At 38.3% G+C, this 1153433-nt stretch overlaps 2 protein-coding genes and 1 long non-coding RNA gene across 3 annotated transcripts; all 3 read left to right on the top strand.

The window, feature by feature from the left end:
• Window positions 1-34260: 34260 nt before the first annotated feature.
• Window positions 34261-142361, top strand: LOC311630532. Its single transcript, XR_014796397.1, has 3 exons — window positions 34261-34433; window positions 36459-36523; window positions 142292-142361. It is a non-coding gene; the product is annotated as an uncharacterized lncRNA (long non-coding RNA).
• A 413290-nt stretch (window positions 142362-555651) lies between these two features.
• Window positions 555652-1137874, top strand: LINGO2 (leucine rich repeat and Ig domain containing 2). The gene is made up of 6 exons (XM_084898269.1): window positions 555652-555670; window positions 556215-556239; window positions 661622-661704; window positions 766076-766108; window positions 836584-836742; window positions 1135312-1137874. The coding sequence occupies exon 6, from the start codon at window positions 1135347-1135349 to the stop codon at window positions 1137165-1137167; it is 1821 nt and encodes a 606-aa protein (XP_084754395.1). The 5' UTR covers window positions 555652-555670; window positions 556215-556239; window positions 661622-661704; window positions 766076-766108; window positions 836584-836742; window positions 1135312-1135346; the 3' UTR covers window positions 1137168-1137874.
• LOC311629821 (tigger transposable element-derived protein 1-like) lies at window positions 822616-912185 on the top strand. Its single transcript, XM_084898270.1, has 2 exons — window positions 822616-822632; window positions 909915-912185. Exon 2 carries the CDS (start codon window positions 910242-910244, stop codon window positions 911955-911957), a length of 1716 nt encoding a protein of 571 aa, XP_084754396.1. The 5' UTR covers window positions 822616-822632; window positions 909915-910241; the 3' UTR covers window positions 911958-912185.
• Window positions 1137875-1153433: the final 15559 nt, after the last annotated feature.

The following is a 1153433-nucleotide window of genomic DNA, read 5'->3' as shown; positions in this document are numbered from 1 at the left end:
TCACAGACATTGTCTGACATTGGCCTGCCCTGGAGTCCCTCCTAAGAGGCCCAGAACCAACACACCCAGTGACCAGCTTTAGGTAGCAACAGAGCAAGATCCAATAAGCCTCACAAGCAGCATATCAATAGGGAGATTTCTGCAGGCACAAAGCAATATGTAGTTTTCTCAAAAAATTAAAAATGGAATTGCCTTATGACCTAGTGATTCCACTTCTGGGAATTGATCTGAGGAAGCCAGAAACACAATTGGAAAGACAATATGCACCCCTTTGTTCATCACTGCATTATCTACAATAGCTAAGATCTGGAATGCCTCCATGTGCTCATCTATAGATGAGTGGGTAACAAGCTGTGGTATATTTACAACATGGAATACTATGCAGCCTTAAAAAAGAAGGGTATCTTACCTTTTGTGACAGCATGGATGGACGTGGAGAACATTAAGCTAAGTGAAATGTGTCAGTCACAGAAAGACACACACCATATGATTTCACTCATATATGGAACTTAATGAACAAATAGAAATAACAAGCAAAATAGAGACAAACTTGTAGATAGAGAGCAGGGACTTTGGGTGTGTATGGAAGGTTTGAGAGAGAGAGAGAGAAAGAGGGAGAGAGAGAGAGAGAGAGAGAGAGAGAGAGAGAGAGAGAGAGAGAGAGAGAAAACAAAAGAAAGAATTCATGGATATGGCCAACAGTGTAGTGATTGTGGGGCGGGGGGCGGGGGGGGAGAGGAGAGGGAGGTTGGAAGTAAAAGAGGGAATGGGGGAATAAATGGTGATGGTAAAAAATGCAATAAAGAAAAAATAAAATAAAAAATACTGAATTGGACACTTGAAAAAATTACAAAGAAGGTCCAATATTCAACAGACAGAAAAATTAGTGTAGAAGGCTTGGTATCTCATCTATGACTCCATATTTTTTTCATGGTGGTAGGGAAAAATGTTGACATGAATATCTCCCATGGGTTTGCTAAACAGTTCTTGAGGGTAATTTATAGAGCCTCAAATTTGTTTGAAACTTACAATTCGTGTTTAGGGATCTTTATCTATATCTTTAGCTACATAATGAAATTTTCATCTGGAACATATACATTTCAGAAAACATATTTATTTATTTGAAATATAGATAGATATAGATATAGATATAGATATAGATATAGATATAGATATAGATGATATATACATAGATAGATATAGATAAAATATGATATTTGGGTATTTTACCAAAGAGGTGGAGAGAGGAAGGTAGGAAAGTAGGAAAGAATGAGTTTCTCTGGGCCAGTTGATCTCTCAACAGGTCTTGGGAGCTATATGATCCATTGTCCATTGGATTAAAGATATTATTTTCTACTCTCTCCCTGAAAAATAATTCCAAGACCCATTACAAATCAAAAGGCTCTGTGCTAGTTTCCTTATACCCACCTTTTTTCTAGAGTCAGGAATCAGAAATATTTGATATAAGTATAATTTGACCATGCCCATGATGACAAACCTACTTAAAATGAATGCAGATTGAATATGCTATATACAAATAAGTAACATATAGGAAATATATTTCGTTTTAAAGCTACTAAAACTGTACTATTTTCTCTCTCTCATAAATGCAATTTTTGATACATTAACATAGCTTAGGTCATTAAAAAAAATTCCTTATGTAGTGTTTTTTTCATACGTTTTAAAAGTTTATTGCAATAAGTGTAAGATATTATTGCCCCTACAATTCTAACAAAACTGACAATTTTGTTCAATTGAATGTACTTCTCCTCCACCTGTAAGTACCCCTTCCCTAAGCCCAATGAAAAGAGAGGCATTTGAAGCTAACCCAGTTCTCATAATTGAAAATAATCTAAGTAAATAGAGGTTACAATGTAGAATGGTGAAACAGGTATCTAATAGTGTACTTAATTGCTTGTGACATTATGTTTCTTTTTCTTTAGGCTTACAAAAGAAAGCAAAGGGATCAATAATGTCAAATATTTAGAGCTGAATTTTGAAATACATATTAAGGCATTTTTTATGACACAAGAGAAATCAGAATGTCTGGTCTCATCTGTGTTCAGTGTTAAGTTTCTCCATCAGCTTACTGTGTCGCCTTAGGAAACTTTATTACTCTACGCTTCTTCACTATCCATACTATAGGGATAAAATATTTGATGCTTAAAGCTCAACACAGGGGCAGATGGGCAAAAGGTTCAAAGCACACAGAGATCTGCCTCTGCCTCTGCCTCTGCCTCTGCCTCCAGGTGGACTATAGACTCAGCCATTTAAAGAGCCTTGGGCTGTGCACCTCGACAGGGTGTAAGTTTGGCAAGGTGGGGGTGTGTCTGTTGCTTTCCCCCAGGCTGAGACTCCACGGAGATGTTTTCCCTGAGAAAGATGGCTTCTGTAGCCTGGATCCTAGTGGCTGACCTCTTAGCTCTCTCCCCAGAGCCACTAACCCAAGACTCTCCTCCTGCAGCTCTAGTTTGCTCTGCCCTCCCCAGAGCCAACGGTGAGTGGCTACAGACAAAATTTTGTGTGCTGCCACTTTGAGAGCATTTCTAGCCTTCCGTGCCTGGTGGACAGAAACCCTGCTTCTCACAGCCAGATGTTATGTGGATGCCTTTCCTGGTCCTGGTATTCTGGACTGGGGAGCCTAACTTGGGGTTTAGACCCCACGCTTTTCCTGGGTAACACCCTCCTCTTCCCTCTTTCTCCCCCTTCCCTCCCTCCCCCCCCTTCCCTCCACCCACAGCTGAGATACCCCTCCAGAACTTCAGCCACTTCCCTTGAGTGCCCAGCACACCCTCGTATGCCTCTGCACCTCCTACCAGTTTTGATGTAGTTTCCTCTGGAAGTCATTGGTTATAAGTCTTCTCTATAGCAGGTCTTCAGTTAGTTATTCAGGATGATTTTTCTATACTTTAGTTGCAATTCCAATTTGGTCTTCTGAAGCAGTGAGTGTTAGCTTCCACCTAATCTGCCACCATCTTGGATCTCTTTTTATTATTTCAAATAATTTTTTTTTAGTTTTTCAATTATAGTTGGCATACAATGTTATATTAGTTTTAAGTGTACACCCCAGTGATTAAACAGTATATAACTTAGTGGTCATCCTGATAAATCTCATACCCATCTGACACCATAAATAGTAGAATATTACTGATTATGTTCCCCAGGCTGTACTTTAAATCCCTCGACTGTTCTGTAACTATCAATTTGTACTTCTCTTTTTACATCCAGCTCCCCAACACCCCTACCATCTGGCAACCCTCAAAATGTTTTCTGTATCTATGAGTCTCTACCTGTTCTGCTTGTTTGTATGTGGTTTTTCTTTAGGTTCCATTGTTGATAGATACTACTATGCATTTATTGCAATTTTATTGTTCATATTTTTAAATCTTTTTTGTTTATTCTTCTTCTTAAAGAAGACCCATTAACAGTTCATGTAATACTGGTTTGGTGGTAATGAAGTACTTTAACGTTTTTCTTGTCTGGGAAGCTCTTTATCTGTCCTTCAATTCTAAATGATAGCTTTGCTGGATAGTGTAATCTTGGTTGGAGGTCCTTCCTTTTCATCATTGAATATTCCTGTGGCCTGCAAAATTTCTGTTGATAAACCAGCTGATAGTCCAATAGGCACTCTTTGCTATTTTTAAGATTCTCTGTCTTTAACTTTTAGAATTTTAATTATGATGTGTCTTGGTGTGGGTCTCTTTGAGTTTATCTTGTTTGGGACCCTGCATTTCCTAGACTTGTGTATTTATTTCCTTCTCTAGGTAAGGAAAGTTTTCTGCCATTGTATTTTCAAATAGTTTTAAATTTCTTGCTCTCTCTTCTCTCCTTCCAGCATCCACATGATGATTATACTTGAAGTTGTCCGAAAGGCTTCTTACACTATCTTCATATTTTTTATTCTTTTTTTCTTTTTGTTGTTCTGATTGAGTGTTTTTTGCTTTATGTATTCCAAATTTATGATTTGACTCTCAGTCTCATCTACTCTACTGTTAATTCCCTATAAATTATTCTTCATTTCCATTAGTGTATCCTTCACTTCTGACTGGTTCCTTTTTATGGTTTCTTCGTATCTTCATATGTTTTCATGCTGTTGAAGTTCTCACTTAGTTCCTTGAGAAACTTTATAAACAGTGTTTTGAACTCTGTATCTGGTAGTTTGCTTGCCTTCATTTCATTTCATCATTTTTCTTGAGATTTCTCCTGTTCTTTCATTTGAGATGTCTTTTCTTATCTCCAAAAGTTAGCTGCTTCTCTATACTTATTTCTATGTCGTAGGTAGAGCTGCTACATCTCTCAGACTTGATGGAGTAGCCTTGTGTAGTAGGTGTCTTGTAGAACTCAGTGGCGCAGCCTCCCCAAAATCACCTGAGTTGGGCACTCCAGGTGTGCCCCTTTTGGGGCTGTGTGCACTCCTCTGTTGTAATTGAGCTTCGATTGCTGTTGGCATCACTGGGAGGGATTGGCCCAGCATGCCAGTCAGCTGTGAGGACCAGCTGTGACTGCAGCAAAGGTGCTGCTGTGCATGAGATTTTGATTTAGATAAAAGTTTTCCTGTCTAAATATAATCCACCTCCCAGGTTTTTATTTTATTCACCAGAAGAGCCCCACTGCTTCTCCTATAGAAATAATTCTATAAATCAGCCCACAAGTTGTTCAAAGTACACACTCAATTCTTAAGCTCTTAAAACAGAAACAATTCATTTGGGTACAGCAGTCAATCAGGACAATATGGTCACCTACTCACTGTATCTTCCTGAAGCAGGATTTTTTAAACAAGCAATTTAATTTTATAAACAACAACAACACCCAAAACAGCAGATGTTAAAGCATATGCTCCTTGCTAGCTATATCCTGGATTTGTTGACTTACCAAGTCAGCAGTTGATCTCAGTGGGGCTACAAAAATCCTGACCACATACCTCTTCTATAGCCTAGAAATATTCCTGGTAGCAACAGCTCTGTCAGCTGATATCGGATTTTGAATGTGTACTTTTACATATCAGAAATTGAGAAAGTTCAACAATTGGTCAACTCCCATGTTATAACAACATGAAATTGATTAGCAATAACTATTGAAAAGTTTATTTTTATTCTTTATTAATATTTTTCATTGTAGACTGTTTCAGTTAGGAGTTTATAAAAAAAAAAAAGCATGAGTGATATAAAATAAGGGACTGTTAGGTATTACACCTTATACCATTCATGGAAGGTGCTTGCCTCTACATATTCTGATAGACTTGAAGTGCCTGTAGGTTATACAGGATAGCAATCAGGAAAAACAAAAACAAAAACATGAGGCAGCAGAAAGTAATAATATGAAATAAGGGACTGTTAGGGATTAGACCTTATACCATTCATGGAAGGTGCTTGCCTCTACATATTCTGATAGGCTTGAAGTGCCTGTAGGTTATACAGAATAGCAATCAGGAAAAACAAAAACAAAAACATGGACATGAGGTAGCAGAAAGTAATAATAAACCACAAGGACAAACTGAAATTACCTCCAATGTCAATTGTATGGGTGGCCTTCAGATAAAGCTGGAGACCATGCCGTGGAGCAGCACAGGTATCTGACCCAGAATTAAGAGACCTTACGGAGACCTTGTAGCAGTAGAGATTGGCAGCCAGCCCTCACCAAACATGTAAGTCGGTAATTCAGTGACAATTTGCACAAGGTGCAGTGGTGTCTGGTATCCTACACCAATATTCTGTGTGCAGTGATTGAGGCTCCACTTCTTTTAAACTCATGCAAATTTTTTGTTTGGCCAACCCTAACATGAGACTTTAAAAATAAAAGGATTTGGTGAAAAATTTGTCTTAGCCAGAAAGGCACAGTTTAAAAAAAAACAAAAAACAAAAAACAAACAAAAAAACAAACTAGAGTCTATCATTGTCAAACAGACATCCATGCAAATATATTTTATCTATTTTTAAACTTCCAAGTAAAGACGTTAATAAAATTTTGATTCTGTCTAGCTGGATGCACCCATCCATTATAAAACTGAAAATAGAACTCTTCAAAATAAGATATTAAATTCCTTATGTCATTTTAAAAACCTTTGAGGGTTGTTTTTCATCCCTCTTCTAGCTAAGTCACACACATCTCTTTTGATAGTCTATATTACATAGCTATTGTGATAAAGCTAACCATTATTAATATGTATTATGTTTGATACTGGAGGGATAGGAGGGGAAAAAGGATTTGGGTAAAGTGCACATAGTATATTTGTATCAAAATAGGGAACGGATACTAATTATAATCCTTATTTCTGCAACTCTCCAAACCATGTCCCTTTTGCTTTCAGCAAGCATCTTTGCTAATTATAATCCTTATTTCTGCAACTCTCCAAACCATGTCCCTTTTGCTTTCAGCAAGCATCTTTGCTGGTCATGATTTCCTGCCTGATAGGAGGGCCCAAGTTTCATTTTTTCAGAGGAGGGCCAAGTGTCTATAGAAATGCCTTTGGGGTCTAGGTCAATGGCAGTCTTACTTATATTGGGTTGTTTCAGGTTTCCATTAACATTTACCACACAACACATGGGAGTAATAGAGACAAAACACATAGGATCTCCTGCATTCCAAACACTCCTCCTTTCCCACATTTAAAATAGCAACTCAATGTTCCCTTGACAGTGTAGATAAATCAGCCAGAATGCTAAGCCTTTCCTTTGCTTTTTATTCATTGATATGAAGAGACCAAATGACTATTGGAGAAAGCATGACAAGTTAAAGGTTCAGGTAAAGCAAGTAAAAATTTAATTAGTGAATCACTTGAAGTAATAGCAAATGGAACCATTGCCATAAATATTATATTTGTGCACTGGGGGGGGGAGGGGGTTTCCTTCAGGTCAGCCTACACCCTCTCCAATCTGGAACCCCTCAAGGAATGTCCGACTGCCTGTGTAGGCCTGATCCTATTGGGCCTAAATGGACAGTCAGACATCTCTCTCACAACCCAGAACTGCTGGCTCCCAACTGCTAGCATGCCTGCCTTCCTGATCAACCCTAACCACTTCTGCCTGCCAGTCTGATCACCCCCTAACCACTCCCCTGCCAGCCTGATTGATGCCTAACTGCTCCCCTGCCAGCCCCATTGTCCCTAACTGCCCCCTTTGCCTGCCTAGTCATCCCTAACTGCCCTCCCCTGCCAGCCTCATCGCCCCCAACTTCCTTCCTATGCAGGCCTGGTCACTCCAAACCACTTTCCCTTGCAGGCTATCTTGTGGCATACATTTTGTGTCCACCTGGGGGCAGCCATCTTTGACCACTTGGGGCAGCCATCTTGTGTGTTGGAGTGACAGTCAATTTGCATATTACTCTTTTATTAGATAGGATAGAGGCCTTGTACAAGGTTCAGGGCTGGCTGATTTGCCCTGAAGGATGACCGGATCAGGGTGGAGGTTTTCTTGGTGCATAGGGCAGCCTGGGTGAGGGGTCTGTGGAGGTTTGCAGGCTGGCCATGCCTCCTGTCGTCCCAAGTATAAGCCCTGGTATCTGGGATTTATTTATCTTCTATAATTGAAACTTTGTAGCCTTGAGTGAAGGCCAGGGCCTGCCATGAAACTTAGCTTTCTCCATCATCAGGGGTAACACAAGCCTCCATGATTGCCTCCATCTTGGTTGGGTTAATTTGCATACTCGCTCCTGGTTGGCTGGTGGATATGGCTTGTGGGCTTAGGGGAGGTATAGTCAATTTACATGTTTCTCTTTTATTATATAGGATTCCTGGCTGTGAAAGGAATGTATGCCAGTGCTGTAAATGTGTCTTCAAGCTATGGGATCATGAGGAACATGTTAAGATTGGTAAATTCCTATCATGAGTCTGTTGTAACATTTAATTTGCTTAGTCATAGGGAGCTTCCTGTGAGCAAGTTGAGAGCAGCAAAGCCATGTAACTGAGGTAGGGGTCATTGGCATTTACCCTTCTTGCTCATTCAACTTACTTATGACATTTGACTTGCCTGAGCTCTTACCATATCTGTGTGACAGTGGAGTGCTGATGTTCATGTCCAGCTCCTTAATTGATACACGAGAAAATGTCTACTCCATGTCTGGCAGCTCAGGTCACATTATCACATAATAGCCCATGGAAAGCACTCAATTTGTATAATGCTTCAATAGCAAGCCAGAAGCTGTTACTCAAAAGGAGAATAATTATCTATAGAAAATAGCATCACTTGTTCAATATCCTAAAGATTGGCACTGTGATTCATTAGAGAGTTCTTACATGCCTTGAGTCTTGTAACAATTCAAGAAATGATGAAAGATGGTAAGGAAGATCAACAGTCCTCTACGAAACCATTTAAGATTCTGCAGGAAAAGGGAAACTTCCTCCTCAGACCGGGAGAAAAGGCTCCTTCTATTGGCAAAGGGGACTGAGCAGAATTTAGGGGTTCAAGATCTCCTTTCTTTTCTCCCTTCTACTCTGTGTCTTTTCTCTAGACAACTGCTTTTAAGAAATGATAACATAGATAGTGAAGTGTCTAAACCATCAAGCCACGTATTTTCACTGAAGTCTTCTGTCTTTGTTACAAATCCAAATTCAAATATCCTCTCTGCCTTTTCTAACATATGCTTAGAAAACAAAAGCTTGTGTTGGTCTGGATATCTATGATTTTTAAATCCTAGTATTTGCATTCTGAAATGCCAACGGAATAAAAACTAAAATAGTCTTGTGAAGAAATTCAGCCTGCTTCCACCAATCTTACTTAATAATATAGAGACATGTAAATTAACCTTACCTCTTCCACTATGCCCACAGCCAATCAGAGTGAGTATGCAAGTTAACCCAACAAAGATGGCAGTTAATTTGCATACATACCTAGGTCCTGGGAACCTCCTCAGCACCCAGGTCACTCTCAGCTGGCCATCGGAGGGGCGGGATGGGGGAGTCCCGCTTCCTAAGCCAAAAGCCTGGGGGGTGGATGGGAGGCTGAGCCTGGGATCAGAGGGAAAGGGGAAAAATCAATAGAAACATATCCTCAGGTGAGGATAAAAAAAAAATGTTATATCCTATGAAAGACACATCTTGAAAATGCTTAAAAAAAGTTATCATTTTTTCATAGTGAATGGACTGGAGTCTGTGTTGATGAAAATACTTTGGCAGCTGTGGTGACTGGCAGTGGCTACAGCAGCAGGGTGATGGGGCTGGTGCCTTCCCCTGATCAGCAGGGTCACCTCCCACAAAGGGAGGCCAGATTGCAGCTTAGGCCCACTCCCAATGTGGTGCAGGCCTAAGCCATCAGTAGGACATACTTTGAGGGCAACCAGTATGTGAGAGGGGGCAGGCTGGGCTGAGGGATCTCTCCCCAGTGCATGAATTTCATGCACTGGGCCCCTAGTATAAATAATAATAATAATATTTTTCACTAGTAACAGAAAACGGGTATTAGATTGAGAGAGGGGGCTTCTAATATATTTCAACAAACTAATAAGACTCATTTTCACAGAATTTGAAGTAATTTGATGATCTTCAAGGGCCCTTAAAATAAATATGTAAAACCTTTTAAGGATAAAATTATAACAAGGAGACTAGGCACAAGCTAAATATTAGACTTATCATTGAAAGGTATTTTAGGCATGATATAAAATCTAATAAATTACTATGATGAACATCATTGAAGCATTTACCAAATTAGGCAATAAATTAGCCGTGGAGTTCAGACCAAAAAAAATCAGTTTAAAAAATCAAACAACTAAAGTCTTAATTTAGTGCTGCAATTATTAACATATGGCAGTATGTAGGAATTTTTGAAAATTATGGAGATTGTTCTTGCCTTTAAGCCGGTTCCAATCCACATAGGAAGTAAGAACCTGGACATAGCAATAAAGTACAATTTGTAATGTGCTTTGTTTTTTTTCTTGAACAGCCCACTTTATTTGCTAGCTGGATGATTCCCTTGTCTGCTTTTGAATTGATGCAATTTTCACTGAAGATAAGATTTCTCGTTTATGCTATGTCAGAACAGTTAGTTTTGTTTGCTCTTTGCAATAAAGTGAGGAATCAGTTGTGTGAAAACACTGTAGACTTGAGTGTGTATTTATATTTTTAAAGAATGTTTCTCTTTCCTTTCAGAGATGGAAGGACTTCGAGATAGAAAGAAGTGTTTTTTGTATAAATAGTTGTGTCTCAGAGCTGCATACCAAAACGTGGCCTCTTCCATCTCAGGGCTAACAAAGTGACACCACTGGCCTTTGATGATTTGTGACAGTCATTGCATTTCAATTGTCTGAAAGAAGCACTCCCCTCCAGCCTCTTCCTCCTGAACCTGGAAAGCCATTCGTCAGCTCTGCCTGATGAGGCCTGAGACTCAAAGCGTCAGCTGGTCTATTGGACCCCTGGATGCTTAGACCCATGGCCAGCACTTCTACTAAGCACAGGTTAATGTTAGATGCACATTCTCATTCTTTGGACAGTTCAGATAATAATTTTTAGTGTGCCTATGTTATGGATACCTGAACCAAACAATGTGGAAAGCAAACTTCTAGCATAACAATTTATGTGTGGCCCATGCATTCCTGAAGCATTGCACAATACAGCAGCAGTGGGCAACAAAGACAGAGAGAAAAACGCATTGTGTTAAAATACAAGGATGATATCTGAGATAAAAGGCCTTTGGATTCACATTGCTTTTATATGTGGCTGGAGAATAGCAGGCAGCACTCTGCTTTTTACTATTTGTGCTGGTTGGAGTTGATTTATATTTACATGTTACTTTGGTGTGGTTATTTTTTAAGCAAAGAAATGGAAAACTCCTGACAGAATCAAAGAAATCAATGTAGTGAGTTTCTTTTAGAGCATATACTATTTTTTTCCAACACCGTGATAGATCCTTAAAGTAATATATACATGGTATACATGAAAAAAACTTTTAAAAAGCCTACAAATTTGGTAGAAAATCAAGGTTAGAAGACATCGAAGTGCAAAGTTAAAAATAATCAAGGACCAAAATATATATATATATGTTTCTGAGGAGATCTATGATTTCCTCAAAAGAGGCTTCTATGAGGACATGGGCCTTGATGCTTGTATTAACATAGCAGCTGCAAGCTAGGTCAAAGATGACTGAGACCTACATGTTAATCTCCCGTTGGAGTGGTCATAACACAGGTATCAAGAGTAGGCATCAGGCCCTAACTGCTTTGGCTCAGTGGATAGAGCGTTGGTCTGTGGACGGAAGGGTCCCAGGTTCAATTCCAGTCAAGGGCATGTACCTTGGTTGCGGACACATACCCACTGGGGAGTGTGCAGGAGGCAGTTTAGCAATGTTTCTCATCAGTGTTTCTAACTCTATCCATCTCCCTTCCTCTCTGTAAAAAAATCAATAGAATATATTTTTAAAAATGGATTATTTCTTCTATAAAAAAAAAAAAAAGAGTGGGCATCAGCAGAGGAACAAGCTGGCAGGAGAATGCCCGGCAACAGGATGGAACATGATGCCTGCACGAGGTGTCTTTCACAGCCAAGGCTTTCTTCTTTCACATACCTCCTTCGGGCCTTGTGCAGGACCCATGTCCTCTGTCACCCTCTGTCTTCACTCTTCAGACACGCGGCCACCTCACGGAAGGTCTTCCATCAGTACAATTCCTCACAAGGCTTTCCCTGGGTTGCAGGGAACTGTGATTGTCCCATTTATTCCCCCTTCCCTGGTCTAGGGGATTTTCTTCCCCTCCTTCTCAGGTGGCACTCACATAGCAACCGAATAGGGAGTTAAAGGGAGTGAGGAGTCTGTGCTATTCCAGTTAGTTTTTATGCCATTTTCTTTCTTTGTGAGTCCACAGGGCTCTGGGTTTGAAATATTCGCTTTGGCTTGGGCCTCTGGATGCTGGTTAGAGGAAAAGAGGATGCACTGAGGACGTGAAGGACAGTAGAGTCGCTGGGGTCTGGGTGTCCTCCTAGGACTGTGGATCTCAGTGTGACAAAACCTCTTCCGTCTACACCAAACCCCACTTGGCAGAACGTAACAGTTATACAAGGCGCTGTCAGTGCCTCAGTGAGATGCTCTCTGCGTCCACCACCAGATATTATGAATGGCAGCTGCCAAAAGTCTACAGCTGCCTCCTTCCCTCAAGAATGGTCCATAAGAGCTACCTCCCCAAGAAAGGACTGGAAGGTACGGCTCTCTCTCTGAAGCCAACACCTATCTCCTAGAGAGCCCAGCCCTGCCTCGGTGGCCTCTGAAAGGAGCAAGGCTGCAGTGCCATTCATGTTCCAGAGTTCTCTCTGTGGTTACGGTCACGCCGAGGTAAGACTTCAGCTGGGCCTGTGATGCTCAAGTTCTGGAGTCTCACAATCACCCGCAGAGCTGCTTCCAACACTGACTCCTGGAGCCCAGCCCCAGAGTTTCTCATTCAGTCCACCTGGGGCTAAGGATTTGCATTTTAACAGGTTCCCACTTAATGCTGATGTTGTTGGCCTGGGGGCCATATTTTGAAAACCACTGAGCTGGACTGACATCCTTACCTACCTCCTACCTTGCCCTGACCTGTCTCACTCTCTCAGACTTCTCACTAAAAGCATGCTCTCAACGATTTATTAGCATAAAAGTCCCCATCTCAGGCTCTGTTTCTAAGGAACCTGGCCTGAAACAATAGTCTAGGCCAGTGGTCAGCAAAGCGTGGCTTGTGAGCCACATGCGGCTCTCAAGCTACAGTTTGCCGCTCTGTTGACTAATGAGTTTGCTGACTACTGGTCTAGGCTAAATGAGAATGATAGGACTGAAAAAAACAAAAGTTCTTTTGCATATATATGTATGTATGTATGGTATACATGACGAATGGCAGGATAGGGACCTGGTTAAAAAAAAAATTCCCACCTAAATTTATTTTATTTTTTTAAATATATTTTATTGTTGGTTTTTTTTTTTTACAGAGAGGAAGGGAGAGGGATAAAGAGTTAGAAACATTGGTGAGAGAGAAACATCGATCAGCTGCCTTCTGCACACTCCCCACTGGGTATATACCTATAACCAAGGTACATACCCTTGACTGAAATGGAACCTGGGACCCTTGAGTCTGCAGGCTGATGCTCTATGCTAGGGGTGTCGAACTCAATCAGAGAAGGGGCCAAAATCTAAAATCCAGCCTAAATCGCGGGCCGAATGGTTTACTGAACAGTCATAAACTGACAATGTCATAAACTGACAGCGGAGTGCAGTGATGACAGCGCGGTGCGGGCCACATTGCAAGGCCTGGCGGGCTGGATTTGGCCCGCGGGCCTTGTGTTTGACACATGTGCTCTATGCACTGAGCCAAACCTGTTAGGGCCCACCTAAATTTATTGAGGGCTCTTTGTGCACAGGAAGTCCCAGTAACATTGATAACCAAGGTTTCCCTGGTTGAATAGCTCTCCTTCCATAACTGCTCCTGTGCCTCTCTCTCAGTGGGCACAGGAGGGAGTGCACTGAAGCATCCACGGTTGCTAAGGGACGGGAAGCTTAAAGAAAAGTATGGGAAGGGGAGATAGGAGCCAAAGCCTCTCTTCCATTTGTGTTAACCCTGTTAGAAGGATCGAAAAGCACTGTTTCAGGTGACTCCACGTTTCTCAGAGCTTATCGAAACTGTTCTTACCAAAATGGATGCTGGCCTCCCTTTTCCTCAAACCTGGAGACCAGTTAGCGCACTAATGCAGAAAAGTCACCCCACTGTTCTCAAAATCCTTCTTCCCTGTCACAGCTGAGCCTTCTTCCTGGGTTATGATTATTTCTCCTCTCCTTTCAACCTCAGGCTGAGTGTTCACAGGAGATCTTTATTGCTCATGTAAATGTATTCCTTAAGGACCAACCTTCTGCTTCTCTCTTTTCTGGACATTCAGGCTGGGAACCATGACAAAGGCTTTATTTGTACCAGACATTGGCTTCATATCTTTTTCTCTGTTCAGCATAAGGCAATACTACACATTAATGAGAAAGTAAAATTTATTGTGGGCTAGAATGGGGTCCTTCTGCCTGGCCTGTGGGATCAGGTCAAAACTGGCTCTGACGTCACCTCAAGGTGTCTCAGATTGTGAAAGGGCACAGGCCTAGGGACCCCAGTTGTGCACAGGTGGAGACCCTAGGTCTGTGCCCTCTCACAATCCCTCTCATGGGGAGGAACCACATGAGGGCTCCAGGGAGTGTCCGGCCTGTCTCACTCAGTCCTGATCAGCCAGAACCCAGCAGCAAGCTGGGTGGTCAGTGTACACCTTAGCATGTGGTTGAGCGGTCTTAGTATATTATTGGCATGTTACGCTTTGATTGGTTGAACAGATGCCCAGACACTTAGCATATTAGGCTTTTATTATATAGAATATCCTAGAATACCATTAATGATTTTTTACTATCCTTTAGTTGTTAGTACCATAGTTGTTGAGTGAAATATGAGTTTTCATACCCCAAAAGGCAGTTCACTATGTTTTTTCCTTCTTATATGATTACTTCAAGGCTCAGTATTCACTCCAAGGATGCAGTGGCTAAGATCTCCCACTCCTCCCTTAGGAATGGCTCTTAGAAATTACATTAAGTAGAGGCACAAAGCAGTAGAAATGTATCCCCAGGCCCACATGGAGTATGGAGGAATTATTGAAATCCTGAAGAAGGAAAAAAAAGATATAATCCTCATTGCACTAATGTGTTTGTTTTGTTTTGTTTTGTTTTGCTTTTTGCAACTTACTCTAAATTCTCCTCAGGGCCATCTTTTGGGTACCAACACCTTATCTTCACCTAAGTTCCAAATTAATTCACACAAATTTGGTGGCTGAGCTTTGAAAGCTGCAAACCACTTCCACCAGAGGAAATAAAGCCGTCTATCATCTCATTCTAAGAAATCCACTAAAATCACTAGGATATGCTTGCTACCAGACAAAATGGGCCTCGGGGCTAATGTAATGGTATAGTTCCAAAGTTAATTACTTATAATTTGGTCTCCAGTCTCTGTAAGCTTTAGCATTATGGGGAGACTCAGGCATCCTGTGACATTTGAAAGCTCTAATCAGGTAACAAATAGACTAGCCCCCTCCTGAACAACCTGCAATGCCCATGAGGACAATTTCACTGGTTTTCACATGTAGCAGTCTTATGTCTCCACCACCAGCAGGGTTCCTGCCCTTGTTTGAATTTAATTTGTGATCATATTCTCTCTTTATATTCAATGATTATTATATCCTACTAGAGGCCTGATGCATGAAATTCATGCAAGAGTAGGCCTCCCTTCCCCCAGGTACTGGCACAAGCTTCCCTCTGGCTCCTGGGACCAGGGTTTCCCTCAGCCACCAGCAGATACCCAGACTCAGGCTTTCCTCACAGCTCTAACTTTGTCTGGAAAGACATCCAGCCTAATTAGCATATTATACTTTTATTATAATAGATAATGGTTGAATGTGCCCTCACACAGATTAAAAGCTTCCATAATTTAGGGTCTAGGGGATGAGAATTAAGGTGTCATGAAAGTAGTTCATAAAATAAAAGTAAATATCTGATATCATATTATATTGACAGCTAAGCCTTTTTCACATTTTTGCAAAATTTGTAAAAACCTCAAAGTCTCCCAACAATGTGCATGGACACAGTGTGTGACTTTTAGGTCATCCCTGTCTCTAACTCATTAAGTGTGAAATGCAAGTCCAAGACAGGCTGCTTCACTTTGTTCTGTCTTTCTGAGACTGGTGTGCAGAGGACACATTCTAAACCTAATTTCTGCAAGTCCTTTTGACAGATTGTGATGTGCTGCTGTATGGACTTTATATGTCAAGAAACAGGAATAAATTATGAGAAGTACGAGGGAGTCATTTGAAACGTCAACTTAGTTCTACTTGGTTTGGGAACTATTTGGATGTTTCAGTTTGCTGGCTCAGTGAAAATACATTTGATTTTCATCATGATTGTTCACAGGCACAAGTTCAGATGAACATAAATTTCCCCTTTTACAAAACAGGCTAAGGAATCACATCTCTGGGCTGTGCAGGTGGTAGGGAGATGTTATTATCTCATGGCAGTCCTGTCTGGTCTGTGCAGTGAAAACAACCTCCTTACCTTGAACTACTTTACTTTTGCTTCATTTCATTTTGTATGTATTTTTTATGTGTTGCTACCTAAGTTCATGAGTCAAGACTCTTTACTCCCTCTATTCCCGCATGGAAGTATCCATAATTGGATTTAGGAAACTTCATAAGTGCATGAACGACCTTTTGAACATTTTATTCCTCCTAGAACTTGCAAGTATAATAAGCAAATTCTCACTACAAATTTGAAAACACATGTTTTTTTTTTATTCCATAAAGATTAGTAAATTATTTTTTATATCAAAGAAAGGAGTCCGACAGACTCAAGCCAGACCTTGCCCTGCTACAATCTGGGCATATTATTCTTCCATAAGCCCAACCAAGATGGTAAGTGGATGCAATTCACCTACTGAAAACTTCAGTAACATATTAAATGTGACATAGTACCTATAAGTACTATTTAATAGTATTTATCTTTTAGACTCATAGTTAATAAAATGGAACACAATGAGCTTGTTTGAAGACCTTACTTCCTTTTAAAAAATTGTACAAAACTCTAAACTACTACTTAGAATGTTAATTTTTAAGCCATATGTAATGCCAAAAATAACTAATTGTGAATATGATGACTTTATAATGCAGCTGATAACTTTGTTATTCAGGAAATGTTTGAATATTTTTAGAATAACAAATGTATCATTCTTCTGAAAAGACTAATATTTTATAAATAAAAGTATGTATTTTTTAAATTCTTAAAACAAGTTATATTAGATAAAAACAAATGACATTGACACATTATTTCCTATAATTGCACTATTTGTTTCCTTGGAAATTATAAAACCAAATAAAGATGATAAATAAATCACATGGTTTTTAAGGAGAACCACGATGAAAACATAGGTAAATGCCAGTACTCACCACCTCCCATAACCATATCAAAATTACAACTAAAATTCGGAACAACCATCATTCAGAACTATCTGAAATATGGCTGAATACCAGAAAAGTAAAGAAGAAAGCACATTGAGACTGGTAGGAGGGATGGAGACACGGAATGTGCTGGTATGCTACCCATATGTGGAACTTTTTCCATTGGGAGGGAAATTGTGGCTATGGAAGCCTCCTGTGAGGAGCAAAGGGTCACAGTACCTCACCAGACCTCTAGCCCAGAGTTCCAGAGCATGGAGGAGAAGTCCCTGTAACTTTGGGCTGTAAAAACCAGCAAGAATTGTGACTGAGTAACATAGAGGATATGAGAGTCCCAGGTAGTTCCTCTTATAGGGCCTGCACATGGACTTACTCTGACTCGATCCCTCTGGGCTCCAGCACTGGGATGGTGGTTTGAAAGGAACCTGGGACATTCAGGGAAGAACTGGTATTATTATTATGTAATATCAAAATTCATCTAAAATTTACTTTTTTCTTTATTATTATTTTTTCATGGCCATTTATTCCCCTCTATCTAGACAAAGGATTATTGTTTATATGATTATTTAAAATATTACATATTAAATAAACATTAACACAAAAATGCTTGCTAGAAGTGGGCTCCAGAACCCTTTGCTAAGAATAGGGAGCTGTACTTACTTTTCTTTTAGATTTTTAGATAAGCAATAAATTATTAGGAAATTGAATATCAATCCAAATGACAAGTAGGAGACTAACCAATAATCACTTTTGGAACTTTGGTCCCTAATATATAGATGCCTAAATCCAAAATATCACTCCTATTCAAGTCCTTCATTTAGTTACCATTTATAAGATAAACGTTGCCACTGCTGCTATTATTTTAATCAAGTTTCTGAAAGGGAATTGTAAGGGAAGGAGGATTATCTTGGTTCATAGCTTGAAGGTCCCAGAAGATTGTTCCGATTCTCCTTATGAACTAAACAGCGCACACTGTGACCTAGGGTTTCTTGGTCAGACCACAACCCAGCACTCTTTTCTCTTCATTGGCATTTGCTGGAGTGAGACTTGTGAGAGATGTGTGCATTCTGTGTTTCCATCTGGCTGAACCCTGGAAGCATGATGCATGGAGCGTGAGAGCTGGACCAGCCAACAGCTGTCTGTCAGGTCAACAGGCAAAAGGCAAGTTGAGCCTGATCCCAGGCCATGGAAATCCATATCTGCCATTGAGGCTAATGTCATACAGGCCTGCTGCAATGCCAGTCGTTTCTCTGATTCTCTCATTCTTCTTTATCCATGTGCAGACTTATTTCTATATTTGTATTACATTAGATATATATTTCCAGAAAAATTCTGGTATCTCTAGTTGATAACAATCTAAGGAAAATGTAGTGTGTATTCTGATAATATTTAATGAAGAGATAGAATAACATAGTGATTAAGAGCACAGACCTGTCAGTAAGATGCCTGAAACTTTGTTACTCCATTTTGAGGTCACTAGGCGGGGTGAGGAGGGTACTTTTTTTTAAAGAAAAGTACTAATGTAACTTCTCCTTGCCTTGGTTTCCTCATATGGTTAATAACAGTTGCTACTATAATATATTAGGTAATAATGCATTCAAAGCTCTTCTTTCGTTAAGTAAGAACAACTGAACAATCCCCTACAATGTCATTTTGAAGGCTTTTAGACTTGACATGGTGTATTCAGCAAAATTTTAGATTAAATTATTAACTTATACACTGTTCAATTTATGAAATTGTGAAGGCAAAGTGTGAAAAATAACTTTGTACTATGAATGACATATTTATTAATATTTAGGCATGTTTAGTCTTTCATCCTTAAGAGGTAATGTCCTTGAAAAGCACCTCCTGTAAATGTGTGTGAGGAAGCTTGCTTTCTAGACTAAAGTAATTCACACAACGATACATCTTACTTATCATGCCTCGTGTGCTGCTTACTGAAAATCTATACAATTATTAAAGTGATGAAATGCTTTAGGTATACTCTAGCTACCTTAGTAACTTGTTGCAAAGTGTGTTGTAAATTGCTGCCTCTTTCATATTCCAAACTAATTTTTCCAGAAATGATCATGCTATACAGGCTATTTTAAACTATTTTGAAGAACCAATATTTTGGTGCTTTAAGCTTTATAACAGCATTATTAATTTAGCTGTTACATACTGTCAGTATACAATAATTTTATACTTACCATATTTAAAAAAATTGTCCTTATAACACAATTTTAAAAAACACACTATTCTCTTAGATGTGCATTTGTTAAAAAAGGAACAACAACATTTAACAATCTGTTGTGCTCTAAGAAAAATTAAATTAATGACAAGATAAAGGTCCTGCCCTTCTGAGCTGAGATTCCATTGGAGGAGTTAGACCCAAAATATGCCAAAGGCATATAAAATAAATAAAGCAGGACAGCCATAGAAAATGGCCTGGGTTTGGAAGTGGGGAGTGTAAGCAGGTACAAGGAGACGAGTTCACTGTGTGAAGACTGGGTCAGAAAGGCTCTCTGTAGAGATGACACTTGAGCATGGGTCTCAGTGAACAGAATAGCCATGAGATCATCCTGAGGAAAACTACTCTAGGCAGAGAAATAAGAACATAATAAGATCTGGAAAAGAATGAAGTCCGGGATAGCTAGGGGATAGGGTAAACTGAATAGATATGGCATAAATTGGTTTAGAGTTTTCCAAAGTTGTTATGGTTATTCTATGTAAAAAGCATGGAGTGGGTTAGGGAGCAATGAAGGGAAAAGAGGCAAGAGTGGAAACTTGAGAGGATGTAGGAAGAAACAGCTAGAACCTAAAAAGAAATAATAAAAAGAAAACATAGTCCAGGGTCATAATCAAAATAATTAGCCTTTTCAAGGTGCATTTTGGAAGTTGAGTTCATGGGTTTTGAGGCCTTCCATAAATATTTACTAAGCACCTGCTAAGTGGACTTTTTTAAATCTAGGAGAAAGGGCTCTCTGGGGCCATCTTTACAAATGGAAGGCTTGGCATTGACTTCATAGGTCATTTCACCAAACTTTTCAACTTCTCAGCTGCATATGGACTCTCCTACATTCTACCTGTGGAGAACGTTCAGTCTTTTTTTTTTTTTTTTTTTTAATCCTTAGCCAATAAACCTACAACTGGCTACCTGATTTCCCCTTTGAAATAAGGAATAGAATGAAGTCACTACTTGTCTGTAACTATAATTTCATCTTACAGTGAACTTTTATGACTAGCGTTTTAAAAGGGTGTTCTGTGATCACCAACTTACACCATACACAAAAATAAACTCAAAATGGACAAAAAACTTAAATGTAAGACATGAAACCATAAAAATCCTAGAAGAAACCACAGGTAGTAAAATCTCAGGCATCTCTTATAGCAATATGTTTGAAGATACTTCTCTTTGAGCAAAGGAAACTGAGGAGAAAAGTAAACACATGAGAATACACCAAAATAAAAAAACTGCACATCAAAAGAAACCATCAAAAAAAAAAAAATGAAAAGAGAGCCCGCTGTATGGGAGAACATATTTGGCAATGATACATCCAATAAAGGGTTAATATCCAAAATATATAAGGAACTCATACTTAACAAAAGGAAGACAAACGATCCAATTAAAAAATGGGCAAAAGACTAAAATAGGCACTTCTCCAAAGTGGACATGCAGATGGCCAATAGACATGAAAAAATGATCAAAGTCGTTGATCATCAGAGATATGCAAATTAAAATGACAATGAGGTATCACCTCACACCTGTCAGAGTGGCTATCATCAACAAATCAACAAATGACAATGCTGGCCAGGATGTGGAGTAAAGGGAACCCTGGTGCACTGCTGGTGGGAATGCAGACTGGTACAGCCACTGTGGAGAACAGTATGGCTTTTCCTCAAAAACTGAAAATGGAATTCCCATTTGACCCAGTAATCCCACTCCTAGGAATATATCCTAAGAAACTAGAAACACCAATCAGAAAGAATTTATGCATCCTTATGTTTGTAACAGCACAATTCATAATAGCTAAGATTTGGAAACAGCCCGAGTGCCCATCAATAAATGAGTGGATAAGAAAAAAATTACACCATTGAATACTGTGCAGCTGTAAGTCAAGGTGTTATTTAAATATTAAGCACCTACTAAGTACTAAGAATTTTTGTGGGAACTGGAGAAAAAAATATATTATTATCTCTGCTCTCTCATAGTTCAAAAGACAATCTTATCTAGTAGTCAAACATTTATATAAGATATTAAAACAAGAAATTGTAAGAATAACAATAAATATAAGCATGCTTAAGACAAAGAATGGCATTGGTAAAAATGATTAGGTCTATCAGGAAGACAGGAATAGTGTAACAAAGACTGCTGTATTGCTTTCCTATAGAAAAATATTATTTTTTAAAATATATTTACTGATTTTTCACAGAGAGGAAAGGAGAGGGATAGAGAGTTAGAAACATCGATGAGAGAGAAACATTGATCAGCTGTCTCCTGCACACCTTCTACTTGGAGATGTGCCTGCAACCAATGTACATGTCGGTCAGTCCACAAACTGGCACTCTATCCACTGAGCCAAATTGGTTTCGGCGGGAAATATTATTTTTAAACAAAGCAAGCAGTGACTTTCGCACTGAATAATTTTTTTTTTTATTTTCTAAAATATATTTTTATTTCAGAGAAGGAAGAGAAAGAGAGAGATAGAAACATCAAAGATGAGAGAGATTCATTGATTCATTGCTTCCTGCACACCCCCCCCCCCCCCCCAACAGCTGTGGATCTAACTCAAAATCCGGGCATGTGACCTGACTGGGAATCAAACCATGACCTTCTGGTTCATTGGTTGACATTCAACCACTGATCCATGCCAGCTGGACTACTAAATAATTTTTTAAGTGGAGAATAAATATTATAAGTTATAGTTCAAATAAAGGGAGAAGAAAATTTAAATTTTTTTTTAACAAATTAAGAAGTAATCCTCAAGATAAATGAACCACAAGTGTTAAAACCAGAAAAATCAGTGTTTGCTAAACTTGAATTTTCATTTAAGAGCATAGAAACTATCTGACTAATGCTCTTTCCCACTTAATTAAAAAAAAATCTATTGTTGTTTATATCTATTATAAATTACTTCCAAACTTTTAAAAATATTGAATAGAGAAAATTAATACAAACCTTAATAATTTCTGCGTTAAGAAGCCAGGATTTCTGATTATCAAGGTAAGTCTGAAAGTAACAAAAGGTTTGAAGATGGGGAAAGAGATCTTAAGCATGGGAGGGAATGGAGCTGTGCCTAAAGCAATGGCATTTCCTGGAAATGTGGGAGCTGAAAGCTTTGAGGGCAGAATTTTAGTACGCTAGAATGTGTATTTTATACATTTTTCAAATTAGCTCCCAAAAGACCTAAAGATTTAATGGCTCGAAGAAATATTTTAAATAATATTTGTAACATTTCTATATATAAATCTGAACTCCAAGGCGTCTTTTACTATGGCTAAAATAAATGACTCAGAATAGTCAATGCTGTTTTCAAATATTGCTTTACTAGTACGTGGTTGCTTCATAATGAGCAGTAGTGGAAGCAATGCTCCCTTATGTCTTAGAAGCAATAAACACATATCTTCTCCAAAGATGTTTTATTTGGGTTAAAACAGTCATTGTCTGTGTTAGTGAGCAGTGGGGACATTCTTAAACCATGGGTGCAATCATGGAAATGATTACCACTTATGCATGTTTCCTGTTGAGTTGGCAACTGGCAATGATTGATTTCCATTTATTATAGCACTAATCTCCCTTCAATCATTGATCATTTCTCAGGTAAATAAAGTACACAATGCCACATTATTTAATATTGCATTTTTAAGACTGGTAAAATAGGAGTGTCCCATTCATAAAATGTAAGATGAATTTATTTGGTTTAGTTCCTTTCTAATAATGCTTCATCATTTTTTCAAGAACATTTAGGGTAACCAAAGATTAAATAGAAAGAAGACACCAATTACAAATTAGAAGATTTTGTTTTAGTGCAAAAATAAGATCTAAGATATATAGAGAACCTTTATGACTCAATAAGAAAAGTACAAATTACCACTAAAAAATGAGCATGAACCATGCATACATAGGCATTTCACAGACAATGGAATATTAATATTAACAAATATATAAAGATGATAAGGGTCATAACTGATATCTGTAATGCAAATAAATATCATCCCAAGGTATCATTATATATCATTCTGATTGACAAAAATAAGTCTCATAAAATCTTATATTGGAGATGTTGTATATCTACATGGTATTTTATACATTGCTGCTGAAAATGTAAATTTCTCCAAGCATTTTGGAAAATAATTTCATATTTCATTCCATTGTCTAGCAAGCACATTCTCTAAGATTCAACAATTCTACTCATGCAAGTACCTCAGAGACATATACAAGAAGGTTCATAGAAGGATTAGCAAAATTATGCAAAAGTATAGAAATCACCTAAATGCCCATCATGAGAAAGTAGATAAATTGTGATATAGTCATACAAAAGTGCAGTAAAAAAAACAAAACAAAACAAAACAAAAAACTACAGCTAGACTGCAATTTACATACAAAATAATAATATATGGAAAATATACGCCCCCCAAATTAAACAAAGCATAATACTTTTCCATAAAATTAAACAAATAGATTAAATTATTTTTAGAATAGATAATAGATATAGGGAATTAATAATGAACATAAAATGTTTGAGGAAGGAAGGAGGATTAGTTAATTACAGGATGGGAGGACTCAAGGTTAGATTTAAATTACTTTAGAGACCCCCAACTTTTGCTATAGGTAATGAATTTATGATAGCTTATTATATTATTAGGAAATTTTTTAAAAAATTAAAGTTTTATAAAGTAGGCCATAGAACAATGATGAGAGTATGTCACAAACTAATAATTTATATAACTAAAAACCTGTGAAACTATGGTCTGATATATATACAAATGTATAATAATAAAAATACATGAGACTGTGCTGAATATTCTAGACCAAGCAAAACAACTTTATCTGTTGAATTTCTGCTGTACATTTGATTGTCCTCTTCTCTGAGTACATAATATCTTGTTTAAGAAGTATGGGTAATTCATTTCTAGATAATTTAGATCACTGTGTATTTCACATAGGCAACCATTATCCTCCCTCTCATATCTTGTAACCAATTCTTGATGGAAATTATTTGAATACAATAGGTGAGGCCACCAAGTTGTCTTATTATTATTTTGATGGAGAGAAAACCATAATCTCTTCAGGAAGGTGACCACCTACCATTTAAGATTGTAATTCAGGAATTTAAAGTTTAGTGAGGGGGAAAAAAAAAAGGAAAATATTATGGATTAACTTGGAGATGAGGCTAAAACTACGGTAATGCTACCTACCCCCTCTATGTCTATTGTTTGTACAATGGAAACCTATTGAGCATTCACTGAGAGAGCTTCAAAAAAGAATTTGTATCCCAGAAAAATAAATAAAAAGCATTTGTTACAATTTTACCATCTGCTCTTTTTTTCTCTCCGCTCCCATCCCCTAAATTCACTGTGTCGGGCAAGTGGGTCATTGCTTTCTTGAAATTTGTCAACACAGTGGGAAACTGAGTCTATCCGTCTGTTGCTTTATCTGCCCACTGAAACCACTTGCGAACAGGCACCCTTTCAACAAGACTCACATTCATCTTGCTGTCAGAACACTTCTTGGAATAGAAGCTGTGCTTTGTCTTCTTGATGTTTGCAAAGCTTTGGAAAACCCAACATCAATTGGCAGAGAGTTGAGACATGTTATACAATATTCAAATGAAGAGTGAAATTCTTCGTTGATGCTTTCTGCTATGCTACTGGCTTGAAAATAAAACTTTAGCAACTTTTCCCCCCCCCCAGAAGTATATTCTATTAGGAGACTCAATTCTGTGGATGCAGAAATAGGAAAAAAATAAATAAATTGGTTAGAGTATTTTAGAAGCTATACTTTTTCAAGGTGACAGACACTTACTTTTCTGCACTTTTAATAGTTCACCTCTCTGTGCCCTCATAACATGAACATTTCATTATGCTAGACTTCAGATTATATTTTTCATATAATAATGCTTTATTAATGTAAACACTACAAAATCTATTTTTCTGCACTTGTGTTTATTCAAAACACAAAATAGTCCACTACATTAATGTTTTATACTAGTTAGGCAAGATAAAATTTAGTGAGCATAAAAAGAGGCTCATAATTTGAGACACAAAAAAAAAAAAAAAAAAAAAAAAAACCACACACACACGGAGTAAAAAAGAAGTCTATAGAAATTTAACAACATAATTATTTAATTATTCTGAGAAAATGAACTTAGGTAAAAAATAACCAGTGGTTGTGAATGGATAGAGTCCAACTGGAGCATTTATTTTTCTCTTTAGCTTTCAGTAAGTGGTCTCCGATTATCAGCAGAAGCGTGTTGCCACATGGCTAAGAGAGAACATCTCTCCTAGTCTGCCTTATAGTTCTGGTGACTAAAGGACTAGGGTCTGAGGAAAATGTGTCAGCGGAAGTATTGTGTGGAACATTCCTGAAGTTGCCTTTTCATTTCCCTCCATCCTACTCTATTTGATGACTGGGGTTTCAGCTGACTTCTTATCACACAAAATGACCTTGAGAACAGAAGCTCCAAGCAGGAGGACAACCACAGGGCATGTGACTATGACACAGTGGAGCCACCACACAAGGCCTGCCTACTTATCCCTAGACTTCTTTTCTACTGGAGAAATAGATACTATAAAATTAAGCAATGGCATTATTCACAACTGAACCTCTCTTCCTAATTAATATGTGATCCAGAAACAGTAACTAATGTATCTCCAATATACTAAGATAAATATCTCCATATTTATTTCAGAATTCAAAACTCTTTACAATTTCATTTAAGTGGAGTTTTGAAATCATGTCCAACTATACTCACCATGAATATTCTTTTCACGGTCTCACCATGATTTTGTTCATTTTGTCTTTACTCATTTTCTCTCTCTCTATATTCAATTTCATATACTCAAACCCTCTCTTTTTGAAAAACCAGCTCCAACCTTTAGAAACCCTATTTTGATCTTCCAGTTTGGGAAATCTCACATCTCTATGTTAATTTACCTATTTTTTTTTAAATCAAACATTTATGCTTAATTGCATACTGCTTAAGACACATCTTATATTGTTTTCTTAAATTATTTAATTTTTAATCTTTTTTTGTGTATTCACTTGAATTTGTCACTATGACAATGCTTAAATCATCACCTGTAATTATCTTCTAGCAACATCAAACACACAATTAAAAATATATTTTTTTAAATCTATCCTTTGTTTCCAATCTTGGAAAAGGGTACCATTATTTGGTCCTATATTTGTCCCTCTCCACACCACTCATATCAGATCAATTCCTAAACCCTGCCTTTATTACCTTTGCAACCTCCACACTTTTTCCACATCTATTTTCATTGCCACATCTTAATTGTGAATTAGCTCCATCTGCCCTCCTTTGGTCCTCATCCTCTAACACAGTGGTTGGCAAACTCATTAGTCAGCAGAGCCAAACATCAACAGTACAAAGATTGAAATTTCTTTTGAGAGCCAATTTTTTTAAAAGTTAAACTTCTTCTAATGCCACTTCTTCAAAATAGACTCATCCAGGCCGTGGTATTTTGTGGAAGAACCGCACTCAAGGGGCCAAAGAGCCACATGTGGCTTGAGAGCCGCAATTTGCAGACCACGGCTCTAACATGATTTTAGGAAAATGAGCTTATGCCTGTTATCCCAGGCTTTTTTTGAAACACTTTACCCAAGCTTTTTTCTTTTCTTGTTTTTAATATATTTTATTAGTTTTTTTGTTGTTTGTTTGTTTTTTGTTTTGTTTTGTTTTGCTTTTTTTACAGAGAGGAAGGGATAGTGATAAAGAGCTAGAAACATCGATGAGAGAGATACATCAACCAGCTGCCTCCTGCACACCCCCCACCGGGGATGTGACTGCAACCAATTTACATGCCCCTGACTGGAATCAAACCCGGGACCCCTCAGCAGCGGCTGTGGCATTTTGTTAAGGCAGCTCAAGATGACTAAGGCACTTCTCTCTTCACTTATTTTCTCCCAAGGTTTTTCCCTGGAAAAGGGAGTGAGTAAATGGATCACATCTTCCACTTACCTTTTAACTTAAAAAAAACAAAAAACAAAACAAAACAAAAAAACAATGGAGGACATGCATCTGCTATAATATTTTATTTCTATGCAACCCTCAAAAACAGTTTTTTTCTTCTTTTGGTAGGAAACATGTTCACAGGGCTCTAAAGTCAAAAGGATACATAAAGTCTCACCTCAAACTATAACACCATTTGTCCACTCACCTCTCAACCCTAACCACTTTTATTAATTTATGGTGTCTTCTGCACCTTGCTTTTTACACCAGAAAATATCATGGAGACCTTTCCATATAAGTGTACTGTTGCAATTAGCTACTTATTAGTAATAGGAAAGGAGCAAAGGGGGAAGTTAAACGTTATAGGCCTGTCATTTGGGCAGCTTCACCAGGAAGCTGTATCTTTGCACTACCAGGGGACCCACTGGCCTAGTCTTCGAAAGAGAGCTGGGGGAAGGGGACTAGACAAAGGAAAAACAAAAGCATGCCCAATAAATTTTTGGTAACATAGGGAAGGCACTTTCTTGTCAATCGCACCTTGGAACAGTGCCAGGAACCAATTTCAGCATGTAATAATTACAAGGGTTCCATCAAAAGGTTGATGGGACTTGGGAGACTCAACAAGGGCTGAGTCACATATGTAGTTTACCTGTTGGAACAGCTAATGGCACTTCCCCCAAACCTGAATAGAATTTTCTGCTGCCAGACAGTTCAGGGCATTTTATTGCCTCCTGTTGGCCAAACACCTGAACAGCTGTAGGCTATTCCCCAAACTGACAATGCTTCTGTAAACTTACCCTTTGAAACTATACCCTTTGAAGTGTATGTCTCCACCATGCCTTTGGACAAATTGTGTTAATAAATAGCATGGGGTCCTTAGATAAGGAGTAGTCTTTTAGCTCCTGTAGCTGGAAGCTCCTCTAACCCCCAATGCCTTTCAAAATTATTTTTCATCTTTGGACTCCTTAATATACCCATCAGCTCCTTTCTCCAGATTGCTGAACCCTTTGTAAGGCTGGGGCAAGAACCTGGCAAACAGAGATCATTGGCCAGAGTGGGCATGTCCACTGCAAGGACCAGAAAATTCGGAAATACATAATCTAAACCACATGTGTCAAACACAAGGCCAGCGGGCCAAATCCAGCCCGCCAGGCCTTGCAATGTGGCCCGCACCGCGCTGTCATCACTGCACTCCGCTGTCAGTTTATGACATTGTCAGTTTATGACTGTTCAGTAAACCATTCGGCCCGCGATTTAGGCTGGATTTTAGATTTTGGCCCCTTCTCTGATTGAGTTCGACACCCCTAATAAACAAAGGAGTTCACTCTTTGTTGCTCTTAGCTCATGGGGCACCCTCATTCCTGCTTCCTTGCATTTGCCATGGACCTTATGGGCTTCCCACATAATGGAATGATGAATGGCAGCAGGAAACACAAACTAAGCTAGCCTGATGCTGTGGAAACTCTGGCCAATTGACTCTGTTGAAGCCCCAGCTATACTTCTATGACTAGACTAAATGAAATGGGACTTTGAAGACCCAGGATGAAATTTCATTGAAATAAAGCTTCACTGTATCTCATCCTCCCATAGGTGCCTCCAGAAATTCTTATTCCAGTGGTACCCCAAGAAACCTACTCCACAGCAACTGGGGGAGTTAAGGCCTCTTTTTCTTTGTTACATCAATATGAAGAGAACTTCCTAATTCTTTTCCAAAACTAAGCGTTGTAATGTAAGCCTCTAGAAATATCAACTGCATCTCTATGGCATGTTCCTATGTCTCTCTATATTCCATGTCCTCTGTGTTCCTGGTCCTTGTTTTTATTATTTAATCGGGGTGGTAGTTTCACTTAACATGAGATCTACTTTTTCAACAAATTGTAAGTGCACAATACAGTATAGTATAATACAGTAATTATAAGCACAATGTTGTATAGCAGTTCTCTAGAACTTACTCATATTGCATAAACTGAAATTTTATAATAGCATTTCCTTCTATATTTTGCATATGTGTATCAACATAGATATAAGGAAAAGTTTTCTGCAAAGTAAAATTCACAGGAGCCTGACTCCCCCTTCCTCCAAGGAAACATAAAACTCAGGATTTTCTTTTTTTTTTTTTTTAATATATTTTTATTGATTTTGTACAGAGAAGAAGGGAGAGAGCTAGAGAGCTAGAAACATCGATGAGAGAGAGTCATCGATTAGCTGCCTCTTGCACACCCCCTACTGGGGATATGCCCGCAACCAAGGTACATGCCCTTGACCGGAATCGAACCCGGGACCCTTCAGTCCCCAAGCCGACGCTCTATCCATTGAGCCAAACCGATCTCGGCAAAACTCAGGATTTTCTATTCTCATGGTATTAATGCCTAGAAGATAGTACCTTATTTTAGCATAGGAGAACTACACTGTTCCAATGTTCCTAAACTTGACTCAGTTACATAAGAGCCAAAGAATATTTTAAATTTGACATATTTATTTCTTTATCATATATATATATATCATATATATATTTTATATATATATAAAATATATATTTTATATATATATATAAAATATATATATTTCCTTTAACTTTGAGCAATTGAGAAATGTAATATTTCACCATTTAAATTGAACAAAGGGGATTAACAGTACAGGCTTCAGAGTCAAATAGACATAGGTTCTAATCCCAACTCATTTGCAACAAAATAGCTTTGTGATCTTGTAATTTCCCCATAATTTGAGGATATAGGATTTAGGTCAGTAGGTTTTGAAGAGGATCAATAGAAAATGTATATAAATCACATAGTAGTTTATATGGTAGCTATCATTATCATCATTATTAGTATATGCATCTATTCAGTGGTAGATTCTGTACTAGATTTTGAAGAACAACAATGTATATAACACCATCCTTGCTCTCAGAGCTCACAGTGCAGAAGGAAAGGCATACTCGTAAGCAAAGAATAACTTTAATCTATAATAAAGCAGCATACTAATAAATGAAAGGCTGTCTCCAGGGAAGGAAAAAGTCCTGGAGATATATTTTACATAGCAATTATCTTGAAGAGATAACAAGTTCAAGATAGTCTCCACTGGATGGGAAACCATATATATCAACTTCAGTTTTAATTTGTCAAAGAATATATAGAAATACACAACTCTACAGCAAGGCAGTAGTTATTTTAATTTGGAGGTGTATGGATTTGGAAGGCTCTTGGATTTGACAGTACCTTTGAGTCTTAATTTCCTCTTGATAATGTAGACAGATATAAGGGTGTAAGGGATGAGGAGAATCCTCTGACATGATTTGCTTCTCCTGATTATCAACTATTTTCCCCCATAAAAGCAAAGTATAAAAAGTTGTCAGGGAAATGTGACTTCTATGCCCCCCTTTTTTGTATAATAACAAATAACAAATGTGAGTTTGATTTTGCAACAAAACACATACACACACACACACACTGAGAAAACTGCACTTTTTCCAGAGGAGTGAGAAGTGAATGCTTCTGGAAGTGGGTCCATAAGTCCACAGGCACTTTACTTTGTTGAAGGTGTCTGGATGTCAAATATATCATACCCCTGGTGAGCACTGCTGCCTACACATTCTGTAAGCCAAAAACTCAAAGTTGAGACTCTGCCATGGCTGGCCCGTGACTGTCCACAACATTTCCAGAATTCTAAGACACCTTTTAGGTATGAAATGTGTCAATTACCTCTCTTCATTTATTGCCAAGAAAGGCATTAGCAGCAGCCAGTGCCTGCACCTCAGCAGCAGCCAGGAAATGAATTCCAAGCCAAAACCTTTCTGGAGAGCAATTAGCTCTGAACTGAGTTGTCTTTTGACTGCTGTTCTCCAAATCTTATCTAACAGTCTGCCATATATTTTACTGTTAATACATAGGCTTATGTAATCAGAAATCTTAAATTAGACGGTCTTTGTTGAAAAATAGGTATTTAATGCTTATTGCCACTTCACTTCAGTAGCAGTAACAGTTCCTTATTCATTAGGAAGAAGGGTGAGAATTGGAAGATATATCAAACCTTGTGGCAAGCGGGTGATGTACAGATTCATATCAAGTTCTAAAACACTGAGAACATTCTCTACTTGAAACGCTGCTGCAAAAAGTCAGCATCTAAGATACGTCTTGGGATATGAAACATAAAAACGTCGCTCCTGGCAAACTAACATCCATTAGCATCTCACCACAAAATTCATTGTTCACTTCATGCAGGCTCCAGGGCTTAGCTTCAAATCCTCCCATTTGCTGCATCAGAAGGAAAGCCTGGGCACTGGGTCTGCGGACCCCAACTGCCCGCGGGCTCGGGTCTCAGAGAGCCTTGTGCCCCAATGCAAATTAGCGGGGGCCCTTGCCAGAGGTCCCCTAATCCTGGAGCCATGATCCATCACCCCCTAAAAGCCCACAGTCCTTCTAGGTCTCCGCTTCCTCCAGAGTCAGCTTGCACCGAATCCAAATGTAAGTTCACCCCTGACATTCAAACGTGTGCCCCAGCTCCTGGTCCACAGCTCCTTGGTGAGGCAGCGCTGGCCTTAGAATGCTCTGGAGAGGTTCCTGAGAGGAGAGTCACGCTGCTAGAGCTCCATCAACACAAGTTTCATCTTTTCATCCAAATCAGCTTTTGGTACCACGTTTGTGGGTTTGGCGACTCCGGGTTCGGCGGTGGCCCACTGCCTTCTAGGCCACGTCTACCCACCGCCGCTCAACTTGAATTGGACTCACATAGCGGACCGGCGCCCCTGGGTGCTGAGAGCTACCTGGATGGAGACGGTAGCGGAGTCTCCAAGCCTAGCAACTGCGCATCTCCTCCCGGCGGGTCCCAAGCGGTGGCGATCCGCGAAGCCCCCGAGCACAAAATCCAAAATCCAAACCCCCAGCCATCCGCAGCCTGGCGAGCACGTGAGAAGGCAGAGGAACGCTCTGCCAGTGAACTGTCAGGAAGCGACCTCGCAGCCCGCGAGGGCTAGCCGCGCTCAGAAACCACAGGGCAAAAGTTTACTTTCCCTGCAAGCCCCGCAGCCAGGCAGCTCGGGGCGGGACAGCAAACTCCGGCCGGGAAGCCTCTTCCAGGGGAGCTGTGAGCGGGCCGGGGCGCTTCTGAGAGCCGAGTCTCCGGTTCGGGGCGCTCCAGCGGCGCAGGCCCCAGCGATCCCTCCTAGCAGCCGAAGGAAGAGAAAGAAGTTGGGAGCAGAGCTAGCCGGAGACTTGGGCGGCTACTCCAGGAGCAAAGCCTTGGAAAAGGCTGTTGAGGGGGCTGGGTCTCCGGATCTTCATCCCGCCCCTTCTCCGCGTGAGTCCTTCACCTGCTGCCATCCAGCGCCCAGGGGCAGCGGGGACCCTAAGTTAGGCCGGCGCCCTAAGCAGCTCCTGCCACCTCTGCGCGCGCCGGGAGCTCCGCGGGGAGATGCTGCCTGAGGAGCGGGCAGGAGAGGCGGGGTGAGAGGGGCTTGTGTCCCGGGAGCGATGCGTGAAGGGCTCCTCTGTTCCAAGCACCTCGGGGAGCCCCCTGGAGACTCCCAGGTAGGCGAGAGGAGGGGCGCGAAAGCGGCTTTGGAGGGTGGGATGGAGACTTGAGTCCGGAGACCTCCCTCCGGGTAACGGGCTCCTGGAAGCAGCCTGAAGCCCAGAAGCCGGGGAGGGAGGGGCCCCGGCAGGTGGCCGGACCGGGCTGGCAGCGCGCTGCCTCCGGCTGCACCGGCTAACGGTGTGGAGCAGCAGGGGCTTCCCGCGTCCGCCTCGCGTCACCGGCTTCTGGCTCGTCTGCGGCCCGGGGCGGCGGGCGCGGGGCTGGGCGTGCGTGCGGGGCTGCGCGCGCCTGCGTGTGCGCGCGTGTGAATGCGTGTGTGCGCGTGTGAGTGCGCGCGTGTGTGCGCGCGTGTGTGCGTGTGTGCGCAGCCCGAGCGCGGAGCCCGGCCGCCGGGACCCAGCCGCACGCCGCCCGCCGCCGCCGGACCGGAGTCCCTCGTCCTCGCAGCCGCCCGCCGCCTCCGTACCTGGCGCTCCCCGCCCCGCGCCCTGCGCCCACCCCGAGCCCGACCCCGCTCGCCGCCGCGGCGCCGGCTCAAAGTTTCCTGGGCGCCGGCGGCTTGGCGAAGGGCTGCCGGGGAGACGGGCTTCGGAAGCAGAGCCTCCGAGCGGCTCTCCTCCCAGCTCCGCTCCGCCCGGTCCCCACCTCCTCGGAGCGGAGAGGAGATCTTCTGAGTCCAGGGGAGGCGAGAGGGAGAGCGGCCACAGCGGTGCACACCGCTTCCCTCCTGCCAGGCGCCCTGGGACGGACGGCTGACGGGCCTGCGGGGTCCGAGAAGAACGTGAGACAGAAAGCCAAGTTGGCGAGGAGGGGCTGGCTGCCGGCGAGGCGGTCCCGGTCTCCGTCTCCGCCGGGGGAAGACTTGGAGGCGCACGAGGAGCTTTAAAGCGCCCCAGTTCCCGGCCCCCTCCAGCCCGTCCCCGGCCCCCCGCCCCGGCAGGAAGAGCCGGCGAGCGCAGCGGGGGCGCCGCGGACTCGGTGGCCGCCGCCGGGCGGTGGATTTAAGGGCGGGACCGGGAAGTCACCGCATCTCCAGGTAAGAGGCAGCCGCCCCGCCGCCTGCATTGTCGTGGGAAGAAGAAGAGTCCCGTAAATGTCGGGGCGGGGATGGAGGGGGCTGAAACCAAGTTAGGACGGTGTCTCCGGGCGTCGACAAGCCAGTGCCTGGGGCGGGCGAGTCGGAGAGGAGCCGGTGCAGCCCAGTGCGGGGGGCGGCAGCAGTCCCGGGGACGGTCCGGTCCTTGGACTTTTTGGGGGAGGCACCCAGCCGGGTCGTCTGTCCGGGCTCATTTAGGGCGTGCATCTGCGTGTGTGTTCTTCCTGCCAGTCCCCCCCACCCCACCCCCCAGCCCCCTCGGTGCCCCTGGCGCTGCGGGCGCGGCAGCACCTCCGGGCCGGGGACCAGGGGGCCCGGCGCAGGTGGCCGGTGGGGGCGGCGTGGCGCTCGGCCGGCGGCGGGAGTGCGCGGAGTCCGAGCTGCAGCCCGGCTGGCTCGGGCTCCGGCGCCGGCGTCGGACCCGGGGCCGCGGGTCTGCTGCGGTTCCTCCCGCCTCCGCTAGAGGCTCCCGGCGGGCGCGGAGCGGGTGGGTGTGGGGGCGCCGGAGGGAGGCGGAGGGCGGGCGGGCGCGGGGAGCCGGCGTGCCCGCGGGGCGGCGGAGGGAGCGGAGCCCGGCTGGGGCGGGGGGACCGGAGCCGGGTCCAGGCGCGCCTTCCCGGCTGCGTGCAGAGCGGCAGGGACCCGGGTCCGAATGCCGGCGGAGCTCGGAGAAGCGGTGCCCTGAGCCGGAGCCACTTGGGGGACGCGATCCTGAGGGCAATCCTAGGAGGTAAATAACCTTCCTCTCCAGTCTCCCCCCCCCCCCCCCCCCGCTTTTTTTCCTAAGCGCCCCCTCACCCCAGGCGGTGATCGGTACATTCTCAGCCAGTTACCCAAGGTGGGCAGCCATGGAGAGGGCACGGCTGGGGGCGGAGGGGGGGGGGTCTCCTTGCAAAGGTGCCTTTCAGACTTGCTCCGCGGAGCTCCGTGCAATGTCGGTTCCAACTACCCCCTTATCATGCCCGACTCCCTGGATGTGTGGCTGCGTGAGGGGAAGTTTTCTGCAGAGAGTGCCCGCCGGCTGGTCTTGGGGCCGGGCTGCCGGGAGGTGAGCGAGGGGAACGGTGTGCTCCCAGAGCCGCAGTGGATGGACTGGATGGAGCGCGCGGCTCCAGGGCTGGGGTGTGGTGGAGAGAGAGAGAGCACCACACCCTCTGCTTTTCCTGCCCGCCTGCCTTCCACCTGAGGGTGCAGCCTCATCATCTGGCTTTGTGCTGATTTCCTCTCCCAAGGGATTGGCCCTGGGAAGGGAGCAAAGCTGCTGGAAGACTTGGGGAGAGAGAAGGATGAGAAGGAAGTCACTGCCAGAACGTCAGGCCAGGAAGGAGGGCGAAGTTAAGCCTGTGTGTGTGTGTGTGTGTGTGTGTGTGTGTGTGTAAGTGTGCGTGCGTGCGGGAGGGGAGGCGGCAGGAGAGTGCTGTGTAATAGCCTTGGAGTTCAGGTTATTTGAAGAAGTCTGATTCATCTCACATTGTCTTTGGCATAATTCTTGCTCAAGACACTTAACAGAAGTCATTTCTGCTAGGCATGGCCTTGGGGGTGTTGAGGGGGGCACTGACTTTGTTTGATGATTGTGTCTTAACCCCCCCACCCCCCCAAAAAAATAAAAGAGTGGGTATTGTATGTTCTGGGTGTGATTACACCCTGCCTGCAGGCTGCTGGCGATGGATTTTCTGAGGGTGCTGTGTGTGTGTGTGCAGAGCATCTGTGGTCATTTCACACTCAGGGCTGCAGTTTCAGAGTCCTCTAAAGGCAGCTCTTAACAAACAAGGCTTGTGATGGTAAATCTCCCGCAGAATGGTACTAAGACAGAAAATGGCCTGTGGAATATTCTGGGACTACGGAATAAAAGCCGAGACCCAGGGTTTGGGAAATATTGGGCCACATACTGACAGAGTGAAACATACTTGTCAAATATGGGAAGTGGAGGTTTGCATTTTGAAGAAGGGGATCTTCTTCAGTGTGCTAGCATGACCATCAGTGGCATGCATCACTTCCAGTACAGTTCAGAGTGTGAGGCAGGAAAAAAACAATGAAGCACGTCCTGCTGAGAACCAGGAAAATGTTTTGTGAGACACTGGCAGGTATTTCACCTTAAGAATTTAAATGGAATGGATTGTGTATTGATGCTGACTGAAGTGGTTAGAGGATCACTTATGCTTTGGGCATCTGTTACATTGGATTAATAAGCTAATGTTATGTATTAAGTGTAACTTAGTGGAACTGGAATCAGGCCAATTTACTGATGTTTTTCATTCCAGAATAATCACATAACATGATTTGCAGGAAGATTTATATAAAGTTTGTCATTACATATTACATTGGATAGAACTCTTATGTAGAAGGCAAGAATAAACATCTTGTTGAAATTTTATAAATGATGGCTTATATTCTTAAAAATTACTGTTTTAGAAATTTTATTGTGACTCAATAAGTTTAATTGTCTAAGTATAGTTATCAGCATGCATAGCACAAATTATTTATTTGTTGAAATGAATTAACCATGATAAATGCATAGTAAGCTCAGTGTTGTTGTTGCTTTTGTTTGTGTGTGTGTGTGTGTATGTGTGTGCATTTCCTGAAAGACACCTCGAAACCAGAGGAAGATCTGCTAGTATTAAGAATCTGTGTATGTGATGCATACGGGGTATTGTGTTTCTTGACAGTTAATTGAATTAAACTAGTGAGTCTGGTTTGTAACTTCAAATCCAGTTTTAGGGCTCCATCTCGAAAGCATTTTTTCTCTCTCTACTAGATGTGATTTTTAAAGAGGCCAGAAAACATTGAGATGCTCCAGGATGCCACAGACCTGAAAACCCTGTGAGTCCTCTGAAACTTCAGGTCAAGCATCAGAAGTAATAGGATGTTGTCACAAATTAATTGCCTTGATGCTTCAATTAAAAACTGATTATTTTCTGGCTCTGGTAGTCATTATGGTTGATTTCATTTGGTCTCTAGATATTCTGAGAAAGGACTCTAGGTGGAAATGTTTTCCTGTAGTACAAGGAGAGGTCACAACATGCAAAAAGGCTTGTCAGTTACCCATTCTCCAGTTTGGTTGCAATTTACCCATAGGCATGATGCTAGATTAAAAAAAAAAAATCAGTTTTCTGAATTTGCATGAATGTTTCCCTCTTTATCATAGCTCTTAACCTCTGGGTACTTCATTTATAATTTTGATGAAGAAATATGTCACCAAGCCCCTTCCATTTATGGTTTAGGGGCTAAATTAGTGTTAACAACTTTAAGAACTATTCAGTCATACAAGATCCTATTTCCTGAAAGAAAATCAATTGAGCTTTAAAAAGATGTTTGATAAGGAAATGAAAGGAGAATAGGAGAGACAGGTTAAATACCAAGCAGAAGGTTTACCCGACTGCATGTATGATTTCTTCCTTCAGCAACCATTTTTTAAACAATAATTTTTTTTTCTATTATTTATTTCCATCCTCCCCTTTTCTTTTCCTCCTTCATTCTCCCCCCTCCCCCCATCCCTTCCTCCCATCTTTCCTTACTTTATTTTCTGTCTCTTTTGGTTAAACTATTTCCTTCAGAAGGAAATTCATGGCAATATACAGGGTGGGGCAAAAGAAAGTTAACAACTGTGAGTACCCCAAACACATAATTATTCTGTATTGTTATTTATGAGTATTGTATTGTTTTCCATACAAACAACTATAATCTATTTTTGCCCACCTTATATAGTTAGTTATTTTATGATTATCAGTCCATAATGTAATTTTACATGGGAGTTACTCTTAAAGTCTTGATTATTTCATTTATTTTACAATTTTATACAAAAGAAATCCACTGGAAAGTGGGGTTGATACTTTAGTGAGTGTCAGTCATCAGTTGCTCTTTACCTCTTACATCATGGGTGCCTGCTGTGTCTGTTGCTTCTCCTCTGGTTCTGGGAAGCACACGCATGGATAGCAGTCAGTGGAGAGAGGTATGCTGCCTTGAAACAAGGTGCATTTGTGCTTTGAGTGGCTTGTTTCCATATAGTTACTCCTCTCCGGGTGCATTATGGTCCACATAGTGAAACCTGAAATGTTCACAGTAAGCAGATAGTTGAACCACAGTAGTCAGTGTGGAACTGTTCAGAAGCAAGTAACCCATTTTAGGAAACCTTAATTCCATCTGAGTCCTTAGCTAATGTAACTACTTTTTTAAACATCACTCAACAAATACAGTTGCTAAATGGCTCTTAGAAGTCCTCAGAGAGAAAACCTATTGTCCAAAAATCTCCCATGAGAAGCTAATTCAGTACCACTGGGAGGCAGCATGAATGAGTAGGAAAAGCACTGCATTTGGTATCAGAAGACTGGAATTCTCCTCTGTCTGTTGTGACTAATGGTAGGTGTCACTTTTGAAAAGCTCCCCTATTTTTCTAAGGCTCCATGTTGAATTCTGTAAAATGGACAAATTTAATATCTACCCACTCTCTTTTTATGTTTAAACATAAAAACATAAAGTTTTTATGTTTAATCACCTTAAATCTAGGTGATTACACCTAGATTTAAGCTTTGGAAAGATAAAAATATCTCAGGTTCCAACCAAGTACATGTCTAGCATTATAACATTTGATAGAGAAGGGCATGAAATATTTTTAAAGAATACTTATAAAACTTCCAGAACATGGATTTTGATATGCATTTGATAAGAGGAAATTTTTCTGGAGGAGCTATTAGCAAGCGTCATGAAAGTAATATTTAAATTAATTAATATATACTATGTGAGATGATCTTCTCATTGTTATTAATATGGTACAAATTGTGCAATGCTTACTGTGTGAGACACAAAAGTATGTCTGGGCATTTGAGCTATTTTTGGAGTTGTGATAACAAAGAAGAGGAAAAAGAAAACAAGAGTGAAATATTTTTGAGAAAGAAAATATAAATTGTGTCCACCCTCCTTTTTTTTACAGTCTACATATTACAATACATCTTCTTGTGTGTACTTATTATAGCATAAATAGCAATTATCATTGATTTCATTAGGTCAGTTACCAAATTTTTTCAACACTGTAAAAATATAAAGCTTTGAAATGTTAATTCAGTGGTTTAATTTGTGAAGTTGGACACAAGGCTAATACATCTTAAATTTTACAACAGAATTGCCCATGAATGCTGATAGTTCATTTGTCCTATTTTATAGTAGCGACTTAGCTGCTAATTATATTATTTATAGGTTATTTTCTTCAGGTGAGTTAGTAAGAAAGTAAATGGTAGGTATTAAATAACTCATTGATTTGAATAAAATTTTAAATACTCCAATGAAAGCACTATGTGCTCTTTTGATAAAATATGAGGCCTGCTAGGATTTGAGACTAGAATATATTTCATTGCTCTTCTAAATGTGTTCACTAGTTAATATAAAGGACAGCCTGTCTTTCCTGGTTGCAAGGATAAGTCAAATACCATTTCCTTCCCCTGAATTTTAGGGTAATTATCAACGTAAACTATGATTATGTTTTCTCTTATAATATTAAGAAGACTAGAAGCAAATCTAGGGACCTGGCCTAGAGAACAAGTCACACACACACACGTTCACAGATTTAATAGAACATAGCATCAAATTGTCTTTAAAGTGATAATCATTCCCTTTGTAAAAATCATTACCAAATTTCAGTGTAACAGAAATATATGCAAAAAGTCTAAAATTCCCAGCACATTTCAGTTTCTTGGTGTAGCACTGGAGGGTTTTTGAAATGGGTTCTAAATTGGACTACATAAGAGGATTTTGTGTCTTCATACAATCTCATTCTATTATAATGTAACTGGTGAGCTGCAGAGATCTATCTAGTAGCCAGCAGGAAGGGGAATAATTAGCATAAAACCTATATTGCTCCCGGTTTACCAGGGGAGCCAACACAGTGCCTTGTGATGAATGTTGATTTTGAAATGGTGAGCTTCATTTGTCAAAGGGAAAGAGCCTTTATCTTCTTAACTATTTTTTTACTTGACTTGGCTCTAATAACATATATTTATATACTTAATACAATAGATATTAATTCATTCTATATTATACGCATATGTGTGTTACATTTTTATATACTTAATATGTTACATATATTATTTTGTTATGTTTTATATATGTATATATACTTTGCATACTATATCATTATATACACTGTGTTTAATATATAAAGTAGAGGCCCGGTGCATGAAATTCGTGCACGGGGTTGGGGTGTCCATGAGCCCAGCCTGCACCCTTTCCAGTCTGGGATATCCCTCTCATAATCCAGGACTGCTGGCTCCCAACTGCTTGCCTGCCTGCCTTCCTGATCGCCCCTAACCACTCCCCTGACAGCATGATTGATGCCCAACTACTCCCCTGCCAGCCTGTTTGCCCCTAACTGCCCACCCCTGCAGGCCTGGTCACCCTTAACTGCTCTTCCCTGCATACCTGGTCGCCCCCAACTGGGTCTCTCCCAACTGTCCTTCCCTGCAGGACCTGGTTGCCCCCAACCTAACTCCTATGCTGGCTTGATCACCCCTAACTGCACTCCCCTGCAGGCCATCTTGTGGGGGCCATCTTGTGTCCACATGGGGACAGGATCTTTGACCATATGGGGGCAGCCATCTTGTGTATTGGAGTGCTGGTCAATTTGCATATTACTCTGTTATTTGATAGTATAGAGGCCTAGTGCACAGGTGGGGGCCAGCTGTTTTGCCCTGATGGATGACTCAGATCAGGGTGGGGGTTCACTTGGGGCATGGGGCGGCCTGGGCGAGGCTTCTCTGGTGGTTTGCAGGCTGGCCACGCCCCCTGGTGATCCAAGTGAAGGCCGGTATCTGGGGTTTATTTATTTTCCATAATTGAAACTTTGTAGACTGGAGTGGAGCCCAGCCTTCTGCTTGCTCCTTAGGGACAGCCATTTCTATTGGGATTTATGTATCTTCTATAATTGAAACTTTGTAGCCTTAAGCAGAGGTCTGGGCTGGCCAGGGTATGCAGAAAGCTTGGCTTCCTCCATCACCAGGGGCAACCCTAGCCTCCTGCTCTTTCCAGTTCCATGGCTGCTGCCATTTCTGTTTGGATTTATATATCTTCTCTAATTGAAACTTTGTAGCCTTGATTGGAGGTCTAGGCTGGCAAGGGCTGGTGGAAAGCTAGGCTTCCTCCAATGCCAGGGGAACCCAAGCCTCCCTGCTGCTCTCTGTGGCCATAGCCATCTTGTTTGGGTTTATTTGCATATTTGCTCCTGATTGGTTTGTGTGCATGGTTTGTGTGTGTATCGGAGTGATGGTTAATTTGCATATTACTATTTTATTAGATAGAATTCATATATATATTTACATACTTTATATTAAATTCATACACACACACACACACACACACACACACATATATATTCACACTTACTGCTAAATGCAGTCCTTGGACTTTGGGAAGCTGTCGTTCATTGTGACCTACTGCTTAAGTATATGATTATAGATTGTAGGTTATGTTTCTCTATCATTTGCCTTCCATTTCATTAGAGGTAAATGCTAAAACTGTAGCTTCGGTCTCAATTAGTTAAATTTACATCAGTTAACACTCAAATATTTAATAATGTTAAAGTGACTTTTTGGGTCATGGTCAGGATATAATGATGCATGTAAATTCATCCTTATTCTTAAGAATTTTGTGATATTTTTATGGAGAGAAGGAAAAAAAATATGTGGTAAGCTAACAAGACATAGAATAATTTATCAATTATTCAGAAAGTTCTTGTGATGTATCTGTACAAAATATTAACACAGGAGTTGTGTCATCAGGCAATTCAGAATAGGGTACAGTGGGAGTAGCCTGTGATTCATAAGGTGGGTGGAATATAAATGAATATAAATACATAACCTTACTAATATTCACAGCAATGCAAATTAACACAGTAGTGACATAGTCTTGCTAATGAACTGGGACAAAGATGAAATCATTGATATATTCCATGTATTGGTGATGAGTGATGAATTATACACATAGTAAAGGCCCAGTGCATGAAATCTGTGCACTGGTAGGGTCCCTAGTGGCTGCTGGCTGCTGGCCAAGGCCTCACTACCTTTCCCTGGCTGGCCCCACCCCCTGGTTGAACTCCTGGATGACCTCCTAGTCAAGGGGACAATTTGCATACTATGCTTTTATTATATAGGATATAAATATATATATGTATATGTATATAATTAAAGACACTGTCAACTGGTTCAATACATCTGGAGTGAAAGGTAAATAATTGTTTTTAAAATGTCTGTGATATTAGAGATCTTCACAATTACTGTCTTCATAGTTCCTTTTCTAGGAACTTATTTATCCTCAGAAATGCTCTTCTGAATCTTCAAAGATAGAGTATGTACTCACAAAGAGAAATAAATAACCTGAGTAGTTTCATATCTTTCCAAAGAACTTTGTTTATAGTTAAAATCTTCCTATGCCAAAGCAGCTGGTGAGCAGATAAGCAAAATGACCTACATCCTCACCTTGGGATAGTATTCAGCCATGAAAAATAACAGAATACTAACACATGCTACAACATGAATAAAGCTTCAGAAACATTATGCTGAATGAAGGAAGCTAGACGCAAAAGACTGCACATTATATTCTTTTCCTTATATAAGATGCCCAGAGATGCAGATTTACAAAATTTGAAAGTAGATTGGTGTTTGCCTGGCATGGGGAGTGGGGATGGTGAGTGACTACAAGTGGGCACAAGTTATCTTTAGAGATGAGGCAACTCTCCTACAATTGGATGTGATGATGGTTGCACAAATCTGTAGATTTACTAAAAATCATGGAATTTTTCGCATGAAATGAGTACATTTAATGGTATATGTAAATTTTGTTTCAATACAGCTGTTAATAATACCCTAAAGTTAAAGAAAAATAATACTCCAAAGTCTTCCAGCAAAGTAAGCTTCAGGCACAGATGACCTAATAAAATTTTCTGAACTTTTAAGGAAGAATAATACCAATTTTAAAAGTGTTTTTCTGGAAAATGTAGAGGAGGAAACACTTTCCAACTTATAAGACACACAATTGGTTGCCTTCTATACACGACCCAACGAGGAGTCAAACCCACAATCTAGTTATATACCCTGACCTGGAATTGAAACATTAACCTTTTTGGTGCACAGAATGATTCTCCAGTCAGTGGAGCCACCCAGCCAGGGCCCAACACACATTTTTGATAAAAACTCTTAGCAAATATTCTAGGAGAATATGGAATTTTAACTTGATAAAGAACATCTTCAATAAGTGAATGGCTGATATGATACTTAATGGTGAAAGACCAAATGCTTTCCAGCTAATCTTGGGAATAAGGCCAGAATGTCTGCTCTCATCACTTCCACTCAACATTGTAATGGAATTTTAGTCAATAAAGAAAAATACTCCAAAAAGCAGACAGATCGTAAAGGAAGAAGCAAAACTATTTAAACGCATATTTATTGAAACATTTTTAAATATCCATACATCCCTATAATTACATAGTAATATAATTAGGCTTTAAAATAGTCATACAATCATTTCTATGTTACTTGCTTACTATGAAGGTAAATGAATGCTATAGTTCTTTAAATACTGTTATGGTTAAGATTTCTAAGACGTATTGTTAAGGAGAAAAATGTGGTTGTAGAACCATCCTTAGTCTATAGTAGGTGGATTTGTTTTAAGCACTGACCTAGGCCCTGGGTAATATATTGTCTCTGGGGAGGAGACAGATGTTATTTTGCCTTTGAGAGACTTACAGGCTAATTTGATAAATAACTTATAAGCAATGGATAGAAACTAAATATATAATGAGAATTTGAGTTATATGCACAAAAGAAACTAAGTAGAGTGTCTTGTATTTACCCATGAGTGTTGGGAGAGGGACAGGGAAATTTCTCTAAGAGGTGTGTGGTTCCTAGTGAGCACTCACAGAGCACAATTTTTACATAATAGACTAATCCAAGCCATTCTTCTTTCCTACTTCACCCTTTCCCCCGTTATATCAGTAACTCATCTATCTACTTTCCAAGGAATGCATACTATACTTTCCTATCACATAATTTTTCTTGTATTGTTACACACTTTTCTCACTTGCAATAATTGCCATACCATTACCAACATTTGTTGAGAATCTTCTATGAACAAATTCACCATCCTAAGTACTAGGGTTTCACAGTTGCCTTACACATATTCTTATTTATTTAATCTTATTGAAGCCATTTTCTTCATATGTATTTTTTATTTATTCATTTTTTTTCTTATGATAAAAGTAAAACATTCACATGATACGATCATTTGCTATTATAAAAAACACATAGTTTACAAAGTGAAAGAGCTTCCTGGAGGACTTTTTCACCCAAGACTCTGACTAATCTGAAGTCACATTGCACAAGAAATGAGAGAAGAGGGAGCCTCACTACTGTGTGGGTAGGAGGCAAGAGGATTAAGTGGTCAGAGAGACCAGGATAGCCTTGAGAGGATAAATGTCAAATGGGAATTTTTCAAGTACAGTGTTGTACTTTGTGCAATGTCACTGCTTCCTGTGATTGCAAAATCTTCTCAGAATCATGTCTTGGTAGCATTAATGTAACTGGATTCCTGGTAGTGATTGACAACAGATTATTTTTGTGTCAAAGTTGGGGAAGCCATACACAATTGTGTGGATAAGCGGATACTAGCAGATATATGCATCCCAGAATCTCCTCCCTTGGGTCTTTTCCCATGTGTGTCCTTCTAGTCTAGTCCATTTACCATCTAGTCTAGTCCATTTACCCATGTCTTGGATACATGCCCCCTTCAAGTAGCTGTTTACCAGGTGCTTAAGCACTGGAGCCTGTAGCAGATTATTTTGTGTGTCTATACATAGCTTAATTATCATCTTTCATTGTTTTCCATTCTACCTAACTAAATTAGATTGATGGCACTCTATTGCCCTTACTTTCCTAAAACACTTTTTGATTGAGATAACTGGATAGCATTCTAGAACATACTCATATGCTCATGATCTTATTTTTATAGATGCTAAAATTAGGAAGCATTTATAGTTGGTTTTATATTCAGGAATCTCATAGGGTACTACATGAACTTTCAATACAAATATATATCTTTGGCAGAGAAACTATAATCAGTATTTTTTTAAATGAAGTATTTTATTATTTATTACACTTTAAAATACATATAAACAAGATTGATGAAATTAAGGTGAAATACGAAATGAAATAAATTATGCAAGTTATTTATTTAGGTGCTTACACAACCTAGCCAAATGCTTAGGTCTGAGTGGCTGTTGAGAAGAGGTAGATTGGATGACTGCCATATTGGATCTGGAGTTTCTGCTCCTGTTCGTACATTTATGGGTTCACCTGCTGTGGTTTTGCTAAAGGGATCATGGGAATAAAGCTGAAAGCATTATTATCTGGCTCAGAAAAGGAGGTTCAATGATTATGTTAATGTAAAGTTCAAGAGAGAGCATGCAGTTTGGTATAGTTGAAATTAATAATTTAAAATTGAAGCTTTAGAATATGGATGCAAATCAGATGTTTTGCCACTAGTGATGGTAGAAAACCATGGAGAAGTTATTTGCATTTATGGGGGATAATCATTCATCTTTCCATTTAGTTCTTCTTGTAGGAGAAAAAAAGAATATAGATATTTAGTGTACTAATTACTTTATCAGAATAAAGTGCTAATGAATTAATAATATGTACTAAGCTCAAACATTGGAAATAGCACTTATAAAAGTAAAATAATCTAGTACTTACTGATAACAACATTCAATTTTATATGTTTGAATGTCTTTGTACATTGAGATCCCTCCAACTGAAATAGTATTTTCCAGGATATTTGGGCAAATTCCTATTCATCCTTTAATAACTAGTCTAGTACCACATTCTCAATTACACATTCCAGAATCTCTGGACAAAGTGCAGTCTCTCTACTTTTGCAAGCTTTTGTGGAATAAGGCATAGAGGGGATAAATGGTGAGGGGAAAGATATATTTTACTACTTTTGTTCATTGTTCTGTGTATCTTTCCAAAGCTTGTGCACCTTGAGGGTAAAAATTATATCTTACTGGACACTGAGATTTTTAAAAGTACTCCAAAATATATAATCAGTTCTTATTAAATATTTTTTCATGAATTGAAATGTGATTTTTAGGACACTTTTGTTTGAAATTAAATCCAAACCATTGTTAATCCTTTTTCAAGTTAGGAAAGGAGATAGCATGTAATGAAGAAAAGTTTAAATGTTTGGTTTTAAATCCTGACTCTGACATTGGTTGCTAATTATCGGACCTTGATCCATTTCATGAAATGTTAGCTTTTTAATATTAAACTAGAGGCCCTGTGCTCGAAATTTGTGCACTCAGGGTGCCCCTCAGACTGGCCTGCGCCCTCTCACCGTCTGGGAGCCCTCAGGGGATATCTGCCCCCCTGCTCTCTGTTCCCTACCGCTCAGTTTGCTGCTCCTTAGTGCTGCTGTGAAGGTGGGAGAGGCTCCTGCCACCACCACTGTGCTCACCAGCTGTGAGCTCAGCTTCTGGCTGAGTGATGCTCCCGCTGGGGGAGTGCACTGACCACCAGGGGGCAGCTCCTGCATTAAGTGTCAGCCCCCTGATGGTCAATGTGTGTCATAGCGACTGGTCATTCCACTGTTCGGTCTATTTACATATTAGCCTTTTATTATATAGGATAGGTATAATAACATTTTTCTGCCCTGAACACCCTACATGAAGTTTACGATAATGGAATAGATAATGAATGGAAATAAACTTGTATACTCAGTCCCTATACAAATGAAGTCATTCTTGTATTAAGTATATATTTAAAAGCCACTGCTAAAATAGTCTCAAATGCAATGATTTATGTCCCTTTTTTAAGTGAAATGGGGGGTTTTTGTACAGAAAAGCGAAAACGAAACCAATCAAATAGAAATTTCTTTCGACTGGATATTTATTACCTTTCTGTAACATAGTTTTCTCAATTGTTCACATCACATGCATTTTATTTTATAAATTATGAAACAAGGGTTACAATACAGATCAGGCAGCGGCAGTGTAGAGACCTCCTTATAGTGATGCAGTTGTTTACAATTTGGAGATTGTTGAGCTACTACAATACTTTGGCTTTGAGCAAGCACTGATTTTTACTGCCTCTTCCAATTATAGCCAATTTGTATGAAACAGTATTTTACTCCTTTTTATGTTGAATGTTTGAGCACTTCAAACACTTGTATCCTGTTTTCTACTATTTTCTTATTTGATACTTTCTGGATCACCTACAGAGAGTTCAAAGAGCAGATAGTTACTGATTTAATGGTAGTTTGCTTTTGGGAGATCCGCTATTAATGTGTTCTGGTAGTATAAGAGGTTATCGCTCCATGCCTAAATCTAGTTTGTTGGAAATAAATTATGTTTTTCATCTCTGCCCAGCATTCCTATTTGGTCACTGTTATGGAGTCTAATCAGATTTTCTGCCATTCACTTTGCTGGGATGGAATGTTTTCCTAGGTGTCTCTTACTGAAGTAGGATTGTCATAGCATTTATATCTTAAATTTGGTTTTATACATCTGGGAGGAACTCTGGGGTAGTTTGGCCTAATTTCTAAACTTGCCCCTCCATTTTTATGGTAATGCTTCTGTGATTCTCTTGGTTATATGTAATTTTTTTTTTCCTGATTTTCGAAAGGTATTTTGATAGTTTTGTTTTTATTTGGTGTCACTTTGAAGTTTTGTTCTTCACTTTCTTTCTGGCATTCCCATTCTCTGAGACTGCATTTACCTAGCAGGTTTTTTTTTTTTCTTTTTTCTTTTTTTTCTCATGTATACGTTTCTTATTTAAGCAAACATGTTGATCCCCTTTGCCTCTTCTGCTCGCCATTCAAACCTGCTCACTGGAGTTAATCTATTTCTATTTCTTGCTCACGAGTAAAATCTCAGGTAGGCCTCATATCTTTTTTTTTTTTTTTTTTTTTTTTTTTTTTTGCTTACTATTAGAAAATAAAATGTTCTGTGATCACTTCTAACCACACGAATAGTCTCATTTCTAAAATATCTCATTTGTTTAATAAGGAAGTCCTAAAGTTACTTAGTGGTAAAGTGTTCCCCTACCTCGGTTCCAGCCAGCTTTATGTTGACCATTTTTCATGGAGAAGAGTGGGAATTGGTCAGTTTCTCATCTGCTTCCCCAAATTGCAGCCTTGCTTTTTTAAGGGCCTCTGGCTCCTCCTGGGTTGAATCTCAGGAAAGTAGAAGCAACCATGAGGTCTGACATGATTGATGTGAATGTCACCGTGGATAAGCTTCCTCTGTGCTTGGAGGACTCTTTATTCTACCTTAGGATTGTTTGCCAGACATGAAAGTTACTCATCAGAAATGCATGTGCATCTGAGCACATGGGAGGATTGGCTTTTCTGGCTTGCTGTGGTTGGGTGAGACCACAGTAAGATTTGTGAGGAGTGACAAATGTCCCTGGTAGGCTGAGCTGATCCAGAGATCTTTCTTTTCCTTTTTGACACTGCAGTTAACTTTAGAAATGGTGGCTGATCCATCAGCATGAATCCTTGAAACTTCAAAGAGAAGCCAGCCACCGTCCACTACTGGCCCACAGCAATCATGTTAGATAAAGCACTAAACCAATCCTTGTGGTTTTAAACTACAGATGCCAAGGGATTGTTTGATACCACAGCATAAGCTAAGCCATTGAAACAAAAAGATATGTGGGTATCTCAGAGGTGCTTAATGGGACGATTTGGCTTACTTTTTCCATGACACAGGAAATGCATTTTCTTCTGTCCAAATGCATAATACTTCTCCCCTAATTCCTGGATATCTGGAAATATAGTCCCTCTGTTAGGCTCACTCCATCCCTCTATGTATATCTCTTAGGATCTGAAATTCCCAAGCAAGCTCTTTCTTCTAAGTTGCCCCCATCTGATTTTCCAGAAATTTACACAATTTTGCCTCTGCCAGGGAAATTATAAGCAGCACAACTTTTCCTCTGCCAATTCTGAACCATAGCTTTTCACTTTCAATTCACTTTATGAATGACTTAAATACTATTAAATGACACAAACTATGGTCTAGTAATCCTGTGGAACATACCCTACTACCATGGTCTTAGGACAGCGTGCTCTTAGGTGCACACCAGACATTGACTAGTGTGGCTCCTAAACATCAGTGTAAACATTTCAATCTTTTGAAGAGGTTTCCTTCAAGCTTCAAGTATGAGGTGATGATGTGGTGGTGGGATTTATAGCCCTTCAACAACAAACATTTTTCCTTATACCTACTCTCTAACCGTTTGATCACTTAAAACTTCAAGGGAAATTAACTCACAAAACTGGTTTTTGAGAATTATTTTGCAAGTTCTGCATTGATGACATCGCACTTCCATTTAAAATGTGGGTGATGCCTGTCAGCTACAGTTTGGTTCTTGCCTTTTGGATCTTAACCGAAGCCCACACAGAAAGAATCTCATCTAACACCCTGTTCTAAGAATATTGTAGTTAGGGTGTGTTCCAGAAGATTAGCGATTTTCAACCTTTTTTCATCTATTCTGCGGCATACAAAAAAATACATATTTTGTGTGTGTAACTGACAAGAAAATAGGTATATTTTGATTCATTCCCATTGGACAGCTATTGCTGGACTGGCTGTTGTCATTTTTTATTTGATAATCTAAGGGAAAAGAGATCAGTGGCCCCGACTAAATAGTCAGGTATTGCATGTTTAGGAAATTCTTTTAGCATGCCAGTGTGCCCTGTCACACCAGTTGAAAAGTGCTGCAGAACATTATTAGAGCATAATGTGTGTCATTCAGTATTTTTAAAGCTGTGCATAAAGTGAATTAAAAATACATTTGCCTATAACTGAGGAGTCATGGCCTCTAGAAGAATCACAAAAGTGAATTATAGGAAACTCTGGCAGTTTATTATTTTTTTGCTGTTAAAATCAATATGGTGCTATTCATAAATAGTATAAATTCACTCACTGCTCATTAAAGCTGTTGGTGTTTTTGTAAGTATTGTTAAGTGGAACTTACAGAGGAGATCTAAGCAAAATGTATTTATTCTTGCCATTGTAGGAGCATGAAAACTGATGCTTTCAGTCATTGCCCATTTATTCCGAACAATTGCTCTGGCTACAACAATTAGTGAATCAATCTTTAAGATTGATTGCTTATGTTATAGGTAATATGAATCTCTCTGGGGTTTAGGGAGGGAAAGACAGTGAAACCTTACAAAAAAAGCATCATGCATATTATACATTAATAATGTTACCCAGTATTCACTATAAAAATTTAAACTTAATGAAACCAAGAAAGAAGATACTGTATTTTTTCTTGATACAGAACATTAAATCATTATAGTTAAAAAAATCAAACATAAGATAAGCAACTATCCTAGCCAATAAGTACCATGATAACTTTGCAAGTAACTATTATTATTGCTTTATCTATTTTTATATCTTTTGATTTGCAGTCCTTATATGTCAAGTATATTATAACATTTTAAAGCTCTAAGACACATTGATGAAGAGAAGTAGAAATTTTCATAAAACATATTTTTGGAGTGTTACACCTAACAGCTGAAGAGTGTTAGCAGTACAAGATTTTTGATTCTTTAAGAAAGGGACATTTCTGTATTCTAGTCCAGGTTGGACTATTGTATGGCTGGGGATTACATAATTTTAAGTTGCTATTTCCAAAAAAGATGCTAGCAATTTAAGATACAGACTTCTGAGCACCACATGCTTCTGTGCAGTATTTGTTATTTTGTACAGGTGGTTTAAGATCAGAACTAGATACTACCACCACCATCTGGTGGCCTTGTAATTTCCATCACTGTGGTTTACAACCTTAAGTTTTGGGGACATACATTAGTTTATATGCACTTAGAGGCTCTGAAAACACAACACACACACACACACACACACACACACACACACACACACATTGATTTATTTGTATTATCAATTGCAGTTTAGTATGTCTCATAGCTCTGGTAGTGGGCAGAAAAGTGAGCAACTCAACCTGATGAGCACATTTATTGGTCCTGAAATATTTCTATTACTTGTGACATCTTCTTTCAGTCTTATCTGCCCTGGTCTTGAAAACCAAACATTTGTTTTCTGTCATCTGGGAAATTTTCTTTATACTACACATTAGACTTTAATTACCTGTATACACTTTCATAGCCTTTGCATTGCTTTTTAATTAGTTAATTTGGGCTAATCCTTTAGCTCAAATTAGACTGTGGGCTTCTTTAGGGCAAAGATATTATAGATTTCTTTGGCATGCCTGACTCCTAGCACACTTAAGAGTATCTTCAATCTTTGTTTAACACTTGGGAAAACTTTTCAGGAACAGTTTTGCAAAGTGATAAAAGGGAACCATGATGTTTTAGCTTCTTCTTCCACTTTAAAGCCTCAGGTAGTATAGGTTATATATAATGGACAAGATGGCAATATTATGAAGAAATAATAAGAATAATTTTTTAGTCTTTATATATTTCATGACACTATAGACACCTCCTTGTACAGAAGAAATACAAAATGAAGTTGCTTATCAGATAAACACACACACACACACATACACACTCACATTTTAGGACAAAGAAAGGACAGTAGGAAATGAAGTCCATTATGAAATTGGTAAATTTTGTGTAATTGAATGGTAGACAACATTTTTTTATTTTATTTTAAGGAGTTAGTTACAAGATGCAAAAAGTCCCAAGGAGCCAGTATACCTTGGTAACTTGATGCCACTTAGGGTGTGTGGCTGGGGTAGTAAGGGCAATTATAGAAAAGTGATTGAAGCACAATTATCAAAAGATACAAAGTATCAACTATTTTCTTCCAGTCTTTCTTAACTGAGTTTTCTGGCACATAAAAATCATTTGTATGAGTTTATTTTCTATATTCTTCCAAGGGTAGTGGGTAACTAGAACCATCTTAAATGAAGAAAAGTTAACATATTGTATACAGTGCTGACTAGGGCATCAGAGCTTTACCTGAGCAAGGTAAAGGTATCTGCAGCCTTAGGAGATGCTCAATTTGTTTTTTTATGGCAGAAAGCTAGAAAGCCATGACTGTTCTCCGAATATTTGCCATCTGTGACTGAGTCTGTACACCACAGAGCGTGTACAGATCTGATTTTGCTGTTTTGATTGTAACTGAAGTTTAATATGAACCGAATCCCCTCCCCTTTGGAAACTTTAGAAACCTTTTAGACTTTCCCTTGAAATTTTCCTAAATAATAATTATGAAAAGATTAATACTTATTAGTTAAATATTTCTGCTTTAATTTTTAAGTTGTTTTGTTTTAATAGGGTCAGTTTGATCTGTGTGCTTTCTCTTAACCTTCTGAGTTATTCAAACCAGGTGTTATTGCCTTGGTTAGAGCTGTCTTGGTGACAGTTGCCTAAATGTTGGCATAAACCTAGAGAAAATTCACTTGAATAAGTCCAAATGTGAGCCCTTGATACATAAAAGTTCTGAATAATATATTCAAAAAATATATTTATATTGCAACAATTGAAAATCCATAGCCAAAATATGAACCATAAACTAAACCTAACATTTCATCCAAAAGTTGACTCAACTTGGATAACTGACTTAAAACTATGTTGTTTAGAGAAAACCATAGGAGAACATCTTATAGGTTATGAGTAGGCAAAGAGTTCTTAGAATTGACCCCAAAAGTATGATCTATAAAATAGAAAAATTGGTAAATTGCAGCTCTTTAAAATTAAAATCTTTTAACTGAAAAAAGGCCATATGAAGAGGAAGAAAAAGAAAGTTAAAGACTAGGAGAAAATATTCATAAGCCATATATTAGACAAAGAACTAATACCTAAAATATATTTTAAAAAATCTCCAAGCCCAATGGTAGATATACAAACAATCCAATTAGAAAATGAGCAGAAGATAGGAAGACACATTCCATCAATATACACAGATGACAGAAAACACATGTGAAAAGATGTCTTTCTTCATTACCCCTTAGGGATATGAAGATTAAAAACTCAAAGAGATGCTGACATACAGCTATCAGTCTTTGTAAAATAATGTGACATTCTGGAAAGGACGCCAAGAATTTGGATCACTCATACTTTGATGGTGGGAAGTTAAAATAGTATAGCCATTCTGGAAGACAGTTTTAAATTTTCTTATAAAACTAATCATATCTTTAATATACCACCCAGAAGTTGCATTCTTGGGCATTTATCTCAGGGAAATGAAAACATATAATAAAAAAGCCTGTGGCATTCATACCTTAGAATACAGTTTGGTAATAAAAAATGAATCATCTATTAATATATGCAACAATTTCTATGAATTTCTAGAAAATTATGCTGAGTAAAAATTGCCAGTGCCAAAAGGTTACACACTGTATGACTCCACTTATTTATTTTTGAAATGACAAAATTATAGAAATGGAAAACAGAGTAGTCTTTGCCAGGTTTAGGGTGAGGTTGGAGGCCAGTATGGTAGCTTTGAAGAAGGCTACACAAGCATTCCCTGTGGTTGGAGCTGTCTTGAGTGTGGGTTGAGTGGTGGATATGTGAACTTACTCCTTGTATAAAGTTGTATAGAACTAAATACACATACACTCACAAGCAAGTACATGTAATACTGGGGAAATTTGAATAGTACCAGTGGATTGTTTCAATGTCAGAATCCTGGTAATGATATTGTAATATAGTTTAGCTACATGTTACTGTGGAGGAATTATGGGTAAAGGATATACAGAATTACTGTGGAGATATTTGACGTTTCAGAGGGGACACTGAGATCCCAATCTGTAGCAAAACCACTCCGGGACCTCCTGCTACCTTGTTATCAGAGCAAATTTGGTGTGGAAGAGGTACACGCTGGCATAATTTGATCTCCATTCTTTGGAAAGTGTAGTTGCCTGATCTTTCCATGAAAAAAAAAATCAAAAACCGAAATGTAGCTGAAGTTGTCTGGGATATCAGAACAAAGAGAGAAAATTGCATTGTCAGTTGGTCTCCCTACTTCCTTGGAGAAGGGGAGGAGGGCCTGGTTCTGGTGGACTGTGGAGGGCACTGGGTACCTAGCATGTGCCAATGCAGAATGCACGCAGTGGACCATGGCAGTGCATTGGGGGACCAGGGCCCAGACCAGGGTCCATTGCAAAGGAAGGTCCTCAGCAAACTCCAGATAGTTTGTGGAGGTGAATGGACCCCAGAGTCCCGGAGAAGCTGTTCTTGAAAGAACCAATGTTTGGGCCATCTGCTCTGTCATTATTGAGTGTGAGCTTTGCAGTCCTTTCCTTTGGGCTCACCTGCCCATCTCTCTAACTTAAGAGAGGACAGAAACAACACAGTGAGTGACAAAGGAAGAGCGGAAGAGTAAGGCAGAGGAAATAATAGAGATGAGAAACCCCCCCTCCCCCGCTCCCAACTCCTTCTCCACAGCCCTGTTCAGTTTTTTTCTGCCCAGGATAGGCATGAATTAGGGGAGAAGCAGCAGCTATAGACTGAATTATAAAAATCAAGTTTAGTACATAAAAACTAGACTGGTTATTAATACCTCAGAGGTACCAGAAAGCTTTGAGATTGGGGTGTGTGTGTGTGTGTGTGTGTGTGTGTGTGTGTATGTGTTAGTTCATTGCCTTAATATTAAAGAAAAACTAGAAGTTTACAGTACATAATAAAATATTAATACTTACTTCTGGATGATACAATTTCAGCTATTTTTATTTAATTAATTCTCTGCATATTTTCTACAATTAGAATATTTTACCTTTATATAGTTAGAAAGGCATCTATTATATAATAATAAAAGTGTAATATGCTAATTAGAGCAGACGTCCTTCCAGACGACCTTCCAATGAAGCTGTGAGGGCTGAGGAGGCCGCAGGCTGAGGCAGAGGAGGAGACCACAGCAGTGGCGGCAGTGGCAGCAGTGGCAGCAGCTGTCACTTCGGTGGGGGGCTGAGCCCCTTGCATGAATTTCCTGCATCGGGCCTCTCATTATTTTAATATAATATACATAATGTCAAAAGAATCTTGGGTACCAAGTTTACTGGCATATAACTTTGACCCTACATCTAGCAATATTTAGATGTTTGAATACTTTACTATTTAGTCTGGATTTCAGTGATCTATATCTGGAAATAACAGCTAAGAGAGCTTTTTTTCACCTATAATTGAAGGTTTAGGTAGATGCTTTTTAATTTTTTTTCCCCCAACCCCATACTTCTTCCATGTATTTCCAGTTGATAAACGTATTCCTTGTCCTCATATGTTCCAGTGCTGTTTTAGGTATTGAGATTATAACAGAGAATAGGCGTCCTTTTCCTCAAGTAGTTCAATGCGCCACAAGAGAGATACTAGAGATTTACACATCTGTGCAGTCAGTGCCATGCAGGGCAGGGGTATGTAATAGGTGTTGCAGAATCAGAGCTGCTTCTAATCCAAGATCGGGAGCCTAGAAAGGCTATCCTAGGAGGTGATGTTTGAGCTTCGGCTTGAACATCGACAAGCTAGGCAGAGAAGACGTGAAGGTGCCAAGCATGACAGGCAGTGAGACAATGCAAGGAAGGTCTCATAGAGTGGAGAGGCTGTGACATACTCTGGTTTGCGCTGATTGTGAAGGAATTGAGGCCAGTGGAGGTAGGTGAGGGTGGAGTCCCAGATGTGAGGTCAACTGGCTAGCAGGCCGTGGGGATTTGAATTATATTTTGAGAACTCAGGGAGCCTGGAGGAGAGACCAATTGAAAGGCAGTCAACGTGTTCCAGTGTAGAGAAGACGACGCCTTAAACCAAGATAGTGGTAGAGGAACAGGAGAGAAACATAATGGTGTGTTTGGATGTAAAGAACAAGGGCAAGGGAGGAGTCAGGTGATTCCAATTTTGTCTGTCTATAAAGGCACGTCTGTGTTAACAGGTATCATGCCATGTGGGAATGACTAAAAGCTACTCTCTATTGACAGAAGAGTGGCAAAAGTGACCACCCCTGCCCTGGAAAATCAAAGCAGTATTAGGTAAAAATGTCTTACCTCTGCTTCCCTAACGTGAAACAAATGAACAATATGTAGTTTCTGTAATATTCAGCAAAAACAAACAAACAACAAAAAAAAACACCCACATTGATGGACTGGTATATCACCAGCAAGTTGGTCCTCTCCAGAAGTTTGAGAAAAGTAATTTAATAAGATTTCATTAGAAAAAATATTTTTCTCTGTGCAAAAAAAAAACCAGGTGATTTTCTATATTATATCTATTACATTTTAGGGACCAGCATTGCGTCTGGAGAAATGAATCTACATTTTCATAAAGGAGATTATTGAGAAAAGATAATGTGAAGAATACAATGCAGTTTTTAGGTTTTCAGAAATTATTTATTTTGCAGAAAACTTTTAAGAACAATTTTTCTACATCTTACTTTAAAATGTCCCTTCATATTATTAGCAGGTCGAAAAGATTTTCAAAACTATAGGACCAGCTGTAAAACCATGTGTAAGTTAATTGAATGAAGCTTTGATGAGGCTATCTACTTCCAGACATCAAACTGAAACCCTATAGCAGAATTCATATTATAAATAAAATTGAGAACCTCAATATAAATGTTGCTAGTACACTATGCTATATCAAGTTGATCTTACAGGTGGGAAGAATTTGGAGAGGGTAGGTAATTTTATCACAGATAGTATATTGGTAATTAGGTCAATAAAAGTGATCTAGTCCTATCTAACAGACACCATAGGCTATTTTACATTAATGTTGCTTCTACTTTATGGGAGAGCCAAATTAGCTGGAAATAGTAACATGATCCTGAGTTTAAAGATGAACATGATGGTAAGAACATTTGGGAAAATCTACCGAAAGCCAATGTGATAGTATTCATAAGAAAGATCATTTACAACAGAATAATAAGTCGACATTATTTACTGGTAATATTTCATCTTACTCAAGTTTGTAGCCCTGGCTGGGCACTGTGTCTGAGTGTTTCAAAAATACTGAATAAAGTACTCCTTAGTGGAATGTGCATTATAATTGTATCATTGTGCTGATTCCTGCCATCTTGACTCTGGGGTTAAAAACACAGAGAAATTAGGCAGTGAAGCATCGCCTGAAGGTTTTATTTGTGTTCTAAGCAGCTGAAGCAGTTTTGAGACCCCAAAGATGACCTGCCAGATGGGGAATAATGAGAATAATAGTATAATTAGCACTGGGATCAACAAAACCAAGTTGAAAGTGAGCAAGAATGTTTATTTATGATCATTGCTACAAAAAAAAAAAAAAAACCCACAACAGCAAACAAGTATCATAATAAAAATATTATGAATAACTTTAATAAGAAACTGAAAATATAGATCAAGCTTCTCTTTAATAATAATTGATATGGAAACGAAATGTATGAATAACATTCATTTGAATAACCTTTGAAAAACATTAGAAATTCTTTAGCTATAAAGCTTGCTTTCAAAATTTTCTGTAATATACCAAAGTCATAGCAATAATTCATGTAAATGTATTTAACATATTGAAGACATTTATCTCAAGAACAGTATTTTAATAGATCATATATCTTGTTTCTATTTGTTTATTGAATGTCTTGCTTAAAATATATCAGATGCTTTGATTCATGACTCTGAGACTCTTAGCCAATGGGATTGAAATGTGTGCAATGTTGGCAGATGCATGGTACCTCTCTCTTTCCCAGGGAGGACGAGTGGATTTTTATGCATTTGGTGCTTACAGTCATTTAGAGGCATTCTTTTGGATTATCAAATTGTTCCAAGTTAGCCCGAAATAAACATTAGCTATCTTCTGTTTTAAAGACAATATAACAACTTCTTCACTTTGATGTTGACCTGCTTTTACTGAGTCTCTTTGTACATCTAAGACCAATAAACCCCTATGACTGGTACTGGAAATAATTTTATTCCTGTACATATTTAGAAAATTATGAAATTGTTTAAAGTAGAGACAATACCATATCAATTACTTAGCACACATTTTTAAATGCTTGAAAAATATGTTTTTAATGTTTAACTTATAAATCTTATAAACATAAAAATACTACTATGGAAATTTTGAACAAAGGCAAATATAATTTTTTAAACACAACTTTTTAAATTATAATGTCCTTCTTGCTTTACCTACATAGATCTTGGTTTTAATGTTGAATTTGGATTGTGTGAGATTAGCATAAATTTGCCTAGTTAACATGTTGACATTTTTATGTTAGTTTATTTAGCAGCAATTCCTACTAATTTTAATCATTGATCTAAAAATCAGTTATTTTTCAGAAAAAATATTGGGGATAAATAAACAAATTACATTTTTTCCTTGCATTATTTTTAAATTTATGTTAGTTTTTTTTTGTTTTTGTTTGTTTTTTTTTTTAGCTATAAGAATGTCTTGGGATTCACATTATTATTAAGCTATTGATAGAATTAGTATAAACTAGTCAGATTACTCAAATTTTGTTATAATTGGCTTTTCCACTAATTCATAGTAATTACTAGCAATTAAAATATGTTTATTATTATAACCATATATTTTGCGCACTTTATTCTGTTTAGATTGGCCATTTGTCTGATGACTTTTTAATCTGTTGCTTGTGGTAGCAATCACTAGAGTATGATTCAACACTGACTGCTCTTTAACAAGGAAGAAAGATTTTTAAAGATTCAGTTTTAATGCATTCTTAAATTATGAAGTTCACAATGAAACTGATTAAGTTTAATGCTCTATTTAACAAATTGAAATTATACTTTCCATTTTCAGATTATATTAGATATATAGAATATTATTTATACAGCAGATGAGGTGGGATATATGTATATATTTACCATATTTTTGATTTCTATAGAAAATAAAGTTTGTGGTTTCTAGTTACTGTACCCAATAAGTTGCAAAGTTATCATTTGAACCTGTTTTTGTTTTTGTTTTTTTGTTTGTTTTTTTTACATTATCATCAGCAAATGCTAAAGAACAGCTGAGTTTCATCATATATTTAATTTGGAACTTTAGAGATTTCTACAAACTGGGTAAAAACTGGATCGAAAGAATTACAGAGTGAAAAATCCAGAAAATTGAATCCATATAGAATTCTTAGAGGTTAAAGTACTGTGAAATATAGGATCCTAGATTTTGATTTTGCTAATCAATAGATGTTAATTTAAATTGTATTCTTGTTTTCTTATAATAAGATGCAATGGGAAAAGAGGATTTGGATCTTCACAGAAATTTGATCTGTGTCATGCTCAATTCTCTAGCACAGTGAAGCATACCTATGCATTCATTTTTAAAGGTGTAATTAAAAATTCAGTTGGCCTGTATGTCATGCTTTATGCAAAGTGGATTGATTGCAAAAGAACATTATATGGTGAGGCTGTGGTCCAGCAGAAAGAGCACTGGACCTGGATGTGGAAGACCTTGGTTCAGATTTCAGCTCTACTTCCTTGTTAGCTCTGCAGGCTTGTGAGAGGAATTCAACTCATTAAAACTCCAGGGGAGTTACTATGACTCATCTGCCTATAATTGATGTGAATGTGTATATAAAACTTAAGGAGGGAGTCTATGTGAAAACCCTTCAAAATTGTAAAGCACAATTTTAGTACCATTGTTACACACATAATGTGCAATTCTTATTGTTTTGCTTAGGTGCCAAGTGTTATGCTATGTGCATTATCTCTTTAATTCTCAAAGCAGCTGTATTCAGTAGGCATTGTTAACTTCCCTATATGATAAATGAGAAAACTCACATTGCTCAGAAAATGGTGCCGTTAGGTAGTGAGCTTTAGCCTATGATTTTACTTTTATCTTACTGCTACACTAAGATATTTCAGAAATTAAGTGTTAACCAAACTAATAAAATATTTGGTGTCCAGTGCAGTTTCCCTCCCCCCCCCCCCAATTTATTTTAGAAGTGTTCTGCTGGTTAGTTATTCAGAGAAGCAGTTCTCTGAATTTTTCTCATGTTTTGGGGTGTTCTTTTCATCTCATTTTAAAATGTTGTCCTTAAATAGAAAGCTAGATATTTCTCTAGCAAAATGAGTTTATTCAGGAACAACAAAGAACTGTAGTTCAGCACATGGGTCTTGGTGAATGAAGGGCAATTCAGAGAAACAAAAGAAAAGAACATTATTTTATGGACTTGGGAGGGGCTGTTTTAAAGAAAGAGTTCATTAGAGGGAACTTAAAGTTCAAAGCATAGTGACGTCTCATTGGCTGGTTTGTGACAGTCCCTTATTGGCTTCACTGTTCCTGGACGTGGAATCCCCTTCTCTCCCCACTAGTAGTAAAGAGATATCATTCTCTGCCTGAGGTGGGAGGTACATCTCTTTCTGTCGGGGTCAGTAGTGTGTGTAAAGTGACAAATGGGTGAGAGTTCTTTCTGCTTGTGTCTTGACTGTTGTGGGGTTGAACCCTGGAGTCAAAATAAGACCACTGGAGGCTGATAATTGATTTTAAAAAAAAGAAAAAGAAAAAAAAAAAAGAAGCAGGCAAGGATTTATTGAACTGGCCAGGATGGCCACGAGAGCACCACACGCAGTTGGAGTCCACACTCACAACCATGCCCTTCCAGGTGTAGGCATTCCTTTTAAAGGTCTAATCCACAGAAATTTTCCTTTGTTCTGAATTCTAAATTCTAAAGGTTGGGAACAGTCCGCAGGGTGGCTCCCAGCCACATCCTGCTGGATGTTGGAATGTGGCCCTATCTTTCAAAAGCAGATAGTACAGAAGCAGAGCTGAGCGGTTAATCTCTAAACGTTATCTACAGTTTCTACTCCTGAAGCTACTGAGTCAGTAGGAATCAGTGTCCTGTAGTTCTGGTCCACAGGCACAGGAAAATTGCCTTAGCCTGCAGGTCTCAATCTATTGCTATTGTTTAAGCAAGTGCAGGAGCCAGAATAGCAGGGTTAAAATTCAAACAGCAGTTTTTACCTAAGTATGGTTGCTACCATACTTCATGGACACCATTTTAAATGAACTTCTAGTTTATTAATTTTCACAGTATTTTAGTTGTAAACTTTCAAGTTTGGCAAAGATGGGGGGCAGCCTTCTTTCTAAATATATGACCGTAACCATACACATGCCTTTGTGGATCACTCAGATGAATAAAATGGAAATTCCATATCCTAGGCTGTGTGTGTATTTGAGGCACTGCTTCATGAATGTAAAATTGGAGGGGGGAAAAAACAAAAAAACAAACAGATACAGATTTATATAACCCATTGGTGATTTAAGTTGGATTGCTAAAAATAGCAATAAGTAATTTCTCAGTTTTGTTACAAATAGTGTGAGAATAGTTCTTATAAGGGTTGTGAAAAGACATTAAAAAAAAATTCAAGCCCCTAATATTAAATTGAGGAAAATGGGGCGTGAGAAGTGACTTTTGGCATTATGATCTTAACAACTAATGGCCATTTAAAAAATAGATTTGTATTGATTTCAGAGAGGAAGAGAGAGATAGAAACATTAATGATGAGAGAATCATTGATTATCTTTCTTCTACACCTCCCCGCTCCCCCACACTAGAAATTGAGCCCACAACCTGGGCATGTGCCCTGACCGCGAATCGAACCATAACCTCCTGATTCATAGGTTGATGCTCAATCACTTAGTGGCAGCAACCTGGTGCTATGTTCCCCTTCTTGAATTCCTATTGCTACCACCAACATATGCCTAGAGATATCCTGGAGGAAAATGAAACATTACCTAGAGAAGGTCCTAGTCATTCACCAGCTGGTCCTTTGCCCATTTACCAGATACTCATAAATGAGTGAGCCTAACTGAGATCAGCTGAGCAGGGCCCAGATTAATCGGACTTTCCAGCTGATCCTGGAGCCTACTGAGACTCATTAAAGAAATCGGTTGTTTTAAACAACTGTGTTTGGGGCTGGTTAGTGACATTAGCAAGAACTAACATTATGCATGCAAAGAAATGGTAATAACTAATATTGTTATTAGGATTTCTATATGTAATCAATTTCATGATGATGATTACTTACATTTAGGAACATTTATTTTGGCTTGCATGTCAGGTCTTTTATCAAGTTTATAAAACTACACCCCCTGAACAAAACAAAACAAAACAAAACGGAAGAAATAGCTAGAGGAATTTATGTTATGTAAAAGTATGTAAGCAATAAATGCACGTGGTTCATAGTGATAGGTAATTCATTCAACCACCAAACCCTTCCCAGAGATATCTATGCGTTTTGATATTGTCTCATTAACCTGAACAGTGATGCTTAGAAGCTCCCCTCCCTGCTCCCCCTCTGTCCCCAGTAGAGCGTGGATTTAAAGTGCTTTAAAATACATCTACTTGGCAGCTTTAGTAAAGACATTAACCAGAACTTTTAGCATGACTTTGGGAACATATTAAGTGAAACTCCTCTAGAATCACTATAAAAATATGTATAGTTTTTAGTTTCTAAAAGGAAGATTCCTTTGTGTCCTTTCTTTATTATGAACATTGAGTCAGTTGCAAATATACTTGGCCACCTCTCAGATTGAGGAAATTCCTCAGTTGCTTCAATACAAAAGGAAAATGAGACATTGAGCTTTTCCTGTTAAAATTTGGCATTTAACCTGGCATTTAAACAGTGTTTTTCACTGCTGAGCACACTTAAGCAAAGGTATTTACATATGAATGTATATACCGTATTTTCCGGCGTATAAGACGACCCACTACTTTTACAGTTAAAACATAGGTTTAGGCCTATATTTGCCTAAACCTATGTTTTAACTGTCAAGATCTGCAGGTAATTTTTGTGCAATTTTGGTCTTTTGCCCCCAATTTTCGGTTGACTTTTTTTCGTTTCAAAGGTCATCTTATACGCCGGAAAATACGGTACTTGTCCAATTACTTTCCCTATGCTTGTTACTCATGTTGTGGTGCTTTAGATAAGAGAGCACGTTCTTTCTCTGCAATCTTCTTATTAAATTAACTTTATTTTCAAGAAGCTCTAAAGATGAAAAGCACTCCGGATGTTAAATATAATTTAAATATTATATTAAGTGTTTCCCAAGTGTTACATTTAATGGTAGCAGGAAAGAGAAACAGGTAGGCAGTGTGGAAGCCAAGAGCAGCTTAATGGCAGTCTTAAATTTTTGGAGGGCTGCTTTGCTTAGAATCACAAAGAGCCATTTTCCGTTGCCATCAGAGACTTCACAAGAGTGGAACATGAAGAAATGGCCTCAAATAACAACAGAAATGATCCGGGGATATAGAATTTATTCTTTCAATATAAGTGAGACAAATGTTTATCGAGGGCCCACTGTATAAGGCCCAGTTCTGAGTGCTCAGGATAGAGGAGTGAACAAGGCAGAAAAACGTCTCTGAAGTCATTGTGATAAATGGTCCCTCTTGTTCAGAGAATGACCGGGAAACTCAGCCCCAGGTGTACTTCTCTCCTGGACCTTGCCCTTGCTCGTGAAGCTGCAAAATGAAGATGGAGGCAATAGTAAATATTGCCAGTGATGCTACGGAGTATTATTGGCTGCTTCTCTGAGGCTCCAGGTTGTCCCAACTCACAGCCTCGGTTCTTCTTTATGGGAAGAATGACTAGATGTTTAGACACAGTTCTTTCACTGTTCATTGAAGATTTTCTCAATAACTTTTTCATTCGGTGAAGAATTTCTTTGGGTAAATAATTTCTTAGCTTATTCAAATAAGAGTTTTTTGTTCCTAGACTGTAGCAGTTCATATATATATTGTGCGTGTGTGTGTGTGTGTGTGTGTGTGTGTATGTGTGTGTCTGTGTGTGTAATTTGCTTTCATTGAAAATAGAAAATTGATTGCCCCTGGCATTCTGATCTCTCTTTTATTATTTGCAAATTCACACTCCTATGCCATTTATTTTCTTTTGGATAATATGGGCATATTTCCCATTCTTGGTTATTGTTTTTAATTTCTCAGTTACATTTTTGTATTTTATTTTGCCCACATCCAGGTTTTTTACTCAGATTTCTCTCATGTACTTATTAGTACTTATTCTAGGAAGGTGTCACTTTTTATTGATTGAGATGTGAGCAGTTCTAGTTTAATATTTCAACCTGCTAATTTTGGTGGATTCTTCTTTCCTGTTTAATCCAACATCTTAAAATAATTAGAACATGGAAAATCTGTCATTTTTCCCTGGAAAATATGAAATGTTATAGATTTCTTTTCTTTTTTAAAAATATATTTTATTGATTTTTTACAGAGAGGAAGAGAGAGGAATAGAGAGTTAGAAACATCGATGAGAGAAAATCATTGATCAGCTGCCTCTTGCACACCCCGTACTGGAGATGTGTCCACAACCAAGGTACATGGAATCAAACCCAGGACTTTTCAGTTCGCAGGCCAACGCTCTATCCACTGAGCCAAACCGGTTTAGGCAGATTTGTTTTCTGAAGGCTCTTACCTATAGCCATCAATAATTGGTTCACAGACTATACTACCTGAAGAAGAAAGAGTCCAAGAAAGAAGGAAGGAAGAAAAAAAACGGGGAAAGAGAGAAAGATGAAATGTATACTTTATTTCTTTACTTGGCTAACAGGTCGGATGTTTGAACCAAGGGAGATTAGTCCATTGACCCAGGTTTGATCCACATGCTGGCGTTTCCATACATAGAGGTCATAGGGTCAGCATGTTTCTGTGAAGAGAGCAGGAGAACTGCTGAGTTTATTGTCAGTCATCCTGGGAAGAGCCACTTGCCTCACCTGTAGCCTTTACCTTTTCTGGCCTGGCTTCTCCTCCAGCTTTCTATTCTCCTTTTCTGCTGTTGGGCATTCCAGCTGGGTTTTGAGCTTGTATTTGCTGTTAATGATGTATGGGCATCCCGTGGAAAACCTGCTCCTAGTGGCCTTCTCTCCCTAGGACATGGCCCCTGCAGTCCAGACAGGGTCCTCTCCAGGGTCCTCTCCTTCCGCCTGGTTGTTCATGCTAATCTCTGACAAAATGAGAGGTATTCTTGAAAAGTTATGGTGCCTTCTAAATGGAAGTGTCTTCAAGGCAGTGGGGGGCTTGTTATTTAAAGGCTCCTGGGAATGAGATGTTTTACAAAATGCAGCCTTTTCACAAGGCAAATTATAATACTTACTCCAAACTTCATCTCTCTCTCTTTTTTAATCTTCTTGTATTCTACACTAAAAACGCTTGAGACTGGGCACCTGTGGAACTGCTCTCTCTGGCCACAGAGGCTGTGTGTGGTACAGTTCCAGGGGTTATCCCTCACAGAGACATAGTGTCCGCAGCCACACTGAAAACTGCATGGAGTGCAGCATTTCAAAATACCCTTTATCTTTTTCAAGCTGATTATATAAAGTCATTATTTGTAAACCTGTCTCTTTTTCTGTTGATGTCTATGGTGTTATAAAGTGTGTATGTTTTTTTCCCCTCAAAGGAATAAAAATAGGCCAACACTGGGATTGTTTTGCTTTGGTTTTGTGGCAAGTCACATTGCCAGCTCTAAAGCTCTTAGCCCTGTCAGTAAGAAGACTATCAGACTGATTTACTTGGTCATTTTATGCTATATCAGTTTATTTCAACTTCTGATGGCTTTTTCTTTCTAGTTTTTTCTAGTTCTCACTAAACTCAAGGAACCTTCTCAACTTGTCTTCTCGTCCTCATGGTGTCATAACATCTGAGAACATTGCAGTGTCTTAGGTTAATTTTATATGATTTTCCAAGCAGTAGGCCATCAGGTGAGAAACTACTAGGAAACAAATGTAATCCTCACCCAAGGGTATGTTTTGTAAAAAAGTGATGAGAGAGAGAGAGAGAGAGAGAGAGAGAGAGAGAGAGAGAGAGAGAGAGAGAAGAGAGGAGCACATCAATTTGTCCATTTGTTGCTTCTTATACTTATCCCTGCAATCTAGGTATGTGCCCTTACCAGGAATTGAACCTATGACCATTTTTGTTTATGGGACAATGCTCACCAACTGAGCCATCCGGCTAGGGCTGGACATTTTTTTTTAATTCAAAGTTAGGTACATAGAAAGTTTTGCTTTCCTGGTAATGCATACTTGATGGATTCAATTTAATCATTATACTAGAAGATAATAGTTTTAATAATAAAAGCTATCTTATAATGAATCTCTACTTTGTACTACAAAGAAACTATCATTACTGATTTTTATAGTAACTCCATGAGGTCACCATTTTTGTTCCCATTTCATAGATGAACAAACTGTGCCTCTTGAAGGTTTTGTAAATTATTCAAAGTTATACCATTACTTACTGGCAGAGCAGATATTTGGATCCAGCCTTTATAATTCCAAAACTCATTATTTCTATTACATCATGCTGTTTTACTTTTCCTGACTTTTAGTATATATATATATATTATATACATAAACACAGCAGCTTGTTTGCCACTATGAAGACAGAGTACTCTCTCAGTATATGTTGTTAGTGCTTTTAAGGAAGTAAGTTCTACCGAAAACCAGCATGTCAACAAAGTAAGAAGTAATAAAATGGATAAAGGGCCAGCTAGTTTACAAAATTCGCTCTCTGAGAAACATTCCTATTCTAATTTTTTGGGGAGGCTGTATATTTCCTCCCACCCTTTTATTTCTTCCCCACTTACTGTTTTCTAGATTTAAATATTATATTGATAAAATCATTAAGCACTTGCACAAATGGCTTTACTCTCTTCCCCTATTCCATTATAAATGATAGAGATGGACCAGATGTTTCCAGATAACCTCAGGGCATCCCAAAATCCTTAAACTTAAGGAAAGGGTCTTCATGGGAGGAAGGTATGTTTGGGGGAAGATGGTAGAAGCTTTGAAAAGCATGTGGCCATAGGTAAGGAACACCATCTGCAGAAACAGAAAAATATTTATATCTGATTTTTGATGGTATAGGACAGTGGTTGGCGGACTGCGGCTCCTGAGCCACATAATATCTCTTTGGCCTCTTAAGTGTGGATCTTCCACAAAATACCACGTGTGGGCGCACACGTACAGTGCGATTGAAACTTCGTGGCCTATGTGCAGAAGTCGGTTTTCAGCTCTCAAACGAAATTTCATGTGTTGTACTGTTGATATTTGGCTCTGCTGACTAATGAGTTTGCCGACCACTGGAATAAGACTATGAGAGCATACAGAAGAAACACGTGAGATTTATATAGTCTTTTGCCTGCTGCAGTAGTAGTCTAGATTTTGGAATTACTGGCTTATCAGACCTCTGTTAACTTCTGAATCCAGGCTCCTGTCTGTAATGTATAGATCTTGGAAGAATATACATTCATCCAAACCTGAGAATAGTTATACCTCTCACATGTGAGGTGGGAAACTTCCACCTGTAGAGGCCCCGTAATCTAACAGATGTATAACTGCATTATTGTTTGTCTAGTTCTGTAGTGTCTCAGGTTCAAATAATGTCTTTTGAAAACACAAGTAAGAAATATACCAGATATTCTTGTTTACTCTCCATTTTCATGTTTGTGTAGAAGAAAGAGTGAATGTATGTGTGTGTGTTGTATGCATGTGTGTATGTGTGTTTCCTGGTGCTGAAGTAAAGGAATGAAAGTTCAATTATGAGATTCTTCCTCTTCCTACCCCCATGTATGGTATCCCCTGTACTTTATTGCTGCTTTCTTCCTACCTACCTTTCCATTCTTTTCCATTTTATAATCATCCAAATTCCTGGAATAATTGTATTTTTCAATAAATCTGTTTAACTGAGTTGCTTCCTTTTAACTGTTATCTGATTGAATTTTAAATTTTGATTTTGAAACAAAATTATTTCAGAATGTACAATGAATTCAATATGTAGCAATATGACTTGAACATACAATGTGGACTTTTGCCTCAGATCCATTTTATTCTACATTTTAAGATTTAAAAAAAAAATATTTTATTGATTTTTTTACAGAGAGGAAGGGAGAGTAATAGAGAGCTAGAAACATTGATGAGAGAGAAACATCGATCAGCTACCTCCTGTACACCCCCTACTGGGGATGTGCCCAAAACCAATGTACATGCTCTTGACCGGAACTGAACCAGGGACCTTTCAGTCCACAGGCCAACGCTCTATCCACTGAGCCAAACCGGTTTCAGCAACATTTTAAGATTTTATTTGTTGTAATTTATCCTGGAAATATACTTCAAAATAGATGCATACATTTGGGTGTATACTAGGGAAGTAGCACATAGCACATATTAGCCTTGCTCGGAAGTAAATGCTCTCAATGGTCAGGAGCAGAAAATGCAAGTCTGTGTTCTTGGTGAGCTAACACAGCTGTGATCTGAAAAATGGCCATTGCTCAAAAGTTCCTTTTGTTTTGTTAAGAGGCCTTGGACATTAGAATCATGGAGCAGGGAGTGAAAAAGGCATGTATCATATCACAGGAATAATCAAGAAAGCCTTGCCGAAACCAGTTTGGTTCAGCGGTAGAGCATCCGTCTGTGGACTCAAGGGTTCCGGGTTCGATTCCAGCAAGGGAATGTACATTGGTTGTGGGCACATCCCCGGTAGGGGTTGTGCAAGAGGCAGCTGGTCGATGTTTCTCTCTCATTGACGTTTCTAGCTCTCTATCCCTCTTCCTTCCTCTCTGTGGAAAATCAATAAAATATATTAAAAGAAAGAAAGAAAGAAAGCCTTATCTTAGGTTTAGAGTAAAAAAAAAAAAGGAGCATTTTATCTTGTCACTTTCCTAGGAGAAAAAGACAGCATCTTTAACACATAAGCGATTTGTTCCTTGCCTAATGTCAACAGCCTCAACTAAGTCCACAGCGCGCGGAGTCCAGCCACAGAAGCCTTCCTTTGGTTTCTTAAATGCCCTGATGCTTAGCTGCTTCCCTTTCCTCTTCCTGGAGGGCTTTAGGTGTCTGCTTAGTTAATCCTGACGCACATTTTCCCCCTCCTCTCAAAAGGTACTTCTCTGAGGAAGTTTTCCTCCTGGCCACCAGAGAGGGATCCCCTCTTTCTACTCATAGCTTCCAGAAAATATATATGTTATAGCTTGTCACACAGTACATGCTAAAACTACCTTGTGTGTCAATAATTTACTGGTTTTTTTTTTTGCTTGAGTATAAGACAGTGACTATAGTGATCACTTTTGTCTTAGTTCATCATCCCTCACCCCCTGCTTAGTGTAGTAACGACATATAGTTGGTGCTTGATTGCATGAATGAATAGACTGGTAAATCAATGAATGTATAGATAAATCCAAGGCCAGAGCAATGGAGAAGGAAAGGGCATGGAATAGGAAAGAAGGATCAGAGAAAAGAAGGAAAGGAATTTAATAGAAATACCAAAGATATGAAAAATGCTGGAGGTAATGGTAGATGTTCAGTTCTTAGACACTATTTTTAAAAGGACATACCGTATTTTTCGGACCATAAGACGCACTTTTTTCCCCTCAGAAGTGGGGGGAAAACGTCCCTGCGTCTTATGGTCCAAATATAGCCTACACATATACTGTAAAAAAAAAGTTGTTTTACTTGCCCGGCTCTGTGTGGTCTCTGTGTGCTTGCCCGGCTCTAAAATGGTTTTAAATGCTGCTGTTTACTTTACAGGGTTGATTACATGTGTTTATGACTGTGATGTTGGGTTTTAATGCACATAAAATATTTTCGGACACTATTTGTTTCAGAATCTTTTTTTCTTCATTTCCCTTCTCTAAAAACTGGTGTGTCTTATGGTCCGGTGCGTCTTATGGTCCGAAAAATACGTTAAGTATGGAGGTGTAGAGGTTGGTAGGAAAGAGAGAGGGATATAACGTTTGTTTTCATAATTTTAACAAGTACTATTTCCTTGGCCTTTGGTATTCGGGGACAGTTTTAAACATGATGACCCTGACTATATTCATCACCTTTCTTTGCAGAGCCCTTGTGGGAGCGAGGGGGGGAAGGTAAACCTCTCTCTTGTTTACCTAAAAATTCCAAGAGATTAAGAATATCTAAAATACTTCAGTTTTCTCTTACATGAAATGGTGTAAGCCATAATTTCCAATAGAAGATTTGTGTTATTTTGTATGCAGTTTATTTTATAAGAAAAGTTGCTTTGCAACCTGGGAATGACATGGAATTAGTCATTGCTGCTATTTAATAATTAATATATGTTATGTTTACAACCATGCTTATCTAATATTACTTTTTTTTAAGTGAAAAAAAAAATAGACAGATTAGTATCTTTTTAGTATTTGTTCCAAAATCTAAGGCTGCTGACCAGTAGTTCATTGCTCTTTTCTCTGACCCTTGTTATTTGTGCTGGTCATTAAGCACTGACTGTTTACTGGGCTGTGCTGAGTCAGGTGTGGCCCGAGGCCAGCTGCCTGGCCAAGGGTAACACTGCCTTCTGTGTGGCTCCCTTAAAGATTTGTCTTGACTCTAATTCCTACTTGTCAGCCAAATTCTAATTTCTGTCTTCAGGGAATGGGATTATTTGACAACTCCCCTTTTCTTACTGCTGTTGGTCTTGTCAGGATGTCAGAAAGCAAAAGAAAGATTATATTTCACAGTAAAAGTTTCATTGAAGTTGGTAGGAATTCTAGTTGTGTCGTTATATAACACCTGTCCCTTTGATTTGATAGGCGGCTCATTTTCTCCACTTCCCAGGAGCATTCCCTGGGGCTGCAGTTCTTAGAAACAAATTATTGAATAGTATACTTTCACTTCTTTCTTAGGTGCCTGGTTTCCTGCACGGAATTTAATTAGTTCAGCTCTTTCCTGTGCATGTACATATGAGGACAGATAGACAAGATTATACACAGGTGGCATGGTACACCCTTTTGTTCATTTTGGATGCTGAAGGGGGAGCCCAGTGCTCTTAGTACTAATCCTAGAAAAACTGTTACTGTGTGTGTGTGTGTGTGTGTGTGTGTGTGTGTGTGTAAACACATGCCCGTGGAATGTGTCTGATTATTATACCATAGAAAGTAGTATAAAATGCTGTTCTTGGAATTACATATGTTAATGAAGACATAATATGAAGGTTTGGAGAAGACAGGACTAAGCTCTCTTCTTCAGTTCAAGAACATGTGATTTTACTTTTTCACAGAACTGTGTCCATGAAAGATGCCAACTGTTAAAAATGTGCTGTTTATTTGTTATCCACGCCTTAGGGAAGAGGAAGGAGGAGTTGCAGAGAGAAAATGAAACACAGGGTGCACAATTTTATTTGAAACAATGTGAAACCTCAAAAATATATTGTGATATTTATCATTGTACTTAATTTTAAATGCCCGCCCAAAACAAAAAAGAGAGTGAGTGTTTTGTACATTAATATTTTAAATTTTAGACCAAGTATAAGCTTATTGTACACATTTCCCATAAATTGTGCATTATCTTAGTAAAATTAATGCTCTATTCTATATCTGACTAATAGTTTTCATAAACTACATGTTAAACATTTCATTTATTTGTTTTCAATTCTCTCTCTTTGGCACAATATAGTATATAATGTATTGAAGGAAAAAGATATTTTTAATAGAATGCAGAACACTATAAATAGCCTTAATCATTATGTTAATATGGTATCAATAAAATAAGGTACACATTTATTTTCTAATTTTGAGTTGTTAATTTCCTTCTTGCCCTAGATAGATAATTCTCATGAATTACATATTTATAATGGCTTTTATTTATTTTTATTTTTATTTTTTAAAATATATTTTATTGATTTTTTTACAGAGAGGGATAGAGAGCTAGAAACATTGATGAGAGAGAAAGATCGATCAGTTGCCTCTTGCACACTCCCTACTAGGGATGTGCCCGCAACAAAGGTACATGCCCTTCACCTGAATCAAACCTGGGACCTTTCAGTCTGCAGGCCGACGCTATATCCACTGAGCCAAACCAGTTTCAGCTATAATGGCTTTTAATAATTGTTTAAAATATGTGTGTAGATTCTTTCTGGCATATTAGGACAGTGGTTTCCTTTGAGATTTTTAACTAGACTTAATTCTTTCTTCATTTCTCTTAATGTCTCTTCAAAAAGATGAGATCCAAATGGCCATTGTGGCTTAGTAGTATTTTATTTTATTTTTACATGGCCTATATTTAAATTTGAGCCATGGTAAAATGCAAAGTGTGGACAAATGCCTGGTATTTTACTCCCTTAATCATCATTGGTTTTCCTTCAACTGAACCTCCTAACAACTAAGTAGAATGAGTTTGCTCCTGTGTAGTTGTGACTTGATTGAGGACTCGGCTGTAGTGGGGAAATCCTTTATTAGAGCTTTTTTTTTTTTTTTTTTTTTTTTTTTTTTTACGGTAACTTCAGTTTTTGTTATGCCATGTGTATAAATGAAAGCGTGTATATTTAGAGTTGAAAAAGATGAAATGAACCATAAAGGGAAGGAGAAACCCTAAGTTAATCACTGCTGTCTTGCAAGTGATGCTTTCTTATTATTGACTTTACTAGAGACCCAGTGCAAGGATTTGTGCACCAGTGGGGTCCCTCGGCCTGGCCTGTGGGGATCAGCCAAAACCAGCTCTCTGACAGACCTGAGGGATCCCGGATTTTGAGAGGGTGCAGGTCAGTCCAAGGACCCCACCAGTGCACAACCCGGCTGGGGAAGGACTGCGGGAGGGCTCCAGGGCATGTCTGGCCCTTCTTGCCCAGCCCTGATAGGTCAACCCCAGCAGTAAGTTAACCTACCAGTTGGAGTATCTACCCATGTGGTGCTCAGTGTGTGTTATAGCGACTGATTGAATGGTCAAACAATTGGTAAGACACTTAGAATATTAGGCTTTTATTATATAGGATGGCATAGTCAACTAAACTGTGTCTTGGAGTAGCAGTCAGGAGACCCTGTTCCGGTCTTGGCTGAGCCCTATTGCACACTACAACTCTGATGCTCCTATCTGTTCAGGGAAAAGAAGAAAACTGTAAAACTCTCCTTAACCTTACTTAGTTGCCTGTAAAATGAAATGGTAATGTAGAAAAATAAGTATGGAGTAACATTTTCAGACCCACAATTTTGCTTTTCCTAAATCAGGTTTCAGACATGCTTAATATATAACATTATACTGAAATGATACACTAATTCAACCCAGGAACTGAGAGTTGCTTTGATATTGTGTGCTATGTATGTGTGCATGTAAGGGTTTGTGGAGAGAGATACTACTCTTGTCAGCAGAAAAAGAAGGTAAGATTTCACTTTCATATAACTAAGTCATGATGATCCATCTGTCCAGGTGTCCTGCTGTGTCCAGGTATTTTGTTGTTTATTTATTCATTTATTTTTGCTTTCAATAAAGACTTGAGGCAGAAAAGTTTAATTGCAAGGAGTAATAAGTAGTTAGAACACATTGAAATCAAGTACTTAGGGTCAACAGCTTTAAGAGGTTGTTTTTCTTCTGCAGCTTTGAATTTTTACCTTACCTACTGCTTTAATTTTATTTTTATTTAACTTCAGTGATTATTGAATGTTGAATGATAAGTGACCAGAATGTCTTCTTTGAAATAAAAACTTAATCATTTAATGATGTGTAGCTCTTGTGTTAATCCAGAGTTGTTTTTAATGATTGTCTCTGATTAAATAATCCTATTCAAAGTTTACATTAAATTAAATAAATTTTAAATTCACTTGGCCCAACTTAGAGTTCTGATTTGTATGTAAACTGAGTAGAGTCATTTCTGTGAACAGTTGAAAATGAATGAGACACCACTAGTTGGACAGATTTATATTAAAATAAATAGAATGATTGAGATTATCTGTGATTGCTAAATGATCATAAAATTTTCTATCATACTTCATTATAACTTTTATAATAAAAATAAATATAAAAAATACTAAAGTCACCATTTCATAATTGTGAAAATACAGTTTACCCTTTGAAAGTAATTTGCACATTAAGAGTTTAGTCATCGCCAAAACCGGTTTGGCTCAGTGGTAGAGCATCTGCCTGTAGACTGAAAGGTCCCGGGTTTGATTCCAGTCAAGGGCATGCACCTTGGTTGTGGGCACATTCCCACTATGGGGTGTGCAAGAGGCAGCTGATCGATGTTTCTCTTTCATCCATGTTTCTAGCTATTTATCCCTCTCTCTTCCTCTCTGTAAAAAAATCAATAAAATATATTAAAAAATAAATTGGAGTCAATTCTCTCAAACCAGTTGTTGCCTTACCAATAAAGTTTATGAAATACTCTAAATTCTTTGTTGTCATTTCAGTAATATTTATAGCATCTTCACCAGGAGAAGATTCCATCTCAGGAAATCGTATTCTTTGCTCATCCATAAGAAACAAGTTCCTGTGTGTTGAAATTTTATCATGGGATTACAGCAGTTCATCACATCTTCAGGTCCCATTTCTAACTCTAGTTCTCTTGCATTTTCAACCACATCTATAGTCACTTCTTCCACCAAAGTCTTGAACCACACAAAGTCATTCATTGACCTTCTTCCAAACTCTAGGTAATGTTGATATTTTGATGTTCTTCCATTGAATCATGGATGTTCTTAATGGGACATGGAGTGGTGAATCCTTTTCAGAAGGATTTCAATTCACTTTACCCAGATTCATCAGAGAAAGCTATATCCATGGCAGCTTATAGCCTTATGAAATCTGTTTCTTAATAACACTTAAAGTAAAAATTACTCCTTCTCCATGGGCTGCAAAGCAGGTGTGTTAGCAGCCATGAAAATACTATTAATCTAATTATACATCTCCATCAGAGCTCATGGGTGACCAGGTACATTGTCAATGAACGACAGTATTTTGAAATGAATGTGTTGGTTTTTTTTTTTTTGTTGTTGTTGTTGTTGTTTGTTTTTTTCATGAGCAGTAGGTTCAATAGTGGGCTTTGAAATATTTAGTAAACCATGGTGAAAACATATGTGCTGTCATCCCGGCTTTATTGTTCTATTTATAAAGCATAAGCAAAATAGATTTAACATACTTCTTAAGGGTCCTGAGCTTTTTGGAATAGAAAACGATCTTTGGTTTCAACTCCAAGTCACCAGTTGTGTTAGTTCCTAAGGAGAAAGTCAGTCTATCCTTTGAAGCTTTGAAGCCAGACTGACTTCTTTCTGGTTCTGAAAGTCCTGAATGGCATCTTCTTCCAATATAAGGCTGTTTCATATGCATAGACAATCTGTTGTATTAGTGTAGCTGTTAGTGGTGGAAAGGGCACCAGAATATTAACTGCAGTTGGACCTCGGTTCAGCAACCTTTGTACTTGAGTTCTGGCTAAGAAAGAATTCAGAATCAAGACTCCTATACAAGCAAAAATTTACTTAGAATGACAGAGAAGTAGGAGAAGTGAGCCAGGTGGGCTGCATGGACCCTGGAAACAAGTTACAGAGGCAAAAGAAGGACCCTTGGAGCTTGATGAAAAGGAAATCAGAGGTAACAGGCCTGTGGGAAGGAGAGGGCTAACTTCAGAGATAGCAAACCAGGGAAAGAAGTGGATAGGGAGAGAGGTGTGCTTGAGAGATAGCTACACTGGCTTTTAGTGGAGATTCCGGGGGAGGATCTCAATAGAATATTTATTAACTTCCCAGGTGTGTCCTTGCAGGGTCATGGTCTCTGATTAGTCAGTGCCAGGGTTGGGGGTCATTAGTCATTACCACTGGTCCTGATGCCAGCTGTGCTCTTGCCCAGCCTGGCCTTGCTGCATTTTCTGGGCCTGGGGCTGAAACACACAGAGGCCTAGAGGTTATATCTAGTCAAAGCCTCTGGTCAACAGACTATTCCCAAGATTACTTGATTGGGGTCAGAACCGCATTGTCAACTGAGGGCTTAATGCTTAATGGAGCGGCCATGCAAAGACTTGTATGGGAGTCTTAATGAGGCTATTCTCTGGCCCTCTTATTCTTCCTCTAAGTAGGTCAACCACAGCACTAAAGGAATGTTAGGGGAGGAAATGTCGGGGGAGAGTCTGCCCTGCATAACCAATGATAGGAAAGATCTGCGGGTCTAAACTGCTTGACCAGAGGTATGCTAGGGAAGAAAAATCACCCTACAGTTGTCCATCGCTTGGCACATGGGGTTTGTGCCTGGTGATCTTCTGTACCTGGCCCACCATTATTGCTCATTCCATGCCTAACTGCCTACCACATAGTCATCTTCATTAATTATTTTAGCTAGAGCATCTGGACAACTTGCTGCAGCTTCTACATCCGCACTTGCTGCTTCAGGTTGCACTTTGATGTTAGGAGATGGCTTCTTTCCTTAGACCTCAGGACCCACCTCCACTAGCTTCAGACTTTTCTTCTGCTGTGTTCTCACCTCCCTCAGGCTTCACAGAACTGAAGAGAGTTCGGGCCTTGCTCTAGCTTACCCTTTGGCTGCTTTGGTCTTCTGTTCAGACCATTAATATTTTCTCTGTATCAGCAATAAGGCTGTTTCACTTTCTCATTATTTATGTGTTCCCTGGAGTAGCACTTACAGTTTTCTTCAAGGACTTTGCCTTTGCATTCACCATTTGTCTAACTGGTGCAAGAAACGTAGCTTTTGTTTTTTTTTCTTAGCTTTTGACATACTTTCCTCACTAGGCTGAATCATGTCTACCTTTTTAAAATTTATTTTTTATTTATTTAAAATCTTTATTGTTAAAAGTATTACATATGCTCCCTTCTTCTCTCTACACCACTTTCCCATTGATCCTCTTCTAGTCTGTCCCCTCTTCCTGACTAAGGCCTACACCAGGCCTGCACCACACTATTATCTGTGTCCATGGGGTATGCATATATGAATACAAGTTCTTTGGTTGATCTCTTCCCACCCACCCACCCCCACCTTACCCTGCCTTCCCTCTGAGATTCCACAGTCTGTTCCATGCTTCAATGTCTCTGGATCTATTTTGTTTATTGGTTTATTTTGTTCATTAGACTCAATATATGAGTGAGATCCTGTGATATTTGTCTTTCTCTGACTGGCTTATTTGATTAGCACTTCTATCTTTTTATTTGAAGTCAGAGACATGCGGCTCTTCCTCCCCTTATTCAGTGGCACTTAAAGAAAAAAAAATCTCTGTGAATGTGTGCCTTTGCCAGTTCCAAGCCCTCACCTGTGTAGTCCTCCCTCATGGGCCCTCTTTATTCCTAACACTCTCTAAACTTGCTTATTTTACTTCTAAAACTCTTTTCCGTAAGGTTTCTGAGTTAAACCAGGTTAATGTTTGGAAAGATCCAAGTTCTGAGTTTTTAAATGTCTCTGGATCTCTGATCTGTCCTCCTCTGTGTGAAATTTATTCTCAGAGAAGATCTCTCCACATGTCAGAAAATATGGCCACCAGCTGATCTAGTTTACATGGCTCTTACATCCATCAACTTAATCCAGGAATCGTGTGAACATTTTTTCAATGGGATTTCATCCACTTTTGTTTTGTGCCTACGTTTTGACATTTTCAGAGCAAGGAAGGGGGTGAGGAATTCATTATATACCCCCTAGAGTCAGGGATATTGCCAACTGGACAATATTGTTAACAAAAAAAATGTGAGAGATTGGTTGATAAATGGGCAAACAATACCACTTATTATACCAGATACACAAATATCACAAATATAGTACTTTAAATTTCTAGAGGTTTTCATTTTTGTTTGGTTTAATCTTATATTCATGTAAGAACAGTTTTTCTTCTAGTTTCACAGATGGGGAAACTGAAATATTAAAAAATTACACAATTTGCCTAATATCAAAAACTGATTTAAAAAAATGTGAGAATTAATCCAAGTCTTCTAATTCATAATTCAAAACTTTATTTGCTACACCACACTGTTTATAAGGTTTGAGGTGCAGGAAACTGACCACCAAGACATATTAAAGTAAAGTTTATTCCCCAGTAATGAGCAGGATTTATTACGGAGGTAGAGAAATCAGAATTGAAGGAGTGGGGAGAGGAGAAAGGACCCAGCCGGGCTGCCTCCACAGATGGAGATGGAGAGAGCAGCACATGGAGGGTTGGGGGAGCCTTTTGAGGGGAGGAACAGGAAAGGGTTGGACCCAGAGCAGAACAGGAAGGGGTGGGCTCCAGGGCACTTCATCACATGCCGATTGGTTGTTCAATGTCTTGGGGATATCTCTGTGGCAGATGCCAGTAATGTCATAACTCCGCCTACCAGTTGGGGGGGAGGGAGGATCTCACACTGTTATTTAAACAAAGTATTTGAAATATTAAGAAAAATGCAAGTGTAGTATTTTAGATATGTGGGTGGAATAGCATCATCAAAATTCTAACTCTCCCCCCCCCCCCCCCCCAAGGAACAAAAAGTATCTTGTGAGTAGCTAACCTTCTAGAGATTGACTTCTTGGTAGAAAGAAATGATGTTCACAGAGCAAGTCCTTTCTCATAAGAGGGAAGCTTGCAATTATTAAAATGGGTAGAAGAAGCTACATTTCTCAAATGTGTTCATGGAAAGTTGAAAACATGAGTTGCATGGTTTCCTGGATGGTTTTCATTTCTGTGGGGATGAGATTCATGCAGAGATACCTTGTGCATAATAGTACATAGTTCAACAACATGTAGGAAAGATGTTGTTGCTAGAAAGGCCTCTAATGGCATTAAGATATTGCCATGAAGAAGAGAGAGAGCAAGACACTGAAACCTGTTTGAAGAAATAATGACCTAAATCTTCCCCAACCTGATGAAAGAAATAGCCTTACAAGATGTTTCCAGATTTTTGTTTGTCTGTTTTGTTTCCTAAATAGTAGAAAATAGCACAACAGACACTATTTTGTTTATGGTCCCTCCTCTGGATGACACTCCTATCTTTTATGGAATTTCATTTGGGTCATTTTTAAAAAATATATTTTATTGATTTTTTTACAGAGAGGAAGAAGAGAGAGGGATAGAGAGTTAGAAACATCGATGAGAGAGAATCATTGATCGCTGCCTCTTGCACACCCCCTACTGGATATGTGCCCAAAACCAAGGTACATGCCCTTGACCGAAATCGAACCTGGGACCTTTCAGTTCACAGGCTGACGCTCTATCTACTGAGCCAAACTGGTTACAGCTCATTTGGGTCTTTTATTGCCTAGTATAGGAATTCATTCCAAAGCCATCCTGACATGTCAGATAGAAGCTCTTAAGACTTTAGATCTGTCTCCTTTCAAGTGATAATGCAGTGCTAAGAACATTAATGTCTGAGGATCTTTTCTGCTGACAGCCAGTCTGACATCCTGGCTCAGATAAACTAAATTTAAGCATGAAAACAGACTTCATACAGTTGCTGCATTCTGAATATCCCAAGCACTCCGGGTAATAAAAGGTGATCCCCATGGGCCCTTATTATGTTAAACTTGTTTGTTTTTAGTTAAGACATCCTTGCTCAGTAGGCATACATGATTTACAGACAGGCCATTGTATAATTCCTTTGGCGTTTTATGGTCTGCTTTTGAATATGGAGAAAAATCCTCCACCCATTCCTTGTCTATATGATTCAAGACAAGTAATTTTGCTAGCAATGCAGAATTGAGACTACTGAATTCCTTTTAAACAGAAATGAAGAAATGCCTTTTTAGGTGAAGATTCTGTCAATTGAAAAATCTTTTTAAGCCTTCTTATTATATTAAGCGCACGTGCACACGCGCACACAGGAACATTGCAAAGAGAACCCTTCTTTCTCCAAGTATCCCTCTACCCCTCTCTCCCTCTCCCTGCCACTGCTGCCCCCTTCAGGTCTCCTTCCCTCCACCCTCTTTCCCTGGAATATTTTTCTGCTTACTTAATATTTTTGGTATTTGATTCCTTTTATGATAATAAATAAAGGTAATTCAGATATATGAGGAGGAAAATAGGTATTTATGTACATGAATACATGTAGACATGATTTTATATGAATGTATTAAAGGTCTAACGGATTGGAGTGACCAGCTGAAGTTACTTAAGTAATTTATCAAGCATTTCATTGGAGTATACTTTGGGCTACAACACATATTACAGTACAAATGTCAAATAGTAATTATAACATCCATGTATATTTTGGTAACATTTTATAAAATATCACTGATGCAGTAACTCATTGCTCTTTAGAGCTGCCACAGAGGCTGGAGAGGCTCCCACCACTGCCACTGCATTCGCCAGCTGTGAGCCCAGGTTCTGGCTGAGCTGCGCTCCCCCTGTGGGAGCACACTGACTACCAGGGGACAGATCCTGAGTTGAGTGCACATCATAGTGACCCGTTGTTCTGATCGTCCTACCATAACCATCGCTTAGGCTTTTATAATACACACACACACACACACACACACACACACACACACACTCTACCCCCAATGGAGAATACTGTTATCAGATTAGAAGTTAGATAATGTAAAACTTTAAAAATAAATAAGAAAAACAAAACTGACCTATTGTTCTGAAGAAAATCTGACTTTAAAGGAAAGAGAAATCTTTCATTACATGAAGAATTGGCTTATTCTTTCATATGATTCTTCATGTCACCCTTTGCTTTGTCAGAATAGATTCTTCAGTCCCCAAGCCGACACTCTATCCATTCAGCCAAACCGGTCTTGGCTCAGAATAGATTCTTAAACTGTACATATCAGTAGATCATAGTCACTTAATTTTATTTTTGAAAATACTTAGACCTATGGATAAAAAATAGTACATCAATTTTCCCCTGCCAGTCACATTTTCCCCCTATTAATAGTAGTTATAAATCTTGAAAAGTTAAGCCTGAACATTAAGAACTATTTAAAGAAATCAGTTATAGCTTATCCAAGGCTCTGTGGACATTATATACTTCTGGTAGTAGTCAAGTTTAAGATGATGCCAGGATTATGTTCAGTAGCATGTTTGTGGGGAAAGAGTGTATTTTGGATTATTTAGTCTCTCTCAGTGAGGTTTTATCATCTTTTGGACCTCTCAGGGCATAATCTCTGTGAGCTGTAGACTTTGCTGTATCCACTGCCATGTCTGCAGTGCTTAGAGTCATTATTCTCCATTATTTGAACAGTGTGTAGGCCCAATAAATACATGGATAAGGATTTATTGAGTTAATTTTGGGAAAATAGGATGACAACTATAGATATTGAGAGCAAGTAGTGTTCTAAGGAAAATATAATAGGGAGATTGAAAGATATTTTAATAGGTTTTTAAACTGTGAAGTGAACATTTTGTTTTTCATTTTTGTAATTACCAGGGCAAGTTTTGAAGGTTCAAGAGATTCTCATTTTTTTTTTTAATTTCCAAGGAGCAATGAGACATTTACCTCGGTGGTACTGTTGAATTGAATTTTTAAATAGACAGTGTTGGTAAAGATAGCCTCAGTAAACTATGTTATAGTTTTTAAACCAGTAAACAAGTGAGTTTTATTTTTTCAGAGAGAGTGGAAGATGGTGTAGGGAGGGATAGAGGGAAGGGGGAAGGGAGAGAGATAGAGATAGAGATAGAGAGAGAGAGGGGGGGGGAGAGAGATGAGAGAGATATGTGAGAGAGATACAATAACTAGTTGCCCTCTGAATGCTCCTTCACTAGGATGGGGAGTGAAACCACAACCCAAGTATATGCCCTTGACTGAGAATCCAACCTGGGACCCTTTGGTTTATAGGCCAATGCTCTAACCACTGGTCAGGGCAACAAATGAGTTTTTAACTGTAATTGTACTCACTTGTTAATGTCTACAATACAATAATTCTGAAATTATCTTATTAATTTACTTTTTATCTTACTTTGTAGATCATATTCATATATATTCATATATATATGTGTGTGTGTATATATATATGTATGTATATTTGTGTGTGTGTATATATACCTATATATCTTATTGGGTGAACCCATTTTTCCACTTCTGTTATTTGTATATATTCTGCTTCTTAAGTGTATTGTCAGGGATATGCTCTGCTTAATTATATTTTTCTCATTATTACCCCAACTGTGTACCAAACTGTTGGTCATTTAAATTCTACTTACAACTAATACCTTGAAAATAGCATTCATAATTAATTGATAATTTTTTGTCACATGAGTTATAAAATGCTTGTTTTGAAAACAAACATTCACTCATATTTATATTGCCATGTCCTCATTACTTATTTCATGATGGTAGCGTAATGATTGGTGATTTTTATCAGTTATCTACTGCTGCCTCAGAAACCAATCCCAGTTAGTGGCTTATAGAACAATTACTTGTGCTGCTCCTGACTCTTCCATTGGGGCAGAACTTGGAAGGAATGGCTCGCCTCAGGAGGGTGGCTCAGGTGGGAGGCAGATAATATACTTTCAGGATCACTCATTCCCACGCCTGGCACTTTGGGAAGCTCAGCGGGACTGTGGGTCAGAGGCCTTGTTTTCTTTCCAGGTAAACCCCTTGGTTGGCTGCTTAGGTTTCTCACAAGCATGGCAGGTAGCTTCCATCTTTAAAACGCAACGTGTAAGTCCATGGTGTTTTCATGCCCAGCCCTGGACATCACATAGCATCACTTAATCTGCACTGTATGGGTCAAGGCAGGCACAAGGGCACACCCAGCTTCAAGGGAGGGGGACAGATACACCATCACTTACAGGGGGATTGACAGCGTTAAAAGAGTATTAAGACAGAAGATACTGTTGTAGTCACCTTTGGAAAGAGCAGTCCAGCAGATGGCTATTGACTTGCCATCATGCAGAAACCTATTCTTTTCATGTTTCCACATCATCTTCAGAAACGGAGATGCTGTGGCTCCTGTCATCCTGAGCCCTTCTCTGTGCTGCTCTCTGGCTGTGTTCTGAACCTGGGCCTTTGCACAGCCTTGGGCTTAGCACCTCTTCTTCTGTTTTGTGGACCACAGTAAACACCTACTGGATACAGGCACGAATGAGTATTTGCTCTTTTGATACTTTTTTAAAGCTTTCTTGATACCTGGAATGGGCTTTTCCTAGGATACTGTGAGAATCATGAGGATTCTTCTTGAGCATGTTTCCTGGGTACTATTAGACTCTAAGAACTCTTTCCTACTCACTGCTTCTCTACATCCCCAACTGCGTGTGCATATAAGAGAATAAAATTATTTAAGATCAGAATCCAAATCTGATCCAGCTCTTTTCTGCTAATAATATTTTGGTATGATGAGTATTTTACTTAGCCTTATGATTTAAAAAAAAAAATTGTTCTTCAAACTATCTTAAAACATTAAGGTGAAGCTGAAAAAGTGACTAATGCAGCCAGTCACACGCTATTCTTTTTTAAACTGAGTGGGAAATAAAATCTAGATAATGTGAAATATTAGTCGTCTTCTCTGTTATGCTTTCTCTTCTTCCCTCTGTCTGTTGGAACATGTACGATTCTTAAACTTGTCAGACTAGTGAGGTCAGACATTTTACTGCTGAAGCCAGGATATAATGAAATAATCTTTCAGGGAATATTCTTTGGAATGGCCTGTTTGTTGCTGGTTTCCAGTAGATTATTTTTCTTTAGTAATACTTAACAATTCTATCAATATATAATGATTCAATTTAATATTAAATAAAACATAATTATGGTTACATTTTTATATTATTTTTTCACAATGATTATTCTTTTAAATTACAAAGAATATCCAGTTTGATTCACATCATATATTAGCCTGTTTTATTTCGTACATTATCCACTTTGGGGAGAATATTTAATCACTCAGGTGCCCTGTTAGCTCTCATATCCATTCATTCATTAATCTAGTTATTCTAGATTCATTAATTTAGTTATCTATTTATTGTATATTTTATGACTATTCGTTCAGTGAGCATATAATGAACTCTTTCCATATGCTTGATTCAGAGTAAATAAGATATTCTTCCTCTGCAGCTGGTACACTAGTAAAGGAGGTTATCAATTTTATTTTCGGATGCTAACTGCAAATATCAGTTAATTCAAAGATGAATCCATAAGAACGTTTTTGAGTAGCTCTATTTCGTATTAGTTTTACTTTTATAATAATTAAACAACAGATTCCTATATGATTTTTTAATTTGTATTTCTCACATTATGTGGTCTTCTTTTGAGACTGCTAAAATCACCTTCCAATAGTAACAGAATATTTTCAGCCTTTGATAACTGACTGTGATGAGGTTTGTATTATGTTTCAAGACCAGTTATAAGCTATAGACTCAGGAAAATAAAATCCTTGTAGTTTTTCTTGTTAAGATTTGGTGGCTTGCTACATATCTTGGGTGTTCTCTGTTTTTATGATTAGCATTCTTCACCATAAAACCATAGTTTCATAGTGTTATTCCAAACAAGCAGAAACATCTGGAAAATTGTTTGAAATGCACATTCTTTGGCTACACCTCAGACCTACTTGATATTTCTTACAATATTATATAACAAGAAAATAAAACGACAAAATCAAAGATTGCCCACACCCAAATTTGAGCTTCCATGTGGATTTAAATTTGGAGAATGAGTCAAATTAGTATGTTGTACAAGCCAGATAGTGTTTCTTTCATGTAACCGAGAAACTACTATTCTCAGTTTCTTAAGAGCAGAAAATGAAGGCTTGTCAAAGTATGGTTAGGGTTAAATGAATAATTTTTTGTCACATAGATCTTTGAATATAAAGACAGAGTTTCTTTTGCGAGACATCATTTAATATTAAGCTTTTTCCCACATACAATCTTTTGCCTCTTCCAGGCAGAGTGGCAGTTGCAATGTGTGTGTGTGTTTCATGTACCACAATCTATTTCTATTGTTAGTTTGCATCTTAATTCGCCAAATATTTTAACAACTTTAAAGTGGGAGTTAAATGTTGTTACTCATATGGTTTCAGAATGATTCATGTTCATCTTTAGTTGTTATTGGCATCTCTTTTAGGTATCACTGTGTTGACAGGGAAGGTTGAAAAGCCAGCACAACATTGAGGTATCTATAACACATAGTACTGTAATTGTACAATTCATGTCCTTATTGTAATTATTGGGTCGGCAACTAAGTAATTGCGGGTTTCACACATATATGGCTTCAGTTGAATTTTTAGGTTTGCAGACGTAGTACAAATGTAAAACACATTTTGTTATTTGATAGTTGGCTATTCAGCTGTTAATCAGTAAAAAAAGTTTTTTGATCTGTTTTGTAGTTTTCGTTTGGCGTTCGTTGAAAAATGGAAAATCAAAAGGAACATTTTCGTCATATTTTGCTTTTTTATTTCCGCAAAGGGAAAAACGCATCGCAAGCTCATAAAAAGTTATGTGCTGTTTATGGTGACGAAGCCTTAAAAGAACGGCAGTGTCAAAATTGGTTTGCAAATTTCGTTCTGGTGATTTTTCACTCAAAGATGAAAAACGCTCTGGTCGTCCAGTTGAAGTTGATGACGCCCTAATCAAAGCAATAATCAATTCGGACTGTCACAGTACAACACGTGAGATTGCAGAGAAGCTTCATGTATCACATACATGCATTGAAAATCACTTAAAACAACTTGGCTATATTCAAAAACTCAATACATGGGTTCCTCACGAACTGAAAGAATCACAGTTAACGCAACGCATTAGCAGCTGCGATTTGCTAAAGAAACGTAATGAAAATGATCCATTTTTAAAACGACTGATAACTGGCGATGAAAAATGGGTTGTTTACAACAATATCAAGCGGAAAAGATCATGGAGCAGGCCAGGTGAACCAACTCAAACAACATCAAAAGCTGATATTCATCAAAAGAAGGTTTTGTTATCAGTTTGGTGGGATTACAAAGGAATTGTCTACTTTGAACTCTTACCACCCAACCGAACGATCAATTCTGATGTCTACATTGAACAACTAACGAAATTAAACAATGCAGTTGAAGAAAAGCGGCCCGAATTGACAAATCGAAAAGGTGTTGTATTCCATCATGACAATGCAAGGCCACACACATCTTTGGTCACTCGGCAAAAATTAATGGAGCTTGGTTGGGATGTTTTGCCACATCCACCATATAGTCCTGACCTTGCACCATCTGATTACTTTTTGTTTCGATCTTTACAAAACTCCTTGAATGGTAAAAATTTCAATAATGATGATGATGTCAAATCGTACCTGATTCAGTTTTTTGCTAATAAAAACCAGAAGTTTTTTGAACGTGGGATTATGATGCTGCCTGAAAGATGGCAAAAGGTCATTGATCAAAATGGGCAATACATTACAGAATAAAGTTATTTAGTTCCATAAAAAAATTGTCTTTGATTTTCTTTAAAAAATCCGCAATTACTTAGCTGCCGACCCAATATTTATTTATGCGTCTGCCATCCTCTGTTTGTGAGCATTTCCTGGAAAGAGCCTGTTTCTCATTTAGCTTCATGTAATGGTATACATCTCATATACTCAATGACATTGTGTTGAATTTCTTGAGTGAAATTTCTTTATTAAAAAAAAAAAAACTTTTATGTAGGTGGGGAAGCTGGAGCTTATATGCAATTTAGTTCTTATTTTATCTGTGATCTTATAAAATCTTAAATTTGGCTTGTCAAAATGACTCAATAATTCCTTTACTTGTAAAACTTGCTTTTATATTATTTTTATTTGTTTTGTCTTTGTTTTCCAAGGTAAATTATATACTCTAAAAGGAATGATAATTTAGATATTGGGCTTAATATTTAGATCTGAGGTACAAGTGATATCTTAGCCCCCCAAAGGAGTGAATATGCTCAGTTGAATCACAGGTAACAGTTTATAAAGTGTCATAAAAATAGTTTATAATGTGTCATATAAAGGCTGAATGAACTTCCTGTTATGCGGTAGTGGAAGTATCATGTGCAGTTGATATCCAAAGACTTATCTAAGAAGCCTCGCATAATTGTAGTGTTCCATTAGTAATGAAATGTTACTTTCCAAAGACAAATAACTTTTTCATATACTTTAGTCTTGGAAGTTGTCATAAGGAATCTAATGGCATGCAAGCTATGGTAGAATTTTAGCGTTATTTATCGATACTCCATCTATATGTATAAATGAGATGTAATCATGTACCAAAGTACATTTATCTACTGTTTCATGTCTAGGAATAGGTAAGAAAGCCAGCTTTAAATGAAAACTATTTGTTTTTCTTTTCTTTTCTTACCTAAAGTCAACAATTGATTAACTGTTACAGTATGAATTTAGAGGTAACTAAAATCCCAGTATTGTTGAGACTTCATGACTATATAACCTGCCATTTCTTAGTGATGCCGATAAAAGCCAAATATGTTTTCAGTTTCTCAGTGTATTGTCAAAAGTCTAACGGGGCTTCTTTTTCTCTCTCACAAATTCTCCATGGCTTTGAGTTACATCTGAAGCGCTGTGTTGAAGTTTTACAATTAATCTGTCATAGGAGTACACACTGATGTTTCGCTTCCTTTTGTAGCATATTCCTTCAGTGTATATTTACCAAAAGCAATCTGAAGTGGCATTAGATGAGAGCAGGCGAAGCTTTAATTTTTAAATTTTTTTTAGAATTACCTGTGTGATTTATGTTGCTCTCACTTCTGGAATATCCTAGTCAGAAAGCTTCCAGGTCCTTAGTTTATAATCCAGTTGCTTGTGCTCTTTTCATCGCTCCTCAGCAAAGGAGATTTCTGTTTTGTTTTGTTTATTTTACATTCACAGAGGTGATTTTTTAATTTTTTAAAAGACTTAATCTTTATTGTTGAAAGTATTACAGATGTCCCCTTTCCTCTCCTCCCCCATTGACCCCATCCATGCCACACACCCCTCCCCCAGGCCTTCACTTCAGTATTGTCTGTGGCCATGGGTTACTCACATATGCATAACGGTTCTTTGGTTAATCTCTTCCGCCCCTCTCCCTTCTTCTCTCTGAGATCCATCGGTCTGTTTCATGCTTCTATGTCTCTGGATCTATTTTGTTCATCAGTTTATTTTGTTCATTAGATTCCACATACTATATAACTGAGATCATGAGATACTTGTGTTTCTCTGACTGGCTTATTTCACTGCGTATGATACTCTCCTGGTCCCTCCATGCGATGTCAAAGGATAATAAAGCCTTCTTTTTTTATAGCTGCATAGTATTCCATTATGTAAATATACCAAAGCTTTTTTTAATCACTCAACTATTGATTGACACTTGGGCTGTTCTACATCTTAGCTATTGTAAATAGTGCTTCTAAGAACGTAGGGTTGCATATATTATTTTTGATGAATGTTTCTGGATTCTTAGGATATAGTCCTAGAAATGGGATCATTGGGCCAAAAGGCAGTTCCATTTTTAATTTTTTGAGGAAATGCCATACTGTTTTTATAGTGGCTGCACCAGTCTGCATTCTCACCATCAGTGTATTAGGGTTCCCTTTTCTCCACATCCCACATTTGGAGAATGTTTGTTGACTTGTTGATGGTAGCCATTCTGGCAGATGGGAAGTGATACCTTATTGTTATTTTAATTTGCATTTCTTTAATGATAAGTGAAGTTGAACATTTTAGGTGCTTTTTGGTATGCTCTTATCTTGATTCACAAAACCTGTAAGTTCTTTACTCTGGAACAAACTGTGTTTTTTTCAAGAAAGGAAACAGCTACAGTTTCATTTGACACTCCTATGCATTGCATTGTTTCACAGTTTTGAAAGTTCATAATTTTATAAAAGGTAATTATATACTAAAAATTATATCATCTTTATAACATACTAGAGTCCAGGTGCAAGAATTTGTGCATGGTTGGGGTTCTGCTGGCCAGCTTCAATGGGAACCCATTGGGGATGGGACCAGCTGGGGGGAGGGGCCATGAAAGGGCTCTAGGGCATGTCTAGCCTGTCTCATTCATTCCCGATTGGCTGGACCGCAGAAGCAAGGTAACCTTATTGGTTGGAGTGTATGTCCCCTGGTGGTCAATGCATGTCATAACAAATACTTAGCATATCATCAGAATATTACATTTTGATTGGTTGAATGGACAACTGGACAGTTAGCATATTAGGCTTTTATTATATAGGAGCATAATCAAATAGTTATCATTCATGTACATTTTAGAGAGTGTTTACTTTCATTTTGGGTTTTCACCTCTATTCATTTTCAAGTTATTATAAAAAGATAATCACAATCTTCTAAAAGATTATAATAAACATCTAGGTCAGTGGTGGGCAAACGCAGTCAACAGGGCCAAATATCAACAGTACAATGATTGAAATTTCTTTTGAGAGCCAAATTTGTCAAACTTCTTCTAACGCCACTTTTTCAAAATAGACTTGCCCAGTTGTGATATTTTGTGGAAGAGCCACACTCCAGGGGCAAAAGAGCCACATGTGGCTCACGAGCTGCAGTTTGCAGACTGCAGATCTAGGTCATGAATTTATTTTTACTAAACTCTGACTCTTAGAAACTTGTGGAAGATAACTATAGTCAATGAACTACAATATTAATGATCGTTAACATAAATACCACATAGTAAATTACGGTAATCAATATTATTCAATAGCCTATGTGATATTAGCAAGAATTAATAGGAATGCATACAGGCATGGGTAAGTAACACTGGAGGAAATAAATTATTGTGTAGGAGAAAGTAAAAAACTAAAATAAGTAGAGATGTCTTTCATTTGTGCAAGTGATAAACACAGCAACTTTTAGAATTATTTTCCACTATTAAATAGGTTCTGATATTTTACATTTATAAAAGAAAAAGATCTCTATCTTCTTAATGTCAAGGAATACGAACATAGTAATTTGTGCCAGACTTGTAGAAAGAATGATGTCAGAAACGTAAGGGTAATATTTCTTCTTTCTGTGGCAACAGAAAGTTAGCAAATTACTCATTATTTTTCCTTATGAAGAAATAACGATAATGATGATAATAAGAGAAAAACACTGCATGCAAGGCCGATAAATGCTTTCTGTATATTATCTCATCTTCCCAAAGTACATGACAGGGTCACTGTGGCTTGGAATTAGGTTTGAAGAGATTGATGACACTAGACATAAGCAACAGAACAGGGTACCTGGCCCAGTCAGTAAGACTCTGGAATCTGAGATGTTAACTCTAAAGAGAAGGATGTTTGAGAGGAGACAACTTTGACACCTCTTTCTCCATTCCTACCTTTGCATGTCTAGTTTCCCTTTTTCCCTACAAGGAAATCTTTTCTATTAGTGAAATGATAACTGCAAGTTTTTATTGTAATCTAAAATTGTTAGCCGATAAAGCTGTGGTACACAGATTTCAGACCACAAAATTATATGTGCATTAGTTTCCCTTATAAAATATTTAGCAATAAAGCTGATTACATTATTCAATTAAGTTGGGCTAATTAATAGGGTGTTAGAGGCATTTTCCATTGGCCAACTCTCATTTGAATTCATCTCATGGCAGCCTATGTTTAGTATAAAGCTTCTCCCTCTATTTGAAACATGCGGGTCCTTACACAGAGTCACACTGAGTTTTGGAGCCCATGTGAGATGAGAGCTCAAGAGCAGTCTCCTAAAGGTGATTTTTAGTTGTTCAGTAAATACCATTCTTGTAATTCAAGAGCTCTATGAAATTCTTAGAATGCTGAGGTAAACTGGGGTGACACCTTTGGCATTAGTTGAATAGGAATGTGCCTGTGTCCATTTTAGGAGAGAAAATGTTTGGGTCCTGTAGGCAAGGTCAAGGACAAGGTAGATGTTTCCTGCCTTGATCCCATTGTCATTTGTTCAGGTTTGTGAAGACCCAGGAGTTACGTGTATATTGGATTATAACATATCCTATTGTCAGTTGGTTATTTCATGACTCTGCATGAGTAAAGCAACTTGAATTTAAGGAATAAAAACATTTGGACAAAATAAATACTATCTCCTTTTAGTTTAATTGTCCTTTACATGGGCATATATTGCTAAAAATAAAAAAACTAAAATGCTCTTTTTCATGGATATTAAATTCTATAGCAGTCTTCTTATCTACCCAGTAGTGCTGCCAAAATTATGGTCCTAGCAAAGAATGCAAATTGGATCATTAACATTGGAAATAAAAATGAAGAAATTGATTGGAATGAATTATGTTAGATTTAATGAAAGCTTGGCAAAAACTGAATCCTGCTTACTAATATAAATGATCTAGCAAAATGAGCAAGTAGCTTTTTATTCTTAAAACAAGTAGGAAATATCCAAGAAATAAAGAATATAGAACAAGCTTGAAAAGTAAAATTAAATGAAAGAAAATATAAGGGTGAATAAAATTAGCAAGAATGTATATAGGCATGGATAACACTAGATTTCTTTGTGCTTCTCTTAGAACTATAGAATATAAATTATTTTATTTGTTTTTTAATATTTTAACAGCAAATATTAACTATTGGTATAACATTTTTAGTCTGTTTTTCCTATGTGATTTTACATTCGTTGTTCTATTTGATCTTTACAAGTGAAGTAGGTAAGATTTTTAATACCCATCCTTTATAATAAAAGCCCAGCAACTGAACTGAACTGCAGAATGACCAGAACAACCAGTCATTATGATGAACACTGAACACCAGAGCTCGCGCGAATGTTCAACGGAAGAGCTGCCCCCTGGTGGTCAGTGTGCTCCCACAGTGGAAGTGCAGCTTGGCTGACCAGTGGATAAAGCATTGGCCTGAGGACTGAAGGGTCCTGGGTTCAATTCAGGTCAAGGGCATATATCTCGGTTGCAGGCTTCTCCCCAGCCTTTTCTGGATCATGCAGGAGGCAACCAATCAATGTGTTTCTCTCACATCAGTATTTCTCTCTCTTTCCCTCTCTCTTCCACTCTCTAAAAATTTTTGGAAAATATCCTGGGGTGAGGATTAAAATAATAATAATAATAATAATAATAATAATAATGATAATAATAAATACAACAAAACATTTCTTATATAAAAAAGTAGGTTTTAACCAAGAGGAATAAACCAGTAGAAAGAGTATGCATGCATTTATGTTTCCTATGATTATATGTTTCCATGCTTCTTGTTTCATTACTTTTTCCTTATCTAGATAATGAAGTGTTGGGAACAGTTCCAAGTAAGAGGGAATGAGAATGTTTTATGTAAAATTATTGCTAAAAACACCAAAAATAGCAGACATAAAACATTCGGAATTATAGGAGGTGGCACCATAAAACGGGTAGATTATAATGGGAACACTATTTGTGGAGGGACCAAAAGTTTAATCCCAGTGCTGTCTTTGGTCAGCTCTGTAAGACTGGGAATGTTACTCACCCTCTCAGCCTCTTTAGTTCTGTGGACGGGCAAGGCTGGGCCAGGCCACCTGGGAGAAGTTCTTGGGCAGAAGTGATGCTCTTGCTGACTGGCTTCTCTTGCTAAAAATGGCCTGTGTCTTTTAGGAAGGATCAGCTGGCTGTATGAAATTTCAGGGTGAGAAGTGTCAGTAATTAAAATGATTCCAAAACAATCGTTACATAATTTGGCTATTGCCCAGAAATAACATCAAGTTGAAGTGTATTTTTAAATATGATTCTGAAGCCATTATATGGAATATTTGGAAATGTTTGTTGGAGATTGACCAACAAATCACTGAGAAACTTTAGAGATAATTACCTTTATTAAATACCTTATTTTGTTTTCTGGAATGTGCTGTATGTTCATTTAATCTGCAGATGGTTTTAATTTGTGACAGTTCAAATAAAAATAACTAGATGTTCAATTATACAAACAAGTAAGAAGCAATGTATCTGTAGGAAATAAATTGATTTTCCATAGAAATAACTATGGTCTGGAAATTTTAAGAATCTAAATATAAAATCTATCAACCTGGAATATCTAGTGTGTGTTTATGATATTTTGGGTTAATTAGGAAGATATTACTGATTATTATTAGGCTGTGCTTTGACTGTCAAAACATTGGATTAGGAAAAAAGTATAGACATTGGTTTTGGAGTCTGTGAAGATAAATTCATTTGAAATTGTCAAAGCTCATTGCTTGTTGTGATGAATCCTGCATGTAGATTACTCAGAAATCATAGCCAAAGTGGATCAAAATAAGGAACTGTATTTTCGCTTTTGTTAAATTTACTAGTATGTGACAATAAAGGACTACATAACATTAATTCAAAAGCAGATGGTTTCAATCATTAACATCTTATTAATTAACTTAAAATATAAAACAAGATAAGTAAGTCCTACACTATAGCAACAAACTTAAAATTGCAAATAGACCTCATATCTGATGGCTCTCATGTGCAGCTTTGATACTTGACATATGATATTCTGCTGTCTTCTATTTAAAGCATAGAATATGTAATTTATTTTAAAAATATTTTGTCTTTCTATAAGTATACTTCATACCAAATATGCAATTTGATTGGGATACTCAGTTTGGGAAATGTAGTGAAATATATACTATATGTATTAAAAATATATACTTAATTTTTAATACTCATTAATAGTATATTCTGTTACATTTTCTTAGCTGAGGCCATAGTGACAGCAAATATATTCAGATAAGTGTTGGAAATCCTATAGATGATTCTGTCTTTTAAAATTTTATCTAAACATTGTCTTCATGTTGATGAAAATTTGAAATGGCTATTTTGTGAATGGACTTTGTATTTAAGATCTTGTAAGATATCATTTTGTTTATTTGTTTATTAATTTATCTTATATAATTTATTTTTGCATATTAATTTATGTATCGATTAAGGTATTATATATTTGTCCTCACCCCCCATTACCTTTCCCAATTGTCCCTCCCCCCCCACTCATGCCTTCACTGGTTAGACTTATTTGCATGCATACAAGTCCTTTGGTTGATCGCTCCCTCTTACCCCCACCTTCCCCGACCTTCCCTCTGAGGTTTGACAGTTTGATTGATGTTTCTCTTTCTCTGGATCTGATTTTTTGTTCATCAGTTTATGTTCATTATTTCCCAAAGATGAGTGAGATCATGTGGTATTTACCTTTCTCTCACTGGCTTATTTCACTTAGCATAATGTTCTCCAGTTCCATCCATGTTGTTACAAATGGTAGGAATTCCTTCTTTTTTAGTACAACATAGTATTCCATTGTGTAGATGTACCACATTTTTTAACCCACTCATCTGCTGATGGGCACTTGGGCTGTTTCCAAATCTTAGCTATGGTGAATTGTGCTGCTATGAGCATAGGGGTGCATATATTTGTTCTGATTGATGTTTCTAGTTTCTTGGGATATATTTCTAGAAGTGGGATCAGTGGGTCAAATGGGAGTTCTATTTTCAGTTTTTTGAGGAAACTCCATACTGTTCTCCACTGTGGTTGCACCAGTCTGCATTCCCACCAGCAGTGCACGAGAGTTCCTTTTTCTCTGCATTCTCGCAGCACTTGCCATTTGTTGATTTGTTGGTGATATCCATTCTGACAGGTGTGAGATGGTGCCCCATTGTAGTTTTTATTTGCATCTATTGGATAATTAATGACTTTGAACATGTTTTCATATGTTTCTTGGCCTTCCTTCTGTCTTCTTTGGAAAAGATTCTATTAAGTCTATTGCCCATCTTTTGATTGGATTGTTTATCTTCCTTTTGTTAAGTTGTATGAGTTCCCTGTAAATGTTGGAGATTAAACCCTTTTTAAAAAAATAGATTTTTATTGCTTTTAGAGATGGAGACAGACATCGAGTGGCCGACTCCTACATGCCCCTTACTGGTGATTGAGCCTGAAACTCAGGCATGTGCCCTGACTGGGAATCAAACAGTGGCCTCTTGGTGCATGGGTTGACATGCAATCACTGAGCCACACCAGCCAGGCCTGTGAAATATTCTTAAAAAATAAAGTAATGTTTAGAAATGCTTTGTATATTTCTTCATTTAAAAATACAAATATTTGAAGACTTATCTTATTTCTGAACAGTCCAAATTTTTTTGCAATTCTTGTTTTTGTTTCAAAATTACCTCATTTTCATAAGGACCTGCTATCTTACAAAAAGCAATAGGAACAAATATTTATGAGATAAGATTGATTTTACTGATTCAAGAAAATGATATTTTTCTTTCTCTAACATCTACTACAAAACCTTACTTTTAAAACAGTAGATGTTAAAAACCTGTGCAATATAATTGGCACTCTATGTATATCTGTGGATTCAACCACTCTGAGGTTAAAAATTATCAGAAAGGAAGCTGCATTGTTGCTGATGTGCACTATGCAGTTAGGCCCATGATGGTTGTATCTGTTCTGAACGTGAATAGACCTTTTCTTTTGTCATTATTTCCTAAACAATACAGCACAACAACAACTTGCATACCATTTACATTGTATGAGATATTAGAAGTAATCTAGAGATGGTTTAGTGTTCATGGGAGGATGTCTGTAGACTATATTAAAATACAGTCATGTGCCACATTAGGAAAGTTGGGCCAATGATGGGTCACTGCATATATGATGGTGGTCCCATAGCATTATTATGGAGTTGAATTCCCTGTAAGAAGTGGAAGGATATATTCAGGACAAATATTTTTTCTCTATTGGGAGCAGTACCTGGAGCTTGGTAGGAGATTCCCTCTTACTCAGAGCACCTTAATTTTTAACGCACAGATTACATCCCAATCTGTCAGGCACTGACCCGTTTCAGCACCCAGGAGGCTGTTCCCAGGGAGCTGCGTGTTCGGAGGGCGCCACAGTAAAAGCTCCCTGTGGGAGCGTGGAGCTAGCCTGTTACTGGACTTCGGAAATATTTCAGGTTATAATGATGGAAAACATAGATGAGTTTTATTTATTCCAGCAATTTAATACCAGGCGAGCCCTTTGTGCCAGATAGGGTTAACGGAACCAAAAACAAATTTCCGGAGTCAAAATATTGAGTCCTGCCCTGGCCAGGTGGCTCAGTCAGTTGGAGGGTCATCCCATACACCAAAAGGTTGATTCTAGGTTAGGTCACATACCTAAGGTTGCATGTTTGACCGCCTGGTAAGAGCTCATATGGAAGGCAATAAACTGATTATCTATCTATCTATCTATCTATCTATCTATCTATCTATCATCTATCTATCTCTATCTCTATATAATCTATCATATGTATAATCTACCATATATATATATATATATATATATATATATATATATAGAGAGAGAGAGAGAGAGAGAGAGAGAGAGAGAGAGAGAGAGAGAGAGAGACTCAAGTTCTACACCCTCTCCATGTTAAACACCGCTTTTTTACTGAATATACAGGTTTTTAAGTCTGACCTCTGCTCTGGCATGCAGAGGCCAAAGCCACATTGCCATATTAGTTCATGTTTCTTTATCTTTCCTTTTCAGTTTCTTATTCTTACTGATTGCAGACCACCTGTCATTGCCTCCCGGCAGTCACTCTTTGGTGATCCACATTCTCCTTGCCCAGTTCGTTCCTCCTCAGTGTTTCCAGCCAATCAAGTCCACATCTCAATGCATGGAACAGCATTGAGAGCTTTGATGTTTTCGTTGTGATCCTGCCAAAGGAAGCAGGGTTTTGGGATAGTGGTTATAAAGCCTATAGTCATTAGCTTTTCTTTTGTCATTATTCCCGCCTAAACAATACAGTATAACAACAGAGAGAGGGAAAAACAGAAATATCGATGTGAGGCAACAATGACTGGTTGCCTCCTGCGTGCTCCCTGACAAGGGCCCAGGCTGGAGAGGATCTGCAACCAAGGTACATGCTCCTGACGGGAATCAAACCCAGGACCCTTAGGTCTGCAGGCTGGCGCTCCACTGAGCCATATCAGCTAGGGCTATCCTGCATTTTTAATTTACCTTTTCTATATTAGATACACAAATACCATTCTGTTACATCCTACAATATTTGGTACAGTAGCATGCTGTATAGGTTTGTAGACTAGGAGCAATAGGTGATACCATACAGCTTGGGTGTGTCGTAATGTTTGTGTATGTGCTCTCTATGCTGTTCACACAGTGACAGAATCATCTAATTATGCGTTTCTCAGAACTTAAGCTCATTGCTGAGCAAAGCATGACTCTGCAACACCGTTTTATATCAGTGGCATGAGCATCTGTGGGTTTTGGTATTTGTAGGGGGACCTGGAGCCCATCCCCTGTGGATACTAAGGCTTAATTTATTCTTGCAAAAATACTAAATGTTAATGTTCATGTTGATGGCATTGTTCATGCTGATGATAATAAGGCCATCTCAATCTTGTTCACATCTAAGTGGTACTCTGGTGCTGCTTTTATGTTGAACTTTAGAACTCGACCAATGATAAGAAAAAAAATTAGTGGCCATATTTGGAGTCAGCAATGTGGTATTTGTCAGTACCAATGTGTGTTTGTGTGTGTGTGTGTGTGTGTGTGTGTGTATACATGACATACATGTATACACACACACACACAAACACACATTGGTATCTGCCTCTGTATCATTGAAAAATGCAATCATTTTAAGTATATTCCTATTTATGGTTTAATAATAAGGAGATTATATTATGATATGAAATGGAAGACAAATAAAACAAAATCATATGTTTATGGGTATTGTTACCATGCTTTCAATGTCTATGCCTACCCAATAATGAACAACTCATAACTAATCCCATTGGTAATTTTTTTTAAATTTTGAAAAATATTGTTGGGAAAATTCTTTCTATTCCAGGGAAATATATTTATATAAAATTATTGATTATTTTAGGGTAAAATGTAATATTTCTACTGCACATGGACATAACTTACAGGAGACTAGATAAACAGACTACAAACCAGGACAGTTTGAATTTTGTTTCTTTTTGTCTCATTTAATTATGTTTTGGATGAAAGTGACCAACAAAAAAACAAAAACAAAAAAACAACAAAAACCCCACACAGAATATATTTTATTTTGCCTTCATCTGGAAAATGTAGAACTGTTGTGGCCTCTTGGATCTGGCTCAGATATTTCTTGCTCAGATTTGGACAGAAGAGAAAATAAATCATCTCTGGTAGCAGAACCGATAATTGGCCAGATGGACTTCCATCTCCACACCTGGATCGCCACAGGGTGTGCCTAGGACCATCAAAATGCATGACTGGTGACATTTGTGCAGTTTGAAGTTATAATTACATGTAAGAGATTCTTGGGATGATTTATTTTACTCTGAGCTGCTATAACTTCAACTCTGCTTAGCATAAATGATCTGGAAATACCTTAGAAATCAAAGAAATAAAAGTAAACTCTTCTGACAAAGAAATTAAATTTTAAAGACATCTGTTATCTTCTTTTTGTTCTAAACACACCAGAAGTAATGTAGGAAATAAAATATACTCAAATCAGGATAACTCCTATTTGAAAAGTAAAAATTAAAAAAATGTATGCATGCAGAAGAAACAGTAATATATAATATAATGGTTTTTTGTCTATTTACTCAATTTTTAATTCCCTTAAAATTTTTTGTTGTTGTTGCCGAAACCGGTTTGGTTCAGTGGATAGAGCATCAGCCTATGGACTGGAAGGTCCCAGGTTCGATTCTGGTCCGGAGAATGCACATTGGTTGTAGACACATCCCCAGTAGGGGGTGTGCAAGAGGCAGCTGATGGATGATTCTCTCTCATAGATGTTTCTAACTCTCTATCCCTCTCTTATTCTCTTAAAAAAAATCAATAAAATATATTTAAAATTTTGTTGTTGTTGTTGAAAGTATTATATATGTCCCTTTTTCTCCCTATTATCCTTTCCCAGCCTGCCCTTTTCCCTTCCCCCCAACCTTCACTCCACCCGCTATTGTGTGTGTCCATGGGTTATGCTTATATGCATACAAGTTCTTTGGTTGAACTCTTACACCCTCAACACCTGCCCCAACCACCCTCACCTGCCTTCCCTCTGACGTTTGACAGTCTGTTTGATGAGTCTGTGTCTTTGGATCTATTTTTGTTCAATCAATTTATATTGTTCATTATATTGCACAAATGAATGAGATCCTGTGATTCCAATCCTTCACTGACTGGCTTCACTTAGCATCTTGGTGAGAGGAATTGTGCCCACAGCCTGGGCCTACCCCTGACCAGAAATAGAACCATGACCTCCTGGTTGATAGGTTGACACTTCTAAGTCACACTACTAAGTCACACCACTAGGGCCTTTGCACATTTTTTAATCAACTTATATTTGTGTTATTGAGTTCTCAGAGTTCCTTCTAAATTTTGAATATTAACCCCTTATAGATATATATTTGCAAATGTATTCTATAGATTGCTTTTATCACTTTGTTGATTATTTCTCTTGTTACACAAAAGCTTTTTAGTTTGATGTGGTTGTACTTTTATATTCTTGCTTTACCCCCTGGCTTTTTGTGTCATAATCAGAAAATTATTGCCAAGGCTAATGTTGTAAGTCTTTTTTCCTTATATTTTTTTCAAGGAGTTTTATGGTTTCAGGTCTTTAATCCATTTTGAGTTGATTTTGTATATGGCATAAATGTAAGATAAGGGTTCTATTTCATTCTTTAATGTGTGGATATTTCATTTCCCCAAAGCATTTATTGAATAGTATTCTTTCCCCATTTCATAGTCTTAGCTATGTTGTCCAAGATCATTTCCCCATACATGTGTGGGCTTATTCTGGCTCTCTGTTCTTTTCAGTTAATCTACATGTGTGTTTTCATGCCAATACCATACTGTTCTCATTACTGTATTTAAGTAGCATGTTTTGAAGTAGGAAATGTGAGAATTCCATCTTTGTTATTTTGTTTGTTTGTTTTTAAGATTTTTTTGGTTATTTAGTGTCTTTTTTGGTTTTATATGAATGTAGTTTTCAGTATACAATTATTTTTCCTTTGTTATTTTTTATTCCTAAGTATTTAATTTTTGATGCAGTTGTATTTTTCTAGTTTATTGAGGTCTACTTGACAAATAAAAATTGCATATTATGATGTTTTGATATATACATGCAATGTAAAAGGTTTCCAAAATTAAATGACCATATTTATAACCTCATATAGTAATGGTGGGGTTGTCTTTTTGTGTGTGTATTTTTTCCTTTTGGTTTAAAATACTTTTTCATGTGAAATTTGAGTATACAATACATCATTATTAACTATATTCACCATAATGTATCTTAGAACATATTCATCCCACATAACCGACTATCTGTACACTTTGACCAATCATCTCTCCATTTTGTCTATCCCTCAGACCCTGGCAGTGAATATTCTACTTTCTTCTTTAATGAATTCTAGTTACTTAGATTCCACATATAAGTAGGATCATGTAGTATTTGTCTTGCTGTGTCTGGCTTATTTTACTTAGCATAATGTTCTCTAGGTTTTTTTCATATTGTTGCAAATGGTAGGGTTTCCTTTTTTTAAGGCTAATAGGACATTAGGCTGTGCATGCGTAGGTGTCCTTGGCTGTGTATGAAACTCGGTGTTTTAGTTCTAATTTTCTTGCAAAGCTATAATCAGGACGTGGGCTGGGGTAACAGCCACCATAAGGCTCTTCCGGGATAGGATTGGTTTCGTGAGGCTGTCACCTGGATTCAGTTTTCAAGAGCTGTTGGACTAAGGTCAGAGTTTCTCTCTGGGTGTTCGCTGAGGCTGCCCTCAGTTCCTTGTCTTGGGAGCTTCTCCATAAGGCTGTGCACACTGTAGCAACTGGTTTCCTCAATGTGAACCAGTGAGAGAGCAGAAGAATGTACTGGCAAGATGGAAATCACACTGCTTAGCAACCTAACCCCAGAAGGGACATCTCAACATTTTGCCATATTACAGTGTTTGTTAGAAACAAGGTATCAGGTCCAATTCATACTCAGGAGATCATACAATAGTGGAATAGGATGTGTGGATCATGATGGCCATTTTGATTGAAGTCGCTTACCACAAAGTAGCCTAGTCAATTTGAATTATTTAATCAATCTAAAAGAAAAGCATAGGACACATCAGTTGTGTTGTCACAAAGTTTGTATGAGCTTTGATAAATTACTTATATACCCAGTGGCTTGGACTGTTCATTTACAAAGTGGAGGTAATGATTTCTATCTCATAACGATGCATGTTGAACGTGAGAAAGCTTAATGTATAAAGTACTACACAAATGTCTGTGGATATCACTAATGTACTATGTATTCACCTTGGTTTTATGGTTGAGTAGAATATTTGAATGACTGTCTCACATGCATCATTTGAAAAATTAGTATGTGTCAAATGTAGAAGAGAGAAGTCAAAATATTTAACTGGAACATTTTTAAAAACGGGAAAAACATACTGTTTAGTCAATAGCTGTTTAGGAAAACATGGGCTGAGTTTGTGAATCTGGGAATAGTTCTGTTTAACTAGAGTGTATGGTGGTAAAGGGCAATGATGGGAGGGGAGGCAAGGTTAGAAATATAGTTTGGGCCTGGAATATCTGGCCAGCTGGGCTGGACTTTGTTCAGTGAAGGTGGGGGAACCTTTAAAAACAGATTAGTTATTGTTGACACTATTACAGATGTCCTCAATCCTCCCCCTTTACCCACATCCACCCAGTCTCCCCCATCCCACCATCTTTTTACATTAGCATAGAATTCCATTGTGTAAATGTACCGCAGACTTTTTTTTTTTTTTTTTTTTTTTAAATCCACTCCTCTCTTGATGGCACTTGGGCTGTTTCCAGATCTTGGCTTTTGTAAATAACACTGTTAGAACTTTTAAAGATTTCTTAGCAAAGGAATAGCTGTGTAAATTCAGGCAGATGTGTTACATTTATTATATTAATAGAAAATCAAATGTATTACATTAATATTAATAAAAAATCAAACGTATTCATAGTATTTCAAGTGTTGTGTACATTTTTCATTTCTGGAAGAGTTATTTTCATGGTAGTACTCTTTGAGACTTTAGTAGGATATGGCTGTGTATGGGATACATTATCAAATAATCTGTATTTAGCTTGATAGGCAAACTATGGAAATAGAAGTGTGGCCAAATTGAGGAAAAAGAGAAATCTCACTCAATGCTAAATAATATCATACCTGCCATTAGTGTATACTAGGCAGTCTTTGAAGGACTTTTTAGATCTTCTGAGTTCTGATAAAATGAGAACCTCATTTTATCTTTATATAGTCCTACAAGGTCTGTATATTATCTTCTCAATTACATAGATCAGAAATTGAGATGTGGATGAATTCAATACCTTGCTGCATAACATGGAACTCATAAGTCTAGAGATGGAGATGTGACCCTGGCCGTCTGGCTCTAGAGCTTTGCTCTAAAAGTGTGTCTGCAGACCAGCAGCATCCAGTCCCAGTGCAGCACATCAGTCAGGCTTCTGCCCAGGTTAGCTCAAAGATCCTCCCTCCACTTGTAGGTCAGACATTTGAGCAGCTTTTGAGCTCATGCTCTTAGACTGTCTTACTGTATTGTAGAATGAATAGCAACTTATTGCAGAAGGTGAAGAATGCATAGTTCTTGTCATAGAACTTCTCCAAGATGAATACTTTCTCTTTGGACCCTGCAATTGAAGCTATCCAAAACAGTAATAATGTGATTTTGCTTACAAATTTATACTCTCACCTAATTTTCAACCTTTGATATATTAAACTTGAAACCTGAGGTGTGTGATAATTGATGCATTATGATCTAGGCCAGGACAAGTGTGCTTCAAAATTGCCTTATGAACTGTTAAATATTCAACCTACTTTCATGAAGTATGAGAACTGGAAGGGTGGTTGGGGATTCTTTAGTCCACCCTTCAAATTATTGATGAGGAAATAGAGGATCTGGAGGGCAAAAGTCATTAAAGTTATACTTAAAGTAGGCGGATCCTGTGGGGATATCTAAACTTGTAGTTTCTTCAGTACCCTTCTGAAAATACCAAGGATGAAGTTATAAGACAACGTCCTCGAAAGGATTTAAACCACTGGTATTGAACACTTTTCCAGAGTGCTGACTTTTCTGGGCTTGGTATGTATTTGCTTGGACTGGGCAGGAGCTGGACAACCAGATAGAGTAATTATTGTAATGAGATGAAATGATTGAGGTTGACAGGAGAGTTACATCTATACATAGATACATAAGTTATCTATATATTCTCTCATTTATTCATGAAATATTTTTTTAGTCTCTACAAATGATGTGCAGTACAGCAAATTTGAGTTTTAGATGTTTTTAGGACAAACAGCATGATGTGGGTATCACTCTAGCCAGATGGATCAGTTGGTTGGATATCCTCCCATACACCAGTGGGTTGAGGGTTCAATTCCTAGTCAGGGGCACACCTATTAGGCAACCAATCAATGTTTCTCTCTCACACATTGATATTTCTTTCTCTCTCCCTTCCTCTTTCTCTAAAATTTAATAAAAAAACATATCTTTAAAAATGGAGTGGCTTAATTATATCATTAAAAAGAGAGGTGATGTGTGATCAACTAAGCAGTTGTATGTATGTGTATATATATATATATATATATATATATATATATATATATATATACACACACATATATATATGTTACGCCCAGACTTCGTGATCCCCAACGACCACCAGGGAGCCAAGTCTGATGCAATAAACAAAAGAGCCTTCACCATGCTAGCGTGGGCTCCCCCACTCACGCCGGCAGCATGGCGGAAGGAAGAGAGCGAACTTCTCCCAGTCCAGGGGTTTTACTCCGGTCTGTGGTGATGTCACTGCCTCGGCTAACCCTGATTGGTTGGTTGAGGGCTAGGGATAACTCCGCCCTGTGGGGCGGAGTTGGGAGCTCATCCTCGCCCAGCCCTGCCCTCTCAACATATATATATATATATATATATATATATATATATATATATATATATATATATATATATATGACTCAAACCATATTCTTGTCAAAGAAAACATTGGAATCATTCATATTTTATGGCCTGGATGGGAAACTGTAGAGATTAAACTATTAAGTGGAGAGCCTTACATTATTAATTTTTTTGGCAATGGATCTTTTCCTTCTGAATGTCTACCTTTGATGAGCGAAGGAGGGGGAGCTCTTTTCAAACCATATTCATTTAGCAGATGGGCCATTAAATGGACCACATTATATATTAGGCAGAGTAAGACTTTGTGTGGTTAATAAACATGACCCCTGGGAAATTGTGTCTGTTGTTTAGGGGGAAAAAAATCTGCTCATGTTGCAAAGGCAGCAAGATTGACAGTGATGGATTAGAAAGTTTTTCGGAGTGTTCTTTAGCAACTAGAAGTTAATGCAGAGCTATTTCTGACAAACGTTTCACTATTGTTGCCAAGAAATAAACGTGTCAGTTACATGAACTAGTTGGAAGGATGTTGTGTCTTTGAAATTTCGCACTTTCTAAAATGCCGGACTAAGAATCAGGGGCAGATTCTCCAGGCCTATTCATAACACCAAGTCCTCACATGACACAGTGTAAGTCCTTTAAGTTCTCTAGCTGTGTGCGTGCACATTTCCAGTGATGATTTTAAAATAATAATAGTTTTCAAGGTGCTTTAATATACTGAGGGAAGTATCTAAGAATAAGATTATTATTCGTGATTATAATTAACTTACATTATGTTGAGCAAAATGAAACAGTTGGACAAATAAAAAATATTAAAGTAATATAACATCTCAACTTCCTCCTCCCAATTTATTTTTCCACTTAAAGAATGCTTTTACGTAAACTGAGGAGCAAAATAGATCCAGAGATACAGAAGCATGGAGCAGACTGTCGAATCTCAGAGAGAAGGTGAGGGTGGGTGGGTGGATGGGAAGAGATCAACCAAATAACTTGTATGCATATATGCATGGCCCATGGACACAGATAATAGTGTGGTGAAGGCCTGGGGCAGAGGGGCAGGGAGGGGATGGGGGGAGGAGGGGACCACTAAAAGGGGTCAAGGAGGAAAAAAGTATGTAATACATTCAACAATGAAGATTTTCTTAAAAAAAAGAGTGCTTTTACAGAAAAAGTGGCCAGGACTGTGTCTTAATCAATGCAAGATGTTTACTGAGAACCTCTTCAGACCTCCACAGGGTGCTGTGTCATGGTTGATGGGCTGGAAGTGGAGGAAAGTTGGTGTGATGGAACCTGAGGTGGGAGGTTATTGACAGAGCCTGTTTGTGACTCCCAGAGAAATTAAATCAGTAGGTTTGCTGAAAGTTCACTGTGTGCAGGGCATTGGGAATCCAGAGATGAGTGTTAACTCCCTGGGTGACTTCAAACTATGTCACTCATAACTCTGTGCAAAATATGGACAAGACATTTCCTGTCCTATATGCTGTCAATTTCCCTTTTCACATGTCTTCTTCTTTTTTTCTTTTTCTTTCTAGAAACAGGTATGTTGCTATGTCTTCATTTATACCTGTCCTTTAACCATTGATATTTTTTCTTGCCCTTGTCTTGTTCCTGGCTAATTACAAACTCCCTGTGGACTCACGATAACTATTTTGTTAACATGATACATAGGTCCTCGCAATAGTAATCCTCTGTAAATGACACATTCTTTCCTATTGTAGCATTTATTTTTGCCACAATTGATTATCTCCTTTCCCCACTGTTCCTTATGGCTTTTGTCTTAGTCTTATGGCTCTGGCTGCCATAATAAAATACGATAGTCTGGGTGCCTTAAAAAACATTAGTTTATACTCTCAGTTTTGGAGGCCAGAAATCCAAGATGAAGGTTCTGGCAGACTTGGTTTCTGGTGAGAGCTCTCTTCCTGGCTTACAGATGCCTCCTCACGATGCCCTCAGGTGACCCTCCCTCAGCATGTGCAGGGGACGAGGGGTGGGTGGGTCAAGGAGTGACACAGAGAGAGAAAGAGAACCAGAGTAAATGCCCTTTGGTGTCTCTTCTTATAAGGACACTACTCCCACCAGTGCCCTGGCAATCTCTCTAGTGATTTCATTTAACCTTAATCACTTCCTTACTCTGAATATAGTCACATTAGGGATTGATATTGCCTATAGAGCTGGAAATACAAATAGACACCCCGCCCCCACTTGTAGGCACATCTCCTTCTCCCCGGATATTCTTTGTCATTTTGTTCCTTTCTTCAACAGATGTATATACTACGTGTTAGACTTTGGAAACATAGGGTTATGTCCCTGCCCTCAAGGATATTTCATTCTAAAAGGAAGACAGTGAATAAAGAACAAAGATTATTTATATGCTGATAATGCTGTGCACAGACTAGGAATAGTGATAGAGGGTAGCTGAGAAACCGAGCAGGTAAAGGATGAGTCTATTTTACACTCTCTGGACACGGAGGAACTTTCTGTGGAGGACATATACACTGAGTGGCCAGGTTGTTATGATCTTTGAACACATAATAATCTGACCACTCAGTGTACCTCTCTTGAGTACCTCATTTATTTGATATCAAAGATACTATAAATCGTGCATCTGATTAGTTTTCCCCTTTGCACTGGCTGATAGAAAGCTCAGGGCAAATAGGTGGCTGATCTCCAGCAAAAGTTTATAATACTTTTGGTACCCATTTGAGATACAGATACACTGAGTGGCCAGATTATTATGCATTTAGAGATCATAATAATGTATTGTTGTGGGGGGAGGGTTTGAAAGATCCACAGGAGCCAGCCATGTGAAGATCCTTAGGATTAAATATTCAAAATAAAGATGGCAGCAAATGTAATTGTCCTATAGTTTTAAATAATCTACATATAAAAGGCTGATATGCACAGTATCCCCTTGGGAGTTCTACCGGGAGACTAAAAGTTCGATTGCTCTAACATGCACTGACCACCCATGGGCGATGTGGAATGAAGGAAGGCCCTGGCCAACAGCTGGAAAGCCCTCATTGGCACTAATTGCTGGCCAGGCCTAGGGACCCTATCCCTGCACAAATTCACACACCGGGCCTCTAGTTGGATATATTCAAGGAACTGAAGGCAGACAGGGTGCCTATTGCATATGGACCATCAGGGGCACCGATGTTGGAGAAGTAGCCATGAGTCATATGATACATGTTTCATCGGTTCAATAGCAAGGCATCTCAAGACTTCCAAGTGCAGCATTATATGGTCTGCTTTAAAATAAGGATTTTGGGAGGCAAGAATAGAAGCAATGGCACAGGTGAAGGCAGTCACCAGATGAGAAATGATGGAGGCATGCATTTGAGGTGTGTCAGTGGAAAGTCAGTAATGACAAGAACTTCCAATATCCATCTTTTAAATAAAATAAAGACATCAAATTGCCTAATTCAGTTATATGATTGGTCTTTATCATATAAAGTCTCTAAGAACATAAAACTATCATACACTGAGGGAATTTATATTTCTTCTTAATTCTACTTGCTGCTTGGGTTCCATTCTCTATTCTTACAGACATGGCCCATCCTTTTTCCCATTTTCATTTTGATTTTATCATAAGATACAGATTCTGCTTTCTCCCTTGTCCTTAACTGTGACCATCACAAAACCCAGGATGACAGTCTACCTTCAAGGTGGATCTCAGCTGTCTCCAATGCAGGTGCTGTCTTACTGCTCATACCAGGCCTCTTCTTCAAAACTGGAATAGTGCTCCAAACTGACAGCGATGACTGGCCTTTTCCATCCACAATGACTGGCCTTTTGAGACAACCTGGACCATTCTCTGCAAACAGGCCAGAGCTAACTTCCTTTCTGACCTGGAACATGGGAATCACCCCAAGTTATGTATTTTTTACTTCTTTCTCATATTGTTGAAGCTGCAGTGAGATGACCATTACACCTTGCATAGGTCATCTGAAAACTCAACAGAAGGCTCTTATACTATAGAATCATTTGCAAAAGAAGAAGCACATGTTGTACTTAAACTTATATAATATGTTAAGATCAAGCTGTTTACATTTATGTATTTTTAAATGAAGAAACATATTTTATATTCTTTTTTAAATGTATCTTTATTGTTGAAAATGTTATAGATGTCCCGCCTTCCCCCATTGACCATTGACTCCTCCTTCTCCCCCATTCCTTACCCCCATCCCTTCACAACAGTATTTTCTGTGTCCATGGGTTATGCATATATATGCATACGAGTTCTTTGGTTCATCTCCCCCATCCCCTCTGAGATTCATCAGTGTGATCCATGCTTCCATATCTCTGTATCTATTTTGTTTGTCAGTTTACTTTCTGTATTGATATAAATTGTGTAAATAGCCTAAAAAACTTACTTGGTATAAAACTAGGTCACGCTTACTTCTAAGTGTCATGCACTGCTCTAATACTGGCCTTATTTATGCTATGTTATATCATCCACTTTGGTAGATACTGTTATTATCCCTGCTTTATTAATGAGATAACTGAGTTCTAGTAAAGTTAAATGACATTTTTAAAGTCACATAACTTTTTAGTGGCCGAGTCATAATTTAAACCCAAGGGTCTGACTTAACCATATTGTGCCCTTGTTGCTCAATTTAATGTCCTTTATACAAACACCTATGAAACGATTATTTTATCCTCATCTTCTTGCTATATCACTTGCTCCTAAGTAATCATAAACACCATAATTTGGGGATGATTGACGGATAAACTGAACACACTCAAGGTGGAGACAGCTTATTCCCAATAGATGTAAGATGGCTACAAAAATAATGGTGCACATTAAATAATTTCATTTCAGTATATTTATAATAGTAATGTTACATTTGTGTGTGTTTAAAAAAAATCAATTTAGGTTATAAATAATTGAATCAGATACATTACTGGTTTTTCTTTTGTCCAGAGGCTGGTGAAATTAATTTTTCTATTTCTCTTGGATTAGGTGTAAGTAAATATGAACAAAAATCACCCATTACATTACCATATTAATGTTGAAAATATCAAAATAAACTTTGGCAGTCAGTATACTAGTTCTAAAAGTGACCATATGTTCATGCGGATGTAGGCAATAAATGCCCTACAAATACTTCGTTAATTTTATATTTATATGCATTCCTTTATATTATCCACACTTTAATTATCTTTATGCTTCCCCCCCTAGAAAATGTAAGCAGTTTCACAGAATGTTAAAATGTCAATAAGTTTTATATTTACTGGTTGTTCTTGCTATAGCTAAACATTGTTTCATTCAGAATTGCCTAAACCAATAAGTTTGAACAGTAACAACATATTCAAATAAAAATATAAATATTTGTGTTAACACCTTAACACATGGATTTATCAAAGCTTGTCTGGGAGTGACATTCTAAATTACATTAGTTTTAATTGGTTATTAGATCATGATTTCATCAGGTAATAAGGTTTTTTGTTAACTAGGGTCTTTAAAATATTTTATTTAAACTTCTGTGTATATATATATTTTTTTACTTCTGTAAGAACAACAATAGAGCATATAGCTAATTCATGTTTCCTATTTAAAACAAGACACAAGATAAAATTCCATTATAATTCTAATAATATAATAGTTAATATTTGTTACAAATTAAAATATTAGAGTGAAGTTTTATTGTGTTTGTTTGAGATCTGTCATTTTTTTTGTAGAGAACTGTTATAAATGTATTAAATTGTCTTAGTAAAAGTGAAAATGAAATATATCATAATAAGATATTACAATGTAAGTATTTTACATTCTTCAAGTATCTTATTCAGATATATGGGTTTGCAAAAACCTATTATTTAAGACACTTGCTAATGAATTTGTAAGCATGAGAGTTTTGTTTACCTCTTCACATTCTGGGGAAATTTTTCTTGCTAAGTAAATAGGATTACGGAGTGGAAGCATGTATTTTATTTTATTTTTCTCTTTTATATTGAATTTTTTGGGGTGACATTTCTTAATAAAAGTATATAGGTTTCAGATGTATAATTCTATAATACATCATCTGTATATTATATTGTGTGTTCACCACTACAAATGCCCTAAAGATTTAATAAACTTTAAATTAAATTTATTAAATCTTTAGGGCAAGACATAATTCCTTAGCCGATTTTGAGCTGTAATTTACATTTGGAATGGTATCCCCAACTTCTCTACTTTTGATTTTTCATTAAATCAGGCTTCCAGCTCCTGAGCTAGTGTCAATGTGTCGAGTGTGGTTTTATGGAGAAATGTTCCCAGGTGTGCAGTGCCGGGTGCTTGCACAGAGCTCATCCCAGGGCCTCATCGCGCTGCAGCAGTCCCGATGACCTCATCTCCACTGGGATGTCCCTGGAAAATGTTCAGTGTGAATCTTGGGTTCACCCACGGGGCTTTGAATTGACTCGTTCTTTGACTATAATAGTAATAAGTTGAAAACTATATGCTCTCGTGGTAGAGCATAAATTAGGCTGCTTTGCATGCTTCTTTGGAGATGAACCTTGACTCTATGTAGGACTGAATGACTATTTTGTGCATTGAAAGACATGGCTAAGCAGTGTGGTCCGCAGAGAGGCAGCATGAGCATCTCTTAGTAATCTGTAATAATCTATAATAATAAAAGCATAATATGCTAATTATGCCAGATGTCCTTCCAGATGAAGCTGGGGCTGCAAGGGAAGCTCAGGTCCCAGGTGCCTGCTGGTGGCCGGGGTCCCGGGTGCCAGAGGGAAGCAGCAGCTGGGGAAGGAAGAAATTTTGTGCATTGGGACCTCTAGTTTTATCTAATAAAAGAGCAATATGCAAATTGACCATATCTCTGCTATACCCACTAGCCACACCCGCCAGCCAGTCAGAGCAAGTATGCAAATTAACCAGAAACCAAGATGGCTGCAGCCAGAGAGCAAGAGGGAGGCTTGGGTTTCCCAGGCAATGGAAAAAGCCAAGCTTTCCGCCTGCCCTAGCTGGCCTAAGCCTCCACTCAAGGCTACAAAGTTTTAGTTATAACAGTCAGGGGCATGTGCCTTGGTTGCAGGCTCAATTATAGAAGGAAAACAAATCCAAACATAATTGGCAGCAGCCACTGAGCAAGCAGAAGGCATGGCTCCACTCCAAGCTACAAAGTTTCAATTATAGAACGTAAATAAATTCCAGATACCAGGCCTGGCAGGGTTGCCAGGGGACATGGCCGGACTGCAAACCACCACAAGCCCCTCACCTAGGCCACCCCATGGCCCAAGGGAACCCCCACCCTCATCCTGGACACCCTTCAGGGCAAACCTGCTGGCCCCACTCGTGCACCAGGCCTCTATCCTATCTAATAAAAGAGTAATATGCAGATTGACCATCACTCCAACACACAAGATTGCTGACCCCCATGTGGTCAAAGATCCTATCCCTATGTGGACACAAGATGGCCAGTGTGTGTGTGGTGGGGGAGGGGAGAGGACAGTTGGGAGGGACTTGGCCTCCAAGGGAGGGCAGTTGTGGGTGATCAGGCAAGCAAGGGAGGGCAATTGGGAGGCACCAGGGCTGTAAGAGAGGGCAGTTGGGGGTGAGCAACCCTGAAGGAGAGGAAAGTTAGGGGTGACCAGGCTGGCAGAGGAGGGAATTTGGATGGAAACAGGTTGGCAGGGGAGCAGTTAGATATCAATAAGGCTGGCAGGGGAGTGGTTAGGGGGTGATCAGGCTGGCAAGCAGAAGTGGTTAGGGACAATCAGGAAGGCAGGCAGGCAAGCAGTTGGGAGCCAGCAGTCCTGGATTGTGAGAGGGATGTCCCAGATCTGGGTGCAGGCTGAAATGAGAGACACTACCCCCCCCCCCCCTGCATGCACGAATTTCGTGCACTGGGCCTCTAGTATATTATAAATGCAAACTCACAGGCCCCATGCAAGACCTGCTAAATGAAAACCTACATTTTAACAAGATCTCAAAGTGATCTAATGTACACCTAAAAGTCTGAGGCACACTGAGCTAACTCAGTTACATTCTGGCTGATCTTTACTCTTTCCCAGGACATGGCACAAATTAGCACAGACTGTGTATTTGTTGATGGACTGACCACAGTCACAACACACACTGTGATAACCTTGGGCATTCTCTTTTGCTAAGTTGTGGAATACAGGGCAAGGGAAATTATGGCATTTTTATCTCCTTTGCGTTTTCTTGTCATTGTGATCCTGTGACTTTGTTCCAAGCAGACAAAGTCACCTTTGAAATTTTTTCCAGGTGAATAAGAAAAATATACATTTAAAATTGGTCTGAGGCTCTCTGATCTTCAAGCACACTAAATAAAAAAGATTATCATCTTTTTTCTCACCTGGTTGCATTTTAGTGAATGCTTAGAAGAGCATATTTGATGAAATTGTTAATACATTTTATTGGACTGTGATACCATTTTACACATTTCGCCTTCTTCCTTATGGGGCAATGGGTTCCTCCATGAAGTGCCTCTGGGCCTCATTATATAGTTTGATCAGAGCCTGAATTCGCACTGAGGTCAGCACAGGTTTTTCCTGACGAAGGACTGCACAAGGGAACAGTGTCATTCACATTTTATCCTCCATAGTAAAAAAAATACTCTATGCTCCATTTCATTAAAGGTATTAACTTTTGTGAAATTCTCAAAATGTACTGAACCAATGAGGCTTTTCCCCTTGAATTGCTTTTGCTAATAAATATATACATTTTACTTTTCCTGTCAAGCTGAAATAACTGTATTGCCACTGATGAAAATTTCTCTTTAAAAATTCTTTTTTGTAGCGTTTATAGTTTGTTAGTTTTACCTTATAAAGGAAGTATTTTACTTTTTAAAAAATAAGAATATAGAAATATAGGCCTCCTGTACCATCATCAATTTCCAATCTTAAGTATCCTAATGTTAAAGTCTGCTTCTTCACATATTTACTCCATATTTCCAAATAGTATGCATCAACTTTGCTACCAGTATCTTTCCAATAAAATAAATGAGATATTTGATTAAATATATATTATGACTATCAAATTGTAGACGATTAGAGAATTACTGGAAGTTCAGCTGTATACCTCTAACATCTTAGCCTCTGCTTGCCTGTATTCAAAAAATCTAATTCCCAGCTGAAACTTGTTTGGCTCAGTGGATAGAGCATTGGTCTGTGGACTGAAAGGTCCCAGGTTCAATTTCAGTCAAGGGCATTTATATTGGTTGCAGGCACATCCCTGGTAGGAGTTGTGCAAGAGGCAGCTGGTTGATGATTCTCTCACATCGATATTTCTAGTGATCTATCCCTCTTTCTTCCTCTCTGTGAAAAATCAATAAAATATATTTTAAAAAAATCTAATTCCCAATTCTCCAGACTTTTCTTCATTATAAAAAATTTGGTTGTCAAACTTTGGATTTCTGGCAACAAGTGGCAGGAAAGAAATTATATTTGTAAGTTATTACCAAATCTAAGTGGGTAAGCCTGTGTATTACAATTCGATGCACATGTCCAGATCTCAGTTTTCAGAAGATCATGACATCTCTGCATGGCTTTGGGTAAGAAGTTTGTAGCCAAAATCCAGGCATACTTGGAATAGGTAACATTTTCTGAGCACATAAAATGTCCCAAGTATGGTGTTGATAACTTTAGATACACTATTTTACATAGTCCTGACAACAACTCAATCATCCAGTTACTACTATCTTTATTTTATTAATGATAAAGAAAGAGGGATAGAGAGATAGAAACATCAATGATGTCTTAACTGAAACTTGGAGAAGTAAACTTGTCTAGTTTTGCATGCATAATACTTTTTAAAAATATATATTTTTATTGATTTCAGAGAGGAAGGGAGAGGGAGAGAGAGATAGAAACATCAATGATGAGAGTGAATTATTGATTGCCTTCTGCATGCCCCATATTGGGGATCAAGCCTGAAACCCAGGGAATTGAACCATGATCTCTTGGTTCATAGGTTGATGCTCAACCACTGACCCACTCAAGCTGAGCAATATAATAAGTTTTTAACCCAGGTCAAATTACATAAGTTTTTAACCCATGTCCAATTACATTTTGTGGACTTGAACTTCATAAAGGAATCTATTGTCTCTAATAGATAAGTTGTTTTGTACTACTCAAAACAGCTTATCTATTAGTATTCCTACAGGTGCAAGATGGGGCAAACATATTACAATGTATTTTCAGTGTCGGTGTTCAGGATTTTATTCAGGAGTGTAGGATAATAAAAGGATTATTATCTAAAATCCCTTTAATGGGAGCTTTGATTGTTTGAGGAACTTAAGATCTTATGGAAATACAACTGAAACTTAAGATCTTATGGAAATACAACTGAGCTAGATCATAGTTGGTAGTAATCTGCCTATGTAATTTTTATTATCAATTTACTAGAATAAAACAAGACACTGCAATAGATAAAGTGAATACCAATTGTATAATTTAAATATGTGTTAATTGATAGCATAAAATTAATGTTTCTTAGACTCTTTTTAGGTTCTACATCCAAGCAGTTTCAATGACATGTCCTCTTTTTGGTGTTTAAATTAATATGTTACTAAGAGCTTTATGTACATGTGTGTGAGTGCACCTGAGTGTTATGTTTTTGAACTACCATCTAGATATTCAATGCCACTTACAGTATATTTTATGTTCTTTTATTTATGTTTGAAAGTTAATGACTACTGTCTTCAGGGTCCCACATTTCTGGAAACAAAGACTGAAAAACTTGGATGGCTATATGGGCAAAGCCTGGAGTGTTGGTGTTTCTAAAATCTCTGTCAGAATACCTTAGAGTATAACAGACTTCCCACCTTTGCTGAACTCATGGTAGCACTAAACAGAGCAAAGGAGAACTCTCCGAGCTGGTTTAGTCAGTCCTGCTTACATTGTGTTCATTTCACCTCTTGCCCTCTGCCCCACCTCATGCATTTCTAAGAGCCAAGTTTACCTATTTTAAAAATGTAGTTCTTAAGAAAGTACATGTAGACATACAATTTAAAACAAAGTATAAAAGTTATCTATATACAGTATGTAAAAGGATAAGTGATCAACCATCTGTCTGTCCGACCGGCTGGTACATATGATGCACACTGGCAATTTAAAAATAAACATTTGCACATGTGTAATACATATAAAGCTCTCGCTGGCGCCAATAGCACATGTGTGCTTTGATCTGTCATTACCAATCGTGAATTTGGTTGACACTTCTATTATAGAGAAAGGGTGAACAGTGATACAAAAATATTTCTTCTAACAAATTTCCTTTTAATGCACATAAATTAGGATTTAATGTAAGGTCATGTTATGATTAGAAAGTGATTTTTTAGTTACTGCTTAACTCAAAGCTATTCACTCTTTGCAGTATCCTTCAATTAGAAAACTATTTTTATAGTATCTCTTACCTTAACAAGCCTATTTTTATATATGCTGTAGTATTTCTGTTATCATATCAACTATCTTTAGTTTCCATGCGATACAGGTTTATTTTTTAATCCTTATCCAAGGATATTTTCCATTGATTTTTAGAGCGTGAAATAAAGAGGGGAGAGACAGAGAGAAACATTGATGTGAGAGAGACACTTTAGATTGGTTGCCACTTTCATGCCGTTGGGATCAGGGCCTGGGATCTAGTCTGCAACCCAGGTACCTGCCCTTGACCAGAATTGAACTTGGGACCTTTTAGTCTGAGGGCCAAAACTCTATTCATTTAGCAAAACAAGCTAGGGCTAAATACAGTTCCCTCCCAACCCTCCCATCCCCCAAGATCTCTCAGGAACTTTTTGTGAAGCAAAATAGAAAGATGTAAAAAAAAAAAAAAAAAAAAAAAGGGCAGGTATAATTCTAACCAATTGAAACTGATAAATTCAGACAATTTGGAAAGTAAATAAGAGATGTTGCCAAAACATTGCTTTAGAACATTATAATTTCATATTTACTAGTAGACCTCACTATAAGTAAAATCTTCATCAGAGTTTTAAAGTTGTCCAATTAAGAAACTTTAAAAGGTTCAGTGAACATTTGGAAACTATTAATTAAGGATAAGGATTTTCATGCAGTGTAAGAGGTCTAAATTTTAGTGCCTGTAACCTATAAAACCTATGTAAGTTCCTTCTATTCTTATTATCTCTGGCCTTTTAAAGACTTTAGATACAGAGATATGATATGTAGATTGACTGATTGACAGATACACAGACAGATTTAAGACTATATATCCATCCTCTGAAAACTATCTCACTTTAGCTATAATATTTTTTACTTATTTTAAATATTTATAATATTCTGACATACTTTTCCTAGGTTTTGTAGCCATATTCTTGATTCAGAATATATTCACTTGTTGCTTAGTTTGCTGAGTTTTTGCAGAGATCATTTTAATCATTAAATCTTAAAATCCTAAAAGCCCATTAAATTCTCATGGTTTACAGCTGCCATTTACTTGGGATCTAGCACCTCCAAAGGAGAGGATGAGAGAAGAATAGGGTGCAATTAGTCAGTGATCGCTGACTGAAGCACTGCCTACAGGATAAATCAACCTTCTTCGAGTGCAAATAGCAGCAGAAATCAAGAGATTCCTATACGTTTCCTATACGTTAATTCAGAGACAGTTTTACTAATGTTGGCTTTATGCTCATCTCCACAGAGTTCTTGGTTGTCTCTTTTCCTGTTAGAATGCTGGGGTGACATAGAGCTGCTGCCTCTGATTTTATGAAAGGGTCTAGGGTCCTGATTTTTAAAAGCATAATGGGAAAGGGGAGAGAATCGTTTGCTCTACCACAGGATCCATGTATGGGAAAGATACCACACTGAGTGTAAATACCACCTGTGAAGCATGCGCTAATGTCATCTGGTCTATCTGATAAATGGGTGGAACAGACTCTTGCTAAGGTGCATCGGGACTGTAAGCGTCACCGAGATGGCTGAGTAGCATACTAACCTATTTATTTGTTGAGCACCATATTGGATGGCATCGCTGCCCACCAGCATTGCCTTTATCAGGCAGAAGCATGCACCTTCCAGCTCTGTGGACTGCAGGCTGGTAACAGGTTACAGCCGAGCTCTTTCCTGGATGTTGCCCGTGGCTGATGGGAAATCGTGGAGCTGAGTCCCATGCCCAGGGTGTCCCACAGTGAATGGCTGGCTGATGCTGGTATTCTAAGGCCTGCCTCCTTGGGTCTGGGTGGGAAAACGCTGATGTTCTGGGCACATGCTGGACATTCCTGAAGGGTCAGTCTCACCCTGTGGAGTGCTGGAGCCAGCTGGCCCTGCAACTGGCCCCTGGCATTTCCTGCAAGCCCTTGTCCAGTGCCAGCTTATGGATCGCTTATAATGTACTATGGTGAGAGTGTTTATTCCAGAGAACTACACACACTCTAAAATCCATGGCTTTGTTTCTTTTTTTCTTATTCTCCCTGAGAGCCATTTGCCAACAAACAACTGAACTAACCCACATCCTTAGCTTTTTATTCCTTTCCTGTCCTGCTTCCTTCACACCCATTAGGTTTTAACCTGACAGCATGTCCTCAACACTCATTTACATGAGAATTGCCATTTCAGACAGCTTGTAAGGAAAGTGATGTAAAAGAAGTACCCACTATGTGCCAGTTGCCATACTAAGTATTTTACATTGCTTTTGCCACATGATTCTCATAGAGATGCTTGAAAGAAAATAGTACTCTCATTTTTTTAGATGAGAACAGTGAGCCTTATATGGCTTACTAAATGTAGGGAAAGCAAATATTATTTCCAATATATCATGTTTTATCCTCCCCAAATGAAAAAAACACTGAAAGATTACTTAGTTCATTCTCTGTCTTTTAGCATAGCTTAATGTAAACTATTCTGGAGACTGGAGTTCCCTTCCAGCTTTAAATGGGTGGAACTTTTGAATGGTGAAAAGTACAAGAGTATAAGCAAAGATGACAGCTTTTGAGTGAAATATTGTATTTGTTCCAAAAAAAATTGACTTTGGCATTCTGTAGTATCTAGTCCTTTGTCAAGACTGCCATTGAAGTTCTGGCTTGATTACCATAAAGTTAAAGTGCTGTGATTAACCTCATGGGGGGAAAAAGTGATTGCACATCTCCTGGACTAGTCAGAATGACTGCAGTCAAATTAGACGCCACCCAAAATATTTAATATGATCAGCATTTTAGAGTTAAAACATGTCTTTTCTCAGTCTTTGAAGTTTGTGCAAGATATAAGGACATTTTTTTGCACATATTATTGAAATTTTACTTTTTAAAAGAGGAAGCAAATGATAGAGGGATTTATATGGAAAAATGACAAATATAGGCAGTAACTTGCAAATTTGTTAAAGAAAAAATATTTGCAGTTATGACAGTAGTCATTATAAATCATATATATATATATATATATATATATATATATATATATTTTTTTTTTTTTTTTTCCAGTTGGCTCTTGAATGTTTCATGATTTCTTATCAGTTATGAATAAGTAAATAGTGTTCTTTAAAACAATTTTTATTAGTTGTAGAAGCAAAATGGTAAATGTTTTATTTTATGTTTATTTTATATCTTATCAGGAAATACATTGATTAAAATCTCTTTTGTAGTAAACCTTAAATCAGAAGTTGAGTTTTAAGTCTCTAATCATAGACCAGCTTACCCTCTGATTTTACTCAAACATTTCTATTTTTTCCTGCTACTCCCTAGTCTGCCAAAACTGAAGTGGTTAAGTAGGGGAAACCTGAGCCACAGATGAATTTAGCACAGGTAGTTTCCATTTTTATTGTCCTACTACAAAGGATACTAGTACATGGTTAAAACTCAAGTGGCCAGAATAGTTTTTTCATAGAATGTTGTGATTTTTGGACTTCTCCAGGTTCTATTTATAGCTGTAGTTAACAATGGAAAAGAGCCACTGACATAAGAAATGTGGCTATTTCCTGAAATTGAAGCACACAAATATTTCCAAGAAAATGGACTTTATTACCTACTAGAGGTCCACTGCATGAATTCGTGCACAGGTGGGGTCTGGTTGGCCTGCCCTGATTGGGGCAGTCAGGCAGGCCAGCCAGGGGGAAGGGACACGGGAGGTTGGCTGGCCTGCCCCACCCCCAGTGGGGGGTGATCAGGGTGGGGCCCTCTTGGGAGAGGGGCTGAAGGCTGTTCAAACTCCAGGTCAAACCACTGGTTGAAGGGGACAATTAGCATATTTGCCTTTTAAGAATGTTACTTGCATTTTCATTCCAGCAATTTATTCCAGTTCATATAAGAAAAACCAATCTTTGTGAAAATAATCTTACTTTTATTTTTTGAATAATAATAACAGTTATATTGAAATGTTAATTTTTATATAAAATACCACCTTTCTTTAAAAATATTTAATAATAGTAAAATTCTTTACTTATAATTGGTTTGTTATCTTTATTGCTTTTTTTTTTTTTTTACAACTTTTTAAATGAGAAATGCCACATTTTTTTTTCTAATCCACAAAATAAAATTTAGAAATACAAATGGCTTATTGAAGGTTACACCTGTCGTAGTAAAGTCAAGACTGGTGTTTTGGCTGCAGAGGCTGTGGAAGTGGGCTATTCATTGGGAAGGGTTAGCGTTTTCTGATGTGCTTTTGCAGTTGGCAGGTGGATGCTTTGTGATTTCTTATAGATTATGCATGTAGCAAAAGTTCACATAACTGCTCACCACACCACCAAGTAATCAATAGGTAAAATAACGGGTGGCACAGCTTTGACTGAGGTGGTGCCTTTTGAGAGGATGTGGCTAGAAATCACAAGAGCAGGAGTCTGCAGTAAGTGGACACATGGATTCTCCTTCAGTTATTCTCCTGTTCTTCTTGATTCTTAACCTAGTACTTTGTGTGTTGGAATCGCCTGGAGACTATTAACACTTAGATTGCTGGGAGTAGATTTTCTGATTTACTAGATCCTAGGAGAACCCTGGGGATTTTCATTTCTACAAAGGTCATGAATGCGGCTCATGCCGCTGGTCCCAGAACCTTACTTTTAGAATGACTACAGTGGACTGTTTTAAGCTGCTTCAACTCTTCTGAGCAATGAGGAGAAACAGGTGAGTGTATTTTCTCTTAAAATTATGAAGGCGTTTAGACAAATTCCATGTTGCAAGAGTGGATATACTTTAAATTTGGTTTTCTGAAGTATTTTCAAGATAAAAATATTAGATACGAATTTTAAAAATATGTTATTCATACTATATATACATACATATGAACCTAAAAGAATCTCAATATACAAGATAATCAATATTAAGTTATATTAAGTAACTTAAGGTCAGGAAACATGTTGTATAAGTGCATATATATCTACGGAGATGGAGATAGAGACAGAGATTGAGGGAGAGAGGAAGAAAGAGGGAGGGATACAGACATAGCTACTCATGCATCTGATATTAATGGATATTCATTGGACATTAGTGTTAATTATTATACCCTTACCACATTCCAAGCCACAATAAGTTATATTCTTAATTAATTAGATGCTTGAACATCCAGTTATTTTGCCATAAGCAAAATATTTAAGAGCATAAATTACAAAACATTCTGCAAAGCTTTGAAGAAAATATATGTTACAGAAGCCACACATGTTAATTTGCAGAAAAGGAAGCTAGGAGTATACATAGTTTCTAATTTAGAAACTTTTTAAATTTAGCAGTGAGTCAAAATTATCCTCTTTAAATGGATATGCTTTTTAAAAATACAAACTTCTGCCTGGTTTTTTTTGTTTGTTATAAATATGTTTTTATTGATTTCAAAGAGGAAGGAGAGGGAGAGAGGATAGAAACATCAATGATGAGAGAGAATCATTGATCTGCTGCCTCCTACTCACCCTCCATTGGGGATCGGGCCCACATTGAGGACTCAGGCCCACAAGCCGGGCATGTGCCCCTCACTGGAATCGAACTGGGGACCCTTCAGTCCGAAGGCTGACACTCTGGCCACCGATCCAAACCATCCAGAGCTTCTGCCTGGGTTATGATGGACAGAAAGAAGTGGTGAATGGAAAAGGGTCTTTTGAGAGACTGCAGAGATGCTAAGCACTGAGACTGAAGGAGAGTCCTCAGTAGAAGTGCAGCTGTTGCTCAGTGAAGGAGCAGCTCAGCTCAACTTAGAACAGACCCAGGAGGCACTGATTCAAAACGTGGTGCAGAGATTTGAATGCATGTTGCTGGTGACTCTGAGTGGACAAAACACAAAAGAGGTTATGTTAGCTTAAGCAAATTTATTTTGGAAGAAAATTCTGTTTCAAAATTTCATAAACAGCGATTTCTAGAAGGTTCAAATCTTTCAATTCTCTGTAAAATTCATTTACATGAAACACCTTATTTATCCATGATATTATATAAAAGGATCATTATGCAAACACTTGTTTGACATTTGTATGATTGATTGCTAGTGACATTTTATTTCAAAATTAATTTTTAGGGATCATTAATTATAGTCACATGTCTTCTGTTAAAACTGTACTTGTATGCCGAAACCGGTTTGGCTCAATGGTTAGAGTGTTGGCTTGGGGACTGAAGGGACCCGGGTTCGATTCCGGTCAAGGGCATGTACCTTGGTTGGGGACATATCCCCAGTAGGGGGTGTGCAAGAGGCAGCTGATCGATGACTCTCTCTCATTGATGTTTCTAACTCTCTATCTCTCTCCCTTCCTCTCTGTACAAAATCAATAAAATATATTTAAAAAAACACACAAACAAACAAACAAAAAAACTGTACTTGTAGAGACTTCTAAGAAAAAGTTAGTTATGGCAGGATACCTGGCACTCCCAGATTTATCAAGACATTATTTTTAACATGTATAGTCACCTATGTATAAAGACTATTTTTTTAGAAGGGCCACTTACATGAAAAGGCTAATTACATGTTTAAGTATTTCTCAAGTACCCTCTTTTCTCAAATTCAAATGCATATATTTGCAGATGCAAGCTCTCTAAACTAAGCCTAATTCTTCCAGTGAGAATAAGGTTGTTTTTGGTTTGTTTGTTTGTTTCTGTGTGTGTGTGTGTGTGTGTGTGTGTGTGTTTATTTATTTATTTTTTTAAGTATCAGCTGCATTTGTTTTCCTGGGTAGTGTGCTTGATGTTTCCACATTTCTGTGTATTCTCCATTTTCCAACCGTGGGAAGTATCTTTACCCCTAGAATGGGGGGAGGGGCTTCCTTGTGGGCCTAATAACAGAAGATGCTGCAGTTAGTGGAGAGAGCCTGGGCCTGTTTGCGGAGAGACCAGGATAGATTATTGCCATTGACACCAGGAAGTTCAAGCTCCTTTACAAATGACCATCTTTATGAATGCCTTGCTAATATGTAAGTTCCTGCATTTACTCTGTAGATTGCAAAATTATATGTTATAAAATGCCAATGCCGTAGTTGTCCAGACTCACTCACCAAGCTCAGTGACACACTTCCCTCCCATGTCCACTTCTAATACTTTGTGCACTATGACACTCAGAAGAATTATTAATGTGCCTGTGGGTTTTCAAGTAGCTTGAGGCTTTTAGATATCTCAGATTTTAAATTGCAGATGCCTGGAATTTTTGTGGCCTTCCAAAGTTGCAGAGCTCAAATGTAGTTTAGTTTGAGTGATAGTTTAGAAAACTATGATATTTTATAAATATACATGGCTTTTACCTTGAAAATTATTATTTTTTTCTTTTATAAACTGTTAAGAGTTGGAATACATAGAATGCTTTAGGTAAAACATAAAGAATGTTTGATATAGTGGCCAGTCATTGAAGCAATCTACTTCTGAAGAAGCAAATACTACGTACTGTATGCACCTTAACAGACAAAATATGTAATTGAGCTTCTGAAATTATGCAGGTGGAAATACATTCATTTAGTTAAGCACTTTATGCAATAGCTTTTTATTCACCAGACTTTGCAAATTATAAGCAAAATAAGTGGGAGAAGCTTATATGTAAACCCAGTCTACACTAATGGTTGATATATAAATATGTAGATTTCCATTCAATTTTATACCCAAAGCAAAATTGAAATAGAAAAATGCTATTTATTTTAGTAAAATGGTTCTACCTATTATGCCAGCAAATTTTATTCCAGTCAAAGGTAGAAAAGAAGGAGTTATAATAAGTGCACAGTACGGCTTTGCAAATAATTAGGCCTGCAAAAATATTCCATTTCATAAACAGACTTTGGTAATCACACATTTTACCCATGTGCATTTATTCATGTCACCTGCTTCATTTCCTGGCTAACCCCCAGAGCACAGTGTTGGTGCCACTCCAATAAATTAACAGGAATTCAAGCATCTTATTGGAGCCAAAACTCCTATAATTAACTCTTCATTATCCATGGGTTCATTTATTCTAGGATCATTTCCTTTAGCCTCAGTGCATACCTCTAAAAGCCCCTTCCCCCTGTCAGCTGATGGCTGCCAAGGAAATATGGTCTAATTTTAATAATTGCCTAAGTAATGTATAATTAGCATAGCTGCTGATCTGTAATGCAATGCTTTTGTGGCCAAATAGAAAGATGCTTTTAATTGTTAGCTTATGTTTTTGAAAATATATGGAGTCCTTGTAAACTATACAGCTTTTTGAGGCAGGTTGCTTTATTTCCTTTAGGCCTAGTGGTTAATACTATCTGAATCCACAACTAGGCTTTTAAAGCCCATCCTGATTCATTTTAATCTCCTGGAACATTTAATCTCTTACTTTTATAACTAAAGAAGTGAAAAGTTCCTACATCTAATTCTTGTAATCTTCCAAATATGTACTGGTTGCTTCATTCAACGTTTCTTTCCAATCTGAAAGGTATATCTTGTTCATGTTATGTCACGATCATCTTTGCAGGTATGTTTTCTCCCAATTGAACAATGAAAGAATGCAGTTGATAAATGACCAACTGACAGCCGCGTGTGGCTGTGGTCGCATTGACTATTGGAACAGGAGTAGGAAGGCCTTGTCTAATGATGTGGAAACAGACATACTTATTTAGTTCTGCAGTGCCTCCCCTCAGCCTTTATAGTTCTCAGGTGCTGCCCGTTATGCACAGATACTTCAGTGATTTGCTTGCTATGAGTGTTCTGTTCTCCCATTGAAGAGGATTTAAATTTATATTTTTAATCACAGAACACTCCCTCAATATTTTATATTTTTAATTTTCAGGTGGTTTGAGAAAAAGAGGGTGAAAAAGAGTAAAGGTTACTTGCCCTATTGGAAGAGTCCCAATGGATTTGATGCTACATCAAGAGAAACACTGCTGTGATTTAGATTTATGTTATGACTAGAGGCCCAGTGCACGGAATTTGTGCACATGTAGGGTCCCTAGGCCTGGCCTGTGATTAGGGCCAAGGAGGGCCTTCCAGCAGCTGGGCAGGGCCTTCCTTCCTTCTGGTGGTCAGAGCACACATTTATAGTGAGTGAGTGAATGCCCGTCTCTGGGTCAAACTCTCAAGGGGATACTTTGTATGCTAGCCTTTTACTATACCAGATGTACCATAAAGCTGGATACTGGAGAATGACTGTTGACAAATGAAGTTTGCTGAAGAAACAAAAGAAAGGTGCAGTTATCCTTGGATAACTGTTCTTCTCCTCAAGATTCTTATTCAGTTTAAGAATGAACACTTTTCTAAATATGAAGTGATAGCTGTATAGTCAGGCTGTGTAAAATTTTAAAAGCTTGAATTGTTTTAAAAAGAAAGTAAAGAGAATAATTTGAGGCATTTAAGTGCCTGAGAAACTTTGATAGCCTTTTATATTCCAGAGGAAACAAAGCAGATAGAGGGCACCTTTTTGAAGGGATGCATCCCAGATGATTTATTTTAAAGCCTTGACTACTGAAGGAAATTGCTTAATAAGAACTTTCTTAAATTTATACAGTTCAAAATACTGAATGAAGAAAGCATGCTGAACAAATATATTATTTCTCATTTATCTACTGCAGAAAGATAATTTATTACCAAAGTTCTATTAAGTATATTAAAATCTATGTGAATTTATAAGTAAGGCTTGAGAATTTCATGAATTTTAACAATAAGCATAATTTTTCTGACAAGAACAGGGTATAATTTTATTTCAATAATATTACATGAATGCATTAAGCAATTAATGATCAAGTTAGTATCATATATAAGAGCATTTTATACTGTCAAACAATGTGAGTGGTATGACTAGATTCAAATGGTTAGATTTTTGTAGTACTGTAGCCCATCAGAACTAAGAATTATCTGGTTTGAAGCTTTCTCTAATATTTATTGGCATTCTCTATCACTTTGATGGACTGAAATTCTCCGTTGCAAAATAACATGAAATCATGGAAACAATATCAGCTTGAGAGCAGACAGACCTGAATGTGTGTCTGCATCCATCATTGAATAGCTGTGTGATCTTCATCAAATTTTGCATCAAATCACAATCCTTCTAATGAGCAGTTTCCTAATTTTAATAATGAATTAAAATTTCCTTGTCTGCTTATTGTGAGAATCAAAGTAAAAGTGTGTAAACAATATATGATGTCATAGAAATTCCACAAATAGTTAAATTATTTTAATATTATTTTGCTTGGAATGCACTATCTAATAAAGAGGGAATATGCTAATTGACCATCACTCAGTCACAAGGATGGTTGCACCCAAAGCTGAGGCCAAGTTCCCATAAGGAGCCTTAAGGAGCAATCAGCATTGAACTGAGGCTACATCCTTCCCTGCCCCCATGGGGCTTGACAGGGGACCTGAGGCCCTGTCCCCCACCCAGCAGGGTTTGACAGTGGACCTCAAAGTGTGCTTCCTGTGCTGGTGCTGGGCTAGGAAACCTCAGGCTCTTTCCCTTTTTCCCAGTGCCAGGCCGGGGGACCTCAGGACGAAACCCCCTACCAGGTAGGGCTTGACAGGGGACCTCAGGCCACGCTTGCACACCCAGTGGAGCTTAACAGGGGACCTTGAGGTGCACTCCTAGTGCTGGGTGGAGAAACTGCACCCCAGACCATTAGGGCTTGATGGGGGACCTGAGGCTGCACCCCCCTCTGCCAGTGGGGCTTGACAGGGAATCTTAGGCCATCCCCCCCACCCAGCGGGGCTTGACTGAGGACCTCAAGGCAGAAGGCATGCCCTTTGCCCTGGTCTGGGCTGGGGGACCATCAGGCCATACCCCCTGACCTGGTGCCAGGCCAGGGGACCTGAGGCTACATCCCCTGCCCAGCAGGGACTGGTGAGGTCTGGATCTAGACCAATGTTGGGTGACAGCTGGGTCTGGGTCTCACATGATTTTGAGGTGCATGTGAGTTGGTGGGGATTTGATTCTGGGTCCGGTGGTGAGCCCCAGATTCTGACAGGAGGAAGGTTTTCATATACATTTTACTAATTTTCTTTCATCTCTGACACTTCTATTATAGAGAATGGGAAAATAGCAATATTAAATTATTTCCTCTAATCCCTTTTAACATGCATGAATTTCGTGCACCGGGTCACTAATAAATAGTATAAGAATCGCTGTGTCCAGAGTTGACTGCATTCAGTGATTTCACCAATGTGTTTGGCATGTGAGAAGTACTTCACAGGGTCCCCAGGGGGAAATCAAGGCTGCGACAGGGTAAGCAGGACACCAATCCTCATTCTTGCTTCAATAAGGCACTGTAGCTAGATTCATGAGAGAATTCAGTGTGCCCATCTCCCTTAGTGTTTAGGAATTCTTAAATGAAATAGTTGGAAGTAGACAGTGGCATAGTGGGAAGAAAACCAATTAGTAACATGACTCTTGGAACTTTATTTATTTTTTAAAATATATTTTATTGATTTTGTACAGAGAGGAAGGGAGAGAGATAGAGAGTTAGAAACATCGATGAGAGAGAGTCATTGATCAGCTGCCTCTTGCACACCACCTACTGGAGATAGGTCCTCAACCAAGGTACATGTCCCTGACTGGAATCTAACCTGGGACCCTTCAGTCCCCAAGCCTATAACTCTCTCTCATCCATGTTTCTCTCTCTCCCTCTCTCTTCCTCTCTGTACAAAATCAATAAAATATATTAAAAAAAAGAGAGGTATTCTCCTTTTTTGAGCGATTGAAAATCAATTGATTAGTTACTTAATCAGGGGAGTAACCTCCCGTGCTGTTCACTAGCCCTGTGCACACTCAATGGTTGGCAAACAGAGTGTGTACACCAGAGGACAGGAAGGAACCTTGGGGACTATGTTGGTACTTTATTACTTGATGACTGAAGTTTTAGAGTATGCCAAGAACCATAATTTTGGCTGCATAGTTCTCCCATGTTGTAGAAAATCTCACCTTTTTTTTTTTTTTTAACAGAAAAATACACACAGAAACCTCTAAGCAGTTCTATGGGCTGCTTAGTTAACTCTGATTAGCCTACAGTGACATGACATTAATTCAAATTATGTCTCATTGATTGCTAATATGCATAAAGATTTTTCTAACATGTTATTTACCATTTGTCTTAGTTTGAGTCTGTAATTCAGAAACTGCTAAGATGCCTCTTACTTCATCCTCTTGATACTCAAATATTTTTGGAATAAGTAAATTGATAATTTGATGAATTAAATTCCTGCTCAATCTGCATTTTTTTAGTTTACCATAAAGTAAGGTGTCTGGGTTTAGGATTCAAAGGCTCTGATTCCCATTCCTAGTTCTGTTGCTACCTTACTCTACCTGTCCTTTGGGGGATCCCAGTTTGCCTTATGTGAAATGAGGCATCCCCGCTGACATCAACATTTTATAGACTTCATGGTATTATTTACATAAATTTGAGATTATCTTTTAAGGAAAACTATTTTCAGTATTTTTTTTTATAGAAATTTGACCTTCATAAGATTATTAGCATTTGATAGAAAGCCTGTAATACTAATTGACAACTTTAAAACAAAACAAAAAACAGGCCAAGTAAGTTTCCAAATAGAGAACATGCCTTTAGAATAAATCAGTTGAAAAGTCTCATAACGTTTTTAATCCAGGAGGCTCCCCACGAAGGAAGCCATTATTCCCTTTTTACATTTCAGTTCTTTACTTTTATCTACCCATGTGTGTGTTATTCCAGCTGCCCTATTTTAATTAATTCTTCTGGTCTTTGTGTGTCTTGCTTGATATTGTAACTGGAAAGCAGTGCCCAGTGTTATTTGCACTGTCTGCCAGTCACTGGCACTTACGCACACTCAAGGGCTGGTAAACAGAAAGGCTGTGGAAGCAGCTTACCTGTATGAGCTATTGTAGTTTAATCCTGATAACTGGGAGGGTAGAAGTTTAATCTTGATAACTGGGAGGGCAGATGCTCTTGTTCAAACTTAAAATGAGGGACATGAATCTTACAGAGTTTACATGTGGTCTGCCATAAAAGCCAAAGCTGGGATTTGAATTCAATTCTTGTTTTATCGTTTTCTTTCCTCTGCCTCTACTGTAATTTATTGTTGTGCTTTGTTTCTATTATGGCCATTTGCTGGCTTAAAAATCGGCATGAAAGGTGGGTGTAACTGTGATATTCCTTACCACTACTTCTGGATGTTGCTGTTGACCAAGAATGGCAGACTTCAAGGTCCTTCAAGATAAGAATCTACATTTTAATTACTGTCTTCCCCACTACTGATTTCAGTACTAGAAAGAACCACTACTAATGTTAGATATTTATTTCACATATTAACGTCATAATTTCATCAAAAAAGTTGTTATGAATACATAAAATAAAAACAAACTAGACAAATTTAAAACAAAAATTATAAACCTACTATTAAATATCAAATAAAATGGAAAATTATAAAAGATTAATGTGGAACATACGTTATTATTTTATTATAGACTAGTGGCCCTGGTGCATAAATTCATGCACATCAAAAGGAAATTAATTAGAAGAAATATTTTAATATTGCTACTCTTTCTCTGTAATGGAAGTGTCAATCAAATTCATGATCAACATATGGAAACACATGCATGTGATTGGTGTCAGTGAGAGCTTTATATATACCACACATGTGCAAGTCAACTTAGCCTTTTATAGGTATAGAATAAACTTGCTTAAATAGACCTGCTTTCTGGTTTAGCTAAACTTTTTCCAGCCCAGTGAAGCACCCCAACTTCTCTTTCAGACAAATGTTAGTAACACAGCAGTATATATCAACACGAAGCAGATTATTATTATAGATCACACAGGGAGAACAAAGGGTAAAATATTTAACTGCAGCAGTGTTTGACTATATTCTGCGCAGTGAGAAAACCTGAAGTTATTTTCAAGGTCCACCATTTCTTACGTCTTTTCAGTCAGGTCAAGTTTCTAAGCTTTCTAAATCTCCATTTTCCAGTTATGAAAAGAAAATAGGATTCCACTAAGTCTCCTATCTACCTACTCTAGGACTTCTGTGAGGATCAAATGAGATGAGGCATGGGAATACACTTCAGAGATATTTGATTCAATGTAAAATGTTTCTATCTGGCTATAAAGCAATTCCTGTTCCTGGACTGAAGAAACTCCAAGGAGGCTAGTTTCTAGGGAGAGAATTCTGGGTGTTTTTACTTTATTTCATTATCTGGCACCCACAGTGACTATTTCCAGGCTGGGCCTGGCTGTGGGCCACATTTTGCACCATGGAATTTCAGCAGATTCAGCTGCCATTTGGTGGGGTGTTGCTCTGGAGTGATGACAAGGCCTGTGTCCCACGTGGGGGAAGCTTAGTGTTGCTTTGTGGGTGCCAGGTCCACGGTGCTGTTTCTCTGTAAATGGACAGGGTGCATCGTGGCAGCTCCTGCGTTGAGCATCTGCCTCCTTGTGGTCAGTGCATGTCATAGCGACTGGTCAGATGGACACTTACCATATTAGCCTTTTATACAGATAGATTAGGGGCAGGTAAAATAAATTGTCATTCATTAATAAGATAAAATGTATTAAATACATTGTGGCTATGAAAAAATTACAGTAAATGTTATTTAATCATTTCTTAAAAAAATTCAATCTTAAATATAAAGTTTATCATTGATGTCATTGTGGAATCCCAGGTGCATTTTGTATAGTTTTCCAGCGGCTCTAAAAGTGCTTTATAATTATACAATCAGAAAATGGAAAAGAGATAGTTAAAAGCTAACTGCACATTTTCCTCTTCTGTGATTCTTTGAGATATAACCCCATCTCTTCTTTGAGGTGATATATAGACTCTTTTGGGGTGAAGGAGGTAGATGTGGATAGAACTATAGTAGCCATTATAATAGGATGTGGTTATAGCAATGTAGTGTTCTATTAAAAATGCCTTTCTGGCCCTGGCTTGTTTGGCTCAATGGATAGGGCATTGGACTGTGGATTGAAGAGTCCTGGTTTCAATCCAGTCAAAGGCACATGCCTGGGCTGTGGGCTCTATTCCCAGCAGGGAGCATGCAAGAGGCAGACAATCAATGATTCTCTCTCATAATTGATGTTTCTCTCTGTCCCTCTCCCTTCCTCTCTGAAATCTATAAAAATTTAAAAAAATTAAAAATGCATTTCTGGCCATTTTAATAGTCTTTGGTTTTCCTCTAGTATGTTTGGAGATTCTGCTTTATTTTATTTTAGCTTATTATAATGTTCATATTCAGATTGTGTAAGAGGTTTCAAATCAAAGAAAAATTATTCTTAATAAAAATATTGTTTTTTTGAATTGGCATTTTCTCCTCTTTGAAGATTATAGAGGTAAAAAGGATGTTTCTTAAACATCCTTTGCTAGATTCACATTTTAATGTATCATGTCAGTGTCTGACTGTGACTCTAGATGTAATGTTTCATATTTAGTATATTTTAATATACCAAAAATACTATTATACTAAATATTATTATACTAATATTTTACATATAAAATAGCACACAATATCAAATACTTAAAGTAATATATAATAACTACCCCCCTTAGTCCCTCACATGGTCTCATGGAGTAAGTGTACACACATGAGAGCAAACATGTATATTTGATAGATGCATATGCACAGATACATAATCCTCTTCCCATTGAAGGTAAAGAACTGAACTTGAACCAGGATAGGTGTTAGGTTATATTGATCTGAAAAGGAAGGAAACACAATTCCTATTTAAGGGACATCCAATCTAATGAAACTCAGACCTCATTGTTGCTATGAGTATGTATTGTGTGTGCGTGTGTAAAGAAATTAAAAATCTTTGACAAGTTAAAATAAAGAATGACTACTATGTTCTCCTCTACAAACCAGTTCTCTTTGTTCTGTTACTGGACAGAACTAGAATTACGCAAACAGACATTTCTTTTAATGCTGCAGATGTTTTTAAACAAATATAAGTATCCTTCACTCTGTGTGATAATTTCTGAAAAATCACTTATAACCTAAAAACTTGTATAAAACACTAGTAAAGCTGATTTAATCAAATAATGCTTTTAAAAATATATGTTTTATTGATTTCAGGGAGGAAGGGAGAGGGAGAAACATCAGTGATGAGAATCATCAGTTGGCTGCCTCAGGCTTGCCAGCCCCCTACTGGGGATTGATGCCTGCCTCCTGCATGTGCCCTGACCAGGAATGGAACTGGGACCTGTCAGTCCGCATGCCACTGCTCTATCCACTGAGCCAAATGGGCAAATTAATGCTTTCTTACAGTCAAGGAATCAGTGCTAGCTGGTTTAGCTCAGTGGATTGAGCATTGGTGCACGGATTGAAGGGTCCTGGGTTTGATTCCAGCCAAGGGAATGTACCTCTCCCAGACCTTGGCTGGGCACATGATGAAGGCAATCAATCGGTGTGTCTCTCTTCCTCCCTTCCACTTTCTTTAAAAATCTATAGAAAATATCCTCAGGTGAGTATTAAAATAAATAAATAAATAAACAAGCAAACTAACTCAAAGACTCAGATCATAATACATAATAGTAAGTTCTGGATCTTTACATATACTGTGTCGTCTTAAGGTATAACTTCATCCCATTCTCACAAGGCAGATTCAGGCTAATCTCCTGACAACTTTGTTGAATAGTTCTCTGAATGTGGGAATTAAATTTGCATGTTTGCGATTTCAGTTATGAGTACTTTTTCATAGATTTATCGCACACTGAATTTTCACTTGTCTCCAACCAGTCTTCATATATGTTTTTGAAAATATATGTTGTGGTTTCTTTGTTGCTTTGTTGTTGTCAGACCTACTAGTGCTTTTGATTAATTGCATGAAGGGTGCTATAAAGATGCTGTTACTCCTTTCCAAATGTCAACACTCGCCTCTCATAAAACCTGTGTTTTTCTTATCCCTACAAAATTAAATGACCTTGCCACAGTTAGGACATCCTTTTGCCATAAAGAGAGTATTACGGGAAATAAATAATGTGACCATCATCTCTTAATGGGAATGGTGAATGCTCAGGGGAAATAACCCTATTTATGAACCTGAGCCTTGCCATTTTCACTTTTCCTTCCCCATCCCTTGCATGTCAGTACAGCACACTGTCGTCATTGTCTTCTGCCAGGACTTGTGCAGGTGCTTCTTTTTTATTTTTTTAAAATTTCTTTATTGATTAAGGTATCACATATTTGTCCTTATTCCCCCCATTCCCATCCCAAGCCCTTCCCCACCCATGCCCCCATTCCCCTGTTGTCTGTGACCACTGGTTAGGCTCATGAAGTTACTTCTTTTTTTAAAAATATATTTTATTGATTTTTTACAGAGAGGAAGAGAGAGGGATAGAGAACTAGAAACGTCAATGAGAGAGAGAGAAACATCTACCAGCTGCCTCTTGCACACCCCTTACTGGGGATATGCCCGCAACCAAGGTACATGCTTTTGACCAAAATCAAACCTGGGACCTTTCAGTCGGCAGGCCAACGCTCTATCCACTGAGCCAAACCGGTTTCAGCATGAAGAAGGAGGTGGTGGTGGTGGTGGTGGTGGTGGTGGTGCTGCTGCTGCTGGTGCTGCTGCTGCTGTTTCTTCTCCTCCTTCTCTTCCTCCTTTTCCTCCTCCTCCTCCTCCTCCTCCTCCTCCTCCTCCTCCTCCTCCTCCTCCTCCTCCCCTTCCCCCTCCCCCCCTTCCCCTTCCCCTTCCCCTTCCCCTTCCCCTTCCCCTTCTTTCTTCTTTCTTCTTTCTTCTTCTTCCTCCTTTCTTCTTTTTTTTAGGTGCTTCTTAACCGGTCTTGTCCCCACTGTCATTACTGCAACACTGAGTGAGCCCCATACACTGTTTTCATGCATATATGTCCCAGGGATGGCATTATGCTGCAACAATTTCAAAGGCTCCTCAATTATAAATCCTTGCATGATTTAGCTTTGATTACCTCATGGATTCAAATAGTGCCACTTTCTTCATATGTTCTGTTCACAATGGGCTTTGAAGCATAATCTGTGCATTTCCAGAATTCCTCATGCTGTCGCCAAGAGGTTGCCTCCCCCATTCTACTCTGATGTGTATATGCCCTCCTCATCCTTCAGAGCTAAGCTCAGGTTTCACTACTTCACCCTGTCCAGGACTGGGTCGCTGTCCTGTGAGATGCCTTTTTAGTATCCTGTAATTCTACTCTCTACCACTTCTCAGAAATAACTCATAGTATATGTAGTAGTTTAATATATGTCTTCTTAATGAGAATAGAAGGACAATTGCTGTCTTGATCTCAACTATATCCCCAATGCCCACTTAGCTACTCAATCACTGTTTGATAGATGAGTTAAAGTATGCTTAAAGAATAACTCATCTGTATCCAATTCACTATTTTTCTATGGCATTTCATACCCTGCACCTATTATAGATAATTTAGATGAAGCCTAGATTTTTTCACTTATCCATCAAACAATGATAATTCATCTGTAATGTTTTATTATTATTTTAGGTCTAGATTCAAAGTTAAATAAAACAAATGTACAGGTATTTCATTCAGATGATATTTTCCTCTTGGGGATTTAGAAAGGTTTTTATAAATTCACCATGATCATTCTGGTATGTTAGTGGTTATAATTCTCATGCTACATGTGAAGGATTTGAGTATTATTAGCTCCACTTTGATCTATATTCACAATTTATAGAGATTGGCTACTGTAGTATTGCTGAGTCAGATTATACTGAATCATAGTCTCCAAGAAGAATCATGTGTTGATATAGTTTTCTAACAAGAACCACCAGGTGATTCTTTTTAACCATTATAAAATATTAAAAAAAACACATTTAAAATATTTAGATTGGCATACTATTAAGATTATAGCATACATTTTATTATTTTAATATAATTTAGCAATACTTATACATAAAATATTACATTTTTCTACCTACAACCTTGTTTAATTTATTTTAAATGACTTACATGATAAAGTCATAATTTTTAAAAAATATATATTTCATTGATTTTTCACAGAGAGGGAGAGAGAGGAATAGAGAGTTAGAAACATCGATGAGAGAGAATCATCGATCCGCTGCCTCTTGCACACTCCCCACTGGGATGTGTCCGCAACCAAGGTACATGCCCTTGCCCGGAATCGAACCCGGGACCTTTCAGTCCGCAGGCCAACGCTCTATCCACTGAGCCAAACCTGTCCCGATTAAAGTCATAATTTTTCAAAGAAAGTTTCAAAGATGGTATATGGAGTTTGGTTAAGGAAATAAAATAAAATATTTGAAAATACAGAATTTTAGTAGGTTTTATAAATGAAAAAAATATATAAAAATAATTTCAATTATTCTTCCATTTTCCACTGAAATAAAATAACTGTTCCCTTTTTTTAGGTGTCCTGATTTTCTCATAAATGAGATGAGGGAGATACAATAGATTCAGGATATTGTTTAAAAAACCTCTCTAAAGAATAAGACATTAAAATGTGTATTGACTTTGTCATAATATATGAAAAGAAGAACAGATATGACTTTTACTAAATACACATTTTTAGATGTTGATGTTTGATATGATAGAGAAACCCTGGAATGCTACTATCTTGGGGATTTTCAAAAGTATTCTGTTATGCATTTTATTACCTTATGAAAGTTTTGTAACATTTTTCTTATGTTTCCTGCCTGTAAGTAGAAGTCATTTGTGAAATAAAATTTTAAAACTAATTAAATTTTAAGTTATATGAGTAATATAAACAATTGAAAACAATATAATTTTCAAAACTCCCATGGAATCCACAAGGGAAAAAGAAATATGTGAGAATACTCACTAAATCTCCACTATTTTCTACAATCACCTGAGAAGTATTTCAAGTGTTCTGTCTAAATATTAACATTTTATTTTTGATTAAAATAGTAAAGGAAAGTCTTTATTAATTGCTTTTATGGAAGGAACTCTGGAACAGCATCACTCTCCTGATGGGTCTCAGACCTCCGATTTCGGAAAGGCGGCATTAAAGAATGTAGATGCCAGCTCGTTCTACCTTTGGGGTGTTTGTATTCATGCTTAGGGGAGAGACCGGCAGAGCATCATTCTGTGGCAGAGCAGGTTCCAGCCTTGAACTCCTTCCCTTCTTAAGAACACATCTTGAATGCTGTCTTCTTTGTATTAAAAGACGCATTCCATTTCTGGAGATGAATCATTTCCAACCACTTTGCAACATGTATTCCTTGATATCACCCCAATATGTCCCGCATCCTCACAAGTTCTCAGTGGTCACATAACTAAAATTTGAAAAGTAACCACACTTGCATGTTGGATACCTCTTTTCTAATGGATCAGCATATAATTGCTTCTCCACCTTTTGGGTAAGATCAACTGTAGAGGGTCAGTATTGTGTAGGATTGTCTGTGTGTGGGAACCACTTCTGAATGAGAGGAGGGGCGGATAACAGGCCCCTGTGCTAGGAGATCAGAAGAGTAGTGTGAGGAGTAATGTTTATTGCCTGTCCCTATGAAATTGTTCTTGTTTTCAAAATATTTGTTCAGTGAGAACATGTTTAGATTTCCTGTTGCCCACTGGGTAAAATGACTGAATTCAGGCTGTCATTATGGCTTAATTGTCTGCTGTTTTCTTCTCAGTTTTAGAATTCACAAAACCTCCACATTAATCAATTTTCCACTGTCAGGCAGAACATACTTAAACTTTGACTTGTAATATAAACATGATTTTTTTTTTTTTTGAGAAATGTTGTTAGGTACTACCCTGGTTTAATCAAAAATCTATTCTTATTGGTATGGCCTTTGACTATTTATTCTCTTGTGACAATGAAAATTTAATACCCTCTTTTCTTTTAGCCCCTTGCCTTGCAAACATTTATCAAAGAGTAGAATAGATTTTGGATGACTGTGGAGTTTCGGGAATAACATCTTAGAACAGTGAAATTAATGAGTGTAAAACAAAGAGAAGCACTTCTTTTGAAGGACGGAGTGATAATGAACCTGTAAACATTTCTGAGACTCATCTGGCTTATGTTGATTGGTCTGGTATTTAGATTATATAAACACAGAGTTTTGAACTACAAAGGATTATTTTTTAGTTGGCTAATGAAGAGTATGGATTTTATATAATAAATCACTATATGCACTTGGACTCTCAAAAACGATATCCCTAAAATAATGTGAAAGGTAATGGTCTAGAACAGTGCTGTCAAATAGAAATATAACGTGAGCTACACATATAATTTTAAATCTCTAGTAGACACATTAAGAAAAGGTAAAATGAAACGTGAAATTCATCTCAATATATTTTTGATACAGTACATCTAAAATATTACCTTTTGACATAGGATGTAAAAAAATATTAGTGAGATATTTTGTTACCTTTTTATAGTAAGTTACCAACATCTGATGTGTATTTTTGAAAGGAAAAATCTCTATTTCTCCTCTGTCTTTAATGATTCTGTTACCACGTATGTGTGGATTTTTAACTGAATTCTGATACTATCTACCTAGACATTGTGTCAGATTTCACATTAGGGGCTCAGTCCTAAAGGACTGTCCTCACTTCAGATGCCAATTGCAAGTTCCCATTGCCACCTGTACTCCGATCAGACTGCCTTAAATTAGTGGTTCCCACAATCCCCTCCTCAGGCTCAGTAATTTGCTGCAAAGGATACTGTCACTCAGGGAAACACTTACTCACATTTACAGATTTATTATAAAAGGATACAACTCGGGGAGTGCCAGGAGGATGTGGTGCATAGGGCGGGGTCTGTGGGAAGGGGTGTGAAGCTTCCGCGTCCTCTCTGGACACATCTCCCTCGGCCTCTGCACGTGTTCACCCACCATGGGGGAGCTCACCGGATCTCATTGTTTGGGAGGTCCATGGTTGGTGCAAAAACATCCCAGCCATCTGATCACTTTGTCTTTCTGGTGACCAGCCCCCATCCAGAGGTTGTCTAGAGCAGTGTTTCCCAACCTTCTCTCATGATGAGAATCACCTGGTGGAGTTTTAAAACACAGATTCCTGAATCCCAACTAAGAAGTGCTAAACTAGAATTTTTGAGAACATATAGGTAAAATTGCATACCTAACTTAGTGCTCTGTATATAACATCTGTGTTAGAGCACTAGTTAAGTATACAATTTTACCTATATGTTCCCAAAAATTCTAGTTTAGCACTTCTTAGTTGGGATTCAGGAATCTGTGTTTTAACAACTCCACCAGGTGATTCTCATCATGAGAGAAGGTTGGGAAACACTGGTCTAGAGTCCTCACCCTGAGACCCCTCATTAGCATAAACTCAGTTGTGCTCAAAGGGGGTTCTTTTTGAATAGACACTTCTTTTTTTTTTTTAAATATATTTTATTGATTTTTTACAGAGAGGAAGGGAGAGAGATAGAGAGCTAGAAACGTTGATGAGAGAGAAACATCAACCAGCTGCCTCTTGCACACCCCCTACCGGGGATATGCCAGCAACCAATGTACATGCCCCTGACCAGAATCGAACCCGGGACCTTTCAGTCCCCAGACCGACGCTCTGCCACTGAGCCAAACCGGCTTTGGCTGAATAGACACTTCTATTGCTCAGGCATTTCCAAAGATTTTATGAACTCAGTGCCACGTGCTAGGGACAAAGAACAAATAAAGTTTTTTTTTGTTTGTTTTTTATTATGCCATAATTTTACATTTACAGCACATCTCAATCGCAGTCGGCCACATTTCATGTTGTTAGCAGCACATACTAGTACCTCTATGGCTGTTGTTTTGGACAGGACAGGGATAGAAAGAGCCCTGGGTATGCTAACTGTGAAGTAAGGCAACACACTTCTCTTTTCATTGCTTCAGGTTATTCATTTGTGAGACAAATGGGTTAGATAAATGGTTTATGCTATTATCCTATATAATAAAAGTATGGTATGCAAATTGTCCCCTCTACCAGCAGTTTGTCTGGGAGTTCAACCGGGGGCAGGGCAGGGCCAGCTGGGGGATGGGAGGGAGTAACTGGCCAGCAGCCACTAGGGACCCTGCCAGTGCATACATTTCAAGCGCTGAGCCTCTAGTATAGGGGTGTCGAACTCAATCAGAGAAGGGGCCAAAATCTAAAATCCAGCCTAAATCGCGGGCCGAATGGTTTACTGAACAGTCATAAACTGACAATGTCATAAACTGACAGCGGAGTGCAGTGATGACAGCGCGGTGCGGGCCACATTGCAAGGCCTGGCGGGCTGGATTTGGCCCGCGGGCCTTGTGTTTGACATATGTGCTCTAGTATAACATAATGTTGAAAAGGTTTATATAACAAGAGGTAATGTGATAGAATGTGACCTCTTTAGTGATAGGTGCATTATAGCAAGCTAAAATAAAATATCAGCCGAAGCCGGTTTGGCTCAGTGGTAAAGCGTCGGTCTGCAGACTGAAAGGTCCCAGGTTCGATTCTGGGCAAGGGCATGTACCTTGGTTGCAGGCACATCCCCAGTGGGGAGTGTGCAAGAGGCAGCTGGTCGATGTTTCTCTCTCATCGACATTTCTAGCTCTCTATCCCTCTCAAGTCCTCTCTTTGTAAAATCAATAAAATATATTTTTTTTAAAATTCTTTCTATGTAACAGATTATTATATATCTACCATGATAAAAATTAACGAATGTTTATAAATCCATGAATTATGTTGATCTTCAAAAACATAAAGAAATCTAATCTAGACTTCTCTCTCTCTCTAATTCTCTCTACTTTTATTAAATATGCTTGTTATGGAGCCCAGAGAAAACATACAGATGACCCTTGGACAGTAAACATTAATGAAAATGCTCTGTTGGCACTCTTTGATAAGAAAATTCTAGGGTCACAAGAAGATACACTTTAATAAGATCTTCAAAGTAAAGACTTTTTTTTTTTGAAGGCATACCACAATCATATAAAACACAGTAAAAAGCATCATATCCATATTGATTATGTTAAGTATGCCTGAGTTTAGTTAGTGAATCTGAAGAGTTAAATAATATTGAGCATCATAGTTAATACTAACCAATCTTGATTTTGCATTTGTCTGTCCCTATTTTAGAGCCAATGATCACTTTCTGTCTTCAACCATTTTCATAAGTGGCCCAAGATACACTGTGGCTAGAGTAGTAGTGGATAAAACGGCCTTGGCTTTAGGTCTTATTACCTGATGGTGCTATGCCTGGGAAACAGCAATGGTAGCAACACAGGTTTTGTAGATCAACAGGATCTGGCCTCTGCCCTGGCTGCACCTCTTACAGTTATGATGCTTTGGATAGCTTACTCAGTCTACTAAGCCCCAGTTTCCTCATAATGGAAATATTTCAGTGCCTATTTTACAGGAATATTGTTTTAAATAATAAAATTGAGACACAGATTCTAGCAAAGTGCTGAGCATATAATAGCCACTCAAAACAGGTTCATGATTAGCATTCTTCTTTTTTTATGGTTATTGCTACTATTATATAGTTACTAAGGATTGCACGCCACATAAATAACTAGGTTATCTATTTGGGGCCATAGGTGATTATGCATAGTTTAGTACTTTTTGCAGTTCTCTAAACAAAGGGTTGGGGGACTGAGAACCAAACTACTTATTAGTCAAGAAAACACGGATTATATTATTTAATCAAGGACAATAGAACCCAAAGCAAACATATTATGTGTGTTTTGTTTCCTTGTCTTGTCTTCAGGATCTTTTAGAGGTTTCGAAACCTATTGAAATTGTGGGTTGAATCTAATTTCTCACACCCAGGGCAAGGTAAATGGATCAAATGTGAAATTTAGAGTCAAAATGATTTAGATGTTACTGATACCCTCCTGTGATTTGGTTGGATTTTCCTGTGACCAAGGGGATTTTATCTGTAAATCTTCAGGTGATTGAGAGCAGGCACCCTTCACTGCCCACATGCTGAGGAACTTCATTGCTCACAGGGCCCAGATTTGCAGCTCTAGCCTAGGACCTTCCAAGGCTCCCTGTAGCACAAGCATGTCAAACTTCTGGCCCTTGGGCCACATGCCTCATTTACTGGTATTTAACTAATAAACTGTTTCACTCTCTTCTCGCCCTTACATTTAAATTGAACAGATTCTGTTTTTCTACCCTATGGATGCTTAGCAAAACAGCCATTTTGGAAATATTACTATTTGCATGGGATCTTTCTTCTTCCTACTACTTACAATATTTTGTTTTGAAAATAATGTCTAAATCTAAATAGTGAAGAGTCTGTATTTCTATGGGGGTCCATTGGCATAACTGAGAAATATAAAAAAAATAACTATGTCAGCTGTCAGAACATAGCAGTCATTTGTAGCTTGTGCTTTTCCCTTACAATAATTCTTTCATAATTCCCCAAGAGGTGTCAGATTTGTAATTACAGTCTTTAATTCTCAAGAAAATCTTAAATTTTAACTCATGTCCTTGCTGTCAGTGGGAATACTGGACAAATAGAAAAGATGAAAATCTTATTTAATTTTTATAATTGCCTTAAGTTTTATAAAACCATTGTTTTACTTCTTTTTCCTTATTTCTGAGAGAAAAAATACATCTGTAACATATGTAGAAATTACAATCAACTGACAGTTCTTGTGGAAGATAATTTTAAGATCATAATTCCTGAGGGGAAACATGCATTAAGTAGGCAGTAAATTGACTCCTTGTTTATATAGTTATACTATAACTAGAGGCCCTGAAATTTATGCACAGGAGTGTGGTATGTGTCCCTCAACCCAGTATGCACCCTCTCCAATCTGGGATCCTGCATACAATCCAGGACTGCTGGCTCCCAACTGCTCGTATACCTGCCTGCCTGACTGATTGCCCCTAATCACTTCTGTCTGCCAGCCTGATCACTCCCTTACCACTCCACTGCCAGCCTGATCAACGCCTTACTGCTCCACAGCCAGCCCAATTGCCCCTAACTGCCCTCCCCTGCTGGCCTGGTCACCTCCAGCTGCCCTCCCCTGCTGGCCTGGTCACCCTCAACTGCCCTCCCCTGCTGGCCCTCTCAGTTCCCTCCCTTGACAGTGTGGTCACCCCTAACTGCCCTCCCCTGCTAACCTGGTGGCCCCTAACTGCTGTCCCCTGCAGGCCTTCCCCCCCAACTGCCCTCCCCTGCCCACCTGATTGCCCCTAACTGCTCTCCCCTGCTGGCCTGGTCACCCACAACTGCCCTCCCCTTCAGGCCTTGTTTCCCCCAACTTCCCTTTCCTGTGGAGCATGGTCGCCCCTAACTTTTCTCCCCTGCAGGCCTTGGTCCCCCTCAACTGTCCTCCCTTGTAGGTCTGATTGCCCACAACTGCCCTCCCCTGCTGGCCATCTTTTGTCCAGATGAGAGCAGCCATCTTGTGTGTTGGAGTGATGGCCAATTTGCATATTACCTCTTTATTATATAGGTTTGGAAGTGGATATTATTTCATCTTAGTGAGTTTATAATGTAGTCACACACCAAGGACAAATAACTAACAGATTTACTAAAATTCTAACTTTACATTAGATTGCAGGTCAGATTATTGCCTATTGCTTTCTGCCTCTGAAATTTCTGAATTGTCATTTTCAGTTGATTGAATAAATCATTACCTAAAATTGTTTTCCTTTATTATGAGCAAATTTATCCTATCTAATAAAGAGGGAATACGCTAATTGACCATTACGCCCTCCCAAAGATGACAGTGCCCACAGCCACAAGATGACTGTGCTCAGTCCCCTCAGCACTTGCAGGGCAGCAGGTGCACAGCACAGCTGGGCCCACCCCCAGGTGGGTCTGGCTGCTCCACACACCTGCCTCCAGAGTCCCCCAGTCCTCTCAGCCCCCCAGCTGCCCAGGGCCAGCGTGAGGTGCAGGCAAGCCTCTAATGGCAGCTGCCCAGCTAATGCCTGATGCTCAGGAAAGCCTCGGATGGTGGTTGCACAGCTGCACAGGTCTGCCCAAGGCTCAGGTAAACAGGGCCAGCAAAGGCTTGCACTGCCAGCAGTGGCAGCAGCAGAGGTTTGATGGGGGCATCTCCTTCCCCTGATCGCCTGGTAGGCTCCTGGACTCTGCAAAGGGGACAGGCTTGGGTGAGGCACCCCCTCTAGTGCATGAATTTTCATGCAGTGGACCTCTAGTTAAGATATATGTGCTATATGTTACTTTCTAAACTCTCAGCTTATGGGATAATATTGTAATTGTAATTCTTGCAATTTGCAACAGTTTCAGACTTGATCTATGCCCAAAACTGTCAGGCATTTGAGATAAGTAAGAAAAAGTCTCTTACAAAACAGATGGCAGAGATGGACATGAACAAAGACTGAGCACCTGGGACATCTACTCCAGGAGTCTGGAAAGGAGCCCTGTGGGGCTAGGTGTGAAGGACTGTGAGGAAGGAATGTTTCAGAGAGGAGGACTGTTAGAGCTGATAGAGGAGCAGAAACCCTCTCTGCACAAGGAATATGCCTGACACAGTAGCGGCCTTCAAATATATACATAATATATATAAAGTAAATATGAAAGACTCCCCTTTACACATTTTTTAATTTAACTTTCTATATGATTGAGTTATGACAATACATTATTGGAGAATGAATGTGAACAATAATGGGTTTTGTTACTGTTTCAGTATGAGAAGAATATTAGCATATGTGTCATTTAATATTTATTTAATAAGTATATATTGAGCACCTACTTTATGCCAGGAACTGATCTGGACATGGGATGCCACATTCAACGGAACAGAAAATGCTGTGTTCTCATGGAGCTTACATGATTGGCATTCATGGGACTAGATTGCATATGAAACAATGTAAAATCAAACACATACAAACAAAACAAAAAGCATTCATTCACAAACTCATCATCAAATATTTGCTGACTTTTATTCATGTACCAGGTATCATGCCTAACATCTAGAAAACTAGAAAAGGAATAAAGGCTCGATAGAGTGAGAATATGTAGACTTTAGGGTTTATTTGTTTAATGTCATTTCTAGAAATAACCCATTATATTAAAATTGATTCTTATAACCATTGTTTCCTTTTTATGCCAGTTAGTTTTCATCATTATTTATGGAAAGATCTGCACACCATTTGGAGGAGTGTTAAAAATTATAATACCATTACTTCTTTATAGCTCTTGGAATTACTGTGAAACACTTGAAAGGCTATGATTATTTACTTGCAAAAATATAATTGTTCCACCCAAAATACTCTGCTATGTCCAAAGAGATATATTAGTATAATAAGTATAAATAGTGTAAGAGTATAGTATAAGTATAATGAATTTAATGCTGTCTTATGCCTGAAGTAAAAGTCCGTTTGATTTTAATTGCTACTTGAAAACTTTTTATTTTTAGTCTACTCCAGAAACGAAGGGGATGCAATTTTGGGGGACATGTCAGTATCCCTCCAACAATATAGGTGTTAATAGTCTAAGCTCTGTTTCCTTGGGATGTGATAATTATCACACCCAGAGCAGAATATGTTTTAGCAAAATCATTTGCATCATATCAAGAACAAGTATTTCAGAACTTAAGTCAGCTGAGTTTAAGTGAAAGACATATGATAATAGAGTTGATATAAAATTTTGTTGGATTTTAGATCTATGAAAAGTTTAGCATTGCAAGAGTCTTTTTCCTATATTGTCAGCATTGCAGATTCTGATATTACTCCTCCAATAAAACACATCTACATTTACTTTGAAATAAAAGTATGAATTTATAAAGAGTATCTTGGACTTAGATTTGTATTTATGTCTGCAGTGTAACATATTTTCCAAAGAAAATCAGTAATCCCCATAGGTATTATTGTTGATCTTATTTCACCTAGAAGCTGTGGCACAGTATTTCTTACCATCTTTTCAGTTAGAAGCTATTAGAAAATTGCAGTGGGATCAAAATGATCATTGAACACTTGGAGTAGAACGAAATCAAGACATGTAAGTCTTTGAATAATAGGCCATGAAGAGGGGGTATCTAGGGTGAGTGAATGTTTGAAAGACATGTCTCTAGTACATTCAGAGTTGTTTCTTTGGCCGAAGGCTGTGGTCAGTGTTTGCATGTTTCCTGGCTGAGGAACTCCATGGGACTGGTTCCCATAAGAGCAGAGGACTTATAGACTGGAACCTCAGAGAACCAGGCCTAGAAGATATAGGACATATGACGCTGGAGGACCAAAGAGCTTTTAGGCGTGGTCAGTGCTTGCGTGGAAAGCGATATCGTACTAATTACCACATTAATAAAAATGATACAATATTTGACCTTATTATGAGAAAACATTGTTCTCAGGAATATAGATTCATTTTGTCCTTTCATCCTCACAGTGAGACTTTGATATAGGCCACTCATTTTAAGGATCAGGAAAGGAGATTAGATCTAACTTGTAGCTCATTGATGAACCATTATACTTATTTGTGTATTTGATTATAAACTTTTGTTTGAAGATTCATTAATGACTACTGCAAGAAAGGAGAATTAGTGTAACAAAAATTAAATCTCTTTACTTCTTTAAAATTTTAATTATTTATTTAACTGTCTGCTCTTACTTTTTCAAAACTTACTTTTTTTCAGAACTGCATTTAATAATCATAGATGTTTCAGAATTATTGTTAAATAGAATGTTAACTTGCCCAATGTTAACTCTTACATTATTGAGGGGGAATTAAGGACCACAAGGTGGAGTCTTACTTAGGTCCAACTCATTATGACAGCACTATGGATAGAATGAATAACTTGATGAATACTTAGGTTTCCAGTACTCTTTTGTCAGTGACACTCAATCTGCATTAAAGACGTTGGTGGAGAATAATACATTTCTTAAAGCAGGTCAGTCATATCTTCAAAATTTAGGGCTATATCTCCTAAAATTTTATAAGTAATTGAGGGAAAATACAGTATATATTCTACTCAAGTCATCATTCTCAAACAGTTTACTATGTTCCTTACAGGAGTTCCTCATAGCTGCTCAATATCAGGAATATCAGCAGATAATTTCTCTTACCCACAGAAGTTCAGAGGCAAAATTGTTCTGTTTTTGACTATTTTTAAAAAATATATTTTATTGATTTTTTACAGAGAGGAAGAGAGAGGGATAGAGAGTTAGAAACATTGATGAGAGAGAATCATCGATCAGCTGCCTCTTGCACCACCCCTACTGGGGATGTGCCCACAACCAAAGTACATGCCCTTGACCGGAATCGAACCCGGGAACTTTCAGTCTGCAGGCCTACGCTCTATCCACTGAGCCAAACCAGTCTCGGCTGTTTATGACTATTTTTGTTGGTGTAATTAGACAACAAGGGAGGTGAGAAGAAATGGGTCTAGCATCTTTTGCTATCTTTTTGACTGTGCTCTCATCCTCCAGAAGAACAAATAAGTACTTGGCTATAGTGAGACAAAAGTTGTAGTTGGAACTACTTATAGAAATGCATAGTGCAGATGCTAAGAGCTCAAGTCATGGAGGTAGAATTAGATCTGAATCTTGGCTCATTTATTTAATAAGTGAGTTAATTGGACAAGTTAACCCCTGAGTCTCATTTTTTTTTGATAAGTTGAGGATAAGCATTTATTCAACAGGACTTATACCATATTTATCTCATAAGCTTATTTGGGAGATCATGTATAAAAAAGAACTTGGAAGGTAATAAGTGCTAGATTAATGTTAGCTATAATTATTAGTGTCATAGTAATATTTAGCTTCACAAAGATTCCAAGATTAAAATATTATCCTTTAGCTCTTCCTTGATTTCACCCTTTTTCATGCCAAAACAGAGTTTCTGCTTTCTTTCTCCCTTTCTCCTTTTCTTTCTTCCTAAAAATTTAGATGTTGTACCTCTTTGGTCTATTATTTCTTCTTTAAAAAATGTTAGTGGAGGGTAATATCCATTTTGCATTGTTATTGTGGGGAATAAATGAACTTATAGGCTGGATGCATAGTAAGCAATCAGTTAATTGTAGTCACTGTTCTTTTTATCATTATTTCTGTGTTTTTCAAGAGAGCAAGCATCTGAATATTCCTAATAGTTAATTTTTTGCCTTTCCTACCTGTCATAGCACATTTAGTTGCTTCCTGTTGAGTTATTTAATAAGATAGTGACTTTCTACAATTGAGAGACTGTAGTATGAGATGAATTTTTCAAAAGAGTGAACCAAGCTGCCAAACATTAATTTTGAATCCTGCAGGTATTATAATGATAAAGTAGATTAATTTAGAACCAATTTCCACATTCAATTGCAATGTCATCCCAATACATTATATATGGAAAAGAGAGTGTTTCTGACCCAGATTGCCAGTTGAACAGTAAAAAAAAAAAAACCAAAAAAACAACAAAAAAAAACACCCAATTTGCAACAATTATACCTATGTAAATGCCTTTTCCCTCAAGTTCTTTTTTATAATATATTGCATTCACTTATTCCTTTATTTTTATTTTTTTTAATATATATTATTTCAGAGAGGAAAGGAGAGGGAAAGAAAGACAGAAACATTAATGATAAGAGAGAATCATCAATTGGCTTTCTCCTGACTGCCCACCGCTGGGGATCAATGTGTCCTGACAGGGAATCAAACCATGGCGTCCTGGTTCATAGGTCCACGTCAACCATGGAGTCACACCCGCTGGGCTATTCACCCTCTTATGTGGAATTCTAGAAATTTGGTAGTTTTTCAGGAGCCTAAAATTTAATAGTACTTTAATCAAATAATCACATAACTAAATGCTGAATTTTAATTTGGGCAGGTGTGACTAGAGAGATGTGCAGTGTAGTAAGGGCCCTTGAAAGAAGAACATATTTCGAGAAGGTCAGAGAAGGATTCTCAGAGGAATGCTTGATCTAAAGGACTTTCTGTGTAGCTTGGGTTCAGAGCCTGTGTCAGTTCATTAAGATGTCACAGGTCTTTATTTAGTGCAAATTCTCACTCTTCTAAGTGATCATTTTGAGAAGAGAGTGAAGGGACCACCTCACTTATTGAGTTGACTGTCTTTTATACAATTTCTACCCTCCAAAATGGGAAATGGCACGGGTAGCAGATTAGAATAGTGTAAAATGAAAACCGATCATTAATATAGGTTTTCTCTTCACCCCACTCAATATAATCACTGAGTACAGGCAAATGTCTTTCTCATAACAGAGGCAAAGTATTCCTGTTTTTCTTTGATAAACCAATGGCCACAACACTTCGTTGTCTAATTTTTCCCCCAATGAAAACAGATAGCAATTAGAATGCTACTCACTGCTGCATTTTTCTTTTAAAATTTTAACGCTTCTTGACTTTACCTGGATAAACCTTTTTTTTCTCTCTCTCTTTATTTTTGAAAGTTGCCTTTAATATGACTTGAATCATCTATTTTTTTTTCTGTAAGAAATATGGTTGTAAAAGCAAGAGTACATAATTAATTACTTAATTACCATACAGTTATATCATGGTAGAAAGTTTGGTTCAGATTTTTGAATTTTCTTTCCTATTTGAATTCCGCCAAACGTTAACAAAGACATTCCTAGAGAAAAGATTGTGCCCCAAGTAGTTGATGATGTTCCTAGAGGTTAAAATGAAGCATTCAAGTACCAGGTAAAGGGCTGGTCTTACTACTTGCTATGGGACTTACCATTTAGTTAATGTAACTAAGAAATCTGCTGGAGCCTGTAGGCTGCGGGTGTCTGGAGGCAGATGCGTGTGTGGGATGAGAAAGGCAATATATTGCCAATCCGGATTGCAGTCCTGGAATGTGATGGGAATGGCATTCACAGGTGGCTTTCACCAGGGTATCATTTGTACCTGGGTGCTATGTCAAGTCGGGTACAACCTCTTTCAAACAAATTCAAAGCACAGTCTCTGGTTTGAAAAAATAAAAAGGCATTTTTGCTTTGTGGTATAAACTTTTGAGTCCATAAAGCTGAGTTTTCCTCAGTTTAAAGCTGCATGACTTTGGGCGGGTTACAGAAACCCCTGTCAGTTTCTTAGGTATTCTCATGTAAATCATGACAACTCATACATATCCCACAAAATTCCTCAGTGCAGAAAATATTGCCAACAATGTTTGTAAGGTGTTTACTACAAGGCCTGGTACATAGAAAGAACTTAAACTCTTTCTGTCCTTATTTTTCTTATTTTTAAAAATGTAAGCACATTACATCCTGTTACTCATAACAGTGTTGACTTAATTTGCCCAGTCAACACTTGATATTTTTTCTTCATCATCTGTGATTTTGAATAAAATTTAAAATATATATATATATATATATATATATATATATATATATATATATTTTACTGATTTCAGAAAGTAAGGGAGAGCGAGAGAGAGATAGAAACATCAATAATGAGAGAGAGAATCACTGATTGGCTTCCTCCTCCATGCCCCTTATGGGGTTGAGCCCACAACCCAAGCATGTGCCCTTGACCTGAATCGAACCTGGGACCCTTTAGTCTGCAGGCAAACACTTTATACACTGAGCCAAAAGACCTAAGGCCAATTAACATTTTATTTTTATATTTAATAGGTTTCAGGGAGCCTTTAATAATGGGCCCTATATGCCCTTATATTTGGAAAAGTGCACTTTGCTTGTCCGCCAGTGCTTACATGTTCTGGATAAGACCTGTAAGCAAAGGAGCTCTTTTGAAATAGAATACAACTAAGGATTTCTATTATATCTGACCAAGCTTCTGTATCATCATTATTTTGGAAATATTTTCTATAGGCTTCTCTTCTTCAAATAGAACACATGACTTTGTGCCAACTTTGTAAACTAGAATATAATGATAGAGAATCTATCACTTTCTCTCTCACTGCTATCTTTTTTCCAATTCTTATCTTTGTTCTCTGCTTTCTGAATATTGTTGGGGGGAAACTAAAGGATGCCTTAAATGTGATCTCTCTGTCCCCTGCAAACTCAATGCTTTCCTACTCAGATCCTATGGACCAGTGGTCGGCAAACTCATTAGCTAACAGAGCCAAATATCAATAGTATGATTGAAATTTCTTTTGAGAGCCAAATTTTTTATACTTAAACTTCTTCTAATGTCACTTCTTCAAAATAGACTCGCCCAGCCGAAGCTGGTTTGGCTCAGTGGATAGAGTGTTGGCCTGAGGACTGAAAGGTCCCAGGTTCGATTCCGGTCAAGGGCATGTACATTGGTTGTGGGCACATCCTCGGTAGGGGGTATGCAAGAGGCAGCTGGTCGATGTTTCTCTCTCATTGGCATTTCTAGCTCTCTATCTCTCTCTGTAAAATATCAATAAAAATATATTTTAAAAAAATAGACTCGCCCAGGATGTGGTATTTTGTGTAAGAGCCACATTCAAAGGGCGAAAGAGCCTCATGTGGCTCGCGAGCCACAGTTTGCCGACCACGGCTATGCACTAACTGAAATTATGTATATTTTACATGCAAATATTATAACATCTGCAATTAACTATACTGAATAGGAATCACTAAAATAACTATGCAATAGAGTAACTGTATTCCTGCTTGCAGATATTTTCCTCTTGATCTGTGAGTTCTTATTGCTTCTCTTTTGTTTATGTTTATTAGGTGATTGATTCATGAGAGGACAAGCTAAAGATACTCCTCTTACCTTTCATCATTCGTCCTGGACTCTGTTTTCAACATACTAAGAGTAGGAAGTGTAGGGACAAAAGGCAAGGGAAATATTCCTGTGATGCTTGTTTTTCAACTCAGGCACTGAACATAACTGTTGCGGCATTTTTATTTTGCAAAACAAATGCTCTTGTGTTTACACCAAATTAGGAGAGAGAAAGAATAATGCAATGGTTTAGTGACTGCACTACTCAGTCAGTTCTGGGTTCCAACTCTGGCTCTATAACACTGCAGTTGTGAAATGGGGATTTTAGTGTATTGGTTCCTACTTCACAGGTGTGATGTAAGGAGTCAATGTAATAGTAGTTGTAAAGTACTTAGTGCAGATTATTTTCCCTCTTATAATAATTTATAAAGCTTATCCTAGAACCCCACGATTTGATCATATTTACAGATATCACAAGGAATCCGGTGGAAGAGGCCAGTGGAGCATTCTTCAATATAATGTGACAAATTGCTCTCTGTCAATATGGATCACAGAAACCATATGTCTATTTTGATTTATTCGCCTTGATAATTTTCGAAGTTGAAGACTGCTATAAATTTAATAAAAGGTTAATTGCAATTTTGGCTTGACAAGCAATCTAATTGGCACATATTGTATACCTTTATGCAAATGTACAGAAATTAATCAAATTTTGAGAACCAAGCTTAGGCTGTTGAGAAAAATGCTTTGTTCTTATTCAATGAATATTTTTTTTTATTTTAAAAAAAAAGTTATCTTTATTGTTAAAAGTATTATAGATGTCCCCCCTTTTGTTCCCTATTAACACCCTCCACCCCACACCCACCCTTCCCAGGCCTTCACCACACTGTTTATTGTCTGTGTCCATGTTAATTTCTCCCTCCTCCACCTAGGCCTTTCCTCTGAAGTTTCTCAGTCGGTTCCCTGCTTCTATGTCTCTAGATTTATTTTGTTCATCAGTTTATTTTGTTCATTAGAGTCCACATATGTGTGTGATCATGTGATACTTGTGTTTCTCTGAATGGCTTATTTCGCTTAGCATAATGCTTTCCAGGTCCATCCATGCTGTTGCCAATGGTAAAAATTCTTTCCTTTTATATTAGCGTATAGTGTTCCATTGTGTAAATGTACCACAGCATTTTTACACCCCTGTCTGCTAATGGGCACCTGGGTTGTTTCCAGATTGCAAATTTTGCTGCTATGTACATAGGGATATACCTATATATCCTTTTTGCTTGGTTTTTTTTTTTTTTTTTTTGGCTTCTTAGGATATATTCATAGAAGTGAGATCACTGGGTCAAATGAAGCTACACTTTTAAATTTTTGAGGAAACTCCACACCATTTTTCTACAATTTTGAAGCTGACCAATATCAATGAGTATTGTGTAGTTAATGTTTACCAAAGTCAATAGGTAGAGAAATTTCTTAAGAATAAATTTGTACTTCTGTGCTTTTTCAGACTTGATTAAGATATTTCATTTTCTAATTTACAAACATTCACTATAGATGGTTATTATCATTATGATTAGTCATGCTACTCCGGATGCTAATCTTCATTTCCTAAACAAGTTATTAAAGTGACTAATCGGTCCTTCAAATTTTCTTTTTTTTAATATATTTTTTTATTGATTTTGTACAGAGAGGAAGGGAGAGAGATAGAGAGTTAGAAACATCGATGAGAGAGAGTCATCGATCAGTTGCCACTTGCACACCCCCTACTGGGGATATGCCCGAAACCAAGGTACATGCCCTTGACCGGAATCGAACCCGGGTCCCTTCAGTCCCCAAGCCGACGCTCTATCCATTGAGCTAAACCGGTCCCAGCCAAATTTTCTTTTGATGGCTTTAATGTCAATTCCTTCACCTCTAATTAAATGAAAATAACTGTCGATAAGATATTTATTCTATTTCACCTGCCTCCTGGCTTTTCCCTCCATTTTTCTCTCTATCTGCTATTCCTTTCCCAATCTCTACACCCCCCCCCCCCCCAACTCATAAATATTGTTAGGGCGGAAACTAAAAGTTCCCTCAAATTTTATCCCTGTGTCTTATGCAACCTAAGTCTTTTCCTATTCTGATTCTCATAAAAGTCATGAGATAATCAGATTCTAGGTGTTTTTCCAATATGATGTTTGCCTTAATTCTTAGTTCTAATTCCATGAGAAAAGCTGCTGCTTTTCTTCAGTTATATACTTTTCTCTCCAGGCCCCTAGGTTAGAGCTGGTTTTAGAAAGTCAGGGTTGGTATGTTTCCATATCATTTTTTGTTTTTGATGGCATATAAGCACATGATTTTTCATTTCCTCTTATAAGTCTTAAAAATTCATAAGGACCATGAATTTTTTCATAATTGTTTCTCCTGACTTATTTTTTATTTTCATTTTTTTACTTCGGTATATTTTTTTGGTAAGGGGTAACTAAAATTATAATTTATTTTATTTTATTTATTTATTTTTATTGTCTAAAGTTTTACATATGTTTTCTTTTTCCCCAATTGACACCCCACCCTGAGCCATTCCCACCCCAGGCAAGCCCCCACTGTCCCAGTGTCTGAGTCATTAGTTATGCTAATATGCATACATACAAATTCTTTGGTTGCTCTCTAACATCCCACTCTCCTACCATTTGTCTTTAGATCAGTCCATTCTTATTCATCAAATTATGTTGATCATTCTATCCCACATATGAGTGAGATTATGTGATATTTATCTTTTTCCGACTGGCTTATTTTGCTTATCATAACGCTCTTCAGTTCCATCCATGATGTTGACAAATGTTAAAAAGTTCCTTCTTTTATATAGCGGCATAGTATTCTGTTGTGTAGATGTACCACTGTTTTTTAATCCACTCATCTGCTGATGGGCACTTAGGCTATTTCAAAAACTTAGCTATTGTAAATTGTGCTGCCATGAACATAGGGGTGCATATATCCTTTCTGACATGTTTCTGGTTTCTTGGGATATAGTCCTAGAAGTGGGATCACTGGGTCAAATGGGAGTTCCATTTTTAACTTTTTGAGGAAACTCCATACTATTCTCCACAGTGGCTGCACCAGTCTGCATTCCCACCAGCAGTGCATGAGGGTTCGTTTTTCTCCACATCCATTCCAGCACTTGTCCTTTGTTGATTTGTTGATGATAGCCATTCTGAGAGGTGTGAGATGGTACCTCATTGTCATTTTTGATTTGAATCTCTCAGATGATTAGTGACTTTGAGCATGTTTTCATATGTATTTTGTCCCTCTATATGTCCTCTTTGAAAAGTGTCTATTTATATCCTTTGCCGATTTTTTGATTTGATCATTTATCTTCCTTTTGTTAAGCTGTATGAGTTCTCTCTAAATTTTAGAGATTAAGCCCTTATCAGAGATACCATTGGCAAATATCTTCTCCCATGCAGTGGGATTTCTTATTGTTTTGTTGATAGTTTCCTTTGCTGTTCAGAAGCTTTTTATTTTGATGTAGTCCTATTTGTTTATTTTCTCCTTAATGTCCATTGTCTTAAGAGCTCTATCAGTAAAGATATTATTAAAGATACAATACATGCTCAATTAATATTTTTTAAATATATTTTATTGCTTTTTTTTATAGAGAGGAAGACAGAAGGATAGAGTTATAAATATCGTTCAGCTGCCTCTTGCACACCCCCTGCTGCGGATGTGCCTGTAACCAAGGTACATGACCTTGACTGGAATCAAACCTGGGACCCTTCAATCCACAGGTTGACACTTTATCCACTGAGCCAAACCGGTCAGGACTGTGCTCAATTAATATTTGACAAAGGAGGCAAGAACATACAATGGAGTTAAGACATTCTCTTCAATAAATTGTGTTGAGAAAATTGGACAGATATGTTAAAGAAAATGAAACTAGACCACAAACTTACAAAATATACAAAAATAAATTCAAAATGGATAAAGGACTTAAATGTAAGACAAGAAACCATAAAAATCTTAATAAATCTTTACCTATACAGCTCCTTCCCTCTCTCTAAAATAAATTGTTTAATGAAACATTTCTATTGCACTTACTTAGACATTATTCTGAACACTGTACAGTTATTACCTATTATTATTCTCATTTTACTCTGAGGCAAAGAAAGGTTAAATAACTTGTCCAAAATCACATAGTATAAGTGGCTGACTCAAGATTTGAACCCAGTGCAGAGTTCATACTAGTAACTATAATGCTGGTAATACTAGTACCCAAATCTGCCCCTTATGTTTTAGGACAAGTTTCTGAATATTTCTGACTCTCAGTTTGATCATTTGAATAGTGCAGATAATAATAATAACCACATTGTAATGTTATATAACTAAAATGTACTTTGTTAAGTGCCTGTGGGTACATAGTCTGTATTAAGGAATATTGTTTAAAGTTTATGTGGCATAAGAACAATTACTACCATCACTGCCTTAATCAGACTTCCCCACGAGCTGTTCTCTTTGTGATTGGCACTGAAGTCTTTCTTGTTGCCAGTACCCTCCTCTGTCTCATGGCTCCCTTCATCCCCCTTATTTCTTCAAAGGCTACAACCTCATGTTGACCACTCTTCCACTTAAAATACCTGGAGTTTAAACTTACAACTTTGCTGATTCTTCTTAGTAGTCATTTTGCCAATATGTCTGATACTTAATTGTAATGAAAATAAAAGTGTGTGCCCTAATCTGTTTGGCTCAGTGGATGGAGCGTTGCCTGCAAACTCAAGGGTCCCAGGTTCATTTCTGGTCAAGGGGCATGTACCTTGGTTGCAGGCACATCCCCAATAGGATGTGTGGAGTAGGCAGCTGATCTAGGTTTCTCTCTTTGATGTTTCTTACTCTCTAACCCTCTCCCTTCCTCTCTGTAAAAAAAAAAAAAAAAAAAAAAAAAAAAAAAAAAAAAAAATCAATAAAATATATTTTAAAAAAAGAAAAGAAGTGTGGTTAGAATTCCTCCCCCCCCCCCCCCTATGTATTTAGGCCTTTGAAGAGGAATAATTCAAAATAAAATAATGAGTATTGGGGGAATTTGATCTTAAGAAATTTCTCAATAGTTCCTTTATTTTAAAACTAGAGGTCTGGTGTATGAATTTATGCACAGTTGGGGTCCCTCTGCTTGGCTAATGATCAGGATGGATCAGGCCTGTTTGGGGCAGGCCAGCTGGAAGGATGTGGGGGCAGAAGGGACCTCAGGAGGTTGTCTGTGGGGGCGCACTGACCACCATGGGGCAGCTCCTTCTTTGAGCATCTGTCCCCTGGTGGTCAGTGCATGTCATAGCTACTGACTAGTTGTCCTGTCATAATGGTCACTTAGACTTTTATATATAATATATAGATGCTCTCTTCCCACCCCAGTATTTCTATCAGCATCTTAGATACATTTTAGCCAATCCAAACTTCCTTCCTGAAAGATTTAAAAGGGGGTGTTTATTAAATTGAATATTCTGGCAGTTAAATCTGATGTAACATTTATTATTGTATCTTGGAGGATAATTACAGTTGTTTGGCAAGTCATTTTGAAAAATGTAGTTCAGGATTTTTTCTTTTTACGGACTGTTGACTTTATTTTGCTTTTTATAAATACTTTTAAAATTGAATATAATGAGTGAATAGCCTGAATTCTGCAACTGCCTTTTTAAAATTAAGCAATTTTAAGTCACAATTATGAATACTGTTTTAATTAAGAACACATTTTCCAAAAGTAAAGATAGAGTTTGAGGTATCCTAAACTAACAAGCTTTTCAAATCATGAATTTTTATGAGTATCACAATGTAGTTTGAAAGTAATACAAAAATGAAGAACATCTTTAATTTTGTACATATTTAATGGAGATGAGATACACAAAATGATGAAACCTGACACATTTTACTCTCACTTGCACTTGTGTAAATCTGTGGAAATGCCTTTCCCTATATTCTTCCTAGGTTTTCCATGAAGTTTCCTGGAATATTGATGATGAGATGCATTCTGTATCACACCAAAATGAAATGTTAATACTAAATTAATAAATGAATTAAAAAAACGAACCGAGGAAAGATGCATGAAAATTAATGTCATGAAAGTAGTTTTTATGAGTTACTCAGTTTGAGTTTGGTATATTTTATATGAAATATAATTTTTATTTAAAGGTGTACATATTTAAGTATGAGCTTCTACTATATATCAATGAATAATGTTTATGATACTAATTAATCTCTTGCCTCTTTGTAGATTGACTGCAATCAATTTTCCTGTTGATTGCTTTGTGTAGATTGATCAAATAGGATTCTTCTTTAAGCCTGCCAGGTTTCCCCTTCAGTTTATGCATACATCTTTGGTAGAATGAAGTAGAATGAAGGCTACTTGCATAGATGTTCTTTATCTTTCTTAGAACAGTTGATCAGTAGTAATTTAAATGGCTGTTGTGTAGGTTTTTTAAGCAAAAAAAAAAAATTTCAAGGGTTTATTTTTAAAAGAAGATAATTAGGACAACTCAAGATACACAATATAGCTATTACAATCTTTGGGTTCTTTTCTGAATAGTAGTTTCCATAGTTATGGGCTTTTTCAGTATCAAGAATGGGGTATTCAGATTTAAAATTCTGAAACCTCAAATAGTCCCAGTGGCTAAGACTGCAATGCTGGCTTTGTGAAGCAGTTCTATGTGGTGTGGTAGGCAAAAACTCAGGGTAGCGGGATTCATAAACGTCCTCCATAACAGAGTAAAGCCAATGAGATCAACTAAAAATTATTTTTCATCATATTCAGCACCTTAGACCAAAGGTTGGCAAAAATTCTCTCTAAAAGATGAGAAAGTAAATATGGTATGGTACATTGGACATAGAGTCTCTGTTGCAAATACTGCACTCTATCATTGCAGTTTGAAATGATTAGCATGACTGTGCTCCAATAAAATGTCATTTATCAACCCAATATACTAGTAGAATAGCTTGCATTTTTTCTGTGTTACAAGACATTATTGTTTTATTTCCCCCCCCCCGCAACCATTTAAAATATAAACTATTTTTCACTCCCAGACAGTACAAAAAAAAAATTTTTTTCCACAAAAAACAAGTTGAATTTGTCCTGTCTCCATGGATTTTCTTCCCCTTCCTTAGACTAGGAATGCCTCAAAGACAGTGCAGGGTATCCTGTTTATCTTTGTATTTCCTAATATTTAGCACATAACAAATACTCAACAAGTGTGTGACAAATAACTACTCTAAATGATGTCTTTAACTATAAATTTAAGACTGATTTGTTTCTAATGTTGAGTTTCCATGAAGTTTCCTGGAATATTGATGATGAGATGCATTCTATATCACACCAAAATTAAATGTTAATACTAAATAAATGAATTGAAAAAATGACCTAGGAGAATGATACATGAACATTAGTGTCATGAAACTAGTTTTTATGAGTTACTCAGTTTGAATTTGTTACATTTTATATGGAATATAATTTTTATTTAAAGGTGTGTATATTTTAAGTATGAACTGCTGTCAGATATAAATAAATAATGGTTAGTATTAATCATCTTTTTTTTTTCTTTAAACATATTCTACTGATTTTCTACAGAGAAAAAGGGAGAGGGACAGAAAGCTAGAAATATCGATGAGAGAAAAACATCAATAATCTGCCTCCCTCACACCCCTCACTGGGAATGTGCCTGCAACCAAGGTACATGCCCCTGACTAAAATGGATTCTGGGACCCTTGAGTCCCCAGGCTGACACTCTATCCACTGAGCAAAACTGGCCAGGGCTGTTAATCATATTTTAGTGAGACTTCATTTCCATGTTTATATAAAAGGTTACATATATTTATCCTTTTCCTTAAAATTATATATGTACACTATATTATAGTTTAAATGAGGTATAATTTATATACACTAGAACTGACTTGTCTTAAGTTTATCTGATGCTTTTAATAAATTTAGTAAGTTATGCAGCCATAATCTAATTTTTGAACATTTTTAACATCTCCAAAACATCCCATGTGTCTATTTGCTGTTTTTATATATATAGTTACTTTTAAAGCTTAGTGGATTAAGGTACAATTTCCTTCTATTATGTGCATCAAGAATTCAGAAAATTCATTAGCCTTTATGGAAATATGCCAAGGCTTTTGCTCTGCTGTCCTTAGCTAATCTAATGTGGTTGTCTCTATTATTATTTACATTTTTCAGATAAGAAATTGGAAGTAGGTCTTCCAAGTTTGCTCATTTAAAGAGTGGTATCAGCTGAGTGAAGGCACAGAGCTTTCAATTGATGCAATATAGTTCTAGGGTCCATGATCTTAATCACTCTGAGAGCATAGGGTTTTAGAAATCATTCATAGGACTTACAAAAAAGAAGATAAAGCCTTTCTAAAAGGCAATAATGAATTAACTTTTGACATACCATTTAAGGGAAGCAATAATTTTCATTAAAATCAAAGCTTCCAACCCTCTTTAATAATGCATAAGTCAGAATTGTTAGAGAACATAAATCAGCTGACATTTTAGGGGTATAGTTCCAAGTAGTAAAAAAGGAATAAGAAGCAATTATTCTGCCACTCAGGACACGTGTTCGTTTAATAGTTCTAGTGCTATGAGAAATGCCTACTGTTATCTATCTCTCCACATATATCATTTTTCATAAAATTGAAAATCCTCTTTGGATTCTTTCTGTCAGTCAAAACAGATCCCTATGTAGGGTTTTTTGTGAAAGAGAAGTGGCATAAGGCAAACTTTCGGAGAGCAGGGGGATACTCTTCCCTTTTTGCCACTTGGGTTACTAGGAATTTCATATGAAAGCTAGACTGTAGGATAGCAGGGCAACCTGGATACCTTATTACTTATAGCTAGTTATTCATGTCTTCTGGACATACATATGAAATGCCCACTTAAACTTCTCATTTCTTCACATAAAAGGACAGCTTTCTCATTTCTAAGCTTAAGAAATACTTCCTAGGATGTCTCCTCACCACTGAATGCAGTATACATATATAGCCTTGCAGTAACCAAGAGGAGTAAGCCATGGGACATTTTTGGTTTTAGAAATGTTTATCATATGGCTGTTAACAAAACATTATATTATCCTGACTTACATTTAATTTACAATGAAAGGACAACAGCAGAAACATTTTCCATGTCATTGCTTAAAAAGTTAGTTATATAATATGGACAGATTTTGCTCACACTTGGTAATGGTGCTTCAATTCTTAAAACTACAATATATATAGAACTTTACATCTACCCATGTAGTATTTACTTTGTGTTGGTCTGTTCATTGTTATAAATCGTTAAGATAAATCTGAATGCTGATTTAAAAAAACAACAACAGTAGTCAGATTTATCTTAATAATTTATAATATAGGTTATTTATAACTAGGTTATTTTTCATATCTTCCCACTGATCAGATAAGGATATCCATTAGATTGAAATGGAAATATTAGCCTAATTATTTGTAAACAGTTGCTACAATTTCATTGAGATATGACACTCTTCAGCTTGCATGCATCCTTAATGAAAAAAGAAGAAAATATGTCAAATGCTTTGTTATATCAACTACATTATGAATTATTAAATTTTAAAGCCTAATGAGCATCTATCCTAAGATTAGCAGTTTTATAAGTATTCATTATCTATTCTCCATGATTTTTTTTATGAGAAGGAATGTTCTTTATTGTATGCCAGCAGACAAGGATACACTGAGGGGGGCGAGAGGGGGTGTAAAGGGATGTGGCAGAAGGGTCATTTCCTCAAAGTGGTTTGTCCCCAAACAAAACATCAGATCCATCTTTATTCAGGGTGTTAATGAAAAAAACTATTGAAACCTGTAAAGAATTTTAGTGAGTTTATTGGAGCCAAACTGTGGACATATGCCAGGAAGCAGAACCTCAACTGACTGAGATAATGCTCCAGAGAATGGTGGATTACATTTCTATATTTATACATTGCAATCAAAGAAAAGGGACGTAGGTGAGTTACATGAAATTCATGGGTGATAGATTAGGGAGGTGGGACAGAACGATTTTTTGAATGTTACTATTTTTTATTTATGTATGTTTTATTTACAAGGTGTGAACAGACTCTTAGAGACTTCAAATATAATTTTAATATAAGATTTCTCTCTGCCCTATATTAATATTGTTCCATCTTGCCCTAAGCAATATTCTTATGCTAGAAGTAGCTTTTAAAACCTCCTGTTTGCTCTCTGTAGCAATTTTTGACAAGTCAGTTTATTCTGGGCTCATTTTTCATGATGCTTTCACTAAATATTGTATCACTCTATTTTTTTTTTCCTGACTGTGTGTCTTTCAATCTTTATAAAATCTGCTAATTATGCCTTACATGTGTTCATTTAAATACACTTTGTTTATACTTTTGCCTAATCTTGTTCAGTATAAGCTATACTTCTTTTACTCTTGAGTTCTTCAATATGGAATCATTCACTTCTTTTTCTAATTTAAAATTTTAAGATTATTACATATTTACTTGTTCTTAAGAGTCTTTTATGTCACACATTGCTTCTTGTGTGTTTATCCAAGTATTTTTTTTTAAATATATTTTATTGATTTTTTACAGAGAGGAAGGGAGAGAGATAGAGAGCTAGAAACGTCGATGAGAGAGAAACATCGACCAGCTGCCTCTTGCACACTCCCTACCAGGAATGTGCCCGCAACCAACAGGTACATGCCCCTGACTGGAATTGAACCTGGGACCTTTCAGTCCACAGACCGACGCTCTACCACTGAGCCAAACCGGTTTCGGCTATCCAAGGATTTTGAGAGCAGCAGGAATGCTCATTTATCCTTTTGCTAATACAGGTTAAAATTTCAATCAAGCAAATCGAGAAATTCCAGGACTTTCAGTTTAATGGGGTGCTTCTAAGACCATGCCCAGTAGTGCATGTCATCTTTGACTGTCCAGTGCAGAAGCACTGCATTCAATTGTCTGTTCAGTGTCAGAAAATAGAATTGTCCATACATTTTACTTGCAGTCTGTTACCACTGCTACTTTACTTTGAGATACCATGACATATAACATTGTGTAAGTTTAGAGTATAAATGATGATTCAATATGTGTATATAATGTGATAGTAATTACCATATTAAGATGAGTTAAATTTTTTTTGTGTGTGTGTGACGAGAACTTTTAAGATCCATTATCCTTGCAACTTTCAAGTTTAGAACACAGTATTATGAACTACAATCATCATACATTAGATCCCCAGAACTTATTCATATTATAAGTGGGAGTTTGTGCCCTTTGAACACATTCACCCATCCCTCCCAATGCCTGGCAACCACTGTTCTACTCTCTGTTTCTATGAGTTTTATTTTTTCAGATTTCAGATATAAGTGAGATCATCTGGTATTTGTCTTTTTCTGTTCCACTTATTCCACTTCATACCTTCAGAAGTGGAATGTTGTTCCAAATGGCAGGATTTCCTTCATTGTTATGGCTAATACTAAAGGGTTGGTGCATGAATTCATGCACAGTGGGGTCTGGCCAGCCTGCCCCAACAGGGCCCTATCAGGGCTGGGCTGTTGGAGTGTGTGGGGAGAGGGTGCCCACAGGAGGTCGACCAGTCTGACCCCTAATCAGGGTGGGAGGGGTGATCTGGAGCCAGGCCGGCTGCCGGGGGAGGGGCCACAGGAAGTTGGCTGGCCAACCCTGCCCCCAATCAGGCCAATTGACCAGCCGCAGTGCATGTCACAGCTACTAGTCGTTATATTCATTCCGGTCTCTTGGCATAGATAGATAGATAGATAGATAGATAGATAGATAGATAGATAGATAGATAGATAGATAATATTCCACTATATATACTCCAGTATACACTGAGTGGCCAGATTATTATGACCACCCCATCAGTACTTCCTTGGGCCACCTTTTGCCTTCAACACTGCAGCGATTCTTCTTGGCATTGACTTCGTGAGATGTTGAAAGGTGATGTGAGGAATCTGACACCATGCCTGATGAATAGCACTGTCCAGTCTGTGAGATTTGATGGTTGTGGAACCAGCTGCCTGATGGCTCTTTTCACTTCGTCCCACAAATGCTCAATTAGATTGAGATCTGGTGATTGGGGCGACACCTAAGCAAGGTAAAGTCTCCCTCGTGTTCTTGAAACCACTCCTGCACAATATGAGAGCCATGGCATGGCACATTGTCTTGTTGGAAGAAGCCATCTCTATTGGAATACCCCATCAACATAATAGGATGAACTTGATCAGCAATGATACTTAGTTATGTTGCTATTCAGACGTTGTTCCACACGAATTAAAGAGCCCAAATCATGTCGGGAAATCATGCCCCATACCATAACACTGCCCCCATCAGCTTGAAGGATTGTGCTCATGCATGTGTGGTGCATGCTTTCATGCTGTTTCTGTGAAATTCTCATTGCCATCTGCATGATGTAACTGGAAAAGTGATTCATCAGATCACATGACTTTTTTCCAGTGTGATTCATCAGATCCATGACTTGTGTTCCTGTGTGAATTGGAAACGTTTTATCTTGGTAACTGCAGACAGCAAAGGTGTTCGAACATGCCTTTGGTTTCCATATACAATATGATGCAATGTACAGCTAATTTTCCTACAAATGTCAGGTGGTCATAATAATCTGGCCACTCAGTGCATATTATATAAATAATATTTCATTATATACATAGTACTCTAGTATTTTAATGTTTACATATTTCACATTTTCATTTTTTTCCATTCATCCATCAATGGATACCTCTACTTAGGTTATTTCCATCTCTTCACTATTGTGTTTAATGCTGTAATGAACAGATATCTCTTTGAGGTAGTGATTTCATTCTCTTTAGATATATTCACCCCAAAACATGATTGTTGAATCAATCATATGGTAGTTGTACTTTAAAAAAATTTTTGGAAAACCTCCATACTGTGCATAAAGGTTCCTTTTTCTTTATATCCTTGCCAATAGATTATCTCTTGTCTTTTTAATAATAGACCTCCTAACAGGTTTGAGATGATATTTCATTGTGGTTTTGATTTGCATTTCCCTGATGATTATCCCTTTGCCCGTTTTTAAATTGGATTATTTATTGTTTGTTTTTTGCTACGGAATTGCATGAATTATATATTTTAGATGTTAACTTTTTATCAGATATATGGTTTGTAAATATTTTCTCCACTTTGTAGGTTGTCTTGTTGATTGTTTCTTTTGTTGTACAGTTCAGATCCTATTCAGTTTGATGTAGTACTAATTATTTATTTTGGCATTTGTTACATGTGCTTTGTTGTCATATCCAAAAAAGGTAAAGGAGCTTTTCTCTTTTCTTGTAGAAGTTTATAGTTTTAGTTCTTATAAGTCTTTCTCAGGATTTACAATTATGTAATATTGATAATTCTATGGCTGATAAGTTTAACTTGTAAAATTCTATCTCTTTCACGGTATATATATTTTTTCACTCTTATAAATGGTATGCCTTCCTACACAAAGCACAGTTTAATAACTCATTATTTTTCTTACACTAAGTGTAGTTAATCTTCTCTCAGTACAGTTAGACTATTAACTTTACCTTATAACTGAGGATGTTTGCTAGGTGAATATTTACAACCCGTTAACATGAAAATGTGTGAGGAGTAACAATGGGGATACTGATTAAGAAAACCATCATATATTTATTTTATTTCTAAAAGCAAAGAGTAAAGATTGCATATTAAGACCATAGCCATTCTATATTTTATATCTTAAGATAGAAATAATTGGTACTGCCAAAACCGGTTTGTCTCGGTGGATAGAGCATAGGCCTGCGGACTCAAGAGTGCCAGGTTCGATTCCGGTCAAGGGCATGTACCTTGGTTGCAGGCACATCCCCAGTAGGGGGTGTGCAAGAGGCACCTGATCGATGTTTCTGAATCTCTATCCCTCTCTCTTCCTCTCTGTAAAAAATCAATAAAAATATTTTTTTTAAAAAGAAATAATTGGTACTATAAAATCAATTAACTCCCATTTCTTCATCCTTTGCCAGCAAGAACATTTGGCTTTTCTGCTTCCCCTCATTTCCCATACTTTCATCCTTCCTTCCCTTTCTGCTAGATTCTTGCAAATTCATTTTGCTTTGTTGCATACCAAGAAGCATTTTAACATTTTAATTTTTTTTCCATTCAAATATCCATTGTCTTTCTGGTTTTATGACTCAGGGATATTATCTCTTGTCTCTAGGGTGCCACTATGATCCCAATCACACTAAACAACTTGAATGCTTGCAATGCAAAAACACTTTGAATAACCTTTATATAACCTAGTTGGCATAGCTGAGAATGTTTATCTCAAATTCCCTCATCAGTACCCAGGGTTATTAAGACTTAGTTACTGCATACCAAAGCACCTGCCACTAGCTCTTCCAAACCTTGCCTCAGCCCTCTCTCTCTGTGCATTCTGGAGAAACATATCTCAGGTCTGGGTTTTCATTGCTTCAGCTCAAATTTTCTCTATACTCCTTTAACTCAACTAAATCTTGTATTTTCCTTTTCCTCCATTTTTCCAAAAGAAGTGATTACCACTTTAAAATAATTAATATATACAGAAGGAAGTATTTATTATGTGTTTGTTGTTTGTTTTTCTAGAAGAGGAATTCTGAGGATGATTTTTTTTAATTAGCTTTCTTTTGAAGAGAATTTCCACTTATATGGGGAAAAGTTATTTGGGAAGGGAAGACATTCATATGTGTTCTTCAATTTAAGTTTTGATGGCTGAATGAGGTAGAAGAACACAGGCTTTGGAGCCAGGCAGACCTCAAGTTCTGTATTGGCACTGCATTTAACTAGCTGTGTAATTTAGAGTAAGTAACCTTTAATTTTCCTTATGATTAAAACAGGTAGTTACTCCTATCAGAGCTGATTGTTTATAGAATTAAATGACATAATGTGTATGTGGCATATAGGAACATGGGCCATGTAAGAAGTGTGACATAAATTATAACACTTCTGTTCCAAACCATCCACAATCTCTGGTGCAAGCTGGGTATGCATTTAATGTGGGTAAATATCAAATATGGATATATTTGGGTATCATCACTATTTTTTGTGGAGAAAGAAAACTGTTAAATTAATTTCTATTTATGTTAGGGCTCTGTGCCTGTGTTCAATAGTCTTCCAAGTTGTGGATAGTGCATATGCCTGGCTCCTAGAGGGCCTGAATTGAAGGTTCTATGCTGCCTGACATAATAATATACCAACACACACACACACACACACACACACACACACATACACACACACAATTTGAGCCTTTGATAGTATGATAGTGACCAAACTATTTATGATGGGAAAAACTATCTTACCCCTTCAATCAAAAACAAAGGCTCATGACTGCTTTCACTTCCTCCTATAGATTTTGTATTGTTGTGGTTTCATTATCATTTGTTTCCAGGATGTTTTTAATTTCTTCTTTGATCTCTTTGGTAACCCAATTATTGTTTAATAGCATGCTATTTAGCTTCCAAGTGTTTGAATTTTTAAATTGTTTTTATTGTAGTTGATTTCTAATATTATGCCATGATGGTCTGAGATGATGCTTGATATGATTTCAATCTTCGTGAATTTGGAGATACTTTGCCTATGTTCCAATATGTGGCCTATCTTTGAGAATGTCCTGTGTGCAATTCAGAAGAATGTACATTCTGTAGCTTGGGGGTGGTATATTCTGAAGGTGTTAATTAAGTCCATCTGATCTAGTGAGTCACCTAGGATTGCTGTTTCTTTACTGATTTTTTTATTTAGATGATTTATCTAGTGATGTCAATGGGGTATTAAAATACCCTACTTTTATTGTGTTGCTACCAATCACACCTTAAATATCTTCCAGAAGGTTTATTTTTATTTTTATTTCTTATTTATTTATTTTAATGTACTTGGGTGCTCCTGCATCAGGAGCATATATATTTACCAGAGTTATATCCTCTTGTTGTGTTGATCCCTTTAGTATTATGAAGTGGCCCTACTTGTCTCTTGTTATGACCTTCACTTTGAGGTCTATTTTGCCTGACATAAGTATTGCTATGCCATACTTGTTTTTGTGTGTGTGTTTTGTTTTTGTTTTTTTGTTTTTTCATTTCCATTTGCCTGAAATATATTTTCCATCCCTTCACTTTTATTCTGTGTGAGATTCTTGTTAAAGGTCTCTTATAAACTGCATAAGTATGGGTAATGTTTTCTTATCCATTGAGGTAAGTTCACAGTACTACAGGCCTACCTCAAAAAACAAGAAAAACTTTTAATAAATTGTCCAACTCCACAACAAAAAGAATTAGAAAGAGAGTAGCAAGAAAATCCCAGAGTGAGAAGAAATAATAAAGATCAGAGCAGAAATAAATGACTTAGAGACAAAAAGAAAAAAACAAAAAAACAAAGAAACAAAAGAAAACCCAAAAACATAAGATGAATAAAACCAAGAGCTGGTTCTTTGAAAGGATAAACAAGATTGATTAACCTCTAGCCAGGCTCACCAGGAAGCAAAGAGAGAAGATCCAAAAAAAACAAAATCAGAAAGGAAAGAGGAGAAATAAGAACACCTGGCTTCACAGGGGAGTTTATCAAACATTCAAAGAGGAATTAAAACTTACCCTCCTCAGCCTATTCCAGAAAATTTAAGAAGGCACACTTCCAAGCTCTCCATAAAAGCCAGCATTACCCTAATCCCCAAACCAAATAAAGACACCAAAAGAAAGAGAATTACAGGCCAATATCTCTGATGAACATAGATGATAAAATCCTCAACAAACTCCTAGCAAATCAAATCCCACAGTACATTAGAAATATCACACATCATAACCAAGTGAGATTTATTCTGGAGATACAAGGATGGTACAATATCCGCACATCAACAAATGTGACATATACTAGTAGACCAATGGAACAGACAGAGAACCCAGAAATTGACCCAAGCCATTATGCTCAATTAATATTTGACAAAGGAGGCAAGAACATACAGTGGAGTCTAGATAGTCTCTTCAATAAATGGTGTTGGGAAAATTGGACAGATACATGCAAAATAATGAAACTAGACAACCAACTTACCCCATACAAAAATAAATAAATAAATAAACTCAAAATGGATAAAGGACTTAAACATAAGACAGGAAACCATAAAATCCTTAGAGCAAACCACAGGCAGCAAAATATCAGACATTTGTTATAGTAGTATCATTACTGATACATTTCCTAAGGCAATGGAAATTAAGAAGAAAATAAACAAACCAATGGGACTACCTTAAAATAAAAAGCTTCTTCACAACAAAAGAAACCATCAAGAAAACAACAAGAAGGCCCACTGCATGAGAGAACATATTTGCCAATGTTATTTCTGACAAGGGTTTAATCTCCAAAATTTACAAAGAACTCATACAACTTAACCAAAGGAAAATAAACAATCCAATCAGACACTGGGTGAAGGACCAAATAGACACTTTCCTAAAATGGACAAAAGGCAGGCCAAGAAACATATGAAAACATGCTCAAAATCACTAATCATCCAAGAGATGCAAATTAAAATGACAATGAGGTACCATCTCACACCTCTCAGAATGGCTATCATCAATAATTCAACAAATGACAAGTGCTGGCGAGGATGAGGAGCAAAAGGAATCCTCATGCACTGCTGGTGGGACTGTAGACTGGTGCAGCCACTGTAAAAGACAGTATGGAGTTTCCTGAACAAATTGAAAAGGTAACTTTCATTTGACCCAGTACTCCCACTTCTAGGACAATATCCTAAGAAACACCAATCAGAATGGATATATGCACCCCTATGTTCATAGCATCACAATTTACCATAGCTAAGATTTGGAAATAACCTAAATGCTCATCAGCAGGTGAGTGGATTAGCAAACTGTGGTACATCTACACAATGGAATCCTATGCTGCTGTACAAAAAGAAGGAACTCTTACCATTTGCAACAGCATGGATGGATCTGGAGAGCATTATGCTAAGTGAAAGAAGCCGGTCAAAGAAAGATAAATATCACATGATCTCACTCATTTGTGGGATATAGTGAACAACATAAGCTGATGAACAAAAATATCATAAATCAAGAGACAGAGAAGCATTGAACAGTCTGTCAAACCTCAGAGTGAAGGAAGGGGAGGGGGAATAAGAGAGTAACCAAAGGACTTGTGTGCATGCATATACTAGTAAGCATTACCAATGGACACAATCACTAGAAGGTGAGGGCATGTGCCTGGGGTGGGAGTGGTTGGGGAGAGGTCAATGGAGGAAAACAAATAATGTATGGGTCGGGGGTGGGGGGTACATGAAATATTCGGGGATCACTCTGTAAAGTATATGATTGTCTAACCACTATGTTGCACACCTGAAACTAATACAAAATGATATCGAAGGTGAACTATATTGGGGGGCAAAAGATGGAAATAAAACAAACAAAAAATATCCAAAGGCTCATGGAGTTCCTATGGTGATAAAATGTAAAACAATCTGAAAATGGAGTTAAATTCCTAAGCCTCTGACCTTCCTCTACCACCCATGAAATACATGGCCTTGGGCAGAGCCCTTTCATTAGATGAAAATAATATGATCCTCTGGAGTTGTTGGGAGGATTAAGTGAGATCATGTTTGCGAAAGTTCTGCCTAAGCTATAGATGTGTTCTTATTACTATGGGCAGTGTTAGAAAAGGTTTCCATTTTTACTTCCACATCTGGATTCAGGAACTTGCAGCTTAGTTATATTTGTGTTAGGCCAAATAAATAGAAATTTCCCTTCCAGGCTCCCTGCCTCTCTGCCTTCCTTCCTCTCTCTTTCTTTCCCTCTCTTTCTATTTCTCTCCCCCTTACTTTCTCTCTCCCTCCCTCCATCCCTTCCTCCCTGCATCCCTTCCACCCTTCCTCCCTTCCTCTCCCTTCCCTTCCCCATCCCCTCCCCTTCCCTCCTCTCTCTCTCTTCCTCCCTCTCTTCCTCCCTCTCTTCCTCCCTCTCTTCCTCCCTCCCTTCCTTCCTTCCTTCCTTCCTTCCTTCCTTCCTTCCTTCCTTCCTTCCTTCCTTCCTTCCTTCCTTCCTTCCTTCCTCCCTCCCTTACTATCAAGAGGCTGTATCAAGTACTTTTATCACATTTAACTTATTCAAAACTATCTGAGAGTTTCTGATATGATAATACATAAATAGAGTATATGTCAGAAGAAAACGTCTCTGTAAGAAACTCCTACCAGCTGTATTTGCCTCTGAGAAAATACATAGTCTTACTATCTAAAATGAGAAAATCTTTCTAGCTTGAATAATACATAGGACTTTTTGAGATAAGCCTAGATGAGAGAAATTTAACAATTATTTGCGGCTGGAAAGTTAATGAATTTTATCATTTTCTTACTTATTTTCCCGTGCTGCAATTGGAATATCCCTTTTCTCCCAGAATCTCAGCATTCTGGGACTCTTGTCCTAAAACTTCAGTGAAGAAGGCTTATTCCTCCTACAACATCTGAAAAATCTCTCCCTTGCTTTGATAGGCAGTCTTAACTGATTTTGTGCCTTCTTCTTTCTAAGCCTATCTAAAAAAAATTTCCCTAACAAGCAATTACATTCTGACAGTTCTATCCTGTTGTGTGTTTGTTATGCAGCTGATTATTGAGATGAAAACTTTACTGGTGATTAAAGCAATGTATTCATTTCTGAAAACAATGCCTTACTCAAGTTTTGAATCCATTAGGATATATGCATGCATAGGAGGGGAAAGCTTTCCTTCAGCATTATAACTTGCTTTTTGACAATAAATATTATCCATTGTTTTAACCAAATCAAAGGCAGCAGTTGTATTTCTCTTTAAAAAGTAATTTATTTTCATCATATTTTTTAATAGTAAGTGTCACATAAGATTAGCCACAAAAGGTGATCATGGCTTTGATATTTTTTTTTACATATATATTCCGAAATAATGTAATTATGAAAAAAATGATAGTTTGTCTTTTAATATAGGGCAACTCTTATGTATTTGATTTCCACAAAAATATTAAATAAGGGAACCAGAAAAAGGAAAGTATAAACCATCATCTTCCATTTCTTATTTTATACTATTAAAACTATTTTTTCCCAGTAAATTCCCATTAGGAAGCACCAATTAAGAGGAACATTTCCTCCATGATGATGATAATGATAATCACTTTCTGTTTCTATCCACAACCTCTGGATATCCACAACCTCTTTCCCTGTGAATCTATAGATAGTATAATATTCCTCTTTTGTAACTAGTGAGTCTGTATTTTACTTAGCATAATATCTTCAAGGTTTATCCATGTTTTGGTCTATGTCAGAATTCTCTTCATTTTGAAGGCTGAATAATATTCCGTTGCATGTTTCACTGGAATATTATTTAACTCGTTAATGGACAAGAGGGTTGTTTCCACATTCTGGCTAATTTGATAAATGCTGCTATGTACATGAGTGTACATACATAACTTGGAGACCCTGTTTTCGGTTTCATTTCTTTTGGATATATGCCCATAAGTGGGATAACTGGTAGTTCTATTTTCAATTTTTTGAGAGACTGCCATACTCTTTCCCATGGTGGCTGCACCATTTCACATTCCCCCTGACAGTTCCCAAGGGTTCCAGTGTCTCCATAACCTTACCAACACTTGTTTTGTTTATTTTTCATAATTTCCATACTGATAGATATGGAGTGGCATCGCATTGTGCATTTTTCTAACAATTAGTGATATTGAGCATTTTTTTTTTTCATGCGCTATGGCCATTTGTATGTTCTCTCTGAGGAAGAATTTATTCAGGCCATCGGCCCACTTTTTTAGTTAGATTATTTTTCTGTTGTTGTTGAGTTGTGGCCCTTCATATATCCTTGGACCATGTTTCATAAATTTAGCCACTCATTTGTCCAAACTCCACCTCTGTCTTTTCAGTTTAACAAAATCCCCATGGGTTATTTGTAGATAATTTTTATAACTGTTTTTCCATTTTATGCTTATTGATGGTGATAGGGACAGTTGTTTATCAGTTTTTTGTGTTTTTTTTTATTATGGATGTTAACCAAAATCTTCACTTATTTTTAAATTGCAGAATAAAAATAGATATTTTTAAAAATATGATTTTAATTCTTTTTTGTTTCTCCTTGTTCCAGCCACTTAGCTCCAGCCCTCTTTCTTCTCCCATGCCCAGACTTTCTGGCCCTGCGCTGTGCCCAGAAACCAGTGCTGCCAGCTGGACCATCCGCTGTGAAGCTCCCAATGTGGGCTCTCAGAGATGGCAGCTGGGCGTCCAGCTGGCCCCACTGGAAGGACTTGTCTCAGCCCTTTTATCTGGCAGCACACTTGGCTGCGGAGAACTAAGACTTTTCCGTAGTTGAGCTGGGGTGCGACCTGCCTTGAATTCTTCTATGCTATGCTTTTGGCTGGATGCCTACTGTACTTAGAGGCATTGCTTGTCATCTAATCTGATAATTGGGGTGCTTTTTAATTCTTAACTCTGAAAGTAAGGGTTAATCTTGGTTACCTTTGGAAGTTTAATTAATTTGAAGTTAGATGATGCAGAAGCAGCTGGGAGGTGGGAATAGAAGATATAGTGGGTAATTCTGCCAGAAGTCCTACATTGTAATTTTTAGTGTTAAATGTAAATAAAAATTCCCCAAGGAAAGCTGGGAAGAAGAAAAAAAATGCAGTAATCCATATTAATTAAAAGCTTTACTCTTCTTATGGTTTTATCATCAACAGCATGGAAATAGATTTTGTTATTTTAGGTATTGGTTTTTGCCAAAATTCTACCTGACCATTTATTTGTGTTCCGGAGTTATTGTTATTAGAATGAAACTGCAGAGAGGACTCTGTTAGAAATAAAGTATGCTGTCCTTTGAAGCATTGTCAGGAAACCCTTATTTTAATGAAAATATAGGTGTTGTGCCTTTTATGCTTTTTCCTAATAAGAATAAATTATCAATAAGTATTTTGAAAATGTTTTAATTAATTTTCTACATTATTGGTTAGCTTTCCTAGTATTTTTTAAATCAGATTCAAGTGTGTTTATATACATTTCACCATAAGTAACAAGTAACCCATCCTTTACAAACATTATGACCTCATGTTTTAAAATTGTTTTATATTCCTAATAATCAAAGTTTTATTCTAAATGCTTAAAAAATATCTTCTTGCATAACAGAGGCCTTTAGTCTGATATTCATAAAAGAAGATGGGTGCAAGATTTATTGGGATGGTCACTGAATAACTTATGTAATGTTTGATCATTGGGAATGTACACCTGAAACTAATGTAATAATGTATGTCAACTATAATTGTATAAAAGTAAAAATAAATTAAAGGTTATAAGAAAAAAAGAAGACAAAAAAAAACTACACCCATAAATACATATTTTCTATGTACATATCAAATGTTGAATTTTAAAAATTATAGATTTTTAGAGAAGAAAGGAGAAGGAGAGAGAGAGGGAAAAACACCTAGAGAGCAAAACACGGATTGGTTGCCGCCTGCATGCTTCCTACCTGAGACTGAACCCCCAACCTTGGCCCTGACTGGGAATAGAACCAGCAACATTTTTGTGCACGGGATGAGGCCCAACCAACTGATCCACACTGGCCAGGGTGAAAGTTGAATGTCAAAGGGCTCTTAAATTGGTATGTGGATGCGGATATAAGCCACAAAGTTTTAGAAAACCTCATGGATTCAGTGGACTTGAGTATTCATAGGGAGTGCCTAAAGAGCTCTCAATTGTAATGTTAGATTTACTGAAAGGGTGGACTGACACATCCATTTCCGTGTTTGTGTGAATTTCTTAGCAAGGAAGCTTTGCCTTTCTTTCAGGAGTTTTCCTGACCGAAGGTAATCTTAATAGTAGTCGTTCAGTGTCTGTCATTCTTTTTACACTTAGTAATTCTTGATAAAGTGCCAACCAATATAAATGGGGACAGTCTCAAGACCCAGACCCATAGCACCGATGGCTGGGCCAGAAGGGGTTTTTTCACCAAGTTTGTCTCTGTTCCAACCAGAAGGAATTTGTTCAAATGAGAAATGCCTGCCCATCCTTTAGTGGACATTGCCCAGGTATAGAGAACTGCCAGAGAGAAACGTAAGAGGCCATATATGACTTCAAAGGAAGTAAATGCACAACGGATTTGCATTTCAAAAAAAGCAAATGACTTTTTTACACACAGAAATAAATCACTTGCTATGTATAATAGAGTAATGGAATTTCCCTGGGAGATGCTTATCACAATGCGAGAGGGCTTTCATTATCCATGTAAAAATGATGTGTCATGCTCTGTATTTCCAGAGCAGCGATGATCTTGTTATCAACAACTGTTTGTGCTTTAAATATCACTTCCGGCCAGCATTGGTCTTGATTGCTAGATGGAGGTATAAAAGGGCAGTATTAAAAAGAGGAAATAGCACAAGTTGGAGCCCTAGATGATGCCAGTGTAAGCCTCAATTCCTTCATCCATATAATGAGGTTTCATAGTCTATAGTTGGGGTATTAAAAGTAGATTCTGCAGTGATACCAAAATATCAGTTCTAGTTTTGTATTATGTTGAGACATATGAAATTGCCATTTATGTGGGTTGAAGATAGTCAAACATCAACAATTACAGGTGGAGCATCTGTGTCACTTGGCCTTGTTGGAGTGGCCTTATCTAGTGAGTATCCTATAGGACCAAGTGGCACAGCCTCCATGGTCATCTGAGCTGGGGGCACCAGGTGCATGCCCCCTGTGGGCTGTTCGCACTGCCTGTTGTAGTTGAGCTTTGATTGCTGTTGGCACATCCCTGGGAGAGTTTTATCCCAAGTGTAAGGACACTTGAGACTACAGAGGAGGAGCTGCTGTGCAGGAGCTGACCCCACGAGCAGGATTCGATTTAGTGGGGCTCTGGTGCCCGATGAATCTGCCCCTTGAGTAGGTGGTTGGGTGTTGCTCCAGTATGGTATGAATTTGTCCACCTGTGGTGCCAACCAGGAGGTGCAGGCCAAGGTCAGCCACTAAATGTACCCTGCCCAGAGCCACCCACATGAGCTACAGATTTGCTCTGCATATACTGCTACCTGTGCTGGGAGAGGCTAAGCTTCTACCCATGGCCAGCTGCTGCTAGTGCAGGGCTTCGGGCCACATAACAAAAGGTATGTGCCATGCCAAGGCCAGATGCTGCTTGTTTGGGGTTTGTGAGCCCCTTTGAAATAATTTAGGAAAGTCCCTAGCATCAGCCAAGACAGACTCTTTGTGTGGAAAAGCTACTGGAAACAGCTTGGGTGGGCTGACAAGTTGGGTGGAGCAGGGTCTCAGGGAATCAGCAGGGCAGGGTGAACAGAGTTAGCCAGGTTGATGGAGACTCAGATATGGCACCGCCTGTGTCTGCAGGGCGAGCTGTCAGCAAAGGAGCAATGGTTTCTGCCCCTCCAGCCCTCAGCCTGATGCCAGACAATGCAGTTGCTTCCCGTTTATGACCCTGGCACTTAAAAAAAAAAATCCTCACCTCAGGATATGTTTATTGATTGATAGAGAGAGAGAGAGAGAGAGAGAGAGAGAGAGAGAGAGAGAGAGATATTGACATCATGTAAAAGAAACATTGATGGTTGCCTCCCATACACGCCCCAACTGGGAATTGAAACTGCAGCATTCTTGATATGTGGAGTGACACTCCAAACGAATGAGCCACCCAACATCTTTAGAGCTGTTGCCCCAGTGCTGGAGCTCAGAAGCAGTGAGTCTGAATAAGTCTGTGGTACTCAGCCCTTTAAGAGGAACACCTGGGAGTCCAGCAGCCTCCACCTCACTTAGCCACAATCCCCCTTGGTTTTTAAGCCAAAAGTTATGGGGACTTGTCTTCCTGGCACTGGGATCTTGGGTTGGGGTCCCCGATGTGGAGCTGGGGCTTCTTGCTCCTCAGGGGGACCTCTGCAGCTGAGATATCCCTCCCGATTATTATCCACCACCACTGGGTGTGGGGTCAGTCTGCCCCAGGTCTCTGTCCCTTCTACCATCCTCAAGGTGGCTTCTCTTAATATCCTTAGTTATGGGACTTCTGTCCAATTAGATACCAGGCAGTTCTCAATGATGGTTGCTCTGTATTTTAGTTGTAATTTTGATGTGGCTGTGGGATGGTTTGAGTGCCACATTTAACTATACTGCCATTTGACCAGAAGCCTTCATTCATTTATTTTAATTCATAAATAGCGCATTTTGTCATTCCATGTTCTAAGTATTAGCAGTATTAGCTCATTTAACTCTCCATAAAGCATCATAAGGTTGGTGTTGTTATCTCAGTTTTATAAAAGAGAAATCTTAGGAATAAACTTTTAAGTTAACCCATCCAAGACCTCACTCCTTGGTAAAGGAAATACCAGATTTGAACCCAGATAGTTTGCATCTGGAAGCTAGTCTCTTTACCACTGCTTTTTCGGCACAGTCAAAGGAAAAACAGTAGCCACAGCTGGTAAATAAATTGAGCAGAACTCCAGTTTCCTGGGTTGTTCTGAGATGCAGTTCATAGTGCTGTGCAAAATTGCAATGAATATGGTATCTTAATCCATCATTCCCGGTCAGTCTTGGCAGATGTGTGTTGTGGTATGTTGCTTCAGATGATTAGTTTCAGATTGTCACTGAATAAACATGTGTTTTAGCCTAATAGGAAAAATAATAAAGGGGCTTCAATCTACAAAAATATCAAATAGTGTTATCTGTTTTCAGATTTATGATTATCATGTAGTTTATACAACCTGGAGATCCATTGCATGAAAACAAAATTTCATGAATGGCAGGCAGGCTCTACTAAGAATAAATGCTTTTCTATGACCAGAAATAAGGAAAACATAGAAGAAGAAATCTCATGGCATACTAGTACATATTAAACCTCAATTAGGAGTTCATGTATTGCATAGAACCCAATACTTCTTAGCATTCAAAGGTCTAAGTGGAAGCAATTTTAGGGACTTATTCAAATAGTTGTAAAGCCTGGCATCTAGTCTAATTGTGGGACCTACTTATAGTCTTCTGGGTTAACAGTAGAAGAATTGGAGGGCCTGATAGCCTGCCAGAGTTACTTTACCAGAACTTCATCGCTGATAAATGAATTGGGACAGAACCTGTTTCTTTATTTCTGTGTCAGTACTTCTGCTACAATATTTGCTTAAACTGTCGGCCAAAAGCTTTTTTACTTGCCTTCTTTGTGTTTGATCAACAGGATTGAGAGAAAGAGTATTGTGAATTGACACTCTTTTATCATTTCTACTCATGATTATCTTTGTTCAGTCTACTTTTTGCTATTGATTTTTTTAAAAATTAAACTTTTGGTTTTGAGGTCATTGTAGATTCAAATGCAGCTGAAAAATAAATAGAGATACATGAATCTTTTATTCAGTATTCCCCAATTAACATTTTGCAAAACGCTGGTGAAACATCGTAGGGTATGACATTGATATAGGCAGGTTACAGAACATCACAAGGATCTGTCATGTTGTCTTTTTGTGGCCACATCCACCACCCTCCCTCACCTGGGCCCCTGACTGCAAGCAGTCCTTGGCAGTGACAAATCTGTTCCTCGTTTCTGTAATATTGTCATTTAAAAAAATATTACATTAGTGGAATAATATAGTATAGAACCTTTAGGATTGGCTTTTTTTTCATTCAGCAAAATTACCTAATGCCACAATTATCCAAAATGTGCATCAGTATGTCATTCATTTTCAATGGTGAGCAGTGTTCCATGGTATGAATGTAGCACAGTTTAAGTACTTACTCATTGAAGGACAGATGGGGTGTTTTCTTTTTCTTTTTGTAAATATATTTTATTGACTTTTTGCAGAGAGGAAGGGAGAGGGATAGAGAGCTAGAAACATCGATGAGAGAGAAACATCGACCAGCTGCATCCTGTACACCCCCTACTGGGAATGTGCCCGCAACCAATGTACATGCCATTGACAGGAATGGAACCTGGGACTTTTCAGTCCGCAGACTGACACCCTATCCACTGAGCCAAACCGGTTTCGGCTAGATGGGTGTTTTCATTGAAAGGTTATTATTATATGAATAAAGCTTGTGTCAACTTGAGTTCCCATTCTCTGGTTTAAGTAGCAAAAAGTTCAATTGCTGGGTTGTATGGTAATTGCATTTTTAGTTGCTTTATAAAGTGTTTTCCTGTGCCATATTAGTTGATATTTCTACCAGCCATATATGTCATCCAATTTTTCCATTATCTTTGCCAGGATTTGGTGTAAAATATATATAGAGAGGGGCAAAAGCAGATTAACCATTGAGAGTATATCAAACACAGAGTTTATTCTTGTGTTATTAATTATTGTATTATTTTCCATATGCATAATTGTAAACCTACTTTTGCCTCACTCTCTCTATATAAATTTTAGCCATTCTGTTAGATCTACAGTGATATTTCACCGGGGATTCTATGGCCCTAGTGCTCATGAGATATATCTTCATGTGTTTATTTGCCATCTTTATATCCTCTTGGATGAAATGTGTTTGTCTTTTGCCCATTTTCTGAATGTATTTTTAAGCTGTTGAATATCAGGAGTTCTTTATATGTAGTCTAAACCCAGTCCGTTGTTAGTTATGTGATGTGTGAACATTTTCTCCCTGTTTATTCCTTGTCTTTTCATTCTTTCCACATGAGTTCTGCAGAGCATTCATTTTGATGAGATTTGGTTTATCAGTGTATCCATTTATGTATTATGCTTTTAGTCTAGTCTAAGAACTCCTTCGTGATCACTACATTCTGAGGATGTTCTATGTTTTTGCTAAAAGTATTATAGATTTTCAGTTTTCCATTAAAGCCGATGATCCATTTTGAGTAAAATTTCTGTATAGGTTATAGGTTTGAGTTCTGTTCTTAACTAGGGATTTCCAGTTGCTCCAGCACCATTTATTGGAAGGGATATCTTTTCTCCATTTAATTGCTTTTGTATCTTAGTCAAAAATTTGTTGGATAGCCCAGCCAGTATGGCTCAGTGGTTGGGCATTGACCCATAAAACAAAAGGCCACAGGTTTGATTCCTGGTCAGAGCATATTCCCAGGTTCAAAACTTGATCCTCAGTACAGAGTGTGCAGGAGGCGGCTGATTAATGTTACTCTCTCATTGATATTTCTGTCTCCATCCCTCTCCCTTCCTCTCTCTCTAAATAGGAATAAAACCACATTAAAAAATGTATTGGGTAACTTTGTGTGGGTCTACTTGTGGATTTTCTATTTTATTTCATTCATCTATGTGTATATCCCTCCACCAATACCACACTGCCTTGATTATTGTATTGATACAATAGCTATAAAATAATAGGTCTTCATACAGGTAGAGTGATTTTTCAATTTTTTCTTTCTTTAGAATTATTTTAATTATTCTAGCTACCCTGTGTCATCCCATATAAACTTTACAGTAAGTTTTGTGTGAACAAAAGCTAGATTGCTGAGATTCTTATAGGAATTAAACCTATAAGTCAATTTGGAGAGAGCTGTTATATTTACTATTTTGAGTCTTCTAATCCATGAATATGTTATGTCTCTCCATTTACTTATAGCTTTTTTATTTCCACTGACTTTTAAAAAAATATTTATTGTTGAAAGTATTACATTTGTCCCCTTTTTCCTTCATTGACCCCTTCCAGCCTGCCTTCTAGCCCCCTGCCTCAGGCTTTCACCACCCTGTTGTCTGTACTCATGGATTATGCATACATGGATACAAGGTCTTTGGTTGATCTTTTCTCACTCATCCACAAACCTAATCCCTCCCCTCCCTTCCCTCTGAGATTCCTCAGTCTGTTTCATGCTTCTATGTCATTGGATTTATAAATCTATTGACGTTTGATGCATATGTATTTATCACTTCCAACATGATGAAGCACAATGGGTGTTTTTAAATTCTGATTTTCTTTAAAGTGAAAGTCTGTATCTATTTGTTCTTATTATATCAACTTTCCATTATTTTATCTTTTAAAATAATAAAATAAAAATAAATTTAAATTAAATTATATTTTGAAGGAAGAGTAAAATTCTCTTAGAATGAATGAAAAATAGCCTGGCCAGTGTGCTCAGTGGTTGAGCGTTGATCTATGAACCAGGAGGTTAGGATTCTATAATGGTCAGGGCACATGCCCAGGTTGTGGGCTTAATCCCCAGGTCAGCAGGAAGCAGGCAGCTGATCAATGATTCTCTCTCATCATTGATGTTTCTATCTCTCTCTCCCTCGCCCTTCCTCTTTGAAATCAATAAAAACATATTAAAAAATAATGAATGAAAAATATATTAGAAGACCTACCTTAGACAACAAAATTGTTAATGCATTCAGTATCTATGTTAATGGATTCAGTGCATAGCAATTCTGTGTCAGGTTTTATTTTGTAAAACTTGAATTATAATTTATTATATTTATAATTTAATCTAAGTCAATGGTGACCCATGTTTTTATGCTACTTTAAACTAATTGAAAAATAATTTAATTTCTGCTTCTTGGGCAGTATTTTTATAGTATTTGTGATTTTTCCATTGCAATTTTGGAAATAAAAATCCTAAGAAATTTAAGTATGCATGATGCTGATTTTGTGGCATTTTAATAAACCAGCTAAAATTATATTGTTTTTTAAAATAAGCTTCTAAATTATTATGTCAGGCATTTCTGAAATATATATGAGGATTATGTCTTTTTTTTTTTTAAGAGGCATTAAATAGAAATCCCAATCATCAAATCTCAAAAAGAACCTAAGCTCTGATATAGGCACTAGGAGTATGTAACCAAGTTTTGATATATGAAAAGAATATGCTTTTATGCTGTAAAAAGATTTTCTGAAATGTATCCAGTTTTACAAAGGGAATGGCTATTGAAAACCTATGACATTTCTCTGAGCTGTTGGTATTATATACTCACATCTATTGGATAATTTCAACTCATACTCTAATGAATGTTATAATGATAATAATTCCAAGTTTATATTTTTCACTTATTCTGCAAAAGCTCATAGTAATTTTATCAATTCAGAAAGTTTTTCAGGCACTTTTAAAATTTAGCAACCTCTGAGATGAAATTGTGTGATAACATAATAGATAGACAGGAAAATTATATACAGTTTGGAAACAGCACTGAAGGAAGAATATCACATTCAATTAAAGCCATGACCAGAATTAGGTTTCCGAAAATGTAATTTTTTAAATTATCATTTTTCTAGGATGTGAATTTTAGAAATATTTCCATAAAAATATGGTTTCTAGTTAAAACCTTAAAATGAAACTGTTCACCTCTTCGGTTGTGGAATAGAAAAGAAGGGTGGAATAAATTAAAAACTGACAAAAAAAAAAAAAAAAAAAAAAAAGCAGCAGTTGAAATACTATCATTCCGAGAAGCTAAAATACCGCTACCACATAAGTCCATCAGTACTTGCTCAGTATCCGTCACTCCACTCACCTGCTAATATCCATCTCAGGCCAGTGGTGTGCACCTTGGTCAGCTGCAGCCAGTCCATACCTGGCCAGGTGTGCTGGCATCGCCAGGCCTGCTCCTGAAATCAGGACAGCTGTGGGCAGTGCATGGAGTAGACTTCGAATTGGAAAGGCCAGAGCAGCCTTCGGCAAAGCATAGTGATGAGGAAATAGCAGGAAAGACGGGGAATTCTTGGGTCCAAGAGGGGAAGAAGATGGTGTTGTCTCTGAGTGCTGCCTCAGTTCCCAGGGAGCCAGTGCTCTGCTGCACAGATTCTTGTGATCCCTCTTTTCATCAGTGGCTCATCACTGAAATGAAAGCACCATAATTAATAAAAGGGGATGATGCCACACACACCTTATTGATTTGTGTTTTTTTCTCCTGGGAACATTACCTCATCTGTTCAGCAGGTTTTTATGTGCACACACAAAGATTTACTAATTTCCTGTATTATAGATCCAAGATAAAGTAAAATAGATTTAGATCTATGCTCACATTTAGGGATCTCTAGGAAATGTATTCTCAGCAACAGTGGACTTTGGGTGTGCATTTTTGTTGGTGCCACACTGCACGTGCCCACCTTAAAAACATTCCCAACTCTCAGAACCTGGCTTACTGAACTGGTAAAAACTTGTAACAAACTGTACAGCTGTTGTCCTACTTATTTAGATCAACCTGCAAATACGTACTATAATAAATTCAATTAGCATTAACTAATGACTACTTAAATAGTCACTGATGGATCCCTGGCTAATGTATTCTCCGTTAAAGCCTAATGAGCAATGACAAGAAGATTCCTGAACATTTCATAAAATTGATAGATACCATTTATACTCACCTTTGAGCATTTGCAAAATTAAAGCCTCTTAGCATCTTCAGTTTTACCTTCCTTCAAAATAGAGATCATTCACTTAATCTAACTTTATTTTTTAGTGTTTTATTTAATAACAAAGAACTTGAATTTGTAAGTGAGAATGTATATGAAAATAAAAAATCTTATCCTCAAATCTAAATGTAGGCTATATCTTTTTTGTGTGCTCCTTTCTAATTAGGGAGCTCCTCTAATTCTCTTGAGCAGTTGCTTTGGATGCTTGCCATGCACCATTCCTGGATAGGTTGGGCAAGATCAGTATAAAAATTTTATTTTTTAAATAAATATCTCTCTCCCTTCCCTTCTTTCCCTCCCTCCCTCTCTCTCTCTTCCTCATATATACTCAAACACTTAGCATCATATATATATATATCTTTAAGATGCTAAGTGTTTGAGCATCCAACCAGTCACTATGATGCACACTGACCACTAGGGGGCAGACACTCAACGCAGGAGCTACAAAGCTGCAGTGACTTGGCAGTGGCAGTTCTTGGGTGACGCACCCTGAAACCAGAGAGGAGGGAGCCCGATTCCTCCCTCACAGGGCTGAGGGTTTCACCTTCTGCCGTGGGTTATGTTGTTGCTGGACACTGTCTGTCCCAAACCTGGTTTACTGCATACTTGTGATTGTGTTCCACACCCAGTATGACAGCAAATTTACAGAGCTCCCTCTTGCACTTTGGGACCTTTGGGGGGATGTTGGAGAGCCAGTTTTGGCCCATCCCCACAGGCCAGGCCGATGGACCCCACTCATTCCATAGATGCCAGGGAGAGACGGCGGGAAGTTGGCTCTAGGGAATATCTAGCCAGGCTTGCATCTTTCCCTGACCCAACCCACCCAGCTGTCCACCTTCTGATTAATTTCTTTTCAATGTGCACAACTCCTTGCACCATGTCACTAGTATATTATAAAATACTATTTGCTTTCATGTGGCAAGAAATTCAGGGTGCTGCAAGGAAGGGATGAGAAACAGAGTGATGGTATTCATGAGGAATCCACATAATTTGAATCCTATATAACGTTTCTTTCAGTGTAAACACATATTTCCACACAAATGGTGACAGTGCTGAAGACAAGCAGAAGCAGGGGTGAAGAGGTGTGAACACCATAAAGACACGGTGAGGTAATTACACTGCAATAGCAATCATATTATAATTGCTGCTCAAGTTTGTATTGGTCTTTAGTGTCTAAGGCCTTCAACTGAGCCATCAACAATTAGAAACTTTAAAAATGTGCAGCAACTCTGAACAGTGTAAGAACTCTGACTTAGGATAGTTTATTTAATAAACAGTGCGTTTCTTCATTCCAGGAGACTAATGAGAGCCCACAAAGACATGGGCGTCTGAAAACCATGTTCACTTTTTAAATAAATTATCCCACCTCTGAAATGTTACAACACTGAACTTACAGCTCTAATTTTTATATTGCTCCTAAATTGCAGACTCTTAAATAATAACAAGGACAGTGACTATACACATCATCAATAATAAACAATGTCTTCTGTTTTCTTAGGGTTTATAATTTATTTATTTTATTTGTAATTTGTGTAGGAGTTAATTAAATTGGGTTTTGGTCAATGACCTGCTTAGAGTTAAATACAACTGCTGACACTTTGTAAGTATATGACTGACTTTAGACATATTATTTATTTTTTGTAGGATTCTGATTTTTATCCACAAAATAGAATAACATACTTGTCAACTTATTTTTTTAAATATGTTTTTATTTATTTCAGAGAGAGGAAAAGGAGAGGAGAGAGGAAAAGAAACATCACTGATGAGAGACAATCATTGATGGGCTGCCTCCTGCAGGCTACCTACTGGGGATCAAGCCCAAAACCAGGCGGCATGGGTCTTAACCAGGAATTAGACTGTGAACTCCTGGTCATGGGTGGATACTCAACCACTGTGCCACGCTGGCTGTGCAAATTATTTTGAAGGCTGTCTGAAAAAAAAAGGTTAAGCACTTGGCATTGAGCATGACCTGTTATATACATGAAAGGAAAGATAGCTATTCATGTAAAGAGGGAATTAACCTGAGGATCTTCAAGGTGACTAAGGTGAGGGTTGTTTCCTGTTTTACCCAAAATGTCAACGAGGAAAAAACAGAGGCAAAGTTGGAAATTGGTGAGGAAAGCTTCTGACTTCCCATGTTGACTGTAATGAATCCATGTGAACTTCTATGTGGATGCTGCATGTTTTCTATTTAATATAATATTGTAGAATATAAGAGAAATTAATAAGAAACACCAATCAGAAAGGATATATGCACCCCAGTGTTCATAGCAGCACAATTCACCATAGATAAGATTTGGAAACAGCCTAAATGCCCATCAGCAGATGAGTAAATTAAAAAACTGTGGTACATCTATACAATGGCATACTACACTACAGTAAAAAGGAAGGAATTCTTACCATTTGCAACAGCATGGATAGAACTGGAGAGCATTATGCTAAGTGAAATAAGCCAGTCAGAGAAAGATAAATATCACATGCCATCACTCACATGTGGAATATAATGAACAACATAAACTGATGAACAAAAATAGATCCAGAGACAGAGAATCATCCATCAGACCATCAAACCTCAGAGGAAAGGTAGGGAAGGGTTGGGGTAAGGGAGAGCAATCAACTAAAGGACTTGTAAGCATGCATATAAGCGTAACCAATGAACACAGACACCAGGGGGGTGAGGGCACAAGTCGGGGGGATTAAGGGGTAATGGGGGGGATAAGGACACATATATAATACCTTAATTAATAAAGAAAAAAAATAAGAAAAAATAATAAATTACAATGAAAAGGGTTGTAAAGGTTAAGATGTAGTACTAAAGTTTTAACTTTCAGTAAGGTACGCTAGGTAAGTTTTTCTAAATCTCCCAATGAGGGAAATTAGAAATATTGAACAAAATAGAACATAAAAGTTTAAAGGCCATGGAGAGATTACAATGCAGTGAGGAATTAAGATGCCAAGATCTGAGGAAAGTAAAAAATTCAGAGAAACAATCCAAAAATTGGGGGCCAACTTTTCCATGAGAAATTTGCTATATATATAAAAGGGTGCTTTTATATATATAGCAAATTATATATAGAGATGATAGATCAGCGATTTTCAACATTGCTAGATATATATATATATATAGAGAGAGAGAGATGATAAATCAGCGATTTTCAACATTTTCTACTCAAGGCACACACAAACTAATTACTAAATTTTTTACAACACCAAAAATATATTTTTTTGCAATCTAACAAAAAAATAGGTATGATTTTGATTTATCCACATCAGACAACTATTTTGGCTGTTGTCATTTGCATTCTTTGACAATCTAAGGGAAAAGAGGTCAGTGCCTCTGACTTAATAGTTAGGTATGGCATGTTTTAAATATCCATGTGTGCCCTTGCACATCAGTTGAAAATCCCTGTGACAGATGATTGAGCAGAAATGTGATACCTCTAAGGATTACAAGGACAAAAGTTTCAGTCTGGGACACATAGGAAGTGAGGGTATTACAAACTCCCACAATGAGTCGGGTGGATCCAAATTCGAGAATAGGCCAGAAGGTAATCAGCACTTGTAGAGACTGAAGCCCTGCTTTGGGACATGTAGGCGGTCCAAAAAGTATATCAATCTTTGAAAATGGATTAATTTATTTCTGGATAAAAGATGCTTAGAATAACCATACAAAAATCCTTTCTGGATTAAGAGAATATTCACCTAAGCCTCAAATTACTTCTACAGCATTTTTCAACTATAGTGCAAACAAGCAGACAAAACCAGGCACATACGGAGACAATATTCACCAGAGACTCTGGAGAACCAGAATGGTTTATATTGTGCATATTAAAATTAGGAGATATAGATGGTAAAACAACCATGCTTATTACTATGTTATAGAGATAAAAGACAACATTGAAGTTTTCAGCATAATCTTTGAAAACTACCAAAAACATGACACAACGGATTAGAAAAAGAACTAAATTGTAAATTTTAAAATTGGAAAGTGAACTACATAATCATTTAATTTAATAGCAGGTTGGACCAAGCTAACAATATATTTAGTAAACCTGCAGGTAGTTTGGAAAAATATAAAGTATGGGAAGACAAAAGGAAAGAGAAAAGGGCAAAGAGTGGATACAAAGGATGAAGTAAGAATATGCAGCATATATAGCTAAAGTCTTGGATGAAAATGAGGGATGTGATGGGGCAAAAATAATATTTTAAGATATAATGGCTGTTGCCATGCCAGTGTGGCTCAGTAGTTGAGCTTTGACCTTTGAATAAGGACATGGTTCGAATCCTGGTCAAGGCACATGCCTGGATTGGGGGCTCAGTCCCCAGTGTTGGGTGTGTGGGAGGTGGCCAATCAATGATTCTCTCTCATCATTGATGTTTCTCTTCCTCTCTGAAATCAATAAAAATGTACTTTAAAAAAAGAAATAATGCTGTCAAAACTTTAAAACTGACAGGTGATCACTTTCATTAGTTATGAAGGAAATGTACATTGAAACCTCAATGTGACACTACTACACACATTCCAGAATGACTGACATTTTAAAAGCATGACAATGCAAAGTGTGCTCAAGGTTGAAGAAATGTAAAAGTTTTTGCACAATGAGAGTTGTGTCAATGTTATGGTCAATTTTAATATAATTTGACATTACCAAAGTTATTCAGAGTTCTTCTACTCAAAAGAATATACCCAGTAGAATGGATGTACTCCAAAAGACACATATAAAGCCAAGACAGGTTTGGCTCAATGGATAGAGCGTTGGCTTGGGGACTGAAGGGTCCCGGGTTTGATTCTGGTCAAGGGCATGTACCTTGGTTGCGGGCATATCCCCAGTAGGGGGTGTGCAAGAGGCAGCTGATCGATGACTCTCTCTCATCGATGTTTCTAGCTCTCTATCTCTCTCCCTTCCTCTCTGTACAAAATCAATAAAATATATTTTTTTTAAAAAGACACATATAAGAATGTTCATAGAAACATTATTTATTATAGCCTAAACCAGACAAGAAATATCCAACAATAAAATGGATAAATTGTGGTACATTCATACAATGGAACATCTATACTAATAAAAGGATAATATGCTAATTATACAGGGTCAACCAGCCATCTTCCAAATGTCTGACTACCTTCCAGACAAAGCCATGGTGGTGGGGGCCAAGGCAGAGGCAATTAGGGGCGAGATCAGGCCAGTAGGGGAGGGAAGTTGGGGGTGAACTGACCTGCAGGGGAGGGCAGTTGGGAGCAAATTGGCTTGCAGGGGAGGCAGTTGGGGGCATTAGGCAGGTTAGTGGTTAGGAGTCAGGGTCCTGGATTGCAGAGAGACGTCTGTAGGCAGTTGAACATCCCCCGAGGGGTTCCAGATTGGAGAGGGTGCAGGCCAGGCTGAGAGACACCACCCCCCCCATGCACGAATTTCATGCACCAGGCCTCTAGTTGTATCATAATGAAAATGAGTGAATTATAGCCGCACACAATGGATAAATAAATCTCAACAAACATAATGCTAAGTAAAAGAAGCTGGAAAATGCCAGAAGGGAGAGGGCAGGTAGATGGGTGGAAAAGGTGAAGGGGACTAAGAAGTACAAAGTGCCCGATATAGAGTAGGTCATGGGATGCAAAATACAGCACAGGGAATTTTGTCAGTGATCGTGTAATAACTATGCATGGTGTCATAAAGATGCTACACTTATTGTGGTGATCACTTTGTTAGGTATATAAATGTCTTATCACTTTTTTATATCTGAAACTAATAATAATATTGTATGTCAGTTATACTTTTAAAAAAGTATTTGCAGATGAAAAATAAGGTCAGGAAAAGAAGTGGAAAAAATTATATTTTGAATAATTATTTATGCAAAGTTTAAAAATAGGTAGAAATTAATTATGTTTAGAAATCTAAACAATGAACACTGTTGGTGAGAAGAAAGGTGATTATAATTGGGAGGGGGTACAAAGGCATGTTCTGGGGTTCTGGATCTATTATGAGATCTGGATGGTGCATACATGGGAATGTTCACTTTGTATTTATTTATTGAGCTATACTGTTAGAATTTATAAAGAATTTGTGGGTGGGTTATATTTTAAATTCAATGTTTAAAGTGTAGTCAGGTAGCTTGGTCACTTTAAGAAATGGCTAGCAAACATATGAGAAGATGATCATCTTCATAACTTGGATGCATATCCTATCTAATAAAAAAGTAATACGCAAATTGAATGTCATTCCAATACACAAGATGGCTGCCCCCATGTAGACACAAGATGGCTGCTACAAGATGGCCAGCAGGGGAGGGAAGTTGGGAGCGACTAGGCCTGCAAGGAAGGGCAGTTGAGGAGGACCAGGCCTGCAGGACAGGGTAGGTAGGGATGATAAGGTCTGTAGGGGAAGACATTTGGGGGAACCAGGCCTGTAGGAGAGGGCAGTTTGGGGGATCCAGTCCTGCAGGGGAGGGCAGTTGTGGGGGAAGGGGGGACCAGACCAGCAGGGGAAAGCAGTTTGGGGCAATGAGGCTGGCAGGGGAGGGCAGTTAGGGGTGACTGAGTTGGCAGGTGAAGGAAGTTGGGGAGGACCAGGCCAGCAGGGGAGGGCCGATAGGGTAACTAGGCCTGCAGGAGAGGGAAGTTAGGGGCAATTGGGCTAGCAGGGGAGCAGCTAGGCATTAATCAGGCTGGCAGGGGAGTGGTTAGGGGGTGATCAGGCTGGCAGGCCGAAGCAGTTAGTGGCAATCAGGAAGGCAGGCATGTGAGCAGTTGGAAGCCAACAGTCCTGGATTGTGAGAAGGATGTCCGACTGCCTGTATAGGTCTAATCTAGTGGGGGTTCCAGATTGGAGAGGATGCAGGCTTGGCTGAGGGACACAGCCCCCCCAACACACACACACACACATGCACAAGTTTCATGCTCTGGGCCTCTAGTGTAAGATAACAATATACACTGATACTTAGTATGTGAAGTGTGGCATCTTTAACCAATGTGAACTTTTGTTTGACAATCCCCAGTATTCTTTAAAAATTATTGATCATATTCTTTATTCCAGAAAACTGGAATCTGTTTTATAAATATTTATTTTATACATAATTGAACTATGATTAAGTCCTACCAAATCCGTAACAAAGCTCATTGTCTTTCTCCCTATTTTAGCATGATATTTCTCTTACTATATTCAATGCTCACTACAGGTTGTAAAATTACATGCAATATATCCTGTTGGCTAGCATTACAGAATTTCACTTTTCTAATTTTCAGGCTCTTTAAGGAAAATAAAAAGTCATCCAAAGTCTCCATGTGAAAGCAAAAAAACCTCTTTTGTAGTCTAGGGCTACATTTGTATTTGTAGTTTCATTTGTATTTCCTCTTTGGGTTCTCTGAACACAAAGCTAGTTTTATACTTCAAAAATATTTTAAACCTTTCATGAGATAAATATATCTCAAATATTACTAGAGTCCTTGACTAAAAATATGCTGAAAACCCCATTCAATTCTTAAAGTAACTTTTATTCAATATTTTTTTTATTCTGAGCTTTATATAAAATGTTAAATATTTGAATGCTTTGAACCAACTAATATCTGCTTTTCACCTCTTAGAATCAGTATTTATAAATGAACACCAATGGCTTTCATTTGGTCACTAAATCTTTCCAATTTATTATCTAGTGTAATTGTGTGGAGAATGGATAGTAGACATTACTGTGCATTCTGAAAGAGGTAAAGTATCTCCTACCGTTCTGCCGATGCTGCAGTTCCACAGCCCTTGCTAATGTCCTTCACGAACTTTCACCCCTCAAAGTTTCCTTGCTTCCTTTGCCTCACCTTGATACAGGTTTCTCAGTCATTTCAACATTTCTACTCTCCTTTTTTCATCCCCACTTCTATGACAACTTACCTGCCTCTGTGTTCATTTCCTTAGAGAGCAAAATGAAACTAAAATAATATTTATTGTGATTTGATAAACATATCAGACCTGGTTTGTTTCTATCTTCTCCTTCCTATTTAGCCTCATTTAACGACATTCTCCTTTTCCCTTTTCCCATCTATGTGCCAGCCATCCTGAATGTTGTCCTCTTCCTACAATGTCCCTTGATTGGTTTTGACTGCGGGCTTTTCTGCATGCTGACCCCTTCACCTTCAACATTTTCCCTTCCCTCTCTACAGTTCCATCTTTGCTTGCCATAATACAGGCTACCTTAGCCAACAAAACATATTCAACCAACTCTAGGTTAAAGTAATTAACTTTTCTTAGAGGTTAGTGTTTCTTCTAGAATGTTTATTCTAGAAAGAATATTGTTAAAGTAAATGAAAAGACACTGCTTTGTCAAGACCCGAGTCACTTGTCCCACCACTCTATCTTAAGATGATGACCACAGTCTGCGACCTTCCTCTCCTGGACCACCATTTTATCATTGTCAAACCAGAGGTATTTATATGGGGCTTCCGAGAGCCTTTGTAGGTCTAGCATGTAATGATTTAGTAATTTTTAAAATATTGTATCAAACTATACCTTCTAAATACTTTTTCATGGTTTGTGTGTATGCCATACAGCTTTTGTTGTTTTATCCTATCTAGTAAAGAGGTAATATGCAAATTGACCATCCCTCCAACACACAAGATGGCTGCCCCATGTGGATACAAGTTGGCTGACACAAGATGGCCCGCAGGAGAGGACAGTTGGGGGTGACCAGGCCTGCAGGGGATGACAATTGGGGGCAACCAGGCCAGTAGGATTGAGCAGTGAGGAGTGACCAGGCCCACAAGGGAGGGCAGTTAGGGGTGACCAAGCCAGCAGGGGAGGTCAGTTGGGGGCAATTGGCCCAGAAGGGGAGCAGTTAGGCATTGATTAGGCTGGCAGGGGAGTGGTTAGGGGACAATCAGGCTAGCAGGCAGAAGCAGTTAGGGGCAATCAGGAAGGCAGGCAGGTGAGTAGTTGGGAGCCAGCAGTCCTGGATTGTAAGAGGGATGTCCAACTGCCTGGTAGGACCAGGGCCAAACAGGCAGTTGGACATCCCTCAGGGGGTCCCAGATTGGAGAGGGTGCAGGCTGGGCTGAGAGACACACCTCCACCCATGTATGGATTTCATGCACTGGGCCTCTAGTTATTTAATAATCTAAAAGGGCTTTAATAATAGAGTAAACCTAAATACTTGGTTTCTCCATTTAAAAATGAAAATAGTTACAGTTAACATTGAGGCCTACAATTTAAAAAACTTCATAGGTGCTGTTTCAAATGGACTTTTGATCACCTTTTCTATACCAGGGACAATACAAAGAGGTTCACATGAACTTGTTTTAGTATTTGAGAACAAGTTCAGAGTCAGATTGTCTATATTATCATCAGTAAATGTGTGGTGCTGGAGGTAGCAGAGTTTGAGTGAAGGACAAACAGCACAAAGTTGCTATAAACAGAGGATGGGTATTGGTAGAAGGATGATATTCCTTCTGAATTTCCTCATCTCAATAATGCTTGGTAATATTCCATTTTAGGGATTAATGATCAAATGGATAGCTTAAAATAGATGCTGATACATGCACTTATATTTAAAGCAAAATATTGATCAGAGAAGTGGTAAAAGTTATAGTCATGGGGCTTTTACTTTTTTTTTTTTTTTTTTAATGGATCAAGGAAATTCTTTCTCTCCAAAAAGGAGCACACTAACAAAATTATGACAGAGATTCATTTGCAGTGGGTGTCTTTTGGCTGTGGTTTGCAAACTCAATCGCTTTCAGTGTGCTACGTTACTTTTCTTGCGGTCACACAATACTTTAGTGACAAGTCCTGATTTATCCTAAGGTATTCAAAGTTTCTAAAATTAAATACATCTTGGTATTTTTGCCACATACTATAATGATTATGATGCTATATTAAACTATGTTTTGGAATAAGATATATTTTAAATTAATGGAATTTATGAGTATATATTTATATATTTACTAATTTAAGAATATTTTTGTAGTCTTTCAGAATTTAGAGTTGATATATGCATTTATTTACACACCCATTCATTCTATCCACCCAAATAATTAAGAAATTCAAAATTATTTCTATGGCTTTGATACTGTGCAAAGTGGTGAATATATGGTATATATATCAGGAAACCAGAATTTTAAAGTAATGACATTCCTATTTTTTAACACTTTCAAAGAGCAGCCATTTATTTATACTGGAACTTCACCCTCACAACTCCACTAAGGGAGGTAGTACAGATAGAATTATTTTTATTTTATGAGAGAATACAGTAATCATAGTAAAGCTTTGGAAGTTAGTCCACGTTACAAAGCAAATTATCACCAAGACCAGGAATTAAATCCATATCTTTTGACTTAAATTGTATTGATTCTTCTGAACAACAAAGTAATAAGAATGATGCTTGCAGCTATTAACAATTTATTTTAACCCCATCTGTTTTTCAAATTGAAGTCATTAAAAACAATCCAATATAATAAAAGGCTAATATGCAAATTGACCGAACGGCACAACAACCAGTTGCTATGATGCTCACTAACCACCAGGGAGCAGGCACTCAACGCAGGAGCTGCCCCCTAGTGGTCAGTGTGCTCCCACAGAAGGTGTGCCACTCAGCCAGAAAATGGGCTTATGGGGCAGCTGTGGTGGCAGGAGCAGGCCTAAGTCGACAGTTGGACATCCCAAGAGAGTCTCAGACTGTGAGAGGGCACAGACCAGACTACCTTGCACTGGGTCTCTAGTGGTCTTATAATAAAGCAGATTTACATAGAGGGAGAACTCACATGCCTGAAAACCAATAAAAACCAGAGACTGTTATTTCCTGTTTTTCTGTTTCACATGTAACAATATATAGAGCAATGGAAGGAACATTCAGACCTTAAGATCCCTGTGGGCATGACCTCACATGATCTTTGGAAATGCATGAAAGCAGAATAAAGCATTGGAGTAAGATGTTCATTCATTGGACTGTATAAAGGAATAAAGGAATGAAGGATAACTGCCGAAACCGGTTTGGCTCAGTGGTAGAGCGTTGGTCTGCAGACTGAAAGGTCCCAGGTTCGATTCAGGTCAGGGGTATGTATGTTGGTTGCGGGCATATCCCTGGTAGTGGGTGTGCAAGAGGCAGCTGGTCGATGTTTCTCTCTCATCGACGTTTCTAGCTCTCTATCTCTTTCCCTTCCTCTCTGTAAAAATCATATATATATATATATATATTTAAAGGAATGAAGGATAAGAAGCTATGCCAACTTAATGGCAAGGCAAGGAAGCATTCTGAAATGGTGAGAGGAATGCTGTGTGAATAAAGCTATGACCCATGGATTAAGATTAGAATTTTCTCATGTATATGAAATAAATTGAATCAAATCAATTTTACCAGTTCCAAGGTTGAGTTAACTGGGCTAGGTTTGGCACGGTGGCAAATGCACTAGGTGATTCTAGAGGAGGGCTCCCTAGTGAAACTTTCGAAACGATGGGCATGTTCTATACCCTGTAATATCGATATAATAGCCAGGATCCACATGTGCCTATAAAGCACCTGAAAGGTGACTGATATAACTAAAGACTTGAATGTTTCATTTCATTTAATTATAATTTATTCAAATGTTCATTGTCACAGAGGTTAATGGCTACTATATCATTCAGTGCAGTCTAAAACTAAGTAGTTCAAAAGCTCATTTGACATAATTTGGCTTATAACACGGATTAGAGATGATCTAAACCAGTATCATACTTAATGACAGTGACTCTGGGTAAAAAATTAAATTGAAACATCATGCTCATAGACATATAGATGCCTAGATAGAAGTGAGCAAAAGTGGGTTTATAGTTGTTTGTATGGAAAATAATCAATAATATATAATAATAAAAGCATCATATGCAAATCGACTCAATGACCAAACAGCAGAACTACTGTCTGGATGACCTTCCAGACAACCAAGCTATGACACACACTGGCACCAGGCCAGCCAAGGTGGGTGCAATGTAATTGGTCAGAGGGCCTTGCCATAGCCCCACAGAGGGAGGCCCAGACCACCTTCTGTGGGGCTATGGATGGAGGGGTTCCATGATCAATTGCCTCAAAGTGGGAGGCCCAGGCTATCAGCTGGCCGGGTCAATCAATAGAGGGGCAGAGGGGCCTCTGTGATCACCTCAAAGAGGGAGGCCCAGGCTACCTGTTCGCGGGGCTTCGGCAGGTGGGTGGGGCCTCCTTCTGTGGGGTGATAGATCTGGGGACCCTGGGATCCATTGTCACATAGAGGGAGGTCCAGGCCACCTGTCAGTGAAACTGTGGCAGGTATTCAGGGCTGGCCAGCAGTCACCCCACAGAGGGAGGCCCAGGCCAGCCAAACGATTACACCCCACACCTGTCAACCACTGAGGGAGGCGACTAAGGGGGGTGGGCAGTACTGCACAGATGGCAAGCAGTGGCAGCGGTGGGGGCAGGGCCAGCAGTCAGCAGCTGGGGGAAGGAAAGCCCTGATAGGCCCTGATCACCGGCCAGGCCTAGGGACCCTACCCGAGGGGCCTCGGATTGCACGAGGGCACAGGCCAGGCTCAGGTACACCACCCCTGCCCCATGCATGAATTTTGTGCACTGGGCCTCTAGTTAATAAATAATAATAAACACAGGATAAACTCTGTATTTAATGTACTCACAACTGTAAGCCTACTTTTACCCACCCCTGTACTTAATACATTTTCATAATGTAAACTATTATCTTCAATACTAATAATTTTATTCCACTTCATTAAAAAAAAGTGGTCATTTAAATTTCAAAAAAATTTTGCTGTTTCCAGCTGCCTCATTTTACAAATGAGGAAAAATTTCCCCAGAAATATGAACCTTCCAGGTATAGCAGGAAACTCAGACTGAAAAGCATTGCTCTGCACTTGGCAGATCATCTTAAAACTAGACATTTTCCTTTGTTTTCAGTTTAGAAGTGTATCCTGGAAGCTGTACATTAACCATTGAATGTGCCTACTCTGTTATGCTTCTTCCTGCATGAAGCATATTTATGGACCGATTGTACCTTTTTCTTTGGAAAGAGCTAAAAGTATAAGGGTTTGTGCAGAACCCTAGCCAAGTTTTCTCTTGCTGTTTGCCCAGGAGACGAAACATGGAACAATAACTTCAGCTGCTAATTTGTGTTAGAACCTGCAGCAGGAATCTCTTCCAGGAACAAAATCTAATAGCATAGCTGAGGTTTTTGCCAAATGAGATCCTAATCCCCACCTAAAATCTGCATCACCTTCAACTCAATACTTTGCCACTTACTTGAAACAAAGGCCAGTGATGAAAAGATATCCCACTTCTACATTCGTCTCGAAGGCTCTGGTGGGTGTGGCTCAGTTGGTTGGAGTGCTGTCCTATATAATGAAAGGTTGCCTGTTTGGTTCCCAGGGCAGTCTCATACCTAGGTTGCAGGTTTGATCCCTGGTTGGGGCACAAATGGAAGGCAAACAATCAATGTTCTCTCTCACATTGGAATTTCTCTCTCCCCCTGACCCCCATGCTTCCCTCTCCCTAAAATCCATAAGCATATCTCAGGAGGGGATTTAAAAAGAAAACGAAGGTGCTTAAATTTATCTCAAAGATGCTTAAGAAGGAATAAACAGTATCAAATAAACAATGGTACAATGGTTTATCACTTAGCATTTCATACTCACTGGAAAAGCTATTTTAAACTGATTTACACAATATTAAAATATAATTTTGTGTCAATATTGTTTATATTTATTTTGTGTGTGTGTGTGTGTGTGTGTGTGTGTGTGTGTGTATGAAAACAATTTATTAAGGCATTCCCAAAGCATTCAAGAAAGTTTAGGTCTGACCTTTTTAGTAGCATTTTGATTATGCCATAGATAATAGATTTTAATAATAAAACAACACTTTATTGCTGCCTGTGCTGTCATATTTATTGGTATGTTGTGCCTATCTCTTATCTCCTGAATATTCTTCATTGATGCTGACATGTAGATTTTATAGTTGGCACCTTTTTTATTTTATCAGACAGAATGGGGGTTTTCATATGACAACCAGAATTCATATGCTGGACTTAATGATCTATAAATGGTTTGTTATTTAATACATACAGTGGTAGCCTTTGTCCTGTTATGAAACCAGAAATAAGAAGCAAGTTAGGTCATGCACAGATAGCAAGCACTCATGGCTGCTACCTGGATGATAGCAAAAGTGAGGGGTCATCAATTTTAGGTTGCTTCCTGATAATAGTTGTGTTATAATGTTTCTTAAAAATACACAGCCATCATTGTGGCAGATACTGATTGAAAATTTAGTGCTCAAAAGTTTAAGGAGAACCTGGAAATGTCTTTCTAGAAAATATTTATTAATTACTGAGGGAAAAGTCTTGACTGTGAGAAAACACCAAAGACAGCACCTTCACTGAGTGAACAATGCTAACGTCACCATTAGTAAGTTATTGACATCATGAATACTGCTATCATGAGAAGAAACTCACCTAATCATGGCTCACAAGTCCAAATTGAGGGGCAGTCTATAAAATAACTGGTTAGCATTCTCCAAAAGTGTCAAGATCATGTCAAAACAAAACTGAGGAACTATCATAGAAAACTAAGAAGAAAAAACAATTAAATGTAATATTGGATCCTGGAGAGGATGATGGAATGGAAATAAGAAAGCAGTGGAGAATAGTAAAATTTAAATTAACTTTAGGGGAAGCTGAGTGAAGGGTATATTAAAAGTCTACTATTTTGCAACTTTTCTATATGTCTACAATTACCTTAATTTTAAAAATAATAAAATATGTATTATGGAATTGATGGATTATATAATTTGGGCCAGTATTTTTAAGATATAGGTATTTTATATCATTTATATATTTTTCTCATACAATAATAATACTCTTCCTTAGAGAATGTCAAAAGTTTTTTATAAATGTGCCATGATTTAAAGTGTACATGCCTATATGTCGCAGTCCTAAAATAAGGCTCAATTTAGTGCATATGTATTTACGCTAGCATTCCATAAAACATCTAGCAATCTTTCACCTCTTTTCTCTGACAGATAACACATTTAAAACTTATGCTTCTAATACCAATCAATACCAAATTTTTCTAAGTGGCTACACATTATCATAGCAGTAGGTGCAAAAACTTTTCCTAAGCCAGTCTAGTGGTTGTGAATACACTAGATTTTTTCCTGAAAAAATTGATTTGTTAATCACTTTTTCAGGAGAAAGCTTGTTTTCAGTAGGACTTCAACATCCATTCTGATATTGCATAATCGAATGCCATCTATGTATGGCATAGCCTTGGAGAATCACTGAAGCAGAAACTTGTTTGAAGAGAGAGGGGGGTTTGCCCCTTGCTCAGTTCACCTTCTGGTCTTTGCACAGATACATAGATGGCTTGCAGCTTCCCGCCAGCTTTTTACATTTGTTTTTCTAAGTGCTGCATTTTCCCAGTGTTTAATGTACTGAAGTAAATGCCTTAAAAGATGCCAGGATGACAATCTTCATGTAAAATCTATCACTATTTTCCTCATCCTCAATCCAACAAGTAGTCATTCTAAGTGTGACTAGTCAGATAGAAGTGAGTTTCCTGAAGGGTATATATTGAATTTTATAATTGTAGGGCCAGAGATGATAAAAGACCTCAGAGCTCTCTGCTTGCTCATTTTAAAGGTTGATTTAGCAATACATTTTTGAGCATTATGGAAATTAACATGTTTATTGTACATCAGCATCCATCATTGTGATGGTGTATTATTAATGTATTGTAATACCTATTTACATTAGGTAGATGGTATTTTTATCCCAATATTATAGATTATGAAACTTAGACTTAAAAGCAATAAACTTTTTACCTTAGGTCATTCAGACAGTTTCAAATGTAGGCAATCTAATCTAAAAGCTCATATTCTTTGAAAGATATTCTCCAGATTCATCCACAATATCTCAAATGCCAGTATTTAATATTTTCTTATGACTAGGTAGTTTAAGGCGGACCAAAAAGTCAAGAATCATGTGGTTTCACTCACAAATGAGATATGAAAACTGAAAGCAACAAATGAACATACAAGAAAAACAAAAACTCAGAGACAGACAACAGTAAGGTCGTTACCAGAGGAAAAGGGAAGAGTAAAGAGGGTCAAATTCATGGTGACAGAAGATCTGACTTTGGGTGGTGGTGGGCATACAAAGCAATTGCAGATGATGTGTCATAGAATTGTACCCTTTAAACTTAAAAATTTTATTAACCAATGTTACCCCAAAAAATTTAATAAAAATTAAAAATATAGACAAAAAAGCCCATGTTTTTAACACCTGCACTGTACTATAAACCAGAGTTGAGCATTCAGACATGGATAAAAACAATCATCTAGCTTTTAAAGAATTCAGAGATGAGAGATTAAATCCTATTGTTGCCACAGGGACCAGTTTAAGGAAGTAATGAAGGCTGTGTTTTCAATGAAATAGAACCTTCATTTCATCCAAGGTCCTGCTAGAAACCTCACATCATGTAACTAGTTATTGTTGCATAGCAAACGATCCAAAATTTATCTTCAAATAATAAGCATTTGTCACTCCTCAAGAATAGGTGCGTTTGCTGGGTAGTTATACTGTTATCCATGCTTTGGCTAACTTGTCTGGCTCATTTATTCTCTGATTTTATGCTGACAGTCATTCCGGTGGCTTCCCTCACAAGGCAGGCTTATTGCGTGTTGGGCTACCTGGCCTTGTTCCCCTGATGAGCAGGACTCTAAAAACCAGGGCATGGCCTGCTGAGGTTCAGAAAAGATACATCACCATTTCTACCATTTTTATGAGACATGACGAGTCCTAAAGCATGTCTAGATTTAAAGGATAAATACATTCCATTTATTGATGGAAAGAGCACTAAAGTCACATGTCAAATAAGCTATGAAGAATTGGGGATATATTTGTAATCTCCCTCTTCCTCTCCCTCCCCCCCCCCCCCTCTCACACACGCGCGGGCACACACACACACACACACACACACACACACACAATGTATGAATGATTCTGTGATTTTATCACCTGAAACACTCCCTCAATGACTGCACACATTTCCATTTCACATGTGTCTGCCCACACATATTTTAGAGGTCTCTTGCTTCTGAGAATCCTCAAATAACTGGTCAGCCTTCTTGACACAGATGAAATGATTCAATTTGCCGTTGTAACTTTTATGTGAGTCGCTAGAAGATAGGCTCTGGAAGATGGATCAGCTTTTACTATAGTCTCAGACATTCACATTTTGCAAGTTCCTGAGTTTGCTGAGAGTGAGAAGGCTTTGCAGATAGCCATATTTAAGATACACTGCACTTCCTAGTTAGGGGTCACACTCTCTGTAAGACTTTAGTATAGTTTCTTTGCCTAAAAATCAGGAAAAGTTTGGCATCATCTACATTCCTCAAGTTTAATCTCTTTCTGGCAATGGCAAGGGAAGGTCTTCCCCTGTCCCACCAGCTAAGTTACTAAGTGCACTGTGTTAGTTACGCTGCATACAATAGTTCATGTGTTCCTTTTTGCATCACCATTTTCTTTAAGGAAAAGTAAAGGTTCGAGCGGTTAAATAAATTGTCCAGAACACAATTATGTTTTTAAGCAGACTTTGAACCCAATTCTATTTAACATAAAAGTTCCTTTTCTAAAAATGAAGTTGTACTTTGGAAATCTTAAAATAATTAAACAAGAGTCATTTACAATTTGGTTCAAGAAAAACAATATGTAAAACCACCTCTGTCTTACAGATTCATAGGTTATTCTAATTGAAAGCAATTCTTTACTTGATGAGTAAGATCTAGGCCTCAGCTTCCCCTGGCAATTAGTTGACTTTTTATTTTAACTACATATTTTTAATCTTCTTTTATGTTTTCTGTATTGTTTACTGCATGTCATATAGGGTATTACCAGTTATTTTGTTAATCCTCTTTTTAGATTGTGCATTTTCTCTGTAAACTAAGCTCTGATTTATGATATTGATTAAAAAATGACATAATAGTTATACTTTTATTGAAAAAAAAGTGTCACTTCTTAAATGTTATTATTCTTAAAATAGATTATTTTTATTTTGTTATTTTCTGGTTATTTTGTTCAGTTCAAATATAATGCTACTAAATGGTGGAATATATTTTAGCCATATTATCCAGATACATGGATTTGTAATGACTTTATTTATTATGAATGTGGAAAATACCAGGCATGATTCTATAGGAAACTCAGACACAAGTCTTATCCACAGAGGTGGTTCATATAGGGTTAGGTGCCTATCAGAGCTTATGTTATTTAGATCAACAAGAATTATAGTGGGGTGTTTTAAGGAAATGTTGTTTTCCAGTCATAAAATATTACATATTAATTATTGTATAATTGAACATTAATAACAAATAAAAGGAAGATAAGTACCAGAGATTCAAAATTTAGAAATTATTCCTATTTTTTTGGGACACTTCCTTTCATTATTTTTTCAAATTGCATGGTTGATATCACACTCTTTATAAATGTATATACTATTTTTTCTACATATAACATAAATATTTTTAATATAAATATAATAGATTAAAGAAGTAAGAAAATCAAGAAATGAAAAAAGACAAGTACATTATGTTAAGATCATGACTAGAGTGAAAAATTCTAAACTTTACTTAATCATTTACCAAATTATACTGTTTAGTCATTGGTACTATCATGGAAATATAACCCCTGTCTGTATGAAACTCAGGCTGGTAAAATTTCAATTTCATAATAGGCTAGGAATAAGAGAGATAACTATAGTATTCTTTTGATAATAAAGTGGAGGGAATATTACCTGAGGAACTGGTTATTATCAAACAGTGAATATGACTTAGAATTTTCTTTGTGATATTATCTGTACACTTTTTTGACATTTAACCATAGCAATATTTTAAGTATGAGTTATCACTGTAATATATTAAAAAGTAACCTAATATTTCATCGAAGTCCCAGAGTTTCACAGTTTTAGTATTTGCAAAGGGAAGATGTAACATGCACTGACCTGGAAATGATCCCTCACAGTGGTATGAGATTCACTTCGTTCTTTATTTTGCTCCTACTCTCAATAATCAGGGGTTTTCAAATTTATCTCTTGTTTCATGTTTCTTTCTTTCTTTCTTTCTTTTCTTTTCTTTTTTTTTTTTTTTTAGTCTGGGGCTACACAAATGTTTGAAAAACAAATGCAATCTAAAGGGAACATTTTCTTAATCTGTTAGAGTCAATACTGTGAATGGGGCATCAGGGAACTGTAATTGGTATTCTATCAATAAAAGGACTCTCTTCTTCTTGGTGAACAATATGAGTCATTGTATGGCTTCACTAAGGGAGGAGCTCATCCATTTTGCCACCAGACAGGTTTAATACAACTAAAGGCAACAACAAAGTGGTAGAAATAAGATTTATAATAAAGTTTAGCAGGAATCTTCAAATTAAAACATATTTCATCAAAGTGGAGTTACTGCTAAGCAAACATTTCAGCAAATTTCTGTATCTGTAGTGGGAAAATGATCATGATATGAACCTCAATGGGTTAGGAGTTATGGCATAATGTAGGAAACACATTTCAATAATGCTCCCCTTTTCTCTGCCACTACTCCCACTCTCATCAAGCACCATATTGTTACAGTAGATGAATCATTTTCTAAAATTGAATTTGTCTCTATAGGCAGTGGTCTTATTAGAATGGTAATCTGATTCATCAAGAAACAAAGAGAGAGAACCCAAATAAACAAGATCAGAAAAAAATAGGCAAAGTAACAACTGACCCTACAGAAATACAAAGGATCATAAAAAAATACTATCAACAACTATATTCCAGCAAGCTGTACAGCCTGGACGAAAGGCACATATTCCTTGAAAATTATAATCTTCCAAAACTCAATCAGGAGAAATCAGAAAACTTGAATATAGGCTCAAAATTACTGATAAAATTGAAGCAATCATTAAAAAACAAACAAAAACTCCCAGCAAACAAAAGCCTGGTAAGGATGGTTTCACAGGGGAGTTTTAACAAACATTCAAATAAGAACTAACACCTATCCTTTTCAAACTATTCAAAAAAATCCAGAGGAAGGAACACTTTCAAGCTCTTTTTATGAAGCTAGCATCAGCCTAATTTCAACACCAGATAAAGACACTACAAAGAAAGAGAATTACAGGCAAATATCCCAGATGAACATAAATGCTAAAATCTTCAACAAAAATATCAGCAAATGGAATCCAGCAATATATTAAAAAAGCATACACATGACCAAATGGGATTTCTGCCAGGGAAGCAAGGCAGTTATATTCACAAATCAATACATGTGATACATTACATAAACAAATTGGAAGACAAAAATCTTATGGTCATGTCAATTGATACAGAAAAAGGATTCAACAAAATCCAATATCCTTTTTTGGTAAAAACTCTCAGCAAAGTGGGAAGAGAGGGGTCATACCTCAACACAATAAAGGTCATATATGACAATCCTACAGCCAACATCATACTCAACGAGCACAAACTAAAACCAATTCATCTAAGAATATGAGCAAGAAAAAGGATGTCTACCTTCATGTTAACTAAAGTAATTGAGATACTTAGGAATAAACATAGCCAAGAAGGTAAAAGACCTATACTTGGAAAACTATAGGACTTTGAAAAAAGAGATAAACAAGTGGAAGAATATACTGTGTTCATGGATTGGTCATATCAACATCATTAAAATGTGCATACCACCCAAAGCAATCTATAGATTCAAATCAGTCCCTATTAAAATACCAATGGCATATTTCACAGACCTAGAACAAATACTCCAAAAATGTATATGGAATAAAAAAGACCCTGAATAGCTGGAGAAATCTTGAGAAAGAGGAACAAAGTTAGAGAAATCACAATACCAGATATCAAGTTATTCTACAAAGCCACTGTAATCAAAACAGCCTGATACTGGCACAAGAACAAACATATAGATCAGTGGAACAAAACAGAGAACCCATAAATGGACCAAACCATTATGCTCAATTAATATTTGACAAAGAATGCAGGATAATACAATGGAGAAAAGACAATCTCTTCAGTAAATGGTAATGGAAAAATTGGATATGAACATGCAAAATAAAATAAAACTAGGCTATCAATTTACACCATATATAATAATAAACACAAAATGAATACAAAAATTAAATGTAAGTTGTGAAACTATAAAAATACTAGGAAAAATCATAGGCATCAAAATCTCAGACATCTCTCATAGCAATATGTTTATGGATAGATTTCCTAGGGCAAAGGAAACTAAGGAGAAAACAAATAAATAGCACTACATAAAATTTTTTTAAAAAGCTTCTGCACAGCAAAAGAAACCCTCTACAAAGTGAAAAGTGAGCCCACTGCACGGGAAAACATATTTTCTAATGATACGTCTAATAAGGGGGAAATCTCCAAAATATGTAAGGAACTCATACAATTTAACAAAAAGAAAACAAACAATCCAGTTAAAAAGTAGGCAAAGACCTATAGATACTTCTCCAAAATGGACATACAGAGGCCAGAAGGCATATGAAAAAAATGTTCAAAGTTACTAATTATCCTCGAGGTGCAAATTAAAACAACAATGAGGTGTCACGCCATACCAGTCAGAATGGCTATCAACAAACCGACAAACTACAAGTTTTGGTGAGGATGTGGAGAAAAGGGAATCCCCATACACTGCTCGTGGGAATGCAGACTGGTGCAGCCACTAAGGAAAACAGTATGGAGTTTCCTCAAAAAATAAAAAATGGAGCTCCCATTTGACCCAGTGATCCCACTTCTAGAAATATATCCCAAGAAACCTGAAACACAACCAGAAAGAACATAAAATTCTAACAAAATGTGGTGGGCACCCCTATGTTCATAGCAGCACAATGTATAATACTCTGTTTCCCCAAATAAGACAGTGTCTTATCTTAATTTTTTTCTCCCAAAGTTGCGCTAGGTCTTATTTTCAGGGGATGTCTTATCTTTCCATGTGCTAGGTCTTATTTTCTCTTGGAGGATGTATTATTTTCGGGGAAACACGGTAGGTAAGATTTAAAAACAGTCCGAGTGCCCATCAGTAGAGGAATGGATCAAAAAACTGTAACTAACACAATGCTGCCTCCATAGCATTCAAGTAACTACTTGTTGGTTTCCTAATTACATATTCAACAGCCTGAGTGGCCTTTTGACCAGGACAGGACGGTCTTATTTGTGCTAAGCTGATGCTCTCCAGGTCCTTCCATGCTGTCACAAATGGTAAGGTTCTTTCTTTTTTACAGCAGCGTAGTATCTCATTGTGTACATGCATCCACTCATCTGCTGATGGGCACTTGGGTTGTTTCCAAACTTAGCTATTGCAAATTGCACTGCTATGAACATAGGGGTGCACACATTCTTTCTGATTTCTTAGGATATATTCCTAGAAGTGGGGAAGATAAGTATCATAAGATCTCCATGCATTTGTGGAATCTAATGAATAACAAAAACTGATGAACAAAAGTAGATCCAGAGACATAGAAGCATTGAACAAACTAAACTGTGAACCTCAGATGGAAGGCAGGTGAGGGTGGGTGGGTGGGAAGAGATCAACCAAAGAACTTTTATGCATATATGCATAACTCATGGACTGAGACAAGGCCTGGGGGGGGGGGGCGAAGGCTGGCTGGAAAAGGTCAATGGGGGGATCAGGGGAACATATGTAATACTTTCAACAATAAAGATTTTTTTAAAAAAGAAGAAGAAAAGCCTTGTGCTGCTCTCCAATCAGAGAATTGCTCCAAATAGTCTCTGTTTGTGTGCAGTATTCAGTCTAGTAGAGAGCATAGCAAAGAACTGCACATAAGCCAGTGTTTCAAAAAGAGCCTCTGAGACAATAATCTCCTCTCCTTTGATTCACCTCGCTAGGCTAATCTTCCTTCAAAGCAGAACAAAACGCTTCCTTGCTCCCATGCCTTTGCCTAAAATTAGTATTGCCTCCTTGACTTACTAGAATCTTAAACTAAATTTCAATTATTCTGGCTTCCTTTAAAGCTTACACATTGCCTGTTGTAACTGCTCCGCCCCCCACCCCCAATGCATCTTTACTCAAATTAGCCCAGTCTCATCCACTACTCATTGTCATACTCATTTCTGTGCCATTACTTCTATTCTTCTTCTCCTCCTAATGAAACATGTGCCATTTTGATTGGTCCAGCTCTTTCTTACCTTTCGCTGTAAACTCTGCCAAGACCAGTCTCCCTTTTGGCTTCTGGCAGCCAAGTAGTGGATCTAATAACTGCCTACTAATGATGAATATTGTTCCCATCGAGTGGAGCTTGTGTTCTTGGCTTTCTGCCTTTCCTATCCTTTGAGACACTTACTAGAGCTAAATAAATGAATAAAGCCATAGTATAGAGCTTGCTTGCATTCCCCCCCCCCAAGACTATACTCATGTAAACTGACAAAGCAGGAATTCTTTGTTGACTCACTTGACAGTACAATCATGATTTTTTGGAAGTAAAAGGGATTGAAAATTTTGCCTATGTTGTTAGATTTAAAAGTAGCCTGACTTTTAAACATTTACCTGTATCTGTACTATGTGGTATATTTGTGTTTGAATTTTCCCTCCATAAGGTGGTTCATTAGTTCCATTTCTCTTGATGTCATACTGCATTTCTTTTCAGGAGATGTATATACACATACCCAAGAAGATGAGGGTCTAAATCATTTTGAACATATGTTAGCCATTTAGGTGTTTTACCTTAAGCACTCAGGTGTAAGTGGAATTTTATATGGATCTCCCATTAAACGATGAGCAGGAACATTCAGCAAAACACAGGGCTGTTAAGCATATGTCATCAGCAATCATGTGCCATCGCTTTCTTAAGTTCATTCTCCCCTTAAGATAGGTGGCTGAATTTGCAACTTCTGTCTCAGGGAATTTTATCTTCCCAGCAAATCCACTGAAAAATATCCCCACTGAGCATTGTTGTTTCATATTATAACTTATTTTATTAATTATGATGCAACTTGTGTAGTAGGGATTAAGCTTCTTTGATTCTTAATAAAAGGAATAGGGAGAAACCTGGTAATCAGTGCTTAGAAACATATTGTATCACAAGAAATGTGGGTGTTTTTAGGTGTTTTTTTGTTTGTTTGTTTGTTTTGTTTTGTTTTGTACTGACCATTGTTTTCTTGCATCCTATAAGTAAATTTAAATGCTTAACTTTTAATCTAGTACCACTAACACTTCCAGAGCACCCATTATGGTGAAGGTATTGCACCAATCACCAGGAGCAATAGGGATGTGAAGGTCATACTTTCTCCTCTTCAGTAAGCAGAGTAAGTGGCAGACCTGGGCGGTTCTGTACCGCTGCCCTAAATAAAATATGCCTCGTATAAAGTAAGATGATCAGTAGGAGGGAAGACCAGGAGAGGAGGCAATTGGTTCAGCTAAAGCACCCCTCAGTCACCTTTTCATCAAGCCTCCTGCACTAACGGGGCACATCAGTAACAGACGTGTGCCATAGGTTAACAATAAACTCAAGAGCTGGAGTGCCTCCTCTCTCCTAAGAAATGCAAAGCCCATTTATTTGTAGGTGGATACATATCACACGTGTGGCTGCACCCCCGGAAGAAGTGGTCTATTTCTCTCTTTGCCACCAAGACTGGGAAGCGTAGTTTGGAGCCTAAACTCCAAGTTATTACTATTATATATATCATCTTAATCAGAGTAAAATGTATGCTCTGTGTTATATGTTGCATTCCTTCTCTCTTTTGTCTCAAGGCTTTATTTATACTGCTTAAATGGGTTACTTTTGTAGTTTTGACTTAAAAATATGTCTGGATGTGTGGAAAGACAGCACAATTGTTTGGCATGTAGCAAAACCCACGAAAATATTAAAAGTAAATTAATTGATTAATAACAATATATAAGTTTCAGGTGTACAATGTTTAATACATTATCTGTACATTGCATTGTGTGCTCACAACCAAGTCTAGTCTCCTCCTATCACCCGATATTTGACTCCCTTTACCCTCTTCATCCTCCCCACATCCTCTCCTCTCTGGTAACAACCACCGTACTGTTGTCTATGTCTATGAATTTGTTTTGTTTGGGTGTTGCTTTGTGTTTTATATCCCACATCTGAGTAAAGTCATATGGTTCTTGTCCTTTTGCATCTGACTATTTCACGTAATATGATACTCTTAAGATCTATCCACATTGTTGTAAATGGCAACATTTCACCATTTTTAGGGGTGAGTAGTATTCCTTTGCACATATATATATATATATATATATATATATATATATATATATATATTCTTGTAGAATGGCTATTATCCATAAGACTAGGGGCCCAGTGCACGGATTCCTGCTCCTTGAAAGGAACTGCGGGCTGTGAGGTTGCAGTGGGCACAAGGTGGGTCTCAGCCCATCCTCCACACCCCCACCCGGCCTCTCCCACTGTGGCCCCCAGTCCTCTATCTTCCCACAGCCCCTATCTGACATTGCTAGTCCTGCTCGCATCCACTGACAGTGCAGAGCGATTGGGGCCTGCACCAGCAGCTGGTGTGTTAGAGCCATTGTTGATAGCGGGTATGAGAGGTGGCTGCTGGCCCCAGTTGCCCCTCAGGAGCAGTGGGAGGTGGAGAAACCCTGAGGGATGATTGGGCCAGCAGCCGCCATTCACACCTGCTGACGGGACTTGCTGCAAAGAATTTTTAGTAACCACCAGAGGCTCATCCTGATGATAGCAACTGGTGCCCCACCTTAGTCTGGTGCACCCACTCACCTGCTCCAGCATCCCGCAATGACTGATACCCACCATGTTCTGTGTGCGCCCCCTTAGTGCAGTGTTTTTCAACCGCTGTTCCGTGGCACACTAGTGTGCCGCGAGATGTTGCCTGGTGTGCCGTAGGTGCAGACAAGACAAGAATTTTATAATTTTTCACTATTTTGTTTACTTAATATTTCATAATAAAGTAATTATAAAATACTTTCTTTGTGTTTATTTGATTCCTATTCAAGAGAATTACTTTATATATAGTCAATATAGGCACAGAGTTAAATTTTTTAACATTTTCTAATGGTGGTGTGCCTTGTGATTTTTTTCATGAAACAAGTGTGCCTTTGCCCAAAAAAGGTTGAAAAACACTGCCTTAGTGAATGGTTGTTTGGTTTTTCAGTTGTTCTGTTGTTTGGTCTATTTGCATATTAGGGCTTTATATATGTACTAAAGGCCTGGTGCATGAAATCTGTGAATGGGGTGTCCCCTCAGCACAGCCTGCACCCTCTCCCATTAGGGACCCCTAGGGGATGTACGACTGTCTGTTGTTTAGGATTATGAGATGCTGCTGGCCAGGTTTCCCCCAACTGCCCCCTCCCTGCCAGCCTGGTCACGCCTTAACTGCCCCCCTCTGCTGGCCTGGTCACCCCCAACTGCTCCCCTCTGCTGGCCTGGTTGTCCCTAACTGCCTCCTCTATTGGCCTTATTGCCCCCAACTACATCCCCACCAGCCCTGCCACCTGTTACTGCTCCCCCCTCTGCCAACCTAATTGCCCCAAACTGCCTCCCTGCCAATCTGGTTGCCTCCAACTGCATCCCCCACCCCACGTGGCCTGGTTGTCCCTAACTGCCCTCCCCTCCCCTACTGGCCTGGTCGCCTCTTACTGTCCCTCCCTGCCATCCTGGTTGCCCCTACTGCCCCCGTGCTGGCCTGGTCACCCCACACAGCCTGCTATTTGGTCATCCCTGCCTAACCTCCTGCTGACCTGGTCATAGGCAGCCATCTTGTGATGGTGTGAGGGTCAATTTGCACATTGCCTCTTTATTATATAGTACTAGAGACCCAGTGCACAAAATTGTGTTTGGGTAGAGTCCCTAGGCTTAGCCTGCAATCAGGGCCATTTTTCACTCGCTTGCCAGTCCCCAGTCCCACTCTGTCACCATCCATCCTGTTCCCCATGGTGGTTCCCTGTTTGTCATGCTGCAATCAGAGCCTGTAGGCCTGGGGAAAGGGGGAAGGACCAAGAGGTGGTCAATGCACCTCCTGCAGGCACCCTGACCGGGCCTGGCTGAGGTGGAATCTGCAATTGAGGTACGAGATTTTGACCATAATCAAACTCAGGACCTTTTGGTCTGCAGGCTTATGCTCTATCCACTGAGCCAAATCGCCTAGGGCTTTGGCTGGCTTATTTTGCTTAGCATAATACTCTCCAGGTCCCTCCATTCTGTCTCAAAGTGTGAGAGGTCTTTCTTTTTTACTTCTGCATAGTATTCCACAGTGTAAAGCATAATATTTTGACAAGATTACTGATATGCATAGTTTGGGCATGGCGCACTGCTGAATTGCTGAGGGGCATATAAGAAGAAAGCAGAGCGTTGAAAGTTAGGAAAGTTGAATGGGCCATTGTGTAATGAAAGTGATGTGGTGGCCATGCTTGAGAACATGATGAAGGGACTTGAGGAATTGTCTTGCGTGCATTAGCATATGAAAGGGAATAAAAAATTCTAGACTGAGTAAAGAAAATACAATACTACATAGAAATTTAAAAACTGAATTTGCAATAAAGCAAATGATAATTGGCATTTCCACTTACGAGGATGGCAAGCAAAGGCAGACAGCTTCCTTCTGAAGGCAGAAATTAGGCTTAGACTCACAGACAGGAGGAATCCAGACCTTCGCAAGTATGCATTAACCTATTTCTAAAAAATCTATAGGTTGTTCTGGTGGAGAAAAATGTACTGTGTTTGGCATTGACTTTACTAGTATATACACCAGGAGTCAATAAATGGTGTTCAGTGAGCCAAATTCAAACTGCCACCTGTTTTGTAAATAAAGTTTTATGGTTATGTAGGCACACTCATTCTTTACATAGTGTCTATTGTGCTTTTGTACTACAATGGCCGAGTTGAGTAGGTGCAGCAAGGACCTTAGGGTCTGCAAAGCTTAAAATATTTGCTGACTCATGATAAAGACGACAATGCAAGGGGCACATGTTAAGTGTTCATACACAAATGCAGAAGTTAATATTTTGACAGACATTTTAAGAATTATTAAGTCTAGTGGACTCCAAATTCTCCTGTTGATCCATATGGGGTGAGATATATTACCCAAAGAAACCAGGGAAAGATGCTTGTACTAATACACTATTAAGACAGTTGAGAAGTTGGGAAGTATAGCCAGGGTGTCTAGCAGATGGAGCAGTGGAGCACACTCTTTTTATAATAGTAGATAGCCAGGACTTATTTATTTTGCATGTTGAAACTTTGTACCATCTGACCAACGCCTCCCCATTTTCTCCATCCCCTAGTCCTTGGCAACTACCATTCTACTCTCTGCTTCTATGAGTTCAACTATGTTAGATTTCACATGTAGGTGAGATCATGCAATATTTGCTTTCGGTGTCTGGTTTATTTCTCTTAAGTAATGCCTCCCAGGTCCATCCATATTGTCACAAACGGCAATATTTCCTTCTTTCCAGTCTGAATAATACTGTATATCTCAAGTTTTCTTTGTCCATTCATTCATGATGGACATTTAGGGTTTTTTTTTTCATGTCTTGTCTACTGTGGGGGTGGAACACATTCTTAAAAATGTTTTTCTTTTGTTTCTTTATGGTACTTTGAGGCAAACTAATGAGGACTCTGATTAAAAGATGTTAGAGAAACAAAGTAAAAGCAAGAAGTTAATCAGAGGCCATATATGTATTTATGTAATGTTTCTTATCTATGGTGCAGTCCTGTTCCTCTTTTCCCCTGAGACTCACAAAAACAAGTCTCCTCTCCACTCCCACCAGCTCCCTGCAATGTGAGAGCTTGACTAATATATTGATAATTCCTGTTCTGTTATGTCTAAGTGTGTTTGTATGAATTATACAATAGCATTGTATTAATATTTGACCATAATTAGGGCCTAGGTCATAATACTTACTAATGGGGATTTGAGCAGATTACTCTTTTTTTTTTATCTTTGTTTCATTGTATAAAAAATGGCTATACAATTTAGGGATTTTTTTCCCCTCAAATCATTTACTTCCCATAGTTTTATGAACATGAAGTAAGATGCTATGTGTAGAACTATTTTGAAGAATATAAAGCACCATTGAAATATAAGTTGATATTTCATAAGCTATTATCATTTTATATCAGTGACACTGAGGACTTAAAAAGTCCTGAGATGGTAACTCCCAAAAGCCTAAAGCAGTGATGTCATCTGATCTAGCCTGACCCAAGGACAGTTTGCTCTGGGGAGTCTTTGGGACAAGACATTTCAATGACTTATGTCCATGATAGTGTGACTTAGACATCAAATTTGAATTGGTCACCAGACATGACCATGGTATAGAGACATTCACATAAAATTAGGTGTAATGCTTTTTTCTACGATCTTTAAGAATGTGTGGAGGAAATAAAAACCATAGACCTCCATAAGATGAATGCTGCATAGCTTAGAGTAGGTCACTCATTTTATTAAAGGAATGACTTGGGAAGAAGAATGAATAAATTCGTAGTGACATATGGTTTAGGAGAGAAGAACATTGAGAGGCAGAAAAGGGAAATGAAGAAAGAAAAAATAAGAGAATGTGAAATGTCAGGATGTCAAGTAAGCAATGCAGACTTCAAGGAGAGGAACAGGAAAATTAGCAATGGGATCAAGTGGCTGACAAGGAATGAATGTTAATATTAAGATGTCTAGATAGTTGAGAGCACACTAGGCACTAATATGCACATAAAATTTACTTGTTATAACATTCTGTGCTAGTAAAAACATGTCATACACATCCATAAAACATGTTGAAATTTCTGTCCACCCATTGGAAATAAGAGGCGATTTATTTAAATACAAGCCAATATACTTTTGCACATTAAGAAGAATACATTAAGTATGCTAATTGACTCTGGGGCTGAGGTCCTTTTCATTTTGTTAGCCACTGGACAAGTTCATTATAAGTTCTCTTTTCTTTTTCCTCACAATAAAAGTAAAGTTAGCATCCTATTTCAAAGGCATCTAGCATTCAGGTGGCTATATTTCCATGTTTCACATTCTGAGGATTTATATCATTGTTGAAAACATTTTAGAGTTCTTTACATTATTGTCTTGGGATGCTCTATACTAATCTAGATCATTTTATAGCTATGGCAACTAAATAGCTATAAAGCGAGCCACCAAAAGAAACTCACGATAAAATATTAAATTAGATGCACCCCCTAAAGTATAAGCTAAGTCTGAAAAGTGAGTTGGTACTCTGTTAACTATATGCATTTTCAGAGCTCACTGGGGTACCATTTAGCACTTTGGAACAGTTCTTGCAAACTTCCCAAGAGGTCTGAAAAAGTGAGTGAGTTTCCTAAAGTGCCTGTTTTTTGCTCTGGGGAGCAATTGAAGTTGGAAATATCTGGCTGAATAAATGGCTTCTCCTCCCTGTGTATTAGCAGAACAATTTCAGTCAATGCAAGATTTTCCCACCTAGAGTCGGGAAAAGTAATCTAAAACTTGTGCCCAGGGCTTGCCTTGCCAAAAGCTGTTTTAACTGTAGTCATCTTGGCATAGCTTTTGGGAAGCAAGAAGATGAACTGGATGGATGAACTGTAAAAATTTTATCCAGAGTTTAATATCTTGCACTAATAGAAAAATCCTTTCCTGATACCCTATAATTTTATGTTTTCAGATGCCCATGATATGATATGAATAGATTTATTCACTCTTCCAAACCAAACCTACAAAAGATAACTTCAGATGGCTAAAAACAAAAGTGGATATCTTGTTATAATTAGTTCAAATTTAAAAAATAATTAATTACTATATACATGTGAAATTGCATTTTAAAAAACTTCTATGAAGTTTGTTTTTCTTAAAGCTAATATTATATTTTTTCTATTTTCCATACTTTGGAAAGGTCCTAATTATATCTGGAAAGGTCCTAATTATATCTTTGTTACTAGGAATAGCAATGACAATGCTACAAATAATTAGTATTATTTATCATTTTGTTGATGAACAATGTTAGCATGATAACATGCTTTACCACATGAAAGACAATGATAGAAATCAATTGGAGAGAATAGGCTAGAGTGATTGATTAGGAATGCAAATTATGGACTTGATTCACTTATGATGAAAATTGGGTTCTATCATTTATCATACAATGTAGTTAAACTTGGGGAATTGTTTAAGTTCATTAGTTCTGTTTCCTTAACTAAGCATGATTCAATAATACTTCTTAAGCTGTTTTTGGCCATTAAATTAAATGATGCAGCAGAAGTGCTTATCACAGTGTTTGACATAGAGGCAGCACTAATAAATGTGAACTAATAATATCATTACTACCACTGTTTATTCTTGTCTCTTTTCCCCATAGATGATTATCATTGTTTACAATTCTCATGAGCATTTATGTTGGTTGAGTTCATTAAAAATTAATTTTCAGTTTCTTAGCTAATGAGTAGATATTAGCTAATGCCTTTATATGAAGAATTATTATATGAGGTATAATGTTTCCTACTTTTACAAATTTTGGCAAATGAATAATAAAGTACTGAAGGAATTCATTCTTACTTGCTTACCGAACAGAAACACAAAGTATGTCTATGTAGATCATGGATAATAATTTGAAGATCTAGTCAGTGATCAGCAGCCAAGGATCATGGCCAATAATTAAATTAATTTATATATTCAATGATTTATGGAAATAATAATGCTTTGTTGACCTTTCTGGAGGTCACATGTTTCTAAAGGAATATTTGCTAGAATATGGAAGGTGACTATTATTCCTTTAATGGTTTCATTTTGTTCACCTTTCATAATTGTAAATATCTTGGAATAGATCAACAGAAGACAAGAATATCCTTTTTACTAAGGAAAATTGATTAAAGCTTGTCTCTTGTAATGACTAAGAGGGAGGAGGTAAGGATGTCAGTTATTAGACCCTGGAGATAGTGGTGAATGTGTTCCAGTAGGTATCAGACCAAGGTATGAAGATGACATATGACTGGGACTACTGAAGAAGAAATTTGCCCACATGCAAATGGTGCTTATATTTAGCTACTCCTGAATATACGGTACCACTAGTATTTATTTGCATCCACTTATTGGGAAACATTTAATTTTGCTTCTAATAATCCTATATAATACAGATATAATATGCAAATGGTCATTAGGCCTTGAAGGTTAATGACCTAATGTGTAACAACCGGATCACGGATCAGCAGGAGGATGGGACAGTGAGCTACAAGTGGGCTGCTGAAAGCTACAGAAGGGGGCAGGGCAGCAAGCTATTAAAAGGGGCCGGGGGGGTGGGGTGGAAGAGGGAGCTCAGGAGGTCAGGGCAGCAGGCAGAGAGCTATTGGAGGGTGGCAGCAAGCTACTGGCGAGCTACTGGTACACAGATTCCTGTGTAGGGATTCTAGTTATGTTTACATATTGAAAGCAATGCAAATATAATGTACACATATGAAAAATAAAGTAATCTTGCTTATCAGAACTGTAGCATATTGTAAATAAGAAATGAATGTCTTAGTTGAGTTTTGAAATTAGTTTGAGAACTGTGAAGATACATGTTTTCCATTTTATAAATGAAGAGATTGAAGCTGAAGTAGATTAAATAATTTGATTATTGTCAAAAGAGGTAGGATTTGAACCCCAAATCTTTACAGACCCTTCTTCGTTTATCATTACGCTACTTAGCACTTTCATTTGACTTATTCGATGATGCCATTCTTGTGTAAAATAATTTAGTTTATTCACCCCTATGTTCACTGCAGCATTACTTACAATAATCATTATTTGGAAGCTGCCCAAGTGTTCATCAGTAGATGAGTGGATAAAAAAAAAATATATATATATATATATATATATATATATATATATATATATATATATGTGTGTGTGTGTGTGTGTGTGTGTGTGTGTGTGTGTGTGTATATATATATATATATATATATATATATATATATATATATAGTATATTTACACAATAGAATACCACTCTGCCATAAAGAAGGATGGAATCTTACCTTTTGTAACAACATGGAAGTATCTGGAGATTATTATGCTAAGTGAAATAAGCCAGTGAGAAGTACCCTGTGATTTACATGTGGAATCTAATGAATAAAATAAACTAACAAAAAAAATAGACACAGACTCATGGAGATGGAGAACTGGCTGACAGCTGTCCAAGGGGCAGGCAGTTGGGTGGCTGGGTGAGAAAGGTGAAGGGAAAACACCTCATAGACATAGACAGCAATATATTGACTGCCCAGGGGAAGAAGACATGGGGGAGGTAGAATGGGTAAAGGGGAAATAAATGGAAAAGAAAGGAGACTTGCTGGGGGTGGTGAACACACAATACAATATACATGTGATCTATTATAAGCTTATCTTAATTGTTTAAAGTATTACAGATGCTTTTCCCCCTCTTATCCCATTGACCCTCTCCACCTTGCACCCATCCCTTCCAGACCTTCACCATAGACCGCCTGTGTCTATGGGCTATGTATATATGCATATAAATTTCCTGGTTAATCTCTCCCCACCCATACCAGCCACACTTTCCCTCTGAAATTCCTCAGTCTGTTCTGTGCTTCTATGTCTCTGCATCTATTTTGTTTATCAGTTTATTTTGTTCGTTAGATTACACTTGAATGAGATCATGGGAACTTATCTTTCTATGATTAGCTTATTTCTCTCAGCATAATACTCTCTAAGTCCTTCCATGCAGTCTCAAAGGATAAGATAGATATCCTTTTTTTTATAGCTGCATAGTATTCCATAGTGTATCCCACAGCTTTCTTATCCATTCCTCTACTGATGAGCACTTGGGGCTCTTGCCTGATTTTAGCTTTTGAAAATTGTGCTGCTATGAACATAAGTGTGCACGTGTTCTTTTTGACTGATGTTTAAGATTTTTTAGGATATATTCCCAGAAGTGAGATTACTGGGTTAAATAGTAGTTTCATTTTTAATATTTTGAGGAAACTCCATAATGTTTTTCACAGTGGCTACTGCAGTCTGTATTCTAAACAGCAGTGCACTAGGATTCCCTTTTCTCCACATTCTCTCCAGCACTTGTTTGTTGATTTATTGAGGATAGCCATTGTGACATTGGTGAGTTGATACCTTTTTATAGTTTTAATTTGCATCTCTCTCTTATGATTAGTGACATTGAGCATTTTTTTTTCTGTTCCCTGGCCAACTGTATGTCTGCAACCCAGGGAAGTATCCTGAACAGGAATCGAGCCATGACCTCCTGGTTCATATGGAGATGCTTAACTACTGAGCACACACCAGCTAGGCATAATTTGTGGTATTTCTTTTTTTTTCTTTAATACATTTTTTATTGATTTCAGAGAGGGAGAGAGAGAGATAGAAATATCAATGATGAGAGAGTCATCGATTGGCTGCCTCATGCGCACCTCCTACTGGGGATCAAGCCTGCAACCCAGGCATGTGCCTTGACCAGGAATTGAACCTGAGACCCTGCAGTCCACAAGCCAATTCTCTATGCTCTGAGCCAAACCAGCCAGGGCTGTGGTATTTCTTAATAGGCATTCTAACCATTGATTAGCCAAAAATTTCTTGAAATGGTTTCCATGGCAGGATCAGTAAAGTTTTTAATTGGCTTGTTTTTAATTTATTGTTGAAAGTATTACAGATATCCCCCTTCTCCCCCATTGACCCTCTCCACCGCATACCTCCCTCTTCTCAGGCCTTTGCCACACTATCATTTGTGTCCATGGGCTATACATATATACATGTAACTTCCCTGGTTAATCTCTCCCCATCCCCCACCCCTGCCTTCTCTCTGAGATTCAACAATCTGTTCTATGCTTCTAAGCCTTTGGATCCATTTTTTGTTGTTGTTGTTGTTGTTCATCAGTTTATTTTGTTCATTAGATTTCACATGACTGAGATCATGTGATGCTTGTCTTTCTCTGACTGGCTTATTTCACTTAGCAAAATGCTCTCCAGGTCTCTCCAAGTTGTCTCAAAAGGTAAGAGCTCCTTTTTTTTCCAGCTGCATATTATTCCATGGTATAAATGTACCACATTTTTAATCCTCTCATCTCTGATGGGCACTTGGGCTGTTTCCAAATCTTAGCTATTGTAAATTGTGCTGCTATGGACATAGGGTTGCATACACTCTTTCTGATTGGTGTGTTGGGTTTCTTAGAATATATTCCTAGAAGTGGGATCACTGGGTCAGATAGCAGTTCCATTTTTAATTTTTTGAGGAAACTCCATACTGTTTTTCAGAGTGGCTGCACCAGCAGTGTACTGAGTTTTTAATTCTAGATTGGTACTTGAAACCTATCTTTTAAATATGTTTTATATGTAGCAGTGTGTGTGTGTGTGTGTGTGTGTGTGTGCATGCTATGGGATTATCTTTTATTTTTTCTTAGCTAAAATTATTTTTATTAAAAATTAAAGATAGAGAAGAATAGAGAGAAACCATATTAAAAATCAAAGAGAGAGAAGGAGAAAGGGTAAAATGAGCAGAATTGTCACATAAATTAAAAATTTTAATACCAGATAATCTCAAATAAATGTATGAAATAATTTTTAATTCTTATTTAATTAAACATTTATGGGAAATATTTGAGTTGGTACTTTAGAGCAATAATTCAGGCAAGCTTTTCTTAGTTTATGAAATGAGGCATAAGAAGTTTGAGATGGAAGCTGAAGGGGAAAAAGGGTCACTTTAGATAGGAATGGAGCTAATTTAGATTTTGTAGATCATGAAATATGTACTTGGAGCTATCAGGGAGATTTTTCCAAGGGGAACTATTTTAGGCACATGATAAAGAACAGTATAAAATAAAACCCAGCGAGAGCAATTTTTTCCTTCAGATGAGTGTGCTTCTTTTTCTATATGCTTTGACATTGACCTACCCAATGCATAAACAAGATTGGCTTTGGGACTGGAGAGGGGAAGACAAAGGTTTGGAAATTCTGTGGAGCTGCTGCCTGTGACCTCTCTTGATTGATCCTGGATGAGATTCTGATAAGATCATAAAGTGTCTCAGATATAATCACTATTATCCTTAAGCTTCTTAGTCAAGCAGAGGACAATCACCTTCCCAATCATCACCTCCAGAAGGTAGCAACCTTTTCTTCGTTTTGTTCCTCTTCTTAGCGGAAATGGGTATAGTTTTTGCCCATTGAATATGATGTTGGCTTTAGGTTTGTCATATAGGGCTTTTATTATGTTAAGGTATGATCCCTCTATTCCCACTTTGCTTAAAGTTATTATCAGGAAAGTGTGTTGGATTTTGTCAAATGCCTTTTCTGCACCTATTGATATAATTATGACTTTTGTTTCTCAATTGGTTTATGTGATGTATAAGTTTATTGACTTGTAGATATTGTACCAGCCCTGCATCCCTGGAATAAATCCCACTTGTTCATGGTATATATGATCTTTCTAATCTAATGCTGGATCAGATTTTGCTAGAATTTTGTTGAGGATTTTAGCATCTATGTTCATCAGTGATATTGACCTCTAATTCTCTTTCTTTGTAGTTTCCTAATCTGGTTTTGGGATTAAGGTAATGCTGGCTTCATAGCCAGAGCTTGGAAGTATACTTTCCTCTTGAATTTTTTGTAATAGTTTGAGAAGGACTGGTTTTAGTTACTCTTTGAATGTTTGATAAACTCCCCCATGAAACCATCAGGCTGAGCTTTTGTTTGCTGCAAATTTTTATGAGTACTTCAATTTCCTATTTAGTTATTGGTTTGTTGAAAGTTTTTGATTCTTATTGACTGAGTTTTGGAAGGTTGTATTTTTCTAGGAATATGTCCATTTCCTATAGGTTGTTTAGTTTGTTGCAGTAGAGTTGTTCATAGTATGTTTTTACAATCTTTTGTATTTCTGTGGAGTGTGTTGTTATTTAGACTCATTTCTGGTTTATTTGGGTCCTCTCTCTTTCCTTCTAGGTGAGCCTGGCTAGAGGTTCTTCAATTTTGTTTATCCTTTCAAAGAATCAGCTCTTGGTTTCATTGGTCTTTTGTGTTGTTTTTGTTTGTTTGTTTCTATGTCATTTGTTTCTGCTCTGATCTTTATTATCTCCTTCCTTATGCTTACTCTGGGTTTTTCTTGTTGCCCTTTTTTTTTATCTCTTTAAGTTGTAGAGTTAGAAAATTTATTACCAGTTTTTCTTGTGTTTTTTTGTTTGTTTGTTTGTTTGTTTGTTTGTTTTGAGATAGGCCTGTAATGCTATGAACTTCCCCCTCAGGAATGTTTTCATTGTGTACCATAGATTTTTTTAAAAATATATATTTATTTTATTTTTTTTTTACAGAGAGGAAGAGAGAGGGATAGAGAGTCAGAAACATCAATCAGCTGCCTCTTGCACACTCCCTACCAGGGATGTGCCCACAACCAAGGTACATGCCCTTGACCAGAATTGAACCTGGGGCCTTTCAGTCCTCAGGCTGATGCTCTATCCACTGAGCCAAACCAGTTTCGGCTCCCATAGATTTTTGATTGTTGTAGTTTTATTGTCATTCATTTTCAGGCTATTTTCAATTTCTCATTTGATCTTTTTGGTAAAACAATAATTGTTTAATAACATTCTATTCAGCCTCCAAGTGTTTGAAATTTTATTATTTTTATTGTAGTTGATTTGTAATATTATGCCATTATGGTCTGAGAAGATGCTTGATATGATTTCAATATCCTTGAATTTGGAGAGACTCTGCCTGTGACCCAATATATGGGGTCTATCTTTGAAAATGTCCCATGTGCACTTGAGAAGAATATATATTCTGTAGCTTTGGGGTGAAATGTTTTGAAGATGTTAATTTTAAGTCCGTCTGATCTATTGAGTCATTTAGGATTGCTGTTTCTTTGCTGATATTTTTGTTTAGAGCATTTATCCAGTGATGTCAGTGTGGTATTAAAGCCCCCTACTATGATCATATTGCTGTTGATCTCTCCCTTGATATCTTCCATACATTTTTGTGTTTGGTTTTTTTTTTTTTTTAATGTATTTGGGTGCTCCTTCATTGGGTTCAGATATTTTTATCAACAAGTTATATCCTCTTGTTGTAGCAATCCCTTAGTACTATGAAGTGGCCTTCCTTATCTCTTCTGTGGACTTCACTTTGAGGTCTATTTTGTCAGATATTACTATTGCTATCCAAGCTCTTTTTTAAAAATTTCTATTTGCCTGAAAGATATTTTTTTATCCCGTCACTTTCAGTCTCTGTGAGTCTCTTGTTCTGAGGTGGGTCTCTTATAGACAGCATATATATGGGTCATGTTTTCCTATCAATTCAACCACTTTATATATTTTGCTTGGAGCTTTAGGCCTTTATGTTTAAAGTCATTATTGATAGGTACTTGTTTATAGCCATTTTTATTTGTTGTACCTGTGTTCCTTCTTTCCCTTCTTCCCCCCACTTTTGACAAAGGTCCGTTTAGCATTTCTTGCATTGCTGGCTTAGTATAATAAACTCCCTTAGCCTTTTTTGTGAAGTTCCTGATTTCTCCTTCAATTTTGAATGATAGCTTTGTTGGATATAGTATGCTTGGATTTAGTACCTTGCTTTGCACCACTTTGTATACTTCTTTCCATCCCTTTCTGGCTTGGTATATTTCTTTTGGGATATAATTTGATAATCTAATGGGAGATCCCTTGCTGGTAATCTTCTGTCTCTCTCTCTTGAAGCCTTTAATTTTTGCCATTTTAATTATGACATGCTGTAGTATGTGTCTTTTTGGGTTCATTTTGTTTGGTACTCTATTCTTGGGTGACTTTTTTCTTCCCCAAATCAGGGAAATTTTCTGAAATTATTTCTTCATATAGGTTTTCTAACCCTTGTACTTCTTCTGTTGTTCTGGCATACTTATATGTATGTTGCTTCATTTCACGTTGTCCCAAAGCTCCCTTAGGCTCTCCTGCCTTTTGAATTTTTTCTCCAATTGTAGGTTAGATTTGGTGTGTTTTGCTTCCCTGTCTTTTAATTTGCTAATCCAGTCCTCTGCTTCTCCTAGTCTATTGTTGAAAGCTTCCATAGTGTTTTTTATTGTAACTATATTAGTCTTTATTTCATATTGATCTTGTATATGTTGTTCATTTTCTCTTCCATCTGGTTTATAAACTGTATGACCCTTAGGCTGAATTTTTTTTCTGACATATTACATATCTCCATTTCATTTAGTTTCTTTTCTGGCAATTCATCCTTTTCTTTCCTTTGTGTTGGTTCTTCTGTCTCTCCATTTTTACTATCACTGAAGGATCTAGGTGTTGAGTTGTGCAGGGCCTATGGCTGCAGTGGTGGGCTGTGTGATGGGTTGTGCGGTTGCAGTGGCAGCTGCTCCTCAGGAAGTTGCTGTGGCTGCTGGTCTGCTCTCTCTTGACCAAATAGCCTAAGCAGTAAAGAAGTGGAGTTGCTGATCATGTGTTACTAAATGTCATATTGATGTCAGCTCCTACTATAATTAAAATGAAGATCCTCATATTTATGATCTGTTTATGAATACAGTAAGCTATGTAGTAGGTATACTCTTTTTTGTATATAGTTTAAGATTAGCGTATGGTTAAAAATAATATAAAAATAGCTGAATAAACAAATTAGTCACATGAACTATAAAATTATGTTATGGCATGTTTAGATATAGGAGGGGAAAACGTGCTGTCATATTGGATTGTAAAGAGGGAGTAGTCATTTGGATATGATTATGAATTACATAGGCTAGAGCATCATGAAGACTACAACTAGATCTCATTTTTTGTATTAAAGTAGCTTTCAAAACATTTTGCCTATGATCCAGAGTAAGCAATATATTGCACATTGCCACCTATTACTACTACTACTGCTACTACTACTACTATTACTACTACTATACACACACACACATATACTCACACACATGCTGAACCAAGTCTCATTGAACAATAATTATTCTTTATCCTTATACATGAAATACTCTGTTTTTTTTAAATTGTTTTCTGCCATATCCAGTTCCATTCTAGTCTATGTTTTAAGAAATTCTATAATCATTCTTTAAATTGACTTTATAACCCATCATGATTCAAACTACAACTTCCAAGTTTGTGATACACTGCATTACACATTACACATTCTCAACAGACATGGAACATGATATGTACCCTCTTGTGAATATTCTTCAAAAAAATTTTTTTAAATATATTTTATTGATTTTTTACAGAGAGGAAGGAAGAGGGATAGAGAGCTAGAAACGTCGATGAGAGAGAAACATTGACCAGCTGCCTCTTGCACACCCCCTACCGGGGATGTGCCCGCAACCAACGTAGATGCCCCTAACCGGAATCAAACCTGGGACCTTTCAGTCTGCAGACCGACGCTCTGCCACTGAGCCAAACCGGTTTCGGCATATTCTTCATATTTAACGCAGGCTCTTTGCACAACAGTTATACATTTGAAAAGGGTGAAGGAGAATGTACCCAAGATAAGAAGAGAAAGGAGGAAAGTATCTTTGTAGATTAATTTTTTTTAAATCAATGGGAGAGAAGGGTGGTAAATGTACTTGAGAGGAATAAAAGGTCCATCCTTGGATTCCTTATATTGTTGATGAAGTTGCTCATTCAGTATGTTCCAGCATGAAGGGTATTTTCAGAATGCAGGAATGCACACTAACTTCATGATGAGCATTCTAAGGCTCTAATCTCTTCTAATTTTGAAACAGTTTTGTGTTCAATAGGGATAAACTGCATAAACTAATTAAATTCATTTGCTGAGGATAATTGGCGTGCTCAAATTTCATAAAGGTAATTTAAAAATACATATCATACATACTGTGTGCCTGTGCTTGTTCTCCAGATAAACTTTTCCTGAAAGATGTTAATTTTTAACTATATATGTACACATTGTGTATTGCAATGCAGTGCATATTGAACTTCCAATTAATATTAGGCTTATCTCTTTTTAAATATAGCATCACAAAATTAATAGAAAATGGTATATTATATTAACAGAGCCACATCCAAGAGTACTTATCATTCAGAATGCCTAAAACTTTGATTAGACATATTGGTGTGTGAGTGAGCAACTCTCCATAAAAACAAACACTCCTTGGAAAATTACTTATTTATTATGCTCCTATTAATGGGTACTAGTAAAGTCATATTGCTTTCTTTTAACAGCTAGTTGACATAAGCACAAAGAAAAGGGAAGTTGGGGAAGAAGTTTTTGATGGGAGAGGTGCTCAATGCGTGGGGCTCTCGGATGCCTGAGTGGAAGCAGCGGGAAAACATGCGTGCACTTGTTCAGGAATCTATCATACGGTTAGAGTGCATCACAGCAAGAACAGGAAAGCTTCAGATTTGCAAACATTCCTGAACATATGTTTTATGGGAAACTCTTCTCTTTTTAAAATCTTCTTTTTTTTTTTTAGATTGCATGAAACAATTTATAATGTATATCAACCTGCATTATCAATAAGAATTGCCCCCCAATTTTTTCCTGAGCATGCACATTCTTATTTTTTTCACTTAATTTGTATTGCATTTGTATTGTATCAAGTATTGAGAAGTATATTTTTGGATTTGGGGGATGATCTAATAGGAAAGTGGGTTCCTACCCAGATCTCCAATTCCAGATATGACAGGGGAGGAACGCCTGTCGTATATTCTGTGGTTACCATATGAATTCTTAAATAGTTTATTACTCCAAAATAATTATTTAGCTTCTATCTGTAGGCACTACACTATATAAACAGATATAGAGAGATAATTCAGGTATTAATTCAGTTATCCGAAAGAATCACAACCAGATGAGAAATTTCAAGGTATGCTACTATGTTCTCTGTTGGCTTCTTTGTTGGTTTGCAAGCAACCCCATCACCCCTGGAGAAAAGGTGCTTCCATGTCCGACAGAGCTAGACAGAGAGAATCAGTCGTATATTTGGCTCTGATCAGATAGACTTATCATTGTGCTGACAGCTAACTCCTGGCTCTGTATTTACTTCCTGAGTAATGTGATTACACCTTGTGTACACTGACAACGCGGTATATCATAATTAAAAATCTTGTTCAAATGTATAATAATCCCGTCTATGATACCCTCAGGAATAAATAATCACTGAAATTCATTTAGCCAGTGGAAACAAAACTCTGCTAAGAACTATGTGAGTTCGTGCATATCATAATAACTAGCTCTGTGTATGACTCCTGGTAGGATTGAGCAGTATTTATTTTATTTATTTAGAACTGTCCTATAATAAAATACAAATATTTCATAAGCATTCTAAAGTCACAGATGTGAGAGAAAAATCTCAGCTTCATTGACTTTAGAATGTCTCCTGTATTATCCCAAGACCTGTGCTGTATTTCAATGAAATGGTGACCTGAGTATGAATGGAGTGGTTGTATATTCATGACCATTTTCAACAAATAGTATTCTGAACCAAACATTAGCCAGGTATTGTATGAAACACTAGGTTAGGATTATATTGTCTTTACCCTCAGTGATATTAAATGTTACTGGGATGCTGACAATAACATATAAAATAATTTGCTTAAGAATTACTGTTTAAAAAAAAAATAAAGCCAATGACTCAGATACATCAGCTTACGACTCAGAAGCCTCTACTTGCACCAAAGAGTTACCTAGTTACCTCACCTCCTGAGACAGAGCTAATTGAAGAGCATTCATATCAAGCATGTACTGTTTCTGTTTGGAGTGATCTAGGAAACTAAACCCTTAAACTGAGATATAAATTTAAGTATCTCTATGCAATTATATTTTAAATGAATTTTTCATTTCAAGAATATCTTTGTTTCCCCACTTGGTATTCTATTTAAGAGAACAGGTTTCATTTATAGATATTAGAATATTGTATTAGAATTGTATGTAGTGGCAGGGCAGTCTGACTGTGATATTGTTCATCTCAGTAAAGTGTGTTCTTAGCCCCATGACCAGCAAGCTAATCAAGAATAAACTCTTGGTGTTAAAATGGGGTGGGGGTGGGGGAAGGGGGGGAGATGGGAGAGAGAATGTTAAGGCAAACAGCATTTGATCTCCATCTGAAGATCTGAACATCATCTCCTAATCCCTCATCTTCACATTTTGTTTGAAGGGGAGCAGGTTTCAAAGACAATGTCATTTAAGGTATTTGTGCTGCCACTCCTCTATTCCACACCTGAAACACAACACACATCAGCAGTAAATTGCAGCAAGCACTCTTGCCTGTTGAGCCCTCCACTATCCACACGGTAACGTCTGAGGCCACCTCTACTGGTTTGCCATCCCTGGCTCTTAGGCGTGGGTTTGGGATTAGGAGGCCTGGGCTCGAACATCAGCTTGGCTACTCAGTAGCTTCAAGCACTTGGGAAAGCTAATATAGCCTTTCTGATATTTATTCTTCTCTTCTATGAAGAGTGGTAATAACAGCTACTTCCTAGGGATGTGGGAAAGGTAGAACAAGCTAAAATTTGTGAAACATAGAGTGTATACTGCATGATAAGTGACAAGAAAGTAACTTTTATTACTTAGGAGATCCACGTATATATTACCAAGGCACTCAGTACATATCACTTTGTAGTATTCTCTAAAACTACATTTTTTTTTTCATTGATTTAATAGAGGAAGGGGAAGGGAAAGAGATAGAATTATCATTGATTGGAGAAAATCATTGATCAGCTGCCTCCTGTACATCCCCTATTGGGGACTTAACCGAAAACCCAGGCATGTGCCCTGACCTGGAATCAGCCCTGACTTCCTGGTTCATAGTTGATGCACAACCACTGAGCCACTCCAGCTCGGCGTCACTTTAAACTGTTTTATTTGTCAGTATCCCAGTAATATTTAATATCCATGAGGGTAGAAACCATATAATCCTAACTGAGTATTTCATACAGTACCTGGCTAATGTTTGGTTCAAAATAATATTTGTTGAAAATGGTCATGAATATGCCATCCACCATTCTGTCTCCATGTGATTCCCATTTAAGTCCTTACCTTTAAACAAAATTGAACAGGTCATTTCAATGCATTGGCTGCAGTAGTAATCTAAAGTACTTTGGGTGATGAATTGGGCACTTTCGGGATCACTATTATCTAATTTTCAGTCCTTTCCTGAATAAAGTGAAGGGCATGTTAGCAGAAGGAAGCTTTTAAAAGAGCACACATCCCATCTCCCTAATGTTTGATGGCTCAATAACCTTAGTTTTAAAATTGTCTTCTGTCTACTCATAAAATTTCCTTGCTTTGCTATACTACAAGTTTCTTACATGCCTAGGGATATATATATATATATATATATATATATATATATATATATATATATATATATATATACACACACCTCAGCAGCCTAATGCCTAATGACTGGAATGACTGGTCACTAGATATATAGACTGGAATGACTGGTTGCTATGACATGCACTGACCAGTAGGGGGCAGACGCTCAACACAGGAGCTGTCCCCTGGTGATCAGTGCACTTCCACAGCAGGAGCACCCCTCAGGTGAGGCCTGTCCTTAGAGGCCCACCAGCCTGGTGGCAGCCAGTCTCTTCCTTAGTAGTCCTCCAGGTACAATCTCTGGTGAACAGGCCAGGCACATGTCCCAGCCCTCTCACCCACCCCTTCCCCCGAATCTCTCTCAGAACTGCCCCTGCCCTCATGCACTAATTCATGCACTGGCCCTCTAGTCTTATTCTAAGATACTGACAGGAGGTATCCTTGTCTTATGGGATACATATGAAAGTAAAACCTGATAGTCACAAATTCCTTATTTGATATACCTTAGGGCAGTGGTCGGCAAACTCATTAATCAACAGAGCCAAATATCAACAGTACAAGGATTGAAATTTCTTTTGAGAGCAAAAATTTTTAAACTTAAACTTCTTCTAATGCCAATTCTTCAAAATAGACTCGCCCAGGCCATGGTATTTTGTGGAAGAGCCACACTCAAGGGGCCAAAGAGCAGCATGTGGCTCTCCAGCCACAGTTTGCCAACCATAGCCTTAGGGTGTCTGAACCAAGTTGAATTGAGAACTAATACATTAACAAATATCAAAAGACAACAAAAAGGAAATGAACACTAGAAATATTATACATATTTTTACTTAGAAAGTGCAGTGGTTCCACTTCTACCATAGCTGCCTTTCTCTGATCCTGGCCTGGAATCCATATTTCATAAGCTCTAGCCTGCAAAAGGAAGTGTAATACCTTCAGTGGTTTCTCTAGATCCTGGCCTTTTTCTCTGTGGTAAGTTCAATCTTATCTACATGATATGATTTCTGGCCTAGAGAAGGCCTGATGTTCTTCCTCAAATTTCCAGTTACAGAGCTCAACATTCTCCTCAATTGATGTAAGTGGCCTCCTTAGCCCTCAGTGCACAGAGATTAGGGAAGTGATTAGGTCAAGAGTGTGGAGACTTGATGAGTAGGGTTAGCGCTCTTATAAAGGAAGTCCAGAGTGATCCCTAGCCTCCTCTGTCCTGTGAGGACAGGGCAAGCAAGTCCGGCTATGAAGCAGAAGGAGGGCCCTGACAGAAGGCCACGTGCTGGTGCCTCCCTCTTAGACTTCGCCTCTGGAACGGTGAGAGATGGATTCTGTTGTTCAGGACTTACCCAGTCTAGGTGGGTGTTCCACTGGGGCAGCCTGAGCAATCTGAGGTGCTGGTTAAGGCGGTGCTATCTATTATGACAAAAAATACTAAAAGCTTCAGTGACTTGGCACAATAGAAACTCTCTCATCAGGTCATGAGAACCCTCCTCCACACAGTCTTTGACATTTGCTTTTGGGGTTGTTAAAGTGATCTTCATATGAACTCGCTGGGAAGTGGAGGTTTTATATCCTGTCCACTCGTCTTCCACTGTCCAAAACTCAGTCTATGGACACCCGTAACTGCTAGGGAAGCGGGGGTCTACCTTGTGCCTAAGAGAAGGTGGCGTATTCTGATGAACATTTTGTGGTCTTTGCCACAACAACTATTATATTTAAATAGCTAGAATCTAAGCATATATTCTGCATAAAAGAAGTCACACATACATGTTAACAGTGGGTGAGACTATAACAGACTCTGAAGGTTAAGTGACTGCCCAAAACCATGTCGCTAATTAGTGGAAGATCCTAGGAGATTGAGGCTCTATCACCAGTGGCATGTTCTCATATGTTATCCCGTAATAATATAATTCATCACACTCAATCCCTCCCAGAAGCAGTTCTGCAGTTAATGGAAATAGTGAAATATATAATTTTATTTAGGATGTTTTACAAACACCGTTTTCTCTTGACTAACTGCTAATATGGACACACCTGAAACCTGTTTGTTTAATTAGAAGTCATTTAAACATCATTCATTTTATTTTTCATTTATTTGTTGCTAGCAATTAAGATTTTGAACACATTAGATAGAAAGTGAAGTTTACTTATCAGGTTTCCTAGCTTCCTTTGAAAGTACTAGTGCTCCATAAAGATAATCTAGTTACATTGTCCATGGTAGTGTTACTAAGAATCACCTAGCCAGTTGGACTCAGAGGCTAGAGGGTCAATCTGTGGACCAAATGGTCCTTGGTTTTATTACGGTCAAGGGCAAGTACCTTGGTTGCAGACTCCTCCCCGACCTAAGTCCTGGTCCGGGCTTATGCAGGAGGCAACCAATCGATGTATTTCTCGCACATCACGTTGATGTTTCTCTGTCTTTCCCTCTCTCTTTCACTCCCCTTTAAAAAAAAATCAATGGAAAAATATCTTTGGGTGAGAATTAACAAAAAAAAAAAAACAACCCACAAACAAACAAAACAAAACAAAACAAAACAAACAAAGAAAAAGGAATCACATATTTAATTGCATTGCATAAATATGGTAAATACACTTTTAAAAATTTACAAAGGACAATCATATATTAGGAAGAGGAAGACCTCTTCTTCATTTCTATTTCCTAACCGCTTTTGAAATTTCAGGTTGAATGATTTAAAAATTGTGTCATTCCTTTCTTTTCCCATCTCCTGGGAAGCATCCACATGGTACAATAGTAATTTATAGCTTTTCCAGCTAAATTCCACTGCCTTCTGATTCTAATCATTGTTACTCTGCTTAGTGATTGGAAGGTTTTCAAGCATCACAAAAGAACGTGGTCAGGAAAAGGTGACCAGATTAAACAGTTAAATATTATTTTTTAAGTTTGGGAGGAATCAGTGTTAGCATTAACTGATTATATAATTTGTAGCACTGTGAGCAGAAGTTTATGCCAACAAAGGCAGTCTCCTGTGTTCACGTTGCTTTTTCCTAAGCTTCCCACACCCTTAATGGAAATTTCAGAAATCCCTGACTATTACCCAGCCAGCACACATTCTTCTCTGTGGCCCAGCCAGCGTCCGGAGAGGGGATTTTTGATAGAACATTTTATCCACAGGCAGTATAAGGCTGTTGCAGATACTACAGAGAAACTCTATGGGTAGACAAATTGAGAAAAGATGGGAGAAGGGATAATATAGTGTGTATCTGCGCTTATTTGCTTTGCTCTTTACTTCTTCTCAAAAGAGTTCTTACAGAGACAGGCGTGAACATCCCTATTTGACAAAATGTGGAGGCTTTGCATGACAGACATAAATCCTCCAAATACAAAGAGACAAAGGATGATGGACTTAGAAGTAGAAATGCCCAAGCTCCCCGCCTGCACCTGTCCCTCCATTTCCTACCCCCGAAGGAATTTTTCAATTATTACTGAAAGACTTAGCGGATAGTTTGTTTTAGTTCAATCATCTCGCTTCCCTTAGCTCTGCAGTTGTTAAACTTTACCATGGATATGAGTCACCTAGAGGGCTTTATTAATATGTACATTCCTAAGTCCTTCCCTTATTGCACAGACACCGATTTAGTAGCTATGGGGTGATGCTCAAGAATCGGCACTTTTTGAAGCGTTTTTGACATTTTCACGTAGAGAGTGCACACATCACCACATTCTGAGAAACACTGCTGTGACCTATATAATGCCTATACTCCCGGCTTACTGAAGTAAAACTAAATTTTATTTTCTCTGTACTTCCATACCTACTTCTGCTTCTCTGCTGTGACATTGATGCCTGCCATTGGATGAAAGTGTGATCATATATATTTATTATTGTTTTTACAGAGAGGAAGGGAGAGTGATAGAGAGCTAGAAACATCAATGAGAGAGAAGCATTGATCAGCTGCCTCCTGTACTCCCACCCCTCCGCCCCCACTGGGGATGTGCCTACAACCAAGGTACATGCCCTTGACTGGAATCAAACCTGGGACCCTTGAGTCCGCAGACCAATGCTCTATCCACTGAGCCAAACCAGTTTCTGTAGAAAGTGTGATCTTAAATAAGGGGAAAAAAATCACATCTGGGTTTTTGAATCTCATTCCAATGCCCCTTGCAATATTCCGCACTGCATATTCCCAGGATGTGTCATCCTCAGACTTTCATAAACTCCTTGTAGACATGGAGCCCGCGTTAGTCATCTTCACATGCCTTCTGCAGTTAGCACTTGGGAGGAGGAACTCAGTGAATAAGGTGAGGCTGTGGCAAGCACCATCCGATGATGTGCCATTTGGAGTGAGTGGCACGGCAGGAAATTTTAATTTTTGCCATCACCAACTGTCTGCCACTCCGAATAGTACAAAAGTAGTTGGTACATTCTCAAGGGGTAGCAGGATGGCTTTGACAAGAGAGGGGCAGAATGAGGCTTCCTTATCAGCACTTTCATGGGAAGCTGGTGAACCAGGAAAATGCCATCCCTCACAGCCACAGGGGATTCCACAGGGTGATATGGTTTTAAATAAAAGTCGGTGACATTTCATGAGAACATTAAAAAAAATCTGTTGTACAGCTAATACACACAGTATTCTTTTGGAAGTGGTTTTAGAGTCTCTCTAAGGAGCTTAAGGATAGAAAAAGTAAGCTTGATTTAGTTTTAAATGATGTAGGTACTCCTGACATACAGCAGGCATCTAATCTCAGGCTGTGTCACTAGCTGTGTGATCCTTGGTAAGTTATTTAACATTACAGACCTCAAGCGGTTTTATTGCCAAGACCTGTATGTGTCTTAGGCTTCTTTGGAAGGTGAATGGAGAAATGCAAGTAGGAGCTCCACTCATTTGTGCATTGTTGAGAGGGGAGCTAGTCATTTTACCCCAGAATGGTACCTGTTCCAGTTTGGTCATTCACTTGATGAGAAGCAATGGGTTGATTATGGCAGTCAGAGAAAGATGATCTGTCATGTGGTGCTTGTGAATTATCAATATGTCCTTGCCAGCAATCCTGCCTGATCAGATTGTGGATTCTCCAGCTTTCCCCCTCCTTTCTGAGTACTGACTTCATTCATGCAAACACATATTGGAAAGAAAAATTCAACTGAGTAAATTTGAAAATCTACTTTGCTTTATTCATGAATTGGGCAAGTATCAGAGGAGATATGAACATGGAAGATTCATTATAGGCAGTAAGAGAAGGGGAAGGGGGAAGGAAGTGGTTTATTGTTTAAGACAGTGTCCCCTTCCTTTAAGGAATAAAAGGGGTCTACCAGGCAGAGTACTTCACTGGTGCTGACCAGGAAGTTCCATACTCTTTGGTTAGGATCACACTCCTGGGAGAGGCTGGAACTGCTCTAGGTTAGGTGTTAAGTCTCAGTTGGATGGTATAAGGGTTAAAACAAGTGACTCCATTTTTGGCATGTTGTCTCTTATCCTATCTAATAAAATAGTAATATGCAGATTGATCATCACTCCAACAAACAAGATGGCTGCTCCCATGTGGTCAAAGATCCTGCCCTCTAATGGACACAAGATGGCCAGCAGGGGAGGGACCAGGCCTGCAAGGGAAGGCAGTTGAGGGGGGGACCATGCCTGCAGGGGAGGGCAATTAGGGATGACCAGGACTGCAGAGGAGAGAAGTTGGGGGTGACCAGGCCTGAAGGGAAGGGAAGTTGGGGGGACCCAGGTCTGCAGGGGAGAGCAGTTGCAGGGGACTAGGCCTGCAGGGGAGGGCAGTTAGGAGTGACCAGGCCTGCAAGGGAGGGCAGTTAGGGGTGACAAGGCCTGCAGAGGTGGGCAGTTAGGGAAAAACAAGCTGGCAGGGGAGGTCAATTAGGGGCAAACAGGCTGGCAGGGGAGCAGATAGGCATCAATCAGGATCCTCCAGGATCGGGCCTAAACGGGCAGTCAGACATCCCTCAATGGGTCCCAGATTGGAGAGGGTGTAGGCTGGGCTAAGGGACACCCCCCACCCCTTGTGCATGAATTCTGTGCACTGGGCCTCTAGTTAAGTAGATATTTATTGAGCATTTATTTTGTGCCAAGAAAGTCTGAGACACCAAGAAAGTCTGAGACACATCAGTGACTAAAAGACTGAAATATACTCATTCTCATAGAGTTTACATTCTAGCAGGGGAGGGAGATCCTGATACTGAGTAATATTTGTAGCCTATCGTATCAAATAGTAAGGGGTATGGTACAGAAAAATAAAACACGAGTTAGGAATAAGAAACTAAAGGTCTAGAATTTTAAGTGGGATAGAGTTGGAGTACACCTTTGAGCAAAGAATGAAGGAGATTCTGGGCCATATAGAGAAGAGTGTTTCATGTAGGCAGTAGGACGTGCTAAGGCCTTGAGGTGCATGCATGCCTACTGTTTTCGCTAACAGCAAAGTAATTAATGAGGCCGAGATGGAGTGAACAAAGAGGAACATATTAGCAGATTAAAACAACCTCCTCTATAGAGGCCAGAGAAGGTACAATAGGCCTTGTAGGCTACTGACTTTGGGAGACACTGAGTATGAATGGGATGAGAAACTTTGAGCAAAATCTTGATATCTTCTGATTTAATTTTTTACAAAAATAATTATTATTGAGGACAGATTGTAGATACATATAGATTGTAGATACATATAGATGGAATTAGGAGCTGCCTGCAATATTCCAGGTGATATGGTGATAGCTCAATGATTTTGATGTAGGTAGAGAGAAATATCCAGTTTCTGGGTATGCTTTGAAGGTAAACTCATGGATTTTGGTGATGGATTGAATCTAGATTATGAAAGAAAACAGGTTATTATTTTATTGCCTATGTATAAAAAAGAAGAGTTGCCTTTTTTATTTGGAGGTAAATAGTGTCTTGCGATGCTATATATATGCAGAGATGGGATATTACATACAACTTTATTTTAGTTGGAACTCTGATTTAGCCATATCTTAATGTCTACGAATCATGCCTCAGAGTAAGGTGGGCCATAACGCTATAGTGGCCACGAAATTCCATAGCATAAATCATAGGGCTCTAATATCGTAAAATTAAAGAGAGTCCGTACTTTTCAATCAGTTGGTGCTTTCAAACCATCCTAAATTAAATACAGGGGGCGTGTATTGTAACACACCTATCACTATAGACTAGCTGATGAACTGAGAAAGTTTTCCCCAACCATCAGGAAGTAAGCACTTCTGAAGGCCATCCTCACCCCTGAAAGATCAGGACTGTAGGCTTTGTTGTCTGACAAGGGGACTGATGGGAAACGGGGCCAGTCTCCAGCTGTGGTCTAGTGTAGAGTCAACCTCCCTTTATCGGGCTGTTCTACTATTGCTGACCAGTCTTACTGGGTGAGTAATCCTAGGATTTCATGTGTGTTTGTAAAATTCTTTTCTGTGCATTGCATATGGGATTTTGGAAGATTGGTAATGTTCTCTAATAAGTTATTAATAAGACATAAATACCTCCTATTCAGCAAAAGAGGGCAGATGGACCTACGTCAAGTTTTCATTGTTGGTATCTTTTTAAAGAGTATTTATAAGCACTGAGTAAAATGGCACCATATCACTGGTTATTTCTTCCTAACAAAGTGTTAATTGCCACTAAGCTTTAACCCACACTTTCCTGCCTAATGCAAGCCATCTGCCAGTGAGTCCACCAGATATTTTTATGTTGTGGGTTAATGGGAATCGATGGGCTATTTTGTCTCTTTCTTCCTTGGAGCCTGAGAGTAGATGCTAGTTTGGAAAGGGACACTTTTTATCTTTTTTTAAATGATACATCCTTCCTTGAACTGCAACTTAGAAAATACCAATATTCTGTGCTTGGGCTTTTTTTATAGCTTAACATTCTTATGATTTAACAGCAGTATCTTATGTAACTGATCTCCTATCAGTGTTTTTGAAATGGTTTCACTCTAGATAACACAGTGGAGAAATTCAACACTACGCTGCCTTTTTGTCACAAAATGTACTTTAAATCTCAGTCTGGTCAGAAGTCTCTAAAAAGAGATACAATTCACATTGCTCAGTGCTTGAGAACCAGATGCTGTGCAGCGCTGAGTGTGTTTACATTCTTACCTGGTGGGCTTTTCTGTTTATTTGTATCCATTGGCAGGAACTTCCCAAAGTACAGATTTTAGATCCATTTTTTTCCAGATCACGGTATGAAACTGAATAAGCTCTCTGATACGGTTTGGAAATCACATTTACATCAGGCCTAAAAAGTACAGTTGAGGTCAGCTCTAGGACCCTACATGACTACTTTATATTTGAAGAAAATGGCATAGCTCAAGTATTCTCAAAGGCCACGGACCCTGGCCACTTATGGGATACAGAGGAAACAGACTCTGGACCTTTAAACATCCTCAGTGATGCTGTTTTATCCTCTGGTAAAGGCATTTGGACTCGTCCACGGGGGATCGCAGCCTACAGGGAGGTCGTGGGAGAGCAAAGGGATTTATTTCCTTGTTTGCCCACAATTCTAATAAGAACCTGGGAGAAAAGCAGTTTAAAAAATTAACTGAGACGGAGCCCAATATAAAGCAATCACCTCAAATGTTCCATAATTGACATGGTGATTGCTGAAGACTTAGTTACTGAAGTAATTTATACATGATCAGGTAAATGGCATTCTGTCCTCTGCAATTCATATCCCAGTTACTGACAGTAGATGATTAACAAATGCATGGTGAATACTTCTGAAATTACTGAGAAGCCAAAGCCAGTTTGGCTCAGTGGTAGAGTGTCGGTCTGCGGACTGAAAGGTCCTGGATTCGATTCTGGTCAAGGGCATGTACATTGGTTGCGGGCAAATCCCCGGTAGGGGGTGTGCAGGAGGCAGCTGGTCGATGTTTCTCTCTCATCGACGTTTCTAGCTCTCTATCTCTCTCCCTTCCTCTGTAAAAAATCAATAAAATAAAATAAAAATAAAAAAAGAAATTGCTGAGAAGCTTGCCGGCTTAGATTGTCAATTTGTGTAATTCTGAGACAATAGAGTCTTTAAGGAGACAATTTTTTGCCCTTCCGTGCAAAGCCAGCGAGTGATAGAATATTAATACCATCATAATATACCTATAATGATAAAAATGTAATATGCTAATTAGATTGAACAGCTGAACGACCTCCTGGACATCATTCACAAAGCCTCGGTGGCAGGGGCCAATGCAGAGGCAGTTAGGGGCTATCAGGCAGACAGGCAGTCAGAGGAAGTTAGGGGCAATCAGGCAGGCAGGAAGAGTGGTTAGGGGCAATCAGGCAGGCAGGTGAGTGGTTAGGGTTTATCAAGCAGGCAGGCAGAGGTGTTTAGGAGCAATGAGGCAGGCAGGCAAGTGGTTAGGGGTGATTAGGCAGGGGAGGGTTTAAGCGCAATCAGGCAGGCAGAGTGGTTGGGGCAATCAGGCAGGCATGCAGAGGCAGTAAGAGGTGATCAGGCAGGCAGGCAGAGTGGTTAGGGGCAATCATGCAGGCAGGCAAAGGCAGTTAGAGGAGATCAGGCGGGCAGGCAGGCAGAGTGGTTAGGGTTGATCAGGCAGGCAGGCAGGCAAGTGGTTAGGCGTGATCAGACAGGCAGAGGGTTTAGGTACGATCAGGCAGGCAGACAGAGTGGTTAGGGACAATCAGGCAGGCAGGCAGGCCAGCGTTTAGGAGCCAGTGGTCCTGAATTGCAAGAGGGATGTCAGTAAGGGATTGGGCCTGAACTGGCAGTCGGATATCCAACAAGGGGTCCCGATTGGGAGAGGGTGCAGGCTGGACTGAGGGACTCCCCCACCCCCCTAGTACACAAATTTCATGCACTGGGCCTCTAGTATGTATGTGTGTGTGTGTGTGTGTGTGTGTGTGTGTGTGTGTGTATGCCTAAGTGACCCTATGACTGGTCAACCAAATGACCGGTCGACTGGTCACAATGATGACACACTGACCACCAGGGAGCAGATGCTCAAAGTAGGAGCTGCCCCCTGTTGGTCAGTGCACTCCCACAACCAACCTCCTGCAACCAGCCAACCTCCTGTGGTCCCTCTCCCCAGCTGGTCAGCCCCGATTGAAGGCCAGGCTGAGAGACCCCACCCATGCACAAATTCGTGCACTGGGCCTCTAGTTCTGTATCATGAGGTCATAGGTTGAATATGAGCTCCATTGGGTTGGATGTTGCAGATAATTTATCATATCAGACCTGTGAGTCTTTCTGCTGGTAGGAGGGAGTGTCATTTCATAACCATATGCCATGGAAAAGCGGCACTGGGCACTGCCAGGCCTCAGGCAGGATTTTTAAGGCAGTAATCCTTTCTTCTAATTCAAAGTTAAGGTTATTCCATTCTGGCAATTCACTATCACTCCTGGATTTATTTTACTTTAATTTCCTGAGTCATTACCTGAGGTTCAGAGGTCAGTGTAAATTTCAGCTTTAAAATGTAAGTTAAATTAGAGTCAAATATATTAACTAAGGTATTATGTTTCCATTAGCTTAGAGGCTACAAGCAATTTTCTCTTTCCTCCCCTCCCCTGCCCTCCCCTCCCCTCCCCTTCCCTCCCCTCCCCTCCCCTTCCTTCCCCTTCCTCCCCTTCCCTCCCCTCCCCTCTTCTCCCCTCTCCTCTCTTTCCCCACCCCCCACCCCCACTTTTAAGGGTTTTATTTACCTTTTGTTGCAAACTATCCCAGTGGTGGAGAAGCCAGTATTACTCATCTGCAGCCCTTTACCTTCCACCTTGATATAATTCTTTTCTTTGGTTCTCAGGAGTAAAGCCTTACTCATACATCTTATTGCCCTACCCACCCTCACAATCATCCTTTAAGTCTTAAAGTTTAAGATCATAGCACCCGCATGTTTACATGTTTACATAAAGCCCACATATTCCAAGTGACTCATTGGAGTTTTCAGGTCATTTGCTGCAAAGCAAGGAATATAATCTATGAAATTCTCACTCCTATTCCATTGAAAAAATAATTTCAGTGCTGATTCTGTTATTCACTATCTATATAACAACAGAAATGTAACTTAATCTCTGACCCAATATTTTTTTAAAATATATTTTTATTGATTTTTTTACAGAGAGGAAGAGAGAGGCATAGAGAGTTAGAAACATTGATGAGAGAGAATCATGATCAGCTGCCTCCTGCACAACCCCTACTGGCAGGCAGGCAGAGTGGTTAGGGTACATGCTCTTGACTGGAATCGAACCTGGGACCCTTCAGTCCGCAGGCTGACGTTGTATCTACTGAGCCAAACTGGTTTCGGCTGACCCAGTATTTTTTTCATCTATAAAATAAGGATAATAATATCTAAGAACTTTTTTATATGAGATAATATAAACACACATAAGAGGCCCTCAGTAAATGTTATTTTTTTACTCCAGTTATTAGTGTTGATATGACCATTATACTGTGTCTGGGCCTAAGCTGGCACAGTTTATTGAATATTATTTGTTCTTCCCACCCCTCCCCCCGACTTCCTCCAGAAAGTTTGCTGTACTTAACCATCTGAAAAATCCTAGTAGCAGGATGCTATTCTTTCCAAATTTGGGCGTAAACACATTGTGGTATTTTTTGTTATGAAGGTAGCAGATTTATATGCAGCAAGGAGGTCATATAAATATGATTATTCTAGATTTCTAGTACATTGGGGACAACTTAGTTTTTATATATTGATCATGGAACCTAAACATTTTAGTTTTGATTGGAAAAATCCCACTCAGCCTTCATGTCTAGATAAACTGACATGTTTTCACTTTGTGGAGGAGTAAGCTAGATAAAGACATGAGCAAATGAAATACCACACGATATTTTCCTTTGAAACTTCAGTCTGCATGGGCTTGAAATGCCTTGAATATTTTTAAATTCTCAAATGAAAGTTCACTTTCAAAACAGCCAATGCAATAGCTTCATTCTATTGGAATCACTTTCTCATAGGCCACTTCCTTTAGTCTCTTTTCCCCACTCTTCCTTTTCTCTCCTAACCTTGAGGTATCCTCAAGTTTAGTACTAGGGCCTCTTATCTTCTTTCCTTTCCCTTCCTTTCTTCCCTCCCCTTCCATTTTTTTTCTCTTCTCACTAAACTGATTTCCTCACTGAGCACATCTCCTCTGTAAGAAATATCAAGTATATTCTGGTAACTAGTAAATGTAAATATACATATTTAGCTTAAAGTTTCCCTTGACTCCAGATTTCTAAATTCAACTGCCTACTTAAATGCTCAGAAGACATCCCAAATTCATTATTTACAAACTGACCTGCTAAGTTTCTAAAAAACAAAACAAAACAAAAACAAACAAACAAACAAACAAAGAAAAAAATGCTTTACATAATACCTACATCATCTCTTTCAATGGCAACTCTACTCTTGGTTGCCATATATAATATTCTGAATCTTCTTTTTCCTTCATATCCACATGTAAGATACTGGCTTCTCTACCACTGGGATGGTTTGCAACAAAAATAAAGAAAATATTTAGAATCAGGAGAGAGACAGAAAGAGAAAGTTAGAGAGTGAGTGAGCACTACTTATGGCCTCTAAGTTAATGCAAACATAATGCCCTCAATTAATATATTTTACTCTAATTTAACTTATATTTCAAAGCTCTAAATTCTTCTAATTCTATGCAAACTCATCCAAAACCAACTGTTTTTCACTATGCCTGCTGCTACTACCCTGGTCCTCACCTAGGCTGTTGCAGCAGCCTTCTGATTGGTCTCTCTGCTTCCACCTTTGCCTCTTTATTGTCTTTTCTCAGCAATGAAGCCAGAGTGAGCTAGTTGAATTTCAAACCACCTCAAAACCGGCTAATGGCTTCCCATTTCTCTCCAGTGAAATGCCAGAGACCTATAATATTCTATTACCCTTTAGACTTTCTCTTCTATTTTTATTCCTCCTGTGGTCTCTACTTTAGCTCCATTTGCCTGCACTTGACATACCACCTGCCCTTCGTCTTTGCACTTGCTGTTACTTTTGCTTGGAATGTTTTCCTCAGGTAATTCTCTTTCCAGGGATGACTTTGTTCAAATGATAACTTTTCAAAGAGGCATACACTGACCACATTTTATAAAACTGCAAGTCTTCTCTTAGACTTCCAGAACACACCTCCATCTCCTGTATTATCTTTACTATGGTGCTTATATTCTTTTAATGTATCAATAACTTCCTACTCTGTTATGTTGATTATTATTTATTTATACTAAAAGCCGAGTGCAGGAAATTTATGCACTGTGGAGGGGGTGTCCCTCAGGCCAACCTGCACCCTCTCCAGTATGAAACCCCACAGAGATCAGACCTAAACCAGCAGTTGAACATCCCTTTCACAATTCAGGATTGCTGGATCCCAACTGCTTGCCTGCCTGCCAGCCTGATCACCCCCTAACCACTCTCCTGCCAGCTTGATCACCCCCTAACCACTCCCCTGACAGCCTGATTGATGCCTAACTGCCCCCCTGCCAGCTTGTTTGCTCCTAGCTGCCCTCCTCTGCTGGCCGCCTTGTGGCAGCCATCTTTGACCACACGGGGACAGCCATCTTGTGTGACAGCATGAGGGTCAATTTGCATATTTCCTCTTTATTATATAGGATTCCCTAATTAAAATGTGATCTTCAAAGAGTAGACATTTTTCTATTTGTTCACTGATGAGTCAATGTATTTATAAAACTCTTGATTGAATGAAAGAATGCATATGTTATATCCTTTGCTGCCATATTCTCTTTCATTTCTGATTTCTCACAAGAATCACTTGTGTTCTATTGGGAGGACATGTCTACAGGAAAATTGTTACCTGCAGGCATAATCACACTGTGTTCTGGTTTGATAATAATAAAGAACTGATTGCCATGTCCAGTTTGTTTTTCAAGGTGTTGTCTGCTTTCCTAAAATTGTGCTTTTGTAATTCAGAATTAATAGAGTATCAAGAAACATAAGGGTAATAAACACATTCTCAACTTTGAAAATGACGCTAATTATAGAATCACTAGTGGCCTGGTGTATGGAATTCATGCAGGGGGGAGGGGGTGTTCCTCAGTCCCACCTGCACTCTCTCCAATCTGGGACCTCTCGGGGAGGTCCGATCCCTGTGGGATCGGCAGGGATAAGGCCTATACTGGGAGTCAGACATCCCCCTTGCAATCCGGGACTGCTGGCTTCTAATCGCTAACCTGCCTGCCTGCCTGATTGCCCCTAACCATTATATCTGCTAGCCTGCTTGCCCCTAACCCTCCCTTACCCCTCCGCTGGCCTGCTTGCCCCCAACTACCCCCCTGCAGGCCTGATCACCCCAACTGCCCCCCACCCAAGCTGGCTTGCTCACCCCCAACTGGTCCCCTTGCCAGCCTGCTCTTCCCCAACTGCACCCCCAACATCCTGATCACCCCCAACTTCCCTCCTCTATTGGCCTGATCATCCCTACCTGCCTCTGCCTCACCCCGCCACCATGACTTTGTCAGGAAGGACATCCAGAAGGATCTTTGGTCTAATTAGCATATCATCCTTTTATTAGCATAGATAAGGACCTGAAATTTAGCACCTGCAAATAACTTGGGAGATCTAATTCATTCCCTTAATTTATACTTAAAGAGGTCTGATTTAGTCAGAAGTCATCCATTGCCTGCCTATTATATCCAGGCCCTGTGTGGGCTTTGGAGGTAAAAGAGTGAATGCAGCATTATTTTTACCTTCAAGAAACATTTAGGCCTGTAGGTAAGACAGGTATGTAAACATCAATCTCATTGCAATGGGATTGTCACTTCAATCAGAAACACCTGAGGAAGCCCTGCTGTGGATTTAGCTCTGGAAGGTCACTGGGGACCAGTTGTGCTTCTTCATCTCCTTATTCATGGGGAAGCAATGATAGGGGATCCAGGCTGTGTATCAAAGGAGAAGGAGAGGCCAGCACCCTCTCCAGGATTTGAAAGACAGCATCTTCATAGTCAATTTCTAGAGCAAAAGCTCAGTTCATCTGTTTTCTAGAAGCTCTTTCAGAAAACCAAAATTTTTTTTATTCAAAGAATTATTTCTCAATGGCATCCTGACTGCTACTCTGTGGTACCTGGTATATCATCAGTTAAATTTTGCAAGTTTATTTCTAATTTTTTAAATATTCTTACTGATTTTATTAGTCCATTGTAATGTTTAGATGAAATATAACTAAAAACACTATTTTGGATTGCCAAGGTAGCACAAACTTAGGAGTTGAATCCAGTGTTCAATTTGGTGAATGCTTTTTCATGACTGCATGCATATTATTTGCATAAGGCAAAGAAGTGTATACTTAAAATAACTTTAGGCTTTTGATAAAGCCTTTTTTTTTCCTAAAGCTTATTGGAAAAAATAAAGAAATTGCATGTTTTTTCTAATCTCTATCTAATCTACCATCCATCTATCTACCCTATTTTTTATTTTTTTTTTTTTTAGCTAAAGAGGTTAAAAAGAAAAAAGAAAAAAAAAGAAATACATTGTATGCTACACACCTTACATTTTGACTATTATGAAAACACCTGTACCTTTCATGTCTATCAGAAATAAATCCTAACCCTGTCTGACAAGACTATGTTGGTGGGTTACAAGATTTTTCTCTTAGGTCTCCACAGTCAGCTCAGACTAATAGTCGATCTTGTTGCCAAGGGGAATCGAAGGTGATAAAGCATAACTGGATGAAAGTAGGCGGCAAGATGTCAAGAATTAAATCGCAGTAGCATGATGGGCCCAAGGAGCAGGCTTCTCTTCTGATAAGGAGAGTGACTGGGATGTAGCGGAATGCCTCAGGTCACATTTGCTTTTATTGTTTTCACATTTATGTCCAGATGAAACAAGGATTCTTTCCTTCGGCTTCAGTTTTCTTATTTCCCTCAGTCCCAGAGGAACTGGTTCTTGGCCTAGTGGTGGAACATTTTCTACTCTCCAACAGTGATTTTCCTTCCAATATTCTATCTGTAAATTGTTTGGGGCTCCAAATCATGCCATTTTCCTAAGTAAGTTAAAAGACAATTATTTGAGAGCCATGTTAAGTATAAGAACTAGGCTGTACTATCAACTTGGAGTGTGAAATTGATGCACTGAGTCCTCAAAGCAGATTTGCCTGAGGAAAGTGGGAACAGGACCCAACTCTGGAGGGGCCCATTTGTTGGAAGATTTTTACTGTAAGGTGATGGACATTCGAGGCCACTCCCATCCCAGTGCATGTGTAGCCAAGGGCAGAATGCTCTCTGAGCCTCATTTTCTCCCTTGTAAATGAGTAAATTATTGAAGAATAATGTTGATAACAAGCACTTGGAATATAAATGCTTATATGTGTTAGCTCCTATATTCTTTAAAGTCAAGGCGCTGAATCAATGAGTGAATGTAATTCAACATGTGGCCCCCTTAGATAAAGGCAAAACAAATATATTTTATCTAACTTCTTTTCAAATAATTCTGCATTTGACTCTTATTTTAAAGTTTTTTCCTAACATTGAAAACATTTCAGCCTAGCTGCTGCTGCTGGTCCAGGAGCCACACTTTGAGGGCCATGTGGCTAAATGACTTGAGGCTGGTGTGAAGAGCTGGACAGAGCAGACCTGTACAAGATTGTAAAATCTTGGGCAGGTAGGCTTGGAAAAAGACCAATTATTCCATGGTACAAGCAGATAAATTGAGTTCCAGATTTACTGCACAAGTACTAAAGGCAGAGTGGAAACATTAATAAGCAAAAAAACATTTCACCCAAAGAGTTCCTCATTACTTTTAAGGAATACATGAAACTTGCTCATGAGAAGCAAAATGTTATACTAGAAAACACACACACACACACACACACACACACACACATACACACAGCACTGTAAGTCAGGACACAGTTACATACTGAATGTTTAAGTTACTCAGTGACTTGGTATCTTCATACATCACTACATTTATAAAGTAGGAATGGTATCATGTGATACTTCACACAGTGACTGTGAGAATGAACATATAATCAGCACACGGCACCTGCTCATTTAGATAATAGTTATGTCTCCAACCTTGCTTTATCTGGAATAACAATCTGTTCTGCTTACATGACAAGATTGATGTTTAGATTCTATTGCACAAGAACGTTTGGAAAGGGATCTACATATGAGCAATAGGAACAACACTGATACATACTGAATAGCCCATGATCCCTGAAGGCTGCTCATAGTCTTTCAAAGGCAAAGGTTCCTTCAGGCTTATGCTGCTTCTCAACCACCTTTCCACTTCCCCCCAAATCTTGCCCTCCATGCTCTAGCCATTACCTTTGAACTCTCAATTTCATGAGATAAGGACATGCAGCCGAAGCTTGAGAGAAAATAACCTTTCATTCCCCAAATTTATGTCAGGAAGCCTGTCAGGTTTACCAGTCGGCTTCTTCTGGCAGGACATTGGAGAACATGTTGAAAGGGTTTTCCATCTCTTCCGATGTTACCTAAATCAATTGGTTTGTAGATTTGAGCTCCTATGAACACACAAGTGGGATAAAGCTAGTTATTTGAATTGGCTGTGGGAGTTTTCAAGTTTGGCTTCACACAAACATCCTTTCTAGAGGAATTCCACCCCCAATCCCCCCATGGAATCCTATGAGAACAAATTTTGGGCTGAGAATTGCTTTGACAAAAGGATATATTTATTTATATTGATAGTTTTTGTTTGTTTGTTTGTTTGTTTTTATCTGCTTGATTACTTCTTGTTTGATTAGGAAAGGGTTATCATTACTTCCAGCAGGTTGACATTCTAAAAGTTAAAAGTATTTTTAAAGTATTACAAATCAGACAAGGGAGCCCGACCAATTAAAAAAAAAAAAAAAGTCTGAGTTATTCTCATTACTTGAATCAATTAAGTACAAGTTAAGCATGGAAGTATATTGTTGTGACCCTGAGTGAGGAAGTCTTGTTTTAAATGTGTATTTATAAATCTCCTTTCCTTAGGAAGGATAATGTAGTAATTATTAAATCATCTCATGGCAAAACTTGCAGTGACACAGAATCATGATTCTAAACATTAATCCTCATTGTCTAGTGATTTGTATATGTAGGAGCTAGAAATGGATGCTTTTTATGTCTGGCTATACTATAGAATTTGCTTTTTTATATGTAATTTCTTAAAATAAAATCCTGATATTAGTGTGTTTCCCTCGAAAGGAAGACATCAAGAGAGATTCATATTCTCAATTGATTTCAGTGTTCTGATTTGAACACTCTGTTTTGAATAAAATAACCAAGTCAGATTATTGTGTAAATAATTTATTATCTTTTTCACTTAAATGAGGCAAAAATAAAGCTAACTTTTAAATTTTATTTTTAAAAAATTGGCCTAGGCCTTTCTAGCTACATCTAGAAATTCTTTTATCTTAAAAAAATCTGAGATCTGTTTTATTTTATATTTTCCTTTTAATATGTCCTTTTACTTCTTAACCAATTTTCATGCACAAAATGGCAGTTTAACTCCCAAAAGAGAGATGATTAAGTTGTTTACACTCTGTTTTAAAATGTGTAGTCTTGATTGTCTTTGTCCACCCAGGTGCCATCACAAGATTCCATAAACCAGATGGTTTATAGACAACACACACCTATTTCTCACAGTTCTGGAGGCAGAGAAGTCCAAGTTCATGGTGCCAGCAGTTGTGTGTCTGGTGAGAGTCCACCTCCTCTCTAATGGCCAGCAGACTTCTCACTATAATCTCCCATGGTGGAAGGTCTAGGGAGCTCTAGCTTTTTTAATAAAGGAAACTAATCCCATTCAAAATCCATCCATGAAGACTGAGAGCTCATAATCTGAGCATCTCCCAAAGATTCCTCCTAATACCATCACCTTTGAGAATAGGATTTCCACATAGGAGTTTCGTCTGGAAACAAATGTTCAGACTATAACATCCATCATAGTGAGAAGGGATGGTAAGGAAAAGGAAGTCCCAAACCGCACTGAACATAGTTTGTTCTTACCAGTTGCTTCCCGCCCCTATCTGAGACCATGTACAGAGTTCAGTGCTCTATACTCAATTACTTCAAACTTCCTTTTCTCTAAACCAGAGATTTTCAACTGGAGTTCTTCAAGAATTTTTAAAACATGCACTACCTGACTATTGGGGCACTGACCTATTTTCCTCAAATAAAAAATGACAACAGCCAACACAACAATAACTGTCCAGTGTGAATGGATCAAAGTTACACCTATTGTTTGTCAGATTAGCCAAAAAAAATAATATATTTTTGCGTGTGCTGCAGAATTTTAGTAATTAATTTATGTATGCCATGCAATGAAAAAGGTTAAAAATCACCAATCTAAACTACTAAAACTAGATATTATACCAAAACCAAAAATGCCTTGTTTCTCTATTTCCTCAGACCCATTCCTATTGATACTATTTGATTCTGGCCCTAAATATCTCTCATGGTCTTTACAAAATTATCCCTAGCTAGTTTTCCTGTTTGTACAATGACTTCCTTAAAACGAGAATCTCAGTACATCACTCATTGCTTAAAGCTCCTCAGTGACTTCTCACTTCTACAGAAAGAAGTCCAAACTCCATAATAGAGCAAACCAGCTTCTAAATGATCTTGCCCTGCATTTTAGCACTCACATGTTTCTTATTTCATACTACATGAGAAAAACAGATCTTTGGGGTCCCCGAGTACATCATGCATGGTGATGCTGGTCTTCATATTTTTGCTGAAATTCCTACTCTGAGGAGGTGTCCCCTCCACTTTTCCCTTTGTCAGCTCCTTCTTAGACTTTAAGGTCGGGCTCACACACCACTGCAGGAAGCTTTCCTTGGCCATTCCCGGGTGCCAGGGGCTGTGTGAGGTGCCCCTTTCTGTTCTCCAGTAACAATACAGTGTATAATACTTGCACGTAATACTTCTCCCTAATTTTCCTTCCCTTCATAAGCTCCTTTTAAGGAATGTACTCAACTTTCCATCTCGAGCACCTTGAAGAGTATCTGCCCAGAGCAGATGCTGAATAGATTTATAGACTGAAAGAGGAAAATAATGCAAATGTTCCTGGGAAGCCTTCAGATGTGTTTTGGATCACATTTAATCATCAGCGACAAACATATGCTCCCGAAAAGATTTCTAGGTGCATTAGAAATTTGGGCTAGGAGCACTCACTTTCCTTTTTACTTTCAGATCCCTTTGATATTCCCCAAACTTGAGACGTGGTATTAGGTAAGAAGTGAGAATACTGGCCTCTGCCCACACAGGCTTTAGCATTTTAATTATCTAAAACATTATTACCCTATTATTACCCATGTAAACCGTTTATATTTATAGCAGATCTGACAATTATACTATATTGACACTTAGGTAGTGTTTAGTATAATCCTGGCCCATTATTGAAAAGATTATAGCATCATAACAGTGATAATCCATTCATTACAACAGGGCTCTATCCCTGTCATTCAGAACAATGCCATTATCCAGCTACAGGCATTTACAAGCACATCTTTATGTGCCCAGAGTTTGAATACAGTTTCAGGATTAGGCCTGAGCATGGCTGATGAGTGGGTTGATAAATCTCTTTAAGGGAAGTAAATGTATTTAGAATTAAAACATGATAAAGAGAATTTAAATGTATTTAGAATTAAAATAAGATAAAGACCATTAAGGAATGTCCAGTGTGAGAAATAGCTCACCTGTCCAAATTCAAATGACAAACTCTGAGGAGATAGAAGTACAGAGGAAATTACACACCTTTCATAAACTCTGGAGAGCGGGTGTTCATCCCATCGTACAGCCACAGGCACACAGGGCTCAGGGAACATAGCTATTTATTCAGTCCCTCCTCTGGTTCCTCATTGGCTGAGTACTGTGAGGCCACCTGTTTCCTCATGATCACCTAGGTCTTGCTGTCTTCTCTTAGGCCATTTAAAACAAAAATTGGGTTGAGGCCTTTCTAGCTACCTCCACCTCCCCTGTCAAGCTGAGGCAGACCCCTCACCTCGGGGGTTTCCACCATCAACATGGACATAGTTCTTGGTGCCTCTTCCCTCCTCCCTACATCCCTGGGGAGATTCAGTAAATTTCATCAAAAGCTGACCTTGCTGGAGATGGATCACAGAGGCCCCTTTCCTACATTCAGAAGGCCTGGCAGACAATTAAAATGGATTGGCACAACAGAAATCCTTATAAAGCCGTATGCAGGAAAAAAAGAGGAGAAAAATGCAAATTGTATGTAATGGGTAGATAGATAAATGATGAACAGAATGTGATAAATTGTTAATAGTAAAATCTAGTTACTGGTAGATGGATGCTTATTGTAAAAATTCTTTAATTTATCTTTATGGTTTAAACTTTTTACAGTAAAATGTTTGAAAGTTTGCATGTACACAGTAACTTCAGCTATGTTAAATACATATGAAAAACTGGAAAGATATTGCCTACATGAATATTGGAGCTAAAAAAAAAAGTTAAACATATTTATTTTTCATGGTTTTTATAATTTAAGAACATTTAAAAAGTAAAGATAAAAAAGTTTTAACTAGGTTTGCTTCAGAAATGAGAAATTCTTGTTCAGGGTGTAGGAGAATAAAGATGGGTGTTACTTTTGATAAATTCCTTAGTCTTAACTTTCCTATACCTCAGTTTCCTTTTTGGAAAAATGGGATAACAAACACCGCCAACTTCCTGAGGTTGTCATGAGGATTGAATGTTTCAATACAGATAAAGTGCATAAGATAGTGCTTAGTGCCCTGTTCGGTTTTGCTCAGTGGATAAGAGCATCGACCTGCGGACTGAAGGGTCCCAGGTTCAATTCAGGCCAAGGACACATGTCCAGGTTGTAGGGGGCATGCAGGAGGCAGCCAATCAATGATTTTCTCTCATCATTGATGTTTCTCTCTCTCTCTCCCTCTCCCTTTCTCTCTGAAATCAATGAAGAAATATATATGTGTATATATATATATATATGTGTGTGTGTGTGTGTGTGTATATATATATATATATATATATATATATACACATATACATATATATTTCTTCATTGTTTAGTACCTGGGAAATATTGACTAATATTTTTAGGAAATTGGTAATTATTACACAAACAACTCCCCCTATATAGTGCTTAGTACCTGGGAAATATTGACTAATATTTTTAGGAAATTGATAATTATTACACAAACAACTCCCCCTATATAGTGCTTAGTACCTGGGAAATATTGACTAATATTTTTAGGAAATTGATAATTATTACACAAACAACTCCCCCTATATAGTGCTTAGTACCTGGGAAATATTGACTAATACTTTTAGGAAATTGATAATTATTACACAAACAACTCCCCCTCTACCACTAGTACCAGGTATTGTGTTTGTTTAGTAGGTGGTGCACTCTTTAATCCCTGGAACAAAAAAAGATGAACCTTTTTCTTTCTTTTCTTTCCTCTTTTTATTTATTTATTTTTTTTATGAGCAGTAGTTTTTCCTTAAAGCTTGTTAAGTGTTTTTGAAGAGCTTGGGAAAGAGACTCTGAAATGGCATCAGAGTTATGGAAGAGGAAGAGCAGCCCTTGCTGGAAGTCAGCAGTATTAAGTTTCCACAGAGCCCCCTTTGATCCTGCTGGTTTAGAGAACAAAACAGACTTCTGTAGCTGTTAGCCTATTAGCACTCCCTGGGGAGAGAACTTGATCAGGAGTGAGACACTCCATAGGGAAGAAAAGCAGGGACAACAAGGCTTCTGTTGAGGTTCAGTGGCTGATTTTTGTGCTGTCATTGATTTCTTCACCTTGAAGGATGGTTGGAGTCTGTGTAAACTCAGCACAGAGCTCTCCACACACTTGTTTATCGCTCCAACTTTCGGACTTTTCATTACACAGGCTCATTTTCTCTTTCTGGGCTACGTTTACACTGAAATGATAAATGGCTCCGCTAGGTTTGGAGGAGGTTCTAAGATTACAGATTGTGGTTTAAGTGCATACCCTGTCTTTTCCTGAGCCCCTGCCTTCCCTCCTGCCGCCACCTCCCCCCCCCCAAAAAAAGGGATATAGATTATTCATTTATTTCTTTTAAATAAATGTGCAAAATACAATCATGGGCTGTCTTTTATGGATACTTTACCTATATCCCAGGCTATGAAATCCTGAACCACATAATCCCAGGTATAGAAATCACAGTGCCAGGTCAGGGGTTGTCCTAAGGGTCCTTACATGGCTGCTAGAGTGATATAGCCAGGAGCTGACGGCTGGGTGAGCAGATGAGGCAGGGAAAGACAGGCCCACATGGTTCCCTTCTCGCCTCAGACCAGACTCCTGCTGGGAATAATATGGTTGTTAGGTTGTAGGGGATAATATGGTTGTTAGACTGTAGGGGATAATATGGTTGTTAGGCTGTAGGGGATAATATGGTTGTTAGGCTGTAGGGGATAATATGGTTGTTAGGTTGTATTGCCACGTCTAGAGAATTATACTTACTCTAATTATACCCAACTTAATAGCATACAGGTGGGTTTGTACTATTAGCAACATAAAAAATGCTTCCTAAGCCAAAAATCTACGTGAGCATAATCTGCTCCATCATTTTCTGATGTCATGGCTCTCAAAGACTGGTATGCTGCTGCTTCTATCTCTGTGCCTGGATATTAGTAAAGGTGTATTGTGTGAATGAATAAATGAGTCAATGAGTGGACTAGTAAATCTGTTTATAATAACATATTCTAGAAATATGAACTGTTTTGATAATTTCAGCCATTATTATTTTAAATAATTTTTTGGCAACCTGAACTTAGAAATCTTCTTATAAGCTATATATATTTTTGAAGTAATATTCAATGTACATAATATATATATGTGTTTACATTTATATATATATACATATATACATATATATATATATCATTGTAAGTGTAACATATGTCCATAGCAAACATAAAAAGTTAATATAAAATATTTTTAAATGGCAATTACACATTTTTTCTATACCTGCAATGACCACGGTTAACATATTGCCACACACACACACACACACACACACACACACACACAGACTAATAAAGTTTTTTAAAGGATGACTGTTCTGTGATACATTGAAATCAGTCATCTATTGGAGAACATTTAAGTAGTTTTAATATATTTATATATTTTTTCTTTATATATTTTTCTTTATATATTTTCTTTATATATTTTAATATATTTATATATTTTTTCTTTATATATTTTTTATTGTTGATTGTATTACAGACAGGTATCTTCCATCCCCCACCATTACCCTCCTTCTCCCAGCCCCTACCCGCTCCCCTGCAGGTCTTTACTACCGGATTGTCTGTGTCCATGGCTATGTGTATTAGTCTCTCCTGTCCTCTCCTCTTTCTTCCCCACCGTTCTCCTCTCCTCTCACATCTTTTTCAGTGACTCTCACAGCAGTTCAGTCTCCTGAGAATTAAAGCTTAGTAATGATAATTAAAACCAGGAGCCTCATTTTACTCAGTAGGAAGGGAGATGCTGATTGTTGGAATGTAGATCCTGTCGGATCCAACTTTGTATTTTAAAAGCATTACTCTGGCATAGAAGAGGCTTCAGGCATTCTGTTAAAAAGTGTCTGCACCTCTCTTGCCAGTAACTCAGGAGATCTTTCTCTGCTCCCCCTGCTGCCATCATTGCATCTCCCTTACTCCCATGTCTGAACTCATTTCTTATTTTCTTGCTTGGATATTATGGATAGATGCTTTACTCATAACCACAGTTTGGGTCTTTATTGCAAGGTCACCATTAAACACTATCCTTATTTCTTCCTCAGCTCTACATTATACCCACTGAGGCCATTCCTACCACAATCCTTAAGACACATCTGTAGTGCCCAGAACCTACCTCAAATTAGATGCAGGGAGTTTAGACAGATTCTGTGACATGGACCTTAATGTCTGATTATTTTTGTACCATTAGAATTGCATTGTACCAAAAATAATTAGCAATGGAGTGGCTTCATTAAGAATTTAAAGCTTGGAATGAGACAAATATAATGTAAAAGCAGAGTGACTTTGTGAAAGTTTATGTAACTGGTCAGTTTGAGATTTCCCATTGATAAAATGAAGATGATACAGCACCAACCTTATAGGTTTCTTGTGGACTATAGAGTGGTATAAGTAAAGAACTTATACATTGCCTCGAATGTAAAAAAAAAAAATGCTTCAGAAATGATTATCATAATTTCTAGTTCAAATTTGTGAGATTTGGTTTGTAATGGAACATGGAAATTTTAGGGCAAAGTAATTTATGAATGCATTTCCACTAAATGTTAAAAACTGGGTATAGGGACCCAAGATGCTGGCTGACGGGGCAGCAGGCTACAGGATAGTGTGTGAGTGAGAGAGTGAAAGGAGAATGCATGGACATGTGGGGAATGTCTGTATTTGTGAGTGAAGGACAGCTATATTCCACAGGACTGTTGGGGACTGGCAAACTAGGCTCCCCTGGCCAGGCAATCTCTACTACTGCTGAAATCTCTCCTAGATGACCTGCTCTGCCACAGAGATCATGCCATTTTGAAGGGTAGAGCAGCTGTGACCAGAAGCCCAGCCTTACCTTTAACCAAGGAGACCTCAAATACCTCCCAGAATCCTACAACCACAAACCCCAGGGACCAGTTGCATTGGCTGGGAACCCATGAACACTGATACTCCAGCCTTCCCGGATGTTGGTTCTTCAAAGTTTGTCCAGAGAGAGACAAAGTTGCGCTGAATACACGGACGAGACCTGCACCTTCTCACAGAGCAGATAGAAGGAACAGCTGAATAGAATAACACCCACCCCCAACCCCCCATCCTCGGCATTGGAAAATTAAATATAGCTGGTGAGGCAGCCCATGGATGGAAAGGTCAGTGATTGCCTAGAAAGAGCTCTGCCTCCTCAGTTCAGCTGGGTGTTTATTTTTTGCATTTTTCAGATTAGTTTTTTTTTTTTTCTCCCCATATTCATGTTTTCCCATCTTTTTTCTTCTCTTTCTCTTCCTAATTCTCCTTTCTCTGGTGGTCACTTTGGTTTGGGATTATTGTTACCTTGAATACATTTGTATTTGGTGCCCTGTGTGTTGTGTCTTGTTATCTTGTATTTTGTGCCACTAAGTCAACACAGGAAAGACAGAGCTACCTAACCAGACACCCTGAGAGAAGCAAATATGGGTAAACAAAGAAACAATCCTCACAGGAAAGAAAAGGAATCAGCAGGAAAAGGAAGTAAACGAAATGGAGGCAAGCAATAGGTCAGAAAAATAATGCAGGGCAATGGTCATAAATATGCTGAAAAGTTTGGAAGACAAATTCAACAATATGTGTAAGAACCAAGAGGAAATGAAGAAGAATAATATATTTTATAGTGGTGGCAAAAACTCAGTGCCAGCCTTGAAAGTGACACAACTATACATAATTATTTATTTATTTATTTATTATATTTGTAAATTGCACTTATGTTGAAATTAAAAAATATATCTTACAATATTATTTTTGCATTCTATGAAAATTATCATTGATCCATATAGACCAAATGTTTAATCAAGACACCACCTCTCCTCCCCCGGTCAATGGTGTCCCACTTTACCAATGTTAAAATCTGGTCACCTTAGCCTAAGGCAACTTTGGGACAACACTAAATGAAACAACATCTGCATAATAGGGGTCCCAGAAGGAGAGGAAATGGAGCAAGAAATAGAAAACATGTCTGAAGAAATAATGACAGAAAACTTCCATGATATTGGGAAGAAGAAAAAAACTCACACAAGTCCAAGAAGCTCACAGAGTCCCAAACAAGATGTACCCAAAAAGACTGGCACCGAGACACATTATAATTAAACTAGAGGCCTGTTGCAGTAAAATTCCTACAAGAATAGGGCTTCTTCGGGCCCATTCTTGCAAGAATAGGGCTTCTTGCAGCTAGAGTGAAGCAGAGAAGGGAGCACAGCCCACTGAGGCAGGCTTCCCTCCCATCTCCGTGATGCCTTGCTTCCCTCAGATCTCTACAATGCCTCACTTTCCTTCCGTCTCCGCTGCCTCACTCCCTTCTCTACAGCTTTGCTCCCTTCTGCAGCACTTGGTGTTCTTGGAAGCTACCTTCAGTCTTTGCTCCCTGCCTGCATATGCAAATTAACCACCATATTTCTTGGGTTACTTTGCTTACTCACTCTGATTGGCTGGTGGGCATAGCAGAGGGATGGTCAATTTGAATGTTTCTCTTTTATTAGTGTAGATTGGAAAACACCAATGACAAAGCAAGAATCTTTAAGGCTGCAGCACTTGCCAGCTGTTAGCTCTGCATGTGGCACCCTCCCGAGGCGAGTGGCCTGTGTGATTGGGTCAAAACAGGTCTCCGACATCCCCTGAGGGGTCCCAGATTGCAAGAGGGCATAGGCCAGACTGAGGGACCAGCCTCTCCCACAAGGTGTGCTGGGGTGGGACAACAGGAGGACTCCAGTGCGTGTCTGGCCCATCTTGCTCAGTTCCAGACCCCAGAAGCAAGCTAACCTTCGGGTCAGAGGGTCTGCCCTCTGGTGGTCAGTGCACATCATAGTGAGCAGTGGATAGAGCATCAGCCTGTGAACTGAAAGGTCCCAGGTTTGATTCAGGTCAAGGGCATGTACCTTAGTTGCGGGCATATCCCCAGTAGTGGGTGTACAACAGGCAGCTGATTGATGCTTCTCTCTCGATGTTTCTAACTCTCTATACCTCTCTCTTCCTCTCTGTAAAAAGTCAATAAAATATATTTTAAATAAATAAATAAATACCCCCTGCCCCCCCCCCCCCCCAAAATAATAATAAAGGTAAAAATCTGGGCAAATTTTATTTTTTCCAGATCCACCTCTTTTTTATGCCCCTTTTCATATAATGTGATATGAACAATCAGAGCAAATTCAAAAAATAATGTTTTACTTCCTGGAAACTGAAGCCACTGTACTGATATATATATATATATATATATATATATATATATATATATATATATATATGTATATATATATATATATATATCCATAGTTTATATTGGGGATATTGGGAGACCTCTAGGTACAGACTTTATCACCACCATCTGGAATAGTGAGGCTTCACCTGTAAAACATAGACAATAGTCAAACCGGAGTCATAACGTTTAGGAGAAGCTAGGGAATGCTATGCTAAAAAGAGGAACATGCCCATAAAATAAAACATTAATTTTACTCCAGGCACGGCATTGTCATTTTGGTTCTCCTCCAAACTAAAGCTCCTTAATTCTGCCAAATGCTATGTGCATAACTTTCTATGTTGCATTTGGCTTTGCAATGTACCTGGGATGGGTCGCTAATTCTACTGTGATCCTCCTTTTTTTGCTGATATTTCCAAAAGATAATTTTCTCTCGTGCTCTCATTGACCTAAAAATGAAGTGGTGATAAGTAAATAGCACCTCCCTGGGAGTGCTTCACACACACAGGGTGTTAATGTGATGCTCACTGCATCCCGAATCTGAAGTCATGGCCCATTCTCCTTGGCTCTCAACCACCTGGCTCCGGAATATGCTTACTTCCAACACCTGAGATCCAGAGGCACCTAGAGCTATTTTAGGGGACAATTTCCCGTGCTGCCACTTAGTCCTACTATATTAAACAGTTCCTCTGCTTAGAATTGCAAAATCCTGGAGTCTAAGGGATTTTAGAGAGCACCAGTTCAGCATTTTCCAATCCGTGTAACAAGGTAATAGTGACACCCCAAGAGATGGCTGTGTGCTCGAATAGGGAGAGGATTCTGTTGTCAAACAATTTAAACATTTAAAAGAGTATGTTGTTGATTCTCATAACCTTAGCTGTTTACTGGAATGAGGAATCTAAAAGCAATGACAACAAAGCAAGGAGTGTGTAGCACTATATGACTTCCCTGAGCATCTCTGGTGTACACACATTAAGCAGAATTGTTGGGAAACCTCACTGTGATCCCACCACTTTACAAATAAACAGTCACTGTCAAGACAAAAGGCTGTCGTTTTATTTTTATTTATTTATTTTTTAAAATATATTTTATTGATTTTTTACAGAGAGGAAGGGAGAGAGATAGAGAGCTAGAAACGTCGATGAGAGAGAAACATCGACCAGCTGCCTCCTGCACACCCCCTACCCGGGATGTGCCCGCAACCAACGTTCATGCCCTTGACAGGAATCGAACCCAGGACCTTTCAGTCCACAGACAGACGCTCTACCACTGAGCCAAACCGGTTTCGGCCAAAAGGCTGTCATTTTAATAAAGACCACATCCACTTTGAAATTAGAAAGAACTCACCAGAATGAGTAAGTGTACAGAGCTTAGCATCCTGTTCGCCAGGGTAATAGCTGCTGCTAGTAGCCCTTTCCTGCTGCCAGGGCCCTTTCTCCTCTCTCCACTCCACGTTGCAAGCAGCCTCCTGTGGCCTGTGCTGTCCCCCGGAGTGATGCCAAGTCTCCTTTTTTCCATAGTGGAGAATAGCAGCCCAGACTCCCCATTCCTTATTAACGAGGAATCATCTTCACCACTTTTCCCGCGCACAGCCCATGCAATGTGAGTGCTAATGGTATCACACTGGTAATGACGTAGACATCTCATTTTATGACCTGTTGTTTTGGTCGTTTATTTAGAGAGAATATGATAGCATTGTGTCTTTCTTTATATTTCACAATAAGAGTGTGTTTACACTATTTAGGAATAGGTTGTTTTTGATTGCACGATGGGTCTTTACTGTATATTTGGGAATCTAGACATGTGTAATCTGTGGTTGGAAGGATCAGTGGAAGTTTGGATTAGGAAGAGTGAATGCTTTCTCCATTTTGATGCATTGATTGGTTGCCTCCCACATGTGCCCTGGCCAGGGCCTGGGATCGAGCCTGCAATGTGACCTTGACTGGGATCAAACCTGAGACCCTCCAGTCCACAGGCTGATGCTCTAACCACTGAGTCAAGCCAATTAGGGCATTCTTTTCTTTTTTTAATCATTTTTTATTTTTAAATTATAGTTGACATACTATATTATATTAGTTTTAGATGTACAACCCAGTCATTCTACATTATGTAACTTATTAAGTGATCCATCAAATAATTTGGTGGCGATGAATTCCTTTAGCTTTTTTTTTTTTGGTCTGGGAAGCTTTTTATATGTCCTTCAATCATAAATGACAGACTTGATGGGTAGAGTGATCTTGCTTGTAAGTCCTTGCTTTTCACCATTTTGAATATTTCTTACCAATCCCTTCTGGCTGCAAAGTTCCTATTAAGTGTTATGGGAGCTTCTTTGTAACTAACTTCTTTTCTCTTGTTGCTTTTAAGATTCTCTCTTCATCTTTAACCTTTTACATTTTAAGTATGATGTGTCTTGATGTGAGCCTCTTTGGTTTCATCTTGTTTGAGACTCTCTGTGTTTCCTAGACTCATATGTCTGTTTCCTTCACTAGGTTAGGAAAGTTTGCCAACATTATTATTTTTTTAATTAGTTTTCAATTTCTTTCTCTTTATCTTCTCCTTCCAGCATCCTCATGATGCAAATGTTGGTATGGTTGAAGTTATCCCACAGGCTCCTGATACTGTCCTCATTAAAAAAAATAAAAATAAAAAATCATTTCTTTTTTTGCTGTTCTGATAGGTATGTTTTTTGTTTGTTTGTTTCCTTATTTTCCAAATCATTGTTTTAATACTGAGCTTCATCTGCAATACTGTAGATGCCCTGCAAATAATTCTTCACTTCAGTTAGTGTATCTTTCAATTCTGACTACTTCTTACTTATGATTTCCATGACCTTTTTATGCATTTGAAATTCTCTTTTAGTTCATGCACTCTTCCCCCAAGTTTATTGAGCATCCTTATAACCAGAGTTTTGAACTCTGCATCTAGTAAATTGTTTGTCTCCATTTTGTTTAGTTATTTTTCTGGAGTTTTGTTCTGTCCTTTCATTTGGGGCATGCTTCTCAGTCAGTCTCTTCATTTTGGCAGCCTCCCTGTGTCTACTTCTATGTATTAGGTAGACCTGCTCCATTACCCAGGCTTGGTAGAATGGCCTAATATAATAGGTATCCTATACGGTCTAGTAGCACAGAATCCATTCTCCCAATAAATATTACCACTCTTTTAATTAATATAAATGATTGTGATAACATACCTGTTTCATAGGATATATTGGAGAGTAGATAATAAATTAAATGGAAAGTATATCAAAGATAAAGAATATTAGATCTTCATTTTCCTTCTTCTCAGTCTCTAGCATCTTACCTTCGATCTGAAAATAAAATATACATTCTATAACAGAGTGCTTGAGGGAAACAGAAACTATATATCTTATTTTAACAAAAGAAATGTATTATAAAGGTTAAACAGGTGTTGGAGAACTGGAATGGAGAAAGGCAATTTTGAGGTTATACAGAGAGGGTGGGTGTAGGAAGCAGCCCCACCCTTAGTGCTTGGGGACCAGAGGAAGAGTCAGGATTAAAAGGATCTTGGAAAAGGAACCTGTGGAGCTGAGGTCCACACTTAGTGAGGTGCTGTGCAGCCAGTGTTGGTAATTCAGGAGCTCAGTGGAGAAGCCTTAGGGAGCTCAAATTCAAGAACTCTTGGGAAGGGATATGAACAGCCTATTGCTGGCAATTCTGAGAGGGCAGAATGAGCTGGCTCTGGAAGGTCTTGGAAAGTCTGTAGACAGACTAATTTCTGTTGCTAGGATAAAGGATGATTGTGGAAACAGCACTGCCAGCAAATACTTGTGAAGGATTAAGCCCCGCCCTCCACGCATCCTGTCTCCCCCACACCAGCCTCTCAGCCTCTCAGCAGTGTCCCATTGTAGAACCTAACAGGAAGTCAGCTGGCAAAGAGAAATGTGTGCAGCAACCCCGCCCCACAATCTCACTGCAGAATATAGAAGCTGGGTTTTGGGCTATGAACCAATAGCTTACCCACTGACAAAATTCTTAGCTAACCTCTACTGAGAGGCAAATTCGAATGGACTTCTTTGTTCAAAGATTTTACCTGAAGTGAAACTTACCAAGAGGACTTGAGATGTAAGTATTATTGGATGGACCTTGTGGACTCATTTTTATACCTAGTTTTTTGGGGAAGAGAGACTCACTTGTGCCATACAGCACACTTGTAATAACTATGTTTGCACAAATAGAAATCCAGGAAGCCACCAGGAGAATGAAATATGAAATTTGTTTTAGAGTGACCAATTTAAAATTGATCATTATAAAATGCCTCCTTAAGCTTGAGATGTTTCACACAATCAGGTTTCGGTACTTTTATTAGTGTGATTCACACAACCAACATTTATTATCTATCAATCTATCTATTGTATTTTTTAAAGCTTATGCTTTTTTATTTCTTTATTGATTAAGGTATTACATAGGTGTCCTCATCCCTCCATTAACCCCCCCACACACACACACCTCACCCCCCAACTTGTGCCCTCACCCCCTTGGTGTTCATGTCTATGGGTTAGGCTAATATACATGCATATAAGTCCTTTGGTTTACCCCCACCCTCCTCTACCTTCTCTCTGAGGTTTGACAGTCTGTAATGAAAACAACATAGCTATTAAAAGAAGAGACTTGGGCTGGTGAATAAACGTGATTTCAATGTATTTTATGTTATCTCAGTGTAATTTATTTCAATAATTTTGACTTTAGAGTGTGTGTGTGTGTGTGTGTGTGTGTGTGTGAGAGAGAGAGAGAGAGAGAGAGAGAGAGAGAGAGAGAGAGAGAGAGAGAGAGAGAGAAAGAGAGAGAGAGAGAAAGAGAGATCTACATATCATTACATTTTTGTAACAGAGCATAATACCTGGTAAATTTATGAATGAGGTTTCTGTTTGCTAAATTGTCAAGGCTACTATATTATATGTTTTTCATAATAAAGTTATTAAAGGCAATAAATAAATATGTTTCAATATCATAGCATGGCTTTATTTTATGCATTAATCTTTGAGAATGACATCCACAGCATCTTAAAAAGAGACAAATTATAACATTAAAATTATTTTTTTCTCTGACACACTTGCTGTAACTTGATTGGCTCATGCTTTGTTTCTTAATCTAAATGCTTTATATCATTTATTAACTAAAATCATTGAGTTTAATGTGGAAGTTGTTTTATACCCTACTTATTGCTTCCTAATACAGGTATCTATTTAAGAATACCCATTGATTTACAAAAACAAATATAATGAAACTAATGATCTGAAAATGCAAGCAATAGTGTCATCAGAGATGGCATGTCATACATAGGATAGGGTTGTGAATCTGCAGCCAGGAAATACATTTGGGATTATTTTTCAGAATCAGAAGAAAACCAGCCAGGTGGAAAATGATGTAAGGACCTTGAGATAAGAACTATTGGAAGAAGTTAAGTTTTCTCCCATGTTCACAAGCATTTTTGTTTTATTTCATTTAGGGAATCCTTTGGAGATGCTTTCAAGATGTAGAACCCTTACATGCGAAGTACCCCAAATGAAGTTGGAGCATCATTGAAATCACTTCATGTTATGGTAGGATGAAATGATTCTTAATATGTTTGCCTTTGGAAAATGTAATGAGAAGTGTGTGTGTGTAAACAAAATTATGAAGGTTTGCAACCCAATACATAAGTCTGAGATTCAAATACGACTTTTTTCATGGTTTTGCAATGATTATGTATGGATCCTTAAGAGGGTTGGGCACAATAGGGAACTCATATGTGTTACTATAAGTGTCCTATGATAGTATTTACATTTTATTAGTCAATAGCTCAACATACAACTGGAGGAGGTAAGTTCTGTCCTCACAGTACAGATGTTCAAAACAGAGTTCATAGAAATTAAAATCCTATCCAGGGTCTTATAGCTAGTAAGTGGAACAAGAGGGATTTAACTCTCTGCTCTACTAATTCTGCTGTCATGTGACAGGCAAGGAGCCAAAGAATTAACATAGGCTGAGGGCAAGACCCTCACGTTTAAGTGGACATATAGAAAAGAGTCATAATTGCCTTCCCACACACAGAAAATCAAAGTGAAGGAATTGTCTTTATATTTTCACTGCTTTTAAAAAGAGAAAGAATCTGTAAGCCTTGACTACTTACAGAAATAACAGTGTTTCAAAGAAATTGAATGTTATAGAAAAGCTGACCAGAAATGCGTGCCATAATTTCCCCATTCACCTTTGCTATGAAATGGAAAACTGTAGTAGGCTTCCTCTGTACAATACCCTGTCCTATCTGATGATAATATTTTAGTGAAAATAGTGCTAATCCTTCCTTCACAGCTAACTTTCTTCACAGTATACAGCTCATGTAATTAGACTTTCCTTTCCCTTCTCTGTTACTTGTACCATGAGGTTGCTGCAAGATTCCACTGCAAAAAAAGATAATAGATGAAAAGCACCTAAAATTATTTCTGGCACCTAGTCAATGCTCAATAAATAGAAGCCGTATCAAAGACCTATTAAAATATAAGCCATTATGCTGTAGATCTATCCGCGAAAATGTGCAATTAAATAAGTGTTTATGTGAAATGCGATATTATGGAGAATACATTTGGGGAAATTGCTGATGGTTGATTGAAAACTTTAGATATTTCAATACATTTTAGGGGATTAGTTTACAGTTGGCAGAGCATAGGTTCTTTTGTTCTAGAGACTTGGCAATACCACTGGATATAGTAGATCTAGCTGTCATGCCTAAAAATTCTCTAACATTTTTCCTAGTGATTGCAAACCAGATACCCACTCTGTCCCCTTGCATCAGATTCACTTGGGTTATTCCACAGTGACATCTTGGGAGCCTGTGAAGCATTCTCTCTTGGCTTTCGTGCTGCAGAGCCTTGCTTCTATGTTGGCAATAATCAGCAATATTTCTGTGAGAACAGGCACCATGCCTGTGGTTGAAGATTACATTTTAGCTTTCTATGTTGTGTAAAGTGGGGGAAAAGCTAACTTTTACTGTGAATTTCTGAGAAGAAATCAGCCACCTTCAATTCCAATGTGAGGCTCATTTCTTTTTTCTTTTATGGTGGAGTAAAGGCCTGTAAGATTAATGAATGCTATGAGGATATTAGTCTGGAATCGCCAACGTAAATAGACAAAGGTTCCCCCCACAGCACTTTGGGGAGGGAATCTGGGCCATTCCTTATTTCAGCTATTTTGAATTACTTTACATTCTCAAAACAATGCAAATTTGCCCATGTCCCTCCTATACTGGATTACTTTTCAATTCAAAGTTTTGCATTTGTGCAGAAGATATTAATGATAGATTAAATAGAGAAGGTAGACCAGAGACCGGGATGGCAGGACACACAGGCTTTATTGGAGGGAAGGGTACCCCTACCAGCTGGGCTGCTTCCATGGAGAGGAGCAGAAGAGCACTAGCGAGGGGCTTACAGGCACCTTTGAGGATAGAGGGCGGGGCTTAGGGCACTCAGCACAAGCTGATTGATTAGGGACCTAGGGACTTAGGAATGGGGGCTTAGGGTATTTGGCAGGTGCTGATTGGTGGTTCAGAGCTCAGGAATGTCTGCCCACAGGTGGGGTTTATGCCTGTCCATCAACTGAAGGAAGGGAGGATCTATCAATTAACAATTCCAAATTTCCACTTTACATCCAGTTTTGGGTTGAGTTAAAAGTTATTGTCTTGACAATATAATTTTAGTCACTTAGGGCCTCATTTCTCTTTGCTGTTTCTCTGTAATGACCCTGTATTTGCTCCATGCCTTACTAACATTAAGATAGTGAATTGCTTCTTTTAATCTCAGTAATCTCATCATAAAATGAGGATCATAGCAGTTACATTGCAGACATTTAAGGATTAAAACAAAACAAAACAAAAAAACCACCTGTAAATCACCTACTTCTTAGACTATCACTAATGATCTTATTATATTATATCAAACCTTCTCCCAGCTCTGTATCTAGAACTGTGAGTAGGTTTGATAATATGTGAATCCTCAAAACTCCTTGGAATCTTCCAGGATAAGGAGAAAATTTTTCCAAAAGATTGGATGTCTTATAAAGGGGTGTTGTTATGGAAAGCCTCAAGGTGCCTAAACCAGGAAAATAAACATTTTATTTTCTAATTATCAGGCCAAGGTAATTAACTGGTTTGTTCATATTGCTTGTATGCTAATGTGCCTTTATCATGAGCTTTTTCTTATTTGTATCTCTAGGCCAAATAATTTCTGAAGTTTTAAAGTGTTTACAAACCTGAAAAGCTGATAAAATACACAGAGTGCAGGATGTTTTTCTCAGGATCTTGCTTTTGTAGGACAGGTTGGGCTTGGGTCCTAAGCATCCACATTTTATATGTAATTATTTAGAACAGGAACAATTCTGCTATACACCACTAACTCGGGCTTAATATTGTTTTCCTTGAAGCTTTAAGTTTTACACAATCTATTTCTGGACATGTATTATTATAGATCAAATTGAACAACTTCAGTATCTGTTAAGATAAATGATTAAAAAATATATGCTTCAATAATTGGCTTTGCAATGATTTTTTTTACCCCATGAACATGTAAGAAGTTAATGGAACAAATAAGTAGAAATAAGTAAATACAATCCTAGTTAATAACAACAGGAGTTCCAAATTAGTTAATGCTTATCAAAAACCTAATAATTGATTTATTTCATGTGTATTTATTTATCAAATCTTCATTTTAGTTATTTTTAGTATAGTATTCCCATTCTACAGATTAATAAAAATAGCTTTATAAAAGTGAGGGGCTCAACAAATTATAAAGTTATGAAATGATAGGGCGAGGACTTAATCTTGGCATTGAATCAGTATGCAACTGGGACAGCTGCTTTCTAATCCTAGGATAACTCAATTTTCCAGTTGTGAAAGGTTTTATTTTATGGCACCCAATAGCATAAGCACACATGGGAACAATCAGCCTGCATGTGTTTTGTTTAAGCTCTTAAACACTTAATTTACCATCACCTTTGAAGTTAGCCTTGAAAAGCATCAGTAGCATAGAGCTATTTTTATCTGCTTTGCAAGGATATTCAGAAACTTTCTGAAAAAATGTCTCAAGTATCTTCTGCAAATTCTTGTTGTTTTTTGCCAATATGCTTGTTGATTTTCATTAGTTCTGCCGTGTTTGAATATCCTCTCTCAGCTAAATAAAGTATCAGAGTTTTCTCCCAGTACAATACCTGGAAATATGATATTCCCTTAAAAAATTATATATATTCAATTTGTATCTAGGTTTGACTTCATGTCTAAGTTCTACCCAATGGAGTCTGAGCTACTTTAATTTGTGCCACTTCTAGGTCACATCCTTAAAGATTATATGCGTATGCTTCTCCTCTTTCTTCCTCTAGTAACTTCGGAAATAATTATGGGGTGAGATGTCCTAGTGAGTCAACGTATATCTTATAGACAAGGACAGCTGTCTAAAGATAAAAGAACAGCATAGGAGCAGTATGGCTTCTTGGCTTCATTTATAGAGCAAAACAGTTCGGATTGCTTCCTGCTGCATGTTAGGTGAAAGATAAATCACTTTGATTTGCTTAGCCATTGCAACTAAGCCATTTTACATGACAGAATATACACCCTAATGAATTAATGCATTCTTCCATAAATGTATTAGCCATGAATGCTCTACAATCTGTGACCCTTTGAGAAGTCCATTTTAGCCTGGAAAGAAGCACAAGGCCCTTACATAAAGGACACTGTGACAGTTACCTAGCTGTTGTGTATCATTTTGTTCATTAGGTTTCACAAATAAGTGAGATCTTGTGCTATCTGTCTTTCTCAGATTGGCTTAATTCACTTATTTTTCCATGAAGAAGAATACGGTACACATTTATTGTTAAATGAAAATAAAGGAAATTTATTACTTGTATACGGTAGTACAGTAGTTGTTAACACAAACCAGACAAACTGTGAATCAAGTATCAAGCATTTACTCATTTATTCAATGACAATCATGTCATCATCTTCTGGAACATCATCATAACAATCCAATCCCTGAATTTCCTGGTGAATTTCTTGTGACTCCATTTCTTTCAGAATCAGTGGACCAAATCTCTCATGTTTAGCCTAGGGGGAGCCTTATTTTCGGGGGATGCCTTATATTTCACTCAGAAGGAAACCTGTATGTAGGTCTTATTTTCAGAGGATGTCTTATTTTCGGGAAACAGGGTAGTTAATGGCAGAACAGAGATAATGATTCATACAGGTACTTCTGATGTGACAGCCCATGCCATTAGCAATTCTTGCTACAGAGTTGTTCAATTTTTTGTTTTGTTTTGTTTGTTTGTTTTTTTACTATTTATGCAATTGAACGCTATTCACAAGTTTATACTCCTTGCTCCCATCAGTATTCCTCTTGCCTCTCAGTTATAGTTATACTATAGTTAATGGTGGAGATAATGTACAAAGTTGGGCCTTTTCAAGGAAATACCATCCAGATCTTTAGCTTCCATATGTACTCTTAGCTAAGAATGGTACAAATGAGATTCCACTTAAGACCTGTCAGTTCTTGGTTCCCCACCTTCTCTTTCACATTCCCTTCTCTCTCACTTTACAAAACAAAGGTATGCTTCTCACTCTTCTCCTACCTTCCAGGGTATGCCATGTTGGGGTTAAAAACCTTAGTAATGATCATCTAAGTCTAAGAGAAGATTTAAGAATAAAGTACAGCTCCCAAAGAAATAGGTCCAGGCAATCTAAGTAGCTCAGACAAGAAATAAAGTGGAAACATTTTATTTATTCACGTGGCAAGCTTATGGCAATGCTACTGTCTTCAAATACCTGTTGTCTACCACTCGATCGGTCATCCACTACTACCTTCTTTCAGACTCCCGTTTGAAGGTGAAAACCTCAAATATTTACATACCCAAGGTTTGGTTTTAAAGTTTGGTTTTATAGAATAAGCCAGACATTATATAACTTAGAACTTACAAATGCATGCTAAATTTGTGTTTGATGTCAACTTTGAAAAAGTTAGATGTGTGTATGGAGGGGAGATGTGGGAAGGAGTATGCATACAGTGTATATATTCCCTGAGTGGCCAGATTATTATGATCTCTGAACACATAATAATCTGACCACTCAGTGTGTGTGTGTGTGTGTGTGTGTGTGTGTGTGTGTGTGTGTGTATTAGAGGTCTGGTGCATGGATTTGTGCATGGGTGGGGTCTGGTCAACCTGGCCAGGGGGAGGGGACATGGGCAGTTGGCTGGCCTGCTGGTCGAACTCCTGGTTGAGGGGACAATTTGCATATTAGCCTTTTATTAAATAGGATATACACTGAGTGGACAGATTATTATGCGTTCAGAGATCATAATAATCTGGCCACTCAATGTATAGTGTGTATGCATGTGTGTGTGTTTTCAAAATTATTTCAAAGAGAAATAAATACATGTGAAGATCTCCAACTCAGCAGGGTTGCTTTTTTAGGAAGCTGCTCAGGGAGGGTAGGAGGAGACATATTCCTAAGTCTATACCCTTCCCCAGGCTTCCTACCACCAGTCATTTTCAGGTTTATTCATGATGAGATTGGATATCTGCCTTTTGCATAACTCAAACATTAGTGTCAAATCTTTGAAAATAACTATCACCCAAATATTTTGCAATGCTATTATTCTCGAGTTAGTTTTACCATCACATTTTTACTGAAGGAATTAATAGCTTATATATAGACCATTAGTTTTATAAGTTAAAAAATGGATGCATGTAAAAGGTTTTAGGACTTATATATTAAATGAATAAATGAATGAAAGATTTATCCTAATGTAAAAAGCAAAATGATGAGTTTAAAATCTTTCTTTAGAACATGAGTACAGTTATACTACTGTAGTATGTATAAGTACTTGTCTGGTTTTGAAGATCTATTTCCTGACTCATTGAGCTTACTGTATCTTGCCTGAGTGTATCACACTGCATTTGATAATTTAATTCACAGTATCATTACCACAGAAGTGCCAAGGAGGTGCTCCTGGTGTTGTCACTGTATATTGCTCCAAGCTGTGTCACAGAATCAGTGAGAAAAGAGGAAGAGTAGAGCTTTCTTTTTCTTCTCAGTTTTGAAGAGTGACAGTAAAATTGTGATTGCAGCATAGTTAAATATCTAGATGCTGCCTTAGAATTCAAAAGAAGTGTCAAGCTTCTCACCCCTTTCTGGCCTCGGTCATCATCTCTATGCTTTTTTATAGCCTTTGAGCAAATGACTAGGTTGCAAATTTTTTTCACTTTTTTCTTTCTTCCATTTTTAATTCCTCTCTCTCACTCACTCTCTCCCTCCCTTTCTCCCTCCCTCCTTCCCTCCTTCCCTCTCTTCCTCCCTCCCTCCTTTTTCTCTCCCTCTCTTTGTGAGGAGGGAACGTGGTGGTAATTTTGGAGTACAGAAGTAAGTATGAGTGTTCCTTTTAAGATGCATTAGTCAATTTTCTTCTTTGCATGAGCATTTAAAGCAGAAAGTGCATAAATAAAATTAATTGCATAACTATCTAGACACCTGTCAAAATCTTGACATGTTCAGTCCTTATAATTGGCATTATATATTCAAAGTAAGTTTTGCAAACAGCAGGGGCACAGCTGTGTGAGAGCTGCCTATTAAATAGAGGCAATCTGTGATGATGGGTGGTCTGTCAACAATTCTTCATAGTTATCACAAGCAAGAGGCAGAGTCTCACAGATCCGCCTTCCCCATTGCTGTTTCTTACACACACACACATACGAAGGGCCTGTTCTATGATTTTCTACTGTGATCTTATTAAATTTCTTGACATGTAACTAAAACAGCTATTATAAGATAATACTTGTTTTAATAACAACAACAACAAAAAAAACACGCCACGAAGTGTATAATTTAAACACAATAGAATTTTATTTCTTAGTCATTTACAGTGAAAATTAGTTGGCTGGGGCATGATCAACTCTTATTCAAATAGAGTTTCAAGGATCTGGGCTCCTCCCACCTTCTTTCTTGCTATTTTTAAAATGTGAATTTTAAGGTCACCCTCATTAGTTTCATTTAGCTGGTAGAGGGGGAAAGGCACAAGTAAAATATGTGGGGCTTCCTGTGTACCAGTCAGCAGTGGTGTTCCCCACTTTCCCTCACATGCCATTGGCCGGAGTTCAAAAAGGCTGGCAGCCCAGGGGTATGGAGGAACATGGCATAAGCAGGAATACAAAATTCTTGTGTACATCTGGAAAATAGTTCCTCTATAATTGGATGTAGATGTCTAGGGAAGCCATTTTGTGAAAGGTGATTACAGGCTTGAGGGTGAGTGGAATAGGAGGTCTTTGAGTGAGGTCCTAGCAGAGGAAAGAGTGGACAGTCCCCCTGTCTGTCAATTCTTCACTGTCAGCACCCCTGGGTCTTCAATAGCTTTCTAAATGCAGACCATAATGCCCTCCCCCTCACTCACTCTTGTGGAGCTATAAAAGGGATACTGCAACACACAAAATTTTTTCAGAAATAAAATAAGTGTTAGGGAAGTAATGGGGAAAAACAAAACAAAACAAAACAAAGTGCTCTGCTTATTATATTTATAATATTATAATAGTTTCAGGATAAGCAGAGTTTATTGTCTTTAAATTTAAGTTGCCCTCACATAAATATGACAGAGCATAGTATCTTGTTATTGAACACTCCCTGCTTCACGATTCGATTACTGCTTAAGATCTTGTTTCTTGGCCATATATATTCCAGAATAACAGGATGGGAAAGTCAGGGAGATGTGAAATAATATAGTGTGCCTTATAGTGCATAGTATATGATATTTATAATAAAATTTGAGAGTAGGAAATGAATTGAAGAGAAGTAATTAAGCAAAGAGGAACCGGTGCTTAAAGGTTTGGAACATTCTCAGGCTATCGGCAATACAAAAAATGAGGAAACATGTTTTTTACATTAAAGTTGTGGCTGGGTAATCATTCTATGAAGAGATGGTCCAGGGGTTAGTCTGCTATCTCAGCATAAATCAGGCATAGATATGGGATTATATTGGCATAGACCCTGGCTGCCAGTTTGAATTAAGGAGGCAGAGACTGGATGAAATAAAGGAAGGTTTTGGACTTCTAGCATCCTACAGGACAGGACAATACTATGCACTATCCAACTGAGACCACACCTTGTCCTTCCAGAAAAGGAAGAATGGTCCTGAGGGTAATTCAGAAGAAGGGTAAGGCTGCCAAACCACCACCAGAGTAGGGCTTCCTCCAAGGCCTCTGCCCCAGCGGGTCCAGAACGGGGAGCTGTTACCCAGATGAACCTGGAAGCCAGCACATGAAGCCACAGATGATTCTCCTCAAGCTTTGAGATCCAATGCCATTTGCCTCACTAGACTTTGGACATTCTTGGGACCCCTCAACCCTTTTTTCTTTCTGATGCCTCCCTTTTGGATTGCCAAAGGACTGTGCTATGTCTGCTCCACCAGTGCATTTAGGAAGGGATGTCTGGTTTCATAGGATCACAGCTGGAGAGAATTTTTTCCTCAGGTTGAATCATCTCTAGAGTCATACCCACATTAGACTTAGGTGATATTTAGATGAGACTAGACTTGGATTTCACAAATGGTTGGGTTAAGAGTTTGGGGGCTACTGGGAGGGGGTGAATGTATTTTTTGGACAGAGAATATGAATTTTGGAGGACAGAGGACAGAATAATATTTACTGAACACCCTCCTCCCCCATCTGTAATTTGAAGCCCTAACCTTCAATACAACTATATTTATGGATAGACTCCTTAAGGAGGTAATTGTGGTCACAAGGAAAGGGCCCTAACCCAATAGGGCTGCTGTTCTTTAAAAGGGCAGGAAGTGGCACCGAGAATGAGTCCCCACAAAGATAAGGCTATGTGAGGACACAGAAGATGACTGGCGGCTGGCATGGGAGGGCAGTTGTGGGCAATCAGGCTGACAGGGGAAGGCAGTTGGGGCCATTGGGCCAGCAGAAGAGGGCAGTTGGGAGAGATCAGGGCGGCAAGAAATCAGTTAACCATCAATCAGGTCAGCAGGGGAGCAGTTAGGGAGTGATCAGACTGGCAGGTAGGCGAATGGTTAGGAGCCAGCAGTCCTGCATTGTGAGAGGGATCTCTGACTGCCAGTTTATGCCCGATCCTGAGGAGTTCCAGATTGGAGAGGGTGAAGGCTGGACTGAGGGACACCAGACCTCTAATGTGATTATAATAATTAATAATAGCGATATTTACCATGTGTCAGGTAATGCAAGCTCCATATGTACATTATCTCATTAATGCCTTAAAAATCCGTGGTGGTAGTTCTCATCATCACTCTTTTACAGATTAAGAAATTAGGTCAAAGGAAAATCACCGCAATTTCCAGCAAACTCATTATTATTCCCCTACTAGAGGCCCTGTGCACAAAAAGTTTGCACTGGCTGGGGGGTGGGGTTTCCTTCAGCTGGCCTGCACCCTCTCACAATCTGGGAGCCCTTCGGGTAAGTCCAACTGCCCCATGGAGAGTGGGCCTAAGCCAGCAGTCCTACAATCTTAGTGCTGCCATAGAGGCTGGAGTGGCTCCCATCATTGCCACTGTGCTCTCCAGACATGAGCCCAGCTTCTAGCTGAATGGTGCTCTCCCTGTGGGAGCACACTGACCATCAAGGGGCAGCTCCTGCATTGAGTGTCTGCTCTCTGGTGGTCAGTGCTTGTCCTAGCAACCAATCATTCACAGTTTGGTCAATTTGCATATTAGCCTTTTATTATATAGGATAGTAGTTTCCATGTATCATCTGCAAAGAGCTTAACTTCTCCATGTTTCAGTTTCACTGTTCATTAACTGACAATGATATATGTGTTGCCTTCATTAGAGGGTTATTTGCGTGATTTAAGTAAAATGACTTAAGCAGATCCATTGTATGAATGTCTTTGTTAGCATCACTTATTTTGGTGACCTCCAGTTCCCACTCCAATCATTGACTTTTCACAAGTCTTTTCTTAAGACATCATAATACTATTGTCAAAGTATCTTCCTTTAGAATTTTCTTATGTAGGCTTTTGTTCTGACTACTGACTTGTCATTATTAAAAGAATTGGAATGTAAGACTGCCTTTAATAGCATTCTTCTTTTTAGATGATGGGAGAAGATTGGTTTCATTAATTTACACCTGAAGGATATTAATAGAAATATTCTGAAAACAATTATATATAGAATAGTCAAAGGGACTACACCATGAAATAAATGTATAAATCTCAATATCAATCTTACTTGTTAATTCCATGCTGTTTTTCCTCCCTTTCCAACTGTCTTTGTAGAATAAGATATTTATTTGTCTGATATGGTTCTATAAGTTTTAATTAGCTTCTAGAACAAAGCATTATCTTTGTTGTTTCCCTAACAAAGTCTAGCATTCTCTCTTTTATTATATAACAATACCTTGTTGTTACTTGCTTTGTGTTTTTTTGTTTTTGTGTGTTTTTTTGGAGGGGGAAAGGAGGGGTTTGGTACTTCAGGTAATTTCAGTACTTCAGGTAATTTCCATTCTGGCAAACAATTTAAGTGTAAAGTGATCAGATGAGATTAACAATAAGAAATAACTTTCAAAGATGTAAAATATTAATGAAGATAAAAATTATAATTAACCCCATTATGACTCCAGAACATATATTCAATTAGCCAACTTGGTTTAGTTGCAGAGGCTAATTGATTTTTATCAAGTAAATGTGAAAAGATTTCTCACCATGTGTATTTTGACCCCCCTCAGCATTATACTATGAAAATATTAAGAATTTAGGTATTCCTATTTTTATGCAAATATGAAAAAAAAGGATTTTGAATGTTTTTATGCATCAAGGTTTATCATATTGTATTATTTAATTTTTATATTGCTTATTCATTATCATCTTGATCTAAATCTTTTTCTGTCTTAATTATGGGATGGACAGGAGAAGGAATAAAAAAAAAAATTAGGTCATATAACTGAATACTGCATCAAGAGTCCCCTTTAACACAGAATGGATTGACAGTTCTCTGTTTGAGATTACTAATAAGCATTTTCAGGGGGAGTGTTGTATGCTAATATCCCATTGGATGTCCTCATAATTGTAACGCTACTGTGATATTTGAAAAATTAAAGTCCTTAATCATGTATAATGTGTCAATTTCTTTCTAATGTCAGTTGCTGAAAATGTCTTCCAGGAACTTATAGGTCACATCATATATATTCTTTTGTATTATTTTGAATTTAATCTTGAAAAAAAAAGTAATTTTAAAACAAAAACTAAAGACAAATATTGATGAGTCTTTAGATGAGTCTTAGGTTTTTTGACACAGTTTCTCTTAAAGAAAGATACTGAAAAGTGATGGTATAATCCTCTAGCAAAATAAAAATACCATTATCAAACTTCAGATCTCAGAAAACAGGGAACATTCTACTTTAAATGGACAGCATTTTTATCATGATGCATTTATTCAGTAGACAATAGCTCCATTACCAAAGCAATCTGAATTAATCTGAAATTGAATCACTCCTTGCACAAACATTGGGGAAATTGAAGCAATTTTAGATTAAGACATATAAATATCATGCTGTAAACTTTAAATTGAATTCAAAATAAATTGAACTCTTTATTGTCTTTTATTGTTTTAGCTTTTTCTGCCTTTGTTGCAAAGAGCAAAGTTATTGGAGGTTTTTAAAAATAGACCTTTATACTGGAATACCAAACATAATATCTGAAAAAAAGATAATCTGAATTTTATAGCAAATTAAATTATTTTTGTTTCCTTTAAATCAGAAAATATTGCAAGTGTTTTTCATACTCAGCATAAAGTTATTTACAGCTTGTGACAGAATGGAAAAGACATAAGCCCTTGACATCAAAGTTTAGTCAACCTGTCAGTCAAGATCAATTAAAGAAAATGCACAAAAGTAGGCATTTATCTGATGGACCCTCCTAGCTTACATTATTAGTCATTTAAAGGCTCTTTCTAGGAGACTCATTAGCTTGCCTGCAAATGACTGCCACTATCTGGGCAAACTGCCTTTAGGCTCTATTTTGCTGCTAGTGTTCTCTTGAAAGACAGCCATGTTGATCAGCATACAGCAATGTAATAGGAGTTGACAGTCATGTGCCTGCCAAAAATTATACAGAAAGAAATAAGAGTTGTAATTTTCAAATAGATAAATGTATTTTTCTCCCCAAATCCTCACAATGGCCAAAAAAAACTGTTACACTTCTGTCAGTCCTCTCTCCTGTTCTGCCCCAAATTTCTCTACATCCTCATAAAATCTTTATTTCTGCCTGGTGGACTTACTGTATAAGCCTGTCAGATTTCTATAGCATATACATTCTGTCTTCTTCTGCTATTATTATTTCACTAATGCCTGAAGGCAGAACAAGTAAATTCATTAACAACAAGAAATATTTTAGAAACAGCTACTGATAAGTCAGTAAAGTAAAGAGTTCTTATGTAACTGGTGGCTGAGGAGACTAGAGATTCAGGTTTAAAGAGAGTTTTTGAAACCTTGCAACAGGTGTCTGAGCTTAAATGGAGGATTTCAGGGAACCCAATGAAGCAAGGGAGTGCCATGATGAGATTATATCTTAGGAAGATCCTTTTGTCAGTAGTATGGCTAATATATTTAAAAAGATGTAAATAAGACAGATTGTGTAGCAGAATATCTATACTAATAAAAGGGTAATATGCTAATTTGACTGGACATCTTCCAGATGACCTCCAGGATGTACTTCTGAACAAAGACATTGTGGTGGGGCAGAGGTGGTTAGGGGTGATCAGGCCAGCAGGGGAGAGCAGTTAGAGACCAGGCTGGCAGGAGAGAGCAGTTAGACCAGGCTGGCAGGCAGGTGAGCGGTTAGGAACTAGCGGCCCCAAATTGTGAATCAGATATCCTCCAAGGAGTCCTGTATAGGAGAGGGTGCAGGCTGGGCTGAGAGACCTACCCCACCCCACCTGGGCACAACTTTTGTGCATCAGGCCTCTAGTTCTAATATATATGAGAGAAGTAATTAGGATCCAAAGTAAAGCAGTAACAATAAAAATAGGGAATAAGTAATAGAGTTGAGAAATATTGGGGTAGTCATTCATTAATCTTTGTAACAAGATGTTAGACAAGAGGGAGAAGTAGGAGGTTAGAATGAGTCCCTGATTCTCCACATAGATTAGGATGATCTAGGTGGATATGTTATAGGCAACAGAAACACCATAAAAGGTGTTATGGGCCAGCCCCCTGAGTCGGAGAAAGAGGGATGTTCCCTCCTTGGTTCTTGTCAGCCTCATAGGAAAGACTTTAAACTAGTGACAGACAGCAGCATTGTAATAAAGGAAATTTATTAAAGGAGTAAAGCAAGTAAATATGTCCAAGAAGCAAGGTAAGCAAATCTATCAAAATACATCTGGCTTGTGCAGCACAGAGGCATTCTCAGCTAATCTGTGAAGCTTTGCCCAGTAGAATTTAGCCTTTTATACATTTCAGTCTACAGGTTTTTTAATTCCTCCGCTGGAGGAGACTAGATCTCAAGGTCTTCCTTTTACTTTTTTCATGGCTTTCCCAGAATTTGTGAGAAGCTTCTGGTGATTTTATCTTGACAAACCCTGACACTGCTGGCTTCTCCCTCTTCTGTCTCCCTTCCCCAAAATGACTTCTTTGTTTAGTAGGTGAGATAACTCCCTCTTCTCTCCTGCGTGCTTTGGTTGGGGAGGAGAGGCATTCCTTGGCTGGGAAAGATCAAACTGGCTGCAAGCTGTCCATTTGGCCTTGTTTAATTTCCTTGTTTCAGTTTCCCTATTCCTTCTACCCTGGAATTTGTCTAGCTTCTTACTATCCTGGTTTAGAATCACAAGCTTAGTTAGAGAGAGGTTAATTTGAGGGACCTCTGGACAACTAGAAATATTCTGGAACTCAAGAAGTTCTGAATGGATCTAAAGAATTAAAAGAACCAATGTCATTGGATTTCTCTGAGTATTACATAATGTTTGTAATGTGCTTAGGACAGTGGCTTAAATAAATAGGATACGTGCTCTATAAATGGTAGCTGTTATTCCTGGTGATGGAATGGAGAATATGGGTATTTGGGTAAATCTAAGATCAAAGTTTGTCTCTATCACTGAATTGGATAAGCAAGGGGATAGAGAGAAAGTATTGAGGCTATAGCAAAGGATGTTTAAAAAGATGGCCCTGGGGATTATGCTACATCAGAAACTAAAGGGGGAAAGGCTGCTAAGTTGCAGGATAAAGGAGTGGATGTTATAAATATATCTTGACTCTGAGACATTCTTGCTTCATAAAAATTAGATTAGTCATATTGCAAGGTCCTCCTTCCACGTTTTATTTCTTAAGCATTTGATTTATATGTGCTTCCTTTGTCAGTATTGTCTCAACATAAACACATTTTGCATTTGAAATCATGACTAATACCATACCTGCTATCTAATCAGTTATATTTCAGCCTACCTTTCCTCAATCTAACCAAATAATTAGAAAAGCTGTTTTATGCCTCTGACAAGAATCTTCGTTTTCCTTCACTTAGCCATGTGAACTAACAACACATGAGGCTGTTGAGCACCTGTGCATTGTAGCCCAGGATCACCACAGAGCACCAGTTTGGGGCTCAAAAATTAGTTTCCTCCCATAGTTCTAAATTCTATGGCTGGCTCAAAATCAGATTAACATGAGATTGAGTAACAGGAGAAAGTAATTAAATTTATTATCTATGTACCTATAGGGGTTCCATAAGAATTTGAGACCCCAAGACTCATTGGGCAGTTAAGGCTTTTGTGATATTTTGGATTAAGGAGAGGGAGGGTAGGAGCCTAAGATTTCAAAGGGGAACTCCACAGTTTACAGGTGGATAAGAAAGAGCAAAGACACGGTGAACAAATTCTTGCTGGACCTTCAGAAACAATGGGACACAGAGGGGCATATAACAAACCCATGTTACTAGACTTCTCCCTGCCTCTGCCACATTTATTTATATACTAGAGGCCTGGTGCATGAAATTCATGCATGGGGGTGGAGCCCTCTCAGCCCAGCCTGCACTCTCTCCAATCTGGGACCCCTTAGGGGAGTGTCAGACATCCCTCTCACAATCCTGGACTGCTGCCTCCTAATTGCTCACCTGCCACACAGCCTGCTGTTCAAGCATTTGGTCTCCCTCACTAACCCCTCCACCAGCCTGGTCGCCCCACGCAGTCTGCTTGTTCAGTCATTTTGTCATCCCTCACTAACCCCCCTTCTGGCCCAGATTTAGGCAGCCATCTTGTGAGGGTGTGGTGGGTCTATTTGTATATTACCTCTTTATTATACAGGATTCTAAGGTTGCCATTCTGAAGCAGATTTTTCTATCTGAATTCCTTTAGTCAGGAAAGGGGCTAGGGAGTTAGAAAAAATTACAACTTTTTTTGAGTTTGTTGGGCTTTGATTGCTTTAAGGTTTAAATAATTTGCAAGCCAGGCTCACATTCTGGGGAGACTTATCCTGGACCCCTGTTAGCTTCATGAGAAAGAAGTCATGCCAACCGGTCTCTCCTTGCATTGCAGTCTGCGTGATGGCAAGGAGTAGCTCAGTAGCAGACAATGGATGTACCTGCGCAGATGGAGGCAGAAGCGCTCACAGAGGTGCTGTAAACCGAGCCCCTAAACAGCAAAGAGACACTGAGCTATCTGCAGGGACATGAAAAAGAGCTGCAGATTAAGCGTGGCAAGGTTATTCACTGTTTTATATTAGTGTCTCTAACTCCTGTAAATGCTGTTTAGGGTTTTCACATGCTCAAAACTGTCATATAATCTGGAATGATGCCATTACGTGTTTGAGAGTCATTTTGCAAACTTAACTGGAAAAGATCTGACATCCACACCGGAATGTAGACGTCTGGGGACATGGTGGTAGTTTATTTGCCACTGCATGTTTAATCTAAGTCACCAAATATCTAATTTATCATGGAAAATGAAATTCCTGGAGGTTTTTTTTTTCCCCCTCCTCAGTGTTATTAAACAGCCTGAGCTCTGCCAGAAGAGGGAATGGCTCCTGTGGAAAATATTTAATTGCCCGCATTGCTATGACAGGAGTGTTCTGAATCGGAAACAACATATAAAGAAAAGCAGCAGTGGAGGAATAGTGCCAAGAAACCACTTCTCACAGATGACTGACTAATCCCCAGAACTCTGAAGAGCACTGGGCCAGTGGTGAGCAGCAGGAGTGAAGGCTGGCCCTCAGTCTGTCACTAATTAGCCATGGGGAATTACAGCTCCTTTCTCCATCCCGCTCTCTCCTCTCTCCTCCCTCTCTCTGTATTTTTCTTCTCCCTCCTCCCCCCTTTTTAATTTCCTCCCTCCCTCTCTTCCCTCCTCCATCATTTCTAGAGTGTGTACTATGTACCAGCTACATGTTGGTGATGGGAGGGGAAGAATCTCCCCACCCCACACTTGTTTTTAGTTCTTTTGGATGGACTGGTAATGAAATAACAAAATTGGCACAAGACTAGATTAACAGGAGAAAAACCAATTTAATACATGCATGTGGGGAATCTTAATATGCTCAGATCAGATCATAAAACAAGACTGAAAGAAATGATCGAACCAGACACCGTTTTATACTTTTTAGACAAACAATAAACTTGTAAGAAATCGGCAGGACAGAGAAAGTTAGTGCTCATTAGAAAATAATCTAAGCAAGATTTCGGTATTTATTAGCGAAGGATCTAAACAAAGCCTGGGCTTGGTCATAAATTAGGAAAGACTTTACAAGACTTGTTTTCGCAGGATTCTGACTCTGAGGTCTTTTAACTCTTGTGATAAGGTTTTCTTAGCCCCTGGGAGCAAGCAGGGCATCTGTCACACGGGAGATTTATCTCCTTTTAGGGGACAGTGAGGTCAGGGTTTTCTTGTACAGGCAATTTCTTAAGTAACTTTAATTCAAAATAATCAATATGCCATTGTGAGATATTTCGGGGCAGCCTGCCCTGGGTCCTGCCATTAGCTGCTGAGATACAAAGATATATATATATATATATATATATATATATATATATATATATATATATATATATATATATATATCTTCTGCCTTGGGAGAAGGTTGAGGAAGATTAGGAGGGGATTGGGTCGTATGATTCACATCCCTTGCAGTGCTGATATTTTGTGATTCCGTCCTGTTCACAGTGTTATCACACAGGCAGTGCCATTCTTTTATATGATTTCTTGGAGAGAATGAATCTTGAAGGCGAGGTCACATATCTGGCTTGCAAGAGTCATTGGTAGATTCAAGACATGTGCTCTGAGCACTACCCTGTGCCAAGCACTGTGCTGATGGGCCATCCCAGAAAGAAGCACCAAGGTCAATGGGAACAGAGAGGAGGGCCACACATTCTCCTCCCAGGCATCTGGCTGAGAGTCTCAGGAGAGCTGAGGTCTAGGTCAAACCCTAATTATGAGACTAAGGAGAAGTCACCAAGTAGCTCTGGAGAAGGAGTAGTCGGGAGAAACCTAGTTCAAGGCAGAGAATAGCGTGCACAATGGCGAATGCAAACTGTGTTTGTCTACTTGCCAGTCCGTAGGCATCCCTGCAGCACACAGGGAACAGGGGAAGAGCAGGGATAGGTGACCTTGAAGTTGATGTGGGGAGAAGTCATCAAGGAGCCATTCAAAGGAGCATGAGCATTACCTTGAAAACAAGGAAGTGTTTTAATTTGCATGATGAGATTTGCATTCAGAAAAGTAATTAGTTAAAAATGGATACCCAGTAAGAAAGGTGTTAAGAGAATGTGGCAGTGATCAGACATTTATAAACGAGTTCCCTCCAAGCAAGACAACCTTATGTTTTAGGTATGAATCTTCGCCTCTGTCCCAGGGGTGCTAACATTTACTTTGTATAGCTCACTCAAGCTGTATTCTGGATTTGTATTCCTCAGGCCAGAAAAAATATGAACCCAGGCCATTGGGAGAGTGTGAATCCTTCCACAGCTCTGCAGGGCTGCTCAGGATCCCCAGGTTTACACTGTGCCTCGGTGTTCCTGGGGAAAGAAATGTGGACAGTAGTCATCTGCTTTTGCAGATACTGAGTTCTCTGTAGTCCCTCCCGCAGAGTTCCTGCAGGTTCAGCAGTGAGATTTGGAGACCAGACCTATTTGCTGAGGCCCCGTGTCATTCTTCTGGACTCTGTGGCTACCTGGGCTCAGGGTATGGAGTCCCTCCTCTCCTCAGCCACCGCAGTTGAAATACCTAAGCCTAAGGCTTTTCCTTCCTTAAGATTTCTGCCATTAAGCTTTTGCCAATACTCCTCTATCCTTCCTATTAGCAAACACTTTCAACTCTCCTAAGCATTCAGCCTTTTGAAGAATAAAAGCTGGAGAGAACAGCTCTGCTTGGGTTTCCCCAGATGGCAGGTGAAGATGAGGTCCAAAGCATACAATCCACGTGAATTGTGCTAAGAGGAAAGTAAGGGAAACACAGGAAGACAAACACAAACTAAACGAAGTCAATACCTCAAGTATCACCTAGCTTCACCTGCTTTGCTACCGTCTTCTCCCTTATTGTCTAAACTGCTCCCATTGAATCTCCTAGTTTACAAGCATCTCCACTTCCAATTACTTTACTTAGTGGACTTCGCCTTGCAGCCCACTACACTAGCCTGCTCACATTCTGCTTCGGTTTTCTGATCTTCTCCTGTCTCCACAAGTTGCCCCTCAGCACCCCTCCCTGATGTTGCAGAGGCTCACTCGAGCTTGCACCCTGGGCCAATTGCACTGCTTAGGACTGTTAACTTAAGAAACATTCAGCCCTGACCGGTATGGCTCACTGGATAGAGCATCAGGCTGTGGACTGAAGGGTCCAGCATTTGATTCCGGTGGAGGGCATGTACCTTGGTTGTAGGCTTGATCCCCAGGGGGGTGTGCAGGAGGCAGCTGATCAATATTTCTCTCTCATCCATGTTTCTCTTTATCCCTCTCCCTTCCTTTCTGTAAAAAGTCAATAAAAATATTTTTTAAAAAAAATTCAAACCTGTAAAGAATTTTTGTGAGTTTATTAGAGTCAAACTGTCAACAATTGATGGGAAGCAGAATCTCAACATATTGAGATAATGCTCTGGAGAATGGACACTTTCTATCTTTTTTTAAAATAAATTATAATCAAAGTAGGAGACAAAAGTGGATTATACAAAATCCATTGATGATAGATTAGGGAGGTGGAAGAAAGCAAAGGGGAAACCTCTGGGGCTGTATAAAAAGTAAAATTATAAACACATGCTTCTGTTAACGAAAAACAAACAAACAAAAACAAAATCAAAAAAAATATTGAAACCTGTAAAGAATTTTTGTAAGTTTATTTGAACCAACATGTGGACATATCCCGGGAAGCAGAACCTTAACAAATTGAGATAATGCTTCGGAGAATGGTGGGTTACATCTGTATTTATACATTGCAATCAAAGGAAAGGGACCTAGGTGGATTACATGAAATCCATTGGTGATAGACTAGAGCGGGGGGGGGGGGGAAGAGTGGACAAGGCAAAGTGGGGGAAATCCCTGGGATTGGATGAAAAGTAAAATGACAGACACATACTTAGGTGGGTACAGGAACAATTAACATAATAACTATGAAAGAATCTGTGGTATCTGTCCTGGCACCCAGAACATTAGGTTGTGCCCCAAAGGGTCCAGAAAAAGGGAAGTTACAAGTTATCCAGACATTCCAAGGATATGTTATCATAGATGCAAAAAGACACATAGGCTCAGTTAAGGTAAAGGTTGACCTTGTCAGTGAAGATAGTGGCCTAGGACGTAACTGCCCACCAAACTGCGTTAAGTTAAAGTTTAATTTCAGACCATCTTTTGTGATTCCGTTAGGTCTCTGAGTTTTCAAGACTGCCATGCAGGTCTTCCCTGAGCTTGACAGGTTCCCATGTGGCCCCTTTAGTCCACAATTCTCTTACATTAGTCGGAACAGGATAGTTAATAGTCAACAATTAACAGGATAATAATAACAATGAGGGAATTTGTGGTCTCCTCCCTGGTGAATTGGTTGTGCCCTGAGGGGGGCTGAAAAAAGGGAAGTTAAAGTTACCCTGACATTCCACAGGTAAGTTATTTTAGATGCAAAAAGGCAGTAGGCTTTGTTAAGGTCAGAGTTGATCTTTGTCAAGGAAGATATAGGCCTAGGACTTGACTACCCACTATAAACCACTTTTTAATTTTATAAGTTTTAATTTCCGACCATCCTTTAGGTGTCTTGAGTTTGCAAGATTACTACACAGGCCTTCCCTGAGATAGTCAGGCTAGTAAGTGGACCCCTTCTTCCACAGGGCTCACTACCCATGGGTAAATGCCATTCTTAGTTTCTTCATCACTGAGTCAGGGGATTGTACTGTATCATATCAAAAGTGCTCTCTTGCTGAAAAAAACTCTCTTTTAAATTATTCCCCCAGGGCCACAGAAACACTCCCTACCCACTCTGTTTTTCATGTCCTGGTCAGTGCAAAGATCTAGAGAATGTACGTCTTCACTTTCACATCTGTATTTGGCAGAGAGATGTGGTCAGTTTCCGAGTGAGGGCCTGAGAGAGTCCCTCTAAAAGAGGGGTGGGGAACATCCAGCTTGTAGGCAGTCCAGAGCCTGAGAAAACCATTTGATCTGGCTCTGCCAAGGCATTAGGGGTGAGTTAATTAAATGTTTGAACAAATATAGCTGGCTAATTTTTAAGTTGATGATTTTGTATGGCCTATAAATCTATCCTAATATATAGAAATCCAGGAGCCATCATAACCGAAACAACCGGATGGATGACTGAACAGCAGGCTGCATGGGGTGACCAGGCCAGCAGGGAGGGCAGTTGGGGGTGACAAGGCCAGTAGAGAGGGGCAGTTAGGGGTGACCAGGCCAGCAGGGGCCAGTTAGGGGCAACCAGGCAAGCAGCGGGAGAAGTTAGGGATGATCAGGCTGGGGGTGGGTGTCAGTTAGGGGTGATCCGGCAGGCAGGCAGGCAGGTGAGCAGTTAGGAGCCAGCAGTCCCGGATTGTGAGAGGGATGTCCGGTTGCCAGTTTAGGGCCAATCAGGCATTCCTCAAGGGGTCCTGGTTTGGAGAGGGTGCAGGCTGGGCTGAGGGGAATCCCCCCATGCAAGAATTTCATGCACCGGTCCTCTAGTGTGTGTGTGTGTGTGTGTGTGTGTGTGTGTGTGTGTGTGTGTACCTAAAATGCAAATTGTCCCCATGGGGGGTTCAACCAAGAGACTGGGAGTTCGATTGCTCACTATGACATGTGCTGAACACCACGGTGTGGTGCGGAATGAAGGAAGGCCCCGGCTTGCAGCCAGGTAAGGGTCACTGGCCAGGCTTAGGGACCCTACCTATGCACACATTTTGTGCACTGAGCCTCTAGTGATGCTGTAAGTATCCAAATGACCCGTGGCAGAAGAACAGGTCCCTCATCCCTGCTCTAAACCTTTGTGGGGGGAAGTCTTTTAGAATTATTGCTGCTATAGTTAACTACTTTATGAAGCAAACAAGCCTTTGCCATTTGTCTGAAACTTAGCTACTGCATGGTTTTCTAAAGAGAGATGAGTTTATGTTCTGAATTTCATACTCAAGGCCAGAACTGCTTATACTTAAAGATTCTCTGAACAACTCTGTAGGTGTAATAATGATCCTATCTGTGTTTATGCCAGGAATGAGAAATAGATTATTTTTGCAGTTACTGAATGTTTCCTTCCCTTTTCTTTTTAGTAGAACATCCAATAAGTCAGCCTGCTTTACAGTGTCAGGTGGAATGTTACTGTACTTTTTGAGAGCAAGATACCAAGATCCACAAAAACGTTTCCATTTTTCCATGTTTTTATGATCTCATCCCTAAAAATCTATCCTATGAAAATAATCCCTGTGCAGACAAATCTATGTTTATCAAGATGTTTATTAAAACATGTTTCTAAAACAACAAATAAGGGACTATAATTTCATTAACTATTTCACCAAACACAATAAAGGGATAATGGTTGAGTAAACTTTGACCTCTTTTTTACTTAATGACATCATAACAGCGATGCTTCAGAAGACAATGGTACCATGGAAAGTCTGAAGTTGTACTGTACTCAGGATATGATATAGTTACATTTTCATTTTCAAAGGAGTGAAAGGAGAGATTTCAAAAACAGCTGATGTTATTTTAATTTGAGATTAATATTTTCCCTCTTTGTATTTTCTAAATATTACAGTATTATAATTAACATTTTCAAATGTTGATATCTTATAATCAACTAATATTCACAAAACATAGCAACAAATGAACTTAATTCTTTGATTACAGAGTAAGAGAAGCATTTTGAGGCCAAGCAGCTGAAATTACATACATAAAAAAGTATCACAAAAATTTCAAATTACAAATTAAAATACAAATTTGAAATATTACAAATTACTACTATTGATAAATTTAAGTAGTAATCAAACACGAATTAATGTCATTAAGGCTATGGCTTTATAAGGTTTGTTATTGGTGGGAAAAAAAGGAGTGATTATACTAGTAAACATATTAACACTTAAATTTTAGTGCTAATAATTATTACCATTATTAATAGTGATTATTATTATTATTTAAATAGGATAGTAACAATTGAGTGAACACAGGGATAGGTTTATTTTTATCTTATATAAATAATAAAATAATATTAGTAACAATTTAACACTAGCAGAAATAGATATAACAGAATGTATTCATTCTGTAAGAATGTTTCCCTTGTGTATATGGTGTCTGTGAGTGTGTGTACACTTGCACATGTCTTATAAGAGTCATTTGTCAGGGCTTTAATATAATAAGACTTCTATAATGTCTTATAAGGCAGAAAATACTTTTTAAAAAATATGTTTTTATTGATTTTAGAGAGGAAGGGAAAGGGGGGGAGAGAGAGAGAAACATCAATGATGAGAGAGAACCACTGATTGGTCACCCCCTGAATGCCCCACAATGGGATCAAGCCGGCAACCCAGGCATGTGCCCCTGACTGGAACTGAACCGGGGACCCTTCAGTCCACAGCATCTAATCCACTAAGCCAAACTAGCCAGGGCAGCAGATGCTTTTTTAAGTCAAATTTTTAACAGACATTTATTCAAGTTACAGTTATGTGGCTTGTGAGCTGATAAATCTTACATAAGTCACTGAATCTTCTTGAGCCTCAAGTTCCAGCAAAATTGGAGTGAGGATAAATTGCTCTATGTTACAAGGACCAAATGAGATAATGGCTAATTCAGGACACGAAGTAGGCATTTACTCAGTAGTTTTTTGATATCAGAGCATGTTTTTTGTTAAGAGCACAGAAGCTGGAGCTGGACTGCTTAGCTCTGAAACCCAACTCTGCTGCTCCTGAGCTATGTGGTCTTGGGCAAATGACTTACTGTCAGTGTCCGCCCCGCCCCCCCCCCCAACTCCAGTGTCCTCTTCTATAAAATGAGGGTGATAATAAGAGCACTGGCTTCATAGATTTGTTAAAACTAATTGAATAAACACATAAAATTGGCAGTTCCTAGCACTAAGCAAGAATTCAGCAGGTGTTAACTCTTACTAATATTTCACATGTGAGATGGAGTAAAGGAAGCCAATATTTATCAAGTGCATTACACACAAACTGTTGTCTTAAACCCACTGTTTATATTATCTAAGAATCCTCAGTGCAATCCTGGGAGGGAAGGATTTTCTTCTCTAGAAACAGATTCAGAGAACCCAAATCTCTCCTGTCCACTAAAGCACCTGTCTCAATTGTTTAAATCCTTCTGTCTCCCTTTCCCTTTCTGTTAGATTGGTTTTTCCTCCTAGAGGGTAGATTCTCTATGGGCTTATTGGTTTACTGTGATTTCTCGTTTATTTATGACAAATGCTGGAGTTAATTGGGGAACTCTCTGGTCTCATGCCCTTATCTGATCTGAGTTTTCAATGCTCAAACACCTGAGAGCCCACAGGGGAGGGCATAGAAAGAAAGGGCCACTGATTGGTGACAAATAAATCTATCCACAGCATTTCCATCTGCTCAAAATGCTAAGTTATATTATTCCAAGAATTTGTCCCCTGATCTTGTGGGGCACTGTGTGCTTTGTGCTGAAGATCCAAGGCTAGCCGAAAGGACATGACTCTCCTTCAAGCAATTCATGGTCCATTTTGAGAGATGTGTTTAAAAACACTAAACAAAATGGTTATAATTGCTGTTAAGAACCAAAACTAGGTTAGTAGAAAATATGTCTGTGTGAACAGAGGGTAATACAGTTTCCATAGGCAGTGAAGGAAGGCTTCTCCAGGGAGGTGGCATTTCCATTGAAACCTTAGGGAGGAGGAGAAGACAGTCCGGGAAGGTGGACAGGGAATATCAGTGAAATAGGTGTGCCTGTTGCCTGGAGAAGTAGAATGACAGAAAAATACAGGTCACTGGAGTTATATTTTGGCTGAGCTTGGAGCATGGGGAAATCGCATGTGGTCTAAATTACTCTTCAAAGTATAATACCATATGGACTATAGTTATGCATAGTAATTCTTATGCATGTAAGAATAGATATAAATCTATGTCACACTGTAATTTTCTCCAGACTTGAGCTCTCTGTCTGACATAGGTGAGGAAGAGATGGAGTTTGTACTCGAAGAGACAAGCTCCGAAGCTCTGTGGATGGCCCTAATCTCTGTTTCCTGGAGCTGATTTTAGAAAAATTGTCCTGACAAAGTTCAGAGATCCCAAGACTACCCTCAATCTTGATAATTCACTAGGAGGACTTGCAGAAATCACGAAATGCTATAATACCTATGGCTTTGGTTTATTACAATGAAGGATGTGGGTTAAAATCAACCCAGGGAAGAGAGAATGGGGTCCAGTCCAGGAACATCCAGATATGAAGCTTCCAGTTGTCCTTTCTCAGTGGAAACCTTTCTCTCTCTCTCTCTCTCTCCCTCTCTCTCTCTCTCTCTCTCTCTCTCTCTCTCTCTCTCTCTCTCTCCCTCCCTCCCTCCCTCCCTCCCTCCCTCCCTCCCTCCCTCCCTCTCTCTCTCCCTCCCTCCCTCCCTCCCTCTCTGGTTTTCCAGGCTACTTTATTTCTCTTTGCGTGCTCTCCAATTCTAAGTTCTATTTGGTCACTCACTGGTTAACAGTTGGTCTGTTTTAGAGAATAGCTCTGAGGCTTTTTTTGGTTCTGCCCAGAAGTTGTCTGGGTGCTTTTATAACTAGACTAGGGTTTTCCCTCTGGTGCTGCCTTCATTAGTAATTGTTAGTTGATCAGTCCTGAGAGGGAAGCTTCTTTCTTATGCTTCTGTAGTCATTGGTCCCCTGGATGACCTATTCCAGTCCTATTGTATGCCAAGCAGTTCATCTCCCTTTTCCTTCCAGGATTCACTCTAGTAGCATGCCAAACCATGTCCCGAGCAGATGTCTCTCTTTTTCAGATGCCGGGAAAAAAAGTCTTGGCTGATCAGTTTTTAGTGACCCCCCGAAAGCTAAAAGATTTTGTATCTTATTTATTTTTAAGGATTCCAAACATAAATTTGTTCTCTGAGAGAATCCAGATTAGTAATCAAGAAAATAGTGCTCCAAACACAAACCAGCTATCCCTCAAGCACGTGGGTGTAAACGTCACTAGTGAGATTCTGAGGACTTAGGTCTTTCTGTGAGCACTCGTAAAGAGCCAGTTCCTCCAGGGGACTCAGCTAGAAACTTAGCAAAACCAGTGAGGGGAATGTGGTTGCCATCATTACCCATGGGGAGCTCTCTGTGTCCCCACCTCTGCTGGTAGGAGTGAGGGTTCTTGCCATGCCAGGAGAAAAGGAATGATCTGAGACTTGCATGGGGGAATGTGGTAATATAGAAATCTTTCCTTCTATGGAATCAAGCTCCTGAGTTTTCTAGGTCCCGTTTCCTTCCTTCCTGCCAAGGAAAAGGTCCCATTTTGCTTCCGGCAGACCTAGGATTAGAGCATTACCCAGAGTTTCTGTTCCATATTTGCATAGTCTAAGCCAGCATCAGGCTACCCTAGCTTGTTTCCCCAGCTGCAGTCCACCAGCCCATTGCATGTGGCTTCCACATGGCTCTGGAGGCAACAAGGGCGAATGCAAGGAAGCATGAGCAAAACCAGAGGAACAAGGGTGTCACAAAGAGAGCCGAGAATGTGAACTCCTTTGTGTGGGGGATCATGTATTCCTAATTTTTTTGTGGGCTTGTAGTGGCCACACCCTCTCTAGCCAACTATCTTTGTTTCTAGGTTAGATGTACAGGCACGTTCCCTAAGTCACCCCTGCTTTCTGTGCATGAGTCTGTCTTTCCTTTGTTGGACCACTTCCCCCAGTGATTTGCCAGAATGAATGATGGTACCCTGGGGAGGGTGAAATTGCAGCTTCCTAATGAAGCTATCCTAAAGATAATGCTTATAATCTCCAACGTGCCTTTTGTTCCTTCTTATTATTAATAACCGGCTATTTACAATGCTAACACTATTATCAAAAAGGTTACAAGATAAAGGATACAGTGAAAGACACAGTCATTAAACCAATATGAAATTGTTCTTAAGTGAATAAATATATGCCATGCCACCCATATATATAGGTGTGGAAAGAATCACTCATTGTTGGTTCTTTATTTTTTAGTGCCTGTGTATAGAGACATTTAGTGCCTTGGGATTTAAGTAGCCCACCAGATATGTATCAGTGTATTTCCTATAGATACTTCAGCAAATTAACAGAATTTTTTTTTAACTTAAAACAGTACATGTTTATTCTCTTAAAGTCGTGGAAGTCAGAAGCCCACAAGAAATTTCCCTGCGTGCTGCTAGCAGGACCCAGCTTCCTTAAGAGCATCTTGTCTCAGTTTTCAGAGCAGCATTCCTTTCTTTACTTGGCTTCTGGTCCCTGTTGCTTCTTCAAATTCAGCCCAGCAGTTCAGGTACTCCAATCTCTTTGGTAGTCAAGTCTCCCTTTGTTTATATTTTATAAGGACACTAGAGGCTCAGTGCACAGAATCTGTACACTGGGAGGGTCCCTAGCAAGTGCTGGCTGCTGGCTGGGGACTCCCTTCCTTAGCTGCCAACTGCCAGCCAGGGCCTTCCTTTGTTCTATGCCACTCCCTGGTGGTTAGCACATGTCTTAGCGAGCAATTGAACTCGGGGTCATTTGAAATCCTAAGGGGGCACTTTGCATATTAAGCTTTTATATTTATATTAGAGGCCCAGAGCACAAAATTCGTGCACAGGGGTGTGTGTCCCTCAGCCCAACCTGCACCCTCTCCAATCTGGGACCCCTTGGTGGATGTCCGACTGCCGGGCCTAAACAGGCAGTCTGATATCCCCCTCACAATTCTGGACTGCTGGCTTCCAATTGCTTGCCTCCCTGCCTGATTGCTCCTAACTGCTTCTGCCTGCTAGCATGAGCATCCCCTAACCACTCCCCTGCCAGCCTGATTGATGCCTAACAACTCTCCTGCCGGCCTGATGGTCCCCAACTGCCCTCCCCTGACAGCCTGGTCACCTCTCAAATGCCCTCTCCTGCATATTCCCTCTTTATTAGATAGGGTTTTTTTCTTTAACATATTGGACAGCCCTAACTGGTTTGGATCAGTGGATGGAGCAATGGCCTGCAGACTCAAGGGTCCGAGGTTCAATTCCAGTCAAGACCATATACCTTGGTTGGGGGCACATATCCAGTGGGGACTGTGTAGAAGGCAGCTGATCGATATTTCTCTCTTATTGATGTTTCTAGCTCTCTATCCCTTTCCCTTCCTCTCTGTAAAATATCAATCAAATACATATATATATATAAAAAAGAAACATTTAAGATTCCTCTATAGCTGCCTGGCTGGTGTGACCCAGTGGCTGAAAACCCAGGCTGGGATGGGAGGGGATTGCCACGTGAATCCGCCAGACGCTGCCAGCCTAAACCTGAGACCCCAGGATGGGGACATGGACCCAAACTACCATTTAGTGCTGGAGCATTTGCAAGGACTGCAGATGGGGCGGGAACATCCCACTCCAGCCGCTTGGCACCTGCACTCATAGGCTCTGAGTAGCTAGGGGGCGTTCTGGGACCCAGGCCACTCAGCACCTGTGTATGCAAATTAACCGCCATCTTCTTTGGGTTAATTTGCATACTCTGATTGGCTCTGGGTAAGGTCAATTAGAATTTTTCCTCTTTTGTTAGTGTAGATAGATTTGTAATTGTATTTAGGCCAACCAGGGGAGTCCCAAATATCCTATCCATCCCAGAAGCCTTAACTTATCCCATATGTCAAATTCCATTTCCATGTAAGTTAACACATTCACAGGTTCTAAGGATTAAGACCTGGGTATCTTTGAAAGTCCATTATTCAGTTTAGCTCAGCCTGTAACTAAATGGTACAGAGTACTTGCTTATCTGTGTCACGGGATAGTGACAATTCCAGTCAAGACAAAGGGATATCTAAACGTTTACATGGTAGGAATCAGGAAGGTCCTTTAAGGAAGGAAAAATATTCTCTGGCTCAAAAGAGAGAGAGTGTGTGAAGAATTTTATAGACTTTACACACACATACCAGTCAGTGCTCATTTGTTCATTTACTCATTTACTTATGCATTTTGATCCCATTTAACGTTATAACCCCTAGAGTTATCTTGGAAATAAATAACAGACAGATAATTTTAATTTAACCCTGATTTAAAATAAGATTATTAAGCAGCTTAATTATTTCCTGTGAGTAACTGCTCTTTTTACTTGCAGTGATCATCTTTTGAGCCAGAGAATATTTTTCCTTCCTTAAAGGACCTTCCTGATTCCTACCATGTAAACGTTTAGATATCCCTTTGCCTCATTCATAAAATAAACTCAACCTTGGAGGTGAAGCCAGACTTCTGAATTTATCAATGAGTGCATAAAAGTGGTGCTTTCATCTATTAAGGATTCTTTATGCTAAACATGATAAAACAGTTTTCACAGAACAAAATAAGGATGTAACTGCTTAGGTAATTGAAATGTCCAATGCCTGACTGGTTTATCAATGAGAGTCAAAGAAGAAACAGATGGAACATTCAAATTGGCTAATTGGGGAAATGGTTGTTAGAGAGAATATGTAGAAAGCTGTGGGCCTAGTAGCAGTGACCCCCCCCAAGAAGTAGATGGCCTAGTAGTCCAGGGAATGAAAACACGGTGTTACTCAGCTGGGAAAGAGAGATAAGGAGCAGTCATAGGGACCTGGATGTGAATGTCTGTGAAGAGGCTCACCTGACAGCTGGCATTTTAGTCAAGGTTCCCTCCCTCCCCTCTCCTGCTGCTGTTTGCAATTGTTGATACTGACCTGTAGCCAGAGGCAAGGAAGCTCCTTGGTACAGTCCTTGCAGATGCAGCTCCTCAGCCCAGGCACTGAGCAAGAAAGAAAGGGGTGTTGAGTGGGTATGGAGGGGCAGGGGAAGGTTTATGCATACTGGCTTCAAAGGGAGCTGATCATAGGATCTCAGGAGTAGCTCTTCTTCCTCTCCTCCCCTTCTCTTGTCTCTTGGCTCCGCCTCCTTCTTCTGCTGCCTAGGCTTAGACTCCCCCTCTCATCCTACCAATGTAGTTGCAGCAGGTCCCACCTCATAACTTCAAATGCATGGGAAAGAATACCTCTTTCTTAAATCCAGCCATCCCAACAAAATCTGCAATTGTCTTACCGGTCAGAACACCTGGCTACCCTTCAGTCAGTCATGGTGGCTCAGAAAAGGCAAGGCTTTAACCATTCCTGCCAGAATCCTTATAGTCTCTCACCAGGAGTGTGATCCGCTCCTTGGAACTAGGTGACATGAGAGAGAGACAGTAGGATTCACAAATAATGATCCCACACGTATAGGTAAAATGTCAACTGGATCCAAGACAGTTATATTTCTCCCAGTGATAGGGAACTTTTATGCCTAGAACTGCTTACTAAAGGATGATTCTCATTATATCTAAGAAAGTTATTATTTTATTTTTAGACACAGGTTAAAATTGTCTCTCCCATTTTTCTCCTCTTACATGTTCCATAAAAGTGACTTTGCTAATATCCTGTTTCCCCAAAAATAAGACAGTGTCTTATATTAATTTTTTCTCCCAAAGTTTTGCTAGGTCTTATTTTCAGGGGATGTCTTATTTTTCCATGCGCTAGGTCTTATTTTCGGAGGTCTTATTTTTGGAAAACACGGTATTCCATTTTCTGTTATTGTTTATACTTTTAAAAGTGACTGTGTAATACCTAAAATGTACACATTTGTACTATATGGTTTTATATTTTTTATGAGTGTCCATGTGTAATCTTCACAACTTGCTTATGATGTAGGTTGTTTAATTATACTTTACACATTTGCAAATGTTACCTAAAAAGAGATTAAGTGACTAACAGCTTTTAGGAACTTGACCAAGGATTTAAATTAAGGCTTCCCTGATCCTAGACAAATGCTCTGATACAATTCCAGATTTGGCTATGTAGATGCTGTAAGAGTGTGTGTGTGTGTGTGTGTGTGTGTGTGTGTGTGTGTGTGTGTAATGATCTATCAAAGAGTCAATCATTTTATTTCATAAACACTAATGTTCATTTTGCAAAGTATTGTTCCTACTGACCCATGACTATGTGTGAGATTTCCACAGCATTCTTTAGTAGGAATTTCTTTGAGCATTTTGTGGAGAGATCTATATGAAGTGAAAAAGCTTTTAACTAGAAAAGGGTAATATTTTCTAGCCGACCACAATTTTATTCACCATTTTATTGGAATAACTGAATATTTCCCAATAGAAATGAAATCCTGCCCTTGCTGGTTTGTCTCAGTGGATAGAACGTCAGCCTGTGGACAGAGGAGTCCCGGGTTTGATTCCATTCTGGTTAAAGCCACATACCTGGGTTGCTGGCTTAATCCCCATTGGGGGAGACACAGGAGGCAGCCAATCACTGATTCTCTCTCATCATTGATGTTTCTATCTCTCTTTCCCTCTTCCTTCCTCTCTGAAATCACTAAAGATATTTTTAAAAAAATGAAATCCTAAGAGAGTGTGACAGACACAGAATTTTATGAAAGAAAGATGCAAGGGAAGAGGAGAACTAAGACATTTTCCTGTTCTAAAGAGTAAATCCAGTTTTATTAATAGCAAATCTGACCTTTTGAACTTAAATATCATAACAGATAGATTATACCAGCCCACTGTAAATATACAACTGCATTATGAAATCAAATCCTTTCTTGACACTGGGCTTATCTGGTGCTTTAGAAAAGATATTTAGACCTTCAGAGGCAGTTTCCCTTGATTCAGCCTGTGCAGATTTGCTTTAAAATGCCATGCCCTTGAGTAATTCCACTTAGGAGAATCTATTTTTAAAGGATGATCTTCATCGTAAGTAACAGTGTGATTGTTAGTCACAATGCTTTTATAATAGGAAAAATTGAAAATAAATGTTCAAAATAGAGGACTGGAATATTATATAGCTATAATTTGTCATCATACTATTTTTGCCCCTCTTATGTAAATCAGGGTATATGCTTCAATTCTAGTTAGCTCAATCAAAGTAACATGCTAGTCCTATTCTTACTAAATAAAATATATGTTTAGTAAAATAAGTCTAAAAGACATAGCATACAATGTTAGTAGTGGTTGTATTGGTGTACTGGAGCTGTGAGTGTTTTTCCCTTCCTGTCTTCATTTTTAGAATTGCTTATAAAGTGCATACATCACTTTTATAAAGATGATAGATAAATTGTATTATACTGAAAAATAACCTTCTTTGTCCTTGTATATTCATACTAGATGCCCAGTGCACAAAATTCATGCCCTGGGGAGGGGGAGTTCCCTCAGCCTGGCCTGCACCCTCTCTCAGTCCAGGACCCCGTGGGGGATGTCCGCCATCTGGCTCTGGCCCAAGCCTGCTCCTTGCCGCCTGCCTGCTTGCTGCTCCTCAGTGCTGCATGGCAGCAAGAGAGGCTCCCGCCACCACTGCTGTGCTTGCCAGCTTCAAGCCCAGCTTCTGTTGAGCAGAGTTCCCCCTGAGGGAGCTCACTGACCACCAGGGGGCAGCTCCTGCATTGAGTGTCTTCCCCCTAGTGGTCAGTGCATGTCATAGTGACTGGTTGTACCGCTGGTCATTCCGCAGTTCAGTCAATTTGTGTTTTAGGCTTTTATTATATAGGATAATATTGTACAATGTACTGCTGAATAAAAGAATCCCCATGAACCCCTTAGCTTTCTGACCATTGCCTGGAAATGATTTCTGATTGTGGTTGCTTTGTTGAAATTATATTTTAACACTGACTGTAAACCCGTATGACAACTGTCCCAGGACTTCATCAGGAACTGATGTTGCTCATTCACAGTAATTCACAGTAGATTGCATCCTGTGTTATAAAATATGCTTCTTAGGAAAAAGTGTTAGTGGAAAGGGATTCTGTAATGAGGGTCCCTGGGATTGTCATGTGTGCTTACCAACTACTGAGGCAGAAAATGTAGTCAGTGATAAGAAACATGCCTCATGATTGTCATCATCATCATTGCACAGATTCACGGCCGAGCCCTCAAGCCTGACTGTGGGGTAGGCGAAATGGAAATAAATTCATTAGGCTCCTCAGCTTCACTTCAGTAGTGATGGGATGGAGTGTAACTGCTGCACATGCATGTCTGGCCATTTCCTGTGACACAAATAGTCTAAGTTGGAGGAAGATAAATATCCTTCAGCTTCCCAAGGGGAATTTAAAGTAAGCAATGTATGAATGTTTGTCTTGAAGTATTACTTAAGTAATTATTAAACTTTTTCCCCCCATAGATTGAGGCTGGAACTTTTATAATTGAAGCTAGAGATCTTGGGGCATATTTTCTCCTTACCTTAGTCTCTTAGTGGATTCCTTTGAATTATATAGCCAGCTTATTGAATTTTGTATGTAATTTTGCTGTTGTTGCTTATGTGTTTTTAAGTTTTGACTTTAAAAAATTTCCCCAAACTAATAGCAAGTTACATGGAGGTGAGGGAATGGAGGAACTATGTAGGGGGAAATGCAAAAAGAGAGTTGAATGTTACTCTGTGTAAGTTGAAATACACTTTTTGAGGTGCATTGACTCTGATGTCTCTACGTTAGCCTAATTTTCACATTGATATCTGGAAAAAAGGATGCAGATTTGTATTCATAAATTAAATATATATGTTTCCCTGTAGTATGTGTTTTTAATAAAGTCCCAAAAAAACTTCCATTTTATATTTGCTTTGCATCCATTTTATTTTAATAATTGGAAAGTTTTTAAAGACTCTAATATTAGTGTGACTCCTAGAAATCATAAGGATGAAATACCTCCTGTGATGTTCTTGGGAGATATTTCATCCTGTGATGTTCTTGGGAGGTGCTTTCATATTTCACACATTAAGAAAAGTAATACCTTAAGGAGTGGGCTAATCCATTGTGGGATAAATTACTGTTGTGATAATGTCATATCTTACTTAGATGGGTCAAAGTTTTATTCTATAAAACACCATAAAAATGTAACTTTTTAATAATAACACCCTCTCATATACCATGACAGTCATTATCCCTGTCCAAATACTATTTCTTATGTTAAAAATTCCTCTCACACCCACTCCCCACACCATGTGGGATGGGTTTCTGATCCCTCTGGACTGTCTTATGAATGGATTCACTGTGGGTAGTCAGTATGTTACGTAAATACTGTGTGTATATATGGGTACAGTATTCCAGAAATGATTTGTTGGTATAAAGGAATGATTATTTGATAATTTTTTTTTAGTATAATACCTCTTTACTTCAGCCACATTTTGTACAATTTTGTAACTAGGTCATGCCATTAACTCTCAGGGATTCTATTCAGACTTTTTTTTTTTTTTTTTTTTTTTTTTTAAATAAAACCATCTGGTAGGGCAAGTGTATCAATTTGAAATTTCATTCAACCTCTAAAGATGAAGTCCAAAAATAACAGTGAATAAAACACAATAGAACTTTATTTTTCTCCCCATTCCAGATAGACTGGAATTAGCAGCCTTGATGTAATATATTGTGAAGAATTTATGATGTAATGAGGGATATAGGCTCCTTCTTGCTTTGTGTTCTACAGTCTCTAATGCAAGCCTTCCATTATGTCATCATAAGATAGTGCGTCTTTTATTTGTGTGTGTGTGTGTGTGTGTGTGTGTGTGAGAGAGAGAGAGAGAGAGAGAGAGAGAGAGAGAGAGAGAGAGAGAGAGATAAATATGTTGTTCCACTTATTTATGCCTTCATGGTTGATTCATGTATGTGCTCTGACTGGAGATCTAATCTGCAATCTTGGTGTTTCAGGAGGATGCTCTACCCAACTGAGCTACCCTCCCAGGGCCCACAAGATAGCTTCTTGATCTAGGATATTATAATCACCTGGTCTGTGCTTGGACAAAACTAAAAAGAAGTAACTGGTCATTACTCCATTTCTACAAGAAGATTATAGTTTGAGGCTGCATTGAAACAGGAAGGTCATCTCAACGTGAGCATTTACAAGTCTTTTAATTACAATAATGCTTCTATGTGTGGGTGTACATTTGTGTGGAGTAGGGATTCTTGAATTCTGAACTTAAGAAAATGGCTTTATCACAGTATTTTGAAAGCGATATATATTTGCAGAGTTCAATCACTGAAGACTTTATCTCCTGTATTTTTCAGAGCATAATGACATTTTTTCCCTTCCCTTTGACATCTTTATCACATACAGTTTGTATTTTAGGATCTTGATGAAAAAAAAGATGAAAGTGTTGTGACTTATAAGGTACATAGTACAGCCTAAGTGGTTGTCTAAAGAAGATTCAGTGAATTTCTACCCTTCCTTTATCAAACTCTCTTTCATGACTAAATATCTTCAGTTTGTTTGGGGTTATTTTTCCCTCTGTCATCTGATACTTAAATGCTTATAGCATAAAAAAAAATGATTTCTCCTTTTTCATATAGGTAGATTTTAAACCAATGGAATAACTTTAAATGGGCAAGCATACTATGGCATCAACATAGCATTTTATATATTTTAAGTCAGTGTTACTCAAATCACAGTCAATGAAAGGAGTACTGTCCTATGAGATGCTTATTATGTAGGTGTGTGTGTGTGTGTGTGTGTGTGTGTTTGCCTTAGTATCTTTTCATAGACCAGATAATTCATTATTTGGCTAGAATAAGGTATATTTCCCTGCATGGGCTCTTATACAAATAGACACCTGAATAAATAAAAATAATTTATACTGATTATGTCCTAAAATAACATTATTAAAATAACATTATTATTATAATAAAATGGTTTCCAAAAAATTAGGAAAACGTACTTAAAATTGTTTGCCTTAGAACAGCGTTTTTCAACCGCTGTTCCGTGGCACACTAGTGTGCCGCGAGATGTTGCCTGGTGTGCCGTAGGTGCAGACAAGACAAGAATTTTATAATTTTTCACTATTTTGTTTACTTAATATTTCATAAAAAAGTAATTATAAAATACTTTCTTTGTGTTTATTTGATTCCTATTCAAGAGAATTACTTTATATATAGTCAATATAGGCACAGAGTTAAATTTTTTAACATTTTCTAATGGTGGTGTGCCTCGTGATTTTTTTCATGAAACAAGTGTGCCTTTGCCCAAAAAAGGTTGAAAAACACTGCCTTAGAATATGGGTTACGTTATGAACACATAATACACTTGGAGGTGTCCTGGGTACATACACCTCAGTTTTCATCAACAGAAATTGAGTGTGAATTTTTACTAAATAAAAAAGACAAGAGTATTGGTCAGGATAGACTAAGTTATTTTGCAAAATAAGCATCCTTAAAGTTCCAGAGACTGAAAAAACAAAAGTTCATCCCTGTCCACGCACATGCCCGCTGTGGATTGCCTGTGGGCCTCGGTGCTGTGTAGTTACTCAGCAACCCAGGCTCACAGAGCAGCTGCCATACAGAATGTTGCTAGTCATGGTGCTGGAGGGAAATGAGAGGTGGGAAGGGTCTGCCATCAACAACTAAGTGGCAACCATAACTTTGGTTAACAATTAACTAGATTCTATCTAACCTCAAGAAAGCCAGGGGGCAATGCCATATTATGAATCCACAGGCAGGGAGTAGGAAATAGTATTTATGATTATCATAGTATATTTGAGATGATCACCATACCATATACACTCTATAGATTTAAAGAACACCTTAAAACAGTCTCCACTTAATAGACTAGCTAAAATTGAGTTAATGAGTACATAGAACAGACTTACAGCTGTCAGAGGGGAGGCGGGCAGGTGACTGGATGTAAGAAGGTGAAGGGATTAGCTAAAGAACACACATGCATAACCCATAGACATAGTCAACAGTGTGGCAATGGCCAGAGGAGTGAGCGGGGTTAAGGGGGCTGGGGAAGACAGGCAGGAGCTGGGTGGGGGCAAGCAAAGGGGGGAAAATGGGGACATCTGTAACAGTGTCAACAAATTAATAAATAAGTAATCAAAAGAACAAGACAATTTTAAAAAAAATGTCTTAGTGATTACTAATGAGGACTCATGGCATGTGAATTAAGATGTTATGTAAATAGGGGGAAAATAATGGTTAGAACATGACTCAAATCCATAGGGATTAAGGCTCCAGTTTGCATATGTTAATTTTTAGTTTTGCTGTTTCTCATATGGGCAACTCTGTCCTCCAAAGTGAGCAGTTAAAATGAATTAATTGTTCAATAATGACTTATGATTCTTTATAATAATACAGAGGTGTTGTCTACCAGAATATGAAAAAACAAAACAAACCAAAAACAAAAACAGCTTAACAGACATGGAGAAATAGAACACATATGGGAGAAATATAAATAGAACATATGCACCTTGAGGTGTGCAGGACAGTTATTTGACAAGGTGGACTATTATTGTCATGTCCAGCTTTTTCCTTTTCTGCTTTGGAGACCCCTAGCCATACTGGAAATGTATGCAATTATGATTATCTAGGTTTAGAAAAGCAAGAGTAAGACCATCTAATCTTACTCGTTGCTCAGCTTAGACCCAGCCATGTCACTGGACTGATGACAGGTTGCCTTATATAGGAAAGTCCAAGAAAAAGAGTTCTAGTAACTTATCTTCATTTACCAACACACATTTAATTAGTGTGCTCTCAATATAGAGAAATCTTCAGAAAATGCATTATTGATGACTCTTAAGGCTGTAATTGAGTTAGATGAAACCAAACAGGTCTGACACATATAATGTGACTTTTAAAATCACCAGCATGACAGAGTCACAGGGGAAGACTATTGGACCAGATTGACAGACATGCATCTCCCCCTGTGTGGTATTAGTTATATGTCCGTCTGCATGGTCTGCACCTTTCAGTATTTTGAATGGCTCTAACTTTTTAATGAATTTTAGAAGAGCAGTGTCCTATGGTGTTGAATATTCTTTTGGAGTGTGGAACATCATCTGCAATCACTTCTTACATACTTACTCTGTATTAAATTGGATAAGGCTGAGGCACTTTTATATTATTGCTGTTTGATGCAAAAAATGATGAATAATGGATCAAGGAGGCTTTTATAGTCACATTTCTAAGTTATTTTCAGATCAGGTCAACCATACTTGTATTGTAGTCATAATCCTTTCCTTTCTAGATGTTAGCATGAAAAATGGATATTGATAAAATATGTGACTATGATTCAGACTATAGAAAAATTTAATATGTATTTGTAGTGAAAATATCTACATACATATCGGTGCACAACCAATGCATTTTGTTTTAAAGAAAGAAAAGAAAGATAATATGTTCATCAGACTTGATTGGATAAAGGTGAGGAACTGTGGTTTCATTCTTGGTATTCTTGGAAAAACTCTCTAAAATGAAATTATGTAGTAGCTTTATATAATATATTAGGATATACAAATTTTAAAATTTGTGTAAGTGATCCGATATAATGTGAAATATGTAACCATTGATATTTTACCCTTTAACAGTCTTTAATTACTTTTATTTTCTAAAAATATAGTTGTATTGATTTCAGAGAGAGGAAGGGAAAGAGAGAGATAGAAACATCAATGATGAGAGCATGATCATTGATTGCTGCTTTCTGTACACCCCACACTGGGGATCTAGCCTGAAACCTGGAATTGAACAGTGACCTCCTGATTTATAGGTTGACATTCAACCACTGAGCCATGCCAGCTGGGCTACTTCCTTTATTTATGTGATCTACTCAGACCGTATCTTCCCTCTCTTGTTCTGTTAAACCTCTTCCACACTGCAATTTTCCGTTTCTTTTGGCTGGGAGCAGGAAAAATAAAAGCAGAGCACCCTTCTCCCATGAGATTGGATATTGGGGACACCAGTTCTTCTCTTTGCTAAATGTTATACTTCTATTATTTTTCTCCATTTATATCATTTTCTTTCTATGTTTACTTTCCCAAGTACACAACATATCCTTAGGTGTGGAAAAAGGAAGCTTTTTTCATTAAAGTGTTCCTTGTCACTAATTTATTTTTTCTTCGCAATAGGGATATACCCACATGCCACATTATCTATATGCATCTATTCACCAACATCATTTCAAACATATAGTCATGTTTACTGTCAAAATAAAAAAAAAATTATTTGCTGGCCAATTATATGTGAGAACTGTTGATACTGTGCTAAGTGTAGTGGGTACCATAGAGAATTCATTTTATACCACAAAAGATCATCATTTGATGAAAGATAGATATCAGAAAGACCAACATGTTGACATAATTTATAGTTATCCTTAATGATTTACTGAAATCAAGAGTCAGTGGGGCATGATAGTTTAAATAAACCATTTGTGTGGGTCATTTTTGGAAATAGAAGGCAATAGGCAATCACACACAACACTCAGTAATCACTGTATCATATATTTTTTTAAAAAGTATTATCAGTGTGCTAAGTAGAATTCAGAGGAAACTGATTACCTGGATTATAGGATTATTTTGCCTTCATTTCATCATTGTCATAGTAGCTTCAGATACAACTATGTGGATTTACTTCAGCTGTCAAGAACATTGCTACAGACAATGCTAGATAAACTCTACATGTGCTACAATGCAAATGATACATGCAAGCAACATTCTTTTCATTAAAATAGGTGACATATTTGTATGTCTTGCTGTGAAAAGATTACTAAATACTACAAATCGATCAGACAGAATAAAATAGTACAATCAGGTATATTGTTTTTGCAAAAACAAAATAAAATCATACATAAGTACATGCTTCGAAAAGCAGAATTACTTGGGGAGATGCATATAAATCTCAACATATTCAGACTAGGTTTTTGTTTTTATTCCTGACCCAATTGCTTTTCCAAAGGAGTTAAGTTAGGTTGTGACCTATAATATCTATATATGCCATAAGCCAGTTAAAGAAGAAAATATACAAAATGAAAAGGAAGAAATATTCAGATATACAGATATAAATTCTGTGATTTAACAAATTTAGTTTGAGGGGTTTTTTTGTTTGTTTGTTTTGTGTGTTTTTTTTTTTGTCACCAAGGCTAAAAAATTGCAACCTTGACAAATGAAAGTAATCTTTATAGGATAAAAATAATTTAACAAGCCAGTTTTTACAGAACAAGCTTTTCTTTAAAAATAAGTCCCCTTGTGGACCCTGATGCAATACTTTCTGGATATTAACTCGGAATTTTCAAATCATTGTTTTCCTTTTAGTTTTTATCATGTTTTAAATACACACATATCATTCTATGAATTTATATTCATAGTGGCTCTTTATAACTTTTCTAAATAAACTTTTCTTTAGATAATTATTATATTTTGACTCATCTGGACTTAAGTGACTTTCTGGATTTTTATTATTTATTCATTTATTATTTATTTAGTATATTTTATTGTTTTTTTACAGAGAGGAAGGGAAAGGGATAAAGAGCTAGAAACATCTATCAACTGCCTCCTGCACACTCCCCACCGGGGATGTGCCCACAACCAAGGTACATGCCCTTGACCGGAATTGAACCTGGGACCTTTCAGTCCTCAGACCAATGCTCTGTCCACTGAGCCAAACCAGTTTTGGCTAAAAGTAAATTTTTTACTGCATCTACATTACCAATAAAATATTTCAGTTGGAATTTTCATATGAATTTTAAAATATTTTAGTGTTTTAGGAATAAAAAACAAGTAAAATATTATTTTTTAAAAAGAACTCTCATTTCGCCAAAACCGGTTTGTCTTAATGGATAGAGCTTAGGCTTGGGGACTGAAAGGTCCCGGGTTTGTTTCCGGTCAAGGGCATGTACTTTGGTTGCAGGCACGTCCCCGGTGGGTGGTGTGCAGGAGGCAGCTGATCGATGATTCTCTCTCTCATTGATGTTTCTAACTCTCTATCTCCCTTCCTCTCTGTACAAAATCAATAATATATATATATATATATATATATATATATATATATATATATATAAGAACTCTCATTTCTATAACTGTTAGCCTTATCCTCAAATTATCATTTTCTGACATACTTAAAGAAGCAAAGAATTCTTTAACTATGAAATTGTTAATACACCCAATTTTAACCTGTAAATGGAGAAAATAAAGTCTGGCTACAGTTGATTTCATTATTAATCATGAGCCTTTGCCATGGGTAGAGATAGTGCTGTGATAATTTATAGGGATTTTTAAAATCTCCTTTAACTTTTTCATGAACTGTCAGATTAAATTCTGAGTGTTGGTACATTAGTCAGCAAAATATTGATTCCTGTGCTCTTCTTCATTGATATTTTATTTGTTTGTGAGCTTTTTCGTGTTATTGAATATATTATCTAGAAATCACATTATGTTTCCAATTATTTGGTATTATAACTTCTATGGAAACTTTTATCAAGTATGTTTTTTAATATATTATATAATGTTTTGGTCTATTGTCTCATCAATCAAATTTGATGAATTATGTAATAACTAGAAGCCCAATGCATGAATATTTGTGCAAGAATGGGCCTTCCTTTCCCTGGCTGCCAGCACTGCCTTTCTGCTCCTGCACCTGAGCCACCTCTTTTCACTCCAGCCCCACCTTCCCATGCTGCCCAGAGCCCCTGAGTTGCTGGGGCGGTGCAGAACACCTCCATCATTGCCATGGAGACAATGCAAGTGTCCCGCCACGCTCCCCAGCAGCTCAGCATCTGTATATGCAAATTAACCTGCCATCTTTTTTGTTAATTTGCATATCAATTCATGATTGGCTGGCGAGTGTCAGGAAGATATAGTCAATTTGCATCTTTCTCTTTTATTAGTATAGAATATTCAAATTACTTTCTCAAAATTACAAAATAATTTTATTTTTGTGAAAGGTAATTTTTAAAAAAAATATATTTTATTGATTGTTTTACAGAGAGGAAGGGAGATGGATAGACAGTTAGAAACAATGATCTGAGAGAAATAGCAATCAGCTGCCTCCTGCACACTCCCCACAGGGGATGTGCCCACAACCCAGGTACATGCCCTTGACTGGAATCAAATCTGGTACCTATCAGTCAGCGGGCAGATGCTCTATCCACTGAGCCAAACCATTCCTGGCATAAAAGGTAATTTTAAAAGTTATATACTTGTAGGTTAATACAAAGATACATAAGCTCTTAGAATTGTAGATTTCAAGGGGATCTTAGAGGTTGTTTTACTCTATTACCTATCCTTCCCTTGTTAAAACTGACAGAGTAATTTTTCTCTTTCAGAGTATATTTAATGATGAGGAACTGATTTCTAGAAACAATACATTCTAACATTGCACCTAAAAGTTAGAAAGTTTGGATTTTTTTTTGTAAAGCATAACCTAAACGTAAATGTAATTTTAAAAATATTATATTGTATTTTATGGGAAACACTTTGAATATAATATCATAGGAGAATGTATAGAAAAAGCCATAAGTGGGAAATACCAATGAAAATAGTTAACATTTTGAGTGTATATTTTTGCTGGTATTAGTCTAACAAGCTTTACACATATTATATCATTAATTCTTATTACCCTTGTGATGTAGACATACTATTATTCCACTTTACAGAAGAGGAAGTTTGGTATCCTGGGCTTAGAACACACACTCTCGACCAGCTCTCCAAAGGGCAAACAGCATGCTGCTCAGCAGGGAAACAATGAGACCTGAGAAGTAGGAAGGAGCTTTTACTGCCTTAATCTAGAAACCAGACACATCATTTCCACTCAACTTTCATTGGCCAGAGAGCATCAGGTGATCACAGCTATAGGGCTAGAAAGCATAGATTTCTGTATACATCAGAAGGGAAAATATTATATATAAGATTTGATGTGTACCTAGCTTTGTCTTTGACATATCCTCCATGGAACATTCCTCAAATACCCAAACCCACGTTCGCATGGGTTCTCTTCAATCTCCTTCATGTTCTATGTTCTAATCTGGACTGTGCCCAGTTATTGTTGAATGTAGATTCATTGCATGTTGACAGCTAGGTGTGAGCAAGTGTGTGTGAGGGTTTAAAAGCTATAGACAAAATATCTAGTATCACCGTAATTAATATTTGACCCAGAAAGATGGAATTAACCAACACTCCTCTCGCCCTTTGGGATCACATTATTTTGGGACCTCCTTGAAACCCACTTCCTCCTTAAAAGACATGCCTGGAACATTTACATTAGTGATCTGAAGTTTTCAGGCACTTCTTATTTATAAAGTCATCTTTGCTTCTTGAAATCCTTTCATATGATGTCTTAGGTATTGTCATAGAAAAGAGGATTTGTTTCTGCAGATTGTATGTACTTGCATTTGTAAAGAGAAAGTGATGTAGACAAATAATGGCATTGCTTACATTCCTAAGTTATTTTATATAATTATCATATTACTAAGATCATCTTAAATATGAGCAAACTAAGTCTCAGAAAAATTCAGGTGGGACTGAGATCTAAGCTTAACAACACCAGTGTGGCTTTTACTAAGCCACTGTTCGGCAAACTCATTAGTCAACAGAGCCAAATATCAACAGTACAACGATTGAAATTTCTTTTGAGAGCCAAATTTTTAAAACTTAAACTTCTTCTAACGCCACTTCTTCAAAATGGACTCGCCCGGGCCGTGGTGTTTTGTGGAAGGGTCCAAAGAGCCACAAGTGGCTCGTGAGCCGCAGTTTGCCAACCACGGTACTAAGCTGCCTGGTTTTCTAGCCAAAGGTTCAATAGTTCTTTTTTTATTTTTTATGTTTACCTAATTCTTATTTTTAATGGCACTTGAATATAAAGAGCTAAATGATCACTCCTACATAAAAATAACAATGCACTTTTATAAGCAGCTTGCTACATAATTGTATGCCAACATTCACATTGTAATCTTTCTTGCTTATATTCTAGCTGACATCTTGTGCATAAATATTCACATCTGTCATGGCTCTGAAAGAGTGTCACATATGATAAAATTCATAACAGATTTTGGACAATATTTACCTTTAATACAGTGACAGCAAAACATGAACTAAAATAAAGCCACACATAGCACAAATTACCAAGTAACACATTTAATTTCACTTTTGGAACCAAATGTGAGAAAACTATTCTAAATTATAATGATTTTTACAAGTGGCTAGCATGAATACGAAGTTACGTACCTGATACGCTTGTTTCCTTTCAGAACATACTCTTCCACAATCCTTTTACTTCTCTGCTCTGTGTTCTCCTTTTTCCTTTGTCCTTAAATGTCATTTTCCTTTATATTTAATTCTTGGGCTTTCCTTCCCCCCCCCCCATTTGAAACAGTTAATGTCACCAATGGCTATACATTTTGAAATATTTATCTCTAGTTCAACATCCTAAGTGAGTGGCATGGAAACTCACCCCATTATCAAATAAAAGATCTAGATGTCGCCCTGGGCTCTTTCTTCTTTGACACCCAGCTAATGCTTATGTCTGTCCATTCTGACTACCTAACAGTGTTGATCAAATCTGCACTTCTCTTTCAAGCCCTTGCCATTTTGGAGCATCAGAATTTCTCTTGAATTACTGCAGCTGCCTCCTGACTGGTACTTGCCCTACCACCAAACTATAAATAAGTGCATACAGTTATGATAAGGAAAGACTGGTACAGATGTAGTAATATAAAAGTAAACCAATTCAGCAAAACAGAAGATTATATAAGAGAGAGAGAGAGAGAGAGAGAGAGAGAGAGAGAGAGAGAGAGAGATTATATGTTCTATTTGTCATTTCAATAAGCAAGTTATGTACTTACTAATAAAACATTGCAAATAGCTATTTATTAAAAAAATACCATTATCTCTCACTATATAGAATGTTAACGTAAATTAAATATCTAAATGTATAAAATAAACTTAAAAATAGAAGTATATATAAGTTATTTTTATATAAGTTATTTTTATAGGGTAATTTTTAAATATTATGAAGTCCCTACTAAGCAAGAAATGAAACTCGGAGTTATAAAAGAAGTGGTTGCTAGGTATAATTACATAAGCATTAAAAATGTTCAAGTAAAAGACACTACAAATAAAATTAAAGTTAAGTATAAAATTAGAAGCAAATATTGGTAACAGGTAAGACAGACTTTTAGCCATGATAAAAATATAAATAGCTCCTAAAATTGCAATAGAAAGGTAACCAAATAGAGTAACAGAAGCATTGCCAAAGGTGTAATAATGTACCACAAGTAACTCAAAAGAAAATATGCAACAGTGTAACAAATGTCCAATTTTATTCTTTATCAGAAAAAAGTAACTAAAAACAGTAAGATACTATTTTCTCCCATCAAATTTGTGAAGCTTAAAGCAATAATAATATCCAGTGTTGTTAAGGGTACAAGGAAATGATTGCTGGTATTTTCTGTTGATGGGAGTAAACATTGTCTTTCTGGTAGGCGATTTGTTGGTTTCTAGTGATATAGAAAAAATATTGAACAACATTTTTAAAGAATTAATCAGGAAATGCACAATAGTATTAGTCAGGAAAACATTATTATAGCACTGCTGTAGGAAAACAAAGCAATGCTAGCTATTGGACAGGATGAAGACTAACCAGTGTGCCCATGGAGTTACTTTCACATTTAACTTTATATACTTCTAAAATATGTGATTTAAAAAAAATAAGCCTCCAGCTTTATTCCGATATAATTGACATATCATTTTGTATAAGTTTAACATGTACAATAATGATTTAGTGAAATGATTGCAAAAATTTAACACATTTATATCAAAATTGCAAATATTTTTATAAGGATAACTTTTACATTCTACTTTCATAGCAACTTCAAATATAATCATTCAGGTAACCATAGTGACCATGCAGGAAACCCATTCCCCAAATTTACTCTTGTTATTATAATTAAAAGTTTGTAGATTTTGACTACCTTCGTTGATTTCTCCCACACCCAACCACAGTTTCTTGAACCATCTATCTTTTCTTTGTTTCAATAGTTTTTTTTCTTTTTCTTTTTTAGACTCAACATGTACTAGTAAGTGACATCATACAGTAGTTTTCTTTACCTGTATGACTTATTTCACACAGACCTTAGCAAATGATCTCAAGGCCCCTTTATGTTTGCAAGTGGCAGGATTTCCTTATTTCTTATCTATTCATCTGTCAATTGGCACTTAGGTAATTCTTTATTGACAAGTACATATAACATCTTAAAAATTAGAAGACAGGTAGAAGGTCTGCACAATATCGTGAAACACTTTTTATAACTATTGTCAGTGCAGTCACTTCTTAAATATATTCAAAACTGAAAACCTCTAAACAAATAACGAGGATCTTTATCATGCATACTTGAATAAGAATTATTTTTTTTCTGAAAGAATAAAATAAATCAATTTAAGTTTTAGCCACCCCTATCATGCTAGCACTAAAGCATAACAAACTTTCTCTAAATTAAAACTAAGGAACAATATTGGACAATACTATTTAATATGGTTATTATGACACAGCATAAAAGCTTACATATCTGACTAAATGAAAGTTACAGAAAGTTATTATTGCTTTTTCCTCCCCTAATACCAAGTAGTAAAGACTCTTGAGTTTGTTTAATCTTTTAAAATAGGGGTATATCAAAAGAAATTGTCTTTTTAATTGAATCCTTGTTTTCTTTCAATTTTAAGTTGAAAAAAAAAACCCCAACTTACTGTATATTAGAGGCCTGATGCACAAAATTTGTGCAAGGGGCTCGGCCCTTGCAGCACTGGCTTCATCCAGAAGGTTGTCCCGAGGGTCTTTCAGACAGTCATTTGCTGTTCAGCCATTCAGGAAATTTGCATATTATGCTTTTATTATTATAGACATGTGCATGTATTTATATATATATATATATATATATATATATATATATATATATAATCATTGTTCATTTATAAGAAATGATTTATTAAGAAAAATACATGCTATAACTGGTTAAAAACATTATTTATGTTCAGTTACAGGAGTAGGCAAGAAACATAAGTATAATTGCATTGGGGAACGTTTTTACCAGTTATAAACATTGTGACACAGTAAATATCTTTGAAAGCATAAATTAATAAATAAATGCATATTTCATCATGACCTTCACAGATGTTATATAAAATCCCAATTTATCATAACCCCAATCATGATGAAAAATAGGGGAAAAGGAACCTAGAACTCGACCTCATAAAGCTCAGTGCACCATAACTGTGTCCCTATTTTGCACAATTCTAATAAAAAACCTTAAGTATGCTATTAGATTCTAGCATGGAAGATACATTTGAATTTCAAAATGTATCTATCTCAACCACTTAGTGTTTTTTTTTTTTCCTGTACTCGTTAATTTTATAAAGTAAATACTTTTGTACACAAAGAACCAGTTTGGTGTACCTTGCACTTCATTTTGTTTGTTCAAAGATTAGATACTGGAAAAAGGATAGAATATGCTTATCAATGAAAGGGTAGTAACATTAATAGGTGGTAATAGTCAAAGAGAAAAATGCCCTTACCATTGAAACACTTAAAAAATAGCAACTTCAAAACCTTGTTGTCTTACAGCTTTTTTTTTAGTGTAAATTTCCCTTGCAAAAGACATTACTCTGTGCTTAAGAATATGTATTTCTTACTCTTATATCTTTTTTTCTTTACCATTTTCTCATTGTGACCTCCTAAATTGCATGAGTATTCCCTACATAATTTATTTCACTATTGTTGATAAGTAGAAGAAAGGTTAATTGTCAAAGAGCTATAAGGACATCAAGAAATGATTGATTTAAATAGGACATATATGGAATATGTATAATTTTTTTATCATATCAAATAACTTTTCAAGTAACTTGGAAACAATTCCATAGAAATAGAAACCACACTCAACCCAAAGGTACAAAAGTTCATTGAAATGATAATAATGTCAGATTTTCATGAGTATAATGAGTCAGGTGTTAAATTTGACTGATACTCTTGAGATTTTTCTTCTCAATCAATTCCATTTTAGCTTTAAGATTTTAGCATTAACATCTATAGTCAGTAGCAGAGCTGTGAAATCCAATTTGTTCTCTCTCTCCCATTTCTTACCCTTCATAATGATAATGAAGATAATGAGAATGAAAAACACTAAGAGACAGGTGCTATTATCATTTCTGTTTTAAGATAAGGAAATGTAGGCTCAGAGGGATTAAATATCGTATCCATCCATATAGGTAGTCTGTGATAATTTATTTTATTTAGGTTCAGTAAATTAAATATTGTATCCACCCATACAGATAGTCTGTGACTCAAAGACTCAGACATTGGACTCTTAACTATAGAATTTTAAACCCTATATACTAGTATTATGATATACCGCTACACTATTACTCTAACATTTCCTCTTCTGTGTTTCTTGGTTTATACCATTTACCTCTATTTAATGTCGTTCCTTGTTTATCTCTACATATATGGATTTGTAACATGCATTTGACACAAAGAACCTACATTTCATCAGTAATTAAACCTTTAATGCAAGCACTATAAGGGAAGAAACTATACCATGACTAGTCACCTAGTCAAAACTTGGAAAACAGATCAATAAGTGTTCCGTGACTTAGTAGTTCATTACTTATTAAAGTTTAAATTTTATATACTATTCAACATATGGTCTACTCTTATTTGCCTAAACTACTGCAAGTAGTCTTGAATTTTAATTTGGAATTTTAATTGGAGGCTTTAATTAAACCTTTCTATAAAGCATTTAACAGACTGGCTCTTACAAAGGCATAAATGCAGTCTGCTGTACACAGCATAAGTACATGAGTTTTTACTAGATCTGAACTCTTTTTGGGTTGAAGGGTCATTAGAGACTGTGTGTGTGTGTGTGTGTGTGTGTGTGTGTGTGTGTGTGTGTGTTTTCGCATGTGTGCACACAGGTACAAATATATGTATACACATGCTATTTTAGGGAGAGAGGGGTAATGGTATATTTATTTATTTTATTCTAAACAAACCAACAGAAGCTGAGTTTTCTTTAGCTTGAAGTTGCAGATAAACAGCAAAGATTGAAATGTGATCTTAGGCAAATATTCACCTTGATTTACCCCACGTCCCAAGTCAAGAACTGTCCTGTCTTGTGATGTTAGAGCCAGAGTCTCAGATCTAATGGGAAAATTAAAGCCTGGGGGAGGGGTGGGGTTCCAGGGTTAGAAGCCAGTACAAAAGCAAATCAATCATTTATTTCCCTATGAGAAAAATACTGTGTATATTAACGGGTAGACAAAGATACCAGTAACCAATCATATATTTAAACTTTTTGTTGAACCTAACTTGAACCCTCCCCAGAAAAGACAAAATTGATGGCATTATATTTTATATGTAAATGCTTTTCATTCCGTGTTTCCAGGTCTTATAATCAGACATTAACATCCAGATTGCAAGCAGCAGTGAAATAGCCCAATCATTTTACGAATAAATAAATGTAAACAAACAAACAAACATAAAAGGTTAAATAGCTTGATCATGGAAATATTGCTAGGTTTTATCTATGTTGGGACTAGAATTCAGAACTCTTTGTCCCCATTCCTTGGCTTTTCCTATGACTGCACAAGCTCTAAACTTAACAGTTACCACAAAGGGAAAATTTTAAACATCACTGCCTCTTATTTGGCGTTGGAGACCGAAGCTTTGACAAAAGCATGATTGAAAACGAACTGGACTAATGCTCAATAGAATGGACATAATGGCAAGAAATTATCCCAGCACTCTATGCCCAGAGACAAAATCAGTGTTTAACTAGGAGAAGCTCACTTAATTATTTGTTGAATAGATGAATAAAAGTGACCAGTGACTGTGATGCCTACCATATTGTTTGGGAAGAATTACAAGCACTAGCCAAGCTGCTAAGTACACTCCATGGGAACAGATTGCAATATTCACTTGAAGTGGAGGACATATCAGCACCTGCTTATCTACCGAGGGCACCTGCTTGCAACAAGTTTGTGTGCATTTGCAGGAACTTGTGAGTCTCCTATTGAAAATAAACAGGAGACTGATGAGTTCCCGGGAACACCCACAAATATTCCTACTCCTTTCTACTGCTTTGCAATGGACAGCATGCTGTGACTGGTGCTTGCCACTGTTCTCAGCGCCTCCAACTTTCGAGGATAAATTTAAGTTCTAAACAACCAAACAAAAATAGTAATCTTGGAAATGAGAAGTAGATCACGCAGGCAGATGTCAGCTCATCAGTCCATCATGGATGCTAGTAGGTTTGCTTCACCAGCTTCTCAGATGTTGAATCTGCCCAAGGATTGCATCTCTGCTACACCAAGTCTTGATTACATCATTGTAAATTGAACAGACAGCTTATAAGAGCCATTTTAAATTATATCCTCCTTTATTTGATAAGACTTAAATTATTCATTGAAATAAATGCCAGTGCTCATGTGAAAGAAAATGTGTATTTTTTTTTATGAAAAGGAAAAATTATAGGCTTACCTATTAGTATTTCCATAAACATATTTCCCTGGTTATAGTTTATTAGGACTCTGTTAACTTTATAAATATTGGGATTGCTTTCTAATTCATTCTCTGAGAAAGTATTTCCTCTGTTTATGTTCATGCATAACTTCAATTAATATAATTACTTTTTATATTGTATTATTGTTTGATGGACTATATTTGGCATCAATATTTATAACATGAATCTGTTCTTAAACTTATTGGAACAACTTTACATGAAACCAGAGTTGATCATTTTCTTTATAGTCTGTTCATGATATAGAAGCACTACAAACTCAAATGTTTTTAAAGGAATTGTATTATATGAAGTTGACAAAGTATATGCTACATTAGGGAGTAGTAAAGACTGTAGATAACATAGACATATCTAAAGATTACACATTCAATTAGAAAATAATCACATCTAAGGGTTAGATTTCAGTTAAATATTCTATAATAATGACTGGCAAAGACATTGCACTTTCTTCTTGTCCATCCCTGGATTACCTTAATGGAATGCCTTAGTGAACATAATGAGGGTCTGAAACATTGTCATCAGTATAAAAGTCCACATCACTCTCTCATCTCCAACCTTAATCTGATGGAACTCTGGATTTTTCTATTACTTCTCCCCTCTCCTCTGTCTCTCTTTTTTTATGTTCTATTAAAAGTATTGTTTTTTAGTTTATTTCAAGCTACCCAATTGGTAACTCCTGTAACATTGGCATGCTATCTTATAATAGCAAACATGTTTTATTGTATTTTGCTGTTAATATGTGTGTGTTTTTTTCTTAATATTACTTAAATGCTGATCTTTATTTCAACTCAGACTGCTTTTATTATGACTACCATTTAAGTCAGACTTTTAAAATTTTCTATTTGCAATGCCCCAGGGCATATAGGCATTACAGCCACCTCAACAAGTAGATCACAACTTGAAATGTTATGGCATACCCCGATTGTTTTTTATTTTTTCTTTAAGACTCACTTCATTTGAAAAAATCACCCTTAAAACAATATTGCCATTTCAAAGATAATTCTGGTGATAAAAACCTTTAAAAGCCCAATAACAATAAAGAAAACAATTTTCACTTAGGTAAGAAATGATCTGATGTGAGGATAACAGAAGGTGTTAGCAGGAAATAACTTTTTTTCCTGCAAGATTTCAGCTGCTGAATTAGATAGTAAACTAGAAAGAAGAAACTTATCTTGGGAGTACTAATATTTATAGAAAGTTTTACTATGGCCAGTCATGTCTGAGAAAAGCAAGGCATTTATAGGAAAAGTGAGACAAAAAGAAAACTCCAAGAATTCAGATTTCCTAGTAAGAACTCCCATCTTCAAAGAGGATCTTAGCCTCATTAGAATAAATTTGGGACATTATGTAGACAGAAAAACAAAGACCTTCTTCTGTACAGAGAGCAGATCAAAACCAAATTTGGGCAGTATATAGCTTCTTTAAAATTGGAGGACAGGAAATAGCAGTAGAAGGAATTATATAAGTAAATATGGTGTACCCTGTGCAAAACCCCAGTGGCACATACTCTTTTCTGCAAGTTAAGAATCTAATTAAGACTTCATTTGTCATTGTCCTCAGATCCGAAGAAGAAGCCCTGCCCTTTCTTTTTAATTAAACTCCATTAACTCAAGCACTTCTGCCTACTATGAATTAATTGGCTCTTTCAAGTGCACTCTCTATGAGGACTACACCATTTTAGACCTGCCACAAAAACTTGCTATTTATTTTTTCATAGTACAGTTTTAGCTTGGATTCAGTTCTTTCAGCTTCCATTCTTCATTCTCATTGTAAATATTAGCCAATAAGGTCTATCAATTCCTTCTAGAACTGTGACCATTTCTGTCAATGTTTGATCTTTTCTGCAATGAATCTCCTCCTTCTTTCCACTATACGTTTTATTTCTGAGTTTGGCTAAAGGTTATGTCAGTGAGTTAAAAACATGACAATCTAGTAGAATAATGCACTTAGGGGCTTACTTGCAATTCAAACATAACTCACTGATGGTTCATTTAGCAGTGTTTCCCAAATGTGTACCCCTTCTATAATTTTTTTTTAATGTTGAGTACCCCTCGTACTCATGAGAACATAGAATTAGACGCAGCTAAGCACGGTGCAGTGCATATCCCCACCAAACTTCCCTTGCAACTATTGCTCCACAGTGAAAATGCTAAGATGAAAGAATGTACTAAGATGGTTGAATGGTGCTTGTAGAATTTCATATGAGTGGAATAGAATTATGTTTAGGCACCTAGTGCTTAACCTACAGACATCCTTTCCGAAAGTTCCACCTGCTGGACAGTAAAGGGTGCCCCTTTTACTTCTCAAAAGGAGCATGACACAGAAAGTACTATTTTAATATTACATGTTATTGTTTCCATAATACCCTAATTCTAATGTAATTACCACTTTAAATGTATTTTTCATAGGTGGACTTTTATATTTGACTAGAGGCCTGGTGCATGAAATTCATGCACAGGGGTGGAGGGGGTCCCTCAGCCCGGCCTGCACCCTCTTGCGATACAGGACCACTGGCTCCTAACTGTTCACCTGCCTACCTGTCTGATTGCCACTAACCACTTGCCTGCTTGCCTGATTGCCTCTAACCCACCTCTGCCTTGGCCCCCACCACCATGGCTGGATGTCCTGAATGATATATGAAGGCCTTTAGGCTGTCTGGTCTAATTGGCACATTATGCTTTTATTATTATAGATTGCTAGTAATGAAATTTAGCTATAATATATAATTAAATAGTGCTATGTGGGCCTATATATAGTTTGTTATATATAGTTTGTTATATTTTTTCCCTTAGAAAGTACACTCTGAGTTCTGAAATATTGACATTAATTTTGAACTTCTAAACAGAGTTAACTTTTAATTTGAAAGTTGATCACAAATAGACACATGTTGATAATTAAAAATGTGTGTGGTCCTTTGAGACTACTCTAAACATTTGCCCCTTTTAGATCACCATTCATTAATATTTCAAAAATTATGAGAGAAATTAAATACCTTTATGTAATAAAGCTCCCTATTGTAAAAAAAAAAAAACCCCATAACTATATCTCCTCACTCTGATACTGATTATTTCATGCCATTCAGGAGTTCATCAAGTTGGAGCAATAGCTGTGATGTAATTGGTTAAGCAGACACAATTACCAAGGGTCAATAATAGGTGGGAATAGTGCTTGAATTGTATATGCTGGACATAATCTTCCTTTGCGGGGGGGAGGGGTAGCAGACAGAATTTGTAGGAGGATAATATGTTCAAAACAAAAACAATAGGAAAAATAACAATGGCAAAATAATCGTTGACTTTTTCTTTTTTGGTATTTTGTTCAACTAATTCTCATTAAGGATCAGCTTTGGGTAAGCATTGATTGTGCTATTTATTATGAATATGCCCTGTCCAGTGTGGCTCAGTTGGTTGGAACGTTGTTACGTACACTGAGGGGTTTCGGGTTTAATTTCTGGTCAGTGCACATACCCAGGTTGCATGTTCTATATTTGGTCAGGGTGCATATGTTTCTCTCTCTCCCTCTCCCTTCCCCTCTATCTAAATTCAGTTTAATAAAAACAAACAAACATATCCTCATGTAAGGATTAAAATTTTTAAATATAATAGAATATGCAACTCAGAAAAATTGACATGATGCTTACCTTCATGGAATTTATAGATTTTAAGACATTCTTAATTTAATGAATACACAATAAAACATGTATGAATTCCCAAGATATATTTCCAACACTTATGGTGAAGGAAAAAGTTAGGTGCTATGAGAGCATAGAAGGGTTGGGTGGGAGTATGAGGGCTGCCCTTAGGAGGGAATGTTTTTTCTGACATCTACTAATTAAGTAAGAATTAACTTAATGAGTGAGGCAGAAGGATGTGCAGAAGGTTGTAGACTGAAAAAAAAAAAAAAACAATATGAAAATGCATGGGGATGCCCAGCACCTTAAAAAGACTAGTGTGAATTGGAGCATAGTGAATGAGGGAGAAATTCCCCTGCTTGGGGTGAGTGTAGTAACTGGAAAACAATGGCTTCAGATGATCTAGAGCACATATATCAAACACAAGGCTCGCGGGCCAAATCCAGCCTGCCAGGCCTTGCAATGTGGCCCGCACCGCGCTGTCATCACTGCACTCCGCTGTCAGTTTATGACATTGTCAGTTTATGACTGTTCAGTAAACCATTCGGCCCGCGATTTAGGCTGGATTTTAGATTTTGGCCCCTTCTCTGATTGAGTTCGACACCCCTAATCTAGAGTCTGGTGGGCTGTGAGAGGGTTTTGGTCTTTCTCCTAGAGCTTGAGATGTTATTGATATGTTTGAAGACAAGAAGAAGACAATATATTTGTGTTTAAAATGAAAAAAAAAATCACTAAGTATACATAACAGTTCAGAAGGAACTGTGTGTAGACATGGGGGACCATTTACAACACTATTGCATTTAAAAGAAAGTCATGATAGTGGAGATGCAAAAAAAAAAAGATTTGTTGGAGACATATTTTGCAGTTAAGAGCTAATTGGGTTGGTAATGATGAACACTGGTGTAAAGGAGAAACGGTGAGGTGTCAATGAAATTATGAGTTTTATGGTGTGAGCTACTGAATATGTATGTGTTGGTGTGTTTCATGAGATACAGGACATTGAAAGAAGCCCTGGTCTTGAGAGAAAAGAATGTGCTAGGGGTTTTTGATGGAAGATTGAGAACTCCCGTTTTAAAGGAGCAGAACCAGAACTAATCTATTTTCTAAAAGCTCTCCAGTGTGCTGATATTGAAGATCTGCTATACTGGTTTCTATAGAAGCCTTGTTATTCACTAAGCCGATAGAATTTTAATGCTGAAGTTTCACTGGAGTTGAAAATTAATTATCATTTGTTAAATGCATACAGCATTCTAGACACAGTACCAGACCCTTCACATCATTATCTGCAGGCTTCTCAGTAATCCTGGAATAAGTATGATCACTGCTTTGTAGATAAGCAAATGGCAGGGCTGGTGTTCAAATCCAGGACTGTCTAACCCCTGTTGTATACTTTGGACATGCTGTACCACATCTCTTGATCTCTTGTGAATATGCTGTTCAACTGCTCTGCCTTCCTATTGGCTAAGTGGATTTAAGTCATCTCTTCTGCCCTTTGGATGCTTTTCCAAGAACACAAAATTAAATTTCACTGTGACAGGAAAATTAGAAGCAACAGGCAGATTTGGGAATTGGATGTATTGTGCATAAAGAAAATGCTTACAGATTTTTAATATTGTTATTGTGATCACCCATGTGAAAGTTATTACCATAGTGGTGCACTGCTTCAGAAGTAAAGTGCTATACACATAGATTAATCCAAAATACCATTAGGAATGTTAAACTTTCAAAACTCACTAAAAATGGAAAATGATAGTTCACATGGAAAAAAAGTTTTCAGTAATGTTAGCATTTTACAGTTAAAGTGCTGTCAAATTAGTAAATATAAAAATCTCATTAAAGTGACTGTTAAGCATTATTCTGTAGTTCTGAAAACTTTTTTAAAAAATGCTTTCATAGGAAAATATTGGTGATCTTTTGTGGATCACTAAGTTTAAAATAGAATATTCTTCCAAGAGCAGAGTTTAATTTCATTTGAAGTTATTTACATTGTGTCTAGTGCCTAACCAATAAAATAATTGGATTTTATTGCTTGCAGAAATCTTAGAGATAATTAAGTCCAATGGCATGATTTTATTTAGATAAATAAGTATCAGGAAAGTTAGGAAACTGTAGATCAAAGAAGTTAAGTGACTTATCTGAGTGACACATATAGTTAGGCTTTCTGATTCTCAGGTCTTTCCCCTCCCTTTTTCTTTTTTTTATTCCCTAAGCAGTCGCCTCAGGAATAAAAATTAGATAATTCTGGGATTTTGTTTTCCTCAGGGATGTCTAAATCTAGAAGTACTCTACATTTGCCCAGGTCTGCCCACAATGGAGGTCTCCTTACACTTGGCATGTTAGCAGTGAGGGGTGGAGCTTCACTGACATCGCTTTAGGTCGGAGCGGTCATTTATTGTACAAAAGTTCCATTGTGAGCCAATTAATAACTAATGAGGCAAAAATTCCTCCAGTCAATTGGAACCCACAGATATGGTGAAAATTATTCTACAAAAAAGAACAAATTGATGTGATAGTCGGAATAAACATCGTATGGAAGCTAGCTGTATTTGGAACACCTAAACTAAATTTTATCATGTACCCAACTTTTTAATGAGAGGTTCTGTGGAATTGTTTGGGACAGTTTCTTACTGATCTTGGTCAAGAATATTGTGGAAGAAGAATAACAAGGCTTTTTAGTCCTCATACTTTTGGTTTAGTTGATTGTCACTACTTATTATCCACATGCCTTTGAACAAGTAATTTTCCTTTCTTTAGTTTTATACGTTAATGCTTTATTTGCAGTGGAATCCCAGTGTGGAAGAATGAGGGGAGAAGGGAAATGAAGCAGAGAAGGGGGTTAAGCATATATAAAGCGGGTGTATTATCAATCTGGCCTCTGCTTCACAAAAGAGAGAATGTTCATCTTAAGGACATCTCCTGAGAGGCAGCATGAGTCTAGGTATCAATGGCTTCTTATTTCCTGCTTATTGGCCAAAATTTACCCCATTCTTTTAAAATGTTCTGATTCCCAGGTTGTGTTACCTGGCCTCTTTGGGGAGCTGTTGGGGTGGCCCTGGTGAATCTGGTCAGGTAGGATGTGGGTGCTGGAGCTGCTGTGTGGTCCCATCAGCATGCTTGTTCTATCATGTGGGTGCAGAAATACGGGGACCCAGCTCTCACTTCTCAGAGGGGACTGGGACAGCTGCTGGAGGGAGGACAGTGGCAATGGCAGTGGCTGTCCAGCGCTCACCTGAGTAAGCAGCTGAGGGGATTGGACTAAGTTGGATAAGGCAAGTTGGATAGAGCACAACTGGCTCAAGCTCCTCATATTTTCCTCATAAGACTGATGAGGAAGAGGAGGTTAGAAAAACAAAGTCAATGAGACAAGTGTTTTAGGAAGAGAATTGCTTTGATTACCTATAAAAAAAAGTATTACTATAGCATAGGATTCATTCTCAGGGTTGTCTAAGTAACCTAATTTATATGAAAATCACGAATCACTATGGAGATATTTTTGAGTGAGAAAAGTGGCACAGCTACTGACCACTATAGTATTTACTTGTCCATAGACCCATCATAATATGTGAATATGGTACACAAGATGGTAAAAGTAAAGGGGTTGGATATACTTGGATTATTTACTTTTTCATAAATAGATAGGTACATATATAGATATAGAGATATGTAAAATATAAAACATGAAAGGGAGTTACAAATTTAGTTTGCAGGTTCATTAATACCCCTTATATTTAACAAAATTTTGACACTTTTTTGAGAATACACAAAATGAAATAAAAAACATAAATATACTAAGCATCAGTATCAGGAAATATGAAAATTGATCAGGAAGACCAGTGGCATTTTAAAACCTACATATTCAAGTAAGAAAATCTTAATATTTACAATAGTTGTCAACAATCCCTTTCTGGGATTTTGTAACAATATTTGAGCTGAATCTAATAATGAGGAATTTAGTATCTCTAGTAATTTTAAATTGATGCCATGCCAAGCAGACACAATATCCTTCTTTGGATCTTGGATTTTAAAAGAAAATAAAAGAAAAATTGCTAGAAAGGATACTATTGAGACAATTGATAAAATTGGGTAACGGCTATATGTTAGATAATGTGATTATTACAAGGTTATTTTTTCTTGAGATACTCATAATGTTGTATTTCTTAAGACAGTGTTGTTGTAAACATGCAGGTAAAGGTCCTTTTTCTAAGAAATCCAAAGTGTTTGGCAAGAAATAACATGCCATCTACATCTTCCTTTCACATAGTTCTGATAATAAAAATAAGCATATTTTTTGCTATATACACATATACACATAGATAGGATGCAAGTATGATTGAGAAAGAGAAGATGCAGCAGATATGGGATAATGTTTCTGTTGAATATAGGTAACATAAATGAATGTCTGATGTACTAACTTTTCACCTTTTCTGAAGTTTTTATGTTTCTCAAAATCCAAAGGGAAGACAGAAAAGTTAATTGGGACAAACCATAATCTGTTTTTGAGATCCTAGCTGTTAAAGCAAACCAAAATCATGGTCTTTGCTTGCATTTTTGGGCTTGAATTATGTCACATCAGTAGTTCAATCCAGAATTTTCTTTCTGGAAAGTGAGTACACAGTGGCTATTTTTTGTTCATGTTGACCAACCTTGCCACTATGGCTTCAGTTAAGCCTTAGATATAGTGATAGGTTGAACCAGAACGAACTTGCTGAGCAATGAGGGCCTATAATAGGGCACACCATAAGTATTTGTTACATTATTATACATTTAAATGAATAATGGATGAATAAACAAATGTTGCATAAAGCCATATGCCATTTAACTACCAAACTCTAGATTTAGGAAATGGTAGTAAAGTCTCCATGAAAAGAAAACATTTATAGTCTGGAAAGGATATTGAGATTATTTAACATCCAAAGTCCACAGAGCAGTAAACAGTATTATACATTTAAAAACATGGACTCTAGAGCCAAATTCTATTTCAAAGTATGATTCTACCACTGGAGATTTTAAGGACTTTACCTAAAGAATTTCATTTCATTGTGTCTCAGTTTTTAGTGTATCAATTGAAATATATTGATATATAAGATTTAAAAAATAAATATGAATAACACAAGTATAAATAGAAATTACACCAATAAATAATATGTACCATATATCATCATTATACAATCACTAAAATGGCCCATAAAAAAACATTTAGAACAATACCTTATAATTAACAGATATTCAGAAATTTTTAATTATTTACAGGTAATAAAAACAAAACTTTTTCTTTTGTTGCTTAGTTATTTTTTAATTTTAATTTCATTTGATAATATCCTCATGAGTTATCAGTAAGACTGATTAAATACAGAGGCCATAATTTTTCAAAATATTTTATTCTTCAACATTAGTCTTCTACGAAGAGTGCTATCTCAGTTGCAGTACAAGTTTAAGGATTATTGAATAAAAACAGCTAATCTTTGTCAAACATCAAAAGAGAAGGAAAATAATTTTTTTCTTTAGTAAATTAATCAAAGTAGCCCCAAGGTAGAAGTCATAGAAATTGTGATCATTCCCAACTCCTACCTCCTAATTTTTGGATTCCAGATCATAGTCATCTATAGAATAGCTAAGGTTGGGTTTTAGTCAAACCTTTTTTAGACTTAAACTCCGTAGCTAAAGTGAATTTGGAGAAATAGTTTATTAACAGGTAGAAATAATTTATCTGCTATTATTACAATTAGAAAAAAATATTGTCTAATTTGATTAGTGAATTTTTGAAGATGTTAAATATGGATTATGCTTAGTTTTTTTTTTTTTGTTATTGTTAATGAAATTCTAATTCTTGGGTAGAAGATATTATTTTTTATTAAAGTGTGATTTATTGCTCAGCATTTCTCCCAATTATTCTAATTGTCCTATTTCTAATTCTCAGAAAATATGTGCCTGGTTTTGCATAGGTGTTATCAAATGGAAAACTAATTCTACATCTCCCTAACAGTAAAATTGTAGGTACAAATCTTTATACTACACTAGAGGCCCAGTGAATGAAATCTGTGCAGGGGGTGTGTGTGTCTCTCAGCCCGGCCTTCTCCCTCTCCAATCTGGGACCGTCCGACTGCTGATTTAGGCCTGATCTCTATTGGGCCTACACTGGCAGTCTGATATCTCTCTCACAATCTGGTACTGCTGGCTCTTAACCATTCTCCTCCCTGCCTGCCTGATTTCCCCTGCTCTGCCTGCCAGCCTGATAGCCCCCTAACCCCTGCCCTGATAGCCTGATTGACAGCTAACTGCTCCCCTGCTGGCCCAATCACTTCCAATTTCCCTGCCCTGCAGGCCTGATCTCACCCCTAACTGCCCTCCACAGCCTGCCTGTTCACCCCCACCTGCTCTCCCTTGCCGGCCTGATCACTCACAACTCCCCTCCCTTGCCAGCCCTCTTGTGTTGGCCATCTTGTGGCAGTGTGAGGGCAGCTATCTTGTGGTGACACTGCGTGAGGGTGTGAGGTCACTTAGGCTTTTATTATATAGGACTAGGGCTCGGTACACAAAATTCGTGCACAGGGGATGTGTTCCTCAGCCCAGCCTGCACCCTTTTATATCTGGGACACCAGGGATTGGGCCTAAACCAGCAGTAAGACATCCCTGTCACAATCTGGGACCATTGGCTCTAACCGCTCACCTTCCTGCCTGCCTGATGGCCCCTAACTGCCTCTGCCAGGCTGATCACTGCCTAACCACTCCCCTGCCAGCCTGATGGCCCCCAACTGCCCTCCCCTGCTGGCCTGATCGCCCCTAACCAACTCTGCCTTGGTCCTTACCACTGTGGCTTTGTCTGGAAGAAAGTTGGACATCTGGAAGATGGCCAGTTGACCTGGTCTAATTAGCATATTACCCTTTTATTAGTATAGATAGTGTCAATCTTTAAGCTCTCTTAATACATCTAAGTGTTATTGATAATATCAACAACAGTATGTCTGTTTACTGAAAAAGTCTGGTCATGATCACCTGTCAGAAAATATTTAAGTTTGGGTATTGCGGATCAATTTTCTACAAAACCTCTTAGATCCGTCTATCAAACTGTGCTGGAATATTTTTGCCATGAGCATCTAATCAAACAATTGATTTGGGAATTGTAACAGGGTGAACACTCATGAATTTGCCATTAAATCCAGAATTGTAGCTTATTTTCACTTTATTCCCCTCAAAAGATAACATTATTAGTTTTGCCTTCCTATCACAATTGTATTGTTTCCTACATGTTTGTATATTTTTCTTTTGTGTTAAATGAATCAATTCCATTCTTTTTAATATATAATAAGCAAGGACAAAAAATAATTTAATTTCAAAGAAAATTTGTTTTTTTTTCTCTATATATGTCTGTTACTTTTAAGATATTACTTAAGTAAAAGACTTACTAAGCATTTAATGGGGTTAATCAGTCAAGCAAATGCTAGAATACTTTTTTGGGGGAAATCATGAAAACACAATAGTTTTTATGATACCCATCATTATGCCTGTAGGTGGGAAACCTGAGCTAAATGTCTTGTGACACTATTTTTCCAGCTCTATGGTTTTATAATTTTTGACTTAAATCATAAAATTATCATGATTTTGAAATTAGAGCAGTATTTTATTATAAATTGAGAGGAAATCTCCACATCATTGACTGCAGAGTGACATTCCCCTCCAGTAAAAGATAAATTGGTGCAAACCTAATCATTCATCTCCAAAGAGGACAGGTATCCTTCGATAGCAGAAGATAAAAGAAACTAGAAACTATTAATCACCTTATTAGTGCTTAATAGGAGGTAAGTAAAAATAACAGCTTGGCCCTCCTTCATCCCCCTACCCCCCGTTAATATGCCTCAGAACTAGATTTGAACCTAGTATCATGCCATTTACTCCTTCTGTGGTGTAAATTGCTGCTTCTTCTTATTTTTTTTTTAAAATATGTTATTGATTTTTTACAGAGAGGAAGGGAGAGGGAGAGGGAGTTAGAAACATCCATGAGAGAGAAACATCAATCAGCTGCCTCCTGCACACCCCCTACTGGGGATGTGCCTTTGACCGGAATTGAACCTAGGACCCTTGAGTCCTCAAGCCGATGCTCTATCCACTGAGCCAAACTCGTTAGGGCAGAAATTGCTTCTTTTACTGTATCATCTTATATGCTGCAAAGATAAAAAGACTTAGTGGTTTGAAGATATAAATATGATCATCGTTTTATTACAATCTAGTATAGTTGGTAATGTTCCTGAGCTTCATATTTTTATAGTACACAAAATATTTACTTTGCTTGCTTTTTTTGGTGTTTTTAATACAGGGTATGTTATTGTATGCCTAAAGTAAACAAAAATATAGCAAGGAAAATGTTAAAATCCCCTTTCTATTGCCATGTGTGCTTTCCTTCCTACTTCCTATTTGTATTTGTCAAATGTAAACATTGTAAACAAGTTCATGTGTGTCATGTAAACATTTTAAACAAGTTGGAATGTGTCTACAGTGTCTTCTACAGGCAAATCTTAGAGATACTGTGGGTTGGATTTCAGACTACTCAATTAAGTATCAAAATAAAGTGAATAGTTAAGTTTAGGGATTTCCTAATTCATGTAAAAGTTATGTTTATAGTATACAGTAGTTGTAAGTTGTGCGATAACATATGTTTTAAAAAAACAAAAACAAAATATTTTATTGCTAAAAATTGTTAACCATCGTCTGAGCCTTCAGTGAGTCATCAATCATGTTTTTGCTGGTGGATGGTCTTGCCTAAATTTAATGGCTGATGACTGCTCTTAGTGGTGGTGAGGGAAGGATGGGGTGGCTGTGTCAATTTCTTAAAGTAAGACAATAATAAAGTTGACCACACACATCGACTCCTCACTAACAATTTCTCTATAGCATGTGGTGCTGATGATCCTTCATTTCTCTCCAAATGGGGTGCTGCTTTATCACTTATGTTCATGTACTACTCTAAATTCTTTGTTGCCATTTCAACAGTCTTCAGCAGGAGTTGAGTCCATCTCAAGAAACCACTGTCTTTGCTCATCCTATATAAAAAAAGAGGAAATATGCAAATTGACCCTAGTGCCCTCCCACAAGATGGCCACCCCCATGTTGTCAAAGATGGCCAGCAGAGGAGGGTAATTGTGGGTGATTAGGCCTGCATGGGAGGCCAGTAGGATGTGATCAGGCTGCAGGGGAGAGCTGTTGGGGGCGACCAGGCCTACAGGGGAGGGCTGTAAGGGGTGACCAGGTCAGCAGGGGAGGGCAGTTAGGGGCAACCAGGCCTGCAGGAGAGGGCAGTTGAGGGGGACCAGGCCTGCAGGGGAGAGCAGTTGGGGGTGACACAGCCTGCAGGAGGACAGTTAGAGGCAATTGGGCTGGCAGGGGAGAAGTTAGGTATTGATGAGGCTGGCAGGGGAGTGGTTAGGGGGTGATCAGGCTGGCAGGCAGAAGTGGTTAGGGGCAATCAGAAAGGCAGGCAGGCAAGTGATTAGGAACCAGCAATCCTGGGTTGTGAGACACATGTCCGACTAATGGTTTAGCCTAATCCCTGTGGTATCAGATTGGAGACAGTTTAGCCCGGTCTGAGGAATACATACCCCCCCCCCCAAAAAAAAACAAAAAAAAAAAAAAACTTCTCATCTATAATAAGAAGCAACTCCTAGTCCATTGAAGTTTTGTATAGCATTGAAGCAATTCAGTTATATCTTTAGGTTCTACTTCTAACTCTAGTTCTCTGGCTATTATCACCGCATCCAGCCTCCATTTGCCCCTAATTATAGTCAGCCTGTCCTTTGACGCTTTGAAGCCAAGTATTGACTACTCTCTAACTATGAAAAGTTCCAAGGCATCTTCTTCCCCTCTAACAATGCTTCACCTACACACACTGAAAATCCGTTGTTTATTGTAACCACCCTCATTAGTTATATGCCAGATAACTCCCTGCAGCTTCTACATCAGCATATCTTGCTTCACCTTGTACTTGTATGATAGAAGATGGCTTCTTTCCTTAGTCCTCAGGACCCACCTCTGCTTGCTTCAGACTTTTCTTCTGCAGTTTCCTCCCCTCCCCTAGCCTGCACAGAATTTAAGAGAGTTGGAGCTTTGCTCTGGATTAGGCTTTGCCTTAAGAGAACATTGTCACTGAAGCTTTTTCCATATCAGCAATGAGGCTGTTTGCTTTCTTATCATTTGTGCGTTCGGTGGAGTAGTACTTATTTTTCCCTGCAAGAACATTTTTCTTTGCATTGACAACTTGGCTAACTGTTCTGTGCAAGAGGCCTAGCTGTCAGCCTATCTCAGCTTTCCACATACCTGCCTCATGAAACTTAATCATTGGTAGCTTTTGATTTAAGGGAGAGAAGTACAAACCTTCTGTTCACTTGAACCCTTAGTGTTCATGGTAGAGTTATTAATTCACCTAGTGTCAATGTTGTTGGGTCTCAGGGAATAAGAAGGCCTATGGAGAGGGAGAGAGGCAGAATCAGGGATGGCCTGGCAGTGGAGCAGTCAGACCACATGCAGCACTTATTAAATTAATGAAAAGGGTTGAAATATTGTGAGAATTACCAAAATGTGACAATGAGAAAACAGTACTGGTGAAGCAGTGCTCAATGCAGAGTTCCACAAACCTTCAATCTGTAAAAACATACAGTATTTGCAAAGTGCAATAAAGTGAGTGCAATAAAACAAAGTGTGTCTCTATCTACATATACATTTTCAATGAGCTTATAGTATTTATATCATTCTATAACTTAATTTTATTTTGAATCTGTAGATAATTATAGGCATATATTCGTAATAATGCAACATTTTAAAGTATGTACTTATAATATCAGAGATTTACCACATTAATATCTATGTCATTTTAGTATCCACATAGTATTAAAATTATGATTCACTTAATCATTTTCTTACTGATGAACATTTAAGTTGTTAGCAAGTTTTAATTTTTTAATAATCACTGCAATCAATGTCTTTGTAAATATATTTTTTCTAATATAAACATTGGTAGATACCTATAGAGAGAATTTTTAGGTTATAATTGTATATTTTTATTTCCTACTTTGTACTACAAAAAGTATTAATAATTACATTGCCAGCAATCAATAGTGAGTGAATATCAATTCCCTGACACCCTAGAGTGACAAATGTTTTAATTATTGGCAAGCTGATGGACTAAATACCTTGCCACTATTTGATTTACTAATTTTTAATACAAATGAACTGAAGCACATTGTATACTTTTTAGTATTTTTTAATCATTTTATGGTTTTTAAGTTTAAATAGTCTGTTCACTTTTCTATTATGTTGTTTATGTTCTTACTAGAGGCCCGGTGCGTGAAATATGTGTATGGGAGATATGTCCCTCAGCCCAGCCTGATCCCTCTCCAATCTGGATCCCTTAAGGGATGTCCAACTCTACGTTTGGGCCCAATGCCCCTAAATGTGCAGTTGGACATCCCTCTCAAAATCCAAGACTGCTGGCTCCCAACTGCTTGCCTGCCTGCCTTCCTAATTGAGCCTAACTGCTTTTGCCTGCCAGCCTGATCACCCCTTCACCACTTTCTTCCTGGCCTGATTGTCCCTAACTGCCCTCCCCTTCTGGCCTGGTCACCCCTACCTGTCCTCCCCTGCAGGCCTGGATGCTGCTAACTGCCCTCCCCTTCCTGCCTGGTCACCCCCAACTGCCCTCCCTTGCCAGCCTGGTTGCCTCTAACTGCCTCCCCTCCCAGCCTGGTCCCTTCCCACCTGCCCTACCCTACAGGCCTGGTCACCCCTTACTGCCCTCCCTGCAGGCCTGATCACCCCCAACTTCCCTCCCCTGCTGGCCATCTTGTGGTAACCATCTTTGACTGCACGGGGGTGGCCATTTTGTGTGTTTGAGTGATGGTCAATTTGCATATTACATATTTATTACATAGGATTATTATAGAGAATTACTATTTTTGATTTTTTTTTCCTCCTGATTATGGCTACAGAGCCCTAGTTTACTACATAGGCTTCAAATATTTTCTCATCAATTGTGTGGCTGTCTCAAATGACTAAGAAACAATTCTTGACCTCTAGGAGGTGACATAATTTGGAGAGTGGTAAACCCATAGGACATTACACATGAATGGAAACCGTTGTAAAAGCAGTGGGCACCTTGGCCTGTGGGGGTTTGAGGGAGCAGTTACAATCTCTTGGGAATCAAACTTCATGGTGGACTTGGCATGAGAGCTGGGTCTTTAAAAATGAGCAAGAGTTTTCTATTAAAGAAGTGAGTATAAAGCATTTCAGGCAGAGACATTTCATGTTCAAGGCATGAAGCTTTTACACCCTCTCTTCCCCTCTGTTAACCACACTACTATTTTTTAAAAATATATATTTTATTGATTTTTTTTCCCCCTGAGAAGAAGGGAGAAGGATAGAGAGTTAGAAACATCCATGAGAGAGAAACATCGATCAGCTGCCTCCTGCACAACCCCCACTGGGGCTGTGACTGCAAGCAAGGTACATGCCTTTGACTGGAATCAAACTTGGGACCTTTTAGTTTGCAGGCTGACACTCTATCCACTGAGCCAAACTGGTCAGGGAAGAACCACACTACTATTATCTTTTTCTATGAGTTTGTTTACTTTGACTTTTTTGTTTTGTTTTTATCCTCACACAAGGATATGTTTTTATTAGTTTTTAGAGAGAGAGGAGGGGAGGGAAGGAGAGAGAAATTGAGGGGTGAGAGATTGGCTACCTCCTGCATATACCCTGATGGGAATTATGTTCCAACCAACTGAGCCACCTGGCTGGGGCTGCTTTGGATATTATTATGATTGGTGATCTGGGATATGTTTCTGGTTCTTAAATGTCTTCATCTTTAATGTTATAGTTTTTATTTACCTGGTTTTATAATTTTAATTTTGAACATGACTGATCTAGTCTTTCCTTTGAAGAAGCTTTTACATTGAGTGGTAAGGAGGGGAGACTAAAGAGCAGGGCAGGGAGAGAACCATATTCTCTCCTCTGGGAATGGAGCAGCAGGTGCTGTGATTGATGGTGGGGGCTGCAATGGTTGGAGTTGTAGTAGTGATGAAGACAAAGTTGTTTAAAATTACCTATCACCAGTATGTAGGCTCCTTGAGGACAGTCATGTCCAAGTCTTGAGTTACCTTGACTAACCTATGCCTAGCACACAGCTCTAACTGCTGGACTTTTACCTAATTTTAACCCTTCTTTTCTAGCTGTCTGATTTTTTTTTTTTTTTTGTCACATGGAATTAATGTGTATTTTCATAAATGCCCTACACACATTTTCTTCCTGAAATTTGAAAATGCTGTTTCCTTTACTTGGAATATTCTTCTCCCCCAAAACCCCATTCCTCATCCAGTTTCCTGGTCAAGTACTTTTTCACGCAATGTGGCTGACTTTGGGCTTCATCTCTTCTAGAAGGCCCATCCTGACCGTCCAGTTCTCCTGTAGGACCCTCAGCTTGCCCAGCATTGCATTTATCCCTATAATAGGAATATTTCAGATTTCACAGTTTGCCCAATGACTGTGCTCTTTGAATGCTGAGGTATTATTTGCTTTTTGATTCCTCTGTGTCCATCATGTGTCCATCATACTTTCCTTTATATAGTAGAGGCTCAAAATACCTTTGATAAATGGATAATTAGATGTTTGTTAAATATAAACTAAAGTTGAATTTATTGCTATAACTATGCCTAATCCTGGTAGTTATAAACATGCAGTTATGAAGTGTATCACCTATATTTATAATATATTCAACAAATAGCTCTGAGTTAAACTCAGGCATGGTCTATTATATCATCAAGTCAGCTATCACCAAAATCACAGAAATTTTACCCCAAATAATAGTAATGCATAAAAATAATTTAAAGGTATTGTTGCATTATAGTCATTCAAGTATTGGGAAGATTGTGAATTAGGCTTTAATAATATATTACACTTCTTTCTATCTCCATCTGCAAAATCAGAGTGGCAAGATTGTGAATTAGGCTTTAATAATATATTATACTTCTTTCTATCTCCATCTGCAAAATCAGAGTGGCAAGCTTAATTTTCAATTAAAAAATATAATTTTTGAGGTTTAGAACAAAATCAACCCATAGGAACCAAATTATGTTTGCAGTTAGTTACTTAGCCAAACTGCTCTTCCAAATATGAGATTTTCATTAATTAGGAAATAATAAGCACTGAAAGCTTACATGCATTTTTAAACACTTATTTGTTTTCTATCCTTTCAGACCCTTTTCAAGGAGGCACTTGTATCTGCTCTTCACATAAATGGGCAATGGAATTGCCCTTCAAGAAAGTGGAGAGTTGGCCTAGCCAGTTGCTCAATGGTTAAAGCATCAGCCAGCAGACTGAAGGGTCTCCGGTTAGATTCCAGTCAAAGTCATGTAAATTGCTTGCAGGCTCCATCCCCAGTCCTGGTTGAGGCATGTGCAGGAGGCAACCAATTGATGTACCTCTCATATCGATATTTCTCTCTCTGTCTCTCCCCTTCCTTAAACTTTCTCTAAAAATCAATGGGGGAAAAAAACATATTCTTGGGTGAGCATAACCACAATAACAAAAACAGTGGGGAGTTGAGTAGGGTGGATAAGTGAGGTAGGATGAGTTATCCCCAAGCTGACAGAAAATTATCCATGATGCCACTTTTTAAGGGCATTGTCCTGAAGTAGAAAAAAAAGAAAGGAACACACATAGACACATACACATCTACACAATAAAGAGGTATTATGCAAATTGACCATCACACCCTTGCACAAGGTGGCCGCCCCCATGTGGTCACAAGATGGCTGCCACAAGATGGTCAGCAAAGGGGGGGGGGGAGTTGTGGGCAATCAGGCCAGCAGGGGAGGGCAGTTGGGGTTGACCAGGTCAGCAGAGGAGGGCAGTTAGGGGCGATTGGGCTGGCAGGGAAGGGCAGTTGGGGGTAACCAGGCTGTCAGGGGAGGGTAGTTGGGGGTGAACAGGCCAGCAGGGGAGGGCTGTTGGGGGTGATCAGGCCAGCAGGGGAGCAGTTAGGTGTTGATCAGGCTGGTAGGGGAGTGGTTAGGGTTGATCAGGCTGACAGGCAGAAGGAGTTGGGGGCAATCAGGCAGGCAGGCAGGCAAGTGGTTGGGAGCCAGCAGTCCTGGATTGTGAGAAGGATGTCCTACAGGGATTGGGCCTAAATCAGCAGTTGGACATCTCCTGAAGGGTCCCAGATTAGAGAGGGTGCAGGCTGGGCTGAAGGACATCTCCCCTAGTGCACAAATTTTGTGCACCAGGCTTTTAGTATGTATATATTATTCTAATGAATTCATGAAGTAAATGTAGACATCTACTTCCTTAGCTTACTCATCTTTGACAGTGAGCTAAACCTATTAATTGCTGAAAAATATTGCCTGTAACATAAAAGATCATTAAAATTATCTTATTCACAAAAAGTCCTTAATCAACTCAAGGTACATAACTCATTATATTCTTTTAAAGACTGAAAACTTTTATAATGTATAAGCAATTTTAATAACACAAACTAGTTTTTAGAATTCTGTCAGCTTTGTAGGGATTCTCTTCAATGAGTAGAAAAGGAATAATAGATAATTGACATAGTGTTTCTTACTATGTAAATTGATATTTTATGTAAAATTCTGAAAGCTTAACTTCAGTGAACTAGATATTCTATGGCAAATTTTTTTAAATATATATTTTTATTGATTTTTTACAGAGAGGAAGGGAGAGGGATAGAAAGTTAGAAACATTGATGAGAGAGAAACACCGTTCAGCTGCCTCCTGCACACCCCCTACTGGGGATGTGCCTGCAACCAACGTACATGCCATTGACCGGAATGGAACCTGGAATTTTTCAGTCCACAGGCCCATGCTCTATCCACTGAGCCAAACCTGCTTAGGCTCTATGGCAAATTTTTAATTTGAGTATTATAAATTAACTTTTCTTATTATTTTGATCAACGGAATTGTCTTATGGGTCTCATGCATATGTTTCTATAATTGATTTGCATAGTATGATTTAAAAAACTTCATATTTTATCTACATTTTTTGTTGGTAGTTTTCCCAAATGCTTATAGGTAGAATTGCATATTGTGTAGTTATGGGGAAAAGATAAAACATAAACATTTAGACAGATCTCTGCCATTTAATTTTTTTTTAAATCTTGGACAAATTACTGTCTTTTTGGGCCTCAGTATCAACATATTTAAGATGGGGATTTTTGTCTTCTCTGATGTTGTCAGAAATATATAAATTAATGTAAGTGCTTTGTAGGAGCTTGTTAAATAAAATTTTTCTTACTGTTGCCTTTCCCCCTCAAAAACAATGAAAATTCCAATCATTTGAGTCTCTGCAATTTATTTAAAATTCTCACTTAGATACAGTAGGAATAGTATTGTTTGTTTTGAAAATTGAAATACAGATCATGCCAAATATTTAGCTCAGTTATTGTTAACAATTACATTAATTACATATATAAATTATGAATAAATTATAGCTTAAAGGTGTTGAGATGCCACTAAAATATATATTAGTAAGCTTTCCTTGCCATCACTCACGTGAAATATTATTCCTTAGCAACTTTCCTGTTAATACTTTATTATTGTCTATCAGGTGTCACTTGTTTTAATCCCCTGATTTGCACTGCTATTTTAATAGTGAGCAGCAAAAGAAAGAGTTTATGAGAGGAAAAGGGAAATGCAACTAGCAGGAAGATTGTACTTATTGTGCATGCATTTTTCATTTCCTGTTCTATTTTGGTTTTGTATTATTTTACTTGCTGTATCATTTCCATTCTTTTTGCCTTCATCACCAGGACAGGAAGCAGGCTTCCTTTGGAGCTTTGCTTCCCACTCATTTACCAGTGGGGATTGTCATATTAGTCTAGTGATACAGTCCTTAACTGCAGATGCCTCTGTCAGCTCTGCAGCTGCTTTACTTCCTACCAGCAGCTGTAGTTACTTTAAATAGAAGTCATCCATTGTGATATTAGTGAGTTCTTACCTTTGTGATATCATGTCATCCATTGTGATATTAGTGAGTTCTTACCTTTCCTAAATTTTTTTTTTAAATTTGTTTTCTCTCTTGCTTCCCTTGAAAAATGTGAGACATAAGATTCTAAACATAAGGATGACTCTAGCAAATAGACTCTGGTACAGACGTCTGTTTAGATTTCTGAATCGGAGCTAAGGCACTCACTTTAAGACTCCTGGATGGCATTTGTCCTCTGATAAACCTGTTGACTGGCTGGAGCCCAATTAGAAAGACTCCTCACTGAGCTGGAATTTTCCTCCTGGTATTAGAATAGTAAGAGAATGAAGTTAATTCATGCCAACAGTAGTGACTTGCCCCACAAACAGGCATCAGGATTCGTTCTCCTGTCAGAGCACAGAAACATCAGTCTATTCCATACTTTATAACTGCACTCAGTGTGTTGTAATGTACAACACACAAGCCAAATCCACACCAACCTTCCCTCTGCCCTGGAAGACTTGGGGTTTTCTTCACTCTTCGTTGCAAATTAAGGACTGTGAGCATGTTGTTGTGTTCGTTGTTGCTGTTGTTGTTGTTTTTTGTTGTTGTTCATACGATTTTTCAAAGGTTTTGTGATGGATGTGGAGTAAACTTTGTATACTTGTGGCATTCTCAATTCTGTGGGTTAGGAACTTTATCTTCTCAAATTTTAGGCATTGGATGGATAACTGATGCATTATAGGAAATATTGACTGCAAAGAAAAAAACTGCAGGGCTCTGCAATATCATCATTCATCAAGAAAAATAGGCTTCACCTGTATCTGAAGTCAACAGTGGCGAGTTGGGGGGAAATGAATCAGTGCACCAGCACGTTTCATTCTCAGAGCCTAGCAGTTATCCTCTTATGTAAAATTGAGAGCATATTTGACAGAAAATGTGGGAGGATATTTTTAAGTATGTAGGTGAATGTAGACTGAAGAGTGGTATGCTTAAAGTTTTTCTGCATAAAAATCAGGAATAAAGCAAATCAAAGTGCCCAACTAACATATATACTTAGTATGGAGATCATACTTGTCTTATTTCAAGAAAGAAGGACAAAAAGGAAGGAAGCCTTGTAAAATTCATTCTGAATTGGTTTTCTAACATTATTTGATTAACTTAATTTCACATCTGGGATGGTTATTCACAGATCCACCTAGATCACTTCTTGAGATTAGGTGATCAGTTCTAAAACCTATGTCAACCCCACCGATGTGCCTAAACCTCAAAGGGAAAACTGGCCTAATTCTTGCCTGGCCCAGTTTGGGACTGTCATTCAAATCTGGTTAACTGTTCCTCTACCCTGCCCATGTTTCATTTAGGCTATGCCCTTGTGCTACAGATATCTCTCTTCAAATTTGTCTGTTCCTGGTGCTCTCCTTCTGGCAATGCTCACTTGTTTTCACTTAGTCCTCCAAAGGTAGTGTACACTTTCCATTTCACCCATCGGATTAAAGAAGTCACATTCCATTTCCGGATGGGCTGTAAATTTTCTTTCTACCTAGAAGGCTCTTACTCCACCCTCCTCATTGCTAACTCCCGCTGTTCCTCCAGTTTTCTTTCACATGATGCCTCTTCAGAGAAGCTGTCATTAACCCTCTTATGGCTGGATAAAGTGACCAACACATGTGGTCTCCATGAACCTTATGTGGAACCTTTTCATGGCACATATCTCCCCTTTTTTCTATTGCTTGTTTTCTCTATGTTCCTTGTTTTCTATTGCTTGTTTTCTCTATGTTCCTTTCTCTAATCGACTATATTGAGTTGATTTTATAGCCCAGTATATAATCAGAACCATGGCTAGCACATAGAGGCATATAAGATATATATATATATATATATATATATATATATATATATATATATATATTTATAAAAGAAAAATTATAAAATAATTATATATATAATTATTTTATAATTTTTCTTTTATTTAAATACCAGAGGCCCAGTGCATGGGTAGGGACCCTGGGCCTGGCCTGCAATCAGGGCCAATCAGGTTCCTCACTTCCCCACCGCCCCACCTCCTCCTTCCTTTGCTCCCTCAGTTCCCTGCTTCTGCTGGCTGTTTACCACTTTTCCACACCTCCCCCTGGTGGTCTGCACAGGTAATTGTGAGCAGTCAAACTCCCAGTCTCCCGGTTGAACTCCCGAGGGGACACTTTGCATATTAGCCTTTTATATAGAGAGATTTCTAATTGTCCAATAACTCAGCAAATTTGGCTTAATTGCTGCCTGTGTGGTTGGGGAGGATGAGTAGAGAGATGCTAAGCAATGACCTATGGTAGCAATAGTGAACTGCTTGGGACAGTATGTTCATGAGTTTCTGAATAACATAACTTTTAGTTAATATTAACATTTGATTGTGTACCCTAAAAAATGTTCACAATTTTAAAGTTATGTATTACCTGACTGATATTATGTTTCCCAGGCCAGTAAGATTTATGCTATAATAGACCACTTTTTTTCTTCATTAATTATAAATGAAACTGTTAAGCTTTCTTCTTGCTCTTTAGATAAATGCTATCATTAGGAAAATTATAAGTAGAAGTTTTGGTTTTAGTGATTTTACTAAACATAATAATTTTACTGAATATTTTCCCAGTTTTTTATTGGTGTGATTTTTTTTCAGAGTTCACTCTAAAATGTATATCCTAGCATTTAGTTGGAGTTTAGCAATTTATAAGAAAAAAAGTACTCATTTAAACAAATATAATAAAAAAAAACACAGCTTAAACTAATTTAATGACTTATACAATATGAGCATATGTGATAATAAAATGTGAAGCTAACAAAGTATATTTTTAGAGCAAATTATTCCAGTAACACATATACTGTGATATATAAGTGAGAATCACATATATTTTTATTATTTATTTTACTTCCCACTTCTGACAAGTATATTAATAACCATGCCTTTTCTTCCTACCAGTAGAAACCTGTTTTAACATCCTGCATAATATAATACTAGTTGTTGCTTTAGAAATCATGTTAAATGAAAGTAAGCTGGTATGTAATACAGAAAGCATACATTTTGTTTTTAAGTTTTGTTTATTTAAAATACATATTCAACATTTCTTATATTTTCCCAATTAAAGAAGATGGCACAAAATCAGACATATTATTCAACTGATTGTGAATGTTGCTCTATCTAGCTTATCTGTACTACTATAATTCTATTTTAATGTCACATGAAAGGGTGTAAAAATAGCTGATAATGCTCCCTTAACTTTTGGTGATATAAAGGTTCTCTTTTTATTGGATCATAGGTGCTGAGCTTTACCCAAACTGTGAAGTGCTGTGGATTTCTTTGTGAATCACCATATCTAAGCTAACGTGGTGGTGGTTTACAAAGTAATTCATAGGGCTTTACAGGTGCTTCTGCAGTTGATCTACCCCTTGGTGCCTAGAATCCCTTTACTGAGCCATTGAGAACAAGCCACTTTGTATTACAAGACATGCAAGGCCAAGAGATCCCTGGTATATATCCTTTAGGATCCTCCCATTTTGGTATTTAGGGTTAATTATTATCAAAACTGTGTCAAATACACCAGAAACTACTCTCCATTTACTTAAATTATACATGTTTTACATAGTTGCTCTCTCTCCTGTCCTCTTTCTGAAAAGTAATTTATAATACTTCCTGATTAAGAAACATAACACATCAGAAACAGATTCATTGAATGAGTACTTCTAACCGAAATCACAAATACAACATTTAACTTAAATATTTTAATTTCATGATAATACATATATCGTTACTCTACGTAAAGTCCATTCACAATGAATGTATTAAGTAAATAGCTTGACTGCTAAATAGTCAGGGACTTCTAAACATCATTGTTATTCAGTATTTCTGTAAGTAACTAAGCTTGCATTTTGATCAATCCAGAAAAACATTATTGGTACAGGCAAAGAGATAGCCAAAATTATACATTATAATGGTGTATGCTAATATGAGGTGTACTCTTTCAATTTTCTATTTTGCAGAAATATAGTAGTTTCTGTGGCCCATTTTATGATAGACAAAATTAACTTTTAAAAAAATCTAGTTACTTGATGACATACTGATTAGTCATTGTTTATTGTAAAACAAAATTTGTGGTCAGGATTATTTACTCTGATTGGTTCCTGAATCATAAATAAAAAAATTGATGATTAATTATTTTAATAACTGATTCAGGCTCTAAATACTCATGTTGGCTTTACCAGATCTTTTTTATTTACTAGTATATAACTTAGGTCTTATCTATATTTATTTATATGACCACAAGACTTTCTTAACCATGAATACTTTTTATCTATTATTTCTTAAGTGATACTTGTACACACCAAAATGATAATGGTAAAGGCTTCTGAGATTACCTTTGAATTATCATTGAACAAATCTATTGTTTTCATTATTATTTTTATTTTTGTCTTGTTATGTTTGATTCTTTAGAAGTTGATTATGCATGTGTTCTATAAGATTGGATGATTTGAAATAAATAATCACATTAAATTGTTCATCCCTTTTTCTGTTAGATAAAAGAAAATTGGGCTAAAAGAGATCAATGGGTATATATATATATATATATATATATATATATATATATATATAATTTCTACAATATTTTAAATGTATACATATTATTTTAAACATATAAATGACAAAAATGATGAATGTTCTTTTGGCATCAAAATATACCTTATACAAATATGATTAGAGATACTTTATAAAAACAACTTGCTGCCCTCATTTTATTTTAGAATTGCTGCTCTCATTTTATTTTAGAATAGGACAAAAATATATTATTTTAATTGTCTAGCCATTATTGTATCAATATTTATAATTGCAATAACATCTCTGAAAAATGTCATCCTCTTCCCTCGCAATCCCTATGTTCATAAGCAGGCTTCTCAGAGCTGTAGGATGCCCTGGGCTTCAGGAACTCCATTGCTGTGGGCCGGCATTGGTTTGGAAAGAGACTGAGAAAAGAGGCCTCTGAGATTCACTTGTCCTAGAGCTCTCTGATTTTTCTCTTTTATGTAAGGGGCTACTTTTTAAAGTTTAGTTCAGTTGAAGCTGTTATTTTTAATGAGGATATTTATAAATGTTTAAAGAAAATCATAACATTTTTATTTCCTTCAGAGAACTTTTAGTTTACTAGAGATAAAATCGGGTTCATTAGCACATTTCATAATCATGCACCTCTCTTCTTGTATCACTATTCTAATCCCAAATTGTTTAAGCTTAGCAATGCTTATTTTTTCATTTTAATATAAATACACACAGGTTTACAAGCAGTAAATTAATTTTGAGTGCAGTGTTGAGCAGAACACATGTTCAATGTAGATTTACACTCTCCTGCCAGAGATAACGGCAGCATTAATCCCCTCTAACTTTTATGAGATCCGTCCTATCTAATAAAAAAATAACATGCAAATTGACCATCATTCCAACACACATGATGGCCAGCCCCATGTGGTTAAAGATGTCTGCCCACAAGAGGACACAAGATGGCTGCCACAAGATGACCAGCAGGGGAGGGCAGTTGTGGGTTATCAAATCAGCAGGGAAGGGCAGTTGGTGGAGACTAGGCCTTCAGGGGAGGACAGTTGGGGGAAACCAGGCCTGCAGGGGAGGCCAGTTGAGGGGAACAAGGCCTACAGGGGAGGGCAGTTAGGAGTGACTGGGCTTGGAGGGAAGGGCAGTTGGGAGTTACCAGACCAACTGGGGAGGGCAGTTGGTAGGGACCAGGCCTGCAAGGTAGGGCAGTTGGGCAAGATCAGAGCTGCAGGGGAGGGCAGTTGGGGAGAACCAGGCCTTCAGGAGAGGGAAGTTGGGGAGACCATGCCTGTAGGGGAGGACAGTTAGGGGCAATCGAGCTGGCAGAGGTGTTGTTCAGGCTGCCAGGGGAATGGTTAGAGGGTGATCAAGCTGGCAGTCAGAAGTGGTTATGGGCAATCAGGCAGACAAGCAGGTGATCAATTGGGAGCCAGCAGTCCTGGATTGTAAGAGGGATGTCTCAGATTGAAGAGGGTAAATGCTGAGCTGAGGGACACACACCCCTGCTCCTCATGTACACATTTCATGCACCTGGCCTCTAGTGTGAGAATAAGTAAAAAGTGAGCATATTTGAAGGGGTTCTTTAGAGAAATAGAGCCAACAAGGTATGCTTATCTCTATCTCTATCTCTATATCTCTATCTCTATCTCTATCTCTATCTCTGTCTCTGTCTCTGTCTCTGTCTCTATCTATATCTATATCTATATCTATATCTATATCTATATCTATATCTATCTATATCATCTATCTATCATCTGTCTATATATATCACCAGAGAGAGAGAGAGAGCTTTAACTTATGTGGGTATGGCAAGTCCAAAATCTGATGAGAGAGCTAGTGTGCCGAAGACTCAGGGACTAGTTGGAGTTCGAGTCCAAGGCAGTTTGGTGCCAGAATTCCTTCTTGCTAAGGGGAGGTCAGTCTTTGTTCTTTAAGGCCTTTGACTTATTGGTTGAGGCCCACCTACATTTTGGCAGGTAATCTCTTTACCCAAAGTCCACTGATTTAAATGTTGCTTTCATCCAAAGACACCTTGACAGAAATATACAGGATAATGTTTGATCAAATAGCAAGGCACTATTGTGTAGCTAAGTTGACACATAAAATGAATCATCTTATTGAGAATTTTTTTAATGAATCAAATGTTTACTTTTAAAATAACAAGTTTAAGCTTGTCTTATTAAATGTTTAGTTTTATTTTAATGGGAGTTAAATAGTTTACAATAAATTATGAGTTTACAATTTTAACTTTTATCTTTTTCTTTTATTTTTACAGAAAATCCATTTTACACATTCATTTTTTAACTTATAGTACCTGATGTATGAATAAATGAATAAAATGAAGTAAGCGATTATTTGATCTAAAATTGATAAATTAGAGAAAGAATTTGGGAATCACAATGGCATAAATGAATGATATATTATATGAGCGAAATTCTTAGAGTAAGGGAAGGATTTAGCTTATTAGGAACCTATGAGTTTAAAAAGTTCCAGTTCATTTGAATACTTACTTTGTAAAGTACTTCAGCTGAATTATTCAAATTCTGAAGACATTAGCTGTGTGCTAATTAGCAGTGAGTAGAATCCCAGCCTTTTCTTTTCGTGTGGGCATCCTTAAGTGGTGTAACTGAGCACCACTGTAATCAGTGTCCTAATTTTGTCTCCTTGAGAGACTACTTTTACAACCTATTCCCCAAATAATAATTAAAGGAGTAAATTAAATCTCTGCAATTCTGCTTTAGAAAATAATGTGGTGGTCTATACAGAGAAAGAAGAATTGGAAAGAGTAAACAATCTTAAAACTTTTGAAAGTAGCTCTGCTTGAGAAAAGTAACTAAGATTTAGAGATATCTTAATTTTTTTCTTCAAGTGATTTTTTTCTTCTGAATCATCTCATCTAATCTAATTGAGTATTATTGCCCAATTTTCATAGATGAAGGAATAAAATGCCCTAATTTCTAAAGCACTGTTCTTTTTGTCTTATGACACATTTAATATCCCTGAAAAAGTCACAAGTCACATCCAAGAGGCTTTAAACCTGAAAGGAAATTTCAGAGTAGTAAGAAAAAAAAATTATAAAGACTATATCTGGAAAAAGCCTTTTTATTTTCCATAGCACCTAAATTGTAACAATTTCATCAGATTCCATTTTTTAAAATCCTCACCTGAGGACATTTTCCATTGCTTTTTAGAGAGTGGAAGGGAAAGAGGGAATGGGGAGAGAAAAAGAGGAGAGTGAGATCCATAGAGAAAGATATGTCTATATCTCTATATCTCTATATCTCTATATCTCTATCTCTATCTCTATCACTATCTCTATCTCTGTCTCTATCTCTATCTCTATTTATATCTATATCTATCTATATTGAGAGAGAGAGAGAGAGAGAGAGAGAGGGGGGGGGGGGGATGAGAGACTCATATCCACACACATCCACACATCCTTTGGTTTCCTCCTATACTTGTCCTGACCTGGGCAGGGAATTGAACCTGCCCAGGTACTTGACCTTGAAGGAGAATGGATCCTTTTGGTCCATAGGTCAACACTCCAACTACAGAGCCACACTGGCCAGGGAAGATTACATTTTTTAATGCATTATTGCCTGTAAGGGAACTCACTTTTGGTTTTATCTTGAATGGTGTGTTGTAAAATATTTATATGCTGATTTTAGAAAAGCTTTCTCTAAGCGATGCCTGTGTCTACCAGTATCTCCTAGAGAGGCAGGTGGATTTCTCATGTGGACCAGATATATGACCTGGACTAGATATGTCACTATTATCCTGGTCAGACCCAATGTCAGCTTTCCATAGCCACATGAACTAAACTCAGCATTTCCGAGTTGTTGACATAGGACGGAAATGGAAACTTTTGAAAACTAGCAGGCATGATGTTGGAGAGCTGAAGACTGACTGAGGATACAGAAGGAGACAGGAAGGAAATGAGAGTATAGTAGTTAAAATGTAGCGAGTGCATGTCTCAGGCATTAGAGAGGTTGAGCAGTAGTCCTTCATTGGAGTGGAAATCACATATAAAATCTCCCAGGGTGATGGCCTTGTATAATTTGAGAAAACTTCCCAAGTGATTCTTAAATGTTCATCTGCTCCTGAGACCCAGTGAACTAAAATTGCATGTGGTCAAAAATCAAATAAACTCTTAAAGAAGAACAGAAGAGAGGACCATACAATCAGTATGAAGTGAGATAAAGTCTGAGGAGGAAAATTTTTAGAACTCAGATTAAAAGCATCTTTCTCTTGCTAAGGCACGGTTGCCATGGAAACATCACAGAGGCAGGGCCTGTGAGCCTGTGGGGGAAACTTAGAGCTGAGATCTGAATGGAATCTGTATTTCAGAGAGAACATACTAACGGTTTGCCAGGCCCTATCCAGAGCCAGAATTCAGAGAGCAAATGGGAGAAATATCTAGAACAGTGCTGTCCAATAGAAATATAATGTGCTCTACATAGGGATGTGTTATATGTTCCAGTTTAAAATTATGATAAATTATTTCCAAACAGGAAGAAAGAAGCATGTGAAATTAATTTTAATAACATCTTATTTTACACAATATGTCTCAGGTACCATTCTTTCAACAAGAAAGCAATGTAAAAAATACTAATGAGGTCTTTTACATTATTCATTTTTTGGTATTAAGACTTCAAAATTTGATATATATGCTACATTGACAGCACATGTCAGCTTGGACTAGACGTATTTCAAGTGCTCAGAATCATTTGTTGCTGGCCACTGGCTTTGGACAAGGCAGGTCTAGAGGACAAATACAAATATGTGTTTAAATTCTTACATTATTAGCAAAATCCTTTTGCTAATTTTCCTAAACTCCCCGGCCTCTTGGGGTGTTCAAAAAAGTGGGCTCTCAAATCAGACTGCGTGGGTCTAAGGCCTGTTTCTGCCACTAGATAGCATACGTGTATGACACAATTCCTCCGTGTGCCTTAGTTTCCTCATCAGTAAAATGGAAAAATAACATTTGTTCTCACAAGTTTATTATGAACAGTAAGTAGGTTAACATGCAGCAAGGACTTCATTATAAGTAGCACATAGTAACAGCTCAAAAGGCACTGTTCAGGATGTGTTGGTGGTTGTATCCTGGCATTTGAATGTTGAAATTTCTTAAGACTCAGATCTAGTTTTTGTTTTTTCTCTGCTTTCTCTAGGAAATTTTCTTCATGCCCAGGGCTTCAACTTCTGTCTCTAAGGCAATTCACAGGTTTTCATCTTGGTCTCGGATTTCTCTTTTCCAAATCCAAATAGCAAAGAATCCTAGACAGATCTCAGATTACTCTAATTTATGTTAAAATGGACATATTAAAACTAGGACTTAAGAGTCAGCTCCCCTGTTGTTGTTCTTCAAATAAACAAATAAAAAGCATGATTGTCAATTTCCGGTTGACAGGAGCTAATAACCATACAGGGGTGCAGGCCTGAGATTTAAGACCTCATCCTGCTTCACTCCCCCTCACTTCCCATCACAAGTGGATTATCAAATAACCTCCTCTAACTGTCTTAAATTCATCATCTTCTCCATATTTCTAGTAGGATCAATTTATTCATGCTAACTTCCTCTCCTCCTGGATTATTGTAATAGCCTTCTCGGTGCTCTCTCTTCATCTATTTTATTTAAGGTGTCAATGTGATTATTTGATTCCTCTCCTTTAAAGGGCTCAGCAATTCCCTCTGTGTTCCAGAGTTAATGACCAAAATCTTTTATGTGGCATACAATTTAGCACTGCCTGCCTCCAGCCTTTCTTAGGGATCTAGTCACAGTGATTTACTTTCAGTTCCTTTTGCTTCTTTGTCTCCAGCTCAGGACATTTATAGATGTTAATCCAACTATTCAGAATTTTATATTCCCACCAGTTTCAATACTGAATTTCTACTTGCCCTTCAGTCATCAGTTCAAGTATCACTTATTTGCGGGCAGTCTAGGTGAGCCTTTTCTGAGAGCTGGTCTTTAAGCACACATAACCCCATTGCACCTGGTGACATATTTGTTTATGAAGTTGTTGATTAATATTAGCCTCATCTGCTAGACTATAGGCTTCGTGATGGAAGGGGCCATGATTGAAATACATTACTATCCTATTTTCAGTGAGAAATACAGTTTTGCCCCATGGAGGATGCTCAAAATATACTGTGAAAAGATGATCAGGAACAAGAAACTATTAAAGTGAAGCTAAAGCACAAAATCTCCATGGAAATGAAACCACTTTTCTAATTATAACAGAATTCTGTTCCCCCAAAGAACACAGGTATTACTGGTACTATTACAATTACTCCACCTATTCATTGAAATTGTTATAATTTGGCTTGTTCCCACCCTCAGAATGTAGAGGTAACATCACCAAGCTGTTTCATAACTCTTGGTTTATCTCGAAATAAGCATCTTATGAATTGCCATCTCCTAGTTGTCTTGTTTTCATACTGATCGGAGTCCAAAAAAATGTTTTCAAGTCTGTTCCTGTCTAGGGCCTCCCTTGCAGTCCAGATGAAAATCCAGAGTGTTGCCCAAGGCAAGAATAGTTGGTGATGGGAGAAAGAGCCAGAGGTTGATCCCCTGGTCTGGGAGCAAACTAGCACTGCTTTAACCACTCTGGCTCTGGAGAGCCAATCAGTTGCCTCTGGGACAGATAGTGCCTGACACAACTGCTGAAATGAGGGTACGATAAACCTTTGCTTTTTTTCCACTCACAAAAGGATGAATAGTTAAAGGGATTGCTCCTATGTGTGTGTCAGGGCACCTATCTTGTTACGTTTTCTGTGGCAAAATAAATAAACAAACAAACAAACCACTAACTGTGTGGCAGAGAAAGGAAAGATTTAGATAGCCAAAATAGCCCTAGCCGATTTGGCTCAGTGGATAGTGTCAGCCTGTGGACCAAAGGTTTCCAGGTTGGATTCTGGTCAGAGGCATGTATCTTGGTTTCAGGTTCCTCCCTGGTCCAGGCTCTTGTCGGGGTCTGTGCATAAGACAACCAGTCGATGAGACATCTCACATAGATGTTTCTCTCTGTCTTTTCCTCTCTCTTCCACTCTCCCTAAAAATCAATGGAAAAAAATATCCTCAGGTGAGGATTAACAAAACAACAACAAACAAACAGACAAACAAAAAAATCAGGGTGATCAGGTGGTTTTTAAAACCACCTTGGAAAACATGCAATGATAGGAAGAGCATCTATTAAAGAGCCACTGTTTATCAATCTTTGAAGGAAATTCAACACTATGCAGGCAGTCCCAGGAACTGGTCAGGAGCATGAGTGGATTTGTGTTTATATATCATTCACAGCTCCCCTGGAAGTTATACTTTGAAACAGAGGATAACCTAATATTCACTCCTTTTGGCTCTGTATTCATCCTATATAAGAAATGCCTAATATGCAAATTGACCAAACAGTGGAATGGCTAGTCCCTATGACACTCATTGACCAAAAGGGGTCAGATGCTCAACACAGGAGCTGCCCCCTGGTGGTCAGTGCGCTCCCACAGAGGGAACCCTGGTCAGCCAGTAGCCAGGCTCACAGCTGGCAAGCCCAGTGGTGGTTGCCTTGAGACAGTTTAGTGGTGGGAGCATCTCCTGACTCAGCTGCACAAAGGAGCAGAAGCTGAGTGGTAAGGAGCAGCGAGCAGGTGGGCAGTAAGGAGTGAGGTGTCCCAGACTGCAAGAGGGTTCAGGACTGGCTGAGGGACCCCTCCACCCTAATGCAATAATTTCGTGCCTGCCTGTGGGCTTTGATAGGGAAAGGCTCACAAAGGAAAAATGACCTCTGTCAGCACTTCTGTCTGGGAGAAAGCAGCCCTTCCTTGCTCTGAAGCCGTACAGTTCAGTTCCTCTCCTTATGTCCCTGACACCTTGTGAACTGCTGCCCTAGAACTGGTGTTCAGTCCAAGTAGTTCCAAATAAGTTTTTGTATGGGCCCTTTAAGAGGAATGCCTGGGACTCCAGGAGCCCTTCATCTCACTCTGATACAATCTCCCCTGGTTCTCACAGTGAGATGTTATGGAGATTTCTCTTTCCATCACCAGAAACCTGGGCTGTGGGTTGTGATTTGGGGCTGAAGCCCATCACTTCTTAGAGAGGACCTCTATAGCTGAGATAACCTTCTCAATTTTTATCTACCACATGTGGGTTGGGACCAGCCCATTCTGCATCTCCATCCTTCCTACCGGCCTTGAAGTGGCTTCTTCTTAATATCTTTTGTTATAGGTCTCTGTTCAGCTAGATTTCAAGTGGTTCTGAATGATAGTTGTTCTGTAGTTTAGTTGTAATTTTGATGTGGTTGTTGGAGGATGCGAGCAAGCATTTACCTATGTTGCCATCTTGACCAGAACTCTGTGAACTTATGATTTATCCCTTTTTCCCCTGCCCCCTCCCCACTTCCTGTGTTGATTGAATCTTATACTTTATTTTCACTGTAACTTCCTTACTTTTCTCTCTGTTTCCAGATTCTCTTCACAGTCCATAACCTACTCTAGTACCAGAATTATACCACATCTTGCTTCTGTTAATATATCTTGAATATGACAAACTCCAAAGTCTTTTTTTAAACCCTCACAATTGCTATACCTTTTATTTTATATGTTTAATACCCTAACATCATTTTGCTGCACAGAAACAGAACTTTTAAACCAACAACCCTTCCATTCATTTTCTGTCACATTTCCATTATATTTGAAGGCCCAGGGGAAATATTTTATTCTCAATAAAGCCTTCTCATTTCTACAAATAGAACTAATATACACTTCTAAAATACTGCTTTGCATATGACACTATGAGTGCATAGTAATTATTTAAACTTAAAATTTATAGCTATTGAGTCCCTCAAAGGCAGAGGCATGCCTTAGACAATTTAGTGTCCCTGATTTACAGCATGATCCATGGTACTAGCCTGTTCATAATATTAATCATAGATAACAGTTTTGAGCACTTTTTACAGTGTGCGCTTAAATCAGAAATTCTCCATTTTCGAATTAACATGTTGGGCCTGATATATTCTTTTCTTTCAACTTTATTTTGTATTGGTTTCCAGTGTACAGCTTAGTGGTTAGACAATCATATACTTTACATAGTGTTCCTCTCCATATTTCTTTATTGTGGTGTGCTGCCTTGTAGGGTGGGGCGAGATTTTAGCAGCATTTCTGGACTCTACCCATTGGGTGCCAGTAGCACCTCTTCCCAAGTTGTGATGTCCAAAAGTGTTTCCCATCAATGCCACGTGTCTCTTGGATGGGAGGAATTGACCGCAGTTCAGACCAAGTGATTTATAGGGATTGTCTCAATCTTCCTCATTACTCCATGAGGCAGCCACAGTTTATTTCACCCTTTTTTTCAACAATAGAAACTGTGGCTTAGTTTATACAGGTAGGATGGTGAGACCTCGAATTAAACCCCAAATGCCTCTGCAGCATATGTGGCTGATAACCAAGCTATATTGCATTCTAATTCATTGCTACTGAATAGTTTTTCTTTAATAACTGGAAACTAGTTAAATTTCTTGATATTATACCCTCAAATGAAATTTTAATTCACTTTAAGAATTGATACTAATGAATCTGTTTGTGTGGATACTGATAAGAAACAGTTATGCACATGTTCATGACTAATAGATGCCTGTGGTTTCCACCTGTCTTTGGGCCCCTAGCTCAATCCCTCAGTCCTCAAACAAAGCTCTGCTGTATCATCCAGTGCACAAAGGCATGGAGGTTAAAATAATGCATATAAATTTGGACGTCATCTGTAAACAAGTTTCCCTCTTGGAAACACAATAGTTTTCTGAAGTGAGCTAAGGTCCGCCACTCGTTTTTTCAATAGCCCTTAGCTTCTGTTAGACCCAGCTTCCTTCTCTGTGAAACAGAAATAATAATTGCAGTCCCGGTCACCACACCCATAAATATCCACTTGCTTGCTCAAGAAGACAGTGCTAAATAAATGAGGAGCAGTACTATTGTTTTTTAGGCTTACAGAAATTGCACTTGTCAGGCTGAGGACTTCATCTTCATGAGATTATTCTTACAGGGAAATTTGGGCAACCAACTGGTAGAAGAATGAAGTCTGGAAATGATTCCTTTTACTCCTGGAGGCAGGAGAAGTTATTGTAATCTGTAATATATTCCGTCTCCAAGATATCTATTTCATAATCATCAGAATCTGTCTATTTCTTAGGTTACATGGCTTGGAAAATTGATTTTTCAGATGGGTTTAAGGCGGCTAATCAGCTGACTTCAAAATAGGAAGATTATCTTGGATTATCAAGTTAAGCCCAATATAATTACAAGGGCCCTTAAAAGTAGAGGAGGGGGCAGAAAAGACAGCACCAGAGAGATGGCAGTGTGAGAGTGTGCGAAGGACTTGGCCCAGCATTGCTGGCTTTAAAGATGGAGGAAGAGGCCATGCTCCCGGAATGAGGGTGTCCTCTAGGAGATGGAGTGAAGGCAAATGGATGGGATCTCTCTTGAAACCTCCAGAAAGGAATGCAGCCTTGTCAGCACCTTAATTTTAGCCCAAGGCGTCCATTTCAAATTTCTAATGTCCAGGACTGTTAAGATAATAACTGTGTATTGTTCAAGCCACTAAATTGGTGATAATTTATTACCAAAGCCATGATGGATAAATATACTGTGTGAGCATTGGGCTAACATTTGGTTGTTTCAGATCTATGAAATACAACTCCTTCAGGAGTTAATGCATTGCTCCTGGGACTTCTGAGTTACTTTTTGGAACTCAATCGAAGTCCTCTGGGAGTCAGTCATTCAAAGAAACAAATGTCCTGCCTTGGAGAACTGACGGTTTAGCCGTGGGGGACAAACACATGAACACAAGCATGTCACTTACTACAGTAAGTTCTTACAGAAGGAAGCGTACTTAGGGACTATCTTTAAGGACATAATCAAACCTGGCCCTGGCACGTGCACAAAATGGGCATGTTGGTGAGAATATCCTATCTGGTTGAAGTTCCTCTCTTCCCAGAACTAGAGACACTGGCTGCCACTGTTCAAACAAAGAGAAGCTCAGCTGGTGTAGGCTAGGCTATGACACAGTAACAATATGCCTTACAATGTCAGTTTATTTCGAAGGCATACTCTGTGTCCAGGTCATGGAACTGTGTTCCAAGACTCTGCTTAATACGTACTCTGTCCTCTGGAATATCACACAGAGCAGCGCTAGCACAGGGACCAAGCCCCTGTACCAAACCAGTATGTGCATATTTCTCACTCTCCCCTCAGCTGTGTTTCTCCACTTGGTTACAGTTAGTAGTCCATCTACAATGGCCAGGACAGGATTTCAAGATTATTACCATTAGACTACAGTTTTCAAATTGTTGATATTATAGCTTTCTACCTGGCCCATTATCATTTCAGAGCTGCTGAAAGTGGTTCAAGTAATGAACATCAAATTTCTAAGAAGAAGCTAGATGTAAAAAATTAAATTTTTATTTAATTAAGTACAAGTACCCCTTGAAAGAAGGAGCAGTTTGAAAAGGAAACCACAGAACCAAACTTGGTCTGATAAGCACAGCTTGTTTCTTTCAGTAAGAATTTACCAAAGTCTTACCCTGTACTAGCAATGTGTTGAGTGGGAGGTCTTAGTTTATACAAAATAGACAAGGCTTCCCCCTGATGGCCTAGTGGAGGATTCAGAAAAATAGACCAGCAAATTCCAAAACACCGCGATGAACACTAAAAGGAGGAGGAGGACCGGATGCTGTACTCCTAAATCAGGTAAGGGTAACAGATCAGTAACATTGCCTGGGAGAATCGTGATCTCACCAGAGAACTGCAGGAAGGGAGGGATTAAGTAGAGGAAGGGAGGCGTAGAGTTGGATATCTGTGGTGGGAGAGAATATTGCAAAGCTAAGGAATTTGTATTATGCTTAAAGGCTTCGCAAGTGTATGTTATCTACCCTCGCAGACAAAAGGGTCAACTTCCGGCACTGCAGAAGTCTCAGCTTCCTCTGTAAATTGTGTACCATGGCATATGTGGGCATGGTGCAAAGCACAGAGCCAAGTTTCCAATGTTTCTGGTCAACTCTGTGGATTAGAGAGGTTTCTTTCATCCAACCTAGGTCCTGCTTTGAATAACTGTGAAGACTTGGAATAGGCTGCAATTTAGCTAACACAGGTGCTGCTGTTCTGGGCTTGTGTGGTGCACGCGCAGAGCTGAGGGCTTGTTTTTCTGCGTTTTCACCTGCTGGATAGAGTGTTGCCTTAGGGACTGAGGGGATGGAATAGGTGCCTGAGGTGCTTGCAATTTGCTATACAAAGTTTGTTTCAGATCAAGCCAAAATAAATGCAGTCTGAAATGAACGTTATTAAACCAACAAGCAGAAGTGTTTTTGCTAAGATGTGTTTTGAACAAGAACAGCTTTAAAAATGCAGGGGCTATAAGATGTTTTTTGACCAAGTATACTCACTGGTGGTAGTGGGAAACCTAAGCATAAACTTCTGGTGTGGATGTTGGGATTTTGTTTTCCCAAAACCCCTAAATATGTGTCCTATATTTTGCTCAAAAGGAGGGAAGAATCAAGCAAGGCCAGTTTCCATAAAGAACACCAGACTTGGGCTCTTCCTGTCATTATTTAGGTTTCAGTTTTGCATGAAAGGACTGTAGAAACTCCAGGTAAGTTATGTTTCTCTTGTGGCCTCAGTGTCCTGATTGTCCCCCGATACATAACAAGGATTGCACTGGGGATAAGTGGAGACGATTTGTGTAACTTAACAAAACAAAAAAGGAGATATGTGCAAGTGTATGATGGTGTTTTTGTTGATTACTTATTTGTAGCATGCAGAATCTGGGGTGAGTGTAGAAAAATATGGTTATGGGTGTGGACTGAGCATAGAGGAATCACTGGAATAAATAATTGAAAGGAAAATGGTATCAAATTATCTGGAAAAGGGGTCAGGTAAGTGGTTAAAGAAAACAGGGGACATGTGGTGGGATTTTGAAACCAGGAGTGTGGCAGTTAGAAATTTATACAGCAAACTTATATGAAACACTAGAGCCCAATGCATGAAAATTTGTGCACTCAGGGGAGGGGGGGGTCGCTCAGTCTTGCATGCACCATCTCACAGTCCGGGACCCCTGAGGGATCGGGCCTAAGCTGGCAGTCAAACACCCCTCTGGCAGCCTGGGAGCCCTCAGGGGATGTCAATCGGACTCCTTAGCACTGTTGAGGAGGCAGGAGAGTTTCCCACCACCACTGCTGTACTTGCAGCTGTTAGCCCGGCTTGTGGCTAAGCAGAGCTCCCCCTGTGGAAGCGCAATGACCACCAGGGGACAGATCCTGCGTTGAGCATCTGCCCCCTGTTGGTTAGTGCGCATCATAACGACTGGTTGTTCGGTTGTTTGGTTGTCCCACTATTTGGTCTATTTGCATATTACCTTTTATTATATAGGATTTTCTATAGTTAGGCACTCTTCAAGGCACAGAGGAAACCCATGAAGATGGCATGGCTTTTGCCTTGTAGAATGTCGTTTGATGAGAGAGAAACAAGAGCAATATAAGGGGATCTTAGCTGAAATGGAGATTCTGCTGAGCTGCTCTCTAAGCCCCAGAAATTGGGAAACCCTGTGGGCAAATTCACACAACAGGTGCAGGGCGCTGGAATATCCCTGAAGTTTTCAGAATTTATTTTCTGAAATATGCATACTACATAGAACTCCCACACTATTTGTTGATCAGGGACTCACCTGTGGAGCTGGGAGAGATAGGTTACAGGGGGAGGTAGAATTCAGAAAGGAAGGTGGGAGTGAGAGTGTGATTATGATTTCCTCCTTAGGATTTTCCCTTTTAAACTGCCTTCTTTCTGAAGTCTTCCAAGTAGACAGAATCCCACAAGACCCACTGCTTGGTTTGAGAAAGACTAGATATGTAAGAGATGTTGGTTCTAGCAGCTGAGGCGTTGTATCAGTGACACTTCTCCTGAGGTACAGAACCAAGAGGGTGGAGTTCCATATTTGAAGAGGATTTATTATTGGAATTGCTTATAGTATTTCAGAGGCTGAGAAGTCCCATAACCTGCTGTTTGAAGGCTGGGGATCCAGAGGGCTGTTAGTGCACATCACAGAGATGCACGGGCTCCATCTGGACAGAAGGACGGGTGATGGGACGATTTCAGGGAGAGATAAGGACTCCTTCTCCTTCTCCCGATTTCTGGTCTCCCAGGAAGATTACCAACACCAAGTATGGGAGGAACTATGGATTTAAGTCATGGTAAGGAGCAGTGGAGGGTTTGGGTCTGCAGGGCTAAAATAAGTCAAGTTGTGGGAATAGGACTGCCTTGAAAAGGACAGTGGGGGAGAGAGAGTGGGAGGAAGAGAGGAAGAAGTGAGAGTTTCAACAGCCATCTTCAAAATAAAACACAGGAAGAGGTGACAGTTGTGTGAGAATGATATTTATAAAATTATACTATTTATAAGATACTAGAGGCCTGGTGCATGAATTTGTGCACAGGTAGGGTCCGTAGGCCTGGCCAGTGATTGGGGCAGGTAAGAGGGAGGGACCTCGGTTTTGCCAGCTGTGGGAGAGGGACCACAAGAGGCTGGCCTGCTATAGGAGGTTGGCTGGCTGCAGGAGGTTGGCTGTCAGAGTGCACTGACCACCAGGCAGTAGCTCCTGTGTTGAGCGTCTGCCCCTGGTAGTCAGTGTACATCATAGCAGCTGCTCAACCAGTCACTCCAGTGGTTTGGTTGTGATGGTCACTTAAGCTTTTATGTATATATATGCCAGTAATGATAGTTTGAAGCAACAATATGGAAAATAAATAAATACACACACACACACACACACACACACACACACAAACACAAAAATAGCTTTAGTGAGATAATTCACTTTCCACAAATTCATTCATTTAAAGTGGGCAAGGCAATGATTTTAGTTTATTCGCAAAGTTGTACAACTATTGCCAACATTAAATTTAGATAATAACGTGGATATTTTTCCATATTTCCATCTCTTTGCATGCTGTACACGTAAGCTGTCTTCCTGTGGCCTTTCACTCAGTGGTGTCTTCTTGACATGTAGGGAAGGATTGAAGAAAAGCTTTTTAGTCTTTTTCTAGATATAACCCAGGATATATAAGACAACCAGAAAGCACAGGGCCTTGTTGAAGTAAATTGTTTTGTTTAAAGTAGACCAAGCAGAGAAATTGAAGTGCATTTTAAGAAGTAAAACACTGTCCATTTCAATTGAATGACACACATTTCAAAATTGTAATTACAATTTCTGAAAACTGTCCTTAAAATCCACAGGGAATACATATATATGTTTAGGCAAATAACCAGATACAGATATGTAAATGGTAAATGTTTGGTCACTGGATTTTGAAAGATGAGCAATAATGTGCAACAAATCCCTTTTCATTTTATTTCTTTTTATTTTATTTTCTGGTCTTGACATGTGACAACTGGGAGTTTCTTCCAGCACAGAAAATCACTTCAAATGGAGCCACGGGCTGGGACAACCCCGTGGGGTGTGAGCATAGGAGGAAGGGAAGACCCGTCACAGCAGATGGATGAGAAATGACATAACTGCCTAGCCTCACACAGAGCGGAGATGAAATAACACCATAAATGAACCTGTGATTCTTGTACAAAATCTGACACATAAGGTTGCCTGGATTGAAAGAAAAAAATGGGTCAAGTCAAAGCATATTTCTGTGGTGTTTCAGCTGCCTTCAACTTCACGTTTTCTGTCTTACATATTGTCAAAAATGGAAATCCTTTCTTCTCAGCCCACCAAGGCCTGCAAGGCTGGGATTGGGGTCCTGAGGGCTGAGGTGGGTCAGAGTGGCCGAGTACTGTGGCCAGATCTGTAGGAAATTGCAGGATTGTTCACCACCCTCCCACTTCTACCTGTGAGAAAATTATACCTCCTCATCCCACTAACATTCTTTCTAGCCATGCCCACGCAGTAGCTCCTGAAATACAGGGTGGGTCAAAATAGGTTTACAGTCATGAGTATGGAAAAACAGTTTATTCTTACATTACTATTTATTCATTACTAGTGACCCAGTTCACAAAATTCATGCACATTAAAAGGGAATTAATTAGAAGAAATATTTTAATATTGCTATTTGCCCTTTCTCTATAATAGAAGTGTCAGAGATGAAAGAAATTTATAAAATGTATATGAAAATCATCTTTCTGTCAGAGCCTGGGAAGTGCCATGGGAACTAGCGTCAAGTCCCTGCCCACCCACAGGCACCTTGAAATTGCTTGAGACCCAGGCCCAGCTGGCCCCAGTCCTATTGGCCTAGATCCAGACCTGCCTGGCCCCACCCTTGTCAAGCACTGTCAGGTGGGAGGCAAGGCCCCAGGTAAACTGGCTTTTTGCCAGGTCGGAGTGTGTGGCCTGAGGTCCCCTGGGCTGGGGCAGGGGGCACACTTTGAGGTCCCTATCAAGCCCTGCCGGGTGGGGGGCACAACCTCAGGTCCCCTGGCCCAGTGCCAGGGCTGGGGATGTGGCCGGAGTTCCCCCAGTTTGGGCTGGGTTTGAGATCCCCCATCAAGTCTTACTGGGAAGGGGGCATTGCCTGAGGTCCCCTGTCAAGCACTGCTGTGTAGGGGCACAGCCTCAGGTCCCCTGGCCCAGTACTTGGGCAGGAGGTGCAGTCTGAGGTCCCCAGCCTGGAATCAGGGCTGGGGCCGTGGCCTGAGATCCCCTGCCCTGCCCAGTGCCATACAACCTCAGGTCTCTGCTGATTGCTTGGTAAGTCTCATTATGGGAACTTGGCCTCTACTATGGGTGTAGCCATCTTGTTATGGCATAACAGTCAATTTGCATATTCTTGCTTTATTCAATAGGATTGTGCTAGAGCCTATTGCATGAAATTCGTGCATGGCAGGGTGCCCCTTAGCCCAGTCCGCACCCTCTCCAATCTGGGACCTCTTGAGGGATGTTTGGCTGCCAGTTTGGATCCAGCCTAAACTGGCAGTCAGACATCCCTCTCATAATCCTGGACTGCTGGCTTCTAATTGCTCACCTGCCTGCCTGCCAGCCTGATCACCCCCTAACTGCTCCCCGGCTGGCCTGATTGATGCCTAACTGCTCTCCTGCTTGCCCAGTTGCCCACAACTGCCCTCTCCTGTCAGCCATCTTATGGTGGCCATCTTGTGGTGGCCATCTTGTGGCGAGGGCATGAGGACCACCTAGGCTTTTATTAGTATAGATTACTTTCTGTATGAACAGCTATAAGCCTACATTTGACACACCCGGTATATGTGGCCTGATATTGCCTCTTCTGGGAAGAGCTTTAAGAGTCATCACATGGGTGTGGCATTGCTCTTTCCCCTCTGCAGTGGGTACAGTTATGTATAAGATTTTTTTTTTCTATTATTCAGCCTGAATTTCATATTTCAGACTATATGTGGAATGCAGAACATTGCTAACCAATATTCAACTTGTAATGTGGGTGAGAAATAACCTTGTTTTTTGTAAGCCACAGAACTATTTTATTTGCTCCGGCAATGTAATCTAACAAAAATAGGTGGATAGTATAGAGACAGGGAAGTCAAATAATAAGAGACAGATTGGGCTGAGAGATGGTAACTAAAGCTACTGGGTCAGGAGCTGGGCAAACAAGGGGTCCCTTGATGGTTACTGTGATCACAAAGGAAGTTTCCATGGCCACTGACTTGTCTGCTTCTTAGTGTCTTTAGCCAGAGTGCTATTTGGTAGGTGAGTTGGTCATTTCCAAATTAACTCATAATAGTTAACATTCTTTTAGAAAAGGGAAATTCCCAGAAACCGCAATAGATTCAGAACGCTCAGGGAGTGACTGCTCCAGAACAGACAGGTTTACACAAAACCATTCTAAGTAAATTAATTTCTCCTTGGCCTCCCTGGACCCCACATGGGAATAACTGGCTGAAATAGGCCTGAGGAATATTACTGCCTCTTTCAATAGAGGTTCCAGAGTGGACAAGAGTCAGGCATATTGACTACAATGGAAAGATGACTGAGACCTGTGCTGTATCCTTAAAATTTACTTACACCTGCAGAGTGACCTGTACATTCATTCCCGGGGGCTTCTTTCTTTTGGGTGTGAGAGGGAAATGTCTTCTACCTTCTACTTTCTGCCTGTGTCTTCTGATGAGTAGAACTAGATGCATGACCACTGGGTGTTATTTTCCGTGTGTGTGTGTGTGTGTGTGTGTGTGTGTGTGTGTGTGTGTGATGAAGCATTATTTTCTGGAATTCTGTTACGGTAACTAGAAGTCATGCTTATAACTCTAGAAGGCTCATTATGAGGACCACAGGACATTGTCTCTGAGCTAAAACCACATCCCATCCATGGACAAAGCTTAGCAGATAGCTCCATTCAGGCCTCTTGTTTTCAGCTGAAAGAAATTCTTTATCTGAAACATTTCATACTGTCCTAAACAAATGGAAATATTTTTTTAATAAGAGAAATCACCTCTTAGATCATTATTTCTCAGACTATAACATTCAAAGTCACACTTAATGTAAATATTGAATACTCATATATGTATATAAACTACTAAATTTTAACAGAAAGTACACTCTAAGGAAGGCCAGTTAATTTTTAAATGCTTCAATTAATTTAAAAATGATACCATTATCTCTTCACTCCCCCACATTGCTTTTCATTATTTCCCTTTCAGTTGAAACCATGGGCTATAATTAACTTTTTGAAAAGATGCTATGTGGGAAATAGGAAACATACAATGCATGACTGTTTTACATCAGTTCTGTTCAAGGAGTAATTAATTTTTAGGAGACATAATAAGGAAATTTAATGAAAGGCAATTGTTATTCCTAAAGGAAATCTGGATGTTAAGACCATACTATTCCATTGCTTTCATAGGGTAGTCAGAGATTTTTATTAGGGGTAAAATGAATCTTTCATGCCAAAAAAAAATGTTCAGTAGTGAAGTACAACAATGACTGTCCCCAGGTCCCCAATTTAGAGGAATTTAGAGAGCATCTGCTCACAGCACACTACCAAGTGCACCTTTTTTATCTTTTGTCAGGAGGCTTACATTTTCCTCCCGTAAATGAATCATCCTGTGCCTAAAGAGCCCATTAACGAAGTGCAGTGGGTTGGTCTGACCTGTTTGAGGCAAGGAACTTCACGTTTTCATAACTTTTTGATACACAGTAAACCCTCACCATTTGTGAGTGATCCCTCCAGGGAGCTTGTCAATCCTGAGTCATGAATAGCTCTTTAGACTGATTTTCGCTATAAAGCGAATGAATAATAATGAAAGAGAACAGTACAACGGTGTCGAGCTGTGCCTTCCAGTGCCTCTGCTGGGCTCTCTCATTCCCTCGGTGTCTCACTCCTCACACCAGCTGGGAAGGATTGGTAGTAACATCCTACGCCTCACCAAAAGGACAAACTGACCCCTTGTTCTGGAACTCTGTGGTCACTCCCAAAATGTCAGCTAGGAATGCTAAATCCATAATGTCAAGATCCACTTTATTTCTCGTTACAAAGGCATGTGACCAGGGGGTAGATATTTTGTGCCCACATAGAGATTTAGCCCTGGGAAGTGTAGGTTAAGAGATTCACTGATGAAATAGCATCATTGACAACAACACAATTGGACCTTGAGAACATTCTGTGAAGGGAAATAAGTCAAACAGGAAAAGCTAAGACCTATATGATGTCACTCACATGTGGGATATAAAACTGAAACTTATGAACACGAACAGCAATGTGGTGGTTACTAGAGGGAGGAGAGTGCGAGAAGAAGGGGTCCTTAAGTGAGGTGACAGGAAATTTGACTTTGGGTGGTGGGCACATGGCCTTATGTACAGATTGTGCAAATTAGTAATCCACACACGAAACATATACATTCATGTTGAGTAATGTCATCCCAATAAAATAAAAAAATAAATATTAAAAAAAAAAGAGTGTTACCTTCCTGAAATGTGATGAAGTGTTTTCATCAGAAAGTAGGAACAGGAGGTAATTTTTAAAACGATCAAGTCAGGATATATGTACCCCTATGTTCATAGCAGCACTGTTTACCATAGCTAAGATTTGGAAACAACCTAAATGCCCATCAGCAGATGAGTGGATTACAAAACGGTGGTACATCTTCACAATGGAATACTATGCTGCAGTCAAGAAGAAGGAATTCTTACCATTTGCAACAGCATGGATGGAACTTGAGAGCACTATGCTAAGCTAAATAAGCCAGTTAGGGAAAGATAAATGCCACATGATCTCACTCATTTGCAAAGTATAATGAACAACATAAACTGATGAACAGAAACAGATTCAGAGACAGAGGAGCATCTATCAAACCCTCAAACCTCAGAGGGAAGATAGGGGAAGGTGAGGGTAAGAGGGAGCGATTAACCAAAGGACTTGTATGCATGCATATAAGCCTAACCAGTGGACACAGACACTGGGGGGTGAGGGCATGAGTAGGGGAGTGGGAGCAATTAGGGGAATAAGGACACATATATAATACCTAAATCAATAAAGGAAAAAACAATAAATAAAAAGATGAATTCAGGATGCAACATAAAAAGAACAATGTTCTGTGGTTTTGTCTTTTTAAAATTTTTAAATTAAATTATTATATGTGTACATATCTTACCATTGCTCCCCCTCTCATACATGCCCTTCCTCCCCAGAGTTTTGTGTCCATTGGTTATATTTATATGCATGCATACAAGTCTTTTAAATATACAAAATTATATTCATTACTGAATATTTAAGTTAAACATTTTATAAATATATGCATTTCCATTTTACTAGTAACATAATGTATTACCCCAAACTTTCAAAATTCTCCTGTCATTACCCTTTCACTACCATGTTTTTATATAGGACTAGCGGCCTGATGCATGAAATTTCTGCAAGGGCCTTGGTCCTGGCCCCTGCCCATCACTGCCGTGGTGGTGGTAGGGGGGTCTCTTCTGTGGCCTGTGGCCTCTGCCGCCTCTGCTGTGGCCCTGCCCGCACAGCTTTGTTCGGAAGGAAGGAAGTCTGGTCTAATTAGCATATTACAGTTTTACTATTATATTATTTCCTTCTGTGTTTTTCTTTAGGCAGACATAATTCTAAAATCTAAGGTATTTATATTAATACAGCTACTTGTCCATAGTACTTACTGATAATTAATCCCACTTTAAAGAGGAGACTAAGACTCAGAGAAGTTACCCGTCTATGCTCTAATTAGTGTAGCTCATAAATTTAAGAACCAATATTTTAAACCCAGATCTTTCTAATTCTACTACCTTGTGCTCCCCTTTAGAACTAAATTCATTGAAAAAATAGGAAACAGAATATAAGCCAAAACAACGCATAGTTTCTTCACTACATTGGATATATTAATAGAACAAGCAGTGCCATCAAAAACACAGGTTGAGGGTTTACAAACCAACATATAGTCAGAAAGAGATACATTCTTGAGCAAAGATGGATCATTTTCTGTCTCTTCCTTTCTCTTTCACCCTCTCCTTACACTTCTATTTTTCCTTCCCCTCCTCCTTCTCTTTTATTCCCTTCCTCAGTCTCCCTTTTCATTCATCTGGTTATCTTTATATTCTTCCTCTATTGTTTTCTCTCTCATGCAGATTTTTTTAGTGTGTGTCTCCTTTCTTTTTTTTGCACTCCCTCTCTTTCCTTATTTCTTTTTATTTTCCCATTTTTATCTCTTTGCATTATTTTAATCCTGATGTATTTATATTTTTCTGTGACCTGAGTAGCCATCTGATCATTAAATTTTCTCTATAAGACAAGTAAAGACAGGATATTGGATGAAATGCAAGCTTTACTTTCAGGGTGAACTGTATGAGTGGCATTTTTATAGATCATAAGGATTAAATATTGACTGTTATATATAGTTGAACCTAGTATTATTTCTTGAACTTTGAATGTTTCTGAAGAATTTACTGACATCTTATTTTAAGGTGCAGCATGTATTTTAATTTCTAAAGATATTCATGGGATTTGGAGGAACTGCAGAACAATAGCTTTAATCAGAATCTGTCTCCCTGCTGTCATTAGTTGTCATAGTTCAGTTTCATACTAGCATTTATCGTGTTTCTTAAAAATATCAGCCATTATATCTCACTTGGAACATAGGAAAATAGTAATTTATGTCTTCTAATTGTCACACTTCTGAGAAAAATAACTCCAAAACACAACCAAGAGTCAATAACAGACTCTATTCTGTAATTATTTCCTATCTCATCTCACAGTAACTAAATTGACATCAATAAAAAAGCTTCAGTGAGAAGGGATTAGTGTTCCAGGATAGTTTCAGGATTTCAGAAGTAGGTTAATTTTGGCCCAGAGATGACAGTTCCAAATTAACAGATCCGAGAGCATGTAAGTATTCCAAAGGAATTATTCTTACCTTTCATATCCTGAGTATCTTAGTGTGATGCAGAAGTTGCTTAGAATGACCAATGAACTTACATTCTGTGAGTGCTTTAGGGCCATCCATCTTTATAAGTGACACTTTATTTCCCCTTCACTGGAAGATATTTCTTTGTTCTGCCCTGGAGAAGACAAGAAAAGATCCTTTCATTTATAGAAGTTATACCAGTGATGTTCTTCTTCTCAACCTTAATAGCTCGTTAGGAGAGTGTAATAATGGAGAAGTCCCTTTGCATAGTTTTGGAGGTGAAGAGGCACAATCAGCCACTCAGCGGTTGCACACTTAAATTTCTGACACTCAGTTTCTTAGTCTGAAAAATGGCATAGTAATTTTCTTAGGATCCTTGTGAGAAATCAATGGTTCAAGGGTTCAAATATGTAGCCATTTCTGTTTCAGGTGTTGTTATTAACCTGCACCAACTAGGGAGAGGACAGCCTTTCAGTCCTGTGGGGCTGGCAGGAATAAGTGTTTTTTCCTTGTCAGGCTGACAGTGGATCCCAATTTCCATCCCTCCCAGGAAATTGGAGAATTCCTTGACATAACTTAGTTTAGTTTCATTGTATGTTCACCCAGGGCATGTCTACAAGAAAGAATCAGAACCCTAGTGTAGCATGAGAAGTAGAAAATGCTTCACGGATAATTAATCCACAAGACTCCTGGTTCAGTAAAATGCTCTACTATTTCAAAGCCTCATTTGTGAAATTGACTACCTGAGGAAGAGTTTCTTTTTCAGTCAGAAGTATAGTGTGGTGTTTTGGATCTTTCTCAGGTGGTAGACTGAGCAAATATAATGACTACTATTTACTGAATAGTTTGGAGAATATTTTGTACTCAAGAAACTGAACATGTCCAAATTCAGAGGTAGGATGGACCATCTCATGTTCTAAGACCAGTAACCCCATCAGTGTTGTTTGATCATAGTAAGTGGGAAAATATATGATATGAAGATGGAGAGATAGGCATGAACCAAACATTCTCTCTAATGAAGACCTTATATTGCATCTTATCAGGCATATTAAATCGCACCCATGTCCCTAATTATATATAACTTTTCTAGAACTAAATGTGTTCTGTTGACTAGCTGATATGGCCATCTTTAGATTTTAAAATAAATATGAGTTATTTTTTATTTTGTGTATCTATTTTTAAAATATATCTTATTGATTTTTTATAGAGAGGAAGAGAGAGGGATAGAGAGTTAGAAACATCTATGAGAGAGAATTATACATCAGCTGCCTCTTGCACACCCCCTACTGGGGATGTGCCCACAACCTAGTTACATATCCTTAACTGGAATCGAACCTGGGACCTTTCAGTGCACAGGCCCGTGCTCTATAGACTGAGACAAATTGGCTTTGGCTATTTTTAAAAATTGCATTAATGATCATTTTTCTTAAGTCACAGTGTGCTATATCCTTTAAAGTTTCCCAGAATCTTGACACTGGGCTGTAGCATTGGGATAGCATTGCCTTGCTGAGTGAAAGAATGGATCTGAGAAAGGCAAGAGTAAAAGAGAAGCAAGGGTGTCAGCAAAAGTGCTGTTGTCATGTCAAGGAGTATTGGGTCTCAAGTTATGGTGCTGCACTAGAGAGAGAAAGAAGTGAGCAAATTGAAGATAGATTTTGTTAGTAAAGCTTACAGGCTCTGGTGATAGCTGAGATGTCATAAGAGAAATGAGTAAATTGGGGGAAATGCAGGCTTACTCCATGATTCATAGCTTGAGTAACTGGGAGAATAATAAAAATAATAAATAATTATGTATTGATTCATTTAATATAAAACTAGTAAATAACCACACATTAAATAACATGTTTTAAAAGAACAACTACACTTATTTTATAAAGGACAAAGAGAAAAGAATGGCACTGTTTTATATTTTTATCAAGCTCATTAATGTCTGACCTAGTAGAAGACAGATTCTCCTATCTGCCTCTGTACTCCATCTGTTGTGATATCACACATCATGTAGTTTTTGGAAAATAATTCTGTGCATTCATGTCAAAATGGCTGTGAAAAAGGCAAATAATGTTTCAGTATAATTATGCAACTTGTTTTGACCTTGTGAATCCCTAGGGCCCCTGAATGCACATGAATGCTTCTAAGGTAAGATAGTTGATGATTCCCAGCATCTTTCTCCTATTATTTCTTTACTTCCTTTCTCCTGACTTTTTGTATAACTTTGTTTCTTTGTTCTTCTCCCAGCCTTGAACTGCCTTTATGGGAAATTATAGTATACTAGATACCCAGTGCACAAAATTCGTGCTTGTGGGGGAGTGGGGGTGGCGGTATGTGTCCGTCACCTTCTCCAATCTGGAATCCCTCGTGCGCTATCTGACTGCCCGTTTAGACTCTGTGGGATGGGTCCTAAACAGGCAATTGGACATCCCTCTCACAATCCAGAACTGCTGGCTCCCAACCACTTGCCTACCTGCCTGCCCAATTGCCCTTAACTGCCCTCCCCTGCTGGGGGAGCCATTTTTTGGCAGCCATCTTGTGTCTACATGGGGGCAGCCATCTTTGACCATATGGGGGCGGCCATCTTGTGTGTTGGAGTGACAGTCAATGTGCATATTATTTCTTTATTAGATAGGATTTAAATTTAAATCTAGATAACTCTTTGTAAATCCCACCCTCCTAATTCTTACTTCCAATCCCTCCATTCACTGGGCTTACAGAAATTCATAACCTCAGATTTTAGTTTTTACAACTCATCCTTCCCTTGTATTTTCTGACTAAAGGAAAATGTTTCATAGGAGCAAAGGAAGCAGCCTGCACTGTCTGTCTCCAAACTTGCTTTTCAGCATGGAGGCCAGTCTGGCACTGTACCCCTGAACAATCCCCATTATCCCAACAACATTTACCATAGTTTCTTGGCTCGTTTTCAGGAACCAATTCTGTTCAGGGAGGGTGGGCTGACAACTATAAAATCTTTGTTATGTGGGAAATCAAAATACACTTTCAGATATTTGATTCTGTTCTTGGCAGACTGAATGTTCTACGCCCTTGGATACATGACTTTCTAATACTTGGTCTCTTGAGAAAACATCCTTTTATGTCCTAGCTCTTGGCTTGAACAAACAGAATAAACCGAGCATAGGTAAGAACAGAGGGATATATTTATGAAGCCTGATCTTATAGTTCAAAAACATCTATTAACACACAACTGTAGAAAGCACACTTTTCTCTTAAAGGATAAGTATGCCCTGTCATTGAGATCTGGTAATTTTGGAATAAACTATAGAACTGCATGAACTAGTATATAACTAGTCAGGAAATAGCATATTAAATGGAACTGCTGTGTGTTATGAGTGTCCATTCACTTAAAGGATGAACATTTTATTTTAATTATACCTGTCTTTATCAAATAGGAATATACACATTAAATCCTATATAATAAGAGGGGAATATGCTAATTATCCATTACTCTATAACATCATGACCAATCTACAAGTGGTGGAGAGCTACAGGAGGGTGGGTCAGCAAGCTGCAAGGAGATAGAGCTACAGGCGGGTGGGGTAGTTGGCAGAGAGCTACCAGCAATGGTGGGCAGGTGGCCAGCTGAGGCAAGTGGCAGTGAGCTACTCAAGCATGGATTAGTGTGCAGGGCTACTAGTAATGATATAAGAGTAAGAAAAAATTACTTACTGTTGCTACTAAATATAAAGCTAATGTAAGACAGTTTAGATTATCTGAGATTTGACATGCACCTACCTCTTACCATAGGTCAGGACTTGGAACTCAAGAGTCAGTGAAATAAGTCAGTCAGAGAATGACATAAGTGATTTCACTTATATGTGGAATCTGAAGACAAAATAAATAAACAAAATTGAAACAGACTCTTAGACACAGAGAGCAGATTGGTGGATGCCATAGGGGAAGAGTGTTGGGAGATGGGATGACAAAGGTGAAGGGATTACGAACTACAGATTGGCAGTTACAAAACAGTCAAGGGGATGAAAGTACAGCATAGGAAATTTGGTCAATTATGTTGTGACTACTATGTGTGGTGCCAGGTGGGTACTAGAAGTATTGGGGCAACACTTTGTAAAGTATTTGTTTATCTAACCACTATGCTAAAAGCAATACAAAATAGTATATAAAGTAAATTGTAAGTGAAAAAATAATAAAATAAAGAATTCGTGTTTTTCGAGTTTGTTAATTTCTCATTCATTTCAGTTTTGATTGTTTCTACCTGACCCATTGTATCGATATTTGGTTTGTATCTTTTACAGAGAAAACATCTTCTTGCAACATAGCTGTTCATTCATTAACTCACTCATCCACTTATCCATCAAGTATTTATTGAGCATCTGCTATATTCAGGTTCTGGAATGACAAAAATGAAGAATGATTTGATCCCTGCTATCAAAGGGATCATGGCCAGATAAGGAAAAGAGCTGTAGGGGATTTAAAACAAAGAATGTGATAAGTGAAGACTGCATGTGGCCTAAAATCTGACTCTTCTAAGCAAGGCATCTCCATAGGAATCCATGACATTTTAGTTGGGCCTTGAAGTGTTAGTAGGACTTTAGCAGGTGAGAAAAGAGAAGACAAGGAGAGATAGGAACAACCAGGAAAAGAGAATATTCTGCACAGGAAAGATAGTATTAGCAAGCTGGACAGGTAAAATGGGCCTGTATGTTCAGTTTGATAGTCACCTCAACTCTTTTCCATAACAATTAGGACATCAAGAAGTTAAGTATATTTTATATATTTGTTAAAGCCAGTAGGCTATATAATAATTAATCACTTGTGTGTCCTCAGTTAAACATATATATATATATATGGAAGAAGGGAGAGGAGAGAGGAAGGGAGAGAGAGATAGGAACATCAATGTTAAGAGACAATCATTGATTGGCTGCCTCTTGCACACCCCCTACTGGGAATCGAGCCAGCAACCCAGGCACATGCCCTTGACTGGAATCAAACCTGAGACCTTTCAGTACGCAGGCCAATGCTCTATCCACTCAGCCAAGCCAGCTAGGGCTCTAAAGTCCTTCTTAGTGGGAATATTTGACTTGATTCATTTGAGGACTCTGGAAAATGAAAATAGCTCCATTAAGTAAGCCTACAGAAGCCTCATCAGTATTCTTATATCTGATAAAGTTAAACAGCAAACTAAGTTACTTTAGGAAAGTCATACTAACATTTTGCATAATATTTATTACACATTTCCATTCAATGTTTCTTGCCCAGAAGAAACTTTTCAGAAGAGCCACTTCTATCAGTTTTAGTTTGATTCCTGCAAATTCTAGTGTTTCCTGAATCTAGTTCTCATTCTAAATGTTCAGTGCCTTTCTGAGTTTATGCCTCCAGAAATATCAGCTCTTACCTGGACAGTCCCACCTCCAGCCTGTCTTCATCTCCTCATTCTTGCAGAGAAGTCTAAGATCCAGATTTGCTTTCACTTATTTTACTTGAGTCTTCACTGCAAGAAATCTACCCCTGCTCTGCTAAGCTTTACCTCGTTCATTTATCCACTCATTCAGAAATACTCACTGAGCACATATTTACTTTTTCTGTATCAGGTACTGGATATAAAATAGTGCAAAGGTCCCATAAGGGTTCTCCTATTTTTTTTTTTCCTAATTAGTTCCAATATTGTTTCCAGTGGAAGTAGGGTCCCTGCGGTGTCACAAGAAAAAGCATTTCCAAGGACCCACAAGAAAGAATAAGGTCTAGTGGTAAGATTTATTTGGATGAAAATAAAAGGTGGCCCCTGGGTTTCCAATGCCCCATCTCTTGTGTGTCCCACAATGGAAAATCGGGGCCAGAAACAGGGCCAATGCCCAGAAGTCCTGTGCCATATTAAAGCTTTGTGCTTTGAATCCCACCTGGTCCCAGGGCACAGGCAGCTGCTAAGTGGTTTCAGTCTCTGTCCAGGTAGCTTAGCATGGTCGCAGGCCATGATCCATTGCAGTGCTATTGTCCCAGACTTCTGCCTGGAACCTGGGTCTGAGTCTGAGCCACCATCAACCACAAGGCTGCTAAGGCCACATGGTTACTATGGAGAGCACCTAATGAAGGGGGCAAGGTAGTGGAAAGAGAACTCCTTATTCCCAGGCTTGAAAAGGACCAGGAACATTTTCAAAATAACCAATCAACTTCCCAAGGTTTCCTGGATGTGCGCTGGGCCCACCTTCCAACCAAGTTATTGTTCCCCCAGGCTAGACTGACAGGCCTCTGTGGTTGCATCTGGCTTCCATTGCATGTGCTTACTTCCCTCCTGGTTTTGTTCCTTTCCTCAGTGACCTGCTGGGTAGGACCCTGGGTTCCCTGGAGAGTGTGTGAAGCTGAAGCTTCCCGGTGAAACAAGCAGGATCAGTGTCTGATTGAGCTCCCCAGCCCATTAGACTCAACAATGTCCTATTCCCTTTGCTTTCTTTATTAATACCATCTACCTATGCTAACAATATGAGACAACTGAAATTAAATAATTCACTTATACTATACCCAAACTCTCCAAGTTGCCAAAAAATGAAATAGAGTTGACCCTTGATCAATGAGCAGGTTAGGGGCACCTACCACCAGCAGTTGAAATATTAAGTTGCCCCTCTACTCTCCCCTCCAGCATATGTTGATTCCTAGCCTTAGAGGAAAATATATAGGTCAAAAGAGTAACATTCTTGAATTTTCTATAAGATCAGTAGTAGGTTGGGTAAGATTACTACGGTGAAAAAATAAAAACATAGTTTATAGAATAGGAGCAATGAAGTCAGTTAGAAGGTAGAATAATACTGAAAATTTGATCTGCTTAAACTAAGTAGCTTCATTAGTTCCAGATGCTGTTTATTATTATGGTTTTTGGCACATTTTCAAAATGCTTAAAATAATTTTATTAGGATTAAGTTTGCAAACATAAAGTCAGTTTAATACATTTGGATTTGAAAATAAAATGGGATTTCAATATAAGGAGCTCTGTATATTTTTCTAAAATAGGTACAGAGCAACATTTAAAACATCTTGGCATCTGTCTGTGAAAATTCATACTAATATTGCCATAGTAACAGACTCTCCAAACTTTCACATAAAGTATATGCACTTAAATGTATTAAGTATTATGAATACAACTTTATCAGTCTGTTCCATGTTTCCACACCTTTGATTTGAGCATTTGCCCCTGATGGTCAGTGTGTGTCATAGTTTCTGGTCAAACAGTTATTCGGTCACTTATGCTTATATATATATGGATTTTTTTTTTGACAATTCCTTATTTCTGGGCTCAGTTCCTCTTATTTGTCATTTGATCCTTTTATTTATTAAAAACATCCAAGTGGTATATTCTTTAATTACAAGCATTTTATCAAATTCCTTCTGAATCTAAACTTATCTTTAATAGGAATTGAATCTCATTAGTGTTGAAATCTTTCTCTTAAATTATCCAATCGATTAATCATTCAGTTATCTATCATATATTCAGTACTGGATCAAGTATACCAAAGGTTACAGAAGAAATAGGGGAAAAGGAGTTTATGTAGGCTAAGCCAGTATACAATAAACCATCCCTTATAAAATACAGTCCTTGAGTGCAATAGAAAGAAGGGGCTCAGTGAAAGTTATATAAGGCAGGCCATGAGTTGGGCTTGGAAGGGTAGAAAATTGTTTGAGGGGGGTGAGCTTTTATTACCAGTATCCTTGTCTTACATAGAAGGAGTTATTTCCTTCTCTTCTTTCTTATATCCTATTGCTGAACATTGATTTTTGCTCATCTGTTTTCAGAGACCTACATTCTAATTATTGTTTTTTACCTCTGGAAAACCATGGAAAAAAATGACACAGGCTGTGAATGCTCATCATCTCCCAGATATTTGAGAAAGAATCACATTTATACTTGTACATTCATATAGAAATACTATTTCACATCCCAAATTTGTTTTCTATTTCTAGATTTAGGTTTATGTACATTTTTTTAAAATATAGAAAGTTACATGGATTTATGTGTGATTCTTGCACAGGGGCCTTCCTAATCTCTGCATCGTTCCAGTTTTTTTTGCGCTGCCACGTGAGCACTGTTAGAGAGGACTGAAGATTGACAAACCTAACTTTGAATGGGTAGCAAACTAAATCGAAGACTGTGAGAATGTGAAGAGTTCTCTGCAGACTGTCCAAGGGAATGTCAGATGGTGCAATAGATCACAGGATTGATGTTTACTGTAGTGCATTAGAAAGGAACTCTGAAGGCAGGTTTGGGGATCATAGTCAGATCGCTGATTCTGGCATTAAGAACTCATGTGCAAGGGAGAATGATAAATGGTAGATAAAACTGGGTCGAATATCAGGGCTCACCATAGTGAAAGACACACTGGGGTGCACGGCTGCTTTAGCATTTAAGATTGGGGAGGATAGGCTACCTATTTCGGTTCAGAATGGAACTATACTATAGTTCAGAAATGGGCATTATATCTCATTTCTGCTTTTGGCTTGTGTTTCCAACAGAATTAGTTATAAATATAAAAATATTCAATTGTCTCAGTTTGTAGATGTGCGAAAAACTGTTCACACTTAAAAACCAGCTCATCTGGAGCAGGTTCTTTCTCTTTGTTATCAGAGTATGGGCTACTTCAGTGAACCAGGAGGTGCGCTAAACTGGACAGCCCTATAAGCAGATAATTAGAACAAAATGTAACAAGTGCTGCAATCAAAACATGAGTCAAATGCCAATGAAAGAGTGATTTCTTGGAGTAGGCTCCATTGACAGCTTGACTCAGACAGTGCCATTAGGAATAGAGTTCTCTGGGTGGACCGGGGGAGGAGTGTGGAGGAACTGTGGAAGGACATAGCTGGGTCAGAATCCCCACTTGGCAACTTTCATTTTGTCCGGTAATTATACAGGATGTAGCTAAAATTATTATTATTATTATTATTATTATTATTATTTTAGCTTTGTGAACCAATGATTATTTTCTAGAAAATTCCAAGAGCAGTGATTGGCGGGGGGTTTATATCATTTCAAGTTACCCTACTAGGAAAAAATCGGAGAAGTTACTTGGTTCTATAGAGCAGATAAGACAAAAATATGTTTCATATGACATTTCTTTTGTCTTCAAGTTCCTATAAGAAATACAATTTTAACAAATGTTATGAGATATTTATAAAAATTATGTAAGGCTGCATAGGTAAAGAAAAATGTCATTAGCAATGAGTATTAAGAGTGGGAAACAATGCATTTGTTTTCATTACATCAGATAAATGTGGAATGAAATTCTAATAAGAATGGGTTTCCCTTTAATACCTTGGCAACCCCCAACTGCTTTTCTTTATTGATATTAATTTACCACTAAATTGAAAATAATTTTCTAAAAATCAAATTTAAATTAACTAAAAGGTTTTCATTTAACAGGAGTGAATCAAACAGTTCTGAAATTAATTGAGAAAAAATAAAAAGAATATACATAAAATAAACAAAATTAGGAAAAAAATATTGTGAGGCCCTATTGTTCTGAATTTTCTCCTTTGAGGTCTAGTGCTCCACAGTTTGTTCACATAGTCTTTACTAATTCATAGGGAAGAGAAGAGTAAAATAATAAATGTACATTTAAAGCTACGTTCAGTTTGGAGGTCACTCTCATGATTTGGTTATAGAAGAAATGGCGATGTCCTTAGGAACATGTCCTGGTTCCACAATGAGGAATTACTGGTAAAAGTCAATAACTGTGCCTCCAGTTTATGGTATGTATACTGTAACTTTTCCTTGTTCCTTTTTTCTCTCTCAGTCAGTCAGTCATCTATGTCCTCTTCCATTCATCTGAATATATCTCCTATTGATGTTTTACTGATTTCTGCTTTTTTCTCATACCATTCTTGATGTAATCATCTCCAGTCCATATTTACCATTATTTTCTGTTAAATTTAGGCTCCTGATGAATATCTCTGACAGACCTAAGCTTAACTTTTGTCCCTACCACTTTCTACCCAGGCAGAGTACTCACTTTATCTATATTACTTGGTCTAAAAAACAAAAACTGAAAATTAGAGGAAAATAAATAAAATGGGAAGGCTGAAGTTTGTTTGGAGCATTTGAGCACATATGTTAGAACCATGCTGTGTTCTTTCTGGTAGAATTTCTCTGATATATTTGTTATCATGCAATCTCTATTTTTCTGTATGACGGTAGTGATTTTTATTTTCTGGGAAAATCTAATGTTTTCTGAAGTCTTATTTCATAGGAAGTAAGAAATTCAACTGGAAATGGATAACTACAAGTAAAAGAATATATCAAACACATTTTTGGAATTGGATTCAACAAGATTGCTAAACATGGCCAGCTTAGTGCTATTTTATTTGTTTAAATAGAGTTTACAGAAGACATCTGATTTATGTAACTTGCAGAATCCTTTATGGATCTTAACTTATTACTAAAAGAAGCCCTAGCACTGTCCCTCCTGGAGAGAGAAGGAACTCTGCTTACTTCACAGTTGAAAGCCCCACTATGGCCATAGCTTCCTGCCCTTTTCATGTTAGCCCAGTGCTGTGGGAAATGGTTGTGTTCTCTATACTGTGTTAGTGTGTATGCATGCTTGTGTGCACATATGTGCATAAATGTGTACACATGCGTATTTGTAGGAGCAAGAGGAGGTCTCGTCTGTGATAGCAATGGTTTTGGTGGGGAATACGAAATATAATTTAAAATCTCAGAATCTATATAGAGTTATATGTTACAAATTTATTATAAAGCTACCCAGAGCTAGAGCTGTTTTAAATTCATATCGTCCTTTGGGGAGCTAAGCCCTCTTAGTTGCCTTGACTGTCATATTGGCCTCTTAACAGATTTCCCTGCTTCTAATCCCCATGTCTGTCTACCTGTATTTCATTCAATGGCCAGGGTTCTCTTCATGAAACAGATGCGTTCATTTCAATACTTGTGTTGAAAGCCTTCAGTGACTCCCATTTGCTCTAAGATAAAACCCACACTCTTAGCAGGTGATTGCAAGTCATCCACAATCTGCTCCCAATCAATTTTTACAGCTGTAGCCTTTATCATTATTCTCTCCTGCCTTTCCCTTAGTCTACATATAAGTGCTAGGGCTGTCATGGACTATCCTCATTCCCAGAATGAACTTGCATGACTGCTGCCCAGCTTTCCATCAGCCCATGAGGCAAGCCTTTCCCTTCACATTCATTTGTTGAAATGTTACTCATCCCTCAAGGTCTAGTGAAATGTCCCCTTCTATTCTAGATTTCTGGCCAAATTTCTCATTCCCTCATCTGAGGGTTGCAGCAACTCTGTTTTTATTTCTATTGTAACAATAGAGATTTTTATGCTAGAATTTATGGAAGAAATTTGATTTCCAATAATCTATTCTGTTGTCAGTATTTTGCTGGATTTGGTTCTGAATATATGTTCCTGTTTGTGACATTAATATCATGCCTGATTTTATATATATATATATATATATATATATATATTGATATATATATTGATATATAAAATCAGGCATGATATATATATATATATATATATATATATATATATATATATATATATAATATAGGATATATATATATCCTATATAATAAAAGCCTAATATGCTAAGTGTCCAGTTGTCCAGTCATCCATTCAACCAAAGCATAATATGCTAATGATATGCTAAAGCCACTCAACTGCTTGCTATAGCATGCACTGACCAGCAGAGGGCAGACACTCTGACTAGTAGGTGAGCTTGCTGCTGGGGTCAGGCTGATGCTGATTGGGATTGAGAGAGAAGGGCCAGACATGCCCTGGAGCCCTCCCATGGCCCCTCTCCACTGGCCAACCTCCCGTGTCCCTCTCAAGCCCCAATCGTGCACTGGTGGGGTCCCTCGGCCTGCCCCACACCCTCTTGCAATCTGTGAACCCTCAGGGGATGTTGACGAGCCAGATTCGGCCTGATCCTGCAGGCCAGGCCTAGGGCCCCCACTGGTGCATGAATTCGTGCACTGTGCCTCTAGTATATATATATATATATATATCAGGTCATAACATCCAAAATGACCAAAGGCACAACTGAACACTAGGCTGCATGTGCAGTAGGTGAGTGGGCTGAACTGCTGACCTCTCAGGGAGAGAGAGAGAGAGGCAGGGTTGATCAGCAGTGCAGTGGCTGCAGGAGAGGCCAGCAGGTTGATCAGACCCTGCTTCTTTCTCTGGGCTTCGCCAGCAGCCAAGCCTCTCTCTCTCTCTCCCAGAGGTCGGCAGTTCACCTTGCTCATCAGCAGCCTGGGGTGGCCGCTGATCAGCCCCATCTCTATGATCAGGCCTGGAGATATGCCTGGTGATGCTGACTGGCATAGGAACCGACTGTTCAGAACCAAATTTGGGTGAATTGTGAGGAGCCAGTGGTTGCCTAGGAGGCAGAGCTTTTGACACTGACTGGCATAGAAACTGACCAGTCAAAACCGACTCTAGATGAACTGCAAAGACAGAACCTAAGGAGGGGATTAAGGGCAACAGCTGTTTCATGTAAGGTGTAAGAAAGCAGTTCAATTTTTTAATGACTGGTTTGGCAATATAGTACATATGGCTGGCTATCAGTTGAGATACAGAGAATCTGAGGTTTTGTCCACCAAGAGCATCTCCTCCTGCTGAAAAAATGCCTTTCTCCCCCATTTAAGCATTCTTCTCCTATATAACCTATCTATGCTAACAAAAGGGTAATATGCTAATTAGACTGGGGCGACTGGCCATCTTCCTAGCATTAAACTTCCTTATGGACAAAGCCATGGTGGTGGGGGTGGAGGCAGAGGCAGTTAGGGGTGATCAGGCCAGCAGGGGAGAGCAGTTAGGGGCAAGAACAGGCCAGCAGGGGAGGGCAGTTAGGGGCAATCAGGCATGCAGGCAGAGGCAGTTATGGGCCATTAGACAGGCAGAGGAAGGCAGTTAGGGGCAATCAGGCAGGCAGGCAGAGAGGTTAGGATCAATTAGGAAGGCAGGGATCAAGGTAGGGGCAATGAGGCTGGCAGGGGGCGAGGTACTGGTGATCAGCTTGGCAGGCAGAGGGGTTAGGGGCAATCAGGCAGGCAGGCAAGTGAGTGGTTGGGAGCCAGTCATCCCGGATTGCTAGAGAGATGTTGGACTGCTAGGTGCATGGGAATCTTGCACTGGAGGGGTTGTGACCTGCAGGGATTGGCCTGCTGTGGGAGTGGCTGTGGACCCGCCTTCTGAGCAGCTGCCCCTGCTGTGGAAGCACCGCTCATCCCAGTTAGCTGAGTGGCGCTCCCACTGTTGTAGTGCACTTACCACCAAGGGGCAGCTCCTGCATTGAGCATTGTTCTGGTTGTTCCATCATTGGGTCATTGGGTTTTTATTATATAAAGTATCTGAATTTTTACCTCCTTAATTTTATGTTTCTGGGAAAAATAAGTGTGCAAATAAATCATTATTTATAAATTTAATGATTTGTCTTTTCCTTTCCATTTCCCAAATGTAGTCTCCTGCATGGTAAGCAAAGGCCAAATAAATCTCTTTCTCTCCTCCCTCTCTCTCCTCTTTCTTATGTTTCTTGACAGCCTCTAATCCCATTCATATGCAGAGTAGGGACTCCATTATGAGGAGTTAAATAGAAATGATTCAATAAAACAAAAAGGTGGTTAACTTCTACAGTGTTAACTTCTCCTGTGAAGAAGTTTGATAATTACTAAAGGGTGTGGGTGAAGTCCTGGCCTGTGTAATGCAAGTCAATGTACTAGTGCTGACAATAGTACCTGGCCCATGGGTCTTATCGGCAGCTGCAGGTGTTCAGGAATCTGGAGAAGGAGCTGTGAATAAATGAATGAAGAGGCTATAGAAGAAATATGAATTTGGAAGGCATTTTGGGGTGCCAGACAGGAATTTAGTTGTAATGACTATGCACCCTGAATCTCTGGGCCCAGGGATTTTTATTCACACATTTTACCCTCTAGCAAAGCAGATATACATATTAAAAGCAAGGTCAGGTAAACTATAAAGGACCATCAGGTTGGGGGAATTGCCTTAGGCCAGTGGTCAGCAAACATGAGGCTCAAGAGCAGTGATTTGCTGCTCTGTTGACTGAGTTTGCTGACCACTGTCATATCTTCGCACACAATATGCCACAATTGCTTAATCCTCACAGCTTCCAACTACAAGGTTGCATTTAGTCTATCAGAGTGGCAAACTGCTACTCATGTGGCTCACAAGCCTCAGTTTGCCGACGGCTGCCTTAGACTGTTCTAGCAGCACGTAATGACATGCAGATTTTAGCCCTGGTGAAAGAGTCCATTCAACCATATGAGGACTTCTTGCATTTATTATGACCCGCTGGACTGAACCTCCAGCACCAGCTGAAATTCCAGACCACAGTTCAGAAGTTTAGAGACAAGGGTATTCCCTCAATTCCACTGAAGCCACACACATTTTATAAACACTTAGGGCTTTTCTTCTTTTCTGTTTTTTTTTTTTTGTTTGTTTGTTTTTTTTTAAATATATTTTATTGATTTTATACAGAGAGGAAGGGAGAAAGATAGAGAGCCAGAAACATCGATGAGAGAGTCATCGATCAGCTGCCTCTTGCACACCCCCTACCGGGGATATGCCCGCAACCAAGGTACATGCCCTTGACCGGAATCGAACCCGGGACCCTTCAGTCCCCAAGCCGACGCTCTATCCATTGAGCCAAACCAGTCCCGGCTTCTTTTCTGTTTTTCTCAGAGAACTATATTGTTTCTGTTCTCTTTTGCTCACCAAGAAGCTCAATCTTCCACTACACATATTCAAATAAAACCATCAGGAAATCTGATTTCCGAGTGTTATCTTTTATTAATTTGACTCATAACATTAAATTAAAACTTTCACACAGTATCTCCTCAATTGAAGTTAGAAAAGGACAATATAGCTTTGAAAATTCTTTGGTGTTATGAAATACAAAAGATTAATTTTGTCTTAAAGGAGGAATAGATGATAGAAATTATCTGTGCATGGGAAAATTGCAGCTTTTAAAATTGTAGTTTGAAATTATTCATGTAGTAAAAAAAAATGATTTTTTCATATCCACCACACAGCATTACAGAAGTACCCTTTGAGGTCTGATGTTTGCTTTGTGATTAAAGAGAATGTATCTGGGTGATTTTTTGTGCACGATGAAAATTAATGTGCTTCTAATATTTTTCTGACTACTCACTGCTTAATTCTGTAATCAGGAGAATCCATTTAGAGGAGGAAGTATAGTAAGCAAATTATGTTATAAATCAATTTATATTTAGTTAAAACTATTAAGTGGCCCCTTCTATAGTATCATGTAATAAGAGAAATAAAAAGCATAACCATTCTTGATTCCCTTTGGGAGTGAACTTAATTAAGATCCAGTGTGTAGAAATTAGGCACTTGGATTTGTCACAGACATATGGCAATATGATGTGAGATAATGTAAAAAACAAACAAACAAACAAAAACACACACACACACAAAACAAACAAACACACACACAGGGGAACTAGAGAGATAGAGAGAGAGAGAGAGAAAGAGAGAGAGAGAGGGAGAGAGATCATCTCAGGATTGGAGCATTATGAATTGAGACTTAACCCATGGAGACATTTCAGTAGGGGAGGCTAGAAGATAGGACAGGGGTCTGAGGAGATCATAAAGGGAAAGTTGTAAATAAGTGGAGATGAAAAGTATACCTACTATTTGGGAAATAGCACAGGAACCTACCTTACAATGAAGAAAGATTAATGCAAGGTGATGGCTTTTAAAGGTTTTAACAACAAATATCCCTTTCTTTAACTAATGCACATAGGGAAAACCTAATATTTAAAAAACAAAACAAACAAAAAAAAACTGATAAAAATTAGCTGTTTTGACTGAATCCAGGAAAGTCAGGATGGCAACTTTAAGAGAAGCAGGTGAAAATTCTCAGTAACAGTGTGGATTTATTAGAAAGTTTCTTCATACTTGTGCCTTGTATTTTTCTTGTTTATCTCTGCAATTTGACTCCTGCTGGTCAGACACACTTACCTGGAATGCAGGTAAGTGTCTGACCAGCAGGAGTCAAATTGCAGAGATAGAATTGTGATTCTCTGTTTCTTCTGGATTTTAGAATTGTGATTCTCACTCTGTTTCTTCTGGATTTTAGCAGCCCCCATGGACTTTTGATTCTGTTCTCCTCTAGCCAGTACCTGGTCCCTAGGTCTGTTTACCCCATTCGTCTTATTTGTTCAGACTTCCCTTCTTCCTACCTACAGCTTTGCCCAAGAGTAGGTCACCACTTCAGCCAAGAAAACCCACTCATTTTGAGAATGGTGTCATGACACAAGTATTAGGTAGTAAGAAAGGAACTGAAGAGACAACTCTGGGAACAGAAAGGAAAGAACCTTTGCTTTGTAATGAGGCTATGATAGCACTCGTGATGGGTTAGATATAGGAAGAGAAAGAGTTCAAACAGGCAAGACTTACAGGTTTGGATCAAAATGCAGAAAGAATGTGCCATAGTAAAATAAGTCTTAATAGCTACTACTATGTGTATAGCCTTTATGGTCCATAAAGCATATTCTTTGCGTTCTCATGTTCACCCTCATAATCACCCTGTTAAGATTTGTTACCTTTGTACTGCAGAAGAAGAGGAAAAGAGATTATGTGCTTTGGTCAAAGACCTACTGTAAATTAGTTTAGACTGCCAATTTAACACTCATCTTATGGCTGTAGATCCATTCTTCACTTCATGGTAAACACCAACCAGATACTGTACAAAGCACTAAGGGATTCTTCATTTGCTTTCATACCGGGTCCTGTGATGAGGGCCACAGTTACAATTAGCCACATTTCACAGGATTAGGAAGCACATGGTATGCATGTTGAGTAGTTCTTTCTGCTCTAGTGAAAGACATCATTAATCAGCTATCCTAGTCTTCCCTGCTGTGCCTGGATGCTGCCTCAATATATTACTCTAGGCAACCACTACCCATAAATCAGAGTTGTCTGAAAGTTGAAACTCATTTGCCATTCTGGCACTAGCATCTTGAAATGACACATACACTGTGGTACAAAACTCAATAAAATGACATGCTTGGTTTCTAGTCCCTCAGGTTAGCCTTTTATATTCCCACATCTGAGGCCAATTAACCCCTTGAGCATAAGGTTAGACTTGTTAAATGAGATCTAATCAAGCACCTACTAATTAGTCTTATACTTTGATTCCTAGGACTAAGCTCCTACATTCCCCTCAATGTCTAGAAATAAATGCTCTATCTTATTCTTCACTCACAGGGTTCTGTTGCAAAGCCCAGTTCCTCCAAGCAAGGACCTTGTCATGAGTTCTTCCCTGTATTTCAAGAGACTGGAGTCCAGTTCCTATTGTCCAGTTTCTGTGACTGGATCCCTGTATTATCTATTATGGTAAAAAAAAAAAATCCAAAATTAATAGGCTTGAGGGAATAGCAACAGTAATATTTAGTAAAAATGTACAATTTTACTAGGGATTTTCAGGTTTTCAGGAATGGATCCTTTTTGTTCCATGTGATTTAGTTCTAGTTTAGTTTTAATTTTGTTTTTTCCTGATTGGCAATTAAATAGAATTTAATTTTATAGCTTAGCAACGAAGGGGCATACACTTAAGTCAATATACCTATAGATATGCATGCCCATGTTCTCAGCTGAAAACAATTACAAGATATACCCTAACAGAGACTAGAGGGCCTCAAAACAAAACTAACACCAACAAAAGAAATGTTGATAAGTATTGAGCTTCATTTTGCACACTGAAGTTCTCTATTTTTGGTGGGTCATTTACATGTCTGGCAGTGTGCTGCTGTCTCTGGTAACTGATCCGGACTATGGGCTGGATCTTTAGTTCTCTCTACATTGGCTGTTCTGGGGCTACTTAGTCTTATTCACAGCATGGTGCCTGACTTTCAAAAGCAAGTATTTCAAGAGTGTGTGGCATTCTTATGGCCTAATCTCAGAGCCACTTCAGCCATATCCTGTTGGTCAAAGTGGTCACAAAGGCCCACCCAGCTTGAGGAGAGGGGACATAGATTCCATCTCTTGATGGGGAGAGGTAGCAAAGTTCTAGAAAACCTAGATATCTGGAGATATTGCTATGGCAATCCTTGGAACAATGGAAGTTGTCACAGTGTCTCTGCAAGGCTCTGCTGCCTTTTTTTAAATTTTTTTATTTTGCCCATGACTTTGCCCATCTTTTGAGATACTGACTTCCTCCTGCCTGCTGCCAGATGTCCCAGCTGCCATCTGCCTGGATCTGAATTCCCACTGCTGCAGTTTATCATGTTGGTGCCATAATATATTTATAAATGCGCCTACTGCCAACATTTAGCACACAAACCAGAAGGTGTTTCTGAACTTGAAGTTTCTGGTATCCCATCACCTAGGAAATTATATGATTGAGAGAAAAAAAATATTAAAAGGCTTGTGTTTTTTGTTGTTGTTTTTTTAGCCAAGTGGATCTCGTATCCAATCCCAGCTAACACTGTGGGAAGCTTACCTTTCTCAGCCTCAATTTACTCTTCCATCCAATGAATATAGTACATTTTTCATTTCATAATTGTGAGAATTAAATATATTGATGCAGTGAGAGGTTTGTTGACTAGCCTAAAAGCTGTGGGGCAATAATATAAAGCATGCATATTTTTATTCAATTATTACTTTGAACCATGCTCTATTTTTCTATTTTTACCCATTTTTTTTTTGTGTGCTCAATGTCCTCAATGGCACTATTTTTCCATTTCTTGTTACTTTGTGTTGTTTTAATTCCATCACAGCTAAAACTCCCATCTTCTGCTCAGTTTAACACCTCTGCCTCCCCACTGTGCAAGTCCTTTTTCATGGGGTTACTTGGAGTGGTGAGAGGGCCTGGTTTGTGTGCTCTCTTCCTTTGCCTTCTACCCATCACTGTGGAGTAGATACTGGGTTGTGTTGAGTTTGGTTGAGTTTGGTTTGACTGTGAGATACCTCTCCCTCCTTTTCTGAGTCTGGCTTCAAGGGGTTGGCTGGTATCCAGCCATGGCAGGTAAGACAAGGAAGGGTCTCCTTGTCTGTGATGCATTCAGCTCTCTGGCCAGAATGTGTTTTTGTTTTGTTTTGTTTTGTTTTGTTTTGTTTTGTTTTTTCTGCTGCCTGTGGTCTCTGTTCATGGTAAGCTTGATTGTGAAAGAGATAGCTTCCAGCTTCACCCTCTCCCTGTCAGTTAGGACCCCTTGATGGAGAGGAAGCGTTGCCTCCAGCCTTCTGAATGTCTGTGCTCACCCCTCTAATGACAGATTCCTTGACTGGCCATTTAGTCCTAACTACGGCTTCTTTCTCTAACCTGCGTGTGTCTCCATGTAGAACCAGAAGAACCAGGGAGGGTATTATTGAACAGAATTGGGAATGCCCTCCTGCCCTTGGCTTCCTAAGCACCTTACCCAAACACTCCTTTCACCCTCTCTTACCCACTGTTTCTCTGCTCTGCAGTGCAGGCTGCCAGAGCAAGAGTAGCCACACTAGTAAAACGCAGCTGAGAAGTTAGCACCAGGTACATTGTTGTTCTCAAACTCCAGGGCATACACGTTAGGCTTTCTCAGTATTCAGCTCTGATGGCAGCTTTGAGGTTGGGCCTGTAGCTGCTACAGCTGGAGGCATCCAGCCAAGGTTGGGGTTATCTACTGCTCCTTGTCACTAACTGCCCTGTCCGAAGAACCTTCTCCACCACTTGCTCTGTTGGTGTGAACATCCCACTAGAAGGGACATTATTACTCTTCCCCTGATTATTTGCTTTAATAATCTTTCAGCTCAGCTTCTGTGCAGGTATTTTATTCCATGCTCCTCATGGACAGAAAGCCCAGGGAAGATAAAAGCACAGTTTCAGCAACTTTCAAGGGGCAGCAGCATTTTGTCTGAGTGTAGCAAGAATTGAATATAATTGGGAGTCTCTTCAAGATGTGTCCCTCCTCAGTGCACCCGTGGATGCTCGCTCTGAACACTAACATGGTCTATTTCCGAGGAACTGTGCTGTGGGGGGGGGGGGGGGGGCTTATTTATTTTTTCCAACAACTCATGTGAATCATTGCCTGTTCCTGTTTTGGTTAGATACCAACCGCTTCCTTAGAAATCCTGAACACATTCAAATACTAGCTGTGCAAGTAGCAGGGAAGGAGGCTGTGCATTGTTCATTTTTTCCTGAAACGGAACCTTCAGAGAGCAAGCCTTGAAGTCTTGCTTATGAGGATGGTGTTTCCTCCGCCCCTTACCACGTGTGTGCGTGGGTAAGGGGTGCCCTGTCTGGAAAGCCTGCAAACTGTCAGAGCTGTGACGGCTGCTATTTTTGTGGCAAACTGATTATTGGCCCTCACTGAATATTCACAATTCCATTAGCCAAGACCCCCACTGTTTCCTAGGGAATAAAAACTGGGTAGCCTTCCAAGATTCTGTGCCCACTCTGTGATTTAACAATGGCCCCAGGGCTGCTATTTTCAACTGAATCTGGAATGGGAGATCAATTATATTCTCCTGTTTACATTTGCCAGTTATATATGCCAGTTTTTTTGAAAATTATTTTTAAGGTGGTGTGCTCCCAATTTTTAAATCATCAATGCCCTTAATCTATATATTGTACCCCAATGCTGGTGGTGCTGAAACCCATTTCCATTCTTCTAACATTGTTGCAAGCTATCACATCAATCTATAGGATTAGATGACAGTGCTTTTGGAGCTGTTCTGCTAGTTGCATCTTCTAAAGATGCATCTATAATGGAAATTTAGAATTTTTTTTTTTGGTTGGCCTAAGTTTTCTAATGTCATTTTCATCCTCTTCTTTTTCCTGCAGCAAGTTTTCTAAAGGGTCCCTGATTGCCTTGCTCAGTCTTTCCCTTAAGCCTTTTTCTGCCCTTGTATTCTACAAACACACTTTCCTAAGCCATGGTCATATTCCAAAATCCTAGAATGCCCAGGCAACACTCATTTTGGTATTCTGTTACTTGCTGGTTTGACATTTTTAATGTTTTATGAGATTTAGTCTAGCCTCACATTGGATATCTCTAGTTAAACTAAGCGACAAATCAATGTCAACATGGTGCTTATGCATGAATAATCCCCAAGTGTTCAGCAAACCACAGTTAATTTATTAAGAGCTGGAAATGACCATTTGACTCCGCCGGTGAGGGATTTTAGTAAGGAGTAGTGGTTGGTGTGGACAAGCAGCTTCTGTTCTTATGCTCTTTCCCTCCTGTGGTAGGAGGGAGGTTACACAGAGCAGAAAGACAACAGACAGAGCATATAGTTTCTGTGGCCCTCGATGCTGTGTCGTTTCTTAGGACTTTGGAAACTCCTGAGAAAGCTGTGCAATTGGGCTCCTGACTTCATGCCAGCACCAGGGCAACACGTTTCCTCCTTTCTGCCTACTCTTCTCTCTTCCAGCTTTCCTAAATCTCTCTGTGATATTTGTTTGGATCTTCGCACTGGTACAATGATTGCACCAAAGGCAGGAGTTGCTAGCTGACTTGAAATTTAGTTGGAATACAGTATGAGTTTGCTTGAGGGTTTTCCTTCTGGATGGACATGGACAAGCCCATAGCAGCCATGCCCACCATGGTCAGTGGGAAAATGGTGTTTAGAATCTAACATATCTGGTTGTGAGTGGCCCAGTGATATAATTAAGCAATCCCATGCTCATATTTATTTCCTCACTCAGAAATCACTGTATCATGGCCTATTCTGTGACTAAATAATAAATGCAATTTGAAGAAACTGTTCTTCTCCCAAGAAACTTGCAGTCTAGTGAAGAACACAAAGCATGACAATACAACAGGCTCTTGGCTGCTGTGCTCTGGTAGACATTCCAGCATACAGAATAGCAGCCATTAGCTCAAGGGAACTTCTGATAACTAGGAGAGATTGGGAAATCTATGCAAATTAATATCACACAATGTAAAACACACCATAGTAGTAAAGCATTCAAATGTGCCACATGAAATCTATAATAATAAAAGTATAATATGCTAATTAGACCAGACATCTTTCCAGATGACCTTCTGGATGAAGCCAAGGCTACAAGGAAGTCCAGGTCCTGGTTGCCTGCTGGTGCCCGGAGGGAAGCCCAGGTCCCTGATGCCAGAGGGAAGCCGGTGCCTGCAGCTGGAGGAAGAAAGGCCTACTCTTGCATGGATTTCATGTAATTGGGCCTCTAGTATTACATAGAGACACTTTTCATAAATGTTGTAAATATTGAAAAGAAGAGATGTAACTGCTAATTTGGGAGGGGGTGAAGGAAGGGTGATGCTTGGGGATCAGGGAACAGTTTACAAAAGTGGTGAAATCTGAGATGATTGGTCCAAGACTGCAAACATTTGGATGAAAGGTATCCTTGGCTGAGGATCAGCAGGACCAAGAGCAAAGTGTTTGAGAAGTACAAGGTCACTCCTAGGAAGGGTGAAGAGTTTTCTGTGGCTGCACCCTCATTAAAGGAGTACTAATGGGTCAAATTGAGGACCGGTTGCTGAAGATCTTAAATTGGTTGGTTATGCTAAGGAATTTGGGGCTGTTCAAAGGATGCTGAGCTTTTGATATAGAGAGAAGTTAAAATGAAGAATGCTTATATGCAAATCATCAGGTAGCAAATAAGTGATCATTTGTATTTATTCTTTAGACAGTAACTGTTTCGTTTTCTCATTTGAATGATTAAAGATTGAATATGGCTCATTTTGCAGCCATATAACCCCCTTTGGAATTAAGAGTGCTTTCCAGGTTTAACTTTCTTTAGTTTGTTACTAGTTGACATCCTGTGAATAATGCAGGAGCTACCCTCTTCCTACACTGCCATTCAAAGTGCAAATTAGGAAGTTCGTTTTCTTAAATTTTGAGCTTGATAACTGACAGGTACAGATTCCCAGAGGCAGCAGTTAACTTCCTGTAAACTGATATAAGATTAAGCTGATGCCTCTAGAAGGGAAAGCTAATATGGTAGGTGAATTAAATCCTCTTTGCTCCAAGGAAAGAATTTCACTTAGCTATCTGCTGCCCTCCAGGATCTGTGCTTTAGAAATATCTAGTACAGAGCAAGTAAGTCACCTCCGCTTCCAAACCAGCCACCTAACACTCTGAGCATTGACTGAGACTCTGCTCATAACTACAGAAGGAGAAAATGTGATTCACACCCACAAGGGCTCACTCTCCGTCTGGAGAGAGGTGTGAGTTCAATCATTAACTTTTGAAAGTATGAGAATTGCTTTCAAGAAAGTCCTTCTTTTGTGGTCTCAAGGGTCTTTAATCTCACTCTGGGCTATGCCTATATAACCCTCTTTCTCCATGCTATTGTTTTTCCAGTCCTTATCAGAGAAGGATGAACAGGAGTGTAAAACATATGAAAAGAGAAATAGATCCGGGCATCTAAATATAGGGATGAATATAATATAAATATAGTCAACGTATGAGAATGTTGCATGAAATGGCAAACCAAAAAATAGCAATCCAAAGGCCAAACACATTCATATTCTTACTCATTATGCCTGGCCCAAAGCCTTCCCATCTTCTTCCTAATATACTCTTCTCCTTTAGAACTGTTCCTCTCCTTTTCAATGGATATGTTCTAATGGGGCAACCATTAGTAGGGACCAGCTCCTAGACCACAGTTGAGGGTTATATGATGGACTCCTGATACAAGTCTAACCAATTCCTTTCTTGAGAAGTTTCAAGCTATAAATATCTATCTATCTATATATAATTTGTCTATCATTTATATATCATCTATCTATTATCTGTCTATTATATTTATCTATCTATCTATCTATCTATCTATCTATCTATCTATCTATCATCTATCAATGAAGACAAGAGGAATAGTTCCTTTCTAGTCTTGAAACATTGGAGACTTGGACTCAGCTATTGGCCCATATTTTTACCATGTGGACCAGGTGGAGAAAGTTGTTCTGGGAGAAAGCAGCCACTGTGCAGACAAAAGCAAAAATGAAAAGTTGAACGACGTAGTACTGGTGATGTATTTGCATGTCTATGTCATTATCTCTAACAAACTAAATCTCTGTGCCTGCTAAGATTATATGAAATAGCCAAGTTGGTATCCAATTAATTTTTATTTTGTTCTAACTTAGTTAAGATACCTTTCTATTATATGTAACCCAAACATTATTTATTAATGCAAAAGAATGGGTATACCTGAACTTTCATAAAAATTTAAATCAAATCTCCACATATTTCAAAAATTCTTAGAATCTGTATTAAAGTTTTCTTCTTTTCTAAGCACCCACTACCGATGCTAACTTTTTATCTCTTTAATGTTTAGGATTCTCTAGTGCTTCAACAAAACTTATGAACCTGTTAAATTCCCAAACCTGTCACATTCCCATGATGCCATGAAGTAAGGTCTGATTTTCTTTCTAGATAATGTTGCCTATGAGTACAATAAACTTGTAAGCTGTGGGATCTAATAGCTGAACAAACTGCATTGTGGAGTAGGGGGAAAAAAGAATGATTAAATGCTTCATTGGTTACTTTTCATCAATCCTCATGTCTTACTCTCCTTTATTAATTATGTTATAGCAGGCTCACAGTGTTATTAATTTTTTGTACTTAAACATTTTGTCCTTTAAATTAGCTCAAAGCATTGATTTTTTTTCTCAGTAAAGCAGATATCTAATTCTTTTCTACAAGTTTTAATTGAGTGGATTCTTTATTAAATCACCCTTTTTTCTTTGCATTTGTTCTTAGCAGTTGCCAGGCAACTCCTGTGATACTCGGCAAAATATTCTGAGAGGATTTTTTTAGAGTAAAATTATTAGAGGCATAGACCCCTTGTAATGACAGATATTACAGTTGTTCAGATGTAACATTGGCCACTATGAATGAAGATTGTTATTTAATGTTACACTAAGTGGAGTTTTCTGTCCAATTGTGACCTGGGTCACCCACCTACCGTTTGCCTAAATTGCAAAGAATATCTTAATTCCAGATTTTAAAAGGAAGCGAGGTTAATAAAAATATATATAATGACTCTTTTATTGAGTTTTAAAAGGTGAATGATGGTAAATGCATTTGCCCAAGCATTTTCTCTCTGATTCAGACTGCTGCCCTTAGAAAAATGGCTCAGGAAAAAGCAGTCCTTTTATTTCAGCTTTCCCATTGAGAAATACTTCTAAAGATCAAGAAGGGGATTCAGTTATGCTGGTTTCTTTTGCAGGCAACCCCATGTAAGATACATTCTAGTAATTTAATTAATATGCTATTGAACCCTCTGAACAAGTTTCTTAATTGTTATTTATTTTATCTATTTTTTATTACATAGGTCCTCCTTTTTTTCCTTATTAACCTCTTCCAGTTTGCTACCCTACCCCTCTTTCCTCCATGCCCTCACCACCCCATTGCCTGTGTCCACAGGTTATGCATATATGTATACACATTCATTGGTTGATCTCTTCCCACCCACCTTTTCTTGCCTTCCCTTTGAGGTTTAACAGTCTGTTCATGCTTCTATGTTTCTTGTTCTATTTTTAATCATCAGTTCATTTGGTTCATTAGATTTCATATATGAGTGAGATCTTATGATACTTATTTCACTCAGCATAACACTATCGAGGTCCATCCAGGCTGTTGCAAATGGTAAGAGTTCTTTCTTTTTCATTGCCATGCAGTATTTCATTGTGTAAATGGGCCACAGTGTTTTTATCCACTCACCTGCTGATGGTCACTTAGGCTGTTTCCAAATCTTAGCTATTGTAAATTGCACAGCTATGAACAGGGGGGTGCATATATTCCTTCTGATAACTGTTTTGGGTTTCTCAGGATATATTCCTAGATGTGGGATCACTGGGTCAAATGGGAGTTCCATTTTTAATTTTTTGAGGAGACTCCATACTGTTCTCCACAGTGGCTGCTCCAGTCTGCATTTCTACCAGCAGTGCGGGAGGGCTTCCTTTTCTCCACAATCTCACCAACACTTGTCCTTTGTTGATTTGTTGGTGCTAGAATGCTGGGGATATTAATGAGAAGTCACATGAGTTAAGGCATGTGAAAGTGCTTTTGACACTACTACACTCCAGGTTTATATTTTTGTTGTATTGGTGCTGGTGACAGTGTAGTTGTTAACTTTGGAATTAAGAGGGATCCAGTATGAGATCTTCCTGAGAATTACTTCTATCACTTATGTCTTATTTTAGAGCCGATGTTTAGATTTGGCCAATGGGAAACCAAGCAGGGGGAGACAATTCTTCAGAAACCAGATAGAATTAGGAAAATAGTGTTGTTCTATTAATGATGGCAACCATCTATCTCAGCTCTAAATTCCATTTTCTGTTTCTTCTATTTGAACTGTGCTCCAATTCTCTCTTTTTTCTCTATATTACATTTCTCTGTGTTAGCCAGAACTTTTGCTGGAGTGCATAAAGCTGTCTATATCTGTTCCACCTTAAGGAAAAAAATGAATAAGATATTATATCTTAATTATTTGCCCCTTGACAGCTTGCCTTCCTTTAGTGCTGAGTGTGTTGCTATGTGCCTGGGCCCCCACTTCTTCAACTGATTGTTCTTTAGTCCCCTTCACACTTGCAGGGCTTTCCCTAGGGCTGTAGTTCCTCTTGTCCTCTCTCCATATAATTTGAAACTTTTGACAATTAGCTCCTTTTCAAAGTTGAAAGTTACTCTTTCATCTTCAGTTTCATCATTTCACCCATTAGTCTTTATTTTCACCTGCCTTCCCTCTAACTTCTTTTGAAATGTTTAAAAGTATGTTCTTAATGAAGTTAAGAACAATGAAGTTATTGTTTAAATATCAGCATTGCTCAAGATTCTCATAGGCACCCTTACCTATGATATTACTTACTTTAGCTATTATCCCTGAGGGGTTTAGTTACTCCTGAGGTTTGTACATCAGTTCCCTCCTGTGTGTGTGTGTGTGTGTGTGTGTGTGAGAGAGAGAGAGAGAGAGAGAGAGAGAGAGAGAGAGAGAGAGAGAGAGTGAGAGAGAGAGAGAAGAGAATTTCTTTCTAAGTTCCAGCTACTCAGTCCAGCCGCCTTTGAACTTTTCAGTATGTATGTCCTAAAGCACCTAAAATTTAACATTCTCCAAATAAACTCATTTTCCCCAGACATTTCACATTCTCTTTACTCTTTTTTAAAAAATATATTTTATTGATTTTTTTTTTTTACAGAGAGGAAGAGAGAGGGATAGAGAGTTAGAAACACTGATGAGAGAGAAACATTGATTAGCTGCCTCCTGCACACCCCCAACTTGGGATGTGCCTGCAACCGTGGTACATGCCCTTGACCGGAATCAAACCTGGGAACCTTCAATCCCCAAGCCGACGCTCTATCCATTGAGCCAAACTGGTCTCGGCTGACCTTATTCTTGACTACTCTCCCTTCCATCCCTAAAATTGCTTTCCATCAAACTAGAGTATCTGTCTCACAAATTTATATCTATATCTATATATCTATATCTATATCTATATCTATATCTATATCTATATCTATATCTATATCTATATCTATCTATCTATATCTATATCTATATCTATATCTATATCTATATCTATATCTATATCTATATCTATATCTATATCTATATCTATATCTATATCTATGTCTATCTGTCTATATTTAATCCTCACCAGAGGAGTGGAGGGGAGGAGGAGGAGAGAGAAAGAGAGACAGACAGACATGTGAGAGAGACACATTGATTGGCTGCCTCCTCCACATGTCCCTACTAGGGCTGAGGAACCTGCAACCTATGTACCTGCTCTTGACCAGAAATTGAACTCTTACTCTTTGGTCCAAGGGCAGAGGCTCTAACCACTGAGAAAAGTGGCCAGGGCTCACAAATATTTTTAAGTCTGTCTTCTCCTCTTCAACCCCATTGCTTCTAAACATGGCCCATTTATAATTATTTTCCTGAGTGCTTAATCACATATTCCTCCAAAGGCTGACTCAATATTCCCATGACCCTTTCCCCTACATTTGTTTGAATAATGCAAAGTAATATTAAGGGGAAATTGGGCATATTTTTTATAGTGTGTGGATAATTTAAAGAAATCATATTATATAAAAACAAACAAATCTGGAAGTTAGCAAAGGAAGGAAAATGGTTTTCCTAGGGTAATAATACCAGCAAGTGGATGTATTTGAGTAGGAATGCTAAAAACACTCTTTTTCCCCCCCGTAGTGTTCAGTGATTGAGTATTTCTATATCCATCTGGATCTTCTGATTTAGTTATGGTTCACATATTCACCAAATCCAAAGAATTTTTTAAAACCTGTTCAACCTAGGCCAGGCTTTTAAATATGATCATTTGACTATTCTAGTTTACAGAAGTGGAATGAACTTCTATCTGCTGCCTTCTTGAATGGTTCTGCATTTCTCTGTCCTGCCAGAATTAACTGGGAGTGATGCTACAGAGTCTTGTTACCTGGCCTAAAAGACAAAAGCTGAAGAGTTCAACACTGCCTGATATTAATTCTTTAGCAATCATGAGTGCATTTGACATTAGAGAACTTTGAAAAATTTCTGGTTAGGCCAAAATATTTGACAGACTACACCCTGCTACTAATTGGTGAAACCTCTGCTTATTCAGGAGTTTTAACTTGTTGATTAACCATGCTTTACTAGTGATTCCAGTATTAGCAGCATGTATGGTTATGCACTAGATGACATATTGTCAGGAACAAGTGGATTTAACAGAGATAGGTCAATACCAGAAAAAATAAAATGTGATGACAATATACCTGAGATAATGGCAGACTTTAGTTTTTTCTGAGATGTATTAAAAAAGAAGAAAAGGGGTTGTTTTGATTAAGTCAGATGTTTATTTGATACAGACTTGGGCTACTTGGGAACATTGTTAGTGAAGTACTGGGGGTTGAAAACAAAATACAACAGATTGAGAAGTGAATTGAGGGAAAAATAGAGACAGTAAGAGCAAACTCTTTTAGCAATCCTGGCAGTAAAACAAAAGAAAGAAGACAGTAACTCGGAAAACAGGATTAGGAGCTTTTATAGATTAAAAACAAAAATATGTTCTTGTACAAGAAAAATGGGAATACATTTTGGGAATAAATAAACTTCTATTTATTAAGACTTAATTTTTAAAATGTTTTTCTTCTCTGTAAGTGACTGCCTTGCTGAAGCAACATCTATGTGTATGTGTGTAGTTCCTGTATGTTCACACGGAGACTTCCCCAGATTGAGAATTACAGTGTAAGATGCTGCATTGTGTAGGAAATCTCAGTCCTGCTGCATCTCAAATAGGAGGAATTCTTTAAGGATCTAATATCCTCCTGAGATGACAGATGTGATATGCCTTGATCATTTCCAGAAAATTACCATTTTTGGAAGGCAGGGAGGCATTGGAAGGCATTGGAATGCCTTTTGGAAGGCATTCATGTTGTGCATCATCTTCAGTATCTGAGCAGTGACTTGCGTGGAGAATTGGAGGTGGGGACAGGGGATTTAAAAACAAAGAAGGCACCGTGGCCAGTTTTTCTCAGTGGTTAGAGCATTGTCCATTAGACCCAAGGGTGTTGGGTTCAATTCTAGGACAAGGGAACATACCTCAGTTCAGGCTTGATTCCTGGCCCTGGTCAGGGAATCTGCAGGAGGCAACCAATCAATGTGTCTTTCTCACATAGATGTTTCTCTTTCTCTCACAAACTCCAGTCTTTCTAAAAATCAATGGAAAATATATCATCGGAGTAAAATTAACAAAAACAAAAAGTTGGGAAGAATGTGTTCAGTGTTCCATTCTGGCTCTGTTTCTGATTTGTTTACATATGGGAATATTTTTAGTTTCCCAAATTAGGAGGACTTCTGATTTTTGAAGAATTTTCATTCAAGGTGTTAAAATAAGTAGTAATATTCTTTCAGTTCTATAACATATTATAACTTTCAAATATGTTCATGCCCTTTATCTCACATGAGCAAACTGAGACTCAGTGATTTAAGTGAGTAAACTAAAACCACTTCATTAATAATTAGTGAGCACAGGACTAGGTCTGTCTGTACATAACCAGGTGCATGCTTTTTTTACTACACCATGGCTTGACCATTGATTATATGTCATGGAACATAGCTGTGGTGCTGCTTTAGGTTATTTTATTTGTTTAATCTCATGGTGAGCATATAGATTTCCATAGCAGACCAGGAAGACAACAGAAGAGAAAGGAGAGAAAATACAAACTGAGCAGACCCACTGGATACCTTGTTCAAGTGTGGTTGAAGAGAGTTAGAGAATGATCACTTATAGTTGAGAGTAATCAGCTGACCCAGCGAATCTTCATCTAGCCAGTTCACACATTCATGTTATGTCTCTTTAAAGAGAACTTGGCTAGCTGAAATTGGTTTGGCTCAGTGGATAGAGGGCTGGTCTGCAGACTGAAAGGTCCCAGGTTCGATTCTGGTCAAGGGCATGTACATTAGTTGTGGGCACATCCCCAGCATGGGGTGTGCAAGAGGTAGCTGGTCGATGTTTCTCTCTCATGGATGTTTCTAGCTCTCTATTCCTCTCCCTTTCTTTCTATAAAAAAAAAATCAATAAAATATATTTAAAAGAGAGAGAGAACTCTGCTACAATGAAAGACATTTGCCTGAACTTTGACTTTGTATCCTCCTCGTAGTTTGGTTAAAGCATCATCTACTTGAATTAACTTTAACTATTTTTGCTTCCCTTACCTTAGCCTGAAATTTTGATAGACATCTCTAATTTTTATTTAATTTTGCTGCCCCCAATATTTCACTCTAGTTTCTTGATTTTATTCCTGTTCTAGCATATGATGTAGACCAAATACATAGAACTAAGAACTCTTGAGTGAAGTTTAGCAGATAAACTTCTTCCTCTTGTAATGCTTTCTATTCTTCCACTATAGTTTTATTTGTATATTGCTTGTTTCCCCCAACACCACCACCCCTGAAATTTATGTATGGTCTACAAGGAATGCCCTGATAGGATCAGAGTCTTATTGCTGAAATATCTTTCGGAATCAACACAGATTTTCATCATGGATGCCTTAGATTTGATAGCAGTATCTCAAGAGTTCCCCTTGGAGCCATGATCCTCTATTTTCCCTAGAGCCATGGTCAGCAAACTGCGGCTCACGAGCCACATGAAGCTTTTTGGCCCCTTGAGTGTGGCTCTTACACAAAATACTACAGCCTGGGCGAGTCTATTTTGAAGAAGTGGCATAAGAAGTTTAAGTTTTAAAATGTTGGCTCTCAAAAGAAATTTCCATCATTGCACTGTTAATATTTGGCTCTGTTGACTAATGAATTTGCTGACCACTGCCCTAGAACATACCCATCTTTTTGTGTTCTATTTTACTGATGTTTTCTACCTGTCTTATTGCAAATAAGTGTAAAGTGTCCTGTCACCTTATAAGAACAAACATTTATAAAACCACTAATTAAGTCCAATCTTCTATGTTACTAAGGCCCAGTTCACAAAATTTGTGCACAGGGTTGGGGGATGTCCCTCAGCCCAGCCTGCACCCTCTCCAATCTGGGACCCCTGAAGGGATGTTCAGCTGCCTGTGTAGATCCGATCCCACCTAATTGCTTCTGCCTGCCAGCTTGATCACCCCCTAACCACTCCCATGACAGCCTGATTGATATCTAACTGTTCCCCTGCTAGCCTTTTTGCCCCCAACTTCCCTCCTCTGCCAGCCTGGTCACCCCTAACTGCCCTCCCCTGCAGGGTTGATCACCTCCAACTGCCCTCCTTTGCAGGCCTGGTCCTTTCCAATTGCCCTCCCCTACTGGCCATCTTGTGGTGCCCATCTTGTGTTCACATGGGGTCAGGATCTTTGACCACATGGGGGCAACCATCTTGTGTGTTGGAGTGATGGTAAATCTACATATTACGCTTTTATTAGATTAGATAGGAGGATAAAGGCCTGGTGCACCAGTGGGGGCTGGCTGGTTTGCCCTGAAGGGTGTCCTGGATCAGGTGTGCATTCCCTTGGGGTATGGAGCAGCCTGGGCAAGGTGCCTGTGGTGGTTAACAGGCTGGCCACGCCCCCCTGTGACCCAAGTGGAGGCCCTGGTATCTGGAATTTATTTACCTTCTACAATTGAAACTTTGTAGCCTGGAGTGGAACCAAGCCCCCTGCTTGCTCTGTGGCTGCCGCCATTTCTGTTTGGATTTGTTTACCTTCTATAATTGAAACTCTGTAGCCTGGAATGGAGGCCTAGGCTGGCCAGGGCTGCAGAAGTTTGGCTTCCTCTTTTGCCAGGAAACCCAAGCCTCTCTCCTGCTCTCTGTGGCTGCAGCTACATAAGTTGGGGTTAATTTGCATGCTCACTCTGATTGGCTGATTGGCTTGGCTTGAGGTGTAGCAGAGTGATGGTTAATTTGCATATTACTATTTTATTAGGTAGGATAGACCATACAACTCTTGCTGAGTGTTTAAGCAATTTTTCAGAACTTGTGTTTTGATTTAGAAACAATTTTAAATTCCTGAAATTGTATCGTTATATTTTTCTCTTTTATATAACTCTCTTAGCAATATGTCCACCAGGCCTAAGGACCTACATCCATGCTTGTGGCTTGTGTTGGGCTTTTGTGACCAGGAATTGCCAGATCACTGGGACAATGTGTAATGATAACTGGAGAGAGCATCAGAAGACAGGCTCTTGTTCTGGCTTTACAAGTTGCTATATGTGTGATTTGGGTCCATATACACTTGTGCCATCTAGGTTCATGGTGATTGCTTTTAGGCTGAAATGCTCTCCATAATAAAAAAATGCTAGACTTGTTATCATTAGCTACTATATTTTTAACTCTCTAAATCTGGTCCCTGACACTCTTTATATCTTCATTTAATATAAGGCCACTGGTGAAGACTTTTGTCTGTCATGCTGATTTTCTAGGTTCTCACATACAATAAAATATTTTCTATTTCCAGGTGTTTAGTTCTCTTTGACTAGAATTTATTCCTGCCGACCTTTTTAAAAAATATATTTTATTGATTTTTTTACAGAGAGGAAGAGAGAGTGATAGAGAGTTAGAAACATTGATGAGAGAGAATCATCGATCAGCTGCCTCTTGCACACCCCCTACTGGGGATGTGCCTGCAATTAAGGTACATGCCCTTGACCGGAATCAAACCTGGGACCTTTCAGTCTGCAGGCTGATGCTCTATCCACTGAGCCAATCCGGTTTCGGCTCTTGCTGACCTTTTGCATGGCTGGATTGTTTTTATTTTTTGTCTCAACTTGGAGGCCCTCATTGATTATCTCATCTAACATGGCGTATTCCAACTATTATCCCATACCTACAACCTGATTATTTTGTTAATAGTATTTATTATAAAACATGATTATCTTATTTATTAGTTTAGCTATGCACTTATTCTCTGTTCCCAGAATCACTATGAGAGAGAAGCTTTTTCTATCTTGTTCAAAGCTGTATCTCCTGTGACAGATAATATGGTAGATGCTCATGCTTGTTAAATATTTACTAAATAACAGAAGGAAGAAAGGAGAGGAGAGAGGGAGGGAAGGGATTCATTCAGGCTTATATTCTACGTCCTCTCACATGGCAATGCTCACTGCTGCATGTGAAGAAACACTTCAACATCTGGAGTACTCTTTAATATCCAGCAACTGATGATATCAACTATATATTTTCCCACTATATATTTTAATGTAGCTGCCTACAATATTCCAAGGTCTGCCTCAGCATAAGGAACCATGGTTCGGCCACTCGTTTGCATTGCCGACTATCTAATAGCTACAGATACTGGAAATATCATTCATAAATGTCAATTATGGTGGAATTGGCAGGAGCACAGGCACCAGGACTGTCAGTGAAACTCATGTACTGCACATCCTTCCTCCCATCAGCAGGCTGCTCTCCCTGCCTGCTTTCCACATCATTTAGGATTTTTTATTTTCTTTCAAGGTTGACAAAGCTAGGATTTCAGCTCATCAGAGCCTATCTACCTTCTCTGCCTTTATCTCAACAGAATCATAATAAACATTGAACTCTGATTCTGAAGATTGAACTCTGGAAAAGCCAATCTCTGAGAAAAACAATCCTCCACTGTGCAATTTAACATTTTATTTAATGTAAGAATAATTCTTAAGATATTTTGTAAGAGAAAGAAGGTGAAGGCAGCTGTTATTTTTCTCTTAGTGCATGTAGGTGAGGCATTTGATGGCACCTAAGGGTTGTTATTAGGTATATAACTGGGCCATTAAGCATAGGAATTTGCATGGACATTCTTCTATACTGTTAGAAATCTGAATATCTCATATGAATAAGGAATAGCTTGAATATGACACACCCAGAACAATAGAAAATGATAATACATTATGAAAGAGAATTTTTTAAAATTTATACAGTATTTTATTTTTCTTAAACCAGTGCTTTATTAATAGAAAAAAGCAACATTTATGTAAGTTTAGGTGAATATTTTATTTATTAAAAGGTTTTTATTTGAAAGTACTGCAGATAATCATACTAAAATTAATTAATATATATTTTAACTTGACATTTATTCCCAATTTTAGTTGCTGCCTGAGTTTTACTTTTTCTAATGAAGGTATATTTACATGTGTTTGTAAATTACTATAAATATATGCCAAAAATTCTTGAATTGTCACAGAATATAGCCAAGATTAAAAATATGTTGCTGAGACTTAAGAATGAATCAATTCTATGTTAATTTAAAAATAGTATAGGAAATATAGCTTATTAATTCAATGAATACATATCACATGCCTACTATGCCAATAAAACAAAGTCATTTGCTCTCATGGATCCTATTTTCAAGTAAAGACACAAAAAATAATGAATGAATGATAAATTACCTAATAGACAACAAAATTATCAGGAAATAATAAGTGCCATGTACTAAATTTAAAAAATAATAATAATAAAGGAAGAGGTATTCAGAGAGATTCTATGGTTTTTATTGCAGAATTATAATTAGAGAAGACCATTTAAGTAAAATTTAAGCCAAAATCTGAATTATAAGATGTAAGCCTTCAAGAAAGGATTTTAAGGAATGTTAAGCCACTAAGGTAGAAATGAGTAGAACATGTTTGAGGAACCAAAGAAAATTAATATGGCTGAAATGTAGTGGGTGGTGTGACAGTGGGCCTAGCTGGCCCAAGAGATAAGGACTCTGGAGACAGACCAGACCAGAGAAGAAAATTTTAAAAAGATAAGGTCAGTTGAAACTCGATGCCTGGAATTCCTCTACAGTGAAACCTGCAAACCTCCCTCTAGATCTAGCTAGGAGATTGGCGTCAGCAAAACCGCAAAGTCCTGCATTCCTGCTTGAGACAGAACAGACATCCTGCTTGAGACAGAACAGACAAGTTTGTACAAACCACCTAGGAACAGCTAAGGATGGCCAGTTCTTTGTCCTGAGGGGCCAATCAGGGAGTGACACACCAACAGTGGGATGGGATGGGAAAAGAGGTATAAGAGGAGGGACTGCCCCTCCATCAGGGCTCTTACCTGGGTGTTTGCCGGCTGCTGCGTCAGCCCCGGTTTGAGCCAGATTCGAATCTGTAATAAATTCTTGCTGGCTTAATCAAATTGGCTTCAGTGGTCCATCTCTTGGGGACTCGCTCCGTAACAGGTGGAGGGTAAAAGTATATATATATATATATATATATATATATATAAAAGCCAAGTAACCAGAATGTCTGAATGACCAGAATGAGTGGAACAACTGGTTACTATGATGTGTACTAAGGCCGGCCAACCTTCTGCATCCCCTCCCCGCCACTGGCCTGGCTCAATTGGTCCCCATTATGGTGGGCTGTCCAGACCCTTCCATGCATGAATTTGTGCACTGGGCCTCTAGGTATAATATAAATTCATATGTGAGTGAAGACAGAGTATTATCATGTAAGGCCTTAGAACTCAAGTTAGGAGTTGTATTTACTTCTAAATTTAATAAGGCATGACAAAATTTTATATCAGGCCACCATAAATTCTTATTCATGTTTTGAAAAAAAAATCCCCTTGACTACCATATCAAGATGGATCTCAGCAAGGAGGGAAAAATAGACTCAGGGAAGAGACTGGTTAGGTGGCTCTCAAATATTTCAGACAGAGACAATGACTGGGGCTAGAGGGGCCATCATAGAATAGAAAAAGCTGGATGGCTTCAAGGTGTGCTTTGGAATTAGCATCAACAAAACTTATTAACTGAATGAATATAAGGGAGAGAAGAGAAAGAAGAACAACAAAAAACCTAAAAAAAAAAAAAAAAAAAAAAAAAAAAACCCCACACAAATAAATAAATAAAAAAACACACAACACAACTGCAGGATGTATATGTATTTATGAAAATAATGAAGAGTGGTCTTAAAGTAGGTTTTGACATTAAATTAAGACTTCTGAGTTGTCCATGTTAAAATTAAATTTGAAATACTTACAAGGCATCCATGTGGAGACAGAATGGTCAGTTGGAAATAAAGAGTTGTAGTTTATGTGGAAATAAAGATGCTGTAGTCCTGAGTATTAAACTATTTAAAAGTAATGGAATGGGATGAAGTCACTTAAAAGGAAAAGTGAAGAACAAAGACAGAGCCCTTGAGGAATCCAACATTTAGAGGTTGAACACAGGAGCAAACATTCCCAAAGGAAACTTAAAAATAACCGTTAAGGGCCGAAACCGGTTTGGCTCAGTGGATAGAGCATCGGCCTGCAGACTGAAGGGTCCCAGGTTCGAGTCCAGTCAAGGGCATGTACATTGGTTGTGGGCACGTCCCCAGTGGGAGATGTGCAGGAGGCAGCTGGTCAATGTCTCTCTCTCATCAATGTTTCTAACTTTCTATCCCTCTCTCTTACTCTCTGTGAAAAATTAATAAAATATATTAACAACAACAACAAAAAAGAATAACCATTAAGGTAGGGAAATACCTAAGAATGGGATACTGTAGAAACAGAAAGAAAAAGAAAAAAAGAGTGTTTGTTTTTTTCCTGCTTTGCATATTACTGAGTGATCAGTAATATAATGACGACTTTCTAGAGAAATAGTCAACAGTCCTGAATTCTGGGCTTCATTTTTTTCTTTAAAAAAAATAATTTATTTTATTATTTATTATTTTGCAATTTTTCTTTTTTTTAAAAAAGATCTTTATTGTTGAAAGTATTACATGTGTTCCCTTTCTCCCCCAACCCTCCTTGACTCCTTCTAGCTGCCACCCGGCCCCCACCAGGCCTTCACTGCGCTATTGCCCTATTATTATTTTTTTCAATTTTATTTATTTTTTAAATTACTTTATTGATTAAGGTATCACATATTAGTCCTCATATCCCCCCCTCCCCATTTCCATCCCAAACCCCTCTCCACACATGCTCCCACCCCTCTGTTGTCCATGACCACTGGTTAGGCTCATATGTGTGCAAACAATTCCTTTGGTTGATTTCTCTTCCTTATCCCCACCCCTTCCCTCTAAGTTCTGACAGTCTGATCGATGCTGTTCTTGTTAATCAGTCTATGTTGTTCATCATTTCCCCTAGATGAATGAGCTCATGTGGTATTAGAAATACACTTATAAGAACTGAAAATGAGATAAGCAATAATGGTTATGCTGAGAGGCAAATGAATCAGTCTGTAGTAAGTTTCTTTCTGGGCCCACAGTTCTTTTTTGAGTCCCAATTTCTATGTCAAACAGTTCCTTATGTGTACATGTCCTATTATTGATTGTGTCCATGGGTTATGCAAGTTCTTTGGTTGATCTTCCACCTTCACCCCTCACTCCATGCTAAGGTCAAACCACTTCCCTTCTTTTATCTTTTCTTCTTCAAATGTAAAATGAATCACCATTTCTCTGCTTTTTTGCCTAGTATGTACATCAGTAATCACTCTTTCTTGGTGAATCTGAGTCATGCCTAGAATCTTCAACTCACTTCTCAAGGCCATTCTGACTAACCTGTCAAACTTGCTTATGTGAAATGACATCACTTTGTATCCCTGCTGTAACTTATCTTTGGAACATTTTCAACTTTAATTCTATTTTATGATGGAAACAAAATGACTTATAATAACTTATCATTTTATAAATGACCTCAAAAAGTTTTGTTTTAGTCCTTGTGGTTATCTTGCAAATATTTTTTCAGACTTTGCAAATACATTGCATCATCCTGGAATTTGTATATTTACCATGTATGTAAAAATATGTTTCAGGTTAGCATTATCAAAATATCTCAATAGTTCCATACAGTGGATAATTTGGACTTAATGTTTTATTTTCCTAGTTTTATTTGTGTGTGTGTGTGTGTGTGTATGTGTGTGTGTGTGTGTGTGTGTGTGTGTGTTTTCATGGAGGTGATGATGAACCTTAATATGGATGAGATCTGGAAAACCAAGATTGGATAGGATATTATAATAGGAGGATCTACTTGCATCATTAGAATTGTGGGTCAAAGAAGAGGTTTAGGCAGATGAAGAAGGAGAGTAAGCAGGGACACATGTGTGAGAGGCAGGGGGTAGAGGAAATGTGCTTCAAGGAGAAGGAAGAACTATGAGTACTCAGGTGAAGGGGAGCTTTATGGTCTTTGAAGAATTGAAAGAAAGCCAAAGTAGGTGGAGTAAAGTGAGCAGCAGAGAAAATTAGTCTCCAGAAAGGGGTAGGATTAATTAATATGTGACTTTTTAAGCAATGTTAAGTGTTTGGGATTTAATCCTTGTTTCAATTAGAAGCCATGAAATTAATGAGCAGGTGACTTAAAAAAGGCATTTTTAAAAGATCACTGTGGCCATGCTATGGAATACAAATTAAAGAGAAAAACAGAGGGAAGGAGACCTGTTCAGGAGTTATTACAGTAGTCTAGACAGAGGTGATGTTACCTTGGCGAGAGAAGTAGGTATTAGTGACAAAGTTGAGTAGGTGCCAGGATTGTATCAGTCCTGATACTAGACCAGCAACTCTGTTAGTGGTATAAACATTTTTATTTCTTTTAAGAAATTTGGTATACGTTAAAGTTTCTACATTTCAGCAATTACTGCCCTCTAAATAAATTTCATATGATGTTCCAGGGAGCAGTATCTTTATCTTATCTTATAAATGATTAACAGCTTTAATTAAAGAAACACTTACTTGCCAGGAATTTTACACCATACCACCTCTATCTATGCCAATAAACAATAAAAAAATACTCAAATGCATAAAATACTGCTAAGACAGAAAGGAGGTTTGGAGCCAACTTTACTCCAGGCACTGCATGACCACAGTTTTAATTCCTATTCTTCTTTTAACCATTGATGTTACCTAAGAAAATTTACCTTCTGGTTGGATTTACACTGTAAACATAGACGTTGTAAAAAATCAAAGGATAAAATGATGGTGGAAACATTTTTATAAATCTATTTCTCCTCTGAGTGGTATTAAGTCAGGTTGCCTTTGCTGAAGATATGGAATGCATTCTTTGTTGCTCATTCCACCATTAAATTGCATAGCTTTGCCCTTATCCCAGAGAACCTGCACAGGAAATGAGCAGTTCAGACCCTACCCTACAATGCCAGGATTTTATAGCAGTGTAACCTCAGCAAGGAATCAAATCAGGGTTGTGGTTACTGAATATTTGAAGTTGGATATTTCCTCAGATAGTTCTGTCTCACTTTCTGAATCACTAACGGGGAATGCAAGCAAAGATCATTTATCAAAAAGGTCAGGATGATTACATCATATCTTTATGGAAACTTTAACATTTACAGTCAATAATGTCATTGAAAGCATAAGTACATTTTTTTTTTTACTAACAAAAACTACTTTGAAGCAGCATAATGCAGGGGAACAAAATCAGTTTAAGATTGTGTCCTTTCCTCTGTGTAACAAGGGGCACTGGAAATAAGCAGATGGCTTTCTGTGGGCTGAGGATGAATGACTAAAGATTCATGGCAGGATCCTATCACCAGATTATGTGTAATTGATGCATTTAGCTCTAAAAGCTTTTGGGTCTACAGATTGTTTAAAGCATTGCTGAAACTGCATTGAGAGAAAAACACTGGAATGATTCAAAATTGCAATATGATGAAAAACAAGGTGTTTTTACTTTTACTGTTTTTTTTTCATTATTATGAGTCTGATAATAGTTAATATTAAAATCAATACAATGCATCATAATCTTATCATGATCTACACTCATAAAAAAGAAACATGCAAGTTGACCATACCTCCGCTATGCCCACAAGCCACGCCCACCAGCCAATCAAGTGAGAATATGCAAATTATCCCAACCAAGATGGCTGTGGCCACGGAGTAAGCAGGAGGCTTGGGATTTCACCAAAAATGGAGGAAGCCAAGCTTCCCGCCTGCTCTGACCAGCCCTGGCCTCTGCTCAAGGCTGCAAAGTTTCAATTATAGAAGATAAATAAATCCCAGATACCAGGGCCTCTGCTTGGGTCGCCAGGGGGCGTGGCCAGCCTGCAAACCACCAGAGGCTCCTTGCCCAGGCTGTCCCACACCCCAAGGGAACCCCCAACCTGATACAAGACACCCTTCAGGGCAAACCAGCTGACCCCCACCTGTGCACCAGACCTCTATCCTACCTAATAAAAGAGTAATATGCAAATTGACTGTTACTTCAACACACAAGATGGCTGCCCCCATGTGGTCAAAGATGGCTGCCTCCATGCCCCCACAAGATTGCCAGCAGGGGAGGTTAGGAGGGACCAGGCCTGCAAGGGATGACAGTTGGGTAAGATCAAGCCTGTAGGGGAAGGCAGTTAGGGTTGACCAGGTTGGCAGAGGATGGAAGTTGGAGGTGACTAGGCCTGTAGGGAAGGGTAGTTGTGGGGGATCCAGGCCTGCTGAGGAGGGCAGTTAGGGCAATCAGGATAGCAGGGGAACAGTTAGGCATCAATCAGGCTGGCGGCAGTGGCAGTGGCTTGGGCAAGATGCCCTGATTCCTCTCCATGGCTGAGCCATCTGTGGCTTGCTTCACAGGGAAAGCAGTCCCCTCCCACCCATCTGCATGGCCGACCTCCTGAGCCGGTTGTGACTGTTAAGGTGCCCCACCTAATTTGCATACTACCTAGTGGCCCAGTGCCTGAAATTCTTGAATGGGAGGGGGGTGTCCCTCAGCCCAGGCTGCACCCTCTCCAATCATGGGCCCCTCAGGGATGTCCAACTGCCCTCTCACAATCTAGGACTGCTGGCTCCCAATTGCTCGCCTGCCTGCCTTCCTGATTGCCCTTAACTGCTTTGCCTGCCAGCCTTATCACATCCTAACCACTCCCAGGCCAGCCTGATTGATGCCTAATTGCTCCCCTGCCAGCCTTTTTTCCCCTAACTGCCCTCCCCTTCAGGCCTGGTTTCCCCCAACTGCTCTATCCTGCAGGCCTGGATCCCCCACAACTGCTCTTCCCTGCAGGCCCGGTCACCTCCAACTTCCCTTCTCTGCCGTCCTGGTCAACCCTAACTGCCCTTTCCTGCAGGCTTGATCGCCCCTAATTGACCTCCCTTGCAGCCCTGGTCCCTCTTAACTTCCCTCCCTTGCTGGCCATCTTGCGGTGGCCATCTTGTGTCCAAATGGGGACAGAATCTTTGACCACATGGGGGCAGCCATCTTGCATGTTGGAGTGATGGTCAATCTGCATATTACTCTTTAATTAGATAGGATAGAGGCCTAGTACATGGGTGGGGGCCAGCTGGTTTGCCTTGAAGAGTGTCCCATATCAGGGTGGGGGTTGCCTTGGGGTGTGGGGGTTGCCTAGATGAGGGGGCTTTGATGGGTTGCAGGCTGGCTATTATATCTGAGGTTTATTTATCTTATACAATTGAAACTTTATAGCCTAGAGCAGAGCCAAACCTCCTGCTTGCTCTGTAGCTGCTGCCATTTCTGTTGAAATCTATTTATCTTCTATAATTGAAACTTTCTATCCTTGAGCAGAGGCCTTGGCCTGCCAGGATGTGTGGAAAGCTTGGCTTCCTCCATTGGCAAGCCTCCCTCCTGCTCTCTGTGGTTGCAGCCATCTTGGTTGTGGTTAATTTGCATAATCACTCTGATTGGCTGGTGGGCATGGCTTGTGGTGTAGTGCAGTGATGGTTAATTTGTGTATTATATTACTCTTTTATTAGGTAGGATGTTGTAGAAACAGTCTCAATATGACTACTTCTTGGAATGGCTCTCTCTAACACTTTAAAGGGAAATGATAATAGTCGAGTACCTAACAGAAAGTGATATTATCGGTGCATAGGTAAATGTGGTTGAAAATGCAGTGTTGTGCTGGTCCTGTGTAATGTATATAAAAATTAAGCTATTTTGAAAAATATGAAGGAAACATGATCCCTATAAATGATATTTATCAAAGATAGTTTCTGTTGACTTGGCTTCTGATGAGACTGGCAGAGATGCTGACCATCCCACCAGTATATTTTCTGATGTGGGCACGGTATTCTAGTTCTTTTCACTCTGGGTGAGGGCAGGAGTATTTGCTTTTGAAACTAGTTGTCACTCATTCTATTAATAGGAGCATCTGTAGTATGGAGTTGTATCCTCCATTTTATGGGTAAGAACTGAGTCAGAAACTTCTCAAAATTATTAGCCTGGGAATGGTATTAGAACTCTGTAATGCTTCTGTAATCCCAGCACAACTCAGTAATTAGTACCATATTTGGAACTTTCAAAATACAAAGGGCTTTGACATTAAATACACCTGAAATAGCAGCGAGGGCTCTTGGAGGCAGCAGCTTCTCCCATTGAGGACATGCACCTCAGACTTTCATTTATGGGATTTTCATGCTGACAGTTCATTTTACTAATGAGTCAGGTATAAAATTCTGGGAAATCACCTATTCAATCTGAAATGAAGACAATGTCTTAGCAGAATTTTAAGTCTCCATCTTTATATTCTTTGATGAGCATCTACTCAGGTGAATATTGCCTTGTAGCCATGCTTACACCTCAACCAAATGGGAGTTTGACTAAGAGATAACTCTGAAAATTTCATTATTCCCACAGAATTTGAAGGAGATACATTTTCATATATGTTCTATGTAGCTCATTGTAGAGAAAATTGTCAGTATAATTTTAAGAAATGCCTGTCAGTTTGCTTTTATGTACACACTTGAGAAAATAGAATAGGATTGTAAAAAATGGAAATTTTATTATAATTTCTGTGTGTGTATTTTAAGACTATTTTTTTAAGAGTAGTTTGAGGTTTATAGCAAAATTAAGGGGACACCATGCAGATTTCCTATAGATATCCTGCCCCACCCAGGTTTAGTCTCCCTCATGAACAACTTCCCCCACTAGTATAGTACATATGTTACAATTAATATACCTACATTTACACATTACAATCACTCAAAGGCCATACTTCACATCCTGGGACACTCTTGGTGTTTGTTGTACATTCTATGGGTCTAACATTGTGTAATGGTGCGTGTCCATCATTATATCATCATACGGAGACTATTCATTGTCCTAAAATCTTACGTGCTCTTCATGGCTTCTCACTACTTAATTCCTGGCAAACATTGTCCCTTGTACTTCTTCAGTTTTGCCATTTCCTAAATGTTATCTAGTAGAAATCATACATTACACAGTCTTTTAAGATTGGATTATTTTATTTAATAATGTGCATTTAGGGTTACTCTGTTTTCTCATTGCTTGGTTGCTATTTTTTTTTTAACATTGAGCAATATTTCATTTTCTGGATATTCTATAGTTTATTCATTCCCTTCTGAAGGACATCTTAATTGTTTAGAAATGTTGGCAACTATTATTAAAATTGCTGTGCACATCAATGTACAGATTTTTGTATGAGAAATAAGTGTGTTTTACTAAAAAATTCTCAGATATTTTTTCAAAACTTATACATACTGATCTTGACCTTAGTCTTACTCCCCCAGTGATTACCCAGAGGGTTCAATATAGAATATTCACTATAGAGGGCCCACGTAGGGATAACGGTTCCTTGTAGATTGAGCCACCTCAGAGATACATAGTTTTCGGCCAGCTTCAAAGATATCACAACAATTTAACACAAGCCTGTTAGGAGATATTTAAAAACAGAATCATTTTTCTTTCTTTTTCTTTTTTTTTTTTTTTTTTTTTTTTTTTTTTTTTTTACCATGATGCCCTTAAAGTAAAGCAGTAACGCAAGATGGGTGGATTTTCATGAAAAGGGATAGTACAAATGGACCAATCTGTATATACCACAATTATTTGTAGTCACTCAAATTTGGGGGCCTAAAGTTTAAATTTTATATTCATGGAATTAGTCAAAGGCCAAGAAGTCACATGGGAGATATATTTTTGTCAACCCAATAAAATTACACAGAGTAGCCAACTTCTGTCTGAGAATAAAGTCAAATCTCTGAGGTCACAGAGTCACTCAGAACTCAGGTCTCTGATATTCGGTTTACTGTAGTATCCCCTAGGTCACAAGTTGTATGATACCAAAGTATGTGTCTATGGAAGAAATGTATGCAAAAGCTAATGATGTTTCAAAATTAAATGTATCTAATGTGCCCAGGAAAATTAATGTTGAATTTTGAATTATATATTCATATGAACAGAACCTAAGTAACATAGCTCAAGTTCTAAGGAAATATCTCAATTATTAACAAATTGTAGGTTTGGGACAAGTGTTGACAGGTCAGGTTTTGAGTACAGACAGCCCTGCATGTTAAGACATGTATTGTGTGGCACCTGCATGTTTAATACAATTCCCATGAAATCTTAATCTTTTCCTAAAGTGCTTGCACACATTTGGTTGTCATCATTTTAAAATTGAATGCCATCCAGCACAGGGTCCTGACAAAGAATAGTAAATGTATAATTTATGTAGATGGAGACAGTAGGGATAATGTTACATTTTTTCTCATAATTCTCAAATTTTGAAGATGGTCTCTGGTTGGCTGGCAGAGGTTCCAGCTGTACCATCTGCCCAGACATTGACCTGTTTAATGGTTTACTATTAAGCCTGGTTATTTAAGAAAATAATTGGATTTAAGGACCCTGTATCTTAGATTAAATGAAGACACATTGTTTTAAGGAGGGAGAATAAATAAAATTCCTTCTGAGTAAGGCATTTATTAAATCATATTGTGCACTGCTTTGCTTCAACTCCTTTCCTGACCGAGGGAACACTTAAGTACTCTTGACAACTATCAAAATTTAATTTGAAATAGTGTATAAGGAAAGGATGCTCCTGTTTCCAGCCCTTTCTGTGCTCTTCTGAACCCAGCAAATAATATACCAGATTGAGAGATTGGAAATCAAATAAAGAAGGCTTCCTTGAACCTCTCTGCTTTTCAGCTAACCTCGCTTCCTTGGGCTAAGGGACATCTCTTTGTATTCCTCAACTGTTCTTTCAACATGTCTATTTAACATGAAAACTTCACGTGTGTGAATGTCTGCATTCAATATGGTGTCATTCCCTTGTGTTTCCTGAAGATAGTCCCTTAAAAGGAACTTCACATCTGACCCCAAGGGAGGGAGGAGATATTGGCCTAAGAAATTGCATTTTAAAGGTCTCAGGAAATAAAGGCTTTGTCTCCTACCCTCAGTGCTCCTCAGATACCCACCTTTTAACACAAGATGGGGAACTCTGAGGAACTAAGAGGAGCAAGATGATTTAACACAAGTGTTATGTTCTAGGTAGGCACGTTTAATATCATTATCCTTTCACACCTCTTTTAAAGAGAGGTAAGTCATCATCTTATACTGGAGTGAGAGAAGGCATGGGTTCAAACTTATCTTTGTAATTCCTTGAAGAAAATAGACAATAAAGCTTATGTATAAAATTTTCTAAATATTAAAAGGAGCATCATGATAATTTGTTACCATTTAGTTAATGTTGATTATGCCTGGCATACTCACCCAAGTTACATTTATCGTCTGGAGAAAATATTTCATTTTATATTAAATTAAGTTCCATCTTATGTTCTGCTCACAAAATATGTGTACTTTTAACATGGCCTTATTATAGGAGAAATATTATCTGAACTAGTAAGGAAATTATTGAATTGTACATCAGTACACTGGAGTCTATGAAGCTGTATTACTCTAGGAAAGTCACTCAACCCCTTGTAAATGAAGGAAAGCTTAGTAATCATGATTTTACATGATGTAACTTGACAGTATGCTTCTCTTATTTCAAATGAACAGTGTTGTTTTTAGTGTCATTTTTTATAGGTTCTTGGTCATGATTCACTCTACTGAGATGGTCAACCAGTTTCCAGTAAAAAGTACCACCTAAAGCCTATCCCCTTACTCCCACCCACCCAGCACAGTTCTGCAGTGCTGTTGACTTATGAATCCCTATGCCTTGCCATTGGAAAAAGCTGTGATTACTACCATAGGAACCAAAGAAACGAGCTTTGCATGGTTGTTAGCTTCATTTGAGGGCTAACACTTCAAAATGAGATTTTTCCTTATCTGATATCCAATTGGAAACAGCTGGGCCACTGCAATTAGGATTCAGATTTACTGCCTGTTTCCGAGAGAGGATTGTAACATCTCTAGCCCATCATGCCATGTTACTCAACCTTACAGTATAGCTTATTAGCTGTCCATCTGCTTTTACATGTGGCTATCTTGTCAAGAAGTTTGAAGGAATACCTCATGCACTGGAACTGGCTAAAAAATAATAAATATGCCTGGTAACTCAACCTCATGTTGTTGACAGTTAATTAGAAAACCTGAGGCAGGATATGCTAGTCTCTATGCATAGAGTGAGACATCATTTTAAGGCTGGTTATGTTATTGTTCTTCACTTGATGAATGTTTACTGCCATGGCTCAATAAGAGATGAGCTACAGCCTGCTAGTTTTGGCAGTGTCTGCTTAGTGGGAATGTTTGGTTGTCCTCCCAAATTACAACTCCATTTATTTTATCCAGTTTCATTAATCTTCTCAGTACCTTCATGCCCAGTGATATGGCTACTGCTAGTGCTTAGTGGAGAATTAGTAATTACAAGTAGATCAGAGCAATACATCTATGAGAGCCAGACACCCAAGTGATTTGTGTGTCATTTTAATTAACACAGGACAGACTTGCAATAGACTACAGATTCCTTTGCAAAATGACACTCTCCAGAGAGAGAGCCAAGGGAAGGATGGAAGGGGAATAAATAGGACACTCTGGGAAAAGAGATTAGGAATATAAACTTACACTTCAAAAACCTGCCAATAGACCATATCCAACATGGGGTCCTTTCTCTATTTTCATAGAAGAAAACAGATTTCAGCTGACAAGACATTTCCACATGGAAATGCTAACTACCAATTTGGGATTGAAAGAGTAACTTCAACTGAAAACAAACCAGAAACCTATGCAGAGTTAGAAAAATGCAATGAATCAGGAATACCTTCGGTATTTCTCAGTGCTGACATGTAAAATGTCATTTTGGTTCTGCTCATCTTTTCATCAAAGGCATCAACATGTCAAGTACCATAAAGTCATTGGAACAAAGTCAATAAACCTGAGTTCTAAAGTAACAAAGAAAATAGCTGTCATTGTTCTAAAAAGACGCTGCTTGCTAGATGATTTTTACTTTGTAATGGTTCATAACAGCTATGCAGCTAAATGTGGCTAGAAGAAAATTCAGAACACATCAGCTTACATTCTGATTTCAGGGATTTGTTTCTAAGGGGGAATTTTTGATCCCTAGAAAATTATATGGCTTATTCCTAGTGGACTCAGTGTCCTTGTCTGATTGATGCGGATGAGGATGAGAAAAGCTAATATTTATAGTGAATGTATGTTTTGCCTGGTGTGGGCTAAGAGCTTCACATCTTTACCATATTTACTCCCTGTTACAGTCCTCGACATAGGGAGCATTATTGCTTCCACTTGACTGGTGCAGAAATTCTTGATCAGTCACCACAAGAAACTCAGGGTTCCTGGTCACTGTCACTTTGTGGAACTCTGATCCCCCCACACCTCTGCACATCTCCCTGTCTGACCCCATTTCTCAGCTCTCAGCACTTTTTTGTTTGTTGTTAATCCTCACTGGAAGATAGTTTTCTATTAATTTTAAAAAAAATTTATTTTTTAGAGAGAGAGAGAGTGGGAGAGAGAGGGAAAGACATAGAGAAACATTAATGTGAGAGAAATATAATGATTGGTTACCTCCTGCATGTGTCCCAACCATGGCCCGGGCCCAGAAAAAGCCTGCAACTAAGGTATGTGCCCTTGACCGGAAATGAACCCTGGGCCAATGCTCCCACTGAGCCAAACTGGCTAGGGCTCATCTCTCAACGCTTGAACCCCTGCTACTTTTATTTACAACCAGTCACCAGAAAAATGATGAATAACTTCTTATTTTCAAAATATTTCCTTGGTTTTGTTGACACCTGCCTCTCCATTGCTGCATTCTCTTCTAAAGGTGAGAGTTTCACCCTCACCCTCCTCTGACCGCTAGTCTTAGATGATTACAGACATTTCGTTGCTCCTTATTGATGTTATCAGACCATCTCCCCCCTATCTTTCCTAAAAACACCTTGCTTTAATTTTATGCCACTAGAGTACACTGACCATTGCCAATTATTGTTTCATTTATCACTGCCACCCTTGTCATTTGTCTAATTCTTTGAAAATTTAAGCCTTGGCTCACGTCACTCTCTAATACTATTCCTATCATGATTCTTATAATTTCATGTGTGAAATTCTGTGCCTGAAACTGCAGCTAATTGTGGCTGGAAGAAAACACAGGACTCTTTGTTTAAAGTGACTTCTTTCAGGTTAGACTTTAATTCATCAACATCAAGTGAGTCCATTCAATCTTACACTGTCTGAGACTAATATTTATTCTTCATCTCTCTTCTCAAACCAACAACACCTCAATTTTTGTAATAATTGTCTTAATTTCTATTTTAATTAGGAAATATACATAGTCAAAAGAAACCAACCTGTCAGCTGCCACAGCTGCACCTACACAGGTATGAGCAAGTGCTCTATATCTTGCCTTCTCTCTATTGCAGTGGGTGAAATCTTCATGTTAATAGCTAAGGCCGCCTTAGCTATTCCTGTTACTGGAACCCACCCCTCTCACTCAAGGTTCTTCTTTAGATAGTTATACCCTCTTTGCTCTTCATCATCAGTTTTTCCCATTCTATTATATCATTCTGACTTACAGCATGTTACTCTTTCTACCATTAAAAGGAAAAAAAAACTCTCATAACTCAATTGCCCCTTTAACTATTAACATTTTTATTCCCTTAACAACAAATCTTTAAGAAATAATCATCTTTTCCTACTGCCTCCAATTTCACCCTTGAATCCACAAAGCATGTGTTAACCCTTCCTGCTCAATAGTGCTCTTGTCAAGATTCCTATTACTAAAGCCATTGACCACTTTTCAGCCCTTATTTTACTTGAACTCTCTGCCAATTGACTCTTTCTTTATTCAGCCCCTGGAATACAAATTTCCCTGGTTGTCATTTTACCTCATTGGCCATTCATTCTCAGTTTCCTTTCCTGGTTTCTTTTGATCGCCTACAATCTTGAGTAGTATCCAGTTTTAGTCCTTGTTGATTTTCTTCCTTTCACTATACTGACTCCTTTGATAATATCATACAGTCTTGTATTCTCAAATTTCATCTGCTTTCTGTCTGCAGTTTCATATCTGATAATTGACTTTCAGAGGAAGTCGTGAGGCATGAGTAAATCCTAGAAGGCATGCCCAGAAATAGAATGATGTATGCTACAGAACACCCGAAGGTACAACAGGATCTCTCCCCTAAATTCCAGATGCACATAATCAAGGGTTTGTTAGATAGGTTAATTTGAATATATATAAGGTATATCAAACTAGGCATGTCCAAAATGGAACTCTAAATATCCCCTCACTTTAAACATTCTCTTTGCACAGCCTTGCCCATGTTTATATCAATGCCATCCTTTTAGAATTTCAGAACAAAATCTTTGTGTTTTTTGTTGTTGATTTCTCTTTTTTTAAAGTATACTGCAGATCTAATCTATTAGAAAAATATATAAGTTGAATCTCAAGAATATATTCAGTATCTAACAGTGAAACAATAACACACCATTTCCATCATTGCCAACTTACTCTATGACATTATCATTTCCAACTGATTTATTTCAGTAGCCTCCTAATAACTCTCCCTTTTTCCTTTATCCTTACAATATATATATATATATATATATATATATATATATATATATATATATATATATATATTTTTTTTTTCCCTTTTCTTTAAGGATAAAGAATATTTTCTGCTTATACACTACTCATCAATGTCCAGACCTGTGCCTGAAACATTGGTATTTACTCAACATTTGTTGAGTGAATGACCGGAAAGTTAGAGCAGTTTGTAACAACTCAGGCTCTGTGAATTCACAGTTATCTCCCTAGACTCAGTGTTCCTCACTGCATGATATATTGCTTTTTAAACAAATATTTCACTTAGAATTGTCTGCAAGTCAGACCTTTAAAAACTGTGCATTTTTTAAGATTGATTTTTTTTCTTCATTGATTAAGGGATTGATTAAGGTATGTGTCCTTATCACCCCATTGCCCCTCCCCCACCACCACCACTCCACTCATGCCCTCATGCCCCTGTTGTCTGTGTCCATTGGTTAGGCTTATATGCATGCATACAAGTCCTTTGGTTGATCTCTCCTTCTTACCCTGCCCCTCCCCTATCTTTCTTCAGAGGTTTGATGTTCTGATAGGTGCTTCTCTGTCTCTGAATCTGTTTTTGTTCATCAGTTTATGTTGTTCATTATATCATCTCTGAGAAGTAATTTACATAAAGATATCTAGTTGAAAACATACATAGATACCTATGTACACAAAACCACCATTTAAGAATATAGTGTAGAACACCCTCCAATATAGAACGTATCAAGTAAATCTTGGGGAAATTTTCATACATGACAGGATATGATTTCCACATTGTATCAGATGCTTCTTGGTGTTGATAGCAAATCTGAAGACTTAGAGTCAGGTTCCATGGGAATATCTCATACAGTTAAAGATTTATAGATCCTTTACCTCTAGCACTTTAAAATTTTATAAATCTTAGGGACCTCCCATAATTAAGAAAATATATGTCCTCTTTATTTTCAATTTGTACATTAAAATCATCATGATCTTGTCTCATTTAATTAATTAGCCTAATTGTAGGTACTGTCCTATTTTCATATAAACAATGAAAAATGAGAATGCTTCAACAGATTTAGTGCATCATTTAACTAATTTTCATTATCATAAAATATATTCATTAAGTAGTCATTTGTGTGTAATGTTCTTGTCATCTTATGATACCAGATCAGTTTTAATATAAATATTGAATTCTGTCACTTAAAAATAATTCTGGGATGTAACATTAGGAGCTTTTGAGACTAAGCCTATCTTTTGAAGAGTTTATGAGTCAGCTTCAAAGGTCTATCAGCAGTGAATTATTATAGATATCAAAGGCATGATGTTCTGTTTTCAGAATTATCAGTTCCCAAATGCATTAGATATTATCTCTTATGAATATTTTAGTTGGAAGCTCTACTGTCTCTTTGTTGTCTAACATGTCAATAAATACATTTTAGAGTAACCTTTACCCTCACATATAGTAACTGGCACTTGGTTTTAAGGATCTTTGCATATTGTTTAGTTATTTTCCTGATCATCGTACAAAATTATTTCTACACATTTTTGTTTTGTTTCTGAAATGTGTGTGTATGTGTGTTTAGTATTGGTTATTTAGATTTATAAAGCCATATGCAAACTATTCTCCTTGGCCACATACACAATTCCAGTGAATAAAAATGACTCACATGCATAACAGAATGAGCTTTGGGTCTACTGAAGAAAACATGATTTGCCACAAAGGAGTGACTATGACTCAAGGCTTGCTTCTATTTTATATATATGAAGACCTCACTGTCCAATTAGACTGAAAGAATTGATTATGATTCAACTCAATTCATTTATAAAAGTTAACAATTGGACATATGTCATATGCTGGGACTACATGGAAATACAGCAATAACAAAGCAGATGATAGCCCTTGCCTTTATGAACCTATCATCTAAGATTAGAGCTAGACTCCTTTGGTCATAGAATTGCATTATTCGTGAATTTAATTGATAAAACTTTAACAAGCCCCCCCCCCCCACACACACACACACAAACACACTCCTTAAATGTCACACCATTCAGCACATATCAAAATATCCAAATTATCCCTTATCCTTCCTGGAAGGCTTTTAGACAGCAGAGGGTCTTTATAGTTACATTCTTAGTGTAGTTCTTAGTGGAAGTCAGAGAAGAGGCATTGAGCACTCAGCTGGTATTCACAGGAGAATGAGGGTTCCACTCTGCTAAGGACTGGAAAGAACAGAATGCGCAGACTATCTCCAGAGGAAAACACACCAGTGCAATACAGTCTCATGCGATGGAAATTAAAAATAGTCACTTAGTGCTTCTTCCACTTAGGAGAGCTTGTGGGTGAACAAACAACCTCCCACAGCTAACTCAGTGTTTCCCCTGAGGTGGGGCAGGGGAATATCTTCCAGGCAAGGCAGCACCTTTGGTCATGTTTGTTTGCTTGCTTTTGATTTTTCAAGAGGTAGTGGTGGGGGTTTGAGGAAGAAGAGGGTGAGACAGTTTTGGGCTTTTCCCCCCTCATTGATTACTTGCCAAGTACTTGCAAGTTAGGTGTTCCTCCTATGGTGTGGAGGGGCGCATCTCAAACTTCATTATGCAAGTGAATCACCTATTGGAATGCAGTTTCCCATGGCCAGGTCTGGGAGCTGGAGATGCAGTTGGTCTAACAAGCTTTCAGGTGATACCTATACTACTGATACCAGAAGTACAGTCTGAGCAGAAGGTGTAGGATATTTTATGAGGATGATTTGCAGTGTCTGCTGTTCTGAGGTGTCATAGTCTCTCTACAACTTTGGCTAATAAATGGGTGGAATGCTTCTCGGCTTTGTGGGTGCTTCTGGAGGCTTTCCACTTGTGTGCCTGTGGATAGGAATCTGCACACATAAGGCATTTATCTTTAAAATAGCATCTTTATTTATATTTAAAATAACAATAGGGTTGCAATGTAAGAAGACACTATAGTTAAATTTAGGAGTTTGACTGAGCAGGGAAAAGTCCTAAGGTTTCTTGCAATGAAATAAAAACTCCCCACAAAAGGTAGAGTTGTGAGAGAAATGAGGCACACACCATGGAAAACATTGATAGACTTTAAATTATATTAAAGGTTAAGATTTCCTAAGTGGATGATAGGCTCTGGTCTACTAGAAGATCATTAATCAGCCTGCTTGTTTTTATAGCAGTATTCAAGTAAGTGACTAAAATACAGACAATCCAAATGGCTCCAAAAATAAACAAACAATGTTTGCGTCTGTGAAGTTTCTCGTTGCATTTGTTTTGACCAGTGCAGTGGCACTGATATGTATTCTGTGTGTTCTATTGGTTTGCTTATCTGTCATGTGCATTTTTGTTTCTTTTCCCAAAGGTGACATTGCAATTGTTACTAGAGTAAAGGTATTGGATTTCTATAAGATAATTGATAATTATAGAGTCCCAATATATAGTGGGTGAATATTCATCCATGAGTCACTCGGGAAAGAATTTATTATCAGAAGCATTAGCTATTGTAAGAATATATATCATGAGGACAATGAGTGAATAAAATACAACATTTTCTTGCTAATCTAAAGCTTAATAAGCACTACAGTTATGCACACATCACGGAAGTAATTTCCCTTTAGGTATCTGAGGTGTTTTCAAACACTTTAGATAGGGGTGGTTGTTTCTTTTATTAATGTAGTGTTCAACTGAGGGATTAGTCACCACACCTTTATATGAAGTTTCATGGTAGGACAATTATCTGTAGAATCCAGTAAATAGCAACACTATAACATAAAGCTCATTTGGATAATCACTACCTAAAACAAGACTGGCAATGCAGTTCTTTTCTTTATTCATCTTAATTCTCTATTGAATATATATCATTAGAGACTGTAGTATTTTGTAGCTGAAAGAAAATAATATGTTTATTGTCCCATTTCATTGTGTTTGGAGATCTTAGAGGGATTTGTCATTAGCTTTCAGCTGGTTTAATTCATTTATTTAAATCCTTTGTTGATCAGCTCGTCTTATAAGTATTCTGACTCAGGGATTTACAGTAAACATATAAATAAAAAATTACCAATGTGCATTTCCCAACTTTTTCTTTACAGAGATGAGTTGAATAAGATCTCTCACCTTACCTTTTTTCTTTCCTGCCCCCTTATTATGGCCCATTGACCTGTTTATTTTAGCATGAAGCTCTATTTTTCATGTATCTGTGTTAACATTATGGTTTAGGCAATAAAATATGTTTGTGGCTGAATTCATTAATTTGTTTTTTGTCTTTAATTGTGTTTTTTATTCTCTCTCATTTAAATTTGTTTAATCCCTGTTTGTTAATTACTCTGTATGATATCTCCTGTTTATTATTTGAAGTAATTAAATAATACGTTTCTCTCATATCCCTTTTCATTCTAAGGGACTCCATAGTATCTCATTTGTGTTCTCTCTGTTTTTCCATTCTTCTATGGATTACCTTTTTAAAAAAATTTCTACCATAAACTCACCTTACCTTTCTCAGTTAACCATAGCTTCAGTTGTAGACCCAACCTACATGCTGTGCTAGTACATGTACTCAACCTGACTAGCAGTAGATGCCCATCACTTTCCAAACAGCGGTGTATTGAGAGGATGGAGCATTTGAGAGCTTTGCTCTGTCTGCCTGGAGGAGGAGATAGGGCCAGCCATGAAAGTGGGCTCTAAGTTGGGTAAACGATGAACCCTCTTAAGTGAGAAGCTGTAATGTTTAGCATACTTCAGAGAAAATGTCCTTAGTTATTTAGTTTATTTTTCTTGCTTCTTACAACATTGTCCTTGTGATAATTGTCAGTGGATAGCTTGAAATCAAACATGAATCAGTGGTTCATAACAATATGAAACTGTTGAAGTAATAATTTTTATTTACCAAAGTAATAACAAAAATATGAACTATCTTCCCTTGTCTTGAAGCACTGATTCTATCAGTGAATTCTCACAAAGAACCTCCAGAGTCTCATTTCCTTTCCAACCAGCTCCAGTGTCATAAATACCAATAAAAATACCAAAAAAAATTGCTCAAGATGGTGGTATTTTAAATATGTGAATGTATAGTGTAACTTTACTCAATGTCTAAAATAAATATTTTCATGATGCTATGTCAAAGCCATGGATTAATGGGTTTGGACATATACTCTCAGGTTTGTATTCTTATTCTGTTCTCTCAGTAAGAGAGGGTTTATATTCCTATACTAGAGGCCCATTCTTGCATGAAGATTCATGCAAGAACAGGCCTTAATCCCCCTGGCTTCCTACACTGCCTTTGCTCTAGCCGAAGCTGCATTTTCTGTCTTCCCATGCTGCCCAGATGCCTGTGCAAATTAACCTGCCATCTTTATTGGGTTAATTTGCATACTCACTCTTGATTGGCTGTTGGGCATTGAGAAGGTAGGTCAATTAGTATGATACTCTTTTATTAGTGTAGATGTTAAAGAATTTAAGTTAGGATTAAGTTTCTTTTATCTTCAAAGCAATTCATCAACAATGCAATTCTATGTTGCATTATAAACACACAATATTTTAATCTGGTTTACCCTCTAATACCAAATTATCCAAGTACTGTCAGTTTTTCTACTTTTGCAAGGCAGTAATGCAGGGAAAAACCCAATAACTATCAACCTAAATATGTTTAAACAAATTTGTTAGTACATCCTCACTAATATTAGGACAGTGTTCTGGCCAATAAACATTTGCTTGAAAAAATGTGGTAAAGCTTATTGGCATAAACTGAAATTCCACTGGCTCTGTTCACTATTACTAGTAAGTGGCATAGGCTTTACTTACTGACTTTCTAATAACCTATAACTATAAGATAGTTTTGCTTAATGGTAATTGGAATATGGCAGGATTCAATCTTAAAGAATACCTTTTGTAGCTTGATATATTTTTATTTTATCATAATTTCCTTTTGTTTCTTATTCCCTGCTAGATTGCTTAAATGACTTCACATATAGTTCATGAGATCTAGCACTGTGAAATGTGTTTTGTTCATATAATTTCTCTGAAAGGCAATACCTAAGGTTAGTGAATTTAGATATTGTTTAAAACTTACATCAAGTCAAGGAGAACATAACTATGGTGTTGCGGCAAAGAGAAAATGTTGTAAAGAATCAAACACGAATATGATTTCACAGTGCTATTTAAACTAAAAAAATATGACAATCTTTAAAGCTGGTATTTTTTATTGAGTTCTGTCTCTATAAGCAATGATTAATCTATTTACAGAAATAACTACATAGTAAGAAAAGTTGCGTTATTTGTGACAGGGCATATAAAAAATGTTTTCTGTTTAAGGGGATAGGTTTTTCTCTGAATACTCTCTTCATTTATCAAATATATGAAATATTCCATAAGATATGACAGAATAGCTTTTATTAGAGCCTTTCAAATATATTGAATCTGGCATACATATATTGTCAGTATGCATGATTTGTAAATGAACACCTGTTCTTTGTGCACTGTAACACCATGTAAGTTTTTGGGATGCATGTTAAGTTGCATGTTTGGGTAGTGTACTAGACTGCTTCTTCTGACTTACTGTATTATTAGTAAGCTCAGGCATTTTCCTGAAAAAAAAAAGGTGCTAAATTTGTTCTTTCCACTTTTGCTCTTATCCCCTTTCTGCATAAATGAGTATCAACTTCTGTGACTACCTAGGTCCAACACTTCATTAGCACAGCTGCTCAAAATAGCATCACCTTTGGATGATTAAGCAAGGGTAAACTTCAATAGTACACAAAACGTTAGCCTGGGAGCTTTCTCTTCCTCAGAGTGGTATTGCCCACTGCCTTATACAAGTGTCCTACATGCATTACTAATTCTAGCAATTCTGTTGCAGAATGAAGAATGATGATACAAAATGTCCTGATTTCTTAAACTCTGAAAGAGAATATTTTCCCCCCTGAATATTACTCAAGGCTACCTCTCAAGATTCTTTTTTATTAACCTTTATTCCTTATTTAATCATCACACTTAGGAGAATTTTCACAATTCCCAGTGCTTCTTCTGCTATTCTTACCCATTTCATTTATAATACTTTGGAGAACTGGTTCAAACCTAATGGTTTATATCAGACTTCAGAATATGAGAGTGAGGGCAGACAGAGCATTTTGGATTTGGAATATGTAGGCATAGCTGAGTTCAACGGAAATAGAGGGAGACACACAGTGTGTCATTAGTTTCTTCAACCCAGGCTCTCTGTCTGGTTAGTGAAGAGAATAGTATATTCCCTGCACCCTGGCCAGGTGATTATTTTCTTTGTTCTTCAGCTTTATCATCTTTACAATGGAAATATAGTCACTATTAATGGAAACTTTACTGAACAAATATTTATGTTCTAGGAAAATTGTAGAACATCAGGGGTATTATAATAAACTAGAGGCATTTGGGGAGGGGGAATGTCCCTCAGCCCAGCTTGCTCCCTCTCCCAGTCCGGGAGCCCTAGGGGGATGTCCCACTTATGTCTTATGCCCACCCCTTGAAAGGGAGTGAACCTAAGCCAGCAGATGGACTTCCTTAGCACTGCTGCAGTGGCAGGAGAGGCTCCCACCACTGTCCTTGCACTCACCAGCTGACAACCAGAACCAGGAGGCTGCTCCTGTATTGAGCATCTGCCCCCTGGTGGTCAGTGTGCATCATATCAACTGGTTTTTCCACTGTTCTGTCGATTTGCATATTAACCTTTTATTATATAGGATTAGCTAATGTATACAATATGTACACAGTAGGCCTTGAAAAGTGTGATTTTCTTTAGTGGAAGCTATCCTATGAAAGCATGACATGTGAATGGCCAGAGCACAGAGATAGAGTGCAGATAAATGGATTTGTGACAGGAGGTCATAGTTTGGAAAATTACACACTCATTGAGTTATATGAATGTAGTGCACATTTTGGCATGGGAAATTATTTTTGACCAACTCTTGGTCAGCACAGGTTGCATGAGTATAAGCCTGATTTGTTCCTTTTTTTTTTTTTTATCATACCCACTGTCAAAACTCTAATGTAAAATATTTACCAGCTTTTTTTTTTATTGTTACTAATGCAAGATATTTAAAAGTCTGTGTGTGTGTGTGTGTGTGTGAGAGAGAGAGAGAGAGAGAGAGAGAGAGAGAGAGAGAGAGAGAGAGAGAGAGAGAGAACAGGGAGACAGAGACAGATGAAAGAAGAAAGGAAGGAGAGAAGGAATAAAGGAAAGGAGGAAGGGAGGGAAGGAGGAAGGGAGGGAAGAAGGGAAGTTCTCATGGTGCTTAAAGTTTGAGGAGAAAAATAATTTCAAATGAATGAATAAATAAGCAAGGTAATTTCTAACAGTATGATGTTATAGTAAGGGAGAGATTACTTAATTAAGGCAGAGGTGAGCAGTGGTCACTCTGAGATAAGAGTTGGTATGAGGTCTCAGTGATAAGAAGGATCCAGTCATGCTTTCAACTCTTATGTGGTCCTCATCGTGCCTCCAGAAGAGTGCATGTATGGAAACCTTCAGTAGTGCCCTAATCTCTTGGGGTTGGCATACAAGATTTTTACACTGCTTCTCAGGCCTCATTGTAGCATGATGTGTTTTAACACATGTATCTCAGTACTCATTAACACAGAACTATTTTCCCCTAAATCTCTGCTTCCAGGAGACTTGTGCTTTTTCTAGACACTTTAGATTAGTCTTCTAAAGTAAACCCTGACGTGTGTTTTCTTTGAAAAAGATTTAATTTTATTATACTTCTCCAAATATTTATGCATGGCATCAAGCCCCTTCAGTGAACTCTTCCATGATTGCCCCAATGAACATGAGCTTGATTTTCATAAACTTATATTCATTTTGGCTCGATGTGACCATATATACCATCTATGCTGATATTCAGTTCTTTGCTGAGAACCATTAGAGGAATAGAGAACACATTTTGGAATTTTTTAAAGTTTTGTTTTGAGTATCAATAATATGGCAAACATATTCATTTTATTCTCATATCCACAACAACTCTGAAATATTAAGATTTAGGATGCCTATTGTATTGATTAAGAAATTACAAAATAGTTTCACACAATTAATAAGTAGTGATACTAGAACTCAAACTGACTTCCAACTCCACAGCCTATATTGTTTCCGTTACAGCACCGCTTCCCTCTGCATTTGAATGGCTTGCTCCTCAGTGAGAAATGCCTGTCCAACTTATCTTTTGTCTTCTCTTCAAGACCTCACATAGTACTGGGTACATAATAGGTATTTGATAAATTTGTACAAATGAACACATTAGCAAATATGAAGAAACACTAATCTCTTCTTATAAGAAATTGTGAACAGTAGTTGTCTCTGCAAAGTCACAGTGTGAACAAAAATAAAAATGTCAAAGAACAATTAATTTTTCTTCACACTGGTTTTATACAGGTTCCCTTTATCTGGAATGTACCTTGCTCTCTTTTCTGCCCTGTGAAATCCCATCTATCCTTCAACACCCAGTTCAAATGTCACCTTCTCTGTGCAGATTTCGCTAAGCCTTCTAGTTCCGGTGTTTACTCTGGGTTCTGTGTCCTACGGTGTTTTTTTTTTTTATATTCTTATTTTAAAAAAATTATTGGCTTTACAGTAAAAATATATATATATAGTAATTTCTCTATGGACTTACATTGGTTGTCAATAAATTTTGAGATGAGCACTATGAGTTGAATTGTTCTCATACCATACGTCTTAAAGTTGAAGGCAGGTGAATGGTCTATTGCTGTTCATTGTTCTAAGTTAATTTCCATGCTGCTAGGATGGCCTTTGCAGAAAGAACTCATTCTTCATTGTGGGGAAGATATAAAGAGGAGGGAGTTTTACCTTACACGTTTTACTTTTGTGTACCAGAATTCAAGGTGTACTACTTGTCTATCTCTAGCTCTTTGTCAAATTTCTCAGTACACATTGTAAAAGTAATGTGAGACCTCTATTGTATTTAACAGCTAATTTTCACATGCCAATATACAATCCCTTTCATATTCTTGTTATCATTCCTCTTTCTTTTCTAGACATAGCCTCAATACACTCGCATCATCTTTTGGTCACTGCCAGCCTTGTATCTTCAGCACCTAGGACAGTGTCTGTTGCATAGTAGATGGTCAAATAGTGAATGGAAGGAAGGAAAAAAAATGATTGGCAATTTGGTTTCTGGAAGAAAGACTGTTTTCTATTTGCATTCCACATTCTGTCTCCTGTTGTGCTTCTAATGAGAAATTTCTGTTTTTCCGTCTCTTTACAACTAAACCCTGCAGGGACCTGTGGATTCTAACCTCCATTAAAGAGTCACTCCAGGGTTCACAGGAAAACTATTTTGTCTTCAATGCTACTGTATAGAGTTTGCAGGATCTTGTTTACAAACTGGGCTTTTAGGAATTAGTGATGTGTGAGAAAACTAGGGAGATTGGGGAATCCAATAGAAAATAAATTTTCCCTAACTCTGACATTTAAAAATCTATACTATACACACAGTTACTGTAAAAATATCCACATTCCTTCTGAGATAATTCAACTTTGATATTTGAAAACGTTTGGCCATCATATTTAAGTTTTAACACAATTGAAAATGTTCCTAATGCTGCCAATCGGAAGTGCTATTGAGGTTTTCATTGATAGTGTAAATACTTTTAGACTTGTTTTTATACACCAGAGGATTAAGTGGGGGTTTTCTCCTTCTCTTATTATTCATTTCCCTGAATGTCTGCCAGTTGCTAACTACTTTTGTTTGCAGACCTCTTGTCACTTTGCTTCACCAAATGAATGGAAGAGCTTTTGGCAGCATATGTTCTTGTAGTTATATGATGCCAATGAATGGAGTCCACTCCATGCCTCTTATTTTACCAATTATTTAGTAACATGCATAATTGTGAGAGAAAATGCAGTATAGGAAGGTTTGATGCCTTATTTGTTTCAAGTGGGAAATACTGACAAATGTAAAGTTGGAAAATTAGTGATTTTGTTTTGTCATTTGAATACAGACCCTCGTTGTTTTTTTTGTTTTGTTATTTTCAGCATGCTACCCTTATAGAAACTTTTCATCTCTTTCTTTCCTCTTTATCCCAATTAATTTCCTAATGTAGAAGAATAAAATCATGGAACTGGATTGCACACATTAGAGATTATATGGTCTAATCTTTTTCCCCCCTCTGTGTAGGAATATCTTTTGTAGTCCCATGGGAGTCGGGCATCTGGTTGTCCAGCCTCTTCAGAACTCTTTATGTATTTCCAACACAGACCACAGAGGGATAAATAGGGATCAAGAGAAATAAATGGCTTCTGCCTCAGTTTGGTTTCTAACTCTGCCTGTAGAGTAAAACCACACCACTCTATGGGCCTCAGTGTCCTGTGTAAAATGATAGGACTGAAATAAAATTCTCTGTAGCCATTTCTAGATTAGCCATTCTATGACTTTCATGATAGAAACACATACAGATATTCAACTCTAATTACTATTATCTTACAAATTATATTTTCAAAATTATATTTGTTCCCATTTATTCCTATTGGCTTCCGCAAAACTTCAAGGAAACAATAGCCAACCAACCACCTAATATAGCGAAATCTATGCCTAAGCTACCGAACAACTAGATGACCAAACAACCTATTACATGTACTGAGCACCAGGTGGTAAACGCTTAATGCAGGAGCTGAACCCCTGGTGGTCAGTGCACTCCCACAGTGGGAGTGCCACTCAGCTGACTGATGGGTGCCAAACGCCAGGCTCATGGCTGGTGAGCACAGTGGAAATGGCACATGAGCCTTTTCTGCCTCCAAGGCAATGCTCCTGAGCAGCAGCAGCGGCAGGTGCAGCAGGGCTGGGATGAGCAGGAGCAGCGCAGCACCTGGCTCGGGCTTGGGCTCCTTTCTGGCCACACACTACTATATCCCTCAGGGACTACACTAGCCTGAGGGGATCTGGGTGAAACCAGCTGTCTGACCTCCCCTGAGGGCACAGGCCAGACTGAGGGACCTACTACACTGTATACATATTTTTAAATTATAGCAACTCCTTCAGGGAGCTCTTGACCGTGTCCACACTGGAGTCAGGAAGAGTAATACCAGGAAGAAATACTCATACTAGTAGTTTATATATCATACACAATGGTTATAGAAAATAGTAACCTGAAGCTAATCGCCTGTAACTTGTAGTAAGAGCAATGTAAGGAAGCAGATGGCCTGTGATGGATCTCTGAAGAAGAAAGAATTAGAGGAAACCAGAAGAGGAAAAAAAAAATTGGACTCAATTTACTAATGAGAAAAACAGATACTTAAGATCAAAAAAGGATCTTCAAGATGCTCTTGCTTCCTTTCACATTCCTGGCATCTTTTAGCCTTCTTTTATTGCTGAACAATTCCAATTGCTACATATTTATTCTTTACATAGACTCAAAATCCACTTTCTGTAAACTATTTCTTAGCCAATAAGCTGTCCATTGAAACAATATAAAGGTATTCACTTGCAAAATATCTTTTTTATTTTAAATGTTGATTAAAGTGCATAAAATATTGAACTTAAATTGTGGTACCTCAACTGGCACAGTATCATATGCTGGATTTGAACACAGCAGAGTACAAGGCAGCTATCAAGCCCTTGATCTCAGTGAATATTAGCTTTATAAAAATGCCTCATACTTTTCATTTCTATTGTGCACTTTCATCAAAATATCAAAGTTTAATGTTTCATAAAAATGTATAAATCACTTAAGACTATTTGCTTTATGCATATGGAAGAAAACAATGAGTTAGTTGAGTTTGAGATGATCTAACTTAGAAGGTTTTGTTTTAGTGATTTTAGGAAGAGGAAAAAGGATTGTGAAAACATGTTTTGTCTTTATTTTTCCACATAACTATATAACTATGCATTAGGGATGGGGGAGGGAAGGATAGAAGTAAAGGTTAAATAATAGCCCAGATGGGTGTGGCCCAGCGGTTGAGCACCTAGTCAGGAATGAAGAGTTCACCACTTCAATTACTGGTCAGGGCACATGCCTTGGATGCGGGCTTGACCCCCAGTGTGGGGTATGCAGGAGGTAGCCTATCTATGATTTTCTCTCCTCACTGACATTTCTATCTCTCTCTCCTTCTCCATTCCTCTCTGAAATCAATAAAAATATCTATCTATTTTTTTAAAGGTTAAATAATACATGCAGTGTTGCCATACAGAGAATCAGTGTTAGGTTGAAGTGCCATTTGCACATGGGTGCTAGCTAGATTGCAATGTGGAGAGTGGGCATGAAAGCATATGCATGAAAACTATCTTCTCATGAAACTTGAGGGGAAGCAATCATGACAAACTGGGGCCGGCATGCAGCAGTTGGGGAATGTATACTGAGATCTACACAATCGACTTTGACAGGGGATCGATAGCGTGCACTCTTCCCTCCAGCTGTGAGTCTGGCGGCACAATGGATGGTGCTCTGGTTTACATGCTCATTTGATATCTTGAAGTTAAAGAATGAGTGAGCCACCCATTCAGAGGAACTAATGGATATTTTAAATTATAATGAAAAATACTCTTCAGGGGAAAACCTGTAGTTTTGCACTATATGAACTCATCTGCAGCTCCAGATGTTTTGCATTGTGAACTCTGTCAAGATAACCAAGTGGTGAGCAAATACAGATTGCTGACCCGCCATCGGAAGCAGGCAGGGGAGGGAATTTGGGAAGAACCCCCATCTAAATTATGTGAAAAGCTGCCCAAAATAAAAATGCTCATCCAGCTGGAACCAGTTTGACTCAGTTTGACTGTTTGACTCAGTGGATAGAGTGTCAGTCTGCATACTGAAGGGTCCCAGGTTCGATTCTGGTCAAGTGTATGTACATTGGTTGCGGGCACATCCCTTGTGGGGGCTGTGCAGGAGGCAGCTGGTCGATGTTTCTCTCTCATCGATGTTTCTAGCTCTCTATCCCTCGCCCTTCCTCTCTGTGAAAAATCAATAAAATATATTTTTAAAAAAATGGTCATCCATCGTGGAAGTGTATGCTAGTTAATAATGTTATTCTCTGTACTTATTCTGTGGCAGCTACATATAAAAAACATTAAACACTTTTTTTTCTAAAAATTATTTTCCAAATTTTCCCCTTGCCTGCATTCTGGTAAAAATGATTATTCAGCTTCGTGAACTAAATAACATTATACAACAGATTCATTGGCAGCCATGTGTAAGCTTTAAGCACAAGCATATTTTAAATATAGTACAGCGCTTTGAGAATAGATCTGGCTTTTACAGTTCCGGCTTTGTCTGTCCTATGTTATTTTAAGTGAAATTAATTTTATTTTCTTTCATGATAGATATGGGCTGTTCAGATGTAAAATATTTAATATATTTTTAAGCTTTATATATTTTATAAAGCTTTACTGTATTTGTACTTTTTTAATGTAAAATTCCTATGTCCTTATTGGATACATCTTCTAGCTCAGTCACTTCATGTAAAAATGGTAAATAAATAAATAAAATTCCTTTTCTAGCTACCTGCTGAGAGCACAGGGAAATGTTTTGTTTTTGCAGAGCAAGTTGAAAAATTCCAACCTTGGCCCTAGGCTATTTCATCAAGAGCAATCTTAAGTAAAAGCTTGCTTTTCACTTTTCAAAGGTAAGATTGTCCCTGTGCTCATGCTCTGGCTCTCCTAAATGAGCTGAAAATAATTTGTATGCAGTTCCCTCATTTTTCTCAACTTCTTACATGTCATCAGGATCTAGTCCAACTCCATGGCACTTTTGAGAGACTTAAATTTGGAAAATGGCCTAATAGTGTTGACTCATTCATAGTAGGTGTTATGTACATTGAAGAAGAGATGGCAATAAGCCATACGATATTTTCCTTTTGTTCTTTATGAATTCTGAAGGCCTTGCTCACGTCTCACCTAGACTGGCAAGAGGATACCCTTAACTAAATGTGCAAGATAAAAATAACATAAATATTGACTAGTTAAAAAGAGAGGGAAAAAATAAATTAACCTAGCACAGGAACAGCTTGCTTAGGTAGGAATAAAATGTGTGGAGTCACAGTCAACCATTCAGTAATGGATAATTTCTGAAGCAATTAATCTTCCTCTGGATAATGCCTGTGCGCCACAATCAATCATATCAGAAAGCCCCACACGGACTGCGGACTATGGCGAAGAGTCCTCACAGTGCCCATCAAACCTTGGCATTCGTGAGTGCTCTAATGTAACAAGAAGCCAGAAGGAACCGTGAGATGTGCTGCCAGAAAGAGATAAATCAGGGTTTTAAAATAAAATAAAAATGGGTTTAATACCTTGAATTCATGAACTCTCCTACATGTGGAAGTCACTTGTTTTGTCAGCTTATCAGAGCAACCAGTTGCGAATAAGACTTAATGAAAGCAACTCAGCCCCTAGTGGATCACAAGTTTCTAACAAACTCTGAGGCCATCATGAGATTTTGTCTGTTTTGTTCTCTGTCTTAGGCCAAAAAAAAGAAAAAAAAAAACCTCTGTGTGCCATCATACACCACATGTGCCTGCCCACCTCTTTTCCTAAAATAGGCATCCTTTGTGACTTCCTCACACTGAAATCATGAAATAAAAATATATCTTTTTGGAGAATTTATGGGTAAAAGCTAGCTGAAGTAAACTTTGTTTTCCCCACACCTGATCCTATGTCATCTCATTCTCCTTGTGCCTCGAGCTCCTGCTGCATCTTGATGCAGCTCATAAAATGCAGTAGAAATCTTAGTTCCTGTGAGTGGAGACTTGTAACCCTGCTTTTCCCTCTTCAGTGTCAGCAAGATACCTGATTCTTGGTTGAGCACGAAACTATTATCAGGAGAAAAAAAATATATTTTACACTATTCCTGCCTCACTTTCTTTTCCAAGGATAACTTCTTTCATTCAGTCCCAATTATTCAGCTCCTGTATAATTAAGCACATATCTACTGAGTAACTTCCATATGGCCGATTGACAGAAAAGAGAGGACACCTGTGTCACACCGGTCTCTGTACTCCTCTATCCTGGCATGAAACTCACTATGTCATTATTGTTTGTTTACTTGATTTATAGCAACTTCTGTGAGGGCAAGACAGTGTCTCTTTATCTCAATGTTGCATGTCCTGAGCCTACATGGTACCTGGCACACATTGGGCCCTTAATGATTTATGTGAATGAATAGAGGAAGGGAGGTTGCATGGAAGGAAAGAGTTTCAGCAGGCTCACCTGCTTTAAATGTCTCCTTTAGCATTTAAAAAATATATTTTTTATTGATTTAAGTAGAAAGAGAGAGGAAGAGAGAAAGAAACATCAATGATGAGAGAGAATCATTGATTGGCTGCCTCCTTCATGCCCCACACTGGGATAGAACCCAAAATCTGGGCATGTGCCCTTGACCAAGAATAGAACTGTGACCTCCTGGTTCCTAGGTCAATGCTCAACCACTGAGTTATCCAGATGGGCTGACAATTTTTTTCAGTTGAGATATAAATATTCTATGGAAGCATGATAGATTCTGATTAATTTAGTAACATTTGAATATTGAATTTACATAACTATCCTTTCAGCCTTTTTAAAATTGGCATTTATTATTTAGTTTTTTCAATAATCCTATAGGCAAGGCAGGACTACCAAGTAACTATTTATACTATTTCAAAATAAGATCAATTAATTTAATTAAAATATCTCCACAATAAATTTTGTGTTAATTTGATATGTGAACTAGTATGTAAAGTGTAATAGGAGGAAAGAAAAGGAGAAATCATGACAATCTTTTTTTCTGCCTTCTTTCTTCTTTCTTCATTTGGTGAACACTTAAATATTCTCCAAACATAAGGACCACTAAGGTTCACTTCTCTGCTCACAAAGCCAAGGACTCATTCATGTGTTATGTTTTCAATCATAACAAAAATATTCCATAAACTGACTTCTTCTAAGTCCCCAAGCCATTGTTATCATCAGGCTGTTAATAAGCAAGCTGACAACTATTTGATGGATGAATCAAGCACCCACTCCTAGTGCTTTCTGTAAGCTGGGTGCTGGAGATTTGGGGATTGTTTATTCTTGCCCTGGAGCATCTCAAATAGTTTTCTGGATTTTGAAGGAAAATAGAAGATACACATCAGTCTTTTCCCTTTTGTTTATTAAAGATATCACTAAAAGTCTCTAATGGCCTACCCAAGTAGGTTTTTTAAAAGTTCTTTCCAAAAAATATATGAAATATTAAGAAATATCATAAAATTTTAGAATTGCCATACCTTGCATAGATAATCATATGGGAAGTACTGATTGTTTTCTGTCATGAAAAATTCCTGAAATTATTTGACTAGTTCTTAGTATAACTCAATAATGTGATTCTTCTTGTCAGGTAGGACTCATACTCATTGATCATTAGACTTAAAATGTTTGAGATCTGCCGAAACCGGTTTGGCTCAGTGGATAGAGCGTCGGCCTGCGGACTGAAAGGTCCCAGGTTCGATTCCGGTCGAGGGCATGTACCTTGGTTGCGGGCACATCCCCAGTGGGGGGTGTGCAGGAGGCAGCTGGTTGATGTTTCTCTCTCATTGACGTTTCTAGCTCTCTATCCCTCTTCCTTCCTCTCTGTGGAAAATCAATAAAATATATTTAAAAAAAATAAAAAAATAAAATGTTTGAGATCACATTGTCCAATTACCTAATTTAATGTGCAGGGTGTTTGGGGCCAAAATAAGTCTATACCCTTTGGCATGACACTCGTAACATCAGTGACCAAAGACCTATACTCATTCTTTTAAATATATTTTTATTTTATTTTTTATTAATTGAATTTATTGGGAGACATTGATTCACGAACCATACAGGTTTCAAGTGTACCACTCAATACAGCATCATTCGTACACTGCATCACCTGTACACTGCCAGTCACCTCAAGCAAAGTCTCTTTCTGTCTCCATCCACTCCTCTTTCCCTCTGGCTATCACCACATTGTTGCATGTGTCTATGTGTTATGTATATATGTTTTTTGTTTGTTTTTGGTTAATCCCTTCACAGTCTTTCATCCTGAATGACAGCTGTCAGTCTGTTCCATGTATCCGTGCCTCTGTTTCTATTTCCTTCCTTAGTTCATTTTGTTCATTAGATTCCACATATAACTAAAGACCCATACCCTTGACTGTCAAACCATGCCAATGTTTAAAGAATCCAGTGTTTCATTTAGAAACAATCAGGCTGGCCATGCATTTACAGTTCCACAACCTAAGTGCAGATGTTTCCATCTCCTTGGGGCTGGGAAACCTGGAACAGGGAGCAATGAGACTCACAAAGGAAAATGGTTGCTGTTTGAAAGGACTAACCCAGTATTCTGCTTCTTCAAAATTAGTGCTAGGGAGCAATAGCAGAAAGCCATTAGGAAATGGTGACTTTCCCCAGCTCCAAACACAGGAAGTCTCCCGTGCTATGAAGCAGTAAATACAGAAGTAGGCCCAGCGGTCAGTGACTACCAAGCAAAGCTTCTCTTGTAAGGCACAGCTCATCACTCGGCCTGGTCACAATGGCCACTTTGATGGTGGCATCACCAGCAGCAGCATCTGTAAATACATCACTAGTCAATCTCCTCCCCCTATCCTCACCGCCCTCCACTCAATTCACTTGTTTATTCCCAGATATACTGAAAAGATTTGACACTTGCTCCTGTGTGGTCTTTGAAATGCAAAACAAGTAAACAGCAAAGGTTAAGGTTCAATAACTTTATTTGAAATCAACGTGCACAGCTGTTACAAACAGGAGAAACATTCATTTTCTTTTTTATTAACTTGATTTGAATACCAAGCATTTTGTTGATTATTTTCCAATTTGGAGTTTGAATTAGCAGTACTTTGTGTTGTGATTTGGATATTCCTATAAATTGAGTTTGCTTTGGTTCCATATCACTGCATATTGGATTGTAGACAGACTGTTCTGCTCTGTGGATTTAGCAGAATGCAGCCCTTCTCACTGTAATCTGGTTTTAGTGACCTCTAGTGCCAGGAAAGTTTAATTCCTCTGTGCTATTTTCATTTTGGTAGATGGTCTTTTATAACACACATATCTATATATCACATATAAAACAAGAAAATATATCAATCTCATTTTTTGTGTGTATGTCTCTCTCTCTCTCTCTCTCTCTCTCTCTCTCTCTCTCTCTCTCTCTCTCTCTCTGTGTGTGTGTGTGTGTGTGTGTGTGTGTGTGTGTGTGTAAGTATAGAAAGCATAGACATATGTATGTAAGGGAATCCTAATTTTTGCTCTACTAACAAGCGTAAGATTTTTGTTGAGTAGACCTTGGCATTGGTTAAGAGAGAAAATACAAAATGCATATTTTATTCATGAGGAAACCATATTTTTTCTTTTTATATTTAGAGAACCATTTTCTGGGTGAGCTATTCAAACTTATTCCACTATAGTTTACATATGTGTGTTATGTTGTACTGGAAATATTTATGAGAAATCAAGATTGTCCTGCTATATTTCCATATCTATTATAAAAATGAAATAGAAATATCAAACTCTAAGCTGCTGAAAAATGTTTTAAGTATTGGCTTTTCAAAAAGTAAGAACCTATCAATATTTATATCTACCTATAGATACCATTAGAAACTAATTATTTATATTACCTTAACAAATGGAAGGTGACATTTTATCCACACACATAAAATGTTTTACCTATTAACTAGTTTAAATTCACTTATATTTACAAAAGTAATTATTACTTGGTTGTTATATTATTTCATAATACTCACAGTAAACTGAGTTTCTTTTAAATTATCCACAGTCTTGCACCCATATGTAGTCTGAGTCCCACAAGATGCTTGATGACTACAAATCATCCACATTCAACATAAAAATGTTTTGTTTAATTCTTTATATTTGACACTTTCCCCATTGAACTGCCCTCTATGTTCTTCTGTCCACACCTAATTTTGTTACTTCAAGTATTTGTCATGGTTGTCAATGAGAATGAAATACCATCTTACTATTTGACAAAATAATGAATAATCAGTAATATTGTGCAAAGAGGTATCATGGGTAATAGGTAAATCTAAAAACCTGGAAATGCAGGGTTCTAGCAGTATGATTTATAAAGAATTATTCAGTATGTAGTTTAGTATTAAGTAGGGAAATGTTGAAATTTCAACACATTAGTAGAAAAATCTTTATCATCATCATCACCATCATCATCATCATCACCACCACCCTGCCACACTGATCACTCTTTTCCTATAGTAAACAGTGCACAATATCCTCTCACCCTCTATAAAAAGCTCTTCTCCAAGCACCGTGCCTTTGAATATGTCAACTTTATTGCCTTATACTTACATCCAATGCAACTGCACATCTCACTTCTATTTGACTATTTTTGTGTGATATTGCCTCATTCCTCTCAAGACAACATAGTATAGAAGGAGTTTAAAATCAAAGGGTTTGAATCCCAATTCATTTAAGTGGCATGCCACTGTGGGTGAATTGGATTAAGACACTCTGAGTTCACCTTATAGATTCATGACAGTGCCATCTTAACTAGTGGAGCTCCAGAACCCCCTCCAGGAGATGCAGTTTTGAAGTTCTATTTTTTTGGTGAAGTATTATTTGGAAGGGTGTGTCCAGCATGCTTCTCCCTTGCTTACAGTAAAGCCTACCACTAATAGGCAAGATAGCATAGAGTACTGGAGTCCAAAAAAAAAAAGGAGTTAAAGAAAATGCAAGGCCTGGGAGAAATATGGTATGCTTTCAGCTCCAATGGGCAATTTTCAAGGGCCATTTAGTAATATCAATAACTGCCTAGAGAATGGTTTCCCATTCATTTGCTGAAGAATTGCTAAGCTGGAGTCTCATTTGACTGCTTCATGTGTGCTCAGAAGTAGCCAAAAGTGATGCTACATACATGCAACTGGTCTTCAGTGATTGCTGAGATTGCTGGTTTTCAAAAGGGCTGCAACTAATAGTGAAGAAGGCAGAAAGGAGAATGGCCAAGAAACTGCTCGAGCAATGCCTACAGTGACTTTTTTTTTTTTTTTTTTTTGTACATTACATGAGACCAGGTTCTGATTGGATTTTCCAGAATGAGGAGCTGGATTTTATAAATTACTCAAAGGAGAACAAAGCAAGGTTACTCAGTCATAATAATCTACCTTACAAAGCAAGATGTATAAACCAATGCCAATTTATTGATTTACAGATTAGTTATAGTAATTTCTTATTTGTTATCCAAAGCACCTTCTTCCTCATATCAAGACATTTGAGAAAATAAAATGTTAATTCATTTATCCATGTAGTCAACAAATATCCATTGAGTGTCTGCAGAGCATTGTGGTAGGTATAAATTGCACTGGTTAAAAAGGTAGCTAAATTTATTGCCTTCCCATAGCATTCAGTTTTTTCATAAATATGGATATTAGTAAGGAAATATATTATGACAATAAAAAGTGAAATGCTGTGATATGTGTATAAATGAAAGGTTTTGCCAAACTACTCATGAGTTCTTTTTAAAATATATATATTTTATTGATTTTTACAAAGAGAAAGGGAGAGGGTTAGAAACATCGATCAGCTGCCTCCTGCACACCTCCTACTGGGGATGTGCCCGCAACCAAGGTACATGCATTTGACCAGAATCAAACCTGGGATCCTTCAGTCCGCAGGCTGATGCTCTATGCACTGAGGCAAACCAGTTAGGGCAATTCATGAGTTCTGAAGAGATTTATTCCTAGACATATCTTAATAGATTTCTGAATTACAAAGATCAAATCTAATAGTAGTGATCATAATAAAACCTTGTAATTGGTAATCCTTTAGAAAATAACAATATGCCAAGGAAAAGACCTGTCCTACAAAAGATAGGAATTCTTCATCTTAAGAAATAAAACAAAGCAGAGGAACAGAATAAATAATAATTATAATTTAAGAGAAATGTCCTGAAAAAAAAAGACTAGGAAAACATTTAAAGAACATAGTATATAGTATACCTGGAAATTGGAATGCAGGAGAGCCAAAATGAAAATTTTCTCATAAAATTAAAGAGTTTAAAAATTAAAATTTCAAAAAAAATTAAAAATTTATTTGGGCATTTGGTTCAAAACACATATGACTTAAGGAAAAATTAAATTAGATCATTATCAGACTATTTAGCAATGTCTTGTGCCCAAATACTATACAGCAACATTGCAAATCTTGAAGGATATAAAAATCTGAGACAAAGATATTATATTCAATAAAAAGTAAGTTTAGGTATGGAGGGAATAAAAATATTTATCAAAATGCAAGAAATAAGTTCTTCCTGAAGATTCTAATAGAGAAAAGCTTAAAATCTAATATTTAATTTGAAAAAATTAAAAGAAAAGCTTCAAACCTAATATTTAATAATAATGAATCTAAATATATTAGCAAAGTGCCCAGAGAAACATTGATATCAAGAAGTATTGGTGACTATTAAATATATAGTTACCTATAGAATTAAAATTAAATGAGGGCCAAAGGGAGAAAATACATATTTATGTTTCCATATTTTGACAATGTAGATATAGAATAACCATTATGTTAAAAATTTATAGGAAGAATAAGGATTGCCATATAAAAAATATTCAAGATTATAATTGGTGATGATAGTATTATTAGAATTATACTACTATTTGTATAATATGGGATAAAACAAATTAAATATTATGGAATACTTAATTCTATTACTGTATCTTTGAAAACATCCTCAGTGTGAAAAAAATAGTTTCATGCATACTATTATTTTTAAACAAATGGGTTTATATTATGGGTATAATATTAAATAGAACAAATGAGCACTTATGAGATATTCCTGTCATATCATGTGTTAATGGAATCAACATTTTTAGTGTAGAAAAAAGATATAGATATAATATATAAAAAATTTCTGTAAAACCATCAATTAGAAATTTCAGAATAAAGACATGAGATGAATTATATTTAAAAGACAAATGTGTGTATGTATATATGCATACGTATTGGGTATGTGTGTTTCTCAGTCTGTCTACTGAACAGGTCCAGAGATAATGACACCAACTAGCAATAGCATCCTTAGTGCTCGGTTTTGTAGTCTTGACATACCATTTCTCACTAACAGAAACCAGACAGGTCTTGTGTCTGGGCAGAAAATATAAGTGTGGAGCATCTGTCCACATCAGATAACAAAGAATATATCAATGCATCTAAGATAATGTCAAAAAGACTCAGGAGCCACCTTAAAAAAGGTTCCCACTGCCTAAGGATGGAATAACCTGAGCTTAAGCAAAATGCTAATTTCAGTGTATTTAAGCGTATGAAATATGTTGGAATTCATGAGCTCAGAATGGTATTTAAAAAATCAATCGGTTACCTTTCCAATGACCAGAAACCGATTCATTATCTTGAAACTAACAAATAATGTGAGAACATTATTTTCCCCTTCACATATTCCCATAACTCTGGGAGGCCAAAGAAAGGGTACCTCTTTGTAAGGAAAATGTGTTTTTATAATTTTGTTTCAGTTAATTCATTAAAGTAAAGTGATAGAATTCAAATACCACTATTTTGCCCTTCTGGTGAAAAAATGGTAAATGGATCTGCGATGAGCATTGATAACTCACATCACAAAAGAGCGAATTAGGTACTATGTGCAGCCTGGTGATAGAACATGATTTTGTCTACAGTCTTGTCAAAGGAGATAAGTCTGAGTCTGATAAAAAAGGAAATGGAGTGGGCATAAGAACGTGTAAAAGAGTTTGCATTAGTTAGTAGTCTAGACTGGGAAATGCAGTGAGCTAAGTGGCCTTTGCTCTTTAACAGAAATCTCTAAGAAAAGGGAAGAGACAGAGGATTAAACTGTAGATTCAAAAAACCCTAAAAGACATATACAGTTTCTTTAAGTGGACAAGACTAAACTACGATGTCTAAAATGCATACGTGGGTGGTAAAAACCACAAAGGAATTCAAGGCAGTGATTACTATAAAAATTAGCACAATGGTTATTTTTTAAAGAAAAGGCTCAGAGGCTGATCTTTATTGTACTTAGCACAACAGAATAAACAGTGAAGTAGATAATATCTTCAAAGATGGAGACACTAACCTATTGGCAGTTACAAACCAGGTGAAATTTGGAATTACAACTAATCTCTTTACTTTCCTCAAACCACTCTCATCCTTCCTTTCTTCCTTCTGGTTTTACTCCCCTCTTTCCTTCCTCCCTTCCTCCCTCCCCCTCTCCCCTTCCCTCTCCCCTTCCCTCTCCCCTTCCCCCTCCCCTTCCCTCCCTCCCCTCCCCTCCCCTCCCCTCCCCTCCCCTCCCCTCCCCTCCCCTCCCCTCCCCTCCCCTCCCCTCCCTCCCTCCCTCCCTCCCTCCCTCCCTCCCTCCCTCCCTCCCTCCCTCCCTCCCTCCCTCCCTCCCTCCCTCCTTTCTTTCTTTCTTTCTTTCTTTCTTTCTTTCTTTCTTTCTTTCTTTCTTTCTTTCTTTCTTTCTTGTAGTTTAGCTATATTTAAAAATGCATCTAAAATCATAGTAATTCCCTGTATCAGGGTATAGTTGTCAATAGGACAATTTAAAAGGAAATATATATTAAAGGTTGTTTAAAAGTTATTTATCTTAGTGTCTAACCCAGTTTAGGAAAGTTAATTCTGTTTTGTTTTCAAGTTCTCCTGCTGGATTTTAGAAAGCAAGAAAGGCACTGACTGACTTGTGGGGAAAGATAATTTAAAAAATCTCCCAAATCAGAAATTCTCTCCACAAAGGCAGAGAGCAGAGAAAGAAAAGTTATGCTAATGAGTAAGCATTAAACCAGAATAAGATTGCAAAGACCCAAAGAAATCATACCCTTTTATTTATTTTTTTCTTTATGACAAGTATCAATAATCAGTAGAACACATTTTCCTGCTATTTTTACTACCAATTTTCAAAACTGTTCAGGCTACCATTTTTAAATTAAACTTATTGGGGTGACATTAATTAATAAAAGTATGTAGGTTTCAGGTATAAAATTCTATAATACATCATCTGTATATTGCATTGTGTGTTCACCAACCAAGATCAAATCGCCATTCATCTGTCCTATGGTCCTCTTCTACCGCCCCACAGTCCCCTTTCCCGCTGGCCATCACCAGGCCCTTGTCTGTATTTATGAGGGGTTTGCTTTTTGTTTTTGGTTAACCTTTCACCTTACCTTTTTGGACAGCTAAGCAGATAGCAAACCATTACTTAAATGTTTTCAAGATAAGCAACTAGCTGAAGCAGGTTTGGCTCAGTTGATAGAGCATCGGCCTGCGGACTGAAGGGTCCCAGGTTTGATTCCAGTCATGGGCATGTACCTTGGTTGCAGGCACATCCCCAGAGGGGTATGTGCAGGAGGCAGCTGATTGATATTTCTCTCTGATCGATGTTTCTAATTCTCTATCTCGCTCCCTTTCTCTCTGTAAAAAAATCAATAAAATATATATATTTTTTAAAAATAAGCAACTCGTCCTCAACTAGGAGACTTGACAACACAAGTTGTCACACACAATCCATCCTAACGTTACAGAGTGATAGGGTGACCATCTTTGTTGGCTTATTGACTTCATCTATGAAAGGAGGTACTTCTATAATTTACACCAAAGTTAAGCTCCGCCTCCCACAGAAACTGGTATATAGAGGTGCTATTCTCCTTAATGTTTAAGTTTCATAAAATGGCTCTCAGGTCTGTGAGGAAAACATTCCTAGGTTATAAAACTGACAAATGACCTATCTGGTTTTCAGAAAGATTTATAGACACTTCAAAGTACTTATAACTGGAAAATTTTATAAAATAAATGCTCAAAGAAAAAGGAAGGGAGGGAAAGCTTTTATTTTCAGCCAGAAGAATTAAGCCCATTATTTTTAATTTGTGTTTGTCCTTATTCATATAAGAGAATAACTGTAAGAGGTTATTTTTCCTAAAGGCATCACAGAAAAATATAATTTTTTCTTTGACCAGATTAAGCCATGATAAATATTATCTTCTTTGGACTGTCAGCAATGACATATATATCATTCTGAGAGATGGTTCTTTCCTTATGTGCCTGTAATTAGCATATATATATTCTCCCTCCTCCCCCAGCCCCATGAACCTTCCCGTTTTCCAATTAAACTTTAAAATCCTCAAGGGCAGGGATAATGTTGACTTTTCTTTTGTATTCCCTCAAGGCATCTAGAGCAGTCTTTTTATGCTCAGTGTGTGCTCAGTAACTATTAGGGTATTGGGCACAAAATTGCTATAAATAGACAATTTTGCTTGAGAAATGTCTAAAACCTATTTCTCCTGTCATTTTCTTATTCCTCTATAGAATTTATATGTTTTTTCAAAGAATGTGCCTGCATAAAATTGAACTACATTAAATACGCATTTTAATAAGCCTTTAGAAAGAGTAAAAAAATCACCTTAAGTTTTGTTTTTTGTTTTATTTTTTATTGAGTTTTTTACTTAAAAATTTTGCTTTCCTTTCTTTGTCTGAGGAACTCTTAGTGATTGCTGACATCTGGGATGACTTGGGAAGACCAAACAATTTCAATAATTTGTTGAGCAAATTCAGGGAAGACTAGATATTTAGGAGCCTCCTCTTATTCATAGGAAGAGTATTATACTTAGTACTTATAGACTTCTAAGGAAGAGTATTATACTTAGTACTTATAGACTTCTAAGGTAATCATTTTCAGTAACTATTATTTAAATGTTTGATTTGCTCAAAGACATATTCTGTTCTGATTTAACTTATATTCAGTTTCTGTATCATAATTTCAATTATTTCTTCCAGAAACAAAAATATTTCTGTTGGTATTTTCTTACTGATCAAGAACACTTAATACTATTATATTAGAATTAGCTATACACTAAGGTAGTTGGGGCAGCTTGTACTATTTTATTCATTTGTATAACCTAGAACCGTGGTCGGCAAACTGCGGCTAGCAAGACATATGCAGCTCTTTGGCCCCTTGAGTGTGGCTCTTCCACAAAATACCACTACCTGGGTGAGTCTGTTTTGAAGAAGTGGCTTTAGAAGAAGTTTAAGTTTAAAAAATTTGGCTCTCACACTGACCGGTTTGGCTCAGTGGATAGAGCATTGGCCTGGGGACTGAAAGGTCCCAGCTTCAATTCCAGTCAAGGGCATGTACCTTGGTTGTGGGCACATCCCCAGTAGGGGGTGTGCAGGAGGCAGCTGATAGAGGTTTCTCTCTCATTGATGTTTCTGGCTCTCTATCCCTCTCCCTTCCTCTCATCAAAAATCAGTAAAATATATATTTTTTAAATTTTGGGTCTCAAAATAAATTTTAATCGTTTTACTGTTGATATTTGGCTCTGTTGACTAATGAGTTTGCTGTTGGTCTTCATTAGATGATGGTCTTTTTTGTCAGGATAGTAGTTCTTAGAGCATGATCTGTCTCTATGTTGTATACCTTTCCGGGTGTTCTCTTGTATTTTTGGAGAATGCAGATTATAGAAGAAACAGTGTTGCACTCCACTGTGGGGTCCAGAAAGGGGCAACAGAAAGGGGCAACAGAAAGCAAACAGGACTCTCTCATCTCAGTGTTGCTTGAGCCTCAAGGGGCAACAGAAAGCAAACAAGACTCTCTCATCTCAGTGTTGCTTGAGCCTCAAGACTCTGGACTGCCTGGCTGGCCAGTAATCTACACTACTAAAAGAGTAATATGCTAATTAGACCTGGAGACCTTCCAGATGTCCTTCTGGACAAAGCCATGGTGGTGGGGCCAAGGTAGAGGTGGTTAGGGGCGATCAGACCAGGAGGGGAGGGCAGTTGGGGGGTGATTAGACCGATAGGCAGAGTTGTTAAAGGAGATCTGGCAGGCAGGCAGGTGAGTCCTGGATTGCAAGAGGGATGCCCCCATAGGGATCAGGCCTAAACCGGCAGTCGGACATTCCCCACGAGGTCCCAGATTGGAGAGGGTGCAGGCTGAGCTGAGGGATAACCCCCCTGCATGAATTTTGTGCACCGGGCCACTAATCCTCAATATTTTATGAACAATATTCCCTTTAGGGGTCTACCTTGGAGCCATGCTTGTCTTCCACCTTCTGCTGTTCTCTGCATTCTATAAAATAAAGTTACAGAGGACAGTTTCACTATATTCAAAATGTCTTCTATTATTTCCATCTTCCTTGACATAGCATCCATGGAGCAGCTGGGAGTAGAAAGATTCAAATAAGCAATCAATCACAATCACAGTCAGGGAGTCTCTCCCCCAGTAGTGGATGTTTTGTTGACATGCTATCAGAGCCCTTCACACTTGACTGCTAGGCCATGAAAACAATTACTGGGTCACTAACAGAAACTGAAAGAAAAAAAAAAAGTCCCTAAATATTGCTATAGCTGAAGCATCCTGAAAAAGAAAATCTGGTTCAATTGGACAAATGAAAACCACACAAAGCTCTATAAAGGCCACACATCTGAGGGAAGGGAAAGAAAATTTAGATTTGAGGTCAGTCTTGATTTTGGGTGATTAGTAATATCCATTGATCACTTAGGATTTCCTTGGAATCTCACTATATTGATAGTAAATAGATCTAGTGAGGAAGCATCATTGCATAAATAAGAGTTAAGGATGCCATCTATCCTTGGTGTTCTTATTTTCTGGGTTGGTACATACACCTAGCATTAAGTCATAGGAAAACAGAGGCTGAGGGAAAGAGTAATTTGTCATTTGAAGATACACTCTGTAATTTCCTGAAACCATTTAGATGGTGAGGAGTGAACAGCAGAGGAAAATGCATGGAGCCACGCTATTAAGAAGAGAATATGCATTGCTTAAAATTTCCCCATAATGTCACTCAGAGGGTGGATGACAGCTGTGAACCAAGATGGGTAAGGTCAGATTTCACAGTGCCGTATTATATTGTTAATAATGGTCCTTATGAGGGATATTTATAAGCCAAAACCAGTAAAGAGAAGCATGTACACCCACGTCCTCTCATCCTTTCACGGGGACAATCAGGGCCTTAGAGGCCTTGCTTGAGCCACAGTGGGCTTACTCTCTGGAGGAAGCAAAGTACCTTTGTGGCCCTTCTGCTTTGTAGAGCAAGCATGAGAGTTACCTTATTTGGGACCCAGGGCGAAAAGACAACCTAGATGCCAGAAAGCTTGGGTGTGGATGCCAGATTATATCAAAGTTGCCTAGGAGAGCCCATTCATACAGAGGTTGGAGAAGGTCAGCACTGCCCTAGTGGATTTGGCTCAGTGGGTAGCATTGGCCTGCAGACTGAAGGATCCTGGGTTTGATTCTGGTTAAGGGCACATGCCCGGGTTCCATTAGGGTCATGCAGGAGTCAACCTATCAATGATTCTCTCATTGTTGATGTTTCTATCTCTCTCTCCCTCTCACTTCCTCTCTGAAATCAATTTTTAAAAGAAGTTGGATTTCTACCTTTAAAGAAAAAAAAGAAAAAAAAAAGAAGAAGAGGTCAGCACTGTTTAGGGGCAGTAGAGTTCATTTGCATCCAACCCCTTGGGCTAGAGGAGAAGTTTGAGGGCCTAGCTAGCTGCTGCTCTAGCAAAGCAGAGGGTTATCTCTGTCTGGATAGCAGCATCAAAATGGGCTTAGTGAAGAGCAGCCTCTTGGAAAAGAGGAGCTTTAATTGATTGACAAATAGTGAAAGAATGCTAACTATACAATATATTAGCTTCCTATTTCTTTATTTCGTTTTTATAACACTGCATTTTACAGACAGGGAAACATGTGTTTTAGAGAGGTCAGGTTACCAAACTGGGTAAGTGGCACAGCCACGGTTTGAATACAAAACTGGTGTGCTCTACATTATACAACCCCGGCTCCCAAACCACTGTGATTTCTGGTACAGGAGTCTCCTTCCATATCTGCTAAATCGTAGGGATTCTAAGAGAGGAGCTCTGGGATGCATCCAGGGAGGCTGTGAAAGGGGATTTCACAAAATAAATGAAACACTGAGACAGATATAAAGGGCATATTATGAAAATGGGTATCAGAGTCATACATATTATTTGAAATTTGGCTTCAATTAGGGGAAAGATGGAACTGTGATATCAGTGTTTATATTTATAACTAGAGATTCCCAGTACCTTCATCAGGGCATGCTCAACTCTTACAATAAACTGCTTAATGCTAAAATTACTATAGAAATCATCATCTCTCTTATTGAACTAAAACCTAATGACCATTATTATAACCACAATCGGTAAATTATTCTATGGCTTGTACGTAACTCATCTCACGTATGGAATAATTACACTTACCTATTTATTTTTAAGACATGAGGGAACTAAAGTTTCAAATGTTTAGGTAATTTGCCCGGTACACCAAGAGCTCAAAACACTGCTTCCTAACTTCACATGTCAGCTCATGTTCAGAAATCACAAACAACTTTGGCAGTGGTGTTTTATACACCCTAGGACACATGCCTTTTTCTATTCCAGTTATACAGTGGGTAAAGCAATTTCAGGGTCACATCATGCTTCCATTTGAGTTACATCCTTGGGAAGTTTTACTTATTATACACAATATTATAATTATTGCCATTATAGTTCTCACTCCCATTCCTATTAAGGATATATCAGAATTAAATTTGCCTTTTATACCTCTGATAACCAAGGTTGTTTTTAAAGTACTGACTTCGAGGATGACTGTCAAGGTCTGTGAGTCGCTATTCTCCCCACCAGAGTAATGGATCAGAAATAGCTGTGAGCCACCGGCCGTTACTGCACACGTACAGGAGAGCTAGGTGGGAGCATGAGGATGGTAGCCTCCATTTTTTTTTTCTCTGATGACGAGTAATTGTAGATCTTAAACTCTTTCTAAGTGTTTTATAATGCCCAGGGAGGAATTCTAGTTTAGCATCACCCAGAGGCCATGGCGACATCTTTAAGAAGAGTGCAAAGGTGATATGACTGCATGATTTGCCTCACACGTTTTACTGTATTAATTTTGTTGTTGAAATTCTGTGGGTATTTCTAATAGCCATATCTCCAGTATTCTTAAAAGTTCAACCTTGATTTTCATACTTGCCATCAATGGAAATTTAATGTTCTAAAACCTGTATAAAAAAGTTCTGAAACAGTTGCCTAGTAAAATAAATAGGCTCAGAACACTGATCTCTGCATTCCGTGACAGTATTTCTTCAAACTTTGCAGATGAGAGCAGTCAGCTGGAGTGTTCACTAAGCATACAGCTTCCCTGGGGCCCCACCCTGGCTTTGGATCTGAGTGACTCTCCAGAATGTATGTTTCTAGCAAGTGCCTTCAGGGATTCATGGAACTTTGGAAAAGCTTGTTCGATATCAATTGCCCAGAGAAAATCTACACTTTCACCATCAGGCTTCCCTGTGTTCCAGCCTAAGCTCAAACACTTACTAGATGCGTGACTTTAGGCAAGATGTTTACCCAGATGAACATCAATTTTTTTTTATTTGTAAAAAGATAATCATAATATCGTCTTGGCAGAACGTCAGAATTCAGTGAAATAAGCGACTAGTGTAAACTTCAATAACGAGGGCATTTAAAAATAATATAAAGTGTAGGGGGAGTAGGATGATTATATGCTCTTGTTTAATAAAAGTTAAGTGGGAAGAATATCAAAACTCATGCAAAAATTAGAAACTCATGTGTTGCAAAAATGATTGTTTTTGAAATTTACTCTCAAATAAATCTAATCCCTCATGAACTCAGATAACACTCACAGGAATTATTCTTCCCTTCTCTTGTCAGGGCATGGAAAGAGGCTGCTGACTTGCTAGTGACATAGCCAGGATTTGATAGAAGCTGGTTCTCTCTGACTCAAAAGTAGGTGCTCTTAACTTGTACGATACTCTCCCTTATCACCTTTCCATTCCTGACCCCGGATTTGCTTTCCTATTCAGGGCTAATTAACCCCAAAGAGCAATACAGAAATTGAAAGCTTCTCCCAGGCCCCTCGTGCTCCTGTAGATTGCAGCCTATTCTCGGAATTGTAAGCAGTCTGGCCTTAATTGCCGTGTAAGATATTAACTGCTCTGATTCAGGACATAATCTTCTTTTGAGGGCTGGCTCTGAAGAGAAGAGCTAATTTGCCTCCTTGATTATGCCTTCACATTTGCAATGCTGTCTTTACCTCTCTCTTTTTCTCAAAAAATTGGTAAGAACTGAATGAATGGAATACATTTCTCTGAAGATTAAAAAAAAAAAAGAGAGAGGGACTGTACTATTTTAAGTCAAAAGGTGGTCTTAGAGAAGCCCTGAGATGCTAAGCAATAATTCATCTCCAGATCAAGGGCACCCTGCTCCCTGGAGCTATTTCTCCTAGGGTCACTCTTACCGTGCAAGTGTAGACCTGTACGGACTTCCCTAACCCTCTCCCACATTGTTCATGTGTGTAATCCTTTGACCCACAGGACAAGAAAGCTTCCCAGCTGATTATACTGTGATCTGTCAAGAGTGTCCAGATCACAGCCTGTGCTTCCCACTGAAGTGCTTTGTGACCTGAAAGTGTTAATGACGCATCCCATTCACTGTGTGCTTACTGTACGCCAGGCATGGCCACCTTTCCCAGCGAGTATTACCATCTCCATTTTTATGAGGTTAAATACCTTGCCCTGAACACAGAGGCAGGCAGTGGGAGAGCCAGAAAGTAAAATTAGGTCTCACACTCCCAAATCATCACTATTTTTATTGCAGAGGCCACATGAGTACTGGTACTTCAGCTGTAAGATGAGGAAAGTTGGGGCCTTTGTGGAGTTAGGGACCAGACTCAAAGGTCCTCAAATTTCTTCTCAGCCTCGTGCATTCATTGTTGTCAACTTGGGAAATATGGACAATGAATGATTGAATTGCTTACTTCTGAATATATCTTAGGGGTGTTGAAAAACAACCTGGATATTCAATGGGAAAGAGAAGATTTATACTAAATTCTTCTGTGGAAAATCTGTGTCCACCATTCATGAACTGTATGTAGACACAGTACAAATAGTTGGCTCTGTGTGTGTTTCCCCTTAATTGGTGGCATGAATAATCATGTGGAGCATCATGCGTTCTGTGCATGCAGCACATCCTTGCCATTGGCCTTCAGGTTCCCAGTGAATTATTACAGAGCAAACACCCACTGGCTCTTCCATTTGACTGGAAATTAACTTTGTTTGGTCTCTACAAGGACCACAGCTGTCTTTGGCAAAATTACCAAGAAAGGTTATTTAAAGGGCCATCCTTCCTGTATTTGGTGCCTTGCCAAACTTCCTCCTTCAGATGCCACAAGAGCTCAATACTTACATAATATTTTCAGACTATTCACACCTAAGTCTCAATATTATTATTTTTCAAGTGAATTAGCAATATCTATTTTACAGCTTATTTTGGGATGAAGTTTATGTATCTAAGTGCTACAACGTTTATGTTAGCTCAGTTCAATAAAAGTGCTATTATGTAATGATTATCCTTTCTTGAATGTAAAGTATAACATGGGTTTTATGCTATTTAAGTAAGTATAATAGTGTGGGAGAGCTAATAATTTCTATGGATACTGACAAAAGAAATTAGACTCCAGAGTCAGAGACGACAGACTTATTATTCATGGCAAAATATTGACACAGGTTATCATAACAGGTATACAGGTAAACGCAAGCCCAAATCTCACAAGATGACATGGAGGCCAGATGGAACCTTCATGCATATAATTGGGTCTTTTCTAGAAGAAAAGAACTCTGATCTTAGGGAATCTACCATTTTTTTTTTTTGTATACTAGTAATTAACACTCTAACATTTAGTTGAAACTGATTACCATTTACAATAGCATCAATATATGAAATATTTAGGGGCACTATGACAAGTGCTATCTAATATTTGTTCACTGAAAATTATACAGTATTGCTAAGAGAAATTAAGAGAACCCAAATTAGTGGAGTGATATAACATATTTATGAGTTAGATACCTAATATTAAGATGTCAGTTTGCCCCAAATTTATTTGTAGATTCACTGGTAGGCTACTCAGACAGAGGAAACACGAGGGGTAAACTCCCTTAGGAGAGGCATGCTGAGTGTGTCTGATAAATCAATTTATTCCCCTCAGAGAGTCAGCCTCTTCTTTGTCATGAGGGAGACTGATTGTATTGCTGGGCTTACTGATGCATTTGTTCACTTCCCCAGTGAAAGAATGGTCATGAGCTTGTGATGTTGGTGCCCTCAGAGAGACATGGAGTCCATTGCAGTTTGACTTCCAACCATTATGTGCCAAACCCTATAATTAAACTTGATAAACATGGGTCTCATTTTATGCAGACAAGAACTCTATGAGGTAAAAAATTATTTCTGCCCCATAACAGGTTAAGAAACTAAGGCTCAAAAAGGGTCACTTGTGCAAGAATAAGCAGCCAGTGAGACTCAAGTATGTCTGGCTCCAAACCTGGTATTTTTCCCACTGAAAATCACTGCTCTTCCCACTGGGAAAGTGGCACAGTGGGGAAAATGGACAGGTTGGCAACTAAAGAGGCAGTTCCAAAGGTCCTCAGACTCTAACCAGGCAGAAGGACTCCTCTGCCCTCCGCATTGTGAACAGAAGACAGTGCATTCTCATAGCAGTTTTCTCTGTTCCTTCCAGGCATCCGGGTGGGTGTTTCCCCTCCAATTGAGTTTGGTTTAGGACTGACCCCCTGAAAAGAACATAGAATCTACCAGATTTCTCCATCCACAGAAGATAAGATTAGAATTGTTCTTAGAGAACAACAACAAAACAAAAATAAAGTTTAATTCCTTCAGTTCCCATGACTGCCAGATCCTTTCTTGATAAAAAAGGAAAGTCTAAGTTCTACAGATTCCAGAGCCAAGGACTCAATGCCAGAAATATAGTTTTAAAATTGAACTTTGAAGTCAGGTAACCCAAGTAACTACATTATCTAACCTTAGTTTGACCATTAGTATAAAGAGAGTTATGCTACATGAACTCTATGTTCCTCCTAAATGTTGGTTCCCATTAAAACAGAACCCCATTTTCCTAGTTGCTTTCCCTTTTCTTTGTCTTCAGATAATCCTAGAAATATTTAGTTTGACTGTGAAAGAACAATACTAATTATAGTAATTTATGTGAATTCTTTAGCAATTATCAGTAATCATTGGGCAAACAATAACAATTACCCTTATCATTAATATGTATCTGATTAGTTTGGTTGTTATATTTGATTACAATAATCAAAGTCTTCACATATTCATTCATGACAGTCTATTGCTCATTGTAATGTGGTTATCTGCTCACAAATTTAAAACAACCGTGGTTCCTTGCCTAGCATTCTTTCTTGCATTGTATAATTAATGGCCCTGAGACAGTTACTGCCTCCTTTAAAGTGGTTTCTTAAAAAAACAACAAAAAAACAAACAAACCAAAAACAAAAAAAAACAACAAAAAAAAACACACATGCTATGGCATAGGTTTCTTAAAAATGTCTGCACTGCCATAGTAACTGGCTTGAAGTTCTCTATTATATATATATGATTTTTTGAGAGAGAGGAAAGGAGAGGAGAATAGAGAAACATTGATGTGAGAGTGAAACATTGATTGGCTGCCTCTTGCACCCTCCCTCCCCCATTGGGGATGGAGCCTGCAACCCAGACTGGGAATCAAACCAGAAACCTCTTGGTTCATGGGTTGACACTTAACCACTGAACCACACTGGGTGGGTTGTTTTGACTTATTTTTAATCTTATTGTGTTTATTACAGCTTGTTCTATGATTCTGCCAGAATGTTGAGGGGACTTAAAAATATTAAACATATATTTTCCTAAAGAGTCCATAAAAATACCCAACTTTCTTCAGCATTCAGTCTGGGGACACAAACAATGAATGCTTTAGGAACCTCTAAGCAAGTTTGTTTCTCTACATAGAAAAGACAGTCTGGAAGCCTGTAGGGCCCCAGGTGATTAAGATGAGTGTGTCAGGCCAGCAGTCTTGTGAAATCAGGGAAAACATTTGGCTGTGCTTCCTCCCCTCAGCACAAACAGTACTTTAGTAATGAACCGTGTTGTAACAATGGCTAGTTGTTTTGCTGTCTTTTTTTTTTCTTTTTTTTTTTTTTTTCCGTTTCCCTTGCAGTATTTTATTTAACAATATAGATTCTTTCTTAAATATTGGGTCAAACATTCTAAGTAGTAAATATTATTTTAATAACATGACCCTTTGTGAATGATCATTTTTATCATTGGAATTTATTCATTTTCCAGAAAGTGGTCAATGCCAATCAAATGCAGGCTGTTAAATACACACAGGAATGCCATCTGCAGGGAAACTGTGGTGTAAACAGAGTGTATAACTTATTAGAACCCACAGGGGTCAATATTTTTTGCTTTTTTCCTGGAGTAGCACTGGAGATATCAACATTCTCGAATTGTGTAAAAAATGGGTGGAGAGAGCTCCAGTTGAAAGGGCCACCCTAGTCCTCCTGGAACCACCCGCAAGACTGACCAAGTCTTCACTCTCTTACAACTGCAGAGAAGGACTGTTCTTGCTTCTATAGCATGCACTTACCTGCCAATGACCCTTCCTGGGAAGTGGGGATATTGGTAGCTTCCTACCTATCAAAATAAAAGCAGCTACAGGACTGATACAGGTTTTTCTTTCATGTTTTTAACTTCTGGTTAATTCTTTATTAGATTGCTTTCTTTCTATTAATACTTGCTAAAATTATCTGCAGAGATCAACCATTGAACTTATATGCATTTAGGTATAACCCATGGACACAGACAATAGGTGGTGAGTGCCTGGGGTGGGAAGGATGGAAATGGGTTGGAAGAGTGAATGGGGGGGAGAGGGAGGAAGGAGGACAGAGAGAGAGAGGTAATATACAAATTAGCCTCAGATGCCATAACAGGTCATGACTGGACCATTAGCTCTTTGTAACTCCTATGCCTACCTCAGGGAGTTGCTCCTGAGACAGGCAGAAGCAGGGAGGGGCCGGGAGAAGGTGGGACCAGCCTGAGGCAACTCAAGTGTGGGCAGCTCCAAAGGAGAAGGCAGAGGGAGAAGGTGGCAGTTAGGCAGGGCAATCAGGTAAGGATGGGAGAGCAGATAGGCAGTTGGGGGATCAGGCCAAGAGGGAGAGCAGTTAGACAGTTAAGGCAATCAGGCTGGCAGCGGGGAGCAGTTAGAACCATCAGGCTGTCAGGGGAGTAGTTAGGGGCATCAGGCAAGTAGGCAGGTGAGTGGTTAGGAGCCAGTAGTTTCAGATTATAAGAGGGATTCCAGATTGGAGAGGGTGCAAGCTGGTCTGAGGAAACCCCCTCCCCATGCATGAATTTTGTGCAATGGGCCTCTCGTAAAGATAAAATAAAATTACATAATATTGAGATTGATTCAATACAACTATAATAATAGCTACCATTTTTTACTATATATCAAATATTTTCCTAATTCAGTTTAATTTTTATCTCAACCTTGAGGTAGATATCATGGTTTTCTTCATTTACAAAGGGGGAAATGTGAGACACAGAAAAGTTAAAGAAGTTTCCCAGGTCAAAGAGCTAACAAATGGTCAGACCTGGGTTCAAACACAGGCTGGTGGACTTCAGAGTGCACTTTCATAATGATCTCACTATTGCTACCATTTATCTGTGCTCAATACATGCAAGGGACTGTTCCCAGTGCTTTATTTATGTTACCTCATTGATCTTACATCAAAGAAATGGGATAGGTAATATTATTCTCTTTATCTTATAAACACAAAAGCCAGAGGCTCGTGGAGGTTCGATAACTGGCCTTGGGTCACATAGATAATACTTGAAAATGCTGAGATTTGAACTGAGGTGTTTGTTTTTTCTCTCCAAAGGCCAAGCTCTTATCAACCACATTATTATTTTTTCATATGTATTCCTTATATAAGCTTTTAAAAAATCAACCACTTTAATAAACATATTTACCAATTCAATATCCATTGTAAAACTCCTCTTAAAAACAAGGTTGTTTTCTGAATCTTAATGAACTCCAGAGGAACTTTCCTATGGTGCCTTCCAGGTAGATAATTTCTGAAACATTATATAGGATGTTAAGTCAATAATTATTTGAAATAAAATAGATTAAGGAATAGGTTTTGCCTTTTAAGTATTCATATATATATTTTTTTACTTTTATGGACTCTCAATGAGACTACTTTTGATTTTTTAATAAGAATTGCATCTATGCTTAGAAAAACAAGTCCAGCTCTAAGAATTAATATTTCACTACATGTTTCTCTAGTTATTTTACTTGCTTTCTTTTTGATCTTAAATTCTTTTGAAATATCTATGTGCAGGTATTATACAGAACTCTTAAATTGTGCCAACCTGATTTATTGGATAAGTCATCCTCTTATTTTTTATTTGAAGTGCCATTTCAAACATGTACTCAATTATTTAACATATTGAATCTGTTATGGGCATCCTATTCTATCTTTTGAATTTTTATCTTCTTCTAAAATAAAGAGTGTCCTTAAATATTTATGACATATTCAAAACTCTCTAAGAAGGTCTTCATAATTTGAGAGCAAAAATCTGGGAAAATTTATTCCAATTTATTATTTCTGATATGTTTGTATGTTTCAGTTTACCTCAAAATTTACATTTTGGATGTAACAAACATATAGATTTTTATAATGTCCAGTCTCCCCATTTCTGTTTGTTTTAAAACATTTGTTTTTATTCCAAACTAGAGGCCCAGTACACGAAATTTGTGCATGGGTAGGATTCCTAGGCCTGGTCAGCAATCAGCTGACCTGCAGGGCAACCAGCAGGGCAATCAGGGTGGCCCCCATTGGCTCCCACCTTGGCTGGCTTGGGGTCTGTGGGCTGGGGGCAGCTGCTGTTTGAGCGTCTGCGCCCTGGTGGTCAGTGTACATCATAACCTGCCATTCTGCCATTGGGTTGATTTGCATATTAGGGTTTTATTTTATAGAATAGTTGTTTAGTTGATATTCTTGTTTCCTTTAAATCATATAATAAACCATTGCAACAAAGATGATCTGTCCTTTACAGTATTTGATACTTTTTCTTTGTTAAGAAAACTCAGCTAAATTCATAGTATAATGTTTATAATAGTGGCATGTGGGCATTTTATCTTTTCATGGATTTACTAGGGATAACTTTACTATGAAATTGGCTTTAACATTTTTTTTTTTGAAAACTGGTGGTCAAAGAACTCGCTTGGTGGTGAAAAGATGCAATCAAGTAAGAAAAAGTAAAGTTTAGACACGCTGACTTCTGCAACAAAGACACTTAATGTTAAATAATATGCAAAAGAAACTTCTATAAAACATCATTTGTTAAAATCACCATTTTAATGACTATTGGAACATAGGCATATTTAAAGGATAAGATGTATTAAAATGGACAGAAAACAATTTGGGCAGTGTTGGCCTTAAGTATAATGCTGGCTTTTGATTTCAGATTGTTATTACTTCTTATGTTAAGTAATTAAATTTGAACTTTGGTTGAATAAAAAATTGTAAAAATGGCAGTTACTTTGTATTATCAAAAATAACTTCTCTACTGAAAATATCTATTTTCTAGTAAGTGCTCCTGAAAATACCAGATTTTTGTCTTTTTACCTTTTAATGTAAGATATTGTATTGATATTTCTTAATTTTAAACTTCCCCTGAATTCTGGGAACAAACCAAATTTGATCATAGTCTATTATTTTTACTATATTTGCATAATTTGATAATATTTTTAGAGTTTTTTTCTTATATGTTTATAAGTGAGATTAATATACAGTGGGTTTTACTTTGCTATAGCTGTTTCCTCTTGTCAAATTTTGTTATGGGATTATGCTACTCTTGCGATGTGGGCTTCAGTTTAATTTTTAATCAAAGAGTTCTGAATGTTTGAAAACATCCTAAGGCCTCATGCATAGCATGTCCTATGGGATGTTTATATATACTAAAATGTGAACTTATCTGGATGTCAAGGTCCTATTATAAATTGTTCATGTCTAGGATTATCAGACATTTTAGAAGTATATTCAAATGAATGTGTGTATTAATTTGATTTATTTTATTGCTAGCTTTGAGGAAGAGACTAGGTGTGTGAGAGAGAGGAAGAGTGTAAATCTAAGGTCAATGATCTCCCTTTTGCATGGTTTTACTTTCTGCAGTTTTAGTTAGCTGCAGTCAGCTGTGGTCTGAAAATATTAAATGGAAAATGATAGAAATCAACAATTCTTAAATTGTTGATTTCTATCAACAATTTTGAATTGTACACCATTCTGAGTAGTATGATGAAATCTTATGCTCTCCCCTCCATCCTGCCAGGGACATGAATCACTCCTTTGTCCAGTGTATGCAGGCTATCTGCTGTTCGTCACTTAGCAGCTGTCGTGGTTATTAAATTGGCTGGTGGTATCACAGTGCTTGTGTCAAGTGCATCTTCGTTTGCTCTATAACGGCTCCAAATTGCAAGAGCAGAGATGCTAGCAACTTGGACATGCTAGAGAAAAGTCAGAAAGTGCTTTAAGTGAAGGGAAAGTTCATGACTTAACTAGGGAAGAAAATATTGTATACTGAGCTTGCTAATATTTATTTTTTTAAATATATTTTATTAATTTTTACAGAGAGGAAGGGAGAGAGATAGAGAGTTAGAAACATCAATGAGAGAGAAACATCTATTCAGCTGCCTCCTGCACACTCCCTGCTGGGGATGTGCCCTCAACCACCGTACATGCCCTTGACTAGAATTGAACCTGGGACCTTTCAGTCCATAGGCTGATGCTCTATCCACTGAGCCAAACCGGTTAGGGCTGAGCTTGCAAATATTTAGAGTAAGAACAAATCTACTTGTGAAATTATGAAGGAGAAAAAAGAACCCTGTGCTGGTTTTTCTGTTGCACCTCAGATCTGGTGGGTACAGTATGATATTTGGGAGAGAGAGACCACAGGACTTTGGATAATGTTTAAGGAATGCAAGACATTTTGTTCATAGTAAAAACATAAGACTGTCCAATTGCAAGGAATACTCGTTATATTTCTCCTTAAAATATTTTCTAGAAACTGGCAAATTTATCTTTTGTAAGTAGAGAGATCTTTTTGACCCTGTGATAAGATAGCAGATGTGAAAATTTAAAAATGTTGTTACAGATCTTAGATTTGCAAACAATGTGTTAATATTGTTACTTCTTTTAAAGAATTGCCAGATATTTCAATATAGGGATGTTTATTATTAGAAAATGTGTGCTGTTAAGAAAGAATATGAAAATTTCTTAATTGTCATGTGATTTTAGAATAATTTATAACATTACAGTAGATTTATAAAGCTACTAAAAAGATTTTTAATAGGCAAAGCATCATCAAATAAGAAAGTATTTTAAAAATTTGTTATATATGGTAATTAAGATATTTATAAATGCTGATTCCAAAATATTAACTTGATTTTTAAAATACATACATAAAGAAATTACTAAGTGCTTGACTTTGAGCTTCTGAGTAGTTTGCCTGTGCAAAGCCATGAGGAGCAGAGACAGGATGATCCACTCTCTCCACCCAGCCTCCCTCCCCTTCCTCCTCCATCTTTCCATTAGATCATATGCCTCACTGAGGTCTGGGAAAGAATAGTGCAGAACAATGGCCTGGGAAGAGCATATTGCTTGATAAGACATAGTTAAGTTGTTAGGAAGAAGCCGAAAAATAAAATAAAATAAAATAAAATAAAATAAAATAAAATAAAATAAAATAAAATAAAATAAAGTAAAGTAAAGTAAAGTAAAGTAAAGTAAAGTAAAGTAAAATTATATAAAATAATAATCAGGAAGACAAAAAACTGGAACCAGTACAGATGGATGTCCATCCATAGGAGAATGGACAAACCGGTATATTCATAAAATGTAATATTACTCAGAAGCATGAAATAATAGGGAAAACATAAAAACAATTATGCTAAGTGAAATAAGCCTCACACAGAAGAGCACACACCATATTATTCAATCCATAGGAATTCTACAACAGGCAGAGTGAATCCGTTTTGTGGGAATATCAGAATGGCAGTTGCTAATGGGTTGGCCTGCATGGTTTAGAGGCAAGAGGAAGGTTTTTCCAGAAGAATGATCATTTTATGTACCTTGATAGTGGTTTGGGTTAGACATGTGTATGCATTTGTCAAAATTCACTGAAGGCACATTTGAGACTTACTCCAGTGTTTGTAAATTGTATGCTAAGATTTTTAAAAATCTAGGTTAAGTAATAGTATATCATCTTCAGGGTTATGTCTGTGTTCTGATTATACTACCTAGCCATGAGGTGACCTTGGGAAAGCTACATACATAACATTCTATCAATTCTTTCCTCTGAAAGATGGAGATGCCAACATCACTTCTTAAGCCTGCTGTGAAGGTCAGCTATTCCATAAACATTCTTCCTCCTCTTGTGTCTTGGTCACTGATGAATAAGGGATGTGAATGGGCATCGTCAGCGAACAGGCAGTGACATCCTGATGCATTCTCCACGTTGCAGAAAGAGCCTTCTGGTTGAAGGCTGGGTAGTGTGTAAATTTGACTCTCCTGGGAAGAGCAGACATTAACGTGACTAATGATAGAAATCACAGAAGTGATAGAGGGGAAGTTGGGCTGGTTACTGCAACCCCAGTGACGCTCTTGATTTTATAAGAATGAAAAATGAGCCAGGTTCCAAAGTGACTTATCCTAGTGCACGAGGTGAGAAAGGTTAGAGCAGATGGACATGCTCACTAGCAGTTACTGCTAACCCAAAAATTCCAGAAGGATGAGTAGGGGCTGGTAAAGGAACACTACAAATATCCATAAGTGCACTTAGTGCCACCAGCAATTTCCTACAGCACGTTGTGATGTGAGATTTCTCCAGTGAGTGAGATAACCTTCCTTCTCAGAGGAAAGGCAGAAGGAGCCTATGCAATGTTATCACCTTACAGCCAAAGATGGCCTCTCTCTCCCAGATAACTGGAGGGTAAAGGGAAGGAAATAATACTTGGAGTTGCAAACTGATATCTTAAAATCCTTTTCTCGAGACTCTGGTGTATGCAGAGGGTGACAATGGAAAAAGTGCTGTTAGCATCCTAAGGCTGGAGTCCAAGCTGTGGAGAAATTAGGGCTTGCCTGGGGTCACACTCTGAACTTCTCACCCCAAATCTCATTCAGCTACTTCATGTCACCTCCAAAATAGCCTATCAGTTTCTAAGAAGCACATTTCAAAAGTGAATTTTAATGATTTCCATTATATGGATAATATTAATTACATAAAATATGTTTATTACATTAAAAAATCTAGATACAACAACAGAATGTCTATTGTTTGTAGTGTTAAAGAAAAAAAAAACTATTGAAACCTGTAAAGAATTTTAGTGAGTTAATTTGAGCCAAACTGTGGACATATGCTGGGAAGCAAAACCTCAATAAATTGAGATTATGCTCTGGAGAATGCATGGTTACATCTGTATTTGTACACTGCAATCAAAGGAAAGGGAGGTAGGTGAGTTACATGAAATTCATTGGTGATAGATTAGGGAAGTGGGACAGAGCAAAGCGGGGAAACCTCTGGGATAGGGTAAAAGGTGAAATGATGGACCTGAGCTTCTTTTACAGAGATGGATACAGGATACTCTAATGTAATTAACAGTTGACAATTAACTTGATAACAATAACAATGAGGGAATGTCTCCAGGCCACTTGTTGTGCCCTGAGGCATCCTGGTAAAAAGAAAGTTATAAGTTACCCAGACATCTCACAGATAAGTTATCTTAGAGGCCAAAAGGCAAATGGGCTCAGTAAAGAAGATCTAAGTTGATCTTTGGCAAGGGGGTGGGGGGGAAGATATCTAGGACATGACTAGCCACTATAACCTGTTTGTAGTTTAAATATTTAATTTTCAAACCATCTTTTGTGGTTATTTTACATCTCTGAGTTTGCAAGACTGCCATGCAGGCCTCCCCTGAGCTTGTCAGGTTAGCAGGTGGCTCTTTTCCTTCACAGTAGCAATGTATTCACTTATCTACAATGCACCTGTCAATTTGTTTTAATGGAGATTATTTAAAATCTCAATCTACAAATTAAAATATTGTTCCAGATAATCCATACTACCTGTTGCCTTTTTCAGAGATTATCCAATAGACTATTTTCAGCATTTTTATGACTGTTCTTTAATGTTACTAATATTCTTCTCATTTGTATACAGAAGTAATGTACTTAAATGCAAGGAGATCTGATGAGTTTCATTGTCAAATTTAAATTTACCCCTTTGTGGCCAGGAAATGCAAATTGCTCTCTTTCTACTTTTTGTAATTTATCATTTCTCTTGTAGCCTCAATTCAGCAAGCAATCTTGGTCTTGATTATATTAACATTTTTATTTTTCCATTTTCTACTCATTTTCATAAAGTAATAAGAGCAAAACAATGAAGCATTTAAATTAACTCTTAAGCACTGCTATAAAATACAAAATGGAGACACTGCTATCACAGGCATGTCTTCTGATAAGTGGCTCCACCTCATGAAGGACTAAATCAGTGCTCATTATATGAGAAATTAAAGTCAATATGCAACATAGAAAGACTAATGCCACATGTAGCACATAAAATGAAGAATCAAGTAATGTACATTTCTGTATACAAATATGCACATATTTTGGCACATGTTATATTATTTGACATGGAAATTTTGCAATACTACTACATTAGGTTATATATTTCCAAAACAACAAGTAAAAATAGGCAAACAAAAATCCAACTCTCTTCTTTCATTGCTTTTAACTCTTGAGTTTTGTCTTGAGGAAATATCACACACAACACAAACACACTCTGTTTTTAATTATTCAGGCTTTTTTTTTTTTTCCAATTTAAATTTTCAAGATTTTTTTTAACTGTTTGAAAAATTTTTAAGTTTCTTTTATTTTAATGCGTGCTTGCTTCTTTGTTATTTACTTGAATCTAAGAGCCTTTTCCCTTTTAATGGGTGAGTTTATCACTTTTATGTTTATTGTTCTAACATAATGTTAGACATTCCTTTAGGTTTTCTTTAGCTAATGTACCCTTTACTTTCTTTATCTTGCAATCCAATGTTTATTACATACATGCTGTAGCAGGCCTTTTTTTCTTTTGTTCATAGCAAGCTCTTTTACTCTATGGATTGAGACTTTCTTTTGGTTAAGAGAATCTATCATCTTTGTGGATGTTTTCCTATATATATTGATAGTTATATTTAGGAATACAACTTATACTTTATATACATTACATTTTTATGTTGAATACCTTATCTCCTACCTGTTTTTAATCTTGTGACCTTTTTCTTTGTATTCTGCATGATTTACTCAACCTGTTCCATTGTTGAGTATTTTTGCAGCTAATTAAATACTTAATTATTTCTAATGATATTTAAATGTAGAATTTTGTTTCTTATTTCTCAACTCTAGCAAGCCCTTTTCAGATGAGATTGGGTGCATTTTTCTTATCTTTTCTAGAAAAGACTATATATATATATATATATATATATATATATATATATATATATATTATATATGTTTCTTATGTTTGTGTTATTTGAGCCTGTATTTTTCTTCTACTACTTTGAGCAAGCAAAAACTGTTGCCTTCTAAATGTTCTTCTGCTTCATGGAGCACTCATCTGAAAAATATACACTTAATTTTACTTTTCATGTGGATGCTTATTTTCCCCTTTTGTTTTTATTTCAGAGTTCCTCTCATTTCTGTTTATTTATTTTGAAATGATGATAGGTCCATCCAAGCGACCATTTGCCTCAGTATTGTAAGGTGGGCTGTGCTTGGGAAAGCCCTGTGAATCTGTTTGCCTGAGAACACTGTACATCTTCAGCGCTGAGCCAGTCTGTCTCTTTCTTGACATTTTAGAGCCCTGGGCGAGAAACATATTCTGTCTCTTAAAATCATATATTTCTGGGTCTGGAGAACTCCCTGAACCCCCCTCCCAAACTTGAGATGAATTGATTGTCTTTGCAAGAGTTTGGGTTAGAGGCAAGCCCAACTGCAGGCTTTCTGTTGGTGAGCTGTTCCCTCCTCCAAACCTCCCATCCTTTATTCTCCCAACCCACCTCAGCTGATGGTTTTGTTTGTTTGTTTTTCTGACACTGTTCTGAAGAGGAGGAAACATTTTCAAACTGATTATTTCCTGTCTCTCTCATGTTCCTTTTTTGTTTTGGTGGTTGCTCCCCTGGGAGAGCCTTATCAGAGGGGCCCATCCACAGGCCAGTCTGTGTTTCCCCATCAGGCAGTGAAAGGGCTAAATTAAGTGCCCAAGCTCTGGAGTCCACAGGTCTGTTTTGCGATCCTAATTTCAAGTGTGCAAATGCAGACTTAATAAAGCCTGCAGAATGAGTGGCCCATGGACTGCTTCTCTAGGGCAGGAGCAAAATATAATTTATCACTCATGCCCTTGGACAATAAACGTCATTTCTCTGTGCCTTCCCTTTCCTTATCTACAAAACCAGGTGCAGCATGCTGTGTCTCATAGGGGCATAAAGAGGATTAATGATTTGCCAAGGACTTAACCCAGCAGTTGGCATAATAAGTACTCCAGAAGCAGTTGCTGATATACTGTCCAAGTCTTTCATTTTACAGATGGCAAGCTGAGGCCCAGGGTCACAGATTTAGAATTAGATCTAATATCTGACACTGAGGTTAGCATTGACTTATAGGAGTAAAATTAGTCTTCTTCTTGTGTATGTGTTTCTGCGTATATTCACATGAATGCACATAATGCATCCCCAAAACACCAATGGAGGATGTTATTCGTATTCCATTGCACTGTCCTTGGGAGGAGGGGGTCATCTATTCTGTTTTAACAAAGGCTTCATGTTTGTGCTTGCTTTAGTATGGCTCCTCACCTCTTTCTTCATTTCTTTATAGGAAGCTTTATTTTAAGCGAACTCTTCTGCTTATTAATAACCTCTCTATGAGAAGTGCAAAATTACCCTTCAGTTTTTAAGAGTATATTTTTTTCTGTTCCATTCCAATCTACTTGTTAGGGTATCTTCCCTTTATTAAAGAGGAAACGGAGGCAGGTGAAGATTGACCATCTCTGGGAGATGACTTACGGAGGTTTCCGATGAGGGAAGGAGATAGCATTTTCTATCGGATCCACTGAACCAGCAGGGCTGTTTTGATGGTGGTTGAAATACTCTGGGAGAAACCAGTCCTGAGGGAATTCAACAGTTCTGTTCTCACACTGGCCCAGCTTGTCATCAGTTATCCATGATCCACAACAAAGAGCATTAGCACCTTCTGCAAGGGGTGGTTCTCAAATGTATCTCCTTGTATACATTGAGACAGGAGGCTCTAATATATAGGCAAGGTTGTACAATGATGCCCCTATTATTTGATTTTTTTTTTATTATTATTAGTTCTGATTTGTACCCCTGGATGGTGTGGCCAAGTTGGTTGGGTGTCCTCCATGCATTGGAGGTTGCCAGTTTGGTTCCCAGTCAGGGCACGTGCCCAGGTTGCACGCTCAGTTCCTGGTCCTGGAGAGCAGGAGACAGTTGACTGGTGTTTCTTTCTTTATCTCTCTCCCTTTAAAAAATCAATATTAAAAAATATAAGATTACATATTTGTAGAAGGCACCTTATGGAGAGAATCAGAATTTCTCGAGTGGAGAGTCTGAGATTCCAGGTTTTTTAATGTCTGTTAAATTTTTTTATTTTTAAGTAGGAATCTTAGATCAGCAGCAGTAGCAGTAGGCCCTGGGAACTTACTAGAAATGCAGAATCTCAGGTCTTACCCCAGACTTACTGAATGAAAATCTGCATTTGAACATGTATATGTACATTAAACTGTGAAAAGCACTGGTCTATTGTCCTATTTAATTAACCTTGGGGGAAGCCAGAATCACCTGGATAACTTCTAAAAAAAGAAGACAGACTTCATTGTGTCAAATGGGGCCACAACATCAGTATTTTTTAAAATATCCTTAGCTGATTCTAATACCTACCTATGGTTAAGAACTACAGACTCAATCATGTGATAGTATAGAAAGAGAGGTGATGATTTCAGAGCTGACTACTGTATTTTCCGGTGTATAAGACGACTTTTGAAATGGAAAAAAGCCTGCTCAGATTGGCCAGAGTCAGAGAGGCGGTCTATTAAAAAAAGAACTGGTGTTGCCTCAGAAGTGGGGGGTAGTCTTATACAGCGAATATTGGCCTAAACCTGTGTTTTAACTGTAAAATTAGGGGGGTCATCTTATACGCCGGAAAAATATGGTATGTTGGTTTTAGCCCAAAGCCTTGAACATCAACAGGCATTTGCCTTCAGAACAGAGGAGAGGTTGAATTTCTTATCTTGAAGTTGGCAAGCAGCAGAGTTCTGTTGCGTCTCACAGTGATAATACATTCTTGACTAGAGGAAAAGGTAGCAGCCAGTACCAAAGGCTGCCTCACATCCTCAGTGCTCTCCAGAGGGTTGATATCTAGAATCCTTCAAAAGGGCAGAGAAATAGAGATTGTCCTCTTTTGAACATTCTATATTTCAGGACTGTTTGCAATTGTATTTTATCTTTTTAAAAATATATATATTTTATTGATTTTTTACAGAGAGGAAGGGAGAAACATAGAGAGCTAGAAACGCCGATGAGTGAGAAACATCGACCAGCTGCCTCTTGCACACCCCCTACTGGGGATGTGCCTGCAACCAAGGTACATGCCCTTGACAGGAATCGAACCTGGGACCTTTCAGTCCACAGACCAACACTCTCCCACTGAGCCAAACCAGTTTCGGCTGTATTTTATCTTGATTTGCCTGATATGCCCCCTTTCTCACAGTAATGGCACTGTCAGAAAAGTCTACTTTCTCTCTAAGACTGCCCTTAGTGGTACAGAAAAAATAAAAATAAAAAAAATCACTGATGACTGATTGAACTTTTTAACTGCTTTACTTCAAGTTCAAGGTGGGAATGGTTACACCAAGAGCACTACCGTTTTGAAGTTTGAAGTAAGAAAACAGTGTACCGAGCTCTTCATAATTATACAGATCAAGTCCCAGATACAACTCAGTCTTTCTTGATGCCAAACAAAAACACCCTGATATTTTAAAATACATAGTCTATAAAATCTCTCAGTTTCCCAAAGGGAGGGATCTTTTCCCTCCCGTGATTGCCTGTAAAATCTGTTGTTTACACAAATTTAGTATTTGATAATTATTATGAACTGACTTTGAATATTTCTTTTGTAGGTCTTCTGAACTATTTTTAAGTTTTGTTATAATTTCACTTACCGGTTTGTATTTCTAGTAGGTCATAAACTCAATGAAGGCAGGGAATGTATCTCATATTTATTGGTACCTTCCCATTGGACAGATAGTCATTTTATTTTAACACATCTAAAGTAAAATTTAACACGGTTGGGCTATTTGGCTTTTTTTGTTTCTCCTCATGAAGAGTCTCTCACTTTTTTCCATACATCTGTTTCTATATATTGTATATGAGCTATCTACAGTTCAATGCTCTTTTAAGTATGTTAATTGTATAAAATTAAAATGTTCTACACATAATGAATGAATAAACTTTGGCTTTTTTAATGAACTCTCAAGGTTAAACATTGGTGGGGAAAAAATCTGTTCATCTTAACAAGCAATAGTCTACCTCCTCAGGACTCAGATATGAGTACATAGCAAAAGGCAGGCCCTCATGCTGAGAGATGACACTCTAATGGCTCCCTCTGGACAGGTGCAAGTTGTATTCCACATGAAAAGACAGATTGTGTTGTGGCAACCTGTGCTTACTAATGCATTTTGCGTGGAAAGGCATAACAGATAAGGCACACAACATTACTGAAGTGACTATACATTTTCCAATCCTTCTTATATCATTGATGCCTTTATATTTAGTATGATAAAAAAATTAATTGGTCCTTGAAGAGTTTCTTTATAATACATTCAGATTTCAATAAGGTCAAATAATGTTTCTTCTACATATATTTTTTGAATTGTAACTATGTGACTATATATTTAGTACTCAAATAATGGGAAGTTTTTACATGCTGGGATTCTAAGGGGTTAAATAAAAACATTTTAATGCAACATAGTAAAGGAATTTATGAATGCTTTAAATAAAAGACCTTTGACATGAGACTTGAAGGTCAAGAGAATGAACAAAATAAGCAATTAGCTCAAAGGCATGGGTTGCAGAAATAACTCTGAATGTCTTTGGGTAGCGTAACATTAGACATTGTTGTGGCTGAAGCATTCAATGAGACTATGACAAAGTGTAAGGATGACTATGGAGAAAGGTTAGGTGCTTGGGTAGATGAAGCCAGGCCTTAAATAAATCTAATTAAGTCCAAATTCATGCAATTAACAAAATTAAATTTTGAACTGGAGTGATAAATGAGAGTTTGGGTTGGGACGTGTTGAGATTCATATGGCTGATTCAGGGTGTTTAATAAGCAGTAAAAGCTCTGGACTGGAATCTTGGAGAAGTGGTCTCTATTAATAGAGACATTTTAATTTTAACATAGAGCTTATGTTTGTTTTTAAATGTGTTTTTATTGATTGTTTCATAGAGAGGAAGGGAGATAAAGATAGAAACATTGATGAGAGAGAAACATTAATTGGCTGCCTCCTGCATGCTCCTCTAGTGGGGATAGAGCCCACAACCTGAACATGTGCCTTGATCAGGAATTAAACCAGCAACCTCCTGGTGCAAGGGTTGATGCTCAACCAACTGAACCACACTGGCCTGGCAACATTTTCCCAGGAAGTGCAAAAATGAGAAGAGAAATTATTAATAAAAGAAAAACGAGAAAAGAAAAGAAAAGGAAAATAAAGTGTCAGAAGGGCAGGGTAAAGTGATGAGTCGGGTTAAAGGGGAGTGGCTGGGGTAGCTGAACAAATGGAGACTATCCAAATGCCATAGAAATGACAAATAGTAGAAGGACTGAAAACACTTAGCAGCTTTTAGAGATGTTGGTAACCAGGACAGAATGCACATTAGCCAGGGTGATGAGTTGAATGGGAGGAGAGTGGGTTCTACCAATGGTGAAAATTCCAAGCAAGAAGACAAGGAAGAGAAGGCACCTGGTCTCTTCAGGGAGAGAGGTTAATTTAGAGGTGGCTTAGGGAGTGTTTAATATGTTGGTTGTGGGATCCAAGAAGCTAAGAGAGAAGAGCTTGAGGATACAAATGGGTAAGAGATGGAGGTGTATGCTTGTATGCTTTCCAATGAGAAGAGGAGTGAAATTAACCTTGAATGCCTAGACCAGTGGTTCTCAACCTTTTTAATGTCACGACCCTTTAATACAGTTCCTCATGCTGTGCTGACCCCCCAACCATAAAATTATTTTCGTTGCTACTTCATAACTGTAATTTTGCTACTGTTATGAATCTTAATGAAAATATCTGTTTTTTCTGATGGTCTTAGGCTCTACAGCAGTGATTCTCAACCTGTGGGTCGAGACAAATGATTTTCTGGTTGGGGTCACCACAACATGAGGGACTGTATTAAAGGGTCACAGCATTAAAAAGGTTGAGAACCATTCCCCTAGACTCCTACTCCTCCACCATCGGGGGATATTTAATTAAGGTGCAGGTACTGAAAGTTTAGGAGTTCCCTAAATGATGGCCTCTGTTTTCTGTAAATTAGAGGATAGGTTGTCTGCTGAGGGTATAAGGGTCAGAGTCTTAATAGAAAGGCTGAGAAGAGTAAGGAGGGCTAGCTGTTTGGAGAAAGTGAACGGTATAACTAAATGGATACAGAACAGTGTTGTAGACCCAGCAGAGGGTGGGGATCCTAAACTTATATAATAATTATACCAATTAGTAGAGTTTTTAATTTTCTCACCAGTACCAGCCTGCTCAGAAGGGGGGGGGGGGAGGTAGAGAAATTGTCTGCACTAATTTGCTTACAGATTGCCTGCAAAGCTAGAGCAAATGACAAAGGGCATGAGAGCTAAGTATGCTGGTAAGAGTGTTACTGAGGTAGCTGAGTAGCTTACCAGAAAAAGAAATGCCTTTTAGACTAGGAACAAATGGAGGTTCTGAGAAAAGTAAGGATATTTAGTGGAAGTTAGTGAATGGAAGTTACGGGAAGTTAGTCTGCCAGAGTGGAGATTTCAGAGAGGTGGCTAAGTATGGGTGTGATAAAGGGAAGAAGGAAAGAAATTAGGAGGAGAGTATTCAGGATAGGATAGGATAACTGCATTGATGCAATGTGAAGTCGCCTGGTATCATAGCAGGGTTGGGTTGAAGTGAAAGATGAAAGAAGGAAGTTTATGTGGCATATAGTTGACATATATGTGTGATATTATTCGCTTCCAGGAGACTCAGGCTGATTTTCCCAGCTTTCTAAGGCTGTGAGGTACCCAGCCTTGAAATGGACCATCCCATCACTGAGCTCTCAGTTTACAAACGCATTGAAAAGACATGGTGTATATTGCTCAGGTTATGTATCACCTTAACTAGTATTCACCTGTTACTTTAATCCCACATGGTTTCTTTCTTCGTGCTTAAATAATACAAATATCCTCTTAATTTTCACTTATTCGATGGAGCTTTTCACAATGCTTTGTTGAAACGTGTCTGGCTTTCTTTGACATGTTTCTTTCCTATGTTATCTCTGTTATAATATTTACTAGAGGCCCAGTGCCCAAAATTCATGTATAGGTAGGGTTTCTAGGCCTAGCCAGCGGTCAGGGCCAATCTGCGGGACAACAGGCATGGTGGTTGGGGAGGGCCTCCGCTGGCACCCGCCTTTGCTGGCCTAGCACCACCCACTCACCGGCCCCATCCACCACCACCGCAGCCCCTTGTGGCCAAACCAGTCCCCTGCTGCCAGTCACCTCCCTCTGTGGGGTGACTGGCAGGGCGATCAGGAAGCCCCCGCTGGCACCTGCCTTGGCTGGCCTGCGGGCTGGGGGAAGCTTCTGCATTGAGTGTCTCTCCCCTGGTGGTCAGTGTGCATCCTAGTGTTCGGTCGTTCTGTCTTTCTATAATAATAAAAATGTACTATGCTAATTATACTGGAAAACTTTCCAGAGGAAGCCATGGCGGGTTGGGCTGATCCTCTTGCATAGATTTTGTGTATCGGGCCTCTAGTATAGGACAAGTGTGATTGGTGCCAGTGAGGGCTGTATATGTATTGCACATGCGCTAATCATAGTTTATTTTTAAATTGCCAGTGTGAGTCAGTTGGTCGGACAGTCAGAGGGATATACGGTTGGAGATATATATACACATACAGGTTTTATTCTCCCTTGTATTTCTGTTTGAAATGAGCACACTGATTCATCTTATATTCTCTGCAGTCCTGTCATATTTTCTTGTGAAAGTTGGGTACTCAATAAATGCTCTTTGAACTTAAATAGTAAGTTTCCTCTTGTTTTGAAATAGCTCATAGTATGAATTGACTATCTTATAGTAAAGTTTGAGGATTACTGGGTAATAGATTTACATGACAGGGGTTGTGAATGAATGGTACAGCACCTGAAAAATGTCTCTCTAGATTTTAAGAAGGTAGAAGTTAAATAAAAACACTGAGCAATGGGTATATTGGGTAGTTGTAAGAGACAAGAATTATGGATATCTAAGACCATTGCCTACTTCACAATTTTTGATGAAGGGGAAAAAGAAAACAACTCTCTCTACGATCATTTTTTTCTATATGCATCTATAAAGTTATTGAAATTGTATAAATAGAAGAAATTATGACTATGAACATTTGTGCACCTGTGTATGAGAGAAGGACAGAGTTTAATCTAAGGCTTTTGTCTTCACTGTTTCACTCTAGATTGTTATCCAAAATCCCTTTTAAGTGTTATTACAATTTTCTCTTCCTCTCTCCACCCACCTCAACCCTACCTAATTTAAGTCATTGGTCTTAACCCTGTCTCTGGACCTTAATAAAAGTTATTTAAAAGCCTCTCTATCTTTCTGCACATTTCAGATGAGAGTCACTTTAATCAAGCTGTTTTCATGGGAAATAAATCCTGTAATTCCTTCCCTACTTTGAGCTCTGTCAAGTGTCATGGGGCTCTTTAAGCACCTGAGGGGCACACTCCTCCAAAATAAATGGCCTCTTTAACAATGGACAACAGTCTAGCATTTAATTCCTTGGCTACCTTTGTGAACTTGACAGAGCCTTCACATACTTGGGAGTCAAATATTAACAAATCAGAAAAAATGTTTTTGCTCTCTCTTGATAACTCTTTGGTAGTTTTATTTACTTTTCAATATTATTACATGTAATTTTATACCATACTAGAGGCCCAATGCACAAAATTTGTGCAAAAGTAGACCTTCAAAGCTGAGGCAGCTGCCTGGTTCTTTCCCTCGCAGCCATGGCAGCTGCCTCGATCCTGCCGCTACAGCCCCAGCTTTGCCTGGAAGGATATCTAGCCTAATCAGCATATTATGCCTTTATTATTGTAGACTAGAGGTCCAGTGCATAAAATTTATGCATGGGGGGTGGTCCCCTTAGCCCAGTTTGCACCCTCTCCAATCCAGGACCCCTTGGAGGATGTCCAACTGCCAGTTTATGGGGCCTACACCGGCAGTTGGATGTCCTGCTCCCAATCTGGGACTGCTGGCTTCTAACCACTTGCCTGCCTACTAGCTTGATCACCACCTAACCACTCCCCTGCCAGCCTGATGGCCCCCAACCACCCTCCCCTACCACCTGATCATCCCTAACCACCTCTGCCTCGGCCCTCACCACCATGGCTTTGTCTGGAAGGAAGTGGGACAATAGGAAGATGTTCAGTCTCCCAATCTAATTAGGATATTACCCTTTCATTAGTATAGCTTGTGTACTATAAGTTATATTTACATTATGATACCTTATTTATATTAACTTTATAGTTTGAAATCCATCAGGAATTAGTATTTGACTAAGTAATGGATACAATTAATTTACAATAGCTAGTCTAGAATTATATGTTAAGTTTAATAATATGAACCTGTCTCATTCTTTTGATATAATTTAATTGCCAATACTTAGATATTTTAGAATTAAAGTTTTATAGATCATCCTGAAAATGACTATAAAAATAATGTCCATGTTTATCTTTATCATATCCATATCCATATCCATATCCATATCCATATCCATATCCATATCCATATCAATCTATCTATATGTAACTATCTATCAGGTAATGTCTTTACTCTTAAGTGTTCTTGACAGTGATAGAAACAACGGTTTCTGGCCTCAAAGAATATGATCTTCAGAGCCAATCAGAATGTGCAAAGTAAATTTCCAGAGAAGTAGCATGTCTGTGTAAGTATTTAAAACTCATAGTAGGTATTTTAAATAAATAAATAAAAACAACAGCACAGCATGTTGCACAAACACATTATGAAAACCAGAGAATGGTCTTCTGATTTTATTTAAAACCTAGTTGTTTCCTCTGATAGCCCCACCAGCAACTTGGTCCTGATCTCTCAGCTCACAAATACATTCTTTATTCTTGCACTGGACTTTGGGACTTTTACCTTCTGAAACTCCATTAATTTAAATATTAAAGGACATTCAATACAGGTATATGTTGCAGAATAAATTAATTTTAACTATATTTCCAGAAAAACAATGCATATAATTCAGTACTTTTCTGATAAGATATACATACTCATTATAATTTACATTTTTCAGGCAAAGGTAATAGTTTATTTTCTAAGAATTTGTGATATGGATTTTTAATTCCAACATGAAGTAGATAAAGGTATTGCATTTTGCAATCTACACAGGAACAGGAATTTAATGTGTGTGAACAGTGTGCTCATTTACTAGAATAATATATCCTAAATGGCTTCAGTGTGTTCATAGACAGGGAACACTGGAAGCAGTAATTGGAAAAATACATCACCAGTCCAAATGTTCTTGCAGTCCTGGGTTGGAGTCTGATGATATTCTTGAATTCTTTGTTCAGTCAGGAAAGAGGATTCTAGAATTACTGACTGAGACTCACATTTTAAGCTTTGTAATCTATAAATATACATAGAATGTATATGAACCCAAGGTTTAGTTAAACTGAACCAAAAAAATATCTTAGAAGTCCTTAAATTCACTTGTTGATTTCTATGTTTTATTCATCTAAAAACATCTTCTGGATAAATAATATTACAGAACTATAAAGTTAGAATTTAAATTTATACCATAAAGTAGAATGCATATGTATAATAATAATCATGGAACATTTAAGCCACTGTAATGAATATTATGTTTCAGAATTGAGGTATTTTTATTCTGGTGATTCTGACATATTGAAACCATAAACATCTTGAAATTTGATTGTATGAGAAAATGCTAGCTATTATAATAGAGAAAAACTGGAAAGAAATGGCTTGATCCATAGGAGGTTATATCTTGCTAGAAAAAAAGACCAAACCAATTGTTTCTGAAGGCCGGTAGAAGGGATTTGCCCCACTCCACATGGCATGAGTGAGGTGGAAAGGCTCTGCCTTGTTCATGTGTGACTACCAGTGTCCTCTGGAGCTTATAACATTGTGACCTTCAGCCTCTCGGTGAGGGAATGTGTACACACTGCATATTACAGAGGAACTGGCAGCTCTTAGTATCCAATCTGGACTGGAGAAGCACTTGACAAGTAACCCAGGCCTTGGTGATGATTGGGATCCTGCCGGAGTTGATGCCGCCATTGACTTGAAATGTATAAAGTGCATGGAGGACAGTGAGATGTAGAAGATATGAATGGCTATCACTGGATATGTATTTTTATTGTTGTCTATCTGACTATTTTAGTGCCACACATAGTAAGACAATGAAATTGAGCAAAAGTTATATGAATAAATGATCCCTATCAATGTCAGGTTGAATGTGCTCAAGCTTTCTTTACCGTCTTGGCTACTACTTTCACTGTCTTCAGAAAGTGTCCTCCTTTTCTGTTTCTGACTCCCCCAAATCCCTCTTATCACATCTTCCCTATCCAAAACCCCATACTCTAATGGAAAGTATCACATGTGAGTCAGAGTCACAAAGGAAGTAACTATTCGGAAAGAATAGAAAATGAACACAGAAATACTGCCTAGTCAGTCAAGAGGAAAGAGCATAAAAGATTTTTAGGATCCAAGTTTCCAAGCCCCATATATCACTTTTGTTCACATTCCATTAGCTAAAGTAGGCACATAGTTGCAAGGCAGGATGGGAAATAGAAGTTAGCTGTGTGATAATGAAGAAGAGACAGATGGTTTGATGATTAGCAATTTCTGCTATACCTCCTATCAATAGAATGTCAATATGTGGCAAAATTGTATCTATAACTTCAGTTATTTATATTTTCATGGAATATGTGTATGTGTACAGAAATATATAATTGAAACTTGCATAAGTAAATAAAACTAAGCCTAAAATATAATTGAGGTTGTAAGATTAGGGTTGTAATACAATTTCTCTAGATGTTTCCTAACCACATTTAAAGCACATGCAATAAACATTTCTGCTGCTTATTTGAAATACATGGATTTTCTCTTTCTTTTAGAATCCTGTACTGTGCATAAGCAAGAATAAATGATCTGAGTTAACAATAACACCTAGTATTAATTCAGCTCTTGACATGTGCCAAACCCTTTTTAAATTATTTAAATGTATAAGTCATTTAATCCTTACATGATTCAATAATATAAAATGAATACCATTTTTATATGAATTTTTACAGATATGAGACTCAATCTTAGACCTTTCAGATTCAAATCCTGAGCTGATAAGTTATTATGAGGAGAAAAGACAAAAAAATTTCCTTAAAATGCTTTGTAAAACCATGTTCTAGTTAGTAGAGTATAAGATGTGATAAAAACTTAAATTCATGTTGTTTGTTTTTACCTACATATTTTCAAACACATTGTGATAATCCAAATGGATGGCAATGATGAACTTAGGATAAATTTCTGAAAATATCAAAAACTTTATGCCCTACTCAAAATTATCACATTTTAAGTATATAAATACATTGCTAATGATTTCAGAATTTTAAAAGATTTTTAATTATTATATTTCATAATCCTCTATCATTTCAATCTCCAACCTCTCACACCAGTTTCATTCTTCTTTACTTCATTAGCTCCCAGGTAAATACCTGGATTTTTTTTTTTTTAATGCAGAATAATTTCTTATATCTTTTCATTATAAATGCTGCACTTACTGGATGCTATGCTGTTATAATTCAATGAAAAAGCAGTCTTTTTTATATACATATTTTGATTTCAGAGAGGAAGGGAGAGGTAAAGAGAGACAGAAACATCAATGATGATGAGAGAGAATCATTGACAGGCTGCCTCCTACAAGCCCCACTCTAGGGATTGAGCTCACAACCAGGGCTTGTGCCCTTGAGCAGAATCAAACCTGGGACCCTTCAGTCTGTAAGCTGATGCTCTATCCACTGAGCCAAACCGGCTAGAGTGAAAAGACAGTCTTTAGTGTTTTTAGCATCTTTGTTTCCAACAAGAGAAGGAATAGTTTCTAGGCCAGAGTCATTGGAAGAACAGGTGTTCTTTAAAGAACACATTCCCTTCTGTATATATTGACTTAGTTTTCATCAGTTCTTACTGGGGCCAGGCTCTGTACTAAGTACTTTTGATTCATTGGGGCTCACTTAATCCTTATAAAAGTTCTAAGTAGTTATGTTATTTTTATCTCTAGGAGAGGAAATTAAAGCTTAGAGAAGTTAAATTTCATGATCAGTTAGTTAAGAAGTGATATTGGAACCCAGAAAATTTGAGTCCACAAGCCATCCTTAACTGCTCTACTAACTCCCACCTCTGATTCCACACTTAAATCATGTACTGGTTCATGGTGAGTTTGCCTTTCTTTACATTAATTCCTCTATGGGACATACGTAATGCATACCAGTTCTCCTTAAAACCATTGCTTTCTTTGCAGTTTGGTGAGTGTGGTAAGACTTAGATGGTTAAGAGAATAGTGATGAGGATCACCAGAGGAAGTATTTGACAGTTTTCATGTGCCAAGCTCTGGACTAAACACTTTATTTAAAATATGGCATATAAACCCTCAAAGTTATTGAGTACATAGTATTATCACCATTTTGCAAATAAGGAAACTGAATATTAAGGATAATATATTCCCCTCAATCACTCATCTTGTAAGTGCAGAGCTATGATACAAACTCAAGTTTGATCATAAAGCATAGATTCTTAGCTATTAAACTAACAATCTTTTTAAAGCATTGAATAAATCTGGATAATTATCTAATTTTATTTTCACTGCAGCTTAAAGTAATAGGGAATATTAGCACATAGATAAGAGTAATTTAAATAAACATCCTTTATAATAAAAGGCTAATATGCAAATTGTTCCCTCCACTGGGAGTTTGACCAGGAGTTCAACCAGGAGTTGGACCAAGGGCGGGGCTGGCCCCACCTCCAATAAGCCCTGATCAGGGCAGCCAGCCAGACCCTGACCATTCGTGCACCAGGCCTCTAGCACTTGTAATAAAAAGTGGGGCTGGTGTCAAACCCAGATGTGGAAGTGTGCACACAGATTGCATGTTACTTCAGACCTCCTCCCCAGAATCACCATCACCCTATCCATCATTCATTCATGCAATAATTGACTCAATGCATGTTTATTGTATACCCACTCTTTTTTTCCAACTGTCCTGAGCGCTCTGCACAGTAATGACAAAAATACTTTCTCTGCCTTGGGGCTTTTGGTCTAATGAGGAAGAGAGATATAAATCAACTGGTACAAATGTATAGGTGGACATTGTAATCAAAGATAGACATATTTTATTATATTTTATTTATATTTTAATCCTCACCTGGAGATATGTTGTTATTGATTTTAGAGAGAGGGAAAGACAGACAAGTAAGGAGAGAAAGAATGATTCATGTGAGAGAGAAACATTGATCAGTTGCCTCCCATATGTATGCGCCCCCACCTATGTACTCATATGTGCCCTGCCCTGACCTGAATGGAACCCATAATCTTTTGGTGTATGAATTACGACATTCAAACCAACTGAGCCACCCAGCCAGGGCCAGACTGATGTATCTGAAGGAAGAGAGGTTCATGAAACTATTCCCAGGGAGCAATATTTTAGTTGTGATGTGAAATGGGAGTAGACGTTTATAAATATGACCGGTAGGAGCTAGAAAGAGACTGTGCTGAGCGTCCTACAGAGATTTTCTTTATTAACCCTTGAATCTGTATGTGTACAGACATTTTCATAGTCTAACAGAGCCCCATTTCTTAGTGAAGAAAAAAACACCACGGTTTAGTTACATAATATATATAGTTTTACAGGCAGCTAATAATTAAATTTATGACATTTTTTATTCAGTGTTCACTTATCCAACAGCCTCAATTATTTGAAATACACTTTCCAAAGAAAACTCAGTAAAATTTATATCACTTATAAAAGTTCATTGGTATCAAAGCATAAGATATGGCCTGTGGCACTTGAAAACTGCATCCATATATTAACCATTAAGTAATAGTACCCTTCATATGTTAAGAGACATTGGCATATTAATCCCCAGTAAAATAATTGATAGTTATTTAGTAGCCCTGAATAAGCAACCATGTCAGATATCATGTTGAATATATTTGTATAAGGAACCAGGTAAATATATTGCATATCCTATATAATAAAGAGGCAAAATTCAAATTGACCCTTGCACAAGATGGCTGCCCCCATGTGGTCAAAGATGGCTGCCACAGATAGCCGGCGGGGGAGGGCAGTCAACAGGGGAAGGCAGTTAGGGGTACCAGGCCTGCAGGAGAGGGCAGTGGGGGGTGGGGTGGGGTGTCAGGCTGACAGGGGAAAGCAGTTGCGGGTTACTGAGCCAGCAGGGGAGGGCAGTTGGGAGTGATTGGGCTGTCAAGGGAGCAGTTAGGCTTTGATTAGGCTGGTAGGGAAGTGGTTAGAGGATTATCAGGCTGTCAGGCAGGTAAGCATTTAGGAGCCAATAGTCCCAGATTGTGATTTTTGACTGCCCATTTAGGCCTGATGCCTGAGGGGTCTCAGGTTGGAGAGGGTGCAGGCTGGGTTGAGGGACACCGCCCCCCCCCCCCCCCCAGTGCATGAATTTTGTGCACCTGGCCTCTAGTATTATAAATATACATGTATTATATTTAGCTAGTACTTCAAATCAAAGCTTTTATTATGTGCAGAATTCATTTATATAACATATGTAGATAAATGGATTATTATTCTAGATAAGAGAATTTTATGCTTACATTTCTAATACTTACTAATATTTCCTGACATAAAAACACTTTACATGTGCGTCATCCATAATCATTCAGTGTTATATTGCATTTGATTTGGAGTGAAATTCTCAAAATGTAGTTAACGAAAACTTAGAACATGGCCTTAATATTGCAGAATCCCTACTCCCTCCCCCAAATACACAGCAACTAAACAGAAGAATATTCCTCTTCTTAAAGGTCAGACTTTAGCAAAGCATTCTCATAGATGTCTTAAGAAGCTATTTATTTAATATTGAGATACTTTTAAAATCAAAATGGAGTTCTTAATTGGTCATCGAAGACACCAGCCCCTGGTCAGCCTTGAATCTCCATACAGGTGCACAGCCCAAGAGAAGCTCTAAAGCAGACAGACGAGGACGGTCACAGTGACAGAGCATCTGTAAGGGTCAGGCCAGATGCAAAGCTCATCAGGTGGTGAACAAAGGAGCTTTTTTTGTGGAGCCTTGAGCTATGCCTGCTGCTTTTCTCACAGGCATGCTTAGTGTATTTCCCAAATATTCATGTTCCGCCCCCTTTCTGTGCTTTTCAGCATATTGAAGAATATAGTTTTCATGTTTCTATTAATGCCTGTGTCATAAGCCTCTATTTGCTGCCTTGTTATTCGTTAAGAATAGTAGTTCTTAATGTCATATAACATAATTTCTGCCAATCTTTTTATTTTTTATTTTTTTATTCAAGGTTCCCTTTAGTTGACTTTGAAATGTGGATTGTGCTTTCTTGAAATAGGGGAAGTTAAGAAATATATTGAGAACATTTCACTAGGTCTTTATTCCTGCCCTCTTATTTTCATTTACTAGCACTCGGTCCTTTTTAAGCGTGAATGATTTCAGTATGGTTTCCATTGCAGCAGTTTCTCACGGAGGCGTGTCCTGCCAAGATCTTGTTTTCCTAATGGGTGTGTTTCAAGCGGGCTTTCATGTGGCGATAAAAGCAGGACTCCCTGGTAGTCCCTTTCTGGATTCTATAATTCTCAGCACAGGTGGCTTTCTCTTCCCACCCTTCCTATCTCAGCAGTAAATACTGATACAGCCCCCTGAGGTATTCTTTCATCTCTCAGGCCTCCAGACAGGTCAGGCAGCATCTCATGATCCTGAAGAGTGACAGTAAGAGGGAGGATAATTTGAGATGCTCATGCTTGCCCTGGCCGGTTTGACTCAATGGATAGAGCTTTGACCTGCAAACTGAGGTCCAGGGCACATACCCGGGTTGCAGGCTTGATCCCCAGTGGGGGTATGCAGGAGGCAGCCTATTGGTGTGATTCTCTCTCATCGTTGATGTTTCTATCTCCCCCTCACCTTTCCTCTCTGAAATCAATAAAATACACATCTAGCCACCACTCTTCAGAATTGAAAAAGACAATGCAGTACAGAAATGAACCATATCTCAGAAAAGTACTCTTGAAAGTTTATTGCAGGGTGTTTTTTTGTTTGTTTGTTTTGTTTTGTTTTGTATTTTTGTTTTTTAATTCCCGAGAGTGGAGAGTGAGATGGAATAGCAATATATAAATTACTATAAAAGACTAAATAATATGTACATTTTGGAAGGGTTGATGCAGAGTGTGGAGCAGGAATTTATTCATGTATCTGTCAATGGAGAAACACTGACCCTGGGAAACTTGCCTTCATCCCTGAGTGTGAAAATTATTATCATCTGAATAAGTGACTTCAAAATTATCTTTATGCTTTATAATGTTTTTTGAATAATTTCAATATCTTTGTTGTTTACATGGTCCCTAAACCTTCTTTGTTTTTCAACTCATAGACCATTTAATGTTTTCAGAATCACAAAACTAACCTTGAGAAAGGTAGATACGATGATAGAGAAATGCTGTAAACTGCCATTGAGACACTTTAGGAAGAACTATTATATCTTCAAAGCCAGGATGCTTCCTAGCATGAGGTTATAAATACAAACTCTAATGGGGTATAGATTATTTATGCCCTCAGTGTTGGTAAAAAGTAGAGTCCAGTGTGGCGAGTAAGAGCTTAAAAGTCACCATTCTGTCCTAACAAGTAAAAATCTGAACAACTGAAAAATCGATAACTTTTCTTAGATTTATCAGAAAGGTGAGGTCACAAGCAAACCACTGACTCAAACATTGGGGAGACAGGTTGGAATGCAGAGAATCACAGCTTACCAGAGGGGAAGCCCATCTGCAGAAACTCTGTGGGGACCAGCACTGGGGGAAGAAAACCTGAACTGTAAGTGATGAATTGCTGGAATCTCAGTGGAGACGAGTCTGAGAGTTAAAAACTCCAGGGAGGAAGGATAGTCATACAGGGGCTTCACACCTTTTTATGTTTTATCTCCAGGAGCTCTACCAGACTCTGTCAGTGAAGCTCAGTGAAAACCGTGGGAATATACCTTTATGCTTCAGGCAGAGGGAAAAGAAGAGTAGTCATTTAGATTTGGAACTTAGGAAAACACAACTCCAATTACTTGAAACCACAGGGGTTTGGAGAATATGTTACTAAATTGAGAATAGGTTGAATCAGGTTAAACATTTAATGCACTGTTAGTATTTTGGATATCTAGTTCCATTAAAAAGGTATGATAATTCTTTTGAATAACAAAATCCTAATTTAGAGATGTATGCAGGACTTGTGAAAGTGACTTATTAAAATACAAGTGACTTATTACAAATGTATTTATAATGACAATAAAATAATAATAACCTTGAGTAAATATCATTGACATAAATTTAATCAGGTAGGACAAAAATCATGAAGAGCTAGAATTCATGTTATCAATATCCCAGATTTTCATGAAGTATAACCTTCATTAATGTGTACACATTGGTCAAGTATATCATGAATTTTGGTCATTGCAAATACATCAGCTAATGTACCTTTCTGAGTTTAGATAGATCATAAATAGAGATATTTCACCAATTTCTAATTTTCGGTACTGATTTTCTCAATAAAGTCTCCAATGATTTCGATAGAATTTGCATCCAAATTTCATGTGTATTTTTTAAGCCTTAAGCTATTAAAGCCAAGATATGAAGTAGTCTAGAGCAGCGTTTTTCAACCGCTGTTCCGCGGCACACTAGTGTGCCGCGAGATGTTGCCTGGTGTGCTGTAGGTGCAGACAAGACAAGAATTTTATAATTTTTCACTATTTTGTTTACTTAATATTTCATAATAAAGTAATTATAAAATACTTTCTTTGTGTTTATTTGATTCCTATTCAAGAGAATTACTTTATATATAGTCAATATAGGCGCAGAGTTAAATTTTTTAACATTTTCTAATGGTGGTGTGCCTCGTGATTTTTTTCATGAAACAAGTGTGCCTTTGCCCAAAAAAGGTTGAAAAACACTGGTCTAGAGAAAAGCACTGTATGCTTCTTCATCCTATATAATAAAAGGCCAATATGCAAATTGACTGAATGGCAGGATGAATGGTTACTATGGCACACATTGACCACCAGGGGGCAGATGCTCAACACAGGACCTGCCCCTGGTGGTCAGTGAGGATGACATGTGTACGTGAACACATCTCCCCTTAGATGAGCTACCTGATTTTCCTTAATAGGGTTTCTACTTTAGTTAAATTTGAGCATGTGTGTTTCACAGCACTTTTTCCAAGATAAGACTATTATTATTATTATTATTATTATTATTATTATTATTATTATTATTCAGAGAACTGAGTGAGATGAAATATAGTTGGAAAGAGTTGGTTCCAATTTTTCAGAATTCTTGAAACTCAAGAATTCTTCATAAATACAGTTTGAAAAAAATGTTCCTACTAGGTAAAACGGTTTTTTCAAAGTAGGTTTTGTTGTGTAAAGTACAATTCCATTTTTAGAAGTTATACTTAGTAACCTTTGAAAAAGGTTCTAACCTGTACCAAGAGGATATGTTGGCCAGAATTCTGGGGTTCTGTGACAACATGAGTAAACAGGAAGGAGGTCCAGACAGAACACCAGGAAAAAGAAGAAATGAGGGCAGAACCAGGGATCATTATCTTATATAGAGGTCTCTGATTTTAAATTGAATTTCCACTCTACTTGCTTTGTGAGTTCACATGGATTCTAATCACTTCGGAAATAAAAGGTTACTGGAATAGCCAGAAATAATACACTTTTTATAACATTTTGAAAGTTTATGATACCCCACTTCTGAATCCCAGAAGATTACCTATGGAGATCATGTGGATTCTGTTTGTTTTCGCCTGAAAATAAATTTAGTAATATTAATCATCATAACCATCTCAAGGATACTCCAGGTAAGAGAATAATAGAAGCAAAGTGACATGCAAAGAACACAATTTAGATCATGTCACTTTTATAACACAAAATCTATATTGTTTCTGACAATACAAAGCCAGCCTCCTTAACTCATCTTAATTACTGTTCAGTGAAGATAGACATTTATTAATTTAAGCACTTTTTGGCTTGGCATTAAAGATGTCTAGCTACCTGCTGCCTGTCAGCTTCTTTGAATCCCACTTATTTGAATTAATTATTCTCTCATCTGAACTCCCAGTAATACCTCATATCTAACTATATGTGGACTGAATCTCCCTGTCCTAATATTTTGAGTCTTTATCAATTTGACTTATCTTCTTTTAGATTGTAAGCTCACTGAAAACAGACTCCATTCATTTGTTATCACATAAATTTTCCTGATTCCTTTTATGTGTGCAGAAATCCATTCATTCATTCATTCATTCATTCATTCATTCATTGGTGAGTAAGCAATAGTAAATCAACTTTCGGCTGTCTTGAAACTTCTGATTTGAGAAGTTCTTGGCAGGCTTGGAATGTGTGTAAAATGCCCTTCCACATTCAGTAAATTTGCTTTCCCTTTTGCAAATCTTATTCATCTGTAACTTTACTAGTAGATGGACCCATTTTGGCATAATGGAAATGATTACATCTTGTTCCCAGGATTCCATTCACTACAAGCTATGTAAATAAGTCTCTAAACTATGGCATCAGACCCTGGAGAATAAATAGTGAGGAATCTTGGTATGTGTATTTGATGCAAATAATTTAGTGGCAAAGTAATGGTTTAATAGGCAGCTCAGAGCAGAAGAACAAAGATTCTAGTGGCATAAAGTAGCTTTGAAAAGAATTAACAACCAAACATAAGCTGGGTCTAAAGAAAATTAATGTTCCCATTATGCAAAGAAGAGATTGATAGATTTGCAGTTAAGGGGGGGAAATCTTCCTGTTATTTTTTAAATCAATTATATTTAAACAATATCCTTTCATTCACCAGGCACTTTTTTTACACAGAAATGTTTTTATATGCTGAATACTGTTCTGTAATTTGCTCTATTTACTCAACAGTATTAGAGATGGTGTGTTGTATAGAAGTGCTACAATCTACTTAACTGCCCACTTATGGACAGGTGCATAGCCTATTTCCCAAAAATCACTATTATAAACCATTGAAAATGTATTTATTTCTATCATTTGATTTTTTGCCTGCTATTTATCGATCCACCTCTTTAATAATGCATTTATGTTGACTTTTTTTCCCCCTAAAATACATTTCTTGAAGAGATATTGCTTGGTATAACTTTAAAAAGTTAACAGCTATTGACAAAATATTCTGTAAGGTGTTATAGATTTTTATTTATATGGATTTAGATATTGTTATTCATAGATTTTTATCTGTAAAAGAGATGTATGGGCATATGTATGGATATCGATCTTTATCAAGAGGGCCTGTGAGTACCTATTTAACTGTCCCTTTGCACAAGCTGGATGTAATCATTACTTAAAACATGATGCCAGTGTGATGTATATATCAATTAAAAGTTCAACTTGTTTGACATGTAGTGAAGTTGAATGCTTTTTCCATATGGTTATTGCCTAATAAAGCAACATCAGCAACATCGGAATGAATGTAATTACTTTGGAGAACTCAATGACATATGTGTCAATAGGGTTTGCCCTGAGTGAAGCTTGCCAGTTATGAATAGCTCTGCTCCCTATCAAGCAACCTTGAACAATTTGAAGTATTCCTCTGCTCTATCATTTCATAGAAATGTCTAGTTTTCTGCATCAGCATTTAGAACACACAGAGTATGCTGACAGTTCAATGGGTACCATTCACATTCAATAAATTTCAGGAACTGTATATATAAAAAATAATAGGCAGGATAAAATCATGAAAAAATTTAAAGGAGACAATATCTCCTTTATAATTATCTGTGAGAATGAGCTACCTACTTAGTCTCTGGCCTGTAAGAATCTAATTTATACATGACTTATGCGAGGCCTGGGCTACCTTGCCATTCTCTCTCTCATTGCTAGAGTCCCAACACCATTGATACAGTGAAAAGATGGTTAAAATATGATTTCTTCACTCAAATGCCTAGGTCTGAAACCTAGCTCTATCTGCCTTTACAATCTGTGTCATTGTAGGCAAGCTATTTAACTACTTGTGCCTTGGACTTCTAATTTGAAAACAATGGGATAATATCTACTTAATAGGGCTGATGTGAGGACTTCAGGAATTGGTATACCTGTGTGTAGATTTTAGATAGTGTAAATCAGCATTGTGTCATTGTTATGTATAAATTGTTATATATTAATTATTTTTACCCAGATGTCCTTTGAGAGGAAAGGCTATACAGTAATGAGTATAATTATTGAAAATATGACTACAGATACAGAAAAAAAACAAAACAAAACAGTGGACTGCTAAATACCCCGTTTCCTTGAAAATAAGACAGTGTCTTATATTAATTTTTGCTCCCAAAGATGCGCTAGGTCTTATTTTCAGGGGATGTCTTATTTTTCCATGAAGAAGAATACGGTACACATTTATTGTTAAATGAAAGTAAGGGAAATTTATTACCTGTATACCATACAGTAGTACGGTAGTTGTGAACACAAACCAGACAAACTGTGAATCCTACAGTATTAAGAATTTACTCATTTATTCAATGGCAATCATGTCATCATCTTCTGGAACATCATCATAACAATCCAATTCCTGAATTTCCTGGTGAATTTCTTGTGACTCCATTTCTTTCAGAATCAGTGGACCAAATATCTCATGTTTAGCCTCGGGGGGGCCTTATTTTCAGGGGGATGCCTTATATTTCACTCAGAAGGAAACCTGTAAGTAGGTCTTATTTTCGGAGGATGTCTTATTTTCGGGGAAACACGGTAATAAGTCATACATTTAAAAATGTGACCAAAGGTAGAGCTATGTATAAGGAATTAAAAAATTGATATTTTTCTTGTCTTTCTTCCTCCATAATTAGATGGGAACCGAGAGAAAGAATGCAGAATTTTACTGGTAACACTCATTGACTATATTTGGGTTAATATATTAAATTTTCAAGACAAAGTCTGTCTTCTTATTTTGTAGTTTTTATAAGATATCGTCTAGAACATTGGGCGGCAAACTGTAGTGGCTCTCTAACCATGGTTTGCCGCTCTGTTGACTAATGAGTTTGCCGACCACTGCTCTAGAATAAACTGTGAAAAGTACTTGCAGTATCTTCATGAAGGGAAAAGATAATGCTCTCAAAAAGACTCTAACAGTATTCCTGGTGGGAAATGAAGAAGGCCTGTCCCAGGCCAATGGTAGCCTGATAGGGATGAAAGGATAAAAATAATCTAATGACATGTCAAAGAATTGAGTTTGATGAGTACTTGCCTAAGTGGGGAGGGTTGGAGGGTTGGATGGTGGTACTACTAGTCATTAGTGACAATGTCATATTTTATTTTATATATATATATATATATATATATATATATATATATATATATATATATTTCTGACAGCAAGGGAGAGGGAGAGATAGAAACATCAATGATGAAGGAGAATTATTGATCGGCTGCATCCTGTACACTACCTACTGGGGATCGTGTCTGCAACCCAGGCATGTGCCCTTGACCCAGTTGAACCCAGCACTCTTCAGTTTTCAGGCCCACACTCTATCCACTGAACCAAACCAGCTAGGGCTTGATGTACATTGTGTTAGTGTCCTGTTGCTACCTAACCAATTATCACTCATTTAGCAGCTTCAAACAAAGAAACATACATTTTTATCTCATAGTTTCTGTGAGTCAGAAGTCTGAGCTCAGCTTAGGTGAGTCCTCTGCTCAGGGTCATCCAAGTTCTTCCCTGGAGGCTAAATTGGGCAAGTTCTGTGTCCAAGCACACTCTTGTAGTAGTTGTAGGGCCCAGGGTCCTGGCATTTTTTTGCTGGCTCTACCTGGAGGCCATCCTTAGCCTCTACTGCTTGCCTTGAGATCCTAAGTCTCTCTTGTTGCCTAAACAGTTTCTGGCTCTCCTAATAGGATCGCTGACTTATCAAGGCAACAAAGACAAGAACAGACCAGAGTAAATCAACTGCAAGACAGAATCTTATATGATTATGGGAGACACATGGCATCCCATCCCCTTTGCCATATCCTGTCAGACTTAGATCACAAGTCCCGCCCATAACCACAGGAAAAGGATCTTGCAAGGGAGCGGACACCAGCAGAGGAGGATCATGGGAGGCCATCCTGGACTAGTTCCTCCTCACACATGGACAAATAAAAATGAGCCAAGGGCTTAAAGGAAGTCAGATAAAACATAAAGGGAATGTTTGGGCACAGGTGTTTGTATACTATTAATGAAACTATAGAACTGAACCTACAACGTGGCTTTGTGAGTACTTGCACAGAGCCATCAAGGTGACTCACCGTAGGGCTTCCTTTTATTTTGTTTGCTTAGTAGTTTACACATGCCTTATCACACTTGCCTGCTGGTATTTAGTTGTGTTGACAATAAATTAATGAGGTAATTAGCTTGCATTGTTTAAGTGACTTTATTTTTAAATGAGAAACATCTTTTTGGCTGTTGCATGGCAGATACACTTGCATCCTTCCCCCAGCGATTTCCCTGCGTGAAACCATGTCACCTGGAGCAGTGACACTTCTCCATTTAAAGGAGCGTGGTTACAGATAACGCTGACAGCATGAGATTTTAGGTCTAGAAAAAGCCTGAGGCGAATAGATTATGTTTAGGCACCGAAAAAACACAGGCACATTATTCAGTTTGTGCCCAAACCAGCTAATTTATTCTAAACTCCTGAAGCCTTGTGTTGATAACTTCTGGGCTTGTTGAAGGCTCAGTGCATGTGTGAGAAGTCTTTCCTTCTCAGGGCTCCCTTTTGTGGAGACAAATGCTATTTAGGGGACTAATGAGCTGAGATCATAAAGTGAACCCTTAAAGGAGTTTAATAGGATCACCATGATGCACTCTGCTAGAGGGAGTGTGGTTCCCCTTTGCAGTGTTTATTGTAGCCTGCAGCTACTGTATGCGAGAAGGTTCTGATTTTACTCTCTGTGTCATTATAGGGGTGAGCATACAACTGTTTAAGGGGTGAGGGTTTGGTTCAAAACTTCAGCAGATTGTTCAAAGTTCACTGGAATCTTTACAGGGTTTCAACCCATTTACTTCTTCCATGCCTATGCAGCTGACACTTCTTTCTCCTTTCCCATTCTCTGAGTTAATGCTGATAACTGTAACCTGGCAGCTTTTCAATTTGTGGTTTGGGGCGCAATCATTATATCTCATTACAGTAAAGCGAGGTTATTGTATAAACCCATTTCAAGGAATAATAAAATGGGATTGGCATTACAATACTGAGTGATAGTCATACTTTGTATATTTTCACTTAAGCAAATAAACTAAAAGAAACAAGAAAACACCATAATTGTTAGCACATTTGTATACACAATGATTAAATTTGAGCCTCCATTGATTTATTGTATCCATGTGCAAAGAACATGCAGAGATTAACATGATAGATTGAACAACAAGCACATTGTGGAGTAAGGCAGATGAGAAAGAGAAAGAGAGAGAGAGAGAGAGAGAGAGAGAGAGAGAGAGAGAGAGAGAGAGAGAGAGAGAGAGAGAGAGAGTCCTATATATGTTCATTCATATGAGTATTGAGGAGAGCTGACTCGCATGGACAACTCTTTCTCTCTCTTTTCAAAAGATATCACAGAAGAGCCTCTGGCATAATATTCATGATAGATTCTGTTTCTTATAATTTCCATACTTAGCATTTTAAAAAATGACCAAGGAATTTCACTTGACATGGCTATCTAAGTATATTACTGTATTTGAAACTGCACTTATAACACTAAAAATTAACTTGAGTTCCATATTAGTTATAGTAAAAATGAAGCTCTACTCTTGCAAAAGGGAGTAGAATATCTCAAAATATATATTTAAAAAAAAACACCACCACCCTCTTTTATCATTCCCCCATATGTGGCTCTCCCTTACATAAAGCTATGCTCAGTCCTAGGTATGAGCTGACGAGTATAATAAAATCCGTGCTCCCCAGCCTAGCTTGCCCAGCTTCCTCTGGTACTTCGTTTGTGGGCTAACATGTTTCTTTTTTGTCCAATTTTTAAAAATCATTGCCAGGTGTGTTTTTGTCATTTCCCTAACTTGTCTTCCTCTTAGTGTGCCCAATAATGTGAACACCTTAAAAATTAGTGTCATGACTCAACCCTGTCCAGTTAAATACTTATTGCAAGTGTGACACAGCATTCAAAATGGTACATGGTTTTAAAGAATCTTTTTTCTAGTTTTCAACTTGAATTTTACTGTTTTAAAAGTACCTCACTGCACTATGGATCTTTGCACATGTGTATCACAGGAAATGGTTAATAAAGCCCTTTATTGTCTAATCAAAGTCGAGGAAAACAAAAGGGCTGAAATGAATATGCCAGCAAGCTTAATTTACCAGACTAAAATGTTCGGTGGGCGTGAAACATCATTTGGAGATTTGTTCTTGTCTCTGGAGAGTAGTACAGGATTAAGTCTAGAAGCTGACTCTTCATTAGACAAAGAAAGCATAGTCCAAGACTAATGGTCAGATGTTTTGCTTGCTGCTTATATATCTGTGCAATTTGATAATAGTCCCAAGATTCAACTTTTTGAACTGAAATCTTACTTGAGGAACTTTGAATATTGAAACCAATTCCTACCTGGTGCTTGAGCTGAACATTTGAACTAGTAGTGTTCAGACCAATTTTAAGCTTTTAAAAGAAAAAAAATCACATTCTATTTTAATGAGCTTTTCTGCACTATAGTAATTTTAAAATGTTGGTTTAATCAATAATATGTATAGTACCAGAGCCTTTGGGCATTTAAAATGTCAGTTGTTTAATTTTGAAAAATGGATGTTGCCCTTACAAAATCATCTGGTCAAGCATTTACATTATATTATGCTTAGCACAGAGACTTACATTGTACTTAAAATGTCTTCATCAATTATAGAAAAGAAGAAGTAAGGCTCTAGGATCTTTACATGTGATGTCCAATTATCAGATCTTGGGGTCTGATTAATTTTCCCAATTTCTTCTCCATACAGTGCAACAAAATGGCAGGAGGAAAGGAAATTAAGCTGCTATAAAACTGTCTAATTTATATTTCTAGAACTTTTAATTATTGATCCTCTTTTTTTCACAACCCCCTCCCTCACACCCATATCACATACATGTGCACATAAATAAAACTTTATCATGCAGCCACACATCATCTACAGTGACAAATTCTAAAATGCAGGTCCTATTTTATTAGTAATTCTCAGTTAACAGTGTGAATATTTATAATAGTATTCGAGGAATGGTAAGGTAATCAGTATGTATAAACACACACACACACACTCATACAACATAAAATAAATAGCTAGATGACATGTTATCAAATATGTAAAGCATCTTTGGGTCTCTGATTTAGAATATAACTGAAGGGGAGAATATAAAATTCACTTTGAGGAGTTTAGGCAACACCTCCAGGACAAGGGGCCATTCTCCAAAATTTATAAGGAGAGGTGGGAGAGATAAGAGATCAACCAAAGGACTTGTATGAATGCATATAAGCATAACCAATGTATGCAAAACTCTGTGGGGCGAGGGCATTTATGGGAGTTCGGTGGGAGAGGGCAATGGTAAGATATGTACACATGTAATACCTTAATAAAAAAAATGGAGAAAAAACTTAGAAATAATGAAGGTCAAATACTAGAGAGATGTATTGTGATATCTTTCCAAAAATAGAGAAATACAATAGATTTCAAATATAAGCCAAAAATAGAACATTGAAATCACAGATTTTTTTCCCCAGGAGTAACTCTGCCCTGTGTAATTCTTATAAAAGCAGAAATTTATTTGACAACAATTTAAGATTCCCCTGGGAAAGTATAAATGTATTTATATTATTGTAATGGTGACAAATAAAGTAAACTATCAATTGAGTACTCGTTATTTACCAGCCACTGTGTTTTGACTTTGGATAAGTTGATGCCTATTTTTTAGCATCACTCCTCATTAAAACTCAATATGATTCACAGGGGTTAAGCTGCTTACAAACTGCACAGCTGGTCAGAGGTAGAGTTGAGATTCAAATTCAGGTCCATCTGACTCTGACAGTTTTTCTCTGAACCACTATGCCTGCTGTCTCCCCTCTACCAGATGCCATGAACTCTAAAATTTCATATTGGGATTCCTATTTTTTGATTACTAATAGCTCATCCCTTATTTTTGTTTTAAAAAGATACATCTGAGTCCTATCAGGTTTGGCTCAGTGGATAGAGCGTTGGCTTGTGGACTGAAAGGCCCCAGGTTCAATTCCGGTCAAGGGCATGTACTTTGGTTGCGGGCACATCCCCAGTAGCTGATTAGTGTTTCTCTCTCATCAATGTTTCTGACTCTCTATCCTTCTCCCTTCCTCTCTGTTAAAAAATCAATTAAAAAATATTTTTTAAAAAAGATGCACCTGAGAGGAATCACACTTATATCACTTGCAAATTCCTGTGAATTACTTTATGAGAGTCTCATACCTTTTAGACTGGAGAACTTGGGGGGGGGGGGGGAAGGGGGGCGGGGAGAGTCAAGAGGGAAAAGTAATATTTGAAAAGTCAGATTGAAAATTATAAAAAATAAACATGTGAAAAAATAAACTTGTGGGAACCTGGGATAGATTAAAGCTAACCATTTTAGATTTATTATTTGAGAGAAAAAAAAAGGACTACAATAACTTTGTGAAAAAAAAAAAAAGCATATTTATGACCTTTCCATGAAAAAGCAGGGCAAGGTCATTTTTGATAGAAGGAGCACGTGCAAACCCAGACTGATGCCCAATGTGTGCCCACCCAGGGATCTGTCTGTGGTTCACAAGGCAGGGCTGGCACAGAGCCTGGCTATGTGTTTAGGTGGCTCATCTGCCTTGCTAAGCGGTGAGTTCCTAGAACCAGAAGAGGGGTTATATGTCTTCAGAAATTCATTCCAGCCTCAGATCAATTAATAGCAATAAGATATGATAATAGCAGGCTGATTTAATACACTGTTTTGGTAAGGCAGTGGGTGAAGTATGGGGTATGAAGTTAGAAACTATATAAATAAATGCTGTATATATATATATATATATATATATATATATATATATATATATATATATATATATATACACATACATGCTGTATATATATACTGGAATATACCAGAGACTGGTTCACAAAACCTGTGTTATTTTATTTTTTAAAATATATATTTTAGCCGAAACCGGTTTGGCTCAATGAATAGAGTGTCGGCTTGGGGACTGAAGGGTCCCGGGTTCGATTCCGGTCAAGGGCATGTACCTTGGTTGCAGGCATATCCCCAGTAAGGGGTGTGCAGGAGGCAGCTGATCAATGATTCTCTCTCACCGATGTTTCTAACTCTCTATCTCTCTCTCCTTTTCTATCTGTACAAAATCAATAAAATATATATATATATATATATATATATATATATATATATATATAATTTATTTTTTACAGAGAGGAAGGGTGAGGGATAGAGAGTTAGAAACATCGATGAGAGAGAAACATCGATCAGCTGCCTCCTGCACACTCCCACTGAGGATGTGCCCACAACCAAGGTTCATGCCCTTGACTGGAATCAAACCCGGGACCCTTGACTCGGCAGGCCGATGCTCCATCCACTGAGCCACACCAGTCAGGGCACAACACCTGTTTTAAACGAAGTCAATAGGTATATGGAACCTTTGAATTCAATCTTCCCTTTATGCTTTGGGTTTGAATAAATACAATGTCAAGGTCATTTCCAATTTTATGATTGAAAAAGCCAAATATAATTCTCACTTGAAAAAGGAAAAATACAATAAAAATAGAGTATATTTGGCTATGATGATGGATTCTTTCTTTGTTTTCTGATGGGGGGAGTGGAATACTCAAAAACATTCTTTGTAGCTCTTTTCCAATTTTTATCACTTTGACAATTAACTGCATAATTTGCATCAGAGAATATGTATTTTGCTACCTTTAATTTAAAGATATTTCATTTGTAAGCTTTGGTTACAATTTGAATTTCTTTTCTATCCCCTGTTTTTAAAATAATAACACCTGCTGCCATAGAAATAGTTTTCTATAATCATTTAATATAAAATTATTACTGTTATTTATCCTGTATAACTTCCTATTATAATGTATTCAAAATAACCTAAAAACTGATAAATAATAATCACAAACATAGTTTCACAAAGCCTTACAAATTATTTTAAAATGTATGGTGATGTATTTAGAATGACTAACATTTCTCTAATGGTTCATTAATTTCAAATCATATTGCTGCAGAATATAGAATTATGGCAATAATAGGGAAACTGTCTTATAAAAGTATTCCACAAAATGAATAATGATGTAAAGAAAGGTTTCAGGAAAGTAAATTAAAATCTCCTCAAGATCCCTAAGCAATATCCTGTATTAATAAGAATTGTGCAAAAAGCCTAAAAGAAACCCTATAAAAATTGAATCTAGACTTTGGTTATGACTCTTTCATTAATAGAGTACTTTGCAAGAACTGGAAGTTTAAAGCAAAGATTTGACAAGGCCACAGATGTGCAAGTGAGACACAGTCTAGTGAATATGAAGCAGGTGCAGGCAAGACCAGTGCTGTTGGGTTCCATGAACCCCTGTCCCCTGCTCTCAAGTCATTTCCAGGTTGTAACAAAGTCCCACTGTTCAGGTGACTGAGCATTGTCCCTGTGAGAGACTGTCAGGAGCCCATAGGCCCATTTCTTGTAAATGGCTGCTTCTTCTTTCCTGGGCAGCAAAGTGCTTGTGGATCAGCCTTCCCAGGAAAGAGCTGAATAGAAACCTACCCAATAGGCTGAGCCTTGGCAGCGGTATCCTTTGAGGGGGGGAATAAGTCAGAGGACACTCCCTATAGGATCTGGAGACCTATGTTCTATTCCCACCTTAGCTTGTTATCATCAAGCCATTCAGTTCCTCTGGATCTCTACTTCCCAGTAAATTCAAATAAACTTTGAGATCAGATTATTTTAAGGATTTTTCTAGAATAAATGTATTTTATAGGTGACCGAGTCATAAACGTTCACTGAGCTGATTTCTCTGGTGTCTACTCTCTGCTTCCTAATCTCTGTAGATTTTTCTTTCATGTGCATCAAATGCTACTATGCTACACTATTACCATTAAAGGAGCACATTTTGGGAGGTACTCTGAATATGACATGATGCTTCTGGCTCATGAGTTGATTCATCGGGTGTAGGTTTGACTCTCAAAGTGGATCTCACCTCCAGCAGCCAAGGTCCCTTCCCCTATGCAGACTCCAGACATCTCTACATCCCTCTCTCCTCCCTGCTTTCTGTGTTTTACATGTCCCTTTCCCCTCTCCTCTCTAGGCCTTCTATGAAAGGGCTGAGGCAGCATTGATAAGTCAGAGACTTTGCACAGCTCCATAGCATGCCTGTCCTGAGAACACCACTGTATGGTGTTTACTTTTGTTATCTTGCTCCTGTTCCAGAGGAAGAAGTTAAAAGGAGCTGTCCCTTCCAATCTTCTGATGATTAGTCTCCCATCGACTTTGTCAGAGAAGTCGGTAATTTTATAGGAAGGCAGAATGAGTGAAAAAATCGCTTTGGTTTTAGGAACAGAAAGAACAAGTTTCAAACCCTAGCTTTATTACGTATTAGCTAAGCAATGTAGGAAGACCTACTATTGAATTGTGAGCCCAGGAGTCTCTTTTCTGTCATATGAGAATCATGACACTGACCTTATAGGTTCATTAATAGACAAGGGGTAGGCATCTGGCACATAGTTGCCACGTTAGGACATGTTTGAGATTCTCCTATATGCAATTGAGGTGTGCAAGGCAATATAGGGGAATCTTCTCAGTGTGTCTGATACAGTTGAGGTGTGACCTATGAATTTTTTCAGGCAGCAACTTGCTTTATTTTTCTCTTTGGCCAATAAATGCATAGTGAGTCAATGAGTTGTTGAACAATATTGTTCAATACATTTTTAATATCTTATAAAAGGAATAGCATTTATGTCAGAAGGGACTAGGATTGATTATAATTCAGATTGACTCTGGAGATTCAGATCTTAAATAATATTCAATAAAACCCTGCTTTAGGTTAGAGAAGGAAACTGAAGATTAAACACAAACACTGTCAAAAGAGTATTTGCCCAGATGCGTTGTAAGGTATAAGATATTAAAGGACCAAATGAATAGTTCTAAGAAAACAGGAGAATGAGACTCAACAGGACCAGGCCTGCACATTTTCCTTTCATAGTGTCATCCAAAATCTACATCTCAGTGGATAGAATACGGTTATGAACACTGGGTATCTAACATAATTTGTTTTTGCTGCAGGGGTCTTACATCTTTTCTGAAGAGTATCAGGGACAGCCTTGTTGATTATGCATTAGGAATTTGAAAACAGCAATTCCAGAATATCTGAATCAAAGTTAGAGGATGAATTATGTGGAAACTAGGTTTTGATATTTTCTTGTAGCTGTCCCTTCCAATCTTCTGATGACTAACCTTCCATCGACTTTGTCAGAGAAGTCTAGTCCTAAAGAACTGTATTGTAGCTTTGATAAATGGTGTATGTAATTTAAAATTAGATATTTTATAAAGATATGTTTTGAGTCCAAATGAAATATACACCTCACATGCAAAGTTTTGTAGTTGTGGTAGAATTTCCACTTTTTAAAAGTTTCAGCACAAAGAAAACTTTTTAACTTGATTGACCTAACAAAAAGATGACAGTGTATTTCCTTCACTCTTGGGTTCTGGAAGATTAAAGCAAGTAAAAATGCGGGTGTCTCTCACAGGTACAGCTCGAGGAAAGTCAAGAACAAAAGGAAATGCTGGCCGCCAAAGCAATCCGGAGTGATATCCTTGTCATTCTGTTGGGAGCCAGCAAACAAAGTGATTTAAAACCAGGCGACTTAAAATAGAGAAGAATCAAAAATTTGTTTTATTACTGTTTTTCTTTCCTGACAAACAGGCAATATACATTTTATACTACAATAGGATTTAGTGTAATGTGAGTATGAGATTCTCTATTGGCATGGTGTAGGGCAGTGGTCTGCAAACTGCGGCTAGTAAGCCATGCTGTGGTTTGCCTCTTTATTGACTAATGAGTTTGCCAATCACTAGGGCAGGGGTCAGCGAACTCATTAGTCAACAGAGTCAAATATCAACAGTACAACGATTGAAATTTCTTTTAAGAGCCAAATCTTCTTAAACTTAAACTTCTCCTAATGCCACTTCTTCAAAATAGACTCGCCCAGGCCTTGGTATTTTGTGGAAGAGCCACACTCAAAAGGCCAAAGAACTGCATGTTTGACAACAATGGCATTAGGGCAACACGTTATACATGGAGCATCTGTAGAATGATTCAGCCAAGCAATACAGTTATGCTTTTGTTAACTTAGAAAATGTTCACTTTAATGTTAAAAGAGTTCTAGTGAATATCAGAGTTAGAATTGCTCAGTGAAAATATTTTTTCTACTTTTCTTTGATATTACCTCCATTGCTCTGGCCAACAGAATAGCTAACTTACCATAGTAAGATTATGAATTATATAGCTTACTTCTTAATATTATATTAGTCTAGCTATTTTGTATTATCAACATTAAGAATTACATAGCTACTTTGTTATATTAGAATTAAGATTTAATGAATGGATGGTTTATTCTATTATATATTTCTATCATAATGGCAATGTTGAATAAATGTATGTTTCCAGGAAACGTCATTTATATTATGTAAATTTGTTAGGAATATCAAATTTTTAATTAAGCAGCTACTGTTTTCTGCAAAAGCACCTTGTTTGAAATATTAAATAATATATTTTTATAAATCTTAATAAAGTTTCTAGTATGCCAGTAAGTCTAAAGTTCAACATTAATTAAGAAAACAAACTCACTTTGTTAATAACCATTCTTTCAAACAAAGGCCAATGCAACAAATAAAGAAAGAGAAAGCTTTTATTCAGAACTTCAGTTTTGTTTATCAATCTTGATGTGTTGATGGTAAAACACCTAAATCACCTAGTTCTGGTCACCTACACTCATTAAACCTGTCACGTTTTATTAAGCACTACTGCATTCAGTTAATGTTTGTTTTAATCAGTCCTGTGGCCAAAGCTTTCCAAAGTTGATACCTTGAAGGCAGTGATATGTAAGAAAAGGTCTGTGGCCTTGCAAACATTACTGTTTCACTTTCTAAGCTCAGTGTTTGTAAAGAAACAGTAGTACCTATTTCACATGAATAATTTTAGGATGCATATATTACATTGAGTTTTAATACACATGTACACACATAGTAGACAGGTTATTTCTCTTTCTCATTCTATTTTGTCACTAAAATGTGTAAAGGATGAAGGTGCCATATAATATTTCAAACCATTTGGTCTTCACTGTGCAGGAGAGGCTTTCCCCAGTGTAGGAGAGACCAGTCTTCTAAAACAAATGTAAGGTCTCCAACATGGTGTTTTGTTTTGTTTTTCCAAATATGTGTATTTATTGATTTCAGAGAGGGAGAGAGAGATAGAAACATCAATGATGAAAGAGAATCATTGATTGGCTGCTTCCTGCACACTCCCTACTGGGGATCGAGCTCACAACCCGGGCATGTGCCCTTGGCTGGAATCGAACCTGGGACCCTTCAGTCCACAGGCCGACGGTCTATCAACTGAGCCAAACCAGCTAGGACAGTCTACAACAAGTTGATGGCATTCCATGGCAGAGGCTGTGGACCATTTGCATGCTCCTTGGATGCTGCTGCATTATTTGCCTAAAGGGAGCATCCAAGAAATTCATTGCTCAGAGCTGTTCACCATGATAAGCTTTTCAGCAGGATTTTCTGTGTGTGCTAATGCCCTAGACAACATTGCCTTGTATGAAAGTACAACAGTAACAAATAGATGATGCTTTTCGAAATTTGAGATTTAAAAAATGGGAATCACTAAAAATGTTGTGGAAAAGAGAGAAGATTGATAAACATGTGTACCACTTTGGTCAGTGACTTTTCCCCTAAACTCCTGTCAAGGCAGAGATGTAAATTAATAACTAGTGGGTATTCATTCCTAGAGATATTCTGTAGGTCCAGGAAGATTGACATACTTTCCCTTTGTTTTCAAATACTCCCTAGAACACCACCATGAACCTAAAGAATATACTTACCTCAGCTTGAATCAATTTAAAAATATTGTTTATACTTGGATAGTATTATACTTTTTGTCCAAAGAAGTAAATAAACCAATTCTTATTTCATATATTACATTGTGTATCTCTAATCTTGAAGTTAAAATCGCTTGTTTGAGTAGCGATTAAATCAGTTTTGGTTTTGTTTTAAAATAGGAATCCCTCTAAAATTACTATTCCAGCATCTCCATTGATCCTCTTTAACACTATTTTTTTCTCACATCATCACTATCTTCCTCTTACTTCTGTTTTCTCTCTTTGTCTAGATAATAATATAACAATAGCAGCAGTCATTAGTCACTCATGAAATGCTGGGCACTGGGCATTGTACTTTAATCCCCATGTTAATCCAATGCTGCACTTAGAGTCATTATCTGCTTAGTATTACATGCACATTTGGGATTCAACCACAATATGTAATCATCTTATAGAAAGACACTAGGAACAGTGTGAAAAGGGAACTGACTTGGAAGCCAGAAGCTGAATATTATCTCTGCCACTAATTAATCATGTGATCATGGGGGAAAAACAAAAATAGTATCTGTATAGCTAAGGTTAATAAAAGTCTATGTATTTGCCGCAACCGGTTTGGCTCAGCGGTAGAGCATCGGTCTGCGGACTGAAAGGTCCCAGGTTCGATTCCGGTCAAGGGCATGTACATTGGTTGTGGGCACATCCTCGGTAGGGGGTGTGCAAGAGGCAGCTGATCGATGTTTCTCTCCCATCGATGTTTCTGGCTCTTTATCTCTCTCCCTTACTCTCTGTAAGAAAAATCAATAAAATATATTTTTAAAAAAAGTCTATGTATATTTAGTGAACTTTTTCCAGGTTGGTTCTCATTTTTTTTTTTTTTTTAAATCTGGTACACTGCCTTCTTTACATGTGGTTTTGACCATGCTAAGCCTGTGAACAGATTTTTATTTTTTATTTTTACACATTGCCTAAGCTATCTTCTGTCTACTACATAATTGCAAATATATGTTCATCAATTCCCTATGTTTTGTGTTCTAGAAATCATTTATCACAAATTGTGTGTCTTAATCAAAATGTTGAAGGTATAGTTCCTCAAATTTTTTGTTCTGAACTTGTCCTCAGTTCAGCTGAGTTGGATCCACCTATTCTTATGAAATTGATTTTTCATACTTCCCTTCCTATTCCTCTGAACAAATACATATTCTATTATAGTACTAATATCTTTCTGCTACTTTGCAAACCATTTTGGTGTAAATGATGTCTTCAAGTAAAGAAAAATGAGTCACAAGATGCAGCCTTGCTTCTCATCTTGTTGGCTACATGAGTCATACCCCATTCTTATGAGTATTACTTCTTAGGAATTAGATTTTGCATTTCTCTTCTCCAGGGTTTTGATAATAATCCAGCTAACTCTTAAAGAATTTGTACTTAGACAATTGTACTTTTTCAGTTCCTGTCAAACACTCCATAGACACAGAGAGTTTTATATGGGTTTTATCAACACAGTTTCCCTATCTTTTTTCTCCACTACCTTACTGTTCCCAACTTAGTTGTTGTTGTTTAGCAAAATAGTCTCTCTAATCTTTCATATCTAGTTGTTTCTTTTGCATTCATAAGATTTACTTTGCTATCTTAGCTTATTTGTCATCTGCTTTGAACAATATTTGGTCTTCATTAAAATGATCTTTCAGCAAAATTAGGAAATTCCCATGTGTGGGTTAGAGATATAATACACATGATTTCTTCCATAAATAAATATTCCTTAAAGATGCCATAAATCTTTAAATGTGATTGTAAACAAAAGGACTTTTAAGGTTTCAGGATCACCCCTCCCCCATCCTAAAGAAATGTTAAAATGCAAGTTTTAGATAACTAAATAATGGATTTCTTTGATAATTTTTATGTTTCATATACCTTTTAAATTATTCAGTAATCACTTTAGACATTCAGAAACATTTAAGCAAATTAAAGATATAGAACTTAGGAAAAAAAAAACTAGAGAATCCAAGATGGCTGCTCAGGTAGGCAACTAGCCGCAGCCGCACACAACAATTTCAATAAAATACAACTAAAATATAAAATGGACATTACCCAGAACTACAGGAAAGTCGACTGACTGGAAATCCTACAACAAGAAGCAAGGAGAAAACCAGAAGGAAGCGCAGAGGAGCTGTAAAAGCCTAAGGTACAGAGACACGCGGCGCGCGGAGAGGACGGAGCCGGAGAGGAGGGAGGCCGAGTGCCTGGCTGGCGTTCCCAAGCGGGAAGCAGAGAAAAGCTCCAATTGTGCTGGGCCCAGCTCCAACTGCTCTGAACCCCAATTCTAGGCCAGACCCTGGGGATCCAGGCTCACCCATAGGGAGCTGGGCTGTAAGGCGGAACCCCAGGGAACGGCGAGAGGAGGTCCCGGAGGCGCGCACAGTGCGCGCAGAGAAGGGCCGGCCGGCTGTGCCACGGGATTGCCCTGACGGGAAGGAGACAGGGGCTCCAGACTGCTCTGAAAGCCACCTCCAACTCCACTTCCAACTGAACTGAACCCCAATACCGGACTCATTGGGGGAGAGCATAGACAGTTTGGCAGCAGGCGAAAATCGAGGGCACCTTTCTCTCAGAGGCGCTTGCAACAAGTACTGAAGGACCCTGAGTCTCAGGAGTTGCATAGGGCGGGGCTGACAGAAGCCAAAGCTGTAGGCTCCACCCTGAAACCCCGCCCCATCAGGAAAGCTGCCTGCGAAAATGCCTAAACCAAATAGATCACAAACGAAAGAAATGGAGGACAAAAAGTGACTGGATATAGAGTTCAAAACCACACTTATAAGGTTTTTCAAGAGTCTCCTAGAAAAGGCCGATAAAATAAATGAGACCTATGAGGATATGAAAAGGGATCAACAAGAAATGATAAGGGATCAACAAGAAATAAAGAATACATTGTCTGAAATAAAAAATATTATACAGAGTCCTAAAAACAGAATAGAAGATCGCAAGAATCAAGTCAAAGATTTGGAACATAAAGAGCCAGAAGACACTCCTCTGCAGAAGCTAGAAGGCAAGAGAATCCAGAAAATTGAAGATGATATAAGAAACCTCTGGGACAACTTCAAATGATCCAACATCAGAATTATGGGGGTCCCAGAAGATGAAAGAGAGCGAGATATCGAAAACATACTGAAAGAAATAGTGACAGAAAACTTCCCCCACCTGGTGAAAGAATTGGACTTACAAGTCCAGGAAGCACACAGAACTCCAAATAAAAGGAATCCAAAGAGGACCACACCAAGACAAATCATAATTAAGATTCCAAGAGCAAAAGACAAAGAGAGAATATTAAAAGCAGCAAGAGCTAAGCAGGTAGTTACCTATAAAGGAACACCTATACGATTGTCAGCTGATTTCTCAACAGAAACCATGCATGCCAGACGGGAATGGCAAGAAATATTCAAGGTGATGAATAGTAAGAACCTACAGCCAAAGATAATCTATCCAGCAAAGCTATCACTCAGATTCGAAGGTCAGATAAAGAGCTTCACTAATAAAAAAAAGCTAAAGGAGTTCATCACCATCAAACCAGAATTATAAGAATTGCTGAAGGGGGTTCTTTCAGAAGAGAAAGTAAATAAAGATAAAAATTATGAACAACAAATACGTAACTATCAACAAGTGAATCTAAAAAACAAGGAAACTAAAAAAAATCTGAGGAACAATATTAACTGTTGAATATAATAGAATCAGAGGTATGGAAGGGGAGTGAACTGATGATTCTTGGGGAAAAGGGGAGAGGAAGATGTGGGAAGAGACTGAACATAAATTGTGCACCTATGGATGAGGACAATGGGGGGTGGGGAAAGGACAGAGGGTGGGGTGAGAAGGGGGGGGGAAAGGAACATTTGTAATAATATGAACAATAAAAATTTATTTAAAAAAATAAATAAAAAAATAAAGATATAGAACTTAAAACTTACAATTAGTTGAAAACAGTACTTAACTTTATGAAATATGCAGCTTCCAATTTAGGATTTATATTCTGAGACATAAATATGTAAGACAATTGCAGTGGTATGCCAAGTGTGAGACTGTATATATCTTATTGATTAAATGAGATACTTATCACAGCCCTTGTCACAGTGAGCCTTAAATAAAAGCTTACGGATTTTTAATAGAATTATAAATAACTAAATGTGAACAAGCAAACAATTGTGAATAGAGTTATAAGCTGATGAAGCATTGGATTAGTTGATGTGTTTTCAGGAAATCAGCATAATTCTGCATTATGTCCAGAAATTTATAAAATGTGATGGAGCCATTCCTGATATATCATTATTTTTATATATATACTGCACCATATTTCTGAACTTCAGGACACTCCCTTTCTTATCAAAAGTGGTTATTTCTTTCAAAGTTTGTTTCTTCCTAGTGTAAATGCAGCTTCCAATTTCTTTCTAGAATGTAATGGGATATTTACCATTCAGAATATATCTGGCTAGAAAGTGTCTTCTTTTAAAAGAAGAGCTTAGAAATAAACCCCTGCCTATATAGTCAATTAATATATGACAAAGGAGTCAAGAACGTGCAATGGTATATTCTATTCACATGATGTTGGGAAAACTGGACAGATACATGCAAAAAAAATGAAACTAGGCCAACTTCTTACACCATATTACAAGAATAAACTCAAATGGTTTAAATACCTAAATGTAAGAATTAAAAGTACAAAACTATAAAAAAAAAAAAACACCCCAAAACATAGGAAGTAAGCTAAACTCTTGGACATCTCTCTTAGCAATATCTCTGTCTGATATATATACCCTCAGGTAAGGGAAACAAAAGAAAATAATCAGCAAATGGGACTACATCAAACAAAAAAGGGTTTTTCATAGTAAAGGAAACGTTAAACAAAGAAGAAAAATAACCTACTAAATGGAAGAAGATATTGATCAATGATACATTCAATAAGGGGTTAATATTCTAAATTTATTTTAAAAAGCTCATACAACTTAACATATACACAAGAAACACACACACACGCAGACACACACACACACTCACAAACATTTCAATTTGAAAAAGGGCAGAGAACCTGAATAGACACATTTCCAAAGAGTTCCTACAAATGGCCAACAGACTTATGAAAATATGTTCAACATTACTATAATTATCAGAAAAAATGCAAATTAAAACCACAATGAGCTATCACCTTATACTTATCAGAATGGCTACCATCAATAAATCAACAAACAACAAATATCAGCGAAGCTGCGGAGAAAAGGGAAACCTTGTGTACTTTTGGTGAGATTATAAATTGTTGCATCCATTGAATTTAAAAAATAAAACAAGATTATTTTAAATAAACAGAAAAAAACAGTAATAATTCTCAATTATAGAAAAAAGAGACAAAGAAGCACAAACTGAGGGTACTAATTATATAGATAGATGATGATAGATGATAGATAGATAGATAGATAAATAGATAGATAGGTGATAGATATATTGACAGATTACACACACACACACTGAGTGGCCAGATTATTATGAGCACCTGACCTGTGTAGGCAAATTAGCCGTATGCTGCATCATAAGGCATATGGAAGCTGAAGGCCTGTTTGAACACCTTTGCTGTCTGCAGTTACCAAGATAAAACGTCTCCAATTCACACAGGAACACAAGGTTTGGACAGTGGAGCATTGGAAAAAAGTCATGTGGTCCAATGAATCACATTTCCAGTTGCATCATGCAGATGGCAGTGAGAATTTTGCGGAAACAGCATGAAAGCTTGCACCCCACATGCATGAGTACAACCCTTCAAGCTGGTGGGACAGTGTTATGGTTTAGGACATGTTTTCCTGGCATGGTTTGGACCCTTTCATTTGTGTGGAACAACGTCTGAATAGTACAACATACCTAAGTATCGTTGCTGATCAAGTTCATCCTATCATGTTGATGGTGTATCCCAATGGAGATGGCTTCTTCCAACAAGACAATGTGCCATGCCTCAGTGCTCATATTGTGCAGGAGCGGTTTCAAGAACATGAGGGAGACTTTACCTTGCTTAGGTGGCCCTCACAATCACAGATCTCAATCCAATTGAGCATTTGTGGGACGAAGTTAAAAGAGCCATCGGGCAGCTGGTTCCACAACCATCAAACCTCGCAGAACTGGATAGTTCTATTCATTAGGCATGGTGTCAGATTCCTTGCATCACCTTTCAACATCTCGTGGAGTCAATGCCAAGAAGAATCACCACAGTATTGAAGGCAAAAGGTGGCCCAACTTAATACTGATAAGGTGGTCATAATAATCTGGCCACTCAGTGTATATGTATATGTATTACATATATATTTATATATATGGCTAATGTAATTTATATGACCTATTCCTTAAGGTATGACCTTATATGATTCCTCTTGCAATAGGATGAAAATCATGTGCCTAGACAATGTTACACTTCTCAGTTATGAGCCCCTTACCAAATTTCTACCCCAATCATTTTTGCCTCCTTAGAGATTTTCAGAAAGGGTTGGGAGATGGACACAGATGTCTATGGTGCTGCTTCATTAAAATTTGGGCCCGAATTTCACAGTACAGGCATGAGGCTTGGAGTGAGGGAGACTTAAGAGAGGAATGTAACACAGTTCCATTCTACCTAATTAGTATGTGTCTGTAGGGGCAACACTGACAAGTAACATTGCATAGCAGCAAAGTACCTATCTTGCCTATCACTGTTTTTTTTTTTTTTCTTTCAGCGAGTAGGTGGGAGAAAATAATGATTTTGAAAAGTTTCTTCTAGAGATAGTTGAGACAGGTTATGAAAGTATGCTATTACTTTTTTTGCTGTATATAGTATGTACTAGGAGCCCTGCACACGAATCCATGCACCAGTAGCTCTCTGCAAGGCCTGGCTGCTCTGCACCTATTGCCCAGAGGCTCTACACACCCCAGAAGCTCTCTGCTGCAAAGGCCCATCCCAGGCCAGGTGTGAAATGCTTGCCTTGCTGCCATGGTGACTAAGGAAGCATTTCACCAGCAGCTCAGGCTGCCTGCTCTCAGCAGCCCCCAACCCTCCAGGACTGGGGGACTCTTGTGGGGCTGAGAGGACTGGGCACCGCCATCTTGTGGCTATGAGTGCCGCCATCTTTGTGACAGGGTGATGGTTAATCTGCATATTGCCCTTTTTAAAAATATATATATTTTATTGATTTTTAACAGAGAGGAAGGGAGAGAGATAGAGAGCTAGAAATGTCGATGAGAGAGAAACATTGCCAGCTGCCTCTTCCACAGCCCCTACCGGGGATGTGCCCGCAACCAAGGTACATGCCCTTGACCGGAATCGAACCTGGGACCTTTCAGTCCGCAGGCTGACGCTCTACCACTGAGTCAAACCGGCTTCGGCTGCATATTACCCTTTTATTAGATAGGATTATTAGATAGGATTATCTAGAAGTAGAAGTCACTTAAATATTACAAATTATGTATCAATTTATCAAATTGATGGCTGTTATTTCTCACATTTTATAAATCTTGTCCAGGAAAATTATGAGTCGTAAAGTAAGAATACTTGCTAACCTCAAGTAAGGAAGTCAACAGCACAAACTAAACAAGGAGCCAACACCTATTTCTATGACTCCATTTTATGACTAGAACAATGTTTATGTTGGTAATGTGCATATAATAAGAAAACAAATGCTGTCATTTTCATGCTATAAAAGCCCTTCTAAGGAAAATAACATGCAACTGAGTGGTTTTATTTTTTGTAGCGTTTCATAATCTGGAGCCTCCTCACTGCCTTAGAAGTTCCCAGAAAGACATAATTTTCATTGCTGTATTGTGTGTTTAACAAAATCTATAACAGTAATAATAGGGAGGTATTTTTTTAAATGGCAATGTGGAGAGATAAACACTCCTTAGCTAATCAGCATCATTTTACACAGAAATGTATTGCTCTAACTGTTCCTTTTCACCTTCATTATAGGTATAGGAATTGACGAGTGCCTCTGACGCTGTGCCAGGAGCTGCTTGGGCTTCTAAAGTGTCCAATGGAGTTTTAATCATCTAAGGTAAGTACCTAATTAATGCTAATGATATTTTTAGGGTGAAATGAAATACCATTTATTTTGTCTTAAGACTGAGTTTCTTTACACCAGGAAGTTAATGGTCGTTTATTACTTATGCGTTTAATTACGTAGTTCCTCAGGTACATTAGCTCCAAAGTTAACTTGGGGAAGTTATTGGCATGTTGGCAATCCAATGCTGGGCTGATACATTTTTCTCTGCAAAACTATCACAAATGTGATATGGGATATGTTTCAGAGAGTCTGCATATGTATTTTATTTGCTTAAAGTTATTTCTTTACTTTTAAACCACATTAACATATGGTTTATAATGGATAAACTATGTTATGCATGATGTGTAGTGGCTAAAGATATTTTCTTTATTAATATTTATGACATGGGTAGTGATATTGGTGGCATATTACTTTTAATTTGAAGTGGATGCTGAGTTACTCTGGGCTATTTTATTTCATTATCCTTGGAGGGCATAACATTTGCTCATTCTGTATTTAAAAATTTGCTTTTATAAGTGTAGAAACTACCTCATACCCTCTCAGAGCTTCTGTATGTGTGATTTGGATTGTTTTTTGTTCATTTGTGTGTTTTTTTGTAAGTCTTACTAGTTTTTCTACCTTCTCTTTATTTGCTGGTAGTTTTTCACCAAGTATCACAACCAGAATGTTATTTTTTTGTTTATAATTTTTTTTGTTTGTTTTCAGTTATTGTAAACTGAGACATTGGTAATTACTGCTTTTTTTCATCGCACTAAATAATTGAGAAAGGAATTAGAATTCAAGAGGTGGGCAGAAAGATAAGTCTTGGCTAGTAATTGTTGTTAAGAAAAGCTTATTAAAACAAGCAAGGGGAGACATGTGGGACTATATCTCTGTGTTCTCATGAAGACCAAGAAATGAAGCAAAGAACATTTTCTTCTAAAAATTGGGTTTCGAACAAAGGGAATATGACTGCTCCAGCACTGTGTCACATATATCAGACACAATAATAGCAAGGAAGGAAGGAATCATATGCAAATGGTCTACCAGGTACTAATGGAGGACACACACACACACACACACACACACATATCCATCTAAGAAGGTGTTTCTGGGCCCAAAGGGAATTCTCACTCTCTTTACATAGATATATAGGCTTAAATAATATATATGTTTCAGGAGGTAATAGGAGAGAAATTAAATGCACATGGCCTATATTGAATTGGTCATATTTTTAAAAAATACTTTTTTATTGATTTTAGAAAAGAAGGGAGAGTGAGAGAGAGAGATAGAAACATCAGTGATGAGAAAGAATCATTGATTGGCTGCCTTCTGCATGCCTCTGCTGGAACCAAGTCCAAAACCTGGTCATGTGCCCTTACTGGGAATTGAACTGTGACTTCCTAGTTCATGAGTTGAGACAGCCTCTGAGCCACACCAGCTGGGATGGTTATATATATATTTAAATAAAGGCATCATTGAATCGTTGATAAAATGTAAATTATGAACTGCATAATGAAGCGTATGGTTCACATTTTACAAGGGTCTCCATTATGTTAACTTGGATGAGATAATAGGGAAAAATGGACAGACAGTTATACCAAGAGAATAAAGGGAAATTGCTCATTTGCATAGCACAAAACTATCTATCATTTACAGTGATCTTCCCATCAGAAAGAACATTTAATATAACTTAAAATATGATAAATTTTATGTGATTTGAAGACACTGTGAAATATAATTATTTCTTTGAATATTTAGTATTTCTTTTAAAGTTCCTTTAGCCAGTGTAAGCAATCCTGATAAATTAACTTTTTCCTGCTTGAATTTATGAGAAATCCTACAATGTATCCTTGATTGTAAACCCAAAGAACACTGTGTTCAGATGTACCTTGATAGTATATTGGAGGTGATTTTATTTTATCTGCCAAAAAAAATGAAATACACACTATTAATTTATTATATGGCTAGAGGTTATTTGACAATATTTCATTTGATTTTGATACAATTTTTATAAACCAGTAAAGCCATATGAGAATTTGTTTGCACTGATAAGTTTAATTTTAGTAAAAATCTAAAGCACGTAACATAAGCAGAATGAAAAGACAGATTCTGCATCCTTTAGATTCTCGTCTTAATAATTATACTAATTTTCAGTTCCATTTTCAACCTTCTCTTTTCACAACACTGGCTCTTTCTCTTTTCCCTTTCTCATTTTAGTTAAAGACCATCAAGTCTTCATCTAAAATGGCAAAGGAAGATTTTATCAATGGCCTCCACACCCCTGCTGATAATGATCTAGTGTTATTTATCTATTTTTATTGCAAATCTTTATTTCCTTAGAGTCTTTGGTGAAGTTCTAAAATTATTTTCTTTGTTTTAAAGCCATCAGAATATTTTTAAAGAAAATCTACATTAATAAAGAGTGAGATAAATTGTGAATATAGCTGAGGCATTTTTATTGTACAAAGCATCATAGATTCAAGTTTAAAAGGTAAATGTCACCAGTGTTGCTGAGACCAGTTTGGCTCAATGGATAGAGCGTCAGCTTGGGGACTGAAGGGTCCTGGGTTCGATTCCGGTCAAGGGCATGTACTTTGGTTGTGGGCATATCCCCAGTAGGGGGTGTGCAAGAGGCAGCTGTTCGATGACACTCTCTAATCTATGTTTCTAACTCTCTATCTCTCTCCCTTCCTCTCTGTACAAAATCAATAAAATATTTTTTTAAAAAGTCATCAGTGTGTTGACCAACATGTAATTAGAAAGTGAGTAGAATTAATACAGGTGTGTTGAACAGAGAAGGGGCTGTAAAATAGGTCAGTACTCTGAACAGAAGAACACTCCTAAAACTGAGCCATGTCCTCAAGTTGACATAGAAGACTGAAAACTTAAGGATTACTGCCCAGGGCAAACATGGTAATGAGGAAATTTGAAGATTTCAAGATATTAAGTTCACCTTGTTTTGTGAAGGTAAGTCTTGCAAGTGTTAGAGATGATAATTCTCTGTAAATATTTGAATTACTATCAGACAAAAGGGAGGTTAGACTTTTATAGCTGTGACTCGAGAGAGGTCCAGGGACACTTGGGTGTAATGGGATCCAATATGGGAAAGAGTTTTAAAATAATATCTTATGGACTTCATTTAACTGAACAAAATAAAAATGTATAAAATAGAATTTCTTCCTAAGTAAAATGGGCTGCTGCATAAGGGGTTGAGAATCCTGCCTCTAAAGATGTCCCTTGTGGTTGGCTGTCCAACTGCTACTCACCAGGGATTCATGTGTTTGAAGAGATGATGGTTTGCATCTGAGTCCAAGATTCTTTCTGGCTCCAAAAATCTGTGAATTTTATCTATCTGACATAAGTTGCCAATAGTGAGGCAGAAGGTTTAGTGGTCAACAATTCCAGGACAAGTGTCAGCGTTCCTACCATGGGTCCACACTCACCTGTCACTTTTGGTAATGTACATGAGGTCTCCGGGGCTTGGTTTACTGGTCTGTGAGAACAGGACAATAAAAACTATCGCTCACAATATGATGTTCTCACTGAGGCCCATGTACTAAGGGTAATAAGAAGAAATTATTTAAAATCAACTGTTATGAACTATGTGCCTTGCCATTTCACTGACCTTGAATGAGAGCCCAACAATTACTTAGTTACCTGCAAGTTTATTTTACAGCATACACTTAAATATTTCACACATATTATTTTTAATGGTTAAGATTTATCACTAGAATAAGATATTATCCTTTCAATAAGACTTTTGTTTATATATTGGAAAATAAAAAATAAAAAACCAACACAGAGGTTTTGTCCTGAGGAAAATCTAGATGCTGACTATAAGATATCCCTTTTTGCATTCCTATGTATGGATGCAATGGTAGCCTGTTTAGGTAAGGGCTCTGCTTAGGCATCTCAGCTTCTGAGAAGATGCCAAAATTATGCATGCTTTTTTGAACCTACAGATATGTCCTGACTTAGTAACACCAAATATCTGTGATCTGTTACTCATCATATAACATGAACATCACATTTCTGCCAGCCAGTATTAATCAGCAAAGTAGAGGCAAGAGGTAATATTGAGGGAGGATTGCCTGAATGATATGCCGTCTCCTCATTCATTTGTGTAGCTTACATTTTACCAATGGATTAAACAAGACTATCACCATCTTTGTATTTACTATGTAGAAGTGTTTTCACTCAACCACAGCTCGAATCAATGCAATTGACTTACACTTAGTTGGTGTTTGATAATCTAGAAACCCATGCTTGCACTTACTGGAGTAGTGTTGGTTTGTGGTGTGGCTTTCTGTATTCTTGGTAAGGTTTCCCCCCATTGAGAAGACCATGGGGCATGCTTCTTCTCACCCGCCCCCCCCCCCCCCCCCCCCCCAGTCTCAGCACTCCAAATAGCAGAGCTTCTCCTGGCATCTTGTTTATTTTTTAACTTATGATTCCACTGAATTATGCATTAGATTTATTCTCATGTGTGTGTAGGGTGCTAGGAAGCTCAGAACCTAGTTTGTTTAATGTCTGTCAAGTAAAATGAATCTAATGACCTATAGGGAATGACGCACAAATGCACTGGGACAAGTCTAAACCTGGATCCCAACTCTTTTATTTAAATCAAGGGTGGGTTTCCTCAGGATACCACCTCATTTTTCTTTACAGTGCTTCTGGTTTACTGGTGATTTGAATATTAAACAAGATAATCACTTAACATATTCACACATATTCTTGGTAAATGTTAGCTGTTTTCCATTGACAAAAAAGTTCCCAAGAAGCGGATCTTTTTTTTCTTTCTTTTTTTGCCACAGTTCTTGGCCAACCAAAGCATGCCTGGATCGAGCCCATGGTATGTCCACTTATTACTCATATGTGACAAGCAAACAGTATATGTACTGATCATTAATGATTCAACAGTTATCTTCAGTGCATAGCAGACAGAGGAAGGGAAAAGAACTAAGGTCAAGGATAACTTTTTAAAATGTTTCATGTGTTCTTTCTATACTCACGTGTACTTTCAGTGATCTAAGTTATATTAGAAGATGTTAAATTATTCTTAGTAGGCATTTTGAATATTTGAGGGGGAGGACCTATTTCAGTGTTTGATTCACATTCTCTTTATGGCCCTTCCCGGTGCTCTGCTTAAAGTAAGAGTTGAGTCACACTAAGTTGGGTTTGCATTTGCTGTGTGCCATTCCCACAAGGCAGGGGAGAGCTGCTCAAACAACTGCACCTCGACTTTCTTGCAGCACAATCTGTTTGTGCTGCACGGAGGAGGCTTGAGATGCATTCGGTGTTCCCTTTTGTTTCTGATAGATATAATTTCTGCCCTATATTTAGCTCCAAATTATTCCATTTACAGAAGATAATAGGAAAATACAGAGTATTCCCCCAAAATGTCTACACACTAACAGCTGGTAGCTCAGTTAATGTTTCTTTTCTGATTTAACCCATTGGAATTAATAATCTATATTAATAATCTATAATAATTAGTATAATAGGCTAATTAGACCAGAGAGCCAAACAACCTTCTGAATGTCCTTCTGCATGGAGCCGCCAAGGAAGGGATCCAAGCAGAGGTGGTTAGGGTGATGAGGTAGGCAGGCGAATGATTAGGGGCAATCAGGCAGGCAGGCAGAGTGGTTAGAGGCCAGCAGTCCCAGATTGCAAGAGGAATGTCCCACTGCAGTTTAGACCTGATCCTGCAGGGATCCCTGTGGTAACGTGCCTAAATTGGCAGTCAGACATCCCCCGAGGGGTCCCAGGCCGGGAGAATCGCAGGCCTTGCTGAAGGACCCCCCCCATCCAGTGCACGAATTTCATGCACCAGGCCTATAGTGTATAATAAGTGTGTATAAACATTTTTACTTCGCACTCCATGTGTGAAATTCTATTAGTATTTTTGTACTTCAACTTGGTAAATGTTAGCTGTATTTTCTGAGGAAAGACCCATTTTTCATTCAGAATGTTGGAAATCTAAATCTTTGTCTACTGAGCAATCAAAAGTTTAAATGGTAATGGATCTCAGTGGCAATAGGAGAACATAGTGTCAGTATCAATATTCATGCAACAACTTTTATAACATGTACCATGTGCCAGGCATCATTTTAAACACTTCACAATATCTTCGCCATCAATCCCCATAACAGCCCTATGAAAGGAATGCCATCACCCTCCCTGTTCTGCTAATGAAGATGCTGAGGGCTGAAGCGATTAAATAACTTGCTCAAGATCACACAACCAATACACCTGTTACGTAACAAGGTGAACTTAGCAACAAAGGGCTACAGCAAAAGAATATTTGAGAGACCATAGGCAGCAATGACAGGGACATGGTCATTGCGGAGTGAAAATGGTCCTCTCTGTGCTATCTTCGAGAACTCCCGTCACTTAAGGGGTGAGTAAAAAGGAATGCTTTTAGGGATGGGTAAAACTTTAGAGAGCAATAAAAAGGCATTGATTCCCTTTGCTTGGAGCCTTAATATTTTTGCCATCCAGTCCCGATTTTCCTCTCAGATGAGGAGATAAGTAAGATGAATCTCAATGTGCCTCTAGTAAACCTGTTTGCATCTGAATCCCTTTGGATTTGGATTACATTTGGCGCTGCTGTTGCATGACACCTAGGATCCTTGAAACCTTTTCATGTCTCTGAATATGTGTTTCCCATTTCATTGACAATAGCACTGAAGAAGCGCAACACCTAATTAATTCACCAATCAGCTGTCAGAGCCTGTGATCTTTTTCTTCGTTCTCTGCTGAGTTCCCGGTGGGAGAATCAGTATTCTGAGAATGCCTTTTACATGATGCTGTGCATGGTGTTAGAGCAGCTACTAAGTTATGCTGCTTGTTCATGGAAAACTTGCTATCCTCATGAGTGCCTTGATGGCTTTGTTAAAAATACCTCTGCCACCTCTGTCCTTGTTCTCATGTGGCTCTGCGGTGTGGCAGGGTTCCCAGGGTGCCATAAATGAAGGCAAGGGGCATCCGCCCATCTCAGTTTCATACCCGTGCTTTTCCCTCCAGTTTTTTCTATTTTATCCTGAAGAAATTTTACTTTATTTTATTTTGTTTTCTATTTTTTTATTTATTAAATTGTTATCTGTGTACATATTTTAACATTGCCCCCCCTCCCATACATACCCTCCCTCCAGAGAGTTTTGTGTCCATTAGTTGTACTTATATGCATGTATACAAGTCCTTCGATTGATGTCTTATCACCCCCAGATCTCCCTACTCTCCCCGCTGGAATTTTACAGTCTGCTTGTTGCTTTACTGTCTTTATATCTATCTTTTGGTTTGTCAGTTTATAATGTTTTTTAATATCCATAAATGAGTGAGGCCATGTGGTATTTCTCTTTCACTGACTGGCTTATTTCACTCAGCATGATGTTCTCTAGTTCTATCCAGGTTGCTGCAAATGATGAGAATTCCTTCTTTTTTATGGCAGCATAGTATTCCATTGTGTAGATGTACCATGGTTTTTGGATTCAATCATCTGCTGACGGGCACCTAGGCTGTTTCCAGATTCTAGCTATTGTAGATTGTGCTGCTATGAACATAGGGGTGCATATATCCTTTATGATTGGTGTTTCTAGTTTTTTGGGATATATTCCTAGGAGTGGGATTACTGGGTCAAATGGGAGTTCCATTTTCAGTTTTTTGAGGAAACTCCACACTGTTCTCCACAGTGGTTGCACCAATCTGCATTCATACCAGCAGTGCACGAGGGTTCCTTTTTCTCCGCAACCTCGCCAACACTTGTCGTTTGTTGATTTGTTGATGTTGGCCATTCTGACAGGTGTGAGATGGTACCGCATTGTTGTTTTGATTTGCATCTCTCAGATAATTAGTGACTTTGAGCATGTTTTCATGTGCCTTTTGGCCTTCCTTCTGTCTTCTTTTGAAAATATTCTATTTAGGTCCACTGCCCATTTTTTAATTGGATCATTCATCTTCCTTTTATTTAGTTGTACAAGCTGTTTGTAGATGTTGGAGATTAAACCTTTATCAGTGGTAACATTTGCAAATATGTTCTCCCACACAGTGGGCTTTCTTGTTGTTTTGTTGATGGTTTCTTTTGCTGTAAAAAAGCTTTTTATTTTGATATAGTCCCATTTGTTTATTTTCTCTTTAGCTTCCATTGCCCTAGGGGCAGTATCAGTGAAGAAGTTCTTTTGGCATACTTCTGAGATTTTGTTGCCTGTGGATGCTTCTAGTATTTTTATGGTTTCCTGTCTGATGTTTAAGTCCTGTATCCATTTTGAGTTTATTTTTGTGTATGGTGTAAGTTAGTGATCCAGTTTCATTCTTTTGCATGTATCTGTCCAATTTTCCCAACACCATTTATCGAAGAGACTGTCTTGACTCCATTGTATATTCGTGCCTCCTTTGTCAAATATTAATTGAGCATAGTGATTTGGGTTGATATCTGGGTTCTCGATTTGATTCCATTGATCTATATGTCTGTTTTTGTGCCAGTACCAGGCTGTTTTGAGAACAGTGGCTTTGTAATACAGTTTGAAGTCTGATATTGAGATCCCTCCTACTTTACTCTTCTTTCTCAGGATTGCTGTGGCTATTCGGGGTCTTTTATTGTTCCAAATGAACTTTTGGAGAGTTTTTTCTAGGTCAGTGAAATATGCCGTTGGTATTTTAATGGGGAGTGCATTGAACCTATAGATTGCTTTAAGAAGTATGGACATTTTGATGATGTTGATTCTACCAATCCATGAACATGGTATGTTCTTCATCTGTTTAAATCTTCCGATATCTCTTTTTTCAGTGTCGTGTAGTTTTCCATGTATAGGTCCTTTACTTCCTTAGTTAAGTTTATTCCTAGGTATCTTAATTTTTTTGGTGCGATGGTAAATGGAATTGCTTTTTTAGTCTCTGTTTCTATAAATTCGCTGTTGGTGTATAGAAATGCCATAGATTTCTTGGCATTAATTTTGTATCCTGCTACATTGCCAAATTCATTTATTAAGCCAATTAGTCTTTTAATGGAGTCTTTTGGGTTTTTTATATACAATATCATGTCGTCTGCAAATAAGGATAACTTTACTTCTTCTTTTCCAATTTGGATGCATTTTATTTCCTCCTCTTGTCTAATTGCAATGGCTAGTACTTCCAGTACTATGTCAAAGAGGAGTGGCGATAGTGGGCATCCCTGTCTTGTTCCTGTTCTTAGAGGGAATGGTTTTAGTTTTTGCGCATTGAGTATGATGTTGGCTGTGGGTTTATCATGTATAGCTTTTATTATGTTGAGGTATGATCCTTGTACTCCCACCTTGTTGAGAGTTTTTATCAGGAAAGGGTGTTGGATTTTATCAAATGCTTTTTCTGCATCAATTGATATGACTATATGATTTTTATCTTTCAACTTGTTTATGTGATGTATCACGTTTATTGATTTGCGGATATTGTACCAACCTTGCATTCCTGGAATAAATCCTACTTGGTCATGGTGTATGATCTTTGTGATGCTCTGCTGAAGCCGATTTGCTAGAATTTTGTTGAGGATTTTGGCATCTATGTTCATGAGGGATATTGGCCTGTAATTCCCTTTCATTGAGTTGTCTTTATCTGGTTTTGGTATTAGGGAGATGCTGGCATCATAGAAGGAGTTTGGAAGTGTTCCTTCCTCTTGGATTTTTTGGAATAGTCTGAGAAGAATAGGTTTTAGTTCTTCCTTGAATGTTTGGTAAAACTCTCCTGTGAAGCCATCTGGCCCTGGGCTTTTGTTTGCTGGAAGCTTTTTGATGACTGTTTCAATTTCTTCCCAAGTGACTGCTCTATTGAGATTTTTAGATTCTTCCTGATTGAGTTTTGGAAGTTTGTATTTTTTCTAGGAATATGTCCATTTCCTCCAGGCTGTTCAGTTTGTTGGAATAGAGTTGTTCGTAGTATTTAGTAACAATCCTTTGTATTTCGGCGGGGTCTGTTGTTATTTCACCTCTTTCATTTCTGATTTTGTTTATTTGGGTCCTCTCTCTTTGTTTCTTGGTTAGCCTGGCTAGAGATCCATCTATCTTGTTTATCCTTTCAAAGAACCAGCTCTTGGTTTTGTTGATTTTATGTATTGTTTCTTTGGTCTCTATCTCCGCTCTGATTTTTGTTATTTCCTTCCTTCTGCTTACACTTGGCTTTTCTTGTTGCTCTTTTTATAACTCTTTGAGTTGTAGAGTTAGATCATTTGTTACCATTTTTTCTAGTTTTTTGCAATAGGCTTGTAAGGATATGAACTTCCCTCTCAAAATTGCTTTTGCTGTGTCCCATAGATTTTGGATAGTTGTGTTTTCATTGTCATTTGTTTCCAGGATGTTTTTAATTTCTTCCTTGATTTCTTTGGTAACCCAGTCCTTGTTTAATAGCATGCTGTTTAGTCTCCATGTGTTTGATTTTTTTGGATTTTTTTCATTGTAGTTAATTTCCAGTTTTATGCCATCTGAGAAGATGCTTGATATGATTTCTATCTTCTTTAATTTGAAGAGACTTTGCCTATGTCCCAAAATGTGGTCTATCTTTGAGAATGTCCCATGTGCGCTTGAGAAGAATGTATATTCTGTGGCTTTGGGGTGGAATGTTCTGAAGATGTCTATTAATTCCATCTGGTCTAGCGAGAAATTTAGGATTGATATTTCTTTGCTGATTTTTTGTTTAGATGATTTATTAAAGGGTGACAGTGGGGTATTAAAATCTCCTACTATGATTGTATTGCTGTTAATCTCTCCCTTAATGTCCTCCAACAGTTTTTTTATATATTGGGGTGCTCCCGTATTGGGTGCATATATATTTACCAGGGTTATTTCTTCTTGTTGGATTGTTCCCTTTAGTATTATGAAGTGGCTTTCATTATCTCTTGTTATGTCCTTCACTCTGAGATCTAATTTGTCAGATATAAGTATTTCTACCCCAGCTTTTTTTTCATTTCCATTCACCTGGAAAACCTTTTTCCATCCCTTCACCCTCAGTCTGTGTGCATCTTTTTTTCTGAGGTGGGTTTCTTGTAGACAACAGATATATGGGTCTTATTTTCTTATCCAATCTGACACGCTATGTCTTTTGATTGGAGCATTTAGTCCATTTACATTTAAAGTTATTATTGATGGATACTTATTTGACGCCACTTTTATTCTATACCCCTGTGTTCCTTCTTTGCTTTATATTTCTTTAATTTTACAGTAGACCCTTTAGCATTTCTTGCATTGCTGGTTTGGTGGAGATAAATTCCCTTAGTCTGGTTTTTGTCTGTAAAGCTCCTGATTTCACCTTCACTTTTTATTGATAGCCTTGCTGGGTACAGTATTCTTGGATTCAGACCCTTCCTTTGCATGACTTTGTATATTTCATCCCATTCCCTTCTGGCCTGATAAGTTTCTGTGGAGAAATCAGTTGCTAGTCTGATGGGGGTTCCTTTATATGTAACTTTCTGTCTCTCTCTGGCTGCTTTTAAAATTCTTTTTTCGTAGTTGGTGTTTGCCAGCTTAATTATAATGTGCCTAGGGGTCGATTTTCTAGGGTTCATTTTGCTTGGGACTCTGCGAGCATCTTGGATTTGTGTGGGTTTTTTCTTCTCTATCTCAGGAAAGTTTTCTGTCATTATTTTTTGAAATACGTTTTCCATGTCTTCCTCAATTCCCTTTCCTTCTGGAACCCCTATTATTCTAATATTGTTTTGTTTTGTATTGTCCCAAAGTTCCCTTAAACTTTCCTCCTGTTTTTTAATTTTTTTCCCCAGAAGCTGTTCTAATTGGGTATTTTTTTCCATCTTGTCTTCTAGCTCGCTGATGCAGTCCTCTGCTTCTTCTAATCTACTCTTGATGCTTTCTATTGAGTTTTTTACAGTAGCAATGTCATTTTTCATTTCTTCTTGTTTCTTCTTCATTTCCTCTTGGTTCTTACTCATATTGTCAAATTTGTCTTCCATTCTTTTTAGCCATCTTATGATCATTACTCTGAATTATTGCTCTGGTAGGTTGCTAGCCTCTATCTCGTTTACTTCCTTTTCTGGTGAAGCCTGCTTTTCTTTCATATGCGGGCTGTATTTTGGTCTCCCCCTGATCTAGGATGTCTGGTTGTGTAGTTCTCTCTCTCCTGCTTTGATTTAAAGGCACAAAATACAACACAACCAGGTACAACACACAAGGCACTGAGTAGAAATGTGTTTGATATATTAATAACCACCAATAAGGGTGACTAGAACCCAGCTAACAAAAACATACAATCAAACAAAAAGCATAGGCAAATCAATCTTATAAAAAAATGCATACAACTTCAGTATAGTTAACATTAAACATACAACTTCAAAGAGTTAGAGAGAAAGACTGTTTTTTTGTTTGTTTTTTTGTTTTGTTTTGTTATTAGGACAACTGCGAGGTACGTGTGAATGGGTTTGGAGCAGGTAGTTGGAAATTAGATATATACAAGTAGGGTGAAATTTTAGGAGGGGTAGACAGAAGGAATGGGGAAAATCTAGAACAGGAAAGGGTTAAGATAAACGGGGTACCAAAGGAAAAGATCGGAAAGAGGGTGAAGGCATAAAAGTAAGGTTGAGATAGAATAAAGCATTGGAGAAGGAAAGATAGATAACGACTGTAGAATAGTAATCCTGAAATAAATATATATATATATATATATATATATATATATATATATATATATATATATATCAAATGAAATAAAAATAATAAAAATGAGCAAAAGAAAATAAGATGAAAAAGGTAAACTAGTAGTAGTAATAATGTTGATTACATATACAATGTAATAATTATTGTATAAAGATAAAATCAAGTGAGGAAAAAGAAAAAAAATAGTTTCTTGAGTAAATGTTGCAAATAATGAAAACAAAAATAAAAAACAAAAATTTAAAAATTAAAAAAAAATAATAAAATTTAAAAAATTTAAATAAAATTTGCAGTAATGAAGGTCATTCGCTTCCTCTATTGTTATGATCCAAGTCCTGATTTTTAGGCAGATTTTGCTTTGTTTTTATTACACTAGAGTCAATTTGTGAATTAGCCTCTGGGGGCAGTGTTTCTAGGTTGACTTCCCAGATTCTAGAGCCTCTTCAGCTTTTTTTTTCTTTCAGTCCTCTCTGAAGCAGGAACTACAGAGAGGGGGAGGGGGCAGGTCCGAGCAACTGCAATCTCCTGCAACTCTCCGATATCCCTCCGAGCCAGATCCAAATGTGTTGCTCTTTAGATATCTCCCCTGTTAGGAGCCCTGTCCACTTTCACGGGTGACAACCGCCCAACAGCTGGGGGTTCTACTTGTAATCACTGCCCTTGTCCTCCAGCTTCCGCACGCGCTCTATGCGTGCAGGCTTTTTGTTTTCACCTCGAGCGCTCTCCACCCTCTCCCCGCGAAATCTGACCTTTTCGCTGAGCAGTGGGGCACTTCTGTGAGGCCAGGTGTTCGCGCCGCCTGGGATCTGCTTTCTGGGGGTCACAGATGCTTGGTGGTCATTGCAGCTGTGTTATTTTATCCTGAAGAAATTTTAAAGGTAACTTAACATCTGTGTCTCAGATTTTATTATTTTTGAAAACTGTCTTGTCTCAAATGTTCCAAAATGGAAATTTTTTTTAGTGCAATAGAAGTATTCATGGCTTCTACGTGTTTCATAATTTTATAAAATTATAACTAGGTAAAAATAATTTATGAGTGCTTTCAGAAAAAAAATAGGAAGGAAATAAATACTGCTTGTGGAATTATAGAAATAAGTTTAAGTATGATTGATATTTGCTTTAAGATTACCCATTTTTTTGTTGTTGAGTAACAAACTATCCGGAAACTCATGTGGTTCACACAATTGTTTGATTGTGTGGCTCACGGGGTGGTTTTGATGAGCCTGGGCTCCATGGGTTTTAGCTGAACTTACTTGTGCTTAGGTCACAGAGGGTGGGTCTGCAGAGGTTAGGCCAGGTTGGCTATCTAGGATGGTCTCACTCACTCACTTTTTGCAGTTTTGGAGCTAAGGCAATAGGAGTGACTGGGCCATCTGTCTCTCATCATACAGTTGACTCGTTAGGACAGATTGACATCGTGGATGGCAGGATTTCAAGACAAAGCATTCAGGACTTCTGAGGCAAGTGCTTTGAACTGGCCCAACATTGCTTAGGCTGCATTCTGTTGGCCAAAGCAAGTCACAGTCCAGCCCCTGTACAAAACCTGGACAACTGAATTCTACCTCTTGATGAGAGCAGCTGCAAAGTAACACTGCAAAGGGAGGGAATGAAGGAAGGAGTGAGGAATTGAGGCAGTTTTGCCATTTGCACACTTAGCTACCTGGTAGCACTTAATGGTCATGTAGGCCTGACCTAGGGTAAGCTTTTGCACTGTTATCTAATCACACCGCCTTCTCCTCAATGTGACAGCACAGCCTGGCACCTGAACAGCAAGATAGCACATTCTGCATCCTTCCAGAATCTTTTATTTCTGAGTTACCTCTCTTTTTAAAAGAGGTTTTATTGAGTAGTTTGAGATGTGAAAAATGTTTAAAGTATTCACAAGGTGTAAATAAAACTGCAATGTACATAACATTATGTACAACATCCTGTGTGAAGAAAAATATTAATATTCTGAAGTAGCCCATATATTCTTCCCCAATCCAGTCTATTTTCTTGTCAGAAAATAGCCTTACTTCTGAGTTTTATCTTTTATTTTTTTTGCTTTCCATTATGCTTTTGAGTCATATTTTTATCAATATGTAGTTGTTGTGGGATACATAACATATATATTTTTCTAATTTTACACAGATGCACAGATGGAATCATAATTGCCTACTTCCCAGGGCTAGCCACTGTTTTGAATTTTGTATATTGCCTGCAGTATTTAGTATATTTATTACAATGCTAATATATTTTTATATATTTTATATATTATTTTGAATATATTTGTTTACTCATTCTTGTGTATTTTGTCCTAAATTATTTTGAATTGATTGGTTTATTCTTATTTATTTTTCCCTCCATTAACTTGATAGTTATATGATCTTTTCTGGTTTTTGATGGCTATATTGGAAATGTATCATTGTATCATTAATACAAAAACTCACTTCCCTTCTAAACAATATGAGCATTGAATAGCTTAACTATGATCAGCGTCCTTTAATTTTATATGCAATTTTCATCTATTTTAATTCTGTTTTTATTTTTATATAAATAAGTATGATTATTGCTTACCTTTCTTATTGAATCTGAAGTCTTCCATCTGAGATCACTTTCTTCTACCGAATAACTATATTTCAAATATCATTTATAATGATCAATTGCTAGCAAAGGCTCAGTTTTTTTTATATATAATTGTCTTATTTCTTATTATTAAAAGACCGTTTTTTAACTATGATTCTAAGTTTATGGTTATTTTGCTTTAACTCATTTCATCTATTACTATGTGGCTGGCTATTGGTGTACATGGTTGCTATATAAATGTCAGATGTCAAGCTTTCTGTAAAGATGATCAGTCCTTCCTCTCCCCTATATCCAGTATTTTTCTTTGTCTTTGTTACCTTGCAGTTTTACTATAATACGTCCATGTATTAATTCTTTGTATTTAATTTATTTTCTATTAATCTTTAAGTTGGTATTTTTCATTAATTATGAAAAATTATGTTAGTATTTACCTACGAATTACCTCTATACCTTTTTCTCTCTATTTTCCTTCTAAAAATCCATAAAGTAGAATTTAGTTTTAGTGCTTTATTTAAATTTTGTCTTTTAATTTGTCCATAATTTTGGGTCTCTGAATTTTGTTTTCATTAATTAATGTTGTGACATAATTTCAGGCATAGACTGCGGTGGCAACAATAGTAACAAGGATTTTCATGTGTCTTTATCCAGATTCCCAAGTTTTTAACATTTTACCAAATTTTCATTGTTATCCTCTGTGTCTAAAACATCCTATATAATAAAATCCTAATATGCAAATCGACTGAATTGTGGAACAACTGGTCACTTTGATGCACACTGACCTCCAGGTAGCAGACACTCAATGCAGGCGATGCCCCCTGGTGGTCAGTGCACACCACAGGGGGAATGCTGCTCAGACATAAGCCAGGCTCATGGCTGGCAAGTGCATCAGTAATGGCGGTAGGGGCAGGAGCTTCCCCACCACTGTTGCAGGCGGAGTGAGGGGTCCCAGACTGTGAGAGCCCATATTGTGAGAGGGATGTCTGACTGCCTCCTTAGGCCTGATCCCTGGCTGGGGGAAGGGGGGACTAGGCTGGCAGGCAGAAATCCCTCGAGGGGTTCCAGGCTGGGCTGAGGGACCACCCCAATGTATGATTTTCACTGGGCCTCTAGTTTAAGACTAAATTGAGACATGATGCATCTTAATTATGAAATGCTTCTGTATATTTTTCCTAAAAACAAATGCATCTTATTCATAGCCATAGTATAATTATAAAAATCAGGAAATCTATATTGATAAGATATTATTAATTAATCTACAGACATTCTGTTAGTTATCTCTTACTGTGATTACTCCAAGAGATAGTGGCTTAAAAGAACAAACACATATAAAACAACACTACACATTGGCAAATTGGGTTAAAAAAAACAAAACAAAAATGGGATTCAACTATCTACTGTCCATAAGAGACTCACTTTAGATCTAAAGTCATGTACTAGTATAGTTTGACAGTTAAAGATAATTTATTCAAATGGTAACTGAAAGAGAAGAGATAAAATGAATACATTAGACAAAATGAATTTTAAGTAATAATGTCAATAGAGACAAAGAAGGTCATTATGTAATTATAATTACAAGCGTATCAATTCACCAAGAATGTACAATAATTATAAATGTAAGAAACATTGGAACTCTTAATATAGAAAGCAAAGTTAACAGAATTGAAGGGGAAAATAGAGAGTTCTATAATGATAGTAGGAAACATCAACATCTCACTTTCAACAATGGGTAGAAAACTAGACACAATATCAATAAGGAGATGCAGAACATAAACAACATTATAGTCCAATTCGATCTAACAGAATGTGTAGTACACTCCCTGCAACAGCAGCGGAATACTCATTTTTCACATGGAATATTATCTGAGATAGATAATATATAAGGTCACAAAACAAACCTGACTGAAGTTTAAAATATTAAACTCATGAGAACTATCTTTTTCAACCATGAATAATGAAACTAGATATCAATAACTGAGGGAAAAATGGAAAACCCACAAATATAAGGGAATTAACAAAACACTCTTGAAGAGCTAATGGGTCAAAAAAGAAATCCCAAGCAATATTAGAAAAATATGTTGAGACAAATAAAAATCAAAATACAACAGATTCAAACATGAAATACAGTGAAAGTAGTGCTAAAAGGAAACTCTATAGCTATAAATATTGGCATTAAGAAGAAATATTAAAAATTAATAACTCATTTTATACCTTAAAGAACTTAAAGAACTAGAGAAAGAACAAGCTAAGTTCAAAGCTAGCAAAATGAAGGAAATAATAAAGATCAGAACAAATATAAACAAAATAGAAAAAAAATCAACCTAAACAAGAGTTGATTTTTTGAAAATATTAATACAATTGACTAACTGTTAGCCAGGCCAAGAATAACATCCAAGAGGCATAGATGCCTAAATCAGAAATGAAATAGGATACATTATTACCAATTTTGCCACGAATAATTACATGACAACAAATTGGGTAACCATGATAATATACCGTATTTTCTGGCGTATAAGACGACCCCTAATTTTACAGTTAAAACATAGTTTTAGGCCTATATGCGCTGTATAAGACTACCCCCCACTTCTGAGGCAACACCAGTTCTTTTTTAAGCAGGCTTTTTACTAGAACACAGTGTAGCTTCGGGTACAGAACATGTACACTGTGTTCTAGTAAAAAGCCTGCTCAGATTGGCCAGAGTCAGAGAGGCGGTCTATTAAAAAAAGAACTGGTGTTGCCTCGGAAGTGGGGGGTAGTCTTATACAGCGCATATAGGCCTAAACCTATGTTTTAATTAGGGGGCCGTCTTATACACTGGAAAATACGGTAGACAAAGAAGGCTTTGTACCAATAGTTATAGCAATCATATTGGCTACTGAAGGGCATAGTGTATCTTGTGTCCTTGTACCTGATCTTGGCCCAATTGGGATTCCCAGGCTCCGAGTCCTTGAATATCCCATTTAGGCACATGCCCAGAGCAGCCTTTGGCCATTCTGGTATATTGATACCATGGCCTCTGTGCTCCCACTGGCCTTGACTATCCAGGGACCTGGCATGTTTCCCACAGACCCTAATCCCATAGTAAGAGTTTCTGATAAGGGCTGACATCATGAAGCAGAGTTCATCTAGCATTGTCTGGTACTGGACAAGTTTTCTTTTTGTGTGTGCTGCTTGCAGAGCTACTTGGATCAAGCTCTGAAATGGTCTGAAAACCACCATCACGTGTGTGGGCTCAGGGGCCTTTGCAAGAGACTCCAGTGTAGTTCAATATCAGATGCTGTCTTTAAATGGCCCAGGGCTACCTCTTTAGAGCTCCAAAGCAGCCCAACGTTTGAGGTTGCCTTCCTGGGCCTGTGTGCATATGAGAAGATCCAAGCTACATACTAAGCTCAGGTTCCATCCTTAACTGAGCACGGGGCCAGGCCAGCAAAAGGCCTGGGGACCCTGAGATCCATTTCACATGCTTTCTGCCTGTAAGACCCAGTCTCTGGAAGAGCCCCTGGTGGTATGTGAGTTATGGGAGGTAAAACCCTGTAGGGACCAGTGATATTTAGCCGTGGTGTTCACAGATTCAAACTCTGCACCAGCACTGTGTCCGGGACTACTCTGCAAATGTCTCAGGCCACACCAAAGGCAGCTGCCACCTGCCTAGGGCCTGGAGAACTTTGTGGTGGGGAAAGGGTTCAGTAGGTGCTCAGGGTAAGGCCAGAAGGGGTTATCAGGTTGAAACAGACTAATATGTGGACCTGAGGAGAGAAGGCTCTTCACAGAAATGGCTGCACTGGTCTGGTTTGTAAGGGAAAAACTGCTCACAGGCTAGAGCCACACAATTCAGTCTCTCCCTGTGTGCCTTGGCCACCCGGAGTCAGCCTGGAAATCCTCGAGAGCCTTCCAAGGTGGACTGCCTTTCAAGCGCTGTGTGGTCCCAGCCCAGAGACACCTCTTCAAAGTGCGAGCTTGGCAGGGATGGGTCACAGGGAGTCGGGAGGGCGAGGCTAATATATTCACCCAGGCTGATGCTTTATGGAGAAGAGTGCTCAATCCATGTATGATGTGGTCTGTGGGTGGTGTGAGAGATGGACTCAGCACAGGAAGGAACTTTGGCATCTGTCTGTCTAGTCTTCACCCTGAAGCCATTCAACCTAGTCTCTTCCTGTATGACTACAGTCTGCTATGAGCTACATTTGCCCCAGCAAAGCCCAGAGTGAGTGACCACATGGGGGATTCTGTGTGCTGGCCACTTAAGACTGCAGGCACCTGCGGTTCTAGTAGATGCCCCTCTTACCCAGTGGCTGGAGTCCTGGCTGATTTTCACAGCCAGATGTTCTGTGAAATCCTTCCCCTGGCTCTGGTGCTCTCCACTTTAGGCCCATGTCCTAAGTATAGGTTTATGGACATAGTCATTCCATTTAGCATATTCCTATATTATAAAAGGCTAATACATAAATTGTCTCCTAAACTGGGAGTTTGACCAGGCATTCGACCAGGGAACTGGGCCAGCCCACCAACCTCCCTCATTCCCTCCCCCACAGCCAGGCCAATTCGCTCTGATTGTGGAAGCCAGGCCAGATCCCTCCCATGCAGGAATACTGGCACGAGGCCTCTAGTTTTGGAATAAAAAGCAGAAATCCTGATGTTCCAGGAGAGGCTTAATAAATCTTGGGTTGCCAGTTCATATAACAAAACTGCTATTTCAGATTTAAAAGATATGTGTGTTTTTGTGTGTATGTGTGTGTGAGTGTGTCTCTCTATGTGTATGTCTGTGTGTGTTTGTGTGTGTGTGTGTAATCTTACCGATTAGAAGATACCATTTATGGAAATGTCCAGAATCAGTAAAGGAGCAGAGGCAGAGAACAGACCAGGGATTGTCATGGCAGGAGGGTTGGAAGCAAGGACTTTAGGGCAGGGTTTCCTATTGGAACTTTCTAGATAGTGATGTTCATTGCACCACATCGTAAATATATTTCATGCTCTGGAATGGCAAAATTTAAAATATCAAATAAAATTTTATTTAGAATGTAACAAAAATACATCATACACTGCGTAACATAATAACATAATAGCTACAACAAGCGAAAAGATAATTAGGTAGAAGGGTATCACTAATTCTGGTTCGCGTGGGGGAGTAAATAACCAGGTCAAGTATGCTAAGATCTTCTTTAAAGAAGGATATGCCGCCTGGGACAGAGGAGGCTTCAGAGGAGCAGCTGGAGCAGGTTTCCAAGGTGACATGACCTCTGGGGATGGAGGTGCAAACAGGTCAGTGTCCATCTGGCACCCCTTATCATGTTTGGCTCCTGGTACAGCAGCAGCAGCTCGCTCTGCCTCCTGGGCTGGTGCTGGAGGTGTGAGAGGAGAACAGATCACCCATGAGCTGGTATTTCCAGGTGCCCCCCAAGGACAGAGCACAGCCTCAGCCCAGGACATCCCCCCCCCACAGGCTGCCCAGCAGATGGTGGTCTGAGGCCAGTCTTTACTTTCCTCTGGCCTCTGGGAGCTCCTGTGAGATGGCACTGCCCCCTGTCCATCAGCTCACATCACCTCCACTCCCCACCCATCCATACTCCCTCCAATGTCTCACCCATGGGCTTGGCTGCCCAGCGCTCCAGGTCCCTGGGCCTGGCTGTTTGGAGGAGGCCACGGTGATCCAGCGGGGGAGTGAGCAGGTGGCACTGGATCCTGAGTGGCTTTGGGTAGGGAGGAGAGTGGGCCCTGGACTGCTTCCTGGGAGGAGACCTCATCCTGCCATCCACAGGCCAGGGTTCCCCTGGCCCCCAGCAGGCCACACGCTCACCAGGCCTGCTCTGGTCCTCACTCGTGCCCAAGGGGCAGGGTTCTCCGTCCAGCATCTGCTGCTCCTCCATCATCTGGGTTGGGCGCTGCAAGGACAGTGACCATCAGCCAGTGCGGATGCCTCCCGCCCTGCCAGGCCCTGGTCCCTGCTGCTCTGGGATCAGGCCCAGCACTGAGTCTGCAGAGATGTCCACCCAGGGAGGGGTGGAATAGGGGGGAAGGAGATGCACCTCCAGGATCAGCCTAAACCTCAGGCAGAGGGAGGTGCCCACACTCCATGTCCACCTACAGCCTTGCCCTGGGGGTGAGCATGACAGGCCCACAGGCTTCTGACCCCACAACCTCAGCCTGCACCTGCTCAGGCCAGACCCTCCCCACGCAACCACCTAGCCCCCTACCATACACACACACACACACACACACACACACACACACACACACACACACACACACACGTAGAGGGGACATGAGGCTGGGGAGGGCCATGAGGATGGTGGGCTGGCTCTGACAAACCCGCCCTGGGCCTCCCTGTGTTACCTCTGGGTTCCTCCGAGCAAAGGGCCAGAACCAGGGGCGTCGGGGCTGGGTGCGGGGCTGGGTGCGGGGCTGAGTGCGGGGCTGAGTGCGGAGGCAGCTAAGGCAGCGGAGGAAGAAGCCTTCCCTGTGGGCTCTGGGCCCTTCCCGGCGGCGGGGCAGCGGCACACAGCACAGCATGCTGGCGAGGCTGCCTCTGGCAGGGCACAGGGGCTGCTTCAGAACGTGGCTGCCTGGCAACGGGTTCCAGGACTGTTGGACTGTTGGGCTCTGTCATCAGGCTGTGAGGTCACTGCTGGGGGAGGGGTGGGGCGGGGGTGGGGGGTGGGGCAGAGAAGTTCAGGGTAGGGGCCAGGAAGGTTTTCTGTCATGTTCACACCCCAGGCCAGGGCTAGGGGTGTGGACATGGAGTGTGGGCAGTTTCTGCTACCCCAGGTTTATGCCTACACTGCAGCTGAATCTAACCCCCCTGCCAGCCTGGTGGCCCCACGCAGCCTGTTTGGTTGTCCTTTCAGTTGGGATGGTCACTTAGGCTTTTATATAGATTGATATGCCTGACATCAAATGATTTGCACAATGACCCTTTGTTATTGTTGCACTTTTAGTAAACGATCTGAGATTTGGAATCTTGTTCAAGATTTCAAATCTAGAATAAATGTAATCAAGATATACTAGTATACATATATGTTCTGACTATAATATGACACTTTTAAACTATGACCTTTTTCTTTTAAAAAAAATATATTTTATCGATTTTTTTTTTTTACAGAAAGGAGAGAGGGATAGAGAGTAACATCGATGAGAATATAGTGAATATTATTGCACCGTATTTTCCGGCATGTACACTGTGTTCTAGTAAAAAGCCTGCTCAGATTGGCCAGAGTCAGAGAGGCGGTCTATTAAAAAAAGAACTGGTGTTCCCTCGGAAGTGGGGGGTAGTCTTATACAGCGCATATAGGCCTAAACCTATGTTTTAACTGTAAAATTAGGGGGTCGTCTTAAATGCCGGAAAATACGGTAGACATATTAGAAACATTCAACCTAAAATGAGTCATGGAAAAAGTAGAAGAAGAAAAAAAACCTGAATAAATCTAAAAAGATTGAGTCAGTAATCAAAAACCTTTCAACTCAGTAAAGTTCATGACTAGATGACTTCACTGGTGAATTCTACCAAATATTTAAGAAAGAATTAACACCAATTCTCCAACTCTTCAATAAATTTAAAGATGAAACCATTTCAAGTTTATTGCATAAAGCTAGCATCGCCCTAATATACAGCATTGCCCTATTATCAGACAAAGATACTACAGATAAAACAAGCAAATGAAAAGAAGGGGGGGGGGAATAAACATACCAACAGTGTTCAACAGCATAATAACAGGATTAAAAATCATGACTGAGTGGGATTTATTCCTGTCATCCAAGGATATTTCAAGATATAAAAACCAATCAATGAAAAAGACCACATTAACAAAGACCACATTAACATGAACATCTCAGTCGATGCAGAAAAATCATTTGACAAACTTCAATTATTTCATGATAAAAACATCCAATAAACTAGAAATAGAAGGAAACTGCCTCAACATAATAAAGGTCATATATGGAAACCCCACAACTAGCATCATGCTCCATGGTGAAAGACATTCAAGCTTTTATTCTAAGAACAAGACAATGATAAACATTCTTGCCACTCCAATTTAGCACAGGACTGGAAGTCCTAGCCAGAGTAATTGGCAAGGAACAATGAAAATCATTCAAATTGGAAAGGAATGACGTGATATTATATATATAAAAAAATGTTCAAGTTTCCATAAGGAACACTGTTAGTGCTAATAAATAAGTTTAGCAGAGTTGCAGAAAGCAGTCAACACACAAAAATAAATTGCATTTTAGAAACTGAAAATGAACAATAAAAAATAAAATTAAGAAAAATCCAACTTAGAATGTCATAAAAAAATAAAATGCTTAGTAATACACTTAAGGAGGCAAAGGGTTGTACAATGAAATCTACCAAGTGTTTCTGAAAGAAATTAATAAATGAGAAGACATTCTGTGTTCCTGGATTGGAAGATAATATCATCTAGCTGTTAGTACTACCCAAATCAATCTACAATTTCTGTGTAATCCCTATAAAATCTTAATATTTTTTTCAGGAATAGAAAAATATATTGTAAAATCTCAAGGCATCCTACATAGTCAAAATAGTCTTGAAAAAGAACAAATTTTAAAATCTCAATTTAAAATTTATTATAAAGATACAGCAATCACAATGTGGTAGTGGTGTAAAGACTGACATATAAACCATGAGCCCAGAAAAAATAAAACAAAACAAAACTTACATAATGGTCAAATGCTTTTTGACAAGATAGTCAAAACCATTTAATAATGAAATGCAGTCTCTGCAACTGATGGTCTTTAGAAAACTGAATACCCTCATGCAAAAGAATGTCTGTACTAGAACTTTTATCTCGCAACATGTGCAAAAAACAATTCAAATGAACCAACTATCTGAATGTTAGAGCTAATATTATAAAAGTCTCAGAAGAAGATATTAAAGTTTCACAAAAAATGGATTCAGCAATGCTTTCTTGGATGTGACACCAAAGGCATAGCTAATAAAGACCTCTCTCATTATCGATGGTGTTAATTTTTCTAGTCATTTGGTTAAGTAGGTAACTACTGTTTTTTTCTATCAGGTAATCACTCCCATTATCTTTGTGATTAATAAGATGCCTTTTTCTCCCTCTGCAATTAAAAGATAATTTTAGAATATATAAATATCATTGCCCTAATGTTCATTGAACTTTATCCCACGTGCTTTACAATAAATATTTTTAAATTCCTTGCCAGATCACTAATGCATTTTTTAACATGTTTCATTCTTTTGTTTTGACAAAGGAGGCAATAACATGGAGTCAAGACAGTCTCTTCAATAAATGATGTTGGAAAAATTGGACAGATACATGCAAAAATGTTTTAATATTTTATCTAGCATTCAGGTTATCTTCAGCATGAGGATCAGTGAAGATATCTGTTCTACCAATTTTTAGAAACAACCAAAAAAATGCTTCCTATTTCAATAACCTATTTGTAGATCTAGTATTAAATTATTTTCCTACCTCTCAAAGCTTTGGCTATTGTCACTGAGAATTGTGGTTACTACTAACTTGGTAAAAATTGGATGTCCTGCCTTCTAATTATTAATCTCCTTAATATCTTATGAATTAGATGAAATTATTATCTCTGTTTTATTGACGAGAGAGCAAATAATGGTAAAGCTGTGGGTCAAATTCAGGTAGTGTGTCTCCAGTGGTTGTGCTCTTAATTACGGTGCATTACTATGAAGAGAATTGCCTCCTGAAACAGCTATGAGCTATTTGTAAACCTCGGTGTGAGCGTAAAATCTCCACAGCAAGGACGGCTGGAGTTAGAAGGGAACATAAAAAATATTTTCTTTCTCCCAAAGCTGAAGAAACTGAAGCTTGAAAAAACTCAGCTTATTTTCTACTGAGGAATGAGTTTGAGGCAAAATTTAGATCTCCTGATGCCCAATCACTTCGGTACCCTGTTAGCATACTGTAAATGTCTGGTAAAATGGAAAAATATATATATATATCCTATGTTGAATTATTCACTAGGGGCAATAATATAATGCTACACTATTTCAAAGTTGAATTCTTAAGTAAACATGCTAGATACAGCATTCATTAATTAAACACGAAATGCTTTTGCTTGCTTTCTTGGAACTTAAAGGGGCTTTGGGAGAATGATTTGGATGACCCGTGCATTTTTGCCCACATAATCCACTTAGCTAAATTTTTTTTCCAGTCTTAAGCAAATATATTTGACATAATTTCTCTGCTCATTTTTCAAATAATAATTTTTGTAAGTGCAAATTTTGACCATGTTCTGAAAAACTTTTCTCGTTAGCAAGTAGATGAAGCTAGAAAGAGGAATCCTTATCTATAAATTCATTTAGCAAAACACTAAAGGTGTTTATACTCTTCAGTGTTGGCATGAGAAACTTACATAGTAGTTGGCTGTGCTTATTGACTTAGCCATTTGATTCCCATGGACTGGTCACCGTGATTTTTATTACAATATTGTTTTACACTATATTGTTTAAAAATAATTCTCAAGCCACCTCCATATTTAGTGCCTTCTCTGCAATACTTTGCAAAGAGTGACATTCAAAGTCCTTAAAAAATGGTTTTGCCATGTGCTTTGATGAATCACTGAGGGGAATCGTCCTTTCAGAACACATTATAGCCAGAATCAATGCCAGGTGGTCTATATTGGGCAAATTAGAGTTTTAATATATGTTGTGAAAGTTTGGAGAGAAAGATGCTCTTGTATTTTAGCCTCTTATTTGTGCTGTTTGATATTCTTGTGTTTGATTTTTCTCCTCTTTGCACATCTCCTTCTAGTAGCAAGAACTTACTTGAAGGGAAGATACACTGTAAACTAGACACAACAACAACAATAAAAACAAAGCATAGAAGCAGAATGGTTCTGGATGTTTTTGGGTTGATGGATTTTTTTTTTTTTTGCACCTTGTGATAGAGATGTCTAGTGGTCTCACTTATCAGTTTCCCTTTATGTTCCAGGCATATTAGAGCAATACACTTCATCCTCTCACTTTTGGGTTGGTCCATGTGGCCATTTTAATCAAGAGGATCTATAGAGAATTGGTTAAGTGGGTCATATCCAAGCCTAAGAATTTGGTTGTAAGAGCCTCCAGAATATATTTCCTTGCCAAGATGACCTCCTACTCCAGGTGGTTTAGTCACAATATTATAGAGCTTCCATCTACTTGGAAGTCTGAGTAATGTGTGAAGCTGTCCCACATAGTATGTCCACATGGGAGATGTAGAATTAGTAAGAAATAAACTTTTCTTTTAGTAGGTCACTGAGATTTGGGGTTTGTGTGTAATGATACCCTGTCTAATACATGTCTAGTAGAGTGGGTTATAAGTATGTTTCTATTAAAGAGTTAAACTCCTTAAAATTATCTAAATTAATGTAGTAGTTGATTATAAATTATAGGTAATATAATAATTCTTCTAAACTGTATCTTGAGTTTCATCATACCCTTATTACATATACAATTAACATATTTCCCCTACATTTAATATATATTCTAACCCTGATGCTTCAATGTTAAGATTTAGTGTTCTCACTGAGAAGTTGTTGCCTCTGACATATAATGATTGTTGTCTCACACAGTATTTGTAAGTAAAGTTTGATCAGCTATCCCTTCCCCTCTTTCTTTCTTCTTTCTCTCAGAAATGGGTGCCTTTAATCTGCCTGAGGAACTGCTGCTTTCATTTTCACCTGGAATTACTAGATAAAAAGGATGTGCCCAACTCATTGCCTAAAGGACCAGACACACTGTGTTCTGTACATAACCCTGTTAGGTCTGTAAGCAGGAACAAAGCATAGTTTTGGAGGAATTCTCCCTCCTCATTTGAGAATGAGAGCTCATTGTAAAGTAAATGGCATGAGGCTATTTACTTCATAAATAGCTTTGTCTATCTGTACAGCAGTTCCTTCTTTAGAGTTTCAGAGCACTGTGGGCTTTAAAAATATACATTCTTTATTGTTGAAAGTATTATACATGTCCCTGTTTTCCAACATTGTCCTCTCCCACTCACCCAGGCCTTCACTCCCCCCATTGTCTGTGTTGATTGGCTATGCTTATATGTATACAAGTTCTCTGGTTGATATCTTCCTCCCCACGCCTTCCCTCTGAGGTTTGATAGTCTGTTTGATGCATCTATGTTTTTGGATCTATTTTTGTTCATCAGTTTATGTTCATTATATTCCACAAATGAGTAAGATCTTGTGATATTTACCATCCGTCCTGTAAGAGTTCCTTCTTTTTTTACAGAAGCATAGTATTCATTGTGTAGTTGTACCACAGTTTTCTAATCCACTCATCAGCTGTTTCCAAATCTTAGCTATGGTAAATTGTGCTGCTATGAACATAGGGGTGCATATATTCTTTTTGATTGGTGTTTATGATTTCTTGGGATATACCATATTTCTAGAAGTGGGATTACTGGGTCAAATGGAAGATCCATTTTTAATTTTTTGAGGAAACTTCATACTGTTTTCCACTGTGGCTGCACCAGTCTGCATTTCCACCAGCCAGTGCACTAGGGTTCCTTTTTTTTTCGCATCCTCTCCAGCACTTGTCATTTGTTGATTTCTAGATGTTAGCCATTCTGACAGGTGTGAGGTAGTACCTCATTTTCATTTTCATTTGAATCTCTAGAATGATTGGTGACTTTGAGCATTTTTTCACAGGCCATATGTCAGCTTTTGAGAAGTGTCTAGTTAGCTCTGTTCCCTATTTTAGACTAGACTTGGGGACACTGTAAAAAAAGAAGCAAACAAACAAAAACATAAACCATGTGAATTTAAGCAGTATCATACTTATTTTTTTCAGTTAAAATTTTTTAAATTTTTTGAGAATGCCAATTCAGTAGTTGGTGTTTTACAAATAAATAAAAAGAGTCACAGAAATAGTATATTAAAAACATTGACCTAACACAAGTTAGTAAATTATTGTTAAACAGCTGCATCTATTTGGGGAGGAAGATAGGTAGGAGGAGAAAGGTGTGATATGTAAAGACAAAACGTGTTGCTGTGCTTATATATTAGTGAAGAAAAAGAACATATACAGAAATTATCATGAAAGAGAATATATGATATCTATGATAATAAAATATGATGAAAGTTTAATTAAAATAAAAATTTCAGCTGAGGCTAGGTTTACTGTGCATAGATCAAGTAGTCTTAGAGATTGGATTTTAGAAATATATAAAAGTAAAAAGAACATAAACCAAAAAATGCTGGATTTGATATTGGAATGGCAAATTGTTAGAGGGGACATAGATCAGAGAATTGAATGTATTTGTCCATTTGGAAATGGATGAATCTAGAAATATAGATTGGAAGCTCATCAGCAACATGTAATATATGTATATGAGTTGGAAACAATGAGAAAGGGGTCCACTATAAATTTTAGAGTAGAAAACTAAAATGATATAAAGACTTTTTAACTTTTTGAAAATAAGTTTTACTAAAACATATTAATAAGACTATGGAAATTCTCACTGGCCTCAATATCTCTACAAGAAAAATTTGCATCAGAGAGTGTTGAGTGGGACGTTAATTACTGATCAAACCCTCAGAGGGCTCTGGTGAGCACGTGGCTGTCTTCCACAGCACATTTACTGAATTCCTCTTTTCCTCATTTCATTGCTGGTAAGCATGGTGGAGAGGAGTAGAATCAGTAGAGGTTCCTAGAATGATCCCATTGGGACTCAGAAGGAGATAGATATAAGTATAAGCTAACCTAGTCTTGCTCTTTATTAATCACTAGAGGCCCAATACACGAAATCTGTGCAAGGGGCAAGGCCTTCACAGCCCTGTCTGCCTCATAGGCCCTCGCAGCTCCACTGGCCCACACAGCCTTGGCCAACCTTTGCAGCCCCTTACAGCCCCAACTAGGTCTAGAAGGTCATCCAGATGGTCATTCTGCTGTTCCATTTACTTAGCATATTAGCTCTTTGTTATATAGGACTAGAGGCCTGCTGCATGAAATTTGTGCACGGGGCGGGGGGGGAGGTCCCCTCAGCCCAACCTACACTCTCTCCAATCCAGGACCCCTTGGGTGATGTCCCACTGCTGGTTTAGGCTCGATCCCTGGCAGTTGGATATCCCTCTAACAATTCAGGACTGCTGGCTCCTATCCACTCACCTTCCTGTAAGCCTTGTTGCCCCCAACTGTCCCCCAGCTGCTGGCTTGGTCATGCCCAACTACACCCCCTGCCAGCCTGGTCACCACCAACTACCACCCTCTGCCAACCTGGTAGCCCCCAACTGCCCCCTCCAGCCTGGTTGCCCCAACTGCCCTCCCACTGACCTGGTCACCCCCATCTGCCCCCCTGTCAGCCTGGTCATCCCCAACTCTTCCTCCACTGGCCTGGTTATCCCCAACTTCTCCCCCTGCTAGCCTGGTCGCACCCAACTGTCCCCACCGTCCTGGTCACCCAACATTGTCCCATCTGCCAATCTGGTCACCCCACGCAGCCTATTCAGCTATTTGGTCATCCCTCACTAACTCCCCTGCTGGCCTGGTCACCCCATGAAGCCTGCTACTGTTGTTACTGTTACTGTGACAAGCGTCCCAGACAATTTGCATATTCCTATATTATCAGTAGAGATGTGGCCTGGTAGAGCCAGTCTCTAAGCCTATTAAACTCCATACCTCATCTTGCTCTTAAAGGACTATTACAGTATTACCTATGTGAGCAGGTTATGTCCACAGGTAATTCATCAAGACGTTATAGTAAAATTTAAAGAACAAGTCAGAGTGGCTTTCTTTTGTACTAACGCCAAATTCTCTAATATATTCATATTAATAGACTTTAAAATGAACTAGTTAACCCTCCATTCCCAAAGCTATTTTTTGCCTTCTACAAGGTATTGGCATTACTAGAGGATGAAAAGAGATAATAAGTCAAGCCCCAGTGCCATGCAACCAGCACTACATTTGTGAATTTGGAGGATAAAGTCTTGGCACCAGCCCATGAACACTGTAGCTAAGTTCTCTGAATGACAGGTTAACAAGCAACCCATTCCCTCCTCTCAGATTAGGAAAGGGAAAATGGGTTGCAGAGGTTTTGAGAGAACTCCACTCATGTCAGTTTAGAATGATTTCTGCATGTTTTGTTTTGATAGGTGCAATCCTAGTGCCACAAGGCAATTATGAGGGTCTCCATTTTCTCTTTCCTTTTCTTTTTTCCTTCCTTCCTTTCTTCCTTCCTTCCTTTCTCCTTCCTTCCTTCCTTCCTTCCTTCCTTCCTTCCTTCCTTCCTTCCTTCCTTCCTTCCTTTCTTTCTTCTTTTTTTTGTTTCCTCATATTTGCCTATAAAATTACTTTGTCACACTTGTAATATAACTGGCTACTTAGTGGGAGTTTTTCCAATAAGTTAATGCTCAATCTTTTACCACTCACCGTGGTTATTCCACTCGACAAGGCCCAACTTTGATACTCTTAGTGTCATTTTCACCTATTGGCCAGGCTCAGAGATGACAAGAAACTGCTCTGTGTCTTCTGAAGTTGGCACAAGAGATGCTAAGTCCTCCTCAACTTTTTGTTTTGACCTTCCAGTTTTTCAGTATATCCTGATCTTGTTTGTTTATTTCTCCAACGTCAGTTTTCTCCTCTCTCCCATCCGTAATCTAGTGTTGGCTTAGATTTCACAATTGTTCAACTACTTATAATTCTGCAGGAGTTGAGGTAGAATGGAAGAAAATTAAAAAAAAAAATCAGTAAGTTTTTACTGCTTTTAATAGTGTCATATGATTTGAGAGATTTTTAATATAGGTTTTTTGGGTGTTTTTTTTGTTTGTTTTTTTGTGGGGGGCAGGTTTTCCATCATTGTCAGGAGGCAGCTGTGCCAAATCAGAATAGTTAGATTGGGGCAATTTAGCTTTCCTTCTCTGCCACATCTTAGAATATTTAGTTATAATAAGTTAGTTAACATCTATAACCTCATAACATCTATAATTCTATGATGAAAAATGTAAACTAGCACTTTTAATCACATAATTATTGTGAGAATGTAATGAAATAAAGAATTTAAGTGGAATCAACATCATTGAGACACACTTGGCATTAATATGGCTACATACTTGTGCTCACACTACTACTGTCATCATGTGTTATTGCTCCTTCTGCAAGGATTCCCATTTGCTGCAGGAGTGTTTTCAAGCATAAAGGCTCCATTTTCTGTGTGGCAAATATGCTACCAAAAGTACGTGTGCACTTCGCTTTAACTGACGAGACAGGCCTATGCATTTAAAAAGGCTAGGACTATGTAACCTGTCCTATAGCTGACACAGACTTGGTGTGCTGTGGAGCAGGACACAGTGTGTCAGGATATTGATGGCACCAACCTTCACAATGTCTGGGAGAGAGCTTGCAGTGGCTAAAGCCCCAAGACTGGTTGCCCCTGGCCACCATCAGCCATGTCCCTTTACCCCCTCATCCCCCAGTATCTATGTATGCTATGACACAACAGTTGGAAGATTAATGAAATGCTGCCAATAGAAGATGGATTTGGGTAGATTCATACACACACACATATTTGTGTTTTGTTGTTTTTTCCCTGAGGAATTATCTAAGGAGTAATTAGCATTAGTGTACAGGTACCAAAGATTTGGAAAATGAAATTATTCTACTATACTGCAGAAAAAGAGGACAACTGCTTTCCTTTTAATTAGCTAAATAATGATTATATGTGAAGATAAATAAACAACATGACATTTTAGAGACTACATATAAACTACCAATCAGAATAACAGTTACCTGGCCAATGAGGTTGTTCAGTGAATATTATTGAATTTAATGTATAAATAGTAATGTGTTTCAGGTTTTCGTTAGGCTCATTGGATTCCCTAAACCATATTAGGTGTTTAATAAATGATTCTTAAATGAATGCCTATCTTATGAAAATGCATTGACCATTTCTTTAAAATAATAATGTAAGTGGGCAATGTAAAGCCTCTTATTTTAAGTTTTACTAAATTAAACATGGAGTCAAAATAATTATTATGGAATATTATTTATTCTCATAGAAAATATGTACATGAACTATAAATGGAGAATTATATGTTGGATGGATTATATAGTGTGTTTTTCACAAAACATTATCTGTCCTTCTCAACTTTACAGGAAGATTCCTTGTCTTCTCAGAGAAACAAGCCTTCCTATCTTAGTGTTGAGAATTATAAACCACTGTCATTCTGCAGTGGAATTTTGCAGATATCATTTTGTGCTTTACACAGGATCCAGGATACCATCCACTCTGCATTGTGCTCAGACACATCACAACTGCATCTCCACTACTGTGAAGCTTTCTGTTACATGTTTCTACATGTTGGTCTCATTTTATTTCAATACTCTGTGTGGTTTATTAACCACAGGTATAGAAGCAGGGATTAGAAAGAAAAAGAAATAACTTTATACCGAACCATTGTCAATAGAAGGTGACACAGGCTGAAGTGATAATAAAAGTTAAATGGAGGATATATCAAGTTAATGTGTAGCATAAGCACAATCTCCATGGAACTTTTGGTTTATTGTGATGTTAGGGGAAGCAAGCGTAGCACACACTGTTGAATTCCTGAAGGGCAAAGTAACCTTTACACACATGCCACCTACTGAGAGACTAAGAAGTAATTTTAGTGTATCTGTATAATTTTTGTAATGATGTTATAAGTTTCACAGTCTTTATAACAAATACTAGAGGCCCATTGCATCAAGAGTGCAATAGGCCTTCCTTCCCTTGGCTTCCAGCACCAGTTTTCCTCCAGCACCTGGGACCCAGGCCTTCACTCCAGATGGAGTCTGCCGCCTTTGCTGCAGACTCAGGTGAGTCTGCTGTCTTAGTCTTTGCTCTGGCCAGAGTGCCATTCCTGTAGATCCCTTCACCCTCCTACCCTCCTTCTCATAGCAGGCGTCCTGCCTCACTGGGCCACTCCACACCTGGAACTGCTGGGTGGCCACCATCTTTCTCCTTCTAATTTGTATATCCCCTCCTGATTGGCTGGTGGGCATAGTGGAGTGATGGCTAATTTGCATATTTCTCTTTTATTAGTGTAGATGCGGAAATATGGATTCAAGAATAAAACTTCACTTTCTACTACTGGGAGCTAGTAGGAAATAAAGTACGCTGTAAAGCATTATTTATAAAGTCATGCCCAGAGATAGGAAATAATTCTAAATCATTGACAATGATTATGTCAGTCACTCACAAAACACTCACTAAATAAATAAAATAACATATTATTTTACTCATTGGGGAGTAAACATACAGAAACTATTATCCTAATAGATCAGCCACAAGTTGTTATGAGAACTGAGAAATGTTAGCCCCTAACCCCAAATACTGTTAAGTACAATAGATTTCATGACAATCAAACATCCCCATCATACATCTCCACATGTCACTTTTTAGTGGGATTAAAAGACTAAATGTGCGTGATGGGTGTGCATTGTAGGCATCAATAATGGCAATAGCACATGGGGCGGCGGCAGTGGTATAGGCTGTCTCAGAGACAAATGCTGTCTTTCCTCAGTCTTAGAAGTTATAATGAAGGAATACTGTCGTTTTAATCCAGGTAGGACTTTGTGCACGTGAGTCACTACATTCTGGAATTGAGTCCCTTTACTTTCTGAAATCAGTAATTGTGTGTCCTCTGTGCATTCAGTGATAGACCTATATGTCTTAAACTTACAAATGTCTGGTACATAAACCAGAAATACTAATTTATTAATAAGAATTATTTCCAATGACTCCAACCATTATAAACCCTGCCACAAGAAAATTACTTTCTTTTAGCAACAAACTATATAGGAAACTAAATTGCCCATCAGAAAGTTACTTTGGTGGTATAAAAATATATAGGAATAGTTTAATTTTTTATTTCAATAGTCAATTTTTATGACTTACCGACCTGGAGAACTGGACTTCCATCATGCCCTCTAAATCCTGTGTTTTTTTTTAATCCGATAGATATTATTAAATCAACTTTAAAATTAATAAACTGAAGCTCAGATAAACTACAATAAATAGTTAAGGTTATTAAACTCAGTGAGAGGTCCGATATTCAACTCAGTTCTGTCTAGCTTTAAGGTTTAATACTCTAGTAAATCTGCACACCATCTCCCAGTTTTTAATGAGGCTTGGATCGTGGCTTCATCCTGACTCCTAAAGTTACTTGAGTCTGCATTGTTTTATCTGCTTCATGTCACACTCTTACCTGAGAATTTGATGATGTGCTGAAGTTAGTCATTATTTTTCCTAGATAAGGGTACCTAGGTCTTATAAAATACAGTACTTAGTATGTCTTTCTACACTCCAATTACTATTTCTTATTCTGTCCCAGCAACCCATGTCCTCACATGATTTCTCTATGGCAGGGATGGGGAACATCAGGCCCATGGAATCATTTGATCTGACCCTGCCAAGGCATTAGGGGTGAGTTAATTAAACCAGCCAAATGTAGCAGGCTGGGCTGGTTTTTAAGTTGGTAATTTCCTTTGGCCTGGGAATGATATTATAAATATCCAAATGGCCCTTGGCAGGTAAAAGTTTCCCTACCCCTGTTCTAGAGAGTTGACTTGTAGGTCATTCTTGATGAACTGAATACTATATTCTTACCGACCTTGAGCTATTTGATAACTCTGATTCAGCCACAGTGAAATAGCTGAGCTACTATTAGTAGGACCGGATACTATATTGGCAGAAAGAAATAATTACACAATTGGACTTTTTGTTTTGAAGCTTGATTTTTTTTAACATGCTGTGGGCTCCACTGTGGGATAAGGTACCTCACATTCTTTTCTTTATTCTGATCTAAATGAAGAGTTATATTTTTATAAATGTCCTACTCACAATTCATAACGGCCAATCTCTGTGGGCTCTCGTAGATAGGACAGGTGCTGCATTGTGTTCAGTTCTCACTGCAGTGACTCTAAGTTCTTTTTAAATTTTTTTCACCAATTAGCCAACCATAGCTGAAAACATGGAATTAAAGGGCAGGTATAAGTCTAGATGTTACATATTGAAACTAGCTAATAAGGAACTATCTGTTATTTGTTGGCAAGACTGACACTAAGGGTCTTTATTAAACTAACAGATACTCACTAAACCTAATTTAACAGGTGTTACAAATACATGCTACCTTCAAATTGCTTCCTAATTTAAGATATTTTTGGATTTAAACAAATGTCTATTCTTTTATAGCCTACAGCAATGTCTCTTTTTAAAGAACATGAAGTTTTTGAAATGTTGAATATTTCCTCTCAAGAGTAATGATATTTAATTAATTGTTACATACATATATATGTATGTAGTAGTTTTTTAACTTTAAATATTTTTTAATTATAGTGGGCATACAATATTATATTAGTTTTAGGTGTACAACCCAGTTATTAGACATTTATATAACTTATGAAGTAATCACCTTCATAAATCTAGTACCTGACACCATAAATAGTTATTACTATATTATTGACTTTATTCCCTATGCTGTACTTTACATCCCCATAACTATTCTGTAACTACCAATTTGCTTCTTAATCCCTTCACCCTTTTCACCCATTCTCCCAACCTCCCTCCCATCTTAAAGAAGACCCTTTAACATCTCTTTAATATTAGTTTAGTGATGATGAACTCTTTTATCTTTTTCTTGTCTGGGAAACTCTTTTTTCTGTTCTTCAATTCTAAATGAATGAAAGATTTTCTGAGTGGAGTAATCTTGGTTGTAAGTCCATGATTTCCAACATTTCCCACTTGTTTTAAAAGAAAAACATTTTTTTCTAAATTTTCATAATGAACTTTATAGCACATTGAAGACATTGAATATGTGTTCATATGTCTGAATAAATGTGATTATATATCAAAACTTACTTAAATGCAAAGAAAAGGTACCTATTCCAGCTAGCTCAATAATACAGGAGTTAATGTAAAAACACAAGTAGAACACATGAGAGGAAGGATTTCATTCGATTTATCAAGGTCCAAACCTGCCAGGAATGGAAACGATAGGATTATTCTGAAGTCGGATTGAATGCAGCTCTCAAGGCCTTCACAGCACAGCCAGAAAACATTGATGTGTATTTTTTTTTACTTGACTATTAATATAATATTGTTAAAAATCATATCTGCTTCTTTTCTCTTCACTACTAATTAAATTTGAATCCTTATGCATACTTTCCTTTCCCACATGACTTTGTCTAACACATGATCATGATTCTGACTCTGAAATTTCTTTTGAATTTCAGTTCTATTTTATGGTAGCTTTTATTTTCACCTATGCTGATAACTGAAAAAGTCCCATTATATTGCCCACTTCAAATATATGTGGAACCAGATATGATTGTCTTATTTAGATTTTCCTACTAAATATCATCAGTCTTTCAGGCAAAAAACAAAGGTCAGTCACTCTTTTACGCATTGGGTTACCTTGAGTTAGAGGCCCTCATCTTGTGCAATCAGCTTTAGCAGTGGAAAATTGGAGCAACTGAGGATTTCTTTCCATGGTGACTTCCTCGGGGCCAGTTTTCTTTAGAAGGTGGTGTTGGAGATACAGACTCTGTAATACCTCTAATTTAATATAATTTCAGTGCAGAGAAGATGTCAGAAGATAGTTTTATGAAGCCTCTGAAATTTCTTTGAAAAATAATAATTTGAATAGGATTACATTAAAGATACTATTTTAGTACATTTCCTTGTAGTTTTCTACTTTTATCCTTATAGGATAGCTTTGTTTTGTCAGAATATTTTGTACTTTACCTTACATCATTTTGAACCCAAACTATGCTTCCTTTAGCCAAGGTTTTTGCATTTCATAATCTGAGTACGAGATCTTAGAGATTATTTTATATATATATATATATATATATATATATATATATATATATATATATATGTATGCTTTTAGTTTCCATGTTCTTATTTTCCCATCTCCTGCTCTTCCTTTCAAAATACAATATTTACAAATGTTATTCACCCTCAACATTTACCTACTATGAATACATTCTATACTTTCCCCATCAAGCATCTTCTAAGTAAGTGTATCATCTAAGTAAGGTTAAATTCCCCTACACCAAACATGATATTGTACATCATTAAAAATGACCAAATGCGATATTTTTCCAGGACATCTTCCAAGCTGACAATGAGAGTACCATTCTACCTCCTCTGTGCTTCTTTACAAATTCACGCTTCTGATCTTAATCACTACATTTTGCATTTTGTTACAGTTACTCTAATAGAAAGGCTCTTTTTTGGTTCTAAATGACAGACAATTCAACACTTGTGCAACAACAACAGCAGCAAAACTCATATCCTGATTATACAACTGGGAAGTACAGTGGTGGGTTAATTCAGTTTCTCAAAAGTGGCATGGTGAAATCTTCCCTAGCATCTTTCTCCTTGGTATTTTCTCATGCGGGCTCCCTCAGAGGCACACTCTTCCCTCTGGGGGTCTCTCCAGGATTACATCCTCACATTTTAATTTCTCTTCTCTAATATTTTAAACCAGAATCTCAGAATTAACATCTCTCCTTCGCTTGTCTTACATCACACACAAAAATAATCTATTCCTGGGGCAAAGGGATGGAAAACAATGACTCTTGAGCTACCTGTTTGTCCCTCAGGCCAGGAAGAAAGAATTAATGCCACCAGCATTACCTTGCCTGAGAATGGAGAGGGAGGGAGTTGTTCCAAAAGGAAAAAAAACAAAAAACAAAAAACACACCAAGATTCTATTGTTAAAAGAACATGAGGGGAAATTCTATTTGTCTATATTGAATATAACAGGGAATGTGCTATATTAGGGGTGTCGAACTCAATCAGAGAAGGGGCCAAAATCTAAAATCCAGCCTAAATCGCGGGCCGAATGGTTTACTGAACAATCATAAACTGACAATGTCATAAACTGACAGCGGAGTGCAGTGATGACAACACGGTGCGGGCCACATTGCAAGGCCTGGCGGGCTGGATTTGGCCCACGGGCCTTGTGTTTGACACATGTGTGCTATATGGTTTAAGCCTTCCATAGCATCTCAGATGCTTTATTTAATAAGCATCTTAAATGCTTATTAAATAAAGGGCATTTGCTCAGTTAAACAAAAGTCATTTCATAGTCTTAGAGTTGTTTAGATGTTCATGTTCCTGTACTGCTTTTATTAAAGAAGGAGCCCTATAGTCACCATGGCTCCTCTGTTTGAGCTGTTCCTCCCTCTTGTTCTCGGTCTTTCCTTATCAGATCAAGCTCTAAGAAAGGGCAGCAAACTTAAGCACACTAACATGTGACCGAATAATAGCAGCTTACAGTACTTACTCTCTCTGAGTATGTACCTTTTACAAAAAGTAAATCAAAGTTTTGAACTAAAAACCCCCACACTATTTATTTATTGAAAAAAATATTCATTGAACACCCTGGCTTTGGAGATATCGGTTTTCCTGGCATTACACTAGAGAAAAACTACATTCATAGGTAATATATTAGCCTAAACCAACAAGGGAAAATGTATTCTCTGTTTGTTGTTGGAAGGAGTTTTATAGCTTTGTGACCATATAAAGTTTTCAGGCCTATTTCTGCAGAACAGGGAATGGGATCGGGCTGTCACTGACTGTTATCCAGGGTTGCTTTTTTTTTTTTTTTTTTACTCTGTGTGTGTGTGTTTTAAATGTACATGTTATAGGATAGACATGCAAATTCTTTTTGGATGTCCATCCTGTAATATAAACAATTTTTTATATTACAGGATAGACATGCAAATTCTTTAAGAGGAATTTAAAAGCTGTTGCCTCAAAATCACCTCATATTTCAAATCATTAATGTGTCTTTAAAGCAAAAATTCTTCCTACAATGGGAGGACTTTTATTTATTTATTTATTCATGCATTCATTCATTTATTTTTTTTTCTGTGTGTGTGTTTTAGTGGGATTTATTTTAGAGCTTTATTTAGCATATCACATATATCTGGGCCCTACTACACTTGCATTTTAATTTCCATTCCTAGAAACAGTATTCTCTTGAATAAAGGTTACTTCTACTACCCTTTCTGCAGCTCCTTTTTCCCCCCCTCTGTTCATTCTGTGAGCATCCTCTTATTCATCCTCAACTTTGGCTACAGTGAGACCGAACAGTCAGACCCTAGGATAGTTGTGGTTTCCCACACACAGGAAGTGTGTGTGTGTGTGATGACTGAATCCAAACATTTTCTTTTCACGTTATATTTTATTGTTCTCCCCCACCCAAGAGAGTGCATTCTCTTCCCATTGTAGATTTGAACACTTCCTTGAGCTTGCTGTGTGACTAAACAAGTGCATGTACCGTATGTGTTTTGCTCCTTTATCTTGTCCACTTGGTTAGTCCTCATTCATCCTTTTAAAACCACTCTTCCTGGGGGCAATTTCTTCCCATCTGTAAATGGAGCCACTTTCTTTGCTGTCTCCTGCACCACTGCATGCTGAACTTTACCTCCCACTCTGTGCTCTGATGGGGCTGCATGTCTGTTCACTACATATATGGTCTCTAGGAGTGCATGACCTCTGTCTTAGTATCTCTTCATCTTTCACAATTAATAGAAGTGCCTGGCACATAGCAGATGTTTAACACGTTTATTGAAATGGATTAAGCCATGGCACAAAAGATTCCTTTTCATAATGCACCTCCAGTTTATATTAGCAGCTGCCTAGAGAAATGTCTCACAGGGATAATAAGACTAAGTAAATGAAATCCAATATTCTGTTGTCATCCACCAACCGGCTCTGCTGTGATTATAATGTGAAGTTTGGGAGCTGACAATATATATGCTTCTGATTGACATACTAACTTAAAGGACTACCCACATTTTTAAAATATCAGTTTTCTTTCTTAGCATTAAAATTTCAAACATTTTCTCCAACAATATGCTTCTTCTCAATAACAAGATGGATTTCCTTACCATGTAGTTACTCCTCATCCCCTATTTCCAAATAAATGTAGCAATTGTTACAGGGTCGTTTGATTTGATATGTGTACATTAACCATACCCACCCATATCTTCTTCTTTCTGTGATGTTACGGTATTCTATAGGGCTGTATTTGTACACCTATGTATTTCCATGTCTTGGAACAGTTCCGGGCATATTGTGGTATGTGGTTGATACTCAATAAATGCTTGCTGAGTTGAGTAGCACCTTAAATTAAGGGCAAGAAAAGAATAAAAGTTTCATGATGGGAAGAATAGTCTCTGAGAGCTAGTCTGTATATATGTGTGAAAGGAACAATAGAAACAGAAATCATGAATTATAAATAAGTGAGGGAAATTGTATACAGTGTGTCATGAGTATGTATGCAATGTTATGTGGACCTCGGTTTCTTAATAGTAAAATGAGATGGTTGATTTTTATCATTTCTGAGATTCTGCTTTCTCTGATACTACCTCAACCCAAAATAATAATGATCCTATCTAATGAAAGAGTAATATGCAAATTGACCATCACTACAATACAGAAAATGGCCGGCCCCATTTGGACACAAGATGGTTGGTAGAGGAGGGCAGTTGGGAGTGACCAGGCCTGCAGGGAAGGGCAGTTGGGGATGGGGGAGAGGAGAAAACTAGGCCAGCAGGGGAGGGCAGTTGGAGGGACCAGGTCTGCAGGGGAGGGCAATCAGGCCTGCAGGGAAGGGCAGTAAGGAATGACTGGACTGTCAGAGGAGGTCAGTTGGGGGTGACCAGGCCTCCAGAGGAGGGCAGTTGGGGGGGACTAGGCCTGTAGGGGAGGGCAGTTGGGGGGGACTAGGCCTATAGGGGAGGGCAGTTGGGAGGGACCAGGCCTGCAGAGGAGGGCAGTTAGGGGTTACCAGGCCAGTAGGGGCGGGGAGTTAGAGGTGACCAGGCTAGCAGAGGTGGGCAGTTAGTGGTTACCAGGCCTCCAGGGGAGGATAGTTGGGGGGAACCGGGCCTTCAAGGGAAGGCAGTTTGGGGGGATCAGTCCATCAGGGGAGGGCAGTTAGGGGGGCCCAGGCTTGCAGGGGAGGGCAGTTGATGGAGACCAGGTCTGCAAAGCAGGGCAGTTGCTAGGGACCAGGCCTGCAAGGGAGGGCAATTAGGGGTGACCAGACTGGTGGAGGAGGGCAGTTGGGGGCTTCCAGGCCAGCAGGGGAAGGCACTTAGGGGCAACCATGCCTGCTGAGGAGGGGTTTTGGGGATTACCAGGCTGGCAGGGGAGGTTAGATAAAGCCATTTGGGCTGGCATGTGAGCAATTAGGCATTGATCAGGCTGGCAAAGGAGTGATTAGGGGGTGATCAGGCTGGCAGGCAGAAGCAGTTAGGGGTAATCAGGTAGGCAGGCACGCAAGCAGTTGGGAGCCAGCAGTCCTGGATCATGAGAGGGATTTCCCAGATTGGAGATGCTGCAGGCTGGGCTGAGTCCCCCTACCCTACTTCCTGTGGATGAATTTCATGCTCCAGGCCTCTAGTAAGAATAATAACAACAACTCTTATCTCAGTAGTTCTGTATTTTTCCTTTCATTGTTTAAATCATCAAAATAAATATGATCACACCATAGGAAAAGAAAGAGAAGAAAAAGGAAAAGGGTGCATAGTAGGTGCTGAATAATTTATTTTTGTTTGTATATTAATTCCCTATTTATTATCCAAAATCATTATTCTAATAGCCTATTTCAATTGATAATGGATTGAAATAGCCACAAATGACAATGCTAGAACAATTTCTTCTTAATCCTTTCCTTATGGGCTCTGTTTCTCACATAATGAAACAGTCTTTATAGCAGATTGAAATAGAGGTTTAAACTGATTCCATTATAGCTATAATGTAAAATGTAAGTAATCTATTTTGAATGCAGTATAATGCAAACATCTTTTTTTTTTTTTCCTCTTGTGCATTTTTCTGGAGAGTTAATGTTTTGCACAATTTAACATTATATATGAAGCCTGATGCATGAAGGTTTGTGCCAGAAGGGGCCTGTGGCCTGGAGCCACCTTTCTGCCTTCCATGCTGCTCAGGGTGCTGTGGATTGCCTGTGTTGTCGCCATGGCAACAATGCAAGCATCCCTCTGCATTCCTGTCACTTAGCTCCCACATATGCAAATTACCCACCATATTTGTTGGGTTAATTTGCATACTGACTTCTAATTGGCTGGTGGGTGTCGTGAAGTTACAAATAAATTAGCATTGGGTAGATATATATATATTATTATACATATAGTAATTTTATTAGGTAGATATGTATATATTATAAAATATTATTTTAAAATATTATATTTTACTAGAGGCCTGAAATCTGTTCATTCAGAAGAGGAGGGGGACCTCAGATGAGAATATGAGAGGGCGCAGGCCAGACCAAGAGACCCTATTGGTGCAGGATCAGGGCTGGGAAGAGACACAGGAGGTTGGTCACCTGGGGAGGAATCTAGGGTGTGTCTGGCCCATCTCTCTCAGTCCTGATTGGCTGGACTCCAGCAGCAAGTTAACCTACTGGTCGGAGCATCTACCCCCTGGTGGTCAGTGCACATCATAGCAACTGGTCAACTGGTCAATTATCTGCCCCTTGGTGGTCAGTGCATGTTATAGTGAAGGGTTGAGCAGCCTTAGCATATCATTAGCATATTACACTTTGGTTGGTTGAATGGCTGACTGGATGACCAGACACTTAACATATTAGGCTTTTATTATGTAGGATAATATAAATGTATAATATTTTTAAAATAATGTACTAAAATATTTGCATTTCTACACAATACAGTGAAGTTTAGTAAGGTTTTTTTGGAGTTTGAGAAGCATTGTCAAAGCAATAACTAAGAAATACACCTAGTGTTGGTGAGATACACTGAAGGTGATCAACAGGCAAAAGACAAGGAATAAAATGGTCATGTGATGATAAGTAAACAAACACTGATGTGTATGCATGCACACACGCATCCTAACTCACCTGCATCATGGGAGCACAGAAATGTAAAAATGACCATTAGGTTGGAGGAGGACCAGTATCCATGTCTTGGTTTTTAGCAGGTATTTTATATTTCTTAATTGTTTCAGTAGAAATTATTATTTAATGGCTTCAAATGCTAAAAACTACTTCATTGAGCGGCTCTTGGTATACCATTTACAAATCGGGATGTGATTTCCCATTTATTGTGGTTCTTTCTGTATACCTCTTCATCTGGCTTCTCCAGGCACCGGGAGTGAATTGTACTCCCTCTGTCCTTCTAAAGTGCACCGTGACCATGGAGTGGTAGGCATTTGTTAATACCTGCCCTATGAGCACGCATTACTCTCTCACACATGCATCCATTTACTAACTGTGATAGTGGGCTGAGCAAATGACAGGCACACACAGGACATGCGAGAGCAGAGAGAAGGGAGAGGCCAGAGTATTGCCCCACAACCTCTTTCCTACCTGAGGTGGCATCTGAAGCAGCAGCTGTGTTTCTTGGTCACGAAGGAGATGAGGTAAAGGTATGAGGCAATCCTGTGCCATTTGTAAAAATGCAGTTGGAAAGGTGACATTTAATACTTTCCTCACCAAAGCATCAGATATAATGCTTATACACTTTTTAGAATGTGACATGTGTTAATAAATAGCTACTCACCACCTGCGGCTTGAGGTAACTTCAAGAAATACTTAGAAAAAACGTTTGAAAGAGCATTGCTCCCACACTGTCAAATTTGGTGAGGGCTCCAGAGTGTTTTCCAATTCAAGTGTTTCCACAATTCCCAGGACAGATCAGGATCTAGCGCTAAAGACGAGAATGCAACACTTGAGATGTGAGTTAGCTCTGAGCCTGCTCGCTTCAGGAGGTATGTTGGCAACTGCACTGAGCATGACAGACCCTGAGATGTTGAAGCAAAAGAAAGGGAAAAGAATTCTAAGGTCATGAAAGTGCCTAATATGCCTTTAGGAAGTGCCATTGCTTTTCTGTTCTAGCTCTGCACTCAGGCTGTGAGGTTAGCTTTTGCCCATCACTGTGCCCTTGCCATGGAGGGTAAGTTTTCCAGATAATAGCCCGAGCACTCTCGTGAAAGAGAAAAGTAAGCAGTGTTCTTGAGATGCTGCAAGAAATAAAGCTAGCAAGAAATAACTCTCCCCCGGGATGTGCAGTAAGCAGTTCAAATAATATCCTCAACCACAGGGAGTGAAAGGAATCAGTCCCCATCTTAACCAGAACCCACCATTTCTTATAGATCAAAAGGTGATGGAAGAAGATTACAGTGGGTTTTTATTTATTTAAGCAGAATTTCTTTAGTAAAATTTAGCATTGATCCATGGAGGATCAATATTGCATTTTTTAAAATTATTTTTTAAATAATTATAGATTTCCAGAATGTCACAAAATCATACAGAGAATTCCCTTATACCCTTCACCCAGTTTTCCCCAATTATCTTTTCTAACTGCAATATAATATTAAAACCATCCATGTGTTCTAACAAAAAAAAAAGTGAATATTATACACTATCCATGAAGAGATGCTTTTTAAAAATTTTACTCATTTTATTAGAGAAATGTGAAGGGCACAGGTTCATAATATGACATCTGCTTACTGTACTGTATGCTCACCAGCCCAAGCCTAATCTACTCTCACCATGTACTAGGTTCCCTTTACCCTTTTAGTCCTCACCCCAACCCCTTCCTCTCTGATAACCAGTATCCTGTTGTCTGTTTCTATGAGTTTATTTTTTGTTTGTAAATGTTTGTTTTGTTTGTTCATTTGTTACCTTTTGCTGTATATCCCACATGTGAATGAAATCATGGTTCTTGCCCTCCTCTACCTCACCCCCTTCATGGACAATAAATCTTAAGAGTACATGTCCTTTTGGCCCTGAGGGCTACAGAGAGTGGTCTGCATACCCTCAGTATTTGATGATCTAAATTTGATATTTTAGAGTGTATTTTTGGTGATCACAGATATTTGATTAACTAATATCTTCCAAGTATCTTTGCAAGCTTTATGTGCCATTGTTAGTGGTTCAGGTTTAATGTCCATTGTGTTAGGAGCTTCACCATATTTAAGTGTAGGACAGAATAACATCATCTGACAGTTTGATAAATACTGATTGTGTGTGCTGTGGTTTTCCTGGTCCAGGAGCTCTGGTTGTATCATGACTGATATTTACATCAATATAATAAATGTAGGACCATGTAAACAAGACACTTTAAACAAAAACTCAACAATGACAAACAATAAAATTGTTCTCAGACTGATCAATTTGTTGAGTGTGTCTGCCAAGCTAGGACTAATTAGGATGAATTAGAAGGATTAGTGATAGAAAGCAAGATGAACCAATCAGAAAAGAATTAATCATATTATATAAATCTGAAACATGTGTGGCTGCTGATATATTTCTTTGAAAATGCCTTCCAATTTTTAATCTGTGTATTCACATCATTCTCTCCATCTGATACACTTTCCCTCATAGGCTCCATGATTTAACTTACTATGTTCACTGCTGGAAAGTTCATTTCAAATGCAATTCTAAAGAGTTTCCAAATTCATCAACAGGAAGATTTTTATATTTTTATTTCTCTTTTCTGAGCCTATGTATATGGATTTTCTTACATTTTTCTTTAAAGTATAATTAGTTTTATATTGTGCCCTACTGCTACCATCTGCCAAATTAGAAGCATACTGAGGACACAATCTGCATTTTATTTATTTTTACGTTCCAACCCAGAAAACCACATTTCTTAGATTTAGTTTCTGTGCTTGATAAATGGCATTGGGTTTAACTTCTCATTTTTTTTATTAGCTATTTGGCTACCAATAGAAATAACATAAAAAATGGCCAATTCAGACTCTGTCATGGAGCAACCTGTGTGTACCACCAAGCCAACTCACCCTTTCTCCTAAAAAGTAGAGAATTATATAACTGTGCAAATATTACTTTTTTGGTACAAAGAAGGAAGAGGAAAGAAATGTGTTTGTTTGTTTTTTTCTTCTACTCAAGTGATGCAAGCAAACTTGCCAAAGAACATTGCCAAGTACCTCACCACCATTTATCATTCATTCTCTGTATCCTGGAAGCTGTCGAGCAAGATCCCTTCCATTTTCAAGATGGCTTCAGAAACCACTGAGATTTGGGGGCGGGGAGGGGGAGTGAGGAGCTGTGCACCACCCACTGTCTCCCATGCCAATGAGTCTATCAGTTCAATGGCATCAGCAGTGCTACCTGCACCCCCACTCAAATGAGCACACACTCTCCTCTCACGGTCTCATGCAAGCTCAGTGTTGTGACTGCCTGAAGGTTTGCCATGGCAGTATGATAGAGTGTATATAAAATATTAGTGCGATGCCTGCCACATAGTAAATGTTCGATAAATGCCACTTATTGTGTAAAATACAGTAACACACCTGTCTTATATGAATGGTCAAGCTATTTGGACTCTGGAAATCTGCAGAGATTTATCCACTAGCCTGAGGAGCTAGTTAAGGACCTATACACACTAGCATCTCTACAAGAGGCATTAGCTGATACCACACTTTCAGCTATTAGTATGAAACCCCCACATTACTGCTGGCTCATCATTGCTGAGGAAGATAATTGCAGGAACTAATTTCATTGAGACACATTTTATTGTGCAGAAAAAAAAAAATTAAACTGACTTTATGAAGGCAGAAATCAGAAGACTGGATGCCAAGGGATGTGGTAGGTATCATCAAGCCATGGTGCACTTACTTGTCACCTCTCTGTCATTCAATGCCACTCACCCATCAGAAGAATACTATGTGTGTTCGGCACACCTACTGTGTATTGGGCACACCCTCCAAAATATAAATCTCACCCTTAGAGGATCAGCCACAGTCTAGGGACAGGAAATACGAGTTTGCTAGGTGTAAGGTGCTGAGAAACCATCTCTGTAAATCAGCACACTACAGTGCATGGATCTGAAATGCACACTATTCATGCTTTTTCAATACAAGTGGCATTTTCTTTTTGCCATTATGTGAATTTATTGCCTGCAAACGATGCCACAGCCTCAGAAACTGAACTCCCATATTCATCCAGAGAAGAACATGGTGATAATCTCAACTCTGTCTTCAAAGATATATTATACACAGCTCTCTACAAAAGGAAGGAAACATATTGCTTTTTCTATGCTAGTTAGGCTTGGACCTTCCTGGTCTATAAAATGTCAGTAGCTATGAATTGTCCTGGAACCTGCTGCATGATTTTGAGACGATCCCTCCACACACTGGAGATTCGGCTTCAAAGAAAACATTCTTTATCTGCCTGGGTGCCCAGCCTGCATTTTTCATACCTCCACAAATAAACACGGGTACTACAGCCATGAAGAGTGGCACTATTGACATAGGATCAGAAAGCAGACAGTAATTATTTTAGCCATCCTAGTAAGCATAGCTAAAGTTTTTTTCCCCTCTAATCTATCATATACAATTTAAAGCCATATGTCCCCAAGGTCAAACTTTCTAATGCCTAACAACAATAGGAAAAATAAAATATATGATAGTTTATCTTAATATTATAGTGTCATCTTCACTTTGGGTCAAGATGCAGAAGTACCAATTTTTCAATTATAAAAATATTTCATGTTCCAAACAGACAGTTTTGAATAAACACACACACACACACACACACACACACACACACACACACACACTAGAGGCCTGGGGTATGACATTCATGCACTCTGGGGATGCGGAGTCCCCATGCTTGGACTGTGCCTTCTCGCAGTCTGGGAACCCTCGGGGATGTCCAGCAGGAAGTGGGCCTAAGCTGGCAGCCTGACATCCTTAGCCCTGCTACTGCAGAGGTAGGAGAGGCTACACCACCACTGTGCTGGCCAGTCATGAGCCTGGCGCTGGCTGTGTGGCGCACCCCCTGTGGGAGGACACTGACCACTAGGGGGCAACTCCTGCATTGAGCATCTGCCTCCTGGTGGTGAGTATATGAGTTATAGTTATTGGTCCTTCAGCTATTTTTTTCAATTTGCATATTAGCCTTTTATTATATAGGACACACACACACACACACACATTTATAAAAATTGGAACTCCCAATTCTGGTCATGTTAGTATAACTGGAACTAGACTTAGCTTCTTACCCTAAACAGCCAGAACAGTGGTTGAGTATATGAAACATTTGACCATCGGCAAGAGTAGACTGTGATTCAAAGAGAATGGAAAGGAACAAGAGGGGATTTATTAAATGCTGGGAGGTATTTTTCAGAATATACTGCAAGGAGTGGGACCGTAAGAGAAGCACTGATCATTTGAAAAGACAGATAAAAATATAGGAAGATACGGCAGGCAGAATTCACAGAGCAGGAGGTAGGCAGAGAGAGTTACAAAAATACACATATGGGTCTGTGGAATCTGCTACTGGAAACTCAGCTATGCATAAATGTATGATGAAGTCCTACAAGGCTGAGAAGAGATCCACTTTGGAGATGGGAGGCAAATACCTCTGTGATTGCTCAGGACTGAGGGCCTCAGGAGATCTGTCCGGTCAGAGTAGAGAGACCTTTATAAACAACTGAGACATTCTCTAGAGACCACAGAAATGCCTCACCTTAAGGAAAGGTGACTACAATAAAGGCCACTGTAAACAGCCTTGAGAGGATAAAGTCAACTTCAAAACTTTTAATTGCCTATAGAAACAAAGTCCAATGATTTTTAAAGAAAGACAGAAAAGTTAAAAACTCAAAGACATTCATTAAAAATTACCAGCAATGAAAAGATCAAGAAAATGGAATCTACAACTAGAAAATATCAGCCAGTGGAAACATATTTATAAATGACAAATGATGGGATTAGTAGATAAGAAGTTTAAAACAACTATAAATATGTTCAAGGTATTAAAAAAAAAAATACACGAGGAGATAAATAGAAGACATTAAAAATGGAACCAAATGCAACTTCTAGAATGGAAAGATAAAATACCTCAAATGAAAAAAAAATTATAGATGGGAATAAGCACAGAGAAGATATTACAAGGAAAAAACTCAGTGAGTTTCAATACATACCACTAGAAACCATTTCAATTGGAGCACAAAGAAAAATAAATACTGAAAGAAGTATGATAGTGTCTTGAGAACAGTACATAAATGGTAATTGATTATTGACAAAAGTGTGAAAGTTATTCAATGTCAAAGGAAGGTTTTTCAACCAATGAATGCTAGAATTTCATATCCATATCAAAGAATGAGCCTAAGAACCTAAAACTTTAACTTATGCTATTCACAAAAACTAAAGTGGCATAGTTTCATGACCTTGGGGTAGACAGCAAGTTTTCAGATAGGGGACATGAAGCATTCTATATAATAAAAGGGTAATATGCAAATAGACCCCACTGGGAAAACAACCAGGAATGACTGGTCACTATGACATGCACTGACCACCAGGGGGCAGATGCTCAAGGCAGGAGCTTCCAAGCCACAGCAACTTTGCAGAGTGCCATCTGGTACTTCAGGACCCCTGGGGGGAGGTCTGGCTGCCAGTTTTAGCCTGATCCCCACAGGTTTGGCCGGCTGGGGAGGGACTGTGGGAGGTTGGCTCAAGGGTGTGTCCAGCTCCTCTGGCCACGTCTTGCCCTGCAGGCCACCTTCTAATTAATGTCCTTTCAATGTGCATGCATCTGTGCACTGGGCCACTGGTAAATAATAAATGAAATAAATGAACATTTTTCAAAATAAAAAACATCAACTTTTAAAAATATTTCTCTAGGAAATAAAATTTTAAGCCACACATTGAAAAGCATACAATACTTACATCTTGTATATATAAAACATATATAAAATGCTCACAACTCAACAATAAGACACATAGCCCAATTTAAAGCTAAACATGCAAAAATATTAGAACAGACAACTTTATACAAAAATAATGGATAATAATGTGAAAAAACATTCAACATCTTTAGTTATCAGGGAAATGCAAAATGAAAACCCACTGAGGTACCATTTCTCAATAACTAAAAATGGTTAACATTTAAAAGCCTGCCAATACCAAATTTTAGCCTTTATGAAACAAGTGGAATTCTTCGATGTTGTCACACCTGTGAAGAGAGATGACAGTGTTTTTGTTTGTTTGTTTTGTTTTGTTTTTTAATATTGTGTTGTTTTGTTTCCCTCCTTGGCATTTACCCAGGAAAAGTGTTCACACAACAGCTTGTACATAAATTTTCTTATCAGCATTCTTTATAATACTCAAACAATGGAAACAGCCCAAATGCTCGTCAGTAGACAAATGGATAAATAAATTGTAGTATAATCACACAATAGAATACTTCTCAGCACACATAGCAACAAAGGTGAACAAACAACTAACATATGCAACATGATTGGCAAATCTCAGATGAGTGCTGAGTGGAAAGGAGCCATGCACAAACTCCAAGGACACGGATGTCTTTAATGTGCCGGGTGAATGAATCTGTATGTAAAAGTGTCTATACTATTTGTATGAAATTCTAGAATATCTGTAGTGACAGAGAGCAAAGCAATAGTTCCCTGTGCTAGTTAGGGTTGCGGTTGTTGCGATGGGGGCAGAAAAGCACTTTTTGGAGTGACAGAAATTCCCTATATATTGATGATGGTGTGGTAATCTATGTCAAAAGCCACTGAAAGGTTTGCCTAAGATAGGGGCACTCTTGTTTTATGTTAATTATGCCTCAATATATTAAGCCACCCATAATTTTATACCCAGTGGTACTCACCATTACCACTTTATATGTCCCCATTCAGATCAATATAACTGTATACATTTTATGCTATATAATTAAAAGTATTTCGTAAGGAGAATTAATATTTTGTTTTGAGACTTACCTGCATCCTTCTTTAGGGTAAAGTCTTAATAATGGAATTACTGCCGAAACCGGTTTGGCTCAATGGATAGAGCGTCGGCTTGGGGACTGAAGGGTCCTAGGTTCGATTTCCGTCAAGGGCATGTACCTTGGTTGCGGGCATATCCCCAGTAGGGGGTGTGCAAGAGGCAGCTGATCGATGACTCTCTCATTGATGTTTCTAACTCTCTATCTCTCTCCCTTCCTCTCTGTACAAAATCAATAAAATATATTTAAAAAAATAATGGAATTACTGAGTCAAAGGGTTTGAATATTAATGTTCTTCACATCTACCTCCAAATGGACTTTTAGAAATTTATGGCAATTTACATTTACCAGGTCTATCTTATATTTTTAACTAAAAATTGTATACATCACTTATGTTTGTGTTTTCCTTGCCCAATAGCAGCTCATAAGGAAAGTTAAAGGGGAGGGTATAGTGGAAAGATGCAGATCAAAGTGTACAAACTTTCATTTGTAAAAGGAATAAATTCGGAGCATCTGATGTACCACATGGTAACTCTGGTTAGTAATACAATGTCGTACATTTGAAAGGTCCCAAGAGCACACCTTAAGCATTCTACCATACCCGCACAAAAATGTGAGGTGACTGATGAGTTAACTATCTCAATCTCGGTAATTATTCCACCATGTATACTTAAGTTAAATCAGCATGTTGTACACTTAAAATTCATACAATCATATTTTCAACTATTCCTCAGTAATGTTGGGAGAAAAGAGGAAAAGAGAAGAAAACTTTGCTCCCTGACATCAAAGTTAATCGATGCTATATTACAGACGGAGACTACTCCCCTAGCTCCCCTGTAGGGCCAAGTGCAATTGTGCACACGATTTTCATATACAGGCCTGGGTGTTATGCATTAGGTATGAGTGATGATATGCTCAAGAAGATCTGAAGCATAAAAATATGGAAGGAAGATAATGGAGCCCGATGCCGAACAGGGGTGTATGGGAAAAGCATGTGCTTTTACAAATTATTGTTTGGACTATTATTTTAACGCTGCTTCTGATGAACACATTTTGACTAAGACTTAGAACAATGACACAGTTTGCTTTCCTCTATTTTCCAGCATTTGAGTCCTAGCCGCCTACCTTGCAGCTGGAGTCATCTGGGACAAAAACAATTTGCAGAGAGCATTTACATCACTTAGGGGAAAGCTGCTCGCACACCGCTGACAGCCCTCTCTCTGTGGGAAGACCGTGGCTGCCTCTCAGTAACACAGTCTGCTCTCTGGGCATTGTAACAGTGCAGTTATGCACCTGTACACAGGCAAGCCTCCGAAGCAGAAACACATTAAAGTTTTTAGAGTGAGTTCAATATACCATAGCAATAATTCAAGTTCAAATTGCTCAGGATACTAGGCATATTGCATTCCAGTTTTCATTGCAAGTGTGGGACCAAGAGCATTTTTTTTAATACAAAAAAAACAAATCAAAAAACAACAACAAAAAAACAACTACCAAAAGGACTTAAAAATAAAGTGATTAGATAGCCCCTCCCTGTAAGCCATCATTTTATTATTCATTTTGGCCTTGTGTTTTCAAATTAAATGTCACTACTAACGAAGACTGCATATTTGTGAATAACACCAATAAAATGGATCTGTGAGCTAAAACCTATAGTAGACAGTATGGCTGCACTGGCACCCACAGGGACAGAATGAAGAAATAAAGGAAAGCATAAACAATGATAAAAATCAGTATAGGCTCTCATGTTAACTCAAGGATAGAAGTACAGAGGCTGCTCCCAGGGCTGTTTCTGTGACACTTAATAGAGAGAAAGTTTTACTATTTGGCCATTAGTGACATATTAAACCATGGTGCTAGGTGAATTACATTTATTATAGTACCTTATTTACATCTTCTCTCATTTGGTTGGTTGCCTTTTTGGTTTGTTGATGGTTTCTTTATATATATTTATAGATTTTTAGTATGTAATCCAAGAAGCAATCTAAAGCGTGTAAGGGGGGAAAGTTAATATGAAACACAAGTGTCCTATTAAAATTATAATCCGTATTCTAGTCACAGTTTTATGTTAGGTCCTGATCTGATTGTGTAAAAAAAAAAAGGAAAGAACCCAGTGATGTCTCCCTTCCTCTCTCTGAAATCAATAAAAACATTTTTTTAATAAAAGGAAAGAAAAATAGAGAGATAGGTTTGTCATTTCAGGGTCAAGATATAGTGAAGAACTTTATTAGTAAGAGCATAAATGTGTAGCTTCTGAATTATAAATGACTGACTAATTAATTAGAAATGTGCTTTAGAATAAACTAATGGGAAAAAGAGAAAAGCAGAAAGGCAGACAGAATATTTGTATGCTATTATTCCTGTTCTTAACAGAAGTGTGGAAAGACATTTTAGTATATTAGTGAAATTCTATAATTCTATCTTTCATAATTGTAAGGACTTACTCTACACCTAATATTTATGTCATGGCTAATTTACTTCTAAAATATAATAGGAGGTTCATAAGTATCATGTTCTCATAACATAATGAAATGTGTTTTCTGTGTAAAAAAAAATTGTCACTCTATATATATATGCCAAAGCTGACCTAGTTTTTATTCATAGTTGAGTGACAAAAATGGCTTTTGGCTGTGATTATAAAAGCAGAAACTTTAAAAAGATGGAGGCAGGCAGGCGGGGGATAAGGAAATGGAGACATCTGTAATAGTGTAATATAAATAAAGAAAGAAATAGTAAATATTAAGATTCAATTTAGGCAGTATCTTGTTTAGAAAAAAAAAAAAAATATATATATATATGAAGTTCAAGGCCAATGCACTTAGGTAAGCTCCAGAAATCCCACTAACTCGAAAAACCATCTACAATAGCAGAGATACTTTGATTCTGAGTTGTATTTTTTGTTTCTGGACTAGATGACAGACTGCTGTACTGTCCAGTCCAGATGATTGACAGTGTCCATGCAGCTAAAAGCGTGCACTTGTCTCCAGTTCTGTCTGTTTTTATTTTGGGACAGTAATCAGGGCAGAGAGGTACATTTCTGTATGTGCAAAGAATGATGTGGCTAGAGGGCCTTCATTTCCGTGTGCCCTCTATGCAGGCCTCTGACTACAGAGATGCCTTGCAATTTCAGTAATGCATTGTGGCAGGTCTGGCGGCTGATTACTTAAGAGTCTTTGTAAAGTGATTACCTCAACCATCTTCTGTCACCTTGAGACACTTCACTTCAATCTGTTTTGATAACAGCTGATGTAGGTCAGATAAAGCTCAAGGCCAAGGGGTCTCACAATGAGTGGGTATCTGTACAGAAAATGTTGCATATTGAGTGTGTGTACATCTGTATTCATGCACACACAAGAACACACCCTTTGCTTATGATTTATTTATTTATTTTTAAATATATTTTATTGATTTTTCACAGAGAGGAAGAGACAGGGATAGAGAGTTAGAAACATCGATGAGAGAGAATCATCGATCAGTTGCCTCTTGCACACCCCCTATTGGGGATGTGCCCGCAATCAAGGTACATGCCCTCAACCGGAATCGAACCCGGGACCTTTCAGTCTGCAGGCCGACGCTCTGCTCTATCCACTGAGCCAAACAGGTTTGATTGAGCCAAACACGATTGATTTATTAAAAGCCATATATTTCAGTGATTACAAGCTCATGGTTTTATATGCACTGTCTGTTTTAACCAATTAGGGAGAAATCATTATAAGCACTTGTTTTTAAAAGAATCTTTTTACTGAGGTACAACATACACATAGAAAAGTACACAAATCGTGAATGAACATTTTCAAATTGAATATGTAAGCACAGCCCAATGAAGAATTTGAACATCACTATCACCCCAATAGAAACTTCTTGCTGGACTCCTAACATCATATATTAGTTTCACCAGTTTTTGAACTTTATATGAATGGAGTCATACTGTATGTGTTCTTTTTTGATTGACTTTTTTTTCAACATGTGTCCAAGATCCATCCATGTGGCTTAGTAAAATAGTAGTTCTTTTTTGTTTGTTTGTTTGTTTTATTTGTTTCATTATAATTTGGTAGAAAATTCCCTCTAGAAAACCTTTAACAATTATTCCAAAAACTGCCCAAAGAATGTTTGTTTTCTTCTACTCTCATCAACAGTGGGCAGTCGTTAATGTTTTAAAAATGCCAATCTGATGGGCAAAACACAGTATCATTAGTTGATTTTTATTAGCCATTTACATGCCTTATACTTCACCTGTTAATATATTTTGCCTTATTTATATGGGATTTGTTAATGGCTTTTGTGTACATTTGGCCCTCCATAGCTATGGGTTCTACATCCACAGTTTCAACCAACCATAGATCAACTATATATAAAACTATATATATGTTTTAATGACAAATTGTTGCTGACATGCACTATGTAGTCAGGCCTTTTTTGTGCATCTGATGAATGGGTTTGTGCTCAACATATATAGACTTTTTTCCTTGTCATTATTCCCTAAACAATATAGTATAACAAATTTAGCATTTATGTTGTATTAGGCATTATGCATAATCTAGAGACCATTTAAAGTATATGGGATGTGTGTAGATAAATATTACACCATTCTAAAATATAAAAACCCTGAGTCTCTCACATCCGCAATGACCAGGAGGCTCGACCAACCAGAATTCAGTCCTGCAGTCAGAGCAGGGTTGCTGTGGTGACCCAGCACTGACTTATGTGGGGGCTGGGAATCAGGCCCAGAGAGAAGCCAGAAGAGAGAAGCAGGGTCTGATCTGTAGCCTCTGTGGCAACTGTTGGTCAGCACTTGCCTCTCTTTCTTTCTGGACCTGGTCAGCAGCAATGCCTCCATTTCTCTCCAGGCCTCCATTGGGGCTGCTGATCAGCCCTATTTTTCTGATCAGGCCCCATTAATAGGCCCAGAGATGCTGACTGGCATACAACCTTCCAATCAGAACCAAATCTGGGTCAACTGTGAGGTGCCAATGGTTGCATAGGAGGCGGAGCTTTTGATGCTGACTGGCATAGAAACCAACCAATCAGAAATAAATTGGCCAGCAGAGGAGGGCAACTGGGGGCAAGATCAGGCCCGCAGGGGAGCAGTTAGATGTTAAAAAGAAACAAGCAGAAAAAGATAGTGTGGTCTGGCAGGCAGGCAGGTAAGTGGTTAGAAGCCAGCAGTTTCAGATTGTGAGAGGGTTGTCTGACTACCGGTTTAGGCCTGATCCCACAAAGGGATCAGGAGAGGGTGCAGGGTGGTCTTAGGGACATTCCCCAAAGTACACAAATTTCATACACCAGGCCTCTAGTCCTATCTAATAAATAGGGGATATGCTAACTGACCCTCAGCTATCACAAATATGGCAGCACCCACAGCCAATAAGGAGGGAATATGCTAATTGACCATCATGTCCTCCAAGATGGTGGTGTTCAAGGCCACAAGATGGCGGCACTCAGTCCCCTCAGCCATGCCAGGGTGGCAGGCACATGGCAAGGCCAGGCCTGCCCCCAGGCAGGCCCAGCCATTCCGAGTTTTTGCCTCTGGAGTCCCCCAGTCCCCTCAACCCCCTGCCGCCCAGGGCTGCACAAGGCTCAGGTAACCAGGGCCAGCTGAAGCTTGCTCTGCCAGCAGTGGCAGCAGCAGAGGTGTGATGGGATGTCACATTCCCCTGAGTGCCAGGTCGCCTTCCACCCCTAAGGGTTCCACTGTGAGAGGGGCAGCCGGACTATGGGACCACCCCCTCCAGTGCATGGATTTTCATGCATCAGGCCTTTAGTTTCATATAAGGGGCTTAAGCATCTGTGGATTTGGGAGTCCAGGAGGGTTCCTGGACCAATCCCCTGCAGATACTGAGGGAGGACTTGTGGATTCAATGATTTATCATTGAGTTAGAAAATATTTAGCGAGTGCTGGTTTTGTGTGGGGCAATGTGCAGTCCATTGGGGATTAAAAAGTATGAAGACAAACAGGGCTGCTGCTCTCAGTGTAACAGAAAGAGGGCTGCAATGTAAGGTCCCTGCTCTCAGGGACCTTACATTGCAGCCCTCTTTCTGTTACGCTGCACAAATGCTTTGAATTATAACCCTGAGATCTGTTTACTGCACTTGCTCAGAGATATGGAGTCTTAGTTAAATCCTTTAGTTGCTAGTTTCTCATAAAGTTAAGGTGTGGTATTTAAATAATCTTTAACAAACTAAGTGAATGCATATAGTGTACATATTATAGCATTTTATATCCACGGTGATTTTGAGAAGTAGCCAAGTCAAAATACTATGATGTTCTAGGTACTAGCATCACCAAATTCCTCTCTGCTTTCATTTTTTCTGCCTCCACCAGCTGGCAGATTGGTTCCCCCATGCAGGCCACATAAAGAATTAAATTAGCCTCCCTTAATGTTGCCTTTGCTGCACACAGAAGACAAAAATGAGAGTTCTGAACGATACCCATTAAAGTCATATTTATTCAATGTTGAATGAGCTGTTGGAGGACTCTGCAGGGTTAGAGACTGGTAGAAGCCTCTGCAAACCCACCACAGGTAGCACATTAGCACATTTTGTGCCTGCTGTGCTTGCAACTGAAGATAGGGTTGACCCCAACGGAATGGAAGCCCTGACTTCACTATTAAGATCTATGCCCAGCAAATTAACAAGGATAACATCATAATGTAAAAACCGGAATACTTCCATTGGCCAAAGAGTTAGTGTGTCTTGTATATTCCTATCATATCCCAGTCTAGAGGAATGAATTAATTTTTATTAATAGTGTGTGTGTGTTGGGGGTAACCAATGGACACAGATACTGGGGCGGTGGGGGGCTTGCCCAGGGTGGGAATGGCTGGGAGGTGGGGGTCAATTGTGGAAAAAGGAGACTTATGTAAAACTTTAGACAATTAAAAATTTCTCTGATATGTGCCTTTACCTATATACCAAGTAAAATCTACCTGCGTGGCAAATGCACCAAAACGCTGAAAGTTTACACATTTAGCTTTGGAAGTCACCTTTAGCTCATCTGAATTCTGGATCTTCATCAGATTTTTATTCACTCATGACGTCCTCTGTGACAAATACTGGAAAGTGGATGTTGTTGGAATGAGGTGGAAAATGCTTACCTACTTTTCATGTACAGATTCTCCATGTACATTTTTGTTTACTTGATTCCTCATGTTCTTACAAGAAAACTATCCTTTATATTCAATATAATTTGAAAATTTTAACATTTTCCATTGTCTATACTTTTAACTAATTACAAAAATGCTTTTTGAATTTGTACATGTACACAATTACTCTTATGCATAACCCATGGACACAGGCAATAGGATAGTGGAGACCTGGGGGTGGGTAGGGACTGTAAGGAAGGGAATATGGGGGAATGGGAGATATCTGTAATACCATCAATAATTAAAAATATAGCTAAAAAGAAAAAAAAAAGCAAATAGCTTCTGATGCAACTTTTTAAAGAACATAATAACTACCAAGGTATGTATATGTATGTGTGTGTGATAGATAGATAGATAGATAGATAGATGCTATGCAGTCTTTTTAACCATACCACAGAAATCCAAAATAATGGTTAACAGTATTTCCATTTTTAAATTTATTTTAAAATATTTTCATTGAAGGAAGGGAGAGGAAAGGAGAGGGAGAGAGATAGAAACTTTAATGATGAGAATCATTGATTGGCTGCCTCCTCTGCACACCCCCTACTGAGGATTGAGTCCAAAACTCAGGTATGTGTCCTTGACTGGAATTGAACCTGCAACCCAACAGTCAGTAGGCTGAAGCTCTATCCACTGAGCCAAACCAACTAGGGCAAAGTATTTCCGTATACTAGGATTATATGTAACCTAGTTCAGGCATCAACAAGCTTCAGTTCATGAGTTAGATCTGCCCCCCTGCCTTTCTTTGAATAGCCCATGAGCTAAGATTAACAGTTATATTAATAACTACTGAAAATGATAATGATATTTTGACATTAAAAATGATATGGAATTAAAATTCCAGAATCCATAAGTTCCCCATATTTCCCATGCAACTCTACCTGCAATCTAATTTAATGGACATCTAATATTGCCTCTCCCACAAGTATATGTACGCAGTACCTTAGAGCTAATTTAAAAGGATAGCCTTAACCCTTTTAAAGATGCTTTGACCTCATGAGGTCATTTATTTAGGGGCAAAAGGAATAGAATCAGTTCTCAAAGAACCCTGGATCACAGCTGAGAGCGTGAGGAGGTACTCCTGGTATGTCAGGCAGCTCTGCAGCAAGCATCCTAGAAGATGCCTAAAACAGTTTCGTTAGCATATTGTTCCTCAAATGTTTACTCAGTATCGACTTTTCATGTGTAATTTTGGCTATATATGTTTATCTTAATATGATTTACGATATTATAGCATGATTGACTCACAAAGGCTGGGAAAAAAAGTTAGAGATCTGTTATCCATAAAAAAGGTGAAAGGTTGCTCAAGATTTGGGGAAATGATTAACTGATCAGTTTGTTTTAGAGTTCATACAAACAGCTTTATCACCCTCTGTCTGTTTTCTGCAATTTTGTATGTGACTGTGATAATTGCAGAGTGAAATAAGTTGCCTTTAGTGTTTCAAACAAACAGAAGCTTTTATTGTACTGGCTTCTTGCATTGAGAATTCTCACCCAATAAAACCTTTATTTATTGTTTCATTTATTCTTATCTATTCACATTTTAAAAGCAAATGATTATAATTAGCAGCAAATTATATCATTCCTTTAAAACTTTGCAAGTATTTCAAAGCATGTTTCTATTATAAAATCCAAACTATTACAAAATCCTGTAACATGAATTTTTTTTTCTCTAACTCAGTCTCTTTTCCCCCAGGAATAGCCACTTTGCTTCATATTCTTCCCAATATTTTATATTTTATGTTTTAAACATATATAACGTAAGTTATAGCAGTGATATTAGTTTATAATATTCAGGGGTGGGCAAAAGAAGGTTTATAGTTGCCCATATGGAAAAGTACATGTAGTTTATGATTATTATAATAGCTTCATTTTATCAAAAGAATGTCACAATGGGACAGTGACATTTGTATTAGTTACAAATAAACAAAATAAATAATTCAATCCTATCTAAAAAAAGAGCAATATGCAAATTGACTGTCACTCCAAGACACAAGATGGCCGCCCACATGTGGTCAAAGATGGCTGCCCATATATGGACACAAGATGGCCGGCACAAGATGATCTGCAGGGGAGAGAAGTTGTGGGCAGTTAGGGGTGACTAGGCCAGCAAAGGAAGGTAGTTGGAGGGGAGGGGGACCAGACCTGCAGGGGAGAGCAGTTGTGGGGGACTCAGGCCTTCAGGGGAAGGCAGTTGTGAGGGACCCAGGCCTGCAGAGGAGGGCAGTTGGGGGGGACCAAGCCACAGGGGAGGGCAGTTGGAGGCTATCAGGAAAGCAGGAGTGGCAGTTAGGGGTGACCCTGCTGACAGAGCAAGGCAGTAGGGGGAGACCAGGCCTGCAGGGTAGGGCAGTTATGAGTGATCAGGCCAGCAGGGGAGGGCAGTTAGGGGTGACCAGGTCAGCAGAGGAGGGCAGTTGGGGGACACTAGTACTGCAGAGTAGGGCAACTGGGGGGACCAGACCTGCAGGGGAGAGCAGTTGGGGGGGCCAGGCCTGCAGGGGAAGGCAATTAGAAGAAAACAGGCTGATAGAAGAGCAGTTAGGCATCCATCAGGCTGGCATGGGAGTAGTTAGAGGGTGATCAGGGTGGCAGGCAGAAGCACTTAGGGGCATTCAGGCAGAGACAGGCGAGTAGTTGGGAGCTAGCAGTCCTGGATTGGGAGAGGGATGTCCAACTGCCCATTTAGGCCAGATCTCACTGGACATCCCTCCTGGGGTCCTTGATTGAAGAGGGTGTAAGCTGGGCTGAGGGACACTGCCAGCCCCTGTGCATGAATTTCATGCACAGGGCCTCTAGTAATAAATAAATAAATAAGAATACAAGAATAAATTTTGAGTTTTACATACTCACAACTGTAACCTATTTTTGCTAACCCCTGCATTGTTCTAAATTTTGCTTTTTTCATGCGATAGTATTAATATATCAAAATATATCTTTCCATGTCAAGTCAATAGACATATACTAATCATTTAATAGGTGCTGCATATTCTGTAGTGTGGGCCTACCATTTTACCTAGTCACTCCCACATTGAATTCCTTCAATCATTTCTCCAGTTTTTCTTCTAATTTAAACTGTTAAGAAACGCAGGTATATGAAAGTGTAATTTAAGATAAGTCTCTGCAATAAAAAATTATTGGTTCAAAGCTTGTGCATCTGATAACTTGAATGATCATATCCTCCATAGACTGTCAGAGGTTAAACTCAGATAATGAGTATAGGAGATGGTTCTTTATATTATACCCTTCCCAGCACTATATACCATCTGTCTTATCATTTCAACCTAACGTGAAAATCCTGTTGCATTGTTTTTGTTAGACTGTGTTAACTTTTTGAATGTTTATTGGCCACTTTTATTTCTGTTTTCATGAACTGCCTACCAATATATTTTTTTTTTATTCAACTAAGGAGTCTTAAGGATGTTTGATTTTTAAAAATTGATTCATATGAACTTGTATATAGTATGTGTCTCATTTGTTGAGCTGAAAATTTTCTCCATATCTTGGAACATTGGGTAAGGTATAATGTTCCCCATCATATTATGATCAAATATGTCGGTCATATGATTCTATGTTTTCTTCTTAGAAAGGATACTCCCAACCAAAGACTCTAAAGTAAGCACTTTATTTTCATCTATTCTTTTTACAGTTCTGAAAAAAAAAAATCCTCTTTATCTTGAATTTCAAATGTTGTCTCTAAATAGCTATTTTACATTTCATAAAAGTGAAAAATAATGTTTGGGTTTACAAATGTATGTGCTTGTATTGAATTTTGAAATATCCTTAAACTATAGCTACTCTAAGGACATTCTTCTTTCCAAATGCTTTACCAAAATCTATCCAAAAATGAAAATGCTGAGAAAAAAATACATCCTTCACTTTTTGAAAGAAAAGGATGTGTATGTGAATTGCATTAAGTGACATACTTTATGAACTGAATATGCCAAACCCACTTAAGTTTTCATAGCTTTTCCCATTTTTAAGAGCAAGTGATGATGTACATAAAATCTTGATGGCATCCATGGTCTGAAATCTACTTCTCTCCAGTTAAAATTATACAGTTTGTTTTAGCTTAGAGAATTTTAAACAAATGATCAATTGTTTCATTTAGAAAAGGGTCTGTCTCACAAAAATATGATTTTTTGTTTTTGTTTTACAGGGATATAATTGACATGCAGCACAGTGTAAGTTTAAGATGTATAGCATAATGGTCTGACCTACATATATTGTGACATGATTCCAACTATACATTTAATTAGCATCTGTCATCTCATATAGATACAATAAAAAGAAATTTAAAAAAAGAAAAAAGGATTTTTTGTGATGAGAATTCTTAAGATTTACTCTCCTAATTCCCAGGAAAGTAGCTTAAGGAAATATTGGACATTCACATGGACCAAAAAGGGCAATGAAACTTCAACAAACCTGTTTCTCAATTCATGTATTTTAAAAGAGGAATCTTATGCTATTTACTCATGTAATATCTGGGAAAATACAGGCCGCAAAGGCCCTCTGGGGGCTTTATATAATGAAACACTTAAAAGTTGTTTAAAGAGTGAACATGAATTGTATTTGCTGGTTAAAATTTTTGCCCTCTAGCCTCTGGCCAAGTAGCTCTGTTGTTGGAGCATTGTCTCCATACACCAAGGTTATGGGTTCTATTCTTGATCGGGGCACATTCAAGAAGCAACAAATGAATGTATGAACATATGAAATAGCAAATTATGTCTCTCTCTCTAAATCAATTAAAAAATAATTTTATGCACTTACTCTATGTTAGAAGAATAATCTAAATTATATGGACATGGGCCGAAACCGGTTTGGCTCAATGGATAGAGCGTCAGCTTGGGGACTGAAAGGTCCCGGGTTCAATTCCGGTCAAGGGCATGTACCTTGGTTGCGGGCATATCCCCAGTGGGGGATGTGCAAGAGGCAGCTGATCGATGACTCTCTCTCATCGATGTTTCTAACTCTCTACCCCTCTCTCTTCCTCTCTGTACAAAATCAATAAAATATATTTTTTTAAAAATTATATGGACATGGGAAATTAAGAATTAGAAGAGACTATAGATATTTTCTAAAATATATTACATTTTAAATTTCAACTTTTTATTTCATTTCATTTTTCAGATAACTATCCATTTCAGGAAGGAAATTTATTTTAATAAAAATAATTTAGAAACATATGAAATCCATGCCATTGTATTCTAAATAAATTACCTTAAATTTTCATGAAACAGTTGGAATATTATCAATCAAATTCATAGGACTTGATTGATAATATTCAGAGGAGGATATCTGAATGACAATATTAGTTGTTTCTCTTTTTAAAGCATGCTATTAAAAATGTAATTAGTGAAAACAATATTACATATTGTTTACATATATAATTATCCCCTCCAAGATTCCTAATTTTGCATGCAAATAGCTTAGATTCTTTATTGGATAAGCTTATGCAAAACTTTTTCATTTGGATATATTTTTTCTTTTATTCATTGCGATTTTTACATGCAATGCAACGGAGATGTTTTATTTTCATGTATCCTGAGATTCACAGGCAGCAACAGTTGTTTTGATCAAATCCGGGTCAATAAGTTTCCTTCCATTAGATTTAACACATGAAAGGTGGAGCTTTTTGCTCTTTCTCTTCAGAATTGGTAACTGTAAGGTATAGGGTTGGTTGGCCGGTGGGCATCTTTCTTATCGTGGGAAGAAACTTTGTGTATAGCATGAGAGAATAAGGGCAATATAAAGACACTAACAGTGACAAGGCATGGAAATGTAGAGAAAGGAGTGAGGGTCTCTGTATACATTGGCACCAAGCCTGTTTCATCCTTAAATTTTCAAGTTAGTGAACAAATGAAGGCTGTTATTTTTCTCAAAGTAGTTTGAGTCCTATTTTAATAATTTGCAACTAAAATGCACTGTGACCCTTTTAAATATCTAGATGAATAAAACAAATGTATTTATGAAATAAAACCACATATTGCAAGATGTTAAGGCAAATGTATGAATGAAGGTGCAATGTTAACACATTGTACAACTCTCAATTTTTCTTCAAGATAACCTGTTCTGATGAGAGATACAGCTATAGGGCTGAGTGAAAGTGTTAATATCAATCAATACTTCAATATTAGTAAAGTTTGAGATATATCTATATCTATATCTATATCTATCTATATCTATATCTATATATATATATATATAATTTTAATGCAAATTTAGTGGGTTTGTTTTGTTTGTTTGTTTGTTTGTTTGTTTTTTGCACCCAAATGGGTCATTTTGTGCTTTAGCCAGCTTTAAGAATATATATATATATATATATATATATATATATATATATATATATATATATATATATATAAAGCCTAAATAACCAGCCTACTGGTCGGTAGCTATGACACACACTGACCATCAAGGGGCAGATACTCAACGCAGGAGTAGAAACCACAGACATGGAAACATGCATTGCACAATTTGATAAAAATTTTGAAGATTTCTATAATCCTATCCTATTTACTTGTTTTATGATTAAATTTTACATAAGTGCCTGGTCAGTACTTATCACACAGGTGTTCATATGAAGACCCTATTTAAAATGTTGATGATAGCTAGTTGTAACAACATCAGTAAGGAGTAAATGTGTCTTTATCTCCTTATGCTAGCCTTGGTGAAAAGCATGCCTTGTTTAAGAATGACTTTAATTTAATCTGATCATCCACATCTGGGGAAATTGAGGTCAATTGATTCTATCAAGAAAAACAAATGCCCTTAAGTAAAATTAGAATTCCCCTCACTATCTATGACCTTCAAATGATTCACTTAGTGTAGGTTTACATGTAAAAAAAAATGCAAAATAGCCTTGTATGGACAGGCCACATTAATAATGGTATTATATCTGCATTGATTTCTTCACCCTTTACTCTAGTAAGGTAGCTTTAAAGAGGCCATTCCCCAGAAAGTACGGTAAGTAGCCTTCATTTTCTCTAGTGACTTTTCTGTCATTAGAAGCATGATAGCAGCTATTTTGGTCATGCCCATTATGCATCTTGAAATCTTTAACTCTCTAGGCCTCAGCTGGTGTTAGGGTAGAGGACATGTCAAAATTGCTTCTCAGTTAGTATCTTAACAGGAAAACAATCACACAGACTTATGATTCCCGTAAGCTTATTCCAGAAGTGATTATTAAACTGTAAGTATCCTTGAAAAATAATATGAAATAAATTGGAGTTGGTAATATCTTTAAAGAGCTTCAAAGGCTTTGGTATTCCCTCCAGTTGTAATGTGATTATAGTGTAATTGTTCCCTGAGATGTAAGGTTGGAAGAAAGGGATCATTCCACATGGTGGTGTCAGCTCCTTCAAGACGGGAAAATGTTTTCTATAAAGAGGCAGGTAGTACATTTCAGAATTTGAGGGCCATGGGTCTCCGGGGAACTACCTAACAGTACATCAATGAAGGATGTGACTGTGTTCCAGTAAACTATATCAACAGGAAAATGTAATGTGTTAGATTTGGCCACAAACTGTAGTTTGTCCACCCCTGATGGGGGAATTCCTGGCTCTATCCTGGGTGATCAGAGAACAGACTATGGGGAGAGAGAGGCAGGCAGGGCTAGAAGCCTAAGAGATTCATTCATCTTGTTTTTTGGTTTCCTAAGATGAACACTCAGAGCCTGACTTTTAGGGCCTTATATTTTAGTAAAAGATATACATTATGATACATATAATATTTAATATACATGCGATGTTTTATATATATATAAAATATACATAATTATGTTTTATATATGATTATATATTATATACATCATTTGTTTATTACATATATAATTTGTATATGATATGTAAATGAAGTAACTACATTAAAATGAAGACTGTAAATTCTTCCATGAAAGACATATAGGCAGAGGCTCACTAAGCAGTAGTTAACAGTTCTAAGTCCCTCTCTAATTTTTCAAAGGAAAATGGAGCCTATATGATTTAACACATCAGAATGATTCAATAAAAATATAGTGAAGCTATGAATAAGAACTCCATTTGTAATTTAAAATTTCTAGTAACTACATGAAAAAAAACAAGTAAAAGTTAATTAAAATATTTTATTTAAACCCATATATCAAATGTATTGTCATTTTATGTAATCCATAGAGCAATTATTAGATATTTATTTTTGTCATACCAATCGTTGATATCTAATATGCACATTCTACTTACAACTCATGTTAATTTAAACTAGCCACATTTCTCATGTGAGAGGTAGCTATCATATGGTACAGTGGAAATTTAGTGTCTAGGAATGTCTTTGGATTAAGACATCCCTCAGTTGAATCCCTAAATCCACTCCTTATTGAGCATATCCACATCTCAGTTTCTTCATATGTAAAATGTAGATGAAAATACAATTACCTGCATGTTTGGAAAAGGATCAGTACAGTGTCTGGCACATTCAATGGGCTCAAGTGATATATGACATTACTAACAACAAATAGTATCTCTCTTTTAAATCTCCTATATTAGGTCTTTCTGTATATACTAGTACATATTTGAATTCATTACAATTTTACATATAACAGACTGTATTAGTACACTCTTATCAAACTACATTCATTCAAGGATTTTAAAGATATTTGTTTCAAAGAACTATTTCCCTATGGATACTCACTGAAGATTAATTTTATAGCAAAAAAGTACAACAGTCAATGATTCTAGATTTCAGATGAAATTCTTTGCCTCTGAGTGCCACCACTATTAAATAAAAATGCTTCCTATCCTTTTTTGAAAATAAGCTAAATGTTAAAATCGTGGAGTCCTTTATATAATGATCTGTTAAAAACACATGATAGGGAATACAAAATGTCATTATTTCTAATCTTAATTTAAAATAGACTATCATTTTGACCTTGTTCAGGAGACTCATCTCCTTAACAGATAATTCAAATTGAATGGGAGCTCCTAGGAAGAAAGGAGATTAGGTTTCCTTCACTCACAAGAAACACAGTTGAAAGGGCACAATTAATTTAGAGGGTGATTTTTGGGTTTGAGGATTATGTGGTCACCTTATATTTTTTGATGTCTTAATTTTTGGTATTTGGTTTCTTATTGTTGTTTAACAATGAATGCCAGGGCATACATTTTGAATGGGAGCACTTAGACCTAACCATGACAAGTTTGAGAGTTTCTTTGTTATTCTATCCCACCACTTGAGATTTAGTTAGTTGTACCTAGAAAGTCATATTGGAAAAGGCCATAGAGGATTTACATGGTTTAATATTCAGAAATGAAAATATGCAGTATGAAAACAAAAAAGGATATAATTCAAGGGAAATAATAGACTAAAAAGAGTAAAGGTTAGAGGTATAAAAATATGCACTACTAGAAAAGAAGGATCTCTTACATTTTGTGACAGTATAGATGAACCTGGAGATAATTATGCTAAGTGAAATAAACCAGTCAGAGAAAGACAAATATCACATGACCTCACATATATGTTGAATCTAATGAACAAAATAAACAGATGAATCAAATCAAATCAGGGGAACAGATACATAGTACTGATTGGCAGCTGTCAGAGGGCAGATGGGACGAGTGGACTAGATGAAAGAAGATAAAAATAAATAGCCAAAGGACATATATGCATCACCCATGGACACTGACAATGGTGTAATGAGGGCCAGAGGGGAGGTGGGCAATGGTGGAGAGGAATGGGGGACATCTATAATAGTGTCAACAAACAAACAAATAAATAAATAAATAAATAAATAAATAAATAAATAAATAAAAGCTATTAGCAACCCATATTTAGAGAATGTAGTCTTAGCTGGCTAACAGGCAAAGTTTGGCAGAGGTGGAGCCAGAGGCAGTTTGCTGACCCATCCTCAGCTCCGTTGCTGCTAACAAAACTTTAGAGGGCAGATTGGCTCCTCCTGCTGGCACCAAGTCCTGTGGAGACACACACAAACCGTGGGTCAGTGGATCACCTGGAGCTACAAGCAGGTTGCTAAAAGCCAAAGGACAAGTCCTAAGTACCTCGCAGGAAGCCCAGAATTGGCAGACAGAACAGAAAAGTGGGGTCCAAAGAAAGGTCCCATGGGACACTAAATGAATACCACTTTGATTTTTTTCCATTTTTTCTCTCCCCCATTTTCCCCCCTTTCCCCCCCTCCCTTTTATCTTCTCTTTTCTTTTTTCTCTTCCATTCTTTTTCCCTCTTTAAATTTATGTATCTTCTTTATTGATTTGTTATTATTCTAGTGTCCGTTTGTTTGTTCACATATCTAATTTTACTCTTCCCTTTTCCTAATCAACTTTTTTGTTGTTTCTTTTTTTTACTACGCAAATATTTTTCTCTCTATTCTTTTTCTCCTGCTTTATCATCTTTTTTACTTTTACTTATTTTAGATCTATCTGTGTTCTCTTCTATTTTTCTCTCTCATTTTTTCTTGTCTTTTGATTTATTTTTCCCTCCTTTATTTTAAACCATTTTCTGTCCCTTATTTCTTTAATTCATTATTCTTATTTTCTCTATTACAGCTTTGCATCTATACATTCTCCCCCCCCCCACTTTATTATTTTTTTGTTTGTGCTATTTTGTTTGTTTTATTTTTATCCTTATATTTTTTCTTTATTTTTTATCTATTATTATTATTCTCGTTCCTTTTCCCAAATTCTTCTCTTGTAGTTGCTTTTCTTAGTGCTGTAGGGGTCTTGTATACATTTTGGATTTCTTCTGTTTCATGTTTTGTTGTGTTGTATTTCATTCTGTTCAGTCAGCCCTTCAAAACAGCTCACATGACGTAGTCAGTGGTGAGCCACATAGTCAGCCAGCATGAGAGACTCCATCCATGAATGGGACAATAACATTCAAGACTCAACTATAACAGGAGAACACCAATAACTAAAGTAAAGGGCTTTCATAGAGCATCCAGCTCAGGGGATCTAAGAGACTTTACCACTGGATCTAACGAAATACCTACAACATAAAAACACCCCACAAATTTTGGGAGCCATAGCAACTCAAGTTAATTCATAGAAACAAAAACAAAGAGACAACAAAAAATGGAGAGACAAAGAAACAACCCCCAAATGAAAGAAAAGCAGGAATCATCAAAAAATGAAATAGCCAAAACCGGTTTGGCTCAATGGATAGAGCGTCCGCTTGGGGACTTAAAGGTCCCAGGTTTGATTCCGGTCAAGGGCATGTACCTTGGTTGCAGGCATATCCCCAGTAGGGGGTGTGCAAGAGGCAGCTGATCGATGACTCTCTCTCGTCGATGTTTCTAATACCCTATCTCTCTCCCTTCTTCTCTGTACAAAATCAATAAAATATATTTAAAAAATAAATGAAATAAATGAAATGGAGGTAAACAATTTGTCAGATAAAGAATTCAGAGTAATGGTAATAAGACTCTTTAAATAAGAAACTATAAGCAACTTAATGATAATTATATTGTTAATGTGAGCTACACAAACATTGAAAGAGAGCTTGAAATAATAGTCAATTGGAAATGAGGAGTAACATAGTGAAATAAATAAAACCCTGGAAGGATTTAATAGCAGACTAGAAAAAGGTGAGGACTGAATCATTGAAAAGAAGACAAGATAGAAAAAACACCCACTGAGAGCAGCAAATGGGGGTGGGGGGAATCAGGAGGAGAGTCTAAGGGAGCTTTGGGACAACATGAAATGTAATAACATTTGCATTTTTGCAGTTCCAGGGGGAACAGAATCTGATAAAGGAATAGAGAATATGTTTGAAGAAATAATGGCAAAAAAGTTTCCCTAACCCGGTGAAAGAAAAAGTCACTCAAGTTCAGGGAATACAGAATCCTGATCAAGATGAACCCCAAAAGACACACACCTAGGCATATATTAATTAAAATGGCAAAAATTAAAGCCAAAGAAAGAATCTTAAAGGCTGCAAGAGAAAGTTTCCTATTAGGGAACTCCCATTAGACTGTCAACTGACTTGTCAATAGAAACACTTCGGGCTATAAGGTAATGGCATGAAGTACACAGGTAATGAAAACCAAGGGACTGAATCCAGGACTTCTCTATCCAGCAGGTATATCATTTAAAATGGAAGGAGAAATAAAGAGTTTTGCAGACAAAACAACAACAGGAATAATAACAATAGGCTAACAGATTTATTACAACCAAATAAGCACTACAATAAGTGCTAACGGGACTGGTATAAGGAGAAAAAGAGAGAGAAAGAGAAGAACACAGGCATAAAAAATAAGAATGGCAATAAATAAGCACCTACCAACAATAAATAACCTTTAATGTAAATGGCATAAACATTCCAATTAAAAGACATAGGGTGGTTGAATGGATAAGAAAACATGACCCATATTTATGCTAACCACAAGAGACCCCCATCAGAACACAGGACTCTCACAGACTGAAAGTAAAAGGACAGAAAAGAATTTTCCACGCAAATGAAAACAAAAAAACAAACAAACAAAACACCTGTGGTAACAATAATATCTGACAAAATTGTCTTCAAAATGAAGGCCATAACAAGAGATAAGGAAGATTACTTCATAATACTAAAGAGATCGATACAACAAGAGGATATAACTCTGGTAAACATATATGCACCGAATACAGGAGCATCCAAATACACACACACACACACACACAAAAAAAAAAACTTCTGGAGGATTTTAACGGAAAGATGGAAAGCAATACAATCATAGTAGGGGACTTTAACATCCCACCGAAACCACTGGATAGATCTTTTAGACAAAAAATCAATAAGGAAGCCGCTATCCTAAATAACACACTAGGTCAGATGGAATTAACTGACATTTTAAAAAACATTTTACCCCAAAAACTACAGAATATACATTCTTCCCAAGTGTCCATGAGGCATTTTCAAAGATAAAATACATTTTAAGACACAAAACAAGTATCTAGAAGTTCAAGATTGAAATCATATCAAGCATTTTCTGAGAACACAATGGCATGAAATTAGAAATCAAATACAATAAAATACTCAAAAACATTCAAACACATGGAGGCTCAATGGCATTCTGTTAAACAACAAATGGGTTACTAAAAAGATGAAAGAAGAAATTTAAAAAAAAATCCTGGAAACAATAAGAATGAACACACAACCCCAAATCTATGGGACACAATGAAAGCAGTCCTAAGAGGGAAAGTTCTTAGCACTGCAAGCCTACCTCAGAAAACAAGGGAAACTTAAAATAAGTTATCTAACCCTACGCAGGGGTCTTCAAACTACGGCCCGCGGGCCACATGCAGCCCCCAGGAGATCTGATCCTGCCCGCCAGGTTTTTTGGGCAGTGAGTGCAGCCAAGGTGTTACAGTAGGAATTAGTAGTTCATATAGTCCGGCCCTCCAGCTCTCTGAGGGACCGTGATCTGGCCCCCACTTTAAAAAGTTTGAGGACCCCTGCTACAGCTTAATGAATTAGAAAGAGAACAACAAGAAAAACCCAGAGGAAGTAGAGGGAAGGAAATTAAAAAGATCAGAGCAGAAATAAAAGATATAGAGATTAAAAATCATTACAAAAGACTAATAAAACCAAGAACTGATTCTTTCAAGACATAAACAAGATTGATGAACCTCTAGCCAGACCCATCAAGCAACAAAAAGAAAGGACTCAAAAAAACAAAATCAGAAATGATAGATATGAAGCAACAACTGACCCCACAGAAATTCAAAGGATCATTAAAAAATACTAAGTGCTACTATATGAAAACAAACTGTATAACCTGAATGAAAAGGACATATTCCTAGAAAAATACAATCTTTCAAAACTCAATCAGGAAGCATCAGAAAATCTGAATAGGACATTAATTTCTGATTAAATTGAAGCAGAAATAAACAAAACAAAACAAAACAAAACAAACAAAAAAATCTTCCAGTAAGTAAAAGCCCTGATCAGGACAACTTCACAGGGAAGTTTTACCAAACATTTAAAGAAGAGCTAACAACTATCCTCCTCAAACTATTCCAAAAAATTCCAGAGGAAGAAATATTTCAAAGCTCGTTCTATGAGGCCAGTATTACCCTAAGTCCAAAACCAGATAAAGATGCTACAAAGAAAGAGAATTATAGGCCAATAGCCCTGATTAATATACATGCTAAAATCTTCATCAAAATATTAGCAAATTGGATCCAGCAATGCATTAAAAAAATTATACAGCATGTCCAAGTGGGATTTATTCTGAAGATGCAAAGGTGGAACAATGTTTGCAAATCAGTAAGTGTCATTTGTCACAGAAATAAATTGCAAGATACAAATCCCATGATCATATTAATTGATGCAGAAAAAGCATTCAATAATACCCAGCACCTTTTTTGATAAAAACTCTCAGCAAAGTGGGAATAGAGGAATCATACCTCAACATAATAAGAGCCATATATGACAAACATATAGCTAACATCATACTCAATGGACAAAAAATAAAACCATTTCCACTAAGAACAGGAACAAGACAGGGATGCTCACTTTCAGGACTCCTTTTAACATAGTGCTGGAAGCCATGGAAATAGTAATCAGACAAGAAGATAAAATAAAGGCATCCAAATTGGAAAGGAGGAAGGAAAATTGTCTTTATTTTCAGATGACATGATATTGTACATAAAAAATCCTTAAAACTCCATCAAAAAACTACTTAATTTAATAAATGAATTTGTCAATGTAACTGGATACAAAATTAACACCCAGAAATTCATGGCATTTTTATATACTAATAATGAACTCTCAGAAAGAGAAGTTAAAAAATCAATACTTCTTAACACTGCAACAAAAATTTAAGATATTCGGGAATAAACTTAACCAAGGAGGTAAAAGACCTGTACAGGAAAAACTGTAGGAAGTTGAAAAAAGAGGTAGAGGAAGATGCAAATAAGTGGAATAATGTACCATATTCACAGATTAGTAGAATCAACATAATTTAAAATATCCATGTTAATCAAAGCAATATGCAGATTCAATGCAATCTCTATTAAAATATTAACAGCATATTTCACATATCTAGAACAAATATTCCAAAAAGTTATTTGGAACTAAAAATGGATATATGGAAAAATCTTGAGAAAGAAGAACAAAGTTGGAAGGATCACAATACCAGATATCAAGATATACTACAAAGCCACTATACTCAAAACAGCCTGATACTGGCATAAGAACAAGCATATAGACCAATGGAATAGAACAGACCTTAGAAAAGGATGCAAGCCAATACTCTCAATTAATATTTGACCAAGGAGGCAAGAACATACAATGGATTCAAGAGAATCTCTTCAATAAATTGTGTTGGGAAAATTGGACATATACATGCAGAAAAGTGAAATTAGACCATCAACATACACCATCCACAAGAATAAGTTCAAAATGGGTAAAGTATTTAAATGAAACTGATGAAACCATAAAAATCTTAGAAGAAATCATTGGCAGCAAAATATCAGACATCACTCATGGCAATATGTTTTCCGATACATCTCCCAGGAAAGAGAAAACTAAGGATAAAATAAACAAATACTTTGATGGGACTACATCAAAATAAAGAGCTTTTGTACAGCAAAAGAAACCATCAATAAAATGTAAAGAGACCTCACTGTATGAAAGAACATATTTGGCAATTATACAACTGATGAAGGGTTAATATCCAAAATATATAAGGAACTCATACAACTTAACAAAAGGAAGACAAACAATTCAATTAAAAAATGGGCAAAGGACCTAAATAGACACTTCTTCAAAGTGGACCTTTAGAAGGCCAAGAAAGGTATGGAAAAAAAATGCTCAAAGTCACTAATCAACCTAGAGACACAAATTAAAAGGACAATGAGGTATCACCTCACACCTTTCAGAATGATTATCATCAACAAATTAATAAATTATAAATGTTTGAGAGGATGTGGAAAAGGGAACCCTAGTGCACTGCTGGTGGGAAGGCAGACCGTTGCTGCCACTGTGGAAAACAGTATGGAGTTCCCTCAAGAAATTAAACATAGAACTCACATTTGACCCAAAGATCCCTTTCCTAGGAATATATCCTAAGAATTCTAAGACATGAATTAGAAATAATATATGCACCACTGTATTCATAGCATCACATTTTGTAATAGTTAAGATTTGGAAACAGCCTGAGTACCCATAAGTAGTGAGTGGATTAAAAAACTGTAGTACATCTTCACAATGGAATACTATGAGGCTGTAAAAAAGAAACAATTCTTACCATTTGCAACAGCATGGATGAACCTGGAGAGCATTATGCTATGATAAATAAGCCATTCAGGGAAAGATACATATCACATGATCTCACTCATATGTGGAATCTAACAAGCAAAACGATGAACAATATATTGGGTCGGCAACTAAGTAATTGCGGATTTTTTAAAGAAAATCAAAGACAATTTTTTCATGGAACTAAATAACTTTATTCTGTAATGTATTGCCCATTTTGATCAATGACCTTTTGCCATCTTTCAGGCAGCATCATAATCCCACGTTCAAAAAACTTCTGGTTTTTATTAGCAAAAAACTGAATCAGGTACGATTTGACATCATCATCATTATTGAAATTTTTACCATTCAAGGAGTTTTGTAAAGATCGAAACAAAAAGTAATCAGATGGTGCAAGGTCAGGACTATATGGTGGATGTGGCAAAACATCCCAACCAAGCTCCATTAATTTTTGCCGAGTGACCAAAGATGTGTGTGGCCTTGCATTGTCATGATGGAATACAACACCTTTTCGATTTGTCAATTCGGGCCGCTTTTCTTCAACTGCATTGTTTAATTTTGTTAGTTGTTCAATGTAGACATCAGAATTGATCGTTCGGTTGGGTGGTAAGAGTTCAAAGTAGACAATTCCTTTGTAATCCCACCAAACTGATAACAAAACCTTCTTTTGATGAATATCAGCTTTTGATGTTGTTTGAGTTGGTTCACCTGGCCTGCTCCACGATCTTTTCCGCTTGATATTGTTGTAAACAACCCATTTTTCATCGCCAGTTATCAGTCGTTTTAAAAATGGATCATTTTCATTACGTTTCTTTAGCAAATCGCAGCTGCTAATGCGTTGCGTTAACTGTGATTCTTTCAGTTCGTGAGGAACCCATGTATCGAGTTTTTGAACATAGCCAAGTTGTTTTAAGTGATTTTCAATGCATGTATGTGATACATGAAGCTTCTCTGCAATCTCACGTGTTGTACCGTGACAGTCCGAATTGATTATTGCTTTGATTAGGGCGTCATCAACTTCAACTGGACGACCAGAGCGTTTTTCATCTTTGAGTGAAAAATCACCAGAACGAAATTTGGCAAACCAATTTTGACACTGCCGTTCTTTTAAGGCTTCGTCACCATAAACAGCACATAACTTTTTATGAGCTTGCGATGCGTTTTCCCTTTGTGGAAATAAAAAAGCAAAATATGACGAAAATGTTCCTTTTGATTTTCCATTTTTCAATGAACGCCAAACGAAAACTACAAAACAGATCAAAAAACTTTTTTTACTGATTAACAGCTGAATAGCCAACTATCAAATAACAAAATGTGTTTTACATTTGTACTACGTCTGCAAACCTAAAAATTCAACTGAAGCCATATATGTGTGAAACCCGCAATTACTTAGCTGCCGACCCCAATAGATCCAGAGACATGGAAACATGTGACAGACTATCTAATCACAGAAGGAAGGTCGTGAGGGTAGGTGAGTGGGAAGAGATCAACAAAAGAACTTGTATGAATATGTGAATAACCCGTGGTCACAGACAATAGGGTGGTGAAGGCCTGGCAAGGGGATGGGGGTGGGCTACAAGGGGCTAATGGGGAGAAAAGGAAACATGTAATACTTTCAGCAATATAAAGATTTAAAATTTTTAAAAAAGAACAACATAGTCTTGGTATTTTTACATACCAAATGGTATTTGTGCAAACTGTTTTCAACACAGAATATAAACACTGACTGAAACTCTTACTAATTTTATAATAAAACTAGAAGCCTGTTGCATGAAGATTCATTCCAGAATGGGCCTTCTTTTCCCTGGCTGCTGGTACTGCCTTCGCTATGGCCAGAGCTGCCTTTCTGCCTTCCCACGCTGCTCAGAGGCTAGGAGCTGCCAGGGGTGGGGAGGAACACCTGTGTCATTGCCATGGCATAGTTGCAAGTGTCCCACCCTGGCCACTCAGAGCCTGCATATGCCAATTAACCCACAATCTTTGTTGGGCTAATTTGCATGCTCACTACTGATTGGCTGCTGGGCATTGCAAAGATACAGTCAATTAGTATGTTACTTTCTTATTAGGTAGATGTTTATAGATTTAGACAATAAAAATTACTATAAGAAGAAAATAAAGAAGTATACAAATAAAAAGAAAAAAATATTTAAGACCCATTTTTCTAGTAGGTGCAGGTAATTCTAACTAGTCTTCATTCAGTACTTAGTATACATGAAAAAAGCAGGATATTTTGAAGCTGTGTATAAAATGAAAATATAGGATGCCATAGTTTACATAACCTGAGAAAATATTTTAAATACTCATGAAATTCATAATGAAAGTCGACATTTCTGGGGTGCATCTAAAGCAACAGGAATTGTGCCAAAGAGCAGAGTTAAGTAAAGCCATCCTGCATTGACAGAGCCTGATCCCGAACACTGGCCCAGTCTGTAAAAATTAGGAAATTTCTGGGTCAGTGAGGCCAACCTGTGCCACTAGAATCCCATCCTTAATGTGTTTTGCTCTTATATTTTCCCCAAAGCAGTCAGCTGTGGAGAGAATGCAAGATTTATAATTAGGCACTTCACATAGCACAATAAGAATTGTGCCTTTAAAAAATAATTGACATACTAAAGTATATTTCCCCTTTGGTCTGACAGATTATTTATAGTAATGTGGTTACAACTTCTAGTATTCTAGAGACATAAGTGCATAAATTACTATGATTCCTAGACTTTTTTTTTTTAACACAATCCTTTTGCATTTGTACATTTTTTTTTTATTTATTCAAACAACATTCATTCATTCAGGTAAAAGTACTGACTGAGTACCAACTGTGGACCATGGACTGTAGAGACAAAGACAAAAACAAGATTTCTGTCAGGAGAATATTTACAAGGAGGCAAATGATTTTGCATTATTATTATTATTATTATTGATGGTTTACTTAAAACACCTGTCATTTTTTGCTAATTTCATGTAGACATTCATTAAGAAATTGCTTTTACCATTTAAAATATTTTCCAATTTATGTAAAATTAGAGGCAGGGTGCACAAAATTCATGCAAGGGCGTTGGGGGGGTCCCCTCATCCCAGCCGGCACCCTCTCCAATCTGGGACCCCTCCGGGGATGTACAACTGCCATTTTAGGCCAGATCCCTGGTCTAAACCGGCAGTCAGACATCCCTCTCACAATCCTATAACCACTGGCTCCTAATTGCTCACCTGCCTGCTTGGTCACCCCTAATTGCCCACCTCCTGCTAGCCTGATCACCCTTTACTACCTCTGTGTGCGGATGTGATCACCCTAACTTCCCCCTGCTCCTGGCCAGGTTGCTCCCAACTACCCCATCACTGCCAGCCTGGTAGCTCCTTACTCCCCCTCCCCCCTTCCAGCCTGATCACCCCTTACTGCCCCTCTCTGCCAGCTTGGCCACCCCTAACTGTCCCTTCCTGCCAGCCTAAGTGCCCCCAACTGCCTCCACTGCTGGCTTGCTCACCCCAACTGCACCCTTCCATCAGCCTGGTTGCCCCTAACTGCCCCTCACCCCTGATGGTCTGGTCACCCCATGCAACCTGCTTTTTCAGTCATTTGGTCATCTCTCACTAAACCCCTTGCCAGCCTGGTCACCCCACAAAGCTGCATGTTCAGTTGTTTGGTTGTCCCTCACTAACTCCCCTGCTAGCTTGGTCATTGACAGCCATCTTGTGAGTGCATGAAGGTTAATTTGCATATTACCTCTTTATCATATAGGATAGGGCATCTTATATTTTCATTTTAAACACAGATTTGTAAAATCAGAAACCTTGACTTAATGTTGCCAGCCAGAAAACTCCAGTGCCTAGCATTGTTTACAAAGGACGATTTCTTCATCCAATATTGCTCTGGACTGAAATTGTGTGAGAATCGCTACTGTCTATGGCCTGTGCGCCAGTCTTTCTTTGCAGGCATGAGGCAGAAAACTCGAACATGCTTGCCCGCCTTTGGCTCTCAGCTGCAGAACTCTGATTAGCAAACCTTTTAATCTTGCCAGATTATATGATTGTTTTGTGACACCAGGGATGAGGGCTTGTTGTTTTAAATGATCATTTCAGCTGTCTGTATGCAGATACAGGATTGCCTTGAAAAATCTGAACATAGATCTTTCTGAAAATACTGGCAAATACATTAGAAAAGGAATATTTTTTCTACACAACTCTGCAGAATAAAAAAAATAGACACTATATATATATATATATATATATATATATATATATATGTGTGTGTGTGTGTGTGTGTGTGTGTGTGTGTGTGTGTGTCTGTTTGTGTGTGTGTATGCCTTTACTAATCTTTACTCTTCTCTAGAAAATTATAACCACTTAGTACTGACACAGTTTTAATATGCAGGCAATTGAAAGAACAATCATTCACTTTAATGTATACATTGTTAAACTATTAGAAAACATGACTACACTTTAAGCTGGCAACTTGATATGTTTATGGACAATTTCAGAAATGTAAGAGAAAAAAACATATATTGTGACTGAAAATACATCAGGCTCTTGATATGTGTCTCTTTTCTCCTCAGACTTGTTGTTATTAATAGGCAAAAGCAATATTGGATAAAGCCATTTATGTATTTTTTTTGCTAACATTTAGTATTTCCTGTTTACCAGACTGGGGGTTTTTAGGTACTATCTCATTTTTGACACTTTATTGTGGGTTATTGGGGTTGGATGGGACTGGCTGAATATAAAGAGGCCATTCCCGTCATCAAGGTGAGTTCAGGACACACACTGAGACCACCTAGGCATCCAGGGTGGCAGAGACAGGACTAGAGCCTTTCATTCCTAAATCCTATGGTCTTTGCACTCCACCTACATTGTGATTTTGGCTCCCAAAGTAGGGGTGAACCTTTATTGAGTTAAATTAACTCGGCTGCTCATTATAAACGTAAACAACTTTATTGCCCACAGGCCGCTGTTTTTGATACTAAAAAAGGAATAATTCTTGACTGGAGTGATCCTTAGGGGCATTAAATGACCAGTCATGTGGAGATGAATAGAGTTGCTGCCTAAGGAGATCCCCTCAGGCCCCTTTCCCCGGGCACTGTGACCCCATCCCCCTGTGTCTGTGTGCTGTGCTGTGAATGGCTTGCATAGGTGATTTTCTTCCCCAATTGGACTCCTGGGACACAGGATCCAGCTCCCTTTTGCCACTGCCCCACCCCCCAACCCCCATCAGTGGCGCTACACCAGTGGATAAAGGGACACAAAAGCAGAGGTTCCTTGCCTTGAGAAAGGACAGACTCTGGGGTGCAGAATAGTCTGCTTAGCTTCTCACAAGGTGAGGCTGAGGTTGGAATTTGACCTGAAATCATACGTGGCTTGGTCTCTTACCATTTTCGTTTTGCTTCCCCACTCCCTAGAGCAGTGTTTCCCAACCTTCTCTCATGATGAGAATCACCTGGTGGAGTTTTTAAAACACAGATTCCTGAATCCCAACTAAGAAGTGCTAAACTAGAATTTTTGGGAACATATAGGTAAAATTGCATACCTAACTTAGTGCTCTGTATATAACATTTGTCTTAGAGCACTAGTTAAGTATACAATTTTACCTATATGTTCCCAAAAATTCTAGTTTAGCACTTCTTAGTTGGGATTCAGGAATCTGTGTTTTAAAAACTCCACCAGGTGATTCTCATCATGAGAGAAGGTTGGGAAACACTGCCCTCGAGCATTTCTCCAGGGAAAGCTTCCTTAGTAAGTACTTGCACTTGGAACCCTCACTTCAGAATCAGTGTCCTGAGAATTGAACCTGAGGAAAACGTGTGGCGTTTATATTTTCCTCCCTGGGTTTTATAGCTTGTCTGTCTCTTCCAACACTGTCAGCTATTACTCTTCGCTCCTCTCACTATGCCTTTGTCCACTAGCCTTGGTAACTATTTCCCCATGTAGCACCTCACAGGTTCTTCCTTCTCACTGTTTCTGATGTGCTACTGAGAGACAAAGCAGGCTTGATAGATTTGTGTGTCAAGTTGAATGAGGGAGGATGTGGGTTTTCCCTAGATAGCTGTATCTTCCTCAACTGGAGTTTTCTCTTTTAGAGTTTTTTCTGAGAAATAACTTCCCAATAAGTGTGTGCTACATGGAGCAGCTAAAGAACCAAAGCTGGTGTAATAAAGTGCCAAATTATGCAGCACAAGAAGAGCAGAAAGCAAACACCGTAATGAGATGCTAATTGTGCTGCACGCTCTGATTGAGTGACACTGATTAGAGAGCAAACACATCAAGCCCTATTCACCCTGAGCCTCCCCCTCCTCCAGGTCCCCATCACCAAACTGGTAAGGAGAAGCAACACCTTTGTCAGCTAGAGGCCAAGGAAGGAAAACAAGTGGGCCAGAAGTCTAGGTTTTCAGGACCGGTGGGTATCTGACTACTTAGTAGGCTGAGGAATTTTCCTTTTCCAGAAGTAAGCTTCCATGGGAAGAGTTTGAACCTATGCAACACACTTGCCAATGTCCCTTCGGGAATCTTTTCACACAATGTGTTGTCACAACTCATGATTCCACAGCAAGCTTCAGCTCTCCACTATCCCAGCTTTTTGAGGTTGGTGGCAGTGCGTGTAGTTCAAAAACAGTAGGAGAAAATATGAAAATGTGTGCCCCTCCCCCAACCCCAATATGCTATGAGCTGTGATATCTGTGTAAATAAAATACGCTCTAAGTGCCCTGCTGTGTGTATTTCCGTCTCCACAAAGCTTAATGGATTGCAAGTGATTAGTTTGCAGAGAACAAACGTGTTCTACTCTGAGGCCAAACTTATTCATTTCTTCTTTTTTTATTGTTTCTGCTATTTCTATTATGGTGAGTCATGGATTTAGGATCCACTGTGTGAAATGTGTGGCCTGAGATCATGTTATCTTTATTTAATTTATGTAAAATTCCTTCTTTTTTACATACAGAGAGTAAATCAGTGTTATAAACAAAATAGGGTGAGAGAATCTTTAAACTAGATTAGGGAACAGGATGCTCTAGTGCCCTGAAGCACTTCAGAGGCAGGTATGTATTCACAATTAGCTAGCATGCTAATTACTGTTTGTTATTAGTTAGGTCATTAAATCTGCTTCCCTAGAGAATGCATTTGTCAACTTCTTGCTCTCCAGCTCACTTTGACCCACTGTATATTCTTAAGTGGACTCTATTTTGTTTCTCAGGAAGCACTGTTTGCATGATTCTAGCCATTCAGATAGGCTTTCCTCCTAAACTGTTGTTATCATGCTTCTGTGACATACACGTGATTGAAGAGATGATGGCTGGCGGTGCTTATTATAACATTTCCATACCACGAACACACTGCTTTCCTTCCCTTCTACAGAAAACAGTCTTACATCTTCACTAAAATTGTTGTGGACTCTTCGATATAAACATCTAACAATGAAAACATGTAAATGTCAACTTATCTTGAATGCAGCATTGGTATGTCAACATGGTGACATCAAGATAACTTCATGCCTTGCTGAATCTGTCCTCATTACTGGGGAAAAACATAAGCAAACAGAGAGAAAACAACTTAAACCTTTACTTTTGTTACGGTGTGTTTTTAAGAAATCTGCTTTCCTGAAGTCATCACCTTTTAATTATAAACTGATTCTTCATTCCATAGAGTTTCATTGGAAAACTGAACATTAATATCAGTATTTTTGTTGAATGATTATCTTTTTTAATAGCAATGGCATAATAGAATAAGGCTAGCTGTTTATAATGGAATCCAGTGATACACATAGTTGTATAAATTTTGTCATTTTCAAAAGCATTTTGTATTAATATAAGTTACTATAAATGCATTTAGTGTCAAGAAATTTGCTCCAACCCAAATTTTGCTGGTAAGCTTGAATTCATCAGACAGTCAAAATTATTTGACACATACATTTCCCTTGTTACCTTGGCTAAAAAGAAACTCAGAGCTAATACTATGCTTAATTACTGAAATGATCCTTATTTAACAACAATAACAAAAAACCAAAACAAACCAAACACCACTTTTCTGTAAATAAATCTTAGTCTTATTTTAATAGTCCAGTTAAACTTGCTTTTATAATTAATCAGAGCAAATGTTTTGGGGACTAGTCACAAAAGAATAAACAAATCCATCTAATTGTGGCCCTGCAGATAAAAAAGTAAAAGATTATTAAAGTTCTTTACAGAAGGGTAAACTGCTTAAACAATGTTTTTTTTTTTAATTGTTCAAATCTAGTTTACTTCTGAAAACACAATGGATATTTCATTATTTAACATAGTGGGAGAAATAACTTGTTCTCCATTAATACAAAAACAACAACCAGTATTTTTCCAGTCTGATTAAAACATTTTAAAACACCTATTTAGCAATGCACCAAGGATTTTTACACAATAAAAGGCATTTAAAACACCAGTTACCTAATGATTTTATAATAACAAATTCATTATTGGGTGTATTTTTGTGCACTTTGCAATCATACTAATCCATATTAGATGTAGATTATAATTCAACACTGTACGAACTTTTTTCTATAATACAAATGAACTAGGGACTGTGGGCTGCAAGGCTGCAGTGGGCATAGGGATGTGTGTCTGCCCATCCTCTGCACCCCTGCCTGGCCCCTCTCGCTGTGGCCCCTGGTCCCCCTTGTGCAGGCAGCCCCATTCTCACTGCTGCTGCTCCCATGCGCTGATGGCACCAGCCCTGCTCACAGGGGATAACAGAGCAGAGTGATCAGTGGGTGCGAATGGTGGCTGCTGCCCCAATCACCCTTCAGGAGCAGAGGTAGGTAGAAAAGCCCTAAGGGGCAATCGGGCCTGGCAGCAGCCATTTACACCCACTGATCACGCCTAGAGATCAGGACTGGTGCTGGGTTCTGGCAGCAGGTGCGAGTGGTGGCTCCAGCAGCGGGTAGGAGTGGGGCCAGCACCTGCAGCATGTTTGAGCACCCAGCAAGACTGTGGCGCACAGGATCAAAGAATTTTCAGTAATCACCAGAGGCTGGCCCCAATGACAGGGATCAGTGCCCCCACCTTGGTCTGGCACCCCAGCTCACCTGCTCCGCTATCTGCTGTGGCTGATGCCCGCCATGTTCTGTGCTCTGCCGCCTACTGCCAATGGTAACCATATCCCAGGTGTGCCCCCTAGTGGTCAGCGCACATGATAGCGACCAGTTGTTTGGCTGTTCAGTCATTCAGTCTATTTTAATATTAGGGTTTTATATGTATGGATAATGCAGGAATCATGTATATAAGATACTCAACTGCCTTCATGATGGAGCAATCCCACTCACTCACAACCTGAGGAGATGGAGAAGCCATCAATAGGGTCCACGTTTCAGAACCTCATGGACAAGTGCTGAGCAGGCCTACAGAGCGAAGATCCTTTATGAGCCTTGTTGCAAAGATTCTGTTATCATCTCTTCCAAAGAAGAAGGGAAACTTATAGAATCTTCAAATAAGCAGACTTTATCTATACAACAGACGTAGCAATAACTATTTATATACCAACATATCTAATAAGAATTTGTTGAAAACTTAACTGTTTGGCAAGCTGTCTCTGAGCTTTGATGGAAGGATCCTATTCAGAAGGGATGTTATTGGAGACAAATTTTGCTCTTGATCCTTTTAGGATCAGGGCTGAAAAATTGCTCATTGTGCAATACCTCCGTCTATACCACTGTGAAGAAACAGACCAAAATAGAATTCCCTAAAGTCTGGCTTTATGAAGAGAGTGAATAGTTTGCTGAATGAAGGCCAGGAACTTCATTATGCATCCCTGGATGCCAAAGGCGAGGCAGCCAAAGGCTCCACCATTTGGTAGAGCAGTTTTTCCCAAACTTCTCTCATGATGAGAATCACCTAGTGGAATTTTTAAACTACAGATTCCTGAATCCCAACTGAGAAGTGCTAAACTAGAATTTTTGGGAACATATAGTTAAAATTGTATACTTAGTGCTCTGTATTTTAACAATTCCATTAGGTGATTCTCATCATGAGAGAAGTTTGGGAAGTAGAGGATGAGAATGGGAGTGGCTAGTATTTATATCACACACCTGGCCCCAGAGCTAATCACTTCCACTGAACTGGAAGCATGCCTGAGCTGTCCTCCCTGCTGCCCAACCTCCCACTGTGTACCTGGCAGGCCCCAGGGCACCTTCTACTTTCCACTGAGTTTAGAAATCACTTAAAATAAGCCAGATGATTATTTTGCTTTTTTTGGATACAATGAATAAGTTCTGTCTATCCCCAAGTGAATGCACGTACTTATTGATGATTAAATCCACCTGAGTTCTCTTTTTCTGAACTGTGAAGAGTTGGAGTCAGAATATTTTATTTTTAAGAGAAAAAGGTATGAATGGGTGTAAGTTGTATGTATGAACTTCTTTTTACAGTATTTGTGTGTGTGTGTGTGTGTGTGTGTGTGTGTGTGTGTGTGTGTGTGTGTGATGTTTACCACCTGTTTAGTCTCCTTTGAGGGAGTGTTCTTTGCATTTAAGTGTTGTGGTTCTGAAGTTGTTGGTCATCATAGATGTCTATTAGCCTGTTGAATTCTAACTGAAAGGCTGTTAAAATTTTTAAAAAATTGTAATTATCAAGTTTCAACAAACTAGCTTTTGGAAACTGCACTTCCATATCTGATTGCTTTGGTAAGAGTCCTTTCTCTCTGTGGTACTTGAGCTTCTTGATAAATAGCTGCAACTCATATCAGTGATGGTGAGTAAGCTCTTAGAGGGCTGTTACTAGAGTTACTCTCAATGCATAGCTCTATTTAAGGTATAAGCCATTCGTGGCCTTGATAAATTCTTGGCTTGTTGCAAGAGTAAAATGCTGGCTTATGATTTGCAAAAACATGAATTTTTGTTGCCTTTCATGATTAATAATAGCACAGTTTTTATAATCAGGTGAAATATGTTTAGTCAGCTTATTGAATAGATTAAGTCCATTGATAGTGCTCGCAGGGACCTTAGGACTAAGACAGTGATGTGGGTATCCTTTCACACTGCACAGAAAGTGAAGCCCAGTATCCGGATACAAACTTCTGTCCTATATATCAGGTGCAAGAAAAGCAATAGCCAAGTTCAGTGGTGAAGAAGATATTGTAAGATCCTTCAGTCTCAAGTATATAACTATTTTTAATACTTCAACAAAAGTCATGATAGCACATTTAAAAGTACAATTAAGCTTTCTGTGTCTTTGAGCTATGTACACAATAGAGGATTTTGGTTTAATTTTATAAGCATTCACTGTATGTATGCAAAAGCATATATGATGGTATGCAAATGAAAGCTATATAAAATAATTCATGTTTTTTAAAGAAAATGCATTCTTTTGTATTTTTATGTGAAAGTATTCCATTTTAGCTAATATCTTATGTGGTAGCCTGAACATCTGGAAATACCATGATTTAACATTAGCCATTAGCTGGTTACAAAAACTTGTGCAAACACACAAATACAGGAGCAAGAAAGTATGATGGAAAAAAAAAACCCACAAAACTTTATTTAAGGTTCACCCTATTGTGATTCTACTTTCCAAGTTTCTGCTTCAACTTCATCTCTTTTCATACTATAATAAGCACTACTTCTTTCCCTAGAGAGAAATTGTGTTTTACTTATCATGATCAATAGGCAATTATTGACACTCACTATTAGTGTTTTAGTGTTACAAGTGCTGCAAACCCTATCAATTGTAAAATTTTACAGCGAAGACTTTACAAGCTAAAATGCATTTCTTAAACCCCTAGACATTAATGGAATATCCAGGCTAGGAAAAGGTTTCTTTCTGTCCTAACAGAAACATTTGCAGTTATGAGGAAAGAAACAATCATCTTAGTAAATAAATTTATTTAGTAAGGCTATCTAAAGAACACCCATAATCTGAAGATGGGGTGGATGACAAATGGGCACTGGATTGAAAAGCCTGGGCTCCATGTATACAATAGAAAACCAGTGAAGAGTGATATTCTGCATTTCTTCCTTCAAACTTGTCCATCTTACCCTGTCCTATTTGGCTCAGTGGATAGATTGTTGGCCTGTGGACTGAAGGGTCCTGGGTTCGATTCTGTTCAAGGACACATGTCCAGATTGTGGGCTCAATCCCCAGTAGGGGGCATACAGGAGGCAGCCAATCAATGATTCTCTCTCATCATTGATGTTTCTATCTCTCTCTCCCTCTCCCTTCCTTTCTGAAATCAATAAAAATATATTTAAAAACAACAACAAAAAGAAGTGTCCATCTCTTTAGTATTGGGTGGCATCCTCTTAGCTTCCCATAGTTATTCTCCATACCTCTACCATTGAGAGATTCTTTTCTTTTTCCATTTTAATGGATAAGTATGAAGCCTGAGGCCATCTGAGCATTGGCAGATAACAGTGGAATATTTGGTTTCCTGGAACCAATGCTGACTATGGATGCTCCTCAATATCTATTCTGATTATGACAGGGTTAAATAGGTTTTCAGGCAATAACTGTGAACTCACCCTTAGAATTTCTTAATAGGTCATCTTCAAATGAAACCATATATATTTTAAAGAAAATAACTGATACAAACATTATTTCACACTTGAAAAATCAGTAATAGAATCTTTTGGGGGATTGTTATTTCATAAAGATTTTAACTTGGCATCTTTTTCTTGGGCAGTTTTTGAAAATACTAAATAAAACTATCTTTCTGAAATAGTTGAGATGAAGCTTTGATGGACTACATAATCTCTAACCTATCCAAACTATGCTTTTCATATTTGATCTTTCTTCTAAAGCCCTTTTTATTAAATTTATGGTGGTGACATTGGGTAATAAAATTATATTGATTTCAAGAGTACAATTCTATAAAATACCATCTGTATATTGTATGTGTGTTTACAACCCAAAGGCGAATCCCAAAGCCTCTTAAGAAACTCATTAACTTAAGCCTTAGTGGTGTAATTACATAGTTGTGAAATAGTGTACCTGGCATGCACTGTTCTTCTGTACTTTGTAAACAGTTCAGTGCTTTATCAAGTAACAGAATATATAGCCATTCCTTTAAAATACAGTTCCAGAATAAGGCAAGCTTAACTGAATTATTGATCTCCTGAGGAAACATACAGTCTAATAGAAGAAATAGAGATTGTGCCTGAAGTGGGGACGTAATTAGTTGTTGTTAATAACTATGGATGGATGCCTATTCATTCAAGCCAGTCAACCTCCGCACATGATAGCAAAGATGATAAGTGAGTGAAAGATCCAACTCTCACCTCAATAGAGCACAGTTCTGTTGGATCACATGGTTTGTTATGAGTAGATGCGTGGTGCAGGGCAAATGGCCAGGACTGAGGCATTGACAGGAGGCTGGGACAGATATCTGCTTTGTTTTGTTTTCACTTTGAAATCTAGTATTCGCCTTTCTGGAAAGTGTACCCTTTTGGAGGAACAACCCATGTTTTTAAATCTTATTCCACGTATATAGGGGGATGCACTTCCCCCAAGTTTCTCCATGGCTCACACCTGTGTACAACACTCATGCTCCCAGCCACAGGGATTGATGGAAGGAGGGGTATGTGACCCACTGGAGTGGACTTTCATCCTGATGACACTGAGTCCCTATGTCAACCCTGAGGTTTGAAACAGCCCTACCACAGACTTCCCAATTACACGTGTCCCTGCCTTCCTCATTTGTTTAAGCAAACTAGATCATATTTTTTGGCCAGTTACATCCAAATGTTTCCTTAGAGTCCAAGGAGATTTTCCAGCCCTTGTTCCATCTTTATGTTTCCCATTAAACGATACTAATTTTTCAGTGTCTCAGTTTTCTCCCTCTAAATGAATTAGTAATACCCACTTTTAAGAATTATAAAGGCTAAATTGGATAATAAATGTAACAGCATAAATTTCTTCCAAATCCTATTGTACAGAAATATTGCATTACTTCATGTTGCTACATTAAATGTAGTTTAAACTACGGCCCATTAACTAGGGTGGGAAGATCCTAATATCTGTCATTAATGGGGGCCCTTCTTCATCTTTAGCTGCTACACAATGTCTAGAATACCTTAGAAGGAGGCTTTGACCTTCAGTCCATTATGGTTGCAACCAGGATGCTCATTTCAAAGCTCATATGTCCTATTAAAGGCAGGTATTGCTACAGCCTCATGCTAAGTGTGGACACCAGTGTCTCTTGCTGCAGCTTCTAAAAGACAATGATGACATTAGATGCTGAAACCTCCAGACCATCAAATGAGGTCTAACAAACAGCCTTGCTGCCTTCCAGGGGATTTCCATATAGCACCCTGCTGCTTTGTGACACTGACTGTCATGGAAAAGAAGAAAATTAAAGGATTCTGGTTTACCACAACCACTCCACCTTAGCCCAGAGCGTCCTTCAGTCAGCTATCCAAAGTCACAATTAGTCACACACCTGTACTTGTCAAGCCAAGCTCCCTGTACCCTGACAAAGGCTGAGAGAGGAAGGGAAGGTTTATAACCTTGAATGGACCATTGAGCATGGAGTGAAGAGGCCGTGTAGCAGCCCCCCTGGCTGCTCCCCTGTCCACCACAGAGATGGACGTTTTATGCTGCTTGACGTGCACATGACAAAGGGAATGGGCTGGACTATTAACTTTCAACCAGAGGAGCTGAGAGGCGGGAGTAGCAGGGCAGGGCTGCCCAGCTCCATCAGGGACCTTGGGGGGCAGGTGGCAGCATTTTCTCACCAACAGATACAAGGCCACAGTTTTCTTCTCTAACCATGGCGAAGCTATCGGTTCCAAAATGTGCAAACTATAAAGCTTCTTGACGCTTACCCTTCTGGAAACTGAGAAAAGGATTTCTCACTGCAGGAGGCCCTGGTGATTCCATCTCCTTACAACTACACAAAGTTCAAGGTAGTGAAAAAGAAGGATAAAGTTACATTCAGATAGGCCCTGGGGTAAGATTCCTACTGCTTGTTTTCTCACATTGAAGACCCCTGAATGGTTTATAGTATGATGTGTAGTCTTCCTTAATACATTATTATTATTATTACTTTAAATATTTATTGTTGAAATATTACTTATGTTCCCTATTTTCCCCGTTGATTCTTCTAGTCTTTCCCATCCCCTGGCCTCCACCACCTTATTGTCTGTGTCCATGGGTTATGCATATATGTGTGTGTACAAGTTGATCTCTTCCCACTCACCCACCTCACCTTCCCTCTGAGATTCAACAGTCTATTCCATGCTTCTGTGTCTCTGGATCTCTTCTTAATACATCATTATAAAATAAATAAATAAATAAATATGGCATCTGTGCAGGAGCAATGGATCTAAGATGGAAGTGAATATGCATGAATCTTGTCAACCTTCCTCGGGTCCCTGTCACCTTCAAGAAGCCACAGCAGTCCATCTCTAACAGTTGAAGTGAACTCCCTCCTTCCTCTTCACCAGATTTCTAGGCTCTTCTTGAATGATATTCCACATACAGCAGAGACATAGACAGCACTGGGCTCTTAAGAGAGACAAATAAGCTTGATGCTAAGTCTACTATTTTAAATGGGCTTTATAAACTGTCCATTGATGTGGTGTAATAAGACCAGCTGTTCTGGAATGCAACCCCTTCCCTACTGCAAAACACCCAAATACTGGATAATTTAGAACCAATATATATATATATATATATATATATATATATATATATATATATATATATATATATATATATATATATATTTTTTTTAAATTATTGAGCTCACAAGAATGTAAAAGAAATTCTCCATGTACTACTACCATCACTACTACTATACACAAAGAGCATACAAACAAAAACAAAATAAATAATACAACAAAAGTGGGAAATTCTACTCAGAAGCCAAGGTTGCCCTCTAAGTGTGCCCAGCCCAGAAATGTCAAGATTTACTGGTTATCAGCCCCACTGTTGAATAGGATTTGAACTTGACAAGCGTGTGATCTGAAGCTGAGGCCTCTCCCCTCCCCTGGCCCCCACATTAAGTCAAGTACTCAAAATTGACAATCTTCAATTCAAAGGAAGGATGAATTCTTGCTAAGAGAACCAAGAAAAAATGCAGTCTATCTTTGTTAAGACTTGGTGGGAAAAAAGTAATACTCTTAACAGAAATAGTCTTCCCTAATCAGTATCTGTAGCCCTCCTTAGAGTCCTGGGAATTTTAATTGTACATTATTCAGTCCATGAAACCCCAATCCAAGAAACAACACTAAAATATTTCCACTTCCATCATGTTCCCTAGTCAGTGTTGCCAGATTTAGCAAATAGAATGTAGGGTACACACTTTTTAAAGTAAGAATTATTACTAATTTGCCTGAAGATACAGACAGAGATATATTAGTATTAATATATTATTTGTTGTTTATCTGAAAAAAGTTATAAGTATCTAAACGACATACTTTTTCTTGGTTATATTTTCCTGAGTTTTGACTATCCTTGACAGTTTTATGTTTTGCATACTTTATAAAATTTCTTGCAGTTACAAATGTTTCACTTACATTGTAGCATATCTCTACAGTGGTCACATCTATCTTTAATTATTTTGTTCATTGAACATTGATTAATGATAAAACATGTTCAATATTAGCATTATGAGCCAGTGGATTGAACATTTATTGGCATAAAATTAATAACTCTGAGAATTGTTCTTCAAATTTAATTTTTTGAAACATATAATGCCATCTTTAAGGCATAACTTGCTTTTTCATTTTTCAGTATTCCTTTAATTTAGTTATCAATGGCTTTTAAAAATTGTTTTCCATTAACAAAAAATATTAATATTTCCATAAATATTTATTTCCTTCCTTTTTAACACTGTACAGGAAGATTCCTGCTAGTAAAAAAATCTTGTGCATGTGCAAAACTCCATTCTTTATTGAATGGAATCTATTCCAAACAGAAGTCAGGGCAAGAACCATAATAATTACTCATTCAAATTGGGATTTCTTTTCCTGTTTAGCAATAATAGTGTCCATTTAATAACAGCCTTGACACTTGGAATGAATCGTTGTCCTTTTTCATTTTAACAAATATGCTATTTTAAGAAAGAAAATATTTCAATAACATTTATTTTCTTTCAATTCACCAAAAAGATATTGAGAACTATGAACAAGAAATAAGTAGGCTTCATTCACTGTATTATTTTAAATGTTAAGAATCAGGGCCTTTTTTCAGAATAAAAGTATAATTTCAGTGCTTCAAATAAATTGAGATGTTTTCAAGTGCATTTGTTAAAGGGAACCAGCCAGGTCTGAATGTGAGATTTGAATACTATTGAATGTAAACAAAATCACAAAATCTTTTAATTCCTCAGTTTGAAAAGTATAAATAATGAAGTAAGAAAAATGTGATTACAATTAGTTCGGTGTCAAGAGGAAAGACAACAGAAGACTGTTTGGGCAGTGCAATACAGAGTATGCGCAACAGCCCACATTTTCCACGAACCATTCATATTTTGATTCACCTTTAAATAAACATTGTCTGCAAACACTTATATAAACATACAGCAAACTTATATTTGTGTTAAATACACAAAGAGCAATATATTGCTTTTTCTTATTAACTCCTAATTCAACATAGAGTATTTGCAAAAATCTGGCTATTGTTTCTGAATTCTTATCTGGCTTTTCCTTGCATTAGCAAGGCTTCTAAGCAAGGCTTTTTCGGGAGAATAATACGGCACAAACAAATGGGAAATTTTTTTTCTGCATTGTGATAATGTGTTTATGTTGTAACAAATGAGGCATTTAGATCTTTGATAATGTCTATAAGTGTAAAAGGAGCTATAGCATTTTTCTGTTTTGTAGTAGATTTCATTTTGACATTTGAAAATTTGCTTGTAATTTTTAAATGAAAAATGCTTCTGGTAGCAGTGTATATAATCATTTGCACTATACCACTGAGGATATACATAGTAGGAGGCCAGTGCAACTGCTACTGTGATTATTTTATCTTTTGACTTTTGTTATTAATAATTTCTTTACTACTTAAAAAAATCATACATCTCTTTTCCTTAGCTGTATTATATACTGGCATATATCTGAATACTCATCATTTTTATATTGATTGAAAAAGTTTATAATGTGCAGATAATTTAAAAAGCTCTTTTTCCTCATCTAATAATTGTCCACTATTCATCACAAATTTTACACTTGCATTTTGACAAGGTTTGTGTTATGTTTATATATTTACACATGAAAATTAGATAATACCAACTACTACAAACATTGAGAGAATGTAATATGATAATCTCACATCAAAGAATCATTGTGATTATAACTCATAAGTCCAACTTAAAACTTATCATAAACATGAGTAAGCCATTGAACGGGTTGTCAACTAGTAATGATTGAACTTGAAAGCTGATGCAAACTTCTCATTGACTGCAAAGGAGAGCTTGATTGTAAGGCACAGTTCTTTGCAGTGAAGCCACATTGATTTTATATAAACATTTGGGAAACCTGGCGTGCAGGGGTTGGAAGACTTTGAGAAGCTGGAATGTTTAGGGTTTGGTGGAATGTAGCTCTGTGAGGCGCTCACAGGAGTGAAGCTCCTATTGATGGCTGACTCTCAGAAGCATGACGACTGGACCAAGGGTGTCCTGGTTGGCTGAGTTTCACAGCATGTGAGCTGAGCAGAACATATCTCTGACTTGGAAGTTTATGCAAACAGCAGTATTTTGTTCTTTTTGGAATAAGAAAAATACATATTTTTAACATGTAAGCTTCTCTTTTTGTCTTTTTTAAACCAAAGGAGGTGTGAGTTTTACCTAGTGTTGTCAGTTAAGTCATTTATGCATCTCTAGAGATATTTTTAAGTAATTTATTTTTTAAAAAAAACTCCATTCCAGATATTTGCATAACAAACTCCCTAAGGAGGTACAAGACAAAATATTTAAAAATAGAACATGTCATCTTTGTACAGGAGGTCTGGCAACCCAAGTAATAGAACTAATGTGAAACTAATGATTGTGTACTTATACTTGTGAAACTGAAAGATTATAAAGTAAAATTAGAAGATAATAGTGAAAAGTAACACAGTGACTATAACATGCTTATGAGTTCTTTTTAAAAGGAAAAACATAGAAATAAAAATGGATTATGTTGGGCACAAAACAACCAAACAATGGTTTATGAAAACTAATTTTTAGAAGTCCTATTAAACAAGTGAACATTTATAAAGTGTTATCACCAGAAGGAAACTGCCTTGAAGTTACAGGGAACCATTGTGTATCAGTTGTCAGAGAAGATGTATTTTTAATACTTGTGTGTTTGTCCATGTCTTTCCACCATAATTAGCGTCTATTTACAATAATTCTTAAATAATGCATTAGTATAAGACTCAACAAAAGTAATCATTCACATATATTAGAATGATCACATATAAATTTTACTTAAAGATCCATTTGTATGTTACTTTCAATGTATGTATATATTATTTTGTTTACTACTAGAGGCCTGGTGCATGATATTTGTGCACTCTGCCGGGGGGAGGGGGAGGTCCCTCAGCCCAGATTGCAAGAGGGTGCAGGCCATGCTGAGGGACCCAACTGGTGCATGATCTGGGCCCAGGAAGGATGCAGGGGGTTGGCCAGGTGGAGAGGGACCACAGGAGGGCTCCAGGGTGTGTCTGGCCTGTCTAGTTCAGTCCCTATCAGCCAGACCCTAGCACCAAGCTAACCTACCAGTTGGTGGTCAGTTCACGTCATAGTGACTGTCCTTTGGTGGTCAGTTATTGAGCAGCCTTAGCATATCATTAGAGTATAATGTTTTTATTGGTTGAATGGATGACCAGATGACTGGACATTTACCATATTAGGCTTTTATTATATAGGATGTAATTTTCATGAATTTTGGGTTTAGCTTTGGATTTCGCTTTTTACAGTGTGAATGATTTGATCTTTAATAGTTTCTGTAGATACCTACAAAAAAGATAAAGCTAGTATTGTCAGATACTTTGTACTAACAAGTATTCAGGTTTTCTTGCAAATTTTTTACCTTTAGGAAGTGGATTGGGCACCCATTTAAATTCTGTGGTAAGAGATGCAATCCTTGGTCAACATGCATATACAATACAGAATATTTCCTAGTTGTAAAAAAAAAAACAAAAACCAAAAAACTTCTATAATATGTCCTTTGGGTGAATAGACTCAAAGTAGCAAAATAACTGAAATTCATTACAAGAACTTATCAACAAATGCCAGCTGCTCAAATTCTCCTTTTTACCACCTACCCAGTCACAAGGCGCCACCTTCTTCCAGTTTCTGAAAACAGAGGGGGTATGCTGCTATTCTTTCTCTCTGCCTATCCAGCCACTGGGTTGGTGTATTCATCTCTTGAGAGCGTCTAAGGGGCAGCAGCGACCTGTTTTGTTTAAAGGGAAAATAATGTTTACTTCAGAAAAGGTTAAAGTGCCACTCCAGGACAATCTTGACACACAACTGCTGAGTGAAAAAGACCAGTATATGGAGTATCCCATAAGTCACGGCTCAGTTTGTTTCTCAAAGTCGCAAATTGTTTTTCTTTCTTGCTGCCCAAAGCCTGCTGATTGTTGTTCATCAGAATATAATAAGATGTATTTTCTTGTGTCCTCCATTAAAGGACTGCTTGCCAAAGTGCTGGGCGTTCTTGACCTTAAACGTGCTGTGCATGTCCATAGAGTTAGCTGGTAGCATAACCATACAACGTTTTATTTCTGCAGTTAATGCGTCACTGTTTTCCCATGGTAGCAACAGTTTTTATACCAAAAGCAGCAAGTGGTCGAGAGCTAAAAGAGACTTACCAGCATGGTTCTCCCATAGAAGTCTCCAACTTGTAGGGTATCTATTCAGTATGTGTGTGAAGGGGTGGGAGGGGCAGGGGGCATGGGGAGGGCATGTTGGTCAATGGAAACTGGTTTTAGAGCATCACATAAATTTATTTTTAAATGTGGACATTATCAAAGTAACTTTTAAGACTTTGTTAACATTGTATGTTTGGAGGCCTAACTTCATAGCGTATCGTTTATTTATTATTTCGAGGATAATTATACAGACAGCGATTGTTCCTCACATGGCCAAACTAAAGCAATGAGCACGTGTTTGGGATTTAACCTTCCCTTTTCCTAACATATTTTGGAGCCTTGGATTCTGTGCTGGTATTCAGTGCTCCGTCCACTCTAGAATTCCTCTCCCCAGTAACTACCGTAGGTTCATAAAAACCAAGAAATAAGTTCTGATGAATGTTTCTGTTCCCTGGGGCTCAATGGCATGCTCACATTCTGTGCTGCTTCTTTTGCTATGCAATTAGGCTATTTCCACAGGTCTGTCCATCCCCATGATCGGCAAACTGCTGCTCAAGAGCCACATTCGGTCCTTTGGTCCCTGGAGTGTGGTTCTTCCACAAAATACCACGTGCGGGTGCGCACGTACAGTGCCATTGAAACTTTGTGGCCCATGCACAGAAGTTGGTTTTCGGTTCTCAAAAGAAATTTCAATCATTGTACTGTTGATATTTGACTCTGTTGACTAATGAGTTTGCCAGCCACTGGTCTATCCTATAAAAGCCAAGACCAACCCTCTCAACCCCATGTGAATTGGAGTGGTGTCAAAAGCCTACCTAGTTTCATAGAAGTGATGATGATCACATTTATGTGCTTTGGCACATCCCCTCTGTGGCTAAGAAGACCAAGTAATGTTTAGATATGAATATGCTTGGTATTTGCTGATCCTTTCTCTCCTGCCATACCAATCTCCTTTTCTCCTCCAAAGTAGTTCCTCCTTATTTATGGAAAAAGGATATTAGAAAGCCAAACAGAGTTCAACGAAATCTGATTTGGGCCTCCATGAGGGTCAACAATGGAGAACTGGGTCCACTAATGTTCTTGATGTATATTATATCTATCACCTCTCACTTTGATGGCTTTTGTGTTTTTGTGTGAATCCTTAATTTATTGAAAAGTTTTAGTCCAATAACTTGGACAAGGTCATCTAATATTTTGTGTAAAATAATACAATTGTTAAAAATATTTAGACTCTTTCCAAACTGTGTTCCCCACTTATCTCCCAGATATGGTTTGTAAGACTTATTACTTATCCTCACAAATTTCCTTTCATAGGGTCACAGTTTGGTATAGTGGACAGCTAGCACCTAAACCATTCCAGTGAAATATATATATATTACATTTATGTGATGTCATTCTTAGACACAATTATGTAGATGAAGTGTCATAGCTAGGAAACAACCCCTTAATTTCCAAGCCTTAACCATTATCTTCACTTTTTAAAAACGGGCTATGCTTGCATTTAAATGAACTATGGATTTGCTCATATTTTTCCTAAAATAGTTGACCTTCACAGAGGACCAGCAAGTTACACTTAAGGTTATCCTGAGGAATGTTAATGAGCATTCACCAAGAACCTAAGGAAGACAAAGATTTATCTTTATACTTAGAGTGGAGCAGTTGGTTGCAACAGAATTTATAACTCTAATGTCCGAAAACAGAAGGACATTCTCCTAATTTAAGTTAAAATGGTTTCTTTTTCAGTAGGAACATGCACTGGTTTAAAAGCAAGGAAGTTATTTCTCCTAGTCACTAACACCGCCATGTTATAAATTGGGCTTTGTAAGGGAAGTCTTATTTCTGATCAATAATTACACAGTGCAAAATAAACAGAAACAGTCAGTACAAACATATAATACTATCACAGTCATGTTTAACCTATAACTATAAAGCCACTGTACAATAATCATACTCTGAAATTAAAGAATCAAGTATAGGCAACAATTTTTTGGGGGGGTAAACTTAATTCAATTCCTAAATCAGACAACAAAATGAATGAAATCTTCTCAGATACTCAGGCAAGCAGATTCTGAATTTACTGCCTTTTTTTCCCCCCTCCTTGTACTGTGTACACCAATCTGGAGCCATTTGAGAATTCACCTCTATGCTTCTGACACTTCTTTTAGGAACAAAGTGCTTCTCAATCACATGCAGATTGCCTTTGGAAGCCCCACCTCACACCATTACTTTCCATTATTTTTCCATCACAAGCACACCAAAGGTTGTACCACCCTCCTGAATGTGGGGCAGGCCCTGAGGTGCTTTCCTGGCCTTTTGCCTACTATTTCCACTCCCTGTAATTCATCCCCCCACCTCAGATTCTAAATGGAGTTTGTGAATTACCCGAATTGCCTGTTTCTTCCATAGGCGGTCACCTTCTCTGAAAAGCCTGAACCAGCTTCTCTCTTCCTTCCGGAGGAGCTGCATGTTTTGTGTTCCCACAGCAGCTGACAAAAAGTGGTTCCCAAGTTTGTCTCCTGATTAGATACTGAAATCCTCAGAGGAGAAACTTGACCTTTGTTGTCTCCATATTTCCTACGTTACTTGGTCTTTATGGGTTCTGTTTCACTTTGAGGAATGAGTGAATATTGCATCTATTTATCTTGAGCTTTTAAAATGCTCTTTATCTGCGTGCAAAATTTAATCATGAAAATATTTTACAACAGTCCAAAAAATTGAAAATTTCGTGGGTCCCAACTTCTTATCTTGACTACTACATTACATTGTCTTGAAATGTTATTTTAAAAGGCTTCATGCCTCAATTTTCATTTCATTTTTTTTTCAAGTCTTCGGACTGTGTCATATAAATTTAAGATATCTAGCATGATGAGTTGATACACATATGTATAGTGAACAGATTACCAAAATAAGATTAGTTAGCACATCCATCACTTCACTTAGTTAATGTGTGTGTGTGTGCGTGTGTGTGTGTTCGTGTGTGTGTGATAATGATGAAAAGTCCAAGTTGTTAAGCCAATTGTCTTAAGTCCCTCAAGAAGGTAGAAATGGAGCTAGAATTTGAATTCAAGTGTTATGACAACTAGTTCTGGTCTATTCCAGACCTTTATTTGGAAATGTTTTGAGAATTTATGTAACTGTCTTTTAAAATCTCAGCATAGTTACAGGAAGTTTTATAGCTAATAGCTCTGGGGTACTCACCTGAATATATTTTTAAAATAATGGATACAAAATTGGGTTTTCTTCACGGTGATCTCCCAAGAAAGTGTACTTCCATGGTTCCCGTGGCACCGGCAGCCTGGGCTGAATTGATCTATTATAATTGATCATAATATCCAGGAATCCAACACCACAAGCAGCAGCTACAATTGAACACAAAACAGCATCACTTCCTCAGCCAACGTGGGACCCGAGCCTGTAAAGTGCAGTCCCAGAGGAGGTAATTACACACTCCATTATAACTTGTAATGTACAGAAAGAAACAAAAGGCTGAAATGTAAAGTGGTTTCTAGCAATTTGGGTAATTCACAAATTCCATTTAGAATCTGAAGAAAACCATGCACCTTTCCTCAGACCCAAGTTTGTTATTGGAATTCAATTATTGTACAGTTTAAATTTAGCATATAATTGCTGGGGGTTAAGGCACACCCATAGTGACTCTTGGTTTTTCCCCACCCATCTCGCTTTCGCTCTCGCTCTCGCTCTCTCTCTCTGACTTCTGTCTTAACCATATATTTATTTTGTGACCACAGATTAATCTGTAGTGAAAGCTGCATTCCATTTTTTCTCTCTATGATTTTCATATAAATATCAGATATTTATTTTGTATCTATCAGTTAGTCAAGGGATATTTTTTTCCATTGCTTTTTCAGAGAGAACAGAAAGGAGGGAAGGAAGGGGAGAAAGAGGAGAGAGAAAGAAACAGCGAGAGAGACACATGCATTGGTTTCCTCCACACACACCCAGAATGGGGGTAGGGATCTAACGTACAAATCAGGTATAGGCACTTGAACAGAAATTGAACCCAAAACCCTTTGGTGTGCAGGGCAATACTCTAACTGCTGAACCACACTGGCTGGGGCTCAAGGGGGCTATTAGTCTGTAAAGACAATTGTTTTAATTTTTATGTTAATGGTGATTTTAAAAATTAGCTATGAGGGAGAAATAGCTGATCATTTCTCTTCTAAAACACATCTTCATATTTTATTTTACTATTTTGTAATGTGTACTTTTTGTTTTGTTCTATTCATAAAAAATTGTGATTGTTGATGCAATATTTTAACATCAAAAGTGGATTTTATAAAGATTTGTAGTTCTTTATTTTCATACTTCACTTTTCAAGTAAGTGATTTATCTGTTTTCTGACTCCCAGAATATAGGTAGGAATTGCTTATTATTTTGGAAAAAAACAAATAGTAAAATATCCAAAAATATACCTCTGCCGTGATTATTTCTAGCTATGAAATAAGCTTATCCATCATTTTAGCTTCTAGCAGAAAACAATAATGCAACAAAAAGTTTTAAATGTGTAGGGCCTGTTGCACTTTATACTATAGTGTTCAGGGGAATAGCTATATTCCTGCAGGGCATATTGACATGAATATTGGCATATTTTTGTGAAATTCAGGAAATTTTGTTTAATTAAAAGTTTTGAGGTAGCAAAACTCTGGACTCTTGGTATAAGGCTGCTCTTTGTGCATTTTAATTGAAAGGTGTCAAGGTGGGCTAGAACTTGTGCACACATATAAAAATTGTATTTTGTAAATAAAAAATAGAAAAACTAAAGGGAATTTATTCATACATCAATAATCTGCATTGTTATAAGTTGCCTTAATTTTATTAAGTTTAATTAAGATTGTTCAGCTTTACCTGTGCCATTCAGTTAGTCACCCCTTTTGCCAGCAAATACCGAAAAACTTGCTATAGAATATACTTTTAGGATATGAGAGTTGTAAAATACCGGAACAAGATTAAATGCAGTGATTATGTCTTGAGTCATGGCCAAGGTGGTTTAGATACTAAAGGCAGTAAAATGACATGTTTGTGTGTGTGTGTGTCTGTGTGTGTGTCTGTGTGTGTATGTGTGTGTGTGCGCATGCGCACATGGATATGTGTGTGTTTTAAATCTTTATTGTTGAATATATTGCATATGTCCCCCTTTTTCCTCCATTGACCCCTTGAAGCCCACCTCCTAACCACCTGCCCCAGGCCTTCACCACCCTTTTGTCTGTGTCCATGGATTATGCATATAAATTAATCCTACTTTCAAACACATCTCAAATCATGAACTCCAACAGGCAGTATTATATTTGGTGTCTGGTATTCCTTGAATAAAGTTAATATATTTATTTTGTAGAGTTTACTGGACTTTAATTATTGCACTAAGTAGTCAAGTAGGAGTCTAAGTTATGCATATCAGTTCTTAGGAAGCTATTGAGCTGAAGTTTCTGTCAGAGAGCCCTCCACAGAGAAGGACGGATCATGGGGCATTTGACTATTCAAGAAAGCTAAAAAATAGATATCCCATCCTCCCTTAAAGCCTTCAATTTTGAATTTGTCTCACTGCAGGTCAGCTGATGTATAATTATAACCTATGTAGTGATCACACCTATTGCTTTGCATCTTAAGACAAGGCACATATCATAAAGAGCAGCCTTGTTTTTACGCTTCACAAACCAGTTAGTAGTAGACTTACAAAAAACATCAGGTTGTCTGACCCTGCTTTGATTGCTTTTGACTGTATTTCAAAGCTATATATTAATATACTACATATTAAACTATATTTAAATGTGGTAGTATTTTAAACATATGATATTGCATAAAATCTGACACATAGATAAACAGAACAGAATAGAATCCAGAGATAAATCCAAGGTTATATATGGTCAATAAGTGTATAACAAAGGAGCCAAGAATATACAGAGGGGGAAGGATAATATCTTTAAAACTAGACAGCAACATTCTAAAAAGAAAGACTAGATTGTTATTTCATACACAAAAATAAATTTGAAATGGATTAAGACTAGTGTAAGGTGTGAAACCACAATAACTAAATAGAAGTTTGTTTTAAAGGAAGATATAAACATAGCAACAAGGACATGAAAAGATGCTGAATATCCCTAATCATCAGGAAAATGCAAATAAGACATCACCTCCTATCTGTTTGAATGGCTATTTTCAAAAAGACAAGAAATAAGTGTTGGTGAGTATTTGGAGAAAAGGGAACCCTGTGTATTGTTGGTGGCAATTTAGATTGGTGCAGCCACTGTGGGAAACAGTATGGAGGTTTCTAAAAAAATTAAAACTAGAACTACCATATCATCTAGCAATTTCACTTCTAATTATTTATCCTGAGAAAATTAAAGCACTAACTTGAAAAAATAGACAAACTCCCATGTTCATTGTAGCTTTATTTATAATAACCAAGATAAGTTAAAATCCAAGGGACATTATCTAGATTTTTGCTGTATTTTTCAACACATAGAACAATGTCACATTATAAGTAGTTACAAACATTTCACAAATGATAAGCCAAACCCATAATAAATAAAATAATGGTATTTTATAACCTCTGTCTTTGCAAAGTATAATCATCTATATGAAGTCAGTTATTGAAAACCATTTATGATAGGTGTGTTTAAATCTTGAATCTGTCACTCAACTAGCTGTGCAAACTTACACAGTTATGTAACTTACCTGAGTCTCAGTTTCTTAATGTATGTACTAGGATTGTTATCATTCCTATTTCACAGGATTGTTTTATGAATTAGAGATTATGTGCATAAAGTGTCGGCTGTGAGAGGACTTTCAGCATCTGGTTGCAGTTATTATTACGTGTAAGTTTATAAAGTACTTTCTTATTAGCAAATCTCTTATGACTATGTTTGCTCTTTATGCGCAGCCAACCTGGTGTGGGACAAGGCGTTAAAACCACCAATGTTACAGATTTTCAGCCTATTTATTCTAAGGAGAGAGCCTCTGAAGGAGAATATTTGTTTTTATTTTATGTCAGCAGCTGTTAAGAAAGTAACTGTTTTAATGAATTTACCAAGTTTTTAAACATGTTTAGTGCTCCCTCATCCTTCCCCTTTAGAGTCTTTCTTTATTCCTTCATATTATATAGCTTCTTGCTTTCAAATTGCTAAGATTACTTCACATTTTCTAATTCATCTATTTATCTAATATTCTTCTACCATTACAATGATGCATTCTGGTTTAATCTTATCAATCTAATCCACTGGTTCTATATTTTTATTAATTTTTATCACTTGAATTTATTTTCCCCATTTTATTTTATAATTGTTTATCACTAGAACTTTTTCTTCAGCTGATTAGATGTTAATTTAAAATGAAGGACCTTGTTGAGCACATGGTAGTCTACATGCTAGTGAATGTGATTCAATCTGCAGAGGAGCAGCCTGCACCACCCTCCCAAGACATAGCCTGACATAGAAGACATGGCTTTATGACATGCATGAAAACCATTGAGAAATGTGTGTAAGTGGGTGTTTTAATGTTTGGCCAAATCGAATAATAACTCATATGGGTTGTTAATGCTAAACCTTAACAGTCCTGACTATTAGAGGCAGTCTTGTCATAGATATGCTAAGGTAGGGAGCATTCCCACAACAAAAAATCCCAAATGTAATAACTAATCCCAACAATAGTTAGTCTCTTATTCCACAGTGAGTTCTGGGGAAATTGCTTCAAGGCGTTTTGGATTGAGTCATAGAGACTGCATGCTCTACAGCCCAAATGTTTGTGGCCCTCTCAAATTCAAATGTTGAAACCTAACCCTAGTGTTCTGGTAGATGGAGGTGGGGCCTTTGGAATGGGATTAGATCCTTCACAGCAGAAGCCCCCCAGGAGCTTCCTTGTCCATTCCGCCATGTGCGGCCACTTTGGGAAGACTGTCTGTGAAACAGGAAACGTGTCCTCACCAGTGAATGGATCTGCCAGCAATATAATCTTAGGCTTGCAAGTCTCCAAAAACTGTGAGACTCACATGTTTGTTGTTTAAGCCACAGTCGGTGGTATTTTTGTGAGAGTAGCCCAAATGGACTAAGACACATGCTGCTGATAAAACTTGAAACAGTAAGAATGTCAACATTCAGAGGGGAAATTGAAGACATCAAAGTAGGTTCTGTCCCTACCTGCATAACCACTAATACAAGATTTTCTTCATTTTTTTTCACCTTTGTTCCTGAGAGCATTTTGCCTTCTTCACCACACAGCTCAGGAAACATTAGATGTCTCACACTGTAGCTCTACATAATATTCAGGTTACAATGCCAATGTCTTTAAAACATTTTGAGGAAAAGAAATGTTAGTATCTTAAATAAATAAAGTCCCATAATAGCTGTGATGTGGTGGAAATTACATAAGCCTTATCCTCTTTGTCCAGTTATAAGAAGTGGTAGGTGACAATAAGGTTAATTAAGATTTTGTATTGTCAATGGAGTTATCAAAATAGTTATGCTTCTTTGTTCCTACACTAAATTGTCTCTGCTGTCTTTTTTTTTTTTTTAAGTATTTCTTTTCTCTGCTTACTAATATCTCTTTTTACTCAGTCTTCTCTATCACCAGAAGTTTAACTGCTGCTGCTATCCATTTTTACTGGCTCATCTGTAGGAGTCCCCCACTATCTTGTGATTTTCTGAATCATTTATTTTGTGAGTTGGGGAATCAGCTTTACTTGTTCAAATTGACCCTAAAATAGAAGTATATTCAGAGTAAGAACTGGGTAAGAGGAGAATTTTAAAGAAAAGCTCAGATACCCAGAGACTTCTCATGTTTCTAATCTAGGAATACTTAATAGCTTGTTTTTAAGTGGAAAAGAATACTGAATATGAAATGACCACTGGAATATAGACAACTTTATAAGTCAGTTATGTTTATTGTTTTCTTTGTGGAGTTCCTTTACATTATTTATAAAGAAGAATCAATAAAGAAGTAATGTATTTACTTATAAACTGAACATTACTTAAAGTAGGAATAGGGCCCCAAATTATATCATATCAACTATTGGTTTTGTACAGCTATGGTTGGCTACTTACAAAAAGTCATCAACTATCAACTTTTTACATGAAGCATAAAACATTTATTTTAGGTGCAAGATGTTTTATTGAAAGAAATGAAGTGGTTTATCCACTTATGTTAAAGGCAATGCAAGGCATGCAATAGCCTTTACTTGTTTATTTATAACAAACTGCTTTCATTTTATTAACCAATCAGCCAGGCTGGAATGTAATTTTTTCCCCCCAGAATTGCATCCCTTGCCGGCACTTCTGAAAATAAAAGTGTCAGCTTATTAAGATTTTTAAGCCTACAGCATCAAATACCCAAATATGACATCGGAGGGAGCAGTTTTCTGGAATGTTCAAATCTGCACACAAATGCATGTGACATTATCCCAAGGGTGTCAGGATCACACATTGATCTGGTAGTTGAAAAGTTATATTGTCAATGTCCCAAAAGGTGAGTGTCTCATGTGACATAGTATGCATGTTCCTGAAAAGGTGTATTAATTTTAGTTTTTGACAAATTCTATTGCCTGTGTGACTTGGGGCAGTTACATCAGGATCGCTGTTCAGAAAGTGCAGGGATAGCGATGCTCACTGATAAAATATTGAAACACTGCCATCCTGGAAGAATAAATATCTACAGTCTTAAGGCCCTAAAGTACACCCCTCCCCCCGGTGTTTCCCTGGCTGTCCCAGCTCTTTGTAGAACTCATTGGCTCTTCCCAGATTCGGGAAGTAAAGAGCAGGGCCGCTAAGGCCACTTCCGTTCTGATGGGTTGGTGCCACACTGCTGGATACATAGTTTGGCTATTAGTTCTGAGTTTTCTCCTAATAAATAAAAAAGTTAGACAACATGATGTTTTTTATAATATGAAGAAATATATATAAAATATAAATTGCATTTTGTTATTTATATATTGAGTGGCTAAAATCCACAAGTTGTCAGGGAGAAAACACAGCTACACAGCTTCACTCCCATTTGCCCCTCCCTCAGCTCCACCACTCCTCCTCTTCCTCTAATTTTTCTTTTCTCTCTCTCCAAATTAGTAAGAAAATAATTATTTTACCTAAATTTCTTTAAAGAAGCAGTCTTGCACCCTAACCAGTTTGGCTCAGTGGATAGAGAGTCGGCCTGTGGACTGAAGGATCCCAGGTTTGATTCTGGTCAAGGGCATGTACCTTGGTTGCGAACACACCCCCAGTAGGGAGTGTGCACAAGGCAGCTGACCAATGTTTCTCTCTCATTGATGTTTCTAATTCTCTATCCCTCTCCCTTTTTCTTTGTAAAATATCAATAAAATATATTAAAAACAAACAAACAAAAAACCTTTAAAAATAAAGCAGCTGTCTTGGAATTATCATATGAGTTTTATAAACAAAATTCTAGAGTCTGAAAGTGGGAGCTCATTTTTGACTGGAATATTTAAGGATGTGGAGATAGAAAATGTGAACTGTAGCCTGCACCTTGGCGGTGTATGAAATTCTGTATGTAAATGTGGAAGGGTGAACAAAATGGCAGCATATCCACCAGGAGAGCATGGCTATACCAGGACTTTTGGGCAAAGTACACAGGGACCCAGAGTAAAGTAGATGGCCATGCTATGCAGTAGGACTCCCTGCATTGGTGGGCAGCTGGCTCTGTCCAGCATAGTACCCATCAGGTACACCTGACTGCTGAGGACTTGAAATGCAGCTAGTGCAACACAGGAAGTGAGTTGTTCATTTTATCTCATTTAAATTTAGTTTCACGTAGCCATACATTGTTAGTGGCAACTCTATTAGACAGTGCAAGTTTACTAGTGGGAATGTAAAACTTATGTTAGGAAGGGAGGGAAGGAAAGGGCATTAGAACATTAGTGGTCAGGCTAAAGAATCTACATGTGCATGTTATAGATTGCAGCAATGGGAGCAGAAGAAGCATACATATTTTAAAGCAGGGTATTGATGTAAACAAAATATGTAGTGCTTTTAGTAGATTCATTTATTCCTGGTGTGAATGGTAAACTAGAGGTGGGTGACAAGTTAGGAACCCAGTTAGCAATTGGTAACTATAGTCTAGAGCAGCATTTTTCAACCGCTGTTCCGCGGCACACTAGTGTGCCGCGAGATGTTGCCTGGTGTGCCATAGGTGCAGACAAGACAAGAATTTTATAATTTTTCACTATTTTGTTTACTTAATATTTCATAATAAAGTAATTATAAAATAATTTCTTTGTGTTTATTTGATTCCTATTCAAGAGAATTACTTTATATATAGTCAATATAGGCACAGAGTTAAATTTTTTAACATTTTCTAATGGTGGTGTGCCTCGTGATTTTTTTCATGAAACAAGTGTGCCTTTGCCCAAAAAAGGTTGAAAAACACTGGTCTAGAGTTGCCAAAATGCAGAGAGGTGTCTTGTAGAAAATGGGTCATATATTTTAAGAAAGCTAGATGGGTTTATTAAGAACTACCTCCTCTCTACATCTCTTCATCTATTTTGCAGATTTAGGCTTTTCTTTAAATTCCATGGATGGCTCTAATCTTGGGGGACTGCCTACAGTGATTACTTTCTCAAAGAGCCAAATGCTCCAATAATGTAGGTGTGTTTTCTCTGCAGCGCATGACTGTTGCCCTGTATGATATCAAACCATCAGAAGAGAACAATTTTATTATTTTACTCTCCTTCCCCCCCTGCCCAGTTCTGCAGTGTGACTGTGAGCTACCATGGGGTAAGTGCCTGAAACAAAGTTGGGAACAGCCATGGCCTCTCAGGAAGCAGCTGCTGGTCATGCAGTTGCTGTGAGCATTCCCGGGCAGACACCGGTTCTGCTCCCAGCGCCAGCGCTCACCTGTGGTAGTATCACAGCACCCGTACATGCTCAGACCTTCCTGCGCCTCCATGGCTCTCTTCTACACTCAGGTTAGGGGTGTTCTCGCCATCTAGAAAACTCGTTGGCAGAAATACTGCAAATTGGGCAGGGAACCACACAAGAGGTGGCTTGCTTGGCTCAGCCACGGAGGTTCTGGGCGCTGAATGTCAGCTCAGCAGCCTCCTGTGTGAGCCAGAATGTCTGATGGAGCACCGTGATCTCCACAAATATATCATCGGAGATGAGATTTGATGAGAGCTACTGCCAGGAATCTGAGCAGTCTGAGGAGTTCCAGCAGGGAAGGCACGCGCCAATTAAGAGAAACACGAGGACAACCAGTTGCCAACATGCTCATTTTTTTTCTCTTTCAAAGATTTGTTCTTTTGCGTGTTTGCATTTGCATAGAACAGCAGAAAACAAAGCCAGCTAATTTGAGATTACATGTGTTTCTATTTTTCTGCCTTTAGCAAATTGCACTGCATTTTTCCTTGCCAAAATGTGTCTTTAGAGGGGATTATTCTTTTATTGGCCTAATAGCTTTTTGATTTAGGCATAAATAGATGGGTTTAGCATTTCTGGCCACAAAGTATAGAAAGCCTTATATTGTAGACTTGCTTTTCCATTTGAAAATTCTTTGAAAACTCTATTTTAAGTGGCTGGTGTTTCCAGAGAGGAGATTGTATAGAAAAGCGATGAGAGGTCTGGTTTAATTCATGGCGTTCTCCAGTCTTAGTTATGGGATCTTGGTCAAAATGTCTAACCTCACTGAACCTTTGTTTTCTCAACTATAAAAACAAGGATAAGAAGTTTTGCAAATACCGCCACTGGCTTGTAATCATTAAATATTATAACTATATGTAAAATACAGTAAAAGCTACTTTGCTTTTAAGATGCTTTAAGAATTCACAAACTATTCTTAAAGTGGCTGATCTTTCAAGAAGATGGGAAGGTGAGAAATGAAAAAGCACCTTTACAACATCAAAAAGAGCTCACCTCCTTACAAAGACATTTTTCTTTGCCACTCTAACATTGTAAACCTTATAACCTCATCGATAACCCTTTTAGCCTGACACATAAAAGCTTGGTGGAAATTTATCTTCTCATATCTATGTGAAAGAAAGATGCATTTTCTTGCTGAAAATTTGATTAATGGGAACCAATTTCCTTCTTTTTGAAAGTAAATGCATATTGCTCATTTCCTCTTCAAGACTATTGAGTTTCTGGAGTTCCTTTTGACTTTAGGTTATAGGGTTTGGAGATGGCTAGGTGGGAATATGGTGAAACTTTGGGGTCAGGAACGCTTTGGCTGACTGAGAATAAATCCCCCAAAGGAGAAATAAGAACAATGTCTTCTGAAGTTTAATCATTTCTGTTCATTACTAACTTTGTTTTTCTGAAAGGAAGTCTTCCCATACATGAAAAACTGGAATCCTATTGCACTAACAAGACCAGCTAGCCTTGATTCATCATCAGAGAATTTTATCTCCCTGCTTAACACACCATTTGATGTATATCCTCTTTGTATTTCTTTTGCAGTCTGTATAGACTGCCCACTGTATGGGGCCATTTGCTATCATACCAGCAAAGTTCAAAGTAGCTATTGCAGATACTTTAAGAAAAGAGGATGGCTGAAACCAGTTTGGCTCAGTGGACAGAGCGTCGGCCTGTGGACTGGACTGAAGGGTACCAGGTTCGATTCCGGACAAGGGCATGTACCTTGGCTGAGGGCACATCCCCAGTAGGGGTTGTGTAGGAGACAGCTGATCGATATTTCTCTCTCATTAATGTTTCTAACTCTCTATCCCTCTCCCTTCCTCTCTGAAAAAAATCAATAAAACATATTTAAGAAAGAAAGAAAGAAAAGAGAGAGAGAGAGAGAGAGAGAGAGAGAGAGAGAGAAAGAAAGAAAGAAAGAAAGAAAGAAAGAAAGAAAGAAAGAAAGAAAGAAAGAGAAAAGAAAAGAAAGAAAGAAAAGAGGATGGGGGTGTCTGAATTAGTTTGCAGTAGAGGAGGGTGTTCTAAGTTAATTCAGTGAGTATGCATTGAAAGGTAGTCAGCTGGGAGTCTCATTAAGTGCATATTAGCTTGTTTTAGCACACTGCAAATCCGTGTGCAGTGCCTTGCTCTCACTGTGGGAAGGTAACTCTGTGGGAGTATAAAGCTGAAATCCTACAGCCTTCTCCTCTGTTTCCTTTTCATTCATACACTTTTCATTCATGGAGTCCCAGGGTTACCCACATCCGTATCTTGTAGTAGCCAGAGCTATTTCTTTTCAAATGACTCTAAATAGTATTGAGTGATTTTTTTTTTGAAACGGTAATTGTACCCAACTTTTAGATCAGGCTGATGCCTTAAGAATGTGTACTTGTTTTTAACAGTCTGGTTGGGATCTCTAAAGGGGGATTGGAATTAAGTAGGATAGCAGGGTCCCCATGGTAAGAAAAAATTATGTAATAGCCCTTTAAAACATATCAGAGTATTTAGAGGTATCATATCATGCATCCCTCCTTCTCTCTTTCCTCTCCTTTTAGACTTTAATTACAGAGCTGGGAATTTATTTTGTGTTCACGCAGTCTTTAGATTCTTTCAGGAAGATCGGCACTTCTTATTGTGCTTACCCATTGTGGAACTTTACAGAGAACCAATGTGTCTGGGAAGATGACTGCCGCACACAGTATTTCCATTCACTAAAGTTATAGTTTCTTAGAATCAGACCTCAGAGTACCTGTTAGGCCTTTTTTTAGTCAAGGTTTTCAAAGAGAGAGAGGGAGAGGAAGAGGGAGAGAGAGAGAGAATATGTTAGTTTTGACAACCCAAAATATGCAATGGGCCATCAGGCTAAAGACCCAGAAATAGGCCATGCTATCATTCAATCTTAGAGGCTGTCAGGCCAGAGAATTTATTTCTAAGAGAAGATCAGTCTTCTTTCTGTTCAGACTTTTAAATGATTAAATAAGGCCCATCCAGGTTATGGAGGGTGATCTGCTTTTCACACAGTGCACCAACTTAAATATAAATCTTGTCCAAAAATACCTTCACAAAAATACTGAAAAGAATTGTTGACCACTTATCTGAGCACCATGGCTTTGACACATAGAATTAACCATAACAAGCCCCAAAAGGTGTTGAAAAGAGAGAAAGGGTAAAGGTTACTCTTTTAGTAGCGGTGAGATTTTTTTTTTTTTAACCTCAGCTATATTCAGAGAACCTTTTTCCCCCTCCTCTACATATGGCTGGTTCACTTGAGGGATACAGTCAAGAAAAACAAAGAACAGCCTTGAGTAGGATGGGCCATGTGGCTGGATAGGCCTTTCCCAGTCCTTTCTGCTATTCTTCTCCTCTGTGTACAGGTGTTACAGACAGTAGAAAGAATGATTTTATGCTTTTTTAAAACTTGTGAAAATGAGTCCCTGGATTATCTTCATTCTCTCTCAGAATCCAGCATTGGAGTCAATTGAGATGCCTTAGCTTAGCCTAATCATGAATTGAAAAACATTCTGGAATATAAATGTTTTCCAGAAACAACTTAAAAATACAAGCAGAAAAGGACATTGTTGTACACAGCAAGAACACTTTAATAGGAAAATGGAGAAATATTTATAGTACTTAAATAAAAATTATGTAACAAAAGAAATAAAATTTTTATTTTATTGACTTTGTAAGTTATATACATTGGAAGGAGGGAATAAAAGCCTTTACACAGTGTTTCCTCAAGAAAATAGGTTCCATTATTACATAGTCATATACCAAAAGCCACTAGGAGCTTCAGTGCTCATGTCCCATAGGGCTTTGGAAGAAGTTATTATATATTATTGTACTTACAACAAAAAGCATGGTCAGTATCTGGCTATGCATGAAATTCTACACGGGGTACTTACGGCAAATAGACAAAAATAAAAATGCTCACTCACTACTTAGAAGCATCTTTCTACCTGGCAAAGTGTAACCTATATCCACAGATGGCAATGAGAGGACACTTCTGAGTAAGGATGAGAAACTTCAGATTGAAGCTCTGAGTCTTGACTGTGAGTTGGAAACTGAAAAACAGAAAGTTCCTTCCTAAAGAATGTTAGTAAACTGCCAGACCAAACACTGGCAACTCTTCCTATTAAGTGAGGACAGTGTTTGAGTGTTTTCTTGAGGACAATTTTTAGAATTGGTCTCCTTGCAAAGTGAATGCATAAGCACATAAGAAAGCAAACAACTTGGTAAACATTATCAACTTTTATATTCAACAACAGTCAACCTGAATTATTCTTTTAAAAATAAGAAATCAATGCATTGATTTCAAATGTATTATGAGAGTTTGCAAATGTATTATGTATCTATTTTTTTTTTTTCAATTTCTTTACTTTTGGGACATTGATTTCAATTCAAATCACCATAGAGTGGGTTTTATTTGATTTACGTGGGTACCTCATGAGAACACCACTATTAGTGTGCAATAAGGCAGGAAAGGGTAAAGTTAACCCACAAGGAATAAGAGAAAGGAGGTCACAGTGCAGCATTTTTTAAACTAGGATAAAATTACTAAGAGTTGGGTTTTGTTTTTGTTTTGTTTTTATTATTTGCTAAAATTTATTTTTGAAAATTACAAATTAAAAATGACCTAAAATCCTAGCACTGGCTCAGTAGATCAATTGGTTATAGTATCATCCCAATACACCAAGATTGTGGGTTCCATCCCCCCACTGGTGCACATGTAAGAATCAACCAAGGAATACATAAATAAGTGAAACAACAAATCAGTGTTTCTCTTTCTCTCTCAAATAAATTTTTAAAAAATCATGGAAAAACAGAATTAAAAAATAAAATTAAAAAAATTACCTAAAATCTAATCTCTATTAAATTGTTTCTGATAATAGTTTGGTTTCTTTCTAACTTGATATATTGATATAGATAAAATATGTGTAGATAATTATAAATATATACTTTATAGTAAAGTATAATATACTAGAGGCCTGGCACATGAAATTCAGCACAGTTATGGTCCCTAGACTGGCTTGCAACCAGGGCCATCTTCCCCAGCTGCTGATAGCTGGCCCCGCCCCCAGCCACCACCCACCCCCAGTTCCTTGTTTGCCATCAGGTGGCCAGAGCCTGCCAGCTGGGGGGAGGGACTGAGAGGTGTTCAGTGTGCCTTATAGTGACTGGCTGAGTGGTCATTCTGGTTGTTCCATTGTTAGGATCAATTTGCATATTACCCTTTTATTATATAGGATTATATAGAAGGACATATAGATACAAGGTCATTTATGGTTCTTTGAACTTTTAGCTCATGGATTTTTGCCCATTTTTCTATGGTTGTTTAGGGTTTTCAGGTACTAAATTCTAATGGAAACTTAAGCCTACTCCAGATATTCTATTTTTACTTTATTGATCTACTAAAAGTTTAAAATATAAACACAGAAGTTACTTTAATGATTATCTCTACCTTCGGTTATATTTGGAAGAGAGGCTAATTAGTCAGTGACTCTATTGCTTTAGTAAGAAATATTTCTAGCATGCAGAAATGTATGGAGAACACTATATTGAACAATAATACCCTCTAAAGATTGAGAATAATTGAAAACTCTTTAGATTCCTATGTATTTATCTTGGATCCCATTCCACTTCCTCTCCCTCAGAAGTATCTGCTGATTTTGGTTTTTCTCACTCTTGTGTATACCTTTAAAGTTGTATCACATGAATATGTAATCCTAAGCAATGACATTAGTTCAAATTAATGCACATAAATGTAGCATTAATTCATATTTTAAGTTGCTATAATCAGTTACATACTAAATTTCTTAACCAATAATATTCTAAAAATTATTTTATATAGATCTCTTTATATTGATTCATGTAACTTTAGTTCACCATTTTCAATAGTGTTTACTATTGCACCTTATGAAAACAAAAAATTACCATTTTCCTATTGATTTCAGATGATCAACATATTTTACTTTTGTTGTGATGTGCCAGAGACACCTCTTCTCTGTGCTAGGTATGCCTTCTGAAAATTACATCTTCATAAGAGCCTTTACACTTTAAATATTGGATAACAAATTGGTTTGATATAAAGGTTTGAAATGTGTTTGATAAATCAAAGAAATTGGTTTGCTTTAAGGTTTAACATCCATATTTTATCATCTCTATCTGCTTAACTTTAAACAAGTTATATAGTCTTTGGGCCTCAATTTTCTTATCTAAAAACTGGCAAATGATGCTAGTTATAGTACTTGTTCAATAGATTTTTTTTAAGGTAAAATTAGCTATTATATGACAAGTATTTAGAGTGGTGTTATTATTATATTTAATGTTATTTTAAATAACATGCAACCTTTTTGTTCTCCTAGTCACCATCTTAACCAAGGATTTCTCCATTCAACCCTTGACCAATTGCAGAAGTCCTTTACTTGTATTCTGATATTCAGATCTAGTATTTCCTATAGAAAACCGTGTGGTATGGTTTCTTTTTGAAGTTGAACAGTTGTGGTCTGAATTTTGGCTCACCCACTTTCTGCCTACTCGCACTGTTATCCAATATTTAAAGTGTAAAGGCTCTTAGGAAGATGTAATTACAATAATACACAGAAGGTATGCCTACCACAGATAGGAGGTGTCTTTGGCACATGTCTAAGTGTGATCCTATCTCATTCTGATAAAATTCAAATACTCACATTAGGATTTAAGAACTCCAGTCAAAACTTTTCTTTCCTTAGCTTCTCTCTCTTTATTTTCATTGCCCTCCCTCTATATATGATAAGTAAACTAGAGGCCCTATGCACAAAATCCGTGCAACGGACTTGGCCCCCACCACAGTTGATGCTGCCCTGGCTCCCATTGCTGCAGTGGCTGCCAGCCTCTGCCTCGGCCCCTGCCTGCATGTCTGGTTTAATTAGCATATTAAGTTTTTATTATCTATAATAATAAAAGCATAATCTGCTAATTAGACCAGATGACCTTCCAAATGAAGCTGTAGCTGTGAGGGCTTAGCACCTTGCACGAATTTCATGCATTGGGCCTCTAGTTATAAATATTTGTTTGATATGGTTAAACTAGTTGCTTCCCTAGATTTTTACCCTTATTGTTTATCTCTTTAATTGTGTCTTTCCCACATATTATAGTGCCCTCATCTCAAGCCAATGATGTTTTCCAGATTTATTTTTTGTAGATCTGTTGTCTTTGCTTTCCTCCAGATCTTGCAAATTGATAGCCCTCCAGAAGATATGCTGTATTGGGTCAGTCCAATTTTTTAAAATTAAATGAGAATTACTTTAGGTAATCTAAGACATCCATAATGCACTGCAATAACCATTATTACTTCACATATTTAGGTCTCCTGCCTGTTCCCTGAAGTCATTGAGTTTATCACTGTAAATCCCTCTCTTAATTAAAACTAACATAAATGAACACTACCTTGTTTGCCTCCCCTCAACTTAATTAAAATCTTTATTGGACCCTTTACTGAATCTGAAAAAGCAGAAAAAGTGAGTTTTTATATAACACAGATTTTCAACTCTACAGCTAATAACTGAATAACTTTTGTCAAGACTTTCTTGCTCATCTATAAGATGAAGGAAGTAATTCTCATATACTAATAACAAGTCCCATAGGGTAGTTTGAGAATGACATAAACGAATGTATATAAAATAATAAACACAACACCTGATCCAAAGTAAGTAATCTATAGATATTAACAACCACTCTGAGTCTGTTACCTAATTTTTCCAGTGTGTTCCTTGAGATTAGGTAATCATCATCTATGACCTCTTTCCTGCTCAAAGATGATAGGAGACCCATGGAACTTCCAATTTTATATTTTAAGCATTATGTCTCTTGTGTAATATAAAATAATAACATAATCTATAATAACAAAAGTGTAATATGCTAATAGACTGGAAAACCTTCCGGATGAAGCCGGGGCTGCAAGGGAAGCCCAAGTCCCAGATGCCTGCTGGCGGCTGGAAGGAAGCCCCAGTCCCAGATGCTAGAGGGAAGCCAGTGCTGCCAGCTGGGGGAAAGAAGGCCTACACTTGCATGAATTTTGTGCATCAGCCATCTGGTATAATTAATATAACATAATATAATATAATATAGTATAATATAAATAATAAAATATAATATGCTAATTACACCAGGCAGCCAATTGACCTTCTGATGTCATTATAGATATCTTTCCAGATGTAGCTGTGGTGCTGGGGGCCCAGGCAGAGGCAGTTAGGGGTGATCAGATAGGCAGGCAGAGGGGTTAGGTGGATTGGTTAGGGGTGATCAGGCAGGCAGATGCAGTTAGTGGTGAAGTGGTGATCAGACAGGCAGGCAACTGGTTAGGGGCAATCAGGCATGCAGACCAAGACAGTTAGGGGCAATCAGGCAAGCTGTTAAGAGCCAGCAGTCCCAGATTTTGAGAGGGGTGTCTGACTGACAGTTTTGGCCTGACCCCTGTGGGGTCCCGTATTGCAAGAGAGTGCAGGCCAGGCTGAGAGATGCCCCTTCCCATGCACAAATTTTATGTACCAGGCCTCTATCATAATATAATAATATAATAATAATATAATATATAATAATATAATATAAAATATAATAAGATAACATAATATACTTTGTTCCCATATATCGTGTTACTTTATATTCAGTGTATTCCTTAATACTACATTAATGCCATATGATAATGCAGTTTTCTATGTTTCTTTCTTTAACAATGTCTAGCTTTCTTACCTAGAAGATAAGGATAAAGAGAAGTACACTAATATAGTGGGGGTGTTTGCTACAGGCTCCCTGGAAGGTCCTTTATATACAAAATTGACTCGGTGGATGGTATCATTGATGGAGCGGAAGTGCATGAGTGTACAATGTGTGGTTCCTGTGGAAAGGGTTCTCTGCACCCAGCCCACCAGGCAGTGTGATTTTCCAGTGCCTCAGACCAGTGCAGACATACCGATAACAAGCTAAGTGGAAGCCACTCAACAGAGCTGTCACTGCAGTAGATGGAAGATTCCCAGATACAGTTCTTTTTAATTTGTGAATTCCCATGGGTAACAAGCAGGCAGCTGTATTTGATAAAAATGAGCTAATCAAAATCATGTTGTAATCATCCATTATTAAATTATTTTAGGATCATAACTTATATGATTTAACAAAAATAACAAGGTCATATTAAAGTAAGCATGTCACTAAGTGCCTTCTAACCACCTCTTTCTACTTTCTAATATATGAATGACCAGTTTGAGATTAGTGAAGCAACACATTTTTAAAATATTATTGATTAAAAGCAAGAAAATATATTTTATTTAAAATGAATGTCCTGCATTCTTTTAAGTATTTCAAATATTTTGTGTGTGGTGTTATATCAAAAGCATGTAGACTTTTGCTAAATATGGAAAATAAAGCAGTTATTAAATATTCACACATCTCTATTTTTTGGTTGTTAATACATTTTTGTCACTGTTTCTGGGTTTAATCTAAATAATCCATAAAACTTTAGGCATTCCAAATATGAGTGTTGCTCAGTCTCAAATGGTCTCAGTTCACTAAATTATTCAGCGCTATAGATAAATGTGTCAAATTTATTCACAAGGCATAAATGAAGATGTATAATGCTTGATAATACGGAACTGTCTTTTGAATAATGAATGGAAAATTTTAAAGCTGCTGAAAGAAAGGTAACTAGTAGTCCTTAACACTTTCTCTTGGTTCCAGTACTGTACTATTCTATATTTAGATATGCATGATAAGAATTGGTTATAAGCTAAGTAAAAGATAGGTTTAAATAGACATGTATTATGCTGACCACGTTGTTAAGTGGGAAATCCTGAGGCTTGTTATATCAGCTAAAGACACTTGGTAACTGATACTTTGAAGTCTCATATTTCCCTTCCCTTTTATATGCAATTGTCATTGCCCGATGTAATACATGCATCCCGTGGCACATTATTTGTGTTTTTAGAAGCATCTGCTCTCTTCTCCCAAAGATCATCTACCCTGGAACAGTTGTCAAAGACACAGTTGTTCATACTGCCCCTGACGCCTGCTGGTCCTCGCCTCCTAACTCCTGTTTGCGGTGCTCTGCAGGGGAGGTCTATTTTTGCTTCTTCCTGCCTTTTCCTGGACAAGGCCTCATCCTCCAGACTCTGAAGCTCAGGCCTGTTGTATGTAGTGGTTTACTGAAGCTTTAGGGATGTTTTCCTTCCAGGGCATGGTACCGGTGTCAGCCATGGACAAGGGGGTCTCTGGCCAGAGATAACCTCTGGGCCAGTTCTTGTCTTGCCTGTAGGAATGAATTCAAACAAGAGACAACAAATAAGAGCAAAATCAGGTGAGGATTTATTTCAAGGAAAGTAATACACTCCAGATAGGACCTGAATGGGCAGCTCAGCTGGCCGAAACCCAACCAAGTGCCCTGAGCAGGCAGCTCAGTTGGCTGAGACCTAACCATGTGCCCCATATTTGGGAGTTTAGAGGGTTTATAGCCCTAGGATGGAATGCCTCTAGGCAAGGAGCTATCATCTCTCCACTTGTGTCTCAAAAAAACATCTTTAAGCTACAAGGCTCCTTCACCCAGGACTATGTGCTAAGCTATAGTTTAGACCTCATCCTGGAGGGGCTCTGAATCGCTCCTTCCATCTCCATTGTCTACTTTCAGTTTGTCACATCTCACACTTACTTCCCCCCAATCCCCAGCTGTCCCTCCCAGCCTCTCAGGCTCATGTCTTTCCATCTGCCTATTCTAACCCCAGCAGCATATCACTCAGGTCAGCGATGCTGATGTGCAAAAATGCTAGCCCTGCACTCACTACTATTCCCAGGAACCAGACTCCATGATATCACAGTTCATCATTTTTATTCTCGACAAGTGCTTGTAATGAATTCTAACTAAAATTAAATTTAGTGTTCTTTAGAGAACACTAAGAGAACTCCTCTGGGTTCATCAGTCAGTATAGGGCAAAGGACCAGCTATGTGAATAACCATGAAATGTGAAATGATACCAACTTGATTCTTTGGCAGCAATGTCTGACGTTTTCTGGACCTTCACTGCACAGGAATCTCTTAGAGGGACACTTTCTCCATAGGCTTCTCCGGTAAACACAGGACCCTGCCCAATTCTGCTTCAAGAAAGGCCTTGCTCTCCAGCTGTAAGGAGCCTTATCAGCAGACTGCTTGCAGCTGCCAGGTCTGCAGGATCTGCCTTAGCCAGACGGGCACCTTAGCTCTGCCTCTTACCCTTCCAGCTCCTGGAGGGAAAACGGCCATTTCAGCTCATTACAAGACAACTCTCACAAGCAATGATCACTCCAGAGGCCCCTGCCTGAGGCTTTGTTGTCAACAATTCCTTCTTCTTATCCTGCTTCGTACCCTTCTTTTCACAGGTGTTGCTTCCTAATAAATCTGGTATCCTAGACTCATCTTAGCATCTGCTTCCAGAGAACCCAACCTTTAACAGTGGTGATCCACTATAATATCATGCAGGCTTCCTCCGTACTCTGAAAACAGTCTTTCTTAGACCCGCAGGCCTCTGTCAAACCATGAAGATACCTATCCTGTTTCCAATATTTGTCTTACTTTAGAATACAGAAAAAAAATTAATTTTGCTTTTAAGTGTCTTTCAGTTACAGTTGGCATAAATTACATATCAGTTTCAGCTGTACAACATACTGGTTAGACATGTTTATACCTTACCAAGTGATCACCCTGACAATTCCAGTACCCATGTGATTAATTTGAACGCTAATCAAGATTCAGCTCTGGGGCTCATTTTCCATGTTCCAGAACCCAGTAGTTTGGTTTAATGTTTTAATCCCAATTGGGCTAACTACTCATTGCCATGACTTATATGGTGCCCCAAGGAGATGCAGTTTGGGTTTTAATAAGAATATTGGTACATTTTGTTTCAAATAGATGAGACCATTTTTGTTGCTTCACCAACTCTTGTTACTTTGATTTTTGCATAAGTTATGGATGTGTCCTCTGAGACTTCTTAAAAGTTCTTAAAACTAGATAACCAAACATCAGGAAGTTGAGTCTCTGATAAAATTGCCCTTGTTTTTCTCTTCATATTGTTGTCTTGAGAAGCTATTCTGCTAGTGGATGTTATTTTTAAAATAGAGTTCGAATTAATTATGACATCCTCAGGAGGTCCTGGTAATTTCACCAAAGCGCATAGCATGCGATAGAAATGTGTCTCTCCTTGAGAGTAGTCTTGGTTTTTAATCTCTCTGTTGAGCAATTGGTACTCTCTGTCTTGAAAGATCACAAAGTTCATTTCAGTATTCTTGAGTAAATGAACCACAAAGCTCCTTTTGAAGGCATTCTGGACACTACCTTAGATAATGAAATGAAAATGTTTTCTCTTGGGAAATACTGCATAGTTGGAGCTGTTTTTATTTCCCTACCACATTACATCTATATTAACAACTACATTTTCATTATTTATTTTTTCCTTATGTTAGCATTATCTAGTGGTCCTTGCCTTTAAGAGTGATATGGGCCGAAACCGGTTTGGCCCAGTGGATAGAGTGTCAGCCTGCAGACTGAAGGGTCCCAGGTTCGATTCTGGTCAAGGGCATGTATCTTGGTTGTGGGCATATCCCAAGTGGGGGATGTGCAAGAGGCAGCTGACCGATGATTCTCTCTCATCAATGTTTCTAACTCTCTATTCCTCTCTGTAAAAAAATCAATAAAATATATTTTTTAAAAAGAAAGTGATATGGATCTGGAGAGCATTATGCTCAGTGAAATAAGCCAGTCAGTGAAAGATAAATACCACATTATGGATAATAAAGAATATCACAAACTGTTGAACAAAAATAGAGGCAAAGAAGCATTGAACAGACTGTCAAACTACAGAAGGAAGGTAGGGGAGGGTTGGGGTGGTAAGAGATCAACGGAAGGACTGGTATGCATGCATATAAGCACAACCAACAGACTCAAGACACTGGAGGCGGGGGACGAGGGCAAGTGCCAGAGGGTAGGGGAAGGGAGGTTAGTGGGGGGGGGGGGAAGAGACATATGTACTATTATTTGTACGACCTTAAACAATAAAATTTTAAAAATATGAAAAAGTGATATCAGAAATATGTTCAAATAATTTAATAAGTATATTGATATGGATTTGACTCTAAGGTAAGAAAATAAAATCATTAAATTGAAAAAAGACTGTTTTTAATTAACACACGCACACACAGCCTTATAACAGTTAATGAGGATTCCGAGCTCTTCCTGACAGGTTAAGTAGGTGTCCACTGGGCACGACTCCAGCCTGTGACACTGCAAAGACAATACGTAAACAAAGTGGAATACTTCATGATTGCAAAACAGATCTCATCTGGTCTAATCTATATTTAAACTGTAAGCCTGGTGGGGTGATGATGGTACCTACACATATTTGCTAGCTAAGTCTCAGTGACTTAGATTATTCTTTCATCAAACAAAAAGATAAAATTCTTATTGAGAGTGCTAATTACATTGGCATTGTGTTTTCTATACTATGTGGAAGAGAGAGGCATAGAGGACTGAAAAATGGTACAGAGGGGGTACCATGAGGTCATCATAGGTGTAACCACATATGCTAGTTACAAGAAAATAAATAAAATCAGAGTTCTGTGTTTCAGTCTTACGAAACTATTTTTCAGAGCAGTGCTATTTCTTTTGCATTTGGAATCTTGCCCCCTAACACACCATAACCCTAGCTCTCTGTCTAGAAACCCTTGCCAAATTTTTCAGCATCACTGGATAAGAGGAAACATGAGGGGAAAAATGAGTCAGGCATCTTGTTGAAGTATATTTAGCTAGCGAAGCCTGTGGGATCTCGTATTGTTTACCAGCTGCTCCTACACTCTCAGCTGAACCTGGACCAATTTTACAGCTAGAGTGAATTAACAATTCACATTGCATGCTCACCAGATGCTATTTAAGAATGTGGAGGAGATAGCAGCATAATCACACTGAAAACAGAATTTGAAGATCACCTTGTCCTTTTAGCATCAGGGACAGCTAACAAGATGACTGATTTATCTGTGCCTTCACGTCATTATTAAATAAACAAATATATATTACAAGCAGGATATTACCCAACAGTGTTATTGGTATGAGTCACAGTATCTGTACTTTAGCAGTCACATCGTCACATCTTCACATTGTCTAGCTCAAACAGGTGGCACAGTCTGGCAGATGGTAGTGAGAATTTCTTTGCAAGGTTTATAGTTTCTTCCTAATTGCTTTTCTTGTTTTTGTTTTGTTTTTCCTTTTTCTAAATTTTTTTTTGTGTGTGTGCACATGTGTACACATACCCAATTATATTCATGTAATGAGAGGTGTACTCACTTATATTTTGAGGTTATTAATTACATATAGATTCCGAATTGTACTAACTCATTGATAATTTTTATATGAATATTTATTTGATAGTCATTCAACACACACATCTGAGCACCTATGTTCCAGGTGCTATTCTAGACACTTAGGATATATTGTATATTCAATACAGCAGAAAAATATTCCACATTTGTATAGCTAATATGCTAATAATAACCCACTTTATAAATATATTTTGTTTACAATCCATGTTACCTCATTTTAATATTACCATATAACCTTTTTGTAAGAAAACTTGATACCTTCTATTCATGTTTAATTTCAATTTTACTAAAGGGAAATTTAAGTCAGCATATTATAGCTTTAAAAATTCAATTGTAAAATCTCTGATTTTAAATAATGAAGTTTCATTCACCTACATTTTTTGAGACTAATATGTTTGGACACATTAATTTTGTGTGTGTTTTTTCTAAACTGTGCTTTCTTAAAAATTATTTTTTCACTCTTTATTAGTCAGATTTCCTTTATACTCCTCTACTTAGTTTGATAAGACTAAAACACAGAATTCTTACCTTACTTTTTTTACTTATAACCATCACTTTAGGCTACATCCATGATGAATTTACCTTTTGTCCCATGTTCCACTCTTCTTTGCCTTTTTCTCTATATAGTCTCAAGAAATGATACCAATGCAATTATCATTCTGAGGGACAGTTTTATATGTTTGTTTAATGAAAGTAATAAAATTCAATTAGATTTAATGATTTAATACTTGTCTTAACAAATACTTATCTTAACCATGTTTAATTTAATGAATATCTCTGTTATCCCCCCCAAAAAAATACAAAACCTTAGAATTTAAAAAAAATAATCTGTCCATCTTTTATGTCTATATTTTGAATTTAAGCCTTCAAACTTACTCATTATCATCTATGCTCTTTATAGACAATACATTCACTAATTTATTTGTTCTTTATTATATTTTATACTGATCTTTTTTCTGAGTTAAATTTCATTCTCTTAAAATGCTTCTATTATATTTCTTTCAGCAAGACCTATGTGTGGCAAATTATCTCTTCCTTTGACTGGCATTGCTTGTCAATATGCTTGATTGTAAAGTTTTCAATGTAATATACATTATTTTTTAGATTTTAGGAGTTTTGTCTTTTATATTAGTAAGATTTTTTTTAAATGAAACTTTGAAATATGGGCTTGTTCTTTAACCATTTTGATACTCATTGCATTGCTTCAGGTTTGTGTCTTCAGTTATGAATCACTTTTATTCATTTATACTTTGAATATTGCCTCTCCTTATTCTCTCTGTTCTTTCCATAGAGAATCACTATTGTGCATATCTCTCTATTTAAAAACCTAAGCAACCGGCCGACCAGCCATATGGCCAGTAGCTATGATGTGCACTAACCACCAGGAGGAAGATGCAGAAACACAGGAGCAGAAACCACAGGAATGGAAACATGAGATAGACTGATGAATCTCAGAGGGAAGGGAAGAGGGGAAGGGCCAGAAGAGATTAACATGTCGACCAGTTGCTACAATGTTCACTGACCATCAGGGGGCAGTTGACCAGTTGACCAGTTGCTATGATGTGCACTGAGTACCAGAGGGCAGATCCACTGACCAGTAGGTTAGCTTGCTGCTGGGTTTTGGCCAATTGGTACTGAGCAAGATGGGCTGGACACACCCTGGAGCCCTCCCACAATCCCACCCCTGCTGGCCAACTTCCCTTGTTCCTCCCCGGCCCCACTCATGGATCCTTCTGCTTGGCCTGTGCCCTCTCATAATGTGGAACCCCTGCTTTGGCCCGATCTCAGGGTCAAAAAAAGCCAGGCTGAGGGACCTCACTTGTGCACAAATTTGTGCACTGGGCCTCTAGTTATATTATAAAAATTAACCTACTATATACTGAGCACAATTTTGCCTACCATGAATTGCTTCTTCAATGAATGCTAATCAGAAGTGTGTGCCAGGATGACCTAGTATCTCTTGAAGTACTTTCTTCTCACATCAGTCATCCCTGAAATTTATATAGTTTTACATGAAAGGAATAAAGAACATTTTAGCAATGACTGAGAGCAGAATAATGTGATACATATAATAAAGTTCAGAGAACTCACTTGAAGTTAGCTCACATTACTGAGTGATTATTGTATCCAACACTGCAGGAAGAACCTTTTTCAACCACTAACACTACCCTGGGACAAAGAGGATGGTAACTTTCATTTGCAGATGAAGAAATTGAAAGTCAAATAAATAATTTGTCCAAAGTTAAACTGCTTGTAAGAGGAAGAGGATGGATTTCAACTTCAGTCAGTTTGACTCCAGAACAATTGGTGATTTAATGGCTATAAATAAGGAGACTGTTCCTAAACCACATATAAAAACCACCCTTGTTACTTCTGAAGGTATTTCTATTAGTTCTCACATTTCTATAGCTACCTGGGATTTCTAAATCACAATGCTTAGCACTCCTATATTAGTCAGCATTTTGCCATAAAAGTTATATAGTATCAATTGCATTGTTTTATCAGCCAGCCTTGTTATTTGGTACATAGTTTATTTAAATTCTGTCAAGTCAATTGCTTGTTGGTGGGGTCTTGATTAGATTTTGACTTCAGGTTTATATTTATCACCAATTTTCACTGAATTAGAAGACACTGAAGACACTGAGTGACCAGATTTGGTAGTTAAGGCAATCACAGTGAGCTCTGCAGTGACCCATAAACCACCCTCTCTTGCTTGTACAGTATTCATTCATTCAAGATTCTCTTAAAGACTGGCTTTGGGCAAAGGGAGGTACTCACACATTATTGTTCAGCTCTACTGGGTTCACAGTGGCAGCTGTATTTTTGCAGCAACCTTACTTTTACTTTTAACTTAACTGGGAAATATTGAAGATGCTCGGATAAAATTGTGAGTACACTGAAAATATTTCCAGGAGAAAACCACATGTTTGTTTTTGTCTCTAACCAATAAGTATCTGTGGGCTCTTGATTTACTTGGGGGAAGGCAGAAGTGAAAGGTATTCTAGTAAAACTTAGACATTATGTGAAATTGGATATCTCATCTCTAAATTCTCTGCACATATTTAGGCACAGGCAGTTAAAACCTGTTATCTACAATGTACATCTTCAGGCTCTGGTGTCTATTGTTTCAGAACACAGTCTACTCACTTACCTACATATCTGTCCTTGGTCAAGAACATCCAAAATCTTGCCGAAACCGGTTTGGCTCAGTGGTAGAGCTTCGGTCTGCGGACTGAAAGGTCCCAGGTTCGATTCTGGTCAAGGGCATGTACATTGGTTGTGGGCACATCCCCGGTAGGAGGTGTGCAAGAGAAAGGTGATCGATATTTCTCTCTCATCGACGTTTCTAAGTCTCTCTCCCTCTCCCTTCCTCTCTGTAAAAAAATCAATAAAATAAAAATAAAAAATTTTAAAAAAAGAACATCCCAAATCCCTGAGTCCTGAGTGACCAGATTCCCCCAAATTAAAAAATCCATTGGTCCTGGAAGACTTTTGTGCAGTAGTCTCAGGTCTGGTTCTCATGCTTTTCTCAGGTCACAGGTCACAGGTCACATCTTCTATTCACAAGACCATTAAAAACCAGGGGTACAGTTCAGATCTTCCTCTAAACTTCAACAGACTGTTGTAATGCCAGTGATCATTTCTCTTCTAGATTTTGGCTACCATTTGTTTCTACACCTGCAGATGTCACCCCCCCCCCCCCAATTAAATGCTGTTCTCTAATATAGCTTTGTAAATGTGTATAAGGACTTGGTATTATTCAGCATTTCTCTGTTTTTGCAACAGAAAGGAGATTTATTTGCAAAATCTTTGCCCTCCTTGCGGCTGAAGTTCCTGAGCATTTTATATGTGTGTGAACAAGTTTTGTAAATAAAGAACTAGATACAGATTGTTTTTTAAGGAAATCATAACAGTGTAATATATCAGGTTTCCTTTACCCTCTATCCCAAAAATGTCTTCCGGAATTACCCCCCGCAAAAGTCAAACAAACAAACAAACAAAAAACCCTGCAGGCCATTTTGTTGTTTGTATACATTAGTACATCTGTCTTAAATAGTTTATAGCTTTTTATAAGAATATCATTAAAATATGTGATTCCCTGCAAAGTTCTAAAAATATTGAGTACAATTTTGAAAATGTGTTATCCTCCTTCAAATAAGATTATTCCCATTGTCCACTTAACATTTTCAAAGAGTGCTTTCTTGTATGAATATGATGAAATTCACATTAAAATTCCTAAATTCTTGAAGTTTAGATCTTTTCTGTTTACTATAATAAAAAATGCAAGTAACATTCTTAAAAATAAATATATAAGTCCATATCTACTTATTTCCCTATTATAATTTCTTTGAAGTAGAACTTTTGAGTCAAATAATAAAGCCATTCTTAAAGCTTTAGATGCATAATGTTATTTTCTGCTATATTTATATTTTTTAAAAGCATATGTGTGTTAGTTTTTAATTTTACTTAATCCATATAAAATAATGGAACAGCTTTTCAAATGTTTTGTTCAAATACAATAATACTATGCCATGAATAATAAGTAAAGCTTGCAATTCAGCTGCATTGACGCTGTTGTATGGCTAAGATGTAAGTATACATACAAACATTTTGGTGGTGGTACAATGTTAATTTCTGTTTAATAGGGTAGGATAATTTAATGACTTTTTATACTATGCTACATTTTTAGTATATGGGCCTTTTAAGGAAGCAAATATAAGTAAGAAGCATTGCATAAAAATAAAAAAAGGAAATTGAACTTTCTAAGTTTTGTTAGAAAGAATGTAAAATAGAATGACAAGATTATAGTGTGTTAGTGAGAAATGGGAAAATCAAGGGAGGGTTGTTACAGTGCAAGCATTGGTTTGTTGTGTAATGGAAAAAAAAGAAAAGAAAAAAAAAAAAGAAAAGAAAAATTCCGTAGGATCCAGAAAATACTCCTGGGTCAGATTTTTACATGTTTTTGGTAAAATCAGTGAACTGCCTCTAAAATGAAGACAAGGAACTGGAGCAGATTGAATGATTGGATCCTACCCTTCTAGCCTTCTTCTCAGTCTGCATCCACACACTCTTGCTGTGACCTATCCTGGAAAGAATGAATGTCCCATTTGTTGACTTTGGGCTTAGATGTGTGATTTGTTTGGCCAGTGATAGGTAGATTGAAACCATAGTCTGCCAATCTCAAGTCTAGTCTTCAAAAAATGTTGCGTGTTTTCTCTTGGGCTTCTGCCATCACATGAAGCAAACTTGACCCGTCCAGCCTCCCAGTTCTTGAGGAATGGTGATTGACACCTACAGGAGGAACGTACTGCTAACTGGCAACATGCAGCAGAGCTCTTCTCACCTTCTTCGGCTGAGTATGGGGAAAGGACTAGAGTAGATCTTATTCTGATTTACTGAAATCAAACTTCCTTTCTCCTTTCTCTGACTTCCCTCCTCCCTCCACTCAGCATACCTTCCTTCCTTCAAGACCTTATTTCTGAAAAGGCTGGAAGTGTTAAATCCAGTGTCATGGGTAAAATTTGGACAGAGAAAGAATAAGTAGGAAAAATCTATTCCACATTCTTTTTCTCAGCCCAAGCTCCCTGATAAGATATTACCTCTAGTTTTAAGATGAGTAAACAGAGGAAGGATATTTCTGTTAAAAGTCATCTGGCTTTTGCTTGTATAAGAAATTAGAATAAGAGTCTATTTTCAGTTTAGTATGGTGCCACTTATACTTGCTTCAATTTTGTGAATTTGAATGACTCTTAATTGGAATATTACTAGTTTGTAAAATAAGGCAAAAGGCTCTCACAGCATTTTAAAACCCATTTTAATGCTTTTAAGTGCAAATTACAATTTTAATATGCTATTCTATTTGTTCAGCTGTTTACCCATAATATTTTCCAAATAAAAATAAATAATTCAGTACTTCTTGAAGTTTTGTATTGAAATGGTTCTGATTTTAACAAAAGAAAGCTGTGTGTTTGTTTGTTTCCCTTTAAGATTTAAACTAAATTTTCTTTATACCAACCTGAATTTCTTTTTTTTTTTTTTGGTTGATCCTCACCAAAGGACACTTTTCTCATTGATTCCTAGAGAGAGTAGAAGAGAGGGAGGAAGAGAGAGACAGAGAAAGAGGGGAAGAGAGAGAGAGAAACATCAATGTGAGAGAAACATCAATCAGTTGTGCACTGACCAGGGATCAAACCTATAATCTAGGTTTGTGCCTTGACAGGAATCAAACTACAACCTTTCGGTGTACGGAATGATGCCCCAAACTACTGAGCCTCTCCGCTAGGGCCGCATTCTGTATTTTATTCTACATTTTGCTAAATCTAGTAACTCTAATCACTGTACATCTCTGAGAACATAGCAGGATGGCTATTGGGCATTATGAAGAATGATATAAGAAATTAGGAAAAGTATAGAAAAAGATGCTTTTAATACACAATAAAGTAGATGCTAGCTAGCTAGTTATGCTTTTAGATACCAATAACTACCATTGTAATGTACTATTTCATTTATTCAGCTATTCACCCATAATGTTTTCCAAATAAAAATGGCAGATAAATATAAGACTTGAATTTTGAAGAAGAGGAATCCTGAGAAATTTAACACGGCCATGGTCATAAGATAGGTGTGTGTGTTTGCAAGTTCAAGAGTCCTGGTGGATGAGCAGAGAGGGCAGAGAGCTACAGTCCTATGGAGAGACCAGTAGGTCAGCTGGATGTGTAGAAGGTCAGGGAAAAGCAGGTTCTGGCTGGAAGGTCCCCACTAACTGTATCTCAAACCTGCTATGGGGAGAGAAAGCTAATGTTTTTAAAAAGGTATTAAACAATTACAAACAAACAAGTTGACAGGAAAATCAATAGTGAAGGTTCCAATATTAATTATTTAAAATGTATAAGCATGGGCCAGACTGTCAAAGCTCAGAGGGAAGGTGGGTGGGTGGGAAGAGATCAACCAAGAACCTGTATGCATTTATGCATAACCCATTGACACAGACAATAGGGTGGTGAAGGTCTGGGGCTGGAGGGGGGCAAGGGCTGGGAGGGCAGGCAGGCTAGAAGGGGTAAGTGGGGGAAGGGGACATATGTAATACTTTCAACAATAAATATTTTTTAAAAGCTAATAGGTTTTAAAGCAAAACTAAATAAATAAAACGTAGTTTGTGTCATTAATGTTATCTTTATGTAATGTGTTACTGTGAGAAATGACTCACCTGTCCAAATTTCAAATGATGGACTTAGAAACAGAAGCATAGTGAGAATGAGACTTTTAATAACACTCTGGAGAGCGGGTGCCTGCTATACAGGATCACACATCCGGCAGGGGCCATAGCCTATTTATTTATACCCTTCTCCAGTTCCTCATTGGCTGAGGACTACTTGGCCACCTGTTTCCTAACAGGTTGCCTAGGTCTTGCTGTCTTCCATTGGGTTATTTTTCAACATGGGCGGGGCCTTCTCCAGTTGCCTCCACCTCCCTTTGTCTAGGGCCTTGGTTGGCAAACTGTTGCTCACAAGCCACATGTGGCTCTTTCACAAACTATCACGGCCTGGGCAAGTCTATTTTGAAGAAGCGGTGTTAGAAGAAGTTTAAGTTTAAAAAAATTTGGCTCTCAGAAGAAATTTCAATCATTGTACTGTTGATATTTGGCTCTTTTGACTAGTGAGTTTGTTGACCACTGACCTAGGGGAATCTCCCTAGGACATGCACTATCAGCCACGTATACAGCTTTCATCCTCTCCTCACCCACACATCCTATTTGCTCTGGGGAAATTCAACAGCTACCTGGCCAGATGCTGTTTCTTTTCTATGAAGATAAATAAGAAACATATTTCTTACATTACTGAATTTTATTTTAGTGATTAAAAGTGGTAGTTAAAGCAGCCTTTTCCTAAGTCTATTCTTTGGATTCCATTTCCTCATGAAATATTAAATCCCTCCAGATTTCATTCTTTACAAAGACTAGTTTTGGGGAAGGAACTTTTTAAAGTAAGAAAGATACCACTGTATAGTGTTGTTAACTGGGTCAACCTGTGGATGAGACCTTTGTGTTCAATCTGATGGGAAATAGACAAATTAACATATTAATGAAGATTACATGCTTTTTTGTTACTGTAGTTGGGACAAAGGTATTCCAATTTTAGATGGATTTTATTTGAGCAAAACTGTTTTATACATTTTATATAAGATCTGGCAAGTGTAGTTAGTGCCTGAGAGGGTATTGCTCTAATCTAATATATTTTGCATTATCTTCATCATCATCACCATCATCGTGCTTTTAAATGTGTCTAGAATTGTCAGATCAATAGCCATTGCTCAAGATATTTTCTCATCCAATGCCATCTTCACCTGTGTTTCCTCCCCCGAATTCAACTCTTCTTTCGCTGGTCATTTCACATGCTCTGTGGACCCTTTCTCTCCCCAAATCTTGGCATCATTTTCTACTGATTTCTCCAGCCCTAATGATAGAGTTGGAAAACATCATGTCAAATGTAATCTGTTATTTTAAAGAGGAAGAAATTGGAGCCCACAGAGGTTAACAAATGGAGTTGAGACTGAACAGCCTGTTTGAGGAAGGAGGGATGAAGTAGGATATTTTTAACATCCTGTGAATTTAGAGCTCTTTCCACTCTCCCCCACTTTTTCATTTCATCTATAAATTACTCATTTGGATTTATATTTATCATCTTGTAAACCTGAAAATGACCTGGTATCTAACCTTACTACTATTTTTTTTTCATTTTGTATTTGTTATTTCTTTAATCAACCAGATTCAAGTTTTTTAATAACAGACATCAGGTTTCGAACTCTTATATTTCTCAGAGCAGTAAACTGATTAGCTAGAATTGGCATGGCAAGTGATTTCATTTGTGATTGATTTTAATGGCTGCCTGAAGGGATAGTGTAGGTAGGAAGGGCTCCCATTTCAAATTAAAGATGTCTGCCTTAACTCTACACTATGGCATGGGACATTGTTGGTCACAAGAAATTAATTAAGAGCTAAAATAATGAGCCACTAAGGAGCCATTAATGAGAAACAGTGTCTTAGACTTTTGACATATCTCACATTTAAAATGCAAAATTGTTTAATTATGTGTAAACTGAGCCTTAAATTAGTAATACAACTGATATGTCAAAGAAGATGAATTTAATCCTTGTCCCTTTAATGCTAAATACCATTCTAGATAAATAAAAGTTAATTAAAAATCAAAAGAGGCTTGCATTAATTACTTCTTCTATTTCTATTCTTTCCCATAAGTCCAATGTAATATTAAAGAAGGAATCATTGCAATATTTAAGGACTTTAGATTTTCCAAATGCCAGCCTGGTGGACAGGCTAAACATAGAGTTCCTAGAGTTAGGAGGAAATAGGAGGAGCTTTCAAAAGCCATTCCGTAGATTTAGAATTACTCTGAATGGAATGGCACAGGGGCTAAACCTAAAAGAATACTAGAGGACTATTCCTGCCAGTAATTGTAACAACATCTAATCCATAGTGAACAAGAGAAATGAAGATGTATTGAAAACAGGCATTGATTTGTGTGAGAAAATAATTATTTTTCCCCATGACAAGACCAAATAATATAATTTGAGATTAGATAGGTAGATAGATACACAATTTTGTCTCAAACAGTAGTTGGAATGTCAACATTATTTATCTTAGTGATTTGTAGATAGTGAGGGCAAATTTTGGTATCTCCTATAGAGTTATTTGTAATGCAATTCAAAAACAAGTATGTAACACTACCTCTTAGCTTCCTTTAATAAAAAGACCTCCTGGAGTGTTTCCCCTTCCCAATACAAAGTGTAAGCAGTATTCAATTAGAGAACATGCTCCAGTGAGAAAATAAAAGTTCAGATCTGAATGAATCTATTGACTGTCGTATCAAATTCCAGCTGAGAAAGAATGATAAATTAGCCTGTGTAATAACTGGCCTGGAATGTATGAATTTTTATGTTGGTGCTGAGGATTTTGTTATTATTGTTTTCTGTTTGGTTTTTTTTTTTTTTTTTTAAGTAAATCATAGACCTCCTTCAGTCAATCACAGATGGGAATTTAACTCTGAATGATAGCTTCTGACAAACCCCCAAGTACTAAATTGTGAATTTCTTTACACTGCAAATCATCATGTGCCAATTTTTAAATCAATTTGGCATATTCTCAAATGTCCAAGAAAGCCTATTTCTGGTGTGTTAAATCCCAGCATCAGCAGAGGAGAGGGTTATGATTTCCCACAGATATGAGATGCTTCTTTCAGTGAACCTAGAGAAGGTTCCTTCCTTCCATGCCAGTTTAGCTCCTGGTGGTTACTGGTGGTTACTGGCAGTCCTTGGCACTCCTTGGTTTGTGGCTGCATAATTTCAGTCTCTGCCTACATTTCCACATGGCTGCCCTTCCTCTATATGCGCTTGTGTCCAAACTTCCCTCTTACTGGAGCATCAAGTCATTAGTCTAGGCCCATCCTACTGTAGTATGCCCCCACCTTAAATTGAGTGCATTTACTGAGACCCTGTTTTCAAATAAGATAAAATTCACATGTTCTGAGTGAACATGACCTTTTAGGGGATGGTATTCAATTCAGTATACTATATATGTCCAAGCTTGCATAACATTTGAAGATTCTTGCCTCTTTCTATAAACTGAATGTTCATAATTTATGGTTGTTTTTTTTCTCCTATCTTATTAGTTGTGCTACAGTTTTCAGAAGGATAAATGTTAAAATGCATAACTCACCACTGTCACAGGTCTGCCATATTATATCCTTCAGTTTTGATACAATGTTCAATGTTGTTGAGTGGTTCCCAGATTGCATCTCTAGGGCCTCCCAGATTTATTTCCAGATTTGGCATTCTACATAGGAACCCTCACTATACTGGTGAGGTTGGCCTCCTGGAGCATTCAACTAAGGGAGAATCCTTCATACCCTCGCTACATTTTTAAACAGTTTGAAAGGAAACTGACTTTCTTAGACTGACTACTGAATTTCAGAGCTGATGTTTCTAATGCTTTCTTAGTTACCAAGAATTGAAGCACTTATTGGTCTCTTTCTTTGAATATCCTGAATAGCTTTAAATTTAGATTATGTTAAACATGTCAAAAGAGCCTACAATGAAATGATATTCCTGTCACAACAAATAATTCAGAAGTCTAGTATTCCACAAATTTTAGACTGTACTAAGCATAAATATCAAAGGAGAGGGCAATACTTACATTTAGAATCCTATATAAAAAATAGGCTAATATGCCAATAGACTGAATGACAGCACAAATGAACTGGTCACTATAATATACACTGACTACCAGGAGGCACACATTGGACATGGCGGGCATAGGCTTCCATGGGATGGTGGAACAGATGAGTGGGGCATCAGACTAATGTGGGGAGCCAATGGCTGTCATCAGGGTGAGACTCTGGTGGTTACTGAAAAGTCTTTGCTCCCATACACCAGCCCTGCCCAGTGCTCACACCTGCTTCCAGAGGCTGCACTGCTCACACCTGCTTGCTCAACACTGTCATTGGATGTTAATGAAGCTGCAGGCCCTGATTGCCCCTGAGGGCTTCTCCACCTCCCTCTGCAGCTGAGGTATGGTTGGTGCAGTCAGCAGGTGGGATTGGGAGCTGGGCTCCCAGCACACAGGAGACTAGGGGAAGGGTCCAGGCATGAAGGATGGGCTGAGACCTGCCGCTATGCCCACCACAGCCTCATGGCCCCCATTTCCTTTCAAGGTGCACACATTCATGCGCTGGACCCCTAGTTTAAATATAAGTATTTAAACATATACACACATCCAGCCATTGGGAATCAAGAAGCTGAAAATCCAAAATGCACAGGTAAAACGAAATCAAAGGGCGATGCATGCAGTGTTGTGTGAGTGCCTTCATTGCTGACTGTCTATGACAGTTCATTGTACTCTTACTCTAGAGCACAAGTGAATGAGATTTAAAGGAAAGAGTTAAAAAATGTTTTCCCCTCTATGCTTCTGGTTACTAAATCTAAAAATACACTATACACTACTTCCTCAGTGTAGGAGCAGTGCTAGATGATTAATCCAATTAGGTCCCCTATCATTGGTGGAATGCCATAACTTGTTAATTCTACAAATATTTATTGAATGCATATTGGGCAATACTAAGCACTCTTCTAGCTACTCAGGAAGCAATGATGAGTAAGAGTAGTCAAATACCTGCTCTCAGGAAACTTGAATTCCAATGGATGAGATAAGCAGGCAACAAGTCAATAATAAATCTTAAAATAAGAAGTAATGATAAAGTATTAAGGGTATGTTATGAAGAACAATGTGTAATTTTGTGACTATAGTTGAAACACTGTATTGTATAATTGAAATTTGCGGAGAGTAGAATATATATAAAATTTTTACAAATACATAGTGAAGATTGTATTAATTAAATAGATGCAGAAGAATCCTTTCACAATGTATATGTTATCAAAACATCATAATGTACATTATAAATCTCTTATAATTTTAGTTTTTAATTGTACATCAGTAAAGCTGAAAAAAATTTAAAAGTGCTACAAAGAAAATTTAGGACTTGAAGAGTGCCAGATTATTGGGTGTTTATAAAACATCTCTCTGAAAGGGTAGCAATTAAATAGAGACTTAAAGATGGGAGGAAGTGAACTATGTAAAGATTTTTGAAAAGAGCACTCTGAGTTCAGGGTAATAAATATTTCAAAGGATAATAGGAATGCAAATGCTGCTAGAGTGAATTGCGCAAAGGAGACCATAGTGTGGGATAATTATGAGGTGTGTTAAGGCTTCTAAGGACATGAAAAAAAAAAGAGTACATTTATTTTAAGTGGGTGGTCTTCTACATGAATATGATGTGATCTGATTTATTTGGCTACCAGTTACAGATAAAGTGTAGGAGACAATGGTGGAAGCAAGAAGTCAGTTAGGAGGCTACAGTAGGAACATAGATGACAGAATATGCTGTTGTGGAGTAGAATGTTAGGTCTGAAGATAGAGAGGTATGGATTAGAGGGAATCAAAATTATGCTTTAGCTGTATTAGTTTTAGATGACTGTTTAGTATCAAAGTGGAAATGTGAAAAAAGACTGTGCATGGATGACTTTAGAGGTAAGGGGGGAAGAACTAGTGATACATTCTCTCTTTCTCTCTCTCTCTCTCTCTCTATATATATATATATATAGTATGTGTATATGTTTATATGCATATATTATGTAACTTATATTACAAAGTATATATTTACATGTTTCAATGTAGGTATATGTTATATATTATAAAGTATATATTAATGTAGTTATATGTTATATATTATAAAGTATATATATTTATATATATGGTACTAAATGAGATCACATAGGCAGTAATTATGGATAGAGTAGGAAAAATATTTGCAGAACATTGTGATTTTCCAACAATTAAAGTTCAAAGGAAAGATGAAGAGCCAGCCAAGGAAACCAAGGTTAAAGTTAGAAAGAATAGGCAGTTAGACTGCCCTAAAAATAACTTGACAAAAAAAAATTGACCACTAGTATCTATCACCGTTGAGTTGGAGATGTAGAACTGACCATTAGATTTGACAGGTTAGATGTGTTACAGGTGACCACTCTCAGAAGTTTCCTAGGGGGATAAAAACCTGTTCAGAGTGGGTTAAAGAGAATAGGACTATTCTGGGCAAGTTAGCATTGTATGTTCTGATGTACACTCTTTTTCCCAATGTATACGAAAGTTAGGTAAAATCTGAGCAGAGAAAACAAAGTCATACCTAGACCATAAAACAGAAAACTAACACTTCCGTGGTCTAGAAAGTAAACAGAAAAAATGAAGTGGTGACTGAGGACCGGCCGGGACACCTGGCCTGCAAGCTGGCCTTGGCAGATGTGGCTCACCTCCTACGGAGTGAAAGGAATACAAACACTGCAGCTGCACTGCTTGACAAGAAATTACGAAGTTAGGGAGTCTGGGAGGACAGGGACAACTTGGTTACCAGACTAGTTTTTAGCTCTGTACTCAGGAGGATGAGTGATAAACCTGTTAGGCAGGAAAGCTTGAGCAAAAAGGGACACAGAGAGAAAAAGAAACAAAATACCTCACCTCAAAGTCAAACCTGCAAATCAAAATTTCCTAAGAAATGAATAAGTCTTCTCAGAAAGGTAGCCAACCAAACCAATACTTTGAATATGAATTTACTCCCAATGAACTTAATTATATGAAACAATCTAACAAAGACTGAAAAATAAATATGCCTAGTATGCTTTACCTTATAAAAACCTAAATATTATGATTAATAATGAAATTGGAGAAATACTTTTAAAGTCAGGATCCATACAGACACCTGCTATTTCTGATTTTATTCAATATTCTGCTGAGATTCTAAAAAATGAAATAGGAAGGGAGATATAATAATCAAGTAGTTGAGGTAAAGCTTATTTCTATATTATGTATGTATATTGATAATCTATAAGACTTTAAAGATAAAATCTTAGAACTAATAATAATAAAGAAAGATATTGTGGGATACAATTTCATAGCAGCATTATTTATAATAGCCAAGATATGGAGACAATGTAAGTGTCCATTGATGGATAGATGAATAAAGGAAATATATATATATATATATATATATATATATATATATATATATATATTCATATACGCACACATATATATCAACACAATGGAATACTCAACCTTAAGAAAGATGAAATATTGCCATATGCAACTACAAGGATGGATCTTGAGGTTATTATAAAAACAAGTCAGTAGGAAAGGACAAGAATCATGTGGAATATAAAACAAACAAAATAACAAAACAGAAACAAACTCATAGATAAAGCCTACAGAATGGTGGTTACCAATAGGGAAGGTGGGTAGGAGGAGGGCAATGGTTAAATAGGGTTAAATATATGGTGATAAACAGAAAGTAGATTTTGGTGGTAACCATGAAATAGAGTGTTCAGATATTGATTCATGATGCTATATATCTAAAATTTATATAATGTTATTAACTGATGTTGTCACAATAAAAAGAAATAAAACAAATTAAAATATGCAAATCAATAGCTTTCTTATACTTAATTTAAAAAAACAACTTGGAATTGTACCTTGATATAATATTTTATGCCAAATTTCATACTATACATCAGTGTTTCCCAAAGTGTGGTATGCGTACCCCAGGGGTACAGGAAGAGTTTGGTGGGGATATGCACTGCACCGTGCTTAGCTGTGCCTAATACATCCTTTTTTTTTTTTTTTTTTTTTTGACGAGGAGTACTCAGCATTACGAAAATTATAGAAGGGGTACACATATGTCAAAAGTTTGGGAAACACTGCTATACACCAAAATACATGTATAAAACAAAATCATAAAACATCAGAAAATAGAAGATCTAGGGCTATTCAAAAGTTTATACTTGATATCAAAAGCATATCCCATTAAGCTTTGCAATTTCACCTCACCAAATTAAAAGCTATTGCTCTGAACAAAATCCATATAATGAGGATGAAAAGACTATAGACTTGGCTTGTAACTAGCTTTGTCTTCATGAAAATCATGGTTGTCGTGAAGATTGTACAACGCAAGTAACATTTCTTCTCCTGGAGTTCTATTATTCAGAATCTTCATTTATTGCGCTATATTTTTGTAGTATCCTGAGTTTCCATAAACATGAAAACTTGATGGTAGCAACCACAGTAGTACATGAAAAATAAGTAATTTATTGAGTAGAACACAGACTGTCCTACAATTGCTTTAACATCTTAAAACCTATATATAGCTCAGCATTTCCAAAAAAATGAGAGTCCAAACTACTGAATAACCATATGTTGGTGACAATAGCTCTTTATTTAACTTAACATGTTGAAGAGATGAGGAAAATAAAAGACAGACTGTGCAATCTCAGAGGGAAGGCTGAAGAGGGTGGGTGGGAAGACATCAGCCAAAGAACTTGTATGCATATACGCATAACCCATGGACACAGACAATAGGGTGGTGAAGGTCTGGGGTGGGGATGAGGGTGGGGGCTGGAAGAGGTCAATAGGGGCGTGGGGAAGGGGACATATGTAATACTTTCAACAGTAAATAATTTAAAGAATAAAATAAAAAAATCTTTTGACAATACACTTTAAAAACACAACAATTTATAGTGCACCATAGTACAAGGAAAGTAAAAGTGCAACAGAAATTAAGCAAATGCATGCAAGTGATTCATTAATCAGAGGTAGAAATATCACCTTGCATATGCAAAGTGGTCTGTGTATATTCTATTAAATTGTGGACAGGAATGAAAACTGAAACTGAGTTTTCTTTTTTTGATTTGTTTTAACTGTTGGAAAGCCAGAATTAATTCACTTCATCTCTGAAATCCTCTTCCCATTTTAAAAGTATATTTTTTATTGATTTCAGAGAGGAAGGGCAAGGGAGAGAGTTGAAAACATCAGTGAGGAGAAAGAATTATTGATCAGCTGCCTTCTGACCACCCCACACTGGAGATCCAGTGCGTAACTGGGGCCTGTGCCCTGTGGCGTGCATGGCACTTTGGGAACCTATGGGCTATGCCAGTGCCTTACTGCCAAGGGTAATGCAGAGTGACACACAAATAAGATTCCAGAATCCAATTGGCTTTGCTTTTCTCATTTCCAGAGTGCTATGTTCTAACAAATTTAAAAGTTCTTCAATTTATACATTCTGCGCCTCAAGCAAAGTGAATCAAAGCACTTGTGGCATTTGAATCTCAGTACCTTGGGGATGATTTATTGTGTTTGAATTTCCATTGTGTTTCTCTTGGGGAAATAGGCAGCTGGGTAGAGTAAACATTTCCTCAGCATGAAAAAAAAAAATGCTCCCAGCAGTCTTGAGCATGTGCCAGAAAGTTCGAATGTTGCTTACAAATTATTATTGCTCAATTAAGGATACCTGAGTTTCTAAATATTCAGTATGACCACGTGATTAATTTATACCTCCTCAACTCTAGATGATTGCTTTCCAAATGCTCTTTAATTTCAGTGCATTTACAAAATAATTAAAATGCAATTTGCCATGTTTTAAGTGTGTTTGCAATAGGTTTTCATAAACGTTTCAGGTAGAACTACTTTCTGGGTTTTCCAAATAGTGTCTTCCTCCCCTCCAATTCTTCTAATTCAGTACTTAACAGGTACAGCAATTCTCATAAATAAACATGTGAATTGATTGAAAGGAGCGATTAAATGGCATTCAGAGGTTTGTGCTGAAGCATTTACTTCTTAGAAAGTCTGTTAAATGTGTTCAGTTAAAAAGAAAGGAGGGGGACCTCACAGTTTTGAAATGAGGGTCTTAGAATTAGTGTTAAAAATCCACCTTTCTTAAAAAGGGTAGTGGCTGGGTTGGGGGTAAGAAAAAGAATAGAAGAATTGAGTCACGCACTTAGATTTCTTTGTAGAAAGGACCTTTCCATATGATTAAGGGAAGACAAATGAATGAAGAATCACAGTGTTCTTACTTAATCAGCTTAATCACCTTGAAAAATTGAGGTAGTTATTCTGCCTACCAGGCATGAAGGGCTAAGCGATATCTGCTAAGTTGTTCCAACACCTTTATAATGGAGTTACACACATTGCCATAGACTCTGGCTGACAACCTTTGCCCCTAACATACTTACATTACTTTGAACTGGGAACCATACTAAAACAGATTTTACTGTTTTTCATTGTTTTAAATACCATCCAGAATCTGACAGAAAAAAAAGAGGGTATTGACATGTCATCAGATCTAGGCTCTAAACCTTACTGAGGAGACATTGAAATCTAAGATGCCTTGGAATAAACAGTAGTGACAGCAGGAGGAGTGTCATTAACAATAAGCAAACAATGAGTTTCAGATATTCCTCAGTGGTTATTACACATCTTTTCCTTTGATCCTTATTCATGTCTATGAGGCAGATATTATTATTATCACTACCTTAAATTGGGGAAAAGAATCCTACTAACTTCCTCAGGGCTTCTGGTCAGGAAGAAGTGGAGCCAGGAGTGATTGGCCCCAGGACATGCCATGCACCTTCAGAACCACCTGTGGTTCCATCACTACCCAGACTGCCTTAGTCAACAGGGACGCTGTACCCCTTCTCTCTCATTTCCCAAAACAACCAGTTGGAGCTTACATCTAGTTTCTAGTCTCTTTTCCATGAAGATGGTTAGGTATCTCAAAATTACTTTGAAATGATCCTACCTCTACAGGAAGCTCCCTCTATTTGGGAGGAGAATTAATAAACATAAAATTTTCCTGTATAAACATCAATGAAATTGCTATATACTTTTATAAAGATTTCATATGTGATTAACCTCTAATTTTTGCCAAAATACTTTATTAGTTATCTATTCCAAAGTATGTGTAGTTTGGGGAGAACATATACATAAAGAGGAAAACAGACTATTTTCATTTAAATTTTATAGGAAAACTGTCTGAATTATTTACAAACAATATTGGCAAAATTAGAATAAACCAGCATTTAAAAAAATATTTTTTATTGATTTCAGAGGGGAAGGAAGAGATAGAAACATCAATGATGAGAGAGAATCATTGATTGGCTGAAAGTCTCCTATGTGGGGAGGGGGTGTGGATCAAGTCAACAAACTGGGCATGTGCCCTTGGCTATAATGGAACCTGGGATCCTTTAGTCCACAGGCTCGATGCTCTGTCCACTGAGCCAAACCAGCTGTGGCTCAACCAGCACTTGTTATTCTCAGTGTCCAAACTACTTAGAGGGCAAATTACAGAAACACTTTTTTGATTGTAAAAATAAAGATCATGCATTTTAAAGGCTAAAACCAAGAAAAACAGTGTTGTGTCCAAATATAAGAATAAAATTAACATAATATTTCATTGTAGACCTCAACTGACAATAAAACAAATATTTACTCAGATTTTTTTTATCATGAATAAAAATATATAAATAACTTGTAGTTAAAATGCAGACTTTGTAACTGTCATTTGCATGAACTTCAGTATAAATAGGGATCACAGAAGCTAAGAATATAGGGTGTCTCCCAAAACGTGTACACACACTTTGAAAAATTATAAAAGCAGTATTTTTTAAAATGCAATTTATTTTCAAAATGAAACTGTTAGCTTTTGAAGTGTGTATACATTTTTGAGGGGCACCCTGTATTTGAATGTACCCTGAAAAGTGATGTGCAATGAAATTCTTACAGGAAACACTGTGGATTTAAAGTACTGTCCTAAACACATTTTATTTTAAAAATATTAATTGTGATATAATCTAACAACTTAAGCTGGAGTTAACTCACAGTAGTGATGGAATAAATATAAATTGATTGTTTGATTGCCAGACAAGATAGGAATACCCATTTCTGCCCACTTTTATTTGCCTCTTTGCAACAAATAAAATGTGTACATGGTCATTAAAGCTACAATATTTCACAAGTGTTACATACTTTAATAACTATGTTTAAGAAATTCAGTGAATTCTATCAATAACATGTTCTCAATTTTTCTAAATATATTTAATTTTCTACATTTCCAAGCCGTAAATAGTTCAGTGCTTCATAGGATAGGATAGTATACAACTTGAGTACAATTGTCACTTCCCTATCACACTGCAGGCTGAGTAAATGCCACTATATCAATTATAATTATGAAATAATTGTGAACTGACTATAGTTCTATTTATTTTATTTCTCTACAAAATAATGTAGGTTTTGTTAAACTATTAGAGCAACCAAAATCCAGAGTAGGCATGTTGGCCTGTCAAAAAAATACCACAGATTGGGCAGCTGAAACAATGGACAATAGTCTCACTTTTGGAGGCTGAAGTCCAAGGGTAAGGTGTTGTCAGGGTTGGTTTCTGGTGAGCTCTCTTCCTGGCCTGTAGCTGTCCACCTCCTTGCTGGGGCTCACATGGTCTCTCCTCACTCATGAGGACAGAGTTTCTCTGCTGTTTCTTCTTCTTATAAGGACACCAACCCTATCAGATTAAAGCTCATCCTTTGACCCCATTTAACTATTATTACCCAGTGGTAGGCCCTGTCTGAAAATACAGTCATATTGGGTGTTAAGCATGCAACATATGAATTTTGGGGAAACACAATTCCATCCAAACAGTACATGTGGAGCCATGTTTTCTCTTACGCATCTTCAGTGTGCACAATGGGTGCAAACCAGTGGTTTGAAGAATGTCCATTCAGGAAAATATTTCAGGCAGCATTGCAAAAGGTGGTCAATGGTCAGTTCTTCAATAAAAAAAGCAGCAAGCCACCCCAGCTGGTGTGACTCAGTTGGTTGAATGTTGTCTGTGCATGGAAAGGTTGCAAGTTCTATTCCTGTTCAGGGCACATACCCAGGTTGAGAGTTTGATCCCAGGTCACCCTAGTCAGAGTATATCAATGTTTCTTTCTCACATCAATGTTCCTCTCTATCTCTCTCCCTTCCTCTCCCTCTAAAAGCATTGAAAACATTTTTTTAAGGGCAGCAAGCCTACAGAAGATAAAGCAGTAAGAGGCAGTTTTAAGGCATAAAGATCAAAGCAGAATGGCTGAGTTTCATTATCTAAAATGCTTTGTGTGGGAGACGGAATGAGAAGCCTCAATTCCAAAGGTAGTAGTCTAATGAAAATGCAACCAGGGGAAATTAAGCTAAACTTAGATTTTAGGACTGACATGAAAACTAGAATCTCACTCAGAGGAGCAATCAAGAGCGCAAGGTCACAAGCAGGCCAGGTGAGGCTGAGTAGACCACAGGGATGAGTCTAGGGTGTGAAAAGTGCAGTACAATATCACAGACTCAGGTAGATTGTTGGCACATGACTCCCTATAAGTCACACAACAACTCCATAAAGATATCATTTGCACATGACAGAGGATGACCTCAATGCTCAGGTAAAATAAGAAACTAACCCAAAGGGCATTCCTGTATTAAGTCAACAAAGATAGGGAGCAAACCTGTTTTCTGTCTGTTAAATTTCATATCTTTCTACTCCACTGCCTGAGTTTTCTGTACTAAATACAAGCAGAATTACATAGAATGTCATACAACTATTCCCTCCCCCACCCCCCACCCAAGGAAAAAGAGAACTCATAACCAACCCTCTGCTTACTAGTAAAATAAAGAAGAGGGTATATTCTGGAATTCAGGATATAATTTAGGGGTTAATAAAAGCCCAACTCCATTAGTTATAAAAGTGTAAAAAGGCATTAAAATAATTACACAGAATATCTTGGGCTAGATTAAAAAAAAAAAAGAAAAAAAAGACATTAACAAAGAAAGAATGCAAAGGGAGAGAAGAAGGGATGGTGAGAAAAATAAAGAAAGAAGATAGGAAGAGTTTCATTTCTTCAGTTCCTTTTTTTTTTAATATATTTTATTGATTTTGTACAGAGAGGAAGTGAGAGAGCTAGAGAGTTAGAAACATCGATGAGAGAGAGTCATCGATCAGCTGCCTCTTGCACACCCCCCACTGGGGATATGCCCGCCACCAAGGTACATGCCCTTGACCTGAATCGAACCCGGGTCCCTTCAGTCCCCAAGCCGACGCTCTATCCATTGAGCCAAACCGGTCTCAGCTCTTCAGTTCCTTTACTACTTAGCACATGCCTGAAGGGCTGAAGGTGACATAGTAATGTGCTTTTCCAAGTCTCTTGAGTTAAAGATCACTCAACTATTGAGCCCTACAGAGTAGCGCATGCAAATGAGCACTTGACAAATGTTCTTTTCTGATGTGGATAATGATATATTAAAGCTGCAATCGTCTGGCATACAAATGGATGCAATAAAATTATTGAAATTTTAACAAATGGACAATGCTAGAGACTATTGTAATATGAGGGGAAATATATGTATTGATAGTTTCATGTCAATTATTTTTTAATAAATAAATGAGTGTTTTCAAAAAGGCAAGTCTACTTTTATAAATTCTAAATCATTTACAAGGATTGCCATGGGTCCAGAATACCCCACATATATTTAATCTGCACACTAAGGAAAAAACCTTGATTTTAAATACCTGTCATTTTTCTTTTGAAATATGACAAAATCTAGTCAATGAATCCTTTACAATGAATCCTTCACTGTCATCCTAGACCAGCTTTAAGCACAAAATAAAATCCACAAATAAAATCAAATCCTACTTTTGCTACAGTTTCCCAGTTAATAATTCTTAATTTTAACAATACTAGAGGCCCAGTGGGAGTCCATGGGCCTGGCCTGTGGGATCTGGTCAAAACCAGCTCTCCGATATCCCTCAATGGGTCCAGGATTGCCAGAGGGTGTAGACCAGGCCAAAGGACCCCACCAGTGCACAATTGGAGCTAGGGAGGGATGTGGGAAGTTGGCCAGCCACATAGGGACGTCAGGAAGGCTCCAGGACCTGTTTGGCCTATCTCGCTCAGTCTGATCAGCCAGACCCCAGCAGCAAGCTAACTTATCCTTTGGAGCCTGGTCAACTGTCTGCCCCCTGGTGGTCAGTACATAGCATAGCGTGTAATTGAACCGACATAGCATATCATTAGCATATTGTGCTTTGATTGGTGAACAAATGACCAGACCCTTAGCATATTAGGCTTTTATTATATAGGATTAGTGTCTCTTTATAAACATGTTTAATAGTTGAGTTTCATATTTTGTAGGGCATTATAGCCTTTGGATTTCTTCATTCTGGATATACCACTGTTATCACTTGAGTGGTTATTCTTTCAGATATTTTCCAAACAAATATTAACATATATAGGTGTATATAATTTCATGTATGCATTATTTTAATAAAAACTGAGTCCTACTTTATGTATGGTTCTGGAACATGACTTGTTTCTTTACTAAAATGTATTGGATGTCTTTGCCATCAACACATATTATACAATTTCATTTTCTGGGGCAGAGAGGATCAGGAACTCAGTTTTACACATGAAGATCTGAGCTATTTATTAGACATCCAAGAGAGTTGCTAAGTAGGACATATAGGGTATTCCAAAAATGTATAAACACACTGTAAACAATTATAAAGGCAATGCTTATTAAAGTACATTTCATTTTCAAAATTGAGCTATCAGCTATTAAAGTGTGTATATATTTGTATATATAAAATATTGGTGCTCAGGAGACAGAACTAGTTAGTATGAATGCTTCTGGGATGGGAAGCTTGAGTTCTCACTGCTATGGTGGTTTATTACAACAGAGTGGGGAATATGCCCAGCCATCCTGAAGGATTTGACTAAATACAGAAGACTTTTGAGTAGGAAAGGCTTTCTTTCTTTATTGCAAAGAAAGCCAAGTTTTTTGCTTTTTTTTTTAACTGCTTATTGTCTTGCAAAATGCATTAAGATCTTTTCCTGCTTCCTACTGAGCTATCCAGGACAAAAGGCCTGAATCAGCTAGAGGTGCCATTCATAGAGCATCTCCTTTGAAATATTTCTTAAGGTATAATTCTCTGCTACCTGCCTAGACTTTGATGCTGAAGAATCTTTAACTAGTAAATGTGAAAATGAGATTCAAGCTTTTTGTTTGTTTAAATTCCAAATCTTATGAACATTCCATTGCACAGAGCTTTCTCTTTTCTTTGTAGTTCTCTTGAATTTTACTTCGCTATAGGGAAATATATAAAAATTGCCTAATGGCTCTAGAGAAGATGATGTAATAAATTGCTAGATTTGGTTATCCCTGGGAGAAACACATTTGCAAGTGACCAACACAACAATTCTCATACCCTGAACTTTCCCCATAGCCAAAACACCGAGAAAACAATCATGGTCCCTGGGACTGAACATTTTTATAACTGATAGTATAAGCAAAGACATTTTTATGTGGTGTGAGTCAATATGTTTAAAATGAGTGAAGACAGTCAGAATATATCTATTTGGTCTAATAAATCCTGAATTAAAACTAGAAAAAGGTCATTTTTTTGCCAATCTCAGGATGTTACTTCATTAATAATTCATCAAAACTTATTCTTACAATTTATCAGGCTAATATAGGGTAATAGTGACATCTAACAAATAAAGAAACTGAGCCTCCAAGTTATTACTTGCCTAAAGAAGCTTTGTTAGTATAGTGTGGAGCAGTATCAACTGAACCTTAGATTTCTTGAGTGTAAAAGAAAATTATAATTGCCCAAGATAGAGTATTGTTGTGATGATCTCATAGATGAAGCTCCTTATTCTGTATATTGTTACTCATATTTTTATTTATTATTAATGAGGGGATGCATTTTCCCACTGGTCAGTACAACTAGTGAAATTGTACTGCTATACCCAGAAGTATTATAGAAAAAAGAATCCTTGCATATGAGTAATTCCCTTCAGTTAGAAAATAGGAGGAATGGTTTGGCTCAGTGGCTAGAGCATCAGCCTGTGGACTGAAGGGTTTCAGGTTCAATTTTGGTCAAGGGCACATAGCCCAGGTTGAGGGTTCAATCCCCAGTTTGGGGCATGCAGGAGTCAGCCAATCAATGACACTCCCTTATTATTGATAGCTCTATCTCTACCACTCTCTCTCCCTCTCTGAAATCAATAAAAATATATTTTAGAAAGTTTAAAAGGAAATATGAGGAATGATGTTTACCTAAATGATGTAATCAGTGATTTTGGATGGTAGTTAGTTGCAACAAAGAATTTTTTTTCTCCAAGAAAATCTATCTTTTTTTCTGTTATTCTGAAGAAATAAAATTAGATATATATATATATAGAGAGAGAGAGAGACCATTAGAAAATATCTGATTTCTTATGCAAGAATTAATTAAATATAAATTATAATGGGTTGATATACAAAGAATCTAAAAATTATGTTAGACTGATTTTTCCTAATATTAGCCTCAAAACGAGGGTTTACTAATAAAGATTATATATTAGTAGCTAAATGTAGTGATTGCTAACCTAAAGTAAAAAAGGAAATATAAATGCCCAAGGAGGACAAAACATGTTCCATTTAAAAACAATCTTCTCATCTTTCTCTAACTTGAATCCTTTACTCAATTATTTGTGTCTTACTGGTGTCATTTTATGCCCATGGCATTCCTCTACATAGAAGGGCCCCCTGCATCCTCTTTCCAAGCCATAGATCCTGTTTGGACGCTCCTTTCTAATGCCACCTGAGCTTATACCACATCATCTTTCCATCAGGTACATCTACTTCTTCACTCTCTCCTCATTTCTCAAAATTATTTCTCAGCTAACTGATAAACAATTTGATACGTACAGTTACATATTTTTTTTACATATTTTGTTTTTTTCAACAGTGTCTATTTTTAATGTCTGGCACATTATCTATTTATTACCTATCTATCTATCATCTATATCTATTTAAATATGTATGTAAATAGATATAGAGAGTTGGTATATTATACATATTATAATAACAGTGTGAAACTATGTTGTGATGATACTAAATATATATTCAGAAAAAAAATTAGTAGAAAAAACCTTGCACTAACGAACAGTGAGACTAGTAACAGATAAAAGAACACCTTTCAATCAACCACATTAAAATTGTGCCAACATAGACATGGCACAGTAGGGGCTTTTTTTTTTTTTTTTTTTATCTTCCTAGTTTAAAAGCCTTATATGCACACTGGTAAATTTGTCACTTTTTAGAAGTAGGCCTCTTGTGAGGCATTATGCCACACCATGTCTCATATATCATGGCAAGTTGTATTTTTCTACTTATATTAATACTACAGTTTTAGAAATAGCAATGTAAATATATCTAAATTAAAATTCTAATGGAAATGCTAAATAGAAATTCAAGACATTTTAAACATTAAATATATTGTATAGATTAAATCCTATATAATAAAAGCCTAATGAAAATATAGACAAACGGTAGAAGAAATATCCTTTCTCCCCGCCCCCCCCCCACTATACTATTCAGAATATTTATTATTTTTGAAATTGAGTCCTTAAGAAAATAAGCTTTAGCCCTGGCCAGTGTGGCTCAGTTAGTTGAGTGTTGTCCCAACAACCGAAGCTCCCAGTTTGATTTCCCATCAGTGCACATGCCTAGCTGCCAGCTCAGTCCCCAGTAGAGGGTGTGCAGGAGGCAGCCTATAGATGGTTCTGCCTCTTATGGATATTTCTCTGTCTCCCTCTCCCTCACTCTCTCTCTCTAAGAACCATTAAAATTATTTTTAAAACAAAAAAATAATAACATCTTTCCTGAAAATATATTTTGAAGTATAATTGTAAGCATTTATTGATTTTGATGCCCTGAATGGCAAGCTGGATTCCAGGTTCTTCTCCTATGAAGTTTAAAGAATAAAAATTCACAAACTACAAGATTTTAAGCAAAAGCATGGAAATTTATTGCAAGCCTGTACAAACTCCCCCTTAGGGAGGGGTCCCCAAGATGAGAAAACCCCTTCTCTGAGTCTCTTTGTCTCAGGGTTTATAAATGCTGGAAGCTTCTTTGTCTGTAAGTGCTGCTTTCTAATTGATCCCTTCCTCATTTTGTGTCCCCTGTGTTTTTTCCTAATTGGCCAATTTCCCCCTTTTCCCTGCATGGGACCAGTTTCAAAGCTCCCCTGGTGCCCTCCCCCACTTTTCCCCTTATCTTGTGACATTCTCTGTCCTCTGTATGTAGGGTAAACATTATGGGAGCTTAGAGCTGTCTCTGTCCCTCAAGTAAGCATTTTCTCCCACGGGCCCTTCCCTAACTGCCTTTTCCTGTCTCTAAATCCTTTCAGTTTTAGCTTTAATGATGGTTTTTCCATTGCATGGAGCCTTATTCTGTTCTCTACTTTGGAGACTGGAATGTAGAGGGCAGCCATTGTATTCTCCAATGAATTTCAGGAGAATCCCCAAGTTATGTTTGCACCAAGCTGCCTTCTCCTGTTCTGCCTTTCCTAATGTCTTACTTATTGGCTTATCTTTCTGGTTATAATTTGTATTGTTTTCTTTTCCCTTTTCTTTTTTTCCCTTTTACTGTCATCACAGTGTTCCCAGGAATTCCTCCTGCTATGATTTGCATTCTGGCCTTCTTATGGAAGGTCTTTACTACTCATTCTTTACTAATACCAACACACACTTAGTTTAAAACATAAATGTTTAACACTTAGTTGTTTTATATAAAAGTTAATATTGATCTATTTTTAAGAGGCATTTAGATTTTATTCTTTGAATGGAAAACAGATATTCTATCATCAAAATTTTACTTTCCCAAGATTCTATCTCATTATCTCTGCTCCCATTAATATAACAGTAATAAGTAAAGAAGCCTTCTGACTCTTAGTAGAATGTATTCAAATTCAGTGTTCCCTCACCTTAGAGGTGATGCTAAGTGGACCCTTTATGCATGATGCCTAAAGATGAGTTCCAGCTGGATACAGCATCAGTGGGCCATTTAATAACTATAAGCTCTGACATATGTTAATTTCAGGATTTCTTTAATCAATTATAGTGACATCTTTTACATTTCTTATGTAACAATTTTATGTACATTTAATACATTTCTATAATGTACTTATGAACTTCTGTATTGATTGGCTCATTTTGGAGACTTACTATATTTATCAGCTGCATCTCTTTCCATATTTGTTAACAATAACGGCCTATTGTTTGAGTCAAATTTGTAAAAATTCACCTTACTATGTAAATCTATTATTTCATTACTGACGCAGAGCAAAGAAAGCCAACGGGAAAACCAACACTAACATTTTGCCTCTAAGTGCTCATGAACATAAAATAAATGAGGCATAGCTATTGATTGTCTTTGGCCTACATTGTCTGCACAGGAACTATTAAGGAGGCTTTTCCATCGTCCTTTCATGCCTCATTTTCTCATACTGTCTAATGAAGAGCTTCACTTAAACAATAATGTGCTACTCTCCCCAAAGTACGTTTTTATAGCACTTTGTGTATCAAGGACCGTTTTTATGGCTACATGTATTGGCTTGCTGTATTGTAAGAAATTATGATTCAAGAACTAGGTAGCATTTTTAGTTCTTTTAACTAACTTCTCACTTTAAAGTGAATTTTGTCAATCTGAACATGCTGAAAAACAGGTATCATTTAAATATTCATATAAGTGTGAGGTAATCATTTAAGCCCTCTAAAATAAATATTCCATACCTTTAAGAAGGGTTTGTTTTATGGCTTAAGTGGTAAATATGTATTAAATCTATTTTCAAATGTTCACATACTGAGTTTAGTTATGGATCTTCTCAGATTTTAGTGAATGAGTATTTGGGTGAAAAACCTTGAAATTCATTAGCGAGATCTAGGTTGGAAGTAATAGTTTCAGTTGTTGAAACTAGAGGAATGAATGAAGTCATTTGAAGATGGTATAACAGGAAGTCAAATGTTGAATAAGGATTAATCTAGTATTAACACCATTTTTCTTTCTTCTTCTCTCCCTCCCTCCCACCTTCCCTCTCTCCCCTCTCTCTCTTCCTCCTTTCCTTCCTTTCTTCTTTTTGCATCTCAATTTAATTATATTCTTACTCACGGGGTTGTATGTTGTTGGCAATTTGCTTTTCTTCTGTGAATTTACGTGCATTCAAATCCATTACTTTCTATATCCATAGGGAAATGGACAAACAATATGGATTGTAAAACAGGTTGTATACATTTGGAGTAAATAAATTATCAGGGGTCATCTAGTATGAATACCAACTATGTGCATGATGTGGGTATATGTGTTCCTTAGGTATGCCTCTTGCAAACAGGACATAGGTAGAGAGTTGGATTTTATTTTTCTGCCTTTCCTTCCCCAAATTGATGGTCTTTGGCCTTTAATAGGAAAACTTAACAAATTCACACCAGCGTATTTATTTAAATCCTTTGACTTATTTTGGTACCTTAGCTTAATTTGTTTGTTTTTTTTGTTTTTTTTTGTTGTGCTCCCACTTAATTTCTCTTTTCTCCCCTTGGCGATGTTAGTTTAAGGGAGTGTATGGAGTGTTTTTGCTCTGTTGTTGTTGTTTTTTGCTTTTGTTTTTGTTTTGTTGGTTTATAATTTATTCATCCTGTTTCTATTTTTCTTTTCTGTTTCTATTCTTTAATGGTGGCAATTCTTAGACTTTTTAAAACTTTTAAAAGTTTTATTTTTCTACCAAAATCTATAACTAATTAGTGTTTGTACCCACCTCAAAACAAATCAAGAACCTCAACCTGCTTTCTCTTTTCTTTCTAACCGACCAGGTTAGCCAGAATATCTAATAAAACTCATTCTAAATTGAATACCGCATGAATTCAAAAATTCTAGCACATAATATATTTTTGCTACATATTTGTTGGTTGAGTGATTTTCAAATAAGTTCCATGCAGGCTATTTATATTATTAAATTTACTTAATCTGAAATGGCTAGTGAAGTCTCAAGAAGGGGTTGAGAGGAGGTAATGCACTTCCCATATACCTCCAAAAATGTATTATCAGACCTACATTAGATTGCTGGGATATGCTCAGGTGAATGCCCAGCCAATATCCATTCTCACTTGTCATCTTTACCAGCAGAACTCAATACTGATTTTGAATGCAATGTGTCAGCCATAAATCCTTCCTTCCCTGGGCCGTCTTGCAAAGAAAGATGACCATGTGTTATATTCTGGTGAAAATAATATATATATATATATATATATATATATATATATATATGGAAATGCTAACAAACTCAAAATCTTCTAAAGAGAAGCCCCTTGCCTTTTTCCTTTTGATAATTCTGGTTCTGGCTGCCTAGAAATGCAGATCATTGCTTGAAAAGATAACAGGACAAGACCACATCATAGGAGCTATGGATCAGGAGGACAAGGGCTGCCTATGTCCTTTAAAGACATCCATCTTTGAGCAATTTCAACCAGCCAAGGGGGTTGAGAAAAGTAAGTCCGTATCTGTCAGAGTTGTTTGGATTTTTCATTACTGTAGTTAACCATTATAGAGGGTTAATGTTTACATGAATTTATAAAACCAGGGAAGCCACAATAATTTTTTAGGATGCTTGCTCAATGTTGAGGTAGTTCGCTGCTTGTTTTGTTTAGGGGTTCTTTGCGGTTCAGCATTTATTTTCCCTCCTTCCAGGAAAGGCAGAGGGCCTTTCCCTGCATTCTGTGTGGTAGCAGTGTTTACCAGGCCCGGAGGTGCTGATGGGAATTCAGATTCACTGATGGTTATGGGCCTTCTTAGCGGAAGCCATCTACACATCTCCAACGGAGGGGATAATTAACAGCTGTCAGTATTCCAGGAATTAGTAAAATGTTGGAGAACGCCCAAAATGATTTTTAAAACAACAAAATTAGGCTTGGCAGGACTGTATGGTATTTTATTGTAACCCGAAGCTACATCATACAGTTCCAGATCGCCAAAAGCATATTCTTTATCACAATGGTGACAGTATTTATATTATACTCCTCTAATTTACAGTAATTTTGGATTTTTTTATGTGCCACAGGCCAGCACAAGCCTTTTAATTTCTCAGCATACAAGCCAATGCTCCGTGTTGATGTTATTTGATTGGAATATGAGTTTTCCTCCTGAGACACTAGAACTGAGAGGCCGGGTAGTTCATGAAGATTGATCAGACATGGTCCCCTATCCCACCTATTCTCACTGGCCCATGTGAGGCACACTGCACCTAATGGAATGCCTGGCCAGAAGCGCTCAGTTTGTTGAGTGTCATCCCAAGTACTGAAAGGTCACCAGTTCAATTCCTGGTTGGGGCACAAAGTGAAGGCAAATGATAGCTGTTTCTCTCTCATCTCTCTCTCTCTCTCTCTCTCTCTCTCTCTCTCTCTCTCTCTCTCTCTCTCTCTCTCTCTCTCTCTCTCTCTCTCCTCTCCCTCTCTCTCTCTCTCCCTCTCCCTCTCCCTCTCCCTCTCCCTCTCCCTCGCCCTTGCCCTCTCCCTCTCCCTCTTTCTCTCCCTCTCCCTCTTTCTCTCTCTCCTAGTCAATATCCATTCTCATTTGTCATCTTTACTAGCAGAACTCCAAGATTTATTTTAAATGCAATGTGTCAGCCATAAATACTTCTTTCCCTGGGTCCCCTTGCAAAGAAAGATGACCATGTGTTACATTCTGGTGAAAAACAAACAAACAAACAAACAAAACAATGCAGGTGAAAATACCAACAATCATAAAACCTCATAGACAGAAGAAGCCCCTTTCCTTTTTTTCTTTTGATACTTCTTGTTCTGGATGTCTAGAAATGCAAATCATTGCTTGAAAATATAACAGGACAAGACCACAACATGGGGACTATGGATCAGGAGGACAGGGGCTGCTTATTTTTAAAAACATCCATCTTTGAGTGTTTCAACTAGCCAAGGGATTTGAGAAAAATAAGTCTCTATCTGTCAGAGTTGTTTGGGTTTTTCATTATTTATAGCTATACCAATGCAGTGGGTTAACTCACCAAAGCAGTAGGTTAATCTCTCTCTTCTCTCTCTCTCTCTCTTTCTCTTTTCCTCTAAGTATGTCCTTGGGTAAGGATTTTTAAAATAAATCTGTGTTTGTTTGTTTGTTTGTTTTATATGTAAGGCTTTTTTTCTTCTTTTTTAAAAAATTTGATTGGGGAGACATTACTCACCATGAACATATAGGTTTCTTGTATGGGTTACTAATTTACAAAATCTATTATATAGGACCATATGCCACCACCCAAAGTCAAATTTTCTCCTGTCACCTCACATTAGGACTCATTTCTTCTCACAGCCCCTCTCTCTGGCAACTACCACACTGCTGTTTGTGTTCACACGTTTCAGTTTTATATCCCACATATGAGTGACACCATATAGTTCTTAGCTTGTACTCTTTGACTTGTTTTACTTAATGTTCTCAAGGTCCATCCATGTTGTCGTGAATGATGCTATTGCATCCTTTCTTATGGCCCTATAGTACTCCATTATGTGTACAGTATATACCACATCGTCTTTACCCAGTCCTTTATGGTAGGGCACTTTGGCTGTTTCCAACTCTTGGCCACTGTGAATAATGCTGCAGTGAACATAGGGGTGCATGTATCTTTGCATATAAATGATTTCGAGTTTTTTGGGTATATACCCAAGAGTGGAGTTATTAGGTCCATGGTAGCTCTGTTTTTATTTTTTGAGGAATAGCCAGGCTGCTTTCCATAGTGGTTGCACCAGCCTACGTTCCCACCAGCAGAGAACGAGGGCTCCCTTCTCTCTACCACCTCTTCAGCACTTGTTGAGCATCTTGTTGATGATGGCCACAATAACAGGGGTAAGGTGGCATCTCATTGTAGTTTTAATTTGCATTTCCCTGATCGCCAGTGAGGTTGAACAACTTTTTATATATCCATTGGCTGTATGTCTTCGTGGAAGAGTTGTATTTTCACGTCCTTTGCCCACTTTTTGATCTTTTGAATTGGATTGTTTGTTTGTTTGGTGTTGAGTTTTATGAATTCTTTATATGTTCTGGAAATTAAATCTTTGTCAGAGCTACTGTTTACAAATATCATCTTCCATCTGGTTGGCTGCTGTTTATTTTGTTTACTATTTCTTTTACTGTGCAGAAGCTCTTCAGTTAGATATAGTCCCATTCATTAAATGTTGGCTTTACTTCCCTTGACTTTGGGGTAAGTTTATAAAATGTTCTCTATCACCCAGCTCATAAGTTTGGTACTTATAAACTAGACATTTTTTTTAATATACCGAAAGGCATATCTATAGAATGATTTTCTTGAAGGAGAGTTATTAGACTGTAGATTATGAACAATAACCTGGTAGCTTTGGTAGATCCTAGAATATTGTCCTTCAAGAAAGTTGAACTAATTTATACAACCCAAGGTTGTTTGAGAATTTAATTTTTATCCACCCTTGTGAAAATAATCAAGGCATGAATCTTTAAGATACAGATTTTATATTGGCCATTGATCAGAATTCTTAGTCGAAGGATATTTCTTTATGTCTGTGGTATTATTTGTTAAAATTTAAAAGCACAAAAACCTCAAGAGTTCATACTGATATTTCAGCACCTATAGTTTTCACCCTCATGTCTCATATAGCTTTACACTACTCAAAAACATCCCCTAGGCAAAGGTAGAAGGAAGTTCTACCTGAACAAAAGGATGTTGTTTGACTTGGTGAAGAGAATGTATAGTTATGCAAAAGACATGTTGCAGAACCATGCTTTATGAGCATAAATTTCAGACCATATGTTTGAGTATACTTTGGAAATATAGAAGTAATAGCCAATTTTTTCTCTGTTTTGTTTATTTTTAAAATATATTTTTATTGATTTTAAAGAGAAAGGAAAGAAAAAAAAGGGGGGGGGGGTGGGAGAGAAACATCAATCGGTTGCCTCCTGTACACTCCCCAACCAGGGACCTAGCGACTTTTCATTTCACTGGACCACACTCAATCAACTGAGCCATGCTAGCCAGGACTCTTTTGTTTCGTTTTTTTTGTTTTTACACTTTGGGTTAATTTACCAGCTGAGAAACCACATTAAATAGCTAACCTATATTGACTGAGAACATCTCGGTAAATTAAGCAGAAAAAAATTGTACATCATTTCCCTCCCTAATTAACGAGTATGAGTTAATGGCTGCATCAGCAGTATTTAACATGTATGTCACATCAGCAATACTAGTAAATTAGGATCAAATCTGAGCCCAGCTTGCTGCATCCCCAGAACTGAATTTTCACAGTACAGGAAATATTAAGATCTATATATAATTTTTTTTTTACAGAAAGGAAGGAAGAGGGATAGAGAGTTAGAAACATCGATGAGAGAGAAACATCGATCTGCTGCTTCCTGCACACCCCCAACTGGGGATGTGCCCACAACCAAGGTACATGCCCTTGACCGGAATCGAACCTGTGAACTTTCAGTCTGCAAGCCAATGCTCTATCCACTAAGCCAAACCAGTTTTGGCGATATTTATCTTTCTTATGGATATCCTATCTAATAAAGAGGTAATAAGCAAATTGACCATCACACTATAACAAGATGGCTATGCCTACAGTGGTGGCTGAGTTCCTGTAAGGAACCTTAATGAGCAATCAGCAGGGACCTGAGGCTGCGTGGCACTGAGGCTGAGCACCCGCCACCACACACACACACACACACACACACACACACACACACACACACACACACACCTGATTGGGGCTTGAAAGGGCATATCCCCCACCTGGCCGGGTCTGGGTCTCTCAGGATTTCGAGGCGCAAGTGAGTGGGCGGGGACTTGACTCTGGTTCCCATGGCACACTGCAGACTCTGACAGGAGGAATATTTTTATATACATTTTACTAATGTTCTTCCATCTCTGACACTTCTATTATAAAGGGCAAATAGCAATATTAAAATATTTCCTCTAATTAAGTCCCTTTTAATGTGCATGGATTTTGTGCACTGGGTCACTGGTATCATGGATATTTGTATACACATTACTTGAACTTCTGCTGGACAATGTGATATTTTCTGCAAATTTTAAGAGAGTTGAGAAGGAGCAGAGGTGTTTCATGGGAGAATTCATTATATTGAATTAGCTCTCATAAATTTGTTTTTCAAATATTTTAGATACACTTCCTTAAAATTTTCTGTATGATAATTATCATACATATGGCCCAAACTTTAATTAGTAGCTTCTAAAATAATAATATCAGCCATCTTCAAATAGAATTGACTCATGCCAAACCATGTTACCTACATTCTCGGATTACCTGATGGTAATTAGTTGGTACCACTAATTCTATACTGCATCCCCTAAATGCATAGCTGTGGTGGGAGAAGCAGAACAAAAGAACCTGTATCAAAATATTTCAGTGTTCTGTGGGCTCCTGAAAGACAGCCTGCTAAGGTAGCTGGAAAGGCAGGGAGGAGGAAACAAACCTCATTCCTAAGGTAGAACTCCACTGACTGTAGCTCACCGTACACACTGCTGGCGTGTCCACTTCTTATTACGCTGACTGAGGTCACCCTCCTCTGGAACTGCTCCTGCCTCTGCTTGGCCCTCCGCATGTGGAATGGATTCTCCCTTTGTCTCAGCTAAGTCAGTGCCCTTCAGGCAGGGAATACTAGCAACTGACAAAATGGATTCTGGCTCTATACTCAACTCCTCATGGAATAACTATAGGCACAGTTTCCTGCCCCCAGATTATTTCTTTAAAAATTATATTTAGCATTTTATTCCTTGGAACTTGGTGTTTTGTTAAATGAGTTAAAGGAGAATCAGCCAAAGTTGCTTTTGTGACATTATAAGTATACTAGAGGCCCAGCGTGCACGAAATCATGCAGGAGTAACTTGCTTCTGCTTGCCTCAGCTGGCCACCCCACCCATCACCTTTTGTAGCTTGCACCCCTCCCTCCACCCCTTGAAGCTTTCCATTGAGAGTAGCTCACAACTCGCCCCGCCTTCCCCAAGGCTCATTTGGTCATGATGCCATAATGACATCATGACCTCAGGCCTTTAATAATATGGATTTGTTTGCAGACCTGATATGGCCAGAGAATACTTGAGAATAAAAGCAGAAAATTTTCCCTTTGCATGAGGGAATACTCAGGAATAGTATTAGCCTCTCTCTCTCTGTCTCTCTCTCTCTCTGTCTCTCTCTCTCTCTCTCTCTCTCTCTCTCTCTCTCTCTCTCTCTCCCTCTCTCCCTCTCTCTCTTTCTCTCTCTCTCTCTCTCTCTCTCTCAGATACATACACACACTTACACATGAGCAGACATACACATCATACACATACCTATGTATGTATGTGTTTTATTTTGGGAAATAAGGGCTTGGAGGAAACTTCCAGGGATAATTTCTTGATTGTAATAATATAGTTCTTCTCCAAAGAATACAAAACAAACAATTCTACTTTTGTATCAAAGTCAACTATTCAATATTTACTGACCACCTATTACTCTGCATCAGCCATTCATGACACACAAATTTCCAGACTCTCTTTCTCATAACAGGCCTATAGTTACATCACTTGAGTGCAAGAAATTGGTTCACAGAATATTTTCTTTGTCACCACTGTGCCTGTTTTCTTAAAAAGATTGTTTGGCTGAAAAACAACTAGAACTGCCCTCAAGCAGATTGTTGGAAATGGTTCAATTGGGCTGGATTCCTAATCAGCATCAGAAGCATATCATCAGCTCTCCTCATCCATATTCACTTCATGTCTTTCCAGACCAACTAGAATTGATTGGTTCTGAAGGCTCCTGACTTTGCTCCTGTCACAAAAAGTAGTCAGAAAGGAATATTGTCACTTGGCCCCATAATTACTGTCATGAAACCTCTGTCATACCAGTTGGTGAGAACAATGATTTGGCAACAAACTTATTTTAAATCCTGAATATATATTTTATGCCACAAAAGTAGATATCAGGGCTTCTCCTATTCTCAAATCTCCTAACTTTCATACTTACTGTTGGACAGGACCCATAGAGGTGGTAAACTTCCTGGTTATTGTTATGTCCTGTTAACTAAACAGGGTGGGATGTTGTGTGTACAAGGGGTTGCTGAAATCCTGTTTATGTTTTCATGCTTATCCAGTGATTATATGCTTCAGAGTTGTATATGCAGTAGCTGCATTGTTTCTAGAACAATAGAGGGCTCTTTATCTAAAAGTTGATCACTTTGATAAGTATACAAATACTCCCTTATCCCAGATATCAAAACCCTACCTCACCCATTGCCCTATCTCCTTCCATCTCCTTCATGAAGTATTTCTCAGCTATGATGAGTCTATGAATGCAGGCTATGATGGTCTTTCACTTTCCTGATTTCCATTACCATTTCTAATTGATATTGACCCTCATATTTTACTGCTTTGAAATGTAGTATCTTATTTACTTAACTAGACTGTAAGTTCTCCAAGGGAAAGATACATAATTATATCCCTTTGTTTCATTCACATCAACAAACACTATGCCATGCTCATATTTTGCACAAAGCTAAGTTGTTGGGCAAACCAACAAGTGAATGCAAAGACTTGGGAACTGGCATAGTATTTTCTCAGATTTTATTGAAGGTAAGACTGGGCTAAATCATAATCAAAGATAGAAGTCCAGACAAGCATGTAGTTTTAAAATATTAAAATCTCTTACATGGGCAAATGATAGTTCACATGAGCACATGATATACTCAAGTCTGCATGTAAAATCACCACCGCAAGAAGGAGAAAACTGAAAGCAGCCACAGGTATTAGTGACTTGTTTAAGGTTGCTCAGCTTGTTGAGGGGAAACGAGAATCCAGTATTTTCTGAGTAGTTCCAGAGGGCAAACTTGGACTGATGTGTGACAAGGACAGGAAGTTGTTTCCACTGTATATAAACAAACTTCTCCAGCAGCTGGAGTTGTTGTGTCAGCTCTCTTGTTGATGCCAAGGGAGCTGTAGTGGTTGGTCCCTGATCAACAAAAGCCACCATATTGAGTGAGAGATAGTTTGAGTCACCTGTGACTTAAAAATTGCATGATTATTTGTCACTGAGCCATGCCCAAATGGACGAAAACCAAATCTCATTCAGCAGTTCTTTCACCTCGCTCAGGTAAAAAGCATTACATGAAAGAACGTGCTATTAGAAGCCACCGCTGACACTGGATCCCTGGATTAATCACCACCCTGCAGATGGAGCATAGCCAGTCATCATGAGGTGGCCCTCTTCCTTCCTGCCTAAGTGACCAGATGAGAAGCTTTTCTTGAAGCAGTGAAACAATATAGTTTTTTAGGATGCTGTTTTGCATTGGTCTACATGAGGGGAGTGGAATATATTTAAAATAAAGCCTTGTCTCCCAATCTTTTTAGGTTAGCAGTAGATATTCAAGTTGGCTTATATGAAACAAGTATAATTCAATGCATTCCAGCTTTGAAAGTGTTAGGAAATAAATCACGACATAAAATGTGCCAGAGGTTTTAGAATAAAGCCATGCTTCAGTGTATTGAATATAATGTTCACAGCGGGGCAACATATATAATATGAATATTCTTTCACTCCTTACCTTTATTAGAATAGAAAGTACATATTTAACAGTTATTTTGAGGTTTCCATGTGATTCAAACTAACATTCTAGTTATAGTTTGATTTCCTTTTTTCATTTCACGAAAGCAGCAGTCAAAGCTCATATTGATGTGTAATACAGATTTCACTGAATACACAAGTTCCATGGTAGAACTCATTTCATTAGACCTGTCAATACAAAACAGCAATTGCAGAGGGTCATGTTGCATCCTTCTAGCTGTCACACCAATATCTTGCTGAGTGCCACCTGCAGAGTCTCAGCTTCTCTATTTATCCTGGAACTCATTTAGTTTGATCCAAGAGCTATTTCCAAAATTCCTGTAGCACATTAAAAAGCACTTTGTCAAGATAGTGTTATGGAGAAAGAAATATCAGCAAGTTCTCTGTGGTAATGGAGATCTAGACAAATGCAGGTAATAGGTTTAAGGAGAAATAGTTTTATTTCTAAAAAAAAAAAAAACAACATTGTTTAATATTAAACAAATCTATCTATCCTAAACTTATATCGCTAACATAAGATTTGGATGCTTTGCAGCACTGTAGTTTTGAATCACAGAGTCGATATTTGAAGCTCTCTAATTCTTCTTACATAATATATCTATAAGTTAGCTACCACCAGATGATAGAATTATATTGACATGAGCAAATCTTTCCCAAACTATGATGAACTGATCTTCAAAACCCCTACTGTGTCTGGTACTCTCAATCCTGCACTTTACTACCTTTTCTTTTCTTATTTTAATCCTTATTCAAGGACAAGTTTATTAATTTTGTTTTGTTTTATTTTATTGATTTTTAGATAGAGAGGGAGAGAGAAGTAGTAACATTAATGATGAGAGAGAAACATACATTAGTTGCCTCCAGTACCCGCCCCCAACAGGGGATTAAATCTGCACCCAGGTATGTGCCCAGCCAGAATGGAACCAGCCGCCCTTTGTGATATGGCTTCTAGCACCAAACAACTGAGTCACCCAGCCAGGGCTTGTGTCTTTCACCAGAATTTTCCTGACCATTTTCCCATCTGCTTTTTAAAAGAATAAACTTTTCTGAATAATTGATTTGAAAACATATTCAGAGTTAATATACCTTATTCTGTGAGTCATGTAAGTGTTTCTTTAGGAAAGAAAAGAAAGAAAGAAAGAAAGAAAGAAAAGAAGAAAAAGAAAGAAGAAAGAAAGAAAGAAAGAAAGAAAGAAAGAAAAAGAAAGAAAGAAAGGAGGAGGGAGGGAGGGAGGGAGGGAGGGAGGGGAGGGAGGGAGGGAGGGAGGGAGGGAAGGAAGGAAAGGAAGAAAGAAAGAAAGAAAGAAAGAAAGAAAGAAAGAAAGAAAGAAGAAAGAAAGGAGGGAGGGAGGGAGGGGAGGGAGGGAGGAGGGAGGGAGGGAGGGAGGAGGAAGGAAGAAGAAAGAAAGAAAGAAAGAAAGAAAGAAAGAAAGAAAGAAAGAAAGAAAGAAAGAAAGAAAGAAAGAAAGAAAAAGAAAGAAAGAAAGAGAAAGAAAAAAGTGGTCAAACATGAATTTGAAATTCAGGCAAAGAAAATGATAGGTTGGCTCTCAGAAATAATGAAGTAAGAAAGAACACTGCCCGTTTTTGTTAAACTTGTTTTGATACAAATCTATGGAAAAGAGACTATACCTTGTCTGTGTTCTTCAAAGTTCTTGATTTCTTACTGAATCAATTGAAACCACTATTAACCTACAATGATTATAGTTTCAAATCTTTGGAAATTTAAGTGAACCTCATATGAAATCATAACAGCACATAATCTGTCAAACTGGACAAAAGTAATTTAGTATGTGAGTTGAAAGTTTGTTTTGGAAGTGCCTCTGCTAAGTTTTTCCCAAAGTGTATTAGATTCCCAATTTCAAAAAACATTCTGTGTGTGTGTGTGTGTGTGTGTGTGTGTGTGTGATAGTTGCAGTAGTTAAGATATGCTATATTAATGGTACTCATAATGGGAGAAATAGCAATATTATTTATGACCAATGGATGATCATGCTATTAATGTAATTAGGAAAGAAGTTAATATAATATATAGCTATTTGGAAATTTGGCTGAAAATGTCAGAAATAAGCATATCCTTGTTAATGGGTACATCATTTTAAAAATAAAAATTATTTCTTTTAATATCTAGTCATATTTTCTCTATCCTTTTAAAAGGGATAAAAGTTATGCATATAGATTTCCATCAGTAGTAAATCCAAGAAACATTTAGCAAATAAAATAACTCATTGCTGAATTTTGGAAACAAAGATTAGAATCAGTATGCTATACAATTTACATATTTCCTATGCTATTAAAAATAATACTAATTTTGATGTAAATATTTCCTTTAATATATATATATATATATATATATATATGTATATAACATTGAGATTGTCTTATGTTATCTTCTGTAATATCATCGTCTGCCTAAACTATCTTCCATCAGGGAAGATGTTTACTTGAATCATAGAAAAATATTAATTTTCTCTTGATTATAAAAATAATAGCATACCTGAATTTAAATCTCAGTTTTGCCATGTTTAACATAGTAATGCAATTCCTGGACATTAGTAAGTGCCACAAAATTATTACTATTATTATTAACATTAATGTTATTAACTTAATGAGATAATATAGCATTTATTAAATTATATAAACACACATCCCTAGGATTGTGTGAATTTAAAATTTGTAAGATAACAGATATTGGAAATAGATGGAAAAAGTGAAGAAGCAGTTATCTCAAATCTTATTAATCCGTGACAAAAAGCCAATATTTCATTATGTGTTATTAAATTAAAAGGAGACTGTACTAGGTGATATCAAGATTCACACTTATTTTCAAAGCAAGTGAAATATTTATTTATTCTGAATTATTGATAAATTACAAAATAAATAAAAGCAGAAGTGTGTAAGATTTGCTAACTGCTTACTTACTGTTGTCGATCTTAAAATAATGGCACCTTTATGAAAAATGTAAGTTTAAAAACCCTTTATTAGTAATAGTTATAAAATTTTGCAAATGGAAAATGCACACAAATACACATACCATGAAATATTAAAATGTCATTTTTAAGTCACTTGGAACTGCTATCTGTCATCTTAATTGTTGTTACCCACGTGTGGTCAGTGGGTCAGCACCATCCTCATAACCTAAGCTTGTGATAAGTACAGACTCTGAGCCTCGTCCTAGACCCACTGAATCCAACATCCACAGTTCGATTAATGTACACATAAATATCATCTAACTCATACACACTTCATCTTTTTTCTATGTGCCTGAGTATTTTGTCATTGTTGTTCTAGTATTTTCTCATCTCCATTTATCCCCTCTAAATCCTCTAGCACCTGCACCCCTCCCCCATACAATCACCAAGTTGTTGTCTGTGTCAGTTTTTTAAATCAAACCAAACTAAATGGGACAAAACAACAACAACACCATCAACAAAAATACTAACAATCCAGAAACAAAGCTGAGTTGGACTGCTCATATTGTAGCAGAATGGTTCCGATAGGAAAAAAAAACACACACACAAAAAACACACAACATGCTGTTATATGTTTATTAGAGTCTTTATATGTTGTTCATTAGTGTGAACAAAACCAAAGTGTATGCCCTGAATATAATACTGGTGCCTCAATTATTCAAACTACTTCAGTGCTGTTTACCTTTTGGCCTATTTGTCAGAGCTACAGCTAAGACACTTGTGATTTAAAAACCTCTAAATATTTGACTCTGGCCTATGCAAACTCAAAAAAATTCATGCACAAGTCCAAAATTAATTGTATATGTTTAGCATCTATTTCCCACTGCATGCCACATTGAGTATGTTAGAGCTAGGACACTTTCAAAAAAGTGCCCTAGCCAGTTTGGCTCAGTGAATAGCGTTGCTCTGTGGACCAGTTTTCATTCTGGTCAAAGGCACATTCCTGGGTTGTGTGCTCAGTCCAACGTACAGGTGGCAACCAATCAATAATTTCCTCTCATCATTGATGTTTCTATCTCTCTCCTCTTCTCCCTTCCTCTCTTAAATAAACAAAAATATATTTTAAAAAAGTGATTGATTTAAGAGAAAGAGAAACATTGATTTATTGTTCCACTTATTTATGCATTTATTGGTTGCTTCTTGAACATGGATTGAACCCACAACTTTAACATATCAGGAGGATGCTCACAAATAGGATTTTTTGTTTGTCACCATTAAAAGTATGAATTTTAAATAAATTATTGGACTGGGGGCTCCTATCAGCACATTCAACTTTAGCACTTGTCTCACCCTCAGTAGCTTTTCCACAACTGTGACGTTCACCATGCAGTTCCATGAGTTTTCCCAATTCAAAAGTGGGCTTCTTCAGCATTTTGACTTAACTAGGACATTATGGAGTGAATAAATAGATTGGCCAGCCTTTTCTATGTCTTTTCCAGTCTATCTGGAGTCAATTTATTGACTACTTCTTTCAAGTCATTTGTCTGCATCTCTCAGGTTATCATTTCCATCATCTTCCAGATTCTATGGATATGTTGATGCTGAGCACAAGAGGTCTTCTGAAAATGATTGTTGTATTTTTTAGAAAAACCAACACAGAATAGATAAAACAAATAATCATCGGTAGCCTTTACATCAACATAAACTGCAATCATGGTTGCCATTTCTTGACCATGGAAATTAGGTAGTTTTGCCCTAAATATCCTAGGGAGTTAGCTTGAATTTTCTAAATGCAGTTTCCTCAGTCTGCAGACCAGCTAGGCTCTCTTAAAAATTATGACCTTTGATTTTTAAGACCATCAGATGCAATTTTGTTTCCTTGAGTTCTGGTGACTATTGTTTTTCCAATATTCCTTATATTGAACATAGCTAGTACCTTCACATCACACTAATATTCCCTAAACTATGGGTCAGCCACTTTTTTTTTGCTCCCTTTTTGTCATTTTTCATAAGATGCTTGTTCTTGTGGACTGCCTGGTGCTCATCAGAGAGCCAAAAGGGTACCGTTACAGGTTTACTGTACTTCTTAAGAAAAAAATATCTATCTATCTATCTATCTATCTATCTATCTATCTATCTATATAAAGAAAATATATTTTCCTAATTAAAATTGTTTTAATATCTCAAAAAAGCTGGTTGGTGTTCTATTTGCTGATTCTTTAAATCCAAGATTATCTTGTCTTTCTTTTGAGAATGAATATAGACAAAGAAGAATAATTAATTAGAATATACTTTCATATATATTAATTTATTCATATATTTATAAAGCAGAAAACCTTATTAGTAGCTTGGTCCCTATCCATGGATCCCACATTCCAGAAAGAGAGATAATTAACAAATACATTTTAAATATTTTAGGGAACACCTTGAGGATTAGGGAAAACCTCTTTGAGAAAGTGACATTTGAACTGAGACCTAAGGCATGAAAAGGATGCAATGAAGAGCATTTCAGGTTTTGATTTTCTAAAAATTAAAGTCCTTACGTGCTGAAGACCATGGTATATTAGAGAAATAATATGTAGAAATCAATAAAAATGAGAGAGAAAAAAAATCTGTGTAAAATAGCATTTCATACGTAGGTTGTAGTCAGCTCATGTCATAGTTTATAGGGCATGATAAGAAAATTAGATAGTTCCAAGTGCAATAGAAAGCCATTGAAAAATGTTAATCAGGAGACTAAAATGATCTACACTATAAAAAGTCTACCGTGGCTAGAATGTGAGCAATGGATTGTAGAAGAGGTCCTGAGTGGAGTCAGTGAGAATAGGTAGAAGACTTTTGATGTATTCTACAAGGCAGATGGTGAACTGGTGAAAGAAAAGAGCTGCATGAATTCTAGCTAATTTGCCACATAATTATGGAAAAGGAAGAGCCTCACATTTCTGGCTTTGAGTGAGTACAAAGCCAATGGACCAACTCCCAGGAAGTGAAAGACCTAGAAAGGTATATGGGGACAATCAAGAGATCCAGTCTGGATTAAGTTTGAAAGATAGTAGATACCTTGGAGATTTATAGAATGGGCTCAGGGAAAGTTTCAGATTCTATCGATATTATTTTGACTAGTAGCTCTGGATCTTGAATCATTTACTTAAACTGTTTTCTCATCTTTAAAAATAGAGAGATTAGTAATACTTACCTTACAGGGATTGAAATAAATATTAATTTAGGTAATGTCTATAAAATGATAAGAACAGTTTCTGATACGCTGTTGGGAACAAAATAATTATTGGTATAATCATTGGTCACAGAAATAGCAATGTCAGGGAGATAATCTGGTATATAAATTTGGAATGTGGTTGACATTATCATTATTCAAAGAATCCATTGGTGTCAAATTAACACGTTGAACATCTTAAATTTTCACAATGTTAAAATCTATATCTCAATAAAAAAAGAAAAACAAGAAAGTATTTCACTTTATTATACTTATTCTGAGTTAATGAAAACAATCATAGAATAGCTTTTACCGTTTTTGTGTTAACTTATTTTTCTCTGTCTCTTTTATCCTTCTTTTTTGGGGGGGCATTGCAGTGGACGGCTGGGGTTGAGTTGGGAATTAACATTAGAAGGAAAAGGATCCTTATGACAATGGAAAAGTCATATTGTAATTCTATAGAAAGAATGTTTCATTTCCCATTTTCAACATTAAAATTACTTCAACAGTAATTCAAGCTTTTAATTGATTGTATTTAAAGTTTCCTGTATAAATAGACCACAACTGTTTTTGATAAACACATTTTCAGATACATGTAATTATGAAATACTGAGATTACAAAGACTAATCTGTGGTTTATCTGTTGATGTCATTGTGGAATTTTAACCTTTGAAATGACAGTTTTAGACACAGCAAAAATATTTCCTCTTTCAAGCCCGTTTTCTCCTTCTCCGCAAACATTATAATGTTAACATAAAAACATTCAAACCTGTAAAGAATTTTTGTGACTTTATTGGAGTCAAACTGTAGACAATTGCCAGGAAGTAGAATCTCAATCTATTGCGATAATGCTCCGAGTCTTCCACCTTCTTTTTATACATTACAATCAAAGGGGGAGAAGTAAGTGGGTCACATAAAATCTATTGGTGATAGATAAGGGAGGCAGAGAAACCTCTGGGATTGGATAAAAAGTAAAATGATAGATACATGCTTCTTTTGCCCAGGTGGGTGCAGGATAGTTAGCAGTCAATAATTAACATGATAACGATAACAATGAAGGAATTTATGATCCCTGTCCTGGAGTCCAGGCACATTTGGTTTTGCACTGAGGGGTCTGGAAAAAGAGAAGTTAGTTATAAGTTACCCTGACATTTCACAAGCATTTTATCTTAGTTGCAAAATGACAACAGGGAAGACACTGGTCTAGGACATGACTACTCAGTATAAACTGCTTTCCATTAAAGTTTCAATTTCAGACCATCCTTTGTGGTTACCTTAGGTCTTTGACTTTGCTGCTAAGGTTAGCATGTGTCTTTTTTTTTTTTTTCGTCCACAATTTAAAAAAATACTATTTTGCCTTCTGGATTCAAAGGTTGAAAATCTTTAAATATATGAATATATTTGGACATGAGTTTATTCAATCATCTATTTAATGAAAAAGAATGTAATTTAGTAAATGCCTGGGTTATATTTACCTTGTCATGTTCTAAGAATTTAAAGATAAACATGACAATGTACTTCCTTTCAAGATGCAAACCCCAAATATGTGAAGTTGGTTAATCCAGATTGGTTTTACAAAGAGCTTTATAAAGCTGGTGGTATGTAAATTTGAATTATTATTGTTGTGGTCATTAATATAGAGATCATTCTGAATCATGGGGTGTGGGGTGCAGGCATTTCCTCTTGTGGGTCCTTGTCCTCATGAAGTTTGAAGAATAAGTTAATGGACTAACAGATTTCTTTAATAAAAATGTAGAAATTTATTGGAAGCATATACAAACTCCATCTGGGCATGGGTGACCCCAAAATGGAACCCCTGAGATGAACCCCCAAGTGGGAAAAGCCTGCTTTCTCTCTCTCTAATGGAATAAAAATAAATAAATTAATTAATTAATTAAAAAAAAAACACAGAAAAAAAGAAAAAAAAATCTAAAAATCTGTGTCATGTCCCTTTGTCTCAGGTTTATACAAGCTGTAGCTCTTTGTCTCTTCATGCTCCCTTCTAATTGGACCCCTTCCCCATTCAATGACCCTATGTTTTAATTGGTCACACTTTTATAGAATATCAGTTTCAAATTCCAAAACCTGTGCAATACCCTCCCCGCCCCCCCTCCGTCATTTCTCCCCCTTATCTTGAAACATTCCTCTATCTCTGGTGAAAATACATTTTCCTCTTTCCAGAATCTATTGACATTTCTCCATCCTCTGTGAAAGTGTGAAAGTGTGTTTCCTTCTTCCTGGTTCTCTGTGACTCTATGCCTTCTGGCAGGTCCAAGCCTCACCTATGTATTCTTCCCCTCTTTAGTCCCTAAACTGGCCTATTTTGTCCCTGGGATTCCTTTTCCTTCTAGAAGCAAATATCATTTTTCTTTTTCTTTTTTTTTAATATATTTTGCAGCTTTGAAACAAGGTCTTGCGAAGAAGTCCAGAGTGAAACACTGAAATTGGCTACCACCAGCATGAGGACCCCAAGTCAAACTGGTAAGTGGAACAAGGAATGCATTGGTATCTTTCTCTGTGTCATTAAATCAGTTATTATCTTGTTCTATGTTACAATTATCAGAATTTACCAACAAATTGGGAGTGCCTCTCAAAGGAGAGTGCCTATGAAATTCACGGTCCTTACTTGGAAGACCTTGGGGAGTTGGTATTCTTTGGGAAAAGCCACCAATCTGCTCTTGACAGTAATAGGTTTAAAGTAGCTATTCGACCTTGTGAAAGTTGCTTAATTCTTTGACTCTTTCTTTATTTTAAAATGGAGATCATAATAATTATCTTGTTATGTTTTCCTAAGAACCAAAATATTACATATAAAGAATCGAGTAGTTTCCTTGGCATAGAAATAGAATGTAAAGATATTAGTCTACTGTTTACTGAATACATTTAAAAGCCAAGTATTAAATGCTAAACACTTTAATGCATTATTTTATGGAATATAAACCTTAGAGGTAGAAGCGATTTTTATTCTCATTTTACAGATGAAAACACTGCTATTGACAGATTATTGGACTGGCTTTAAAACGCACGCTGCTCCCTGAGACAGGTGTGTCTGGTGGCAGAGTTTCTGTTCTTATATGTATTCATGAAGTCAACAAACATTTATTGGATATCTGAAAATGACAAACTTTTTTTTTCTTTTTAGCTGAGATGCCATGCTATTTTCCAAATGATTGCTACTTAGGGTATAATTATATTTTATAGGAGGTGCTATAGTTTGCAAATAAGTTATGAATAATTGCTTTTATTTAGGATTCACAAACTTGTTGTGGAAAACAAGGTAGGGGACATTGCTTCTATTTTACAGATGGAGAAATTAAGGTCTCAGAGGTTAATTAGATCACTGGATGTTTTGGAGCTCAGTGCTTCTTAGACTGTGGTTAAGTGTCAGTGTATTTTTAATCCAGTGCAATGTTTTTGTAGAATGACTAAAAACTACTTACTAGAGAAATAAAATGATTGAACAGCAGTCACTAAAGACACAATTCTACATTTTTCTTATTTTCTATTATTCTGCAGGTACAGAATTACTCTATGAAATGGGTCGGAACGTTTCTAATGCTTTCTCTGAGTTCCTATACCCCTCTCAGTTAGCATCTGCACCATGACACCAGCCTAGACAGTAAACTGAATAGCACTGATAGAGCTAATACAGGGTGGGACAAAAGTAGGTTTACAGTTGTTCAAATGGAAAATAGTACAATAGTAAATAAATAAAAATACAGGAATAAGCTCTGTATTTCCCCTACTCACGGGTATAAACCTACTTTTGCACACCCTGTATGAGGCAGATCCAGATCTTCGATCTCTAGTCCAGATGGATTCAATTTACTCCATAGCACCTCAACATACAGCCAGAAATCTGGTTCATGGTCCAAGGGACAGGAAGATCAAATTCCAAATTGTTCACATGGAACAAGTGCAAGAAAACTGACAATGGCCAGACATTTTTAAAGAGTTATATGAGCCGAAACCGGTTTGGCTCAGTGGATAGAGTGTTGGCCTGCGGACTGAAAGGTCCCAGGTTCAATTCCGGTCAAGGGCATGTACCTTGGTTGCAGGCACATCCCCAGCAGGGGGCGTGCAGGAGGCAGCTGATGGATGACCTCTCTCATCGATGTTTCTAACTCTCTACTCTGTATCTCCCTTCCTCTCTGTAAAAAAATCAATAAAATAAAATAAAATAAAATAAAAGAGTTATATGAAGCCAATGGCATGAAAAAAGTGAAAAAACAGTGGGAAGCTTTTGGAGATGATTTCTTTTAAAGATATGTGTAAGAAATCAATAATTAAATCATGTGATATGTGCCGTAGTATTGAAATACTTTCTCAAGATATGCTTTTCTTCTATCCTGTTTTTATTTTGTTTGTTTTTTTAAAAGAGTAGTTAGGTTATATTTTAGAGTCTGAGCCTTGTCAGTTCCCCAGAACAGAATATGGGCCTCGCATTATCCTAAGCGATAAAATTGGATTTTGGCTAGTTATGAAATGAAAATGAACTCATCGAACCACCTCACTGAAGGGACCTGAAAATAATGTAACTTATTCATTTCAAAAACTACCAAAGAAAATTGCAGTGCTTTTGGTGCAAAGTAAAATGCACATTGAGCCAGCAATGAAAATTTACACGGTGAGATAGTTTTGTGAATTTCTAAGGCCTACTGATGAAATGGATCCAAATATTTACAAGTGCTATTTTATTAATAGCTTCTTTACCATCTCTGGCAAAGTAATATTGCACCAATGTTCAGGAATATCTTTTGATTGTGAGGAAATATTATTGGAAGATTCTTTTTTCTCTTCAAATGATGCTTATAGGGTTTATAAAAATTATAGTATAAAATATCAGGAATAGTTCTTGTTGTTGTTTGAAAGTTCTACTCTCTTAGTGCTTGAATCAGCTTAAAGTGGCTACAAGGGCACAGAGAAAGATGAAAATTTATGACAACATTCAAAACTGAGTCTTTCAGCCAATCTATTATTAGCTGCTCTCCACATTGCTACATTGAAATTCACAATCTGAAGTAGGGCAAATCCATGGCTTGAAATAATATAGAGAGTTTCTGTGTTCCTCACTTACTTTCTGCCCCTTGACTCACAGATCCAAGATTTGAATGACTCAGAAAGTTAGGCAGACATATCTGGGCGACCCTCTTTAGTCAGTGCCTTCATATTTCTCTTCCCACTGAAAAGAGAGGAAGGAAGAACTTAGGGAAATGCATGACACCAAGGAGAGAGAGAGTCTCAAAAATCATTGTTGAGAATGGAATAATAGGAATTGGAAATTATTCTCTCTCTCTCCCTCTCTCTCTCTCTCTCTCTCTCTCTCTCTCTCTCTCTCTCTCTCTCCCCCTCTCTCTCTCTTTCTCTCTCTCTCTCTCTCTCTCTCTCTCTCTCTCTCTCTCTCTCTCTCTCTCTCTCTCTTTTTCTGTAACAATACTCTATCACAGCTATTTTCAGGTTGTGTTATGCAAGAATTTTTAAAACATGCAATACCTACCTGTTTAGTCAGAGTCACTGACCTCTTTTCCCTTATATTGTCAAATTAAAAAATTACAACAAGCAACACAACAATAGCCATCTGGTGTGACTAAATAAAAAAAAAATGTCAGATTGATAGAAAATATATTTTTAGTGCACCACAAAAGTTTAGTAATTAAATTGTGTGTGCCATGAGATGAAAAAGGTTGACAATTGCTGCCCTGTCAAATCAGGCTCAGAAGAGCAGAAATGGGGGGAAAAGATGGTCCGTCAACATTATAGCAGAGATGCTTTATTTGAATGCCTGTTAGCCATTGGAATTAGTGCCCAAGGTTTACACAACCCACTCTTTAACTGTGAAGCTTAGATGTTCTTTGCTAACAACCAAGTTATCAGTATGAACAAGGGCTAAGGGTCAGTCTCCTGAAATGTCTTTTTTATCTTGATTGTTGAGAGTATTACAAATTATAATCACAAAGGGGTAGGGATCTTGTATAGTCTCCCTTTGAACCCCCACCCCCATTGCTCTCCTCCACCAGGTTCCCCTTGTCCCAGACCTTCACCATCCTATTGTCTATGTCCATGGTCAGTGCATATTTATACATATATATATATATATATATATATATATATATATATATATATATATATATATATATATAAGGCTAATATGCAAAGTGTCCCTTGGGAGTTCTACTGGGAGACTGGGAGTTTGATAGCTCGCTATGATGTGTGCTGACCACTAGGGGGCAGCAGGGAATGAAGGAAGGCCCTGGCCAGCAGCTGGCAGTAGGGGTGAGGAGGCCCCAGGCAGCAGCCAGAAGGCCTCAACTGGCCCTGATTGCTGGCCAGGCCTAGGGACCTTACCCATGCATACTCTAGTATGCATACCAGTTCCTTGATTAATCTCTTCCTGCCTCCTCCTCTTCTCCCTCCTTTCCTCTGAGATTCATCAGAATGTTCCATGTTTCCATGTCTCTGATTCTATTTTATTCATACACTTCCCTTCAATAGATTTTATCATGTTTTCAGGTCAGTAAACAAACAATGACAACCACACCATCAAAGCCAAACATGATTTGGATAATGATTACTTGGCATGGGAAATTAAAGCCTCAAAGGTAAAATGTATATATCAATAGAACAATGACTTAATACAGAAACCAGAAAAAATATATTTAAAAAATTTGTTATATTCACATATACATTGTTTGACTTACAAATAAAAGCCCTAGAGGTTGAAAAGATTTAAATGTAAAAGACTGAAAGGAAACAGAAAAAGTAACAGAAGAATAAAACTGCCTTTGTTTTCTACAAATCTGTAACAGATAATACAGATCTGTAGAAAACAAACTGAAGACACTCCTGGAATGTAGAGCTCACAGACAATCAGTGAAAATGATGAGTGAGAGAAAATGACCAATGTGGAAAACAAGAATCAAACATGTGGATAATTGTTCTTTAAAAAAAAAGGATAAATAAAAGATAAGCACTAATTAAATAATCACAAAGGGGTAGGGATCTTGCTCAGAAAGGAAATGGAAAGGGCTTTATGAGTCTAGAATTTATTTGCTAAAATCTGAGATTTTTTTATATTGCTTGGAAATTTTTTATTCATTAATTAGTTAAAAGTTAAAAAAAATCTAATGGTAAACTGAGAAAAATATTATTATTTTCTGATAGTTTTTTTTATTCTAATGCTTCATGTTTCTAGACATTAGAAAGTTGGACTATTCTGTTTTGTGTGTTTTTTTCCTTAAACAATTTTGGTAATTTTGTTAACCTAGAAAAACTGTCAATGCTGAGTGATTGTCCATGTTTAAATATACACAGAAAAAATAATTGAAAGTAATGCACTATTACAATAATTGAGTTTTTAGTTTTTCAATTTTAATCTCATTTATGTGTTCTGACATATAAAATAATGACATATTATTGGTTAATTAAAGACTGTTATTGAAATATAATTAAGAACGATAGACACCAAGAAAAACCTACAAATGAACAGCTCAATGAATTTTCACTATTCAACAAAATATGGCACCTATGTTTAGAAAATAAACATAACCAACCAAATTGAAAATGCTTTTTTTTCCTTTCAAAGTTCTGAATCCCAATCTTTTTACCTATGCTAAACAATTTTCTAAAGTCTTATACTATGCATTGTTTCACTTTTTTGTTTTGTTTTATATGAGTGGAACAATAGAGAATGTACTTGCTTTGTTATGTAGCCTATTCTCAGTATTATTTCTGTGAGATTTCTATGTATAGCAATGATTTAATTTTCATTGCTTAATACTATTCCATCCTGGCCAGTTTGTTACTCATACATTACCATACATATCTTTTGGGGCAGGTATGTCCACATTTCTGTGGGATATACAATTACTTATATGTGACGTTTATGTTCCTTTTTAGTAGGTACTGCCGATTTCCCAAACTAGTATAATAATTGACATTCCCACTAGCAGAGTATACGGGTTTTAATTGTTCCACATCTTCAGGAGCACTTGGTGATGACCAGAGATTTATTTTAGTCTTTCTGACCAATGTGTTGTGGTATCCCATTGTGGTTTTAATCAACATTTCCATAATGACTAGTAAAGGTGGTATTACTACCTCTGATCAACAGTTTCCTAAGAAAATCCCAAGTAAAAGTGAAGGGAAATTCAGAGAATCTATTAAAAAGAAAAAAGGAAAAAAAAACTGGTAGCTTTATTCACCGCCACTGAATGGACATTCATTGTAAAGGGATCTAAATTTCCTTTTTACATAGGAACATATTTAAAAGCATATACCAACATATGTAATTAAATGTGTGCAAGCCCGGCCATCTCACTCAACTTAAATTCAACTTAGTATCTATTTTGCTCAACGTTCACTCTCCAGTTAGCTAATTAATGCATTGCAATCTATCACTTTTGTCTTGTTTCACTGGGTGTAAACCAATCTTCTGACAGCAAACTCAGTTGAATGCTGGTGATTAGAGTTTATTGCAGGCGAGTGATTGCACACTCCATTCCTGTGCTGGGAAAACTAATTATTTGTCCAGCCATTGGGAACTAGGGATGGCCCATGGGCTCTAGGCATGAAAAGGATCCGGAGAGCAGCATGATGTTGACAAAGGGCCTAGGGCTCTCGCCCGTGCAGCAAGTGTGACGGCTCCATCACTTCCCCAGGCGTTTCTTCTTGTGTGCTGTGGAGTGGTTCACTGGCTTCCAGTACTATTAGTTTCTACACAGTGTGAGCGTGTGGCTGATATGTTATTGAGACAATGTTGATGGGAGTAATTTAATATTGGATTGTCAAGTGGCACTTTTAAAAATGAAACCATGTCATTAGAAATTAGCTAGATCCGATTTGTGGTTGACAGAGGCAGAGAGTGGGGGTGGGGAATATGACAAAAGTGGCCAAAAGGCACCCATTTCCAGTTGTAACATAAGTAAGAACTGAGGAGATAATGTACAACATGATGACTATAGTTCGCACTGCTGTATGGTATATTTGAAAGAGGGTTTTCATGACAAGGAAAATGTATTTTTTGTATGTATATGTGATAATGGATATAATTAAACTGACTGGAGTAATCATTTCACGATATATGTAAGGTGAGTCAGTATGCTGTCCACCTGAAGCTCATACAAGGCTGTTTGTCAGTTATATTTCAATAAATCTGGGGGGGAAAATAGTCAAATTCAAATGCATTTTATTGAAATATAATGTACATAATATACAGTTTATCATTGTAACCATTTCTGAGTGTACAGTTCTGTGGTAATAAACACATCCACACCATTGTGCCACGGCTACCACCATCCAGCTGTATAACTTTTTAATATAGCAACTTCAATCACATGCAAGCATTCCTCTCCTAACAGCTTCCTCCTCCCTTTATATCTAGGGTTTACCCAGTAGCATAGACTTATACCTATTTTTATAAATGTGCTTTTTAAATTTTGTAGAAAATGAAAAGTGAAATTTCAAATCAAAATTACAATAATGCTGTTATTTATACTTGTATATTTACTTTTACCAGATAACTTTATATTTTCATATGATTTTGAATTACTGTCTAGCATCTTTTCAGTTCAATACAAAACAAACAAACAAACAAACAAACAGACAGACAGACAAAAAACCTCCCTTGAACATTGCTTGTAGGGAAGAATTAGAGGTTTAAAGGTAAAGAACTCATAGCTTTTGCTTGTCTGAGAATATCTTAATTTTTCCTCATTTCTAAATAAAGTTTTGCCAAACATAGAACTTAAGTTGATAGTTTTTTAATTTTTATTTAGGACTTTAAATACCTCATCCTACTGCCTTGCCACACAAGGCTACTATTGAGAAATACTGTATACTGACCTAACAGAATTCCTTGTATGTGATCAGTTATTTTTCTCTTGTTGCTTTTAAGATTCTCTGTTTTTGTCTTTAAGCAATTTGATTATAATGTTTCTCATCGTGGGTTTCTTTTGGTTAACCATCTTGGGATTTGTTGAGCTCCTTGCATTTGTAGATTTGTATTATTTCCTCAAAATTGGGAAGCTTTCTGCTATTATTTCTTCATACAATCTCTTTTCCTCTTTGCTGTCTCTTCTTCTTTTGAGACTTCCATAAAGTACATGTAATTCTAAGCACATACATCTTTGTCCCCAAGTACCTTATGCTCTGTACTCTTTTCTTCAGTATCTTTTCCCCTTTGACTCAATACTTTCAAATAACCTGCCCTCCATTTAACTGATTCTGTTCACTTCCTATTTGAGGCTGCTGTTGAACCCCAAAAGTGAATATTTCAACTTATATTTTTAAAATTTTCTATTTGGGCCGAGACTGGTTTGGCTCAGTGGATAGAGCATGGGCTTGCGGACTGAAAGGTCCGGGGTTCCATTCCGGTCAAGGGCATGTACCTTGGTTGCGGGCACATCCCTAGTAGGGGGTGTGCAAGAGGAAGCTGGTTGATGTTTCTCTCTCATCGACGTTTCTAACTCTCTATCCCTCTCAATTCCTCTCTGTGTAAAATCAATAAAATATATTAAAAAAATATAAATAAATAAATAAATAAAATATTCTATTTGGTTCTTTTAAAAAATTTTCTATCACTTTTTTATTTCCATTTTGTCCAGATATATCTAGGTGTTTTTTTTGTGTTTTTTTTTAAATAATTTATTGAATGCTTTATCCATGCTCTTCTTTAATTCTTATAGCATATGTAAGATAATTGTTTTTAACATCTGGAACTCTGATGTATGTATTTCTTCAGGGACCTTTTTTGGATTTATTTTGTTTCTCTTAATGAGCCACATTTCTTTTTCTTTAAACAAGTTATCCTTTGTTTAAAATTGGGCATTTAAAAAATGAGTCACTTTTTCCACTCTGTAGACTGGCTTTTTCAGGGGAAGACCTTAATTAATAAGCCCAGATTCAGACTCTTCTGGGTATGTGTCCTATTTGTGCATTTGAGAAGAAAGATTCACATGCTTCTTCTATCCCATAAACACTGTAGATCTTTAATTTGTTTTCAGAGTTCCCACAAGGCTCCTTGTCAATCTATAGTTGTTCACTTAATATTTCTGTGGGGTACGAGAGCCTGGAGCTCCTAGTCCAACTTAAGGCTGATGTCACTTATCACTGCTTTAAAGTCTTAATTTCCCAAAGACTCAACTTCTTCTCGGTGCCTTGGCTGTTCTATTGTATTCTTTTGCCCATTATATCTTACCCCCAGGTGTCCACAGATCTGTACTGCCCCTGCAGTTCCTATATGTCTGCCACACTTCCCTTGTAAGCTAAGCTGGGCTGCTCTTTCCCTGTATGAGTTTCCTTGTAAGTCAGCACACAGACAGGGCATTGCAACTATGTTTTACTTGGCTCTTTCTGGCCTGAGAGAGGGAACTACGAATTGGGCCACTTCCTCCCAACCGTACAACCCAGCACGGGAGAAAGATGGTGCAGGTGTGAGTAAACTACCAGGAGATTTTCTGCCATTTTGAACATGCCTTTCCTTGATTGGGCATCTGCTGGTTTTTTGTAAACCATTGACTAGTTTCACAAACTCCTATAAAGTTATTTTAGTCAATGTATAGTTCCCTGCCTCCCCAGTGGGAAAATAATTGCTTAGAGCTTCCTAGTCCACAGTTTAAAAAAAAAATATTAACTTTATTTAGGTAAGATTGGATAATAAAATTACATAGGTTTCAGGGGCACAATCCTATACTATATCATCTATATATTGTATCTTGACTTCACCACCCAAAGGCAAGTCTTACTTAAGCATTTATCCCCCAGTTACCCACTTTTGATTACATTTTTTCTTAAGTTTTATTTAAATGCTTTGTAAATGTAATATTATGTTGTTTCAAAGGGGAAACTAATTTGCTATATATTTTATTTGTATTTGCCAGAAAGTAATTTATTGAATTAGTCTTTGTTTAAAAAAAAGTTCCAATGGATTAACCAGTTTCTGCTCAGAAGAAGTATAAAGTAACAATATTATTTACCTAAATTCTATTCTAGTTTTAATCAGTTCTATGTTCAAATATGAAACAGTTTTATATAATCCCACTTTTGAAGGGAGAGTGCACATTATCATGTTTAAAGAATTATGGTTTATTTTGGGCATGATTTCAGCTTTGACATAGAATAACTTCAGTGACTCTAAAGATGTTATAAAATTGTCATCATAGGAAAGGTTAGAATCATTAAGGCCTTCCTGTCAATGTTGTTCCTACTATATTGCTTGCTACTCTGATATATGATTGAAGTGGGAAAGAGCTGAGGTGAAGGGTCAACTAAGTTAGAGTTATTTTTGTTGATAGATCAAATCCACCATTTTGTACCTGTGTTTTAGCACCATGGTTAGTTTGAAGTTAATTCTATATAAGCAATAATTTAAGTAATTTTAAATCAATGTTAGCACCATTCCCTTAGTTAAGCAATATGTCTGTGATATATAGGTGTTTCAGTAATGTTATGCCCTCAGTTAGATTTAATAAAAGAAAGAAAACCTGGAATTTAAGTAATCATGATAGTAGAATCAATGCTCTACTGTAAATCCCAAGGTGGGGAGCTATGACTAATTAATTATCACCACATCCTACACTTTAAAAAGCCAATTATGGCATTTTCAAAAAGAGTGTATATTTTTTTTAACAAAAGAGTACAAATAATTGAGAGATAACATGGAGATTATGATCCTTTCATTTAGGCATGTTTATTTTCCCCAAGATTATGCTCCCAATGTCATTTACAGATTTCTCCCACAAACATGGCTTTCACAATAGGAACATTTGTAATTAGCTATCCATGAAGTGAGCTGTATATTAACATGTTCTTTGGCAACAAATATCATGGGCATAATTGTCATGTAAAGCAAATGAAAGTCTTCCTCAGTGGGAGTTATTAAAGCAGAATTTGCATTCATCCAAACAACTATAACATAAAGCTTACGTTTATTTTCTATTATTGCATGTTTATTCTTCAAGAAATCTGAACATGGAAAGCCTTTCTGGTTTTATTTGTGATAGTAGTTATAACACAGCATTGGAATTGAATTTGTGCCAATCACTCTAAAGCTTGGATTTTATGGTACATAGAAATGGCTTTATATATTTAATTACAAAGAGGAATATCTAAACATTGTGCTAATAAATAAGAGTTCATGGCATAAACTATTGGGATAATAAGGTGAAATAAGCTTCTCTGCATAGAATTACACCTTTTTCTGAACCTTAAATGTCAGAGAAATTTTTGGTCTTGATGAATTCAGTAGAAATCTGAATAAGATACTACTCTGGAAAATTCATAGCAACATTCTTGATACCATATCACTGATGGATTCTTTCCTTCTAGAAGCATACTGTGAAATATATAAAGATAAAAATGAGCTCATTTCCTAAAACTTAAAATAAAAATAATAATCTTTATTATGGTAGGAAGGAATGAATACAAGGTGTTTAAATTTGTATGTTCTATTGAGTTGTTTTCCTGTCAAATGTATTCAATTAAAACAGCTAACAAAGGCTTAACCCAGTTTCTTTAAATATCTATGTGTTTCATTTATTTCATTTTTTTGCTAAATAATAAAACTCCCTGGAAATTACTCTTGGCTTCTCCCCCTTCACCGAAGCTGTATCACACAACTACACAGACCCAGGTACATACACACGCATAGATTTGTCTGTGTCATTGAAAGTAAAAGTCATGATTTTTCATTTATGGCAGCTTAGATGACCATTCTCTCTTAACTTTCAAGGCTAAATCCCTTTTACTTAATTCCTCTAACTTGGTCTTTTTCTCCATCGAAACAAAAGGTACAAATATATCTATAATCTTGACTGTTCATAGGGAAAATTGGAAGATAGGTCAATGTTTTTCTTGTTTTCACTTTCTATTCCTTTTGCAATGGATTTCTTTGTTTGTTTTGTCTTATGACCCAGTGTCATTGTGTTCTTCCATCTAACTCCTTTAATAAGTTAACTAGAGGCCCAATGCATGAAAAGTCATGCAAGAGTAAGCCTTCCTTCCCCCAGCTGCTGGCACCAGCTTCCCTCCAGCACCCAGGACCCGGGCTTCCCTCCTCTGGCTGGCAGGCACCCAAGACCCAGGTTGGCTTCCCTCAAGCTGCCCACAGGCATTCAGGGCCCCGGGCTGGCTTTCTTTGGCCTGGCTTTGTCAGGAAGGACATCAGGAATGACGTCTGGAAGATTTCTGGTTTAATTCGCATATTACCCTTTTATTATTATAGATTATATTTTAGATTTCAGATAAAAATAATTTAATACATTACTTGACATTAAATTGGAAGTAACAGTTAATCTCTATAATGGCATTTACTTTTAATAAGAAATATTGCATATCTATGCAAGTAATTATAGACTCTCTTGACATAGATTAGAGGTAATATTTTCTTATTCTAAAATTTGTGTGATCATAGCATTTGTTGTCTAAACAAAGAAATCCTCAATAATGAAAAGGGCACTATTTATAATTGCATGGGGATTAAAGTATAAATTCAGATTTTTTGTGACTTTCCCTTAACCTAAAATGCCACCTTCTAGTCCTAGGCTGAAGTGTTCAATCCTTGATGTGGTTCCAACAATTTTCAGTCATTTGCTATCTTACAAAACTTAATATCAAAACAAATGTATGGAACTGTTGTTAAGGTGTCCCAGAAATGACTTAGAAATCCCAGGATAAGCAATTTCCCAATTTTTAGTATAGAAAATGTGGTTAATATTATTAGAGTTATTGTTATTTTAATATGTGGTCCCTTGGAAAAATGGGTTGAACTTTATTTCTACTCATTTCTAATTTATACTCTAAAACCATGTTACTTTATGATTCCACATCATCTCATTGAGCCTGTTCTTCTTGGTCTATAGAGAGGTAGGTGGGGGGGGGGGGATTAATTGAATAGATAATGCCTAACTATATTTCCAGCACTAATTTTCTATGAGTCTGAGTTATGAAAAACTTGCTTGCTCCCAATAAATAACACCAAAAACTAAAGAATTCATTTATGCACAATTGTGAATTCTTAGATTCCCCCTAATAATAGTTGAATAGGAAGATGACATAAATCTCCAATTCTATTATTTCCCTTATTTATTGTCTTTGTTCATGCTCCACCTGTGCTTGGTCTCTGTTAAAAGTAAGATGCCATTGAAACTTTGAGTTTAGTAGTACCTCCTTATCCATAGGGGTATGTTCTGAGACCCCCAGGGAATACCTGAAATCACATGTAGTACTGAACATTGTAGATACTACATTTTCCCTGCATATTCATGCATTGTATGGTTTCCCTTTGGGGTATCCGAATTGCCAACATCGCTACTCATGAGCTTTGGGCCCTTATTAGATAAAGCAGCGTTTTTCAACCGCTGTTCCGCGGCACACTAGTGTGCAGCGAGATGTTGCCTGGTGTGCCGTAGGTGCAAACAAGACAAGAATTTTATAATTTTTCACTATTTTGTTTACTTAATATTTCATAATAAAGTAATTATAAAATACTTTCTTTGTGTTTATTTGATTCCTATTCAAGAGAATTACTTTATATATAGTCAATATAGGCACAGAGTTAAATTTTTTAACATTTTCTAATGGTGGTGTGCCTCGTGATTTTTTTCATGAAACAAGTGTGCCTTTGCCCAAAAAAGGTTGAAAAACACTGAGATAAAGTATGTGTTACTTGAAAACAAGCACTATGATGCTCTGACAGTCCATTTGATAACCCAAATGGTTTCTAAGTAACTAATGGATGGGGTGTGTATACAGCATGGATATGCTCCTCCTGGATGGAATGGGGAGAACACGTGAAATGTCATTATACTACTCAGAATGGCACACAATTGAAAATGTATGAATTATTTATTTATGGAATTTTAAAAAATACTTTTGGACCATGGTTGACTCTGGGTAGTGGAAACCCACTAAAAGTTAGTTCATGGATAAAAAGGGAAAGTTGGCAGGGGAGGGTGGAAAGGTGGGAGAAGATCAACCAATGAACTCATATGCGTATATGCATAACCCATAGACATGGACAACAGGGTGGTGAAAGTTTGCAGCGGGGATGGGGGGCACAGGGAGAGGGCCGTGCGGGGGGGAAAGGGGACATGTATAATGCTTTCAACAATGAAGATTTATTTAAAAAAAAAAAAAGGTGGGGGGAACTGTATACATATATGCATATGAGTTCATTAGTTGATCTCCTCCCACTTTTTATTAGAAAATGATGAATGTTTTCCATACAATGCATGAATATGCAGGGAAAATGTAGTATCTACAATGTTCAGTAGTGGAGCATGAGGTCACATTTATTGATCATTAAATGAAAATAAGAGCACTATTTTTTGTTTTATTCATTCCTAAAATTTTATTTAAATCATGTTATCTGTAATAATTCTGCATTATTTACACTTAAAGTAGACCCTGAAAACCCTGAAATGCTTTTTGATAATAATGGTAACTCTATAATTGTCCTCTCTGTGGGTAGTGTTAGGTTCTCTTGGAATTCCATTTAGTTTGATAAAAAGGATATGATAAAAAGGTAGGATGTGTTAGGACTAAAGTTAAGCAATGATAAATATAAAATTAGGATTAAGGTTAGGATAACTGTGGAAGATAATTTAAGTTTGAGAAGTAGACAGATCATATTTCTAATTGTGGCTCTACTGGATTGGCTTTATAAACTCATACCAAGTTGTTTATTCTCTTGAAGCTTTAGCTCACTCATAAATTGGGCTATTGACATCTAACATACAGAATACTTGAGAAAATGAGATAAGTAAGTAGAACTGTCGCAGTCATTGTAACTTCATAGGTCTTATATCATTTACTTTTCCTTGCCTGAGAATTTTGAACAAATGCATTTGAGAACTACTACTTCAACCACATGTCTTAGGATCCTGGTGTCTTTCCTGATCTTTGTCTAAATTAGATTCATAAACCATCCCCAATACCTCTCCCTGCTCACCAACACTCCAAGGGAAACTATTAATGGCACTGATTCACACGCTATTCTGATGTCAGCCCAACTGGTAGACAGCTGGTGAGAGCTCACACATAGTTCAGGGCACCAGTGCCAAACGTGTTATTCTCATTAGAGCAATTTGCATCCTAAGACTCCAACATTTCTTTTCAGTATTTTTGAGTTTTTAGTCTTTTTAATCCAGACAAAAGGGTATGTGCTTAGCCTAAGTCATGATACCCTTACTTGACAGAAAATATGTTGCTATCTTTGAAAGAATAAATAAAGAAGGTAAGGTGCCCTGCAAAGTTGGAACACACATTCTCCAGGAAACCCCCCAAGTTACCCCCAAGTTACTGACAGTGAGGTAAGGGGAGAACTTCAGGTCTTTGAAGAGAGTGCTTTTGTAGCACTTAAGGTTCCTACTAAGACAGATCAAGAATTGTATTATTGTCTCAATAATATATAATATGTGTCCAAATGCCGACCTGGAACATTATTTTGATTTGTACTCCTTTAGAATCAACTTCAATTTACAGTACTGTCTTCTATCATTTTATGTTGTTATAAAAGTGAATCATATATTTTTGGCAAACTGTAGTTTTATCTTGCTATTAGAGGAAGAAAAAGAACATGATGATAATGAAGAAGGAGAAGCAGGAGTGGATCTGAGCCCAGGTGTTCCAAATTGTGTTATAGTTGCAATGCTATGTAGTCACATTTAGCCTTTGGCAATTAATTTTTTTAATTCATTAATTTTTAAAATTAATAAAATTAAAGTTAAAATGAAAAGAGACATGGGGTCTCAACATTTAAAAACCCTCTCACTTTTCTTTTTTTAAAATATATATTTTATTATTTTTTTACAGAGAGGAAGGGAGAGGGATAGGGAGTTAGAAACATCAATGGGAGAGAAACATCGATCAGCTGCCTCTTGCACACCCCCTACTGGGGATGTGCCCACAATCAAGGTGCATGCCCTTGACCAGAATCGAACCTGGGATCCTTCTGTCCGTAGGTTGATGCTCTATCCACTGAGCCAAGCTAGTTAAGGCCTTTCTCACTTTTCTTTTCATAATGTCATATAACTTGTTTTCAGAAAATATATTATGGGAGAAATATGTTATGGAAAATATATTACTGTCTAATACTATCCACCTTAAAACTCCTTTTCAAATATCTGTACACTAAAATAATTAATCCCAAAGAGAAAAGTAAAATTAAATTTCCTGTTTGAATTAACCATATGTATTTAACATAGTATCTTTTCATTGGAAAAAACACTTATTATTGAGCATCAGGGTTTTCAGTTTCCCCTTTTTCCTCCTACTACACTCTATTCTTATGAGTAACTTTAATAACCATTCTTCACTTCTAGCAAACAGTCTATAACCCACACTAAAAAGCCTTGCTATACTGCAAGGCTGAGGTTTCTGTATTGGGAAATATGTTTAAGTTAGCATAAGAGCATATTTTTCTAATAGTTTTGCAAACACACCAATCTTTCTCTTATCCATAGGTTGTTTATTTTTCAATCTTAACCATCAAGAAAATAACTAAGATCTTAAAAGGATTCTGAGATTTGAGAACAGATATCACACCTCATGTGGGTTTTTGCACATAATATCTTTGCTCTTATAGTAAGTGTGATTGCAGCTGGCTCTATTATCTGCTTTTCCAGACTACTGAGAATTAGAAAGATATAGAGAATGTGTTTAAGCCAGAAGCACTGGCAATGTCAAAAAGGGACCACTGACATAATAGCAGTAGATCAAATTATTGTGATATTGAAGTAAATCCCTTAGACACCAAAAAATAAATATATATCTAGTTTTTTGTGTTTAAGAAAAACATGAGTGCATATCCCTTTTAAAAATAAAATTTTGCAAGTCCGATGCTGGGTTCTTTTGGACATATTGCAACACATTTTTACAGAGATAGCTATATGTTGATTTTTATTTATTTTTTAAGTTCAATGTATTGGGGTAGCATTGGTTAATAAGGTTATATGATGTTCAAGTATATAATTCTATGATACATCATTTTATATTACATGGTGTTCCCACCACCCAAAGTCAAATCATCTTCTATCACCACATATTTGACCCTCTTTACTCTTTATTATCCCTCAATCCCTCTTCACTCTGGCAACCACCATACTGTCATCTGTGTATATGAGCTTTTTGTTTGTTTATTTTTTTTTGTTTGTTCATTTGCTGCTTTCAGTTTTATTCCTCCACATTGAGTGAAATCATATAGTTTTTAACTTAAAAAATATATTTTATTGATTTTTTACAGAGAGGAGGAGAGAGGGATAGAGAGCTAGAAATGTCAATGAGAGAGAAACATCCACCAGCTGCCTCTTGCACACCCCCTACTGGGGATGTGCCCACAACCAATGTACATGCCCTTGACCGGAATCGAACCTGGGACCTTTCAGTCTGCAGACCGACGCTCTACCACTGAGCCAAACCGGTTTCAGCTATATAGTTCTTAATTTTTTATGTCTGACTTATTTTGCTTAGCATGATATTCTCAAAGTCCATCCATATTATTGCAAATGGCAATATTTCACCTTTGCTTATGGTTAAGTAGTATCCCATTGTATATATGAATATCTCCACAGAGGATCAGATAAAAGAGCCAGAACATCATGATGGATAATATCATTTGCTTTTTAACGTTTTCTTCTTTGAAAATTAATGAGAAATAATTTTGTGTTGTAGTGATGGGTGTGTTGTACTAGAATATATATTCAGTGATTCCAGGTTTTAATTTTATGGATGATTATTAAATAGATCATGCTGTTGCATTGGAATTCTATAATGAAGACATACAATTTATACTGGGGCTCCATGTCTAGTTAACAGTTTGTTCCTGCATTCAAAATCCCCTAAAGATAGGCCTGTACCACTTTAGACTTTTTGTGGCTTCTTTTGGCGTTTGCTCTTTTCTAGATTTTAGAGTAATTATTTGTGGACAGAGTTCAAGATGAGGTATGTATTTGTAGTCAGGGTAGACTTTCAAGAGTGAGTAGTTGGTCCGAGAACATTCAGCAATAGGATAGAGGAGAATTTGAGGGTTCATCTCAGAAGAGTTAGGTGATCCTGGCAGTGGTCATCCAATAGACACCAGGAGCAAAGGGTCAGGGAGCTTCAGTTCCTATTAGGGTCAGTGGCAGTAAGATTTTGAATTCTTGGCAATATTTCTATATAAAAAAGACAGATAGCCCAGCTGGTGTGACTCAATGGTTGAGCATCGACCTATGAAACCGATCATCATTCAATTCCCGGTGGGGGCTCATGCCCAGGTTTCAGACTTGACCCCCAGTAGGGGCATGCAGGAAGCATTTGATTACTGATTCTCATCACCGATGTTTCTATTCCCCCCTCCCTCTTTTTTCCTCTCTGAAAACACCAAATATATATATTTTAAAGAAAATATATATTAACAGTGATTTGGTTACTATAACTGAAATGCAGGGCATTTGTCCTGTTGATTAATAAAATATGCTTGTTTGGGTAAACAGAGGTGAAAATTGTTATGAGACAAATAACAAGAATGAAAAAACAATAAAAAATCTAATTAATCAGCAAATAGTTTTGAGCTCTGAATACCTGTCTCACACTGAATACAGGCATAGGGTGGTGTAAAATGTAGTAGAACACAGAGTCTTAAGAAACATATAATACAGTTGTAGAAATATCATTTTTATTATTGCTAAATAAAATAATTATTTGAAAATGTTCAGAGAATTATTTGCGACAAAATATGTGTTTGCTCTAGAGATATATGACATCTGTTACATTATGTGAACTAAGGCTAACAAGCAATCTGTTGTTCATCTCTTAAAAGTAATACTGCCTATTTAAAATTTATATCAAGTTAATTTCCCCAGTAGCTTTTCCCCACATACTATAAACTTGAACAGCATTGAGAGAAATTAATAATTACAGTCTCCTTTGTAATTTGTCTTGTAAAAATATTCTTATTAAGATTCACTCCATGGTACCCTGTCTGGATTGCTAATTCTTTTCAATGAATGCTTTGTCTGAGTTGTATTATTATTCAAAATTTATGCCTCCCCACAGCTTTTTCCTCAAGAAGCAAAGAATGTAGTGATGACACAAGAGAAAAGGAAACCATTAATATGAAATCCATGTACAATGTTGCCTTTTTGCTCTTTCTTTTACCCCTTGGTGGGAAAGGTACTTTTATATCCCTGGAACTAGTATTTACATTAAAACTTTGAGACTTCGTGACAATATTAAGCACTTAAATTGTGGTGTATAATTTAGAATAATTTAATATATCTGAAGGCTTTACTCTGTGCTTACAAACTTTTCAGTCCTCTTTGAAAACCATTCTTTTATTTCACTACTGAAGGCCCAGTGCTAATTTGTGCTTGGGTGGGGTCCCTTGGCCTGCCGGGCAATCAGGGCCAATCAGGGCTGTGGGAAGTTGGCCCAGGGGAGGGAACGTGGGAAGTTGGCTGTGGGAACACACTGACCACCAGGGGACAGCCCCTGCATTGAGCATCTGCCCCTTGGTGGTCAGTGCATGTCATAGCGATAGGTCAACCGGTTGTTTGGTCGTTGAGGCTTTTATATATATAGACATGATGAGACTTGTAACTGCGCCTTCCTGTGCAAGATAGAAGGTTCTGTGCTTCTATGAGAAGATCATATTTAGATATCATGGGCACATTTTTAACCATATGACAGGTCTCTCTTATCTCCTTTCTTTATCCATCTCCGTGATTCTGTACTTGTCTATTTTGCTTCAGGAATTTGCTCTGTGATAGATATGTTCTCCCACAATTCAAATAGCTATGCAACAGTATTTTAGCAGCTTTAGAGAAGGACTATCCCTCCCATAGATTGTAGAAAATTGTTCTTATTTCCATATTCTGGAAGCCCCCAAACTAAGGATGTGATGAGGAAAAGAAAACAGTTATTGGAGAAAGAGTAAAACATTGTTTTAAATAAATGCCCATGAGGAATGAATACAAGTTGATTCATAACATTACATGCATATGTGAACAGTGAACCTTCTCTAAAAGTAATCATTGATCCAAATTATTTCTTATATTTTTACAGGTATTCTTTGAATCAGAAGCTTTAGATTAACAAATATTTCACATGTTTATATGTCCAGTTTGCATCATACACATCAGAAAGAAAAAAAAAAAGAATCTTCCTGGGTCTCCATGGTGATACCTTGAATTAACAGATAAATTGGCCCTGATTCCAATGTATATATCACTGGCAGTTCTCAGAAAACTTCTGAAACACTCATGTGTCTGTACTCTAGGAGTGAACAGTCAGAATAGGGCAAATCTCTGACATAGGGGACTCTAGAAAGTCCAAGTTTCTCTCTAGGCATTCTTTCCAAATTTTTATTTATTCCTCTTCCTCCCTGTAGATGTCTTTGTGCATTGCGAAGAAATGTAATATCATGCCTCTGGGATAGAAGACATGTAGAGACAAGAGACTTGCCGAAAAGTCTGGGGAGGTTGTAAGTGAGCAGCCCAGGTAGAAGTAAATGAATGGGCTGAGGAGTTGGGCCAGCCTCTAAATCACATTTCTGTTACATCTTGATCATAGCACTTAACCAGCATGTAACTTCAACAAGTTATTTTAGTTTTAAATAGTAAATCATTGGTACAATGGCCATAATAATGGCATTTGCCTTAATAAAGTTGTGTGGTGAATGCATATCATAAAGCCTGTATAGCACTTAATGCAGGCCATTATTACATGAATGAAATGTACTAAAAAATGTTAGCTATTGTTTGAAAACAAAAATTTGATTACAAAGAAAGGGAAGGAAAGACAAAGTGAATATAGAACGTGGAAGTACTAGTCTGCTGAGTTGAGCTTTTAAAGATGAATGTGTCTGTCTGGCAGCTAAGGATACAGGGTCCCAGATACAGGGGTCAGCATGAGCAGGGAGAATAGCTCACTGGTAAGGAAGTCCATGGTGTGAGTAGAGAATTACAGAATGCTTAGTACTGCAGGAGTATACTGTGCAAGCATGTGCGGTGGGAGCTGAGATTTCAGAAACAGGTAAAAACAGTCTCAAGAAGATAATAGTGTTTTATATTAGTAGTTTGCACCTGTCCCTATGGACAGTAAACTGATATATATATATATATATATATATATATATATATATATATATATATATATATATATATATATTGATTTTGTACAGAGAGGAAGAGAGAGGGATAGAGAGTTAGAAACAAGGATGAGAGAGATCAGCTGCCTCCTGCACACCCCCTACTGGGAATATGCCCGCAACCAAGGTACATGCTATTGACTGGAATTGAACCCGGAACCTTTCAGTCCCCAAGCTGATGCTCTATCCATTGAGCCAAACCAATTTCGGCAGTAAACTGATATTGATGGGTTGAAATCCAGATAGTAATATGGCTATTCTCTCTGACTGTTATGAGAACAAAGGTTTATATAATAAATATATCACTCTTTGTATGGTCCCATCTTAAAAAAATATTTTGTAGTGAAATTCTTGTCTTTTTTTTTCATTTTTCTTTCTGTTTGGACATTTGGGAATACTCATGAAATAAGTTAGTCATGAGTATTGTTCGTGAGCTATTTTATTTAAACCCACATTGATATTTACTCCCATGTTTTCCCCTCTTTGATTCCTGACTTTAATTGCATCATACACTCATGCCTTGGTTTTGATTATCTGTCTTGGTTGTTTATCATTTAACAACAAACCCATTTTGGTTGCTTATTAAATGAGCATAAGTTACCTGTAAGCTTATTAGAGAAAGAATATATTTGTTTTTTATTGTCATCACAGGGGCATTTAGATAAGAAATCATGCTAATGTTCAGATTGTAAATCAAGTTTTTCTTATAAAATATATTGGATTTGCCCTAGCTAGTTTGGCTCAATGGATATAGCATTGGACTTTGGACTGGAAGGTCCCAGGTTTGATTCTGGCCAACAGCACATGTTTGGTCACAGGCTCAATCCCCAGTAGGGGGCGTGCAGGAGTCAAATGATTAATGATACTCTCTCATCATTGCTATTTTTATCTCTCTCTCCCTCTCCCTTCCTCTCTGAAATCAATAAAAAAAATATTAAAAAAATAAAATATATTGGATTTATATTTAAAATGTATTCACTTTTAATCTGGTGGAACAAAAATAGAACACTTTAATAATCCAATATAGATCAGCAGAAATGCAATAGTTATATTCTGAAAAATTGTGAACTCAGAACAACTTCAAATGTTAATGTCTTTTGTTCCTAAATCAATGCCTCCCACTATGATTCTTCTCTAACTCATATTCTCTCTATGTGGCAAGCATGGTGATATTCTATATATCAAACAAAAGGGACCTTTAATTTTAAACTTAAGGAAATGGAAAAGAATTAAAAGAAGTTAGGAAGGGATCTGACAGTATACTAGAAACATCAAGAATAAGAACAAAATAATTTTAGGAAATCCTTGGTGCTTGTTCTTAATACCATTAGTTTCAGTCTGAAATTCAGGTAAGAAAGCTAACAGGTGTCAAATATGTTTCACATTTTGTTCTAACAGGTGTTTAAGTACTGTTTTGTTTTTTTTTTTTCATTAACTCATTCATCTGAAGCTCTTTCATCTGTACTAAAATTGTCCCAAAGGAAAAAAAGACATTTTAGAAATGCTTGAAATACTTTATTTTGGAAGGAAATCCATTTTCTGTGATTCTGCATGTGCAAAAAGCTATTTAAAGGAATTAGATGTGATAATTCAGTGCTTTGAATTGATTCCTTTTGTAGCATTGCTTTAAATAATTGAATTTCATTTTATTCAAATCGTGTATTTATATTGGTTTCATGATCAAAATTTTATACATAATATATATATATATATAAATGTATATATAATATATATGTATACATAAATTTATACAATATATCTATCTATCTATCATCTATCTATCTATATCTATCTGTCTATCTATCTATCTATCTATCTATCTATCTATCTATCTATTTATATCCCAAATAACCAGAGCACCTACTTGTGTTATAGATGTCATCATCTTGACTCTGCTCTCTAATGTACATCTTCTTCATGCTCATTGATATTTCAAATACATTATTCTGCAGAGATTATAACAACCTTTGTCAAAATTTTGTTTTAGTTCACTGAAGATGGTGTTTGTGAGTGCTTTTTTCAGGGAGGGGTAACAGACCCTGATTCAAACTAAGTACATTCTGGTAGGTGTGAGGTTTGAACTCATACTAATCCCCTTTACCCAATTATATTCCATTTTGGTTCACACCTCTGGGCATTCATACATGCCCTTATATTTTGCCTAGACTTTCCTTCTCTCTCAATTTCTACTCCTTCTTTAAGTCACACCCTATGCCTGTCCATGTTTATGAATGCTTCCTTGACCCAGATGTAACCACTTCACCTTGTATGCAGTCACTCTGCTTAATTCATGCTTCTGTTGAGCTACTTATTCCCCAAACCGTGCTCCAAGAATACTCCTTGTTCTGCAGGATACTAACAAGTGTCACAAGTGGAAAAGAGAGTAGGAAATATACTGTGGTTTAAAAAAAAAACAAAAACAGCCAAGACCGGCTTGGCTCAATGGATAGAGCGTTGGCTTGGGGACTGAAGGGTCCCAGGTTCGATTCCGGCCAAGGGCATGTACCTTGGTTGTGGGCATATCCCCAGTAGGGGGTGTGCAAGAGGCAGCTGACTGATGACTCTCTCCCATCGATGTTTCTAACTCTCTATCTCTCTTCCTTTCTATCTGTACAAAATCAATAAAAATATATTTTTAAAAATAATAATAAAAAAATTAAAAAAACAAAAACAAACAAACAAAAAAACAAAACAAAACAAAAACACCTTGAAAAATGGTGTTTTAAATAAAATCAAATAGGCTTCTTTTGTTTTTCTCCAAGAATAGCGAGAGCCTTTTCAATTCTCATGTTCACTGGGAATCTTCTAGAGTAGACTATGTAATATATCCTGTTTCCCATCTATATTTCTCTCTGGAACCTATTTTTCATACAAAACTGAATATCCCATGGGATCCAAGTATTCTACTTCCAACAGTGTGTGAGAATTCTGTTCTTTCATCTTACTTGCTATGATTAGAGGTTCCTTGGAGCCTCGGGCTTTCTTGAGATCGGGGCTTTAGTGCTCTGTATCATTTGTTTCTCTTCAGGTAGAAAACAAAAAAGTAAACTTTATTTTAATCCGTTTAATCCCATTGAATTTAGGTTCTGATGAGAGGTGGAATTTCCAGCAACCCACTGGAGAAATCCTAAGCAACTAATTGGTGAGCAAATCCGAAGGTTGCTTATGAAAAGTGCTACAGAGAAATTCAGAGGTGTAGGAGGTGATAGAACATACCATCCTGATCCAGACTGGAGGGTCAGGGCAGGCGTCTGAGTCCTGAAGAATCAGAGTGACACAGCCCAGGGGAGGCTGGCAGTGCTTTGGGAGGGGGAGAGCAGGCTACTCAGGGCAAAGAGAGGAACCTTTGCCACCATCCCTAAGATGGGAAAGGAGTCTGGCTCCTTTTTAAAAATAAAAGGCAGCTTGTGTGATTGTGGTGCAGGGAGTGAGAGGGAGCATGGGAAAGGAGACTTTGAATCCTACACAGCTTTCCTGCGGGCTACCTATTAATTTTAGATTTTCGCCTAAAGGGAACAGGAACACGGAAGGCACATTGGCTTGTTTGTAGTGTGCCTGGCTTAATTCAGAATGAACTATAATCAGATTTGCACTGTGTAAAGATTACTCCTGTGGCTCTTTACAGAATGGACTTGAAAACAGGGATGCCCATGGGGAGGCTTTATCAGGGGTGAAGGAGAAAGCTCACAGGGCCTTGGAGCAGATCATGACATAAAGGACAGGGGACAAGGGAATGGACTCCAGAGAAGTTTAGGAAATAGAATTGGCAAGACTTGGTAAATTGAATGAGGTGATGAGAAAAAAAAGAAAAAGAAAAAGGGAGACTTATCCCACTGGGTGGATGTTAAATAGTCGCCCAAGGACAAATAATGTGTTAGGGATTTAGACCTTGGTCAAAATCTGTGCTTTTAATATCCGGCTCCTCTGTATCCCAGCCTGAACTGGTCAGTGTTCCAGTATTTGAAATTCTACAATATAAAATTCACAACATAACTCCTGCAATATAGATGCGTGGAGGTGTGTGACATCTACTGCTGAGACATGTGCAGTGCGAAATGGATCATGGGACAGATTCTGCTTCCATCGTTCCAAATTTGCAGCGGTGACTCTTCAGAGTAGCCTGAGAGTACGTTTATCATTCTATAATCTAACAGTAGCAAAAAATAATCATAATGATGTTATTCAAGGTAAAATGAAAATTAAATATTCCCCAGGAAACTTGGATGAAAAAAAAATTTATCCCGAATTATAAAATTATATATGTTATGTACAACTTTCTATCTTATTGAATAATACTAAAATTTGGATATTTCCTCTCCAATACTATGGAAAATTTTCCCAGATCAGGGGAATTAATTACATCGGCGATCAGGTAGAAAGTCTCCTTTTTTTTTTTATTAATACAAATGTAGTTAGTAATGTGAAGTAGTAAATCATAACCTATTATCATGGTCTTTCCCCTTCTTGGTTAAAAGATAATAAGAGAATATTAGCCACAGAATTGCACCTTCAAAATGTTGCCACCAAGAGGTAACTGTCATCAGGCAGCATGGAGTGCACCTTTCTCCTGTACATCCTTACATTTTTATTTTAGCCTAGAGGCCCCATGCATCAAATTCATGCACAGGTAGGTTCCCTAGGCCTGGCCGATGATCAGAGCTGATCTGTGGTGTGACCAGCAGGGAGATTGGGAAGCCCTCACTGGCACCCATCTTAGCTGCTCTGGGACCTGCGGGCTATGGGCAGCTCCTGCATTCAGCATCTGTCCCCTGGTGGTCAGTGCATGTCATAGCAACCAGTCATTCTGCTGTTCAGTCGATTTGCATATTAGGCTTTTATTATATATGATTTGCTTCCAAACTGTACATTTTATTTTCCTCCACAGCAATGAATTAGGCTTTTATTATATGGGATTTGCTTCCAAAGTGTACATCTTCTTTTCCTCCATAGCACTGTATTATATTTTTATATGTACTTGCACATGGACACTACACACTTTATTGAGATGAAGCAAATGGGTGATAAAATATGTGTAATTATTTTAAATGTTTATAGAGCACTACAGATGGTGACATAGTTTTATCTCCTTCACAAGCCTACTACTGTGTTCATAGTTTTCTCTCCAGTTTATTCCCTTTCCAACAGAGGCAAATCAAAACTATGCCAGATATGCTGGTGCTGTGGCTTTAATGGCAGTCTTCAATGTGGTCAGGATGGGACTATGACTCTCTATTGCTGAACAACATTGTTAGGAATATGGCAAATATTAAGGTAGAAGTAATAAGTCATTTTACAGAACAGAAATTTTATCATCTCTGTAGACAAGGGGCCCAGAATTGAGTGAATAAAGAACTAATAATAGGCTCTGAAAGTAAAAACTAAAAACAGCATTTTAAGAATTACATAATTATTGATAATATTTTCACGGTGGGGTGGTTTAAGATCATGGGCTCTAGACCCTGGCTTCTAGCACCATCACTTACTACCTGTCTGACTTTGGCCAACTTACTTAACTCAAAAGAGGTAAAGACAAGTTTTTTGTTGTTGTTGTTTGGTTTTTTGTTTGTTTGTTTGTTTTGTTTTTGAAACTTAAATAGCATGACCCATCAGCTCTCAGTACAGTGACTGGTTCATGGTTAGCACTGAAGAAATGTTAGCTGTTAATATTATTATTGCTACTCCAGTGCACTTACCCAGCCAGACCTTTAATGAGCTCAGTCCTGGGCTCCTAGTGGAAGAAGGGTACCTGTAAAGGAGCATACCTTTTAATAATGTTTTACCATTTTGTCTCTTCTCTTCCATATACACATTCATATTTGTATTTGATTTATTAGCATACCAATCATTCCTCTTCTGTTTTCCACATATTATTATAACTGATGGAGTCCTTACTTTTAAGCTTATCAGTACATACATGTTGAGGTACCATCTTCAAAAATCCTCAATTTGCAAAAACAAACAAACATAAAAACAATATTGTTCAAGATAATAATTCTTTAAAATTATATATATATATTTTATTTCAGAGAGGAAGGGGGAGAGAGATAGAAACACCAATGACGAGAAAGAATCATTGATTGGCTGTCTCCTGCATGCCCCACACTGGGGATTGAGCCCCCAACTCAGACATGGACTCTGGCCGGGAATCAAACATTGACCTCATGATTCATAGGTCAGTACTCAACTATTGACCCATGATGGATTGGCCAAGCTAATACTTTTAATATCAAGTATATTTAAAGTAATTAAGTCCCACCAAAAGAAACAAATTCTCTACCACAAAATTTATATATTTTTTTATATTTTATGATCTCAACTAAGGAAAGATCTTAAATTATAATTCAGATATATATTATTGACACAAGAATCCACATAAGCATAGTGTTAGAGACTAAAAAATGTAGACTACTTTTTATTATTCATCAGAGACACTACCTCCTATGAACATAATCTCTTGGTTGCTTTTGAAAGGAGAATCTCTAGGAATCAAGAGTATAGAATAGAGTAAAGACAGTCTTTTTTAATAAATGGTGTTGGGAAAACTGAAGAGGTACATGCAAAAAAAAAAAAAATGAAACAACATCACCAACTTACACCATAAATTTAAACTGAATAAAAGACTTAAATGGAAGTCATGAAACTATAAAAGTCCTAGAAAGAAACATAGGCAATGAAGTCTCAGACATCTCTTTTAGCTTGATCCCCAGTAGAGGGTGTGCAGGAGGCAGCCAGTCAATGATTCTCTCTCATCTTTGGTGTTTCTGTCTCTCTCTGCCCTCCCTTCCTTTCTAAAATCAATACAAATACATTTAAAAAAATAGATGTAGAGCACTGATCATTTATTACTTTAATTATATTACACTTAACATAAAAATTCTAAAAGCATATAAGCCAAAAATTAATATTGGTTATATCTTAATGATTTAATTTTGAGTGGTCATTCATTTATTTTTTGCTAATTTACAAATATTCTACAATGTATTTCTTATTCAAAATAAGATGACAAATGGCAATTAGTTGGTTATTTATTATGTTCAGAAAATGTCTCAGAGAAATCAGGAAGAGGGAGAGAGGCTAGAGAATTAATACAAGTCAAATAGGATAACATGCACTTACAAAAGCATTGCAAGTGGCAGGAAATATTTAATTTAACAATAAAAGTAATAAAGTCATTTAATCAATGGACAATTTGAAGTATATCCTCAATAGAAAGCAGTGGATGAAATAGGGTGTTTGAATTCAAGGAAGTCAGAGACAATTAACACAATCTTAATCACAGTAAGTCTTAACAGCCTAATTTTGCAAGACACTTCTAGAGAGTTCTTGCTCATAATAAATCACAAATAAATAAGTGACTTGAATAATAAATGATTTACTTGTTTAATAAATATTGAATAGTTTACACTTCATCAAGGGGAACAAGTCAATAGAAAAATATGTTATTTTGCCCTTTGTTGTCAGAGAAGTTATTTAGGGGAAACCTGATAACTATAATTGCATGATGAAAACAGAGAAGATCGATGTCGAATACCTTTGTAAGGGTCCTGTCTCAGGCAGTTTTTCTCAGTGGGTAGTGTCTAAACCACACTCATCAGAAATTACCTGGGAAATTTAACCTATGACCACCAACCAAGCTCTCTGAAGTCACAGATGAATCTGCATTTTCAATAATTACCCAAGGTAAATTTGATGTCCACTGAAGTTTCAAAACATCTAATGTGAACTGTGTCTAAAATTAATCAAATATTAGCAAGGAGGTAGATATCATACTTCTCTTTAAGTAAAGAGTTTCTTTGTTGAGCTAAAAATTAGTTTAATGTGTAAATTTCCTAAAGAGAAAGATGGGCTAATAATATACCACAAAAAGGGCAATGATAATCTTGTATTTGTATTCAGACTTTTTGTGATATACCTCTAGGTCATTTTCATTCAAATGGTTTTACATATTCTGAATTAATATGTGAACTGGGAAAACCTTAAAATACCTTGTTCTTATTTGCATAACTGATAGAAATAAAACATTCTTGTTAATCACTGAGGCATATGTAGTATGTTTCAGTTGATTAACTTTTTTTTTTTTTTATAGTGATCCTTTTTTTTTCTTTCTCTCTCTCTATACTCCATAGAGAGTCCTGGCTGAAACAGAATAGCATTCTCTGAAATATTTTTGCCCTTTAGTTATTATACCCAAAGGTAAATTACTTTTGTTTTTAGGGTTTTTGTTTTCTTGTTTTTCTCCTGTGGTATTTCTAAAAGTCATAACTACAATTTAAAATGCTTGTGAAGGTTTAAGAAGCCAAAAGAGAAGAAAAAGAAATCTCATGTGACCAATAGTATAGGCACATCAGAGGGAATCTTCCAGCCTCATAATTTAGGGATTTGCTTTTCCAGAGTAGGAATATTTCCAAATTTCTCAGAGAAGCTATAAGATATTTTTCTAGAACACACTTTTAGAAGTGTCCTTGTGTGTTCCATTAAAAGTATGTCTTTTTCTTTATAAAATCATACTGTTCATACATTTTTATCTTTGACTTATGAAATATAATCACTTAAAGGGTGCATATTTAATGTGCCAGAAATTTCTTGAGCTCTGCATATCCCAGATGGAGCAATTCACAAAATGCACATGATCTTTAGTATAATTTTTCTCTTAAAATAAAAAATAATAAAAATCAGCATTATGAGGGAAATAGAGTATCATAGTGTACAGATCAGATATTTATGCTACAAATGAACCCCTTGAGGATTGTATCAGTCAGTATGGGTTCTGTTATGCTATGATAATAAATAACACAAAATATCAGAGTCTGAAAACAACTGAGATTCATTGCTTGCTGATGGCATATATACATCGTTAAATATAGTTCAGGATCCTGGGTGTCAAAGAAGCCAATATCATTGCTTGGCCCCATGGCAGGGAGAAGGGGATAGCAATATGAACCATACACTGAACCTTAAATTTTCCTGCCAGAAGTGATTCGTATCGTTGTGCAAGGCAGGTCACATCATATCTAACCACAATGGGCAGGGAGGTACAATGGTACCGTATGCCAAGGTGAACCACCAATATTTGATAAATAGAACGATGACCACCACAAGGAGCTTGGTTTACTGGGCATTTGTACAATATTTTCCTTTTTTCTTACTTTTCCAGAAATCAAAATTATCGTCCATATTTGGCTTTCTGAAATGATAACTTTCAGTGGCATTAGTAGAGATTTATAAGCTTAAATCATCATCATGATTTGCCTCTAGCTAGTTTGGGAGAGAAAGAGACTAGCTTGATGATATCCTTTTGCAATAGCGATAGAGGTCAATATGATGAGGAGGAGATTGTCATGAAACCCTAGGCCTTCCCTAAAATGATGAAAGGGATGCGTGGTGCCAGATGGGTACTGGAAATGTTGGGGGTAACATTTTGTAAAGTATATGATTGTATAACTACTATACTGTATACCTGAAGCTGATACAAAGTAATATTGAGTGTAAACTGTAATTGAAAAATGAAAATTAGCCCAGCCAATATGGCTCAATGTTTGAGTGTCAACCCATAAACTAAGAGGTCATTGGTTGGATTCCCACATTGGAGGCCTGATCCCCAGTAGGGAGTGTGCATGAGGCAGATGGTCAGTGATTCTCTTTCATCAGTGATGTTTCTATCTCTCTCTTCCTCTTCCTCTCCCTCTCCCTTCCTTTTACTCTAAAAATCAATAAAAATGTATTAAAAAATGAAATGTAAAAAAAAGAAAAGAAAACTGGATTACTGGAACCAAAGCCAGTATTTCCAACTTTATAGTCCTATATCACTTATAATTTTTGAAATAAAAATAAAACATTTTTATTGTATTAAATATATTTGGGAAGGGGAGGTAATTAGCTTTGTAGTGTAAACAATGAAATTCAAATGGTTAAAAATAATCCGTAGACAAATGAATTAATATTGGCTTTCACAGTTTATTATGCTGCTTTGGCAACTGATGAAATGGTTTTCTCTACCATATATGTAGTTTCTGCTTCAGAAGCCCCCATCATCCTTCCTTACCTTTCTGTAGAACCTAGAAGGCTAAAATGCGTGGCCCTTGCCCTTTGGCCTTCTGATGAGTTTTGAAGAAGAAGGCACCATAAAGCAATGAGAAAAGGGAAGAGAGAGATTGGGATATTTAATCCCCAGTTCACTCCCTACCAGGTCTCCACAGGATGGCTTCATCTCTTTATGGAAGGCTACGGTTCCTATCTGTGGCACTTTTCATAGAGCAAGCCTTGAAGGACACAATAACGTTCCTTCACCTTTCTCTTTCAGACCTTGCAGTGGTAGGGCTTCCTGCTTTTGCTGGCCCTGGAGTACTGCACCATCTTGTGTTTATTTCTCACACCTTGCTGCCATATCTTTATAAATATATATATTTTTTCTTATTCATCTCTCACAGACTACCCTGTCCGTGTCCTATCAGAGACCTGACTTTTTCAGTCACTACTTCCAGGTGCTATGGCATATGTTTTGGTCCAATACCAATAATAAAAACTATTAGGCTCATTTTTGAATGATAACCTTACTCGAGAGAATAGTCTTACATGCAGCAGACTAAGAATTTTCAGAGAGAAGGGACAAGTCATGCTGGGGTGGGGGAAGGGAAGAGATCAACCTTATATGCATGAACTTATATGCATATATGCACAACCCAAGGACACAGATAACAGTGGGATGAAGGCATGGGAAGGGATGGGAGTGGTGATGAGAGGGTCAATGGGGATACAAAGGGGGACATCTGCAATATTTTCAACAATAAAGATAGGTTAAAAAAACTATAAGTCTACAAAGGTCTTTGCAAAAACTAATCTTCATTAAGATTTCATATTCCTGGGGTTCTAAAGCATTTACTATTATATAAAGAGTGGATTTAAATCCTGACTTTATCAAAAGATAAAATAACATATTTATAATTCTTGCAATTGCATGTTATTGCTATAGATAACTTATGCACAAGCTTCTGAGATACTGTAGAATGGACTATTTATTATATTACTAATAGAAAGAGGGACTAATGAAGTATTAATAAAATTCCATGTTGAGAACATTGGTAACTGCTCTCTACTGTGAATCTTTGCTGGCAGACACAGAAGTCCTAGGAATTAAATAAGTTGTATGAATGTTAACCAACATATCAATCAGTGAGTAAATATTTACTTCTCTAAAACCTCACATGCTCCCAATTCACTATTTTGATCGATTTATCCAAGGATTTTCCAAATTTTGTTCATTCTATCTTTTACATTGATTTTTATTACTCAATAGACCCCATTGCACATAATATCTGCAGTATTACTTGGTCTTTTGTTGTATTGCTTCCCTTCTTAGTCTGATACCCATTCTGCAAGGGGAGAGCTGTTTTGTGCACAAAAGAGGAAGGTATATTCTGATTATAACTCTAAATTGGAAATGAATATCAAGGCACAGATATGTACACTTGAATTCCAGCAGGCAGTCTCTCTCTCTCTCTCTCTCTCTCTCTCTCTCTCTCTCTCTCTCTCTCTCTCTCTCTCTCTCTCTCTCTCTCTCTATATATATATATATATATATATATATATATATATATATATATATATATATGTTTGTCTTCCATTACGTTCTCTTTAAGATTATTAGTCCTTTGCAGAAATCTTGAAGTGAAATGGAATGTCAGGGAGGTATCTGATTTTACTGTTGAGCTCATTAGAACTTTCCTAGGCAACTGTTTTAGTCATTATCTCAATTAACATTTCTTTAGACTTAGAATATGAGGAGTTGCAGCTTTTCCTATTTTATGACTTTTCTTGGCAGCAAAGCACAAAATCCTTCTTCCTATGCATAGTATCCTTACCATAGATGTGATAGATGTGATTCTTTACACAGTTTTAAAACTTCTAGATCAAATACAGTTAAAGTGACTAATAAGTAAAAATTGAGTTACTTTACAAAAAAATTAAAATGTTTGCCCTTTAAGTCATAGCATTTAGTGTGTATGCACTGTAGGTTTGGTCTCTAGCACCTACTGATTTAGCAATTTTGTCTTAACATTTATATATTGAATGCTCACTCTATGTTCTTTACTATTTTTTAAAAAAAAATCTGCATGTGGTATGTTCCCCTTTTTCCAAAATCTAATCTGCCCAAAAGCTAGCATTTTCTAAGTATTTAAAAGTAAATGAAAGTGTGAGAAAAGGAAAATGTAGAAATTATATTAGATCAAGAGAGAGCGTGAAGAGGGATAACCTATTCATAAAATGGTAAAATATATTCTCTGTAAATTAGATCAATGTTTTCCCCCCTCCGTTTACTTTTCTACAAATATGTTATTCTTGATAGAACATTTGCATAGAAAAAAAGGTCAATAAACATTTCAAAAATGATAGGAAAGAATGGCTATCTCTTCAAGCTATGAATAGATTAGAGAATTTAAGAAAAGATGGGTTCAAATGATGGATTAGAGGGGGAAGAAAGAGAAACATCCATATATGATTGTTTCAACCTTCTCCTTTGAAGAAATGGCGATGACAATTTTGGACCAGAGAGTAGGAGAGAATAGGCATTTATGGAGAATGTTTAAATGGAAGGCCTCCACCTTGATATAAGCTAAATGCAGGAAGGAAAAATGGCATTGCTGAAGTCTCTAATCAAGATTTCTCTGTTCACCTTTAAAAATAGGGTTTAAATGGATTTCCTCTTTTTCATTGGTACAATCTTAGGCTTAATGAGGTCTGTCTCCACTTACTGGATCATAAAAGCTTACATTAAAAAAGCCATTTTTTATTCATCTGCTTTTCTGGCTCAGCACAATATCTGACATATAGAAGATCTGCAAATGATATCTGTAGAATGAATTTAAAAAAAAAAAAAAAAAAAAAAGAGCCTTAGAGACCCATCTTTATCCAGGGGCCTAGAACTTCCCTCATATATAGGAATGGAGGATGGGAGCTTAAAGGTGGGAAGAGGCATGTCAAGCTAGAATTTTTAAATTTAAGAAGTCTGTCTGCATGACCATGTAGTGTATACTTTTTCAAGCTGTAAACTGTATACAATGAATGGGTGCTTTCTCCAAAAACCACACCTCCTCTTATCTATTCTGCCTATTTGTAACCCACTGCTTTTTCAGAGGATAACCATTTTGAATACTGAAAAGTTATGTCTAAGAATGCTAAATAATGTCTAGACTTTCTGACACCAGATATTTTTTCAAGAGGACCCCAGATAGAGATAAAAAAAAATTTGTATTATTATTACGGGGTAATATAGTGTCATTTCCCACCTGTTCCATTCTCTATGGAACTTAAAAAAAGATTTTGTACAACATTCATTTTCTATGAATGTAATTGATCTTTCATGTATATGGCTGATAATAGAAAATACGGTTAAGATGAAGTTAACATTTCTCTTATCTGCAGTGTTATATTATGAAAATTAATCAGAATTAAATATAAACATCAACATGCTTTGTCTTCAAACTGCAATTAATATAGTCCAAGTATCTTAGAAAACATTTTCCTTTTCTAATTTCATGATTAATGTCACCATAAGTGCAAAGATAATGGAGACAGAATTCAGGTCTGAAAGCATTCAAACTGTCCTTTATTGGCTCTGAAGCTGCAGCCACATTAACTCATGTGGATAAATTTATTGTTTGTACATTTAAATTGCCACAAAATCAATCACAGTTAAACCGAACTGGAAACTATTATACTTGCCTCTCTGAGCAGTGACAGGGACCCTTCCATCATTCGTTCCCTTTTCCTTTCCCTGACATTGCCGTTGCAATGCTCCTATTTCACGCCTAATAGTAAATCTTTTGCTGTATTACAGATGGAATTGATGTTGATAAGGACAGAATAATTTATTAAAATTCAATACAACTTCAGCTCAAATATTGTCATTGAATGACAGAGTGGGTATTTAGTAAAATTCAATAAATATGTTTCAAAAAGTTTGACTCATTCTAAATTTATCTTCCTCCCAGTACTTGTTTCTTTTTAAAAAGATGGCAAATCATTGCATACCTTCTTTATCATCATTAAAGATCTGTATCATCTCTTCTCTGTGTTACCTTCTGACATCTCCCAGGCAGAGCTCCTCACCCTTTCCCTGTGACCCTTTAGTATTTTTTATATTACATTCACATGGTCGCATATTCACATTATAGGATAGTTATTTCACATTACAGTACGTTCACATCATATGATGGTTATTTGGTACACTCGATTCTGCAAGCAGATCTTAATCTTTGTGTTTTTCCATCACCTATATATTTAGGAAGAGAGGTAGGGCATGAATGAGTGAGAGCTATATTTCAAAGGGGGGGGAAAAGGCATTATCAAGTGGTTTGAAGAAGAGACTGGACACTTTTATTTTATTTCTTATTTGAGGAGAAATCAGACTAATTTAATTAAAAAATAAATTGATAAGGAGGAAACCACTAGAACTCACTTTGGATAAAACATTTAAGATGGCCCATTTAAGATAATTGAACTCCTGTTTATTACAGAAAACTGCATCCATAAACGTCAGTGTTTCAGCCACAGGGCTTTTTGGAAGAATCACAAAATACACTGCAAGGAGTCTCCAGGAATGAGGAGAAAGAACATAATTGGTCTTTTTTTTTTTTTCTAACTTCAAAAATTAGTTTCCAGACCTATATAACAGCTGTTAAACTACAAATATGTTTTGTTGTTATTGAATGTCATAAAAAAGAATCACATTTCTAGAAAGCCCATGTAATTTCAATCTTGGCTAAGATATTAAAATTGTGTTTATTTTTTTCCAAATAATGGTTTAATATCTTGGTCTTTTCCAATTATTTAACGGATTTAATTTATAATCTGGCCTTACCGACTCTTACCTACTACTCCTTCTTCCTCCCTTTCTTCTTCCTTTCTTCAATATTTACTATGCTGGTCACTCTGAAGATGGTGGAGAAATACAAAGAAGTTAGGTTAAGAGAAATATATTGTAAGTGCTAGTGTCCTGGTGCATGGATACATGCACATTGAAAGGAAACTAATTAGAATAAATATTTTAATATCTCTATTTGCCCTTTCTCTTACTAGAAGTGTCAACCAATTCACAATAGAAAGTAACACATTGAAACACACATGGGTGATTGGCGCCAGCGAGAGCTTTATATGTATCACTATATATATATATATATATATATATATATATATATATATACACACACACTATACACACACACACACACACACACACACACACACACACACACACACACACATACACTAGAGGCCTGATGCATGAAATTCATGCACTGGGGGAAGTCCCTCAGCCTAGCCTATACCCTCTTGCAGTCCTGGACCCCATGCCTCTTATTGTCTGCCTGCTTGCTGTTCCTTCCTTAGTGCTGCACTTTGTGAGCTATGAACTTGGCTTCTGGCTGAGTGGCACTCCCTCCCTGTGGTAGTGCACTGACCACCAGGGGGCATCTCCTGGGTTGAGTGCCTGCCCCCTGGTGGTCAATGGCCATCATAGCGACCAGTCGTTCTGGTCATTCCACCATAATGGTTGCTTAGGCTTGTGTTATAGAGACTAGAGGCCTGATGCAAAAAGATTAGTGAAGAATGGGCCTTCCTTCCCCTGGCTGCCAGCACCATCTTCTCTCCAGCGAGAGCCACCTTTCCGCCTTCCCATGCTGCTGAGAGGCCTGGAGTGGCTGGGGCAGTGTGGAAGGCTTGCATGTCACTGTGGTGACTGCCCCTGGCTGCTGGGCACCTGCATCTTTGATCGGTTAATTTGCATACTCACTCCTAAATGGCTGGAGGGCATCACAAAGGTACAGTCAATTTGCTTCTTACTCTTTTATTAGTGTAGATTAGAGGCCCTGTGCGTGAATTTCATGCATGTGGGGGAGTTCTCCTCAGCCCAGCCTTCACCCTCTCCAATCCTGGACCATCTACATTAGGACTCTGCTTATTTGTATATCCCTATAACAATCTGGGACTGCTCACCTGCTTGCCTGTCTGATCACCCTTAAATGCCCTCCCTGCCAGCCTGATCACCCTAACTGCTTCTGCCTGTCAGCCTGGTCACCCCTTACTGCTCCCCTGCTAGCCTAATCACCCCTAACTGCCTTTGCCTACTGGCCTGATCACCCCCAACTACCCACCCCTGCCTGCCTGTTCACCCCACACAGCCTGCTATTTGGCCATTTGGTCACCCCTCACTTGCATGCAGCCTCCCCCCCCCCCCCCCCCCCCGCCAGCCTGGTTGCCCCATACAACCTGCTGCTCAGTTGTTTGGTGCCCCTCACTATCTCTTCCCTCTGCCGGCCTGGTTGCCCCATACAGCTTGCTGCTCGGTCATTTGGTTGTTCTTCTTCAACCCCCCCACTGGCCTGGTCACCCCACACAACCTGTTCAGTCGTCCATTCGGTTGCAATGATCGCTTAGGCTTTTATATAGATAGATAGTAGACTTGCTTAATTAGACCTGATTTCTGATTTAGCTAAACTTCTTCCAGCCCAGTGAAGCAGCCCAACTTCTCTTTCAGGTAATTGTCAGCGACACGGCAATAAATATCAACACAAAGCAGATTATTATAGTAGATAACACAGGGAGAACAAATGGTAAAATATTTAACTGCAGCAGTTGTTGACTATATTCTGCACAGTGAGAAAACCTGGTCATTTTCAAGGTCCACCATTTCTTCTTTTCAGTCAGGTTAAGTTCTAAACTTTCTAAATCTCCATTTTCTGGTTAATGAAAAGAAAATAAGATTATACCCAGTCTCCTATGTACCTACTCCAGGACTTCTATGAAGATCAAATGAGATGATGCATGTGAAAATGCTTCACAGACATTTGGTTAAAATGTGAAATGTTTGCACCCGGCTAAGTCGAGTTCTTGAGCTGAAGAACTAGGAGGCTAGTCACCAGGGAGAGGAAGCTGGGTGTTGCTATGTGACATCATTACTTGGAGTCCATAGCAGACATTTCCAGGATGGGATGGGCTAGGGTGGGCTGTGAGCCACATTTTGCACCATGGAGTTTTGGCAGCATTGGCTGTGATTTGGTGGGGTGTCACTATAGAATGGTGGCAGGGCCTGTGTCCCACTTGGAGGAAGCTGAGTGTTGCTTTGTCGGTGCCAGTTCTGTGGTGCCATTTATTTTTAAATGGTCAGTGCCTGTCAGGGCAGCTCCTGCAGTGAGTGTCTTCCCCCTGGTGGTCACTGTGTGTTATAGCTACCAGTCAGACAGAAACTTAGCCTTTTATACATATAGACTAGAAGCCCAGTACACAAAATCCATGCATGAGGTGGGGTGTGTCCCTAAGCCTAGCCTGCACCCTTTCCAATCTGGGACCACTTAAGGGATGTCTGACTTTCCCCTCACAATCCAGGACTGCTAGCTCCCAACTACTCACCTGCCTGCCTGCCTGATTGCCCCTAATTGCTTCTGCCTGTCAGCCTGTCACCCCCTAACCACTCCCCTGCCAGCCTGATTGATGTCTAACTGCCCTCCCCTACCAGCCTGTTTGCCCCCAACTTCCCTTCTCTGCCATCCTGGTCACCCCTAACTCTCCACCCCTGCAGTCTTGATTGCTCTCAACTGCCCTCCCTTGCAGGCCTGGTCCCTCCCAACTCCCTCCTTTGCTGTCCATGTTGTGGTGGCCATCTTGTGTCCATATGGGGCAGCCGTATTTGACCACATGGGGGCAGCCATCTTGTGTGTTGGAGTGATGGTCAATTTGCATATTACTCTTTTATTAGCTAAAATAGAGGCTTGTTGCATGGGTGGGGACCAGGTGGTTTGCCCTGAAGGGTGTCCCAAATCGGAATGAAGGTTCCCTTAGGGTGTGGGGCAGCCTGGGTAAGGGGCCTATGGTAGTTTGCAGGCCAGCCACACCTCCCAGTGACCCAAGCAGAGACCCTGGTATCTGGGATTCATTTATATTCTATAATTGAAACTTTATAGCCTTGAGCAGAGCCAAGCCTCCTGCTTGCTCCTTGGCCACAGCAATTTTTGTTGGGATTTATTTATCCTCTATAATTGAAACTTTGCAGCCTTAAGTTTAGTCCTGTGCAACCCAAGGTGTGTGGAAATCTTGGCTTCCTCCATAGCCAGAGGAAACCCAAGCCTCTCTCTGTGGCTGGAGCCATCTTGGTTGGGTTAATTTGCATACTTACTCCTTATTGGCTGTTGGGCATCCTTGTAGGCATATCAGATTGATGTTTAATTTGCATATTAATCTTTTATTAGATAGGATAAGCTGACTCTGAGATGATTTGCAATTATGTCCCTGTGTAATCTCTTCCTCATAAATGCCAGCTAACTTATGGACTTGTTTCTATGTCTTGTGATGACTGATGGGCTGTCACTTCTTTTGTTTTTCATTTCTTTATTGATTAAGGTATTACATATGTGTTCTTATTCCCCATTGCCCCTCCACCCCCCACCCCCCGCCAAGCCCCTCCAATCAGGCCCTGACCCTATTGTTGTCTGAGTCCATTGGTTAGGCTTATATGCATGCATACAAGTTCTTTGGTTGATCTTTCCCCCTTACCATTATCCTCCCCCACCTTCCCTCTGAGGATTGACAGTCTGATCAATGCTTCTCTGTCTTTGGATCTGTTTTTGTTCTTCTAATATTAGGTTATTACAAAGCCTGGCTTCTGCCTTAGGAGTTCTCTCTTTTACTTACACCTCTTGTACTGGGGGATGCAAGTTGCCATTTCATAAGAAGCCCAACAGAGAGGCCCACTGGTTCAGTTGACACCTTGACCATAACCTAAATAGCAACCTTGAGCCAGAACCATCAACTGAGTTAGGCCTGAGTTCTTGTCATAAAGAAATTGTAAGAAACTGACATTAGTTGTTCAAGCTATTATAATTTGCTGCCCAGAAATAGCTCATTAATATGGTACTGAAGGTGTACAAACCCATTTATTATAATAATATGCTAAAGTCCTCTGTAAAATAATATGGGGAAACAAAAGAAGTCAGATCTATTTAGGATAGAGTTGCATCTAAAATCTTTTTAGATTATACTTAAACTTAAGGAGATTTTTTTTCTAGGAAAATGATGCTGAGATGAGAGGTAAATTATTCCAGGAAAAGGAAGCTGTGTGAAAAGAGTTCTAAGATGTGAAACAATATGGCATATAAAACAACCATAAGTACTTGGTCATCCTTGTGTTCTGTGCCAGCTTGGATTTTGTCCTTAGGGTTTTGGATGATAAATTGAAAACCTAGTTGTTGCCTTTTACCAACCTCATTCACAAGACTGACATTCTGACCAGGCCCCTCTCCTTTCAAGCCTAAAAGCAACCTTAGAATCGTTATCTACATTGTACTCCAGGCAGCTGTTATCTATCCATCAAACAGCATTCAATGAAATATAGATATTTGAGCCTTCTAGAATTGTAACAAGCTACCTAAAATCTTTCTTTCTCTTCTCTCACTCTCTCTGTCTCTGTCTCTCTCTGTCTCTCTCTCTGTCTCTCTCTCTCTCTCTCTCTCTCTCTCTCTCTCTCTCTCTCTCTCTCTCTCTCACACACACACACACACACACACACACACACACACACACACGGAAAGCATCTTTCCTCCTCTCCCACCATGGGAATTACTTACTCAGGGTCCTTCCTGGTAGTGTTTGGGAATCAAATATGCATATCTAACTCAATGAGAGCAATTTGAAGATAGACTTAACTTATCTTTGTAGGTACTTCAGAGGGTTGCAAAAGGAGTGATTCAATACATATTTGTTGAATTGAACAGCAAATCTTGTCATACCCTATCTTAGCTGTCCTAAATTTCTTGCTTCTCTCTACTTCACAAACACATGAATTTCTGTACAATTGAACTCCATGGCAGCAGCTTTGATAAGGTTAAGGAGTCACAGAGAACAGACAGAAGCAAAAAAAGTGGAAACAGTTAAGTCATGGTAGAAAGAGTATTTAACTAGTTTTGTGTAAGAAACTTAGAGATTATTTTTAACACCAATTTCTACTCTAAAGCTAGAGAAGACTGCTTTATCACAACTTTCTGCCATTTCAGGGTCCTCAATTGGAAAAGTCCAAGGACCTTGGCCTACTGAATATCCCCACATATGTCATCAGTCATGCAGAGCTCTGTATTATTAGTTTGCCACTGCATATTAAAGAATGGTTAAAGGAAGATGGACTCATCCACCAAAGGATAGTGTTTCTTGATGCAAGCTTTTCATATGATTCATCACCTGAGGGAATATCCATGGAACTAACGCATTGCCCTTAGCCCATAGTGGAAAGAAGGAAGGACACTATCATTACTCTCACATTTTTGCTTTAACATTTAAATCTCCTGTGAAGTTTTGGGAAGAAAAAAGTCCAAGCTGTACAATGTATTCTCAATGCCCAGTACCTCTGCAGTGTGCTCTGCAAGCTTGCAGGGGCAGGATAATAGCGGAATACTCTTTATTTCTATCTCGTCTTTCTTTAAACAGATAAAAGTGCTAAGCCAACATTAAAATCTCACTGAGCTGTTAAGATAAATTATTTAGAATAGTACTGTTTCCATTTTCCACTGCTGTGACACAGTTGTCTAAAAATTATATAAGGAGACTGAGTGCTTTATGTCAACCAAAGTTTTTTTTTTTTTTTGTTTTTTTTTGTTTTTGTTTTTTTTTTTTTTTTTTTTTTTTTTTTTTTAGCAAGTTAGACAGTTAAGGCAAGGTAAAGAATCATATTCCTTCCAGATACATACATATTCATATTGCCAGTAGTGCCTTTTGATTGCAAGGACAACAGAAGAGAACTAGGATATACTAATAGTTTATACTAAATACTATCTTACACTCTACCTAAAAGCAGTAGATAGTAATTTTATCAGTATACAGATGAGAGAGAACATTCCTGAAAAATTCAAGTAAGTTGTCAAAAGTCATTTATAAGTGACATAAGTGGTTTCAAATCCACATCTGATTCCAAACCATGTGCCCCTTCTACTATAACCAATGACAATTACATTTGAGTCCACCATGACCCTGAGGAAAAGCAGAGTCAAGCTTTATAATAGCCTCTCTGCTCTGATTAGAGTTGAATAAATCACCCATTTTTTAGTCAATTGAGGTCAACAACTGAAACCCCACTGCACTGGCAAGGGTTGATAAGGTCCAGTTGCATTGATCAGATGACTTTCTCAACAATTAACCATTCTGATGAACCATAGAATTGATTGCACACGAAAATAACCCAATTTTTTGAAAATGAAAACAGCCTAACAGAACCCTGTCATTTTGTTCCTTTATGGAGAAGTAGCTGTTCTGCTTTATCAACCAGAGGGTGAATGTAGACAGTATCCCCATGTTTCCCTTGCCTATTATTCACACTGTGATTTTCTTAAACACTTTTCTCAAAGATTGCCCTTAGAATCCGCTCAAATATCAGACACCCTATTCCTGATCCTGAGATGAAATATAAAAACCAACTAGATGGCTGTTTTGTTTATTGTTCTGTGAAATTACATTATTAGGAGAGGCATCATTTTAAATCAGGAAATGATGCATGGCTTTAACTGGTTTCAACCCGTTACCTTTTTATGATGAAGGGATATTTTGCCCTGATAAAAAATCCTGGGGAATCGATTGTAATGTATTTTCTACTGCGCCTCTCCTGGGTAGACTTAACTGTATTATGCATACTGAGTCAATGCAAATAAAACACAGATGTGCTAGTGTTTGGGGAAATCTAGAATTGAGGTCTAGAATGTAATATTGTGAAATTTATCATGGATTGCTTTTACATTCACTTACATGGAATAGGATCATGACATGTGTCTCAAGAATGCAATTTTTGGATGGAAATTCAAAATTCAGGCTTTAAGAACAAGACAACCCTTTTCAGAATCTGTCATTATCACGTAATAGTTGCATGAATTTAAGCAAATGGCAATAAATACACAGCTTTTGTTTTTTTTTCATATGTAAAAGTAAAGACTATTACCTCATAGGGTTATGGTGAGGCTTAAGGAGATAATATACATCAATTTCAAAGAACATATTGGATGTTCTGTATTTGAGTAGCAATGTGATCTTATTCATTTGTACCTGGTCTATACATCCCTTGACCAGGGACATGTATAACAGCATAACTTGCAAGGAACCATTCAGGTTTTCTGCTCTCCACTATAGCAGAGCCCTGGAAAGAAAGGAGCTCTTAATGAGTTTCTCCTCTAGACTACATCTTTTTGTTTTTAATATCTTTGTATCCCTTGAGTATCTAGCATAATGATTGCATGTGGGATTAATGTGTAGTTTTTAAATGAAAAAAGGAATACATAGGAAAGGATAACATGATCCTTTAAATCCCAAAGCATCTAAGAGATAAGGAACCAGAGAGTGGGTTTTCTAAAATGTCGCTCAAGTGTTAAGTGCCAGTCTTCCTGTACTTATGAAATGTGACAACTAAGAAGACTGCTGATGGACAAGGCTATTCTTGACCCCATTTCCCTCAAGCCAGGGCATGCTTTGACATAGCACCAAAAGCCTTTGCTGGTTAACATTGTTGTGCTGAGTGATCACAAGAGACAAACTCCTTTGCTGATGTTCTGTGTCCCCAAATTCTAGGACCAAATGCACTGATGCTTCATTCTGTAGATAGGTCAGCCACGCAGCCTTGTTCTCATAGCTTTACCTAGTCTTGACTCAGCACTGACCAAGGTCCTACTGCAAACACACTCTGTGTTAAAGCCATGGGTATTCGTTGTACACTTCCAACCATGATGAATTTCATTTCTATTTCCTGATTATGCTCTATCTCACCACCATGCCTTTACAACATACCTTTTGCCTGTCCATTCATCCTACAAAACTCACCTTAAATGCCCTTTCTTCCAAGAAACCTTTCTTGCTCCCTCTAATCCTATAGTAAGGTTCTCCTTTTATGAACTCCCTAGTAGCCCTGTGCATGAATCCATGCACCGTAGCTCTCTGCAAGGACTGGCCACTCCACACCTGCTGCCAGAGGCTCTCCATGGCCCAGAGGCCCATCTGTGGCAGGGTGTAGATGCTTGCCTTGTCACCAGGGTGACAACACAAGTGTTCTGTGCCCTGGCCTGATCAGAGGCCCATCCGCAGCTGGGTGCAGAATGCTTGTCTTGTTGTTGCTGCCCAGTGGCCCTCTGTGGCCAGGGTAGAATGCTTGCCACTCAGCTGCTGCCCTCCCAGGACTGGGGTACTCTAGCAGGGCTGAAAGGACTGGGTGCCGCCATCTTGTGGCAATAGGCTGCCATCTTTGTGATGGAGTGATGGTTAATTTGCATACCACCCTTTTATTAGGTAGGATAGAACTTTACTCTTCATAGTACATATGAGGTAAGACAATAATCATATATATTCTGGTAAGTGTTTCCAACTAGGAACAATGGCTCTGATGGTGGAAACTGGGCTTTTTCTTATTTTTGTATTATCAACCAACTGGTGCAGTATCTGACGAATAGTAGATGCTCAACAAATATTTGTTGAATAAATGGATGATTCAATGAGATGAAAATGTAATGCCCTTGGCCTCTGAAGGGATACTAATATTGCAGAGAGAGCCAGAGTGATAGGGAGATAAAGAGAGAGGTGAAACCTTTAAAAAAAATATAACAACATATAATAAAAGTTCCAATAAAAATCTGCACCTCTTGCTATGAGGTCATTGATGACAGAATGGAAGAAGTTCCCTCCGAGTTGCAGCTGGATTGCTAACAAGTTTGGTAGGTAGGTAATCATCTCTGCTCCTGTTGATAAGAAAAACAGAAATGCTCTAAGCATGAAAGCAGAAAGAAATTGCTTGGTGCAGCTTGCCTTCATTCAAACACTCTGGACAGCCTCATCCTCTTAGAGATGCACCTTAAATCTCCATCCCACTCCTGCGCCTCTTCAGAGCAGCCTCTCCCAAACCTTATCTTTTACATACCTGGGAAATGATATAAAAATATCATAACATAGCCGAAACCAGTTTGGCTCCGTGGATAGAGTGTTCGCCTGTGTACTGAAGGGTCCCAGGTTCGATTCTGGTCAAGGGCATGTACCTTGGTTGCAGGCACATCCGCAATAGGGAGTGTGCAAGAGGCAGCTGATCGATGATTCTCTCTCATCGATGTTTCTAGCTCTCTATCCCTCTCCCTTCCTCTCTGTAAAAAAATCAATAAAATATATTTTAAAAAATATATCATAACATACTATAATTTGGCAGTGCTTCTTTTAAACTAACAAACAACAAAATAAAACAAAACCTTCTTCTGAACTATTTTCCAGCAAGGGTGTCATAGTCCTGCTATTCCGTACAGAGTACTCCCATCTTTTCCACCTTTCAAATTAATATGGCTGTAAATGTAACTTTTGATTGACTGAAGTTACAGTTTTATTTAGAAACATCAATAAGAAAGTTATTTATTTTTCAAATATATGAGATCAGTCCTGTTATTACAAGTCCCAGGAATGTATATTTCAAATAACAGTGCTTTGTTTTGTTTTTAATCCTCACCTGAGGATATGTTTTTATTGATTTCAGAGAGAAAAGAAAGAGGGAGAGAGAAAAAGAATAATATCAATGTGAGAGTTTCAGAAACATCAGTGGTTGCCTCTCCGATGTACCCCTTTTGTCCACCCTGACTGGGGTCAGACTGAGACCTTGGTATGTGCTCTGATGGGAGGAATCAAACCCAAAACCTTTTGGTGGATGAGACGATTCTCCAACCAACTGAGCCACCTGGCCAGGTATTCAATGAAAGTGGTTTTTTGATGTTTTTTGTTTTTGGTTTTTAAATAAGCTGGACAGTAACTTATCCAGCTTATAGAGTAGATTTTATTCTTATATTTCAAGACTGTGACTTATATGATTTTTATTACACTTCATATTTCATTGTGATCGGACACCTGAACTCCATGTACAATTGTAGTCATTTTCCAAGATTCACTTTTAAAAATTAGGAGCAGGTACTGTGAATCCCTGAATTGATGTTAACTCTTCAGATGTATTTTCTAGCTAGTTAACTAGTTATCCATCCATCATTTTATGCAAATAAATACTCAAATGTATAACATTTTAAGATATGTATTTCAAATATGGTCAAATAAATGTAGGCACTTTTATTTTGGAGGATGTTTTTTAAGCTCTTCAAAATATTTTGTTTATGGGACTGATTATTATTATTGTATGATAGCATGTGAATATTAATTTTTTATTTGACCTTCATACTGGCAAAGGATAATTTCATTTTAAGTAAATGATTTTAGTTGATACAGTTCAAAGTTTCTTAAATGTATTTAAGTTCAAGACAGATGACTCCCTCCCCTAACACAAAGAAAATTAGTTATAGATTAATTTAATCTTGAAATGAAAATATGATTAAAGTGGATCTCAAAAAGAAGCAGGCTGAATAGTAATTTCAAAAAGAAAGTAATTTATCTGCATTTAACAATAGCAAACAATGATAGTCTGACACTAAAGAAATTGTTCTTTGAAAGAGTTTCCGTTTTGACTTCTCTGGGCAGCCCTCTTGTTGCAACAATATATTTTATTAGCACAGGTTATGGGCCACTGGTGCATTGAGCATTAAGACATTACTCCTTGCCCAATCGGTGTGGCTCAGTGGTTGAGCATCAACCCATGAACGAAGAGGTCACTAGTTTGCTTCCTGGTCAGGCCACAGGCCTAGGTTGCAGGCTCTATCCCCTATAAGAGGTGTACAGAAGGCAGCTAATTGGTGATGTTTCTATCTCATCAGTGTTTCTATCTCTCTATCCCTCTCCCTTCCTATCTTTCCAAAAATCAATAAAAACATGTTTTTTTAAAAAGGTCTTACTCTTTGGAGATGTCTTAGTAGATATGATCACTGATTTTATTGTTCTAAATCATTAAAAAGTCCTTTATATCCTGACTAGAAAAAATGGCTAATCCTTATTCCAAACAATAAGAAAATAAAAGGGCTAGAATGTTGGAGAGCTCCACTAACAATGTGACCACATGTCAGGGATGTTCCAGATCACAGATCACGATAAAAAGAAAAGGATGGGCATCATGGAATAATAATACTGAGAGCACATTCAATAGCTTCTTCCGCATAGAAAACTCTACATTTTTATTTTTATTTTATTTTATTATGTAGATACAGAATACAAAGGCATTAAAAAAAAGAAGCTGTGAAGGTTAAAGGAATTGAAATAATATAGTGATTATATATTAATTAAAAACATAAGGACCACTGCAGTGTGCTAGAAAATTTAAAAATAAGATTCAATTGAATACCTACTACACATGAAACATTAAGCATGCTATATTATTTTCTCCTCACTATAAGTCTATAAAGTTAGTATTAGTTATCTTATTTTATAAAGGAAAAAAATTAAGAAGTTCATTCATCTAATATCAAAGAACCCATATGTGATAGGAAAGGTTCAACAGAAGGCCTATGAAGTTCTAGGACCTGACCACTTAGCAGGTGCATGTACTGTCCTTTGTGTAATCCCAGTCCTTACATGTGGAACTGACATCAGCACAGGTAAACGGGGCACTGGGCTTTACCGTGTGTGACCATTAGTGGGTTAAGTGGGCAGGTGACTCTCCCCAGCGGTGTCACCTCCATACCTGACAAGTTGCTGGCTGTTGGCTGAGGAGTGTTGGTTCTCTCACACTTGGTGTCATCTCCAGGATGCTAGCTGGGGCTTATTCACAGGTGACAGCAATATAAGAAAGGGCTCAAGTTCAAAGGTCAGGATTTGCACAATTTCATCTCCTTCCCCTTCTTTTAAACAAAGTAACTTAAAGTCCAGCCCAGTTTTAAGGGTGAGGCAAGACATTCCTCTTCTTGATGAGAGGCACTGAGGAGGATTGTCACCCTTTTGTCAATCTACCAGGGTTTATGTGGGATTGATACAGCCCAGTGGCTTAGTTTTCTTACAAGTTAGACTGGCTGGCAACAGAAAAGATGAAAATCCGAGGAATGGGCCCATGAGCACTTCTGCCGGAGCTAAGGGAAAGAGAGCCAGCTCCCCTCTGGCCCAGGCACTTAATAATGTTTCCATTAAAATGTAACCCGAGAAATAGGACAGTCCATGTGTCTGCTTTAGAAGTTAATGCTTGAAAGAGAAGAGGGGGAAAACACTTAATGCTATTTCTGGGAACTACATCCTAAAAAGGAGAAAATCTGTAAATATTTTATATCTTCCTTTCCCAACCCAGGAAGAAGTACTGCTAAGCATATAAATTTTGGTCAAGTGAGGTTAGTCCTCTAAAACAGATACCCTATGTCTGTAAAACAAACAAGCAAAAAGTAGGAAAAAATGAATGTTGCATAATTCAGCTTTCTTCTCATGTGACTGTTTTATAAATATGTGCAATTCTCATAAGGTTCATCCCCTCACAGAATTATCTATGGGAATTTTAAACCATTTCAATAGTCATCCTGGAAATTTTATTTTAAACACTATATCATCTAATTTAATTATAGGTAGTACCATTAATTGATTTAATTTGTCAAAGATTCTTATGCAATTCTGTACACAAAGCTGAAAACCAGGAAGGACATTCATTGAGAGTTTGGTTTCAAGATTAATCTTCTGTTTTAAAAATGTTAGGTCTTTGCTGGTTAGCTTGGATATTCTATTTCTTTTCTAGTGCCATAGCCTAATTTGGAAAACCTGGAGTCTGTTGTGACAAGCAGAGTCATAGGATATTGTCTATACTGCTGGGTCTACTCCATTTCAAGCTTTAGTGAGAAGGGGGAAGCTTTACAAAGATTTTCATGGTTTGCTAGTTCATCTCCAAATTTTTTTCTGAACTATGTATTTTTCTATAACTATAGAAAATTTATTCATAGGGATAAGGAAAATTGGAGCACAAAAAAGGCATTTGATGTTTGCCATAAAAATATTAAATTACAATTTGATGATGTATATCCCACCAACTATACATTTTCTTCAACCATTCTAGAATCTCTGATAAACACTTAGTATTCTTCTAGCATTATTCGCTCAAAATTTTAATGCACAAAGAGTTTATTTACTAGATGGGAAAATCTATTTCTTCTCAATAAGGCCATAGAATAAAGATGAATATAGGGAAAAATGTGAAATGAGTTATCCCTGATAAATGTTACAGTGCAGGGCCATTTCACTTTGTGCAAACCTATGGGTCTGGACACAAAGGAGAGGAAAGGGGAGAAGATAAAGATAGTAGGTTTTACACACCTTTTCTTTGCATATGGTTCATATTTCCTTTATAGGGAACAGCAATACTGAAGTACAGGCCTGTGGCTTATAGCCCCACAATAACCCCTCCCCCCACCTCACCCATAGCACTGAATACAAATAATCCCCTTGCTCTGCCTCCTTTGGTCTCTTTTACAAACAATGACATATGGATGCTAGTGGGGAAGCATTGTGTAAGAAAATGTAGTTGTATATACAGTAGATGAAGCAAGAATTTAGAGTGACTTTACAAGTTTAAACTGAAAATCATGTAACCCTGAAGGAATGTTCCTGTCTTGACTGTAAAATAGTGCTGCTAATTATCAAGAAGAAAATGTCACATGATGCTTCCTAAATTGACTGTGTAATTAAGAAGGGGGTTATTAGTGCTAAGGCCTAAATAAGAAATTTGGCAGATTAAAAAAATAAAAGATTACTTCTAGAGTATTTCACCACTATGATTTATGTTTACACGTCATTCTTCGGCTATTCTGGGGTTGTAAGTTTATTTGGGCTGCGAAATTTTCTTTCTGAGATTACAAAGATGAAAATGAGAAAACTATAAGAAATTACATAGAAGGGCTGAATTATATACTTTACAATTTGCACCCAATGCCTTCTTAACTTTTAACTTATACTGTGGCCGAATTGCAAATGTGTAATTTTGTATTGATGATTTAAAATGTTTTATTTAGATTCTAATTTTTCTACAATGGAATTACTTTATACATTTTTTTTAAATTATGGCTTATCAATTTTTTATGTATAGTTGAAGCAAATAACCCCTTTGAATATGTTTTCATATCTAAGAAATGGGGATAATAATACTAACTAGAGATTGGTATTGCAAAAGTGAGATAATGTATGTGCAGTGTCTACCACTCAATAAATATCTAATAAACTAGAAGACTGGTGCAAAAATTTGTGCACAGATAGGTTCCCTAGGCATGGCCTGCGATCAGGACTGATCAGGGCCTTCCGGCTGCCGGCTGGGGTCTTCCTTTCCTGACTGCTGGCTGCTGGCTAGGTTCTTCATTGCACGCTATGCCTTGGTGATCAGGGCACATCATAGAGAGCAATTGAACGCCTGGTTGAACTCCCAAGGGGACTCTTTACATATTAACCACACACACACACACACACACACACACACACACACACACACACATATATATATGTATTTCTTCGTGTTCCCGGCTCATACATTTTAAGAAAAACAAGGCATTAAGAATAAATTTTTAAAATAAGCAAAACATGCCTGGAAGACATTGCTTGGTGGTTGAGAGTCAATCTGTGAATCAGGAGATCACAGTTCAATTTCCAGTCAGGGCACATGCCTGAGTTGAAGGCTCAATCTCCAGTGTGGAGCGTGCAGGAAGCAGCCAATCAATCAATCAAGGATTCTCTCTCATCATTGATGTTTCTATCTTTCTCTCTCTCCTTTCCTCTCCAAAAATCATTAGGAAATTTTTCTTCCTTATGAAATCAACATTCCCTGATAATTATGTAATATATGAATTTCTATATTATCAAACTGATCAAATGATCATTTTCAGATCAATACCACATTTTAGATATAATTACTATGACATAAAGCACAAGTGAAATATGTTAAAATGGCCTGCTTTTATTTTATTCACATGGCATTTAACTATAGCACCACATTTAAGTAAACATATTTTATAATAATTATAAATATTTAACTAACTAAACAAATATACTTATATTTAAGATGTCTTGGATTATTGTTAACATAATTATTGAATTAAGGTTGGGAAGGGATCTAGAATGACTATGTGATTGACTTTCTTGGTTTTGGTTAGAGAACTACTGAAGGTCATTTAATCAAGAACTAAGCAGTGGAACTTCAAGTCATATCTTTCTCTTTCCCTTTTTTCTTTTCTGTACCTTCTTTCATGGTGCCTAAGCCTAGGTCTTGTATTAAATAAGATTTAGTATTAGACATACATGAATATTATACAAGTGCAATCCAATAATAAAATAATGGAGAATGCTTTTCAAAATATATAATTACTGTTCCAGCAATTTATCGCTTTATATTAATGAGGGAAGATTTAGCCAGCTTCAAATGCGATAGACACATCTGTGTTAGGAGAGATGACTTTCCCCTTAAAAAATGTTTACCACTCAACTGCTGTATTTAGAAGGGCTAAGTGAGGGAAACGATGGCTCTACACAGCATTCTTTAAGTGTGGCCTGTGGACCTCTACATCGGAGTCCCCCTGAGCAGGTGCCTGAGCTACCCTGGCCTCGCTTTATAACTTCTGAGTATGGATACTGAGCCTTCAAATTCCTTTTGTATATTTCTGTTTGAAAACATTGAGCCATTCACTACCTATAATAAATAGTTATTAAATGGATGAAAATGATTACGATGATTTTCTAGAGCCTTCCATTTCTTTTTTTCTTCTCTTTTTATTTAGTTCATGAATAAACAGGTCCACTATCAAGTCCTTGTTCATGATTTCTTCCAAGTGGAACTGGAGTTTCTCTCTCAATTTTTCTTATAGCTCATCATCAAATTAATCTGAATATTTATTCTTCCTTATTTCCTTTTATATCTCTTTTTATCAATTTATTCCCTTTTCTGCTTGGGAAAGAAAAAAAAATAACTTGAAGAGAGTAAATAAAATGCATGAAAAATATAAATGCTGGAAATCACTGCATGTTGGTGATTATCTACTTGTTAGGTCAGTCTGTGAGTTTTAGTTCAAAAATGTATATATTAAAGCCAAGCCCTAGGATTCCAGCTATAATAAATTTGTTATCCTATATGACACCAAACTCTAAAATCACTAAGGCAGATCTCTCACTGGCATTGAAAATGTCAATAAGGACTACGTGTGTCACCTCATGAGTTTCATAACCATAATAGCCAACTAAAAATGAATATAATGTGATTTTTTGTATTTTAAAATTTCCTTACTAATGATGAAGTCCAAAGAAAAGAAAGGTTTGGTAGCATTATGTCAAAAAATGTATTTTTTTTTCTTTGTCATTCTTGGAATCACTGAAATGCGCCAGCATCTAACTTTTTGGTGTTCTTCCTTCTCTAACTTTCTTCCTTGCTTGGAATGAATAAGGTGAAAGTGGAAGAATTTCTTCACCAATTCTGTAATTTGTGGATACATTGTTGCTATCCTCTAATCTAATGTTCTTTGCCTCCTTAAAAGCCTTGTATAAATAACTATGCAGACCAACCCTTTAGGGAAAAAATAAGTGTTTTTCTCCTCCATTGTTGAAAACGTATTTCTTAGTGCTAAGTTTATACCTCAATCTCTAATTTATCTTTCCAAACCAATTTCAGATTCCAACTCTATCTCATTATGTGGTACATTGCACTGTAATTATCTTCTTATATTTACATCTCTCTGTGAGACTGGAAAAGCCTTCATACCAGAGTGGGAGACTTCATCTCTACAAAAGCAAAGCCTAGGATCTATTGGCTTTAATAATGTTGTCTCTTAGTGGAATGAGACTGAACTTCTATGAACTACAGCCACTCTTAATAGAGGTTGACTTAACTTACTTGTTAACTTGAAATTTCTCTTTCTTCCAATTCCATGACCTAAAAATCAGGGGCAATTTGGCCTTGCTATAGTCCTTCACTGACTAATCATGTTCACAATTGACTTCTTTTAATCATTTCATATCAGTGTGTAATTGAAAGAGGAGGTTTATCTGAACCTATTCTGTATGGTGAGAAAAATTTTCTATCAGCAATTGTTATTTCCCCACAAATCCACAGTGGTAGCCTACACCTTTATATACTAAATACCTGTAACAAATTGTGTACGTGTAAAGGGTAGTGAGGATATATAAACACATGTATATGCCCACATATTTCTTTTACTAGTGCACAGAATTGAGTACATATATATAATTCTTGATCTCTGAAGATACATTAAGAAAATGTGTGCATTTGATTGTATTTAAAAATACAAATTAACTTTATGCTATACTTCATGCCTTTATCTTAACATACAAAGCTTAAATATAATCTAATAAAAGCAACTTCTTAGATTGTGCAGCTCTTTGGGCAAAACCACTCCACTGTTCATTGCTTTCAAGACAGTTCTGACCTTTTCTAAGATACTTACAGTGAAGAGATAACATGTCAACATTTTTTTCTTGATAGACATTTTGAGGGTTTCTCGAATGGGATTTGGAATTGCACATGCTGGGATAGAAAGCATCCACTCATTGTAATTCATCTGAAGCACTTTGTAATCTTGAGTCTTCCTATCTCTCTCTAGAAATAATTAATGCCTCACAAAAGGTAATATCTCTTGAAGCAAATTTAATTTAAAAATCTATTTTAAGTGAGAAAGAGTTGATAACACACTGTAGTAAATGGTAGATGCTCAAATATGCTGAGAAACAGGTTTTGTTTCTCAGCGCGCACGTGTGTGTGTGTGTGTGTGTGTGTGTGTGAATGTCTTAAATAAAGGAGATAAATCATAGCAATTCTATTCCTTTTCAGGAATGGTCTAGATTATAATGATAACTCCTGTCCAAGTTTATTAATCTAGCATCTTTAATTAAAGTGAATAATGATGAAGTGTATTTATTTAACCAAAAATGTTTAATTTTATTAAAAGAATATAATTTTATTGCTTTATTGTGTAAGCAGACAAGCCAGATTGTTTACATATCTGATATAACTACTCCTGTCATTTGAGACTGGTGTGATGAGCATTTGGCCTAAGATTTTCATAAAAATTATTAGATAACATGAAAATCTACAGTACATAAAATCATATTTTGATAAAGTAAAAACTATACAAATAAATGGAACTAGCTGCACAAAGCCCTTGATTACATAGTGTATATTATATTCTATAAATATTAAGACCTGAATAACTAATATCTCAGACTATTGCTGATCATTCTGATTATAACAGAGATTAAAACTACAATTCATGTAAGTATGCATTTATGTAACATATTTTTAGTACCTAGTATATGCCAGCCACTGTATAGTAATGAGAAAGGCAGACATAATTATCACTTTCACAAATCTTATTGTGTAACCTTTTCTTTTTCTGTAAAGGGCCAGATAAAGAAAATAAAACCTGGTAAAGATACTATTACAGAAAAAATCATACAAGCTACAGCATGTCTTGCTTTAGGTGAGAATGTGAGTGTATCTAAGGAAATGGCATTTCATCTGGGACCTGAAGACTGAGCCCCCGAAGAGTACTGTAGGGAGGGCAGCACGTTCAGCAACCCTGCACTGGGAAAGGCTTGGAGGAGTGAGTGCAGTTGGAGCCGAGTGAGCTCTGGGAGAGCATCCTGGGAAAGACAGCAGACAGGGCAGGGCCATTCACGCAGGGCCTTGCAGGCCATGTTAAAGAGTTCATGGCTTATGGTCCATGTAATGGGAAGGCGCTAAAGGTATTGGAAATTCTGAACATCCAATTTTCATTTGAAGTATTGGGTGGCCAAATGTAGGTTTACAGTTACCATATGGAAAATAATACAATAATTAATAAAGAGTAATATAGGAATCAACTCTGGGGTTTTTTTGTTTTTTGTTTGTTTGTTTGTTTGTTTTTTGGGGTTTTTTTTGCCCACCCTGTATGCCAGGTTGACTCTCTTTAGAAAAGCTCTTCAGTACTGCAAAAGTGGAAACAGGCAGAAAACCAGAAGTAACTGGCATGTAAATTGACTTACGTTTTGAAAAATACATTTTGAAAAATTTGCTATTATAAAGGATTTGGGTGCATATCTAGGTTTTCGTGTCTGCTCTAGGTTTTATCTCTCTCTCCTGGTATATGCATTGTGGTGCTGCTGTCACTTAACAGTGTAATTAATGACTAACCTCCCATGCCTTTGAATAATTTTCTACAGCATCATATTTTAGATACAAAATTTCACTCTTTAGACATACTATATATTTACTTAAATAACCCCCTTATTTTTTAACTCTAGAGTTGTTTCCTGTGCTCTAAAATAATAAATAACTTTTCAATAATTTTCTACTCACAAAATCGTACTGCATATACTTAATGATTTCCTGAGGATATATTTTTGGTGCAAAACCATTGCTTCCTCAGAGGCAAGCATCCATCATTTCTGTGGCAAAGACCACAGAACAGTGAAGCCTAATGCAGATGAGACTAGAATAGTCATCTGGGTTCCCTCATTAATAAATGACTCATTGCCACACTTCAGGGCAATGCCCCCCTCCATCTTTGCCTCTACTCCGAAAAGAAGAGGATTCAAATTTAGCATTCTAGCTGAATTTCGGGGTTTAAGCACTTGGTTGGACCTGCAAATATTAAGCTCACAATTGATAAGGTGCACTTTCTGGGATCTCCTTATTCTAAACCAGCCCATTGTTTGGAAAACCATTACTGAACATTAACCCCTTCATTCCTGCAATGGGTTGAATGCTGGTGTCCTTCCATGATGTATATATTCAAACCCTAATCCCAAAGTGCTGGTATTTGGAGGTGGGCTTTGAGGAGGTCATTAGGTCATGTCGGTGGAGCCCTCCTGACTGGGATTAGTGCCTTTATTAGAAGGCCACAGAGCTAGCCGGCTCCCTGTCCAGCGTGTGAGGACCCAGAAAGAAGCTAGCTCTCTGTAAACCAGGGGGAGCCACTCACTAAGAACCTGACCATGCCCACACTCTGATCTTGGATTTCAAGCTTCCAGAATGGGGAAATAAATGTTTGTTTTGAAGCCACCCAGTCTGTTTTGCAGCAGATTTTAATGGCTAGTATTCAAATGGTGGTAGAAAGTATTTGCCGATATTTCTTTAAACACACACACACACACACACACACACACACACACATACGCACACATTTCAGCTCACCAGGAGTTTCATGAAGTTCCACCTGCTTTCAGAGCTGGATCAGAATAAATAGGGTGAACTAGACTGTTCTGTGGATCTTGGAAATAAATGAAATTCTGTAAAACCAGGACTCTACCCCCAGATCATTAGCAAAGCATTGTTTTTAAAGTCTTATTTTTTTTAATATTTGATAGCTAAACATCTAGAATAAGAAGCCCTGAATAGAAAGCTTATGGAGTCTGCCCCCCTCACTTGCCAAAAATATTTTATTAAAAAAATGACAAGCTGCTGCTCTGCTTATGCACAATTCAGATTCAGTGCTAATGTATGTCTTACAGGAGGTGCTTTCGTGACTCACTTCATTAAGAAACACTTGTAATATATTGGATTTAAATAATTATTATTAAATTAATACCTATTAAATTATAATATTAGTACATTTTATATTTTAAAACCTCTTTCCAAAGTACCAGTCCTTTTAATCTTCTTAATAATCAGCATTAGTGGTATAATACTGATGTCAAATGAATCTTAAAATTGAGGATCAATTTATAACACAAACATAAGCTTAGCCTGTGTTTATGTATGAGAAATAGAAACAGCCAGTCCAGGCTCCCCATGCATAGCGAATGATACCACAAACCTACCCACATTCAAGCCTCCAGTCCTCACATTTCACCCCGCATACGCTGTGGGACCCTTTAGCCTCCTGGAGAACAGCTGGAAAATCTCTGTGGCAACCTGTGCAGGCCAGATGACACACACCTTCATATTCTTCCTACAGATGAGGCAAATCAAGCCCAGGAAAAGCATCCATTTGTCCATTACCAGAAAACTCCCTGGAAAGAGCGAAGGAGGAAAATTGTTTGTGCCTAATAGAGTTCTCTTTTCATTATTCTTCAACTACCTGGTTATGTAGTTATCTGTATGCACTTTATTCATATACATAGAAACAAAGACATAGCTGTAAAAACTTGGGAAAGTTATCGTAACCCTAAAAGGAGGCTTAAACTGTAGATAAGCCCAAACATATCTAAAATTTAAGTATTCCATTTATTTGTCATTTGATGAAAAAGATAAAAATGAATTAAAAGTTTATTATGGCAGGCAAGGGTCGGTGGATGGGTGGGAAGAGGTCAACCACAGAACCTGTATGCACATTGCATAAACCATGGAAGCAGACAATAGGGTGGTGAAAGCCCGGGGCAGAGGGTGGGGGCAGGCTCAAAGGAGTCAATGTGGAAGAAAAGGGGGTACATATGACATTTAAACTATAAAGATTTAAATAAAATAAAATGAAAGTGTTTTATGAAAGTTATATTTTAAATGAAAATTTAAGTTTTCTAATGTCCATTATTGTTATCCATGTCATTTCCTCTTTTTTTTGCCTCCAAATATATATTTATGTAAATTCTTTTAAGATGTTTTCTTAATTTCCTTTTCAGATTGTTAGTTGATTCTATGTAGAAATGAAACTAATGTTGGGTGTTCACATTTACTCCTACTATATTGTTGAAATCACTTTTTTAGTTCTAAGTTTTATTTGTATTTGTGTAATCTTTAGGGTTTTCTACATATAAAATCTTATTATCTGTGGTCATGTTTAATTTCACATCTTCCTTTACAACTTGGTTCAAAACTTTCTTCTTTTCTAATTGGTCTGCCTAGGGCTTCGGTGCTATGTTGACTAGAAGTAGCCAAAGCAGATATGCTTGCCTAATTCCTGATTTTAGAGAAAATTCTTTCAGTTTGTCACCATTGAGTCTGAGGTTTGCTGTGTGTTTTCCATGTACAGCCTTCACTCTGTTGAGGCAGCTTCTCTTATCTACTGTGTTGAGTATTTTTATCATGAAACGGTTTTGAATTCGTCAGATGTTTTTCTTCATCAATTGAGAAGATTGTTTCTGCTTTTTTCTTCATTCTATAATGAGGTCTAGTACCATGATTGACTTTACTATGTTTAACCATTCTTGAATTCCAGGGTTGAATCCCACTTGGTTGTGGCACATAATCCTTTTAATATGCTACTGAATGCAGTTTTCTTGAGGGTTTTGCAGCTATCTTCACAAAGGAAATCAGTCCATAGTTTTCTTGTATTGTCTTTGTCTGGCTGGATATCAGGACACCACTGGAATCATAGAATGAGTTAGGAAGTATTCTCTTATTTTAAATTTTGGAAAAATTTGAGGAAGATTGATGCTAGCAGTTCTTTAAGTGTTTGGCAAAATTCACCAGTGAAGTCATCAGTTCAAAGCTTTTCTTTGTCAGGAGACTTCTGATTATGAGTAAGACAACAATTTCATTCTCAGTAGCATTAAAAATGTAAAATTGCTGAAACTGGTTTGGATCAGTGGATAGAACATAGGCCTGCGGACTGAAAGGTCCCAGGTTTGATACCTTGGTTGCGGGCACATCCCCAGTAGGGTGTGTGCAAAAGGCAGCTGATCGATGATTCTCTCTCATCAATATTTCTAACTCTCTATCCCTCTCTCTTCCTCTCTGTAAAAAATCAATAATATATATTTTTTTTAAATGTAAAATATTTAGCATAGCCCATGGACACAACAACAGTGCGGTAAAGATTGTGTGTGGGGGTTGGAGGGTGGTGATGGCTGGGTGGAGGTGGGCAAAAGGGGGGAAATGGGTAACATCTGTGATGGTGTCAATATTAAAAACATAAAATGAATTATAAAAAATTATAAAAATTTAGGAATTAACCAAGGTAGACAAAGGCTTATACAATGAAAACTGTAAAACATTCCTGAACATAACTAAGACATGAATAAATGTAAAGACATCCATGTTCATGTTTTGGAATAATGAAAACTGTTAAAATGTCACTATAACCCAAGAAATCAATGAACTCAGCACAGCTTCTATCAAAATCCCAATGTCATTTCCTGAAGAAATTAAAAAAAAAATCCATCCTAATATTCATATGAAATCTCAAAGAACGTCATATAGCTAAACAATATTAAAAGAGATGAACAAATTTGGAGGACACATACCTCCTGATTTAAAAATATGCTATAAACTAGTAATCAAGACAGCGTGGTATAGACAGACAAAAACACCAGTGAAATAAAATAGAGACCCAAGAAATAACCCCTCACATGTGTAGTCAAATGATATTTCAAAGGCTCCTATTCAATAGGAAAAGACCATATTTTCAACAAATGGTTCTGGGAAAGCTAGGTATTCACCTACAAAAGAATGAGGTTGGACCCTTACCTATCACCACTTAGAACAATTAACTCAAAATGGATCAATGGCTTATGTAAGACATGAAATAATAAGTCTCTTAGACAAATGCATAAGACAAAAGCTTCACAGCTCTGGGTTAACAATGACTTCTGAAATATGGCACCAAAAGCACAGTTAAAAGAAATAGTAGATGAATTGGCCTTCATGAAATTAAAAAAAATTCCATAAAAAACAACATTAATAGAGCAAAAGGCAATGTATAGGATGGAAAAAATATTTGTTAATTATATTAATATCCATCACACGTAAAGTACTCATAAAACTCAACAACAATAAAAACAATCCAGTTCCAAAGTGGACATAATTATTTTGGAAAACAATTTAAAAAGTTGTTTGTTTTTTTTTTATTAAAAAGCCAAGGAGAAAATTTTATAAGGTGAACAATAAAAAATAAAACAACAAAAAAGAAGCTATACAAATACCCAATAAGCAGATGAAAAATGTTCAACATGATTAATCATTAGGAAAATGCAAATCAAAACTACAATGTAATACCATCTCACACCCATTGAGATAGTTACTATATAAAAAATAGCATTAGTGAGTATGTGGAGAAATTGGAGCCCTTATGCACTGTTGTTGGCAATGTAAAATGGTTCAGCTACTTTGGAAAAACAGTATGGCAGTTTCTCAAAAATTTTAAAATAAGTTTACTGTATAATTCAGCAATTTCACACACACACACACACACACACACACACACACACACATATATATATATAAAATCAGAAGTATTGAAAGGAGGATCTCAAATAAATATTTGAACACTCGTGATCACAGCATTATTTATAATAACTAAAATGTAGAAGTAACCCAGGTATTCATGAACAGATGAATAAATATGCAAAATGAGATAAATATAATATTACATTACTCAGCATTAAAAAGGAAGGAAATTCTGACGTATGCTTCGATCTGGATGAACAGTGAGGATATTATGCTAAGTGAATTAAGCCAGTCACAAAAAGACTAATACTATATTATTCCATTTATATGAAGTACTTAGTCAAAATCATGGGGACATAAAGAAGAATGGTGGTTGCCAGGCTGGGAGCATAGAAAGTTACGATGAATGAGCACAGAGTTTCACTTTTGCATGATGAGATGGATGGTGGGGATAGTTGCACGGCTATATGAATGTACTTGCTACCACTGAACTGTTCACTTAAAATTGGTATTGTGGACTTAAAGTTTGCCAAAAAGTAGATCTTATATCAAATCTTATTTTCCACACACACAATAATAATAATACAGGGAGCAGGAAACTTTTGGAGGTGATGGATATGTTTGCATATTTATGTTTGGATATATATATATCCCCAAATTCATTGAGTAGTCTTATAGATTACATGTGTAGTTCTTTATATAGCAATCATATTCAATAAAGTGGTTTAAAAATGGCCAAGAAGATCAATTTCATGTTATGTGTATTTTAACACATTAAAACCTCTGTGGGAAAAAAGCTGAGGAGAAAATTATCTTGCCCTCAAGATCCCTGATGACTTTTGAAATGAAGCCTAATAAAGGAGCATGCAGTTCATTAAATATCATGTTCCCAGGAGTGTCTCGTCTTTAAATAACTCATCTTAGCCTGTTTCTATACAGCTCAGTTATAAAATTCATGCATTTGTTTTTTAGAATGCTCGTCCTAATACCTGATTTATAATGATGTGTTGTCATATTGGAAGGGGATAAAAGTATGTCCAGAGTTCAGCAGCTTGCATAAGGATGTGTTCTGGCAACTGGCAGCTTTCAGAGGTGTGTGTCTGTGAACTCTGAGTAGCTACTTGGGTCTCCAACGTTTGGGTTGTCCTACATGTTGACACAGAGGAAAGAGGCTTGTAAGAGACCCAGACCTTTTCTTCTCAACTAACTACTGTGACTCTGTGCATGTTTGATTCATTTCAGAAGTATTCTTGGGAAAATGTGAAATTATTGCCCAACAATTGACTTTTCAGGTTTTTGTCGGAAGAAAAATGATAGGAATTTGAAGACTTGAGAGCTTATACTATATAATGAGGATGTAATACATAAATGGTCATTACATTGTCAAGTGTACAGGAGGGTAGGGCAGCGAGCTACAAGTGGGCAGCAGAGAGCTACAGGAGGGGGCCGGACAGCAAGCTATGAGGGCGATAAGGGGGTGGGGGTGGGGCTACAGGAGGGCAGGGCAGTGGGCGGAGAGCTACTGGAGGGCGGCAGTGAGCTACTGGCACACAGATTTGTGCGCAGGACTACTAGTATCACAATAAAAAGACAGGGAAACACATACCATGTATTTCCTACTTCTTGTTTTTGTTGTTCAGTATTTTTCAAACATAGGTTCCAATCAAGAACAAACTTTCCTTTTCTATATTTTGTTGGTCTTTATCTTGCACATAACAAGCCACGGGCAGTTATGAAGAGGCCGCCTCACTTTCTCTTTAATGCCAGGGCATAAGTCATAGGAAATCTCATGAACGTCCTAGCTCTGGCTATCATTTAGTTTTGTTTTATTGCAACTTGTTGTTGTTGTTTTTAGTTGAGTAAAAGTCTACGTAGCCCTTCCGCTGGTTTGGAGGGAGCATTTTTGTCTTTATGGCTGTGCGGTCCTGTTAATGACTCTCAGCATTTTTATTTTAATATGAGAAGTGTCTTGTTATTTTTTTTAGCAGAAAAGTCCCATAAAACAAACAACTATTCAACTCTGACTGCTTCATGTGACTCCTAGCTTGCCTGGTTTGTAATTTAATTATGTACATATTATAATATAAGATGAAAAATAAAATTTTAAGAAGGCTAAATCACATTATATAATGCTTTTTACTCTTCTGTATTCTCCATTCTTCTCTTTTCTCTTCTTTCCTTCCTTCTTTCTCTCTCTCTCTAAATGTATGATTTGCAGCTCCAGGGGCCTTGGTTTTATCATTACTAGAATGAAATTAATGGGCCAGATAATTAATTTGGCATCACCGTTCTGGCCTGCAGAGACCGTTGCTCTAGTGGTCTGTTCAGAAGAAGGGAGCAACCATACCAGCATGCACTGTTGTTCAGTGTGTCCTGGGCATTGTTACTGTGCTTTCTTCAGTGCTCTGTTTACCTTTTGCAATGGCTTTGAAACATAGCACAAATGCATGCACACACACACACACACACACACACACACGCACGCACAAACGCACACTTATCCACTTGCACATCTGATGAGTAAGCTTTGTCCTAGCCAGTTTGGCTCAGTGCATAGAGTGCCAGCCCTAGTATTGAAGGGTCGCTGGTTCGATTCTGATCAGGGGCACATACCTTGGTTGCATATATGATCCCCAGGTCTGGTCCGGGCATGTGCAGGAGGCAATCAATCGACATGTCTCTCTCACATTGATGTTTCTCTCTGTGTGTCTCTTCCTTTCCACTTATCTAAAAAACAATGGAATCAGGTGAGGATTTTTTTAAAAAAGGCAGAAAAAAAAGAATTAAAAAATAAAATAAGAAATCCGAATTGTAAAACTATTAAAATCTGAATTCTATACAATAGAATTTCATTCATGGATATATTTAACCATTTAACATCATTTAAAAAATACATTAGATTCAATATCAATGAGTCACTGACACCACTGTCAGCTTCAAAGTTCCATATGAATGGTAAAATGTACACGTGCACATGCTTATGTAAGAAATGAGTATGCTGCATCTGCTTTCTTCTTTCAGGAGGAAAGCGAAGGTAGATATTAAAATTATGTTGGCTTGCCTCTCTGAAAGATGAGATGGCTGAACTCTGTGGGAAAATATCAGGTGAGTGAGAACTTGGACAAGAAAATGATCTCATCAGTGCATGACTGGCCCAAAACCAGAACTTTTCCACTTGTTTTAACAAATTTTTAATTTAAACACATGACCACTATTTATGGGAAAAAATAACTCCATGAAAATAATGTTGCTGACATGAATTCATTGGGAGTTAAGGTGATATGAGGAAGAGGCTGGTTATGGGAGGCCTGTCCTGTGTTCCTCATATCAAGTAATATAGTGAATATGGCATTAAACATATATAATTCATTTCTAATACGGTTTACAGAATCTTTTGAGCAAATGTTAGAAATTCTGGCACCACCCATGAGGCAAATGCTCTAAGTGTTTATCTTTTATGAACTTCAAAGCACGCTGTTCTCTTTTGTCATATACACAAGGGCTCTGGACTGTGGAACAAAGGAACAGCTTCCCACCTGGAGACTTTGAGAGAATTAGGAAACATCCCTGAGCCGAGTGCTCTCATCTGGAAATTTAAAAAATAATCCTCTAATCCTCTAAAAGTGTTTCTAAATCTACCACTCCACATTCCTATTAATAATCATGATAATACTCAAGATTTTTGAATATTTCTTATTGGCTATACACTGAACTAAAACGATTTTAGCTGGTCAACCATATAAAGGTACATCTTTATAATATTTTTTATAATATTACATATAAAGAACCCCGTCTACTGCCAAAGTCATGTGCTGGTCTTAACCAATACCCACTCAGCACTGTCTCCATTTATAGAGCACAGGGCTGAGGAAGCATTTTAAGCAAGGCAGTGAAATAATCAGATCCTCTTTTCTGTTTTTCTCCTCTTTTCCTCCCCCATTGTCCCCCAATAATCCATCATGATTTATTTGTACCAATCAAGGATTGGGCTGCCAGTTGCTTTACAAGTTTTTGTTCTGTTAGGATGCCTTGGCCAACTAAAAAGTCTTCCTTAGCGTGCATCTTACACGCCCTCATGGGTGTATGGGTGAAAGTCAGGCACACACTTATTTGGAAATAAGTGTTGAGTAAACAAGATTGTGAAGAAAAGGCTAACAGGTGGTTATAATGAAATTTAGTGCCTTCTTAAAATAGAACCATTCTTCACTACCTCTGGCCAGCTCCCACCTTTCTTTCCAGCATATGTCATTTCACACTTTTGCACTTGTATTGTTCTGGGCTGCAAATTAGCAGGAACCCATAAGAAAATTTGCAAGTGTTGACAACAAATCCAAATTTCACTTCTCAAGTTCTTTGCTGTGCTATGGCCTCAGAAATATCTCTGTGATAAACAGCAACTTGGCACAGGGAACCAGGTGAGCTGTAAAATCTGAACCTGTGCCTTTTATTACTGTCATCATTTGCCCCCAAGTAGAATGCTTCAGTAAAGGGAAATAATAATCTTTGTGTAGCATCCTATGCAGCATGGGAGGTTAGCCTTTCTGCCCCAGCTAGCTGAGTTAAAAAAGAAGTTAATTTTCTATATCAGAAGTGATTTATTCTATGATATCACTCTGGGTCCAACTCCATCTTACTTTTCCACTCATTTACATTTTCCCTCTTATCCTCAACTTCTCTTCCACTGTCCCTTCGTTCTTTTGTATTTTATTTTTCTTCTCTTCTTGTATTCTTATTTTTCCTTCTTTTCTATGTATCTTTACTTGATAGTTTATACATTATTATAATCCACCATAAATGCATGTTGGAATGTATAGTCTATTATATATGTACTAGAGGCCTGCTGCATGAGATTCATGCATTGGAGAAGGGGGGGTGTCCCTCAGCCCAGCCTGCATCCTCTCCAATCTGGGACCTCTCTCACAATCCAGGACTGCTGGCTCCAAACCACTCACCTGCCTGCCTGTCCGATTGTCCCCCACTGCTTCTGCCTGCCAGTCTGATCACCCTTAACCACTCCCCTGCCAGCTGGATCAGCATCTAACTGCAATTCTGTTGGCCTGATTGCCCCTAACTGCCCTCTCTGCCAGCCTTGTCACCCCTTCTGTCCTCCCGTACCAGCCTGGTCACTCCTAACTGTCCTCCCCTTGCAGGCCTGGTCACCCCCAACTGCCCTCCCCTGCAGGTCTGGGTCTCTCCAACTGTCCACTCCTGCAGGCCTGGTCTCTCCCAACTGCCCTCCCCAGCTGGCCTGATTGCCCACAACTGCCCTCTCCTGCCGGCCATCTTGTGGTGGCCATATTGTGTACACATGGGGGTGGCCATCTTTGACAACATGGGGTCAGCCATCTTGTGTGTTGGAGTGATGGTTAATTATTATATTACCTCTTTATTACATAGATCTATAGAAACAAATACTGGTAGAAACAAAAATATAGCAAATATCATATCCTGTTATAATACTTTGACCCTGCAACTATAGATTGAGTAACTGCACCCATTATGAAGGTAAAGAGATTAATTGAGTTTGTTGCTGGTAATCCTGATTGTCCATGTCGTTGTTGTTATTGTGTGTGTGTGGGGGGGTGGCGGGGGGTATTAAAATAGTTCCTTCATAATATCATAATGTTGGTGATGTTTTTAATATGAAAGCATATTTATCCTAATTATATATTTGATTTGGACATTAAGAATACATAGGAAATAACAAGATGAACATGTTTTTCTTGGGGAATGCTGCAGATAGCCTCGAGTTTGTTGAAAAATGCCAAAGCATATCTTCTGAAGTATACATAGCAACAACTGGGTGAAAACAGAGTAAGGAATGTGTTTTGACCTGTTTTTTATTGATTTGAAAATATATCTTTATTGTTCAAAAATTATAAAATAGAAGGTCTATACAGAAAGTATCAAATTAATAAATCTGGCCAGAAATTGTCATTGATTAAATACTTTTGGCAGTCATGGGAGGCAATATTGGGCAGGTAAGACAAAGTCAGAGGAAGACAAGAACCATATGATTCCATTCACATGTGGAATCTATTATAATGAACAAAATGAACTAACAAAAGAAAAAACCTAATGGACATGTACAACAATGTGGTGAATGACGAGGGGAGGAAGTGGGGGAGAGCTGCAGGAGGGTACAGGGGGATAAATGGGGATGGACAGACACTTGACTCAGGGTTGTGAAAACATAAGACAGTGTACAGGTGATGTGTTGTGGGTTCATATACAGAAATGTTGAATACAAATCAATACCAATGGGTAATAATACAACACTGACATTTGGAAACAAAGAAATAGAAAAGATAAAAAGGGTTTTAATGCAGGTAGTGCAGGAGGAATTACTGGTATATTTATGGAGAATAATTAGGAAGCTATTGGCATACTTAGGAATCAGAGTACCGTGATATCTTGCCAGTAGAAGTCATGTGATAAATGCTGTTAGATTGAATGAATAAAGTAATCAGCTAACATTTAATCTATACATGGTTAATGAAATTAAAAATAAAAAGGAAGAAAGATCATTCATATAACAAAATGGGGGAGATAAGTATTGATAGGGATGTGGGAAGTAAGGAGTTGCCAGTGACTGAAAACTTGGTAGAAAGAGAAATACCTTCTATTCTAAAAGCAATTGTCTGTAAAACTGGTATTACTGGGTAATTAAAATAAGCACAGCAATGCAGTAATTCTCCTTTATTTTCATCTTTTTATTTCTATGAGGTGTGTGCGTGTGCGTGTGCGTGTGTGTGTGTGTGTGTGTGTGTGTGTGTGTGTGACAGAGAGAGAGAGAGAGAGAGAGAGAGAGAGAGAGAGAGAGAGAGAGAGAGAGAGAGAGGAAGAGAGAGAATCAGTTTGTGTTTATACTCTGTCAGGAATGCTTCAAAGTTAATAATGCTAGGGATAAATAATAGATTTTTTTTAGTTCTTAAGAGAAAAGACTATTTGGAATGAGTGGGCAAGCTTGGTACTATTGATAGAAATAATGAGTTAAATTGAGTTAGAGGTGACCATGAGACCTGTTGGTGGTGGTGATGGGCATGAACTCCCCTGAGAAAACAAGAATGGAGAGGTAGCTTTAGAGATAAATGCAATGGAGGTTTCAGAAGAATTAGTCTTTTTGAAGAACCAATTCTATTTCAGTTAAGAGGACACATATTTATATAATAATGTTGAATGATAATGCTGTGTTTCAAAAGCCCAAGAGAGAACAAAAAATAAAATAGCTTAAATTAAATATATAAGTTATTTTAATATGCATTGGCATTCTTAGACAGTTTTAAGCTCACAGAATTTTAAATTATCAGCAAACCTAACCAATAACTTATTTTTTTCTTTTTATTGAATTTAATGGGGGACACTGGTTAACAAAACCATACAGATTTCAGGCGTACAAACCCACAACACATCACCTGTACACTGTCTTATGTTTTCACAACCCTGAGTCAAGTGTCTGTCCATCCCCATTTATCCCCCTGTACACCCCTGCAGCTCTCCCCCACTTCCTCCCCTCGTCATTCACCACATTGTTGCACATGTCCATTAGGTTTTTTCTTTTGTTAGTTCATTTTGTTCATTAGATTCCACATGTGAATGGAATCATATGGTTCTTGTCTTCCTCTGACTTTCTATATAATGTTCCTAGGCAGGGATTTGTTTTGGAGTGGTGCCTATCTATGTCTCATAAAGAGAAAAACATATTGGTACTCACTGATTTAGACCTATTTTAATCTAATTGACAACTAAATCTCCTTCATTCTGCTCCATATGAAATTCCTCAGTTCTGAGTTTCATAGGCCAAGTTCAAAGGCGTAGTCCTCTTGAAATTTCACACACACACACACACACACACACACACACACACACACATGCACACAAGGCAGTTCAGCTTGTTGTTTTAGAAGTTATGTTGTTACATATGTACTCCAGAGGTCACTTTCTACTCCAGAGGTCACTGCAAGGCCCTTATGGATGAAATGATTCAGCTTGCCTTATCTACAGTGACAAAGTTGGCTTTACACAAAGTGAGATTACCTAATGAGGTGACTGTAAAAATGTAGCCAGAATGGGAACACTCAGTTGCTGCAAAGGCCCCTGGAGTATTTCAAAAGAATCAAATTCTTTCTAATTATTGATTATTGATGTAGGCCTCCTGGGATGTATAGCAAGTGGGAAAAGGAAGGCACATATACAAAGAGATAAAGGAGGAATATCCAGCTCAGAGGTTCTTATTACCAATAACTAAAAGTTGAAGATATCTTAACAGACAGTTCACATATGTCATCTCATTTATTTCTCACAATAATCTTAGCTAGGCTATTGTATTTATTTTACACACTAAGTGTTGGAGAAAATGTGAAGTCAAACAACTTACCCTTTACACCACAACTGCTCGGTGGTAGAGATTCCATGTGAATTTTTGCCAAAGCCCCGTTTCTTCTTCTACACAGTTTACCTCTTTTTTATTGGAGGACAAAAGCCTAAGGCATTTGGCCCTCTTCATTTTGGCTCAGTGGGTAAAGTGTCAGCCTGTGGACAGAAAGATCCCGGGTTCGATTCTGGTCAAAGGCACATGCCTGGGTGTTGGCTTGATTCCCAGTGGGGGTTGTGCAGGAGGCAACCAATCAATTATTCTCTCTATCCCTTGATCTTTCTATTTCTCTCTCCCTCTCCTTTCCTCTCTGAAATAAAAGTAAATAAATAAAAAGTCTAAGGCATTTGGGAATTGCATGACTATGTTGCTGAAGCTTAGGGTATATTGAGGAAGAAGAGGGAAGCAATGTGTTGGGGAAAATAGCCTGTGATGCAGTTGGAAGGGCCTTGGCTCTCACGGTGCCTATAATTATATAATGTTTTTAATCAAGAGTGTTAGAATCAGATGGGTGCCTTATAAAAGGACATTTTTAAAAGGGATTCTGGCCGGGACTAGTTTAGCTTGGCTTGGGGACTGAAGGGACTCGGGTTCGATTCCGGTCAAGGGCATGTACCTTGGTTGTGGGCATATCCCCAGTAGGGGGTGTGCAAGAGGCAACTGATCGATGACTCTCTCTCATCGATGTTTCTAACTCTATCTCTCTCCCTTCCTCTCTGTACAAAAATCAATAAAATATATTTAAAAAAAATAAAAAAATAAAAGGGATTCTGGGTTGACTAGAGACGATGAGTTGGAGGGGAGAGTGAAGGAAAGGAAGGATGGTTGCACCATTTCCTTACTGTTTTTTTTTATACCTTGATGATCTCAGTGCTCTCTAATTTCTCTTTTTAAAACTGCTTTTTTTTTTTTTTTTTTTTTTTTTTTTTTAATCTCCTGGACTGCATTATGTTCAATACAATATGTTTTTCCTCTGACTATTCCTCTTTTCACATACTTTCTAACTTTTTTTTTTTAATATGTAGGCATGGGAGAAGAATTATAAATAATAGAAATTGGTCTTTGTTTTATAATGCTGATATCACGTGTTTATTTATTTTTTAGTTGTACGTTTAAAAGTGATTATAAAATGAGAAAATATATACAAAGGGTGTCCAGGCTGTCTTATGCTATCACATCCACATTGATGGGGTTTTAGAATTACTTACGGTGCCCTAGTGAGTGAGACCTTTGGTCACTTAAGTGCCAAACTCTTCAATTTTCCCCTTTGACCCTCAACAGACATTTTCAGCCTAAAGAACATTTGAAATTTTAACTACCCTTATTTTGTCATCACATGCCTTTATACACAGAGTTATGTATAAAATATCCCTATATTATATGTTTTTCTTTTCATGTGTAAACATTGTATATGTGATTGTTAATAATGCAAGCACATGTCCAGCTATTGATTGTATTGGTAAGAACTGTCACCTCAATCCAATATCAATGAAGGAAATAAAAAGAGAAAAAAATTCTCTTTAAAAAAATCTCATCTAACTTTTTTAAAACATAAAAAAGTTAAAGATGTCTTTCATACTATTTGCAGTTCTGCCTAAAATTTGTGTCCTCATATTTTGACCTACTTTTTTTCCCCCCTCAGATCATCTTACATGTTCCCTTTACCTAATTTGTTCTCTTAGTTCCCATTCTTGATTCATATTTTCCTGAACTTGTTTAAAGCTTTACGTTCCAGAAAGCCTACTCCAGCTCTCACTAATTACCCTCTTCTCTCAACTCCTTTTCTTTCATTAAACATAAAGGCTGCCTTTGATAACTCTGTTCAAAGTGCCATCTATCAAAACACTATGCACAGAATGATAGTATTAACGAAACCTCACAACACGTTATGTTTCACAAGGTACTTTTAAATCCCTCTGTCACATGGTTTAACAACCCTTTGCTTACACCAGTGGTGTACGGATAAAAGCCTTACAACTGGCTCTTCTGAATGTGAGGAGTCCTAGTTTATAATGGTTGCTGGTTTCTGTGATATAAAAATATCCATCTTGCCTAATTTCAAGCTACTGATGTAACGTCACTGAACACGGGTCTGGGAAGAGGTGTTCATGGTGAGCTCCTACAAGCCAGCCTGAGCCGGCTCCTGCACACCACTAGAACTGAAATCCAGGAAAATGTATGAGTTGTGTGAGCTCCCACCATGATGAAAGAAAGAGCTGGCATTTGGATCCAGGTCTTCTTTATTCCGAATAAATTCTCTTCACAAAATAGACTGTCATTCAATGATATATCTTAGGTTGGCCTTCTAGTGCCAATGGATCACAATAGAGCCACTCTGTTTGAGCTACCCCCATTTCATTCTACAATCCAGCTGCACTGTGTCTGTATGCAGTCAGTAGACCACATGGGCAGACCTGCCACTACTACTGGCTTCCAAGAAAATAAGGCTATAAATTAAACTCTGCTTTTGTTGGACTATAGATCATTGGTTTCCATTTTATGAACTAAACTATAATCTAAGTCTGGTTCTATATTTGTGAAATTATTATATTAGTGATTCTTTAATAGATACCTTCAATATGTTCATTATGGAAATGATCCCCGCCCCATTTTCCCACTCTAAATATATCTGAAGTAGAATCTTCCCTCCTTCTCAGACATCATAATATTCTCTGCCAGTTCCAATAAGAAATCTAACCTGGCCCACACAGGAAGCATTAACCTTTTAGTATTTCACAGCCAACTTTGGGATGGAAATGGTATCATTTATAGTTTAAATATGCATTTTTTTATTACTCTTAGGTGAAACATTTACTCAGATTTTCTGGTCACTTGTATCTTTCTTCTACTAATGAATGTTTTACATGTTTCTGTTTATAGTTGTTTTCAGTAGCTAAATAACTTTTTACTTCTATTGAGTACATATCTTATAATGGAACTTACTTATAAGTCAGCCATAATTTATTTAATCAGTTCACCTTCACCAATATTTATATACTTTCCAGTTTTTCACTTTTATAATTAACGTTGTGATTTCTAAAATTTTGTAGTTATTTCTTATTATTTCTCTAGGATAAATTTGCAGATGTTCACTTAAGTCAAATGTTATGTGGGCATTTAGGGATTTTGCTTTATATTGCCTAGGTTTTCAGCAATAAAGTTGGCCAGTGTAGCCATCTGTTGGCTCTCCTATCTGCAGAAGGATGTGTAACTAGTCACTATTTTGTGTCCAGTCTTAGAAAATTTGTGTTGGTATAGGTTCTCCTTGGGTAGGATATCTGAACAACTAATCCTTCTAACAATTAAAGAGGAGAAGATGCTGCTAAGCTCTCCAAAGCTCACACAAATGCTGATGAATAATGTTATTTCAAAGGCAGAGGAGTCTCTATGATTGCTTCTCTGAATGTTGGACCATGACGGAAAGAATTGAGGTGGAATTACAGCTTCCTTGAACTTGTCCCTTAGGAAATTTAAGAGAAGATTGTTACCAGTAATATCACCATAATCTGATTATCAGAACGTTGAAAGTGACAGTCCTTTAGATATTTAATTTACTCAGTCTCTTAGATACTATTTGCATGCCATCAAGTCAAGGAAGAAATTTCCTAAGTGAATAAAAATATAAAAAAAAGCCCAGGTTGTAGAAACAAAGACTGATGCAAGGTACATACACTCTTCTAAGGCCTTCTGTCTCTCCGTTTGGTCCTCAGCCTCTTACCTGCTCTGACAAACTGCGAGCTGCTGCTCCTCTATTGTGGGTTTCCACTTCTCACCATGCTTTGAGGTTTTATAATCGTGTGTTCCCTTCAACTGCGTTAAAAACACTCCATTTTCTTCCTATCAATTAACTTAATCCTTTTTGAACATATTTTAATATGTTTTAATGAAATATATTTGAATATATTTTAAATACGGGACTGGGCAGGCATATTCTACATTTTATCCAAACTATACCTAAGCCAACTCTTTCTTCAAATCAAATTATCTTAGCAAAATTTATGGGGTGGGGGAGAGGGAAAGAACCAAAAAAAGGAAATAACTACATAAATATTTATTTGCAATTAGATTAAGAAAAGCATTTCTGCTAAATTCATGCTATAAAATACAATGAACAGTTTGGGATATTAAATTGCCATTAATGCTTTGAAACTAACAATGCCAAATATTTATTAAACATCTTCTACATTCAGGTACTCTGCTAGGCAACACAGGCCCTGTCCACATCATCTGTCCTAAATAAGCCAGAAATGAAATAGTCTGGCCTCTAGGTAACATGGACCATGCACATCATCTCCTTCCGACTTCTGATCAGCGTATGTGGATAAGCATAACACTGACTGATTTTTTTTTTTTATCTCAAACTCCAGCTTGGCATTTACAGCAGCTGCTCTTAATATTCAAATTTAACTCCAAAAACCATTTTCTATTTTTCTCAACTTATGACTTTCACACTCGATTTAAATGGTATTTGTTGAAGCCAATTGAGGTGAGTACATGAGTTACAGCACAACCTGGTTATGAAGGGGTACAAAAGTCCCAGAGTTTGATAAGATGACAGCTTTTAAGGGAACCATAAGGCAAATATACTGGAAAGAGACATAATAAAAACAGCAAGAATCAGTTAGTGAGTGGTCTGGTAGGTGTCAGACAACACTTTAAGTGATCTTCATGTCTTATTTCTATTTTTCAGAATAACCCAATAAGGCAAAAATTCTATTTCCACTTTGTAGAGAAAGAAGGTCAGAAAAGTTAAGTGATGCCTCCACTTTCATCCACCTTTAAGAGTCCTGGAAAGCTACTTTAAGACAAAATACATCATCGCACTTCCCATTTGAAGGACCCATCCTCATTATATGATGTAAAGTAAAATACGATTATTACATATCATATTGAATAGAATATTTCCTATATTACTTTTAAGATTTTTTCAAGTTTATTAATGTAATTATTTAGTTAGAAGCATTCTATTCCATTTATGATTGGCTGTGATTTATCAAAAATTCTGGGATATACTTAACAGTCATATAATATTTTTATGAAAAACAAATTTAATAATTATATATAAACATAATACATTTTGAAGACATTGAATTAAATATTTATTGCTTTCAATTTTTTCATATTGATCCTAGATATTTATTTATTTATTTATTTATTTGTTTGTTTATTTATTTTTTGATATTAAAACAACTTTTGCCCTTGGCACTTTGACTTTAATGCCTGTCAGAAGGAATGATGACCCTGGAGCTGAGATTAGAATCCATTTTGTCACAGGTCCACATCTGTCCTTTTTATTTCTTCTGTTTAGTTGAGAAAAAGGGATTAAAGATGAGATGACCTGGTATAGATTATATACCACAGAATGTCCCTGTAAATGTGGAAGCAACCTGAGTAATGGAATGCATTATGTCACTGTGGTGTGTTAGGTGAGGTCCTTCATATTATGCTAAGACTCTGCATCACAGAGATCTAAGGTTTTTATTCTAGGTATCTTATCAAGTTAAGAGGATGCTGAAGACTATAGATCCTATTCTGATTTTCTGCCCCTTCCACACTAGGTAGGATGAATTACTCACATTATATAGAATCACTACATGTCATGTGATAGGGCACTTACTAGAAAATTAAGTATAGGCTTCTGAGGAAGGATGTAAAGATGAGGCTGCTGGAGACACAAATGTTCCCCAGAAGAATGTATGAACAGAGATAATGGGATTATGGCATTGTTAAAAATGTAGTATCTTTTATATATGTAAATTTATTTTATGATAATATAAAGGAGTAGCCTAGGTTAAGAAAATATATGCAAAATTAACTTAGGAGGACCACTCAGTTTGGTTTTCCATCAAATACAAGAAAGTTAAACTCTTTTCCTCTCTGATATCACCTCCTACTCCTCTTGTCTCTGTGCTAGTTCCTCTCCCAGAAGCTGGCCAACTTGTTCATTTTCAGCATCTCAAGCATATTTCCATCTCACAGCCTCTGCACTTGCTGCTCTGTCTGCCTGAAATGTGTTCTCCCAGACAGTTACATGGATGGCCCTTTAATTTAGCCAGGACTATCCAAATGTTACTTCCTATCTAAAATAATTGACTCCAGATATAACATATGAAATATTAAATAAAGTAAGAACAAATCCTAACCAGACTATCTGTAATATTCATCTCCCTCTATATCTATTTCCTTACTTAGATTTATTTTGTACATTATTCATAGCACTTATACCTCAGAACTTTGTCATAGGATTCAAGGAATCAATTCATGCAAAGTGCTTAGAACAGCGCTTGGCACTTGGTAATTTCTATGTAAATGTCTGCTGAATAAATAGTTAATTTACCATATTTTCAGAGAGGAAATGGAGTCTCAGAAGTGAAATGCTATATACCTGGTTGGATGGGATCCTTAGTTGCTGTTATATGACCCCAGATTCAGTGAGATTACGGTAGTTAACTGACCCTTTCTTCAGACTTCTGCTGCTGAATGGCTATTCCACTTCTCAGTATTTTTTAACTGAGACAAATAAGTAGAAATCTGATGCAAGGCACATTTTTGGCTTTATCAAACAAAACTAAATATTAGTGACCAAAGGGCCACATTTAAGATGTAATATTAATTTTATACATGCCAACAGAAAAGGTTTGTTGTACTATAAGCATTAATACCAACTTCTATAAGTCATTTGTTAGGCTTTTTTTTTTTAAAAATGTACCCCTAATGTCAAAGAAGTAAACTACCTACAGAGGTTTGTACAATACCAAAAAGGGACCTATCACAAACATAAAACTTAACTGAATGCTAATACTTTATAGCAAGAAGTTATTAAAATGTTTCATTCAACTTTTCATTGTATATGTTTGTTTTTCTAAGAGAGAAAGAGGGAGAGACAGAGAGAAACATTGATGGGAGAGCAATACATTGATTGGCTGCTTCCTACACATCCCCTACCAGGGATCGAGCCAGCAACCTGGGCATGTGCCCTGAACCAGCAACCCTTTGGTGCACAGAAGGATGTCCAACCAGCTGAGCCATACTGGCCAGGGCTCTATGTATTTTTAAATGATAAATAAACTTCTTTGCATTGAGCTTATTATAACTTTGAATTGATTTTTTCATTGCAGCCTAGTTTATCATAATATATGAATTAATATCAGAAGTAGAATTTTCTATGATCTAAATCTTAAATGTGTGTCATTTTGTGTGTGCTTATATTTTATATAATTAATAGGTAATATGCAAATGACCATCACTCGAACACATAAGATGGCCACCCTCATGTGGTCAAAGATGGCTGCCACAAGATGGCCAGCAGAGGAGGGAAGTTGGGAGGGGACCAGGCCTGCAGGGGGAGGACAGTTGGGGGTGACAAGGCTGGCAGGAGAGGGCAGTTAGAGGTAATTGGGCTGACAGGGAAGAGCAGTTAGGGGCGAAAAGGAAGGGAAGTTAGGGGTGACTAGGCCAGCTGGGGAGGACAGTTAGGGGTGACCAGGCTAGCAGAGGAGGGAAGTTGGGGGCAACCAGGCCTTCAAGGAAGTACAGTTAGGGGCTATCGGGCCAGCTGGGGAGCAGTTAGGCATTGATCAGGCTGGCAGGGGAGTGGTTAGGGGGTGATCACACTGGCAAGCAAGAAGCAGTTAGGGGCAATCAGGCAGGCAGGCAGGCAGGTGAGCAGTTGGGAGCCAGCAGTCCTGGATTAGGGATGTCCAGTGGGATTGGGCCTAAACAGGCAGTTTGACATCTCTCGAGGGTGTCCCAGATTAGAGAGGTTGAAGGTTAGGCTGAGGGACAGCCCTCATTCCCCATGCATGAATTTCATGCACCGGGCCTCTAGTATATAAATAATGTTCTAAGTTATTTATTATTAATTAAAATTGGCATTCCAGGCCATGCACCTTGTCTGTTAACTTGCATATTTCTTATTATACACATAGACACCAGGGGACTAACTCTGGGCAGCAAAGACCTAGATTTTCTTTAACTTCTGCTATTGTAAAGATGGCTCTCTTCCATATTAGAGTTGGAATGCTTTGGAAATACACTTTATGCAACAATATCCACCTTCTTGGCTATGAATTCATGTTGTGTGTGGTGTTTTTTGTTTTTATTTTCCCTTTTAAATTTCAAATATACTGGCACTGAAAAGGAGAAAAAAATATCAATTTGGAGTGAGTAATATCACAATAAGATAACATTTTCTAACTCACCTCACATTGAATTTAATCAATAAAGGTTGTCAATATGTTATTTGCATATCTGAGCATTGTTATATTGTTTATTTTTTATTAGTGCTCAATTGACCTGTTTTATTTTGTATTTAGAATTTACTTCAAGGGATAGAATGAAAGGGCTTTCACCTGTGTGCTTCAAGTGTGAACACTTACCTGCTGTGATCATGGTCTGGGACTGACTTGCCAAGAGAACTTTTATAAAACACATGTAAATATTGTCTCCTATTCCAATGAATCTGAAACCTATCTAATAATGAAAGGGTATGCTAATTGACCATTACACCCTCACAAAGATGGTGGCTCCCACAGCCAATAAGGAGGGATATGCTAATTATTGCCATGCCCTCAAAGATGGTGACGCCCATAGCCACAAGATGATAGCACCCAGTCCCCTCAACCCCACCAGGGTGGCAGGCACATGGCACCCCCAGGTGGGTCCAGCCACTCCACATACCTGCTTCCTGAGTCCCCCAATCCCCTTAATCCCCCAGCCACCCAGGGCTGGCCCAAGGCTCAGGCAAGCCTTAGATGGCAGCAGCCCAGCTGCCCAAGGCTGCCGAAGGTTCAGGTAACTAGAGCTGGCAGAGGCTTGTGCTGCTGGCAGTGGCAGCAGCAGAGGTGTGATGGGGCAGGGGGTGCATCACCTTCCCCTGATTGCCAAGACCCCTCCTGCCCCTGAGGGCTCTGGGACTGTGGGAAAGGGCACACTGGGCTGAGGGACCCTCCCTCCATCGCATGAATTTTCGTGCACCAGGCCTCTAGTGTTTTAATAAAATAAGAAAGTCTGCTCTGTTCCCATGTGCCAAGCTAGGCGGTTGTTTCAGTTCTGATAATATAATGAGTGAGATGGGAATGGCCTCATGCCAAAGGGGGACTAAATGCAAAAAGATGGGGTGAGTTTAGTTCTTTCACCTTTTAATAAAATCAATACCTTCTCACCTCTGTTCACTTTACTAAAGAAAGAAATGACAAGGGGTTTGGACTGTGAATTTCATTGTTAATTTTGTTCTTTCTTTTAGCTACACTATGCTCATTTAGAAAATGAAATGGATTATTTCCTTCACAGAGGATTTTCTTTCTTAATAAGAATCTATGTGTATTGTATTGAGTAATAAAAAAGAGCTCTAGGTACAGCTCAATACTAATAATGTTTTCCTTACCTGGTACCTCTGCCTACTCTATAAATCTTCCAAGAGGTTTAGAAAACCAAAGACATCAAGGGAGGAAAGATGACATTAATCAGCGATCCTATATCTGCCTACCTTTTTAACCAGAGGAATATCTTCTTTCCAAATGGCTATAATTTAGGTACTTTGTGTGTAGTGTAGGAAGAAAAGAAGGAAGGAAGGAAGGAAGGAAGGAAGGAAGGAAGGAAGGAAGGAAGGAAGGAAGGAAGGAAGGAAGGAAGGAAAGGAAGGACAGATGGAGGAAGGGAAAACGGGATGCAGGAAGGTAGAAAGGAAGAGGCAGAGGAGATAGAGAAAACATTGGTGGTAATAGCAGTAGGAAAAGAAAGAGAGAAAGGCATTCTTCACTGTGACTTGATGCTGCTTCTGTGATGGAGGAAACAATCTCCATTTGTCTTGTAAGCAGAGACTACCTTTCCTGTTCCTGAGAGCATTCAGAATCAGAGAATACTGATGGTGAGGTCCTCAAAGGAAAAAGGCCTGCAGCCTGTGACGCACAGTCCACATGCAAAATGATAAAGACTCCATTGGCAAGAGATTTCTGAATATATTAGATATGGCTTTGATACTGACCCATTAATTCTAAGGCTCCTGGTGGGGCGCCCTTACTTTGTTAACCCAAAGAATCACTGGTAGGGGAGTGAGAAGCGAGACAATGAAAAGAAGGGAGATAGCAAAGGCTGATATTAACCAAGTGAGCCGTCCTGGTATCTGGAGCGAGTCCTGGTGGGCAACTCTGGCCGTCAGCATGGGAACCCTTTCCTCATAGTTATTCCCACCAAGAGGCAAAGGCTACAGATATACTGACTCCCATTAGCTGTCAATTGGAGATTGCTTGGGAAGGGGAAGGAGATCTTATTTATGGCACCTCTGGCCTGCCCTTCTACACCGAGCCTCTGCACTCTCCAAAGAAAACTGCTGAGCAGAGGAAAGGAGTTGCTGGGCCCTTGTTCAGGCTGCTGTGTCCCACATGCTAAAGCTTAATGCCAGCATCTGACTATAGATTGCCTTGCATTCCACTCTGTAGCTCTGTATCGGCTTTTTGTTACCAACCATCACCTCAACCTTCTTAAGAATAAATGTTTAGTCTGGACTTGTATTTCACTCTATTTCTATTAATCTGATCACCCCAGCCCTAGACTTAGGATGACCTTAGACGTTTTTATTGATTTGGCAATCAGCAAAATACCAAATCTTGAGTCAGATGATGTAGGCTGAATATTCAGTTTAGTATCTTAGTAACCCAAGTTCAGCCTCCAGTTTCCTTGTCTATGAAATAGGGATAATGTCATTTGCCCTGTTAAACTCCCGGAGCAGGGCTTAATAATACAATAGAGAAAAAGTGTGATCTACCAAATATCAGTCTTCTTATTCTACATTATAGAATGTGAGCTTGATGAGGCAAGGTTTATGTTGTTTATTGCTGTGTCCCTAGTTCATGAAAGATATTTATTACAGGAACAACACAGATATAAGAAATACTCAAAAAAGAAGGTCCACATTTGCATAGATATTTAGTTCAAATATAAGCCCAGCTACTTGCTGGCTGCTTGATTTCAGGCAACGTTTTAATCTTTCTAAGAGACTTTTTCTGAGACACTCATTAGTAAATATCTTTCTTACATGGGTGTCTTAAGAAATAAGATTGGCTCTAATGACATATTCTCCCTCAACACCTTGCACAGTCTCATCCTTGTGAATATTCTCTACATCTAGGGTTAAGAAAAATAACTTGTTAAACTACTCATTCAAATTCTAATAGTCGAGTCCACATTTTTCCAATTGAATACAGTCGGAATCTTTCTATTGTGTTGATATTCTGCTCTGAATTAATAAAAAGGAACTCACTGTAGAATTTTGTATTTGATTACCCTATTCACATTTTTAGAACATAGCTTTGGATAATAAAAATTTATTATAGGCATATCTGTGGTTACTTATGAAATAGTCTTAAATTAATATATGTCCAGAACCATGCATATAGTGGGATGTTAATGATAATGACACTAGTTAAAATAACTACATTTATTTAGCTCCTGCTAGGTGGCAGTCTCTATTAAGTCATTTTACATCAATCATAGGAGATGATTATTCCTATTTTAGAGATGAGGAAAATGAGCATGGATATGTTAATTAATTTATTCAGGGTCATAGTTCTTGCCCATAAAAAGATTCAGATTTGGGCTCTGTTTTTTTTCTGATGCCAAGGTTTATGCTTAATCCTTCACACTGGCTATCAATTATTTCCTCCTCTTCAGATAACATGAACCCTAATTTACAAGCCATTTAACCTTACATCATCCAAATGGGGTTGGAACTGTTATTATCTCCCTTCTACAAATTCGGAAATGACAGCTCAGGGGGATTACATGGACAAAGAGCTAGTGAAGAGCACACACAGGACCGAAAGCCAGTCCTCTCTCTCCAAAATGCGTTGAATATAGAGCATGACTTTCTCTCAAAGAGGAGTCCTCTTTCCCTCACACATGCTGTCCACTAGACCCTAATTAAAAGAGAAAATATTTTAATTGGCTAAAGATGGTAATAGCTGAGGTATTATTTTACAGACACATAATTGTGGATTCTACAGAGCCGGATCTCCTTATTAAGCATATTTTTTCACCCTTAGACCTCCAGTACAATGCAGGTACTTAATAAATATTGTATGAATGAACCAGCTATTTATTATATTCAAAAAATAATTATTGAGCACCTCCATATGCCAGGGAAGTATCAGGCATCAGTTAGGAACATATTAGCAATATAAAAAACATGATTCCTAATTCTGAAAGGACCAAATCACCCACACACACATACATATTCACATACACAAACAAATACATAATTTAAAAACTGTGGTAAGAAGGATAAAGGAAAAGTCCAGGCAGAGTGTGACAAGTGAAAATAATACATTTATTTGGGGATAGTCTTTTTGAGGAAGTGATAACTCATAAAAAACGCAACAATAAATGATTCCAAACTGTTCCACTCCCATCCCCCATGCAAGAGTTCAGGCACTGGATTTTCTATTACAATGTAATGCTATCTATTTCTACACAGACATCATTTCCAATGAGCTAAAACCGGGTCTGTGGGAAGAAGCATAAGGGGACTTTCTGCTGGGATGAAATATTCTATATGCTGATCCATGTGGTAGTTTTTATTTGAAATTATTAACTTGTTACAGTGCATTGTTTTTTTTTTTTTGTTTTGTTTTTTACAGTTCAACTCTGTGAATTGTATTATACATAATTTATGCCAATATAAAGTTGATTTGAAAATAAAATGGAATTTAAGAATAAAATGGGTCAATAAGCAAGCAAACTAAAGATGAATTAAAATTACCCTGACAATTTCCTACATCTATGTTTCCGTGGTTCTACATCTCTGAAAATCACATACTGTTGGAATGGAGCCTGCAAGTAGAATAGATTCCTCTTCCCTCTGTAACAATACTTCTTTCTGACTTGTCAAGTCTATCAGACACTTTTTAAACTAATGCTGCTAAGATAGAAAGGCAAAGAAGATAAAAGCTTTTTCGATGATGTGCTAGGCTGAATTCATACTCTGGCTCCATTTGGGAGGTTTTTATAGCACAGATGAATAATAACAAGAGCATCGGGATAATGCCTTTTGATTATACAATTCTTAGCTCTGAAGTAACCAAATGGCTCTGCATACATGTCTTCATTAAATTGTTTCTACCCAAGAGAAGTTAAATGTGTAAGAGCCCCATTTTATAGGGAGAAAACTGGAGCTAAGAAAGTTTAGGAGGTGGCCAAAATATGTATATATCAAGTTCTACTGGGGCTGTGGTCATGACCTCCTTTGTGAAGGTTTCCCCCTCCTTTTATTTATATGACAGTCAAAAGAAATATTTTTCTATTCTGTGTGCATATTATAACACTTTAATAGCAGGGGAGCAGTGGAAGCTGTTCAAAGCTGGAGATATTGGCTATGCCGTTTCTTTATCCCATACTTGATAGATTAATACATAATGTGATTTAACTAGATAATTATGAAATAATACAGGGCTTCAGGGTAAAACCCCATTATGCATGGATGCGAATTAAGATTTTTGCAGTAAAAGGATTTTCCATTGTTATTTGCCAAACAATTTGAAACCTGTTTGTGCTGGAAGAAATAAGTAGTTTAATGCGGTAGTCACCTGCTGGATTTGAACAAAGAGGAGGCTATTTGCTCATGATGCAAGGCAGTGTTATGCAGTGTAAGCCAGCAACAGAGACGGTGGAAGCTGGGACCTGAGGTGGAATATCGCCCAGGCAGTTAGCCAGGCAATCCGGGGCCACCAGGAAGAGTTGTAAAGATTAGATAAATGAATGCAAAGCACTAACATGTTGTCTGGCAGATAGTAGACACAAAAAAGTTGGTAACTATTATTAGCAAAGTGGCCCATCAAGCTATGAAAATTGAGTTTAATTCTACTAAAAATAGAAAACAGATTGCTCAGTTAGAAGAGACATAAATTTTTCCAGAACATAAAAATATTCTCCATGTGACTTATCAAAATACTCAGGGAAATTTAGCAATGTTCCAATTCCTGGCTCAGGGAGAGAGGAAGGGGAGTTTGAAATGTTGAACATGGTGCCAAGGGATAGACTAAGAGTTTATTTAGTCCAGATTTAGAAAAGTATGGTGCCCTCCATATGTATTGGAAAATGGAAATATTACTCAACTACACAACAAAAGCTAATCTTTCTGGTGAATTTAAAATTGTTTCTAGATTTTCCAATTGCAAACCCATCACAGCGAGGGTTTCTCTGTAGTGGATGAAGCTGAGATGCTTGCTTTGCTTGTTCTCTAGGAAGATGGCTGGGCTCCCTGTGGGGTGATGCATCACCGACTGGGGCTGAGCTGGAATCTTCTAGGACAGTGGTCAGCAAACTCATTAGTCAACAGAGCCAAATATCAACAATACAATGACTGAAATTTCTTTTGAGAGCCAAATTTTTTAAACTTCTTCTAACACCACTTCTTCAATATAGACTCGCCCAAGCCGTGGTATTTTGTGGAAGAACCACACTCAAGTGGCCAAGGAGTCTCATGTGGCTCATGAGCCACAGTTTGCCGACCACGGTTCTAGGAGATGGGCGAACGTTTGGGATGTGGATGTCTAGAGATCCTGAGTTCACGGGAATGATATCTCTGTGCCATGGTCATCATTCCCAGGAATCGGGGAACCTAAAAGGCTGCACCTCTGTTTTAAATTAAATTACCAGCAGCCCATCTACACTCTAGGTGACAGCAAGAATAATTGCCTTGTCCTGGCTGGTGTGGCTCAGTTGGTTGAGAGTCCTCTCATGAACTGAGTTTGCCAGTTTGATTCCCAGTCAGGGCCCATGCCCTGGTTGCCGGCTCAATCCCCAGTAAAGGGTAAGTAGGAGGCAACCTATCCATTTTTCTCTCTCATTAATGTTTCTCTCCCCCCACCACCACCACCTCCCTTATCTCTTTCTAAAACCAGTAAAAACATATTTTTAAAAGAATACTTGCCTTGAAGCTAGTGGAGACATTGAGTGGAGAGAGAAAAAAATCCCTAAACATTTTAGTAATAATAAGCCTGCCCACATGTATGGTTTACAGCCTGAATTCGTTCTTCCTGGGGGATCCAAATAAACTCTCAAGCCAAACGTTTAAAGTTGCTACAGCTTTTTAAAGCTTATAGTAAGTGGCTGGAGAAAATGCTAATTATATTTGGATGAGCCCACATTTGGTCTAGGCATCAGATAATCCCTGCAGATAAGGCTTCAAAGAATATGAACTTAAAGTCACCAATCATAAAACACACAAGAAAATGCCTTGAATAGGCATGTCACAGATGAGAATCATCCTGTATCTTCAACCTCATTAATTACCAGAGAGATACACATTAAAATCAAGAGTGAGATACAAGATTGGCAAAAATTAAAAGTCTTATATTATCAAGGTTTGGCAAAGATGTGGAACTTTTTAATGTCCCTTGCTTAAACAGACAGATTTGAAGAACAGTTTGGCATATCACAGAGCAGATGAACATATGCATGCATGTTGCTCAGAAGCTCCACTCCTAGCTACAAACCTAAGTGAAACTATTACTTATTTGCTCCACTACTCTGGAGCCAGAAGACACATGCATAATTATTAGCAGCAGCAATGTTTACAACAGCAGCATGCTGGATAAATCTCCAATGCCCACCCCTAATAGAACAGAAGGGAAAATATGACATATTCACATGATGTAGTGCTTATACTGCAGTAACAGTAGATAAACTGCAGAGGCATGCAGCGACGCAAATCTACCTTACGGATAAACTGAGAGAAAACATGCAAAGTAGGATATTATGTTTGGGCATATAAACCAGTGTGGCAGCACTGTGAAGAAAAGTGAGGGCATACTAAAACACTAAAACTGGTGAATGTGATTGCCTTCTGGGCAGGAGGGATAATAGCTGGTCTCAGTCATGGACCTGAGAGGTCCTTATAGTAATGGGCATTTTTATTGCTTAAACTTGCTAGTAGGTACATAGTGCTCCTTACATTGTAAGTCTTTATCCCCCCAAAATGCTTATAAACATGCTTACTGTATATTTAATATTTAATTTTAAAAATATGTATGTACTCTGTAGACTAAAAACATGCCTGATAAGCCTTCTTATTCCCAATATAAAATAGAAAAGCTTCACATTTCCCTTTATCATTGCTGAGATAAAGATAATTATTTGCAATGTTTTTCTACATATTCATGATCATGAATTATTCAAATGAACCTTTACCTTATAACAAGACTATCTGGATTTATTTGCTTTTTTAAAATTAGAAGCCCCACCTTGAAGAATGTGTGACAAAATTTTTCATATGCCATTGTGTGTCTGTGAGTTTTTGTTTGTCTTGTTAGTTTGCTTGTTGCTTTCAGTTTTATGTCCTACACATAAGTGAAATCATATGGTTCTTAACTTTTTCTGGCTGACTTATTTCACTTAGCATGATATCCTCAAGATCCATCCATGTTGTCCGAAATGGCAGTATTGCATCTTTTCCTGTAGCTGAGTAGTATTTGTTAACCAATGTCCCCTAATCAATTTAATTAAAACAAAAAAAAAATCTCAAAGTACTGCTGTGCTGAGGTGACCAGCTATGATGTTCCCAAAGTATTAAATTTTTATTGGTTGAAGACTGATTCCTTCAGCTTTAGAATTACATATTGATATGTTCTTGCTCCATAATTATTTAAGATATATTTTTAATTGCTACGAGTGGGAAGAAGGTATGTGCAGCTTTAGGTCAGTATGAAGCAGGGGAATGACGTGAACACACAGGAGTCCAGCCACTCTTTCTAGGGTAGTGTTTGAGTAGCAAAGGAAGGTGCTACCTGGGAAGCTGGCCTGTCCAAAGGACTCAGCCAGCTTCAGCAGGGCAACTTGGGCAGCCCTTGCTCTCTAGGAAAATTCGGTGTACATTTTCCCTTTAAGAAGAGCTACCCTGGAGCTGATAAAATCTTGCTAATCACAGATCCTCAGCCAGGCAGAAGGATAAAAGTCAGCCATGTGTTAATGCGTATGGTTTCCAATATTAAAATCTAACTTAGTTGGAAGAATAGAGAGAGTTCCTGCTGGTTGATATTCCGCTGGAAGTCAATGATCATGTTTGAGTTCCCAGAAGACCTGGAACTGTAGTATTTTATTAATGGTGTGTTGTAAGAAGACATATCTTGAACTGCATTATTTCATTAAAAATAAAGTTTACACAGCTCTCAAGGATATTCCGGTTTCCCTAGTAAATCCCAGTTGTCCTCCTCCTTCTCTGAATGTGCGGCTAAGGCTTGTTGCAGTTACCCAGGAAAGTATGCTAATGAAACACAGGCATATATATTTGTCTATGTTTTTTATGGAAAGAAGCACAATTCATAGAGGATTCAGTACATGTGAGACTTCCAGGGCAAGATTATATTTTGAATATTTATCTTTTGTTCACTTCATTTCCTCCTGCTTCATACTTTTCCCTAAGCTGTGCAAAGCTTCTTTCTGGCCACAAAGCCTAATTTTATTTTTCTATGAAGGGAAAACAGTGTTCTGAAGCATAACACTAATGTACCTTCCTTGCATTTCTCAATTCAGAATTCAGAATAGACACGATGTTGAATACAGCAACCTTTCCCCACAACCCCGATTGTGGTTCTCCTTATATGAAACTGACCTCTGTGTGAATTTACTTCTGTATAACTTTTCAATAGCTATGAAAAAAACAACAACTGAGTGTAGGTAAGTCAAGTAAATTTTAAATCATTTCAGGTGAGGTTATTGATGATCTAGCAGGAGCTTGGAACTGGAAGTAGCAATTCAGGTAAAGCAAATGGTAGAGACATAGAGATTTTGAGCAGAGTCTCTAAGAGAATGAAGGAAGGTAATGCTTCTTTAAAATAGTCTTTAAAAGCATGTCTATGTGGCTGTAAAAAAGAAGGATCTCTTACCCTGTGCAACAGCATGGATGGACCTAGAGATTATTATGCTATGTGAAATAAGCCAATCAGAAAAAGACAGATAGATATCATGTGACCTCACTTATATGTGGAAATCAATGAATAAAATAAACTGATGAACAAAATAGGTCCAGAGGCATGGATGCTATTGGACAAACTGACATATTTCAGAGGGGAGAGGTGCAGGGGAGAGGGGAAGAAATTAACCAAAGAACATATATGCATATATGCATAACACATGGACACAGAAATTAGAGTTGTGAAAGTCTGGGGTAGGGTGGGGTTGGGTGGAGGAGGACACTGAAGAGGTGGAATGGGGGACATCTGTAATATTGTAAATAATAAATTATATATATATATGTATATGTATATGTATGTGTATATGTGTATATGTGTATATGTATATATGTGTATATATGTATATATGTATATATACAATACATACATTAGGGGCCCAGTTCACTAAATTTGTGCACGGAGGTGGGGGGGGGGTCCCTCAGCTGACCTGCACTCTTTCAATCTAGGAGCCCACAGAGGAGCACTTTCCAATCTGGGAGTTTGTGTCTGTCTTTGCAATCATATGAGCGAATTGTCTGAGACCCCACTCCAGTTTGGTTTGGTGCTCACAGAATAATAGAGGTCTTTTTTTTTTTTTAATTTTTCTTTGCTCCATTTGTGAAGATTTCCTAGAAGTTGCAGGATATGTTCCTTTTAATTTTCCTAGACACTCTGACTTTACTTATGTCTCTCACCTTTGCTTTCCCTCCATCCACCACCTGCAACAGTAACTTGCTCTAGTGTTAGAGCTCACTTTGCTCTAGTGTTTAGGAGATCCCACAACACATCTGCCACCGAAACTATGATACCCATCATTCCTGGTGCTCCCAGTGCTCTGGGCTTCTGCTTCTGGTCAGGGGCTGTCACCAGAACTACGATTCCCAGAATTCCTGGTGTACCCCGCACTCTTGATTTCTGCTTCCAGTTCAATGGCTGCAGAAACCAAAATAACTTGAAACTCCAGCTTCCCCCTAGCCGGGCTGACAGGACAGGGCACTCCAGTGGTGTCCACAGAACCCAGGCTGCTTGGCGCCAGCAGGCATGCTGGCCACAGGCTCGGAGCAGGTGGGTGTCCCGCTCCCCAGCTCTACCCAGGGCCACTCTGCACCTGCGCACTTAGGCCTGGAATATCCCCAGTGCCCCAACTACTTTGTGTGCCTGAGTGCATCATAAAGAAGGCATATAGTAAATATTAATTGAATAAAAGAAAACAATTTATTGGGTGGTAATTGATCACATTGTTGAAATAAGAATCCATATAACAACAGGTTCAGTTGCAGCATTAGATTCAAGAAAACAATGGAGTTTTCAATGTATTAAAAGTACAAAAGACCTAGAATTTTATATTCAGTTCCCTGTTATTTAAGTGTCAGGGCAAGGTATTCTTTAGCCTACCATGACACTTTGCCACAGACCTGCCCTGGGAACAGGTTAAAGTATTTCAATAAGGAAACAGATAGATCTTAGGAGATGTTGCAAGAAATGTATAGTACTTTTTTTAAAAAATTTATTGTTAGTTTAAAACTATAGTTTTAAAAATTGCTAAGAGATCGCCGAAGCCGGTTTGGCTCAGTAGTAGAGCATAGGTCTGCGGACTGAAAAGTCCCAGGTTCGATTCCGGTCAAGGGCATGTACTTTGGTTGCAGGTACATCCCCAGTGGGGGGTGTGCAAGAGGCAGCTGGTCGATGTTTCTCTCTAATCTACATTTCTAGCTCTCTATCTTTCTTCCTTTCTCTCTGTTAAAAATCAATAAAATATATTTTAAAAATTGCTAAGAGCAATTAAAAACAGAAACCATACATAAACTAATACACAATTCAGTGTCTAGAATTATAATACCATCATAATACCAAAGTTTAATATCTAGAACGATTGTAGCAGGAGATGTATTTGGAGAGTGGAATTGAATGAATGTGCTATGTGCTGAAGTATTTGTATCAATAATGGGGGGGGGGAAATTAGTGGAAAACATGAGAGAGAAAATTATTTTTAAAAGTATAAAAATAATGTAGAATTGAAATGAATAAAAAATGTAAAAGTAGATATAAATATATCAATCCTATATAATAAAGGGCTAATTTGCAAATAGACCAAACAGCAGAATAATCAAACAACCTGTTGTTATGACGTGAACTGACAACTGGGGGGCTGGGGAGGGGTTGCACATGGCAGGCATTGGCTGCAGAGGTATAGTGGAGCAAGTGAGCTCGGCACCAGACGAAGGTTTAGTGCTGGTCCATGTCATAATCTGATGGTAACTGGACATTCTTTGCTCCCATGCTCAGTGGTTCTATCCAGTGCTTGCACCCACTGCTGGCCCTGATTGCCCCTGAAGGCTTCTTCACCTCCCCCTGCTCCTGATGGGTGATTTGGGCTAACAGCTGACTCTTGCACTCACTACTGAAGGCAGCCCTACTTGCACCTGCTGCTGGCACTGGAGCCACTGCTAACACCCACTGCTGGCACCAGCCCCATGTGTACCTTTATCTGGTGCCAGAGCCACCACCTGCACCAGCTGCTGGCACCCAGCACCACTCCGGATCTCTTGACATTGTCAGTGAGTGCAAGCAGTGGCTGCTGGCCCCAATCGCCCCTGAGGGCTTCTCAACCTCCTCCTGCTCCTGAGAGGGTGATCAGGGCAGCAGCTGCTGCTGGCACCCACTGACAGCACAGGCCCCACTCGCACCCACTGCTGGTGCTGGCCCCAATTGCTCTGTGAGCAAACCCAATTGGGGCCAGCACTGTCAGCATGTGGGCAGGGGCGGCAGGAGTGGGGCTGCTGGCAGACAGGGGACAGGGGCCGTGGTGGGAGGCCTAGGTGGGGGCATCGAGGATGTGCTGAGACCCTCCCCTGAGCCCACTGCAGCCTTACAACCCATAGTTTCTTTCAGGGTGCAGGAATTCATGCCCTGGGCCCCTTGTAACTTTAATAAAATGCTATCTAGAAAAAAGAGCCTCAATGATTACAACATGATTACTTTTTCAGAGTTAAAAATATCATAAACACACATGCAAATATATATGTTTTGTATGAATGCTTATAGATGCAATAATACTGTAAAAGTGGAAAGGGAAGGAAATAATAAATGCGGAATTCCAAATGCCAGTTGTGTGAAGAAATAGATTCATATGTTGGGTTGAGGAAGAGCATATAGTCAATTCCTAGTTTGTGTTTTGACAGTGGTTTTGCTTATTACCTTTTGAAAAATTACTAGTTATCAAAGTAGAGCTTTCCTTTAAGTTTATAACTGAAGTCAGCAGTATAATACTTGTTATCACTAATAAAATATTTGTAAATTTCCACATATGTTATAATATATACTAGTGAATATGAAAACATATAAAAGGGCTTTCATAGGTTTAATTCTTCCCTCAAGTTTTATAACCTTATTTTATGCATCAGCATAAGATCATAGGTTTTCTACTTCAAATTATTTTACTGCAAGATTTCTTGGCAAAACTAAATACTACAATTGAAGTGGAAGAAAATGCTTACATAAAACAGATGTATTTTCAATTCAGAGCTTCCTTATATTAAAGTCCCTGTTTAATTAATTTCACACAATATTATCTGGTTGACTTATTCTCTCTCTCTCTAAGCACCTCTGGGAATATCTGAAATATAGTACAGATGCTCTTACAGAGAATTACATTACTAAGTGTCATTAGCATAAGTCAACATTTAACATCAATTTAGTGGTTGGAGCTTGGAGGTGACACCCCTCATTTTTCACTCGCCTCCAAATTCCTGCCTGTGTTAATGGCTTCTTGCCCTAGGAGATTTCCTATAGAGTGTGCTTCCTTCCCAGGTGGGGATCCCTTGAGGAGCTGGACTTCCTGCTCTCAGAATCCACAGGCCTCCCCATTAGCCTCCACTGCCTTGAACTGGTTGGCCTTTTTGGGTGACCTTCTTCCAACAAGTCCACAGATTTCATTTTTTAAACCTTCCCCTGGCATATGGCCATTTATGGAAGATTAAGGAAGGGAGAAAGCATTTCAGGTGGAGAAAGGGCTATATATGGAGACAAGAGGCAGAGCAAAAATCTAGGATACTGTGTAGAAAAAAAGATATCTATAGTGTTTCCATGGAAATGAAAGAGTGAACTCTGCCTGCAAGGTGGGCAGAGGTCAGAGGTCAGCCACAGAAGGCCTCAAATAGATACAGTGTGAACAGCCTTCATTTTATAGGTTACTAGAGGCCCAGTGTATGAAATTTGTGCACTCTGGGGAGGGGGTGTGGGGGGGTGTTCCTCAGCCTGGCTTGCACACGCTTGCAGTTCTTTAGCCCTCAGGGGATGTCTGACTGCCATGGAGGCAGGAGAGACTCCCCGCACTGCTGCTGTACTTGCCAGCTGTGAGCCCAGCTTCTGGCTGAGTGGAGTTCTCCCTGTGGAAGCACACTGACCACCAGGGGGCAGCTTCTGCATTGAGCGTCTGCCCTCTGATGTTCAGTGTGCATCATAGTGACTGGTCGTTCTGTGTTTGGTCGATTTGTATATTAGCCTTTTATTATTCAGGACTAGAGCCCTGGTGCACAAAGATTCATGCACAGGGGAGAAGGGGGTGGTAGGGTGGGGGAAGGGTCCCTTAGCCCAACTTGCACCCTCTCCAATCTGGGAGCCCTCAGGGGAACCCTCTCCAATCTTGGAGTTTCTGTCTGTGTTTACAATCATATGAGCAAATTGTCAGACTCCAGCCCAGTTTGGTTTGGTGCTCACAGAATAATAGAGGTGTTTTTTTTTGTTTGTTTGTTTGCTCCATTGGTGGAGATTTGCTAGAAGTTGTAGGATATCTTCCTTTTAATTTTTCCTCAACACTCTGAGTTTAGTTATGTTTGTCACCTTTACCTTCCCTCCATCCGAACCACAACAGTAACTTGCTCCAGACGCACTTTGCTCTAGTGTCTAAGAGATACCTCAACTCCTCTGCTACCAGAACTATGATTCCCAGAATTGCTGGTGCTCCCCTTGCTCTTGGTTTCTGCTTTCAGTCAGGGAGCTGCACAAACCAAAAAGACTGCCAACTCCAGCAACCTCCAGGTTGACAAGACAACACTCCAGTGGCGTCCTTGGACCCAGCCACTCGATGACAGCATGGGGGCACACTAACCAAAGGCTTGAAGCAGGCGGGTCCTGAGGACTCCTGCTGCATTGCCCCTGGTATACAGAGGGCAGGTGGGTGTCCCCAGCCTCTTTCACAACCCTGCAGATCACAATCCCCAGGGCAGCTCCGCCTCAGCTCAGGCCTCCTTCACTAGCTGTGGGTTACGATCCCCAGCTGAGTGTCCTGGGCTTCTTGGCCCAGGCTTGTTCACCCAGGAAACTTGGCCAGTGTCCCCAGACCCTGAACAGGCAGGAGGGCATCCCACCTGCCCCACAGCTCTGTGTGCTGCCTGCTGCCCACAGGCTCTGGCTGGCTTCATGGCCTCTGCTATCTTTGTCCTGCTGATTTGCATACTGACTCCTGATTGGCTGGTGAGCATTGCAGAAGGACAGTCAATTTTCATGTGCCTCTTTTTTATTTTTTTAAAATATATTTTATTGATTTTTAACAGAGAGAAAGGGAGAGAGATAGAGAACTAGAAATGTCGATGAGAGTGAAACATTGACCAGCTGCCTCTTGCACATCCCCTACCGAGGATGTGCCCACAACCAAGGTACATGCCCTTGACCAGAATCGAACCTGGGACCTTTCAGTCTGCAGACCGACGCTCTACCACTCATCCAAACCAGCTTCTGCTGCATGTGCCTCTTTATTAGTGTAGATGAGGCACGAATGCAGGATTCACCGAGGCTTGAGTCTGCATTGGCTTGAGAAAGATTAGCAGAGTGGAAAACCCCACCTAAAAATCTATCAACTTTAATGTGGGATTCCTATTTTTTTTTGTTGTTGTTGTTCCTTCTGTTCTAATCATCATGTATGTCACCATGCTTATTTGGGAAATGGTGTGAATTGTCATGATATTATTTATTTTGGTGATTTCAATGTATCAAATGCTTTAAATGCAGTTTATCAATTAATCCTCATCATAGCCCAATGAGATAGATATTCTTTATAACCATCCCCATTTTACAGATCAGGAGAATGAGGCGCAGGAATCAAATAACTTATCAAGGATCACACAGAATTTGAAGAGCTATGTCATTGCTTTCTAAAAAGAGAGCAAGTAACCACTGTGTGTTAGTGCTTTTCATTGAATTGTGCAGTGTGGCCTGCAGAGCTTAATTGTCATGTTCCTATATGAGGTTTTAGGTATTATTAAAGAGCTGCAGGCTGCATGTGAATGAGCCCCATGAGATTCAGGGCTGTGCTCTAAATGTTGCTGATGTGCAGTATAGGAAATAGAAAATGCATTTACTTGGTAGTCAGCAACCTCTCCCAGTGGATATCATTTTTGTCTGTAATATAAATGAACACCTATTAATGGTCCAGAGTGTGTTGTGGGTGGTTAACTAAACTCATTTAATTTATGGTTTATTGAAATGATTGTTTTGCAGAGACACATCCACTGAGTTTTTTCATGTGAATTTTTCCATGTGAATCACTCAGTATGCACACACCTTTATCTGAATGCTAGACATTGGAGATGTTGTAATAATGCTTTCATATTTCAAATGTCACAGGTGATAAATGCAAGTAGCTGATATAGCTTACTAACCAGAAACAATATCAAAGAAGAAGTGGAACAGGTAGTATTAATTGTGTGTCTAATAATTGTTAGGCACTATCTGTGTAGTATCTTACTGATTCTCAAAACGAAACTTGGGATAGGTATAATTATCCCAATTTTATAGATAAGGAAACTGATTTTCCTGTGAATAAGCAGAAACCAATAAGTATACAGAATTATACTTTGTTTATATTTCCCCTTTATACATGCACCGGACCACTAGTCTTCTACATATGAATCAAAAACTGTGCTCCATCCACTGCTATATATTTACTGTGTGAGGCACACGTGGCACATTAAAAGTGTGCAGACAGCTGGACATATAAACAGAAAAAAAGAAAAATTAGAGATAAAAAATGTAAGTGATGGCCTGAGCCTATTGTCCCAACAGGCAGCAATCTAATGATGTGGCCAAAAATCTTCCCAAAATACACAGCTTTTAGCTTCTTCTGTACAATAGGATGATTAGGTTAGAAGTAAACAGATTGACAACTGGGTGATTTCCTCATTTGTCAATACATGACCCACTTTCTCCAAGCTAAATACCTCTATCAGACACAATCAGATAGATGATGGGCAGAGAGGGAAGATTGCATTTTAAAGCAACATTTATCATCTAAGAATAGCGAGGGACTTTATGAATAGCTGATCTTCTTTGAAAATATTGTTGCCATTTTTCTTCTTGATGGTGCCCACTCAGACATAACTATCATCCTATGTAATGATAGAGGAATATGCAAATTGTCCTGGATGTCCTAATGTCACAACCGCTCAGCAGGAGGCATGCACAGCAGGAGGGAGTGAGCAGATCTGCCATCACCATGAGGGCCTCTGCGTGGCCCAGCCTGGAGTGGGCCCCGACAGAGATGACCACTGTGTGACTGGCCAGAAGGCTGCCCAGCCTAGAGGTGCCCCCTGGTGGAGGCAGCCTTAGCAGAGGTGCATGCAGGCCCTCTGTGCTCCCCAGCCCAGAGGCCGCCCAGGCTGGGGGTGGCCCCCAGCAGAGGTGGCTTTCAGTGAAGGCACACAGGGTTGGCCCTTGGGAGAGGTGGGTTCAGGCCTGCCCAGTGCTAACGTGATGCTGCCTACATGTGTCCTGCCCAGCGCTGACGTGATACTGTCTTTCTGTGTCCCTGACCTGGGACTTGGTGCTGTTTATGTGCATCCCTGCCCAGCACTGAGGTGAATTTGCCTGCCTGTGTCCCTGGCCTGGGATGTGATGCTGCCTGTGTGCATCCCCACCTAGTTTATTAATAAATTTATATATTATTTTTATATATATTTTACTAATTTCCTTTCATCTCTGGCACTTCTATTATAGAGAAATGGCAAATAGCAATATTAAAACATTTCCTCTACCGGTAATTAATTCCCTTTTAATGTGCACAAATTTTGTGCACTGGCCCTCTAGTCTTATATATTTGATTTACATGCAAGTATACTCCAGCCCAAATTACAAAGGACATAATTGGATTTCCCACAAAAAAGTTATAATTAAAATAGTTATAATTATCCCCTTGGAAGTGCCTGTGCTCCCTGATATCTGCTACCTGCATGAACAACCACACCCAGCTCCTAATTGCATAGTTCATTACCACCAATAGCTGGGGCCAGGAATTATTCTGGCCCTAATTATTTAACTGGGAGAGTTGGTTGCTCCCACTCTGAGAGTCCTACACCACCATGCAGAGCTATCATCACTGTCAGGGATCCTGTTCTGAAGGACACATTGGGTATTGACTCAAATGAATTGATAAGCATATATGCATAGCCCACGGACTGATAATAGTGTGGGGAAGGCCTGGGGAAGGTCTGGAGTGGGATGGAGGAGGCAATTGGGAGGGAAAGAAGAAGAGGATATCTGTAATACATTCAACAACAAAGGTACATTTTTATAAAATCAGAATGGAGTTTACCATGTTCTTTGGGCTCTGAATAAAGGAAGCCCTTAGCCCTCTTGTATAGGGACAGGCCCTAGTCACACCCAGCACCTGATCCCTATTCTTCCTACAGACCATGCGTCTGTGGATCCAACATGTCTCATTCATGCAAAATATACATTCATTTCTGTTTCTCTCTTTCCATCCAATCCTTAGTGTTTCGTGCTCTCCTTATTTTAAGCCTGGTTACAACTGTTTCATCTTTCATCTCCAGTCCATCTTACAAAGAGCTGTCAAATTGATCTTCCCAGAATTATACTTTGTTTATATTTCCCCTCTTAAAAAAGATTTCATAGATTTCTTTTTTCTGACATAAGCTGAAAGATATTAAGCTTGACACAGAATATCCCTCGTAATATGATTATTCTGGTCCTTTCAGACATACGTCCTCTATACATCCTCACTCCTACCATACATGCTTATTCAACTTGACTTGTCTTTATTCAATGATCACTCACTTTGAGTCAAGGTCCTTGACACTTCTCCATAACTGAAGGAACCACCTCTTATTTCTCCATCTGCTTCCATTCACCAGTGTTCCAAGACCTTTTCCTTCATGGCCTTTCCCCATTTAGAGAATCTTGCAGTTTCCCTAGCTGGTTTGCCTCAGTGGTTGGAGTGTTGGCCCAAAGAGTGAAGGGTCTCAGTTTGACTCCAGTCAAGGGAAGGTACCTTGGTTGCAGGCTGGATTCCAGTGGAGACACATGCAGGAGGCAAATTATTGGGGTGTCTCTCTCACATTTATGTTTCTCTCCCTGTCTCTCCCCTTCCCTTACACTCTCTCTAAAAATCAATGGAAAAAATATCCTTGAGTGGGGATTAACTAATAATAATAATTAATAATGATAATAGTAATATTGCATTTCAAAGAAAATCTTGAAATCATTGAGTCCAAGAATTTGCTTCATGGACAAAATATGCTCTGTTAATGGTTATCTAGTTTATGTCTGTGACAGGGAAGAAAATGATACCTAGGCTAAGGTACAGATCTGTCTTATCTCTATACAAGAGGCCTGGTGCACAAAATTTGTGCACTGGGAGGGAGGGTATCCCTCAGCCCAGCCTGCACCCTCTCCAATCTGGGACCCCTGGAGGGATGTCTTACTGCCTGCTTAGGCCCAGTCCCTGTAGACCTCACAATCTGGGACTGCTGGCTCCCAACTGCTTGCCTGCCTGCCTGCCTGTTTACTCCTAACTACTTCTGCCTGCCAGCCTGATCACCCCCTAACCACTCCCCTGCCAGCCTGATCTATGCCTAACTGCTCTCCTGCTGGCCCAATTGCCCCCAACTGCCCTCCCCTGCAAGCTATTCACTCCCAACTGCCCTCCCCTGCAGGTCTAGTTGCCCCCAACTGTCCTCCCCTGCCAGCCCGATTTCCCACAACTGCCCTCCACTACAGGCCAGGTCCCCCACATCTGCACTCCCTTCCCTGAAGGCTTGGTTGTCTCCAACTCCCCACCACTGCTGTCCTGGTTGCCCCCAACGGCTCTCCCCTGCAGTTCTGGTCACCCCCAACTGCCCTCTCTCCCCTACAGGCCTGGTTGTTCCCAACTGCCCTCCCCTGCTGGCCTGATCACCCACAATTGCTCTCCACTGCTGGCCAACTTGTGGTGGCTATTTTGTGACCACATGGAGGTGGCCATCTTGTGCAATGGTGTGATAGTCAATTTGCATATTACCTCTTTATTATATAAGATTGCCAGTGTCTGATATTTTTAGTAACATTGTCCATGCTTGAAAAGGGTTTGCGAAATGAATGAATAGATGCTTGTTTTTCTCTTAGGGGTGGGGTTAGCAATTTTTTTTTCTAGAAATGATCATATAGTAAATATATTTGTGGACTTTATGGTCTCTCACAACTACTCAACTCTGCTATTGTATTAGGAAAGTAGACATAAACAATAAATAAAGAAAGAACATAAGGAGTGTAGCTAGATTTGACAGGCTGTAGTTTGGCAGCTCTTGTCTTAAAGAAAAACAAGACCTTTTGAGACTTTTTTAAGATTCTTCTTCATGTTGCTTCAGATCTCTCTAGCTAAAATTGTATTATATTTATTCAGTTATTCTAAAACAATATGCATGTTTCCTCTGGTCATTGTTAATTTTTTCAGCCATTCCTTATATTAACTGAGTCTTCCTCCCAAACTGTGTTCCATTTGTTTATGGATCTCATAAAATCTGGCATCCAAAACAAAAAAAAAAACAATGCTCCATATTGACAATGCAACTGTGAAGTAAAAACAGGATCATTTCCTCCTCTCCTGAATATACTACAGGTGTAAAATTAAAGCCTAAGATAGCATTGGTGTGTTCAGGGAGGAGACACAGCACGTTTCCTGTTGATTCATAAGTTTTAGTTCAGTTCTATACTCTTGTCTAAACTGTTGTATATTAAGTTGTGTTTTGGGAGTAAAAGGGTGAGAGCCAAGTGCAGAATCTCATATTTTTCACTATATTGCTGTGTTATTTTCTTTTAAAAGATGTTATCAAGGACTGGCTTAAAAGTAATCGAGTGCCTATAATGATCCTCATGCAATACATCATGTTACCTTGAGTTCACTCATTTATTTGTTTTATTTTACCTGTTCATGTATACACTTGTCCACTCATCCTAACATATTTATTGATTCCTTACCAAGTGTCCATTACTATGCCCGGCACTGGACACCCAATCGTGAAAAAAAAAAGGGGGGGGTGGGACTCATCTCTTTTGCATGGAGCTTATAGCCTGCCTTGATGCCAGGCCAAACAATGAATGAACCATGGGATTCCTAAATAATCAGCACACATTTTACATTGCTTACTATCCCAGATAATCTCCAGGATGTTCCTCACTTGTCCAAAGATAATGTTATCGTGGTCCACTGTTCCCCGTGTTCCCTGATTTGGTTCTGTCTGATATTTATGATTCCATTTCTCCTCCTTTATATTTCAATTTAAGTCTTATTTTCCCAAACATTCCTTCTGGTTCCCCTTCAGGAACATTGGCTTGGATCCACCTACCACCTGTTCTTGATTTGGACAACCTCAACTTATACACCTTTCCTGTCCTAACTTTCCTTTTGAGATTTAACTGTTAATTAAAGTCAAGAGAAAATTCTGCCCAGAAACAGATAACCAGTTGGAGCCACAGAGTAGGCTAAGCCTGCTTTCCTGATTTATTATCCAGTGTTGTTGTTTTTTTTATCCACCCCACCCTGCCTCCCCAAAGTGGAAGATAAGCATGATTTTAAATTAGTTAGCACAGACTATTCTAGCAGTCCTATCGATATAGGATTTCGCCAAACAGACATAGAACAAACAAACATAAAACTTACTCTCTTGCAAGTACTACCTCAGTAGTCCTCATAAATTGCCTTTTCATCTCCAAACCATTACTCTGGCTCTATGCCAATGCCAGTTTATTCAGAATTTACCCTGAAAATTATGACATTGTCCAACCCCTATGCTATTTAATTTTTAAATATTCTTTAAAAATACATCAAAATAAAATTTTTTAAACATCTGGTAAATCTTTCCTGAAGAGAATCTTGTGTCACCAAGTTAATCTCATGCCTGTATATGTCAGTCTTTATCTTTTTGTTGGTCTGCTTTTTTAGCTATACCATTGAAATGTTAACTGTAGTATTACCAGTAACTTAGTGTACTGACAGTCAATTGGCTACACCAGTTCTAAGTGTCATGTACAAAAATAAAAATTAACTCTCTTTCCTGAATCTGAAAATATTACTGAATAGAAACTGGGGAGCCATTTGCTGATGCCAAATGTACTACTGTTAAAAGTCCAAGCTCCTCATGAGTAGGTCATGGCTCCTATTATTATAACCCAGTTATAATAATAAACGAACAGATGTAAACCTGTGTTGCATTCTTTGTGATGTAAACTCTGCTGAGGAAAAATAAATGACCCCAGGATAAGTTTAGGAAGCCTGTCCCTTCTGGAGATGAGCGATGCACAGCTCTCCCCAGAGGTAGACAATGTTCTCATGAAGGTTTTTCTGGAGGTCTGGAAGAGTCTGTACCTTAAAGCTTACTGAGTAGATTACACCGGGGAAAGCCTCCTATGTCTTGGTAGGAACTCCTGTCCATTAGCTTCGTCCTTCCTTTGAAGTGTTTCCCGTGCTTTTTGCTTTGCTTTATTGACCCACGTCTCTACATGGGGCATACAGTACAGCTTCAGTCGGCAGGTCCTGTCCTAGTTTCTACCAGTTGGAACCTTTTAAATCCATCTGATGTTTAAGAACTTCTCAAAAAAAAACCCTCTCTCCCCAAATGGTTTAAATAATCTTTTGACAAGTAAAAGATACAACTAAAACTAGTAAGCTCTTTCTTAATGTGTGGCAACCATTTATTTATTTATTTATTTATTTATTTATTTATTTATTTATTTTTTGCCTCAGTGTGCACAGGTTAGATATGTTTCTTGGAATTTTCTTATCTTAGTTTTCTGCCAAAGGAATTTTATCTGACACCTTGTGTTTATTTATCACGTGAAGTCCTTAATTTAGTATAGTGTGGGATAACATCACTATACCAATGATGCTATATATGTTTAAATAGAAAAGCATAATTATGTGACCCAGAGTTAAGAGCTGGTAAATGAAACAAAGAAACAGGGGATGTAGAATTTCTTCAGGAACAGAATGAAGGGGTACAGACAAGAGTTTAGAGACAGGTGGTTACCACTTAGCTGACTGTTCACTGGTTGTAAAATCCTAACAGCATTCTCTCAACATTGCATGGAATTAGGTAACTTCTATGTTCTTATTCTAAAGACTGCCTGAAGAAATATTTTACTGGGCTGTAAATTGTTCTGACTGCATTTCACGCCTGATAAAATACTTACATTTATGGTAGAAAATGTAAGTCCTTGATCTGTAACTAATCTTGTAAGTTTTCTGAAACAGAGAGGTCTTAAATTTTTGTCCTAGAAAATAGCATGATTAAAAGTATCATTTTGTACTTAGAAAATATGCTAGCATAATTAGAGATTGTTGTCAAACTAACATTGAAATTAATTTTGAGATATATTTTGGGACATATATTTTAATGTAATATTATAAATTGTTATGTATGTGTAGTTAAATACAGACTCATTTATATCAGTCTATATTTCAAGAGCTATAAATACATTAGTCTAATGTTCCAGTGACAATATAATTGTAGATATTGTATAATACTGTAGAATGTTTTCTGACTTGCAGGGTTAAACATTTCATTATTGACTGCTTATGCCTAGAAAAAAAATATGTTTAAAATTAGAATAAATTGTTGTTCTTTATGGGAGAAAGGAAGATATGATGGCTAGGATGTGGACTCAGAGTCACTTATATCTGTGTTCAATTCTCAGCTTCATAACTTCTGAACTTTGAAATCTTGCTTAAGGTCAATGTTTGTGGGAAACTGATTCTGAAATAGAATATTTTATGCAGGAAGTTTATTGGGAGTGTGCATGGGATCAATATGGTTATAAATGTCCCAAATAGAGAAGCAGTGTAGTGTACCCCTACATGGCTCAGTCATTCTACATGATCTGCCTGTGGGAGGGTGAATACCCTTGGGGAAGGCAATTTTCTTTGGTGGAAGGAGGAAAACTCCCAGAGGAGTTAGCTGGGAGCCATTGGAAGCCAACACTTTGGGCAACTGGCAACAGCTTCTTCAGGATTCTAGTAGGTCATCTTTTCTGACAAAACCTCTGAGAGGAAGATCAATGGAAATATAGCCACCTGCCAGTGCAGCTAGTCTCAATGCCTCAACTGATACCTATTGTCTTGCCTCTTGTACTGCCATTCTAGAATTCCCTCATCCTTGGCCTGTGCCACTATTGATCTATGCGGCCTGCCTTATGTGGTGACACAGACTATTACTGATAAGCCTTAAACCCGCTGCATCATTTCTTTCTTAGGCCAGGGCTTCTGTATTTATCCATTTCCTATAAAAAAAATAGATGGGACACCCAGCGGGCATGGCTCAGTGGTTGAGCATCAACTTATGAACCAGGAGTCACGGTTCAATTCCTGGTCATGGCACATGCCTGGGTTGTAGGCTCGATCCACAGTGGGGCATGCAGGAAGCAGCCAGTCAGTGATTCTCTGTCATCATTGATGTTTCTATCTCTCTCTTCCTCTCCCTTCCTCTCTGAAATCAATAAAAATATATTTTGAAAAGTAGATGGGAAAATGCTTAGAGATATCCCAGGAATCTCCAGGGTAATAGAAGTTCTTTCCTGACCTCATTGTGGGACAGCAGCTTTTCCCAATGTCCATTCAATTACCCAAGCCAATACGATGACATCTCTCCCTGCAATCACTTTCATAGCACAAGGATCCCAAAGATATTGGATATAAGACACATCCTAAAGTCTAATGAGCTTCCTACTGCATCCTCTTATGGAAGTATTCGCCTTCTGAAAGCCAGGATCTCTAGATCCACAAAGCCTGAATTTGTGGGAACAGGTAGCACAGATTCCTCAATTAGGTCACTGGGAATAATGCTAAGTTCAACCACTCCGACTTCCTTTCCTTGGTTCCTAGACTAATATATTCTAGGGATGCAGTACTAGAATATGGTCATTGATTTAGAGTATTTACCTCATACTTTTCTGGCACTCCATCATTTCTTTGTATCATCTCCCAGCTGTGGCTTCAGCTGTTCCTTTAAAAGGCTGCCCCATCAATCTATCACACCAGCAGCTTTGTGGTCATGTAGTATGTATTGGGATGAACAGATCTCATGATTATGTTGAATTCTAAGGTATTTCTATTGGTTTGAGCTGATAATATGCATATTGTGTCCAGATGAATCAAATACTCTGTAGGCTTTCAGATCGTGATGCTGAACAAGGTTGAACAGGCAAATAAGCAAACCCTTATTTGGAATCTGTTCCAGTTCTGGTCAAAATGAATCACTGGTTCTTCTAAGGTGGAAGAGGTTCAGTGTCACAATCAGCTGTCCATCAAGTGGCTGATTGATCTCCCCACAAAATAGTGCTGAAACTAAGGCACAGCACTGGTTCCTGGTCCCATCAGATTGGACAGCTCATCAGCCTCATCAGATATATATATATATATATATATATATATATATATATATATATATATATATATGAAATAGCTGGATCCTACTGAAAGAGTGGAAGAGGCTATTCTAAAGCTTTCAAAATATGTAGGGGAAAAATGGAACTTCTTGGGGAGGGTGTTAGAACCATAGTGAAGCTAAGAGAGTGACTAAGAACAGATCCTATAAGCTATTCTCAAACTACATAAGATGGTAAGCCAGTGGTTTAAAAGTAGTCTACTAAAACTCACTAATTTATGCATTTTTGTTCTTGCATTTTTTAATTTATTTTTTGTTTGCTCTTAGTTCCTGAGATTTTTTAAAATCTTAGTTCCTTTTTCTTTATAAAACTAGTAAATTTGCCAAATTAAAAGAACACAGGCCAACTTGGAAAGCTTGTGTAAAAAAGTGACTCCACTGAGGCTCATTTTTCTTATTTATAAAATCAAAATGAAAATACCTATCTTACAGAGTTATGGGATTTTTTTAAAAGTAAATAAGTATTTGTACATGATAGATGCTCAATCCTGGTTTCATAATATTAAAAATAATATTCTAAACCCTCATTGCTGAGCTAAGGAGGAAAGGACAGGGCCGTAGAGAACTGACAAAGTGTAAGTAAGGCAGGCAGGTGAGATAGATGCCTTTCCTTCCTACCCAAGGGCTCACTTGATAATAGGTCCCAGTGGCTGACTTGGGTTGTATTTGTATGTGTTTGTTTTCTTTTTGAAATAGCATAATATCCATGGGTTTATTTTTGGATGTCCTTGATTCTTTCACATATTAAAAAATATTCTGCCTATCAAAAAAAAAAAAAAAAAAAGCATGCTTTCTGTAAACGTTTTGATTATTGGGTATTCATTTATCCTGGGGGACAAGTATTCTTCTCGACCTATTACAAAAAGATAACCACTGTAAATCTTTGTGTGTTTTTTTCTTAAATATTTTTATTGAATTTTTTTTTGAGAGAGAGAGAGAGAGGAAAGGACAGGGAAAGAAAAGAAAAACATAAATGTAAGAGCAAAATATTGGTTGACTGCCTCCTGAACATCCTCTACCTGAGATCAATTAGCATCCCAGGCATATGCCCTGATCAGAAACCAAACTGCCAGTCTTTTGGTGCTCAGGATGATGCCCAACCAACTGAGACAGACTAGCCAGGGCCACTACATTAAGTATTTTGTATCTGTTCTTCTAGATATTTTTCTAGGCAAAAATCAGATATATTTACATACATAATAATTCACGTTTTAACAAAAGCACATTCATATTTTGCATACTATTTCACAGAATGCTATTTTAATGTCATGGTGTCTCATGGGTATTTTCCCAGGACACAGGATGAACACGTGATTTTTAATAACTTTAGCTTTCTATTGTATCATAAAGTATTTGGTGGATGTTTGGCTACTTTTATAGGCTTTCACTATTTAATACAATGCTATCATGAATGCTCTCATACTTCTAGCATCAATTCTAGAAGTGGGACCCTTGGACCAGAGGTCATGAAAAAGTTTTAATCGCAATGGATAATGCCAAATTGCATCAAATCTCATCCTGAGCAGAGGTTTTATTCCATTCAGAGAGGTAATGGTGGAAATTTCATCATTAGGAACAAGGGTCACAGCCAAGTGTCTCTCTGCCAGGAGCAAACCACACTGCTTAGGGAGTGGAAAAACACTCCGGTTTCAGAAAAGAGAGGATGTGGTTGAATCAGCTCACTCAGTGTGCATGGAGCCAGTGATTTAAATAGAGGCTTTTAACGATGAGCTCATAGTCAGAGCTGGGTTTAAACCTCCACTCTCTTATTTACTAGCTGCGTGATGTTAGGCAAATTACTCAATTTTTCTGAGCCTCAAAAAATTGGAATAATAATATTACTTACCTTAGGTGGTATACTAGTAGAGATGAAGTGAGAAACATGTAATTGACACATACCTGCAGGTAATACGTATGTGTGTCATATACATGTCATCCTGATTGTTGTGCCTGCTGTATAGCAAATATCAGCTGCTATTATTATGCTTTTCCAGAATACATATCTGAGATCCAACAGGGTGTTTTATTTCAGTGTTTTCCTCTGACCTCCTCACTCCTCAAAGAGAACAATGGCTAGAAAACATTGGTTGGGTAAATACTGCATTATCATAATTACAATTTCCCTGAGAAAAGTGGCTTGCCATTTGAATATTCAGCATCCTAATTACAATTTCCATAAGGAATGTAGAACAGTTCTTATAAACAAGACAATAATCACTTTTGTCCATAAGGGAGAACAGATTATTGGGAGAGCAAGGAGGGAACAGAAGCAAAATCTTGTGTTCTAATCAGCATTTGAGAGTAGAAGGATCCTGAGAATAAATTATAGCAGCCTCTTAGAATACTCTTGTCTGACGTTAGTGAAAAATCTTATCATGATGGATATATCCCTGGGTTGATTAAGTGCTGCCTATATAAATTTTCTTTATGTATAATTTAGTTTTATCATTTTTATTAAACATCCCCTCTGTACCTCTACTCATTGTCATTCATAATGACTGTGCACCCAATAAATTTTAAAAAGCAAACTATCACAAAATACAAAAAGCACAAAATATTTGGGGGGAAAAACAGTTCAGTGGGCGATGTTCCATCAGGGTATTTTTCTCTCCACAGTTAAATGTCTCCTTTGTCAAGGGAAAATGGATAAAGGTGTGTGTGGTTTTTATTTTAATGTTCTTTTAACTGTGTTGCCTTAATTGGCTTTCACTTAAATTTTCTTTTTCTTTCTGTCTTTTTACATTTCTTTAGGTGAGATGAGCAAAACGGAAGGCAGCTTTCAAGGTTGGTACTTTTCATGATTTGTAAAGCTTCTCATTAATATGAAACAGAGTATGAAAGGAGCAGAGCAAAACATGTCCTTAGCTTTTCACAGACAGTGGTTAGAGGACATTGTGTTTCATTTTTTTCTCACTCGTGGGTGGAAAAGTACAACATTGATTATAACAGAATGCAATATAGCTGTCAGCTAGAATACCTCATTTACTCCATGACCAAACTGTGAAGTTGGGAATATTCAATATTGTTTTTACTCCGTCCATCACTCATTCCTCATTCCATCCATCCACCATTCATTTTTTTTTCCAGTTCATATGTATTGCACACATACTGTGGGCAAGGCCCTATCACCTGACTTTCCCCTCTTCATACTTTTTTTTGGCTGACCTGTCCCATCCCTATCCCACCCCTATGTTCTCTAACCCACCCCTGTTCCCACCCCTTCTTGCTGTCTCTGAAAATGAACCTTCACCAATCATCACAAGTCTCCACTTTAACTTGCCGTATCTGATAAATGAGCTGTGTTTCCACAACATTGCTCAGCTGATATGGGTTCAGCTATGTCTACTCCCAAATAACTGAGGCAAAGAGAAAATCATCAATGTGATTATAAGGAAAGGACTCTTCTCTATATAATAATGAATGGAGTAATGTCTTTCACTTTTGTGTACTATATATTAGTATATAGAGATTATGATAGCATAGTGTAGCAGTATATTTAGATACAGTAATCTATAACATCAGTTACCCTTCCTCAGGATTCTAGCATACAGGTCTTCTTTCCCTGGACCTTTTAAAGCCATCTTAAGATTTTCTGATCAAGCACAGGCTTGTTATTATTATAAATTGTAGAATAAGCAAAGCATTTCAGACACACATGAAATGGCTCCTTGAATGAATGTCATGGATAGACTCAAATGTGTTATGGGAGCTATTAAATGGAAATTAACAACAGAGTACTCCTTATACTAACTTAAGGTGAATAAATATTGCTTTCATTGGGAGGGCTGTTTTGTTCTAATGTCATAATTATGCTTACTTTAAAAAGGCTTTTTCAGTTTTCTTACTATCTTTGATTTTCTCCAATACATTAAAAAAAGAATTGAAGTCCTCAACAGGAAATTCGGCTACCAGAGATGTTTTTAGGAATATAACTGTCATGATTGGGAAAGGACTCTAGTGTTTGTCTGCCAATCTAGTTTAATTTTACTAATCCAATCGAAAATAGTCCAGATTGTCTCAGTCATCTATCTATTTGATTATAATACTTACAGGGAAGCAGGGAGTAGAGGTTTAGCAATTAGGCTCTAGAATCAAATTGACAGAATTTGAATCTTGTTTACCCATCTAGTATTTATTTGTTGGGTCAGCATACTAACATCTCCAATCTTTGATTTTCTCAGTTGCAAAAAGAGAGAAATAAAAGGACTTGCCTCTTAAGGTCTTTGGGGAATAAGATGAAGTATTTACCAATAACTTTGACATATTATAAAAAAGCAATGAATGATAATTGTCACTATTATTACCTTGCTCTTATTACTGTTATTGTAAAGCATTGTTGTTAGAAGCAGGTAACATCTCCCCTGCAATAACCTTCTCTCATGGACTTGATCTTTGATACTTCACCATCAGGTAGCTATTATGTGGTAAGATTTTGTTCCATGTGAAAATATAGATAATATATATCCATCCAATTGTTTATCAAACTATGGCATTGCATCATAGAAAACTGCATCTACAGTTTTTCTGAATATAGTATTTTGATTACTATCACCACGGTGAGGGAAATAAGAGGTTTGAGTGATTACAAAGAAGAGTAAAATTGGATCAGGCCTAGCAAGGAGGGAGTTGGACAAAGAGGCTTGGTGCCAACTTTCCAACCTGCTCAGACAGAATCTAGCATCGTCTGTGCCTTTGTGGGCAGAGCCCCTATGTTCATGGCGATGTGAGGACCAGAGATGGAGGCATGGCTGCAGACCAGTGGGCGAGAGGAAACCTTTCGGAAAGGTGGGAGCCATGCTCTGTGGCAGGAGAGCGATAGGAAATCTGAAGGGGAGGCTGGAGAGCCATGTGAAGGGTCGGAACTCAAGTCCCTCCCTTGGCAAGATCTGTAGAGTGCTGTGAATGTGTATCGTCCACGTGTTTCAGAGCAGATGAGGAAAGACAGTCTTGCTTCAGCTGAGTCTGCCCAGTGGCCTCAGCCCCGGTCATCCGTATGCAAAGGCCTTCCAGCAGCAGCCTCCCGGTTCTGGAGCTTTCCGTGAGCCCAAAGGCCAGGGATCCCTGTGAAAACACTCCATTCTGTCTGACTGCCCTGAGTGAGGCACTGCTCCTCCATAACCCACAAGGTTGATGATACAAGGAAGGGAGCCTTGCCAGCTTTACAAACAGGCCCCTGGACTCATCCTGCTATCATCCCAGACAAGAATGCACATGGGAAACGTAGACTTTGTGTGGGACAGCCATCCTCTCTGATGCAATGTAGGAAATGGCACTTGTAAGTTGAGGTATTAGAAATTGCAGGCATGTAATAATCTAATTACAGCAGGATAGTACTAAACATTTTTAACCTGACTTCCGAGACAGCAAGATTCACAACTGAATTGATACATAAACATGTCTGAATGAAGGGCTTGCAACTCTGCTGTGACCAGGGTTCTCATCCAGAACGTCTGAACATCACTGGGTTGAAGTGGAATTATGGTTTCCACACTTTTCCACAGATAAATGGTAAAGCTTCATTATCCCCCAGCTGTGAAAGTACAGTGGTAAAGATAAATTAACAGAAAAAGAAAATCTTGATGGCTCCTGACCCACCTCCAAAAATACTTAAATATGCCTGTGACACTCAATTTATCCCTACAATGTACACGGGTACTGTGTGTGTGTGTGTGTGTGTGTGTGTGCGTGTGTGCTCTCTATAAAATGTTTTTGATGGCTTGTGTTAGCCACACTGGGTACACTCAGGCCCTTCTCATGAAAGGATATCTCAGTTACAGATTTTTATATTTAAAAAATATTGCAACTATTATTCATTTTAAGTTTTTTTTTCCTTCAAATAATGAAATTCAAGCCTACAGAGGTTAAGCAAACTATCCAAAGCCATGGGGTACACTAGAGACCAAATGAGACCACAATCCCACTATCTAACTCCCTCCTTGCCTTGGGCCATCTCAGAAGATAGGAAGGTCTTTTATTGGAATGAAAACTTTCTGAAACACTGCATACTATATCATCCTGTTGCATGAATCTGTTATTTATCACTTCTGTTCAGCACTTCTTAAGTATTCTTACTTCCCAAACTACACCATGAGTTCCTATGGAAAGAGCTCATGGTTACTATTTCTTTGTACTATTATCATACTAGAGGCCTGGTGAATGAAAATTCATGCACTGGAGGGGGCAGTCCCTCAGTTTGGCCTGTCCCCTCTCACAGTTCAGGAGCCCTCAGGGGAAGGAGGCGACGAGCAATCAGGGGAAGGTGATGTCCCCCATGCCACTGCCAGCAGCACAAGCCTCGGCCAGCCCTGGGCATCTGGGCAGCTGCCATTCCAGGTTTGCCTTCACCTCGGCCTGCCCAGCTAGCCTGAGCCTCAGCCAGTGGAGGGTGCAGGAGGACCTGAGGCCCCTGGCAGGGCTAAGGGGATTGTGGTGGCAGGCTTATGGAGCAGCTGGGCTAGCCTCCCCCCTGCCCCAACCTGCCATCTTGTGATGGTGTGATGGTCAATTTGCATATTACCTCTTTATTATATAGAATTTATAAAGTTCCAGACAAATAGTGTGCAGTTTATTTTGATTCTAAACCTTGTGAAGAACACTGAACCCCTACTTCCCTTTCAGCTCAACAAATTGCATTGAGGTTCTTTGTGTAAGACCCAGAAATATCTCAAGATGACATGAGAACAAAAGGTGGTTGGGTTTTGTTTTGGTTTTAGGTTGTTTGCTTGTGTAGTTTTGTTTCTGTTTGCTTATTTCTGACACTGCTACAGGAGTGGAGAAATACTGTATCAAAATCAAACAGTGCTTGCATATCTATATATTATATGATGTGAGTGAGGGGAGATGGTAAAAAAGAAACTTCTATACAATTTCATTAGCTGGAACTACTTGGGCTTGATGACTTGCAAACCATTAGAGAGACTGGTGAGAGGAGAGAATGCCTATTGAAAATATGAGTGTATCTATGGGTGGATAGCAAGGAAGGCCCAGAGGTTAAATATTGGAATGAATGGGTTCGATTTTTTAAGTAAAGAAGAAAGGTTACAAATAAGAAAACTAATTTTCCTTTTATTATGGATTTTGAATCTAATTTCCTTTCGTCCTTTCTGTGTATTTGAAAATTGAATGTAGCTCTTATTTCCATGTCAGAGCTGTTTAATATTTTCACACTGAGAGGGTTGTGTTTAGATTTGAGTACCATGCATTTGGAAGGCTATACACAACCTATTTTGCCCTGCTTCTGTGTAGAGTGTCATACAAAGCAGCTCAGGTTAGATGATTATTAATTAAAGAGAAATTCCAATATTCACTTAACTCTTTCAAAGACCATTTTGGCACATTCTGCAGGTTTTCCAATGATAATTTTTTTAAAATAAGATAGATTGTGAAAAATGTTAGTAAATCTTGTCCCAGTCATATATAGTCTACATACATGCATGTACAGTAATGAGGGTGGTGATGGACTCAAAGTTAGACTCTTGATGGAAGAGTTGGGCAGAGGCAGCAAGATGGTGGACAGAGCAATGGATTGATTCACTTCTAGTTGAATCAGGAGATGAGTCAGATGATTATTATTAGCCTATTACTATATTATTATAGCAATGTCTGGCTTTTTAAATTATAAAGCTATATTACCTTGATAGAAATAAGTGTAAATGTATTTTTAATATAAACACTTTGCAATTTACTCTATTTCAAATATTGGCCTCACCACTTACTTGGGAAAATAACTTATTCTTTTTTCATTGTGTTTTTTTTTCCCCCTGGTTTATTTGTTGGGTTTGATTTTGATTTTCCTTACAAAAGGGACCATGTTAGGTGCATGAGCCCAGCTTAATGTCTGCCACAAAGCAGTGAGTCCTCCACCATCCATTTCCATTTCCCTCTTTGAGGTCTGAGAAATGAGTGAGCTGCTTTCAAGTATGTGAGGCAGCCTCATGTGGAAGACAGATGTAATTAAGCCTTTGGTCCAAGTGATAAGAGGAGCCAGAGGCTCCAGGAAGCATACCCAGCTCAATAAAGAGGAACTTTACTGTAAAGCATAACTGTCCCTCGGCACAGGAGACTTGTGGGTTCTTCCACCGTCGTCTTTCAAACATAGGCTGAGGACCGGACAGCCCGGGCAACATATGGAGAAGATTCTCGCACTGGGCAGTCAGCCAGGAGATGCCCGGTCCTCTTTTCCTGCAGACGGGATGATGCCGTGTCCTGTTTCGATTCCAGATACACTGAAACCACTAGGAAGCAGGTGCAGCGATTATGGGACAGCAACAGGCTATGACTGCTTTAAGCTGCAAGAGAATGGAGTCAGTAGAATTATAACACTCTGATCCAAATCTGACCACAGATGTAACTCTGTGGAAAAGGGGAAAGACCCCGTAGTAGGGAGAGTGGGTCCTAGCATTATCCTGGAAAACAAGGTGCTCTCCTGCGGAAGGGCGGTGTCAGGCCCCCTTTTCCCCTGGACTCAGTACTGTCCTCGTCCAGCGCGGGTAGGCCCTGCCTTGTACACACCCCCTGCTCAGCACTCTGCTTTCTCCTCCTGCGCTAGGCTCATACTTTGTAAATTCCCCACAGGAAGAAGAGGGAAGAAACAAACAAACAAACCATGACAACTGGGAGATTTGCACTTCCTAGCTCTGTTCATTTTTTTTTTTCACTCTTGAGGAAGTTTAAGCCCCCAAACAGGTGGAGAAACCATAAACATTCTTCACCTCCTAGGGCCTCATCTTTTTTTTTTTGTTTGTTTTTTGTTTTTTGTTTTTTTTTTTTTTTTTTTTTTTTTTTTTTTTTGTAGGGATGGAGAGGGAGAGAGTGATAGAAACATGAATGATGATAATCATTGGTCAGCAGCCTCCTGCACGCCCCACACTGGGGATCGGATCAAGCCCACCACCCAGGGATATGCTCTGACTGGGAATCAAACCATAACCTCCTGATTCATAAGTCAATGCTCAACCACTGAGCCACACTGGCCTGGCCTGCCCTAGGGCCTCATCTTCTTTCTCCCTCCCTTCCCCAGCTGAGCTTTCTCCCAAGTCTTCCAACTATCTCCTTCTCCTAACCTGCTACCCCTATATTCTACTCCCACCCAGGCCAGCCGGAAGCCTTTTAGAACAGGGGTGTAGGTGGCTGGTTTTGTTTCAGATGATGTTGCAGATTTTCCTTCTGGTCATGGTCTTTGTGTCACCATACATCCTGTTGGAGGATAGGGACTGCTTCTATAGCTCAGATCCAGGTCTGTAGGCCATATGTCTATTGGCCCTCCAATGCCTAGGCAATTAGCTCCAATTCATTCCAACTATTGTACTTTTTCACATTCTGATCCAAGGGGCATCTCCAAACTCCAGTCTTGATGTTCCCCTGCCAATCTCCCTCTTTCCAGCTACACTAGGCTTTTCACATCCCATAAGAATGTCCCTACCCCTTACCTCCTCTTTGTGCAACTGACTATGCGAATGCAAATATCTCTTCCTCCTCTGTGATATCTTCTGGCCATTCCCTATACAAACGTAGACAGGAATCCCTTTGTGTTTCCAGGGCATCTGACTCATCCTTATATCATAACACTGACCATGTTGTGTTATAGTTTATGAGTTTGTGAGTTTATCTTCCCTACCTGTTTTCTCAAATAAATGCATCCTCTTCTTTCATGTATTAACAGTACATAGAAGAGTGTGTGATTCACAGCAAGAACCCAATAAATGTTATTTGAATAAATAAAATAAATAAGTAAATGAGTAAAAATATACACTCTAGCTTTTGCCACTTAAACAATAGATCTAAAGGATTAGTCGTTAAATAGAGAAAGCTTCAGTAGGCATCTGGAACATCTGGACAATTGTCATGTAAAATATTTACTTAGGAGGCAGAAAGATAGTTTCTTTTCCTGTGGAAATATAAAAGAATTTTTGTTCCAAGGAAAATTACATTGAAAATAAAATAACTGTCTAGAGTATGAGAGACTAAGTTTATATCTGCGGGGACATTCTCTTGTCTTTTTATATTACAAGAGTGAGCAGGATTTAAACCAAGCAGGCAGTGTGATGATGGTGCCAGACAGCTAATAAAGAGGAAGATTGGGGAGTTGTAGAAAATGGCAGGTGCCTTGCCAGATTTCACATCTAGATGTTAAAGAGAACTAAGTGACACTGTTTCCTGAGGCCCCTCAGGAGTGCTTGATGTCAGCCTCAGCAGCAGGGGGCCATTTGGACTGTGTTCATCCTACCTTGTACCCCAGTTAGAAAGCAATATAGAGAAAGAGTAAAGCAAACAGCGGTAGATGGTACTCAGAAAGAGAGGCAGCATCTGAACCAAATCCAAACTCTTGCAAAAAGAAGACGTATGTCTAGTCAGTCTCTTACAACATGTCTTTTGCTCTCAGAGGCTAGAACCTCTAATCAACCTCTAATCCTGTCAAGCATCTCTTCAGAGGGAGTCTGCATTTCACAGCCTTCAGGGAGTCTACATTTCAGACTCTTGGGGAGCTAGAGTCACTACAATTTTAGGAGAGAAGAGAAGGGAAGTGGGTGGTATTGCTCCCAGTGACTCATAGGACCAACAGGGATCATCCCTATCTTTATTTACCCAAAGAGCAAATACACAAAATACTTCACATTTTTGTACCTAATAAACATAATTACAACAAATATTTCCTTGTTCAAGCTTTGTTAACTAAAAAGCCACTCCTCCTAGGAGATAAAGGCAGTGCTGCAGCACAGTGAACATCTGGGCTAGAAGCATGGAGCCAGGAGACTGCACAGGTCACATGGCAGAGAAGGGTCTGGGTTTGGAAAAGAAGAAACTTTTCTTAGCACTTACTAAGTGCTGATAATTGTGCTAATGGCTTTGCAAAGAATATATGATTGGATATCTTTGCCTATTGTGAGTAATCTATATATATAAGCAATTGTCCCACCATTTGCCTAGTAGCTATGAGGTGAAACGACCGTCAAGGGCAGACACTCCAATCAGTAGAGGAGGGATCTGAGTTTCTCAGGAAATCGGCTTTGGGTTAGGTTGCTGCTCAAGCAATGTAGGCCCCAAATCTGCTTCATCGGCACCCCAGACCAAGAGAGGAGGGAACCCAAAGTGAGTTCCAAACACTGTGACCTTATGCATAAGTAGTTCCCTTGGGTTCTGATTTAGAAAATGAAAAGGCAACAGACATTTCTTCTCTTGCTCTGGTGCTGGGGAAAATAGAACCAAATTAATATTGTCAGAATAAAAAAATACCTTTCAAAACACTTTTATTTACGTCTTAGAGTCCAATTCAAAGATAAGTGACTTCTTCAGGTTTAGTTCCTCTGGTTCTTCTATTTCTCATTCATTGTTCTTAGTTTATCTATGACTGTACAGTTTTCATTTATATTTGATTTTTATGTTCCCAGAAGTCCTAGCATTGATCCCTCATCTTTCCCTCCCTCCCTCCCTCCCTCTCCAATGTAGAGCATGTAGGGGGAATGATCCACTTAATCTATACTGGTTCCCTGGGGGCATTTTAAAATTGCATATTCCCACACCCAGCCATAAAGATTCTATAGATCAGGGTAGAGCCCCAAATCTATATTTCTTTAGAAAATACTCTTCATCCAAAAAGACCCAGATTTAGGTAATACTCTGCCACCTTTGAAGAAGCTGTGGCTGAATAGTATATCAGGCAAGAGATAGAAATTCATCTGGCTTCTAAAGCAGACCCAGTCACTATCTGTGGGACCTTAGAAAATCACTCAACCTACCTAAGATTCAGTTCCTTCATTTTAAAAATATACATTTTTATTGATTTCAGAAAGGAATGGAGAGGAGGGAGAGAGAGAAGCATCAATGATGAGAGAGAATCATTGATTGGCTAATTCCTGCATGCCCTGTAATGGGGATCATTCTCTTTACCTGGGCATGTACCCTAACCTGGAATAGATCAGTGACCTCCTGGTTCATAGGTCAATGCTCAACCACTGAGCCACACCGTCTTGGCCAGTTCCTTCATTTTTAAAAGACATAGGAATCAGTAAATTTCTGATTTAAATAACTCATAAAGTTGCTGTACAAATTAAATAATATGTGTAACAGTAAGAAAATGTATTTTTTTAAAATATATTTTATTTATTTATTTATTTTTAATATATTTTATTGATTTTTTTTACAGAGAGGAAGGGAAAGGGAGGGATAGATAGAAAAATCATGAGAGAGAAACATAGATCAGCTGCCTCTTGCACACCCCCTACTGGGGATGTGCTCACAACCCAGACACATGCCCTTGACCTGAATCGGACCTGGGACCCTTCAGTCCACAGGCTGATGCTCTATCCACTGAGCCAAATCGGTTTCGGCGAAAATATTTTTTTTAATTAAATGGTCATCTAGTTTCAAAACCTAGGAAAGGAGCAATGTGACTTTTTAAAGACAGATAGCTTTTGTAGTTTGAAAATCAAGGCCCTCTAGCTGTGACCTCTGACTGCTCCAGATGGACTAGATATAGGGGATTCTAGAAGACTGTTTGGATCACAGGTCCTGACTCATTAATGGATTGTGAAATCAGTATGATGGCAGTGCCAGCATTTTTTAAAAAAAATGTCTTTAGTGATTAAAATGTTACATATGTGTCCTTATTCCCCCTATTACTCCTCCACCCCCTCTCCACTCATGCCCTCACCCCCCTATGTCCATTGATTAGGCTTACATGTATGCATAGCGCCAGCATTTTATAAACAGACCAGTTAGACTGAAATTGCTGGGATAGAATTAGCAAGTGATAGGACAGAAAAAGACCAGATAGGGAAGGGCAGGTCAGGACAGGACAGGATTCGAAAGGCTAAGGCAGGATAGAAAATATCAAGGAACATTGCCTACAGGTAGAATTAAAATAAGATGTTGAATATTTAAATCCAGTTGTTTTTCTGCTACCCTGTGTCCCTACCCTGTATAGTCTGTCTTGTATTTAAGGCTTTAGGAATGGAGGAGGTGAGATAGTGGTCAAGGACGGGGTGCCAGTGGGGCACAAAGCAGAGCCTCCAGCAGACAGCACCCACTGGTGAGGTTGTGTGAGGGAATTGGGATATAGAGGGGCAAGGCAGGAGAATATATGCATCCTAATGCCCTCAAGAGTCTTGTGGAAGGCACTAGAGATCATGAAGAGAGAATTTCTAGAGCCATTTTATTTGGAAGAATGATTCTCAAAAGCGGGAGGAGGTGTGCTGCCAGTTCCTGTGTGCAGGGTGTTTGAACTGTAAACCACACTACAGAGGGAAGAGAGAGCTTTGTATGAGCTAGTCATTCCTGCTCACCTCTACTGGAACCGAATCTCAGGTTACAATGAAAGATGGAGCCTTTCTCGTCTCGTAAGGTAAAGGAGTAGCACTCTCACATCTGACAGTGAGCTGTGAACTTCATGTTTTCTCATTTAAAAAAAATAGTTCCCTACTTGGTAGCTAGAAATAGTTAAAAGAACTATCTAGTGGTTATTTAATAAGCATCGTTTTGTGAGCTCATATTATATGCTAAGTTTTGTGTTAAGTAGGTTACAACTGTAGTCTCTTATTTTCTAGATCCCTAGGGGAAATGTTTTTGTGTACACCCTTCATATAGGATCTTCTTGAAGCTCAAAGAGATTGAATAATTAACCTCATTCCTTGAGAGTAGAACTTATATGCATATATGTATCCTCCACAGACATAGACGACAGGGTGGTGGAGGCCTGGGGTGGGGGAGGGCAGAGGGGACAGGGATTGGCAAGGGCGGGCAATAAGGAGTCAATGGGAGAGAAAAAGGGAACATGTGTCAAACTTTCAACAATAAATATTAAAAAGAAAAGGTAATAAGTGATAGCACAAGCCACACCCAAGTCTCTAAGGCAGCTGCCCCACACTGCCTTAGCTCCTAGTGAGCCAGAGTCCGAGGAATGGTCTGAAGAGGTCACAGCCATTCAGGCCGTTGGTTCTAAGAGGTAAATCTGCCTGCAAAATCGAGCAATTGAGCTAAAGGAAAATGCTGTGCATTAATTCACTGTCTCTGCCGAAAAGGCTCAATTTCACATCTTCATCTTCTAACTCTATGCCTTGTGTATTCATTGCGGCTTTTTCCTCTGTGGATTCTAAAGGAAGTTGGGGGTGGGGGAACTTACTGCTTATTCTTTCCTCCTTTAAATATTAATTTTGTGCCATGCTTCATAAATCTATTTGCATCCTGTCATGCAAATGGTAGTGATTGAGATAAAAAGAGTATCCCACTAAAAAACGTATTTCTGATCGTACAGGGAATGTAGTTAAAAAATGAATTGTTGCACAGATTTTTATAGTTTCAGAGCCAGGGTCAGGGTAGGGATGGAAACTGGCGAAAGGGATAATTATTTGGGGGCCAGTGTTTTTTTTGTTTGTTTGTTTGTGTTTTGTTTTGTTTTACATTTGGCAGTCAATAAAGTTGGTGTTAATTGGATTCAGAAATTGGGTTATGTGGAAGGAGGTATTCCTTGGAGAGAATGTAATGTCCTCCGGACAACTTGTCCAGAATCTGTTTGCTGTGTGTGTTCTGTGAGGCCTGAAATGAACCAATGAGGCAGCTGGGACTGGCTGTCAGAACTGTGAGAATCTGGGGGTCTTGTTCCCTAGTTACCCCGCACATTACCTGGCAGAGAGCGACTTGCTCACCCTCATCCAAAATTATAATGTCTGCTCTGCAGTCCATGCCTTTGGAAGCAGAGCTTGGGATTGGGTGGAGGAAACAGGTAACAGAACTGCTGATTTCCAAGGGCAGCTAGCACATGGAGATTTGCATTCTGTAATTCTCCCCCTCCTCCCTGGTGTCTGAAAACAATCTGGAATTAGCAAGCCTTGACATCGTCTAATGAGAATGAACAGATTCCCCTTTCTCAGTGATTGGATTCAACCTTTAGAAGACAGGCAAACCAGCCCAAATAATGTCTTTTTTTTTGAATGATTAAGATTTCCTGGCTTGGAGCAATTGTGCACTTAGAAGGGAGTCTGGTAGGAAGCTGAGCTGTAGGAATAAGATCTACAGAGTGTTTCTATCAAGCCTGTTGTATAGCCTTCACATCAACCTCTTGGCATGGCTAGCACCACTGCCACCAACTTCATCCTCATCTTCCCCATTTTATAGAGGAGAAAACTGAAGCACAGAGAGGTTGCATTTTCTGCCTGTGGCCCACAGAGCTGACCCAGGGGCCAAGGGCACAACCACTACAACTCTCATACCTGGCAGAGTAAGGACTGCAAGGTGCATCTTTAAATTCTGAGCTGCTTTGCTAAAGTGCTGTCTTCCTGGGAAGGGCTGGATACATGTCATCACATCACATCCCAGGCAACTAACTCTTAAGTATCCGATAAACTGTTCTTTACAGGAAACACTGCCTCATGGCTGAGGTGAACCCTGGAGTCAGGCTTCAGGGCTTAGTATCCACTTGCTACTTGTGACCTTGGAGAAATAACTTACCTTCCTGGGCCTCAGTTTTCTCACTTAAAATTGGAGATAATAACAATACCTTCCTCATAGTGTTGTTAGGGGATTAAATGAGTGAATTAATGCAAATCAATTAAAATAGTGCCTGGCACAAAATCAGAACTCAATAATTTTTCTTAGTAAAGTTATTACTACTCTGTTTTTCAAGCTAAAAACATATAAAATGGTTTTGATGTAATTTTAATATTCTAGATAGAGAAATAAATTACTCTGAATCAATCATTTTTGTGTGAAATTAGTTGAGTTTAAATCATTAATAAAATAACTTTAAATAACTTTAAATTTTAAAGACTTTAATTAAGTTACCCTTTGATAGCCAAGGAATGCATGGACACTTTTTAAAATTTCTTAATTTGCTTAATTGATTTAATTAATTGACTTAATTAATATAGCTAATATGTATGCTGGCAACAGTAAATGAAAAAAAAATTGCAAAAAATTTATAGAATCCTTACTCTATGAGACTTTCCTACTGGATTTATTTTTCTTTTTTCAATTACAAATTATATTCAATGTTTTTTGTATTATTGTCAGGTGTACAGCACAGCAGTTAGGCAATCATATATTTTACAAAGGGTTTCCTCCTATATTTCCAGTATCCACCTAGCCCTATACATAGTTATTACAATATTATTGACTATAGTTGCCAAGCTGTTCTTTACATTCCCATGACTATTTTACAACTATCATATGTTTGATGTCTTTTTAAAAACATTAACCTAAATTACAGTTAGCAATAAGCCTTTCTGTAAGTGATGCTATAGAATATAAGAAAAATGCTTCTCATTATTATTTTTAACCTAAATATTTTGTTTTGGTAAATGGCACATGTTTTCAATTTCAAATTCCACTTGTTCATTGGTAGAATATAGGTAAGTTATTTGGATAATTTCTATAGCTCTCTGATCAAGTTTACTGATTTTGCTATAGCTCTGTACTCATTATTAATTGAAATATCATTTACTATATCCCTGCAGTTTAACTTCTCATTGTAAAAAAATATCATTATCTAAGGTAAAAATGTTGCCATATGAATATCTATACTCCAATTATTGCTTATATAAAATGGTGATAATTGTTTATAATCAAAAAGATGTCTCACTTTTAAAACAATAGATTTAAGATTATATTTTGGGGTGAATATTTGTCATATGTGAAAATGTTTATGATGAGTGTTATATGCAGTGTCTCTAACACTGGGCATTTGGTTTCCTAAATTAATCACAATATGCACAATATAATGAAATCAAATATCTGGAAAGAACAAGGAATAGCTGACCCTTAAGTAAAATATTTATTTTATTTTATTTATTTTTATTTTGCTTAACTTCTGAAGCTGAAAGAGGTTTAACCAGTAAAAGGCCGTATTTTCTAATTGTTCCCATTTTACAGATGGTTAAAGGCTGTAGAATGAATAAAGTTAATTCCCTTTGCAAGCCTGAAAGAACCATACTTTAGAAGTTCTAATGTACTTCATGTGTTTGTTAACTGCTATTCATACATACCAAGTGCTCACCAAGATCTCTGCTTCTGGAATCCCTGACAAGTGATTATTCTGACTGGAATGCATAGTGCCATATTCTCTTAGGGAAATCGATTGCATAGGAGCCCAGAAATGAATGTTTAAATAATTAAATATAATTTTACTTTGAAGCTAGTGTATCGCACATACAAAATTCTTGAAGCAGTTTTTGTACCCCCTTCCACATTTTTGTTCCAAGATATAATGTCCTAAATTAGTAGAAGAGGAAATCCTCTTATCCAGTGATTCTCTGGTAAGAAGTGGGATTTAGTGGGTAAGAGCTGCTGGTAGAAAGATAAACTCTTTCTGCCAGCAGCTTTAATTATCAGAAAGCTCATTCTTCCATCATCTAACTGATAATTAGAGCTGTCCCTAAGGACATTCTAACATTAGGTGTGATCAGGGTTTTGTTTGGTCTGGATTGGGGTGCGGGTGGGGGTGGGGGTTACGTAGCCCAAGATATGGTTTAAATCTGGTCCGGGAAATATTTCAGGTATTTTTGTTTTAATTCATCCTGGTCCTAAATTATTCTTGTTTCTTTGTATTTTTAAATTAATTGTAAAATTAGTTTGATAATTTCCAAGTCTTTGTTGACAAAGAGATTTTTGTCTTTTTTTTTTTTTTCAGTGAGTTTGTAGTCGAGTTTGAAAGTAGTAAAATTTGGAAATATTAAGGGATCATTTTTGCTTATTGTTGAAAATATTGACATTTCTAATAAGTAGACATGATGTGTCACTCAAAAGATTAAAAAACCATGTCCAACAGTATGACCACCTGTTATTGGGATATTATTCAGACTGAGATTGGCTATCACTTAGGGATGTGGTAACAGGGATAACTGATGTTCTATGGCACTTGATTAAATTACTTTTACATTTTTTTTACGACTATGATTTTTATTTTGATTGTGGAAATTCTTGTCTAGCCCTAAATTGCCTTCCATGATAAAACAATGCATAGTGTAGTGGTTAAAAGCACCAACTTTGTTCTACTCAGTTTGGCTCAATGGATAGAGCTTCGGCCTGCAGGCGAAAAGGTCCCAGGTCGATTCTGGTCAAGGGTGTGTACCTTGGTTGCAGGCATATACCCAGTAGGGAGTATGCAGGAGGCAGCTGATTGATGTTTTTCTCTCATTGATGTTTCTAATTTTCTATCCTTTTCCCTTCCCCTCTATAAAAAAAAAATCAATAAAATATATTAAAAATAAAATAAAAGCACCAATTTTATGAAAGATTAGATAGATCTGGAATCTGGTCTTTGCTGCCATCAACCAGCTGAGTGGCCAAAGGCACTTATACAGCTTTCTCACAGTTTCTATAGCTGCAAAATAAGAACAATATCACATAACTGAGTGGTGCAATTTGAAAGCATATGTGCTAAAGTATCTCATGTGTAATAGATGTTCATAATGTGATTGGGCCTGGGTTTAAAGACTGAGGGTTTGCTGAAACTGGTTTGGCTCAGTGGATAGAGCATCAGCCTGCGGACTCAAGGGTCCCAGGTTTAATTCGGTCAAGGGCATGTACCTTGGTTGCGGGCATATCCCCAGTAGGGAGTGTGCAAGAGGCAGCTGATCGATGCTTCTCTCTCATCAATGTTTCTAACTCTCTATCTTTCTCTCTTTCTCTCTGTAAAAAATCAATAAAATATTTTTTTTTAAAAAAGACTGAGGGTTTCATATCTTTCAAAGGACACAGAGAAAAATGATTAAGAAATGAACTTGACTGATTTGTTTTAACTTATTAATGTGTATTGTCATTGGGCCACTTCGATGCATACATATTTGGTTTATCACAGTCAAAAAAAATATCTTTGTAACAGATGTATGACAGTTAAGACACTTTAACAACTGCATGGATGAGGGATTTACAATTGATTGCTTCCTTTCAGAGATAATTCCATAATCTATCACTAAATCAATAGCTCTTTACAGATGCTAGAAGTAATTAAATATCTAACTAAATGCTATAAACACCATTGTAATTTTCTGCGAATCTGCTTCCCATCACATAATCGTTTTTTCATATTTATCACTCTCTCCTGGGCCACATTCATCAGTAAAGGTTTTTTTGCACACCCCTGTTGCATAATGGTTCTCATGCTTGTGGCGATCAATTAAAGCTCTGTTGATGCATCTTTCCTGTTCATGCACACAGGCACATGGCTTTGTGCAGGCCACAAGTCCCATGAGTACAATGTGAGAAGGACATGCTGAGACTACAGGAAAACAATCCTTCTTAGCCTGGGGTTTCCACCCTTCCCTGAGAACCCTCCTGGTGTCCTCCCACCAACATGCAGAACTGAGTTCCACAGAAGTATACAGACCTCTAGAGGCCTCGGTCCCTCTGTTGGGGGAGAAAGGTTCCTCATATGATTTTGAAAATTCATTCTCCCTTGTTCTTCTCCAGAAAGCTTTTATTACCCCAGAAGTGGAAATACCCTGTTTCCCCGAAAATAAGACAGTGTCTTATATTATTTTTTTCTCCCAAAGTTGCGCTAGGTCTTATTTTCAGGGGATGTCTTATCTTTCCATGCGCTAGGTCTTTATTTTCGGAGGATGTCTTATTTTCGGGGAAACACGGTAGATAGATGTTTGTTTCGACTAGTGTCTACAAAAATATTCAGCAGTTTACTTTGGGGGCCAAATGTTCTTTTGGAAAAGATGCCTATTCCAAAACAGCACACGCACATGCGTATACACACAGAAAGACACATTTGGTGTCTGAATTTTGTAATGAATCTTGGAACAATGAGAAAAAGAAATGGGTGCGACATAAAGTTGGAAGAATGAAATTGTAGATGTCTGTGCATTAGACTGATGTGTTGAGAAGATCGGTGTTCTTTGGGCTATGGTTAGAATGACTTTCTCTTTCTATCAGAAGTAGCTTCAGCATTTCTCCCATAGGTCTGTTGGCAAGAAGTTAGTGCATTTCTCTTAGGATGTGAGTGAAATGGAGGTCAGAGCTGCTGCCTGTAAAATGGCTCCAGCGTGAAGCACAAATTCAGCAACTCAAATGGGAAGCTGTTCAGGTGCGGCTGGCATTTCATTTCCTATATGATATTATTAGAGTCTGTTTGGCTGCATTTAGCTGCTAACAACAACATACCTTGTATCGAATTTGTTGTGAAATAGGAGATGAGAGATGTGGAGTTGTGTTAAAAGAGTTTTCAACTTGAATTTGTATCCGGCAGGACAATTCAAAGAAACAACTGTCAAAAAGCCTTTAACTTGTTTGCTATTTGATCAAAAAGCAGGCTAAATTGTGGATGGTGTCCTTTTTTTTGTTTGTTTGTTTTCTGGGACTGAGGATATTGAAAGGGGGGGAAAAAACTTGCAAAATATTGTTTTCAAAACTCATTGCACCCTGTTTGTCTTGAGCAGGAGTTTTGACATTTCATTGGAAATGCTACTGTTTGAAGATTTTTGCATTTATGACTTGGAGAAATTTAAAAGTAAAATTGCATTTAGAGCTCTGAAGTTTTAGAACTTCTAATGCCAATACACAGTCTTTTTCATACGCATTTCAGAACCGTAGATGGTATTTGTAAAATATTTATTGGCCAGTCATATTTGCTTTGTATTTCTGATGTAATAAGCTAAACATATTTGCATATTTACCATAAAATAAAGCAAAGTAATATTAATGAAAATTGATATTAAACACTTTTGTACTTCCTAAAGCTATTGGTGTGATCAATACCCTCCTAAAAGAAATACTATATATTTTTAAAAACATGACGTATTCTAATTTTTTAAAAGATTTTTTATTAATTTTTAGAGAGAGATGATGGGAGAGTGAGAGAAAGAGAGAAACATCAATATGAGAGCAAAACATCGATGGGCTGCCTCCTGCATGTGCCCTGACCAGCAATTGAACCAACAGCCTTTCCATGCAGGGGATGACACCCAGCCATCAGAGCCATACCAACCAAGGCAACACATCTTAATTGTAATCTGAATTCTTATGATGTGAACAACATATAGTATTTGCCTTTTTGTGAAAATATTTTTCTAGATTATAAACCTGGTTTATATTTACTATACCTATAATCTCATAACTTATTTACTTAGAGGCTTGAAAAACATGCTTTTGAGAATAATGTAATCTAATATGTTGAAGATCAATGTCATATTTACATCTTAATTCCTCTAATAGGTATTTCCATAAATGATAATGTTTAGCTACCTCAAGAGAGGAACAACATATAGTAGAAACAGCTTCAAGATGTCAGGGGACTTCACACTTCTCAGTAGTAACACTAAGCACTCAAAACACTTGTAATTACTCCATCAGTATCTGTTTTTCCACTCAAGTGGTTCTCAGTGTTGGATGCACATTGGAATGACTGCACACTTTTAACAAAACAATATTGATGCCTGGGTGGCACTCTAGAGATTCTAATTTAATTAATCTCAGAGTGGGATCTGGAGATCAAGATTTTCTAACCCTAGTAACCTTGCTTATTAAAGCATCTAACCAAGGAAACCATGCATTTCACTGTAACATTAATGGCAGAAGGAACTCGTCTTTGGTGAATAACTCAATGCCTGGCACAAACTAGACCCTAAGTAAATATTAGATGGGTAGATGGATAGATAGGTAGCCAGCTGGTTCTGGACAAGTTCTTTTATCTTTATGGAGCTTACTTTTCAGTATGTATATCAAGAAGTTTGACTTGCATATCTCTTACTTCCACTCCAATGACCTACCTGAAAGTCTGTAGTAATTAATGTGCCTATCTAGTCATTGTCTTCTAGGGATTCTTTAAAAATATCCAATAATTCCTTTGATAAATTTAATGATTTTTGATGAATTAAATTACTAAGTTATGTATTTTATAAAACCCTTGTAGGGATTTTTATTTTTTATTATTTTAAGTATAACTATAGATTAACATGGTATATAATGAAATATATTTTCCCTTGGAAACAATATGAAGTTTATTTATATATTTTGCATATACAAAAGTTACTCTAATAAATCAGAAACTTGTGAAAGAAGCCTTCACGTATAGTTATTTAATAATAATTTCTTTGTCTAAAGAACCTATTCCTATCAATATTTATAATCTAAACAATAAATTATAATATTTAATTGTCACTTTAGTCATGATACACTTATTATGGGGAATTGTTTACATGAAGTATTTTGCTGTTTCTGTTTAGGAGACTTCTATTTTAATAATTCACCCCCATTGTCACCATTAAACAACTGGCAAAGTCTCAAGAGTCACAGAAGGATTCAAAGTTTATACTGAATGAACAATATTTTGAGATTCAAGTGTACGGCCCATATTAGGAATTTTATTATAACAATAACAATCCAAAGAGTTTAGCTTTGGTGAAAGAGTATTAGAAAATCTCAAACGTTTTTTCAGTGCAAACTAGGGCTTCATTTAACCTTGTTTCCTTTTGAAAGTTACCCTCCAAAATGCCCTCGTTTTGTGATGGAATTATATATAATTTTTCTCAGATTATAAGAGAAAGTTTATTTAGAAAGTTTCAAAAGTAGTAGAAGTGAGCTAGCTGGGCTGCATGGGCTCAGGGAACAAATTACAGAAGCAGAAGAGGAGTCCTTGGAGCTTAGGAGAGATAAGGGCAAAGGTAGCATGCCCGGGAGAAAGCAGAGGGGACAGGAAAAGTGCAGGCATGCACTCAAGAGGGAGAGCGCTGTGATGAATTTTAGGGGAATTAAACTTAAACATCTCAACACCATGTAATTAATCATGGTCAGGTTTGTCTATAATTACTGCTTGTCCTAAGCCTAATAATTTGATACTTGGCTGCTGAGGGCTACCCAATACTTGAATGGGTTCTCTAGTTCAGTGTTTCCCAAACTTCTCTCATGATGAGAATCACCTGGTGGAGTTGTTAAAACACAGATTCCTGAATCCCAACTAAGAAGTGCTAAACTAGAATTTTTGAGAACATATAGGTAAAATTGCATACCTAACTTAGTGCTCTGTATATAACATCTGTCTTAGAGCACTAGTTAAGTATGCAATTTTACCTATATGTTCCCAAAAATTCTAGTTTAGCACTTCTTAGTTGGGATTCAGGAATCTGTGTTTTAACAACTCCACCAGGTGATTCTCATCATGAGAGAAGTTTGGGAAACACTGCTCTAGTTTACTAGAAGATTGATGTTTATAAGTTTCTAGAAGCCTGGTGCATGAAAAGGCATGCATTGGAGGGGGGTGGTCCCTCAGCCAGGCCTGCCCCCTCTCACAGTCTGGGAGCCCTCAGGAGGCAACCTGGCGATCAGGGGAAGGCGATGCTCCCATCATACCTCTGTTGCTGCCACTGCCAGCAGCGCAAGCCTTGGTTGCCCTAGGTGGCTGGGAAACCACAATCAGAAGCTTGCCTGTGCCTCAGGCAGGCCCTGGGCGGGTGAGGGGGGCTGAGGACAGGTCCGGCCGCACCGTATACCTGCTGCCACCCTGGCTGGGCTGAAAGGATTGGGGGACTCCAGTGGGGCTAGGGGGTCTGGGTGCTACCATCTTGTGGCTATGGGCGTGGCCATATTTGTGACAGTGTGATGGTCAATTTGTATATTCCCTCTTTATTAGATAGGATGAGATTCCAAGCTTTCCAGATTCATGATGCCCTGAGTTTCTCAGTAATGGGACAAAAAATATATTTAGTGATTTTATTTACTAACAAATTTATTAAACTCAAATAACTTTATAAGTATCTGCATCCTAAAACATTGGTAGTAAGTTGAAAAAAAATAATAAGCTAAAAGAAAATATATTTTATTTCATTTTTTATTCTATAGTTTTAATTATACAGGTTTCAAGTGTACAATTCTATGATACATCACCTGTATATTACATTGTGTGTTCACCATCCATAATCAAATCTCCTTCTGTCATCAGACACTTAACCCCTCTCATCCCCATCCCTCTTTTCCCTCTTCTAACCACCATATACTAGTACTGTATGTGTCCATGAGTTTTGCTTGTTTATTTTTTATATATTTTTTATTGATTTCAGAGAGGAAGAGAATGGCAAAGAGAGATAGAAACATCAATGATGAGAGAGAATCATTGATCAGCTGCCTCATGCACATCCCCTACTGGGGATCAAACCTGAAACCCGGGCATGTGCTCTGACCAGGAATTAAACAGTGACTTCCTGGTTCATAGATCAATACTCAACCACTGAGCCACATCAGTAAGTCTTCTTTGTTTATTTCTTGCTTTCAGTTTTACATTCCCCTATATGAGTGAAATCATATGGTTCTTGACTTTTTCTATCTGACTTACTTTGTTTAGCATGATATTTTTAAGATCCATCCATGTTGTTACAAATGGCAGTATTTCATCTTTTCTGTGGCTGAGTAGTATTCCATTGTATGTATATAGCACATCTTCTTTATCCAATCCATATCAAAGGACACTTTGGTTGTTTCTTTGTCTTGGCCACCATAAATGAACATAAGGGTGTATATATCTCTGCAAATAGATGTTTTTACATTTTTTCAGGTAGATACCCAGAAGAGGGATTGCTGGGTGGTATGGTAATTCTATTCTTAATTTTTGAGGAGCCTCCATACTATTTTCCATAATGGCTATACCAGCTTACATTTTTACCAGCAGTGAGTGAGGGTTCCTTTTCCTCCACCATCTCTCCAACATTGTTATTACCTGTAATAGCCATTTCTGCAGTTGTGAGGTAGTATCTTATTGTACATTTGATTTGCAGTTCCCTAACAGCTAGTGAAGTTGAGCATCTTTTCATATATCTGTTGGATATTGTATATATTCTTGGAGAAGTGTCTATCCTTGTCCTCTGTCCATTTTTTTAATTGGATTTTTTTTAGTGAGTTTTATGACTTCCTTATATATTTTGGATATTAACCCTAGTTCAGAACTGTTGTTTGCAACTATCTTCTGCCATTTGGTTTCTTTTGCTATGCTGACACTTTTTAGTTTGATATATTCCCATTTTTTGCTTTAACATTCCTTGACTTTGATGTCAAATTCATAAAATTCTAAGGTGAAGACCCATAAGTTTAGTACCATATTTTTTTCTATGTAATTTATTGCTTCATGTCTTATATTTAGGTCTTTGATCAATTTTGAGTTAATTTTTATATATGAAAACAAACAACAGTCTAGTTTCATTCATTGGTATGTGGCTTTCCAATCACTTACTAACCAGATGTGTGTGTGTGTGTGTGTGTGTGTGTGTGTGTGTGTGTGCCTGTTGGGCACTACATAGCATCTCAAACTTTAGAATCAGATTGAATGTCATCACATTCATTTTCTGTACAAATTGATTCTCAAGTGGCACTTGCTTTTCATCCTATCAACCACTAAAATGCAGGTTCATAATGATAAGACATCACCAAAAGGAAGATTACAAGGTATACTTTTGAGATTGTGAGCTGCCATTAGCTAATCATTTGTACAGTATTTAGTAAGTGTCATACTGTATTTCCTTTCACATTTTAAAACAATCCATGGTGTCTTTGTAAGATTGGTGCAGCGCCTTGATGTTTTAATGCAGGAGGGGAACTGTGGAGGTAAACTTTTCTAAATTAGGCACCCTATATTCTGGATTTCATTACATCAAAAGTTGGGCAATAAAATATAAGAAAGGATCGCTTGTAAGTTTAATTGCTAAACCCTTGAGTCTTTATTAGCTGAAGCCATCTATATTTTAAATCTACCTTTGTTTGAGAGAACAGATATTGGTGCCATTTCTTTGTTATTTTTAAAATTGAATAGCCTTTGTTATCACCGAGAATAAAAGTCAATGTAAGCAAATTCCATTCTTTGCAGTAAAGAAAGCAGAAAAGAATTAAAATAATCTCATCTTCACCATTCCAGAGTAAAAAGCATCAATATTTGTGTGTATATGTATATATTGATACTTTTTTTACTCATTATAAATGAATGGACAATATACATGTCTCATTACTTGTTTTAAAAAAATGGTTTATACCATTTTACAATCTGCTTTATTCAGTTAATCACATAAGCTATATATTTTAGCTGTTTTTCCTTTCGAAGTGTGCACTTGCATCCTATGGCAGCAGAGATGTGTACTCAGTGGCCCTCTAAGAAATTCATTCATTCATTTTAATCCCCACCAGAGGATATGGTTTTTTATTGATTTTTTTAAGAGATAGAAACATTGGCCGAAGCAGGTTTGGCTCAGTGGTAGAGCGTAGGTCTGCGGACTGAAAGGTCCCAGGTTCGATTCCAGTCAAGGGCATGTACATTGGTTGCAGGCACATCCCCGGGAGGGGGTGTGCAAGAGGCAGCTGGTTGATGTTTCTCTCTCATCGACGTTTCTAACTCTCTTTCTATCTCGCTTCCTCCTCTCTGTGAAATATCAATAAAATATATTTAAAAAAAAAAAGAGAGAGAGATAGAAACATTGATATGAAAAACATGGATGGCTTGCCTCTTATTTGGATGCTAACTGGGGATTGAACCCCATAACCCAAGTATGTATCCTGACTGGAATTGAACCCACAATATTTTTGGCATAAGAAAGGATGCACCAATCAACTGAGAACCCAACCAGGGCCCCACTATATTAATTATCACCTAGTAAAAGCTTGCTTCCCTTTGTTCTAAAACAATTAAAGTTGCCTGGTACTTCTTCGTTCTTTTGAAGTTTTATAAAACTCATTTGAAAAAAAAAAAAAAAAGCCTTTATCTAATTTTATTGTGAGAGAATAGCTTTTGAATGTTCTGTCTTTTTTGTAATGTTTATTTGTTTCAATGGCATTTTAACTGGAACTAACATTTTGTAACTTAAATTTTTCATGGCCAACAGAATTTTCCAGATTTTTCTGTTCATTAGTAACTATTCAATGTGTTCTATTAAAGCTTCAAAGTTTTCTATTTTTATGCTTTTTGAATGATGTGTGTATGTGCCAGCTCCGTCCCCCACTGACACTGCTGGTCACCTTTCTCTGCCTGGCGACTGGTAGGGCAATTGGGGACCCCTTGCTGGCACCCACCTTAGCTGGCCTGGGGCCCAAAAGCTGGAGGCGGCTCCTGCATTGTGTGTCTCCCCCTGGTGGTCAGTGCACATCATAGCGACCAGTCGTTCCACCAGTTGTCCTACCATTGGGTCAGTTTGTTTATTAGGTGTTTATTATATAGGATGTGATCCAAACTCTGCAGTCAAAGAAATGGGAGAGATATACATTGTGTGTGTGTGTGTGTGTGTGTGTGTGTGTGTGTGTGTGCCTGTGTGTTTTCTATCAACAGGATTTGATGCTATTGGTAATTAATCTATAGACTATAAGTAAACTATAAGTTGAACCTACCATCATCATACTTTAATCCTTCGTTATATTTCCTGTTCCTCTGACTAGGCTGAATGATATTCTGGTTTTCCAAACACATACTACCTTCTTGGTTTACCTCATGGTTTTCTATTTTGCAAGTCTCTGTGGGAAACACTGATGGAAAGTAATTGTCATATGGTTTATAAAATGACCATATAGATATTCTGTGCTGTGATTAGAGCAGATCTTTACAGTCATTTTGCAATCCCCTGGAATTCACCATTCACCCAGTAGAAACCTTTTTCTGCTGTAAACTGTCCCCTGATAAAACCGCTCACCTGAAACAAATGAAGGATTTGATCAGCAGGAGCAAGGAGACCAGTTCTAGCCAGTTGGAGGGAGCAGGGTTGTTTTGCTTTTTTAAATAAGGAGAAAATGCTCAGTCTCTGAGGGTCTTCTTTCTGGCTGTCCCTTTTACTGAAGGAGGAGAAAGACTTTTGTTTCAACCATGCATAGTCATTTGCAAGCAATATTGGTTATATTTAAACTGCATTTCTGTGTCCTTTTCTGACACAGCGTCCCCTAGAATATGCTTTAATTAGTGCCAGTTTTTTTCTCCTTGTATATAGTGCTAACCTGAGGTTATTTTCTGATGGAAAAAATCTCTTTGATATCATTGAATTGAACTCTAAAGTTTTACATGAAAAATCAAGCAGACAGAGAGGGAGGAATTTCACCAAGGCCTAAAACTACAAAGCAGCCCAGGGGAGACCTGACAGCAGGTTTTCCATTCCAGTACCACCAATTGTTGAGTCACTGCTGCACTGGAGAGACCAGAATTGTACCTTTCTGGTTGGCATGGGTCTGAAAGGGTGGGAATAGCACATAGGGATGAAGTTTGTGTGTTTACTGCACTATATATCTAGGATTTATATACACAAGGGTAGGCTTTGTTCATATGGAAAATAATACAATAATCCTATATAATATAAGGCTAATATGCAAACTGACTAAACAGCCAAATGACCAGTCACTATGACATGACTGACCACCAGAGGGAAGATGCTCAATGCAGGAGCTTCCCTCTGGTGATCAGTGTGCTCCTACCAAAAGAGCAACTCTCAGTCAGAAGCCCTGAGCCTGGCTCATGGCTGGCGAGCACAGACGTGGTGGCAGGAGTGGGCCTAAGCTGGCAGTTGGATATCCCACAAGGGCTCCCAGACTGCGAAAGGGCACAGGCAAGGCTGAGCCCGCCCTCCGCCCCCCACCCCACTGCACAAATTTTGTACACAGGACCTCTGGTTAGTAAATAATAATACAAGAATAAACTCTGTGATATTTGTACTCACAGCTGGAAGCCTACTCTTGCCCATCCTTGTATATTTGCATATATATCATTTGAGATACCTTATAATAGAACTGGCTATTAAACAATGGGAATATACATGCACATTAAAAAATGAAAGACACATAAGGATATGGATGAGAAGACAAAGATAAATAAGGCTGGCACAGAGAGAACAGACAGATAAGTCATGTAGGGAGCCCTGGTTTGTTGCAGAGTTGGCCTTGCACATCCTTGAATCCAAGAATTTGGAGACTATGAATTTCTATAGTTAGGATTTCTCAGAGAAATAGGGCCTAAATATACAGGCTCAAAAGAAGTAGAGCTTTTCTTGACTATTGGTTTTGGAAACATTTTTTTTTCTTTTTTTGACAGTTGGAACTATGTTATAGAGAGGGATTGCCCCTTCTAGTCAACTTATTCAGTATTCTCTCTAACTCTACCCTGTGGGGAAGAAGAGAGGGTAGTAAATGTGTAATCAGACACAGGGAGAATCTGAGGTTGGCCCAAACTTAAACATGTTACTCACTTTGGGGTATGTGGGAAAGTTCAATCAGTGGCAGTGATGGGACCCTGAACTTGACCTTTCATGTGAAGTTCATGGTAGAGTGGAAAAGAGCTAAGGATTTATAGTGGGAAGCCAGTCCAGACACTTGTCTACTGCATGAGAATTAGAGAAAGCAATATGCCATATGATTCACACAATATGTAAAGATGATTAAATTTTGAAAATGGTTTTATAAGGTGCTAAAGCATGAAGTACCTCATAATTATTATTCTTTTAGGTATTGAATATTATCTTCAGAAAACAGCAAATGCTATACAAGTGCTATCTTTTCTAAATATATTAATTGCCAGCACAGTTTTTTGTTGTACTTTCCTCCACCTGTTTTATTAGCTGCTTCCTGGGGAGAACTGAATCTCCATCACTATGAAGTGTGCCCTTTTGTCTTTTGTTGGCTTACGTTCAGTCTGCACTATGTTTCAGAAGTTACTGCCAGAGAATTGTATTTCACAGAACAATATTACTGCAACAGCAAAGAGTTGATTTAAGTGAGTCTGAATAGCAAAATATAGCAGAAACACATGACTCAAATGATTGCTAGCATATATAGCAGTAACATATGACTGAAATAACGGGTAACATATGAGATAGAAGTGAGTCTCTAGCCTCGGTCCTTTATTAGATTGCCAAAACACCTTTTCTAGTTATCTGGGTTGTCAGCATATTTAAAAAAAAATAAAGTTACAAGTTCTAGTTTTTTGTGTGTGATGGAGATGGATTTGAAGTTGGCCCAGGCATACCTATTGTATTGGTTAAGGAAAGATTTATCTCAGCTGAAAACTTACTTGATCTATTTATAGGAAATTTCATTGTTCATTACACATCTAGATAACAATATTAATGAGAAATTATCCCTTGCTCTCCTTCGTTTTTGTTTCATAAGTCATGATGCATTTTTTTCTGCAGAGACTCGTTAGGTTGTTTTATTGCTATGCATTTTATTTGCCCTTTAAAAAGAATGGAAAGGGCTGCATTGTGCTCTTAAACTTATTGCTAAATTTTCCGACACAATAATGGCAGGAAGGAATGATTCTGTTACTAAAATCTCCTTGTGATTACTTCATCTATTACTATGCTGAGCTGCCTAATAACAAATTTTTATATCAAAACTAGAGGCTCAGTGCACATATTCCTGCACATTGAAAGGGAATTAATTAGAAAAATATATATTTCAGGGGCCAGGGAGAGACCATGAGAGGGCTCTAGGGCTTGTTTGGCCCATCTTGCCCAGTCCCTAATGGCCCAACCCAGCAGCAAGCTAACCTACTGGTTGGAGCATCTGACCCCTGGTGGTCAGTGCATGTCATAGAGACTAGTCGAATGGTCAGATGGTTGGAGGGACAAATTGCATATTAGGCTTTTTTATATATAGATATATGTTCTCCTTAGGTTACATATTTTCTATAATGAGCATCAGAAACCTGTGACTCTTCATGCACCAAAGATGAGCTGTTGTTTCACGAAGTTGCTTTTTACCTTGAATCATATTGAACTGCTTAGAAATTAGCCTGACTCTTCTTAGTTACATCCACTATCTGAGTTTAAGTAAAGCACCAAAGGGGAGCCCTTTCCTACATCACACTTGTTCAGAAAGCTTGGCAAGAATATGGCAATAAGAGAGGCCACTTGCTCACAAACTTCTCTTTCCTCTTCATGCAATTCCAAAATAACCATTGTGCCATTTATTTCAGCGTGATGTATGTTGGAGTAACACTATTCTGACTTCAAACCAGTGTTTGGGTATTTATGAATATTTTATCCTGAATTCAGAAGGTGTGTCATGTGTTTTCAAGTATTGTGCATGTCATGAAGAGTATGCCCTCCTGAGTTATTGCCTGTTTTAATAAGTACAAAATCAGTGGGGGGGGGAGGCTTATTATACATCAGACATGGCATTAGAGAGCTTTGTACCATCTATCTCATTGAATCTTCACTAGTCCTGTGAGTTAGGAATTGTCCACCTTATATCTGTGAGGAAACTGAGCCGAGATACATTAGTTTCCCTGTGGTCAGGTTCTACCTTGGGTCTGCCTGATAGCAGAATTTCTGCTCTTTGCTAGAATCCTGCCTGATGGTGAATCAATAGTGTGTCTACAGTTGTTCCCGTTGGACTGAGCTGCAGTTACTGACCAGGTCTTTTTCAAAGCAGAATATAGCTAGGAAGGACGCTGACCAAGAGCAAGAGGCCAGGGGGGGAAAAAGAAAAAGAAAAAAAATAACAGGAAAGAAAGAGCAAGAGGCCTGGTTTTGGGAGGCCCTTAGAGGCAAGGTAGAGCCTGCAGGCACCTGTGAATAAATAGGCTCCAGTGCCAGTGGGGGGAACATAGGGAAGAGCAATCAACACGGTTGCCCAGTACCTTTCACTGCAATGAGGGGAGCTTCCCAGCTCTGACACAAAGGGAAGGGAAGTTCTCACATCTACTAGCCACTGCCTGGAAGCAATACATGTTATAACAATTTTCACTTGCATACAGATTTTATTATAATCATTAAAATACAAATTCATTTTAAAGCATCATTGAATTCAGAGCTTTACCTTTAAATATTTTCTCAGTTAATAGATAGTGAAATTACTATTTAATGGACCTATAAAAATTAAATCAGAAAATGTGTTGACATTAAAATGTTTCTCACACACAAAAAAATGCCCAGAGCCATAGCACTACTGATCTTGAAAATAGCATGCTAAGTGAAAAAAGTCAGACAAAAACACTTAAAAACCATATGATTTCACTCATATGTGGCATATAAAACTAAAAGCAACAAATGAATAAACAAGACAAATAAACAAAAACAAAAAAAAATATAGACAGATAGCAGTGTTGTGGTTTCTAGAGAAAAGTGGGATGGAGGGATAATAAAGGGTAAAGAGAATCAAATATATGATAATGAAGAAGATTTTACTTTGGGTGGTTAGCACTCAAAGTAATATACAAATGGTATATCATAGAATTGCACACTTGAAACCTAATTAATTGTATTAACCAATTACAGGCCCTGTGCACAATATTCCTACACTGCGGAACTAAGCCAGCAATCGGACATCTCCTGAGGGGTCCTTAGTGCTGTTGCAGAGGCTGGAGAGGCTTCTGCCACTGCTGCTATGCTGGCCAGCCATGAGCCTAACTTCTGGCTGAGCAACACTCCCTCTGTGGGAGTGCACTGATCATCAGCAGGCAACTCCTGCATTGAACGTCTGCCCCCTGGTGGTCAGTGTGCATCATAGTGACCAGTCATTCCACCATTAAGTTGATTTGATATTAACCTTTTATTATATAGGATGTCACCCCAATACAGTTAATTAAAGTAAACTTACTATGAATCATTGTTAATCCAATTAATATATTTTTGCTTTTTAATGGAAGGTAGATATTATAGTCACTAGGTAACTGGGACATTCAACCATTTACAAGATATCATAAAAAGATGCTGAAGAGAAAATCATATGGTTGTTGAACTTCAGTATTTTTTAAATGATCCTTTAATAACCATGTTTAGATACTAATAGTTACATACTGTAGTTTCCACTTGCCTTTTCAATGCTTTTTTTTTAATGTAGTTTTAAATACATGTTTTCATCCATTAAAAATTAGAAAAAAAATATTCTGAATTTAGGGTGAAAGAACATTTTAGTTTCCAACCTCCGAGAACCATCAGGCCTTTGCATCTTTGTTTCACAAAACCCTGGAAAATACTTTGATTATGGTTGATATTCAGTAGACATTGAGAGAAAGAGAAAGAATATGAATGAAGAATGGACCCTACTAATTTAGTAGAATTACAGAATTGTTTGTTTTACTGTATTTTATTTTTAAACTTAAGTTTTTATCTTAATTTAGAGAATTATTTTCCAACTGAGTCCTAGCATTTATTTTTAAATGATTCTTTCCCATTTTAAAAAGTAATAGATGAGCATTGTGTAAATTTTGTAAAATACAAAAAAGTACACACAAAGAAATATTCAATAAATCAGATTATATTTTATTACATTAGAATAGTTAAGCTGTTTAAAGATTTACTGATAGAAGTCATTCTGCGATTTGTATGGTCAGCCTAAAATTGTCTTTTGTGAAATTTGTAAGTATGCAATTTTATCATTTTAAAAATATAAGCAAAATACCTTAAATCTATTGCTATACAAAATTGGGTTTTATGGACACAATTTACACTATTAGGGATTACTTTTATCACCATCATGCTTCGTAACCCCGAAATGAATGCACATAAATATACTGAACTGAATTTTTACAAAGGTGCAAATGTGTTTCATTAAGAAGGGTCTTTTTAATAAATGGTGCTGGGATAATTAAATTCCCATAATCCCCCAAAATGAAACAACAAAAAACTAATATGTTATAACAAAATATTAGCTCAAAAGTGGATTATAGATCTCAATGCAAATTGTAAACTGTAATACATTTAGAAAAGAAGATAGAGAAAAATTTGATGACCTAGTTAGGTAAAGATTTCTTAGACAAACACAAAAACAAAAAAAAACATTGAACGTGGATAAATTTTTCTTTTTATCAAAATTAAAAAGTTTCACTCAGTGAAAGGCCCTGTTAAGAGGGTACAAGACAAGTCATGGGGCCCTAGCCAGTTTGGCTCAGTGGATAGAGGATCAGCCTGTGGACTGAAATGTCCCAGGTTTGATTCCAGTCAAGGGCATGCACCTTGGTTACGGGCACATCCCCAATAGGAGGTGTGCAGGAGGCCGTTTATCGATGTATCTCTCTCATCAGTGTTTCTGTCTATTCCTCTCTCTTCATCTCTGTAAAAAAAATCAATAAAATATATTATAAAAAAAGACAAGTCACTGGGAGAAAATATTTCCAAATCTTATATCCAACAGAAGACTTATATGCATAATGCATAAAGACCTTCCTAACCTCAACAATATAAAAAACAAATAATCAAATTGAAAAGTAGTAAAAAAAGACCTAGATTTTTACTAAATAACTAATAAATATATATGAATGGCAAATAAGCACATGAAAAGATGTTAAAATCATTAGCCATTAATGAAATGCAAAATAAAGCTTCAATAAGGTATCAATATACTTATACTGAAACAGCTAATAGAGGCCCAGTGTACAAAATTTGTGCACTGGGGGGAGGGGTGTCCCTCAGCCCAGCCTACCCTATCCAATCTGGGACCCCTCAGGGGATGTTCCACTCCCTGTTTAGGCCCAATCCTTTGATCCTTTTACAGTCAGGGACTGCTGGCTCCCAACTGCTTGCCTGCCTGCCTGATTGTCCCTAACTGCTTCTGCCTGCCAGCCTGATCACCCCTTAACCACCCCCTTGCTGGCCTGATCAATGCCTAATTGCTTCCCTGCCAGCCCAATTATCACCCAATGCCCTCCCCTGCATATTCCCTCTTTATTAGATAGGGTTTGTTTCTTTTTAACATATTCAACAGCCCTAACTGGTTTGGCTCAGTGGATGGAGCATTGGCTTGCAAACTCAAGGGCCCCAGGTTCAACTCCTTTCAAGGGCATGTACCTTGGTTGGGGGAACATACCCAGCAGGGAATGTGCAGGAGGCAGTTGATCGATATTTCTCTCTCATTGATGAGAAAAGGCCTTCCTGGGTGGGCTCAAGCCCTGACCAAGGTGCTGAGGAACCAGGGTGGGGAGCACCCACCATGGCCCTTGTAGAGCCAACCTCCAGACCTCAGGGTACTCTCCAGCAATGTAACTGCAATGTCCCTGTTTGCCTTCAGAAATTAGTTCTAAGTTACTTCCTATGTGAAACCCTACCTCAGGCATTTCCATTGCAGTTTGTAAAGATTTTAATCAAAACCCATTTACCTCCCTAACCTGGTCAGAAGTTTCTACCCAATGAGAGAGGTTTGCTGGGCAGCGTTGCCCAGATATTCCCCTCCTCCATCTCCAATCACTCACTCAACTGGGATCAAGGGAAGTTCCAAGGTGACTCCCCTAGGCTGCCAGTGGGGCTGGATCACTAGACCAGTCTCAGGTGCTTCTGAGGCTGAGACCCTGAGGCTATAGGTGTGTATGGGGGAAGGGGGGCGGAGAATTATTCCATGGGGGTGTGGGCACTTCCCAGCAGACACCCTGGGCTGCCACTGGGAGGGTATAGCTGCTTGGGGGTGTGGGTGTCTCACAGGCTGACACCCCAGGCTGCTGATAAGAGGCGTTTGCTCCATGGGGAGTGAATCTTTTTTTGTTTTTCATAAAGGGTCAGGAGGACCTCTAGGCAGCATTCTGCCAGGCCACTTATGCTGCTGGCTCTCAGCTGCAGCCCTCCCTGGGACTGGGGGACTCCAGCGGGGCTGAGAGGACTGGGTGCTGTCATCTTGTGGCTAGGCGCTGCCATTTTGGCTGAGTGATGGTTAACTTGCATATTAATATTTTATTAGATAGGATAACATCAGCCTTGAGGTAATACCTTTTGTTTTCTTAAATGTAGTGGTCAGATTCTCCTCACAATAAGTCATTCAGCCCAGCCCCCATGGCTCAGTGGCTGAATGTTGACCTATGAACCAGGAGGTCCCAGTTACATTCCCCATCAGGGCACATCTGGGTTTCTGACTTGGTCCCCAGTGTGGGGTGTGCAGGAGGCAGCCAATAGATGATTCTCTCATCATTGATGTTTCTATCTCTCTCTCTTCTTCCTTTACTCTCTGAAATCAATAAAAATACATTTAAAAAATATAATATCAAGTGTTGTCAAGGATGTGAAGACATAAATCTTCACAATGATTTACTTTGAGCTCTGTAAAATGGCATGTAAAATGCTATAACCCTTAGTATAGCAGTTTCTTTAAAAAATAATGTGAATATATAATTACCACATCCAGTAATGCACTCGTAGGCACTTATTTTACACCGAGGAAAATGTATGTTAACACAGAAGCCAATACATGACTGTTCCCATCAGCTTAAGTTGCCATAGCCAGAAACTAGAAACAACTCAAATGTCTTTCAGTGGATGAACAGCTAAACTGTGGTACATGCCAATTATACTCAGCAATACAAAGGAACACACTTTTGATTCTTGCAACAACTTAGATGGATCTTACAGAGAGAGAAAGTAAAAAGCCCATATCATAAAACTCTCATATTGCTAGATGCTTGCAATGACACAATTATAGAGATAGAGGTCACCTGGGTGTTGCCAGGGTCTGTGGAAAGGGAGGGTGGTATCATGGAACAGCCTGGGTATTGATTGCAGTGCTGGTTATAGGAATCTGTGGCTGGGAGAACATCTCTTAGAATTATCCACAGGGACGTTTTTAAAAATAATTGCATGCAGAAATGGCAGCCCTGACTTTCCTCTAGGTCCCAGAGATCACAGACTTCTCTGCATCCACCGTGACTTTTCCTTTGAGTTTTTTGTTTGGTCCTTCTTTCTATTTTTCAGCTCGTTAACCTTTAGCATGTATCATTTCTATAGACTTAAGGAAACCATGTAATGAATAGTATTTAAGGGGGAAAACAAAAAGCATGCCTCTCAAACTGGGCTAACATGACAGTCAAGACATCCCCAGTCAAGCACTCAAGAGTATAGAAATCTATAGCATAAGCACTTACTGGAGTATCTGTTTTCCTTGAAAAGTTGAGGTAGCAGGCATGTGGGAGGAGTTTCACTTTCACATTAAACAAGCATGAATATCCTGGTAGTAGAATGTGAAATTCACATATACATTTGACACATAGCAAATTATTATGATGAAATGTCTTCCTTGAAGTACTAAGTGTCTGAGGGCTACACCAGATCCCTGGGATGTTTTGTGCTCTCCTCTCTGTTTATTCTCCTTTTCGACAAGAAAATGTAGGAAAGAAAGCACTGCCTTGGCACAGATATGTGTGGAGTTTGGCCATGCCCTTTGTCATTTCTCTATCTGCCACTTGGCATGAGTTGGGACTGTGATCGGGCTCTGCCTCCTGGGCCTCCGTGCAAGCTCTCCTCTCAGAAGTCTGGGAGTGCAGATCTGAGCGTGAGCTAGAGGAAGAAGGGGATGGTAAAATAATGACAACTGTCCTGGTAAGATCATTCCATGAACATAGACAAACGAATACCAACTGTCTTCATTATCTCTAAACTAACTTCTTCTCCCGGTCTTGATCTCACTGGTGAAAAGTTCTGGCTCAGTCATTCCTGGACTTCTCCCTCCACCCCACCCCACCCCACCCCTGCTCTGTCTCTGTGCCGGAACTGTGGTGTTTTAAGTCCTGCGAAGGCCTTCTTTCGTAGCTATCAGGACACTGTCACAGTGCCTGCCCTGCTAACACTCAGGGTCCTGGCAGGCTCAAGCCGTGGTGCTCCGGTGCCTTACACTGGGCATGGAAGGGCAAGCCAGCTCCTTCAGGCACATGAATGCATTCCCTCTGAGGTTTCCCAAATACTCATGCTTCCAGAAAGCCAGACAAAAGACTCCACATGCACCTCTCATTTAACCACTGTACCTCCCAACCCTACCAGAAGCAGGTCCCATAAGGCAAATGCTTAGTTAAAAAGCCCTGTATCCCAGGTATTGCATCTAAGTAAGTACCTTATCACTAGTAACTCAGTTATCCTCACAGAAACTCTGTGTTGCCCAGCTGGTGTGGCTCAATGGTTGAGCATTGACCTATGAATCAGGGGGCCTTGGTTCAATTCCCAGTCAGGACACATGCCTGGGTTGCAAGCTCTATCCCCAGTGTGGGGCATGCAGGAGGCAGCCCATCAATGATTCTCTCTCATCATTGATGCTTCTATCTCTCTCTCCCTCTCCCTTTCTGAAATCAATAAAAATATATTTTAAAAAACTCTGTGTGGTAGATATTATATTCCATTTCCTAGAGGAGAAAACAAGCACAGTGTTTAGTATATAATTTTAGATAAACTTACACTATTTAATTGAACTATATCTTGTGGTTATTTTGCCAGTTATATTCATTAACTACTATCCATTTTAAATGTACAATTAAAAATGTACATTTTAACTGGTTCAATGGTATTTATTTTATAGTGCTTTTTAGCTTGCTAAATCCTCCATCTAAGTAATATAGGCTATATAAATAAAGAAATGAATATAGTTTATAAAAACAGAAAATGTTCACTCATGTTGTTGTTTTTTTAATGTTTTTTTAATGTTTTTTAATTTTCTAAAAGGATAGAAAGTGTTCAGGTAGTCCTCTTATTACACTCCATTAAATTCTTTGCCATAAGCAACACATTGTGTGTGTGCACCCACAGCACGTGTCTGCCAGCACAACTACTTTGTTCAAACAAGGCTTCGGGGCCACAGTGCCTCCTTCTGCAAAGAACCGAATCCCTCAGCAGCACCAAGGGAGCCTGTAATCATACCCTCCAATCTGAAATGCAGATCAGCATTAGATAAATCCTTGATAATGTTGATAATGTTACCGTGCTCTAATATAATGGTTCCCTTTCTTTTATGAAACAGCGAGCTGACAAAATCATATAACAAGGTCATTTGTAAGCAATATTTTCATTTCCTTTGCTCTTTTCAAATGGATATCATGTTCGGTTTAATGCCCTGAGAGGATGTCTGCTCATGTACACTTTTTAAATAACATGGAGTGAGGATGATACCCTTTTAGAATGTCTAACATAGTGTCTGTGTTGGTTACACGGATTTGTATACCCATAAACCAACGGATAGAGCAAGGCCCTGGCATGGTTACATTTTGAAAGTTCATTAACAATATCCTCAGAGTACATCACGGCCTTAATGTGAACACTTGAGAATTGGCTGATGTTCAGTGTTGTTTAATTTCCTGAGTAGTAATGAGTAGCTTTCATCTGATATCCTAGGAAAGTTAAGAGTGAGTCAGCATTGGGTTGGAAGGGGGAAAAGTCTCTTCCCTTAATGGTGCCATCAAGTTACTGGTGTAGCTTTTGTTTGCCAGGCAGCGGTCTTAAATGCCTCAGTATTTGACATTTGAGTGTACCTTAGCCTGGCACCTCAATTAACTACACAAGGCTGCCCTTTAAAAGTCTCTGGTGCTGATTGACCTACATTAATTACCCCTGCCCTGACGGTCTCATTCTATTAAAGAAGATTTGCAGCATCAGTTATTTTCTATCAAATCAAGGGGTCTTCCTATTCCATCATGAGTATCCCCAAATAGAAGTATCTGCCTCCAGTTGTTAAAACCCAAAGACAGGGGTGCAATATTTGCCTAACTCCATCCCTCTTATTTTTACCTAACTCATGACTTATGAGGAGGACCCCACTTCCCACTGACTGATTTTGAGGAGACCAGCTGGGTCCTGATCAGTAAAACTGCACAAAGGAAACATAAATAACTCTGAATCAGACATTTTTATTTTCTGTTAAAATAGGTAGCTTTAAACTTCACAGGTGAATTCGTCTACCTCACCCTCATTTTCTGCTTGATGGTGTTTAGTCATCAGGTGACAGAACTAGAAGACACAAGAGGTCTTAGAGTTGGACAGTCCCCCAGGCCAATATGTGCCTTCACAGTGTACTTCCTGTGGACTTTCCTGGGCCAGAGTTTTACAGGTTTCCATAATAGGGCTATTTAGAGATTTAAATATTCCTCTAGGCATGATCCAAGCTTTTATGAGGAAATCAGACGCTTGTTTTAATCAAAATCCATTCATTTCCTTTTGTTTTATTCTCTTTGGATGGAAAAAACCCTCATATTTTTATAAGAACACAGTTCTGTATTGAAGTTGGCTGTTACTAAAACCTTTTCCCGTCCTCCGTCCTTTCAGTACTTAATTTTTATCCCATTTCAAAAGGGCCCACTGAGATAGTACTGCAGTAGCATGGTTTGAGAAATGCCCTTGGAAGAGATTCCCACCACTGAAAATGTTCTGTTTTTACCGCCAGAGAACCCCAGGTGTGAGTATCAGGTGGGGCACCCTTAGAAGAGGAAGCTCATTGTGGTGGCTTGAACTAGAAACTATAACGGTAACTAGGTAGCAACCAATAGGCCAGATAACTGTGAGCAGGCCCTTAAGATATAAATCTCTTGTTTCCCGGTTAACAAAGCAAAGGTGCTCTATCGAATTCATTACCTTTTAAATATAATACTTGACGAATATTTCCAAAATGTATTGGTTAGTATTTGTAAAGGTCTTATTTTTTAGAATAGTTTTAAGGTCACAGCAAAAGTGAGGGGAAGGAAATTTCAGTGATTCCCCATATACCATCTTCTCTCACACTCACATAGCCTCCCCCATTACCAATGTCCCCACCAGAATGACACATTTGTTACAATTGACGTTACAATCCACATCAACCAAAGTCCATAATTAGCCTTAGGATTCACTCTTGAAGTTGTATATTTTGGGCTTTTGGACAAATCCACCATTATAGTATCACTAGAGGCCTGGCGCATGAAATTCATGCACAGGTACAGTCCCTAGCCTGGCCTGCAATCAGGGCTATCCTCCCCAGTTGCCCACAGCTGGCTCCACCCCCCACCCACCCACCCCAGTTCCTCATTTTCCATTCAGCAATCGGAGCCTGCCAGGGGAGGGGCCAAGAGGTGGTCAGTGCTCCTCACAGTGACTGGTTGAGCCATTGTTCTGGTCTTTCCACCATTAGCATCAATTCACATATTTCCCTTTTATTATATAGGATAAGAGTAGTTTTACTGCCCTGTAAATTCTTTGCATTTCTCCTTTCCCTCCCGCAATCCCTGACAACTACTGATCATTTTGCTATCTCCATAGTTTTGCCTTTTTCAGAATGTCATATGGTTGGACTCAGACAATATATAACCTTTTTAGACTGGTTTCTTTCACTTAGCAATATTATTCAGCATGAGTGAGAAACCAAAGAAATATTGGAGGAATGAATTTGTAAGAGAGAAAGCCTAATGTGATATGGATGGGAATGAGAGCTGGAGAAGTTTGAGTCAAGGCCATTCATTTTATTCCAATAGTGTTCACAAATTGATTCAAAGCAGGTAACCTAAGTCAACAAATCCCGGATCTTACTTAGATGTTTGGTTTTGCCAAGTGGCATTAATATTAATCCCAGTGGAAATTTGCTCACATTTTTTTGTAGTGGAACAACAAATCTGTTAGACCTTGGACTGTGACCAAACAATCACTTACTCACCTGTATGATACTGAGATATTTTTAGCTTACTAAAAAAATTTAATACACAGACTTGTATAACTTATCCAAGTTCAGATGGATTACATATGGTGCTTTTATGTACATTGTGATACTTCCTTGATGAAGAAAATTAAAGTGAACTGGCATACTATAATTTTCCTGATGTGCCTTACGGCTCCTAATGAGTTGTTTTCATGCCATTTCCAAGTCTGAAATTAAGGTTAGCATTCCAAATCATTGCTGCCACTGCTTTGCTTTTTTTTTTTTTAAAGCTTTTTTCCATTTCAAAAGATGGCTTTTTGTCCTTTTCTAATCTCTCTAAAAATGTATCCTGCCTTCTATGGTTCTCAAAACAATAGTCATCTCCTCAGGTGTAAAAGTCACATATTCCACAAGGATTCTGAAGGCCTGTGTTGTGAAACTATCTCACACATTTCCTTTGTTGTCTGTTTAGTTTTGTCCTGTTTTTAACATCGAATTCTGAACTAGTTTTTAAAACACATGGGACTATTCCATAACATCAGCATAAGTAATGTCACTGTCAGCCCTTTTTATTTCTTGTTACTTTCTTGTTAATATTCATTCTCTACCCATCAAAAGTCAAGTAACCTTCCTTCAAACGTTTGTTTATCATTTTACCTGAGAACTGTTGTAACTGTTACACAACCTCTGAACTAAAGAGTCTTTTTTTGCCCTAGCCGGTTTGGTTTGGCTTAATGGGTAGAGCGTCAATCTTTGGACTGAAAGGTCCCCAGCTTGATTCTAGCTAAGGGCACATGCCTGGGTTGTGGGCTCGATCCCCAGTGTGAGGCATGCAGGAGGCAGCCCATTAATATAATAATTTCTCTCATCATTGATGTTTCTATCTCTCTTTCCCTCTCCCTTCCACTCTGAAATTAATATATAAAGTATATATATTTATAAGTCATATGTATATATTTGTTTGTTTGTGGTTTTTTTTTTAAGAGTCTTTTCCAATTGTCTTAGGCTCTACAGCAGCAGTTTTCAACTTGTGTGTCATGATCCACAGTTTGAGAACTGCTAGCAGGGTCACCTACAGATATTTACATTACAATTCGTAACAGTAGCAAAATTACAGTTATGAAGTAACAACGAAAATCATTTTATGGTTGGGGGGTCAGCACAACATGAGGAACTGTATTTAAGGGTCGCGCCATTAGAAAGGTTGAGAACCACTGCGTTATGTGATTTTCCTCTTTCTTCAGGATCTTTCCTTGTGTTTCCTTTCACTTCACATGTGTTGTTGTTCTTCTGCCAAGAGCTTTTAGATGCACATGTGTACAGAGTTAGAAAGTTTGAAAGAAATGTCTGGGACCTTGGCTGCTGAGAGTGTGTATCTGGCATTGACATAACTCTTGCTACTCATAAGTGACTTCTGCATTGTCCTCATGGCTGTGTAAGAATGGCTGCCAGCACATATTACCAGAGGAAACTAAAATTAACAAATTGTTTTCTTGTAATACACAGCCTATGCCTTTCTGATATCAGTGTAGGATGTGAGGGCGATCTGGCTGCAACATCTGTCACCCCATTGATCGCCAGGGTTGATTCCGCTGATCTGGCTGGCTAGGCGGGTGTCCCCCTCCTCCCTCACCGATCCATGTGCGTCCCTCCCGAAGCTGCGCGCTCGGTCAAAGAGGACGACTTTCCCCCAAGAGGAGAGGACCGGTCTTCGGTCAAGGGTATACGAGTAGCTGTGCTCCCCTGCTAGAACCTCCACACAAACTCTGATATCAGTGTAGACTTAACACAAGGATGACAAGAGAAAAAGTGTCTATTTCAGCTATTTTCAAATAAATAAATAGAATGAAAAATTCTGGGAGAAAACTTGCTAGTTTGACTTTTAAAGGAATAATTGCCTGTTGTTATTAAACTCTGAGGGAGAGTCCTCAGGGATGTCTCTGAGGGAGAAGGGATATTGAATGATCCTTGGGAGACAAAAATTATATATATATATATATATATATATATATATAATATATATATATATATATATATTATATATATATATATATATATATATATATACTTTAACTCACAAAATGAGCTCAAATAAACATTCTTGTTCATGTTAGTGTCTTCCTCAGGCCTGACTTCCTCAAGAAGTCTTGAGCTTCTTTCTTTCTACCTGTAATATGATTGAGCTGTGGGTAAAAAAGAGGCAGCAGACCGTTGGGCATGAATTGTTGAAGGAGTCCCTTAGCTTCCCCTGGTGCCTTTCTCAGTGATGGCATCGATGGGCCCAGGAATGAACCATGCAGTCAGTATGCCACATTACAAAATGTGATCTATATATTGTACCAATTCTCTCATGAATATAATCCCAAGGGAATACTGAACCTTTCTAATATTTATGGGTCACAGAGGCTGTAATTTATAAACAGAAAAATACTGTTCATGCATTTTACTTTATTTTTAAAGTATGTATTGAGTAGGTACTATATATTAGGACACTGTAATGGGTCCTGATGATAATAAAAATAACCTGAGAACGATTCAAATATAGTCTCTGATCTCATAGAATATACAGTCTAATATAACAATCAGGCAATAAGCAGATAAACAAAAAATAATTACTAATTGTGGTAAAAGTTATCTAAGAAACAAACAAGGTGCAGTGGCGTAGAAGGCTAAGTTTTTATAGGCAGAACTGCCAAAGTAAGATTTAAGTAAAGAATCAGAGGAGGCTCTGAGAACAAGTTTAAGGGCTCTGGGGAAGAAAGACATCGGGAAGCCCTAGAACTGGATGCTTTACCTATAGCATTATAGAAATAGGTTGTGTATATATGTTGTCAAAGGAAATTTGCACTGGATGGAGCCAGATAGGCAAGGATGAATTTGTTTCATTATTGTTGCAATTGGGGGGATTGAATTTAACTCATTGAATAAAAGGGGAGGAGAATTTTTTTTTCCCTTGGGGTGAGCTAGTGGCAAAGCACTGAAGGCCATTAGGCAGGATGTTGGCCAGAGTGATTAGGCCATCTGTGTTTTCTAATTGATGCTGGTTAGACTCCTACCCTCCCACAGACACTAGGAGATAGGGCTCTATCTTCCTTGATAATTACATTTCATAAAGATGGCTCCCAGGCCCTTGAGAAAGACCTTCTCACTTGTAAACTTGAAGAGCAGGCTGGGAGAAGATTGACATTGGAAAGGTGCAGAGAAAGAATTTACAATTGCAAGATTTCTAAGGTAAATGCTCTCTCTTTTTTTTTTTTTTTTTTTTTTTTTTTTTTAATGAGGTCAGGGACCTAGAGTTACGAAGAACTTTACTGCCCAACTTTACTATCTAAAGTTTAGTCAAGGTGAGGGAAATGATAAATCTTAGCAAACATGACAGAGAATGGGGAGGGAAGGAAAGACAGAAAGAGGAGAAAGATTGAGAGAGAAGAAAGCGGAAGAGTTGAGAGATCATGCATATGAGACAAATTGAGAAAGAGAAGAGAGAGAGAGAGAGAGAGAGAGAGAGAGAGAGAGAGAGAGAGAGAGAGAGAGAGAAAAGAAGAAGAAGAAAAGGAGGAGGAGGAAGAGGAGGAGAGGAGGAGGAGGAGAAGAGAAGGCAGATTCAACTTTTGTGGGGCCTGAAGCTTATACAATTGGGGGAGGGAATACTATTAATAAAAGAAATAAATTTTTTTTTGGTACAAAACTAGAAATTAAGCCTTAATGAGGCCTCAAGCCAGCAAGAGGCTCTAAATCCTAAATTTCCTTAGCTTCATGGTTAATCCCTTCTGACTAATTATTCAGCGCTCTCGTCTGTTTGCTTTTAGACAAATATTTTTCCAATATATCACACCAATGCTTTTGATTATATAAATGCTTGGGTCTTTCCATAGAATCCACAAAGAAAGGAAGACACTTAAAAAAGTGATTGTATCCTTTAGTTTCCTTGTTTGTTTCATTATAAGTATCTATTTTTATAATGCCATAAATATTTCTATCAGATTCTTTACAAAGCATGTATCTGGTTATCCTCCTCCCTCTCCTGTTCTGACATGGGATGCTATGAGCTTCCTGTTTTCTCAAGCAGACAGTGCTGATTCGCTGAGACTGCTCGTTGCCCTGGTCCTTGTCCTGCCCTGGGCTCTGGGAGCACAAGGGCTTTGAGGCTCCCCTGGAGCATTGACAGCTTATTTCAAGACTACTTTGGGGCTTGCTTCTTATGTTCTTTTATCAACGTGAATTTAGTTATATGAAAAGATGTGGAATTCGACTACAGAGTACGAGAGTCATAGGTGATTCTGGGCAACTTTAGGCCCACCGATGTTTAACTATAATTTTCTTGGAGATGTTTTAGGAATTCCAGAATAATTTCTTACATATAGATCTTATAAAAACTATATATTAGAGGGTGAAGTAATAATAGACAACCAGCCTTCTGAGCAGTGTTAGACATCACATTTTAACATGTTAGGGACCAACAATACATGGACACTTGCTTTCAGATCAACTGCCCGCAGGGCACAATTGGAGAAAAGCTTTTCCCATCATATCTCCAATTGAAGAGCATCCTGAGATTTTAAGGAGGTCAGTGTATAGACCCTCACTATTTGCTCCTGTATTTAGATTCATTGGTTTTCCTCAACATGTGCAACCAAAATGAGGTAATAAAATGAATATTTTTCAGGACATTAATATTTTCACTAGCTGATTTCATAATAAGTAAATATTATATCCTTGCCCATATGAAATGAGCAATTTAATGACATTGTACATGTGATTTGTTTCAAAGTAATAGCAAATATTTTCCAATGTTTATTCAGTCTTTATAACTATCATTTTATTTTATTTTCAGGTTTTTTTTAATATATTTTATTGATTTTGTACAAAGAGGAAGGGAGAGAGATAGAGAGCTAGAAACATCGATGAGAGAGAGTCATTGAACAGCTGCCTCTTGCACACCCCCTACTGAGGATATGCCCACAACCAAGATACATGCTCTTGACCGGAATCGAACCCTGGTACCTTCAGTCCCCAAGCCGACGCTCTATCCATTGAGCCAAACAGGTTTCGGCTATTTTCAGTTTTTTATTACAAGAAAAATGATTTTATATATAATAATGTTACATGCAATAAACATATCTCAAGAAAAAAATTTTAAATATTACATGCAATAATGTTACATGCAATAAATACCAGTTATTCAAGAAAGGATTTTAAGTATAATAATATTACCAAAACTGGCAGGAACCGGTTTGGCTCAGTGGATAGATCATCAACCTGCGGACTGAAAGGTCCCGAGTTCAATTCCAGTCAAGGGCATGTACTTTGGTTGCAGGCACATCCCCAGTGGGGGCTATGCAAGAGGCAGCTGATCGATGACTCTCTCTCATCGATGTTTTGAACTCTCTCTTACTCTCTATAAAAAAAATCAATAAAATATATTAAAAAATATTACCAAAACTGTACTAACATAGTATGGTTTTACAAAATTTGTAGGAAATATTAAAAATCTTTAAATACAGGATTACTTCTCTGTGGGAAAGATGTCCTCCACTGTGCAAGGGAATAACAGCCCAGGAAACAGGGTGTCTGCCTTCTGAGCTCTATCCCCCAAGTCCATGGCCTGGGTTCTGTTCTCACAGCTCCAGTCCACTTCACCTCCCTCTGTCAGAGCACAAGGTGGGTGGCGGAATTTTTGTGCATTGGCCCTTTAAGAGGGTGCCTGAACTTTCAGCTGCCACTCCTTGGCAGACAGCACCCCACTGCTTTTCATAGCTAGATGTTAAGTGGGTACCCTCCTCAGTTCGATGCTCTCTGCTGGGGAGCCCAGCTCAGGATTAGAAGCCCCAGTCCAGAGTTCTCACTGACACTCCTCACCTCCTCCACACACACACAGCTGATATATCTCTCTGGGACTTCAGTTGTTGTCTGTGGGTGCCAGGGCAGCCCTTTAGCACCCCCAACCCTCCTACCAGTCTCTATGTAGTCTCCACCTTCGGTCTTTGGCTATTGGAGTTGTCTCTTGTGAGTGTTCTGTTGATTATTCAGGAAGCCTTTCTGTATTTCAGTTGTAATTCCAGCTTTTTCTTGGGAGCATGTCCCTCCAGCATCCTCCTACTCTCATCTATAACTTTTAAAAACAAAGGAGGCCCTAGCTGGTTTGTCTCAGTGGATCAAGCTTCAGCCCATGGACTGAAGGGGTCCTGGGTTCAATTATGGTCAAGGGCAGGCTCGATCCCGACCCTGGTTGGGGCCTGAGCAGAAGGCAGCCAATCATTGTATCTCTCTCACATCAATGTTTGTCTCTCTCTCTCTCTCTCTTTCTCTCTCTCTCTCCTGTACATGGAATTTCATTTAGAGATAACAAAATTCTGCTGCAGAAAATTTGAAAATCTTTTTTTCTGACTTGTGAGACACCTCAAATTGCACAGTACAGAATCAATATATGCTGAAGTTAAAGATCACACCTAGGATCAATATAAACAGAGCTGAACTTGAATTACACTATACATAAACTTCTCACATGTAAGTTTCTTTACTTTTATTACATTTGGTGTTCTCTTCTAAAAATGGAGATAGAATGACTATTGCACAGGATTGTTGTGAGAATTATTGACCTAATACATACACTCTGAGTGCCTAGCTGTACAGGAACTACCCAATAGGAAAAGAGGTTCCAGCTCTTGTGGCATTGTCTGATTTAGTTGGGAAAACGGATAATACATATCTATTTTTAAAGCAGTGAATAAACATCCTGTGACCTGGTAGAAAGTCACTGGGTAATTTTAGGTTAGACAATCAGGGAGGACCTCTTTGAGGAGAAAATGTTTGAGGTCCAAATGAAAAGAAGAATTCATCCATGAAAAGTAAAGGGAGTCCTAGCTAGTTTGGATGCCCTAGATGGTTTGACTCAGTGGATAGAGCATCTGCCTGAGGACTGAAGGATCCCAGGTTTGATTCCGGTCAAGGGCATATGCTTGAGTTTCAGGCTCAATCCCCTGTAGGGGACATGTGGGAGGCAGGGGAATCAATGATTCTCTCTCATCATTGAAGTTTCTATTTCTCCCTCTCCCTTCCTTTCTGAAATCAATAATATATATATATATATATATATATATATATATATATATATATATATATATATATATTTTAAATTAAGGAGAGATAAACATTCCTGGAAAAGGAATTATTGATAAAGGGGCCCAAGACAAGCCTGGTATGTCTAAAGAGGAAGAAAAATATCAGTGTGTCTCAAGGTCAGTGTTTAAAAAGGGGAAATTCTAGAAGACAAAATTGGAGAGGAGGTTTGGTAAGCCAATTGGATTGTTCTAAGTAGAATGGGAATTTATTGGAATGATAATATTTAACTTCATTTACAAAATAAATCTCATTAATAGATATGTGAAGGATCATGAATTAGTTTATATAGTTGTTTTTGGTTTTCGTTCTCCCTCCTCTCCTTTCCCCCAATCCCCTCCCCCACCACCATCCCTTTCCTCATTAACTGGAATTCCTTTTTGGGAAATTATATCTGGAATTCCTAACATTAACTGGAATTTCTTTTGGGAAATTGTATCTTCTTTGGTGAATGTAGTTGGGTGGGCCTCAACCTTATCCCAATTTAGGACGTGTCCTAAGAGAAGTTGAGGTTATGCTTCTTGTCTGCAAGTTGGATATGAGACATATTGACAATTACACTGAAAATGTTTGATGTCTGTTCATAACGAATAGGCACATCCTGATATTTTTATTTCTTGGTCCTATCCATAGCTCTTGCCTATTTTGAAATATTTCCCCATCTTTCTGATTGAGTTCATAAGCTCCTAATACATCCCCAATACATTTTCTTTAGCCAGTGACCATTTCAGTTGCTTGCACCTGGAAACCTTAACTTTTATGGTACATAAATTACCTGGCATGTAGTGGGCTCTCAGTAATGGTTATGATTAATGGTAGAACTGAACTGAACTCATGCTTCCTCATGTCCATCTTTATTAAACCAGCTTCTGTGTGGCTTTTATGTAGTGTCTGCTTGGCTACCAGCAGTTTTCTCTTAGTAGCTCTTGTGGGCTGAATTATCCCCATAGCTTACTTATAGACAACAAGTTTGCCAAATGTTTTGCTTCCCGAGGAAATCTCAGGCTTCTTGAGTTTTAAATGCCAGTGGGCAATTTGTTTGGGTATTTTCTCAAGACAGCCATAAACAAACACATGGAAGAGTTCATGTTCAACTCTTTTGTGAAGCATTTCTTTCATCCAAGGGAGTGTTTTAGTTTGAGTGGGAGGAGGGTGTGAATGAGTGCAAATGCATAAATTTCTTCTTATTAAAATTGTCTTAAAGAAATAAAAATTAAAGCAACCTAAATCCATTCATCCTAATAAATGTGAGCTATCCTGTATATCCACGGATTGGCAGAGACACAATGTACGCACCATTATTGATGTTGTCAATCAGATCAAGCCATAACTCTGCACTGTAGGAATCTGTTTGTTTCTTAGAGCTAGCTGAAAGTGCTCCCTGCCTTTCACTGTCCTGTCAGGATGAAAACAGGGCCTTTTAATGACAAGAAAGAAGAAGATAGAGAACAGATGTACAAAGGAGTTGGCAGGTAAACAAACCCTATTCTCAGCCTGGGTGAGAGTCCTCTGTCCAATTGCATCTTTAGAAAAGATCATTTGAAGGGGACAACGCTGTCGTTCACAGAGAAAGTGATCCGGCTGTACTCATTAAACGGTGCAGTATATCACTGGTTCTGTTTTTCTATTTCTGTTCCCTGTGCCAAAGTTACCTTCCCCCCACCCATTGCTAAAGAAAGGTGTCTGGTTGTTTGACTAATTCCGACGTCTAATGCTGTATAACTGTTCCTCCAGGGTCTAACGGCAAAATACACATCTGGAAAAGTAAATGTAACTGCCAAAATTGTTTCCAATTATGTGTGCTAACTTCAGAGCTTTTCACAATGGATGTGGTTTGCACAGGTGTCTCATTAACGCTTAGGTGTAAGCATTGACGCAATTAGAGTTTCCTTTAGGTTTGTATCAGCTCACTGATAGAGTATTAGACTGGAGCTGGGAAACCTGAATTCTACTTCAGGCTTGCATGCTGATGAGATATGTAACCTCAAGCAGATCAATCTCACTGGTTTGTTCCGCTTTAAAATTATGAAAATAGGCTACTTGACCTTTGAGAATAATGACAATTTTGTTTCTAATCCAAAACTGGAACAACTGATATGTGATGAGATTTTCCCTGGGTGTAAAAAGTATATTTTGCCACTAAAATATTAACATAGTTGGAGAGACTTTTTAAAAAAATATATATTTTATTGATTTTTTACAGAGAGAAAGAGAGAGGGACAGAGAGTCAGAAACATCGATGAGAGAGAAACACCGATCAGCTGCCTCTTGCACACCCCCTACTGGGGGTGTGCCCACAACCAAGGCACATGCCCCTGAATGGAATGGAACCTGGGACCTTTCAGTCCGCAGGCCAAAGCTCTATCCACTGAGCCAAACCAGTTTGGGGAGACATTTTGATATTAGGAAAATTATTTACAATAAATATTCAGAAGAATTTTCAAATTAGGAAACTTCAGAAAATTTGGGACATATAGCCATACCATATTAATTGTTGTGGGGTCGAGCCCTGGGTTCAAAATAAGACCACCGGAGGCTGATAATTTATTTAAAAAAGCAAACAAGGATTTATTGAGCTGGCCAGGGCAGTTGCAAGAGTACCACACGCAGGTGGACCCTACACGACTGTGAGGCTTTAGGGGCAGGTAGTTATTTTTCAAGGTTCTGGGAAGGAAAACCCCCATTCTGCAACAAACTGTTGTTTGGAATTTTTTGCTGTTCTTCCTAGATAAAATGTTGCTTTCTAGTTTGCTTTAGCCCATTTGAAGAATGATGAAGATAAACTTAGCTGTCTGACCTTGAAGGCCAGAGACCAGATATACCCACAGTCTCAATACCATGCCAGGTGCATTTTTTTAATTGGATAGAACAGCATTGTTTTCGAGGCCAGCATCGAGATAACCACTAAGTGTACATAGGGCTGGCTCTTTAATGAAAAAGAAAGTTCTGCCTGTAACCTTGCCCAGAACTTGAACTCATCCTCCCTAAGCCCATTGCGCAATGAACAAAGCAAGTAAGTGAAAGTCGAAGTCAGAATAGTAGGGTTAAAACTCAAACAGTAGTTTTTACCCAAGTATGATTGCTACCATATTTCATTAATAGGGCTGCCCTTTAGTTTTAAACTTCTTGCGTCGTCAGATTGAAGGTGACTCAATGTACCACTAGTAGTAGTTTCCTTCCTATCTGGGTTGGGGCAGGAGTTGGGTTTACTGAACACCGTAAAATTTACACAGAGTAAAATTCATTCTTTTTGGAGTTTATTTCTATAAATTTTGAATAGCATATAGTAATATAACTGCCACCACAAGAAAAATATAGAATGTTCCCATCACTCTAATAAGTTTTGTCAGCTCCTTTACAGCCAATCCCTGCCTCTCTTCCTCAGTTTTGTAAAGCACTGATTTGTCTTCTGTCTCTATAGCTTTGCCTTTTTCAAATATCATATAGATAGAATCATGCAGGATGCAGCATTTTTTAAGCATAGTGTATGTGAGATTCACCCAGGTTTCACATATCAGTAGTTTATTTCCTTTTATTACTGAACAGGCTAAAGAATGACTTCACTCCCACCTCAAATATGTCCACACTCTAGTTCCTGGAACCTATAAATATTTTACCTGGCAAAGCAACTTTGAACATATTATTAAGATTACAAACCGTGAGATGGAAAGATTGTCCTGGATTATCTGGGTGGGCCCAATCTAATCATATAGACCCTGAAAAGGAGAGAACCTTATTTAGTTGTAGTAGGTATAGATGAAATGGAAGGAGGAGAGATTTGAAGCATGAGAAGGTCTCAACCCACCACTACTGGCTCTGAAAATGGAGGAGAAGAGGACCACAGATCAAGGAATAGTGTTCCTACTTTTGAAATCTATGAGATTTCCCATTGTGCATTGTGTTATGTTCAATTTGAATTCATCTGCATCTCTTGACTCTTGCTTTAAATGTTTCTTCTCCCTCTGTTTGTTGGGTGATTAATACTTTTAATTATTCCTAATAAATATGTAAATTGTCACTCTCTGTAAGGAGTTTTAAATTATTAACTAGAGAAACAAGCTTTTAAGTCAGCCTGGATTCTACGGCTGCTTCTGCTGCTCACTGACCATGTGAGCGTGGCAAGAAGCTGAGCTTCTCTAAGCTTCCATGTTTAATTTGTGTAAGAGGGGGAATAATAAGGGTTGTTATGAGAATTGAGTGAAATAATATTTTCTTATATGTTTGCTTGGAACAGTGCCTGGCCGACAGAAAGCATTCAAGAAATGATGGTTTTCTTATTACCATTTTAAGAACATGAACATTTCCAAATGGAGCTTTTGATGAACTCATGTTTTCCAATGTCAGGTCTCCTTAGTGGGACACACCCACTAATTACATGCCACATGTCAATAATCACAGGCAGAATCCCTTCAGGAGAGGAGTCAGTCTTTTGCCCTTTGAAGCTTGTTACCTAAACCCGCAGTTTTTACTGTAGCATGGACAAGCATGAGCTTTCACTGCAGCCATACCAGTGTCCTGTGCTACTGCTCATAGTTGCAGTCCTGTGACCTTGACCACACAACTGGTTCTTTTTGAAACAGGTCAGAATAATCTCCAACTCCCAAGAGACTTCTACCGAGAGGAACACTTGGCAAACATTAAATGTCTCCAACAAAAAGGAAATTTGGAGAGTTAAATAACAATAAGATACTCCCCCATGAATAAACCCGTGGAAATGGAAATATGCATATAATTTGATGTTTGTGCTCTGCACCGAACTTTTCCAAATGCTTGCTTGCAATGCAGGATTCTGACTTGATTTATGGTGTCCTGAGGAACAGAGAAATTAAAGAAATGCTATCCTTTGCATCCCTTGGGTGTTTATGAGGGTCGAAGTGTTTTGAGCCTTTTTTTTGTTACTATTGTGCATCACATTAGTCTAGTTGTGGCCTGGTATTAACTCAGTGAGCCTTAAAAGGAAAAGGAAATCCTAGTGGGATGAAGAGCTGGGTACCTGTTTCAACTCCGCTGCTTGTTCTATGGTTGCAGCATATGTGTATCCCTTGCTGATGGTCTTCTGATGTGACTCACTGCGCAGATGTCCGAGAGAATTGCCATCCAAGCTCTCTCTCATCTCTTCTTGTTTTGATCTGCTTCGTTCCAACGCAGGCTAGAGCTGGGCTTGACTGGTCTGCATTATTGAGGCTCTCAAAGTGGGCCCACACTCTATGTGGCAGGCCAAACTGTGACTTAAATTAGCAGACTGGGAACCTTTGAAAGTTAGTAACTGCTAACACAGCTAGCTGTTCTTGTACTGTGTATAAATTAAAACAATATTTCATCTTTGCCATAACCTACTTTTATGGGAACAAGGACAGCCAAAGAGGGAAGCCACAAAAAAAAAAAAAAAAGCCTGTTGAAAAATCTCTCTTTTTTCCCTCTTAACTTCTGATTTGCAAAGTATGAAATTTTAAATTTGTTTCCTAAAGCTCTCATGGCCTACCTCAACCTTATTTCACCTAGATTAGCTGAATCTATGGCTATTTTACTTCTAATGTTGGTGTGAAAAGGTTTCACTAACAAAGGTACAAAGCAACATGTTTAATCTACTTATAGAAACATTTTTTTTCAACCACTTTTGTAGATATTTTATTTAACTCTTCTTAGGATGTTATTGTTGACTCCTGTAAGAACTTAAACCCTTTCAGATGAGATTTGTGTCCTACTAATTTTTAATTCCCTCACCACATTCTAAGATAGAGAATTAAATTGTGTACCCTTATCAAAACTACACACTTTGCCAAGTACTATACTAAGTGCTTCATGTATATTTGCTCACTTGAAGTTTATGTCAATCCTATAAAATTAGAAATAATAGTATTTATTTATAAAAGAGGAATTTAAGGCAAAGAAAGATTTAAGAACTTGGTCAACAATCACATAGGTAAGTAGTAAGAGAACCATTTTATTTATTATTTTTAATTCATTTTTATTGTTGAGAATATTACATATGCCCCCGATTTCCCCCTTTCCTTCCCCTCCACCAGGTTCCCGTCCCATCCCAGGCCTTCACCATACTATTGTCTACGTCCATGGGTTATGCAAATATGCATTTAATTTTTTTGGTTGATCTCTCTTTTCCCACCAACTCTCCCCCACCTCTGAGATCTGTTCCAAGCTTTCCTGTCTCTGGATTTTTTGTTTGTCAGTTTACTCTGTTCATTAGATTTCACATATGAGTGGAATCACGTGCTACTTGCCTCTCTCTCTGACTGGTTTATTTTGCTTAGCATAATACTCTCCAGGCCCTCCATGCTGTCTCAAAGGGTAAAGGATCCTTCCTTTTATGACTGCATAGTACTCATAGTATAAATGTACCACAGCTTTTTTATGCATTCTGCTAGTGATAGGCAAGAGAGCCATTTAAACTTTAAACTCAGACTGGCCCTGGAACCTATGCCCTTTAACTCATAAACTACTCTGCATCTTTATGAATTATATATTCTTATTATCTATCTACCTATATCTATCTATCTATCTATCTATCTATCTATCTATCTATATGCACATATCTATATGTATCTATACATATCTATAGTTGTATCTATATCTATCTATCTATCTATCTATCTATCTATCTATCTATCTATCTATCAAGCCTAAGCGACCAGTTGCTATGATGCACACTGACCACTAGGGGGCAGACACTCAATGCAGGAGTTTCCCCCTGGTGGTCAGTGCTCTCCCACACCCAACCTCCCATGGCCCATCTCCCCAGCCAGCTGGCCTCCATAGGCCCCTGGTGCTAAACCATTCATAGAGACCTGCTTCTGGGTTTGGAGTTTCTTTCATAGCCAAACAGCCCCCTTGCTGTTATCTATTGAAAGTCAGTCCTCAACAAAAGGGTTTGTCTTGCTCTAGTCCTCTTCCTTCCCTGGGAGTTGCTCCTGTGGTGGCCAACAGCAGTGAGGGAAAGAGGAGGGGAGGAGGGGAGGATCTGTGAGGTGGCTGGGCACTGGCCGACCTCCTGCAGTCCCTCCTGCCTGTGAGGCCAACTCCCATGGTTTCCCCCCCACCCCAACCCCTCCAGCTGGCCATCCTCCCGTGGTCTCTCCTTTCCATGCATGGATTTTGCACTGGGCCTCTATTACCCTGTAAAAATAATTGTGTACATTGAAGCTGATATTCATAGATTTTACTCTAAAAATGTATATACTGTACAATAGAAATTTGAAAAGGATAAAATAAAATATATAAATGAAGTTCTTGAATTTTCTTCCCAACCTCCAGAGGACATGCATATGCACCTTTGGGAGGGACACACTCAGTTTAGGTAATACTGATGAGATGATCTAAAGCAGTAAATAATCCAACCAATACTCATTGCATTAAATTCCATTAACCATTCCTTCTTCTCTTCATTAAAACCTAGGCAATATAAGTGCCAGTGGGATGAAAATAGCTTTACAGTGATGAGTGCATGAAACACAGGATTTATTCTTTTGTTATTACTTATTAATTATTGTATTACAATATTTTCCATATGAACAACTGTAAATCTACCTTTGCCCCACCCAGTGTAATGTTTTCAAATGATAAAAATAGTGTACATTCCTAAAAAATAAAAATAAAAAAGTAAAATAAACAGCTATCCTTTTAGAGAGATTCCAGAAATATGTGAAACACGGGAAACAAATTTAGGACATAAATGTTTGTTCTATGAAAAGTCACACTACATTGGACCAAGGTATGTCTCTATTGATCTGTCTCTGATAGTGTTGCCACTGGTTGTTTGGGCATTACTGGAATATCATAAAGTATTCTATTCTTTTATTTGTTTTTCAATGTTTTATGCTTTTCCACTCATTTCTACTGAGTTTATAAACAATGATTTTGAATGTGAAGTAGCGTGACACAGCCAGAGAAAAAAGAGTGGCAGAACTCAGCTTCCTGAAGGTCATAAAGAAAAGCCCAGCTTAGGCAAATCACATTGGGGAAACCGTTGTACTCTTTCGGGTGTTGTATCTTGAAAAATAAATTCAGTGCCTTAAATATAGAAGGTATAGCAGGACCTCCTGAGAAAGGAAGATGAGAAAGGAACATGAGAAACGAGGGAAGGAGGAGTTAGAGTGTGTCATTAGGTTTCTCTACTGTCCTAAAGTTCAATGACGCTCTGATTTCTAAAGCTTTTTTTTTAATTTCAAGTTGGGAGATTTGAGGATTTGGTGATCAACATTTTGTTCTTCGTAGCCATGGATCTAGCTGTATTCAAGTGAGTAAGTTAGTGCTCGTCTTACGTAGGACTGAGCAAGATGAAAAGTCACTTCTCACTGGTCATGATGTCTGAAGTTCTCAAGATGTTCCCTCCTTATCTGTCCAGCCACGTCTTAAGGCTCTTTTCAAACAAGGCACATGCGGCACCATCAGGCTGACTGGCAGTATGAATAGGACTTCTAGTTAATATTCATTGGCGCTCCTTACATTCTCCTAGTCCCCACTTTGCATTAGGGAAAGCATTTATTACTTAACGTTGATTTTATGTAAAAGTTTCCACTTGAGAAGCAACTTTCTTCAAAAACAGACTTTGAGATAGAAATGTTTGAAGGTGATTCTGAGAGCACCGATTTCAGAATGGGCTGCCTTAGAGATAGATGAGGGTGGCCGTGACGGACAGGTTTCAATTTCTCCTCATCTTTACTTGTGCAACTTCTGGGTTTTGAATCCTTCTTTTTAAACATGAATAATTTCAACTATTCCCAAAATCTTAATGATCCTTTTAGAGTTGAAGCTTAACAAAAAGCTTCCTTCACAAAGCATTATATACCATCTTACCAACTGAATTATTCTTCAACCAAGTACCAAACCCTTTCACTGGGCTTTTTGGACCTTTCTCAAAGTATATCTCTGATTTTAAAGGTGTAAACAGAAGCCCAGAGTCCCTCTTGTTAACTATATGCCTATTTTGTGTGTGAAAAGCACCCTCTTGAAGTGATTCAATTTCCCAGTTTAGTAGTGACGCTTCCAGATATAATTATGTATTAGCCGAGGATATGTGATTATGTGATCTTGTTAGGAACCTGGCTGTGCGATAGGAAATCGTGATTAAACTTCCATTCAGCATAGTTTCTCCATCAGTCCTTGGAAGAGGTGTGAGGATTATTCTGTTGGTTTTTTGTTGGTTCCTAGACTATTAATCAGTCTGTATGAAAAGCCAGGATAATATATCGTCTCTGCCTTAAATCCTTTATATTTTGTGAGTTGTCATGGCACTTAATGTAATAGATAATTCCCTTTGGGTCATTAAAAGCAAGAAGGTCAGGTTTTTCTTTTTTCCTGACACAGCAGAGCTCCGATTAACTGTAAAGACACAAGGTGATTTCTTCCCCAGTGCAACCTCCTGGGGGCCAAGGAGAGGGAAGGCTGGGGAGAGAGGGGAGGAGTAATGTTAAGTGATTATTTCAAATGGAAACAACTGCTTGTGAGTTTATTTCACATTTGCACATGTTAACAAAACTATTAAAGTTTTCTCAAAACCTTGCTAATTGTACTCTGTCTTCTGTAAAAGCAGAAATAAGTCTTTGGTAGAAGGAAGAGAGACTTATTTAAACCAACCAAATAATTTTGTAAATACTCCAAAGTCCCCTAATCAAAATAAAACAGTTTAATATTACACAGTCCTCTATGCATGCTAATAAATTTATCCTTGTAATCCTTTTACTCAGCTACTCTGCAGGTTACCATTCATTTAAAAATCGGATCCTTAATCATCCACTTTAATTTTTTTATGTTAAAATTGTGTTTGTTTCTCAAAATTTTATTCTTCTTCCACTAATCATTTTCCCAATCCCTTGAACCACCCTCTGTTTCTTTTTCCCCCACCTATTTCTTTCCTCCTCCTTTTTAATTACATGATTCACAACTTAAGAAGAAAAAAATCAGGCAAATTTGTTAAGAGCCTATGTCACAGTTATATTTCAAAATCTGTAAGTGAAGAGAGTAAGCTGGCCAAGTGAAAAATATTCTCAGTAAAAAATACTTTTAAAGTAAAATGATTGATAGATAATCATTGGGGCCTGGCTATAAGAAAAAAAGGATAACCAGTTAAAGAACATTTGTCACCTGACTAATAGCCAATGTGGGGATACTTAATTTCAGAAAAGACCTTATATTTTAAAGTGTATTACAAATGGCTTAAGCATTTTATCAGGATTTTAAATTTCTTCCTGGAAGGATGAGAGTTTTTCTGCTCAAGAAAATTTTCTTGTTGAGCCTACATGGGACAAATTTATTTATCAATTACTACTGATAGAAGAAATTAATCTCAAAGAGCTTGTCAGATGAAATTTCATATTTATATCATGTTTTTTAAATACATTTTATTGGAATTTTTTACAGAGAGGAAGGGAGGGAGATAGAGAGCTAGAAACATAGACCAGCTGCCTTCTGCACACCCCCTACCAGGGATGTGCCCACAACCAATGTACATGTCCTTGACAGGATTCGAACCTGGGACCTTTCAGTCAGCAGGTCTTTGCTCTATCCACCGAGCCAAACCGGTTTCGGCTATACCATGTTTTTTAATTCGTTTTCTTGAGTTATAATCTATAATAATAAGATCAGATGTCCTTCTGGAATCCTTCCAGACAAAGCCAAAGGCTGCAAGGGCCAAAGGCAGGCAGTTGCGATGGCTGGCAGCTGCATCAGTGGTGGAGTGATGGGGGCGGTGCCTTTCCCTGATTGGCCAGTTGCCTTCAGCAGAGGGAGCCAGACTATAGCTTATGCCGGGAGCAGAGCTAAGCCATCAGTAGGACATCTCCCGAGGGATCCTGGACTGTGAGAGGGGGCAGGCCAGGCTGAGGGACTTCCCCCCTCCCCTCTCTCCCCACCAGTTTACATATAATAAGCTGCACATAGTTAAAGTGGACACTATTTTTTTATGGTTCAGCATGCCACATGCACTAATGACATTATCACCATAGTCAAGGTAATGAATATACACGTTGTATTAAATTTTTATTTTTATTTTTAATTCTTCTTGCTCTCCTCTCCCCAACACTAGGCAAACATTAAACTGCTCTCCGTAACTGTAATTAGTGTGAATTTTTATTTTTCAGAATTTCATATAAATGGATTCAAAGAGCTTGTATGTTTTTAGGGTGGGGAAGTTTGATTTTCTTCATTCAATATAATTATTTTGTAGTTCACCAATGTGTTATAGTATGGAAGTTTATGTCTTTTTATTGCACAGTAGAGTTTAGTTATATGGGGATAACATTACTTACTCATTTGTTTGTTGATGGACATTTAGGCAGTTTCCAGCTGGTGGCTAAAACCAAAGAAGTCTGCTCTGAGCAGCTGTGTGGGAGTCTTTGCATGGGCATATGTTTCATTTCTTGTGGATAAAACATATGTAGTAGTCAAATGACTAGATCAATAGTTTTTAAGAAACTTCAAACTGCTTTTCACTATTGGCAAGTGCTGGAGAGTAGAGAAAATAGGAAGAGGTCGGTAAAAGAGTGCAAACTTTCAATTAAAAGATAAATAAGACCTGAGGATCTACTGATTACCATGGTGACTGCAGTTGATTACCCTCTATTGTATAATTGAGATTTGCTAAGAGAGTAGAACTTGAAAGTTCTCACACTTACAGAAAAAAGTAAAATATGTGATGTGATGATTGGCTTTAGTTAACTTGATGGGGGAAATCCTGTCACAATGAATATCTGTATCAAATCATCAAGTTGTGCATTTTAAATTTCTTACAACTTTATTTGTCAATTATACCTCAGGGAAGTTGTAAAGAAAATAATTGTACAATTTTACATTTTGAGCAGCACTGCTTAAGAGTTTGAGTTCTTTCATACAGTTGCCAACACTTTTTTAATTTTATCTAATCTAATGGGAATATAGTGTACCTTAAGTTTGTGTCTTTGTTGTTGCTAATGGTTTTCTTTGCTGTGCAAAAACTCTCAAGTTTGCTTTTTTTGCCTTTGCCTAAGGACTAATGGTATTGAACATTGTTTCATGAGCTGGTTTGCCATCATTTTAGTGAGCATCAATTCTATTTTTAGTTAAATTGTTTTCTTATGGTTCAATTTTTAAAAATTTATCTTTATGGTTAAAAGTATGTCCCCTTTGTTTTATTTTCTCATTGACGAACCCCACCCCCAGTCTTTTACTACACTATTCTCTGTTTCCATGGGTAATGCACATACGCATGCAAGTTCCCCAGTTAATCACTCCACACACCTACACCCCCACTCCGGCGTTCCCCTGAAATTCATCAGTCCATTTCATGCGTCTATGTCTCTGGATCTATTTTGGTCATCCATTTATTTTGTTCATTAGATTGCACATATGAATAAGACCACGTGATACTTATCTTTCTCTGAATGGCTTATTTCACTTAGCAGAACACTCTCCATTACCCTCCAGGCTGCTGCAAATGGTATGAGTTCTTTCTTTTTAACAGCTGCATAGTAATTTTGAGAGTTCTTTTTATATTCCAGATACAAGTCCCTTATGTACTTTGTAAATAGTTCCCCCAGTTTGTGGCCTGCTTTTTCATTCATTTAGCAGCATAATTCATGGAGCATAAAGTTTTAAATTTTGATGAAGTCTAATTTATCAAATGTTTAATGAATCATGTTTTCCCTATAGTATCCAAGAAGTATTCTCCTAACCCAAAGACATATTTTCTCCTATATTTTTACAAGTTTTATAGCTTTAATTGTATCATCCTTAAGTGAACTTTCAATATTATACTAGAGGCCTGGTGCACAAAATTCATACAAGGGGAGCGGGGTGTTCCTTAGCCTAGCCTGCACCCTCTCCAATCCGGGACTCCTTGGAGGATGCCCAACTGCCAGTTTAAGCACAATCCCCCACAGGTATCCGGGACTGCTGGTTCCTAACTACTCGCCTGTCTGCCTGTCTGATCACCCCTAACTGCCTCTGCTTGCCAGCCTGATCGCCCCCTAACAGCTCCCCTGTTGGCCTAGCCACCCCCTAACTGTTCCCCTGCCAGCATGGTCACCCTCTAACTGCCCCCGTGCCAGCCTGGCTGCCCCCTAACTGCTCCCCTGCCAGCCTGATCACTGCTAACCAACTCTGCCTCAGCCCCCACAACTATAGTGTTGTCCAGAAGGATATCCAGAAGACATCCAGTCTAATTAGCATATTATCCTTTTATTAGTATAGATGGCATGAGTAGAGATAAAAACTCTTCCTTAAAAATGTTTTTTGTGTATATAAAAATACTAAATTATTCCAGAAGAACTATCCTTTCTTCATTTAATTATCTGTACTTTGGTTGAAAAATCAATTATCTAACAACATGTGGGTCTATTTTAGACTCTGTTTTGTTTATTGAATCTACCTGTCAGTCTAGACACCAGAACACATTAGATAACTTAATAAATGTGACCTTTTAATAAGTCTTGAATTAAGGTATCATTATCCTTTTATCTTTGTTCTTAGTTTTTAGTATTTTAGGGAGGCTATTATAGGTTCTTTGAAATTTCATATGAATTTTAGAATTAATTTGTAACTTGTTTAAAAATTCTGCTTAAGTTAGAAATGAATGTATAGAATAATACATTCATAGATTAATTCAGGGGAAATTGATATATTAACAATAATGAGTTTTCTGACTCATGAACACTGTATATGTTTACATTTTTTAAAGCCCTCTTTAATTTGTCTCAGCAATGTTTTGTTGTTTTCAGCATATTAGTATTGAAGATCTTTTGTACAAGTTATATTCCCACCTATTTCATGTAAATTTATACTACTTTAAATGGTATTGAGGTTTTTGTTTGTAAATTTTGATGTTTAATGTTTTGTTGCTAGAATATAGAATTACAATTAATGTTTTTATGTAGTTCTTATATTCAGCAACTTTGTTAAATTCACATATTAATCAGTTCTAGTACTTTTATTGTTATCTGCAAATAAAGACAGTTTTACCTCTTCCTTCCCAATATGGATGCCTTTTATTTCTTGCTTTATTAAACTGGCCAGAACTTACATTATAATATTGAATGGGAGTGGTGGCAGCTAATCCTTCTGTGTGTGTGTGTGTGTGTGTGTGTGTGTGTGTGTGTGTGTTTCTAATTTTAGGAGAAAAACAGTCTTTCACCATGTATAATAATAAAAGGCTAATATGCTAATTAGACCAGCCGTCCTTCCAGATGAGCTTCTGGACAAAGCTGGGGATGTGTGGGAAGCCTGGGTCCAAGGTGCCAGAGGGAAACTGGTGCCGGCCACAGGGAGAAGGAAGGCCTACTCTTACACAAATTTTGTGCATCGGGCCTCTAGTTAAGTATAATGTCATATGTAGGTTTCTACATGTCTATAGCAATTGGTGAAATTAGGTTCTATTACCAGTTTGCTCAAAGTTTTTCTGTTGTTATTTTGTCTTTTTAATACTCACCTAGAACATTCTTTTTATTGTTTTTGTTTGTTTGTTGTTGAGGGGGCGGGGGGAGAGAGAGAGAGAGAGAGAGGGAGAGAGAGAGACTGATTGATTGCTGCCCATATCCTGAGCTTGATTGAACCTGAAAGCTGGTATATGCCCTGACTGGGAATGGAACCCACCACATTAGTGTCCTTTTTTTACATATGGTTAGATTTGATTTGTTGATATTTTGTTAATGTTATTTGCTCTACCCTCATAAAGGATATTAATTTGTATTTTTTCTTATATCTTTATTAAGTTTGATACCAGAACAGTTTTATTTTGAATTCATAAAATATATTGGGAAGTGTTTGTTTCTTTTTGATCTTTTAAAAGAATTTCTGAAAGACTGGAATTTCTTAATCCTTGATAGGGCTCACTAATAAAACTATCTGAATTTTAAGTTTACTTTCTGGATAGTTGTATATAATTATGAATTAACTTTCTTTATTAAATATAATCAATTTGATTAGTGTGGTATTTTGGAGGAATTTAAAAATGTGTTTTATAAGAATCTGTCCATTTAATCGAAATTATCAAATTATTATCATAGAATCATTCACAGTGTCCCTTTATTATTCTTTTAATGTCTTTAAGATCTGTAATGACATCTATTTTCTACTGCAGATATTTGTAATTTCTATTTTCTCTCTGTTTTTATTATATTTCATTTATCTACTTTGTTTTTTCAAAGAAGCTATTTTGGCATTTTTCATTTTGTTCTGTTTTGTATTATTATCTGTTTCTGTTTCATAAAATCTTGCCTTTACCTTTATTTACTTTTGATTTGATTATATTCTTCTAATTTCATAGGTGGAAACTTAAATATTTGATTTGAGAAATTTTGTTTTCAAATACGAGGTTTTTAAATTATCAATATATTTTTTTATCATTGACTTAGCTGCACCCACACATTCTGATGTGGCATATTTTCTTTTTCATTCAATCAAAATATTTTCTTATTTCTTAGGAAATTAAGGCAAACCTCCACCAGAGTTCAGGGACCCTTTCTCTGTGCATTCTCTCTTCTTGGGTACCTTCCCTGTCCATCCCAGCCACTGATATCTGAGCTCCATAGCTGCCCCCTCAGATCTCCATCTCCCTTCTTGGTGGCAGGAAGATGACCCCAGGCTAAAAGCCAGGCAATTGTGAGATGATCAGAGGTTCACCTCATTGTATTTTGTTTCTTGCAAATATCAGTCAGCCAGTGTCCATTCAGTACCTGAAAACTGTTGTCTCATTTTTTTTTTTTTAACACTTTCATAGTTGTTTTGGCTGACAGGATAAGGCCAATGCCAGTTGTCTGATTTGTTGGCATTTAGTGTGCTCTAACATTTTATTGTCATAGTCAATTCCTAGGTGAACATCTTACACACAAACACTCATCAGCCAGGGTTCCCGCATCACTCATCTACCCAGTGCTTCCCCAGTCCTGTGTTTTGCTAATGTTACCATATTTTATATTTGCAATGATATTACTCTTCAAAGTGATCTTATTTTCACCATCAGCCTTCTTCTAATGAAAAGAAAACATCAAGAAATTGAGTATCTTTTTAGTCTTGGTATCAGTTGTATAAAACAGAAGTCAGAAAATAGTACTGATTATAAATAGTTGTTGAATACAGTAAGAAGTTAATGAATTAATGACCTTTCAGCTCTGGGTGTGTAGCTCAGTTGGCTAGAGCAGAACCTTGATACACCATGGTTGTGGGTTTGATCCACAGTCAGGGAACATATTAAGAAGGAACCAATAAATGCATAAATAAGTGGAACATCAAATTGATGTCTTTCTCTCTCTCTCTCTCTCTCTCTCTCTCTCTCTCTCTCTCTCTCTCTTTCTCTCTCTCTCTCAAATCAATAATTAAAAAAATAACCTCTTTTGGGGCTCTTTGATTATTTTTTAGCTGCCATTTGCCATGAGTTGTTAAATAAATAAAATAAACATTGTATTCAACCTTGAGACAATTTGACAGATTACTTTTCACAATTTTTATACCAAATTTCTGTTAGCCTTAAGGAGCACATAACTAGGGCAGACTACTAAGTGTAACCACATTTGTATAAATTACCTAAGCCCAATAAGGATGTTTACTGATTGTGTGAGCTCCATAAGTTCTGTGAGGTCTAGGACAGTCAGTGTTTTATCTATTCTTTTAATTCAGAACCTTCCACGTACCTGGGACATAGTAATAATGCAGTAATTTTTTTTTGAATAACTGAACAATTGGTAATGTAACTTTATTTTCATTTCAAAATACCTAATTTATTTTTCAGTAGTTATATGTCTGCTGAATAAGTCCTGAAAATGGTAGAAAATAAAATAACATAATAAAAAAATTCTACTATTTGTTCTAAAGAAAAGCCACAAAAAACAGGACTTGGGAAAGCAGCAGTCAGATTGCGAACATCCACTCGCACACTGGGGTCCACATGGCTGTGCGGCTGACTGCTTGCTCCAGATAGAAAAGCATCAGCCAGGTTCCCATCAGGTCAACCTGATGCTCTGTATTAAGTGTTTCCATCTTTGAGGGTTTAAAAGTATGTCTTTGAGTGAAGCAAACCACTTCTAATCTATCTTTTTAAAAAAAATGTTTTTATTGCTTTTAGAGAGAGAGGAATGGAGAGGGACAGTGAGATAGAAACATCCATGAGAGAAGAACATCATCGATTGGCTGCCTCCTGCATGCACCATCAGCTGGAAATAAAGCCCACAACCCCGGCATGTGCCCTGACCTGGAATCAAACTGTGACCTTTTGGTTCTTGGGTCAACACTCAACTGTTGAGCCACACAAGCCACAGGAGGGCTAATTTAATATATCTTTATTGTAAAGTTGTACTGACTAGCCCATCACATCTGGAAATTATTCTCAACATTTTCCTTAAAAACATCGATACATAGCACAATTAAGACATTTGCTAAAAAAATCTGATTGGAACCTAACTAGGTAAAGGTTTTCCATTTTATTGCTAAGTTTACTAGTTGCATCATAACTTTAACCACAGTTTCTCTATTCAAACTTTGTCTTTGTTTTTCTGCTTTTCTTTCTTTGTTGTTGTTCTCTTAGATACATGCACGTTATGTTGGGTCAGTCTCCTTGTTGGATCCCAGTAGATATTCTATCATTTTTAAAAAGCAAATTTCTGTGTCAGGATTTTTTAGTTTTTGGAAAATGATTCTGGTTTCCTTAAGCAGAAAATGAATTTAACTAAGGGAGATTCGGCTCTCACAAAACAGGCACATAGACAAGAACCTTGGAAGTCAAGGTGCTGGAAATAAAAACGAGGTCACACTGCAGGAAAACCTAGGATTTTAGCTAGCAATAGTTTGAGTCTTACTTTATATGTGCATATTAAATCTTTGTGTCGTTTCCAAGTGTAAGTCATATTAACTGAGTTTATGTCACATGCAAGCCCCCTTCTCCCTCCCCCCAATTCCTGAACTGCAGTAGAAAGGAGGCTTTCCCTTCTCTTTAAAGATTATTACTATGTTAATAATACAACATGCAATCTCCATTCTGATCTCCCAATAAAGATAAAAATCAGAGGTGTGTGTTTGTTTTTGCTCAGTCAAAGCAAAGTAAAACAAACAACATCGCATTGTCTCTCATATATTATCTCTATGTACCTGATTTTGGAATGAAGTGGGATATGGTGGTTAGTGGAGAGGAAGCATTAGAAATAGAAGAGAAAAAAATGGTTAAGCCGAGCTCATTTCTGAAGTGCAAAAAGCAAATTAATAGAACAAGTAAACAGTGCATTTATTATGTCAGAAAAAGCATGGCCTATGGAATCAGGAAGTCAGGGGTTTAAATCCTATTTCTCCCTTTTAGACTTACCTTTGCTGACCCTAAGTCTCCTCAGTCAGCCCCTGGAAATATGTACATCTGTCTCCCAGGTTTGTTGTGAAGATGAAATGGGAATATGTATGTGAAGCCCTCAGTGAGATGTTAATTTACCATGGCTACTTGCCAAATTCTCATTTTCTGATCCCTTTTCTCTAGAATGCTCTCAGTCACCCTCTCAGATATGCTAACTTCATCCTCTCAGGAGAGTAATTGCTGTCAAACTCGGGCAGTGTGTGCAGACATTAAGTTTCTTCTTCAGGAAATGGAAGTCATGATGGCCACCATACCCCTTTCACTACTCTTTTACCACTCATTGCTCCCTTACACTCGAGTCCTCCTTTCTCATTAAGACTAACCTGTGCCACTTGCAATATTTCCAGTTGTTTCTATAGCTTCTCACTAACCTTAGAGATTCTCTTACGTGATCAAAAAATTAATGTCACATTCAGTTTAAAAAGCGGTAAGGATCACTTTATTGAACATTAAAATGAGTAGTTAAACGTTTGAAGGGAAAAAACACTGATCATTAACTGGTCATTGGGAATTTCTCAATTTATGCTAAAAACAGAAGAATAGTTTTTAAAAAAAACAGGCTATTGTGTTTGAAATTAAAAGATAAAAAATGTTATAAATTAAAATTTGTGAGAAAGTATTAAGAAATATCAAACATGGGCTTTACTCTAGAAGAGTGGTACTTGAACGTCACTGAGTCTAAGTGTAGCCTAGCGAACAGCTATCTGCAGAATTCCCGATCTCACTCCAAAAATGGGACCCAAGAATCCACATTATTAACCACATTCTTTGGTGATTTTGATGATCTAGTTCAGAGGGCCTTCCCCCCTACAGGAAATATTTCTTGGAGAGTTTTACCCACCATGGGTTTTGCCAAAAGGTGGAGGAATGCGACTGATATCTGGATAGTAGTGGGCAGTGGCTCCTCATTAGTTATAAAGCGAGATGGCATATAAGTGGATGAGGACCAAAGTGAATTCATGAAGGTGGTCCGTCTGGCAAAAGGCAGGTTTAGAATGTTGTTTGTAAAGCCCTTGGGCTGAGCCTGCTTTCTTCAGGCTACTGTTGGCCCTTTCACCCCTGCTTGTAGTCAACCAAGCTGTATTCACATTATTCACACATTAAGTGACATGGCTGAACATGGGACATTAGTTTGTGAGCTTTAAGATTTAAAGAATCCCCTTCTAAACCATAGAAAACTCAAGGTATATGAAGTATGTAATGATGACAATTTTTTAAATTGGCTTTATTGGCTTGATACTGGTTAATAAAGTTATATAGGTTTCAGGTGTATAATTCTATAATACATCAGCTGTATATTGTGTTGTGTGTTCACCAGCCCAAGGCAAGTTTTCTTCCATCGCCATTTATCCACCCTGTGATCTCTTCAGCGCCCCTCCCTCCTTCCCCCTCTGGTAATTACCATACTGTTATGTGTGTTCGAGGTGTTTTTATTTGTTTTTTCATTTTTTAATTTGCATTGTTGTTTTTGCTTAATCCCTTCAAAGTTCTAACTTGACCAATCCAAGCTAGAGTGGAATTATGAACTATTTTACTCTCAAGGATAACATATTCTGGAGTCAACGCAGTCTGCATCCCTAACCCACTTCCATATTCTATTGGCTTCCTTCTCTATTCACCCTTCTCAACTATGAGCTGAATTTCTGTGCTTGTTTTTTCCTCAGAACCCAGAACATTATATAGAACTTACTAGATATGTAAATGTTTGTTAAAATGAAAATAACAAAAAAGAAAATAACAAAAAATAAGAAATGAAGGAAGGATGGAAATAAGGAAGGAAGAGAAAACAATGGAAGAATATAATGGAGGAAAGAAAAAGAAAAGGAAAGGAGAATGGAGAAAACAGGAAAGGAAGGAAAAAGGATGGGAGACCAGTTTCATTTGTAGAAAATCTGGGAACAGGACTAATTGCATTGCTCTCATTTTAAGAAAATGCAAATAGGAATATGACCTATTTTAATTGACAGTGCTTCTAGGTCATAATCAAAATCAGAATTTGGCATATTTGAACAAAGATGGAAAAAAGGGGAATAGTTTGAGTATCAGACCCTGGGTTCTCAAATATTAATAGAATTGCCCTAGGTTTGGTTTTATGACACTTAAGGGGCCCTGCTGCTTTTCTGAACTGAAAAATGTTAAATGAATATTCTGGAAGATTATTTCAAGTTTGCAATTGCTAATAATGGAGCATCAGCAAAACACCAGTGTACTATTTATATTTTTATCTAATCATGGGCTCTGTCACTATCTATGCACACAGTATCTTTTTGTGTTGGCCTGTTTTCTTATTGGAAAAATAGCTTATAAAATAGAAAGATGCCATCTGTTGCTTTCAGAAAATTAAGCTCAGTTAAATTTGATTACTCAGAGATCCTCTGTTATTTTGTTCATTGGTTTTGGTATTCCTTTTAAAATAAAACTACCCAAAACATGGTTCTTTAAAATCAAGTGAATTGGACATCTATAGTTGTTTAGACATACCACTCTATGTAAGCTGGGTAAGAGAGTAGTGTGGAAGAAAGGTGAATCATGGGTAAGGTACTTATCCATACTCTACCATGATCTTAATACCTCTGATAAGTTACCTGATTTTCCTGAAATTCAGATTTTCATCTGTAGTTGACCAAAATGCTCAAATTCAATTTGTAATCTTCAAAATAATTGACAGTACCACACTATCAATTAACTACACATGTGTCCCAAACTAATTATCCAAAGACTTTATGCCCTTGGGCAAGTAAGTTAAACTCTCTAGTCCTATTTTCATTACTATACAGTGGAAATTATTAAAATACATACTTTCTGTGTTTTATGAGAAATTTAAATGAGAAACTGTATATAAAATAGATAGCAACTGCCACATAGAGGTAACATCAATTTTTGTTGATGACCCTGGCCTGCTGCGAAATAATCTATGATTTTTAGGTCTGATTAATTGAAGAAAAAAAGGAATTTAGAAGTGATCATTTTGTGGCTAAAAAATAGTGGCACATTCCCTTTTCCAATATCCTATATAATAAAAGGGTAATATGCAAATAGACCGAATGGCAGATCAACCAAGCAGCCAATCAAAGTGCAATAGGCTAATAATATGCTAAGGCTGTTCAACCACTCACTATGACATGCACTGACCACTAGGCGGCAGTCAACCAATCACTATTATATGCACTAACCAGCAGGGAGCAGATTCTCCAACTGGTCGGATAGCTTACTTCTGGGGTTCTGTTGATCAAGACTGAGGAAGATGGACCAGACACCCTGGAGCCTTCCTGTGGTGGGGTCCCTCAGCCTGACCAGCACCCTCTTGCAATCTAGGATCCTGCAAGCCACTCCTCTTAAGAGGGCATTGCAGCTGAAACCGGTTTGGCTCAGTGGATAGTGCATCGGCCTGCGGACTGAAAGGTCCCGGGTTCGATTCAGGTGAAGGGCATGTACCTTGGTTACAGGCACATCCCCAGTGGGGGGTTTGCAGGAGGCAGCTGGTTGATGTATCTCTCTCATCGACATTTCTAACTCTCTATCCCTCTCAATTCCTCTCTGTGTAAAATCAATAAAATATATTAAAAAAATAAAAAAATAAAAAAGAGGGCATTACACACAAGGCTCATCGCTGCCGAGTGCTGCTGTAGCAGCATGAGCCTCTCCCAATTGGGACTGATTGAGCAAGAGTCCATAGCAGGCACGGTGGGCCCGAGATGAGTGGGAGCAGCAGCTAGGAGCTACAGGCAGTGTTTGACTGTGGGTTTTGGCCCCATCCCTGCAGGCCACCCAGGGGGACCCCACCCATGCACAAATTTGTGCACCAGGACTCCAGGCACCAATGAAAGGGGACAGATGTGAAATTTCTAAGACAGAAAGCCTCATTGATAGCCCACCTATTGCTGCATTGCTAATGTTTACATTTTTTACATATATACAGGCAAATGAGTGAATTAGATACAAAGCTTGCAAAATATACCAAGCAGTCATTTAACAAATGCACTAAACTCACAGAATTTTGAGCAGTTCCAGTTACCTTAGCTACCCAGAGGGCTATGCAACATGCCTCCAGGGGGAAGATGAAGCACATGCCCCAGATAAAGTTTAAAGAACAACGTATCAACTAGGACAAATCAATAACCTATGAAATGAATGCCTAAGTGCTGAGGGGATCCTTTGTAAAGCTTTTTCAAAGCACCAGGGTAACTAAAAGGGTAGTAGCATGTGCATAAAGAAAGGCAAATGTGACCGTAACTCAATTACAGAGCACTTAAGGCCAGACCAAGAAACAAAAAAGCAGAGTTTGTGAATGTTTGAATTTCTTCTCCTTTTTTCAGTTTTTATTTTGGTCATGTTTTGTTTAAAATTCATGTACAACAGCATTTTACCAATGGGTTCTCAATAACATACCCCATCTAGAATCTCTTTGAAAATTATAAAAAATTTCATTAAATTTTTAAAAATAAAATTATTGAAGTGTAATTTACATACAGTCAAATGCATTTATTGAACATTCATTTTTTAAAAGAATACAAGTTTCTCAAAAATAAGAATAGCATTTATTTTGTATTTTTTTAATTTCATTTATTAAATTGATTGGGTGACATTTGTCAAGCTGCACATATAGGTTTCATGTGTGGGTTTCTATGTTACAAGATCTTGATTTTAGACTAGTCACCCAGTATTAAGGAGAGACTCAGAAAACATAAGATGAGAAAAATAGAAGAAAATGAAACAATTTCAAACCACATTGATTTTAGTGAAAATCGCTTAATTTCTAAGAGTATTTCAAAAAGCATTTTCTGCATGTTTTATTTGATTGCTAGTATATATGAGAAGAAGAAACAAAAATTACTTTAAGTATCTTTTGTTCCGAAATCTGTTATTAGAATAAAGTTTCAAACCAATGCAATAGAATGGATGCTTCCAAAGCAAGTAGCTTTCAAAAATTCCTCATAGTAAGTTTGGTAGCTTGGAAATTATGTTTATAAACACTTCAATATCATTTGGTTGACCACCATATGACTTCTTAAAATATCCTGCATGGCAGCAAAGAAACCAAAAGTGTCAACACTCATGGAAACATATTAACTCTGTAAAGGAATTGACTTGATACCTTTCAGAATATCCTTAATGAAGAAAATAAATAATTTTGGGAATGAAAAGAAACATTTTGCATCCAGAAGTTGATTAAAATTTAATTTAACAAGTACAAGAAATTGGATCAATAAATTAGAAAATTTTAGCCATTTGTGTGTGTGTTATTTATGTGGGTCAGTAATAACACCAAAATAACACTCCTGTTTTGCATTGCAGAATAGTCATTTTGTGTCCCAATAGATGTGTCTTTTTTTTTTTTTAAGGACTTATTTTGTTGTGTTGCATTTTAGTCTGAGGTTTGTGCTTGACTTCAGCCCTTGCCATTCTTGCTGCAGTGGCACAATAGGATTTCTTACTGTGGCATATTTTACCCGAATCTCCACATCACCCCTGGGGATGCTTGAATCTCTAGTCACAGGTGCATAAGAATACATCAGTTTGTGGCTTGTTAAAATCTGTCTTTGCACCTGTGCCCATGAATCTGCAGCACAGCCACTCACATGCAGATTAGCACAAGCTCTCAGCCACTTCCTTTGCACTACTTAGAAAATAATAACAATAATTTTTGTATATGTGGAATTACATATAGTTGTAGTAGCTAAAACATTCCAATAGGTATTAAAGGCTGACCTGAAAGGACCAAGGAGCAAATCTGTTCAGTAGTATCTTTCTAAATGTCTATGGAACAGAATTGTTTGTGCAGGTATGAGTACAGTTAAGAGTTATTAATGGTTCATGGGGTTTTTCTCCTTGAATGGAAGTTAAACATGCTTTTGAAGGTTAAACACCATATTTACTCATATAAACATAAATAGTTGAACAATTAAATAGGTGGTAGATTGCACCAAAAATAATTATCTAATCCTGGGCTCTTGTGTCGAGACTCAGACTACAACATGCTCATACTGGTCACAGTCTTATAGTCTGTGTTTTGATATAGATAATGGTTGCTGCAGAGTTTGCAGCCCCTCACATAAGCCCCCCACAGGAGTTTCTCAGGCACTGTCTCCTTCAGAGATACGGCCATTTTTATTTTGGGAATGTTGACATGGACTGCGATGTCAGAGCTCACGAAGGAAACTGTCCTGGATGTAGACCTTTGTATGGATTTTCTTCTAGATGCTCATTTTCCTCTGTGTCTTGCCCTGTTGAACCTCATCCCCTAGGGACCCTGAGAGTATTACAAATAGAGTAAAAAATACTGAGTACTCCCGGTGGTCACCTACCTGAAGGTGAAAGGGTACACACTACAAAAGGTGTGAGTTTTATATCAATCATGTGTGTGTATACTGAGAGCTTCAGTAGATCCATAATCAGGTGAAGAAGAGCATGTGCCCAACAGAAAGCACCTTTTATGAGAAATAAACTTCAGTCTTCTGGCTTTAATGTTTATCAGCATCTTCAGAGCATCTTTATGACCCTTCACACAGTTCTTTACTATTCCTGTATTGATTAAGTAGTCATGCCTTCTGAATCTAGCGCATGGCTCACTATTTTTTTCCATTAAAATAAAGGAATACCTTGTTTGTTGCAGGTTCATTTCAAGCAATTGGCTTGTGGGAATCTGAGAGACGCTGCTGTCCATGACATGTTGGAATTATCATGATCGACTACTCGGTCTGGATCTCAGCAAGTGGCCAACAGATTTGCATGGTAGACAGCAAGGGCTGGATTTTTAAGAAGAGTAAACCAGGTAAGATTTGAGAGAGACAGCTGATCATTTATTGCCTGCTCTAAGGGTTTTTGTGTGCTGCCACGATGTATTGAATAACACAGCTTTTTTCCCCCCCTAAATCCACTGAATGTATTGTTAAAAAATGGTGATCCCTTGGATTCAGGAGAATATAAATAGTAATAATTGAGTCATTTTTCTCAAATGGAAAGAGCAGTTCTTTTCATATATGTGTAAAGTAGGCACAAGAATGCTATGGATGCTAGTTTAATGCAGTAGCCGAAAACTGCAAGCTAAAGAGACTTCCTCTTTAACCAACTACTGTGAGCCACAATGGAAAAAACACTTGTACTTTTGAAGGTGCAGTAGAGAATGTGTCGCCATTAAATATTTACATTATAGAAATGTATCAATTCACATGATCTTATAAATATGCTTCACAGTTACTCTAATTTAGAAGAATATAGTATTATTCTGCCTCTTATTTTTTGAAAGTATTTATCATTCTAAATTGTTCATCTAAGTATTATTAAAAATGGTGATACAATGACATACTCTATTGTTATTGGGGCTTGTATAATTTAAAATAGTATACACTTATTTAGGTACTCTTTTTGTCTACCTTTGTCTATTATGTTATAGAAATAATTCTTAACTATTACCCATAGTTTGATCAGATCCTCTTATCTTTCTCTTTAACTCTCTTCCTTCTTCATGATATAATTTAACTTTGTTATTAACAATTACCTGAGGAAACCACAGTTATTCTTGTTCTCTCACCTTAAGCCAGAAATTTTCACAGCATGTTTGAATTTTATGCATTCCAAAACAAGAGTTTCTTTCAATATCAAATATAGAAACAAAAAATTATATAAGTAAAATGCATTAATTTAGAAAAAAATAAAGGAAGTTTATTCTGGGCCACTTGACTTTTAAAGTGTTTTTTTTATAACTATAGTTTTCATACTTTCTGAAAATAGACTAAATGGAACTCAGTCAATAAGTTATAGCCTACGATAATTATTTGGATGTAGATGTGAGCTTTGAAAGTATTTGAAAATAATTGATTTTTCTAAAGTATAGTAAATATCACTTCCCAATCCCCTAAAGACTTTCTAATCTATAAAATTACTTCTCATGAGAATACAAAACTGAAGTAGTCACAATATTCAACCTTGTTGGAAATAGTACAGATCGTGGCAGGAATGAGCTGAATTGGTATATGGTTGTTGGTCCTGTTGAGTGGCAAGGTCGGTTATGCACATTTAGGAGAGTTTTGCCAATCTGTCAATAAATGGTACTTCGATATGCAGGGCATACTTGTGGGATAAAACTCAATCCAGTTGCACGCTTCATAGCATTAGCATCTAGCAATTGATTATAGCAAGAATGGTTCATGAATGCTTTCCATATCGCTAAGCTTTTAAGTCTTATTCACTGAGTCCAAAATGATTTCAGCCTGATGTTTATTTCAATATTTTGAAGAACATTGGGTCCCATATGAAAACACCATACACAGAAAGAAAGAAAAAGGGGAAAAGGGAGAAAATTGAATCCATTTTGAAGGTAAATAATCGTGTGATAATACAATTATTTTTCTTTATTAATATCATCACAAAATGCTCTCCTCTATTAGATATGTATTTTTATTCTTTAGAGTAATTCATCTTTCTGATCAGTATAAGTCATCAATGTAGAAAAGAATGTACAAGTATTTCTGACCCCAGTATTAGGAAACCCAGCTTCCGTTTTCTCTATACAGCCTTTTGAAGAGAATATTGTTGAGTAGGAGCACAGACATAGTCAGTACCACTGTCCTGGATGAAAACACGGGGCTGAGAAGGCCCTCTGCAAGTAAAAGACATTAAAGTGAATTGATGTCTTTCCCTAGTTAAGTATATGTGAGCTCATATATTTTCTTTTAAAATGAATAGAAAATTTATGTCCTCCAACTTTATATTAGTTTTACATTCATTTTTGTTCTTTGTTGTAAGAATGGCAGGTGCGTTTTTTATGATGATGCATGCTAGATTTTCCATAAAGTAAAAAGAGCCTCAAGATTTCCCAACTCTGTTTTTCAGAAGTTCATAACAAAGCTATAAAAATGTGCAATGTTCCTTAGTTTAAAGGCATTTTTTCTTCTTAAAGCATTTTAAAGCAAAGGTTTGCCCACCTTGGGATTATATTGTATTCAAGCATGTACATAAGAGGAATAAAGACAGGTAAGGAGGTGAGATTTTTTCAAAGCACTACTGATAACAGCATGCCTCATATAATGGGATATGCCATCCCCAAGGCGGTTCATAAAAACATTTAAGTAGCACCTGTGTGTGCGGTGTGTCCCCTCCTCTTTGCAGAGAGCAGTGAATGTTCTCACCTGTGCAACTAATCTCATTCTGAGGTCTCCTGAGAACAAAATCTTGAAAACATAGTGAGGCAGCTGATTCCATCATGAAAGTCTCATATAAATCATAAGTACTTTTTTGGCTCCATATTTGTTTGCTCTCCAGACCTGTTTTTGAATGTCAACCAGAGGTAAGTCAAGTAGGTGTCAAGAAACCAATTAGCATCCATTTCTGTCCTGCCCTCAAGTAGTTCACACTCTAAGTAAAACAGGCATGTAAACAGCTTACCTCAGGCAAAAGGAGCTGGACATTTTAATGTTTCAAGCAAAATTCTCCAGAAGTTCAGATGAAAGACTGCTAAAACTGCTAAGAGTATTAGAAAGTCTTCAAGGCCTAAGAGGCATTTCAGCTGCACAGCTAAAAAGTGGGGAGAATTTTAACTGATGGGAATAGGTATGAAGGCATTCTAGGCTTAGGACACCGTCTGGCCAAGTCACCATGGGATAAAAATAAATTTTATATTTGTATAATGAAAAGCCTGGTCCTGCAGGGTGGGGAGGAATGCAGGAAGATATTGGGTACACAGATAAGGACAGAACAAATATGATTGTGATGTAATATGAGCTAAACTGTAAGAAAATGATTCCGGCAGACAGTGGGGATGTGGGAAAGGCAAGTGGTTGCAGGAAGAAAAGATGAACTAAGAGTATTCAGTTTTGGGAGGGTAGCAATGTTGTATGATTCTAGTCTGCTGAATTAGCAGTGGGGCAGTTCCTGCCCATCCCTGATTCTATGTGTCTTCCCAAATGCTGACTAAATAGATGTCTCTCAGGAATAATCATTAAAAACAAAACAAAACAAAAAAAACTTATGCATTTGCAACATTTCCTTTTTCTTTTTTTTAGAAATACTTTGAAAACTCTTCATGCATAGGATGAAAAAATGAAAACACATTTGCCTTACATGTTTTCTAGTACACACACAGGTATTCAAAAACACACAGAAACACATGCTAAATTCTCTCCTACTATGTGCTTCAAATGAAAACTCAGCTCCTGTTCCTGAATTTATGCCTCAGTTAAGATGGGGGAATCTGCTCTCCTACTTTATTTCCCGTTGGAGACTTTTATCTCTCAGGCTTCATCCTTCCCTTCACCGGTTTACCAGCACATCAATCATGTGCTCCCTCCTCAGGAACACAGCGCACATCGCCCAAACTGTTTTATGGCTAGAAAAAAACCTACCCTCCTTGGCACTTACTGCTTACTTAAACCTAATTAAGTCATTCTGCTGAAAACATCACGTCCTTTCCATCACCACGCACATTTGGTTAAAATAATAGGGAACACTTTAAAGCTTGGGAAATAACTGGGGAAGAAAGCCTGAAAGACACAAAATGAATGGAAGTGAACTTTAGCCCAGCCTTCTTTGGCACAATCCTCTAATGAGCCAGAGCACATGAGCACCTCTGCCAGAGGAAACACCTAACTCCCAGTGTCACTTTCACTCCAATTATTTCATTGAAAGTTACCATTGTCATAAGGCTCCCCAATAATACACCAGACTCCTCATTTTGTGTGACTGAGTCATCCATTTTCAGAGAAGTTCTCTTCTAGTTGGGAAAAATCCAACAATTTCTTTTGAGTAAGTATACTCAAGGATAGGTAGCTATGACTCCCCCAAATGCAGTATTGAGACCAGGGTTGTTGTCTTTCTTCTCTGAGACTGTAATCATAGAGCTGCATACATATTCAATATACAGAGCTGACTATGGAATGAATGAATGAAAATCAAAACTTGTGCTTCAGATCAAAATCATAACTTTTTAATAGTAGGAAATACCTGTCTTTTGTTAGGGACCAGTTGGTATTTGCTTCAGCCTGACCAAGGTTATCTTATTCTCTTATAGTTGACTGCCATTACCTAGTAATAGGCATTTTAAAATCACATAGTGACCTGTAATATTACCTAAGTATTAAGGGTATAAAATATTTAATGTAAAATAAGGGAACAAAAAAACAGATATTCATTCATTAAATGTTTCATTGCCTTTGTAAATAAAGTACATGATGTCACAAAGTTTGAATTTTTATTTTTATAGACCTCAAATGCTTGAGAGAAAAAAGTAACATTCTAAATCTTTGCTTGCTGTTGGCTGTGGTTTCTCTGGGCAAAAGTCGCTGGAAGGCTGCATCCTAGCCAGCTACCCTCTTCTATTTTGAAGAGGCAGACTATAGCAAATTGTGGTTGAAAATATACTATCAGGTTACTAGACATTGACTGTAAGTAAGGCCTACACTGAATCCCAACTCTGACACTTAACCTTTATGTGATCTTGGGCCTCTTCTTGTGTCTCAAGACTCTGGCCTCCTGTGCACCCACCTTATTTGGCCTCATTACTATTTACAGTGTGTGTCACACCCTGCCATTTGTATCTGTCCAACTCTCAATTGTCTTTTTTGACCCTAACATACTTCTACATTTATTTCTCTCAGTAGAATTGGAGTCCTCTAAGGCAAGGACCAGTTCTTATTCATCTCTGTATCTCACATAACTGTCAAGTATATGCCTTTTGTTCTCAATTATATGGAGACTGAGTCAGATAATTCTTTATCAATTCTGATGACTGGAAATCAAACCCTATTCTCCTACTTGCCTTTACTTAGATGAAATCACATTATGGGATGGTTGAAAAGAACAGCGAGTTCTACAATGTCTAGTAAAAACGTTGTGGGCTGGAAAATGTGATGTAAATTATCAGGATTGAAAATATGAGTTCTATCTTCAGCACTGGAAATATTGCAGATGGTATTGAAATGTGACTCAAAAATGTGATTTCATAAAAATGATAGCAATTCAAAGTAGATTGAAATCTAATTGTAATAGAAAAGTTTAGGGTTTAAATCTATTTTCATTTTATGGTGCTGGAATTTGGCTAGGCTTTAAATCTCAGGAAATGTCCTCCAGTATAACCTACTTGGATTAAACCGTCATCAACATCACATATATGCCATCTCTATGTAGATGTCTAATCTAAAAAGTCTTAAAATTGAAGACTAACCCTTCACAATGTTAGCTGTACCCATAAGCAAGTTTGTTCCCATCATTTCATGACTTAGTAAAGTATATCTAAAGTCTTGGATGTCAACATTCTTCTTCCTTGACACATAATTTTCCTAGTTCTGCCATGCAAGAGAAAAGTATAATAAATAGAACCTCAAGTATTACAAAAAATCTATATGTAATAATTGAGGTACAAAGAGTACATTACTTCAGTTACTGGGAATAAGACTGTAAATATTAGAAATGTCATGGGTGTGCAGTAACTCAAAGCACTGTACATGGACTTTAGAGTTGGCTGCTAGCAAAGCTGATACACTGGAAAGGCAGCAATGAATTTCCAAGCCCAGAATCCCAACTTCTAGTAATTCTCAAATGTGTACCTAATTCTCCTTCCCTGTTCCTGAGCATCTTCTGGACATAGGTAATGTAAATTAGGTTATCAAAGCTGATATAATGTAAGTGAAGGAAGTACACTTATCATAATACAATGTCTAAGCTAACTTATAACTTTTATTCAACACTAGAGGCCCAGTGCACAGATTCATGCACCAGTGGGGTCCCTCGGCCTGGCCTGTGGGGATCAGTGGTACTCCATGCCTCCACAACCTGGCTTTATCCTCCAGCTCATAGGGCTCCAGCCCACTGTCCATGATGATCCCGCACAGCACGAAGTAGTATGCAATGTCAGGCAGCAATGGAGGAGCCCAAGCCCAGACCAGATACTGTGCTGCTCCTGCTCATGCCAGCCTCACTGTGTCTGCTGTTGCTGTTTGGTAGGCTTGCTGTCACTCCACTATGGTTTCCACACGTCTGTCCTAGACCATCCAGTGCAGCCACTCGTCATCACAACCTGATTCTTTGCATGGCACCAGAGAAGTAGCCACAGGCTCCTGCCCAGTCAGTACAGATGCTGGGACCAGGAGCCATGATCCCGGCCCCTGTTGGTCAGCTGAACAGCACTCCTGCTGTGGGAGCTCATTGACCACCAAGGGGCAGCTCCTGCATTGAGTGTCTGCCGCCTGGTGGTCAGTGCACTTCATAGCTACTGGTCAATGGGTTGACCAGTCACTTAGGCATATATATATATATATATATATATATATATATATATATATTAATGTTTGTTTCCTGGTGTGAGATTGCAGCACAATGAACACATGCTTCCCCAAGAGGAAGGGAAGTGGGAAGTGTTTTATCCATCCGATCTTTCATCAAAAGGAACACTTAATTAAGCCAGGACTTTCTGAAATACATGATTAGAAGATCTTAAGAAAGAAAAAATTGTCTTGAAAGGGATAGTAAATTATAGTTTGATCTCATTTGCCCTAAATTCTGTTCATCATTCACCCATGAGTTATAGCTGATTCACCCTTGCGATATGTGCCTCATAACTAGTTCTCGGCAATCTTGCATTTACTAAGAAAGAACCATATCTTGGAAATGACTGTTTCAAATGGTGGTCTCCTAATAATCAGAAGGTAAATGCATTAAGCACATTTCTCGCTGCCAAGTCTTATATCCCACCCAGTGAACCAGTGCCCAGCCTCTGCGTCTGGCATGCTTTGTGAGATAGAATGAAGAGCAGGATTTAAGTGGAACTCTGGGACAAGACATTGAAGCTCCCCCAAATATTTCAGTTATAAAGATCAATAGCAAATTCAGCGTGGCTTTCCCACAGGCATGTTGTTTCTTGTCTGGAAACTGTTACAGATCCTAGCACGTGTTTTTCACATGCTAACCCCAGTAACTGTGGTTTGAATATACCAGGGAGGCACTTATAATGTAAGTTTAGAAACAAACCTGTCACAGATCAGAATCAAGTAATGCTAGATGTTTAGATGTGAATGCAAATATCTGCCATATCTGCTTTAACATTGGAACAAAGTGTATTATTTATGACATCACTCTCCCCTATATGAGCTTCTTTCTACCTCTCTAAATTTCCCTTGCCAGACTATAAACATCCTAAGGTTGGGCATTGATTCTTTCCTATTGAGAAGTCATCATTCTTATAATAGTACCTGGCAAATGGGAATCCTTTGCTGATAATTGAATGAGTTTTTATAAATGTCTGGCACCTAATAGCCCCTTAACTTGTTCTTATAAATAACTGAATTAATGAAATTATGAAAGAATGAATAGTGAAATGTTTTTAAAGTCAACTGTGGCTTTTAATGGTTAAAAGAAAATAATATGCTCTTCGTATTTTCTTTAGAAATCAATTGCAGTGAAAATTCTTATTCTAATATTGCATTTGACACATTGGAAGTAAAATTTCTTGCCAATACTTCCAAATTGCACACTTTATTATTTTCTTATAATAAATTTATCTTCCTGCTGGCAAAGAGTGACATTTATAGTATACTTTGTGTTAATTCCACCTTGTTCTGCTCATACCTCTACAGTCGCATAATCTTTTTTTTTTTTTAGTAACTCTCACCATGGTTGAAAAGACATTAAAGCGGGTACTTTACAAAGTTTGCAGGATATTTAATAAAATTCTTATAAAGGACTATTATAATAACCATCATATTGTTTCTGTTACTATTATTAATGTTTGTTACATTGGAAAACCTAACTATCTTAATCTGATTCAATTCAAGACTATCCCAGAGAAGATTCCAATACTGCCCAGTGGCTTGTAGGGAAACATGCATTTTGAGTTTTCCGATCAAAAAGTCAGTACAGAAAGCTGGGCATTGGTCTCATTTACCTACTTATTCATTGCTTGCCTTGTGCAGGAAGAATGAGCCATTCTTTCATTCTCTGTGGAATGGACAAGAGCATGAGGTCTATTTACTACTGGGTACATAAGGACCTGCCCCCAAAACATTACCAACTGTTCAGGACACCTTGACATTTAACAACTGTCAGGTGTTTTACCTCCACTCTCAATTCTCCACACTGAAGAAGAGCAAAGAGATGTCTTCTTTAAAAAAAAACTACTTTATTGATGTATGATTGACATGCAAGAAATCTGTATATACTTAATGTATACCACTTGATAGTTTGAGGATAAGTATACACTCCTGAGCCATCACCACCGTCAAGGCCGTACACATAAAGGATGTTCTCTTAATTGGCATTAAACTTGAAGTAACTATTTATAAAGGAAATCACACAAAAATGATCTTATAGTTATCTAGTAATTTCAACAGTAGTTCTAAGTGCTCATTTGTAAGTCCTTAATTTCACAACCTCCTAATGTTATTTGGTTTCTTTGTGTGTGTGCCCTCGTATAACCCTACATTTATATTAGTTATGGTCATTAAGACACAAAATTGTATTTTGAACATATTTAAATTTCTTAGTTATACCGATACCTCCTTATGGGCACTGTTGCAATTGATTTACAGTGTAGTCTGGTACCTAATAAACTGCTAAACATTTGGTATCTCCCCAATAAATGTTTGCTGAATTAATGAATGAGAGTTTTCTACACACTACTTTTGCATCATCTTCAGATGCCCATTCTTTGACTCTTACCACAATGATAACCAAAATTTCAAGTAACTTTGGAATTTTGGTTATCATTGCATTTAATTTTCATTTAAAAATCACCCAGAAAAATATTTATTATGTAGAGGCTCGGTGCATGAATTTTGTGCATAGTGAGGGTGTCCCTCAACCCAGCCTGCACCCTCTTCAATCAGGGACCCCTCAGGGGGATGTTTGACTGCTGGTATAGGCCTGACAATGCATGGATTGGACCTAAACTGAAAGTCAGACAACCCTCTCACAATCCAGGACCACTGGCTCCTGTTTGCCTGTCTGCCTGCCTGATTGCCCCTAGGCACTTCTGCCCGCCAGCCTGATCACCCCCTAACCACTCCTCTGCTGGCCTGATTAACACCTAACTGCTCCCCTCCAAGCCCAATTGCCCCCAATTGCTCTCTGTTGCAGGCCTGGTTGCCCCCAACTGTCCTCTCCTTTCAGCCTAATGGTCCCCAACTGTCCTCCTCTGTCAACCTGATTGCCACCAACTGCCATTATCCTGCTGGCCTGATCGCCACAACAGCCCTCCCCTGCTGGTCATCTTGTGGTGGCCATCTTGTAATGACATGAGGGTGCAAGGGCCACTTAGGCTCTTAATAGTATAGATATCTACTATGCCATAACATAGAGCTGTGCTTCTCAGGCCTATTATATTCCCTTCATTGTCCTGAAAAAACATTCTGATCTTGATGCAGAGACAAGATAAAACCTCTTAAAGAACTAAATTACAAAATGATGAGATCAATAATTAAGAGTGAAATGAACACCATAAATGATATAAATACAGTGTGTTCTATGATTATGCCTACACTGGTCCATTTCAGATTTATACCAGGGCAAGCCTGAGCTCGTTGGGGCAACTGCCAGAATTGGTGTGTTTGAAAGACTGCTTCCTGAGAGAATACAGCCTAAACAAAAGAATCAGCAGGCAAACCTGACCTGATAACTAAGTCTTAGTCATCAGAGGGAGGAGTGATATGATGAACCTCTTGAATGTGTTCCTGACATTTCCTTTCACCACTGACTCATATGAGAATTGTAGAGAGAAGAGAGGACTGTGACATAGAACCAAAAATTAATCTGTTAAGATATTTATATTCATGAGACATTACTCTCATATCTCTAATATACTAGGCACAAAGTTTGTGTCCTTGAAAGAGAACAAAACAGGATGGAGTTATTGTCTTCACTTCACCTCAGAAACACTGTTTAGTTCGGGAAACAGGAGGGTGCAGTTAATCACTGGGTAATATGATACTCACACAAGGAGTGTCTGAAGAATCACAGGTGTCATGCAAAGGCATTGGTACCCAGTGGAAGCAATAGCACCTAACTGGAATATCAGTGTCATGGACAAATTGGGAGGAAGGGGCAGAAGAGACGAGAAGGGGATAGACATGTCATTGAGTCTATGTTGACTCTTTGGTGATAACTGATAATCCCTGGAGCAGAACTCAGAGAGGGAATTAGCAAGTCACAGGTTCCATCCATAATAAACATTTGGAAGAAGGTGAGGTAACTGAGCCATGGAGCAATCTGGGAAAGGCTGATGAAGCAGGAAGAACTGGATCTGGATCAATAAGAGATGAAGTAGTGGATGAAATGGTATTCAAAGACAAAGCTGAGCACCCAAACTGTGTGAATCAGTGGTTGAGCATTGACTTATGAACCAGGATTTCATGGTCCTATTCCCAGTCAGGGTACATGCCCACGTTGCGGGCTCAATCCCCATTGTGAGGTGTGCAGGAGGCTTCCAGTCAGTGATTCTCTCTCATCATTGATGTTTCTCTCTCTCTTTCTCCCTTCCTCTGAAATCAATAAAAATATTTTAAAAAATAAATAAAAGACAAGGCTGAGCCAAGACAATGAAGTCTCTGTAGCCTGTATGGGAGACCACAGCGGGTCTCTTTGCCAACACTGCAACTTACTGCAGCTCTAAGGACATTAAGCAAAGATGGTAAGCAACTGGATTAGAAGTGGAAAACAAGGCCAAAATCAGAGAAGCCTGTAACCTCCAATATCCCAAATCAGTAGGCGCTTGATGTGAAGATTACCGAATTTCTCAGAGAACGACATTCCCTTGACTTGTAGCCATGCAGTAAGTACTTTACATATTTTATCTTTAATGTTCAAAAGCCCTACTATCATGTTTATCTTCTATAAATCAAAATTGATGCTCAGAGAGTTTAAGTTCCTGGCCCATCTGGTCACAGTAAAGATTGAGTCAGAATTTGAGGCCACATTTTGTGTAGGGGTGTGTAATTGTTTTATACACCTACAATTTTTCTGTTTTTTGCTCTGATCTCACTGGGTCAGGTTGGCCTTGAATATTCTCCACTCTGGCCTGATTTCTTGTATAACAGAATGGTGACTCCATATTGCATAACAATAGAAAGAAAAAAAACAAAACAAAACACCAATGGTACATCTGACACTTTTTAAAATCAGCTCTTTTTATGTTATTCACTTTACCTGATGTACATATTTTTAAGATACTGGCCTTGAATTTTCAGGGTTTTGTTTTTTAATGATTTCAGTGCCTGGCCATGAATCTCCCAACTTCAGATATAATTGAGTGGTTTGCCTAGGTATATTAATGTTATAGAAGATAATGTGCCTGGTACATAACAAAAGACACATGCTTGTGCCATCACTAACCCAGAGGCAGAGTTTGAGTTAAAATGATAATAATGGAGAAAGGAAATAGGCTTCATAAAGGAGCATGAAGCAGGCAAAAGAAGTGCTAGAGACAGAGGAGACTGAAATTTAAGGAGGCCGTAGGGGAGGTGGAACAATTAGGCGTCACTGGCAAACTTAGAAAGCAGACTGTGGACGGGACAAGTCCAGTGTTCTGGACTTGGAAATAGACATGACTCGGGGATTAAGGATGAAGATACCCATGCTGACAAGAAATCAACAGTCTTTCTCTACTGCTGAATGAGGAGGAACTTCTATCTACTCCAAATTCCTGGGAGGACCTAATTAATTTGTTCCAGAGACCATGTTCAAGTTGCTCTGAATACTCCTGAGATTCATCAAGGGCATATGCTACTGTTGCGGGGACCTACACCGAGGGAAGGTATCAACAAGAACTGGGAGCTCTTCTCCTGAAGTTGGCTGGGAGAAACCTGCATTTCACCCTGTCGGGCATCTGCTAGGGAGCAGGCGACTCTGCTGCCCCTTCTGATTGCTTTATGCAAAACGTGCCGACTTTGCAAGAATAGCCTACAAAGAAAGGGCATTCTAATAAAAATGTGTGCAAATTTGTCTTGTAGGGCTGAAGTAATTGGTAGATAAATCCAATTTGAAGAGGTAAATGAAAGAAAATTTTCAATTTACACAGTTCTTATAGCACTGTGCGCAATATGGTTTTCTTCTCATTTAAAACGGGGGACTTTTCCAAGTTATGTATGAACTCAGTGAGCAAATTAGGACGTGCTATCAAATATATCTTGATACCAGTTTAACCCAAACATTAATCATGCATTTTCAAATTTCCAGAAGAAAAACTTATGCTTATAAGTTGGCCTTAGTTACTCTTTTAAATGGACACTCAGAAATGGCCCTTGGCATAATAAAATGGAGGCTCAATGGTGAAAGAAGAGAGAATGGTTGAAAACAAATTCGTCTCCAGAAAATTTTATTTGGATACATATGGTTAGAACTAATTTTATATGCTTTGGCTACTAATTTCATATAGTCATATGCATCCTAAAAATAAATTCATATATACCATCGTCTGCAGTAAATAGTAGTTTCAGTTCCATTTTCGTTCTCAAATCTATTCATTTTACTCCTTCTCTACTCCTGGGCTTTTGTCTGGCCCCTGCTCAGCCTGTTTGCCATTAGAAGGGGCTCTGTATCTGGAGGAAAGTGGAATTTCTCTTTTGTCCATTGCTCTCTAGGGGAATAAAAGCTGTGCCTTCACCTGCATTTGCTAAGGAAATTGGTTTTAACCCTGGTGTCTGGCTTATGAGCCTAAACATTGTCATGTCAGAAGAGTACAGGGCTTCTTTCAGGATTACTGTCTAAGTAGGGATGCCAGGCACCACTCATTCAGGTGCAGGGACTGACTACTGAGTGAGCCCCAGAGTTGGGGTTTATTTCCTCCTTCCCTTCACCTAAGAGGCTTGGATACCAGAATACTAAGGGACAATTTTCCCTGAGTGAAGGATTCCAGAATTTTTGTGGCTTTCTTTCTTTTTTCTTTTTTTTTTTTTTAATATATTTTATTGATATTTCATGGAGAGGAGGAAGGGAGAGAGCTAGAGAGCTAAAAACGTCGATGAGAGAGAAACATCGACCAGTTGCCTCTTGCACATCCCCTACCGGGGATGTGCCCGCAACCAATGTACATGCCCCTGACCGGAATCGAACCTAGGACCTTTCAGTCCGCAGACCGACGCTCTACCACTGAGCCAAACCGGCTTTGGCTGGCTTCCTTTTTGAAGGTACATTTTTGATCTGATTCATTTGTCTAAAGACCAGTGGTTGGCAAACAAATTAGTCAACACAGCCAAATATCAACAGTACAAAGATTGAAATTTCTTTTGAGAGCCAAATTTTTTAAACTTAAACTTCTTCTAACTCCACTTCTTTAAAATTGACTCACCCAGGCTGTAGTGTTTTGTGAAATAGCCACACTCAAGGGGCCAAAGAGCCGCATATGGCTCTCAAGCCTCAGTTTGCCAACCATTGGTCTATACTAGGGGTGTCGAACTCAATCAGAGAAGGGGCCAAAATCTAAAATCCAGCCTAAATCGCAGGCCGAATGGTTTACTGAACAGTCATAAACTGACAATGTCATAAACTGAAAGCGGAGTGCAGTGATGACAGAGCGGTGCGGGCCACATTGCAAGGCCTGGCGGGCTGGATTTGGCCCGCGGGCCGTGTGTTTGACACATGTGGTCTATACAAAAGAACCACTATGCTTTGCTTTTTCTATCACCGGATTAGATGGTATTAAGGCCATAAAACCATGCAAATGGGATCATGATGAGCCTCATTGATTGGGTCTGCATTCAAGAGCAAAGTCACTAGTGAATATGAAATACACATTCTTTTCCAAGGACCAAGATCAAGGGCAAAGGTACATGTTGTCAGCCCACATGACAGACAAGAACCAGTTATATTGGGTGTTTGAAACAAACTGGTTTCTCTTTTAAAATAAAAGTCTATCCACAATTATTTATTGAACCCCTAACCTGTGAGAGACATCATCCTAAATTTTGGCAATGGTAGGAAACCAGAAAAATCAATCCTGATGTTAAGGACTTGGAGAAGTTTAAATTTCATGGAGGAGGCATATAATAAATGATGTCAAAAGATATAAATTAAAGTGACTCAAGGAAAGGTTAAAGATGTTATTCAGCAGGTATGTCCGAGAAGCATCTGAAAGCAGTGGAAGAGGGTTGGTGTTTGGCAGCATTGTATTGTACAGAGTGGGAAGAGGGGCGCCGGTACCTGTGATCTGGCTTGGATCCAGTTTTCAACGTCAGCTGCTAGACCTCTTGCAGTCGGTTTGGTTGGAGGTTTTTTCTGTTTGTTTGTTGTTGTTTTTGTGTGTGTGTGTGTGTGTTGTTTTGTGTGTGTGTGTGTGGGGGGGGGGGTTGGGCCTTTTGCTCAAGATTATTGGCATAAAACCATTCAGAAAAACTGTCAGAGCATTTCTTTTGAAAGCTGTCTATATCCAACTTGCTGTTTGTTCATCAAGGTTGAGGGGCAGGAAAAGTGGGAACAAAGGGGCAAGGGAACAACAAAGGAAGCTAGGAAATTGTTGAAGGCTGTTTTTGTTCTTTTGCAGAAAGTATACAAATAAATAAAATATCTTTGGGGCTTATAAATGGGATGAAGACAGGGAACCTGGGGGAACATGAAGGAGAGTTTTCAGGAGACATCTCTAAGGAGAAGGCATCCAGCTGAAGCCTGGCTGTTGAGAAGGAGAAAACCTTCTGAAGCTTTTAGGAAGATTTGCAACTGCAAATGCCCTGAGGCAGGAGTGAGCTTGGCTGCTTCCCACAGGATGGACCAGGGAGATGTGTGAAGAAAGGGTGCAGATAGAAAGTGTGGAGGCCATGCTCTGTTTGCTATTTGGTGACCTGGGGAGAGAAGGAGAAGAATGCAGGACAGTTCAGACCTCACTGCCATTGTTTTGAGCAGGTGTTCACAGCAGACTCTGATGGGGTCTTTGAATTGACAGGTCTCACACCTAGGTGCTGAGAAATCACTGGAGATCTTGTTAACATGAAGAGTCTAAACAGGAGCCTTTTCCTTCCATGGTCTGTTTATTAGCCCACCTGAAACCACTAAGATCTCCCCCCAGAGCTGGTTCCTGTTAACACTGCTATTCCTGGAGATTAAAGTGGTAGAAGCTATTTAAACTACCTTCCCTTCAGGTGTCTTTAATTTAACTTTGAGGTTATTTTATCACACACTACTTGTAAATTCTGTGTTGTCTCTGAGTAATAGTAATACGTGTTAGATGAAAAATGCCTGAGTTCTCACTTATTTCTTTATAGAACTCTCCCCCCACCCTAATCGGGAACTCTTCAGACTGCAGAGTATAGACACCGCAAGTATCTGTCCTACTATAAAACATGAGAAATTCTTTCTAAATTATGCTAAATAACTAAACACTAATTTTTAGCAGAAAAAAATCATGGGTAAAGTATGTATACAGATGTAGTGATCTGACTAAAACATTGCTTCAGCAAACTAGGGATAACTGTGAAAATTTATTTTCTCCTCTGTGATGCATCAAAGTAGAGTCCTAAGTATTTTTAACTGTTTCCTACAAAGACAGAGTCAGGGGGAAATGACTGAATGAAGAGGACTATGTCACTGAATTGTAAGAATATCACATGAATCTGTAGACTGCTTAATAACTAGGGATTGGGAACAGTGCTCATGCTTCTGATGATCCTACATTAATATTTTCATGCATTCTTAGCAAAGCATATTGTTTAAGAACAACAAGGTTTTTTAGAATTAAAAAAACATATTGAATTAATTGGGATGACATTGGTTTGCAAAACCAAACAGTTTTTAAGTGTACAACTTAACAAAACATTGTCTGCACATCTCATTGTGTGTCCATCTCCCCAAGCAATGTCTCTTTTGGTCCCCATTACACCTCATCTTTGCCCAACAGGTTTAAGGTATTAATTTGCATAATGTCTGCTCAGCTGTCTACTACACAGGTGAACTTTGGCAAATTGGTTAGGGCCCTCTGAACCTTAGACTCCTCGTCTGTGGCATAGCACCTCATGAGGTTCGTAACAACCACATAGGATACGCATGTCAATTGTAAGCATGGTGCCTGCGACACAGTACACTTTCCATAGCTGTTCAGCATTACTACTGGGAGTATAATTGCTAATTGTTATTTTCCCAACGAGAGCACATCCATCTCAGGAAGAACTGGCTGGCAGAGCCTTCAAAACATATTTGTGATCTGAAGCTCACGTACCGGCTGCTAATTTGCTTGTTTATTTCATTTGATTTTCCTCAGCTGCACATAAGGGAGGTGGGTGGCAGAAGCTTAATTTATTTGTCCCCCTTTATTTTTATTTTTTGGAAAGAGTGGATTTGGCTCTCACACTATTTTGAGGCCTGGCCTGGTGGAAGCACCGAGGATATGCTCACTTCAGAGTGGTGGGAGGATGGCACCGCTCTCCTGGGGCTCCTGCATCTTTCCTTCCCCCCAAGCTCCTCCCCGGGGCCCGTAGCCAGTGCTGCCCACCAGGGGCCTCTCCTCCCACGGCCCTGGGAACACAGGGGGAGCACAGTGACTCACAGGCTACAACTTTCTCAGCTGTTAGATACCAGCACTGATAGGCTCAGCTCCCATGTTTCCATCACTCCACAGACCGACTGGAGGGGGAAAGGTTTTCAAATAAAGTGCTTTCCGATGCTCCGTGAGGACAACGGAGAGCTGCGTGGAGAGGTCAGGACGTTGTTCCCGTCTCCTGGCCAGAGTCCGTGGCAAGGATGATCTGGGGGACTCCGGGGTATCTTCCCATCCTTCCAGGTATGGCATCGGAAGTACTTGCAGACCTTTGCTTACAAACGATCAGAGGCCCCGCTTTCCTGCCTTTCACCCACGGGACTTGGCACGTTTCTCTGGTAGCACCTTTCTGGCCGTGTGATCTGTTGTGGTGGCGGTTGTTTCTGGCCTGTCTTCTGTGGGCTGCGTGCTCCATTGAGGGCAAGTGTTCTGCCTTTTTATCACTGGGTCTCCAGCCCTGAGCTCAGTGACGGGTAGATAGTCGTGCTTAAAAGGCTGCATGGAGAGATGGATTGGTGAGTGGGTGATGCATGGCTACGCTGATACAATTGGGGAAAAGAGAACACAGCAGCACAATGGACTGTGGTGCACGTGGAAATACTATTTAATCACCAGATGGATGGTTGATGGAAGGAACTTATGATTGAAAAGACAGTGCTGAAGCCCAGAAAACGTCCTTTGCTGTCAAACATAAGGTCATAATATGAAGCGTGAGAGCAACTACATTGTCCATAAACTCCTACGTTTATTGGGGAGAATTTAGAATGAAAAAGAGAAGCGTCCTTAAAATGACAGACATGCCATTTCAAATTAACGTTAAAGCCAGTTTTATTCATTTAAAGGTGTGGTAGAGTGAATCTGTAGGGGACTTACACAGACTGAAAGCTTAGTGTTTTATTGAGAAAAAGGGATAGCTGTTTACCCCTGCGCTCATTGAAAGAGTGTTTTTAAAGGCCTATTTTGTGCTGCGTACAATGCACTGAGAGGTAAGGTGACCCGCATCTTAGTGCTCTGGGTCTTCACAGTTAAATCAAGAAGTAGACAGGAAAGAAGTAATTGTAATAGTAGGAAAATAGAGGTGTGATCATGGCACCAGGAAAATATGAGAGACTTGTTTAACCTTGCTTAGAAAGATCTTGAAAGGAGCAACAGGTGACATCTGGACTGGAACTTGAAGGAAAGATGGGAAAAAGACATGGCACATGTAAAGAGAGAGAACACCTGGGAAGAGCATGGTGCATGCTGGGGATTGCAAGTGCATCTGTATAACAACTACATTGGGCTGTGTGAGGGGAGCGAGGAGTTGTGATTAAAAAAAAAGACTAGTGGAGAAAATCACTCAGGACTTGTACACCAAACTATGAGCCAAAATGTTTCCCACCCTGGCTGGTGTGCCTCCAATGTACACCAAAGGTGGCAGGCTCAATTCCTGGCTGTGGCACATACCCAGGTCACTGCTTCAATCCTCAGTCGGGCCCATATGAGAGGCAACTCATCCATGTTTCTCATATCAATGTTCTCTCTCTCTCTCTCTCTCTCTCTCTCTCTCTCTCTCTCTCTCTCTCTCTTAAAAATCATATCCTCAGTTGAGGATTAAAAAGTGAATCCCTCCATGTAGATTATAAAAAAACTGAAGAATGTTGTAATCAGTGCTAATTGCTTTTCTAAATATTGACCTATAATGCCTAAAGAGTGTATTGTAGTTCTACTTTGCCAGGAGGGCAAATGTGTGTTCAGTGGTTATGTAGTCTTGACCTTATGTACTTTAAATTAACTTGGTAAAGGAAATTGATTTAAAACATAATAATGTGATCTCACTCTATACCTTGTGCCAATTCTGCAAATCAGGAAAACATCCTGGAAAAGACTATCACCATAGTTTAATTTTAGGCAACATGGATAATCTTACTGTTTTCAAAGTGGGCTCACTGATAAGGTCAGGAATAAAACCTAAGACCACTGGTTTCTTGACCTCCACTTTCTTCTGAGACCGTTTTGCCAATGGAAGGTGGCAGTGCTACACAAATGCTGCTCTAAAGCGACATGTGACCAAGTGTCCTGCATGACTTTAAGAATCTGTCTGATTAGATTGTTTAGGTCTTCCTTCAGGTAACTTTAAAGATTGGTCTTTATGTAATTTCATTTAAAATTTGATTTCTCTTTAGTCAAATCATTAACCAGATACCATCTGCTTTAAAATTGCCATTAGAGAAATTACTCTTTAAAAAAAATCAAGAGCCCATCTTCAAACTGCCTGGATCTGTTGGATATTTGTTTAACCTGCGCCTTATGCAAAGCACTATACATTTGTATGGGGTGGTGCTATGCACAGATGACACTAATGCTGGGGACTACTCATGGTGGATGACATTATCCTGAGTGCTTTTTATAATATTAACACATTTAGTCCTTATGTACAAAATGGGTACCTTTATAAGTCCCTATTTTATCAATGAGAAAACAGAGACTAATCGAGAGATTAGATCACATATGTCAAACACAAGGCCCGCGGGCCAAATCCAGCCCGCCAGGCCTTGCAATGTGGCCCGCACAGCGCTGTCATCACTGCACTCCGCTGTCAGTTTATGACATTGTCAGTTTATGACTGTTCAGTAAACCATTCGGCCCGCGATTTAGGCTGGATTTTAGATTTTGGCCCCTTCTCTGATTGAGTTCGACACCCCTAGATTAGATCAATAATAACTTCCTGAGGTGATGAGCCTAGAAATAGAGGAGCCAAGAATTGGACTTGTGTGACCTGGGTCTAGAGCCTGTGCTCGTAGACACAGCAACACTCCTGCCCTGGAAGGAAACCAGAGCCTCCGGAGCTTATAGCCAGAGGACAAGTCGTGTGGCCATTTGAGAACTACATCAAGAGTTCAGACGGGGAAGAGTTTCTGCCTGGGATGATCACGAAGAGTTCATAATGGAAGAGACACTAACTAGGCCTAAAAAGTGGGTGGAATGTTATCAGGTGGCGATTAAGATGCCACCGAAGGCTAGGAGTTGTCATCAGCAAAGGCACCGGGGCAGAGGAGCACAAATACAGAGGACAAGACAGGATCCTTGTAAAAGGGCAGGAGGAGAGTTATTAGAAGGGAAGTTATACCAAATTCTAGAGGACCGGTTACAAGAATTTGAAACTCGTTGTGGATGTGAAGGCTTGAAATTAGATTTATTTATTTATTTAAGCAAAGGAGCGATAAGGGTAGATGAATTGGGCAGTATGTGTAGCATTGATTAGGTGGAAAATGGAAAAGATTTGCAAGGGAAAAAAGCAGGGGTGGTTGATATCCAAATGAATTTAAACACTTCCGCAAGAAAAACAACAATAGCAGAAAAGGGAAATTTAAAAAGCTCAAAGACTGTGAGTCTCCTAACTCTGAAATAAAAGCTGAGTCCCTCTGGAGCTGCTGCAGCAGATGAGGCTGTCAGGAAGGTACTGTCTTGCTCTCCCTATACCAACAGGACTTCCTGTGCCCTCGGGAAATCTGGCAGAATAACCTTTTCCCAGTTCCTCCCTGCACTCTGAAGTCATGAGTAACAAAGCCCTTCAACTTGTCCTCTGTATTTTGGTGACAGGTTTGTACAGAGCGGCACCAGTGGTCCCTTATTTTCAGATGTCTGTGGCCGCCCTGTGGTCTGGAGTGATGGTGTCTGTGCTACTCTGAGGCGGCCATTAATAACAGGCACAGCTTTCTCAGGGCACTAGGGACCCGAATGACTGGGCTGGGAGAGGATTCGCAGGCAGCAGCCAATTCTTACCTCAGTCCCTGTAGTTCCTGAAGAGGCACAAAGCAAGGATCTGGGCTTTATTTTGGTTTCAGCTTTCTTGTTCCATTGCCTGTCCCTCAAGGGGCCACAGGCACGCACATATCAAGAGGCGATGAGAGAGAACCCATGGGATGTACATCTGGAGAGAACTCTGAGGTGGAGAGATGTACCTCAGCTTTATATTCATTGGACTTGGACTTGTAGGGCATCTGGCAAATAGATGTTTTCTGGGAAGCCAAGTTTTTTGTTTGTTTGTTTGTTTGTTTTAATATATTTTATTGATTTCTTACAGAGAGGAAGGGAGAGAGATAGCTAGAAACGTTGATGAGAGAGAAACATCGACCAGCTGCCTCTTGCACACCCCCTATGGGGGATGTGCCCGCAACCAATGTACATGCCCTTAACCAGAATCGAACCTGGGACCTTTCAGTTCACAGACTGACGCTCTACCACTGAGCCAAACTGGTTTTGGCGCAGAAGCCAAGTTTTAAGATATCTTGGGAGGTTCTGAGTTAGCCCTGTAAGCAGCATATTTGTCACGTGTCCTGACCAGGAATCCAACCCACAGTCCTTTGGTGTCTGGGATAATGCTCCAACCAACTGAGCCACCAAACTAGGGCCTCTGTACATTTTTAAAATGTTTTGGGCTTTCTCTTGTTGGAATATAACTTTTTGATGCACAGATACATTCATGTTGAATTAGTACATTTAATCAGAATAGATAATTTGTACCCCCATTTTTTTTTCTTAGAGCCTAGATTATTTATAGTCTTCAAAACATCACTTTAAACCACTACTACTATTTGGTTGATCTTTAAAATGTTAACAAAGAAAATTATAGAAAAGCTGTGCAGCTCAAAAACTATTATAAATGACTTTTATGTAAATACTAGTGACCTGGCATGAGAAATCATGCAAGACCCAGAACCCTGGGGCTCCTCAGTGGATTGCCCCAAAGAGGTACGTAGGGTGGAGCCGGGAGTCCTGCCTCCATGGCATGCAGCCGTGGGACCCACCAGGCCTCACAGCACAGAGTGGCCCCAGGCCCTGTCTCCGCAGTGTGCACAGCTGTGGGACGCCCAGGCTCCACTCACCCGTGTGTGCTCACAACGCATGCAGCCTCCTTGTGATGGCGTGAGGGCATCATTGCATAAGGGTGTGATGACCACCTAGGCTATTAGTATAGACTAGAGGACTGGTGCACAAAATTTGTGTAAGGGGAGGGGTGTCCCTTAATGCAGCCTGCACTGTCTCCAATCTGGAATCCCTCTCACAATCCAGGATTGCTGCCTCCCAACCATTCACCTACCTCTGCCTAATTGCCCCTAATTGCTTCTGCCTGCCACCTGATCACCCCCTAACCACTCCACTGACAGCAAGATTGATGCCAAACTGCTCCCTAGCCAGTCCAATTGCCCCTAACTGCCCTCCCCTGCAGGTCTGGTTGCCCCCAACTGCCCTACCCTGCTGGCCTGGTCCCCCTTAACTACCTTCCCCTGAAGGCCTGGTTCCCCACCAGTTGAGCTGCCCTGCAGGCCTGGGTCCCCCCCAACTATCTTCCCCTGCAGGCTTGGTCATCCCAAACTGCCCTCCCCTGCAGGCCTGGGTCTCCCCGCAACTGTCCTCCCCTGTAGGAGTGGTTGCCCCCAACTGCCCTCCCTGCTGGCCTGGTCACCCCTAACTGCCCTCCTCTGCTGGCCAGGTCACCTCTAACTGCCCTCCCTGCTGGCCTGATTGCCCACAACTGCCCTCCCCTGAAGGCCTGCCCCCCCTCCCAATTGCCCTCCCCTTTAGGCCTGCTCCCCCTAACTGCCCTCCCCTTTAGGCCTGCTCCCCCCCTCCTCTGCTGGCCTGGTTAACCCCAACTGCCCCAAACTGCCCCCAGCTGCCCTCCCCTGCCAGCCATCTTGTGTCCACATGAGGGCAACCATATGAGGGTGGCCATCTTGTGACTTAGAGTGACGGTCAATTTGCATATTACTCTTTTATTAGATAGGATAAGGCTGGTGGGAATGAATGAGCCATTTGTATCACATTTTTATACCTAGGATAATTTGATGGCTCAATTTTTTTTTCTTTATTTCACAGACAGTAGAAATGTTATCAGAGCCTATGGTTTACCTTGACAGTTATTCTCAACATCAGAAAAAGTTTCATCCTTTGTATGGGTATTTTAAGTAAAAAATACTAATTGTAGAAATAATTTAGTAAACATTATCAGGTATCAAGTACTTTGCTTGGTAAATCATGATTTTTAAGCATGATCTTAGTTATTTTCATAGCAACTCAAATAGGTAAGTGTTTTTATTGCTGGCATTTTAGGAGAAAAAGGCAGGTGCAGGCATCCTATATAATAAAAGCTTAATATGCTAAGTGTCTGGTCCTTTGGTTGGCCATTAAACCAATCAAAGTGTAATATGCTAATGATAAGCTAAGGCCACTCAACCACTTGCTATGACATACACTGATCACCAGGGGGAAGACAGTTGACTGGTCAACCATTCTCTGTGCACTGACCACCAGAGGGCAGGCGCTCAACACAGGAGCTGCCCCCTGGTGGTCAGTGCTCTCCCACAAGAGGAGTGCCACCCAGCCAGAAGCTAGGCTCACAGAAGGCAAGTGCAGCAGCAGTGGCAGGAGCTTCTCCTGCCACAATGGGAGACTCTCCTGCCTCTGAGGCAGCACTAAGGACATCCGATAGCCAGTTTATGCCTGCTCCCCATGGGTCAGACATCCCTGAAGAGCTCCCGAATTGTGAGAGGGACCCCCACCCCATCAAGTGCACAAATTTTGTGTGCCAGGCCTCTAGTATTAAATAATTCTAAAAGGAAGATCTTAAATGTTCAATTGGATATTTTGTTTTCTAACTTTTGCTTGATATTTTGACATAGATTATATATTTTATATATAATTCAAATTGTCCTTCAATCAAATGCCTCTGATACACACCCTGACTGGGGATGGAACCTGCAACCTAAGTATCTGCCCTGATCAGGGATCAAGTGCATGAGATGCCACTTTAACCAACTGAGCCACACTGGCCAAGCTGAGCATTCATAGAGCAAAATAATTAAGTGCCTTGTTCATAATTACTAGCAAGATGGTTGCCAAATTAGAAAATTAATCATGAACTTTTAACACCCTGCCCAAAGTTTGCCAATTAAACTCTATCTTCTAATAATAAAGCACACTGTTATGACAGCTTAACATATGAAATTTTCTCTCACTCAGCAAATTTTAACTTTTTATTTAGCAGTCTATAATTACCATCCCTGGGCAATTGCATGATTCTTCGCTTGAATAACATGTCATCCAACATTAAGGCAGGTTATTTTTTCTCTGTGGGTGTTTCTCACCAGGTAAGGAATAAAAGGTGACTATTTAGTCTAAAATAGATTTAAACAGTTGAAAACTAAAGAATTATTACTAGGAACATGGAAAGAGCTATGTGTCCAGTTTTGTTTTGTTTTGTTTTGTTTTTTCAGACTTGAATATAGTGAGATTTTTGTGGATATAAATCTCCTATGTAGCAGAGGAAATATAAGAATAGAGGTAATGATTCAAATATTGTAAATTTGATGTAAATAACATGAGCTTTCTTAGTAACTTGATGTCACTATGCCTGGTGGGATTCAAGCATGGCTGGGGACAAAAGTAAAATAAAGTTTACCTTTACTTGGATTTCAAAATCCCTTCTAATTCAGATAGATTTAATTCTTAGTTTTCATTTTTAGGTAATAGAAAGTACCCCCCCACACACACACACCTTATTACTCTTGCCATTGTAAACAAGTATAATTCCCATTATATAATTTACTCAATGATTTGGGGACTAGAAGGGCTTGGTGCATGGATTTGTGCACATTGAAAGGATATTAATTAGAAAAAATATTTTAGAGTCTGGGGAGGAACCACAGAAGTTTGGCTGGCCAGGGAGGGACCACAGGAGGGCTCCAGGGTGTGTCAGGCTGTCTCACCCAGTCCTGATCAGCAGCAAGCTGAACTGGTCAGAGTGTCTGCCCTCTGGTGGTCAGTGTGTATCATAGCAACTGGTCAAACTTCAAATGAATGGTCGGTCACTTAGTATATTAGGCTTTTATTATATAGGATTGTATTGTATTATATTGTTACTGTTTTTACAGAGTAATCTATGTACAGTTCTGGAGGGTCACATATGGAGTATTTAAGGGGTACCAATGATAAAGCAGTTGGGTGGGTCTAAGGTATCTTGTTCTATGTTTGCCTGTATGTTACTGCTACTGTGCATTACAATTTTAAACAACTAGATCTAGGACTTCAGATGGTGATGGAGAATTTTTGATGGTGCCACAAAGGATGTAACTCAGTTCTTCTCAGACAAGATTTGATGTGCAAGTTATCATCATATTGCTTAACACCTACTTGGTTTATAAAACCCCAACCATCAACTGCATTGCAGAATGTGAGACTAAAGATGAACCTGGGATGAGGCATCAGTTGTTTTCAAAGGGGGAAATTCATTAATTGATTGATTAATTAATCCAGTCATCTGTACCAGAGCATGTAGGTATAGATCTGGATGGAGAGAAAGAACTGCCTGGGGCAGGTTTCTTTGCATATATGTTTCTTCTACCAAAATCTAAAGTGGTGGTGTGCCTCCGTGAGCCCCACACCCTGATGTGAGGGAGCATAACTGCCTAGGACAGCAAGGCATTTCCACCTCTAAAGAGTGTCTCACAAGATGGAATATCCATACTCACCTGTGATAAGACACTGTTCTTACAATGGATCTGAGTGTCCTAGATAGAGAGGCTAAGAAATCTCTGAAGTCAGTATTTATAGTTCTAGTTCAGGCCCTGGCTGGTGTGGCTCAGTTGGTGGAGCATCATTCTATGCATTGAAATGTCCCTGGTTCGATTCTCAGTCAGGGCACATATGCAGGTTGCGGATTTAATATAAGATCACGTGTGCAAGGGATTCTCTCTCACATTTATGTCTCTCTCTCTGTTTCCCTCTCCCTTTCACTTCCTCTAAAAATCAATAAAAACATATTTTAAAAATAAAAGTTCTAACTCACAGTAAAGGAGGGGGGTCAAATATATAGTGATAGAAGGAGGCTAGATTTTGGGTAGCAAGCACACAATAAAATATACAAATAGAGTATTACAGAATTGTATGCTTAAAACTGACATAATTTTCTTAGCCAATGTCACCCCTATAACTGTAACTGTAATATAAAAATGAACATACTGCTGAGACCGGTTTGGCTCAGTGGATAGAGCGTTGGCCTGCGGACTGAAACTTCCCAGGTTCCATTCCGGTCAAGGGCATATACCTTCGTTGTGGGCACATTCCCAATAGGGGATGTGCAAGAGGCAGCTGATCGATGATTATCTCTCATCGATGTTTCTAACTCTCTTCCTCTCTGTAAAAAATCAATAAGATATATTTAAAATGAACATACAAAAAAAGGATCCAATCAGATTTTTTTTAAAAAACCAAAAAATTCTACTTCAGTCACCATTCTTATGCAGATCAGAACAGGGTTTGGAGCAATGTAGGACAGAGAAAAACTTTAGTACATAATACAAAGTTTTCAAAAACAGAAAGAACAGAGTTATTGTCCATAGGCAATTCAGCCTGTGTTTCCTCAATTCCCTAGTTAAAACAATTTATATATATATATTGAATGTATATCAACATTGACACAACCATATATATTACATCTGATCCAACCCTGAATAGTGCATATGGTCTTTGTATTCATGATTTATTTCACTTTTTTTTTTTTTTTTTTTTTTTGCTAATCCTCACCCGAGGATATTTTCCCTCCCAGATCTTTTAGAGAGTGAAAGAGAGAGGGAAAGACAGAGAGAAACATTAATGTGAGAGAAACACATATACCGTATTTTCCGGCATATAAGATGACCCCCTAATTTTACAGTTAAAACATAGGTTTAGGCCTATATTCGCTGTATAAGACTACCCCCCACTTCCGAGGCTACACCAGTTCTTTTTTTAATAGACTGCCTCTCTGACTCTGGCCAATCTGAGCAGGCTTTTTACTAGGACACAGTGCTGTCTTATATGCCGGAAAATAAGGTATTGGTTGCTTCCTGCACATGCCCCTACCAGGGCCCAGGCCAGGGAGGAGCCTGCAACCAAGGTAGTGTCTTTGACCTGAATTGAACCCAGGCCCCTTTGGTCTTCAGGCCAACACTCTTTCCACTGAATCAAACCAACTAGTGCTCCTTTCACTTTTTAGGGCAGTGAACCCATTCATTATCTATTGAGGTTATCACCATCCACTCTCTGAGCTTATGGAGTCTGAAGGGTTATTAGGTCAGGTCCACCCTACCTCTGGTATAAGTATGGGAGTATACTGCTCATTCTTTATAGGAGTCTGGGGCTCTTTAAAAAAATGGGTTTTCACAGGAGACAATATTGCTGAAATTCTGCTAAAGTCTGTAGAAAAGATAGTCATCTTTTTTGCTGGGTGGTCAGTTGGTGAGATGTTAGTTACAGGTGTGGAGGGAGGACCAGCTGGCCAAGGCTTTGGATGGAGGAAAGGGAATCTTGTCCTAATCCCGCTGGTAGTTCCTACATTTTGACTGACCTACCATTTTGCTTTTAGACCTTTAGATTTCTCTTCCTGTCCTTTTTTGAGTTTCACTTTCTAGTCTTTCCCTTCTTGAACAATCCCCACTCACCCACCCTCGGGATTTTCAGGACCCTCCCTTGAATCATGCCAAAGCCTTTTCTCTTTGTTCCCTTCAGTGAATCAGTCTCTCTCTGCTCTTTCTGCCACTCCTTCTGTCCTCTCCCTTCCTCCATCTCCCTTCCTTCTCTCTCAAAACCTTCTTCTGTTTCCCCAGTAAACCTTAAATGGCTCTCAAATCTAAACAATCATCAGAAAGCAAAATTATCATTTCTTCTTACGCAGGCCAGGAAGTGGAGGAAATATTTCCATGTTCTTCCTCAAGTACCACATAGCAGAAGAAGAAAAAGAAAATAATTCAGCTTTCAATTTTAAAAGCCTGAATGAATATCAATGTAACCATAATCATATATTTTGGTTTAAGTTAATTTCAGCGAATTCTTATCTTTTCCTGATTGAGTCCCACGTTTTAGGATCTTTGTGGGTATTGTAAAAAAGAAATTGTATATATTCTCTTTCAACAATCTGGCAGATTTAGTTAGGATTCGGGTTTCAAGCCCAGGAGGAGCAGATAAGCACCTGAACAAAGCTTTTTCTCATCAGGGTGTGCTATGCACTGTGCATGCACACACACTAATTCTGGAAACAGTAGAGAATTTAAATAATAAAATAAAAACAAAACCCTTACACATTTACAGGAAAGACAAATAAAGGTGGTATGGGACCAATCCTCTTGTGATTTTCTTGCCCTAAGACTTGCATTTCTTAACTTATGAAATATTCACTGCACTGTTTGAAAAGTTAAAGCAATGCATGCCTAGACTTCCAGGCTTCAGGATAAAAAGCAATTCCTCTTGGATATGATTTATTATACACATTGTAGAAGCTTTGGTATGGTTGGCAAGTTAGTGAACATACAGATGAGAAGGGGAAAAAATAATACCCCAGTGACTGTCAGAGATGTTTCGTGTTGTAGTTCACAGCTTCTATAGAGCTATGGAATTCAGATTTATTCCTGAACCTCTCTGAAAATGGTCTCTGCTGATATAGTGGTTAATCTCAACAGGCTGAGAAAACAATCTTAGAAGATATTTTTAATGAAGCGTACATAAGAAGCCTAAGTTGAACAGAATATTAAAGGAAGATCGGTGCATTTCTAATGGATTTGTGTGCATGTGTGCGGGTATGTTCGATAACTTTTAGACCAGCACAGTTTTCTATGATGGCTGCTTAATATATTTGTATGACAATGGAGGTGAGGAAGAAATATTTTTCTTTCCACCCTTTTAAATTCTTCTGGCTGAACTAACAATTCAAGGACATGAAACAAATTAACAGGCGAAAATAACCAATTTTATCATATATAGATACAAGAAAATGGGATTCAGGACAGATCTAGCTGTTAAGGCTTGTATACTTCTTGAGCTAAGGAGAAGGGGTGGGGTCTTCAACATGGAAAAAGTCAATTCACATGTAGATGAGGATCAGATAAAAGTCTGGCAAACAGATGTTTGCTGGGCATCTTTAACAATGGGTCACAGAGAGGACTTTGATCAAATAGGCCTTGGCTGGGTCCCTCCCAGGCCCTCACACATACTTCATTTTAAGCCACAGTTATCTATGATAACAATTTCCTTCCTGGAGCTGGTCCATTATCTACATTCTTGAGGGCAAATCATAGGTGTTTTCCGAGTTTTTTCTTTCTCAAAATAAAAATAAATTTGCAAAGAAGGCATATTCTAAGTTGGCAAACTGCTTCCCATCAACAATAAGGTATCTACTACATTTTAGGTATCTTGTACTTATCTCAGTAGCTTTACATTTGTTCCTCAGTTCACTCCTTTGGAAGAAATAAGGTAAGAGCCCTAAGAGTGGCTCCCTCTTCTTTTAGGATAAAAGAGAGAGATTTTTCTCCTTTCTTATAACCCTTCTCTTAGAAACATATTTTTCAGACAGCATTTTTTACTACAGTGAACACAGTAACCTTATTCAGTATTTTTATAGCCTTTGTACTTGTGAAGTGTTTTAAAGTGAGCTTGATTAGACACACACTCCATCATCTAAGAAAGGAATCAATGCAGGACATCATTCCCATTGACAGTTAACATAGATGCATCATGGTTGGGCCTATTTATTAGAAAGAAGTTAAGTTACCTGTTCAAGTTGGTCTTCCAAGTCAATGGAAGACAAAGGAATAAGACTTGTTTGAAAGGTTAACATGGTTGTACGGGGGCAGTCTAAATAGTCATCTCAGACAGTGGATAAGGAAAAACTGAATTTATTGGAGGAAAGGATGTGAGGGAAGAGACACCAAAGGGAAGGGCTGCACAGCACCCAGCCAAGGGGACATGGGGTCCATGATAGCAGCACCCAGGAGTGGAGTTTCATCCTTTTATGTTGTCACAGTGGGACTTCCTTGTTGTCAGTGGGTTTGGGGGGCTGAGCTGGTGGGCTTGGATTGGGATCGACTCCAGATGTGTGATCAGGTGCCTTCAGGACAGTTTCAGTTCCTTATATGGTCTGACTCCTGGTGTCCAGCAAGTTGTTGTTTTTTGTGTTTTTTTCCTGGTCTTTGTTCTCCTGTAGTGGGAAGCTTACAAATTGACCCCTCAAAATTGCATTGCCCTATTGTCCTAATATTGTTATTTTGTAGCTTCTGGTGTATTGTCTTGGTTGTTCAGCTTTTTGTCTGCTTCCTATGCATTAATCAACAACACCATAATTATCAGAAATGACAATCTCACATCAATAATTCATTCTTCAATGTAAGGACATAAAAGGATTAATGTAATATAGAGAAGGAAAGGTCACTAAATGATGTATTGGAACAACCATGATAAGAGACCAGCAAATTAAACCTAATAGGAGAGATCAGCATTTGTTGGATAAACCTAATAAAATCTTGTAGTTTATTGATGTTGCTCCTCCACTGGGCAGAAATAGCTCCAGGATAAGATAGAAAGACAAAAAAATAAGCATGTGGAAATCAAGGAAGTTCAAAGTAAAGCTGTAACTACAAATATCAATATATCCATCATTACCAAAATGTTATCATTCATTTGGAATTAATTTATGTTATGAATTGTAAAGAAATCAAATTTTTTCCTCAAAATCTGAATTAGAGACCCTAATAATCATAATTTGAGTGAGTCTCTTGAAGGTCTTTCCCACTAAAGATATCTTTTAAATCACAGAGTTCTTTCTTCTTTAATGAACACTCTCCTGCAGACTAGAGTGGTCTGTCTTTAAAAGACCACTGGACATTTACATGTGTAAACACCTACTTATACAGAAAAAATGGTAGATTAAATAGAGGCTCTTTAAAGATTTTGGTTTATATTAACTGTGCATTGAGTCTTATAAGTCTAAGTCAGGCTTTCTGCTATCTTGACATTTAAGATAAAAGTGAATTTCACTTCCAGACTTCCAGTTTAAGAATCCATACATAGATAATGACAAAGATATTTCCATAAAAATTTTGATTGCAAACTTTATATCAGAGCATAAATAAATAGATCATACAACCTAAAAATCCAACATAGGAATTGATTTACATAAAAGATAATGCTTTTTCATGATGCAATAATATGCAGCCATTAGCAATCATGTTTAGGGATAATTTTAATGACAGTGAAGGTGTTACTCCTGAAAATTAAGGAAATAAAAGGAATAAAACTTGTGCAGAGTGGGGTATTTTATACTTTTTCTTTTTCTACATATGTATCTAAAAATTCTGGAAGGAAGTATACTAAAACTTTTAACAGGCTTTATGTGACATGTTTATTTTATTTGTTATATATTCTGTATGTTCCAAATTTTTACAATAAGAATAATATTGTTATTATTGTGGGATCTAAAGAACAATATAAATGAACAAACAAAACAGAAATAGATTCATAGATGGAGAGAACAGACTAATGGTTGCTAGAGGGGAGAGGTGGTTTGAGGAGTGGATGAAAAGGTAAAGGGATTAAGAAGCTACAAAATTGTCATGTGGATGCACAATATAGCATAGAAAACAGTCAATAATATTGTAATTACTATGTATACTGCCAGGTGGGTACTGGAAATAGAGGAGCACTTTGTAAAGTATATGATTGTCTAACCACTATACTATACACCCTAAACTAATACAAAATAATTTGAATGTAAATTGTAATAGAAATTTTTAAAATATATATATTTTATTGATTTTATTCAGAGAGGAATTGAGAGGGATAGAGAGTTAGAAACGTCGATGAAAGAGAAACATGGACCCCAGCTGCCTCTTGCATACCCCCCACTGGGGATGTGCCTGCAACCAAGATACTTGCCCTTGACCAGAATCAAACCTGGGACCTTTCAGTCCGCAGGCTGATGCTCTATCCACTGAGCCAAACCGGTTTCGACTAATTGACATTTTTTTTGTAATTAAAAATAAAATTTAATACAAAGTAAAAACATTGCATTTCAGCCTAAAACAAAATTTTCACTCTGTTGTTATTTTGATGAATTGTTTCAGATTCTCTGCCTGCTTTATATCATTTTTTTTAAAATTCAAGCTAAAATCTCACTCCTTCAGTGAAGCTTTCCAAAAATACCCCGTGGAATGCACCATGTCCCCATCATTTTTCTCTCATTGAATCTAATTATTCTCTCTGTTTCTGTCTATTGCATTATTAAGCAAATCTAGAAAGCAGGAGAATATGTGACTATCTTGTCTAATTTTAAGTCCCCAGGTCCTGGAACTCTGTTTGGCATTAAGGAGTCACTGGATTTATATTTGTCAAATAAAAAGAAGTGCTCCTAAAAAATCAAAACTTCAGGTATCTTGAGAAGAAAGGAACTAACATAAACCTACTATGTTTTGGCCATTGGTGGGGTGAAATGCATTTTGCCTTTGAAGGAGAATACAATGATTAAGAAACCAAAATTAGAAAAGTGAAGCAAGGGATTAGGATAGTTTATAAAACAAATGACAAGAAGTCAAAGCAGATGCTGTAGTTGGGTGACAGGTCTGTCTCAAAAGCAGTAGACGGGACCTTTTTGTGTGGTGTTACAGTCACCTTTGAAGATCTAATGGAAGGTCTGAAGCATGCCCTCAGAAAAAGACTCATACCTATCTGGCCAGGCATGTGGAGTTTTGCTCACAGTTTCTGTTGGTTCACAAACCACTCTAGGTCAAAGGTGAATGCTAGTCCCACTGCATTTAGTAGGTCATTGAAATGTTCATGGGAGAGGTGGGATCTGAGCTATATTTTTCAAGAAAAGTCATGATAATAATAGCTACTGTTTACGGAATACATTCCAAATACTAGACAGTATTTTAAGTGATATATAGAATTAGAGTGGTTTATTAACTTGCCTCTGCATATTCAGGTAGAGCTGTTTCTTTATTTTTCTTTTTTTAAAATATATTTTTATTGGTTTCAGAGAAGAAGGGAGAAAGGAATAGAAACATCTCTGATGAGAGAGAACCATTGATTGGCTGTCTCTGGCATGCCCCACACTGGGGATCCAGCATGCAAACCGGGCATGTGCCCTTGACTGAAATCAAACCCGGGACACTTCAGTCCACAGGCTGAAGCTCTGTCCACTGAGCCAAACTGGCCAGGGCTGTAGAGCAGCATCAGCTTCGGAAGCCTGGCACACCTTTCTTTGTGGTTGTGTAGTGCTGCTCTCCTGGAGGGTTAGCGCTGAATCACTAGAGAAGATGGGGAAGGAAGTTCCCAGTGAGGGGCTAGGGCAACACCTGCGCAGCCTAAAAATTAATTCCCTTGGGCTGTACCTAAATCTATTTTCACAAGATTTTGGGCATAAAAAGGAGAGGAAGAAGCATCATTTTGCATGATAAATAATGGAGGGATTCTAGAAAACAGAGAACTCACTGCATTTAGGTTTTACAGGAGCTTAGATGGTAGATGTGGTGGGCCTGTTGGTTGCTGGTGAAACGGTGGTTTGAGTGACAGCCCCTAGAGAACTTTATCTTCTAGCCGTGAGTAAAATTGTCTTTCAGTAAAGGGACAGACTTCCTGGCACCTTTATAAATAAGTTAAAAGATGGATATGACAGAAGTGAGCCTGCTCATGGGACTTCAAGGGCCTGTAAAAGCTATCAGTTGCTACAAACCATAAGGTTTTTGTTTTTGTTTTTCCTTGAGTGTCATGATGATATATTCTTTGCACTGGATGTGAAATAAATACACCTGTGTCTGTCTTTTATCCAGGCAGATAAATCAGGTGCCCTAAGTAGTCTCTTCATTCTGAACAACTGGATAGAGCGCATTAAGAAATAGTTGAGGGAGTATGTAAGGGCAACCTTGGCGCACATTTCTGTCATCGTTGATGCCATTCCATTGCCATATTCCAATAAGACAGTGAAAGCAGTAGTAAAATACAAATATTCTGTTATATGCTCTGACAGATTTTAGAAAGAATAATAGTAGTATTGATATTAATGTTAATAATAGCTAAAATATACTAAGCAACTACTATGGACTAGGAAGTATTCCAAGCACTTGTATACATTGTAGGTTAATTTGATGAATTATGCTTTGAGACTGGCCTTATGATCCTCTTTAACAAGTGAGGAAACTGGGACCAGAGTCCAGGAGGGGGTGTTCGGTCCCCCTGTTTGGTCCAGGGGAGACTTCTTCCAAACCATGGGTTTTACTCCTGCCTCCTTAATCCATGTGGTCATTTGAATTTGAGAAAAGACTTCCTTCATTTCAACAGTTATGTTAAATTTCCAGGAGGAATTTTTAAAACATGGTTACAAAAATGTAATGCAAGTAAAAGGAATCATTTTGCTCACTGCTGAAAACACCTAGGAATAGCTTTAGCTCTTGATTGAGTGAAGGAAATAAGAATGTCCTTGCTCACTTGCTAAGACAGATTATTATAAATTCTAAAATCATTGGTACGCACTCGTCTTTGTTCCCAACCTCCACGAGGTCACAGGGCATGCCTTCCATCGCTCTTGTAACATCACGGTGTGTTCCGCAAGGCATCCTGCAGAGTTAAGTGGTCAAAAACTGCTTGTTGACAGACTTGCTCGCTGGACACCATCAATATCTGACGGTGTCCTTTTAAGATTTAATGAAACTACTTTCGGAAAAAGAAATGTGCATCTGTTCCAATGCCCCATGAAAATCAATAGATGCACTGTAAGGACTGAAAAGGAAGCATCCATTAATTTTTCTCTGCTTTATTTTCCCCACCTGTTTATTGTGGGAAGTAATAACTGTGTGTCTTTTTTAGGAAATTGAAACATCAGGAAATCCGCTTTGATATTTGCTGTGAAAATGTTTACTTGTTGCTTACCTTTCATTTGAATAGGTAGCTTATTCTTTAAGTGCTAGCTTCTTTTGTTTATTTGTTTTGAATGTGGGATAATTGAGTCTGTCTATTTAAGTTACTCTGTAAATTAATGCCCGACCTTATGTTATGATTTGTCTGTATTCATGATAGCCTTCATATGGGCATAATTAAATACCAGAATTCCCCTATGTTGTGCTATAACTACTCATTATATAACTCCAACTCTGTTGTTAATTTCCTCACTGTTGTAAAGTAGGAGTTGAATGATATAATTTTTTAAGGTTTTACATAGAGTAATATTTTCTGATGCTATTATATTGTATAGTATATGTACTTTATTTTCTATTTATGTAGTGGGAGGCAACCAATTGATATTTTTACTGATTGCTCTTATTTGACCCAAATTTTTGTCTTAAAATATGGTCTGCTGAATTCTTTCAACCATGGTTCTTACTTTTAAATAATTTACATAATCATTTGTGAATTTGGCCATTAGGCTTAAGAATACAATTTGGTATGTTCTAAAAACGTTGTAAAAGTGGTATGCTATCTTCAAAATAAGATGTTTTGCAATATGGTTTGTTTTATTTTATTTTTATTTTTTACCTTGGTTTCTAACCACCCCCCCCCCCCATACCATCTATATAGTAACTTCTGTGTATAAACCATTTCTGATGTCCTTAGGAACATAAAAATATCTATTTTAAAAATTATCATCATACTTGTTTGTGATTGTTCTAAAAATTACCTGTTTCCAGGATTAAAAAGTCATGATCTCAGAGAGATCTAGAATTTTAGAATGGCAGGAAACTTGTAGATCATCTAGCTAACTCCACATCTTAAAGACAAGAGAAACAAGGCTGGTTAAGAAGATGGAGTGAATTGTCCAAGGTCGCAGTCACTTAGTGACACAATTTGCATAAGAATCAAGATCTCCTGGGGCTCTTGCCCTAGTTGGCATTGCTCAGTGGTGGAGTGTAGGCCAGTGTACCAAGAGGTCATGAATTTGATTCCCAGTCAAAGTCATGTGCCTGGGTTCCAGGTTCACCCCTGGCCCTGGTCAGGGTGTGTGTGGGAGGCAACCAATTGATATCTCTCTCACTTCACTTCCATGTTTCTCTCTCTCTCTCTCTCTCTCTCTCTCTCTCTCTCTCTCTCTCTCTCTCTCTCTCCTCTCTGTCCCTACTTCAACTTCCTCTAAAAATCAATAGAAAAGGGTATTCTTGGGTTAGGATTAACAAACAAACAAACAAAAAATATTTCCTAACTCTTGTCTTGGCCATGCAGCCCAGTTGCCAGGGCATATATAAGAAGCAGCCAATGAATGTATAAATAAGTGGAACAACAAATCCTCTCTCTCTTCCTCTACCTTCTCTCTCTCTCTCTCTCTCTCTCTCTCTCTCTCTCTCTCTCTCTCTCTCTCTCAAAAGATGAATTAAAATAACTCAATATTCCTTTCTTCCACTTCCTCAAATGAAAACAATTTGGGAGATACAATCTAGCCCATAATCTCTATGCATATGTTACAACTCCGTTGTTTGTTTTATGAGCACTTAGGATTGACATATATTCTTTAAAGATTGACCCTTTGTCATCATATAATGTCCTTCTCTGTCTCTGATTTTTAAAAAATCTCAACTCTAGCTGTTTTTAGTATATATCAGTTCTACATTATATTATACTAGAGACCCAGTGCATCAAAATGTATGCACTGGAGGGGGGACCCTCAGCCCGGCCTTCCCCCTCTCACAGTCCAGGAGCCCTCAAGGGTGTGAGGTGACCCACCAACCAGGGAAGGCAACATCCCTATCACACCTCTGCTACTGCCACTGCCTGCAGCACAAGTCTCAGCTGACCCTGGTTATCTGAGCCTCAGGCAGCCCTAGGCAGTTAAGCAGGCACCCTCTGAGGTTTGCCTGCACCTCAGGCTGGCCCTGGGGGACTGGGGGACTGAAGGGAAGAAAGACTCTGGAGGCAGGCGGGCTGTGGCCCTGGCTGGGCTGAGGGGACTGGGCATTGCCATCTTGTGGATGAGGGCACCACCATCTTTGAGGGTGTGACAGTCAATTAGCGTATTCCATCCTTATTGGCTGTGGGTGCTACCACCTTTGTGAGGGTGTGATGGTCAATTAGCATATCCCCTCTTTATTATATAGGACTAGGATATTAATTAGAAGAAATATTTTAATATTACTATTCACCCTTTCTCTATAATAGAAGTGTCAGAGATGAAAATTAGTAAAATGTATATGAAAACATTATATAAATTGATTAATAAATAGACAATAACAACATAATATAACAACAACAAGGACATGATATAAAAACAATTGGTGCCAGCAAGAGCTTTATATGTATCGTGCACCACGAATCAACGTTCATTTTTAATTTGCCACTGCACGTGATATGTATTGGCAGATTGGTCGGTCCGATGGTTGGACAGACATAAGGTTGGTCACTTAGCCTTTTATATAGAGAGATGTTATATATCTTGATATAATGATATAGTCATTTTGCTTTTGAGGTCATAGAGAAATATAATTCAAAATAAAACCTGCCAATCCAGGAAAGTTCTCCACAAAGGGAGAAGGGTAGAAAATAGTTCTGTCACTTAATGACATTAATGCAGAATGTGATGCACATCACCAGCAATCCACGAATGAAATGGCAGAGACAGACCTCAGCCTTCCATGCAGCCAGGCAGATGCAGTCCACCCCATATGCGTCTTCATCATAAACCATAAGAAATCCTCAAGTAAGAGGACTTAGCATCCCTCACACACAGTTCATCCTTAATTTACCCGGTCACTAGGGTGACAGCTTGTGTTTGCTAATTGCCTTTATCTAAATATCTCTAGTACAAGAGGTATTTCGTTTCGTTTTGTTTTTGCAGTTGCCCTGAGAAATTTAGGCTCCTACAATTCCATGGAAGCTGGAAGATAGGGGTGCTACCTTTTTTGACCATTACATTTCAAAAGAATGACTCCCCTGCCCATGTGAAAATAAGATTCTTGGGTTTTAAAACAGGATCATTAATTTTCAAAATATTCCCATATATCTCAAAGGGGAGGGAAAATAAACCACGATACAAGTTGTTAGAGCAAGTTCTCTAAGTCAAGGGAGGAGAAAGGAAACATCTGTTCCCCTTCAGGTGCCAGGGAAAAGTTAATAATTTACCCTTACCGGGAGGGCCGGGGCACCTCATTGCTGCCAGGTGGGCGAGTTGAAATCCAGGTTCCCCTGCAGTGAGGCCTGAGAGGGAGGGTTCCTCATGACTGCAGCATGGGGTGGGGGTGCTTGGTCCCAGATGGTCTCCACTGACACAATGGTCCTGACCCTTCGCTGCCTGCCTGGGACACCCCCTCAGGGGGGGCAGGAGGGGAAGCTCAGTACTGCTGAGAGCAAGTGGAAGAGCAAAGGCCAGTGTGGCTTCCACCAGCCCCGCATTACTGCCTGTCAGGGGTGGGAGCCTCAGCTCCCTACCTGACCTTCCCTGACCCTGCTCTGGTGAGGGAGTCAGGGTGCCTTGCACGGCCCACAAGAGTGAAAGCCTCGCTCCTGCTAGCTTCTGGTGGCATGAGTGGAGGCAGCCACGGGTTTTCCTGTGGTGCTTGGCTGGAGTAGAGCTATTGCTGGTTTCCTGCCTCGGGAGGTTGCCCCTTTCCTGGTCCTTTCTCTAAGGAACCGGAGGGTGTAGAGGGGATTTTTATTTCCTGCACCCATTGGTGTTTCTGTGTCGCTGGCTTTTTCAGCTCCAAGTCTGGGACAGAGATGACATAAAAAAGAAAATGAGGGAGCTCACCATGGCATTAAGCCAGCTGGCCCTCCACCTTTCAGAGTCTCCTTCGGCTGGTGTGACAGGGTGCCAGTTGTACATACTAGTAGACGTAGGGAAAAGGACATTCTCTTCTTCCTCCCTGAAGCAGAGGTCTCTGCATATTTTGAAAAGAGTGACAGGGAAGTAATGAGGACTCAAAAGTATGTTACCAAAGTCCAGAAATCCCTTGCTTTTCTGACCACGAGATGGCACGGTCCATGAGGACAGGGGCTGTGAGGTCTCCTCACACTTAGGCAACTTTTGGTCCTTTGTTGTTGGTGAGAAAGCCAACCACTTCCCGTCTCTGTGGGCAGGTTTTTCATCTCTGAGAATGAGTTGAAGTGGGGATAAAGGTCATGGTGCCTGAATGTAGCTCCTCCCATCGAGTATGTATAGCACTCGGTGAAAACTTAAGATGATTGTGTGATCAAAGAAAAAGTGGGCCCCTTTAATTTGATTAAAATCATCTATTTCTTATATTCCTTTAAAAAAGAATTTAAAAGAATTTTTTAATATAAAATAAGTCAAGTTAATGGTAATGATAGGGGAAGAATTTTTACTTCTGACTGAAATAATGATAACTCACTTTTTTCTTTAATGAGAGCAATGAGTAAAAACAATTATTCATGCATGCTTGCCATCTCATTTAGCATGGATATAAAATTCTCTCCAATAAAACTCAAGTGGATTTTTTTTTTTAGGTTGGATTTCAGGAGGTTTATTATTTTTATTAAGCTGTGGAATTTGATTATTTAATCAACTTACTCCATTCCAAAAAATATATCTTATGGCCCATTAATTTAAGGAAAGTTCTTTGTTTCTTTCCTTCTATTTTTATTCTTTGTTTTAAATATTATTGTTGTAGTTCACTTGTCTATGCTCATGAAACACATTTCTAGCCACAGTTATCCTAGAAATTTGAATAATAAAGATCAATGTGCTGATCCAAACTCAATTACCAGCCTGAGGATATAAAATATATTCATCTTCCTTTCAGTATAAAATTGTATTTTTACCAGAAGAAATTCACATGTCTAGGTTTAATTGCTCCAGAGGGTTTTGGGTAAAACTAAGATTTTTCAATGCAAAAATAGACACATGAACTAAAGTGCATTTAAGAATATAAACACACACACACACACACACACACACACACACATATTAGTAACCTGAGCACAAATCCATGTGCCAGTAGCTCTCAGTAGGGCCTGGCTGCTCCATACCCATTGTTCAGAGACTCTCTGTGGCTCAGTGACCCCTCCATGGCCGGGCTCGGAATGCTTACCTGGTTACCGTGGTGGCAAAGCAAGCATTGCACTAGGCTGCTCACACTGCCCAGTCTCAGTGGCCACCCACCTGGGACTGGGGAACTCCAGCAGAGCTCAGAAGACTCGGCACAGCCATCTTTGTGATGGAGTGATGGTTGATTTGCATATTACCATTTTATTTGATAGATATAGTGTTGAAAAAAGGATTTGCCAAAGTAAAATATGCTCTGCTTCTTTTCTTTCTTTTTTTTTTATTTAATACATTTTATTCATTTTTTACAGAGAGGAAGGGAGAGAGATAGAGAGCCAGAAACGTCAATGTGACAGAAACATCAACCAGCTACCTCTTGCACACCCCCTACCGGGGATGTGCCCTCAACCAATGTACATGCCCTTGACCAGAATCGAACCTGGGACCTTTCAGTCCACAGACCGATGCTCTACCACTGAGCCAAACCGGCTTCAGCTGCTTCTTATTTTTTTTAAGAAATGTCTACCCACAGGCATATAAACAAATATATGACTGTGCACATTTGGATATGTTCATGTTTGAGGGAGGAGACATTCTAAATGACAACTTAGTCTATAGGAGCGCTAGCAGGCTGTTTGGCTTCTCCTTCCATAGTTGACTTAAATTAACAATAACTATTTCCAAGCTTGGAATTGAGTCCTGATGTCTAATTCTGCTTAGTTTATAAAAGTTGCTATTTCTCAACACTAGCCATGAAGCAACACAGAATCTTTTATAAGCACTAAATGGAAGTGACCAAACTCACCCTCACTGTATTCTATAATGATAAATATCATTTTACTTTTTCTTCTTAAGTCAGGTTTTCATATACATGTGGATTACATGCCTTTCCATAGAATTTCATGTCAGGTGTTTGGAAATTCCCTCCTTCTTCTTCCAAATACCTCTCTAATAGCACTGTCATCATTCCAAACTTCTGACAATTTGACTTTAGATTGTAATGCCCATGGTAATATCAAAATATTTTCAAATAGAAAGTGGGTGATATGTTGAACTGTCTAAACTCACTGTAGCCCAAGTTGTTTAATTAATTAGGTCACCTATCATTTTTATAAGACATGAAGCAGAGGACAAAGATATTAGAATAATATATATGTTTATATCAATGGAGATATGGCACATATTTAAATGTCATACTGCTTCTTCTGTGAGAAGTATAAACCTTTAATATATTCTCTTGATTATGGAATCATAAAAGACTAAAGAGCTCACTCTAAGTTTGGATGACCCAAGGATATTTCTCATTAAATGGGTGGCTAGTTATTAATATTCAGAGCAATGGAATTGACACAACCTTCTTTCCAATTAACATACCCTTTCACTTTTACCCATGAAAATAATTTTATAGAATCATGTATTAGCATGGGGTTTAGATTAGAGAATGTAAAAATAATGTCTGTATTACTTTTTTTAACCTTTCTTTAAATGTAAGCATTAAATATTAACACTTAAATATTACATAAATGTGTAAAGAAGAGGGCTTGGCATATAAGTAAAGCATGAGAGGCATCCTCTTAGTAAAATGCCTGGCAATCAGAATAGTTTTGGTCTTTTCATCCTAAGAGTGCTAGTGCCTTCTACTAAACATGGAAAATGAGTGTCATGATAGTTTCATCTGTAAAATGGAGATAATGGCCCCTTTTTCTTACTTATCGTCCAGGGAGATGGTGGGGGGATAATGGATGGTTCAGGGAACCTCTCAAAAACCATTACAGAAACACAGAGTTTTACTCTATCTATATGGAAGTTTGTCCTTTCAAAGCCATCAAGGAAGAGAGTGCTAGACACAGTAGAACCCAATATAATATTTAATCTTGGTGAGAATACCAGAGACACCAATCTTGTTTATCTTTAATTTTAGAAGTTAGGATAATTACTAAATTTAGAATGCTCACTTCCCATAATAAAAAATATCTAAAGTTTCTTTAATATTTCAGAAGTCTTTAGTATTTATAACCTTAAAATACCAATAGAACACTAAGTTTCCCACATGACTCTTCCAAAACTTCAAATTTACTAGTAATGACTTAACAGTTAAAAACTTTTATACAGGGGGAACTCTCCCTTCTCTATGGACTGCTTTAAAGATTTTATTTTTTTTTAATATATTTTATTGATTTTGTACAGAGAGGAAGGGAGAGAGATAGAGAGTTAGAAACATCAACGAGAGAGTCATCGATCAGCTGCCTCTTGCACACCCCCTACTGGGGATATGCCCGCAACCAAGGTACATGCCCTTGACTGGAATCGAACCCGGGACCTTTCAGTCCCCAAGCCGACCCTCTATCCATTGAGCCAAACCGGTTTCGGCGGATGTTTTTGGAACTCTATCAACTTGCAGGCCCCTTCACCCTCTAATTTTGTGATACCCCTGCATATCTTTAACATTTTTAATTGGTCATGAGGGCCGTACTCTTTCTTCAAGGTTAACCTCTTGATCTCATTTTTTTTCCATTCTCACACTTTCCAATTCTCCACCTTGAATTGTTTTTCCAGCTGCACAGTGAGATCTCCATGTTACATGTTTTCACTGCCTTAAAAGGTAGGCATTCAGGAAATGTGCTGAATAAATAATGGCCGGAGTTGGAACTCTGATTATTTGTCAGAAAAACATGATTTGTTTCAATAGTCAAATTGCTTAGTCATCTTACTTTTTAAAAATATATTTTATTGATTTTTTACAGATAGGAAGGGTGAGGGATAGATTTAGAAACATTGAAGAGGGAGAAACATTCATCTGCTGCCTCCTGCACACCCCCTACTGGGGATGTGTCTGCAAACAAGGCACATGCCCTTGACCGGAATCAAACATGGGGCCCTTGAGTCTGCAGGCCGAAGCTGTATCCACTGAGCCAAAGCAGGTAGAGCGCTTGGTCATCTTTTTGTTAATATCATCCTATACATAATTACACACAAGCAAGAAAATACAATGGGGAATTTTTTGATAAACATAATTTCTCTTAACCACAGTAAGAAATATATGGAGATGTTGTGGAGAAAAAGCAATACATCATTGATAGCAAATAAGATGGAAATAAATGGGTATGCAAAGCTAATTTGTAATGAGAAGATGACATTTTATGAATGTAAATTATTTCCAAATTTGTAGATTTATTCTAATTTAAAGTAAAGCTCAGTAAATATTTTAATTTCAGTGTAAAATTAAAATTTATTAATAATAAAAACTAGGTGGTGATATTCAATATTTTTAAGTCAGTAAAATGGAAATTTGCCCCCTACCAAATATAAAATCACCTTATAAGGATACAATAATTGAAACAAGATATTAGGTTACAAAATATCTCTGAAACAGACTGGATAGAATAATTTCATATACAATAAAGTTGACATTTATTCTATTATCCATTGTACTTTTAGAAATTTGCCTATACTTTTAATTTTTGACTTCCTTTCCTAGTGAAGTTTACCTGCTTTATTCTTTTAAAGGACCATTTCTTGAATTAATATATTAGTTCAACTTTTTATTTATTTATTTTTTTTTGCATTTTACTTAGTTCTATTCTAATATAAGGATCTTTATATTAATTTTTTATTGCCTTTAGCTCAGATCACTGGTCTGTACAAGATATTTTTTTCTGGAATGAATTAAATTATTTTTATTTTGCAGTAAAGTCTATTATCAGTATTTATTAGTTGTCTATGGACACATGAAAAGTTGAATTATCTATTAGGATGGTGCAAGTTCAGTGTCTATTTTATCACTCTTATTAAAATTCTTGTTACTTAATTTCTCATATTTCACTTGGTCTTTATGAAAAATGAGATAAAATTTAATAAATGTTCCTACTACTATATATTTATGTTTGATTATCATTGTTTTCTATAGTTCTGTTATGCACATTTTGATGTTATTAAGGTCACAAGTTTTGTGACTATTATGTCAATGAGTATTTGGTTTTCATTCACATGTACTTTCTTTTGTGTGCTTACTGTTTGCTTTATTTTCTGTCTAAAGTTATACTATCACTTTTGGGTTTTTTCGTTCTTTGCTCCTTTGATATTTAATCCTACATTTACTTAGATGATTTTCTTATAAAGCATATATATTGCGTTTTTTGTTTTGTTTTGTTTTATTTTCCTTTTAAAGGGATCAGATTATTGGGAGGTTTAATACATTTATTTTTATGACCCAAGAATATTTGCTTTATTTTCAATATTTTGAAAGGTTTGAAATTACATACTGTTTGAAATTAAGTTTTACTTAAAAAAACACTTTTTTAAATGAAATAAGAGCAAAGTTTTATTTTTTTAACTTGTACTACATATGTGAGGAAGAATTATGCATACTTTCCCCCTTCTTTCCTATGTAAATATATATGTTTAGAATTCCATTTTTAAATTCTTGTTTTAAAACCCTACTATATTTAAGAATAATTTGACCCATTTAGTTTTATAAATACATGTTCAACTATTTTTAGATTTAATTTTATAACTAAGTAGTTTTTATATTTATCACAAATCAACTTATAAGAAATCTCCCCATTGTTTATTTTAGATTTCATTTTAAGCTCCCTTAATATATATTCAGGTGGTATTTCAAGGAATGGCTCAGGGAAGTAATATTTCCTCAACTTTTTGCTTTATCTATGAATATCACTATATTGCTTGTTAATAGAAACAATAACTTTCTAGATATAGTTTTAAATCCCAACATTTCCCCCTGAGGGATTAGAGATACTTAAATCAAAATAAGGAATATATGTGGTGGAGAAACTCATGATATTGTTGTGTGCAAAAGGGATCAGAGTTAGTCTGTGTAATTTCCACAGGGCAAAACCAAGATCAAAGGGTAGAAGCTATATAGAAAGTTGGCTGAATAAAAAGCTGATTTCTTTAACACTAAGAGCTTTCTAAAGATGGAGGCAGAGTGCCTTTCAAAGTCATAAAATCTGGCACAAGTATTCCTGCAGTGATTTTGTGTCTACACCTCAAGATGTTGTGCAGAGCGAGTTCATACCAAGTAATTTTAAGAGTTGGGAATTTTCCTTTAGGTACTTACCTGATTGCAAAAATAAGAAATTCATCCCTTTTATCAGGTCAGTAGGCTGCTCAGTAAATTGTAGTTAGAAGGGAAAATTATAATGAGACGTTAGATAAAGTGAGCTTTTATGTGTTTACTTATTTTTGAGAAATAATCAAGCCCTACTTTGGGTAATTAATAAGTAGCCAATTGTCCACCAGAGTGCCCCAGGCTTTTGCTACATGGTAGGGTGGGGAAGTTTGCATTTTAGATATTCTGCGGATGCTATGGCTCCTTAGTTGTCCTCTTTCCTGAGCCCTCCTTTGAATGCCAGAAGGATGGCAAGCTAAGCACCCATATTCCTCACACAGGAATCCCCAAAAGGATTGTAATTTCAGAAAAAGCCCTCTGGTGGAAGATCTGTTTGTAACTCCATTATATAGTATGTGACTGTTAACTAGAATACATCTAAATAGTTCTTTTAGGAGTCATTTTAAGCTTTTTTTTTTAAGTGCTGTTTCAAATGTTACTTGGGTATGCAATCTAAATATTTAACATTTAAAATAGAAAAATATAAAAAGACCCTGGCTTGTGTGGCTCTGTGATTGAGCATCAACCTATGAACCAGGAGATCATGGTCTGATTCATGGTCAGGACAATATGCTGGAATTATGGGCTCAGTCCCCAGTAAGGAGTGTGCAGAAGGCAACCAATAAATGATTCTCTCTCATTATTGATGTTTCTATCTCTCTTTTCCTCCCCCTTCCTCTCTGAAATCAATAAAAAATATTTTAAAAGCACTTTTTTATTGTTAAAGATATTTTAGAAGCACTTTTTGTTTTTAAATTCCACATAGAACAGGAATATGGTTTCTAAATGTCCATTTTTAAGAATTGTAACTAAATGCAATGCACCATTTCCAGTTTTAAGTGGGACATAAATTGTAGCTGGACCAGATGGCATAAAAGAGCTTAAAGAAAAGGAGCAAAGAGATGCTGAACTTCTTTCCTTACTTGAACTCCTGTTCTATCTGTCCTATACGCAAGTGGGGCATAGTTAAGGAAGACCAAAGCTTATTAGTGTTCAAAAATAGCTTGATGACCTCAGGAAATTTCTGGATTTTAGTTCTTATTCCACCAAGTCCTGTTGAATGTGCATATGTTTTGAATTCCTCATCTGAAAATTGGAGGGGATATACCATATAAAAAAAAGCTACTGACATATAAAGAGCTTACTCTGTGCCAAGCACTGTGTCAAGCACTTCACATGTATTATTTCATTTAATCTTCACAAGAACCCAATGGGCTAGAGATTTTCCCCCAGGTGATACTCCTCTTAGAACCTCAGCCTTCCTAAAAGCAAGCCTATATACCTGAAAACAATATAAATCTTAAAAACTCTACCTCAGTGGTCGGCATACTCATTAGTCAACAGAGCCAAATATCAACAGTACAACGATTGACATTTCTTTTGAGAGCCAAATTTTTAAAACTTAAACTCTTTCTAACGCCACTTCTTCAAAATACACTCGCCCAGGCTGCGGTATTTTGTGGGAAAGCCACACTCAAGGGGCCAAAGAACTGCACATGGCTCGCGAGCCGTGGTTTGCTGACCACTGCTACGTAGTTCTAACATTTTATGAGAAATCGGCTTCCTCTTTACCAAAGTTGATTGTAATGTCCACAGGGCAAGGATATGTGTTTGTTTGTTTTTTACTGATTTTTAGGGAGAGAGACAGGCAACATCTATCAGTTGCCTCCCACTTGTGCCCTGACCTGGATCAAACCTGCAGCCTAGGAATGTGCCCTGACCCGGAATCAAACCTGCAAACTTAACTGAGCAACCGGGCCAGGGATGCGTGCGCTTTAGACTGCCTGTTTCTGACGAACTGATGAGCTAACCATACTGTTCAGAGTAACTTCATTTGCTCCTGGAAGGGCCTTTGGTCTAATTCTTTCTATAGCTGATGGTTTGTTTGTTTTCTTATTAAAAAAAAAATTTACACTTTCATTGCATTTGAAACTGCCAGTATTTCCTCTAGATTGTCTTAGTGTTATGTTTTGAAAGAAGTATTTTAGATGTTCTCATAAACTTTATAACTTTATCAAATGGCTAGAAAAATCCTGTTGGTATTTTTATCAGCATTGCATTTCATATAAAGAGTAATTTGAGTATATTTGACATCTGTAAATATATTTTTAAATATTTAGTCTTACTATTCAGAAATATGACAGTTTTATACTTATATTTTAATATGTTCCTCAATAATATTTTATATCCTTCAGTAATAATGTTTTTTAAAATATATTTTTTATTGATTTTATCCAGAGAAGAAGAGAAAGAGATAGAGAGTTAGAAACATCGATGAGAGAGAAACATCAGCTGCCTCTTGCACACCCCCTACTGGAGATGTGCCAGCAACCAAGGTACATTCCCTTGACCAGAATTGAACCTGGGACCTTTCAGTCCGCAGGCCAATGCTCTCTCTATCCACTGAGACAAACCGGTTTCAGCCAGTAATAGCATTTTAAATGTAATGTATTTATCATTAAATTAATTTTTAGGTATTTTATTTTTTATTGCTATTCTCCTCCTCATTTACTGCATCCTTTTCCTGTTCCTCTCTCTGCCCTATCACATATAGATATTCAAAAACTTCCATCTCACTTCATCGTGTTATGCTGTCTCATCTACCCTAGATATTACAACTCTCACTTGTATGTAGGTAATTCCACATTTACCTGTTTACCCAGTCTATGCCTATAATTACCTATGGCCTTCTCTATCAGGTATCATAAATACTCCAAACCCAGGACCAACTCATTGTGGATCCATATATTTGACTTGCATATATTGGCTAGTGGTAAATTTAAAATCTTAAATCTAGTTTCTCTCTCTCTCTCTCTCTCTCTCTCTCTCTCTCTCTCTCTCTCTCTCTCTCTCTCTCCTCTCTCCTCTCTCCCCTCTCTCACCTTCTTCATCCTTTTTCTCTCTTTCTGTATGTAATACACAGTTCCACAGTCAGGTCTGTAAGCTTTAAGTTCTAGCAAGTTTCCAGCATCCACGCCTTTGTCTCCATCTCCTTCCTACTAACACAACTGCTCTGCTCAACTCTTTTCTGGATTATTGCCCTGGCCTTTATGGTAAACCAGTCTCCCGTCTTCTTCCCTCTAGCCAACCAGCCTATGACATCTCATTGTTCTTTGTATGAAGCAATATTGGTTCAGTCTCTCCTCTATTCAGGACCTTTCAATGGTCCACAGTGGCTGTTTGCCTGAGTTCAAATTCCTCACTTCAGAAGGCAAGACCTTCTTCCTCCAATTTTCTTTCCATTTTCCTTTTAAAGTGAGTTTCTTCCCAAGCCATTACACTATACTGCAGCTGGACTATGTCTGTTCATGAGAAATAATTTTATTTCTCTGTCCAGTTTGGTCATCCTCCAGCTGCTCCCCAGAGTACCTTCTTACTCACCTCTACCTAATGAATCATTTTTAAAAACTGTATGTTGTCTCCCTTTGCTTATATCTTAATTCTGGAAACATATCATGGTATGACTTGTATAGAATGCTGTTTATATACTTGACTGTTCTCCTTTTCTAGATTTTGCATCTCCTAAAATACAGAGCTTTATTTTATTCATCTCTCATTCTACTCATTGTTTTACACACATATTGAGAGTCTTCTAAACATTTATTAAATCAAATTAAATAGGCTCAATTATTGCAGGAATTGCTGGTGGTTGAGACTAAAATGTGAATTCCTAATTTTGATTGGATTCAGAAAGCGACTTGGTTAAAATAAACCCAAGGTATTGCTGATTTCTTCATTTTCCCTTACCTAACTCAAGCTTTAATTTAAGGTGAGCAGCTGAAAAACTTTGATTACAAAATCTTGCATGTCAGTGGGGTGTGCTTTTTTTATAGTTAAAATGAGTTATTTGTTAGAAATGCATCATTGCATCTAGGAATTTGATTCAAAAGCTGTGATTTATGACTCAGACTGGAATTTTATAGGAACAATGTAATATAATACCTGAAAATGCCATTTATTTTCATGCCCTATTTAAATTACACATATACCAAGTTACAGCAATATTTAAAAAGTAATATTCAGTGCTTCCTTACATTTGCCATATTTTTATGAGAGTAAAATTGAATTAAAATTACTGAATGGGAAACATTTCTGCCACAAAACTGTTACTGTTGAATAATTAATCAAACAAGTTCAAGGTGTATATTTTTGTCTTTGTTCTGTGAATTTCATTTTTATTTTTAAATGAATATATTCATGCTCCTGGATTCTCCCTTTTGAAATGGGATTCATAGCATGTCTCAAAACTAAATGTATAACACATTTTATAGAAGGCAATATAGGTACATTTTTCTGATGAATGTGGTGAGGGCTATTTTTCCAAAATGTAATGGATTTTTAATTCAGAATAATAATTGAAATATTCAAAATTTCCTTTCATTGTCAGTAATTTTTAAGTTGCCTGGTTATTTCCTACATGATTATGAACCACAGAATAATTTGCTTTTTGTCCAGAGGGTGGTGCTCACCCACATACCTCCACCCACACCAGTTAAATGTGTGTTGATGCAGAATTTTTTGTTGCTTAGTTGATGGTTAGAGTCCTTTTGTTTTGGGGTGGAAATGTATTTGTTTGTTTTGCAACAGAGGTATAGGTTTGTCATAGATCAGTGAGGCCTTTACCTCCATATTCCTACAGATCAATTGTAGGCATTTATGAGGTGTCTGACAGCAATTTTATAGGTACTTTGCAGAATGGGACAATCTAAACCAACCCACATGGGTACCAAATTTAGAACCAACAAACCAAATGTGTGAGATGACAATAAAGGGATCTTTTTTCTAATTGATTTGGAAAGTTCAAAAATTCAACTCATATACAGAGCCTTTAGTAAAAATACATTTCTGGCCCTAACTTGTTTGGCTCAGTGGATAGAGCTCTGGCCTGTAGACTGAAGGGTTCCAGGTTAAATTGCAGTCAAGGGCATGTACCTTGGTTGTGGGCATATCCCCAGCAAGGAGGGTGCAGGAGGCAGATGATTGATCTTTCTCTCTCATCAATATTTCTCTCTATCCCTCTCCCATCCTCTCTGTAAAAAATAAATAATATAAATATATATATATTTAAAAACATTTCTGAATACAACTCCATATAACAATGTTTTAACAAATATCTACAATAGCATTTTATTTGTTCATGTGGACCTATGTAGATGAGTGCCCACTATGTGCTGCTGGTGCCTGAGAATTCCTTTTCTCATGGAATTTACTTTTCATGATAGGAGACAAACATGAAAAACAAAATAATTTCAAGTGGCTAACCTGTTCTGAAAAGCAGTGTACAACTTTTAAAAGATGTCATAGTTAAATAAGTTTGTAAAATGTCATGTTAAACAAAGTTAGACCAACTGTGTTTTACTACAGGGCTACTTAGAATTTTTGCATGGGAGGGTTAATTTGGCTGTTTTTAATAATACAATTTTTATAATATTTCTAAAAAATATATTTAATTTAGAAGCAGTACCAGGTTTTCACTGAATGCTTTTTGGGAGCATTCAACAAATAAATATTCAATAGTCAACATTTCTACATGTTTCATTTTGTAAATAAATGTGTGTTAAAGAGAAACTTTAACCATGTGCAGAGACAACCATCATTAAAACACAGTTCTAATACAATTCAGTAATGGATGAGGGTAGTATCGTTATTTGATTACTTTTCTAGCTGCATCTTCCAGATGGGAATCCCTAAGGATTATGATACCTTATAAATATAGCTATTTTAACAATATGGAGATAAGAAATCCTGACTGTTTCTGCCTCTGACTATCTATAAAATATACTGGGAATGGTGAACGATGGTAATATAGACAAGCCCAAGTTCCTGGTCTCATATTACAAAGACCTAACTTACTATAACATAAAGCAATCTTTTAATTCTCTGATTACTCAGGGAATAATGTGCTTCCTAAATGTATAACCCCAACCTACCTGAGGTATAGACCTGCAGATTAATTACAATATATATTAAAAGTTTGCTAAGAGGATCAAGTGACTTTGTACACTATCCTGTGAAGGAAGGCATTATTAGGAGCTACTGAATAACCAGCTGTTTCCATTCTTTAAAATTCAGACATGTAATAGTAATTTTTAAGAAAGTAGTACTCAGTAGTCATAAACAAACTTAAGATTTTTCATGTGGTTGTTTGGTTAAAGTGTGGAGAAATACATTTTGTATAAAAAGTCTCAGTTATAAAATGTGCATTTTATCATAAGCAAATGTAGATTATTTCTAATTATGTCTAATCGTTCAATCTGTAGGGAAATGATTCTAATTCTAGCTAAGGGAAAATACTGTTTTATGGATAGAAATCTATCATTTAAAATATTAAACTTTAGAAAATAAAATTACTAGGGCTATATGAAGGATCATTTTAATAAAACTAAATTCTGCCGGGGTTTTTTCCCCCCAGCCTTTTCTGGAGAAAGGGGCTGTGTGTAGATGATTACGAAGGACTCCAAGGATGAAAAATAATTTAAAAAAACATTGGGGGTCAGAGGATCTTTAGCTAAAGGAACTGAAGACTCACCTTGTCTAAGGACCCAGTGCTATTTATTTAATATAATTTGTCCTAAGGCAAGGTGGAGTTATACACTTCAAAGGGTAAGATTTCAAAGGGTACAGAAGCATTGTTAGTTTGGGGAATAGCCTACAGCTGTTCTGGTGTCTGGCCAACAGGAGGCAATAAAATGCCCTGAGCTGTCTGGTAGCAAACAATCCTATTCAGGTTTTGGGGAATTTAGCCCTTTCCAACAGCTAAACTAGGTATGTGGCTCCCCCTTGTTGAGCCGCCCAGGGCCCAAGCTTCACCAACCTTTTGAAGGAACTCTTGTAATTATTACATGCTGGAATTGGTTTCCAGCATCTTACCCTTTTTGATTTTCTAAAATTTAACAAGAATTTGAAAAGTTCAGTGAGCATAGTTTAAAATGCATGAACAAGTAGCAAACAGTAATTTCTGGGTTTGTCAGTGTTGCTTTTTATCAGTAACCAACCTTTTGACTCTAAAAGATGTCATTCTAATCAATGGATGTTAATCCAGCATTTTCAAGATCATTAACTTCAACACTGAAACAAGGTACAATATAAAGAGCTCATTGTCTAACTACAACTTTAAAACATTATACTTTTAGTATCAAAAAGATCAGAGAAAATTGAGACCAAAGGAATGGTTACCTGAAGGGAGAAGGTAGGGGGATGGGTGAAAAGAAGAAGGAAAATATCGTCAATAACATTGTAATAAATTTACATAATGACAGATGGCTAGAATTAGTGAGTTGATTTACACTGTGAGGTATAAAAATGTTGAATCACTATATTGTACATCTGAAACTACTATAACCAATATATGATTATATACCAACTATACCTAAATAAAAAATAAAAGTATACAAAACAAAGAATTAAAGAAAAAGAAAACAGAAAGGTCAGCTAGAACAAGAATTCCTGAACAAATAAAAGATAACCCCAGAAAACAGTATTTGGCTATTCTATTTAACTTGTGTTAAATCACCATAGCAAGTCATTGATAGTATTCATCTTCTGATTAACAATGGTTGTAGTAGCAACCATCACTGGCAGGGAAAATTTCATTCCTTTTTCAGTTTGGTTACTTTTACTTGTAAACCTTGTACTTCTTTATGGTGACCCTCCTTTAGTTTTGTCCAAAGACCCTTAAAAAATCATTAGGTATCTCTGCAGAGCTAGGACTTCACAACTGCTTCCAGAGACGTACATCTTTCTTTAGAATGCTCCAAACTTCTATTTGCCTAACTTTTTTTGACTTTTTTGTTACTTTATATACTAGGAGGTAGGAAGTTGTCTTTGGACAGCTGAAACAGGGCTTGCAAGGTTGCCTCTAGATTCTAGAAAGCTGGCAGGAATGCTGGTGCACTCCTGGGCTGTGTCAGAATTTTTAATATTTTAGTCTTCATTGTTAATATCTAAGAGGCGATATATAACAAAATAAAAATAATGTATTAGTCCATGAAAACATCTTTGTGCACACCACATAGCAGCTCCAGTGTTCTATAGAACACTGCAGAATGCTGTCTACGACATGCTTAAGTAACCATGAGGAATACAAATAGGAAAACCCACAAGGAAGCCACATGTCTAAACTATGTTTCATGAAAGCTTCCTGAAGGAAGTTAAACTGATTTGCCAAAACAGAAACTTAATATAATCTTGATGAAAGAGCTATGTGACAGGCATTCTGTAGGAAAATTATAACTTAAGGAATATGTATTCACATTGCCTCCAACACGAGAAATAAATATATTGACAATTTGACAGTAATAATAAGAAATTTTACTTGGCATTATTTTTTTTCTTTTTATGAGACCTTAAAAAAGACTCTCCAAAGTAAGGAATAAGGCAAGCATATCCATTATTTTGAAATATAAAAGAGTGGATGTAACTAAACAAGAAGCCCCAAGGTGGATATTCATTCTTTATACGAGCTAAAGAAAGAGCAAGTATGGAAAAAGCAGCTGGTCTTTCTGAGTGTTAAGCTTCTGGGAAGCAGAGATTATTTCTTCTTTTTTAAATTAAATTTCTTGGAGGAGGCATGGTTAATAACTATATACATTTCAGGTGTACAGTTTTATAACTCATAATTGTGTATTGCATTGTGTGCTCACTCCTATAACCATATATTTCTTTCAACCTTCCTTCTATATGCTCAGGGCCTACAAGGGTGCCTGGTGCATAGAGGCATCCATACTTTTAACTACTTCAGTGGAACTTGGGAATTACCAGGAAATAGTTAATAGGATGGGATCACTCAGGCATTAGTAGCCATTGAGTCAAGTGATTTAGAACCTGAAAAATCCAATTCAGCTGTAGATGCTTCCCAAGAAACCTGAGTCTGCTGGTATCCAAAAGGGGTAAGTGATGAAAACTTCTGGCAAATGCCAACAGTCAATAAAAAGGCTTAGGCTGTCCAAGCTAATGCACAGTCTAGCCCAGTGGTCGGCAAACTCATTAGTCAACACCCAAATATCAACAGTACAACGATTGAAATTTCTTCTGAGAGCCAAATCTTTTAAACTTAAACTTCTTCTGATGCCACTTCTTCAAAATAGACTTGCCCAGGCCGTGATATTTTGTGGAAGAGCCACACTCAAGGGGCCAAAGAGCCGCATGTGGCTCGCGAGTCAGTTTGCCAAACACAGGTCTAGCCAAAGGAAATTTGAAATGGGTGACAATCAGAAGTGGAAACCTTATATGTTTGTCACTGTAATGACAAATGGCTGCTGTGTGATGGGATGAGGGGTCAAAGAAGTATTTAGGCTTCCAGGGAGGAATGATGGAACATTAGCATATCAGGATCTCATGTTCCAACAGTGTTCAGGGCTGAAAACCCAGGTTAGGGATTGTGTCAGAATAATGGGCTGTGAAATGACACAAAACTCTAGAGGCCAAGCTTGTTCATCTCTGTCCTTCATGGAAGCAGAGAACACGTAAGTCTCGCACCTCACCACAGGCTTGCTTTCGGTGACATGGGTAGAGCTGATTTTCAAACTGGGGCAGACTGGCCCAGACAGTTAGATTGGGTGTTAGACTGAGTCACTGGACCATGTGGTTTGCTTTGTAAGTGCATAATTAATTAGTTTAGAGACCTTGTTTGTTTTTCAATAGACTTACCCACATTTACACAACTGAAGAGACTGAATTAGAAACATGTATTAAATTGTTAACTTAACATATTGGAGCCAGGCCCCAGTCTTTAGATTTATGCCTCATATCTGTACCTCCACCTTCACCTCTCTTCCTTCCCAAATTGGGGTTTTTGTTTAGTCTATATTTTAGACCATTTTAAAAATGGATCTTCTTTTTCTAAATCATTTCATTAGAATGTGTGATTGACTTATTACTTCAATTTTCATAATAGGAAATTATCCTTTTTTTTCCATTTGGGTATCTTATTTCGAACAATACAAAGCATCACAGAATTGCCTATCTATCTTGTTGTGGACACATTTTTTTGTTTGTGATGTTAATCTTAAACATTAAAAGCAGTTTCTATTCATGTAATCATAGATTATCTCAATATCTGAGAACTAAGATGTTAGAGGGGGGTCTTTGGCCCAGGATCTATTATAAATCACCAAATATCTTTTATAGGATTTAAAATGTGAAGGCTATTTTAAACACCAGGGCAATAAAGAAGACAATATGAACTACAACTAGGGAAAATAAGGACATTAGAAAAATAAATAGATAAAAAATATTTCAAGAAAATTTGTTTCCAAAACCCCATTTTAAAATGGTGACTTTTTTTTTTATTGTGGTGTTGGTTTATATGGAGGGAAAATGTTAAAATATTCTATGCAAAAAGGTATGATCCGAACTGCTATGCTTGGAAAGCATGCATAAAAATATAAATTTATATTTTTCTTCTCACCCTTGGCTTTACTTGTCTTTCTTTTCTCAAATTGAAAACTTCTTTTAAAATTTCTTAATAGTATATTGCCCCAGAGAGGCACAAGCCCTATTTCATTTATGTTTGGTTTTACTAACTTAAAGCCTAAATTACCTAACCAATTTCACTGGATTTCTTATTTCAGAAGTGGGTATTGGTATTGTAATTTACAAAATTATACAAAAGCAATATACCTCACAATGCATTTTTGTGAATTATACATGTATACACACAAATGCATGCAGTAGATGTTATATATATATTTCTTTAGTTGACATCAGGCTGATGATTCTGTGTAATTATATGAATATATGTTTACATATTTGACCCTATAAAATAAGTGTATTGCAATTTTTAAATACTGCTTTTTGTCTATAAATTGTAAAGAATGTTGGCATAAAAATTAAAATGTTTATAAGAGAATGAACTTTAAAATATTATCTGAATACCTTCATATGTCTTTATCTCTTTCTTATGAGAAATTTCCCATTTATTAATCCATTTATTAGAATGAACGGCATGCTATTTTAAAGGTGGTAAACTATGAAATGCAGTGACTTTCATTATCATCATGAGTGAGCCATTTGAGTCTAAAAAATATTGCTGCCAGGGGAAGCCCTTATTGTATTTTAATTTAAAAAATCAATAGCTACTATTCTGTATTCCATAAACACTAGAAAAAGAATATTTAAATATGTATTCATTTACAGTATTTTGTCTTACAGTATAAACCCACATAGCTGTTCTTCCTCTGCACTTTCTGGGCAGTGAACATTCATCCTTAGGGAGCTTAGGTTGTCAGCATAGCAGTCAGGTGGAAGAAAGACCTTTTACAATTTACTGTCCTGACCATTGCCACTGAATTATGTTACATATATTTTTATTCTTTCCCTCCATAATTTAATTTCTTAATAACACTGTTTCATTAGCCGCCCCTCCTTCTAGAATAATTGAAGCAATATGCTGAGAATTTTATGGATCACCCTCAAAATTCCAAATTTTGTTTTCAAAGGTCTGAAATGTCGCCTTGATAGAAAATGTCACCTGCAGAAGAATCCTGGATTTAAAATGCCATCCCGGGGTTGTGGACTGTGGGGCCGTATTTATTTATTTTGACTATTATAGATGTAATAAATCATTCTAAAATAATGTTGACATTCAGACATCCCGCTAACATGGCAGTTTAACAGCCTGCTCGGTATACTCGGCTTGAGCTAAGGCTTTGCTATCACAGTTTCCAGCTTAGTTCTCCCAATCTTAACACAGCAGGCAGCAGTAACGTCAACTGCAGAAGTGCCAAGAGAGAAAAGATGAATAATGTATTCGTTTTTATGGGCGATTTTAAACTCCCTGCCATTGAGTACATTTCTCTGAATGGCTCTCAGAGCTTACAGGTTGTGCTCTTTTCCTTTCTTTGGGCTGCACAAAGCCTTTTTTTGCTCTAGTTATGGCTTTAGGCTTGATTTAATCCTGCTTCCTCTCGCTACTGACAGGTGCACAGAATGCATTAGCAAGAAAGATATCATAATTGAAATCAACGCCATGACTTTGGAGAGCATTTCTATGATGGGTACTGCTCTTGTGTATTTCTATGCCACCATAGCCATGCTGATGTGAGGGGTTCGACATTTCCATCAATTCAGTTCACACACACATACCACACATGCACATACTAGAACACTGGAATGACATTTGTTTTATATTGAATGTGTTGTTAAGCTCTTTGACCTGCCAGTTGTTTCATTAGATGGAACCATCCTACACAGAGAAAAAGATATGTTCTTCTTCCAGGTAAAAAAATATATACAAATATATATATATATATGATTCAAGCCTTATAGTAAATGTGGGGTTTTTTGTTTGTTTTTGTTTGTTTTTTGCTTTAATTACAGTGGCTCTAATTCACATGTGTGAGTGAATCTACATTTCAACTTATAACTACTACTTGTTGGAATGTTCCCTCCCTCTTGACTTCCAATCATTTTTGACTCCTGACACCTTCATGGTCATCACTGCTGCTGACATTTCTCTGCAGTAATTCATAATGTGAGCTTTCCCAGCACTTCGCCTCTCTGCCAGGCCCTCACCTCTAGGGCACCAACTTTGAAATCGTGCAGAGGAGAAGTGGGTTGATGACCTCCCTTCTAAATAAGTGGTGTGTCTTACTTTCCTGTATGAGATGTATGCATGGATTACAAAGAGTAATCTTACTATTGGATACCAGAGCCAAATAACCCACCTCTGACATTACCTTCTGGCCTTGGGAATCCCTTCATCAGTTTGCATGCTGGCCCTGGGCATGGAGGAGCAGCTATGCTGGGGGTATCCCTGCCTTGCTGGCAGCCAAGCAACCATGAAGAGAATCATGACGCTTCCTGGAGAAGCAGGAGCATCTTTGCTTTTAAAACTCTGCATACCTTGCTGAAACCAGTTTGGCTCAGTCTGCAGACTGGAAGGTCCCAGGTTCGATTCCAGTCAAGGGCATGTACCTTGGTTGCAGGCACATCCCCAGTAGGGGGTGTGCAAGAGGCAGCTGATCGATGATTCTTTCTCATTGATGTTTCTAACTCTCTATCCCTCTCTCTTCCTCTCTGTAAAAAAATCAATAAAATATATTTACAAAAAAATAAAACTCTGCATACCTGATGCACGGTAAGGATGTGCAGAGCTTGCCACTCGATCCCTCTGGCACTTGCATTTATACTCTGGTGTTTAGTTTTACAATGTTTTCATAGTATTCCATTGAAAATGTGTAGATGAGATGAAAAAATAAGCTGATTTGTCTACATTTTGAGATTAGAGTCTTTTTTTTTGGTATTGCTCCAGATTTCCAACACAGCATGGAATATATGCACATCATTGACCCTATTTTTAGAGAATGAATTTTCATGCATATGTAGACAAACATTGACCTACAGCTTCTTCTGATTATTTTACATGTATAAAGAACAATATTAGCAACTTCCATCATTTTCTTAGTGTTCCTGAAGGATCCTATTCTAGGGCTCCCGTGATGGGCGGGTGGGGGAAAAGTGAAGAAATGGGCCTGGAAGACCCATACTTTCATTCACACAGATTTGGAAAGGTCCCAAGAGGAGCTTTTCTGAAACACAGTCCCACATTTTCACTGAAGAAAATGGAATGCAATAGTTGGGTTGAAACAAATTTTCTTTGAGAAGGTGTTACAATCCTTTCATGAATTCTCAAGTGTGGCTGGGACTTTCTATAGGTTGACCCAGCATTCTTGGATTAAAGTGTTTATAAATAATTGGAAATGACTGCTTTAAATATCTGAAAGACTTCAACAACTTTCAGCTCTCAGAAGAGCAACTCTCCAGACAAGGGGATACCATAGTGCATCAGCAAGTTTTATCCCATCCTTGCTCTGCATGTAAATACAAAGGCATCCTTAATCAGGAAGAATTTAAATGTTTACTAGGAAAGATGCTAACATATTGTACTTTTTGATTTTTTTTATTATTATTTTAAACAATTATTTTATTGAGTTTTTATAGAGCGGAAGGGAAAGGGATAGAGAGCTAGAAACATCGATAAGAGAGAGACATCGATCAGCTGCCTCCTGCACACACCCTACGGGGGATGTGCCTGCAACCAATGTACATGCCCATGACTGGAATCAAACCTGGGATCTTTCAGTCCACAGGCCGACGCTCTATCCATTGAGCCAAACCAGTTTCGGCGCCAACATACTTTTTTTAAAACTTCTGTCTTTAGCTCTTGTTCTCTCTAGCCTAATGTTAAAATTACATCCTTCAGCCTATCTCAAAAGTTTTGGTGCAGTTAGAAAAAAATATTTTTTTCTTTTGTCTCATTCCTTATATTTTCAGAGTGTAAATGTCAAACATAATATTTTTATCTCTCTTAAGCACATTTTAAGTGTGTATACCTAACAGTAAAGTTATGCCCATTCTTTTTAAATATAGATTTGGAAGGCTGAACTAGAAAATATTGCATACTTTGAATGTAATTGCTAATTGCAAAATGCAAGCTAGAGGGTAGCTAATTTTATTTCATTAAACAAATTCACCCTACTGTGTTGATGGTAAAATTTTAAAAGCTACTTTCCAGAGTTAAATGAATCTAATACTAAATAAATACAAAATAAAAATATTTGATATTTAAAATAAATGTATAGCTGTAGAAGATATTTATGTTTGGTTCCTAGAGATTTTTATTAAATATTTGATAATTGGATACTTATAAACTATAAACTTACAGACTTACCTTTATTGAACAGAAAAAAAATAAGTGGTATTTATACAAATGACCTCTGCTTCTTTTAAATTGAAAATAGTTATGTGTTTCATAATAACTCATGTTCTCTCACTAGTTGCTAATATATAGATTCTCAGGAAACCATGCAGAAGAAAAGCATACTGATTTATTTCATTTCTTTGTGCTTATCTGTTTTCTTTCCTGAAATTGTTTGATCACTCTGGTTTTTTATTTTCTTTATCTCCATGGGTGTGTGGGCTGTTTCTGAAGATTGGCTCAATATATCAGAATGCCATCTCTCCTGCCTTGTTACATTTCCTCTAGAAAAGCACAGGGGTCCTTAAATAACCGTACTCTCTTCTTCCTTATTGAAGCTTCCCCAACAGAAAGCCTCTAGGAGCTTTCAAATATTGAGGATGAGTAATGTGTATGCGATTTTTACAGGCCTGCGTGTATTTTGGAGTGTTCTAGGTTAGATTCTGGTGAAGAGGGATGGGTAGTGGCACAGGAATGTATCTGTTGTGCTTTATTTTAAAATGTTGCATAAATAAAAATAAAGAAAGAAAAAAACAAAAGAATGTTGTTGCATAGGATAACTCTTTACTTGTAGCATTAGATCCAGGATGGACATAAAGGAAAAATATTGCAGAATGATTTTTAAGTCTCTGAATATTTGGTTTGTGTAATCATGAGTATGTGTGTGTGTGTGTGTGTGTGTGTGAAGATCTAATACAAGAATTTTCTAAATAAATGCTTTCTCTTCAAGACAAAGTGTTTTTTATAGTCAAATGCCTTGATAAACACATTTCTTCACGTTCTCATTGAAATTAATTTAGTTCAGTTCTGTCCAAAAGAAACTTCTGCAGTAATATAATAGAAATACCCCATATCTGTGATGTTCAATATGGTAGTCACTATCTGTGTGTATGTGGCTTTGTGCACTTGAAAAGTGGTTAGTATGACTGAGGAGCTGAATGTTTAATTTTTATTTAATTTTAATTAAGCTAAATTGATATAGTCACTTCTACAAAATTGGACAACACAGGCAGGGTTGATACATGAATGCAACTTGACATGGTTAAAACCAACATTTTGTTCACTGTACACATGTAGCCAGCTATATTCAGAGCCCAGAGATAAAAGAGGATATAAAATTCTTTCCATAAATCCCCTCTCTGTACTCAGGATACATGAACAGAATGAAATCTATGACCAATAAAGGGAACATGCAGGAGGCCACACTAGGTAATACTTCAGAGGATAGGCTTCAGAATACAACAGACTTCAGTTCCAATCCTGTCTTGACCCTCTTGCCAGGATACCTTAAAGGAAGTGTTTAAACTTCTTGATTCTCTATTCTCTAAGTTGTAAAGGAGCTAATAATGAAATTGCGTCTCTAATGGGTTTATCACTCAACACAGAGAAGTAATGATGGTAATGATGATCCTGTTCATGACAGTGTTATCTTCAGACATTTGGACTCATTTAATAACTTCTATTAAAAATACTATCTACATTTCCCAGATGGGAAAATGAAAGTACAGCATTATTATTTTCAAGGTCACTTAGCTAATCCAAAATTTGAATTATAAGTATACTTCTAAAGCCCTGTTCTTTGCATCCCACTGTATTGCCTCTTTTAGTAGGAACCAATTAGAACTCCAGGTAAAGTCTAAATTATTTGTTCTTAACCCTGGGTATTTCATCCTGAAAGTGACATTTAAGTCACATGTAAGCATGAAAATACTAAGCAGGATCTTAAGCTAGATCTTTAAAAGAAGGAAAGAAAGGAGGTGAGGGAAGAATCAAGAAAAGAAGAAAAGAATAAAGCAAGCAAACAAGAAAGAAGGGGGTAATTCTCCCTGAATTTGTAGGTGAGGAATATAGATCTGCTCACTTCTGAGAAGGAAAATGAGGGGGATGGGAGAAAGAAAGAGAAAAAAATGTGAATCACATGAATATGATTAACTTGTTCTAAAGGTTCTAGCTCTGTCTGGCTCTGCTTACCTCTTTCAAGCAGGAAATACAAAAAAAAAAAAAAGGAAGAAGTAAAGAAAGAAAAAATAGTTGCAGAATGTGAGTTTCTATCTTTTAGGAAATATACCTCTGCCCATATATGTTCATTGCCATCATTATATCTGGCTCAGAATAACTAAATTAGTAACTCCTTCCTTGGAGCTGGGGTAAGGAGATAAAGAGGGACCAATAAGTCTATTCTCCTATGTTTGACAATGCCAGAAAGACTTTGGAAACACACTTTCAAAATTAATGTATGTATTCTTCTATCTGAGTGGTAAACCTTTTGACAGGTACTCTCTCAAGAGGAAAGTGATATATTCTATAACTCAATGCAGGAAATAAAGTTGCCTTCAAATTCAAAAAAGACAGAGATGACATTTTTCTTAGTAAATCCAAGTAATCTAGGTGATGCTTCCTAACTGATAAATAATGTACCTCTGATGGGCTATAGTAACGAATTTGCAAGAGTTTGAGTAATCTATAGTGATGTAGTCCATGATTGGTACACTGTATAAATAAATAATATCCTGCACATATTTGTTGTAATTTATTTAAAAAACATACAGATGTGGCTTGATTAAGAGGGGGCAATTGGGGCAAAGGAGGGCATCTGTAATACTCTCAACAACAAAGGTTTAAAAAGAAGAGATTGATTTAAAACAGGGGATTCAAAGGGCCCATCAAATTGTGCATTTTCTTAGTCAATATATGAGACATATGAGTAATGGCATCATGGGAAAATCCTTATCATTCAGAGTCTGGTTTGAATAATAGACTACTGGGCTGGACCTCAGTTCTTGACTCAATTATAGCATTCCCGATAGGCTTTATTTAGAGATAATGCTCCTTTCTTTTTTTTTTTTAATGTTTTTTATTGATTTTTTACAGAGAGGAAAGGAGAGGGATAGAGAGTTAGAAACATCGATGAGAGATAACCATCGACCAACTGCCTCCTGCACACCCCCACTGGGGATGTGCCCGCAACCAATGTACATGCCCTTGACCAGAATCGAACTTGGGACCCTTCAGTCCTCAGACCGACACTCTATCCACTGAGCCAAACCGGCCTTGGCTGTAATGCTCCTTTTTTGGTTATATGATCATTACTCTTACATTTGGACTGTCTAACTGGATAGGAGTCTCATGAAAATATTAATTTTAAAAACATAATATGTATCTAATACCAAATGCTATCCACAGAAATAATCAGTAGCCAACATGTATATGTACATACAGCATTCATAGAACTTGAGGAATTTTATTGCTTGTGATTCTCAACACAAACTTTTCATCAGTGTGGAAACACGTAATTCAGTCACATTAAGCACACACACACAGCTCTTCTACTTGAAATAACATGATTATTTTACTAGAAAAGTTACAAGCTTGCTATTAATTACAATATCACAAAAATATTATATATTGTCGTCCCTCTCCCAGCTTATTAACTCATATGAATAGCATCCATTATAAAGAAAAACAATTTTTTGTTTTATTCTTAGAGCTAAAGTTCCCATACCTTAATATTACCACATTAAACTGATGGAGTTCCAAGATAGAAAGTAATGTAATGCATTACACTATTATGTCCTACTTTACAAATCTGTGGTCTAGGACCTACTAAAATATGGAGAAATTGTTCAGATTTTTGCATCAAGTTTCATTTATTTGAAATCTACTGATTCAATGCTTTAAGCTATTGAGAAACATAACTAGAGCTGTAGCCACCACCAAGACACCAAAGCTATTAGAAACAGGGGAGACATCAAAATAATTGGGCCTGGGGTATATTACACCCAAGTCAACGTGCTTTATTTGTTGCATAAAGAACATTAATTGTTTCTGTCTGTAGAGGGTGAACGAAATTCATTCAGAATTCCTTTTTGTTTGTAAAAAATGGCTTTTGAGTAAGCTAACTAGAAATTCTTTTGAATTATTTATACTCTTAGCCCTAAAGTAAAGAAGATAAGTTGGTGAAATTTTTTATTTTTGTGTGAGTAGTTTCACAGCTTGTTTTCCTATGATTATAAGCCTGGGAGGGTGAACTTGTTTTCTTATCTGTTGAAATAAAATACATTTAAAAAAAACTGTTCATTTACTGAAATATTTCCAGTAGCTGGTTAACCACACCATACCATTACCTTATTCCACTATACTCCTAGATAGCTCTGGTTTCTTATAAATGTTCTCTTTCAAAGAGAGAAATCTACTAACTATAAATACTTGTACCTTAAGTTTCTCCAAGACATACATATCTTTATGTTTAAAGATATTTAAAAGGTTTTTTTATTAAATTGAACTATTGCTAAAGGTTATTTGATTTTCTTGCTTTCATTAAAATAAATCCACAAGTCAGGAAAATATACTTTTAAGACCATCAGACTATATAGCCTGATTTTTTATTTCAGAAAATATGGCCACTATAACCGGACAGTACCAACAAGTCATAAGACCAATTGCAGTCTGAGCAGAATTTCCCAGAGAAAGCTGAAGCCAGGAACTCTGGGAGAGAGTTCTTAAGATGCATGTGTTCAGGACAGAGGAACCCAACCAATGGAGAGAGTCAGAAAGAATGACATCTTAGAATGTTATTGTTTAACAGATGTTCCCAATAGCTAACCCAGGTATCACATATATCAGGTGTTCAATAGATATTTGATGTAGGAAAATCTCTAATGTATTAAAACAAAAGTCATTATCATCATAAAAAAAAAGTGTAGAAGGAACATATATAAGTTCCATAAGAGGATGCTTTTAAAATATCAGTGGGGGTTGGCAGTATAATTTCATAACTGCTTTTAAAATTACATAAACTTAGAGAGTTTTTTGCTATCTATAATAACTGGATTAGAAAGACATATGGCAAATGGTAAAAACACATTTAAATCTACACCCCCCAAAACAAACAAACAAACAAACAAAACAAAACAAAAAAATGCCTAATTTGTCTATATAGGAACAAACCCAAAAAGAACAAAGAGAAGGTGACAGCATAGAAGTGATAAAATGACAGGAAATGAAAGTAGATGTCAAGTGCTGAGGGCTTGGCAGAGCAGAAAGGAACAGGAAGCCGAAATGCTTGCAGCGGGGAAGCATGTGTGAAGTGCGCCTATAAAAGCGGCATAGATCCTCCAAATGCTCAGGAGTTACAGGCATCAGGTGCTTATGCATACATGTGTGAACGAGGCTGAAACTGTATAAAAAGCAGTTAGAAGCCCAGATATCTTTAACCAAAACAGAGGCTTTATTCTCTTTAAAATTGGAAGGCTTTGAACTCCAGGAAACCAGAGAGACTAAAGGGAAGGCCAGGGAGCCTCTTGAACACAGGGATGAGAATTAACTGGGACTCTCTCCATGAGCCAGTCCCACCGGAAGTTTGCAATAAGGCTTATAGTTCCAGTTTCCTCTTATCTTCCTTTTTCCCCTGGAGAAATTGACACAATGAATTAAAAAAATCCACCACAAAATAGATCATAATAAAATACTTAAATGGGTTTAACAAAATATTATTCTTATCAGTATATTAAGGGTTGCATATGATCTTCCCCGTGAGCAGTTGAAGAAAAAGGCTATTATTTTGGGTCCTAAAGCTTGTGGTGGTTTTTAAATTCAAACGGAAAATTCTAAACACAAGACTCCCTCAATTGAATTTGGAATATACATTGGCAATTGTGTGTTTATAGTCTCTAAGCATCCCTAGAAACAACTGTAAGGATTCTTATATTAGTTTTAACAAAAAAGTAAACCAGCCACCAAATAATGGGCACGAGTCAAAGCAGCTGCATTATGAGATGAATTTGGAAAGTAGGTCCAATTGATAACATTTACTTAATATAAAAAGCAGGCCTTAAATATCCAATCTACTTATTCATACATGCATAGATATATTACCTGGCCTCCATAAGGGCATAAAAATCAGCCAAGTTTCATTTTTAAATAAAAAAACAAAACTCAAGTCCTTAAAATATTGGCAGACACAGAATCTATATTTGGAATTGCACATAGCTAATGATTTTCAGGCATGGCACCAAAAGCTTATATCTTCAGATTGAGCTGTTTCCAAAAATTGGTTTCTGGACTTTTGTCTTGGGCCCATATAGTTCATAATCCAGAGCTGAGATACATACACAAATGTCAAACATGGGAACCTCTTTTACTTTTAACAAATCAGATAGAGATTGAGAAATAGAAAGATGATTCAAAATGGAAGAGACCACTTATGTTTTTAGATATTACAAGTGAGAGGAGTTTTGTTTTGTTTTTTACTCTTAATGAAGAATTTATTGGTCAGCTTTATATTTTATTTGTTTGACAAATACCTCCTCATCATAAAAATGAAACATGTCCTGCTGTAGCTGGTTTTGCTCAGAAGTTAGAGCATCAGCCCTTGGACTGAAGGTTCCCAGGTTCAGTTCCAGTCAAGGTCACAAACCTGGGTTGCACTCTTGATCCTCAGGTGAGGATTAACAAAACAAGACAAAATTAAGGAAATATTTTTAAAGGCATTATTTACAATTTATGTGAAAAACTGAAAAGTTATGAAATTGGTATTTTAAAAATCCTAAATGATATTAAAGAATCTTAATCTTCTTAACAGGCTGTGATTATTTCAATTGACTGTTTATAGTGGGAAATTGGAAAATGTATGTGACATGAATTATAGTACCAACCTGAAAGTAACTTTTTTGAATAGCATTTATTTTTAAGCATTAATATTTTTAAAACTGTGTTTAGCTAGAATGACAACTTATCATAAAAGTGTCATCTATAATAGCAAATGCATAATGCATGGGACTCAAATCAGACCCTCTAGTTAAATGTTTAATTTTATATGTTGTAGCTTTTAATATTGTTCATCTCTCTGACAGTGAAAATAAGGAAATTGGAAATTGGAGAAATGTTTTTATCCTTTCCCTATCAAAAGATGAACATAACGTGTATCAAGTTATTTACCTATAGTTTAAAATGGAATTACATAATTGATCTTTCGTAAGCAAAAGCTATCAAAATATACAAAAATATAGTTGGGATTGCATGATTACTATGTTGGAAGAGAAGAGTAATTAAGCCATTGAATTAGTAATAATTTATAAGGTATTCCAATAATTTGTTTAAATGAGTAAGTGGAAAATTTCTCACAATAAAGCTTTAAGACATTGCATTGCATCCTTCTGATCTTAATGTATTAATACTTCAGATTGTAAAAATGGGGATAGTCTTGTCTTCAAGTTTCTCAGCATATAAAGAATTTGTGATTGGTGCATTTTAAAGAGATATTTTACTTACCTATGTAAATGTACTTATTAAGTAAGTATACAAGTCAAAGTGATATTCCCGAAGCATCCTAGTTAGATGCCACAGAAAATCGGAGGTGAAACACTAAATGGGTTAATACCAGGCGGTGACTTTTATCTCCATAGATTGCCTTTAGTTTCCCCATGATTTCTTTTGAAAACTTGGGCAGTAGAGACTGAGATATTTTTCAAAATGACTGACATTTTTAGCAAACAAATAGAACTGTTAAAAAACATTATATTTAGTATCAAATAAGGCATTTTATATTTCTATGCTCCCTTCAAACATTATTGTAATTGTAGAACTCATAGCACTCTGCAAGGTGGCTTCTAAAGAAACTTCAGTACACTCAGGGAAGGTTTCCCAGGGTAACTTTAAAAAAATATTTTCATCCCTTCATTCCCCTTCCCTGTTGGCAACCATTAGCTAGTTCTCTATATCTATGAGTCTGTTTCTATTTTGTTTGGTTTATTCATTTCTTTATTTAGATTCTATGTATAAGTGAAACCCTATGTTATTTGTCATTCTCTGTCTAACTTATTTCACTTAGCATAATACTCTCTGAATCCATCTATGTTGATGCAAATGGCAAGACTTTATTCTTTTTTATTGCTGAGTAATATTCCAACATCTTCTTTATCCATTTATCTATTGATGGACATCAATGTTGCTTCCATATCTTCGCTATTACCAGTAATAATGCAAGAAACATAGGACAGGTGTACCAGTGCAGCTGGAGAAGAGCATCAGTATTTCACTATCTCTCTGGGTAGGTCCTTTTGACATATATAGAGAATATATATATATATATATATATAAAGATGGATATGTGTGTGTGTGTGAGAGAGAGATGTATGTATAAATAAAGAGATATATATAGTCCTGGCCAGTTTGGCCTAGAGAATAGATAGAGCATGGGCCTGCAGACTGAGGGTTCTGAGTTCGATATTGGTCAAGGCCATGGGCCCGTGTTGCAGGCTTGATCCCCAGTGAGGGATATGCAGGAGGCAGCTGATCAATGATTCTCTCTCATCATTGATGTTTCTATCTCTCTGTCCCTTTCCCTTCCTCTCTGAAATCAATAAAAATAAAAATATTTTTTAAAAAGGAGATAGCTATAGATATATTGAGATACATTAAATATAGATACATATACGGAGATATGAATGAGGTCTGTGAAAAATACAACTAAGTGAAAAATAGTTGGTATAGTGACATGATAACCTGGCTTTGAATATCCTGAAAGACAATATCCAAGCACATTCTATGGAACACTAGCCCCTTGTGACATCCAATGAGTAATGGTGTTTGGTGTCCAATATGATTTGGAGAAGATATACACATTTTGTGGCCTTTTTTGGAGACTCAGAATGCAAACCAGACTGTAAAGGCTCCAGTAGATAGCAGGAAAAAATGTGTATGTTTTTTAGCTCATTGTTTTCCAAACACATTGACCATATAATCTATTTTTATTTGTTTGCTTCTTTTTACACTCCTTATATCCCCATGAAATGGGATCTAGAGGTTTAGTGCTAAAAGCTTCCAGGAAACTCATAACAATAAGTGCTGTGTTCTGATTATAAACTGTTGTGATACAATTTTATTCATTACATTTGTGCTAATATCTTATATGATATTACATTTTTCTTTCATTTGTTTATTGACTATTTTATTATCTTATTTTACAGTATATTTATTTTTTTTGTAGGTACATTCACATTCTTTATGGAAAACTTTGTTGAGGTATTTCTTACTAAAGCAATGTTTACATCAATTCACTATGACTCCTTGGTTTCAGGGTCCTTTCTCATATAATTCCAGGCTCCTCACTCTTCACCCACCTCACCACCTTCCTTCCAGTTTCCCCTCCTCAGAGCCTAAAGGAGAAGGGACCTCCCTCTCCTTTGAAATAGCTTATAAAGGGAGGCACTCCTATGATTGTCATGCTTCAGTAGTTGGCATCAATTTTTATGCTGCCCAAACCACATTTGATGCTTTCTCCCTTGACTTCACAGATTTTTCTCCAGGAATCTTATCACAAGGAAACGATACCAACAATATCAAAGGACTTCTATTAAAAGTAAGCATTAGAAATAAATGGAAAGTCTCCCCAGAATGGTTAAATGAATTATGAAATATTATGCTTCATTAAAAATCAGCTTCTATAAGAATAGTTACTGTCACATATTTTTTACTGCATAGTATTGTATAAAATATAGCCTCAATCACTATATGTGGAATCTATGCATTTTGTTGTAATTCGAAGAAGGGAATTATTTTCTTCTTTATACTTTTCTAATTATCTATAAATTTGCTTAACTTTTCAAGTATTCATTGAGCACCTACTAGGCTCTAAGTATTACAGTACATATTAAGTTCATAGCAGTGAACACAACAAGGTCCCTACCTTACAGAGTTCACATGCTAGTACATAATAAACACACACTATTTTGTGTGCAATAAAAAATAACTAAGAATTATGTTTAGTGAATTTCCACACTCTGTTTACTAGTTATTAGACGGAGAATATTTATCTGAGGAGTATTTATTATTATAGAAATTCAAAAAAAAAAAAGATTATTTTGTGCTATGACCCAAGCATGGGATAGCATGTTAGCTGGCACTTATTGAGCATTTGCTTTGTGCCAGGCACTTTCCCCAAGTTTCCTTCAACTCAGATTATCCATATTTTACATTTGCGATAAATAGAGCCTCACAAAAGTTAGCTTATTTGTCTAAGGTTATACACTAAAGAATGACAAGTCACAGAAGCAGGATATGGGCCAGGGTTTTCTACATTGAAAGTCCCTCTTTTGATCTGTTTTCTTTTTCTGAACAATATATATGTGTAAAGCCCTGAGAAGCATTGCAACCCCCTCCAAAGAATCAACACCCTCGATGCTAATAAGTGAGTTTCCTCTTCCAAGTCTTTTCAGCAGTTTTCAACATTTCAAAGAGAAGTTAACTGACAAATTCTTGCATTTTTATGTCCAGGTATGTTTGTTCAAAATACAGTTTTCTGGTTTCAATCTCAGACATACTGAGTTAAATTTTCAAAAAAGGATGTTATAGGTTGAGTTGTGTCCCCTCAAAATGTATATGATGAGGACCTGGCCCCAGTCTCGAAGAATGTGATCTTACTGAGAAATAGGATCATTGCAGATGTAGTTAGTCAAGCTTAGATAAAGTCCATACCAATGCAGGGTGAGCCTCTCATGCAATATGAGTCGTGTTCTTTAAAAAAAATGGCTCAAGTTCACACACAGGAAGAACGTCATGTGAAAACGAAGGCAGATCTCTACAAACCAAAGAGTAGCAAAGCAGCAGAAGCTGGGAGGGAGACATGAACAAGGTTCTCTCTCAGAGCCCTCAGAAGGAGCCGCGCCTGCCAGCTCCTTGATTCTGGATATTCAGGCACCAAAATTGTGAGACAATACATTTCTGTGTTAGAAGCCATTCATTGTAGGGTGCTTTGTCACAGCAGCCATAGCGAACTGAGTTTTGTGCATTGTACAGCCAGCATCCCAAGTGATCTTAATGAACTGGAATCAGCTCATAAGATGGCGGGGATGGCAGCAGGTGTAGCACCAACTGTCAGGGCCGGGACACGTTTATTTTAAACCCATCTCTTCAGGTAGCAGGGGAATTTTCAAAAGAGAAGGGGAGGAGGAGGAAGACAAAAAGGTGAGAGGAAGGAGAGAGGAAATTGTGGGAGGAGGAAGAGCAACCATCAGGTGGCAGAATTTTCTCCTCATCAAGGAAAAAAAGTGGAGACAGTGGAATCACAAAGACAGCAATATAAGTACACAATAAGGAGGTAGTTGGAAAATAAGAAGAAAACCTTGAATCTTCTAGACCACTGGTTAAAGCTGGGAACCAAGGCAGGGTTCTTGCATTAATTTATTTAAATTAAAATAAACCATTTATCTATAGAATTGCCTTACTATTTAAATACATAGAAATTGATCCATTGTTTTCAAGTAAAGTCACTTTTAATAACTTTTACTTTATTTTCTAAAATTTTTATCTTGGCAATTTGAAAATGCTTATGTTATGCATATGTACAAATTTGCAATAAAACTATATGCTTCTAGGGTACTCATTATGTATTACCTCTTTTTATAAAAAATAGACCTATTGCAATTAAAATATTCAACTTCACCCAACAACTAAACTTAAATGCAGATTTTTATCGAGAACATCTTGTACAACGTGAGTCATATCTTTACAGAAAGAATAATCTGACTAAATGCTGAATTTTTGGGGTAATTGTATTTTTGAAGCCATATGTAAATGTTTTATTTTTCCTGAAGAAACCTTCTCTGCTTTGGGACCGTCTTTGTTCTATCCCCCATGACCTAGTTCTCTTTTACAGAGTGAGGACGCTACCCTAGATAAAGTCTGTGTAATTCATCTTGGAAACATGAAGCCTATTTCTTCTTCTAAATTTGAAGTGCTTTTTTTCTTCTTTTTAAAAAGAATATAATGATAAAACTGGAAGGAAGTTTGAGAAGTCATTAAGTCCACTTTCTTTCTGCCTAAAATAACTTGAGGAAAAGTTACCTACCTTAGTTACTATTTTTCGGTTTAAAGCCCTTATTAGCAGGAAGAACATTAGGTTAAATACTTATTGCATCATATACACCTTAATACTGTTACTTGAGAACATAGAACTTGTTTTTACTTTTAAAAATCCCGTTATGGAGAGAGGATTTTGTTGTTTGTTTCCTAATTATATTTTGTTTTACTCAGGAGGTCTCTTTTTCCCTAAATGAAGTTTAGTTGATATTTAAAATTGAATTTCAGCTCACACAAAGCAATTGTGAAGGTATTTATTTGGACCTTGTAGTCTTAGCTGTCATAAGTACACTATAATTCTATTATTATTATTATTATTATTATCATCATCATCCTATTGGTAATCATTTTTTGGAACTGATATTTCATGGATTGGTCTAGTACTGGATTCATTAGAATGATTTGTCATAAGTTTTATTATTATTACTAGGGGCCCAATGCATGAAAATCATGCAAGAGTAGGCCTTCACAGCAGCAGGCAGGGCAGCTGCCTGGATCCCTCCCTCGCAGCCATGGCGGCAGCAGCCCTGGCTTAGTTCAGAAGGATTCTGGAATGTTGTCTGGTCTAATTATCATATTAAACTTTTATTATTTAGATTGATATAATGTCAGTTTGCAAATAAGAAATTAATTAGGCATTTGTTAATTCAGATTTCACTGGGAGAGAGACATTTTTTTGAAATGTGAAAATTAAGCTGAATTATCTCAACATACTTTTCCAAACTACCGAAGGTACGGAAAAACTAACACTGGAATTTAATGAAATGTGTTCCTTCATCACAAAGCATGTGTTACCTGTTACGCGCCAGGCAATGTGCTAAGGAGGCAGTGGGAGTTAACATAAGTAACAACCTGAAGGGAAGTCAGTGATGAGGAGGTGCGATGCTGTGCGGGAAGAACTATGATGTGTGAATGCACCGGGTAGTGTTCTGACAGAACTGGGCTTCGTGGAGAATCAGGAGTATAGATGGTGACTTTTTTCAAACAGTACGTGGAAATGAAATTATTATATCTAGGAAATCTTCACAATATCTAGAGCAAATATCTCAGTAAAGTTTTTACTTTAATTACAACCAAGAGTATTTCCAAACTTTCACATCTTTCAACAGAAGCTGAGCCAGACGAAATCATTAGAGACAACAACAGAGAAGACACTTAAGGTTCATTTAGACTCTGAGGTCCTGTGAATCCATGAGATTATTCATGGACATGATGACAAAGTTGTCTTTAACTTTGCTGAGCTATACATTGGAAATGACCAAATGATAGGGTCATTATTTTTCTTAGCTAGCTACTATCTCCCAAATGTATAGTGTCTTCTTGACAGTCCCCCCCTATATACGCACCCCCCCCCCCCCCAAAAAAAAGCAATCAACAACAACAAAATAAGAAACCAGAGTGTAATGGTAAAATGATTATTTTTAGCAGCTGGAAATTCTTCAAGACATTCTATTTTAAAAGCACACTTGATAGATTAGAAAAGGAAAGGAGGGAATGGCAAAATTAGTTGAAAATGGAAATATTTTCTTTATCTTTGCATAAGTATTCATATACATAGTAAAACCTGTGCAAAGCAAGCATGTATGGTTGATAAAAAACAAATTTATTTCTGTCTCCATTACCACTCCTCCCTAGAGGCAATCTCATTTACCAGTTTCTTGTATATTCATCCAATGATAATTTATGCACATCCAAGCATGTGGTGTAAGGTTGATACTTGTACATTTACACACAATAAAATAATGCATTCAGAGATATTTTCATAATCGTGTGTAATCACACAGTATTTTTAACAAAACATTTTAATTTCCTTTGAGAGACCCCTGATGGTGGATATTTATATTTTTCCCAATATTTTTATATGTTGTTCCTCAAATATTATCTATGGAATAAATTTCTTAGAAGGAAAATGCTTGAGTCAAAGTATATGTACAGATAGTTTTGATAGCTATGCCAGATTAACATTCCAAAGGTATTCTTGTTTATTGAATTTATTGGAGTAGCATTGGTTAATAAAATTATAAAGGTTTCAGGTGTGCAATTCTATAATACAGTGGTGCCTCGCATAAAGAACGCCTCGCACAGCGAACGCTGCACACAACGAACTTCATTTCATGATTCATACAACGAACTTCGTTTCACACAACGAAGTCGCCCGAGCTTCCACGACCGCTTTGCCCGAGCTTCCACGACTGCTTCGCCCGAGCTTCCACGATCGCTGCCGATGTATTACATCCTTCCGCGCAGGCACTGCAGGCAGTCGTTAGTCACTGCGCTTAACTTAAGCACGTATCGCGGCAATCGTTCTTCATTACGAATTAAATCACGCACGTATCACGGCAGTCGTCCTTTTAAGTTAAACTCAATATTTTTTTTATATCATGGCTTCTAAAAAAAGCAGGAAGGTGATTTCTGTTGAAATGAAACAGGAAATAATTAGAAGGAGTGAATGTGGGGTAAAACAGTGTGACCTCGTCAAAGAGTTTGGCCTCAGCAAGACCACCATTTTCACCATTTTGACAAATAAGGATGCAATCAAATCAGCCAAAGTAGCCAAAGGAGTATCAAAACTATTTCATGAAAAACATAGGTCTTCAATCCACGAGGAAATGGAGAGGCTATTAGCGATTTGGATTAAGGACAGGCAGGTGAAAGGTGATGTAACAACCCAAGATATTATCTGTCACAAAGCCAAGAGAATTTATGACGATCTAAAGAAAAACGTCCCTGGAAGTAGCAGCAATCAAGATAATGAAGAAGAATTCAAAGCCAGCAGGGGGTGGTTTTTTAGATTTAAGAAAAGGTGTGGAATCCACAGCGTTACTATGCATGGTGAGGCTGGCAGTGCTGACAAGAAAGAAGCAGAAAAGTTCTCTATTAACTTTCAAAAATGTATTAAGGATGAAGGATACTGCCCACAACAAGTGTTCAATGCCGATGAAACGGGTATTTTCTGGAAAAGAATGCCGAGCAGAACCTTCATTACAAAAGAGGAGAAGAAATTGCCAGGACACAAAGCCATGAAGGACAGACTTACCCTTATGTTTTCGTCTAATGCCAGCGGAGACCTCAAGATCAAACCTCTATTGGTTTATCACTCTGAAAATCCAAGAATTTTCAAGAAAAATAACGTTATTAAGTCCAAACTGGCCGTCCATTGGAAGTCCAATCAAAAAGCCTGGGTGACCCAAGTTATCTTCAACGAATGGATTCTGGAAACCTTTGCTCCTGCCGTGAAGAAATTCTTGCTGGAAAAAGAACTGCCGCTCAAAGCCCTTCTGATACTTGACAATGCCCCTTCTCACCCAAAAGACCTAGAGGAAATATTGCAGGAAAATTATCCTTTTATCAAGGTGCAGTATTTGCCACCAAACACCACATCCATTCTTCAGCCAATGGATCAGCAAGTTATTGCGAACTTTAAAAAACTCTACACTAGAGCCCTCTTTAATAAGGTGTTTGAAGAATGCGAGTTTGGTGGAGACAATATGACTGTCCTAAAGTTTTGGAAGGAGAAATTTGATGTCCTTATGGCAATACGACTTATACAGAAGGCCTGGGAAGAAGTGTCACAAAGGACCCTCATTTCTGCTTGGAAGATGCTTGTGCCTTCGTGGACCCAGGAAGAAGCAGTAGTTGATGACACAGAAGTGGTGAAGGACATCATCACAGTGGCCCAAAGGTTGGAATTAGAGGTAGAGGAAGAGGATGTAGAGGAGCTTATTGAGGAACACGAAGAAGAGCTGACAACTGAAGAGCTCCAAGCACTTCTGGTCCAGCAACAGGACAATGCTCAAAGGGAAGCGTCATCTGATAACGAGGAGCAACAATCAAACAATCAACCAATCCCAACTGCTGACATCAAGAACATCCTGGTCAAATGGAAAGCAGTTCAGGAGTTTACCAATGCCCACTATCCGGATTCAGCTGAAGCAAACAGGATCAACCATCTTTACTCCGATACTCTTGTCCGTTATTTCCGGCAGATGTTGGAGAAAAGAGAAAAACAAACGACTTTGGACAGGTTTTTCATGAAACCATCGGCCAAAAAGCAGAAAATGGATGAAGATGTGCAAGATTCGGTAGACTCTACTTAGTCTGTCTTAAAATTAAAAAAATGTGTGTTTTTTTTTTAAAAAAATTATGTTTTTAGATGTATCTAAATAAAAATAATAACAAAAAATTTATCTTTTTTTATGTCATCTTAGCATATTTTATGCTACAGAACGAATTATTTTTTTTAACATGTATTGTTATGGGAAAACGCGTTTCACATAACGAACTTTTCGCATAACAAACTTGCTCCTGGAACGAATTAAGTTCGTTGTGTGAGGCACCACTGTATATCATCTGTACCTTATATTGTGTGTTCACCATCCCAAGTCGTCTACTTTCCTCACCATTTATCCTCCCTTACTCTTTTTTACCTCCCTCCATCCCCCTTTCACTGTGGTAAGCTTCACACTGTTTGGGTCTATGAGATTTTTTTCAATTTTGGGGGTTCTTTTTTGCTTAATTGCTTCACCTTTTTCACCCAGCCCCCCCACTTCCCATCCTTCCTTCTAATAGCTGTCAGTATGTTCTCTGTATCTATGAGCCTGTTTCTATTTTGTTAGTTAGTTTATTTTGTTTATTTGATTTCACATATAATTGTGAAATCAAGTGATTTCTCTGACTGGCTATTTCACTTACTGGTAGCATAATACTTTCCAGATCCATCCATGCTGTCTCAAAGTCTAAGAAATCTCTTTTTACATTAGTAGTATTCCGTTGTGTAAATAGAATATTTTTTTTTTTTTATCCACTTATCTATGATGCTAGTTGGGCTGCTTCCAGATCTTGGCTATTGTAAATAATGCTGCAATGAACTCAGCTGTGCATATATTCTTCCATATTGGTGTTTCGGTTTCATTGGGTATATTCCCAAAAGTGGAATCATTGGGTCATAGATTTAACAAAATTTCTCTTCCGTTTATGCAATATCTCTATCAACACTTTTATCAGCATGATGTATTAAATTTTTCTGATTTTCCCCAATTTAGTCAGAAAAAAAATAATATCTCATTGTAGATTTACTTTGCATTTCTCATAATAAGTGAGGATGATCAATAGCCTTTTGTGTTTTATTTTATTCAAACTATTTCTTGTTGATTTGGAAGAGCCCTTTGGTATGAATTATGAATATTTTTTCTGAGGTGCTACATATCCTTTGACTTCATAAAGTTTTATGCCATGCAACTATCACAAATGTTGATGGATTGAATATACACATTTCTTTTCATTTTTATTGTTTCTAAATGTACTTAGAAAAAACCTTTATAACTCTGAGATTCTTAAAGAATATTTTCCAGTTTTTACTGCTGTTATTCATATTAAATTATTTGATCAATCTGGACATTATATTGATAAAAATTATAAAGTAGATTTTCAATTTTAATTTTTCTAGGTTACTACCAACTAATAACATTTTATTGAACATTACATGTTTGTTCCTACTGATTTGGATTTTATCTTCATTATTTGCTAAATTTTATTTCTGGTCCTTATAGTCTATTCTAATAATTTGCATCACATTATTTTAGTTATTGTAGCTTTGTAATGCATTTTAATATTATGTAAGCCTTAATAATTATGGGTTTATCTTCAGAATTTCCCCAGAAATCCTTGCTTATATTATTTCATATAAATTTTAGATTTAGCTTGTCTAGATTTTTAAAAATAAAGAATATTTTTATTAAGATTCAATCAATCTTTTAGATTAGGAGAACTGATATCCTTGTAATGTTGAATCTTCCTAAGAAAATTCAATAATTTTGTATTTGTCTAAATATTTTACTTTTTAATCAAAAATAAGGATTTAACCAATTTAAATTCTTCATATTTTAGTCAAACTTGTTTCTAGATATTATACCTTTTTTTCCCATTGTAATGAAGTCTTTTCCTTCAATTTTCTTTGTAAACACCAATGTTTGTATATATAAAGTCAATTTATTTCAGTGTGCATAAAACTTTTGATTTTGTATTTCCTAGGAAAGAATTTATTGGCTCATAAGTCTTGGTATAATTAATATGTTTCTACTTTCTCCCTTATTTTACTGTCAGATTATAGTGTACAATATAATTTTACTTAGAGCTTACTTTTAGACCTTTCACTCTCTTTAAAATTTTCTTATTTGCTATTTTCTTGAACATCTTTTAATCCTAATGATATCACTACAAAGCTCTTTAATAAACTGTTCACTGTGTATATATGTCTTATTAATATATTGCCTCACTATTTATTTTTAATTATATTTTATTGATTTTTTTACAGAGAGGAAGGGAGAGGGACAGAGAGTTATCAATAGAAACATCTATGAGAGAGAAACATCAATCAGCTGCCTCCTGCACACCCCCCACTGGGGGTGTGCCAGCAACCAAGGTACATGCCCTTGACTGGAATCAAACTTGGTACCTTTCAGTCCGCAGGCCGACGCTCTATCCACTGAGCCAAACCGGTTTTGGCTCCTTTTCTCACTATTTAAAATAGTTGAAAAGAAGAGATACCTTAAGTGCTTTTCAAAAGAACATTTCTGCTAATAGCAGTCAACATTAATGACATAGAAGTATCTATTTAAAGTGCATTTTAACCTGGCTGGGTGGCTCAGTTGGTTGGAGCATCACCCCATCCACTAAAAGTTTGCAGGTTCCATTCAAAGTCAGGGCACATACTGAGGTTACCGGTTTGATTCCCATTCAGGGCGCATATAGGGGGGTTGGGGGGAGGGCACTGATTGATATTTCTCTCTCTCCCTTCCTTTCTCTCAAATTAAATATTAAAAATATCCTTGGGTGAGGATTAATTTTTTAAAAAAATGCATTTTAAGTATTTCTCAAGTAATCTTTAATCTCCATATAATTTTAATATTTAAAATCATAAGGAGACTAATTTAATTTTCCATACATTTGAAATAACTTAGTTAAGAAAACTGAAGAGCAACACATGTGTGTTTGAACCAGTAAGTCCTAACGAATTATATTTTCCATTAAAAATAACACTGTAAATAGAAGGCAGCCTGGATAATTGTAAATCTAGCTGCAATATCTAAGAATGAATGGGGCTACTCTGAGGAAAAGAATTGGGGTTGAAACCATATTTAAAATATCATTAGTCATCGTATGAAAAAAATCACAAACCATCTGAATTTCAAACATAAATTTTTGAAAGCATCAGGGCAATCTATCCCTGTATCTTGATTCCTCTAGGAATAAATTAAATTTGTACTATGTCAGTAACCATCAAATGTGAACAATTCAACAGTATATATTATGACATACCAGTTAGATTCTTCTATTTCTCCCCAATTACTTCTTGCCCTTAAAGTCTTTAGTATGTGACTCAATGGGTACTATTCAGATTGTTTCTTTTTTGTGCCCCTGGGAAGGAAGCAGCAGCTTCAAAGACAAAAATTTAACAGAAAAAAAATGTATTTTCAAAAATATACAGCCTAAATATACAGATATTATGTATTTGAGTATAGACTGTTTCCAAAGAGAACCCAGGTTGGCCACTCTGATAAATTGATTAATCAGAAATAAAACTAATAGTGTGCATAAATATTTAGTGCTTTAAAAAATTATGACCTTTAGACTTTTGCAATGCTAACATTTAAAATACACAGAAAAGCAGAGATACATCAGTACCAGATCCAGGCCAGGGAATGAAAACAGGAACAGGAAAACCAGAAAGGTCAGAAGGCCACATGGAAACATGCAGGAACTACCTGGTGATAGGCCAGGGGTCATGTAATCAAATACCCAGGTAGATAAGGAACCAATAATCTGAGATTGATTCTGGGAAAGATTACTTATGTTAAAAACTTTTTTATTCATTGAATAATTATTTTATTTTTAAAATAATTATTTTATTTTATTGATTTCAAAGAGAAAGGGAGAGGAACATGAGAGAGAGAAACATCAATGATGAAAGAGAATCATTGGTCAGCTGGTTCTTGCACACTTCCTACTGGTGACTGAGCCCATAATCCAGGCATGTGCCCTTGACTGAAATTGAACCCAGGACCTTTCAGTCCACTGGCAGACAATATATCCACTGAGCCAAACCAGCTAGAGCAATATATATATATATATATATATATATATATATATATATATATATATATATATATATATATGGTTTTTTTACTGGTACTTTATGCACTTAAGAAATATAAAAATATCACTAAAATATTAGTATTCTCTTTATATATGTACACACATAGATACATTTTGTAAATATATATGAGCATATATATATATATATATATATATATATATATATATATATATATGGCTAATATGCAAAGTGTACCCCTCAGAAGACCAGGAGTTGAATCACTCGCTATAATGTGTGCTAACCATCAGGGGGCAGTGTAGAACAAAGGAAGGTTCTGGCTGGCAGCCAGAGGAAGTCTCCAGCTGGCAGCTGGAAGGTCCTGATGAGTTCTGATTACCATTACCAGCCGAACCTAGGGACCCTATCCATGCATGAATTTCATGCACCGGGCCTCTAGTATATATATATTTGAGAGATGAATTCTATGTTTTAGACTTGATCAATGGGATAATGGTGGTGCTATTTATTTTGATGGGGAAGAATAAGAAAGAGGCAATAAGAGTTTAGGTTAGGTCATATTAAATCTGAGATTTTCTTTAGATATACATATTTACATATCAAGTAGGCAGTGGAATAAACAATTCTAGTATTTAACAGAGAGGCTAAGGATATGAAAATCTGTGAGTTATCTGCATAGAGATAGTATATAATACCCAAGGCCCAGAGGAGATAACTAAATAGAAAAGAGAAGGTGCCTTGAACAGCATTTAGTGGTTAGGTAGGGTATGAAGACCTAGAAAAATAAGGTTGGAAAGTAGCCAGTGAGTCAAAGGAAAAGCAGGTCATTGTAATTTTATGGAAGTCTGTGGAGAGGAAAAGGAAGATGGGGATATTAATGTTACCATCTCATTTATCACTGAGGTTATTGTGATATTTATTCTTCTCATACACTTTTCCTGAGCTTATATTTTCTTGACATTGAGCATGCACATAATAAATGATCACTAGATATTTGTGGAACAGATAGAAGGACAAAAAGAAGAAAAGGAGGTAGGAATAAAGGGAACAAAGAAAGGGGAGACAGGGAGAAAGGAGCAAAATAAGCAAGAGGTGGCTGGATAAAAAACAGACCATAATGGTAAGTTAGACCTTCTTCTTGCCTAGACAAAAATTGGTATTTGATTTTATGAGATGTTTGGATAGGGTAGTGGTTCTTAACCTTTCTAATGCTGCGACCCTTTAATACAGTTCCTCATGTTGTGGTGACCCCCCAACCATAAAATTATTTTTGTTTCTACTTCATAACTGTAATTTTGCTACTGTTATGGATCATAATGTAAATATCTGTGCTTTCCAATGGTCTTAGGCTCTACAGCAGTACTTCCCAACTTGTGGATGGTGACAGAGAACCATTGGGTTAGGGAATGAAATCATAGGCACGTGGGCAGCAGACATAGGATCAGGGCTCTGAGCAGCAGAATTAAGGGATCCCAGTTTACCAGCAGCACATCAGTGCTTTAACTTTATGAACTACACATACTGGTAATGGGAGAGTTGTACAGCGATCTATAAATAGTCAAAGGTCCAGAAAAAAGTGTCAGACTGCAGGCGAGGTTGCAGAAGACCTTCTTCCTTTGCCGCTGGGATGAGTTCCTTCATTCATTTGTCTCTTTCCACAGAAATGATTCCTTGGCAGGACGCCCAGCTTTGCATGCCTGGAGCAAGTTTAGCATGGCTCTGTCTCCTGCTTTCTCTCCAATTCTGTTCAGATGGCTGTGGTTTGGGATTGGCCGTTATTTTAAAGAAATTAGGGAACAAATAAAGACGACTGGGCAGCTGCTTTGATGCTTAAGACAAACTTCCTTAAAAATGCTAATTGACAATGGCCTGGCAAAGAACAAGATAATTCAGTTTCTCCTCTTATGCAATTGTGGATCTTTCGGTCATTGCAGTACAAAACAGCGAGGCAGCAGACATCTGTTGGATACTAGTTATTAAATTCTCTTAATGCTTCAATGTCATTCTATTTCAATTATTTTACTTTTTAATTACAGTTGGCATTCAATATTATAGTAGTTTCAGGTATACAGTTTAGAGCACATGTGTCAAACACAAGGCCCGCGGGCCAAATCCAGCCCGCCAGGCCTTGCAATGTGGCCCGCACCGCGCTGTCATCGCTGCACTCCGCTGTCAGTTTATGACATTGTCAGTTTATGACTGTTCAGTAAACCATTCGGCCCGCTATTTAGGCTGGATTTTAGATTTTGGCCCCTTCTCTGATTGAGTTCGACACCCCTAGTTTAGAGGTTAGATATTTATATAACTTAGTACAAAGTGATCCTCCTTGATATGTATAGTATCCAAGTAGCACCATATACTTATTGCAATATTATTGACTGTGTTTCTTATGTGGTACTTTATATCTCTATAACTATTCTTTAACTTTCAATTTCAACTTATTAATCCCTTCACCTTTTAACCCAGTTCCCTAACACCCCTTCTATTTGGCCACCAGAAGTTTGTTTTCTCTGTGAGTTTCTTTCTGTTGTTGTTGTTGTTGTTTAGTTTTTTAGATTCCACGTATGAGTGAAATCATATGGTATTGGTATTTCTCCTTCTGACATAAAATAGAATGGAATCTTACCATTTGTGAGAACATGGGTGGACCTGGAGGTTGTTATGCCTAAATGAAATTTCTATTTTTATTTAGATGTTTCTTTGGCATAAGTATAGTTTTTCAGTTAATTAGGTCTAGTAGTGGCGTACCCCTTCCCAGCCCCTGCCGGACAGCGTCCCTTGTACCTTCAGATAGACTGGATACAACCAGAGCATATGCCAGTGACTTTGATTTCCTTTGACTCAGTCCTTTGTTGATGTTGTCGTTGTTGTTGTTAGCACTACTGAGGGGGGGAGCAGGTAATGGAACTTTGTGAGAGCCTGCGTAATATGTGGATTTTTTCCCTAGAATAAGGCAGATGCATCCCAAAATTTACCATTTGAGTTTATCAACCCCATTTATAGATGGAGTAACTCAGACATTCTGACGGTATGGACAAGCCAACCTTGCATCAGAATCACCATGGACCTGACAAGACTACTGAACACGTGGCTTCCGTGGCCATACGGAATCAGAATTTCTATATTCGTTAAAGGTTTGAAACCTTGTGATAAGCACACCCTGCCTGAGTAATCCTTCTCAAGACTTCGTTAGCTGTACCCTCTTTAAGAAGCCCTGTTTTTAAACAATAAAAATACTCTTTTATTTAATTCATTTTCCTCCCCTTTTCAAGCTCTTCTTCTCCTCCCATCACTATCCTCCACCCTTATACACACACATTTAAGTGAACATTTTCATGGGCGCTCCTGTGCACACCGCCCCCTAGTGGCTGCCATTATCACAACAGCTTCAAGCTTTATTTTCTCCATCAAATAAAGCAAGCATTGGTTGAAGCACTGAAAACGTAATCATCTTTTAAATCTTGGTTCTTTCCTTCCTAATTAATACAACTATAAAACAGTCACTGCTTTGGCCATCTCTCACTTCTGACGGGCTTGGGAAGATAAACAGGACTAACCCCAGGCACTTGGTTCTGTATCTAGATTCTAGACTGTAGATAGCACAACATTGCCTCAGAATGTGAATTTTCTATCACAAAGCCTCTATTTTGCCATGACTGTCTTCTTAATTGATACAAACTTGTAGGCTCATTTTTTTCTATTCCCCTTCTCAGTCTTTAGCAGTTGCTTAAGATATTTTTTTTTTCCTTATAGGTAATTAAAGGTGGATTGTATTCCAAAAATCAATTTGAAAGACCTTTGTTTTAAACTTGGAGCACATAATTGTAATTGTGCTTAAATGATGGTGTGTCACCTCAACTCTGAAGTCCTCTTTTCCCCATCGCAGTGGGAGTAACATTATTTCTTGATTCTGAGAAAAGAGACTGTGTGCTCTAGATATGGTGACAATTTATGCATTTTCCTTGGTTTGTCCCCCTATTAAAACATTGTCTTTATAAACTATTACAATATCAAGGAAGTTTTTGACATCTTTCTGACTGCCTCTTACATTCAAAGGTGGTAGAAAAAAATCAATTCATTAATAGGGGCTATTTATAAATTTGATGTTCACATATCAGAGTATGCTACACCAGAGAGAAGAAAACAAGTTAGCTTTTTCTTTTTTCTTAAGTGTTGTGTTTTATTTGTTATCAGAAGAAGTTATCTGAGCTGTTAAAGAAACAGGTAGTCAAAGGTGATGTTCACTCCCACAAAGGGAGAAGCCCAGAGCAAGTAAGTAGATTAACTATGAATTAGTCTGGAGGCAGCTCATTGGAAAACCCCTTCAGCCATTCATTTCCACACAAAGGCTGTGAGCTTTGGGCAGCAAGAAGAAATGATTTAGCATTCAGAAGGGCCAATAGGATCCTTCTGAGTTCAAAGCAAATAGCAGAGAAAATTTTTAAAGGATTAATGAACCTATTCTAAACAGCAAGTAACTCCAAGCTTGTATAGCCAAGACTGGACGTTTTGCAAGTACAGGTGGTGACCACTACAAGGGGAAACAGAAGCAAATCATAATTTGGAATTAGAAGGCAATTACCTAGTACATCAGGGTTTGTTGTTTTAGGGTTGTTGTTGTTGTTTTTTCTAGTTTTTGCTTAAAATTAAAGCTGAAGTTTAAGCTATAGAAAATCCTGAGATATCATGTGTGAAGAAGTAATGAATTACATACACATCATGGTGTGCATTAGTGAATATGCAGTGTGTTGCCTAATGTAAAAGATTCACAACTCCTTCCTTGTCTCTTTCATTTTAAAGCATTTAGGTCCACCCCAGATCTTTATTATGAACTCTAGACTTTAAATTGTTGTGGGGTTGAACCCTGGGTTCAGAATAAGACCACTGGAGGCTGATGATTGATTAAAAAGCAGGCAAAGATGTATTGAAATAACTGGCCAGGACAGACGGGAGAGCACCACACGCAGGTGGTCTCCACACGACTGCACCGTTTCATGGGTAGGCAGCCCCTTTTAAAGGTTCAAACCACAGGAATTTTCCTTTGTTCTAAATTCTAAATCTTAGCCGGGACCGGTTTGGCTCAATGGATAGAGCGTCAGCTTGAGGACTGAAGGGCCCCGGGTTCGATTCCGCTCAAGGGCATGTACCTTGGTTGCGGGCATATCCCCAGTAGGGGGTGTGCAAGAGGCAGCTGATCGATGACTCTCTCTCATTGATGTTTCTAACTCTATCTCTCTCCTTTCCTCTCTGTACAAAAATCAATAAAATATAAATAAATAAATAAATAAATAAATAAATAAATAAATTCTAAATCTTAAAGACTACATTCTAAAGACTGGGCTCAGCCCTCAGGGTCGTTGTTAGTCACATCCTGCTGGACATTGGAATGTGGCCCTATCTTGTGATACCGATAACACAGAAGGAGAGCTCAGAGGTTATCTACAGTTTCTATCTCTGAAGGTTACTGAGTTAGTGGGAATTAATCTCCTGTAGTCCTGGTCCCAGGCAAGGGAAAATTGCCTTAGCCTCCAAGTCTCCACCTGAAAGCTAAGGTAAATAGTCCTCCCCTCCACTCCCCCACCCCCCCCACGTTTAATCAGGTGCAAGAGCCAAACTAGAAGGGTTAAAATTCAAACAGCAGTTATACCAAAGTATGCTTGCCACTATATTTCAAAATAAGCATTGCAAATTTAGAATGTCAGGAATTGGTCTCCTGATCTTCATCCCCCACCCCAACCCCCAAGTCTGCTCCTGCTGTAGTCTTTCCCTTCTTGGTTAATGGCAATTCTTTTCCTGTAGGAGCATAAGCCCAAACCTGTGGAGCCATCTCCGAATCCCTGCCTTACCTTCTGGCCATCAGGAAATTCTGAGGACTCTTTCAATATACCCACATCTGCCTCTACCTGTGTGTCCTAATCTCAGCACCATTATCTATTTCCTGGAAGATCTCTGGAGCATCCTAACTGGTCCTCCTGTGTGTGGGGTTGTAACTACTTCTGGAGCTTCCCCTAGGATAATTGAAAACTGGCCCCCATGCAGGTACTCTAGGGAGAAATCAAGGAAAAGGCAGACCACTCCAAATGGTAGGGGGCAGGTTTAATAAGCAAGCTAATTTACGAGGCTAGTCTTGAGCAACCACAAGAGCTTCAAGAGTAGATCTAGGCTTCGACTCCCCAGAATCTTGAGAGTTTATATAAGGGCCCTAACGGGGTCAGTCATGCACCAAGTCCAAACAGTCTCCACCTTTTTATCTCAAGGCTGCATCTCTGGAGCAGCTTCTGAGAGCAGCAGACCAAGCATAACACACATTTCAAATCACAGAGGGGGACGTGGGGAGCCTCCAATTGCCTGGGTCCAGCTCTGTGGTTCAAATAGTCAGTCACACCTTCTTGGTAACTTTCCTCAATACCCTGTCTACTATTAACTCATTCCTTCTAGTCTCAACAAAGCAGCAAGAGAGATCCTGTTAAACATACGTGAGATCATGTCATTCCTTTGCTCCGAACCTCCAATAACTTCATATCTCACTAACTCCAAGTGAAAGGAAAAAAAAAAAATCACAGTAGCTACAAAGCCCAGAAGATTTTATTAGATTTTTATTAGTCACTTCTCTGACCTCATCTGCTACTGTACGTCTCCCTGCCCACTCTCTCCAGCACCCTGGCCTCTTTGCTGTTTGTCCAATATGCCAGGGCTGCTCTCACCTCAGGGCCTCTGCACCTGTGTTTCCTGTGCCTGGGACTCTTTTCTCCCTAAACATCTGGCACTTCTCTGATCTTTTTATAAATAATATATTTTTATTGATTTTTTTTTTACAGAGAGGAAGAGGGAGGGACAGAGAGTTAGAAACATCGATGAGAGAGAATCATCAATCAGCTGCCTCTTGCACACACCCCACTGGGGATGTGCCAGCAACCAAGGTACATGCCCTTAACCACAGGCTGACGCTCTATCTACTGAGCAAAACCGGTTTCGGCTACTTCTCTGACCTTTTAAAATATTTACTCATTTAAATCTTCCTAGACCACTCTATATAAAAGTATAGTTCCATACCTCCCAACTACTCCCAACACTCCCCACTCACTTTATTTTTCTCCATCGAGCCTATCTCTACATAGCCTGCTATATAATGTTCTTGTTGATTTCATTCATTGTCTGTCTCATTCATTCTAGGACATTAGCTGCATTGGGACTGAAATGTTCGGGTTGGCCTGGGATCACACAGAATGGATTCAAGGCTCAGTGTAATCAAAATGGTATTTATTTCAGGCACCTGGTGCAGGTGGTCTGACTCACAAAAGAGTCAGCAGTGAATTGGGGAGGGAGTAAGAGCAGGCTTTTCATGCGCCCAGGGAGAGCTGCAGATGGGCTTTGGCTTGACCCAGGTATCAGGACTGTGGTGTCCCTGTCATCGTTTTATGGCCCTGACCTTTGTCCTTCTGCTGGAGCCAGATGTCCTTTGGGGGGGTGGTGAGAGTGGGCTGTGCAAGGGTGATGGTCTCCAGGAATTTCTCTAAAATAACCACTCAAAGACTCAAAGGGAGTATGTTTGTGCAAGGCGTAGGCTCACAGAACGAGCTATCCCTTTGACATTTGTTAGATTTTTTCAGGCTCAACCCCATGTTCTCCAGTGCACCCCTTCAGGAACAAGCTATTACATTTCCTCTTTTTATCACAGATGAGTCCCCAGCACCTGGAGCAGGCCCTCAAAAGTATTTGTAAATGAGGTACTTCTCCCACTTGTGATCGCAGTTACCTGCACAGACACTGGGACTGTAGCTCTTACTTGTTGCACCTCATATTACCACAGAGTAAGAGAAGAGATTCTATGGGACTCGCTCTCCATGTTATCGGAGCCCTTTTTATTTAAAGAAAATCCGTTTGCATAGAAGTCTCGCTCTTTCCAGACTTCTCCAATTCCTCTGTTAGATGAGGTCAAAGGAAACCCAGAGATCAGAAAGGATGTGAATGACCCTGAAAGGGCAGGTAAATAGGAGTCCCTCTCTGACCTATGATCTCAGATGCAGAAAAGTCATTTTTTTATCCCCTTTTCCCTCTGGAAGCACAACAGAAACCTGAGCCCACATCTGTTTTGTGTGGGTCCTGCCCATCAACCTGAAGATAGAACCTGATACTCAGAGACTGCTGGGAAGGGAGGAGATGCATTTGAAAACCCCATGGGGGTGTGAATGGGTATCAGATATGCTCTCTCAAAAGTCAAATCACACGATGAGGCCAAGAAGGCAAGGGCATGAAGCTGGGTCCAGAAGAGTATGATGGGGCCAAGAATCAGAGGGAGAAAACAGCATTTGGCCAGATAAAGGGAGGATGGAAGAAGGTAGGTGGGTGAGAACAACTCCCAAAGAATCTCACAGCTGTGATGACGTCCTGTTCTGATTTTACCATGTCCACCTAGATAGGTAATGTAGTGATCAAAACATGGGTTTCCCAAGGCAGGTAGCCTTTTCTCCCCTTTATGTCTCAAAATATGTTCTTAGAAATGACTCATATATATTATTTGTCAGACTATAGGATATAAAGGTGAAGATTCTGCCCCTCCCACTTAGAATAACTGATTCAGAACTATGTCTCAAAATTACTTTTAAAAGTCTTCCAGATAATTCTTGTTAACTATAAACCCATAAGTGTGTATTTAGCCATCAAAGCATCTGATGTGGCTAAAAACCATCTCTGGGAGGAAATAAATGCTAGGAACTATATTATGGCAGTCCAGTTTCCAAACTGTATTCTGACTTCTCATGGATGCTAATAATGAGGACTGGGGTTGAAGACTCTCTTGGTGCAAAAATTTGTTAAATACCATTATTTAGGGTTCCTCAGAGCCAGTTACAATGTGTGCTGCTTGTCGCATACCACGAAAGGGAAAAACAGTTGTTTTCCACACTGTATTTTTACTGTTATGCCCCTGAATCAAACAGAATTATGCAGAATAAGTTTTCTATGAGGAACATATTTGATTAACATTGGCCCAGTGTTGTGGCATTTGTAAGACAGAATTCATTACAATTGTAAAGACATCTGAGGGTGCCACAAACATTTCACATTGTACAGAACATGGAGAACATTAAAATTTACATGGCAAGACACTCTTGCTCACCCCTTGTTGTTCACACACTGGTAAATTCTGATTGAATGTGCTCTCACTACCAAATTTATTTACCTTTAAAAGAAGACTCGGAAGAGAGCAAAGCTTCGATCAGAAAAATAATGTATAAAAGATGCTTTCTTGAGAAAAGCAGTACCTAGGATGAGTGAGAGTTCAGAGTAGCTGGGCCTTCCTGATAGTTCTCAAAGCAATCACCTGCTTCACCTACCCATAAATCCAGCTCTGATCTGTCTCTCCAAAGTCCGAAAAGAGGTTATTAAAAAAAAAGAAAAAAGAAAAAAAAAAGAAACCTCCTCCTGTCTTCATCAGCCACCATGCCATTAGTATGCTTTCCAGAGAATGGAGTCTGAGTACATGGGTATTTGACTCCTGAGTCAGACAAAGCAGCAGGTGTTTTCTTGTGCTATGTGTAGGGGTACAGTTATTTTAAGTTATTTTAGGCCTTTTCCATCTTGCTTTCTTCCTGAAAATTTAATTTCTCCTTTTGGAAGATATTTTCATATACTTTCTGAATTATGTCCCCAGCCTGTTTCTACCTTTCTCTCTCTGTTAGTCCCTCCTCTCCACACTTTTCTCCTTCTCTCTCTCCCTCCTTCATTTAGATTAAACCATACTGTCAAGTTCAGTTTCAATGTGAGAATACTGCAGTCTTAGGCAAAACAGTGAGTGGAAGTGGTAGAAGGATAGTGTGGGCTCTAGTGTCAGACCAGATATGCCTCATATGCCACTTGTTGGCTAGAGAGTTACTTAAGAGCTATGTATACCATAAAAGAGGGTGGTATCTAATTGGTGGGAGGATTATTGAAACAGCATCTATGAAAGTGCCTGAAATTATCTTTTCTTCACTTCTCCCTTTTCTTTTCTCATTAACACTTCCTATAGGAGATACCTTCTTCTTGTTCACCCTCCTGAACCCCCCAGGACTTTCCCACAAGGGTGCTTCATGGTAGCCCTTGCTGATTTTATTCTTTCGTCCAGGAACAGGGTGGTCAATCAATTTCCTCTAAAGCCACACCCCAAAAGGTTAGTAGTGGCTACCGAGAGAGCTGTATTAACAAGAAGAGAGAAGCCGGGTTAAAGCTCTAGGATAGGAGCATCATGATTGGTTGGTAAATGTTGTCTTTCACATGAGAAGGACATTGCAACATATGAATTTCCCATCCTACTCCAAACCTATTTCTTCGATTTTTCCCCCCAAGTGATTTTTAATATGCTGACCCCACTTCTTGGGCTCTTGCTGTGGCCTTCCAAAGCAGCATATTTCTTCATGAGTGCATTTCTGTGGGCCAAGGCTACAGTGTTTGAACAGGTTCAAGCCTTAGACTGATGACACGGCACAGTCCTCTCGTAGCCACGTGCAAGTCCCAGCTTGGAGGGCAGAGCCCTCTCAGCACAATTGTAGCCAACAGCTGTGGTTGTAAACTTGAACCTATGATCCGAACATGTGGCCCCACGTGCCTGAGTGATATAGGCTGCAAGGAAACAAAGCTTGATCAGGTGCATGTAGTTGAGTAGGATCAAAACTCATGAGAATTGTAAACAACTTGACCACGCCTTCCTTTGCCTCATGGCATCTGCTATAAAATAAAGACATGGCTGATAGTCCATGTTGCTGTCCCACTAAGACCCAGCTTTCATTTTCTTGTCTGTCTTTCCTAAGCCTTTCAGCCACCCCCACTCAGGTTCACCCTTGGCCATGCCAGTGCAACACATTCCCAAGAAGATGCCAGTTTTGGCTGATAGTACCTTGTGTAAGTCCTTGCAGGGACACTTACACATTCACAGGCTAGGTCTAAATCTAATAGTGGGATTCCATGCAGTCTCCTTATAACAGTTGCCTGGGTCCCATTATCGAGCTCCTGCCATGCTGCACGAAAGCCACCATAGACACTGAGTAAATGAACGTGGGGCTGTATCCCAATACAATTCTACTTATAAAAACCACACAGTGAACTAGATCTCACCCATAATCAGAGTTGCTGACTCTGCAGAAAAGCTACATTTCTGCGCACACCAACTCACCCGTGATTCTGGTTGCCGGGATACAAGAATTAGCCCTGCTGTGGACAGAAGAACATGTCTTATGTTCTGTGACCTCCAATAAATTGTACCCAGGGCATGACCCTTGCTGTCAGAATGGAGGTAAAGGGAACAGTATAGAAAGGGGACGCCAAGGGCTAATCTGCCTTTGCTTAAGAAGAACCCTAGAGATAATTAAACTAATGTGAAACAGAGGGTAGAATTTGTAAATGCTTTTCACACATATGTAGCTTTACATACACACTAGAGGCCCGGTGCACAAATTCATGCATGGGTGAGGTCCCTCAGCCTGGCTGGCGGCCAGGGCCAATTAGGGTAGTGGAAGGTTGGCCAGGGGGAGGAATTGCAGGAGGTTGGCCAGCTTAGGAGAGAGATTGTAAGAGGTTCCAATCAGGGCTGGTCAGCCGGGAGGTTGGCTGGCCAGGGGAAAGGGTTGTTGGGAGTTGGCCAGCCAAGGAGAGGGGCTTTTGAGAGGTTGGCCGCCCCAATCCGGACTATTGGGCTGCAAGTGATTAACTGGCTGGATGGGCTGCAGGAGGTTGGCTGTGGGAGCACACTGACCACCAAGGGGCAGCTCCTGTGTTAAACATCTGCCCCCTGGTGTTCAATGCACATCATAACAACTGGTCGACTGATTGATCTGTCATCCAGTCACTTAGGCTTTTATGTATATAGATATACAATAGGTGCTTAAAAATGTGTTTGAAAATCTACAAAATAGAAAACCTGACACTAATTAATAGGACAGATGCTCCAGCAAAGAACTGCTGAGTTCCTAGGGGACCCTCTCTATCCCTGAAGATAAACCTGGCCACAGAGCAAGCAAAAGAAGGTTCACCTGAGGGAGTCAGCACATGGAAAGGAGGCAGCCAGTGGTGCGAAAACAGACTCTGTCTTACTACCCATGCTATTCTTTCCTGCCAGCGCTGCCTGTGGTTTACAGAAAAGCCCTCTGTTGTTATAATATTTCCCCTAATCCACCAAGAAGCACCCGAAGACAACTCCTTGCCCACGGTCACACAATGAGTGGCAAGTCAGTGATGGGGACAGAAAACACAGATGTGAGGGCTAATATTATTACAGACTTGTAAGGTGGTGTTTATCTAAATCATGCTTATAAAAATACATTCAAAGAAGAAAATAGTTGATTCACTGCAAAGGTTTATTTCAGGAGTGAGTTGATACTATTTTTTTCCCCTAATTTTTAAAAATATGTCTTCATTGATTTGAGAGAGAGAGAGAGAGAGAGAGAGAGAGAGAGAGAGAGAGAGAGAGAGAAGAGAAAGAGAGAGAGAGAAACATCTATGTGAAGGGGAAACATCCATCGGGAGCCCACCACATGGGTACCCTGACTAGGGACTGAACTCGCTACTTGTGTATATGCCCTGAGTGGGAATCAAACTGGTGACCTTTTGGTGCACAGTGTGATGCTAAACTAACTGAGCCATACTGGGCAGAGCTCTCTTTTTTTTCTTCTAATTTAATATACAAAAGAGTTATAGTTACAAATACCTGTTTAATAGGCATTCTCATAAATCACATTTTTTACTAGTAAGGAAAAGAGAAAATAAAATGAGTAAGCTATTATTAAGCTAGGATTCTGTATATTTCGATAAGTAATTATTTAAGAGAAAATACTACATAGCTGTTTTATGATACAAAAAAAGAGCTAAAATTCTAAAATTAAATGCTTCCACACACACAGTGCTGCAGCTCTAAGAGGTTCTATCACCATGATGTAAATCCTTTTAAGTATCAACTGCCAATAACATATGGAAAATCTCTAAACAAGTGGTTCTAGCAGACACCAATTCCATGTATTACACAAAAAAATTAACACTTGCTCTAAGCTGCTATTCAGTTCATTTTAGTGGGCTTTATGATATCTTCAAAAACTGTATTATCCTTTGAATCTCAATTTATCGCCTTTCAAATTTATTTGGCAGATGTTAAAGGTGAAAACTGATATAACTCAATGGAGCATGGATTCAGAAAAATTGAAAATGGAGTGGTATTATTTCCACCTTAGAAATAAGCTAATAGAAGTTATTTTGTTGCTACTAGACTATTCCCTTGACTTCTCTCTCCCACTGGAAAGTTCCTTGGATTAGAAACCCTCCAGCTACCAATAATAATGCCTATGATATGCATTTGACTAGAATCAATTATATTGTAGTCGCTAGAATAAAAATACGAGAATCCAGCTATGAAAAGGACACATTTATAGAAGAAAATCCACAGTCTAAAGGAAACAAAACTTTAAGAGTCAGCTTTAACTTGCAAAGATGGAGAGCAAAATGTCCTCTGAACATTGAGAAGATAACTTCCTGTTATCACCAAAGTTCTGTGCATGTTTCTTCTCCAGTTATCAAATCTTTTTTTTCCTGTAATGAATATTAATGCTTGTAGCCTTTAAACCAAAACACCTCTGGTGTCTAAATTAACTGAGCTTCGCCGGGACCGGTTTGGCTCAGTGGATAGAGCGTCAGCCTGCGGACTGAAAGGTCCCGGGTTTGATTCCGGTTAAGGGCATGTACCTTGGTTGTGGGCACATCCCCAGTGGGGGGTGTGCAAGAGGCAGCTGGTTGATGTTTCTCTCTCATCGACATTTCTGACTCTCTGTCCTTCTCAATTCCTCTCTGTGTAAAAGCAAAAAAATATATTTTAAAAAATAATAATAAATTAACTGAGCTTCTTTATCCATAGTTAATATTTAGCAAGTTTTGCAGAAGTGTCTATTGCCATTTTGATATGTATTTTAAAGGCATTTATTTATAGGAAGCATTTCATTCTCCAAGTTCAGTGAGATGGTAAGCTGTGGTTTCAAGTTTCCTCTCAACGTATATGAAAGAGACCAGGCATTTTAATATAATACATACACTGTCTTCACTGAATTTTAATTTAAGTTTTATCACAACACTGCGGGAGCTGCTAGTGTCTGCAGCTTGATTTCGCCCCATGGCTCATGTCCTGAAGTGTCAGGCAGATAGACAACACTGTACAGTCAGTTTTAGCCTCATATCTCCCAGGACTTCAGGATCTGTTCAGAGGGGAGTAAAAGGAAGAAACATCTCTATTTGCATAGTTTCTCGTGTGACTTCCAAACACCTGCTGAAGATTGGGAGGTCTGAAAGAGATGATGCCCTTTTTCAAGAAGATGCATGAAAAAGCAGAGTAAGTGGTTATCTGTACAGTCATCAATTATTGGCTATGTCGCCTATGACAAGTAACAGTGCATGAGTAAGACCTCCAAATCATCTACTTTTTGGGCTGGAACATCCTTGTCTGTAAAGTGGGGATGCTACTGCAATTTCCTTCATGGAGATTTTATAAGAATGAGATGAAATGCTCAGCAGAGTGCCTTGGAGTTCTGAATCCATTATCTTTTTATTGCTCCTATTCTTTTATTCCCACCAGAGTAAATCATAACATTTATTGGGCATTTAATATGTTTCCAGCACTGTGGCAAGCTTTACATTCATTAACATATGCAATGCACAAAACAATTCCATGAAGTAGGTGCTCCTTTAATTTCCACTGAGCAGAGGAAGAGGCTGAGACTCAGAGAGGAGCTTAAAGGTTAGTAAGGGGTTGGAGATTTGGGCATGCATCTGTTAACCCAGAGGTTCCTGGTGCATCTGACTTGGGAAAATGAGAAAGTGTAAATTCAGATTCCATGGGCAGTCCTGGGAGTGTCTGGGCTGGTGCAGAGTGAAACAGTGTTTAAAACTTTGGCCAATTCCTACTCAGAACCCTTCTATAAGCCCCATTTCAACAGTGAGTTTTACTCAGGGTTTTCTGGTCTGCTTCTATTTGTATGCGTATTGAAAGGCCCCATACTTTACAAAGATTGTCTGCCATTTTGACTAAACACACAGCACAGAAGGGAAATCTTATCAGAAGATAATAGAGGGAATCCTTCATGTTGAAGTAAGAAATGCACATTCTGTAGCTACATGCCCATATTTTCATAATAACATTTGCATTTATACAGCCCCTGAAATGTACGGGATGCTTAGGACTTGGTAAATGCTACTTCAATCAAATGGGAATGCAGGAGGCTTGACAGGTGGATAAGTATTACGGCCCTAATGTTACAGGAAAGGTCACCAGGGGGAGGTCATTCCATATCTTACTTCATATTTGTGTAAGGAATTGCAAGGAAAGGTTGAAAATGGTATTCTTGAGTTTTAAATGATTGACTAGCATTTATGAAGTACAGGCTGCTGACACCAAGTTCAGGAATGAAGACTATCTGTGATTTTGTTTTCTGTAAAAGCACAGAGACCCTGAGCAAGTGCCTACTGAGCCATCAATCAAGAAGTACTTATGCTGGGTCTTTGGTGTGCTGAGAAGCAAATCCTAAATATTTGTGCATTGTAATTTCCTCATCTGAAATATAATAATAAAAAAATACCTGCCCCATTGGGTTCTTTTAAGAATTAAGTGAAATAATGCATGTGAAAGCATTTTGTAAATGTGAAAATATACAAACAGCATATATTTTATTCAGAAAATTAAAACCTTTATTGAGCATAATCCATTTGGTAATGGGAATCCAAAGACTAACATATAGGTTATTTTATCCTCAAGGATATTGCTATCAAACAGAGAAGATATGTATCTTACCTAAACAATTAAAATTCAGTGTGAAAGCTGCTGCTATAGATTCATAAACAAAGCACTTTGGTACTGTAGAAATAAGGATCACAATTAATTCAGGGCAAAGAGGCCATTTGTTAAAGAAGTTTCAGGCGAGAGTATTACACTGAGCTTTCTCTGCAAGCTATGATGGAAATTTTTCAGGAAGAAAATATTCTAGGTAAGGACATCCTCGATGGAAGGACTGTGTGAGCATCAGTACAAAAGCATAACAAAGCACAGCTTTCTTGTGACTGATCAGTTGAAGGCATATGAGGAACTAGGAGGAGATGAGTTCAGAAGATAGGTTTGACAGTTGTGTGAAGTCTTTTGAATGTAACACTTCAGAGTTGGAGCTTTATCTTCAATACTATATTCATGGAATATGTTCAGCAGGGAAGTGTCACATCTTTTTTGTTTGTTTGTTTGTTTGTTAGTTTGTTTTGGAAGTTAGGTGAAGTAACGGTGATATTATCTCTGCTCTTATGATGTTTATCTTCAGGCTGAGAGATCATATCAATGAGGAGGTCATATCCGTATATACACAGGCATGTTGGCTCTTAATAGTCTGCAGCATCAGGACCAGTTCCTGGGTGCTTCATCTGAAGAATGCATCGATTGACAAAATCAGTTTACTGCTCAAGAGATCATGGGGTCTTATCTGATGACCATAGTTTATACTCATATCCCTTTTTCTCTGGTATCTTACTGCACTTACATGCAGTATCACTAAGTTGTTTTTTAGATACTTTTGTGTCTACTTTGTCTCCTTCACTAGACTAGAGAGTCCTCTTTGGTGGAACCCTGATGTATAGTGTTTCTAGAGTTGACACAGAACACGGGGGTCACTAGGGATATCTAAGATGGAGTTTTTCTTAAATTTTGTCTTGAATTCTTGAAAAACAAATTTTAAAATATGGAGGTACCTTTATATTTATCAAAAAGTTACAAAGATAACACAGAGATTTTCTGTATGCTCCTCAAGCAACTTCAGTCCCTAATGTTATGTTACCATCTTATGTTACCATGGTACATTTACCAAAAGTAGGAACCAATATTGTTCATTACTATTAACTACACTCCATCCTGTTTTCTGCCAGATTTTAGTCAATGCCACTTTTTTCTTCCAAGATGAAATCCAGAATGATGTTTCTGTTCATAGTTTGAAGATAAGTATATAAACTTAGGCCTTTGATCTTCTTAATGACCACATTATAACAAAGCCTTGGTGCCTGTTTTGATGACCATGCTTGAATTTATAATCATGACAAATAATGTTAATTTTATTGCCCCAGACTAATGAATAAAAGACAGAAAGTTACTGAACAGAAAAATAAAGCATTATCACTAAGTAGACGCCAAATGATGTCACTGCCTTAACAATGGCCACACAGAAACTAAAACAGAAAGTAGTCAGAAAACATATTTCTTTATTAATTGAACAAGTTATCTAGCACTAACCATGTGCAGCATCTTACATCTAGGTAGAACAATTAACAAAATAAACAACGCATTTCTCACCTCTTCTTTTCCTTTTTACCCCTCCTCTTTCCTCTCCTTTCCTCTCCTCTTATCTCTTATTCTCTCTCTCTCTCTCTCTCTCTCTCTCTCTCTCTCTCTCTCTCCCCCTCCTTCCCTCTCTCCCCCTGTACTTACATTACATAAGACATGACAGTATATGCATGTCAAAAAGCAAAAGAACCTTCCCTAGTAATATCCTCTATATTCTACTTATAAATGGTGATTTTGCTTTCAAAAATAAATATCATTAATTATACTTAATTTTGTTGATTTTAATTTTATTGGATTTTCTACCTAATTTGCATTTAATTTTTAAATTTATTTTTATTTTATAGCTGTGTATTTATAGGTCTTAAAGCATTAGTAATTTACATCTGACTAATAGTACAAATTGACATAATTTTCATTAACTCAAGTTGCATTGGTTTTATTTTATTAAAAAAAGATCCTGAATTGGAAAAAATACTATGTAATGCAACATACATATTCCTCATGTGGCAAACTTCTAAGATTACTAACAATAATAAGAAATATAGATCAGTTAGCAATTTTGTGGGTTTCTATGTGGTTTTCCATTTTCTACTGTTTGGAGGGCTTCTGCTTTATCTGTAAATATAGAAGTTTGAAGAACATAACAAGACAGAAGATCACTTTGTCATAATTCCCAATTGGCCCCATAGGTGGACAGACCATTGTAGGCATGACTTACATGAATTTACCCTTGCCAAGGGTCTTGCCCTCCATTGCAGACCCACAGATCTGATTCATACATGCATAGTGAGTAAGGATGAGGTTCTCTCTCTCTCTCTCTCTCATACAACTGCACACACACGAACACACACACACAATTGCTCCACATAATGCCTTATAGTTGCTTTGTAATCAGAAGTCTGCTTTGGAGCACCTAGAACCAGATCCAAGAAAATCTATAATAATAAAAGCACAATATGCTAATTAGACTGGACATCCGGATGAAGCCAGGGCGGTGAGGGAAGCCCAGGTCGGAGGTGGCAGAGGGAAACCTATGCTAGCAGCCGAGGGAAGGAAGTCCTACTCTTGCATGAATTTTGTTTGTTATTTCCAAATGTATAATGGCATCAGGCTTAGGTAGCCTGACATATTCAATGTATGAACATGCATGTACTGGCTGGAGTATCAGGACTACAGCCTGGGTGAGGGTGCCCTCTTCTAGAGGCAATTTGGAAGGGCACCAGTACCCTTCGCCTCTATGACTATCATTTTCCTCTTTCTATCACTGGCCAACCAATCCCTTTGCCCCTCTTATTGGCACATTTTGTCCTTAAGTGCATTCATCCATTCAATAGGCTTCATTATAGCACTACAAGTCGCCCTTGTCCTTTAACATTCTTTCATTGAAGCATTAATTTTATAGATTAATTGAGTACCTTTCACAGAGCAGAGAATGGACCAGGTGAGTTATAAATATGGTTCCTACTCTCGGAGAGGTTATGGTCTCTTGGGAGATGCACACACATATTCAGGAGATCAGCATGCAGTGCCCTGTGTGTTGAGATGGGAGAGCAGAAGGCAATGAGACAAGCTAAGTCCAGAATCATAGACATGTGTCTTCTCCCTGTGCAAGGAAGCATGAAAGCTCAGCAATAACTAGTCGGAGAAGTGCATATGCTTATGTGGAGTGTGTGTGTGTGTGTGGGGGGGGGGGGTTTGGGAGGAAGAAGGGACAGCTAGTGTAAAGCCTCATGAGTCAGTGACATTTTGTAAACTGAAAGCAAGAAATTTCACATAGAGCTTTTCTGACCCATTATGTGTTGATTTCATAGTTTACTTCTCCATCTCCAAAAAGGAACATTTCTCTTATTGCATTTACAATGAATGCGGGAATGAAGGCTTTTACATCTGAGAGGGTTCTCACTTTAGAAATGTCACAGCTCACACCAAGCAGCTGTTACCCTCTACGCCAAACTCTCTACTGAGCAAGCAGCCTTCGGGATAGCTTAGCAGAAGCATGGCACGTGCCTTTCTTTCCTTGTTCCCTAACCATGTAAAAGGCCAGCCTTGGTAAGCCCTTACTTAGTGTGTTCAGATTGATTTCTTAGCAATATTTATTATATTGTCTTTTATTTTAAGTGGAGAGATCTCAACTTTTTAGAGTGGTATAGATTTCTTCAATTTGGATATAATTTCCCTTAGCTTGGTATAAGGGAACTAATAAAATAATAAAACATTAATAAAACATATTATTTTATTAATAGAGCTTGCAGGAACCAGCCACTTCTAATACTTGGTCCATATTTTAGCCATTGAACAAGTAGGTGTTAGGGAAGTTAAGGTTTTCTGACTTTAGGTGAATAATTTGTACCCCTAAAAACTCACGAAATTGCTGGTAGATAACCAAAATAAGACATACCAGTCACAGTATACATATGTTCTTAATATACTAGTATACATATTAAACTAAATAAATTAATGAAAAAGTACTTACTCATTAGTTGCACACATAGTAAAGCAGAAACATTATGATTATAAGTCTGTGGTTAAAAGGCTTTGTGCTGGAGCACTTGTGGATTAGGACTCAGAGTGTGTGGTTTCCCTGTAGAGAATATTCTCAAAAGTTCAAATAGATGGTAATCTGTCGCATTTGTGACAACTCCTCCCTCAGCAATGCATTTCTCTTTGCCTGGTGGCCGATGAGTAGCTTGTCTTAGGATCTCATAGTTTCTGTGTATAACCTAGAAAGATGCTCTAGCCCTTTAAGCCTCAATAAAGAGTTTTTCCTTTGATTTTTTCCCCCCTCCTGTTATATATCATTTTCCAATTTTTCAGTCCCCTAGAGTTAAGCTCTCTGCCTCACAGTATCAAGTCCCCAGTATGAGAGAGAAAATGGCAGCTAAAATGCACTTTATGGAGAGTTATTTGCCAGGATTTTTGGGAAGTGAAGGTAAGGAATGTGGGGAAAGTGAAGCAGAGATTTAGGCAGGGTGTGATAGATGCTTAATTGTTGTTTTCTACTTCTAATTCACTTACAATCTCCAGTAGTATCTCATTTTTATATATAAAAAGGACACTTGAAATAGTTAAGCTGTCTTTAAAACTATACTCAGCCCATCCAGTTGACTCAAGGGTTTAGGGTCTACCTATGAACCAGGAGCTCATGGTCTGGTTCCCAGGCAGGGCATGTGCCTGGGTTGCTGGCTCGATCCCCATTGGGAGGCATTCAGGAGGCAGCCAATCAGTGATTCTCTCTCACCATTGATGTTTCTGCTCCTCTCTCCCACTCTGAAATCAATAAAAACATATTTTAAGAAATTACAATCAAAGAACATATTTTGGAGGGGAAACTGCCTCTGCTGAACTGGAGCCTTGAGACTACACAATTTTAGAATAGCCAAGCACGTAGGGGCTAGATCTCATGGCCACAATAAGGAAGAATGGCTTCAGCAAGTTTGTAGTTATGTAAGCTGGACTCCAAGAGATAGACACCCATCCCCGAGACTCCCATCCAGGAACACTGGAGCGATGAGGTGTGCCTGCATGGGAGCGATAGGCCTCAGGCAAAGGCAACATTTCAACCAGTGTGCCCTTCCTTACTTCCTTAAAATGTATTTGTAGAAGATGATACAGCCAGGGAATTGAGAGAGAGAGAGAGAGAGAGAGAGAGAGAGAGAGAGAGAGAGAGAGAGAGAGAGAGAGAGAAGAAGGGGGAGGAGGAGGAGGAGGAGGAGGAGGAGGAGGAGGAGGAGGAGGAGGAGGAGAAGAAGAAGAAGAAGAAGAAGAAGAAGAAGAAGAAGAAGAAGAAGAAGAAGAAGAAGAAGGAGGGAAGGAAGGGAGGGAGGGAGGGAGGGAGGGAGGGAGGGAGGGAGGAAGGAAGGAAGGAAGGAAGGAAGGAAGGAAGGAAGGAAGGAAGGAAGGAAGGAAGGAAGGAAGGAAGGAAGGAAGAGCTTCAGGGATAAATACTTTTTTGGAAATCATGCAGAAAGACAATGAATTGAAGACAGGCCAAACCTTCTCAGCATGGTGGACTATTGGAACTCCTTTCTCTCCTTCCTTTATCTCCCCCTTCTCTGGAGTTTGTCTTTTTTATACATAAAGCTATGGGTTTGATTATGGAGTCACTGTACAAGCATTACTATGTTTTTAATACAGACATTTTCAACATGTACATTACAATTACCCCAGTGTTGAAATGTTTGAAATGAAGATGACGATGCTTCCTACTTAGCAGGTTCTTACATGGACTTGGGCAGATACTGCATGGCGGTGTCAGGGCAGCTGCTGCAGAGACAGTGGATCTGTTCTGATGGCATTTCAGCCAGGAGGGCTTGGCAGGAAGCAGAGGTCCATTTCTTTGGTCACAGTGCAGTGCCTGGATTGGGGGGGATGAGAAGGAATCAGTGAGTAGGGAAAGCTCAGTAGATGTTTGAACATGCACATCTGGCAGTCCTGGGTTTGGTGCTTTATCTCTCCAGTGTTCCCAGGAGCCCTCCCAGCCACTCTCTCTATGGGGTCCCCAACAACCACTCCCCCTAGTTTGATTGGGTTTCAGCATTGGCAGAGGACCCTACAAGTGCACCCTCATTCCTGCTCAGGCATTGCACTAACTAAAACTTCTGGTTCCCAGGAGCAGGAATTTGAAAGCTAGTTTTTATAAGGAATAAAAATGTTAACGAAAGACATCCTAACAGTCTGCTTCCCTCGCAAGTTTGCTTCACTCTCCTCCCTGCAGACAGGGGTTTTCTGTTTTCTTGCAGTCTCTGCCCCCACCCTCTCTCCAGTTCCAGGTTGTGCCTGACTTTGGTGTACAGTGGTGATTATGGCCCTGCTTTTATAAGAACTTTTAGCTTATCACACAGCTAACTCCAGGGCTGCCTTCACAACCAAAGCCAAATGTTTGGAAGGCAAAGCTGATTGGCCCATCTCAGACTTCTGGTCCAGAAGCTGCTGTGGAATGGAGTGATGCTGCCTATAATCATCTGTGGTAGAAGAGTCATGCCCTCCCCCCTCTCTCCCCAGAGAATCCTAATGCCCGGAATTTCTGAATATGTTATCTCATAGAGCAAAAGGTACTGCTCAGATTTCATTAAAATTAGGATCTTGAAATATAAAGATGACCCTGGATCCGGGTTGGATAAGAGTGATCACAAGGTGCTTATACAGCCAGGAGGGATGCCAGAGGGTCAGAGACAGAGAAGGAGATGTGATGAAGGGAGCAGAGTGGGGAGGGGTGGGTGGCTATGAGCCAAGGAATGCAGGCAGCCTCTTGGAGCAGGAAAGGCCAAGGGACCAGAGTCTCCCTTAGAGCCTTCAGATGGGATGCAGCTCTGAGACCCATTGTAGACTTTGATGTCCAGAACTGTCAGAGAATAAACTTGCATGGTTTTAAGCCACTACATGTGTGATAATTTGTTACTGCAGCCAGAGGAAACTAGTACACCATCCTTTCCAGAAGTAGAGGCAGTTGCTAAAGGAGATAACTGCTATCACCACCCATAATCTTAAGATCTCAGGGAAATAAAAATCAGTTTCCCAAAGTTGAGGGACCTCTTGCCTCACATTTTCTAGCTCTTCCCTGCCTCTGAGTAGGCTGAATGAATAGCCATTAGGTCATTTTTGTGTACATGTCAGTAGAAGAGATCTTTGTTTCCTGGAGGTCATGAAAACAACAATTTCATGGGAACATTTGTGAGTATTAATTTAGTATGTAAAGGCACTGATAACAATGTCTGGTATGGAGCAAATGCCAGTGATCAGTAATCCTGGCAATAACATGTAAAATCTTGATGGCTGTCACCGAAACAAGTGACTAGATCCACCGAATGAAATCCAAAGGCAGTATGCTGGTTGCACACCTCTAGGGATCAAATACTTTCCTATGTGTCACTCATTTATACTTCTCAACAGCAGGGCAAGGTGTATCATCCCCATTCTATAGACAAGCACACTGAATCTCAGAGAATGTTAATAACTTGCCCAAAAGTGGAAGGTCCGAGCTACAGTTCAAATGTAGGTCATTCGGCTTTAACAGTTAGCTCTTTCTAGGTCATTGCAGACCCTCTCAGTGCAGCGAGCCATGAGTCTCTAGAGCACGGCTCCCATTTCTAATGCCTGGCGTTTTAAAGGGTGGTAATGGATATGGAAACCCTGGGAAACACTGGAGCATGAGAGCACCGGGGTGTGAATAAGGTCAGAGACTCTGTAAGTATGGATATTGCTATGGATCGAGTTGTGTGGCCCTCACATTCATATATTGAAGCCCAAACCTCCTGGGTGACTATATTTAGATATAGGGCCTGTGAGGAGTTGAGAAAAGTTAAATGAGGTTAGAGTGGCACACACTCTGCCATAATATCAGCCCTAATCTAGTAGGGCCGGTACAATAAGAGGAAGAGAACTAACTGCTCAAGTGGTTTACATTTGTGATTTCCTTTCCCCATCCCAGCCACATGGTGATTCCAAAATTAACTTGTTAAAAGGAATATTTTTATTCAAGTAATAAAAAGACATTCTGAGCATATATAACATACTGTGCTAGGTCCTAGGATTGCAGAAATATATTTTCCATTAAAGATATGTTTTCTTTTTTTGCCAGACACAGTTTACATTTAATTCCCCCCAGTTTCAGATGTACAGCACAGGGGCTGGGTAACCATGCATGCTACAAAGTAGACCCCTGTTACCCCAAGCACCCAGCTGGCCCTATGCCCCATTACCTGGACATTTATGACTTGTGATCCATGATTTCTTTTTACAAAAAGGAAGAGACCCAGAGTTCTCTCTCTCTCTCTTCCATACGGGAGCACAGAAGGAAGGCAGCGCACCACAAGCCAGGAGGACAGCTCTCACCAAAAACTAAATTGTTCTGTACCTTGTTCCTAGTTACCTGGCCTCCAGAACCGGGAGGAAGTCTATTTCTGCTGTGTAAGTCTACCAATTAATGGCATTTTCCTATGGCTGCCTGAGCAGACTAAGGCATGTATACAACACTGGTACAGTTTGTGATTCCGTGTGTTTTTTCCAACTCCTGGTATTTCAGTGTGTGTTCCTATATATAAGAAACACCGTTGTTTGTTTCCTGTCTAAACATAGATACATTCATTCCACCGACTTCTTTTTTTAGAGTAGATTCTGTATCTCATAATGGAGATACAAAAGCAGAAGGGACAGCTCACAGGAATCATGGTGGAGCTTTCAGCATAAAGTGTGTGTGTGTGTGCGCATGTTCGCGCGCGTGCGTGTGTGTGTGTGTGTGTGTGTGTGTGTGTGAGTGCGTGTGTGTATGCATGTGCTTATGTGTGAGTTTATGCATTTCCGTGTGTGTGAGATGTATGAACAAGACATGAAGAAAAGAAAGAAAGAAAGAAAGAAAGAAAGGTGGTGAAAGTGGCTGAAATAAATAGTATTATAGATTGAACTGAATACAACGATCTCTGTTTACTTCAGTCTTAAGAAAAACCAGAATGCTCTTGGGTAAGGCCAAGAGAAAGAAAGGAGCAGGGAGGGCTTTAGAGAAATGCTAAGAAGACAGAAACATAAAGATGCCCTCTGCTCTTCCAGAAGGTTCCCTCATTGCACTAGCACCTGAGGTCTCAGCTTTCTCCTACAAGCGGCTTCCACATTCTGGCGCTCCAGGTGGTTGCTACACAGAACCAGGGCCACTCCCCAGTTCTGCTGTTTAGACTTGAAGCCCAGGTATGAACAGTGATAACCTCAGGAACGAGGCAGATTTGTGGGTGCCATAATGAGAACAGAGAATAAGGTTCAGATGTGGAATTTTCCTAGGAATGAATCTTAACTTTGCAAATAACATGCTTGACCAGTGGAAGGCATTAAAAGATTTTTTGTTCCTTTTAAATTATGTATTCTTTAAAAAAATAATTTTAGCCGAGACCGGTTTGGCTCAATGGATAGAGCGTCGGCTTGGGGACTGAAAGGTCCCGGGTTCGATTCCGGTCGAGGGCATGTACCTTGGTTGCGGGCATATCCCCAGTAGTGGGTGTGCAAGAGGCAGCTGATCGATGACTCTCTCTCATCGATGTTTCTAATTCTCTATCTCTCTCCCTTCTTCTCTGTACAAAAATCAATAAAATATATTTAAAAAAAATAAAAAATAAATAATTTTATTATTTTTTTACAGAGAGGAAGGGAGAGGAATATAGAGCTAGAAACATCGATCAGCTGCCTCCTGCACACCCCTTACTGGGGATGTGCCCTCAACCAAGGTACATGCCCTTGACGTGAATCAAACCTGGGACCCTTTAGTCCATTGGCCAATGCTCTATCCTCTGAGCCAAACAGGCAGGGCTAAACTACATATTCTTGCTGTATTCTGAAGAAGGCCATGCAGAACTGTCATCAAACTTTAAGCTGACCCCCTCTTTTCACTCTAAATCCACTATGTAGGTTTGGTCCATCTTCACCCAGTTCCAACTTACCTGTTGACAGTACCCACATGCCAATCATTCCCCCAGCAGCACAGACAGGATCTGTGAGTCCTGTGTAAAACCCTCCGTGACTCTCCAGTGCACTCTGCATCAAGTCTAGTGTCTCCCTTCCAGCTATCATTTCATTTTTCAATTCTGACTCCCATTGTGTATGTAGTTTATGTTCCTGGCTATGTATGCTATTTATTTATTTGCCTCCTTTCTGTAAATTATAAGCTCCATAAAAACAGAGGTTTTTGTCCATTTTATTTGCTGTAAAATCACCAGAACCTAGAATAATGCCTAGATACATTAAAAGCACTTGATAAATATTTTAATAAATAAATTAGTGAATAATACATTTTTATAGAATAAATGGATTAGACTCCAAACACTTATTGACTAGTTATTATTAAATATAATTTCTTCTGTTTTTGCCTCTGTGAAGTCATAAATTCTGAAAGACTCATTTGGGCTTCTTGACAACTATATTTAAAATGCAGTAAAAACGAATCATATCTACAAAAATAATTGTCTCTTAACTTCTCTCACCAACTCTACCTATTTTAAAGAATATTTCCATGTTAGTAAACAATAATGTCTGGATAATGGTTTGAGTTTTATCAGGTGTCTTTTTTTATTCTGCATGTTGCCTCAACTATATGGAGAGTGAGCTGAATTGTCAATACATACAAATTAAAAATAAAATTATAAGGCTCTTTATAGCTTTTAAAAATGGTTAAAAAGTGTTTAGTGGACACATCAGTCAGATAAATTTGTTTTGTTCTATTGCCTATTGATAGTCTGAAATAGTTAAACTCATGATATAGATATTGGCTGTTGGTTCATTTGTAAAAGATAAGGTATACCTGAAGGATAAGGTGTCTGAAAGGATTCTGGGTGATGAAACCAGAATGTGGTTATTCTATTGTTCTTTGTGAGGACACATTCCACTGTGACAAGACAGAGGTAACAACTTGGCTTATTGATTACTTCTATTATCCCAGGTGTAATTACTAGTATTGTGTGTTCTGGGTGTTTTACTTTAGTGCAGTTTAGGTCCCACCAATCTTTAGGCCTTGTCCCCCACCATACATAGAATCACTAATACACACCTCCAAAGCAGTGTGTGTTATGTATGAATGCCTTACATGAGGTGCTACAGAAATGTGACTTGGCCATGAAAATTAATTAACTGCCTTTGAAAAGCAAGTTATTAGCAATAAAAAAAATTAAGAAGAAAAGAAACAATGGTGGCTTCCATTACAAGCTACTTGAGCTACTTAACCCATGAAGTACATACTCAAATTTTTAGATATAGTAGACATATAACATTGTGTAAGATTAAGGTGTACAGCACGATGATTTCTTACATGTATATATTGTGAAATGGTTACTCAGTAAAGTTGGGCAACTCACCCATCACTTCACATAGTTACCCTGTGTGTGTGTGTGTGTGTGTGTGTGTGTGTGTGTGTGTGATGAGACTGTTAAGATATATTCTCATAGCACCTTTCAAGTATATAATACAATATTGGTAACTATAATGAATTTATTTTTCTTATAATTGGACATAATTGTCATGTGGCCAGAGAAATGCTACTCTCAAGGTCCAATGTGGAATAAGCATGGTCTCCTAGAGGAACAAAAGGAATAGTTACCAAAGGAGGCTGAAAGGATGCAAAACCACCTTGCCACTCCCATGAATAAGCTTCCCTCATGTATGGAAGGAGGTGAGGACTATTCTCAATGTAATTGTTTGCAGAAGTGGAGATTTCTATTAGAATCACCGGAGGTACTTTCTGGTCCAGAGGATGCCCATTCGAGCAACATTTGCTTCAGTCATAATAATAAGCAAGAACCACATTTATTCTCTCACATAATCAACTGAATAACTGGACAAGTACAGAAAACAACTGTTTTTAAAAACGAGATAGCAGTCAGAGAAAGACTGTATGTGTTCCCTTAAAGAAGGAAAACAAGGGAGATGTGTTAATGATCACCCAGAACGTATGCTTAGAGGAATTTTACAGATCACAGTGCAGAAATGAGGATCTCTAGCAGAGGATAGGGTCTTCAGTTCTTTAAAAGTTGAGTAGATAGTAATCATATGCTGAGGTACCTGTAATTTGCATCACAAAGGAGCTACAACACTGAGAAAAAGCTCCAGAAATCTATAAATACATGGTTTTCAGTCTCTTCCTTAATGATAAACCAGGTACACACAGCTTGGTATTTCACAGGCTAGGAAAAAACACAACTAGGAAACTTTAACCATTACCAGAATCACAAAGAGTTTGCAGCAGTTTGAGTTCTGGATGGACACAGATGGGAGTCCTCATTGACTATCTGTGGCATTCCGTGCACACCCCAAAGAGTCCCACCTGAGTAGGTAATTAAATGAGTGCAGAGCAGTGGTAATAGAAGAAACAGCCGGTGTTCTTAATTTAGACAGGACTTGCTAGAATCCAAAAGCCCATTTTTACTATAAGATACAAGGAGAAAAATTTGAGCAACAGTTGCTTCAAAATTTGGGAGAAAAAAATATTGATAATACTATTGATTAAAGAAGATCTCATTACATATTTGTGCAGGGTCAACTTTTACAGTCCTGGAAGGTGACACTTCTTCCATTTGCCTATTTTTAAAGGAATCATCTCCTACATCCAATTTGAATACGCTCTTTCCTGCTTTCTGCCCCATCTCAACAAATTATCGTATTCTTCCTTTATAGTCTGTCATAAATGCCATCACGTCTTCCTGAGCATCCTTCCTTCCACTGAACCATTTTAGGTGAATGTTCCATATCTTTGAAACCTTAGTGAGTGAGTGCATACAAAAGTGTTTTAGCATCATGAGGTCGTAGCTGCTCACAATAATCACATTTCTTAATCACTGTGAGACCGTTACTACACTGAACACACGTGCATCTTGTCTCATTTACCCTTAATAAGAAACACATGGGGTGGGAACGCTACTTAATCCTCCTCTCTCCGAAAAGGAAACTGAGGCTTAGAGGGCTGGGGAGCAGTGCAGTCATGAGATCAACAGGAGCATTTTGGCTCCAGAAAACAAGTTGTTCTCCTCCGCCATGGATGGAGGGTAAGTACATATTTAGCCTCTTCTTTATTAGAAGAAGCTCCTTGTAGAGAAAAACTGTGCATTTCCATCATTGTATGCCTTGCACCTAGCATAGTGTTTTGTCTGTGGTTGCTTACTGGCAGAGATTTGTTGGCTGTTAGAAAGTTTGCATGTGTGACAACCATAAGTGTCTTTTGAAAGGTGGTGCTCTCATGAGTCTTACCCAGGTACAAGTGGTGCCTAAGGGTAGCAGGTATGTTATTGATGTGTTCAGGGGTCATGTGTTTGGTAAATAACAGTTTTGTTGAATTGATTTTGATTTTTTTTTAGATAATATATTTGTGTTCCCATTGTGCTAGGATTTTGAAGCAAAATATATATATATATATATATATTGACACATAGGTTAGGTTCTCAGAGCTGGGAAATTTAGTGATCAATATCCTAATCATTAAGTATGAAACTCCTTTTGTAGAGTAAAGTCTGGTAAATTGAGAGAGGAAAATAATGCCATTGAAAGGAAGCATCCCAAAGTTTCTCTAGAGGGAAAAAAAGGCCCGTTCAAAGGGAGTAAAGGGGGAAAAAATCAATTACAGGCAAAAGCATAAGCTTTAAAGACTCAATGATTTTTTTTGAGAATTCATTTTTTGCATTTATTTTTCCTTTAAAACTAAAAATGAATAGGGAAGGGCATGATAATCATGAAATTGAGGTTGCAATTTTTTTCAGTAAAGCTACCATTTGGTTTGAAAAGAGAGAACCAGGCATCTTTTGAGTAGAACCTGGGAGGGAGAAGTGGAAGGAGAGTGAATTATCCCCAATCCTTTTTGTACCTCAGGCCCTGGATCTCCCCAGCACGTCCTAGAGTTTCTACAGAGAAGCATAGCAAAATAACCCACTTTTCTGTGCCATTAACTAAGCTTAACCAGTACTGATCCACTTGTGGTTTGAACAAATGTTGTACAATGAACTATAAAAATAGACTGTTAGTAGGGAAATTGTAATGTTTAGGACTCTGCACCTGTCCTTATTGTAGAAATCTAGGTTTGCATTTAAAGTGTCTATGTCAAAATTAGACACACTAACAATGAAAAACTAAGGGACCAGTATGTTTAGTTGTCTGTCTCAGAGATGAGCTGGGAATAAGGGGCCAAGCCTGAGAGTTGCCCAGAAATGAGGTCGTTGCTTCACTGTGTCAAAGACCTCAAGGGACTCCAGGTAAAGCTTATATCGGGGCCTGGTAGGGGCCAGCCCCATGTTGAAAAGCCAGAGTTGTCAGTGGAGAACTATCCAGATTTTATTGATGCTCCTTTTCAAAGCCTCTCAAATCAAGAAGTAACTATGTGTTTTTGTCTGAAATAGTTATAATAGACTTATTATTATTATTATTATTATTATTTATGATTATTATTAATTATTATTATTTGCCTCTGCTTTCTTGCTCCTCTTATTGGCCTTTCACATTTCTGTCAGAGTTGTTTTCTGAAAGACAGATATGAATATAACCTTATCTAGCTTTAAATTTCTAATTCATTTCACTTCAGAGTGTTTTAGTGCTGGGCTTCCTTAAGCCATTACCCTTAACAGTGCACTCAAAAAGGCAGGCTCTGCTCTGGCTGGTTTTGCTCACTGGATAAAGCATTTGGTCTTTGAACCAAAGGATTTTGGGTTTGATTCCACTCAAGGTCTCAGGTGTCTCCCCAGCCCTGGCCCTGGTCAGTGTTCTTGCAGGAGTCAACCAACCTCACATCAGTGTTTCTCTGTCTTTCCCTCTCTCTTCCACTCTCCCTAAAAATAAATGGAAAAATATCATCAGGTGAGGATGAACAACAACAACACTAAAAACAGGCTCTTATCTATCTCTGCCAGTTTTCACTGAGCTATACCATAATTTGTTGTGCTAACCTGCAGGAACAATTGTATCTAAGTTAAGTTCCATGTAGGCTACAGTTTCTATAGCCACATACTGAGATCCTAGAAGCTCACCAAGATTGCCACAGTCAAGCCATCCCCAGAACAGAAATTGTAAAGTTTATGTTTCTGCACTAGTCCTTATTTTAGAAATCTGGGTTTGACTTAAAGTGTCTGTCAAAATTAGAAACTAACAGAGTGGTACATAGGAGACGCACACTTTAACCCATAATGAAGAAATGATCACACTTCACATTAACATAAACAATGTTATCGAATTGCTGTTGCTGTTGGTTTTCTCTGGTATTTCTGCCTTCAGTGGGAAAGGCTTTTATTCCTTTACTGAAGCGACATGGTTCTGAGAGGGCTTCCATATCATACCATATTTCTTCCTCCTTAGCTCCAGGCAGTTGATATAGTGTGTATCTGACCCAAGCCAGCTGTCAGAGTGTTTTCCTGTAATTTCTCAACTATTCTATAGCATGAAAGATGACCTCCTTCATGCCCAAGATAGAAGGTGTGAGAGATGGGTGCTAGCAGTGACATAAGTAAGCAAGCTTAAGGGACTGAAGCTCAGTGGACTCACAGAGATCAGAGGTGAGGGCTGGGGGCTGGACAGCAGGAAGAGAAGGTATAGTCAATGTTATTCAGGTCCTGGTAGAAATGCCCTGAGTCATTACATTAAATACAAAAGAAATTTTTATTGTTATTAGAGCATATATTTCCAGCTTTATTGAGGTATACTTGAAAATAAAAATTGCATGTATTTAAGGTGTACAAGGTGATGTTTTGATGTACATTGCAAAACCAAGGTAATTAACATATCTATCACCTCACATAGTTTTGTGGGGCTGTGGAAGAACACTTAAGACCAACTCCTAGCAAATATTCAATATTTAATATATACTTTATATATAATATGTTAAAGTTTGTAATATATACTTTAGGAATATTATTTTTAACTGAGGTCACTGTGCTGTACATTAGGTCTCCAGAACTAATTTGTCCTGCATAGCAACCGTTGTACTGTTTGATCAGCCTTCCCTCTTTCATCCGCACTCCTAGCCCCTGGTAAACACCATTCTACTCCCTACTTGTATTAGTTTGACTTTTTCAGATCCCACATATAAGTGAGACCATGCAATATTTATCTTTATGTGTCTGGCTTATGTCACTTAGCATAACATACTCCACATTCTCTATGTTGACACAAATTGCAAGATAACCTTTTTTTTAATTTTATGGCTGAAAAATGTTCCAATGTATTTATAGATACCATACATTCTTTACCTATCCCTCCATCAGCAGAGATGTAAATTGTCTCCATATTTTGCCTATGGTGAATAATGCTGCAATTTATATGGGAAAATAGATCTTTGAGATGGTGATTTCATTTTATTTAGATATTTATATAGAAGTGGGATTGCTGGATCTATGGCAGTTCTGTTTCTAATTTTTGAGTATTCTTGCTGACACTTGTCTTTTGTCTATTTGATAATATCTATTCTAACATATTTTAGTGAAACACTTTATGGAGTACTGTTTTATGACACTGGGGAAATTGTTAATATTTCTTCTTGTCCAGTTAGAACTGGAAAGAGTGTTAGTATTAAATAATTAGAAAATGTTGAGTGAGGTTTTTACAGTGATGGAATGAAATGGTGAAAATAAGTGGTGATAAAAGTCCTAAAGTATCACTTAGTAATAATCTCATAGAATCTGCCTAATATATTAAATCACTGGTGCCTGCATTCTGCATCCTATTGAATAATGTAAATTATACGCTGTGTTGGCTGGTTCTTATTACACATGAATCTTTCTAATTGGATTTGTAATATTAATGGAGATGACAAATTGTAATAGTTGATTTCCTTCTAGCTTTAGGAGGGTCACTCGATTTCTATTTTTTTTAATCAACAAAAATTAGGCTAATACTATCTTTTAATTTGTACAGCTACTAAATGATTCTTATAAATTTGTATTTTAAATATGTACTTTAATTCATTTTTAATTAAAAATTATTATACTTATACATATTTTGTATTTTAATTGGCAAAAATAACTGGATAACATTAAAGTTACCAACATTTTCTCTTCTTAACTATATTCTTAGCATTAGACATCCATATGTCTTTTTTTCTACTTATTGCAAGCCTGTGCTTGGTTCATTGGTTGGTCGGTTGGTTTTTCAAGGGCCTGGAGCACAACTGACTTTCCTTGAGAAAGAAATCTTCTTGACCACTTGGTTTTATAAATAAGTACAACGTTATATTTAGGGGACTTAAAACCTGTTAGACATTGCTTTACTCAATAAAAGTATTATGTTTATGTTATATTAATCTTGCCCTTCTGTACCCTTCAACCTTTGATTGGAACATTGTGTTGATGCAGTGGATGAGATTCTGTGGGACTCAGAGCTGATTTGGGAAGTCTCTACCTGAAACCACTGGAGAGATGCTCATTGGAAGACTCAGTAACACCAAACATTGATCAGGGATATGGAAGTCCAAAATGCTAGGGAAGGAATCAAGAAAGTAGTGAAATCTTGGTGAACCAGAGAGGCCGATAAATTGGAATGTGGAGTCAAAAGCCATGAATCAGTATAGTGCCTGCTATTTAGTTCATTCATTCATCCAGGAACTGTTTGATATTGCTGGCACTGAAGATAAAAAAAAAAAGGGGAAACATACCCCTCTTTAGATTATTTCATTAAATAGTCAGTAAATCAATAAATGGGTACAGCAAATGAATTAACAATGCACCTTTGCGGAGTATCAAAATTACACATGAAGAGCAAGAATTGAAGATGGGCTAAGGGTCAGCAGAAAGGACAGAGGTTCTGACTGCTGTGTTTTATGGGACAATTTGGATCTGGCAGTGGGTGACTAGAGTCTAATATAAAAAACAGAAAGGTAGCAGATATTTATGATGAAATTTTGTCCCTATTACTTGATGTAGGTGAGGCAATAAATAACCAGACAACCAGAATTTTTTTTCTGTATTCTTCCCTTCTTTTAATTTATTTTTTTAATATAAGTCTGAGGGGTCATCATTCCCTTTTATGAGTGGATCCCCTCACATACAACCACTGTAAGCCAGAGTCCTCTCCACATGCCATACAAGATGGACATTATTTCTATGGGAGTCCAATAGATGGCCATTCAGCACAAGTCATGTGCTGGCATGCTCAGTTCAACTGATCTTTCCTGACTCTTAGAACCTTAGGCAATGTTCCTAATAACCTTCACGTTCCACAGTCACTAATTTCTTTTCACAGTTGCTGGAGACTCCCTTTTGTAAAACAGCACCTCCCAGGGAACTGTCTCCACTGACAGCTGGACAAGCATATATCATGTCAGAAATCAAAGGAACCAAGAACTCCTGGTCAGTGAGCCTGGGTAGTAGCTTCCAGTCAGTTATCTCTGTTAAACAGACTTCTGTCAACTTTCTATACTGTGCATGTCCTATGTGCAAAGTTTCAAGCAGGGAGAAGCAGAATCAATTTTGCATTTTATATATTTTTAAAGAAATTTTATAGTTAAAAAAATTGGTTACACACCTGTGAATAAATTAGTGTATGCAATTATAGAAAATGAAGCTTTTTAAAAATAATTGCAATGATTTTTAGGAATCAGTCAAAGCAGGAAAACTGCCATTTAGTTCTTTGTTGATTAGACTTCCAAATAATCCCAGAAAATCCCAGAAGTCTATTTAAAATTTACAATTTTTATTTGTATTTTTACACTAATCTTTTTTGTAATGTTCAGGTATTAAAATCAACACAATTAAATATTAGAAAAATAGCTCATGAAGCAATTATTGAATAAAAAAGGAATTCTGCACACATACCCAATAAAACTTGTTGGAGACAAAGAATTACTTTTATTTATCTAAAGGGACTTTTACTTTAAAACATGGCATAACATAATTTCAGCATTTTAAATCTCAGTGGATTTACTTCCAGTTTTTGAAATGCTTAATGGAAAGTATTGTGCAAATCACTTTTTAAAGTAATTCATGAAACAAAATTAAAAATGTTCCTATTGCATACCAATTTGCAATCCATATAACAAAATAAGAAAATATTTGCAATTTACCATTTTTATACATGTATGGAGCAGTTTGTTATCCCCTCAACTCAAGCATGAAAGTGATAGATTGAGAATTCAGCAGTTATTCAAGTCTGTTCTTGTGAACGTGTCTGTAGGCAACTCCTTTTAGCTTTGCTTTATTATTCTACACCTATTTGTGTCTTTGCTCTAAGCTTTTTATTAATTTGTATGCCATTCTATTATAAATCTACTTTGGAATTGAAAGAAAAGAATGAGGAAATAAAGGCATGGTCCTGGCTAGTGTGGCTCAGTTAGTTGGGTGTCCTTCCATTCACCTAAAGGTCACAGGAGGTTTGATTCCTGGTCTCAGGACACAAGCTGGGTTGGGGGCTGATCCCCAGTAGGGGTTGTGCAGGAGGCAGCTATGGATGTCTCACTCTCACATCAATGTTTCTCTTTCCCCCTCTCCCTTTTTCTCTCTCTCTCTCAGAAAATCAATAAAAATATTTAAATAAAGGCATGTCTCTTAAGCTAGTCCTTTAAACATGTTCACAATGGAAGTGAAATTTTGAAAATTGGATTTAATCAATCCCTCCTCAGCATGTACTTTGTAAAGGACGGTTCTTTAGCTGCATTGTGACTGCAAGGTCCTACTGGTCCCCGGTGGAACTCCTCCCTGGGAATTGCTTTATACCCAGCAGAGGGTTCTAAGTAGAAATAGCAAATGGAAGGGAAGTCCCCTGTTTCTGTGCCCAGGATGGTCCTTCATCACCCACAGATATCCTAATACACTGGCATGTGATTTACTATGTATTTATTCAGCCATTTCAATGAAGCATATTTTACAGAAAGGAAAAAATTTATTTCACCATATATTTTGGGCATATTCTATTGCAAAGTTTCAAGCAGGGAGAAGCAGAATCAATTTTGCATTTTATATATTTTTTTAAAAAAATTAATTGATTTTGAGAGAGAGAGAAAGAGAAAGAGAAAGAAAGAGAAACACCTATCAGTTGCCTCCTAAACATGCTCTGGGACCAGGGATCCATCTGCAACCTGGACATGTACCCTGACCAGGAATCAAACCCAGCACCTTTTGGTGTACCAGGAGATGTTCCAGCCACATGGGCCACATGGGCCAGTGCAATTTTGCATTTTAAAAAGGTCATTCTGAATATTGAGAAGAGGCTGAAGAAAGGTATGAGTAGACATATGGAACCATGATTGTGCATAAAGGGGAAAGAGCTTAGTGGGAACATACGGGTGCTCTTACAGGTATCACTTTTCAAAACTGAGCCTTTCCTTTAGCAGGTGGTTCTCAGAGACCAGGTTTCCCATTACTTCTGGGTCCTGGCTACAGATCCAGGTCGTTGAATTTGTTGGAAAGCTAAGCAAAGAACTGTTGGGTTCTTAAAGGAAACTGATTGTATTATCAAGTTAAGCTTGTTTTCCCAAAGCTGGAAACCATTATTTGTCAATGGCATACCTATTCCTCATATATTTTCTTTAATGAATCTTAATGGTCTCAGAGGGATTGCTCTCAAACTACCAATGAATAAAATACCAGCAATGAGAATGTCTGACCAGAATTCTTTGAGGATAGCAGTTGCAATATACCAGTATTTTTCACTTCTACCTTTTAACAGCTAAGGAGTCAGTAATTGAAAAATAAAGCAACTTATTCTAAAACTTCTCTTAAAAGTAAAAAAAAAAAATGAAATGTGGTGATTTTTTTCTAATTTTCTTCATTAGAGAAAAAAATGTCTTTCATTCCACAATGATATTGTGTTCTTCCTTGTTATCTAGTATTAGGGCATTATTAGGATGAGGTGATTATCTCTGTAAATGTCAGTGGAACACATTGAAAGTCTGTGGGTATTTGAAAGGGAATGCAACAAAGTGGAAATTCATAACCTTGGATTATAAATTGCACAGTATCATTCATTAGCACATAAAGGCTTCCTTTTCATTATGGAAACACAGGGATTTCATTCAGGTAGAAAGTAATGCTGGTGGCCGGAAATATAATATTCTGTGAATAAAGCCGCATTGCCCCCATTACAGGAAAATAGTATACATTCTGCCCTGTGTCTTTATAAATAAAAACCCACATTTCCAGGCATGTGTCCAAGCAGACCAAATACAGAAATGGAAATACTATACTTACTCCTGGAATTTCTCTTACATTTGTATCAGCATGTGTTCATCTGTGATTTACAACCTTTACAAATTGCAGTGTGGCCCCACAGGAAAGGGAGTGAGCTCTATTTTAAATAGAAAAACACTACCTTAGTGTTGACCCAAAGTCTCAATTATTCTTTTTTTATTATTGATTATGGTATCACAAAATTGTCCTCATCCCCCCATTCCCATCCCAAACCACTCCCCACAGATGCCCCCACTCCCCTGTTGTCCATGCCACTGGTTAGGCTTATATGCATGCACACAAGTCCTTTGGTTGATCTCTCCACCTTACCCACACCACCCCCTACCTTCCCTCTGAGGTTTGAGATTCTGATCACTGCTTCCCTTTCTCTCAATTATTCTCAATGGGCAAAAATATAAATGATTTGTCTTAGTAATAAATATAAGACCATAAAAGGATGTATTAGATGAAAAATCGAATTGCCTCATATAACCCTGCCTTCACTTTCTTCATCCCTGCCCAAAAAGATACCATTTCCCCAAGTAGATGTACCTGCTATATAGTGATGCTGTCAGCACTTAGCAACAGAATTGAGTAATTAAAGCAAGTTTAAGTCTTGATTGTACATTACTTATTGAGGAGCCTTGATTGTTTCTGAACTTTATTCTTCCCATCTTTAAGATACAAATGATAATGAAAGTGTACGTGAAAATAATTGGTAAACCTCAATTCATGAAGGTGAGGTAAGTTTGATTTCAATCCTTTTTGCTTGCTTCAGTGAAAATTCCTTAACTAATTATTCTCTTCTCCAACCTCCCTCCCCCAGGATATAAAGATAATCTATCTGTACTGTAGTAACTCACTGCCTAATTATTAATTTAATCACAACATATTTAAGTGTCGGTAACATCAAATAGCATAGCTCCAGTATAAAGGAATATATACTCTCTTCATATTTCAAATTTTTAAACACAAACAATTGTATTTATTATTAAAAATGTAAAAAAGTTATAGAAATACTATATTTCTGAAAATTCTAACTTGAAAGTAAAAATATCTTCTGAGCTTAAAATTACTGGGCCACTTCTAGAAATATATACTTTTTATAGATACATGACTTTACATTGCATGTGATATTAATTCATTTTTGGCATATATCAGTACATTTGTTCATTCAACATGCAAGCATTAACTCAACAGCAGAAAATGCCAGGTAATGTTTTAGGCTGTGGGTTCTAGCAATAATCTAGATAAGATCTATCTAACTAGAATTATTACCATTTCTACACATAAGGACCTATCTCGATAGATAGATAGATAGATAGATAGATAGATAGATCGTAATGCAATATATGTAATCTTCACAAATGAACACTCAGGTTGTCCCAAAGGCTGGCAATTAAGGGGGAGAAAAAGTCACAAGTAAATCTCAGTATATGTCTTTTGGTACTTACACAAATGTTCACTAAGTAAAGTTGACTAGGTCAGAATTAATATTTATTTTACTAGACATTGCCCTATTACCTTTTAGGAGATTGTGCTAACTGAAACTCCCAGAAACAATAACTATAATATGATACAGACTTTTTGCTTCTATTATCAATGAACAGTTAGTGCCCACCCCTGACCCCAGCCCAGGCCTTCACCCCCTATTGTCTGATTAAATATTTTAACTTTATTAATACATTTGAACACTGTCAGTTATTTATCTTTTCCTTATAGATATGTAGGCATCTTATATATTATATATTTTAGTTCTTTGGAATAAAATAATTTCCATATAACTAAAAACCAAAGTTGTTGCCTGTTATTTTATGTGACTTAAAGAAATCTAACAAGTGATTTTGATTTTGATTATTTAAATTTATCAGAGTTTTTATGACTTTCAATTTTTACTGTATTTCAGGCGTTTTCTTCCTCCTTATGTATTTTCTCCTACTGCATTTGTATTGTTTACATTTATGTAATTAATTCATTTTGAATTTTGACTGAGGAATGAGTTAAAACTATAGCTCTGCTTGTTTCAAATGGCTTCCAATTATCTCATTGACAGTTAATGGTTAAAGATTATTCTGCTAACTTAAAATTTCATTTTATACACATTAAATTCATATATATATATATATTTGGATTACTTTGGAGTTCTCTCTTTTGTTCCATTGATCTATCCTTTGGCTGAAATCGTACTCTATTAATCACTTTATATCTTACATTCTGTAGTTTTATTAGACCCTCATTACATTACAGATTTATCTGTGCATTATTGTATACTTATTCTTCTAAATCAATTCTAACATAATTTGTTGGTATTTTTATGGGAAAGCAATATTTTATTTCTAGATTTTTATAGGGACATTGATATTTTTCCACATTGACTAACCTGGTTCAAGAATAAAATATGTCTATCTATTCAAGTCTAGTTTATATTTCCATATTTAAATTCATTCTCAATAAATGTTATGGTTTTATTGTCATGGTAAAAGGATTTTTTCATTAAATTTTCTTATGAGTCATTATTTAAAATCTAAAAAAAATCTTTAAGTTCTATTAAATTCAAATTTATTTAATTCTTTTGGGTTTTCCAGTTATAATCATATCAATTTCAACTGATTATAGTATTCTTTATTTAAATAGAGTACTATTGTTTGTATCAGAACAATAGCACTGGTGATAAAATATATTCTCTTTTTTCATTCTCTTCTCTTTAAAAAATATATTTATTATTAAAAGTATTACATATGCACCTTTTTTTTCTCCCATTGTCCTCTCTCAGCCCACCCCTGACCCCAGCCCAGGCCTTCACCCCCTATTGTCTGTGTCCATTGGTTATGCATATATGCACACAAGTTCTTTGGTTAATATCTTTCCTCCCACCCACCCTCCTCTGCCTTCTTGCTGAGGTTTGACAACCCTTTCGATAATTCTATGTCTCTGGATCTATTTTTCCTCATCAATTTATGTTGTTCATTAGATTGTACATATGAGTAAGATCAGGTGATACTTAAACTTTCTCTGACTGGCTTATTTTCCTTAACATAATACTCTCTGGGTCTATCCATGCAGTTGCGAATGGCAAGAGTTTCTATTTTACAGCTGTATAGTAGTCCACTGTGTAGATATACCACAGTTTTTTAATCTTCTCATCTGCTGATGGGCACTTAAGCTGTTTCCAATTATCTTGACATTATTTTCAGTGCTTCTAGTATATCACCATTAAGTCTTAACATCCCATTATATTAATTTATATTTAGTGTGTATATAAGTGTATGAGTTCATGTGTAAATATAAATTAATATTTAGCTAAGTATTGAATAATCCTCATGCAAGATTTTTTATTAGAAAAAAATAGACTTTATCAAATATCTCTTTAAGCATATATTTAAGGGATTGTATGTTCTTTCTCCAATGATCTATTCTAATACTCAAAGTTATTGGTATCCTAATACTGAAATACCTTTGCTTTTCAAAAATAAACCAAACTTGAACATAATGAAGTGGTCTCACAATATACTGCCAGGTTTTATTTAGTTGTTGTTTTATAATTGTTCATAGTAAGTGAAATTAGTATATATTGTTTTCTCACTTAGGTGTGTTTTTCTCAGGATTTGGTATAAATACTACTCTGGCTTTATAAAGAAATTATGACTCTTTATTTTGTTGTGTTCTGAAGTACCTTAAGTATCATATGAATTAAAAGTAAAATTATTGATTTTTTTAAATAATACTGACTTCTTGATGTCAAGAATCTTCTTTTAGTTTGGTCTTAACCTGACAGTCTATGCATGAATAAAATATAGGCATCAAAAACAAAACAAAACAAAAAATCCCTAGGCATATATATTAATTTGATTTTTTTCATATTGCTTTTCTGAAAATGAAACAGCCCTGTAATATTGTGAGGAAGACCTAGTTTCTCTATTCTGAAAGTCTTACTATCTGACCTTGGACAAGCCATTTATCCTCTTTATACCTCAGTTTCCCTATCTGTAAACTTGAGATAATAATAGTATTTACCTCAAAGGTCCTTATAAGGATCAGTGATTAGATAAGTTAATATTGTTATTCTTAGAAGAGTGCCTAGTATATCATGGCATATAGTGAGCATTTTTGTATGTATTTGTTTCAGCAAGGATTGAGTTCATTGTGGATGGTAGGTAGGATGATTATGCAGAAATTGCTCCTTCCCAGTTCTGACACATCCTGAAGGCTGGGATTGTTGAGTAAAGAGGCCCAGGGATGGAAGCCATGCTGTTGACTTTCCAGGCAGTTTTGGACTGTTTACTCCTGGTCTGAGGGCAGTTTCAGCTGAAGGGCTTGATTGTCATACAGCTGGAATCTCATAACCATGAGGGCTGTGTGCTCCTGCTGTGGTTGGTGCCACACTGGGGCCTGAGTAGGGACAAAACTTTCTCTGAGATTCTATTTAAAAATAACAAAGTGAACTGTTATTAAATCATTTTTGACAGTGCCATACAACTTTGTCCTTTACCATCTGTCTGCTCAACAAAGACTTGGGGATCAGAGCTAACCTAAGCACAGAACAAATCGAAGTGCCTCGGGCCCAGTACATTTGAGAAGAAAAAGAGCCTTATTAGAAAGAATTTTGATGGATAAATCTTGGTATTGAGCCTGTGAAAGAATGAAGTCATTTTGCTACATTTGAGGAAGCTCTTCATGAGAAAGAAGAGGAAAGGGGGCTTTCAAAAAATAATATAAAAAGTGTTTAAAGAATGCATGAGACTAGGAATTTCAAGAGTCTTTGTTCAAATGTTATATTCTATAAGGAGTGGGCTAGATTTGTGGAAAAGGAGGAATAAAAAAAAATAGCACATGACTTGCTCAAATAAGAAGCAAATGTTTTTGGAATGTTCACAACAATAGGTTAGAAGCACATCTCAGACAGGAATTAGAGACACCAAGACCTCACTAATTATAAATCAAACGTCATTCTTTAAAAAGAGATGACAATGTGGTGGTCTTGAAATGGCAATTTGATGTTCTTAGAAAATACTATGTACACGTTTATTTTGTAGGCTACTTCATACTCTGCAGCAGTAGACAATTGTTTAAAATACCCAGAGTATGCAAACAAACCCATAGTGCCTCATCGTTTAGGCTAGGGGTGTCGAACTCAATCAGAGAAGGGGCCAAAATCTAAAATCCAGCCTAAATCGTGGGCCGAATGGTTTCCTGAACAGTCATAAACTGACAATGTCATAAACTGACAGCGGAGTGCAGTGATGACAGCGCGGTGCGGGCCACATTGCAAGGCCTGGCGGGCTGGATTTGGCCCGCCGGCCTTGTGTTTGACACATGTGGTTTAGGCTATAAATGATGTAGTGTTTTTTTTAAAAAAAAAAAACAAAACAAAAAAACCTCTCTGCAGTAATGACTGCATTCTCTGTGCCACTGCTCACCTTCTTCCTCACTCACCCCCTATATCCTCTAGTCATCATTGGGAGTTTCTCATAGCTCCTCTTGAAATCAGGTAAGAGCAGAGCACTTTGTTTTATGACCTAATAATCCTAGTCAGGAGAACAATGTAAAGATACAATAAAGGGTAGAGAAAGGAGGAGCGAAGGTGGTACGCCATGATGATCAGATGGTCTCCTTCATGGCCTGACAATTTCCCAAACTCATTTCTGTTCTTCGCTGTGCTCATTTATTTCAGAGAGTTGAATATATGGGTCATCTTTCAAGGGTTTCTAATGCGTAATATCCTCCCCACTGGTCTCTGCACAAAGATAACTTTGATTCGACTCAAATCACACTGATATTTCTTTTCATATTCTTGTTATACTTCCTCGATCCCCAAATGCTTGATCATATACTGTCTTGTGAAAGCTTCAATTAGTCTTTGTTATTCATGTTTGTCAAACCTGCCTATAAACACTGTGTAGGCAGGAGTCTTGTCTTCTGTGTTGGATATTACTACCTCCCTTTACCTCGCCCTCATCCTCTCGCACTTAGCAGAGGTCTAACCATTAAGTCAGTAGGCTTCAGGCCATTCTTGAGGAACTGAACTGAATATGTACCTAGCAGATGGAGTTTACCACTTATTGTCCCAATTTCAACAAAGCTGAAATTGACTCTTTCAAAAACCTACATACCGGTATTGAAAGTCTTATTCCTGAAATTATGGGTGTTGTTACATGAAATCTGGAATGATAAGACTCTCTATAGGGCTTTTTAAAACTTTGTACCCTCAGACCCCTCCTCTGGGAGATAGTAACAGTGGGTTAGTATTGATCTCAAGAATTTATTCCTTTAACAAGCATCCCAGGATTTGTAGCCAAGTTTGAAAAACACTGTACTAGGCAAAATGAGCCTACATCTGGGAAATTCTGAAAAAAAAAAAAAAAAGGGTTGTGTTTTTTTTTTTCTCATTCAAAATAATATATATCATTCATGCCCACATGCAAAGACAATAGCAGATATTTATATAACATAGGACATTTTTTGCAAATATTAAAGTTTATTTTTTATTTAAAATTTTTATTGTAAGAAGTGTTACAGATGTTTCTTTTTGTCCCCACTACCCCCTTCCACCTGGTTTCTGCCCTGCCCCAGTCCTCACCACACTATTGTTTGTGTCCATAGGTAATAAATATATGCATATGTTCTTTGGTTAATCTCTTTCCGCCCCCTTTCCCTCTGAGTTTTGCCAGTCTGTTCCATGTTTCCATGCCTCTGGTTCTTTTATGCATCAATTTATTTTCTTCATTAGATTTCTTGTTTATTTTTATTCTTAGATTCAATTGTTGTTAGCTATATATTTATTGCCATTTTATTGTTCATATTTTTATATTTTCTTCTTCTCCTTGTCTTCCTCCTTCTCCTTCTCCATTAACCTTCAACATTTCATGTAATATTGGTTTGATGGTGATGAACGCCTTTAGCTTTTTCTTATCTGTGAAGCTCTTTCTCTGACCTTCAATTCTAAATGATAGCTTTGCTGGGTAAAGTAATTTTGGTTGTAGGTTCTTGCTATGAATCACTTTGAATATTTTTTGCCACTCTCTCCTGGTCTGCAAAGTTTCTGTTGAAAAATCACCTGACAGTCATATGAGTGCTCCCTTATAGGTAACTAACTGATTTCTCTTATTTTGTTTAAGATTCCTCTTTGTCTTTAACCTTTGGCATTTTAATTATGATGTGTCTTGGTATGGGCCTCTTTGGGTTGATCTTGCTTGGGATTCTCTGTGTCTCCTGGACTTTTCTAAGTATATTTCTTTTACCAGGTATGGAAAGTTTTCTGTCATTTTTTCAAATAGATTTTCAGTATCTTGCTCTCTCTCTTCTGGCACCTCTATGATGCGAATGTTGGTATGCTTCAAGTTATCCCAGAGGTTCCATATACTAGTTTCATATTTTTGGATTCATTTTTTTTGCTCTTCTGCTTTGGTGTTTATGCCTCCTCATATTCTAAATTGCTGATTTGATTTTTGGCATCCTCTATTCTACTGTGGATTCCTTCCCTATAAATTAATCTTCATTTCAGTTACTGTATCCTTCATTTCTGACTGGTCCTTTTTCATGTCTTTGATGTTCTCAACTAATTTCCTTGAATTTCTCATTAAGTCCCTTGAAGATCTCATTATAATCCTTGAGGATCCTTATAACCATTGTTTGAACTCTGTATCTAGTAATTGATTGCTTCTATACATTTAGTTATTTTTATGAAGATTTTTTTTCTGTTCTTTCACTTATGATAGATTTCTTTGTCTCCATATTTTGGCTATATCCCTGTGTTTGTTTCTATGTATTATGTAAAGCTGTCATGTCTTCTGGAATTGGTAGAGTGGCCTTTTGTAGTAGGTATCTTATTGAGTCCAGTAACTCAGCCTCACTAGTCCCCTGCGCTGGGCATACTAGACTCACCCCTATGTAGGCTGTACGCAGTATCTTGTTCTAGTTGAGTATTGATTGCTGTTGGCATTACTGGGAGGAATTGGCCTCTAGGCCAGTCATTAGCAAACTGCAGCTCGTGAGCCACATGCAGCTCTTTGGTCCCTTGAGTGTAGCTCTTCCACAAAATACTATGGCCTGGGTGCAACTATTTTGAAGAAGTGGTATTAGAAGAAGTTTAAGTTTAAAAAATTTGGCTCTCAAAAGAAATTTCAATTGTTGTACTGTTGATATTTGGCTCTGTTGATTAATGAGTTTGCTGACCGCTGCTCTAGGCCAATTGGCTGCGAGGGCCAGCTATGACAACAGTGGAAGAGCTGCTGTGCAGATGATACCTATGGAGCAGAACACACTTCAGTGGAACTTTGGTGTTCACTGAAGCTACCCCTTGAACTTGTCACTTGTGGGTGTGTAGAGCTGTAATCTGAATCTGTGGTCTGAAGCTGTCCTCCTGGTGCACTTGTTTTGCCCACCCCACCCAGAGGTGCAAAGTTAGTCACTTCCTGGACCCTGCTTATGGCCACCCATCAAGAGTTAGAGGGCAATATCAGGATGGCTGCTACTTGTGTTGTGCTTAGAAGTGCTCAGAAGAGGCCAAACTGTGAAATAAGGCAGGCTGCTGCTAGTACCAGACTTAGCAGCAGCCTACTTATTTAAGAGATTTTAGGAAAGTCTGATGCCTGAATCAAGACAGGCCATTCATTTGGGAAAGTAGCTGCAAAGAGCTTGGATGGGGCTGCAAATTGGGCGAGGCCAAATCTCAGGGAATCATCAGGGTGAAGCTAACAGTATGAGCCAGGCTGATGGAAACTCAGATATGGCAACTACCAATCAGCTCCTCAGCATAGGAAAAATGACCGCTGCCAGCATTTTTATCTGGGAGAAAGTCACCCCCTGAGTTCTTTCTCTGATGTCTAACAATTCAGTTCCTCCCTGTATGTCACAGGGAGCTAATCTGAGTAAGTCCATGCATGAGCCCTTTAAGAGGAACTGCCTGGGTCTCCAGCAGCCTCCGGGTCATTCAGCCACAATTCCCACTGTTTTTTATAGCCCAAACTTATGGGAATTTTTTTTTTCCCTAGCACTTGAATCCTATGCTGAGGGATCTGGTGTGGGGCTTTCTGGTGTGAGCCCTTTCTCCTCATGAGAGGCCTCTGCATCCTAGATATCCCTCCTAATTAAAAAAAAAAAAAAGCACCACAACTGGATGTGGGACCAGCCATTCTGCACCCCCATGCCTCCTACGTCTCAATGTACTTTTTTAATTTACTTCTCTAGTTGTAGCACTTCCAATCAGCCAGCTTTAAGGTGGTTCTGAATGAGGATTGTTCTATATGTTAGTTGTAATTTTGATGTGGTTCTGGGAGAGGGTGAATACTGGCTGTTACCTATGCTGCCATCTTGGTTCTCCTATTAAAGGGCTTTAAATCAATTAATTTTCAGAGGGTTATAAACCAATTTTACTTTTTCATCTATCTTTCTATCTATCCATCTACTTATCTGTGTCTATCCATTTATTTGTTAGCCTACCTACTCATATGTTTAGTTGTTGACATCCTACATATCTATTACCAACCTTGTCAATTTAAGGCAATCCTAAATAATGCATTTGGTACAACAAGAACTCACAAACAAAATTATCATAACAATACATTTGACCAAAAAAGTTTTAAGAATTACCTCTTATCTCACAAAGTTTTTCCTTTGAGTTTAAATATTTCTTGGGAATCTGAGTTATTTGTTGCCTTTCTTATGAGTATTAATTTGAGTAATCTCCTAGGTAGTTCTTGTGATTAGATATATTTGCATGCTGTTTACTCTAAAGCTTCATTATCATCACCACGCCATCTATTTAATTAATTTGCTCTGTGCTAAATATATTTTTTCTTTTGATGTTTATCTTTCATAGGTAAAACTTTCATAGGTAAAATGAAAAGTCCTGGAGTCATTACTTAGTCTATATTGAAAATGTTGAACAATTTGATTTGCTAGTCAATCTCTCTATTTCTTTAACCAGTTTAAACATATTTGCTCATTTACCTGTTCTTTCCAATTTATTTTACTGCTGTAATTCTCTGCTACTTGAAATTGAAGAGATGTCATTTTATTAAATCTCCACACAAAAAGGATTATCGACTTCAAGATGTAAAATATCTGTGGAAATCCAAAATAGCACTTGTCCTTTCTCTATCTAAATTGTTTGGCTGGCTCTTCATTTTCTAGTCATTAGAATCTACATCCAACTTAACCAGTTTTGCTTTCTTTAACTCTCTAAGACTTTGAATTTGGATTGTTTTAAATATTTTACTGGGCCAATGAGTTATAGGCTCTAATGTTGATACCAATGTTAACATAAAAACATTTAAACCTATAAAGAATTTTTGTGAGTTTATTTAAGTCAAACTGTAGACAACTGCCGGGAAGGAGTATCTCAAAGGATTGAGATAATGCTCCAGAGAATGGCAGGTTTTCTTCTATTTTTATACATTGCAGTAAAGGAGGGGAAATAGGCAGATTACATGAAATCTATTGTCTATTGATGATAGATTAGAGAGGTGGGAGGAAGAAAAGTGGGAAAACCCCTGGGATTGGATGAAAAGTAAAATGATAGACACATACTTAGGTGGATATAGGATAGTCAGAAGTCAAACAATTAACATGGTAATAACAATGAAGAAAGTTGTGGTATCTGTTGTGGTGCCCAGGCACATTAGGTTGTACCCCAAGGAGTCCAGAAAAGGGGAAGTTATAAGTTACCCAGACATTTCAAGGATATGTTATCATAGATGCAAAAAGACAGATAAATTCAGTTAAGGTAAAGGTTGACCTTGTCAGTGAAGATAGCAGCCTAGGATATAACTACCCACCATAACTGCTTTTAGTTAGAGTTTAATTTCAGACCATCCTTTGTGGTTACGTTAGGTCTCTGAGTTTGCAAGACTGCTAGCAAGCTTCCCTGAACTTTTCAGGTTATCATGTGGGCCCTTTCATCCACATCAAGTTTGGAAATGTGTTTTGTCCCCCCCCCCAAAAAAAAATTTATTGTTTGTTGTTGCAATTATAGAAAACTAGAAGTCTGGTGTATGAAATTCGTGAATAGGGGGAGGAGTGGTCTCTCAGCCTGGCTTGCACCCTCCCCAATCTGGACATCTCTCTCATAATCCAGGACTCCTGGCTCCTAACTGCTCACCTGCCTGATCACCCCTAACTGCCCTCCCCTGCCAGCCTGGTCACCCCTAACCACCTCTGCCTCAGCCCTCACCACCGTGGCTTTGTCCGGAAGGATGATCCAATGGAAGTCTGGAAGACGTCCAGTCTAATTAGCATATTACCCTTTTATTAGTATAGATTCTTCAATGTAAGCTTTAAGTTAAAATTGCATTAGTAGAAATGAAGAGACACTTCATTAAAACATGTATATTGGTTTAATATGCTTCAAATCTACTTGTTTATGACAAAACTTAAGTCTTTAATAAGAATAGAATTGCTTGCCCTACCTGGTTTGGCTCAGTGGATAGAGCTTTGGACTGAGGACTGAAGGGTCCCAGGTTTGGTTCTTGGCAAGGGCACATGCCTGGGTTGTGGTCTCCATCCGCAGTAGGGCACATGCAGGAAGCAGCTGATTAATGATTCTCTCTCATCATTAATGTTTCCATCGCTCACCCTCTCCCTTCCTCTCTTAAACCAATAAAAATCTATTACCTAAAAAATTGATAGCAAAAACATCTTATTCTTTAAAGCCAAAAAAGGTGTATCATTCATTGTCCCTGATGAAATCTGAGCAACTTAGTTGCTAAGCGATTTTGCTGGGTTTTTATCAAATAAAATCTGTGGAGAAGCAATTATGCCCACCATGCATTTAGGCTATAAAGTCCGAAAGTTGGGGAGGACATAGTGCTTCTGGGGCAGGAGAGAGTGAGGGTCAGTGACTGGGAGGCAGGGAAGACATGGGAAAGTCCCATGCTTGGAAGTACCAGAGGGTCTGGGATATGCAAATCTGCTGTGGGCGGGGTCAGGCCCTGCCTTCCCAGAGGTGAGGTCTGGAGGAAGGGCAGGGGTGTGGTTCCCAGGGATTCCCTTCCTCTTAACCTGTCCATTTGGATGAAGGGGGTGGGAAGCAGGTAAGCAATGCCTGGGTGGGATGCCCCTCAAACCCGGATCCCTCCCAGGGCCGGGGAGAGGTGTTTGTATTGGTTTATTTGATTATTTTTGTTTGGTTGGTTCCAGGGCCCTTGTTCGCTGCTCCACAACCCTCTGGCACCTGAATGAGCAGCTGTGGGGTGCCTGTCCTGCATCATACCTTTCCCTTCCTTCTGGATGCCCTGAGCTAACGCACATGTGCTCACGGGGGATTAGACTGGGGCCCTCGTTGCATTGCGTGGAGATTGTACTCCACAGGCACTTGCCTGATCCAGGGAGGGTTGGGGTCATTCACTGCAGGAAAGTCTCAATTTAAAGGAAGCTGCTGCTTTGATAGGCACCAGCTGAGCCATTTGCAGAGGGTTTATCATCCCTCTGGCTGTTTCCTTGGAAACCACAAACTCAAGATAGCCATGGAATGCTGTGTCCCTTTATCTGAAACCCTGATTCTCTAGGCCAGTGACTTAGATGCCCCAGGCAAGTGTGGGATGTCCCTTTCTTATATGTTGGTACACAGCCGTGTTTTAGGTAGGCTAGGATTTGGGCTCCTACCACAGGCTGTCAGGGAGGAACTGGGGAGAAGACAGACACAGCATGCTGGTGGGTTGTTACCTGACAGTGTCCCAACCAATTTGCATATTACCCTTTTATTAGATAGGATGGGAGTGATTTCTGAGTAGGACTTTCCACTCGGTTGGAGCCTCCCCTGGTGGGATCTGGACAAGTAGCTAATTAAGTCTCATCCTTAGCTTTGCAGATCTAAAAATTCAATTTTGACAATGTATTTGGAATTGATCAAATTGAAGTTTACATAAGTAGCTTTTCATTGACAAAATTCCATATAAATCATACAGAAAGTTAATTTTGCCTAATGAGAATTAAGACTGCCAGCTGAACTACAATTCTTAGATCATCTGGTCTGCACACCCTCTTCAGTTAGAAAAATCAGAAAGAAAAGTCAGAGCAGACATTTACTTGATGAGCATGGAACTAGATTAATGGAATTATTGGTAATCTAAAGGGCTAGTGTCCTTAGGCTAGCCAGTGGAATCATCAGTACTTTGAGATATTTCTGTCAATCAAATAAAAATCCTCAGGGTAGAAAGATCAGAGAATTTTCTCCTTAAGTTAATGCTTCACACTTACTAGTAAATTAAAACTCGCTTTAGTTTATTCCCTTGGCTTAATCTTTCTTCAGATATGTAAATAACTATTGATAAGGTATTTGCTTTCTTTGACATTAACCATCTTACTCTACATTTGTTTTTTGATCCAGACCATTTCATATATACATGAAATATATTATGTTGTCTAATCCTGGACAAAAGCCCAGTGAAGCTTTGGAGAAAAGTAAGAAAGCTTAAGCATCTTATCCAATGCTACATTGCTTGCATTTAAGTTTTAAACCCAGATCTATCCATATCAAACCCTATGACTAAATTTTTTTTTTTTATCTAAAATACTTCAAGAAAGTATTTTATGTGTTGGCTTTACTGTTTTCACATTTAGCAGGTAAACTTATTAGGGATTTTTTAGAAACCCTTTATCATTTATCCATAGATGTTAATAATGTATGCTATGTAACTTTAACTGCCAAAGTGGCAGAAAGTAAAACTGTATCAGTATGCAAGAAAAGTAGAAAGTTGGGCAACAAAGGCATTTTCTATTAGTAACTCATCCATGAATTTCTACTTAGTTTCATGGCAACCTGGAAATCTGCTGAAGTTATCTAATTTTTTTCCTTACAATTTTCCAATAAGTGTATTATTTGGTTAACAATTCTAGCTAAGGATTGTACTTGACAAGGAATACCATTACATGCATAGACTGGCATGAGATTGGAAAGTAGTCCATGGTATAATCAAGTCTGCAAAACTTAGTAATGCAAATCAACACAATGGACTCTTGGATTACTTGAAATACTACATAATGAAGTATTATGGTTTTAGATGGACATTTATTTTTTGTATGGATTTTCCCACTCATTGTAGGACACTGAGCATCTCTAGCTCCTAGCTACTAAATATATCCTCCAATCTTGTGACAACTAATGTCATTGTACATAAAAAAAACAAATAAAAACTTCCAGTGATAGTCAATTCTGCCCCCAGTTGACAACCAATGATAGGAGGCTGGAGTATTTATTAGTAAAGGGAACATTTCTAAGACTTCTGAAGCGAGGGCCAGACCTATAGTTTCAGAAATGTTAGTAAATAAAAGCTTGTTCTATTTCCCATTCCCAGCTAATATCCTGACAAGTAAGTTAAATTTCTCTAATCAACCAGCAAGAACTTCCATTTCACATCAATGTTGAATATCCAAGGCATTTTTTTTTCCAAATAGAATACTGAATCAAATGTTAATTTGAACATAGGGGTTTTGGACTCAAGATAATATGTTACCAATATGAGCTCTAATATTATTATTAATGATTAATTATTATATTCATTACTGGAATGGAATAAGGAAACTAGCAAAAGCCTGGCTGGTGTGGTTCAGTGGTGTGTGTTGTGAACCTAATGGTCATGGTTCGATTCCCAGTCAGGCTCTTTCCCCAGTAGTGGATGTGTAGGAGGCAGCTGATTGATGAGTCTCTCTCATCATTGATGTTTCTCTCTTTTTCTCTCATTTTCTCACTGTAAAATCAATTTAAAAAATGTTCTTTTTAAAAGAAAGAAACTAGCCCTAGCAAGTTTTGCTAAGTGGATAGAGCATCAGCCTGCAAATGGAAGACTCCTGGCTTCAATTCCAATCAAGGGCACATCCATGGGTTACTGGCTTGATCCCCACTTGAGTCTTCTTTAAAACAAGTAGATGATAAGTATAGCATTGATAAATATGGCAGGAAGCAGCCAATCAATGATTTTCTGTCATCATTGATGTATATCTCTCTCTCCCTCCTTTTCCTTCCTCTCTGAAATCAATAAAAAAAGTATACAAAATAAAAGAAATAAACTAGTAAAGAATACTTTTTATATACTTAAATAATCTTAATTTTTCTGCTATGATCCAACCCCTATAATAAGCATCATAGATAAATATATGAGTAAGAATCACTTTGTTCTTATGGAGCTTGCAACATAGTACGGAAGGTAGAGTATTAACCAAACAATTACCATATAGTTTGCTAAATAATATAGAAAATATATATAACAAATGCTATGGGAAAATTAAAGGAGTAGTAATATCTCTGTCTGTGGCATTCAATAAATTTAATTTGAGTTAGGTTTTGAGGTATGAGTAGAAGTTTGCCAGATAGAAAAGACTTGCAGTGAGACAGAATTTTGTGGACAAAGGCACAGATGCATTAAATAGCAGTAGTTCAATGAGGATGGGATAGAAAGAAATGACATGAAATGAGACTTAAATGATGAGTGTTCTTTCAAACAAGTAGGCAATAAGTATGGTGTTGGTAAACATGAAGCCTGGTAAGGAATTTTAAGTGATAGTAACAGGTAATTTAATTAGTTTGCAAACTTGAAGTCACTCTAGCACACACATTAATCATGTCTGGTTCACTGAGTAAACACTTCCAAGCTTGTGTTACAGATTAATCTTTTCATTTGTTCAGAAATGTGTGAACAGTGTTTCTGATTGCCAGTGGTCAGGTTGTCCTGGCCTCCCGAGGCTCAGTGCCTACAGATGATATTAAGGAGCTTTTCACATGAACACAAAAGTTTTATTTTCTTCTGTCTCATAATATCTAATAGTTTTTAAGCCCAACTATTTAGAGCTTTAAGATTTAGATGTTCTTAAATGGAACATTAAGATTTTGTTTTGCTTCAGGACCGAAGGTTACCTTGGTATTATTGTACATATCTGCATGCACACCATTTATGTGTCAAAAGAATTTTTACTTCAAAGACATTTCAAGAAAATTTGAAAAGTGCTTGTAAGTTTAGTTGAATAGTAGAATATAAATACTTTCAATTACTAATCACATAAAGATTATTCAACTGCATTAATAAATGAGTGCAATGGTCCTTTGGATGACCAGAATGACCTAAGTATGCCCTTTTCTTCCCCAAATGGATGGATGCATATATATATATATATATATATATATATATATATATATATGCTTATACTTGTGTTCATTGTATTTCCTTTTTTAATTTTGTGACACACTGAGATGTGCATATTAGAAATCAAGAAAGGTATTCTGCAAACAACTTCTATATATTTTCTGGCAATAAAATTATTTTATAGTTTAAATTAAATCTCAAATCAGAAAGAAAGTCAATGAAAAAATCCAAGAAAAATGAATCTAAACATTTTTATTGTTAACCATTGGAAATGTTTCACTTTCTGCCCTTTAATTCAAAACTGATAAGAGAAATGCAGATTTTTATTCTGCATTTGTGCACCAATGAATATCCCAGTAACATAGCTGATATACCAGGCTGGTGACATAATTGGATAAATAGCAAAAGGGAATAAATGTAAAAGAAGGATGTATTGCACTCATATTATTTGAGTTGAGACCTTATTCCATATGCATATGTATACATCGTGTGTGTGACTCTGTGTGTGTGTGTGTGTGTGTATTATAAATAAAGGTGCGTGTAATCTGTGTTTCAACCAGCTCCAGAAAGCTGGGAAAAGCTAAGATTTCTTTTGCTAAGAGCAAATTGCCAATGGTCAAGGTCATGACTCTGGTGACTTTTTAAGTAATAACTGAGATGCCAATATAGTCATTGCAAAGGTCAAGACCCTGTATCACTGAGTTACACAATTGTGGTTCTCACTCTGCAATAGCAGATAATGATGCTCTCAGCAGGGCTGCTCTAAGTTTTTTGATACTTAACTAACCTGAAAAAGAGCTTCAGGCATGATTGAACAGACAACTCCCTCCTAGAAGCCAGGCTTTTTAAGGATCACATGTACTGAAGGGACAAACTTTCAGTAAAATGGACCATTAGGGGAGAAATAATCCATCATTTTCTTGGACAAATAATGGTTCTTACATATAGGATATGGGGGCAATACTTTTCTTACCTTCCTTGGCCCTGGATTTTTCATTTGTGTAATGTAACGGAATGTTTTGCTTTTTGGTAATTCCAATCTTTTGCAGACTTTATTGATTTATAGTTCTTTAAAGTGACCATTAATGTGTTAGTTTATACAAATTCTCTAAGATTATTACAAATATTATATGCTTGTTAATATTAGCACCATTAACCATTTGAATGATGTTCTTAAAGGCTGAAGGACACGAGTACAAAAAAAGTGGAATAAAGTTCATGATTTTAATGAGCCACTGAAAAATGCCTGCTTTAAAAGCAAGGCCACAATTCTTAAAGACTGGCTGGGGAGGTAATGAAAGAAAATTACATCATCTCACTACATCACTTACAGATTCAGAGATGAAAATGGCCTCATGAAAAAAAAAGCATGATTCTGCATGTAATGAGATAAACAGAATTTTAAAAATTTAATGCCCAGCACTAACTTTGACTGATTGTATTATTGTAGAAAGGCATCTTTCTTTGTCTCTCATGCGGTGTGCATGTAGACAAAGAACTATTTTAATCTTTAGCTATGTCTTTAAATAGAGAGACGTATTTCTAAATTATTGCAGATGCTATTGAAATAAAAACAAAAGAAAAAAATCAGAATAGTCCAGGGAGTGTTTAAGGTTAACTGATGATTGGTTTGCCTTTAATTTTTGGAGAACGTTACTAAAATCAGATGATTAAGACCAAGGGTCTTGAATCAGATGGGGCTAAATTCAGACCTTGGTCATGGGTTACTTTGATTTTGGATGCCAGAGTGATTTTAAGCAAGGTTATTAATTTTCAGAGACTTATTTTTTCCCTATAAAATGGGAAAGATATCTATCTTCCATGGTTTTTATAAAGATAAGCTTGATCATGTATATAAAGCATTTAGCAGCAAAGAGTTGGTACTCACTAGCTAATAGTAGCTATAAATCTTAGAGGAATCTTATTTAGAACTATTTTCTGAAAGTGTATAATTCATGAAAGGAGCCAAAAAATACTCTCACATTGAATTTCTTGCTTTGAGCTTGTGTAATTATCCAGGTGTAAGTAATTTACTTTGCATAAATTATCTAGAAATTCTTCTTACCTTATGGAAAACAAGATATAACCTAATATTTATAAAGTAAAAATATTTTATAATATTATATCTACTTTATTTCTATTGAAAAGATTAAAGTCTTAATAGGTAATGTATACCATTATAAAGAATCAGATTCTCTTATTATAAGAGCAATTAAGAAAATAAGACATTAGAAAGAGACTTCCTTTCAAGTATCTATTAATTTTTTTCATTTTAAAAATTTCAGTAAAGATACCAAAAATATATTTAAAATTGTAAAAATGTATATGCTTCTATGTAAATTATACCACAAAAGTTCAGTAACTATGCCCCATTCAAACCCATAACCTAGACCCTATACATGAATGACAAGAATATTAATGAACCATGTTGCTGAGAAGAAAATCAGGGAGATTTATCTGAAGGCCTGGTTTTAAATAAGTTTCTTAAGAGCAGAGTTGTTGGGAAAATGTGCAGGACTTTAATTTTTATCTCCCTCAAAGTTTTTAATACTTAAAAAATTAAGTTAATATGTGTTTAATTACACTCAACTTTATACACTTATTTATTAAATTATGTTAAATATATATATTAGCTAAGGTTCTCCAGAGAAATGGGACCAATAGAAGAGGGGGCATTATATATTTTTATTAAATATATTTTTTACAAGTAGGCTTATTATATATAGTAATATATTATAAGAAGTTGATTCATGCAATTATGGAGACTGAAAGTCCTAAGACCTGCAGTAGGCAAGCTAAAGGCTCAGGAAAGCCAAAGGTGTAGTTCCTGTTTAAGTTCCAGGGCCTGAGAAGCAGGAGAGACAATGATCTAAAATGTAGTCAGAATTTAAGTGAAAGGCTTAAGAGCAGCGTCTCAAACACTATTAGGCAGAGACCAAGATTTTCCCTTTCTTGGCACTTTTGTTCTGTTCAACCCATCAAGTGATAGGATGAGTCCCACCCACATTGGGGAAGATAATCTGATTTATTCAATCTACTGATTCAGATGTTAATCTCATCCAGAAATATCCTCACAGATATACATAATGCCTAACCAACTATCAGACAACCCATGGCCCAATCAAGTCGACAGATAACATTAAACATCACCCCTTGTCATAGTGAATGGAAGCACATGTAGCTGAGCCCTGTGGATAAACTCTGTCCTGCCACATTGCCATTTTGTCTCTGGGCCCATTGGGAAATGACAGGAAAGGCTAGAGAAAGAGGCTGATTATTGTCCAAAAAAACATGTAATTCTATCCACTTGATTATAGTATTCTCCCCTCTTATTTATAGGGGATACATTCCAACACTCCCATGGATGCCTGAAACCTTAGATAGTACCAAACCCTACATATACTATACTTTTTCATATATATATATATATATGATAAAAATTAATTTATAAATTAAGCACAGTAGGAGATTAATAACTCATAATAAAATAATTATAACAATACTAGAGGTCTGGTGCATGAAATTCATGCATGGGAGGAGTTTCTCTTAACCCAGCCACACCCTCTCCAATCTGGAACCCCTTGAGGGATGTCCAACCACCCAGGATCAGGCCTAAATGGGTGGTTGGACATCCCTCTCACAATCCAGGACTGCTTGCTCCCAACTGCCCTTGCCTGCAGGCCTTGGTCCCCCCCAATTACCCTTTCCTGCAGACCTTGTCCCCCCGGAACTGCCCTCCTCTGCTGGTCTGGTCAGGTCACTCCTAACTTCCCACAACTGCCCTCCCCCACAGGCCATTTTGTGGTGGCCATCTTGTGTCCACATGGGGGCAGCCATCTTTGACCACATGGGGGTGGCCATCTTGTGTCTTGGTGTGACAGTCAATTTGCATATTACTATTTTATTAGATAGGATACTGTAAAAAAGTTGTGAGTTGAATGTGGTCTCTTTCTCAGCAAACTAGAATAAATTTCTTTTTTCATTTTTTTTTTTTTTTACAATTTAATGTATAAAAGATCTTTTTTTGTAGATCTTTGCAACATCAGCATTATGTTTTTCTTTTCTTATTATGTCAAAGACATTCACCTTTCACTTAAAAGAAGCATTTTATAGCTTCTCTTTAGCATAGCTATATTCCCAAGGTTCGCTACTCTTTCACTTTAGGACCATTATTAGGTAAAATAAGGGTTACTTGAACACAAGCACTGTAATGCCATGATGGTTGATCTGATGACCAAGATAGATACTAAGTTGTTAATAGGTGGGTAGTATAAACAGTATGGAAATATTGAACAAAAGAATGATTTCTATCCTGGGTGGGAGAGAGGAGGACAGCACAGTATTTCATCACACAACTCAGACAATTTAAATCTTATGAACTGTTGATTTCTGGAATTTTCCATTTAATATTTTTGAACATGGTTGACATGGGTAACTGAAATACCTATGAAATCTAAAACCATGGATAAAGTGGGACTGTTGTGGTAAAGTCCTCCTCTGCTGAAGTAATCCTTTGGTGAGCATTCACATGGGACACAAATATCTTCATGTTTCTTGCCCACTTAGAAAGACCTTTCTACATACTTTTCCCCCACATTTGCTCATCACCAATTTTCCAACAATGTTCCTTTCCAGCCCTGATCATCTAGAAAAACCGTTGGCCATGGCCCATGACTCAGTATATAATTACACATCTTCACATTTTTCCTTCCTAGCAAAGTGAACAATTAGAGGCCAAAATTCTACCCACTGGGAGGATTTCCTTTAACCACCATTCTTAAGGAATGTTCTAGAAAGGGGCTATTGTGCTACAATTGTCCGTAGATAGGTAATACCTTTATATTGTGCAAAACTATCTATAAATCAGACCCAAGTCTGCTCCCCTGCCAGGTGATCGTGGAGAACTTGCCATGAGGCCTCAGGTGCAGGCTGGGAGAAAGAATGTGTGATAGCATGAGTGGAGACCATGGAAATTTGGATCACTTCTTCATTAATGTGTCCCATTAGAGTTGTTTTGGACCTGATCATATGTATACCACTTTCATTTGATGATGGAGTGTTGCTCTACACACCCAACTATATGGTTTGGTGGGTCAGATAACACCCCATTCATGATGGCAGTTCAAGTTACTTGGTGGCCAGGTTTAAAGTTCAGTTTCTATTAAGGCCTAGTAGCAGACCAAGAATTGTGTCTCAAAAGGACAGTAGTTTCCCTCAAAGGATGGAAGGGCTTTGCTCCAAATGCTAAGGACATGAACTGTGATTCACTTACAGGAGCCTAGCAAAGGCTCCCAAGAGCATCCCCATTTGCCACTAATATTTCAGGCATTGTTGGATCTACTCATTTAGGTCAAGTGGCAGAGCAGCTTACCCAGCAACCTGGACCTGTTGTAGTACCTTTTCTTGTTCCAGGCCCCACTTAAAACTAGCAGATTTTTGGATCACTTTGTAAATGGCCCAGAGTAATACATCCTAATGAGGAATATATTGCTTCTAAAATTTGAAGAGGCCCACCAGGTATTGTGCCTCTTATTGGGGCCACATACAATAGCTTATCCTTCATTTTAGGAGGGATCTAACCTCATTCCCTATACCACTGGATCCCTATAATTTTAAAAGAGATAAAAGTCCCATGATTTTTTGTCACCTTTATTACCACCCTGACACACAAATATCTTACTGGCAAGACTAGAGCTGTTGCTACTTGTGGCTCAATGTAATTCATCCCTATGATGGTCCTATGTAGGCATCCCTGTGAATGAAATGGTGATGTAGGGCTGGAGAGTGGACATATTCATGACTTAAGATAGTGAAATTGTATTGCTGGCCTTGCCAATTAGAACCAAACTGCTTCTAGAGGGCCTTATTGATAAGTATGGAGAGAAAAGCATTTGCCATTCTTAGGTACCAGGGGATGTGCTAATTTGCTCAAACTACCTCAGGTACAGCAGAGCTACAACTGGAGTCTTTAGCTGGTTAAGTTCATGAAAATCCAACGTCATTCTCCAAGATCCATCCATCTTCTGTAGAGCCCAAATAGAAGAATTATATGGGATGTAATGGGACTCCCACACCTGTATCCTTCAAGTCCTTGATTGTGGCACTAATCTCTGAAACCCTTTCAGAAATACGGTATTGATTTTGTTTTACTATTTCTTAGGTAAAGGCAGTTCTAGTGGCACTTCCTTGGCCTTTTCTGCCTTAATAGTTATCACTTTATAGATCAGGGAACTAATGTAGGAATTCTGCCAGCTTCTGAGTATGTCTAGTCCAGTTACACATTTCAGAATTTGGGAAATAGCCACTGAGTTTGGGGACTCACTGGGCCCACTGTGAGATGGACCTAAGCTAAAGTTCCATTGATCACCTGACCTCAAGACCCTACTCAGACAAGTAGACCAGTGATATTTTGGGTCTCCTGGAATTAGCATCAGTTCAGAGCTAGTGTCTGGTAGTCCGCAAAAGGTCTAATTATGTCCTTTTTTCCAGTGCACAGTTACCTTGGTAAAAGCTGTCAGACATTTGGGGAAGGCTGGAAGAAAAATTGACAGTGTCCTTTTGGGCAGTGTACTAGGCCCTTTCTCAAGGTACCTGGACTCCCCCTTCATTCAAGGACTTATTGGTTTGAAAACTGGCTTAATTCTGGGGATTGATCGAGGGGTTCTGACTTGTTTTTATAATTAGATTAGATGTTTGTTTACTTGGTCTAGAATATTTATGATTAACAGATCACATGAGGCCTTAGTATGCTTCCTGTCTTTTGACTCTAATCACTTGGCTCCTGCCACCCGAAGATTCAATTACAACCATTGCATTTAAAGTTTCCAATTTAGGGACTTTAGTTTCCAATGACCTACAGAGAGTAATGATCACAGAGCTCTTTAAAAATGCTGGGGCTCTGCTCACAAATGTGTCACCTTACAGCAATGGTGAGAGGTAATGTCTACTGGACTCTTCTAGTGTAGGTGATGAGATCTTAAATAGCAAATCCACTGTAACATTCCAATCTCCATAAACCTGCAAATCCCTTCTTCTACATCGAGCCCATTTAAGTCTGGCATTTCAATTTACTCTCTGTGGGTCACCTTTTGGTCCATGGTACAGCCAACCAGGGAGTTAGGAAGGAGTTAGAACCCTTCTGAATAACTCCCTGAGTTGCAACATTAAATGCAACATCTCTTGCTTAATGAAACCATATTAAAAAATTCAGCCAGATACAACTTTATGTACCTTCCACCATTATTTCATAACCTAAATTATTTCTACACATGTTCTCCAGCTTTCTCTTTAGGAATTTGAAAACATGTATAGTTCTTTTGGAGTATAGAGTATTTCCTCCTGGGTCACACTATGTACCTCACCTTTAGGGGTCTATTCAGACTTGAATCTAGTTATAGGTCAAGAAGTAAACATGGGTTGTGAATGTGGGTCCTGAGGGGAATCAACCTTGTCTTGGCAACTGCCCCAGACCAGGACATTGCAGTTTCTTCAGGAAATGCAGAGTTAATCTTATTAGATGGAACTAGAGAGGCTACTACCACTGGGGTTGGTAAGGTCACTTCTCCTAAATGTGGGAGGCTACTGGGGACAGGAAGACCTCTTCACTGGCAAAGAAGATTCCTCATAATGTTAAGGTGAGAAAAATTCAAAACTGTAGAAAAATTTGATAATTGTTTTAATCAAACTGACAACATACTGGGAAGCAAGATCTCAAATACTTCTGATAAGAACATGTTTTCAGTTTCTTTTATGCTTTTGAAATTAAGAAGGGAAGTAAGGAAAACAAGGATTGTATTACAGAATAGTTAAAGGATTGTGTTCTTTCTTGAGGGTGGTTACCCCTTCAAGCAGTGTTACCTATGGTTTTCCAAAGGTGTGTTATTCTAGACTAGACAATTTTCCCCACTTCCCGAGGCGTTTTAAAAAAAGTCCCAATTTTTGGAAAGAAGTGGGACTTTTTTAAAATGCCGCGGATGCAGGAAAAATTATTAGGTATAGGGACTCTTCTGCCAAAAGAAGGATTATCTGGTCACCTTACCTTAGGGGGATGTCTGACTAACCGCTTAGGCCCGCTCCTAAGCCATCAGTTGTACATCCTTAGTGCTGCTGGCTGAGCTTCTGCCTCCTTTGTTGAGCATCTGTCCCCTGGTTGTCAGTGTGCATCATAGCAACTGGTCATTTTGCTGTTTGGTCGATTTGCATATTTGCCTTTTATGCCTGTGGGGTCAGGCCAAAACTAGCTTTCCAACATCCCCCAAGGGGTCTCAGATTACAAGAGGGTGCAGGCCAGGCTGAGGGACCCCATTGGTGCACGATCAGGACATGGAGATTGGCTAGCTAGGGAGGAGACTGCAGGAGGGCTCTAGGGCCTGTCTGGCCCATCTCACTCACTCTCAGCAAGCTAACCTACCAGTCAGAGCATCTGCCACCTGGTAGTCAGTGCACATCATAGCAAGTGGTTGAGTGGCCTTAGCATATCATTAACATATTACACTTTGATTGTTTGAATGGATGACCGGACAACCAGGCATTTAACATATTAGGCTTTTATTATATAAGGATACATGAGAACAGTGGACAGGGCTTACTTAAAAACCTTACACTAAAGTCATAGGCCTGGGGTGTGACTGTTCACCATGACCTGCTCAATTATGAATTTATGATTCATTGCAGCACCTTGTTTTCGTAAACAATAATTTAGCGACCAAATGTCCCAGCTTCATTCCATTCCAATTTATAAGATCCCATTATTTAACAATCAATGCTTTACTTTAATAGTAGATGACATTGAAGACTGGAAATTGAACTTGCCTTATAATTTAGCCATAGGACCAGAGTCTGCTTTTGATTTTAAACAAGCTTAGCCCTGTGACTAAATGAGGTAAGGGTCTCCATGGGGCACTCAACAGAAATTTTCAGGTCCTTTATGCAGGCTTGAGCTGAGCGTTTGAATTCCTGACCTCATTCTTTTCTTTTACCAATTTGTCCAGCCACATTAGGAGCAACCCAGCCATTCTCATTATATTCTTAGTTTTCTAAGAATATTCAGAAGTATGACATATAAAGTAAATTAGCCCCTTGATTCTTATAATGGATTGAATGTATCCAATGGAGATATATTCCCCTACTGTCATATCATGCCATGGACTGTCAGGACTCTCTTCACTACTGGAAAGAGCATCTTTAAATCTAATCAGATTAAGAGACAATTCCAGAAACCCCAGAACCAATTCAGAAAACATATTCTTAACATTCTGTTCCTAATGAACCACTTTCAGCATGAAAATAGTAAATAGTTATGGTTATCCAGATAAAAATAATCAATGGGATGTATGGATAGATAGATAATAGATAAGACCCCCCCCCCCCACACACACATATCTATTTAATGTGGTGATTACTAGCATGGTAAACCAAGGTAGCCAAAGACCTCAAGTTTGTTACATGACTTAAGTGGAATCTGTGAGCCTCTCTTTGTTCTTCTCATGCCTAATGGTTTCCAAGAGGAGTGATGAGTTGTTCTTAAGTAAACCATGTTGATACTGATATTTTCTCTTTGTTTTTTGTTTGTTTGTTTTAATAATCATTGTGGCTGGTGAGTGAAAAATGGATTGTGGGTGACAAGAGTAGAAATAAGGAGAAGACTTTGAAATGACTTCAGGAGTCCAAGCTTTAATAATCGTGGCCAAAACTGTGGTATGGCAGGCCCTGGCCAGGTAGCTCAGTTGGTTAGATCATCTTCCTGATACACCAAGGCTATGGTTTTAGTCCCCAGTCAGGGTCATGGCACATATAAGAAGCAACCAGGGATACATAAATAAGTGGAATAATAAATTGATGTCACTATCTCTTTCAAATCAGTAAATAACATTTTTTAAAAGACTACATACAGTATGACAGAGAAGATGAGTAATTTTATTTGAGCTGTATTTCAAAGTTAGAGGATAGGACTTGGGAGATTGGTAGTGCCATGCAGGGAGAAAAAAAATTACCAAGGACAGTCCTATCCCTTTAGGTTTTTTCAGAATAGAATGAATGATAGTGCTATTTATTGAGAGTTCTTCCGGACCCTTCATTTTAATATGTTGGATAAAATTGTAAAATATCTGAGAAGAAATGTCAAGTCTAAAGTGATGGTTCTATGGGTGGTGAAGGCTTGGGATGGAGGGTCAGGGGAAGGGGGCTAGAAAGGGCCAATGGGGGAAATATGTAATATATTCAACAATAAAGATTAAACACACAGACACACACACACACAAAGTGATGGGTCTAGACAGGAGATTTAAATGTGGATATCAATAAATTTCAGATGACATTTAAAACATGAAATGATGTTCAATAGATTCCATCAAAATATGAAGGTCCTACTATCAAACCCTAAGGGAGACCAACATTTAAAAATAAAGAAAAGTCCTGCCAAAACCGGTTTGGCTCAGTGGTAGAGCATTGGTCTTTGGATTGAAAGGTCCCAGGTTCGATTCCGGTCAAGGGCATGTACATTCGTTGTGGGCACATCCCTGGTAGGGGGTGTGCAGGAGGCAGCTGGTTGGTGTTTCTCTCTCATCGATGTTTCTAGCTCTCTATCTCTCTCCCTTCCTCTCTGTAAAAAATCAATAAAATATATTTTAAAAAAAAGAAAAAAAGAAAAGTCCTAGTGCAAAATGGTTCAGCCACTATGGAAAACAGAATGGAGTTCCCTAAAAAATAAAATAAATTGCCTTTGACCTCACTTTTGGGAATATATCCTATGAATCCCCAAAACACCAACCATAAATACTACATGTACCCCTATGTTCATAGCAGCATTATTTACAATACGCAAGATCTGAAAACAGCCCAAGTGCCCATCAGTAACTCAATAGATGAAAACAACAACAAAAATGTGTGTTTACATTTACACAGTGGAACACTAAGAGGCTGTAAACAAGCAGGAACTCTTATCCTTTGCAACAGTATGGTTGGACCTGGATATTATGCTAAATAAGACAGAGAAAGACAAATAAGAAATTTGGAATCTAATAAACAAAATAACAAAATAAACCGATGTATAAAATAGAACCAGAAGCATGGATACATGTATCACACTGACAGACATCAGAGAGGAGGGGAAAAAAAGGGAGAGCTGGATTAAAGAAGGAAAAGAGATTAGCCAAAGAACATACTATATGCACAGACCTTGGGCACAGACAACAGTCTGTGGTACAGGCCAGGGAGAGGTGGTAGGGAGCTGGGTGAAGATGGGCAAAGGGGGAGTGGATGGGAGACATCTGTAAAAGTGTCAATAATTAAAAAAAAAAAAAAAGACAAGTCTAGGATCCAGCAAAGAGTTTGAGAGGAGTGGCATTGAGGTCTATAGAAAACCTCATTCACTTAAAAGGAATCTTGAGTTCTGTGACCCATATCTCCAAACTGTCCATCAGTGTTTTGTCAGCTTGTCTCTGAACATACTGCTTCTCAGCCCAGTGATCTAACATAATTATACTTAAAACCTCAGTGTGCAGGTTTGCCTGGGAAATAATATTTATAATAACTTAGGTTTAACTTTTAAAACTGTCTCATTAACTTGAATTCCATAGCTCTAGTCTAGACCTTTCCTCACAGCTCATATGTTGTCCTTCTAATTGACAGGTATACTTGAATCTCTAATAGGATTTTAAAACTATATTTCCATAATTATATATACAGAGCAGACATTTATTATGTCAAAGGGTTCATTCTTTCCTAGTTTATGATGACAAACCATAGTAAGAGATCTCCTCCCAAATTTAAATAGAGAATACATCATAGCTGCATAATATGTCATACACTATTAACATATCTGGTTCTTCCTTAATAATATACATAGTTAAGAAATGGAAGAATTAAATCATTCTCTTTTTTTGTCTGTTTGTTCTTTTATCTTCTTAATCTCTTCTAAGTTACTTTTGATTAGAACAACCTTAGCTTTCTTGAGCAATTTTGTTTAAAATAATCTTTATAAATGTCAACTGCTTTGTGATTTGATGCCTTTTTTTTTTTTTTTTTGCCTTCCTCTGTATTTTGTGAAATGTTAGTTGTTTATTCTTCGAGTATACATGTTTGTTTGTTTTTTAAATATATGGACTGAAAGCCCTACCCACAGCTCACTGAGTTTTCTTCATGAATGTGGAGATTACCTTTTGATGGACAGGACTGTCTGCTCACATTGATGTGAAGTCTCAGTTTGAAACAAGTGTTTGCTGTTGCTATTCACAGGAGTGCCCACTGAACACAAACAGGTCAAGGTCAGCATTGTTTTCTTCTTGAAGATTGTATCACCCAACGGAAGGGCGTGAAATTCTCTAGGACCTTATGACACAAAGTACGTTCCACTTCATGGAGCAACAGACTTAAACTTGGTCTTTTCGTTGAGTCAAAATATGAAAACCAAAAGCATGTGTAGTTTCATTAGTTGGGGAAAACCTGGCTTATTAAAATGGTGAACTTTGACATAAAGGAGTAAAAATGTACAAAGCAGTTACTAGCTTATTTATTTCAAATTGTATTTAAACATTTTTACCTGTCAAACCAGGTAGCCTAAGAAAATCTAAAGAACTGGCCATAGAAATGGAAGTTGTCCAGTTGAAGTACCTGAAATAGTTATAACTCTGACAGCCATAACCTTTTCTACCTGCCTTCTTTCCTTAGAAAGTATCTTTAAATCATGACTTCATGAAAAGATATAATAAGGTGGAGCGATATCACATTTATTATACTCTGTGGAAGTTTTGAAGGTTTTTAGACATCCCATTTTATCTCCTAACTAGAGGCCCGATGCACGAAATTCATGCAAGGGGCTCAGCCCTGCTGTCATGGCGGCTGCCTAAGCCCCCATAGCTGCAGCTTCATTGGGAAGATCATTCAATCTAATTAGCATATTATGCTTTTATTATTATATATAAAACTCTAAAAATAGGTATAACTTGACTATATATTTGGAGGACATCTATGTCTACAAAAACTTAGAACTGGTTTTCACTAATTCAATCAGTATAAAACTAGAAAAGAAATCAGGGTCAGTGGAAATGGAGGTGGCATTGAAGCATGACATGGGAAGAGATCATACGTGCATAGGCAAACTTGACATGTCTATGGATTTACTCAAATAAGTGACTAAGGTTAAGCCACCATTTAACTTTTTGGCACTAGGTATAATGCCACCTCTTTTACAGTATGAGAGATTGAAATTCAGATGAATGACTTCATTTGCCCCAAGGCCCTGTGGTTGAGCTAAGTAGTGGAGCTGAAATCTGATCTTGGATTTTAAGGCTTGATTCTCAAAATCTTGACTCTTTCTGTTACAATACACTGAGGAGTTTTCATCTTTTTAAAGCTCAGGTTCCCATCCTATGGGTCTTTTCTTCTTTGTGCAACTCTTTTTTTCCTCCCAAAATGTAAATTTCCCGGGATACACTTTGGAGATGTGATGCATTGACCAATTGTGTTCCCTTTGATACTTTCAAGCAGAAGGACTCAACCCCTAGATGGTGGGTCAGCCACCTACTATTATTATTGGCTATGTGAGTGAGAATGTATTAAGGGCCTCTGCCCTCCAGCATCTGATTATGTATAGGGATAAAACCAATATACATGGAACCTTTTTAGAATAATTACCAGCTGAACTCTATTATTCATGCCCATATAATCCATCTGCAACTTAGGTTTTCAGCCTTAGATCCTCCTTTTTCCCTACATTATATTCAGTTCATGAAATATTTATAAAGCATATACTTATTATGCTAGGCATTTTTGAGGAGATAAAAAATGATTCAGATACAGTCTTTACTTTTAAGGAGCTTAAGTCTTTCACTAGTGATAAGGCAAGTACAAGCCTATAAAGTAGAATAAGTTAAGTGATGTAAAACTAATAGAAAGTGTAATGGGAATTTCAAAGGGAGAAAAATCCCATCTGATTAAGAGGAACCTGAAAAGCTTTATGACTCACGTGGGTATTTCTCTAGGCCTTCAATAGTGTTGGCCGAGGTCATGGCATTTGCACTACAATTTCCAAAGTCATACATAGGTTGACATAACTAATCAATTAATGTGAAGTAAGGTCACAGAGTTAGCCAGTACAACTCCAGTGCACATTTGGGATTATTTTTTTCCTTGAAGCTAAGAGGGCTTTAAAATATTTTCTGACACATTACCCCCAAAAGCCCTGTCAGTTTGTCAGAGAAGGCAACATGACAAGTTTACTTGCTTGTTTAACCTTCATTATGAGGAGATATGGAGGAGGGGTAAGAGGCTAGTAGAAGGTATGGAAGAAACGTCAGCAAAGGCATAGATGAGAAAGCACAGGCATGTAAAACAGGGGAATCAGAATCCAAACTCTACCAGGTTGCTTGCCTTACAGGCTATCGAGAGAGAGAACAGAAGCTGTGGAGCCCTATTATAGAAATATATGTCTACGTGTCTGCATAGAAATGTAGATGCATAAACTTCCTTTAATAGCCAAACTGAATTACTCAGAATCTAAACTTTTCCATCTCTGCATATCTGCCAGGGAGAATGCCTTGCTCTGTTCTGTTATCTCAAATTCCACCAAAACTAGCCCCCTTTTAACTTCATATTATGAAAAAAAAATATTCTTATCTTTATGAATGACTTCTATGATGTGATTTCTGGTATTGTTGTTTATATTAATGTGCAGCCTGTTTATCCAGCTAGATAATAGTTTTATAGCAGGTAGGGGTATGAATAAATTTCCTATTTTTTATGTATTCTTCTAATAGAGATTAAATGAATGTCAGTGGACACATGGTGAGGGGCCCACAAAATTTAGATCAGGAAGAAAATGAACTTAAAGTTTGTCAAGTCTGACACTGCCTCCCAGCATACCCTTCTTCATGTGAAAACTTAAATATATTCTACAGTCTCATGGCTAGAGGGAGAGTTGAATATCAGACTTATCAGTGGCTGACATTGAATCCAAAGGTAATGCAGTGGTAGCAGAACAAATACAGTTGAATCAGAAAATAAGCACCAAGTCTCAAAAACCTGATGAGGAGTCTTAAGATCTATTTTAGACAGTCTGGAGTTCAAACTAGCATGTAAAAGTGAGGCACAACTCTAAACTGAGAAAATTCCTCGATTGCACATGGGAATCAATATCAAAATTGACAAAATCCCCAGGAGATTACCTGTAGATCAATAAATACATTTATGGGACCCCAAGATATATGATGTAGTCTGAAGAGGTTCCTCTGTGGCTTCTTATATTTTAGGGGGGGGGAAAGAGTCAACTGAAGTGGAGTTCACTGGAATATATGTTATTATATCACAAATATTTGTATATTCTGGGTGAAATTAAAGATAGGTTTAGAGTTATTTGCCATTCTATAAAAAGAAAGCATATTTTATTCTATAATATATGCTTTCCTTTATTTTCCAAGTATTATGAACATTTTTAATTTTCTAAAACAAAAACTTAAAAATGTAATTGTAGTCTTTATTTTTTATATTACACTAGTAACCCTGCACACAAATCCATGCGACAGTAGGTCCCTGCAGCCTTCCCTTCTGTACCTCTCTGCCTACGGCCCCACCCTCCTGTAACTCCTCCCAGCCCCCCTCATAGCTTGCTGCCCTGCCCCCTGTAGTTCACTGCCCCACCCTCCTACAGATCCATGAGCTGGTCATTATGTGGTTGGTCGTTACACAATATGGTGTAACAGATCATTAGCATATTCCCCTTTTATTAGATAGGATATTTCAATCACCAGTAATATACGTATAACAAATATTTGTACATTCAGTCAGTGAAAATTGACTTGATCACCGATAAAAACTAACTAGCTATTTAAAAATATTTCCCCCTATATTGTACTAGTTTAGGCAATTGATGAGTCTTTGCTATTTAGTTACAAGAAGACGGATCAAATGCATTTTGGAATTTAAGGAAATCGTCCTAGATCTATTCACCTAGGGTGGATCCGGCCTGTTCTGGGGACTGATTATAAAGATATAGTTTGACAGGCTGTTCTAGGGATGAGGCATGTAGGCTGACCAAGAGTCTACTCTTGGGAACCTCTCATTAGGTGATGTGTCCAGGCACCATGCCCAATGTCAGGAAACTGGGAGGGTTGAAACAGGGCCCCAAGCTTTTGGGGAGCTATGGGATAACTCTGGTAAATAATGAAATAATAACCAAACATGGGAAACGAAGGGAACTCTCATAGTTGTTCTTACAGATGCTGAGACCTATATCTACCCAGAGTCCATTGTCAATACTGGTCCTGCCCAGGTCACTAGAGTAGAGAGGTCAATCCAAGAGACCAGAAGTCAGCTTGGAGCAGTGTGTTCTGGGAAGAATGAATTCCTATCAAAAAGATCTTGCCCAACTTTGGCTGAGACTTTATAATTATGGTCTCCTTAAATTAGGTCTGGTTTTAGAACTCTATGCTATAATGAGTAGGGAGCTAAGAAAAACAGAGGCAAGAAATTAGATGAGGCTGATATTTACATCCTATACATGTAAGAGAGATACTAAAAAGTTTTATTTATTTATACCTGTTTTGTGTTTTACGACTGAATTTAATTTAGGCACAGTCATCACCAATGCTAACTTGTGCTATTTCAAGTTATATTGTGTTAACTTGTGCTATTTCAAGTAAATTCTTGATACTATAGGATTCACAGTTTGTTGAAGAAATATATACTGAAGTTTTAGTTTTTGATAGAGAGAGTCCTTAATGAGGAGTCAGGGAACTTGATCCTGGTATCTGTTCTGTCATTCACAAGCTGGGTGTTTTTGTATAAATCACTTTCTCTCTCTGGACCTTTCTTCATCTGTGAAATAAAAGCGTAAAGGTAGGTTATTTCTATGGATTTTTTTTTCCATCTATAATCCAATGACTCTGTTAAGCAAGCCTGACATCTGATCAGAATTTTTCAGACATTTTCTAATGCAATGCCAATTCTATATGTGGAGGTTTTTCCCAATATAAATCTTATTATATTTTAAAATGGAGATCTTTAATGAAAAGGCTATATGACCAATTTTTCTCTCTCAGCTTTTAAGAATCATACTTTCTTCATTTCTGTGCACCTTTTTGTTTGATCCAGGGTTCTTCACTCTCTCCCAATCTACTGTGTTTCCCCGAAAATAAGACATCCTCTGAAAATAAGACCTACTTACAGGTGTCCTTCTGAGTGAAATATAAGGCATCCCCCTGAAAATAAAGCCCCCCTAGGCTAAACGTGAGAGATTTGGTCCACTAATTCTGAAAGAAATGGTGTCACAAGAAATTCACCAGGAAATTCAGGAATTGGATTGTTATGATGATGTTCCAGAAGATGATGACATGATTGTTATTGAATAAATGAGTAAATTCTTGATACTATAGGATTCACAGTTTGTCTAGTTTGTGTTGACAACTACCATACTACCATACCGTATACAGGTATACAGGTAATAAATTTCCTTTATTTTCATTTAACAATAAATGTGCACCGTATTCTTCTTCATGGAAAAATAAGACATCCCCTGAAAATAAGACCTAGCGCATCTTTGGGAGCAAAAATTAATATAAAACACTGTCTTATTTTCTTGGAAACAGGGTAGCTTTCTTTCTTTTAGCCTCCTCGTTTATCACTTCTAATTTTTATTCATAGCAGAATGAGCATGAGCAATCCTATATAACAAAAGGCTAATATGCAAATTGACCAGATGATGGAACAACCAGTTGCTGTGATGCACACTGACCACCAGGAGGCAGACATTCAAGGCAGAAGCTGCCTCCTGGTGGTCAGTGCATTCCCATAGGGTGAGCACCACTCAGCCAGAAACCGGGCTCACAGCTTGTGAGCACAGTGGCAGTGGCAGGGGCCTCTCCCACCTCTGCAGAAATACTAAAAACCCCTCGAAGGGATGTCTGACTTCCATCTTAGGCCTGCTCCCAGTCGGCATTCAGACATCTCCTGAGGGTCCCAGACTGTGAGAGGATGCAGGCCGGGCTGAGGGACCCCAAACCCCGCCCCCAGTGCACAAATGTTGTACATAATAAAAATAGTAACACACATACATGAACATACACTCATATACTCTCATTTAATCCTCACAAGAACTCCATGGATTATACATCATTGTCCCCATTATGTCTAGATAAGTAAGAAAAGCAAAAAAAAAAATCAGAAACAAAAGAGGTGAAATAACAACAGACCCCGCCGAAATACAAAGGATTGTTACAAAATATTACGAACAACTCTATTCCAACAAACTGAACAACCTGGAGGAAATGGACACATTCCTAGAGAAATACAACCTTCCAAAACTCAATCAGGAAGAATTTATAAATCTCAATAAAACAGTAACTTGGGAAGAAATTGAAACAGTCATCAAAAAGCTTCCAGCAAACAAAAGCCCAAGGCCAGATGGCTTCACATGAGAGTTTTACCAAACATTCAAGGAAGAACTAAAACCTATCCTCCTCAGACTATTCCAAAAAATCCAAGAGGAAGGAACACTTCCAAACTCCTTCTATGAAGCCAGCATCACCCTAATACCAAAATCAGATAAAGACAACTCAATGAAAGAATTACAGGCCAATATCCCTTATGAACATAGATGCCAAAATCCTCAACAAAATTCTAGCAAATTGGCTCCAGCAGAGCATCACAAAGATCATACACCACGACCGAGTAGGATTTATTCCGGGAATGCAAGGATGGTACAATATCCGCAAATCAATAAACGTGATACATCACATAAACAAATTGAAAGATAAAAATCATATAGTCATATCAATTGATGCAGAAAAAGCATTCGATAAAATCCAACACCCTTTCCTGATAAAAACTCTCAACAAGGTGGGAGTACAAGGATCATACCTCAACATAATAAAAGCTATATATGATAAACCCACAGCCAACATCATACTCAATGGGCAAAAACTAAAACCATTCCCTCTAAGAATAGGAACAAGACAGGGTTGCCCACTCTCGCCACTCCTGTTTGACATAGTACTGGAAGTACTAGCCATTGCAATTAGACAAGAAGAGGATATAAAAGGCATCCAAATTGGAAAAGAAGAAGTAAAGTTATCCTTATTTGCAGATGACATGATATTGTACATAAAAAAAAACAAAAGACTCCATTAAAAAACTAATTGACTTAATAAATGAATTTGACAATGTAGCAGGATACAAAATTAACGCCAAGAAATCTATGGCATTTCTATACACCAATAGTGAACTTGCAGAAACAGAGACTAAAAAGGCAATCCCATTTACCATCGCACCAAAAAAATTAAGATACTTTGGAATAAACTTAACTAAGAAGCTAAAAGACCTATACACGGAAAACTACACGACACTGAAAAAAGAGATAGAGGAAGATGTAAAAAGATGGAAGAACATACCATGTTCATGGATTGGTAAAATCAACATCATCAAAATGTCCATACTTCCCAAAGCAATCTATAGGTTCAATGCACTCCCAATTAAAATACCAACGGCATATTTCACTGACCTAGAAAAAACTCTTCAAAAGTTCATTTGGAACAACAAAAGACCCCGAATAGCCTCAGCAATCCTGAGAAAGAAGATAAAGTAGGAGGGATCTCAATACTAGATATCAAGCTGTATTACAAAGCCACTGTTCTCAAAACAGCCTGGTACTGGCACAAGAACAGACATATAGATCAATAGAATAGAATTGAGAACCCAGATATCAACCCAAATCACTATGCTCAGTTAATATTTGACAAAGGAGGCATGAACATACAATGGAGTCAAGACAGTCTCTTCAATAAATGGTGTTGGGAAAATTGGACAGATACATGCAAAAGAATGAAACTGGATCACCAACTTACACCATACACAAAAATAAACTCAAAATGGATACAGGACTGACTTAAACATCAGACGGGAAACCATAAAAATACTAGAGACATTCACAGGCAGCAAAATCTCTGACATATGCCAAAGGAACTTCTTCACTGATACTTCCCCTAGGGCAATGGAAGCTAAAGAGAAAATAAACAAATGGGACTACATCAAAATAAAAAGCTTTTTTACAGCAAAGGAAACTGTCAACAAAACAACAAGAAAGCCCACTGTGTGGGAGAACATTTTTGCAAATGTTATCACTGATAAAGTTTTAATCTCCAACATCTACAGACAGCTTATACAACTTAATAAAAGGAAGATAAATTACCCAATTAAAAAATGGGCAATGGATCTAAATAGAATCTTCTCAAAAGAAGACAGAAGGAAGGCCAAGAGGCACATGAAAACATGCTCAAAGTCACTAATTATCCGAGAGATGCAAATCAAAACAACAATGCAGTACCATCTCACACCTGTCAGAATGGCCAACATCAACAAATCCACAAACAACAAGTGTTGGCGAGATTGCGGAGAAAAAGGAACCCTTGTGCACTGCTGGTGGGAATGTAGACTGGTGCAACCACTGTGGAGAACAGTATGGAGCTTCCTCAAAAAACTGAAAATGGAACTCTCATTCAACCCAGTAATCCCACTCCTAGGAATATATCCCAAGAAGCTAGAAACATCAATCAGAAAGGATATATGCACCCCTATGTTCATAGCAGCACAATTTACAATAGCTAGGATTTGGAAACAGCCTAGATGCCCATCAGCAGATGATTGGATCCAAAAACTATGGTACATTTACACAATGGAATATTATGCTGCCATAAAAAAAATCTCATCGTTTACAGCAACCTGGATGGAATTGGAGAACATCATGCTGAGTGAATCAAGCCAGTCAATGAAAGAGAGACACCACATGACCTCACTTATTTTTGGATGATAAAGAACATTATAAACTGAAGAACCAAAAGATAGATATAGAGACATTAAAGCAACAAGCAGACTGTCAAATTACAGCAGGGAGGTTGGGGAGATCTGGGGGAGATAAGAGATCAACTGAAGGACTTGTATACATGCATATAAGTACAACCAATGGACACAAAACTCTGGGGAGGGAGGGTATGTACGGGAGGGGGGGCAATGGTATATGTACAAAAATAATAATTTAATAAAAAATATATTTAGAAGGCAGAAAAGAAAAGAAAAGAAAAGTAAAAAAAACTTTCTAAGGTCACAGAGTTAGCCAGTGGCAAGCCACTACTGCAACCCAGGTCTTTTGGACACCAAACTCTGTGTTCAATCAGAAAAAAAATCATAGCAAAAGTGGCATCAAGTTTTCAGATTCCAGTTTTATTGCCATGCCAGGGAATTGCTGTTGGAAATGGAAAGCAGCATAGGAAAAGCCTAAAGAGGACTCTTCCTGCCTGGCTTGGCATCCCCTATTTTAGATGCATTGTCTGGTCCTACCTGAAGGGTCTTCTGTCTCCAAACTCCATATGTGTGGCATTTCAATAGGAGTTACCCTTTCGTGAACTGTCTACATCTACTCTCCAACGAATGTTCTTTAGGGTAGTAGATAGTCCAGCAAATCAAGCAAATCAAGCATTACAGTTTTCAGGTAGAGAAGTAGAACTCTTGCCACAGTGATCTGTTTGAGTTGATGGATTCAAATATAAGTGACAAGAAAGTCCAGGCCACATAGCTCAGGAATTGAAGGTAAGGCTCTGGAATCTGATTGCTCAGTATTGATCCTGGAACTACAACTGTCTAGCAGCTAAGTGCTCATCATCTCTGTGCCACCCTTTCATGACCTGTAAAGTAGAGATTAAATATAATACCCACTTCACTGGGTTGATGTGAGGATAAATGCCTTAAAACAGTGCCAGGACTATGTAAATCGTGCTCAAGGCACTTTTGATTAAAATAACAAGAACCCTTCAAACTGTTCTGACTCAGCCAAACATTCTATCACCAAGTTAATAGTTAAGGAAGTATGGATAGCCAGGGACACCAATGCCATGCAATAGAAATAGCCAGAGTTTTGTAATATTTTCAGTTATCTATGGTTGTATAACAAGACTCATTCAAACTAGTAGTTTAGAACAAAAAATGTCTTTTTCTGTTTCTTCTTTTTTGCCCATGATTGGTTCTTTGGGCAGGGCTCAATGGGAATGGCTCATATATGCTTCATGCAATGTTGGCTATTGCAGGTTGAATGGGTCTGGTGCTAACTCCTATTCTCCATGGGCTCTCTCTTCAATGGTATAATCTTACTTCACATAGTCACTGTCTTACAAGAGTGAAAGCAAACATTGTCAGGCTTCTTAAGGCCTGGGCTTCAAACTCTCAGAACATTTCTTATTCTATGTTCTATTGGCCAAAGCTGTCACAAAACTGCCTGAGATTCAAGAGAAGGGACATTAGTTTCCACTTCTAGATGGGAGTGGTGTAATGTAGAACATACAGTGAAGGAAGGAATTGCTAGTGGCCATCTTTGTGATAACAATCAGAATTTCCTGAGCTTCTTTTTAATTTTGTCCACCTGATACTTAAGGAACTGCTGAGACTCTCAATTTCCTCATCTTTAAAATAGCTCCATTTTAAGATTGTGAAGATTAATATAAATGATGCATATAAAGTGTCTAACACGGTTCTTCATTAAGAAAAAATGCTAAGCACATACTTATTTTTTCTTTTAATACCTTCCCGAAGGATACATCAAAGTGTAGAGGATGCCTTCTATAAAGAGAGTAATAATCTCACTGCTCACCACTGAGCTGCTCCAGAGGAAAATATATTAACCATCTGAACAATTTTAACAGCTTAAAACGAGGAGTGCCACTACCCTAATTTTGGTTTGTCACTTATATTTAAAGTTGATGTTTGTTTGCTCTAGCTCTATCTTGTTAACACATGACAAGTTTCTGCCAAATGAAGCCTCTAATTGGGCGACTGTCTATTTCTTTGAGGCACCCCCAGGGTAACCCAAAGTGAACGTAATCTCTGCCTCCTAGCCTGTCATGTGTCAAACCATCTCGAACATATAATTCTTAGTGAGGAATATCATGCAGCATTTTCACATGGATGTGGCAATAAAGGGACAGAAACATCACTCCAGTCAGAGAGATTCACTACAAGGTGGCAGAACCCATGTGCAATGCCCACTGCATTGTCTCGGTCTCGTGATCAGCCAGGTGCCTTTTTGTCCCCCTTACAGCCATCATTTTTGTCTATATCCTTCTGGTCAGACCTCCTCCAAATATCCTAACATATGGACTAGTCAGTGGTTATTGTATGTTTCATATTTTTATGATGACCCGGCCCATCAATGAGAGGTTACTGGATTTTTAAATCTGAGGAAATAAGTGTTTGTTGTAACTCACTTTGCTAAACTACACCACCAACTATGAAAATATCACACACACACCTTGGCTACAAAAACAACACGGAGAAATTAACATCATAGCCTGTTTCTGAGGAGAGGGATTTTCTAGCCTTTCATCAGAATCTTTCTTTCTGACATTATAGAGCTTCTTAATATTTAAGACTCTTCATTTAAGTCAGGCAGGCTAAGATGAATTAGAATAATTTGAATGTGAGATCCTGTCAATATGGAGTACAGGTGCAATTTGGTGGGTACTTACTTTTCACCAGAGAGTGTTTATCACAAATGATGGAATAAGTACGCTGGCAATTAGAGACGTTTGTGGGGATGTAAAACTGAACCTTTGGAATCAGATTTGGAAGCAACTGTTCTCTGTGATTGATCAGCCTTGGGCAGTATTATAGTCTTGCATTAATGTTGCCATTTAGTTTCATAAGTTTGGCCCACATTCTGTTTCTAAAAAAAAATAATAATAATAACAAGGTCACTCCATTTCTTCCCCCATCTTTCTTTTCTTATTTCCCCTGAGTTCTGGGCTTGGAAATCTAAGTGTACCTTAATGATTTGGAACTAAAACCTCTTCTATCCCAAGGATGAGACTCTGAGAAAGCCCCATGATCACCAGCATATTTTTATAAGGTTGGCTCTAATTTGGCTGCAGAAAAATACTAGGAGAACCATAATAACCCAGGTTCAAAATCGGGGCAGATATTTTTACCACACTCTACGTCCAGAGTACCACTAAAATATTTAATGAGTAAATGTGCAAACAGAGGTCTTTATATATGTTACATTTCTGTGTTCTGTGTGGCATATCCTCAGCAACAAATATATACTGCTGACACAAATAAATATTTCAGATCAACAGTTAATCTCTCATCATGGAAGAATCTGCATGCCCCTCAATTCCCTTTTAGCCAATGGACTGTCATGCTTCTTGGGCTTTTGAAAGGTCTTAAGAAATGTATTACCCCAGCTTCCCTCTGATATCTAAAAGCCTAAATAGCTAAAGAGCCCATGTGTGTACACACTTTTCTTACTCCCCTCAGTGTTTTTGTTGAATATACTAGTACTATTATAGAAACCTGGTACACAAAATTTGTGCACGGGGGAGGGGGGAGCACCCTCTCCAACACAGGACAACTCCAGGATCAGGCCTAAACTGGTAGTCAGACATCCCTCTCACAATCTGGTAACACTGGCTCTTAACTGCTCACCTGTCTGCCTGCCTGATTGCCCCTAACTGCCCCCCTGCTGTCCTGGTCACTCACAATTGCCCCCCCCCCCCGCTGTTCTGGTCACCACTAAATGCCCCCAACCACCCGCCAGCCTGATCACCCCTTAACCGTGCCCTCCCCCCCTCCCCCCGACAGCCTGATCACCCCTTACTGCTCCCCCTGCCAGCCTGGTGGCCTCCAACTGCAGGCGCGCCCCTCCCCCGCCCCTTCCCCAGCTAGCCTGGTCTTCCCTCAATAACCCACCTTCCAGCCCAGTTGCCCCACTTAGCCTGTTGCTCAGGTGTTCGGTCGCCCCTCAGTAATCCCCCTGCCGGCCTAGTCACCCCATGCATCCTGTTTTGTAGTCCATTTGTGTGAGGGTCGCTTAGGCTTTTATTATGATAGATATGAGCTTGACTGTGTTTCCTAGTTCCAAATTCTGGATGCTCTTCCAGAAGACAATTTTCTCTGATATTAAGAGATTCAAAATGGCATTCGGCCGACCTTCTTTTTATTGGGCATTGATCTCATCCTATAGGTTTAGTGTGAATTATACACAGTCCTCTGTTTTATGATTCAGCACGTCACCATCTTTTTATAGTATTGTTGGAATTACTTATATTTATTCACTACAGATGGTTGAATTGAGTGAGAAGTACCATAGAAGAAAGGTGTGAGCTTTTTTTTGTCCCTGTTTTTTATTCCCCTGCATTTGCTCTACCTCCTAACAGCTGGCCTGTGTCCCAACACATTGCCAATGAGTGATCCCATTTCTCAGATAGACAATGGGGTATTACCAATGAGGCCAGTATTTTAACTCAAGAAGTTTGAGCTGTTTTGTCAGAGGTAAATAAAAAAAATGATATCTGGACCATGTGTGTAAAATTATCCAAAAGAAAAAGAAAAGAAAGAACAAGATCAATATAGTTTATCCCTGGGGTCCTTTCTTCTTGTCTTTTAATAGGAGCGTGCAGATGGTATGATATGCACCATTATAAATATAATATGTCTGTGCTCAAGAAAAGCTTTCTTTCTTTGCACCTGTTTGATTTTTATATTGTCAGTGATGGTAAACAATGGTAGTGCATCTTCTGCTCCTATGAAAAGGAGTAAACTAGTTTCCCAAAGTGTGTCTTAGTATTTCTAAACTCAAGTGCATAATTTTAAAAGATTAAATTCAAACATAATTCATGGAGTGAAAAGGTAGAATCAGATTTCTAGAATCCAGATGGGGTTAGAACAGTCTATTGTGATGAAGGTAATGACTGCCAAGTCTTATGGGATTCTTAAAACTATTACCAAGCAAATTCTTCAAGGAATAATGCTACCTTTCCTTAAGTCCATGTCTTAAGCCAACTATGAATGCCATCTCCATCAGAGTGGCGATTGTATATCTATTCCCCAAAACAGAGTCAGACAGGAACTCTCCCATAAGATATCTCATAACATTATTGTGATTTTTCCATTCCAAGAACTGAAAATTTTATTATGCATTCAGAGATCATAATAATCTGGCTACTCAGTGTATATATACAGCGGAATATTATTTGGCCATAAAAATAATGAAATATTACCATTTGCAGCAACATGGATGGACCAGAAGGGTATTTTGCTAAGTGAAATAAGTCAAAGGAAGACAAATGTCATATGATCTCACTTATATGTGGAATCTAAAGAACAAAATAAATGATCAAAGAAAATTGAAACAGACTCAGAGAACAGACTGATGATCACCAGATGGGAAAGGGTTTGGGGAGATGGGTGAAAAAGATTAAAGCGTTTGGGAAGTACAGATTGATAGTTGTAAATAGTCCTGGGATGTAAAGTACAGCATAGGGAATATAGTCAGTAATATTGTAATAACTATATGCGATGCCAGGTGGATATGGGAAACATTGGGGGACCACTTTGTAACATTTATGGTTGTCTAACCACTATGCTGTACTCTTGAAACTAATACAAAATATTATTGAATGTAAATTACCATTAATAAATAAAATTTTAAAAATTAATAATAAAAAACTGGGGCCTCTGAAGTGCTCCATTTCCTCTATTTAGCATTATTAAAGCCTCCACAACTATTTAGTTCAAACTTGATCCCAAAAAGTAGATGAGCACAAGGACAATACTGCCAAGTCATACAGTATTTCTAAATGTGAGAATTTAGCCCAAAGATTTAAAAGAAAAACACTTAAACACTTAAAGAATAGAAAGGATATTATTTATCTGTGTGTGTGTGTGTGTGTGTGTGTGTGTGTGTGTATGTATGTGTGTGTGTGTATTCTGAGAGAATGGGTATGTCTAATCTTAGCATCAAAACAATAGACACCAGTAAGTAAGAATGTATTCTATACACCCCCTAACCAACAAATTACATAGAAGTAAAGAGTTAAAATAGTTAGAAATGTAACAGAACTCTCAAAAGTTCATGAAATAGGCTTCATAAATTACAAAACCTAACTGTGGTTTTCTTAATACTGTAATGGTAATGTGGAATTGGAAGTCAAAGAAAAGGCTAAGTCAGCATCATCTTTGGATGGCTTGGCTTTTACTCCAGAAGAAGTCCAGGAGGGATGATTGCACAGCATGCTTCACATTGAAACCAGTCTCTCTCCTGTGGTGGAGAGGGATTAGGAGCCAAGTGTATTTGGTTCTCATTCCACCTGGACCTGTGTGATCCTGGACAGGTTGGGAAAGTTTTCTGATTTGGTGTTTTCTCATCTGCAAAATGACAATGCTGAAATCAACTCTCTGATATGTGAATTTTGGTGAGATTTAGTATTTATCTGGCACATAGTAGACACAACTCTATTTTTCCTTTTCCTAATTCTTGTGTTTGTATATAGAGTTTTGTCTCACTATTAATTTTAAATACATTTCAATAATACTAAATAAAAAGGTTGTATTACTAATAATATAGTCTAGTTTATGTTTTTTTTCCTAAAAATTAATCTTAAATAGATTTACAAACTTGTTATCTATCCCTAAAACTGAAGAAAACATGCTACTGAGTATTTTGTGTTAAGATTGTTTGTATGCTACTTCTAGACACCTGACAATATTCCAGTTATAAAATTAAGTAAAGGGAAGTATCTTTTGCTAGTTTTATAAAAGCCAGGAAGTCTGTCCTCTTCAAGCACTGATTTTTCCAGGTAAGTTCATGTGTGAGCTTATCCTCTCCCATCTATAAAATGAAAATGATGGCATTTATTTTTTGGCCATATTGTGAATTTTTCAATTCCTAGGAATTTGAAAGAGCATTAAATATTGCATATTTTCAAAATATTTATTTTTAATAGCACAAAGTCTACATTTATAATTCAGCAATTGTGAATTCTTCATGCTTATTTTCATTGACTCATATTCTATGCTTAAGTGCCCAGTTTTTCTTTATTCACTGAACATATTGTAGAAGATTTTTTTTTAATTTCCCTTAAGTAATATAGTTTTCTCAAAGATTTAGTTCATAAATCTTTGTGTATGTCTCTGAGGAACATTCTTATAAGGGATATGTTTTAGACTCTATTGTCTTATTGTCTTTTGTGACTCTCTGCCAAAAAGCCCAGCTGATTTAATTTAGATTTCCTATCTACTTGGTATAGTTGCTCCAAGCACAAAAAGAACCAGATCCTTTTGTTTTCCAGAAGGTTCCATGGGAGTACTACCAAGTCCAAGAAAAAAAATGCAGAAAGAATTAAGGAAAATGAAAGATAAAGAATTTGACCTTTGGGTAGGTTAAATTCTTTTGTAAGAGCAGGGAAAGAACAAAAGTCCTAAAAGAGCATGTGTGGGTTCTGCCTCCATTATGTGGGTGAATAAAACAAATGACACACCAATCTTTAAAAGTTACTTTCACTTTAGTTACAATTTGTCAGAGTCTATACACTGCTAGCCTTCCTACTGTGAGGTAGAATATACGCACTTTCTTCCTAGCATTTTTCTCCATTTTCCTTGCCCTTTATTCTTCTTTCTTTCTAGTTTATTTTACAGAACATTTCCCCATGACTTTAGAGTCTATATTTTATTTTAGCAAGTGGATCCAAAAAGCATCTATTAATGTATCTAAAATATAATTTTGAGAAAACTAACGCACAAAAATGAGGTTGCAAATAATAGCTCTTTAGCAATTTATTTAGAACCTATTGTTATTTTATTATTTTTTAATATGATGATATGAAGGTGTGTGTGTGTGTGTGTGTGTGTGTGTGTGTGTGTGTGTGTGTGTTGTTGTTGTTGTTGTTAATCTAGGCAGGTTTGCTTTTCATTTTTTTTTCTGTTTCACATTAAATACTCATCATTGTGAGCCATTATACAATGCCTCACAAAAGTACAGACATATAGCTTTCTGGTCTAGGCAAGAAGAACCCTGCACATTGAAACAGTAGGATTTTCCCCATAAGTTAGTTTGAGATGTCAGAAGGATAATGATATGTTGCTTCCATTGGAATTGAACAAAGACCTACAATATCATTATCAGGTTGTTTTATGTTGTTGTTTTCGTGGTGTGTGGTTTTTATTTTTCATTTTGAAACTAAAGTTGTTGTGAATTATAATCACTATATTGCTGCATTAACTGAAAACCAACCTGCTGTCTGCATAGGCATTTGAATCCAATAGGGTGAAGACAGGGAAGGGATTTATGGTTCTACTTTAAATAACGGACCCCCAAAAGGACCCTTTCACAGTGAAAATCTCCCACAAAGTCAGTGCTACCAAGTTTTTTCCTTCTCGGTAGCCTGTATTGATTGTCACTCAGCCACTAGAAACTAAGACCCGGTTTCCCTGGCAACAATAATATTGCATAAGTCTGCACAAGAGCTCCCTCATCCTGATTGTTAGTTATGCAAATTTCCACAGAGAACTTGTCTCAGAATAAAAGAATAAAAGAGAGACCATCCTCATCTACTGTGGCAGGTTTTAAGGCATTATTCACAGTACCTCCAATTGGACACAGTGTTCTTGTGATAAACTGAATTACCTTAGATTAGTTTTCCACATCTTTTTTTGTGCTTGAGATAGTAGTCTAGGATTTTATCGTCTATTTGGATCCATCCTCAGTTCCATTAGCATCGATCCTACTTCTTAGCAGTTTGTTTTAGGGGAAATTTATTTAACTTGCCATATTATCTTTTAAGGAACCACTCTCAAGTGAAATTTAAGCATGGTTCAAAGCTTTCAAAATTAAGCTGCATATTTTTTTTCCCACTGTGACACCATCATCTCCATAATGAGAAGAAAGGAAAAGAGTATTTTAAACTCTGTTGTCTGACCTGTAAAATAAATGGAGGTTGGATTGTTTCATATTGGACTGGAAACCTGGAAGGCATTTTGTTTGTTTTCCACAGGTAACTTATCCATATTTCTAAGGGTAAAAGTAATAGAGGTGATTGATTTTAGATTTTACTAAATGCAGATGGGTAAATATATTTTAGACTTTAATCAATCAAGACCTATATAATGTTTGCCAAAAATAGTGATCCAGACTGTACATCAGTGGGAAGAATGAGATATCAGACACCAGGTATTATAAAAAGTCAATAAACATTATTCATTGAATGTTTATGCACAGTGCCAAGTGCTTTACTCAGACACTTTAATCATCACCACACCTTTATAAATCATATATTATTACTATTTTTATTATTAATATTACTAGAGGCTGGTGCATGAAATTCATGGGGGGGTCTGTCCCTCAGCCCAGTTGCACCCTCTCCAATCTGGGACCCCTCGAAGGATGTCCAACTGCCTATTTAGGTCTGATCCTGGTATGATTAGGCCGAAACGGGCAGTCAGACATCCCTCTCACAATCTAAGACTGCTGGCTCCCAACTGCTTGCCTGCCTGCCTGCCTTCCTGATTGACCTAACATTTCTGACTGCCAGCCTGATCACCCCCCAACCACTCTCCTGCCTGCTTGACTGATGCATAACTGCTCCCCTGAAATCCTGTTTACCCTAACTGCCCTCCCCTGCAGGCCTGCTCCCCCACAACTGCTCACCCCTGCAGGCCTGGGTCCCTTCCAACTGCCCTTCCCTGCAGGCCTGGTCACCCCACACTTCCCTCCTCTGCCAGCATGGTCACCCCTAACTGACCCCGCCCCCCTGCATTCTTGAATGTTCCCAACTGACCTCCCTTGTAGGCCTGGTCCTTCCCAACTGCATTCCCCTGCTAGCCATCTTGTGGTTGCCATCTTGTGTCCACATGGGGGCAGCCATCTTGTGTGTTGGAGTGATGGTCAATTTGCATATTACCCTTTTATTAGATAGGATTACTAAGCTCATTTTTAAAATGAAGAAATAGAGAATTATAATTTACAAACCTGCCAAAGGTAACATATACATTAATAGTAAAGTTATGATTCAGTTCTAGGCAGTCAAGTTTTAAACTCTATGCTTTTAACTACTTCATTTTTTTCCAGTAAATAATTCAATCTTTTTAAGTAAAGTTATCCAAATTCTTTCTAGCTTCCCTTTTGAAAATTAGATCAGGTAGTGACTATAGTTTGTAAAGAACCTAATATGAACCAATTTGCATATAGTTTGAACCCATAACCTCAGCCTTTTCAACAGTGGGTCTCTAATTCCCTGAGCCAACACAAGGCTGCATTTTATACAGACAATTTCTAATGCATGAATGCTGGCATTTCAAAATAGGTTCAGATGTATTCACTGATAATGAACTGGGAACTGTAACTTCTGTAGAATTTTTTAATTAATGCTTTACATTAACCCCCTAGGAATTCAACTCATTTGGTCCCAGGAATTCATATTTGTTCAGTTGATAAATGAATTTCTAAGTTCTTAATATGTACAAAATTCAGGGTCTGAGCAAATCACGCAAATACAGTTCTGACATTCAAAGTGAGATTGCTATCCTAGATGCTGAAATTGTTCACCCTAACTGTGGTTACTTTTCAGGACTTATATTTTGCCATAATTTATTTAAAGTATATTCTTCTATTATCATAAACTCAGAGAATAAAGAAGCCTATTTTTAAAGAAGCCCTATTTAAAAATGTATTGCTAATGGTAAAGTTTTATAACCAAGATTTTCTTGAAGTCAAATTCTTAAAAATTTAAGGACCAAGGAAAAATTGTTTTCAAATTAACTTCAAAGCCCTCACTATAAATATGTAACATTAAGTTCTATATAAAATACTAGAGGCCCAGTGCACAAAATTCATGCACGGAAGAGGGGTGTCTCTCAGCCCAGCCTGCACCCTCGCTAATCTGGGACATCTCTAGGGATGTTCCACTGCCAGTTTAGGCCTGATCCTCTCACAATCCAGGACTGCTGGCTCCCAGCTGCTCGCCTGCCTTCCTTCCTTCCTGATTGCCCCTAACCACTTCTGCCTGCCAGCCTGATCACCCCCTAACCACTCCCATGCCAGCCTGATTGATGCCTAACTGCTCCCCTGCCAGCCTGTTTGCCCCCAACTTCCCTCTTCTGCCAGCCTGGTCACCCCTAACTGCCCTCCCCTGTAGGCCTCCCCCCCGCCACAATTGTCCTCCCCTGCAGGCCTGGGTCCCTCCCAACTGCCCTCCTTTGCTGGCCATCTTGTGGTGGCCATCTTGTGTCCACCTGAGGGCAGGATCTTTGATTACATGGGGATAGCCATCTTGTGTTTTGGAGTGATGGTAAATCTGCATATTACTCTTTTATTAGATAGGATAGAGGCCTAGTACATGGGTGGGGGCCAGCTAGTTTGCCCTGGAGGGTGTTACAGATCAGAATGGCAGTTCCCATGGGGTGTGGGAAGGCCTGGGTAAGGGGCCTGTGGTGGTTTGCAGGCTGACCATGCCCTCTGGTGACCCAAGTGGAGGCCCTGGTATCTGGAATTTATTTACCTTCTACAATTGAAACTTTGTAGCCTGGAGTGGAGCCCAGCCTCCTGCTTGCTCTATGGCTGGCAGCCATTTCTTTTGGGATTTATTTTCTTCTATAATTGAAACTTTCTAAGAAAAGGCAGTCATTGAAGGGGCCACTTGCTACTTTAGGACATAGAACTGCCAAGCCTGAAGTGTGGTCTAGAAGAGCCGTTCTAAAAGGAACACAGATACAAAAATAGCTGCCGTGCCAGCTCACTGATGTTCAGACACAAATGCAAGCAAAGAGCCTGCAGCACTGCCAGGACCTTGTTCACATGGGTGCATACATGGACCTTGGAGCATTCCCTGAATGAGCCTTCCTTGTGCGCTCAATGCTGAAAGCTCTCTCACAGCTACAATGCCAGGATCTCCAGAGCAAATGCCATCTTTGAGGGGGAACACAGACTCCGAGGTCCCTTTAAAGTTGCGATTAGGATACTTTCCCTATGACAAGACTGGAGGAAGGGGTCTAAGCCAAAGCACTCTTCTTAGATAAAGTCTCCTTTGAAGAGTCACAGGAAGCCAGGTGTGCAGAACTGTCAGACAGCATGTCACACCCAAGGCAGTGATTTAATGCTCTGACCCTTCCTGTAAGGCCAGTGCACTGGGAAATTCCTTTCTCCGTACTCTGGCCATTGATCTCTCCTACATCCTTTATGGCACCTTCCTCTCACTTGGGAAGGCCTGAGAGTAACACCAGACCTAGCAAGGATAGAGGGAAGTGAGAGAAGCATTAGACTCCCACTCAAGAGTGTAATTTTTTGAGCCAGTGGCCTCTCAGGGCTGCCCAGGTTATTTTTCCTGTTAGGTTTGTTAGGAATAAGAAAAAGCAATAAAATAGTACTGAATCAACCTGGGCTTATTAGTTCCTGGCAATAAGGGTCTCTAAGGATGAAAACTAATAAGTAGTTCTTGAATACTTATTCAGTATCAAACACCATTCTGAGCGCTTTGTTGGATACTCTCTATACGATAAATATTTCACCCGTGTTTTGCAGACAAGGTAACCAGATAAAAGAGTGCTGAGGTTCATATGGGAATCAGCTTCAAAGCCATTTCAAGTCTGAGACTTAAGCCTGTGCTTTGTCTTCTACTCCATGCTATAAAAAAGAGGAAAAAAAAGAAAAGAAAAGAAAAAAAAAAAAGTTGATTTCTCCTGTGTGAACCTACTGGAACTGCATGGAGAAAAATGGCTCCAGGGCATTTCAAACTGTCCAGATGTCTCATCCTATCTAATAAAAAGGGAATATGCTAATGAACCATCACTCCGTCACAAAGATGGCTGCACCCACAGCTGAGGCCAAGTTCCCATAAGGAGCTTTAAAGAATAATTAGTAGGGACCTGAGGCTCCCCCCGCCCCCCAGCCGGGTTTGACAGGGGACCTCAGGCCACACCCCCTACCCTGGCATCAGGCTGGGGGACCTCAGGCCACAACGTCAACCCCAGTGCCAGGCCAGTAGAACTTAGGCCGCACCCCCAACCCCAGTGCCAGGCCAGGGGAACTCAGGCACTGGCCTTACAGGAAGGGTCAGAGCATTAAATCACTGCCTTGGGTGTGACATGCTGTCTGACATTTCTGCACACCTGGCTTCCTGCCACTCTTCAAAGGAGACTTTATCTAAGAAGAGAGCTTTGGCTTAGACCCCTTCCTCCAGTCTTGTCATAGGGAAAGTATCCTAATCGCAACTTTAAAGGGACCTCGGAGTCTGTGTTCCCCCTCAAAGATGGCATTTGCTCTGGAGATCCTGGCATTGTAGCTGTGAGAGAGCTTTCAGCATTGAGCGCACAAGGAAGGCTCATTCAGGGAATGCTCCAAGGTCCATGTATGCACCCATGTGAACAAGGTCCTGGCAGTGCTGCAGGTTCTTTGCTTGCATTTGTGTCTGAACATCAGTGAGTTGGCACGGCAGTTATTCTTGTATCTGTGTTCCTTTTAGAACGGCTCTTCTAGACCACACTTCAGGCTCGTCAGTTTTATGTCCTAAAATAGCAAGTGGCCCCTTCAATGACTGCCTTTTCTTAGAAGGATAGTCCTGGAGAGGTTTCAGTAGCTCTGAGTTGTAGGTGTAGATCCCACCCCTCTTTTCAGAAGTGGTCAAGTATAGGAGATGTTTCATGTCTTTAAAAATTGCACACACTGCCCCTAGAAATGAAGCATAAATACGATCAGATGAAGTTTCCACCTGAAATTGTATTGGCGAATGAGCCCTGGTCTTCCCAGCTCTGTTCTCTCAGTGGCTAGGAAAACACTAAGCCTTTCAAATTAATATTCAGAAACAGTCTATTCTGTAATGATCATGGGCAATGCCTAATGACTGGAAGTAAAGCAGTAGGAATTGTTGAAATTAATAGAAGAGGTGGGATGGCTCAGAAATATGCAAAGTGAAGAGCCATAGATCTTTTTAAAAATTTTTATTGTTGACACTATTACAGGTGTCTCCCATCCTCCATGATGCCTTTGCCCATCTCACCCCGCCCTAGCCTCCCTATCCCATGGCCTTCACCACACTGCTGTCTGTGCCCATGGCCATGCATATATGTTCACTGGCTAATCTCTTCACCTTCTTTTAGGTTTGTAAATGTATAAGAGACCTTAGAGAATTACTAACTCAGCCTATGATTTACAGATGTGTGTGTGTATTTTTTTAAATATATTTTATTGATTACTTACAGAGAGGAAGAGAGAGTGATAGTTAGAAACATCAATGAGAGAGAATCATTGATCAGCTGCCTCTTGCACACCCCCCATTGGGGATGTGCCTGCAATCAAGGTACATGCCCTTGTCAGGAATCAAACTGGGGACTTTCCAGTCTGCAGGCCGACTCTCTATCCACTGAGCCAAACTAGTTTCAGCTGTGTGTGTATTTTTTAAATTGAGATACAAAGTTAAGTAACTTCCTGAAAGTCATGATATAAAATATGAAAGTTTAAATTATAATACTTAAAATTATTTAAATGGTTTTAAATATTATTAAAATATTTTATACCCTTTATACTCTAAGTCCCGTGATGAGTACTAGGGATATAGTACTGAAAAAAATAAATTGACTTACTTCCTGTTCTACTAAAGGTCTGACTACTGGGTGTCTTTATCCAGCATCTAGAAGGGGTTCAGGAATCTGGAGAAGGGGCTGTGTGTAAATTAATCAAGAGCCCAGAGACTAAACATAATTTTGGAAGGCATTTTGGGGGGCCCGACGAGTTCTCTCATCTCTCTGGACCCCTTGCTTTTTATTAACAGAAATTGTCCTAAAGCAAGGTAGATATACATTTCAAAGGATAAGATTTGGTATACAGAATTCATCATCAGATTAGTGGAACTGTCTATGTCTGTGCAGGTGTTTGGCCAGGAGGAGGCAATAACATGTAGATTAAAATGCCCTGAGCTATCTGGCAGCAAGCATTCATTTATGCATCCCTTTCAGGTTTGGGGAATGCCCTCAGCCATTTCCAACTGGCAATAAGATATGTGATTCAGACCTTGCTGAGTTCCTAAGTTCCATCAACCTTTTGATGAAACTCTTGCATTTATGACATGCTGGGATTAGCTTCCAGCCTCTGACTGTTGAGAAAGAGACCCAACGATCATACTTATAAGTGTGAAGACACAGCTGTGACTCATGCTACATGTAAAAGGTACACAGTGCTTTGAGAACATATAGTAGAGGACAGTGTGGCATAGCACCTGCTTACATGCTTCTTGATTTTAATCACCCTATTTCTCTAGATAGCAGTTACTACTACTACTTGGTCTTTTTCCTTTCTTTCTTTCTTCCTTCCTTTCTTTCTTTCTTTCTTTCTTTCTTTCTTTCTTTCTTTCTATCTTTCTGTCTTTTTTTTTTGTCTCTTTGGTTCTCACTATTGTATTTCTCTCCCCAGACTAGAATCTAAAGCCTCATTGAAGCTCTATCTGTCTCATTCATAACACTCTCAGAGCCCAGAGCAGTGCTTGATACAAACAGGACACTAGAGAATATTTGCTGACTAAGGAAGATGGTCTATTCTATGAAAGCTTCCCTGGAGAGCACATTTCCTACTAATGTGACTTTTCACCAGTATAAGAACCACCACCAAAAAAAGAGCTACCCCTGGTGTTTCAGAACAGGGAAAACAGAAACAGAATATGTTTGTCTTTAGCTGTTTATACACAATCTTACCTTCTCTTGAGATACACATTACTGCATACCCAGAGAATGATGTGTGCCGATCTGCTGTCTAGCTCCAACTGCACTCAGGTGGGAATGATGAGTGACTCTGTCTTCATGTTTCTGAGGACATGCATATGGCAGGTTAGTCAATGCCTAAGCAGAGATGTCGGCAGTTATATAGAGAGCCCAGTAGTTAAAATCTTTTATTAGCACATTCTGTTTGGGGGGTAGGGATGTCTACCTTTTATTTTTACCATATTATACTTTATTTTTCAATTATGAAAAGTGAAAATAGAACATTTCTCATTTTTTACTTGCTAGATATTGAATTTTATTTGTGTCCATAATTGTGAGATTAGTTTATAATTTGCTCTTTTAGTGAATTTAAAGGTGATATACAATATCACATTAGTTTCAAGTGTATAACCCAGTGATTGGATATTATATTATATAACTTATTAAGTGATAAATCTAGTACCAACTGACACCAAACAAAGTTATTACCATATTTTCTGGTGTATAAGACGACCCCTAATTTTACAGTTAAAACATAGGTTTAGGCCTATATGCGCTGTATAAGACTACCACCTACTTCCGAGGCAACACCAGTTCTTTTTTTAATAGACCGCCTCTCTGACTCTGGCCAATCTGAGCAGGCTTTTTACTAGAACACAGTGTACATGTTCTGTACCCGAAGCTGGACCCTGGTGGTATGTGAGTTATGGGAGGTAAAACCCTGTAGGGACCAGTGATATTTAGCCGTGGTGTTCACAGATTCAAACTCCGCACCAGCACTGTGTCCGGGACTACTCTGCAAATGTCTCAGGCTGTACCAAAGGCATCTGCCACCTACCTAGGGCCTGCAGAACTTTGTGGTGGGAAAGGGCTCAGTAGGTGCTCAGGGTAAGGTCAGAAGGGGTTATCAGGTTGAAACAAACTAATATGTGGACTTGTGGAGAGAAGGCTCTTCACAGAAATGGCTGCACTGGTCTGGTTTGTAAGGGAAAAACTGCTCACAGACTAGAGCCACACAAGTCAGTCTCTCCCTGTGTGCCTTCGCCACCCAGAGTCAGCCTGGAAATCCTTGAGAGCCTTCCAAGGTGGACTGCCTTTCAAGCGCTGTGTGGTCCCAGCCCAGAGACACCTCTTCAGAGTGCGAGCTTGGCAGGGATGGGTCACAGGGAGTCGGCGAGGCTAATATATTCACCCAGGCTGATGCTTTGTGGAGAAGAGTGCTCAATCCATGTATGATGTGGTCTGTGGGTGGTGTGAGAGATGGACTCAGCACAGGAAGGAACTTTGGCATCTGTCCGTCCAGCCTTCACCCTGAAGCCATTCAACCCAGTCTCTTCCTGTTTGACTACAGTCTGCTATGAGCTACATTTGCCCCAGCAGAGCCCAGAGTGAGTGACCACATGGGGGATTCTGTGTGCTGGCCACTTAAGACTGTAGGCACCTGCGGTTCTAGTAGATGCCCCTCTTACCCAGTGGCTGGAGTCCTGGCTGATTTTCACAGCCAGATGTTCTGTGAAATCCTTCCCCTGGCTCTGGTGCTCTCCACTTTAGGCCCATGTCCTAAGTATAGGTTTATGGACATAGTCATTCCATTTAGCATATTCCTATATTATAAAAGGCTAATACATAAATTGTCTCCTAAACTGGGAGTTTGACCAGGCATTCGACCAGGGAACTGGGCCAGCCCACCAACCTCCCTCATTCCCTCCCCCACAGCCAGGCCGATTCGCTCTGATTGTGGAAGCCAGGCCAGATCCCTCCCATGCAGGAATACTGGCACCAGGCCTCTAGTTTTGGAATAAAAAGCAGAAATCCTGATGTTCCAGGAGAGGCTTAATAAATCTTGGGTTGCCAGTTCATATAACAAAACTGCTATTTCAGATTTAAAAGATATGTGTGTTTTTGTGTGTATGTGTGTGTGAGTGTGTCTCTCTGTGTGTATCTGTGTGTGTTTGTGTGTGTGTGTGTGTAATCTTACCGATTATAAGATACCATTTAGGGAAACATCCAGAATCAATAAAGGAGCAGAGGCAGAGAACAGACCAGGGATTGTCATGGCAGGAGGGTTGGAAGCAAGGACTTTAGGTCAGGGTTTCCTATTGGAACTTTCTAGATAGTGATGTTCGTTGCACCACATCGTAAATATATTTCATGCTCTGGAATGGCAAAATTTAAAATATAAAATAAAATTTTATTTAGAATGTAACAAAAAATACATCATACACTGCGAACATAATAACATAATAGCTACAACAAGCGAAAAGATAATTATGTAGAAGGGTATCACTAATTCTGGTTGGCTTGGGGGAGTAAATAACCAGGTCAAGTATGCTAAGATCTTCTTTAAAGTAGGATATGCTGCCTGGGACAGAGGAGGCTTCAGAAGAGCAGCTGGAGCAGGTTTCCAAGGTGACATGACCTCTGGGGATGGAGGTGCAAACAGGTCAGTGTCCATCTGGCACCCCTTATCATGTTTGGCTCCTGGTACAGCAGCAGCAGCTCGCTCTGCCTCCTGGGCTGGTGCTGGAGGTGTGAGAGGAGAACAGATCACCCATGAGCTGGTATTTCCAGGTGCCCCCCAAGGACAGAGCACAGCCTCAGCCCAGGACATCCCACCCCCCACAGGCTGCCCAGCAGATGGGTGGTCTGAGGCCAGTCTTTACTTTCCTCTGGCCTCTGGGAGCTCCTGTGAGATGGCACTGTCCCCTGTCCATCAGCTCACATCACCTCCACTCCCCACCCATCCATACTCGCTCCAATGTCTCACCCATGGGCTTGGCTGCCCAGCGCTCCAGGTCCCTGGGCCTGGCTGTTTGGAGGAGGCCACGGTGATCCAGGGGGGGAGTGAGCAGGTGGCACTGGAACCTGAGTGGCTTTGGGTAGGGAGGAGAGTGGGCCCTGGACTGCTTCCTGGGAGGAGACCTCATCCTGCCATCCACAGGCCAGGGTTCCCCTGGCTCCCAGCGGGCCACACGCTCTGCAGGCCTGCTCTGGCCCTCACTCGTGCCCAAGGGGCAGGGTTCTCCGTCCAGCATCTGCTGCTCCTCCATCATCTGGGTTGGGCGCTGCAAGGACAGTGACCATCAGCCAGTGCAGATGCCTCCCGCCCTCCCAGGCCCTGGTCCCTGCTGCTCTGGGATCAGGCCCAGCCCTGAGTCTGCACAGATCTCCACCCGGGGAGGGGTGGAATAGGGGGGAAGGAGATGCCCCTCCAGGATCAGCCTAAACCTCAGGCAGAGGGAGGTGCCCACACTCCATGTCCACCTACAGCCTTGACCTGGGGGTGAGCATGACAGACCCACAGGCTTCTGACCCCACAACCTCAGCCTGCACCTGCTCAGGCCAGACCCTCCCCACGCAACCACCTAGCCCCCTACCATCACATACACACACATACACACACACACACACACACACACACACACACACACACACAAGTGGAGGGGACACGGGGCTGGGGAGGGCCATGAGGATGGTGGGCTGGCTCTGACAAACCCGCCCTGGGCCTCCCTGTGTTACCTCTGGGTTCCTCTGAGCAAAGGGCCAGAACCAGGGGCGTCGGGGCTGGGTGCGGGGCTGAGTGCGGGGCTGAGTGCGGAGGCAGCTAAGGCAGCGGAGGAAGAAGCTGTCCCTGTGGGCTCTGGGCCCTTCCCGGCGGCGGGGCAGCGGCACACAGCACAGCATGCTGGCGAGGCTGCCTCTGGCAGGGCACAGGGGCTGCTTCAGAACGCGGCTGCCTGGCTACGGGTTCCAGGACTGTTGGGCTCCATCATCAGGCTGTGAGGTCACTGCTTGGGGGGGGGGGGGGGGCGGGGAGGGCAGAGAAGTTCAGGGTAGGGGCCAGGGAGGTTTTCTGTCATGTTCACACCCCAGGCCAGGGCTGGGGGTGTGGACATGGAGTGTGGGCAGTTTCTGCTACCCCAGGTTTATGCCTACACTGCAGCTGAATCTAACCCCCCTGCCAGCCTGGTGGCCCCACGCAGCCTGTTTGGTTGTCCTTTCAGTTGGGATGGTCACTTAGGCTTTTATATAGATTGATATGCCTGACATCAAATGATTTGCACAATGACCCTTTGTTATTGTTGCACTTTTAGTAAACGATCTGAGATTTGGAATCTTGTTCAAGATTTCAAATCTAGAATAAATGTAATCAAGATATACTAGTATACATATATGTTCTGACTATAAATATGACACTTTTAAACTATGACCTTTTTCTTTTTAAAAAAAATATATTTTATCATTTTTTTTTACAGAAAGGAAGAAAGAGGGATAGAGAGTAACATCGATGAGAATATAGTGAATATTATTGCACCGCATTTTCCGGCGTATAAGACGACCCCCTAATTTTACAGTTAAAACATAGGTTTAGGCCTATATGCGCTGTATAAGACTACCCCCCACTTCCGAGGCAACACACAGTTCGTTTTTTAATAGACCGCCTCTCTGACTCTGGCCAATCTGAGCAAGCTTTTTACTAGAATACAGTGTAGCTTCGGGTAAAATTAGGGGGTCGTCTTATACGCCGGAAAATACGGTAAGAACTTTGTTTGGTGTCAGTTGGTACTAGAATTATCACTTAATAAGTTATATACTATCCCTATGCTGTGCTTTACATCCCCATGATGATTCTGTAACTACCAATTTGTACTTCTTTTTTTTTTTTTAAACATATTTTATTGATTTCTTATAGAAAGGAAGGGGAGAGAGATAGAGTTAGAAACATCGATGAGAGAGAAACATCAATCAGCTGCCTCCTGCACACCCCCTACCGGGATGTGCCCGCAACCAAGGTACATGCCCTTGACTGGAATTGAACCTGGGACCTCTCAGACCTCAGGCTGATGCTCTATCCACTGAGCCAAACCGGTTTCGGCCAATTTGTACTTCTTAATCCCTTCAACTTTTTCACCCAGCACACCATCCCCTAACCCCCACCCTCTGGCAACCACCAGCTCACCAGTTCTCTCTGTGTGTCTATGAGTTTGTTTCAATTTTATTTGTTCATGTATTTTGTTTTTTAGATTCCATATATGTGAGATCATATGATATGTGTATTTCTCTGTCTGACTGTTTCACATAGCATAATATCCTCTAGACCCATCCATGCTGTCCATATGGTAAGATTTCATTCTTTTTATAGCTGAGTAATATTCAACTATTTATATGTACCACCAATTTTTTATCCAATTGTCTTCTAGTATTGAAGGGCACTTGGATTGTTTCTATAGTTTGGCTATTGCAAATAATGTTATAATGAACATAGGGGTGCATGTTTGTTTTTTTGTTTTTTTAATTAGTGTTTTGGGTTTCTTTTGATAAATCCCCAGAAGTGTAATTGCTGAGTCATAAAGCAGTTCTATTTTTAATTTTCTGAGGAAACTCCATAGTGTTTTCCATAATGCCTGAATCAGTCTGCATTTGCATCAACAGTGCCTGAGGGTTTCCTTTTCCCCACATCCTCACAAAACTTGTCAATTTATGGATTTATTGATTATAGCCATTCTGACAGGTGTGAGGTGATTCCTCATCGTGGCATTAATTTGCATTTCTCTGACAGTAACATTGAGCATGTATATTGGCATTCAGTATGTCCTCTTTGGAGAAGAGTCTATTTAGGTCCTTTGCCCAGTTTTTAATTGGATTGTTTGTCTTCCTTGTTTTGAGTAGTATGAGTTCTTTATGAATTTTGGCTATTAAGCCCTTATCAGATGTATCATTGGTCAATCTGTTCTCCTGTTTAGTAGGTTGTCTCTTAATTTTTTAATGTTTTATAATAGTTTGATGTAGTTCCATTTATTTATATTTTCTTTTTGTTTCTCTTTCCCAAGGAGATATATCAGAAAAAATAATTGCTAAGAGAATTATCAGACATTTTACTACCTATGTTTTCTTTTAGGATTTTTATGGTTTTGAGTCTTACATTTAAGTCTTTATTTTGAGTGTATTCTTATATATTGTGTAAAAAGGTGGTCTAGTTTTTGTTGTTAAATCTATGTCCAATTTTCCTCATTTATTTTATGAGAAGTATTGATCAGATTGGTATTACCAAAGGAGAAAGAACATCAAGGTTAGCAAGAATGAATCAGAGTCTTAGTATGGTAAATTCAGGAAAAACCTTACTAAGCTTTGTGGAAATAGGTAGAAAGAAAACAGACAGAACTACAGAATGATTGACACTATTTTTTATCATAAGGATGGAGAAGCTAGTGTTCCATCTTATGATACTGGCATTACAACTGAGAAAAAACCAATGTAAGTGAAGTGTTCGTTAGAGGTAGTGCCCCGAGTGAGCACAACATTGGAAGAAGGTCTGGGGGAGGAATTTGGATGAGGATTCTGCCTCAAACCAAGAATGAGATCACAAGAGGGAGAATTTAAATTACTTATGAAGGAGCTCATTTTAATGTCTGTGCTAGAGGGTAGCTCCAAGGAATGCAAACCCAACTGCCAGTCTGTTTAGCATCTCTGCTTCTTAGGATTTCTGTCTGTTGGCTATGAGGGCATGAGAGCACCCAGACTATGTATCTCTCATCATCCAGCAAGCTAATCTGGTCTTGTTTACATGGTGGCTCAGGGGTTTAAGAGACTGAATAAATGCAATCTCTTGGAGCTGACATTAACATACAGCTTCACTTCTACCTCATTCCATTGGCCAAAACAAGCCAAGGATCAACATAATTCAAGGGATGGAAAGACAGGCTCTGCATATCTTGATGAGAGGAGTGGCAAAGAATCATGACCATTTTTTCGTTGCCAAGGTATTATACATACAAAGAAAAATGCAGATATATTTTTCTTTACTTTTTAACTTCATGCTTTTCAACTATCCATAAAAAATGGAAAGAATCTAATATTGTATCTTTATAGGTCAAGTACTTTTACATAATTTAAGTTAGCAGAAATATATACCAAGAACTCTTCCTGAACTGTTGGCTGATATAAAGTTGGAAGAGCCTGGCCAGTGTTTCTTGGTGGTTTTGAGCATCAACCTATGAGCCAGAAGGTCACAGTTTGATCTGGGGTCAGGGTACGTGCCTCCATTTCAGGTTCAATCCCCAGTGGGAGGTGTGTAGAGGCAGTTGACCAATGATTCTCTCTCATCATTGATGTTTCTATCTCTTTCTTCCTTTCCCTTTCTCTCTGAAGTCAATAAAAAATATTTTTAAAGTAGATAGAAGAATGCTAATGGCCTAGATATAGGCATATTTTAAATTGAACCTAATGGAATATGCAATAAGTCAAACCAAGGTGTTATCTTGAATTCTCTATGGATCCTTTGGAGTTGACATCCCAGCATGGCTTCTCAAGCAGAGCTTGAAATAATCCTCTGAAACATGCTACTTCTCCAGATGTCCAGTTTCCATATCCCAGTTCTTTAGTGAATAAGGGTTTGCCAGCCTTCCCATCGCAGAATGGCACTCAATATTCCCCGTGCCCCATTTTTAAAGCAGTGATAGTAGCTTCAAGCTATTGTGAATAAGAGCTTCAAAAATGTACTAGTGAACATTTCGCCCCTGTTCATATGAATGATCAGAAGGGACTGCAGTTGTATGGCTTTGTATACAGACTTTAATAAACCTGTTCTCATTTTCACCTGCTGTATATAGTCTCAGATGCCCAATGTATCATTGAGGCTGTGGGTTTTCGGTGTCTGTCAAATCTGCTTTGAGCTTATTTTTAAACTGCTCAATAAAAACAAAACCCACTAGTGCAGTTTCTACACTAATCCTTGCCGTGATACTAATTACAGACAGTATATTTAAAATTACTGGCCTGTTCGCCCTATTTGCCTATCTATGATATTTTGCAAATGTTCTCTTGGTTAAGGCAAGTTTGAGTTTTAGAAAATGAAGATCTCTTAAATAAGTTCATCTTTTACCTCATTTCTGGCAGCAAGGGATCCCCTTTTCTGTTTTTTGTTTTTCTTTCTGAATTAATACCTGAATTTAAAATACAATTGTTATTTCCACCCCAGTCTTCCACACTGCCCGTTTCCCCACATGGCTGTTTTGATCTATCATTCAAGTATATACACTGTTTAAAATTAAAAGCTGTCTTTTCCCTTAGTCCCACCAGAAATATTTTATAGACAAAAAATGCAACCTTTTTCAGGGCTGCTTCTAAGCTGATTTTAATTGAGTGCTCCAGCCAGGGACAGACCAAAGCAGTTGTGATTGTAGCATGGTCTCTGTGGCAGCTACTAAAGCATTCAAAGCACTCGGTGGGAGGGATCAAGGTGAGATGGAGCAAAGCTGATGGAAAATTGGAAGGCAGAAGCTTCTATTTGTCACAGTAGTCTGCAGTGGCATGTTCACCAGGGTTTATATTCCTGGTGCATACTCCTAAATGTCAAAATAAATTATCTCAGAGAAAACAAGTGGGTTATCAAGATTGACTGTTCTTGACTTCCTGACTTTTTGTAAACTCTTCCAGAACTGGATATATCACTGGTTCAGTTTCGATGGCAGAGTAATGTAAGCTGCACTTGGCTTTTAGTACTGTGTGCTGATAGGCACCATCACCAAGAGGTTCAGTGTATACAAGTGTAACCAAGACAAACTGCGATTAAAATAGTTTAATTCCCCCAGAGACAAATATTCCTTTGTCAGTGGGCATCCTTGCAACCACTACCCAGGAGATTTAATTGAACAGCTTAAAACACATAGAAACAGTGGGAGGAATCTCCAGGAATTTAGGAATGATGAAAAAGTTTAATCTTTGTCAGTGAAAAGTTGGTCTCATTTACTCTTCACACTGTGAAGTATTAGGCTGTGCGGCATTTACAGCAGCAAGCAATTAGAAGCCTTTTCCTCCCCTTAGCAGTAGCTTTGAAGTGACCTAGTTAACATGATGCTTATGGTTTATTTTGAAGTGCTGTGTACTTTAACTGTCTAGAATAATATTTGGTTTCTCTGTTAGTAGAAACACATAGCCTTTGGGAAATTCAGCACTGGGTTATCAAAAGCCAAAATGTATGGCTCTACTCTCAGGATTTGCATCTAGGATGAATACCTTTCCTATTACCTTCTCCCGAACTTTTTTAAGTTACATAATTGTTTCAGGTACTCCAGGGGGACAATCACTCCCTCAGCTTCCTCTTACCTCCACCCTCAACTACATGTCTGCACTCATTCATACACTGACTGGTGCAATGGTCTCTAAAATAGTTCTTGAGGAGAATCCAAGATGGCTGCTCGGGTAGACACCTAGCCGCAGCCGCACGCAACAATTTCAATAAAATACAACTAAAATATAAAATGGACATTACCCAGAACTACAGGAAAGTCAACTGACTGGAAATTCTACAACGAGAAGCAAGGAGAAAACCAGAAGGAAGCACGGAGGAGCTGTAAAAGCCCAAGGTACGGAGACACGCGGCGCGCGCGGAGAGGACGGAGCCGGAGAGGAGGGAGGCCGAGTGCCTGGCTGGCGTTCCCTAGCGGGAAGGAGATAAACACTCGGACTGTGCTGGGCCCCCAACTGCTCTGAACCCCCGTTCTAGGCCAGACCCTGGGGACCCAGGCTCATCCAGAGGGAGCTGGGCTGTAAGGCGGTACTCGGGGAAGCAGCGAAAGGAGGTCCCGGAGGCGCACACAGCATGCAGAGAAGGGCCGGCCGGCTGTGCCGTAGGACTGCCCTGGCGGGAAGGAGACAGGCTCCAGACTGCTCTGAACGCCACCTCCAACTCCACTTCCAACTGAACTGAACCCCAGTTTCGGGCCCATTGCGGGAGAGCTTACACTGTTTGGTAGCAGGCGAAAATCGAGGGCACCTTTCTCTCAGAGGCGCTTGCAACAAGTACTGAAGGACCCTGAGTCTCAGGAGTCGCATAGGGCGGGGCTGACGGAAGCCAAGGCTGTAGGCTCCACCCTCAAACTCCGCCCCATCAGAAAAGCTGCCTGCGAAAATGCCTAAACCAAATAGATCACAAACGAAAGAAATGGAGGACAAAAAGCGACTGGATATAGAGTTCAAAACCACACTTATAGGGTTTTTCAAGAGACTCCTAGAAAAGGCCGATAAAATAAATGAGACCTATGAGGATATGAAAAGGGAGCAACAAGAAATGCTAAGGGATCAACAAGAAATAAAGAATACATTGTCTGAAATAAAAAATATTCTACAGAGTCCTAAAAACAGAATAGAAGATCGCAAGAATCAAGTCAAAGATTTGGAACATAAAGAGCCAGAAGACACTCCTCTGCAGAAGCTAGAAGGCAAGAGAATCCAGAAAATTGAAGATAATGTAAGAAACCTCTGGGACAACTTCAAACGATCCAACATCAGAATCATGGGGGTCCCAGAAGATGAGAGAGAGCAAGATATCGAAAACATACTGAAAGAAATAGTGACAGAAAACTTCCCCCACCTGGGGAAAGAATTGGACTTACAAGTCCAGGAAGCACACAGAACTCCAAATAAGAGGAATCCAAAGAGGACCACACCAAGACAAATCATAATTAAGATTCCAAGAGCAAAGGACAAAGAGAGAATATTAAAAGCAGCAAGAGCTAAGCAGGTGGTTACCTATAAAGGAGCACCTATGCGATTGTCAGCTGATTTCTCAACAGAAACCATGCAGGCCAGACGGGAATGGCAAGAAATATTCAAGGTGATGAATAGCAAGAACCTACAGCCAAAAATAATCTACCCAGCAAAGCTATCACTCAGAATCGAAGGCCAGATAAAGAGCTTCACTAATAAAAAAAAGCTAAAGGAGTTCATCACCACCAAACCAGAATTATATGAATTGCTGAAGGGGGTTCTTTCAGAAGAGAAAGTAAATAAAGATAAAAATTATGAACAACAAATACGTAACTATCAACAAGTGAATCTAAAAACCAAGGAAATTAAAAAAACAAATCTGATGAACAATATTAACTGTTGAATATAATATTGTAGAATCAGAGGTATGGAAGGGGAGTGAACTGATGATTCTTGGGGAAAAGGGGAGAGGGGAATGTGGGAAGAGACTGAACATATAAACTGTGCACCTATGGATGAGGACAATGGGGAGTGGGGAAAGGGCAGAGGGTGGGGTGGGAAGGGGGGGGGGAAAGGAACACTTGTAATAATATGAACAATAAAAATTTATTAAAAAATAAATAAATAAAAAATAAATAAATAAATAAATAAATAAAATAGTTCTTGAAACAGAATTTGCAGCCGTGGGAAGAGACAGCAAACCCAAAAGTAAAACTTAGAGTGAACGAAATCATAAGCAAAGCTCAACATCAAGAGAGCCCTCAATCCTAGATGTTAAAAATGGAAGGAGTTCATGAGATGGAAGTTGAATCAACTCAGAGAAGACCAGGTGAAAGTGGAGGGTGAGAGATTGATGTTTCCTGAGATGAAGAAGGTAACTACATCCTGAGTTTCCCTTGAGTCTTTTTGCTTAGGTTCTGTATTGTGCTGGCTGACAAGACTTGTCTTCTTCTGAACACTGTATATTGTGTAAACTTTATTTATTTACTATTTATTTATTTATTGTGTTAATTTATAGCCTTACAAGACAATGAGCTTTGAATTCTTTATTCAGCATGTGTTCTTTTCTCTACAATCCATTTGACATTGTTCAAATCTTTGTAGCATTTACTGCTTTCTTCTGGTTGATCTCTACTTTTTCTCTGCCTGCCTTTCTTGCACCCACTAATCCAGGCGTGAGCTGTTTGAAAGCCAGGAGCATTGCCTTTGTGTAGCTAGTGTCTCACACACGCCAAGAGCCCATAGTGAAGGCCTCTTATTTCTCTAGAATAGGTGGTCCAGCTGCTGTTAGAATGAGGGAGGCTCGCCGAAGCTACTCTTTACTGATTTTATTCGTGTCCTCATTTGTCAATTAATTTATAAACTCCTAATGTGTTTTAGGTGCAGTGCTAGGTGTGGAGCATGTAGTAGTAAGACAGTTTTCACCCCTTGAAGTTTACAATCAAATTGGGGGCAGGGAGGGGGGAACCACTCTTGAAACAACTTATTCCACAAATAAAATTCTGAGTTTGTGTTAAATGCTAAAAGAAGAACTAATAAAACTCTGAGCACAGGAAATGCAGTAGAATCTCTGGGTAACAACATGTTCTTCGTGGAAGTGATAGGATAGCACTTGAAGAACATGCAGCAGTTGGCTTCCTGAGGTAAGAAGAAAAGAAGAAAAGGACTTCCAGACAGAGAGAAAGCATATGAGTAAGAGGGGCCAAACCCTCTAATAGAGACTCTGGGGAGAGTGGTAGAAGACAAAGAAGGCAATGTTTGCCAGGACTAGATTATTCCTGGTCTCAAAAGCCATTGTATCAACATGAGTCAGTATCCAGAGAGCATAATTAGCATTTTAAGAGTATTAAATAGAGATTAATAGGGCCGTATTTGCATTTTAAAGATCATTCTGACTTTAAAATGCAGATCTGAGCAAAAGTCAATGTGAGATAACAGTGTTATAGGACCACTTCACACTTCACATGGGGGGTGGGGAGGGTTGGGGCCTGGCCCTGTTCCAGCAAGGCACCTTCGGACCTTTTGTGTGTCAGGTGACTTCCAGGTTTGTGACTCATGCAGGAAAAATTGCAAGATAGGAGTCCAGGTGAAAGTGAGAACAGGTTTATTAAAGCTTGCGATAGTAGGGCAAAGGAAGAGCCTCTGGAGATAGATTCAGGGGGTCGCCCTGGACAAGCCCTTTGCTCCCCGAAGTACAAGTCTGGTGGGGACTCTTAGAGCTTAGGACGGAAGAAACAAAGTACACACCTGAGGAATGTGGGTTTGGGGTGTGCTCAGAAAAGAGTGAAAGCTGGCTTTCTTTGTCCTGGAGGTTTTATCTAGTTTCTATAGATGGGAATTTTAGGGGAGGTCCCAGGGGAGGATCATTTTTTGGTTAGTTTTACTTTCTCTTGGATTAGTCTGGCTCTCATCATTATCATTATCATCATCATCATCAGCAGCAGCAGCAGCAGCAGCATCATCTCTGTCCCTCACTAAGCTGATTTAAACCACCTGTGCTTAGGTGTCTTTGTTTAGGGAGGATAGAGTCTTGTGATTTATCAGCTGACCGTTAATTGCTCAACTGTTCTGGCCTTTGTTCAGCAATTTGTTTCTCATTCCACTGGCCAGGGAATTGTTCTAGTTTCTTTCTCAGCTGCCTCATTAGGAGGGTATTATCTTGGTCTAGGTAAGATGCAGGGCTGGCTTGGGTCAGAGTAGCAGCAGTTAGGATGGAGAGACTGGACAGTATCAACATATTAGTATACTGTGTGGTGTAATTGTTGATGGTGGGAATGAGGCCCTTGCATGAGGTTGCAAGGAAAACATTCCAGGGACCCACATATGGGAGGAAGTGGTTTAGTCATAAGCTTTATCACAGAAGCAAAAAATCCAAAGACTGCCCCTGAGTTCCCAGTGTCTCATCTCTGTCCATCCAGCCATGGAAAAAAAATCAGCCTGCCTTCATCAGGCCCAGAAATAGGGCCAGTGTCAGACACTTTGCACTGTTGCTTTAGTCCATATCTCTGTCCCCATTGGCTGGCTTAGTTTCTGTTCTGGCTGCACTCCAGCTAGCTCTGTGCTCAAGCCCACTCTTGGAGCCTGCATAGTCTTCTATGGGCTCTAGGTGGCTGCTGGGAAAGAAAGAGAGAGGGGGGGGGGGGGGATATTGATTGATTAAGAGGTTCCTTGTTAAGCTAGGATTATATTATCTCACGGGCTTGGGAAGGACCAGATGCTTCTTCAAACTAATAAATCAACTTCCCAAGTTTTTTGGGGGAATGGGACTGATGCTGGATCCTCCCCCTAACCAACCCATTTCCTAGAGCATCCGGGGTTTTGTGTCCTTTATCCCCACGCTAGGCAGCCCCTTATGGCCCTCTCTTAGTTCCTACTATGGGCACCTCAAAGTGGAATTACTGCCCCTGGCTTTACCTTGACTTCTACAGGGCACATGTCCAACTGATGAATTGCCCCTTAACAGTTTTATCTCTTCCTCAGTCATCTGTTGGACAGCCAGGTTGGACCCTGGGGAGATTGGAAAGCTGGTCTTTTTGCCCTGCACAGTGGCAAGAGGGGCTTTAAATCCCTTGGCTGTGATCCCCTAGGGCAGTGGTCAGCAAACTCATTAGTCAACAGCACCGAAGTTTGCTGACCACTGCCCTAGGGTATCTATGAATGTTGCAACTTTCTAGAAAAGCAGACTTAGTACCTGATTCAGCTCCCAAGTTTATTATGCATCTTAATATCTGACTCCCTTTGCTTCCTTCCTTTATTAATATCTAGTTACCTAAGCTAACAAAATCAGTAAGATTTATCCATTGATTGCATGTAGGAAGTAAGGGAGAGGATGAAGCCTAGGTTTCTTCTATTCTTTATCCACACAGAATTTAGGCCTCCTTCATGCAATGAACACTATGCTGTAACAAAACAAACAAATCAAGAGAGGTCAGTCAAATTGCACAAATATTTTTTAATAAAATCCTTTTTGTTTAATGATACTGTGTAGTAATAATTCAAATGGCCATTTAAATATAATTACTAGTTACTTTGATCCAGTGATATTCTTAATTTTAGGAACTATAATAGGGGCTTAGCCATTCGCATTGTAGACGTGACAAGATACATACCCAAACATTACTTGATTTCTCAAAAAAATCACCTCGAGGAACCTAACTATTCTGTTATTCTGACCAGAAATACTTGTATTGCTATTACCCCACCCAGTACACATGGTCTTTCTATAGTTTGAGCATAATGTTTTGAATTAAAGTCAATGTAACCTACAGTTCTGGGGTTAGTTTTAATTTTGGGTGTCCCCTAGTACTATGGTAGCATGAAACATGAGTACCCATAACCTGAGGTTATATAAAACCATCATCCCGTCCTGTCTATGGGTAGGCATTCTCACCCTTTCCTCTTATCACAGCATCATCTCATTATCACCACAATCCATATTTCACATCAGCTCTGGGCCATTGTCAATCAGCAAGACTTATTCATTGATTACATGTGGGAAGAAAGTGAGAGGATGAAGTCTAGGTTTCTTCTATTCTATAGGACCTCATGGCTGCTATGGAGACAGAAGACAGGGTACAAACTTTGGCTGCCCCTCATGTTGTGCCCATTTAATATTCTCATCTTCTGGCAAACTCTTAACATCATAACACCTACCAATTAATGTTCTATGCACCTCCATGTGGAGCTAGGAATCCCTGGCTTTTTCAATCCAGATGTGCCTTTGCCAGTGCCCAGTGTCTCCACATAAAAGTACCAACACTGCACAGAGGACAGCTAGCATTCAGAGGAAAGAAAGACCCACACTCTGAGCATATCACTGACTGCATTACACCAGGAAAAGCTGGGTGCTGAGAAGTCTGTAAACTGACACAACCGCTCTACACAGAGGGACAAATTGAGCCAAACACAAACCAAACCAATGGAGCAGATTTAAAAAATAAGTAGTGACAAATATGAACATGACCCTTTTTAAAAATTAGTTGTTAGAGCAAATGAAGAGAAGCAGGGACCAATGCTTTAGACATTCCTTAAACTAGATGTCCAGCATTTCTTACCCCTTTCCTGTCACCCACCCCTTTTTAAGCTCACCTTAATGTTGTTTACCATATACTTACCATGGGATACAACCTTGGCGCTGAAGTTGGTAACTGAGTATTTGAGGGGGAGGAGGTTGCCCTTGTCACTAGTGCTGAGGGAGTTGTGACAGTAGCAGAACATTTCAGTGGCTGTGGGCCCTGCTGGCAAGTGGATGCATCTTAGGCTAATGTATGTGTTTTTCTTTCATGGCTTTTGTAGGTCACACCGAAGGTGTTACTCTGTCTCCCAGGGAAAATAAGATATTTAATTTGCTTCAAAAAATTTGAATGGAAAATTTCCCAGCGTTCAAATATAATGCAAAGGTTAAATTTTTAATTGTAAGATTCTAATTAGATTGTTATTAAATTTTTAACATATCATGCTATTGGTTTCGATGTGTCTGATTGTCTCTTAATTACTTCTGAAATGGGTTTTAGGCAGTTAGTGTCCACCCATGTCCTATCTCCTATTTCTACTAAGAGGCCACCCAGCGTGAGTTGTTCTTTCATGTAACCTTCATTTAACTGAAAGGACTTCTGTTATTACTCTCTCGTAAGAACTTCACAATGAACTTGAAGTGCCTGATAGAATGGGAGAAGAGGAGTCCTCCTTTTCAGCATGATTTTATCTCAAGTGTTGTTAATGAAAGGCACGAAAATTGGGCACTAGTCTGATGTGTAGCTTATGAAGTGTATTAGGATGCTCAATAGAAAAGAATGTCATCTTTAGCACACATAGGACCTTGACCATAGGTTACTGAATGCCTGGAGTCATTACAGCATCATCAACAGAACATGTTTGCCAGGTCCAAAACATATCAATAAAATGAAAAATGTTTTCTAATCTCTCTCTCTCTCTCTCTCTCTCTCTCTCTCTCTCTCTCTCTCTCTCTCTCTCTCTTCATCCCTCCCTCCCTCCCTCAAAATATAGCTTGATAGATTTTTACCAAATTTAGAAAATATGTTCAAGATGTCCTTATTATTATAGAAGCTGGAGCATGACACTGAATGGAGAGACTCTGGGTAGTAGAGGTTGGTAGAGGGGCCTTACATAGACTGAGACCATCTACTTCCTGTTACTTCCTGCAACTTCCTAGAATCTGAGCATCAGCAGGGACATATTCATGTATCAAACCCTACCATTCTCTCCAGCATCTTACCTAGGAAGTCTTTTTAATTAAGTTACACCTCTCTATTGGCGGTTAATTTATATATTTCACAGTCATTTTCTTCCCTAAATAGGTCACATCCATTACCCCAAATTTTGTGAAAATAATTATAGTTCACAGGAGATATTTTACACTAATTATAACATTTGGCCATTTGGCCTTTTTAAAGAGTTTCTTGTTCAAATCACACCATGTGTCTGTTCCTCTGCTGGGTACCAGGTCCAAGATGTGTTACAGGATTTAAAATTTCCAATAAATGTGCCAAGTGACATAATGGAGTTACCTTTCTCAAGCATGTACCTTCATTACAAGCTCCTAAAAGGTGGCTCTGGCTTGCTCTCCAAAGCTATGCATGGCTATAGGTGGCTGAAGAAAGAGTGTTTGCTTCTGGGAAAGGCATTCACATTTCAAAATTCCCCCAGGTTGTAGTTACAGCCCTTGCCTCCTCATGCCTCAGTCAGCCAACGGGAATGCTCCAGGTAGAGAGTAAAACGGACACTCTAATAGCAAGGAACTATTTAGGCTAGCAGCACACTGCATTTTCAGACTAGAAGCTGGAACTTTTGAAATGCCCTTTTCCAGGAACAAAAGGGTTTCTCAAGGTTTGAAAAGGTTCATCATGTGACTGACATGTCTATTTAATTAGGAAAATATTAAACATTTTGGCAAAAGGGGGGCAGTTCAAGGAAACTGGTGTTTAATGAGTATTTACTATGTGCTAAGTGCTTTAATAAGTACAGTTTGTGGATGATTCCTTCTAAGTCTGACAATGAGCCTAAGGTGTGGGCATGCTGAAAGCAAGTGACATTGCAGTGTCAGAGCCTGCCTCACCCAAGCACCCATCTGTGTCATTATCAGAACAAAGAAACCTTTGCTTCCTGTGGGAGGTTGTCACTAATGCTCCCGGTAATGACCAGGGATTTATTCCTCAGAAGCATCTGCGGCGCTGTGACAAGGAAACGAGTCCCTTTCATTCTGGAAGAAAATGCACTGTACAAATTGCCTCTTATGTCCCTCTCTCTGAGGCAGCGGAATCGAAGAACCAGTCTCAGAATTCATGGAAAGGCAGAGCCTGGCTCCATCGCACATGCAGCTAAGGGCCACTAACAAAGAGAACGTGTACTTGGAGGTCTTACTCCCCGGGTTTGCATCTCACCCGTATAACTTGCTAACTCTGCAACCTGAGCAAATGACTTAGCCTCTCTTGGCATCACTTACCCTGTCAAAAAACGGAAATGGTGATAGCACTTAGCTCATCAAGTTGGGTAAGAATTAAAAGCATATGAAGCACTTAGCCCAATGCCTAGTACATAATAAGGGCTCCATAAACCAACTATTTTTATGGCCCATAAAATGTTCACTATCATAAAAGGACATGGCGTTCTTATGATTGTTCACACAAAGACGCTGCTTAGTCTTGAGTAGTGAAAACTGCCTTTGAGTTTTTCAGGTTAGATCTTAATCCCATGCTAAAGGCTCGGTTTCTGTGGTCACCAGAATGTCACATGCTATATGTTTGTCATACTCAGAGGACTAGACTTGAGATAAGATAAGGTAAGGCTTTATCTGTGGTCCCTGAGGTGGGTGGTACTTATATTGCTGCCTATCTTGTAAAGATTAATCTCAGGACTTGTAGCTTGGGTGGAGAGCAATGAAATGCAGGCTTCTTTGTAGTTTCCGAGTTTTATTCTCTGATTTGAATCTGAACCAGCATTATCTTTCCATCGAAAAATAAATAGTACAGCATTTCTCAGGCGTCGGGTTTAATTTTTGTTTCCTATTCGGGTGTATCTGGGCACATGTACACACAGATGTTTTCTTTTATTACTAAAAGTATGTGTTTTGTGTTAAGCTAATGTACTTGTAGTATAACACAAAGGGGTTTTCTGAGCAAAGTAAGTTTCCCCCACACTGTAATCCACCAGCTCCTTGTCAAGATGCTAAGGAGGTATGCTCCTTCAGGGTTGTCATATCCTATGTAATAAAAGGCTAATATGCAAATTGACCGAACTGTAGAACTATTAGTTGCTATGTCATGCAATGATCACCAGGGGGCAGACGCTCAATGCAGGAGCTACCCCTCTGGTGGCCTCTCCTGCCTCTTCTACAGTGCTAAGGACCTCTCAGGGGGTTTCCAACTGCTGGCTTAGGCCTGCTCCCTATGGATATCCCCAAGGGGTCCCAGATTGTGAGAGGGCACAGGCCAGGCTGAGGGACTCCCCCCAAGTCTTCCACCCCAGTGCATGAAAGTCATGCGCTGGGTCTCTAATATATATATATATATATAAGCCCATGCAAGTATTTGTATAAAGCTATTTACATCACTTAATATAAATGTGAGCATACTTCACATACACAGAGTTCTTCACTTGTTTCACTAAACAATTTATCTTAGATATTCCCTCATCTCAATACACAGAGAGCTGTCTCATATTTTTCAAGTATCCACCTGTCCAATGGCATACCTCCCAGGTGCCCCTCATGTTGGCTCTCTTTGCCTGTTGGCCACATGCTATTGTTGAAGATTTCTGTTTCCATCTTGGGGCCTTTATCCCAGATGGGTCCTGAGATCTTGATTAAGTGTCCATTCTTCTCTCCATGTCACATTTCTGGGAGCTGGAATTTTCTCCATGGCACATGATAATCCGCCTCGGCTTTACCGGTGAGGTTGGAGACTGACCAGAATTGGTTCCAGTAATGCGGCAATCCATCAACTTGGCCCATCTTGCTTCTCAGTTTCTGGCCCAGTGGTATTTTTTGTTTGTTTGTTTGTTGTTGTTTTTTTATACAGCAGAAATGCATTTCATCGATGTTAAACAATCTGTGATAAAACCAGACTGTGACAGCTCAGAAAAGACACTACGATGTAGGAAAGACCCATTCCCAGTTAATATGTTAATTCCATAGCTCATCTACCTTGGGTATCCCAAAGTTCTCTAAGACATCTGGATTGGACCAGTTAGAAAGTACTCTTGTTCTATTTTTCCCTGTTTTGGGCATTGCAGATAAACTAAGACTTTCCAGGGCCTGCCTTTTATATCTCAGTGAAATAAAATTTGTTTGATAAGCATTTTATATCACAGAATATCATATACTATCTAATGATAAAACACAGTGTATGGCCATAAGTATGAACTGCAGGGATAGGTAGGCCCTGCCTGCCCTTGGGCAAGTTATTTGACCTTTCTAAGTCAGTGAGTCCTCATCTGTAAATGAGCCGAACAAAACTTCACAGCTCAAGGGCTGTTTTGATGTTGAAATGAGATACTGTGGATAAAATGCTCACAGAATGTCTGATACAACAGTCAATGGTAGCTATAACCTTCCACCAAAGGCCCATGTGCAGGCTCCTATAAAAGATTCTCTTGTACCTTTCATCATCCAGCATCCCTCAGCTATTTGAAACCCATCCTAACATCTCATTTTCTCCATTGCAAAGGGAATTATTGATGCAGACTCTGCCCCATAGACCTCAGCAATGCCCAGTAGTGCTGGCATCTGCTGTGTGCAAGGCAATGTCTTTGGTATTACATAAGTAATCAAAAGAATTTCATTTTGGTTTATTCTTGGTTTTATTTATTTAATTTTTTAAGGTAAAATATCATATATAATTGACCATTAGAGGGCTTGGATTCTGGATTTTTCACCTACTATTGTGTAACATTGTGCAAAATGATCTCAATTCTTCAATGTATTATATGAGAAGACAAAACACTTGTTTCCCAAGTTTTTTTTTTAACGAAATATCTTGGTTATTTTGAACAATTATATGATAATATTAATAAGTACTAAGCATATACTAAGATCCTGTTATCTGTTTTCCTGCCTTCACTTCAGCATGTGTAATTGACATCTAGGTAGTTATTTCTTTAGGTTTTCTCTTTTAGAAAAATCAGACAATTTTAAGTTCGGTAAGACAGTGTGTGAGGGCTGTGTTCCTCCCTATTCTTGCTTTTCAGAATGCACCAATTCTCTTTTAATTAATGTTTCATCAGATTGCACTCTAAGGTCCAAGAAGGTCTAGAAAGATATGCACAATACAGTAAAATGACAGCATAATTATTATTAGTTAATTAAAAAAATGGATTCTAATCTTGATGTGGCATACATGTACAATTACTCTTATTATATGAATTTCTCATCACACATGTCATCTTAACTAGTCCTTTTTCATTTTGATTCACACTAGGTCAATTCCAGATTTTGCTATTGTTATAGTTAACACTTCTCAAGAAAAAGTGGTCACGGTTGATTAATGAATATACCTGATGGCCTCTCAAGATTTTATATTCATTAGATTTGGTTGGTATGTGCTTAATGCGATATCAGTAACCAAAGTTTAAAAGGAGAAAAACACTTGCAAAATATTTACTCTGTGCCAGGCATTGTGCCTGGCATTTCACATGTGGTATTTTATTTGATTTTTATAGAGGCCAACTCTAACCTAGAACTATAAAGAGAAGGGGATTCTGGGAAATGTGATTTCTGCCTTTGTTTCTTTGATACAGGGCATTTGAGAATGGGGTGGCATCTATCCCAGTTCAATAACAAGCAGTCTGTAATAGTCAACCCATTGTGAGGAGGAAGTGACACCTTTTCTTGTAATCTGACTACCATCTTTTCATAATTAGAACAAAAATGTCTCATGGAAGTAGTTTCTTACCCCCACCCAGCAGCTCACCTAAGTGAGAAGGTTGATTCACCCCTTGGAGTATTGAGACTTAGTCTGCAAAGAGGTTGAGGCCAAGGCCAGAGATTACTGAGCCTCAAAGTGCTATCCTGGGCCAAGTGCTCAGACTTCCTGCCTAAAGGGTGTCCTTGGTCTCAGAGCGTAATTGAACATGGGCAGTGAATCCTGGGAGCAGCTTTCAGTTTAGTGGGGAAGCAGACAACATCATGGATCAGGTCTAAAACAAGTAAACACCTGGGGCAAGGAGAGCATCCAAGTGTACCTGGAAGAAGGGACAGTAAATGGCAAGTAGTAGTAATTAAGATGATGCCAGAGGGAAACCCCATGCCATTAATTCAGGCCTTAGAAGGCTGCACACTTGCTAAAATAGCATTAGAATTTTTATTTTTCTGACTGAAGGATGATGAAATGGCAGGGCACTGTAGACCAAGGAAACTGTGAATCAAAAAAATCCAGAGAGAGAAGTCTGGGGAGCGAGGGTTAACTGGGATATTCCTCATTATGAAGGGAAAAATAGAATTTAAAGAGTTAAATAATAAAACTTAGGTTAGAGAAATTAAATAACAGAGGCATTGAAACCTCACCTTAAAGCTTTCAAACATTCTATTATTTGCCTATTTATTTATTACCATTTTCAATATGTTTTACTGCCAAGCCTTACCCATATGTTATGCCTATGATTTACAGTTTAAGAGGAGGTTAAAGGTACTGATTAACTTTAGACTTATTAAGTATGCATTAAAGTATACTTTAATGGTATCAACTAACAGATGGAATTATTGAACATAAATATTAAACTAGTAGAGGGAAAAAAATAAAAAATTCAATCAAATGCATTTCTAATTAAAATCCTAATGTAATTATAGAATGTATACAGAAAAGCAAAGGATCATAGAAAGCCAATTTATGAAGAAGAAAACGTTAGTGGTAGTGCCAGATATCAAAAATTGATTAAAAATAATAGTAACTAAGATATAACATACCAGTGAAGTAATATACAAACAAACCATAGAGTAATATGACTGATAAAATATTGTAGGTCACTATGAAAAAGATGTGTCATTTGGGAATATTACAAGAACAATTGTTAATCTGTACGGGGGAGAAAAAAAGCCTGAATATTTTTCTCAAACTAACATATCACACAAAAAAGCAGAAGTCACAAAGGAAAATTAACAAATTTGTTCATCTTAAAATGGTAAGCCATTCATCAAAGATATTTAGAAAATGAGAAGAATAGCTGATGATAGATTTGTAACATATAAAGCCAGAAAGGAGCTAGTATCCATGATATATAAAGATATTCTTCAAATCAACAAGAAAAAGATAAATTACTTAAAGAGGAAAATATATACACAAAAGAATAAATGGGCATTTCACAAAAGAGAAAACTCGATATTCCAAAAAAAATCATGAAAAGATATTGTCTCATTGTTAACCAAGGAAATGCAAATGAACACCACAAAGAGATCCTGCTATCCGCACCATGTTGGAAATGTTTGAAAGGTAGGATAATAAGTTCTGGCAAGGCTGTGGAGGAAGGAAAACTTCCATAGATTTCTGGTGTGTGTGTGGGTTATCAAAGAGTGATACTGACCTTATTTAATGACCCAGAAAGAGTCCCACAGATGAACAACAGACTAAATGAACAGCGTTGATTGTACAAATTGGAAAAAACACAAATGTCCATCACCGAGGGGATGAATAGATAAATTCCAGCTCAGTGATTACTAAACAGCAGTGAAATAAATAAAACATCTATTCTTATCAGCATGAATCTCATAATCATAATGTTGAGCAGAAGGAAACAAGTCATGGAATAATACATATGCTTTGGTACTCCTTATATAAAATTGAAAAATATGCAAAACTGAACAATGGTTAGGCTACATACATATGTATTATAGCTATGAAGAAATGCCAAGAAAAAATGATACAAATTTCTGAACGCTGATCCCCTTTGAGGGGAAGGAGGGAATGGCCCCACAGAGGCTCCAGTGACATATGAAAAGCCCTCTTTCTTATGAGATGTTCTTTCAGCCTTCTCATATATTTTATAGATGAAATATTATAATTTCTGAAGTGTAAAGTATTTTGTAATTAAAAAAAATAGCATTTGATAATTTAAAATGATAAAAAAAAGTTAAATGGCTTATTTCTCCTTATAATCCTAATATAAAATAAAAGTATCAAAATGAAAAGAATTCACTACAAATGCATTCTTTTAACTCCAGTTTATTAAAGTCAACAGAGTCCATCTTTTGTTTTCACTAAAATAGTTTTCTAGAATATTCCAGAAAAAAAATTAACATAGTCTAGATACAACAATCATTAATTAGTACGTGTGTGGCCTTGAGTAAGGCACTCATCTCTCCAGGCCTCATCTTTATCTGCCACTTGAGATGCTTGGATCAACAGACTTCTAAGAAACTTCCTGCATTAAGTTTTCTGAACCAGTCTGGTATCTGAATTTGAATGCCCTCACCATTAGGCAGGAGTACACATGACAAGCCGTGGTGTTCTGGAAGGCAGAAACCACCTGCCATCATCACTGTAGCTGCAGTGTGCAGGCGAAGTACCTGCACATGGCAGAGGGTCAGACAGAGGCAGTGGAGTAAAGGCCTCTGGCATTATATGGGTGAGTGTTGGGCACGCTAAAATCTCATCATAGCCTGGATCTCATTATAAAACAAATTGGATGGTTTTATACCACCATAACAAGAATCATGGATAACAAAACATCAAATCGATGAAATATTTATAAATTATAAACGGATGAACAAAAAGAGAGATACAAAGGCAGTAAAACATCAAACAGACTGTCAAATTACAGCGGGAAGGTTAGAGAGAGGTGGGGGAGATAAGAGACCAACCAAAGGACTTGTAGGCATGCATATAAGCATAACCAATGGACGCAAGACACTGGAGGATGAGGCCATGTATGGGAGTGGGGTGGGAAGGGGCAACGGGAAGATATGTACACATGTAATACTTTAATTAAAAAATGGGAAAAAAGAAATTTTAAAAATGCTCTAAAAAATATTTATAAATTCTACAATACAGTTTCCACGTTTTCTCTTCTCTGCAAACAAGGTGGGTCTTGCAATTGATGACACCTTTTTCCCACTGTTGCGAGCCAGCCAGCAGTTGTGATGCAGCCGCCATTGCCTGATTATGAATAAACATAGTTATTATTCCTGGTGGCATGATACACAATAGAATCCCCTCAGTGCTTCACTCAAGTAACCATTTAAGGAAAGAATGAATCCTGCTTGTCCTGTAAAGCTCCCATTGACATATTCTGATACTATTATTTAAAAAACAGCTTCAAAATTAGTAGAATGGGGACCTGCGTTTTAGAAGAGAGTGTTGGAGGCAATGTTTCTTCAAAGGATACTCTCCAATGTTGGAGAGTACCCTTTGAAGAAAATCTCCATCAAGGAGATGACTTGGGGTGGTGAACACACAATAAATATAACAATGAATTATAGATTGTACCCCTGCATCCTATAGACTTTTATTAAATAAGGTCACCCCAATAAATTACATTAAAAAAAAATAGAGTCTGCCGAAACCAGTTTGGCTCAGTGGATAGAGCACCAGCCTGCAGACTGAAAGGTCCCAGGTTCGATTCTGGTCAAGGGCCTGTACCTTAGTTGCGGGCACATGTTTCTCTCTCATAGATGTTTCTAACACTCTATCCCTCTCTCTCATCCTCTCTGTAAAAACTCAATAAAATATATTGTTTTAAAAATAAAAAAATAGATTCTTGCAGGGGAAAAGAAAAAAAAAAGTCTTACAAAAAAGTGTTCTCCATGGCTCAGATTGACTAGAAAAACACAGAAAGAAATCTGAATTGAAAAAAATAATTCAGAAGATCTGAGCTTCAAATGTGAGTAGACTTAAATAACCCTTAACCAGTTTATGTGGCTTATATTCCCTATATGGAAACAAAAGTATATTTTAAACAGTTTCTCTTATCACTGGTCTAATCATAGATGCTATCAGACTTAAAGGGTTAATTCCCACTGTTAAAGCTTAGTGTTGGAAACTGGGAGCCAGGAGAGGGCAGCAGAGAGCTAAGCTAAAAGAGTTTTCACTCTATCAAGGGTCCTTGTTGGTGTAAGAAGCTCTCTCATATGTATGGACCTAATGGCATTCCATCACAAAATGGGGGCAGGCCAGGAATTTTCATCGCCACTTGACAACAGGGAAACTGAGACTTGGAGAAATTAAGTGGCCCAGCTAAAGGGGTGGCTCTTGACTTTAAGGAGAATAGTTGGACTTCAGTGCCTTCTTCTCCATCAAATGCTGGTAAAACCTTTGGGAAGCCCAGTGGGTAATCGAGAGGAACACTGGACAGGGGGTCAGCTAAGCTCAGGACCAGGATAAGAATGAAAATGTGGCCGAAGCCAGTTTGGCTCACTGGTAGAGCGTCGATCTGCGGACTGAAAGGTCCCAGTTTCGATTCCGGTCAAGGGTATGTACATTGGTTGCAGGCACATCCCCAGTAGGGGGTGTGCAAGAGGCAGCTGGTCGATGTTTCTCTCTCATCGATGTTTCTAACTCTCTATCTCTTTCCCTTCCTCTCTGTAAAAAATCAATAAAATATATTTAAAAAAAAAAAAAGAATGAAAATGTGAACTAGGAAGTCAAACCAAAGACCAGCGAGATTGAGAAAATACCAAACGAGCCCATGATCACTAGACAGCAGGAGGCAGTTCTGAACCAAAGAGGCAGTTCTGAACAAAGTCAAGGGCCAGAGCGGAAAACCCTGGGAGCATGTCTTGCTATCAGAGAACACACAGTGCTAGCGGGGTCTCAAACCCTGCTCTCTTTGGTCTTTAAGTGGCCGGGCCTCAGATATATTGAAAAACAGAATAGCTCCAGGGCCCTCGGCAATAATATCTGAGCACGGCTCCAGCGCATTTTGTCCAGGTGAAGTCACAGATGAAAAGAATATTTGCTGTGTTCCTGTCTCACTTCCTAGCATTAAAAAAATAAATAAAAATAAAAATCTCTAGGGAGAGTTTCTGCTGCTTTTACCAAGCGGTTATTGTTTTAAAAGCTCAAGTCAGGGAGGTGGAATATTTGAAGTTCTACTGGGAAGGCACATGGGATTCTTCACACCCAAGAAATTGCACTAAACCTTTTTGGCCTGAGAGGTACAGTCGAGGTGAAGCATCACTTTGTGTTGTCAAGATTCATTTCCTTATCGAGCTGTCACTTCCCAAAGTAAGCTATGTGGTTAGGATTCTGAAGGCCTTTGTTTCCTGAAACTCAGAACTGGAGAATGTTCTGAGGCAAAAGTGTGCAAACTCTACTTAATATTCTCCCTCTTAGCTAACTCTTGGGAACACCCCTGCAGAGGAAGGTTTAAAGGTGTGCCTGCAGCTGGGTTTTCTGTGAGAAGATGGGTCTCGGAATGCAGAATAGGGAAGCAGAGCATGCAGGACATCAACTACGAATGTCAATAAGTACAAATGTTACAGGTCCTCTGCCCAGAAATCCCACAAAGAGGAAATTTGAAGAATTCAGCATTCTTTAATATTCATTTAGAATGAATCATGCTTTGTGCTGGGTGACAGAAGAGGGGATTACATGTAAGAGGAGGATGATGATGATGGGATTAGTATTGCTAGTTCAGACAAAAATCTCTGCTCCTCTCAGACTACTGTATGTACCTTCTGAGGACTTTGTAGCATATCATAGATACAAATCATTGAGAGTTGAAGGGTTCAAACTCATGTATGCCTTTTATTGATTATCTGTGTTAGATTCTCCCTTGTTTTCATTCTGGGATAACAAATGCAGTTCCTAAATATGATTTTATATCTACATGTACATTTACATCTGCATTTGTATGTATTTCCAGAGTAAAGAGAATGAAGTGCAGAAATACCTTGGGCATTAGAATCAGATGGACCTGGATATATAAAATATATCCAGAGGTTATCATTCATTTATAGATAGGTGAATTTGGTCAGGGTACACAACAATCTCTTCATACCTTCATTCCTTTATCTATCATGCAGGGGTCCTCAAACTTTTTAAAGTGGGGGCCAGATCACGGTCCCTCAGAGAGCTGGAAGGCCGGACTATATGAACTACTAATTTCTACTGTAACACCTCGGCTGCGCTCAGTGCCCAAAAAACCTGGCGGGCCGGATCAGACTCCTCTGCGGGCCGCATGTGGCCCGCGGGCCGTAGTTTGACGACCCCTGATAGAGCGACAAATTACCACCATATAGTATTCTTATAGGAATTAAATAAGTCTTCTCTGTGTGGTCTTTAGGTTGAAGACATTAACCCATCTGTTCTTCAGATGACAGCTCCCCTAGACCCACCTTGAGTTTCAACTTCCTCCGTCAGAATGCCATTCACAATATTTTCATGTTTGGAGTTACCCTTTGTCAGTGTAATAAATATTCAGCACTTACGATATGCCAGTAACCATTCTAGGAACTTAATGAAGAGACAAAACCCTTTCCTCAGGGGATTGACTGTCTAGTGCAGAGGTCAGCAAACTGAGGCTCCCGAGAGCCACATGTGGCTCTTTGGCCCCTTGAGTGTTCTAATGCCACTTCTTCAAAATAGACTCGCCCAGCCGAAAACCGACTTCTGCGCATGGGCCACGTAGTTTCAATTGCACTGTACATACACATCCGTACGTGGTATTTTGTGGAAGAGCCACACTTAAGGGGCCAAAGAGCTGCATGTGGCTCTCTAGCTGCAGTTTGCTGACCACTGGTCTAGTGAACCCCCTTTTCCCTCTTTTTCTTTCTTGCTTACATCTTCATCTCACCTACCCTCCAAACTTCACTTCAAGGGCTTCCATGCTGAGGTGTGTGTTTTTTTAATCAAAAAAAGTCTCTGTGTCCTTTGAAAATTTGTAACATTTTCCTGCTTTTGCTACTTGTTTGCTGTTTCTTTTATCTTCTGCTTCCCAATGTTGTAGGGTTTGTTTTTTCCTCATGTTCTTCTGACTTATATGCTTCGGGGGGGGGGGGGGGGGGTAAAGATCTAGGATATAAGCTTTGGAAGGACAGCATGATTCAGTGTATTTCATTCACAGTGTAGCCCTAGTAACCATAGAGGGCAACAGTGGGTTCTCTATAAATAATTCATGCATGAATGTGTGAATGAATGAATGAATGCCTGTGATCCTCCTATTGCCTTGTTATACTTTACTGGAAAATTGGATTTGCACTCAAATGTTCTGGATTAAAAACCAAGCTCAGAAGTTGACTTTTCCTCTCTTGAGATCCAACTTCCTAATACATAACATGAGAATAAGATGTTTGCTTTGCATAATTACACAATTGCTTTTGAAGAGCAAGTAAGTGTGATGTATATGGGATAAAAACAAAACTTTTGTTCACTGCTGAGTTGATTAGAAGTTACCACAGCTAAGCCTGTAATGATTACTGCTGAATGAATGCATGCATGAGTTACAGGCTGAGTGTTTATATCCCCCCATAATTCCAGTGTGATGGCATTAGGAGAGGAGGCCTTTGGGAGATCATTAGGGTTAGATGAGGTCATGAGCGTGGAGCCTTCCAGAAGGAGTTAGGCCCTTATAAGACGAAATATGGGAGAAAGAGATCCCCCTCCAACTTCTTGTGTGGGTCACAGAGAAGTCATGTGAGCACAAAGCTTGATGCAGGACACCTATCAACCAAGAGAGAATGGCTCAGAATCACATTTACCTGCTGCACCTAGACCTTAGCCTCTCCAGCAGCCGGACTGTGATAAATTTCTGTTGGTTAGCCTGGCCAGCATGGCTCTGTGGTTGAGTGTCACCATATGAACCAAGAGGTTATGGTTTGATTCCCAATCAGGGCACATACCTGGGTTGCAGGCTCGATCCCCAGTGTAGCATATGCAGGAGGCAGCCAATCCATTTTTCTCTCTCATGATTGATGTTTCTATCTCCCTGTCCTTCTCCCTTCCTCTCTGAAATCAATAAAAATATTATTTTTAAATTATGTTGTTTAAGCCACCCGGTTGAGAGTATTTTATTATGGCAGCCAGAGTTAAGAATAAATGAATGAATGAATGAGAATTCCATGGAGTCCAAGCAATTTAGGGATTCAATCAAGAGGTAAGAGAAGGCACTCTAGAGGGAACAGAAGCCTCAGTCATTCTGGAGAATTAATTAAGGTTTAACAGTGCTGTGCTGTAACTTTACCAGGCCTATTTCCTGAGTTGAGCTTTACTTGGAAGTTCAGGACATCATGGAAAGATGAAACTGTCTTGTTCAGAGACTGATGTCTTAGTGGGTGCCTGTGGGCAAGTCACTTTAGCTCTCTGATCCTCCATTGCCTAATATATAAACTAAAGAGCAGTGTACCCAACATAAGTGCCTTCTAGCATTGTGTGGATTAAATAATTTTATGCATTGATAAATGCCCTGTAAATTATTAATTGCCAATAAAATATGAGATATAATCAGAAGTGGCATGCTATTAAATACTAAGATTTGTGCCATGTTTTCTTTGTTTTTGTTTTTGTTTTTGCTTCTCAAAATTAACTTTCTTACCCAAGATTTACTTATGACCTAGGAATTCCTAGCATCCTGGAATTTATTGACAGTATATATATTTGAATCCATATGCCAATCCTGTGCTATGTTTTGCAGAGAGAAAGCCATTTCATATAGGCAAAGGGTATTGCATGGGTTAGTCAGCTTGTTGATGGCACTACTAAGATCCCAGCACATGCTTAGGAACTCCGAGTATAGGAATGCTTTCCACTGGAGCACAAAGATTTGTGCTCTCTTGTTTCCAAGTACAATAGCTTTTATTTTCAATGAGACCTAGTTTTCCTTATTACCACATTCAGTCCAATAAAGGTAACACATGAACTGTATAAAATTTTCTATTCCACCTTTATGTTTTGGTTAATGTGCAATATTCTGGTGGGGACCTTATTTTCTAGGTTCAATTTAACACTGGGTCCCTGGAGCTCAGATTCGGAGGGCACCTATATCACTGATGCTTATTTTATCACAAAGATTCTTAAATGGCCTGTTACTACGAAAATGTTTTGTGCTTATAAATATCAAAATAAGGTATGCAATCCTGCGTCTTTTGAAACTTTGAGTGTGGCATGAGATCAGAGGTTCATTTTCCGTATATGCAGATGTTATTAAGCAAATAACAAGAGGGTAGACCCTTCTTGTTATCTGAAATCTCTGAAGGAAGATCGTACTGAAATCTCTGAAGGAAGAATGGGGATGAGGTTGAGAATTTCAAAACAGGCTTTTGAATATAGCCTGTAACTAGGTACATGGTCTGAAGTTAAAAAGAAATTGCTTCACTAAGCACCATTATTCGGAAGAATAGCAAGCTGAGGCATTGATGACCTCAGAGAAACATGAATAACACATCATGGCTCAGATTATATTGATGGCCTATCCTGATTTCCAGGAATTTAAAGCAAATTTGATATTCAGAAGCCAGATTTTTTTTTTAAGACACCTTCTATTTTTTTTTTTTTTTTAAGATTATATGTCAGCCTTGGAGGAAGAAAAGACTTTTTTTCTCTGGAGTGAAGTAACTGTTCCTTTCTCTAAATCTTATCATGGAATAGCAGTTCAGTGGGAGAGACTTGGAGTCTCATGTGGAAAGGGACCTGGCTCGGGCCTCAGGTAGCACCTCTATTCTCCCAGCAGAGCTCTCTGCCGAGGAAGCCCCGGAGGGCCTGAGGTCATGATCCTGTTTCAGGACCACGGAAGCCCAGCTGGGAAGCTCTTCCTCTGAGCATGAGATCATGGCCTCTTGCTGTGACTGCCATGGTGCCATCCCAGAACATAGATTTAAGTACCATGATAAACATGCAGACACCAGGATCTCAGTATTCCTTTGCCCATCTGAGACATAAGCCAGCCACGGATGTTTCCCACGCTTTGTTCCCTTCTGCTGATCACAAACATATTGAAAACATACTATATGCTAACTGATCAGACAATCAAAATCATGGAGAAAATCCTCCCTGTGCTGCCATGTCAGTGGGTTTCATTTGCTTAGGGAGAAGGTCAGTGAAGGCAGCATGCTCAGGCCACCACACGGAGGATTTCCCCGCTTTGAATGAGTCAGACTTTTGCATTCTTGTGCCATCCTCCCTAATGTGCTGCTTTGGTCAGAGTAGGAACCACAAAAGAGCCCCTTTGATTAGATTTTATTTTCATAAGTTGTCAGATCTATATCAAGATCTGTGCGTGCATGCATGTGTACATGTGTGTGCATAAGCACAACTGAGTCCAAGGTCCTTCCTGTATGTGGGGACGGGTGAATGTTGCTGAGCTGCTGCCATAATCTTCTTCCTCATCAGAACCAAAGTTTTGTCATCACTATCACTGTCGTCATCACCACCACCACCATTAACAATTACTGAGATTTGTTTTACTCCAATTTGTATGGAGATACAGGCAGGTTTGTTATTAGCCCCATTTTATAGATAAGAAAGCTATGGTTTAGGAAGGTTACATACGTTTTAATGTTCACAAGCACAGTTTTGGCTAAGTTATATTCAAAACCAGAGTCTAGAGCTTCAAAGATGCCATGTTTTATCATCACACCACATGGCATTCAACACAGGCCCATCCCTACCCCTGGAAGATCTACCATCTGAGTTTTATGAGAGGAGTTGTGTGTATTTAGTGACCTATACCTACACAACTTCTAGACTTTTAGAAGTTGTGTATTTTGAAAATACATATTTTAGGCCATCAAATGTATAATATACATACTATTAAAGGTAATAAAAACCCAATAATAATATATGAAATTAAATTACTTTTTTTTTTTATCACACAGCTATCAAATGCATGCTTTCAGATGACTGCTGCCCACCCGCTCCCGACCCTCTCATTCACAGTAGCCTCTCTGCAGGTCATTCATACATTTACTCAACAAGTACTGGGGGAAGCATCTGCTGGGGACCAGGCACCGCTCCAGGGGCTGGGGATCCGGTGATGAAAAAACAAACACAGGTTTCATCATCACGCAGGGCGAAAGTGTGGTTATATTCACATCGGTCTGGAGGCAGTGGCTGGTGTGTTTATTTATATCTGTTGAAAGTCCAGGAAGACCAAGAGCCTCAGCTCTGGCAGCCTCATTCCAAAAACAAAGCAGAGCCAGGTGCCCATCCTGCCTAATGGTGCTCTGCTGGGCTCGGCAGAGCTGTCAGAACGAAAGGTCTCCTCTCCGGCAGCGAGGGCAGGGATGCTGTGCTTCCAAGAATTAGGATTTTCCTAAGCCTCTTTCCAGGACTGATTCTCCACAGCGTTTACCAGGCCCTTCCATAGGTTAGCCAGTCTGTTCCATACGCCCACCGAACCCTGCGTGCTTCCAGGTGTTCTGTGGAGGGAGTCTTCAGGGCTGAGTCCTTTCCCCTCGCCAGCAGCAAGAGGTGAGGCCCAAACCACTCCCCAGCATGCCAGCTAACAGAGCACCAGTTAGGTTTTGCTCAGGCACACGGAGTAGCCCCCTCAGGGTTCACTGGGGGGCAGCCCCTTCCAGGGTCTGGAACTGTTTACTCCAGTCGCTTCCATGCCAACTGCCATGTCTCACTCGGGTGCTAATTGTGCCTGATGGACCCATTATTGTGCAATCAGGACGGTTCCTCGGATAGCTCTCCGGGGGTTAATTACATGGATGAGGTAGTGGCCCGGATATATTACCAGCAGACAGGACCACTGGCATTGCTCACCAGCGTCTTGGAGAGAGTTCTGTTACTATGAACATTCGGGTTTCCCGGCGCCAGCGGTGTCTGCAGCCCTCAGGGTTGATTAAGTTACTGTGCCAGGAGGAGCCAGGCGGAAGCACCAGAGCGGTCCTGCCCAGCCCTGCTGGGCCTTCACATGCAGAGGACTGGTGCCCTTGGACTTGGGAAGCCCGCACTGCGGGCAGGCAGCCCCGTGGACTGCAGAGGATGATTCCTGCCCCGGGTTAGACTCATGCACCTCCTGGAAATGCCTGTGCCTTGGAGCCCAAGGCACTTTCAAACCAGGAAAGCGGCAGTCCGCCCTGAAACACACAGTACTAAACACAGCACGAGACCACGGTGATGGGTAAGGCAACGGAGCGCTTCTCTGACCTTGTGATGATGATGCTGCTGGGGCTGGCCTTGCCATCTGCCCCTCATTTCACTCCCCCCACCCCCCAGTAGATGTCTAGTTCTCTAAAGTGATCACACATTATTATTTTTTTTTTTCAGCTTTTGTTGCTGTTTTGTTTTGCAACAAGCCCACTGGGATTTAATAACCAGGAGTGTAATATCCAGGAGAGAGGGCTGTGCATTGAAGTGTGAATGGGGAGGAGAATGGTACATTTCAGAGCTTAAATACCTAAATCCTTCGGCATTTGGTGGGGCCATTGGGGAAAGCAGAAAACCAGGAAAGACGGATTTATTTATTTATTTATTTATTTTTTACACGAAGCTTTGTGCTCAAATCCACAACATCAAGTATAGTGAAGCAATTCTATTTTGAATAGAAATGTCTGAACTATAGCCACCGGTAACTTAGGAAAGTGATCTTGGAGAAGTATGAATTGTTTTTGAGGAGTTAGCCCTTAAATGGAGTCTTTATTTAAGAATGCCTGTGGTTGTTGAGGGTAGAAAATGTGACATGATGGAAAGGGCTCATGATTAATGTGAAAACATAAATTTAATTCTTATTTCTCTCACATGTAAGTTGTGATTGGGGACAACTCATTTTACTTCTCTGGATCCCAGTTTCCTTATCTTTAAAATGGGAGTAATAACACTGACCTACTTCCTGCCACAGGATTGTTGTAAAAATTAAGCATCGTGCCTGGCATTTATTACATGGCCTAATTAATATTGTAGGAATGAAAACTAATTGAATAAAACATATATATTCTAGGAAAATGACCCAAAGATATTAAAGTATTGACAGTCGCGTGTAAGTCATAAAAGCAAAATTTGTACTGATGGATATCTTATTACATTTTTCCATTCCTATATGCACAAACAAAGCAGCATTAAACTATTCCTACATACATATGGTAACTTCTAGATTATTCCAGAAACTAACCTGATCCTGAAATCTTTTTGCCCAGTGCTGTGATTTCCTTGTGTTAGAGCAAAGTTTCCTTCTGAAGCCGGTAGAATTCTGCAGTATAGAATAAAGAATAAATGTAGGACTAAAAGTATGTTAGGTATACAGAGTGTCCAGAATAGATAAATCTATAGAGACAGAAAGTTAAGTTGCTAAGGCTGTGTGTGTGTGTGTAAGAGGGGGAGGTAAGCGGGGGGGGGGGGGGGGGGGGAGGGGGAAGGCAGAAGGAGGATGACTGCTAATGAGTGCAGGGTTTGTTTTTTGGAAATTTTTGAAAATGTGGTGATGGTTGCACAATTCTACCAATGCCCTGAAAGCCATTGAATTGCACATTTTAATGGGTGGATTGTATTATATGTGAATTAATATCTCAATATCTCAAGCTCTGCTTCAAACAATTATATATATATATATATATATATATATATATATATAGTGTGTATACATGTATACACACACACACATACACACAGACAGACAGACTCAAAGGCATACAGTGCTAGAACTGGATAAATATTGATGTATTTTGGTTCTGAAATGGAAAATGCTGATTCCTTAATGAAATGCTATGATTGTAAAAGAGGAAGTTTGTCTGCAATCCTGTGGCAGCGCAGGGTGATGCTGGGGAGGACTGCATGCCATGGGGGTCTGACCTGGTGAATCAGTTTCCAATCTGAATCTGAAGCCATTCCATATCTTACTTCTTTTCCGGTCTTGTGTTCTTTTTCCCATCTGTGTCTGAAACGCTGAAATATCTGGACACTATCAAGTCTGTCCCTCTGGGAAGTTCAGATAGAGAATTGATCCTAAAGACTTTCTGGCAGTGAGATCTCATTTATTCCCTATGCTTAAGATATATTTATGTGAGACATAATAATATAATATAACACATTATTATGGTAATGTAGACTGTATTGAATGCAATAACTATTATATGTATATAATTATGAAATAGCTAGGGAAAATATAACTATTTAATAGTAGGTTAGATTAAGTTGGAATAAACATATTTTAATGTCTTTTTTTCAATCATCAGATAATTTTAGCTAATCTATTTATAAGAGTAGATTTAAGTTTATATACTTTGTGACATTTATGTAGTTTAAGCCCAGTAATAGAAATAAATTTACTTAAGCAGCTGCAGTATGTTGAAAAAGAGTTAAATCACCACTTTTATGCCTATGTATGGTAGCACTGCCTTTCTTGCCTAAAGATACTTTGGGTATCTGTGCAATATAGACCACACATGGATGACAACAAGTATGTTGTTTACCCATAAAGATCAAAGCTCTTTCAATGATATATAAAAGCATATTTTGCTGAGGTATGGCAGCAATTGCATTGCATGCCTGCCATCCCCTCCCCTACTGAGAGCATCTCATTTTGGTGTCTACCAGAATAGATTTTAGTGATGATAGCAGCAAATATTTTTTACCCATTAAGCCTTTTACTATCAACTAGCAGCTGGAGTTATTCATTAGCAAGTATAAGCAGCTAAGAGGGATGACTTTCCAACTGGCACAGCCATTTATTGAGATCTTGCTAAACATCAGGCACTATGCTTGTCTCCAGAGATATAATGAGTCAGGTTTTTGGCTTTAAATTAGCTCAAAGCTTAATAATGAAAATAAATCAATTAAGGAAAAGGAGTTATGATGCAGTGTGGAACATGCTATGATGTAACAAGACAAGGGAGCAAAGAGGACATTAGGGATGGTGGCAATCACTGAGCTGACTTTAAGAGGAAGGAGTTAACCACAGGTAGAAGTAGGAGAAGGAAAGACTGGCAGAGAGGAGATCCCATGTGATTTTCACCCAAACCTGTTTTGGTAAAAGGCTTAATGAGGCTGTTAGCAAAGAGAGAGCTGGCATTCACACCCAGGTATTCCCGGTCTCCCATCACACTGCCTTGTAAAATGCATAAAGAAGCGTGTTCTCTCCTTGGACAGTCCTTTTAACCTGCCTTAGCAACTGCCAGGCTCATTTCTCCACGTAAATCTTGTGGAACGCTAGTCCCTGAAAATGCTTAGTGGCAAATGCTGCCATAGTTAAATAAGCTTAAGAAAGGCTGAGAACTCAGTTATTCTCTTTTAGTTTATAATGCACATTATCATAGACTTCTGAGAAGTTCTGAAATTGAATGAATAAACAAACAAATAAATAAATACTTTAACTTTGCTTAACTTGATGATTCCAAAATGATTTTTAGTCATGGACTATATTTCAGCCCACATACATTTTAATACTGTGGAAAAATTAATATAGCCAATACCGTATCAGGACAGGAAAGGACAAATTGGTTTATGTTAGTTTGATTTTTTTTTTGCTATGGATTATTAGTTATCTCATAAATACACCAGTTGCAATAAAGTTAGATTTAGTGCTTCTTTGAAAGCTTTACAAGATTCAGTTTCTATACTATTCATAATGATGAAAATACAGATAAACACCATTTATTTAATTGTATACCATTCAGAGTTCTTTAGGCAATATATGTTCACAAAATTAGTATCTTCCATGCAGTCATTGGTCAGTTCTTTTCTCCTTATCATTCCAGTTCCCTCTTTCGCTTCTTCTTGCCCCTGTGACTGGCTGTACTGCATGGCCAGTAGGTTCCCGGAGAGCCACATTCTATCTCAAGCCTTTGCTTATGTTGTTGCTGCTGCCTGGACCACTCTCTCCACCTCCCTGTCATCTCATCCCCTCTTTTCTCCAGACCTCAGTATGGATATCACTTAGTCTGCTAAACTTTCCTGACATCCTCATTGGGTTAGGGAGCCTTCCTTGATGCATTTTATACTTTATGTTTCCCCTTTTAGGCTTGTCACATGGTCTTGATTATTTACTGCTCTGTATTTCTCTCTGGCCTAGGAGTTCCATGAGGACAGGAAACATTCCTGTATTAGTCACCCTACATCCCCATTTCCTACATAGTACCAGGCATCTAGTCAATGCTCTATAAACACCTATTGGATGAATATGTTTAAATCTGATTTTTATTTGTGCACATAATACACTATTCGAACTATGACATCAGTTCTCTGGCTCTTGCAAACCCAAATAAGTTTCACATAAAACTTCCAAATAACTGTTGTGTTTTGTTTTCCTGTGAGGTAGCCCTTTCACACCAAATTTTGTGCATTGTAGGACTAATAGATGCCCCTTCTCTCCTCCTTACCTTGGATCTCCTTGTACTTTAATTCATCATCTGTAAATGTGAGACCTTCCCTCTCAGAAAGCTTAGGTATGAATAGCATAGGTTTTTCTCTAGCTGTAAGAGCCCTGATCTCTCAGTCCCATTCTGAGGAGTCGGACCACACATTCACATGAGATTGGTGCTATGACATTCGGTGTCTGCTATTGCAGTGGGACAGGACCTCCTGGGCTGTCCTGTGGCCTCTCTGGCAGGTGGTGCAGGCGTGTCTCTGGGAAATGGGCTGTTCCTACTGCAAACCAGAAGACCCAGTTCACCTAAAAAGAGCTTCTTGGAAGCACCCAAACTCCCCACAGTGGCCACTGCCTCTTGTGCTTTGTGGGGAAGGGAAAATAATGTACAAATGATGGCCTAACCAACTAGTCATTACCTCTAATTGCTGGTATTAGTACTTTAAATTCCCATTCCCCAGGACTATTGTTGGTTTAACTATTCAGTAGACGTCAAACTTGTAGCACTTTCTGACTTTGTCAGAGATCAACTTACCATAGGAATGTATTTGGGCTGACTTTTTTGGAATTCATAATTCTGTTGCTCAATCACAGCAGAGAACTGCGTGCTCCTTTAATGAATTAAAATTGAAATCCGGAACGCTGGCTGGGCCCAATTCACCCACTGCTGCTTCAAAGCTCCTTAGCATATCAAAGTGATGAGAGCACAGAGGGCACAGTGCAGGAGGCAAACCCAGCTGGATAATGAGACACAGGACAATGGAATGCGAGGCAATGCCTACAGTGCCCAGGGCAATGGTGCTTTTGAATATTCCGCACTTACTTGTATTGTTCGGTACAAGATAGTCCAACACTTTGCTGTGCAAACTCTGTGTCTCTCTTGCATATTCTTAGACAATGTATCCCATTTATATTGAATCCAGGTTCTATGAAAGGTATAAATGGAAGCTGCTGGGACTGTTTCCAGAATTAATGGGAGACAGGAACAGTCTGTTATTACTCAGAACTTAAGAATGTAGAATGCCATAGAGAGGCACCTTGAAGAGCGATTACCTTTCCTGCAGGAGACTGAGGATTTGTTATATGTCTTATGAGCTTGCCCAGTGGTATCTATAACTGTATCCTTTCCCATGGGGTCAGTCTTCCCACCGGAGAAAACAGCTCCTTCCCAGGCTGTGCGGGAGTGATGGTGTCAAAGGTGTCTGCTTCCATGTTATAAGAGAAGGCGACAAACCTAACTGCTGCAGTGGGACGCTTCTGAAATGATGGTTTTCACACAGCATTGCCTGTAGGAATATGAAAGCCTGGAGAAAATCACGGAGAAAGGGGTCAGCTAAGAGCTTCCTTCTGTCTTATAGTTCACCTACACTCATCACTGGTATGATAGCTTGTTGAACTCACCTCTGTCATAAAATGTGCCTCATGTATTCTCCCAGTTTATTTTTTAAGAGTTCAGATATTTAATTAGTTGGAAAAGTAATAAAATGAGCATAAAATACCCTTCATCTAAAATCACCAAATTTGCCCTAGCTGGTTTTGCTCAGTGGATAGAGCATTAGCCTGTAGACTGAAGGGGTCCCAGTTCAGTTCAGGTCAAGTGCACATGCCTAGGTTGTGGGCTTGACCCCCAATAGGGGGTGTGCAGGAGGCATCTAACCAATGATTTTCTCTCGTCATTAATGTTTCTATCTCTCTCTCCCTTTCCCTTCCTCTCTAAAATTAAAAACAAAATAAAATAACCAAATTTGATCACTTTACCACATTCACACATGTGCTCACTACATACATGTATAATACCTAGATATATGAGCTATATAAATATTTTAACTAGCATAAATATTTATAAATAAGTTGGAGACATCATGGCATGTTACCCCAACTATTTAACTATTTCAGCCTCTATGTCTGACTATCTGAAACCATAGCATGCATGTACCTTAGGCATTTAACAGTGAAATGATATTATTTGTGGTTCATACCCAAAATTTTCCAGTTATCATAGTGATGTCCTTTTCTCTGATATCCAGCACTATTAATATTCAATCAATGATCATACATTGCATTGAGTTATCAGGCCTCCTTAGTGTCCTTTAACATATAAAATATATTTTTGTCTTTCATGACATTAATATTTTTAAAGAGTTAGATTGTCTTACAGAATATCCCCTCATTGGAGTTGTCTTATTATTTTCTTACCATTATATATGAAATAGTTTTGTTAGGAATCCAGATAGGTGACTCTGTGTGTTTTATTGGCCTGTTTAACCTGTGTATTCCCTATCCACATGGGAACTCCTTATAGCAAGGTGCCTTATGTTATATTTGTAAATTCAAAACTCAGCATATTGCCTGGCACATCTGAGTACCAATAACTCATTGTCCTCCCTCTGATATGTTCCTTTTCTTTTCCATTTGTCGTTTTAGTTCTTCCACTACCATCCACTCAGCATCCACACTAGAAATCTAATTATACTCAAAACCTCACTTTTCTCTCCTTTTCTGACACTTCTAGATATCTCAAAGCCCTACCTGTTACACTGGCTGAACACTTCTCCAGCCGTCCCCCTCACCTCTATTCCTATTCCAGGCCTCCGTCACCCTCTCCAAACTATTAGAGCAGCCTGTTAGCTGATCTCCTTGCTGCTGTGCTAGTCTCAGACCCATCATATCCAACTTCACGTCAGTGTTCAGAGTTGACCCACTTAAAATGCAAACCTGACCACCTTGCTTTCCTGGTTGAAAACTTTCAGAGACCTCCATGATGTGTGGGATGTGGTCCAGCCCGCTGAAGAAGCCACCCATAATCTGATTGTCTCCTTCCTCCTATATCATCCTGCCTTGTTCTTTTTGTTCCAGAAACACTGACATCCTTGAAAATAACATTAGAAATCTTCATTTCCTATGGGCCAATCATATGTCAGTTAGTGCCTCCTTTACGTATATGATCTCATTTAACCCTTATGTAGGTAGAATAACTTGCATTTTATAGATAAGGAAATTATTTGCATTGCCCAACTAATGAGGTAGAACCAGGTTGTCTCAACTCACCATGCTATTTCTTACCTTCATGCTTACTTTCTGCATGTAATACCTTTACCTCAGCCACTTATTCTTGTTGCCTAGCTAACTCTACTAATCCTGTGGAACTCAGATGTAGTCTCTTATTATCTTTTGTGTTATATTATGTACTCCCTTATCACTTCTAAAATAACCTAGCATAAGGCTAGTGCTGTGCTTACATTATAATTTAATAATCACTTTACATGTCTATATGCCTGTCTTCCCCACTAGACACCCTTGTGTTATTCCTTTACATGCAGAGCAGAATCAGAGTAATAACTCAATAGACATTTGCTGTGAGTGCATGGATGATAATAGGGCATAGAGGTCTTTATGCTGCTATGTTGCACATTGCTGACTTGGGAAAAGGATTTATATATACTTGTCAAATTTTCAGTCACAAATTCTCAGCCAAAATAGATGACTGAATTGTGTGACATAACATGAATTCACAATTATCTTTAACGTATACTAGAAACACAATGCACACTTTTAAAGAATAATGCTTAAATAATTATTTCAAAGTTAACAACCCCCCCCTCCTCTAATAATATTAGAACATTTTGCATTTTTCAGTCACACACATTTACTTTGCTACACTCAGTATAGAGGACATCCTTTGTGCCTGTCAAATACAAAAAGAAAAATGAATGTATGTTCCCATTTTCCTTGAACATGGTGTTTTAAACATTTCTATATGTCCTTCATATTATTTTAAATGTGCAATATTTTACTCAGTTGGTTTTATTAAATCTAGTCCACTAATCTTGAACATTTATGCTTTTCTCCAGTCCTTTGGAATCATAGATGGCTGTTCTGAGCATATAGTTTTTGTTGTTGTTGTTTGTCTGTTGAATAATGTTATTAGGAGAAATTCTAACGACTAAAATATTGAATCAGAGTAATTATTCTATTCATCTTTATTAATCTTAATTTCTTTCCAAAAATGGTCATATCAATTTAAATGATCACTAGAAATAAACAAAAATAGTGGCTTCCTTAAGCTTTTGCCAGCCCTGGGTACAATTTTAAAAATATATTAGCTGTTTTAATAGGTCATTAAAGATATCTTCAGTTTCCATCAAAATGGCCTTTTCCTATATTTCTTTCTTGATATTTGTCCATAATTTGGATGTTTTATGGCATAACTTTGTTTTTAGGACCTTGTGGTTTTCTTTCTGAATTTTAATGAACACTTCACATAATTATAAATGTTAATTTGTCTGACATTTTCAGTTCAAGTACTTTTCTTAATCAGTTGTTATATGAAACAATTTAATTTACACCCCTTTTTACTTATAGAGGCTTCAATTTCTGAATATTCAGTTGGGGAAATATGTCCCATTGGGCTCCTTTTATGGCCTCATGTGTTGTGTAAGGCATGGCTCTAGCACTTTGGTTTTCTAAACTGCCATAGCTTTCTTAATACAACTTAATAAGTAAGCCTTCTTTGCCCTTTATTTGGAAAGACTGACTCAACATTTTAAATGTTTTGAGTTTATTTATAACGGGGAGCCCAGTGCACGAATTTGTACACCTTAAAAGTAACTGTGGGCTGCGAGGCTGCAGTGGGCACAGGGGTGGGTCTCAGCCCACCTTTCTGCCACTGCTCAGCCTCTCCCGCTGTGGCCCCTAATCCCCTGTTTGCTGGCAGCCCCACTTTCCCCCACCCCTGCTTCCACTGCCACCTCTACATGCTGAGGGCACTGGTCCTGCTTATGGCGCAGAGCTATTGGGGTTGTCACCGGCAGCAGGTGCAAGTAGGGCCAGCTCAGGCAACAGGTGTGAGCACAAAGTGCAAAAAATTTCCAGTAACCACCAGAGGCTCACCCCAATGACATCAACTAGCAACCAGCGCCCTGACTTGGTCTGGCAGCCACATTCACCTGCTCCACAATTCCACCACAGCCAATGCCCGCCATGTTCTCTGTGCACCTCCCTGGTGGTCAGTGCACGTCAGAGCAACCAGTTGTTCAATTGTTGTGTTGTTTGGTTGTTTTGCCATTTGGTCTATTTGCATATTAGCCTTTTATTATATAGGATGTCCCCCTCCTTTCTGTTGGTATGTCTTTCTGTGTTTGTGCCAGCTTTAAGTTCTCAGACCTTTTTATAAGTTTAGCATCTTATCTGGGTAATTTCCTTCTCATTTGTTCTTTTCATATTGTCTTTTATAGTTTCACATTTGCTTACATTTTTCATGCAAATTGTGTTGAATTCTAAAAAAAAAAAGTGTATTGTAATTTTTATTGAAATTTGGCTAGATCTATACATTTCTTTGTGGGGGGAGCAGATAGATTTATAATTTTGTCTCTCACTGAGACAAATATCTTCTTTTTTTTTAACTTCCAAAAAGGATTTATAGATTTCTGTAAAATCCCTTTACTCTTATCTTGTTCAGCATAGACCTTAGTGTTTATATTGCTTTTAATAAAAGAATAATAGCTAACATGTACTGAGCGTGTAATATATGCCAGACATTATGCTGAGGCCTCTGCAAGGGAGCTATACTTATCACCATAGGAAACTGAGGGGTGGGTTGGTCACATAATGTGTTCAGGGCCATGTGGCTGTTCAGGGGTGGCACTATAATCTGTACTCAGAACTTCTGTGCTCTTACTCGCTGCCCTGTACTACGTAAACTGGAGTTTTGAGCATTAAGATAATGAAGATTAGCCAGAATAAAAGCAAAATTCTTGTGCTAAGCTTGGTATTTCAAATGGATAAAAAGAGGAAGGACAATATCTGTTCAGAATATGAGAAAGAGCTCAGTTGTTTAGTAGGTCTTTTATACAGTGTCAACTAATAAAGTGACATGTTGCTTTGAAGGAAGTAATGATTCCACTTCTGCATTAATTGACATATGATGCCAGTTAATATCATGGGGTAACACCAGAGGATCCCATCTAGAATGCTGTGTTCCCAGCACCGTGTTTTAAGAGCGGCTTTTATAACTGTGAGTTTCATCAAGGGACAGTAATGGGATCATGAAGAATTATGTGGAACAAATGATTGAAGGACGGGAATTTTCAGCCTGGTTAAAGGAAGACATCTGAAGAGCTATTGGGAGCAGGAGGAAATAGACATGTAGTGAACAGAGGTTTCAAAGAGACAGAGTCTCCAGGAAATTCTTGGGGAAGTAGCCTGTCCAACAGTGAAACTGGCTTCCTTCCAATGTAGTGAGTGTGTCACCCTTTGAAGTACTGAGCAGAGACCAAAGGCTATAGAAGAGGGACTCCAGGACCAGATGTGCCAGCCAGAAAACACAGTGGTTGGAAATGCAAATTAGCTGACTCCATCTCAGACTAGTGAGTGAGAAATTGAGATGGGGCTGCAGTGTGTTTTAAGAAGCCGCCCCGATGACCTAGATACATGCTGAAGTTTGAGAACTAATAACCTAGATAAACTCTAATGCCCCTTACAACTCTAAACTTTAATTCTTTTTACCCTTGGTCACACAATACACCTTCAACATTCACTATCCATTGGGTATTGCGTATAGGGAAGTTAACTGTGGAAATAACAAAAGGGACCTCGTTATACAGAGGTTTCCTCAAAAGATGTCTTGACAATGTCAACCCTGTACAGTGTTTCAGCTAACTTCAGGTCTCCCAATAAATGGTTGAAAATCTCCCCTACACACACTCGAAGCCATGTCCACTGGAGAAGGCCTGGGTCAACAACAGTATGTGCCTTCATTCCTTAAAAGGACAAATAAATAAAGAAAAACTCAAGTTTTCATCCTAATTTTATTTTCTTTTTCACCATCAAACTGAATTGAAATCCTCTGGGGGTAGGTTGGAATAGATGGGAAGAACTTTAAATGTAATTTCTGATAGCTAAGACACAATAAATGCTGAATCCCCCTTGTCACTTACCCTTGATCTGAGTCCTTGGGCATTGAGGCCATGTCTCATCTATCATTGTATCTTTCAATGTGCTTGGTACAATGCCTGTAAAATGTTAGTGCTCAATCACTGCTTATTAAATGTAATGTTTTTAATGTGGTAAATGATCTGGGCTTGAAACATTTTTATATGACACCATGATGCTTACAAAAGACAGAGAAGACTAGAACCCTAGACAGCCCAAACCAAATGCAATTACAAGCTACATTTTAGAGTAATGGCTCTTGATCTTTACGCCCACTTTCTAAAGCTTTGTTTTGCATATTATAGTCATAATCATACTTTGCATAAAATGTTCAAGTCTGCTTTTTTGCTTCGTCATTGTATATTAGGGAATCAAATTACATGGTAAACTCACATGTGCAAAAAAAAAAAAAAAAAAAAAAGAGCTTTTTAAATTGCTAGAGTGAACTTGATCCTTTTCATCAACCTAGTAGGCAATTGGAAAACTTAAACATGACAATTAATCATAGCTTAGCCTTTCCCAGCTAAGTAGTTTATGTCTGTGGCGTAGTCAGCAAAGTCCCACCCTCTTTCTCAGGGTTGGGTTAAATAATACCTTGGGTGACGAAGCCTATTGCAGATACATGCTCAGGTTTCAGATTTCCTTCCTTCCCTGCACTTCTTTATAATTATGGCATCTGGACAGGGTTTACTGGAAGAGAGAATGGAGCAGGTAGGTCAATGGCTTGTGTAAGATCAATGGGGAAAGAGATCTCATTTTTTCCCCTTTATTCCAATGCCTACCTTGTGCTGGTTCACTGGCCTTCTCAAAGCCCCACACCCACTCTCCTGAGCCCACTGAGACACTGGGGCCCCTGAATGCACATGCAGGATTTGGAAGGAGCTGGGGGAGCTGTTTTATTCTCATCTAGGCAGCCATCTTCATCAACCAGTGTGACACCTCACTTAGATGCAGTTCCTGAGTGAAAGGTGAGATGCTTCCAACTGGAGAAAAGGAAGCAGTCCTGTGCGTTCCACTCTCTCCTCATCCTATGAAAAACCTCCCAGCCCTTACAACATCCGCCTCAGAGAGGAAGGCAAGGCTCATGAGCTTCACAACTACTGCCCCTAATTCCTCTCCTTCCTGTGCCAGGGGGAATAAAATGGTTCTTTTCTCTTGCTAGTTGGCTAGAACGCCCATACCATGTTGTTTATCCTGCACTTCCTGTGCACTTAATAAATGGAACCAACATAAAACACGTCTCTAAGACGAAACTTGTGATGTGGAGAAAGGGGAGCTTTGAAATGTAGAGAGCCTTCTTTGCAACCCCCCAACCACGACTCTGGCTTTCTGCTTGTATGTCTTAGGGAAGTCTGTTTGGAGGCTTTAAACTGATCTGTGATGCCATCATGTCTGAGGCAGTACCCATTCTTTCCCTCTATGGGCAACCACTTTGTTGCTCACCTGCAAGTGAACATGATTTGAGGGAGAAATAAAAGATGCCCATTTAACATTTCTGAGTATTGTACTTGGTAAAAATTATATCAGAAACACCCCCGCATGCCCTAGTGGTATGTACTGAACACTGTGATAGGAGTGGTAAATGATTTAATCCTTGAGTTAATTTACTTAATCCTTATTCTTATTTTACAAATGACACACTGAGGCTCATAATTAACTTCCCCTATGTTTTCCAGAGCAGGCATCTGTCCAACTACATTACACACAACATTTAACCAGATGGACACATCGCTGAGTAGTTACCTATTACTCCATGTTTGGACATTTAAGCTGCCTCAGGATTTGTGTGTGTGTGTGTGTGTGTGTGTGTGTGTGTGTGTGTTATTTTTTTATTTATTTAATAACTAGAGGCCCCATGCACTAAAATCCATGCACTTGGGGGGTAGGGTCTCTCAGGTCGGCCTGCGCCTTCTCACAGTCCAGGAGCCCTCGGGGAATGTAGACCTGCCAGCTTAGGCCCACTCCCCCTTAGAACTCCCAAGAAGGTGAGAGAGGCTCTTGCCACTGCCACTGGGATCACAGCCATCAGCCTGGCTTGTGGCTGAGCTGCGCTCCCCCTGTGGGAGTGCACTGACCACCAGGAGGAAGCTCTTGCATTGAGCATCTATCCCCTGGTGGTCAGTGTGCATCATAGTGACTGGTTATTCCCTATCATGCTGCCCTTAGGGTCATTTTATTACATAGGAAGTTTTATTTTTCAAAATGCATAGTTGGGGCACCTCCGTGTTTGGTGTTTCTGGTGTAAAGTACTTGAGCTCTGTGCCTTGAAACTAGTTTAATAAGTCCTTTACTAAGGCACTCCTGGGGAGCTGCCCTGGCCAGTGAACCCTGGGTCTTCAGTCTCAGAGACAACAGCTGGGGTTGAAGCTCATAGCTGGGAACTTCCTTACAGAGTTGGTCCTAGGCCCCTGTGTCAAGCAAGACAAGGTTATGGAGCTTGTCCTGATCTTTGCCTTCAGACCAGGTCTCTTTGAAAGATTTGTTCTCTGAATCTTTCTTTTTTGACCCACTTTCTGGCATCTGTTTTCTTCTGTTGTCTTTGGGCAACCCCGCCACCTTGAGCTGCAGCCAGGCACTACAGGGACCTCAGGACAGGGCTTCGCCTCACTCAGCTCACCACAGCCACCTCAGGCAGTTCTGAGGACAGATTTACCACACCTACTAAAAGAATTCTAAGGCTGCTTCAAACCATATGGGGGAAATCAATAGATTAAAAGAAACCTAAAAAAATATATCAACAACTATTGCAGTGCAATGGCCTAGTTCAATATTTATTCAAACACAATGAAAATTCAACTTGGGCCCTAGCCAGTTTGGCCCAGTGGATAGAGAATTGGCCTGCGGATTAAAGAGTCCCAGGTTTGATTCTGGTCAATGGCACATGCTAGAATTGAGGGCTCTATCCTCAGTAGGGGGAGTGCAAGAGGCAGCCAATCTATGATTCCCTTTCATCATTTATGTTTCTGTCTGTCTCTCTCTCTCTCCCTCGCTGAAATCAATAAAATATATATTTAAAAAATAAATTTAGTCATTGCTGAAGCTGGGTGATGGGTACAGGGGGATATTATTCTATCATTTTGTATATGTTTATAATTTTCTATAAGAAAAAAAATTTTAATGGGAAGTAGTATACCCTATTCCTTCTAATCTTTGAGCAAGGCAGTATTCTCTTTCTAATATTATTAAGCAGACATGAGTTTGCATGATTTTGGTTCCATTCCTCATTCCCCAATGCCTTATCCTTAATCACAGTTCTTTTACATTCTATATATCACTTGACAAATTCCTTCTGGGTGAGCCTTGTTAGATGAAACCTCTTTCTCACTATGGAATAAAAAGATGGCAGCCCGTGCCCTGGAGTGGTGTGTGTGTGTGTGTGTGTGTGTGTGTGTGTGTGTGACAGCTGGTGGGCATAATGGCTCTCAGAACCAGGCCTTGCCTGAGCCTTGTTATCCCACTTCGAGCTGCAGTTTTATCATGTATCTGAGGAAGTGCTTCTCCTGCTAGGCAGGAAGGAAATTTAAAAATAAGTGCCAGCTTCAAATACCTGGGAGGCACATGCTGACATCTTCTTCTTATCTGCTCCGTGAAGTCCTGCTGTCCTGCCGAGTGTCTCATTAACACCAGGGGCTGACCAGGCAGGGTGCCCGCCTTTGGGCATGCGTGCTATCTGGGCACAATGTTTATTCGATTCATGAAATGTACTAAAGTCACATTGCATTAGACCCCCAAAGCGCACTTGTTTTCCGGGAGGGGGATGTTTACAGTTCCCTCTTCTTCCCTGCTCCACTGACAAGAGAGGGGGCAATGTTTCATTAATTATTCTTCCCCTCTCAATATTACTCATTATTGTCATTCATGTTAGTATTGACATTTGTTCCAGGAAGGAGGCAGGAAGAGGGGCGAATATAACATCCATGAGGGAGAAGGAGATGGAAAGTAAGCATGTAAGAGATTGATCACTGCAGAACAGGAATGAAGCAAGTACGTTATATTTTGAGATTCTGGTGGGATTCTGCAATGGAAACCAAACACTGAAAAATAGATTAAAGATGTGAAGTTTTCCAAAAGGCACATGATGAAATTTAATGTGTGGGGGAAATTCTCTTGACTTTATAGCTTCCTTTCATACCCTGTACAAGCTAATGCCAGGATTCAGGATGGCCTTTCATTATATGGCATTCTCTGCCATAGCATCTATGCAAAACTCAAAGAAACTGCATGGCATTAGAAATACTCACAGGACAGTCAGCCTAAGACATATCTCACCCAAGAACTCCCAGTATATACCCATTGAGTTTCATATCATTTTCTCCCCAACCCTCTCATTGGCCTTGTCGGTTTCATACAAGCTGACCATTCAATATGGGCCATATTGATTTCTGCAGCGTGGAGCTAAAGAGAGCAAGCATAGGCACTGATTGTAGTGAAGATTAACAGGTATTAATGGGGTTAATTTTGTGCTCTAGCTCATCAAGAACAGCCATTATCAACAAATGCTTCAGAGTTTTAAATGGAAAGCAAATGGGAGAAAAGGAAGTATAAGATATCCAGAGCCTGGCTTATGTGTATACACCATTTTCCCAGCCTTAGACAGGAACCAACATTTGTACCAGGACTAAGCTGGTGCTTCACACGTTTTATTTAATTGAATCCTTAGAAGCATGTGGAGAGCTAAGTTTATTCTTTCCATTTTACATAAGAGCAAACTGAACATGGAGAGACATTCAGTCACTTACCAAAGTCATACGGGGAGAAAGTCCTGGGACACAGTTCCCAAGCCAGCTCTGTCTGACTCTGATACCTGTTTTCTTTCTGCTGTCCCTGCTGACTGGGCAAAGAGGGCTAACACTGTTCATAGGTTTTCTTTTTTTCTGTTTTTCGCCCAAAGATATGCTTATTGGTTTTAGAGAGGGGGGAGGGAGAATGAGTTGGAGAGAGAGAGAGAGAGAGAGAGAGAGAGAGAGAGAGAGAGAGAGAGAGAGAGAGATCCATCAATCATCAATGTGAGGGGGAATATTGATAGATGCCTTCTACATCTGCCCCAACCAGGGATAAAATCTGCAACCCCTTGGTGCATGGGATTGCACTTTAACCAACTGAGCCACCCAGCCAGGGAAGTTCATTAGTTTTCCAAGAAGAAGCCTTTTTACTTGTGGTTGATGCCTTCCTCCAGGCATAGAGAGTTATAAACTTTTCAAATTGCAATAGTTATAACTATAAATGTTATGTTATAAGGCAACGTGCCATGCAGAAGGAAAACATGCCTAAGTTACAGTTGGTCACTACTGGTGAGGTCCTGAGCAAATGTCCCTGGGCCCACATTATCTCTGCCACATGCAACAGAATTTGCTTAGATCAAGCCTAGGTTATCTTTCTCTTCAGTGAGTCTCTTAGCTGATAGATTGTAAGTCTTGCTAAATCAGAACTGATTTATGTGTTTGCACACACACACACATCACACCCCTCGGTCTGCACAATTAGCATTACTATTTTTATTCAAGTAAGGGCAACTTAGTTTTCATACGCAAAGCATTGAACTGGTTCTAGGCAGTTCAGTTATCCAGTCTAGTTTGAACATTAAGACAACATACCTTCAACCTGGCTGGTAGCTCAGTTGATTAGAGCATCATCCCAATATGCCAAGTGTGGGGGTTTGATCCCCAGTCAGGGCACATATAAGAAATCAACTAATGAGTGCATGAATAAGTGGAACAACAATCCAATCAATCAGTCTCTCTCATCAGTAAATATTTAAAAAAAAAAAAAAAAAGACAATCTCACATGTGTCCATTCATGACCTTACCCCCCATTATAATCATGGAGGACTGTTGATCTGGACCTAAGTCCAAAATTCTGGCTGCATTGGTATGAGCCTTTCCTGGCCTCCTCCACCTTGAAAATCTGAGAAAACTGTTAACAAGGTGCAGTGGAAGAAGGATGGATGGTAGATTGAGACCAGCAGGTCTTGGGTATTTTTCAGCACAATTTTTTAGTCACCCACAGTGGTAACGTCTGGTATTCCCCTGTATCTAGGTTCTGTGTGGTATAGAGAAAATGTTACCAGCAGAGCTGTGACACAGTTACACCAGTGAGAGAATGAGACTCAGCTGGACAAGGTCTTTCTCCATAGACACTGTCAGTATGCTACTGTCTTTCCTGCCAGATTGATAACTTCTCAAAAGCAGAGTGTATCTGCTACACACCCTTTTATCACTACTACACCCAGCTCAAGCCCAATATGTAGTGGGTGGTACATCAAGAAAATAGCAAGTATTTTGTTGTAGAAAAAAAAACAACAATGTGAATTTTGGAACCAGGCCTCCCTGGGTTCGAAGTTCTGGCTCTGCCAATTAGTTGCTGTATTGTGGGGACAGTTGGTTAAGTTCTCTGAGCCTCAGTTTTCTTATCAGTAAGATGAGTTTAATGTATTTTCCTTTCCTTGTGATGTTATCTAAAGTTTGGGGGCAGTGTAGGGAAAGCAGCTATTGAATAGTTGGTGCTCGGTGCGTGGCAGCCAAAGGCAGCCATACATGAAGTAGGCAGCACTAAATAATGTTGGAACAGAATTATTGTAAAAAGCTGGTTTATAAACCACTTTGTCATAATAGAGAACAAAACTGCCAGGATCTATCAAGAAGAAAGAATTTCTACTTTTAGAAAAACATTTTAACAATTGAAAGTGATCTGTCTTGTGAGATAATAAGATCCCTGAAAAGAAAAAGAAAAAGAAAAAGAAAAAGAAAAAGAAAAAGAAAAAGAAAAAGAAAAGATAGAGACTTCACGCAGTGTTTGAACAGCCACACTGGACCACTGCTAGGAAACTTTCAATTCAGCAATTTTTGAGATTCACATTCATTTTTGGTAGGGAAGATTCCCCATCAAACAGCAAGCCATATTGTTGGAGACAAACTATTATCAATTTGCCTTTGCTGCAATTGCATAAATTACTTGGCGGAACTGACGAGACCACAAATAACTTGTAATCAATCTGTCGGATTTGCTAACGTCAACAAAAATGTTAATAAGAAAGAAGGCAAACTACAGTAGTTGGTAAAGGATGGAGAAATGGAGTGATAATCAGTCAACATTTGATTTACATGCTAAATGCAGTGACTGGAACAAAATAGTTTTGCAAAGTCTCCCAGGACCAACAGGAAATAGCTCACTGCATCTTGTGATGACTAGCACATGGGTGCAGGCTCAGCATATGCTGTAATGAAGGTCCTGTTTTTGGGGAGGGCGGCATATGTGTGAAGGAGAGTACATTATCTGTGATCCTGGGGCACTGGTGTTCCCCAGAACACACAGGAGAGGTCAGAGGGGGAGGACATCTGAGAGGAAAGACACAAACCAATCTTCTCATGAGCCCAAACAGCAGATCAGTGTGTCTACTTAGGAAGCTATTTTAATTAGGAGACTATTGAGAAACTAAATGGGTGTCTGGTCAAATGACACCAGGAATTGAGACCTACCAGGACTGAGTTAGACCTCAATCAGAGAGAGAACACTCCATGAAGCTACAAATAGTCTCACCCCTTCTCTTCAGGGGTGAACAGCAGGTCTGCCCTGATGTGAGGCTGTTCACACACGGGCCCTGTACGATTCCACTGAGTACATATGAGATCCCATTTTTATTGTCCTACTCATGAGTGAACACACACACACACACACACACACACACACACACACACACACACACACCACTCCTGTGCTTCCAGATAGCCTAGACCAGTGGTCGGCAAACTCAGTCAACAGAACCAACTATCAACAGTACAACAATGGAAATTTCTTTTGAGAGCCAAATTTTTTAAACTTAAACTTCTTCTAATGCCACTTCTTCAACATAGACTCACCCAGGCCTTGGTATTTTGTGGAAGAGCCACACTCAAGGGGCCGCAGGTGGCTCACAGCCACAGTTTGCCAACCATGGGCCTAGACAGGCAGCATTTCCTCTGGTACGTTTTCTTTTATGTCCCTTGCACCTCCTCACCTCTAACTGTGCACCTTTTGTAAGTTAGTCAGTGTGATCAGTCGTGTGTTTTCTTACATTTTCCCCAAATGAAAATCTCAAATTAATTAGTGCTTAAACTGTTTATGTTGAAATGCAAAAGCTTTTTTTTTTTTTTTTTTATTAGTCAAATCCATTGACCTCTTTTTTGTTAGCCTAATTTCTTGAAGTGAAGGGCCCAGCTTTTTCTTTGAGAAAGACTCCAGGAATGTCCAGTGAGCAAGCCCCACAGGCAGCTTGTGCTTATGTTTCAACAGGAGGTGGAAAACCATTGCTTACTTATAGACGTCCTCTCGCCCTGGCCTGCCGCCTGCCGCCTGCTGCCAGGGCTCTGGCTTTGCCCTAAACTCCTCCCCGTGCCCCATCCTCTGAGGAGGATCTTTCCATGCCAAGCTCTCCTTGGGTATTTCATGGTACGGAATCGAGAAGAATAGTGGGAAATTCAGAAGGTTCATTCAGGAGAGACTTAGAGATAAATACGAGGGAGCAAGAAGCCATAATTTTAAGGAAAATGGATATAGAAAACACATAGGAGTTTTAATGGATTGCTATGGTTTGTGAATACCCTTTATCATGTTTGAAAAATACAGGTTAAAAAAAAAAAAACCCACCAGTTTTGTTTTTGTGTTGTTTTTTTTGTTGTTGTTTTGTTTTGAAAATTCATTCTGTTTGCTGAAGTGTTTTCTCCACATTGCTCTTGTGAAGTATGTGATTTATCATTTTATAAGCAATGCTTTTAAAAGTATGAATATGAGCTTGTGGAAAGCTCTACAATTTCCTGTGTATTCCCAGTACCCCAGGTTCCTGGTTTCCTACATCCTTTTCCTTTCTCATTAGAGGCCCCTGCTGATATCATAGTGGTTTCCTTTTCCCAGTCACTTAATGAACAGCTCCCTAAATGAACCATGATAAATGCCTGACCTGGCAGGACCTCAAATTAAACTCATTATAAATGTTGGTTGCTTGGGCTAAACTGTCTCCTCATCCCAGAAAGTGGAGTTGTGGGCTCATTTTTCGGAAGTAGCTAAGAAGTGCCTACACTCATAAACCCTCCTGCTGTGATGGTGGCACAGTCTGGTGGTTAGGAGCCCAGTTCTGAAACTCATCCTCACGTTGCAGTCCTTGTTCAGCTTCCATTGTCTGTGTAACCTGGGGAAAGTTCTTTGACTTGACAATGCTTCAATTTCCTCATCTGAAGGAGAAGTTTTTAAAACTATATTTTTAAATATATTTTTATTGATTTTTTTACAGAGAAGGAGGGAGAGAGACAGAGTTAGAAACATCGATGAGAGAGAGACATCAATCAGCTGCCTCCTGCACACCCCCCACCGGGGATGTGCCCACACCCAAGGTACATGCTCTTGACCGGAATGGAACCCGGGACCCTTCAGTCAGCAGGCCGACGCTCTATCCAGCCAAACCGGTTTTGGCTAAAGGAGAATTATAATCATGCAAATTCACATGGTTGTGGTGACACTGTCAATGAGTTCATGTACAGAACTCACAGAGTAGCTAGCACCTAACATGATAAGTACTCCCCCTCTCCCACCCCAGCAAAAAAAAAAAAAAGAAGAGGTAGTTTAAGAAGTCATCCTATAGAACTGCATGAAAAGTTGTAAAATTGAAGGTGACCATAGTTGGTGATCCCTGTTTGAGTTACTAGGTTCTGAGTCTTCCATTCATTCATCCAATGTTGATTCTCTGAGCTCCTGCAATGGCAGGTCTGATGGGAAGACTTCCTAGAGGAGATGAAAGACCAGCTCGGTTGTTGAAGGGTGAACAGGTGCTCTCCAGTAGTCAAACAGAAATCAATTCCAGGCATAGTCAACAGTTACCAAGTTATGTGTTAGCCAGCAACCTGGAGTATAAAGTTTGAGTTGAGGAAGGGCCAGCAATGGTGCTAGAGCAGTTGACAGGTGCCAGGAAGACCTTGTGGGCTGGTCAGAAGACAGCTTTAGGTCAGAGAACCCTGCTGTTTGTTGGTTGCATATCTAGTGTTTATGTAACAGGGTGCCACTTTAGCATTGCCTCTGTACCGGGAGCAGACACCAGTTATGACCAGGCAGTTACTTGCTTCTACCCATACTGGTGTTTTCCTGCATTTAACCCCATTCTGATGGAGTACTTGAGTTTAGAACCTTAGAAACAGGGATTTTCCCAAAATAAACCAGCAGCATGAATGAATTGGACACAGATACATCAAGAGGTTTACAGAGGCCCTGATTTACCTAATAGCAATTCCTTTTACCTTTATTATTTAAACACCAATTCTCATTTGCAAAGACTAATAGTTTTTGATGCTTTGGGTCCAAGTTTTTTTTTTTTTAATTTTATTTTTATTTTTAGAATCTCTTGTCTAGTCCAAGCTAACCGTCATTTTCTGTGTCTATGAATATTCTGGCTTCTCACACTTCCACTGATTTTTTTTTTTTTAAACTTGTCCTTCATCTCACATGTGCCTGATGACAGTTTTTTTTGTTGTTGTTTGTTTGTTTCATTTTTGCCATTCGTGATATATCAGCACAGTGCTGACAGCGAACCAGCTTCCTCTTCCATCTGATTAAGTAGGTAGTGGGCACCTTCGTTTAGATGGCATCAGTCTTTGGGCTAAAATGTATTCCCCTTCAGTAGTCAGTCTTCGCATCTTTCCCAAAGGAGCACTTTATCTTTGGATGCTTTTCTGATAACAAAAACCATTTTTAGCCAAGAGATTGTTGCCTTTATCAACTACACACTCCACCCTCTAGACAGGGTAAACCCTCTCGGCCAGAGGTCTACCAGGACTACATCGATAATTTCTGTCTCTTTAGTGGTCCTGACAGCCATGGTTGGCTGAGCAGAAGCCCTCGTAAGGAACCTGGCTAGCTTTACCTTGTGTTTCATGTCTCCCGCCTGTTCGGAAGGCCCTCTCCTTTCCCATTATGTGCAGCAGCCATGTATCCCAATTAGAAAAAATAACGAATTAGCTAATTGTTGGCAAGAAGGTTGGCTGCCTCTGAGCAGCACGCCATTTCTATAGGGTTTTTGCCTGTTTTCTCCTCCAGAAACTTGCCTTTTCTCTTATGAATGGTGAGCACAAAACAGAATAGTCCTGCTTCTTATGTGATGTTTTGGCTTCTATTATAATTGCTGCCTCAACCATAAAAAACCCCTTGGGGCTCATTTAAATTATTTAACTCTTTCCCATGATTCTGAAGAGAGGTTTCTTAAGTCTCCAAGCACTTTACTAAATAAATATCCTATACTCCTATCTCTGACACTGTCCCAGCGATAATCAATATGAAGGATAGGTACTGAAGGACCACATCCGATGAGTCAGGGTTAAATTTGTACTGTGTGTGTGTGTGGTTTCATTTCTGTTGTTTCCATTTCTTCTGTATTTAAGGAATAAGGAATCCAAAGCAAGGGGATACATAAAGGCTAATAATTGTAAGCTTTTCATGATCATGCCTGTCCTTCTAATTCACAAATAACAAGCATTTTCACTGTATATGCCCCTAGTGTGATGTCAGCTCTGTATGTTCAAAGGATTGATTTAACTTCAATGTAATGCCCTAAAGACAATCTTAGAATTTTAATAATAATGTTGCTACTGAACTACATGTAATCAGGAAGGGGAAAGTCAATAAGATACTTAAAATAAGTGTGTCAACTGAACACAAACCTGTATAACATTTATTAATCATGTGAAGGTATAATGGATAATAGCACATGTGGCTAATTATCAAGTTATATTAAATTTAACTGAAATTCTATCTCAGTTCGGAGTTACTAACACTGGATTCTATTACATACTGTGACATACCAGGAACACTATTATAATGGTCTGAGGCAGTCATATTAATGGTGAGCGGCCTTCATAAATGAAAACACTGCCCTTGAAATTATTTATTGAATTATGCTGAGAAAGGCGTTGATATTCAAGTGAGAACACAGATTCCAAATCCAAAGCAATGTCATTGAAATTATGTCCTATGAGGAAATTTATGGCTTTATCCCTTTTGCCTATACAAATCCCTCTGAAGGTTAAATCATAAAACAGAGAGGGAGAACAGGTATCCACCAAGTGGCAGTGTGCTGACAAGGAAATAAAAGCAATTTCAGACTATTGTACCAAGGGTGGAATTTTCTAGATGGCTGGTGCTGCAGGCTAATATATAAATTTTTTTTCCTTAGAAAATATCTATATACAAAAATAGGCCCCTTTGTTAAGGAGTTGCATTGATATGGTCAGCTCTGTGGTTTGAAATAGCTGTGGAATGGGGACTCTAGTAATAGGCACGCTTCCTCTGCCCAGTGCCATAGCTCAGCCACAGTCACTTGTGCACGCACGCCTGCAACTCCTACCTAATAGCAACTCCCAGTGGAGCCATCTGAAATGGGAGTTTGGTTCTGCTCCTAAATATTGGGGCCAAAGGAAGAGGAACCAAATGGGTCTCTGAGAAAGAGAAGACAACGATTGTTAACCTACACATTGTGTTGAGCTCACAAGAGAAAAGAACAGGTCCTGCCAAAACCGGTTTGGCTCAGTGGATATAGCATCGGCTTGGGGACTGAAGGGTTCTGGGTTCGATTCTGGTCAAGGGCATGTACCTTGGTTGCGGGCATATCCCCAGCAGGGGGTGTGCAAGAGGCAGCTGATCGATGACTCTCTCTCATCGATGTTTCTAACTCTCTCTCTCCCTTCCTCTCTGTACAAAATCAATAAAATATATTAAAAAAAAAAAAAAAAAAGAACAGGTCCTACCATTGTCTAGGTTGACTTGCAAAGCCCCATAGTTCAGTTATCACATGAGACAATACTTGAGTTCTTCATAAATTTGCCAACATTCTAGGCTCCTGGAATACAAAGAAAAGCCAGACAGAGCATTCCCAACTACCTGCTGGGAATATGTGCACTTTTTGGAAAATTGACAGAAAAAAATTCCCTAAGCAAGAGAGATAAATGGAATGGGCTTCTGGGGAAACATTCTAAGTTGAAACAGGATCCCAAAGCAGAATGGCGGAGGAGAGAAAACGAACAATCAGCATTCTTCTGCCCTTGGCAGCTGCCCTCTCCCTAGTCAACAAGAGAGAGGGAGCTTGTTGTTACAGGATGGGCACGGGGAGCAGAGCGGCAGCTGGTGAGCAGGCGGCTGCTTGCCCTGGCAGCTTGGCTCCAGGAACAGCACCACAGGTTTGAGGTGGAGCAAAGGGGGAGGGGAGCAGCTGCACTGAGGAAGCGCCTCCTAGACTTCAGGGAGAGAAGGTCTCCGGGCAAATGAAGCTTCACTGAGGCATCACTTTTCGATTTTATTTATTGTTGACAATATTGCAGATGTCCTGCATCCGCCCCCCCCCCCTTTGCCTCCAGCCAGCAAGCCCCTGCCCCACCACACGCCTTCCCCACACTATTGTCCGTGTCCATGGGTTATGCATATAAATTCTTTGAAGCATCCCTTGAAGGCAGAGCTACAGAAGTTTGTAAAAATAAACTGGCTCTTCTTGCAGAAAGTGGCATTTGAAGTCGTGTTGACAAGACTAGAACTCACTAGGGCCCAGAAGAAAGGGATGAACTGGGGAAGGATGAAATTATGATCAAACAAACAAATGCCCCTCGAGGAGACTAAGTACATGACTTGGCCGCGTTCACACGCAGCTCAGCCTAACTGCACTCAACCACGTCTTCTGCCCTCCCCCATCCATTTAGCAGAGGATTCTAATTACTTCTTAATATTTATCAGCATGTCACATGATATGAGCTCATTACAAATGCTATTAATGCTAGGTGGAAAGGAAACTTCAACATTTGTCATGTCATTGTTGGGATTTTGCCAATATGAAAGTAATCTATTCTCAAGATAAAAATAATAATAATAAACTAGGAGGAAAAAAGGTCAGTCCATGATTAAATTACCTAAATGATATGTTGTTGTATTTAACTTCTAGGAGCCTATTAAAATGATAATATGGCACCATTTTCCCCTGCTCTGCCTCTCCCCACCACTAACTAAAGCTGGGTGCCCGGGCTCAGGGTGGCCGAGCAAGAGCCAGTGCAGGTGGGCAGTGACCTCTGATGGCTCCTAATAAGAGCTCCCCCTCCTAGAAGGCCAGTGTACCCCAACTCACTACCATGCCCCCAACACACTCCCCTTTCAGGGAGCACTGACTCTTGCCTCACTCCCAACTTTCCATCATCACGGAGATTCTTTCAACTCCAAGAATTTAATAAACCCAGTCCTGAGGGCATGTCAGGAGTTCAGTGAGAATTTTTAAAAAGAATTGGTGAACATACTGTGGCATGTACTGTGCTGGGCCCAGCACATATGTGCAAAGGGAATGAAGATACGCCTGTCTTCACATACACATCATGAACACGATATGAGTAACCATGGGTTTTGCAGTATCAGCTGCTTCAGTAGGCTCTGACTGGAGATTATATATATATATGTATATGTGTGTATATATATATATATAAATATATATATATATATATATATATATATATATATATATGTAGATAGATATAGATATAGATTTCAGAGAGGAAGGGAGAGAGAGAAGAAACACAAATGATGAGAATCATTGATCGCTGCTTCCTACATGCTTCCTACTGAGGACCGAACCCACAACCCAGGCATGTGCCCTTGATCTGATTTGAACCCAGGACCCTTGCGTCCATAGGTTGACTCTATCCACTGGGCCAAGCAGGCTAGGGCTCTTGGTTTTCTAGCACACTGCTAGTGTCAGGGAGAGGCATAGGCATGTCATTTGGATAAATCAAGAGAGAAAGGGTGAGTCCAACAAACGAGCTCTCTTCTGAAACTTTCTCAGGCAAGGAAAGGCAGTGCCTGGTGGGAAATGTCATCTAAAAACTGTACCCCTTTTGCTGCCCACAGTTCCTAACGGGTAGCATGGCCCCAACAATTCAGCTAAAGCAAAGCAGAGGCTTTCCAGGTACAAGTGTTCATGGTTGCAACCAAGGAACCTGGGGAGGGCTTCTAGCAGGTCTGCCTGGGTCAATGTGTGTTCAGTAGCGGGTCATCGATTCTCATTCCAGGGTTTTCCAGATCTGTGACCGCCTAGTGCAGAGACCCTGGCTGGGCTGCATGAGCACTCAGAGTCCAGGTGCTTCCGTCCATAAAAGGGGCTAAGAAAACTTATGCTTCCTGCCTCTGCAGCCTCCTTAGGACTGAGCAGGATGCGGAGGGCCCTGAGCGAGGGAAGCTGCTCCTGTTCCGGACTCTGTAGTCATCAGCAGGTCCGCAGAGAGCTGAGAGCCGGGAATGCGGAGGCTGAGCAGTGGCTGTGCGAATCCTGTTTAATTGTCCACAAGGGCCACCTCTCCCTCCGCTGCCTGGCGGGCCCTTCTGTGGTCAGCATTCCTGCAGCCCCGGAGGCTGGGGGTGCTGGCACAGGGAGAGGGCAGTGTGCACACTTTCTGGTATAAACAGAGCAGCCGAGGCCGCCTCAAACGCAGCACTGGGAGGAACAGCTTGCACCTGGCCCTGGGTTCCAGCCTTCCTTCCAAGGCCTTGGAAGAGGCCCCCAGACACCACTTCCTGACAGCTCAGCAGAGCCATCTGTTTTCTGGGGCCAAAGCGGTCCCCCTGCCCCCAGCTCTGCAGCTTTTCTCTCTTCTTTTCATCCCAGGGAGACTTTAACATTTTTCCTTCTTCATTTTGAGTCAGCAGCCTGCCGGCAGCTGCTCTCTGAGTCTAACCTCCAAACCGTTTTCGGTAGGTAAGTGCGGCCTGCCTTCCACGGAGCCCGCTGCCACCACATCCGGCCAGACTACAGGTATTTAAGGAGGATTCTGAGCATGACGGACATGTGTGGCTTTGCCCAAAGGCTTAAGAGTGGAAGGGCCCGTGTCTCCCTGACATGGCCTGTTCCCTTATTATGTGGGCGTGTGTCCTGGGCGTGTTGCTGCCCCCAGTGGTGCAGGGCGTTGGCAGGGCCCTCCCGGGGGTAGCCCCCAGCCCTGGGCAGGCCACAGTCATAGCTGCCACTGGCAGAGCAGCTCAAGGTGATCGCCCCTCTCCCACCCTGACAGCGTGGTGTGGGGCACATCTCATCCCACTGCACAGATGAGGAAACTGAGTCTTTGAAAGGTTAACTGAGGTCACAGCAAGGAGAGGGCAGACCTCAGGTTCCAAGGAAAGCAATCTGTGACAATCCTTCCACTTCTTCTGGGGTGGAAAGACCCACAGACCAATGGCACAATTTACTGGGAAATCAATCTCTCTCCCTCTTTTCCTCTCTCCCTCTCTTCCTCTCTCCCTCTCTTCCTCTTTCCCTCTCTCCCTCTCTCTCCTCCCCCGCCCCACACTCAGTGCAGTGTGGCCTGGGGAGGTCACCAGCTCCTCAGAAGTGTGCACACAGGTACAGGATACAGAACTGCTGCTCACCAGGCGAGGAGGGTGGACAGGTGTTTGTTTACCTTTGTGCTAACTAAGAAGGTAATGTTTGCTGGGCAAATTAACAGGGTAAACACATTGCAATGGGATGTTTAAGCTACTTAAGAGAATAAATTGCTTTCAAACATCCATTCATATGCAAATGATGGATACACTAATCATAAGTCATTCTTAACGTTTTATTAAAGCGTACCCCCCCTCCTGCCCCCTAGGGGCTCTAGGAGGTACAATTTTATTAGAGTCCCTATTCCTGAACATATGGAACAACATCCCTACCTTAGGAGAGCTGTTTTCTGTTGCTTCACATAGGCCTCTGGCCCGCCCACTCCCAACACAGATCACACATTTCTCCAAGCAGCGTGCATGGAGTGGGTCCTACAAGGCAGACACTGCCTTAGGCACACACAACTTCAGTTCTGTTCCTTCTTCTTGGGAGGTCACGTGTTTCCCATTTCAGGAATATTTAAGGCCACATGGCCAGCGCTGAAGTGGAGAGCAAGGATTAAAGGATTTCAGGGTGGCATCTAATGTCTCCTGAATAACATGATTTAGGATCCGTCTGTGCTGTGTAGACGAAATAGGTTTGTTATTTGGTCTACAGAAATGTTAGTCTTATCACACATTAAGAAATTGTTCTTTCATTTCCATGCTTCCTAGTACAATTCAATTTGAAGTAGAAAGTAGCTTTTAAAGGAGAAAGAGGGGCCTGGTGTCGAAGGACAGAAGTGCCCCTTCTGGTCAACATCTCTGGGGCCTGGAGGGCCCTGTGACAGAGTCTCCCGTCATCTGAATCCGCAGCATTTTCAGCTCCGCACTCTGTGTTATGGCAGCCATTCGAAATGAAGTGTCTCTCAGTGGCTAAAGCACAGTTGCTGGATTGTTGTACAGAACACTCACTTCTAGCTTCGGTTGTTCAGCAGAAGAGCCTGGGCATCAAGCTTGAGTCTTGTCTTCTTCCCTCGCTGCATGTGAAGTCTCCCTCCACAGCCACCGAGAGTCTGACTACTTCTCACCTCACCACCACATGCTGGTGTGAGCCACACCATCTTTCATCTGGATTGTTCCAATCCTCTTCTGAAAGCACTGGGCTTCAGCCCTTGCTTCCTCAGAATCCCTTGGGATCCTTTAAAACTGCAAGGCATGGCAAACCCTGCGATGGTTTTGCATCTAATGCCGGTCAGATAGCTGCCAGAGACATGCATGACTGGGCTCCTCTTGCTAGCCCGCCCTTCTCTGCGCCCCTCTTGCCCTATCTGCTCCTGGCTGTTCTGCAAACACACCAGGCCTGCCCCATCCTGGGCTTTTGCATCTGCTATTCCTTCTGTCAGCATTGCTCTTCCTCCAGGAATCACCAGCTGCTGCCTGGGAGCTCCATAAGGCTTTCTCTCAACTCCCATCAGGTCTCTCCTCAAGGCCAGTGCCATTTCAGTGAGGCCCTCCTCAGCCTTTGCCAAAAACTACTGGCCCCCTCTGTACTCCCCATTCCCCTCCTGCTTTATTTTTCCCACAGTATTTATCACTAATAGGTGCCTAATTATTTTTATGTCATAGAATGTAAACTCTGTGAGGTCAGGGTTCCTCTCCATTGTTCACTGCGGTGTTCCAATCCCCAGCGGACTGCCTGGCACCTAGAGGCACTTACTAAAACCCTGTGTAATTAATCTGTGAACTGAGCAGCGTCACTGCTGACCCCTGTGTGCCTGTCAGACTGGAGGAATGGAGGAAGCATTTGTAGTTTGCAAAGTGGTACTAGGGCCCATTGCTTTGATTTGTTTCCACATTTTTAAAACCAGGATGTGAGTTTATAATGTTTCAGGATAGTAATTGCATGACTTTAAATCCATGTCCATCTTTTTCGAATTTTCTGTTTCCTCCATCCCTGTCACTGTTTCGCTCTTAGCAGCTTCACCTTCTCAAACTGTATTCTTGCCTGTTGTTTATAACATAAGGTGGGTTTAGAACACATTACAGTTTAGCCTCAAATAATATTAATTTGTTAGGAGAAACTGTGTGAGTGACCCAGTCCCCAAGCCCGCAGAGATGGCACATCACTGCAGGGTCACTCTGACCCAGGGCCCTGCCCAGCCACCTGACCTCTGGGGTCAGACACTTACCGTAATGCACGTGGGCTATGCAAGGCTTTTCCTCGCACACCTTGTTTGTGATGCAACCTAATTTGTTCAAAAATGAAGGAAGTGTCTCTGGCCCTTTTGTTTCATCTTGGGTACAATAGTAAACTTTTTATGTTTCTCAGAGGTTTCATAAGATGTTTTCTAAATTCCTTAAATACCAGTGAGTCTATTTGTTTGGGCTGTTATGCATATTAGTCGATATGTAAATATCAAATGTATTACTTAATTAAAATTCAACATTATTTGCCCTAGCCTGTTTGGTTTGGTGGATGGAGCATTGGCCTGGGGACCAAAGGGTCCCAGGTTCGGTTCCAGTCAAGGACAGGTGCCCTGATTGAAGGCTTGATCCCTAGTGTGGGGCATGCAGGAAGCAACCAATCAATGATTCTCTCTCATCATTGATATTTCTCTCTCTCCCTCTCCCTTCCTCTTAGAAATCAATTTAAATTAAAAAAAAAATTCAACATTATTTGATTAAAAGATATTGAGATGAAAGTAAATATGCACTTGGTTTTATACTGTTTTTAATCTTAGAAATTACCTCACCCAAAGTAGGCATTTTCTCATGTCCTAGTTTGTTTTGAATGAACACTCACTGTTCATGCCCAAGTCCACCCTCCTTTTCACTCCCCATCACTGTTGGCTTTCCCTGCAACTTCAGTGACAGCTGCTTATAGCCTAGAGCATGAGAAGGTTTTCCGGGTCAGAATAGCTTGTCCTGAGAGATTAGGCTTGCTTCCGCTTCTGCTCTCTGGAGGCCTTGCATCATCCTCTCTGGTTTGGGAGATTCCACGTCCATTTTCCTGTGCTCACCACTGAGATCTGTGCTCTCCTTGGACAGGAACCTGCTGCTTCCATAGAATTACTGTGCATTTACGCTTTGCTGTCTAACCTACAACCTTGATCCACCAAAAGGAAAGGCTCTGAAACGCACGTAATTGCACATTAATAATTAAATGGATACAATTTGTTGAACATTGTCTACTTGCCAGGAGTTTTTCTAAGAGCCTCCCACATACTGTTGTCTATAATCGTCACCCCATGACATGGTTCCTTAATGTCTGAAACAGCTAATAAGCCCCATTAGCCACTGTGACATTGATGTGGAATCCACACACATCATTCCTATGTGGGTATGTGTATGTGAGAAAAGGTTTCTTTGGACAACAGAAAAAATTAATAATTTACCATCCAGAGAAGTTTTACAGACTTCTCAATATATGCTTTTTAAATGTGTCTCTTATCATTGCCTATCTCAGGCTGCTTCTTCTTTCTCCTGACACCAGCATCTGGCTTTTCACTTTGCTTGTATTGTCAGTGTGGCTCCCTCACAGATGCTCCTGCCGCTGCACTGAGTGCTGAGTGTTCCCATCCGCCCCTCAGTTTCGAAGTGGCTTGCCCATTTCTCCTGACAAAGAGGTCACTCCGCGCCTTGAAATGTCTTCCTCCTTTCTGTCTCCTGAGGAGTAGGAGGAGTACCTGCCGGTTCTTTGATTTACACCTTAGCGATCCTCAATGTGTTAGTCACAGGTCAACAGCAGTAGAACAGTTGGGATGCTTGTTAAAATCCATATCCCTGGATCCCACCCTCAAGAAATGATGACTCGGTGGGTCTGACCTGGCATATTTATAACAGCCTCTAGTGATAGAAATATGCAATACAATTTGAAAATCACTGTTCTATAAAGTATTGCCGTACCATTTCACTTTTAGAGGGGCTTATCTGGGGGACATTTTTAATCATCCAAACAAAGTATGAAACAGATTGTTCATAGGGAGAAAGACACAATGGCTGGAGTGTCTTTGCATAGAATGTCTTCTATATACTCACTCTCATCTAGCCAGCCAGTCCTGTTTCTGAAAGAGTCTAGTAAGTGTTTGTCTGTGCTGTGCTTGATGGCTGCCTTGGGGCCTTCTGCACCAATATTAAATTGGTCTCATAGGCCCAGAAGACATAAATTTTGGATTCTTAACAAGTGTGTGTGTGAGTGTGTGTGTGTGTGTGTGTGTGCATGCTTTATATATAAATGTACATGTCTAAGCATTACTTTCAATTATCATATTATATGTATCAATATAGTCTTCTGTGGGTATTAAGTATATACATTTGTATATGAACAAATATATATAATATAATATAATATAATATAATATAATATAATATAATATAATATAATATATATTCCTAAATCCTACTTTGACATCTATAATTTAAATGTACACAAATATCCTATCAACTCATCATGATGTAACTCTGTTGCAATGGCAGCTGAGAGATAGTGGGAGATGAGAATGGCTGAAGTATAGATTTTATAATGCTGTGTTGTACCTTCCTCACTGTTCAAGACTATCTTAATAACCTATCCACCTAAGCCTTCAAATGTAAGTTCTTTGCTATGTTTTCCAAAAAGCCTAAACTCAGCCTCAGAATCTTCCTTAATGCATTGGTCAAGGAAATCAATACCAAAAGATCAAACATAGCAGGGGTGATAAAAAACAGTTTGGAGGGGGAAAAAATACTATTTTCCTTTTCTCTGAACTCTTGGTGCTTATCATAGTTTTTAACACCTAGATACTCAATAAATAACAATTAAATAAGTGAATGATTTCTTAAAATTTTATTGTTGAAAGTATTACAGATGTCCCGTTTTTCTTCATTGACCCCTCCTCCCCCCTTCCATTCCCTCCCCAGGCCTTCACCCCATTATTGTCTGTGTCCATGGGCTGGGCATCTATATACATCAGTTCTTTGGTTGCTCTCTTGCCCACTCCAACCTTCTCTCTGAGAATCCTCAGTGAATGTGTGTGTTTAAATAACATTTAGTTTGTGAGTAAATTTATGACTTTTAAGTTTTATTTATCTTTTAGATTGTTACCCACACTTCTTATATAGCTCTTGGAGCCTTAAATATATATGGTGTTCCATTTTGGATATATTGAGGCACTATTTATCCTATATAATAAAAGCCTAATATGCTAAGTGTCCAGTCATCCATTCAAAGTATAATATGCTAATGATAGGCCTAAGGCTGCTCAAGATGCACTGACCATCACAGGGAAGGAAGTCAACCAGTCAACCAGTTGCTATGATGTGCACTGGCCACCAAGGGGCAGATGCTCTGACTGGTAAATTAGCTTGCTGCTGGGGTCCAGCTTATCAGGATTGAGCAAGACGGGCTGGACACACACTAGCATCCTCCCGCAGTTCCTCCCCAACCGGTCAACCTCCCATATCCCTTCCTGTCCCTGATTGTGCACCAGTGGGTCCCTCTGCCTGGCCTGCACCCTCTTGCAATCTGGGACCTCTTGGGGGATGTCTTTTAGCCCGATCCTGCAGGCAAGACTGAAGGATCCCACCGGTGCATGAATTCATGCACTGGGCCTCTAGTAGTACTATAGAACGTCATCCCAGAGTACCACTACCAATTCCTATGTACTGAACAAATAGAAAATTGCCCACGGTCAGAAAATTGCTCTCATCTACTAAAGAGACACAATGTGTTTGTTACTGTGATAAGTGCTTTACATACACTTTTCACATTTAATCCTGGCAGAAACTTGGTGAAAATAGAGTTCATTTTCCCATTTTGAAGATGTGGAACGGAACACAGAACATTTGAGTAAATCTCCCATGGTCCCACAGCCCCGTTAGGTTGTCTGACTCTGTTTAGAGTACTAGACTGCCTCTCACCTTCGGTGCTATATTACAACCGTGCTTGATTGCCAGTATCTGTCTTAGCTCCCTACGCATATTAGGTAATCAACAAATTTGGCACAGACAGGTTATTGGTACTCTAGCTAATTTTTTTGCATCAATGGGTCTACTGGTACTGTGCAATCATTCCAGGATGGTAAGTAAGATCTTGAACTCCTATCACCAAATTCCTGGGTTTGAATATTTGAGCCACCACTTGTGAGACCTTGGGCACATTACTTCTCTGTGCCTCAATTCCCTTATCTGTAAAATGGGCACCCTTGTTGTAAGGATTGAATAAATTGATGTGTGTAAAGTGATTTGAAGAAACCAGAAGTAATGCCAGATAAGTGCTTTCTATGATTATCATTGTTGTGCAGAAGGAAGAATCTAGTGTTCAGTGTCTTCTCTGCACAGTAATGTTTTGTGATGATGGTTAGCAAGATTGGTGTGGTGCTTGCCCCTATGCAGCTGACAGCCTGTCAGGGATGATGCACAATTAGGTGCAGTGAACAATTAATGAGGAGTCTTGTGTGGAATGGGGGGCAGGTTAGTGACACACCTAGTGGAAGTCCAGGCTGTGAAAAGCCTTGAATGCTGGTATCTCCAGCAAGGTTTTTAGATGGTGGCAGGTCAGGTCAGAACTGTCTCTGAGTCACTTAATGGCAATAAAGTGAGGGAGTTAAGGATCAGATAGTGGGGGGCCAAGAAAATGACTAAGATGTGTTTATAGTAGTCCAAATGCAAGGTTATAATGTCCCCATCTATAGAAACAGAGCAAAAGGGAAGGAGCATAGAGATATTAGGGATACGGCAAAGAATGAAGCACAAGGATTTATTAATGGACTAGAAAGAAAATATAAGAATTGCTTAAGAATCTCCAGCTGGCTAGATGCATCCAGATGGCAAATCTTCTAACTTGAGGTCCCAGTGGAAAGATTATGCAGTTGTGGAAGGGCTTCCCAATGTTGTGTGGTTTCAGCACCATCTGGGAACTCATTCAGAACACAAATTTTGTGTCCCATCCCCATGAATCAGAACTTCTAGGGGACCAGCAGGCAATCTGTGCTTCACCAGGTGATCCTGATGCCCATCCTCTTTCAGAACCACTGCTCTGATACACTCATTCATGGAGCACCTGTGACTAGAGGGCGTATCGTGTCCTGGGAGGACACATTTGTGAGCTGGAGTCCAGGTGCCCTCCAGGAGTTTACAGTCTAGAAAAAGAACATGAACATCAAACCTTTCAAATAATCAAAAAATTTCCGAAGCACAAAAGCACATGAGCACATTAAAAGGGCTTATGCTTGCCAAAGTAAATAGAAAAGTTCCCTGAGGAAGTGGCATTTGGGATGCATGTTGCAGGAAGAACAAGAGTTGCTTGGTAAAAGCACACAGTTGCAGACATTTAGAGAAGGCCTCAGTAGCCGAGGAGCAGTAAGGATGGGCCGCAGGGGGCTTGCTGAGGATGGGGCATGAGCAGAGGCCAGGTCCTGCAGGCTCCTTGGCCGTCCTCCCAGATGAAATGGAAACACTGTGAAAGTGCTTTGAGGAAAGGAGCAGCTTGATGAGATTTGCATTTTTAAAAGACCCACTTTAGCTCTACTTTTGTAGACAACACTTAATACCACTGTAATCTATGCAGGTATAAATTTACCCATCCTTAGCGGTGCTCCTGGTACCCACAGAAGTCTCCTGTCTGTCTGGCCCCCTGCCTTCTGGCTGGAAAGCCCGGCTCTGATGCCTCCCTTCAAAACCTGTGTGCTTTTCTGATCCTCAACTTCTCCTGGCTAGTTCAAAGGCAGTTATTAAGTTTGAGTTTTAAACTGCCCTCCAACCATGAAACCACCAGAGTTTCAATTTAATTTCCCTTTCATACCCATTCACACCTTGACTCCTTTTGGAAAAAAAAAAAAAACAACTATTGATACTGATAATAAGCTCATTTTATGCTTTGGAAGTGGGGGGAAATGCTCAGCTGAATTCACCATTAAATACACTCCTCTCACCCTGGAGTCTACATTTAAGTCAGGCTCCTATTAGCTGAGAAAAGAGTGTCTACTGAGGTATGAAATGTTTATTGTAGCTGGTTCCTGCAAGTGCTGCCAAAAGAGAGATAATCTTTTCAATGGCCAAAAGCTGCAATGCACAAGGCATGAATTATGTATGCCTGTCTCTTTAAAACAAATCAGCATAAATTATCCCTTAGGGCAGACTGCAGGCTTTGAGGGCCCCAGACAGAATTATGTTTGCCTTGGTCTTCTCAGCTTCAGCAACGTTGGGATGCGAAGGTGGTGATGGAATGAGATTCTAAATAACAACCTTCAATGTGTGTGTGAGAGGGGAAAAGATAGAATGGAGCACTAACCTGCATTTCTCAGCATCATCTGTCAAGGTACCCGTGATCAACATGTGCCTATTATTCTCATCAGCCCAAAGCACGGAAGTAAATTGAGTGAAAAAAGTCTTCACGTTATATAAAATGATTACTGCCTTGGAGCGATAATACACAGTGATCTTGCCCCTAGTGCTAGGCAGCAGAACAAATGAGGGCCGCCTGCTGCTGATATAATGCCGGAATCATTAACCAGCTTCTCTGGCCACCAACCCCTTCCCGGAGTAAGGGCCAGATGTGATTATCGGGGCCAGGAAAATGCTGCTGCCACCTCCCCTCTTAGAGGCACCCTTTGGCTCCATATTGGGGAAGTTGGCTGCTTTGCACAAGCCTTCTCTCCTGAACTCAGGTTCACATTTTCCAGTTGGCTCCACAGAACAGTGAGGGTGCCCATGAAAGGGCTGTGATTGTAGAATACTCATTGCTTTCAAATGCTGGTTGTCAACCAGGCTCTTGGCAGGCAAGGGGCAGCAGGAGACACAATAAAGATTGAAGGACTCGAGAGTGGAGACTCTGACCTTCTCAGAGAGTGAGGCTGGGAATTAGGGAAGCATCTGAAAGGACTCTCTGCTGGTGGCCCTGCTACATTAAGCCCCCAGCAGGATGGGGAGATTCTAAGGACAGGTCCAAACATGGCTAGTGAGCCCCATAGGATGGCTATAATGGACTAGTTCAGGCTTGCCTCTCCCTGCAAAGCAGGATCAGCTTTCAGCCCACAGGGTACCTTTGCACAAATTAAATGCCATCCCTTCTGGACTCTAAGCTGGGTGCCCTTGGGTAGAGCATCACCTTCACAAATATAGGCAATAGCCCTAAAAACACTGAAATGTTTAAAATTATATGGTTTGCTCAAAGATATCACTATATATATATATATATATATATATATATATATATATATATATATGTAATTATGAAAAGAAGATGCTACTTCTGTTCTGGTTTTAGTTATGACATTTAAAGAGCTTAGTAGTGGTCAGTCCTGTTCTTACAACTAGAAAAGCTGAACAGACTAAAAATCTATGTCTTTTCTTGGACCTATCAGAGAATTAAAGTTGCAGGGCAAAATGCTACCCAAAAATATGGAAAGGCAAGTTCTCATAGTTCAGACTGTTTTAACAAAACATAGGCTGTGTGGCTTAAAAAGCAGACATTTATTTATCATAATTCTGGAGGCTGGAAGTCTAAGATCAAGGTGGTGGCAGATTTGGTATCTGGTGAGGTCTCACTTCCTACTTTGCAGGCAGCAGCCTTCTTGCTGTATCCTCACAATGTGGAGAGAGATATCTCTAGTCACTTTTTCTTCTTATAAGAGTACTAGAGGCCCGGTGCACAAAATTCATGCATGGGGGCGGGAGGTGTCCCTCAGCTCAGCCTGCACAGGAATTGGGTCTAAATGGGCAATCGGACATCCCTCACAAGCCAGGACTACTGGCCCCAACTGCTCACCTGCCTGCCTTCCTGATTCCTGCTAACTGCTTCTGCCTGCCAGCCTGAACACCCCCTAACCACTCCCATGCCAGCCTGATTGATGTCTAACTGCTCCCCTGCCAGCCTGTTTGCCCCCAACTTCCCTCCTCTGCCAGCCTGGTCACCCCTAACTGCCCTCCCCTACAGGGTTGATTGCCTCCAACTGCCCTCCCTTACAGAGCTGGTCCCTCTCAACTGCCCTCCCTTGCAGGCCTGGTGCCTCCCAAGTGCCCTCCCCTGCTGGTTATCTTGTGATGGCCATCTTGTGTCCACATGGGGGAAGGATCTTTTTTTTTTTTTTTTTTTTTTTTTTTTAAGTGGCAAAGGATACTTCCTTCTTTTTTTTTTAAATTTATTTTATTGAGGAAGGGAGAGGGAGAGAGAGTTAGAAACGTTGATGAGAGAGAAACATCAACCAGCTGCCTCTTGCATACCCCCTACCGGGGATGTGCCCACAACCAATGTACATGCCCTTGACCGAAATCGAACCTGGGACCTTTCAGTCCACAGACCAATGCTCTACCACTGAGCCAAACCGGTTTCAACTGGGGGAAGGATCTTTAACCACATGGGGGTAGCCATATTGTGTGTTGGAGTGATGGTCAATCTGCATATTACTTTTATTACATAGGATAGAGGCCTGGTACATGGGTGGGGGCTGGCTGGTTTGCCTGAAGGGTGTCCCATATCAGGGTGGGGGTTCCCTTGGGGCATGGGGCACCTGGGCAAGGGGCCTGTGGTAGTTTGCAGGCCGGCCATGCCCTCTGGTGACCCAAGTGGAGGCCTTGGTATCAAATTTATTTACGTTCTACTTTGTATCCTTGAGTGGAGGCCTAGGCCAGCCAGGGCAGGTAGAAAGCTTTGCTTCCTCTGTTGCCAAGGGTAACCCTAGCCTATTCTCTCCAGCTCCATGGCTGCCACCATTTTTCTTGGGATTTATCTTCTATAATTGAAACTTTGTATCCTGTGTGAGTTCTAGGCTGGCCAGGATTTGTGAAAAGCTTGGCTTTCTGGTCTCTGTGGCTGCAGCCATCGTGGTTGGGGTCAATTTAAGGTGACCAGATGCCCCATTTTTGGTGGGACAGTCCCGATTTTTAACAATTTGTCCCAAGTCCTGCGATGTTTTAAAAAGGGAAAACATATGGAGGTGAATCTTTAAAAAAATCAGGACTTTTTTAAAACACCGTAGGACATGGGACAAATTGTTAAAAATTGGGACTGTCCTGCCAAAAGCGAGACGTCTGGTCACCTTAGGTTAATTGCATGCCCGTTCTGATTGGCTGGTGGGTGTGGCTGGTGGGCATGGCTTGTAGCAGAGTGATGGTTAATTTGCATATTACTCTTTTATTAGGTAGGATTAAATCCATCACAGGAGCTATACCTTCATGACTGCATCTGAACCTAATTGCTTCCCAAAAATCCACCTCCTAATATCACATATGAATGTTAGAAGAACACAGCAGTCCATGACATAGGTAAATCCAGAGTCACAGTTGAGATTTGCCTGTCCTGGACAGGACAGAAGCTTCTGGAGCCATAAACTCAAACTTGTAGGAAAACTAAAGTGGTAATTCTAACGATTTGCTGGAGACTGAGTATGGACTAGCTAAGAGTGAGAAACCTCCAGAAGCCTCGCCAGATTCTCACACTGAAGAGCCAAGAAAAGTCTCTGGACTCTGGCAGGGTGGAAGAAGAGAAACCTTTGGGAATTGCACCCAAGTGCTCTCCATAACAAATGTCAGCTCTCCAGAAAAACAAAACAAATTAAAAAAGCAGACGTAACCAGAGCCTTATCCTGTTAGTGGAAAGAACATTTCTATTTATCTAACTCTGGCACCCCTTGGGGTTTTTTTGTCTCACTTGGTGAGTAGGGGAGCTAAGAAAGAGATGTGAATGTCATGGCCAAGAAACACAGGCCCCTTAAAAGACTGAGTTTTGTTCATAAGATCGCAAACCATTTCTCCTTCCCACACCTTACCACCCCACTAACAGTGCCCAGTGTCATTAAGGTGGATCAACGCTAAATGATCTGCAAGGCGTGGACTCTATTTAAGGAGGAGGCAGAAACAAGGACACTAGAGTAATGGGAGGCCTCTAGTACCTGAAGGTACAGTAAACATTAGAGACAATTCAATCACCTAGGCCGGTGTGGCTCAGTGATTGAGTATGGACCTATGAATGAGGTCACAGTTCAATTCCAGTTCAGGGCACATGCCTGGGTTACAGGCTCGATCCCCAGTTAGGGGCATGCAAGAAGCAACTGATTCTCTCTCATCATTGATGCTTCTCTCTCTCTCTCTCCTCCTTTCCCTTCCTCTCTGAAATAAATAAAAAATTCAACCAGATAAATTTTATCTAGTCAGATAAAAGTTAAATTTATAGCTAAAAGTATATACCTCAGTTCCTTTACCTGATAAACCATGTCCATCTTTCAATAGAAAATTATAAGCTATGCTAAAACTCAAGAAAAACACAATCTCAAGAAACAAAGCGAACATCAAAGTTAGACTCAGGTATAATACAGATTATGGAAATAGGAATTTAAAATAAATATCTAAAAGGCTCCCATGGAAAATGTAAAAAACATGAGAAACCAGATAGGTCATGTAATCAGAAAAATGAAAACTCTGAAAAAAAGTCAAAATGCTATATAAATAAAACAAAAATGATGAATGCCTTTGATAGGCTTGTTGCTAGACTGGGCACAGCCTAAGAAAGAATCAATAAGCTTGAATATAACTTCTATAAAGCTTTTAATGTTTTTGTATCCTTAGAGAAAAATAGCTTATCGGATAAAATTTACAAAGTATAGACAAGCAAAAATAATAAACAATCTGTCATAACTCCACCACTTCAAGATAAACCTGGTTAAAATGTTATACACCTGACCACTTTTTCATTTGGTATTTCTTTTGTACTCATAGATTAAAGATGTCTGATTACATTATTTACCAGTTATAACATTCTTTGTCATTGCCTTAGGTTAGTTTAATTGGTGAGTTTTGTGTTTCCCCAAATAGTAACATGAAGGGCATGATCAAGATTTCTGTTTTCCTTCATTTCCTTCCATTGTTGTTTACCCACAGGTCCCTAATCATAGTGAGCTTGGAGGGTATGTTTGCTAATCCATTGCCAACTAATGAGAAAAAATTAGTCTAGGTCCCATAAATGGAAAACTGGTACTTCTCAATACATGACCTTCAGCCTCTGATTGGAAATGCCATGTTTGTTAAGTACATATGTTCTCCTTCCTAGTCCCAAATCCCACATCTAAAAGTTAAACTCTTTTCTCAGAGCATCAGAGCATCCTAGAGGATAGGAGCATTTGCAACTCAGGTTGTCCTCAGAAGGTCTGATGTAAATGCTTGGCATTAGTGGGAACTTCGTGGAAACCTTGGGGGTAATGCCAGGCCTCTGCTCAGAGCACTACCTAAGACCCTGCCATTGCACCCACTGCCAGGCTTTAATGTACTTTTATTTCTCATTTGGAACCTAATGTGAATGCCCTGAGATTATCACACACAGATAAAAGCTAAATGCAGAAGAAAAGGAAATTGGAATCAGTGAAATTCCGGTCATTGGCCACAAAATTAAAATCAAATCCTATTTCCCCAAGGAAGCCGTCTTTGAACTTCAGAAAAGTTCATTTCCCCCCTAACATTTCCCTGATGTGGCTTTTTTGGGTGGTCCCTTTTACATTTCCTTCAAAGTACTTAGCACAGTTTCTAACTAAGTATTTGTGTGGTTATCTGACTCCTTCTTTTGGGAAGCCAGAGTCCAATCGCTCACACTGAATCCCAAATATTCAGCCCAGTTTGTGGTGTGTAGTTGTATCCAAAATGCATTTGTTAAGTGAATAAATCAATAAATAAGATCTCTTTTCTCATCAGAGCATTAAGGCAAGCTGGGATTAAGTAATTGTAGTAGCATTGTTCACAATGATCAGGACTTATAAGGTTATAACACACTGTTACCTTTGTTATATTCTTTATTTTCTATCTCAGCATAAAACCATTAACCAGCATGTCAATTGGAAGCTGTTTATCATTGCTCACACCCCCAGAAATTGCTGCTACCCTGTTTCCCCGAAAATAAGACAGTGTCTTATATTAATTTTTTCTCCCAAAGTTGCGCTAGGTCTTATTTTCAGGGGATGTCTTATCTTTCCATGTGCTAGGTCTTATTTTCGGAGGATGTCTTATTTTCGGGGAAACACGGTAGTAGGGGTAGTAGGATGGTGAGGAGTGCCATTAAATTGATCTAATTCAAAGCACTTGAGCACAGTTAGATACTGTTCTGATGTTCTTCCGTGCTCTGGTCTAGGCGCTTACATGTGTATGAAGGGGTCTAATGGATCAGTGGCAGGAATTAACACACCAAGTAGCACTTGTACCAAGAGACTATTATGCAAATATAATTAAAAACCATTAGTCACTGGAATTTTTGTCACTTTTCCCCGTTGGTGAGTGTTCTTTATTTTCTTCTAGCTCAGTAGGCTAATTCTAAAGAACGATTTCATTTTTCAAGTGCTCAAGAACAACAACTATGTTGTAGGCCACAGAATAATTTAATAAAGCCTTTAGATTAACTTGCTGTAATTTCTGGGTGGTAACCACATCCTACACAGAGGTGTTAAGAGGGCTGTACGTGCCAGAAATTATTATTGACACAATGCAAAAGCATGAAGACTTTCACTACAGAAATACCAGAGCATGTACTTCTTTACTTTAGCAATGCAACCAGTTTTCATTCTTTCTAAGGATGAAAGAAAGAATTGAAAGTAAAATAAGGGTAATGAATGCCCCATTTGTTTAGCTAGAACTATCCTTATGTCTAACAATCAGAAGACTAGTTAAGACCCTATCATCAACTAATTTGCAGTGCTAAGAGGATGAAGGTATAATAATAAATGATCTTGAATGTATTGATTTCCAACTCCAAGTGAAAAAATCCGTGTGCCAAAAGGAAGAATCATCAATGGCTTCTCCCTGGGAAGCCTCTACTTCCTGTTAGCAAGCTAGAACCCCTCTGCACAGCAAGGTGCAGCTTTCAGAGTGGAAAGCCCATGTGCTCATTAAGGAACTGTCAGCCTCCGCTCACTCTCCGCCCATCTTTTCCACATTCCCTTTCCCAGGTGTATTTGGTAGTTGTTAAAATTACTGATAATTTTAGCCAAATAGTTTCAGGGTCAAGCCAAATAGTTGCAGGCAGGGTGTTTGGATGGTTTATTAATTGATTGATTGATAAATTGATTCCTGGATGACTAGGCAAAAGGAAGGAGTGCCCACAGGAGTGAATAATAGAGCTTTCTGGAGTACAGCAGATGAGCAGCATAGCTTCACCTTGGCGCCCCTGATTCACACCACTCCTGTGGTAAATTCCAGTCACTGGAAATGTGGGTGTCCTTCTGTTGACTCAGGCTTGGCACAGGAGTAAAGAGAATCAAAAAGCAAACAAAACAGAATAGGATCAGATATGGGGAAAACTGTATGTCAAATGTTTTGTCACCACCCCAAAACCTTTTATTGTGCCTATAGATCGAGTGCCCAGAAGAGACACCCAAGAATATCCTATACTAAAATATACTTGAAACATTTTATAATATTAAAGATCATAAAGCAGTAGTTCTCAATGTGCTAATACTGGACTGGGAACATCAACATTATCTGAGAACTTGTTAGAAAAGCAAATTCTCCAGCAGGCCCCTCTACCTACCTATGTACCTAATCAGTCAGGGTGCAGGCTGGAATCTGTTTTAACAAGCCCTGCAGGTGGTTCTAATGCTTTGTGAGGGCTGAGAATCACAGAAAAAGCAACCAAAACTTAGAGATGATGGTGCTTTTTTAAACAGTCAAATTTAGGTTGACAGTTATTCCATGAAGTTAGTATTTTTCCAGCAGTTGGCCACTCATCAAAATAATCTTTGAGTTTCTCCCTACTTTTAGCTTTTCACAGAAAGCCTGTTCACCTTTGCAGTGGGTAGAGTAGGTTCATGGAGAGTGTGGAGGGCAGGGTCACTGACAGGTATTACAGTCTGGGAGCAGTGTCAGTTAGATCAAATAACAAAAGCCACTGATTTCGACAACAAAAAATGGTCATCCAGTAGGCATGCATTGGGCATGTGCACTGCTCAGGCTCTGTGGACGATGCTGCATTAATGTCCACATAAGCTAAAGCTTTTAGACAGTAGGCTGTTTTTGAGTGGCTCCAGGATATAATTTATGTTATTCATTCACTCATTTATCCATACAATGGAAAGAAAACCAAACCAGGAGCCTGAAAACCTGGCCTATAGTCTTGATTTTCTGTTGATTTTAACCAAATCATGTAAGTGTTTTCATCAGTAGAATATTCTTCAACCCATCCATCCATCAAAGGGTTGTTATGGAAATATCGATAAAAGGGGATAATACTTAGGAAACCATTGCACCGTAACTCTCAGGTGTGGCTGTTTCAGTTGTACAGACTCTTAGACTCTTATAAGGTATGAGTTAATTCTTTGGAAGTTAGGTGTAAAACTGATAGAAATTATTTCTTTTCTATTTTTTTCCAAGTTTTTGTTCTATGAATAAGGGCATCTGCAATGTGACTGAGAGAGATTCCACCAAGGGCATTTCAACTCTCAATAGAGCCATTTCAGAGCTCCTGAAATAATGATAAGTGGAGTTATCATTTTGGAGAAAAACAACAACTTAAAAGGACATTTTCAATCAGGTTTACTGCTCATTTTTCGGAGGACTGATCTGAAGACTGTTAGGTAGTGGACAGTTTCTTTGCCTTATCTTGCAGGGTTCTTTTTTGCTTCACCTGCCTACCTCTTATACCAATGCAATTATTTTCAATCCTATAAGGAATTTGATTGTGCATATCACCATTTCTTGGGGTGACACACACTATGAGGTCCTAAACATCTTTTTTAAGAAGTGGGGCTAGATAGCCTGTCTCTGAGCTCTTTCTGTCTAAACTTATTTCTACCTATAAGTCTATTATTCTATGCTTTATAAGTGATTTTGTTTGAAAAAATGAATTATTGGCTTTAGAAAACAATTTAAACACAAACTAGATGACTAGTGAAATAGTTTGTATAAGTCACAAGAGGACAGGTGTCTTATCTGTTTGTTCACTTCAGCATCCGCAGCACTTGGTCCAGTACCTAACACAACAATTGTTGGGTGAATAAGTGAGTGAATGAATAAAATAAATGAGACTAGCTCAATAGTGGATTAGCTGCTGCCTAAATTTGTTCTAAATATTTGTTGGGCAGTGCTGTTCTGTTTTAGTGGAAGGCATTGCTGAGACAATGAGCCATAAGTTGATTGTGATAAATCAGCTTAGTGTTCCTTGATCTGCTAGTTAGCTTCTGGAGTGGCTGATTCCTTGAAATTTCCATTTCAGACATGATGCCTTAAAAAAAAGAACAGTAGGCAATGCTCCCTAACAAAGTTTTATCTTTCCTTGAGAAATCATTGTAGAACTACTGGAGCAAAACATACTGTGGTTAGAAGGGTTTGTTGGAATTAATATCAAGTTAATTAATCAGCAAGTTCATCATTGAAACTGCATTCCATGGACAATTTGGATTTCCTAATTAAAAAGAAAATCTTTCTGCAGCTCTGGAGTTGAGATTATGTTCTATTTTTTTTATAGTTCTATTCTACTGCAAGCCATTTTATACAGTTCCATAAATTTCCCATCTTGCTCTCAATGGCAGAATATAAGCAGTAGAAATTATTTCAATCCCAAATCATTTGTAAAAGCAATCTCTTGGCAATTTCTCCCTGTCGTAGCCCCTCTCCATTTTGATCTCTGGTAAGGATTTTTTTTTAAAGCATAGGTAAGGATTTCTCCCTTTAATCCTCAGAAGGTCCATGTTTTCTGTGGCTTTTCCCCCCATTTGAAATGGATTTTGTGATTGTATTTCACTTTTGCATTCAGAGTTCCTTGTTTTGATTGATAAACGTTTGCAAGAAATATAATCTCTCCTTATGCTTTTCTTTTTTTCTTCAAGAAGGAGCTTTGCATGGGTAGCAAAACTCTTCTGATAACACTCAAAATAAATCGCAAAGTCTTTGCCTTGTCAGAGGCCTAGACCTTATCATTCTCCTTTTAAGCCCAGTGATAATTGCTTATCAGTACATCCAGGAGTATTCCTATGATTCTGATGACACCAGGGTTTACATCTCCAGGAAGATAGCAGGAAGTACAGCTCACTGAATCCTTTCTTAATAGCTTTAATAGAAACCAGACAAAGAGGAAACTCTGGACCCGTTGACTATCTCAAAACGAAAAGGCCATCTCTGCAGTATGGCTGCTTTTTCATGAAGCTTTTCCCCTTTGCTCTGGCTGCCCTGGAGAGGTGAGGATTTGCAAAAATCAATTTCTGTCAGTGCTATAATCAGAATAAAAACTTTTTATTAAAAACCCTAAAAGATTTTTTTTTATTAAAAATCAATCTAAACTCTCTACCATGCTGTTCTGTCAGCAGCTGGAAGGAATTTCAGACAGAAATCACCCAAACATACATGCACTCAAAATACATGGGCCTACAGCCCGACAGGACATTTGGGAGCAGCCACGATCTTTGAATACAACTTTGGGGAGAGAAAGATTAAACATTCTATATACAAACAACATGGATTTGGGAAATACTAAATGCTCTGGGATATTCAGAGAATTATAAACTATGGTGAAGAAAGGAGATAGGAAACAGAACTAGCAAGACAAAGAGAGTTGGGGAAACATGGGGGCCTGAGGAATATTGTGGAATCCTGGCTCATTTGGTCTGACATCACCTCTGACTACTGGGGCAGCAGAGATAGGATTATTCCCTGAAGATCAGGCTAAGAAACATGGAGAACAGGTCACCTGAGGTTAAAGTGGCCACATGTGTTCTGAACTCTTAAAATGCCCATGAACATTGTAGAATAGTGGGAAGTGTCTGACATGACTACTCGACAGAACCACTGAATTTGTCTGACCTCGGCTGGTCACACCCTCTGGGAAGTAAAAGGTTTTCCCAGGTGAGTCGTGTGCTTTAGGGAAAACTGGTTGCATTTTCCTTTTTTTCCAGGGGAGGAAAATACCAGTCACCTGCAGCTTTCAGAATGGCTGCATCATGGAAATTTCCTCTTCTTACAAAACAAAGGCAACCAAACTGCAGGTGGCTTTAACAAAAGCCTCCCATATCCGTGATTATTCAGTATTATTGGTCTTCTTGATGGTTTTAGAAGTTATCCTATATAATAAAAGTATAGTATGCAAATTTCCCCATCAAATGAAAGTTGTCCCAGAGTTTGACCAGGGGGTGGGGCTGGTCGGGGGAAGGGAGGGAGGTCCCAGACAGCCTAGAGACCCTACAACTGCACAAATTTCGTGCACTGAGCCTTTAGTATCAGGTAAAAGGTCAGACCTGTATCTGGAAGGAACTCCTGCTGTGGACATACATGTTACAAAGACAGGTCCCTGCTGTATTAAATGAAATTCCTTAGGGATTTCCCTCAATATGTCTACCCCACCCATGCCCCCGTTTTAAGCCATCACCCCATATGGTGTCCTTTTTTCATCTTGTTATGTCAGTTTCTCTCACCTATCTTCAAAACTCAGCTCAACTTCTGCTTTCTCTTGGATGCCAGTAATTTGTTCAGCTACCTTTTCTGAATATGGGCCAGAGACTGCGGAACTCTGGGGATAAAATAATTCAGAAACAGGCTCAGCTCCTACTCTCAAGGCCATTCCATTCTCAGAGGGAGATGCACATTCATCTCATAACCACACAGATTTATAATTACAGGCGGAGATGGGTGTTACCAGGGGGCAGTCCTCTGAGAGAATATAGCAGAGACATCTGATCCAATTTGGAATTATCTTCTGACCTGGGTGTTAGAAAATGTATGCTCTTCATGCTATAAATGAATGTGCATAAATTCAAACTGAATTTAAACAGAGTGACAGAGAATATAAAGGACCACGTGGTCGAAATCCTCTTGGGGTCAGAAAAATAAGTTAGTTGATTTAATCCATGACTGAAATGACAAAATTACTCAATGTAATAGCTTTTTAGACTCCACTGTGTATATTTCACCAGCACAGTTGAATGGTGAATGCCCTAAATGACTCATCTGATAAGTATCAGAACTTGGGTTACAAATTGGCTTAGATTTATCAGGAAATCATGTCCCCAGTTAACTGATTATTTTAAAGTCAGCCTAGTTCAATGAACTTTTATTGAACATATACTATTTGGACAACATTGTGCTGCAAGTTCTAAGGGAAATAAAAATGAATCAGACAAAAATCCCTACCTTTTAACAACTAAAAGTCTGTCTATTAACAAATATGTTAAGTTTAAGCAATATACTTTAACAAGTTAATTAAATATACTTTATAAATAAACAATATATTTTATTACATTTAATTAACAAATATATTAAATTTAGACAATATACTGCCTGATCATTTAAAGTGTACAAAAAACACAGGGATCAAGAACTTGTCATAGGAATTGATTAATTCCTACTGCTGAGGATAGGTGCATAAATTTTAAGGATAATATACTGTATGAAACATGTAGATCAGAGGTTCCCAAACTTGTTTGTGCCGTAGACCCCTTGCCATGTTTTTCGGTTTTGGGTAGACCCCCTACTTACCTGATATTGATTTTTTTGTAAATTTCTAACTGTAGTGAAGTTTAGTGTTAAAAACTTGAAATAAAAACACATGTTAAGTTTTATACATTTAGTTATTGAATTTAAATTAAAACTACTCAAAATAAAATTTTATCTGTTATATAAAATATACGTAACATAAAATTTAATAAAAAATAATGTACCTACTTTTCTCCGGCATTCTCAAACAAAATAACACTGATTCACTATAATTTGTATGATAAACTACCAGTTTATATTTTTTTAAATGTTTTCTCAGCACTTTCCTATTCAAGATTCAGGAAACGAATGAACGTATTTTTCTCACATTCATATTTATAGAGTGACGAATTGAACAAGTGGGTGCAAGTTCACGAAGCTTTGAGACAAAAATTGGCAAGAATGTTTACTGCTCGTATGCTTGTAACAAGATGATACTGGTATATCATTATGTGCAGGTTTTTATCCTAAAACTTACACAATTTTATAAACATATATAATAAATTTTTTACTTCATAGGTACTTTTATAAATAATTTATATGTTTTTATATTATAAGATAATATGATGTAAGTAAATAGGTACTATCAGTGTATGTTGAGATCCACTATCGTGGACCCCCATTTTCATTTCATGGACCCCCAAATTTTTTTTTCGCTGACGTAGACCCCTTGCAGGTTGTCATAGACCCCTGGGGGTCGATATAGACCACTTTGGGAATCAATGATGTAGATTAATAAAGAGCTAATGACTCCAGTGTCCCAAGACAGATATACAAGTTGTACTGAAAGCTAATTCAGTCATTTCATTGTCCCTAAAAAGAAAGCATGTTAGTGTTCGGTTAAAGTATTCATTAAGTCAGTTCGCCGAAACTGGTTTGGCTCAGTGGATAGAGCGTCGATCTGCGGACTGAAAGGTCCCGAGTTCGATTCCGGTCAGGGGCATGTATGTTGGCTGCGGGCACATCCCCGGTAGGGGGTGTGCAAGAGGCAGCTGGTCGATGTTTCTCTCTCATCGACGTTTCTAGCTCTCTATCTCTCTCCCTTCCTCTCTGTAAAAAATCAATAAAATATATTTAAAAAAAAAAAAGTATTCATCAAGTCAGTTCAAATTCACTGTTTTCAGGTGGATACTTTTTAAAAAATACTTTGAAACCAGCAGCATTTGCGTTTCCTTTGTGTGTGCATACAGTGAGGTTCAAAAGAGAGAGACACTTGGTCCCAACCAAGGTGACTAGTTTTCATACTTACCTCTGTCCATGGACATTGGCTTGGTTCGCCCTGAGAAAGAGAATAGGTAGCAATATGGACAATTGTTTACAGTATGTAGAGCGATTGGAATAGAAAGCAAAATTATATGACACATCCTGATTTAAACTATTTTTAAACATATAAGAATATAGCCCTGGCTGAGTGGCTCATTTGGTTGGAGTGTCACCCCATATACAAAAGGTCTCAGGTTCTGGTCAGAGTTGCAGTTCAATCCCAGATCAGGGCACATACAGGAGGCAACTAATAACCAATTGGTATTTCTCTCTCTTTGTCTTTTCCTCTCTCTAAAATCAATGAAAATATATCTTGAGTGAGGATTAATATATATATATATATATATATATATATATATATATATATATTACACACACACAGACTGAATGGGTAGTGGAAAAAAGACAAATAAAAACAGTTATGATATGAAAGTGAAAATAATCTTTGTCCTTTATGAAAAATGTTCTTTAATATTATTAGTGGCTTTAACTGTGAAAAATTAATGAATTGGAAAATTAGGAAGTCTGTTTCTGTTTTTTCAGACACAGTGCTTCCTAATTTACCAGTAGAATCACTTGCTAATGGATGAATTGTATAGGAATGGGTATGGCATTGTCTTTAATATGAATAGAATTTTTACTCTAAATTGCTGTTAAAGACTTCAGGGGGGGGGGCGGGAAACCAGCAAGTTACTGACTAGTTAGTTATTCAAAACACACACAAACACACATCTATGTTCAAACTGAGACAAGATGAAGTATGAAAGGAAGGAAAATGGACAGAGGGAGGAATGGGAGGACCTCTGGCAGAGTGAGCGCGGGGTGGATAAGACCATGCTGGTGCACAGAGCCTCTGGACCCTGTGCTCCCAGGATTCCTTACTTGTGTCCAGGGTTGATCACTAGGACGGTGCTCACATGGGAACACTCAGTCTGACTGTTGGGAACGCTGTGTCCTCCTCACTCAGGTCTGTGCAGTGAGAAGCAACAAGTGGCCCTCCCAAAGTGCACAGCAGTCTTACTGTAGAGCAGTGTTTCCCAAAGTGTGGTACGCGTGCCCCCAGGGGTACGGGAAGAGTTTGGTGGGGGTACGGGTTGCACCGGAGTTTGGTGGGGATATGCACTGCACCGTGCTTAGCTGCGCCTATTTCTATGTTCTCGTGAGTACGAGGGGTACTCAGTGTTACGAAAATTATAGAAGGGGTACACATATGTCAAAACTTGGGAAACACTGCAGAGAAACAATCCATTGCTTCTCTGCCTTCCAACTAAGGTCAAGTGTAGAGTTTTCATAAATTTGATTGTCAGATTCTGGTCCAGATTTTTATTTTAAACCCACTTTGATAACAGGGTGGCAACCTTTCCTCACATATCTGTGTAACTTTCAGTATAGTGGTGTGTTCACGGTTTTGGTAATTCACTCAGAATTGTTCTTTTTAAAACATTATTCTTATTTTTGTACCTCGCTTTTTTCCCCCCTAACTAGATTGTACAACTCATGTAGACAGTAACTCAGCTTCTACTTTCTCTGAACTGAAGAAGAATATGTTGATTTGTTTATTCCATTTTCTTCCTGTCTCATGCTTCCTCTACTCTGCTTTCTATCATTATATTCCAAGTGGCCCTGCCATTTCCTTGCACATAAAACCTCCAAGCAAGTAAGATGATAAGAGAATGTGATTGGAACAAAAGTATCCTAACTTAATAAAAAATTATATATATATATATATAATATGTGTGTGTGTGTGTGTGTGTGTGTGTGTGTGCGTGTGTGTGTGGTGTGTGTGTGTGGTGTGTGTGTATGTGTGTATGCACACACAATATATATACACACGCACACACACACACTATTGATTTTTTACAGAGAGGAAGGGAGAGGGATAGAGAGTTAGAAACATCAATCAGCTGCCTTTTGCACACCCCTAACTGGGACGTGCCCGCAACCAAGGTACATGCCCTTGAATGGAATCGAGCCTGGGACCCTTCAGTCCGCAGGCCAACACTATATCCACTGAGCCAAACCGGTCAGGGCAAAAATGCTAACTTTTACTCATGCAACTACCTTAGGTAGCGATGTATGTGACACAGGTGTTCTGCAATCCTTCTGGGCCTTGGTTTTCTCATCTGTGAATTGAGGGGAAATCGCCAGTTGAGCTCTCAGGTCCCTCTGCTCTACTGTTCTGTACCTGTGATTGCTCTAACATATCTTCTGACTTAAAAAGTCTAGAGTCTTGGCTCTGTTCGATCAGTAGCTGTTTGAGTCTGCTCCGTGGAGCCCTGGGGTTGTGTGGAGGTGTCTTGGGACTACTGTTCAGAGGGGAACAAAATAAAGGGGGGACCTCACAGACTGCTTCAATCAGAACAGCCCTCTTTGATCTATTTTAGATATTCGTCTTCCTGAATAAGATTTCATTTGAAGAAAGGTTTCAATGGTATGTGTATGTTTTTTTAAAACAAGTTTTGAAAACCACTGTACTAGATTAAAAACCTTTTTTAAAGCCTTATACAACTATATTGATGGTGATGGTGACTCCTTAAACAGATAAAATCTAGAATTAAAGGACTTTCAATTACTATGAAACAATGAGTGAATCTAAAATATTTTATGAGAGTAATTGGTAATTAATTTGTCTTGAAAGGAATATCAGTTTTAAGCTACTTATTAAGCTGACATGTCAGGAAAAGATCAGGTGGGTGGGAATGTTTTGTATTAATTTTAGGGACTGCACAGAAAGTGACTCCCCGCTGAGAGCCTGGATGAAGTTTCCACCGGCTACAATGAAGAATAGCTGTGAGAATAGGTAGTAGTTCTTGGTGTGTGTGTGTGTGTGTGTGTGTGTGTGTGTTTTGTTGTTGTTGTTTTTGTTTTTAGGGACGTTTTCTTGGCAAATAAAAAAGATATATCAACTTTTTGGTATCCCCACTTTTTAAAATGCTACAAGTCTATGAAGTCCAAAAATGTGACAATTCTTGCTCTACAGCACGTAGCACAGTGTTAGGCATTCAGGTGGAGCTCAATAAATGATTGTCTCATGGAATAAGGTGTCAAAATACAGAGGCTGCAATTCCAGTAAGTGAAGTTAAACAGTTGACAAGAACAGCCTAAAAGTCCTGTGTGTAATGAAAGGATTTTCCATGTTATCTTCATTTAAAAATTCAACCAAACCTTATGACTCAGATTTTTTATAATGAAGGATCCAGGAGGAAAATAACATCCCATCTTCATTTCCATTCTCCTTCTCTTTCTGTTAGGCCTTTGAATACCCAAAGTGTGTTGAATCTGTTTTCTGAAGGCTGCCCAGCAAGGCTAACCATCTATAATAATAAAAGCGTAATATGCTAATTAGATTGGACCATCTTCCAGACGAAACCACAGCTGCAAGGGAAGCCTGGGTCCCGGGTGCCAGGGGAAGCTGGTGCTGGCAGCTAAGGGAAGAAAGGCTACTCTTGCATGAATTTTGTGCATCAGGCCTCTAGTCCTATATAATGTTGTTTCAGTTAAAAACAAGTTGCGAGTTAGAAAAAGTGACTGACGATTTGACTTTGGAATAGTGCCATCCTGTAACGTGCTCCTATCAGTCATATTCTAGATGGCCCTCTCCATAGCACTTCTCCAGCGAATGCATGGAATTCATGTTCCCTCGCTCACATCTGCTTTTCTCATTGAGCTTATCCTTTTAAGTGTCTGGCAATCAATATCACAACAACTGCTGCATATCTGAGAAGGAGGTTTTAGAAAACATTGCAGCCCATTCAAAGGCTCATTTCAAGTACGGTAACAATTATTTGACACCATGTACAGAGGATTTAATATTGAGTCACAGGAGAATTTTGTCATTTAAAATCCATTCTGCCCTCTGACTACTTATGTACAATTTCCATTATGTCTCTATTAAATAACGTGTTTGAGATTCCCAAGAGAGCTCTCTCTCCCTTGAGCTATAACACTCCTTTGGACCGTCTATCTTTTGTTGGACTTCAGACATAATCATCATCATCAATTTCTCTAGCATTTAAAGGAGGACTTGTAGCAGAGCATCCTGGAAGCCTGCATGGCCATCTCTGCCACGAAGACAGCACAGGAAAAGGCGCCCACTGCAAATTCACTGCCTCCAGGCAGATGCCCAAGGAGTGCCTTTATGTCAGGTCCTTCACTCCCCCCCACACACATAGGCATCCACGCACATGTGTGTGCATGCACACAGGCATACCTATGTGCACTCTCCTGGTTAAACACTGTGACTAAGCTGAAGTTGTTAGAGTCTGTCAGTCAGCTGGCAGGTTGCACCTGCACACAAAGGATAATTGCTTCCCCTTTTCCACCCAAACCTCGCATGCAGACGTCCCTCCAATGTATGTGATTCATGTTTTCCTCACTGGCCTTCCTTAACCATTTTGGTTTCTCTGTGTTTTTTTTTTTTATTATTATTTTGTTTTGTTGTTTTATTTTCAGTGAGAAGCACTAACTAACCTGGAACCTGAGGTCCAGGCCCAACGTGTCTTTCTTCCTTGAGGTACAATTGTGTTGAGGCTCTGTGGACCTTTCGATTATTGATTCTGCACTCCTTTGCATGCCTGAATTCTCTCTTCTACCAAGATTTCCATCTGTACAGAAAGTAAAGGGAACCCAGGGCTAACTCTAATCTACAACTTCTAGTAGAATCTGGGTGACTTGAGTCATGTAAATGAATTTCGACCTTCCATGGTCTTCTGAGCTTGATGTATTTTCTATTTATCTGAACTACCCAAGCACCCCAAAATGTAGGGGCTCAAGATAATCATTATTCTGATCTTCCATGCATGGGAGGTGTAGGCCTCAGCTGGGCCATACATGCCTCAGACCTCACATACCTGCAATCAAATGGTGGTTGGCTAAGAGGCATCTGAAGCCCCCATACTAACACCTGAGCTGGAATGGCTGGGACATCTGAGGGCTGGTTTAGCATCTCTATGGGTCGTGGCTAGCATGGGTCTCTCCACAGTAGGGTGGCTGAGAGCAGCTGGGCTTCTTCTATGGCAGCTGGTCTCCCCAGAGTGGGCATTCCGGAAGGCTCCAGTGGGGCTGAAGTGTATGGTGTGGCCTGGCCTCAGAAGTCGAACGGCAGCACTTTCTTTGTGTTCTGTTGATGGGAGTAGCCCTAGGCCAGCTCAGATCAACTGGGAAGAGAAGTGGACCTTTCCTCTCAATGGCAGAGGGGCCTGTGTGTACAGGGGAAAGGGTATTGGTGGCAGCTATCTTAGAAACACATTGTAAATTTGAGCCACTAATCACAGACTGATGTCCACTTCGGGGGGAAAAAAATTGTGTATGAACTCATTTCCAGAAACCCATCCTATCTAATAAGGAGGGGATATGCTAATTGACCCTCACGCCACCACAAAGATGTCAGTGCTCACAGCCAATAAGGAGGGAATATGCTAATTGACTGTCCCACCCTCAAAGATGGCAGCACACACAGCCACAAGATGGCAGTGCCAGTCTTCTCAGCCCCACCAGGGTAGCAGGTGCACAGCAAGACCTGGCCTGCCCCATGCTCCAGCCTTCGGAGTTCCCAAGTCCCCTCAGCCCCCCAGTCACCCAGGGCCAGCCTGAGGCACAGGCAAGCCTCAGCTAATGCATGAGGCACAGGCAAGCTTTGGATGGCAGCTGCCCAGCTGCCCAGGGCCACCTGAGGCTCAGGTAACCATGGCCGGCCAAGGCTTGCACTGTTCACAGTGGCAGCAGCAGAGGTGTGATGGGGCGTTGCCTTCCCCTGATGGCTGGGTTGCCTCCACCCCTGAGGGCTCCTGGCCTGTGTGAGGGGGCAAGCCAGGCTGAGGGACCCCCGCTCCAGTGCGTAAGTTTTCATGCACCAGGCCTCTAGTTTAGAATAAATACCTTAGAAGCCCACACTTTGAAAGGGATATCAGTGGCATCACTGAACACACTTTGGGAATAAATGGCTTACTTGGGGGCTGGAAAATGACTTCATGAATGTAGTCTCCATCTTGCTTTAGAATTATTGGGTCTCAGAGAGAGAATGCACTACCGGCTTACAGCCGTCTTTCAGACAATGTGAAAAGATATAATATATGTTAGCAAAGGTCTCTCCATTCTGGTTAAACCCAAGAGATGGCTTAATTTTAGCCTGGTGCACAGTGCAAATTCATAAATGCATATTTCCTGGCACATAGTAAATACACAATACAAAGTAGCCCAAAGTATTCCGTGGAATAGTAGAGAATCATAGTCTGAGCAGAAACAGTACTCAGCAATGTGTTAGTAAAATAACTTTATGTTACAGGCAGGAGCCTGTGGTTCAGCAAGGGAAGGGCTCTGCCCAAGGTCACAGGGATTTTAGGAACAGAACGCAATTGTAGCTCATCTGGACTCAAAACCTTTCCCTTATCCCAGAAAGAACCATGTCTCAAAGTGTTTAATGACCTGGGAATTTTACCTCAAAACGAATGCCATTATATTTCAGCTGGAGTTTTGCTGAATTCTGCAGAGAACAGCTTGATCCTCAATTAATGAGTGCGAGCATATCTTAGGCCTTTCACATCTGCCAGGTGGGTGCAAATATAGATAATTAGCCCTGACCTTGAATACCCCACGTGGTTCACCCAGTTACAGATGTTGCATAAAGTTATCCTGGGCTTTGATTAAATGTGGTAGAAAACTAGCAAGGACAACTATGTGTCAGATGTAACTAAAAATTTTGCAAAGGATCTTGCTTAATATAAGTATGTAAATATTACATCCCTCTTTGGGAGATTAAAAATTCAACTTGACATATCCCTACACACCAGGTTCTTTAAAATCTGTGTCAACTAAGGCTGATAATAATATGTCTGTTATATGTGATGTGAAAGTATAAATTACTCTTTTTATTAAAAACTAGATGCCTGATGCACAAAGATTCAGGCAAGAATGAGCCTTACTTCCCCTGACTGCTGGCACTGCCTTTGCTCTGGCCTGGAGCCACCTTTCCACCTTCCCACGCTGCCCAGAGGCCTGGAGCAGCTGGGGTGGTGCAGAATGCCTGTGTCTTTGCCATGGCGATGACACAAGCATCCTGCCCCCAGCCACTCAGCATTGGTGTATGCAAATTAACCTGCCATCTTTGTTGGGTTAATTTGCATACTCACTCCTGATTGGCTGGTGGGCCTTGTGAAGGTACAGTCAATAGGCATCTTTCTCTTTCATTAGTGTAGATAAGCATATGTTGATCTCTTTATATGTTTTCAGCCCTATGTTAGGTACTAGGGATAAGTGGTAAAAGATAAAATTATCCCCTTTAGAGAATTTACAATTAATTATAATAGTGATGACCATCTATTTAATATTTAGATAGTAAGGAATGATCAGGTATTAACTTATGTTTGCTTGAAGAGGCAGGAATTAAGAAAAGAAAAAATAAATCTACTTAGGGTTTGTTGTTGACATGAAAGATTTCATGGAAGGTGTGCAGCTCGATGTGGACCTTTAATGATAAGACCTGAAGTGAAGAAGTCAGAGTTAATGCTGGTACATTGTTCATGAGGAGCCACGGATAAGATGAAAACTTATCTACAATCCAGTCTCAAAATACTATTGTTACAAAAAGAAAAAGAAAGGAAAAACTGTTTCTTAACCTAGGATATATATGAAATAGCAAAGGGAAAGGGAGGAAATCACAAATATAACATATGATATTAGAATCCTAAATTCAACTGTACTTTAAACATTAATCCTACCTCCAGAAAAGTGGGCAAATGTTAGCATCATTCATAAATTTAGCATCAGTCAGTAAACCTTTTGCATTAATCCTTGTTAAGTAATTAATACTTTGGGTCCATAGAATTATTGATTCTACAGTTAGCTTCTTGACTAATGACAGCATATTCTCGTTCATATAAGGAAAGAAAATGATTCTCATTGTTCTTTAAGTGGCCTTTCAGTGGTGATGAAATTGATCCTCACATCAGCTTCATGTGCCTCTCAGAAGAAGCCCATCAGTTTGCTCCTGTGCCTTCCCTCCCTGGGACCAGATCCATTTTAGAAAGTGATGTTCCTCACAAGTCTCCATTTACTTGGTTAATGTTTCCTTGCCAAATTTCCAATTGCCAAAAAATATTAAAAAGACAGCAAACCAGAAAAACTAACCACAAAACTGCCACCTCAACCTGTCAGCTTCACCTTATCTCATAGCCTTTTAATGTCTGTCCATATGCATATGTATGCCCATAGTATTTTTTTTAATTTAAAAAAAATATATTTTATTGATTTTTTACAGAGAGGAAGGGGGAAGGATAGAAAGTTAGAAACATCGATGAGAGAGAAACATTGACCAGCTGCCTCTTGCACACACTCTACTGGGGATATGCCCGCAATTAATGTACATGCCCTTGACTGGAATCGAACCTAGGACCTTTCAGTCCACAGACTGATGCTCTATCCACTGAGCCAAACCAATTTTGGCTGTATTCCCATAGTATTAACCCAATTTTATTTATTCATTTTTCTGTCCATTACATCATTAAACTCTTTTCCAATTGCTACATACACTCATAAAATTACTAGTTGTCTGGCTGCAATGGTCATTCCCTCTATTTTCCCAGGAATATGATAATCTCACCTCTGCTGTCACATTCACCATTCTGTAGTTGTTTTTCTTATCTTTTTCCTTTTTTTATCAACTTGCTGGACTATTTCCACCAAGAAACAGTTTCCTTTGCTTAAGTTCAACCACTTTTCTCAGGGTATGGCACATAGATTCAATAAATAATTATTGAATAAACTAGAGGCTCAGTGCACAAAATTCATGCACAGGTAGGGTCCCTAGGCATGGCCAGTGATCAGGGCCAGCCTGTGGGGTGACCAGTGGGGTGATCAGGGGGCCCCTAATAGCACAACCTTGCCTGGCCTGGGACCTGTGGGCCGGGGACAGCTCCTGTGTTTAACATCTGCCCCCTTGTGGTCACTGTGCATCATAGCAACTGGTTGTTTGGTTGTTTGCATATTAGGCTTTTATTATATAGGATTAGTGACAATGCATACATTATTTTGAGTCAGTATATCATAATCTATGTAGCTATTGTTTTTATGGCTGAGATTTAAAAGCTTTTCTGTTTTTTTCACCTATCTATAGGTCTTGTTGGGGTTACTACTAAATGTCAGAAATTATAAGGATTTGAAGACAGTATATATGTAGGGCCTATGTGTCTATAATCAGCACTTCAGTTGTGTCCAAAGTTTCCTTTTGAGCTGTCCACTTCTCCCTTTCTGTCTGTATCCTTTTTACTGCCTCCAGCTCCACTGCTCTGTTGCCCCGCCTTCAGGAACGGTGCTAATTAAGGTGGCTGGCGAGGAAGATTGCGAATGGAGCTCTGGACCCTCTTTGTTTGATTTACCACTTGAGTACAAATCTTGAGGGCTTATGGGGCAATCTTGGACGTCACCTAGTCCATTTGTTTGCTCTGAGATAAAAAGGCCAAAACCACAATCGAATTATCCCAGAGAGGAAAACATCACCCTCTCTCTAAGCTCTTTAGAGAAAGCTATAAACATTCTCAATAACTCACTTCAACTCAGAGAAATCCATATATATATATATATATATATATATATATATATATATATATATATATATATTGTTTATTTATTGTGCTTAGCCAAGTGCCTTATGTAGTGGTGTGAGTACCTGAATATAAGTATTCTGAGAAACAAAAATGGAGCTTAGAATAACCTTTAGGGTTAGTATTGTTTTTCCTTGATTTTTGATGTTTTGTTGGCTCCACTGTGTGGTGTGAGGTTTACCTGTAATGGCCCTGACCTACCTAGTTGTATTTAATAGGAAATAGGCTGAGATAGGCTGCCCACCCCAATCAAAGTGGCTCTTGACACCAGCGGTTCTGAAGTCCTTGGCTTCTTTAAGCAGAGCAAAATCAGTTCTCTTTTTTTAGGCACAGTAGGGAAAATAGATGCCATTAGCAGGCTTAGTGTGTGAAGCTTGTTTCCATGACATCCGAGTCTTATTCCTACAGAGGGCACAGCAACCAATGCCTCTTTGTCCGGGTGGTGCAGTATATCAGACTCTGTCAGACAGACCTGGGTTTTAATCCTGACTCTTCTACATATTGGCCTGTAGCATTGGTCAACTTACTCTAACATTAAAGGCTTTAATCTCCTCATCTAGGAAATGAGGATAGTGTTCCTTCTCACAGGATTGTTATAAAGACTCATTGTGAGAGTATACATAAAGCATTTAACATAGTGCATAGTACCCAGACATAGTAAATTGCATACTAAATGGTAGTTATGAGTTCCTTTTATAAATGCCTTGCTTCCAACTCTTTTAATTGGCTAATTTAAAACTTCAGAAGGTGAATTTCTCTACTGTGGTAAAAGAAATAGGGAGATTGATGCCATAAGTGTGGTCTTTGCAGTGTAACTAAACCCCAATGACATTTATAAAAATATACTCAATGTGCTGAAAAATACAGGTCATCATGTCTTCCTGCCACATTTGCATGAGGGCTATTGCATTTCTGCTAACATCTCTTAGGGGCAAATATTAACCAGTCAAAAGTCAGTAGAGATAAAGGGGATAATAGATGTAGTTTCTGCCTTCAAAGAATACTCCTTCTATTAGATTTAATCATGTTGAATTGCTACTTTTGTAGATTAAAAAATATGGTAGAATATTAACAATTTTATAAGATTTGATGTAATTTTTGGACAATGTATATAATCAGTAAGAGTGAAGGAAGCATGTTTTGTTTTTTAAATTAATGTTACTCATTTACTTGAGAGAATGACTGCTTAATATACACTAGAGCTACGGTGATGGATTTATAGAGAAATGAGTCTTGATTGAGGCCTCTAAAGAGATGATGACTCCTTCTCATTCCTCCTCTCTTCACTTCAATTTCATTCTATTGAGTTTTCCTAAAATTGGTAGAAACAAGTTAGATAGCAATAGACTTACAGACAGAAAACCCAGGTTTATATCTAGATTCCACCACTTTTTGGGTGAACTAGGGCAAGTGAATTTTCCAGGTTTTTAGTTACTCATCTGGTCTAAATGAGAAAGATATCAGTCTTATTGGGGTGAAACTAAATGAGACAATATATACTAAAGAGTGCAGTACACTGTTTGATCCATCATTTCCTGTGTATGTTTGTTCTGGTCATGGTTATCAGAGAAATGTGTGGATGGTGTTTCTCTGTTGCTAGTGGGAGTGGAGTTCTTGGGGTGCCACTGGAATTAGCATTTCTGTAGGCTCCATAAAAGGATAAGATGTGGTAGAAAGGTTTGTTTGCATGGAATTAGATCCCTGCAGTTCAAAAGTCCCATTTCCCTTAATCCAGTCCTGGAAGATATACGACTGGGGATTCAGTAGAGCTAGAAGCAGAGCCAGTGTCCAGAGTTTCTGTTCTATTGTGGAGCTGGGTCCAGTTTAGCATTAGATTATAGTCTGTCAGTCAACTGTGTATGGGGCCCATATGTCTCTGAGCCATATGGGCTCTACACAATTGACTGATGGACCATAACATGGGTGATGTGGGTGAATGCAGGAGCATGAGTGTCCAAAAAGCCAGTAGCAAGCCAGGATCAGGAACCAAGAGAGCCAAAGAGAAACCTCCTATATTTAGGAGCTTTGCATTCTTGCAGTGGCCAGAATGCAAAGTCTATTAGTCTATTCTGGCTACTGACCTGTTCTCAGGTGTGACTGACAAAAAAATACCTTTCTTTTGTCCTCAGACTTTACTGGGAATGTCTATAATATTTGGCCTTCCCTTTGCTTCTTTCCAATTTAAAATAACTGGTTTTTTTTACAATGGTATCAATGGGTCTTTGGTTTTAGCTACACATAATGTTGATGCAATCCTATATAATAAGAGGAGAAACATGCAAATTGACTGAACCTTTGCTACACCCACAAGCCCCACCCACCACCCAATCAGAGTGAGTATGCAAGTTAACTCAACCAAGATGGCGGTTAATTTGCATATCCAGGCCAGAGCAAAGATTGAAGACAGTGTAGAAAGAAGCCAAGTGCTAAGCTGAGGAGAAGCAAGCAAACAGGTGGCAGAGAAGGAAAAGAAGCAGTCAGGATGGGGGAGAAGAAAGAGAAGCAAGGGGAGAGAAAAGGAAGAGATGCAGGCCAGGCAGGGCGGAGGGAGGGAAACATGTCAAGTAGGTAGAAGGGAGGAAAGCAGGCAGGGCAGGGAGAAGAGAGGAAAGCAGGCAGGGCTGGGGGAGAAGGGAGGAAAGCAGGCAGGGCTGGGAGAGAAGGGAGGAAAGCAGGCAGGGCTGGGGGAGAAGGGAGGAAAGCAGGCGGGGCAGCGACCGACTGCAGCAAGAAGCCCTATTGCAGGAATCTATTTGCTGAATAAATGATGATAGTGTCGACCTTCTGGAATGACCTCATGTCTTTCCAAAGTATTTCAGCATTTCATCCCGCAGTGCTTGCCAGAACCTTCCATTCATGATATAGTTTTTTCTGTGGTTCCCATAGACACACATATATACACAGTTCAGTCCATCAGTACTGAAAATAGTACTTATTGAAAACACATTTCAACAAGTACTTATTGAAAACACATTTTGAAAATGAATCAATGGATAAAATAAAGTTGTCATATAAATGGAGCTTATATTCTATTGGGAAGCTAGGCAATAAAAAAAATGAGCAAATAACTATCCATATACTACAATCCTAAGGAGTGAGAGAGGCTTGAACAACAATAAATCAGGTGAGTGGAATGATAAGTGGACCTTTGACGTGAGTCCCGGACTTAGGGAAGGATTAAGCCCTGCAAAGATCTGGGGATGAGCTTTCCAGGAAGAAGGAAGAGAGATTGCCAATGTCTCCAGGTGGGAAAGATCTGACAACTTTCAAAACTATCAGTAAAGTTAGTGTAGCTACAGAAGAAGGAATAAAGGAAGAAGAAGGGAAAATGAACATATAGCCCTGTAAACCTGGTTTAAGTATAATGTAAGAGGTGTTTTGATCTGTACTTGGAAGCGAGAAGGGTAAAGAGTGGGGGGAGGGTGATGTGATTGTTCTGCATACTACATGAAAATGAGAGGGCCCAGTGTGTGAGCAACTGTCCAGAAAGGCGATGAGGAGGCTACAGCCGTCACCCAGGCAAGAGAGACTCATGGCTTGAACGAGGGAGGGAGTGGAAAGAGTAGTGAGAAATAGTATCTTTTAAAGAAACAGCAATTAATCATATTGCTAATAAATTAGATGAGGGGGTTGTGAGAAAGAAGGTAATCAATAACGCCCTAGATGTTTGCCCTCAGCAACTGGATGCTTTGTAGTACCATTTACAGAGATGGAAGGAGCCGGGGAAAAGATCAGGCTTGAGCGGGGGTCTGTCAGGTTTGGGGTTTTGGGGTTTTGGAGTTGTTTTTTGTGTGTGTTTTTTATACCTCAAAGAGTCAAATGAAGTTGAGTACCTCATTCCATTGTAAGTGGAACTGAAACTGGACAATAAATGGGTCTGGGCTGCTTGTCACTATTTGAGCCAATTACCATAAGCAGATACATGATTGAATCATATTTGAGTGTTCATTTCAATAATGCTGGCAATATGGGAGAGCAGCAGGTCATCCACAAATATCTGCTCTGCTCCTCCCCATAACCCAGCTGCTTATATTGGGTAGAGGGACAAAGATTGCATGGGAAAGTAGGAATTATGGGGAAGCAGCCAAGTTGTAAGGGTTACAGGTGATAGGCAATGCAGGCTGGGGTTGTAGGTGGTGGGCACCCCGGACCAGATCATCTCAGCAACGAGGTTGCTCATCTTTCCATGAGGATAGGCAGTTCTTAGGAAAAGGAGACTGCTCTGCATTCCTGTCCTGGGGTGTATAACTCTTAGCCAGATTAGGATGTGCTTCTCTAATCAGAACAGAATAATCAGTTAACAGAGCATGATTAATATTTCTTATAATTATAGCTAGTCTCCACTATTCTATTTCTGCCCCTGACAGACCTTTATAGCTCCACATGATTTCATAGAATCTTTCCAAGGCTAGAGTCTGAGCAACAGATCATGTCATTTATGTGTAAAGCCAGACGGTTGCCTACACACGTCATGTCACTTCTCCCGTGACCAAAGGAGGATTCTGGCATTCAAAGTAAACCATTTCAAGGCAAAGATGTTAATTGAATACTACAGTGATTTATCTGAGCTGTTTGGGGTAAAGTCCTTACAAAGCTAAAGTTGAAGGTCTAATCTATACTTAAACCAATGAAATTTGAAGAGAGAAACTGCTCCCTATCTATAGACATACTTCATCCTTGAAAATGTTTATCATTCAGATTCAAAACTGAAAATTATGTATTAAGAAGATCTGGTATGACAGAAGTTGGGCTCACTGTGGATGTTATCTCATTTCATAAATACCATTTAGAGTTAGGCTTTGAACTCCATTTTATTGCTTAGGAGACTTGGATGGAGAAAAGTTAATCATTATCTCAGGCTCACCAAACAAGTTGATCATAAGTGATATTGAGTGAAAATAGCCCCAAGAGCAGGTCTTCCTGACTCTAGGTTGAGGAAATGATTGACAGGAAGCCCTTATTCTCTTAGATGGTGGGAGAACACCCATCATAGAGCTTGAACGTATTGACCTCATTCTTATGCTGGCTGTGAATGCCTTACTTCCTCATGCTTCTGCTGCCTCTCTGTCTGCTTGCAGAGTCCTGAGTGCTAAATCTCCCTCCCCACTCTTTTCCTTACTCCTCCTCCATCCCTTTCCTTTTCTTTCTCTCCCGACCTGTCTCAATCTCAATTTCTTTTGTTTCTTTCTCTCTTTACTTCCTTTCTTTTTCTTTATTTCTCTCTCTCTTTTTTGGAAGGTGTACTGAAGATGTGGGGGGCGGGGTCATGTCACTAGCAGATGTCACACCAGGTAGTGAGTTATCTTCTACTGTCTCGCCCCTCTTTCTCCTCCTGCTGTTTCCTCTCTCCCTCTTCAGAAGCCAGTTCAACCCATGGCTTTACATAATTCTGTCAAACCAGATACCAGGTACCATCTATCAACAAGCAAAATACTCTCCCCCAAAATAGAATGCCCTTTCTAAGAGACATTTCTGAGAATGACATGTCTCTCTGTTATAGCAAATATGTTTTTTTAAAGTTTCCCAGTGGAAAGAAGGGTCTCACGCTAGAGAGGGAATTGAAAATCCTCCGTTCCAGCCAGAATGACTAAAGAATGTTTAGTTTGATTTTTTACCATCCTCTCGCCATGGCAATTCTCACCTCATTGCAATCTGTTTGTACTTGCTATTTGATCTTCTTTTTTTCCCCATTGAAATATTCAGGGAAGTGTTGGAGAATTACAAGGAGATTTTGTATATGCAGACTATATTATTCTCTCAGCCAATAGAATAATAGTAAAATAATACAAACATGAGTGATAATAATAAACACTGATTGAACATTATAAATATTTCCCACCTACTATGTAGCCTTACTTTGTGCTAAACTTTTTCTCATGTTTTATGATTTAATACCAATAATACTCGTAAAAGTTCAGTATTATCATCCTCAACTTACAGATGATTCAATGACTCAGAAAGTTGGCATAATTAGTGTACCAAAATGTGCACAGCTGATTGCTCAGGCTAGAATTGCAGGGAAGGACTTCCAGGACCCAACTGTAGTGTCCTGCCCTGGCAGTCTATGAGAAGAGGGAAAAATTAGGGTTATCCTAACTTTTTATGTTGGATACACACTGTGAACTGTATGCCTGATTCTTTGTTATGCAGAAGCTAAATTTTTAAGAGAGGGAAATAAAATTGTATTTATTTCTTTTTCCAGATTAATTGAGGAATTGGTATACAAAAACAAAACAAAACAAAAACAAAAACAAAACAAAAAAAACTGACCAAAATAAATGTGCACAATTAGTGAGTTTGGACATATGTATACGCTCATGCTAACATCACTGCAATCCAGGTCATAAACATTTTCATCACTTCAAAAAGTTGTCTTCTATCCTGTCTCTTTGTGTGTTTGCTTTGTGGTAAGAACACTTAAAATGAGGTCTACCCTGGTAACAAATTTTGAGGTACACAAGAAACTCTTGTTAACAATAGGCACTATCTTGTAGAGTAGATCTCTGGAACTTATCCTGTATCACTATAAATTTTGAAATCCTATTTTGACCAACAAAAATGATCACACTTTCACATCAAAGCAGTTTCAGAACCAAAAGGAAGTGGGAGAAAAAAATAAACACACATTATATATACATGATGCACATAGCTGGTGTGTTATGACACTGATCTTGAAGAGTGAGAAGAGCCTGGCAGACAAGCCCTCTCTCCTCATTCAAAAATAATGACACAACAATTCTGCTGTCTCATTTTTATGTATTTATATCACATCTAACTGTCAACTAAAATAATTCATTGTCAATAGATACATACACCTATTTCCTTTTAGAACAGAAATGATTATTTCAGTTTAATATCTCCCCAAAATACCATTGTTTATGACTCTAATCTTATAATTAAATACCCACTTTCTTCTTTCCCAACTGGGATAATTACAACTTGAACAAGTAATTTAAACAAAGTTTTTCCTCATTCGTAAAATAGGAGTAGTACTAATATCACCATCTGGAGTGTTATAAGGATTTAAAAAAGTGACAGAAGATGAATATAAACTAGTAGATTTTTGTCAAGGTCAATCTTCTCACTTATTCTTCCTCTAGAATGTAAAAGTTTAAAGGGACAAGAACTAGCTATGGTGTCTACTTCAGAGCTAAAGGCATAGAAATTAACAAGCACTTCATACCCTTCTTCACCAGTTTCATTGTTTTATGATGATGATAATATCTCTACTATTAACACCTACTTTTTGAGATAGTGCTTAGATTTATAGAGCCTATACCTTGCATGCATTTTTCATAACAAGATGGCAGAATTTGCTCCCATTGCTCTGAAATTAATTGCCCGTTGTCTCTGAGACATGAAACGATGCAGGAATCATGATGTATGGATATATTTCAAGGACTGCTTGCATGTATTTAATTAGAAATTATTTTGTGTTTTTATGTGACTGCTTCACTGTGGGATGGAGTAGGGAACAGAGGAGAACAAGGTGGGAGACACAGTGTGATTGTGCTGCATGCACAGCTGATGGATGATGTTCCCAGAACCCTTCACAGTTTACGAAACACCCTGTTTCCTGTTTAGCTCCTCTCAGCTGTCAGGAGGGGTTGGTGTTATTATCAGCCACAGTTTGCAGACAGGAAGAGGCTGAGCTTCATTGAATGACTTGTCCAAGATCACAGAGCTGAGTAGAGATTCGCACCAGGTTCTCTGCTCTCAGGACAGACCTGGAGCCAGGATAGGGGGGTGGTGAAGGGGACCCCCTCTTTACCCAGATTGCTCAGTATTAACATCCCAATTTTGCCACTTATTATCTGTTAGGCAAATCACTTCACTGTTTTGTGCCTCCATTTCCCATTCTCAAAATGAAAGGAAAACAGAACCTACTGCATTGGGTTATCGGGGGAATTGAGTGAATGCATATTATGTTCTTAGGTCACAACTGGCATGTAGGAAGTCCTGAATAAATATTAATTTGTGCATGTGTATGTAGGCACGTGTGCCTGTTTTTATTTGCATACTTGTGTTTTCACCACCCTGCACTGTTTCTCCCATTTCTGGAAGTCTCCACACATTAGCTGCCAAAGTATATTTCATTTCCTTTATACAAAAGAGCCGATTCCTGGCAGTGGCCTGATTATAAAGTACGTGTGGTATATTTATGAGGAAATTGTTGAGTACGCTTTAGATCATCCATTTGGAACAGGGCCTCAGTGTGTAAGAGTGGAACAGAGACAGAATTCTGACCTGTGATGTAATCTTCATTAAGACGCTTCTCAGATAAAGTCTCGACACTTCAAGAGCTGATTGCCAGGGTAACCCACAGGACACACTGCAAGTTGTAATTTAAAATTTCATGCAGGAAGGAAAAGTTACCATTTTCACGGAGAGTCTGTAGATCAAAAGCAAGGCGGGAACTGAGTGTCTGCCCAGTGCAGTGAGCATGGAAGCGGCAGTGTGGCTCTTATGTTCTTTCCTAGTCAATGTCATTGATTAAACCTCAAGCTATCTAACCTGGTGCATGGTGCTGGGATGTCTAAAACTAGCCTTTGAACAAAGGGAGGAGACTCAGTCTAAACATCCAGGGAATAGAAATACTGTTTGAAATGCTATTGTATTTGCCTACATCCAAGGTAGCAACGTGAGTCTCAAAAGGCTTGAGGGTCACAAGTGCTACATTCCATTCTTGTCTGGGAGCTGCCATGTTTGACTCGCTGGCCCTTTGCTAATGTAGATGAGCTTGAAGCTCCATTCTCTGAACAAGGCAGCAGCAGCCATCTCAGGCCTCCCTGGTGGGGTAAGGCAGCTCCTAGGCTTACTGGTCCAGGGACACTTCCTTGTCAGCCTCACCCTTTATCCTTTCCCATCATCTTTATGGTCAGAGAAAACCAGGACTGTTTGAGTCCATGTGTTGCTTTTTCTTACTTGGTGAAAAAGGACAAGTCATTTCTCTCTGCCCTAATTTTCTTGTGTGCAAATGGAGATTAAACTATGACCTTACAATGTTCTTAAAGGGATTAGATATAAGTCATATATGGGGAAGTGTTTGGGACATAGAAGGTATTTAAATCTTCAGAGAGAGAGAGAGAGAGAGAGAGAGCATAGGAGAGACAGAAGGCAATAGCAGTAACTGGCTTTTAGAAAAAGAGAACTTCTAGAAAAATATTGATGGGTGTCTGGCTTGTTAATACAATTTTAATTTGACTGAGATCAATGAAAAGCTCCATGTGTTGACTGCAAATACATACCCATCAGCAATCCCAAGGAAAATCTATCAGGGTATTTCCTTTCGTTAAAGAGCAATATAAATATTGATCAACTCTCCTAATTGACCTGTGGTCTGCTTTCAAACATTAAACTCCTGTCCTGCAATTACCTTTGTTCATAATTCATTATGTCACATTAGAAGCTAAACGTGAACGCAAGGTTCAAAGCCAGAAAACAGTGCCACTTAAAGGAACCTTCTTTTATTGCCTTCCTATAACCCCGCCCCCCAACCTGCCTGGGCCTCTTCACAGATGGTCTGAGCAGGAGTGAAGGGAATATCCTCCACCCTCCCAGGGAGGCCAACCTCTTACATCTGAAATCAAAGCAACGGCCTGGCAGAGCCAAGAGCAGCCTCCGCAGTCTGGGCCAGAAATAACCAGCACACCAACTAAGGAAAAAAGAATGTTGTTCTTGATGACACAGGGAGAGCTGGAAACATGCCAAGACAAACACCTGCTTCATGAAGATGGCTAAGGGCATGCTAATCATCTGGCTAATGGTGGTCGAAGCATTGAAGATATTCCCTTTAAAGGCAAACGCAATACATCTAATCTCCTGGATTTAAAAGCAAAAAAGTATTAATTTGTAATACTGGCTGCCCACAACTCAAGACAATGTGCCTCCAATGGCTACCTCTTGCTATGTCATTCTGGAAAGGCAGTTCCCTCTGAAGACCTCCGATTTAACGTGCAAATTGATTTTTTTTTAAATGTACTTTTATTGATTTCTGAGAGGAAGGGAGAGGGAAAGAGAGAGATAGAAACATTAATCATGAGAGAGAATCATTGATTGGCTGCTCCTGCACACCTCCCTCCTGGGGATCAAGCCTGCAACCTCGGCATGTGCCCTTGATCAGAATCAAACGCAGGACCCTTCCGTCTGAAGACCGACGCTCTATCCACTGAGCAAAACCAGTAAGGGCTGCAAATTGATTATTAATGAGTTTCTTGCTTAGTCACTGCAAGACACTGAATGAATAAATGACATAGAAAGGCACTTGGCATCTGCAAATTCAAATACATTATAGTCATGCCTTTCTCTACCTCTGTTTCTGACTGGCTTCATGACTATACATTATTTTGTTTCTTCTGAGTAAATCTTTCCTTTGCATCTTTGCCTCTCAATGTTGAGACAAACGTCTTGTCGCCAAGTGAAACACAAGCTAAAACACTCAGTAGCTGATGTTGGAAATAGGTACTATGTATGTCTGGCCTTGTCTCCTTCAGTGTCAGCATAGGGTGGGCTGGAACCCAGCCTCCTTAATTAGTGCATGACAATGACTACCCACATGAGACCAAGGCTGAATCTAAGCTGATTTGCTCTTACATCCCATCCCAAAAACCGAGGGCGTAAGGGACAAACAATGCCCAGAGCATGGCCAGGTCTGAGGGGCTCTTTCCTCAGACGACTTTCCCAGAGACCCTGTGCAGGCAACGGGACCTACTAGTAAAAGCCGTCAGGCACACACTCAACTGAACCCAAACTGATGTTTCCATCGCAGCCTACTGGGGCTTGTTTGCAGAGCCTGGATCTGGGGCAAACAGCTTGCCATAGCTCTCCCTGCCTCGTCTCAGCGCTTATTTAATTTCAGATCCATTTCTTTCCTATTAAAAATAAAAACAGCCGCAGTCACTCTTAGGCACGAATTGTTTTCTGGAAAGCGCCGCGCTCACATGAGGTTGTCAGACAGTTGATTTGGAGAGTGACATATGCAGGCTCCCATGTGCAGGGGGAACAGTTCAGATAATCATGTTAAATATTTTACTAACACGGTAGTGAAATATTCAAAATGTGTATAGTGATAGTGCTGCTGTTCATCATGCTTACATCCGTTTTTTTTTAGTTCCAATAAAACTTGCCTTTTGAGGATATGCAGTCAAGAGCGCTCCCTAGAATATTATCATTCGTAATAGATGCTCCCGAATTATTTATTTTTATTTACACTAGTAGCTGGGGAATCGGGGTAACATGAGAATGTGCAAAAACAAAAAAATAATTGTCAATTGAGGAGATGAGGGTAAGCCACGGGAAAACAGTGGGCACCCCTGGCATGCGTTGGCTCCTGGAATAATGAATGAGTCCCCCAGAGGGTGGGTATTCCCAGCAGCCTGGTGTGCCCAGGTGTCCGCTGGGAGGTAGAATGCTCAGACATTCCTGTTTGGAGTGACTGTGGAACTGGGCTTCGTTTCTGGGGTGCGATTGTGAGCATCTTTTCTCCTTCCTGGCCTTCCCTTTTCTGAAAAAGCAAAGGCGAAAACAGACTCCAAACCTGAGCATGATGCCTAGAGTCTATTTCCATGAATATTGCATAATTACTGAGAGACAGCATCTTATGAATTTTCAGGTGTTTGCCTCCGATTCATTTCCCTCCTCATTTGCATAAAAGTCCATTGGCACAGGAGTCTGTGTTGCTGCCCTAGCGGAATCTTCTCAAGGGATTTCTCAGAGATGTATGTGCTGGGAACCAAACTTAGATTTCAAAAAGATACACGGAAGGTTCTGCAAAATACCCTGGGAGTGCCCAGCTCATCATTCATTCCTATCACATGGACACTGCTTTTCCAGCGAGGCCGACTCCTGGCCCGGCATTTACTCACCTGGAAACTGTACAAAGGGTACAGCACTGAAATGTGTACCTTCCCACAGCCCAAGGATTCTCCTCCCTACAACTCAGTCCCTCGAAAGAAAGAAGGTAACATTTCCAACAGCCTCCTTTTAGAAGTGGGAGGAGGGTATGTGGCTACAGGGCAGCAGAGAAAAGTACAGGTGACAGAGTAAGACCTGTGACTAGTATGTGCATCAGCTACATTTCTCACCTGTCAGTCGGGGATACACAGCGAGACCTCATTCACAGAATCATGGGGAATAATAAGAAGATACACAGAAAGGCTCAGCACCATATCTGGCATATAGATTATAACTATTACTTTATTCCTAAGGATGTTGTTGTTGTTGTATGTGTGTATTTTTTTTAATCCCTGCTGTTTGGTCTCAAAAATTACTCTATGGAAAAGCAAACTCTGGACCAGCCAAAGTAGAAAGAAGTAGTCTAAGTCGAGATGTGACAATTCTGGTACAAAGAAGAGAAGCGACTTTGCTTCAAAACTGGACAGAACGTGATCTCTTGTGAGAAAGAGCCCACTTTTCCTCTGGAAGGCTGCCTTTTGGGGGGAGGTGTGGAGGGCAGCACCTCTCCAGGTACCACTCAACCTCAGAGGCCAGCTTCATCTACTGGAACAAAGGGTGGCAAGGCAGGCTGTGTGCTGGAAGGGAATGCACCTTCCTGGGTTGTTTCCATTCATTGCTCAAGCCATCACTTCACTCACATCCCTCTTGTGTCTGGGCAGGTTCACACATGGCAGTGCACAGCCCGTGGAAAGGTAATTAATAACAGTTCAGATAAAGGGGAAGCTTTCCTTCTGGCAAGGGCATCGTGAATCAATTTGAGCTGAATGTGCCCAGTTCTGTTGGAATAATAAACTCTTTCATAGTCGTGGAGATACTATAAAATCCATACACTTGTACAAACCAGAATGGGATTAAAGACAGGCAATTAATCTCCTCTGCATTTTCTTATTGGGGAAATAGATTTTTAGACATAAGCTTTGTATAATTTTTAAGTAATTTAGAAGCCCGTGCTCTATTGCTATATAAGAGATTTCTGCCCCAACTAAATTCAAAATGTTAAAATGTCATAAATGTGTAATCAATCCAAGGAAGCCAGATTTAATTACCTTTTACATTAACTTTGCACTTTAGAAAAGGTGTCAGATCTCATCCCATTTGACCCAGTGATGTAATGAGGATAGTCATTTTTGTGCCCACTGATAGATGAGGAAATGGAGGGAAGGAAAAGGAAGGGTCTTACCCAGTTAGTTGTGCGTCCAGGTTACAACCCAAGTCTTCTATCTCAAAGTCCCAACCATATCCCTATAAGGGCTTTCCAAGTGGTATAAGCCACAATAATGCCTCCCATTTCTCAGAAAGACATGCTGCCTTTATTCTGTTGGCCCAGAGAAGAGAGCCAGTTTGGTCTCATCAAATCACTAGAACAACTAGAAATGGACTGTGGTAGGAGTATTCACACCCTGGAAATCAGCATTGAGTTAGGTGTCTGCCTATGTGCCATCATGATAACTAGCGCAATGTAGATTCTGAAATACACCACAAGGATTCTGACTTGGCAGGTTTTATTCTGGGTTCTGAATTAGCATGCTTTGCATAAAACCCACAGGTCTGTATTTCATATATACATTTATATTTAAATAAACTAAATTAATTAAACATTTAAATATATTTAATTTATAGCATTATATAATATATAATAATTTTAGTATATCTGTTATTTAACAATATTTCAATTTTCAAAAGTTTTTAAATTGTATATCATTCAAAATTCAAAAGGAGCATTAGTATATGAAAGAGACTTTTCCAGACCCACCTCTGCCTCTTTCTACCCAGTTCCTTCCTGGAGAAGTAACCAATATTATCTTTGTGTTCTTCCAGGGCTATTCTATTCATATTGAGGCAAAGATATATTTAAATTTTTTCTCCCATTTTACACAAATGTGGATCATTTTACATAAGCTCTTCAGGTGATTCTGGGATAGGCAACGTGAGTGAGGGCGTTCAGTCAACTCTTCTAGCAAGAGTGTCAACTCCTCTAGAACAAATGGATTCCCAGGCTAACCTGAACCAGCATTCTCGGACTTTAGTGTGGGTTGGAATTACCTCCAGGGCTTGTTAGATTGCTGGGCCTCTGTGGCCATAAAGACAGCACTATGTGGTCCTTATGAGATTGTGGACACTGTCCTAAGCATAAATATCTTGTTTCAGCAGTGATTCCATGAGGTGGATGCTATTATTATTCCATTTTACAGAGGGAAAATTGAGACAGACAAGTAACTTCCCCAAGTTCACTAATTCAGGTGGTAGGTGGTAAACCAGCCTGACTCACAGGCTTAACCATCAGTCTGTGCTGCCTTTCCAGTCCTCAAGACACTTCCTTTCAAATCAGCAGCAGCAATTATTAAGAGCCTCTCTCTCTCTACGTTTTCACCTTTCACAATGCTTCCAAATGTGAATATGTAGTAACACAATTGATAATTATCTACTTTTGAACAGAAGAAAGTTTTATTTAAGATATGCAAATATAGGCCGGGACCAGTTTGGCTCAATGGATAGAGCGTCGGCTTGGGGACTGAAAGGTCCCGGGTTCGATTCCGGTCAGGGGCATGTACCTTGGTTGCGGGCATATCCCCAGTGGGGGGTGTGCAAGAGGCAGCTGATCTATGACTCTCTCTCATCGATGTTTCTAACTCTTTATCTCTCTCCCTTCCTCTCTGTACAAAATCAATAAAATATATTTTTAAAAAATTAAAATTAAAAAAAGATATGCAAATATAATTCCTTTTGTTAGTTGTTAGTTCCCCTGTAATGAATTTGAGATATTTCCAGGTCACTAGTAGCTCCTCCAAAACAGTCTTACAAAATAAGGCACACCAGTATTTTGAACCCAGCAACAAATGTTTAAGTATACTAAGAATATGGGGATTTGCTGCCACACTTGATCACAGAAAGTTTATATACGATATATAAAGGATTGCTCAAAGACTCATATGAATGGAGCTATTTAATTTTATAAAGTAGGATCCAGTTACTCTGTGTGCTGGGTCCAACTCATACCAGATTTGCGAGTGTCAAGTGTTACTTTTTCACAAATGTGCTGATTCCACAGGTCAGCTAGATGGCTGCAGTGGGAGTATTTTCACCATGGAAATCAACAAAGGCTAGAAAATAGGCCTTTTTTCCCTTTGGATAACTGGTTGTTAAACATTTACCAGCATACCATTATTCGGTAGGCCTTGTATCCCAAACCAAATACCCACACTTTTTCTTAACAGGGACTTTTAAAGAAAAAGATAGTTGAAATAGTACATACATTACTAAGATTGGCATATCAAATAGAATGTTAATCACAGTATTGACTTAACTTTAATGACTGAATTCTTGACAGTAACCAAAAATGTGGATCAGACCCACAGAATTTACCTTTCAGCTATTAAGTATAGAAATAATTATTTCTGAAGTCAAAGCCCCTAAAGCTAAACGAACGATGAGAAAAAAAGTGCTCCCATGTCCTCACTCTGATAGTCCTCAATGCAAATCACAAGCCTAGACATTCAATAATGCCTCTGGCAACAGAATGAGCAACGTGAAGTGTGTCTGGGGCAGGTCTGATAAGTTAGTATCCTGCTTCTAAATCTCCCATTTTTTACTCTTCTCGCAAGCATTTCCTAAAAGCAAGTAGCATTTGGAATTTCTCTAGCATTAAATAGGATTGGAAGTCTCCCAATTAGGTTGAGATTATGCATAGTATTGGCCTATTGACCCTCTTTTTTGGTAAAAGTGATCAGGAACTTTCTCCACTCTCTTCAGTGATGGCTACCGATTCAGCTTGGAGTGAATGTCTTTGATGGTTATCTTAGTTACCTACTCCATGTTTGTTAAACCCAGCTGTTGATAGTAATTTCATTCGGTTACACTGCAGTGTTTCCCAAACTTCCCTCATGATGAGAATCACCTGGTGGAGTTTTTAAATTACAGATTCCTGAATCCCAACTAAGAAGTGCTAAACTAGAATTTTGGGGAGCATATAGGTAAAATTGTATATTTAACTAGTGTTCTAAGTTACAATTTTGGGAACATATAAGTTAAATTGTATACTTAACTAGTGCTCTAAGTTACAATTTTGGGAACATATAAGTTAAATTGTATACTTAACTAGTGCTCTAAATTACTAGTAAAGTATACAATTTTACCTATATGTTCCCAAAAATTCTAGTTTAGCATTTCTTAGTTGGGATTCAGAAATCTGTATTTTAACAACTCCACCAGGTGATTCTCATCTTTGGAAAACACTGGGTTACAGAATAATACTTTGGGAACTTTGAGTGCTAGGATAATCCCTGAGTGAAAGGGTGTAACGCCAGGTGGCAGTGACATGGCCCTGGTGAGCAGCATTGTGAGTAGAGGGACAAGCAGGATATTCAAGGGCTTTCAGGTTATCCCAACAGAACCTGCAGGCTTTGCTGACTCCAGATAGCTCTGCCTATGTTTCCACAAGTTCCCATTGTTCTTCAAAAGGACATTGAACCCTCAGCACTCAAAAAGCTGCTCAAAAGCTTTCCCTAAAGATCTGCATGACTCCCAGTGAAAGTGCAGAGAAATAAAGGCCTTCACATGGTGCTGTTTCCTCAGTCCCGAAAGAGTGCAGAGACGTGGGGCGGGCGTGGGTGGGAGGGTGTCACTTCAGCTCAGGACAGGCCCTTTCCTGAACCCCCGCCATGGCAGCCTGGGACCCTCACCCTCTCAGGTCCCGAAAGGACAAAGCCAGCTCTCTCTTTTTTAAATTTCTTTATTAAGGTATTACATATGTGTCCTCATCCCTTCATTAATTCCCCACCCCCTCACCCCCTAACTCATGCCCTCACCCTCCTGGTGTTCATGTCCATTGGTTAGGCTTATATTCATGCATACAAGTCCTTTGGTTGATCTCTCCCCCTTTCCCCCCCTCTCCCTACCTTCCCTCTGGGGTCTGGCAGTCTGATCGATGCTTCTCTGCCTCTGGATCTGTCCCTGTTCACCAGTTTATGCTGTTCATTACATTCCACAAATGAGTGAGATCATGTGATATTTGTCTCTCTAAATGGTTTATTTCACTTAGCATAATGCTTTCTATCTCCATCCATGCTGTTGCAAATGGAAAGAATGCCTTCTTTGCCAAGACTGGTTTGGCTCAGTGGATAGAGTGTTAGCCTGCAGACTGAAGGGTCCCAGGTTGGATTCCGGTCAAGGGTATGTACCTTTGTTGCGGGCACATCCCCAGTTGGGGGTGTGCAGGAGGCAGCTGGTCGATGTCTTTCTCTCATTGATGTTTCTAGCTCTCTATCCCTCTCTTTCTCTCTGTAAAAAATCAATAATATATATATATATTTTTTAAAGAATGCCTTCTTTTTTACTGCAGCATAGTATTCCATTGTGTAGATGTACCACAGTTTTTTAATCCATTTGCCTGCTGATGGGCACTTAGGCTATTTCCAAATCTTAGCTATGGTGAATTGTGCTGCTATGAACATAGGGATGCATATATCCTTTCTGATTCGTGTTTCTAGCTCTCTTTTCAAAATTCTGTGCTGTGTGTGAACAAAGCTGTTGTGAGGGATGTGGCAAGTCATCATATACCAATTACAGTGGAAGTGTGGAAGTTGGAGAATAATTGACCACATTAGCGAGCAGAGTGAATCAATTACTCTCCATATAATGGCATCATTTTTACTTACTCGTAAGTCTGTTTGCGCTCTTGAGTAAAAGGGTGAAGTTTCTTCCATACATGTAACCTGTGTCATGGCCCCGCCCTTTGGGAATGCAGTACAGACACTCATGTCCCTTTTCAGAATCTCAGTCCCAGAAGCTGCAGCTGCATCTGGGAGCCTGAGGCTGGGCTGCACTGTGTCCCCCTTCCATCCAGTGACTTCCTGGGAAGTAACTGGCCTTTCCTATGGATGACTGCCCTCTTTAAATGCTCAGAACTCTAATCCCACAGCTATCTCTTTGAGTCAGGGAGCCAGTCCCGCCTGCTCTAATGAGGTAGGACCTCCTTAGAATAGTCTCCAATCTACACTGGAGTGGTTTACTGATCACCCGATCAGAATCGCCTGAGAATACTACTAAAAACAAAGACCTATGGGCACTTCCTGAACCCAATAAATCATAATTGCACCTCCTCCTTGCTCTGAGGAGGATTCCTGGATGCACTAAAATTGGAGACCTCCATGCTAACACTCACAGGTCTGTAGGTGGTGTTCAAGGCAGTGTTGATGGAAGTGAGGGAATGAGAGCTCTGGGGAATTGAGGAGGAGCATTCTAGGTAGAAAATTTGATTTTTTTTCTCACAGCCTCAATGCCATTCCACATGTAATACCCCACAATAGACTGGCATTAAAAAAAAAATCACACACACACACACACACACACACACACACACACACACACACACAGTAAAGCCTCTTATTTCTTAAACTGGCCTAACTGGGGTTGGTGGTGAGGTGAGTTCAAGTCACAAGGTTTCCATTGCTGTACATGTCCCTCTGACATCCCAACCCTGCACTGTGAGGCAGGCAGAGGTGGTTTGAGGAAGTGTGGGAGGCTTTTTGAGAGGACAGAGACAGGAGGATTGTGATAAGAAGGGGAAACTTTCCCTTGTTTGACAAATGTGCAGAAGGTCTGTCTTTCTTGTGGCCCAGATTTCCCAAACGTTGCTGTTCTCATCAGACAATTTTATCTAATTAACATCTATTTTTCACCTCTTTATGCAGTAATCAGCTTTCAATTACCTGAACTCAGCTGCTGATGCTAAAAAGTACTGAAAAAAAAAATGAATTCATACATTAAATCTTTAAATGCCCTCACAATCTTCTAAATTCAATAAAGGAGTTTGATTCCTTGACTCCCCCCCCCCTTTCTTTCTTCCTCTTTTTTTCTTTCTTTCTTCTTCTTTCTTCCTTTCTTTTTTCTTCTTTCTTTCTTTCCTTTTTTAAAATATATTTTTGATTTCTGAAGGAAAGGAAGAGGGAGAGAGAGAGATAGAGACCTCAGTGATGAGAAAGTATTATAGATCAGCTGCCTTCTGCATGCCATCTACTGGGCATCAAGTCCATAACCCCAGCATATGCCCTGACCAGGACTCAAACCACATGACATCCTAATTCATAGGTTGAAGCTCAACCACTGAGCCTTGCCAGTTGGTCTTCCTCCTCCATCTTTTACCTGCATTCCTGCATTCCCTTTTTATAGATCCTTTTGTGACTTTGGTTCCATTCTAGGACTTATTATTAAGGAAGAAGGTCAAAGAAAAGAATAAAAACAACCGTGAACAGTAACAGAAGTTTCCATCTAAGGATAATAAGAGACATAAACATTTACATATTACAGCCTTTTTTTAAGGAATCAAACCGATATTGAAGAGCATTTTTATCTAAAGTTAATATTCATGCGTGTATTTGCTACAAAGAATTTTATCCTCCAGAGGAAAACTGTTATCTGTTTGCACATGCTTTGTGTGAGCTTTATGAGAGGTGGTCATTGAAATCCTTCCCAAAAGGCCTTGCAAACTAACTCAACTAATGCTTAATTAAATGGCTAATTATTTTGATAATGATTCATTTTTAAAAGGTCAAATGTTTAATTCTGTCAAATTACTTTCCATACGCAGTATGTACATTTTATAACAATTTGGCTGCCTTAAGTCTTTGTTTGAAAAAGAAGAGGGGAAGGGAAGAAAGAAAAAGAAGGGAGTTGGAAAAGAAAGAGAAGACAGAGGGAGGACAAAGAGAAGGAAAATGGAAGGACAGAAAAGATAGATTATGGCTTTTTATGACGGATGTGAAAAATGTGGTGTAGATCTCGAACTTAGTGTGTGATTGATATTTTAAGTCTAAAGAGAGGAGTGGAAAGCCAGTATTTACTTAGGACTTGCTTCCTATATGCCAACTACTTTATGTACTTCAGCTCATTAAAAAGTGTTAGTTGAAAGTTTAAAATCCTTGACATTAGGAAGCTGAGGCTCCCGGAGTTTACATGTCATGATTAACAGAGTTATTACCAGTTGCAAGATCAGGCGCTGGAGTCAGATACGATTGTCCAAGACGTCCTGTTCCCTTTCCATGTTATCTACGGTTGTGCTTCTGTTTCTATAGCATATAAGCATGTCTATGACTTCTCTTTTTTTCAGTCACAGTTGACATACATTATCTTAGCTTAGTGACTAGACATAACTTAGGAAGTGATCACCCTGATAGGTCTAGTACCTACCTAGCACCATGCATAGTTATTCCAATATTATTGATTATAGTCCCTATGTTGCAGGTTACATTCCCATGGATTTTTCATAACTGCCAAATTTTACTTCTTAAGCCCTTTCACATTTTCACCCATTCTCCAACCCTATTCCCCTCAGGCAACCATCAATTTATTCTCTGTATCTATGAGTTAACTTCTGTGTTATTTGCTCATTGTGTTTTATACATTCCACATGTTAAGTGAAATAAAGTAGCATTTATATTTCTCTGTCTGACACTTCACTTAGCCTAATAGCCTCTAGGTCCACCCATGTTGCCATAAATGGTAAAATTTTATTCTTTTTTACGGCTCAGTAATATCCTATTGTATATGTGTACTACCTCTTTATCCATTTATTAATAAACAACTACCTCTTTATCCATTTACTAATAAACACTATGGTTGATGTAAATAATGTTGTAACAAACATAGGAGTGCATATATCTTTTCAAACTGGTGTTGTGGATTTCTTCAGATAAATATCCAGAAGAGGAATTGCTGGGTCATATGGTAGCTCTGTGTATAATTTTTTGAGGAACCTCCAAACTGTTTTCCAGAATGGCTGCACCAATTTCAATCCCTTTAACAGTGCAGGAGGGCTTCCTTTTCTCCACATCCTCACCAACATTTGTTTAATTTGTTGATAATAGTCATTCTGACCCTTGTGAGGTGACATCTCCTTGTTATTTCAATTTGCATTTTCATGATGATTGGTGATGTTGAGCATTGTTTCATAGGTCTCTTGGCCATCTGTACATCGTTTTGGGTGAAATGTCTATTCATGTCCTCTGCTCATTTTTATATTGGATTTTTTGGTTTTGGAAGGATAAGTTGTATGGGTTCCTTATATATTTGTGGTATTAACTCCTTATCAGATGTATTACTTTCTGAAATCTTCTCTCATTCAGTAGTTTGTCCTTTTGTTTAGTTGATTGTATCCTTAGTTTGCTGTAGCTCCCTTTATTTTTTCTTTTATTTTCCTCACTGGAGGAGACATACACAAATAACATTGCTCAGAGTAATGCCAGAGAGTTACTGCTTATGTTTTCTTCTAGGAGTTTTACGGTTCAAGTCTTACATTGAGTCTCATCCATTTTGGATTTTTGTATATTGTTTAAGAAAATGGTCTAGTTCTATTTTCTTTGCAGGTGTCTGACCACTTTTCCCAGCATCATTTACTGAAGAGACTGTCTTTACACCACTGTATATTTTTGCCTCCTCTGTCATGTATTAGTTGACTCTATAGACATGGGCTTATTTCTGGGATTCCTATTCTGTTTCATTGATCTGTATGTCTGTTTTTATGCCAGTACCATGCTGTTTTGATTACTAAAGCTTTGTAGTATATTTTAATGTCAGGTAGCATGATACCTCTACCTTTCTTTCTTAAGATTGCTTTGGTGATCTTTTGCAATTCCACGTAAATTTTAGGATTATTTTTTCTAGTTTTGAGAATTCCTTTGGTATTCAGATAGGGATTTTATTGAATTTATACATTGCTTTGGATGATATGGACATTTTAATGATGTTAATTCTTCCAACCAATAAGCATGCTAACTCCTGCCATTTATTTCTGTCTTCTTCAATTTCTTATAATTTGCTATGTATGTAAATTTATTCATAGGTATTTTATTACTTTTTGATGTAATTAGAGATGGGATTTTTTAAAATTTATATTTCTTGACAATTGGTTGCTGACTCCAAGTCTTTGAACATGAACTTGGCTTCCAATTATTTTGTTAACATGAAGATAGCACAGTTCACTGTTGAAGGGTTCTTACACTGAAGTTCATAACAAGGATTAAGTCAAAGGCAATATATTTTCTCTGGGTTTATTAGAATTCATAAGTATCACTCTTCCCACAGCAAAAACAGAACCCAAAATCAATGTTTCACTTGAGTTTTTTTTTTAAATATATTTTATTGATTTTACACAGAGAGGAATTGAGAGGGACAGAGAGTTAGAAATGTCGATGAGAGAGAAACACCGACCAGCTGCCTCTTGCACACCCCCCACTGGGGATGTGCCCGCAACCAAGGTACATGTCCTTGACCGGAATCGAACCTGAGACCTTTCAGTCCGCAGGCCGACGCTCTATCCACTGAGCCAAACCGGTCCCGGCTTCACTTGAGTTTTAAAATTCAACACCATACTGTTAGTCCTCTGGCTATAAAGATAGCAAAACGCCCAAAAGGCAGAAGAGTCTGGTCAATCCTGGCTCCAGACTTCTTGCTTGATGTCAGACAATTTTCCCCTAAAACTAGATTAATCAATTAACATAAAAAGGAATATATTTTTCAACAGATTTACATTGAAAGCACTCAATTAATTTTAAAATCAGCAGCCAGGAGAATAGTTATAGCAGAACCTGTGAACCTAAGGATAACACCAGCCTATGGGTGTCACTGAGAAATTCTAGATGTTCCCAGGATAGTGGCCATATACCTGCTTTGTCTGGGGTGGTCAAGTTTTTCACCTGTTGTCCAAAATCATTATGCAGAGTGCGCCCGTCCTTCACAGATGTTTCTCAGTTTGCATGCTTGGCTCTTCCTAGGCCATAATTGCATATTCTGATGAGGGGGTAGAAATGCTACCACCTACCACCCAGGGCTGTTTTACCAGAGTAACTAGGGCTTTAGAGCCAGGCAGACCTTAGTTTAAGACTGGTGGTTGACAGAGGGAAGGGGCATTAGAGGCAGGTGGAGAACGTGAAGGGATAAAATAGTACAAATTGATAGTTACAAAAAGTCATGGGGGTGTAACGTACAGCGTAGGGAATATAGTCAGTAATATTGTACAAGCTATGCATGATGTCAACGGACATTGGAAATATGGGGAACACTTCGTAACGTATAAAATTGTCTTATCACGGTGCTTGTACACCTGAAACTAACACAAAGTAATATTGTATGTCAGCTGCAATTGAAAAATAACATTTAAATTTAAAAAATAAAGACCTTAGTTTAAATCACACCTCTATCACTTCTAGGCTGCATGACCTTGCACAAGTAAATTTAACCTAGAGACAGTTTCCCCATCCATAAATGGTAACAGGGTTGAATAATGTAATACATATAAAGTAAGCATGCCATAAATGTCTTATTATTTTAAAATATAATATGGGGAGATATTTAATAAGGCCCAGACATAATTATATCTGAAATTTAGTTAATATTTCCTTTATTTCTGGCCACACATTATATGTACCAATAGGCCTATGTAGTTGAAATTAGTTTTCTTCTCTGGAAACCTAAGAGCTTTCACCTGGTTTTGCCTAAGCATAATGTCTGAAGTTGCTGAGTTAAGACTTCAAATTACATTGCTTCCTATAAAACGAAGTTAGAATTGCCAGAATCAGTTCTTTATGTAAGCTGTTTTTCACCTTCATTTTTAGTTGTGAAAATCTCAACTTGCTGAGCCATTTATTGGTGCATGTGTTGTTTTCTTTCCAAGACAATTATCCAAATGAGGATAATTAGCATGTATATTGCATGAAGGTAAACATAATATTTAAAATAATGTGATTCCCTATGATTCCAGAAATATTTACCAAAATACAAATAAACTGGTATATATAGGAGCAGACAAAGGTAGTTTTACAGGTGTGAGCACGCAGACAAAGATAGTTTTACAGGTGTGAGCATGCAAAACAGTTTAATCTTGTATTTTTTAGTAATTAGTTTTCCATATTAACAATTTTAAACCTACTTTTGCCCACCTTGTATATATAAGCTTCCCTGGTATGTATGTATCTATACTATAAATAAAGTATATTGTATGTATAGTTGTGCGTATGCATATATAGGGTGTCTCCATGGGATGTCTATATATACTTTGAATAATTATGAAGGCAGTGCTTTATTAAAATACATTTCATTTTCAAACATGAGTTATTTTGAGGGAACACATAGGTTCCCTCTCAAACTCATACACAAGAATGCACATGCCATTCCAATGTGTTTTAACAGTCTTTTGTTGATGCAGATGGTTATTTTTCACTTAATATTCACAATAGATACAAATTTATTTTTTTAAATTTCCATATATAAAGTCATCAGCCCTATGTATATATTTTCAACTAAAAGAAATAGAGCAAGAAATTGAGGTTAGGATTTTAATTATCTGTATCCTTATTAGAAATTACTCAATTGAAAGAAGACTGTATATTAATATTCTGTCTGTAGGGGTTGATGTCAAGCAATGAGATGAAAGAGTTGCTGAAACTGCATTGAGGGGGGAGTGCTAGAGGAAGAAGCTGGAAGTGGTGGCATGTTGAGTGTAGTTGAGGGGCATCTGTGCAAGTCCCCATTCCAACATCTGTCACATAGTGGACTGGTTCTGTCTTGTTGCTCTGATAGAATTCTGATAAATGTTCAAAAGTCAAAGGGACATTATATCAGTCTTTTATATTTCCCAAAGTATGGGATCCATTCCAATGTGATACTCTGATTTGAGGAGGTACAATTTATTCATTCCGTTACATTGAGAAAATGAAGATAAAGCATTCCTTTTTCAGCACACTGCCCATCTCTGATTGCAACGAGGAAAAAGACTCGGTTTTAACACTGCGTTAACCCCAGCCATTTTCCCAAATGGAGAACAGGTCTCTGGTTCAGAGCCTTGGGACGTGAGAATTTTAGCCAGAACATAACATTGTATCAAATGGCTGGCACTATAAAGGGTTACCACCTTTTTGCTTAAGGTGCTGTGTTGAGCGAGAGCACTGTTCTCCACCTTCCTTCTTCAGGACACAAATTGGCATTAAAAAGCACATTCTTACAAGAGGTGAGCTAGCATACAGATCAGACAGGCTGAGGTGCAGCTGCCTTTCTAGCACCCATGACTTGAACCCTTCCTTTCCCATTGACTGACGCTCCACTTGTGGACTTGAGGTACCACAGCTGAGAACTGCTATTCCAGAACAACACATGGGTACCAACTCGAAGAGCATGGATTCTAGTAGAGCAGATAAGACATGTGCATCCATAACATGTGGTAGTAAATAGTAAAGGAGGGATAAAACTCTTTAATATTCACAGGGGAGATAGAAATAGTATCCCAAAAGGGGACTTACCTTCTGCCCTAACTTGGAAATTTCTAGATGCCTAAAACTTTATGGAATAACATAAATAATACAAGCTTAAATATATCCATAATAATAGATTTTTTAATACCAACTTATGTTTATTTTGGCAGAGAGAACCTGACTACTTATCAAACCTGCTTTCTCTTCTTCATAGGTACATAGTTGTGCCCTCACGACTGAGTTCTGGCTGATAAATATGAGCAGAAATTATGACTGCTCTTGTCAGGTCTGATTCATGAAAAACTCTTGCCCGTAATCCTTTTTGTCTTTCTCCATGTGGAATGGAAAGGACTCTGATGATCTAGAAGAGGGAGAAGCCGCAAAACTCATAGGCAGAAAATACAAGCATAGGCAGGAGTCCCTCCGTTTTCATGGAGCAGAACTAATAAACTACTGATTTAAGCCACTGAGATTTCAGGCTTTATCTGTTACAAAAGCTGGCAGAAATTTCTATCTGTTCATTTCCAGAGTCTTCCAGATGGGATTTAAAACAGCTATCTTGTCTGAACAGCTTTAAGCAAGAAAGAAGCTAAAATGTCTAGGTGCCTTCAGCACCAAGTAATTAAAACCAGGTAATCTCCTGAGAGACTCACTCAGGCATACCCACACTTCAAAGAGTCCAGCTTGCTTAGAACAGTAGATAAAATAGAGGAATCTGAAGGGGAAACTACTTAACAGAAGTCTCCTTCATTTGATCTTACTCTTCCAAGTAAAACTTACTAACCTTATGAAAGAGAATAGTTATTTTTCTGAAGTCACACCTTTCATCTGGGTGGATCTTGAGGACTGAACAACAATTACCAAAAAAAGGAAGACTATTTTGTTCGTTCAATCCAAAGTGAGAAACATTATTTCAAAACCTAATAACAGGAATGTTTGCTCTTAGCTATGGTTACCTCAGTTTTCTCATTTGTACTATGAGATACTTACCAGACCTTACTATCTACCCAGATAGACAAATCCAGTGCCTCCAACTTACCTAGGAGGAGACTACATCAGGTATGGTTTTTAGTACTTCCTTCAACTAAGAGATTTTATGTCTAAGAAATACCATTTGCAATATTCATGTTTCCCTAAATAAGATAATCAACATATATAGAGCTCTGACTTTATATACATTTTTACATCTTATTCTCAAAATAACCCGGTAGGATAGTTGCTATTATTATCATTTTAGAGATAATAAAACTGGAAATAAGAGAGGGTTAGGAATTAAATATATTTTTATTGTTGCATATCTATGCTCTTATCCAGTTAGCTTATACTGCCCTCCAGATTTGGAGCATTGAGTATCACATTTGTGAGACCATCAACATCTTATGCTAACTACCCTTTAAATAATCCTATTAATTTCAAAGAGATATCTCAAAGCTAGACAAAAACTAATTTCATGTTTAAAAGGTTAAAGTAGAAGAGACATACTCATGTCCAAGTATTTCTATGTAGGCCAAAAGGAGACCCAAAACTGTAGGAAAGCAAATAATTTGCATTTCAAAGAGACCAAAATAAATACAAGAACAGAAGGCTCTCCAGTTTCAGGAAAGATTAAACAAACTATTAATGAATGACTTAGGACAAGCTTTGATAATTGCTTACTAGTCCCTTGAATACAAAATAAACTCATGTTTTGAAATAAATACAGTCCAGGAAAAAGCTTGCTTGGAAAAAGATACCAAATCATACTCTGGGGGGGAAGATGAAGAAATTTTAGGTTCTCTATTTTTGAAAGGATGCACTATTATAAAAATTGTGTTTTTTTTTTAAATAGTTACATTTGCTATCTATTTGAGATGAGATGTATTTGTGATAATGTATAAGGATGAAATAAGTACAGGGTAAAGGTTAGGACTCTGCCTTTGAAGAAGAAGAAAAAAAACACACCAAAAAACATAGAAATACTGGCTCCATTACTGACACAGGCTAACCTTAGAAAAATGACAAGACAAAGGGTGCTTTCCCCTTCTCCTGAAAACAGGTGCTTCAACAGGACATGTAGAATTTTTCAGAGTCTTCCACTCTAGTCAAGGGCACATCACGACTTCTGTATGGCTTCTTCCTAGAAAAATATAGAGAAAAATGTTAAGCTAGTTTAGCCTCTTTTGTGGTAGAGTAAAGGAAGTTGTATTATGACTATTTAGCATTGACAGCAGATTTATAGGCAAATGAGGGCAATATACACAAAAGAGCCAGTATGGGTTATCAAAGTCCTTTCAATAATCTCCCCTTCAGGGGCCTCAACAAATACTAGCTGGAAGTGAATATTTCTAGAGACTGTGGAATAACGACTCAAAAAAAACCAGGTCAGAGATTCACTCATCCAGATCAAGGGAATGGCCAATGAAACATTCCTTTGTTTGTGGGTCCCAAAGAGCCCCAGAAATTGCCCCATAAAAGGAATCCCAGAGAACACCAAGTTACCTATGACAGTTCTAGTTTAAATATGATTTTTCTGATCACCTTACCTCTCCTCAATACATTATAAAGAGATAATAGAGGTGGGGATTAAGATCCTATTTGACTACATCTATGACTTTCTGCTTGTTCAATTTACTAGTTGTATGACCAACTTATGGCAATTTCACTGCATTAAAATACATGAAGAGCTAATTTCATACAGATAGAAGCCTATATAGATAATGCTAGAGTCTAACTAGATGATAATTGCAAGCATTTAATAGTCTCTCCAAGAAATTAGAAATCAAAATGTCATCTTCAGGTGTTTACAGAAATGCTAATCTCCATATGGTTAACAGAGTTATCTACAGTGGTGGAAAACTGCTTACCTATCTGCATGAGCCACTGAGTCATTTTATCATTGTATTTGTAAGTTTCGTTTTAAAATAATTTGACAATAGAGAAACCAAGATGGCGGCATAGGGTAAACACCCGAATGCAGCCTACCACAACAAATTTGAATTTAGAACTGGAAAACAGGGGAGGCATTGCCCTGAAGCGCCGGATGGCTAGCTGAGAGGAGGCTCTGCCATCTGGGAAGGAGAGAGAAGGCACGCTGAACCTCAGAAACTGTGAATGTACGGAGAACTGTGCGCATGAAAAGGCTCTGGCTTACTCCCGGCGCGTGGAGAGGAAGGGCCAGACAGAGATTGCTGCTGGTTTACTCCTGGTGCGCGGAGAGGGCGGACAGCTAATGCACAGCTGGCTTTCTTGTTCGAGAGGAAAACAGAATCAGCCTATTGCTCTGATAGACGGCCCCAGACAGGGAGAGGCCAGACTGTCAGGCAGTGGGCAGAGATCTCTTGGAGGTGTGTGAAGCCAGAGGCCATTACTGCAGGACTTGGGGAGGAGCTGACAGGAAAACAAAGCTTATCTGCACCAACCCAAGACTCTGCCCCATCCAAGCTGAGCACAGAAGCTCTCCCAGAGGCTGGCTTTCTCTAAGGAGGGACTGGCCTGAATCCAAAGCTTGTCTGTGCCTGAAACCAATCTTTCAAAAGTCTTCATGAACAGGACTTTTCTAAGGCCAGACTGACAGGGAACCAAAGATTGTCTGCGTCACCCTGAGACCCCGCCTTATCTAAGCAGAGTACAGAAGCCCTCTAGCTGAGACACTGCTGATCCTAACAGCCAATTGGCTTGGAGATCAATGCTTCCCAGTGATACCAACAATAAGCAAGGCTTAACAAGAAGACTGCACACACAGCCCACAAAGGGCTACACCTAGACTGTCCACCGCAGGTAACTGGGAAGGTTGTGCTACTGGGCTCTACCAGAACACCTATCACACAAAGCTATTCCATCAAATCAGGGAAACAACTAAAATGCAGACAAGAGGAAGGACACAAAAGAAGGAGATGGAGGAAAAGAAAAGATTGGACATTGAGTTCAAAACTACAGTTATAAGGTTATTCAAGAATATCCTAAAAAGGCTGATAAAATAAATGAGACCTATGAGGATATGAAAAGGGAGCAACTAGAAATAATAAGGGATCAACTAGAAATGAAGAAAACATTTTCTGAAATAAAAAATATTATACAAAGTCCTAAAAACAGACTGGAAGATTGCAAAAATCAAGACAAAGATTTAGAACATAAAGAGCCAGAGGACACTCCTCTGCAGAAGGGAGAAGATAAGAGAATCCAGAAAGTTGAAGATAGTGTAAGAAACCTCTGGGACAATTTCAAGTGAACCAACATCAGAATTATGGGGATTCCAGAAGAAGAGAGAGAGCAAGATACCAAAAGAATACTGGAAGAAATAGTGAAAGAAAACTTCCCCCACCTGGGGAAAGAAATAGACTTACAAGTCCAGGAAGCCCGCAGAACCCCAAACAAAAGGAATCCAAGGAAGACCACACCAAAACACATCATAATTAAAATTCCAAGAGCAAAGCAGGTAGTTACCTATAAAGGAGCACCCATACCATTGTCAGCTGATTTCTCAACAGAAACCATGCAGACCAGACGGGAATGGCAAGAAGTATTCAAGGTGATGAATAGCAAGAACCTACAGCCAAAAATAACCTACCCAGCAAAGCTATCACTCAGAATCGAAGGCCAGATAAAGAGCTTCACCAATAAAAAAAAGCTAAAGGAGTTCACCACCACCAAACCAGAATTATATGAATTGCTGAAGGGGGTTATTTAGGAAGAGGAAGAAGATAAAGATAAAAATTATGATCAACAAATACGTAACTACATAACTATCAACAAGTGAATCTAAAAACCAAGGGAATTAAAAAATCTGATGAACAATATTAACTGGTGAATATAATAGAATCAGAGGTAGGGAAGGGGAGTGGACTGAAGGGGAGTGGACTGATGATTCTCGGGGAAAAGGAGAGTAGGGGTGCGGGAAGAGACTGAACATAAACTGTGCACCTATGGATGAGGACAATGGGGGGTGGGGAAAGGGCAGAGGGTATGGTGGAACCTGATGGAGGGGAGCAATTGAGGGGGGGAAGAGGATCACATTTGTAATAATCTGAACAATAAAGATTTATTTAAAAAAATAATTTGACAATATTATAAAACCTATTGGGTGCTCTCCAAATCTGGTTTCATATTTCCACATTAATGTTCAAGTTGATCCTTGAGATTGAAAGTTTCCATTTCCTCCTTACCAAAATGAGTAAAGCAAAAAGGATAAAAATACAATGCTTTGGGGGATTACTGGGAATCATAGAGAAAGATAAACATTATAGTGTAGAAAAACAGTTCAAATCAATTGTTTCCTGCCAGGTAGGGTATTTTGCAGTTCAATCTCAAGTTCATTGGGTCCTTCAATGAACCTGGTGACTCAAGACTTGCTCACACTAAAATGGATTTCTCTTCATTTTCAAATGTTTTATACAACTTTCACAACTCTTGATTATCTAACTTAGGTGCAGACCAGTAATTCTGAGTTTACAGTTTAGACACCTGAAAGTTATAACCTGAGATGTATTTTAGACACCTTTATTCATTAAATCATTTCTTTTACTTTTTCCCACCTCATCACCCACCTCTCTCCATTTGAGAAACAACTTTACTGGGGGGAAAGTTCAATCTATGCTTTGGTATCTTTTTCAGAGCTAGGTGAAGGTTTAAAGAGATTTCTGTGCTATTCATTTATTGTCTTGTGCCCTTGTTCCATTGCAGTCAGAGAACTAAATTAATCATAGAATTCCCAGGCTAAGCAATTTATCATATCGTATCATTCATCAAAGTAATGGTTTCTCTTCTAAACTTTCTTTTTTAACAACATACAACCATCATCTCTTTGCTGTGTTTTTGAAAACAGCAGCTACCTGAAATTCTTCATTTCTCCTCCATTCTACCAACCTCTTTCTCTATATCACTGTGTCACCATTTGAGGACCTTCTTCTGCAGTGTCCCCCTAACCAATCCCCAGAGAAAGTGGCACACATTCTGTCTTACTGGATATTGCTTCAATTATCTCATAGAATTTTAATAATGGCAGATATTTTTGTGCTGAGCATCTGAAATATACCACCTGTGATCCTTTCTGCTTTATTTTCACAAACAGGAAATGATGAGAAATATTGATGGTATTAGCCTACCCATGTCCCATAGCTAACAAATGTCAAACTCAGAATTTGAACCAGGTATTTCTGAGTCCAAATGTTTGCTATTTCTATTCTTTTATATTGCTTCTTTAAATCTACTTCCTGACGTTTTTGTTTGTATTTCTTTAACTAATAGAGTCGAATATAAATACCTCACACACAAGTATGAAACTATCCAACTTCACATAGTAATCATTGTGCCTGAGCATCCCTTTGATCAGAAGCAATGGAGAGTCCCTTGTCAGATCCCTACAGATTTTAGTTTCCTGTTTTATTCTTAATGAAATGAAGTTCAACTTGTCAAACCTTGGTCACAGTTGGACATTGTGAGAAAGCTTTGATTGTACAACTTCTACTGACAGTGAAAGCTAAATGGAGTCAGCAGTTTGCCCTTCTGAACTAAAACTGAGATATATTTGAGGTGAGAATAATAAAGCACAACTCTCCTACACAGTTTCTAAACTACATCAAAGAACTATGATGAGGTATGGCCCAAGTTTATCTCCTTCTGCAGAGACAGTAGTAGAATGGGAGAGATATTCCAGATCCCAAGGGGCCTGCCTGCTTACTAAGTACTTACCTATCCTTCTTTGTAATCATCCTTCACTTTGACTGGAACCAAAATAACCATTTTTAAAATGCTAGATACTATCCAGCTAAATTGAGCTTCTTTCTGGTTAAATTGCAGCCATGATTGGATTAGATGCTGTCATTTCCATGTTAGACAAACTCGGGGACAGATTAAGGGGATTTATTCAAGAAAATAACCTTTTCCAAAACCACAACTGAAATAGGATGCCAGCTATCTCCTTATCTAACTAGTGATGTGTAGCTTGAACAAACACTGCCAGAAAAGACTGCTCTAAAAAATAGCTTCCTCTTCACCATCAATTTAAAATAAACTGAAATGCACAGTGTGTAATAAAAAGTTTTATCTTGAATGTAAAGTCATATAATTGTAATAGGAAAAAGTTTTTCCTGCCCTACCAAAGAAATACTAAAAAGTATTTGAAAAAAATCTTATTTTAAGAAGTATAAAAGCATTAATCTGCCTAGGGAACCCACACATCTTGGCCCCGTGATAGACATATAGGAGGGAACCAGAAATTCCAGATTGTGTTACTGCTATTAAGCTTCCATCTCAGTGAATGACCATGTCCCATCCACTCGACAAAAGGCTAGAAATCATCTGTTCCTCACATCCAATCCTTAACTATAGCACTTCTCTTCTGCTTCAAAGCTTCTCTTGGATCTGTCCCTTTACCCACGCCTACTTCTATGACCCGATCGAGAGAAATTTTATTCTGTCTTAAATTAAAGCAACAGATTCCTGAGTTTCCAGCCTCATGTTTTCTGTCCTGCAAGTCTATATTTTTATTGCTGCAGTGCGATTAATCTTTCCAAAATGGAAATCTGATCATATCGCTCTTTTCATAAAACACTTTAACGACTGGTCATCGCCCTCGGAATGAAGGGCAGACAGTCCATCACAGTTTACACACCCCTCATAAATCATTCCCCTAATTATCTTGTTAGCCTCGACTCTCTCCTGTTTTGCTCCAACCAATCTGAACTTCTGTAATCTTCCCGTCACAGCATGTTCCCCAAGATTTCCATGCCTTTGCACATACTGTTCACTTTGCCTGGAACACACATCTCACTCAACCATGTTTGAGGGGAGGGATAAATAGAAATACATCTCTGCAGGGCTACTATATATTTTCCTTGAAGCCATTTGTAACTTTAAGTAGATTGTAATAAATTAAAGATCTATACCACAATCTCTAGAGCAACAAATAAAAATAATGTAAGAAAATATATAGGAAATTAAAGGAGAAATTTAAATGTAATATTAAAAAATAATTGATTAAAACAATCTATAATAATAAAAACATAATATGCAAATCGATCAAATGGCTGAACAGCAGAATGACCTTCTGGGTGAAGCAAGGCTGTGAAGGCCTACTCATGCACAAATTTTATGCATCAGGCCTCTAGTAGGACAATAAAAGATAAAGAAAGGAACAAAAAAATCAAGAAACAAACAACATATTTCATTAAAGTGGCAAAATCTAATGAAACTATATTAGTAATTACACTTAGTTTAAATGGATAAAGCAGTGTTAAAAAAGGCAAAGATTGCAAAGATCATTAGACTGATTCAGAAGCAAGAAGTAGCCACACGCTGCATATAAGAGAAGCTCTTCACTACAAAGACAAATCTGTTGAAAGTAAAAGGATGGAAAAAGTATACCATGAAAACATGAAGCTTAAAACAGCCTGAATGGCTATCTCAATCATTCAAAATAACCTGAAGACAAGGAGTATTACCAGACACAGGATGGACTCCTTTCAGTGATAAAAGATCAACACATCAGGAATTAATCATGTGCTTAATAGTAGAGCTTCTACATGAAATAAAATACATGAAACAAAAATCTATAACACTTGGGGAAATATAGACAAATTCACCTTCATAGTTGTAGATTTTAACAGGTATCTCTCAGTAGTTGATAGAACAACTTTGAAAAAAGTTACTAAAGACTTGAAAAATCTAGACAACACAATCAGCCCTATTAATGACTTTTACAGGCCACTGCACCCCAAACAGCAAATACATCTCTATTTTAAGTGCACATGGAATGGTCACTGAGATTGATTTCACACTGGTCCATGAAACACTCTCAGTAGATTTTGAAAGATTGAAATTTTGAAGAGTATGTTCTCTGACCACAACAGAATTAAATTAGAAATAAGATTATAGGAAAGACTTAAATACTTAGAAATAAGGTAGGTAACTCAGTTCCCAAACCATCCATGATTCAAAATAGAAAGTACAAATTAGAAAAAATGTTTTGGCTAGAATAATTTAAAAAAAAAAAAAAATATATATATATATATATATATATATATATATATATATATATATATTATTGTTATATAGATAAATTATATATATATATAAATTTGTTAAATGCATGGAGATAATTATAGTTTTAACAGCTTATACTAGAGAAAAAAAATAAATGATATAAGGTTCTGCCTTAGAAAAATAAATAAAAAGAGTAAACTAAACCCAGAAGAACCTATACCAAACATCTGTGTATATGAATTACACTATTTCCTTATGGTACATTTCTAGGGGGAAAATAGGTTCATGAGATTTACTCACTTTTGGAGGTGATGGATATAATATTGTATAAACCGTTTTGATGATTTCAGAGATGTATATCTCCAAACTCGTTACATGCATTAAATATGTACAGCTTTTTATATGTCAATCATACCTCAATAAAGTGGTTATAACAAATGTCTACAAAGACAAAAAGTGACTCAAAGAGATTAACATGTTTAACATTGATATATTTAAAGTCAATATATTAACTAACCTCATTGGTGATTCTGAAGTTCCAGATGATTGTACCAGTTTATATTCTTTCTCTCAGTTCTTGTTAATCCTGAGTAAAAATAATTATTGAACTTTGTCAATTCAAAAATGAATTGCCTGTTGTTTAATTTGCATTTATTTGCTTACTAGTGAAGTTTTTTTAAAATCTTTTTACGATATTAGCTGCTTTTAGTTTTTATTACATTCACCTCTTTTCCTTATAATTAAGAGCTGTTTATTTAGTACTATCTTCAATCAATTATGAATCTAAAATATATTGTTTAGTTCAGCAATTGCCTTTGTGTGTGTTATTTGCTCATCTGTTATTTTTTAAGTGCGTAAAATAGTAAAAATGCATTTACTAGGACTAAAAATAGAAATCATAAGATCTATAGCACAAGATGAACGCCACTTATGATTTCTATTTTTAGTCATAGTAAATGCATTTCAACACTATTATAAAATTATTGAGCTTTCTTCTTGTATTTTTATCCTAAATTTACCTGGAATTTATTTTATTGGAATTTATCTTCGTGAAGTTTATGTGCAACTTTTCCACTCAATATCTAGCCAAGTATAGCCAATCATTTATATTTTTTCTCGCTGAATGAAAGTGCCACCTTTCACATACAGTGACTTTTTAAATATATTTAGATATAATTCCTGATGTTGCATTGACTGTATATTTTTGTATCACTATCATGCTGCTTTATTATAGTTTTATAAGTTATATTTAAATATCTTATAGGGTAAGTCTGTGTTTATTATCATTTTTAAAAGTTTGATTATTCTCATATTTATATTCTTCAAAATTAACTTTAGAATTTTTCAAGTCCAAAAAGTAATCTTGGTTAGATGTATATCTATCTAATATCAATCTTTCTATTAAAATAAATAGTGCATCCTCCTTTGATAAGCTTTGATTAGTTCTGTATATTTCTTAAGTTTAGTCTAAGGAATTTGTGTGACCTTTTTTTCAGAGATTCTGTGACTGGAATTATTTTTTACAATAATATATTCTGCTTTATATAATCTGAAAAAACAATTAAATTTTATAACATGTTGATTTACTTAATTTTCCTATTTGTTAGTATTTTTAATTAATTTTCTTTAATTTTCAAGGCAGACATTAATTTGATCTATAAACAATAGTTTTACCACATTACTTCAATAATTAGAACTCATATTCATATATAATTGATTTTGCTAGCACTTTCTATATCTTTGCCTTGTTTCTACATTTTGGCAACATTTTCTAGTTGGTTATTCACCATTAAGATTGATCCTAGTTTTCATTTATGAATGATTTGTTGATGTAGAGCACATGTGTCAAACACAAGGCCCGCGGGCCAAATCCAGCCCGCCAGGCCTTGCAATGTGGCCCGCACCGCGCTGTCATCACTGCACTCCGCTGTCAGTTTATGACATTGTCAGTTTATGACTGTTCAGTAAACCATTCGGCCCACGATTTAGGCTGGATTTTAGATTTTGGCCCCTTCTCTGATTGAGTTCGACACCCCTAATGTAGAGCATTATACCTGCACATAGACAGAGACATATATGTTAACACTGTGATTGGAGACCTGTACTCTTATTAATTGCACTTTTACAATTCAAGAGTAGACACAGAAGCTTGTCAAATACCTTTTTATCTAAAAATATTGCTTTTGAGTTGTCACGCATAAGGTAAAGTGTTTATGGTGAAGTGTATGCTGGGAACCTCGGGCTGAAAAGCACAGCTCAACAACCACTCTTGTGACTCATGTTTCCTTAAGTATCTGCAGTTAAAACAAACTTCTGATCTCATCTGGTACCTCTTTGATTTCAGTTTACAGGCTCGCTGGATTTGAACTTGAATATGAAAGAATGATAGCTCATTTATTATTTAAAAACATTTTTCTTAAAATTCTGACTCCCCCTCTTCCGTATTTAACCTCAAAACTGGAGAAAAGCCGAAACCGGTTTGGCTCAATGGATAGAGCGTCGGCTTGGGGACTGAAGGGACCCAGGTTCGATTCCGGTCAAGGGCATGTACCTTGGTTGCAGTCATATCCCCAGTAGGGGTGTGCAAGAGGCAGCTGATCAATGACTCTCTCTCATCGATGTTTCTAGCTCTCTATCTCTCTCCCTTCCTCTCTGTACAAAATCAATAAAATATATTTAAAAAAAAAAAAAAACTGGAGAAAACATTTTCATCATCATTGCTGTGTTAGTGCCTTGTCCTAATGATAAAGACAAAGAATGCACAGAGATTTTGATGCTCTTTGTATCTCAAAAAAGAAAATCCTTTCATACATCAAAGTTACTAAATTCTGAAAGAAGTATATTTTCTAATTAAAGGTTCTTTTTAAAGTTAAAGAAAACATTACATATGTAAGGAAAAGTCCAAGCTCTTACACTGGGTGTAGCCTTTCTTTTGTCTTTGACCCTATAGGCTGGTGTGGTACGGAGCTTCTGTTGGCTTCATTTCCAACACAGGACAGCATCCCAAACAGGAGAGGTGCAGACACTGGTGCACACTGAGCAGCTTTTCTCTTCGCCACTCCCTGTTTTAGATGAGTTCAAATAGAGCCTTTTGCAGAATGTATGTGGCTTTGCCTCACAGTCTATGCTAGACAATGTATAGTCTCTGATCGTTTTCTTTTTTTTTCAGTTTCTTTATTGGTTATGGTATCACATCATTGCAGTCATCACCCCATTCCCATCTGATCGTTTTCAAATACTGTAATTGTCCTGCCTCTAGGGAGCTACTGTTATCATCCCCATCACCTCCCTGGTTCAGCCAAGGAAAGCGGGGTGCAGGGAGGTGAGACCCTTACCCGAGACCACGCAGCTCCTGCTGGAGGCTCTCCGCTTCCAGTTCAGCTCTGCATGATGCCCAGCCCTGCCTGTGCCTCTCCACTGGACTTCTGCCTCTTTGCCTCCCTTTCCCTTCCCCTGCGCTGACTCACCTTCTCCTCTCTCTCCTGCTGCTCCCCCTGCAGGCCCGTGACCAAGGCGCAGACGAAGAGGGGGAGTCATGCTTCACACGGCCGCATCATGCTGGCAGCCGCTCCTGGGTCTGGCCGTGGCGTTCATCTTCGTGGGGTCCGCCCTCGGCTGCCCGGCCCGCTGTGAGTGCTCCGCCCAGAACAAGTCTGTCAGCTGCCACCGCCGGCGCCTGGTGGCCATCCCGGAGGGCATCCCCATCGAGACCAAAATCCTGGACCTCAGCAAGAACAGACTGAAAAGCGTGAACCCGGAGGAATTCATCTCGTACCCTCTGCTGGAGGAGATAGACCTGAGTGACAACATCATCGCCAACGTGGAGCCGGGAGCCTTCGGCAGCCTCTTCAACCTGCGCGCCCTCCGGCTCAAGGGCAACCGCCTCAAGCTGGTCCCCCTGGGGGTGTTCGCGGGGCTGTCCAACCTCACCAAGCTGGACATCAGTGAGAACAAGATCGTCATCCTCCTGGACTACATGTTCCAGGACCTGCATAACCTGAAGTCCCTGGAGGTGGGGGACAACGACCTGGTGTACATATCGCACAGGGCCTTCAGCGGGCTGCTGAGCCTGGAGCAGCTCACCCTGGAGAGGTGCAACCTCACCGCCGTGCCCACCGAGGCCCTCTCCCACCTCCACGGCCTCGTGAGCCTGCACCTGAAGCATCTCAACATCAACCACATGCCCGTGTATGCCTTCAAGAGACTGTTCCACCTGAAGCACCTGGAGATCGACTCCTGGCCTCTGCTGGACATGATGCCGGCCAACAGCCTCTACGGCCTCAACCTCACCTCCCTGGCCATCACCAACACCAACCTGTCCGCGGTGCCCTTCCTCGCCTTGAAGCACCTGGCCTACCTGACCCACCTGAACCTGTCCTACAACCCGATCAGCACCATCGAGGCAGGGATGTTCTCCGACCTGACCCGCCTTCAGGAGCTGCACATCGTGGGGGCCCAGCTCCGCGCCATCGAGCCCCACGCCTTCCAAGGGCTCCGCTTCCTTCGCGTGCTCAACGTGTCCCAGAACCTCCTGGAAACTCTGGAGGAGAACGCCTTCTCCTCCCCGAGGGCTCTGGAGGTGCTGAGCATCAACAACAACCCGCTGGCCTGCGACTGCCGCCTCCTGTGGATCCTGCAGCGGCACCCCACCCTGCAGTTCGGGGGCCAGCAGCCCATGTGCGCAGGCCCCGACACCATCCGGGAGCGGTCCTTCCAGGACTTCCACAGCACCGCCCTCTCCTTTTACTTCACCTGCAAAAAGCCCAAAATCCGGGAGAAGAAGCTGCAGCACCTGCTGGTGGACGAAGGGCAGACGGTCCAGCTGGAGTGCAGTGCGGACGGGGACCCCCAACCTGGGATTTCCTGGGTGACGCCCCGAAGGCGGTTGGTCACCACCAAGTCCAATGGGAGAGCCACCGTGCTGGGCGACGGCACCTTGGAGATCCGCTTTGCCCAGGACCAGGACAGCGGGATGTACTTGTGCATCGCCAGCAACGCCGCTGGCAACGACACCTACACGGCCTCCCTGACGGTGAAAGGATTCGCTTCAGACCGCTTCCTTTATGCCAACAGGACCCCTATGTACATGACCGACTCCAACGACACCCTGTCCAATGGCACCAACGCCAACACCTTCTCCCTGGACCTCAAAACAATACTGGTGTCCACAGCCATGGGCTGTTTCACATTCCTGGGAGTGGTTTTGTTTTGTTTCCTCCTCCTTTTTGTATGGAGCCGGGGGAAAGGCAAGCACAAAAACAGCATCGACCTGGAGTACGTGCCCCGGAAAAACAACGGTGCTGTCGTGGAAGGGGAGGTGGCCGGACCCAGGAGGTTCAACATGAAAATGATCTGAGGGTCTACCACTCCCACCGGTCTCTGTGTCACTGTCCATAACCAGTAGGACTGCCTGGCACAGCCGATCGCGAGGTGGAAAGGCAGCTCAGGGCAGCTGCCCCTGTGTCAGAGCAGGGTCTGTGGAAGCAGGAGGACTGCTTATGGGGACAGGACGCTCCATCTAGAGGCAGGCAGGCTGGCTGGTGTCAGAGCCCTTCCCACAGTGAGATACTAGTTGTTTGCATTGCAAATGTTGGCATTCTGGGGGTCTCGGTAAGGAACCTGAACCTTGGCTCATGCTCATGGATGGTTATTCAGCATTTTCTACCACTGCAGAAACAAAAGAAAAAAATTAAAAGGAACAACCTACAATGTAGGATTTACATATTTCAAAAAAGACACATTTGTCTAAAATATACTCTACTGAAAAATTTGTATCTATGATTATCCTTTATTAAACCCTTGCATCATACCATACTGTTGGTTTGACACCACAGAGAGATCAATATATTCTTTATTCTTCCTTTTTTTTTGAAACATATATGCTGTATATGTTTTAAAGCAATATGAATGAGAGGTTGTGCTTTTAGTTACTCACCACTATAGATCCAAGAGTGATTTCACCTTCCTTTACGTCCAGATAACCCTGAGACCAGATCCCCGGAGCTGTGTGGAAAGATGCATTTGTCTGATGTAGGATGCCAAGAAATAAGACCCAAGGCAAAAAACTGCTCAACTCTGTTAACTTCTGTTACTATAAATAAAGGCATGTGCCTAGTTTTGATACAGAATGGAATATTTTTTATACTTGTGATATCACACTGGACCAGTTTACTGTAACCAAGCCCTTGGTTTCTCCAGAAGCTGGTAGGCCACTAGTTGTAACTGTAAAATGAAGGTAGGTGGTAAGAATGAAAACAATCCATTCAACGACAACTTGGTATTTCTCCCATCGGTTGCTATTAATGGGTTAATAGGAAATGAAAGAGCATATAGTTATTATATAGTACTCATGGGGTAATATTCACCTCATAACTAAGATCAAGAATTCAGATGTTTCAAAGCTCTCTGGATAAGTTCTTCTCAGATGCCAACACAAACCAGGGTGATCCATGCAGAACATGATGTTAAGACAACTAAGAGGCCCTTTAAAACATATAGCTGTCTGAAGACTGGAGTGTTGCCAAAGGAAGCATCTAGCAGCTCTGATGTTGTCTATCCAAGTACTAGAGACAAAGTATTGCTTTGAATGGGTAACTTCAGGGTTTCTCCCTGCTTCCTTACTAAGTAGAGAATTGGTTCTTGTTTTGAAAATTATCCTGTGTAGACCAAGAGGAGTCTGTCTTGTTTTTAAAGAAGTGGGGAAAACAAGGTAGATTAAAAAGTGCTTACCAATTTTCCCCTAGATATTGCCAATTCAATTTTTTAAATGATTGTTACTCAAAGTTAAAATGTTATAGTTTGTTTTTTAAAATGGCATCATGCCATTGCCACCAGTAATCTGGTTCGAGTAAGATATAGTGTAATTTGTTAAATGTTGAGTGAATGGATTTTCAAAATACATTCTTATGACTTCAGAAAGCATTGGATATAGAGGGTATTTATGAATGTGATCTATTGAACAGCACAGAACAGAGAGGAAATTCCTACATTTCCCACATGTTGAGAGAGACCTGAAAATGAGCCCCCTTTTGGATAGCATATAAACTGGAATACAAGGTTTGCTTCTTCACATCAGATTGGGGCTTTGACATTCAAAATCTGGCATTTGTTTTAATATTTAAAATCTTGAGTAACTAATAAAATTAAATTGCCTCAATAAAAAAGTGGCAGGTCCAGAAATTGTCTTGCCAATTGGCTAAACCCATTCTCCCTTAATAAACGGAGGAAAATGAGATAAAAATTGAAGACTTGCCTGTTTGAGTCATTTGTAATTTGACTTTCCTGAGGATTATCATAGATCTTTCAGAAATTAATTCTCCAATTTTGTAATTACTTTGTTTTATCTAACAATACAAAACAAGATCTGTTATAAATTCTAGCAAAATTCCAACTTCTGTGCAAAAGGAATGGATCTTTCGAATTTAAACAGAGAATAAAGATAAAGAAGGTAGAGAAACAGTCTATCTTAATTTTCCAGTATTGTGTGGAGCAAATACTTAACTGTACAACAACAGAAACAAACGTTGAACCACTAATTAAAGGGCTTTGTAATTTAATTGTTTTCAGTCAAAATTGATAATTTTTATGGAATTGGATTAAAGTGAATCTATCCTTGAAAACAATTAGTTTTTTTTTTAAGTTAATTATTCCATTGGCAGAGGAGAGATTACACTCTCTCAAAGTTTCCATATTCCGGTCCATGGGAAAACAGCTACTAAGATATTAATAACCATTCTTCCAAAAAATAGTCCCAGAAGCTAAGTTGGAGAATGCTGCATTCTATAACCACCTCTTGGAAGTTCGAAATCCATGTGAGCCTCATAAATACTCCAAAAGTTCCTGTAAACAAGATTTCTCTTTAATGTTGTTTGTCTTGGGGTTTCTCTAACTTACTTGAGCATGGAGCACTTCTTTTCATGTCTTAACTGTTATCTGGAAAAACCAGTTCTGCAGAACCCACTTTGGTCAACATTAAACTAAAATATAGCATGCTTCTGAAATACTCCTAAGCTCAATGTTCCTAACAAAAGAAAAATTGTGTATTTGAATTGGGCTCCAGTAGATTAAGAAAAAAAAAAAAAGGCATACTTCTTGTTATATATGATCTGATTATATAAATGTACTGGCCAGATATTTCTAGGAGAACTTTCTGCCCGAAGCATCACAATCATGGATTTATAGGTAATTGCTCATTCGATTTTCTACTCTCTCACAGTTGGAGCAGATCTTAGGTTCCTTTATACATCTGCAAAGCTCTCATCTTGGGCTCCTCTGCCTGGAGTTCTGGGCTCTAGGATTCAGTTTCACAAAAGGAGCTTCCCCTCGTGACTTCAGATTACCTCTTCGTAAGATCTAACTAGGTCATGCAGAGATGAACAGCTCAGACCAGCACGTGGCCAAATTTTCCCCTTAGGAGCCATCTCTGAGTCATCTTCCCAGAGGATTTTTCTCTTAAGAAGTTGTTTAGCCCAGCATTTAGTACTTGGGCAACCAGTTATTTGTCTGTGTATACTCAGCATTTCCAGAAAAGTATTCATTCTCTCTAGACATTAAATCTCTAGAAGGAAGAATTGCCTGATGGTCCGAAACAATTGACCCATGCCCCAAAATGTCTGAAACCGTCTTATGGTAACTCACCAAATGATGTGCTTATGTGTTGCTGGCAAGGGATTTCTCCTCTTGCAAATTCTCATGTTACTCACTTTTTAAAACCTCTTTCATTTTCATTGTGTTTATCATTGAGTTTTCTAAATATTCTCAAAGTTTGAAAATGCCAAGTATTGTATTGCCAAGACTGGTACTTCCTAGGTTCTGAGGACACCTGTCAGAACTCCAACTTTGTTCAACTTTCTAGAAAGTTTGCTCATTGCCAAACAGCTCCCCAGTAGAACAAAAACATTCAGAATTTGCTCTAAGGTGGATTCTTTTTTTTTGTTGTTCTATCAAACTTTCTGTTCTCAGTTCTTAGAGGAGCTCAGAAATATAATAGAAAAATATTTAAATCGCACCTGCATTGAAGCCTGCCTTTTGTCATTTTCCAAGACTCAGGTAGGAGCAAAATATCTGAACAAAAGAAGAAAAATTGATCATGGAGAAGAGAAAGTGAGTAGAGCCCCAAGTAAATTAACTTACCCTGACAGGGTCTCCCTTCATCTGCATGTCTGTCAAGACATTTGTTGTAACTGCAGGGACTGGGCTCAGAAGCTGTTCAACACAGAATGTGTCTTGGGGCTTTCTAGGGAAGAACAAAAATATATTATTTTTAGTTTTAGAAGGCTAAGAAGTGACAAAAGATATATCGAGAGTTTAAAGAAAGGTTGGAGGGAGACACTGGATCCATTTTAATTATATTTCCTTTATTACTAATTTTGATAGTTTTCTTCTAACTAAAGAAAAATCAGAGCTTATGTTCTTCTTTAACTTTCAGAGGAGTCTTTTATACCAGCAGTTCCCTGTGTCCTGCTCAACCTTATATAGCTCACATGAGCTATTCCACATGAATTTGTGGCATGTGAACCTAGAAACAAAACCTTTGGGACCAAAGCCATTCACACTACTTGGTAATTAGGCAAATATTTATCATCTTTGTTGCTGGGATTAAGGTATGAGATGCTCCCCATTAGACTATACATCATATGCTTGGTTATTTCCACTGGCTTTGCAACACTGGCTTTGGAAGTTCCATACTTTCTGATAAAAAATCCTTGATATTTTCTGATTGAAGAGTTTTGGAGCCTTTATGTGTGGAAAGCCTTGAGGAATGAAATATTATCTGACTTGTTGATTTTAGAATTGCATCTTTAGGTTAGGCAATAGCTTCTTGGTACTTTAGCACACTTGACATGACTCACTCAGTTACTCCTTCAAGAGCCATTCCCATTCTCAGTTCTCCTTTAAGAGCCTTCTCATTCTCACTCCAGAAAAAGTAGGACAACAGGGGAAGGACAACCTTGTAACTTAAGTCTACAAGGTCAAAATGATAGCCTTGACATTTGGGCAACTTACCCAACAAAAACTGGGTCTAGGGCCTAAGTCTGGACTTATAAGGTGTTAGCCAAGTAAACTATGCTTTAAATGAACAATGATAGGTTTTCAAGTCTGAAGATGGTTTGTCTGTTTTGGGAGCAGTGAATGTAGCTGCAAATGTTCTAAAAAAAAATGTTAGAGAATGAAAACTGCTTATCTTGTGTAAGCTTTTCAACAGATTGCCCAAAACAAAATACTTGCACTCTCCTCTCCACCCCTCCCCACTCCCCCTTCCCCTCCCCCCGTCCCCCAAAAAAGGCATGATTAAGAAGTTTGCAAAAAGTTTGTTTTTTTTTAAACAGGCCTGGAGCTGATGTTCCTCTTTCAAAATATGGGAATGTGATCAAAACAAGCTTGCATGCGCCCCAGAATGCCCTTTTCCTTTGCCAAATCCTTTAATGTCTCTTCCTCTCCCCAGAGGACATCCTGAACAGGAGAAGGAAGACAGCAGAGACGACTACCCCTCTTGAGACAGCCCAGAGAGAGCTGAAAGCTCTGGTGTCACCCACAGCTCCCTTTCCTGACACCACCCTGCACTGCGCCCTCATTCCCCCTTGGCCTTACTCACCACTGTGGCCTTCCAGCTGCTGTGGTACCTCACAATGAACCCTCTCTCCAGGGATGTCTTCTTTCATTCCTACTCAGAAATTCTTGGATAATTGTTAGACTAGAAATTGCTTTAAAAATAAACCCCCAGCCTATCTCGCATAACACTTTTAAAGTGATTGTGTGATTACTATTCACAAAATCACAAACTGACAGCAATCTACAGGTTAAGTGATATTCTCTCTCTCTCTTCTCTCTCTCTTTTCCCGCTCTCTTTCTCTCTCTTCCCCTCTCTCTCCCTTCCTCCCTCTCCTAGAAGCAGGTGAATTAGTATAAAGCCAGCCTTAAGTAGAAGCTTATTTATAGCCTTAGCAGAATGAGACAAGAGCTGGTACAATCAAGAGAGTCTGCATATTTTAAGCAAGTCTTTACTTTTAATATGCAAAATAGCCATTAGTCAACAACAAAAATGCAAATTTACTTTCCACTAAATTGGTTAACTATATTAATTCCAATGAAGTTCAAAAGATATCTTTCCATATTGAAAATGGGTCACAGTAGAAAAATTTGTGCCTATTCTACAAAGGCAAAAGGAAAAAAAGCAGAAATGTTGCCATGTTAACTTTCTTCATTTTGCTGCACACCTCCTATTCTAAATTGCTTTAATATCATCACTCTCCACTAAAAGATAATCAATATAATCTACAATACCATATAATTAACAAATAATGATTAAACGAGATAAATTCAGACTTGCAAAAAAAAAAAAAAAAAGTTCTACCAATCTCTATAGCAACATGTGTCCAGCTACACGTGGATTCATATACATATCTATGTGATAGTAAGAGACGGGAACTGAGTCATGGATCAGCATTGTTTAGAAAGTATTTGTATGAAACATGTTCTTTTCCTCCCCAGTTATAAAATCAGGTATACCACACACATATGCACTATCTTTTTCTGTTTTCCACTTGGTGTGGAATGCCCCAAATCATAATTGAAAAGTTATTGTTTATATATACATATATAAATATGTGGGGGAGGGTGGTATTTTTATGTGTTTAAAATGTAACTGTTTTAAAAGTTGATAAGCTTGAGCAAAATGGGGGAAAACAGAATGTGTGTCTATGTTTTTCTTTAATGTCTTTTACCAAAATCTATTCTGGGAACATCCCATGATTGAAAGTACTAAACCAACAAGCTACAAAACTTTTTTTAAAATGCCTGTTATCTCGTTTTTATTTGCAAAATGTTAGTGCTAATGACAAAAGCATAATGATTTAGGTTTGCATCTCATTGACTAGTATTATTGATTTCTTATTGTAGGCATGTTTTTTAATATTTAAAAATAAGTTCTTATTAATATGTGAAATAAGTTAAAAAAAACAACAACAACAAAGGGCTTAAGCATCTGACATCTCAGTTAAATCCATTGGGGTATGATTAAGAAATTAAACATAAAAGACAATTGGAGTCACATGTTAGATGATAACTACTTATTGAGAGAAGTAAGTTATATGAACCTTATCAGAAACATTAAACATCTTTAACACTGTTATTAGATCAAATAATCTCTAGTCAAAAAAGTAGGTCCAGGGAATCTAATATGTGTTGGTGGAAACCACTCAGAGAGGGATACAAGGCCAGGCTATCTGGTTCTAGGCAACATTTCCAAGGCCATGGCATGACGTGCTGGATATCCAAGTCTAGATAATATCAACCATACTATACAGACATTCTACTTTAATGAAGATAAATACTGTATCTCTTGCAAAGTTATCTCATATATACTTGAATTGGTTACATAAACTAATAATGACTATAGACATGACTTTAGGTATGAAATATATTTAAGAACTGAAGAGTTCAGCAAGCCATACATACATCATCATCACATCATTTTCTCTCTGAGTTAGCTTCTACTCAACCAACTGTCAGTGATTCAAGACACTGTGCAAAATAGAAAGGCACACACACAAAGGAGAAATATTGTATCTCATCTTCAGGCAAATTGATAACAAGGGGTAGAGATGGTTTGTTAAGTGTTAAAGAGGGGGGAAAAATGAATATGTAAAAACTACTTTTGTTTAGTCATTTTGTTGAAAATGAAGGTGCTCTCTCCTTATCTTTTGTACTTAAAGGAATAGGCTTTAGGGAGATGAGCTGAGTTAGTGGTCATCCTATGGTACCATCTACACATACACACACACACACACACACACACACACACACACACACACACCATATCTTGCTAGAAGCCTTCTAGTGAAAAGGGTATAGTGGAGGAGGAGGAGGAAGTGAAAAGCTGCAGGAATGGTATCTGGGAGCCTTACTGGTAAATGATCAGAAAGCCTGGATTCACCTCCAGGCAGCAGCATATATTTAAATTTTGAGACCCTTAGCAAGACATTCACAAAATTTCCCCTTAGCTATTCTTTAATTGCAAAATGAAGAGCTTGCTGCCAGAAGGGAATTCCTTCCTGAAGACTTTCTGGTAATGTCAGAGTTGCTGGGGGGAGTCATGCTTGACAGTTTTATACTCTACTGAACTAGCATGGCTAAAGCCAAGAGAGTTCTCATGAGCACAGTTTGAATTTATTGAGTATATTCCTTTGCTAACAGATGCATCACAAGTTATATAAACTCACTGATCAGGGAGGTGTTTCTAGCACCCCGGGACTTGTTCTAAAACAAGGAGAAAAAGAAATGTACAATGAAGTCACATTTTTAAATGAAACTAAATTTGCATTTGACTCAGCAGCCTTACTGTGGCTCTGTGCTCATAGACACACTCTGGCCACGTCTATGGCTGCTTCCTACCTGTGGGAGCCCATCATAGTTTTGTGTTCCTGGGGTTTTTGTTTGGTTTTATTTTGATTTTTGTTTCTTTCATCTCATTTTCATTGGTCACAAGCATAATGTTCCAACTAGCTGCCTGTTAATATTCCTGTGTCATTTGATGTAGTCAAAATAGAAGTTATGAATTCCTACCTATTCCCTTTAAGGCAGATACGTTTCTTTTGGAACCCAAGAGTCTTTTCCCAATTACCTCATTGTCAGACCTAAAACTCAGGACGTGAAGATTAATGTAGAATAAGGCCAAGTGAAGGAGGAAACAGAGAAACCTTAAGGGGATTCCTGATGAGAAATTCACCCAGGAATTCCACCACTGACTGATGGAAAACCTGAAAACATTGGTTTTGAAGGCTTGTCACTCTGGTGCCTTTCACCAATGCTTAAAACCAACCAAATGCAGAAATTATGATCCTCTATCAAAAAGATTGGATTAAGAAAGAAGTCCTTTAGGATAGCTACACAGACATTGTTTCATTTCATAATACTCTAAACTGGGTAAATCAGAATGTCGAGACACATCAACAAATCTCTCTAAATAGCACATCTATGTTAATGCCACACACACATATTACTAAGAACCATCTGAAGAAAGAAAAGGGAAAAGATGTGGCTTACCTGAGGATGTTTACTGTTCTGTTTGTCCACTAATAAAAAGAACAATACCAGAACTCAATCACAAGAAGTCAGAGACTGAGAGATAAAAAACCAAGGAGAATCTTCTCAAAAACAACATACTACTCGATAGGTTACCTCTTTGCTGGAAAAACCTAAATCTTACATGTGATTGCAGAAGTAAAGTCTACATTGAATATATTAAATAATTTTGTTCACTGTCACATTGGGAAATAAATCTATTTACCAGACCCCACAGGGGTAACATTTATATGAGCCACATCTAATTGTAGCATCAATAATCATATTTTTCATCACAATTGATCAAGCATGCTGGTACCATAGCACAGAAACAACTCACCACATTTAATCTCATCATGAGCTATTAGTTGGATGTACAAAAGAATAGATTACATCTCCTATATACATTCACGGCTGGCACAGAATAAGAAAACACTTTTGTAAGTGCACACACAAATCCATACCATAGCATTCAGAGTTTTGTTAAGCCTATCAGTTGAAACATCCTATGAGGATTTAATTCACTAAGTACCGAAGAAGTGTGCAATGCAGAGAGATTACAAGTCAGCTCAACCATCCTGACTTCTACAAGCTCTTCTATTTGGCAACACCCAAAGAATTTGGCCACCTCCATTTTAGTAGTCTCAAAAGCCTTCCTTGTCCCTGAATAAGAAATTTTCTGGTATTGACAAGGGACTGGTTTCAATACATGGCAGCTGTTTTCTGTCGTGAGTCTTTGGGCAGAAAAAAAAAAGTGGCGGGGGGGGGGGGGGGGGGGGGATTAGCAAAATGAAAAGTACTTCAAAAGTTGGTGAGTCAACAGAAGAGTGATTCATTGTTTTAATTCAATGTATTTTCTTTTTAAAATATATTTTTATTAATTTCAGAGAGGAAGAGAAAGGAAAAAATAGAAACATCAATAATGAGAGAGAATCATTAATCAGCTGCTTCCTACATGCCCCACAATGAGGACTGAGCCCACCACCCAGGCATGTGCTCTGACTGGGAATCAAACCATGACCTCCTGATTCATAGGTCAATGCTTTACCACTGAGCTATACTAGAATTTCTTTTCTATGTATTTTCAAATTAGCGTTTGGTAACAACTGGAGAGCACACACTTTTCAAATGAATGTCAATGAGGATATAAGTATACATGAGAGAATTTCATTTTGAAGGTAAAGGAATATAGTCCTGTCCCTAATATTAATCTTCATAGTTTGGGTTCTAAACCAACAAGTATACAAACTCTTTATTAAAATTTATTTTAAATAGCTATATATTTATATCCTTTTAATGTTGCAAGAATTAGCTTAAATACATACCCACAGATAATTCAGAAATCTAAATTCCATATCCTTTATTAGAAATTAGAAATCAGATTTCTCCAGGTTTTGTTTTAAAATGTGTAGAAAATTTAATTTGCCACTTATCCAAGCACAATCTTTATTCATTCATTCTTTCATTCATCCATTTAATCATGCAACATCTATCTATTATCATAATAACTGAACTGCACATCAATAAATAAAGTCATTATCAAAATGTGATTCAAACTTTAATTCTGCATTGTTCCACATTAACTTCTTTGGCTTCCATGTTGACCACAACCTGTCTCTCATCCTATCATCCAAAACAGATGGTTTAGAGATGGGCCTTACTATCCAACAGGCCTGGCACTAATCTGGCTTTAAGACCTACCTGCTTTAATGATCCATTCTCAGGGAGTCAGAATAGTTACCTACTAAATAGACAAGGATCTGGAGTTAGAGTCCCCAGGACTCTGGCTGGGTTCCTGGTTCTTTATGGACAAGCTACTTAATAGCTCTGCATGCCCATCTCTCAAAATGACCATAACACTACCTACCTCACCCGGGTGCTGTGAGGCTTACAGGAAAAGCATGAGGGAATGGTGAGTAGAATTTGGGTCCTACTACAAAGGTGGTACAGGATGAAGCTAGACAAAGCCACTGAGTAGGTACCCCTCTCCCCCTGGGAGTCCCAGGTCTGCCATGATATGTCTACTCCCTTTACAACTGGCATCTAAAACAGCATTGGCCATCAGTTGGCTTGGTTTATCTTTCATATGACCTCTACATGAAATCTACAAGATTCATCACACACACACACACACCCCTTGCTTTTCTCTTTGAGAGATACTGACTTAGAAAAATTACTAAACTAATTTTAACAAAGGATAATAAAATATTTCACATCCAGGTGCTGGGGGTGAGGGAACAGTTATTTATTTTAATATGAAACAAGAGTTTGAATGGATATCTTCAAGGGTAAGGGTTTTATTGGAGAAATGTATTGCCTGGGGCTTTCTGTTGTTTTCAGTCTGACTTCCCAGCTCTCTGTACCATTGTTTTAAAGTACATCTCCTTCCCTTTTATTGGAAGGGAAACTACAATCCTCCTCGTTTCCAGATGATTCTTTTCATGCAGTCTGTTTTGCTCAAAGGATAAATTCTTTTCACAATGGTTGTATGTAATTATTTTTCTAGAGGGCCATTTTAATTGCCACATTGTTTAGCTAAGCCCTATTGTCCTGGTGTCCTTCAACATTGTCAGTTGCTTTAAAAAACGGGGGTGGGAGGGGGAGTTAATAAGCACATTGTTGTAATTGATTTAAATGTTTGAACTGTCTTATCAGAAAACAAGGTTATGAATTCATCTGTTGAGACACAAAAATAAAATACTTTCCTAAAAAATTATATTTAGTTTTGAATGTTCTAAAACACCATTTTTTTTTTTACCTTTTTAATGTTTCGTTAATAGTGTTGCATTATCAATCATATAAGAAAAGTTTAGCCTTCTCCTATATTCACTGGTATAGCTCAGTTCTTTATTACATATCCTTGGAAGACAATAAAATAAAACTGCTCCAGGTTTAGAATTGAAAGAAATCAAGAAGAGCCCATTCTGAGGGATCTGCATTCAAGGAATTATACAAGCAGATGGCTATAAAGAAATAGGCCATCCAAGATATATTTTGTCTTTTTTTTTTTTTCAGCAAAAAATGTCATTGCAATTGATGGGAAATAATCAGGAGATATTACTTTTCTTAGTTAGGAAATTTAAGAAATGGAATAAAGATAATTGAGCTTGACTAAAAACAAATCTCTGGCCAAGGTTTTGCCATAGTAATTTAGAGAAACTGATGGTTTTAAAGCCAAACATCTTTTGTATCTTACCTTGGGCCACCATAACAAAATACTATAGGTGGGGTGGCACTAATGGCAGAAATGTGTCACATTCCTGGAAGCTTGAAATCTAAACTCAAGATGTGAGCAGGGTCAGAGTCAAGCAAGCTCCTTGCTCACTGTGTCCTCACATAGCCTTTCTTTGATGCACTGCATGAAGGGAAAGAAAGATATTGCTTTCTTCTCTCTCGCTCCCTCTTCCGCTCCCTCTCTCCCTTTCTTCCTCTCTCCTCTCTCCCTTTCTCCTTCTCTCTCCCTCTCCTATTTTTTAAATACATTTTTTATTTAGAGAGAAAGGAAGTGGGAGAGAGATAGGAACATCAATGATGAGTGAGAATCATTCATTGGCTGCCTCCTGCACACCCTCTATTGGGAATCAATCCTGCAACAGGGGCATGTGCACTGACTGGGAATCCAACTGTGTCTTCCTGATTCATAGGTTGATGCTCAACCACTAAACATTGTTAGTCAGGCTCCTTCTCTTTCTTTATAAGGCCACCAATCCTATCAGATTAGGACCCCACCCCATGACCTCATTTCCTCCTAAAAGCCCTATCTCCAAATACAACACATTTGAGGATAGAGCTTCAACCTATGAATTTGGGGGAAGGGGACACAGAAGAGTCCAGAGCAGTTGTTTTTTGCACACCCATTAAAGTGCTACATCATCTTTAATTATAGCATGTGAGACAGTATATGATATTAAAAAGGCAAGTTAGGGAAGTCAGTATAAACAAGTAAGATAAATTGAGATAGATTTCAATAAGGAACAAAAATCTGGTCCTGGTATCACTTGCTTTACTACTCTTTGACTCTTTCGGATTCTGGGATAGTGGCACTACTTTGGGGGCAATTACATATGATTTTATTCTATATCACCAAAGTCCTTAAAGAGCCATACTTTTATTTTTTTATTTTTATATATTTTTTATTGATTTTTCACAGAGAGGAAAAGAGAGGGATAGAGAGTTAGAAACATCAATGACAGAGAAACATCCATCAGCTACCTCTGGCACACTCCCAACTGGAGATGTGCCCACACCCAAGGTACATGCCCTTGACTGGAATCTAACCTGGGACCTTTCAGTCCACAGGCTGACACTCTATCCACTGAGCCAAACCGGTTTTGGCAAGAGCCATACTTTTATCTCATCATCCCTTGAGTTATGTTGTCATTTCTCAAAAAACTTAACTTCTTATTTAATGACATTAATTAACTTCTTTCTAGAACAGCCATCCCTTATCTGATGCTCCTCTCAAACCTGAAGTTCTTGTTTGACTATGCCCTCTCTCCCACCCACTAAAGAAAACATTATACAGATTCTATTTTTAAGGAAAAAGACACAGCACTATTCTTCCCAGGGTGAAATGGACTCATCTTCCAGGTCACCTGGACCATTTTCAGTAGGCAGACTGGCCCACCCATGCTTGTGTTAAGACCATTTGCTTGAGCTGAAGCGTCCTAGTGAATATGCTGGAGAGACCCAAACTGTTTGAAGAAAATATCTGCCTAAATGAAAACTTGCTCACGATGCCCACACACTTCCCTGTCACTATTGCTACTGGATTTGCAGATAGTGCAGAACCTGGTGCCAGGCACAGTGTGATAAACCAACATTTGGCCAATTTACTCATGAAGTTCCCAGTGAAACAAAATGCTGTGTGGGAGGATGCATAAAATACAGAGTTCCCAAAACTGGGAGAAGTCAGGGAGAAAGAGAACAAATTGTTCCAAGATTGTATTTGTGTTTACAAGCTAGATTCCCTCATATGAAACACTCTGTTATAAACACTGAATGGATCCAGAGTCCTGGCCTATCTTGGCTTTGGCAATTTCTGAGGTTGCCATTTGAATTTTTAAACCTCTCACACCTGACCATTTTGCCAGGAACAAATTCCAGCATGTAATAATTATATGAGTTTCTCAAAAGGTTGGTGAAGCTTGGTAGACTCAACTATGGCTGAGCCACAAATGTAGTTTACCTGTTGGAAACAGTGCTAATTGGCACTTCCCCCAAACCTGAATAGAACTATTGACTGACAGACAGCTCAGGGCATTTTATTGCCTCCTGTTGGCCAAACACCTGAACAGCTGATGGCTATTCCTCAAACTGACAATGTTTCTATATACCCTTTGAAACCTTATCCTTTGAAGTGTATTATCTCCACCTTGCCTTAGGACAAATTGTGTTAATAAAAGCACGGGTCCTTAGTCAAGGGGTAGCCTTTCAGTTCCTTTAGCTGAAGGTCTTCTGACCCCCAATGCCTTTCAAAATTATCTTTCGTCTTTGAACTCCTTCTAAAATCTACACATCAGTCCCTTTCTCCAGAATGCTAAACTCTTTGTAAGGTTAAGACAAGAATCCAAGCACCATTTGGCTATGCTTCTCACACATTCCTCTTCCAAAGGCCCAGGACAAGATATATGTCACTGAAGTAGTTAACAGGGGCTCATTTTATTTTATTTCTCCTAATTATAATATATGCTGGTTCATTGTAAGAAATATGGGATATACAGAGAGGTTGAGGGGAAAAAATTATATGCCCACCTGTCAGAAGAAAATAGTTATTATTATAGTATAATCCCTTTTGATTTTTTCAGAATAATAACCTAGTTTATAAAACAGAGAGTTAAAATGTTCCACTGCCACTATGACTCCTTTCTCTTCCACTCTTTCTTCTCCTCCTGAACTTTGTTCTCTTTTCCCTACTTCCCCTCCACTAAACATTCCAGAAATAACCTGCCTACTTCCTCATCATTCTACTCAGGATCTTTCAGAAGGATTATGGGAAAGTTCTCTGTAGTGACCATGATGGGATGGGAGCTGTATCCTTAAACATTAATTTTCTTAAAAACAAAAACAAAACTGTTACTCAGACCTTGATCCTTTTTGAAATTTACATAAAGAAATTAGAGGCAATAATAGCTATGTATTAGTAGGCACTGAACTTTTATAAGAACAAGCTCATTAATCTTTGCAAAAGCCATAGAATTGAGCATTATCTTTATCACTTTATAGAATTAATCTTCCTTCTACTCTGCCATGCTGTCTCTCAACTCTAAATCTTTTCTAAGTAGAGCAAAACCTTAAGTTCTATCATAAGGAAACATATGACTGCCATACACATGCTATCCAGCTTCCAGAGCTTCCTTTGCTATTTCTTGATATTCTATTATTTTCTGTGCTCCCCTCTCCCATACCCCAGCACCCGTACACACACCATCCCCACCATCTGTATACCTTATTCATTCTCCCAATGTTCTTTGCAAAAACTTTCATCCGGTGAACTCCCTTGTTGCTAACATAGATCTAACAAGGGATGCTCTGAAAATGCAATTTTAATTTGGTATTATTAAAAACTAAATGTTAGCTCAGTGTATGCTTTGGTCGCCTGCTTGCAAAAGCTTCTTGTCTGTCTTAATGTACAAAGGGACATTTTTCTTCCTCTAAGTTATCATCCAGTAACTGTGATCACAGCCACCACAGGGGAAAGGGTTGTTGCTCCTCATCGCCTTCAAAAATCTCCTGCCCTCATAATGAATAAAGTCCCCTTTTCATTGGCTTATTTGGGAAGTTGATTATGTAATCCAAATACAACTGAGGCTGATGGTTTGTGTTGTGCGTTTTTCCCTGACATATTTTTCTGGATGAGAATAGTATTTTCCTGGAATTTAAATAAAACAGAAGACAAAACTAGACTGTGCTACCCATAGGGAGAGAAAACCCTGTCTGTCCTTCACCGGAAATCATCTCTGTCTGTTCTGCAGATCTCCTGTTCTCTTATAGAGAAGAGCCAGTCTTGGGGTCAGTGAAACACAGACGCATATTTGCCTAATTTTGAACATTGGGTATTGAGTGGCTGAAAACTTCTGCTCATTGAAAAAGGAGACACATAGAGACAGCTGTCTCCACCCAGAGGTTAATAACACAGAAGAACACCATGTGCCAACTCTAACCTAACAGCCCTCACAACCCCCTCCCCCCAAGGAAGAAAGCTTTCTTCGGACCACCAGTGGATGCCTGCTGGTGGGGAGCAAGGCAGTCCAAGCACACCACTGGATGTCCATCTCACTCAGAGACAAAGAATGACAGAGCGATTTCAACATGGAAAGCACAACGTAGTATTTAGGTTTCCAATTAAAGGCCTGCATGTTAAGCAGGGACTAGGCCAACCATGCAAGGGTGCTTTCACAATATTTGCAATGCAACATGGATTAATTAGGTGCCTTCTCATCTCCCTCATTTGCCATAGCATAGTTTCATCTGTCAGAGTTATTACATACATAGTACACTTCCCAAATTCCTTCTCATTTCATGTGCACCTGAGAGAAGAAATCAAGAGAAAGGGTTCCAT

Source organism: Pipistrellus hanaki (genome assembly GCF_964339955.1).
Source record: "Pipistrellus hanaki genome assembly, chromosome: 11".
NCBI classification, from domain to species: Eukaryota; Metazoa; Chordata; class Mammalia; order Chiroptera; family Vespertilionidae; genus Pipistrellus; species Pipistrellus hanaki.
The sequence above is the reverse complement of the archived record's forward strand: the minus strand, read 5'-3'. Positions and strand labels throughout refer to the sequence as shown.

Coding starts and splice junctions, on each gene's coding strand:
- LOC311629821 (XM_084898270.1), top strand. CDS start 910,242: ATGGCTTCTAAAAAAAGCAGGAAGGTGATTTCTGTTGAAATGAAACAG.
- LINGO2 (XM_084898269.1), top strand. CDS start 1,135,347: ATGCTTCACACGGCCGCATCATGCTGGCAGCCGCTCCTGGGTCTGGCC.